The following is a 1,153,433-nucleotide window of genomic DNA, read 5'->3' as shown; positions in this document are numbered from 1 at the left end:
GGGTATCTGGGATTTGGGTTATCCTGCTCTGCATGAGCCTGCTCCCAGGCATTGAACAAAGGAGAGTCATTGGCTTGCGCGAATTGGAAGCTTCGGTCACCCTCCCAGGGTTCAGGGGCTATAAGCACTGACTTTGGGTCCGCCCCCCCCCCCTTTTCAGTGTCTCGGAAAACAGGTCTAGGAAGTGTGGGTTATCAGTCCCAAGTATGAGCTCCTCTGGTAGGCTGTCCATCATCCCTACCTTTACTACAATCTGTCGCCCCCCCTCCAACTCTAGAGGGATGTATGCGACTCGGTAGCTCTTTACATCTCCGTGCACGCACTTAATGTGAACTAGGGACTCTGGCATTACCTGGGAATCACACACAAACTTACCCTGCATCACCGACTGTTTGCACCCAGAGTCCAACAGAGCCTTAACCTTCCTCCCATTCACTTGGACACTCACGTGATAAGCGCCTCCAAGCTCCGCTGAAAACATAACAGCTCGAGGTAAATAGCCAACCTCCATGGGTTCCTCCTGCATTCTCTTCTTTGGGCAAAACCTAGCAATGTGGCCCCATGTGCCACAATCAAAACATTGAGGGCCTCTCGATGGGGACACATCCGGATTCAGAGGTCTGGGAGCAGGAAGCCCGGGAGGGGGTCTGGGATTCCGGTCTATTCGAACCGGAGGTCTTACGTTCTTTTCGGGTTCCATAGAGTGTAACCTGGGTTGAGCTCGTGAAAACGTAGAGGCCATTTCCATCGCTTGTGCTGTGGTCAGGTTGGAGTGTTGCCTTAACCAGCGTTGGGTCCCGAATGGCAGAGCCTCCAGATATTGCTCCAGGTAAATTTTGTCCATTATGGCCTCCTTCGTACTCTGGGCGGGGGTCAGCCACTTATCAGCCGCTGCCTTCAGACGGAAAAACAGGGTCTTAGGGTTTTCACCTGGGGATCCTCTCTCCTTGGGGAAGCGGGCACGATATGCTTCTGCGTCTAACCCTAAGTGATCAAGAATGATGGTCTTTATCTGGGCATATGGTGTCTGTCCGTTTCCATTGGCCACTTGATATGCGGCCTGGGCTTCCCCTGTCAACAGCGGGGCAAGGAAGAACGGCCATTTCTCCAAGGGCCATCCACACGCAAGGGAAACTCTCTCAAAATTTACTAGGAAGGCGTCTGGGTCTTCTCCTGCTACATACTTTTGTAGGGATATGCCGGATGGGGTGGGGGGGTGTTGTCTTACTTCCCGCACTGGGTTGCCTGCTGTATCAATCCGTATCGGTTGCAATTCTCCGAGGGTCTTTACCACACTGTCTCTGTCGGCCTGAGCGGTAGCTATCTGTTGTTCTACGGCCCAACCCAACTGCTCCCGTCCTTTCACTAGGGGTTGTAGTAGTTCTTCCATCTTCGGGTCCCAGATGGCTATTGGTGTGCCCGCATTCTCCACCACTTGTGGCGCCTCTGGGCTGCCCTGTACGTTGAGCGTGGGTGTGGGTGGGGCTACAGTCCCTTCAAACAGATTGACAGACACCGGTAATCTGGGTAACGCAGGTTTTATTAACTTAACCCCTTGCATGCTGATGACGAAGCCCAGCCGTCATGCACTACGGTGCTCGTGTGCTGATGACGGCTGGGGTTCGTCATGGCCCGCCCCTGTTCATTTGTTTACAGCACAGGGGCGGAAACGGGCCAGCAGTGAAGGGGTTAAAGGTTCGTTTTCGGTGTATGGTTTTCCTATAGTAAGGCAATGCTGTCTCAGCCTCGTCAGAGAGTCTTTGATGGCGTTTCTCCGCTGCTGTTCTTCGCTCATCCCGGTGGATTCTGGGACTGGTGGTCCTGGCTTTCTCCTCCACGGTGTCGTGTCGTCTCCGCCGTGCAGGGAGGAAAGAGAACAGCGTTTTAGCTTACTGGTTTGGACCGACAGCACGGGGAAGGGAGTGAGGGATCACGCGTGCACAACTCTCCGTCTATGAACTACGGTGCTGGGTAGTGAGGGAGGGGTAGTGCTTAGGGTGTGAGTGACGAATTACTTTAGTGGTTTAACCCACTTAAAGCCCGCCCCTAGCCCGAAAGCCGTGATCGTACCTCTGGTAGCCACACTTCCCTCGATGAAGTGTGGCTGGGCGAAGCGCCTTCCTGTTGGCCTCCTGGCTTGTCGATTTCTCCCTTCAGCTTTCCGCTCTCCGTGCTCCTTTCTCTCTCCTTGTCTTTGACCGTCCCTTCGGTTTCTCGCCGTCCACTCTCTACCGCTCTCGTCTCTGCCTCCTGCATCTGATGTTCATCCGTCTCCCGACTCTGCTCCGGTCCTCCTTCTCCTTCTCTCCTCAGCTCCCGGCTCTCCTCCTCCACTCTCGAACTCCACTCGTCCTCTCCTCGCCAACTATTACTCTCTCCTCCGTCACCTCCGAGTGTATAACACACCTGTGAGTGTTCCTGGGCGACCTTTACCTGAGCCGAGGGGGCGTAACATGTGACGTTGTCACTGTCCAACTCCGCCCAATAAAAGAAGCAGGACTCTCCAGCATCCTCTGGATCCGTGTCGTCCGGTTCTTTCGTGTTTCTCCAGGCCCCTGTATGCTGGTCAAAGAGAGGGGAGACAGGTAAGCCTGGCGGACCCGATTCCTCCCCGTCACAGGCATACTGTTTCAACTGTCCTTTTTGAAATTTATAAAATTCTTTTTGAATGTCCATCAACTCATGATTATGTTGTCTTGTGATAAAACAAATTGTATGTATGTATAAATATCTAAAAAGCAAAACCTAAAAAAAGACAAAAGAAAATAATGTCTTTGTAATAATCACAAGTCTTTGTTTCTGTCTATAGCATCCTTCCTTCTGAAAATATTTTCGAATTATTCCTTGTGACAAAGCAATATAGGTCTTATCAGAGGTACTCCTTATGCGCAGTCAACAATACTACCACATTTTTCAATATCGTATATAGACAAGCCCTCTTGTGTCTGAGGAATTTATCGATAAATTATGACAATATAAGTCTTAAAAAAAACTCTAGTTAATCATCATTCGATGGTAGTAAAGGGAAACCATGTTAACAGCCCATTCAGTCGAGACCCGAAACATAATGTAGACCCACCCACATTAATCTCTACGATGGAGATATGGTAATAGGTGTAATCTCACTGGCAGAATACGTCCATTTCGAACGGCCTAGCCAGATACGACCCGCTTAAAGAGCACAAATGTTTAAATACTTTAAAAATATATATTAAGCTTACTTGGCTAGGTCAAAGTTAGCTTGAAGGTCCCCATTATGATACACGGTTAGAAGCCAGCGTGCAGGGCTTCAAAGAAACATTACCGGTCTGTTGCCGACATCTACAGAAATAGTTAAGAAAGTAACATGGTAAATCAAAAGTCAAACGGTCCACACTACCCTTCAGTGTCCCATTATCACTCCTTTCCCTGAAACCTACCCGAAGTGCGTGAAATCCAGCTCCCGACGTGAGAGATAGGTGCAGCCGTTTCACTGAAAAGCGTTATATATGTAACAAGACGCAGTTACCAAGCATCAAAAAGATGTGATGACGCATTAATGCTGTGAAATGAGCCCAACCCGAGCGCAGGTCCCATAGTTGTAGTTTCATAAAGTGATAGTGAACTACAAAATATGCATGACGACATGTCGCTAATCCTTTAAGAAAAATGTGATGTTAACTATAAACGAAACATCCGTTCACAATAAAACCAACTGTATGTCACTGCCTACAATCGTATTTGAAATTCCAAAAGAGGACGGACATGACACACAAACAAGATATACGTGTACCAAAAAATGCTTCGAAGTTGAAAGCAATATCGGTAAATGTAAACAAGTTCAAAAAAGCTCTTACATAACACCGGTAGGCTGTTTTTGCACTACAACTACGTGTCAACGTTTCTGAAAACTATTGCACACTCTTTTATGTTCTTGCCAAATGAATTGATGTGATTTACGATGTACTAACGTAATTAATTACATAACTGACTTCTAATGGTCAGTTGTTACTTTTTGTGGTGCGGTGCTCTGCTCTGCTTTCGCTTTATTCAAATTGATGTGCACTTAGTGAAACTGTGGATGACACAGTGTTGGCATTGAGCACCCCAGATTACGTATGGGTATTTACTTGTGCAAACTACAACAGAGGTGCTACCACTGACTGTTACCACTGCCATCATTTACATATATTACATAAAAAAGAAAGCAAACTATTAGATTCGGTTTTGGGCACAAACTGGTGATGTCAGGTGCACAGGTGCGAACCTGTGGAGAGTGATAAACAAGATTGGATCACTCAAAGTACCCCGGTTATACCATCAACTGGTAATCTATCTCTTGCACAGTCCTGCCCCGGTCCTACCAACCAACTGTGCAACTGGGATAGTGACAGAGGGATTTCAATACCTTGGGATATTTACTACGGCAAGCCCGGAACTATTTTACAAACATAACCTTGTTGGCCCGCTGAAATGTCTACAGGGAGAACACTGCTGTTGTCCCTACTGGGACGTGCGGTGTTATTTAAAATGATGGCACTAACATGTTTTCTGTACGCCGTACAAAATACACCATTTGCGATCCTCGAGGCGTACTTCGAAACACTATATGGGGAGGTCAGAACCCTACTCTGGGATTGTAAGCCTCCTCGCATTGTGGTCCAAAAACTGGTCAGACGATGGCATGATGGAGGGATTGCGCTACCTAACATCCGAGCATACTATTGGGCCTCGCAGTTGCCAGTCAATAAATGGATGCCTCACCCACATTACGAGCTGTCGTGTTGGAATGGACAATTGCCTGATGGGCACAAGGGGATATAGAGAAGCCTTATACATAAACCAGAAGAGACAGCTTCTTACTGGACCGACTGCCCAGACGATTGCTCTATGGCACAAAGTCACCAAGAAACTGGGTTGGAATAACAGGGGAGCACTAGCTACACCCCTCTTGGCAGCGGAGAAATTAGGGAAATTGGGCAGATGCAGGGGATTCAACAAACGGGACGTCATAGAAATATAAAAAATAAGTGATTTGTGGGTGAAGGGGAATATAATTTTCTTTTCAAATCTAAAGAAAGAATATGAACTATCGGATAAAGAAAAGTTTAGATACCTACAAATACGACATGCCTTAAGGGCAGCCGTGCAGGCCCTAGGCAACATTCCGGATGCCTCGCCACTAGAATACAAACTCCTGATAGGATACATGGACAGCAGGGGCCATTTCACACACATCAAAAAAATAATAAATTATCTACCCGACCAACTCTTACGTCTTCACGAGCGCTGGCAGGCAGATGTGGGAAACTTGGAGGAGGAAGACTGGTGTGATGCGCTCTCTTACCCACGCGAAGTAGCTACCTCATCAAGGTTAAGATTGATCCAAAAGTACTCCACATAATATATTTCTCCGGTGCCACGTTGGCAAAAATGGGAAGGAAGGAAGGAAGAGACAGGGTGTAGAAGACTATGTGTGTTGGAGAGCACATTCTATCACACACTGTGGGATGCCTGGCAATCCAGTTATATTGGGATGCAGTGGTAACATGCATAAAAGATGTCATTGGCAGAAACTTTCAGGCATCCCCTAAACGCTGTGTACTTAACATATGGGAAGCAACGGATATGAACTGCATGGAACAACTGGGCCAATATTTATTCATATTCATAATTGCCAAACGAAACATAGCTCGAAGGTCGGGAGTTGCGGAATCGCCAACCCGGGTGGAGTGGGAGCGAGATATGGATTGGTGTATGATGGCTGAAAGAGCAGTATATAAAAGTAGAGGGTGCCCCCGGGAGGGGGATCTGGGATAAATGGAATGCGTGGAGAGGTAATATTTGTAGTTCCTCCTCACTCCAGGGGAATAGTTCCGAAGACGAAAGGAGCAATGGCAATGTGATCGAAACAGAAATGTAAATGGTCTGCTATTTGGGATAGACAAAAATGAAAATGTATGTCAACTGTATTTCCGTTCAAGAATGTAGTGATCTTTGTTTTCTGCTGTCTTGTTACCAAAATTAATAAAAAGATGTAAAAAAAAAATGGATCGCTCATGGGCATAGAGGTGTATTTGATGAAGGACATTTATGAAACTTATACCACAGGATTAATGCCCTTATCTTTGTTTCCCGAGGGTGCTGAAGAGATGCAGAGGGGCGGATTAATGAGGAGGATTCAGAGGACAGTGCCATAACATCAAGAAGAGAGACTTTATTATTAGTATTTTGGAGACTGTAAATTGGAGAAATAAAACTCTAATAATATCAGACTTAGTGGTTGTGCGTCTCTTGTCCTGTCACAGTGTCTCTAGAGGAGAAGGAATTTTAATCACTTTCTTTATTGGTTACCATTCTGGGTCTGAGGTTCCTCATTCTTTTCATCAGACTGAATATGTTCAAAATGTTATCCTGGAGTCACGTGCTCTATGCCCTCAATGCAGAGGTGATTGGTTCTTGTCCCTGCATCTTCATGATGATTAACATTTTCTAATCATTTCTTCCTTCCATCCCACTGGTGTTATTTTGGGTTCATGCTGGGAACCAAGTACTACCAATTTGTGGTTCTTCCAGTTCTTTTTATTTATTTATTTGTTTTTATTGGTAGTATAATAAGAAATACAACTGTGCAGCAGTGACACACACAAGACATAGAAGGGGAATGGGAGAGGGTAAAGTCAACAAGTGGGAGAGGGTTATGGAGAGGAGAAGTTGCACAACATCACAATAGTGTAATAGGATACAGTAGTTCTTACTGCGGCCCAGTTGCATTATGTTAAACAAGGCGAATAACTGGCTAACAAACAAGGCACTTAAACTAACATACTACTTCTCTTAGGAGAATACAAATCTTTTATTCTCTTATGTAAAACAAAGTACTTTTCTGCAAAAATAGCGAACTCAGCCAAAAAATCTAAAGAGATCTTCTCAATTGTAGAGGAACTCACAGGTCCGGCGAGAGTGACTGCACCATCTGAGCACTCTCAGCAGCTCTGTGACTCATTAAACCATTACTTTTTTGACAAAATTACTGCAATAAAAACGAGCATTCCTCAACCGACCACCCTCACTACACCACGTCCGGCATGTCAGATACCAGTGTCCTTTAACCAATTTTCCCCCGTTACCTTGGACTCTTTCTCAGAGTTGATGATCAAAGTCAAGTCAGGCTCTCCCCTTAACAGTGCCCCCCCCCCCATATCCTGCGTGAAACCTTCACAGTATGTCCGGCACCCCCTATATCCCTTCTCAATTTGTCACTCAGCAGTGGCTTGGTCCCAGAATCCTTTAAGGTGGCCGTGATTCTTGCTATCTTGAAGAAACCTGGAGTCGACTCTCAGGTCATGAGCAATTATCGTCCAATCTCCCTCCTACCCTATCCCAGCAAGATCTTGGAGGCCCAAGTTGCTGGTTGTCTGAGCTCCTTTGTCGAAGCTTCTAATCTTCTAGATCCCAACGAGGCTGGCTTTAGACCTGCTCACTCGACTGAAACAGCCATTCTCTCGGTCATGGACGAACTTCGCAAAGGAGCAGATCAAAACTCTTCTCAGGCTCTAATCCTCCTTGATCTATCGGCATTTGACACGGTCGACCACAACATCTTGGTCGACCGTGTCCGCATTGCTGGTGTGGGGGGACGAGCACTGAAATGGCTCCAGTCGTTCCTGTCCGACAGGTTTCAATCCGTCCGTCTGGGTCAATATTGCTCTCCGAAAGGCAGACTCCCCTGCGGAGTTCCGCAGGGGTCTTCCTTATCCCCCTCCTGTTCAATCTTTACATGCAACCCCTGATCACAGCTTTGAGGGAGATAAATGTCTTGGTGTTTAATTATGCAGACGATCTGCAACTAATTTTTAATTTACATCCTACCTGTTCATCTGAAAGTCACCTGCGTGATATAATGACCTTTATCAGCAATTGGATTAACCTGAACCAGCTTAAATTAAACCCAAACAAAACGGAGCTGATCCTGACAGGTGGAAACGCCAACCCTTGGAACTCTAACTTTTGGCCGACTTCCTTGGGACCCCCTCCTGCTCCTGCCGCAACGGCGAAGAGCTTGGGTATTACAATAAGCAAGGACTTATCCATGAACCCACAAATCAAATCAGTGGTCTCGGTCTGATTCTTTATGTTAAGAAAAATAAAGAAGATAATAAGATTTCTTTCTAAAGAAGCATCCATCCTGGTTGTTCAGGCACTAATTATTTCCAGACTGGATTTTGCAAATTCACTTTATGCTGGCATCCCAGCCTACCAAGTGCAACGACTGCAATTGATACAGAATCATGCGGCTAGGCCTATTTTCTCACTTTCTTCCCGTCATCATGTCAAACCCCTGTTGAAGCAGCTTCACTGGCTTCCTGTGAGGCAACGCAGTGCATTCAAATTGGGTTGTATTGTACATAAAGCATTGATGGATTCCGGTCCGGAGTTCATTTCTAACAAGATCAAGAAATACATTCCTTCTCGCAATCTCCGGTCATCTTGCCAACGTCTCTTGAGCACTCCAAGATTCAAACGAATCAAACACGGTGGGCTGTGCTTCACGACTTTGGCTCCCAAACTGTGGAACTCGCTCCCCCTCCCTATTCGACTCATAGATAGTCATCTCCAATTTAGGAAACCGCTTAAAACATGGCTATTCACGTCCGCCTACCTTACCTAATTTCATCCTTTTTGTAGTGCCCTGCTCCCTAGTGCCAAGAAACCTATCCGGTGTATGTTGCGCATTTATAAATGATTTATAACATAGCATATAACATAACAAGAGTGTTACAATGATGTGTAGTGACCTGGGGTAGAGATACGGGAAGGCACAGATGGTCTATTCGATATGGAACAAATTCCAGGGACTATTTGTTTTACAATTGCCCATGACCGGTGTGAAACCTTGATCTCGGTCCAGGCCAGCACTCGCTCCTCCAGCTCCTCATTCTCTGCCGCATCACCCAGTCCAGAGCGCCACCCCGGAGCAGGGTTTGCGCCTTCAGCCCTCTCCTGCTCGGAGGTGAGCAGAGTTGCTCCCTCCCTAGCCCGCTAGCTGCTTCCTCCTGCTGCCATTGCCTTTTCGTCCACCTGCTGCCCATTTTCTTCTTTTCCCTACTGCTGCCCATGTTAAATTATTTCCCCTTTTCTTTTTAATTTTCTTTTCCCGGCCAGGTACCTGCCGCTGCTGCCCCAGCAGCCCCTCCCCCTGACCCAGCCCCTGCCTCCTTACCTCCAGTCCCAACCCCTCCCCTACTTAATGGCAGCTGCTGCCCAGTTACGCAGCGGACGCGTGCAGCAGGCACGCCAAAGGCAAGCCCATCCGACCGCGCCCAGCATCAGGAACCCTGCATCTCCCACCGTCCATCGCTAGGACACCACCACCCTCCCCGCACTCAACCCCGGAAGACACACAGACAGCAAACTGGATCACCGAACATGACCAACAGCCAGTTCTCCTGCCTCTGCTGCCGCCAGTCTCCTGCCGCCGGACCTTCACCACCACTCCGACCACCAACACCGACGACACCCTCAACTGCATCCTCCTCAACATGCGCTCCGTACACAAGCATGCCATGGAAATCTGGGACCTACTCAACTCTTTCGCCCGACGTCGCCTTCTTCACAGAGACCTGGACTAACACCGGATCTGTCCTGACAGCAACACCGCCATCCCGGACGGCTACAAGATCCAGAGGAAGGACTGCCCCAACCACCCAGGAGTATGCCTCGCCATAGTCCACAAAAACACCCTCCGCCTTAACACCTCCAGCGACACACTCCCCTCCGCCCAACACCTGCACTTCCAGATCAACACCAACCCCAAAGCCACACTCAGTGGGACACTCATCCACAGACCCCCGGCCCCCTGACACCCTTCGCCACCACCATCACCGATTTCATCGCACCCCACACCATCGCATCAACGAACTACATACTCATCGGAGACCTCAACTTCCACCTCAACAACCCCAGCGACCCCAACTCTTCCATCCTCCGCGACAACCTTGCCAAAATCGGACTCAACCAACTCGTCAACACACCGACACCCAGGGCACACCCTCGACCCCATCTTCGCTGCAGGAAACAGCGTCCACTTCAGCCACACAATGCAACCACCTTGGACCGTCCACTTCACCGGCGAGAAACCCAAAAGTCAAGTCAAGTCAAGTCAAGTCATGAAATTTGTATAGCGCACTACATACCCAGAGGGTTTCAAGGCGCTTAGGAAAGGGGGGGAGGATTATTTGTCAAATATCCACGTTTTAAGCTGCTTTCTGAACGCTAGGTGATTCTGGGTGAGGCGAAGGTAAGCGGGGAGTGAGTTCCATGTTTTGGCAGCCAGGTATGAAAAGGATCTGCCTCCCATGGTGGTCTTGTTGATGCGAGGTACAGTGGCGAAGGCTTGGCTGGAAGAGCGAAGTTGGCGGGCGGGGGTGTAGAAGGACAGCCGAGAGTTGAGGCAATCTGGTCCGATGTCGTAGAGTGATTTGTGTGCGTGGGTAAGCAGTCGTAAAGTGATCCTCTTATTGACGGGTAGCCAGTGGAGGTCTCTCAGGTGACCAGAGATGTGTTCGTTGCGTGGGATGTCTAATATGAGCCTGGCTGATGCGTTTTGGATTCGTTGGAGTTTCTTCTGGAGTTTAGCGGTGGTGCCTGCGTAGAGGGTGTTTCCGTAGTCCAGTCGGCTCGTGACCAGAGCATGGGTGACTGTTTTCCTTGTTTCGGAGGGGATCCAGCGAAATGTTTTTCTGAGCATGCGAAGAATGTTAAAGCAGGAGGAGGATACGGCGCTGACTTGTTTGTTCATTGAGAGTGAAGAATCTAGGATGACGCCTAGGTTCCGTGCGTGGTCTGTCGGGATGGGTGCTTTTCCGAGGGCTTCCGGCCACCAGGAGTCATCCCAAGCCGAGGGGGATGTACCTAAGATGAGGACTTCTGTTTTGTCTGAGTTCAGTTTCAGACGGCTTTGTTTCATCCATTCTGCGACTTCTTTCATTCCTTCGTGTAGGTTAGTTTTGGCGGTGCTGGGGTCCCTGGTGAGAGAAAGGATCAGTTGAGTGTCATCCGCGTAGGAGATGATGTTGAGATTGTGTTGGCGAGCGATGGCCGCAAGGGGGCTCATGTAAACGTTGAAGAGGGTGGGGCTGAGTGAGGATCCTTGTGGTACGCCGCAGATGATTTCAGAGGCCTCGGACTTGAATGGTGGTAGGCGGACTCTCTGGGTTCTTCCATTGAGGAACGAGGTGATCCAATCAAGTGCTTTTCCTTGGATTCCGATGTTGTTGAGGCGTTGTAGAAGGGTGCTGTGACAGACTGTATCGAATGCTGCAGAGAGGTCGAGGAGGATGAGGGCGACTGTGTCTCCATTGTCCAGTAGAGTTCGAATGTCATCTGTTGCTGCGATGAGGGCGGTCTCAGTGCTGTGTTTTGCTCGGAAGCCAGATTGTGAGGGGTCGAGGGATTTGTTGGCTTCGAGGAAGGCGGCGAGCTGGTTGTTGACTGCTTTCTCGATGACTTTGGCCGGGAATGGAAGAAGCGAGATGGGGCGGTAGTTTTTGAGTTCGGTGGGGTCTGCTGTTGGTTTTTTCAGAAGGGCGGTGAGTTCAGCGTGTTTCCAGTCATCCGGGAAGGTGGCGGAGTTGAAGGAGCAGTTGATGACGTCTCGGAGGTGCGGAGCTATGACGGAGTCTGCTTTGTTGAAGATGTGGTGAGGGCATGGGTCTGTGGGGGATCCAGAGTGGATGGAGTTCATCAGGCGGATGGTGTCCTCGGTGGAGATTGGGATCCAGGCGTTAAGGGTGTTAGCGGGGGGAAGATGGTCTGCAGATGGTAGGGTGGGTTGGCTTCCGGGTTGGTTGTCGAAGCTGTTGTGGATGTCAGCAATCTTGTTGTGGAAGAAAGAGGCTAGGGAGTCGCAGAGGGTTTGAGAGGGGGTGATGTCGTTGGAGTTGGCCGAGGGGTTGGAAAATTCCTTGACGATGTTGAAAAGTTCCTTGCTGTTGTGGGCGTTGTTGTCAAGTCGATCCTTGAATGATATTTTCTTGGCTTTTCGGATCAGTTGGTGGTGAGTACGAATGGCGCTTTTGAAGGCATCCTTGTTGCTGGTGGATGGGTCTTTTTTCCAGGCCTTTTCAAGGGAGCGGCACAGTTTCTTGGATTTCTTGAGGTCATCGTTGAACCATGAGGCCTTCTTGTTGCCAAGTTTGTGATGACGTTTTTTCAGTGGTGCTAAGGTGTCGGCGGTGTTGGATAGCCAAAGGGTGAGGTTGGAGGCGGCTTCGTTGGCATTAGAAGAGAGGGCTGGGGGGTTTAGAAGGAGCGATGAGGAGATCTGGTCGATGGTGATTTTGTTCCAGTTTCTTTGTAGAGTTGGTTGGTGGTGGTTGATGGGTTTTGGTTTGTTGTAGGTGAAGTGAACGCAGCTGTGGTCAGTCCAGAGGAGCTCCGTAGTGTGGCTGAAGGAGACATGGTTGCTGGAGGTGAAGATGGGGTCGAGTGTGTGACCTGCGATGTGGGTGGGGGAAGTGACCAGTTGTTTAAGTCCGAGGTTGGCGAGGTTGTCCAAGAGGGTGGCGGTGTTGCGGTCGTTGAGCTTTTCGAGGTGGAAGTTGAGGTCTCCTAGGAGGATGTAGTCTTTGGAGGGGAGCGCGTGTGGGGTGATGAAGTCCGTGATGTCTTCACTGAATTTTGCGCGGGGTCCTGGTGGTCTGTAGAGGAGGGTGCCTCTAAGAGTTGTCTTGGGGTCGATGTGGATCTGGAAGTGAAGGTGTTCGGAGTTATCGAGGTTGGCGTCGGAGTTGGTGGAAATGCGGATGGATTTCTTATGGACGATAGCGATTCCACCTCCTGTATGGTTGGTGCGGTCCTTGCGTGTGATCTTATAGTCTTCAGGGATAGCGATGGCGATGTCAGGGGCGGAGGAAGCGTTCATCCATGTTTCCGTTAGGAAGGCGACGTCAGGAGATATGGTGTCTAGAAGGTTCCAGAGGTCAATGGCGTGTCTGTGGACCGAGCGGGTGTTGAGAAGGATGCATTCTAGGTGGTTGGGGTCGGGAATCCGTGGTGTGGTCGTAGTGGAGATGTTGTCGGTGCCGCTGAATTTGCAGGAGTAGCAGGAGAAAGGTCCATGGGTTTGTCCAGGGGCGGCTTGGACGCAGTTGGGTGCGCGACCGGGGTTAAGGGCTAGGAGGGTGGCGGCATCGTAGGTAATGCGGGAGGGCTGGGCAGCGCGAGGGGCAGGGGGTCTGGCACTGGGCGCGGTCCAGGCGCGGACGGGCGTAGACGGGCTTACCTTTGGCGCACCTTCGGCGGGGATTGGGCGCGGACGCTGCGCGTGGACGCTGCGCGCGGGAGCTACTGTCATATATGGATAGTGGAGGGGGAGGGGCGAGGGCGTATCAGCTGGGAGGCGGGGCGGGTGCACGAGGACGACGACGAGGACAACAAACAAAATGGAGGCGGAGGGGGGAGGCACAGCGTAGCGCTACAGGTAAATGCGCTGAGAGCGTAGGGGAAGCAGTTGTAATCTTACAGAGCGCAAATGAGGCACAAAGCAAGCAGAATGTCAACAAAGCGGCACAATTTCAGAAGCCACAGAGCGCCAATGCAAATACACTTTGAGCAGATAAACAGCGCAGATCAAGCAAAGCGCTACTTAGCTATGCAGCAGGTGAAATGAACCAAGTGAATAGTTCTGGTAAACGAGGCAAAGCAGCGCGGAGAAACCAGCTGTCTGCAGGGACAGTGGGAGCGACTCCTCAGCTCGTGGGAAAGGAGCGAGTCACGGCGCTTCCAGGGGCAGGGAGCTAATTGAGGACAGTGGGAGGGCGTATCAGCTGGGAGGCGGGGCGGGTGCACGAGGACGACGACGAGGACAACAAACAAAATGGAGGCGGAGGGGGGAGGCACAGCGTAGCGCTACAGGTAAATGCGCTGAGAGCGTAGGGGAAGCAGTTGTAATCTTACAGAGCGCAAATGAGGCACAAAACACCTAAACCACCCCGCACCCACCACGAAGAAACTGGAGCAAGATCACTGACAAGGAACTGAACTCCACCCTCTCCCAAGACAACCACACCCGGGCATTAGACGCAAACACCACAGCCAAAAACTCCACAAGTGGATCCCCAACTGCGCAGACGAGCTCGCCCGCTATGCAACCCCGGCAAACAATGCCCCAGAAAAGCCGCCTGGTTCACCACCAACCTCCAAGAAGCCAGACGCACCTGCAGACGCCTGAAAAAAAGCTGGAGGAATACTAAGACTACCGACAGCTACTCCACCTACAAAAAAGCCATGACGGACTACCACAACTAAATCAGAACAACCAAAAGTATCTACATCCACAACAAAATTCTCACCAACTCCAAGGAACTCTTCAACGTCATCCAAGAATTCACCAACCCACGCAGCGAAGCCAGAGACATCACCCCGTCCCAGGACCTCTGCGACAAGCTCGGAACCTTCTTCCACCTCAAGATCAGAACACTTTACGACAACTTCACAGACCACCCTCAAAACACTACAGCCAACCCTCGCCCCCCAAGACACCAGCCAACCTACAATTTCCAACTGGACTCCAATCATGACCATGTACACTGCCGCATTCATAAAAGGCATCCACTCGGGGGCCCGCATCGACCCCTGTCCCCCGCACATCTACCACAGAGCCGTGGCCCGCCTACCCCCTAAGACCACGACTAGAACCTCGGCATCGTACTCGAGTCATCACTCACCATGAACCGACAGGTCAATGCCATCACCTTCAACTGTTTCAACACCGTCTGCATCCTCCGAAAGACTTTCAAATGGATCCCCCTGAATCGAGGAAAACAGTCACCCACGCACTCATCACCAGCAAACTAGACTACGTCAACGCACTCTACGCCAGCATCAACAAGTCCCCACTCCGCAAACTGCAAACAATACAGAACACCGCGGCTAGACTTGTCCTCGGCATCCCCAGCAAGAACACATAAGCCAACACCTGCGGCGACTCCATTGGCACCCCGTGGAGAAGAGTAACCTTCAAAATCCTCACTCACTCCTACAAGTGCCTGCACAACAACGGACCCAAATACCTCAACGACAGAATAAACTTCCACGTACCCAATAGAAACATGCTGTCATCCAACCTCGCACTGGCTGAAACCCTGCTGACCCACAGAGCCAAATCGAAAAGGGTGTCTTCAGACGGGGAAGGGGAGGAGTCTATTTGAAAAATATAATACAAAAAAGGTTTCCATATATCTTTGTGGCGGGAGCGTACAGGCATCAGTTCCAAGAAGTGAGAGAGTTGCTCCTGACAATATGTAACATCCGGGAGCCATGACTTAAAAGTAGGGGTAGGATATCAGCCCCAATTAATGGCCACTCTCGGTTTGGCCATAAGAAGGAGCATTACAGGGAGCCGGCGGTTACATGCTGGAACGGCTTTGACGTAACCCAAGAGGATCACTAGTGGACAACCGGGGGGGCAGGTGTCTTGTCATGGCATGAATGATAGAGAACATCTCCTCGCAAAACTCTGCTACTCTGGGGCAGATGTATGAAAAAGTCTTGCAGGGAATAGCATCTACGGCAACGCTGGTCTACCAGCAGTCCCATACAGCAGAGTTGTGTGAGGGGATTGTAAAAATTTGAAGTGCCAATACTGCCTTAGTGTCAGGATCACTCAGCCCTTCAGAAGGAAAGGTTTCTCAATTAGCATAACCCACCTTAGGACCCATACAGAGTCTAGAATAGGTAATTACAGGAGAAGTTATTGGGCAAAGATAAACCCAAGATGGCCACCAAGGGGCTCACTATTGGGCAGCATGCTAGTTGTTATTCAGCCCAGGGCAATTTGGAATATTCAGGTGAGGCGCCTGCATTTGTGCGCACTTCACCTGAAGAATTAAAGCAGTAGGACGTGTTCAGGGATTTCGGCTCAAAAGTTTAGTCAGGGAAGATTCTAGTCGCGCACAAGTTTTCGTTGTATCCTCGTTGCGTCTAGTTTTCAGCCGAAGCAAGCAGTGTCTACTCGAAGCACTAGTCAGTAAGCTGAATAATGTTACTTTGGGTGTCGTTGGTATGCGTGCAGAGAGTCTATGGGAATATTGTTTACCTCCGCAGCGCATGGGCAATTGAGTGAGTTTAGCAAACCACGCCTTTAGAGTAGTGTTACATGTAAAGGGGAATAGTCCGCACAAGTCATTCAGCACTTTAGGGCCTTCGTGAATAAATCATACTGTTTTCAGCTTTCAGTTAACTCACGGTGAGTTTAGTTCGGTGCTGCAGCTTGGGCAGACAGTTTACCCCAATTGTATATACGAAGTTAGTAAGGTTTAAAGGGGTGAACTAGATAGGAAACACTTAGTTTCTACTGTGAGTTCTAATTTCAAGAAAAGAAAGGAATAGATATTATACTTACCAGAAACTCAATTGAAGCAGTACAGGAGAATAGGTGAGAACGCCCTATATGAAAAAGAAAAGACCAGTGTTAGAGAAAAAGAACAAAGTTACAGAATATTAACATTGTGAATAGTATACATTTACAGAAAGAATAATATAATCCATCACATGAAGAGAGGCATAGGTCACAGGATATCTGGGTAGGTAATACTTAGAGGAAAAGTATTGATTTTCATTCTAATTGTTAGACCTGACATCATTGGCTTTAGTCTCTCCTCCATTTTTTCTGTTTGCCTCTACTGTTTTACGATGTTTTGCTGGTATATGCTTTGGGCGCCGTGTCACTGCTGATCAGTGCCATAGCGCAAGTGCTCCCTATGTTAAAATAATGTATCTATTGTATCCATGTTTGGCTCATTTGGTTTACTGTCAGTCCCTAGTCTAGTGCACCAGGAGTGCCGGGGCTTGTAAATACAAATGCCGCTCGTGGGCTTGCAGCACGTGTTGTGCCACCCACAGGAGCGGCCTTGTAAAAGAATGTCTACGGGTCGGTCATTGCGAGACCCACGTGCAGTCCTGTACTGTCACGCCGGCTGCGCAGGTATCCCTATTTGCCAGCCCCTCCAACCTTCCCTTAACTTCATGTTAGTCACCCCTATGGTAGGCCCATGGGCAGGGTGCATTGTAAGTGTAAGGTAGGACACGCCTGACCAAGTTGGCATGTCCAGATAGTGACGTGCCGCCATCTTCGTGTTTCACTATTGCGAGGTAGCCTGCTCTCCGTTGGATAGACTGGGCCGCCGGGATTGTTAACGCTATAATCCTAGCTGGCTCGGGGAGCATGGTGCAATGTCGAGTTTGGTATCCCTGAACTCGGGGTTTAATTACGCATCCGTTGGTGTGGATGGTTTTTGGACTCTGGGTTCGAAAATAGCACTTTTAGAAAGTGTCTATTTTCTTGTCTAACCATCTCTGGTTTCTGCTGGTCTTGCGTGTATGTGACAGGAGCTGGGTGGCTCCAAGAGGTCTGGATGAGTCAGTGTGGGATGAGTGGGACATTTACGTTGAGAGTAGGGGGAGAGTAGTTGTTGATAGCCTGCCTTGCCTGATACAATGCTGGCTCCACCTCCTGCCAAGCGACTGATGGCTCTGTGCCTGCCATGGACGATCCTAGCCCCACCTCCTGCCAGGAGGGCGATAGCTCTGCTCCTGCCAGTATCAATGCTGGCTCCACCTCCTGCGGGGCGTCTGAGGGCTCAGCCCGGCTCAATGAATAGGCCAGGTGCTACTGCCTAGCTCCACCCACCACAGACCCAGGATGTTGGGAAATCCCCGGCATAGACAAAGGGATCAAAGACGAAAAGGGGTATAAGAGAAGGACCCCTGAAATAGGAAATCAGATCACTTCTGACAAGGAACCCTGTAACCAAGCACAAGAGGCCTGCTGATCTAAAGGACTGCCTACCCCTTCTGCCAGTGTGCTGTGTTGGGGGAATCCTGCAGTGCTTCTTTATTTTTGCCAAGGAACCAGGAGAGAGGAACTGTGTGTGTACTCTCACGCTTGCTAAGAAAATCTCCAAGGACTGGAAGAGTGCCAGTCTCCTGCTGAAGTCACAGGGCTAAAGGACTTCATCTGCTAAAAGTGCTATTTGCTGGGAGTGTGAATCCAGCACCTCTGAAAGGACCAGCAATCACGACGATCGGACGCTGGGCCCGACCGACGCCAGCAGCAACGCCAGTGAGTGGGAGTACGGCTCTAACTCCAGAGGACCTCATGTCTGCCCCGCTGCTGATCGCATCAACCGTGTGCCCTTCGACGCCGTGAGCGCTGCTCACTCTGTGCAACTGCATCATCGACAACGCCTGCTGAGGCCTGATCGACACCGAAGACGCGACGCCGGATTGCTCGACGCCGCTGATCATCGTGTGCTTCATTTTCCTAAGGTACTGTGTAGTTGGGGGTCCGTGTGACTCCAGGCCCGACGTAGCGCTCCTCGCGGTCGACGCCGAACCTGTGGATTACCTTTGCCCCGGCGTTGTGTAGCTCCCGTGTGAGTTACCCTGTTGCTAAGAACTGTGTTTCCAAGAAGAAGATTTGCTTGATACTAAAAGACTTTTTTGTGCTACAGAAGAAACTACCTTTGAACTATCCTTTTTCCTTCCCAAACGTATTTATTCCGATTGTGTACAGTTTTGCCGTTATTTTGGTCTTGTGCTAAGCCTTATATAAAAATACTTATTTTTATAATACTACGGTGTCGTGTCCATTTGTAGCGTATTCACTGTATTACTGTATGTGGTCATAATTGCTTAACACACATCCTCTGAGATAAGCCTGTTCTGCTCTGCCAAGCTACCAAGGGGGTGAGCAGGGGTTATCGAAGGGTGTGATCCCCTTGCCCTGACTAGAAAAGGAGTGTCCCTATTTGTCAGAAGTGCATACCTCTGCCAACTAGAGACAGCCGGTTCTAACATTGGATGCAGCGGTGAGGATTTGGACCTTGCATTTATGACCCATGTACAGTGATTAGTGTGCGCTACGTAGTGAAAGCAGACCATAACGCAGTCACAATCTGATTCGGAAGGATCCTATTTTTGTTCTCCACTTTTCTGAAACTTGATTTTCTGAACACTGCCAGTTTTAACCATGAGTGACAACGGAGTCACTGCCCCTGCTATCGTTGTTGTAGAAGAGTTCGAGAGGAGTAAGCTTAAGAGATACAAGAAAGATGAGCTGAAACACTTTTGCAACCAGTTTGAAGTTCCTACCACCGGCCTCTCGAGAAAAGATGATTTTTATAAAGCATTGCAGGCCTGGTGGGAGTCCAGAAATCCCTCTGATGTGGTGGTGGTACCCACAGAGGAAGGGGATGAGGAGGTGCCAGTGAATGGACCTGTGCCCTCTCCCGGAAGCAGTGTTTCCTCCAAAGGTCTTTCCCCTGAAGAAAGAGAAGAAAGGGCGAAAGAGCGAGCTTACAACATGGAGATGGCAAGGCTAAAAATAAATGGGCAGTTGGAGTTAGAAAATGCAAGAGGTAGAAGGGAAGCTGATTTAGAGATCAAAAAGTTGGAGTTTGAACGAGAGAAGTTAGCTTTGGAGCGTGAAGCCAGGTTGCGGGAACTGGATATCCAAGCTAAAAAGTTAGAGTTGAATCCCTCTGGTGGCAGCATTCCATCCGAGCCTGCAGAAAGTAAGTTTTACTTCCCGAAAGATGTGATCAAAGATTACAATAAGAATGAAGATATTGGTCAATGGTTTAAAGCATATGAGTTAGCATTGTTGGCCCACCAGGTCCCTGAGAAGAATTGGGGAGCGGGGTTGTGGGGTCGCTTTGTGAATGAGGGAAGAGATACCCTGTTAGACATGCCTGTTGCAGATAGGATGTCGTATGCTCATATGAAAGATGCTTTAATGTTGCGATATGGTTTAACCCCCGAGCAGTACAGACAAGCTTTTAGAGAATGTAAGAAGTTGCCTGGTACGACGTGGGTTGAATATGTGTCTTATTTTTGCAGAGCCATGGATGGTTGGGTAAAGGGCAGCAAAGTGGAAAGTTATGAAGCTCTTTATGATTTGTTTGCGTGGGAGCACTTGTCTAATAACTGTTTTCCAGAGCTGCGCCAGCACCTGATTGATAGCAAGATATCTAACCCTAGAAAACTTGCTGAGGAGGCGGACCGCTGGGTCAGTACCAGGGTCCACAAGGGTCCAGTGGGAGACTCAGCCAAAGGTGGGCAGGGTCCCCAGCAGAAGAGTGGGGGGGACAAGGGAAAACAGAAGGAGTCTCAGAAAGGGCCCCAAAGTAATCCCCAAGGGAACCAAGGGAAGGGTTCCCAGCCTCCCCCTGAGAAGAAGCCAGGGGCCCGACGGGTAAACCTGTTCATAGGGGCCCCCTAACCTGCTACGGTTGTGGGCAGGTGGGACACCGGTTTTATGACCCCCAGTGTCCCAAAAAGGATTCGAATGCACCGCCGCGTGCACCCCCTCGTCAGTTGGCAAGTGTAGCCTTGGGAGGGGAGGAGATGGTTGTCCATGGTGGGAGGGGTCCCGCAGAAATGTCCCTGGTCTCGCTAGGAGACATGCAAATGGTCCCTCCACCCCCTCTGCCTAGTAACACTAGTAAATATAGGCAGTGGGTGACCATTAATGGCCATAGAGTGGAAGCTCTCAGAGACACCGGAGCGAGTGTGACAGCTGTCAAGTGTCACTTGGTGTCCAGAGAGCAGGTGGTTCCCCACGCATTCTACCCCGTGATAGCTGCCGATAACTCCCAGAAAGATTGTGAGGTGGCTCAGGTTTCCTTTGAATGGGGGGGAGTTTCAGGTACTCTTCAGGTTGCTGTGAGGCCCGCCATGCCTGTCGATTGTCTCCTGGGCAATGATTTGGAAGACTCCCCTTGGGCTAAGGTGGAGCGAGCGGCGCACTTGAAAATGTTGGGTGTGCCAGAGTGGGTGTGTGCAACCACTCGATCCATGACAGCGAGTAAGGGTGTTGATGGGGTCCCGGAGCCTGAAAGTACGGCCCAGGACCCAACTGTGAAGAGAAGAGGCAGGAGGCGCGGGAAACCGGCCCCCGTTGTTCCCGTGGTCCAGGAGGAGGTAGACCCTGAGGGGGATGCCCTGGAGCCCACAGGGGAACAAATTGCCGAACTGGGAGATCTGCCTGAGCTGACCCACTGGCAGCAGGATGGTGGTCCCTCCAGGGAGGAATTATGTGCGGAACAGAAGGTATGCCCTTCTCTTGTGGGCATGAGGCAGCAGGCCTCAGCCCAATCCTCAGGTGATCAGTCAGGGTCACATTTTGTGTACTGGAAGAACGACCTCCTGTATAGCAAGCCTAAGGCTGCTGAGCCGGGGTCAGCCCGTGTGCTGGTGGTACCCCAGCGCTTCAGAGCCTTCCTACTGGGTTTGGCTCATGACGTACCGTTAGCTGGACATCTGGGGCAGGACAAGACCTATGACAGGCTTGTCACCCATTTTTATTGGCCTCAGATGCGTAGGGATGTAGACATCCATTGCAAGACTTGTCGCACTTGCCAGGCAAGTGGGAAAAGCGGAAGGAAGCAGAAGGCTCCCCTCCAACCTTTTCCGGTGGTCAGCACCCCCTTTGACCGGGTGGGTATTGACATTGTTGGGCCCCTGGACCCCAAGACAGCCCTGGGCAACAGGTTCATCCTGGTCTTGGTGGACCATGCCACAAGGTACCCGGAAGCCATCCCTCTCAGGACAGTGACGGCCCCCGTGGTGGGACGGGCACTGATGGGTGTTTTCTCCCGGATGGGGTTCCCCAGAGAGGTGGTGTCCGACCGAGGCACCAACTTCATTTCGAACTATATGAAGTCTCTGTGGAAGGAGTGTGGGGTAACCTACAAGTTCACCACTCCTTACCACCCTCAAGGAAATGGGCTGGTTGAGAGATTCAACCGGACCCTGAAAGGCATGATTATGGGTCTTGAAGAACCAATGAGGCGGAAATGGGACGTCCTCTTGCCATGCCTGTTGTTTGCTTACCGTGAGGTGCCGCAGAAGGCTCTAGGGTTCAGCCCCTTTGAGCTCTTATACGGTCACCCGGTAAGAGGACCTTTCAATCAATCAATCAGTGACACTTATAAAGCGCGCTACATACCCGTAGGGTCTCAAGGCGCTGGGGGGGGGGGTGCCGCTACTGCTCGAACAGCCAGGTCTTCAGCTTCTTCCTGAAGGAGAGGTGGTCTTGGGTCAGGCGCAGGTCGGACGGGAGGGAGTTCCAGGTCTTCGCGGCCAGGTAGGAGAAGGACCTTCCTCCTGTAGTCGCTCTTCGGATGCGGGGGACGGCGGCGAGGGCGTGGTTGGCTGATCGGAGGTGGCGTTTGGGAGCGTAGAAGTTGACTCGGCTGTTGAGGTAGCTCGGGCCTTGGTCGTGTAGGGCTTTGTGTGCGTGGGTGAGGAGGCGGAAGGTGATTCTCTTGTTGACGGGGAGCCAGTGAAGGTCTCTCAGGTGTCCGGAGATGTGGCTGGATCGTGGGATGTCGAGGATGAGTCTGGCTGAGGCGTTTTGGATCCGCTGGAGTCTCTTCTGGAGCTTGACGGTGGTCCCGGCGTAGAGGGCGTTGCCGTAGTCCAGTCGGCTGGTGACGAGGGCCTGGGTGACGGTCTTCCTGGTCGCTGTGGGGATCCACCAGAAGATCTTCCGTAGCATGCGTAGGATGTTGAAGCACGCCGAGGAGACGCTGTTGACTTGCCTGGTCATGGCGAGGGAGGAGTCCAGGATGAAGCCCAGGTTTCGTGCATGGTCTGTCGGTTTGGGTGCGGTGCCCATTGACCTTTGAGTCTGGTCAAGGAAGGCTGGGAGCAATCTCCCAGGAAACCTCCCCAGGATGTATACAGCTACATGCTGGCCTTTCGGAACCAGACTCGGCGCTTCAGAGAACTTGCTCAGGCAAATCTGGAGGCCAGCCAGGAGGAGATGAAGCGATGGTACGACCGGAATGCCACTCTGGTAGAGCTTCAGCCTGGTCAGGAAGTATGGGTCATGTCCCCTGTGGAACCTTGTGCGCTCAAGGACAGGTGGACTGGACCGTTTAAGGTTGTGGAGAAGAAGAGCGATGTCACCTACCTGGTGGACTTGAAATCTCCCAGGAACCCCTTGCGGGTCCTGCATGTCAACCGTTTGAAGCCCCACTTAGAAAGGTCCGAAGTGGGCATGCTCCTAGCTACAGATGATGGGATGGAGGAGGAGAGTGAGCCTCTTCCTGACCTCCTGGATGCTAAAGAGCAAGACGGGTCAGTGGATGGTGTGGTCCTCTCTGACACACTGACCCTTGAGCAGAGACAGGATTGTCACCAACTGTTGGGGCAATTCCCGGATCTGTTTTCCTTGGTTCCGGGTGTCACGCATTGGGGTGTCCATGACGTTGACACCGGAGACAGCCCTCCTGTGAAGCACAAGGCTTACAGGGTGACTGACAAGGTCCGAGCGTACATTAAGGAGGAGGTCTCCAAAATGTTCGCGTTAGGGGTGATTGAGTCCTCTAGCAGTCCTTGGGCCAGCCCAGTGGTCTTGGTCCCGAAGGCTGCAGCGCCTGGTGCTTCACCGGAACTCCGGTTCTGCGTGGACTACCGAGGGCTCAATTCAGTCACGAAGACTGACGCGCACCCCATCCCCAGAGCTGATGAGCTCATCGATCGGTTGGGGGCTGCCCGGTACCTTAGTACGTTCGATTTAACGTCTGGGTACTGGCAGATCGCCTTGACTGATGGGGCAAAAGAGAGGTCAGCATTCTCCACACCAGATGGGCTATACCAGTTCCGGGTGATGCCCTTTGGAATGAAGAATGCCCCTGCCACCTTCCAGAGGTTGGTCAACCAGGTCTTGGCTGGACTGGAGGAATTCAGTGTCGCCTACCTGGACGACATCGCAGTGTTCAGCGCCAGCTGGGAGGAACACTTGCGCCACCTCCAGGAAGTGTTGTTGGCCCTGCGCGGAGCAGGCCTCACAATCAAAGCCAGTAAGTGCCAGATTGGGCAGGGTTCTGTGGTGTACTTGGGGCACCAAGTAGGGAGCGGTAAGGTGGCCCCCCTGCAACCCAAGATTGATACCATCCTGGCTTGGGCACCGCCCAAAACCCAAAAGCAGGTGAGAGCCTTCTTAGGACTCACGGGTTATTACAGGAGGTTTGTCAAGGATTACGGCAACATTGTGCACCCCTTGACTTTGCTGACTTCCAGGAAGCAGCCACGAAACGTGATCTGGACTGATGCCTGTCAAACGGCCTTTGACACCCTGAAAACTGCAATGTGCACAGCACCTATACTCCAAGCACCCGATTTTTCGAAAGAATTCATTGTTCAGACGGACGCTTCAGAGCATGGCGTGGGGGCTGTTCTAGCTCAGGTGAATGAAGAGGGCCGAGACTTGCCGGTAGCCTTCATCAGTAGGAGGTTACTTTCCAGAGAAACGAGGTGGAGTGCGATAGAGAGAGAAGCATTTGCTGTGGTCTGGGCGCTGAAGAAGCTAAGACCCTACCTGTTTGGGACTCACTTCCGGGTTCAGACAGACCACAGGCCCCTCAGATGGTTGATGCAAATGAGGGGTGAGAATCCAAAACTGTTGAGGTGGTCCATTGCTCTACAGGGGATGGACTTTACGGTGGAACACCGCCCTGGTACAGATCACGCCAATGCTGATGGTCTGTCCAGATTTTTCCGCCTTAGTGATGAGGACTCCCTAGGTTAAGGGTAGTTCTCCCCACATTTCAGCTGGAGGGGACACGTGTTAGACCTGACATCATTGGCTTGAGTCTCTCCTCCATTTTTTCTGTTTGCCTCTACTGTTTTACGATGTTTTGCTGGTATATGCTTTGGGCGCCGTGTCACTGCTGATCAGTGCCATAGCGCAAGTGCTCCCTATGTTAAAATAATATATCTCTTGTATCCATGTTTGGCTCATTTGGTTTACTGTCAGTCCCTAGTCTAGTGCACCAGGAGTGCCGGGGCTTGTAAATACAAATGCCGCTCGTGGGCTTGCAGCACGTGTTGTGCCACCCACAGGAGCGGCCTTGTAAAAGAATGTCTACGGGTCGGTCATTGCGAGACCCACGTGCAGTCCTGTACTGTCACGCCGGCTGCGCAGGTATCCCTACTTGCCAGCCCCTCCAACCTTCCCTTAACTTCATGTTAGTCACCCCTATGGTAGGCCCATGGGCAGGGTGCATTGTAAGTGTAAGGTAGGACACGCCTGACCAAGTTGGCATGTCCTGATAGTGACGTGCCGCCATCTTCGTGCTTCACTATTGCGAGGTAGCCTACTCTCCGTTGGATAGAATGGGCCGCCGGGATTGTTAACGCTATAATCCTAGCTGGCTCGGGAGCATGGTGCAATGTCGAGTTTGGTATCCCTGAACTCGGGGTTTAATTACGCATCCGTTGGTGTGGATGGTTTTTGGACTCTGGGTTCGAAAATAGCACTTTTAGAAAGTGTCTATTTTCTTGTCTAACCATCTCTGGTTTCTGCTGGTCTTGCGTGTATGTGACAGGAGCTGGGTGGCTCCAAGAGGTCTGGATGAGTCAGTGTGGGATGAGTGGGACATTTACGTTGAGAGTAGGGGGAGAGTAGTTGTTGATAGCCTGCCTTGCCTGATACAATGCTGGCTCCACCTCCTGCCAAGCGACTGATGGCTCTGTGCCTGCCATGGATGATCCTAGCCCCACCTCCTGCCAGGAGGGCGATAGCTCTGCTCCTGCCAGTATCAATGCTGGCTCCACCTCCTGCGGGGCGTCTGAGGGCTCAGCCTGGCTCAATGAATAGGCCAGGTGCTACTGCCTAGCTCCACCCACCACAGACCCAGGATGTTGGGAAATCCCCGGCATAGACAAAGGGATCAAAGACGAAAAGGGGTATAAGAGAAGGACCCCTGAAATAGGAAATCAGATCACTTCTGACAAGGAACCCTGTAACCAAGGACAAGAGGCCTGCTGATCTAAAGGACTGCCTACCCCTTCTGCCAGTGTGCTGTTGTTGGGGGAATCCTGCAGTGCTTCTTTATTTTTGCCAAGGAACCAGGAGAGAGGAACTGTGTGTGTACTCTCACGCTTGCTAAGAAAATCTCCAAGGACTGGAAGAGTGCCAGTCTCCTGCTGAAGTCACAGGGCTAAAGGACTTCATCTGCTAAAAGTGCTATTTGCTGGGAGTGTGAATCCAGCACCTCTGAAAGGACCAGCAATCACGACGATCGGACGCTGGGCCCGACCGACGCCAGCAGCAACGCCAGTGAGTGGGAGTACGGCTCTAACTCCAGAGGACCTCGTGTCTGCCCCGCTGCTGATCGCATCAACCGTGTGCCCTTCGACGCCGTGAGCGCTGCTCACTCTGTGCAACTGCATCATCGACAACGCCTGCTGAGGCCTGATCGACACCGAAGACGCGACGCCAGATTGCTCGACGCCGCTGATCATCGTGTGCTTCATTTTCCTAAGGTACTGTGTAGTTGGGGGTCCGTGTGACTCCAGGCCCGACGTAGCGCTCCTCGCGGTCGACGCCGAACCTGTGGATTACCTTTGCCCCGGCGTTGTGTAGCTCCCGTGTGAGTTACCCTGTTGCTAAGAACTGTGTTTCCAAGAAGAAGATTTGCTTGATACTAAAAGACTTTTTTGTGCTACAGAAGAAACTACCTTTGAACTATCCTTTTTCCTTCCCAAACGTATTTATTCCGATTGTGTACAGTTTTGCCGTTATTTTGGTCTTGTGCTAAGCCTTATATAAAAATACTTATTTTTATAATACTACGGTGTCGTGTCCATTTGTAGCGTATTCACTGTATTACTGTATGTGGTCATAATTGCTTAACACACAGCCTCTGAGATAAGCCTGTTCTGCTCTGCCAAGCTACCAAGGGGGTGAGCAGGGGTTATCGAAGGGTGTGATCCCCTTGCCCTGACTAGAAAAGGAGTGTCCCTATTTGTCAGAAGTGCATACCTCTGCCAACTAGAGACAGCCGGTTCTAACACTAATTATAAAAAGTTGTCTAATGAATAAATTTCCTCGCAGTTCAATTTCCAGTAACCAAAACACACAAGAACTGTACACGAAAGAAGAGTGAAAGAACCAGAAGAGTTACCAGAGAAAACATATTTTGTGACAGTCTCTTCTCTGTCCCATCCCCTTCCCCCCAGTGGCTTCCACAGTCATTCATGAGATAATATATGCTACTGAGAAACTGTTGTGGGGCATTGGGACCTGTCGTCATTCTGCCCCTGTGCATATTAGTGGATTGCACCCCTTGGCAGAGTAAAGTGCCCACGTGGTATGCACCTTAGCAGAATGGCAGACGGTTTTGATGTAAAAAAAATTAGGAGAAGTCCTAGAAGGGATACAAAAAGAATTAATAGCCATTAGAGAGGAAAATAGAGGGCTCAAACGGTAAATAATTACATCACAAAGAGAAACTGCAGATTTAACTATAAAAATGAATAGTTTAGTCTCAGTCTAATTATAAAATCTCAGCTCCCCATGAGGAATATTCTAGTGATCCAACAGCTCCACTACCCAAGGTAACAAAGCATTTTATACATTCCTTATCTCCTGTGATACCTTTGGCCCCCCTGAGCGGTTTAACGGAGACCCCCAGAAGGCACAGGTGTTTTTGACACAATGCACTCTACTTTTTATGTGTCGTACTTCGGTTTTCCCAGATGCGCAATCGCAAGTGGCTTTCATACTCATATTTGTGTAGAGATGCAGCGTCATGATCCATGCCATTGGTGACCCGAAATGATCCCATTTTATATGATCTTGATGAATTCAAAAAGGAGTTCCTCAAAATCTTTGACAGACGAAAGGCTTCGCAAGCAACAGATAATGAACTGTTGGAGATTAGACATGGCAACCAAGATCTAATTGCATACCTGGCCCAGTTCAATAAATTAGTAGTGTGACCGCGTGGCCAGAGAATAAGCGAGCAGTAGTGTTTTATTGCGGGTTAAAAGATTAATTAAAGTGTGCCTTGGCCCAGGTGCCAAACAGACCCACAGAGATTTCAGCATTGATTGATCTAGTTCTTGAAATTGACTTTCAACAGAATGAAAGGAAAGGAGAGAAAAGAAGGGATTTCCAGCCAAGTGTACCAAGGTTTGATCAAGCGAGAACAGAAGGTACGAAGGGAAATGATTCCCAGCATTGCGTAGAACCTATGCAAATAGGTACCAGCTCCTCTCATCACTCATCCAGAACCCTCCCGCCAACACCGTGGACACCAACGACGCAGCACACAACCTCGCACAATGGATCACCAACTGCGCCGATGACCTCGCTCCACTGAAGAACCCCCAGGCAAGACCGGCAACAGGAAAACCACATGGTTCACAGATGCCCTCAAAGACTCAAAGAAATCCTGCCGAACCCTCGAAAAAACCTGGCGCCATGAACGGACAACAGAAAACATGACAGCCCTCAAGAACGCCACCCGCGAACACCACCAACAGATCCGCACCACCAAAAGCACATCATTCAAAGAGCGACTAGACAACAACACCCACAACAGCAAGGAACTCTTCAGCATAGCCAAAGAGCTCTCCAACCCCAACGCCAGCAACAACGACATCACACCGTCACAAGACCTCTGCAATTCCCTTGCCACGTTCTTCCACCGCTAGATCGCAGATATACATGTCAGCTTCAGACCCCAGACTCCACCAACGACCCCCACCACCACCCTCAGCGCCTGGACCCTCATCACCACTGAAGACACCACCCACGTCATGAACACCATCCACTCCGGGTTCCCTCTGACCCATGACCCCATCATATCTTCAACAAAGCCGACATCATCATTGCAGCCACCTTCCCGGAGAGCTGGAAGTACGCAGGAATCAACGCCCTCCTGAAAAAACCCACAGCGGACCCCAAAAAAACCTCAAAAATTTCCGCCCCATCTCTCTTCTTCCCTTCCTGGCCAAAGTCATCGAGAAGACTGCCAATAAACAACTGACTGCATTCCTCGAGGCAAACAACTCGCTCGATCCATCCCAGTCCGGATTCCGAGCCAACCGCAGCACCGTGACCGCCCTCATCGCAGCCACCGACGACATCAGGACCCTCATGGACAACAGAGAAACAACCGCGCTCATCCTCCTTGACCTCTCAGCAGCCTTTGACACCGTATGCCATCGCACCCTAATAACCCGCCTCTTCAACACTGGGATTCAAGGAAAGGCCCTGGACTGGATCATCTCGTTCCTCTCCGACAGAACCCAGAGAGTCCACCTCCCTCCCTTCCGATCAGCAGCCACCGAGATCATCTGCGGCGTACCCCATGGCTCCTCGCTCAGCCCAACCCTCTTCAATATCTACATGAGCCCCCTCGCCGCCATCGCACGCAAACACAACATCATCTCCAACGCCGACAACACCCAGCCGATACTCTCACTCACCAAAGACCCAGCAACCGCCAAAAACAACCTCCAGGAAGGAATGAAAGACGTCGCAGAATGGATGAAGCTCAGTCGCCTGAAGCTGAACTCAGACAAGACTGAGGTCCTCATCCTCGACCATCCCCATCCACCTGGGACGACTCCTGGTGGCCCACAGCGCTGGGCTTCGCGCCAACACCGAAGGACCACGCACGCAACCTGGGATTCATCCTGGACTCCTCCCTCACGATGACCAAGCAAGTCAACGCCGTCTCGTCCTCTTGCATCAACATCCTGCTCATGCTCCGAAAAATCTTCCGGTAGATCCCGACCGAAACCAGAAAAACTGTCACCCAGGCCCTCATCAGCAGCCGACTAGACTACAGAAACGCCCTTTACGCAGGCACCACAGCCAAACTTCAGAAATGACTTCAGCGAATACATTACGCCTCCGCAAGACTCATCCTCAACATCCCTCGCCACAGCCACATATCCGCCCACCTGAGAAACCTGCACTGGCTCCCCGTCAGCAAGAGGATCAGGTTCAGGCTCCTCACCCACGCACACAAAGCACTCCACAACATGGGCCCTGAATACCTCAACAACCGTCTCTCGTTCTACACTCCCGCCCGTCAGCTCCGCTCCACCAGGCTCGCCCTCACCACCATCCCACGGATCTGAGAACCACCACCGGAGGAAGGTCGTTCTCCTACCTGGCAGCCAAGACATGGAACTCCCTCCCCGCACACCTACGACTGACACAGGACCATCTCACCTTCAGGAAACACCTCAAGACCTGGCTATTCGAGCAGTACCGACACCCCCCTATCAAAAGAAGAAAAGGAAAGGCAAAGAGTTAACAAGCAATGTCTGTATTGTGGTAGTGGAGGTCTTTTTGTCTGAAATTGCACGCTGGCAGAAAACGCCCAGCACCATCAGTAAAGTGAGTTGGACTGGTGGTTGCAGAATTAGAATCAACTCCAAAAGATCGCTCGTTGGCAAATACCCTACAGTCTTTTTCCCCACATCCCGTAATGTTAATGACCCTCCAGTTCAGAGAGACCACCTTGAAATAGATAGAGGTTATGATGGATTTGGGAGCCACAGGCAATTTCTGCGACTTAAGATTTGCTGAGACAATTGGATTAAAGGCGATAAGAAAAGGAAAAAGTGAAGCAGTACGAGCATTGGCCAGGACAAATCTTTCATCAGGGCCCATTGTGAGTCATACAGAACCAGTGGAATTGGAATCTGTGGCAGGACATCGTGAAACTATACAATTTAATGTAATTGATGCTCCACTAGGGCACTAGTTTTCAGCCACAGCGAGCAGTGTCTACTCGAAGCGCAAGTCAGTAAGCTGAATAATGTTACTTTGTGGGTCGTGGGTATGTGCGCAGTGAGTCTATGGGAATATTGTTTTACTTCAGCAGTGCATGGGCAATTGAGCGAGTTTAGAAAACCACGCCTTTAGCGTAGTGTTACATGTAAAGCGGAATAGTCAGCACAAGTCATTCAGCACCTTAGGGCATTTTTGAATAAGTCATAGTGTTTTCCGTTTCCAATTAATTCACAGAGAGTTTAGTTCTGTGCTGCAGGTTGGGCAGACAGTTTACACCAATTATATATGTGTTGTTAATAAGGTTTAAAAGGGTGAACTGAATAGGAAACACTTAGTTTCTACAGTGAATACTTATTTCAAGAAAAGAAGGGAATAGATTTTATACTTGCCAGAAACCCAATTGAATCAGCGTCTGTACAGGAGAATAGGTGAGAACGCCCTATATGAAAAAAGAACAGACAGTTGTTCGAGAAAAAGAACAGAGTTACATAATATTAACATTGTGACTATGATACAGTTACAGAAAGCAAAATATAATCCATCACATGAAGAGAGCCATAGGTCACAGGATCTGGGTAGGTAATACTTAGAGGAAAAGTATTGATCTTCCTTCTAAATGTAAACAGTTGTCTAATGAATACATTTCCTTGCATTTCAACTTCCAGTAACCAAAACACACGAGAAGAGAAAACAAAAGAAGAGCGAAAAAACCATAACGAACATATTTTGTGACTGCCTCTTCTCTGTTTCATCACCTTTCCCCCCCCATTGGCTTCTGCAGTTATTCACGAGATAATATTACGTGTCACTGGGAAACTGTTGTGGGGTATTGGGAACTGTTGTTCTGCTCCTGTGCTTATTAGTGTATTGCACCCCTGGCACTTAGCCTGTAGTTTGGAGAAAACCTGCCATCTGAGGACATCTTTAGGACCATTGGTAATAGGTGAGTCAGTGTTCTCTTCCCACTCCAAGCGCGCTGCCGGTCTAGTGATTGGTGCAAAGTTTTGCATGATAGTGTATAGGTGGGTAGCTAGTTTGCGCTCTGACGTATTAGTGAGTATATGCTCTAGCGCCTGGAGTGTAGAGAGGGGGGCAGGAAAAGTGACCTGTGATGCGCAACATGTAGCACAAACTTGGTAGTATTTGAAAATAACCAGTGCTGTAGGAGGTGTGGGCCCTTCAAATGGTGGTATGAAAGTGTCTGCCAGGTAAAGGTCTGAGAAGGTTATAAGATCATGCCCACGGGCACGCATCCTGGCTCCCATATCCTGCAAGAGAGGCAACTAGGGGCTACGCCCAAGGGGCATAGAGGTATGTTTCTGTGGATGCTTGGTTTTATCAGTGATATGCTGGTGCCAGCCTGCATGGATGCTTTGCCTGCTCATCAAACGGTTGTAGCTATTCAGGTTGTGGAAGTGGATTATTAATAATCCACTGGTGCAGGGTCACCCTTTAGTCCACGGGTTCCTAACAAGTAATGAGGAATCGACACTGGAGTGAATTACCATGGATCATTTATTTATCATTCATGAATGGGGCCCATCCCACAATCACCATAGAGGTACTCTTAGAGAAGCACACTGAACAATGGGTTAGATGGGTTTTTATAGCAAAAGATCACAAACAAGGGACGCCCAGAGGCAAATAGAGAGTTGGCAAAAACACACCAATGAGGTAACGGCAAGAATGGACAGCCTCTGTGTCTTCTGCAATTGCTACGTCCCAAGGTGAACAACAAGATATGCTATCTGAGTAAACTTTACATGAGGATTAACCGTTATCTGAAAACCCTCGAGCCGACACCAGCTGTTCTTTTGCGCTGACTCTGCATTTGTACACAGCCTATAATGCCCCAATCTAGATTCTTTACTCATGTTTATACAGATGCGGTGTGAAGGATAAAGCCGGACTGGAAGCAGGGCAAGGATGAAAAATGGATGAGGCATAGCTTAATCAGAAAACGAGAGAATCAGATTTTACATTTTAACAGTCCTTCCTTTTAAAAGTACATGTATTAATCTTTGATATCAGTATTCATAATGTTATGTTATGTTATGTTATGTGGTTTTTATTTGGCGCACAGATGCTCCAGCTAAGGAGCGTCCTGGCGCCCGACATAAGTTTGTAAATTTCTGTTGGTATCATCATTTCTCAATTTGATTCATGAACATTAATTGGGGGAGGTTTAATACCATTACAAGTAGCTATACAAGAGGTACAAATCATAGGGGTACATTGAATGCAACAACAGCAGGTGAGAAAGAGGATTCCTATGGTAGGTATTCCCATTAATAATTTCCAGCCCCATGTAAAAATGATTCCCCATAACCACTCAGACCAAGTCCATGTTCCTTGGTCTTGATGTATTTCCGCAGCTATTTTATACAATTTAGAAATGGTCTCATAAACAGATGGGGCGCTGACAGGGATGAATACACAGCAGCTACTCCTGATAATGCAACGTGCTCCACCACAATCGGCTAATACTATGTCTAGGACCATTCTGTTTTGTAACGTTACAATTCTCGTAATTTGAAGCTCTTCCGTAATATTTCCAAGAGCCATTGCTGTTTGATTAGTTACTGCTTCTATCACTGGGGTCAGACGTCTAATCTTCCTACCATTTAGGATTGCCCCAACAAAGAAAAAGAATCCCAAGTTAAAATCAAAGTACTGCTGTAATGCTGTATCAGTTTGATCAACTTCATAATTATTTAGAGTTCTTTTAAGTCTATTCAAAGAAATGTCATTAAACAGTCCCTGGTCTTTGTGATAAGATGCAGGTGCTAAGAATACAGGAGGAAGCAAAAAGGACACGTAACAAGTTCCAGTTCAGCTGACTGGTCGATGATAATAACCTTTGTTTCCACAAATGAAATAAGTGTTATGTGAAGATAGGAAACTACTGTTGTTCGTTCCAGTGATATTCAATACTGGAGTACAGTCACTTTTTCCCACAGGAATACTGCCAATGCTGCTCACACAAAGATCTGCTTGGGCTCCGGTTACAGCAATATTAGGAGATCCATTACCTTTGGCTGTTCGAGTGTTAGAAAAAACATATCTTGTGGAGGAATTTCCTCTGCGATACTCCCCCATTTCCCATACAGTTGCTTTGTGCTGCGGGAGGCCTTCATCATTGGGGTAACAGATCTTGTTTAACTAGGCATTGAGTCTTCCAACATCAGCTAGAGTAATATTATTGATTGCAGAGGCCCACAAAAGTGCAAACCAGGCTCCTCAAAAGCCATTATGTGAGAATGGCAGGAGAATGAAAGGCGTTCCTCCTTTTTTCTGATGGATTGGCATCATTCCACATACCCAGCAGTTGATAGTGTTCGTAGCGTTATGAGTATGATGTAGCATTTGTATGAAAGTGTTATTGAGGTAGGACATTTGGTGCTTTTGTTCGTGGTAGGGAAAGGTGAAATAATAATGTTCCATGGGGACAGGAGTAGTAGTGGGCAATACGTTTTGAGCTGGAATTACTTTCTCCATTATCCTAAAAACTGCTGCCAATATTATCAACAATATGATCAGAGTCACCATACACAGAGTCTTGTCATTACTTTGCAGCTTGGAACCCAATCTCTGCATTTCTCCTTCTTGGTATCAATTCAACCACAGGTAGGAGAGAGACCCAGGCTCCACTGAACACATATCACAACCCACTCTAACCTAGTTCTGCCGATTCTGTGATCCTACAGTGTCACAGCCGAAACTTTCTACTAATTGAAACTTGTCCTCTGGTATTTCTATCTGCTCCTTCCCTTCCTTGGTCGTAAATTGTACCTTGTTGCTGATCAGGAAACAAATTGTCTTCATTCAGGGGAGCAACACTTTTCTGAGTTTGTGAGATGTCTTTCAGATCGTTTCTGCCTTCTGCTTGGAAAACAGTCGCTAGGATTAGTTTGCAGTGTACTGCATTTATACAATAACGTCTGTTGGTGATACGGACAGCAGTTCGGGTGGCCAGGAGAACTTGCTCGGCGTTCTTCCAACCAGGTTCCAAGTTCTTAGAGCATTGAGATTTTTTTATTAACACGAAAACCACGAGCTTGGCCCTCTGGTTTGTCTGGTATAGCTTCATGCACCTGCCGGTAAATCAAAGACAATTTTTCAGTTGAGTGTCTCAGATAATCACTCAAAATAGAATACTGTATTTCCTTTATCACATTTGGCCTTGGGGTTCCCATACATTCATAGGCCTGCCGAAGACTATTTCATAGCGAGAAAGTCCAATTTTACTATGTGGGATGGAACAAACAGATAACACTGCTAGAGGCAAAGCATCTGGCCAATTAAGGCCCGTTGTTGCCTGTATCTTTGCTAGTTTCAACTTCAATGTAGCATTGTACCTTTATTCTACACTCGCTGCCTGGGGGTAATTAGCAGCATGAAACGTTTGTTTTACCCCTAAATCCTTCATTAGATACTCCCATTATCTGGCCAGTAAAGTGGGGGCCATTGTCACTCCATAGGACTCTACAAACCCCAAAACTGGGGAAGAACTCCTTTAGCAGAATTTTAGCTGTTGTCAAAGCTTTGTTGTCTTTGGTGGGATAAACTTCCACCCACTTACTAAAAGAACAAACCACTACTAATACATACTTCAAATTATTACAGCGCTCTAACTGAATATAATCCATTTGAAGTGATTCGAAGGGGGCCTGGGGTGGAGAAAATCCACCAGTAGGAGTTGATACTCCCTTCCCAGGATTGTGCTATAGACATATCATGCAATGTTTAATCAAATGTTCAGCTGTTTTCCGAATGTGCTGATTATCCTAAGCCTCTTCTAGTTGGGAGATAGTGTTTTTGGCACTAACGTGAGCAGGTCTATGAACCATGGTTACAAAGGGCATTAAATAAGCATAAGGTAACTTCCATTTCAGTATATCTTTTGACATCCAACATCCCTCATCATCTAACTCTCCTTCCTTTATCCATTCTTATTCTTGTTCGGTAGCTAACTGCTGTATTTCTTTGATTTCTGTATACATATTTTCCTATCTCTCAGCTTGGGATCGAAATTCATACATCCTACTCGTGTGTATACTCGCAGTGTTTCTGGCAATTTCATCTGCAAAGGCATTTCTCTGTCCCACTTTATCTGTGATTCTCTCGTGGGCACTACATTTGATAATAACTACACTCTTTGGCACTGTCAAGGCAGAAGGAAAGACTATTTACCAATTCACCATACTGTATTTTAGAACCATGGGAGGTTAGGAATCCTTATTCCATCCAAAGTTTGCCAAAATTGTGTGCCACACCAAATGCATACTGACTGTCTGTGTAAATGTTCACTGATAACCCTTCACTAAGTTCACAAGCCCTTAAAAGTTCAATAAGTTTAGCTGCTTGGGCAGATATTTGGGGAATATGGGCTATTTCTACTACAGTTTGTAATGTGGTTATGGTATAGGATGCAGAGGTGGTGCCATCAGGTAATTTCAAGCAGGAACTATCCACCCATAATTCCCCCTCAGGATCTAACAAAGGTGTATCTTTAAGATCTATTCTTACCTTAGTTTGTTCATCTGTTAGAAAAATACAGTTGTGCAAATCATGAGTTTGTTCAGCTGGCAAAGGTAACAATGTAGCTGGGTTCAATGTCAAACATCTCTTGAGTGTGATATGAGGTGCCAAGAGCGTAAGTACGTATCCTGTAAGTCTAGCACTAGTCAGGTGTTGTGTCTTAGTCTGATTAAGGAGTGCATCTATGGAATGTGGTACCATAAGCTTGTTACTCAACACTATCCCCTCAGATTGTTGTATAGAAAAGGCTGTGGCAGCAACCGCTCTAAGACAGCCTGGAAGTCCTCTAACCACTGGGTCCAATACAGCCAAAAAATAAGCACATGGACGATGTTTACTACCATATGGTTGTGTTAAAACTGACAATGCACATCCTTCTCTTTTGTGTACATATAATATAAAAGGTCTGGAGTGCCTAACACTGGAGCAGAACAAATGGATGCACAAAGCTGCTGATCTGCTTCTTGACATTCAGATGTCCATGGTAGAGGAAAGAGAGTGTCTTTAGTAACAAGGGTCAAAAAATGTTTGATGATAAGGGAGAAGTTGGGGATCCACTGTCTACGATGGGAAGAAATGCCAAAAAGTGCCCTGACTTCTTTTTGAGTACTTGGGATGGGAATTTTTAGAATAGTGTGAATTCTGTCTTTAGTTAGAGTGTGACCTTCCTTAGACAAGAGGTGACAAATAAATGACCTCAGATTGACAATATTTAAATTTATTCTTAGAGACTTTATGTATCTTAGTAGCAAGATGATGCAATAGGGAAAGAGTGGCCTCTTTACAATGCTCATCTGTATCTGCTGCGAGCAAAATATCATTGACATATTGCACAACTTCTGATGGCAAAAGAAGTTCATCCAACTGTTGTTTAAGTGCCTGACTGTAAATACTAGGACTTTCTGTGTAACCTTGTGGATCTCCACAAAATCTAAATGAGCATCCCATTAATGAGAAGCCAAACAAGTATCTACTATCCTTATGTATAGGAATAGAGAAAAAAGTATTTTTGAGATTGATAACAGAAAATACAGTGTCTGTAGGTGAGATTAATGTCAACAAGGTCATAATATCAGAGACTACAGGATATTGAGGATTCACCAGTTTGTTAATAATAATAATAATAATACTGATGCTTGTAAAGCGCGAACAGCTACCTCACAAGGAGGTGTCCCGGCGCTAGTAGAGAGCTTACAGCTTAAGACAGAAGCTATGACACATGCCTAGGTTTTTTGCATGAAAAGCCAGGTCTTCAGGAGTTTCTTAAAACTTGCTTCTGTCGAGGTGGATTGAATGGCCAGAGGCAGGGCGTTTGTTTACTTCTCTTAAATTAATCACGAATAGGTAAATCTTGTCCCCTGTTCCATCGCCCCGTTTTAGGATGGGGAGAATGGGGATATTGCATGCATTAGAGGAAACTTCCTCAACAACTCCTGTACATCTCATGTCGTCAATAATAGATATTAGAGCATCCTCACCTTCATTCGATATTTTATATGGCGGGACCCTTGGTAAGGAGGTACCCTCATGAACCTGGATGTATACTGGAGAAATGTCTATTCTTCCCACATCTGTGTCAGCAATAGCCCAAACTCATGAAGGAATAGAATCAAGATCCAAAAACGAAGAGAAATTATATTGTTTAGGCAACGTTTTTTGATGGGGAACAATGTATAGTAGCATGGAAATATTTCAGAAGATCAAGTCCCATCAAATTATCAAGAGCACGTTGGGGAAGTAAAAAGGGGGCTGAAGCAATACAACTCTCAACCTGCAAAGGCAATTTTTGAGACACAGGGATAGGAGTTGGTGTTCCATCAAACCCTATTGATGTAATCAATTGGCCAGACAAGGGTGTCCCAGGGACCAGTTACTGAGATATCGCACTGCGTGTCGCCCCTGTATCCACTAAAAATTTCTGATCCTGCCAAAGTATGGTTGCTAATATATCGGGACCTGACTGGTCTACAGGTATCTCAACTGTTCCTCCTTGTCCTGCGCTGTCCTAGGCAAAATGCGTTCCCATAGTTTCCTCTGATTCCCAGTCCTCCATAGAATATTGATTACTCAGTTGATCAAAATCATTTTCTGATCTATTTTTCTCTGGAGCTTGAGCTTGTTGCAGCTGCTGTCGGGGGAACTGAAGTCCCCCGTCTACCATACAGTTGCCCCCTTCCTCTGCCACTAGCAGCTAAATCAGGACATTCAGAACGCCAATGTCCTTTCTCCATACAATAAGCACATTGGTCCGGCCCTAGTGGAGTTTGTCTACTTGGTGGCCCTACTGGAGGTGCTTGCCTAAAATTCTGACCATAGGTTTGACCACAACCTCAACCTTGGGGTCCATAGGCCTGGACCATCATTACCTTAGTTTTCAATTCTTTTAGTTTATCTTTTTTCCGTTCTTGCTCAGTGGTCACTTGATTCTGATAATACTGAGCCAAGTAATTTTCCTACAAATATATCTACAAACAGATGCGCCCCTGTAGGTGTAGAAGTGTCTTGCCCACTAAAATCGTAAAACACTTCCTCAAGGCGAGTAAAGGAATCAGGGACGGCCTCTCCCTGTTTTTGTTTACAAGCAGTGAAAAGTGCCCAATCTATTTTCCTTGCCGGTAACATCGTTTTTATATAAGTAAGTATGGGGCAGATGTATCATCCGTTTTTTTGTCGCAAACGCTGCAATTCGCAAAAAAGCAGCGTTTGCGACAAAAAAATTGGCAAATGCGATGTATGAAGAAAATCGCATCGCAAAATTAAGGAATCGCAAAAGTTGCGATTCCTTAATTTTTCACGATTATTTAAGGAATCGCAAAAAGCGATTCCTTAAATGCTATGTAAGAAGCAATCAAGTTTTGCGATTTCACACTAAGAAATCGCAAATTACCACCAACTTGCATGGTGGTAAATTCAGATTTCTTTTACAAATGCACTTTTTGGCATTTGTAAAGGTGCCATGTGGCGCTCATATATGCCCTTAGGGCATGTATGTGTGCCATATGAGCACACATGTAAATTTCAGGGGATGCAGCAGGGTGTCCCTAAGACACCCTTGAAGTTATTCTCAATTTGCGATTAGCAAATTGCAAATCGCAAATTGAGAATAACTTCCCATTCCTTCCTATGGGCCTCCTGGCCCATAGAAATAAATGGGAAAATATTCCTTAATTGCGATTTGCAATTTGCTAATCGCAATTAAGGAATATTAAGAAATTGCTAAAAAATTGCGATTTTCTTTATACATCCCATTTTGCAATTCTCAAATAGCGATTCTCAAAAAATCGCTATTTGAGAATCGCAAACATGGATGTTGATACATCTGCCCCATAGTTACCAGGCAGATCCAGTATGAGCTGACTAGGTTTCTGACCAGGTTTCCTATCCCTGTTGGCTGCTATGATGGCAGCCCAGTCTCCACCTAAATACGCAGCATAATCATGTTTCCAAGTAAGTCGCCACATATCCGGTGGCAGGATCATACCAAAAAACATATCAATATCAGCTAAGGTCATGACACAGGAATCAATGGCTGCCTGTACATCATCATAAAATCCTTCAGAATTGTTCTGTATATCTGGTAAGGAGGCTTTTAAAGTAAGTACATCTGTCCTTTTCCAGGGCGTATATTTCCAATTATACAAAAAATGGGCTCTTGCTTTGGGATCATTAGGGTCATCATTATCTGCATTCCCTCTTCCAGGAAGGAACTGTGGCGCAGCTTCCCTCATAGGTCTTATTGGAGGAGAGGAAGAAAGTTCATTACAATATCCAATAATTGCTGCAATAGCATTATTAACTCTACTTACAGGGAAGGCTCCTATCTGACACTGTAGACTAATAGCTCTAACTTCATTGGGACCATTCTGTCCTGTAGTCATCTCCCACTAAACTATAAGTTGATTAGAAAGCTTATTTTTCAGACAAAGAAGTTCTTCTTCTGAAAAACCCTGGATCTGATCTATCATTTCTTCTACTTCCATTTCTAAATCACTTAACCACTTCAATGCTATCAACCTTATTGCGTCCTAACGAAACTGAGGTACATTAGAATGAAGAATTCGAGGGGTGGATACAGATACAGGAAGTACAGAATCATCAGTCATTTCAGGTGCAGTGGCCTGAGATAGGGGGTGGGTAAGGGATGTACCGAAACTGGTTGGAAAATAGGGAGCTGAACAATCGCGGGTAAAGGTGGTGGTGCCGGAGGTACAGTGGGAACGACATTTGGTGGTCCAGGGGGAAGAGGTGTCAAAGGTGCATATGGGGGTGGGTGTCGTTCAATCAATAATCCGTCAAGGTCTGAATCCATATCTTCTTGGTGGATTTGTACTGTTACTGTCGGTCTGACTACATATTCCTTAGATATTAGTAATCTATGCTCTCGATCTAACCATTCCTTCTTCTCCTGAATTTCCTTATCCTTCAAAGCCTTATACTTTTGATACTCTGTCTTCCTTTCTTGTTTCCTTCCTATTCTGCCTTGAGCTGCCGCTCCTTTACTTCCTCCACATATGCAAACTGTCAAACATAGCTGGCCTAACTTTCTTTTAAAACAATTGTTTCTCTAAATGCTTGAGTTTGTGAGGGTCCATTGTCCCCCCTAATGGCCATTGTAACTGAGAATCCCCTTTTGGATATTTGTTCCACAATGCATTATACATGATGGGACAAATACCATATTTGAAGTACATCTCAAAATTCAGCGTACCTTCTGGTGGCGCCGGCTGACTTGCTTCCAAAATGCTCTGCTTATCGCAGCAGCAGCAACAAAACTTCCAAAGTGTGCTAAATAAAGGCATGTAATATAAGATATAGAAAACTTATAAACAGAGAGAAATTGAAAAATATTCTCACATTACATGTAAGAAAAAATGTCAATCAATACCAAATAGCAAGAGAACCAGTTCAATACAAATCTTCCTTATTCGTAGTCTTCAACTGCCACCTGGCGATCCTCCCTAATCCAAAAGAATGACCATCCGAGTGCCCCGTCAAGGCTAGCAGACACCAGGAAGATCAGAGTAGGAGAGCTGAAAAATCACCTTGGACACGAGAACTAGTCTCTTCAGGTGGTGCACTCCTCAGCGAAGTTCGCCTTACCGACACGATCTCCTCCCCCGGTCCAACTGCAAGCCTTTGATGGGGTCCCACGCTGGGCGCCAATTTGTGGAAGTGGACACCCTTAAGTCCACGGGTTTTTAACAAGTAAGGAGGAATCAACACTGGATTGAAGTACCATGGATCATTTATTTAGCATTCATGAATGGGGGCCCATCCCACAAGCACCATAGAGATACTCTGGGAGAAGCACACTGAACAATGGGTTACCTGGGTTTTTATAGCAAAAGATTACCAACAAGGGACACCCAGAGGCAAATAGAGCTTTGGGAAAAACACACAAATGAGGTAAAGGCAAGAATCAACAGCCTCTGTGTCTTGTGCAATTGCTACATCATAAGGCTGAACAACAAGATATGCTATCTGAGTAAACTTTACATGAGGATTAACCGTTGTCTAAAAACCCTCGAGCAGACGCCAGCTGTCATTTTGCACTGATTCTGCATGTGTACACAGCCTACAATGCCCCAATCTATATTCTTTACTCATGTTCATACAGATGCTGTGTCAAGGATAGAGCCGGGCTGTAAGCAGGGCAAGAGTGAAAAATGGATGAGACATAGCTTAATAAAAAAATTAGATAATCAGATTTTACATTTTAACAAGGTTATGATTCAGATGTATCTGAAAGAAACAGTTTGTCATAGATTCCTTACCTTAGAATTACCCCCATGCATCAGACTGGATCTGGAAAGTTTTTAGTCAGCAGTACCCCTGGGCGTTGAAAGGTGGCATCGGTTGACTCAGCGTTAGGCGTCGAAGTCGTGGTCGCCGGGTTGATGTCACGGTAGCTACATTGACGCCGACCTCGAGCGCTGACGTCAGTTCTTTCTTTTTCTGCGCCAGCAAGCGCAAATCCGGAGAGCAGTACCTCCAGTCACTTTTTGACTGACTTTTGGTCGACTTAGTTTTTTGAGTCCATCGACTCCTGGTGCATGAGGGATGCCCGGCTTCAAGGCCTGCGGTTCTTGTAACAGACTGATGTTGATGATGGATCTACCATGCGTGTGCCTCTGCTGCCTAGAGCATGACCATGACCCCGACCCCAAGTCGTGCGGCAACTGCCGAACCATGTCCCGAAGTATTTGCCGGAGCGGTCCTGAAAGCTGCTCGAGTACCCGGCAGTCAGCTCCACGTCGCTTGAGCTCCAAGTTGCGGGGGGAGGTCGAGGGACCGATCGTGGAGCCATCATCACTTGCCTTCGCACTCAGGGTCAGGTAAGTTGAAGCATAAGAAGTCGAAGAAGCATCGTCGCTCTTAAACTTCCTCTGGATCGAAGGTGTCCCTTCAGTGCTGAGGTACGAATCCTCAGCACTTACTCTCCTCCGTCGCCCAACACGACGAAGGGTGCAGGTGGTGCCTCTCCGGCAGCTCCGTGTATGGAGCCTACCCGGTCGACTCTGGCCTTCCCGGGACTGAGAGCCACCCCTGCCCAGCTTTGTCAGTTCTATGAAGCAATGCAAGCCATCTTTGGGCAGCCTGACTCCGCCGGCATGCCTTTGGGCCATGCGGGCTGGGGGCCCTAGACCTTCGACGCCGGTGGCTTCGGCCTCAGCACTGCAGGGCCCCCTTCGATCCAGGCCTGGATCCTGATCGGTGCCAGTTGACCGCTTAACACCTCCTCTGCGCCAATTCCACCGGCACCACATCCTCAGCCAGCGCTAACTGGACCCCAGCGTCAACCCAGGCTTCCCCCTGATGTGGACAGGGATCCGGCGCCAATGGGTACTTTTGTGCCTGTGTTCCACCCTGGCCCTTTTCAGCCATATTGGCAGCTATAGGAGGGTGAGGAAGACTGGGATGGGTCTGGAGACACTTTGACCGACCAGTTAGATTATGATCCGGACTGGAGAGAGGAACTGAGGAATGCCAGTAGTCCTGATACCTCCCCAGACCGTGGCATGTTGTCTCCTCCTACTGTGGCTATGGAGGAGGGAGCGTCATACACAGTGGTGTTGCGTAAGGCGGCCGAGGCTCTCCACCACGAACTACCTACGGTAACAGTCCGGACTAACCTCCTGACAGAAGTGCTTCAGCTGGCAGTGAGCTCTTCGGAGCCCCTGTTGCCGTTCAATGAAGCCCTAACCAACATCCTTTTGGGCACCTGGTCCAGGCCCAACACAGGGGCTTCTGTGGATCGGATGATTGCCCAACGCCACTGCTTAGCCCTGGGCGACCCCACTTTCCTCTCCCAACACCCCACTCCTGAGAGCTTGGTGGTCCAAGCCCAGACATCCAAAAGCGCATTCCCTAACGCTCCACCTGATAGGGAATCCACAAAGCTGGACCAACTTGGGAAAAGATGGGACCAGCTTGGGACTGTAGTCGGTAATCGCAGCATGTCTTTTGGGCCGTTATTCCCATTCTGTGTGGGATATGGTGGCGCAGGTGCTGTCACAGTGTCTGGAGGAGGCTTGGACTTTGCTCTCCCGTGCAGTTGCCAAGGGGAGGGACGCAGCAAAGTTTACCACCCACTGTGTACTGGATACGGCCGACTCGCTGGGAAGGACGATTTCAACATCGATAGCCCTTTGACTCTATGCCTGGCTGAGGTCGACTGATTTTTCTGGTGATGTCCAGAACACTGGCTACAAAGCAGACAGTGCGCTAGAGTGCTTCAAGGACTCTCGGGCCACGGCCAAGTCCTTGGTCCTCTCCACCAAACGCCCTGAACTGTCTACTTTTCTCCCCTTTCGTGGCTACAGAAGGAGTGCCCCACCATGTTTCTTCCAGGGCCACAGGCCGGCGCAAGCTCTTCCGCCCCAGCTCGGCCAGGGACGTGGGTACCACCGCTGTGGTTCTGTGGGCCAGCGGGTGGGTCAGTCCACCACCGCCCCCTCTGAAGCAACCTCCAAACCCTCCTAGTCCAACCTTTCAGGCCCATCACACACCAGTGGGTGGCAGGATTCTCGATCATCTCCCCCACTGGGGTACCTTCACATCGGACAGGTGGGTTTTAAAGATAGTCCAAAGGGGCTACTCCCTTCTCACCAAGACTACCCCCTCCCCCCCAGCCATGCCACCTCAGTACCACCGTATGTCTGGGGATCATCTGGCCCTTCTCCAACCGGAAGTTAGGGCTCTCTTGGCCAAGAGAGCCATCGAATGAGTTCCTGCCCCAGAAGCAGGTGGTGGTTGCTATTCCCACTACTTTCTGGTCCCCAAGAAGGACAAAAGGCTTGCGTCCTACCTTGGATATCAGGAACGTCAACCATTTCCTCCGGAAGGAAAAGTTCAAAATGTTGACCATGGCTCAGGTCTTGGCTGCTCTCGAACCTGGAGACTGGATGGTAGCATGGGAATTACAGGACGCTTATTTTCACATCTCAGTCCTGCCTGGCCACTGGCATTACCTGTGGTTCATGGTAGGCCACAAGCATTTTCAGTTTACCGTGATCCCCTTTGACCTTACCAGCCCCCCTCTGGTGTTCACAAAAGTGATGGCGGTGGTCGCAGCTCATCTGCGCAGATCAGGGGTTCCAGTCTTCCCCTATTTCGACGACTGGTTGTTGAAGAAGGGCTAACCCCAGGCAGTTGTCTCCCACCTACAGACTTCGGCCGACCTCCTGCATTCACTGGGATTCTCCATCAACTTGCCGAAGTCACACTTGTCTCCATCTCAGAAGCTCCTTTTCATCAAAGTGGTTCTGGACATGACGCAGTTTCGGGCCTATCCTCCCTAACAGTGAGTCTGGGATATTCGAGCTATGATTCTGATTTTTCAGCCTCTATCCCGGGTTTTGGTCAGGATGACCTTCCAGTTACTGGGCCTGATGACCTTCTGCATCCTGCTGGTGGATCATGCCAGATAGCAAATGCGGGCTCTGCAGTGGGACCTGAAGTTCCAGTGGGCACAGTATCAAGGGAAGCTGTTCGATTGCGTCCAGATTTCAGAGGGCACTGCATGCCTATTGCAATGGTGGCTCACAAACCAGGATTGTGTCGATGGCAGATCCCTCTCACTTCCTCAACCAGAGTTCACAATGGTGACCGATGCATCACTTCTAGGATGGAGCGGCCACATGGGGGAGGCAGAGATCAGAGGCTTCTGGTCTCTGGCGGTGTCCGGGCTCCATATCAACCTTCTGGAGCTTCGGGGGATTCGTCTTGCACTCAAAGCATTCCTTCCCTCTGTCTGGCGAAGAGTAGTGCAGGTGTTCACGGACAACACTACTGCCATGTGGTACTGCTACAAACAGGGCAGGGTGGGGTCATGGACCCTATGTCAAGAGGCTCTCCATCTCTGGACATGGCTTGACATCGGAGCCGCGTTGAGGGAAGGCAGGCGATTAGCAGTTGCTGTAACCATCATTTCTGAGCAGAAAGGAAGGATCCCCAAAATACGCTTAGGCTCATGAGGTCTAGTAGTTGAGAACTCTAAGTTCTATCGCCAATTGGGCGCAACTGCATTTCACTAACATAAAAACATTGTTAGGAATATTACACATTGTGGTAATTATTTTTTTAAACACTTTTACATTTTGCATGTGAGTAAGGGAGGGTAAGTGCATAACCCTTGTCCTGAAGAAGGGGGCTGTGACCTCCGAAACATGTTGACACTTTAAAACAGTGGTTTTGATACCCTAACTCGTATCTATTAAACCACGCCCTGCACTTATTTTTAACAATACCAGCCGGGGATTTAATTAAAATATTTTTTCTCCCACGTGCCAGGTATTTTTTAATTATTCACTTTTTTCACCTCACCTCACTCACACCTTGGTTATACACACAAACCCCCACACATAGTTCAGTTCCAAGTGCTCCTACGTATCCGCGAGTCGCAGCACGCCGCATCCCGTAGAGGGGTGCGAAGGCCCCGATGATGAAGCATGACACCAAGGGGCCTGTTGGTGTGTGAGGGGCATTTAAAAAACACTGTGTGTTCCCCATCACTCTAGGGATCACTATCACTTTGAGTGGATTCCACTTTGTTTATTCGGATCTTCTGTTGCAGCAGCAGGGGGCGGTCCTGCACCCGAACCTATCCAGCCTCCACCTCTTTGTGTGGAGATTGTGCGGCGGCAGTTGACATCATTTGACCTGCCTCCCGAAGTCTGCGATGTTATCATGGCAGCCAGGCGTCCCTCTCTAAGATGGTATATGCCTGTAGATGGAACAAATTTGTGGCATGGTGAACACCAAAGGCTGTGGATCCTCTTTCCGTCCCTCTTCCTGAGGTTCTCTTGTTCCTCCTTTCTTTGGCCCAGGAGGGCTCTGCTCTGGGCACTCTTAAGGGTTGCCTCTCGGCCATTTCAGCCTTCCTTAGGCTTCCTGATCAGCCTTCTCTTTTCAAGTTCCCTGTTGTAAATAGATTTCTTAAGGGCATTACTCATATTTTTCCTCCTGTTCCCTTCGTAATGCCTCAGTGGGACTTGAACTTCGTTCTTACCTATCCTATGTGCACTCCCTTTGAGCTGGTACATAACTGTCCTCTCAGACTTCTCACTCGGAAAACTGACTTTCTGGGGCCATCACCTCTGCACGCAGGGTGAGTGAGCTACAAGCTCTTTTTTCCAAGCCTCCCTTTCTGGCTGTCCATCCGGACAAGATCGTTCTTAGAACTAGCACTGCCTTTCTTCCCAAGGTAGTTACTTCTTTCCACATTGGCCAAACCATCACTTTGCTCACCTTCTTTCCGCCGCCGCATCCTTCGAAGGAGGAAGAGCGGCTCCACAGGCTGGATCCAAAATGTACGCTCTCCTTCTATTTGGATCGCACCAAACAATTCCAGGTGGACAACCAGCTCTTGGTTGGTTACGTGGGCGCCAAGAAAGGTTGGGCCGTGCACAAACGGACCATCCTCAGGTAGGTTGGTCTGTGCATCAAAGCCTGCTATTCTTTAGTAAAGAAGGAGCCTCATGTGGGGCTGCTCGCCCATTCTACCAGGGCGATGGCAGCTACTACTGCTTTGGGATGAGGAGTTCCCCTAAATGACATCTGTCAGGCAGCTATGTGGGCATCGCTGCACACGTTCATCAAACATTACTGCCTGGACAGTCAAGTACAGAGAGACAGCTTCTTTGGCCGTTCTGTTTTCCAGGACTTTCTGGTGTGAACTTGGTTCGCAGACCCACCTCCTGGGTTGGTATTGCTGGGGTATCTATTCTAAGGTAAGGAATCTATAACTAATTGTTTCTTTCAGATGAACAAGTTACTTACCTTCGGTAACGATATATCTGTAAGAAACATAGGTTAGGTATAGATTCCTTGCCGCCCCACCCATCCTCCCCGTTCTGCAAACTGATTTCTAGGGTTAAGGACTTCCTTTCAGGGACCTAGTTTTGTGCACCAATAGTCAGTGTCTGTGCTTCTGGCGTGGAAAGTCGTGTACAGAACTGACGACCGCAAGCGAGGGCGGGGTCTACGTAGCAACTGCAATGTCATCCCGGCGACCACGACGCCAACGACGAAAGAGGAGTCGAACCACGCCCCCTTTCGACACGCAGGGGTACTGCTGACAAAAAACTTTCTGGATCCAGTCGGATGCCTGAGGGTAATTTTAGGGTAAGGAATCTATAACTAACCTATGTTTCTTACAGATGTTTTGTTACCGAAAGTAAGTTACTTATTCTTCTGAATCCAGTTCTAATACCGGTTTTGCAAGTTCTCTGCCTGTTAGGATTGATGACCGTGTGTATCCTCTTGCTGCCACGTACCAGATGGCATATGTGAGCTCATCAGTCGTGCCTCAGACAGCAATGGCTTCAGCATTAAATGTTTTCCAGTATTGGATCTTTCATAAATTCACATGCTTGAATCATTCCCTGTCATCACAGTGGGAATCCAAACTATAAACTTTAACCAATTAGGCAATAGCACCCTCTAGAACACTCTGAAGTCAGGCTGAATCCCTCATATTTTCTACAGCACATCGTGTGATGAGGCTTTGCTCAATTTGCTACCTTTTCTCTCAACCCAGGAGAAGAATTTTCTTACAGGGCATTATTTATTACCAATATCTACAGATATCTGACTGACCAGCCTGTCACAAACAACTTAAAAAGGACTATTCAGATCTTGTGGCACGTGTGTTAAAAAGACGCTCCACTCTGATCACCCACATAAGGAGTGCATATATTGCCTTCATCCGAAACATACGGTGAAAGATTGCAAAATTTATCGCACCATGTCTCAGAAAACCTTGACGGACAGGGAAGGTAGACTTTTAATATGGCTCCAAAAATTAAAAACTAAGGTGTACCCTTTGTCTGAGAACAATGGTGATGAGTCTTCAAAGACTGTAGCATCTCAAAAAAGGGATCAGTCTGCTCTGCTGAATAAGTGTATCATACCGCTTCTGTGCACTTAAAAAGGCATGAGGAGTGTCCTTGTTCGTCAAAAAATGACAATATTGCCTCAGAAAAGGTTAATTCGGAACCTACTTCTCTTTCCCTCAAAGAAGTTTGTCCAAAAGAAGCCACAAAGTCTTTACTGTTGATGACCAAATCCCTGAATATGGCTTCAAGTTCCAAATTTGTATTCCCATCGACGACCTCGCCATTTACAACCACTTCGCTAATGACAATGTCGAAGGTGACTACGACGCCTTCAAAGCCAATATTTACCGCAGCTTCATCGCCCATGATCAATCATTTCCTCTTCACTGCTGTCATCGCCAACGACCATAACAACAAGAATGCTTAAACAGCCGCCAACGGAAATATCCTGACGACGACTCTGACTATCACTCCAACAATGGTACGCCTGCCGACAATGAGGAAAGAATCTGCGACAAAGCAACCAGCAACGAAGAAGCTACAGTCGACTGCACAATCGTTGACACAGATCTGCTATTCCTGGACCCTCCCTGTTCCCAATCAGAAAACTTATACTTACAATTTATCTGTTCAGCATCTTAACACTTCTTATCTTTCTTTCCATGGGTCCCCTTCAACCCCCCTAGTACTGTTGACAAGAGTACCATTGATGAGTGATCCATCGACTAGGGAGCAGTCGTTGAGAGACCCTTCAGCAAGGCAACCGTTGACAACAAAGATTTCATTAAGAACAGCATTTCTCTTACTGTCTTCGATCCTGGAAAGGGATGTCTACTACAAAGATAATTCTTCCAGGTCACACATCACCAGGTAAAGTGTTGTCCTACCCATCAGCACACCTCTTTGATAACGAGGACTTTGATCAGGAGGGCCCCTTTAGAGTGGCTCATAACCCATCAGGTAAAGTGTCAGGAAGATGATAACGAACTGTATTATTAGGAGCACTACTAAACTGCTTGAGAGCATTCTGAACAATACCAAGAGGAATATTCAGCTAATGATCAATAAGAGAAACAAGAACCATCAATTTAGATGCCTATGTCTCTAGTAAGCAATATGCAAAATATGCGCCAAGACTATTACCGCAGGTTCCCAGAATCTACGGCCACAGCTCCAACACCACAAAAACCAAGACCAGTGTCATCTCCTCAAATTTGAACAATGCTTCTGTGGTCATCGTAACTGTTTACTAGACCTGCAACACCTCTACCAACGTTGGGGGCTACACTAGCTGAACCCCTAGCTGACAATGCACCTTCCACAAACGAAGACAGAGAGGATGAATAAATAACAGACACTGCATCAGTTCCTAATGAGTGGGATGACTATCTCATTCCAACACCACCCTCTTCAGCGCCACCACCAGTAGATTTCCGGCTGAAGGCTATCAGCGGCTTCCATAATCTTATGGAAAGGGCAGCTAAAACATTTGAACGTCCGCTTCTCACTAAACTAAAAAAAGTGGATTGTTATTTATGATTTCAAAGAGCTCACCAACATTTCCTATCATTGATTTTGTTTGGCAAGAAGGCTTCAAAGCCATGAAAAATCTATCTGCAGTCTCAGCGGTCATTTCCAGTTTAGACAAAAAATACAAGGGATCAGAAGATTCTCGACCAGTTTGGATGCCCAACCAAAACCAGACTCAGTTGTATCCCAAGAAGCCCAATGTCATTCTAAAATTTCATCCACACTTCCGGACAGGGATGGTCGTAGGCTATACAACATTGGGAAGCGATTCTTTTCCATGCCAGCCACGACAGTTAGTGCGGCAACTCCCTAGCAATCTTAGGCCGTTACGACCACCAAATGTGGTTGGATGTTTCCACATATATCAACCTATTACCAGAAGAAGCCATACTGGACGCCCGCAAGATTCTGCAAGAAGGGGAAAGAATATCAGCAGAAATCATAGATTGCGCCATTGATGTCTCGTCGACGGGATTCAGTCAATTGGCAGGTGCAGCTGTCCTCTAAAGACAGGGATGGCTAGAAAAACCTCTTTCCATCAGGAGATTCAGAGTAAGATACTAGACATGCCTTATAATGGAGAACCACTATTTGGTAAGCATGTGGACGATGTGCTCCAGTCCATCAAAGCTGACACTGAAACAGACCATGGGTACTCTTAAATGTAGGAAACAGCCCTTTTGGGGAGGCAGGGACTGAGGAGTCTACTCCTTTAGAGGATGTTACCAACCCTAAAGAGAGCAATATCAGTCTGGCCAGAGTCAGTACTGTCCACAATATTCACAGCAACAATACAGTCAACCACTAGCGGTGGCATATAAACATACAGACAGAGTACAATTTTTTTACCACGGCAGGGATTTTAATAGACAACATTAACCTCTGCATGGTGCCGACAAGCCCCCGCAAACCACCAACGCACCTATATATATATATATAATAAGGAGCACCACCACCACACCTTTAACAACTCCTGATGCAAATATCAACAATGCTGGAATAAAAGGCAATAGAAGTAGTTCCAAAGACTCAGAGGGGAATTGGTTTCTATTCTCCCTTCTTCCTCATCCAGAAAAAGTCAGGAGATTGGTGCGCCAGCTTAGATCTTCGGAAGCTAAACAAGTTCCTAAAAGAAGTCATCTTTCCTCAAGGTTACTCTTCAGGATGTATTACACCTTCTCAGCCAGGGGGATTATTTGACAGCGCTAGACCTCCGGGACCTTCCATGTATCAATACATCCAAAGCACCGCAAATATCTACGATGCCAGGTAGCCGGCACTCACTACCAGTTCAGGGAACTAACATTCGGGCTGAAGGCAGCACCACGCATTTTGACGAAGCTGTTAGCTTCAGTAGTGGCCTATCTCAAACAGCAGAGTTCAGGTATTGACATTCATGGATGACTGGCTCTTAAAGGCATGCAAGTCCCAACAGGCAGCAAAGGACATAGCCACTTGTCTCATTATTCCACAATCTGGGTCTCACAGTGAACGACCAAAAATCTTATCTAAATTTGACAACAACCTTAACATTCTTTAGAGCGTTGCTGGATACAATCCAAAACAAAGCTTTGCATTGCAGAACAGGTAGACAAAAATTCAACAACTAGTGAAAAAGTTAGCCACAAAAAAGTCTGTTTCTTTGCAAGAATACAAATGACGACTCAGAGTGCGCTCTTCTTGCATTCCTCTCATTCCATATTGCCGTCTCTAGATGCGGCCACTTCGAGAGGAGTTGGACAGACAATGGTTTCAAATGCACGGATAATTCAAGGCCATCATTCAGATAACCTCAACAATGATACAAACCATGCTTTGGTGGACACACAAATCAAACCTACCCATAGGTCTATCATTCCTAGCACAAATCCCTGAATACATCATAACAGCAGATGCTTCCCTAAAAGGATGGGGTGCTCAACTACAAAACCTAACAATGGGCAGCAAAGGGATTGCCAATAGACAAAAGTGCACATAAACCTGCTGGAACTGAAAGCCATCGCCTTGGCTTTAAAATCTTTCCTCCCCATGATAGCACAGTCATTGGAGCTAATTCGCACAGACAATACCACCAGCATGTTTTATATCAACAAGCAGGAAGGCACACAGTCACCAGTGCTATATCATCAAGTGCAGGAAATCTAGAACTGGTCCCTTCAACATCAAATATCGCTCCCATCAGAACATGTACGAGAAATATCCGATACACTCATCGATTCATTAAACAGGACCAATACTACCTACCACGAATGGGAGCTCAACCAGCAGATTCTGGACAACCTCCAAGATAAATTTAGACTTGTTTGTGACGAGAGGACAGGAAATGCCAGTTCTTTGCAAGTTGGCATCCACAGGTGGGATGGTGGGGGGATGCGTTATCATTGAGATTATCAGGAATCTATTCTTACGCTTTCCCCCCGATCCCATTGATCCCAAGGCACCTCAAGCAACTGAAGAGAGAGCCTTGCTGATTTCTCCTCATTGCTCCCAGGTGGCCCAGACAATTTTGGTTCACAGAGCTTCTGCTCTTGTTGGAACAACCCCGTCCAGCTGAAACCAATACAAACTTGGAAGACAAGAAACCAATGCCAGGTCCATCATCCCAACCCAACATCGCTACACTTGTCAGCATAGCTCTTGAGTTCAATGAGTTTGCCATGTTAGATATTCCTTCAGACTGTAGAGAAATACTTTTGAAAGCATTGGCAGAGACCGCTAACAGAAAATATAAACTCAAATGTAAATGTATCTGCATCTGGTGTGTAGAATCCAAAGTCCACCCTTTCACATCACCACTGGAGCAAAATCTCCCACATCTTCTCCATTTGGCAATATCCGAGTTAACCCATTCTTCCATCAGAGTTCATCTGGTGGCAATTTCCATATTTAGAAGATCTAGTAACACATCTTCTTTATGGTATAGTACATATAAAACAATTCCATGTTCAGGACATTTACTCCATTAAGAAGATCTCATCCGTCGTGGCTCTTTAATGTTGTTTGAAGACAACTTATTAAACCAACTTTTGAACCCTTTCTAAAAGTAGATTTAAAATATCTCACTTGGAAGACAGCACTTCTCACAGAACTCACATCAGCCAAGAGAGTGAGTGCCATTTAAGCATTCACCATAAAGGAACCTTTCCTTCAATTCAAGTCAGACATTGTAATACTTAGGACCAACCCTCAGTTTTTACCAAGGGTCCCTTTGGACTTCAACTTGAATAAACCAGTAATACTACGACAATTCTTTACATATCGTCAAACAAAAGCAGAGACGTCATTACATTCTTTAAATGTCAAAAGTTGTGTCAAATTTTATTTACCCAGGACCCATCAAATATGCAAGACGAATCCATAATTTGTGGCTTACGGAGACCTAAGAAAGGGTTTCTCAGTTTCTAAACAGACCATAGCCAGATGGATTGCATCCACTATCCAATTTTGCCATAGACAAGCAGAATGACCATTTCAAAGCAAAGTTAAGGCTCATTCCACCAAAGCTGTCTCCATGTCCACAGCTCTTTTTGCTGGTGTGCCTATTCAACACATTTGTAGAGCAGCAACATGGTCCAACAGGTACATCCGTACACAGCATTATTGCTTAGATACTTCTGACAAGACTTATGTGGCTCTAGGACCAGCTGTATTGCAAAATCTGTTTCAATAAGGTGAGCCTTTTATACTTATCTTTCCCACCATCTGCTATGTTATCATGCTATTATTGTTGACTGCTCTATATTGCTAACTATTCTGATTCAAGCATGTGAATCTATGAAAGATCCAATACTGGAGAAGAAAATTAATTACTTACCTGTAACTCTAGTTCTCTACTATTCGTACCTTTCATAGATGCACATGTGACCCACTCTCCTCCACTGAGAGACTCCCCTTATAAAGTAAGGTTATTTTGTTCCACATGTGCACGAAAACCTAAAGGATTCAGCCTCACTTGGGCGTGTTTTAGAGGGTGCTATCGCCTGACTGGTTAAAGTTAATAGTTTTTAAAAAGGACATAGGCTATAAAACTAATTCTTCATTAACATTATCATCTGTAATACTGATGCACACTGCTTTATTATGATACTGTGGGACTCCCACTTTGACACAGAAAGATTCAAGCATGGAAATCTATGAAAGCTATCAATACTGGAGAACTACAGTTACAGGTAAGTAACTCCTTTTCATTCTTTCTACTTGAGTGGACATTTTCTGATCTGTCCTCCAGGAACTCCAGAGGTGGGTGTACCCTGCCAGTCTCACAGTGGGTCATTCCTTTACCCCCCCTCAGTTGTAGGGCTCCATAGTCACACACATCTTCTCTTTGGTTTGAGAGGCTCATCTGGGGAAGATGGCGACATGAGGCCCTTGATCCGTGTAATAGACATGCTGCAAATATACATGCTCAAGTTGCGAGTTGTTCGCCTTGTCATTAAGGCTTTAATTTCTTCCAGTTTCAGAAATTTTAGATAAATCATTTGAGACAACGCAACCATCATTCATTATATCTGCAGACAGGGCACTGTGGGTACTTGGCTCTACCTGCAATGGTAAGCTCTGTGAAAGGGCACAGTGATGGCATATCCAGTAGGCCCTTTGAATGTAAGAATGTATGCTCAGAGTCACGTCTCATTAGAGGCTCAGAATGTAAACTCTATCCCGAAGTGACGAACCTGCTTTTCTCCAGTTTGGGCTGTGGCTTTATTGATTTCTTTGCCAAGATCAAATTCTTTGTTCTGTAGCTACCTCTAAATGGTTCCCTCGGGCACATCTTCAATTTCAGCTGCTCGCAGGGTCTGCTAAACAGGTTCCTTTGCATCCCTCTGCTGTTGATGAGTCACATGAAGACGAGAACCCAGTTTGATATATTTTGTACAATGCTGAACTTCACAGTAACACCACTGCTCTCCCCACCCAATCCTCCTCACAAGTCACAGAGCACCCTTGCATAAATGCGGTTGCAGTGCATGCTGCGAGGATACCCATTCATATGCTGACCATGTAATCATGCAACGTGCTGCCTAGCCATGCTATAAACGCACCCCCTTTAGCTGTACTCTTTCCTCTCCAGGTGCCCTCCCAGCTTGGATATTGTAACTCCGGATCTTTGACCTCAAACATCATCAGACACAGGTGGGTGGATGTAGGAAAGTGCCCATTATTGCATGGTTATCCCCCGCTTTTTGCCTGACCACTAATACAACCTGACTTTTTTATAACATATTTTTATTGCCATTTAAAGGTTACATTGACAGAGTTCACTCTGCTGCATTCCTGGCCGCTGTAGCGAAACCTGCATCTCCTAACCTGGGAGCAACGCTTTTTTTATCGATTTCCTGCCCAGTTATCTTCAAGGCGCTAGCTGACAGCGCTGGTGGTAAACAGCTCGCGTTTCCCGCTGCGCGGGAAACACTCGTGTGAGGAGTGAAGGCGGCGGATGGTGGCTGGTCAGCGCTAATTGAACTACAAAGCCCACAAAACCATCGGGGCCAAGAACAACTCCCCGCCACGCCCCCCTCACCTGGCTACAATTGCGCAGAGGGTCCGCTGTGGAGCGGAGAACTCCTTCACTCTGCTGCATTCCTGGCCGCTGTAGCGAAACCTGCATCTCCTAACCTGGGAGCAACGCTTTTTTTATCGATTTCCTGCCCAGTTATCTTCAAGGCGCTAGCTGACAGCGCTGGTGGTAAACAGCTCGCGTTTCCCGCTGCGCGGGAAACACTCGTGTGAGGAGTGAAGGCGGCGGATGGTGGCTGGTCAGCGCTAATTGAACTACAAAGCCCACAAAACCATCGGGGCCAAGAACAACTCCCCGCCACGCCCCCCTCACCTGGCTACAATTGCGCAGAGGGTCCGCGCATCGCGGGACGCGCGCGGGCGACGCCCGGCTAAGCCCGGGCAAAGGGCGGGCCCTCTGTGGGCCTCAGTGACCGAGGTAGGCCGGGCTGGGCCTGGACCCTTACATTTTCTCTTTGCACAGTTATTATTTATTTCCGTCTGTGCCCATTGGAGTAGGAGGGTAATTCGCCGTTAATACTGTGATAGGTATACTGCACCCTGGTCCTACCTGTCCCGCTAAGGACCAACTTCATTCCAGACTTTTATCCATTTTATAGTGCTACATTTTTTCCTTTTTTTACTGTGAAAAATGTCTAAAACTTTACGTTCTGGAAGGGTAGTGGGAGAAAAATCCACCCGGAAATTACCTTCCATCCGCACAAGAAATAAATCAATAAACAATCCTCCTCTGAAAGGTCAATGTCAGTTATCCGAACTGTGGGATCTAACCGCTAGTAACAAACCTAAATGTGCTACCCTACTCAACTCAGATACCAAAGCCCTTGAGGTACCGGAAGTACACTTACCAACCACCTTTGAGCCTCGTTCTCCCCAGGCCCAGCAGGGGGCCTCCCAACTCTTGATGGGAGGGTCTCCCCCACGGGACCCCACAGTCGGGAAGCCGACGATAGTAAGTGAGCCTGTACATATACCATCGATCCCCCAGGCTTCCACGAATGACAGGCCGGGAGACGATCTGTCCGCTTTATCTATTGACTTGGAACTATGGGGTCGCTACATAAGCCCTGCTAAAGTGGAATCCCTGGAGCAATTTAAAGTTCAGGGGGGAGCCACCCCATCAGGACTAATGTTGTATAGTAGCACTCCGTCACTAAATAGACATGAAATCTCTGACCTGTTAAATTCATCAAAGAGTCCCGATCTCAATCTTCTGGATAATATTTCCATGGTGGAGGCACGAGAAAAGCCGATCTCTGAATCTATGATCGCGCTGGAACAACTTCTTGCTTCAATATTGATGCTTCTAGGAAAATTTGTAGGCAGCTCGGACTGTATCCTTGAATCAGTTACCCAAATCTTAAAGTTAATGCTGCAGAAAGTGCCGGATTTGGGTAAGGCCTCCTCCCCTCAACAACCTGAACAACCTGCATCGGAGGGGGAAATCAAAGCCACTAGAAGCGAACTAGTTAAGGAAAATGAACCGCCTTCTCTGGTCCCTGATAAGGAGTTGACTCATACTGCAGCTTCAAACTGCATCAAGAACATAGTCCTCGAGATAGAGGAGGTGGATAAAGTCTTGCCTGACCCCAAAACGGCTCAGGAGTTATTTCCTATCTTTGTCCCGGATGGTGGGAAAGAACACTTGGCCGACAAACCCCAACTTAACGAAGAAAAGAAAAAACATGGTAAACAAAAAAGTACCAAAGCCAGCAAGAGGAAACCAATTCGTAAATATAGAAAGAAGAAGCAACGGAGGATCATTTTCCAAAAATATACAGAGATAAGGGAGAATGAAATAAGGAATGGGGAGCCTTTATCTACTTCCTTAAAAGCGGATATGGATGAAAACTTAATCACTTCAACCTCAGTGGAGGAGGAAAATGAACAAGGCAGCTTGTCTTCCCTGGAAGACTTTCCACAAACTGGGAGCCCTCTCCCAGGCTCTCCGGTTCGGAGTGCAGCAGGAGGGCCACTTTCTTTTCCATCTGAGACTTTAAATCCGTTGGCTGCTCCCTTTGTGGTAACAATTGACTCCGAAAATGCTTGTCCTCTTGCTCGGCCTGTATATGTACCTAAGGCCACTGCGGATGTACGTGTGCTAGAATTTGTTCCATTATTTGATACTGACCTCTTATTGAATAGAGCCTGGCTTCTTAAGCGCTTTAGCGAGGTTGAATGTCTCTATCATATTCAGTCTAGAGACATAGAATTGGTGTCTCTGTTAGGGGGTAGCCGGGTTTTGAGTATTCAGGCGAAATTTTATTCCCCGATTATAACTAATCTGATCCTTGAACAGGCTGAAAATTTCCAACGTTTAGGAATTGATATTCTTCCTATCTCTACCCCTGGCAAGCCAAACTCCTTCGATAAGCAGGGGTTGAGAGGCGGAGAGCAAAATTGGATAACCTCTCCTCTGAGGGACCTGAAAATTTGGGTTTCCAGGGGAAAACGTTCTGTATCACACGTGAAGCCACTTCCACTAGTTGAGAATTCCACACTCAATGATGACAATAACCGGTGGAATTGGCTCCATAGTGCTTTATCAACAAAAAATAAGGATAACCCCAAATTGTTTCCCCGCCTTTAACCCAAGCTTAAACATAATTTCCTGGAACGCGGCCGGATTTCATAGTAGCCCGGAGAAACTGGCCTTCTTATCCACTCTGGAGGCCGATATATTGTGTATCCAGGAAACATGGTGCATAGATAGGTTAATGCCTTTAAAAGATTTCTACGTATTGGAAGTACCGGCTGCGCCCTCTAAAAAAGGGCATGCTAGGGGGGGGCTTGCCTGTTTACTGTCAACTAAGTTCCAATGGAGATTCTCCCATTATATTGATCCGACCAGACTTTTTCACACAATCACTTTGGAAAATATGTACCATGATAATACAAAATTTTCCATGGTCATTTTTAATGTGTACATTCCGCCTGAGGATGGTTTTAATGATAAATTGAAGCGGGTCCTCCAATATATGGAAAATATAAAAAATTCTCCTCCTTTTCCTGTAATTTTGTTAATTGGTGATTTGAATTGTAAAGTATCAAATGCTAGTCTAACACTTTTCAGGGATAAAGCTAAGGAGGAAACTTATTGCATCCCCCAGACGCTTTTCCCGGAAAACTTAAGAACAAATAAAAGGGGGAAGATTTTGTTAAAAGAACTTGCAATCGGGGATGGTATCATATTAAATGGAAGATTTCCATCTGACGTCCCCGCAAATTATACCCACAATTCCCCCTTTGGATCATCTATTTTGGACTATGCCATCGCCAGTTACAGCCTGTTTCCCTTGATTCTCGACTTAAAGATTATACCCACGACTCTGAGTGACCATAGTATTTTAGCACTATCAATTTCATTAAATTCTCTGAATACGGCATCCTGGGCTCTAAATGGTAAGGAGGCTACTTTCAACCCAAAGGCTGGAAGATGCTTCTGGAATAATGCTGCCATTAATGGGGTCCAGGAGCTATTGTCCGATACACTCAGGGAAATAGAACTGTGGTACGGAAGCGAAATAGTTTGCTTTGAGGCATTCATGTCAAAGATTCTGTTGAATGTTAAAAAATCCGCCCCGCTTAGGAAAAAAGGAGAGGTAGTGCCTCCTCCCCTCCGTAATTTGAATAGGGAGTTAAACAAACTAATCCGTGCACAGTATGCTGATAGGGTACCGGAACGTGGGAAAGTTATCTCTAGGCTAAGAAGAAAGAGAAGCAGACTTAAGAAAAAAACTAAAAGGGACAGGGAGGATGAGGTATGGATTAAATTAAGGGAATCCGCTGTACATGGCAACATTAAAGATTTCTGGGCAATAATTGGGAAAGGATGTGGTACACGCCACGCCCCTCTCCCGATAGCTATACCAGAAGATCTATGGTTCTCCCATATTAGTGAATTATATGCTGGAAATGGGACCATAGCTGCTGATAACTTTTCGTATTCTGCCCCTGATGACTCGGTTTTCTCTCCTTCTGAGAAGGAAATCGAGTTGGCTATAAAAAATATGCGATCCTCTGGGGCCATGGGACCGGACGAGCTTCCGATGACGGTCCTAAAACAAGATCCATTGACCTGGAGTAAAATCCTGTATCCCCTGTTTAAGGCGTGCCATTCTTCTAAATGTGTCCCTGCATCATGGAGAGGAAGCATTCTGGTTCCTATTTTTAAAAAGGGGGCAAGGGACAGTCCCAGTAACTATCGCATGATTGCGCTCCTCGACTCCATCGGAAAGGTCTTTGCGAAATGCCTCCTGAGTTCTCTTTCCGATTGGGTCGAGGAGCGCAATATCCTGCCCTTGGAACAGACTGGTTTCCGAAGGGAACATGGTACGTTGGACAACCTGACTGCCCTGCAGGTTATTACGGATAAATATGTCCAGGTGAGAGGAGGAGTGGTATACGCCGCATTCATTGATTTCTCCACAGCGTTCGACAAAGTAGATCGGGGAACGCTGTGGAGAAAATTGGCGATGCTGGGCCTCCCTTCACACCTGTTGGAATTGGTGCGGGCTCTGCACACTGAGACCTGGTGCAGGGTCTTAATGGGGGGTGAAAGGGGGCTTTCGGCCAAAATTCCAGCTCAGAATGGCCTTAAACAGGGCTGTCTATTGGCGCCCCTGTTATTCTCCTTATATACAACTGACCTCCCTGCTGCTGTGTCCCTCAGCGAGGGGATCGCTCCATCGATAGGAGGGGTGCCAATGGCCTGCCTGATGTATGCCGATGATGTGTTATTGCTTGATTTAACACCCGTGGGACTGGCAAATCGGCTTCAGGCTTTGCAGGACTTCGCCAGGGAGCATTATATGAAGATCAATACCAATAAAAGTAAAGTGATGTGTATTGCTGGTCGAAAGAAATGCCGCTCGACAGACTTTCGTTGGGCCATCGGAGGGCACAGATTGGAGGTCGTTACTTGTTATACCTTTTTAGGGAAAATATTCTCGGCCAATATGAGCGAGAGCCTTCATATAGAGCATTGCTCTCGCAAAGCTCTCGCCCATGGCAACGGGTTAAAGTCCCTATACCTGGCAACGGGGAGAAGACATTTTTCTAGTCTCTTGGAAGTATTTAGAGCTAAAATCCCCGCAACCATTTTGTATGGTATAGAAATAATTGAGTTAAAATATTGGGACTTTTGCCACAAGACTGAGGGAAAACTCCTTAGATCCCTCTCGACTCTCAATAATGCCTGTTCACTGGCCGCCTGTAGGCTGGATTTTGGACTCAGGAGTGCCTGGGTGCAGGGTCTATGCGCCTTAATAAGGTGGGTAGCCAGCTTGGCTAGAGCGAGAGAAGGAACCTTGCGAGCTTTGCTCAAAAAAGAACTTTTGGGCAATTTCAAGGAGTTCTCCAAACTCGTTGCCAATTTCAGAAGGGCTGTGAAAATCTTGGGGCTGGAGGAAAGCGCATTGTTCTCCTACACTCCCACGCAGTTAAAACAGGTCCTTAAGGAGGCTTCGTGGGAGTACTGTTTCTTAACCGATAAAAAAACAGTTGGTGACAAAAGGAACGTGGAGTCGCTAATCTCCTCCTATAGGTTGAAACAGCCCCAACCGTACGCCCTGTGGAATTTACCACATGGCATACGCAGGTTCTGGTTTTTATTACGGTATGACTTACTCCCTCTTAATGTGCTGTTGTCCAAATGGCATGGCACTTCGCCGCTGTGCAATTTATGTAAATTGAATAACCAGGACTGTATGCATGTACTTTTGATTTGTCCTATGTTACGTAGCTTGCGCAACCGATGGCTTAAAGTAATCTGTCTACGCCTCAGCATCGTCACTTTTCAAGATTTTCTTCATGCACTTTATTGCCCACCAAATGAAATGTTTTGTGCCTATGTTTTTAACTTTTTTAAAGGATTTTTAGCTATTTATTAATCTTCTGGAAGGTGGTCCTGGCCAGGGCTTGTGGGACTGATGGTTTGCAGTGCACCTATCACGATTTGTATAGTATGTTTTTATAATTCTTGTATTCTATTGTGTTGTGTTGTATGTACATGTTTATGTGGCCCTCTTTTGAGAGCCAAAACATAATAAATAAAATTTGAATTTGAATTTGACAGAGTACATTTGGATACAGTTCATTGGATTGCCATACTCTCTGTTATCATGTGGTATAGTGCTATTCGTACTCTGATTAGTCCATTGTTCTGGCAACAGTGAGACGCCAGGTCAAGTGATTGCCATGTAAAACTGGGGTACGAAACTGGGGGGTGTTCATGGAATTCTGGGTACTGTTGTCAGATGGAGGATCGGGGCATTGTATACACATTGGTCGGTACAGTTATGCACTACTAGGGAGAATGGGAAATATATAGTCTGACGCGTTCTGACATCTGGCCTTCAGGTGTGGCATGATTTATGGCACTATGCGCTAGTGATTCTACGTGGACGCCGCGGGAGGAGATCTGGGGTTTGTACTTGAAGGCTGGTCTGGCGGTTGTGAGGTCATAGATACTTGTGTGTCGCAATCTGGGTTATCAAGGGGCGGGGACTGTTTGAATTGGTGCAGTAACAGGGCCCATTCCATGGAAATGGGAAGCTTGCGTATCCCTTTCACCTCCTCCTTGCGTAATGTTTCTTCCTCTGCCGCTGCCCATTTGAGTACTGCTCCCACCCATGCCATAATCGGAGGCCTGTGTGGGTGCCAGTGCATGGCTATGCCTCGTTTGGCTAGAAAATGGCCAGCAAGGGGGCGTGGCCAAGCAGCATGGCCGACAGGACGTGAGCTCCTCCAGCTCCATCCCGAAGACCGACTGAATCCTGTTAAAAATAATGCCCGGGCTCTCCTGACTGCTGCAAGGCGTGTCGGGGGGGTAGCGGTCACCCCGCCGAGACTCCGGTGACCCGAGGAACTGACCCGCGGCCGGCAATCCGCCGCGAGAATCTCGCCTGACTACTGCTGGGAGCGGAGCCGGCGCCTTCCCTCACGCAACGCCGCGGCTTGAGCCTGCGCTCTTGGGCCGAATGGCGGCTGTAGCGTGAAGTGACCCCCGAACGGAGCGAATCCTCTTCCGACCCCCTGCGACCTGGCAGGTGCTCCCGGTTTGCGAGCGGGGGTCGAGCATCGGCTGCACGGAGGTATCCCTGCTGTGAGGTGAGGAGGGGGACGAGGAGGAGGCGCCCTCCATTTTGAACTGCCATATTGCCCTGGAGAACGGAGGGCTCCCCCTGCTATAGTTGGGGATTGCGCGTCCAGTCATCGGGGCGCCTGCGCCCGAAGGTGGAACCTGTGAACGCAGCTTGTCCTGGATCCCGTGTGAGGCGTGGGGGTACACACAGGAGGCTCCCGGATACTGGTGGGCCGGTCTGGGTCCGGTCCCGGTCGCAGTGCCCACGGAGATTTGCAGTCCCGGTTCCTCCTCCCTCTGGACCTTATCCTGCACTCGGGGGTTGTTGGACTCTCCCTGCTCCTAAGCTTTGGTGGCAATCTCGGGGCGGACTTCTTGGGCCCGTGGACGACCTGCGCCCCTCCCCCACACGCCCGCCATCTTGAGACCGATGCCGGGCAGCCCCTAGGAGATAGGTGGCGGCTGGGAACCGGGTGCCTCTGTGCACCGCTCTGCCTGGTGCTGCCGGGGCCCTGGGGAGGTGCACGACAGGAGGAGGTGGTCGGGCCCGTGCTTTATCCTGTGCTGTTTACTGTTGGCTTGCCGAGGCCCTGAATCCTAGTCCCCCAGAGGGGTTGGGAGAACGCGAGCAGCTCCTACGCCATCTTGCCTCCTGAATTGTTTGGCCTGCCTGGGGGCCAATTCCTCCCTATCCGTCGAACGCTGTGGTGTTCGCCTGCCCTATTTTTGACTGTGTTGCTCCTGAGAGGCCCTCCCTGCCCAGGACGGGCGGACCCCTGACAGTGGACATGGCGGGCCGTTCTGGACGTGGCCCTAAGGCCACTCAACCTAATACGATTGTGCAATACACTACCCCTCGCCTACAGCCACAGAGGATCACGCGCCAGACGGGCGCCGACGTTGGGGCCGGGGACCCGCTGGAGCCGTCCAGAGCGGAACTTCTCAAGGCTATACAGGGCTCGCACTCTGCCCTGGAGCGCCAGATAGAGACGGTATCCATAGATGTGAACCTCTTGCGGACAGACCTTCGCAAGGTAGCGGATAAAGTTTCGGATGCGGAGGGCAATATCACACAGCTACAGGGGGAGGTCGCTACCCTACAGAAGTCACTCTCCCAACTTACCTCTACTACCCGTGCTTTGGAGAGGCGCGCCGAGGACGCAGAAGGTAGGGCTCGTCGTAGCAATATACGGGTCCTGGGAGTACCGGAGCGCCTGGAGGCGGGGAATCCTGAGCGCTTCCTAGAGACTTGGATCCGTGAACACCTGTGTCCGAGTGGCCTGTCCAGCGTCTTCATTGTGGAACGGGGGCACAGAGCTCTGGTGCCTCCTCCGCGACCGGGAGAGGCCCCTAGAGCCCTCATTGCGAAAATCCTGAACTATAAGGACCGCGACTGCATCCTTAAGGCGGCGAGGGAGTCAGGGCCACACACGATTGAGAATAGCCGAATCTCCATTTATCCCGACTACACCCAGCAGGTACAGGAGCAGAGGAAATCCTACCTGGGAGTCAAACAAAAACTACGTGACATGCAGCTTCAGTATATGCTTCTATACCCCGCCAAGCTCAAGGTGCTCTACCAAGGCCGGGCACACTTCTTTGAGACACCGGCGGAGGTGTGGGAATGGCTTGAGATCAGAGGAGATGATCTCCCCCCGGGTGAGAGAGGAGGTTCGAGAGACACTTGGGGGACTCGGCCGCAGCGGAGACGACGTGGCAGGAGAAATCGCTGTTCTGGATCCCGAGGCCCTCCTGAGACTCGACCCACGGTGGGGCCGGATGGGGCCATCCTAATGGACGATTCACCTGCGAGGACTGGCTCGAGCTCAACTGGGGAGGCCGCCCCTAATGACATTCTAGTACCAGATACTTTACAGGAGACGCCACTGGTCACGGACTCTATGGCTCCGGTGGTTCCGGAGACTGCTTTACCGGCGCCGGAGTTGGAATGATTCTTGCCCTGCCTGCATTGCCTCCGCTGTGTGCCTGCCTTTATTATGTGGTTCCCGGAGGCCCTGCAACTCTTTCCGTTATGACTTTCTATCTTGATGCTGGGGACGTTTGAACACTGGTTGGTACCTTGCACTGGGCATTTGGGTTGTCTGGGCTCCGGGTGCTGGGAGGTGTGGGTGGCGGTTGTCTTCCCGCATTGCTAACTCGGCGGAGGAGATATAACCGGGTTCGTATGATAGCTTTGTTGGATCTTTCGGGGAGCTGGGAGGGTGGGTGGGGGGGTTGGTTTGATGTGTGTGAGTGTGGGTGAAGTGTGTTGTATGGGGTGGCTGTGCACGTCCTGGCACCGGCATGGGAAGGACGGGGTGGCGGTTTTGGTTGTTGCTATCCTATTGCTCGCGGGTGGGGGGGTTGAGGGGGTTAATGCAGAAGTTTTGAATGTTGGGATTGTTGAAGGGTGGGAAAGGGGATGTGACAACAATGACTTTGGCATTCTGCGCATGTTGATTCCGATTGATGGGGTGCTTGTCCTACATGACGCATCCCTAGAATTCTGTGTTGCGAGGGCCTACTGGAGACGGCCGGGGTTGTGCTTGCGATGTGGCCCGATTGGGCGTGATTGTTGGTCATGGGATTTAAATTCTTAACGTGGAATGTGCGTGGCTTGGGTACATGCACTAAGAGACACAGGGTCCTTACCTTTCTCAAACGCCATGGGATTTTAGTTGCTTGTTTGCAGGAGACCCACATGAATGAGGACGGTGCGCAGAAGCTGGCCAAGAAGTGGCGAGGCCAGATCTTCCACTCCTCCTATTCTACATATGCTAGGGGGGTTTTAATTTGGGTGGCCCCTGGGGTTCCCTGTGAGGTTCAATATATAGATGCGGATGTGGAAGGCAGGTACATATTGGCGAAACTCAGACTGGACGATAAAGTCCTCCTGATCCTTAATACATACGCATCGAATGTCGATGACCCGACCTTCTTTTCCCAGATGCAGGATCTGGTGGCCCCGAGCCTAGACGCACCCCTCCTTTGGTTCGGAGATTTCAATTGCGTGCTACATCATGAGCTAGACCGTCATCCGCCTCGGGTGGGCACTAAGCCCCGCATGACGGCGCGACTGCGGGAAGTGATGCATAATATAGGGGCAGTGGATGTGTGGCGTGCCTGCCACCCGACACAGAAGCTTTATACATGTTACACCCCGACACATAATACACATAGCAGGCTAGACCGAGTGCTGGCGGCCAACCTCCCCTCCTATCTTACATTAACGGTTACGCACCAGGCCAGATACATATCAGATCATGCTCCGGTCACGTGCGTGACACAGTGGCCTGATCGCACGGAGCGTCCACGAACCTGGAGGCTGCCGTCTGACCTGCTTCAGGATCCAGTGGCCCGGGACCATGTGGCGCCGTCGCTTTCCGACTATCTTGAACTCAACTGGGCGGGAAGGGACTTGTCCTATTCCACCAAATGGGAAGCACTGAAAGCGGTCGTGCGTGGGGCGTGCATGGGTCTGTCGTATGGGGTCAGGAAACAACTGCTTGCTGACTTGCAGGCTGCGGAAGCTGAGCTTCTACACACTCAAACCCGATCTGACCCGGACGCGTCGGACCTGCGGGCGGAGGGACTTACCCTGGCGTCGATCCACGACATACTCACGCGGCTCGATAAATTCACACTGGGCCAATATAGGCAGAGACTGCACCGCGAGGGGGATAAGTCTGGACGCTTATTGGCCTGGATACTTCGCCGTGAGTTTGCGGCCGAACGTATAGTAGCCCTGCGGACACCCAGTGGGGGAATGGTACACTCGGAGGCGGGTGTATTCGCGGTCCTGCGGGACCATCTGCGCTCGGTGTATGAGGTTGACCCATCCATTTCTGAGGATGGCTATCACTTATACCTCGAGGATCTCGGTCTGCAGACCCTGCCGGAGGCAGCGGCGAAGGAACTGGATGTCAAGATATCGTTGAGTGAAGTCGCCGCGGCAATAGCCGCCCTTCCCCGGGCCAAGACCCCTGGCGGGGATGGGTTCCCTGCGGAGTTTTATCAGGAGTTCGGGCATACCCTAGCCCCCCTCCTCCTACAGGTCTATAATGAGGCCTTGCGTGTGGGCGCCCTCCCACCTACCTTGAACCAGGGTGAGGTATGCATGATTTTGAAGCCGGGCGGTGATAAAACAGACCCCACGGCCTACCGCCCTATCACTTTGATAAATTCAGACGCCAAAATCCTCACCAAGCTGCTGGCCAATCGCCTTGCCCCACACGTCGCCCAACTCGTCCACCAGGACCAGTGTGGTTTTGTCCCAGGGCGTAATACGGCAATGAATTTGCGTCGCCTAACTCACATTTTACATGAGGTCCGGGGGCGAGAGGTCCCCCATGTCTTGGTCTCCGTTGACCTGGCTAAAGCCTTCGATACGGTGCATTGGGGTTATCTGATGCATGTCCTATTGAAGATGGGATTTGGTCCGGGTTTTCGCGACTGGATCTGGGTGCTCTACGGAGCGCCCCGGGCCAGGGTGCGCCTGGGATCAGCCCGCTCTGAGGAGTGGCCATTGGGGAAGGGTACTCGGCAGGGTTTCCCCCTGTCCCCCCTTCTATTCGCTCTCGCAATTGAGCCCCTGGCCGTATCTGCCCGCAGGGAACTGCATGAATGGGGTATTGTGGTGGGGGACACTACTAATGTCATCTCCCTCTACGCCGATGATGCGCTATTCTACCTGACTTCCCCGCTGGAGGCTCTCCCCGCTTTACTGCGGCTATTGGACCGCTTTGGCGCGGCCTCTGGGCTGTGCATGAATGTCAATAAGTCCCTAGTGTTCCCACTGACTCCTACTATTCCCGATCTAGATGCGGATTCTAGCTACCTGGGCCTCCGGTGCGAACGCATGGCGTTCCGGTACCTGGGTATTCAGGTGGCCGCCTCCGACGACGCTCTCTTGGCTCATAATATAGACAAAATACTCGCTGCCCTCCGGAAGTCCATCGCTTTTTGGAATACACTCCCGCTCTCCCTCATGGGGCGTCTGGCAGTTGCCAAGATGGTGATGCTCCCCAGAGTACTCTATGTACTACAAAATACCCTATGCCCGTTGCCTCCCCGGATCTTTCGCACGCTGAACTCACTGCTCACCTCCCTCCTGTGGGCGGGTGGTCGTAGTAGGGTCGCGTTGCGCACGGTGACACAGTGCTGGGAGGAGGGTGGCCTAGAGGCCCCGAGGTTCGATTTGTACTACTATGCGGTGCAGCTTCTCCCAGCGGCCAGGTGGTTTGCTGACAACGAGAATTGGGAGTTGGCATTGTTGGTGGATGTGGCCTCGGACAGAGACTTGCAGGAGGCTTTCATGCAAGGTCGGGGCGCTCCTGGTACCCTGCCCTATGCAGTAAGGCACACGGCGAATATATGGCAGCGCTTCGTTGAAAGGGTTCTGCGACGCGCGCCGTTCCACAGGGAGCTATCCATTTGGATCCTGGCCCCGATTCTCACGATGGAGGCGAATATGTCCTTCCGGGAGTGGCGGCTGGGCGGTTGCGACACCCTCGCAGATCTTTATCCCGACGACTCTTTTGTGTCCTTTGAGAGAGCAGTGGACTCCTTTGGACTCAGAGAGGGCCAGTACTTGCATTACGGATGCCTTAGAGATGTGGCCAGAACGACGTGGCCTCAGTTCCCGGAGGCACCCCAGCTCACTAACACCCTGGACGTTATATTATCCTGTGGTAGGGGTAGACGTCTAGTCTCCCTACTATACTCTGCCATGCGCAGGGACTCAACTCCCCCGGTGGCGCCAGCTTGGGGGGCTTGGGAAGCGGACCTGGGGATCGAATTGGACCCGGCCCAGAGGAAGCGAATTGGATTATTGACTCGTAAGGTTTCCTGCAATGCGCGCTTCAAACTAATTCATTTTAACTTTGTGCATCGCACTTATATGACACCTGTCTCCCTCCACCGCATTTCCTCAGATAGAAGCCATAATTGCCCTAGATGTGGCGCAGTAAGGGCGGGATTCCTTCACCTGGCTTGGGAATGCCCCTTGGTTCATGATTTTTGGCACGAGGTGGTGGGTCGCATTAACCGGATCACACATCTTCGGTTGCAACTTGACCCGCTTCATTGTTTACTGGCGTTAGTTCCCAGACCCAGGAGGAAGGGACTGTCTTACAAATTGCTTCAACTGCTTTTGGTTCTAGCGAGGAGACGGGTGGCCATTACCTGGATGGGCCAGAGGGCCCCTGAAATACCTCTATGGTTGCGAGATGCTAGGGAATGGGCATTGGCGGAGGAGACGCACATGCAGCGCACTCGCAAAGACGTGAAGCTCCAGGAAGACCTGCTCGCCTGGAGAGTCATGTGCATCGAGGGGATGGGGGGGACGATTCGGACGCCACCAGCGCTGAGTTGTTTTCCTCCGCTTCCTCGGAGTCTGATGAGGGGGGGGGGGTTAGGAGAGGGGGATCGGGAGGTGATGTAACAGTCCCCTGGGCCATGCTTCCATTCCATTTCATGCTGGATATGTTTGACTTTAGCCGTTATTCCCAGCTGACCACAGTGTACTGTTATGACCGCGGCCTCCTTGGCCCTTGCATTTATCTCCTTCTGTGTTCGGATCAGCGCTAGAATTGCCACTCATGGTGGGGGGGGGGGGGGCCGGGGGGGGGGGGGGTTGTTAGTGTTTTATTGTTATATAGTTTGGTATTGCAACATCAAAAAATGGCGTAGTCATTGACACTGTTTACCTGATATTTGAAGCACAAGTGCACGTCCTCCTGCTTGATTATGGGTTCACCTTGTCACCGCCCTGCCTCCGGGATGTGGGCCGTACAAGGCTGTGTACTCATCATGGACCTGGCCTACCTGTTCATATCATGTCAACTGATTTGATGACTGTATGCTATGTGCCTTATTTGACACTTTCGCCGCAATAAACATATTTAAAAAAAAAAAAAAAAATGGCCAGCAAGACAAACCTAGTGGGCACTTTGTGTTGTTTCTGTTTTCAGAAGAAACCTAGTGCACAGGATTCCAAGGTGGTCAGGTGTGTGAGCCCGGTGAGCTCCCAGAGTTATTTGTGGATATTGTGCCAGTATGCTTGTATAGTAGGGCAACTCCAGAACATATGGTAAAAATCTACTTCCTGCATGTGACATCTAGGGCAGAGGAATTGGGTATCAGGTAAAATCTTTGGAGGCAGGCTGGTGTCAGATATGCCCTATGTAGGATATAGAATTGTATATTTCTAAAGCATGCGGTTCTGGATACCTTCTTGGAGAATTCAAGAGCCCTCTCCCATTCTTTCTTATGTAAGGGGTGCCCTATTTCTTCCTCCCAAGTGGTCCGTAGGGTCTCTAGGGGTCTGTTTGTAAGTACCCGTATGGCTTTACAGAGCCATGTGGTTAGGTGTCGCCCCACCTCCATTTTTTTTTTTTAAATCTGTTTATTAGCATAGTTTTGTGAGCAGTGATAGCATACAATTACATACATATAATCACAGTGTAGATTCCGTTGGTACACGTACGTAGCCGCTCCAAGCATATATAGAAACATAGTGATATCGATTTTTCCTTTTTTGTCGATGAACTAGAACAAACTAACAAACCCCATTCTCCTCTGATCCCGCCCTCCACCCCTTCGGAATCCCACCCGTCACTCTCTAATTAGGCACATAAATGTAATATCTACACATGGGTCACACTTGACGTATTAATACAAAGTGCAAGGCTTATACACAGGTAATGTGGGTAGCGTGAGCGATGGGCCGGGGGTACCCGTGCCCCATCTCAGTGCACCTTAGGCAGTGGTGGTCGCGCATGGGAATGGTGGGTCGGGGCACAGTAATACCCTATGCGGTTAATCACTATCCTCCTCTTCACCTTCGTCAGTGCCAGCCTCAAAAACCCCCAAGGTGTCAAACCACTCCAGCGAGATCGGTGTTTTCCGGAGGCCCCTGCTCTCCTCCCTTTGTAGTGCCTCGCCCTCTGCCTTCCCCCATCGCAGCACTTCCGCCCGCCACATGTCTGGGTTGGGTGGTCTAGACGATTTCCATCGTATCGTGATGGCACGCTTCGCCAGCAACAAGGCCAGGTCAGAGAAGCGCGCCGCCACGGTTCTAGTGCGGGTCGAAGGCCCCAGCCCCAGTAGTGTACGTTCCAGTGTAGGTGTTCGAGGCAGTGCACCAGCTGTCGCGAGTGAGTCATGAACAGTGTTCCAGAAATACCCTAACTTGGGGCAGTGCCACAACATATGTAGTAGTGACGCGTCATCCTCATCGCATCGGGGGCAGTTGTTCCTGGTCGCAGGGAACATCACATGCAGTCGGTGCGGTGTCAAGTAGGCTCTGTGCAGTAACATCAATTGTATGAACTTGTACTTGGGATTCCTGGCCACCTTCCTGGGGAACTGGAGTATGCGCTCCCACTCCTTGTCTCTTAGCGGCCTTCCAAGATCTACTTCCCAAGTCGCCCGTAGTGGTGACAGTGGGAGTGCCCTTCCCTTTTTAATGCTAGATGTGAGCCATCTGGTCAGGTGACCACCCGTTCCCATAAGGTAGAGCATTGTAACAAGAGGGTTCGCGGTAGGCTCCCGCCCATCAGGCGACCATTTGCGCGAGATATAGTGTCGGAGTCCAGCATACAGGAGAAAGGAGCCGCCGGGGACGCCCTGCGAAGTTCTTAAGTCATTGAAAGATAGTAGGTGTCCCTCCGCAAACAGGTCCCCCACATGCGTCACACCCATGTCATGCCAGGGCTCCAGCAGGGTCGTCGTGAGCGTGCCCGAACCAAGCGGTATGCCCAGTAGTGGAATTGTGGGGGCATATGGCGTCCCAGGGGACGTGTATCTCAGCGCTTTCCGCCAGTATGTGATCGCCAGCTTGAGAAGTGGCGGGGCGTTTCTAGGCAGATCCGATCCGGGAAGAAGCAAGTTGTGTACTCTCCCCTTAGCGTGGTCGTCCTCCGAAACATTAATCTCATGCAGATTACGGCCCGCCACCCAGTAAGCTAGCCATTGCAGCTGGCATGCATAATTATAGGCCCTGAGGTCCGGTAAGCCCATGCCTCCAGAGTCGGAGGGGAGTTGCAACTTGGCCAGACCTATGCGCCTGCGGCCGTGTCCCCACACCAGCTCGGTTAGTAGTGAGTCGAGGGTCTTAAATGTCGCCGCTGGGATCTGGAATGGCAGGTTGGTGAAGTAGTAGATAAGCCGGGGGAGCATCACCATCTTGGAGATCGCCACCCTCCCGGGTATCGAGAGCGGCAATGTAAGCCAAAACTGAATCTGCGCCTTCAGCGCCCTAATGGCCTTGCCCAGATTGCCGTCTATCATCATGCTCGCCTCTCTGTATATCTGGATCCCCAGGTACCGGAAGGTGGTGTCAGCCATCTGGAATTCGTGAGGGGCAAAAGGCAGGGGGGTTGAACCATCTGTTACTGCAAAGGTGAACCCATAGGATTTAGTCTCGCTAATGGTGAGGCCGAAGATCTCTCTGAAATCCTCGAAGACCCGAGAAACCGGACTCAGATCACCTCTCAGGTCGCGGAGATATAATATAATATCATCCGCATAGGCAGATACAATGTGGTCCGTACCGCATCGCCGTATGCCATAGAGGGGGGCCATCAACCGGAGTCTACAGAGTAGTGGTTCAAGGGCGAGGACAAAGAGGAGAGGGGAGAGCGGGCAGCCTTGTCTGGTGCCTCTGGCAATAGCCATAGGACCTGAGATTTGATTGGAGGTGCGCACTCTGGCCGTGGGGGTGGTGTATAGCAATCTGACCCAAGCGAGGAATTCGGGCGGTATCCCGAATTTCAACAGGGTGGCGAACATATAGTCCCATCTCAAGGAATCAAAAGCTTGTTTCAAGTCTAGAGAAATGCATCCTTTGGAGCCTGTGTCAATATTGTCTCCGAGCATGAGCTGAGCCAATCGCCTAAGGTTCATGGCCGTATTGCGGCCCGTCACAAAACCGCACTGATCTGGGTGGACCAGATGTGGCACGTATTGCATGAGCCTCGACGCCAGCACCTTGCTCAGTATTTTAGAATCAGTATTGAGAAGGGACAGGGGCCTGTAGTCGGCTAGGTGCAGACCGTCTTTGGCCGGTTTCAAGAGGGACGTGATCAGGGCCTGCATTGATGATTGTGGCAGGGAGGTTGTGCGTAGGGCAGCCAAATAAACAGTATGTAACCGTGGGGCTAGTAGGTCTATATACGTGGCGTAGAACTCAGTCGGTAGGCCATCCGTTCCAGGTGCCTTGCCCTTTGGAAGAGCTCTGATCGCCTGTCTGATCTCTGCCACTGAAATAGCACGTTTCAAGTCCTTGTTCTGGTTGGCAGTAAGTTGTGGGAGAGCCAGACCCTCCATGAAGGCCACAAGTGCGGGTTCTGATAGGGGTTGCGGAGGACCATACAACGTGGTGTAGTAGTCCTTAAACGCCGTGTTGATCCCTATTTGGGTGGTAGCTGAGCGGCCAGATTGGTCGAAAACCCTCAGAATGGGTTGGCTGATCGGGGAGTCCTTGAGGAGGCGGGCAAGTAGGGGTCCGGCGCGGTCAGCCTGTGTATGCTGCCTGTTTGTGTACTCCCTGTAGTCTATAAGCCGCAGTTCTTCCAGGAGCTCCGCGTGTCTAATATGTGCCTCCTGTAGTGGTGTGAAGGGAACATTTGTGCCCGCCGCCTCGTTTTCCAGGGATGCAAGTGAGCTCTCCACCTCTTTCAGTTCGCTGATCACTTCCCGCTTCCTTCCTACCCTAATAGCCATAGCAGCCCCCATAAGACAGACCTTGAAAGTGTCCCATTCTATCTGCCGGGAGCTGGCCGTGTGTGCATTGGTGGAGAAGTAGGTATCTATAGTGTCGGACAGGGAGGACCGGAAGACCGAGTCCTCGAGGAGCTCAGGAGACAGTCGCCAAGTCGGGATGGGAGCCAGTTTCCTACCCCACTGCCACGTTATCTCCACAGGGCTGTGGTCCGATAGTGTTTTCCCCATGTGTTGGGCTTGGACAATCTGTGCTGTGAGGGAACGGGAGCAGAAAACATGATCAATTCTGGTGTGAAGCTGGTGGGGAGGTGAGAAAAAGGTGTATTCCCTATCCAGAGGGTGTACGCTGCGCCACACATCCGCCAAATCCCAGCCCGCAGCCCATCCTGCAAGCGCAGCAGCCTGTTTACTGCTCTCGGTAGCCTGCAATGGGGGATGCGATCTATCTAGCATAACATCAAGTACAGCATTGAAATCACCCCCTATGATCCAGCGATGATCAGCCCAATCTGCAAGTACCCTGTTGACATTAAACAGAAATTCCGATTGATTTGTGTTAGGTGAGTACACACAGCCAATGACTACCGCCTCCCCATCCAACAGTCCCCGTAGAAATACATAGCGTCCCTCCTGGTCAATCCGTTGCTCTAGTAGCTGGAAGGGTATAGAGCCACGGAGCCAAACTGCCGCCCCCCTAGAGAATGCAGAATATGAGGTCGAGAAGAACTGCCCTCTCCATTTCTTGCGCAATTTCACCGCTTCAGCAGCGTTCAAATGTGTCTCTTGCAGGCAAGCAATCTGTGTCCCCCTTCTATTGAGTTGTGCTAAGATTCTATGTCGTTTATGCACAGATCCCATGCCACGCACATTCCAGGTGCACAATTGGTAGTTATTAAGAGGTCCCATCTTCAACTGTGTGGCTCAACAATGTAATACAACTGAGTGACCCTACATGTCCTGCTGTGCTAAGAGGTGAGAGTGTCCCGCAAACAAGTAACCCCTGAACAAAAAGGTCCCTGAGCCAACGTACCCAGGAGCCAAACCATGGTGCCCAACGTGGGCACAAGTCAGTCAAGTTCTTGTGCATACCGGGGGTGGTAGGCCTCCGTCGGTTGACACTGAACTGTCCGCGTGGGCATGATAGCCCCCAATACAATGTGCCCCTGCACATACAACCCACCATATGTGAAGGAGGGGATTAGCCATACGTTACCACCTGGAGAGGCTCAATTGCGTCGTCGTTCAGAACTCCTCCGCCATCTGGGCTGTGATCTTCGGGAAGAGTTGCAAGCTGTTGTCCGAGCCAGATACCTCAGTGTGGGTGTCGGTAGTGACGGAGAGTCTGTCTTCGGTTGCTTCCGCGTCGTGGGCAGCCAGTGCCTCCTCAGTTAGACGGTGGCGTGGGGATGATGACGTTCGGTTCGCTGCCTGGCGTCCGGGTGGACGTGTCGTAGTCGGATCTACGCGTGATGAATGATGTCCAGGGCTGTGAGTGTCGCTCCGTCTGTCTTGCGAGCCTCTGCTGCTGGCACTGCGGTGGTCTGCGAGCGGGTCCTGTGATGCCTGCGGGGTCAGTGTGACCTCCATCCACTCTGCCGCATCCTCGGGCGAATCGAAGAAATGAGATCTGTTGCCATGTAGGATTTTAAGCCGGGCAGGGAATAAAAGTGCATATTTCATGTTTCTGGCCCGTAAATTGCGTTTCACTCCCATGAAGGTGGACCTGGCCCGTTGCACAGTGGGTATAAAGTCGGGGTATACCGATATATTCTTGTCCTCAAAGCGTATTGGCGCTTCCTCCCTGGCCGCCCTTAGGACGGTGTCTCGGTCCCTGAAGTGGAGGAGACGAGCGATCAGGGGGCGAGGGGGCTCCCCGGGCTGCGGGGGCCGTGATGGCATCCTGTGGGCTCTTTCCACACTGTAGAGGGCGGTGAGGTCTCTCTGGCCCACCAGTTTCCTCAGCCAATCTTCCACGAACTGCGTTGGATCCCTTCCCTCGCTTCTTTCCGGAATGCCTAGGATGCGGACGTTGTTGCGGCGGGCACGTCCTTCCGCGTCGTCCACTCTACCCCACAGAAGTTTCAGTTGCTTCTCCACGTTTTCTAATTTCGTGGAGTGTTCCGTCTGTTGCGGTATGAGATCGTCCAGTGCTATTTTCTGTTCCGCCACTCGATCCGCCAATTTGTTGTGGTCAGCCTTGAGTAGGGACAGGCCAGTCGCCATACTGTCTATGCGCGATTCTAGCGCTTCGCGCGTCGCGCGTATTTCATTTAGGATGAGATCTAGTTTGGCGTCCTGCGATCCCTTACCGGTCGGCGGGACGATGTCCATGCTGGAGGAGGCCAGTGGGTCTTCAGAGCCCGTGGATTGTACGTCCGTTCGGGCGACCTGGTCTTGTGGCTTGCCCCTGTTCCTGCCCATGGTTCGTGTTAACAGGGTGGCGTCGCAGCGGTCGCAGCAGCTCGCCGCTGTCCCTCTGAGTGGTCTGCAGTGGGTGTGGACGGGTCAATATTCACTGAGTAGGAGCTGTGGTAGTGGAGACCCCAGGGCCGGTAGGGGTGGCGTGGATTGTCTTGGCAAGGTATCAATGTGAGGGTGGGTCGGTGCACCACTAGTGTCCTCAGCTGTAGGTATATCCCCAGGTCCGCAGTGGTGGCGAGGGGGGAGAGGCGATGGGTCCAGTCCTCTACAAAGCCAGTGCGTCAAGGCTGGTGAGAGCGTGGAAAGGGTCCGGGCCGCAGCGTTGTGAAAAGGCGCCAAAGCGCGTGGCGCACTACCCCACTCCAATGCGGTCTCAGCGCTTGCAGTGTGTGTCGCTGCACGTTGTGAGTCCGACCTTGGTCCCCACGCAGGCAGCCTCGTGGTCCGCAAAGGTGAGACTGCTAGGGTCTGAGTCCTCCACCAGGTTCCGAGGCGGTGGCAAGCTGGCGCCTAGACAACGACAGGGTCTGGCTGCGCTGTGTTATGGCGTCGGTATCCTGTGTAGGGGGAAGCTGGACCCGCAGCGCCTACAGCAAACTACACACCTCGTCTGCTCCACCGTTCCTCACCTCCACCGGCGAGACGCCAGAGTTCCAGCAACCCCGTGGGCCAGCGTGGGGACAGCACTGTGATGGCCTCTCGTCCCGTAGGGGCCGCGTTGCGGTGCGGCTTGGCCGTGGCGACGTGTCCTAGCGGGGCAGGCAGTGGGGCCACAGCGAGGGCAGGGGCTCCGTACCTCAGTCCCTGGGTCCGGCTGGCAGAGTGTCGGGCGTCGGAAGACCAGTCCCGACTGGACCGCGAAGGAGGTGGGTGGTAGGCCGGCCAGCCCGATCACTTTAGGCCGGGGCTCCGTCTCAGCTCACAGGCCGCAGCAGGCTCCGTTGTTATAACTCGTCTAAGGAGCGTTTCCTGTGGGGCCACGAAGCACCGCTCCACGCCGCTGGCCCCCGGGGGCAATCTGAGTAGGGATCAGGTGGGTTGCAGGCAGGGGAGTATAGGATAAACAGCTAATATTTAGGGCATCGGACGGAGCTAGCAAGCTACACGTCCACCATAGACGGCTTCAGGCCACGCCCCCTCCGCCCCACCTCCATATATAAGAGTGTATGGATGACCGGGTGTGTGGCTAGTTCCCCCGATGATATGTCGTGGTACAGTCGGTAACTCTCGAGTAGTTGGCACTGAAGTAAAAACTGGCCAGGGAGGAGCTCGTAGTCGCCTATGAGTTGTTGGAACGGTCTTAGTTGTCCGTCCTCAAATAGCGACTCTGCTTCGGTAATACCGCAGGTTGTCCATGTGTCTATCATGTTGGGTGTGTAATAGTGTTTGTGTGTGGGCCTACCGACCAGCGGCTGCAGGGGTGAGTATGGGGGCTTCCCTGGTGACATACTATGTATTCTTTGCATGCACTTGCGGGCCACCGCTACTTAAAGGGGGTATGTCCGTCTGGGTGTAGTTCCTGGTATTAATAGACGGCGTAGTTCCGGGGTGGGCACCCAACTGGTTGTAGTGTATGTCTCACCTAAGTGTCTGCCTGCCGTCCAGTAGGATAACCACTGCAGTTGCGTCACGAGGAAGTATAATTCGAAGGATGGGGCACCTAGTCCTCCTTGCGTAGTGGGTAGTTTTAGTTTTGCCAATGCTATCCTATTTCTGCTTTTTCCCCATATTAGCGAGCTGAGGAGTGAGTCTAGGTCTCTGAAAAAAGTTCTGGGTGGGATTACTGGTAGATTCATGAAATGGTACAGCAGTCTAGGGACTATTATCATCTTAGCTAGAGCCACCCGGCCGAACGGGTCAAATGGGAGATTCCGCCAAAATCCAACTGCCGACCTGATACCGGCCAATGCCCTACGGTGATTGCCCTTGAATATGTTGGCTGGAGAATGATAGGTTCGGATCCCGAGGTATCAGGGGGCCTCTGCAGTCCACGCTGATACAACCTGACCTGATGTGCCCTGGGTCAGTGCCAATTAGGTTCCCAGGGCCTGTGTTCTTTCCAAAAACTGTACCTTTGTACCCACAATTGGCATATCTGTGGCCACAGGTAAGCCCTTTGTAAAGGGTACCATAGGTACGAAGGGCACTGTGACCAGGGAAGGCCTCTAAGGGCTGCAGCACCTATTGTGCCACCCTTAGAGGTCCTGTACCTTAACACTCACACACTGCCATTGCAGGCTGCATGTTTTGGTGCAGAGAAAAGTGAAGAGTCGACATGGCACGCATCCTAGTGTGTCATGCCTACAACCCACTTCCAGAGGCCTAGGTAAGCCACGCCATTAGTAGGGTGCACTAGCCCACAGGTGAGGGTACCGTGGCATGAGCCCTGTACCCCTTCAGTGTCTAAGTCCATTTTTAGACATTGTAAGTGTAGTAAAGCCATAAAAAGTGTATTGTCTGGGTGCTGATCATCACGAACTCCACAGCTCCATAATGGCTTTAATAAAAACTGGGAAGTTTGGTAGCAACTTTCTCAGCACATTAAACCCACACTGATGCCAGTCTGGGATTTTATGTAAAATGCACTCAGTGGGCATCTTATAGATGTCCCCTGAAAAACAACCAGCCCTGGTTTGGTTCATTAATGGCTGCCTGTCATTTGCCACCACCAGACATGTTTCTGGACCACTGGATAGAGAGCCTCTGCTTTATGGGTCCAGAAACAAAACCCATCCTGAGCAGAGGTGGTATGCCTCCTACCTCAGGATAGGCTGGGGTAGGAGGAAGGGAAAGCTTTAGGCCTGGTGCCTTTGGAAGCTGTCCCTGCCTTTTGCGGCCCCCAGCAACTGATTCCAATTGGTTCTGCCGCCCACTTTTGGCGGTAGATTCGGCGGAAACCCCAGCTAGGAAGAGAGCTGTGCCGACCTTCCCAATCCCACCCCTCAGGTGGGGGAGGCAAGGTGAAGCACACATATCAGTCCCCTCCAACTTGAAGATGAGGTGACTCAGCCAATTAGAGAGAGGCTCATGCCCCCCTCCCCCTGGAAGGGACCTATTGGTCCTGACCTGCACGCCCCTTTGAATGTCTCTAAATATAGTATTTAGGGGCCACCCTGAACCTTGCCTCCTCAGATTCAAGGAATAAAGAAGGACCAAGGAGCCCTTCTGACTCAGGAAGAAGCGGACACCTACTGCTTTGGCCCCATGCCTACTGGCCTGTCCCATCTCCGACTTGCCTACAGTGAAGAACCCGGCATGTCCAGCAGCCTCCCAGAGCCCAGAGGACCGGCCCTGCAATCACCTTACCGACTCTGTCTCAGTGAGCACCGGATTTGCTCAACAAAGACTCCAAGACCAGAATCCAGATTCCAGCAACTCTGTAACCAATACCCACAGCCCAAGTTTGAGTTGCCCAACCCCACAAGGTCTCCCCAGCAATCCTGACCTGGTATGAGGTGATCCCTGACCTCCCTCAAGCTTCAATACAATGCCTGCAGCCTCAAACTGAAGGCTACCCTCGACCGCAACCGTAGCTGGTAAAGAAACCCAACGTCAAAAGACACCCTGCACCCAACGCCCCACAGCCTTGGGTGGCCCAACCAACGTGTTCAGGCATCCCCCAAGAACCCAACTTACCTCTCCAGCTGGTGGTCACCTTCAGGAAGTCTCCCTGCCCGAGCCTGCGGCAACTTTGCCGAACCGAAGGTCTCCAATGAGTATCACAGTGTCCCCGACGTGTTTTTGGCACCCTACACCCAACCACACTAGTGCCGCTTGTAGTGCAGCACCTGTGGTGATTGTTGGCCCCTCCAGTGCTGACCGTAACCCTAGGAGCTTTGCTCCCACACGCGAGTGGCCTGCTTGTAAGCAGTCTCTAACCGAAGACTCCTTAGCCCCATTGGCTAACATTGGGACTCTGTATCCAGCTGCCCCAGTGCCGCTGGTGGTGCAACTTGAGTGCCTACCTAGACCTTGGGGAACCTTGGTCGTCCCCCCCCCCCCCCCCCAAAAAAAAATCCCACTCGTGAGACGTTTACTTACCTGTGAAACCAGTTTTTTCCCATAGGAACCCATGTTATGAGATTTTGGGCCTAATGCATTGAACTGCTGTTTGTATGGAGAGAAGATAACTAAAGTAGAAAAAGTTTTACTTACTGTATATTGTGATTTCTCTCGATGTGGTACCTAGGCATACCAACCACAGTAATCAAAGTAATCTGAAATTATTCTAAAAGTAATTAATACTTTTTTCTATGTAAGAGGTAGTTTTAAATTTCTTATTCTGATGCGGATTCCAGCGAATCTTTTCTGTCTGAGAGATTACCTCCTGGTGGAGGCAAAAAGACCCTGTGATGATGCTACTAGTAATCCAGTGGCAAAGCATATACCACTGATCGAAAATAACTGTTGAGGGTCCCACTGATTTTTCTAAAAGGGATTCCTCCAGAACATATGAGCCCACTCTCTTTTAATTTTCAAAGGTAAGAATGACATTTGAATCAAAGCAGCACCGCCCATTATTGAAAGAGTGAAATTAGTCAATAATAAAAACAGTCCCTTAATCTTAGTTATTAAGGGAACATAATTCAAAGAATATAAATCATTAACATTTTATGAGACATATGTCCCTAGGTATTTCCTGGGTCTTGAGTTAATTGAAGGGTGGAATTCAGTTATTAAAGTGTCTAGCGCACTCTTACATTATAAAATATCTGTTTTTAATTGATCTATCTTATAACCTCCCAATAATTGATATACCTGAAAAATGTCAAACACCGTCTTTTGGTTCTCTATATTGGGTTCAAGAAACAATGCTATATCATCAGCCTATATTTTAGCATTAGTCATCCCTTTCAGTGGTGGTACTATATTCACATTCATTCTGACAGCTATAGCTAGTGGTTCTATAAAAAGGGCACAGAGTATAGGTGACAGGGAACAGCAATGTCATGTACCTCTATTAACCTTGCAAGTACCAATATTACTAGAGTTGATAATTATTTGCGCAGAAGCTCCTTTATATAGACAGGATTTTATTTTAATATTTTTAGAGGGGAGTCCAAATACTCAATCGAAGACCTTTGGCATCTAATAACATAATCTAAACCGGATTTTATTTTGCGAAAAATAAGCCAAAACTTCAATCAGAAAATTTGTATTAAAAAATTGTTGTCTCCCAGATACAAAGCCACACTGATCCAGATTTATAACCAAGCCTAAACTACTGCTCATTTTATTTACTAAAAGTTTAGTTATTTTATAATCAACGTTTAAAAGACTTATAGGTCTTTATGAATTGACATTTTCCTTATCCTTGTTTTTCTTAAAAAAAACTAACCACAACTGCAGTGCGAATATCACTCCCTTCTAAAGTATGACTGGCAAAATGTAATACCGATGTAAACAGTTTATACAGTTCAGCAGGCAAGCCATCTTCTCCACAAGCCTTCCCTCAATATCTTTAAGAGAGATATTTGCTACCAAGGCTTGCGCTTGGCTTGTCTACAATTTAGGATTAGGGAGTGTGCTAAGGAAACACCTAAGTCTTAAAACATTCACATCCTGTTGCGCATTATATATTTTTTTATAGTGTTTAAAATATATATCCTGTATTTGCGCCGAATCCGTTATCTAAACTTTTGTTTCCTTATCTGTAAGAGATGTAATCCTACTTTGCTCTTCACGTTCCTGTACCTGCCATGCTAAAACTTTGCCTGCCAATTTACTCTCCTCATATACATTTTGGAGATATGCTGAGTTAGCAGTCTACCCTCTGGCATAATAATATTCTTGCGTACACGTCCTCGCTTGTCTAAGTGCCAGTTTGTTAGTAGTAGTTTTATCACGCAAATATTGCACATTTGCCCAATATGCATCCAAGTCTAACCTTGCACTATACGCCCTTAGGCATTTCCTTTCTGATAAATAATTGGAAGTTATTTAGCCACGTATGGTTGCTTTAAATGTCCCCCAAATAGCCTCTATTTATGCGGAGTTATTAATGAGCTGAAAAAAATTGACCTTATTAAAAAAACATCTCCCAGATGTTCTTAATACTCTGACCCCTGACACTTCCATCGTTACCAGAGCATGGTCCGAGGAAACAACATTCTGTATATGCATTCACCCAATTAATTTCAGATTTCGAGAGAAGCGGAAATAATCTGATCTGAAGGCAGATTTATATTTAGCAGAAAAACGCATATTCCCGCTTATTTGGCTGCTCTTCCCGCCATAGGTCTATCAGATCTAATCCCCACATATATTCTATCAATGCACTCGCCATTCGGGGCTTATTCTGCTTACCTCTGTCAGGGACCACTGCCTGCTCTTAAAAACAAGCATTTGCAATGCAATAGGTGTTGCATTTTCGAGAGTTGGAGCTATTGGCATTGTAAATGACAATGCCTTTTAATAATGTGTTTTGAAAACGTGCAAGTGGTGCATAAACACCTGCGTTGTACTTATAGTCATTGCTTATCGCAAGCAAGGCTGGCAGTAACCGATCCCTTTTACTGCCAGCATTGCTTCTCGTAAGGCGTTTATGCACCTCTTGCTGGTTTTCAAAACATAAGTAAAAGGCATTATAGTTTACAACGTCAATAGCTCAAACTCTCACAAATGTGAGACCTATTGCAATGCAAACGCTTGTTTGACTTGAAGAGAGTTGGTACCCAAAGACGTTTCCCTTAGCCTAGGTGGGGTGCAGGAAGACAACATCGTGCCAGAGTAGCATACCTTACCATACCATCAACTGAAAAGTATAGAATAAGCTAAAATATAGGTGAAATACCTTGTGTCATTCTGAGATGATATCTTTTGGCAACATCACAAGAGACGTGACTGAAAGGTTCATCTGATCCTCTGGACTCCACAGTCCAAGTGGAAAACCAATGCTGGACCTCCACTCTAGCCCGAACCTGAAGGGCTCTCGGTGAAGGTGGTGATACTAAGAGACAGGACCGGTCACCATAAACTGGTCCAAGTGTAGTTCAAAGACCTCCATGTTTTGTTTAGAATGAAAGAAGAGACCTGTAGCATTAATCCAGCTACAGGCTAAGGTCACCGATTGAGATAACATCCGCAGGTTTACTTAGTTTGCTCACTTTGTGGCACTTAGGGGCTTATTAGGATAGAAGATTTTCCGCATCCTCTGGACCGGCGGAAGCCACCGCCGGCCCGGAGGATGCGGAAAATCCGCTGCGGACCCACCAAAGACCCACCGCCACATTAGGATGGCTGGTGAGTCCTGGTTTCAGTCCGCTGCTTTTCCGCCGTGGTTGGCTTACAACCACGGCGGAAAAGCTCTAATATGGTGGCGGTGTCTCTCAGACACCGCCAGCCATATTAGGATGGGTTACAAAACATGCTTTTCCGCGGCGGGTTTTCCGCCGTGGAAAAGCATGTAGAACTTCACTGCAGGGGCCCGTTGTGGGGCCCTGGGTGAAGGGGGTGCATATGGGGGGTACCTATGGTACCCCCCTGCATTTGTATCCAGTAATCGGCAGGCACCGCACGGTGCCTGTCGCTTTCTGCATACAAATGCAATGTATGCATTTTTAACAATGCGGCGGGTGCAGCTTGATGCCGCACCCGCCGCAATGTTAAAAATAGAGGATGTGACCGCCATGGTGGCGGTCACATCCTAATTGCACAGCAGGGAACTCCGCAGGCCATGCGAAGGTTCCCTCCTACTCTGGGGTCGCGGACGGACGCAAGTCCGTCCGCGATCCTAATGGGCTCCTTAGTGTGTGCACGCTCATCAGAAAGTATAAAAACACTAGGGTGCTATTTAGAGTCCTGACTTTCGCAGTGCCATGCACCCATGTACATGAAGGCCGTGTAGCACGTGCCCGTCACACTCCCAGGGCACTTGGATAATATGACCAACAGAGTTCCCAGTTCGTGTGCAGGGTAACCAAGAACCATCTAGAACAGGGGTCTTCAAACTGTGGGGTGCGACCCCCAGGGGGGCCGTGGAGTGATGCAAACGGGGTCGCACCTTCACAGTCACACTTCTGCCCAGGCCCAAGGGCTTCAGCCCCCCTCTTCCCCCGTCCTGTGTCTCAGCCCGGGCTGCTGCAGTGCAACTCGAGCTGCTGGGGGCACGGCTGGGCAGTGTCTGGATTCTTATCTCCGGCACGCCCTAGTTTTTCACAGATCTTTAAAGACCAATTGCACTTTTTATTGGTAATAAGTATTGATTTATTATCGCTAGTAAGACATATTCACTCCCGTGAAGGTTATATTAAAACACATCATTTTACTTATATTCACAATACTGAATCATGACAAGTTGTTTAAAATGTCAAGTTTTTTATGTTACTCTGAAGACCATGAATTGTACTGCAGAATTTATATATCAGAACTAAAATGTTGTGACCCAAAGGGAGCTGTAGAAAGCAATAGCGCTCATCAGACAATTTCTGCCTTCTGTTCTTGCTACTGCTTTCCCCCCTCTGAGACCAGGGGGCGCAAGGGCAGTGCCAGGGGTCACATGGGGGAAACACAGGGGTAGCAACTGCCATCTAAGTTCCATCCTTCAGAAAGAAATGGAAAGAAGCTGGTAGTGGAAAGATGGAGGGAATGCGAGGAGAGTGAGGGAGAGCTGCAAAAGGTAAACCTAAAACAAGGTAGTTGGTGAGAGACAGAGGGAGATAGTGCTTGCCACAAACAAAGAATTGGACAAGTTCAGAACAGGAGGAGAGCGTGTTTGATCCACCCTGAGCGATGCACCCCTGAATCACAGAAAAGCATGTGTGCTGCACAGCACACCCCAACCATGAGGCATTAAAAGCACTGCACCCCTGAATGATGTGGAAGTGTGAGGCTTGCACACATAGTTATCCATCCTGCCAACCCAGGAACATCAGAAGCCATAGCAAAGAGCCAAGAAGACCCTCAAAATAATCTGCTGGCAACCCTAACCATAGGACTGTAAGTTTGTTGCAGAATCAGCACATTATTTATTCCTCCACACTTGATCCCCGATTAGTGCCGCAATAGTTTAACTTAGATCTTAAACCCTACGCCGGCGTCAATAACATGCTGAGTTTCTTCAAGTGTCTGGGAATGCACCCTGCATTCAGGCAACTCATTCCTCATTCTCGCCCTTCACTTTCACGCTCACCCTGCATTTACAGCAATCACAATGTACTCACACCATTCACCTGCTCACCCTGCGGTCACAGTGATCACTCTGCACTCACAATGCACTTGCACTGTTCACCTTATACCTCACCCTGCAGTCACACAAGTACACTACTCATCCTGCACTCATGTGACACTACAATCACCTGTCCCCCTCACTGCTCAATATGCAACTCACTCAAACCAGCCCATCAGTAATCATACATTCTTTCGTCCCATTCTGAACTTGCATCCGCACCCAAATTCATACGCCACCTCACTCACACTGCAGTCACTCCTCTTACCCTACTCTCACACTGTTGCATCGCTCACCGTGCACTCACATGGGCACTCTTGTCACCCACACAGTGCAGAGGGATAATGTGCCTGCTACAAAGAATATGTTCCATGCAGATCACAGAAATGAGTCTGAGTAAACTATGAGTAGTGCTATAAAAAAATGAAATATTTGTCTGAAAGGTGCTATAGAGCGATGAGGTGCATTGTTGGTGAGTGGCAGTGAAGGAATTAATGGAGAAGGAGGAAACAGGGGTGGGGCACCAAAATAGACTGTTGCTCCGTGTGCGATAAGTGTTCGGACCAGAGCTGGCCGGGAGTGTTAGTGCCCCTCCTCCGAAGTTCTGGTCTAGTGACTCCCCTGCTTCTGGCTATTATTATTATTTACATTTGTAGTGCGCTACTGTTACCAAAAGATGTCCTGGGGTTATTAACCATCTGCTGCCTTTAGGCAAATAAGAAACACACAGAAGGAGAAGGATAACCAGCCAAATGGGGTAAACCTACAGAGCAAAGAGAAAGGTTTTGATATCTTCGTAAAGGATAATAGATTCTTGGTGGAGTGAAGCAAAGGAGGATGCAAGGTCCATAACTGCGCGGCCTGCACCAAAAGAGCTAGACAGACAACTCATGCCTTCTTGAATTAGGGACCAATAAGTAGAGTGGCACAGGCCGAGAGGAGTTTACGGGTCCAACCACTAGGCTTGGTGAGGAGAGATGAGGATGAGAGGGGCCAGCAAGGGAGTGAGAGAATTCGATTGAAGAGGTCAGGGATGAGGAGAAATGTGATTTGCCGAAGAGAAGTGTGGACACGCAAGAAGTGAGTGTGAGCCAAAGGTGAGGGCTTCTGTTAGAACAAAGGGGAGGTTTGAAAGTTGAATGGGGGGACTGGACAGGTGTAAGATACACATAGAATAAAATTTGAATGGAGAGAGGAGGTGAATGAGAAGTGCTGAGGGCCACCGGAGGTGACTGGACCAGAGAGGCCATGAGATAAATGCAAGAGACTGTTAGAGATGAGGGCAGTGAAAAGACAGAATGGTAAGAGGAGATTAAAGGTGAAGTGAGAGTTTGAATGGGGAGAGTTCAGAAGTTGTAAAAAGGGGTGAAAGAAAATGGCTTGCAAAGTGAGAGAGGGATCGGGGTTAGGAGGGGAGAGAGGGATGGAAGGGAGGGGGTGAGAGGAAAGCTGCACGGGTTAACTGCTTAACTCTGCACAAAACCGCCAGGTTTTTAAGGGACCTCTGCTTCTCCTAGCCAGGGCCAGATGAGCTTCTAATGTGGCAGCACGTATTCCTTTGGAGAGGAAGGCCCTTCTCAAAGGTTGACTGGAAATATTTCTGATGTTAATTGCTGTATTTTAGTTATAAACGGGTAATGATGGGGTGAAATCTTTCATCCGTGTTACTGTGAGTAAAAAATGTCAAAATAATGAAGCAATGCTATCCCAAAATACGCCGCATCACATAACATCATTTTCATTTTCTTCCCACTCAATTTAGTCAAACCTGTCGCGTAATTTGGTCCTCACCTGCCTCCTAATTCTAGTAGCCCTGCCTACAGGTTTAGATATTTTTGTCAGGAGGGGTCCTTACGCCTCAAAATGTTGACAGGGGGTCTCAGCATCCAAAAGAGTGAAGACCTCTGATCTAGAATAACAATAAACCACAAAGCCTTGACTGTTTCTAAAGCACAATGGCTCTCTCGCTGGATACAATATGTCCTGGACTGGATTCTCATGTAATGTGCTCTACTCCCCACAGGCAAAAAGTTGCGCTATATAAAACTGCAAACAATAAATAAGGAGCGCTAAGGCGTCCATAGCGAGAGCAGTGCACAGAGAGGCAGTAGAGAGCATCCGGAGGGGCCTTGAACCGTGAGGGAGGAGAGGAGGAACAGAGAAGGAAGGAAGGCTCGAGGGAGACCGAGACTTGATAGAGACATGTGTATGGAGAGATGGGTACACGGGTTGGAAGGGGGAGCAGAGCTCAGACGTACAGTTAGGAGTGCAGATGCAAAGAAAGAAATCGGTGGCACAATATACTACAGCAAAGAGTGTGCAGAGGCCAATAGATGGACCCGTAGGAGCAAGGAGAGGGGGGTGGAGAGGCAGAGGGATCAAGATGCAGGGTAAACAGGAGTGGATGGACAGATGGAGCGTTGCAGATGCAGAAAGACGGCACGAGCAGGGGAAGTCTGCAGGGAATGCTCTGGGCGAGATACAAAACGGCACGAGAGAAAGTGCAAGAGCCGAAAGTAGGGTGCTGGGCAAGTATCAAGGTTCAGGGCCAATGTGCAGGTGCAGCAATAGAAGGGGATGCAATACACGTAGTGATTTAAATGGGCAGGTTTCCAGAGGTATTGAATACCGGCACTTTTTTAATTAGAGAGGGAGAGTACTTGCACTTCTCGCCACAGAGGAAATACTTTTAGTGGGAGAGTCCCTGCACATTTTTGCATAGAAGCAGAACTTTTATTGGGGAAGTGTTAGTGTTTGGGAGCTGTGGTAGAGGACAGACATGGTGAAAGAGATGTGGTTAGCGCTCTGCCAGAGAGGCATGCGCACACAGGGGCCTGTGTTAGAGAGGGGATCGCAGAGACAGAGTGGGATGCCAAGGATAGCTCATCCGGAGTAAAACTGTGTCAGACTGATTTGCATATGGCCATGTCTGCACTGGGGTGGCAGAGTGGGCTAAAGAACGGTGATGGATTAAACCCAGATCTGTTGACTGGGTGTGAGTGTTTGATTGGTTCAGATGCTCCGTCCATCACCACCCCCTTTTGAACCGCTTTGTTCGCCATAAGTTGACAGGGTATGCTCAGACGTGAGTCCCTTGCTCACTTCGCCACTGGATTCAAGCAAGCCTGGCTGAAGACGGCTGAAATGCCAGAAAACGGTCCTAGGAAGCTTGTTTCCAGTCCAGGGAAGGCATGGCTTGGCAGTTCGGGTTGGACTGTTCCCATGAGGCACAGGGTCAAACTGATTTGCATATGGCCATGTCTGAACTGGGGTGGCAGAGTGGGCTAATGAACGGGTATGGATTAAACCCAGATCTGTTGACTGGGTGTAAGTGCTTGATTGGTTCAATTGCTCTGTCCATCACAACCCCCTTTTGTACCGCATTGTTCGCCATAAGTTGGCAGGGTATGCTCAGACGTGAGTCCCTTGCTTACTTTGCCACTGGATTCAAGCAAGCCTGGCTGAAGACGGCTGAAATGCCAGAAACCGGTCCTAGGAAGCTTGTTTCCGTTCCAGGGAAGGCATGGCTTGGCAGTTCGGGCTGGACTGTTCCCATGAGGCACAGGGTGAGACTAATTTGCATATGGCCATGTATGAACTGGGGTGACAGAGTGGGCTAAAGAACGGTGATGGATTAAACCCAGATCTGTTGACTGGGTGTGAGTGTTTGATTGGTTCAGATGTTCTGTCCATCACCCCTCCCCCCCCTTTTGTACCGCTTTGTTCGCCATAAGTTTGCAGGGTATGCTCAGACGTGAGTCCCTTGCTCACTTTGCCACTGGATTCAAGCAAGCCTAGCTGAAGACGGCTGAAATGCCAGAAACCGGTCCTAGGAAGCTTGTTTCTGGTCCAGGGAAGGCATGGCTTGGCAGTTCGGGCTGGACTGTTCCCATGAGGCACAGGGTCAGACTGATTTGCATATGGCCATGTCTGAACTGGGGTGGCAGAGTGGGCTAATGAACAGTGATGGATTAAACCCAGATCTGTTGACTGGGTGTGAGTGTTTGATTGGTTCAGATGCTCCGTCCATCACCACCCCCTTTTGTACCGCTTTGTTCGCCATAAGTTGGCAAGGTATGCTCAGACGTGAGTCCCTTGCTCACTTTGCCACAGGATTCAAGCAGCCTGGCTGAAGGTGGCTGAAATGCCAGAAAACAGTCTTAGGAAGCTTGTTTCCGGTCCAGGGAAGGCATGGCTTGGCAGTTCAGGCTAGACTGTTCCCATGAGGCCCAGGGTCAGACTGATTTGCATATGGCCATGTCTGAACTGGGGTAGCAGAGTGGGCTAAAGAACGGTGATGGATTAAACCCAGATCTGTTGACTGGGTGTGAGTGTTTGATTGTTTCAGATGCTCCGTCCATCACCACCCCCTTTTGTACCGCTTTGTTCGCCATAACTTGGCAGGGTATGCTCAGACGTGAGCCCCTTGCTTACTTTGCCACTGGATTCAAGCAAGCCTGGCTGAAGACGGCTGAAATGCCAGAAACCGGTCCTAGGAAGCTTGTTTCCGGTCCAGGGAAGGTATAGCTTGGCCGTTTGTGCTGGACTGTGCCCGTGATATTTACAACAAGGGGTGGTGAGGGACAGAGTCTCTGAATTAAGCAGAATACTCTCACCCAGTCAAGAGATCAGGGCTAGATCCAACACCGTTTTTTAGCTCACTGCACCATCCCAGTTTCAGAACCTGGCTGTATGCAAATTAGTCTGTTCCTGTCCCAGTGCATGATGGGAACAGGGCAAACCAAACTACAAAAGCCAATTCTTACACTGGGAAGGAAACAAGCTTCCGGGGACCGGTTTCTGGCATTACAGCCGTCTTCGGCCCGGCTTGCTTGAATCCTGATGGTGCAATGAGCAAGGGACTCATGTCTGAGTATACCCTTCCACGCTTAGGGTGGACAAAAATATTTACAACAAGGGGTGGTGAGGGACAGAGTCTCTGAATTAAGCAGAATACTCTCACCCAGTCAAGAGATCAGGGCTAGATCCAACACCGTTTTTTAGCTCACTGCACCATCCCAGTTTCAGAACCTGGCTGTATGCAAATTAGTCTGTTCCTGTCATAGTGCATGATGGGAACAGGGCAAACCAAACTACAAAAGCCAATTCTTACACTGGGAAGGAAACAAGCTTCCGAGGACCGGTTTTGGGCATTACAGCCGTCTTCGGCCCGGCTTGCTTGAATGCTGATGGTGCAATGAGCAAGGGACTCATGTCTGAGTATACCCTTCCACGCTTAGGGTGGACAAAAATATTTACAACAAGGGGTGGTGAGGGACAGAGTCTCTGAATTAAGCAGAATACTCTCACCCAGTCAAGAGATCAGGGCTAGATCCAACACCGTTTTTTAGCTCACTGCACAATCCCAGTTTCAGAACCTGGCTGTATGCAAATTAGTCTGTTCCTGTCCCAGTGCATGATGGGAACAGGGCAAACCAAACTACAAAAGCCAATTCTTACACTGGGAAGGAAACATGCTTCCGGGGACCGGTTTCTGGCATTACAGCCGTCTTCGGCCCGGCTTGCTTGAATCCTGATGGTGCAATGAGCAAGGGACTCATGTCTGAGTATACACTTCCACGCTTAGGGTGGACAAAAATACTTACAACAAGGGGTGGTGAGGGACAGAGTCTCTGAATTAAGCAGAATACTCTCACCTAGTCAAGAGATCAGGGCTAGATCCAACACCGTTTTTTAGCTCACTGCACCATCCCAGTTTCAGAACCTGGCTGTATGCAAATTAGTCTGTTCCTGTCCCAGTGCATGATGGGAACAGGGCAAACCAAACTACAAAAGCCAATTCTTACACTGGGAAGGAAACAAGCTTCCGGGGACCGGTTTCTGGCATTACAGCCGTCTTCGGCCCGGCTTGCTGGAATCCTGATGGTGCAATGAGCAAGGGACTCATGTCTGAGTATACCCTTCCACGCTTAGGGTGGACAAAAATATTTACAACAAGGGGTGGTGAGGGACAGAGTCTCTGAATTAAGCAGAATACTCTCACCCAGTCAAGAGATCAGGGCTAGATCCAACACCGTTTTTTAGCTCACTGCACCATCCCAGTTTCAGAACCTGGCTGTATGCAAATTAGTCTGTTCCTGTCCCAGTGCATGATGGGAACAGGGCAAACCAAACTACAAAAGCCAATTCTTACACTGGGAAGGAAACAAGCTTCCGGGGACCGGTTTCTGGCATTACAGCCGTCTTCGGCCCGGCGTGCTTGAATCCTGATGGTGCAATGAGCAAGGGACTCATGTCTGAGTATACCCTTCCACGCTTAGGGTGGACAAAAATATTTACAACAAGGGGTGGTGAGGGACAGAGTCTCTGAATTAAGCAGAATACTCTCACCCAGTCAAGAGATCAGGGCTAGATCCAACACCGTTTTTTAGCTCACTGCACCATCCCAGTTTCAGAACCTGGCTGTATGCAAATTAGTCTGTTCCTGTCCCAGTGCATGATGGGAACAGGGCAAACCAAACTACAAAAGCCAATTCTTACACTGGGAAGGAAACAAGCTTCCGGGGACCGGTTTCTGGCATTACAGCCGTCTTCGGCCCGGCTTGCTTGAATCCTGATGGTGCAATGAGCAAGGGACTCATGTCTGAGTATACCCTTCCACGCTTAGGGTGGACAAAAATATTTACAACAAGGGGTGGTGAGGTACAGAGTCCCTGAATTAAGCAGAATACTCTCACCCAGTCAAGAGATCAGGGCTAGATCCAACACCGTTTTTTAGCTCACTGCACCATCCCAGTTTCAGAACCTGGCTGTATGCAAATTAGTCTGTTCCTGTCCCAGTGCATGATGGGAACAGGGCAAACCAAACTACAAAAGCCAATTCTTACACTGGGAAGGAAACAAGCTTCCGGGGACCGGTTTCTGGCATTACAGCCGTCTTCGGCCCGGCTTGCTTGAATCCTGATGGTGCAATGAGCAAGGGACTCATGTCTGAGTATACCCTTCCACGCTTAGGGTGGACAAAAATATTTACAACAAGGGGTGGTGAGGGACAGAGTCTCTGAATTAAGCAGAATACTCTCACCCAGTCAAGAGATCAGGGCTAGATCCAACACCGTTTTTTAGCTCACTGCACCATCCCAGTTTCAGAACCTGGCTGTATGCAAATTAGTCTGTTCCTGTCATAGTGCATGATGGGAACAGGGCAAACCAAACTACAAAAGCCAATTCTTACACTGGGAAGGAAACAAGCTTCCGAGGACCGGTTTTGGGCATTACAGCCATCTTCGGCCCGGCTTGCTTGAATGCTGATGGTGCAATGAGCAAGGGACTCATGTCTGAGTATACCCTTCCACGCTTAGGGTGGACAAAAATATTTACAACAAGGGGTGGTGAGGGACAGAGTCTCTGAATTAAGCAGAATACTCTCACCCAGTCAAGAGATCAGGGCTAGATCCAACACCGTTTTTTAGCTCACTGCACCATCCCAGTTTCAGAACCTGGCTGTATGCAAATTAGTCTGTTCCTGTCCCAGTGCATGATGGGAACAGGGCAAACCAAACTACAAAAGCCAATTCTTACACTGGGAAGGAAACATGCTTCCGGGGACCGGTTTCTGGCATTACAGCCGTCTTCGGCCCGGCTTGCTTGAATCCTGATGGTGCAATGAGCAAGGGACTCATGTCTGAGTATACACTTCCACGCTTAGGGTGGACAAAAATACTTACAACAAGGGGTGGTGAGGGACAGAGTCTCTGAATTAAGCAGAATACTCTCACCCAGTCAAGAGATCAGGGCTAGATCCAACACCGTTTTTTAGCTCACTGCACCATCCCAGTTTCAGAACCTGGCTGTATGCAAATTAGTCTGTTCCTGTCCCAGTGCATGATGGGAACAGGGCAAACCAAACTACAAAAGCCAATTCTTACACTGGGAAGGAAACAAGCTTCCGGGGACCGGTTTCTGGCATTACAGCCGTCTTCGGCCCGGCTTGCTGGAATCCTGATGGTGCAATGAGCAAGGGACTCATGTCTGAGTATACCCTTCCACGCTTAGGGTGGACAAAAATATTTACAACAAGGGGTGGTGAGGGACAGAGTCTCTGAATTAAGCAGAATACTCTCACCCAGTCAAGAGATCAGGGCTAGATCCAACACCGTTTTTTAGCTCACTGCACCATCCCAGTTTCAGAACCTGGCTGTATGCAAATTAGTCTGTTCCTGTCCCAGTGCATGATGGGAACAGGGCAAACCAAACTACAAAAGCCAATTCTTACACTGGGAAGGAAACAAGCTTCCGGGGACCGGTTTCTGGCATTACAGCCGTCTTCGGCCCGGCTTGCTTGAATCCTGATGGTGCAATGAGCAAGGGACTCATGTCTGAGTATACCCTTCCACGCTTAGGGTGGACAAAAATATTTACAACAAGGGGTGGTGAGGGACAGAGTCTCTGAATTAAGCAGAATACTCTCACCCAGTCAAGAGATCAGGGCTAGATCCAACACCGTTTTTTAGCTCACTGCACCATCCCAGTTTCAGAACCTGGCTGTATGCAAATTAGTCTGTTCCTGTCCCAGTGCATGATGGGAACAGGGCAAACCAAACTACAAAAGCCAATTCTTACACTGGGAAGGAAACAAGCTTCCGGGGACCGGTTTCTGGCATTACAGCCGCCTTCGGCCCGGCTTGCTTGAATCCTGATGGTGCAATGAGCAAGGGACTCATGTCTGAGTATACCCTTCCACGCTTAGGGTGGACAAAAATATATATATATATTTTTTTTTTTTTAAAACCTTTATTGTGTATCAAATCAGAACAAATACGGGCCTACAACCTGCCGGCCGGCCACGGAAACAGTGAAGCACCAATGCAACGTTACGGCGACACAGTAATATCTCTCATTGAAGCAAGCAGTAAAAAGGTTACACTGTAGTTACCGTATTACCATGTCTCAGAATCAGTGAAGGTTAATTTTAAAAGTTTTCATCGCTACCATTAAAAGCAGGTCATATTACTCCGTACTAATACAATTAAGAGAAAAGAAACGAGGTCCGTGTAGGTGGGACTCACTATAGACACCTTTACCAATCAGCACAGTTCGCAGCATGCAGGTTCCAACCAGAGGATGGCCACAAATTATGCACCCCCCTAAAGAGGACGCAACATCCCAACTAATACCACGCTACCACCCATCCCCCAATATGCCTAACACGGGCCAAGAGGAAAGAAGAAAGCATATAATAGCAAAAAAGGCACCATAGAAAGAAACACGAACTAAAATTTACCCCCCCACCCTACACACATGCAGAGGCTACGGCCTACCCCCCCCCTAGCAGAGTGTTTGTCTCCCCATAACCCGAAATATAGCGAGAGAAGAGAAAATTGAGAAGGAGAAAAAGACAGGGAAAAGGGAAGAAAGAAGAAAGAGTACAGTTCACCTAGAGAAGAGTTCCGTTAGGAAAGAAAAATGAAGGAGCATAAATCACATAAGACCGGGGGAGGGCCGTAAGAACATGTCCAAAACCGCCAAAGTACATTATTCCGGCCACCCTTACCCCGACCCCACCACCAATACAGTACCAACATATGAAATCCACCGGCAGTCCATCAGTGTCCCAGCAGTACAAGGAAGACAGTTCCGAAGGGAAGGGGGACACCCTCAACCTTGCCCCTTATGATAGGATGCAGCGACGCAGTCCAACTGGATCGAAAACGACGCAGGTGAAATAAGGGGATGAAGAGGCCTCGTCAGGATAGGAGAATGGTCCCAAACGTTCATCCAGTCCGTTGCCGAGAAAACGTTAATGATACAGGAAGCGTCGCAAGGTGCTGGGTCACCCCGTACAGCCAGTCCCAACATTCGCCACCGTTCCAAGAAGGGGAAGTGCATTCCGCTAGCCGCCATTGAGGGATCTTCAAAAAATGGCGCCCGATGCCGACTTGCCAGCCGGAAAACAGTCTCAGACATTCCGGGTCTACTCAGGGGTGTTCCCTCCAGTACACTTACAGGATCCGAGTCCCGCGCCGTCTCCATGTCAGCGGCGACCGGGGCAGAGGGGCCGCAAGGATGCATCACCGGGTGTGGCGTAGCGGCCAGATGCTGCGGACTGTCACGAACAGACAGGGGGGCCGCGGACAATAACGCGTCCATCCGACCCCCCAATTCCCCAGCGACGGTACGCAGGTCAGCCCTCAAGGCGGACAGGGCACTCAGGATATCACATAGCCGCAATGGCTCCGAGGGGAGAGAGGGCGCAGCATTGTCCTCCAGTTGGTGCAGATGTGTACAGTGTCGCTCCGCCGGTCGATAGCTTTCCTTGCCAGCATTCCCAAATAACTCCAGCTGGTTCATGATGAAGTAAGCCCAGACGGGGGGGCGCAGGGGCAATAGTTACTATCACCCCCGCAGCAATGCTTTAACAGACCCAGTCCCGGGTGTTCACCTTCGGGGAATGAAGGCAGGCGATAAGATGGCGCCCGTCCCAGCCCTGCAGTGAGACAAAGTAGCGGCGGAGCCGATACAGGTCCGAGGGAGTGCTACAATGTTGCTTCTGGGGGTTCGGCGCGCAGGTCAGAGGGAGCGGCAAGCAGGGCTCCAGAATCAAGAAGCTGCTGCGATGACACGGTAACCAGCCCCGTCCAGCAGCCCCAGGCGATCGTCGTTGCACACAGGGCCGGGCTCACACCGAGAACAAAGACCCCGAGCCTGCCTCGCCGAGTCCGGAGGAGGTGAGGGCGTTGCGGCGCTTCCACTGCCGGGAGCAGGCTTCGAAGCACAGCGGCAGGATCAGTCTGCCCTCCCGGTTCCGCCAGCGCCGTGTAATCCAAGGAGTGCGTGCAGGATGTCGCGGAAACCGGGAAAGCAGTTTGGAGGTGAGCGGAGCCGAGGAGTCAGGCAGCCATCATGGTTGCTGGCCAGGCTCCTCCCCCCTGGACAAAAATATTTACAACAAGGGGTGGTGAGGGACAGAGTCTCTGAATTAAGCAGAATACTCTCACCCAGTCAAGAGATCAGGGCTAGATCCAACACCGTTTTTTAGCTCACTGCACCATCCCAGTTTCAGAACCTGGCTGTATGCAAATTAGTCTGTTCCTGTCCCAGTGCATGATGGGAACAGGGCAAACCAAACTACAAAAGCCAATTCTTACACTGGGAAGGAAACAAGCTTCCGGGGACCGGTTTCTGGCATTACAGCCGTCTTCGGCCCGGCTTGCTTGAATCCTGATGGTGCAATGAGCAAGGGACTCATGTCTGAATATACCCTTCCACGCTTAGGGTGGACAAAATTATTTACAACAAGGGGTGGTGAGGGACAGAGTCTCTGAATTAAGCAGAATACTCTCACCCAGTCAAGAGATCAGGGCTAGATCCAACACCGTTTTTTAGCTCACTGCACCATCCCAGTTTCAGAACCTGGCTGTATGCACATTTGTCTGTTCCTGTCCCAGTGCATGATGGGAACAGGGCAAACCAAACTACAAAAGCCAATTCTTACACTGGGAAGGAAACAAGCTTCCGGGGACCGGTTTCTGGCATTACAGCCGTCTTCGGCCCGGCTTGCTTGAATCCTGATGGTGCAATGAGCAAGGGACTAATGTCTGAGTATACCCTTCCACGCTTAGGGTGGACAAAAATATTTACAACAAGGGGTGGTGAGGGACAGAGTCTCTGAATTAAGCAGAATACTCTCACCCAGTCAAGAGATCAGGGCTAGATCCAACACCGTTTTTTAGCTCACTGCACCATCCCAGTTTCAGAACCTGGCTGTATGCGAATTAGTCTGTTCCTGTCCCAGTGCATGATGGGAACAGGGCAAACCAAACTACAAAAGCCAATTCTTACACTGGGAAGGAAACAAGCTTCCGGGGACCGGTTTCTGGCATTACAGCCGTCTTCGGCCCGGCTTGCTTGAATCCTGATGGTGCAATGAGCAAGGGACTCGTGTCTGAGTATACCCTTCCACGCTTAGGGTGGACAAAAATATTTACAACAAGGGGTGGTGAGGGACAGAGTCTCTGAATTAAGCAGAATACTCTCACCCAGTCAAGAGATCAGGGCTAGATCCAACACCGTTTTTTAGCTCACTGCACCATCCCAGTTTCAGAACCTGGCTGTATGCAAATTAGTCTGTTCCTGTCCCAGTGCATGATGGGAACAGGGCAAACCAAACTACAAAAGCCAATTCTTACACTGGGAAGGAAACAAGCTTCCGGGGACCGGTTTCTGGCATTACAGCCGTCTTCGGCCCGGCTTGCTTGAATCTTGATGGTGCAATGAGCAAGGGACTCATGTCTGAGTATACCCTTCCACGCTTAGGGTGGACAAAATTATTTACAACAAGGGGTGGTGAGGGACAGAGTCTCTGAATTAAGCAGAATACTCTCATCCAGTCAAGAGATCAGGGCTAGATCCAACACCGTTTTTTAGCTCACTGCACCATCCCAGTTTCAGAACCTGGCTGTATGCAAATTAGTCTGTTCCTGTCCCAGTGCATGATGGGAACAGGGCAAACCAAACTACAAAAGCCAATTCTTACTGATTTGCATATGGCCATGTTTGAACTGGCGTGACAGAGTGGGCTAAAGAACGGTGATGGATTAAACCCAGATCTGTTGACTGGGTGTGAGTGTTTGATTGGTTCAGATGCTCTGTCCATCACCCCTCCCCCCCTTTTGTATCGCTTTGCTCGCCATGAGTTTGCAGGGTATGCTCAGACGTGAGTCCCTTGCTCACTATGACACTGGATTCAAGCAAGCCTAGCTGAAGACGGCTGAAATGCCAGAAACCGGTCCTAGGAAGCTTGTTTCCGGTCCAGGGAAGGCGTGGCTTGGTAGTTCAGGCTGGACTGTTCCCATGAGGCCCAGGGTCAGACTGATTTGCATATGGCCATGTCTGAACTGGGGTGGCAGAGTGGGCTAAAGAAAGGTGACGGATTAAACCCAGATCTGTTGACTGGGTGTGAGTGTTTTATTGGTTCAGATGCTCTGTCCATCACCACCCCCTTTTGTACCGCTTTGTTCGCCATAAGTTGGCAGGGTATGCTCAGACGTGAGTCCCTTGCTCATTTTGCCACTGGATTCAAGCAAGCCTGGCTGAAGATGGCTGAAATGCCAGAAAACTGGTCCTAGGAAGCTTGTGTCCATCACCACCCCCTTTTGGGTGCTGAAGATCGGCCGTGGACCCTGAATTGTTGGGCAAGGTGGCTGTCCCGGATCGCTTGTGGCTCTACGGCACAAGACTGACTTTGCCTTGCGCTTGGCCCTGGCTTGGGGTGACATCATTGTGCGGCCTGTTGTGGTGTGGGCCTGTTTGTGGTCTATGAGCAGGGCGGCTGGGACAGCAGGGTGAGCGGCTGTGTTCCCCCCAACATCCTAAGAAGAACCCTATGTCGATGATGGTCGAGTGACCTGTGTATGATCCTTGGAGGGGGCCGCGGTGGAGTCCCGTGAAGCGGACCTTAGCGAAAGGTAGGAGCCATTTGCATATGCTGCTGCAGCGGCCCTGCAGCCCCCTGGGGAGTATCTGAGGCTTGGGGCCCTCCCACATTGTTGGGACTTGCACTGGGACTCGCAGGAGAAAAAACAAGTGCAGCGTAAAGAGTCAACGTCAACCACTCCTCCCCCCTCTGAAGTCCTGATAGCTAATCTTGTGCAGGAAATGTAAAATAGACAAAGTGTTTATCAATGCAGAAGGGTGGAGAATCTCTTATCGGCCGCCAATCACCAATAGTTTGCCAATTTTCGCAAATTTGCGAAAATAAACTTCAGCTCAGCCAATCAATCCATAGTGCAGCGTAAATATTCATTTTAAAAACATCCCTCCCATTAGTCATGACAGCGAAAACTAAACAAACCAGTGGTGCGCGTGCACCAGAGAGGAGTGGGGGCGAGGGAGCCTGTTTGCTGTGCCGCAGTGATGCGCTTGCTAGACACCGATGGGAATGGGCGGAGCAAAGGCGGGACATGTGCCCGCCTTTGCCCAATTGCGTGCCTTATTTTAAAAAAAAAACACTCTACGCCAATGGCAGCCGGCGAAAGCCTGATCACACACACAAGCGTGTGGTCAGCTTTTGGAACCCCGTACAAGAGGTCTCGTGCTGCGCACTGCAACGCTAGGCACGAGACCTAATAAAACGAAAACGTTAAAAAAAAATTCTTCAATGCATCCCGTTTTCTTTAAGGAAAACGGGCTGCATTTGAAAAAAAAATTGCTTTATTTAAAAGCAGTCCTAGACATGGTGGTCTGCTGAGCCCATCAGGCCACCATACCTGGGAGGGCCTGCCATTCTTAATGGGGTCGCAAATTGCGAGAGGCTCATTAATATTCATGAGCCTCTCTATTTGCAAGCCCATTGGGAATCGCTAACAGTGTGTTAAACACTGTTGCACATCCTAAATTGTGCTTCGCAAATTGCGAGTCGCAAAAGTCTTGCAATTTGCGAGGGCTATTTTGGACCTCGAACATCTGGCCCAGACTGCTCTCCCTAACAGTATCCCTGTGGAAAAGTGGGTTTTCCTACAAAGGGCATTTGGTAATAAATCTAGGCATAGACATTTGTTCCTTATCAAGCTCCCATCCAGAATCAGACAGTCAGACTTGGTGGCAGAGCCATGCCATGGAAATGTATTTTATATGTATTTTTTTTGGTTTCAAATTGAAGATACTTGGTTGGCCCTAATGTGCAGAAGACAGCCAAGTATGCCTACAACTGTGTCCATTCATCCACAACAATGTCCCTTTTGTTGTGTTATGAAATACTTAATCCAACTTATGCTCCAAAGGCCAACAAATGTATATGGTATATGCAAACTATACATTCATAAGCTTGCATGCTTTTTGAGACAGCTGAAAATAAGGCATAAGAAATGCACTGAGTAACATTGATTTAAGGGGGAGGAGCTACGACGGCAAACAAGATGGCTGCTTAGGTTCCCGGCTCCGCCGATCTCCGTATTCCGTCGCAAGAGCCTGTACAATATCCTGACCTTACGCCCAGCCTCTGCTTGTATGAAGTGTTCCTCACTCCGATGGCGAAATCCCGACGTTTTTATCTGCTGATTTAACAAACTTACACCGTGTTGAAGATTGTGGCCTGTTCCGACGGTGAAGCCGGGGTCTCGAGTAGCCGCAAGGCTGGGCTGCAGTGCAACAACATCGGCTGGGGACCTTGGCAGGGTCGGGTCCATCGCAGTGGAAACTTCATCTATGCCCGAATTTGGTGGCGATTGTTTTCCTATCCCAGCATCGAGAGAGAGGTGACCTGCTTGTTGACTGAAGGTGGGGATCACTGTCCCGCGGACCCGGCATAGATTTCTGCGGGGTCTTGGCGGGTCGGTACCCCGGCCCGCGGTGTTCCGCCGAGTCACCGCGGCTGTGGATAACGGCGGGTCACCGTTTACGCCTGCCCTCTCGTGATCCTGTTCGCCCCTCCTGGAAATGCCAGTTTTAACCCGGGACGCTGACTGGTACCGAACTTGATAAAATGGATCAAACGACATCAGGGCTAATGTTAAGATCGATACTGTCGGAACTTTGGGCGTTTCACTCGCAAATGGATGTGTCCTTGACTAAAATGGATGCATGCCTAACTGGGATTGGGCTCGAGGTCCCGGACCATGCCCTACGGTTGAATCAGCAATCTACAGCCGTTCAAGCAGCGGCCATTTTGCCTTTGTGTGAGGACCCCGTGAGGGAACGAGTAGAGAAGCGAATATTAGAACCAACGGATGGCTCTCTGGAAGATTGTGTCCCCGAGGCCGTGAGTGTGTCACTGTACCTTACATCGTCATTGACTTTGGGAGTATCGTGTGGTGTTCCCCCCCCGGAGACCTGTGCCATAGACTCTCCCCTCATCGTGTGGTGGTCTCTTCCTCCTTTGGAGATTCTACAATCCCGGGACGAGAAACATTGAGACGGTCCAGCTCGGGGAAGGACACTTTCAGTGCTTGAACTTTTAGTAAAATTATCAGATACAAGTGGTAATGGCTTGACTTTCGATGCTTCTGTCTCACTTATGACTTGTATGTGTGCTCATGGGTCTCGCTGGGGAGGGTCCGTGTGCTGGTTCGGAAGGGTCAGGGTTAAGTTCGTTACATTGGGATGATTTGGAACTACTGTTATTGGTGCCTGAATTGCAACTGTTTGACTAATGAGGCTGGGCGGTGTATCACGGTACCCCCTGTGGTCCTTTGTAGGAGTAGCTTGACATCCGTCCTTTGCGACAGGGGCGATCTGTGTTGGGCGGGGGGACTAAGGCGTCGGAAACATCGTATGAATATGCCCTCCTCCACTCTTCTTTTTCTTTTCCCTTCTTTTAGGGTTTAGGTTAGTGGGCGACAGGCACGCTGCTAGTGGGGTTAGGCTATAGCCATCGGCAGGGGTGCAGGGTGGGGGGTTTGGAGTTCTGGACTTTTCGGTACCGTCCAGAGGTGTCAGGGACAACACCCGAAGACTCCTGAGTTCTACATGTCTCGGTGCACAAATAAACAGAAACACGGGCTTCTCGATGGTGGCGTCAAAGACCAAAGGTTTATTACTGCAGGGACACAGAAATCACAGAATCTACACACGGGCAGAGTCTAGGAGACTGTTCCAATTGTATTTAGTGGTTGCTCCTTAAATACAGTTTTTTCAGCTTGGGGCAACATTCTCCACATTCTAGTGTGCTTCTCAAACATGATGTCCGAAACAATAAATATTTAGCGTTGCACAAGAATCGTCAACAATATCTGATGTCAAAACATTACAATCGAGCGGTTCCCACTGTTCCATCATAATTTCATGTCATCTCTTCATTCAAGAGCCGGACCGCCTCATCGTAAATTTCGTTACCTCCCCCTAATAAAGGCCCAGAAGGAAGGGGGCAGAGCCAGGTGCTGAAGATAGAAAAACAGGATAAGAGATGTTTGTGGGTCGTAAATGGGCAAGGCTACCAGCTTCGGCCACCTAATCACGATCAGGCCAACAAACACGAGAACCAGTATAGCAGGACTGACCTCGGGCAGAAGAGGCAGCTTCTGCCGAGTCATGCGGCCACAGCGTTTTCTGTCCTAAGGTGCACGTGTCACAAGAGAGGTGAATCGTCGGCTAAAGCCTACGTGTCCTTAATTGAAATCAAATGATCAGAGGTCACTGCGTGTTCATTGACTATGTGAGGGCAAGAAAAACAAGATGGATGCCATGATCTAAAATGGATGCCATCGGTGTATCGGAAATGTAGTTATAACAGGAGTGCTCTTGCTCGTAGCGTAGCGAAAACACCAGGATATACTAAATGGATCATTTACGGTTCAACGCTACCAAGATTATGAATTTACGACAATGTTGAAAACACGGGTCCTCAGACCCTCCTTTTGCCCTTACGTAGGCAATTACTCAATCTATGTCAGAGTCTACCTCGATGTTCATTAGGTCAGTGACATGTTGTTGCATCATCATCCTTTCTCGCACCTTGTCTCCAAATACAGGCGGTTTTCTGAGACAGGTTGCAGCACAGAGGCTACACAAAGCGGGACCACATTGTATAATAAGGCAGCACGAGAATAGGAATACTAAGATAATACCAACAACCATCAGAACCTTCCATCCCCACGCTGATAGTAGGGTCCAGAGCCATTCCATTAAGGACCAGTTTCCCTTGTCTACATGAATGGAGTCAGAAATTTTATGAAGCTTAGAGATCGCTTCATATACTGTCGGAGCATTATTGGGGATAAAAACACAGCAGCTCGATTGGATCATTCTGCATACCCCACCTCGATCTGCAAGTATTACGTCTAGAACCATACGATTCTGCAACGTCATGAGACGATCCGCCTGGAGCTCAGCTGTTAAATTACTAAGGGCACCAGCGGTTTCTGTAATAGTAGATTCAACTACCCGTGTTAGCTGACGTATATTTCTACTATTGGCCATAGGCCCCCAGAACGGAAGGAAACCTTTGAAGAAGTCTCCGGCTTCCTGACCAGCGGTATCTTCCTTGCTGAAAACACCTCTTGCTACTCTGGTCTTGTGATAATCTGAAGAGGCAGTGTATGTCGGAGGCAATAGTCGAGCAATATAGCATGAACCTGAAAAGTCAGCAGGCAACCATGTATATGCCCTATCCTGACAAATGAAGTAGGTACCCCTAGCAGTAAGAAAGGCAGGGGAAGAGTTAGACGGATACACATAAGTCTCTACGCACTCACTCTTCCCTAGCTGAGCTCTTGGATTTCTCCCATTTCCTTGCAAACAGACTTGACCTCGGTGAGGTACGACCCAAATTGGAGTGGAGCTTTTACACTTGCTTTCACCCAAAATAATGCGATACTCTGTAGAATTCCAACTAAGGTATACTCGTAATTCATCTCTAGGATAAGATGGGGTGTTATTGACGTCTTTAATCATGTCAATGATTCCCTTGACTAAAGCTTTATTGGCAGAGTTATATTTAGCGGAACGTGGTGGACGCGGAGGATAGGTCTCAAGGGCATAGACAAAAATAGTCTGAAAGGCCTGAAATGATCCATTATAGCTAAAAGGCAAAACCAGATAGGGAATGCCTTTATCCATAGTGTGTGGTATCAGACCACATACCCAGCAGTCTGTTGTGTTAACTACCATTTGGTGTTGATGCAAGAGTTGTACAAAAGTGTTGTTTATGAATTCAGAGCGTCGAGCTTGTTCGTGTTCAGGAAACGGATGGAAAGAATGGTAAGAAGCAATAGTAGAAGAAACAGGATCAAGGGGAGGTACTGTGGTTGTAATCGGTGCAAAAACCAAATGGATACCAAAGACGATTCCACCCACCAACATTATTAAAACAATTAGAAACATAATTGCACATTGTATCATAAAACATTTGTTGTGAAGAATCTTGTACAGTCTATTTCTGCGAACATAAATTACATTCTCTCGGTGCAGCTCAGGAAGCTCCATCTTCTACAAACCGCTCGCGACCACTGATGGTATGTACGTAGTTGAATATGCCTCTACCAGCCCTGGGAGTTCCCAGAACCGACAGAAAGACCGACCTTGTGTCTGGCCCCCGCAGATTCAACTAGGCACAAAGCCACGACCCTACGGCTACCCAGACGGCAAGGTATTAAGCACAAATAAAAATAAACAGTGAAATGAAAAATGTTTAGCAAACTTCCTGGCTGGAGGCAATGTATCAGAGCAAAAATGAAAAAGGCAGTTTCCTGCTTTATTTGTCCTTTGATTGAGAACGTAAGTTGTATCTCAGTTTTCCTGGAGTGGTTTGATCCGGAAATAGATTATGTTCAGCAGGAGTAACAATGTTCAGGTTCGCAGATGACAAGTGTTCGTTTGATGTAGAGGGCAAATGTTCAGTGTTCAAAGGAGCAGTTTCAGATGGGGAGTCAGAGTTCAGTGAATCAGTGATTAGTTCTGCATCGCTGAAAGGAGTGTACCTAGGAATCGGTTCAGCTTCGGAGGCACCAATTCCTTTCCTCACCCAGTTATCATACGGGAGTGGTAAGGGCACACGCTTGGTGTGCGTCGCGTGGATCCAGTTTTTTCTACCGGCCACTCGTACAGCAATCCTCGTCGCCAGAAGCACCTGGAATGGTCCAACGAATTTTGGTTGAAGATTTCTGGTTCGCCCAAAGTTCTTCACAACAATGAAATCTCCAGGTTTCAGCTGATGGCCTGGACTTTCCGGAGGCTTTGGCAATGCATCGAAAACCTGTTGATGAATGAGACTCAATTTAGCAGTCAAGTCAAAAAGATAATCGATTAACATTGGGTATTCCAGCTGCTTAAACTCCCTAGGTCTTGGTACTCCCCAAATATTAGCAGGGCGACCGAACACTATCTCATAAGGACTAAGCCCTACTCGGGAATGCACAGTCGCTCTTGTGGATAACAGGGCCAAAGGTAAGGCGTCTGGCCAGGCCAAGCCCGTGGAGGCTTGTATCTTAGCCAGTTTCAGTTTGAGGGTGCCATTGTACCCTTCAACTAAACCTGCTGACTGGGGATGATTCGCACTGTGGAACTTTTGCTTTATGCCTAAGCCTGCACACACACTCTGCATAACTTTCCCTACGAACTCACTTCCATTATCTGACCATACAATCCGTGGCATTCCAAACCTAGGGAAATATTCCTTGAGGAGAATTTTTGCAGTCGACAAAGCAGTATTGTCTTTAAGTGGATAAGCTTCAATCCATCTTGAAAAAGCACAGACTACCACTAGGACGTACTTAAGATTATTACATCGGTCCATGTGAATGAAATCTAACTGAATCACTTCAAAGGGACAGGAAGGTGGAGCAAAATGACCAGCAGGTGTGGGGGTTCCCTTGCCAGGATTATGCATCAGGCATACCATACAATTTCTCACCACTCTTTCTGCACACTTATTAATTCCATCATTCTTCCAGACTGGAGCTAACATCTTACAAATCCCTTTAGAACTGATGTGCGCTGCTCCATGCGCCATCGTTACTACCGCAAGCACATACGCATCAGGCAACATCCAACGCTGTTGTTCCGTCAAATCAATCCAACATCCATTCGAGTCTAATTTACCCGTTTCTTTCCATGCAAGTTTTTCCTCTTCAGTCGCTTCTTCTTGAATCGTTCTCACACTCTCCATTGTATCTTCACACATTCCCGAATCAGTAACCCATCTCGCAGACGTTGCAACATACATTCTACTCATCGTGTTCCTAGCTGTCTGTTTTGCTGTTTCATCAGCAAAGGCATTTCCTCGACCAACATCATCCGTGATTGCTCGATGAGCACTGCACTTTACAATCGCAACTTCCATTGGTAAGGTTAGAGATTCCAACAAGTCATTAACTAACTGACCATGTTGTATCTTAGTCCCATGGGACGTAATAAAACCTCTTTCCTTCCACAATCGTCCAAAACTATGGGCTACGCCAAATGCGTACTGACTATCTGTGAATACATTCACTCTCTTTCCCTCTGCTAAAACACACGCTCTAGTCAACGCAATCAATTCTGCAGCTTGGGCAGAATTCTGACTCACTCTTGCAGTCTCCACAATCGTACTCAAAGTCGTTACTGCATAGGCAGCCGTCACATCACCATTTTCCAATTTAAAACACGACCCATCAACATACAACGTGCCATCTGGATCTGACAACGGAGTGTCTTTTAAATCAATTCGTCCTTTTGTCTCTTCCTCTGTTCTGAAACAACAGTCATTTGGTTCGGAATCACTCGACTCTTGACTAGTCGGCAACAATGTTGCTGGATTCAATACATTGCATCTTTTGATCTGAATATGACTCGCTAACAGTGTCAGCTCATAGCCTGATAATCTAGCACTGGTAAGATGCTGCGTCTTTGTTCGATTCATGAGTGTATCCGCGGCATGTGGAACCATGACCACTAGCATGTTGTTCATAACCAAACCAGCAGATTGTCGAATGGACGCTGCGGCTGCCGCTGTAGCTCTCAAGCAACTAGGCAACGCTCTGGCTACCGGATCTAATGTTGATGAAAAATACGCACAAGGGCGTTGTTTATCACCAAATTGCTGTGTCAGAACACTCAACGCGCAACCTTCTCTCTCGTGGACATAGAGTGTAAATGGCTTACTGTAGTCAGGTGTTCCTAACACAGGAGCTGAACATAGTGCATTTCGTAACTCAGAAAAGCTCTGCTGACATTCGTCAGACCATGGCACTGGATTCGGAACACCTTTCCCAGTCAAAGCCACTAACGGTTTTGCCAAAAGAGAAAAATTTGGGATCCATTGCCTACAGTATGAAGTAATACCCAAAAACGCACGCACTTCTCTCTGTGTGCTAGGAACATTCATCTGCGTAATTGCTTTTATTCTCTCTGGGGTTAACCTTCTTCCCTCCTTTGACAAGAGATGACCTAGGTAGGTCACTTCTTGGCAACAGTATTGCATTTTGGAAGGTGACACCTTGTGGTTCAAATCAGACAAATGATGCAATAAGGAAATTGTAGCTGCTTTGCAAGTTTCCTTGTCATCGGCAGCCACTAGAAGATCATCGACATATTGCACTTACGCAGAACCAGGAGGAAGTACAAAAGAATCTAACTGACTTTTTAATGCCTGACTGTAAATGGATGGGCTTTCACAATAGCCTTGTGGAGCACGTTTAAACTTGAAGCTTCGTCCTCCTAGAGAGAAGCCGAAAATATCTCTGCTTTCCTCGGCTATCGGAATGCTGAAAAAGGCATTTTTCAAATCGATCACAGAGAACCACGTGGCTGTAGCGGGGATCAACGTTAACAATGCAGTAATGTCCGGAACCCCAGGAAACTGTGGAATCACAATTTTATTAACCTCTCTAAGATCAATTACAAATCTATAGACCGGAGATTTTGTTGGGTCAGTTCGTTTCAGAATAGGCAGTACAGGACTATTACAGACATTTCCTCTAGTTTCCTCTATTACGTCCTTCTTGATCAAATCTTGCACTATCAATAGGAGCGCACGCTCACCTTCACTAGAAATTTTGTATTGTGGAATTCGTGGAAATTTAACATTTGCTTTCAAAGTCACTACATATGGCGGGATTTCCAACAGACCTACATCATTAGGACCAGTCGCCCAAAGAGTATCAGGGAGAGAACGCAGCTCCAGTGGGAGCGCATCCATTGACAAATACATCAGGGAGGTGATTCTCTTACCTAATGTAAGCTGTACTCCTGAAGGAGAACAGTACAATGTCGCATATAGGCGTTTTAACAAGTCTAAACCAAGCAGATTTTCATTACAACCAGTCGTCAAAATCAGGGGTGCTTTCAATTGACGAGATCCAACAGAAATAGACAAAGGACCAGAAACAGGGTTGTGAACAGGGGCGCCTGAAAAACCTACAGAAACATTTGTTAAGCCGGACAAAGGTGCGCCAGGGAGTTTCGCATGAATGATAGAACTTTTTGCTGCACCAGTATCCAACAGAAACGGTTCGACTACACCTGATGTGGCTACTGCGACATAAGGCCCACTCTGGTCTACTGGAACTGACACTTCTCCCTCTCTTTGTCCATGGCTGTCCTAGTACTCATTTTGCTGAAATTCCTCACCAACTTAACAATAATCTTCAACATGATACTGTTGAGATCTAGCTGGCTGTGTAGACTGACCATTTCGTTGATCAAAATAATTAGAAGGGCGATCATTCGTTTGCGGAGGCATAGCACCTCGTCCTCGACCTCTAGAATTTTGCATAGAACCACCACGACCTCTCTGAGCTGCTGCAGCATTATTCTGTGCCAGTACCGGACACTCATTCTTATAATGACCTTCCTTTTTGCAATACGCAGATTGATTCCATTGGTATTGCGGTCTCTGTGAACCATAGTCATTCCTCTGATATGACCCTTGCTGCGTATTCGTTTGATTCGTGCGAGGCGGATACGCTTGCTGCAAAAGGACTTTAGTTTTTAAATCTTTCGTTTTTTTATCTGATTTTTCCTTCTCTTCTTTATCCCTATTTTCATAGTATTGGGCAGTTGCAAGTATCTGTGCAGTCGTAGAGACAGCCCACGCACTTTCAGAATTCTTTAATTTATTACTAAGTTCTGGCGACAGATTGTGCACAAACTTATCAACAAATAATCTCTGACCTCCTTCTGTGCTCATATCCTGACCACTGTGATCTACGAAAGTCTCTTCGAATCTGGTGAAAAAGTCAGAGACACTTTCGTCTTTCTTCTGCCTGCATGCGGACAACTTGTCCCAGTTAACACGTAATGCCGGCATCAGAGTTTTCATCAAATCAATTATTCTACCGGGCAAATTAGCAATTAAAGGCTCAGGTTTAGAACCCCCAATTTGTTGACCATCTGCCGCAATAATAGCTGCCCAGTCACCACCTAGAGCAACTGGATGATTTTCTCTACGAATTTTAGCCCAAATTGGTTGCGGTACTACATTACCAAATAGCATATCAATGTCCGCTAAATTCATTACACAAGCTTCAACTGTCTGAGCCAATTCCTTGTAATACCCAGCAGGATTTTTACGCGGATCTGGCAAGGTCTGTTTCACTGCTAATACTTCAGCTCGCTTCCACGGAATGTGTATCCACACTCTCTGGAATTGCGCTGGAGCAGCTGCAATACCACGTACTGCATCAGCTTGCACAGCATCGCGCCATATTGGCGGAACCTCTCTCATGGGGTATTGACGATTTTTATTTGCACTACCACCCCTTGTTGAACGGAGAGAAGGATCAACCCTAAAATCTAAAATTAGTTCCATTGCTTCTTTTATCTCCTGACCAACTATCATTCCTGCGGCAAATTTTTGTTGAATATGAATTAATTCGACTGGAACTTGTTCAGAATCATTCTCATCCCATTCCTCATGCAACAGAGAACACATGACATCAAACACATAGCGTTGTGTTGGTTCGTTCCATTGCATAAATGTATCTAATACATCTCGTACACTATATCTTCCAGTTTTCGAAACCCATCTAAGAGCAGTGGAATCTAATATTCCTCGTTCCTCTATACTAGGAAGCTGACTACGTCTCTGAACAGACTCAGAGGCAGGACTCTTAATCAAAGTTTTGTAGAAAGGAGAGAGAATATTAGTGACAGAATCGGTGATTCTCCGACGAACAGAAAGCGGAGTCATGTAGCTAGAGGAAGTTTGAAGTAGAGTAGTAGTCGGGACAGAAGAAACAGAACCAGTAGGTGTAAGAGGCATAGTAGCTTGCGAAGTAGCAGGTATTAACGATACAGGTATAGGCAAAGGAACAGGAGCTGGCAACCCTGGAAGAGGAGGTGCCGGAGGAACATTGATAACCACAGGGACGACAGGAGCTTGATTCAAGGGAGCAGGAACAGGTATACCAGGCTGTCCAGCAACCGGTAACACAACATTCGGCAGAGGTGGAGCCATAGCACCCTGTGCATACGGTGGGGGAGACCTCAACAAATAAGATAACAGAGGATCATTTTCCGAATCCTCCAATATCTTAGTTGTACTAGATGGCAAGGCAGGATAACACTTGTCTATTGCTAAATTACGCTCTCTATCGGCTACCTCTATCGCTTTCTCAGATTCATTAAGTTGCAGCTGCTTAGCAGACTGTTCTAGAGTCAACTCCTGTTCTTTCTGTTCTTTCTTCAACTTTTTAATCTCTCTCTGTTTGGATTCTTTTCGCCAACAACGGAAAGAATCAAACATTGCCGGCCGGGCTTTCTTTTTAAACAACCTTCTTTCTAGATTATCAAGAATTTCAGGTTCGAAACTACCAGGTAGTGGCCAACTAAGGACACCATCTTTCTCCGTATCGCGGATCCATACCTCATTATAAGAAATAGGACCCACACCGAACTTGCAATAAAGATCATAAAGAGGAGTTCCAATCGGAGGAACCGAACACGAGTCCTCCAACCGGGAATCGCTGTTGCAACCAAAACATGAAAACACAGAACTTTTCCGACTTACCATTTTATAAACCGGAACACAGAACAAACACAAATAACAGTGCGCACTCAAACTTAGGCCTACCAAAGAGAACAAATGTATCGATACCCAGACTAAACCAAAAGATTATCGTAACCAGAACAACCAGTGATAATCTTACGAAACCAAACCAAACTAAGGAACTAAAAAGGATTATCTAAACCCTTACGAAGTAACCAAACAACTCGCAACCACTAAATACTTAACTGAGGTACTGAAGACGTCACCAAGGAGAAACCCGTCACGTCTCGCTGTACTAAGGTCTGCACCTCGGGTCCAAGACAGGGCGACGGTCAAGGCAACGGACCACTGCAGCCGTCCGAACGGGAACCCTCGTGGAAGAGAACGTCAGGCCACTTTTGCGATATGCCGGGATCGATGAAGTGGGGCGCCTCCCTCCAGAATCTTCACACGAAGCTTCTCGAACTCTTCAGGCTTTTGGACCGGAACCAAATGACGTCGCCCCACGTTGGGCGCCAATTGGAGTTCTGGACTTTTCGGTACCGTCCAGAGGTGTCAGGGACAACACCCGAAGACCCCTGAGTTCTACCTGTCTCCGTGCACAAATAAACAGAAACACGGGCTTCTCGATGGTGGCGTCAAAGACCAAAGGTTTATTACTGCAGGGACACAGAAATCACAGAGTCTACACACGGGCAGAGTCTAGGAGACTGTTCCAATTGTATTTAGTGGTTGCTCCTCAAATACAGTTTTTTCAGCTTGGGGCAACATTCTCCACATTCTAGTGTGCTTCTCAAACATGATGTCCGAAACAATAAATATTTGGCGTTGCACAAGAATCGTCAACAATATCTGATGTCAAAACATTACAATCGAGCGGTTCCCACTGTTCCATCATAATTTCATGTCATCTCTTCATTCAAGAGCCGGACCGCCTCATCGTAAATTTCGTTACCTCCCCCTAATAAAGGCCCAGAAGGAAGGGAGCAGAGTCAGTTGCTGAAGATAGAAAAACAGGATAAGAGATGTTTGTGGGTCGTAAATGGGCAAGGCTACCAGCTTCGGCCACCTAATCACGATCAGGCCAACGAACACGAGAACCAGTATAGCAGGACTGGCCTCGGGCAGAAGAGGCAGCTTCTGCCGAGTCATGCGGCCACAGCGTTTTCTGTCCTAAGGTGCACGTGTCACAAGAGAGGTGAATCGTCGGCTAAAGCCTACGTGTCCTTAATTGAAATCAAATGATCAGAGGTCACTGCGTGTTCATTGACTATGTGAGGGCAAGAAAAACAAGATGGATGCCATGATCTAAAATGGATGCCATCGGTGTATCGGAAATGTAGTTATAACAGGAGTGCTCTTGCTCGTAGCGTAGCGAAAACACCAGGATATACTAAATGGATCATTTGCGGTTCAACGGTACCAAGATTATGAATTTACGACAATGTTGAAAACACGGGTTCAAATCGTCACGGAACCTCAGGTTGGAGGGGGGGTTTATTTTGCCTTTCTTATTTTCTATGGCCTTTCTTTTCTCCCTTCCCTTTATTCCTTTGGATCAGTATGGTTTGTGCTTTATTTTGACTCATCGAATTCTGGTATTTAGTGCCCTTGATTTACGTTCGGTCGAACCTTGGGTGGGCAGGCCCTGAGTACTGGCGTTTACGGAAATGTATATTGCACTGTTGTGCTCTCTGAGTAGTAAGTCTTAACGCCAGAGTCCCATGAATCGTTCTTTTATCTGCATATCCTGATTTCTTGGCCTGTCCCCCATGTCCTATTGTTCATATTGTATGGCACCTGATCCGCTCATTTAAATAATATAAAATGAAACCTTTATTATCTCCTGTAATGTATCAAGGTGTTCTAGTACAAGATCCATTCTAAATCGCTGCCGTACCTCAGGGTTATCGGCTGAGGAGCTGTGTTAAATTCTGATAAATCTGGTTTCACTTCTGTTTAGCGTCCGGCCCCCGTGGTTGTAGGCCCATACTTGTACCTTATGAAAGCTGCAAAAAAGGTTTTAAAAAAAAAAAAAGTTTTGGTCATCTATGCGCGTCGGTAGGAGGTGTTGATCGACTCCACGTCCGTCTTCAGCGTCGTGTTTGGCGGGATGATGTTGCAGTGTCTATTTAAACGCCACCCCTGCGCGCTGACATCAGTTCTTTCTTTTTCTGCGCCAGCCTAGCGGAGAGAGCTACCCCTTCAGTCATTTATTGACTATGCTTTTTTCTACTTTTGTCTGCTTCTTTTTTGAGTTTTCAACTCCTGGTGCGTGAGGGATGTCCCGTCGTCGGACCCGCTTCAAGCCATGGGAGGCCTGTCACAAACTGATGTCTGTGACAAACCCACACCTCATTTACCTCTGGTGCGTAGAGCGCAACCTTGATCCGAAGTCGTGCTCCGACTGCCAGGCCATGAATCCAAAGTCTTTGCGGGAGCGGTCCCGAAAGCTCTTGGAAGGCCCAGCAGTAGGCTCCGTGTTGTTGCCTGTCTCACTCGAGAGAAAGGTCTTGAGATGGGTTGCGGAGCCCCCACACCTCGTCGCACTCAAAGTCATCCAAACCTTTGGGTAAGTCCAAGCACATGAAGAAGGCGAAGAAGCTCCAGCGCTCTTTGCCTTCTCTCCACTGGTCAGCTGATGTGATGTGGGACTCAGAATGTCTTCACTCTAAGGCTTCGCCTTCGGTGCCTATTTCTGGGATGATTCCGCACCTCCCTACCTTTCCGGGAGCCGGAGCATCCCATGCCTCGTGCATTTTGTATAGCCCTTCATTCCATCTTTGGGCAGCCTGAGTCTGCCGGCGCACCTCCAGGTCCCACAGAGCCGGTGGGGGGTCCTAGACCTTTGATGGTGGCGGCTCGAGCAAACCCGAGGATCCAGGCCTGTGTCCAGGCTGAACCCCCGGGATGGAACTGAAGCCGGATCGACGTTGGCCGATGTCAAATCCAACGGCGGAGGGTACTTTTGTCCCCGTTTTCATCACTGTTGTTCCCTATGTCTCAAAAGCTGGTGATAAGGATTGGGGGGGGGTCACCTGACCCCTTAATAGACCAGCTTGAAGAGCCTGACTGGAGAGCATACCTGTGTGACTCCAGTGGTCTGGACCATTCCCCAGACATTGGCATGCTTTCTCCCCCTACCGTGACTACAGAGGGGGGAGCGTCTTACTCTGTGATGGTGGGAAGGGCAGCTGAGGCCTTGGCCTGGAGCTCCCTTCAGTGGTGTTCAGGACTAATCTCCTGACAGAGGTGCTTCAACCTGTAGCAACCTCTTCTGAACCCCTTTTGCTGTTCAACAAAGCCCTCACTGACGTCCTCCTGGGCACCTGGTCCAAGCCCAGCACGGGGGCTCCTGTGGAACGGACGATTGCCCGCTGTCAATGCCCGGTTCCAGGTGACCCATTTTCCTCACCCAACACCCTTCCCCCGAAAGTTTGGTGGTCCAAGCCTCTTCTTCTAAGGGCGCATTCCCTTCTGCTCCCCCAGACAGGGAATCCAAGAAGCTAGATCATCTTGGGAAGCTCATGTTCTCTTCCTCCAGCTTGGCACTGCAGTCCATGAATACCGCGTGCCTCTTGGGCCGATACTCTCATACCATCTGGGATACAGTCGCGCAGGTGGTGCCTCAGTGCCCGGAGGAGGTCCAGCCCATTCTCACCCAAGCGACGGCAGGTGGGAGAGACGCAGCAAAATTCACGATTCACTGTGGACTGTATACCACTGACTCGCTGGTAAGAACGATTGCCACGTCCGTAGCCCTTCAGCACTATGCCTGGTTGAGGACGTCTGGCTTTTCGGGGGATGTCCAGTCAACTTTGCTGGACATGCCCTTTGATGGCTGTTGCCTTTTTGGTGACAAAGCAGGATTCTTGAGCTACGGTCAAATCCTTGGGCCTTGCAGCGTCATCCCGTCCACCTCAGTCTGCTTTTCACCCCTTTTGTGGCTACGGAAGGGGCACCCACCACTTCTGGCCCAGTTCAGCCACCAGTTCACACAAGCTGCCCAGCCTCTGCATGTCCGCAGATGTGGGACCCAGCAATGGGGGTCTAGGAGCCAGCGGGCGAGCCAGTTTGCTTTCCCCCCTGCAGCAGCCTCCAAACATTCTAAGTCTGACCTTTCTGGGTCACAACCGCCCAGTGGGCGGCAGGATTCACCATCACCTCCCCCACTGGCAAACCATCACTTAGGACAGGTGGGTTTTGCAAAAAGTTCGTAGAGGCTACTCCCTCCCCTTTGAGACTACCCCTCCTTCCATGCCACCGTCTTTCGATCACATGTCGGAGGATCATTTGGTGCTTCTCTGCCAGGAAGTCTCAGCTCTCTTGGCCAAGGGAGCTATAGAGAAGGTTCCAACGCCAGAAGTAGGTTGTGGTTGTTATTCCCGCTCCTTTGTGGTGCCCACAAAGTTCTAAGGCCTGCGTCCTATTCTAGACCTCAGGGCCCTGAACCACTTCCTCCAGAAGGAGAAGCTCAAAATGCTATTCTTGGCTCAGGTCCTGGCTGCCCTCGAGCATGGAGACTGGATGGTGGCGTTGGACTTGCAGGACACCTATTGTCACATCCTCGTCCTGCCAGATCATAGGCGCTACCTATGGTCCACGGTAGGCCACAAGCATTTTCAGTTCACCATGCTCCGCTTTGGCCTTACCAGTGCCCCTCGGAAGTGATGGCTGTGGTCGCAGCTCATCTTCGCAGATCAGGGGTTTCAGCCTTCTCCTATCTTGACGACTGGTTGTTGAAGGCGGACTCACCCCAGGCTGTCATCTCCCACCTCCAGACTATTGGCAGACTATCAATGTGCCGAAGTCACACCTGACTTCCTCTCAGACGCTCCCTTTCATCTGAGCTAATCCGGACTCAGAGCAGTTTCGGGCCTATCCTCCAGAGCAGCGAGTTCGGGCTATGGTACCGATGTTTCAGCCTCTATCCGGATTTTGGTGAGAATGACCCTGGGGCTGCTGGCCCTCATGGCCTCCTGCTGGTGGATCATACCAGAAGCTCCCCAAAGGTCCATCTTGGTGTAAACCTTCGCTCCCTTAACTTGATCCAACATTTCAGAAATCAGAGGCAATGGATGCCGATTTTTAACTGAGGCCTGCTTTAAGGCTCTGTAATTGATACACAAGCACAGACTCCAATCCTTCTTAGGAATGAAAGATAATGGGGATGACACTGGAGACTGAGAAGGTCTGATAAATCCATTGTTCTGGTATTCCTCTAGGTACTTTTTAAGATATTGGTTCTCTGCCTCCGTAAGAGCATAAATACGACTGCAGGGGAGATTTGCTACAGGTTCTAGCCCTGTCTTTTAATCATAATTCCGATGAGGCAGTAATCTTTCAGAATTCTTTTTGTCAAAAACATGGGCCAGGTCTAGGTATTCTTCAGGAACTTCCTTCAAATCTAGGACACAAATCATGTTAGTGAGTTGGGCTAATTCCAAAGCTGGCAACCTCTCAGACTTAGGTGTTTTGTTGTGAAAGCAGTGTTCCTTACAATATTTGGATGTCATCTCAATAGTTCTTTTCTCCCAGTCAATTCTCTGGTTGTGTTCTGTTAGCCAAAGCAGACCCAGAATAAACTAAAACTAAGGAGCATCAATTAGGTTGAATCTTAAAAATTCCTGATGCTTATATAATTTAAACAATTTAATTGTCTGTTTCTTCAATAATCGATCCAGAAGTTAAATCTGTTCCATCTATTGCTCTGACTACCTTCACATTCTTCTTTTTGATTGATCGAATACGCACTTCTCTGGCGTATTTTAAATCACAAAAATTACCTGTGGTACCAGACTCAATCATTACAGATACTTCCTTAATCACTGAGGAACCAAACCTGGCTGTAAATGAAGCTATTAAATGGGAGTCAGCAGACTGAAGGGTGTTAGCTATTTGTTGAGATTCTGGAGTCGTCTTAATATCTTGTCCCACATGAGCAACTACCTCTACTGGTGGGATCTGTCTTTTACCAACTGATTGGATTTGGGTTTCTTTGGGCAATCCCTCACGAAATGTCCTGAATTTCCAAAGTACATACATACATTTTTTAACCTTCTTTTTTCTCTTTAGAGAGGGGGCCTCTAATGGATCCAATTTGAATGGGCTCTTCACTAGAATGAGATTCGGTCTTGCTACCTTCAGTTTTTATTCTATTGAATCGAGGACTAAAGGACGAAAATCTCTTCTCTTCTCTGACTTCCTTTTAAATTGCTGATGATCAATCTGTAGAACAAAGTCAATTACCTTGTAGATTTCTTGTGGACGCTTCGGAATTCGGGCCAAGGCATCTTTAAGCTCATCTTAGAGTCCACGATAAAAAAATGACAGCTCGTTTACTCTCTGGCCACTCTGTTTCGACAATTAACTCATTGCACTGAGCTATGTAGGCAATGAGATCACGGTTCCCCTGCTTTAGCTCAAGCAACTCATTGTCGGTAGCTTGATTTGCCGATCTTCTATCAAAAATTCTTTTAAATAATTTTTTCAACCGTTCAAAATCATATAGGATCGGGTCATTGTGAGATATAAGAGGCATGGACCATGAGGCAGCATCACCACTCAATTAGGATAGCATGAAAGCGACCTTGACTGATCTTCTGCGAATACTACAGGTCTGCACAAAAAATGTAGCAAACTCTGTGTTAAAAAGACTTGTGCTTTATGCGGATCTCTACTAAATCTTTCTGGGTTGGCCAAGGGTATTACGGGAGATACCGTATGAATTACTTGGGGGGTAGTTTCAGTGGTAGATGAGGTCCCCGACCTCCTGGAGGTTACAGCTGTACCAATCATAGAGAAATTCCCTGTTACTACTTCCACCATTCTCTGTTTAAATATTTGAGTTTCTTGTTAGGATCTTTTCATTTTATCTCTCAGAATCTTATTTTCCTCTGCTGTACTAGTTAATTGGCTCTGCATCCTTTCTAGGACTCCTGCTAATGTAGTTAGGTCTAAACCCTTCGCCACATTCAGCTCAGGTGGAAATAATGAAAAGGGGCACTTCAATCTGTCAGAACGTGCTCACATCAAATTCCACGGGAACTGAAGATGTGCCAAAAGCCATTATTCGTTTGTTTAGACCCGTGGGTATTGGTATTTTGTACCCAGAGGCCCGCCACCAGTGCCCGACCTCACCAAATAAAATCTGTAATCTCAGAGTAACAGAAGGGGGGAAAAGGGAAGTGGATAAAGAGAGAGACTGTAAGGATCCAGGTGATGTTTCTACAGGAGTGCCCGGAACTGATGACAAGCCCCAACCCTTCCCCCCTACACCTCCTGTGTCTATCAAACCCTAGAACACAAGGGTGATTTGGAGGGAAAGGAGGGAACAAAATAAGGAAAGAAGGGGAGGCTCCTTGGACGGGAAGGACGTCCTCAGGCTGGCAGAATACAGTCACTAAAATAAAGGAATGTTATAGAATGACAGCATTCAAGCATAAAAAAGAGTCAAAACACACATATATATTAGGTCCTACCTAGGAGGATATTTGTGGTCTCTCAGTAGGTAGATGAAACCTTCTTCGGTTGTAGTTCTTGCTATCTCTGATGGTGTCACTAGTCTTGCCTGTGAATGTAAAGAGCTCAGTAACAACTTATTTGGGAGGTGGTCTATTATCAGTAATTCCTGTAGCTTACCCTAATGAGTCATCAGGGGCAAGTGAAATCTGAATATCTTTCTAGTAGTCTGCACAACTGTAACATCAATCAGCGGGCAAGAGCTGTAATGTATAAAAGCTGTTATCCCTAGATACACATATATAGATACATTGTAATTCAGAGAAGTTAGCGCTATGCGCCTGTACCTATTCTTCTGTGATGGTGCAGCTGCGACGATTGCCAGAAAGCCAACTATCCAATGGGTCCAAAGATGTATATAAAATAAAGAGGCACCAAAACGAGGGTAGGGAAATTAATACTGGGCAGAGGCCACAACTCCCATGATGATTCAAGCAGGCCAACGGAACCGCCTCAGCCCAAGTCTGGCTGGCCGGCGGAACAGCAAGTCCGGCTGGCAAGCGGAACCGCGAGAGGACAGCTCGGCCAGCCCACAAGAGTGAAAGCGGGTCTCGTAGAAGGTGCGGGAAGAAAACAAACGGGCAAAAATAAATGCAGAGCAAAGAAACGCCGCCTTGCACGAGCAAGGCTCTGATACTTGGGAGGAAGCTCGAGAGCAGCCAAGACAATCACGGGGCAAATCAGACCCCCACAGGATAGAAACAACCAGGATACGAGACAATGAGAAACCCGAAGCAAACAGGGAAAGGTTGACACGGCGAAGCGGAAGTGACGCGGTAGACGCGGACACTAGAACGCGAAGCGCTTTGTCCAGGGGAATTCAGGCTCTTATAGCTGCCTGACCTCCTCGCGCATGCGCGGTACGGGGCAGCCATCTTGGAACAAACAGCGGAGCTGGCAATCGTGACAGAGACAGCCTTGAAGAGGAGATAGTCTGCGTTGACAAGTGAGCAGAGGTGAGACGCGACCTGCGCCTCATGAACTACAGTTTAAGCGCAGCGTTAAAATGTTGCACATGCGCGATTTGGTCTTCAGCCGTCTCACGCTTGAAAATGCTAGACCGCTGACCTTTCTTCTGCACAATGTTTGGAATGATTCCAAAGTTCAAGTGTGAGATGTACGAATGGTGTTCAAACAGAGACTCAATGCTGGCATTGAAGCAGAGTGGTATCTTCTCTGTTGAAGGTTATTTACACGTCTTCTTAGAGGTCTCATACCTTTTGGCTTCAACCTTCGTTAAGCATGTGTTGGCTACTACATTCCTGACAGTATGTGTTTCAAATGGTATAAACCGGAAAACCCTCTGTGTTAAGTTGGTCAGAAAAGATCTTCAATAATAGAAAATAATATAAAAGGTAGTAAGAAAATGCTGTTAGCAAAATGATGAATGGAAACACATAGAGAAACATTTGAATATTGATTTATAAGTAGTTAATTGACACGCTGGGTCACTAAAAGTTTGTAATCAATTATATTTTCCTGGACATCGACATGTTATTCTAGATTGTTAACCAATGCAATAATGAACAAAAATAGTACTGTTATAAAAAACAAATCATGTCAATGTTATCATTCATTCCTGATGGAGTGATTGTATTAAATCTTTTGCTCCAGTAAACTTCTCTCTGCACCAGTAATTTAGAGTTATCCCTGTTGGTAGTCATTGTTAATGTCTCCAAAATCAAAAATCTCAACTGGGCAATATTATGTCTGTTTTCTAACTAATGTGCCACTCGATTGGAATTAGTATTTTAGTTGGGAATCATGCTTTTGTGTTCCGTGATTCTTACTTTAATCTTGCGTTCAGTCTTCCCATGTACATTAGTCCACATCAGCACTTTATACAGTAACTTACATGAAATGTACTGCAATGTGCGGAATGTTTTAATTTCACTTGCTCCCCTGTTTTATGGTGGGTAATAATGTTTCCTGTGATAACATTATTGCAGTGACTACAGTTATAAAATCCTTTAGGTCCAACATCTTGTTCGGCTTTTGGTCTTAGACTCGGATAGCAATTCTTTCAAATTCTTTGACTTTGTGTACGCAAAAAAGGTTTGTTTTGAAATAACTCTTAAAAGTCTGGTTCATTATGTAGACGTTCCCATTGTTTATTGATGATTCTTTTTATGGCAAGGGATTTGGTTAAGAGTTTCGACATGAAAACCTGTCGATCCTGTGAAGCTTTAGGTTTGTTTTTCATAAGTTCTTGACGATTAACCTCTCCTAGTCTGTTTTCTGCAATTTCCAATGTGTTCCCTGAATTTCCGCTTTTGTTCCTCTAGTGATGTTGTAAGAGATTCTGTGGTAGATATATTCTTTTAATTCTCACAGTAAATTGGTAATGAGGTTTGGCGGGTGAAAACTTTGATAAAGTAATAGATTGTTTCTATCCTTGCTTTTCTTATAAGCACTTGTTTCAATCTTTTAATTCTATGGCAGGACCGGAGGCTTCTGATTATGCTTTCTCATTTCTTTACTGCACAAACAGCAGCCAATGAAAGTAAAACTACAAAGGTAAAAAAACACATTTCCCATGAGGCTTTGAACCACGCCTCCAATAACAGTAACCAATCACAGTAGTCACAAGCATATAAGGTATAGAGACACTAATCTGGCCTCCTCTTTCTTTGCTGCTCCGCAGCCCAGATAACTGCTCCTTACTTTATATGCTTGAATGATCTCATGTTATGTATTTCACCTTGGGCGTATTTTGTTTCATGATCGAATATTTAAGCTTATGCTATTGCTGATACTGTACACTGTGTTCTGTTTGTTTGTAATATTCTAGTGCCTTTTAATAAAATTGCCGCGCTGTACGGCCTTGTTTACTTACACCGCTTTCGGCAGCCCCTCTCCCCCGATCTCGGAGCGGTGCTTCTCCGGCCTGCTCCGCGCCCCGGTACTGTTGTGTGGAGCGCGTGTTGCGCCCGTAGGCTTCCCCCGTGTCCCCGCTCGCTGCTCGCGGCTGCGGACGCTGCTTTGGAGGGATTTGGCCCCCCTCGGGGAAGGAGGCGCACGCAGGAGCCCGGCTGAGGCCCGGCGTGCGTCTCCAGGGTCTCACGCACGCTGTATGCGCTTGCAGCCCGCAAAGTTGTGCCGATCAAGACGCTCTAGCCCTGGCTGAAAGGGGCTTCCACGCAGTTTGGCCAGGAGCCGAGGGGCCCGTTTTGATCACAAAAAGCAGCGTTTTTCGTTCCCTTTGACAATCGGAAGTCTTGGACACTAACCCCTAACTTCCCAAAGACAGAGGAAGTGGGGTAATTTTTGGAAACCCTTTTCTCCTGATTAAGGGTGGTTTTTCCCTCCGTTAGTCCTAGAATTGGACTTTATACAGTTGTTAACCCTTGGTATTCCCGGCTCCAAATCAACGCCCCTGTCTGGGCTGGCAATTCTGCTTCCCTCTGGGGATTTATAGTGGGATTAGGAAGTCCCTTGTGAATATGGCAGATATTGAGTACTGCGAAGAGGAGGGCACTGCGTGCGACTACCAGGGCAATGACGAATATTACAAGGAGGAGTCTACGGAAGATATAATTGACAAGAAGCTGGACACTAAGCTTGATAAGGCCCTCTCCTCAGCCCTGCTTCCATTAGCCAAAAAGTTGGAACTGCTGGTCCCTGGTAAGCCACTCCCTCTTCCTGGCCATGATCATTCACGTCCCCCTGCCCCTAAAAAAGTGGCTCTTGACCCGTCCTGGCCCCACTCCCAGTCCTATGATAAAATTTACAAATCCAAGGAGTCTTCCGCTGGCGACAAGTCCTTGCCGTCCCGTCCACCCCCATCCCCCCCTCCTAAAGACACCACCACTGATACGATACGGACACAGATTCCTCAGATGCTGCGCCCCGCAAGCGCTCTAAGAAACGCAAGCACGCCTCCTCCTCTGTCACTCCCTCGCCCTTCTCTTTTGACCCAACGGACATTATACATCCTAGGTCCTCTGATTGGGTCCCCCCCTGCTGTGGCAGAGTACCTGGAGTTTCACCTCCGTAAAGGTTTTGATAAAAAGGTGAGAGCTCGCCTTAAATCCGAATGCCCCGTCCCGACTTGGCCCATAAGGTGGCCGTTACCCCAGACATCGACCCCTCTATGACTACTTTCCTCAAAAAATACAAAAAAGACCCCAAAAAAGGAATTGATTGCGCGCTCAGAGCGTGCCAAGATAAGGTCCTTGACCTTTCGGGGCCTTTGGCCAAGATACTGGAGCTAGCCCTCCAGGCTCAGGAGATGGGTGATGCCATCCACCCTGAGGTCCTTGCGGGTTGGGCGCAACGGGCCATTTGCATGTTGGGTAACGCCAACTGCGCCTTAGCTTCTGAGAGACGAAAGTCAGTCTTACTCCGGATTGATCCCCAGTTGGTTGAATTGGCTTCATCGGAGCCGGGTCCTTTGGCGGAAGGACAGTTGTTTGGGGACAACTTTGTTAAAGACATTGCTAAGTTTGTTAACACCTTTGCAACCTTGGATAAGTCTCAAGCCTCCTTGAAGAGGGTGTTGCAACAGGTATCTAATAGGGCCGGCCGTGGCAGAGGGCGCTCGACCGGCCGCTGCTCGAATACCAGTCCTCAACGAGGTTACGCCCCTAGGCGGGGCAGAGGCTATACACAGGAACCAGACCAGGCTGGTTTCTACCCATCGAGATCCCACGGCTTCAGAGGTCGCTATAATCGAGGGGACAACAGAGGCTACAACAACTTCGACAATCAGTCCTCCGGTAAGTCAAATGTGCCCCTTGGTCCCTTTGGGAGGCAGATTGCATCATTTTGTAAGGAATTGGACGTGTCTCACTTCAGATACTTGGATACTACAGACCGTTCAAGGCTATCACATAGAGATGTTGGAGTGTCCTTTTCAACCCTTCCCCCCTCAGCCGCTCCTTTTTTCCCATCTAGAACAGAGTTTTATCGACTCAGAACTGGAAGAATTGTTACAAAAGAAGGCTATTGCTGTCGGACCCTTCATCCCCGAAGGACTCTGTAGCAACGTCTTCCTGGTACAGAAGAAGGGTGGCGGCCAACGCCTTGTTCTAAACTTAAGAGACTTCAATCCCTATGTCACTTATCGCCACTTCAAGATCGAGGGTATCCATCTTTTATGGGACCTCCTGTTGGAGAACTACTGGATGGTCCGCTTAGACCTAAAAGATGCCTATCTGACAGTCCCCATCTGCCCCTCTCATCAAAAATTCTTACAGTTTCCTTGGAGAGGGCGATGGTATCGTTACAGGGTGCTTCCCTTCGGCCTGTCTTCAGCCCCTTGGGTATTCACCAAGATTCTCAAACCTGTGGTCTCGCGTCTGCGAGAGATGGGAGTACGCCTCATTGTGTACTTGGACGACATGCTCATCTTAGCCCAAGATCGGTCCCTTCTTCTCACTCACTTGGAGTGGACGACGTCCCTACTACAGAATCTGGGATTCGTCATCAACACCAAGAAATTGGTGATGTTACCGAATCAGCAGATGGAATTCTTAGGTTCCCTGATAGACTGTGGCGGCTCAACTGCTCCTTCCCCTTCACAAGATCAGGTCTATCAAAAGGGAAATAACGTCCACTTTGACCAAGGAGAAGATCTCCTTGCGTGTGTTAGCAAGGATTGTGGGCCTCCTGGCCTCGTCAATCCAGGCCATTTTCCCCGGTCCCTTACACTACAGGGCCCTTCAGAGATTGAAAATCTTTTATCTGCAGAGGAAATTTCACTACGATCACCTAATTCCTCTTTCCCCAGAGGCCCGGGAGGAACTCCAGTGGTGGCTGGATCACATGTCAGCCTGGAATGGCCGAGCCATCTTCGGCGCTGCCCCGGATGTGGTAGTCGAGTCGGACGCCAGTCAATGGGGCTGGGGCGCTCGCTGTGGGGATTATACCACAGGTGGACGATGGTCAGCAGACGAACTTACACTACACATAAACTGTCTAGAGTTGTTGGCAGGGTCATTTGCCATCAGGCCTGTCTCACCGCTGAAGAGCAATTTTTGTATTCTCCTTCGAATGGACAATGTCTCAGCGGTGATATACATCAACCGATTAGGAGGGACGAAGTCCCAGATGCTGGTCCACATTGCAAAGGAGTTTTGGCATTTCTGCCTGGATCGCAAGATCTCTTTGGAGGCGGAATACCTTCCGGGAAAATTCAATCAGGTGGCGGATTGGAATTCCCGATTTCTCCGAGACTTCAGCGATTGGAGGCTTCACCCACCACTGTTTTCTCAGATCATGACTATGCGAGGCCCCTGTCAAGTAGACCTATTTGCCTCTCGCCTCAATGCCCATCTCCCCCAGTTTTACAGTTGGAGACCGGATCCGATGGCGATGGGAACGGACGCGTTCCTTCACCATTGGGGGCAACGGAGGAATTATGCTTTTCCCCCGTTCGCTCTGATCCCGAGAGTGGCGGCGTTGGTGCGCCGACAGAGGGCGACAATAGTGTTGGTGACTCCATTCTGGTCGACTCAGTCGTGGTTTCCCACGCTGTTGGAGTTGTCTGTGGATCTTCCCTTCCGGCTCCCAATCTTTCCGACGCTTCTGCAGGACCCAGTGGGTGCTTGCCATCCTCTAATCCTGCAGAACCAGTTGACCTTAATGGTGTGGACGCTCTCCGGAGACATGAATGCCTTGCGGGTCTTTCACGAGAAGCTTCCGGTTTTATGCAACAAGCGTGGGCTCCTTGCACCCGGAAACGATACTCTGCATCCTGGAAGAAGTGGGTGGGTTGGTGCCTTTCAAAACAGGTGGATCCCGTGGGATCAAATGTGACTGAGGTACTGAACTTTTTGTCTGAACGTGCAGCTTCAGGCCTGGCTTACAGGTCGGTTAATAATTTCAGGTCTGCGATTTCTGCTGGTCATGATCACATTGAGGGTAAGCCTGTGGGGATGCACCCCTTGGTTTGTAAGTTGCTTAAACGTGTGCGTGTGGCCAATCCTCCTCGGCCCAGGTATTCCACAATGGGGGATGTTACACAGGTGCTTAATTTGGTGAAAACCTGGCCCAATAATGGTGATTTATCTTTAAAACAGCTCTCTGCCAAGCTCACTATGCTATTGTGTCTCATTTCATGTCGCAGAGTTTCAGATGTTAGAGCCTTAGATTTAGCTGGTAGGATGTTTTCTCCTCAGGGTGTCTCCTTTGTTATCAAGCGAAGAACTAAGACCATGTCACGCTCAGTTGAGTATCCCGCCTTTCCACATAACAGCAAGCTATGTGTGTTGCAGTGTCTCAAATGTTATGAGGAGCGTACTATTGCACACAGGGTTGATCCTTTAGGTCAGCTGTTGATCAGTGTTCAAAAACCCTTCAAACCAGTCGCTGCGGCTACTTAAGCCAGGTGGGTTAGATGGATCATGTCGGAGGCAGGCATTGATATATCTGCTTATGGCGCTCATTCAGCTAGAGGCGCGATGGCTTCTAAAGCCTATTTATTGGGTTCCCGCTTGGAGGATATCCTAAGAGCGGCTGATTGGTCTTCAGATTCAATGTTTAACACCTTGGCTGCTGCCCAGATTTATCCCCGGTGCTGAGCCCCAATGTTAATGGGTGTGGTCATGACGGAACGGTTCCGTCATGAGCACAGCTCAACCGATGCTCATGATGGAACCGTTCCGTCATGAGCATCGAAGGGGTTAAAGTGTTTTATTATAAACCTATTCCTCATGTTTATGATGCTGTGATTGATGAGCTTTGATTGATGAGCTTTGAACCAGCATAATCAGAAGCCTCCGGTCCTGCCATAGAATACAAAATCTTCTAGCTATCGCAACAAGAATTTTAGATTCTATTAAGGACACGGAGGCGAGGATTATCCCACCCGTTGGGACAGTTTGATAACTGTAAAGTTGTTTGAAATGATGTTGTTTAACAACTTTGTACCAACCCTCTGAGAAATGTAGTTCGTGGGTTTCTTTTCTCAAACCTTCTTTTTCTGTTTCAGGAAATGACTCCAACAAGAGTTAATTGCCTTCTGTTGATGGTACTGCTCTACCCTTCTGGTGGAAGAGGATACCTCGTGGTTATGGATCTTTTCTCCGTTGAGAATTCCTAAGGAACTGATCTCTCCGTTGAGAGTTAAAGACTATGTTTCACTATGACAAGACTGTTCGCGCAAAGAAAGAGGAGGCCAGATTAGTGTCTCTATACCTTATATGCTTGTGACTACTGTGATTGGTTACTGTTATTGGAGGCGTGGTTCAAAGCCTCATGGGAAATGTTGTTTTTTACCATTGTAGTTTTACTTTCATTGGCTGCTGTTTGTGCAGTAAAGAAATGAGAAAGCATAATCCTCGCCTCCGTGTCCTTAATAGAATCTAAAATTCTTGTTGCGATAGCTAGAAAATTTTGTATTCAACTTCTTCACCCAGACGTATAAGAATTGTATTTGCATGTTCTTATTGTTCAACTCATTGATTTTATTAATAGTTTGTGGCTTGTGTTGTTCCATATCAAAAATATGTCATCAATAAAGCAATAGTAGAAGATCAGGTTGTCATCCCATTCTCAGTCTGTAAAGATGTAATCATATTCAAACTTGGACATGTGCACATCGTGACTGCGAGGGACTTGAGTCACATTTTCATGTGTCAATAAATGAGTGAGTTGGGGCCTACTGGTCCGGTACGTAGTAGGGGTATCATAGAGCGGCGACCAAATAGAAGAGTCAGAAGCAGAAGCCCTGTATGCCCAGGGTCCAACATCCGGCAGACTCGAGCATGGACCGGGGCGAGCCTCGGGCTTCGCGGAGTATCGATGAGGAAGCGAAAGATTGGTAAAGCTTGAGTGGTTTCAGTGAATGGGACTGCATTGCTGTGAGGGGGGGTTGGCGTTCAACTACCCTGTGCTTAGTGTAGGCTCTCACAAATGCAAAGCATCTCGCTGTTTGCTGACTGGTGGTGTCAGCGTGGACAGTTTCAGAAGTGTGGTGGTGGCTCGGTCACGGGTGTCTGGGGTCACGGAGGAGGAAAGCTCATAGCGTTGGTTGGCCATGGGCTGGCTGTGAGTTGCTGGCAGGGTCACCAGCACACATAAGGTCTCGAGGCCGGCCCCATTCCCAGTTTTTAGGTCTCGCCTGTGTAGGCTGCGCTTGCGCAGTCTCTCCGGTGAGATCTTATGTCTTAGAGTCGGGGCTTGAACCCGCCCCTCTTCTCCATTGGCTGTCTTCCTAAACGGAGACCAGCCATTGGAGGAGAGGGGCGTCTGTCCGTTTAAGCCCTGGCTTTTTCGGATTGGGGGGCGTGTTTTTTGCTGTCCTTTCTATGCGTGACATCATCAGACCAAAACACGCCCCCCAGTCTGAAAAGGACGGGGCTTAAATGCAAATGGCGAGCTTGTAACTATTCCCGGAGGCCGGAAACGTGGAGGCTTCCTTTAGCGGATTCCTTTAGCTGACAGACACGTTGGGAAATACTGGTGTGCAGCTGGACCCTTTTCTGCGGCGCTCCTGCTGCTGGACTGTCCGGCGTCAGCGCTCATTCATTGGCTCCGACTTCTTCTTCCAAGATGGCGGCGGCGGGGGGAGCGATGGGACGCAGCTCGTGGGGAGGAAGCAGCTCTCCCGCACTCAGACTAATCCGGGAGGCAGTTCTGCTCGGCTCAGCCAGGGGGAGACAGACAAGGCGTGGTCACAGGCGGCGGTGTGAGTGAGAGGCCGCTCCCTCTTGCAGCGAGTGTGAGAGGGAGCATCAGAGTGCAGGGAGTAGAGGACGCGCCGCAGCTCTCGGACCAGCAGACCCCTCCGCCCGGTCGGATACACCCCCCCTCAGGCACCGGAGCGCAGCCAGCAGGGTCCGCAGGAAACTTTCCCACCGCGAGGGACTGAGGCAGTGTGACACCGGCGCCAGGAGCTCTCTGAGGGAGCCGGAAACCCAAGCAATCACTGGGAGAGGAGCCCGAGAGCATCGAGGAGCGGCGGCTGGACAGACCCCCACCCACAGGCCCTCTCCCACCCGCCAACAGCATGCCCACCCTGTGGATGGTGGTGACGCTCGGCTTGGCAGTCTGCATCTCGGGACAGACGGCGAGTGCCGGCTCTGATTTTTTTGGGGCGGGGGGGTTGCCTTCCTTCGTGGCTGGTCTTACAGCATCTGAAGCTCGCTCCTCGTTTCTGTCACCTAACCGAAAGTTTCTTAAACATTTTTACAATGTGCAAAAGACACACCCCCGTCTGCCCACTCAGGCATCCACCTATTTCAGACAGCGAAGGTTCTCAGCATCCACGAGTGTTACCCAAAGCCCAGGCAGCAAGTTAAAGTGGCAACATGATCTTAAGGGGGCATCATTATTTTCAGGTATAACAGCCATGTCTGCATCCCAGCAACCTGGCATGCGGGAGTGGTACTCCGTGCCCAGGGAGCATCCGCAGGTGCAACCCAGGCTCAGCAAGGGTACCCCGAGTACGGAGCAGGGCCGGAGACCAGCGAGCATCCACGAGCAGTGTATAGGCACTACGTGCATCCAGTGAACCGTACTCAGGGTCCAGTCATCTGCAAGTGATGCCAGGGGCCCTGCGACGACCCAGAGACCCGGACATAGGACCAGTGAGCATCCATGCTGTGGTACTGCAGAGCGGGGGTATGTGGAAGCCGGGGTGCGACTGGAGATCGGGGTGCGGGCACCTGATAGAGAAGAGAGCCAGAGACGTGTGCGGCAGGATGGGGCCAGGAAGAAGGCTCTGTGTGTGTGTGGCTCTCTGTATGTGTGTGGCTCTGTGTGTGTGTGTGTAGCTCTATGTGTGTGTGGCTCTGTGTGTGTGTTGGGCTCTGTGTGTGTGTTGGGCTTTGTGTGTGTGTGGGGGGCTCTGTGTGTGTGTGGCTCTGTGTGTGTGTGTGTGGCTCTGTGTGTGTGTGTGTGGCTCTGTGTGTGTGTGGCTCTGTGTGTGTGGCTCTATGTGTGTGGCTCTGTGTATGTGACTCTGTGTGTGTGGCTCTGTGTGTGTGTGTGGCTCTGTGTGTATGTATGGCTCTGTGTGTGTGTGGCTCTGTGTGCGTGTGGCTCTGTGTGTGTGTGGCTCTGTGTGTGTGTGTGTGTGTGGCTGTGTGTGTGTGTGTATGGCTCTGTCTGAGTGTGTGTGGCTCTGTGGCTCTGTGGCTCTGTGTGGCTGTGGCTCTGTGCATGTGGCTCTGTGTGTGTGGGTGGGTGCGTGTGGCTCTGTGTGTGTGTGTGTGGGTGCGTGTGGCTCTGTGTGTGTGTGTGTGTGGGTGCAAATGCAATAGGTCTCGCACTTTGGAGAGATTAAGCTATTGGCATTGTAAATGACAATGCCATTTATTTATTTGTTTTAAAAACAAAAATAATGTAATGAGCAATGCCAATAGCTCTAACTTTAACAAAGACGAGACCATTGCATTGTAAATGCTTGTTACATCAAGGATCACATACACGTCCCTTGTTTTATGGCCAAATAGGTGGTGAGCCCTGTTTCTTTAATTGGGCGGAGCTGGACCAGGACTACTTCACAGGGCACGCCCCCGTATCCCAGGTAAAGGCAGCCCCAGGCAGCACACAGGTGTGTGTTACACCCGGAGGTGACGGAGGTGAGAGCTACGGAGAAGAGGACGAGTGCGGAGCAGAGACGAGATTGGCGAAGAAGACGGAGGAGAGGCGGGAGCAGAGCAGAGGAGACGAAAGCGGAGCGGAGCGGAGTCAGGAGGCGGAGTGGAGACCGGAGCAGGAGAGTGACCATCGGAGGAGAGAGGCGGAGTGGAGACCGGAGCAGGAGAGTGACCATCGGAGGACGTAGGCCGAGTGGAGATCGGAGGAGGAGAGAGACCATCGGAGGAAGGAGGCGGCGGCCGGAGAAGGGGACGGAGAGAAGAGAGGCAGAATCGGAAGATCCAGAGGAAACGAGCCCAACAAGCCAGGAGGCCAACCGGAAGGCGCATCACCCAGCCACACTTCGAGGGAAGTGTGGCTACCAGAGGTACGATCAAGGTTTTCAAGTTGGGCGGGATTTAAGTGGGCTAAACCCCGTAAAGGCACCATACGCCTCCAGTGCACTACCCTTCCTTCACCACCCTAACACAGCGGACCCTAATTGATTCTTCGTGCACGTGTGTTCCCTCACTCCCTTCCCTGTGCCTTTGTGGCAGAGCAACATACTAAAACGGGGCTGTCCTTTCTTTCCTTCGGAGCGGAGTGCCTGCACGACATCGTGGAGGAAGAGGTCCGAACCACAAGTCCCAGAAGACACCGGGACGACCGCCGGACCGCTGTAGAGAAGCGCCAGCACAGACAGACGGAGGAGTCCGAAAGCCCCCTGCCATACTACAGAAAAACGATACACAGGAAAAGGACCTTCAAATTAATAAAACCTGCCCTACCTAAAGTTCCTGTGTCCCTAAGTCTGTTTGAAGGGAACGTACCAGAGCATACACCGACCCCAGTGAGCAGGGGCGACCCCGAGGTGCTACAAGTGGTGGAGAATGCGGGCACCTCGATAGCCATCTGGGACACAAAGATGGAAGAACTACTACAAAGACTGGTCAAAGGGCAGGAGCAGCTGGGCTGGGCGGTGGAACAACAGATAGCCACCGCTCAAGCGGACCGTGATACCTTCAGAGACACTGTGGTGAAACGGTTAGAGGGGTTACAACCGATAACAATCGATCTGGCAGGCAACCCAGTTCGCGAAGTGCGGCAGCAGATATCCACCCCTTCCGGTATATCCCTACAGAAGTACACAGCGGGAGAAGATCCGGACGCCTTCCTCGTCAACTTCGAGAGGGCTGCTCTGGCCTGTGGATGGCCTTTAGAGAAATGGCCCTTCTTCCTCACCCCACTGTTAACCGGGGAGGCACAGGCTGCCTACCAGGTGGCCAACGGCAATGGGCAGACCCCGTATGGACAAATAAAGACCATCATCCTGGATCACTTAGGTCTGGACGCAGAAGCCTACCGCGTCCGATTCCGTAAGGAGAGAGGGACCCCCGGAGAGAACCCGAAGACGTTGTTCTTCCGGTTGAAGTCTGCGGCAGACAAATGGCTAACACCCGCTCAGAGCACCAAGGAGGCTAAAATGGACAAAATCTACCTTGAGCAGTACCTCGAGGCTCTGCCCTTTGGGACCCAACGTTGGTTAAGGCAACCCTCTAACTTGACCACTGTGCAAGCAATGGAAATGGCCTCCACGTTCACGCGGGCTCAACCACGCCTGCACCCTATGGAGCCCGAGAAAGGCAACAGAGCCCCAATACGGATCGACCGCAAACCACGACCTCCCCCCGGTCTTCCAGGCCCTAGACTCCCAAACCCCGAAGTACCTACATTCAGAGGCCCGCAATGCTTCGACTGTGGCACCTGGGGACACATTGCCCGGTTTTGTCCACAGAAGAGTACCCAGGAGGAGCCGATGGAGGTCGGGTATCTACCCCGTGCCGTTATGTACTCAGCAGAACTTGGATGGGCGTACTACGTGAGTGTCCAGGTGAACGGGAGGAATGTCAAGGCTCTGTTAGACTCAGGGTGCAAACAGTCGGTGATACAGGGACGATTTGTGAGTACCCCCCAGGTAATGCCAGAAGCCCTGGTACATATCAAGTGTGTTCATGGCGATATAAAAAGTTATCAGGTGGCGTATATCCCTTTGGAGTTGGAAGGGGGGCGGGCCATAGTGGTTAAGGTGGGGATTCTGAATACCCTCCCCGAAGAGCTGATTATAGGGACCGACAACCCCCACTTCCTAGACCTCTTCTCCGAAACCCTGAACAAAAGGAATCCCAGACCCACCGAGGTACTTACCGCCCCGGATCCCTGGGAAGGGGACCGTAGTTTCAAGTTTGCCCAAGCCAACGACTCCACATTATTCAACGCATGGGAACAGGCCCATGCCGACCAGGATGACCCAAGCCCCAGGTACCCGCGTTTCGTGATACAAGATGAACTCCTTTACAGACAAGGGAAGCAAGACGACCCCAAACAACTCCTTGTTCCAGTATGCTTCCGGGACCAAGTAATGTTCTACGCCCACACCCACCTCCTCGCAGGTCACACGGGCAGTGAAAAGACCACCCAGAACATCCTGCGGAATTTCTATTGGCCGGGAGTGTATCAGGACATCAAGCAACACTGCCAGACCTGTGATGTATGTCAACGAAAAAACTTACTCAGACCTCCAGCTATACCTTTGCAACCCTTGCCAATTATTGGGACCCCGTTTGAGAGGGTGGCAATGGACCTCATTGGACCCCTCCCAAAGACGCGGAGGGGAAACCAATATGCCCTTGTTATTGTGGACTACGCCACCAGGTTCCCCGAAGCTTTCCCCTTGAAATCCCCCACATCCAAGAACATTGCGGAAAAATTTATGGAACTCTTCTCCCGGGTAGGATTCCCCAAGGAAGTCCTTACCGACCAAGGGACTCCCTTTATGTCCCGCGTGATGAAGGAAGTGTGCCTCCTCTTGGACCTCCACCAAATCCGGACTTCGATCTATCACCCACAGACCAATGGTCTCGTGGAACGTCATAACGGGACACTAAAAAGCATCCTAAAGGTGGCCTTGAAGACGTGCTTTCTGTCCACATACTGTGGTGGTTTGGCCACCTCCGACCTCCTCTCCTACTACCAAGCGTCTCACCTGCTTGTCCTCAATGAATGGTGGTATGGTGATAGGGGTGATCCGGCCTATGCCCTGGAACGACTGCTCATGGGAGATCGCACGCTTCACACTATTCTCTATTCGGCTCGTATACGCCGTGGATTGCCGTCGGTCACTAAGGTGGTATTTGCAGTGTGGCGGCAATCCCTGCGCCGCATGGGTTGGTGGGGCAAATTAACAGCTGAAACGCCGCTGTGGCACAATGGCCTGCTTCCGGAATTGGCGGCCCTGACGGGGTTTGAGGGATGGGAGGCTATTGGAGTTACACAACTGGGCCAGGTCATGTCTGGCACCACCCTCAAGTCCTTCGAGGAACTCCGCGCGGAGTTCCAGATGCCTCAGTCCCAGTTCTTCCGCTACCTCCAGCTGCGGCATGCCCTCGCCCCGAGCATTGCCGGCCTCGACTCCCTGCCGGAGTTCAGCCCGATTGAGGCAAAAGTGTTTATGGGAGACTTGGGAGACAAGAAAGTCTCTAGGATTTATCAGACTCTTGTTATCCACTGCTCCTCCACTCTCCGCTCCCTTCGGGAGGCGTGGGAGGTGGACGTGGGCGCCCTCGATGAGGACGATTGGAGGGAGGCGCTGGAATCCCCGCGCGGCACCGCTGTTGCGGTTCGGCTCCGCCTGATACAATTCAAATACTTGCACCGTGCCTATTATACACGTGAGCGTCTGTGGAAGGCTGGCTTGATTGCGTCACCGGAATGCCTGCGCTGTGGAGAAGTGCCTGGCTCCCTGATACATACGGTGTGGTTGTGTGGTCGCCTGGCTGGATTCTGGAGGGGTGTGTGGAGTTGCCTGGCTGAAGTCCTGGGTTGGGATCTTCCTCGTACCCACCGGCTGGGCCTGCTGCATATCATGGAGGGGGTTGGGGGCAACATATATAAGCGTCACCTGTTGCTCCTGGGTCTGGTTGTGGCCAAACGAGACCTGGCTCGGGCATGGAAATCTGCGAGGGCCCCCCCCCCTATCTGCGTGGAAGGCTGGGCTAGATTATTTCATGGGCCTTGAAAAACCGGTCTTCGAGGCGCGGGGCTGCCCACGCAAACATTTCAAGATCTGGAAGCGGTGGGCCGACTACTGTGGCCTGTCCTTGGACCCCCCGGCGGAACAGGAGGAGGACATTTGACCGCAGTGACACTTCTGGCCTCAAGTGGCAAAGCCCTGGTTGCACTATACCTGCTTATTCTTTGTGCATTTCCTTTGTGTTGCTCTTTTGTACACGTGTGGTGGGGGGGGTGTTGGGTATGGGGGGGGTGTAGTTGGGGGTTAGTATAGGCTGCTAGGGCATCTCTAAAACTGAGCTTAATTGGCATTTGCTTCATCCATTATTGTCTATGTCATCATTACATTGATACTGTTGTAGTGATCTTGGTGTGTGAAGATACCACATTCTTGATACTCCTATGCTCAATAAAATTGGTTTTGAAAAAAAAAAGCATCCTAAAGAAAATGCTCACAGCCAACAGAACGGACTGGGACATGTTGCTACCCCTGGCCCTCTATGTAATTAGAGGCCAAACCCAGAGCAGTCTTGGCTGCTCTTCTTTCGAAATGTTGTACGGAAGACAACCTCGGAGCCTCCTGGAGATGACGAAAGAATACTGGGAGGCAGAACCATCCCGAGACACGAAAACTTTGTTGGAATACAGCCAGAACCTCAAGAACCAGTTGGGGAAAATACGGGAACTGGCTTACTCACAGCTGGAAAGGAGCCAAACAAAACAAAGAATACACTACGACAAGGGGAAGAAGTGGAGAAGACTTGATGTGAACGACTGGGCCTTAGTGTTGCTACCATCTACCACCAAGAGATTTCACACAGAGTGGCAAGGCCCCTACCAGGTCATAGAAACCATCGGCAAAACCACCTACCGGTTACGACTGACCGGAAGGTAAACCCAAATATTTCACATTAATCTACTAAAGAAGTGGCTAGGAACCCCTCCAATGTCGGCATATTCGGCTACCCCCAAAGAAACCAAAACAGAGACCACGCTGGACCGTCTCGTCATCAACGAGGAATTGTACCAGGATCAACAGGAGGGATTACAAAGAGTCCTCGATCGCTACTCCTCCATCTTTTCGGACATGCCCGGGTCCACGAAGTTGGCGGAACATAGAATCGAGACACCAAAAGGCACCATCGTGAAACAACGCCCATACAGAATACCTGCCGCAAAAAGAGAAGCCATAAGCAGAGAGGTGAGAGAAATGCTCAAATTAGGAGTGATACGCCCATCCAGAAGCGAATGGTCCTCACCAATCGTGATGGTGCCGAAACCGGATGGGAGCAGTAGGTTCTGTATGGACTTCCGGGCCCTGAATGCTGTTGTTGCGTGCTTATCTAGGTTCCTGATCGATACTGTGACCTTATGCCCCTATTCGGCTATAAATCCATTTATTCCCTATATTGGCATAACCGTTCAAGTGCGATTTTCTGAAAAGTCATCTCTGGCCTCACACGAACAGAGCCACATTCCAGCATGACTCTCTGCTACTTCCTTTGCGACCAATTAGTGCAATGACAGAGCAGCAGTCACTATCTGATATTCCTAGATAACACTCCGAGTTCTTCAACAAGATAAAAACTTAGCAAACCTGGAAATCCCCGCTTGCTATGTTTTGATTAGTAATGGAACTCTAATGAGCAACTGATAACTGTCACTTCCTAGTGACATCTTTAATTGACGTCTTATGTCCAGCAAACTTGCGTCAAACCCGGCACCTGTCAGGTATAAATATTACCAACGTTGCCTTAAGCAATGCCGGTTGTACGAGTTCGTTGCCTGTTGCTGATGCCAGCTGCCTGCATGACCCTGTGTTGGTAAATCTAGCACTCTGTCGCTGCAGCCTGCTATCCTGTGGTGGTGAAGCTGCTGATTACCATTATCGCCGCTACAGCGCGAACTATGGTGCAGTACGCTTAAGGAGCTGAACAGCCGTCCTCTGCGAAGACATCCAGCAGATTCCAGCTGCCCGCGGACGCTGTCACCCCTCCTTCCTCGACGCGCTGAAGAGAGCCGCTGCCTTTCTCGTGCAGAGAAATCCAGTCCCGGCGCTTCCGGTTTACCCTCGCGGGTGACTGGGATATCGAGAGAGACCCCTGAAGGAGATACCAATCCTCCATCATTCTATTCAGAGGTATGGTGTTGACTAAACCCTTAGACGAGAATTCTTGAAGCAAACCTTGGCAAAACCAACTTAACTTAAGCTACTTACTTACTCCCCTTCTCACGTGTTAGGCTTAGGTCAGGCACACTGGGGTAGGCTTAGTTAGAAGCACCAGTTGAGTATGTTAGCCTAATGTATATATGACTGTATATATGTTTTATTACTTTTAAACCATTGTATGGCTAAGAAACCATATCAATGCTTTTACAGTTCTATTTCGCAATACTTATCTTACTGTACGTACTTTTTATAATAACAGTTATTGCAATTGTGGTAATACATTTCTCTTGTACGAGAAGAAAGACTGTTCAATAAATGTTAACCTTTATTGACTAACGCCCGTCTCTCTATTCTCTACATTTCGTCAAAGTAAACTGCACTAGACTGACTGAGTGAAATCTATGTCTATTGTTTCACACGACCCTAGAGATCGACTCTTGATCTGAGGAGCAAAGTTGTCATGTTGCACGGTTGTTGGAAAACTGAATCCCTTCTTGTCTGTGCCAGGGAAGCTGATCACTTCCTATGCAGAGAAGAAAGTTTCCAGTGACCTCTGAGCTAGTTGGTAACACAACCCAATTAAGTTTAGCATAGTCAGTGGAGGCCTGGAATATAAGCAGTTCCACGTCGATACTACTGTTTATGTTATTCCAATGCGCAGGGCCTAGTGGGAAACTAGGAACTACACTACATGGCGCCCAACGTTTGGTAAGGCGATAAACTAACGCAAGACTTGTAGAGTAACTCAGTCGTGCATATTTCACAGACCCCTTTTCTCCCGTAAATACTCCAATAGACGTCTGGAGTGGGTGAAAGGTTAAAATCCGCCCGACTTTAGTAGGAAGAGATTCCTATGTAAAGCTCTGGTTTATTCAACGTTGAAGGATACAGTGTTCCAAAATATTGTGCACCTAATCTTTGTCTCCTTGGAGACCTACTCTGCAAAGCCTGCATTTTTTTAAAATGTCAGTAGAAAATAACGGAACCACTGGGGCCGCAGCAGATGCGACTCAGCAAGGTCCCGAATACACAGACCCGGATGCTATTATCATCCCGGTCCAGTTAAGAAAATCTATAACGTTAAAACTTATAGAGAACGGACTGACACCTCAAGGTGGTACAGTAATTTTCGTGATAGAGGCTCACGAGTATCGGCAGACAGAGGTATTCTATTCATGGATAAACTTTCCAGCGGTAAACGCTAGAACAAAAGAGTTTCACTATTACAAAATAGAGAAACCTCCGGAAGAGTACGCTCCTTTCGAGGAGGTTGAAATTCCACTTAAATTTCAAGAGCACCTGCTCTGGTTTAATGGCGCCCTAAAACACAATGATCACATAACTAGGCTCGGTCCACTAGGTAGACCAGGAGCCACGTGGCCGGTTCTAGCCAGCTACACACCACATCCTGACATTGCAAAAATGTCTAAGGAAGAGCTGTTAGCACAGCTAAAAACATTAATAAAAATACATAGGCAATTAGTCCAATATGTAATGTGGACTGCAACAGTCCAGCCAGCTGTTAATACACCACAGCTGACCCCTCATCAGGGGAACACAAATAAAATCACACCACAGAACATACAGTCATGTCTTGGTAAAACATCCGTAAAACGGGAACAAATTCCTTTCTGGTTAGCACAGAAAATCACTCAAATAGAGGCAGTATTTCCTGATACTACCCCTATTGAGAAACACAGAATCTTGACCATCTGCCTTCCTATGGGAATCGCACCACACGTGGAGGACTGCGACACTTGGGGTACAGTCTTTGCTTCCATTTACACAAAAACACACGGTGTTCCGTCTATGGCGGTAATACCAGAAGTGCTAAAACAGATTCAAAATGAATTCGGTCCAGAGCCCGCTTTAAATCTAGGTATGAAATTACTGAAAGACTTCAAGCAGGTCACGGCTATATTATTAGCCAATATAAGAGGAGAAGCAGCATCTGTGGCGATTCGCGAAGGAAACAGATATAAAAGATCCTGTTGAGCTAGCAAAAATCATAGAAAAATGCTATGAAGAATTAGGTAGAGACAGCTTGGGTGGAAAACCAATTAAGCCCCAACTGCTCGAAAATCCTGAAAAATTATTTATTAAAAATAATTTAAACACTCCTAAAAAGAGCTGGGATGGAAATAAACAATCCACTCCCAAGGAAAAAGTTTTCCAGTCCAGAGGAAGGTCTCCTCGACGGAGGGAAAGAACTCCGACTCGAGAACGCCAGTCTCCCCAGCGGGAGCCCTCTGAGAAAAGATATAACCTTAGAAATAGGGATAATCTAAAAAAACCTGATAGATATCAAAGTATTGATACACGTCCCTCTCGATCTCTTCCACAGAATTCGGAAAGAAGAGGACGGTCAGACCCAGGAGAGCACACCAAGTCCAAAGACAAGGAACCTGCTCAGAGTAAAAAATCTCAATTTCCTAAAAAGAAGGTAGCCAGTATTAGAGTAATCAACCATGCCGAGAATACTGAGGACACAGTTGAAAAACGGGGAGTGGGCATTGACAATGTTGGACAGTGCAGCAGAAATCAGTATAGCGCGCAAGAACTTGATGAGTCATCTGGAGACAGTGGACACGAATGAATACATTCAGGTGGAAACTGCCGACGCCAGACTTAGCGAGCCCCATAAAATATACGAAATAACATTGCGTATAGAGGGTGATAAGACTAGGAAAATTAAGGGTCTATTTTGGGATAAGCTCTCAAAAGGCTATGATATTCTGTTAGCTGAAAAAGATTGGCCCCCGGAGTTTGTCAGGGAGTGCCCTCGTGGCGAAGAAGTGATTATGCCTGCCTTCTCGAATCACATTCCGATTCATAAAAAATATACATATGCAAGGAAATGGGCAGTAGCCCAGGCACCAGCATTGTATAAAAATCATGTAGGATGGGATGAGGATTCACCTCCTCACAAAATCCAACTAAAAAGTGAACCAACTGCCCAACGGCAGTATCCCATAAAGCAAGAAGCTAGAAAACAGGTCAGGGAGATCTTAGATCAACTTGAGTACCAGGGGGTGATTGAAACATGCACCTCTCAAATGAACAATCCTTTGTTTCCTGTCTCCAAGCCAGACAATTCATATCGTCTAGTTTTGGACTACAGACATCTTAATACATGTTGCAAAACTTTTGCAGTACAAAACTCGCATAGTGCAGCCCTAATGAATAACATAGTTAGGAAAAAATATAAAACGACATTAGACATTTCTAATGGTTTCTTTTGTCAAAACATTGCGCCGGAAAGCAGATATTTGACCGCTTTCTCCGCATTTGGGTCGCAGAAAAATTCTGTCGACTCCCACAGGGGTTCAAGAACAGCCCAGGACCTTTCTCAGCTAGGGTAACAGAGTTACTACAAATCTATGATGATGAAGCATTGTCTTACGTAGATGATATTTATCTCACAGACGACGACTTGGATACTCACTTGAAAAGAGTGAACACCATTATACTTGGGTTCGCAGCAGAGGGTTACAAATTCAACTTTAAAAAGTCACGAATTGCCCATCTAACAGTACTATTTTTAGGGTACGAATTATCAAGTGAAGGGAAAAGCCTAGCGGACAACTTCTTAGAGAAGTGCGCTGTACTCCAAGCTCCAAAAACGCTGAAGAATTTACAATCCATACTAGGTTTTCTGAATTTCGGAAGAACTTACATACTAAATTACGCAGAGAGGATTAAACCTCTCTACGAACTAATTAAACCTGATTTAAAACAAATCAATTGGACTCAAAAACACACAGAAATTTTGAGATCATTGCAAACAGACATGTTAGCAAAAACAAAATTATATACACGTGACAACACGATCGATCTTGTAATCCGAGTCATCCCAGGAAGATGCGGATTCACGTACCTAACCTCTAATGAGGGAGAAAAGGTACCAATTTCAATTAAATCTCACTTGTACACACAAGCAGAAAAAGCATTCAGTCACACAGAAAGAACTGTGAACGCAGTGCAAATCGCATTAGCAAATGAACGAGAACTAGCACACGGCAAACGGATTAATATCCTTACAGCGGAATCCGCCTTCGAGGCGCTATTCAGCCCAGTAAACCTGCCTACAGTGTCACTGGATCCGAAATGGATACAGTGCATAGATTCTCTAGGAGCGGAAGATGTGAAATACTATTTTGCCCCGCAATACGAAGAACTGAATGATTTAGAATATGAAGAAGAATATCCTCTGCCAATCGAAATTCTGCCTCTCCCACAATACGCCTGTATAATCTATACGGATAGCTCTGTACAGCATTTCAACGTAGAGAGAAAATCCTACGATGCAGCATGTGCGATCATTAAATGTCGTTGGCTGTGCGGTAAAATAAAACCGAAAATAACAAAAACTGAATCAGTAAAGTACTGTTCGGCTCAAAGAACTGAAATCAGATGTTTAAAGATGGCGCTCGAAAATGCAGAACGCGAATTCCCCACACTTATAGTGTGCGATTCTCATTTTTGCGTCAATTCTTACAATAACAAACTGCAGAGTTGGATCGAAAACGACTACAAAGATGACACAGGTGCCACAATAAAGCATAAAAAGCTCTGGAACGAGGTAGCTCTTTTACACAAAGAACTACAAAAGACTCACGTGATTCACGCACAGAGTCTTCAACGTGATGGCGTTCACGTTGCAGGGAATTCATTGGCTAATACAGCCACAGCGGAAGCAACTAACCCGGCTTCCGTAGCCACAAAAAAGCGCACAGTTAAGTATATAGACGGGGAAACCATGCTGGCAGTAAAAACGACCGTAAAAGGCGACTGTGCAGCACTACCCGTAAACTATCCACTCAATTATGCATACATCATCGATGCAAACTCCGTTCCTTTTGCTCGAATCCCTGGAGTGGGGGATAGAGTAATTCCAAACATGAACAGGAGAATATTTTTAATAGCAGACGCACACATGGGTTTGGGTCTAAGGCACAGAGAGATCAAGGAATCACTGACTGAATTACTATCAGTATTCTGGTGGCCGGGAATGAGTGTAGAACACCAAATATATGCAAACAACTGTGAAAACTGTAATAGGGATCGCAGTAGCGAACCTTGCTACCGGCTACCAGTCAGAAAGAGCGTAACGCTGCCTACACCCCATCCTGCGTCCTATTAATAGTTAAGACGAAATACACTTAAATAATGAGGCCACCAGCGCTCGGCTGACGCTAGAACGGTTATAAAAGATTTGCGAGTCCATATCGGCACATACGCAATTACCACGTTCCATTCTGACCAGGGTCCTGCTTTTTAGCTCTTGAGCTTATAAGGAGGCCATGGCTAGCATGGGAATTGGGTTGTGGTATTCTTGTCCGTCATACCCCCGAAGGGAATAGTGTGGTAGAAAGAAAAAACCGGGATATAAAGCAATCTATAACAGCGAAGGTATTAGGTTCAGGCGCTGGGTGGGTCAAACATTTAATAAGTGTCCAGACTAGTCTTAACAACAATTCTCTAAAAGGTTTCAGCCCATACGAACTATTGTTCGGAATTAGAATGGGCGTTCAGGACCTCGATAGTCAGATGTCAGTGGTACAAGAAGAAACAACGCAGTTTGATGTAAAAGACCGTTTGGCTGTTTTACAGGAACTAAATGAAACAAGAAAATCATTAAGCAACATAAAGTTAAAGCAACAGCCAAGTACCACTGACGAGGCACCACCCGCAACAGCCCCAGCAAGGCCTGTCTGGATTCCAAAGATTGGGGATCTAGTCAGAGAAAAGATCGCGGTGAAGAAGGAATTTGGGCCTTCTTACAGAAAAGCAGTACCTGTCTTAGCAGTCACCGGAACAAGATCAGTTGTGCTACCGCCCCTTGCTGGTAAAAAGGAGAACAGAGTCGTGTCTATCGATCTGGTAAAACCACAAGCATGTGGCCTATAATCAACAGTAGGCCCAGTGGACTCCCAAGAAACAACAGAATACCCAAACTTGCAACAATCCAAGAGGTTCAAACTGAAAGACTAATCACATTCGATCAGCCTGCAGTGCACAATGAAGGACTATGCAATAATGCCATGGAACTCGTGCCTCTTGAAACACAGATTGAAACAGTTTGTCAAGAAACATCACCAGTCTACAATGATGTGGCATCAGAAAGTGCTACCGAGAGACAGATTGAAAGAACAATCCCATCAATTGACAGAACTGCCTCTGGTTATTTCATCAACTTCGACAACTTCTCTGAAGATTTAAATGACCCCGAAGTGATGCCAGAAACAAAAAAGTCTTTTAAAGAAAAAGCAACGGAACTCTTTCATCAACTGAAGGAAATCTACCTCATTTCCCCTTGGCTAGAGTTCTGGTTCGGTCTAGGTGTATTTTTCCTCCTGCTTTGGCTCATCATGGTACTGTGTTTGGGAAAATTCATTGAAGGGAAATATATTACAATGGACACAGCAAGTCAGAACATCAACCTAGTCCTGAAACCACACAGATCATCCCACGTGAAGAAAAGAGAACTGTCAACAGTAAATGTCACAGCAATTCCAATACCTGGAGGGGTAGTATGGGAGAAAACAGACTATGAGATCTATGGTCCGGTCGAAATCCTGAAGTATCCTTATCAACTAAAGGTTTCCTTAAGTAACTTTGTGACACCTAGTACATTCTCTGATGATTGGGACTTTAACAGTATTAATGACATGATGTCTGATTTAGTAATGTCAGCTAGATTCACAGATCATGATTATTTACAAGGTTCATCTAGTTATGAGCAGTTATTCTGTTACACCCACTATGGGGATCATTACTTGCATAAATCTGCACAGCCTAGAAATGTTTTTATGTATAATCAATGGGAACATTGTTCTACACCACCTAAAAGCAGTTCTAAAGCATTTTTTGAGAAATTCAAATACTTCTCAGGGTTTAACACAAGTAATGCAGAAACGTTTTATTACAAACTGTTAGATAAAACAGGAATGAAAACAATGCTGACAAATTCTTAATTGATATATTCAGAAGCATTTTATGACAAAATGATGACATTTGGTTTTGATTATTGGAAAAATAATATTGAAACGAAAACAATTTGGGGTACAAAAGATTGGCAGGTGCAAGGCATTGAAGCACTATTTAGAACCTGCATGATACCAGAACAAATGTTATTTTTAAATGACACTGTACACCAAACATCTTGTCTTGGCCTAGCTAAGATCAAAGACCTTAAAACACCGTCTATACCAAAGCCAATAGCTGAAAATGCAACCACATATATTGAGTTAGACGTGCCACAAATTTTACATTTCAACAGAACACATCCTGATTGGAAAAAGTGGTTAATCTGGCCTACAGACACAAATAGCTGTCAAGATAGATTCCTGAATAAAACACAGGGGTTAAAAATGACCAGATTAGACTCGAGATACTCCCAGAGACAGCATCCAGGGATTATTACAACATACAGTGTAGGGAAGCTCTGCCTAGAATGGCTAACCTCGTCCACACTGGCTGAAATTAAGCAACACTTGTCTTTATTAAAAGATGGTGCTGATTTGCGCGATTTCATTCTTGGACCACGCAAACAGTGTCAAAAGCGTTTCATAGCGACCAGCATCTATGCTGCTTACAACGAGGCTTGGAAAGTAAAGCAAATTGAAACTACTGAAAAAATACGAGAAATTGATCGTATTAATTTGGAGAAATCACTTTCTGTGGTAGACAATGGGTTAATGACTCTGTCTTCCAGAATATATTCGTTGGACAATATTGTATCCTCTGCCTTTGATGTGATAGACAGAGATTTGCTAATGTTACAACATGGCCAATCTCAATTACGCTCTATTATAGAATTAGGCTGGACGCTGCAAAATCTTCGTTCAGGCTATGTGCCTTGGCGTTTAATCAACACAACGTCATTATTTTCCAGTTTTAACCTTACTGATAAACAGATCAGTTTGGCACAGAAAGGAGCAGACTATACAATCCTGAGCATCGAAAAACTCGAGCGATTACCATTGACAATGTCAGAGAGTCCTGTCATTGAATGGATAATACACGGCATTATCACAATTCCGATAACAACTTTCCGATTTAAAAAGTGCCTTGAATACATACCTGCTGGCCAGTATGAACAATTGGGTAAAGGATATGTAAAATCCGAATGGAAATTACCATACACTCATTCTTGCTATAGTGACAGCGACAAAAATGTATTTCTTAGTGGTGATAACTGTAAACACTCACTAAGCGGTATACTTTTGTGTCAGGGTATTAATTTACACGGAGCATGCGATGGAAATTCAAACAACCTTTCATGCCACCAGCTAGTCACACCTGCAACTCAGATAGAGCCCTTCTTTATGCAACTTTCGAACGGGAGTTACATTCTTAGAACGGATCACAGGTGTTGTGGCCTCGCGCCAGGGAAAAGTTATCTAGTACAAGTAACGTCCATGGTCAAATGTTGTATGCAAGCATTGTTCCCGAGCGGGCCTCCAGACATAGTGACTCCCATCTGGCCTCGTCTGAATCTCTATTCTATACGAATTGATACATTAAGCAAAATGAAATCTGTACTTTTACAGACAACAGTGCCTATTACGTCATCTAAAGAGACGTATGATCTTCTAGTCGCAAGGACGGCTACTGAAGTCCATGACCTTTTATCAACAAATTGCCCCGTGCATTTCGTAGAAATGTTCAGCCAACTCCTTAACATGTCTAGTGCAACAAGCATCCCAGGCATATTTAAGACAGTCTTTACGGGACTGCTAACACCCTTCCAGGCAATTTTGGGAATCTTTCCTAATTTTGTGCACTCCATTTTTGGCGGTATACCACTATTTTTGGGACTCGTTGCAGGGATTCTATTTTTGACCCTCCTGCTACGTTATGGCAAGCCTCGGCTCAGACATAGCTCCCATGGGAATGGAAGAGACAATCCTAGCAATGCGCTACCGGGACAGGATAACTAACGTCCTTGGATTGGCCAGGCTGAGAGATCTAAACATGACCTGGTTCCTTTCATTCAGACCGATATGGCAAAATTGCATTTTACCTGTGCTACGGTGTATGCTTTGCGGCGATGAATGCGTGTTGGACATCTGTCTTTCACTTCCATCAGCAGTACCAATGGACGTCGATACTTTGCTCAGTCCAATAACGGCTCACGCATTGTGTTGTCCCCAGCGGCTACCAATCCTGATGACGGCATTCGTGGAGACTCCTGTACTACAGCCAAGTGGTAACAGTGGAGCGAGTGACAAAAGCAACATCATCCAGGTACAACGTTCTGTGAGCATTGCTGGTCCTGCCTTCGATGACAGCAATCATTCTCACACCTGCCAAGTTACAGCGCTATCTAATTTGGTTGAACTATCACCTGATTTTGTAGACCAATTCTTTGCGAGCCTGTCTGATACGATGTTCTCACCCACAGAGAAACAATAACTTTTAGAAGCTTTCCGACACACAGCGTTCCCATGAACTTTGAATTCGGCCTTCAGTTTTGATCAACAAAAACTGCCAGGAGCTTTGGAAATCTATTTTCTTTGAATTGGACAATTTTTCTAATATTGACCTTTTTTTGGCACGAACAATTCTTTGCTTAACGTAAAAACTATTCTTAGAGAACAGAAGCTTCACACTTCTATTTCTAAAAACACATCTAGAGACATAACAACATAACACCAGCCTCTAGCACACATGTTATTACAATGCATTTTTATGTGATGATTTATCTCGCATTTCTTCTGTCAGAGATACTTCATGTGTAATTCTTTTTGCATAATCGTTCATTGATTTCATATGCAATACTTTTTGAATGATTACTATGCTTTTAAAAAAAACGTACAGTACCTAAATTCCATGTATTACAAGTACGCCTATTTCGAATGCATTTATGTATTTTGGGGTGGGCAATGTTACACATGCATCTTATTGCTTAGTTTTAGTAATTTTGATGGACATGAAAACGTGGAGTGGGTGTTGCGTGCTTATCTAGGTTCCTGATCGATACTGTGACCTTATGCCCCTATTCGGCTATAAATCCATTTATTCCCTATATTGGCATAACCGTTCAAGTGCGATTTTCTGAAAAGTCATCTCTGGCCTCACACGAACAGAGCCACATTCCAGCATGACTCTCTGCTACTTCCTTTGCGACCAATTAGTGCAATGACAGAGCAGCAGTCACTATCTGATATTCCTAGATAACACTCCGAGTTCTTCAACAAGATAAAAACTTAGCAAACCTGGAAATCCCCGCTTGCTATGTTTTGATTAGTAATGGAACTCTAATGAGCAACTGATAACTGTCACTTCCTAGTGACATCTTTAATTGACGTCTTATGTCCAGCAAACTTGCGTCAAACCCGGCACCTGTCAGGTATAAATATTACCAACGTTGCCTTAAGCAATGCCGGTTGTACGAGTTCGTTGCCTGTTGCTGATGCCAGCTGCCTGCATGACCCTGTGTTGGTAAATCTAGCACTCTGTCGCTGCAGCCTGCTATCCTGTGGTGGTGAAGCTGCTGATTACCATTATCGCCGCTACAGCGCGAACTATGGTGCAGTACGCTTAAGGAGCTGAACAGCCGTCCTCTGCGAAGACATCCAGCAGATTCCAGCTGCCCGCGGACGCTGTCACCCCTCCTTCCTCGACGCGCTGAAGAGAGCCGCTGCCTTTCTCGTGCAGAGAAATCCAGTCCCGGCGCTTCCGGTTTACCCTCGCGGGTGACTGGGATATCGAGAGAGACCCCTGAAGGAGATACCAATCCTCCATCATTCTATTCAGAGGTATGGTGTTGACTAAACCCTTAGACGAGAATTCTTGAAGCAAACCTTGGCAAAACCAACTTAACTTAAGCTACTTACTTACTCCCCTTCTCACGTGTTAGGCTTAGGTCAGGCACACTGGGGTAGGCTTAGTTAGAAGCACCAGTTGAGTATGTTAGCCTAATGTATATATGACTGTATATATGTTTTATTACTTTTAAACCATTGTATGGCTAAGAAACCATATCAATGCTTTTACAGTTCTATTTCGCAATACTTATCTTACTGTACGTACTTTTTATAATAACAGTTATTGCAATTGTGGCAATACATTTCTCTTGTACGAGAAGAAAGACTGTTTATTTATTTATTTGTGGTATTTGTAGAGCGCAGCATTCATCCCAGGGGATATCAAGGCGCTGAATAAGAAAGGGCTGCTGAGGTTGAGCAGGGGGGGTTATTATTTGGGGAAGAGATGTGTTTTGAGTTTTTGCCGGAATGAAAGAAGGTTCACAGTGTGTCTCAGATCCATCGGTAGTTCATTCCATCGTTTGGCCGCCAAATGCGAGAAAGCTCGTCCTCCTGTTCTTGTTTTGTAGATACGCTTGGGTTTTGCTAGGGCTGAGTTAATGGATCTTAAGTTCCTGTTTGGAATGTAAAATTCGATTTTCCCTTGCAGGATTGTAGGGCCTGTTTTATGGAGGGCTTTGTGCGCATGACAAAGTAGTTTGAATGTGGCGCGCTGGTGCATCGGCAGCCAGTGGAGTTGTTTTAGACATGCCGATGCAGAGTCTCGTTTGCCTTTGTTGCATACCAGCTTGGCAGCCTGGTTTTGCAGGACCTGAAGGCGGGAGAACAACTGCTCGTTCATTCCTTCGAATAGAGCATTGCCATAATCCAGGCGGCTGACTAGGAGGGCCTGGGTGATCGTACGACGACAGTCAAGTGGGATCCATGTGAAGATCTTAGCGAGGAGTTTCAGTATTGCAAATCCCTTACCCCAAAGTGTGCGCACGTGGTCCTTCATGGATAGTGCGTCATCCATCATGATGCCCAGATTCCTGGCATATTGTTTCGGGGCGGGGGCTGTTCCCAGAGCCGGTGGCCACCAAGAATCATTCCACGATAGTTTAGCTCCTCCGAACAATAAAATTTCGGATTTTCCGGCATTGAGCTTGAGGCAGTGGTTACGCATCCAGTCCGCCATTTCGGAGAGGCAGCTGTGGAGTTTATTTTTAGTTGTTTCTAATTTTTCCGATCTTTCATCCAAGGTCACCATCAGCTGCGTGTCGTCGGCGTATGAGCAAATGCCGATGCCCCACTTTCTTCCGATGTCGGCCAGAGATGATACGTAGGCATTAAAGAGAGTGGGGCTTAGGGAAGCCCCTTGTGGGACTCCACAGCCGATGGGGCGGGGTTCTGAATGGAATTGGCCCATATGCACTGCTTGGGTGCGGTTGCACAGGAAGGATTCAATCCATTGCAACGCTGTGTCTTGTATACCTTTGCTCCGGAGAATGTTCAGTAGGCATTTGTGCGACACTGTGTCGAACGCTGCCGACAGGTCCAACAGTATCAGAGCCACCGAACCCCCTTGGTCAGTGATGCATCTGACACTGTCCGACACTGCCAGCAGCGTAGCCTCGGTGCTATTGTTGGATCTGAATCCAGTTTGGGTGGGGTCCAGAAGCGAGTTGTCCTCAAGATATTTGGATAACTGTGAGTTAACCATTTTCTCCAATGCTTTGGAGAGGTAAGGGAGTTGTGAAATTGGCCTATAGTTCTCTGGGTTGAGAATATCGGCCCCAGCTTTCTTCAGGAGGGGGGTTACAGATGCGTGTTTCCAGCAATCTGGAAAGGACGCGGAGGTGAGAGATTGATTAAAAAGTTTGGTGATGATTGGGCATAGAGTCGGTGCAATTTCAGAGAATACAAAGTGTGGGCAGGGGTCTGCAGGGGAGCCGGATTTTATTGCTCTAAGGACTGTTAGTACTTCCTCTTCGGAGAGTGGTTGGAAGTTGGATAGGCGAGGGGAGTTGCCCAAGTCTGTGCGATCGTTGTCGTTGTCGGATGTAGATGGGCGTACGTCAGAGTTATCATAGGGGGGGACGGTGTGGGAGGGGGTGAAGGTTGAATAAATTTTATTGATTTTTTCAGAGAAGAAGGAGCTAATCCGTTCGCATGCTTCTGTTGAAGGGGTGAGGTTTTGCGAGGTGCAGGATGGGTTGCTGAGCTCCTTCACAATTTTAAACAACTCTTTTGCCGAGTTGTGGTTTTCGTTGATTCGTTGCACGAAAAATGCCTTTTTTGCCTCTCGGATGGCAAGGATGTATTGTTTCCTTTTGGCAGTGTAGTTGGCTCTGGTTGTGGGGTTTTTCGCTTGTCTCCATTGGTGTTCAATAAATGTTAACCTTTATTGACTAACGCCCGTCTCTCTATTCTCTACATTTCGTGAAAGTACACTGCACTAGACTGACTGAGTGAAATCTATGTCTATTGTTTCACACGACCCTAGAGATCGACTCTTGATCTGAGGAGCAAAGTTGTCATGTTGCACGGTTGTTGGAAAACTGAATCCCTTCTTGTCTGTGCCAGGGAAGCTGATCACTTCCTATGCAGAGAAGAAAGTTTCCAGTGACCTCTGAGCTAGTTGGTAACACAACCCAATTAAGTTTAGCATAGTCAGTGGAGGCCTGGAATATAAGCAGTTCCACGTCGATACTACTGTTTATGTTATTCCAATGCGCAGGGCCTAGTGGGAAACTAGGAACTACACTACACTGTCTCCTCGTTCGATGCATATCCCATCCCAAGAATTGACGAATTGATCAAGAAACTAGGCGAAGCCCAGTACATCAGCACCCTTGACCTCACGAAGGGGTACTGGCAGGTGCCTCTGCGAGAAGAAGACCACAAGAAAACCGCATTTGCCACCCCTGACGGACTATACGAATTCACAGTACGTCCCTTCGGATTACACGGAGCCTCCGCGACGTTCCAAAGACTGATGAACAAAGTACTGCGGGAACACCAGAATTACAGTTCAGCCTACCTGGACAATATCATTATCTTCAGCCCCAACTGGGAGACCCACCTACAACACCTAGAAACCATTTTCCTACAGTTGACACACGCGGGTTTACACATCAACTCGAAGAAATCACGAATCGGTTTTCAAAAGGTGAAGTACCTGGGGTACGTATTGGGCCATGGGGTCATTGAACCACAAATAGAGAAGGTCCGAGCCATTGCAGACACCCCATTTCCCACTAGCGTTAGGGATATGCGGGCCTTCTTAGGGTTGGTGGGGTATTATCGCAGATTCATACCCTCCTTCTCGGACATAGCAGCCCCGCTCACGGACACCCTTAAGAAACAGGCACCGAAACCCGATTTCCAGAAACCCACCCCTGAGATGTGGAGGGCCTTCAAAACCCTTAAAGAAGTAATCACCACTAGCCCAGTACTCTCCTCCCCCGATTTCTCCAAGCCCTTCATCCTCCACACGGACGCCTCTGATTTCGGGATAGGGGCTGTGTTGTCACAAGTATCTGACAATGGAATAGAACACCCAATTCTGTTTATCAGCCGCAAATTGTTTCCCAGGGAGGTGAGGTACCCCACGATTGAAAAGGAGTGCCTAGCCATCAAGTGGGCAATAGACAAACGGAGGTATTACCTGGAGGGGCACCCTTTTAAGCTGTATACCGACCATGCACCACTGCAATGGATGAGCCGCAACGCCTCTAACAACCCTAGGGTGATGCGGTGGTTCCTTTCTCTGCAACCTTTTGCCTTTCAAGTGCTGCGCAGAAAAGTGCTGACTATCTCTCTCGTTTTCCTCTCCCCGATCGGAAGAATCTAAGGGGGGAGGGGTGTAACGGGGAAGACCCGGACCCGCCAGGCTTACCTGTTTTACCTCTTTCCAACCAGCACACAAGGGCCTGGAGAAATACGGACATCCTAGGAGATAAGGAGCCCGACGAGAGTGGTGAGCCCTGTTTCTTTAATTGGGCGGAGCTGGACCAGGACTACGTCACACGGCACGCCCCCGTATCCCAGGTAAAGGCAGCCCCAGGCAGCACACAGGTGTGTGTTACACCCGGAGGTGACGGAGGTGAGAGCTACGGAGAAGAGGACGAGTGCGGAGCAGAGACGAGATTGGCGAAGAAGACGGAGGAGAGGCGGGAGCAGAGTAGAGGAGACGAAAGCGGAGCGGAGTGGAGTCAGGAGGCGGAGTGGAGACCGGAGCAGGAGAGTGACCATCGGAGGAGAGAGGCGGAGTGGAGACCGGAGCAGGAGAGTGACCGACTGAGGCCGAGTGGAGATCGGAGGAGGAGAGAGACCATCGGAGGAAGGAGGCGGCGGCCGGAGAAGGGGACGGAGAGAAGAGAGGCAGAATCGGAAGATCCAGAGGAGACGAGCCCAACAAGCCAGGAGGCCAACCGGAAGGCGCATCGCCCAGCCACACTTCGAGGGAAGTGTGGCTACCAGAGGTACGATCAAGGTTTTCAAGTTGGGCTGGATTTAAGTGGGCTAAACCTCCGTAAAGGCACCATACGCCTCCAGTGCACTACCCTTCCTTCACCACCCTAACACAGCGGACCCTAATTGATTCTTCGTGCACGTGTGTTCCCTCACTCCCTTCCCTGTGCCTTTGTGGCAGGGCAACATACTAAAACGGGGCTGTCCTTTCTTTCCTTCGGAGCGGAGTGCCTGCACGACATCTTGGATGAAGAGGTCCGAACCACAAGTCCCAGAAGACACCGGGACGGCCGCCGGACCGCTGTAGAGAAGCGCCAGCACAGACAGACGGAGGAGTCCGAAAGCCCCCTGCCATACTACAGAAAAACGATACACAGGAAAAGGGCCTTCAAATTAATAAAACCTGCCCTACCTAAAGTTCCTGTGTCCGTAAGTCTGTTTGAAGGGAACGTACCAGGGCATACACCGACCCCAGTGAGCAGGGGCGACCCTGAGGTGCTACACAGGGTAACTTAGCCGAGTGGTCGATCGTCTTCCTGGAGGCTTGGGCCTGAAGTGCTTCCGAAGTGTGGCATGCACTCAACCTTTTTTAGTCAGTCTTGTTGCTGATTCAGTTGACCTTTTTCTCCTAATCATCTTCACTAGTTGACATTCTTTCGAATTGCCAATAATGTGCAGCATGAGCCCAGCAGTGGTTAATGTCCCCACATGAACTTGCGTTTGTAGCAAGGATAGACAACTACGTTTGCCTCGCCTGTATTTTCGCAGCGCTTAAGTTGTGCCGGTGGTTTCAGGCGCCTGGCAACGGGCACCGGCGCTTATGACTGTTGCCTGCATGGTGGCACTGTTTGTGTAATTTGTTGGTGTAATTTGAAGATGTAGCACAACAGTTGTTTGTTAATTCCATGTAAATAAAAACTTTTTTTTAAAACTATTGCCGGCTTCCAAGCCATTCTTAGAGCTGTGGGGTCCTCAAGCAGTATGATGTGTCACACTTGCGGCGTGTCACGGTTGATAGTTGTGTGAGCACTGCTGGTTCGCATAACACCTCTATTGCAGGCTTTTACGAGCCCGGTGTTGCATGGGGGAACAGAGAGCGGAGCGGTGCGGTCCAACAGCTGTAGCTACAGATCATGGTTTGTAAGGCATGGGCGCCTGGACATCGCAGCGCTTGGCTTTTATGGGGGAAAAGCCTTGTGTGCCAGCAGCGGGATTCATCGGGATTGATCCAAGTATGGCCCGTATTCAGTATCACCATTCCAATATGGCAGCTTCTCCAACATGCTATCAACAAAGCCACAATTGGGGCTTAGTTATCTGGGGCAACCAACAAGCAGTGACAAAGGCAATGGTCCGGGATTGTGGGTGTAGTGTTTGGGACTCGGAGTTACTGAGCGCCTTAGCTGAGCATTTGATGCTTCAGTGTGCTATGGTCAGACACACTCACGTGCAGCCAGCAAGAACAGAGGGCCAGCTGCACTGATGGTGGCCTCTTGTTGTGACCTTGCCAGGTTGTCCTCTTTCATGGCGCCATCAGTCAGGCTGATGGCCTCTGCTGTTCTGAGCTAGCTCAGTTCTCTCCCTAAGTCTGACTCGGCGAGTAAGGCTGAAAGGAGCAGTATGAACCACAGGGGTAGCTGCAGTAATTATGAAAGACTCTCTCAGCTTGTGCATACCGTTTTTCCTTCCTTCAGGTCCTCAAGGCTTGTAGTTTTCATGTGCCCATCTCCTGTACCTAACTGTGCCAGGCTGTCTAGACTGACTGTGTATATTTATATGATACTCTGCTTAATTTGAGCTATGTTAATTTCATACCATACTTTGGCACTTTGCCTCCCAAAGTGTCACATATATGTTAAAGTCACACATGGACACACCCCAAGCTCGGAAATGTCTAAAAAATGCAGCCTTAAAAACTTGGTCTTCTTGGGTTTCCCATTGTTCAAATGGATGTAATTACTGATATTGATATGTTTCCCGCATCTTCTGTTTTTGATTTTGCTTGCAAGAAAGTGTCACTCATAGTCTTTGAAATGTCACTTACAGTTGAGCTGAAATTATGCACATGTCACGCATATCAATCTGAAACCTTGGCAGCTATGGATGGGGCGGCTAGCTCATGTAGGCGCAGCCGGGTGCTTGAGCACTGACGGACAAACATGCCACCAGGTGGCTCAGGGCTGCTGGGAGCCAGGGTTAGAAGTTTGACAATTGTCCACTGGATGTTGGGCCCTAGCTAGACTCCGAAGGGCTGTGTGCTTGCTTCTGCCCCTCAGCAGCCTGTGGCGCACCCGGCACCATTTAAGCCAATCTGGCCTCTGTGTTCCTCACCTGACACGCTATCGGCGAGTGACGTCTGGCGATACGGGACAGCCTTTGTGGCACGCGGATGGCGTTTTGGTGAGCTGGGCGCGTTTGGGCAGAGAAATTTGTCTGTATGGTCAGGGACTGCCGGAGGACCCCCCCCCCTCTTTTAACAAACATTATTAACCAGGACATGAGAGGGATTTCTTTGGAAGGCAGGGGGTCTTTTGACCCCCCGGCCGTATTTATTAAAACATACAAAATAAATCAAAAATTGAAATAAACAATATTTACACAATCACGCAGAAAACGTTACAATTGATGTATACAGATATCAGATGGCTGACCTTAACATATTTCTAGTACAAGGTATTTCCTATCCGAAACTAGCATATCAATCATATTGTACCATATTTATTTTCTACGTACCTATTTGGGCCTACGGCAAGTTCAATAACTGGTGTCAGATCCTTATCACTAAACCACGCCCTCCTGAAGGAAGGCGCATGCGCAGAGGGCCTGTTTACCATGAGGGTACTTCTCTCCCCGGTTACCCCTGTACGCCCGACTAACCACGCCCCTCTGTCGAAGTGCGCATGCGCAGAGGGCCCGTTTACCGTGAGGGTACTTCTCCCCCCGGTTACCCCCGTGCGTCCGCTTAACCACGCCCTTCTGTCGAAGTGCGTATGCGCAGAGGGCCCGCTTACCGTCAGGGTACTTCTTCCCCCCAGTTACTCTTGTACGCCCTACTAACTCCATTAAAAGGGGCCCTTGCATCTCTGCGCCATTTACTGGCATCATTGTGCACGTGCGGGGTGGCCAACCAGCCTAGAGAAAGTGTGACTCTCTCCTCCCCGTACCCATGTAGCCAACAGGCTGTAACTGCCCCTGGAGTTCTAGGAAAGACCACTTGTCCCTCCGTTTGGGCGACCCAATTCAAGAATGGCGCCGCCCCCTAAGGACCTTAAATTAACTGCTCACCATTCATGACCTTACTGCCTGACCAAGGAATAGCAATAAATACGACGATTGTTGACCTGTAAAGGGGAGAAAGTTCTAAGGAACAGATACGTGTTAAACAGACACTCTTGTCATCATAAACAGACGCAAAAGACTGCGAAAACCTTCATAACACACAATACCAATCATCTACTTCAGGGGATGGTAGCTGGGAAAAAAGCATTATAGCCTCCTAGAGTCAAAGAGGCAGACTCCCGCGCACCACTCTTTGGCCAGGCCGCATCTAACCGGCCTGGCCTTTATGTCATGGTGACCCGGAAGTGATTTCCATCACTTCCGGGTCACTCCGTGACCCAATCTACGCTGAGGCGCTCCCGCCCCATCATAGTGACGCGATGGCGGATGTGCCCCAACAGCGCCAAAGGTTACCGGGTGGGGACGGTGCGCCCTGCCATACCTGCGGCGGGCCGATGTCGGCCCCGCCTTTCCTTTTGCCTGTTGCAGGTGCATCAGGCTGCATGGCTGCTCAGGGTGGTGACAATTGTTTGTTGACAAGGCGTGCCACTAGGAGTTCGTGGTCGCGGGGCAGGCGGCCTTGGTCTCCTGGGGTTCGGGGTTGGCAGCTTGAGAAAGGGGGGTGCATTCTTGGCCCCAGGAAGGCGAATGGGGCCCAGGGTCATATGGTGTTCGGGCAGTGCCTTTTTTAATTCAGCGCATGGCTTCCTTTCCCCCTCCCGCAAGCCCCCCACCCCCACAGACCCAACCAACAGTTTACAGCAGTATGAAGAAGGTAATGGTGATTATTTCGTGCCAAAAACGTGCCACAGATTATGGGGCCACTGGACAGAGAATGGTGGCAGCATGCCCCAAGTTATACTTGTTTAGGCACTGAATATTGTGGCCAAATTGTTGCTAGACCTCCAAATGACCGCAATAGTCTTTAGGTTCTGCCTAGAAAAGATCAGAGGTTTGTCTAGGGGAAGCGTTAACCAGCATATCGACAGGGCAGTTTACAGCAAATCCCCAGTAGCACCCTGGCACTGGTATTCTAGCAGCTACCCCATTTATTATTACGATATGGAAAGCCACATTATCATTGTGCCATATGGGTCAACTCAAGAAGCCATTAGCTTGAGTAGGGTTGATTGGCCCAGTTTGTAATGCCCTTGACCATTAATCTTTTACTGGAAATTGGGTCATGTCCAGCTGATTTAAGTGGGGTAGGGCAAGTTGCCTTACAGCAAATTTGAAAGTTTGGATGTCTGGGGGGAGTGAGAGATGCTTGGTCTGCACGCAGGGGCAGGCAATTTCTTTGTGAGCTTAGCTTAGCATGCTATCCTGCGCCTGGTTTAACAAACTAGGGTGATGCCGTGGAGTTTGTGGCAGGCATGCGCCAAGAGATGGGCCTTCCGATACGATCCATAACCTGGTTTAGTATCCAGGCCAAGGAGTGGGGATGTGACACTGTAGTGCTGGAGATGGTTAGTCTGTTGGTATGCCTTTCTAGAGGTTGGTTGCTAGCTCAGTCCTGTCCAGCAAGGGTTCATGTCCCAGAAGGTTGGACATGGACACCTTCCATTATCACCAGACTGCAGCACATTCACTCTGATTCCATGCAGCAGGTTTGAGATACTATTTCACTTGTCTGTGGAGATGCAGCTGACTGTTTTTTTAGGGGGCTTCATAACAGGGGGATCACGTGGCCTGGAATACAAGTCCCTATCGGCATAGCAGTGGCACATGGGTTCCCCATTTTCTACTCTTCCAGGTCCTGGTAAAGGCGCCATATGGCTGCAAGCTTCAAATCTGGAGGTTTCTTAGGCTAATACCACACGTTTATGCTTCAATTGGCTAGAACCAGAGATTGGAAGGGGAATTTTCTGCAGTATATGTCCCCCACAATCAGTTAAAATAATAAGTCTGGCTCTTCAAAGGCAGGTAGTAGTTATAGATCATACTGGAGAATGGAATAAAATGTCGTTAAACAAATGTAATGCATTTAATGGCAGCTTCAGACAGCTGATATCATTGAGAGTTTCAGAGGCTGAGGGGATGTACCTGCATGCAGTATGTTCCTAGTTCAGGAGCAGGGGGACCAGATTTTGGGGCAGGTTAGCATACCTCAAAGGTGTATTGGTGGGTTTAATTTAGGTGAATCTCTGGTCTTATGGTGGTGTAGAGCTGCGCTCACTTGGCACACTGTCCTCTTCGGCTGCCCCATCTATGGGACATTTGGGGGTATGTCCATGGAAAACTTTATGCTTATTATGGTTCTCCAGACCAAAGTGGTTGAGATATAAGGGGAAGAGATATAAGACCTGAATATTCATATGGTGTGGCAACATTTGTGAATCTACGGGTACATCACAGTGTGTGAACCTCATGTTTAGGAGGTCCAGATGGAGCATGGGGCAATTTCAGGTGGTGTGGGTCAGCAGCACTATACCAGTCCGAAATCCAGCACTGGCCTACTTTGTCTCATTTCCAGTAATAAGAGATTGAGTTTTATAATTCAGTTTCAACACATGGATCAGCAATCTCAGGATGCGTTGCAGTTAGTTACCTGATGCTCAATCCTGGTCACCTTAGGAAGCCACTTGGCTGCATCCTTCAAAGTAGCTCCAATATGTGATTTGAAATGCAGTGCTCTGTGGATGTGAGCTGAAGTTAATACCTTCTTTCTAGTTCGGGCAAAAAGGCTGCAGAGTTTGAGGGTAAAAGTGGAGCCGAACATTCTTGCTGGTATGTCAATTCTGTTACATCCTAAGGGTTTCTAGGAGGTGTGTGAAACTGGTGCTTACAGAACCCTGACAGCATGGGTAGATGTGGGAGTAGGTCCACAGCACTCCACCAGTTCGCCCCCATCAGTGTTATTATATTTACAAAATTTGACTACGAGGACGAACAACATATTTTGCTGACTAGTGCGCTCCGGGAGGTGGCCGTGTTTGACCCTCTGGGTCGCAGGCCAGCCCAGTAGGTCCACCCAGCTAATAAGTTGTCTGTTACCACCAAGTTGGGTAACAGACAACTTCATCCAGAGCCAAGATACCCTCCGGGTGTTGGGCGCTCAAATACACGTTGAGGTCGAACAGCCCGGGTCAACCTCAAGTCCTGCTGGTTTGCCACCTAGCCCCTCTGATTGGCCACCTTCCCCCTGCTGGAAAATGACAGGGAACACACTCGGCTAGTAGCATCTGCCATTCTCAGAGTTGAGATAGCAAGGCAAGCTCTGGAGCACTAGGTAGAACACTTTATTGTGTAAGTGTCTACTTATTAGTTTTGTATGAAAAGTTTTCTCGTCCAACGTCTCCAGGAGTCGCGGGGACAGCATTGTCAGGAAGGTTTCATGGTACTCAAAATATCTGCAAGAAGTCTATAATAGCCTCCAGGCCATCCATGTGTGGTTAGATACCTCTCCAGAACGTTCCTCTCCAGTGAGTGGTTCTTGCTAAGTGCCGTGGAGATGTGGATTAAGGGCAGTTCAGGGTTCCTGTTGGTTTTTAGTCATAGGATGACTGCACATGAGGATGGCGGCTGATCACATTGGGCAGAGAATGCCAGACTGCCAGCTTGCTGAGAAATTGTATCTTCTCACCAAGTAGATGTGTGCTGGGAGACAAACCAGTGGATAGGAAGGCGAGCATACCCCATAGGTGTATCTGTGGGCTTAAGTTATATGTATTTCTGGTCTTATGTATGGGCAGAGCCATTATCATGTGGCACACTGCTTGTGGCTTGTGTTCTTGGGCCGGTGTATTTTTCTTCTCAAGGGAAAGATATATATCAGGTACCTGACTGCTTACACCGTGATCCTCGACCCTGCTCCAGGGCCGGGTCGCTCCCCTGCCACCTCAGCACCACCTGTGAGCGCTCTCCCCCGCTGCTGCCATCCTTACTGGGGTTCGAGCCTGTGCCCAGATCAGCCGTGGTCTGTCTCCCGTTTTTGGTATTATTGTTTTGACTGTTGCAATTTCTGCCTGTTCCTTCCCTTACTCCGCTCCGTAGCTGCACCCTCGGCCCCCCACCCCTCCACTTTTGCCTTCTGTTCCCAGCTGTTCCCGCCGTTCCCATATGGCCACGCCCCCCTTGCCGCCCCACTCCCACCTCCCAGCTGCTCCTCCCTCCCTCCTCGCCTCTTATGGCGACCTCTGCCAGGACGCGCAGTGGGCACGCCGATTGTGCGCTGAAGGTGTGCCAAAGGCAAGCCCGTCTGCGCCCATCAACGCCAGAACCGCGCCCAGCGCCCGAACCCCTAGACCCCGGGGCCGCCAAAACACCGGACTCCACTACGACGCCAGCACCCTCCACGCACTCAACCCAGGTCGCATCCATTCCTGCTACCGAGCCACCCCGAAGCGCACCCAAGTATCCTTCACCTGCCAGAATTGCACCTTCACCAGCATCCGGCCCACCAAACCATCATCCACAGAACGCAATCACCTCCAATGCATCCTCCTCAACACCCGCTCCGCTCGCAAGCAGCCCATCGAACTATGGGACCTCCTCGACACTCAGACAGATGGTGTAGGCAGAGATTGAGATGACACACACATACAAACAGAGAGATGGTGGAAGGAGAGAGTGAGATGAGGCATACATAGAGGGAGATAGTGCAGGCAGAGAGTGATATGAGACACTATAGTTAATGGGAGTAACTCAAAAGGGGCTAAGACCTTGCACATTATGTTTTAATCTTCCGTGCTATTCTATTCCTCTTGTGTCTTTTACCTCTCTTGTAAAAAAGGCATGTATTTTGGAGGCCCAGGTCGAGTAAGATGACTATTTATACTATGGCTGTTTAATACATTGTTTTTATATTTAACCATGTAGATAATGTGAACTTGTAATCCGCTTTTAAAGATATTTGTTTTATATCTAAATAAAGACAAAGAGAGATGTGAACTAGTGTTTATATTGTTTAGTTAATGTAATTGCTATGTGCTATGTTAGAAGTGGTCTATAATATGTCATATTTTTCTTTTCAAATGATTGTAAATATCTGCAAAGTCATAATAGATTATGCCTACCAAGAACCACAAACAAAGAGTTTATAAGCAAACGTTATCAATCAAGAGGACTGAATTAGAAGATTCATCCAGAAGACAATCTTCAGAGAAAAGAAAAAATGCTCCTGGTAATGCCCCTGTGCTTCCTGTTTTTTTGCAGGATAACTTGAATGGACTCTTGTGCAAAGGTTATTAGTTTCTGGCAACAAATGCATTGCATCATGAAATTCTTAAGTTCAGGTTGGATATTTGCAGCCATTGATGCTTGCATTGGTGGTGCTGTTGCTTTAGAAGAAGTGCTGGGAGCAGAGCCCTGCTCCTCTGATGATCTTTTTATTACAGCTTTACTCCAATTGTTTGGGTATTAAATTCCGGACATGGCATTCCATGCTATAAGTTCCAAAGCTGTACTGTTTCTGTGGATTACCTCTTGAAAGTACTGTGTGACAGATTTTACATGTGACAAAAGGCGCATTTACCTTTTTCTCTCTTTCTGTTTTATTTTTTAATTTCCGTACTATGGACTCTCTCTGTGTTCTAGGGGTTTCAGGAACAAACTCTTCTGAAGATGAAGTAGAAGAATGAACTTTTTACACAAAACAATTGTTGCATCTGTGGTTCCTGTTCTTCTGCAAAATTACAATGGACTGTTGTCCGAAGGCTACTAATTTATTGCAATGTATGCCTTGCATCATTAAACTTTTCAGTTCTGCCTGAATGTTCGCCACCATTGAAGATGGCATTGGTGGTATTCCGGTTCTTGCTGTAGATGTACTAGGAGAAGAGTCCTGCTCCTAAGATCTTTTCACCACAGCTCTACTCCAATTGATGGGGTGTATATTTTTCACACGGCGTTCCATGCTGTGAGTTCTGAATTAATGTTTCTTATTAGGATTTCCTCTAGATAACACTGTGTCACAGATCTTGCAGATGACCAGTGGTGCATTTAATTTCTTCTGATGTTCTGGAAAGTTGAAAAACTTCCAGACTATGGACTCCTTCTTCTTACTTGGGTGAGGATCCTCTTCAACAAATTCTTCATTAGAAGAATGGTCAGACTCTGGATGTTCAGCCATTTTGAAGTATTTTTCTGTAGCTAGGAGCTGTAGAAAAAAAGGTGTTGCTTCTTTGAAAGCCAAAGAAGAATGATGAACATGGGAGGGGTCTTTTAACAATTGGAGTAGGAAGTATTATAAACCAATTAAATCTTTTGTTTTAAGGTAACATGATTGGACGTAAGCTTACGGAGCACCTATGGAGCGTTTACGGAGTGCTTACGTAAGCTTAAGTTGCGTTTACGTTTTATTTACGGAGTGCTTACATCATCTTATGATGTGCTTATGTGGTACGCACCCTCGTGAGATTTATAATTGTTTAAACAAAGTTATATATGTTGTAAAAGTTTAAAATAAACATGTTCTTTATTATCCCAGTTAATATGTTCCTTTATATTGTACAATGAATATGTAGATACAATGATTTAGCACCCTTGTGATATTTAAAGTTGTTTAAATAAAGTTATATAAGTTGTTCATAAGTGAAAAGATCAAGGAAAAGAGCTTGGAGAGTGGAATATAATTTAACAGAGCCAAAAAGGAGGTTAACAAGAAAATGAGACAATTGGCCAAGTGACGAAGGCCTGAAATTCAAATTAGTGAATAGAGCAAAAGAGCAGGTAAATGAGATTTCAAGTCAAAAAGAAGAAGACTTGAATAAGAAAAATCAAACAGAGAAAAGAATAGAAGTGATCAGTAATAGGCCAAAGAGAACAATAAAACCAAATCAGAAGTACAAGTCATCTGAGTGGTCCTACATAGTGATCCCACCAGTAATAGAAATTAGTAGTAGTCAGATTAATTTGAATGATGATAGTGACAATGATTGATTTTGTTTGAAGTGACACAAGGTCGAAAAAATTGTGTTAGGAGACACAAGGTCGAAGAAATTGTGTTAGCTGGTAAACACATTTGATGTATGACATAAGGTCGAAGAAAAGCTGTTAGAAAGAAGAGTTATCTGATAAAAAATAAAAATAAAAAATAAAAATAAATGGGGAGTATATTAGTAATTTTTCAATTTTTATTTTTATTTTTTAGTAAAGATGCCTTCTTATAATAATAATTTGAGATGCTCAATTCTCAAAAGATGTTGCAAATTGTCTTTAATATGTGTAATTTTGATAATTTTAGTCTGGTTAATCTTAGCTGTCATGGAATAGATAAAGAGATGTATAAAGCTAACATGACTAGTAAAGCTGTGGTCAATCATGATAAGATTAATTACCCTAATAAGGTTATTGTACATAAACCAGAGATTCATCAAGACAGATCTGTGGGAGATTTTTCTAGAAATACTTTTTCAAGACTTGTATCTGAATATGTTAAGGTGATGAATGCAAAAGATTGTTATGTATGTGTGAAATTACCAACGTCTGTGTCAGAGGGCGTGACATATAATATGCTTCCTCTTACTTAAGGTGTGACATGTAGTGTAATAGCTAGTTTGTTTTATAAAACTGGACGTCTGGAATATTATTATTCAGAATTTGATGAGATTTTTGCAAATTTAAAAATTGTAGAAAGCTTGAATAAAGTGAAATATGCTAAACAGATGAGGGAATTTTTCTTAGTGACTAGTGAACTTACTTATGAGTATGCTTTTAAAAATAATCTAACATGTAAACTGAGAACAGAAGAGAAAACGTTTTTAAATATGGTGGAAGAGAGAAGGGCAATTTATAAGCGGAATGAGATGACAAAACAGACCAAGTCTAAATTTTGGCAGTTGGAAGATGAAAAGCTTAATGGTAGAAATGTAAATGTGGCAATTCATATAGATAAACCTGTTAGTGGAAAACTTTGTATAAGAAGAGATAATACCCAATTTGATAACTACTTTGTTGGTGCAAGTCAATGTGAAGATACCTATCGTATTGTAGGGGGTTGGGGATTTAAAGGAGGCAAAGATCCAATTTTTCCTGGAATTTATTTCATTTGGGGGGATAAAGCTTATTACAGTCTTCCTGACCACTGGTACGGGACATGTTTTGTAGGTTTAGTTTATCCAAAATTTTTTCATGTAGATAGAAATGCAAAGGGTTCATTTGAAATTGGTGATCACCTAAGTAGATTTAAAAGAGAAAGCTTTTCAGAAATATTGGGAGACATATTTGGTGCGTTAATACCTATGGTAGGAATAACCCTGAATGCAAACAAAATTAGAAAGATGTCCACAATAGTTGATAGATTGTCAACAGATACCGCAGGTGGATTTCAATTAGGTGACACATAACTTGTTGCCATGAGATCTATGGTAATGCAGAACCGTCTTGCATTAGACATTCTGCAAGCTAAAGAGGGTGGACTTTGTGGGATATTGCATGTTCAATACTGCTGTACATATATTCCTGATAAGAGTCAGAATATAGAGATGTACATAAAAAACATTACTGAGTTACATAGTGAGATAGTACCCATAGAAGATTATAAAGTTTTACAGAACGCTTGGGTAAAAGGTTTGCAACAATTAAACCCTGGTTTCAAGAGATTGGTAGTTCAATTATAGGCGAAATAGTTTTTCCTTTAATAATCATAGCTATATTAACACTTTTGTTGAAAATTAGTTGCATGATACACAAGAGAAGAAAACACTTATTAGAAAATAAAAGAATTTACAAACTGAGAAAGGAGAAGGAAAAAGAGATGGAATTAGAAGAATTTCAGAGAACACAATATGAAAAATGCAGAAAAACAGATGAATCTAAAGTTTAGAAATACTAATATTAAGAAAGTCCAAAACATGTTCAAGGGTTGAAAATTTATAAAATTTTGGGTATTGTTTGGTGATTTTGAAATCACCAGATGAGGGAGTTGATGGAGCAGGATGAAGAGCAAAATTTTGTTCTAGCCTGTGAAGTTAATCTCCCATAATGTTTAATTAAATTAATCAGACCTTCCAGGATTTCGCGATTTCGTGGTTTGCCGCGAAATCGGCACTTTTGTAAAAATCACGGCATTTTTACAAAAGCCGCTATATCCTGGGGGGTCTGCTCTTTGCATGTTACACGGTCCTGGCATCTGTCCAGTTTGCAGACATTTTACTGCGTGTCTAACACCGACTCACTCTCGACGCAGGTGTTTGCCCTGCAGTGATTGTGTCTTTCTTTTTATCATTTAAAGGACAGGTGCCCCTTCCCCCCACTCCTACCCCACCTCCCGCTGCGTTTCAAACCGGCTGAATGGCATGTCCCCGCCTACACCAGGAGCAACTCATTTACAAGTAATGGTCTTTTAAAGACCTGTTAAGTACGGCTGTAATTTGATGCTCACCAGTCTGCAAAGCTTTGTCAGCCCGGGCTGACAAACACGACAGGGGGGGGACCTGCAGCTTCCTTCCTTTGTGCCTCTGCTCTTTGTATTTTTGGGGGTTCCAGCAGCAGTTTCCAGTCACCCGTGCATGGCTTGTAGCTTGAAATGGGTTCGAAAATGAAATCCCCAGAACCTCTGCCGTGAGCACTTAGCTCATCACCGGAAAAAAATAGAGATGAAACTGTAGAGAGCACTTCCCTTCTGAGGCTGGAAAGTCGGAGTTAATAGTTTGTTAGAAAAAGAAACTAAAAAGCGGCATGTAATTGAAAAAAAGAGGCCTATTAGTTCGATAATGAAAACTCTTCATTCTCCGTGAGGTCCGAATGCGCTGCGCTTCTCAAATGAATTATTATTGCTTTAGTGCAGGCGGGAATATGTTGGGTGTATCCCTGTAATTTTAACAATTGAAGGCTTGGTTTACAGAGCAACCAGATACAGGAATACAACAGTATGTATAATTCAATCGAGGAAGGAGACTGCTGTGAGCGCAAAGACCATCCTTAGCAGTGCCACTCTCCTCACCCTCGGGGTGCGCTGGCATTTTCGTGGTCAGCTGCAGGCTATATAGCTGGACTAGCAGCCTCATGACCCCATATTAGCCCAAGACCTATGCCAGTGCCCAACCTTTAAGCGTGAGCAACCTTTTTCTCTGCCTAAATGCAGATTACCTTACAGCAGAGCACAAGTGCGGGGGGTAATGGTATGGCCGGTGCAGTGATATAATTAACAGGAGGCAGTGATGCTGGTAACTGGGTCTTGTCGGCATAGCCCAACTGGCAGATGAAGAACTGCAATTCCAATGGATAACAGCCTTCACCTGTGGGCTGCTTCCTCTGTTCCATGTCCCAGGTTGCCTATTCAAAGTGGAATACTCTACTAATACAGTTTCCATTGATTTAAGGCTGAAAATGAATGATTATGAGTAAAATAAAGTGCCGCTAAAATGCCGCTAAATTTCCATATTTGTGCAGCTAAATTTCCATATTTGTGCCGCTAAATTTGCGAATCCATGCCGCTATATCCTGGGGGGTCTGAAAGCATGTGGTGAAAGTATTAATCAACTTAGTTTAGAAATTGCAAACATTACACGTGGGACTAACTAATGTGCTTTATGTTGCAAATGCAAAGAAGAAAATAATAAACTAACCTTGTCTAATGTCTTTGTCAGTATTAAATGTGGCTGTTTAACTAATGGCATGTGCTTATTATATGTGCTTATGTTATGTCTTTTGTGACAAAAGCCTTTGGAGTTTGTGCAATTCCTGAAAGAAAAAGTAAATATAAAAAGCTGCATCTGTGTTGCTTCTGCTAGGTAACATAATTAACCCTGTTAATTAGTAAAGGGGGAGGGTAACAGAATGGGTCTCAATTCTTTAATTAATCGATGTCTTGTGTTTGTTTAATAATAGTTTCCAAAGTGAGGCCTGAAAAGTGGCTCGGAAAAATATGGCTGACAGAGACACAGACGTGAAACCTTGTCCAGAGTGGAGCCTTGCATTTACGTAATGGAGATTTTTGCTGCAAAAACATTATTAATAAAGAGAAAAAGACTTTTGCTTGAATAAAATGTGCTCACAGAAAGAAGGCCCAAGGACAGGATTTGTGAATGTCTGCCACGGTTAGGAAGTAAAAAGTACAGTACTCGAAGGAAAAAGTTACACTTTTGAGGAAGCCAAATGTCGTGGAAGAAAAAGACAATAGGGTTTATGTGAAGCCCGGACTTGGTCAAAATATAAAGCTGATCTAACTGTGGACTGACATGGCTCAGCCAATGAGAGACCTGGATTTTGTTGAAAGAATGTAGAATGTAGAAAGTTTTAGATAGAGAAAAGGCATAAAACCTGACATCATGAGCAGGGCAAAAGGCTTGCTTCCCGATTCCTGATTGACGTGATGTTGGACTCCTGGCGCACGTAATGTGGTAAATTTAAATTACCTATACTTAATTTATGCGGTAAAGTTCAATAAGAATAACTCAGTCAAAATGAAGAGGCAAAATCCGTGATATTTGAGGTTTATAAAGGGGTTTTATTCCTTAAAAAGGAATTGAATTTGGTTCGAACCAAAGGTGGCATACCATTCCGTCACCACGTAGGTTCGGGAAGGGACTGACAGACAATACTTTATTGACAGTTATTCATATATATAGTCAATGCATTACAGTAATGGCAGTTGCAGAAGGCGTAACAGCTGAGAGGAGAGATAAGAATACACATACGTAATGAAAAGGCGTTACAATAGGCGTGCATGAAGGCGTGTACTAGAAACGTCATTAACAGGATGTCACAAGTGGGTGGATCCATAAGAGAATCCTGCAGTGTCAGCAGAAATACATGGCAGAGATGCGCGCGCAGGCAGCATGACGTGTGATTGACGTGTAACTGATGGGTGAAGGGGACTTGACTTTTAGCCCTACATGAGGAGACAGAAGTCTGGGATGTCAGATCAACCTAATCCCAAATCGTATCTAATATCTTGTGTTTAAGGAACTGTATTATCTGGAAGGAAAGGTCTCTCGGGCAGAGGCTATTCTATACTGACTGTGAGTGCGTGTATAAGCGTCTACGTGTCTGCATGAGATGCGAGGGGGCATGGGCCTACCATGGCAACAGGAGCTATGAATTACTTGCACGGAGACAGTGAGGCCGGGCCCTTTGCTCTGCAGCTGGAAGGATGTTTACTTGAACTACTAGACAGGAATGTATTTTTCGAGGAGCGGAGCAGATAACTTGAAGGCTGAATACAGTCTTGGCAGGCAACAGGCTGAACCAAGCACCGTTAGCCGCGCAGGGAGTAAGGCAGAGGTCACGGATACAGATGCAGGCCCAGGCTGAAGCATTTTAGAGTCAGAAGGCAGGAAAAAGCTCGATGGCAGAATTCAGGGCCTACTTCGCCAGAGCTGAAAAACGTGTAAAGTACACCATATAAAGACGTTGGCAAGGCATACTTAGGAACGGAATATTCGACCCATTCATGGTGGATCTGAAAGAGGACATGTTAACGTTGGACGCAAATGTATTTGCGTCTTCATAGCTGGAAGTGGAGGGAACATACATGTACTTGTAGCGCGTACACGGAGTCGTTGGGGTCTAAGATAGGGGACACAATTGATCATAAAAATTCATATTTCCTCATTCCCTCCTTGTCCCCTACGGACCCTTCATGATATATCGATCCTCATGAATCGATCAATCTGTTCACGTAACATCATTTGCTCTTCTTTCTTCTTATGACGTTTTGAATGAGAACTTGAATGTGGAATACATGATGTGGCACACAGGCCGCAAATCGCTGGCCCACATTGCAGACATAGGCAGCAACTGAATACTATGAGAAGGGCAATGCCTAGGAAGGATAGGACCTTCCATCCCCAGGCGGTCAACGTTGTCCAGAACCAACCGGACCAAGTCCAGGTGCCTGGATTCTGATGTATCAAACTTGCAATCTTATGAAGACGGGTTATAGCTTTGTATACTGATGGCGCATTTTCTGGAATGAAAACACAGCAGCTCGACCCGATGACCCTACAGGCTCCGCCCCTATCGGCTAGGATGGCGTCAAGGACAAGACGATTTTGAAGAACAACAACCCGCATAGCAGACTGCTCCTCTGTTAAGTTGCCTAGGGCGGAAGTAGTTTCATTCACTACTGCTTCGAGGGTTCTAGTTAATTTGCGTATCAGTTTACTATTAAAGACAGCACCTAAGTAGGGAAAGAAACCTTTATTGAAGTCTGTGTATTGCTCCCATGCCGTTTCAGTGTAATCGACAATCGGGAGATCTCTTCGGAGTCTATGGTTCACTAGATGGGTATTTCTATGATAATCAGGAGGGGCTAGGAAAACAGGTGGCAGAAGGAATGCAATGTAACAGGTACCATCCCAATCTAGAGGTAAGCGTATATATGCGGTATGACCACAAATGAAGTAGGAATGACGAGTAGCTCTGAATGTAGACTTGCCTTGATCACTGAATTCGACCACAGTAGTACATTTACTATGACCTAAGTGTATTGAACCATTCTTTCTAATGCATAATTCACCTGTGACTGGTAATACTGACATAGCAGGCAAAACTGGTGCAGCTTCGGATTCAACCGTCAAAATCATGAGGTTAATTGTATAGTTACCTAATCCATATACTTCATTTTCTAGATCAGTTCCTGTCCTTGTGGGAAGTCCCTCCTTGTTAGGGTAACAGGCTTTAAGCAAAACTAAGTTCAGGTTTCCCCAAACCCAATTTCCTTCGTAAACAACAGTATCAGAATCTAAAGAATTAATCAATCTAAACCATGCACCACATGAGCCATTGTGAGTGAACGGGTACGGAAAGAGGGGCAGAACTCCCTTGTATTTCTGGTAGGGAGGGAGTCGGCCACATATCCAACAATTTGTAGCATTGTTGGTCAGATGGGAGTGATGTAACATACTAATGAATGTGTTGTTGCGCAGCGCAAGTCTGTAAGACAATTCATGCGGAGGTAATTCGCTAAAAGAATGTTCGGCAGTGACGTTGTAAGCAGAATGTGCACGCTTGAAAATAGGGTAATAGATATGCAGTAATATACTTGCAGCAATAATCAGAAGACTTAGAAAAAACATAATCAATAATGTCACTATACAGTGACTACGAAGCGATTTACAATATGCACGTTTCTTGAGCTGTCTCTGTCTATCTCTCTCTCTATCTCGGTCTAGGGGATACATGTCAGAAACTAATTTAACCGATTCACCTAGGGGAGGACTTAAACAATTAAACTGTCTGACTTGCTAGACCGTAGTTTCAGTCTATATTCCTCGGAGGCGGTTTTCTCAACCAGGGGGAGTTTTGAATCAGTTTGTGGAGGAGGAGGGCAGGGCTGAGAGTTCAAGTCAGAAGGGAGTCCGTGAAACTTTTTAACGTGGCTCGAGTGCAGCCACCCTTTCCTGCCCTCAACCTTTACGGCAGTCCTCGTCGTCAGAAGAACCAATTTCGGGGTTTGCCAGCGGGGTTCCAGCGGACTTCTCCGGTCGAAATTGCGAACAAAAACAAAATCTCCAGGGACCACTTCATGGGGCTTCACCTCGGTGTTGTCGAGAAAGGCTGCAGCTACCTGTGAACGACAAGATTGTAGTGCAGACATCAAGGAAGCAAGGTAATCTGTCAGCATAATACAGTCAACATCTGTGATCTTATGAGGTATAGGCGTCCCCCACATATTTGGTGGCCTACCAAAGACCACCTCATACGGGGATAGCCCGGTTCGAGAATGCGCTACCATCCTCATATAGAAAAGGGCAACTGGCAAAGCTACTATCCAGTCAACGCCTTTCTCTCTGCAGATTTTTGAAAGTCGGATTTTCAGAGTCTGATTATGGCGCTCCACGAGACCTGCTGCCTCGGGATGCCGGACACAGTGGAATTTCCATTGGTAGCCTAACAGGAGTGTAATGTGTTTCACAAGCTCGGATGAGAATGGCTGACCGTTATCTGAGTACACGATACGGGGCAAACCATACCGTGGGAAGAATTCACGAACCAGCTGCTTGGCAGTGGTCGGAGCAGTGTAATCTGGGACTGGATATGCTTCTGTCCATCGGGAAAGTGCACACACGACTACGAGGACATATTTGAAACCTCGACAACGTTCCATCTGGATATAATCCATCTGGAGGACTTCAAAAGGGTGATCGGGAGGCTGAAATCCACCTTGCTCTACGGGAATGCTTTTACCTGGATTGAACTGACAACAAATCATGCAAGTACGCACTTTCTGTTTGGCTGCTGCTCGTAAGTTTTTATTGAACCATATGTGTTGAATACTGTCTAGCATGGCTTTTTCTCCTAGGTGTGCTGGACTATGTATCATGTTAATGATGACTTGAACCATAGAGTCGGGGAGAAACCATGTAGATTTTCCCTTCGTCATCCATCCCTGATCTGTTTGGATCCCTCCTAGTTCAGTCCATTTCTTGATTTCCTCTGGTGTAGCATGTGTCTGTATGTCAATTACATCATGTGCGGGATCCCTGACTGTCATGCAGTGTGTCGATGTCGGAACTATTGTCTTTGTCAAGTCAGTTGCATGAGTTCGATTCTGGGCAGTTTGCTTAGCTGTTCGGTCTGCCAGGTCGTTACCCTGGGAGATGGTATCGGTGACTTTTGTATGTGCCTTACACTTCATAATAGATATTGCAGTAGGTAGATGTATTGCATCTAACAGAGCTTGAATGAGGGGACCGTGTTGAATGTTGGCACCGTGAGAAGTTAGGTAACCTCTCTCTCGCCAGAGGACTCCGAAGTCGTGAACGACTCCAAATGCATAACGTGAATCTGTGTATATGTTAACTTTCTTATTTTTGGCTTGAATGCAGGCTTGTGTCAGAGCGATGAGCTCTGCTGCTTGAGCTGACAAGGTATCGATACAATTGGTTTCAATCACTTCGGTATCTGTTGTGACTGCGTAAGCGGCCACTAATTCTCCCATACTTGTTCTCATGCATGAACCATCCACATAAAGTGTCAGGTCTGGATCTGGTAATGGAACGTCTGTCAAGTCTTGTCTGGGTTTCGTCGTAATAGTAATGACTTCAATACAATCATGTGCCAATGGGTCTACACCACTTAATGGCAAAAGTGTGGCAGGATTTAATGTACTACAGCGTCTGATTTCTATGTGTGGTTGAAACAATGTCAATTCATAACCTGTCAGTCTTGCTATAGTCAAGTGTTGGGTCTGTGTACGGAATGTGGAACTTGCACTGTCAATTGATGTCCCAGTACTATGGAGTCGCTTTGTCTGATTGCTAAAGCTGTCGCTGCAACTGATTTCAAGCACGCAGGCAGAGCCTGGGCTACTGGATCTAATGTGCTAGAAAAGTAAGCACACGGTTTGTGTGAACCTGCTTGTTCCTGAGTGAGTACTGACAAGGCAGTACCTTCACGTTCTGTGACAAAAAGTGTAAAAGGCTTACTGTAACATGGTGTTGCTAAAACAGGTGCTTGACATAAGGCTTTCTTTAAGTCTTCAAAAGCTTGTGTATGTTCCTGAGTCCAAGGGAGGACAGTCGATGTCGCTGCCTCCTGTGTTGTCAACTGAATGAGTGGTTTTGCTAGAAATGCATATTGGGGAATCCATTGTCTGCAGTACGAAGTGAGGCCTATAAAAGCCCGCACCTCCTTTTGTGTCTTGGGTGGTGACATGTTTACAATTAACTGGATGCGATCAGGTGTGAGCTGTCTCCCCACTTTGGACAGCAAGTGACCCAGGTACACAACTTGCTGAACACAGAATTGCAGCTTTGAAGGGGATACCTTGTGCCCCTTAGCAGCCAGAAAATTTAAAACCGTCAGTGATGCTTTTTCACATTCGGGTTCGCTTCGGGCGGTGATCAGCAGATCATCGACATACTGAAGCAGGGCGGTGTTAACAGGCATGTGGATACTGTCAAGTTGTCTTTTCAGTGCTTGGCTATAGATGCTGGGGCTTTCTGTGAATCCTTGAGGTGCGCGTGCAAATTTGAAACTTCGTCCATTTAAACAGAATCCGAACAAGTATTGGCTTTCCGGATCGATTGGGACGCTAAAGAAGGCGTTCTTGAGGTCAATTACAGTAAAGAACGTCGCTTCTGAATCAATAGCTGTCAGTAATGAAGAGATATCTGGAACCACGGGGTACTGTGGTACAATACATTTATTCAATTCGCGCAGATCAATAACTAATCGATAAACAGGTGGTGCATTTGGATCAGTACGTTTAAGAACTGGAATGATAGGAGAATTACATACATTGGAGTCGGTTTCCACGACCACTCCTTGTGCAATGAGCTTGTCAATGATTTTCAGTAAAGCCACTACAGCATCTGGGGGTAACTTGTATTGTCTAATTTGTGGTAATACCACTCCTGCTTTGAGTGTGACTCGATATGGTGTAATGTGCATACAACCTACATCAGTGGGGCCTTGTGCCCACAAATGTGCAGGGACATTCTGTAACCGGTGATCCATGTCTCTCAATACATAGTGACCTTTAAAATCTCGCAAGAATAATCGTACTCCTTCCGGAGAACAGCATATTATAGCTCCTAGAGCTTTCAGTGTCTTTATACCTAGCAAGTTTTCTGGGCATGATTTTGTAAGCAATAAATCTGTAGTCCGTGTTAAAGGACCGACTGCAAGAGGAAGAGGTTGCGATACTTCGTTAATAATAGGCTTTCCTGAAAATCCAAGGGAAACATTCTGTGAGCCTGAGAGGGGTGCCCCTGGAACCTCATCGTGACTAATCGTTGTTCTGCTTGCCCCTGTATCAATTAAGAACTTTCTGTCTTTCCCTAATACTTGACTGTGTACATAAGGACCCTCTTGATCTACAGGAACCTCAATAAGAGGCAAGCCAACCTCCCTCTCTAGGCTGTTTCATGTGTATCGCTGATAATCTGGGTAGTCATTTTGTGCATACTGGTACATCTGTTGTGTCGTGTTTTGTGTTGCGGCAATAGGCTGTGACTGTGGTACTGCTACGGTCTGTGGTGAAGCTGGCATAGGCGGAATATGCTGTATATTCTGGGGTACTTGTTGTTGGGCCTGATCTTGTCTAGGTGGACGCGGTCTCTCCTTGGTCTTACCCGTGGAGATATTGTGTTTCAGAACTGCACAATCGTTTATATAATGACCTGGCTGTTTACAATAGTTACATACTCCTTTAACAGGAGCCGTCGAATTACTGGGCTGGGTCGCACCCTTTTTGTGACCGTCAGCTGGAACTGACTGAGCAACTAACATTTTCATTTTCGTGTCTTTCATACGTCTTTGTTCGTGTTCTTGTTCTTCTCTAATTCTATTCTGGTGGTACTGTAACATTTGTAACATTTGTGAAGGGGTATTAGCTTGCCAAGTGCTTTCGACTTTCAGTACTCTGTTCTTAACTTGGGGCAGTGAATTCTCGACTAATTTTGTTACAAAAAGATGTGGATATGATTCGCTACTTGCTTTCAGACCGCTGTTAATACCAAAACATTTTTCAAATCGGGAATAAAAATCACTAGTGTCTTCATCGGGTTTCTGTTTGCAGGCTGAGATTGCCCCCCAGTCTTCCTTTTTCGTACTTAATAAACGTGGCAATACTTGTACTAACAATCCTGGTAACGCTTTAACTTTGTCTCCAAGCCCTAGGCCTGGAACTCGAGTATTTTCTTCGTTTTCTGATGCAGCCCAATCAATCTTTGCATTTCCCACTTCCCATTCTTTTTCTTTGAGTTTCTCGTAAATACCAGCAGGCAGTAGTACTTTCAATATTTTCATAAGGTCTGGATAGGTGTAATCGCCCATGAGTAGCATGTCTTTTATTTCACGGTGAAAACCTGCGGGATCTTTGTCATGGCTGGGTACTAATTTTTTCATTTCCAATAATTCTATTTTAGTTATGGGCGTGTACACAAACACGCGTCTAAGTGTATTATCGGCATTCTGAACTGGGTGCACTTCTCGTAACGGATTCTGTCTGTCTATGTAATACATTTTTCTTTCCATGGAATGTGCTGAATCAGATTGTGGACACAAGAAGGCACTGTATCTGTGCCGATGTTCTAGAATTACTTTAATTAGATCGGTACCTAGACCTCTCCATTTATTCATGAGTAGTTCTGCTAATATGTCAGGCAGGGGACCTGGATCAGAGTGTTGGCTTCTATACAATATGAGTAGGTGTTGTATCATGTACATACCAGCTAAACGCTGTTCACTTGGTGACATATTCAAAAATGTGTGTGCTAACGCATCATCACTATATTTCTCAGGATTGTCAGCCCATTGTACTGCTGACCTAGCTAACTCTTGTTCGTCCATAGAATCGAGTACATGGTACCCCATTCGTTCTCGAAGTCTGTTGTCAGTGGCTTGGAATAAGTGTTCAGGAGTTCTCGGATTAGACATGGCTTCCTGAAAAATTCTTTTACTTTCTGGACGTACTGGACGCATTGAATTATTATAGGATCTTCCTTTGCCTACATAAGCTATCATTTCTCTGACTGGTAATTGTGCTTGCCCTGCTGTCTCTTCTGGTGCGTCCTCCTCCCCCGAGGATTCAAGTTTGTCTGAATCTATTTCTGGTACTGGCTGTCTTCTTTCATGTATCTTTATTACTGCGTTTCTGATCCTTCGGTACATGTTTTCTATACAAGCCTGTTTATCATGATTCCCGTCTGCTATATTCTGACCCCATCTATGAAGTGCTTTTATTTCTTCCGGGTTTGCACCCGGCCTATCCACTTCTCTTATTAGGCAGTTTATAAAAAACCGTAATATCTTGCCTTGAGTATCAACTTTTTGGTAAGCCAATGCCTCGCCAATACTTTCAGGGCCTACCCCTGTTTGAACAAAATTATATATTCTATCTAGATGATCGACCATTCCAGGTAGTGTCAATAAAAAGTTTGTAACTCGTCGCAATCGTACTGATGCGAGCATCATTCTGTCGTCATTCTTTTTACCAGGTACTGGATCATATCTACAGTCTGCAAGACGTTCTTTATATATGTCAAAATCGGCTGTTTGAGGTGTACGTTGTTGTGCTAGATCCCTATAAGTCCACCGATGTGTTGGTGGTGGGTTTTGGAAACCTGTCTGGAAACCTGGGGTTTGGAAACCTGTCGCCCGTCCGGACGCGCCTCCTGAGGCGCCGGATCCGAAGGGATTCGTTGGGTGTAAAGCAGGAGGAATAGGTGCAGGAAGAGGTGGAAGAACGGCTGGAAGGGTTGGAACGGGAGGAGGAGTAGCTTGTCGCGGAGGTGGGGGCTGACTATCTCGGGGTCGAGCGCCGCCAGTAGGAGGTGTACGTGGCGGTGCGGTATTAACATATTCGGGGGCTACATCGTCTAGATAGGAAGAAAGGAAAATGTCCTTTGCGGTTTTGTGATGCATTTTAGTCGGGAGCAATGGAGGTGGCAGATCTTTTGGTATTTCCGGGGTGGCCTTAGGTACACCCTCGGCCAGGAGAGGATACATACTATTCATAAGGGTGTTTCGTTGTCTATCTACTTGTTCTATTTTTACTCGGATACCTTCCTCAACTAATGCGTTTTCTCGGGCCTTGTCTGAATCCTCTCTACTTTTCTCTTCTTTTCTATGTGCTTTTTCTGTACGCCTATGCGATTCTTTACGCCATAATTCAATGGCATCTTTCTGTGACTGTCTGGCTTTCTTTTTCCATAATGCTTCTTCTACTCTCACGATGCAATCTGCATCCCATGTCCCAGCAGCGGGCCATCTCTGATTCTCTGGTAGCTCCTTGGTGTAGTCCACCCATAAATCAAGATATAGAACGGCATCTAGGCCATGTTTGTGGTACATAAAGTACCCTGGAGTGTCCCTAGGGGGAATGGGAACAGCTTCCTCGAGTATCCCTTTTCTAGTTTTTATCTGTCTTAATTTGGAGAATAACGGCATCTTAAAAATCAGGCTACTTGATTCTTACTTAGATATGAACACAATTAACACAATAATCACAATAATGAAAATCGAACAATCACTCATACCACAACATTTTGAAACACATTAAAACATTTTAAAACGAAACAACAATGATTAGAATAAAACTAGCTAACTTCATGATACTGGATGTACTGCTAAACAGTACAGATACACCGCTAAAACAGTGCAGACAGGATATACTGCTAAACAGTACAGATACACTGCTAAACAGTGCAGACCAGGTCTGTGTACCCAAACCCGTCTTGACCGGCACAAATTAATGCGCACGTCTAGATGCGTCCCCAGCAATGGTACTCACCGGGAAGCACGGAACGGAAGGCCTCGGAAACTCTGGACTGGACTGGACCGGACTGGACTCGACTCGACTCGTGACGCAGATACTTCGGAACTTCGGAACCTGGTGGGCCTCCGTATACCTCGGATCTTGCTCTCTCAGCTAGGCTCTGGTCGGGATCCTCCGCACTCCTCACCGCCTCGTCTGGGTGTTGATCGCAGCCTCAGTCACCTCCGTTGGCCTGAGGGAGATACAGGAAATCCTGCGGGTACGCGTAGTTGTCCGTCCGGCTGTGGAAGGGGGCCAGGCCTGCAACGCACCTCCGGCGCGTGGGGTGGGGGAGGGGTACCTATTCGGGCGCCAATTATGTGGTAAATTTAAATTACCTATACTTAATTTATGCGGTAAAGTTCAATAAGAATAACTCAGTCAAGGGGGGCGGAGCTTGCTGGCGTCCATGCAAGACGTGTGAGAGCTGAGCTCTTCGCCTGAGCCCCTTTAATATTCGTCAAATTGATCCTTTTTGGCGCCTCACTGTCCTCAGCGAGGGCGGAATTCGCTTCTACGACCCCTAGAGCTGCTGGGGGCACCTTTCCTGATCGAAATCGGTGGTGGCATCGATCGACGGACCGGCGGAGTTTGGAGTTGCGGACCAGGCCGCAATCCGCGGACTATCCTTGGGAGCTGCCCGCCCTACGTAACACTACGTGCGGCGTGAGGTTGCTGTGTGGCCCCGATCTGCCGGACTGCTTTCTACCCTGTGCTGATTCTGGACCGGTCCTCACCAGTGCTGGCTCACTGTGGCCCCTCTGCCCTGTGTGTGTTTGCTGCATCTCCTTGGTGGAGACCTGGGGCTCCCCGGAGTGACCTACGGACCGGACCGCGGGAAGTAGCGCCCTACGGCTGCCGGTTGGCGGGCTCCGCCGCTACTCTGGTCGGCCTGAGGACTGGAAAGACACTGGTATTGGACCGTGTGCTTTGGTGTGTACTGGCGCTTCTCGACACCCAGCGGTGTGACCTGCACCGTAGCGTGAGACTGGAGTTTGGATTTCTCCCCCTGGACTAGTCTGTGCCACGCGGCTCGCGGCCGCCATCTTTGACCTCCATTCCTTGCTGTGCTCCGGACTGCTTCGCGGAGTTCGCTCCCCCGGCTCTCCTCCTACGTCGAGCCGCCTCTTGCTCCTTGCTTGGCACATATTCTGTGACCTCTGCCATGGGGAAAGGAGACAGAAATCAGCCGAAGCTCACGTTCGAGCAACGGAGGCCGAAGGGCGCGGAGAGTGCTCCTCCGGAAACATCATCGCAGGCGGCGGAAGGCTCGCTCTGTGCGGACATTCGTGAAATGCTCGGCGCCATGGAGAAAGGCCTGCAGGAAAGTATGTCAGCGATCGGCTCGAAAATCGACGCCTTATCATTCCGTATGGACCGGATGTCCGAAAGGGTGGACAAACATGCGGAACGTTTGGACATGGCGGAGCGTAGGCTGACGGAGGCGGAAGAGGCCCAAACGGAGTGGGATAAGGACCGTAAGCAATTCGGCCGTCTTCTCCAGGTCATACAGGACAAAACGGAGGATTTGGAAGCGCGTTCACGGCGCTCCAACATCCGCATCACGGGGGTTGCGGAAACCACCAACACCGGAAAGATGGAACTGTTTGTCGAGAGGTTGCTTCACAAGCTCCTGGGGGAGGACGTCTTCTCCCCCATGTTTATTGTTGAGAGGGCCCATCGCACTCTCGGTCCCAAACCGCAGCCTGGCCTCCCACCGAGACCGATCATGGCAAAACTTTTGAACTACAGGGACCGCGACCTGGCCCTCCATCTGGCAAGGGAGAAGGGGGACTTGCAGTTTGAAGGAATGAACATCTCCCTCTATCCTGACTTCACAGCTAGGGTGCAAGAGGAGCGGAAGCGATTCGCCCCCTACAAGAAACAGATGAGAGACATGGGGCTCGACTATGCCATGCTATACCCGGCGAGACTCCGGATAAATAAACAAGGACATTCGCATTTTTTCACCGACCCGGCTGATCTGAAAAAATCGCTTAAGGAATGGGCCAAAGAACAGCGCAACAGCCCGAGGGATCAGCGCACGGAGGATGAGGAAGCTGTATCTTTGGAGGGCCAAGGCTGAACTGTCTCATGCTGCGTAGCTTGGCTTGGCTACTTCACTGTGATTGTATGTATTGCATTCCAGTTCTCGATGTGACTCTCCTTTGCCTTCATAACATTTTGGTTTGTGACCCTTAAATTGCCTGGTTCGTGGTGGTGCCACGAAATGGGGCTCGAACTTTTGCTGCTCTTCTTCTGTTATCGGGGGGGTGCTCCCGGTGGTACGTTGGGACTGATTATTCACCACTCTGCTTGTTCTGCTGCTGGGGCTTAGGTGGGGTGCCGAACGCAATGGGGGTGGGGCTGGGAGCAACGACTGTATCTGGCCCTTGTTGGAGAGTATTGTAGTCTGGCCAGAACCTCTGCCCCTGCGCTTTCGGCTTTCCGACCCTCTAGGGGGTCCTGGGTTTGTAGTGGGGTGTTTCGGGTGGGTTCAGGGTGGGTAGTGCTATGCTCTGTCTGACCGGGTTGGGGTTGGTCGGCTGTGGGTGGGTGGTTGTTGGCTGTGTACGCGTATTGTTGCTGCCATGCTGTTTGGGGTTCAGGGTTTGCCGGGTGGGTGGGTTGTTTTTGCCGACTACTGCACTGTGTCTGCCACACTATCTGCTCTGCGACATTTTCCTTTCTAATCTGCCATGTCGACTGCTGAATCACTGAGTGCGGAGTGCTCCCTGGGCTCTCTGCGATTACTGTCTTGGAACGTAAGGGGGCTTAACGATTTCCGCAAGCTCAGGAAGGTCTTAGCCTATTTGCAACGCCATCACATTGACCTTGCTTTACTGCAGGAAACACATTTGCCGCTTTCCAGCCCTATGTTGCAGGTGAGGGGCCTCGGCCCCGCTTGTGTCGCTGCGGGGTTCACAACGCATGCTAGGGGGGTGCTCATATGGGCTAATCCCAAGTCCCGATTGTCACTGACCCAGGTGGCGGTAGACCCGGAAGGGAGGTTTGTGGTTGCACGTTCTGTTGGAAAGGATCATGATCTCTTGCTGGTGAATGTGTATGGCCCCAATTACGACTCCCCGGAGTTCTATGCTTCGCTTGCTGACAGCTGCAGGCAGTTTGTGGGCTCTAGAATGCTGTGGGGGGGGATTTTAACTTGGTGCTGAACCCGGACCTTGACAGATCTGCGGGCCCCCCTAGGTCCCCTGCGGCTTCCGCGTCCCTCCTTTTGTCGGAATGTGTGAAACTTGATTTACTTGATGTGTGGCGGCATAAGCACTCGGGGCGGGGTGGGTTCACTCACTACTCGGCCTATCACAACATTCACACACGCATAGATTATTGGTTTGTTTCCCGCTCTTTGCTAGATATGGTGAAGGGTTGCACGGTTCTTCCGCGCACGCTGTCTGATCACTCGCCCTTGCTCTTGTTGCTGGTGGCTCCTCCCAGGAGGATCCCCCCCTTCACGTGGAGGTTCCCCCCGTACTCCCTCTTAGATGAGGTTTTCAGAGGGGAACTCGCCAAAGACATAGAGGCCTATTTCGCAACCAATGTGGGCTCAGTGGACAGCGTTCAAGTTCTCTGGGACGCATTTAAGGTTTACATCAGAGGGATGACTATGGCGAAGCATTCTGGGGTGCTCAAAGCTATCAGGCGACGCCTGCAATTGCTCGAGACTCAGCTCGCTGACCTGGATAGTCAGGCGGTGGACTCGGGGGACGCAGCTGATACGGTCACGCTTAAGTCCTTGCTAGATGAATTTCAGGAGGAAGCGGACAGGGAAATTAAACATATGGGCAAATACGCGACGGCGCGTGTGTATGGGGAACGGGAGCGGCCTGGTGCACTCCTAGCTAAACTTATGCGCAACAGTAGGCCCCCATTGGTTATCGAGGAGTTGGTGACAGCTGCTGGGGCGGTGGTTACGGAGGAGCAGGACATCTTGGCGGAATTTCATGCCTACTACACTGCCCTCTACTCCTCGAGGGACGCACACCTCGAGGACGAAATCGACGACTATTTGAGCTACATCCAAATGCCCTTCCTGGCCGACTGGCAGAGGGAGTTTCTTATGGCCCCCATTCAGAAAGAGGAGATAACGGAAGCGCTGGAGGGCATGAAATCTGGTAGCGCTCCTGGTGCGGACGGTCTCACGGTGTCCTTCTACAAGGCCTTCCAGGAGCAACTGGTCCCGTACTTGAGGCTCTTGTTCGATGACATTTGCCAGCAGGGCAGCATGTCGAAATCCATGAGAGAGGCGTTGCTTATTACCATCCCGAAACCTGGCAAACCCCTTAATCAGTGTGGCTCCTACCGGCCGCTATCGCTGATAAATGTGGACGCGAAACTGTACGCTAAGGTTCTTGCGACTCGTTTGGCGTTGCTGGTTCCGGACCTGGTTGCCCCGGAGCAGGTCGGGTTTGTTCCCTCACGCAATCTCACTTATAATATCCGCACGGTCCTAGGCACGATCCAGCATGTCAAACACGAAAACAAAGCTGTGGCCATCTTCTTGGATATGGAGAAGGCCTTTGATTCTGTTGAGTGGTCGTTCATGCTGAGGGTCCTTCGTAAGTTTGGCCTAAGGGAGCCGTTTCTGCAAATGTTGGGAGCCCTATACTACAAACCTACTGCGAGGCTGAAGATAGGTAACCTGGTCACTGCTCCCATCGAAATTGGGAGGGGCACGCGTCAGGGTTGCCCCCTCTCTCCGTTGCTGTATGCCATGGTAGCGGAACCTCTCGCCTGCGCTATACGAGAGTATCATCGGTTTGAAGGGATAAACTTTCCGACGTACCAGATCGGTATCTCCACATATGCGGATGACACTCTGCTATATGTCCGGGACCCGGAGACTAACCTCTCTGCGGTGCTGCGGGAGGTGGTGAGGTTCGGGGCTCTTTCGGGCCTCCGCGTCAACTGGAATAAGTCAGTAGCGTTGCCCCTGACGCCGGTGACGCTCCCTTTCGACTCGGAGTACCCCTTGCAATGGACCACGGACTCTAGCCGCTATTTAGGGATACGCATTCATACGGACCCGGAGGTCCTGATATGCGAGAATTATGGAGTGGCCTACTCCAAACTGGTGGATGATGTTGAAGTGTGGTCCAGGCTCCCGCTTTCACTCATGGGCAGGATTGCGCTCATGAAGATGGTGGTGCTCCCCAGGTTCCTTTTCCTATTCGTGAATATACCATTAGTCCTTTCCAAAGCCTTTTTCCGGCAACTTACCCAGACACTTGTCCGCCTGGCGTGGGGGGGCAAACAGCCGCGGGTGCAGTGGCAAACGCTCACCCTTCCGTACGAACAAGGAGGCCTTGGGGCTCCGGACCTGGAGCGATACTATAGGCTTGCTCAGGGCGCACACCAACATACGTAGATTCATGGGGATCCAGGTATCCCTCATGTGAAACTGGAGAGACTCTTTGCAAAATTAACGTAACCTAAACTGCTTGTATTGAATAAATGACCTTTGTTTATGTAACCCTGAGTTGTACCAAATATGAACGCATGAACGGCACGTTTTTGCACTTTATCCCAGGCGGCTAGCATTTCCTGTATTTAAAATTGTAAAGATTTTCTAGTTTTTTACTGTATTTATAACCTGAATACCGTCAAGGGATCATAAGATTGTGATCACTGTAAATATGTTTGCAAAGATGATTTTTTATATGAATTTTTCATGTGTATAGTAACTTTTTAACGTTTTTTTAATTGTTTTAAAAACTTGTCTGTATGATTGAATATGGTTCTGTAGCATACTTTTATGATTTTAAAACAATCGAATAAAGTATTTCTGACTGACTGACTCTTTGCAGACCCCGTCCCGCTTCCGGCGACAGTATGTTATCCGCCTGATAGAAGGGTCGGCAATCTGGACTCTATAGCTGCCACGAATCATGCTTGGCATGCACTGATTGGCTCCCGTGAGTGCACGCTGCTGTATTCACCTTTGCTCCGTGTAGAATGGGCGGCCTGGTTGGCTCCACTGACGGAAAAGGGCGTCCTGAAGGCGCTACGTGACCTAGGCATTGTTACCATGGGTGATCTCTTCTCAAAGGGCACTCTGAAAACGTTGCAGCAGGTCCTTCAATCCTGTCCCGGGGCAACGCTGCTTCATAGTTTTCAATATCACAGGGTTCGTAGAGCGGCCCTTGCCGTTTTAGGCCCGGACTTGGCTGAACCGCCGGAAGTGCCGGAACTCACCTATGTCATCAAGACCCCCTCAGCTCGCAAACTGATCACAGCTCTTAGGTCACTGGGTGATAGACAACGGCAATATCCCCCCTCCAAGGCCCGTTTGGCCTGGCAGGCTGACCTCCAATCTCCCATCTCAGACGACATGTGGCGTTATTGTGCGACTAATACTAGGAAAATCTCGCTCAACGGTAGGCACCGCCTGGTGCATTTTAAATTCCTACAGCGTGTCTACTACACGCCCGAGAGGTTGCATAGGTATGGCCTTAGAGAATCGGCGGAGTGTGAGCGATGCCACTTTCACACAGCAGACTTTCTCCATATGGCCTGGACTTGTCCTGCCATACATAAGTACTGGGTAGAGGTCTTTGCGGACCTCAGCGCTATCCTTGGTGAGGTGATCTTGCCTAACCCGGCGCTCGCCTTACTTGGTTTTTCAAAACCTCTTCCTGTAGCTATGCGGCGACTTGCGGAGATGGCGTTACTGACGGCAAAGCGGCTGATAGCACTGTGCTGGATGCGGGGGCCAGTCCCTACTAAAAAACAGTGGGAAACAGACTTGCTTTACTGTTGCACGCAATCGGAAGTGTATAGTGAACTCCTACCTCCAAAGAGTAGACCCAAAGACTTTTGGGGTTTGTTTCGAGCGTTTCAAAGTGCGAAAGAGGATGGTGAGTCGGATCCAGAGAGTGTGGAGCTGGATGTGCTGCAGGAGGAGGGGGCTGCGTCAGCTGTGGATGAGGAGTGTGTCAGTTGAAGGTCTTAAAGTTGTGACAGTGTGGTGATTCACGCCTGACCTTTGAGATGTTTTTTGAGTTGGGGGTTGCTTGTGACGGCTGTTCTGGTTTTATGGCGACCGCAGTCCCCTTCCCAGAGCGTTATCCCGCCCTAGTGGGCATTTGCTTATCTCCCTTAGCCTAGCTGAGGGGCTCATGGTTGTGGTGCAGGGTGGGAGGTGGGTGGTGGGCACGGGTTTAGGTAGTCTGGCTTGTTCTTCTTTTGGGGTGGGTGGGTCTGTTATTGTCTGGGGGGTCTCCTCCCCTTTATACACCTTTCCCTGGGTCCCCGTTGGTGATGCCCTTGACTCTGGGTTTATAAGCAGTTCTTCCCAGGTGGCTATTTCGATCCTGCTAATCTGGCACGCCATGCTGCCCCTGGGTCTGATTTTGTTGGCGTTGCGGGGTGTGCATCCTGCTTATATGTTATGATCATCCAATGGTAGATACTATGAACTATTGCCTCTGCACACTTGTTCCACACCTGCAGTTTCGCCGCCAGGCCCTCGGGCTGTTGGTCTTTACGGCTGTGTAACTTACCTTTACCCAGGGATTGGAGGGTGTTTTTTTGATGCCGCCGGCCTCCGGGTTGTAGGCGATGTCGGCTGTGTATGTGACTTGAGGGTGCAATAAAGTATAAATTTAATTAAAAAAAGAATAACTCAGTCAAAATGAAGAGGCAAAATCCGTGATATTTGAGGTTTATAAAGGGGTTTTATTCCTTAAAAAGGAATTGGATTTGGTTCGAACCAAAGGTGGCATACCATTCCGTCACAACGTAGGTTCGGGAAGGGACTGACAGACAATACTTTATTGACAGTTATTCATATATATAGTCAATGCATTACAGTAATGGCAGTTGCAGAAGGCGTAACAGCTGAGAGGAGAGATAAGAATACACATACGTAATGAAAAGGCGTTACAATAGGCGTGCATGAAGGCGTGTACTAGAAACGTCATTAACAGGATGTCACAAGTGGGTGGATCCATAAGAGAATCCTGCAGTGTCAGCAGAAATACATGGCAGAGATGCGCGCGCAGGCAGCATGACGTGTGATTGACGTGTAACTGGAGGGTGAAGGGGACTTGACTTTTAGCCCTACATGAGGAGACAGAAGTCTGGGATGTCAGATCAACCTAATCCCAAATCGTATCTAATATCTTGTGTTTAAGGAACTGTATTATCTGGAAGGAAAGGTCTCTCGGGCAGAGGCTATTCTATACTGACTGTGAGTGCGTGTATAAGCGTCTACGTGTCTGCATGAGATGCGAGGGGGCATGGGCCTACCATGGCAACAGGAGCTATGAATTACTTGCACGGAGACAGTGAGGCCGGGCCCTTTGCTCTGCAGCTGGAAGGATGTTTACTTGAACTACTAGACAGGAATGTATTTTTCGAGGAGCGGAGCAGATAACTTGAAGGCTGAATACAGTCTTGGCAGGCAACAGGCTGAACCAAGCACCGTTAGCCGCGCAGGGAGTAAGGCAGAGGTCACGGATACAGATGCAGGCCCAGGCTGAAGCATTTTAGAGTCAGAAGGCAGGAAAAAGCTCGATGGCAGAATTCAGGGCCTACTTCGCCAGAGCTGAAAAACGTGTAAAGTACACCATATAAAGACGTTGGCAAGGCATACTTAGGAACGGAATATTCGACCCATTCATGGTGGATCTGAAAGAGGACATGTTAACGTTGGACGCAAATGTATTTGCGTCTTCATAGCTGGAAGTGGAGGGAACATACATGTACTTGTAGCGCGTACACGGAGTCGTTGGGGTCTAAGATAGGGGACACAATTGATCATAAAAATTCATATTTCCTCAGTAAGGACAGCAGACTTTAAATGATATTTTCCTTTTCAGGTGAAGCAAAAGATAGACAGGGAAATAGATTTAGGGTATGGAAACTGTTATTTGCTAATATTTCATGATTCTGAACTTGCTTGAATAATGTCAGTCTAATATTTCATTTCCTAATAAAATGCTGCTTTCTTATTTGCTTATAAAATAAAGATTCTAAAACGTAAATGCTCTTTCTTTGAAGAATAAAGTTAATAAAAATTAGATTTGAAATGACAAGCTGGGCATAGTCTAGTTACTATCAGTTGATCCAATTGCCTTAAATGGTTTGATTTAATATATGACAAATGCTTAAATCCATGGTAAAAGATGATAAACTGCAGTTGTAAATGATATTGTAGATATAATGTGAATAGTTTTATGAATCAAATCACTAGATTCAGTTGCTCAAAAATTGTCTCATTGGTGTTATGGGCCTGTTTAAGTGTTTCATGATTAATGGTGAGTATTGAGGTAATAGGTAGAGTTTTTGAGACAGTTTTTCTATAGGAGCGCTGGATCAGTGTCCTTAATAGAATCTAAAATTCTTGTCGCGATAGCTATAAAATGTTGTATTCTGCGACTCTGCTGCATCATTTCCGGCACACAGTGTGCTGGGGACAGGTATTTCCCCACCCACTGGCCATCTTCTTTCTTGCCCGCTGGATACACTGTCCAGCTGGTGAAATACCATGCCTTTTTCTCAAATGGTGAGTTTTTTTTACACTTTTCGTCAACATCCATAACAGAAAATAATACATATAAATGATACAGTGCTAGCAAAACCATATAAGTAACTGAATTTCATGCATACATTTGAAAGCTGAAGGACACAATTGAAGCCACAGGTGCACAGAAAGGAAAGAGAAAACATGATTATATGCTCTGCTATTCTGCATCTCCCACACATTGGAAATTTGCACTCTGAAAAGATAGCTAGGCATTGTTTGGCCTGCTTAACACTTTCCACATAGAATGACTGTGACGAAGGCGATTAGGGCTACGTAATGAAGATTCCCGGTAAGTAATCGGAACATTCTTAATTATTTTGAAGAGGAAGAGCGGACGTAGTGGGTGGAAGATACTCAATATTGTTTTCCCGCTTGTAATGAAATGCTGTACGGTTCCAATGGGAAGTACAGTTTGTTTTCAAGTTAGCATTCTAGTTGTTTTTTTATTTCTTTAGAAACCTTATTTGGTTCCTAACTGGGTTTGTCCTTCTTCCCTTTTCATTGTAGGCCCTCTCGTTCATTTTCTTTCCCTGTTAAGACACATCCTACTCATATTGCCATCGAACACCAAGTCCCTCTTTACTGTCCCTGGTGGAGATTTGTTCCCGACTGTGTGTTTACGGAAGTGCCCGTGACGTGTTCAAGGAGCTCGGGATTGTGGGAGCTGGGGGCGAGGAGGGGATGACAGCGGACGCCGTGCGGGAGTGGGAGGAGCTACGCTGCAGTGCCCCGTGTCAACCCTGGAGAACACTGACAGCTAGCCCTCACGTAGAGTACTTGGGGCAAGAGTAAAAGACTTGCCTTCGCTGGGCGTACATAGAAGCATAGAACCGTACCGTACTGAGCGAGCCCAGGAGGGCTTCGTGTGGGGGCAATAGCGAAGAGTGCAAGCCCGGGGCCGCGACAAGATGTCAAGCAGCACCAGCAGTCCCGAGGCCATCAAGAAGCTGCTGGAGAACACGCAGAGCGACCTGCGGAGCCTGTCACTGGAATGCAGGAAGAAGTTTCCCCCTGTCAAGGAGGTAAGGCTGGCGGAAGGTCTTACATTTGAGGCAAGCCCGTACTAGTACATATACTGTTCCTCCTACAGTGACACCTTCACGTGTGTTCAAACATGCAACATTGTAGCCTCATCACAGTGGCCTGTCAGCCCCCCTGATGGCCCCCAGAAAAGTCCTCCTTGACACACCAGCACACACTATGACACATGCACACGACACACACTGTGACACCGTAACACCGCCAGTAGCAATCACCATACTGACATGTACACACACCTTAGCTGACCACCTGATCATGAGACTGACTTTCTGCAAGTTATGTTTTTTCATATTGCATTTATGTGTAATTGTGTCTGTCTATATTCAGAAACGAGAGCATTTTGACATGATGTACGTAATAACAGTTGTCGCAGCACCCGGTTAAGATAGGTTGTCAACATCAGGCGATTTAGAGATTCATAGCCAGTGTAACGGTTTCAGCTCACCCCTTAAATAATATAACTTTTACCCATGCATTTCTCTATTCTGCCTTAGATCCACTGTTCCACTACATTTTATTAAAAAAAAACTTGTATTAAAACAACGATGATTAAAAATTTCTCCATTGCATCACCTATGTGTAAATCGAGTCATTTGCTCGCTCGACCCCAAGCAGTGGTCAAATATCGGTTAATGTGTACCTTTTCTGTTCGAAACTTACACACATGGACATTGATCAGTCCAAAAGTAGTCAATACCTCTCAGCAGAAATCCGACCCTTACCTCACTGTCTTAGTCTAATTAAGCGAACCTCAGCACCGGGCCGGTCCTAGGATATGTGGGGCCCCGGCCAGAATAGGAACATGTGATGCCCCTAAGAGAGACGACGCGGAATCCGATTGGGCCGGCTAGAGTTTTTTTTTTTTTTTTTAATAATTAAAATTAAACCAAATCCCACACCCGCGACTGGGTCTTGTCAATGGTTGTTAGCTGTTTAAGCTAAATGAGTAACAACAATACATTATTTTCCTTTCACCTTGTTGTTTTGACCAATAAGTAGCTCTTTCACACACATTTGCATAGAATCATAACAGGAATGCAGGACCATTGCTCTTTGTGCTCTGCAGAGAGGCCATATTTCGAATGAGCATGTAATCTGAACACCTTTTTGACCCACAGAGAGGCATAGTGTGAAAGTTGTACTGCCTGCATCCTCAACTCCAAAGTGCACAACTGTAGCCTTTTATAAACACCTGAAGGCAACTCAGTACAAAGGACGCATCATCCAAGAGTAATATGCTGTGAAATGAAATACAGAAACAAACATGCTGAAAATAGCAAGCACTCTTGAGGGAAGCAAGATTAATTAAAGCACGTGAAATATAAACAGGAACAAAATCACTGCATTGGATTGTCCTAACATCAGGACCACTGGAATTATGTGGCAGGAGAAGGCTAAATTATGGGGGAGGGAGAGTTAATTATGTGGCAAGAAAAGGCAAATTATGCAGCATAGTCCGGCACATTTTGAAATAGTATTACTTCATTTTTTTGCCATGCCATTTTAAAACTTGGTAACACTGGGAACCAGTGGCACTCCATTAGTACCAATTTAACACCAGAATTTAGCAGTGGGAAACAGAAAGTTGACTATTCCAGCATTTTAAAGGGCCTTCCCACATGCCACAAGACGATTCACTGCATTTTTAGTAACTTTTGAACTGTTTGAGATAGCATTTTTGTTGTTAAGATCTGTAGATTATGCAGCAGATGAAGGATTATGTGGCAAATGTATCAAACGTATAATTATGCAGAAATCGCAGCTGCCGCACAATCGCATTATTCCAGTGGCCCTGCCTAACATGCAACATCAGACTAGGAAAGAAAATAGGCCCCAGTACCAAAATAAAAGGGGCCCCCATTAGTGAGTTAGTTAGCTAGAAAAGTATCTCATGTTTGCAAGCTAGGGCAGTTTTAAACTTGTAAAGACCTGCTGTATAAGTTCTTGTAAGGTTTGGAAGACTGCACTGATTTGAGTTTTCTGCAGTCAATGTTTGCTTTAATAACATGAAAATCAACAGTAAAAACCAGCTCACCTGACCATAAAGAAATGAAAGTCAACCGTAAAAACCAGCTCACTTGACCATAAAGCAGGTCAACAACTAGCCAAAACAAGCACTGGCGTTGCCAATAGGTCTCGCAGTAGGAAAGTTGGAGCTATTGGTTTTGTAAATGACATTTTATATTTATATATCGTTATTGGCATTGTCAATAATATATAAATATAAAATGTCATTTACAAAACCAATAGCTCCAACTTTCCAAATGCGAAACCTATTGGCAACGCCAGTGCTTGTGTTAAAATGTGATTGGGCTTTATACTGGAGGAAGACCCAAGTGACCACCCGGAAGCCAGGATGTGAAACTACGTGCATTATTACATCTTTGTAGAAAAGACACGCAGTTATGTTGCTTACAAATATGTCCTTTTTTATCACAAACTAAGAAAATTGCATCGTAAGAGAGCTGAATTAAAGTTTAGTGTTTTTATTTTCTATACATTATCATTCGATTGCATTTGTCAGGTGGAAAATTCTTGCATGACTTTGCAAAATGTAATGTTTTCTCTTTTATTACTATTTTTGCATTTTACTGTTATGTTTATAATGACACTTTTAGTCTAGTGAACTATATATTTAGGTAAGTTTGAAAAAAGCAGATGCACTTAGACATGGGATAAAAAATATACATTATTGAAAGTGGGCATTTACATATTTAATAACAGCATGCGTGATGTACAGTGCTTGGAAGCTGCAGGCGTCTAACCGCTGTATAATTTCAAAAATATTTAGAGTAATTTTATGTGCATTTGAACCATTAGTAAAGCGTCCATGAGTTGCACCAAAGATTGGCACCCCTATTTAAGGCGGAAGGTGCAGACCATTTAGGCAAAAGTTAACATCCCTCATTTTTTAAAACTTTATCTTATTGTACCTTCTGATGCAAGTCACTGGGCAAACGCAACAACCTCTTTCTACTGCCAGATCTCACTGGGTGCCCAGATACTGGCCTGTGCGGGGATGCTGTTTGTTTTCCCCCTGCCTCTCGCCTATTCATGGTCTACCCTCCCCCTCCACATTTGCCTTCAGGCACATTCAAATCAATGATGTCAGGTCAGCCCTGAGGGAGCGGGGAGATAGTAATGGAAGTAGGGACAACGATGGGGGTGGTCAACTACTCCACATCGTAACACTTGTAATTTGGGTCATAGGTCGTAAATGGTCACTTTTTCTGCCATGAGGAAATCATCTGCCAGAGGCTGCAGTATGGCTACAACTGAAGTCAGCGGCAGTATGGTGCTTCGTTGAAAATGACACATGCGTTAAGGTTAGGAGGGTAAATACAGGTGTTAAGATATGTCGGATGCTGGCTGTGTTCATTAACGTGAGGGGATGTCATGAACGGCTAAAAATGCACGGTCTTTCACATGAACCACGTAAAGAAACAGCATCTCACAGCTAAGCGCTAAATTTTAAGCCTACCCCCAAATTCTGGAAGGGGGGCCACGTCGGCGCTCTCTAAGGTTAAGAGGCTGAGTATGTGTGGGTAGAAAGCACGGCATGCATCGTTACCACCTCAAAGTCGCAGATCTGCTCGTACATTTAAAACTCACGTTAGCTTGCGTTGGAGATTCGGGAGACACTTACAGTAGCTCCCCCCTTGAGACGTCCGAAGACCTACCCGTCCGTCTTAGTGGCGCCGAGACACACTGTTGGATGGGAGGTTGCCAACATATCTCCCAGGCTGTGCACCAAGTGGACGTGGCGGGGCGTGCGTGTGACACGGCACGGGGAGTGTAACAGAACTTAGTGCTGACTGCCAGAAACCGGAAGTTAAAGCGGCGGCCATATTGGAGAGGGATAGTCTGTGCTCTTATCTTTATGGAAACAGTGTGCTCAAAGTATGAATTACAGCCAGAACAAATATGTAGCATATCAGGTATCACAAGAAGGTGAAGGAAAAAATAGGTCAGAGGTTTGCCGGAACAATTGGCCATTGGTAATAATGAGTCGGGTGTTCACACTCTCATAAATACAGTTCCTACCGCATTGGCAAATCGAACTGTAGGTGTACACGGGGTGGAATGTATCATGAGGTGAAAGGGTAGTCATAATCACAGTGATGGCTAAGGTGAGAGACGTATGTTCGTGAAGTATGATTACAATGCCTCTGGGTGACTAAAATCAAACAGTGGTGACTGAGTAGATAGGATATGGTTGTAAGGAGACTACTCCGTATGTCTAGGATCCAAATCAGGCCGTCCTGCGGAGGAGAATGGAGGGGGAGGCAAGATAGAGGCAAGGAGTGTGGCAAATGGCCGGAGGGAAGCCGGATAGGGGCGGGAGAGCCTACGAGAGAAGCACACAAGCGAGACATGGTGGAAGCTGGTAATTAGGGGAGGAGAAGCCCCACAGCACACGCTGGGCGAAGCCCTTTGATGTGCTGTGCGGCCGTGAATGCGCGTGCTTGTTTGGCCACGTGATTCACGTGAACTTAATGAAAACCGCACCAAGAAGCCCGTGGTTTGACGAGGATTTCGAGCACTTGAATTCTCGCTCCTCTCAATGCGCTTGCGCGCATTGATAGGTCGCGAGACCTAAAAACGGCCAACATACTGACCTGACAGCAGGGCTTTAAGTGGCATGAAAAAACTAGGGAGGTCTTTCAAAGGGGCGTGGCTAATGTAATTAAGGACATGGCTTAAGAACATGTAAGCTATATAAATCTGTACTTAGCATAGTGTGCCGCCCGACTGGTATTTTGCTGCTTCTGTCATTGCCTCCAGAATCCAGATCAATACTATAACAAGTAAAATTACACCTATAACAAGCCAGTGCTATTGGCTTTGTCAGTGATTATAAGTTGCATACGATGAATAAGCAACATCTACGTCTTCCTTGTATATAATATCGAAAAATGCTCCAGTTCTGACATCATAAAACTGTGAAAGAACTATAACGAGTCTTGTTGAAGTTGCATTATAGGCAGCAGAGGGTTGTGCTGCTTTAGAGTTAAGATTTGTGTTTTCACTCTGAGGGTGACTGCAAAAATGGAGAGCGGGCCCGTCTCATCACCTGCTTTTCAGAACTTTCATTAGTTGTGCAGACACTAGATCAATGTTTTTGCAGAAAGATTTAAGGACATGAATATAGGGCCCCTTTTCAATGTCCATATCCATTTACGACCAGGTCTAAGACTTGAGTGACCCAGCAGACTTTAAACCCTGCTTGCTCCATCCACTTTTGCATGCTGATTCTGCTCCTGTGTATGCACCTTTTGTCTCACTGACATCCTCACACCTATCTGCTCCCCCTCCCACTTTATTCCGTTTGTCTTACCCCTGTTATTCACTCTCTGCTCTCTTTCCACTTGTCCTAGGGGAGGAGTTTCCATTGTGATGCTCCACCATTCTATCTTTTGCTCTTCGCCCAGCAGGATATTCTGCCTTTCCTTCATACAGGGGCAGGGCGCACTTCACAGGCAAGCGCACTTTAATTAACTTTCTAGTCGCTGTCATCAACATGCAGATGAAGCCATTAGGCCCACAGAGACAGGCCTGCAGGGGAGATTCATAAAAAAAATTAAAAATTTAAACTCGGGGAGCCCCCTCGGCCTCGAAACTCTGGAGTCCTTAAAGGTGCGAGGCCCCACGGCTGCCAGCAGGCGCGGGGCCCTGGGCAGCTGCCAATGCTGCCCATGCCTAGCACCAGACCTGCCTCAGCTTGCATTCATCCGGGTTTCGATCTCGTTCAGCAAATCACATGGACTGTCTTATCTGGAGCAGGTTCCGTCCGCTCTAAAAACAAAAATCTGTGTATCATTTGGATAACACTGAAAGTGTAAATTCCCTTTTCCGGTGATGGAGAATCTTGTGTGTCCAGTAGGACTATTTATAGTCCACGACATATGTAAAACAATAGTAAAATAAGGTCATTCTTGCTGTTTATTATCCAGATATAAATATGGCTCACAAATAGCAACCTTTTCGAAGAACTTGCTGGTAACCATGCGATAAGCACACAAAGTCTGGGTTCCGTAGTTTAGAATAATTATTTTTTTCAATAGTCAATTGATAATTGACTTCTACAGTGGTCAGGGACCTTAATAATTGATTCGGCACGTAAGTCGAATACTCATCCTTTCTTGCAATGACCATTAAGGCAAGTCATCATAAGATAAGTCTGCAATATTTACTTATTTTTTGTTGTAGTTTAATATAGGTTTCATATAACTATTTAAACAGGCACAATTAACATTAAAAGTGAACATTAGCACATGTTATCTAAAAACATAGATCGGCTTCTCCATGTGTACAAAAAAGATATATTGCAACATAATATGCAAGAAGGATTCAAGGACTTCAGACATGCAAAATCTACATGTTTAATCCTCAATAAAATTCCATTCCATGTTCTTTTTACATTGTATAGTTTTTCTTTTTTTCCCACGCAAACCTGGAAATATCCAGTTTGAATTCGAGAGTTCGTGGCATACACGGATTAACTGGTTATTGCATTGGACAACACTTCTTACTGTACATACTGTAGGATTACTCGCTAGTCTTAGCAGTGGAATCTGCTGCACGTGTCAAACATAGTCAGCTGGTGTTTATTATCAGTTTAAAATGACTTCACATTTGCTTTAGAATTACTAAATAGATCTGCACAACGAATCATTGCTATACGGATGCCACATCTATCTTTTTGTCTCATTATATTGTTTGTCTCATATTGTTCATCAAATGTCAAGCCCAGCAACTTGGCACCCAGGACATTTGAAGCGTTGTAAAAAAGACAGTAAACTCAGAGTAGTTTTAACTCCGATATCAAATCCTTAGCTGGAGTGGATTTATGGATGTGAAAACAAGTTTTTGCCTCTACTTAATCTATTGGCATTTTTTTTTGTCCTGACCTTTGAGACCATTTAAACTTTTTCACCTAACTTTTTTCCCCAGAAAAATCATACATAATATAAATATACATGGGACATTTTGTTCAGTAGGCTTCATCCATTGTTCCGTTAAATCGTCATTCACATTTTGTTCCAAGTACAGCATACATCATGTGGCAGTCAGTGGGTTAACCCACTTTTCCCATTGATCCATTCATTTTGATTGACTGCACGAGGCTAATGAACATTGTTCACAACTCCTAAAATGTGTTATTTTCTCAAGGTGGTTCAATGTGTGCTTTGAATTTTATTTATATATTAACGTTAAATGCTATCAATGTATGTTGCCTGCAATGCAAGTGCCCAGTTAGCTGGCCATTTAATTTCCGTCTCCTTCAAAAAAAATGATTATACTGTTTTTATCCAAGTTTAATCGTTGGTTATTTGGTGCTTTATTCTTGTACCCCTTACAAATAATAATACAATTCTTGGCGCAATTGAGAGACTTAATATTTGAAAACATGTCTAGTAAAATAGGTGCATCTGTGCTTTTTTTATCCAACATTTTTATTGCAAGCACATAGAAGCCATAGTTGGTAGGTGCATGCCTTCTTTTATCTTTTTTATGTCCGTGGTACATGCTTGCAGTAAAGCCTAAAAGATTATTTTATATAGGAGCAAAAGTGTTTCCTTCTCAAACTACTGAGTGGCACCTTTCACTTTATGAGTTTTCTTTTAGGGCATTGCAGTATAGTCACCACACTGCATCTTGAATTACTCAGGGTTTTTGCTACAGATGTACTACTTTTCCCCTCTTGATCTGATGCTAGTATAACCAATTTAGATTTCATCACCTTTGGTTCCTAAGTATTTATAACACTTCACCTATTCAAGAACACTTTCACATCAGTGGCAGATAAACTTTCTGGAAATTGTATTAAACATAATTAGTTGTGTTTTATTTAAATATACTATCATAAAATTGCATTCTGCAGATTTAACGGTAATGCTTGATGCCTATTGAAGTCTAATGGGCGCTCTGTCCTAAAGTGTTTGCCTCCCTGTATGAACAACACAATATATACATGTTTAATGTCTTATCTCACTGTAAAAATCAAATGAAAATATTTTACAAAAAAAATGACAATTTCGTATGCATAGTATATACTGCTCATTGGTACTCCACCTAACCTGCACTGAAGCAATACAGTCCACATCTAGTTCGTTGTTTAACTCAACTAGCTAAAGATTGAATTTAGGGTGTAGGGAAATCGTGGTACCCCTAACTCATAAAACATTGAACTTTTCAACCTAGCTTGTTACCTCCAAGTCTGATAGTACCTCGTTTTCAAAGTATAACTCAATGATGGAAGTGACTAAACATGATGAAATATCTATCAGGAATAGCCTTCTTTCACAGAAGAAATCCGAGATCTGTCTAATTTGTCAAATGCCAGTGAGTAGACCAAAAATGCACAGTATTTGAGGCCTGGCCTTCGCACAAGACATAACTATATATTTACTGCACCTGTGTCATAATACATTATCTAGTCGATAATTTGCAGATTTTCAACAAAAAAAGTCATTCAGGTGTTAAACTGGTACTAAGGAGATGACGTGTTTGCCCATACAGTATTAGTATGTGTTAAAATAGCAAAATAATGCTACCACATATTGTGCTGTTTAATGCTCATATAATAGCTGTTTCTCAATATTGCTAGGTAATGTAATTATTTTGACTGGCTCAATAACTGCTATTTGTCTCTCAAAAATAAACAGCCAGGTCAGAATTAGCTTACAAGCTGGGATACATCGTTTGTGTCTGCATCATTGTAGGAAGCATTGTTCTTGCCAAAACTGCTTAGTTTTCCATTTCTAACTTACACATTCTTGATAGGTCAGCATCTCCTCTACGATTAAGTAAATTGCCAACATACTCTGTGTCAATTGGGATTGACTGTGAGGGATTACATATTTCATCCCTGTATCATCGCTCAAAGCTGTGTCCTATCTTGACTAGACTGCAGCAGGTAACTGCTGACCTACATACATAAAGATCACATGGCCTTTGCATGTAGCAGCAAGATTAGTTATTGGGTCTAAAAAGTTAGACCATGTGCTCCAAATCCTCATCACTCTCCAGTGGCTCCCATTTGAACTAAGCATTATTTTAAGTATTTTCTAACTGCCCTTTGAGGTACATAATATATTTAATTTTCGTCTTTCCAAATATCTGGTGCAGGAATTGTCTGGTCTTGACAGACTTGCTCTGTTTTTAGAGTTCCTACTTCTTGCAATACGATCCCTCAAGTAACAGTACACTCTATCAGTCCTTCTTGGGCAGTGGATCCAAGATCTGTGATTTCCATCCACCATCTCTCCATACCAATCCATCTTTCTTGCATTCAGTTTAGATCTGCAACATCTTCTGTTCCAACGAACTACATTCTCTCTCGATAGTTAACAGCCTGTTTATACCTTTCTTAAACTATCACATCCCAACTCTATTCCCCCTTTGAACTGGTATAATGTTCCATTCAGTCTTCAGCAATAATATGTCACAGAATGTTGTACCTTCTGTGTTCTAAATTGTATGTTTCCTAACTGTTTCAATACTGTTTTCCATGTATTTGTTCCATTTTGGCAAACATATAATACACAATTCCCACTTGATCTGTAGTGCTTCATAAGTGGCTTACAGTGGCCAATGTTTCGACTACCAGATACTACAAAAAATAACAGCATACATTTTTATTTATAGGTTTTATTTAATTTGTTAATCATTTTTATCTCATCTCTTTTTCAACATCATTTAAAGTTGAATTAGCCATACATATATAGGTTTTTGAATGAACACATTTCTCATTTATGTCTAATTACATATGTACAATACAAAAACACACAATGTGACACATTAATATACACACTTTTTACATACATTTTTTTTCTTTGTATGTTCCCTCATGTCTCATATAACTCACAATTCGCACAACACACACCCTCATTCTCACTACAACCACTCTGTCATTCACCAGCCCTGTCTCACATACACCTTAAATTGTGTTAGGGAAAGATCTCTAGTTTCTTTTATTGTTGTGTTGTTTGCTGGGGTTTTCCATACATGTGGGAATTTTTATATTACTTTTTTGTGGATGTCCCCCTTTTCTCAGACTAGAATAAACATGTTTAGGGGTACCTTTTTCTGTATGGTTTGTTCCATTCAGGCCCCTTGAACTATATGCTTATTTTATCTACCTTTATGTTTCTCCATAGTTGCGTTTCTTCTAGTGTTAATAATAATTTTCATGCCATACTGACATGTTTTCATGTTTGCTATTCATTAAGCACTCTGATGCTTAGCGTGGCTTGTACTTGCCTCATATAAGCAAACAATACTGTACGGTTTTTGCACTTCCAGTAATGCAGCCTCCTTCTAAAGTAAACTCAGTTTTTATTTGGTTAGCATAATGTATTGTTGAAAGTTCTCCTGCTCCTTTTAAAAAATTTGGATTGAGGGCACTATCACCGGGAAGTACCATAAAGAGGCTTAACAATATACATGACTGTGATGCAGATCTTACTTTTCTGTTTTGTGAATCGTCTGATTCCAAAGAATATATGTGAGTGCCGGGATGCAGATTAGGAAGATAATCAGATCGGTTTACCTACAGCTGTTTTACTTCAGCATAACATTGCCTGGCTTTATTAAAAGCCCTGGCATGGAATGCCCTGTCACTAGCTCTGTGCGGCATTCAAGATCCTGCGACTTATAAGAAAAAGTTAAAAACCTTTCTCTTTTAGCTCTGCCTCTGTTCTGATCCCGTTTCAGGTTCGTGCCGGGACACTCTGAGTATCTGTGCACACCAGGGCTCTAGTAGGCTTGCCACGGTTTTGTTCAGCCCACAGTACAATTTGCAAATTACATTGGCTGCCAGTAATCAGGCGTATAGAGTTTAAGACGTTGTGTTTTGCATTTAAAATTCTTAAAACCAACACCCCTTCCATTCTCCAGCATCTTTTGTCCCTGTATACGCCATCTCGCAGTCTTCGCTCTGCTAGTCAAAACCTAGCACATGTACCGCGTTTTAAAAAAAGTAGACTAGGTGGTCGTTCTTTCACTGTATTGGCTGCCAAGCTCTGGAATGCGCTTCCCGTGCACATTCGAGCCTGGGAGGATCTTCTGGTTTTTAGGAAGGCTGTTAAAACGCATTTCTTTCCCCTGCCTTATTAATATTTTCTGATCGTTTCTGTTCTGCTTGTTGTGTTGCTTTTCCAGTCATAGCGCCGGGACGCCCCTTAGCTGGGGCAGCTGTGCGCTCAAAAAACTTAGTAACATAACATAACATAACTACAAATTTATATAACATAACATAACAAAAGTGATCAACAGGAACAAGAAGCAGGTGAGACAGCAGTCTTATATGCAGTGGATTTAAGGACTAAAAGCTTTTTTTCCCAAATGGTGCAACTTGTTAATGAGCATTTACTACCTCAACACTTACAGAGATGGACATAATGCAGTTCTTAAAGCCTGTCTGTTTGTGTCTTAGAAAGCAAATTGTACTCCTTACAGTGTCTATGTCTGGCTGCAAAAAGCACTGTCATTTTAAGGACAAAAGTAGCAGACAAGCTGTGCAGCAGTCTGCCCTAATATTTTTCCCGATATCCCCCACATTTCCCCAGTAATTGTTTATTTCAGCAACAGTTTTTGGTGCCCCTTATTCCTAGGGACCCTCCTCACTAGCTTTGCTTCTCTAACATTCGAAAAAGGATGAAGGTAAATCCCCCTAAGTTCAATAGCCAAGAGCCTTCAACATTACTAAAAAGGCAAGGCGTTTCCCAAAATATTACAACATTAATCAGTCATCTTTTACAGTGACTAGAAATTGAAAACATTGAAGGTCAACTTGGATGTTATTGTCAGCATGAGAAGAACAAGTCAATGTGGCCACTAGTAGCAGCTTCCTCTCAGTCTTATCCCTGGAAAACGTTATTCACTTTATTACATCGTGGGTGACACCAAGCTTGACTTTGCCGCCTGTTAATGTTTAGATCTGCTCCTAGAGAAACTGACATGAAGTGTGTTTATAAAAGTGTTAATTTTAAAGTTGGTTAATGAATTACAATCATTCATTAGGATAAGTAATTCACAATTCATGAAATCTGATAAAATACATCCATTAAAAAGGCCCCCTCATCAGAAACTAAAAACTCAAATTAGGTATCTCTTACATCATTATTGAATAATAACATTTTGAACTCTAGCAGAAAAATTACTGTATAGTGTTAAATATAAAAGTAACTTTAAAAACGTTTGTATAAGATGAAGCAGCACTATAAGCATACAGAATTCTATGCAGAAGGTGAAAAGAATTCAAATATTTTCTTCAATCACTTGATTTGACTACATAGCTAACTTGATTTTCTAATATAAAGTTAAGCCACATCCATTATTTTCCAGCATTTGCAGTCATTTTGAGATCATCTAGGACTTGGCGACAAACCTTTGTGATAAACAAAGGCCTACGCCATTTTCTCCATTTTGGAACAGGCAGGGGCATAAGATATGAATTAATGGCTCAGGTGACCCGCCACATAGGCAACAACTTTTAGTATGGCTGTTGAATGATGGCCATGAATGTTTACATTTTATACAGTGTAATTAATAAAAAATGCATGAGAAGATAGATACCTTTTTGCTACTGCCAGAGGAGCTGATAAATAATTTGTTAGCCTCCTCGCCAAAAAAATAGTTGAAATGTAATTTGAAAATGTCATTTTGCTCAAGGTTTGAAAGTCCCTAACAAACAAGCCTTTTTTAAAAACGTGTTTTTATTGATCAGGATAAAACACAAGTGCATTGTTCCACAACAGAACCCAAACAGATATTCAGACTCCGTATATTAATACAAGCTTTTTTTTGTTTCTTAGAAGTACAACATCAAACGTAACTTTAACCCCTCCCCCACCCTCCCACAAACTGCAGTACATAGTGGTGGTCATATAGCAACCCTACATATCACAATTTTGGTACTTTACACAGATAATAACAGGCCTATGCAGTCATTTTCAACCCTCGCAGTTATGCATTATGCCTGCTGCAAATCAGGCTTCCCAAGTAGGTACACAGTTAGTGGAGCCCAAACGTCATCAGGCCTAGAAGCCTCAGGCAATTCTTCCGCATATACCCCCAGCTGCTCCCTACAGTAAAACAAATCTCAAACCCACTTTTGAATAGTTGGGGTAGTTCTGGCGCCCCAGCATTGTGCCACTGCCCGCTTGACAAACAGGGTTGAGACATCAACAATTCGTCTGTTGCATGGCTTAAGCTTTTTAACCATCCCCAGCAGACACAATTCCGGACTACATGCCACATTTTCGAACACAACCTCAGTAAGAAATCTTGTCACTTGATTCCAAAATGCATATATTTTGGCGCACCTCCATGTGAGATGCCTAAAGTCTGCGTTATCCTGCCTGCATCCTATACATCTCGCAGTTTCCCGCAGGACGAACATCCACAGTTGGCTTGGTGTATATTATAGTTGAAGCAGATATATGAAATGAATAATACTGAGATTGCAGTTTGCTGTCAGTCTGCCAGTCACCTCGCAACAGAACTTCCACTGTTCCAGTGGCATTTTGGACTCTAGCCCTGCGTTCCATTTGATAAGTGAAGGAGGCTCAATAGCTTCATTCTCTCATAGATGCATTGTACAGTTTTGTAATCAAACCCCTACTGTCTTCCCCATCCAGCACCGCCTGCAGCACTGTCAATGTTGTCGGCTCTGCTGGAAAGACAGGGAATATAGACCTAATCGCCTGTCGTACCCTAATGTATGTAAAGCCAGCATTATGCTATGGTCCTGCCGGACTTGCAAGTCTGGATGCCACCGGAACTGGCCATTCTTATATTGATCTTCCAGCTGCCTGATCCCTGCCACCTTTAGTGCCCGCCTGCTCTTGTGTCGCGATGATATCCGGGTGTTTAGCAATCAGCAGCGCTGGGGCATATAAATAATCCAGTCGCGCCCGCTTAGCCAATATCTTCCATGCCCAAGCATGGAAAATTAATCTCAGATCGCAGGACCGCCCCCTCCTGACAGCACCACTGCCACCAGTGGGATCAGGTGCATAGTGTCCGCTTTGATCGCAACATGTGGCAGGAACTGCTGCGGGAAGTACCAATAATGTACAAATTGCACATGAGCACATAAATAGTATTATCGCATGTCAGGCGCTTAAAAGCCTCCCCGATCGAATGGCTGCGTAAGCAAGTCCCAGACAAAAGTCAGTAGAGCTGTATAAAGAGTATTCAATAATGCAATATCAAGCCTGATGGGGATACTAACAAACAAGGAGAGGAGTTTGGCAATACTGTCTTGTTACAGCGATCCTCTCAGCCAGCGAGAGGCAGTTTAGCCCATCGTGCTGCTTGCTCCGTTATTTGGGTAATGACTTGGCCATAATTCATGGAGAGTATCCTATCAGGATCTCTATGCAGCCATATCCCTAAATACTTTACCTGGTCAGTAGACCACGACAGTGGGAAATCCAGCACCACCTCTTGAGTGTCGACAGTCAGCATAAAGACTGTTGACTTCTCCCACTTTATCCCTAATCCGGAATATCTCTCAAACTTCACATATTCCCTCAGTAGCGCCGGAAGATTTTCGGCAGGTTCATGTACTTTAGGCATTATGTCGTCTGTATACAGCGAGACCCCAAGAGTTCTGTGCCGAAATCGCAATCCTGCATGAGCATGTTTTTGATGAATTTTACAGGCTAAGGGCTCCAACGCAGGTGAAAAAAGCATTGGCGACAAGGGGCATTCCTGCCTTGTACCTCTCTTTATTGAAAATGCATTGGAAACGCAGCCACTCACTCACACTCAGGCCTCCGGCTCAGTATATAATAATTTAACCCATTTGAGAAAAAAGGGTTTCATACCCATTCTAAGACAGTAAGACAGTAAGCACATACCCCCACCGCAGGGAGTCGAATACCTTTGCTGCAACAAGCAGCACAGCCACTGCCTGGAAATCCGCCTCAAAGTAGTGCAATGCTGCAAAGATAGTACGCAGGTTGTGTGCCGTCTATCTCTTGGGTACAATTCCGACTGATCCGGGAGGATCAGTTTGGGTATCAAAGGCTGTAGCCTATTCGCGATAATTTTTGCAAAAATGTTGGCATCTATATTAATGAGGGAGAGAGGTCTATATGATTTGCACCTGTTTGCCACCTTAGCAGGTTTCAGGAACGTAACAATAACTGCTTCCTTGAGAGAGGGTGGTAATTTTCCAGTCTTGTATGCCTTTGCAAAAGCATCTAATAGTCTAGGCCTCAGGTCTTCTATAGATGCCTTGTAGAACTCGCTCGGAAGCCCATCCAGGCCAGCTGACTTGCTTTTATGGGGAGGGATGTTATGGCAATTTTTACATCTTCCACATCGAAGGGTTGCAGAAGGTACTCCCTCTGGCCCTCTGAGAGCCACCCAAGTGCAATATCATCGAGATATGTCATATATCTCGGCTTCAGGCACCTGTGCTTTGTCGCCATAAAGTTCAGAGTAAAAATTCAGCACCACCCTGCTAATTGCTGATGTAGTGTTGCGCCACCCTATCACTGTCTAGCATTTCAGTGATGGTTTCCTGGCCCCGTGGCATATTTATCTTCTGCGCCAGCGAACGGCTGGACCTACCTTCCTCCTCAAAGTACCTCGCTGAGCTTCTCCTATATCTGTGCACCAATTCTTGATCTACTGTCTGGTTGTGCTCGGTCACAAGGTCCCTTATTTTGTCAAGAAGTTCTGAGTCAGGGTTATGCTCGTACTCTCGTTCCAAAGCTGAGTTCTCAGTCGCCAGCTTGCGACTTCTGCGCCTTAAGTCCTTCAAGACATGCGTCTGTGAACCTATGCATTCTCCCCTGATCGTAACTTTAAATACCTCCCATAACATCCCCGCACTATCCACTGAGCCCTCATTTTCAAGGTAGTTGTTTCTAATCGCATTTCCAATAGTGCTCCTAAAAACTGGGTCCACCAAGGAAGCCTGCTGCAATCTCCACATAAAATGTGGTTGTGCACAAACTGGGATTTGTAGCTTGAGGAGTACTGGAGAATGACCCGATAGCGTATTGGCCAAGTGACCTACATGGACTGCCCACATGCATGCCGCCTGGGTCGCTAGCTAATAGTCCAATCTGGACCACGATCCATACACTGAGGAAATAGAAGTGCTTTCCCTTGACCCTGGATCACGCAATCTCCATACATCCTGAATATCCCCAGCTTCCATCAACCCAAGAAATGCCTCTTGCTACTGCACTGTCTGACCTGTCTATGCGCATATCTAAACAAATGTTAAAATCCCCTCCCCATATTATCTCCACAGGGGACTACACAGAGATGTGACGCCAAACGTCTGTGAAAAAAGCGGGGTCGTCTATATTTATGCCTACTATGTTTACCAGCAGTACCGTTGCACCTCCCACTTTGCCCAAGAGGATCGCCATCCTGCCCTGCTCATCTGTCCCTGAACTAATCATATTAAATGGCACACCTTTCTTGACTAGAATCATTACGCCCCTGGAGTAGGAGGAGTAGGACGCAGCCATTCGTACCTCTGCCCATCGTGCTCCCACATTTTTCTCTGAGATCTTGGTTAGGTGGGTTTCCTGTAGGAAAGCAACCTGAACGTCAAACCTGTCCAGATACGCTTAAGCAGAGCGAAATTTCTTGAGGCTGGTTAAGCTGCGGACGTTCCAGATAAGGAATTTCATATTACTACCAATACTTGCTGCACATCATGACCTCATTTAGATGGTAAGGCCCTCCAAAATAAGTAAGCTGCAGTGCTACTAATGATATGCCCTTGCACAGTTTCAAGCGTCCCGTCCCACTCCCACCCAACCATCCCCCCACCCACTTCAGCACCCCCAACTTGCTAAAGCCATCCCTATTTATAGTAAACAACCCCCCTCAAAACACAAAAAAAAATTGAATCTTGTGGGGTACTCCCATGTGGGGAGCGCTAGAGTGCTACTAGCCTCCCACAGAAGTAGGATGTGGCTGATCAGATCTACTACGAATGCAATAATATCACAAACATATGTGTTTACATTTAGACATCTGGCTAGCTTCTCTTTCAAATTGCCATCAAACATCCCAGAGCTGCAACGAGAAGAATCTGCACATTTTACAACTATCCAAACCTACGTCCTCTTATAAGTATAGATCACAACGTATAGCAGGTCTTGAGCGCATGTATTACTATTACTCTTCATCTGGGTCGTTGGAGGGTTCACGCCTTCTACTATTGATCTTTTTAGAATGTTCGAGCGCTGCTTTCGAGTTTGTGAATATTGTAAAGTCACCCTACTGGCTGATTCGTAGGCGGGCCGGATACATCATGGCGTATGGAATACCCTCTGATTGCAATAGTTTCTTTACTGTACCAAATTCCCTTCGTGCTGCCTGCACTGCAACTGTAAAGTCTGGGAAGAATGCAAGTGTGTTCCCCTGAAATTCAATTGTGCCTTTTTCTTTTGCCATTCACAAAATGGCATCTTGGTCACTATAATTTAAAAGTCGGACGATGATGGGGTGGGGCATCGCCCCAGGGATGGGTCTCTGAGCCAAGGAGTGATGGCTGCGCTCGACAATCAGCATCGGGGACGAATTCTCGAGGCCAAAGTTGTCTCTTATCAGTGTCTCCACATAGGTCTCCATTTTGCCTGTGTTTGTTGACTCAGGCAGACCAGTAATTCTAAGGTTGTTAATTCTTCGCCTGTATGAGCGCCAATACTTTCTCCATATTTAAGGCTTTGCCAAAGACCTCGCTTAGACCGTCCTCAGTGGTAGAGACCCGCTGCTCAACCTCCCCATATCCTCGTTTTTTGTTTCTCCAGCTTTGCAGACATAAGGTCTATTCTTTGGTTCAACGCATCTATTTTTCCATCTTTAGATTGACGACTGCGCTGCATTGCCAGAAGCGTCACCTCAAGAGAGGGGCAGCTTCCAACTGCGCATCAGCCTCCAAGTCTGAAGCTGCTTTTGTCTGTGACCTGCTGGGCTTCCGCATGTCAAAAGTGAGGCGAGGTTTGTCTGTTATCCCCATTATGTGTATCAAGCACTACAGCGCCGCAACTCAGGAAGGTGAGCACTTCTTAGACTGCTGCAAAACCTCTCCAGCCAACCCACCGCCGGACAGGTGCGAACTTGGAGACAGTTGCGCGATTACCGGCTCTATATTGGATACCCCACTGCTGATGGCCAATGTCTTGTTTGGCTAGGGGATATTATCAACTGTGCTGTATTTGAAAGAGTTGGCATGGTACACAACTCCTTATCCCCAAGTCGCTGCAGGCATAGCACGCATCCCCGCCATGCTTGCATGTGCCACTGTAAGCTGTAATGACAGTTACTGCGCATGCTGGGCCTCTCGCTGTACAGAGCAGCAAAACCTGCGTCGCAGCTCACAGTTCACCAGCACCTCTCACTGCGCAACCCGCTGTATTAGGACTGCCAGAATGCCATCAAACAGGCGCCTTTAGGTGCCATCCAACCCCCAGGCCTCTGTGCCCCCCTCGGCGTTCTAACCGCCAGCAGCTTGCAGGCCGCAGCCTTACTCCCGAGCCCGCTCCACCATCGCGGGCGCAGGCCAGACCACACCCCCACTCACCGCGCTTGGCTCTCGCCCCGACAGCCATAGTTCGGAACCCGCAGGGGACACCGGCAGGGCAATTCTGCTACCCACTGGACTCCGCTCTCATCGATGGCATCGGCGTGGGCACAGCAGGCCGCAATATCGTCACTGCACTCTCCAGGCCCTATGCTTCGTGGATACACAGCAGGATGTAGCAAGGTAAGTCTCTGGACCTCCCGAATGGAACAGTGGCAGTTCCATCTGCACTTGTCTTTTGCACCTGAGGCTGCTTCACCCTCAGCTCGCCAGCCACTTGATCATTTGTTCCGCCAAGCCGGTGCAGCCACCATTTTGCGCTCGCACAGTCGGGATCCGTCTTTTTGGGTTTCAGCAATTTCCTCCGGCACGGCTAGTATTCAGTGCCACTGCATTGCTTTGAGACGTCCCGCAATTTAATTCTGTCGTTTTTTTGCAGCTTAGATGCAGTGAATTTCGGGCATATTATGGGCAGATTGCAGATCAGCCGAGCAGAGCCGCACTATAGCACAGCTATCTTGCCGTGCGCCCTCTAGTGCCCCCAACAACAAACAAGCCTCTGAGCTCTGTTTTTTCCAGTACCCTGTGTCAAGTTTGCCAAATAATTTGAAGATTCCCATAAAGTTTCCAACCGTAAAGTGCTCAGTGACCTTTTAGGATATTCTGACCTCGGAGGTTATAAGTCTTATTTCTCTTATAGCACATGATAAAATGCATAAAAACAGGCCAAAATCTGTGACATCAATTTAAACGATGGCTGCTGCAAATAAAACTCTAACTTAATTTGTCATTGACTGGTGGAATCTGTAAACCAAACATCAACCTAAAAGCCTTGCATTGTGTACTGTCTAACCAACACCCTCGTTCCCTGTGAAAGCTGTAATGCCATACTCAAGATGACAATATTTTGCTGAGGTGACATTCAATAGGAGCTTGATAGATGGACCATATATGTTTTTGTGAAGCTGGCAAATAGCATATCTCAATGATGCAGCTTTTTATTTTTGTGGGTCATAAATGTGCCATAGCAGACCTTTGTTTCTTAAGCCACACTCCCAGATCATTGTATTTTTCAAGTCTTTCAACTGAAACTTTACCACTAAGCAATTTCTTAACCTTGCATTGTCTTTTCTTAGCATTAACTTCCAGTATTTTACCAGCTTTATAATTATTTAGCATTGTCAAAGATCTGCAGTCCAGCCAACACATGATGTAAGATGAGTGTCGTGGCCATACCGTAGTGTCTAAAGATTGCAGAACGAGAACAGACCTCTCCTAGGTAACACAATAATACATAGGTAGTATATCCTTCATTAAATATACATCAACATTGTCCCACAACAAAAAGAAAAAAGTATAATGTTTTTCTAATAATTTTGTGGACATAAAGGATGTAATCATAACAAAATAGCGTCATCCAAATTTTCATTCAATATATACAACTTTTTAATTTACATATTTTTATGTATACCATGTCCCCCAAGAACAAAATATCATAAATGCATTCATCTAATAACGCCACACATCCATCAATCATACCATACATCTCTAAACCACAGTGCAACAAATTAAACAAAACATCACAGTGATAATAATACAAAAAAATATACACACACACAACATTACAACAAAAGGAGGCGCCGACGCACGTTTCGGAATAGGATCCGTGTCCACAGTTCCTTCGACAGGGCGCAAAAACTATAATTTCTTGTTAGCTGAACGTTCCTTAATATTTAGAAATCAATCAACCAGATATAATGACAAGAGGGGGCTTAATCTTGAATTTCAATAAACATGATTATATCATCGCGTACTTCGTTTAAGTGTCAAAGATACAACGGCGGTTAATTTACACAATGCTGGTAAGTTGTGCTCAGCACAGGAGTCTTGGGAGTCAAAGGATAACCTGATCCTTTGGAAAAATAAGGCAGTAACGAATGGCTGGAGAGAATTCCTGAATATGGAAGAGGAGTACCGATACCCCCTTCAGTTCTTAGCGTAGCGGAAGTCTTCGTGCGCTACTAAACGAGAACTGATAATGTCGCAGGATAACTGTACATCAAAAACCCTCGTGGAGGCCAATGAAATAAAGCTCGGTAAATTCAACAGGCTGGACAGATCAAGCGAATCCTTGACTTGCAGGGCGTCTGCAAGTAAAATGGATTTCAAGCCTTTCAACTGAAACTTTACCAGCAAGCAATTTCTGAACCTTGCATTGTCTTTTCTTAGCATTAACTTCCAGTATTTTACCAGCATTATAATTAATTAGCATTGTCAAAGATCTCTGCAGGACAGCCACCACATGATGTAAGATGAGTGTTGTGGCAATACTGTAGTGTCTGAAGATTGCACCTACCTAGTCTAGGCAGCTAACTTCTTTTCACTGCAATATCCTTAGCCAGATCAGCAGTATACAGGTGAAAGAGCAGATGAGCTAACACCCCCCCCCCTGCTTTAGTCCTCTGTAGATAATAATTATTCTTGAAATATGACCATTGTGAGCCAATATATATTAGACGGAGGGGCTCAACTATAATGACTGAATGGCACTCAATAGTGTCTGAGGAATTCACCATTTTGATAGTTTCGATCACAGTGTTGTGCAAGCCACTGCATCAAAATCATTCAGCAGTCTATGAAACACACTGTTTTTATTTTTTTTACTTTCAGAGTCTCATGAATTACCATTAACGGAGCCAATGTGTCATCCATTGTGTTACTATGTATTCTAAAACCTGTTTTAGAGTAGGGATTAGATTCTTTGCTTTAATCCAGATATCAGTAAGTATTATAACTACACCCTTGATCTCCTGTTCACCAATAAATCAAACACCAGGGTGGATCCCTCTCTCCCACTGGTCTGGTTGGACCACCTCTTAATTAAATTCTACGTACAATTAGAAACTCCCCTGGAAAGTGGGACATTTAGTTGAAAAAACAAGCAGGCCTTGGAGAAAAATCGACTTGGCCTCCTTCTCCTCACATTTCTGTCCCTCCACACTAAAGGGACTTAAAAGTCTAGATGTGGCACTGGACGCCTTTGAAAAATCAATAGCACAATCCCTGGAAAAAATAATGGCAGTCTCAAAATTCATTAACAAAACTAAGCACAATTGTAAGACTGCACCATGGTTTACAGACTCTCTGAAAACTGAAAAAGTAGCATGTAGGAAAGCCGAGCATACTTCCATTGTGCATCTACGTACCTTCCATGTACTTGGATCTGTGTGTCTGTTACTTTTCTCCTGAAAAAGCATATCCAAAGCACTACCTTATTTCTCATCCTGTGCCTCGATCAATATCTTTAATCTACATATACTTACTTCCTTTATGTATCTATATACTTTAAATGTACTTATGGATCTTTATATTTATCACTTTCCTCTAATTTAGCATTTCCAATGCACTACCCTATTTCTCAACCTATACTTCGTTTAATATATCTTCTAGCCCAACCTTCTGACTCATCTCAAACTTCTTTCTACTACTCTTTCCAATCCACTACCCTATCTCTCATCCTATACATCTATCAATATATCCTCTACATCCACTCTCTCATTTCTCCCAAACCACTACTATCATCGCCAACATTTCTAGACTCTCTCCCACTTTACCCCTCCTTGCAATATCTGACACCTCTTTTTAGGGCTCGTCTGGCGTTGCAGCGCAAAGCGCTGCCACTAGCAAGCCTTATTGTCGCTGTGTTGCCTCCCCAAGTGATACAGACCGGTACACGAGCAGACACCGGACTGTGAACGCGCGAGCCGCAGGAAACTCCAATGTGCACGCCAACTCACGGTGTCCTGCTCCTGCCCTCCCGCGTCTCTTCCAAGGCGCGCTCCAGACCGACTTGTTGTATCATCTATCTGGTTGCAATGACAAACAGCAAAATACAAGTCGCGCCCTTAAATACATTGGCCGCGCCCCTTTGAGAGACACCGCTCCCCCCAGTTTTTTCATCCCACTTAAAGCCCTGAATATAGCTAAACATTGTCCGTGTAATATCGCACAAAAGACCCCAGTTATGCTCGAAATAATATATAGAATGAATCTGCCCCTGTATAAACGATGATAGTACTGTTGTTCATCAAAAAGTGAGGGTTCCGAAGGTATGTATGCAGCAGTACGCCCATCCCAAGATGGCGGTCGATTTAACCTTTCTAAAGTTTAAGCGAAGTGACATGGTAGTAGGCATAACAGTGGGACAAAGTTCGGGACAGTGACTGCCGCGGAAGATATCAATGGCGCAGCTCATCCGGAGAAGTGAGTGAACGGGAAAGGAGCGTCGATAGGTATGTGTGCGAGAAATACTGCAGGCTGTTTTCGTTACAACCAATCACCCAAGTCCCCCTAACGCCCCCGAACGAAAATGCATTATCAACTGTGTAAGCCCATCGATAGCAGACCATCTTTAATAGCCAAAACAACACATACTCGCACAACCCCCGCCCCCTCCCTATATGCATCGATATTACGCAGGCAATTCTACGTGTTCCTTTCATTGTCTCCTCAGCTGTGGCGTTCAACATTTTGAGTCACCAAGCAGGGTAGGCGAGTGATTTTAAGACTACTAAAATCAATTTAGCGGACCCTTTTTTGTGTGTGGTGTGCTTGTTATAAGTTAAACCAGTTATTAAATTCATGTTGCCTATGGGGGCTGGGCGGCATTCGGGCACCTTGGCTCTTTGTCACTTTACATGCATAATCCGCTCAAAACCTGTGCAAACTGAGCATCGATTATTTTGTAATGTATTCTTTACTAATGTGCTGCTTATTTCCACAGTCCTCATGCAACCTGACTAACTTCCTTTAACCAACTTGGTAGTTGCTTGTTTTATTTTCTGAAATAAAGGATCTGTTTATGCACAAGGTCACTTTATTAGCATTAGTTGTTGCAGTAAAACATTCTTGTAACTCAATTGGTATTTATGCATCACCTTTGCACTCTGATTAATTATAAATTTGCGCAGTTTTTTAAGACCTACTAATCACGTGCAGTTTTCAACACTTTTTTGATGCTGACGGTCTAAGTCTGCTCTGTTTTGAAATGTTTATATGGCTTTTATTTTAGCATGTTGGATGTTGCTTATGAATTAGTATTTGTATATAAAACAGATCTTCATGTTTGCTTCGTTTGTTTAATGTAATGGTTTTAATTAACCATAATAAATTTGGTTGACTCCAAGGAAGGAGATATCCCCCACATGAGTAAGTTGTGAGAGATGCATCAGTATTTGGAGGTTTTCGGCCATCCTTCAGCAGACTCCAGATAACGCCCAGCAAATGATAATTCTCCTTTTCAGTTGTATTTCTATCAATTTTCTTCTACACCTTACAATAATATCGAAATGATCAGTCTTTCCTAGTTACAGTACTGATTATTGATGCTTATACTCCCTTGGCATCTGTCTAGCATGTATAATGCTTTTTTTGTTTTTAGGCCTCGCTGGCGTTGCAGCGCGAAGCGCTGCCGCCAACGAGACTTATAGTCATCGTGTTTGCCTCCAAGGGAGACCGACCTGGAGACAGACCTGTGCACGAGCCGATTGTAGTATGGGCACGAGCCGATTCAGGTCTGTGAACACGCTTCACAGTGGAACAGCTTGTGCGCCCGCAAGTAACAATTATCACAGCATGAGACCCCACTTATGTTATGTTATGTTAGTAGTTTTTATAAGGCGCGCAGCTGCCTCAGCCAAGGGGCGTCCTGGCGCCTGATCAGGTACCACAACACAACAAATCGATGCTGGGAAGGAGAGGAAGGAGTCAGTCAGCGATTGGGAACAAAAAAGTTTTTATGGCGCGCCTAAAGGAAGTAAGGCTGTTCAAGGCTCGAATATGGACAGGGAGAGAATTCCATAATCCTGCCGCTAATACTCGAAAGGAGCGACCTCCCATCCTACTCAGTCTAAACCGTGTATTGACCACCAGATGGAGAAATTCCGATCTAAGCTGCGGACGTTCCAGATAAGGAATTTCATATTACTACCAATACTTGCTGCACATCATGACCTCATTTAGATGGTAAGGCCCTCCAAAATAAGTAAGCTGCAGTGCTACTAATGATATGCCCTTGCACAGTTTCAAGCGTCCCGTCCCACTCCCACCCAACCATCCCCCCACCCACTTCAGCACCCCCAACTTGCTAAAGCCATCCCTATTTATAGTAAACAACCCCCCTCAAAACACAAAAAAACAATTGAATCTTGTGGGGTACTCCCATGTGGGGAGCGCTTGAGTGCTACTAGCCTCCCACAGAAGTAGGATGTGGCTGATCAGATCTACTACAAATGCAATAATATCACAAACATATGTGTTTACATTTAGACATCTAGCTAGCTTCTCTTTCAAATTGCCATCAAACATCCCAGAGCTGCAACGAGAAGAATCTGCACATTTTACAACTATCCAAACCTACGTCCTCTTATAAGTATAGATCACAACGTATAGCAGGTCTTGAGCGCATGTATTACTATTACTCTTCATCTGGGTCGTTGGAGGGTTCACGCCTTCTACTATTGATCTTTTTAGAATGTTCGAGCGCTGCTTTCAAGTTTGTGAATATTGTAAAATCACCCTACTGGCCGATTCGTAGGCGGGCCGGATACATCATGGCGTATGGAATACCCTCTGATTGCAATAGTTTCTTTACTGTACCAAATTCCCTTTGTGCTGCCTGCACTGCAACTGTAAAGTCTGGGAAGAATGCAAGTGTGTTCCCCTGAAATTCAATTGTGCCTTTTTCTTTTGCCATTCACAAAATGGCATCTTGGTCACTATAATTTAAAAGTCTGACGATGATGGGGTGGGGCATCGCCCCAGGGATGGGTCTCTGAGCCAAGGAGTGATGGCTGCGCTCGACAATCCGCATCGGGGACGAATTCTCGAGGCCAAAGTTGTCTCTTATCAGTGTCTCCACATAGGTCTCCATTTTGCCTGTGTTTGTTGACTCAGGCAGACCAGTAATTCTAAGGTTGTTAATTCTTCGCCTGTATGAGCGCCAATACTTTCTCCATATTTAAGGCTTTGCCAAAGACCTCGCTTAGACCGTCCTCAGTGGTAGAGACCCGCTGCTCAACCTCCCCATATCCTCGTTTTTTGTTTCTCCAGCTTTGCAGACATAAGGTCTATTCTTTGGTTCAACGCATCTATTTTTCCATCTTTAGATTGACGACTGCGCTGCATTGCCAGAAGCGTCACCTCAAGAGAGGGGCAGCTTCCAACTGCGCATCAGCCTCCAAGTCTGAAGCTGCTTTTGTCTGTGACCTGCTGGGCTTCCGCATGTCAAAAGTGAGGCGAGGTTTGTCTGTTATCCCCATTATGTGTATCAAGCACTACAGCGCCGCAACTCAGGAAGGTGAGCACTTCTTAGACTGCTGCAAAACCTCTCCAGCCAACCCACCGCCGGACAGGTGCGAACTTGGAGACAGTTGCGCGATTACCGGCTCTATATTGGATACCCCACTGCTGATGGCCAATGTCTTGTTTGACTTCCTTGTATGTTGGCTAGGGGATATTATCAACTGTGCTGTATTTGAAAGAGTTGGCATGGTACACAACTCCTTATCCCCAAGTCGCTGCAGGCATAGCACGCATCCCCGCCATGCTTGCATGTGCCACTGTAAGCTGTAATGACAGTTACTGCGCATGCTGGGCCTCTCGCTGTACAGAGCAGCAAAACCTGCGTCGCTGCTCACAGTTCACCATCACCTCTCACTGCGCAACCCGCTGTATTAGGACTGCCAGAATGCCATCAAACAGGCGCCTTTAGGTGCCATCCAACCCCCAGGCCTCTGTGCCCCCCTCGGCGTTCTAACCGCCAGCAGCTTGCAGGCCGCAGCCTTACTCCCGAGCCCGCTCCACCATCGCGGGCGCAGGCCAGACCACACCCCCACTCACCGCGCTTGGCTCTCGCCCCGACAGCCATAGTTCGGAACCCGCAGGGGACACCGGCAGGGCAATTCTGCTACCCACTGGACTCCGCTCTCATCGATGGCATCGGCGTGGGCACAGCAGGCCGCAATATCGTCACTGCACTCTCCAGGCCCTATGCTTCGTGGATACACAGCAGGATGTAGCAAGGTAAGTCTCTGGACCTCCCGAATGGAACAGTGGCAGTTCCATCTGCACTTGTCTTTTGCACCTGAGGCTGCTTCACCCTCAGCTCGCCAGCCACTTGATCATTTGTTCCGCCAAGCCAGTGCAGCCACCATTTTGCGCTCGCACAGTTGGGATCCGTCTTTTTGGGTTTCAGCAATTTCCTCCGGCACGGCTAGTATTCAGTGCCACTGCATTGCTTTGAGACGTCCCGCAATTTAATTCTGTCGTTTTTTTGCAGCTTAGATGCAGTGAATTTCGGGCATATTATGGGCAGATTGCAGATCAGCCGAGCAGAGCCGCACTATAGCACAGCTATCTTGCCGTGCGCCCTCTAGTGCCCCCAACAACAAACAAGCCTCTGAGCTCTGTTTTTTTCCAGTACCCTGTGTCAAGTTTGCCAAATAATTTGAAGATTCCCATAAAGTTTCCAACCGTAAAGTGCTCAGTGACCTTTTAGGATATTCTGACCTCGGAGGTTATAAGTCTTATTTCTCTTATAGCACATGATAAAATGCATAAAAACAGGCCAAAATCTGTGACATCAATTTAAACGATGGCTGCTGCAAATAAAACTCTAACTTAATTTGTCATTGACTGGTGGAATCTGTGAACCAAACATCAACCTAAAAGCCTTGCATTGTGTACTGTCTAACCAACACCTTCGTTCCCTGTGAAAGCTATAATGCCATACTCAAGATGACAATATTTTGCTGAGGTGACATTCAATAGGAGCTTGATAGATGGACCATATATGTTTTTGTGAAGCTGGCAAATAGCATATCTCAATGATGCAGCTTTTTATTTTTATGGGTCATAAATGTGCCATAGCAGACCTTTGTTTCTTAAGCCACACTCCCAGATCATTGTATTTTTCAAGTCTTTCAACTGAAACTTTACCACTAAGCAATTTCTTAACCTTGCATTGTCTTTTCTTAGCATTAACTTCCAGTATTTTACCAGCTTTATAATTATTTAGCATTGTCAAAGATCTGCAGTCCAGCCACCACATGATGTAAGATGAGTGTCGTGGCCATACCGTAGTGTCTAAAGATTGCAGAACGAGAACAGACCTCTCCTAGGTAACACAATAATACATAGGTAGTATATCCTTCATTAAATATACATCAACATTGTCCCACAACAAAAAGAAAAAAGTATAATGTTTTTCTAATAATTTTGTGGACATAAAGGATGTAATCATAACAAAATAGCGTCATCCAAATTTTCATTCAATATATACAACTTTTTTAATTTACATATTTTTATGTATACCATGTCCCCCAAGAACAAAATATCATAAATGCATTCATCTAATAACGCCACACATCCATCAATCATACCATACATCTCTAAACCACAGTGCAACAAATTAGACAAAACATCACAGTGATATTAATACAAAAAAAATACACACACACAACATTACAACAAAAGGAGGCGCCGACGCACGTTTCGGAATAGGATCCGTGTCCACAGTTCCTTCGTCAGGGCGCAAAAACTATAATTTCTTGTTAGCTGAACGTTCCTTAATATTTAGAAATCAATCAACCAGATATAATGACAAGAGGGGGCTTAATCTTGAATTTCAATAAACATGATTATATCATCGCGTACTTCGTTTAAGTGTCAAAGATACAACGGCGGTTAATTTACACAATGCTGGTAAGTTGTGCTCAGCACAGGAGTCTTGGGAGTCAAAGGATAACCTGATCCTTTGGAAAAATAAGGCAGTAACGAATGGCTGGAGAGAATTCCTGAATATGGAAGAGGAGTACCGATACCCCCTTCAGTTCTTAGCGTAGCGGAAGTCTTCGTGCGCTACTAAACGAGAATCGATAATGTCGCAGGATAACTGTACATCAAAAACCCTCGTGGAGGCCAATGAAATAAAGCTCGGTAAATTCAACAGGCTGGACAGATAAAGCGAATCCTTGACTTGCAGGGCGTCTGCAAGTAAAATGGATTTCAAGCCTTTCAACTGAAACTTTACCAGCAAGCAATTTCTGAACCTTGCATTGTCTTTTCTTAGCATTAACTTCCAGTATTTTACCATCATTATAATTAATTAGCATTGTCAAAGATCTCTGCAGGACAGCCACCACATGATGTAAGATGAGTGTTGTGGCAATACTGTAGTGTCTGAAGATTGCACCTACCTAGTCTAGGCAGCTAACTTCTTTTCACTGCAATATCCTTAGCCAGATCAGCAGTATACAGGTGAAAGAGCAGATGAGCTAACACCCCCCCCCCTGCTTTAGTCCTCTGTAGATAATAATTATTCTTGAAATATGACCATTGTGAGCCAATATATATTAGACGGAGGGGCTCAACTATAATGACTGAATGGCACTCAATAGTGTCTGAGGAATTCACCATTTTGATAGTTTCGATCACAGTGTTGTGCAAGCCACTGCATCAAAATCATTCAGCAGTCTATGAAACACACTGTTTTTATTTTTTTTACTTTCAGAGTCTCATGAATTACCATTAACGGAGCCAATGTGTCATCCATTGTGTTACTATGTATTCTAAAACCTGTTTTAGAGTAGGGATTAGATTCTTTGATTTAATCCAGATATCAGTTAGTATTATAACTACACCCTTGATCTCCTGTTCACCAATAAATCAAACACCAGGGTGGATCCCTCTCTCCCACTGGTCTGGTTGGACCACCTCTTAATTAAATTCTACGTACAATTAGAAACTCCCCTGGAAAGTGGGACATTTAGTTAAAAAAACAAGCAGGCCTTGGAGAAAAATCGACTTGGCCTCCTTCTCCTCACATTTCTGTCCCTCCACACTAAAGGGACTTAAAAGTCTAGATGTGGCACTGGACGCCTTTGAAAAATCAATAGCACAATCCCTGGAAAAAATAATGGCAGTCTCAAAATTCATTAACAAAACTAAGCACAATTGTAAGACTGCACCATGGTTTACAGACTCTCTGAAAACTGAAAAAGTAGCATGTAGGAAAGCCGAGCATACTTCCATTGTGCATCTACGTACCTTCCATGTACTTGGATCTGTGTGTCTGTTACTTTTCTCCTGAAAAAGCATATCCAAAGCACTACCTTATTTCTCATCCTGTGCCTCGATCAATATCTTTAATCTACATATACTTACTTCCTTTATGTATCTATATACTTTAAATGTACTTATGGATCTTTATATTTATCACTTTCCTCTAATTTAGCATTTCCAATGCACTACCCTATTTCTCAACCTATACTTCGTTTAATATATCTTCTAGCCCAACCTTCTGACTCATCTCAAACTTCTTTCTACTACTCTTTCCAATCCACTACCCTATCTCTCATCCTATACATCTATCAATATATCCTCTACATCCACTCTCTCATTTCTCCCAAACCACTACTATCATCGCCAACATTTCTAGACTCTCTCCCACTTTACCCCTCCTTGCAACATCTGACACCTCTTTTTAGGGCTCGTCTGGCGTTGCAGCGCAAAGCGCTGCCACTAGCAAGCCTTATTGTCGCTGTGTTGCCTCCCCAAGTGATACAGACCGGTACACGAGCAGACACCGGACTGTGAACGCGCGAGCCGCAGGAAACTCCAACGTGCACGCCAACTCACGGTGTCCTGCTCCTGCCCTCCCGCGTCTCTTCCAAGGCGCGCTCCAGACCGACTTGTTGTATCATCTATCTGGTTGCAATGACAAACAGCAAAATACAAGTCGCGCCCTTAAATACATTGGCCGCGCCCCTTTGAGAGACACCGCTCCCCCCAGTTTTTTCATCCCACTTAAAGCCCTGAATATAGCTAAACATTGTCCGTGTAATATCGCACAAAAGACCCCAGTTATGCTCGAAATAATATATAGAATGAATCTGCCCCTGTATAAACGATGATAGTACTGTTGTTCATCAAAAAGTGAGGGTTCCGAAGGTATGTATGCAGCAGTACGCCCATCCCAAGATGGCGGTCGATTTAACCTTTCTAAAGTTTAAGCGAAGTGACATGGTAGTAGGCATAACAGTGGGACAAAGTTCGGGACAGTGACTGCAGCGGAAGATATCAATGGCGCAGCTCATCCGGAGAAGTGAGTGAACGGGAAAGGAGCGTCGATAGGTATGTGTGCGAGAAATACTGCAGGCTGTTTTCGTTACAACCAATCACCCAAGTCCCCCTAACGCCCCCGAACGAAAATGCATTATCAACTGTGTAAGCCCATCGATAGCAGACCATCTTTAATAGCCAAAACAACACATACTCGCACAACCCCCCGCCCCCTCCCTATATGCATCGATATTACGCAGGCAATTCTACGTGTTCCTTTCATTGTCTCCTCAGCTGTGGCGTTCAACATTTTGAGTCACCAAGCAGGGTAGGCGAGTGATTTTAAGACTACTAAAATCAATTTAGCGGACCCTTTTTTGTGTGTGGTGTGCTTGTTATAAGTTAAACCAGTTATTAAATTCATGTTGCCTATGGGGGCTGGGCGGCATTCGGGCACCTTGGCTCTTTGTCACTTTACATGCATAATCCGCTCAAAACCTGTGCAAACTGAGCATCGATTATTTTGTAATGTATTCTTTACTAATGTGCTGCTTATTTCCACAGTCCTCATGCAACCTGACTAACTTCCTTTAACCAACTTGGTAGTTGCTTGTTTTATTTTCTGAAATCTGTTTATGCACAAGGTCACTTTATTAGCATTAGTTGTTGCAGTAAAACATTCTTGTAACTCAATTGGTATTTGTGCATCACCTTTGCACTCTGATTAATTATAAATTCGCGCAGTTTTTAAGACCTACTAATCACGTGCAGTTTTCAACACTTTTTTGATGCTGACGGTCTAAGTCTGCTCTGTTTTGAAATGTTTATATGGCTTTTATTTTAGCATGTTGGATGTTGCTTATGAATTAGTATTTGTATATAAAACAGATCTTCATGTTTGCTTCGTTTGTTTAATGTAATGGTTTTAATTAACCATAATAAATTTGGTTGACTCCAAGGAAGGAGATATCCCCCACATGAGTAAGTTGTGAGAGATGCATCAGTATTTGGAGGTTTTCGGCCGTCCTTCAGCAGACTCCAGATAACGCCCAGCAAAATGATAATTCTCCTTTTCAGTTGTATTGCTATCAATTTTCTTCTACACCTTACAATAATATCGAAATGATCAGTCTTTCCTAGTTACAGTACTGATTATTGATGCTTATACTCCCTTGGCATCTGTCTAGCATGTATAATGCTTTTTTTGTTTTTAGGCCTCGCTGGCGTTGCAGCGCGAAGCGCTGCCGCCAACGAGACTTATAGTCATCGTGTTTGCCTCCAAGGGAGACCGACCTGGAGACAGACCTGTGCACGAGCCGATTGTAGTATGGGCACGAGCCGATTCAGGTCTGTGAACACGCTTCACAGTGGAACAGCTTGTGCGCCCGCAAGTAACAATTATCACAGCATGAGACCCCACTTATGTTATGTTATGTTAGTAGTTTTTATAAGGCGCGCAGCTGCCTCAGCCAAGGGGCGTCCCGGCGCCTGATCAGGTACCACAACACAACAAATCGATGCTGGGAAGGAGAGGAAGGAGTCAGTCAGCGATTGGGAACAAAAAAGTTTTTATGGCGCGCCTAAAGGAAGTAAGGCTGTTCAAGGCTCGAATATGGACAGGGAGAGAATTCCATAATCCTGCCGCTAATACTCGAAAGGAGCGACCTCCCATCCTACTCAGTCTAAACCGTGTATTGACCGCCAGATGGAGAAATTCCGATCTAAGAGACCGCGTAGGAACATAGGAGGAAACAAGCTTAGCTTAGCAAGCTTATCACAGCATGTCAACAGGCGCCCCAGGCTGCTGGAGCACTCAACTATAATTAATGTGCAGTTGAGTGCTCCAGCAGCGTGGGGGCCTCTCTGCATGCTGTGATAATTATCACTTTGGGGCCTCATGCTGTGATAATTAGGGCGGCATGCTCTATTTGCAGCATTGAACATTTTCAAAGAAGGCTAAGCAGTGACATTCATTGGAGACACTCACCCTCACTCACCCTCACACCCTTACCCCCCTCACTCGCCCTCACCCCCTCACACCCCCTGACCCCTCACACACCTCCTCCTCCCTCACACCCCCTCACTCTCACACCCCCTCACCCTCACTCACCCTCTCACCCTCACACACCCTCTCACCCCCTCACCTTCACACCCTCACCCACCCTCTCACCCCCTCACCCTCACACCGCCTCACCCTCACCCCCCTCACACCCTCACCATCACACCCCTCACCGTCACTACCCCTCAACCACCCTCACACCCCTTCACCCTCACACCCCCTCACCCCCTCATCCTCACACCCCCTCACCCTCACACACTCTCACCCTCACACCCCTCACATACCCTCACACACCCTCACTCACCCTCACACCTCCTCACTCACCCTCACACCCCCTCACCCTCTCACCCTCACTCACCCTCACACCCCCTCACCCTCACACCCCCTCACTCTCACACCCCCTCACCCTCTCACCCCCCTCACCCTCTCACCCCCCTCACCCTCACACACCCTCACCCCCCTCACCCTCACATCCCCTCACCCCCTCTCACCCTCACACACCCTCATTCACTCTCACACCCTCACCATCACACCCCCTCACACCCCCACACCCCTCACCCTCCTCACCCTCACACACCCTCACATACCCTCACCAGCATAGCATAATAAAACATAGCATAGCATAACGAAACACAGAATACCATAGCATAAAAAACAAAAGCATAGGATAGCAAAAGCACAGCATAACAAAACAAAGCATAGGATAACAAAACATAGCATAACAAAACAAAACATAGCATAGCAAAACACAACAAAGCATAGCATAACAAAACACAACAAAACATAGCATAGCATAACAAAACATAGCATAACATAACAAAACATAGCATAACATAACAAAGCATAGCAAAACAAAACATATCATAGTAAAACAAAACATAGCATAGCATAACATAACAAAACATAGCAGAACAAAACATAGCATAACATAACATAAAACAAAGCATAGCATAACAAAACATAGCATAATAAAAGATAGTATAACAAAACAAACCATAGCATAACATAACAAAGAATAGCAAAACAAAACATAGCATAGTAAAACAAAACATAGCATAGCATAACAAAACACAACAAAACATAGCATAGCATAACAAAACATAGCATAACCTAACAAAACATAGCATAACATAACAAAGCATAGCAAAACAAAACATATCATAGTAAAACAAAACATAGCATAGCATAACATAACAAAACATAGCAGAACAAAACATAGCATAATAAAAGATAGCATAACACAGCAAAACATAGCATAGTATAACAAAACAAACCATAGCATAACATAACAAAGAATAGCAAAACAAACATAGCATAGTAAAACAAAACATAGCATAGCATAACATAACACAACAAAACAGCAGAACAAAACAGCATAACATAACAAAACATAGCATTACATAAAACAAAGCATAGCATAACAAAACATAGCATAACAAAACATAGTAAAACACAACAAAATATAGCATAGCATATCTAAACAAAACATAGCATACATAACAATACACAGCATTGCAAAACATAGCATAGCATAGCATAAGATAACACAACAAAACGTAGCATAACAAAACACAACATAGCATAGCATAACAAAACAAAGCTTAGCAAAACAAAGCTTAGCATAACAAAACGTAGCATAACAAAGCATAGCATAACAAAGCATAGCATAACAAAACATAGCATAGCAAAACAAAGCATAGCATAATAAAACACAACAAAACATAGCATAGCATAACAAATCATAGCAAAACACAACATAGCATAGCATAACAAAACAAAGCATAGGATAGCAAAACTAAACATAGCATAGCATAACATAACCAAACAATGCCTAGGATAGCAAAACCAAACATAGCATAACATAACAAAACATAGCATAACAAAACACAACACATAGCAGAACAAAACATAGCATAACATAAAGCATAGCATAACATAACTTAAAACAAAGCATAGCATAATAAAACACAACAAAACATAGCATAGCATTACAAAAAATAGCATAACAAAGCATAGCATATCAAAACACAACAAAACATAGCATAGCATAACAAAACAAAGCATAGGACAGCAAAACTAAATAGAGCATAGCATAACAAAACAAAGCATAGGATAGCAAAACAAAACATAGCATAGCATAGCATAGCATAACAAAACATAGCATAACAAAACACAACAACACAGCATAACAAAACATAGCAAAACACAACAAAACCTAGCATAGCTTAACAAAACACAACAAACATAGCACAGCAAAACAAAACATATAATAGCATAGCAAAACAGCATATCAAACACAACAAAACATAGCATAGCATAACAAAACATAGCATAGCAAAACAAAGCATAGCATAATAAAACACAACGTATAGCATAGCATAACAAAACATAGCATAGCATAACAAAGCATAGTATAGCAAAACATAGCATAGCATAACAAAGCATAGCATAGCATAGCATAACAAAACATAGCATAGCATAACAAACATAGCATAACAAAGCATAGCATAGCAAAACATAGCATAGCATAACAAATCATAGCAAAACACAACATAGCATAGCATAACAAAACATAGCATAGGATAGCAAAACTAAACATAGCATAACATAACATAACAAAACAAAGCCTAGGATAGCAAAACAAAACATAGCATAGCATAACAAAACATAGCATAACATAACAAAACATAGCATAACAAAACACAACACATAGCAGAACAAAACATAGCATAACATAACAAAGCATAGCATAACATAACTTAAAATAAAGCATAGCATAACAAAACAGCAAAACACAACAAAACATAGCATAGCATAACACACAACAAAACATAGCATACATAACAAAACATAGCATTGCAAAGCATAGCAAAACCTAGCATAGCATAACAAAACATAGCATAGCATAACAAAATACAACATAGCATAGCATAACAAAACACACCATAGTATAGCCTAACAAAACAACGCTTGGCATAGCATAACAAAGCATAGCTTAACATAGCATAGCATAACAAAACATAGCATAGCAAAACAAAGCATAGCATAATAAAACACAACAAAACATAGCATAGCATAACAAAAAATAGCATAACAAAGCATAGCATATCAAAACACAACAAAACATAGCATAGCATAACAAAACAAAGCATAGGACAGCAAAACTAAACAGAGCATAGCATAACAAAACAAAGCATAGGATAGCAAAACAAAACATAGCATAGCATAGCATAGCATAGCATAACAAAACATAGCATAACAAAACACAACAACACAGCATAACAAAACATAGCAAAACACAACAAAACATAGCATAGCTTAACAAAACACAACAAACATAGCACAGCAAAACAAAACATATAACAGCATAGCAAAACAGCATATCAAACACAACAAAACATAGCATAGCATAACAAAACATAGCATAGCAAAACAAAGCATAGCATAATAAAACACAACATATAGCATAGCATAACAAAAAAAACCTAGCATAACAAAGCATAGCATAGCAAAACATAGCATAGCATAACAAAGCATAGCATAGCATAGCATAACAAAACATAGCATAGCATAACAAACATAGCATAACAAAGCATAGCATAGCAAAACAAAGCATAGCATAGCAAAACACAACAAAACATAGCATAACAAAGCATAGCATAGCATAACGAACACAACAAAACATAGCATAGCATAACAAAACAAAGCATAGGATAGCAAAACATAGCATAGCATAATAAAACAAAGCATAACAAAACATTGCATAGCATAACAAAACATAGCATAACATAACAAAACATAGCATAGCAAAACAAAATACCACAACACATAGCATAACAAAACATAGCAAAACACAACAAAACATAGCATAGCTTAACAAAACACAACAAAGCATTGCATAGCATAACAAAACAAAGCATAGGATAGCAAAAAAACATAGCCTAGCATAACAAAACAAAGCAGAGAATAGCAAAACTCAACATTGCATAGCATAACAAAACGTAGCATAGCATAACAAAACACAACAACACATAGCATAACAAAACATAGCAAAACACAACAAAACATAGCATAGCATACCAAACACAACAAAACATAGCCTAGCAAAACAAAGCATAGCATAGCAAAACAAAGCATAACACACACAACACAACCACGCACACACAACCACAACCACACACACAACCACACACAACCACACACCTATCTATCTATCTATCTATCTATCTATCTATCTATCTATCTATCTATCTATCTATCTATCTATCTATCTATCTATCTATCTATCTATCTATCTATCTATCTATCTATCTCACTCTATCTGTCTATCGATCTATCACCCTCACTCTATCTATCGCCCTCACTCTATCACCCTCACTCTATCTATCTGTTGCCCTCACTCTATCTCTCGTTCTATCTATCGCCCTCACTCTATCTATTGCCCTCACGCTATCTATCTATCGCCCTCACTCTATCTACCTATCTCCCTCATTCTATATATCTATTTATCTAGATACTGATCGCCATCACTCTATCTGTCTAGCTATCTATCGCCCTCACTCTATCTATCCCGCTCACTCAATCTCTCTATCGCCCTCACTCTATCGCCCTTACTCTTTCGCCCTCCCTCTATCTATCTATCGCCCTCACTCTATCTATATATCCCACTCACTCTATCTATCGCATCACCACAGCATCACTCAGCACCACCACAGCATCACTAAGGGGCACAACAACATCACTATGCGCTACCACAGGATCATTGAATGCCACAGCATCACTAGTCGCCACCACAACATCACTCAGCGCCACCACAGCATCAATCTGTGCAACCATTCAACAACAACTGGGTCAAATATGTTCTCTCAATGTTTCAAGCTTTAATACAAATGTCACAAAAAGAGGTTAGTATTTCACTTCTGTTCTTGGATTTTCGTCACAATAAAATACACTGAACATATTCTTCACAAAAGTTAATCACAAAAGTTTAAGCTATTGCCATTATAAATTACAATAACTTTTATTTAAGTATTAATTATTAGAAAAATTAAAAGCCATTGTTATTTGTAATATCAATACATCTAAGTCACGTGAATACAACACATATTGCATTACAAATGCTATAGGTGTCACAAGTTATAACTATTGGCATTGTAAATGACAAAGCTATTATTTTTGCTATTTTCTAAACCACACATTAATAAAAAATGTGTCATTCACAATACCAATAGCTCAAACTTTCCTAATGCGAGACCTTATGCATTGCAAATGCTTGTTTTAAATGGAGCTCCTTCCTTTCCCTTATGAAGGGAGTTCTCACCATAATCACATACTGTTTTCAGTTCGAAGCCTAACAAACAGCACAGCTGTTTATATCTGTTTTTTTGGTCGAGCCTTGAGGCAGCGCACATATGCTGCTCTGCAAAGCATGCTGAAATCCCTCTCTAGGCTTTTAGGCACGGCCATACTTTCCATTGGTTATTTTGTGTGACCTTCTAAAATACTGGCTTTTCATTGGTTGAATTTGTCCCTCCTTTGTGTGCTTGGTTCCCTCCCATGGCGACTGGCCCTCTTACATGTACTCATTCTTTCCTGGCGCACTATGCTGGTTGCGCCTCGCTATTTCTGTTTTTCCTCTCGGCTCGTGTTCTGTTGGGAGAAGCGGAGCTTGTGGACGATTGGCCTTCCGAATGCTTGTGTTTTCACACTTTAAATGAAATGCGCTTATCACCAGAGGTAAATCATTAATCCTTATTGAGGGTAGAGGGTAAACCACAAACCTCGCTAGTGTGCACTTACTGAGCAGTAATTGCCCCGCCCGCCGTTGCCTCGCTGGGTGTCCCACAGACAGCCTGCGCTGCTTTAATTTCCCATTTCCTCTCAAGGGCTTCTCGAAATGTTTTGAGGCTTTGACTAGTGCCCCTCGGCTGGCCTTCTGCTACATGTGCTATGATGCAGGTACTATTTGCACTAGGACGCAATCAAATCTTTGTTTTTTTAAACACATCCCCACTTTCTTCTCCCCTTCCACCTCCTTGTGCCAAGCGCGGAAAATCATGATGCGCGCACTTAGGACCCGGCCCCCCGGGCCCCGCCTCCGGTCTCTTGTGGTTGGGCGGCCGAGTAGTCCAACGGGCTTGTGTTTCACTGCCTTTCCATACAATGAATACATCGTCCATGTACCACAGCCAAACAACCACATTGTCAAAGTCAGGTAGTAGTAGTGTATCCCTGCGGATTTCCTCTTCCCACTTACATAGGAAGAGGTTCGCAAAGCTAGGTGCGATGCATGTACCCATTCTCGTGCCCCGCATTTGCCTGTACAGCTCGCCATTAAACATAAAAATGTTATTGGTAAGGCAGATCATTCTCATTTCTCCGAGCATACGTGTATGTTCCAGATATTCAATGTTTTTGGCCTTCAGAAAGTGTCGACCTGCTTCAATCCCCTTGGCGTGATCAGTGATGGTGTAAAGTGAATTTACGTCCAGGTTAATAAGGGTATACTCCTTATACCATGTGAGCCCCTCAATTTTGTTAAGGAAGTCCTTTGTATCCCGAACATGTGAAGGCAAAGATGTAACATATTCACGTAGGAAATGGTCAACATATTTAGAGATGTTTCCACATAAATTTCCTAAAGATGACACAATGGGCCTACCAGGAGGGATATCAGGGTGTTTATGTATCTTGGGAGAAGGTACAGGATAGGTAGCTTGGGATAGTCTTTTTTTTTTTTACCGGCATCACGCACCACCTGGCAGCGGGCTTGATCTCAGAAGGACTGGCCCTAGGGATCCCGAAGTGGCAATCCGCCAGGCCCCTCCTTGCCAAACTCCACTGGCTCCCTGTCACCTCAAGGGCAGCCTTCAAGATCGGCTGCCTCATCTTCAAGTCGTTAGTTGGGCCTTGTCCCGCCTTCGTGAAATCCCTCATCAGACCCTACTGCCCACCCCGGAACCTGAGATCCTCTCATCTTCACTTCTTGACTGTCCCCTCTTACAAGCTCTGCAGATCTGGAGGCCGGAGATTTGCATACCTGGCCCCCAAGCTCTGGAACTCTTTTCCTCTTTCTCTTAAAACCTCTAACTCTCTGACTCTCTTCCGTAAGTCCTTAAAAACCTGACTTTTCCCCCAATCTGGTTAGTCCCTCTGTCCCCCCTACTTCCAACCAGCGCCAGGAAACCCATGGTGTCAGTGCGCTTTACAAGCACCCCTTACAATACAATACAATACAATACAAGGAACCTCTTTTTGGAAATATATATTAATTTTTGCGTGCATTCGCTCATGGCATGGCATTGTTTTTATTTCTGTTGGTGAGCTTACAGCTTTTAAATTCATTGTGGTAGTAAGGTAACTGTGGTATTTTAAAATTACTGTGACAACATTTTTAAACTAATATATTCTACCCGCACTCACATCTCTCTTCTCACTCTACTCGATATTTCTATGCTCCTCGGTCTGCTGCCGCATTGCTTACTGTTGATTGTGCGGAGGGAGCCTAGGTTCTTTACTTCTTTCTTTTCCTTCGGCAGACTGTATTTTAGAATGACAGCGGTCTAGTTGTTTTCCACTGCCTGTGCATAAATCCAAAGGCTGGCGCTGATGAGCAGTGGACGCGCATAGTCCTGCATCTGATCCACCAGAGGTAGACACCTCATCTGGGAAAAGTTATGACAGCAATGACAGCAATGACATAATGAACTTGGGCCCAGCTGTCGGCATTGCTTCCCCACCCTCTACTTTGTCTGGAGGGACCATTCTCTTGTTTTAAATGTAAATTGTCAATGCTCCTCTGATCAGTTAACTTTTCCTTCTAGTAATTAGCGAAAGCCTAATTTTCCTAAATTTGCACCCCAACCATCCAACTACCTTGTTTACTTATAGCAGTGGCACACCTAAGGTGCAGCAGCCCAGCTCTTCTGTGCTAAACTGTATTTATTTTAATGTCTGGTCCATCCCAAAAAATTTGATCACGCACCAGCAACCAGATATATGCTTTATCACGGAGACCTGGCTCTATTCTGTGGCACATCCTTACATTCTCATTGCGTTCCTTGACAACTATAAACTGGTCCGACTGGACAGGGAAGTAAGGCTAGGTTGGGGGGGAGGGGGTAGCTATTGCTTTTCGGGGCACTCTCAAAATGGAAATAATTGACTCAGTACTTACCAATTGGGCGGAGATAGTGATATTCAAAGTTGAAACCCCCCTGGCGACATATGGAAAGGAGCTGTAGTTTTTCTTCCCTCTGGCACTAAGAAAGATTTTAGCCTTAAATTTATAGAACGAAACACTCCTAATGTGCTATCTATGCAGAATTTCCTTCTGATAGGGGACTTCAACTATCATAGCCACTGACCAAGATATTTCTATCTTGTTGTCCAATTTTGAAAAGCTAGATCTCCATTTGATAAAAACAGGCCCAACACACTCGGCTGGTCACACCTTAGACCTCATGTTTTCTAAATCAAAGCTTTTGCATGCTGATTTGCTCAAACCTCTTGCCTAGACTATAATTATTATTTTTTTTAAATCCCCGTTTATATCAATTCTACTAAACCCACACTGGTAAGTTGTGTGAGATCAAGACTATGGAAGCAGGTCACTAGAAAGTTTTCAATCTTTTATGGCCCCTGACTTGGAAATCTACTGGATTTTAACTCCTCCTGGACTACATTTCAAGACTCCTTTTCTTGTGCATTGGATACAGCTGCCCCCTATAGATCACACATCACTAAATCTTGCTGACCTAATGCCCGATGGTACACTGCTGAACTGAGAATCAACAAATCAATCTATAAGATTGGAGCGTAAATGGAGGTCCTCTAAAAATGTCCTGAACAAACCTCATTTACAAAGTAGCGCTAGGAGCCCATCACATTAGAATTAGTACCTTACAAAGACTCTATACTGTCAACTGAATTGACCAGTCAGGGAACTCCACCAAAGAACTATTAAAGGTCCTAAAGGAGCACTCTAAACCATGTGCCTGCATCTCAACAATTGCTGCCTCTCAGACACTCCGTGACACCTTAGCTACCCATTTTGAAATTAAAATAGAGAATATTTATTGTCATTTCCACAATAATTCTACTGCTCCAATCTATATTTGTCCTGCTAACTCTTCTTGGAACAACACTCTTGCAGCGTTGGAGAGGTTTGAGCCTATTGCACAAACTCAACTGCTATATCTACTCGCTAAAACTAAATCTGCTTATCCTTCTGACCAGCGTCCTCTCATATTATACCCATGCTTTCACCCTTCTTGCACCCCCAGTTATATCTTTATGCAACCTATCCCTGTCCTTAGCTGCAGTTCCTCGGGAATGGAAAGCCACCCATGTCACACCCATCCTAAAAAGAACTCATGCAGATCCTATGGAGTCGGCAAATTATCATTCTTTCTCTCTCCTTCCTTTGATAGGCAAGGTGCTTGAGTCGCTTATTAACAAACAGCTTTACTCCTGTTTGGAGACTCCTCATCTGCTGGATGCTTCCCAATTGTGACTGTGCCTGTTTTTCAGTTTTTTCTGTGTTTTTGCTGTTCACTGTGCCTTGTTGTGTTTTCGCTGCCCTTTGCCCACTTCTGCTGCCCCGCGGCCCCTCCTTCCTGCCGGTTTCCCACTCCCAGCTGCATTTCCCTTCCCTGCCACCTATTTAACAGCGGCTGCTGCGCGACGGGTTGAGCAGGACCTCTGACCTCTGGCCAGTGATCCCTGCTCTCCCCTCGCGCAGCTCTGTCTCTTCGTCGCTGCCCCCAGTACCTCTTTCTGGTAGGTGTTCGAGGCCCTCCTCTTCCCACAGGCTCCTGCCTGCGCCTCATGCCTGGTGGTCCAGAGGGAGAGCCTTGCTCTTCTGCTGGTCCGCTCGGCTACCTTCTCTGTTATGTCTTTTGTCTGTTTTGCCTGTTGCTGTTCCTCTTTCTGTCTGTGTTTTGCCTGTTACTCTGTCTTTTTTCTGTTAATCTGTCTTTTCTGTTACTGTGCCTTTTTGCGATTGTGCCTGTTTTTCATTTTTTTCTGTGTTTTCGCTGTTCACTGTGCCTACTGGGTTTTTGCTGCCCTTTTACCACTGATGCTGCCCACGTGGCCCCTCCCCCCGCTGGTTTCCCGCTCCTGGCTCCCAACTGTGTTTTCCTCCCCATTCCCTATTTAGTGGCGGCCACTGTGCGGCCGGGCCACTGGCGCGCCAAAGCCAAGCCTGACTGCGCCTGTCCTTGACGCGAACACGACCAGCGCCAGGGACCCTGTCTCTTCGACCGACCACCCACCGCTACAACATAGCTGCCCTCTATGCACTCAAAGCTGGACGGAACAACAACTGCCAACTGTCCACACCTAACACCACACACAGCCAGTTCTCCTGCCGACACTGCTGACAATCATTCACCAACCTCCGCACCCCCATGGCCGGCGCAATCCCGCCACACGCCAGCACCCCTGAAGCTCTGATGTCCATCCTCCGAAACGTGCGTTCCCTACACAGATACGTAGTAGAAATCTGGGACCTCTTCGACACCGTTTCGCCAGACGTTCCTTCTTCACGGCAACCTGGACCAACTCCACCTCCACTCCCAACATCGCTACCGCAATCCCCGATGGATACAAGATCCAGAGAAAAGACTGCTCCAACCACCAGGGAGGAGGACTCGCCATCGCACACAAGAACTCCCGCTGACTCACCAGCTCCAGCACGAACGACTCCTCGTTCCCCACGGAACACCTCTATTTCCAGATCCATACCAGCCCCAGAACTACCCTTCGTGGCACCTTCACCTACAGACCTCCTGGACCACGAACCGCTATCACCGCAACCATCACCGACCTCATTGCGCCATCGCCTCCATACTGCTCGGAGACCTCAACTTCCACCTCAAAACATCAGCAACCCCAACTCCTCCGCTCTCCTGAAAAACCTCGCCAACATCTGTCTGAGACAGCTTATCTCCACCCCCACTGACAAGGCAGGACACACCCTCGACCCCATCTTCGAGGGGGGAGCAACATCCAATTCAGCCACTTCACGCAACCCCCCTGGACGGACCACCACTGCGTACACTTCTCTTTTGAGAGAACCACCACTCTCAAACCCACACCAAGCCCCCACGAAGGAACTGGAGCAAGGTCACGGAGGAGCACCTCAACTCCTCCCTCAACCACTAGATACCTTCCGCCACGACTGACGGGAACTCTGCAGCCAACAAACTACACAGATAGATCACCAACTGCGCATACCAGCTTGCCCCCCTCTGCAACTCAGACAGATATTGCCCTAGGAAAGCCACCTGGTTCACCCCTGACCTCCAAGAATCCAGACACACCTACAGACGTCTCGAGACAAGATGGAGAAACAGCAAAACCTCAGAAGATCGGACCATCTACAAGAACGCCATGACAGAATACCACAGACTCATCAGATCCACAAAGAGGACCTTTATTCATAACAAAATCCTCGCAACTCAATGGAACTCTTCAGCTTCATTCAGGAATTCATCAAACCCCCCAGCGAAGCTATAGACCTCTCGCCCACCCTGGACCTTTCAACAAACTCGGCTCCTACTTCCATCTGAAAATCAAGTCCCTGTACAACAACTTCAACAAACAGACACCAGACACTGAAACCACTCCTTACTCCAGCAACAACAGCCAGCCTACCATCTCCGCCTGGACCCCGGTCACCACCGAAGACCCCTTCATGACCATGAACAGCGTCCACTCGGGAGCCCCCATGGACCCCTGCATACTGCACACCTTCCACGGAGCCACCACCGCCATAGCACCCGAGCAACGACGCTCCATCAATGCCACTTTCGAATCCTGCACTTTCCCCGACTACTGGAAACGCACAGAAGTCAAGCCCCTCCTCAAGAAGCCTTCGGCTAACCCAACGGACTTGAAGAACTACCGACCCATCTCTTTCCTACCCTTCGCAGCCAAAGTCACTGAGAAGATCGTCAACATCCAACTTATGAACTTCATCAAAGATAACTCCATCCTCGACCCTTCCCAATCCGGATTCCGCAGCAACCACAGCACTGAGATCTCCCTCCTCGCCGCCTTAGACGACATCCACACCCACCTCGACCAGGGCCACACTGCCGCCCTCATTCTACTTGATATCTCTGCAGCCTTCGACATAGTCTACCACCAAACTCTCAGCGATCGACTCCACGACGCCGGCAAACAGGGAACCGCCCTCGACTGGATCCGCTCCTTCCTCATCGGCAGAACCCAAAGAATCAGACTCCCTACCTCCCTTCCTCTCCGAACCCACAGAGATCAACTGCGGAGTACCCCAAGGACCATCGATCAGCCTCACGCTCTTCAACATCTACATGTCCTCCTTCTACGCCATTTTCAGACTGCATAGTATCCTACGCCGACAATAAAGGAACCCAACACCACCAGACTCGGCTTCCAGGAAGGAATGAAAGGCATCGCATCCTGGATGAGCAGCAGCGGCCTGAAGCTCAACTCTGAGAAGACCGAAGTCCTCGTCCTTGGACCCATCCGCCTCAGCATGGGACAACTACTGGTGGCCCATTGTCCTCGGCAACCCAGCTACTCCCACGGACCAAGCCTGGACCCTTGGCATCATACTAGACTCCTCCCTCCCCATGACCCGACAGATCACCGCTGTCGCGTCCACCTGCTTTAACACCCTCTGCATCCTTCGAAAGACCTTCAAGTGGATACCCACCGAATCCAGAAACACCATCACCCACGCACTCATAGCAAGCAGATTGGAGTACGGAAATGCCCTCCACGCCGGAATCAACAAATTGTTATTGTTAAGTGCTTTTATAACGAGCAATAGCTACTACGAGGAGAGTCCCAGCGCGGAACTAAGAACAGTCTCTGACTGAACAGCCAGCATTTAAGGGAACAGATGAGTTTTTAGTAGTTTCTTAAAAGCTAGCTGGTCCTGAGTATTGCGCTGTAAAAGTGGGTGGCCTTAACAACAAGAGAGCTGCCACCCAGTTTGTGGTGGGAGAAGTGAGGCACCCTAGCTAAAAGAAGGGCAGAAGATTGCAGTCATTTTAGCGGGACATTAAAAGAAAACCGTTTCTGTAAATGGGTGGGCGCATGAGCGTAGAGTGCTCGGTGAGCAATCACCAGTGTTTTAAATTTGACCCTCTCCGCCACGGGAAGCCAGTGGAGGGTTTTGAGGTGAGCACGCACACTACTCGTCTTAGTGATACCCAATAGCAGCCTAGTAGCCACGTTCTGAATAACCTGAAGTCTATTCATGGAATATCCAGGGATGCCAATATACAGGGCATTAGCGTAATCCAATCGAGACAGGATTAATGCCCGAATGACTGTCTCTTTGGCAGACCTAGGAAGGAGAGGGAGAAAACTCCTAAGTGTTTTAAGGAGGCTGAAACGGCTGCCTACAAATATTTTTCACCTGAACAGAAAAGGAGAGGTTATCCTCAAACCGCACTCCTAGATTTTTGGCGGATATCCCCATGGAAGATGGAAAGGGAAATCCAGGAGGCCAAACTGTATTTCTGAAATCAGGGTAAAAGTTGCCGTAGAGAAGGATCTCGGATTTGTCTTCGTTACACTTGAGTTGTACCCTCGCAAGCCACTCAAAAACTGAAGACAAGCACTGCTGTACAGACATTACTGAGTCCTCAACCTTTCTCCACGTAAAGAGGAGCTGGGTGTCGTCAGCATATGCTATCACCTTAGCCCCAACTCCTCGGCTGAACAAACCAAAGGAGCAACATAGATATTAAAAAGAAGGGGGCTATGGGAAGACCCCTGAAGGACACCAGTGGTGACCTAATGTGAAGTAGAGGCAGCCGGTGGCAGCCAGACCTGTTGAACCCACCCTTCCAGGAAGGACCTCAACCAGCCCAAGGCCGCACCAGAGACACCACTCTCAGTGAGACGGGTGAGCAGCTTGGAATATGGGACTGTGTCGAACGCAGCCTACAAATCGAGCATTAACAGAGCTGCACTAGCCACCGGCATCTAAACAAATCCCTGCTCCGCAAGCTCCAGACCATCCAAAACACCAGGGCCAGGCTCGTCTTCTGCATCCCACGATATGAACACATCATCCAACGCCTGCAAGACCTCCACTGGCTCCCCGTCGAGAGGAGAGCAACCTTCAAACTACTCACTCACACCTACAAATCCCTCTCAACACTGGACCCCAATACCTCAACGCTAGAGTCTCCTTCTACATACCCATGAGAAACCTCCGCTCCGCCGACGTTGCCCTCGCCGTAACTCCGCGCATCCTTGGAATAAGAGTGTTTTGAAGAGCCTTCTACTGCGTTGTGGCAAAGGCCTGGAAAAATCTCTCTTGATCAACATCAGACGCTCCTCCACTCTACACTCCTTCAGGAGGAACCTCAAGACCTGGCTCTTCGACTGACTCGGAGCGGCAACCTCCCCCCGCCCCACCCCGCAAGTGCCTTGGGACCCTCACGGGTGAGTAGCGCACTTCACAAACCCCTGATTGATTAATTGAATTGGGTTTTTGCCCCTTCCACAGCACTGAAACCACTCTTTTAGTGGTAGTAGACTCACTTAGCCTATCCCTGGATGCCGGCACGCCAGCTATACTGGTTCTTCTTGATTTGTCAGCAGTGTTTGAAACCGTACCACATTCCATCTTGATTCAACACATCTATGAGATATGCAATCAGGTCACCACCCTAAATTACCTCATAGACTTTAAGGACAGGACTCAAAACATCACACTAACCCTTTTCAGTCTATGACATTGTTCCTGGACAAGGGAGTTTCTCAGGGCTCCGCTTTGAGCCTTACGCTTTTTAACATCTATGTTGCTCCCCTCGCTCAACTCGTTAATCCCTGTGGTTTTAAAATACTCTCTTATGTAGACAATACCCAATTGGTCATCTCCTTTGGGCAGGACATTGAGAATGTTAAACATCGTTTTATTGTTTGCATGAGGAAAATTGCCACGTGGATGTCCCTGAACTGTCTTCAGATAAACGAACAAAACAGAGATTCGACAGTTTGGCAAATCACAGCTCCACTGGACAGAAGAATTGTGTCCTGCCACACTTGGTCCTTTTCCTTCTCCCAGAAACACAGCGAAAAAGTTCGGTATTCTATTAATTAACAAGTTATCTATGAAAGGCCAAGTGACCACCACCTGCCGCATGTCCTGCGGGACAACGCGCCATCTCAGGAAGATTTTTCAGTGGCATCTGCTGACCTCTCGGAAGACCCTTATCCAGGCTCTGCTAATTAGACTCCTTGATTATGGAAACACATTTGTTGTAGCATCCAATGAATCTCTTCCGTTTAAAATGCAGGTGGTACAACATACTGCAGCTCGTTTGATCAAGAAAAAGCTTCCTGGCACATCTTGAGCCCCTTTTTCACTCAAAGCCCTTCATTGGTTCCCATAAAGAAAAGAGCAGTATTCAAACTCCTTTGCCTGAAGCATAAGGCTCTGTCAAGCAAAGGACCCAAATACCTACAGGACAAACTGATTCCCTATCTTCCTAGAAGAAATCTTAGATCAAGGAGTAAACTTCTTCTTTGTCCCTGGCGTATTTGTACTTCTAAGTATGACTGACGGGCCTTCTCGTATCTTGCTCCGTACCACTGGGACAAGCTTCCCTTGTTCTTTAGAGTATGCACTGAGTTCTCAGGCTTTAAAAAACATCTTAACACCTGGCTGTTCTAATGGCTGCTTCTCTACTATCTGTTGCCTCTGCACCGAGATGGCCCTCCGGGAGTAAGTCGTTGTTCTATACCAAGTATCCATTAACATACCATATATAAAAATGGCAAATGGGATAGGACTAGTTGTGAAGATTTCAAGGTGGGCTTTCTATTGAATATATCTTTCAGATTTGTTTTTTGAGAGATCAGGAATGCAATCTGTCAACACTCTCCCTATGTAATTAGGAAAGCTGTTTAGATATACCAGTCTTATTGGTAGAAGTAAGGTGGCAACTGGGGGTTATGTGCAAACTGAGTGAAATCTGAGAGTGCCTATTGGTGATTATTGGTGTGAGAGTCAATATGTGCTAATGTGAGTGATTCTCTACAGAATGTGAGTTATGAATTTTAGGTTTGCCCATTGTGTTTATCACTTTCCCATTGATTATTTTGTATAAATAGAAGGAAAGGTATTAGTGCAAAGGATTACCTTGGAATTTTGAAAAAGTCGACTCATAACAGTGCTATCTGGTAACTTTAAAGATAACCTGCAGCAGGTGTGTCTCATTGGTTGGTTTGGTATATTACATAAATGCATTTGGCCCTAAAAATCACGTCTTAAGACTTAGTCAAAGTCAGAGTTACTTTATTTGGTTAATTTTAAAACCATCAAAAGTACAAATCACAGAGACAAAAAATTCAAAAAACAATACATTGATGCAAAAAGTTCAATCAGATTTTCACACCTTTAACAGATTTCCCATAAGCCATCATATGTTAAAACATTCCTATCCAACGCAATGTCCCTTCGGAATTTGAATAAATATATAAAATTAAAAGTTTGACCTAATACTCTTTTATCTATTTGTTTTAAATGCCCTTTTGTGCTTGCTTTTCGATGGTTGTTTATTTTTTCTACTCCTGAACAGTTTTCTTTTTCCTTGTTGTTTTTGTTTAAATTTATTGAATTAGTCAATTTCCTTTGTATTTTAATGTGTCTTTTATGATTTGTCAAAAATCGAAATAAAGACTTGAAACAGAACAAACAAAACAGACCTAATCAAAAGTCCAACATTTACAAAACATTTAGAAACAAGCATTTACAATGCAATGGTTTTGCCTTTGTTAAAGTTTGAGCTATTGGCAATGCTCTTGACATTATTTTTATATATGTTTTTTTTAACATAAATAAATGGCATTGTCATTTGCAATGCCACTAGCTTTATCTTTCGCTAATGACACCCACAAACACCTACAGAGAGCCCCCCCAACACACACCCACACAGAGCCCCCCCCCACACACTGCGAGCCACCCCACACACGGGCCATCAAACTAAAGAGGGTTTTATGTGAGTACTGGGCTATTTACACAATTCAATCACTTGTTAGCTTGGTTCACACCACAGAAGTTCTAAAACATAAATACAAACATAACTGATGTCAAGGTGTAGATGTGTTAAAACTAAACGATGTTTTGAAATTAACTTTTGATCCACTTAAAAATGTAAATACATTACAGTTAATATGTACGAATAATATTTTTAATTCATGTACCCAACTATGCGTTATTCATAAAAAAGACTAACAAAATTTAAGGAAAAAAAAAAAAGAATCTAGTGCTAGTCATGACATGAAACAGGACTAATACAGGAAAAAATTGTCATCAAGAGGAAATGGTCATTAAGCTACAATAGGAATATTTAGCCCAACACAGGTATCAGCAAGCAAAGCTGCGCTGTAAACTTAACTCTTCAAAGAGCATCTCTTGCCAATAACAAAGAACCTCATCTCCTTCTGCCCTCTAGAGCAACGCTTTTGTAAATTATATTGAATCGTTCCCACTCTGCTACTTCTCAAAACAGCATGCTTATGAATGTCAATATAAACTTTCACAAACATACAGAGAATAATTAGAAGCCATTCCCATCTTTCATTCAGGAAAAATGTAGATTTGCACAATGACAGGGAACAGTGCTCACAAACAATAAGAACTTGCAAACGAATGCGTCCCCAACCTAACAAACTGCACAACTTTTTCTCAAATACACTAGCTTGGAAGAAGCCACAAGTTATTACAGGCTAGCAATACGTCTGTACAGGCAGGCAGAACAGTCAGGAGTTCAGTTGACCACAGATATCACAATCCTCAACTCAGCATTGTCTAATCTTTCTGAAGGATTTCTAGCCACCCTCTGCGCATGGTGATTTGGCATTCCCAACTTCAGCACACTTTGTTGTATCTCGAGGTTCTGGACAAGTAAGTTCTTTGGAATTCATGGGAGTGCAAAAATGTGTTTCTTGAAACCCTTACATTTGTGCAATAGTATTTTGATACAATAAAGTGAAAATTATTTTGTTTAATATTAAATATCCACCTACCTGCACTGGGCTCTAAAACGGTTACGCTCAAAATAATGTTTTTTTAAAAGTGTGTGTCATTTTATGGAACTGTCAGTGTCAGTCTTACTAAAGCAGACGAAGTCACTCGATTCTAAGTGGTAATTTATCCATTCTGGCACACTTCTGGAAACTATTTATTCTTCAACTATTGCTTTGGGGAAAATGTGGCAACTTACCATGCTAATTTCTCGTTTGGCCACTCAGGGTTACTGGCTAGCTTCATTTGGGAAACACTACTCGCATCCCGGGATGCATAAAGCTTATTAGGGGCATGACATGGGTCTTGTACGAAACAAATGGAGAGCACCACTTATACCAAGGGTTTTGTATGCAGGCAAGGTAGTCAGAGTTGAAATTATGTATTATGCAAGTATACAACAGTTTTAAGACCTATCGCATTCCATGTTGCAGCAACCTGACAACTCTCTATCCCCTATGAATATTGCTGGGTCCCCCTTCACCCTGAGACACTGCCATTGGCTCTTACACCTGTGCAAAGTAAGTCTCTGATACTAACCTTTATTCGCAAAGCCTGGTGGATGTCTAAGGCCAACTGTCCTTTCCACCAATGTGGCTCCAGCTCCATTCTCCCATCCAGGATCAAAGCACCTCAGAGATCTATAGAAATTGAGGATTGAGGTCATTAAGGGATCCCGCAACATTAGAAATCCAGAAGTGGCTCTATCAAAACTACTATCAGGGAAGAGCATCCAGATGTCACTAACCCGAGAATCCCAAAATCCTCTAGAGGTTCTCCCACCCTTTTCTTACATCTTTCAGCGGATAGCCCTAGGGGTTGCTCCACCTCCAAATACCACAGAAAAAATACCAGCGGGTCTCCCAATCCCAGTGAAGATACCAGCTTTGTTTCTCATCAGAGGACCATACAGTATTGTTCCCCCTTCCCATTATAAGCATTTCCAGAGGTAATAAGCTCACCTGTTCCAGCCGATTATGAATCCATAGTTCGAATTGTAGAAGACCCTACTCTCCCTCTCGGACTCCCGTCCCAAAGTACACCTTCCAGAAGTCCCGTCCTGCAGGCTAATGCTTTCCTTCTGATTTCACCAATGACCCTCTCTATCCCTTTCAGACTCCTGCTCCTCTTCCCAGGACCTAGCGTCCTAAGGTGGCTGCCTCCACTCAGTCTCCTGCTCACCCACTCCTGATCAGAGTCCCAAGATACCCTTCTCGAAAGTCAGTTATAGCGTATAGAGACTGAACTTAAGTGTACGCTCACGATCACTAAGAGTCTGCGTCAAGTGAAAGGGATCATTCGCCTCCTGCTTCATTATCCATTCTCTACAATCACCTTTCCTCAGCCTAACTCCTTACCAGCCCAGACTCCTCCTTTTCACTTCCCTCCACCAGCCCAATTTCTTGTACTCACTCTCTTCCACGCTTCCCTAACTTTGCACTCCCGTATTCACCGTATCGTCAGTTCCCTCTCATCGCCCGCCCTCCCTCCTCACTCAGACACTTCTATCCACCTCTCCCTTCCGTGGGCCTCTTCCAGCCGTTCTCCGTTGCTCGCTCAATGGGAGCTTCGGGCACCAGTCGCCGCGCAGGCGCGACGCTAAGCACTCTGGAGATTGAATTTTTTTTTCTTGTGGACAAAGGAAGGAAATTAGAAAAAAATCACGAAACAGAAAGAGGACATGTCGTGAACTCATGTCCTGTATTACAAGGCGTTGCTATAGCCATCTTCGAAAAACCTCAACACTGCAAAGAGAAGGCCAAACAATTGTCCTTAAAACTGCTTAACGCCGAAAAAGAATAGGCAGCAGGGCCTGCTTAGCTCTGACTTTACCTTTTTGTTGTTGAAGACAAGAGAAATCCGCCCGAAGACGTTCAATATAGTGCGTTTCATGGATATTCTTCCCGTTTCAAGATGGCCGACGCCAGGCACGAGGGGCGTTCAAAGATTATAAAACCCGGGAAAGGGAGGCGTAGTCGTATGACGAATATGCAAAGACTGAAGTAAGTGTTAGCACGTGCCCCTTTCGAAATGGCTGATTTTCGTTGTAGCTGTCTAGTTGCCAGGACTTTAAAAAAAGACAAGCACAACTCCCATTAAAACAAGGGATCTAGTAGCCGAAGGCAGGTGCCGGCAATGCCGGACCAGATTCAGGGGCGTTCCCGAGAATTGGCTTTCGGCTGACGTAGCGTGACGTAGCCAAAAGCCAAAAATTCTCGGGAATGCCCCCGAATCTGGTCCTGCATTGACGGACAAACGTGTCTTCCAATGGCTAGCCTTCATTTATGGAGCTAGCCAATGGAAGACGGGGGCGGATTCCAAGCCCCATACTATACTCATTAGGTTTTCGCCTGCGCGAAAAAGCTGCGCAGTGCGCAGCTTTCGCCAGGCAAAACCTAAAAACGGGATAAAACGTGATGAATTCATTTAATACGGGGTCCATACTATGGTTCAGTGAGTCTATTCCTGCGCCTGATTGCTCCTGTATATAACTGGCAAACCCAAAACACACTACTGGAGATGCCAACATTTGCAGGTATGCCAGTGCTGGCCTGACTTGCTCAAAATTACGCCCTCTTAGGAGTGGAATGATAAATTTCCTGTGTAACGAAACATAAAAGTCGCAGAAAAATATCATGTGTAGGGTATTCTGTTCAGAGAAGTTGTCACAAGGACAGGGACTTAATGACCCTTCTTTAAAAAACCCTTTCGGGAAAGCTAGTAGCCAGGGCACCATATTGTGCTTAACTCCATGGCTGCTAAGGCAATTCCCCTCCTGTGCTGGGAATTGCTATTTTCCTTTATTTCATGACGAGCTGGGCTCGTCATCAGTGTACGAGGAGGCTACACCATGACGAGCCCAGCTCGTCATCAGCTTGGAAGGGGTTAAATCTAATTAAAGCAAATAGATGATAAGGTTTATTTATGTATATTAAATATGGTTGCAACTGACTACCTATGCTCAACATGACAAAGCTTCTCACAGTGGGTTTGACTAATTCCCTTTCCTCTCTTATTAACATGGATCTATCCAAGATCTGCCGCTTCAGATCTCTAATGGCCGACTTAGAGAGCTCTGGGGCTTAGGAATAAGTCAAGACAGCCAAGAGATTCCATTTGAGTCTTGATATAGCGGACCCAGGGTATATCTTGCCCTTTATCCAAAGAGATACAATCTTGAATGATCAACTGATTCAAATTAGGGGACGGTTGAGCCCATGTTCTCAGCCAGCACAAAAGGGGGGGCGACCTTAATCTGGTCTGAAATAAAACCAGCTCCAAGGTTCTCATGAATATTAAAAACCGGGGTAGAGGGCGGGACCGACAGCATTCTACGGAAAAAATTGTTTTCGGCTGCCTGGATTTCAGCAGTCTCTATATATCCCCATACATCACTCCCATAGGTCACCATAGGGAGACACTTAGCATTATAAATCTTCATGAGTGCCGGGAGTGGTTTGGAGCCAATTCTTTTTGCAAACTCTAAGATGGCACCCGAAGCTCTAGCTAGTGCGTTCTTTTTGTGTGCGCGCTGGTCTGCGTGTGCCTATCATCGAAGACCACACCTAGATATGGGAAGGCGGGGACTTTTGTTAGTTCCATGCCCTTTCAGTAGAATTTGGCCTTCCTTGCTCTACCTGAACCAATGGACATATTGAGTGTGCCTTCTTAAAATTCGTAATTAAATCCAGAGAGTCCATAAAATCAATAAAACAATCTAAAAGAGATTGTAGCCCTCTTGAAGTCCTTGCCACCAAAACCGCATCATCGGCATTGAATAATGCTGGGATCATTTTTGTACCGCTTTTGGGACGTCTTTACAACCGGAAGTCAAGGCGTCCCCTAGTTTGTTGATGTAGAGCGTAAAACAACAGGGGAGCCAAAATGAAACCCTGTCGGACACCTCTTTTGACAGCCCAAGAATCAGTAAAGCTGCCATCCTTATTATATCGTACTGAGGCTATGGTATTTTCATGTATTGCCGCCAAGAACGAAATAAAGTCTACATCCAAACCAATGCTATAAAGGGACGCCCAGAGTTATGATCTATTTACAAGGTCGAAGGCTGAGGTTAGGTCCCTAAATGCCAAACGGAGATCCGAACGCTTTGCGACCGTATACTTCTCAATCACTAGGTGAAGATTAAGACATTGACCCAATGTACCCTTTCCCTGTTTAAATCCATATTGGAGATCAGAGATAATACTATTTTGATCTAGCCAGTCTGTTAGGCGGGCAAGGACAACTTTCTCCATTATTTTAGCCGCAGAGTCCAAGAGTGAGATTGGCCCATAACCGGTCGGATCATCTCTGGCTCCCTTTTTAAAGATCGGGATGATTACCGCCTTGGCCCAAGACGAGGGAAAGCCGACCTGGCTTGCAGCATTAAAAACGAAGGTTAAAAAAAACTAACCTAATCAAAAGTCCAACATTTACAAAACATTTAGAAACAAGCATTTACAATGCAATGGTTTTGCCTTTGTTAAAGTTTGAGCTATTGGCAATGCTCTTGACATTATTTTTATATATGTTTTTTTTAACATAAATAAATGGCATTGTCATTTGCAATGCCACTAGCTTTATCTTTCGCTAATGACACCCACAAACACCTACAGAGAGCCCCCCCAACACACACCCACACAGAGCCCCCCCCACACACTGCGAGCCACCCCACACACGGGCCATCAAACTAAAGAGGGTTTTATGTGAGTACTGGGCTATTTACACAATTCAATCACTTGTTAGCTTGGTTCACACCACAGAAGTTCTAAAACATAAATACAAACATAACTGATGTCAAGGTGTAGATGTGTTAAAACTAAACGATGTTTTGAAATTAACTTTTGATCCACTTAAAAATGTAAATACATTACAGTTAATATGTACGAATAATATTTTTAATTCATGTACCCAACTATGCGTTATTCATAAAAAAGACTAACAAAATTTAAGGAAAAAAAAAAAAGAATCTAGTGCTAGTCATGACATGAAACAGGACTAATACAGGAAAAAATTGTCATCAAGAGGAAATGGTCATTAAGCTACAATAGGAATATTTAGCCCAACACAGGTATCAGCAAGCAAAGCTGCGCTGTAAACTTAACTCTTCAAAGAGCATCTCTTGCCAATAACAAAGAACCTCATCTCCTTCTGCCCTCTAGAGCAACGCTTTTGTAAATTATATTGAATCGTTCCCACTCTGCTACTTCTCAAAACAGCATGCTTATGAATGTCAATATAAACTTTCACAAACATACAGAGAATAATTAGAAGCCATTCCCATCTTTCATTCAGGAAAAATGTAGATTTGCACAATGACAGGGAACAGTGCTCACAAACAATAAGAACTTGCAAACGAATGCGTCCCCAACCTAACAAACTGCACAACTTTTTCTCAAATACACTAGCTTGGAAGAAGCCACAAGTTATTACAGGCTAGCAATACGTCTGTACAGGCAGGCAGAACAGTCAGGAGTTCAGTTGACCACAGATATCACAATCCTCAACTCAGCATTGTCTAATCTTTCTGAAGGATTTCTAGCCACCCTCTGCGCATGGTGATTTGGCATTCCCAACTTCAGCACACTTTGTTGTATCTCGAGGTTCTGGACAAGTAAGTTCTTTGGAATTCATGGGAGTGCAAAAATGTGTTTCTTGAAACCCTTACATTTGTGCAATAGTATTTTGATACAATAAAGTGAAAATTATTTTGTTTAATATTAAATATCCACCTACCTGCACTGGGCTCTAAAACGGTTACGCTCAAAATAATGTTTTTTTAAAAGTGTGTGTCATTTTATGGAACTGTCAGTGTCAGTCTTACTAAAGCAGACGAAGTCACTCGATTCTAAGTGGTAATTTATCCATTCTGGCACACTTCTGGAAACTATTTATTCTTCAACTATTGCTTTGGGGAAAATGTGGCAACTTACCATGCTAATTTCTCGTTTGGCCACTCAGGGTTACTGGCTAGCTTCATTTGGGAAACACTACTCGCATCCCGGGATGCATAAAGCTTATTAGGGGCATGACATGGGTCTTGTACGAAACAAATGGAGAGCACCACTTATACCAAGGGTTTTGTATGCAGGCAAGGTAGTCAGAGTTGAAATTATGTATTATGCAAGTATACAACAGTTTTAAGACCTATCGCATTCCATGTTGCAGCAACCTGACAACTCTCTATCCCCTATGAATATTGCTGGGTCCCCCTTCACCCTGAGACACTGCCATTGGCTCTTACACCTGTGCAAAGTAAGTCTCTGATACTAACCTTTATTCGCAAAGCCTGGTGGATGTCTAAGGCCAACTGTCCTTTCCACCAATGTGGCTCCAGCTCCATTCTCCCATCCAGGATCAAAGCACCTCAGAGATCTATAGAAATTGAGGATTGAGGTCATTAAGGGATCCCGCAACATTAGAAATCCAGAAGTGGCTCTATCAAAACTACTATCAGGGAAGAGCATCCAGATGTCACTAACCCGAGAATCCCAAAATCCTCTAGAGGTTCTCCCACCCTTTTCTTACATCTTTCAGCGGATAGCCCTAGGGGTTGCTCCACCTCCAAATACCACAGAAAAAATACCAGCGGGTCTCCCAATCCCAGTGAAGATACCAGCTTTGTTTCTCATCAGAGGACCATACAGTATTGTTCCCCCTTCCCATTATAAGCATTTCCAGAGGTAATAAGCTCACCTGTTCCAGCCGATTATGAATCCATAGTTCGAATTGTAGAAGACCCTACTCTCCCTCTCGGACTCCCGTCCCAAAGTACACCTTCCAGAAGTCCCGTCCTGCAGGCTAATGCTTTCCTTCTGATTTCACCAATGACCCTCTCTATCCCTTTCAGACTCCTGCTCCTCTTCCCAGGACCTAGCGTCCTAAGGTGGCTGCCTCCACTCAGTCTCCTGCTCACCCACTCCTGATCAGAGTCCCAAGATACCCTTCTCGAAAGTCAGTTATAGCGTATAGAGACTGAACTTAAGTGTACGCTCACGATCACTAAGAGTCTGCGTCAAGTGAAAGGGATCATTCGCCTCCTGCTTCATTATCCATTCTCTACAATCACCTTTCCTCAGCCTAACTCCTTACCAGCCCAGACTCCTCCTTTTCACTTCCCTCCACCAGCCCAATTTCTTGTACTCACTCTCTTCCACGCTTCCCTAACTTTGCACTCCCGTATTCACCGTATCGTCAGTTCCCTCTCATCGCCCGCCCTCCCTCCTCACTCAGACACTTCTATCCACCTCTCCCTTCCGTGGGCCTCTTCCAGCCGTTCTCCGTTGCTCGCTCAATGGGAGCTTCGGGCACCAGTCGCCGCGCAGGCGCGACGCTAAGCACTCTGGAGATTGAATTTTTTTTTCTTGTGGACAAAGGAAGGAAATTAGAAAAAAATCACGAAACAGAAAGAGGACATGTCGTGAACTCATGTCCTGTATTACAAGGCGTTGCTATAGCCATCTTCGAAAAACCTCAACACTGCAAAGAGAAGGCCAAACAATTGTCCTTAAAACTGCTTAACGCCGAAAAAGAATAGGCAGCAGGGCCTGCTTAGCTCTGACTTTACCTTTTTGTTGTTGAAGACAAGAGAAATCCGCCCGAAGACGTTCAATATAGTGCGTTTCATGGATATTCTTCCCGTTTCAAGATGGCCGACGCCAGGCACGAGGGGCGTTCAAAGATTATAAAACCCGGGAAAGGGAGGCGTAGTCGTATGACGAATATGCAAAGACTGAAGTAAGTGTTAGCACGTGCCCCTTTCGAAATGGCTGATTTTCGTTGTAGCTGTCTAGTTGCCAGGACTTTAAAAAAAGACAAGCACAACTCCCATTAAAACAAGGGATCTAGTAGCCGAAGGCAGGTGCCGGCAATGCCGGACCAGATTCAGGGGCGTTCCCGAGAATTGGCTTTCGGCTGACGTAGCGTGACGTAGCCAAAAGCCAAAAATTCTCGGGAATGCCCCCGAATCTGGTCCTGCATTGACGGACAAACGTGTCTTCCAATGGCTAGCCTTCATTTATGGAGCTAGCCAATGGAAGACGGGGGCGGATTCCAAGCCCCATACTATACTCATTAGGTTTTCGCCTGCGCGAAAAAGCTGCGCAGTGCGCAGCTTTCGCCAGGCAAAACCTAAAAACGGGATAAAACGTGATGAATTCATTTAATACGGGGTCCATACTATGGTTCAGTGAGTCTATTCCTGCGCCTGATTGCTCCTGTATATAACTGGCAAACCCAAAACACACTACTGGAGATGCCAACATTTGCAGGTATGCCAGTGCTGGCCTGACTTGCTCAAAATTACGCCCTCTTAGGAGTGGAATGATAAATTTCCTGTGTAACGAAACATAAAAGTCGCAGAAAAATATCATGTGTAGGGTATTCTGTTCAGAGAAGTTGTCACAAGGACAGGGACTTAATGACCCTTCTTTAAAAAACCCTTTCGGGAAAGCTAGTAGCCAGGGCACCATATTGTGCTTAAATCTAATTAAAGCAAATAGATGATAAGGTTTATTTATGTATATTAAATATGGTTGCAACTGACTACCTATGCTCAACATGACAAAGCTTCTCACAGTGGGTTTGACTAATTCCCTTTCCTCTCTTATTAACATGGATCTATCCAAGATCTGCCGCTTCAGATCTCTAATGGCCGACTTAGAGAGCTCTGGGGCTTAGGAATAAGTCAAGACAGCCAAGAGATTCCATTTGAGTCTTGATATAGCGGACCCAGGGTATATCTTGCCCTTTATCCAAAGAGATACAATCTTGAATGATCAACTGATTCAAATTAGGGGACGGTTGAGCCCATGTTCTCAGCCAGCACAAAAGGGGGGGCGACCTTAATCTGGTCTGAAATAAAACCAGCTCCAAGGTTCTCATGAATATTAAAAACCGGGGTAGAGGGCGGGACCGACAGCATTCTACGGAAAAAATTGTTTTCGGCTGCCTGGATTTCAGCAGTCTCTATATATCCCCATACATCACTCCCATAGGTCACCATAGGGAGACACTTAGCATTATAAATCTTCATGAGTGCCGGGAGTGGTTTGGAGCCAATTCTTTTTGCAAACTCTAAGATGGCACCCGAAGCTCTAGCTAGTGCGTTCTTTTTGTGTGCGCGCTGGTCTGCGTGTGCCTATCATCGAAGACCACACCTAGATATGGGAAGGCGGGGACTTTTGTTAGTTCCATGCCCTTTCAGTAGAATTTGGCCTTCCTTGCTCTACCTGAACCAATGGACATATTGAGTGTGCCTTCTTAAAATTCGTAATTAAATCCAGAGAGTCCATAAAATCAATAAAACAATCTAAAAGAGATTGTAGCCCTCTTGAAGTCCTTGCCACCAAAACCGCATCATCGGCATTGAATAATGCTGGGATCATTTTTGTACCGCTTTTGGGACGTCTTTACAACCGGAAGTCAAGGCGTCCCCTAGTTTGTTGATGTAGAGCGTAAAACAACAGGGGAGCCAAAATGAAACCCTGTCGGACACCTCTTTTGACAGCCCAAGAATCAGTAAAGCTGCCATCCTTATTATATCGTACTGAGGCTATGGTATTTTCATGTATTGCCGCCAAGAACGAAATAAAGTCTACATCCAAACCAATGCTATAAAGGGACGCCCAGAGTTATGATCTATTTACAAGGTCGAAGGCTGAGGTTAGGTCCCTAAATGCCAAACGGAGATCCGAACGCTTTGCGACCGTATACTTCTCAATCACTAGGTGAAGATTAAGACATTGACCCAATGTACCCTTTCCCTGTTTAAATCCATATTGGAGATCAGAGATAATACTATTTTGATCTAGCCAGTCTGTTAGGCGGGCAAGGACAACTTTCTCCATTATTTTAGCCGCAGAGTCCAAGAGTGAGATTGGCCCATAACCGGTCGGATCATCTCTGGCTCCCTTTTTAAAGATCGGGATGATTACCGCCTTGGCCCAAGACGAGGGAAAGCCGACCTGGCTTGCAGCATTAAAAACGAAGGTTAAAATCTTTACCCAAAAAATAGGATCTGTTCTGTGTAAAGATCAGCCGGTACACCATCGGGCCTGGGGTTTCCCCCCTGAAGTTGACTTAATTGCCTCGATGACTTCATCAAAAGTAAAGGACAGAGTATTCGAGACACAGCCAATATCCCCTGGCCATTTAGAAAGTTCATGACTCACATCACTATAAACACCACTGAAATGCTGGACCCATCTCTCGGGGGAAATAAGACAGTCTTGAACAGAATTAGAAGATTCATCAAATGTGGGACTGTTCACCACACTCCAAAACCTGGTGCTGTTTGCCAAAACGCTCACTTGGCTAAGTTCGTCCCATGCACACAACAAACAATGGGAGGAGGGTCTAAGGGCGAGTTTACCGACCAACCAGGTACATGCCCCAAAATACAATATTTTCACAACAAAATGTACCTGGGGGTCAAAAAAAGGGGAGTCAAACAGAGTGGATCACAACACCAATACTACACAAAAGACACCAGTGAGGACATCATCCATGTTAGTGAATGCAGGCCAAGTAGAGGCTCAAGAGCATATGGAGAAATAGTTCCCATCAGAAGCCACACTGTACCGCCCTCTTTTTCATCATTTGGGTTCTCCTTACCCAGGAGACAGAACGGCCGGTCAGATGTTACCGTGACCGATAGATGTGATAATGGGTGGTGTATTGAGTACAAAAATTGAAGTGGCTACTGAAAAAGCAGTGTTAAGGTGGTAGGAGTGTTAAAGTGAGGGAAAGTAGAATAAAATTAGGTGAATCAGGTGGACAAACAACATTTATTAGTGTCTCCCAATCCCTAAAGTTTAAAAAGCAAGTGTAAGTGCGGGTTTTAAATAATCACCGTACTTAATAGTGGTCAACATGTTTCTGCATTGTATCGAACATAGTTTCAAAATGCATTCTTCAGGACCGTGTATAAAAACACTGCTGCTTATAGTGATGAAAAATTAAGAACAATATCACCTGAGCTTCAGGTACATACTCAACCGTTTACTGTTGCATCGCACGGTATTAGATCCACACAGAGAGACAAACAAACAGAAAAAGAACATGAAGATGTCATATTCCCATGAATTATATACTGTAATGGGTACACATTCACATGTATAAGGACAAACATTTCCAATTTGCAGACTCACCCATATATGATGGTTGAGAGGCTTCACCCCACCTGGCTACAGCGCAGGTATGAAGAGCACCGCTCTAAAAACAATTCACAAGTAACATTTTTAGAGCTGAAAATCAAAATTAAAATGAATTCACAGGGAGGCAGATTACTTGATTAATCCTTCAGAATCTACGTTAGTAATGTGTGGGACGCCCCGCCTGTACTACACTCCATCGGTCCGACAAGGACGCGGAGGCCAGACTAAGTTGAAAGGAATGGCGTCATAGTGAAAACGGAATCGCTTTAAGAGCTGGGCTTTTCAGCGCGTTAGTCCGCTGATCGAGTAGACAAACCCCAGTGGTAGTAGCGCGATCGCTTTCAGGGCAGCGCGTTTGTATTTTGAATTACCAGCGCGATGAATATCAGGCAGCCAGAGTGCGCATTGGGCTTTTCAGCGCGTTAGTCCGCTGATCTAGTAGACAAACCCCAGTGGTAGTAGCGCGATCGCTTTCAGGGCAGCGCGTTTGTATTGTTAATTACCAGCGCGATGAATATCAGGCAGCCAGCGTGCTCATTGCAGGCGAGCGCTCGCCTACCTGTCCGTCGGTGTCTCCTGGCAGTCAACTGTACTGTCTGGGGGGGCACCGGCGCTTCTCAAAGAGGACTGTTTTGTACTTTCTCGTTCAGCACGGCAGGTTAACAGTCACGTGATGTGATTTAATCACGTGATGCCGGGCATGCTGGGGCATGTAGTCCCAAACAGAAATTAATGAATAGAGTGCTGGCAACAAGGCACATTAGTCTATGCGCAAGTTGCGTATACAGGCAGAGGCAACATATTAGATCAAGGAGCTCATGGCTCCAGGAATATTACCAGTAACATAATGATGTTGTAGGGGTACTGAGAGGTCGATCAGGGAAACTAACGAAAACCCGTGCAATTGGTTACATTAAGGCTCATAGTGAATAGGATGACATTGATTAGAGGGACATCCAAGGAATTGGCTCATTTAGTCCCTCTTTATCACTGTTCAGGCGGTACACCCACTTTTGTTCGATTTTGAACAGGAAGCGGCTGATGTCAGTACAAGACAGGGGTATTTGTGGTTGTTCCAGGACGGTCCAACAAAAATCTTCAGGGCCATGTCCCTTCTCCAAAAAGTGTGCGGTGAGACGAGTGGCCTGTTTACTGCACCGCACTGTACTTTTATGTTCTTGTATCCTCGTCCTGACTTTTCGGGTCGTCATGCCGACGTATCGCAAAGAGCATGGGCAAGTTATCAAGTATATGAGGTTACTGCTGTTGCAGTTTGTAAATCTTTTTTGTGTCCAAGGGCGATTAGTCCCGATGTCGACCTCAGTAGATTTACGGGTTTGGGGACAGACAGTGCAAGCCCCACAGGGATGGTGTCCAAAGACTGGAGGTAAGTCCCACAACGTACCCACTTGCCTAGGTTCTTTGTTGCGTGGGCGTGTATGGACCAGCTGATCTTTTAAATTTTGTCCTCTTTTGAAGGCAAAAATGGGTAAAGCGATGTCGTCATTGCCAGTCTTCAGGATCGACCAATGCTTCTTTATGATTTTCTGCACTTGATTCGAGCGAGTATTAAATGTGTTGACAAAAGCAATGCGATTGGTCTTATCTTTTGGTGGCTGTATCTCCAATAGGGACTCCCTGTTATTGTTAGACGCCCTCTTTTTTGACTGTTGAATGATCTTTTTCGGATAGTTTTTTTCACTCAGTTGGGTTTCCAGGTTCTTAGAGTGGATTTTGAAGGCTTCTTTGCTGGAGCAATTTCTTTGTACCCTAAGAAATTGGCCAAAAGGCAAATTGTCCCTCAGGGCTCGCGGATGGCAACTATCGTACCTCAATAGTGCATTTCTAGCCATCGGCTTCCGATAGAGTTCCGATTCAATACCATTATTGGTTGCATGCAGCCTCAGATCCAGGAAGGCTAAAGATGTTCTACTGTATTCAATGGTAAATTTCAAGTAAGCATTCTTGCTATTCAACCAACCATGAAATAGCACTAGATCTTCTTCTGTGCCTCGCCATACCACCAGGATGTCATCAATATATCGTTTCCATATATATAATGATGATAAATATGGGTTGGCGGACGTTAGGACTTCCTGCTGTTCAAAGTTATGGACGTAAAGGTTCGCCAGGCTCGGCGCGAAAACACTGCCCATACTGGTCCCGGATGTTTGCAGGTAAATGGTGTCCTCAAAGCGAAAGTAGTTCTCTTTCATCGCAATTTCAGCTAGATGCATAATGAAGCTCGTTAGCGTGATGGATTGGGGATTACTCTGTTCCAATAGAGCACCTGCCGTGCTGAACGAGAAAGTACAAAACAGTCCTCTTTGAGAAGCGCCGGTGCCCCCCCCAGACAGTACAGTTGACTGCCAGGAGACACCGACGGACAGGTAGGCGAGCGCTCGCCTGCAATGAGCACGCTGGCTGCCTGATATTCATCGCGCTGGTAATTAACAATACAAACGCGCTGCCCTGAAAGCGATCGCGCTACTACCACTGGGGTTTGTCTACTAGATCAGCGGACTAACGCGCTGAAAAGCCCAATGCGCACTCTGGCTGCCTGATATTCATCGCGCTGGTAATTCAAAATACAAACGCGCTGCCCTGAAAGCGATCGCGCTACTACCACTGGGGTTTGTCTACTCGATCAGCGGACTAACGCGCTGAAAAGCCCAGCTCTTAAAGCGATTCCGTTTTCACTATGACGCCATTCCTTTCAACTTAGTCTGGCCTCCGCGTCCTTGTCGGACCGATGGAGTATAGTACAGGCGGGGCGTCCCACACATTACTAACGTAGATTCTGAAGGATTAATCAAGTAATCTGCCTCCCTGTGAATTCATTTTAATTTTGATTTTCAGCTCTAAAAATGTTACTTGTGAATTGTTTTTAGAGCGGTGCTCCTCATACCTGCGCTGTAGCCAGGTGGGGTGAAGCCTCTCAACCATCATATATGGGTGAGTCTGCAAATTGGAAATGTTTGTCCTTATACATGTGAATGTGTACCCATTACAGTATATAATTCATGGGAATATGACATCTTCATGTTCTTTTTCTGTTTGTTTGTCTCTCTGTGTGGATCTAATACCGTGCGATGCAACAGTAAACGGTTGAGTATGTACCTGAAGCTCAGGTGATATTGTTCTTAATTTTTCATCACTATAAGCAGCAGTGTTTTTATACACGGTCCTGAAGAATGCATTTTGAAACTATGTTCGATACAATGCAGAAACATGTTGACCACTATTAAGTACGGTGATTATTTAAAACCCGCACTTACACTTGCTTTTTAAACTTTAGGGATTGGGAGACACTAATAAATGTTGTTTGTCCACCCGATTCACCTAATTTTATTCTACTTTCCCTCACTTTAACACTCCTACCACCTTAACACTGCTTTTTCAGTAGCCACTTCAATTTTTGTACTCAATACACCACCCCTTATCACATCTATCGGTCACGGTAACATCTGACCGGCCGTTCTGTCTCCTGGGTAAGGAGAACCCAAATGATGAAAAAGAGGGCGGTACAGTGTGGCTTCTGATGGGAACTATTTCTCCATATGCTCTTGAGCCTCTACTTGGCCTGCATTCACTAACATGGATGATGTCCTCACTGGTGTCTTTTGTGTAGTATTGGTGTTGTGATCCACTCTGTTTGACTCCCCTTTTTTTGACCCCCAGGTACATTTTGTTGTGAAAATATTGTATTTTGGGGCATGTACCTGGTTGGTCGGTAAACTTGCCCTTAGACCCTCCTCCCATTGTTTGTTGTGTGCGTTAACTGTACAGCTAAGGCTGTGGGTCTTTTTAAACACTGGTTGACCACGTGGTCTCCAGCACGATTGAGTTTACTGTGAGGCTTTCTTTTCATTAATTTTCCTTCACCATTTTGTACTTCTCCCTTTCGTCTCCGACATGGCGACTAACTGGGGCTTAGCTTTTGAGAGTGCAGAGGTTCAGAGTATTCTAGACGAAAACCCTAGTCTTTTAGACACCATTCCAGTCTCGGTTCAAACAGCAAACAATGATGATGGATGGGCAAAAATTCTAGTCCTCAAAAAATCCCACTCCAGGACATCCGTCCATGGAATAATCATGGCACAATACCTACGAGACAACTGTGCACCTTCAGGTCTTATTGTCAACAATGCACCACGTCTATTCCTTGATGATAAAGATTTTCTCAAAGACTGGTCGATGATAGCCTGGAGGTGTACAAGGGATTGGCTAGTCCTGATCATCAAGACCGCAAAAAGAGTAGCGGACAAGATATTAATTGAGATTCAGGTTCTAGAGGGCCAGATTAAAACCACACTAAAAAGCGGATTGTTTAAAGAGGGACAGGAAGACAGTGACAAGAACAATAAAGATTTTAAAGAATCCATTCTTTTCACTAAGTTAGAAAAGTTTAAGAAAGACTTAGCTAAATTCTCTATGGAACGAGTATATCCATACACGAGTGACACATACACAGCACCAACATTCAACCGAGGTGGCAAGAAGGGTGGCTCTACGTATGGCACATCTAGTTCGGATGGAGCATCTAGTGATTCAGATACCTCACAACATGGGTCTGCTGATCAAACTTCCAGAGGCCGAAGTAATAGAAGAAACTGGAGAAATGGAAACCAACCACAGAATTTTAACAACTTCCAACCTTGGTGGCCGGCTAACCCCTGGATGTTTGGACCTCAATGTCCCCCTCAAATGGGTCCTTTTGGTCCCCCTCCAATGCAACAGGGTCCAGGGTCTTTTCCTTTTTTAGGATTTGGCCCGAGACGAGGCAGGGGCAGGAGGAGACAAGGAACCACGACACCACAGGTCCACTGGAACACGGACACTCCTCAACAATCGAGAATGGATCTCTGCAGCGGGAAGAAAGTCCCACAGGACACTGCAGGGACCAGCAACCAGCAAGCCTCGTGATGAACCTTAGTTCACACACACTCTCTCCTATTAAAGAGCGACTTCTGAACAAAGGCTTGGGTTTCGTGGCAACCCAGAAAGGGGATCCTTTTGTAGCCCAAATTGAATTAGCAAAGTTTTTTAGAAAAATAAGACTGCACTACTTCTTTTCTAAACCAGAACATACTAGTACTGTCCTAGAAGATAAGAATACGGGATTGAAAAAGCCTTCCACTTTCAATCCACCCGCCGCTGTTCTACCTCCAAAGGTCTTGACTTTTGAAGCGGCAGTGGAGAATGACATCAAACGTCTCTACGAAATAGAGACTAGACCATTCATGAATCTCTCAAAGGACGAACAGCTTGCCCTACGTTCATTATCATCTGACGACAGGATCATTATCAAGCCTGCTGATAAAGGTGGTGCAACAGTCATCTTAGATACTGAGACATACCGAAATGAGTGCATTCGGCAACTGAGTGACCAGAAATCATACCTCCCACTAAGAGAAGATCCAACAGAGAGATTGCAAACTAAAATTAGCAATCTGGTAGAGGAAGCAACCACTGAGGGTTGGATAACGTCACAAGAGGGACAGTATCTAATCACCAAACATCCTACAATTCCGTACTTCTACTGTCTTCCCAAAGTGCATAAACCCCAGAGGCCGCCACCCGGCAGGCCGATTATTTCAGGTATCGGCTCGGTCCTTGAACCTCTATCAACCTTTGTTGATCATTTTTTGAACCCTATGGTCAAGGCTATGCCCACGTTTCTGCAGGACACGAAGGATGTCCTAAGACTACTGCCTACAAAACAATACGACATCGAAACTGATATCCTTGTATCATTTGACGTAGAGTCTTTATATACGTCAATCCCACAAACCGAGACTCTGGAGGTAGTAGGTGCTCTATTGGAACAGAGTAATCCCCAATCCATCACGCTAACGAGCTTCATTATGCATCTAGCTGAAATTGCGATGAAAGAGAACTACTTTCGCTTTGAGGACACCATTTACCTGCAAACATCCGGGACCAGTATGGGCAGTGTTTTCGCGCCGAGCCTGGCGAACCTTTACGTCCATAACTTTGAACAGCAGGAAGTCCTAACGTCCGCCAACCCATATTTATCATCATTATATATATGGAAACGATATATTGATGACATCCTGGTGGTATGGCGAGGCACAGAAGAAGATCTAGTGCTATTTCATGGTTGGTTGAATAGCAAGAATGCTTACTTGAAATTTACCATTGAATACAGTAGAACATCTTTAGCCTTCCTGGATCTGAGGCTGCATGCAACCAATAATGGTATTGAATCGGAACTCTATCGGAAGCCGATGGCTAGAAATGCACTATTGAGGTACGATAGTTGCCATCCGCGAGCCCTGAGGGACAATTTGCCTTTTGGCCAATTTCTTAGGGTACAAAGAAATTGCTCCAGCAAAGAAGCCTTCAAAATCCACTCTAAGAACCTGGAAACCCAACTGAGTGAAAAAAACTATCCGAAAAAGATCATTCAACAGTCAAAAAAGAGGGCGTCTAACAATAACAGGGAGTCCCTATTGGAGATACAGCCACCAAAAGATAAGACCAATCGCATTGCTTTTGTCAACACATTTAATACTCGCTCGAATCAAGTGCAGAAAATCATAAAGAAGCATTGGTCGATCCTGAAGACTGGCAATGACGACATCGCTTTACCCATTTTTGCCTTCAAAAGAGGACAAAATTTAAAAGATCAGCTGGTCCATACACGCCCACGCAACAAAGAACCTAGGCAAGTGGGTACGTTGTGGGACTTACCTCCAGTCTTTGGACACCATCCCTGTGGGGCTTGCACTGTCTGTCCCCAAACCCGTAAATCTACTGAGGTCGACATCGGGACTAATCGCCCTTGGACACAAAAAAGATTTACAAACTGCAACAGCAGTAACCTCATATACTTGATAACTTGCCCATGCTCTTTGCGATACGTCGGCATGACGACCCGAAAAGTCAGGACGAGGATACAAGAACATAAAAGTACAGTGCGGTGCAGAAAACAGGCCACTCGTCTCACCGCACACTTTTTGGAGAAGGGACATGGCCCTGAAGATTTTTGTTGGACCGTCCTGGAACAACCACAAATACCCCTGTCTTGTACTGACATCAGCCGCTTCCTGTTCAAAATCGAACAAAAGTGGGTGTACCGCCTGAACAGTGATAAAGAGGGACTAAATGAGCCAATTCCTTGGATGTCCCTCTAATCAATGTCATCCTATTCACTATGAGCCTTAATGTAACCAATTGCACGGGTTTTCGTTAGTTTCCCTGATCGACCTCTCAGTACCCCTACAACATCATTATGTTACTGGTAATATTCCTGGAGCCATGAGCTCCTTGATCTAATATGTTGCCTCTGCCTGTATACGCAACTTGCGCATAGACTAATGTGCCTTGTTGCCAGCACTCTATTCATTAATTTCTGTTTGGGACTACATGCCCCAGCATGCCCGGCATCACGTGATTAAATCACATCACGTGACTGTTAACCTGCCGTGCTGAACGAGAAAGTACAAAACAGTCCTCTTTGAGAAGCGCCGGTGCCCCCCCAGACAGTACAGTTGACTGCCAGGAGACACCGACGGACAGGTAGGCGAGCGCTCGCCTGCAATGAGCACGCTGGCTGCCTGATATTCATCGCGCTGGTAATTAACAATACAAACGCGCTGCCCTGAAAGCGATCGCGCTACTACCACTGGGGTTTGTCTACTAGATCAGCGGACTAACGCGCTGAAAAGCCCAATGCGCACTCTGGCTGCCTGATATTCATCGCGCTGGTAATTCAAAATACAAACGCGCTGCCCTGAAAGCGATCGCGCTACTACCACTGGGGTTTGTCTACTCGATCAGCGGACTAACGCGCTGAAAAGCCCAGCTCTTAAAGCGATTCCGTTTTCACTATGACGCCATTCCTTTCAACTTAGTCTGGCCTCCGCGTCCTTGTCGGACCGATGGAGTATAGTACAGGCGGGGCGTCCCACACATTACTAACGTAGATTCTGAAGGATTAATCAAGTAATCTGCCTCCCTGTGAATTCATTTTAATTTTGATTTTCAGCTCTAAAAATGTTACTTGTGAATTGTTTTTAGAGCGGTGCTCCTCATACCTGCGCTGTAGCCAGGTGGGGTGAAGCCTCTCAACCATCATATATGGGTGAGTCTGCAAATTGGAAATGTTTGTCCTTATACATGTGAATGTGTACCCATTTCAGTATATAATTCATGGGAATATGACATCTTCATGTTCTTTTTCTGTTTGTTTGTCTCTCTGTGACACTTGCTTTTTAAACTTTAGGGATTGGGAGACACTAATAAATGTTGTTTGTCCACCCGATTCACCTAATTTTATTCTACTTTCCCTCACTTTAACACTCCTACCACCTTAACACTGCTTTTTCAGTAGCCACTTCAATTTTTGTACTCAATACACCACCCCTTATCACATCTATCGGTCACGGTAACATCTGACCGGCCGTTCTGTCTCCTGGGTAAGGAGAACCCAAATGATGAAAAAGAGGGCGGTACAGTGTGGCTTCTGATGGGAACTATTTCTCCATATGCTCTTGAGCCTCTACTTGGCCTGCATTCACTAACATGGATGATGTCCTCACTGGTGTCTTTTGTGTAGTATTGGTGTTGTGATCCACTCTGTTTGACTCCCCTTTTTTTGACCCCCAGGTACATTTTGTTGTGAAAATAAGTTCGTCCCATGCCAACTCTCTTAACTGCTTCTTTCTATTAGCAACTGCATCTTTATAAGCCCTCCCGGTTTGCTTAGCCCTGTCCGCAACCCTTGGTTTTCCGTTAAGTTCCTCCAAGAGTGCTCTGTGGGTGCTCATACATGCTTTGTCAAACCATTTTTTGTGTTTTGCTGGCCTTGATTTGCATGGGACTGTCAAATTGACAGCTATTTGCCTAGTTATTCAGTCAAACGCATCTAAGATTATTGATGAGTCGGAGTCCTGGGCCATACAAATACCAAACTCCTCAGCACACTCGTTATAAAAATTCTCCAAAAAACTGTCCGGAGTGATTACTTCCCAGGGGAACTTTTCTTGGTTCCGACTCCTTGGCTTCTTTGGTGACGGATCGCCTTTGCCGTATCCAGCATTGAAATGAATTGACTCGGTAGCGGACGGACACGCCATTGTCCTGACCCTGTGGAATTTACACAGTGGGACGCCAGAGCCGGCTCGGAGGGCTTCCCTATTGTGAATCTACACTTGCCCTGCCTAATCTTCACTTGGGCTGTGCGCTCTCAAAATCTGGGAGCTCTTTATTTGTTCTTTGTACCGAACATCTGAACGTACAAGACCTGTTGTTCGTGACCTGTGCCCTTCTCCCATTCATATGGATTTTAATTCAGGTTACTCCTTTATTTAAGGAGTGTACCCCCGCATAACCAATTACTTGGAATTTGGACCGGGTATCCTAATATCCAGAACAAGATACCCTTATATGGAACCCATGATTTATTTGCGCCCTGACGAAGGAGTTTAGGACCATTAAGTTCCTTTTCCGAAACGCACGTCAGCGCCTTTTTTTGCTTCTCCTTATATTTTTGTATTATTGATTGAAATGGATTGTTATTTACAATATACCTTTTGAATTTTGTGTGTAGTGAGTTTGTGATTGTGTTGAAATTGTTTGTGCAGATGGAGTGTTTGAGTGGTTTTGACTAACTGGGTATGTCTGGCTGTGTTCATGATTCATGGGGGTTCTTTTGTGTGTATATAGTATAAATATGTATATATAGATAATTTGTTGTGTACTGTGGTCACGAATATGAATGTATACTGGTATTATGTTTCAAAATATTAGAAAAATATGTAAATAAAAAGTGACAATATTTTTTGAATAACTTTTGTTTGTGGGACAATGTTTCTTAATATATGTATCTAGGATGTAAAACCTAGTTAAAATATTACTAAGTGAGGGGCTTGTTCTTGCTATTGTTCATTACTTCCCAGTTTAACCTGCGCGCTTGATCTTTTGGAGCGATATTAGTATTCGTTATAGGCGCCAGGGTTTTAACTTTCTCTGTAACAGAAATGTTAATGTCCAATATCAGTGGGTTATCGTCACTTAGGCAATTATAAGTTACCCTGAATGGGCCTAATAAGTCCATCAATGAACCTGAGACTAAAATATAGTCAATGGTACTTTGGTGACCTTGGCGAATATATGTAGGTGTAGGAAATAAAATATCTGACTGCACTGGGCAGATTAAATTATGGGTTGATAAAAAGGTCTTTAGAAAAGTCCTGGAGTGAGTATGTTCAAAATGCGTTAGCCCCAGCGAGCCATACTCCTCTTCTACTTTTGTTAGACAATTAATAGGATAAACATGGATATTAAAATCTCCCAGCACTAATGCGTGCTTGAACGTATCAACCTTGGCCTCATAATCAGCCAATAAGGTGGTGAGAGATCTTAAATGCTCTAGATCGTCACCTCTCATAAAAGAGTTATAAAAGTTGACCACTAAAAAACTCGGTAGATTCTTCCCTGTTAGTTCAACTGCTAGGATATTAGGTGAGCACGAGTCTATTGCCTTGGCTTTATACAATAGTTTAAGACTGATTAACAGCAAAAGCCCCCCCACTGGCTCTCCCCATACTAGATGGGACAGCGTATTTGCAGAAAGACAGATACCTATCCAGAAGATAGGATTCTTTAGAATCCCAAGTTTCCTACAGAGCTATGATCTGGTGGCTAGCAAGGAAGAATTCCCAATTGGAATCCCCCTCTTAGACCGAAGGCCTGCTATATTCCATGATAAGATTTTTAAATGGGATCCACTGATTGACCGCCAAGTAGAATTAGATTCGGCGGATCCAGGAGGAATGGGTTGAGGCTCTTTAATAGAAGGGTTTATTAAAGCTGTTCGACCAGTCATGAGGAAAGATATTTCTTCCTCTGCCATTTCCCCCGTGTTTATTAGATCCACTATAGCTAGGTTAATAGCAGGTAGTTAGCCTTGAGCATCTAATCCAGACAAAGCCTCAAACCTGTTTGAGACCGGGATATAAGAAGCGGTCTCCTTCTGGGTTCTCAGTGGGTGCTTATAAAAATAGCCAAGTGGCAGAGCCCAAATAGGAGTGGCAAAGAGCGGGTACTGATCCTGGGCCTTAAGAATCATTTGGGCAGCTGCGGGGCTTCGGAAATTAACAACAACACATTCCCCCCCCAATATTCTTTTGCGACTGCCCAACCCATGCAACTCTTCGCACCATCAAAATGTTATTACTCATTGCCACCCTAAAACCTTTGTCTGGATAGCCAATCAACCGTTTTGTTTCTCAGTTGGGTCCAGGATTCTGTTTGATCAGACCTAAGCGGGGGAACACCAGCCATGACCACAATAAGAGAACAAGACGCCGCCGGCAGATCTGAAATGTCTCGCTCGGACTTAGTGATCACTTGGTTTGTAATACTAGGACCATCTCTAGGACGGTCAGGATCAACAGTTAATACCCTCGGTGGGCCCTCCGACATGTGCAAATTCTGAATACCTGAACAAGGCACAATTGCCTGCCCACCCACCCCTTGAAATGCTGAGCTCAGTTGAGGGGAAGACCCCCTGTGGCTAATGTTACATGCAGCACTTGCAATCTTACTTTGCGTATTTCGCCATTATGGTTCATTACCGCCACACAAGTCATATCCCTATTCTGATCACTAACCGGACCATTACTCCATGGCCGTGCCGTCGCCATGAATTCCATGCCTCTCCCTACAATCCCAGCTACCTCTGGGTAAGCCATCGCTTCAGCGCCTTTAGAAAGGAGAGTTAATTTTTCTTCAATCGCCCCTAGTTTATTCCAAAAGGGTGCGACGAGGGTGGTAAATAAAGTCTCCAGGTGCTTCCAATAATCCAGATTATCTTCAGGTTCCCCCAACTTGCTCATGTTAGTATTAATAAAGTAAGGGCAGGCCATTGTCATATTTCGGAGGCAGCTTCCCATTTAGGTGTTTACGTTTTTCTTTAGCTTTACCCCTCATTGCTACTCCGCTCCTGGTGCATTTTGCCGGTGGTTCCAGAGATCCTCCATCATTATTAGTGCCCAACCCCAATGTGAATGCACTAGCCACCCCTTCGCTGTCTTTAGCCGATCTTTTGGATCTGGTGGCTCGGTCACCTTGAACTACCCGAAGTGTGGTAGGGGAATGATGTAAATTCTGCAAATGGTTAGAGCCCACTGAAGCCCCATGGACACTCGTCCTTGGAGAATTAGTACATTCCGTGGCACTCCCGTCAACCTCCTCTACTGTCCCTAAATCAGAAATAAGATCCGTGCCAACCATACTAACCATTGCACCTCTATACTTAAGTGAGTCATGGTTTGTGGGACGACCACTGGTGATTTAGCCGTTCTTCTAGCCCCCAGGGCTGATCTTTTCTGTTCCACATACGACCCCAAAGACAATCTTTTCTCAGTGAGCTGTATTTCATGCTGGAGAACTGATTCAGCCTTGGATAAAAAAGTGAAAGGCTGTCCATCTTGTTCAGTTCCCTCTGATATCTTCAATCTATAACAAACTGTCCATCATGAGTATTCTTATTTTAAGTGCAATAGGTTACATCAAGTCGTAGTGAGGTAGTTAGACAATATTGACCAGATAATGCATAATGTTATTGAAGGTCAAATGTAGTAATATTAAGAATACAATTAGAATTGTATCTTTTTTATTTTCTTACATATGTTTTTCATCGTTCAGATCCCTATGAAAGTGGAAGCATACTGCAAAACATGTGGGCTCCCTTTCTTCAATCAGTTCTTTGTGTCATAAAATATATATCCCTTTGCGGAGAATGGATATACATTTTATTATAAGATATTAACGTGTACATTGTTTTCGAGTTTAATAAAGAATTATGTGTGTAAACCTATATTATGTTACAATGATTGAGCTCCCCCTAATGACATATTAAGTTGTAATCTAGGTTACCTTTTATTTAGAAAAATGTTACATTATATTTGCCAAAACTTTCTTAGTTGGACGAATGGAAAACATGCATATGGAAGTATGCCATACATTCTGATCGATGTTACAGGATGTGTATATGTGCGCTTTTGTGCTTCATTATACACTTTCTTTCAGTTTCAATGTATTTATCTTCTTTATAGGCTGCAGAATCTGGAATAATAAAGATAAAGACAATAGCTGCACGTACTTCCGAGATCCTACCAGGTAATGTCATTATAGTTTGATGCATATTTAATTTAACAAAGTTTCAACATTTTTATTTTTTAAGTTATGATGTATACTTTCTGATCTGTAACAATTTAATATACAATTCTTGTGTGAACTAATGTTTCTGGGCCCAGTGTTTGACGAAACTGATCACAATCAAATGATTCACGTCACTACAGATCACAATTTTGTTTCCAATTTATTACTACAATTTCTCAAACATTTAGGTTTAAGTAGTTTACAGTGGATCGCGTTATACATAACACAAGTTCATTATCACACCTCCCTCAGCCACATACGAACCTCTGTGCAAGCGCAAAACACAGCTCTGTAGAAAGCATCAAATGTTTTATACTTTTAAAGTGTCCCAAAACGTAGATCAGAATCGGCATGTTCGAAAAGAGAACTAGGAAATGTCGATTATGTGGGATAGAAGGGAAAGTGGCAGAGTGTACAATATCCATATTGCACCAAGAAGAGTTCAGTCTACATCCAAATTGATATAATTGTTAATACATTTAAAATGTAATTACATATTGGCCATGTTAATTACTGGCCTCCTACTAACCTAAGTTCTAGATCTTCACCAGTAATAATTTCATGCAGCTTACCAGACTTTATATTTGCATTTTGCAGCAAGGAACATGTATACTTTTTAGGTCTTGCCTGACGAAAGCAGCGCATGGCGAAAGCAGTGCATGCACTGCTCTCGCCATGGAGATGACCTTTTGGAATCAATTCTCCCCGTGCGCTTACATGCACGCGTCTGCATGGACAAAGAAGGCTGCTCTCGCCATCTGTCCAAAGCAGTCAGCATGCGCCTGTCTGTTCGGACTGTGGACAGTCCAACGCCATCTTGTTATAAATAGCGGCGCTCACTCCCCCTCCCCCCTCTACTGCAGAAGGACGCCTCGTCATAGGATCGAGAGCGGCGCACAGAGTCCCAGCAGCCCTTCACCAGCCCGCCCCTATCGCCAGCCGCAGCCCGGGCAGCACATCGCCCGACACACTGCAGCAACATGGTAAACAATCCAGTGTGCCTCAGGGTTCTTTCCGGCTTGGAGGATGTGGGGAGCAATGAATGGGGGCAGGTGTGTGGGGAGCTCTGGCAACTGGACTCATCGGCAGCAGGAAGTAGAGCGTCAGCCACAGGACGAGGTACCAGGGGGGTCGCTTTGAAGAGGCGAGTGAGGATGAGGGTGACACCCAAGATAGAAAAGCAGCTGCCCGCGCCACAGACACCCTGCGTGGCTGCCTCCCGGAACATGACTGGCAGCGCCTCAAGGTATGAGACACACAGATAAGTGGCATTGCTGCCTCCACACGAAGAGTCGCAGCCTTGGCTGCAGGAAACTAACTCCCAACACCGCACCCATTGAAGAAGAGAACTCACGGCACTGCCCCCATTAAAAGTGCAGCAGCCCTACAGAGAACTCCCTGTAGTGCCCCATTAAAAGTTCAGCAGCCCTGCAGACAAGTGCAACCCCGGCCACCATTAAAAGTGGATAGCACAGAGCTCCCAGTCCTGCCCCCGTTAATAATATGGCATCCCATTGAGAAGAGTCACTTTTGCCCCATGAAAAATATGTAGAGGCTCTTCAGTGTATTCCCAGTACAGCCCCATCAAAAGTGCAGCAGTCCTACGAATAACTCCCAGTACAGCCCCAATCAAACTGTAGCACCCCCACAAAGTAAACCATTCGCTCAGAACTCAGTCTGCAGCCTGCCCGCCTTGCTTTAGCCTCAGGGTTTGAGGATTGCTCCAATGCCAGCCGATGCAAATACTCCGGGCACAGAAGTGTGCAAGACACACATTCATTTTTAAAAGGCAAAAGCAGAAAGCAGTCTTTCGAGACCTGAGCAGGACTTGAGTACTTCTGCAGCACTTTCATTCAGACAGTAAAGAAGATAGAATGGTAAAATGCTTGATTCTGTTTACCACTGGCAGTCAACATGGGCTGCTCATAACACTAAATTCATCCACTGTGTCATGCTGAACCTGCCTCCCATCTGCTAATCAGTTGTGCCCCCAAAAGCATCAGTCTACCACACAACACCCGCTGCTCTCCACCACCTCCCCTGTGAGACACGGGATGCTCATAGAGCCTGTCACTGCCCTTCACTGACAAGTCCGAATTTGGCGTTAACATCTCAGCCATTGCTCGCATTGCCATGCATAGGTGTGATAGAATGGAATACTTTGCGGATTATTTAACAGTAGGTACATTTATTTTTTTCTACTAGTCCTCATTATGGAGAAAGGCGAAAGCCCTAAGGCACAATGCTTCAGTGTGTGATACAGCCTTGGATTCCACTTGTGGCCATACAAATACATGTCAGTCTCCAATAGCAGATTACCCCTTTTTTTAACCAATGAAGATCAGGACAGGTTCCTACAGCAGCAGCCAAAAAACAATATTTTGAACTTTAATACTATTTCTACGTGTCCTCTTCAGTACAATCACATACATGAGTCTAAACTTCAAGCTACTCTGAAAGCAGAGGGTTGGAAGGGGTGGGGCAATGTAGTAAGGCAGGTTGCACGAGGCGGGCTGCAGACACTGACCTCTGGTGGTGATGTCTGCCCATGGAGTAGGCTAGGAACAGTAGCAGCCAACGTGAGCTAGGGAAGGCGTTGGAGCCCCTTGTGCAGGTAATGCTTATGCCTTAATTTAATATACTCATTTGCAATATATCTAACATGGAAGCTGAAAAACAGCTGTTTGTGGTAGTATTGGGTTAAGGGCTTTAAGTAGCGGAAGGAGTCTGTTGTGGGGACGATTTCAAGGTACAGAACAAAACAAGCATTCAAAATGCAATAGGTCTCAATTAAGTTAAAGCCATTTGCTTTGCTATACAATACCATTAGCAAAGCACATGGCTTCAACTTAATAAAAGGTGAGACCTATTACATTTTCAATGCTTGTTGATCTTTCTTCTCCTCCTTGTTCAAACCATGAGCTCTAGGAGAGGGATTGTCACTAAATGTATATGCCAGGATCAGTTGTTACCAGGAAATTGCTGAGCTGAATACATTTTAAAAAGCCAGACATTGGCAGTCTATTCATTGATTTAAGCTCATTAAAAGAGTGCAGAGTCGCATAACTAAAACAAGCATTTGCAATGCAATAGGTCTCGCATTAACCAGAGTGTAAGCTATTTGCAATACAATATCTTAAACTTTTGCAAATGCAAGACCTATTGCATTGCAAAAATGTTGTTTACTAGTGCCCATGCATCGCTTTCACATTCATGGAGGCTGCGTACCCTTTCTTTAGACAAGCCGCGTCTAAAGAAAGGGGCGTGTCCTACATTAAAGTGAAACTGCGGCATGGGGGCTTTGACCCAAAAAAAGCATCTGTTTTGTCAAGCTTTCACTTTAATGTCCGCTGCATACCTTTCTTTAGATGAGATTTGTGTAAAGAAAGGGTTACGACCTCCATAAATGTGAAATCGCCACATAGGCCCTAGTTAACAAAATAAACTAATAAATAAATAAGTGCAGCCGCTAAATGTGGACAGCGCTGCTAAAATAAATACACATGGCCTCTATAGTTAAAGCGGACCGCCATTAGTAAAAATTTAAATAAAAGCACGCAGTTGCTGCGAGGTAGTAGGTGGAATAGGGTAAGAACATTAAATAAAATAGTGCTCAACGTCCTTTAAAGCAGACCATTTAACAACACCAGTAAAATGTCCAGTCGTTATGAGAGGTAACAAATGCAGACAAGGCGGCACCAAGGAGGGCTTAACAAGCCTAATAACCACCAAGAAGCCAGTGTTTATTATTATTTTTTTTTTTTGGTGTCCTCATATATGCCACCAGTAGATGATTGCTCTAGATAGGCGTTCTTCAGGCCACTGACACAAACCTTCCTTTCCAACCATTGTGTTTGTGGATAGCCAATGAAGATTGCCCAGAGGTAGGGCTGTTACGCGTCCAACTTCCTCTCGTGATGATACTTGCTACATAGGAAGGACAGGACCACAAGACCTCTGGCATAATCATTGGACTATTAGTTTATTTCTTACTCCAGGCATTCAAGGCCGACCACAAATTAACAGACTTCTCACCCCCACATAGTGTATCCAATCTACTCACCGCCATGATGTTTTTAAGGCAGTCTGCAAATTTTGGAGGGAGTACAGACTTCCACTCTTTACAGATCTCTCTTCTAGCGATGACTATTACATAAAAAATAAACTGTGATATATTGCTGTTAATATCATAATCAGATGGGAGACCAAAGAAAACCAATCTAGGAATACATATGAGTGAAAATAAAAGTACCTCCTCCAAAAAACCACACACTTGTCCCTAGAAGTTACTTATTTCAGGACATTCAAGAAACATATGTATGTCATTAGCTTCTTGAGACTTACATCTGGGGCAAGAGTATTGAACTGCTGACATCTTAGAAAGTTTAGCTGGAGTCCAATAAGCCCTGTACATTGTAAATAAATGATTTCTTCTTAAATTTGAAGGTTTAATTATTTTTTGAGACACAGAAAAAGAGTCTACCCAAAGTTTCACTAATTTATCTGAAATCTGAACCGTGGAGGGGTCCCATAATTTACTAATATCTGTTTGCAAATTATCCTTATTTTCCAGCAAACTTTTATACCATTGAGCAGTCTCCCCTTTCCTTCCCGTGTTACCACTTATTAAATCAAGCAGGGGGTTCTCATCTTCTATATTCCAAGTTTGGCTTCCCCACCAGGCCGACAGTTGATAAAACTTAAATCTCGTAAGAGTACCCCCGGTTAAACTCACTAGGACTTCCCAATTTAATGCTTTCGACGCATCACAAAGGTCCCCCCATTTTGAGAGACCGGCTCTCCTTAATGGAAGAGCTAATTGATCCATCAAACAGTCCGGGGTGCCGCCTTCAAAAGCTTCAGTCGAACCTTTTAAAAAAAAATTTGGTCTCCAAACTTAAACAGAAAGAAATCTGCACTATATGGGAGGTCTAGTAGCATAGCCTGAAAGAGTATACCGTGGGAAGTAAAGTCCTGTTTATTGGCTAAAAGTCTAAAGCTTTTGAATTGGAAGGCATAGCAATAAAGAAGTAAATCTGAGAGTGCCAAACCACCTAATTTTAATCCTCTCCTCAACTTCTTCCAAGCTATCCTAGGAGATTTTGTCGCCCAAATAAAAGAGCCTATCCTACCTTGCAAATTGAGAATATCTTTTTTATTAAATACTAAGGGGATGGAGTTAAAGAGAAACGTTACCTTTGGTAAGATGATCATTTTAATTAGATTCACTCTGCCATATATGTTTAAAGGCAGGGTGTTCCATCTAGACAGGAGTTTTTTAACCTCTTTTATTACGAATTCCCAGCTGGTCTTGGGAGTATCTTCTAGTTTTTGAGTAAGTTGAATACCCAAATATCTAATCATGGATTTAGCTTCAGGGATAGGGACTGGATTATTCCAACACATCATATCAGTTTTGTCTCTGCTGATACTATACCCAGATACAGTACCAAAGTCCTCAGCTAGTTTGAATAATCTTGGTATTGCTTCTAGCGGGTTTGAAGTATAAAGAAGAAGATCATCTCTGTATAGAGCTGTCCTAATTGTTAAATCTCCTATTCTAAATGGTTTGATTACTGGATCCTGTCTTAAGGAACAAACAAAAGCTCAATATATATATCGAACAGTAATGGAGACAAGGGGCATCCTTGCCTTGTCCCTCTACAAATGTTCAGCCAGTCGGACAAACAACCGTTTACCAAGATCCTAGCTCTCAGGCCCCTATATAAGGTTTCAACTCCTTTAACAAAAATCTCAGGGAAGCCGAATTTCACCATCGCTTTCCATAGAAAAAGCCAGTTCACTTGGTCGAACGCTTTGGCTGCGTCTATTGCAACAATGGCAAGCGGCTTCTTCTCTATTGCAAAGTCTATAGCACCAATTACTTGAAATGTAAGTTCATTTAATTGGCGGCCAGGAATAAATCCCCTCTGGTCTGAATGGATGATAGATTTTATGACTTTAGCGATTCTGGTTGCCAGGATTCCGGAATATATTTTTAAATCAGAATTCAAGAGTGAGATGGGACGATACGAATCTATTCTTTCGGGATCTTTATTTGGTTTCGCTATTAAGGAAATTGTGGCATCTAACCAAGAAGACGGTATTTGTTCTCCCTGAATGAATATTTTATTAAATAGTTTCTGTAATGGATCTAAAATTTCTTCAACACTATCCTTGTAGACCTCTATCGGGAGTCCGTCGGGACCGGAAGCCTTATTTCTTGCCATCTTCTTCAATTGGGACCTAATCTCTCCCTCTGATATCTCCTTTGCCAGAAAAGCTATATCTATATCACTCAGCTGTGGTAGGTCTCTTAAAATCCACAAAGTGTCCAGTTCTCCTGTAGGCCGATTGATTTTTTCTAGATAAAGATCTTCATAAAAGGATCTAGCTTCCCTTTTAATCTCATCATCTTCTGATATGGAAACACCGGTCCCACGTTGTATCAGGGATTTAATATTGTTTCTGCTTCTTTCTGTCCTAGCCTTCCATGCTAGCAAAGACCCACATTTCTCTCCATATTCAAAGTTACGTAACTTACTTACTTCCCATTTGTCTTTGAGTACTTTTTCAGTTCTTGTTCTGAAGTTTATTTGTAAATCTAATAATTCCTTTTCCAGTCTTGGTACATTAGTTCTATCATCAAAAGTAGCAGAAAGAAGTTGCTGTTCTTTTATTTTAATCAAGCTGAGCTCCTTAATATCCTTTTCTCTATTAAGCTTCCTGTTTAAGGTCATTTGGGAGCCGTATATTCCTCTTATATAAGATTTGAATGCATCCCATATAATGTAATCCGGAGCGGTATTATTATTAAACTTGAAAAATTCTGTTGACTTTTCCTTAATTTTGTTCTTAAAATCTTCATTTAACAAAATGGTCCTATCCAGTGTCCACCTAAATTCTGGAATGTTATTTTGGAAATTAATGTTTCATTCAACCGCTAAGTGGTCTGACAGACCTATCGGGATGTAAGAAATAGAAGAAGTGTTTTGCTAAGAAAGATTGGTCTAATAAGAAGAAATCTATTCTTGAAAACTGGTGGTACTTTTTACTGTAAAAGGAATATTCTCTTTGGGTACCATGTTTAACTCTCCACACATTGCGCAATGTATAATCTTTCATAATGTTTTTCAAGATTGTAAGGGATTTTTTTGGACAATTATATTTAGCTTTCGAGATGCGATCTACTTCAGGATCTAATAGTAAATTAAAATCACCTCCTAATAAAATAGGAATTGTGTGCTGTAGCATATATTTTTCTAGCTTTTGTAGAAAACAGGCATTGTCTTCATTCGGACCATAATAAACCCCACATAGAAACTTGACTATACCTATTGAAACTACAGCAGCCAGCCATCTTCCTGACTGGTCTGTAGTCCAGTCGTGGACTCTAATCCCTTTATTAGCGCTAAATACTATTGCTACACCTCTCTTGGTACCCGTTTGTTTTGAGCACAAGATATCCTGAACCCATTTGTACCTAATAAATATTTTCCTACATTCCTCTGCCTCCAAATGGGTTTCCTGTAGAAAGAGTATAGAAGCTCCAGTGTTTTTCAAAAAATGACAAATATTTTGTTGTTTCTTACGGCAACCCAAACCATTCAAGTTCCAGGAAAGGATTTTAGTACATCTAGACTGAGTCATCATGTAACCTTACTACCCTTCCGTATATGGCCAATAAAGAGCATAGTGACCTATAATAGCAATTGAGTTTAGAAAAGTAGAGATTTATGGCAAATGAGGACTTCTGTTTTTTTTCCCCCACCCCTGTGAGAAGCCCGTGTTTATGAAGGACAATGACACAAGCCAATTAAAAATATGGGCAGAGAGTGTTCAGGGCTTCAATGCCATACTCCAATACTGCATGCCTCGCAGCACCACATGCACTGCCCAGGCTCGACCTAAAAAGGAAAGTGGCAAGCGCAAATGATGCTGTACCAACCACAGACGGTAAAAAGATGATTCGAGAGCGCCAATGATACAGTAAGAACCACAGAGGGTTAAAGAGACAGTTGTGAGCACTAACAATGCTCTACCAACCACAGATCGTAAAAGGGGCAGTTGCGTGCCCCAATGATGCTGCACCAACCACAGATGGTAAAAGGGACAGTTGCGAGCGCCAATGAAAGCATGCATGTGCAACCCATGGCAAGTCAACCACATGACCCCCAACCCGGAAGAGTCTAGCATCTACAGATGGTGAGAGAGACAGTTGTGAGTGCTAGCGATGCTGTAGCATCCACACACAGTAAAAGGGACAGTAAAGAGCCCAATGATGCTGTACCAATCACAGACCGTAAAAAAGACAGTTGAGAGTGGCAATGAGGCACTAACAACCACAGACGGTAAAAGGGATAGTCGAGAGTGCTAATGATGCTGTACCAAACACAGATGGTAAAAGGGGCAGTAAAGACTGCCAACAATGCTGTACGAACCACAGACTGTAAAAGGGACAGTAAAGAGCACCAACGATTCAGCCCAACCACAGACGATAAAAGGGACAGTGGAGAGCCCCAATGAAAGCATGCATGAGCAACTAATGGTAAGTCAACCACATGACCCTCACCCCGGAGGAGTCTAACATTCAACCCTGCTACTTCTAACGCAAAACACTGTGAACTGTACAAACACATGTCCAGAATCACAAGCACTGGCTACTCCAACAATGGTGGGCAGCACTCTTCCACTTGTGAGTCATTAGAAATACCATGTTGCGATTACATGAATGTGTTCCTGTTTAGCGCCCCCCGAATGCCGTCCTTGCTTCGGTAAACTACATGCTGTGGCTCGGAATCCCTCCTACGGTTTAAAACGTCAAGGTGCCCTCCAGACGACCGAGGTACTATATAAAGACCCCCCTCCATAAGGAATAAGAGTATTCCCAGTTCAAGGCTGGCCTTTATAGTGTTTTGCAGAAGTGAGGGCTGTGCTGGGTGGAGCTGGGGGTTCCGGGGTGGGTCGAAGTGTGACATTTTAATGTTGTGGATAGATTTGGTCATTTTTTGCAATGGTGGGTAGGGAAATAGTGCGGAGATGTGGGCAGGCGGGGTTTAAAAAGAGAGGTCTTTGATAGAACCCCATGGTAGGTAAGGTTTTTACCTGCTGCGTTCTAATTAATTAACCCGGGACTCTCTTGTTCTCGACAACTGTTATCAATTCTGGAGTGGGGGGAATGTTGTTAGGTTTTAAGGGCATGCTTGGAATTTTGGATATGATCTGATGCGTTCCGGAATTGAACCAGTAACTACCAGACAATCTCTGAAACGACACACAGTAAACAAGCGGCCTGTGATTAGGTGCACACACACATGTTTTTAACACTGTTTATCTAAATCCTCTGCCCAGCAGGGCGCCCCCAAAGTAACAAGCATTTTTAATGCAATAAGTCTCGCTTTTGCAAGCGTTTAAGCAATATTGGAGAGCCAACCCGGTTAGACTGGTGTGGATGATGGCACATTTCATTACCCAGATTGCCCTGCAAACATCCACATTGTGCCAAAAAACCTAATGTCTCTGCTTCCATGCTTGATGGCTGCAGTTTTGGGCCCCTGATCAGTCAGCACCCAGCCAACCTAGGTATCCTAGACATTCTGAAAACTAGACATATATAGGAATCCAGAATAATGTGTTTTTTGTGAATCATGTCATATGCTTGTACTCAAAATGCTCTGCAAATCCCATACAAATTATCGAGATTTGAGCCCGCTACGATGATCCTGCTATCCTCTACTGTGGAACAGATTAAATCTAATCTGCTTGGTGCAGGTTCCCCACTCTTGCCACGAGTCCTTATCAAGTAAGGAGTGTGAGAAGTTGGCCTGATATATAGTGCTCACTATTCTAGTGATCACTGTGTATCATACCAAACGACCCTTATGGATGATTGGTTGTAAGTCAACCTTATAGACCAGCTATCCTAGTAGCGTGGACATAAGCAGTCTTCAGGCTAAACTCTAGAGGGCGTGTTAAGCCAGCTGTTTTACCGTCACATACACCCCTTGAACACCAAGTGAAAGGACACCACACAAGTTGTTATAAAAATAAAGGATATTTATTAATAACAAGTCTACCCTGAACTCTTTATGAGTCAGGGAGCTAAGCACAATACAAAACTCTTACGAAAATACTTCAAGTTGCACAATTTACACAAATGCCCGATGGGCACGAAAAACCATATACACTAAAAGTGGAATGCGAAATACTAGCAGTTGAGTAACTGGATCCAGAGGCTTCAGGATCGCTAGGACTACCCTACTGAACTCTAAGGTTAGGAGCAGGAGGCCTAGGGAGATCGGGTGCAGAGTGTGCACTCTCACGCGGGATGCGGGACAAAGTCTATGGAGGCTAGTATTTCTAAAGTTACTGTTTTCGGACAAATCCGACTAGATAGACTTAAAACGAAAAAGGATCTGGACACTTGGATAGTGAACCTGCGTTGGAGCACCAAAATGCTCGGGTTACCTAGCCCAGGGGCTGCGGCTGCATAGGGTTCAAAAGACGTCGGGAATCCTCGTTGTAGCCTATGGAGCCTGAAAGAAGAAGTTGCTGGCAGGCGACCAGTGAAGATGTTCGGTGTGATCCAAGCCTGGATCGGTGATGGAGACGACCTGAAAGCAGAGGGGACTCAGTTCTTAATCACTAGCCAGTGATTGTGTGGGCACAAGGTTGGCACCGGATGAGGTCACCGCGATCAGGTGAGTGGGCGACGCTGGACTCTGCAGTCACATGGGCCAGGAGGCGTTGTCGGCGACCAGGCTGGAGGTGCGAGCTGTTCCACGAGGGTGTCTGCTGTCGGCGATGCTGGAACCAGGATTGGAGCAACAAGCCTTGGCAAAGGCAAGCCCACGCGGTGGAGTCAAGATGGCGTCTGGAGTGGACCAGGAGGGTCCGGGGTGCTCCTCTTTTGGAAGGGAGCAAGGGCCAGTCTGGAGCAACCAGACCAGCGGTGAAAACGTCGTGGTACGTCGTCAAGAGGGCCACTAGCCAACAGGCAAGTGACCGGACAACGTGGCAAGCAGCAAAGAGCAGAAGGGCCCCACGCAGATCTCGTGGATGCTGGGGGGCTGGACTTCAGTGCTGGAGCTGCTCTGGGTTGGGGCTTCTCAAACCCCAGTGCACTCACTCGAGGATCCCTCGGCGGTCGTGCTGGTTAAGCGTCGTGCAGGTTTTGAAGATGGCCGGTCCCTCAGTTCTCGTCACACCCACGAATCTCAGCTGGGCAGATGATGCAGGTAGAGGTCAGAGATGCCAGGGAATCTGGGTCTCGTCGAGCTGGGCAGTCTTGATCCGGAGGATGGACGTGCAGCAAACCGCGATGCTTAGGTGGTGCCTGTGGGTGCAGGGTGGCTACTCCTTAGCCACAAGGGAGAGTCTTCAGAGAATGTCAAGAGTTCCTTTCGTGGAAAGTGGTTCAAGACTCAAGATTATCCAATTTGGGAAGGGGGCCCGCTCCTACCTTTATCCTAAGAAAAGGGGCTGGCACGCGACTAGGTCCTGCCCATGGGTGTGACCAGGAGGGGGGTGGTTGCACCCCTCTCCTTTGTCCGGTCTCTCCCCAGCTCAGGGGCTGGGGTGCCCCGGGAACTGGTTTGAGCCGGCATATGCACAGTGAGCACCGGGGTGCCACTTGCAGTCACCTTCCTCTCAGCCCTGCCTACCTGGGATACACAAAACCCTGTCTGGGATGGTGCTAGCACCGCCCCTGACAGGAAACCCTTTGTCCGAGCTCTCCTCGCTGGTAGGACTCCCAGCAGTAGGAGGTCAGACTTGTGTCTGTGGTGGCAGCATCCATTTTGTGATGCTGAGGCTCGAGTTAACTTTAACAGGGGTTCACAGTTACATACATGTCGTGTCCCTCTAGAAGGGTGGAATGCTAACCCCGTCGCCAGAATTGGCGAGGGGTTAGTTTTCCAATTCGTATGACACCTTACTCAACATGTTTTGATAATGCTATGCCAAGGTTAGCATTTGACCGCGAGGTACATAATGCACTTAAGAGTATATGGTATAGCGTTATCATGGAACAGCTATTAGGACTGGGTTCCGCAAGCTGCAAATGGGCTCAGCTCATGCCAGAGCACCAGCTCACATAATTCCAAGCACTCTGCCTTCAGGATTGATAAGGCCTGCCATAGGAGTGACTGATAGGAATACATGTGTCCATTTTAGGGTTAGATATAGGAATACTATATCTAAAGCAAAGGGTGATTACACCACCTTGCCCCAGCTGTCGTGCAGCCAGTTGTGTCCGATTTGGATGGCCAGCCAGGGGTGGCATAATACATGCTGCAGCCTTTGGTAGGCCCTGGGTGCACCTATGCCTTGGGTACCTAAGGTACGCTGTACAGGGGCTGATAAGGTGACTCAGTATCCAGTTAGATATGTACCTAGGGCACATGGAATCCATTTTACAGAGAGAGCAGTGGGCCTGGGGCCCTGAATAGCAGGGTCCCAGGTCAACTAAGTCGAAAAACCAGCAAAACACCAGGCAAAAAGTTGGGGGCAACCATAGTCAGATATCCACCTTCCTACAAGGAGGAATCGACAATGGAGCGAAATCAAACCATAGGTTATTTATTAAGCATTCATGAATGCGGTCTCCATCCGACAAGTACCATCAAGATAACCAAGGAGAGAGCACACTGAACGATGCTTACATGGGTTTATATACGGAAAATCACAGACTAGGAACACCCAGAGGTAAATAGAGCTTTGGGAAGAACACACAAATGAGACGGTCGGTAAGAATCAACAATCTTGGTGCCTTGTGTAACTGTCGCGTTTTGAGGATGCACAACAAGATAGGCTTATCTGAGCAAACTTTATCTAAGGCTTTACTATTGTTTAAAACACACACGAAATCCACAGTGCAGACATCAGCTGTTCTTATGTGCTGATAGTGCATGTTTACGCAGCCTACAATGTTTAAACTTAGATTTGTGACCTAATGTCTATGCAGGTGTGGTGTCAAGGATAGAGTCAGGCTGAAAACAGCTCAAAGGTGAGCATGGATGAAGCGCAGCTGAATTAGAAAGCGAGAGATTCAGTTTTTTTGAAAACTTTTTTTTTTTTTTGAAAAGAGATTCCGTTTTTAAGGTTTCACAGTCCTTTCTTTTCAGCTGTGCTGAATACACTCTAAGGGGTACATATATTAATCGAGTGCATTAATATTCATTAGTTCATGAATTTCGGTGTGCATAATCATTTCTCTATTCAATTCATGAACATTGACTGGTGAGGGTTTAACACTTCTACAGATATTTATACAAGTGGTGCATATCACAGTGGCACATTGAATGCAGCAGCACCAGGTGAGAAAGATGGCTCCTATGATTATTATTCCCATTAATAATTTCCAACCCTAGGTAGAGATAAGTCCCTGTACCTATTCATACCAGGACCAGGTTCCTTGGTCTTGATGTATTTCTGTAGCTATTTTGTGTAATTTTGAAATGGCGTTCTAGACAGAAGGGGCGTGGTCAGGTATGAACTCACAACAGCTACTACTGATGAGGCGGCATGCTCCACCACGATCTGAGAGCACTACATTAAGCACCATTCTATTCTGAAGAGTTACAATCCTTGTATTTTGGAGCTCTTCTGTAATATTTCCTAGAGCCATTGCTGTCTGATTAGTTACTGCTTCTACTACTCGGGTTAGACGTCTAATATTTCAACTGTTTAGGGCTGCACCAACAAAGACATGGAGTCCCAGATTAAAATCAACATATTGCTGCAACGCTGTATCAGTCTGATCAACTTCATCACTATTTATGGTTCTTTTGAATCTGTTTAAAGAGTTGTCATTAAACAATTTCTGGTCTTTGTGATATGAGGCAGGTACTAAGAACACGGGGAAGCAAAAAGGACACATAGTAAATCCCATACCAACCAACGGGTAATTGTTAGTAACCCTTATTTCCACAAATAAAGTAAGTATTGTGGGAAGACAGAAAAGTGCTATTGTTTGTTCCAGTTATATTTAAAACAGTGGTACAGTCACTTGTTCCCACAGGAATGCTGCCAATACTGCTCACAAAAAGTTCTGCTCGGGCTCTAGTTACAGCGATAACAGGAGGTCCATTACCCTTATCTGTTCGGGAAAACATATTTTGTGGAGGAATTCCCTCTGCGATATTCCTCCATTTCCCCTATAGTTCCTTTGGCTTGGGGATCTCCTTCATCGGGGTAACAAACCCTGTTGAGCTGGTTATTGAGTCTACCCACATCAGCAAAAACCTTGTGACTTATTTCAGTGGCCCACAATAATGACAACCAAGCTCTACAGGAACCATTATGTGAGAATGGCAAGGGAATAAAAGGCGTTCCTCCCTTCTTCTGGTGAGCTGGCATCAATACACACACCCAGCAGTTGGTAGTGTTCGTAGCATTGTGGGTATGATGTAGCATTTGTATAAAAGTGTCATTGAGGTAGGACATCCGGTGCTTTTTCTCATGGTAGGGAAAAGTGTAATAAAAGTGTTCTGTGGGGACAGGAGTAGTAGCGGGCAATAGGGTTCAGGCTAGATTCGTTTTCTCCATTGTCCAAAAACGGCTGCCAAGATTATCAAGAGTAAGATCAGAGTCACCATACACAGAGGCTTGTCTTTGTTTAGCAACTGCAACTTTGATCCCAGTCTCTGCGTGTCTCCTTCTCGGTATCGATACACCACAGGTCAGAGAGAGATCCAGGCAACCCTGAACACGTATCACAACCCCCTCTGAACCTAGTTCAACCAATTCTGTGATCCCACTGTGTCGCAGCCGAACCGTTCCATTAATTGAAATCGGTCCTACGGTATCTCTATCTGCTCCTTCCCTTCCTTGGTCGTAAATCGTACCTTGTTACTGAAGGCGTAGTTTGATCAGAGAACAAAGTATATTCATTCAGAGGAGCAACAGTTTTCTGAGTTTGTAAGATATCTTTCAGATCGTTTCTGCCTTCTGGCTGGAGAACAGTTGCTGGGATTCGTTTGCAGTTGCCTGCATGGATCCAGTGGTGTCTGTTGGTGACACGGACAGCAGTTTGGTTTGCCAGCAGCACTAGGTCGATGTTTTTCCAGCGAGGTTCCATATTCTTAGAACGCTGGAAGTTTCTGAGAATCACAAATTCTCCGGTTTGGAGACCATGGGCCGGACCCTCTGATTTTTCTGGAATAGCTTCACGCACCTGCTGATGAATCAGAAACAATTTTTCAGTCAAGTTCCTAAGATAGTCACTCAAAACAGGGTACTGTATTTCTTTAATCATATTTGGTCTTGGGTGTCCCCATACATTTATAGGCCTACCAAAGACTATCTTGTAGGGAGAAAGTCCAATCTTACTGTGTAGGATGGAACAAACCGATAACAAAGCGAGTGGCAAAGCATCTGGCCATTTAAGGCCCGTTGTTGCTTTAATTTTAGCTACTTTGAGTTTCAGGGTGGCATTGTATCTTTCTACCAAACCCGCTGCCTGGGGATAATTAGCAGCATGAAACTTCTACTTTACCCCAAAACCTTTCATTAGGTACCCTATTATCTGTCCAGTGAAGTGGTGGCCATTGTTACTCCATACAATTCTACAAACCCCGAATCGGGGAAAGAATTCTTTTAACAGAATTTTAGCTGTTGTTAAGGCTGTGTTGTCTTTGGTGGGATGGGCTTCTACCCACTTACTGAAAGAACAGACTTCAACTAATACATACTTTAGATTGTTACAGCGCTCCAATTGGATGTAGTCCATTTGGAGTGCTTCAAAGGGAACCTGTGGTGGAGAAAATCCACCAGTAGGGGTTGATACTCCCTTCCCAGGATGGTTCTGTAAACAGATCATACCATTTTTAACCAAGTGTTCAGCCATTTTCCGAATAAACAGACTATCCCAGACTGTATCTAATTAGAAATAATGTTCTTGGCACTAACGTGAGCAGGTCCATGAGCCATAGTTACAAAAGGCAATACATAGGCATAGGGCAATTTCCATTTTAACATATCTTTTGATCTCCTAAATCATCTAACTCTCCTTCCTTTTGCCATTCTGCCCTTTCTTGTTCAATGGCTGATTTCTGTATATCCTTAATCTCTGTATACATGTTTTCCCATCTTCCAGCTTAGGATCGTAAAACATATATTTTACTTGCAAGTACACTTGCAGTTTCTTGTGCAACTTCGTCAACAAAAGCATTTCCTTGTCCCACTTTATCTGTAACTTTCTTGTGGGCACTACATTTTATAATGGCTACACTCTTTGGCAATGTAAAGGCAGTAAGAAGAGTATTTACCAATTCACCAGGTTGTATTTTGGAGCCATGGGAGGTTGGGAATCCCAGTTACTTCCAGAGCTTGCCAAAGTTGTGTGCCACACCAAATGCATACTGAATGTATAACTGTTCACTCTTAATCCCTGACTGAATTCACAAGCTCTCAAGAGCGCAGTGAGTTCAGCTGCTTGTGCAGATTTTTGTGGGATACGGGCTGTTTCCACCACAGTCTGAAATGTAGTTACAGCAAAGGATGCAGAGGTAGTGCCTTCAGATAATCTCAAACAAGAGCCGTCCACCCACAGTTCTCCCTCAGGGTCTATTCTTCCCTTAGTTTGTTCTTCTGTGAGAAAAATACAGTCCTGCAAATCACGAGCGTGTTCTGCTGGCCAAGGTAACAATGTAGCTGGGTTAAATGTCAAGCATCTCTTAAGTGTGATGTGAGTTGCCAAAAGCGTGAGTTCGTATCCTGCGAGTCTAGCGCTAGTCAAGTGTTGTGTCTTAGTCTGATTCAGGATTGCATCCTCAGAATGTGGTACCATGACCATAAGCTTATTACTCAACACTATTCCCTCAGATTGGCATATAGAAATTGCTGTGGCGGCAACTGCTTTTAGGCAACCTGGAAGTACTCTGGCCACTGGGTCTAATACAGTTGAAAAATAAGCACATGTCAAGTCAAGTCAAGTCAAGTGATTTATATAGCGCGCTACATACCCAGAGGGTCTCAAGGCGCTTGAGGAAGGGAGGGGAATTACTTGTCGAATATCCAGGTTTTAAGTTGCTTTCTGAATGTAAGGTGGTTCTGAGTGAGGCGAAGGTGAGTGGGAAGTGAGTTCCAGGTTTTAGCTGCCAGGTAGGAGAAGGATCTGCCTCCCATGGTGGTTTTGTTGATGCGAGGTACAGTTGCAAGGGCTTGGTTGGAGGATCGTAGGAGGCGGGAGGGGGTGTAGAAGGAAAGTCGTGAGTTGAGGCATTCGGGTCCAAGTTCGTAGAGTGCTTTGTGTGCGTGGGTTAGGAGGCGGAAAGTAATCCTCTTGTTAACGGGGAGCCAGTGGAGGTTTTTCAGGTGTCCAGAGATGTGGTCTTTACGCGGGATGTCTAGTATGAGTCTGGCTGAGGCGTTCTGGATGCGTTGGAGTTTTTTTTTTAGTTTTGCGGTGGTACCGGCGTATAGGGTGTTTCCGTAGTCCAGGCGGCTCGTGACCAGTGCGTGAATGACCGTTTTTCTGGTTTCGGTGGGGATCCAGCGAAATGTTTTTTTGAGCATGCGAAGAATATTGAAGCAAGAAGATGAAACGGCGTTGACTTGTCTGTTCATAGAGAGTGAGGAGTCCAGGATGACACCTAAGTTCCGTGCGTGGTCCGTCGGGATGGGTGCTTTTCCAAGGGCCTCAGGCCACCAAGAGTCGTCCCAGGCGGAGGGGAAGGTACCAAGGATGAGGACTTCAGTTTTGTCGGAGTTCAGTTTTAGACGGCTGTACTTCATCCACTCGGCTACTTCTTTCATTCCTTCATGTAGGTTGGTTTTGGCGGTGTTGGGGTCTTTGGTGAGTGATAGTATCAGTTGAGTGTCATCAGCGTAGGAGATGATGTGGAGGTTATGTTGGCGTGCGATGGCCGCGAGGGGGCTCATGTATACGTTGAAGAGGGTGGGACTGAGTGGAGATCCTTGTGGCACGCTGCAGATGACATCTGTAGCTTCTGATTTGAATGGTGGGACGCGGACTCTCTGGGTTCTTCCGGCGAGGAACGAGGTGATCCACTCCAGTGCTTTTCCTTGGATTCCGATGTTTCTGAGACGTTGTATTAAGGTGCTATGACAAACTGTGTCAAAGGCTGCGGAGAGGTCGAGGAGGATGAGGGCGACTGTGTCTCCGTTGTCTAGAAGAGTTCGAATGTCGTCAGTTGCTGCGATGAGTGCGGTCTCACTGCTGTGTTTGGCTCGGAAGCCGGACTGTGAGGAGTCGAGGGATTTGTTGGTTTCGAGGAAGGCGGCGGACTGGTTGTTGACAGCTTTCTCGATGACTTTGGCCGGGAATGGAAGGAGCGAGATGGGGCGGTAGTTTTTGAGTTCGGTGGGGTCAGCTGTGGGTTTCTTCAGAAGGGCGCTGAGTTCGGCATGTTTCCAACTTTCCGGGAAGGTGGCGGAGTTGAGGGAGCAGTTGATGACGTCTCGAAGGTGCGGTGCTATAATGGAGTCTGCTTTGTTGAAGATGTGATGAGGGCATGGGTCTGTGGGGGATCCTGAGTGGATGGAGTTCATTAGGCGGATGGTGTCCTCAGTGGAGATTGGGTTCCAGTCATTGAGGATGTTCAAGGGGGGTGGGGGTCCTGCAGAAGGTTGGGTGGGTTGGTCTTCGGGCCGGTTGTCGAAGCTGTTGTGGATGTCAGCAATCTTGTTGTAGAAGAACAAAGCTAGGGAGTCGCAGAGGGCTTGAGAGGGGGTGATGTCGTTGGAGTTGGCTGAGGGGTTAGTAAATTCCTTGACGATGTTGAATAATTCCTTGCTGTTGTGGGCGTTGTTGTCGAGTCGATCTTTGAAGGTGGCTTTCTTGGCATTCCTGATCAGTTGGTGGTGTATACGAGTGGCGTTTTTGAAGGCGTCCCTGGTACTGGTGTTTGGGTCTTTTTTCCAGGCCTTCTCAAGGGAGCGACAGAGTTTCTTAGATTTCTTAAGATCATCGTTGAACCAGGAGGCCTTCTTGCTGCCTAGTTTGATTTGACGTTTTTTCAGAGGTGCTAGGATGTCGGCGCTGTTGGATAGCCTTTGGGTGAGGTTAATGGCTGCTTGGTCGGGGTTTGAGGAGTGGGCAGGGGGGTTTTGAAGAAGCGATGAGGCGATCTGGTCGATGGTGATTTTGTTCCAGTTTCTTCGCAGAGTAGGTTGAGGATGGTTGTTGGTTGTGGTCTTGTTGTAGGTAAAGTGAACGCAGCTGTGGTCCGTCCAAAGGAGAGCAGTGGTGTGGCTGAAGGAGACATGTTTGCTGGAGGTGAAGATGGGGTCGAGTGTGTGACCTGCGATGTGGGTGGGGGTAGTGACAAGTTGTTTAAGTCCGAGGTTGGTGAGATTGTCCAGAAGGATGGTGGCGTTGCGGTCGTTGTTCTTTTCAAGGTGAAAGTTGATGTCTCCCAAAAGAATGTAATTCTCGGAGGGGAGGGCGTGTGAGGTGATGAAGTCCGTGATGTCCTCACTGAATTGTGCACGGGGTCCTGGTGGCCTGTAGAGGAGGGTGCCTCTGAGTGTGGTCTTGGGGTCGATGTGGATCTGGAAGTGAAGGTGTTCAGTATTGGCGAGATTGATGTCTGAGCTGGTTGAGATGCGGATGGATTTCTTATGGACGATAGCGATGCCTCCTCCTGTTTGGTAGGTACGGTCCTTACGGATGATCTTATAGTCTTCCAGGATGGCAATGGTGATGTCTGGGGCTGATGTGGAGTTCATCCATGTTTCTGTTAGGAAGGCGACGTCTGGAGAGATGGTGTCTAGTAGGTTCCAGAGGTCGATGGCGTGCCTGTGGACTGAGCGGGTATTGAGCAGGATGCATTGTAGGTGGTTGGGGTCAGGTATCTGTTTTGTGTTCGTGGATGAGGAGTTGTTCTTGGTGCCGTCGAACTTGCAGGAGTTGCAAAAGAAGGGTCCATGGGTGTGTCCAGGAGCGGCTTGGACGCAGTTGGGTGGACGGCCGGGGTTTAGGGCTAAGAGGGTGGTGGCGTCGTAAGTAATGCGGGTGGGGTGGGTGGTACGAGGGCCAAGGGGTCTGGCGCTGGGCGTGACCGCTGCGCGTGAACGCTGCGCGCAGAAGTAGCTGTCATATGTGGATGGTGGAAGGGGAGGGGCGATGGGGGGTCAGCTGGGAGGCGGTAGCGGGGTGGAGCTACGGGAGAGGACACAACAAACAAAATGGATGCAAAAATGGGGCCAAGGCGGGTCACAGCCGAAGCAAGCAGAGATCTGGCCACTGGTAGCGTTACACCAAGTTAAAAGCAGGCGATGCAGACAGGTAGTGAATAGCCAGACACTGTATGCCAAATAATGCTATCTAATGATTCTGACGATGCAGCGCTAATATGAATAACCAGTCAATATAATTCACAAGCGTCAGCTGCCTCGATAATGCAGCGCAAATTATCACAAAAGCACAGAGCACAGCAGAGCTACGATACCAGGCGCTGCGAGGAGTCAGGGAGCGTGGAGGAGCAACCAGCTCGGGGCAAGCCCAGATGGTCCAGTGCAAGTAAGGACGGGGCGAGGTTTCTATCCGTGGGAGGGGGGGTCAGCTGGGAGGCGGTAGCGGGGTGGAGCTACGGGAGAGGACACAACAAACAAAATGGATGCAAAAATGGGGCCAAGGCGGGTCACAGCCGAAGCAAGCAGAGATCTGGCCACTGGTAGCGTTACACCAAGTTAAAAGCAGGCGATGCAGACAGGTAGTGAATAGCCAGACACTGTATGCCAAATAATGCTATCTAATGATTCTGACGATGCAGCGCTAATATGAATAACCAGCCAATATAATTAACAAGCGTCAGCTGCCTCGATAATGCAGCGCAGTGTCAAAACCGACAATGTACATCCTTCTCTCTCGTGTACATATAATATGAAAGGCTTTGCATAGTCTGGAGTGCCAACACTGGAGCAGAACAAAGGGATGCGTGAAGCTGCTGAAATGTTTCCTGACATTCAGATGTCCATGTTAGATTAGAGGGAGTGTCTTTAGTAACAAGAGACAAAAGGGGTTTGATGATAAGAGAGAACTTTGGGATCCACTGCCTACAAGTAGGAAGTTATCCCAATAAGTGCCCTGACTTCTTTCTGAGTACTTGGAATAGGAATTTTTAGGATAGTTTGAATCCTGTCCTAAGTCAGAGTGCGACTTTAGACAAGAGGTGACCTAAATAAGTGAACTCAGATTGACAATATTGCAGCTTATTCTTAGTGACTTTATGCCCCTTGACAGCAAGGTGCTGTAAAGAGTGGCCTCTTTACAATGCTCAACTCTGTCTGCAGCTAGCAAAATGTCATTGACAATTTGCACTAGTGTAACTCCTGGTGGCAAAAGAACTTCATCCAACTGTCGCTTAAATGCCTGACTGTAAATGCTAGGGCTTTCTGTATAGCCTGGTGAAGCCCTACAAAATCTAATTGAGCAACCTCGAAATGAAAACCCAAAAAGATATTTACTGTCTTCATGTACAGGAATAGAGAAAAAAGCATTCTTGAGGTCAATAACGCAAAATACAGTTGCTGTAGGTGGAATTAATGTCAACAAAGTCGTAATATCAGAGACAACAGGATATTGATGGATTACTATTTTATTAACTTCCCTCAAATCGATAATGAATCTGTAAATCTTATCTCCTGTTCCATCGCCCCGCTTTAGAATGGGAAGAATGGGGCTATTGCATACATTAGAGAAACCTTCCTCAACAACTCCTGTACGTATCATGTCATCAATGATAGACATCAATGCATCTTCACCTTCTTTTGATATTTTATATTGCGGGATCATTGGTAAGGAAGCATCCTCCCGAACCTGTGTTTGTACTCGGGAAATATCCATTCTTCCCACATCTGTGTCAGCAGTAGCCCAAACTCATGCAGGGACAGAATCAAGATCCGAACATAAAGTAGAATTATATTGGTTAGGCAATGTCTTTTCCTCAAAAATGACACGTACTCCAGATGGGGAACAATCTATAGTAACATGGAAATGTTTCAAAAGATCAAGCCTCATCAGATTATATGGAGAATGTGTGGGAAGTAAAAAGGGGGCTGTAGTGATGAAATTCTCAACCTGCAAAGGTAGTTTTTGGGACAAAGGGCTAGGAGTTGGTGTTCCATCAAACCCTATTGATGTGATCATTTGGCCAGACAAGGGTGTCCCAGGGACCAGTTTCTGAGATATCGCACTACGTGTTGCCCCTGCATCCACTAAACATTTCTGATCCTGCCCAAGTATGGTGGCTGTTACATAGGGGCCTGACTGATGGACAGTTATCTCAACTGGTCCTAGGCAAAATGTGTTCCCACAGTTTCCTCTGATTCCCAATCCTCCATAGAACATTGATTATTTTGCTGATCAAAATAATTTCCTGACCTATTTCTGTCTGGAGCTTGAACCTGCTGTGGCTCTTGTCGGAGAGCTGAAGTCCCTCGATTACTAGTCACGTGCCCCCTTCCTCTCCCACCAGCAGCTAAAATAGAGCATTCAGAACGCCAATGTTGTTTTTCTTTGTAATAAGCACATTGACAAAGTCCCAGTGGAGTTTGTCTACGCGGTGGCCCTACTGGAGGCATTTGTCTATAATTCTGACCATAATTTTGGGCACGGCCTCAACCTTGGGGTTCATAGGCCTGAACCATCCTCACCTTAGTTTTCAATTCTTTTAATTTTCCTTCTTTTTGTTCTTGCTCAGTTGTAACCTTATTCTAGTAATACTGAGCCATATCTAATATAGCTTTTGAAGTCACTTAAGCTCATGTGCTTTCGGAGATCTTTAAGCGAACTAATATCTCAGGAAGCAAATTTCCCACCAATCTATGTACAAATAAATGTGCACCTGTAGGTGTAGATGTAAAGCGAGTAAAAAAATCAGGTCCAGCCTCTCCCTGTTTTTGTCTACAAGCAGTGAGGAGCGCCCAGTCTATTTTCCTAGCTGGAACCATCATTTTTAGGTCTCGCCTGGCGTTGCAGCGCGAAAGCGCTGTCGCCAGCGAGGCCTATTGTTGTTATTTAGCCTCCCAAGTGGTACACACCGGTGCACGAGCCGATTAGGGTCTGTGGACGCGCTTACGCCCGCACACACACACACACAGCATTACTTAGGCCGGCGAAGGCACGCAAACACGCGCATACACACACAGACAAACGCACACACACACAGACACACATACACACACACCGCCGCCCCCCCACGCGCACACACACACACACACACACACACACACACACACACAGACTCACAGACACACACACACCACCGCCGCCCCCTCCCTCCCACAACTAAGCCCCACTTACCGCATCAGCGGCCACAGCCACCACTCCTGACTTCTGCTGCCACCGCGGAGCTCGCACGCTCACGGGTTGTGTTGAAAAGCTGACTGGGATGTGTACGGAAAATAGTAAGTTGTATTTAAAAATAATTGCTCAGAAAGTCTTCGGAAAGTCAGTTCTTAGAAAGATTCTGAAATACGTTGTTAAAATTCTACTCTAACGGTTCTCTCGAATAACAGGGTAACAGCCAGGAAACGTATCTTATTTACCGTAGAGAAAGTCCGTCATCCCGATGACCATGAATTGGGGGGAGCATTTATTGGTTAGAAGAGTTCTTCCGAATGTCCATTGGATGTTGCTCTACAGAAAAAATACAGGGGCTAGTGATTGGCTTGTTGTTATTTTTTTGCTCCGGTCACAAGCGATGGCACTTGCTGTACCTCTGCCTGTGACATGTCACACACAACAGATAGGTCACGTAGAGTGAAGGGTATTTACGACGTCCAACAAATCTCTTAAGACCCGGGAAATGAGAACAGACGGATGATTACTGTGGAGGCCAGCAGTGTGGTAGCAGCTCGGTTCCTTGCAGTACTAAATGCAGCACGAGGGATATGGAAAGCAAGGGTTTTCCAATCAAGATTCGGAAGCTCTAGAGCAGGGCGGGAAAAAAGCACAATATTTGTTTGCGCAAATTCACAATATAGTCTGGGCATGAGCAAAATGGGATGCTTTGTGCCAATAGTTCTGCACGCATACATCTACCCTCCAAGGGGCGGGCCAGAGGATGTGGTATCAGTCGTGTGCACATACTGCACGCCCGCTAGAAGAGCTGTGGCCTGGTGCGAGGCTGACGATCACAAGACAGGCGCACGCACACCGTGTTCGCAAGGGATGGCTAGCTAGTCACAAGACCCACCCTTCAGAGATCACAGAACACCACATCCGGTTCCACTGTCTTCAGTGCAGATCCAAGGGGTTCTCTTCTGAAGCACCAATAGGCCAGGTAATTGTTTAACGCGGCAGTTCACAAAAACTGCATTTCAAAACAGTAAACAGTAAGGTGTGTGGCCTTTGCATAGTACTAATTGAAGGGCCTTGTGATAATTCCGCACAGCACTTGCGCTCCTTCAGTGGCCATCTCATCCCATCCGCACGTATATTCGCATAACTAGCCATCCTATATGCATGTAGATTCACATAACTGCTCATCCTATCCGCATGTAGATTTACATAACTGGTCAACCTATCTGAATGTAGATTTGCATAACTGGCCATCCTATCTGCATGTAGATATACATAACTGGCCATCCCATCCGTAAGGAGAATCGCATAACTGGCCATCCCATCCATAAGTAGATTCAAATAACTGGCCATCCAATCCGCACGTAGATTGATTCGCATAACTGGCAATCCCTCCGTAAGTAGATTCGCAAACAAGTGTGCTGAACAAAGCCAACCAGATCACTATCTAGATTTTGCTTTATTTAAAAGAAATGTGAATATAATTTTGGAAGCATCGGCACTGCTTTGATATTTTAGAATGCACAGAAATTGAATGTGTGGGACAAATTCCAGTAGGAACATCTCAAAATAAAATTATGGACGGAGTGTTGAAACTTTTCAAACACTCACCCCCAGTCACAGATTTGGGTTAAGTACATCATTATTTTGCACACCAGTTTGGACCCAGCCATATGCTAATCAGTCTTGTCACTTCTCCCCATGCGCCAGAAACAAGCAGCCTGGGACCAGTTTCGGGGTACCATCCCCATCAGCCAGGGTTGCTTGAATCCAATGGGGCAGCGAGCAAGGGACCCAGGTCTGGGCATACTCATAGCCACTTAGGGCGCACTTGTAACATCACAAAGTAAAATGATGGCTGGAGTGTTGAAACTTTTCAAACACTCACCCCCAGTCACATTTTATAATATTGCTATGTAAGCCCTAAGTAGCTAAGGGTATGCCCAGACGTGGGTCCCTTGCTCGGAGAAGGTTCAAGAGTGATTTGCATATGGCTAGGTCTAAACTGGGGTGGCACGGCGAGCAAAATGATGATATTTTGTGATGTTGCTAGCCATCCGAGTAGAAACAAACGTAGTTCATAAGGCAGTGGACTTTGGACTATTTATGCTCACTCTAACCATTTGATTGGGTTCCCTCAAATGGCAGTAAATATTTTATAAACAATATTTAAAATATTTAATGTTTCAAAAATCTAAATGCTTAGTGGAGTTTTGTTATATCCGTTGGGTTTTCTTTGAGCGTAGCATAAGAATTCCGCTGGCACTGACTTGTGTCATTGTTCTGTTGGAGGTGCCAAAACAGCTTTGCATTTCATGCTCCTATACTAAAGGTCACTCCACGCGAAGAGGACATACCTTCTGTTCACTGTTCATAAGTTATAACATCAGACACTGCAAGGAGGCCTTATCACTGTGATATCGATCAGATACAAAAGCTGTCTACTTATCTGTAGCTGTGTAAATATATATGTGTGTGTATAGATATGGAAAATGGATTTCTGTGGCTAGATGGTGCATGAGGGAGAAAGAGAGAGTTGAGTCTCTCCCTGGAAACTCTGTGTCGAGCAAACTAACAAGCATTTGCAATGCAATAGGTCTCGCAATTACATGAATTTAAGCTATTGGCATTGTAAATGAATATGCCTTTTGTTTATGTTTAAAAACGAAAATAAAAATAAAAGGCATTAATAATTACAATGTTAATAGCTCTAACTTGCGTAAATGCGAGACCTATTGCATTGCAAATGCTTGTTATATAAGTAAGTATGTTACCAGGCAGATCCAGTATAAGCTGACTAGGTTTCTGACCAGGTTTCCTATCCCTATCAGCTGCTATTATGGCAGTCCAATTTCCTCCCAAATCAACAGCATGATCCTGTTTCTGGGTAAGTCGCCACATATGTGGTGGCAGGATCATACCAAAAAACATATCAATATCCGCTAAAGCATAATACAAGAATCAATGGCTGTCTGTACATCATCATAAAATCATCTAGGATTTTTCCATATGTCTGGTAGGGCGTCTTTTTAGTAAGTACGTCTGTCCTTTTCCAGGGCGTATACATCCAATTGTACAAAATATCAGCTCTAGCATCAGTACTATTTTGGTCATCATTATCTGCATTCCCTCTTCCAGGAATGAACTGTGGCGCAGCTTCCCTCATAGGTCTTATTCGAGTAGAGGAAGAGAGTTCATTACAATATCCAATTATCGTTGCTATGGCAGCATTAGCTCTACTCACAGGAAAGGCCCCTATCTGAAATTGTCGATTAATAGTTCTAAGATCATGTGGGCCATTCTGTCCTGTAGTCCTCTCCCATTAAACCATAAATTGATAAGAAAGCTTATTTATGAGACAAAGAAGCTCACCCTCCGAGAAATCCTGTACATGATCTATCATCTCCCCTACCTCTATTTCTAGATCACTCAACACATTTAATACCATCAATCTTATTGCATCCTGACGAAACTGAGGTACAGTAGAGCAAAGGACTCGAGGAGTCAGGACAGATGCAGGAAGCACAGAATCATTCGTCATTTCAAATGCAGTGGCTTGAGGTGGAGGCGCAGATGCTTGGGATGGGGGTGCAGTAGCCTGGGTTGGAGGGGTTAAGGAATGTACCGGTACTGGTTGGAAAACAGGGAGCTAGACAACCGTGGGCAAAGGAGGGGGAGCCAGGTGTATAAGGAGGGTGATATTTAGGGTTCCAGGGAGAAGAGGTGTTAAGGGTACATATGGGGGCGGGGGTCGTTCTATCAAGAATCCATTAATATCTGAATCCACATCTTCTTGGTGGACCTCTGCTGCTATGTTGGTCTAACCATATATTCTTTAGATGTCAATTATCTATGCTCTCTATCTAAACATTTATTTTTCTCCTGAACTTCCTTATCCTTCAATTCCTTATACTTCTGATACTTCCTTTCCTGTTTCCTTTGTACCTTCTCTGCATTGAGCTGGCGCTCCTTCACTTCTTTCTTCCACATAGACAAACTGTCAGCTGGCCTAACTTTCTTTAAAAATAATCGTTTCTCTAAATACTAGAGTTTGTGAGGGTCCATGGTTCCCTCTATTGGCCCTTTTGTATATTTGTTCCAAAATGCATTATACATGATGGGACAAATACCATATTTGATGTACATCTCAAAATTCGTTGTACCTTCTGGTGGCGCCGGCTGACTTGCTTCCAAAGAGTGCTAATCACAGGCATGTTATATAAGATAAAAAAAATTATAAACAGAGAGTAATAAAAATATATTCTCACATTTATCTGTAAGAAAAAATGTTAATCAAAACAAATAGCAAGTCCAAAAAGTTACGTTTCAAATTTCCCAAGCAGGTTCCAACAGATACCAAACAAAGGCCAAGGCAGATACAAAACAAATCCTAACCAAATGAACCGGTTCAATACAGATTTACCTTATGTGTAGTCTTCCTCCCTGATCAAAAAATGACAGTCCGAAGGCCCCAGTCAAGGCTAGCAGCGGCCAGGAAGATCAGAGTCGGATAGCTTGAAAATCACCTTGGACCATGAGCAACACTAGTCTTTTCAGGTGGGGCGACCCTCAGCGAAGTTCATCTTACCGACACAATCTCCTCCCTGGTCTGACTGCAAGACTTTGATGGGGTCCCACATTTGGGCGCCAATTTGTGGAACCGATTAATTATAATCTGCTTGGTGCAGGGTCACCACTCTTGCCACGTGTCCTTATCAAGGAAGGAGGAATCAACAATGAAGCAAAGTCAAACCATAGGTTATTTATGAAACATTCATGAATGCGGTCTCCATCTGACAAGTACCATCAAGATACCCAAGGAGAGAGCACACTGAAAGATGGTTACATGGGTTTATATAGGAAAAATCACAGACTAGGAATGCCCAGAGGTAAACATACAAATGAGACAATCGGTAAGAATCAATAACCTTGGTGCCTTGTGTAACTGTTGCATCTTAAGGCTGCACAACAAGATAGGTTTATCTGAACAAGCTTTATCTAAGGCTTTACTATTGTTTAAAACACACACAAAACCCACAGTGCAGACATCTGCTGTTCTTTTGTGCTGACTTTGCTTGCTTTCCATGTTTACGCAGCCTACAATGTCTCCACTTAGATTTGTGACCTAATGTTTATGCAGGTGTGGTGTCAAGGATAGAGTCAGGCTGAAAACAGGTCAAAGGTGAGCATGGGTGAAGCACAGCTGAATTAGAAAACGTGAGATTCAGTTTTTAAGGTTTCACACTACCTGAGAAAGACCAGAAAACCCCCACTGATCGGTTAAAAGAAAATGTAATGATTCCTTGGAGGATTCAACTAGAACACAAACTCATTTCATCTCAAAACATTCTAGAGATACAACATGTCGTAAAAACGTAATTTATTAACCCATGAAACTTCTCTTACAATTCACTTAGACTGATTCAAATGCAGCAATGTATGTACCACGCAAGGTTTTGAACGGAATAAAAAAGAAACACATACTATCAACCGATTTATTGGTATCTGTATAGTAGCCTTCAAGTTTGTTAGTAGAAGCCAGGACAGTTTGGATAATAAAAGCCAGTGGCCAAATTAGCAGTCAACATGTGTTTCTTAGTTGACCCCACTTCTTCAGGGCTGGAGTATGATTAATAATAATCAATTATACTTCATTTTTTTTATTAAATCTGTTTTTATTGGCTTTTAGTAAACAATTACATGAGTAGATTGTTTAATCTTTTCTGCAGTATGTAGCGACATTAGATGTTGTGCGTCACTGGACAGCGATATATATTAATACAACTGTGAGGTTACAATAGCTGTTTCTGACACAATATTTTAACATATGGTTGCTTATAGTACAGTATTTTCCATTACCAATACATCTGGCGTATTTGTACATTTTGCAGAGCTGGCTATGTTTAATAGACAATTCGGTGCATATAGATTGGTTAAGCTGTTAATTTGGCGATAACTGTGTACATCGGGTGTTAAACTTGGAGTAGGGTTGGAATGCTCACGTAGGTTTGAGTATGTAAAATGCTGTATTTATGCCTCTGAGGGCGCCCCTTAGCAATGCCATTGCCATAAGGTTATGATGTGCAAGTGCATCAAAGTCATACCGTTTAGCTTGAGGCACATGATCGGTTGCGGAAATGTGGTCTATGGGTGAGGGTCACGTGCGCGGTGTTGGTTGTTTAGGTCAGGTGCCTGAAGGGGCTGGGTTGGCAGGTCTGTTGATTGCTGCAGTGTTGCCAGGATCACATCCCAGTTTTCAGCATTAGGCGTTTGGCAGTGGCTATGCCCAGATCTAGGAACCGAGATGTGACCTTAGTATTGCGTATCCTACGGAAGACATGTAGCAGATATGTTTGCCACTCAAAGGGTAGGCGCTGAGGTTGGGGCAGCCCCAGAGCATGTGCACTAGGTCTGCATCAAGAGTCGTACAGCAGGGGCAGGCAGAGTTGGATCGATGGAAGTATCTATTAATGTTAGCTGGCGTTAAGTGTGCACGTTGCGTAATAAAGTATTGTATTTGCCTGAGTCACATATTTCTTGGGATACGAGTCAGGCTGGCCAATATTTGTGTCCAGGTTTTATCTCAGAATTGGCCTTCCAAGTCATGTTCCCACTTGCGTCTGAGTAGATCTAGGTTGATTTCCGTGTGATGACGCAGTGAAGCGGCGAACCAACGTATCAGGTGTCTGCCCCGTTCCATGCCTTTGAGGTAGTGGATAGTGAGGTGCATTTGTGGTTCAGTGCCTAGATATCCCGATTTTTCTGTAAGGGTGGCCCACCAGTGAGCTATGTAGGAGGAATAGTCCTGTGGGAAGTTCCTCGTGTGCTGCTAGTGTCGCATAAGGAATCAGTGGGCCCTCGTGATAGAGATCACCTAAGGTCCGTATCCCAGCTTCATACCAATGGTGCGAGTCGGCAGCGGTGCACACCGTCAGACCTCTAGGGGTGCCTTCCAAAGGGAGGGCGGGGGCATAAGGTGTGGCATGTCGTATTAGGTAGAGGCTCCGTCAATTACACCTGTAGGCCACATTCAAATGTAAGGGTTCCGGAGGGCGTGTGCGTGTTCCAGGATGGAAGAGCGTAAAGATCTGTAGCAGAGTGTATGGTGGACGGGTGGATGCCATGTCGCTGCGTTGTCGGTCTGCAAGCCATCTGGTGATCCATTGTAGTTGAGCCGCGAGGTAGAAGTGCTCAAAGCAAGGAGCCACAAGACCCCCCTGATCTGTGGGTAAATATAGTTTTTTGATTGCTACCCTGTGCCAGTTGGGGCCCCAGATAAGGTCCCTGATTGTCTGTTCTAGCTAGGTAAAGAAGGAGGCTGGTACATAGTTAGGCAGGTTGACAAAGTAGTACAGAAGCCTTGGTAAGGCCACCCTTTTCCCCAGTGCCTCTCTGCCCGTGACTGCCAGAGGGAGTGTGCTCCAGAATCGCATCTGAGTGCAAATGGCTGTTAGTGTCCTCCCTAGATTGCTATCAAAGAGATCCTTCGGTTGCCAATAGACTCGTATTCCTAAGTAACGAAACGTGTCGGCGCTCCAATGCACTCACACCCTGTTGCACACAAATTCTAGATCTGTGACTCCTGCTCCAAAGGCATACAGTTTGGATTTAGCTGCATTAACTTTTAGACCGGATATAGTTGCAAACTCTCCCAGAACACGGGCTAGGTCTTCCAGGATCTGACTGATGTCCCTGCAATATATCAACAGGTCGTCGGCGTACAACGACACTGTGTGCACCTCGTCGCCTAGTGGGATGCCATCCTGTAATTGGGTTCTTAAAGACTCCGCAAGTGGCTCCATCGCTAGTGAGAAGAGAAGAACGGACAACGGACAGCCCTGCCTCGTGCCCTGTCGCACTGGGATGGCCTCAGAAATGTTGGGGCCCACCCTCGCTCTCATCATCGGATTCGTGTAAAGCAGTTGGCTCACCTGCAAAAATGTGGGGCCTAACTGGTACAGTTCAAGGGTCGCAAACATGTAGTCCCATTCGAGGGAGTCGAAAGCCTTTTCAAGTACAAGGCAGCCCGCCCGCGGCCATTGGCATGTGGAGTAGGTCGCCTCTCGAAAGAAGCGGCGTTCGTTGAGTGAGGTACTACGGGAGGGTACAAAGCCGTTTTGATCTGCATGCACCAGAGAGGGGACTGCTTGCGCGAGTCTGTCTGCTGGAATTTTAGCCTGTTTTTTGTAATCGGAGTTGAGGATGGCGATGGGTCTGTACGAGCCCATGTCAGTGTGATCTCTGTCAGGTTTAAGTAACAAGATGAGATGTGCCTCGCAGAGCGAGGAGGGAAGGCGCCCCGCATCCACCCAGGCTGCAAAAAGAGTGTGCAGGTGCGGCACTAATGTTATTTGATACGCCTTGTAATATCCGTCCGGGAAGCCATCTGGCCCCGGGGTTTTGCCCATTGCCAGTGATGAGATTGCCTCCCTGATTTCCACTAAGAATATCCCAGCATCTAGGAACTCTGTGTGTTCCGGCAACGTCTCAGGCAGCTGTATCTGGTCGAGGAAGGATGAGAGGGCATATGGGTCCTGTAGCTTGTGGGACTGGTATAGTTGCTTATAGTGATGTCAGCTGTGTGAATTTCACATTGTGTATGCACTAGTAGACAAGTGTTAGCCCGTAGGGCGCTTATTGGCGCATGTGTATGCTCCTGCCTGATGGGCCAGGCTGAGAGCCGTCCCGCGCGGTCAGCAGTGGCATGAGTGCGGGCTGTGTGTGCTGCGTAGTTATGGCAGCGGAGGCGCTCCAGCAGTTCGGAGTGTTATGTGCGTAGTTTCTCTAGGTGACGGTGCAATGTGCCTCGTACCGTAGTAGTTGTGTTTCTATTTCAGTTAGGTCATTTTGCAAAGTCTTGCGTATGTTCCAGGTCGTGCCCAGACAGTGTCCTTGCATTGTGACCTTGAAGGCCTCCCACTCCACTAGCATGTCCCCGGTGGTGCCCTCACTTCAGTTCAAAGTAGTCAAAGATGGCCGTTCCCAGCGACGAGCGAAAGGGCCGGTCGTCAAGTGCCGCGGTTTGAAATCTCCAGGCGGGGGTGGGAGGTCGATCAATTGCACTTCATAACAATAGATCACACAATGATACAATTACACAATTGTATTCAGTCAAATACATATTTCATTACATCTTTTACTTGTACATATAGGAATTTAATTTAAAAAATCTTATATTAGTGCATAATAACACAAGGTGACATAATATATCCTATGGCATATGTAGCAGACAGTCCCATCTTTCAGAATCCAAAGTGAACCCTTGGTTGTTTGCTACAGCCTGAAATGTAGTGTAAAACAACAAGCTACACAGTAAAGACAACAGATAGCCATATAATCCTGCACACATAGCATAAGGTGTTCACATCCAATGGCTTACCAGTCAGTCACAAGAAAAAACTATTTTATTTTTGCTCCTCTAAAGACACATTATAAGAACTAATCTTCCTCTACATCAAGATGGTGTCCTATTTAGTATAAAGGGTAAGTCATTCTTAGCATTCTCCCTAGTTACAAAACCAAACAAGGAAAAAGCAATTCAAATATCTGTCTTCAAGCCAATATAACAATATACTGATTGGCATCATTATGTAAATAGGGGCAAGTATCCATTTTAAGATAGCTTACCATATTGATAAGCAATTCACCTTTTGAAATTGTGTCTCTTCATGCAACTCTCAATCACTCAAAGCAGAATCCTGAATTCAGTGAGAACCGTTTTCACTAGTGCTGTCCAAAACTAGAATTATGTTCTCTGTGTTACTGAGCATTCCTTAAGATGTAACAAAAACATACACGGTTGATTTTGTATGTATCCAAAAATAAATATTCAACAAATCATTAATAGCTACCTACCAAAAGGATGTGGTCATTCTGCATAATCCTCTATCTGCGCAAATATTACAGGCAATTATCCAGTCTGCTATGCAAAACTCACAGCTATAACAATTTCCTGTTAGGTTTCATTTGAGGATAACTACAGTATTAGGGTACACCAATGAAGGATGGTGGTAGTATTAGCACACAATGTTGGCTGGCACTCAGGAAACCTTACCAACCCGGTATATTTCAGAACGCTAGAGATGCAGGTAAATCCAGCGGATATCCCTGCTTGAATCCAGGAAATTTTGTTTCTCAGAATTGTCTTGTGATGTGAAATTATTGGAGGTTACATCTGTAGATTTCCTAAGCCTCAATGGAAACTGCAATCTTTTTGGCTTCTGCTGAGCTATGTATGTTGGAGTAAGGATGTTTGGATTCAGGCAAGTCCGCTAATAATACAGAGCATTGCTCTGAAACGCTAAATGAGCACACAAACAAGGATTAATATTTTACAACAAACTAATATGTGCTATTCTACTAAATTTGACATACGTAGATTTGTCATCATAATTATTAATAACTTGGGGTGTGGCTTGGCTGCCTATCTCTGTCTCTCCCCACAGCTTGGAGCAAAATGCGCTAGAAACAGACCTGTAGAGGGCTGCTGTCTCCAATACAAACACAGATTTGGACATGGATTTGCCCTGGATTTAAATGTTGTGACCTGAAACCTCTTTCACCTTCCCCGGAGAGCGTATCTGGTGAGTTCGGCCCGCCACACGAGCACAAAATGGCGGCCGTAAATCGCAAAGAAAGAGTCCGATGTGCGACTTTCTCATGAAATCAGCACTGAAAGAACCCCTTTATGTTTACCAGATGAGGTACTGAGCCTTTGCCAACTACATCAGAGCTCTGCTGTATCGTGTTTTGCAGCTACTCCTGCATTAACCTCCTTCACTGCCTGACCTTAAAATGGCAGCAGAGAACAGCATCGTAAGCGGGTGAACTCTGTCTTAATGTTCACTCCTAGAGGAGTACCGAAATTCTTCATATCGAGAGCCCGCCCAGCTTAGTTACTGTGGCTCATGGGTACACCTATCAATACAATAAACAGATTACAGTACATATAAGATCTGCATGACTGAGACTACTATATGCTCTAGAAGGTATTGAAGTGCTTTGCCTAATGTGTTCTAATACTTGAACTGGACAATTTGTTCAGAGTCCTATGGAGCATACATCCTGCAAATAGCTCGTCCTCTACCTGTATGCAGCTACATACAAGAACCTCTATAAAGCACATTGTTTGACTGCTACTTCCCTTCAAATAAATATAAATAACTGGAAATGCTGCTACTTATCTGAAAATAACTGATTTAATATGTCTCTTTAAGGTCTATGTCTATGTATGAGATTTATAAAGCATGACTGTTACTCCAAAGAGTATCCTGGTGCTACTGTAGAAGGACCATCAGCACGGAGAGGAAGATGATACCTAGAAACAAGAGAAAAGCTAGGTCTTAGCCATTGTTTAAAAAAAAAAACGTGTCACCTTGATACACCTTAGTCAGTGGAAGTTTGTTCCAGAGCGAAAGGCCCAGGAAGGAGAGAGATCTGCCCCATGACCTCGATTTTCTGATGTGCGGAACATTGGCTAGACAGAGAGTTTCAGAACTGAGCTTTTTCTGGGGGGGTTGTAGAAGCTAATTCTATCTTGTAGGTAGCCCAAGCTGAATCCATGGAGAGCTTGCTGGGTAATGAGCTGTATCTTAAAAATGATCCTCTTTCTGACCGGTAACCAAAGAAAACTATGAAGAAGGCAAGTGGCATGGGAGTTGTGGGGTAGCCTGAAGATGGTACATGCCGCTGCATTCTGGACCAGTTGCTGCCTATCAATCAGGTATTCGGACAGTTCTATGTAAAGACTGTTTCCGTAATTGAGCCGTGAAGTTATCAAGGCTTGCACCACTTGTTGTCTAGCCTTAAAGGATAAGAAATTTAGGAACTTCCTACTTACACGAAGGAGGGCAAAGCAGATGCCCACCACTGAGTTAACTTGGGGACAAATTATCAGTAGATCATCAAATTTGAAGCACAGATTTCTTATCACCTGATTTTGAGATAACCGGAGGAGGGGGGCATCCTCAGGCCAGAAGCTCTGCCAATGTTACTAGGCATCTGACCCAAAAAATAGGAGCTCGGTCTTCCTAGCATTACATTTAAGTTGGTTACTGGATAGCCAATTGAACGTTGCTGTAAGACAGCTACGAGTTTTCTCTCCTTTCCATCAAGAGAAAAGCAGTTGTATGTCACCTTCATATGACACCATTTTTTGCCCCAAACGATTCTGCCAGGGAGGCCAAGGGGGTACGGTAAATATTGAATAGAGTTGGACTAAGGGCTGAGCCCTTTGGCACTCCTACACTTAGTTTACGGGAGGCGGCAGAGAAAGGGTTACACCCTACGTCTTGTCCTCTCTCCTAGAGCCACTAGGAGGCCAACCCTCTAATTCCCTTATGGTCTTCTTCTATACAGAGGTTGCCCTACCCACATGGATATCTGAAACGCTTTCACGATCAGCTCAGGCATACTAAACATGTGAGTCTTAAACATAGACAGAGTACCATTTCTCAGATCACATTCATCTCTGACTTCTTGAATTAAAAGCATGAGGCGCAGAGGCAGAGGTTCGAACAAGGTACAAAGGCAGGCTGTGGTATAAGGTCAAGGGATCCCTCTCTGAATAGATGTCTCTAATAATCAAAAGCGGGATTATAGTCAATTCTGACTACTAGATATGCCAAAATCTGATCTCCAAGCTGCCCAGCATGGCTGATAAAGAATCTAAACCTCACTTTAAGCATTTAAATGCTGACCTTTGCTCTCCAGACTCGCCTCTCAACGGTAAATCCGACATTAGCAACACAATGGACATGATACTAAAAAAGCTGGAAGATGTACATGACCTGGCAAAATCCACAAAACTGAGCACAGACTCCATGCAATTAGAGATAACAACCATGAGAGTAGACATCAACACCATAAACCATACCGGACGCACAACAGAGGATCAGTGCTGTAGAGGATTCGACCAACCAGACATTCAAAGATCTACAAGCACACCACTTATCAATGAAAAACATGAAAAAAGACCTAGCTGAACTGGAAGATAGGAATAGAAGAGAGAATATAAGAATCTTTGGTATTCCCGAGGGTGCCGAAGACACATCAACACTCCTGCATATCTTTCCTTCAAGCCTGGCTCCCACAAATAATTGGTCTGAAATTCACCAAAGATTTTGAGCTGGAAAGGTCCCACAGGGTCCTAACTTTCAAACCGTCCTCCAGAAACCTGACTAGATCAAAAGTATGCAAACTGCTACTTTTTCAACATACAGAAACTATCCTAAGCTACATGCACAAGAACAACCATATTAGCTGGAATGGCAGCAAAATCCATATTTCACAGGACTACAAAAAAACAAAAATCAAGACCAGAAAAGGATTTCTGTTTTTACTTAACAGACTACGAAACATGAATCTCCAGTTTTCTTTTGCAGGACCAGCAAAATTCAGTATGATGTTTAGAGGCAGGTTCGACTCATTTGAGGATCCCAGACACCTTTCAAACTTATTGGATGAGCTCACTGACCATGAGATGGAAATTTCCAGATCTGCCATCAACAAAAGAAAATCTTGAATGACACTTGGATGCTTTGTTACCTTCACAGATCTTGATCGTTACCTGTATCCGATACCATACATTAAGTTCATATGAGTATTCTACACTTATTCTGTTCCACACCCGCAGAGTTTAATGGTTTGGCTGTCTGTTCTGTCACTGCCTCTTGCAGCTGACTCACACCACCTGCCGACCCGTATGAGCATCAGTGTGTGACTGAAGACCCTATCCATTGTTCTAGAATGTTGAAGCAGTTTCACTATTTGATGTGATAGGTTTCTTTGTTATTACCTCCCAAGCAGGAGACCTTTGACTACCGCAAACGGAAACTATTGTTCCACCTAATATTGCTGTTGGTTTTCATTGTCATGATCCCTTGATCCCACATATGATCTTCCCTGTTGAGCTGTTGAATTGTTGAGTGGCTGCGATGTCTCTGAGTTGTTTATGAATAATTGCTGTTAGCTCACTAATCGAGCACATTTCTGCATAAATCTTCTGCGCATGCTAAGGATCAACACTCGTTGTCACATCCTCTCTATAGATGGCGATGAAGGAAATAAAAGAGGGGGTTCTCTTTTTCCCCCTCCTTTTATATATTTGGCATTTGTATATTTTCTAAACTTGACAATGTCTCTTCACTAATGTTGATTCACCCCACCATTAACATAAAATCAGAAGGTCATAGAACCTTCTGGACCCCCTCCTGCCTACACACCCTAAGAATTCTAGGCAGTTCCATCTGCTGGAATTGTAGGGAAGAAACTGGTTACCTAACACACCTAATTTTCCATTGCAAATCAGTAGGTCCTTTCTGATACAAGGTATTTTTTTTATTTCCAAGCTTTTTTTTTTATAAATTGTTTTTTATTGAAAATAATAGACAATTAAAAGAAACAAGACCATTATGCAACGGACGTCTGCAATACAGTTTCGACAAATAAGCGTTCCAGCGGTACAGTATCATCTAGGAGAATCACAGTTGGGTTCAAGGTGCCTCAGTGTCCCCATTTACCAAATCGGGCTCTGGTGGTGTGCAAATAAACCCTTGGTATACATTCCAGGCATCCCATATCTTTCCCCATTTGCGGGGTCTCCCTCTGGCCACATACACAGCTCTCTCTCGAAACATACACCAATCAAGGTCATCCATCCATTTCCGAATCCGGGGTGTTCGACCGGCTCCCCAAAGTTGTGCAATGTTTCGCTTGGCAATCAAACAAGAAAGTGTTACCCAGAGCTTGCCATGAGTCGAAAGGTCGGAAGGCTCCCATACATTCAGCAAACAGCGGCGTGCCTCTAAGGCAACCTGCACACCCACCCCACACCTCACTCATTTTCTCATGAATCTTGGTCCTGTATTTCTGGATATCAGGGCACTCCCACAGAATGTGCATGAAGGTACCTAACATACCACAACCCCGTCGACAGTTTGCACTTGAGGCGAGACCCATCCGGCACAACCCCGGGCCCGAGGTGTAGGACCGGTGGAGGATTTTAAGTTGCACCAGCCGAAGTCTCATGGAGATCGCCACTTCTCAAGGGGATGACACAGCTTCCACCCAATTCTCATCATCCAAGATCAAACCATCTGCCACCCATTGCTCACAGACTCTCACCAGGGGATCTTCTGTGTGGTTGACCAACTTTTTATAGACCAGAGAGATCGCTCTGGTGGGGAGATACCCATCCAGGAGTCGATCCTCCAATGGGGAGGCCTCCGGCGGCGTCACACCACGAGGAACAGGAGCCGCCAGGGCATGTTTAATTTGCAGATATCGGAATCGCTCGCTCTCATTCAAATGGTGTTTGGCCTGCAGCTCCTCAAAGGTCAATATACCCTTCTTGCCCCATATGTCTCTAATCTGGGAGATACCTATTAGGTCCCAACGATCGAAACCTTTCGACTTCCACAGACTGCCCAGGGCTTCGGAGTTCCATAATGGGGTGGCCATAGTTATCTTACCCTCCCATTGGAGGGCACGGTTGGCATCTTGCCGTGCCCGTGTCGAAGCCGACACAGGACCCATCAGTGGGAACCTACCTCGCTTGGCATATAATACCCGGGTATACTCGCCCCCCGGCAACTGAGCTCGATCCATTGCGAACCGAGGGTCAGCCAGGGATCCATAGATCGCATGGTTAATGGGGGCCAGTTGGGAAGCCCAGTAGTATTTCCTAATGCTGGGTAAACCAATCTCACCGTCATACCAGGGTAACATCAGTTTAGATAACGCAATCAGCGGCCTCCCCGCCCAAAGAAGCTGACGCTGTAGCGATTCTATCTCATTGAAGTAAAAGGAAGGCACAGGTTCAAAGAAGTTCTGTAAAGCGTATAAGAACCCCGGTAGCGCCATCATTTTGAGCAGAACCGTACAACCCAGAAGGGAGAGTGGCAGTTCCTTCCATTTTGCGATATCCCGGCGGAGTCTGGCCAAGGCGGGAACCAGGTTAGCATCGAAACGCTGTTTAGGGTCCCGGGAGATGTAAATACCCAGATAGCGAAAACCCACCTGCTCCATCCTTACCGGGCAGGTTTCTGGCACTCTGGGTGGATCGCCGCTCAACACAAATAAGACCGATTTCTTCCAATTAATGTCAAACCCCGAATATCTACCGTATATCGCCAAGATATCCATGAAGACGATGAGGGACTGTCGGGGGGAGGTCAGATACATCAGGATATCATCCGCGTATAGCGAGACTTTGTCCTCCCACTCCGAAGTCCAGCGCAACCCTTTGATCGATCTGTCCCATCGTACCCAGGCCGCAAGCTGCTCGAGCGCCGGAGCAAATAAAAGTGGCGAGAGGGGACATCCTTGTCTGGTGCCCCGTCCAAGCTGAAAATCGCGGGATTTGTGATTGTTTACCACCACCCGGGTCAGTGGCGCCGAATACTGGAGACGGATCCATTGTATGAATTCCGGGCCAAACCCGAATTTCTCCAGTACCGCAAATAAATATGGCCATTCCACTCTGTCGAACGCCATAGTAGCGTCCAACAACAAAAGCGCCGCTGGCTCATGGATGTGAGCCGAACCTGCCACCACCCCATGGAGTCTACGAAGATTAAGGGCGGTATTTCAGCGCGGCATAAAACCGGACTGATCCGGGTGTACCAATTCAGTTATAACTTTCGGAACTAGTGACAGTAGCCATGACTTATTTGGACTGCATGAGCTATGTCTAAATATGGTTATGATTTCTATACCTATATAAGGACCTGGTGATTTATGCCTCTATAAGGGCATGAACCGGGAAAATTACACTAGGGTCCTAAAATGCTATGCTAATGCTGTAGCAGAAGTTTGATGGGGGTACATTTTTTGCAGGATTCTTTTGTTCCAGTACGCTGTGTGGATGGTGTAGACTGTTTTCCGTTTGTCCCCTAAATCCTCCTGTAGCCAGTGGAGCACTTTCCAGGCTTGCACTCTCATTTCTAAAATGTAGGTAACATTTGGCTTTTGCAGTATGTAAGTTTGTGTATTTGGGAATCCAATGCAGTGGAGTTGACTCATTCCTTTGGAGCTTGGCCTCTCCTCTCGTGCTTGGTTCGGGGGAACAGGAGCATTAGCCATTGACAGTACTTGTTTTACTTATGTGATAATACTTGATTTTGAGCCAGGACAATAGATCTGTATCCAAAACCATCTCCAGATGTTTTGTTTTTTGTTTGATTTAACGGTATTTGTCTTATTCGTAAACATATATATATTAAGGAAATAACAAAATCAGTTCAAATCCTTTCCTTCCACTACCCAGTACCTTAACATCCCCATCCAGCCTAACCCCAAACAGATGGAGTCATAGACACCAGCAATCTCCATATCCTTCTTGCAAAGGGAAAAGCTCTTCTCTGTGACCATTAGCCTGAAATCCAGTTGGAAAATCCTCACACGTTTTTCCCAAGGTTTATTAGATGTGCCCCTCTTTAATTCTCCGAACACATTGGTTCAGCAGGCTGCTGCACAAAGATCTGGATCTCGAGAGTTCACAGAATTCTAATGGTATTAAACATAGAGCTCCATTCATTAAGAAACCCATCCAATCCATTCATGCGAGATTTCCGCCTCAGTTTCACCAAGCCAAATCTTATACATGCACTTGTAATGATGGAGCCTCTCCCTTTCTATCAAGCCAACTTTTGGCAAAACCAAAAAATATGTAGAAAGGTCCCTTCTTCCCCACAATACTGTCATCATTTGTTAGATGTCTTAGTCTGAACCCGGCTCACTGTTAATCCACAAGTGCCTCAGAAAGTTCCCTTTCCCAGGCTGTCTAGTTGGTGGTTTTCTGGACACTTGTAGTGGCATATGTCTGGATCATCCACTTTTCACCCTCTTTCACCTGCAACTACATCTTGAGGTTTGTAAAGGAAACATATTTCCCTCTTCTCGACAGATGGATTCAGAATGCAGTACTTATGCTTGCTGTATCTAAACTGTTCAGTCTCAGGTAATCGATAGTCGTTCTTCATATGCAGAGCAATTTCATTGTCCCATCTTTAAATAGACCCCCTATCTTTATGCAACTTGAAACCCTCCAGTCCAGCAGTTCGGGCTGGACTGTTCCCATGAGGCACAGAGTCAGACTGATTTGCATATAGCCATGTCTGAACTGGGGTGGCAGAGTGGGCTAAAGAACGGTGATGAATTAAACCCAGATCTTTTTGACTGGGTGTGAGTGTTTGATTGATTCAGATGCTCCGTCCATCACCACCCCCTTTTGTACCGCTAATCTTAAGCCATCAGAGCAGTTGTCTCCATGGAGTACTTCTGTGACTGCACTTTCTGAAACCACAATTCTATTCATAACCGGCCTCCTAATGTGTATTGATCCGTCATTTACCACTACTTGCTGGTTTTCCCCTTAAACCTTTCTAGCTTAAATCGAAGTTGTGTTGCATGGAGGTAGCGAACTGTATTAGATATCCTCAATCTTCCACATTCGGAAATGTACTGTAGTAAGTTCCCTTTTGGGCCCACTTTGGTTCTCCCTTATTTTAGCGTAGTGCATGTTTTAGACTGCCTTTGCTTTGCACAGCCACACATAACAAATTAATTTTGGGTCATGATATTATTTTAAAAAAACGCTGCACATGTTATTATTAGTCAGTTCTTCTTCTCAGGATTCAGTCTAAACATTCGTACAAGGTCGAACAACATGGTGTACTATTTTTCTTGTGTCCGGTCAACTACATCTCATAATGTTTTAGACACAACACAGTGGCACAGCTGCTGTTTTCCAACATGTAGTTCTTATCATATAAACTGTAACTTTCCCCTTGGAACATGAGCTTACACCTATGATGTGAACCAGCTAACTACAAATGCTAGGTATGGGGTCCAGTGCTAATCTGAGAGATCAATGATATAGCTCTGTGCTCATGTAGTGAGGGTATGAGAATAAGAAACAAACTAATGTGTGTGAATTAATCATAATAAATTACTGTAGAGAAAAATAAATTAGTCCCTACTTATAGGTACTTAGTCCCTTAACATTTTCCTTTTGTATTTTTGGTACTCACGAACCAACTCCAAACCAGACTTTCAAAAAATCATTCATATTTTTTGAAGAAATATATAGGGAAAAACAAACCATATACACAAAACCATCATGATTCCTTCCTACTCAATCATTCCTTAATCGATTGCTAAAAAACACAAATTCATAAGCCATTCGTATGGGCGATGGTCCAATACACACTTGAGGGGATTACTCCACCCTCCTTAAAGTCTCAAGGTCTGTATCCACTTGTCTTGTGTGCAAATAAAATATTGATCAGTCAGACTCCTCTAATCTGTGGAGTCGACGCGTTTCAGCCCAATAATTTCGGGCCTCATCAGGACATGGGCAAAAGGAAAAAAATGCACCACAAATATGGGAGAATGTATACAAAATAACTAAGCCACAGGAGAAACAGGAGGGACCAAACGATCACCTCTCAGGTCGTGGGATCAGCGCCTCGGCAAACCCGACCAAAATTGACGTTACAAAATAGTACTTTAAAAAGTAGTTTAAAGAAATGTCCCCTCCACAGGCAACAGCTCAACGTGGGGGGAGTCCAGAAGGAAGGCTATACCATGGGCAAAAAGCACAGGGCTGTGGTTTCAGGAAGCGCGCTAGACGCTTCCACTTTGGTGAGGCCTATTCTGTTAGCTGTTGTCAGTATCCCATTGTGTGGACAAAGGGATAGTCTAGAGCAATGAAACATTTCTATCAGTAAGACTTGATGAGACCATGCAAACAAATATCTTCAATAAGTTCAACATTGCTAATGCTCTATTCATTATAAAGTATAGCAGAATACATTGTTTAATTAAATGAGGAAATCACATGGCGTGAGAAAGCAAAAGAAATACATGTATTTCTCTTAGAGCAGCACATTTTAAAGTGATGAACCATTTTTACAGTTAGAGTAGTAGGTCAGCAGTTTCTGAAAGGCATTTTATTCTAATGTCAAGCAGAGGTCTACAAACATTTTCAGGCCTAGTCGTAGTAGCACATTAGGTATGAGAGCCTTCTACTTATTTAAGCTGACACGTTCAAAAAGCATCTTCTCCTATGGTGAAAGCTACGTTATTTCTCTATCAAATGTTAGAGACATGTTTTCTGTTTTCTCTTCTAGAGATACGATTAAGTTAAACGCATTTTCTAATGTCAGGCACGTATTCTTAATTGTTAGCCAAGGCAAATTTTATGAATCATTTCGACTTTAGCAAAATCTTCCATACCCTTGCAGGATCAAGCAACATGAGGCGAGATGTTCCGAGGCTTGGAGTCATGAGATAGGATTGCCATTTTCAGACAAGAAGATTTTTTTGTTTTCTCCAATAAAATATGTGATCAAGGTATTTTATGAGATATGTTTGGTTCCCAGATTCATTGTTTTATTTGAATTAATGTGAGTGTTCTTAGAATACATTTTAAAGTGAGCAGCTGGCAAGCTGGTCTATGTAAGTGCAAAACAATATAGGTGAAAATGAAAATCTCTATGGTAGACTACATGGAAGCATTTATCTAGATAATTTGTGGGGATCTAGAGGAGGTAGTAAAAGGACTGTCACAAACTTAAGACTAGTTAAGGCCTTATGACACCACCATCGTATGGACAGCAATTAACTCCTTGTTGAAACGTAGAGCTGCAAATTAGGCCCTTCGCATGGGAAGCAACTGAGCCAAAAATGCTGATTTCTCTGCTTCTGGGTCATTCGTTCATGAGCACATACATATGACAATGTTTCCTTCTCCTTCCATCTGTATTATCAAGTTTTATTTCTTTCCAAATGTTATATTTATTAGAAACTTCTTTAAGGAAAACCTGCAAAAAATGTTTTTTGTAATATCTAGAAATTGACCAATTGAGTGTGCTCCCCTTTGCTTTTCCATTTGGCTGATGCAACAATTTAAAATATTTTTAGGGTTGAAATTTCAGGTGTGCCAGCCTGTATTTTCTGGGGTAAATTTTACAGTGTTTTCTTAACATTTGCATGCAGTCCTTTAAAGCCTCAGAAATTTCTTGTCTAGACTCAGTAATCATTATGCTGTAGTTGTTGTCCTAATCTAAGAACCAAAATTGCCTACGGTTGCTGAGGGAGGGATGGGGCTGAGGGGGTTGGCCGGTCTGTTGCTCTGTGGCGGTGCTTCATTAACATTTAATAGACGATATTGCCAGCCTGTATTTTCTTTATTTTTTTAATTTGAGTAATTCCAAAACATATTATGCTTGTTTACAGCATAGTTTCAACCTGTCTCCATGCCCACAAAGCAGTATTGAAAAACAAAGTTGGCACACTCCTGCACATTGTCAATGCCACCCATTACAATTAGTGATACAAAGATTATCAAGTTCAGGGGAATTTTTCAGTAAGTACGCAGTAAAAGAACTCCATTTATCTTTGGGCCTAAAGGCCTGCGGGTGTTCTGCATAGGTAGACAATTGTTCTTTAAAATGAGTGAGGTCTTTGATCCACATTTCAAATTTAGGAAATATTTTTCCACCCCGGTGTATGGATATCCTCCTCTTAGTCAATAGTAGTGCGACTGCTACCAATTTTCAGCTTGCAGAGCGAAGGGGTTTAACTAATCCTTAACACCTTGGCTGCTAGGGAGATTTTCCTCCTTTGCTGGGCTTTGAGTTTCCCCATTGTTCATGACGAGCTCAGCTCGTCATAAGCACAGCTCAACCGTGCCTCATGACGAGCTGAGCTCGTCATGAGCATCGAAGGGGTTAAAGGCATATCTGGGGTGTACATTCAACTTGTTCCTACGCCATGCTGGATAATACCTTTGTTCCCTGTACCCAATTGCAAGCCTGTAATTTAATAAAAAGTTATTCTAGTTTTGAATTTCAAAGAGTGTAAAGAGGTACAGAAATGATAGGCCTTTGGAAATAAGGATCTGATATAACCTGTGTGTTATGTTATTTACTAGTAGGTAATGGTACAACCTTGTTGATAACTGATTTTGAAGATTCGGATAACTCAGTATGACTTCACCTTTCGTACGATTCTGATAGTTTATGAATAGATTTTACTGTTTATAGATTATATCATAGAATTGCTATGGTGGCGAGAAATTGTGTTTTTTTTATACTTAGCTTGAACTTTGATTTACATATCTCACAGAATATCATCCTCTCTTGCCAACCCTATCACCTCTATGTATGAGTGCATATAGGAACATGTAATGATTTGGCGACAGCAACTTCAGTCTTGACCACTACTTAACTTTTTTACTAATATATGCACTAAAAATGGAAGAAGGTTAACATTTAACCACAGTGTTTGTTTTTGAAATCGCTAACTTCATTTTATTTCTCACCAAAAGCCCTGAAAGAGAACAGCTCGGAAGTAGTTCAGCCTTTTCTAATGGGATGTGGAACGAAGGAGCCAAAAATTACACAGCTTTGTCTTGCCGCCATACAAAGGCTGATGTCACATGAAGTTGTTTCAGAGGTAAGGGAGACTGTGTTGAACAACTAGAGAGATGGATGATGATGTTTTGCACTAACTTCTTATAGAACTACAGTAAAAAGCATAAGAGTAAGAGCTTTTGCAATTCAATCATCTTCACCCTAGATTTGTTTTGCTACTTTTTGTTATGATATGCAGTTAGATGGCAGCATCCATGAAATAGAAAACAAAATGTCATATCTTACACAAGACCTCTGGGTTTATCTTACTTCTGGAGTTTTATATAGCATGATAGAGAAGTAATGTTCTAGTGTGGCATGTTGTTTATCCTTCTCTGGGATTGCGGTCTCAAAACATTTATCTTCTGAAAGCTATTTCTAACCACAGATTCCTCACTGTTTGAACATTCCTAGACACCATAATCGATCAGGATTTCTTTCATCAAGCATTTGTTCCCACCTGCGTGTAGGTGGCACAATTAGACTTTATCACAGGCTCGCATGGTCTCCAGAAATTACAGCACAGAATCACATATAGCCTATATATGTGACACTGAAATCAGTTACTTTATTTCTGCACATTTTGACGTGGGCCCGGAGCTCCTCTCCGCACTCTCCAGATTCATCAGAATTAACCAGTGTGCCCTGGAAATGGCTTCCTCTAAGACCACAGGCTTTAAGCTGTGCCACACTATAGGAAGCAGAATCCTGATGTTTGCATATGGTGTCTATGTTCCAGTTATGGCTCAGGGTTGGACACCAGCTGCTCCTTGCTGCTCCAAAGGCAGTGAGGGAGCTGGAAACAAATCATCGTTGCAGAACAGAAAAAGTGGGGCAGATTATGCTCTCACTCACCAGGCTGCTCCCAAGCCAAGTCCTGATCTCCGAGCTAGTCTTCATGTAGGTCAAAATCCAAGACACATCTAAGCTCAAGAAGGTCAAGTACAACTTGTCTCTGCGCTGGCGTTCAGGAGAAAAGCTGCACATCGACATTCCAAGGATTCAACTGCACAGGTGTCGCCTGACTTCGAGCCCAGTTTTCCAAGTCACCATCCCCACACCGCCACCATCTCCCTCCAGATAGAGGCCTTCAGAGAGTCCAATGCTGTAGATTTTTAAGATAATGATGGTCTCCTCTGGAGCATCTTCAGACCACATGTAACCACAGGAGCCCGCAAGCTCACTTCTGATGGCAGGCTTTCCCCTAGGCTAGCTGACCCTGTTGGGCCTCTGCCTTGCTCCCTGCCAGCATTACCCAATGCTTCTACTCTGGACTCAGATGCCATGCTCGTCCCTACCCCTCTGTCGCCAACTCAGATTCCAACTTACCTATTCCGGATCCATTTCTGATCCAGAGCGGAAGTCGGCCAGTTCTTAGCCCTTGTCTCACTATGAGAAAACCAAAGTGCCACCTCCGACTTACGATGATCTCCTCTTCCACAATTCCAGCTGGGGGCCTTGTTCAGTTTGGATTCAGATGCAGTTCAAGGGTCCTAAAATATTCCACATGATGATGACAATGAAGTGGACAACTTGTTCCTCCTTCATTATAATGATGTTAGACTTTACCTACCCTTACAACATGCTAGTAATGTGGACGCTTCTTTAGAAACTGAATTAGAATCTCCAACAGGTCCTCCCATAGAGGAACGTTTCTCTTTCGCCGTTGTTGTCGATCGGGCTGCGAAAGTACTAATCCTCTAACTTCCCTTTCTTGAGACGAAAGCACACCTGTGGACGGAGATCTTCTAGCCTGGGCTGCTCTGTCAGAGCCCTCCTTACCATTTAAGGAGGCCCTAACTTACAGCATTATGGATGAAGCCATGTTCAGCCCCCCCAAGTTAGTTGCTAGTTGGCATTGGCCAGGCCCCTGGACATTAGTATTTTCTAACTCATCACCCAACCCCTGAGAGCTTGGTGATCTAACCCAAATGTGTTCCCTTCTGCACCACAGAATGGTTAGTCATAGAGTATTGAAGCCTTTTTCATAAGAGTGTATCTTCACCTAGCTTGGCCCTCAGCTAATTGTCAGGGACACTCATGCCATGTAGGATGAGGTCCGTACGATCTTGTAGGCTGCCCTTGACAGATTCAGGAATACCCTTGCCCAAACAATTCAGAATGGACAAGACTCTGTTGCCTTGAAAGCACAGACTGTGTGGCTGTTCCATGGTCACCAGTTTTGTAATCGGGTTATCAATCCTGGATGCATGCAAAGGTTTTTCCGGTGCCATACAGGCTTTTCGATGGTTCCAGGCGGTTTGGAGAAAGGTTTGACTCCGCTCTAGAATATTTTAAAAACAGCAGTGATAAAGCCCACTCCGTAGGCTTATTTTCATCAGCCCGTTGGTTCCACCAGCAGTACAGTAAATTCAGAGGATACTCGTGAGGCAAGGATTATCATTAGTGGTAGAGTTTGCAGCCCGTACAGCAGCTTACCTAATCTTTTGATGGTATCAGTGGTTGTGACACATGTCCACAACAGCTACTAAGCCACTTTGATTGACTCTCCAAGGGATATGTTTAAGGAGCAGGATTTAATTTTTTCTTAGTGGCTGGTGAGCTATTCCCTCATATCAGTAAGTGCTACCAATTATGTAGAGGGGTTACCCCCTACCCTTCATCTTCTCCTCCTCACAACCATATCCCATCTGTTTATACTCACACCTCAGCAGCTTATGCTGCTGTTCTACAGAAAATTCAACCTTTTCTGTGGTCTGTGGGAAGACTGGCTGCTGAAGGCAGGCTTGCCAAAGTCAGTCACAGACCACAGTCCCCTTCCTTTCATCCTTCAGATATCCCTTCAGTGAGCTGAATTATCATAAGATGCCTTCACAGTGGCGTTCCTTCATTGAGACCAACCTGGACACAGTTGCGTTTACTCTTTTCCTCTCCAGCAGCCAGTCAGACTCAATCCAGGGTGCTGGCAAGGCTGGCTTTGATGCACTTTGAACTCATGACCTCATTTATCTTCTTGGTCATGCATGCATGTTGGCACATGCAAACCTTGCAGTGAAACATCCTCTGGGCACAACTTTGAGGTTTCTGTTGGACAAAATCTGTATCTCAAAGGGGGCAGTCACAGACCTTCCCTGGTGCCCAATGGGCGCCAGCCTGATGTGCAGCAGGCCATTTTACCTTGCCAACCAGTGTTCATAGAAGTGCCAGACACATTTTCTCTGTGTTGGCAGTCATCTGGGAGAATTGGAAATCAGGGGTCTCCAGGTCCTAGTGAAACAACATCCACATTAGTCTTCTGGGGCTGCATGTCACCCAGATGGCTCCGAAGGCTTTTCTCCCATCCATCCAGGGGACGTCACTTCACCTTGCAGTGTGGCACTGCACCAAGCGGGGCAGCATGGTGTTATAAATTTTATGCCAGGAGGCACTATGCTTTTGGAAATGGGTGGAAATTCTGGGGTTGGCTCTGCTTCTCATCTCATCTCATTTCTTCTGTGAGTTTTCTGAGGAAGGGGAGGAGCATTTTATATACCTTCGAGACGAAATGTCCTGCTTTATTAATGCGTGGGACAGAACTCCAGAGCCATGGCACAGAGGGAGTCAAGGAGCGCGCAGACAGAAGTACTTTTAATTTAAAAAATCGTAGAAGTCTAATGGTGTGAGGGCATGTGTGGCTTGGAGTGACGAGAGCGGTAGAGGTTCTGTACCCTTGAAGAGATCGCTCACCATGTTGATATCTTTCGCGGACCAGTGTTTCCACTGGAGCGGTGTCCCGTTGATTTTCAGTACAGGGTTATGCCAAAGGGCTATCGAAGTGGATTTTTTTTCAGCTTTAGACCTTTATGGTTTGACTGGTCGAGTTTCAGGAGCGCCCTTCTTGTGTTTAGCAGGATATACTTTGAATGGGGTAGGTGCGCAAGGTCCATGGTGAGTATGGCCGGGAGTGGAATATTACCCAGTATGGCTTTTTCAATATCTATCCATAGTGGGGTGTAGTCTGATTCTTTGTTTAGCCATAGGGCGCCCTGTTTGCATAGGAACGCTGTTTGATAGTGTCTGAGGTTTGGGAGACCCAGGCTGCCTTTTTCTTTAGCTAGCTGTAGCTTTTTCATTGATCTCCTGGGCTTCTTCCCTAGCCACAGAAACGTACCAAACAGCTTCTCTACTTTGTGTATAAAATCGTCGGAGAAGGTCATTGGTAGCATACTTGCCAAGTAATTTACTAGAGGTGTTACCATCATCTTCAGGGTTTCAGCCCTGCCCCACCAGGATAGGTATTTTGGCGACCAGCCTTCTAGTAGTTTGTTTATTTTAGTCAGAACTATGTTCTCATTAATTCGCGTTGTGGAGATTAGGTCGCTATCAAATTCTAAGCCCAAGTATTTAAAGCAGCCTGGCTGCCACGTTAATCCTGAATCTCCTATGATATCTTTGTTCCCTAGGGTATTGAGTAATTTAACCTCTGTCATGTCTTTGTTTAATTTATAACCGGATACCTTCGAGAACTCATCGATAGTGGTGAGGAGAGCCGGTATAGCCTCGCCTGCCTTCTCTGAGACGACCAGTACGTCATCCGCATATGCCGTTAGTTTTATAATACAATCATTGAAAGGAATTCCTCGTATATTTTTGTTGTGCCTAATATGGTAAAGGAATGATTCAATAGCCAACAAGAATAATGATGGGGAAAGGGGGCATCCCTGCCTCGTACCTTGGTGTAGTCGAAAAGGTGATGAGAACGAACCTCCTGCTCTGACTCTCGCTACCGGACAGAAATAAAGGGACATGATCATCTTTATAAGTGATGATCCCAGATTAAATTTATTTAATACAGCCTCCAAGTAAGCCCAATCTACTTTATCGAATGCTTTTTCAGCATCTAGTGTTATCGCTGCTGAAGAAGTGGAAAGGAGCTTCGCCTTTTCTTGTACATGTGCCAGAGTCCTGGTGTTATCGCTGGACAACCTATTCCTCAGAAACCCCGCTTGTGATGGATGGATGAGTTTTGGTAGTATGTTCTGGAGACGTGCTGCTAGGATGGAGGCGAAGAGCTTACAGTCAAGATTAATAAGAGAGATGGGCCTATAATTCTTGGGTAGTGTGGGGTCTTTCCCTTCCTTCGGGAGGACCGCAATGGTGGCTTCTGACAGAGTACCTTTTGTTTCTTCTGTCTCACTTATTTCTTCGAACATGTGGAGGAGTGGTTGTGTGACCACCGGGGAGAAACATTTATAAAATCTTGCAGAGAAACCATCTGGACCGGGGGCTTTTCTGCACTTTAATGATTTAATGGCGTTCTGAACATCCAGGGACGTAATTGGACTGTTTATGTCTGCTTGCTCATCTAGGGAGAGAGACGGAAGTTTGCATTTACTCTAGTAGTTATTTATCTTTTGGCTTTCTACGTCTGTGTTCTTGGCATAGAGTTTTTCATAAAATTCCTTAAAAAGATCTGCTATTTTTGTGGGGTCGGAATGTGCTACACCAAGGTTGTCAACAATGGAGTTTATCGTGTTCTTTTGTATTTTGAATTTGAGGTAGGCTGCCAAGCTTTTACCTGCTTTGTTTGATTCCCACAGCTTGAACCTTTTCCTCCTATCTAGCCATACACCAGCCCTTTCACTTACGATTTTATTGTATTCGTACTTTTTGTTGGCCAACTTATTCAGTGAGTCCACTTTCCTGTCTTGCAAGTGTTTGGCTTCTAGAATTTATATTTCCTTTTCTAGTTCTTCTAATTTCTTGTTATGGTTTTTATTCATGGCAGACTTAATCTTGATGATTACCCCTCTTATAGTGCTTTTTAATGCCTCCCACCTAGTTAGGTCAGAGGTGTCGCCCCTGGTATTGTGAACCAGATATTCTCTGATGGCGGTTTCAATGGTTGCCTGGTGTTGATCATGTTCAAGTACTTCATCATTAAGGCGCCATGCGGAATGGCGGGTGGATGGTTTTATATCAGAGATGGTGAGTGTGATGCAGGAGTGGTCGGACACAAGCCTCGGCTCTATCGATGTGTTATCAATTCTGGGTATAGCGTTCTGTGTGATAAATAAGTAATCAATTCGTGAGAACGAGTCGTGGGGGAAGAGTAGAACGAGTAGTCCCTTCCATCTGGGTTTTGCAGGCGCCATGAGTCGACTAAGTGGAATCGTTCACAGAGATTTTTGAAGGCTCTGTGTGACCTATTGCTACGGAAGGGGCATCGGGAGTCTCTGTTCAGGGTCGGGTCTACGGGGAGGTTAAAGTCTCCTGCAAGAATGGGTACTGCCGAGTCCGGGATACTATCAATTTGTTTCGTTAGGTCCGACCAGAATTTCAAGTCACATGTGTTTGGGGCATAGATGTTTGTGATGTAGAATTCTGTACCATCTTTTAGCAGTTTGGTTGTAACCCATCTCCCTTTGGTGTCCGTCATGGAGGAGAGGAGATCAATGTTAGATTTTTTGGATATCAAAGTTACTACCCCGTTCTTTTTCCACACCGCTTCTGAACCAGTGACTTCCGTAAAGAATTTATTTCCGAGCGCATAGATCTGTTTAGCATCTAGCTTGGATTCCTGAAGCAGTGCGATGTCCCCCTTCTGCCTACGTAGATAGTCCAGGATTTTTTGACGTTTAAATGGTTTATTAAGGCCTTTGACATTGAGGGAAAGTACCTTCAGCTTCCCTACCTGAGTCACCCCAAGAGGTGTACTAACCGTGGGCATAGGCATAATCATGTTTAGGATGATGTATTGCTAGAGTATCAGTGTTGTTAAGTACGACCCTGTGCATTGTAACCCCCCTCCGAGCCGATCTTTGAGCGAGTATTAGAGAACCATTGGGAACCTGCGGTACAATTGTGACTTCCACAGCGCAATTAGGTACTAAAACGGGAGCTGTACTGGCTATTAGTATGACATTCAGAGGTATGTGCTTTCTGACCAAGATGAGGATTTCACATATAGTAAGATAGCCTACTTCTGTATCCGTGTGCTGATAGTGCGGATAGATTGACGGCGATATGCAACTACTATAGAATATTAGGACAGTAATCAAAAGAAAAAGAAACACCCCACATATACCCTAACCCATCCCCCCCCCCCCCACCCTCATTTATGGCACCCACAGCTGTTGTAATGATGGCCACTTAATTATGAGGTTAATTGGCCATATTTTGGCCATACAGTGAATGATTGTTTCCATCCTAGCATAGTGCTGGCCCTGGCCAAACGGTGGTAGTTTCTAGCATATTATAGGCAGCCTTGGTATGATAGCACCAAAAAATAAATGTCAATAGGTTTGAATTAATTGAAACACAAGCTGGCTCAGAAGGGAGGAACCAGTACTAGTGAACATATCTAACAAGCTCACTGTGTACATATTTAGCCCATCCTTCTCAGATTCAGACTCATACGCTTTGCCAGTGCCTGTGTTTTGGAGAGAGGGGTGAGCAGGGCAAAACATGCTGCATTTGTAAATGGTTGTTAGATGGTTTGTTTTCCTTCGTCTAGTGGCACACATTATTTATGGATTTATTTATATTACATGCCTGAATGTCCTCTTAGCAACTCTCGATTTCCAGTTGGTGTTATTGGATTATGTTTTTTCACAATCATCTCTAAAAGTTAACCAGCTTACAAGAAAAGGATTGATTCCCAGGGTCAGTGGCTGTTAACCTATTGACTTATGTGTACCTGGTTTAATCATTACTGAAATCCATGGACCCCTACTGAATCATAATTGGAATCCAAGGACTCCGGCCTAGGCAATTCTAATGATTTGAACCTTGAATCTATACCTGAAAATACAGAAACAAGCATTCATCAAACACAAATGATGAAATATGTTATTTAATTCACAAACAAATCTAATAACAAAGACATTCTTAAATTGATGGGAAGGTCGGAGCTTTTCTAAATTAAATTTAGGTCACCCATTTTCCATATTATATCAAGTTTGATGCACTTGTACTGCTCCCACTAATCAATCTGAGGATACCAACGTAACTTTTAGCCTCCAGTTTAAAATACCTACATATTTACAGAGTGTTTTAAAATGTAAATATTTACATTGTGGTTCTTTATTTATATACACCTTATTAATCTGTTAATGATATTTAATTTTCTAAGCGGTAATGTATGCCATGAGTAGTTGTCGCGGATCCCCAAGGGTCCCCGGACCAAAGGCTAAGAATTGCTGCCCTAGATCATGCTACAGGATACCTCGATCCTGTAATATTAAAATGACCCATGTCTGATTTTTGTCGCTGCTGGTTCAGGTGAATTTCTTCACTCTGTGGCGTTGTCTTTGCCTATGAGACTTAGCCAGTCTTCCAACTGTTTAGAAAACGAGACTTGTCTATTCCGTCATTGGCTACTATAGGAGCAAAGAGCAGCAGTGCTCCATGATGACAACAGCGTCTCCTTGGTGTTTGCAGTTCCTTTCCCTCTCTGAGATCTGAAACCTGTCCGGTAATTGTTGAGTAGGTTTCAGTGTAGTACAGACTGATGAAATGTTCTGTTTACTTGCCCTCCCGGATGTTGGTGTGATAATGACTGTTTTATGGCGGGTCTTTTTTGGAGGGTTAGCAATAAGTTTATAAAGTTGACGTAGAACACGGACAGCATTTGAGAAGAATTGTTGGGTATCTTGGACAAAGTTTTACTGACTTATTGGAGGTTGAAATTTTGTTGCTTGAGTTTACAATGTCATCTACCTCCAGAACGTTGAAGATGGAAAAGGTTGACTGGAGTAGAGATGGCCATAGTAGTGTGTATAAAGAAGATTTATGGCTGTTTGCTATAGTTCCTTAGATTTTAATACATTTCTAATTTCAGTCTTTTTATTGACTAAACATTATAACAACAATTACCTTTACATATAGTACTGTGAAAGAAAAACAATGTATTTAATTGAGTGAAGGTACACATAGTAGCAATTTAAAAAAAATATGAAGTTTGAAGGATTCTATTCAGCTCACTAAAATGCTTCCCTGTGTCGTGTTCGAGTAAGTCATCCAATTTAGTATTTTCTCTGCACTTTATATTTGCAAATGGCAATATAATAATAATCAGAAATGAGCTGAAGAGAATCCTCCAAACTTCATATTTTTTAAAGTGCTACTATGTGTACATTCACTAAATTAAATACATTGTTTTCCTTCCACAGTACTATATATAAAGTTAATTGTTGTTATATTGTTTATGATTATGTTTCTTATGAGCCAATGGACGGGTAATGCCACAAATTCACAATTTCGTTAGTATGGCAAACAGTTTGTGTAATGTGCATGATACATCTTTCTTTTAGCTTGCACATAATATGTTGCAAACGACGAATATTTCTTGGGATGAGGTGTTGATGGAAATGTACAGTTGTAATACCTTATGCTTGCGGTATTTACTCCATCACTTTTTAGATCTGGCAATAACTAATTCCCTTGGTACCCCCAACCCAAAAAATTCACCAATACACACATAGTGTGGCTTTAATTCAGCCTGCTTAACCCGTTAGTTTCTTGTAGTGTCATTCACATCTTGCTTTTACCCTACCACATCGAAGAGCACAAGGCATTGAGTCAGGCCACTTTACCAATTGGATCCTCTCACTGTGAGTGGCAGTTTACCGGTGCACATATTTTATTTATTTTTATTTTTAGAGTTGTCTATAGCGCAGACCAGACCCAGGGTAGGGTATCGGAGCACTTTTCAATGAGAACACAGTACAAATGAGACAGTTAGCAAAGCATAGTATACAAAGAATCTAATAACATGTTTTGATAAAGTTCGGAGGGTAGCATGATTCTGAGCCGCACAGGTCGAGAGGCGAAGGTATCCTTACTGGGATAAAGGAGGCAAGTTTGAAGATGTGGAACTGGAGTGTAGAACTGGAATGGTCCATGTGAGAGTCTATTTATTCCCCTTAAATGCCAGAGACTAATGTAACAATGTTTAATAAACATTTACTTCCAAGAGTGCCACTGGGCCTTCACAACCGCTTGTTCGTGTGCCTGCATTCCACGCTGGCACATCTAGAGCTCCCTATTTTTATATGGGTTATGAAAACTTCCACCAGTGGCCTTTTTTGTATAATTTTTAGTTAAGTTTTAGTCAAGTATATCAAAAAAACATTCAAAGAGAGCTACCTGTGTTCCTCACACATGTATATTTGAATGGTTTCTGTTAAACCTTGCTAGAAATCATTCAAAGGAAAGAAGCACTGGTAAGGCAGTAGCTTTGCAGCCAAAGTCTGACCTTATAGATTTGGCAATTCTTGGTAAATTGTTCTGTTGTAACAAAACTCTTGGATGTACCCAATAACATTCTGTGTTAACCTTTGTTGCATGCAAACTGTCCTTTTGATGCTTTGGTACTCGTTTGTTGGTAAATTGAGCCTTGGTTTTTGACATATCTTCACACACATTGCTGCCCTAAAATATCTGTGTACACAGATGATATTTGGTATGCATTACACTCGTATTTATTTTCATAAGCATATTTTCGCCTGTAAACGATTTTCTGCTACGTCAACCCATTGAAGATATGTGGTGAGCTATCTGCTGAGCTGGCAGCCTGAGTCTACATAGACCGCAATAAACATGACTCACAATTGTGTAAAAAAACTCCAGCTTTGACCTGTGAAAAACAGGACACTTGTGATGATCACTTTTATTCTCTTGTGCAGATTGCTGCCGGAAATATTATTAATATGTTATGGCAACTAATGGAGAACGGCCTTGAAGAACTAAAGTTACTTCAGACAGTCCTTGTACTTTTGACGACCAACACTGTTGTCCACGATGAAGCACTCTCCAAGGTATTATATATTAGATGTTACACGTGGCTGTCCATTTACTTTCAGTGTAAAATGCTTTGAATGGAACATTATTTGTGGTATGTAGTATGTTATTCTTCACTGCAGTTTACTGTCAGTTTGTGTTTAATGCTATTGTTGTAGTTAAAATGCAATAAAAAGAATTGTTAAAAAGTACTTTGCATTGTCCAAATGAAATCCGCAAAGAGGTGTTGTTACATTAGTGATACTCCTTTACATCTCTCTCATTAATGTGATACGGTGATTTGTTTTCAAGAAACCCAGTTGCAGTTTTCTTTAAGTCTTCCTTGAACACATTGGTCCAACATGCACTAATTGATGTGTGTCACTCAAATCTGCTGATTGCTAAAGGTCTTCTCCCTCCATTAACATTTTTAGTTGATGCAGTTCGCAAAGCACATAGAACGAAGTACCAAAGTACAGCTTACGTGGATATGCACACAATGCAACACAGCAAGACATAACGGAGTATAAATAGTGTGATTCATAAAATGAAAAGATGAAAGTATTTAAAAACCTAGATCTGCTTTCGATATTAAATGGCTGTGTAGTATATTACTATGTTGCTAGTCAACCAGCCAATGTTGCTGTTGGGCTCCTGACACACAGACATATTTCCCCAAGGCATTATTGAATTTAGTAAAGTGGTTTAGTACTGCCTGTACCATCTTTTCTTTAGTAAATGTAATTAGTCGTATAGTACAGAAGCTCAGGAACCCAATAGCATGAATTAGCATTTAATAGTGGTTAAATACGAATAATTTAACTTTCAATTTGTATGCAAATGATAATCTGATATTTTGCGCATAGGGTTCAGAAGTAAGACCTTTGCCAAATATAATTGTGCCTCTCTTGCAGGGTGTGGTGCTGTACCTATTTCAAAGGGAGTATGTCAGTCATATTACAAGCAAATAGTAAAATATCTATCTTGTCTCCACTGAAAAACAAACCTTACTCTCGATCCTTGTCCACACTGACACAAGACATTCTATTACTGATATTCTTTTTTAGAGTGTCCATGCAGGTCTAGCAAGATCTAAGTGTTGTCAGCAAACGTTATTCGCCTAGGACGATGATCCCAATATATTGGTCTAGGGGAACTATATATAGGCTGAAGGGAAAAGCCTTGAAAGACCACCCAGGTCAGAGGCACAGATAATATAAAATATTTATATTTTTAAATGTATGCAATCAATCAATCAATCAATTTTACTTATAAAACGCACTACTTACCCGTGAGAGTCTCATGGCGCTAGGGGGGAAGGTGGGGTGGGGGGGCGCCTTTATTCCCTGGTGGAGGTTGGTTTTGGCGGTGTGCGGGTCCTTGATGAGGGAGAGGACGAGCTGGGTGTCGTCGGCGTAGATGATGTTAAGGTTGTGCTGGCGGGCGAGGGGGACCATGTAGACGTTGAACAGTGTTGGGCTGGGGGATGAGCCGCAGATGATGTTGTTGGCTTGGGAACGGAAGGGTGGGAGGCGGACGCTCTGGGTTCTGCCTGAGAGGAAGGATGAGGTCCAGTCCAGGGCCTTCTCTTGGATTCCGGCTTCTTGAAGGCAAGACTTTAGTGTGCGGTGGCAGACCGTGTCGAAAGCGGCTGACAGGTCCAGGAGGATGATGGCTGATATTTCGCTGTTGTCTAGTTGGAGCCTGATGTCGTCTGTGGCGGCGATGAGAGCTGTCTCGGTGCTGTGGTTCCTTCGGAATCCGGACTGGGATGGGTCTAGGATGTTGTTGTCCTCGAGGTAGCGGGTCAGTTGCGTGTTGACGATTTTCTTGATGACCTTCGCCGGGAACGGGAGCAGGGATATGGGACGGAAATTCTTTAAGTCCCTGGGGTCCGCCTTGGGTTTCTTGAGAAGGTCGTTGATCTCTGCGTGTTTCCAGCTTTCAGGGAATGTGTCTGTCTCGAAGGAGACGTTGATAACCCTCCGTAGTTGGGGTGCGATGGTTGCATCTGCTTTGTTGAATATGTGGTGAGGGCAGGGGTCTGACGGTGATCCTGAGTGGATGGAGTTCATGGCCTTGCGTGTCTCGTCATCGTTGGTCCAGGCGGTCAGGCCGTTGATGCGGGTGGTGTTCGTAGGACAGGAGGGGTCTGGCATTGTCGGGGCGGTCATGGTATTGAAGCGGTCGTGGATGCCAGCGATCTTTCGGTGGAAGAAGGTGGCCAGCGAGTCGCACAGTTCTTGTGAGGCGGGATGTCGTTGGCGCTGGGGTTGGAGAGTTCCTTCACGATGCTGAAGAGCTCTTTCCTGTCGTGTGCGTTGTTGTCCAGGCGGGCTTTGAAGGAGGAGCTCTTGGCTAGTCTGATGAGGGGGTGATGTCTGCCGGTGGCGTCCTTGTGGGCTGCGTGGTTGTCCCGTGTTCGTTCTTGGAGCCATTTCTTCTCCAGTTTCCGGCATGCTCGTTTGGAGGTCTGGAGCTCTTCGGTGAACCAGGTAGCTTTCTTGCTGGTGCGGCTGTTGGCGGGTTTCTTGAGCGGGGCGAGGGTGATGGCGCAGTCGTTGATCCACTGTCTGAGGTTGCGGGCGGCGGCGTCTGGGTCGGTGGAAGGGTTCTGGGCAAGGGTGGTGGTCAGCTGATCTTCGGTGACTTTGCTCCAGCAGCGGCGGGGTAGTTGTTGGGTGTGGTGGTGCGTGGTGGGTTTCTCGTACGTGAGATGGATGCAGTGGTGGTCGGTCCAGTGGAGTTGGTGTGGCTTAAGGAGATGTGGGGGCTTGTGGAGAAGATGGGGTCGAGCGTGTGGCCGGCGACATGGGTGGGAGCGGAGACAAGTTGTTTGAGGCCGAGGTTGGCGATCAGGGTGGCGGAGTTGGGGTCGTTGTTGTTCTCGAGGTGGAAGTTAAGGTCCCTGAGGAGGGGGCTGGGCCGCAGGGACGCAGCAGCAGGAAACAGGGGACTAAGGGGTACAGGAGGACGGAAAAAAGGGAAACCGCTACGAAAAAGTACAAAAAAGTAAAGTACACAGTACAACGGTACAGCGCAAGTACACTCGCAAATACACACAATGAGCAAAAAATACCAGAGCAGGCACGAACTGGCAGCGGCAGCTGGGCTAGAGGCACGGGCGCAGTAAGGTGGAGCTGCGGGACGTGCGGCCCCTCCCCCCGCTGACGAGGCGGGGGAGGGGCCGCAGGGATGCAGCGGCAGGAAACGGGGGACTAAGGGGTACAGGAGGAAGGAAAAAGGGAAACAGCTACAGGGAAGTACAAAAAAGTAAAGTACGAAGTACAACAGTACAGCACAAGTACACTCGCAAATACACAAACTGAGCAAAGATACCAGAGCAGGGGGTCAAGAGCAGGCACGAACTGGGAGCGGCAGCTGGGCTTGAGGCACGGTCGCAGTAAGGTGGAGCTGCACGGCTTGTGAGGCGACCTGCCTGCAAGCAGGGTCAAGGGTCGCTGTCACTGCCGCGCAGCGGCGGCCATAAGTAATGGTTGTGGGGGGGGGGGGCGGGTCAGCTAGAAGGAGGGATCGGCGAATGGGGATCGGGTGGGCGGGGCCGCAGGGGACGCAGCTGCGGGAACAGCGAAGAGAACGAGGTGAGGGGGCTTTCAGGGACGCAGCAGATGAGCAAATGATACCAGAGCAGGGGGACAAGAGCAGGCACGAACTGGCAGCGGCAGCTGTGCTAGAGGCACGGGAGCAGTAAGGTGGAGCTGTGCGGTGTGTGAGGCGACCTGACTGCAAGCAGGGTCAAGGGTCGCTGTCACTGCCGCGCAGCGGCCGCCATAAGTAGGGAGGTGTGGGGGGGGGGCGGAGCAGCTGGGAGGGGGGATCGGCGAATGGGGATCGGGTGGGCGGGGCCGCAGGGGGCGGGAACGGCAAAGGGAACCAGGTGAGGGGGAGGGGCCGCAGGGACGCAGCGGCAGGAAACAGGGGACTAAGGGGTAAGGAGGAAGGAAAAAAGGGAAACCGCTACAGGGAAGTACAAAAAAGTAAAGTACACAGTACAACAGTACAGCACAAGTACACTCGCAAATACACACAATGAGCAAAAGATACCAGAGCAGGGGGTCAAGAGCAGGCACGACTGGCAGCGGCAGCTGGGCTAGAGGCACGGGGCAGTAAGGTGGAGCTGCGCGGCGTGTGAAGCGACCTGCCTGCAAGCAAGCCTACAACACATTATGCCCAAGGATGTCAAAGCACTGGGGAAAAAAACTGTTACACGAGAAAGGGAAAAACCGACTCAATCATTATGGAAGGGAAAAAAGCCAAGTTTTCATTTTTTTTGCGAAAAACAGCATGGGACGTAATGTCGGCATTGCAGGAGGGCTAATTATGCCACAACTTAGCTGTAGTTAAATTGATCCAACCAGATCTGTGGGCCCATTCCTGTAAGTAAAGAGTATATTCACTCAAGGACCTTATCTATATTCTTAAAACCTGATTCAAACTCAAGGGAAGTAAGGAGAACAGCATGGCCAATGGAGTCTGAGGCATGTGACAAATGTAAAAATATTGGAGCTGCTGGTCTACCCTTACTGTTCAACTCCAGTAGCCTTTCTGTCCAGTCTCCTAATCCTTTCTTTGTTCCCTGAGGGTGTGAGCTACCAGTTGTACATCAACAGAAAGCCATTTCTCTCGAGATATTTCTGCAGCCAAGTGGTAGCATCTGCTGCAATCATCTAAGCTAAATGGAGGTGCGTTGATATGAACTTGAAATTAGCATCAATTAATGATCAAGGTTTCCCAATTTAACTATTTTTTCAAATTATTATTACGGTTTTTCTTTTTAGGTTGTGTCTACTCGATGGCGCCTTCGCTGTCTGTTGCGCAACTTATTGTCAAATTACAATGGGCATAGAGCCCAAACAATGCTTACCCTGACTTCATTGTCAGTCTATGATTCTTGCTTCTTATTGATAGCTTGTGTGTGCTTTACTTCCTCTTCATGCGTTTGTCCTGAGCATTGACACATAACGTGTTCTTCCACTGCTCATTTTTCAGGGGCTACTTTTTTCTTTTAGTTTTAGTACTCCACAAGAGTTCTTGGGCCAGATGTAGGTCGGTCGGTAACGGCCGAAAATCTGTATTTTCGGCCGTTACCGACCGGTATATCAGAAATGGTATGTAGGGGCATTATTTTACAGAATCGGTAAATTTACTGATTCGGTAAATTTACTGATTCTTTAAAATACTGAATCGGTATTTTTACCGATTCAGAAAATATCAGATGTAGGTGGGACTCTTCTGAGTCCCAAAGGCCCTACAAATTCGGTATTTTAACACCCAATCCAATTGGGTGTTAAAATACCGAATTCAGGTGTGCATGCACTTGTGTGCATGCACACCTAGCCATGTGACAGACAGACATGCCCTTAGGGCAAGTCTGTGTGCCACATGGCGCACATGCCTATTTTTGGGGTGACACCCCCTGCACCCTTGCTAAAGTCGGTATTTACCGATTCGGTAATTACCGAATCGCTATTTCCCATTCATTCCTATGGGCTTCACAGCCCATAGGAATCCATATGGAATACCGATTCGGTAATTACCGAATCGGTAAATACCGAATTCAAACGATTCGGTATTTCCACATCTGGAAATACCTACATCTCCCCCTTCAATTTTACCGACTATGAAATACCGAATCGGTAAAATTCGGTATTTCAGAGTCGGTAAATATGATTTACCTACATCTGGCCCCTTGTGTTTTCCAGCTATCTCCCTTGTGTTCTCCCCCCCCCCTTTCTGTTGTGCTTGTGTTGTTCTCTCTCTCTTCTTTCCCCATCACTCCTCTGTGATGTGCTCACGCCATATGCTTTTCCCCTCAAGTTTTTCTCTGCCGTGTGCTTCACCCTCCCAGCCCCACGTTGAGCCATCTCTTTCTTTGCTTTCCCAGCACCATGTTCCTTTCTCTCAGTTTGCCTACCTTCCTGCACCCTCTGTGTAGCTTCCCCTCACCCATGCCTGTGTTGCTTTTCATCCTCCTTTCTGCTTCTCCCACCCACGTTGCTTCTCCCCACCTGCTCATGCTGGTATTTTTAGGTTTGGCATTAGCTAAGACCTTTTGATGTAATTAAAGTATGTATAATATACTTACAGATCGGGGCTTTCAGACCCCTCTCTTCATTCATTGGTCCGTTGTGGTATCATTCCCATTTTGCTTTCGCCTATTACTGCAGCTAATAGCATGGGGCAGTGGGTCAACCTTCTTAGGCCACAGGTTAATTTCAGTTTGAGTGGCTGCATTTTGCTCTCTCACAATAATCACATCTACAAACAAGCTTGTTCTCTTCCAGGGGATCCTCATCAATAGTCATAAGCATTAGAATATTCCCGCCCATGCGCGGGACCCCGGAAACACTATATTATATGTGCCCCACATATATATACTCATATATATATATATATATATATATATATATATATATATATATATATATATATATATATATATATATATATATATATATATATATATATATATATATATATATATATATATATATATATGCAATAGCAGCCAAATAACATCAGAGCTGAAATATACTGTGAAGAATTTCCACCATACATGAATAATAAGCATTAGAAACATGAGAAACAACACCAAAGATTGTTTAGAAACTGTTTTAATGCTCAGAAAGCAGTAGAAATTCTCATAACTCACTGGAAGCATAGGAAGCTCCCAGGCTGCATTGCAAACACACAGGCTAAAAAGACTGAAAAGCTAACCTGTAGCTGAATAGCAATAAACTGACACTGTGCCTTTAAGGCACCCCTGACCCCCTGTATCCCATCATGCCCCAGGGGTGACAGTTAGGTCAGTTGTTCTTTATGGCTCCTTCAGGAAGGATCCTGGTTACACAGCTCCACTAATTTCTGTTTTCTGACAGAAAATTACTCTCTTTGAACAACTTTTTTCACTCACTTTGACATTTTTCATCTTGTCAAGTAAGGAACTGCCTTTTTAAGTCAGTTTACTGGGCATTTTCAGTGGAAAATGCCTTCACTTTTTGATAAGTGTCCTTCTTGTGGTAACAAGAAAGCAAAATCAGACAACCACGATGTTTGTATCCTGTGTCTGCCTGAAGAACATGATCCAGGCACCTGTCCTCACTGCGAGCACCTGTCAGGAAGAACTCTCAAAGACAGGGAGAGAATTCGCATCTATGGCCTGGCTCATAGGTCTTCCAGAGGAAGGTCTCCGGGGAAGAAGGGTTCCACGAAGACTAAAACATCTTCACAACACAAGTCTTCCATCCCTTCAGCCTCAGTGTCAGGCTTGGCGCTGAGGAAAGAACCACCGGTGCATCGTTTGGCATCAAAAAGGCCGTCGACGGTGGGCTCGCCGTCGAAAAGAAGAACAGGTACGTCGACGACGTCGAAGGATCCAATTCCGTCGTCGAGATCCCCTCCGCCGTCGTCAACCGGGCGACGATCGGCGTCAAGAGATGTGACTCTGCCTCCGTCAACCGGGCGACGGTCGGCGTCGAGATCAAAGGCCCCTCCGCCGTCGTCATCCAGGCGACGACCGGCGTCGAGAAGTGTGACCCCTCCGCCGTCGTCCAAGAAGCGGCGCTCGGCGTCGGGGACCAAGACCCCTCCGCCGTCGACAGTAACTCTTGGATCGGCATAGAGGACGCAGTCTCCGTCAGTGTCTCGTCGACGCTCGGCTTCGAGGGTGTCCAATACCCCTCCGCCGTCGTCGCACAGGCACTCGATGTCGAGACAGAAGACTCCGTCGACGGCCGGTCATCACCGTTCGATGTCGAGGCAGAGAGCTCCGTCGACGACTGGACATCGTCGTTCGACGTCGAGAGAGAGGGCTCTGTCGACGGCCGGGCATCGCCGTTCGACGTCGAGGCAGAGAGCTCCGTCGACGGCCGGTCATCGCCGTTCGACGTCGTGAGACCATAGATCCTCACATAGACATTCAAAGTCGAGATTGTTTGACCCGCCGACTCCCCGAAGGCGTTCGGCGGCGAGGGAAGAACGCTCGACGTCGAGGCATTCAGATGTGATCATGGTAACGGAGTCAGCTTCCCGTCATTCCACTTCACGGTCCTCTGGCTCCTCAACTGCATCTTCAACGTCCAGAAGTCCTGTGCGCAGATCTCCTGAGCGTCGGCCAGATCCTTCGGCTGAGCAAGTCAGACTATCACCTAGATGGTACAAGTCTTTGGACCATTGGAGAGATTCTGGGGCTGCCAAACGTATGCAAGAATATGCCAGCCCACAACACAGGTCTCCTCTTCAGAATCTGGTAGAGGAGATGGACAAGCGTAGTCCTCCCAGGCGCAAATCACCTATGAGAACACCAACCAGATCTCCCAGAAGGTCCCGATCTCCCAGAAGAAGATCTCGTTCAGAAGATCGGATCAGATCTCGCTCTCCTAGACGGGAGGAGCGTTCAAAAAGATCGCGGGAGAGGAGGCACAGTGCTCACCGTAGAAGTCGACAAACTCCGTCTACTTCATCTACCTCTTCTACCAGGTCTTCCAAGAGGGACTACTCCCCTACGTTGACGGACAGTCCTACGTCCAGATCCTCCCCAGTGGATGACATTGGCACGTTTCTGGATGTCCTGCAAAGAGGAGCACTGAAACTGAACATTGAAATGTATGTCCCTCAGGTTGCAGCGACAGTCATTTTTGAGACTTTACACAAAAAAGCTATCTCCCGTCCACTGCTGCCTTTAGTCCCGGGGATTATGGATCCTGTCAAAGAGGTTTTCCTAACTCCAGCGGCTATCAGAGCGGTGCCAGCCCACATTCAGAAGAAATACAAACCAGCCTCTTCTGACCCGGTTTTTGTAAAATCTGACCCTCCACCAGACTCTGTAATTGTGGCAGCGGCGAGGAAGACGCACGCAGTTGCTGGTTCTTCTTCAGTCCCACCAGACAAGGACAGCAAATCTCAAGACTCCTGGGGTCGCAAGGTTTGCAACTCAGCTGCATCCACTCTTAAGGTTTCTAGTGCGGCTGCGCTTCTGGGTCGATACGACCGAGCCTTATGGGACTCCATGGAAAGGTTCAAATCCAAACTGCCAAAGGAAGACCAGCAGGATTTTGAAGAGACTGTGACAGAAGGATGTCTGGTGGCGAATCAGATGATTAGCACGGCTGCGGATGGTGCTGTACTTGCGGCGCATTCCTATTCACATGGGGTTTGTGCCAGGTCGGCGGCCTGGTTGCGCCTTACAGGTCTGAAGCCGGATGCTCAGCATCGCATCCTTAATCACCCCTTTTCGGGTTCCGCTCTCTTCGGGGAACATGCTGACGAAGAAATGGCCCGAATGAAGACGGAACTAGATACAGTGACAGCGGTGGGTTTGGAGAAGAAAAAATTATTCAAACGCCGCTTCAAGACAAACAGGGGCTCAACAGAGGGTTCAAACCCCTCAGTGGTCCCAAAATAAGAACCAGGGGAAATCCCTGTTTCGAGGCAAACCTGGCTGAGGTAGAGGAGGTCACCAACAATCCACTAACACCACAAGAGGAGGAAAGGCCTGAGCAGTAGCTTCCTCTGGCGCCGTTACCCACTCCGGTGGGAGGAAGTGCTTCACAACACCTGGCAGAGTGGGTTGCATCACAAAGGATCAGTGGGTGCTGAATATACTGCGCAATGGATACAGGCTACGTTTCTGTGCGCCTCCGAAGAGCATTCCTCCAAAGAGCTCTTGCCCTCACCAGCTAAGCTTGCTCCAAAGAAAGGTGAAAGTCCTACTGCAAAAAAGAGCGATAGAGGAAGTTCCTCTCGCTCAAAGAGGAAAGGGAGTTTACTTCAGATACTTTCTTGTCCCCAAAAAAGATCAGGAGGACAAGTTAAGACCAATACTCGATCTGCAACTTTTAAACAAAGTCATCGTCAGAGAAAAGTTCCGCATGTTAGCGCTTCACCAAATATGCCCACATCTTCAAGCCGGAGATTGGATGTGTTCGGTGGATCTGCAAGATGCGTACTTTCACATCCCAATTGCGCAACAACATCGCAAGTACTTGAGGTTTGTCGTAGGGAACAAACACTACCAGTACAAGGTGCTACCCTTCGGTCTCAAGTCCGCACCACGAGTCTTCACCAAATGCATGGCAGTGGTGGCGGCTTTTCTTCACAAAAAGGGACTCTTCATCTACCCATACCTGGACGACTGGCTCCTAAAAGGCCCATCTCCGGTACAGGTAACGCACAATCTACAACTGTGCCTGCACCAGTTGCGCAGGCTCGGCCTCCATGTGAACCTGGAGAAGTCAGTCCAGCGGCCTACACAGTCCATCCACTACGTAGGCTCCGTTCTGGACACAAGAGTGGGAAAAGCGTTTGCCCCAGTATTGGAACTTTCATAGATTCCTCATCCCAAACGCCAGGCTGAGAATGCGTCCTCTACAGCAGGCTCTAGAGGACCAGTGGGACCAAGCGACAGGACGTTGGGAAGATCGTATCACTCGTTCCCAAGCGACGAAAGATGCCATCAAATGGTGGACTCTGAGAAAGAATGTACTGGTGGGGGTACTATTTCACCAACCTCTTCCATCCCAGTCTATAGTGGCGGATGCCTCTCTGCAAGGCTGGGGAGCGCACATGGGTCTGCTTCAAATTCAAGGCCAGTGGTCTGCACAGGAGCAGACATACCACATCAATATGCTGGAACTCAGAGCGGTGTTCCTGGCTCTCAAAGCTTTCTTTCCAGCGATAAAGTCCAACTCAGTCCTAGTTCAGACGGACAATACGACCACCATGTTCTATCTGAACAAACAAGGAGGCACAAGATCTCGCCCACTCTCTCGAGAGGCTCAGACAATCTGGCATTGGCTTCTCTCTTGAGGCCTCACAGTAGTGGTAGTGCACCTTTCAGGCGAGTTGAACGTAAAAGCAGACACACTCAGTAGGCACTTCGAAGATCAGCCAGACTGGGTGCTAAACGACGAAGTAGTAGAAGAGCTTTTTCGTTGCTGGGGTCGTCCAACCATAGACTTGTTTGCAGATGACGAACACTCCAAATGCCACGCCTTCGCGTCCAGGTTCAACCGGCCAGGAACGCAGGGGAATGATCTACTGATGGATTGGTCAGGGACATTCGCTTACGCGTTTCCTCCCCTGGCTCTGATTCCGAGAGTAGTTTCCAAGCTCCTCAGCTTGAACATGGAAATGATCCTGATAGCTCCGGATTGGCCGCGGCAGTGGTGGTACCCGGACCTTCTACATCTGTCTGTGTGTCCACACAGACGACTCCCTTGCAGGCCGGACCGGTTGAGCAAGATGAACGGGAGGATAATGCATCCCAACCTCCCATCACTGAACCTAACAGCATGGCTCCTGAGGTCCTGCAATATGGACATTTGAACTTGCCTCCCGAATGCATGAACATTTTAAAGGAGGCTAAGAGGTCTTCCACGAGAGCGTCCTATGCGTTCAAGTGGAAAAGGTTTTACTTTTGGTGCAGGGATCATCACTTAGATCAGACTAAAGGGCAGGAGGACATCATCTTGCCATACCTCCTTTCCCTGGCAACTGCTGGTTTAAAGTACACTTCTATTAGGGTGCATTTGTCAGCCATAGTAGCATACAGAAAATCACCTGATCAGATTTCTTCTTTCAGGTTCCAGTGGTTAAGGACTTCCTCCAGGGGTTGAAAAAAGTGTATCGCCCTGTGTGAAACCCTTCTCCTCCATGGGTATTGAACCTGGTTCTATCCAGGTTAATGTCACCTCCTTTCGAGCCCATCCACAAGGCCTCCTTGCAACATCTCTCTTGGAAGGCGGCCTTTTTGGTGGCGATTACCTCTGCGCGAAAGAACCATATACTGTTTTCCATCACAATAGACTAGTCCTAAGGGCTCATCCATCTTTCTTGCCTAAAGTCACTTCTGATTTTCATATAAATCAGTCCATTTCCCTCCCTTCGTTTTTTCCAAATCCTACGACCCCAGCCGAGCCGTCACTTCACTCCTTAGATCTTAAGAGAGTGCTCAAGTTCTATTTGGAAATGACTAAAGGGATTAGGAAAACGGATCAACTGTTTGTGAACTATGGGTCAATGCGGACAGGTTTTCCAGCGGCCAAGAGGTCTATCTCTAGATGGATTGTCTCTTGCATTAAATTGGCCTATCAGCTTGCAGGCAAGCCTTTGTTGGGGTCACCCAAAGCGCATTCCACTAGAGGGAAAGCCGCTACAGTAGCTTTCTTGCATGACATTCCAATGTCAGAAATATCCAAGGCTGCAACCTGGAAATCGGTTCATACCTTTACGAGGCATTACTGTCTCCAATCTGATTCCAGGGCCGATACTCAAGTAGGGCAGGCCTCCTTGAGGAATCTGTTTGGGTAGTCTATAGCCTACTCAGACTTGTTGATGAGATTACTGTCTTATCATTCCTTTGCAAAAGGGGAAGAGGAGAGGCTTGCTATTCTATTCTAATGCTTATGACTATTGATGAGGATCCCCTGGAAGAGAAGGATTAGTTACTTTCCTGTAATCCTAGTTCTCTTCCAGGGGTATCCTCATCAAAGTCATAAGCAACCCTCCCGCCTCTCCGGGCAAAGGATACTCTTTAATAAGGAGATATAGTTAACCTATTTGTTACTGGGTTTGTTTTCAGTCTCCAAAAAGAACAACTGACCTGTCACCCCTTGGGCATGATGGGATACAGGGGGTCAGGGGTGCCTTAAAGGCACGGTGTCAGTTTATTGCTATTCAGCTACTGGTTAGCTTTTCAGTCTTTTTAGACTGTGAGTTTGCAATGCAGCCTGGGAGCTTCCTATGCTTCCAGTGAGTTATGAGAATTTCTACTGCTTTCTGAGCTTTAAAACATTTTCTAAACAATCTTTGGTGTTGATTCTCATGTTTCTAATGCTTATTATTCATGTATGGTGGAAATTCTTCACAGCATATTTCATCTCTGATGTTATTTGGCTGCTATTGCATATTTTTATATATATATATGTATTTATATATATATGAGTATATATATGTGGGGCACATATAATATAGTGTTTCCCGGGGTCCCGCGCATGGGCGGGAATATTCTAATGCTTATGACTTTGATGAGGATACCCCTGGAAGAGAACTAGGATTACAGGTAAGTAACTAATCCTTCCCGTCAATGCCAGTGTTTTTGTTTGTCCTTTATAATTACTTTTGTGATGCCTTTATGCTTAGAGCATGATATGAGCGCAGGACGCAGCGGATGCAGATTCCTTCTTTATCAGATCCCATCTCCTGCCAATGCTGTTGTAACATCCTTTTGGAGTATTTTGCTTTTGTGACTGCTGATATTTCACAGCATACCAGATTTATTCTGTATTGTTATTCTCTTTTCACTTTTTCCTTTCTTTCCTTTCTTTCTTTCTTTCTTGTTTATGTCTTTCATTCTCGCCTTCTTTCATTCTTACGTCTTTCCTTTTGCCTTTCCCTCTTTCCTTCTCTTTCTCTCTATTTAGTTTTCTCTTTCGTTGTTGCCTTCTTTTTTCTTTTTTCTTCCTTGTTCTCCTCTTTCCTTTTCCCTTTCCTTTTCTCTTTCTTTCTTTCCTTCTTTCTCTTTCCTTTTCCCTTTTTAGGTCTCGCCTGTCAATGCGCATGCGCATTGAGCTTGCGAGACTATAAGGGCTTAAACAGACTTTAACCAACTTGCGATTCCATGGCGATTCCTTGCAGTGCCCGTCAAATTTAAGCTCAATGCGCAAGCGCATTGACATTAAAAGCGCGTGCACATGAAAGCGACAAGACTCCCTCCCACGGCTATTCCCACCCCCAGCAGCCAGCACCTCCCCTCGCTCTCCCCGCACACAGCCAGGCTCGCATTTCTCCGTCCCCTCCCCAGCCGCCAGCACCTCCCCTCTCTCTCCCGGCACACAGCCAGGCTCGCATTTCTCCTCCCCCTCCCCAGTCGCCAGCACCTCCCCTCTCTCTCCCTGCAGTTTCACGGCTGTGGTGAGCATGTTGACACTACGAGAGCAAACCACTACCAACAGAGCAAAGCTTGTTTGTATATGTAAATGAAAAACGAAGTCGATGTTTGGGTGCAGGCATGCCGATAGCGCCACTTCCATGCTGTTCCCTTACAATGGGCCAATTAACAAGTGTCAGAAGTAAACAGAACAGCGGAGCCAGGAGAGTACAAACTACACATTACTCCTCCTTTAATCCTGCATCCTTTCGGCGGGGCGCGCGCCACGCTCTCTCTCTGTTGCCAAACGCATTAAACTGCCCAGACAGCCCACCCCCTCCCTCTCCAGCACGCGCCACGCTCTCCCTCTGTTGCTAAACGCATTAGAGTGACCAGGCATCTCACCCCCTGCCTCTCCAGCGCGCGCCGCGCTCTCCCTCTGTGGCCACACGCACTACACTTAGTAGGCAGACCACCCCCTCCTCCCTATGCTCGCTCGAGTTGCAGGCAGCCCACCTCCTCCCTCTTCATATGGTCGCTCGACTTTACTTTGAGCTTCACCGCACGTTCTTTTCTGACCACGCACTGTGCCTTTTCCATGTACTTCCATGCCCCATAATTTACGGGCAAATACTCTTTCTTTTGTTTTGATATGCAAGCATTTGGCATGTGCTTTACGTTTATTTACTTACATACTTTTTAAAAAAATCGAAATTTACGCGCCCAAACTCATTTCTACTTTTTATGTAAACATACTCATATTCTCACTCACATTTTAAAAATCACTTTCTCGACAAACAACACTCTGGGGCAACACTCATGGCCAACACCGCATTACTTAGGGACACCCTAACATTACTCATGGACACCGGCACACTACTTAGGGACACCCCCACGCATCACTCAGGGACTCCACCGCATCACTCAGGGACTCCACCGCATCACTCAGGGACTCCACCGCATCACTCAGGGACACCACCACATCTCTCAGGGACACCACAGCACCACTCAGGAACACCACCGCATCACTCAGGGACACCACCGCATCACTCAGGGACACCACCACATCACTCAGGGACAACACTGCATCACTCAGGGACACCACTGCATCACTCAGGGACACCACCACATCACTCAGGCACACCACTACACCACTCAGGGACACCACCACTCATCACTCAGGGACACCCCCACTCATCACTCAGGGACATCACCACACCACTCGGGGACACCACCACATCACTCAAAGACACCACCACATCACTCAGAGGCACCACCACATCACTCAGGGACACCACCGCATTACTCGGGGACACCACCACACAACTCATGGACACCACCACATCACTAAGGAACACCACACATCACTCAGGGACACCACAACATCACTCAGGGTTAACCACCACATCACTCAGGGATAACCACCACATCACTCAGGGACACCACCACCCTAGATGTCAACACCCTAGATGCCAACACCCTAGCCCACACCACCCTAACACCCATCACCCTAGCACCCATCACCCTAGCCGCCAACACCCTAGCCGCCAACACCGCTAGCCGCCAACACCGCTAGCCGCCAACACCGCTAGCCGCCAACACCGCTAGCCGCCAACACCGCTAGCCGCCAACACCGCTAGCCGCCAACACCGCTAGCCGCCAACACCGCTAGCCGCCAACAACGCTAGCCGCCAACAACGCTAACCGCCAACAACGCTAACCGCCAACAACGCTAACCGCCAACAACGCTAGCCGCCAACAACCCTAGCCGCCAACAACCCTAGCCGCCAAAAACCCATCACCCTAGCACCCATCCCTCTAGACGCCAACACCCTAGCCGGCAACACCCTAGCCGGCAACACCCTAGCTGCCATCACCCTAGCCGCTAACTGCCAACAACCCTAGCCGCCAACACCCCCAATAGCCGCAACCACCAGCACCATAGCCGCCACCACCATAGCCGCCACCACCCTAGCCGCCACCACCCTAGCCGCCACCACCCTAACCGCCACCACCCTAACCGCCACCACTCTACCGCCCACACTCTACCTAACTGATCACCACTACATACAATAACAGTAGTCGCAGCCATGTGCTACATTCACTTGACTCCATGTCTAGGAATTTCTACATTCAAGTAAAAAAAAAAAATTGCTACAGGACAAACAAAAAATGCTGCCAGCTGGTGTAGGAAAGGGAATGCACAGCTCTAATGCAGAGAATGCAATATATATGTCTCTTCCTTTAGTTCACCTAATGCAACACATATCTTCTTTCAGATCAAAAATCAAATAAAGTACGAGGAAAAATAACAAGCGTTGCTGAGCACAAATGCAAGAAAATGAGGGAAACTCAAACACATACATGTAACAATCATCTGATAGGGAAAATTACTGCAGCAGATCTAGTCGAGGGCACAAGATAAAAAATAACCGATTCTAAACTTAAGGACAGGCAAAGAATATGTTTATTTGCAGATTTTTAAAAAAAATGTCATAGCATACAAAAACACACACACCAACTTACACACACACACACACACAAGCACACACACACACACACTCACCCTCCCACTCACGCACTCTCAACCACCCACGCACCACTCTCACCCACCCACACAGACCAGCTCTAATGCAGAGAATGCAATATATATGTCTCTTCCTTTAGTTCACCTAATGCAACACATATCTCCTTTCTGATCAATAAACAAATAAAGTACGAGGAAAAATAACAAACGTCGCAGAACACAAATGCAAGAAAATTGAGGGAAACTCAAACACATACATGTAATAATCATCTGATAGGGAAAATTACTGCAGCAGATCTAGTCGAGGGCACAAGATAAAGAATAACTGATTCTAAACTTAAGGACAGGCAAAGAATATGTTTATTTGCAGATTTAAAAAAAAAATGTCATAGCATACAAAAACATACACACCAACTTACACACACACACACACACGCACACACACTCACCCACCCACACACTCTCAACCACCCGCGCACCACTCTCACCCACCCACACCGACACACGCACCCTCACACACCCACGCACACGCACACTCTCTCACCCACCCACGCACACGCACTCTCTCTCACCCGCACACGCACTCTCTCTCACACGCCCTCGCACACTCTCTCTCTCGCCCACGCACACTCTCTCTCACACGCCCACGCACACTCTCTCTCACACGCCCACGCACACTCTCTCTCACATGCCCACAAACCACCGCCACCCACACACCACAGCCGCCCATACACCACAGCCGCCCACACACCTTAGTTTGGGGTCCAGCATACGACTGTCAGGCATCCGCTTCGAAACATGTATGTTTGCTATAGACATGGGCAGGAAGAAAAGCAGATGAGCCAACAAGTACTATGAAAACGGTTTTTATGGTCAGAAAGAGGGAGGAAAGTCGTGATCGTTTAGAGAAAGTGTGCACCCAAATAAAAAGCAAAACACCCATGTTCTATCTCCACCAATCTTAATGGTGGCGATTTACAAAATTAAAAATTCACTAAGGGTACAACATACTCATAGCTGAACAAAAACAACACTATTCTGACCGATGGTGGCGCAAAATACATACAATGTTACAGACTCACAAAACAAACAGAACACTAACGGGAATCACTTATAATAACAAACAAATAATCACTTCTCTAAATGTTTTTACGCCCTCGAAATTTATGCTGCAGAAAAAAATAAACAAAATTTGCACATTTGGACAACACAATACTACCCGAACAAATACGGCAGTTACAAATACAAATTGCTAAAAACAACAAAAAAAACGTTCCCACTATAAAAGGTAAGTCACGCACTTATGCAACATGTTGCACTATTACGACAAAATAATAACCTTTGCCAATATATTCAATCGATTAGTTCACAATACAACAAAAATATAAATAATATTAACATCTAAAAGCTATACATTGCGTTCATACGCAGCAGAGACACTGTCAACTAATAAACAATTTACTTTAACGAAGATTTTTTTTTTTACCGAAACAAACACTAAACTAGAAAAAAATATACAAGTCAACAAAAAAAAATTACCTGTCAGGTGACGCAGCAAACAGACAGCAAACCCGGCACGCCTTCCAAGAACGGCGCGGTCGACAATCAGTGGATTTCTAAAGTTACGCGCTCCAGTTAGAACGCTACGTAACACAACGTACCAATCTCATTGGCTGTGAAATACGTCAATCGAACAAAGAACATAAACACAAAAAAAACTAGACCGCTACACTAACAAACGTAAGTAACGTTAGGGAACATTAGCACATCTGCCATTTTCATTTAATACACACACACACAACACACACACAAAAGAAAAACAACACACATTTATATAAAAACACACACATACACAACACACACACCCAAAAAAATAGAACTAAAACTCCACAATAGCAAATATACACACACACACCAACACACACACACATAACAGCCCCCTCACCTTCAGAACCCTCTCACCCTCACCCCCTCACACAACCACACCCTCACACACTCACACCCTCTCACCCCCTCACCCCCCTCGCTCCCCTCACACCCTCACCCCCCTCACAACCCTCTCACCCTCACTCCGCCTCACACCCTCACCCTCACACACCCTCACCCCCCCTCGCACCATCACCCCCCTCACCCTCACACACCCTTACCCTCATCCCCTCACCCACCCTCAGTCACCCTCACACCCTCACCCTCACACCCTCACTCACCCTCACCGTCACACACCCTCAACCTCACACCCCCTCACTCACCCTCACACACCCTCACACACCCTCACCCTCACACCCCCTCACTCACCCTCACTCACCCTCACCCTCACCCACCCCCTCACCCTCACACCCCTCACCCCCCTCACTGCTACAACACATATTGTGTTACAATAGGTGTCACATTTTTCATTTTTTTAATCTTCTCCAGGTTAGGAATATTTCACAGAAGGGGCTGCAGTGTATCATAAGTCTGCAAAACTGCAAGCCGGGTCGTAGACCTACGGTACTGCATGGTAGGTGGAATGTGATTGGTTGGTTTGTAAAACCTCTTCTGCCCACAAGGGGCCATAAGAGTAGTTTTCCGAACAATCCTGAATACGTTTCTTTTAGGACTAGCTTGCTTCTTCCCTTTCACAGTACGATGCGGAAATCGCAGTGATTCTGTCCTGTTTTTCTATTCCTGGTTACTTCTTTAAACAAAGTTAATATTTATTGATAAATGCATTTAATCAGTTCTTCATGTGTGGACAGCGCGTGTGTCGCTTGAACGGGAGGTCTGAAACCCGGATTTGTGAGTGACATTACAAAAGCAGAACATGCAGATGTGAAACCCATGGCGGTTTTGAGCTCTGGAATGCCACATTTCAAAGTTCCTTTGTCTGTGGTAGAGCTTATTGTACTTGCTAAACGTTGTTTGATTGTGGTCCTGTTGTACGTTGTGTGCAGTCGAAAAGCAGTTTGCTCTTCCCCTCCCTGTATGCCACCACAACAACTGGCACTTCTTGGGTTGCCTTGTCCTACAGCTAAATTCGAACTGTTCTGAACTAGAGTCTCATAATTTTCACAATTTTGCAGTAAAACGATCAAAGAGGTACTAACTTAATTTCGACATCATTATTGAAGTGCAGTTTATCTTGTCTTCCTCAGTACTTCGTACATCTCTCTAGAGATGTGGCCTAACGACCAGAGCTGCCATCTAAAGTCATGTAAATAAAAAACATGTTTCATTACAAATGCTATAGGTGTCACATTCGCCAAAGTTATAACTATTGGATTTGTAAATGACAAAGCTATCAATCTAGCTATTTTAAAAACCAACACATAAATAAAATATTTGTCATTTACAAGACCAATAGCTCCAACTTTTCTAATGCGAGACCTATTGCATTTCCAATGCTTGTTCTTTCCTTTTTTACTCCTTCTGTGCTTCTTTCTTTCTCTTTCCTTCACTCCATCCTTCTTCCTTTACTTTCTTTACTTCTATCTTTTCTTCTCTTTCCTTCCCTGTCTTTCTTCCCTTTGTTCTTTCCTTATCTTTCCTGCTCTCTTTTCTTCTTTCCTTCGGACTTTCATTCTTTCTTTTTATCCCTTCTCTTTTCTTCTCTGTTTCCGTCTTTCTTCTGACTTTTATTTTTTTTGTTTGTTACTTTGTTTCTGACTTTATGTTTGCTTGTTTGTTTCTTCCCTGCCTTCTTTCTTTGTTTCTTTCTTTATTTCTCAAAGGTAAGAGGCTTGCAGCCAATGCCAGACTGATTGACTTTTTTAGGTCTGTGTTATTAAGGCCCTTTGAATTTGCCAAACTTATGTGTATAAAATAGTTACTTATAGTGGTTTCAGCATAGACTTAAACCATTAGTGTGTGTTTGGTGCCATTCATATTTGTCCCCCACCCACTGCAGCATGCATTAAGGGGCACTGTATCAACCCACTTCAGCCATTGCTGACTTTACTACAATCTAAATATCCAAAGACCAAGTAGTTCCCTTCAATGCCAGGGGGTACTATGGTAGAGTATCAGTTTTTTTTGTTTTTTTTAGACCAAAACCTATTTTTTTTGCCTGTAGCAATTTTTTTTATTTAGATTGATGAACGTTTGGCATATTCCCAAACAATAAAGTTTTGCAAAAACCATGACAAAACAAGAATTGCCAGAACGCTGGCAGCCAAAGCCAGACCTATTGACTTTGCCAGTGCTTGTTTCTTTTGTGTACTGGTCCAGATTTGATCGGGAAACATAGCTAAAAAAAAAAAATTTGTTGTCTGTTTTTTAGTTGTTCTCACATGCTTGGGGATCACGGGGATGCCATACAGCAAGGCAAAACCAATAGATCCCAAAAGTGAGACCTATTGATTTTGCCAGTGATTATTTAAATCAGGGAATGCCAGTGGCCTGCTACAGTCCTTTGGACCATGACATTCATGATGGAAGCCAATTCTCACCAAAAATGTTATTATGGCTCTTTCCTCAGATTGCAGTGACTACTACAGTGGTTAGCCTGAAGCTCTCGTTTTGGGAACTCTGGGAACAATATATTGGTTGGCTCAAAGTCCCTGAAAGCCTTTGATGAGTCCCTTGCTCACTGCACCATCAGGATTCAAGCAAGCCTGGCCGACGACGGCTGAAATGCCAGAAACCGGTCCCCGGAAGCTTGTCTCCTTTCCGGTGAAGAATTGGCTTGGTAGTTTGGTCTGCCCTGTTCCCATGATGCACTGGGCCAGGGACAGACTAATTTGCATATAGCCAGGTTCTGAGCTGGGAGGGTGCAGTGAGCTAAATAACGGTGATGGATCAAGCCCTGATCTTTGGACTGGGTAAGAGTGGTCTGCTTAATTCAGACACTCTGTTCATCACCACCCCCTTTTTTTAATCGTTTTTGGCCACTATAGGTGTGGCAGGGTATACTCAGACACGAGTCCCTTGCTCACTGCACATTCAGGATTCAAGCAAGCCGGGCCGACGACGGCTGAAATGCCAGAAACCGGTCCCCGGAAGCTTGTCTCCTTTCCGGTGAAGAATTGGCTTGGTAATTTGGTCTGCCCTGTTCCCATGATGCACTGGGCCAGGGACAGACTAATTTGCATATAGCCGGGTTCTGAGCTGGGATGGTGCAGTGAGCTAAATAACGGTGATGGATCAAGCCCTGATCTTTGGACTGGGTAAGAGTGGTCTGCTTAATTCAGACACTCTGTTCATCACCACCCCCTTTTTTTTAATCAAAGTCCCTGAAAGCCTTTGATGGTGCTTAGCTGTGTGCTGGCATTTATCTCGTAAACTTCCTTTGAAAGTACCCTATAAATATTCTCAATGTTTTTATTTAAAGAAATCTGATACGGTGAGCTTTCAGCAAAACAAAAAATTGGGTATGATGGTTTACACTCGTTTTAAAGATCTCTTTGCTACTTTGACATGTTTCGCGATCTGCTCAGAAAAGTAAACCTCTCTAGCAGCCAGGATGTCTTACTTGTACATTTACAACACTCTGCCTGTAGACAACATAACTTGAAGCCCAGCCTCGCCCTGTCGTGTCTATTTACCCATCCCTTTTAGAGCACCAGGGCAAGAACTGCCCACCTCAGTTCGTTCAGTTAATGTCACAGTATGGTGTTTGGGCTCAGTGAATAAGTATTTCTTTAAACGCGGTAAAGCAAAGGTTCTTCCAAACATATTACTTTATCTCCTGTGTTTTCCTTTATTTTCAAGCTGACTCCAATAAACGTTTTTAGAGCCTGTGGCGTGTTTTTACTGTCGAGTAAACTGCTTGTGCAGCACTTTCGGGTGTGTTGGTTAATGTGTCTGATATCCATGGCTGTTTTTAACAAGAATTACTTCAAATAATTCTGTCTCAAGTGTACATACCACCCACTGCTCCTGCTTTCTTTCAACGAATTTGGAATTCAGTTAGTTCGTTTATTTAGAAGATGCTGAAAATATAACGTTATTTGCGATGTATACTAGTTATTCGTGCTTATAAATCAACTACAAAACATCGTGATTGTATAATTAATAAACAACGGGCTTAGTGTTGATTGTAGTATTTTTACAGTGTCTTAAGTCTTAACGAAACTTGGGGGTCCCGAGGAGCATCTGGTCTCAGACACTCTCTCATCGTGACTTTGGAAAACGTTGACCTCGCTCCACGAATCACACTGCTCAATATACAACTGTTGAAGAAGGGATTACATACACATGATTCGTGAATGAACTATTAACTCTTTACCTTGCAGGCAGTCGTTCTTTGCTTTCGGCTACACTTTACGAAAGATAACATAACCAACAATACCGCAGCAGCCACTGTGCGACAAGTTGTCACTGTTGTTTTTGAGCGGATGGTTGCCGAAGACGAGCGTCAAAAAGGTACAGTTTACCCTCGTGTGGTAACGTGTTTTCATTACTGGTGCACTTTCTGCCTTCATCAACATATTGTCTCATGCTGCTGAGGAGAATGGAAGGTTGGTTAATCTTTGCAAGTGTGTTTCCGGCCACTAAGGTTGGTTCTTATCCAGCTTTTTGCGGCAGCTAGAGTTTTGCCTCCTGCCTGACTCCTATATAATTTTAAACAAGAGTTCTACTTCAGAACAGGCGGGAAGGGATCTTAAAATCTGTACTCTGCATGAGCTTGCCCCTTCAAACGTTTTAAATACCGAAGTCATGATTCAACGTGCATGAAGCTGCATTACATGCCTGTAATTACAACGTCGATTTCTGTTCCTGCTGGAGGTTTAACAACCAATTATTAGTTACATTTGGGCAAATTATACCTTTTAAAATGTATTTCTAGTACAATATGTTCTAACTTTATGATACACAGATGCCACTAACCAGACCTCTTCACTTTTTATATGCAGATGTTGCAGATACACCGGTTCCTGTGCTTGGAAACAGCAACAGAAGATCTGTTAGCAGCTTGAAGCCTTGTGCAAAAGATGCGTACATGCTGTTCCAGGTATGAGCGAGTTTCTGTGCAAAACCTGTGCCTGACATTTTCTAGACTTTAATTTCTTTTAAGGTATTCAGTTGTTCTTATTAAGTCCTAGAGGAATAGTATGCGCCCAGCACTACCATAAGCCTATATCCATCTATTCAAATTCCCCCAGTTTTTTTGCTGCTTTTACTGCTACTCAGTTTATCACCGTCATTGAGCTAGAATTTCTCTAGCATTAATGAGTCAACGTTCGCAAACTCAGTGTACGCTGGGTAAAAAAGATTTTTTTCCTGATTTGTTAGTAGAGCTAAATTTATGTTCTGCTCCTGTCTAATGAAAAAGTGAATATAATATTGATCCGTATACATCAGTAACATGAGTGAGAGTTTACTGTTGACTATTCATTGTAAGTTAACTCAAGTCTGCATTGGCACCGAACATGCGTCATGCATTTTGAGGAACCCCCTACAGTCAAGTTAATGGGATATGCTGATGGCCACTCGTGAAAATGAACATGGCCTCTTATGTGATACCACCTGCAGCAGAAAAACACAGAGTGAACTAGGAGTAGTGAACGTGTGTGTGAGAGAGGTAAAGAGTCAGTCACAGTGATAGGGAAAGGGATGGGAGTGGGGAAATATGGGACGCAGTGGAGAGGGCTCAGGAAACAAAGTAAGTGCAAGGCAGTTGGCACTGCAGATAGCATGGTGTTACAGTGATTGGCCTAAGGATGGACTATAATCTGCCTGCAAGAAACAAGAGCTGAAAACCCATAATAAAATGTAGGCTTTGGAACCTTTTCAGTTCTCATTACCAAACAACACAAGAAGGCTAGAACCAAAGGCGGCCTACAAGTGTGTCATCAACAATTCAAATTGCAGTGTTTTCTGCTCACATCCCGTCAATGATAATTTCCATATGATAAGCTACAGTTTTACAAATATCAAAGATACACTTGGAATCAGGTCCTTTTTTTTTATAGCTAATGTACCGTAACCTTTATGAGAAATTTGGGGGGTTATAAAACATTGGAAAAAAATCATGAAAAAAGTAAGATTTGATGCTAGCTTATTACCTTGTTTGGCAGTACGCAATTTCACTTTGAATGTTTTGGGAGCTCTTGATGAGAAGGAATGGAAGGATGGTCCATGGAGCATCCAGTTGCATTGGTAAAAAAGCAATGGAGGATTGTCAAGGGGAAAACCATTCTATAAGGGTTACATACACTATAGCTGAGGGTAGAATATTGCCTGATTTACTGTTAAGCTACATATTTCCCAGCGAAGAGCAGTTCATTTGCAGCTTACACATTCCTTTCTCTCAGTAGGTATCAAAATATTGATGTCTAGGAAACGCACACCTGGGTTGAGAATTAAAGTGCCATCCAAAAATCTGATTATGGCATTATTTACAGAGCAAAGTCCATTTTACGAGTGAGCTTCCCAGAAGAAATCAAAAGGTGGTCAAGAATTCAATGGTCTCTATGTTGTTTAAAGAACATTTGTAAATGTATAGAATGTGAACAGAGAATGGATAGACTTTGCACATGAAGCAAAAAGCATGAAACCGTTGTCGAGCACATACTTGGACTACAATGGCAAAATAAGGTGGTAAATTATTTGCATGACCATTTTTCCATGGTTGAAGGACCAGGGGTAAAAAGACCCCCATCTGCAATTAAATGCAACTCCTAGTTTACAGCAACATATACATCATTTAAAAAGCAGCTCAATAGTAGTCAGAAGAACTTGAAAGACACCCATACTTAATGGGGAAACGCAGATTTTGCAAAGGATACAAAAATGCAATAGGGCTACGTTAGCAGCAATTTGTAATGAATGTATCGCTGTGTATGAAACTTGCAAACATTGTGGCTCTAGATGCTTCTGGGCTTCAATAAAGAATATGAAGGTGACCGTGAGTAAATGTTGTGGAATTCTATTTCTGATGAGGATTGGGTATTACATATAGTTCAAGTGATATGTTAACAAAGAAGCCTAGTTTGATGTGGTGCCAACACGGTTCCTTCATTGTCTTTTTATGAGAGAACAATCGGTAGTGAACAGTTAAAAGGTGCAAGAAGAAGGCTGTGCCAGACCCCAGACCTAGCCCCGTGGAATTGTTCAAGTCTGTCTGTTGCTCCCATGTTTTATCTGCTGTGTTTGTTATACCAATTTGCCTGCGACAATTGATTGGCCTAATCAGAAGGACTTATATCAAATCACTTTGATGCGTTCCAGGTCCCTGTTTTTGTCTGAAAACAATCCACCCCAACAAGTGCTCTTTTGTACCCTTATTCAGCCATCAGAGGACAAGCAATTTAATGTATCTCTAATATGAAGACCAGTTGCTCAGAAGAAGTCATTTTTATTACATACACTGACAATTACTGAGGTTTGAGATGGTCACAGTTATCAAAGAAATTTAACTCATCTATTTCGAGCACCGGACTATTAAGCAGACAGTCACATCCTGCTTTGTATTCCTTGCCCACATGGCTAGTTCACCTAGCTCATCATCTGTCCTGGATCCTTTTACTATCCCTCCCATAAACGTTCCTACACAGAAAAAGAGCATTCTGGTTATAACCGCTCAGATTAACAGCCCTATGATATCTCGCATTTCCCGATGAAATTGAGTCTGACAGTGAATCAATCTAGGGTCGGATTGAAAAATTAGGAATCTGTCTAGTTAATTCTTCCCAGAACACACACTCTAAACTGGGGGATTCTTATGACAATCTAGATTTTACCAATGAACTACTCCCTTTAGCATATTCATGGACTATACCTCAAGCTCGGGTTGATCTACAATGGGAAAAGACTAAGGGCCTGATAATTAGTTTGGCAGCCCGATGGACCGCCAAACCCACAGTAGCAGTGTGGCAGGCACCGCACCGCCCCGCCCCACCCTTCCTACTGCCGTATCATGACTGGTGGTCAGTTCGCCATAGGACCGGTGCTACTGCCAGGGAGCTGCAATCCCTGGCGGTCTTGCAGTGGTCTGAGGCCATAATGTGCTGGTCACCAAGCATATGAGTTTCCTCGCCGCCCTCCTTTCATGGCGGGGAGGCTCCTATTTAAGGGGTGGTGATGAGGAAATGGCCCCCTGCTGCCTCAGTGCACTGGAGGGCATACATTGGGGCACATGGTGTGTCCCCACGATCTATCTGCAACCCAGTTGGTGCACAACATGGACTTTACAGTCCATGCCATGCTGGAACGTGCTGTGGCGGTACCACAATGCTGCCTTTCGAATGCTCTCCTTTGAGCCATTGAAAGGCAGCGTGGTGGGCCAGCCCCGCCGGACCGCCTGTCTGGATTTTAACTTGTAATCCAACGGGGAGTCGTCGGTGGAGTTTGGTGGTGTGGGAGCGGGGCAGTGGCATGCTGCCTGCCTCCCACACCGCCAAACTAATAATCTGGCCTAGAGTCATCACCCTTACCACAGACGCAACTTCACGCACAAGTACCAAATAATGACAACCAGACAACAACTAATGCATATTCTACTTTGATACAGGAAACGTATGGTACAGTTCCACTTACTTCTCCAGTTCTCGCCTCCGTGAATACAATTTGTATTACCATAACAAAATATATGGTACCTTGATAGTGCAGTCATGTTCGAGAGACAAGTAGACTGCTATACTAAACAAAATCTCTCTGAACACTTGTAGTTTAAAAGGATTTTTTACAGATAAATTTATACAAGGCAACTTTTCTAATAAAATGACTTAAAAAATTCAACAAAGGTTTTGAATTAACGATTTGATTGATCATGTGCAATTACTACCATCTAAAATAAAACACCTGCAGAAATCTCATTCAGTATACACCAAACTACAAAACAAGCTATGTATCGAAGCTAGTAGTACGAATAAACTATTCGATACATTTCTATTAATACCTTTATTCAACAGATTAAAAAAACAGCCAGAAAAGTGCAAACATAATATCGTCAATTAAATATATACAGACATGAAAACACACTAATATCGAACTATTGGATACACATATAACGATTCTGAAAGTATGCATTTAAACACTATAAATCAGATGGTTGCTGACACCCACTAATCATATAGAAGAACTAAGTGAGTTACAAAATCAAGTTCATGAACTGTTACAGAGACTCAAAACAGTCCTATGATTCCATCAATTTCAACTACTATGGCTGTTAATCAGGATGATTCATTTCAACCGTATTTAAATAAGAGAAAAATGAAACAAACTGCAGAAACTGAACAAAAATGTTTTAAACCATAAAATGGTACATCTGCTTCACAAATTAAACGTGTTCCAGTTTCTTGACAAATGTAAAACAGAATAAATAACAACATAAATCTGGTCTGTTCGAAGGGTTACAAGATTGGTTTAATCTTGGGAGCCTCCGTCAACATCTGCAATAAAATGTAGTTGAGAATCTCATTCTAAGTCCTCTCAAGATAATGGACAGGAAGCACTGCACAGGGTCTCTAATTCACAAGACATGATAGGTGAAATGGTGATCAAAAATCCAACATTATGCAGAACAGGCGTTCGAGCATAAAGATTTGCCTATTAATGAAATCACTAAGTAATCCAATAACACTCTGTGCAAATTGGTTCAGTACTGAAGATCAGGAAAACGCTTGAAGACCTATGGAAAACCCTAAAGGGAAATGATCATGCAGGACGAGATTCTAGCTTCCAATTTCGAAGACCTAGCACAAAACAAAACCCACAAATAATACTGCACTCTTTTTGTAAGCCTGAAACTGAACATAAGATTTGCTCAAACAAATCAGGAACAGATATTCTCAATTACTCCTTCCAAATTGTCTTTTGCCCAACTTACTATTCTGAAGATTCCTATGATATTTTTAACCATCAGAATACAATGAAGATTGTTCAACACCTCAAAGATTTAGATCAAACAGACTCACATGATTTAAAAGTGGTTCAATTCATAAAAGATCAAACTACAAGTATAGAGTTCACTCATACAAACTGAAGCTCCCAAAGTACTTCTGAAACAATAATGAATCATAGTAATACTTTAGCAAAATGGTTTATTATTCTTAAAGCAGTTGAGCTTAAAAAATACCCACACTTTCTCAAAGCTACATGTAAACACAGTCTATCTTCCATAAAGAATGCATCATTTAGTCAACTTTCAATATTTAAAGGGTCAGACAACCTAGTAACATTGAGATTGATAATCTTATGATCTCTGCTAATGAGGAGCCTATCTCAATGAAGAACATCTGCCCCTTCGTTCAAAACTACAGATGCAATGGATCTTATACTATAAAATAATTTCCTGTAACTAAGTACATCTGACGTAGACCATCATACAGCAGGTCCTCCTACAGATCAGCTAAGGATTTGCTCTTGGAACCGCTCAGATATAGAACGCCAACTGAGTAAGAATGATGTTGAACTTAAGTTCCTTTAATATACTTTTCTTATTATTTGTCTGCAAGAGACATGGAAAATTGACAACATCAAACTGCAGAACTACTTTAGTTTGGACTCTCCAGCAACTAAAGGCCAAATGGATAGGCTTAGTGGTGATCTTTCAGAACTTAATAGAGATTTAACTTGTACATGATCAATTACAGAACTACTTTGATCTTAAAAGTATATATTAGCTGTCACAATGAAGTTCTGTGTTAATTATCAATCCATCTTATAAATGTGTACTTTTTTCCAAAACAAGCAGGAAACAGTGAACAACTTCCACTACTACTTGATCAACTTGAAGCTCTAAGCAGTATAATGACTAATACAACTGTGCTAATAATAATGGGAAAGTTAAATACTTATCTACTACTCTCCGTTGAAGCGAATGATAATTAAGACACCACAAATCCCAGCTACAACATCCTAGCAGCCATTGTTAAATGGAAAAAACATAATTAGTATGGCAAACTGATGAGTATTTCAATACATGATTTTAGCATTTTAATGGGAGACATATAAATGAGCTGCCAGCTCCGTTTACATTTGAGGAAGGAGGCAAAAACTCCTTGATTAGAAAATAATTAACAAGACGGAAAGTGATCACCACCCGCAGCAAATCATACTTCAATATAAAATAAAAAACCTAGCATCAAAATTGTGAAGTTCAGTATATATATAATGGCAGTGATAAGAGGGAAAACGTTGTCTGGAACATCTTATTCAACACCAAGATATTAAAATTACGAATAAAGAATTTATCACCAAATGTAATGAATTTAATGTCAGTGGAGCCTTTGAGTTATGTTATGTTAAACTTTATTTGTACAGCGCACGTACACCAGGTTGGTTTCTTGGCGCTGTTCTGAAGGTCTTAGACAAGGTGTTATAAATATCCGTGTTTAAATAGCCAAGTTTTTAGGATTTTGCTGAAGCTCATGATGTTTGTGCAGGATCTGATCTCAAGAGGCAGGGAGTTCCAGAATTTGGGGCCTAGGGTGGCTAACCTTGTCCCCCCAGCGCGTTTTAACCTGAAAGATGGTACGGCAAGAGCACTCAGATCATCAGACGCTCAGTTACTGGTCTGCCCCCGCTACAAATTAGTGACTAAGGGAGGGAGAGCCTTCTCTGTCCTGGCCCCCCAACTGTGGAACAAGCTGCCTGAGGGGCTACACAGGGAGATGAATCTCCTGCGGTTCAGGAAATCTCTGAAAACCTTGCTGTTTCGAAGAGCCTTGACCACAGTGTAGTCCTGTAGCTGCATCTCTCTTAGGAGTGAACCAGGTTATTGTATGACATCGATTTCCAAGCGCCTAGAGGCCTGCAGGTGATTGGGCGCGCTATAAATCGAAATTAACAATAACAACAATAACAATAACGGTCAAGAGGTGCATATGAGCAGATCGCCGGTTGCGGGTAGGAGTGTGTCTATTGATCAGATTGTTGATGAATTTAGGGCTTTTGCTGTTCAAGGATTTGAAGATGATGCATCCTACCTTGAAGGCGCATTTCTGGTTTATTGGAAGCTAATGTAGTTTCTTCAGAAGAGGGAGATATGTTGACGCCTGTTTTCTTGAAGGATCAGCCTGGCCACCTGGTTTTGAACCATTTGAAGGCGGTGGCTGAGATAGGCCGGAATGTCCAGGTAAAGGAAGTTGGCATAGTCGATGTGGGATATCACCATGGCAAGTAATGCCTGTGTTTTTGCTTCCTGAGAGAGGAACCTGCTGATTTTCCTTATTTTTCTTAGTTGAAAGCACCAGGTAGAGATCACAGATCCAATTAGATTTTTCATGGTTAAGTCATTGTTGATTATGACTCCCAAGGTTTTGCCGATGTAGATGGAGCAGGGGGCTGCCCCAGTTCTTTAGGCCAGAAGTGGGAGCTCCAGGGATTCGATGAGCCTCCTGTGAGGATCACTTCCGTTTTGTCCGGATTTAGATTGAGGTGGTTGCTGTTCATCCAGTCACGAATGAACAGCATGGTTGTCTGAAATTCGAGGATGATGGTGGGGGAATCAGTAATTGGAAATATTAGTTGAAAATCATCTGCATAGGTAAATGTTCGGACTTTCTTTTCTTTTAGTGCGTGGATCAGGGGGAGGAGGTATAAATTAAATAAGTACGGGGAGAGCGATGAGCCCTGGGGAAACCCGCAAGTGTTCTTAATCTTGGGGGTTGTGAAGTTTCCCGGGCAGACCGCTTGATAACGGTCTGTTAAAAAGGATTTTATCCATTCAAGGGCCGATCCCTGGATTCCTGCATCCATGACTCAGTCGACCAGGATACTGTGGTCGACTGTGTCAAAAGTGGCCGAAAGATCCAGTAGCACCAGGGCTTGGGGGAATCCTCAGTCTGCTTTCTCTTGCAGGGAATCCAGGACTGACAGTACTACTGATTCTGTGGAGTGACCTGGGCGGAACCCTGCTTGATGAGGATCTAGGTAATCTGACTGCTCCAGAAAGGTGGATAGGCTTTTGGCTACGTGGGCTTCGAGTAGGTTGACCATATAGGGAAGCAGTGAGATAGGTCGGTAATTGGTGAGGTTTTCGGGATCTGCTCCTGGCTTCTTCAGGAGGGGGATGGCATGCGTCGCTTTGAAGGCCTCAGGTACGTATCCCTGGGATAGTGACTTGTTTAAGAGGGCCATGGCCGGGTCTGGGCAGGCCGTAAAGGCTTCCTTTAGGATCCGAGGGGGCAGCAGTCCCTAGGAGAGCCAGATTTTACTTTGGTAAGTAGGTCTGTGAAAGCTTCTTGGCTTATCATTGGGATTTGTTCTAGCCTTTGTGTATTTTTTGGTGTGATTTGACAAGTGGGGTTTGTGCATATGGGGATGCTTGCTTTGATAGTTTTGATTTTGTCAATGACGAATTTATTCGCATAAAGACTGAGAAGGTGGGATTTTTAAAGCAACTCTTTCAGGGTTTGATAGATCGTTAGTTATTGCAAAAATGTCTTTTAAACGGTTTACGGAGGTGGTAATTTTAAGTGAGAAGTAATCGGCCTTAGTGGTCAGAATCGTCTTTTTATCAGTTCTTTTTTTTATGTTTGAAAGCTTTATTAGAGAAAAATAAGTATTACAATAAGGTGACATCAGCAAATATGAGAAAAAAGTTATAAGCTGGGACAAGGTAAATAGAAGCAGCCAATATCACAATGAAAAAACAAAGCATTTTAAGTTATGGGGAGGGAAGGAGGGGGGGGGAAGGGAGGAGAAAAGAAAAAAAAAAAAAAAAAAAAAACATGGTATTTATCGTAGAAGATGGATAAGCAATAATAAGAAATACAGTAAATGGCAATCAAAAGTACAGTAAAAAACCAGCATATGATTAATTGCATGAATGAAAAAGAGGTAGGAATGAGGTCAATATAAGCTAAATAATTACAATAATGAGACTGAAAAATATCATGCAAAAGCTACAGGCAAGAGTACATGTGTTCAGGGGGGCTTGAAATTATCCGTAGATAGTGGAGAGTAACTTTTTTTTAGCGGATTGATCGAGGTAGAGAGTAAGAGGTAGCCAGTAAAGTTCAACATTTCGGGAGGGTTTACAGGAGGAAGCAAAGGCCACATCAAGTCTGTGTGAGTGACATACAAGATTCCACCAACAATTGAGAGACAATTTGTTCAGAGATTTCCAATTAGAGACAATATGCTGTAATGCCAGAGCCAGCATAAGGTCAAAAAGACCACGAGAATGTGGGGGGAGGTCTAAGTCTTCTGAAAGGCTACCAAGAAATACTAAAGAAGTAGAAAATTGAATAGAGAGGTTGAAAATGCGAGAAAGGCGAGAGAAGAGCTGAGACCAGAAAATACGAGTTGAAGGTCAGAGAAAGAAGAGGTGGAAAAGATCTGCAGAAGGGGCATTACAGGTCCAACAATTAGATACAGCATCAGGTTGAAAGCGAGAGATAGAAAGAGGAGAGAGGTATAGTCTGTGGTAAAAGAAACATAGGGATTGAGTGAGAGAGGCAGTACGGGAAATCTTCAAGGATCGAGCCCATATTTTGTCCCAGAGAGAAGTCGGCCATGAAGAATGTAAGTCTGTCTCCCAGGACAATTCTAATTTTGATTTGAGACGATCTGGATTGGGGGCTGAAAAGTATCTGTATATGATGGAAGCTTTAGGAGTTGTGGAAAAGACAGTGAGTAGAGAGGAAGATGAGGTAGGTAGACCTTCAGAGGGGAGAGAGTAATAACGATCTAGAATGGTTTCCATGAGGATAGGGAATTTCTTTGCAAAAGAAGGAGGGCAGTGGAATTGAGAACGAAATGCAGGAAATGAACAAGGGGTTGACCCATCAAAAAGATGACGTATCCAAATGATACCTTTCGCTCTCCATGAGGGCCATGCAATAGGTCGGTTGTTAATCAATAGAAGTGAGTTGTACCATATAGGCAATAGTAGGAAGGATTCCTGCGACAGTGAGGAAGGTGAAACTAAAGGGCGCAGAAGAGAAGAAGTATGCTTGAATAAAAGGGGATTAAGGCATGGGGCTTTAGAGGTAAAACGAATTACTTCTTGGAAAGAGTACGGAAGCAGTAATTCCTGTTCAACAGAAAGCCAGAGGGGAGAAAAAGGGGAGGGTTCCTGAGATAACCAGCGGGAAGCCTGTCGAAGGGAAAAGGACTTATGGTAGAGGCGAAAGTCTGGAAAGTTGGTACCACCATTAAGCTTAGATTTACGTAAGTTGAAAAGCGATATGCGGGCTTTTTTCTGCTTCCAAAGAAATTTGGACAACGCAGAATCAATGCGACGGAAATAGGAGGTTGAAATACGAAGTGGGAGCATGGATAACAAGTAAATCAGAATAGGGGCAATCATCATTCTGATGGAGTCAAGGCGGCCCCACCAGGAAAGAAATAGTGGATTCCAAGAGGTGAGTAATGATTCTATTCTAGATATGACTGCATTCATGTTGAGTTGAATAGAGGAAGAAATAGAGCTAGAAAAAAGAACACCGAGATATTTAATTTTCGTAGAATTCCAAGCAAAGCCAGTGGCCGTGAAATAGTGGGGGAGACAAAATTTGGTTAAAGGAAGGATCTCTGTTTTGTCCGATTTTATTTTGTAACCAGAAACCAAGGAGAATTTCTGAAATTCGTCTAGTAATGCAGGGACTGAGGTAGGCGGGTCAGAAATAAATAAAAGAATATCGTCAGCATATGCAGACAATTTAAGATGACGTTTACCGTACGGGAAGCCAGAGATGGATGGATTATTGCGTATGGAGGTAAGGAAAGGTTCGAGCGCCAAAATAAATAAAAGAGGTGATAAGGGACAGCCCTGACGAACACCACGTTGGAGTGTGAATGGGGAAGTGAGTTGACCATTAACGAGAACAGATGCTTTGGGCATAGAGTATATCAAAGAAATATAAGATATGAATTTGGGGTTAAAGCCGTGCCATTTCAAGGAGGCCAGAAGAAAGGACCAGTCGACCCGGTCAAAGGCTTTCTCAGCATCTACTGAAATGGCTGCAAGGGAAATCGATAGTGAAGGGGCATTACTTAAAACATTAAGGAAGAGTCTAGAATTATCCGAGGTCAAGCAGCCTTTAACAAAGCCGCATTGTTCTTTCCCTATGAGATGTGGTAGGAGCGGGTCAAGGCGAAGAGCTAATAGTTTCGCAAAAATTTTATAGTCAACATTAACTAAAGATATAGGTCGATAATTTTTACAGAACTTAGGGTCTCTACCATCTTTAGGGATAAGGCATATGGTAGCGTCCTGAAAAGAGCCTTGGGCTGATCCAGTAGAACAAAAAGACTGAAAGAGAGATAGAAGTTTGGGTAAAAGAAGGTCCGAAAAATGTAGGTAAAATTCAACTGGGAAGCCATCAGGTCCTGGGGTTTTCCCCTTAGTGAGGGAGGATAGAGCAGAGGACAGTTCCGAAATAGTAAGATCAGAATCAACGGCCGAAATATTAAGGTGGGAAGTATCTGGGCGAGGTATGTTATCAAAGTAGGATTGAATAAGCTCTGGGGTGGGAGGGTTTTCCGGAGTATATAAAGTCTCATAAAAAGCGTGGAATTGTTCCAAAATTTCTGCATTGGTATGAAGAAGTACATTAGAGGGGGAATAAATAGAATCAATATTAGTACGTTCTTTACGAGACTTTAAATAGTTAGCTAATAATTTACCTGACTTATTTCGACCTCCATAAAATCGCGCGCTGCTCTGGAGAAGAAAGGAGGAGGCAGAGTCTGTGGTAAGTTTGTTAAAGGCAATCTTAGCCTTAAGCAATTCAGGAGACATAATCTTATCAGAGGAAGTATAGAATTGATGTTCCAGAGATTTAATATGTGCAAGTGTGAGTTTACGTTTTTGAAGGAATTTTTTCTTCTTTTTAGAGACGAAATCAATAATAAAACCTCGGGCTGTGGCCTTGAAGGAATCCCAAAGAATATGAGGTGGGGTATCAGGTGTAGAATTAAGATGAAAAAATTCGGAAGCAAAAGAACGAAAAGAGGAGGAAAAAAGAGGATCAGTAAGAAGAGAGGGGTTGAAGCGCCAGCGAGAAGATTTAGGAGTAGTAGGAAGAAGGTCAAAAACAGTAATAATAGGAGCATGGTCAGAGATAACAATCGGTTCAATAGAAGAAGAAATAAGGTGTTGAGAAAGAGATGAAGAGAGAAAGATATAGTCTAAGCGGGAGAAGGAAGCATGAGGAGGAGAGAAGAAGGAGAAATCCATAACATCTGGGTGAGTGAGTCTCCATGAGTCTACAAGGTGAGTTTGGGTAATAGTGTCAAGGAATTGTTTATGTGGTTTATGAGGGGAAAAACGAACAGAGGATCTACGGTCTAAAAATGGGTCAATGATCTGGTTACAATCTCCACCTAATAGAAAAGCATCATCTTTATGTTGAATACATTTGGCTGTAATGGAGGGCCAAAAAGAGGAATCAAAACATGTGGGACCGTAAACATTGAATATCGTAAGTGGGATATTGTTAATTAGTAGTTTAGCTAAGACCCAGCGTCCCTCGTCATCCTTTTCTTCTAGAACGACTTTACACTGGAGTCGCTTATGAATCAAAATGGCTACTCCATTCTTTTTTTGAGAAGCGGGAGAAAATAAAACAGTTCCAACCCATAGTCGCTTTAGCTTTAAAGATTCAATGTCAGATAGGTGAGTTTCTTGGATAAGGACGATATCTGGGTTGTAAGAGGAAAGGTGGGAGAGTACTCTTTGCCTTTTGATAGGGTGATTAAATCCTTTCACATTCCATTTTTTTTTTTTTTTTTTTTTTTTTTTTGAAGACGTTTATTATTGTGAGAAAAAAAAAAGGTGCAGTACATATAGCTGAGCCTACAACCCTGCGGGCCGGCTGCAAGAAATCTGTGTATGGTAGGGACATAGTGTTACAGGGGAGGGCATTATGCATCTTCTCGCTCGTGGTCCGGCGTGCCTCTTCACTGGTGGAATATGTATACTCTTCACATTACGCACACAGTCAGTTCTAAAATTGACGTCTCATTTTTACATTTTTCTATAATTCAACCAGTAACTTTTTCAACATAAAACAGGGATGACCATATCAGTATTTCCCAGCGTGTCTGTGATGCCAGTGCCGCGCCACGTACCATCGGTGCGCACGGCACCAACGTCCCATCGACGTGTTAGGTATGCGCCGGTGGCGCATCAATGAAATGTGGGGTCAGTGGCTCGCTTATGTATGTAGCTGCAGAGCTGGTGCAGAACGGGTTCGGTGAGCGGTGGTGACCCCCCATCTGTCAAGTCAGTGTGCGGCGCGTGTGGCAGACGTATGCGTCGCCCCTGTTGTACCGTCGGTGGGTGTCACCCGCTCCCGTGTTCCCTGCCGAGTGTCCAGGCAGTGGTACTTGACCGCCGCTGTGTGGAGGTGGGTATTCACGCGGCTGGCATGGTCAGGAGTGTGAAACTCTTAACTTGGGGTTGCGTGGGGGGGGTCGGACATGGGGGGGGAAGGGGGGGAAAGTGTACTCTAGGGGACCGGGTCAAGGCAGAGTTGCTAAGAGCAGTGTTCGATCTATTATGTGGTGGAGGGCCCTCGTGTGCGCGGCCGGTTGTTGGTCGTGGCATGTGTGCTGGGGGGGGTCAGTGCCGCGCACTCAGCTGGGGTGGCGGGGGTCATCGCGGCGTGTAGCCCCGTCTATGGTGTCGCCGCTCGCGGGGCTCCTGCCCTTCCCAGCTGTCTCTGCGTGAGTCCTCTGGCCTCGCCCTCCCCCCGCAGGGACCCCAGGATATCATCCCAGACGTGTGCGATCGGGAATTGCCTCAACCCCGCAATCTCCTCACCTCGCAGTGCCGTGCCCTCTGCTCTGGCCCAGTTGAGAAAGGATGTGTACCAGTGTGCGGGAGTCGGTGGATCTCTGCTTTTCCAGTGCCTGGTGAGTAGGCGCTTGGCCGTGATGAGGCCTAGGTCCCAGAACCGAGCCAGTGTTCTATTTTGTTTAGTCCTCTTGTATAGCCCAAGAACGCATGCCTCCCACGTGTTAGGTAGCCCCGGGCCTGTGCTGTGCGTCAGGAGCGATGTCACCTCCCCCCAGTATGTGGACAGAGTCGGGCAGCTCCAAAGCATATGCAGTACGTCGGCGTCCAGCAGGTCGCACCTGGGGCAGGCCGCTGTGTCTGTCGTGAAGTACTTATTTATTCTGTCTGGCGACAGGTATGCCTGATGCAGTATATACAGTTGTATAGTGCGGAATCGGGAGTTACGTGGGATGTTCACAGGGCTGGCTAGGACTAGCTTCCATTCTTTGTCTGTCCAATCCCTCCCCCGGTGGGCCGCCCACTTGTCTCTAATTGGTTGTGTGGACCGCTGAGTGTGTATGAGGAGCGCCTGCGCCAGCCAGTGTGTAATGTGTGATCCTCTGCCCATAACGTGTAGGTACTGGATCAAGTGATGGAGCGGTGGCTCCTCCTGGATGTCCCCCCAGGACTCCGTGTAGGCCCTCACCACTGACGCGTGGAGCAGGAATTGGCCTGGCGGCAGGCCAGTGCCCTCCGATAGTTCCGTAAAAGGAAGTAGGCCCCCATCCGTGTAGAGGTCTCCCATAGTCTATCCTTTCACATTCCATGAAACAACTTTGAAGGTGAAAGCTTATTAAACTGTTCTAAATCAAGAATTGCAAAAGCATACTGTACATGTAATAATGCAAACTGTATAGAAGTATTAACCATAAAACTCTTCAAAAAGGAAGAAGGAAGAACAGGTAGAAAAGGAAGAAGAAAAAGGAAAAGGGAGGAGGAGAAGGGTGGGAAAAGGGAAGGAAGATCAGTGGGGAAGGAAGAAGGAAGAAAAGAGAGAATGCATAGAAGACAGTACAAATCCAGAAGGATGACTGTATTAAACATACCTGAAAGAGAAAAAATACACATAGGGAAGGTGGGGAGGTGGTGATGCTTTACAAGACGTACGGACCAGGATCAGGAGGAGAGCCACATCGAGACCGCACAAAAGGAACATGGAATGGGACAAGGTGTTGAGGGAAGTATCCGATACATATCCGTCTGGGGAGGAAAGAAAAGGGAAAAAATGTTAACATACATAACATGTCAACGTAAAAGTAGAAGTCCAGAAAGTAGAAAAAGAAAATAGAGGGATACAAAGGAGATGCCAGAGACAGATAAAGGAAAAAAGAGATACGAAAAGAGAGTGTAAAAACTGAGATGAGAAGTAAGGAGAATACATGAAGTCAAAGACAAGCCATTAGGAGGACAAACAAGTTAGACAATAAAAGTCCAATTTCAGCCACTGGTCGAAGCAGAAGAGGAGGCATCCATCCCTTCTTCACTGTGTAGAAGCAGAAAGTTCCTTAATTCTCCAGGTTCCTGAAATGACCAAGTCTTTTCTCGATAGGTGACTTTGAGAGTACAAGGATGAAACAAGCCATATCTTGCTCCCAGGGCGCGCAAAGAGGGACGCATAGCCAGAAATTCTTTACGTCTGGAGGCAGTGACGTTAGAGACATCTTGAGATAGATATACTCGTTGACCTTGCCAAGACACTTGTTGTTTACTCCTCGCAGCTGAGAGAATCAATAGAAGATCTGTGTATTTCAGAAATAAAATGATGACTCCACGAGGTTTTGAGGAGGAGCCCGTTCTGGCGCCTAGTCTATGGGCTCTTTGTATACTAATGGAGGTGGAAGGTGGTAGGTCCAGAAGTTTCGGCAAGAAAGTGGTGAAGAAAGTTACTGGATTATCCCCCTCAAGATTTTCCGGCAGATTGTAAATACGGAGGTTATTCCTCCTATTTCGATTTTCCAAATCCTCTGTATGCTTTTGGAGTGAGAGGTCCGTTTTTTCTAAGGAGTCTATACGTTGTGTATTGGACTGAACGTCAGGAAGGTGCTGTTCAACCGTAGAAAGACGGGCATCCATATTTTCCCATTTATCCTTTAAGAGCTGCATATCTGTACTCGTTTTTTCAATAAATGGGCGCAGCGCGCGCAGTTCTTCTAGGATTTGGTCAGTAGAAGAATGTGAAGGATTGTCTTCTGGCGTAGGAGAATTTTGCTTGAGGCGCTTGCCCGCCGGGGCGGGTGGGGAAGACTTACTGGTGTTAGTATGAGCCAATGATGATTTTGGAGTCGTCATTTTCGCAGATGCAGTGGCTCTATCTGTACCAGATGAAGAAGCTCCAGAAGTACTCCCCGATGGTGTGAAGACAAATTTAGGTTTGCGTAAGTTGACCATAGAAAGAAATGAACGTGCGACAAAACAGTCTCAATTCCCTGTGAGACGACTAAAGGTGCATGTGAAATGTTCCAGAAATATCTCCAAAGAGAGGATGAGGCACCCAGACGTAGCTCAGTGGAAAAGGCAACAGGGAATTAGAGTGGGATAGGTAACGAGTACAAAAAAGGGGAGGATGACTAAAATGGAAGCACATGAAGGAGCATCCTGAAGTAGCTGAGGCGCAGGAGAAACAGGCAGAAAGTCTCAGAGAACGTTGTTGTCATAGCGCCATGAGGAAGAAATTGAGGAGAAAAAGTATTTCAGAGCAATGAGCATGTTAGGGCGGGAAACATCCAGCTGTCAGGGGTGAAATTCCGTAAAAACTGCGTAATTGGACGTTTCCTCTAATGTGGAAGAGGAGAGAAAAAATGCAGGAAAAGTGTCTTGCACCATATATATAATTCTCACCCCTGAAGTGGAGTCGGTGTCTGAAAGGTCGTTGGTGTCCAGTGACACGTCGTGTAGTGACAGCTCCTGTCAGCAGAGGCTCCGATGTTCGGAAGAGCTTCAAAATGGCGGCTCCGTGAGGGGCAGGGAATTCATCGCGGAGAGGGGCGAAAACCGCTCCACTAGCGGTGAAAAGCTACTCCGCTGATTCCGTTAATGTTCCGCCAGCCAAATCCGGCGACGGTGCTCAGTAGCGGTCCCGTTTACATCGGGAAAAATACTCCGTGAGGTGATCGATGCGGCGGAGCTCCGTACCTAGCCGGCCATCTTGCGCGGCATCCAAGCCACGCCCCCTTTTTATCAGTTCTAAGGGCTATTAGAGAGATACTTTTGTCGTTGTGTGAGTTTTTGCTCCTCCATTTACCTTCTGCTTGCCGCAGAGCAAGTTTTAGCTCTTGTAAGTCATCGGAAAACCATTTCTGGGCTTTGTGACGACGTGCTCGTTGAATTTTCCTAAGAGGGACATGTTTATTGCTGGCTGTCAGGAGCCATTCCGACAGGTTTTTCTCATTCTCCTCTATACAGGATTGGCTGATGGGAGTTGTATTGGCCAAGGTTTCGAGGAATTTGGATTTGTCAATGGTGTTCCAGCTCCTAAAGTATCCAGGTTCAGGTAAGGGTATTTTAGGTTTGGTAAGGTTGTATGGAAAATTTGATGAGATAGTGATCTGACCAGATACTAGGAGTTACATCTGGATTTGTCATGTCTAGGTTTGTGGACCATAACTGGTCTAGTGTATGCCCTTTAGTGTGAGTAGCGGAGGTGATGTGCTGACGGAGGTTTAGCCCTGTAAGTTAATCAGTCAATTCGGCTGAGTGAGATCCACCTGCTGGCTCGTTAGCCCAGTAGTTAAGGTCACCAATCAGTAGTATTTTCGCATGTTTCGTTATGATATGTGTCATCTGTTCAGTCAGAGATTGTGGGAACTGTGGCATACTCTGTGGTGGTCTGTAGAGTATGACACTGACTAACGGAAGCAGAATTTAATCACTAGGTTCTCTACTTGTGGGAGGTCGAGGGGGGTAAGTGCTAAGAATTTTAGGTCTTGATGAATTATAGCTGCCACACCCCCTCCTGTTATTCCCTGATGGTGGTTGGCTTGGAGGATGTAGTAGTCGCGAGGTAGAGCTGCTAGGATATCAGGTGAGGAATCCTGTGTTAACCAGGTTTCTGTCAACAGTAGGATATCTGGTTTTGCATTCGCCAGTAGGTTGTGTATTTCAAGTTGATGTTTGACCATGGAACGGGTATTTAAATAGGTAACTCTTAGGGCTTGTATTTTGGCTGAGCCTTGGGATTCGGTCTCTTGCTCGGATTTTTGTGATCATAGAGTTCGGGGAATGAGGATCTTTTTGCCATTATCCCGTTCATGACTATGTTAGCCAGGGAGTGCTGGTCGATTGCTCGTTCGTTAGAATGGAGTGAGTTTAGTTTGGCCGTGGAGTATATAGTGCTTTGAGCATAATGGCTTGCCTCTTGCCTCGCTAGGCCGCGGACGGGCGCTGACGAGCATGCCTTTAGCGAGCCTTCAGGGCGACACCAGCGCTCCCACGCTGCTAGTGGCATTTGCACCCCTTGTCAGCCTTAGCCCCTCCCACTCTTCACTGATTGGCGCTTGAGGTGTTTCTCCAGGAAGCGAGTTTGAGTTTGAGCTTGTGTGATGGCGGGTTTCGGCGCGGTGAATCCAGTTTTAAAACTAATCGTGCAACAAGTAGGTTTGTGACTTTAGATTCAGTATTAGCACAATTTTAATAAACAGGATGATAGTGGTGCGTAGCACTTGAACGCAGGCAGTGGCACCTTCAAAGTGCGTCTACTATTAACATAACCATGTGGACATTTCTTATTGAACTAATGTATAATTTTCTTTCTTGTACATTTACTTCAAGTCACAGGGATCAGAAAAATCAAAATACAATATCTTCTACTATTCAAACCAGACTAAAAGCCTACAGTAAAGAACAACTGCAACTAGTATAGGACTCTGATTCTGCAATGAGAAATAAGTGCTTAAAAAATATTAAAAATACGTTCAAAAATGACATTGCTCAAAAAGTAAGCATCCAACCAAGAATCTATGTGGACCGGCCTTATGTAAACTATAATCACATGAAATTCACATCAATCTGGTCCATAATAGGCTTTGGCGTAAATGTGGATAAAAAAGTTGTGATAGCCCTTCTAGCTTGAATAAGTTATATGGCAATCTATCCAATCTGTACAACAACTCAAACGCAAGATCTACAATAACTGAAAGTGATAATCTAGTTTTTTAACCACAGACAAAGTCATCAGACGGAGTCTGAAAGATAGTAAAACTTCCTGTGAAGTTTTAATATCTTTAATAATCTGTCTGGTGACCTTGTGATCAATTTTAAAGCTCAATGCTGAGCATTAGAACCTACTGCTAACCTCTATTATTAATACAGTCATACATCATGGCCAGGTTCTACCAACTTAGAAAGGATCTTAGGTTGATTTTTGTTTAGCAGAACATCTCCTTTCATACCTGGAAGATTATTCAGAAAAGGCAAACATGATAATTTTCCATCAAACGGACTTCAGGGGTAACCGCTCCACTTAAGACAATATCATTCCAATAAATCTCTTGGCTCAAAAAAGAATTTCATCAAAGTCTAGGAACTTTTGTGCTTGCTTCATAGAATATTCCACCGCTCTTAATAAAGTGGATAGATACTGGATTTGATCTAAATTAAACAGCTGTGGTTTGTAACCCGTTTTATTACATTTATTGATCCAATTTTACAGTGACACGTGTCAGAGTGAAACTGTGTGAGGTAAAGAGCCTCAGGTGGAAAATATTCACTCACAATTGCTTAAAACAAGGGTGCATTCTTGTGCCATCACTTTTTACTATTTATGCAGCTGATTTAGCAGCTACACTCCACCACAGTAACGGAGATGTGTCAAAATTAGTCAATATATCAATATCATTTCTAGCCTATGCTGACGACCTTGTCTTTTTTTCGACTACCCGGATGGGCCTACTATACTTCATGCTTATTACATCAATAAAAATCTCCAAATAAATATTAAGAAGACAAAGGGTATGTCCTCCGGCTGTAGAAAGTCAAAATGTACTTGGACCGTATGTACTTCAATACACATATTAGTATAATGAAAATTGTTCTTAACTATCATGTTGGAAAATATCAATTCTATTAAGGACACGAAGGTGAGGATTATGGTTAAACTCTCTTCATTTTTTTTTTTAAGTAGCAGCCTTTAATAAAAGACATCTGCTTTCATTTCTTTTTAAAAAAAGAGCAAATAAATCATCTTTAAACTTCTTTTCTAAAAGAAAGCATTTAAACTGAAAGTTCCATGAGTTCTTGCAAGATGTCTCATTCACAACACCCAATAGTAACACCTCTGTAGTCCACAGGAGCAGCCAATTTGGAACCCTGATTGCCTGTTATAGTCCTTTCTTGATCATGACTTCTCTCTCTCACTCTCTCCCTCCCTCTATCCCTCCCTCTATCCCTCCCTCCCTTCCTCCCTTCCTCTCTCTCTCTCTCTCTCTCTCTCTCCCGCTCTCTCTCTCTCTCCCTCCCTGCTTCCCCGCAAATCAGGCCTTCATCAATCTCTCACTGGTCCAACTTCGTGCCTTCTGCCCCTATGACCAAAAATAGGAGTTCAGGTTGGATATATACTGCATATATAGACATAATTCTTAAAGATCTGCTTGAGAACAGGTTCAATCCAGTCTTAGAGCATACATTATTAGCGTACATTATCATAAACTCCGGACTTGCGCTCTAGGGAAGGATTCAAAACTCCTCTCCTCCGTGTCTTTAATAGAATTGAAACTTTCCTACACTATAGTTAGGAACAATTTTCATTCTATGTCGGGACCGGTAGCGAGGATTATGCTCGTTCAAAGATTGCTCACCACCAAATGAGCCATATCCAGCACTGGCTTGAAGTAAAATCTCTTGAACGTAGAATCTGAGGACCAATCTGCAGCATTCATAATGCCCTCTAGTCTTGCTCCTAGCCAGAATGCCTTAGAAGCCATGGCTCCTCTGGCGGAATGCCCCCCAAAGGCGGCTAGGTCAATACTGGTTTCCTGCATTGCTCATCGTACCCATTATGCAATGGTGGGAGAGGTTACTGCTGCATGCAGTTTCCTCAGAGCAATCAGGAGTTGTCTCTCACCTGGGGGTCGAAACTCCTCAGACATTTGCTCGTACACCTTCAGACATTGAACCACACATAGTTTTTGGGAGTCTGGAACGGCTGGATACAAGATAGTCCTCATATTGGATTTCGTCCTCCTACAAATTGATAATGACACCCCTGAAGGGGGAATAATCCTACCAGTTATTTCCAGGTCTCAGACATCTGATACCCGTCTGCAAGAGACTAGGCACAACACCATTGCCGTTTTGCCAGAAAGTTCCTTTTGAGATAGGAACCTGTTTGGTTGCCAAGAAAGGAAAAGATTCAGCACCTGGTTGACATCCCAAAGCGCCGAGCACCTCGGGGCAGGAGGGATAAACAGTCTAATTCCCCTGAGGAGTCTGAAAACAAAAGGGTGCTCCCCCACTTGTGCTCCGTCCATCGGAGAGTGACCTGCAGAGATGGCAGATAGATCTATGTTGATAGATCAATACACCAACCTTCAGTGACCAGATCCGCTAAAAAATTCAAAATGTGAATGACTTTCACGACCACGAGATCCAAACCCCTTCGCAGACACCAATCTGTCCAAGCTGATTTGTACCTCTTGATCATGTCTTCTGCCCATCCCTTAGAAAGGAGAGCTTTAGCTTAGCTCGAAATCCCTGGGATCGACCATAGTCTTCGGTAATCTACCATGCCATCAAGGGAAGGGAGCCCTTCAGTGCTAACTGGTGGGGAATTCGATTTGGATTGAGAAGGATGGGAGGAAACTGAGGAGTTGGATTGGAAAATCCCAGGAAAGTTCCAGTAGAACCGGAAACCACACTTGAGACCTCAAAATCGGAGTGACCATGACCACCTCTGCGTTATGGCGCCAGATCTGGGTCGACACTCGAGTGATCATAGCAAAAGGGGGAAAGGCATATCTTTTTTCTCCCCCCAATCCTACAAGAAGGCATCCGTCTAGGGTAGGCCAACAGAGGATCCGGTCTCCAGCTGAAAAATTGGGACAACTGGTGGTCCAGCGGAGATGAAAACAGGTCTACAGAAAACAGATGCCATGTTGCCTGTAACTGTGCAAAGACCCTCGAATCCAGTTTCCAAAGGCTGGAGTACCACAAGTAGCGGGAGTGCCAATCCGCCACCTGGTTGTCCTGGCCCGGGGGGTATTCTGCTGTTGCTAGGTCCGAAAGCAATCTGGACCATCTGCTGCCAAGATGGTTGATGTATCTGACTGCTGACACATTGTCCATCTTGAGCAATACACATGAATGAGCTCTGTCCTTTGTCCAACATCAGACTGCAAACGATCCGGCCGGGAGCTCCAAAACAGTTGATGTTAACACCTTCGCTGCGGGACTAATTCCCCCGCAGTGCTGGGGGGAGCGGGGGCGCGCGCAGCGCCACAGTGCTCCTGACGAGCTCGGCTCGTCACGCTGGTGCTGTGCTCATGCCGAGCTGAGCTCGTCATGACCACGCCCGTTTTTAAGAATGCTCAGCACAGCGGGGGAATTAGCCCCACATGTGAGCGCCGCGCGTGTCAGAGCACATGGCCACCATGCTGACTCTACGATGAGGTCTGGAGCAGATCTGAAGGTTGCCCTCTCATTCCGGTCCTCCATGTGTGAGAGCCACCATAAAATTTCATCTTGCACCTCATCTGTAAGGCTGACTGTCTGAGAATACGTAAGACCATTGCACAGATGTGATGTTTTCAGTCACTGCAAGGCCCGATAATACAATGGGCCGGAAAGATGGCCTGAATAGAGGCAGACAGCAGCCCGACTAGGCGGGCAATCTGGCGCAGGGAAGTGCGCCGTAATTTGTGTCGAATCTTGGCAACCTTTCATGATGGCAGGCTGAGAGTGGCAGTCAAAGATTTAATATATAACCCCAAAAATGTTGCGATCTGGGATGGGATCAGAAGGGATTTCTCCTGTTTTTTTACAAATCCTAACTCCTCCTTGAGATGAGGTCTATGACTGCTTGCAGCTGGATCGACAATTGCTGGGGGCATTGGGTCATGAAGAGCATGTCGTCTAGGCAGACAACGAGGCTGAAACTTTCGTTCGGAGGTGCTCCACCACTGGTTTGAGAACCTTGGTGAAGCACCAAGGAGCAGAGGACAGCCCGAAAGGCAGACTTGAAAATTCAAATGCCTGCTGACACCAAAAAACTGAAGGAAACGCTGTGCTGTGGGAAAAGGGGGACCACCAAATACGTGTTGTTGATGTCGAGACGGACCATCCAATCCGATGTTTGCAGTGCATACCTTAGGAGGTGAATACCCTCCATCTTAAAATGCATGTATACCAGCTATTTGTTGAATCCCCGCAAATTTATCACTGGCCGTTGACCCCCATCGGCCTTGTCCACGAGAAAAATATTGCTAACAAACCCATGTGGATGGATTGAAGTTGGCTGGATAGCTTATTTAGTTAACAGAGCTTGAACCCTAGTGTCTTATCAACACTTATTCTGTCGCAGAAAACTGGATCATACGGGGTCATAATGCCTGGAAGGGGGTCCCATAAAATTCTATGTGAAAAACCTGGACAGTCTGTAGGACCCATGTGTCCTTAGGGAGAGCTTGCCAAGCCGCTGGAAAGGTCGCTAGTCTGCCCCCCCACATGTGTACTTGAAAAAGGGAGAACATTCACCAGAATTTGAGTTGGCGGCAAGTCCTCTGGAGCTTTTCCCACGGAACCGCTGTGCCCTGGTGGGGTAAAAGTTTGCAAAGCTGGATTGGTCCTCGTAACCATTGCCCCACCTGGATACCTGCCTTCTGGAGTAGGGTTGGAATGCAAAGCGGCTGGCAGAGTGGGCCCTACCACAGCCCGCCTCTTTGAAAATCCAGGAGAGGAACACCTTTTGAATGGATGTCTGAAGTGTTAACAAATTTTCCGAGTTCCCTGACAAATGGGTCTCCAAAGAGAACCCCCTAGGCCACCGCTCCCGCCTCGGATCCCCAAGCTTGGGATCCATCATTATCAGGAGAGACAGTCTGCGTTCCTTGGATAGGGCGCAGTTGGCATTTCCCGAAAAGATAACAGCCTTCTCTGCCCATCCCAAAAAAGTTTCTGGGGAAATCGCGGCACCTGAGGCTTTGGCATCGTCCACCATATCTAGTATCTTCGTCAAAAGGCCCGCAGCATCTAAAAGATTATCCTGGCAAGCCCATTAGGAGCGATCATTCACTTTTTTAGGGTCCTTCATAAACTTAGTCAGGAATGTCTCCTTTTTTGAGTTAATTTCAGGCGATTGGGCCACCTTCCCCTCTAAACTGGGCTTAGGTCATTCTGCTCTCAAGCAGCAACGCTCTTCATTTTCCAAGGGCTTGCGTAGGCAGTTGGCCATGTACTGTGGTACCTTGTCCGCGGACCGTGGGTGTAGAATCTGGTCCGGGTCCAGCATGTCAGACTGTGTTCGTCAAAAGGGTCCTTCACTGGGAGTGGGAATGGGCGCCATGGTCTAGACGACTCTGCCTCCTCATCAGGGGTTCTGGAGACACTGGGTGGGCTTCTAAATGGAACTTTGGGGCTGAAGGAGGCAAGGCCGGGAGGCTTTTTGCCATGATGGCATGTTTTAAGTGCTCAAAGGCATCCAAGTCTACTCCCACCTGCTGGGGGCACTTCGCTGGTGCAGGTTCCGGATCTAATGGAGCTAGATCTGTCATCGAGGAAGGGTTAGGCACATCTACTCTGCCTGCGGTCTCTTGGCGCACTCGCACGCAATGAGCTGTGCGAGTAGCTCCTCCATAGAGCCATTCGCCTCATCAACCACCTGATACATTATGGTATTCACCACATTATAAAATTCATGGTACCAGGGGAGATGGCCCAAAGGATCTTCATAGACTTTGTCTGTGGGCTCCATGATATAGGAGTAATTAGGTGTTCCCTTAAAGTAAAATAGGTAAGAGTAATTTTGCCTTTCACTGCTATTCAGTTTGCACCCTGTGTGAGGGGGTATTAAGGTAGACTAAGGCTGCTTTTGGAAGACTGAGGGAGCAGTCACAGGGATTTTGAGCGGTCAATGCCGCACCAGAGAAGGATCTATGCCCTGGGAATCAATCAATCAATCAACACATTTGTAGAGCGCACTACATACCAGTGAGGGTCTCAAGGCAATGGGAGGGGGGACGCTACTGTTCGAACAGCCAGGTCTTGAGTAGCCTCCTGAAGGTCAGCAGGTCCTCGGTCTGTCGTAGGCTCAGTGGGAGGGTGTTCTCGGTCTTGGCAGCCAGGTGGGAGAAGGATCTCCCACCGGTCGTCCTTCTTCGGATGCGCTGGACGGTGGCGAGTGCGAGGTTTGTATAGCAGAGCTGGCGGTTGGGGATGTAGAAGGAAAGTCGTTTTTTGAGGTAGGCTGGTCCGGTCTTGTGGAGTGCCTTGTGTGCGTGGATGAGGAGTTTGAAGGATATCCTCTTGTTGACGGGCAACCAGTGTGGGGCTCTCAGGTGGGGTGTGATGTGGCCGTGTCGTGGTACATCGAGGATCAGTCGTGCCAAGTTGTTTTGGATGCTTTGCAGTCGTTTGATGAGCTTGGTCGGGGTTCCCGCGTAGAGGGTGTTTCCGTAGTCGTATCTGCTGCTGACGAGGGCCTGGGTGACCGTTCTTCTTGTATCAGTCGGGATCCACCTGTAGATCTTGCGTAGCATGCGGAGGGTGTTGAAGCAGGAGGAGGAGACGGTGTTGACTTGCTTGGTCATGGAGAGTGTTGAGTCGAGGATGATTCCCAGGTTGCATGCTTGGTTGGTGGGTGTCGGGGCTCACACCTGTGCTGTCGGCCACCAGGTGTCGTCCCAGGCTGAAAGGATGGAGCCAAGGATGAGGACCTCCGTTTTGTCCGTGTTCAGCTTCAGTCGGCTGGTCTTCGTTCAGTCGGTAACGGCCTTCAGTCCTTCGTGGAGGTTGGCTTTTGGGGTGATGGGGTCCTTGGTGAGGGAGAGGATCAGTTGAGTGTCGTCAGCGTAGGAGATTATGTGGAGGTCGTGCTGTTGGGCGACGTATGCGAGCGGGGCCTTGTAAATGTCCACTTGGTGCAAAAACTATCTAAAAGGGGGATTTATATAGATGCCTGGGAGCTTGCTCCCTTAATTTTACTTCTTCCAATTATCTATGCGAAATACAGACCCCAGTCGGCGTCCGCAACGAGAACACAGACCCTGTGTAGGAGCACAGGGCGTCTGCTCCGATACGAGCGAGTGGCAAGTCTTACAGTACAGACCCCAGAGAAGGGGCGTCACATTCCAGGCAAAGGCTCCGTCAGGCACAGCACCCTGCTCGCATTTGATCCTGTCAGTTTCGTAACTTACAGGAATCGCCCACTCGATGGTGAAGCCACCGGAGTCACAGTGCCATCTGGCGGGCAGCAGAATGCACTGTGGCGCTGCACCGTAATTGTCAGCCGCGAAGGAGTGGAAAGATGCACCCACGGCCCAAGACGATATAAGCAAGATTTGCTGCTAGAAAAGATAACACAAAGACAATTCCATAGAAATAATCATTAAATAGGTCAATAACATTCACAATACACATTAACAGCAGTAAGAAGGAAAACCCGACTTAACTGTGGGATGCGAGCAGCGAAGAAAGAAGGAGATCACCACAAAGGAAGGACTATAACAGGCAATTGGGGTTCCGGAGTGGCTGCTCCTGTGGACTACAGATGTGTTACTATTGGTTGTTGTGGGAGCCTTCACCCAACGACTCATGGGACTTTTATTTTAAATGCTTTCTTTTAGAAAAGAAGTTTAAAGATCATTTCTTCGCTCTTTTTTCAAACAGAAATGAAAGCAAATGTTTTTTATTAAAGGCTGCTAGTTAATAAAAGCGAAGAGAGTTTAGGCATAATCCTTGCCACTAGTCCTGACATATAAGAATTACCTTGGAATTATTGTAGACAAAAACGTTAATAGTAGTACATATATAGAGCTTCTACCAAATAAAACCTCTCTATTAGCAAGCAGAATAAAACGATTCTCTCAGAAATACTGAGGAGGAACAGTGGGTCCAACCTTAATGGCCGTATGAGTCAAACTGCTTCCAATCCTTACCTATGGTTGCCTAATTTAGAATCCTAACCATATTGGGAATATCAAATGTCTCCATTTAAACAAGATTGAAAAACTATTCAATTTAAGAAAATCCTCTCCTCAAAGCTTCCTAAGACTGGAATTCAGGTTGACTCCTCTGATGGCTACCATAACAAATAATCAATTAAATTACTATCTGGATTGTCATTCAGCTGGCAACAACTTTCTAAAGTCTATTATTAAGATTGTGCTGATCAGAGAAAATTCGAAAGTGGTATTGACCGAACAAAGCTCAAGCAAAGTATTATTATCCAACAATATGACTGATTTGAAGTAATTAAACCAAGATCAGTTCACAAATTACTTTTAAAATGAGAATTTAAAAACAATTTGTTTTAAATTGAATGTTGAGTAATGAAAAATTTCCTAGCTAACGTAAAGCTTTTTATGAAGGGCTAATCCTTGCCTCCGTGTCCTAATAGAATTGAAACTTTCCTTTATGTTAGCTAGGACATTTTTAACTCTATGGCAGGACACAGAGGCAAGGATTAGGCAAGTTCAAAGCTTATCCACCAACATGCTTGCCAGAGAGGGAATGGATTTAAAATAGAAGGTCTTAAAGGTGGAATCATTCGACCAGTCTGCCGCTTTGAGGATATCCTTGAGGCGAGCACGAAGACAGAAAGCTTTAGAAGCCATAGCCCCTCTCACTTAGTGGGCTCCAAATCTGAAGGTGTCAATTCCAGCTTCTTGCATGACCCACCTCACCCATCTGGCAATCGTAGGAGACATAACCGCTTTGTGAGGCCAATTAACAATTGTCTCTCACCATGTGGACGGAGTTAGTCGGTCATAGTTTCATATGCTTTAATGGTGCGAACCACACACAACTTAGGGGATTGAAGTATAGACGGATAAGATACTAGTCTAGAACCACTTTTTGTTCTGTGTGAAATTTGAAAAGTTGCCCCTTCAGGTGGGAAGACTGTACCTGTTAAGTCCAGGGACCGGACATCTGCTACTTGACGACACGATAACAGACAAAGCAGCATCGCTAACTTCGCCGACAATTGTTTCCTGGAAAGATAGTTGTTGGAATGACAAGACTGAAACAAAAGAAGAACCTTGTTAACATCCCATAGAGGCGTGTATCTGGGCTCAGGAGGAACTGAGAGTCTGACACCCCGCATTTGCTTCCTGACTAGCGGGTGCTCACCAACCTGGTGTCCTGCCGAAATCGCCGATCTGTAGGTATTAATAGATCGTTACGCGAAACCTTGAGAAGCCAGGCTCGCCAGAAAGTTCACAACCTGGAGAGTGTCTGACCCCAGGGGATCAATCTGGAGTTGGAAACACCAACCCAACCATCTTGACCAATTAGATCCATATTGTTTATTCGTATTGTCTGCCCAGGCCCTAACAAGCAAGGGGGAAGCTTTTGCTGAAAGGCCTGGGACTTTACAACGATGCCTGTAACCCTCCAGGCCATGAGGCGAAGAGATCCCGGTAGGACCAGCAGGTGGGGATTGTTCTGGCGATCCATTGAGGAGATCGGGAAACAGGGGTAGAGGGATTGGAAAATCCCAGGAAATTTCCATCATCAATCGAAACCTAGCTTGTGATCACCAAATTGGAGTGATCACCACTACCTCTGCTCTTTGCCTGCACACCTGAGCCGACTGGAGCAAGGAGCAACCTTATGCCTTTCCCCGGGGGAAAGGCATAAGGTTGCTCCTTGCTCCAGTCCTGGAGAAAGGCGCCCATGGCTGTCACATGTGGGTCCTGTCTCCAACTGCAGTATCTGTCTAGTTGGAAGTCTAGCTGGGATGCGAAAAGATCCATCAAAAGGGACTCCATCTGTCCTGAATCAGACGGAAGACCTGGGGATCCAGCTTCCAAAGCCTGGCATCCCTCCAGTGACGAGAATCCCAATCTGCCACCAGATTGGAACTCCCCTGGAGATGTTCAGCTGACAAAAGAGATTTGGTTGGACAAACAGTACTCCCACAGGGTCCGTGCAAGGCCCGTTAAGGTCTTCGACCGTGTCCCTCCTAGGTGATAGACGTAGTGTACTGCTGTTACATTGTCGATCTTGAGGAGGACCTAGCATTTCACCTTCTCCTTGGTCCAGCAGAGGATGGCAAATCCACTCCAGACAATTTATTTGCACAGACCGTTCGGTGGAGGACCATTTTCCGCCAGTGGATTACTCTCCACATTGGACACCCCAAATGGAGCGGCTGGCGTCTGATTCGATTATTAAGTCGGGTTGAGAGCCGAAGATTGCCGCAGCTGGAACACTCTGCACTGACAGAGAAATTGACGTGTTCCTGCTGCCGGGAGGGTTGGGATGAGGTGCGCACGAATCTGTCAATGCGCGAGCCCTCTATCGGTCGGAAGACCTCACCAAGCTCAGCGAGCCTCAGTAGTGAGAGCCGCGTAAGAGCGAGGAGCTCCCGTGACTCAAAAAACACACAATTATGTCAGTGCAAAGAATGGCGACCGTGTAGGAGTGCTAAAACTCCGGTGGCGCTTCACTACAATCAAAACCGTGCCTCAGACAATTATCTAAAAAAAAATAAGAGTAACCATGACTTATCTTTGGCCCTGCTAGAGCAGCAAAGAAAGAGAGGCTAGAAGGGCTTCACGGTACATTAAACGGTGGGCTGACTCATGATTGGATGGACTTGATTGTGTTTATTTTCCTTACTGTTCACGGAAAATGCAGTTTTTTTTCTCGTGTTTGCCTTAATGAAATGGCTCCTGGAGTTTTGATATATGGCTCTTCCTTCGCTGCTGAAGTTTTGATATATGGAATAAAGCGGAGAAGTAAAGCCTAATCCTCGCCTGCATGTCCTGCCATAAAATCAGCAACATACAAAAATAGTACCTATATCACGGAAACCTAAACCTTGCAGCATCAACCATATTTGGGATATAATATTTCAATTGAAGCAAAGAAAGCCTGCTTGCAATTTAGCTTGTTACGTCTTCGTTTTATGAATGTGATGGATCCTGAAACCAACTGGTAAAAACTGACTTTTGTGGACTTTGTAATCTGGGTTAAGAGTCACTGGAATACGTATTTTATTTATGGCCGGCACTCTTTAACATACTTTGGAAATGCCTAAGGTCAGTCTTCTATGGGGTAAGAATCAGAACAATCTCTAAAGCTATATCTTTTTGTTTTTAAGGGCAATTCATCTAAAACCTAAGATATATTACAACATTTTTAGAACAGGCTTAAAAATGTTATAAGCCAGAAAGACATTTAAAAAAAATGTTTTGTCTGAAAATACACTAATGCATCTTTTTTGCTGCGTGTATTTAACATTTGTATATGGTTTTATTGTAAACTTTAAACAATACATTTTTCTATCATAGGCTTAAGACAGCGGAGCTGTCCATATAAGGTTGTCTGTGGGATTCCACTGTGGGAGTGACCTGTCAGTGGGTAGTACCAGTCTGTAATAATGAGTGTGTACTTGTGGGTATATATCTGCTTGTTTAGGTGTGCCTCTTTGGCAGCTTGTGTGGTATTGTTTTTAAATTGAATCCTACCAGAGAGTGCAGATGTGTGTTTGCCAAAGTCATTTAGACATTCTGAAAGCTACCCTGGGACTTCATTCTTTACATTGCTTACAATTGGCTTTGTGTTTTCTAACTCACAGTTGCTTTCGATTTGTTGGCTTCATTTGTTTTAATTTGTCCAGTATGTCTTTGTCCGGCTCATAGACCAAAGCTGTTTACCTGGATTCTTGTATTATTTTACAAGTGCTTGCTTTCTGTACACAGGCCTTTAAATTTGGTTCTGGTCACAATTGCTGTGCACAGGAAGCTTTGTGTTTACTCTTCTTTCTCTAACTTCAAAGTTAGAGGATTTATGTGATAATCTTACTGGTTACGGGGGGGGGGGGGGGGGTGGAAGGCTTTTTTCTAGCACAAATGTTCCTTTAAGAAAAGAGGAACTAAGACTTCTAGACAAATGCTGTCCACTGACAGTTCACTTCCACAGATGTTCTTATAAGATTCGTTAACCCCTCCTCAGTTAGAAGATATCCATAGAGGTTGTCTTAAATTGTACTTGCTTTGAGGGGTCGAATGTGAACAAATCAGGCTAAGTTTTGCATGCTTTCAGTATCTTTAGAATTTATTAGTGTCTTTGTGTTATTAAATGTCCCAGAAACCATGCTGTAGAGTTCATATTTCTCATCTAGCTCTGTCAATTCGGTTTATGATGTTGATGGGCGATTGAAGCATTTATCTGAATATTTGGAATTCATATCTGGGAGAGAGCTGGCCTTGACTAGGTTATCTTCCCTCCATGAAGGGGACTTTCGTGAGCTATGTTCGACAAGTGAGCTTTCCCTTTGTCTTTGAATAATCTAGCATGTGCCTTAATTCTGTCTATGCAAAATCAATCAATGGTTGCAAAATCAATCAATGATTGTGATCCAGGTTTCACTCTTTTTATGGACCTGGTAACCATGAGCTTTTACTTTTGTTCCTTTCACTCTCATCGGCATATACATTAAACAACACAGAGTAAAAAACAACTAGTAAATAACAGATGTAGTTAAATACCACAGGTGCTTTGTTACAGAAACTTTCATTAGTGGCTGCAGCTGTTGCCTAATTAACAGATGCAGTACAGATGTTAACCCCTTCGGTGCTGCCGACGGCCCCTGGCCTTCCCGCGTGATGGTGGGCGTGTGTGGATGCCGTCCAGGGGCCGTCCGAATCTAGCCCACTTGCTAATTCGGGAGAACTAGCGCAGCACGCAAGGGGTTAAACCCATAAGAGTTATTCAAAGTGGAGTAGCTCTCCAATGCCACAATCTCTCTGTACTTTGTGTACTACACCACACAACTTGATATCCACCAACATCAACTTGATGTAAACACCTGTAATCTCCTTGTTGCAGCTCAACAGTGTGCTTATTTACTGACAGTACAAATGTGAAAAAACTTTTGAAGACTCTCACACTCTGGGTCTCAAACACTTTGGAGAGACTTTGAGCTGTCAAGTTGGATTTTTTCTAAGTTTAGCATTTAAAATTGTTATTTAAAGATTACAGTCGCAGCTGCACTACAGTCTGCCTCAAAGAACTTAAGGGGATGTCATTGGTAATCGACCAGCAACTATTGTTTCTGTCTTTATTAGCCTCGAGGTTTAAACACCTGGACTCTACTCAGTACAGCTGAGAAATTGCTATGTATCTCTTAGAGGATCACAGCCAGTAGTCCCTGTCGTTCTACATTCTCCCTCTCGACATGGAGCTGAAGCAAGCTCTTCAGGGCTTGTTGGCTTTTTTTCTCTCATTCCATTGCAGAAAATGTGTTTCTCTTCTTAGATTATAATAAGTTTATGTCTTATATGAAAAGCTGGGAGCAAAACCTGTTAAGAATGTGTCATCATCAAACAAGCTGTGGGGCTCTGCTGTGTCACCAAGCACAATCCTTCAGTGTTTTGGAAAAACTCATAAGGTACAGGTTAACCCTTGTGCCTTATGTAAAAACGAAGCAGTTTTCTGCTGTCCTTTCTTTTCAGTCTTGGATCACTCCTGCAGTCATCCAGTTTGCAACCAGACAGAGCCCATATATTCTACATATTGACCACCTTTGGTTGGATAATGTGTTCTTGCTGATCTAAATCAGCCTTCCACCTGTTTTCTCTAACCCTGCTACAACTGATCTTGTCCTCTAATTCTCAGCAAGCTTATTGACCCTTTTTGATCAAATCTTTCTGGTTCTAAGACCTGATTCCCCCTTAAGCTAGAAGAGGTGTAGTAGCGATCGTTTGATGACAAAGGCCAGGTCATTCTACTAGTTCATGCCACAGTTCGTGGAGATATGTTAGCTGTGCAGACCTATACTACGATACCATGTCTGCCACCGCTATTCCCCTATTATACTTGGATTTGTAACATTGATTCAATGATATTCTAGCAGCGCCACCCTTCCATAAGTATCTCCGCAGGGTTCCTTCCAGTTTAGTAAAAAAAGCTTTTGGGGGGAGGTGTGTGTAGGAGTAATTCTGCAGCTGATGAAGAACCCTGGGAAGATAGACCATCTTAAGAATAGCTGATCGGCCCAGGAGTGATCTGAGTAGGTCAGACAAGAATAAGATGTTCACCTCTAATCTGCCTAACAGGGGTTGAATATTGCTATACCAGGCTTTCCGAGGGTCTGGTGACGTTGACCCTTAGGTATCTGAGCCTACCGACAGTGTGTCTAATGTTTCTGGCCCACACCAGGGCAACCGGTTGGTCCCTAATCACATGTGCCGTCCGTGAATGGACCACTCCAGGTCCACCAAGAAGACCAGTATGTCATAAGAGTAAAGCGTTATTCTATCCTTTATTCCTGGGACCATTCAAATCCCCATATTTGCACGTCAACTCAAATCCATTGCACCAACTGCTCTATCTCCAGGACACAAAGAAGTGAAAAGAGGGGAAACCCTGCCGGGTACCCAGACTAATCTGAAGCCATCTGAAATAACTCTTCCCATCCTGGCATGGGTTCTAAGATGTGTGCGTAGGAGTTTGATGTATTGACATAAACTAGGGCCCAGGTTGCATTTCCCTAGGAGGGGAAAGGGATAATTCCAATTTACAGAATCAAAGGCTTTCTCGAACTCCACTAGGGAGAGTGCCCCCATGCCTTCAAACTTGCCACTCACAGCTAGGGCATTAATTTCTCTACTGATATTATTATGGTGTCACCTGTACCGGCATAAAATCGGATTGGTCTTGTGACACGAGTGTGGTTATAACTGTAGTAAGGTAGTTTGCCAGGGCGTTCACCAGTATTTTGGCCTTTACATTCAGTAGTGAGATCAGGATGTATGACAAACACCGCTCTGGCTGTCACCCAGGTTTTTAACTAACCACTATCTCAGCTTTAGAGAGATCCACTGGTAGATCCCTGTAGTGCCACATTTGTCAGCATGGCTGCTAGGTGAGAGTCTCTTGTGGTGGTGGTATGTGTTTGAAAACTCCCCGGATACCGATTGGGTCCAATTGTCCCAAGGCCTCATTGATTTTGTCCTCAGTGAGAGGTTCCTCTAGAGAGGCCCACTCAGTAGAGCTCAGGCTCCTGGCGGGGAGGTCTCCGAGAAATATAGCCATGTAATCTCCTGACCGTTGTCTCTCCTCTGAGTATAGTTTCGTGTAGCAGGAGGCAAACTCCTCGGCTATGGCCTCTTCTCCCCTGAGAGGGGGTCCGTCCTCCACTTCATTTATTGCTATCAGGTTTCATTGTGTCCTGTTTGAGCATAGCCAGTGTAGGATGCTGCTCACTTTATTACTCTACTGGTGGATGCATCTTATTGTCACTCTCCATGCCTGTTTGGCTTTGTCTAGTTGCGTTTGCCTACATGTCCCTTGAGTATAGAGGAGGTTGCAGTGAGTGGTTTACTACGGCAACCCCATCAATTGATGTTCGATCTCCAGGATGCAAAATTATAAGTCTCTGATTGTTTACTGCTTCCTTCTCCCAACCCAGTCTGATAGCTAATGAAGTCACCTTGCTGGGTGGCCTTGAACAGCTCCCATAGGATAACAGGAGAGGTCACAAAGTTAGTATTGGTTCGGAAGAAGGATTCTATAGAGACGAATAATTCACATTTATGGTCTGGGTTTGCTAGCAATCATGGATCCAAGTGCTACCCTGCTCGTTTTGGTGTGGGTCCTTTTCTCCAATCAGGTTCTATGGGTAAGTGATCAGAGGGTCCACGGGCTGGATCTGACTTTCTGCCACCCAATGGATATCCCATCTTGACATGAGAAAATAATCCAGTTGGGAAAAAGTTTCATAAGCTATTGAATAAAAGGAGTATTGCCTTCTTGTGTTGGTGTAGTGCCTGCCATCTGTGCATGAGAACCAGGGTGGCCATGAACCTTGCTGGGGAGTCGCCTTCGCTGTGTTAGTTCCCCCTCCTCCTTGATCGTTCCTATTCCAAATCTACTAACCTGTTAAAGTGACCACTCATCAGTCTTTGTCCAGAGGGGAACTGTGCTAGCAATTTCCCCACCGTTTCTAGGAGGCTTTCATCCGGGGTAGGGGGGCATATATCTATTGTACCATAATGGAGTGCTGTGTAGCAACCTGGCACTTCCAAATATCTACCTTGTTGGACTTACAAGATCCCTTCACAAAACGAGAATGGCATGAAACACCATTGAAAAAGCCCATCTGAGCCAGGAAGGGGCAGTGGTTGCGCATGAGGAAGGTTTCTTGGAGGAGGAGGAGGAGGCATGAGAACCAGGGTGGCCAGTTTAGGCCGTTTTGCCGCTCTCAGGACTTCCTCACGTTTAGTCTGGAGCCCATTTAAGTTCAAAGAAAGGACTTTTGCCAGGCCTACTTCAGCCCCAAGGGTTATGGGCATAGCAATCTGGACTGAGCGGGGACTGGGAGGAGAAGGGTCCTCTGGAGCAGGACTGTTGTGATTCTGTGACATTAATTGGTGTGACAGAAGGTAGATTTTTGGCAATATAGAATATTTACCTTGTCTAATACTTTACATTAAATTAATTACAAGTTTCTTCCCTCTCAAAGCAGTCAAGCCACTGAAAAGTACTGCTGTCAAAGAAAGCAAGCAGCATTAGTATGGGTGTTTATCTGGAGAATTTTACACTTGTGAGTGAAAAGCTTGTTACGTGTAATTCCATTTGCCTGTCACAGGGTCTCTCCGTAAATCCATAAATAGAAGACAATCCATGCGCAAATGCAGGATTCACGAAACACCATTAATTAACAAATATTTTTACAAAGAAAACATGCCTTTAAGTGACAACATTTTCAATGTAGATTTGCCTTTTTTGGTTTTAAAAAGGAAATCCAATTAGCCAGATTTTCACAGCTATACACCATTGTATCAGACATTGTTATGACCCAAAATATGGGCATTGTAGTCTCTAATAGGTTAGCCACATATTGTGCCAATTAGACATTGCTCTTTTAAGGAACACAAGAGGCTGCCAGACTTTTCATCATCTTCTGCAGGGTCAGTGAGACAGTTCATTTTGAAGGAACTACTGCCTTTATTTCCTTTTTACCAAAACCCTTGGCCGCAATGAATCATTGTTGCTGATAGCACTCCTCAGTAGCTTTAGAGAAGATGGAACATCGACTATGCACCTCTAGGTTCTAACCTTCTGACTGCTATTCCTGCCCAGCCTCACAGAGTTGTACGATGGACAGGAGGATCCCTTTCAGCACTCATGGCACTTGATGTAGAAACTGACACCAATGTTAAAGAACTACCAGATGCTGATAGGGAAGCTGAAATTCTTGCCTCAATGGATGCAGAAAGGGAGCACCTGTGACTCCGGTTTGAGTGCCCTGAAAGAGATGTAGACCTCCTCACATCCGGAGCCAAAAAATATGCCAAAGAACACCTCGCCCCTGTAGCTGAGGCAAATTCCCTCCCTATCCCTGAGGTGCATGTATGAATTCTCCATGCAGATTTTGCATCTTGTGATGGAGTAGGAATCTGGGAGACAAACAACAGATACATAATTTTTTTCCTTCTAGGACTTTTTTCCTCTACACGAGGGGCACAGCTCAATAATAGCCAGCATGGTGCTCAAAGGAAAAAGGTGAGAAGAGAAACAATACAGGAAAAAGGTTCTCACCACAAACAAATTCAAAGAAAATCACAAATGACATCAAATGATTATGCCAACCTTCACTCCACAAAAACACATGTTTTCAGATAACAAAACAGCCAAGAATAGTAAATAATGTTAGGTAATCTTTCCCTGATGATCCAGAAAAAGGCAAACTGCCTCATTGGCCCTGGCTGCCTCAAGAGTTCCTGCAAGATGCAGCGTCTAATTATCAAGTGTGTGTTTTTAAAGTCTACATGACTTTGGGGTTTTACAAAGGGTGCATGCCGTACAGTAGTATTTTAAGCCGAATATATTTAATTGCCAATTAACTAGCTGAAAATGTTTTTTTGAAAAATAAATTGTGTTCTAGGAATCCCTCATGTCAGTGAAGATATTCAACTGTTAATGAATATCTGGGAGAATCCCATGACAGAAAATAATAAGAGCATACATTTAAAGTCCTGACATTGATATTTTGTTTGTGATGCCCAGCATTAGGAGAAAAAAAGGATTTTGAACAGTAGTAGAGGGGAGTGAGCAGTAGATGGAGAGAGTGAGAGCCTCCCTCCCCCCAGCTACAACAGACAAGACACGAAAAAATCACTGAGCCGTAAGAGGAGACTATCCGAGGGGATTCCTTTATGGGAAGGGAACCAGCTCTCCCAGGTGACCTGCCTGAATGGATTTTGCTCATGGTACACCATTGGAATCTCAAGTTGGGAGATGTGATGCAGTGTACATCTATGAAATCATTCTCCACATTGGAAGCAGAATTTTAAATCCACTGCAGTCAGTTCTTGCGGTACTCCCAAATACACCAGGCATTGACACCTTAAATGGGGGACCTGGTGAAACCATTGATAACCAGCCACCAAGACAAACTACTGGGGAAGACCTAGGTCACCAAAAGATTTCACAACTTTACAGAACCCTTTTACCTACATTTCTGACACACTCCCGAAACTCTGGGAGGCCCGGTAATCGGAGCTAGGCCCATTTGAAGAGGAGGACTGGAGGGAAGCCCTCGCTTCACCATGAGAGGCGGCAATTGCAACACAGTTTAGGCTCATTCAGGTGCATTATCTCCTTCGCACATACTGGACGAAATGCAGGATGTGGAGGCAAGGACTGGTGCTATCCCCGGAGATGTCTGCGGAGGAGGGAGGAGACGTGGTCTTGTGGGGCTTTGACCTCCTTCTGGGAGCGGGGTGCTTTCTCTAATTGGGAAAGTGATGGGCTAGCTTATCCTGGGTGACCTGAAGCTAGTGGTACTGCCTATACAGGCAGACTTAGATTCTATGTCAGGACCGGAGGCTTCAGATTATGCTATATCTTCCTTCGCTTTATTAACATAAAGAAACCACAGCAGCTTAGGAAAAGATATAATGAGAACAAAAAATGCTTTAAACATAAAGCATTGACGTAATGTTCAACAAAAAATCAACAACAACTCCCAAGAGTCTCTTTGTTATAATAATAGTCCATAGTCCTTTGTCTCTGTCCATCATCACTATATAACCGGACTTCCCATCATCTTCCTCCTCTTTCTTCGCTGCTCCCGCAGCCAGATAAGTGCTTTTCTATTTTGTCTTCTTTTTATTGTGATTGATTGTCTTGTGTGCGGTCTTTGGGGACTCCTTGCATGGTTTATTCCCTTTCAGAGTCCCCGGTTGCGGGAACGTTCTATCGTTCCTACGCGACTTTATTCCCACTTGTGTGCGGTGTGTACATAGACCGCAAGGGGGCGGCCTGTCGTCTCGCCGACCCTCCGGCGCGCCTCCGCAGTGCGAGGAGCCACGCCGTGGGGTCTGCTTGCGCAGGGGCCGACCCTCGCGTACCCCTCTGACACCTGGTGATCCGGGTCTGTACTTTACCAATTTTTTGACGCCCTCTGGGGTCTGTATAGCGGTTCTGACCGCGTGAATCGCCTTCGGGCGAGATCTGTGCACCTCTTTACCCGTGTGTGGCCTAGCGCGCTTGAGGGGTACGTAGACCCGGTCCCGGCGAGGAGGGTCTGCGCGCTTGGGGGTTGGTGCAGCCCACCTGCCACGTCAGCTGGCCCAAAACGTGATCGCAGCCGCTGGGCCTGCCCACATTCGAGAACTTTCTCGGTTGCCGCCCTCTTGGGTGCCCCGCATTTGCCCCTTGGTTCCGAGATGGAAGGGGAGTACGATGAGGAGGCCTGCCCCTATCTGCAGGATGATGAGTTTTATCAGGCGGTGGACAACTCCATCTATCGTTGCGTGACGGAGGTGGTAGGGCCCATGGAGGACCGCCTTTCTGCCCGCATCGTGGAGGAGTGTGCGAAGCTGGCAGCGGCGCAGGTGCCTCCGTCCCCCGAACTCCCGGGGACGTCCGGCGGGTTGCCACCCGCTCCGAAGAGACCCCGTGGTGAGGGACCTTCATCGGAGGCCCAAGGCGTGGACAAGGGCGCTTTCGAGCGACTTCGCGACGCCTTTCAGGCCAAGGCGACGGCGGTGCCTCCGACGCCCTTGGTGGACCCTGGCACTTCGGGCGACGTGTCTACGGCGCCCGCCTCCCCGATCTACGACTCTCCGGACACGGATGACGATGGGGAGTCGACCCGTTCTTGGCTCCCGACACCTTCAGCGAAGGAGATGCCCCGAGACGAGTCGGGCATGCTGGACCCGGACGAGATCGTCCACCCCCGATCCGCGGCCTGGGCCCCGGGGGAGACGGTGGCGAAGTTTGTCGCGGGCAGGCTGCGCAAGCCCCTGGAGAAGGAGGCGAGGGGTTGCCTGCGCGGGGAATGCCCTCGGCCTACTCTGGAGGGGAAAGTGGCCATGACACCAGAATTGGACCCCAAGATGGCCACCTTCCTGGCGAAATTCATGAAGGACCCCAGGAAGGGGATCGACCGGTCCTGGCGGGCTTGCCAGGACAAGTTGTTGGATGCGGTCGGGCCCGCCACGAAGATCCTCGATATGGCGGAGGAGGCTCGAGCGAATGGCACCGCCATTTCACCGGAGGTGCTCTCCAACTGGGCCCAGAGGGTGATCGTATTTTTGGGCAACGCCAACTGTGCCCTGTCCACGGAGAGGCGGCGTTCGCTCCTTATCAAGCTGGATCCGAAGCTGGGGGACCTGGCCTCGTCGGAGGCAGGTGCCGTGGCCCAGGGTGGCCTCTTCGGCGAGCCTTTCATCCGCGAGCTGGGAAAGTTCGTGAATACGTTCACGTCGCTGGACAAGGCCCAGTCCAGCATCAAGAGGGTGTTCCACCAGCGTTTTTCTGGAGGGGCCGGTCGCGGCAGGGGCCGCGCGATCGGCCGTGGTCAGCAGACCAACAACCGTGGACAAGGCTCCGGAGGAGGTCAGTACCAGACCTCGGCCAACTACACCAACTTCTACCCCACGAGGGGACAACGCTATGGTGGCAGAGGGTTCAAGAAGAACTCCGGACAAGGGAATGCCCCCGGTAAGTGTACTTTGCTTGGATCAAGTTCCGATTGGGGGGCGGCTGGCAAGCTTTTACGGGGAGTGGGAATTGCTCACTGCCGATGCTTGGGTTTTGCAAACTGTGAGAGGTTTCCATATAGAGTTTCACGACCAACCAACTCAGGTGAGGCCCCCGCGCCCGATGGTTTTCTCAGAATCCGACGCGCGATTGATAGACGAGGAGGTCTCAGACTTGCTGCGCAAGGGAGCCATCCGTCTATCAACGCGCCACCCACATGGGTTCCTCAGCAACGTCTTCTTGGTAGACAAGACAGATGGGGGCAAGAGGCCTGTGATCAATCTCAAGGAGTTCAATGGGTGGTTGGTCTACCGTCACTTCAAGATGGAGGGGATCCACCTCCTTCGGGACGTGCTCCTCCCTCGGGATTGGATGGTGCGACTGGATCTCAAGGATGCCTACTTGGTCGTTCCCATCCACCCCCCTCATCGTCGTTTCCTACAATTCCTGTGGGACGGCAAGGTGTTCGAATTCACCGCCCTGCCGTTCGGTCTTTCTTCGGCCCCGTGGTGCTTCACGAAGGTCCTCCACCCGGTAGTGGAGTTTCTCAGAAGTCAGGGGGTCCGTATGATAGTATACTTAGACGACATCCTCCTCATGGGGCAGTGCCCAGAGGTACTGGCAGGCCAGCTGCGTCAAGCTGGCGGCCTGCTTCAGAGACTGGGGTTTGTCATCAACGGCTCCAAGTCGGTTTTGGTTCCCACTCAGCAGATCACCTTTTTAGGTTTCGTGGTGGACTCGGTACAGGCGGTCTTGAGCCTGCCGGGTCGGAAGGTCGCAAAGATACGCCACCTGCTTCGGCAGACGATCGCGAAGGATCGTACGTCACTGCGCCATGTCGCCAAGGTGGTGGGTCTTCTATCGTCCTCCATCCAGGCGATTTTCCCAGGCCCACTGCACTACAGGGCTCTTCAGCGCCTGAAGGCGCAGCATTTGCGCCGTGGGATGTGTTACGATCAGTGGGTCCCCCTCACGGACGAAGTGAAGGAGGAGATGTCCTGGTGGCTGTCTCACATGGAGGCATGGAATGGGCGAGCGATCTTCGGGTCGGCTCCGGACTTGATCATAGAGTCCGACGCCAGCAGGTCGGGCTGGGGCGCCCGGTGCGGGGATTTTTCCACCGGCGGCACCTGGTCGTCAGAAGAACAACAATTGCATATCAATTGTTTGGAGCTCCTTGCGGGCTCCTTCGCTGTTCGCTGTTGGACCAAAGATTCGGTCAAGGCTTGTGTCCTGCTACGGATGGACAATATTTCGGCGGTCCGGTATGTGAACCACCTAGGAGGTCCTCGGTCCCGCGCCTTGGCGGACTTAGCGAAGGACTTCTGGGATTATTGCCTGTCTCGTCACATTGCGGTGACGGCGGAGTATCTGCCAGGCCAGTGCAATCAGGTAGCGGATTGGCACTCTCGACATCTCAGGGATGCCAGCCAGTGGAAACTGGATCCGGGAGTCTTCCGGTGGCTACACTCCCTTTGGGGCCCCTTCTCGGTGGACCTCTTCGCGTCCCGTCTCGACCACCAGCTGCCGCGGTTCTACAGCTGGAGGCCGGACACTCTGGCGGAGGCCACGGACGCGTTCTTGCAGGATTGGAGTCGGGAACAGCCGTTTGCGTTTCCCCCGTTCTCCATGATCATGCGAACGGCGGCTCAAATACGCCGCCAGGGTGCGGAACTGGTGTTGGTTACACCGCTGTGGCGGTCTCAAGTATGGTTTCCGGTTCTTCTGGAACTTTCTTGGGATTTTCCAATCCTACTCCCCCTGTTTCCTCTGCTCCTGACGAGCCCGGATCAGGAACCTCACCCTCGTCATGCAGAACACTCTCCGCCTCGTGGCGTGGAGGCTCTCAGGAGACGCTGGACGCTCCCGGGCCTTTCGGGGTCAGCTGCGCACTTGCTCTCCAAAGCATGGGCCGATAGTACGACGAAGCGTTACAGATCCGCTTGGCTTAAGTGGATGCGTTGGTGTTTACGAAGGGATTTGGATCCCATGGTCGCCGGCCTTGTTCCCGTGCTGAATTTCCTGGCTCATTTGGCCGACAAGGGTTTAGCGTATAGGACGATCAATGCTATCCGGTCGGCGATTTCTGCGGGCCACGATAACATCGATGGCCATCCGGTAGGGGAACACCCTTTTGTGTGCCGGCTTCTGCGAGCGGTTCGCCTCGCACTGCCGCCAGAACCCAGGTACTCCGTCCTTTGGGACGTCAATTTGGTTCTGAATCTGTTCCTGTCGTGGCCAGCGAATTCTTATCTGTCTCTTAAGGAGCTCTCGGCGAAATTAGCCATGCTGTTATGCCTGGTCTCTTGTAGGCGCGTCTCGTACGTGCGCGCGCTGGATGTTTCTGCACGCATTTTTTCCCCGGATGGGGTTACTTTTACGGTGGGCCGACGCACTAAGACGTCGTCGCGTTCCATTTCTTATTCAGCCTTTACTGACACTCCTAAGTTGTGTGTCGTGCAATGCCTCAAAGCATACGATGACCTGACCTTGGATCTGCGCCCTCCGGGCGAGCGTCAGTTGTTGATTGCCCTGCGGAAGCCACACAAAGCTGTCTCCTCCCCCACTATTGCTCGGTGGGTGCGTTGGGTCATGCAGGAAGCGGGCATCAATACTTCTCTCTTTGGAGCACACTCCGCCAGGGGGGCCATGGCCTCTAAGGCATTCTCGGTGGGTGCTCGTCTGGAGGACCTTATGCGAGCAGCGGACTGGTCCTCGGATTCCACCTTCAAGAGGTTTTATTTTAAGCCGGTGGTGGATTTGGCTCAGTTGGTGGTAAGTAAGCTTTAAACTAGCATAATCTGAAGCCTCCGGTCCTGACATAGAATCGAAATTTGCCTAGCTTACGTAACGGTAAGTTTCAATTCTATTAAGGACACGGAGGCGAGGATTATCCCACCCGGACTACAGTGGTGTCTCTACCCACCCGTATGGCAGTAAGTAAAGCGTTTTCCTTTACGTTGTCAGTGCTGTGTTGTTCACTGAATGCTCCTCGCCTTGTTGTCGCTTTTTCCTGGGCCACCTCGCTGATACTGTTCCTTTTTTGGCAGGCAACGACGGTGCTAAACAGGACCAATGAGGCTTAAGCGTGATCTGCGCGAAGAAAGAGGAGGAAGATGATGGGAAGTCCGGTTATATAGTGATGATGGACAGAGACAAAGGACTATGGACTATTATTATAACAAAGAGACTCTTGGGAGTTGTTGTTGATTTTTTGTTGAACATTACGTCAATGCTTTATGTTTAAAGCATTTTTTGTTCTCATTATATCTTTTCCTAAGCTGCTGTGGTTTCTTTATGTTAATAAAGCGAAGGAAGATATAGCATAATCCTCGCCTCCGTGTCCTTAATAGAATTGAAACTTACCGTTACGTAAGCTAGGCAAATTTCGATTTTAACCGATACAAGATGACCCTGCTCCCTATTTCACTAATGGTTGCCAAAAGAGAGAGCGCAAAACACTGGAAAAACGAAGCACACCCCACTTTGAAAGGGTGGAAAAAAGGCCTGGGGACCAGCAAGAGTTTAGAGGGCCTGATGTATACGGCTGGAGGCTACCTGCACAAACATCTGAAGATGTTTTGAGACTGGGTCCAATATAGGGGAATCCAACAGGACTCAACCGTGGTCCAAGTTTGACTAAATCATGACTTTGTTTGATCCCATAAAGGAAACAGGCTTGGAATCTAAGGGAGGCAAGAGGGAGGAAGAAAGGGGGAAGATGGACTGTTATTGTGTGAATTCTGTACAGCTGATTACTGCATCTGAGAATGCTCTGTTTGTGACCTTGACTATGGAGAAAAACTTAATAAAATATTTTCCTAAAATTAAAAATCCATCTTGTGACAAACAATTTTTTTTCTAAGATAAAATCCACCTTTTCTTGTGTCCTTATTATTTCTGTGGCTGGATTTTGATTTCTTAAACATTTTCTTAAGTTGTTAATTTTATGGGTTTATGTGTATCAGAGGCGCAACTAGAGCCAAGTTTCGGAGGAGGGGGGGGGGGGGGCTGAGAAAACATTTCGGGGGGGGGGGGGCTGAATCTTTGACCAATAGTCAGAGCTGAGCTCCAGGGGCTCTTAGAAGTGGTGGAACAACACTATGCCTCATTAATATGAAAATTGTCTTTTAAAGACCTGTGAAGTGAGTACTCCGGTGCGGCTGTGTGTGTGCCTGGGAAGCGGTCTCAACCCGAGCTGCCACACACAACGGGGGGGATGGGGGTGCTGAAGCCCTTTGAGTCCAATGGGCGTTGCGCGCCTGATATGTATTTATATTTTGAAAATGTTTAAGAAGGTACACAAATGTCATAGATTTTTTTTTCTTCTACCAGGACTTATGTCAGTTGGTTAATGCTGATGCCCCATATTGGCTTGTTGGGATGACCGAAATGACCAGGACGTTTGGACTTGAATTACTTGAATCTGTCCTAAATGACTTTCCCCAAGTTTTCCTGCAGGTATTTTTTTAATAATCATATACTATTTGTAGTTTTGTTTCTGTAGACCTCACTTACTTTGAGGCGCTTTGGCTTTAGGGCAGCAAATAAGGAAGAGCGCTAATCTGAGGAGAGAAAAATAAGCGTATTTCCTCTTCTGGCCGGATGTGGAGAGATGGCATTGGTTATTAGCAGGACAGAGGGCATGCGTGAAGGAATGACCAGGAATGTCTAGTCAGTAGACACAAAGTGTATTTGTGGTATAAGATTTCAAATTCTGGTAAAAAACAAAAAGGCTGACATATGTGGGCTCTCTGTGCCATGTATAGCACTGTTATGTAAATGTGTTCCTTTCGAGCCTATGCAAGGTGTGGCAGATCAGGACACATTATCATCATTTTTCAGTCTTGTAATGAGACGGAATGCTGCACTTTAGATTGTTAATAATGTTTTTTTTTTAGGTTTCTAAATAAAGGTATTTCTTTAGTTCATATGCCATGAAACAAATTGTGATGCATTCACTATATCATGCAAAAATTACAAAATATTTCGCAACACCTTCATCTGATGGAAACAAGAGATGGCAGCAGAGTTGATTTACTAAAGGTGAGTCCTATTTAGAATCCATGGAGTTGTAAGCAAACAATTTGGTTGTTGGACTCCACTAGAAAGCTGGTTCTTCCTGCCTTGGCTTCGTAACCATTCAATTTTTAGACATCCCTTCACCCCGACACACTCCTAAATCTAAACTAAGTAGACTCTGAGAGAAAAGTGTAAAGTTGACAACCTCAAGGCAAGCAATAGCATGGTTTGGTATTAAGATGGCCACACATTTAAGGTTGAACTTGATGGTTTATGTTAACATAGATCAGGCAGACCAATGATCCCTGGAAACTCGACAATTAGTGGATTAGTCCATTGAAAAAGAAATAGACTGTTGGGAAAATGCTTGACTGGGTCCTGATGGAAATGATGTATAGTGGGAGAAGGCATGGCCATTATACCCCTCAATGCTGAGGGCCTTATCTAGATCTCGGTGGACGGAATACCCCATCACAACTGTGACAGATATCCAGTTCACTGAAATATAAATCCTATAAGACATAATGGGATTTATATTTCGGCTACCTCGGTTTCGCTCACCATTGTATAACCCATCCGCTGAGATCTAAATTAGGCCCTTAAACGATTTCATTCCTGATATATTAAGTTCATCGGAAAATTATGGTAAAATTAATTCTATGTATCTTACTTGCCTTATCGCCCAGTAGTGGATCTAACAGTCCTCTAGCTATAGTGAAGTCTCTAGAACATTTACTTTCCTTTAAGGAGAGTGATAAGCCCTATGAATTCGAGTTAATGGGGTAGTACGTTGAAGAATAAGGTGCTTGGGGGAACTTCTAATTGCCCCCTGAAATAAACAATTATCGTTGGACCAACACAGACTCCATTGTGCCTGCAGATATTAATTGGTCTACAAGGATAGTAAACCTTACTGTACTAAATGTCAGCAAGAGGTATAATAAAATGGAGGTGATTACTACTGTTTTTGTAATCATGACTGCTGTTAAAATGTGTTCAATGCCATTTGCAGACCCTGAACCAGCTACCAATGGATGTAAAAATGTTGTAGCTTTAATTAAGTCTCTAAGTTGTTTTATCAGTGTTTATTCAATCAGTTTTGCTCTGAAATTGCTAGTAATGGATCCAAGTTAGACTTTTAAAAAAAAGTGTTTTACTTACTGCATGCTTCGAGGGGGTCAGGGCTACATCATTTACAATGAGATCCTGATAATACAAATAGAAGTCATCTTACAAATAGGAGCCATTACTGCCAAATCTAATGATTTTAAGATTCCAGTTGGAAGATTGCACTGTGAGACAGATTTCATACTTTCACAACGGTTAGGACATACTCCTTATAAAGGTGTTCAGTAGAGGAGGTATTGATGCAGTGTGACTGATCAATTTCGAAACTTCTGACTTCTTAGTGGGAAGGCCTTCTCATAGTAAACATGTCTATTCCCACATAACTATAGGTTAAAAGGCTCTTGTGTCTAATATAATTATCCATTATGGCTGAAAATCTCCGATAATGGTCTGTCTAGGAGACAAGTAGATAGAAGTTTGCTTTAATGGAATTAGTCACCTGCCAGACTATAGATGAGCAGATTGTCTTCATTGAGATCTATAAAGACTACCTAGAACTATATAGTTGTTTTGGAATTTGGCATGCAAGATACACTTCTTTGCATTTGTTTTTCTTTGTATTATGATGTTAATTTAACTGCTCATAGATGGTTTGTATAAACCAAACATGTCTTCTGGTTGCACTTGTTCATAGTTGGTAAACGTTTTTTTTTCTTTTAAACTAAAATCTGCTACTGTTCAATAAAAAAAGTAAGTAGATGATTAATGGACAAAGCTTATTTGGCCTATTAATATGCTTTTACAGGGAGGAGCTACGTCAGCAAGCAAGATGGCTGCTTAGGCTCCCGGCTCCGCCGACCTCCGTAACCTGCCACAATATCCTGTACGCTATCCTGATTTTACGCCCAGTCTCTGTGTGTCTGAATTGATCCACACTCCGATGGTGAAATCCCGACATTTTTATCGGCTTGTTTGACAAAGTTCCATCGAGTGGAAGTTTGCAGCCTACACCAGCGGTGAAGCTGGGGCCTGAAGTACTTTCACAGCCGGGCTTTAGTGCAACAACATCGGCCAGGAGGATTGGGCTGGGTCCGGTCAACCGGAGTGGAGGCCTCCATTCGGCCCGCAATTGACTGCAATCGTTTCCATAGCTCAGCATCGACCGAGGGGTGAGTCAGCTTGCTGCCGGCTGCGAGTGGGGGCCCCGTCCCGCGGCCCCATCTCTTGGTCTTCGGGGCTCGGCGGTTCGGGGTCTCTGATCTGCAGCCTTCACCGGGTGTACCGCGGTCGCGGACGAAGACTGGTCTCCCCTCGCAAACTGCACTTTCGTGGTCTTGCCTGTTCCCCCCGAAGATGCCAGATCCACCCGGGGAGGTAATTGCGTCAGATGTCGGGCATGAAACTATGAATCGTGCGGTGCATGAACTATCAATGAGGTCGATACTAACTGAACTTTGGGCACTTCGCTCACATGTGGACACTTGGGTGAGCAAATTGGATACGCGCCTATCCGCGATGCTCCGGACGGACCCGGGCCTGGCCCTATCGTTGGAACTGAACTCTACAGCCATTCAGACCGTGGCCATTTTGATTCCGTGTGAGAGCCCTGTGAGGAAACAGGCACTGGAACCATCGGATGATCCCATGGGAGATTGTGTTCCCGAGGATCTCAAGATCTTGCTCAACCCTCCACCACCACCGGCTTTGGAGATGACATCGGGCGCGCCCCCCCCCCGCCCCCGGAGACTTTTGTTTGTGACTCTCTATCTTCTTTGTGGTCGTCTTCTCCTTTCCTGGCGACACCTGCGACTCCTGCGCAAGATACAATGGATCGGTTCAACTAGGAGGGAGAGTCCGTCTACGTCTACAGTTCCTCTGGACTCACTGCCTGTCGGTAGCCATGGACTGCTATCTGATGACTCTCTGCCTCTTTATTGCTTCTTTTTGGGACTTTGGGTCTTGCTGGGAGGGGCTCGCGTTCTGGTTCAAGGGGCCAAGGTTGACACCGACTGGATCGGAAATGGTTGGCATGGCGTTTATACATGTTGGACTCGTAATTGTTTGCTCTGAGAGGCTGGGCGGTGTTACACGGTACCCTCTACTTTCATTTATATTGTCGTTTTAAATCTGTCTTTATAATGATAGGGGGTGGCTGTCTCGGGCGGGGGGGTCTAAAGGGGCCGGGAACCTACACGGGAATGCCCTCCTCCGTTTCTTCTCCTAACTTTGGGGTTTTAGTTGTTAGGGGCGACAGGCACGCTGCTAGTGGGGTTAGGCTATAGCCATTTGCAGGTGTGCAGGGTGGGGGGTTGGATGTTTTTATTTTTTTTTATTTTGCCTTTTTTATTTTCTATGGCCTTCCTTTCTTTTTTCCTTTCCCCCCTCTTTAAGGATCAGTATAGCTATGAATCATCTAGACTCTTACTGTGTGCTCGTATTTTGTGCTGACGTTTTATGATATCCTGACTTCTGGGTGGGCGGGCTTAGAGTGCCGGAGCAATATGGAATGTGACTTTTGTTGCCTTTCGTACAGGTCTTGATGCTCTGGTGCCACCTTTTATCGTAGTGTTTATTTCATGCAAATCCTGTTTTTACCCTGTCCCCCGTATTCTGTTTGATTGTATAGCACCTGATCCTCCCATATAAAATATAAAATGAAACCTTTGTCTCATCCTGTAACCCGCCTGTGCGTTCTTAAATACAACTCTTATCCTGTATCGCTGCCGGACCCCGAGATTGTCGGCCAATGAGCTGTTTGTACATTAATATTGGAGATTTTAAGTTTCTTAGCGGCCGGCCCCCGTGGTTGTAGGCCCGTACTTGTATTTTTATTGAATGCTACAATAAAGGTTTTCAAAATATATATATATATATATATGCTTTTACAGGTCAGGAATTCTCCTACCTCACTGCATAATGTTTGACTTAGTATTATTAGATTCACATTGGCAGCCATGTGATTTAGAAGGTTCCTTAACTGGAACAAATAGATCCGAAGAAGATTTTGAGTTTTAGGTAAAATCCCCTTGTTTGTTAGGGCTCTATTGTGTTGAGGTTGCGCTCTATTTTTCTGTCTTTCTGCTTGCCACATAAAATATGTGATTGGTGCTCGGTTAATGTGGCTTTTTCCCTCATTTACTTTTAGCGTAGTATTTAGGAAGCCATTAAGTGGTTACTAGTGAAAAAGGTTTAGTGTGGCCATTGCTAGGCTTATGGCTTCAATATTGGCTCTCTTACTTTGAATTTGTCAGTAGTGGGTAAAGGTTGCAGGGTTAATCGCCCTCTTGGGTTATATATGCAGATCAGTGCCATCTCTTGGAGCTGTGTCTAATCCCTGACTCATGATATTGTGAAATGTACATAAAATGAGGATACATAAAATGCTTGCTGCGTAAACAAAGAAAAGCTATCCTTACATGACAAATTCACCCAACGTTCCCCTAATTTACCACTATTTGCTCCCATTGTACCACTGTGCCATGATTTTGTCAGCCACATGGTATTGATACCAGCAGTGTATCCTGTCTCGTCCTCAAAAGAAATGTGAATGTATCTTTCAGGTGTACTTGTAAGTTTTGCTCTATGGTGTGTGTAGGATTCCAATCTTAAATCATACAGTTTGATGGATCAATGTTTATGGTTGAGCTCTGTGGCATTGGACAAACTGTGAACAGCTTTACATTGGTGTGATAATTGTCCGGTAAAACACCTTCACTCCGCATACCTTCACTCCTCATACCATTACAACGCAAGTACCTTTACTCCGCAAAATATTACAACGCATGCCATTACATCTTATATGCTTTTACCACGCATGTTTTTACAACCAAATTCGTTGTAAGAGCATGAATAGTAAACGCATATGTTTTTAATATTTAAGTGTAAGGTAAGTATATGGTTTTAGTTTGGGGGTGTTGGGGTATATGTTTTAGGGGTTCAGGGTATTTTAAGGGTGGGTTTGTGTTATGGGGTACAGGGATATTTAAGGGTTAAGGGATAGGTTTGGGTATTGGGGTATAGGGGTATTTTTAGGCTTCAGGGCATTTTGTGTTTTGGGGTACAGGTGTTTCTTTTAGGGTTCAGGGCTAGGTTTGGGTATTGGGGTATAGGGGTATTTTTAGGCTTCAGGGCATTTTGTGTTTTGGGGTACAGGTGTTTCTTTTAGGGTTCAGGGCTAGGTTTGGGGGTCAGGGGTATTTTTAGGGTTCAGGGCTAGGTTTGGGTTTTGGGGTACAGGGGTAATTTTAGGGTTCAGGGCTAGGTTTGGGTTTTGGGGTACAGGGGTATTTTTAGGGTATAGGGCTAGGTTTGAGTTTTGGGGTACAGGGGTATTTTTAGGGTTCAGGGCTAGGTTTGAGTTTTGGGGTACAGGGGTATTTTTAGGGTTCAGGGCTAGGTTTGAGTTTTGGGGTAGAAGGGTATTTATAGGCTTCAGGGCTAGGTTTGGGGTACAGGTTTTTTTAGGGTTCAGGGCTAGGTTTGGGTTTTGGGGTACAGGGGTAATTTTAGGGTTCAGGGCTAGGTTTGGGTTTTGGGGTACAGGGGTAATTTTAGGGTTCAGGGGTAGGTTTGGGGTTTGGGGGAAAAGGGGTATTTTTAGGGTTTAGAGCTAGGTTTGGGTTTTGGGGTACAGGGGTATTTTTAGGGTTCAGGGGTATGTTTGGGTTTTGGGGTCCAGGGGTATTTTTAGGGTTCAGGGCTAGGTTTGGATTTTGGGGTACAGGGGTAATGTTAGGGTTCAGTGCTAGGTTTTGGGGTAAAGGGGTGTTTCTAGGGTCAGGATGGGTTATTGTTTAAGGGTGTTGGGGTATTTTAAGAAGTAAGGGTGGGTTAGGATTTTGGGGTACTGGGGTATTTTAAGGGAGCAGGGTGGAATTCGTTTTTAGGGTGAAAAGAGTAATTCCAAAAAATATATATATATATATATATATATTAAAAAAATATTTGTAAAAAAATATAAATGAAAAATATATATATTTATATACATGCATTATTAGGTATATATGTGTGTGTGTGTGTGTGTATATATATATATATATATATATATATATATATATGTATATAGATATATATATGTGGTAAGTACATTTACTAAGTTTACCCCGCATATAACTTCACCACACATGCTTTTGCATTGTAAAGGCATGCGTGGTAAAGTTATATGCAGGGTAAAAGTTTGAGGAGTAATAGTATTGCAGAGTAATGGCTCCGCGTTGTAATAAATGAGGAGTCATGGTATGCGGGATTTTGGATTGCGGGATTTCGTCATATATTCAATGGCCAGGAACCTTAGTGTGGCTGGTTGTATGATGAATTTTCAAGCAGCTGTTCCATGTCAACAATGGGGTTCAAATTATGTGCAACACATGTCACCATAACTTTTCATAACCAGGGAAGTTTTGATACTGCTAGATCGAAATTGTTTTTTTTTTGTTTTATTATTATAAAAATAATTTGGCCAAATGTTCAAGTATGGAAAGATTCCCCAAGGTAGATATACATTTATTAAAGCCCAACAGACTGTTGTTCTAAAATATTCTGATTAGGTTATACAACAAGACGCTAAACGTTGTTATGCAGGGGCACTTAAAGACAGTGGGGAAAAAAACTCCACAGTAGAATGGAGTATAGTGGCTGCACATACTAATGATAATAATATTTCAGAAAATGAAATGTTTTTGAAAATAGCAATTCTGCTCCTCGTAAAATTCCTAAGGGGAATATTACAGGGACTTGGATGTAAAAAGCCCCCTCTAGAAAATATAGGGCTAACTGCCAGGATATAGGGCTTTGACAGAACAATGAATAAAGAAAGGACAACGAAACCTCGACTGCATTCTGAAAGAGTAATAGCACCTCAGGTCACCGCCATTTTGCAGGTTCTTTCAGGAAACAAAAACCCCATTCAGGGAAGTGGCAGAAGATGAAAAACGGTCTCAGGATCACGAGCAGACAAAATTGGTTTTGTAGGGAAAAAAACACCTTGCCTGAATGAACTCCTGAACACTTTTTTTTTTATTTCTGCCACCGTATGGAGAGATGGTAACCTCAGAACTTTACAAGGAACTCATTTTTCCTGTATCCATGTTAGCCATTCCATGGGCCCTCCTGTAGAACTGCTTGGAGTGTGTGAGATAGAGTGTCTCTTGCTAATGTGTGAATTGAGCTGATTGGTATGAGAAAGAGCTTGTAGGACATGAGTAGTCACCACTGTCTACCTTCCTTTACTTACTTTGTCATCATCAACAAGGCCAATTGTGTATAGCATCTCAATTTTGATTTCTAGAACGAGTTGGAGCATGTTTGTGATTTATAAGATGGGTTTACTTTCTTGTTCTTTTAATTTTGACCATTATCTAACACTTTGTTTTCTTTTTCTGTGGTTATAGCATCAAGAATTTAGTTTCCTCCTTAAGGAAAGAGTGTGTCCATTGGTGATTAAACTGTTCTCACCAAACATAAAATTCAGACAGGGATCCACCTCCACTTCCTCGCCAGCGCCAGTCGAAAAACCCTATTTCCCGATTTGCATGCGTCTGCTGAGAGTGGTGTCTGTTCTGATCAAACAATTTTATGGCCTTTTGGTAAGATTCTTTTTTTCTCTACAAAGTTAAAGTTTGAAATGTTAACAGTGTTACACTTTATTGGTTGTGATTTAGGAACTTTATGCAAAAACACATGTATGCATCTTGAGGATTAACATATTTTAAAAAATTAGGTCCTAATGTACAGTGAACGTTTAAACTCATCTATGTTAAGTGAGTGATGCATAAGTGAGCTTTTGAGTCAGCATACAGACATTATTAAATTAAAAGTACATTCTTTATCCTTTTTTGTCCTCTTTGCATCTTCAAAATATGTGTTCACTTTCAGTAATTTTAAGCCTTAAGCACCTTTTGTCACTTGTGCCAATAATAATCATATTTTAAGTAACAGTAAACACTAGTGATTTTACAAACGAAATGCAGGTACTCAAACTATGTGAAATTTGAAGGCTTCACAGGCTCCTAATCACATTGCTTGAATGTGGTGCAGTATGGAAATACTGTGTTTAACTCATAAATAAATACTGCACAGATGGTGTTACCCTAATATGTCTCTCACATTGCCACCAAATTAACACGTCAAGGAAATTTTGCCGCTCAATAGGAAGAAGCTCATGGTGCAAAACCCTTTGGATCTTATTTCTGTAATGTACTTACCAGCAAGCTGTGAATCCAAAACAAGCAGAATAATTAATATGAAAGAAACAGGTTAGTGTTAGATTCCTTACCTTAGAATATCCCCAGGCGTCAGACTGGATCCGGAAAGTTTTAGTCAGCAAGTACCCCTGCGTATCGGTAGGCATCGTCTGCAGCTCAACGTCCGTCGTCGGCGGTGTGATCGCCGGGATGACGTCGTTGGAGTACTTAGATGCCGCCCTCGCGCTGGCGTCAGTTCTGTACATAGCTTTTTTTCCGCGACAGAAAGCACACATCCGGGAAGAGTAGTACTGTAGTCATTTTTTGACTAACTTTTTTGATCTCTTTTGATGACTTTTTCGAGTCGACCTTCGACTCGCGGTGCCGATACGGATGCCTGGTTTTAAACCTTGCGAGGCCTGTCACCGCCTGATGTCGGTGACCGGCCACCACCCTCGGTGCCTCTACTGCCTCGGGCCAACCATGATGACAAGTCGTGCCCCGACTGCCGGGCCTTGACCTCGAAGGCTAGACGGGAGCAGTCCTGTAAGCTGCTCGAGCTCCGGCATTCGGCTCTGCGCCGTTCGAGGAGGAGGTTGAGGGACCGGTCGCGGAGCCGCAGACCTCGCCGCTCGACGAGTCACAACCACTCGTCGGGGTCCAAGTCGTCAGGTAAGTCGAGGCATTTGAAAAAGAAGTCGAAGAGGCGTCATCACTCTTCTGACTCCCCCCATCGCTCGCGTGATGCGGCCAGGGTTTCGGGCAACACCGCCGACGCAGCTCCGTCGGAGACGCAGGCGCTGCGTCCAGCTCCATACCCGCCTGTCCCTGGGCTGCGCGTGACGCCGGAGGACGTAAGTGCTTTCCTCCCAGCCATGAGGTCGCACTGCTCTCAGTCGGAACCTGCAGAGACGCCTTCGGGCCCCGCGGGTCCGACTGGAAGCCCTAGCGGGCCGGCGGCTCCGGCCCCGGGGCCGTCGGGTGCTTCGACCCTGGCGCCGTCGTTGACTCCGGTCCTGACGCTGCAGGGCCCCGCAGGATCCAGGCCTGGATCCGGGTCTTCGCCAGTCGACCTTACGACTCCTCCGCTGGCGCCAACCCCAAGGGTGTCGTTCCCGGCGACGACCCCGGACGACGTCGACCCCAGTTTCAGCCCCGGTCTGGGTCCGACGTCGGTGGGTGAGGCCTTTACCTACGACCCGGCTCCATCATTTTTGCATGTTTACCAGGAGATGGATGACTAGGAGGACTGGGAGCGGTCTGAGGACCCTCTGGGACAGCAGCCCCTCCCTCCCCCATGGCTTCGGAGGAGGGAGCTGCTTACAGCGTGGTGTTGAACAGGGCGGCCAAAGCCTTGGCTCTTGAGCTCCCTGTCGCGGCCGTGAGGACTAACCTCCTCACTCAGGTTCTCAAACCGCAGGTAAGCTCCTCTGTGCCGTTTAACGAAGCCCTCATTGACGTTCTGATGGGCACCTGGTCCAAGCCCTCCACAGGCCTCCCTGTGGATTGTAACGTGGCCCGACGCTAACGCCCGGCTCCGGGCGACCATTGCTTTCTGTCTGTTCACCTCACCCCCGAGAGCCTCTATTTCCCAGACCGCATTCCCGACCGCTCCTCCGGATCGGGAATTCAAAAGGTATGATCAGTTTGGAAAGAAGCTGTTCTCCTCCCTGAGTTTGTGGCTGCAATCTGTCAACACCGCCTGCCTTTTGGGCCGTTACACCCACTCTCTGTGAGACACAGTTGCGGAGTTGCTGCCACAGTGAGCGTCGGAGGCCCGGATACGGCTCGCCCAAGACCTGGCAGAAGCGCGGGATGCAGCACGCTACTTGATCCGGTGTGGACTTGACACTACGGACCTGCTGGGTAGAGCGATTGCAATTACAGTGGTGGTTCGCCACCACGCCTAGCTGAGGTCCGCCAACTTTTCTGGGGATGTCCAGGCCACGCTAATGGACATGCCCTTCGATGGCCGTCTGCTTTTTGGTGACAAAGCGGACATTGCGCTGGAGCCTTTCAAGGACAATGGACAACGCCAATGGACAATGCCAGCAAAATTCCGCTTTTCGCCCCTTCCGTGGCCAAGGAAGGGGCGCCCCCACACATACAGCCAGCCACAGGCCGCAGAACCAGTCTCAACACGGTTGTGGACTTGGTTACCGCCGCGGCGGTGCTGGGGTACAACAGCAGGGTCAGTCCACATCCGCTCCCGCAGCATCTGCCTCTAAGCCTTCTAAGCCTGTTTCACTTAAGGTATTTATCGGGTATGATACTAGCTTCAGTTTAAAAAGGAGCCCTTTCCACGCTGGAGGAGTAGTAAATAAAATCCATTACACAGTTTGATGGTTCCCTACCGAGTAGAGTGGTGAAAGGGCATGAGACTCAGATGTGAGAGAGGTGCAGCCCACACCCCCTGAGAAGTACGGTAGAATCCACTTCATGAATTGAAGGAGGATGCAGGCGATGCGGTGCCAGATCCCAGAGCACTAGCGCCCGATCCAGGAGCAGCTCTGTAGAGGCCAGACTGGACCCACTGATAGTCCTGGCCTTCCTCACACAGAGTACTCTCCAGTGCCTGAGTGTAAGGGGAGCAGGGGCAGGGGTAATGTGAGAGGGCCAAATGCAGTACCCATTCCCACGAAACATTGCCAGGCGAAGGTTTACCTAGCGTACATCTTATTTGTGCCGACTACTCTGATCAGGAAGTGAAACAGTCTCATTCTGATATCCTGTCCTATAGCCTCTGACCAGTCAGCCTTCACAGACCTGTTCTTTATAATCCTAAGGCTTAGGATCAATTAATCGTAGAGTCTATGCAGGTGTGATGTGATGTTGAGGGAGTAGGGAGAGTGCTTGCTCTTGTAATTGAATGAATGAATGAATGAATGAATGATGAAGATAATTTCCTATGCTGACGACACCCAGATCCTTGTCTCTCTCTCCCATGCTAGCGCTCCGACTGCCTCCAATTTTAGATCCTGTATGGAGGCGGTCGGCAAATGGATGATCACAAACTCGCTTAAACTAAATGGAGAGAAGACAGAGGTGATGGTGTTCGGAGGGAAAGAGGAAGTATGGTCTTCTAGCTGGTGGCCAGAGTCACTAGGAGCCTGTCCCACCCCTACTGCCTCTGCCAAGAATTTGGGGGTCATGATTGACCCTGCCCTTGACATGAGCAAGCAGGTTAGTCGTACCATCTCCACCTGCTGGGGCATTATCCATATTCTGAGAAGGATTAGGAACTACCTCTCCCTTCAGGCCAGGAAACAACTAGCAGTTGCTCTGATAGGCTCTAGAATAGACTACTGCAACGCGCTGTACGCGGGCCTGAAAAAGAGCCTACCACAGCGCTTGCAGGTAGTCGAAAATGCCGCTGCCAGGTTCGTCCTGGACCTTCCCAAGCGCTCCTCAGCCACAGCAGCTAGAAAGCTACTACACTGGCTCCCTGTAGAGGCACGGATCCATTTTAAGATCGTATGCCTGACATACAAGGCTCTGGCCAGAAACAGCCCCTCTGGTCTAGGCTCCATTCTGTTCCGCTATCTCCCCACCAGGAATCTACGGTCCTCCGGTAGACTTCTGCTAACGACCCCTCGTTTCAGGAGAGCGAAATGGGGCGGCAGGGCCTTTTCCACCTTGGCCCCTACGTGGTGGAATGCTCTTCCTCTGGAAATAAGATCACTGCCTTCCCTTCAGGCTTTTAAAAGGGCCCTGAAAACTCACCTTTTTACGCAAGCGTACCTGTAGCGAAGCAGCAATCTTTCTTCTGACCTCTTTCTGTTAGGTGCCTTGATACCTTCGGGTTATTGTCTGTGCATTATAAATTTTACTCATTCATTCATTCATTCATTCATTCCTAGTCCGACATTTCAGGCCCATTCGACGCCAGTGGGGGGCAGGGTTCGCCATCACCTCCTCCACTGGCGTACCATCACGTCGGTCAGGTGGGTGCTGCAAATCGTCCGAAGGGGCTACTCCCTCCCCTTCAAGGCGACCCCTCCAGGCATGCCACCTCAGTACCACCGCATGTCCGGGGATCACTTGCAACTTCTGCAGGAAGAAGTTACGGCCCTATTGGCCAAGGGGGCCATCAAGTGCGTTCCTGAGCCAGAAGTAGGACGTGGTTGCTACTCCCACTACTTTCTGGTACCCAAGAATGGCAAAGGAGGCCTACGCCTTATCTTGGACCTACGGAGCGTCAACGCCTTCCTCCGGAAGGAGAAGTTCAAGATGCTGACTTTGGCTCAGGTCCTAGCTGCCCTGGACCCAGGAGACTAGATGGTAACGTTGGACTTGCAGGACGCGTATTTCCACATTCCCGTCCTACCGGCCCCCCGGTGCTACCTGCGGTTCCTTACCGTCCTACCCATCCTCCCCGTTCTGCGAACCGATATCTAGGGTTAATGATATCCCTTTCAGGGCCCTAGTTTCATGGCACCAGTGTCGGTTTCTATCATGGCTCTGTGTTACTGGCGTGGAAAGCTATGTACAGAACTGACGTCAGCATGCAATGTCGGCGTCTAAGTACTGCGAAGGCGTCATCCCGGCGATCACGACGCCAGCGACGGACGCTTAGCCGCATATGACGCCTACCGACGCGCAGTGGTACTGCTGATGAAAACTTTCCGGATCCATTCTGACGCCTGGGGGTATTCTAAGGTATGGAATCTAACACTAACTACTGTTTCTTACAGAAATATCGTTACCGAAGGTAAGTAACTTGTGCTTCAAAAGGAACGATTACCTTTTAAAGCATACCCACCTCAGTAAGAGATAGATATTGAACACAATAACAACCAATAAAACCTTCGTAGACGCTATAAGATGTGCCCACATAGCAGAACCGCATATGTTGCCATCAGCAGATTCTGCCCCCATAGTGCATTTGACATACAGTAGCCAGTCCTCCAAAGTATTATGGACCTCCAGGATCCACTTCACATAAACCTGAATGCATGTCAGGAGAACCCTAAAAAATTGTTTGCCTTATTAGCAACTGTATTGTGAGCAATTTGGTAACATATCAAACTAAACATAAAAGTATTTAAGAAAGCAGAATCATGTACTTTAGAAGTGGCACTTTCAAGAGGATTTTTAGATAGAATTTCTGAGCCCAGGGCTGGCTGCATGGTAGAAGGATTGGTAATAGCAATTAACTGAAAAACAAGGTCTTTTTTTTAATGTACACCACTGTTAGTTACGAATGAGACAGTCTGATAACTGGCTCCTTTGTAACATGTACATTTAAATAAATGTGGTTCACTTGGGAGGGTGATCCCGTAATCCCATAATCTGATATTATGTATTACTTTGAGACATGGACGCTTCAGGAATCTTACTACTTCCAGCCAAGGAAGCATCTTTGAAGTAGGAGCATTGCAAATTTACTGTCTAAGCTCAACTTATGATGCCCTTTCCCCACTTGTTTTCTGGGCAGAAAATTGCAAACTAGGATTAAAACCAATGAGGCCATATACAAGAGCTCCAGCTTGACAATGGTAGTTTTTTATGCCCGGCTATGATGTGTAAGTATGTATCTAAGCTTTCTGCATATTATAACAGCAGCTCCCCACCCCCTGGGAAGCCGCAGCCCCCTGAAGTTCAAAACCCTACAGTTCTTAGTACAAACACCGTGGTGAGGTATTCTAGAAATGCCTCCTGTGGTCTCCTGTGTGGGCGAAAATTCTAAAAAGTAATATTTCTGTCTTTAATTGCGATTAAGGAGATGCAATTTAGGTGTTAGCATTGTGTTTTAATATGGTGAAAGGCCTAATTTTGCCTGAGTGGGCCTCCGTAGTGTTTTTGTTTCTTATTGTGTACCAAGGCTGCCTGAATTTTAATAGTGCTTTGTTTTTCTCTTTCTATGACTGTGCACTGAGAGCCTCAGATATGATCTTCACTAATGTATAAAATATACAAAATTTAAATAGCTTAACAGCCTTGTTGCTCTTTTGCCCTGTAACATTTATAAAATTGCATTATTTTGTGTTCCTCCTTCTCCTTCTTTAGACATGAGGCGTCGCTGATCTGACAATGTAGGATCGCCCTTATCTGCATGTAGCGAAGTATTTGGCCCCAGATAGGTCATACTTCCCTTAATATTCTTCAAAGATCAGGCATTACCGTTTATTTCTTAGGTCTCTGAGTTTTGAGTTACCAAGTAAGTCCCCTTACCGATGTCCTGCCACCCCATGCAGTTCTGTCAGAGCAGGGGACTCCCACAGTGGCTTCTTGATAGTCCACTTGTTTGCCCAGCCCATCTTACGCAGTGCCCGCTTTCATATCCGGACCACAACCGCTATGGGCTCTGGAAGGTGCCTGACCCTATTTGGCCTGTGCAACCACCACTCGTAACCCCTCAGCCCCATTGCCTGTCAGTCTGCCAAAAGGGATGGTTACATTTGGTCTGCGAAGGACATTCATTAACCACTAGACAGGGATCCACCTCCACCTCCACTTCCTTGCCAGCACCAGTCGAAAAACCCCATTTCCCGATTTGCATGCTTCTGCCGATTCGTGATTCCCCTGTCCATTAGTTCCCTAGTTAGCGTGGGGAGTGCTATACAAAGAGTAAACCGGTTCTATAGCAAGGGTCTCTGTTCTGCCTCCATTGACCGAAAGAAGTGGTCAGGGATCTCGAAATATGCATTTTGCCAGACCTAAAGGAACTTGGGGAGGTAGATCATTTTAAATGGTGCCGCTCTGCCCAGTAGTGAGAGGGGTAGGCGGTGCCAGTGTTTCAGAAGCACCACAATAATTTGCCAGATTCCAGCCTAGGTTTCTCGCATGAAATACATTTTGTCACATTGGTGAACTCAGCCTTATCTTACATCACTTGGCAAGACCACCCAGCATGTGGCCGCCTCGGTTAGAGAAGGTATGTTATAGATTTCCCCAGTTAATCCTAATGCCTGAAAAGGAGCTGAGGACCCGAAGAATCTTGAGATTTTGTGGAAGAGGTCATCCTAGTCTGCCAGATAAAGCAAAATATTCTCGGTGTAGAGAGAAATAACGTTTTCCCTGCCTCTGTCCCATCAAAGTCCTCTCAGCAGTGCACCCCCTGACACTGTTCGCCTACGGCTCCATAGCCACCACAAATAGCAGGTAGCCCTGTCAGGTACCCCTGCCTAAATCTAACTCCTAGAGAGTCCCATAGACTCTAACCCTTGCTGTTGGATTGCAGAAGAGTAGGCCCACCGAATCCAGGAATGAGGGCTCGAAACCCATCTTCTCCAGGAGGATTATAAAGTAGAGCCATTCCAGAATGCTTGCTCACCGTTCAGCGCCAGCATTACAGTCAGTTCCCTCACCATGTGTCTACAAGTCAAGCAGCCAGATGGAACATTAATGCTACAGTTTACATTTCTTTTCCATGTTTACCTGTTTGCACAAACATATAGAGCGGTGATGTATACAAAATTATTAGACAAACTTCAAATGTTTTGTTATGACATCTGTCTAGTTTCAGCTCTCTACAAATGTTTTGGGTGTGTCATGAGCCTTAGTTTTACCTTCACTTTTATAAATTCAGATATCTGTGTAAAACAGTAATCTGAGCAATATTAAATGTAAATTTTGTTGATAAATCATTTATCGCTCTATTTATAAATAGAGACTGATAAAGCTGCTGATTGCAATCTTTTGTGTGAGTCACTGTCAGCAGCAATATCGCACTCACTGCATAATATGTGGTTGTTGGCTCTGTTGAATAAACTGGAGTTAAATGAGAAGAGGATCAAGTTTATGCGTTTTCCTCAATTTTGGGGGGGGATGATGGAATAGTCGGTATTTTTTCTTTGAGCATTGGAAAAAAATTGAAGTACTTGAAATCAAGATTTGAACATGTGCTCCACGCGCTTGGAGAGATTTTAAATCCCTAATGCCAATCCGCTGTTTGTTTCTAGTGTTTTCTTGCAACACAAAATGGGGAGAAGTTTTGTGAATATATGCCAAATGGCGCTGTGCCGCCGAAAAAAATCCAGTGATGCAAAATCCAAGGCCACTGTTCAAGGCAAATGGCAAATATCTCCTTGCCACTCAAAACACCAGTTTCCCAGTCATCGTTTCTTTTCTTTTTCAGACCATTGTAACTTGTATATTTAACTCTGAAATTTTCAGTATGACTCAGTCTTTAGTGAACATCTAATGCTGAGAACACAGTGTCTCATTCAGTTGAAGTCATTTGGTCACCATGTTTGATTAATTTAGCTCATTTACTTGAGGTCTAGTAACCTGCCCCTCAATGTCATGAAAAACCGCAATCAGAAGAAACTTTGCAGTGTGGTGGTTTTAAAGAGGCAAAGTCAAAGGCTGCTACATTTAAGAAAAATCTTTTTTCTTCCCTTTTAGGTAACAGAGTGTGAGATCTTTCTGTCGCTGCTAGTAAAATTTCTTGATGCAGATAAACCCCAGTGGTTGAGAGCTGTGGCAGTTGAATCAATACACCGACTTTGTGTACAGCCACAGTTACTGAGGTAGGAAGACAATTATAACTTTTATTTTAAAGAAGATACCAATGAGATAAAAAATAAAGTATTAGAGTTGTAAAGCCAAGTTTATACTCAAATGATTTTGAACACAGGGCCAGATGTACTTTTTAATGGTTGCAAAATAAAGGCAACCCTTCCCTTTTGCTAATGCATTACCACCAGCTGAGAGATTGGTGTGTATTGTATTTATGTGACACTATATGCATTCTTTTGTTGTGTAAATAGTACAATGCATGTATACATGTTTTGTATGTTACTATATAATTAAATTATCAATTTGTCATACCTAAGCACAGAATACTTTCTTTCTATATATGAGGATTACTCTCCTCTTTCCCCTTGCCTCAGTGATAGTATTTCAGAAGGATTGGAAGCCCTCTTTTTTTTTTTTTTGAAAAACCTTTATTGCAGCATTCATAAGGTACAAGTATGGGCCTACAACCGCAGGGGCCGGCCGCTAAACAGAAGTAAAACCCGATGTATCATGATACAACACAGCTCTTCAGCCAACAACCCTGAGGTCCGGCAGCGATTCAGGATGGATCTTGTACAAGAACGCATTGATCGATCACAGGATATAATAAAGGTCTTATTTTATATTATTTAATGAGCAGATCAGGTGCCATACAATCTAACAATAGGATACGGGGGACAGGCCAGGAAAACAGGATATGCATATAGAAACAGGCATTCGTGGGACTCTGGCGTTAATGCTTATGAATAGAATAAACAACAAGACCATATACATTTTCGTGAACGCCAGTTCTCAGGGACTGCCCACCCAGAAATTCGACTAGCGTAAGAAGCATGGGCACTAAATTTCAGATCACAATGAAATCAAAATAAGGCACAGACCATACTGATCCTAAAGGAATACAGGGAAGGGAGAAAAAGGCCATAGAAAATAAAAAAGGCAAAATAAACCCCCCCCCCCCCCCCCTCAAACCCCCACCCTGCACCCCTGCCGATGGGTATAGCCTAACCCCACTAGCAGCGTGCCTGTCGCCCCATTAACCTAAACCCTAAAGGAAGGAAGAAGAAGAAGAATGGAGGAGGGCATAGTCGTACGATGTTCCCGGCCCCTTGACACCCCCTGTCGCAAAAGACGGATTTAGAGCTACTCTTTCAAAAGACAATAGGGGGCACTGTGATACACCGCCCAGCCTCTATAATCAAACAGTTACAGTTCAAGCATCTATAACAGTTGTTCCAAACCATCCCGATGCAATCGACTTAACCTTGACCCTTTCGAACCAGCACACGAACCCTCCCTAGCGAAACCCATGAGCCCACAAACAAGTCATAGATGAGAGAGAAAATATCGAAAGTCAATCCGTTATCCCATGTAGCTAGTAATTCCACGAGAGCTTCAAGCGCGGAAAGTTTCCCTCTCCTAGCTGGACTGTCCCGATGTTTCTTGCTCCGAGTTCGTAAAATCTCCAGAACAGGGAGATACAACCACAAGATGAGAGAAGAGTTTGCAACACAGGTTTCCGGGGGGGGGGGGGGGGGGGGGGGGAGGGTTTTGGGAACGCCATTCGATAACTCCAAAGTCAATGGTGATGAAAGGTACGGTGATACACTCACGGCCTTGGGGACACCATCTTCCAGGGGGCCATCCGTTGGTTCCGATATTCACTTCAATACTCGTTCCCTCACGGGGTCCTCGCACAAAGTCAAAATGGCCGCGGGTTGAATGGCTGTAGTTTGCTGGGGGGCAGGGTCCGGTACCTCGAACAGAATCCCAGTCAGACGTGCATTCATTTTAGTCATTAACACATCCACTGCGAGTGAAACGCCCAAAGTTCTGCCAATATTGATCTCAGCGTTAGCCCAGACGCTGTTCGATCCATGGTACCAAGTTCGGTACCAGTCACAATCAACTCCCCGGGTGAATCTGGCATTTTCGGGGGGAACGAACAGGAGCACAAAAAGGGCAAGTGTGGACGGCGACCCATCGTTATCCACAGCCACGTTAACACGGCGCCACACCGCAGGCTGGGGTCCCGACCCGCTGAACCCCGGCAGGAATCTATACCGGGTCTGCGGGACGGGGATCCCCACCCACAATCAGCAGCAGCAGGTCACCTCTCAACGCTGGGCAAAGAAAACAATCGCCACCAAATTCAGGCGTGGACCAAGTCTCCACTACGATTGACCGGACCCTGCCAGGGTCTCTCAGCCGATGTTGTTGCACTACAGCCTGGCCGTGCAGTTACTCGAGGCCCCGGCTTCACCGCTGGAACAGGCCACGATCTTCAACTCTGTGTAAGTTCGTGAAATCAGCCGATAAAAATTTGGGGATTTCACCATCGGAATGAGGAACACTTCATCCAAGCAGAGGCTGGGTGTAAGATCAGGATATCGTACAGGATCTTGTGGCGGAATACGGAGGTCGGCGGAGCCGGGAACCTAAGCAGCCATCTTGTTTGCTGTCGTAGCTCCTCCCCCTGGAAGCCCTCTTTAACTCTGTTTGTGATGGTCTTCAAGGCTTTGTGCATGTTTCCTACAATGAAGATGATAATGAGGTGGTCACTTGCTCGTCTCTCACTACTCTGATGCTGACTTGCATCTTGACCTTCAAAATTCCTTTTGCTTTGACATTTAGAGGAAAGTGTCTCTTTTCCAGTGGTAGTACACAGTAGGGTGCGCATGCGTATGTGTGTGTGTGTGTGTGTGTGTGTGTGTGGGCGTATGTGTGCGTGTGTGCTAGTTATACTTGCCAACAGTGACAAATAACGCTGACATTGTGCTGCCTGGACTGTCAACTTTAGAGCCCATACTGCAGTTTAATGAAGCTCTGATTGGGTCTCTTATCGGACACTGGAAATACTCAACCCTGCCAGTGAGTTCAACATTGCATGATGGCATAGGTGATGCAACCTTCCTGATGCAGCGCTTCACTCTTTAGAGCCTTATTGTTCAGACTGTAACAAGCAAAGTCTAGCTGAATTCTTTCCCCACTGCACCACCTGGTAGATAGTCCAAGAAAAGAGACACTGTGGGCAAAATAATCTTTACTTAAGATGGTCTTGACCTCTGATCATTAATTGCTGTGTGTGTCTTTGGTTGCTACACTTGCACCTTTGGGACAAACTGAGTGAAATTTTACCCTCTCTGTCAAAGATTTTCAGTTCTTCAATTTGGATGATCAAGATAGTGCTAAATATATTTTGCATCCTACCTGTAGTGTAGGATTGTGTTACCCAGGCTATGGGCCTCAGTGTTGATATTCAACTGCACTCTTGAATGCCTGCTACTGAATATTCCAGGAATGTTTAAACTTCACTCATGGGCATGCCCTTTAATAGGGCAAAGCTGTTTGGTGAGAAATACAATTTGATGCAACAACAGTTTAAGAATCGCAGGGCTACAACTCGTTCTTGGGGTTGTTTACCATCTCTTGCCAATTCCACCAATAATATTGGAAGTTTCAAGATTTTCAAACGGGGCCTTTGTCTCTAGAGGCAACTCTCACCGCCTTTCCAGCACTCAGTCCAGCCTTTTTAGGGCTCGCTGCGAAAAGCGTGCGAAAGCGCGCTCTCGCTGAGAGAACTATAGCTGTCGGCTCAGCCGACAATGAGGGGAGACAGGAGCTGGCCACTCACACCATTAAGAAGCATGGCAGAGTCGGATTCCGATGCGCGCCTTGGAATTGGGTCGCGCGCCTCGGAATCCGACTCTGCCATGCGCCTTGGCATTAGGTCGCGCACATGAGCTACTACCGTAGACAGCTCACGTCGCGCGGCTTGTAGGTTTCAGTTTCGGTTTTTTTTTCTCCATATTTACCTGTTTGCACAAACATATAGAGTAGGGGGAGCCTTTAGAATGAACATTACTTGCTGCTTAGGAATACAGATTGTACACAGTCCGAATTGAGTGAACAGGGAACAGTATAGTCCCTCCTGAGCAGCACAAATCCCCTCTTCTATAACTTTCCTCATACATTCGAAATATTTTTCTGACTTTTAGGATATTCAATGCACTGAGCCAAATACTCACTGCAGAGTCTTCACTCATTGCTCAGAGAAATACTGACTGTGCATGCCCTCACTCGGTGCACACAGCCCTCACTCATTGCAGAGGCCTCACCCATTGCTCAGAGCCACCTCTGACTGATCAAACACTACGCGGTCCCTTACAGCACAGAGATGCATGTACTACACAGACCCCTCACTCACTACGAAAAGAAGCACTGTCACTGAGTTCCGGTCGACTGCAGAGAAGAACCATGATTCAGAATTCAAGGAGGACACAAGCCAGGAACTTCTACAATATTACAGCCCACTGATTGAAGAGCTCATGTCAGATTGACTTTCCTGCAGATAATCACCCGGAAAGGAAACGGCTGTTTAAAAACGAAGCACTGATTGTGGGTAGAACAACATTTTACCAAAGATATACGACCTGCAAAGCAGATCGGTGCCACCTAGTTCTTTAAGTCCCTCCCAAGTGGACTCATCAGTGTATCCACCATAACTGGCTGCTATTAAACCTGCCAGCTCTAGAATGATTACAACCTCAAATGTTATAAGTGTATATCACCTGCCTGCAATATTCAGGCATCCAGCTTTATTATAATTAGTCTTACGTTTAGATACCAGCTAGAACTGACATTTTCCTTACAAATAATGCTCTGGTGAGGAATAAGAGCTAGGTTATCACCGTACAGCAGTACCTTTCTGTGTTTTGAGATACCTAAAGAATTGGAGGACTATCTGTTAGCGACTTTATCGCATTCACTGCGTAAAAGCTTCCCTGCAAAATAACAAAGCTTTGGCAAAGCCAATACGATTGACACTTGCCCTAGAGTGCTTATAAAAAGCAATACAAATGCCTGCTATAGCGTCAATCAAAATACAATTGGTAAAGCAATAAGGTCTGATTTGCATTTTGAGTCCTGACTAACATAAAAAAGCCGAATGCAGTAAAAAAATGCTTTTTGTATTCTTTGCATCTATGAGATAAAGAATTAAATGTTTCATGATAGAGTGTACTTTACAGATGTAAAATATTCCCTTAAGCATTGCAGTGCAAGCACCTCGTGGAAGGTGACAGGATACACTAAACAGCCAACAGCATGAGGAAGGGAGATTAATACACTTCTGGATTTATCAAAAGCCCATTCCATGCTTATTTTAACGAACTGGTAGCAATATATTATTGGGGAGCTGCGATAACACGCCCAGCCTCAAAAGTTGATAGATGAAATAAAGAAATACATGTGTGATGACAGTATGTATCTTTCTGTGAACATAGTCCTTTCTGTCTCTCAAAGGAGGCAGAACACCACATATACATAAACAGCCAATAAAAAAGAAGGTGAGACTAAAATACTCCTGTTAGGTGATCCATGATGTGACTGGTAATGTCTGAAGTGAATGCTAATAGTTTCTCAACCAAAGAATCCAATGGCTAACGGAGGTTGAACTAAAGCTCCAAGGAGTACGTGTGCAATCCAATATGCTTGCATTTAATCACGCTTACACTGCTTTTATGCATTACGGCATAGCATCAACACTGTGCAAATTTAGTGCACTTTATAACAGAAGCGCAACATAATATTATACACCTGTCATCATTTACTTCAGGCTTGGGTCAAGAAAAAGTATTTTTTTTCTTAAAACTGAGCAAAAGCCTTGGGGGAGTTAATAGTGAGTATCCCTCTGGTAAAAGACTGGATGTGGAGGTTTTTCATAGCCGTACTCCCATGAGTTGTAGGCTGACGTCCATGAGCTCCACGTTGGCGCCATAGCGCAGCGGAAGTGATGGAGAGGAGCTGCATTTAAGCACCACCCCTCGCACTAATGTCAGTTACTTTCTTTCCACACCTACCAATGGAGATTTGGCGCACCGCTCTTGAATCTTTTAAGTTTTCCGAGCACCTGCAAATTTTTCAGTGCCCTTGGGTACAATGACCTTACCAACAAGCATTTGCAATGCAACAGGTCACGCTTTTACGTGAGTTTCAGCTATTGGCATTGTAAATGACAATGCCTTTTATTTATGTGTTAAAAACAAAAATAAAAGGCACTGTCATTTGCAATGTCAATAGCTCAAACTTGCGTAAATGCGAGACCTATTGCATTGCAAATGCTTGTTCTGACTGCAGTGGTGACAGAGTACAATACCATGACCAGATGCTGCTGTCTTCCTCTTCGCCTGGCACTGCTGCCACCAAGTCTCTTTTGTTTCTCCTCCAACAGCAATTTGATGCCAGTAGGGGGGCAGGGTCCCATTGCATTGCCACTGGCATTACAATATTTCAGACTAATGTTTCTTTTTTTGGGGGGTAGAAGTTTTATATAGAGCAAATTAGACCCAAACGTATCAGAGCTCCAGTTGCTTTACAGACAGACAAATTAATTTTTGTTAGACACTGGGAGATTAAGTGATTTGATACAAGATCCGTTGGTGCACTCGTATTTAATTCGTTTGATTGAGAAGTTTAATTGAATGTTCATTTTAGTGCGACAACTCCCAAAGTGTTTTGTCTAGGAACACTATTGTTCTGATGATTTGTTAGAAAAGGTGGAGAGTCCCACCTTTGGTGGTCGTGTGCACTCTTTAACTTAGACCGTTAGGTCCTCCGCAAATTTTTTTCTTTCTTTTTTTTTTTTTTAATTTTTGAAAACCTTTATTGTGCACAAAGTCAGTACATATACGGGCCTACAACCGTCCGGCCGGCCACGAACTCTTATGACGCACTAGTGCATGCAATATGGTGTCAGGGTAACGCAGCAGAGCAATAGGTGCAGACTCTATAAGTAAGACTATAAGTTGCAGACTCCCAGCTAGCTTTCTTGTCGAGCCCTCACAGCGCCGGGACGCCTCCTAGTTGAGGCAGCTGTTTGCGCTTTATAAGTACTAGTATTATTATTATTATTAAGTAAGGCATAGATCAAGAAGCACCACAGTACCCAGGCACAGGAGCAATGTAGGTTAATTTTAAACTTTTTTACGCAACTATTAAGATCAGGACATATTACTCCGCACATAAGCTAATAAAAGAGAAAGAACGAGGTCCATGTAGGTGGGACTCGCCGAGTAACAACAGCACCAAACAGTTCGAAGCATAACATGCAAGTCCCGACCAGAGGAGGGTCACAAACAAGTCATGCCACCAAAAAACTATCTCAACACCCCCTAAACATTTGTGCCACCACCCATCCCCCAATACGCCTAACACAGACCAAGGAAAAAGGAAAAAACATAAAAAGAACAAAGAAAGGCACCATAGAAAAAAACCTTGAATACTAAAGTAACCCCCCACCCTACACACATGCAGAGGCTATGGCCTGCCCCCCCCCCCCCCCCCCTAGCAGAGTGTCTGTCGCCCCAAAAAAACCGAAATATAGCAAGAGAAGAGAAAGGAGGAAGAAGAAAAAGTAAAGGGGAAAGTGAAAGTAAAAAATTATCCTTTGACATGGGGAGTAGGAACAGAAACCCATCCCTAGACTCCCACAAGAGCGAAACCGGGAGGAGGACCAGTCATATGTGCATGCAGACTCCGCCGGCCTAAGAAACATTCCCGCCCCAACAACAATACAAGCAAAGCAACAACAGTAGATCAGTCAGGGCGAGTCAATGAACAGTCCGTAAAATCAGGTCATAATCAATATCCACCATGTATCCACCCATCCGCCCGGCAATTTAACCATAAGAAGTCTCCTAGCCCTGGCCCGTTTTGGGACACGGCCCCTCACCCCTCCTACGTGATAGTCCAGTGCGGTCCGGGAAGACGATGGAAAATGGCCGCCCTAAGGAGGGGGGCGGTGCGTAGACAAAGAAGGAATGGCGTCCGCTCCCAGGATACAGTTGTCCCTCGGTAGTAGTTCCCACTGGCGTGTCCGGGCCCACAAAGTCACAAAGCAGAGCAATCCAAGGTCTTGACAATAATGTAGAGGAAAAACCTGGAAGGCAGTCCACAGGTAGCCGATTTTCCCGCGTCGCAGTCAGTAGTGCAAAGTTGAGCTCGGAGCGAGGGGGAAACACTGTAGCGACGACCGAGCTGTAAAACGGCAACAATCCGCTACCCTCCACAGATGTAGCAACTGTTACCTCCACTGTATCCCTTCGAGGAAACGTTGTGGCAGTAGGCTGTGACGGCTCCTGTCTGGAGCCCTGTGTGAAACAGGGTCCCCGCTCCTGCCTGCATGTTTGGGCGCAAGCATCAAACCGTGCCCCCAGGTCGGTATAAGTGACCTTCATCGCCGATGTCAACTCACCCAGGGCCACCAGCACATCCCCAAGGGTGAAGTCAGGCTGAAGTGTCCTCGTGTCCACATGCTCATGGGGAGAACGTGTCCCGGCCCCCTCAGAATCGATATGCTCGCTGTTGCGTGGGGAGTCTGCATAGGTTTCCGCTGCAAGGCGAGCCGCCGGCATCGCCATCTTGTCGTTTCCCCAACGAGGTGATGTGGGGTGGGGGACGGGGGAAATCACGGGGCACGATGCTGCCACCGAAGCAATCCCCGGGCATGCGATAGACCGCCCGGTCCAGGGGCAGTGCCTGCGGGCCCGTAGCAAGGCAATGAGGCAAGCAGTGTCCGGTGGGGGTTGCAATCAGCGGCCAGAGGGACGAGGAGAGCGAAACAGAAACATGGCGGCCGGGAACAAAGGACTCGCCGGGAGACACGACTTGCCCCTGTTACCACACTGCCCGGAGCGTGCACAGCATCCACCAGCGGCAGGCAGCGCCGAGGCCGCCCTCCTGCGAGGAAGCGACGTCCAGTCGCGCCACCCCCGCAGCGGATCGGCTGTGGTGTTGCGTGGGGTCAGGGCGCGTTGCAGAGCGAGCTGGTTCCCGGGCCGGGGCAAATCGACCAGTAGCTGACGATTCCGGGCGAATGGAGAGGTCGGCGGATCACCGGTGGCAACAGCTCCGTTTCCCGCACCTTTCAGGACAGAAGCTGGTAAGCGGGGCTAGCAGGATGATGGTGCGGGACTCCGGGGCCGGCGGAGCCGAAGGCTGCGCGTCCGATCAGGTCGCCATCTTGGCTCCTCCCCAATTTTTTTCTTTCTTAAATCATTCACAAGAAAATGGATCCAATGTTCATCAGTTCTCGTTATTTATTTTTTAGTCATAACGTAAACTACATGAATTTGGTAAATCAGTTATATTTAATCACTTACTCTAAACCCAATGCATTTCGGGTCAAAGACCCTTCATCTGGGGTCTGTATCTGGAAAAAACAAGGAATTTTTAGAGCCAACCTCATAAACGAAATCAATCTTGACCCGAAATGCATTGGGTTTAGAGGAAGTGACTAAACCAAATGGGATGCCTTGCGCCAAGGGGTTGTCTTGAAGTCGCTCGGCCAGAGGCTCCATATATAGGGCGAAAAGCAGGGGGGAAAGGGGACATCCCTGTCGCGTTCCCCGCCCTACCTCAAAGTGATCAGAGAGCAAACCATAGACTCGGACAGCCGCCTGAGGAGCGCTGTAGATGCTCGCGATCCAACATCGGAACTGGGGTCCCAGCCTGAAGCGCTCGAAAGTGGCGTAGAGGTCCAGTCAATGCACATGGTCAAAAGCGTTCTCCGCGTCAATCGCTAGTAGGACGGCTTCCTCTTTGGACAGCTGCACCTTATCCATTAGGTGACAGATGCGTTTGGTATGGTCTCCACATTGCCGTCCCTGGTTGAAACCGGATTGATCCGGATCAACCAGACTCTGCATGGGGGGGTTCATCCTATGTGCTAAAATGCTAGAGAACAGCTTTGCGTCTATGTTTAATAAGGAGATCGGTGTCCGCAAAGGAGGTAAATAGGCGGGTGAGCAGTGAGGTGAGTTAAACGCAGTAGGTTTTGTAAAAAAGGGCACTGAAGCCGTCAGGCCCATGGGCCTTCTGAAGCTTCAGCCGGGCGATCGCAGATATCACTTCTTCGAAGGCTACGTGCTTCCATGGCGTCAGCTTCGCCATCAAGCAGAGGTGTCACTGCAGCTTCTCTCAGATATTCAGTGGAATCAGGCGGCAGAGAGGGATCTGCCGCGTAAAAGGATTGATAAAAGGATCGGAAGGCCAACACTATTTTGGTATCACCAGTTAGAGACTGACCATTCTCATCCTGTAGCGCTTTAACAGAATGGGCCTCCTGCTGACTACGCAGCCAGTGCGCCAACATGCCCCCCCCCCCCTTGTTGGAACCAAAAAAACATCAGTCATGTCGAGGTCAAGATGACGGAGCTGAAGGCGCTTTTTTCCAGCTGCTGCCAAATTCGGGGAGCACCCGTGCGTTTATGTATGGTCTCTAATTCTCTAACTGTACCTTCTAGCTCTGCGTGTTTCGTCTGTCTGATCTTATTCTCATAGGTGGCCTTAGCAATGACAGCTCCTCGCGCCACTAGTTTAATCGCCTCCCATACCGAGGAGAGTGGTGTGGAGTTCCCATCAGTAGATGCTATATAGTTAGTAATACATCGCCTTATGTCAGTCACTACATCTGGGGACCAAAGCAATGAGTCTCGCAGTCGCCAGTGCGGGGTGGAAGCAAAGCGCTCGGAGGGGAAGTACAGGGACAGGGTAATGGGAGCATAGTCAGAGAGTGCCCGTGCTTCAATTCTAGACTCCGTAACAAAGGCACATGCAGCTGGGGTGACAAGAAAGTTGTCAAGACGGGCATATATCTTGTGTGTGGCTGAGTAATATGAAAAATCCTTTTCGTCTGGGTGTAGGCAGCGCCAGGCATCCTTAATCCCTACTTTGCGCAGCCAATCTCCCCCTCTTTGCTGATAGAGCGCCTGCGCCCCCGGTGCGGGAACCAGAACGGTCCAGCCCCCCGTTTATCACGAGGTTAAGGTCACCCCCTACTATCACCACAGGATCAGGAGAATGAAACACCTCAGCACATGCATATAATAAGAACTGCTCTGGACGGTCATTAGGGGAACAGATGGAAGCAATAGTGCAGGAAGAGGAACCCAGGTGGAGTTGCAACGCTAAAAGGCGCCCTTTAATCTCCAAGACAGGCCCCACTAGTGAACCCCTAAAGTGCTTGGCCGCCAGGATAGCCAACCCTCCCCGTTAGCTGTTTGAAGAAGACCAGAACTGGTAGGGAAAGTGACTCTGACGCATACGGTGGGTATCAGCTTGTAATAGGTGGGTTTGTTGGATGAGGCATATCTCTCTCCCCGAGTTTTCAAGTAAGGATAAGACCGCCTTCCGCTTAACGGGATTATTAAGACCTCGGCATTGAGACTGACTATTTTAAGATCCAGATGGGAAGGAAGGGGCCGGGTTAGCTCTGTGGGAGCACGTGCTGCCCTGCGGTAGGAAGATGGCAGAGAGGGCGTTATGGATGAAGATGGTCAGGTGCGCAAGGCTGTAGTGCGAGAAACTGAAAAAAGGACTCACTGAGGAGAGAACCCACCCTTTCCCAAAAAAGAAACAACAACCCCAAGAACAAGACAACAAGAGTTGCAAAAGCATTGTAAGACCGATCCTAGGCCGGTCAGCTTCAGTACCATAAGGAAAGAAAACGCAACAGAGCAGGATTGACACATGTCCGTCAGGGTAACAGTTTGGGGGTGTAGTGATGATTCGGGTTGGTGAAATCAAAAGAGTGACGGCCCGACGGATCGACGGCCCATCCCAGTGGAGAATATCATACTTGATCTAGGCAAGAGTGTCAGGCGGGGGCTGCCAGACAGTGAGGCTAGAACGTTTTCCCTCTATTTCGCTTGTGCTGCTGCATCCGGACTATGGGGCAGTGAAGAGGACTTGCCCACAACTTGCCAGCGGCTAGGTCTGGTGTTACTGGAGATTGTGCCCTGTGTTGACGCGGCGGGCCGGAGGAGGAAGGCCCAGAAGGTCGGAGGCTTCTCAACTGGAGCAGCTTCCCTTCGAATTTTAAAATGATGCGAAATGGATGGCCCCACGCATAGGAGATCCCTTTTTCCTTCAGCTGCTGAGTGATGGGACGAAATTCCCGTCTTTTGAGCAGCGTGACAACAGATAGGTCCTGAAAGAGCAGTGAGGTAAGGCAGCGGAACTGTAGAGGTTGTGTGTCTCTGGCTTTACGTAGGATAAGCTCTTTTAGTTGGAAACTGTGAACACAGGCTAGGATATCTGGGGGTGGCGCAGCATCCTGGTGGGGCGGGCCTACTCGATGTACCCTGTCGATCTGGACCTCAGTCGTGTGTTCCCGGCCTAGGATGTGTCTAAAAAGGGCTTGGACAAATTCACCAATGTTTCCTTCCTCCGCCCCTTGTCTCGCTCTGCGATTGTGTATGTTATTATGTCGTGAGCAGTTCTTTAAGTCCTCCGCCTGCCCCTGGAGCTCAATATGCTGCTCTTTGAGAATAAGAATTTCCTGCTGCATCATCTCTATTTCTTCGTTGCACCCCTTTTCTTGCTCCTCCAACATCGCAACCCGGTCTCTAATTTCCGAGACATCGCTGCAAACTTCACGGAGATCCACCGCCAGTTGGTTTTTGAGTTCCTGTAGGTCGTCTTTGAGAGCTGAGAAGAGTGATGTCAGAAGGCCTTCGTGGCTGGTGCGTCTGCTCTGTCTGTTGCTCCCACCGTCCTCTCCGACCCCTGACTCGTGGTCTTGGCTTGTAGCACGGCTTTTACAGAGCGGTCCTTCCTAGGCCACGCAGTCGCCATGGGGGCAGCAATCCAGTGCCACCACAGTGACTCACCGTAGCGGCCCTGAAGCAGACAACACAGCCGATCGCTGGGATACTGGCAGCCCCCTATATAGCGCACAGCTGCCCCAGCAAAGGGGCGTCCCGGCGCTTGCAGCTAAGAGGAATAACACACACAATAGGCCTTTATACATGTTAAAGTTCTCGACTTTTACTAACCTGTTACCTGGAAAACTTTACATCAAGGTACTCCACTATTTGATCAATGGATCATCTAGTAGAAGTTAGTTGATGGAGATTAAGACCAGTTTAATCATAGTAATCCTATAACTTTAGCAATTTTATTCTGTCATGACATTTCATAAAATCAAACCCAGACTCGAGTTTTACATTTAGGTTGATTTTATCTACTTCATTTAAAAAAAAACAATTAAAGGAAAAATTTAGACCAACAAAAGTAAAATATTTATTTAGTACGTGTTAAAGAAATTGAAATATATCACCAAGCTGACTCTTTATTCTCCTCAATGCCTCCCTTTCAAAATAAAAGGTCCGCATTCGATCATTCTTCTTTGCTCCGTCAAAAGTTAAAGTCCCAAAATTTTAAAGTCACTAGCACCATAAAATTGTCCCGACTGTCAGCATGTCGTGGTGCAAAATAAATCGGTGGAGCAAGCTTTTTCTTCACCCTCCCAAATACACCCTTTTATCCCCTTTTTCTATATCTAATTCAAAATGTAAACTTTTAGGGTCCACAGTTCATTCTGATTGGTCCGTTTGAGGCGTGGTGATAGTCACCTCATTCAATCCTCGTTCATACAAGTACGTAGTTAGCAAAGTCATTGTTAAAATTTTCTCATGACATTCATCTTCCGATTTGCTTGTCATTCTCCTTTTTTGTCACAATTTGTTATATTTTTCCTCATCATTGTTCCGTTCTCAAGGGTTTAGATGCAGGCATCCTTTGATCCTAGGCCAAGCTGAACTTGACATCACTCCTTCGTGTACAGGCCTTTCCATTTCCTAAACACAAGCACTCATGCGTAGAGGCCTTTTCTTTCAAACTGATGTCACGGTTTCAGTCACCAGCCATTTTTCAATAAACAGTCCGCGTAGGCCTCAATGAGAACTAATACGAAAACAAACAGAAAATTAGATATTGAATTATAGCCCTTCTGTTTACCTCCCACCATTCTAATATTCCCAGTTAGTTGTTACCTAGCATAAGCAAAAACAAATAGCATTCTTTTACTTCCCAAGTGCATTTTCCTTCTCTTTGTAACAACATATAATTACACTATTAAAGCATAAACACACATGCTTCTTTTCTTGAAAATATATCATTATAGCACTATATTAATATGACTTGTTCACAATTATTAGTATGTAATTTCTGCAAATAGCTATTCTTTCTTTCATAAACTTTATTCGGTTTTACAATGTAAAAACAATAAAAGTTACAATATATACACATCTCATAAAAAAAATACATAAAAAATGTACAACTCATAGCCATAAAAACAGGAAATGTGTATAGTTTACAAGGGGGAGAGACATATGGGCTGTGAGTTTGTAGCAAAAGAAGAAGTAATATCTCCCACTGAGATAGCGGAGGTTCAAAACGAGCCCATGTTCCTGCCAAAGGTTACAGGTAATATTAACAGGTACAATAAATAGATAACATATACATTTCTGTACTTAAAAAAGGGAACACGCATGAGTCATACCTTAAAACTGTAAGTACCTCCTCCCCCTAAAATAGCTAATATTCCAAGCAAGCCCTGGTTCTCACCAAAGATTTCAAATAGGCTACAATAAAAAATATGGGGTCTGGTTTCAACAGCTGCAGTGCTGGGCGAACCTGGTTAAAATTAAGCCTCTTTAAAAGGGGGAGTAAAAAATGTCTCTGTGGTACTTCATAGAATTTGCAGAGGAACATGAAGTGTATCAGATCCTGTGGAGACACGTTCTCTCAGCCACAGGGTGCTAACACTTGTCCTCTGCTGCACCCTTCTGGAACGGCAATTAACAAGTGGAAAAAATCAAGGCGAAACCTAGACAGTAAGAACAAGGCGAAACCTAGACAGTAAGAACCGCTCATGGGTGGTCAATGTTCCCAGAAGGTATGGCTCAGTCAATGGATGAGTTTTTAGGGTCAGAAATTTACGGACGCAAGGTTTGCATAATTCCTGTTCATCTTTTTCTAGCTTCCTGGTATGAGTAAAAGCTTTGTTGACCAATTCACATCCTTTTTTGTTATAGTAGAGGGTTTTAAAAAGAGTTCCAGACCACCCAATTCTGTAAAACGACCTCTAACATACTTCAACCATGGGATTCTAGACATATGTTTGAGGTTCATACAGTCCCGTATGATCTGCTGGGTAAGCTCCAACTCCTTGTTTGGCCAGCACTTAAGCCAAAACACTAGAGGGCGCAAAGCAAGGGTGTTGCATAAAAATGGGGCCCCAATTCTTCATGAGCTACCATGTTCGATAAACCGGTTGGCATTCCCAGCAGGCGTTTTAAAAAGTTATTCTCTGCTGCCAGCAGCGCGTCTGCTGTGGTATACCCCCAGACTTCACTACCGTAAAATGTAGTTGATACACCTTTGGCCTGATAAATTTCCAACATGGCTGTAATTGGGCACTTGCCCATCTTAGCAGCAAAGTTGAAAATAGCGGCAGTTATTCAGATGAGCTCCCCCTTTTTCTTCTGGATAAGGGCCCCCACTTCAGGCGATCATCCAGCAGGACCCCCAGATATGAAAACACTGACGTTGTGGGGACCTTCACAGAACCTACAGAAAAAGGGTACTTTTTCGTAGGTCAAGCCCCTACTTGCAAGACATAGGATTTTGCATTATTGATGACTTAGTCACGGGACCCCATAAAATTCAGGAATGCAGGAGTCCCCTAGCAGTTCTCGCTATGAGGACGGCGTCTTCCACATATCGGAGGACTTCTGCCCATGAAGATAGTCTTCGCAGTAGTACTCCTCCCACCACCTTTACTACTAAGTCGATGAGAGAAATAGGTCGGTAGCAGTGCGTACTGTTTCGATCCCCCTTTTTAAACACTGGCACGATGGTAGAAATGGCCCAGGATTCAGGGCTACCGTCCCTGGCTGCTGCATTCAGTACAGCCGCCAGGATCGGGGCCCAAAAGGATGGATCCAATTTATAAAGGTCCGGCGGAATTCTGTCCGGTCCAGGAGCCTTGTTGCTGGTTAGGCCAGCAATTTCCGCCTCTACCTCTGTTAGCTCAAAAACCAGATAGTCAGTGTTTTTTGCCTCGGGTAGCTGGTCGTAATGACCCATGAAACCCTTAAACATGGATTGAAAATGGGCCACCCATTCGTCTTCCGTGATGTGGGAACCTAGAACATTTTCCTACACACAAGTATCAAAGGGTCTAAACTGTTTAGACCCTTTGATACTTGTGTGTAGGAAAGTGTCAGTAGGGAAGCTTGGTCTCTAAACTCCCTTGGGCCCCAACTCGATCGTTTTGTTATTATGGAACCTAGAACATTGCCTGTATCTTCAGTAAAAAATGGTCTGTTGACAATGCATCAAAACCGTGTGCCATTCCTTAGAGTACTAGACTCTAGCAGCTCCCTCCATGCCTCCTCCATAAGAGCTCCCTTACGGATAGCTAGGACCTGTTTATATTCTGTGCGACATACGCGTATGTATAGGGTGTTTCTCGGAACAACTTTCAAGGCCTCCTTTAGCTTACGTGCTGCCTGGGAGCAGGAAGAATCAAACCAACTTGGCTTTGAGGTGGATACCTTACGAGCTGGAGCCCTCAAAAGTTCCCCTGCTTTACGGGAAATGATGCTAAAAGCACTAAGGACATCACTCGCTAGACTCTCCGGTTGGACAGAAAAAGCAAGTTCAGTTGCACGTGAGTCTCTCACCTCCCTGTGGAAAGCAACAGGGTCAATCTGGGACCATTTAAGGCGGCGCCCACCGTCTATAGGTCTTGATGTTCCAGGTGCCCTTCCTCTAGGTTTGCTGGATAGAAATGCACCACAAAAGTATACACAGAGGGAATAGTGATCACTAAAAATGCTGTCCTTGATTGTAAACCTTTGAAAAAGGGACTGAGAGGAGGGAGAAATTAAAATATGGTCTATAAAAAAACCAGTATCTCTCCCTTTAAAGGTGGGAATCAGGGCTTTACAGTTAGGGGCAGAGAGGGACATTAGTGTCAGTAGATCAAATTCATTGACTAGATTATTTAGTTCATCCCCCTGTGTTGAGTGCTCAAAATGAAACCCCTCATTCTGTGGCATCCCAGATTGGACATCTTCGTGATCTTTGGGTTGCCACAAGGCTGGGTATTAAAATCTCCCAGCACCATCAATGGGTGTGAGCTAAGATCACAGAACTTCCTTAAATAGTGACTCAGCTGGATGATGTTACCTTTTTGCTATTCGGTTAATTATAGAAATTGATCTGGCTCAAAGTATTGCTCCTGTTCTTAAGTGTAATGGCCTGAAGGCCCTGGCTAAAAAAAGGTTGGATTCGTACCTGGGAGTCCACTGTCAGGGAGATATAAATAACCACCCTCCTTTGGTTCTGCCACTAGTTGATGGGAGGCAGGAACAAAATAAGCTTTAAAGCCCTCCAGAAACAGATTGCAATCCACCAACTAGGTTTCTAGGAGGCAGATTACTGAGAATTGCCTTACAAACTGTTGCCATATAAGATCCTTAAACTTGTCTGCCAGGCCTGCTATGTTCCATGATAAAACATTACTGTCTAAAACATGGGGTGTCATCTCTCTTTGTGTTGGTGGAAGGTGAACCATCTGCAATGTCTCTATCTCAGTTGCCGGGGTTTAGTGATCCCTCAGTTGGCGCGTTGGCTCTGCTACAATTCGTCAATCACATTCTACGGTCAATCACATTCCTCCAACCCCGATAGCATAGAGAATCTATTAGCTAATGCTAGGGTAGGAGGCACGACAGGAGCAAAATGAGGCCCCCATGGGTGACTTATACTATGAAGTGTTTGTGGAAACCCTTGGTTCCTGCGTACAGAGTTTTTATATGACCATCTGGCTTGAGAAAAATCCCTGTCATTATTCCCTGTTATATACCCTTGTCAATCAGCTCTATAAAAGAAACCCAGTGGAAGTGCCTGTATTATGGACCCATAATGTGATGGACAGACATAAAAATCCTCTGACTGGATTCTTTCGGCTATAGAGGCCCTGTTGAAGTTTACTATAACTCAGTCCCCCCCTCCCTGCTTTCTAGAACTGCCTATCCAATCCACTCGGCGTACCATAATAATGCTACGTTCCACACCAGGACCCACAGGGGTATTGGTTGATAACCAATGGAGTACCTTGTTCTTTAACTTGTTATAATCCTCATTTATACCTGGGGGAAGAGGTGGGACATTCCCCAAGACCACTACGTAAGGTGTGAATTCTGGGGGAAGATGAATAATAGGAGGGTGCTGACAAACCTCCCCTTGCAGCACCACGGGGCCATCCAGCTGGCCTGCAGATGATTGGAGGTCTCGCCGGTGCAGGGGAACTGCCAGTGGCCTGCTAAGAATCTGACCACCCCTTGGACCGTCTACCTCCCCTAGAGCTAAATGCGCTGCATGGCGATGTGCAGGCTGCTGGTCTCCATAAGATTTGGTAGGGTTTTAAGGTAAGCCCCGGTCAGATTTGGCGACTGGTTCTGATTCTGGGATCTCACTTGTACCCCTGCAGTTTAGGAAGGCAACAGTTTGGCCCCCCTCTGCAAGACTTTTCTCAATTGCTGTCAACCTCTCCAGGATAGGACTCAGTTTGGTATCCAACAGAGTAGTCATCATCTCTTTAAAGGCGTTGGTAACCATTGTGTCTGGATTTGTGGTTTCCGACTTGGACGCCGAATACTTGGTGTAAGGCTTATTGGCCGGGGTGAGTTTTGGTCTTTTTGCTTTACCCCCTGAAATTTGGAGTTTACGTTTTATACTCCCCTTGATGTTAGACCCCCCTGGGCAGTGGGTTGACTAGTCTGGAAGAGCGAATGGGTGGTCATAAGATTCTGTGTGTTAATACTATCCTTCCCTTGTAGGGGAGCAATGCTTTCTCTCCTTTCAATTATTATAACTGGGAGAGGGATCTATGCGGGGTCGGGGAAAGGGCCTGAGAGGGAGGTTTATATACAGGTGGTAACACTTCGATAATAGAGGAAACTACAGGCGACCCCTGGCAGCTGTCGGAGCAGGCACGTGAAGATTCAACCAGATGCACACTAGATCTAAGTGTAGTTGGATGCAAACAGTTAGAGGGTGATCTGGAAAGATGCCTGTTCACTAGTTCAATCTCTTTGTCGATAATGGCAGTTGCTCTCTGCAGAAAGGAGTCCATTGTGGTAACAGTGGTAGAGGAACTAACCAATGATTTATCCCCAACAGACCCCTTTCGCCTCCATAGCTTTGATTGGCTTTAATGATACCGATACTAAAACTATAACAAACAAAAAAATAAAAATGGGTGAAATAAATTTAAATGGTATATATACAAGGAAAATAGGAACAGGGGGATACCTCTTGCTCTTGGTATACGTCCAGTACTAGTCCAAAGAAGCTTCCTCCCTATCAAGGGCTTCAAATACCTGTGCTTATATTGAGTGTCCATACAATGTCTCTATAATAGGTGTAGGTACAAGCATACCTCCTTCTACAGGTACAGGGTCTTGTTGGCTGGCTTTCCGGGTATTAGCAAGCAGGTTATCCCACAGCTCGAAAAACAACGACCAAGAGAAATGGCCTAGCCAATCCTCTGCCAGTCTCGGAGGTCGCGCTGCTGGAGGGTCGCTGTGATTATATTGCGCCCTCCGGCACGGTGACGAAGTTGCAGGAGTGCAAGGACCTCTGGGGAATGTGGTCTCGTTGGGCCGTCCCCCTCACGACCCAACGATGCAGCAATGGACCCAGCCAGGTAGGTAGGTTTCAAAAAGCGTCCCTGTCTTTACTATCAATCTGGGATCATAGGGGGGGGGGGAAGCTGGTGAGCGGTTCAGCGTCTTACCGATTAATCTGCTTAATCCGCTCACTCAGAGCCACTTGGCAGAATGAGGGCAGAAGAAAGACAACCGTTTTTGGCAGGCTCAACAGCGAACCAACTTGCTCTGCTCTGCTTTACTCACTCGCTCAGCGCGTGTGCCACGGCAGAAAGAAGAGGAGAAAAGGAGCTTCCCGCTCCCCGCATCTACCCGCAAATAGCTATTAGTTTCCAACGTGTAATATAAAATGTCTAAATGCCTTTATTGGATAGTTTTTCATGCATCATACTGTTATTTTCGTTATAGTTATGAGAGCTTGATTTTACAAGGGGTACACAAACATTTTTGTCACTCCCCTGCTCCATCAACTCCCCCCTTTGGTGATTTTATCACCACACCATCATCCCACCTAAATTTCTTCAAGAACATGTTTCAGGCTCTATAGTTTTAGACTTTAGCATCTCATGGCTTGACCTCTTGTATTTTTATACATTTGTCTTTAAATTCCTTAAGTTAGATTTCATCCATTTCGCGTTCTCTTTGTTTACTTTTTTCTATTTTTATTTTTATTTTTCTTTGCGCTCTTTTTTTCTTAATACAAAGACATCCTAATCTTAACATTAACACTATCATTATTACTATTGTTACTGGTATTGATATTTTTCCAGTAATACAACAGACCCAGTCCAAAAAGGCGTCAAGGCATTCCAGTGACTCTAAAGAAGGAGCAGTCCAAATATACTGCTACCAATCGCTCTCTTATACAGTTTATATGGAGATGATGCACTGTACTCCACCCACGTTAAAAGACAAACCTGTTCTCCCCGACAGTACCATAGAACAACAACTATTGTGACCCAAAAGTGTTGGACTGAATTCTTAATAGAAAAAATGTGTGAGAAACAAGTGACGCCTCACGGAAACACCACCAACGGGGTAACTGGTATGTAATTTCCAGACAAGCCCCTGTCTCATCATCGGTAGTCACTTGCTTCTCAAAGGAAATAAGAAGAAAGAAAAGGAGTGTCCAAAACAAACAACAAAAATTGTGACAAACAGTGGAACGCAGATGTCTCTGCTATTGACAAACACAAACATAAACAAGTGCCTAAAAACACAGCACACAGTTCCCTTAACCAACTTTATTCATAGGGAGGTGATTATATGCTGTTTGTGTTAAAAAGGCTGGTAGCTATTCATGCATACCATTAGGTATCTCATGTGGACTCAAACCAGTCTTTCGGTCAGGAATACTTCCTAAGGTCATTAACCCGTTCCGTTGGCCGACGGCAACACTCCTCCCTGGGGCTGCGAACGACCAATGGCCGTCGCAGCCCCGACCACTCTTTAGAACGCCCGCACCACGGCGGAATTGCCGCCGCGGTTAAGGCATTAAAACAAGTGGCAAAGCATGAGGCCATTTTAGTCCAGTTGCCAAACACATTTTTCCTAGTCTGTTTTTAATTGTTCCATTAACTTGTTCAACTACCCCAGATGCCTCTGGTCTGTAAGCACAATGTAATTTCTGTTGAATAGCCAGTGCTTCACAAATCAATTGAATCAACTCATTTTGGAAATGACTCCCTCTGTCCGTTTTAATTGTTACTGGAAATCCAAAACGCAGAATCACTTCTCTTGACAATAGTTTTGCTACTGTAACTCCATTGTTTCTCTGTGGAGGGAATGCCTCTATCCATCGTGAAAATTAACAAATGATCACTAGGACGTACCGCAATTTGATTACATCCCGGCATTTCTATGAAATCCAACTGCATTTGTGTAAAAGGACCCGCCTCCCGTCCTATGGTTCCCAAACTTACAACAGTTTTTCTTCCTGGATTCAATTGTTGACATATCAAACAACGTTGGCATAAACTCTCTGCAATGACACAGAACTTTGGATTATACCAAGTTTGTTTGAACAACCAGATAATAGCATCTCTGCCTATATGTGCTTGACCATGGTACATTTGGGCAAAATTGAGATCATGCGATCAGGCATTACTGGTCTTTCATCTTTGTACACCCAAATGTCATCTTCCTCTCTTTGTCTACATCGTGATTTTATCCACCTATCTTTTTCTTCATCATTTGCCTTATCCTGCAATTGTTTTACTTCATGCCAAGTCTCAACAATGTTAGTAAGCATTAAAGGACTTCAAACATGTTTTTTTTCTCTGTCCCGATTGATTGAAGCAAAATTTCTGGCACAATATTGGGCAATCGCGTCTGCGAATCTATTGCCTTCAATGACATAATCATCTCCATTCTTATGTGCAGCACACTTCACCACTGCTATTCTCTTAGGCAGCTGTATCGCCTCAAGCAACAGTTTTACAAACTCTCCTTTTTTTTTTTTTAAACCTTTATTGATAAACATGAAGATACAATAGCAATCATACGGCCACATCTGGTCGGCTGGCAACATTTCCAATAATCATATCAGGATGAATGAATACACAGCCCTTCAGCCGACAACCCTAGGGCCCGGCGGCGCTATACAATCATGTCATGACGTACAGTACATCACAGGAGGAATAAGGTCTTTGTTTTGTGTTTTTTGAAAACCAACCAACCAAAAAGTAAAGAAATTAACTGCAGAGGCTAAACGGAAGGCAGATACATAAGTGATCCTTCTGGGGAGGGAGTACCACATCCACAACTGTTACATAGTCTAGAAGAAGAGCAGACGGGAGGGGGAAAAGGGGAAAGAGAGCCAGCCAGCAATACACAGACAAAAATCCAAACTAGAAGGAACATCACGCTAAGGGGAGTGTAACACCTCCGGTGGAGGCTCAAAAGGGGGAGTACAAATTTCACCACGATATTGGTTCCACTGATTCCACACCCTCCCCCATTTCTTGGGCCGGCCCGAGCAATGTAGACTGTTTTTTCACGAAACATGCACCAGTCCATGTTTCTAGACCAAGCTGACAGACTGGGCGCCCTCGAAAATCCCCACAATTGCGCAATGTCACGCTTAGCGATCATATTACCCAAGGTGGCCCACTGCGTCTGTGCCACATTATAATCATTGGGCTCCCACACATTCAATAGACACCTTCGGGCCTCAGGCAAAAGCGAAACACCCGTCACCTCAGTCATAACACCATGCACACGATTCCAAAAGGACACTACCGCCGGACATTCCCACAAAATATGAAGGAATGTACCCACCATTCCACACCCGTGCTTACACAAGTCATCCGAGACATACCCCATACGCAACAAGCGAGGACCCGTCATGTACACTCGGTGTAGGATTTTTAACTGCACCAATCTCAGACGGGCGAGATTGCTACCTCCTTCGTGGAGGATATTGCCGCCTGCCAGACCTCATCATCAAGTTCCAGTCCATCGCCGGTCCAGGCCGTACGGAGCTGTAAAAGAAGGTCCGCTCGGTCGTTTATCAGCTTTTTATATATAAGAGAGATCGTACTGTCCGGGACGTGGCCGTCGAGTACTCTGTCCTCCAGGGGTGAGGATTCTGGAACGAGCGTGCCAGCCGGAAAAACAGAGGAAAGGGCGTGTCGGACCTGTAGGTACCGAAAGTATTCTCGATGACTGAGTTTGAATTCAAGTTGCAGCTCTTCAAAAGACTTTATCCTGTCTTTCTGCCAAAGGTCCCCACCTTACTAATCCCAATAAGGTCCCATTTTTCGAAACCCTTGGTAGTCCACAAATTGCCCAACCTCTCAGCTGCGTAGAGTGGAGTCGCTCGAGTGAGAGCGTCTGACCAGCCCATAGCAGCATTAGCGTTGTACCAGACCCGCACCGCAACTCTGGTAGGCCCAGTCAACGCTACATCAGACCGTTTGGAATAAAGCGCCCTGTTATAGTCTCCGCCCGGCAGCAGCCATTTGTCCATAGCAAAAGCCGGATTAGAAGCTGGACCATACATCGCATGATTAACCAAGCTCAGTTGTGAGGTCCAGTAATATCTTCGTATATCCGGCAACGCTATACCGCCATCATACCAAGGCAGCGTAAGCTTAGCCAAGGCAATTCGGGGACGTCCGGCCCACAGCAGTTTCCTTTGTAGGCACTCGATCTCGTGGAAGTAGCTGGAAGGCACTAGATCCAGTGTATTCTGAAGCGCATACAAAAATCTGGGAAGGGACATCATTTTGAATAAGGCTGCTCTGCCCACCAGGGACAGCGGCAGTCTGCTCCAGGCTTTCACGTCTGCTTTTAAGCGAATAAGCGGGGGGAGTAAGTTGCGCTGATACCTGACAGCCGAATCACCCGAAACATAGATACCTAAATATTTGAACCCGGTGGATGTAATTTGTATTGGACAATTGCGCGGTACGAGTGGAGTATCGTCCGTGAGCGAATAAACACAAGACTTACCCCAATTGATGACCAGTCCAGAGTTCCTCCCAAAGGAATTAAGGACGTCGAACAATACCCCCAGAGATTTCCGAGCGGAGGTGAGGTAAAGGAGAATGTCGTCCGCATAAAGTGAGAAGCGATCCTCAAAACCGGGAGTCCACCTGATACCCCTGAGGGACGGTTCCCATCGCAACTATGCGGCCAAGGGCTCTAGAGCCAAGGCAAAAAGCAGCGGAGACAGAGGGCATCCCTGCCACGTACCCCTCCCCAGAACAAAGGGAGCCGACACTCGACCGTTAACGACTACCTGGGCCAGGGGCTCTTCATAGAGTAATCGGACCCATCCGATGAACACCGGTCCGAAGTCAAACTTCGCCAGAGCCGCCCATAGATATGGCCATTCCACTGTGTCAAATGCCATTGTGGCATCCAAAGAAACCAAAATGGCCGGCTCACGTAGCGTCTCCGCCCTCGCCAGCACGCCATGAAGACGGCGTAAATTCAACGCTGTATTACGGGCTGGACTTTTTCCTATTGGATTTCTGTTGCTGCTGCTGACCCGTGGAGCACCCTTACCTGCCGCTGTCTTGCCCTCCCGCCTCCCGCCGAGCGCTACCCGACTCCATTGTCATCCGGGAGTAGGAGGTGGCTGCGAGGAGTGCGGTCGAGGGAACTGCATTCCCAGAAGGCTGAGCGGCGCACGACGCGGTAACAGCGTCATCAGCGCGCCTGGAGGCGCTCAAATAGCGCATCACCCCGGTCGAGGGGGAGGACTTTTTCCTATTGGATTTCTGTTGCTGCTGCTGACCCGTGGAGCACCCTTACCTGCCGCTGTCTTGCCCTCCCGCCTCCCGCCGAGCGCTACCCGACTCCATTGTCATCCGGGAGTAGGAGGTGGCTGCGAGGAGTGCGGTCGAGGGAACTGCATTCCCCAGAAGGCTGAGCGGCGCACGACGCGGTAACAGCGTCATCAGCGCGCCTGGAGGCGCTCAAATAGCGCATCATCCCCGTCTCGCGGGACGCGAGCGGGACGCCCGGGGCGAAGCCCGGGCAAAGGGCGGGCCCTCTGTGGCCGAGGTAGGCCGGGCTGGGCCCTGTTATTTTAGTTTTATTCGTTTTTCGCTGCTCTGATATTGCAGCAAACTTACATATATCAATATACGGACGACCTTAGGACTATATTCCTGCTATCTGTTTATTGTGATCTCTTCGGCTATCCTCCGTAACCGACTATTTATATTTTTATAATTTAACGGAAGGACTATATCTTAAAGATTAATCATGTCTACCAAGAAACTACGCTCTGGGAAAGTACTAAAGGATAAAGAAGAGGTGATATCTGAACCTATACGCCTGAGGAAAAAATCAGAAAATAGTGCGTTAATAAAAGGTCAGATGCAACTGGATCATATTTGGGAAAAATCAGGAAATAAACTTGCAAAAGACCCAATAAGTTCTAAGTCTGGTTTATTGCCTCACTCCCAATCACAAATTAAGTTAGAAATAGACTCAAACATTGGTGTACCGATTGAACTAAAACAATCTATTTCCCCTCAAAAGATGGATAGTATTTTCTTGGCACATGATCATAATATTTTTACTGAGAGAGAAAAGGAAGGTGAAGACTTTGCTGCTACATCCATTTCTACTAGTATTGATCTTGAACTTTGTGGTCGATATATGGATAAGAAATCCTCTGCCCAGGTTGCGGACAGTAATATTCCAATTAGAGCAACACCATCTGGAATGCTTCTATATAGTAGCACACCAACAAACAAATCTCGAGATGACTATTTAATAAACAGTGATTTGAAATCTCCTCACCTTAATATATCAGGGATTTGTTCTTTTGTTCAATCTAGCTACCCAAAAAATGAGAAACCGATATCAGAATCGTTGATTGCGCTTGAACAAATATTGTCATCTATTCTGTTGCTCCTTGGTAAATTTGCTGTGAGTTCCGATTGTATTCTATCATCCGTGTCTGAGATTTTGAAGGAAATGTTGGCGAAGAAGGGTGCTAATGTCCAAGCACCGACCTCTGAACCTGTAGTAGAAAAGATTAAATTACCCTCTACAGAATCCGCAATTCAGAGCCTGTCAATTTGTACTAATCTTTTGCAGGGCAATATTCCTTCGAAACTAATTGTCAATGTAGACACCCATCCACCCCCGAAGAGCTCTGTCCTATCTGGAGAGAATAAATCTAAAGAATGTACTGATAAAGATGATAGTCTAATAGAGATGGTGCAAACGACGGGAAATGATCTTTTTCCAATCTTTGTCAATGGAAAAAAGGGCCAAGATGGAGTGCAGGCTCAGACTAAAACTAAAACTAGAAAAGAAAGAATAAAAGGAAAAAATAGGAAGTTACTACGTAAATATAAGAAAAAAAGACCAAGGCAAATTATTTTCCAAAGCATATGTGCTGATGCACGAGAGGAGCCAGGAAATGGGGAAAATCCTCTATTGAATGTAACAAAAAATAAAGTAGTGGCCGATGAATCTAATGATGTATTAGATGATAGTACGATTAAGAGCTGTACAAATGAGCAGTCTTCTGCTCATGTGGTACTAGTTCCGGAACCTCTATCTGTGTTGACTGATGTTATAGACATTCCGCCACAAACAGTAAAAGTACTAAATCCAACTGCATTTACTTTTCGTCCCCAACTTAATACTATTAGTGGCCCAACTCCTCAACCAGTAAAATGTGAAATGAAAACAGTAGATACATTAATACTGGATTTTCTTCCGTTGTTTGACCAAGATGTAAAAATGAATAGATCTCGGCTCCTAAACTGCTTTAAAGAAACTGAAAATTTAAAACTGATTTTGTCGAATGATATTGATCTGGTTTTCCCAGTAAAATCAAGCATTGGACATCGAACAAGAGTAATATTCTATTCAAAAATAATTTCTAATCTTGTTTTACAACAAGCGGAATTTTTCCAATGTAGAGGAATTGATGTATTGCCATTCTATAATAGATCCACATCGATTGCCCCTAGAGATAGTATTAGTAATCCAGCATCTATATATAATGATGGTTATTTAGGTAATAAAGATCTGAAAATCTGGATCTCAAAAGGCAAAAGAATGGTATCTCAGGCCTTGCCATTGCCTGAACATGCAGATGTTCCTTTAATAGAAGACAATCGGAGGTGGAACTGGCTGCCGGGGGTTCTTTCTACTAACTGTGTGAACAACCCAAGACTTTTCCAACATCTTTAACAATAACTTAAAAATTGTCTCTTGGAATGCTGCTGGCATGTTTAATTCCTCTGAGAAATTTGACTTTCTATCTAAATTAAATGTCGATGTAATATGTTTGCAGGAGACGTGGTGTAAAAAGCTACCCTATATAGGGAATGAGTTTTATGTTCTAGAGGCCCCTGCAAAATCCTCAAAAAAAGGTCATGCGAAAGGAGGAATCGCTTGTTTGTTATCTACCTCTTTTCAATGGCATTACACGCATTATTGTGATTCTAGTAATCTTTTTCAATCTGTAACTATCACTAACCTGGGCAAAGTTGGAACGCGGTCCTCGTTTGTTATCTTAAATGCATATATTCCCCCTGAGGAATGTTTTAATTGTGTCATGAAGCGAATGTTTTCCTATGTAGCGAATCTAATGAATGTTGAATATCCCCCCTTTATACTAATAGTTGGAGATTTAAACAGTAAAATATCTAATTCTACTCTAGTTAAGTTTAGAAATAAACTGAAGGAAGAGGTATATAATATACCCCAAATGTCCTGGCCTCCTAATATAAAAACTAGTAAAAGAGGTAAGATCCTGTTGGAGGAACTAAGCCTTTTAGAAGGGCTTATTATTAATGGCAGAATGCCCTCTGATAGTCCTGCCCATTTTACACATGGTTCGTATAGGGGAGAGTCTATTTTGGACTATGCCATCACGGATTTTGAGTCATTCCACTTGATTGAGGATATGGAGGTCACTCATTCTATACTGAGTGATCACAAAATAATAAATCTGACTCTTCTATTAACCCCTTCTGAAACTAATGCTTGGTCCCTAAAGCATAGAGATCTCACTATTGATCGAAGATCAGGTAGATGTTTTTGGGGTTTCTCCTCCATGAAGGAAGTACAAAGCCTTTTGGCTCAAACCCTACTAGAACTTGATCAGTGGGAGGGAACAGAATTCCTGCAATTTGAAATTTTTATTAAAAAAGTCATTGGATTCGCCAAGAAAAAGGGAGGTCCAAAAAAACCTCACTTCTCACCTAGTCCACTATTTTTTCTGAATAGGGAGATAAATGCACTAATCAGGAACCAGTATCTTAATAGAACGGCAGAAAATGAGTCCCTACTAGCATTATTAAAACGCAGAAGAGTTAGACTGAGATTGAAACTGAAAAAAGAAAAAGAGGACCTTCTTTGGATTAGCCTGAGGGAGGCAATAACCTTTAATCGAACCAGAGAATTCTGGTCTATAATAAGAAAAGGTTGTGGTACCATAATAACTCCCCGTCCTATATCCATAAGCGAAAAAGTATGGACAGTATTTATAACCGCATTATATGCCCAAAATGAAGTATTGGAGGATACTGGTATGATTGAATCAAATGATTTACAAAAATGCAATTTACCTACAGAAAAAATAATAGTGTTGGCGATAAAGAGTATGCGCTCTACTGGAGCCATGGGTCCAGACGAACTCCCTATGACAATCATTAAGCAGGATATTTCTAGTTGGAGTCGGATTCTTCTCCCTTTATTTCAGGCCTGCTTTTTAACTAGAACTGTCCCTGACTCCTGGAGGGGCAGCATATTAATTCCTATATTTAAAAAGGGGGATCGGGAGCTGCCATCTAATTACCGCTTAATAGCGTTATTAGATGCCATAGGAAAAATTTTCGCTAAATGCGTATTAATGTTAATTATGGAATGGGCAGAAACTAATAAGATTTTACCAATGGAACAAACTGGTTTTCGTGAAGATCACGGAACGCTTGATAATTTGACGATGCTACAGGTGATCAGCGACAAGTATGTACATATCCGTGATGGTGGCTTATATGCCGCATTTATTGATTTCTCTGCGGCGTTCGACAGAGTGGACCGCCCAACGCTGTGGAGAAAACTGGCGACATTGGGTATGCCAGGATACTTACTTGCGTTGGTCCGTTCTTTGCACATGAATACATGGTGTAAGGTATTGCAAGGTGGCGAAGAGGGTATTACAACATCTATTCCCTCTCAGAACGGCCTCAAACAAGGGTGCATGTTAGCACCTATATTGTTCTCTTTGTATATAGCTGACCTCCCAATTTATATTTCATCTTGTGAGGGTGCTGCTCCGAACATTGGAGGATCAGCTATATCTATCCTAATGTACGCGGACGATATTCTTATTTTGGATTTGACCCCGAAGGGTCTATCTAATCGCCTGCTTGCATTGCATGAATTTGCTGTAATGCACCATATGAAAATTAATTCGTCAAAAAGTAAAATCATGTGCATTTTTGGTAAAAGAAAATGTAGATCAAGCAATTATAGGTGGACTATAGGGGGGCAAAGGCTAGACGTAGTTAAAACATATCCGTTCCTGGGTAAAATAATATCATCTAATCTTAGTGAGACACCTCATATCGAACATAACTCTCGTAAAGCTTTGACCCATGGAATGGGGTTATGTTCGTTATATAAAGCTACGGGGAAGAGACATTTCTCTCTTTTTTTGGAAGTCTTTAAAGCAAAAGTGCCAGCTACTCTCATGTATGGAATAGAATTAGTGGAAATGAAATATTGGGGATTCCTTCAAAAAATGGAAGGACGGGTGCTTCGGAAAATTATGTCCCTAAGCAATGCATGTTCCACATCTTCATGCAGACTAGAACTTGGACTTCGCAGCTGTTGGACACAGGCATTGGTGGCATTAGTAAGATGGGTAGCATGCTTGGCTAGAGGAAAACCAGGTACATTAAGAGAGCTTGTTAAAAAGGAATTACTGGGTAATCTTAATGATTTTTCCTCCTTACTAAAAAATTTTAGGAAAGCTGTGGCCCTGTTGGAGGTGGATGAGGATACCCTATTCTCACTTTCTCCTTCTGAGCTTAAAATTTCACTAAAAAAAGCCTCGTGGGAGCTATGTTATAGGTTGGATACCCTTGCCCAACCCAAATTATATAATAGGGAACTTTTGTTGGAGACATACTCCCCCAAGCTGACCCAACAATATTTGACTTGGAATGTTCCTCACGGAGTGCGTAGGTTATGGTATCTCCTACGACATGATCTACTCCCACTTAACTCACTCCTAGCAAAATGGCACGGAAGCTCCCCGATATGTAATTTCTGTAATGGCACTGTTCAAGATCGTAACCACGTCTTGTTTGTTTGCCCTGACCTACGTTCTCTGCGACTTAAATGGATTAAGCCTATTTGTCTACAATTGGGAATCTTAAATGCTAAATCGTTTATACATGCACTTTACTGCCCTCCTAATGAATTGTTTTGTTGTAGGATTTTTAAATTTTTTAAAGGGTTCTTAAATATTTATTAGGTTGTTGTAATGATGCCGTGGCTCACCTTAAAACTGATAAATTCTTGTGCTTTGTCCTGTATTATTGATTATGTAAGTTCATATACTCATATTATTTGTCATTATTGTATTATGTAATGTCTATTTCTTTCTTTTTTTTATGTGGCCCTCATTGAGAGCCAAAACATAATAAATAAAACTTGAAACTTTTACGGGCTGGAATAAAGCCGGACTGGTCTGGGTGCACCAAATCTCCAATCACTTTAATCAGACGGTTAGCTAACATTTTCGCCAAAACTTTAGGTTCCACATTCAGAAGTGAGATAGGTCTATAGGAGGTACAGAACTCACAGGGTTTACCCTCTTTAGGGATCACCACGATAGACGCTAAACGCTGGTCACGGGGAAGCGAACCTCTCTCCCTGGACTCCAAGAACATCGAGCGAAGGTACGGCGCCATTTTGTTCGGACACAACTTGTACAGCTCGATGGGTATGCCGTTTGGGCCCGTGGCTTTACCAGAGCGGATGGGGCGAATAGCGAGCGCTACTTCATCAGTGGAGAAATCCGCCTCCATTAGCTCTCTGTCAGAGTCGGACAGGCAAGGCAAAGCGATATCCCTAAGCAAAAGATGAGAGTCTTCCTCCGGCTGGTCCGAGACCGGCGCATACAGCGAACTCCTCCACAATCTCCAACGGTTCCGTCACACGCACACCATCCACTCGCTCAACCACCGGTACCACTCGATTCAATCTCTCCCTCTTGTCCAACCAAGCTATCAACTTCCCCGCCTTGTCGCCCACATCATACAAACGGCCCTGTTGTTCTCGACTCATAGCTTTCGCGGCGTTCGTGACCAAGGCTTTATAATCAGACTGCTTCAGTTGCAAAGCATGCACTTTTTCACGCGTGACCCCACACTCAAGATCCCTCTCCAAATCCACTATATCAGACTCCAGCTGCTCAACCTCTCCATTGTGGCGCTTCTTAGAGCTGGTGACTAGCGACACTGTCTGACCCCGTATCACAGTTTAAAGGCCTCCCATAGGGACACAGACGAAGACACCGATCCCACATTGTCAACGAAGTAGTGATCTATAGCTTTAATCACCCCAGCCCTGGTCACTGGAACACGGAGATGCCAGGGATTAATTGGGGCGACCCGGCCCCCTGCGTCTAAATGGAGATCTATTTGGGTCCATAGCGGGGAGTGATCCGAAATGCCTCTAGGCAAATGTCGGGCCTCTCGCACCGTCGTTGCCTGGGCTGCGGGCACAAGAATATAGTCAAGTCTGGCTAAGCTCCGATCGGCCCCGGAGTGGAAAGTATATTGAGCCTGCCCTGGTTGAAGCATCCGCCAGCAATCCACCATACCAAACGTTTCCAAGAAACCACTCGGGCAGGACTGCGATGGTGTAAGTGCCCTGGGAGGATGTCGATCCTCCAGGCCGTCAACCACCGAGTTGAAGTCCCCTCCAACCGCCAGAATCCCCTCAGGAAGCCTCAATACCAATTTCCCCAGGTCGACAAATGTGGTGGCCTGTAAACCCGGGGGGATATATATCGAGAGGATGGCAACCGTTCTCCCCTACCAACAATCGCCGCATACCGTCCCCTGTCATCCAATATCGTTTCATCAATCTCCAAAGGAAGGGAACTACGGATCATAACACCAGCCCCTCTAGAGCCCAAAGTGAATCCTGAGTGCGCCACCAACCGGTAGCCCCTCCGGTTCATTGCATGGAACGTGTTCCCCACCAAGTGCGTTTCTTGCAGTAATACAATGTCGGGGGAGTGGCGCTTCACATATTGGAGTACAATTCCCCGTTTTATTTTGTCCCCCAAGCCGTTGACATTCCAACTCAAGACTCTCAACCCCCTACCCCCCCCATCCCGAAAATGAGTAGTCGGGTCCCCCAAACCCCACGAAGGAAACACAGAATAAGCCATACAACAATACGTAGCCTCAAGAACAATGCAAACAGTAAAAAGAACCCCCCCCCCAAAAATACCAAAACAACAACCCCCCACCCTGCACCCCTGCAATAAAACCAGAAAACCACCTCATTCTGCAGTGTGCCTGTCGCCCTACCCCAAAAAACTAAACTACAAGTAGAAAAGGAAACACCCCCGGAGGAGGAAAAGTCCCGAACTCCCCGCCGCCCCAGGGCTTGTCTTTAAGAATGTCAGTGACCCAAAAAAGGATAACAATCCACCGTAACACGCCGGTGCCCCTACTCCTCCTGGTCCCGTTGGCTGCCTTCAGCAACTCTGGAGTGTTCCGCATTGTCCCGTGGCATAGATAGCGTGTCCAACCAGTCACTGACCACCTCTGGCATATCAAAGAAGAGCACCCGCTCATTATGTTCGATGCGCAATTGGGCGGGGAAAAGCATAGCATACTTCATGCCCAGGTCTCTTAGTCTCCGCTTCACCCCAGAAAATCCCAGTCTCTGCTTCTGCACTGAAGGGGTAAATTCAGGGTAAAAGTTGACGAACGCATTCTCGAACTTGGTGGGGCAGCTAGTCCTCGAAGCCTGCAAAATAGTTAAAGATCCACGCAATGATGGGTCGCGGGGCAGCCCCCTGCTTGCGTCTGCCGCCCGGGACTCTGTGGGCTCGCTCCACCGCAAAAAGGTTACTCAGGCCCTTAGGGGGGAGGTGGTTGAGGATCAGATCTTCAACGAGTAAGTCCATCGACTGATCGGCTGAGGGCTCCGGAACTCCGACTATGCGGACATTATTGCGCCTAGCGCGACTTTCTAAATCCTCAAGCCGGCGGGCAAATTTGTCACTCGAGGTCCGAAGAGTCCGGATCTCAGTCTGGAGATCGGAGACATCAGTGGTGAGACTGGCTGTCTTGACATCCAACGACTTGACTCTCTCGTTGGTCTTGGCCAAGTCCGCCCTAATCAGGCCTACATCCACCGCCACCGTGTCGATCTTGGCTGCCAGGGTTTCGTATTGTTGGCCCATCGATGATTGTATACTGGCAATGGCGCCCATCACGTCTCGAAGAGTTGGCTCCTCCGACTCAGGGGGGCCACCACCAAGGTCCTCCGGGGTTTTGCCAGTCCCGCTGGGCGAGCCCTTATTGCACGCAAATCTGTCCATAATGGTGATCTGAGTTACGCCACCGTGAGTCACATTCTTGAGGGACCGCTTGTCACTATCAGACTTGCCCGCCATGGTGGGTTGCGCGTCCCTCAGGGGCTTTTGGGACCTGGTGTAAATGGCTCCCCACAAAGAAAAACCACGAGAGATTGAAATGCAGGGCGTCGGTGAAGATCAGTCAAGCGAGTGCGCTCACAGGCCAGCTTGATCACTAGGCAGCCACCTCAAATCTTCTCAGCCAGAGAAAACGAAACCGAAAGTAGACCCGGGTTAGCCGTCCCCTACCACAAGCCGTTGTTGTTCAACTACTTTCGGGGTGCTCCGGATGCCCAAGTCCCGGGATGTGCCACGGTGTAGGCCTCCAGGCTTCAGGAAGGAGTAATTGGGGCGTCCGGCATCCGATTCAAAGTCTGAAAAAGGCCTTCCAAATCAGGAGAGTCTTAGCTACTAGAACCCTTAGTCAGAAACAGGATTTGCGCCAGGATAGATGGTGGAGGCGGCGAGGGTTTTGGGAGCTCACAGCTCACGCGACCATCTTGGATGCTCGCTAAGCTCCTCCCCAAACTCTCCATTCTTAATGGGCGATCCTGCAGAGGCCATTTAGCCTCTTTGAGACTCTTGTTACCCATAATCATGGACCACTCCGAATCCATATTGACTATCGATCACTATGGTAACTCGGACATGTTTTCCCAGTATGCATGCTCGAATCAAAGCAATCAGTTCAGCTACTTGAGCAGAACGTATTCCTTTCAGACAAGATGCTTCCATGACATCTGCCACTGTACGTACAGCATATGCAGCACTCAGAGCAGAAACATCCACAAACAGCACATAATCTGATTCTTCCGAGGTTCATCTTAATGTCGGGTCTTGGTTTGGTACAATACCCAAGCACATCCAAACATTTGTGATCAATATCATCCTTTACTTCCACGTCCAAAGTATCTGGTAACAAAGTGGAAGGATTCACATTGACACATCTTGCAACCGTCACATTGTCTGCACCCAAAATCACTTTTTCATACCTGGTCAGACAATTATTAGTCATGTACTGCGTTTTCATCCTTCTCTTTCGCTGCAATACAATTCAAATTCTTTTTCATCATCAGGCATGCCTAGTGCTGGTGCTTCACATAGACTGTTCTTCAATTTTTCTAATTCTTCCATTTCTTTTTCATTCAATACTATAGGATCCTTTACATCACCTCTCTGTAAAGGTTTTGCAATTAATGAGAAACCACTTATCCACAGACGACAGTAACCAACCATACCCAAAAACATTCTTACTTGTTTCTGTGTCTTTGGTTTACTCATCCCATCATTTTGATTCTTTCGGAGGTCACTTTTCTCACTCCCTTTCCAATCTTATGACCTAGATATTGTACTTCTTATTGAAAAAACTGCAATTTTGATGGGGACACCTTATGTCCTTCTTCTGCTAGATGATTCAATTGTGCAATAGTATCCGAAATAAAACCTTCTTTGGTCTTTGACGTCACTAATAGGTCATCCATATATTGCACCAATACTGATTTTTTTGGCATATTCAAATTTTCTAATGACTTCTTTCGCATCTGATAAAAAATTGAAGGACTTTCAGTATAGCCTTGACGAATTCAGCACCATGCCAAAATATGTTCTCCGAACCGAAATGCAAAAATCGGTTGGCTTTCTGGATGCAACGGAACTGTAAAGAATGCATTACACAAATCAATAACAGTGTACCATTCTGCATCATGTGGAATCTGATATAATATTACTGCTGGATTCGGTACAATCGGACAACATAGAACAACTATTTCATTAACCTTTCTCAAATCCTGCACTATTCTAAATGTACTATTTGGCTTTTTCAATGCCATAATTGGTGAATTACATTAACTGCTCATGATTTCTCTTAGAATTCCTTGCTCAATTATTTTGTTAATCACTGGTGTTACTCCTTCAATTATTTCTGGTGTTAATTTATATTGTGGGATATTTGGATATATAGCATCTTCTTTTACTGTGATTTTTACAGGACTTACTCCTTCCATTAGCCCTATTTCTTCTCCTGTGAAATCCCACACTTCTTCTTTAACTGTTTCTTTTAATTCTTTTGGAATATTTTCTCTGTCAAATACAGGAAATATTTCAATTCTTTCAGAATCGATTATTGACATGGTCATTTTATACAAACTATCATCATCTGCTGTTTGAAAAGATATACCATCTAGTGAACAATAAATGGCACAGTTCATTTTGCACAATATGTATCTTCCAAGTAAATTTACAGGACTACTGTCACATACCACAAAACAATGCATTTCATTGTAATTGCCAATTTCTACTTCTACATGTTGTGTTAAAGGAGTTTTAATCAGTCTGTTTGTTACACCTACAACTTGGTTTTCAGCACCCGAGAGAAGAAGATTTTGACACCTGTATCCACTAGGAAAGTAACATTTACACCATTCACCTTTTCATTCACAAAAGGACCAGATTGATCTACCTCCAGAGTTGCGCCAAGCACGCACTCCACTTCCTCTCCTAGGCACCGTCAGTAGCTCTCACCAGATTCATTTCCATCCAATCTTGACAAAAACTGTGGGACAGCAGTCACACGTATTGATCTTTTTACCTGTCTCTGTACTATATTTCTGCAGATTATTACTCTGTGGAAGAGGGGGTAATGGCACCTGATTTTGCAGTGTGACTACCTGCTGCTGGGGTGGAAACTGTTGATTTATCTCATTCTGCCCCTGCGGATTTAATGATTTGTTTTCCAAATTAACCTTTTGAGGTTGCTTACACTCGTCTCTCCAATGCCCTATCTTTCTGCAATTATGACATGGCCATTTCTTTTTAGCCTCAGCAGTATTCATTGACCCTTTTCTTTTCTTCAAATTATTTTAAAATTTCTTTTGGCTTTCATTATTAATAATTTGCGCTTCTTGTTCTGCAACTTTCACTTGTGCCCACATTGCTTTTTCTTTCAGTTTATGCTGTCTCGCTTCAATATCATCACTACAGAATTTTGCATATCTCAACACATCATCCACAGAACTGGACTGCCATCGCATCATGTGGTGTCTTATCATGTCTCCTATTTCAGGTCTCAAACCAAACACAAATCTGTATACAAAATGACTTGTATCCTTTTCACTTAGATTTTCATACCCACTATATTGTTTAGAAACCAAAAGCAATCGTTCATAATAAGCATGTACAGATTCTTTAGGTTCTTGAGTAGTTCTATCAGTCTTTAACCAATCAGTTTCTTTGGGTGGAATTTTATTTTTCGAAAATGTTATTACTTGATCAAATGTTCTAATTACTTCTAGAGCTGGTGCACCTGTTTTTGCATCTCTTGGGCATTCTTCTTTTAGCCAATCTACAGTAATTTTACATCTAAATCTTCCCATAACACTTTTGATACCTTGACAAACCTGTATACTTATCTATACCATTCTACTGTTTTTTCTGGTAATCTTGGAAAATCATTTGTAAATGACAATATATCCTGTCGACTCCAGGGCACATGTACATATCCTCCTCCTGGTATTTGTCTCATTGGGTATCTATCCTGTCACTACCACTAGTTCTTTTTGTTTAACAGAAAATGCTAATAATGTTTTATCACTGTCTTCTTCTTTTCTCTTTGTCCATCTTATTCTCCATTTATCTACATCTCCCCATTTTCTCAATAACACAATTAACTCTTTTATCTGAGTCAATCATCCTGCTGTACTCATATTATCTATGTCTTTCTCAGTAAAATCCACTCCCGATGGTTTCTGTAACATTTGTACCTTTGCTAATTCTATACCTAATTCATTTGCAAGCTCTTCCAATCTGACATGAAGATTTTTTAGCTTTCCATGGTATACTTTTACTCATAACTATCAATGCTTCATCTTGGTATGTTTTTAATTTTTCTTTTTCAATTGGTCCAATTATTAATTCTTCCATATCTATCTTTAACCTAACCACATTTAAAACTTTGGGTTCTGTATTTTTCTGTTGTAATGATTTTATCCAATTAGTCCAGTCCAGTCCTTTTTAAACAAATTCTTTATTTTCTTAAACCATGAAGGTTTTTCCCTGTCTTCTTCATAATAATAATCAATTTTTCACGGATTTCTCTCTCTGAATCCGATCGTGTACTTCCTTGAATCAATACCGTTATTCTAAGCAATCCCAGCGTGTCTCACACTAACGCACCAATCAGCACAAAATACGTCCCACAATTTCTGACCAATTTTAGTGCATCTCACACTAACGCACCAATCAGAGCAAACTATGTCACAGTCATGTGGACCAATCCCAGCGCGACTCTTAATGATGTCAGCTTCACTCCTGCTGCTTACCACCCCTCCTTTACAAAATTTATCGGCACACTATATATCTATATCCTATCTATCTATCTATCTATCTATCTATCTATCTATCTATCTATCTATCTATCTATCTATCTATCTATCTATCTATCTATCTATCTATATATATATATATATATACACACACACACAACTTAAATCAATTAGTTACAACATAAAACATTTCCATTTGTCTGTTTCGCTAAATCAAAGTGAAAGTTTGTCCAAACTTACAAGAATTGTGTATTTCCAGTAGACCGCGATTACCTCTTCTCTACCACAGAAATTAGTTTCGCCAATAAAGTAGCTCTTCCCTCTACTTTTAACCTTCTTTGAAGCTAAGGTGAAAACCTATTACTCTCCCAGGGAAAGGTTTTAGTCGGAATACACAATTGATTCCTGTGCTTAAGGCCAAGATTTCACAGATTGCCTTCTCTATACATTCACCACTTTCACACTCAAAATGTTCCTAACTGTAACACACAGCGATGTTACCACTTTGAAACCAGACTATGTAGCGTGCGACGTCTCTTGTCACACATTTCCTCTGCCTGCAGACAGAGTGACTCAACTTCCTACTTCCCGGAGGCTTCAAAATTCCGACTACATATAACGTTATACAAACTTAACATATAGTGTTAAAACATAAAACATCAATAATTTCCAAACTAAACTATAGAAACCAGACTCCTGCTACCAAGAAATCTGATCTAGCGTGGCTATCCAACAAACCTCAATACTCATCTCACTAAACCCAGGAGCAATTCATAATTACTCTAGGGTGAGCCCAAAGCACCGTGAGTCACACATACACCCACATACCATTACTCCAGAATCAGTGACAAAGAAGGCGAGCTGCTGGTTAGTGGGGTACCTACGTTTTATACTTTATATCTTTGTATACATTTTATAGTTCTCAACTTTTAATAACCTGTTACCTGGAAAACTTTACATCAAGGTACTCCACTATTTAGTCAATGGATCATCTAGTAGAAGTTAGTTGAAGGAGATTAAAACCAGCTAATCATAGTAATCCTATAGTAATCCTATAACTTTAGCAATTTTATTCTGTCATGACATTTCATAAAATCAAACCCAGACTTGAGTTTTACATTTAAATTGATTTTATCTACTTCATTTTGGAAAAAATTAAAGGAAAAATTTAGACAAGCAAAAGTAAAACATTTATTTAGTACATGTTAAAGAAATTGAAATATATTACCAAGCTGACTCTCTATTCTCCTCAATGCCTTCCTTTCAAAATAAAATCTCTGCATTTGATCATTCTTCTTTGCTCCGTCAAAAGTTAAAGTCCAAAAATTTCAAAGTCTCTAGCACCATAAAATTGTCCCGACTGTCAGCATGTTGTGGTGAAAAATAAATCGGTGGAGCAAGCTTTTTTTCACCCTTCCAAATACACTCTTTTATACCCTGTTTCTTTAACTATCAAATTCAAAATTGAAACTTTTAGGGTCCACAGTTCATTCTGATTGGTCCATTTGCGGGGTGGTAATGGTCACCTCATTCAATCCTCGTTCATACAAGTTCGTATTTAGCACAGTCATCGTTAAAAATTTCTTATGACATTCATCTTCTGATTTGCTTATCATTCTCCTTTTGTTACACAATTTGTTATATTTTTCCTCATCACTGTTCCGTTCTCACAGGTTTAGATGCAGGCATCCTTTGGCATACTTCCATGTCCTAGGCCAAGCTGACCTTGACATCACTCGCTTCGTGTACAGGCCATTCTATTTCATAAACACAAGCATGCATGCGTAGAGGCCTTTTCTTTCAAACTGATGTCACCGTTTCGGCCACGTAGGCCTCAATGAGAACCAATACAAAAACAAACAGAAAATTAGATATTGAATTATAGCCCTTCTGTTTACCTCCCACCATTCTAATATTCCCAGTTAGTTGTTACCTAGCATAAGCAAAAACAAATAGCATTCTTTTACTTACCAAGTGCATTTTCATTCTCTTTGTAACAAATTATAATTACACTATTAAAGCATAAACACACATGCTTGTTTGCTTAAAAATATATCCTTATAGCACTATAATAATGTGACTTGTTCACAATTATTAGTATGTAATTTTTGCAAATAGCTATTAGTTTCACACGTGTAATGTAAAATGTTTAAATGCCTTTATTGGTTAGTTCACCCGTAAGGGTCTCTAGGCACTGGGGGCCGTCGGGAAGATTAAGCAAGCTATTGCCCAGAGTCACATGGTGCTGGGTAGAAGGATGCATCCAAAGAAGCCTCCCTTGCGGCTTCCAATGCAGTCTCCTCACAGCTAAAGCATACCAGCGTGCACCCCTTTCCTGCGTAACGCACTGACACCTCATGCATACGGCACCCATTCCTAACAGCCTGTGTGGTGGCTACCCCTCTGCACGCAGCGCCGGTCTGCAACTAGCACGCCGCCGGAACACACACGCTTTCAAGCAAGCACTCCATGCGCAGTACTCCGTTGCAGCAGGCGCACGTGCTGTAAGACCCGTTACCCCCTGCACGCAGCCCCTCCCCTTGAAGATTGATCATGCAGCCCCAGGACCTATGCCCCGTGCTCCTGTACCTCTGAGTCGGATGAGCTGTTCTGGTTCGCCTCGGACTCGTGCATCAGCGAGGACTTCACGGCGGCCAGGCCCGATAGGCCGACGAGTCCTCGGAGGTCCTCTCCTCCTTGAACGAGATTATCTCATCAGTGGCCCCCAGGTCATCGCCCCCGCCGCCGTTCAGCTGCAGCATCCTTCCCTGTGGCAGCCTGGCGACGAGCCCAGCAGCCACCCGGAAAAGCAAAAGAGCCCTCGAAAAAGAAACCGAAAAGGGCAAACTTTCCCCCTCGTTGCCCGGTGGCTTATTTTTGCAACACACCCCCCACTATGAGCTGCTGTTGCAAATCTTGTGCAAAAAGAAGAAGTTGAAGTTTCTGTGAAGGGGGAAAGTAAATCAGGGGGTGCAGGGAGGGCTTCCCCTCTTCTTGGTTTCTGTGGAGGGGGTGTCTCGTTTGCTGCTTGCTCTCGCTCTCCAGGATCTGTTCAGAAGCTTGACCCCACCACCACCACCCAAAGAACACTAATAAACTTAAAGGGGTGCACAAAATTACCCCACCCCCTAAAAAAACAACCCCCAGTTGAGAAATAAATAAAAAGCTGTAACAGATAGAGAGCTGTGGCCGCCTAATTGACTGAGTTGAAGTTGGAACTGAGTGATTTTTTTTCTCCCAGTTCGAAGGGAGGTTTCTGATTGATAGATAGGAAAAGAAGAGGAACAGGGGAGGGACAAGGGGAGGGCAGATCTGAAAGAGGGAGAAAGCAAACATACACATGGAGAGGTGTAGTGTAGCGGCCAGGGCAGCTGACTTCGGAGCACAGGGATCACGGTTCGATCCCCGGCTCCAGTGCAGCTCAGCTCAGCACCTTGTGACTCTGGGCAATAGCTCACTTAATTTCCACGACGGCCTCCCGCTCCTTGAGACCCGTAAGGGTGAGTAGTTTTCGCTTTACAAAATACGGATTTACACACACAGAAGAGAGAGGGGTTGGGAGCCTGGATAGTGAAGCAGGGTAGGAGCAGGCACTGAGAGGGTGAGAGGGGAGGGGGAAAAAGTTTAATGAGATTCAGAATGGAAAGGGAGGGGTTTGCACGTCCTGACGCTTCCATACAAAAAACAAGCATTAAAAATGCAATAGGTCTCGCCTTCCAATAAGTTAAAGCCATTTGCTTTGCTATACAATACCATTAGCAAAGCAAATGACTTTAACTTAATCAAAGGCGAGACCTGTTGCATTTTCAATGCTTGTTTAATCAAGTTGTAGTACCCTCTTCAGCATTATGGTGGCTAGCTAATTTAGAGACCCCCCCTTTTCCTAAGGATTCAGTTAAGAATCACAAATTTGCTAGCATTCGCGACAAGAATTTGCAATTCTATTAAGGACACGGAGGCGAGGATTATGCTTCTCAAACTTTACTGCATCAACACAGCAGCCAATGAAAATATATTATTTTCTCAAGTAAACAATAAAATTACTACATTTCCCATGAACACCATGGTTATAGGCACGCCCCCACAGTCCATAAGAACCCCTTGCGTGCACATCACTTCCTCTTTCTTTGAGGCGATAAGTCCATAACGTGAACCAAACAGAACAGTCCATAACATGAACCAAACAAATCCTCCAACGTGGAAGAAGAACTTCAGGTTGTCATCTCGACGTCAGTCGTCTGTCATTCCGACTTTTTCTCAGCTCCTGAAATAAAGGAAATAACACCACCGTAATCACTGAAATATTTGGGTGGGTAAGCGTTTGATATACAATACATTACGCCGGGTGGGATAATCCTCGCCTCCGTGTCCTTAATAGAATTGCAAATTCTTGTCGCGAATGCTAGCAAATTTGTGATTCTATTACAGGACCGGAGGCTTCAGATTATGCTTGGTTTAACGCTGAGTAAACACAACAGAAGTAATGTCACCCACCGGCTTATAATAAAAGGTTTTAAATGTCGATTCAGACGACCAATCTGCACAACGCATGATATCTTGAATACTGGAACCTAAACCATATGATTTGGACGCCATAGCGCCTCTCACAGAATGAGCACCAAAAAGTTGCGTATCTACACTAGCTTCTTTCATTACCTCACGAAGCCATCTCGCTATAGTGGCCGCCACCACTGGTTTAAAGGGTTTTTTAACACCAATCAACAACTGATTACAACCCTGCGGCCGCAAGGCCTTAGTACATTCCTCGTAGCATTTTAAACATTGAACCACACATAATTTTTCATTTGCAGGAAAAGCATTGTATGAAATATGTCTCGTTAAAGTTTTTGTGCGACCTGTAATATGAAAAGAAACCCCTTCCGGGGAAAACACTCTACCTGTAACGTCGAGCGCTCTCACATCAGAAGTCCGCCTGCAAGATGATAAGCACAGCAACATAGCTAGCTTCGCCGACAGTTGTTTCCTAGAGAGGAGATTATTGACCGGCCATTTGTTGAATAAATCCAGAACCAATGACACGTCCCATAGCCCAGTATACTTGGGTTTGGGCGGGTTGGCTACCCTGACTCCCTTTAGGAGTTTGCATACCAGAGGGTGCATACCCACCGGTTTGCCATCAATTTGACTATGGCCCGCAGAAATCGCGGAACGGAAGTTGTTCACCGACCTGTAGGCCAGGCCGGCTCCCGCCTTTTCGGTAAGAAAATTCAAAACTTGGGACAACTCTGCCCCCACGGGATCCAGGTGTCGTCCCATGCACCAATCCACCCAGCCTTTCCAGGCCGAGGAATAACGCTTCCTGGTGGAAGGCGCCCATGCCTGCTTGATGAGCTCGGCAGCCTGTCCCGAAATGCCTGGCAAGTGCCACTGTTGCCGGAAAGCCTCCATGCCATCAGCGACATCCTGCCCTCTACCAGTAACGGATGTTGTTCCTGTTGAGGGCCCTGCAACAACCAACTCGAGCCCGGGAGCATCCTCGGACTGTCGCAGCTCCACTGAAGGAGCCTGGGAAACCACGCTTGTGACGACCACCACGGCGTCACCATGACAATTTCCGCCTCCTGTCTGATTACTTGCGTCATCACCCTGGGGATCAATAGGAACGGTGGAAAGGCATAGTTGGTCCCCCGAGACCAGTTCTGAAGAAAGGCGTCCGTCGCCGCTGCTAATGGGTCCGGCCTCCAGCTGAAGAACCGGGGAAGCTGAAAAGTCAGTCTGGAGGCAAACAGGTCCGTCTGAAATGGACCCCAGATTCTCTGTAGCCATTGGAATACACGAGGGCACAGCTTCCAGTCGCTGTAATCCCTCAAGTGCCTGGAATTCCAGTCCGCCACCTGATTGGCTTGGCCCGGGATATATTCCGCTATCACTGATATTTGATTCTGCAGACAATAGTGCCAAAAATCTTTGGCTATCTGAACAAGCATGGACGATCTCGTGCCGCCCAACTTGTTGATATACCTCACCGCCGACACATTGTCCAGGCGGAGGAGGATGCAGCAAGATGTCTGCTTCGGGGATAACGTGCGAATCGCGAACGACCCCGCCAGCAGTTCTAAACAGTTGATGTGCATTTCGAGCTCCTGAGCCGACCATCTGCCGCCTGTAGAAACCTCTCCACAGCGCGCGCCCCAGCCCCACCGGCTGGCGTCGGACTCGATAATTACCTCCGGTTGGGATCCAAAGATCGCCCTGCCGTTCCATGCATCTACGTGACTGAGCCACCACTGTAGTTCTGTCCGAACGTCTTCCGACAGAGGGACCGAATCGGTATAAGAAAGGCCTCTTTGTAGGTGTTGAATTTTGAGGCGTTGTAGTGCCCTGTAATGCAACGGCCCCGGAAATATGGCCTGAATGGACGATGCCAGTATACCCACAACTCTGGCTAGCGTCCTGAGGGTCACCACCTGTCTGTCCAACAACTTCCTTATTTCCTGTTTCAAGTCCCGCAACTTGGCCTGCGGTAGACGCAGTTGCGAGGTCTGGGAATCGATCATGAATCCCAAGAAGTCTACCATCTGTGTCGGAGACATCACAGATTTCTTCAGGTTGATCACAAACCCCAAGCTCTGCAGCAAGGCAGTAGTCATGGTCAGATGTCGTGAAAGAGTGATCTGGTCCTGCGCCATGATCAAGATGTCGTCGAGATAAATAATTAGTCTCACACCTCGTTCCCTGAGGTACGCTACCACTGGCTTCATCACCTTTGTAAAGCACCATGGAGCCGAGGAAAGACCGAAGGGAAGAGCCGAGTACTCGTAACACTGGTTCTCCCACATGAATTGTAGAAACCTGCGATGCGGTGGAAATATCGGTATAGATAGATATGCATCCTTTAGGTCTAAGCGTACGAACCAATCCTTTTCTTGCAGCAAGTCTGCCAGGAGGTGAATACCCTCCATCTTGAAATGGTTGTACGTCAAGTATTGGTTGAACTCTCTTAGGTTTAGCACCAACCTGTTGCCGCCCCCCTTTTTCTGGACAAGGAAGACGTTGCTGAGGAAAGTACGGGGACCCTGTCTGCAACAAGATATCGCCCCTTTCATCAGCAAATCTGCCACCTGCTCGCTTATAAAACTGCGCTCTTGTAGGGAAAAATGGAGAGGTGGAGGGGGAAACGCCTGCGCTGGGCTGGAGTAGAACTCTAGGCGAAAGCCCTGCACCGTCTGCAGCACCCACGCATCCTGTGTCAAAGTTCGCCACTGCGCCATGCAATGCTGCGTGCGCCCCCCCAAAGGAAGAAGGGAAACATCTGAGGCACTCACCGGTATTCTTGTACGATTTGAAGTTGGCTCTATTGTTTCCCGACTGGAAATGTCCGCGGTTGAACTTTCTCTTGGACGGATAGAAGGTGCCGCCACGGGTGGAGTCCCACTCTCCACGACCGCGGCCAAAGTCACCGCGCTGGGATCCTTGCTGGAATCCTCGGCCTGACGAGCGACCCCCGCCTCGTCCGGCCCTGGTGAAAACCCCCTGTGTAAGGGCTCTCTTTATCCCACTCTGGGCCTTGTCCAGTGCGGTAAAGGTACCGACGTACTTAGAGATGTCTTTGACAAACCTGTCGCCAAAGAGGAAACCTCCTGCCAGGGGTCCCGGCTCTGCATCAGCCAGCTCTGTCAAATTGCCGTCCATCCGGAGCAATAACGATTTGCGTCTCTCCGAGGAGATCGCGCAGTCGGCGTTTCCTAGGAGACAAATGGCGCGCTGAGCCCAGCCCGCCAGGATATCCGGGTTTACTGCCCCTTGGCCCTCCTTAGCCTTCAGGGCCATCTCCAAGATTTTTGCCAGGGGCCCCACGACGTCCAGCATCTTGTCCTGGCAGCCTCGCCAAGCCCTGTCTAGCCCCCTTTTGGGGTCCTTGGAGAATTTCCGCAAGAAGGTAAGCATACTCGCGTCGATTTCTGGGGTGTCTGCCACGCCGTCTGGAAGTTCAGGCCTTGGGCATTCCGACCGCATGCGGGTCCGCACATCCCTACTGAAGCCCTTCCGGAGATTTTCGTGCAAGTACTCACAGACCGCCGGCGGCGGGGTCCAATCCGAAGATCGGGGATGGACAATCTCCGTAGGGTCAAAATCGAATGTCCTGATCCTGTCCTCAGCCGGCCTAGGATCTACTTTGGCCTTCTTTGGGTGAGGAGGGAGTTCCTCCGACGTGTCAGTATCGGTCCCTGTGTCCGTGTTGGAAGTGTCAGTGTCCACAGGGATAGGACGTTTAGCCTTGGCCTTGCCACCCACGTACTGTGAGCTATATGATTCTCTCGGCGGCAAAGAGGCCAACGACTGAGTGTGCGGCCATTGAACGATGTCAGCTGAGTCCGCCGCTGAAGAAGTGGCTGCTTGCTTCTTCTTTTTATCCTCATAACCGTGTCTTTTTGCAAAACCCTTCAGCTGTTTTCTAATGGGTCGTAGTGCCTCCGCAAGTGCCTGCTGCACCGTCTGTGGGACTTTCGTCTCCATTGCTTTATTCACAGAAGCTTGGACCGAGGCATCCAAAGCGTCGACAATCTTGTCCTCAAGGACAGCCTCCTGCTGTCCCTCCATAATTTCCTCCCCATCATTATACTCCTCATCAGGATAGCGCACCCAACCTTCCATTGTGAAGGCACACACACTGCAGAGCAGTCCAGAATATAGCACTGGGCGAATGGGGGTAATGGGGGGGGTCAGCCCAAGCACACACAAGTAACTGGCAACGTTTCCCAAACCCCCTCAGCAACGCTGTAGTCTGAAGGATCAAAGATCCTGGCCCCTCAGATCCCTGGAGCGTGTGCACACTCTGGGCCAATAGTTTATACAGCCAGCCGGTTAATAAGGCAGGCGCTCACACAGGGGGTCCGCCGGCATGCAGGACGCGCGAAAATGCGCTCCGTGTGAGCCGAGGAATCGGATCGAGGCGCGCCGCCCAAACGCTGCCAAAAACCTACTAAAAACAAGCCCAATTTGGCAGCGTTTTGGGGCGCGCGCGTCGACCGAGAGCCACCCGGCGCTTGCGTCAGGGCCGACAAGGGAAGCCTCTGCGCGCCTCACAGGCTGCCGGTACAGGGCTCCGTGGTAACGCGGCGGGCCCCCCGCCGGCCAAAGACCGTGAAAGTCAGCGCCCTCGAAGCGCGCGTACAAACGGGGAGAACCCGATCAGAGGAAAAGTGGTTCGTAAGTAAACAACAATGAAATAACACAGAGCTAAGTGTTGCAGCGCTCGCTGTCACTAGCGCGCATGTAATAAGAAATATCTAAAGTATCAACAATAGAGACAGTATACAGAGCGAGTCGCCCCAGTAAGTAATAGCCCATAAACAGGACAATAATCAATAAGAATAGCCCCACAGGGAAGAACCCAAGCACAAACAGAGTGAGGGGACCCAAGGGGAGGTGCACTTAACTCTGGCTTGAGCAGCAAAGAAAGAGGAAGTGATGTGCACGCAAGGGGTTCTTATGGACTGTGGGGGCGTGCCTATAACCATGGTGTTCATGGGAAATGTAGTAATTTTATTGTTTACTTGAGAAAATAATATATTTTCATTGGCTGCTGTGTTGATGCAGTAAAGTTTGAGAAGCATAATCTGAAGCCTCCGGTCCTGTAATAGAATCTAGGAGTCAGGTGGGAAAAAGACCTGTCCCTTGCTACCCATGTTCAACAGGTATCCGCGGCCTGCTTCGTCAAGATACAAATCATTAGAAAATGTATCCATTTCTTGCCTGGGTCAGCACACAAAACCTTTGTGCTTGCCCTAATTACCTCCCATCTTGATGATGCTAACGGTCTTTACATGGATCTGCCAGTTGGACTGATCCGTAGGCTTCAGATAGCGCAGATTCACCGGCCAGACTGGTCTGCAAGGTCCCTCTGCGCAAACTTATTTCCCCTTACCTGAGGCAGCTGCATTGGCTACCTGTGGCCAAGCGCATCGAATTAAGGCCTTTACATTGACCTTTCGTGCATTCCAAGGTAGGGGGACCAACTACTTGAGGCAGAGAATTCGTCCTTACCAGCAGAACAGATCTCTTAGGTCTAACCACAAATGATACCCTACCTCCCCCCGGTTCGCAAAAGCCAGAATGGGGGAGGAAGGACATTCGAGGTGGGGAGCTCTAAATGCTGGAATAACCTACCTCCTCAATTGTGTGCATTGCAGTCCGAACAGGAATTTAGAAAGGCCTTGAAAACCTGGCTCTTTAGTCGCAATGACTAAAGGTATACTGACCACTATCTCTACTTCTGTTAGTACTAGCGCCGAGACACCCCATCTGGGGTAGCTGTGCGCTATACAGGTATCTTTATTATTATTATTGGTAGCAGTTTGACAGCTATTATTGTAAGTAGTGGTTTAAAAGAGGGGCCATCCAACTTCTTTGCGAGTTTGTGGAAGCAAAGATTAGGGCATTAACTTTTATAGGACATATGCTGTTTTTGCTCTGAGAAGTTTGCTTAATTGTCTGTGTATACTCCCAGGTATTTATAGCTGTTTACCTCCTCCAACATTGTTTTGTCCAGACAAATCTTATTTGTCGGCATGGAACAGTTACAGATGGTCAATATTTTAGTTTGTTGGCTTTGACATAATCCTTCAATGCAGCAACTGGCCTTTGTAGTTCAACTTTTCTTAAACTTAACAGTAGAACATCGTCTGCGTAGGCCAAATGAGATAGACTCTGAGAGTCCAAGTGAGGTAGATGGGAGTTTACATGATCTAGCTTCGGTGCCAGGTCTGCCGTGAACACGTTAAAAAGATGTGGCGCTAACATGCACCCTTGTTTTAAACCTTTGTCAGTGGCTCTCTTCCTTGAGGGCCTTGTGACACATCCCAGCTTTACTTGGACCCAAGTATGCAAGTATAATTGTTCAATGGCTAGTAGCAGCTTGTCTGGAATATACCATTCTTTCAGTTTTCTCCATAGGGTCCCACAGTCTACACCAACCAATGCTGCTTTAAAGTCTTTAAAGCAAAGCTGTAGTTTTTCATTTGCATTCACTTGTATTCATCTGCAATTAGAAAAACTGCTAAAATATTCGTTGTACCAAGTTCTCTTCTAAATCGTATCGGGTTTGCTGGGACCACGTTTTTCTTATTGGACCAATTAATGAGCTCTGCCAGAATTAGAGAGGCGTAGTACTTGGCCTCTATGTCTTTTAATGCTATGAGCCTGTAATGGGCAGAGTTGGTTCTGTATCCTCTCTTAAAAACCGGGTTTATTATATAACCTCGCCAACTATCCGGAATGGAGCCTGTTAATTGGACCTTGTTATTTAGTTAGGTTAGTGTGTTTGCCCAAAACTGAGAGTCCTGCTTAAATATGGTATTCTATTTGGTCCTGGTGCTCCATCACGCTTCCCTGTGGTTATAACTTTTTTGACCTCATTCAGCAGGTACTGTTCTTGTTCAAACTCGGTCATTCTTATTTGCATGGTTTTCGACTTCTAAGGCTCCTTGTTACACGCCATTTGGGTTATCTATGTCGTTTCTTCAAGCACCAGTACCTCTGTATTTTTTTTTTATTCTAAAATGACTTTCATTATAATAGTTTTTTCCAATTCTTTGAATCGGACTCCACTGACAAAAATTTCAGCCAGGTATACAACCCATGCTTCCTCATCCCATTTAAGTTTTTAATTTCATTAACTGGTCTGTCAAGGCCATTGATAGTCTCCCAGAAGGTCCTAGAGTTAGACTGCTTTGCGATATGTATTAATTATGCCCAAAACTTATCTGGCTTTGATTTTCGATCTTCCCAAAGCTTCTGTTTATTTTGTTTTCTCAATAATGTTACCTTTTCCCACGGATAGGATTGACATTTCATTTTCTTTGAATTTCTTGTTAACCTTCTTAGCTCCTTTTTTAAGATTAATGGTGTGCCTTACACAGCAGATTGGTGTGCAGTATAGAAAGGAAATTAGATGTTCGCACATCTGAGAAAGGACTGTAGGAATCAGTTACATGACTGTTTGAATTTGACTAATATAGGAATTAACGCTATCCCACCAAAAACAACTTAACGGCAAGATTGAAGAATTACAGAATTAGTTCAACTATATGAAACCATCGCCAAGGCACTCCTGTTGTTTCCAGTGGAGAATTTAAATGTAAAGTACCCTGCAGCTTGCTCCTGGCCTTCTAGGGCAGAGGCCTGCAATATGTGCAGATACAGACATGGAGAACAATAGCGTAAATTTTACTATGCACTTGTTAGCTAATGAAGAATTCACAAGAATGTAATTCATTGATTGCAATGTCACAGAACTAGTCACATAACCATTTTTTCTGAGAGAGATATTTTAGTGCGAGATTTATAGAAATTCTTTAACAAAATAAACAATTTTCTGACTGCATGCAAAATACAAAACTAGAAATTCAAATTCACTATTCCTTGAAAGCCATGTTAAATTACTCTTCCCATTTACTCAAAAACTTCACAAGTTCTATTTGAGAGCTGGTCAGCAATGTCCCATTAGTCTTTATGGAAGCAATCACACAGCCAGCGTTGTTACTGTTGTCGCAACAGGCTGAGTAATCAAAAATGCTGACTTTCAATGCTGTTCTTCATTCTTTCAGCTAGAATGTATGTTTGTGGATGGGTTTCTAAGGTTGGCAGTTGATAGTAAAGGGAAAGTGGGAAAGACCTGTATTGGGGAGCTAGAATAAATCCTCTCTAGGTACTCCTCTATGTTGAAGTTTTCTTCCTACTATGACGGGTCTGGAATTTATGAAAGTAATTCTTCAAATAAATTCTTTTAAAATGTTTTAAAACAAATCTTTTGGAAAGTGGGCCAATCTGCATTGCAGAAAGAACATTGAAAAGCTGGTCTTCAGCTGGGTGCAGCATAACTAACTATGCTTAAGCATGTCCCCTCTTTTCATCTTTACACACTCTCTTTTTCTCCATAACCTCTAACACTGGCATGTGAAGGATGCTGTAGGTTGAGAAAGACAATGAATAAAGAGAATGGACTACTTGTCTAGTCAGTCTTTTGCCTCTTCCCCTGATAATTCAATTCCCTAGAATGCCTATTCCTTTAGGCACAGAGAGTCAGGGAGAAGAGCTCACTCTTAATGTAGAGGGCACAGAACTATGGGAGCATGAACTCTTGGGCCAGAGAGGATTAGAAGATTCAGTTTGGAGATATTTTCAGATTGACTTTCCCAATGCATGAGGTTTGCGAAAAACACAAACGTCTCGTTGAGAGTTCCAAGAATGTTGTATGGCTGTTTCCAGATGGTCCTCTGTCTTCAAACCACAGAATATGTGATATTCGAATACGCCACTAATAATATTATACTTGCTTGTGCTCAAGTGAGAAAAAAATATTTTCGTTTCTTAGTGGATGAGGAATCCTCAACCACATTTTGTTATGTTATGTTATGTTAGCTTTGGTTTATATAGCGCCAACTCACCGGCAGGTCTCAAGGCGTGGCATGTTTCATCATAGGCTTCCTCATCCAACCCTGATAAGCTGATACTATCAGGGTGGACTGAACCTTGGCATGAGGGTATTCTTAATAAAGGTAACTGGATAGTCACGGATCCAGATCTTATTTATAATAATAATATGATTTATGAAGCACATGCCTACCTCAAGTGAGGTGTCCCAGCACTAGAAGCAGATCCCTGCAACCTCAATCAATCAATCAATCAGGGAATTATAAGCGTGCTACTCACCCAAGGCGCTGGGGGAAGAGGGTTCGCAGGTCCGTTTAGCCAAAGAGCCAGGTCTTGAGGGTCTTCCTGAAGGTGTTCAGGGAGGGAGCATGTCTGATGTCTGCCGGTAGCTCATTCCAGGTTTTGGCTGGCATCTGAGAGAAGGATCTTCCGCCTACTCTTACTCTGTGGATGCGTGGGGTTTCGGCGAGTGCGAGGTTGGGAGATCAGAGGTTTCTTTTGTGTGATGTTGATTCTGTTGTTTATGAATTTGGGTCTGTTGTTGTGTAGGCATTTGTAGACGTGAGTGAGGATTTTGAAGGTGACTCTTTTCTCCACGGGGAGCAAGTGGAGCTTTCGCAGATGTTGGCTGATGTGTTCTTACTGGGGGATGCCGAGGACGAGTCTTGAGGCGGTGTTCTGTATAGTCTGGAGTTTGCGGAGTAGGGATTTGTTGATGCCGGCGTATAGGGCCTGTCCATAGTCTATTCTGCTGGTGATGAGTGCATGGGTGACTGCCTTCCTTGACTCAGGGGAATCCATTTGAAGCTCTTGCGGAGTATGCAGAGGGTGTTGAAGCAGCTGGAAGTGACAGCGACTTGTCGGTTCATGGTGAACGATGAGTCGAGTATGATGCCGAGGTTCTTGGTGTGGTCTGAGGGGGTAGGCAGGCTTCTGAGGGGGGTTGGCCACCAGGTGTTGTCCCATGCTGACGGGGTGGTTCCAAGGAAGAGGACTTCTGTCTTCTCAGCGTTGGGTTTAAGGCAGCTGTTGATCATCCAGACTGCTACGTCTTGCATTCCTTTCTGGAAATTGAGTTTGGCGGTGGTGGAGTCTCGGGTGAGAGAAAGGATGAGCTGGGTGTCGTCTGCGTAGGATACGATTTTGAGGCTGTGTTGTCGGACGATGGCTGCGAGGGGGGCCATGCAGATGTTGAAGAGGGTCCAGCTCAGTGATGACCCCTGTGGGACTCTGCAGGTGATTTCCGTAGGGTCAGAGAGGAAGGGTGGTAGTCTGATTCTCTGGCTTCTTCCGGTAAGGAATGATCGGATCCAATCCAGGGCTGTTCCTCGTATGCCGGCATTGTGCAGTCTGGTGACTAGTGTGAGGTGAGAGACGGTGTCGAAGGCTGCTGACAGGTCGAGTAGGATGAGGGCTGGGGAGTGGCCTTGGTCCAGGAGGGTGTGGATGTCGTCTGTGGCAGCGAGTAGGGTGGTCTCGGTGCTGTGGTTGCTTCGGAATCCGGATTGGGATGGGTCGAGGATGGTGTTCTCTTCGATAAATCGTGTTAGTTCTCTGTTGACCATTTTTCTGCCACTTTCGCTGCAAAGGGGATGGGCGAGATGGGTCTGTAGTTCTTGAGCTCGGTGGGGTCAGCAGTGGGTTTCTTGAGCAGGAGCCTGACTTCTGCTCGCTTCCATTCGTCTGGGAAGGTGCCGGTTTTGAAGGTAATGTTAATGGTCCGTTGTAGTTCGGATGCGATGGCTGCTGATGCTCTGTGGTAGATGTGAGGAGGGCGGAGGTCGTTGGGGGCCCCCGAGTGGATGTCTTTCATGGTCGAGGCGGTGTCTTCGGTCGTGATCAGTGTCTAGTTGGAGATGGTGGGTTGACTGGTGTCCTTGGGGGGGGGTGGTTGTGGCATCTGGAGGATGGTCGGCGAAGTTGTCATAGAGGGTCTTGATCTTGAGGTGGAAGTAGGTTCCAAGCTTGTCGCAGAGGTCTTGGGATGGGGTGATGTCTGTGGCTTCGCTGCTTGGGTTGGTGAACTCCTGGATGACACTGAAGAGTTCCCTGGAGTTGGCGAGGATTTTGTTGTGGATGAAGTTCCTCTTGGTGGTTCTGATTTGGTTTGGTAGTCCGTCATGGAGTCTTTGTAGGTGGAGTAGTTTTTGGTTGTTTTAGAGTTTCTCCAGTTTTTCTCCAAGCGTCAGCCGGTCCGCCGGGCTTCTTGGAAAGTGGTGGTGTACCAGGTGGCTTTCCTGGGGAGCTGTTTGTCAGTGTTGCGCAATGGGTGAGCTCATCTGAGCAGCTGGAGATCCAAGTGTGGAGTACTCTGGCTGCGATGTTTGCGTCGGGTGTCCAGGTGTGGTTTTCACAGGTGAGGGTGGAGTTAAGTTGCTCGTCTGTGACCTTGCTCCAGTCCCTCCGTGGAGGGCGTGGGGCTGGTTTGGGTGCCTTGGGCTTGTAGACGGTGAAATGTACGCAGTGGTGGTCGGTCCATGGTGCTTGCGTTGTGTGGCTGAAGCGGACGCTGTTTCCTGTAGCGTAGATGGGGTCGAGGGTTTGTCCCACTCTATGGGTCGGTGTGGTGGCGAGTTGTTTAAGTCCGATGTTGGCAAGGTTGTCACGAAGAATGGTGGAGTTGGGGTCGCTGGGGTTGTCGAGGTGGAAGTTTAGGTCTCCGATGAGTATGTAGTTTGTTGATGGGATGGCGTGGGCCGCGAAGGGTGTCTGGCTATTGCTTTCAAATACTCGTGCATCCTGATTTGAAAAAAAAACACGTTTTAAGTTGTTTCCTAAAAAGACCTTCCGATTGCACCTGACGAACCGATAAGGGCATAGTGTTCCACAGTTTTGGCGCCAGGTAGCTGAAAAAGCTCCCACCACAGCGCACTTTCTGAAACAGGCGCCAGAAATTCCTCTATAGTTCTAGCATCTTTCTGGGGGCTTGCCAGCTAGCAGGGTCCCTATGCTTCAGAAGGGACAAACTGAGCAGGTGTCAGCTGGTGGACCACGAAAGGCTTCTTAATCCAGGGTTGGCACTGGTCTTCTTCGAACATTGGGGTCTGTTCTGGCCCGATGTCGTCACCATCTCCATGAACTCAGGGTCAAAACTTTTGAGCACCAGAGTTCCCTACAGGAGAATCACTTGGAAGCACATTCTATCTGCAATAGGACACAGGCCTCCTGTAAGCGTTCCCACCGTTACGTAACCTGTCTGGATTTCTGAAGGACCTGGCCCAAGTCATTGTAATAGCCCCAGATTGGGCCAGGATACTGTGGTATCCAGATCTGTTGAGCCTGAACACTAGGCTTATAATTGGGCTAATGATTCAAGAGAACATCCTGTTTCAACAATAGGAGGAGGGTCCTGCACCACATGCCTGTTAATTGAGCACTGATAACTGGGTTTCTTTGATTAGTTGACAGAGGTAATGGATGTCTGCCTTGCTGCTATTCAGCCTTCAACAAAATCTATTTTTGCTGGGAAAAGTTTGTGGCCTGGTGTGGAACTAATCATCTTGATCCCCTGCAGGCCAAATCTGTAGAAATGCCAATGTCTTTATTATTCAGTTAATTAAAACCATAATATAAAAACATAACAATACAGAATGAAATATAAAATTTTAAATATAGAAGTCCTAATCGGTTTCTTAATGCTAAACATTATGCAGTGCAGTTAAAATAATGTTAACAAACTTCCCTGCTCTTGCTAGAGACTGGGCTGAGTTGTTGCTAAAACACAAATCTGATGCTTCCCTGCAGTGTCTCAATGACTTTACCCGGAAAACTGGAGCCAGTAGGCTGCGGCGATCTATGGCAAAGTGTGGACAGCAACATAGCAGGTGAAGCCAGGACTCATATATATAATTGCAGAACCTGCATGTAGACTGCTCATTCCACAGGGCCCACAACCGGATTAAAATCAAAAATTGGTAGAGCTAACAGCCTCATGTACAGTATTTTATTACGAGACTGGGAGTAAAGAGAGTAGTTGAAATACGGTTGAGGTTTCCCCTTGATATACGAATCATTCAGAGCTGTGAAGTGTGTTTTTGGAAAGCCCGGCAACGTCTGTCTGGAATGATACTAGAGTGATTTGGCTTTTTATTGTTTTTTTCCACATTGACAGGGGGATTGTTGGGTTGGTGAGGGAGGTGACTTCGATGTTTAATGTGGAAATAGCGAGATGCAACTGTTTGTGCCAAGGAGAAAGTTCATCCGTGAACACAGCTTGCAATTATTCTTTCATAGATTGTGCTGGAGCTCGTAGAGTGTGAATGTAAAATTTAATTAAGTCTCCCAGGCAGTGAAGGTCTGCGCTTGCCAGGCCCAGCTCAAGTCTCAGCCTCGACCTCCTTGCGTGCTGCAGGACAGAAAATATTTTCTTGTAGGCTTTTATTTGTAGACTTGCTAAAAATACATCAATTTTTCCAGGGAAGGCCAAATGGCCATAAGACCCTGCTGGTAGTAGTTTGGCCCTTAGCACCCTTAGAATTGGCTCGGCTGTGGGGCTGTGCAAATGACGGTTCAGGCGCCTCAGGCTGTGTATAATCCCCATGCCCTTAGGCCTTAGATGTCAAAGGTGAGCTGCTTGATTTGCTTTTTCATTGAACCAAACTCCTAAATAGTTATAGCTGGTGCAGGTCGCTATATGTAGTCCCCCTGCTCGCCAGGAAAGATTTTTCTTTTTTTTGTATTTCCCAAAGGTCATAACTTTGGTTCTTGATTCGTTCATCAGAAGATTGTTCTTTATGTTGTACATATTAAGGGCAATGAGCGATCTTTGTAATCCAATTTTTGTGTGGTCCATAATAATGATCTCATCAGCATATTGCATTATCTGTAGACGTGTCCTACCCAATTTTTGGGCGACCAAGGCTGCACCTGCCAGTTGTTTAGGTAAATCGGCAGTGTAAAGATTAAATAATAATGGAGCTAATACGCAGCCTTGTTTTAGACCGTTTTTAGTTGCAATTTTTGTGGATAGTGTTTTTGCACTTGTTTTGATCCTCACCCAAGTATTATGGTGCGAAGATATCAGAGCTGAAAGAAGTGGAGATGGTATCCCCAAGAATTTAATTTGTACCATAGCGTCCCTCGGTTGACTCTGTCGAATGCTGCACTGTAGTCCACAAAGCAGCAAAATAGAGGTAGCTGGTTGGCCAAGGAGGCTCTCCACGACAAATAGAACAACGCTGTTATGTTGTCCGTCGTGGAGCAGCCTGTTCTGAAGCCTGACTGGGTGCGGGGCAAGATGTTATTTTCTGCAACCCAATTTTCAAGTTCCGCCAGTAAAACACTGGCGTAGGCCTTAGGTTCAATGTCCAACAAAGCTATTAGTCTGTAATTAACCAGGTTTGAGCGATTGCCATTTTTATAAATTGGGTGTAGTATTGAACCCTGCCATGTAGATGGAATTGTGGCTGTAAGAAAAGCTTGTCCAAAGAGAGGTGTGCGGAGTTATGCCCAGAACAGTCGAGATGATTTAAAAACTACTGCAGGTATTCCGTTTGGCCCTGGCGCCCCGTCGTTCTTCATGCAACTAATGATCTTGATTACTACGGCTACAGAAATATCCGGACCCTGGGTGATTTCATAGGATAGTGCATGAGGCAAGAAGGGAGTCAGCAGCTCCCCTGGCCCACTGCTGTAGAGTAATGGATGTCTGCCTTGCTGCTATTCAGCCTTCAACAAAATCTATTTTTGCTGGGAAAAGTTTGTGGCCTGGCGTGGAACTAATCATCTTGATCCCCTGCAGGCCAAATCTGTATTATTTTTCGTTTTCTCAGCAAGGTCTTTTAGTGGGCACAGTTTAGGGCTACATGTCAGCCATTTTGGTTTTTTTTACAAATATTTTCCAGATCAGCCTTCCCCTTCAAGCCACCTTTTGTGATGCGCTTTCTGAAAGGTCTGCCTTGCACACTTTCTCAGAAACCTTTTCCCCTGCCAGTGGGTTCCTAATTTGGTTTCCACATTCCTCGTGTTCACACCATTTCTGCCGAAGTAAAGTGGTTTCCTACAGCTCCTGACAACCAAAACTCTCTTCTTTAATGCAATCACTTCTGTGCACTGCATAAGTAAACTGCAAGCAATGTTAGTGCAAACTCCCTACTCCACTTTATTTCCACACATATTGGTGCTTAGCACTCAAACTGTCTTCCAGTCAAAACTGATGCTGCCCTTTTATGTTGGACGGTCAGTTACCCTACGTTTTCTTCACTCCACCCTGCTTTACCATAAAAGAGCCTTGGGACATCACAAGAATGACTAGCTCTTTCAATATGTTATGTGTTGGCCAAGAAACAGCCTCATGAAGTCCTGTGGACCTATTTCAGTAGGACAGAAGCTGCAATAACTCGTTCTGCTAGAGGAATGCCTGTCCTTGACAACTGTGTATTCTTAAAGTACTACTACCTTGAGAGCCAGTACAACAGAGGACCTTTTTGCTGCTCGGTCCTGCAAGGCTTCCTGTTTTGAGCCCACTCCTGCGATCCTCCACCTTTGCTATGTTTTGAAAGTGAGTTATCTACAGTTAGAAGTATCCATCAGAAGTACAAGTTTCTTATCTTCAGCAGTGCTGCTTCTGGTGGAACCGTAGATTCCTCTCTCCCCTCCTTCCTCTGTGTAGCGGACATCTGCTGAACATAATAAGGTCCCAAGTTAGATTTTGATGCACTCATCTACAATTTGTTCATAATGATTTGCGTCTCAGAGCACGGAAGGTGAAAGCTTACAAAACTGATAACAGCGGACAAGAGTCTATATGTGGCTCTGCTCCGTCACTTTATGAGCGCTACAAAATCACTGCAGAGTCACCTGTTGGCATGCAGGAATAATTGCTGTGAGAATTTTTTGGGTCCTGTCTGGTGGCTGGAATCTGTTGATAGAAATTGTATCCAACAAAAAGACTGTTACCAAAGCTAAGTTCTTCAGCACCTGCCATTAACCTCTCTGAAGCAGTAATCAGGAATAGGCAAAAGGGGAGGCCTAACCTAGAAACCTCCTTACCTAACAATAAAACCATACTACTCCTCCACCATCTATTAAGTGATACTACTCAGGAAGAATTATTCAGCAGCCCCTTGCTATCAAAAGTTCTCATTGAATTTCTAAAGACAGCCCTACCTCTGTCCTCCTCACTTCAGTGTCCAGAACGTAACATACAGCTAAAAGAATGCAGGCAATCAATGTTCACTGTTAAGGAAAGCTGTCCCCATCTTGCATCTAGGGCTGTGCTAAACTAGAGATTTTCAAAACAAAACAGACTGGCTTTATTACCAGGCTCACTCACACATAGTCTTACTGCTGCTTGAAACCCACATATGCACACACTCTCCACATATATATATATAATGCCCTTGCAAACACCTGGGCATACGCAAAACCGCAGAACTTTATACAAGAGAGGCATGTAAGTCACATACTCAGCAATGTGGATAAAACAGTCTGGTCACTTTATTAATCTCAAACACATGGTATTCTGTCACCACTTTTTTATGTCCTATACCCAGCACAAGGACAGTAGTGCTCTGTGCACTATGAGGTCATGCTTGGTGTTCCTCTCTATGTCAGTGTTGCATGGTCTACATGGTTTGTTTTCACACCCACAGGTGACACAAGTGAAGTTAGTTCAATGCACAAGAGCTGAATGTGAAAAACAGGTTGTTGTAGCCCAGCAGAATCCCACCCAGTCCATAATTATGGTGGTGTCAATGCTTTTGGGTTACTAAAAGCTAGCAGTGGTAATTCAAACTATCATTAATTATTGATTTACACACTCAAGTTAACTAGAAATGGAATATGTATTTCAGGATATTTATTTTAAAATAGTTCTTTTAAAATGTCAGGATCAAAGGCACATAATATTGGTAGCATCACTGAAGATAATAAAAAGCAGCAAAGCTTTTCAATAACAGTGAAAACAGGGAAAATAGTAATATCACAATGTATAGCCCTTACGCCCTCACTGGGCTATCGTTAAGTGTTATGCTGGTTCTGGCAGATGAATAAATAATAACCCTGAGTTTCGGAGGTAGGGCGCATATCTAGAGAACAGGGTTTGTTGTCTGTTTGGAATACCTTGTCAGTTATTTCGAGCACAGGGCCAAGTGGTAGGAGATGGCTTTTGTGTGAGAACACAAACCTGGCACCAGTTTGTTGAGGCAGAATGGAAAGTCTCTCAGAGCCTCGGAGAGTCTTGCTGGAAACCTCTTTAGTCGAAGTGGAATCTCCCCTGGTGCTGTGCTCATCTGGATCTGTGTCTGTGACCTGGGTGACGTTTCTCTCTTATCTAAGTTGTGTAGTGATAGTCCTCATATATTATATCTTATCTAAGATAGAATTTGCATTGTCACCGTTGGAATGCGTTTACGTAATGATACACATCAGTGGATGTACTAATAAGGTAAGAATACATCAATATAGACTACATTGTGTGGGTTATGGTTGTTATTTGACCTTGAAAAAGTCAAATGTCTCAAACTGATATTGCACTGGGGTTTTGTTGGTGCCTATATCTGAATGACTTGACACTTTCACTGTTCTTGGAATGATAGACACTGATAAACATCTGCGTCAAAGGCAGACATGTTGATGACTCTGCAGAAATAGGAACTCCCATTACCTAAAATTGAGAAGATGCGAACTTCCATTACCTAAGATGGATTCGGGCGGAATGGAAATCAGACCTGGGAACTTTACTTCATAATGACATGTAGTATCTGAGCCAAAGGTAAACAAGCTGGACAAGCTAACTAAAGTGGAGACTATAGCTAAAATAGACCCTGTGTTTAAAAACCTAAATCTAAAAGAAAGAAGTCTAAAAGCATGTGATTAAAATAGATAAAATAATAGAATTATGGAAGGAAACAGTAAAATGATATCTGACATTCGTGGAATAATTTCTAGGATAAATAGTCACTATATTCCCACAAATTCATTATAAATTTACAGAATAAAAACAGATGCCTGAAACTCTCATTTGATGAAATAGCATTTCATCACTTGTTACGTGCTCAATAACACTTCAAACTGAAATGAAAAAAGTGGTCAACAGCAGGAGAAGAGATCTTCTTGCTCAGTTGTCTGATAAATAGCCCTTATGAATGCAAAGTCAGGTCATGAAAGATCCGGTAGTGTCAAAGTCCCCTTCCCTGGTGAGCAGCACATCATCAGTGTACTCTTTCCACAACTCTAGGTTGCGTTTCTATTTTCATCTAGATGGTGCACAAAGAGGCTTGCTCATTGGGGCAAATGTACTGCCCATAGATGTTCCATGTGACTGTAGGTAGTATGTCCCATCATATTCAAAGTAATTCCTAGTGGGGGCAAGAGAAATGCATTCTAATACCAAATATCTAGGGGTGTTCTCAGGCCAGGGGTTGGAAAATAACAATTTTTCAATTACCCAAAGTCTCTTTTTGGGCAGGCTAGAGACTTTCTATATCCAGTATAATCAGGAAATTTCTAGTGAGGTCAAACATGATATCCAGAATCTGTAGTAAGAGGTCCTTGGTATCCCTGATGTAAGTGGTAGTGTCTTCTACCATAGGCCCCAGAAACGTTTCTCTGAATTTAGAGAGTGGTTCTAGTACTGAATTAAAACCAGACTCTTTGGGACAACCTGGGACTGGATTAGTCCCTTAATATATTTTAGGTCAAATATAAAATGCTGGTGAACTGGGACTATCTGCTACCAACATAGATTTTCAGGCATTTGTCTCTCTATCCTCTACAGGTGCACAAATATCTATACTGAAATCTTGAGTTGGATCTTCTTCTAAAATATGGTAATTCCTTCTATCGCCCAGCAGGCATAGGCATTCTGTGTTAAAATCGTTGAGGTTCAGATCCACCACCACTCACCCCTTGTCTGCTGGTTTCATGACAATGTTGTTATCTTTACTCAAGTACTCCAGTGCTGCTTTTTATTTATGGTCAAGTTGTGGAACTCTGTTTTCATGGAGACATCAATTTTTTCCATCTCCTTGATCACAGCTTGTTCAAATGTTGCTATTTTGTTAGGTGTTACGTTGAAGGTCGGTGTGATGGTAGACTTTTTCCTAAGTCCTCTGTATTTCTCAGTTCTTTGTTTTATTTTTATCAAGAATTCCGCCACTTCCTGGCATAGTCTGGATTTATTGAAGGAAGGGATGGGGACAAAATCCAAATACTTGTGTAACGGTGAACTCTCAGCTGGAGAAATCAACCTGAGAGATTAATAATTAAATCTCTACGCTTGTACTCAGGGTGTTCTCTCTCGCCATGTTCCTGGTGTTCATTCTTTTGGAGGAGCCTTCCTCCTGGCATCATTTATTCATTCCTTGTACACAGCCTCTCTATAAAAAAAAGACATCCCTTTTCGTGCTTCATTAAAGTTTGGTACAAAGTTTGGGGTCTATGCATCCTGCCAACAATATTTAAGATTTGGTGGTCCAGAATAGAACTGAGATATTTACTCATATCCCATAAAAGGAGTGAATCCTTTCTGTACCCAACCTCTATACTTATGTTTCTGGTTCCATTTGTACTTGTAGTCTGAACTGTCAGATCCTGATGATCAACCGTCCCAGGGTGCTCCTTCATCACAACTTTTTAGGTGGTAGTCTTCAACCAGAATAGGGATATACCCTGGCAAAGGCAAACTTTTTCAGTCTTTTCTGAAGTTTCTCAGCTTTTTGTTAAGTCAAATACTCCCTAGAGTCATCCAACTATTTGTTGATGTCATCCAATTTCTTCTTGAAAGTGCCACTAAGAACTGTAACTTTCGGGAAACACCCCTTACAACGGATATATCGCATCGCGCTGCCATTGCAACGCGGCTATTACATCGCGGGCGTCAGCACATCGCATGTCATCAGGACGCATGCAAGTGCTTCGCAACAACATCTACATCGTTAACGATTACATCGTGAATCATCGTGAATGAAACAAGCAAATCAGCGCATTGCAATATGCGAGCACAAGCTAAAGTGGAAAGCAGAATTGTGTTGATTGAAGTAAACATCGTTATACGCTATATTAAAGACGCAAAACAATATGCGAGCAGAATTGTCGAATTGTGTTTATAGAATGGGAAGCAGAGTATTCAAGCAGTCATAAATTGAATTAAAAACGCTATATTAAAGCAGTCATAAATTGAATTAAAAACGCTATATTAAAGACGCAAAACAATATGCGAGCACAATTGTCGAATTATGTTAAGAACATGGGAAGCAGAGTATTCAAGCAGTCATAAATCCTACATATATATGTAACAATTACAGCGTCAATAACTGCAACAGCATGTGGTCTGACGGCAAGGTAGACAGACTTTGGTGCTGTCAGACAAGGTTCGAGCCTCCTATCATCCACTCATAGCAAGATAATATACTTATTTTTTTTAAAGCTTTCATTTCATAACGCAGAATTGTGTTCATTTGGATGACCAAAACAAGCTGTAACGATGCCAACTGTATTTAAGGCGCAGATTTGACGTCATTTTTCAGAGCGTGGAATTGGGGCAAGGTGTGCTACATCCCCTCATATCAACATACTAACGTCAAATTCATACATCATATTTAATAAACATCTGCTGGGTGGATGGATGGGTGGGTGACTGGTGGGATGGGTGGATGGGTGGGTGGCTGGGGCTATATTAAAACCAAATATGTGAAAACTTTAATACTGAATATAATCTATTCTTTTTGGGCACATTTCGAAATTAGCGTTGTTGTGTTTTTACATTTCACTGCATAGGACTAGGCTTGATATGGCTCGCTGATACAGTGAGAGATCACATGGCTGATGATCCATGGCCAGAAGCTGCAGAGCTTGTAGTCCTTCGATTTCCAGGGGCAAAAGCAGCATCATATACACACTAAAAAAATGCATGCTGCCTGCTCCCCGTAAATAAGTTATTGTGCTATTTCATCAATATCATGATTTTGAACACCCATCTGCACTGAAGATAGTGTTGGCTCTACATGTGTATCATTAGTATTATCAGGGGGGCTACACAAACATCTGGGGCTCCTTCTGTAACCAGGGCCCAAGAAGGTTAACTCTTTGAATGCAATTACCAGTTCTACAATTGTCCGGCATGAAAACTGCTCTCAGCTGTCAATAATACTGCTTTCTTTTTTTCCATATGTGTTGCGTTTTTTAAAAAAAAATTATTAAGTACACTGCAAACGAATGACATTAAAAAGAAAAGTTATAAAGTTCAAAGTTTGCAAAGGAATCTAAAGTTGGCATATTCCCCTGTTAATGATCATCTTAGAATATCTTTATGAATCAAAGATTTGAAAAGCTGAAATGACTGGCTCCTTTAGGTTCGATGTTAGTTGAATTTCGTTTTAATTGCTTCATACTGTTGTGGGATACCACCGTTTAAATATACATAGAAGTAGTAAACTTACCAGCACCCATACACACACATGTAACATGCACAAAGGCAGACATGATTTGTCATAAAAAGCAGCACTAATACCTATTTATTAGTACAGGTTCATCATCATATCAATAGATGAATGGAATATGGATGCTTGGGGGAGGGCGTGTGTGTGTGTGTGTGTGTGTATATGTGTGTCAGTACTGATGAACAGGAGTTGACGTGTGAGTAGATGTGTGGAAATGTAGACGCACATCTATCTCTTTATGGGTGGATGCTTTCAGTAGTGTAGGCACTGTCAGGGGTCCCAGTGAAAGACAGGAAATGTGCATTCTCTCTGACTGTTATTTGAATTAAAAAAATAAAGCAATAATCAGGATTCAGTCGGCCGTTACAGGCCTTTCTGCCCTGGTGCCACTGCACACGCTGCACACATGGAAGATACTCTCCTGGAAACATTCGTTAGTGAAGAAAGATAAATGCATGTTGACTGGGGAATATGTGTAGTTTAAAACACAAATGGGTGTGTTTGAGTGTATGTACCTTAGGTGTGTGGAAAGCAGCTGTGTTTGTAGATAGGAGTATAGAGCTTTGGAAATGGCTACTAGTGAGAGAGAACGCGTGAAGAATGGACGAAAAAGAAACTTTATTCAGGCTGAACGGAACATATAATTTTACTTGTATGCGGCTAATAATGACCCATTCTTTGCCAAATCCTCATCTTCTGTCCAACAAGCTACCAAGCAACGTATCACTTTATGCGCGTTTGCTTTTGTTGGGTGTAGTAGCAAACCCACAGGCAAAAAGTCGTATAGTTATGATTTTAGAATTAGATAATAAGCATACGAGCACCTAAACTGGAGACACGGCGGGCAACACAATATATACCCCCCACCCCCCGAACAACCCATTGGCTATAAGGATTTCAAAGTGTGGGCTAAAACATCGCGTTGTCATGTCGCGCGATGTAAAGTCGCCGATGTGACACGCGATCCTATTGCATGGCCGAATTTGCGTTGCAACAACGTACAATGCTAAAATGGCCGATGTGACTGCATTTGCGATGTAGTGACGGCGATGTGAATTACCGCGATGACTTTCAGTACGATGGATCGTCATACAACCGTAACTTTCAAATTGTTCTCTCATTTTTATATTTCAGTGAGCAAGGCATCAGACAGGCATTTAGCTGTTTTGATTATTAGCACAAGTCAATCATACGTACATCTCCATGGCACTTGAGCCCATTCTTATCTGAATGTGGCATCTGTCAAGAATATATGTGGTGCATTTATGACAGATAACCCCCGGGGAATGCATTCTTGTGTGTATACTTCAGTGTAATAAGGTTTTAACCTGCTTCCTCTTCAATGTGTTCAAGGCATGCCAATCTTCTGACGTGGCTAAAGTCTGACCATTGGTAGTATGGTCAAACAAAGGGGTGCTTTCAAATGGAGACTCGCCACTTCATCAGTAAAAGTCAGTCTCATATTCTAAGCCATTATGAAACCAATGTCCTGTAGGTGACCGTATCTATAAAACAAAAATGTGGGAGGAGCTAGCTAGGCCCAAAGGTGGCCGCCGCTTGAGCGACCTCCTTCGGTCACGAACCTATCCTTCAACTATCCTGTACCCAATGCTGCTATGAGAGACCAACATCTCTGAACGCTTGCATCGGAGGGTGGTGTCCCGTCGCAGACCCCGGTTCTGTGGCGAGAAACGGGCTGGGGAGGCAGGAGACACGATGCTGCTGAGTGGCGTAAGAGAGGACTAAGGCAAGTCGCCACGGGCTGAAGCCGCGGGCTTGGGTGTGTGCCAACTGAGACGTAGAGCACGTAAGCGGCGGTGCCCACCCTGATGTGCATTCACGCCGATTCTTGCTGCCAGCTACAGAGGGACTGCTGAGTATATGCAGCCGCTTTTTGAGTAAGGAGAATGGCACCCAACTCCTTCTTGGACACAGCTAGAGATGCACATAAGAGACTGGTGTGCGGGGGAAAGAAAAGACGGTGAGACCAGCGCTTCGAGGTGACGGTCAGCGTATGCTGGATCGGCACCTGCGGCAGCTACACGGCAAAGAGACCGCCACAGAGGCGGTGCCTTACCGCACAATGCAGCACATCATCGATGGCCCCACGGTGCGGGCACAGAGTAGCAGAGGTGCGCCCAGGGAATAAAGATTGAAACTGTGAGGCAGCGAGGCTCCTATGTCACAGCTCGGAGAAGTGTGAAGCCTGTGCTGCGAGGGGCAATTGCGGCAGCGTCTACAGACTTCAGACTGCACACAACAGATGGCGGCACGCCGTAGCTGTATCTCTTGAGGTGGATTGAGCCATTGACTACTCTGTGCATATACATTTAGTGGCAACCACCACATACAAGCGACCCAGGGCTGAGGCCTTCCTGTTCAATCACGCACTCATAGGAGGGCAGGGCTGGCCACTGCGTGGCCGATAGTGGCTCTCTCCGGTGGCCGCCGCCGTCGCCTCTGTGCGTCCCAAGGTGCTGAGCCTGGGAAACACAAAGACAAGACGATAAGTGCAGTTGAACCACCCACGAGCAGATAAGTATTCGAACACTGAACATTGCCGGGGTCTGCGCTAGGATCCTGCTGCGCCGGCTTAGTGCCTGTGGTGGGGGCAGTACAGATCTGGCTACTTAAGAGTAGAGCAGTGGACTAGGTGGCCCCAGGACGCGTACGAACTGTCACACAGCGAGTTATCCCTGAAAACAATGCCCAGACGAGGAAATTATTTTGGGGGACGCTGCCTATGACCGCCACAGTACGCTGCGCCATTGTATAGTACACCTCCCCTAACTGGACTATCTCTGCTACGTATAAAGCTGGGGGCAAGAAGTTAACGACCACTGAGCATCTTTAAGAACTTGATATGGAAAGCTCTAAAGGGTGTAACCCTCATAGATGCCACAGGAGATCATGGGGAAAAGAGATGGAACCCAATCAAAGCTGCAATTTGAACACACCAAAAAGGCAACTGAAGGGGGCCAAGATGATCATCAATCTACGCAGAGTTCTTCGGTGCCCGCTGGCGCTGAGGCCCCTGGTGATGTGCACTCAATGTTCTTGGCGATCCAGATTGCCCTAGCTAATATCGATGGAAAAATAGACAACCTCGCATATAGGGTGGATAGGATGTCTGAACGGCTGCACAGGCATACGGAACGCATAGACATGGGCGAACGAAAGATTTCTGAAGATGCGCATCAACACATGGACCAGCTAGATGGGCTAGATATACAAAACCCTGACACCACTAATGGCGAGGGCTGAAGACTCTGAACAACCTTCGCTTCATGGGCATTGCGGAGACGACAAACACATGCCCGATGGAAAAGTCTATTGAAGGACTGCTAACGATTCTAATGGGCAGGGAAACTTTCTCCGAAGTCTTCATCGTTGAAAAATCACTGGCCTCACCGCCTCCACCGGGCGCCAGACCTAGGCCGAATATTGCCAGGCTATTGAACTATCGAAATCGGGATGTGGTGCTTCGCAAATCCAGAGAGCTGGGAAGTCTGAAGCATGAAGGCATGGACATTTCCATATACCCTGACTTTACACAGCAAGTCCAGAAAGCCCAAAAGACATTTCTGCCCGTAATAAAGAAGCTTTGTGACCAGAGCATCCCATATGCAATGATCTACCCAGCGCGATTGAGGATAACGGATGGTGGCAAGTCTACCGTGTATAATGAACCTAAGGATGTGCTCAAATTTCTGCAGCAGAGCGGTTCCCAGACCCCTCGGCGGAGATCGCCAAGAGGTGGCCCGGATGAACAGCAGGACACCTCCGATGTTGAATAATGGACCTGTTCCAACTGCACTTCTTGGGTACCGTTTAAAGTTGCAGGCTACAAGATCAGGCTTCTGAGAACATTCGCAAAGATAAGTGCAAAATCTGTGGAGGGGTTTAACCAACTTATCCATGACTGTGAGATATATGCTTTTTGCAGATTATATATGGGACAGGAATCAGTTGCGAAAGAGATGAAAATTGACAGGACTTAGGCCCTTTTGGTAAATGCAGGTCTTTAGGTGCATCAATATCTATGTTTTTCAAAGTGACCACCCGTGCGATTCCTATCGCCGGGAAATTCGTCTGGCAGCTCCCGCCACCATGTGTGCACCACACCAAGTTCAAATTTCTAAAGCGGGTCGAAGGTGGGATGCGGGGAGTTATTTTAGTTATTGGGGATTGTCTTCACTGCTGTTCAGAGGTTAGCGAAGTGGGAGGGAGGTTGGGGGGGGGTGTTAATTTGAAAACCCTGGTCAGCATTACAGCAGTAGATGCCATATTAGACAGCAGAGTTTCATACACATGCGACTGGCAAGTCCCATTTTCCTTACAATTTCATCAACAAAGCGACACTGAGTACAGATAACAGAGGCAGCCACACACGATCTATGACATCCATGACATGGAATGTAAGAGGCCTACATAATCCACAGAAAATACGTAAGGTCCTCGCATACTTCGACCACCATAAAGTAGATGTTGCATGTCTCCAGGAAACACATCTCGCGGATTTCACTGAGTGCCAGATTGGTACAAGGTGGGCATCCTATTGTATGGCATCACCATATTCAACTTACGCCAGAGGAGTTATGCTGCTCATTAGACGTGGCACCCTCTTCACTCTCATTCAGTCAATTAAAGACGAACAAGGGCGGTATGTGATAGTACATGGCAATTTTGGTGGCACCGCTTTAACTATTGTCCCCACTTATGGTCCCAATACTGATGACCCGTCCTTTTTTGTGCAGATATTGGCTAAATTACGCACCCTTCCCACAGCAGCTATTCTCCAGGGTGGGGATTTTAATACTTGCATAGATCCAGCTCTGGATAGGTGGACCGGAAATGAAAGATATGGGAAAGAAGTGGCTAGGGCGCCAAGGGACGGTATGGAAGAGTGTGCCCTGCTGGATATGTGGAGACTGAGACACCCAGGTCGGAAAGAGGGCACATGCACATCATCTGCTCATAATACGTGGTCTAGAATAGACTACTGGCTAGCCACGCAGGATATTTGCACAAGGACCACCTCTGTAGAACACATGCCCAAAACACTGTCGGATCATGCACCTGTTCGACTGGACATCCCTACACACACTCCACAACAGTTTATATGGAGAGTACAGATGGACGCACTCAGGGACCAGGTGTTTCACTCCCAACTGCACCAGGCCATATTAGAGTACTTGTGAACACAATGTGAACACAATGCTTGGTCTGTGAGTGGGCGAAAGACACTATGGGAGGCCATTAAGGTGACTATTAGGGGCCATTGTATTGGTAAACATTCAGGTATCTTAAAAGACATTCAGCAGCAACTCGTGAGGGTGGAAAGAGAAATACGTCAACTGGAGGTATGAGGCCACACAGGATCCCGGGTTACTGGCAGATATTAGGCTGAAAGTAGACACCTATCATGACTTCGCAAATGATGAGATAAAATATATTTTGCATAAATACATTGCACACAAGTATGGAGAGGTGGGCAGACCAGGGCGGACGCTCTCACACAGATTGCTTCTCAGAGTTTTATGCCCGCCTCTACACTGCGCAATCGTCTGCCACACTGCCTAAGATGTGCCAGTATTTAGATGATATTACCTTGGCATGGCTATCGGATGCCCACAGCGAGTATTTTTGTCATCACATCACTGAAGATGAGATAAGGGAAGTGATAAACCCTTCCTAATAACAAGGCCCCAGGTAAGGGTGGACCGCCTGGGGAGTTCTATAAAGAATTTAGAGATGTACTGCTCCCACACTTGGCTAAGATGTATGAGTAAGCATACGAGGATGGTCTATTACCAGCCTTTCTACATGAGGCGTTCCTGATTACTCTTCCCAAGCCGGACAAAGATCCTGTTAAGTGCAAATCTTACCGTCCGTTATCTTTAATTAACATAGATGCGAAAATATTAGCAAAAATTAGCGCAACACGTATACAGCCTCTATTATGCAATCTAATTTTACCGTACCAAGCTGGATTTATACTGTTATACTGTTGCGATCCACCACGCAAAATATACGATCCATATTTGCAATGTTCCACCAAATAAATCCGGATCTGCCAGCTGCAGCAGCCTTGTTAGACGCTGCGAAGGCTTTTGATTCAGTGGAATGGCCCTTCATGTTCACGATATTGCGTAGGATGGGGTTCCCTGAACCGTTTTTACGCTGGATAGCACTACTATACACAGAGCCCTGCGCTCGTGTTAGAGTTAACGGCTGCACATCAGAACAGATTAGGATAAGCCGGGGAATGAGAAAGGGATGCCCACTTACACCACTTCCTTTTACAATAGCGTTAGAGCCCCAGGCGTGTAAAATACGACAAAAGCATGCAGAATCACACTACGGTTCCAGCTTTGTCTGGTTGCTATATCGCTATATGCTGACGACATGGTTATTTATGCACGGTATCCAGATCGTACTTTAAATCCATTAATAAGAGAATACATTAGGTTTGAACAATACTCAGGACTCAGTATAAACTGCGACAAGTCCGTGGTAATACCACTTACGCCAGCTTCGGCGCAGCCCAATCTGGAGTACCCATTGCAATGGCAGACTGAACCGGTAAAATATCTTGGCATATGGATACACCGTAACCCAGAGGCTGTAATCAGAGAGAATTACGGTAGGGCACTGGTGAGACTGGAGGATCAAACTACCACTATCATTGGTGGATAGGATTGCGATACAGAAGATGTTTGTAATGGCAAAATTTCAGTTTTTATTTATAAATATACCGATCTGGCTGACGCAAGCAGTCTTTGCACAATTGTGAACAGCCGTGTTGCGGTTGACATGGGCGGGGAAGCAAGTGAGAGTGGGTTCTGATCAGACCATACCATCAAGGGGGCTTTGGAGCACCAGACCTCCAATTATACTTCTACTGCACACAGGCACAGCATGCTCATTTCTGGCTACATCTACATAATCATGTACCGTACATAGCAGTAGAGCATGACAGTGTAAAGCCGACCCCCTGATTACCTTTCTATCTGACCCAAAGAGGAACTCCCAAAAAGAGGTAATACACCCGGTATACTGCACTTCGCAGGCATGGTACATGTTGGCAAAGAGGGCACAGAAACTTGCGATCTATGCTCCGGCACTGCCCATCTCCCACCCCCCACAAGTAACTGTAACACAAGAGAAAAACATGCTATCCTTACTTGGGGAAATGGGACAAAGCACCATGGGCACTATATTTCCACACGGTCAATTTACATCACAGGATGCTCCACCGCTTAGCATACACCGCACACCCTTAAAGGTGTTTGTATACCTTCAACTACTTATGGCAGTTATGGAACTATACTCCTCATTCCTGGACTAACTGAATTCTCTTCACGTGTTGCAAGTCTTATTAACAGCACCTAAGCGACAGCGCTTTGTAACACGGTTATATGCCGCGACTCAGGGAGAACAGCAACCCCCAAACAGGCCACTTCAAAGGTGGGAGGCAGTAGGAAGTTAAAACTGTCATAAAAGTACATAATATAAAACCTGGTCCTTTACGACAGATCAGATTAGTAAGCATGATAAGCAAGTCATCATTGTCATTCAGCCAATAAAAACATTACTTGGCATGATAATATCTAATACATGATGCTTTTCTTTACATAAATAGTCTTCATAATAAAAAGAGCAACATTAAAACACACAAAGAGATAATTTAATGCAATCAAATATTTCAGTTCATCTTTGAGTTGTAATATTTTGCACAACAAAAATAGGTTTCAGATAGAAGCGCCAAATTTTCTCATAGAATTTACAAAACAACATAAAGTGCAAAGTGCTTTGTTTACTCCGACCATCACATGGACTTGGGGTTATATCTGAGGGGCAATATCTAAAAGTAGGGAAGTCAACCTGATGGTGCACAGTGCCAACTCTAAGTCTGGGCCGGACAAAACAATGCTGGATTTTTGTAACACAAGATAAATAATTTTGACCACCCTGCACCAGGGGCATAGTCATATAGCATGCAGCCATCGGCTTTTTCATCTAATGGCCCATTCGGCACTGAGATCTGTAATAGTAAAAAAATATCTTAGTGAATGATAGCACCTGGAATGGATCTGACCACATTGACAGTTTGAAAAAGGTACTAAAAGTTGAATTTATGTAGGCTAACCAAGCAATCCACGAACTATTGTCCAGTGCTAAACCATCTAAAATAATTGTTAGGTATCCTCTTTGGACCATATGGAACACCATAATAGCAAGGATCTTACCAAAAGCTGGTCCTCCAAATACTGTAAGCCAACCTTCGGATGGCCAGTCAAAGACAGAGCAAACATTTCCCTCAACTTGTAGGGGATTACAAGAGGTATAGCCCCACAAGCTTGCTCCATAGGTGGTGGCAGACATCCCTCTGGCCTTGTATATATCATTAATTTCCTTAATAGGCCAACTACCCAGTTTGGTTGAAAACCTAAATATTCCATGAGATATCCCGCTCATTTTAGCTTTAGAATTCAGAACATGTAGTGCCCAAGAACCATTGCTTGTGAATAGGACACCTAAGTACTAAAAAGAGCGAATGGGGGTATCACTAATAAGAAACAATCTAAATGTTTTGGTCTTATTCCCACATACCATGGTATAGGTTTTAGATTTGTTAATCAACATTTTTTAGATGTCATGAACTCCCCAAAAGCATTCATGAGTTTCTGCAAGCCAACCAGGGTCCTGGACAAGAATACACCATTGTCGACGTATAATAGCACCGATATAAAACCAGGGCCGGACTGGGAAGCCAAACCAGTCCTGGCAATTTTGATAACCCAGCCCCTCTGCTGCTTTTGTTACTGGGGCCTGATCCACTAGAAATTATCTAGTCAAGTCCAGTACAACACCCCCAAGAGGAATGCACTCCCAAATGTAATGTTGGGTGAGGCATAAGGCAGGGCTGCGTCCTAGCTCCTTTATTGTTTTCACTTTTTAATAATAGAGTAGATAACACTTTCCAGGCCTTACAAGCAGATGTCCCTGAATTGCTGAGTGTTCTAAACAGGGCCAGACTGGGCCTATCGGGCATCGGTCGTTTCCCCAGGAGGCTGGAAGGGTGAGGGCTGATTTTGCAGTGGTGGGGACTGGTTTTGTTTCTGGGGGCTGGTTCTCAGCAGTGCTGATATATCAGCCCAGAGATATCCCCACCTGCCCTGGCATACCCGGAAACAGCGGCGTTCCACCAAGTCTAATTCCTTTGAAATGACTCTGACGGATCGCACAAGGAATTAATCACTGCTGGTGCGATTCGCCTCTGCTACCAGTTTCACACTTCCAGTCATTTCCCCCTGTTCTATATGTCTTTAGTTTGCCCTGAATAGAATGTTTACATTGAATCCTTAGACCCAAGGAAAAGAAGGCACTGAAGTTCTCTTTGGATAACGGAAGTCCTCTAAAAATAAAACTGGTGGTGGCGGTTATCAGGAATAGAAATCCAGTTACATTTTAGGTTTGGTAGGGGCTCCAACCAACTGGCAGTCAAAAGTGCACAGAAGCCCAGGCACTCGAGATCACCTCAGGATCCGAGTGAGAATAAAAACGGAACCAAGAGACCGGGCCCAGCCTGGCCACGGACAGGCGCAGAGAGGCCTGCCCGCACGGAGGAAGTGTCTTTGGAGCATCAGAGAGGGTTGCTCCTCTTCCCAAGGTGCAGAGAATGCTGAAGGACCGAGGCCCACCCTAGAGCTGCAGCAGCAGCAGCAAAAGAACCAGTGAAGACCTTAGACGGCCCAGTAAATGCGTCCCATGTTGTGGGAGTCTTCTGGTGCACTTGTAGCATCAGTAAGGGTTGCTGTTCCTCCTCCCTGGGTGCAGAGTATGCTGGGGGACCGAGTCCCACCCCAGGGCAGCAGCGCACCTGCAGCAAAAGAACCAGCCCTGACCTCTGATGTCCCAGTAAAAGGCAGATGATCAAATATTTGTTGGATTTGGCAAGGAAAAGTTTTCTAGAAACAGATCTTATCGAGGTTGATATACCTTTACGTGAAGCTGTGATATGGGCTGGGGATGGAGCCTCCTGAAGTTATTCTTGCTCAGTCCACCTAGGCCAAGGCATGCATTCTGCCTAGGTCTTACATGGGAGTCTCTCCATACCTTCTCTAGGTGCTTGCTATCAACTTTCAGGTTTGCATGGAGGGCTATTTTGCCCGCTCGGTTTCGCAGGGCTTCTTGTACAAAGTCCTCTTCTCAGACCCACTGCCTTTGAGAGGGTATTGCTTTTGTATCGAAAATATAATGACTGCAATCTCTTTTAATAGTCTCTGCAACCGGCCAAAACACATTACTCACCTCACTAGTCCCGTATAACAGATTGTCCTCTTTGACCATGGTCTTTCTACGCTTTCAAATCTAAAGATAGCCTAACCAGCAGGTACTAGCACCTTTGAATAATAAAACCAGGACATTATCAAGCACATGTCATGCAGAGAGCAACATTCCTAGTATACAGCACTTCCAGGTATTGCTGTAAAATGCTCTTTTGTCTCATGAATATAATTTTGTAAATTGGTAAGTGACTGTATTATAAAAAAACAGGAGGAATGGCTTAAACTATGAGAAATGTTGGGACATTGCAGTAAAACACAGCTGAAACTAATCATGACGAATGTCAATTGTAACAAGCATTTGCAATGCAATAGACCTCGCATTTGTGAGAGTTTAAACTATTAGCATTGTAAATGACAATGCCTTTTATTTATCTGTTTTGCTAATTAACGCACAAATAAAAGGCATTGTAATTTACAATGCCAATAGCTCAAACTCTTGTAAATGCGAGGCCGATTCAAAGAAGTGTCCGCCATTGTCCCGGGCTGCTTGAAAAGTGAAGGCATGCATGGCACGCTGAATGTTGCAGGAAAGCATGTCGTGCCTGGAGTAGGAGAAACTCATTAAAGAAAACATTGCTTACAGACTGAAAAAGACGTACCGTGTACCAACCATAGTAAAAGAGCCAGTCCTCATGGGAGGTTACAAATAAAGACAAGGAGGGACTAACAAACCAATTAACGAATCAGAAGCCAGCATTTACGAAGGTCAGTGACACAAGCCAATGACAAATATGTGTGGAGTGGGCGTGGCTTCAATCCCACACTCCAATACAGCATGCGCAGAGTAGCAAATGCGCTGCACAGGCTCAACCTAAAACTGCAGACTGGAATGCATGCTAGAGCAGTTACTGCTCGTTTGATTATGAATGGGGACAATCATGAAAGAAGAGGGAAAAGGGAGGTATGGCGGTATAGGAGTTCCAGTGTTCGTTCACTTTGGAGCTGTAGATGATAATTCTGCATAGAGGAGTAATCGTGGAAGTGAGGATTGTGCGAGATGGGGAGCAATTCACAGATAGGAGGTGAACTCGAAACTGACTGACATTTCTTACAGTTAGACAAAAGTATTTACTCAAGACAAATTCTGAATCTTCCACTGTACCAATGTCACTGTGAGGTGGGATGAAAGGGTTGGAGAGTACAGCCTAAATTCACAGCATTACTTTTGTGGTCTCCTTACTTTGCCAAGTAGGGCATCATGCCTTCGCGTCTCACCCTTTGACCTGCCCTTCACAAAGATGTCTTGCTTGTGCCGTCCTTTGACCAGGGTTGTGGAGCGGCAGCTGCCGGAGAGCTGCGCTGCCATCTGGGTGCCTCATGGGGTCACACAGTAGCATAAATCAGCCACTTTCCCAACTGAGCGGAAACATTCCGCGGCCTACTCAGTCACCAGCCTCCTGTGCGGACCTGGAACTACAGCTGGGGCAGAGGGTCCGGGGTGGACGAGAGGGGTGAGCAGAGGAAGAGAGAGAGACCACTGGAGACGGGCAGAGAGCAGCTGAGACAGGCAGACGGTGGTAGAGACAGAGGGGATAGCAGAGGCAGACATAGGTCACTGGAGACAGATAGCAGGAGAGATAGACAAGGGCGGCAGAGAGAGCGGGTCGAACAGCGGCAGAGAGGCCACTGGAGGCAGTCAGAAAGCAGCCGGGAAGGGCAAAGGGCATCCGAGAGAGAGGGGAAACCAGCAACAGAAAGAGACCACTGGAGACAGCCCGAGAGCAGCTGAGACAGGTAAAAGGACCTTAGCGAGAGAGGGGCGACCAGAGACAGGCAGAGGCCACTGGAGACAGTCAGAGAGCAGCCTAGACAGACAGAGGGCGGCAGAGAGAGAGGGGCGAGCAGCAACAGGGAGAGGTCACTGAAGACGGCCAGAGAGCAGCCAAGAGGTGGCAGAGAAAGAGAGAGAGGCAGTGAGACGTCACTGGAGACATCCAGAGAGCAGGCGAGCAGCAGAGAAAGGGAAACAGCATCAGGGACAGTGAGAGGGATGGAGGATTGCAAGGACAGAGGGCAGCAGAGAAAGAGCGGGAGATGCAGAGACAGAGGAGAGACGACAGGGAGGCGAACAGGGGGAGGTCAGCAGAGACAGAGGTAGACAGGAAAGACAGGTGAGAAGTTTGCAGGAAGAGAACAATTTCAACGTAACGGGATGCTTTAGGTCAGAGAATTATTTATGCATTTTTCCAATCTGTAGATTTAACAACATTCTATATACCGATATATTTAGAATATGGAAAGCAGAATAGATTCTGGTGTAGTCACTAACGTGGTCTGCATAATTAATCCGAAGCTGAAAGGAAATAGAAGACCGCACCAAAGAAGACGCTTTAATCGATGTGCGCGAGGAAACATATACATGTTGTGTTATGGGTTATGCTATATTTTGTATGATGCAATAACATTTCTAAAGTATACATTGTCATTGTAGTAGGACGTCGTAGCACAAGGCCGCAACACAAGCCCTTGCAGCCCTTCCGGCGCATGGGGGACCCTTCTGATGGGCCCCAACCTTTCAATAAGCATTTGCAATACAATTGCGGCACGCGTGCTTTAGCTGTAACATCTCAAGCTAAAGCGTGGGTGCCCTGATTGCTTCAAAAGTACAGAAGTAGAAAGAAAACATTGTATCTATTTCTTTACTTTTGACGCAATTGAGGCACCCGCACTTTAGCTTGAGATGTTTACAGCCAAAGCACGAGTGTCGCCTTTAAAACCAAAGTAAATAAAGAGAAAAAATATGGCGGGCGCATGTTTTTTCTTTTTGTTTACTTTAGTTACAATCGCTGCATTTGCGCTATAACTGTAAATATCTTAAGCTAAAGCGGGTGTTGCGAATTGTTCAAAAGTAAAGAAATGGAAAAAAACTGTTTTCTGTATTTCTTTATTTTTTGAAGCAATCGTGGAACCGCGCTTTAGCTTAAGATGTTTACAGTTAAAGCTTGAGTTTGGCGATTGAAACCAAAATAAATAAAGAGAAAAAAAGGCATGCACCCGTGTTTGCCAATGCAACTAACCATAAGAAGGGTGCGGCTTCCATTATTCCTGCCGGGGTGCTGTGATCGATTCATTTTAAAACTAGGCTGAAGCTGTTGCCTTACCCATGCTGCAAGATACCCTCTGAATACGATGGGATGTAGCACATGGAGGAGTGGGAGGGGCTGCAGTGACTCATGCCTTTTCACAAACAAGACTTCAACAAGCCCAATCCCCCCATAAAAGTAAGCCGAAAACAAACCAATTATCCTACAAAAAATTAGCACAACTGCTGTACACCTCGAAAAGTGGAAAAAGGCTGAATAAATACAATCAACAAAGCGGGAGGAACAGAGGGGAAGGCAGTACAGACACAATTCTGGCATTAAGAGGAGATGGGAGTGAGGAATGATATATTTACATGTAAGCAGATTTGCCTCCAAAGCTGAACACCGGCAAACAGTAACAGACCAGGAAACAAAGAAAAAAAAATAGTTCCCCCAAGAACACATAAAGAGCTATAGCGGAATGAGACAGTACTTTGCCCCTTCTGCATGGGAGGAACAGAAGGAACAAAGAAACATGCCTGACCACTAGCAAGCAAGGATTTCTAAAAGACACCTAAACAAGCAATTCAAAAGCAGAGGGATGGCTTTAAACCAACATGAGGAATTACAACAGATCTCGAATGCTCAACCAAAAAAGAGATAGTAGGTATCAATTACAGCCACCTCACCAAAAATGTAATATGCTACTTATCTTTTGTAACGCTTCTTCTGGTGAATTCTGTCACATTCCGCTCTGCCTGCTCACCTCCACGTTCTGAAATTGTAATTTGTAGGCTGCTTCTTATCCTAGCGCATGGTAATTATCTGTTAATAAACCGTTATCAATGTGAAGGGATGGTGACCGTAGAGCCTCTGTGTTGTCTGTTCCAGAGGTGAGACAGGCTCTCTAAGTAATCTGATAGCACCCGGTAGCTATTGCAGACATTTTTCAGATCCATTCAGGAACCAGTCAGGGTTGCAAAAGTGAGGAATCTTTTAGAGCATCCACCAGAAAGAGCGTTACTAAAACTAACTGCTTATTCCTTTAGTCTGTACTGACCTGGAAGTTTTCACACTGTGTAGCTCTATCCCGACCTATTTTAGGGCTGGGAACCCTTGTTTTTGAAGCTGTCTTGTCTTTTGCTAACATTTTTACCTTATCCATAAACATTATTTTTTTAACACTTTAAATGTTTTACAGGTCTTTTTGTCAATCCTACGACATGAAGCAACATTCTACCAAGGTTTTCCGCGACATTGTGAATGCACTGGGATCGTTTATCCAATCATTATTCCTTGTACCAAGCACAGGGAGCACTTTGACAACAGCAAACCAAACTGGTAAAATTACAGATCGATTTTTACTGTGTATTTGACTTGAAATGCCTCTGTGCTGGATGCATGTACTCCATGAACAACAGTAAACCATTCAGGGACAATAAACCACCTCCATGCACACTGTTTTCATGTTTACCTGTCTTTTTTTCCCACAATAAAGTCTTTACTTTCTTTCTAGCTTTGCAATTACATTGCACATTCCATGCTTTCAAGTTTGTTGTATCCTATTACATTTAGCCATTATCCAGCAATCACTATTTTATTTCATTGTAGACTTATCTAGGTTTGTGTTCCCACCATTAAAGCCCTTTTGATGACAATAGAAGTCAACGTAACATTGACATAGTAGTAATTATTCTGTAGAGGTCACAGAGAGCAGTAATTGGCACTGGAAGCCAAAGAAACCTTTTGATAGAGTTGAGAATTAGAGGTGAACCAAATAGCTGAAATTGGAAGGATTACATTTTGCTCTGATTAGGGGTTTTTGGTGCTAAACTTATTGCACACATGGGTGATGGCGACTGCAGGTGTGTCTTGTTCCAAACCTTTAAATGTACAGCTTTCTTGAAGAATACGGTGGGACTTGAAACCACAACAGAATGTAAGTTCAAACCGAAAGTAAAGCAGAAATAATATTAACTGTGCTAGGTTTTATCCCTCGGGGTATGGCAGTACATTTGCTCTTTGCAGTGATTTTTGGTTGTGTGACACACTGGGTCAGATTTGGAGGGAAGTAGCATACGGAGGCAGGATTAACCAATTGCATTTCTGTTTTTCCACTGCTATGTAACTGGGTGGATTTTTTACTGAAAGAGAGTACGTGTGGAAAAAGGTGAGGTCCTCTCTATTGATAGGGAACTCTGGTGTACTGTTTATTTGTTTGTTTTGTTAGTTAGATTAATAACATTGTTTCACTTTGTGCTCATTTTAGGACAGATCATGTCATTTGATAGAAATCTCCTCCCTCATCTCCACACCTAGAGCACTGCACTTGTGTCCCTTGATAATTCTTTTAGTAGTGTTGTATATTCTCTGTGAGTAGTTGAAGTGCATTAGTTTGAGGCATGAATTTCTGGAGACGTGTTGTCTTATCTGGTTCTTCTATTGGCATTCCTAGATCTGCAACCCATTCGTCTCTGCCTAAGTTGCCTAACGTTTATTTGGCTAGAACTTATTGTGCTTTGTATTATTGCGTTACAGCTTTGGTTGTGCCTGTTCTCGCCCTTATGAGCTTGAGCCCTTCATGCACATATGATTCTGAACTTCCTAATTTTCATACCTGGTTAATTATATTTTTTTGTATTGCCTCTTGTTGTAGAATGTGCCCTTTTGGTGGGTCGTATTTGTTTGTTAGCTCCTGGAATCCTCTGAAATGGCTTACCTCATATAACTCTTCTAGCTTTGTCAACCCTTGATTTTCCTGTGTAATCAGTCTGTCCCCATAGTAGTTCTAGTAGTATAGTAGCTCTTCCTGTGCCCTAATAGTAGTTTTTTAGCGTGTGATTGTAAGTCTGTGCCCCGACTGCCATTTTGTATACTACCTTGTTGTTGTTTAGTCTCCCCTCCCCGGATATCCACCCCGCCTCCCAGCTGCTCCGCCCTCGCCCCTCCCCCCCACTATCTGTATATGACTGATGTACTTCCGCGCAGCGTTCACGCGCAGCGGTCGCGCCCCATGCGTGCTCAAGGTGCGCCAAAGGTAAGCCCGTCTACACAGGTCCACGCCAGGACCGCGCCCTGCGCCAGACCCCCGCCATACCCAGCCCACTAGAGTCACATATGATGCCGCTACTCTCCTCGCCCTCAATCCCGGACGTACACCACTATGCTGCGAAGCTACTCCAGGACGCACCCACGGCCCATTCGCCTGCCTCCCCTGCAAGGTCAACTGCTTCAGAACACTCACCAAATCCACGTCCTCCAAACACAACTCCAACTCTAACCACCTAAATTGCATCCTGCTCAACACCCGCTCGGTCCACAGACACGCAACAGAACTCTGGGAACTAATCGACACTACATCACCTGACATCGCCTTCCTTACTGAAACATGGATGAACACATCATCAGCCCCCGACATCGCCATAGCCATACCGGACGCTTACAAGATTATCCGGAAAGACCGCACCTATCAAACAGGAGGAGGCATCGCCATCGTCCACAAAAACACCATCAAAATCACAACCAGCTCCGACGACAATCTTGCAACCGCCAAACATCTCCACTTCCAGATCCACACCGACCCCAGGACCACACTTAGAGGCACCCTCATCTACAGACCTCCAGGTACCCGCACTCAATTCAGCGATGACATCACAGACGTCGTCAGCCCACACGCCCTCGCCTCCGAGAACTACATTCTTCTAGGAGACCTCAACTTCCACCTTGAAAACAAACACGACAGCAACACCACCACCCTTCTGGACAACCTGGCCAATCTCGGACTCAAACAACTTGTTGACACCCCCACCCATGTAGCCGGACACACGCTCGACCCTATCTTCACCCCCAGCAAGCACATCTCCTTCGATCGCACCACAGTTCTCCACTGGACGGATCATAGCTGTGTTCACTTCAGCTACAAAACCACCCTGACCCACAACCGTCCACTACCTATTCCTCGGAGAAAATGGAACAAAATCACCACCGACCAACTCCTCACATCACTCAACCAAAACCCTCCCACCCTCTCAATGGACCCAGACCAAGCAGCCACCAACCTCAGGCAATGGATTACCCACAGTGCGGACGAATTAGCACCCCTGAAAAAACATCAGATGAAATCAGCCAGCAAAAAGGCTGCTTGGTTTAATGAAGAACTTTAAAAAATCCAAGAAGCTATGCCGCACCATGGAGAAGAACTGGAGAAAAAACCCAACCTCAGACAACATGACCTCCCTCAAGACAGTCACCCGCAAACACCACCAGCTGATCCGATCCGCCAAGAAATCAGCATTCAAGGATCGTCTCGACAACAACACTCATAACAGCAAGGAACTCTTCAATATCGTCAAAGAATTCACCAATCTCTCCACAGCATCTAACGACATCACTCCCTCCCAAGACCTCTGCGATGCGCTATCCTCCTTTTCCTACAACAAAGTCGCCAACATCCACAACAGATTCGAGAATTCCCCAGCGATCAACCCACCCCACCTCCTTCAGATCCTACTCCTCCAACTAACTACCTCAGCGCCTGGAAGCCAATCACCACTGAAGACACCATTCGCCTCATGAACTCAATCCACTCTGGCTCGCCTTCTGACCCCTGTCCCCACCACATCTTCAACAAAGCTGACTCCATCATCGCACCCCAACTCCGTAATGTCATCAACTGCTCTTTCAACTCTGCCACCTTTCCAGAAAGCTGGAAACACACCGAACTCAGCGCCCTTCTGAAGAAACCCACAGCAGACCCCTTAGAACTGAAAAACTACCGACCCATATCCCTCCTTCCTTTCCCGGCCAAAGTCATCGAGAAAGCCTTCAACAGCCAGCTCACCGCCTTCCTTGAATCCAACAACTCCCTTGATCCATCTCAATCCGGGTTTCGAGCCAAACACAGCACCAAAACTGCCCTCATTGCAGCGACCGACGACATCCGAGCACTACTGGACAACGGAGAAACAGCGGCCCTCATCCTACTCGACCTTTCCGCCGCTTTCGACACAGTCTGCCACAGCACCCTTATACAACGCCTCAGCAACATTGGCTTACAAGGAAAAGCCTTGGACTGGATCATCTCATTCCTCGCTAGGAGAACTCAAAGAGTCCGACTTCCCCCATTCTACTCAGAGGCCACCGAAGTCATCTGCGGCGTACCTCAAGGATCCTCACCCAGTCCCACCCTCTTCAACGTCTACATGAGTCCTCTCGCCTCCATCGCGCGTCAACACAACCTCAACATCATCTCTTACGCCGACGACACCCAGCTAGTCCTTTCCCTCACCAAAGACCCCAACACCATCAAATCCAATCTTCACGAAGGCATGAAAGAAGTAGCCGAATGGATGAAACAAAGCCGCCTAAAACTCAACTCAGACAAAACGGAGGTGCTCATCCTAGGATTTTCCCCCTCAGCTTGGGACGACTCTTGGTGGCCCTCCGCTCTGGGCACAGCGCCCACACCCACAGACCATGCACGTAACCTTGGCTTCATCCTAGACTCCTCTCTCTCGATGTCCAGACAAGTCAACGCCGTCTCGTCCTCCTGCTTCAACGTTCTTCGTATTCTCAAAAAGATCTTCCGCTGGATCCCCCTCGAGAGAAGAAAGACTGTCACCCACGCATTGGTCACGAGCCGACTGGATTATGGTAACACACTTTACGCCGGAATCACAACAAAATTACAGAATAAACTCCAGCGCATCCAAAACGCGTCAGCGAGACTCATATTAGACATCCCGCGCCAAGATCACATCACCGGTCATCTAAAAGACCTCCACTGGCTTCCCGTCAACAAAAGAATTACTTTCCGCCTTCTCACCCATGCACACAAGGCCCTCTACAATCTAGGACCCGAATGCCTCAACACTCGTCTGTCCTTCTACAAACCCACCCGTCAAATAAGATCATCCAATCAAGCCCTCGCCGCAGTCCCGCGCATCCGGAAATCCACCAAGGGAGGCAGATCCTTCTCCTTCCTGGCTGCCAAGACCTGGAACTCACTCCCCACCCACCTCCGCCTTATGCAGAACCACATCTCCTTCAGAAAAGAACTTAAGACCTGTCTTTTCGACAAATAATGAACCCCTTCCCCTAGCGCCTTGAGACCCTCTGGGTGAGTAGTGCGCTATACAAATGCCCGAACTTGAACTTGATCTATCTATGTCTATCAGTATTTCTTTGAGTATTCTTACTGGTAAGGTTATCAGGGTAACATTATCATCTTGGTAATAGTTGTCTTTCCCATCATTGAGAGTAGGAGTGTTTTTCAGAAGTGCTGATTCTTTACGTATGTTTTCATCTATCGCTTCTGGTTCATTTCTGTATATTTGCCCCCCAGGATATGTTATAGTATCTGGTTTCCATTTCTTTTTTTTTTTTTTTAAACATTTTTATTGATTGCAAGAAATGATATGATTCATTACAATTCATTTCGATACTTAACATGCAAATAAAGTTAATATAAACAGCAACAAAATTTGAGGAATAATAACAGCGTATAGTTAATGTATAAACCTATAATTCACATTAGCTCTACTATTACAGTAATAAGCTACTAGAGCAGATAAACAAGGCTAAACTAAATCATGTATCTTGGCTTTCAAAAAAGTGCTTCCATATCTTTTCTTTTCTCAGAAGAGCTTTAGGACCCCTAAGTTTAGCTAAGGCAAATTCCATAGTTCTAATTTCATAAACCAGAGCTAGCCAATCCGCAACATTAGGGGGTTCTTTAGAAATCCAGACTCTAGCTATTGTTAATCTAGCACATGCTAGCAAAATCGTTAAGAGATCCTTATTGGGATAGTTCCCGTCTTGGATGTCTAATAATACCATTTGTACCGTAATATCCGATGAATTTATCTGGTTAAATTGAAGATAGTAAGATATACGATTCCAGAAATTGGAGAGTACAGGACATGAAAATAGCATGTGTTCAATTCCAGCCGCGTCCGTGTTACATTTAGCACACCTAGATTTCTCTGTCATCGAGTTACCATGTGCCCATCTGGATATTCTTTGAGGCGTGTAATACAATTCCGTAATTGTCCTATATAGCTGCATTTTCAACTTAGACGAGTGAACTATTTCACTTAAATGAGTTAGGGCATTTCCAATTTGTGTTGAATTTATGTTTTGATTTAATCTACGAGACCATTTGGCTGCAATTTGAGATGTGTTTTCGCCCTTCTCCTTAATAAGCCATTGATATCCCAACCTGATTAATGATTTAGTTTTTTCTGAGTAAATACCTTCAATAATATCAGATTGTTTAACTTCCGTTATTTTCAGTTTATTCCAGAAATAATCTCTTATTTGTCTATATTTAAAATGCATGTCATCCGTAAGCCCGTTTGTAATTTTTAAATTCTCGAAGTCCCTCAACCCAGTAGTGCAATAAAGATCTCCCAGTGTGCTGATATCCTGTCTAATCCATCGATTACCCAAGCCATCCGAAAATATGTCAGGAAGACCCGGATTGTTCCATAGTCTAAGTTCAGTATTGTAAAATGAACTATTACTAATGTACAGAATTTTATCCCAAATTCGTATAGCATGTTTAGCAGTCTTGAACTTTACTCTTTTAAAATAATTTGGATCATGTACCCGTAGTAAAAATTGATTAGCATCTGCCCCCAACATGTATTGATGAAAAAATAAAGAGGGAGTATTTTTAAATAGGCTCCTAGTGCGTAAAAGAAAAGTAGCTAAAAAATAACGAGTAAAATCCGGTAAGGTAAGACCCCCTTTAGAGATTGGAAGTGTCAAAAATTTTACCGCCCTTCGTGCTTTTTTATACCCCCAAATAAAGCTGCTACAAATGCCATCTAATTTTCTAAAAAAAAGCTTATTTGGTTGAAGCGGTATAGCTCTGCACAAATATAGTAACTTGGGTAAGATTTTCATCTTTATCAGGTTTAGTTTCCCTAACAAACTCAAAGGTATCTTGTGCCATTTTTTAAAACTCGCAGCTGTTTCTTTAAGGAATAACCCATAATTTAATTCCACAATTCTCTCCACTTTAGCGGTAAGTTTAATACCTAAATATACGGCTTCTTTGCAGGTTTTGTAGTTACATATAGCCGGAGTATAGTTAAGTATAATTTGAGTTTTGTTAACATTTAGTTTATACCCGGAGATTTTCCCATACTTATGTGCTTCTTCTATAATTGCAGGCATAGCTTTACAAACATCCGGTGTATATATTGCAATATCATCCGCGAAGGCAGTTAGTTTAAGGGTTATATCCCCATGTTGAGCTGGAATTATATTAGTTTGATCATTTAAAGCATTTAGAAAAGGTTCTAGAGATAAAGCAAATAATAATGGGGAAAGAGGGCATCCCTGTCTTGTACCTCTTGCAATCTTGAAGTTGTCAGAGTCAATACCTCCATAGCTGATCACGGCTCGTGGATCGTCATAGAGAGATTTGACCCAATCTAGATAAGAACCATTTATGCCCATTTTAATTAATACTGACCACAGATATTCCCACCCCACTCGGTCAAATGCTTTTTCAGCATCTAACATTATCATACCGAGTGGGGTGTTAGTAGTTTCAGCTACATCCAGAGCAGTTATGGAAGTATTAACATGCAATGTAGTATCTCTACCAATCACAAAGCCATGTTGTTGGGGATTAACAATATCCAGCATATGGGGTGCTAACCGATTGGCTAAAATTTTTGCAAAAATTTTCACATCAGAGTTGAGTAGAGATATAGGCCGGTATGAGCCACACTCTTTTTCCGGTTTTCCCTTCTTCAGAAAAAATACGATTTTAGCAAGTTTCCATGAAGATGGTGATTGTTTAGAGACAATAATTGAGTTAATGACTTTTTGAAGTAATGGAGCCAGCTCTTGATAACACAGTTTATAAAGTTCCCCTGGTATGCAATCCTCACCTACCGCTTTACCTAATGGTAAATGGTCGATAGCCAATTTAATCTCCTCAGTAGTGATATCAGTATTTAACTGCTGAATTACTTCATGATTTAGTGCTCCCGATGGCCCTAAGTATTGATCTAAATATTTTACAACCTCTGCTTCATTCGATGGCTCCTCAGGGGTATATAAGTGTTGATAAAATTTTACGAATTGCTTTAGTATTTGATCCTCTTGTCCATATATCACTGAATCTAGTCCAACTATTTCCTTTATTCTAGTTTTCGCTTTTCTATCTGCAGTTTTAAAAGCCAATATTTTCCCGATACAATCCCCACCTTCATACTGATCTACCTTGTATTTATGTAGTTTAGTTGCATATCTTTCTCTCAACACTTTTCTGAGTCCAGCTTGCAGTTCCACCAATTGTGCTCTAAGCACCTCAATATCGCTTTTTGATTGCAAAGTCGCTTCAGCCAATTGTGTTTCCAGATCCAACAATTTAGATGTCATATCTTTGTTCTTGTTATAATTTTCTGCATTGAGCCTGTATACATATTGCTGGACACACCCTCTAATACTACACTTACAAGCATCCCATACCATATTGATACTAGCTGTATCGACATTTAACTCAATAAACTCTTGTATGTGTTTTTTAATTAGTGAAGTGAACGTTTGGTCAACTAGCAAATGTCTAGGAAAAGTGAACTTTCGTGGCTTTACATTCTGATTTTCGATATTAACATCCAGAAGGAGAGGGTTATGATCCGAAGTGACTTTGGGACAGATTTCAATCGCACAATTATCTAAGATTTGTTGTGAGGCCCATATCATGTCAATCCTAGAGCATGACCTGTGCGGGGCGGAATAGTAAGTAAAGCCGGGCACCCCAGGATGTTTAGACCGCCATAAATCTCTAATGTTGTTTAATCTTGCAAGCTCTAAAATTGCAGCTCTTACTTTATACATTCTTTTAAAGTTCATTGGCCCCGTAGAGTCTATTTTATAGTTCATAACACAGTTAAAATCTCCAGCAATCATAGTTTCCCCTTCCCACTCTAATAGTTCTAAACTTAGGTCTTCATAAATTTTAGGCTTATCAATATTTGGGCCATATACCACACACAGTACCAGCTTAGCCTTCACTCCTTGCATCTGTGCTATTACCCATCTACCTCTAAGATCAGAGGCAGTTTTAATTATCTCTAGTGGGAGTGTTTTTTGTTTTAAAATAGCAACCCCCCTTATGGTCTCATTCAAAGAGGTACAAACAACCAATTCATAGCCTAGTTGGGTTAACACCTTTCTGTCTTGATATTTTATATGAGTTTCTGTCAGCAGCACTATATTGGGGTTATACAATTTAATCTCTTCCTGTACTAGTTTTCTTTTACTTTTACTGTTTAAGCCATCTACATTCCAGCATAGAATTCTTAGCTTAAGCATTTATTTAATATTAATCGTAACTATGTTGTTCTCCTTTTCCTCAATATGTTTTACCTTCGATACCATTTCGTTTCTACGTTTCCTAAACAAAAATACATCGTCAAGTCTTGCAATCATATTTTTTACTTTTATCACTTATAGTATCTGGTTTCCATTTCAATCTAGTCTCTTTCAGATAACATCTCTCTTGTTGCATTCTGATGTACTGTGACTATGCAAGATTTGCTCCAATTTACTCTAAGAACCCGAATGTCTCTGAATGTTTCCAGTGCCTTAATGACTCTTTCTAGATCTATATGTAAGAATTAAAGGAATTGCAACATATTATTCTCATGTTATAAATGTGGTATTTGTTTGTACCTCTTTTTATGCCTCTATAACCCAGTCCTGATCTTAATAGGTTAGTGAATGATTCTTTTTCTATGGCGAATATCAGAGGGAATAGTGGCCATCCAGGATGTGTCTCCCCTGCTCACATTGTACAGTGCCAAGATATCTAGGACTGTATATAGCCTTAGGGTGCGGTTGGTGATCTCCAGGCTTGAAACTCACTCCCTAGTCTCATTTCTATCATTACTGTGTGCGAGTATTGCCCATTTATAGTGTCAAATCATTCTATTTTCCCCCAATAGTAACCAACTTCCTATCCAATGCTGGATCTCTGACCTCAACGCCCTTAACTGTCCGCTTAATCTTTCAAACTCTGCAAAATCCCTAGGTTTCATCCTAGACAAAAATTTGACTCTGAAGGATCATATCAACAATGCAGCAAAAAGAACACTTTTCACTCTTAAACACCTCAAAAAAATCAAACCCTTCAGCCCGCAAAATGACTTTAAATGGGTCGTTCAATCACTAGACCTCTCTAAACTTAACTACTGCAACGCTATTCTCACTGGAGCTCCTAAATCTCACCTGGCCCCCCTCAGACCTGTACTGAACATGGCTGCCAGGCTTATTACCAACTGCAAACGCTTTGATCACATCACACCTTCCCTCAAATCCCTTAAATGGCTCTCCATAGAAGGAAGATGCATCTACAAGACTGCCTGTATCACCCACAAAGCTCTTCACTCTCAATGTTCAGTTTTCTTAACCAATAAACTCACAAGAGCGGGAACCCCCAGAACAATTAGAAGCGCTCATTCCCTTCTCCTTGTTCCCCATTACTAAAAAAGAAATCCACCCAGACTCGCTCCTTCTCAGGAAGTGCGCCTAGCATCTGGAATCAACAAAAACCAATTGGGTGACCTAGTTAAGTGGGGATTTGTACATTAAGTGAACAGTGGTTCTGCCACCTAGCATGCTTTCAGAACCCAAAAAAAGTTTTGTGTAATATCCTTCTATTAAGATCAGATTTTCATTTAATGATAACCATAGTAACAACTCATAACTAAAGAAACTCTACCATAAACTACTCATACAATTCTGAATAAGTTTAGGATTTTTACGACAAAATCATAAAAAATAAGCAAAGAGACAGGATATTTGTATTCACACAGATATGTAGTGCACAACTACACTTATTAACGAATATGAGAAGTGAAAATAAATAATATGTTTACATATATATCACAACACAATTAACCCCTTGTGTGCTTCTGTCGGCCAACAGCTGTCGCGCGCACTACCTTGGTAGTGCTGCGCATTTCTGTTGGCGGGCGTGGCCCCGCCCACTCGCTGAACCGGCGGAATTGCAGCTGCGGTTAAGCGACAATGACATAATCAATACATATATATCAAAACAATACATTTAAACACAGCGTGGGATACATGAAAAGTGTGATTCAACCAGTATGAGCATCAGAAATGCTTGTGCATCTTGTTCTATGTTTAGAGTAAATATTGGACGCAGTATGCATTTTACTTCTGTCACTTAACAACTGTCTAAATAAATGATGTAGTTCAGAACAAAATCTTTTTTCATGATTTTCCATGATTTCAAGTTAAAGATGTAGTAAATGAAACACAACATTCAGAATCACATTAGCATAACAGTTGACACCTGAACCATTTTCCAACTGGTATCCTACAATGCCATCAGCACTTTTCTAATTTTTTTTCTTTAGGCCTTCAACTTTCTCTTCAATTTCTTTCTTAGTTTCAGCCTCAGTTGAATGTTTGATTTATTTCAGTTTTTGACACACTACACGTTTCTCATATATTGGATATTCACCTAATTGAGGAGCATAAAGTCTTCTTAAACGATTGTACTCTCTTACACTGTTTGCATCAGCACTAAGCTTTTTCTCATCAAAATCTATCAAATACAAATCAGATCATGTTCTTACTCGAGGCAATACAACATATGTCATTCCCTCTTTGAACACCGTGCTCCCAATATTTACAAAAGCTCTGTCTATACTTAAACCTTAAGATGTATGAATAGTTACTGCATATGCTGAGACCGAGGAAACTGTTTTCTACAAACATACAAGCAGAAATCGTACAACATAACGCCCAATCTGTTTTACCTCATTAAACTGGTCAAATTTTATAATCAAACATTCTATTCCATCTCTGTTTTGAACATTTACAAAATTAACCTTTCCCATTGCTCCATTTACTAATCCTTCTTCTACATTCAAATTACGCCACGAAATTACTCAACAGTTTTTACATACATGTAAAGTCTTTTCTAATCCTTCAGTTTTAGATACAGACTTTTTCAAAGAATCCAATTTAGCCTGTAGTTTTTCAGGAAGAAGAATTGTCACTCCCTGGTGTTCAATTTTGTCAATAGCTTTAATTTCCAGAATTTGTTGTTTTTCCAGTTTGAGAAGTTGTTCATTAAATGTAGAACACTCTTGCAGTGTAGGCATTCGGCAAACTATAGACTTGTTTTCTACAAGCCCATTGTACATTACTTCTGCTGTTTTGTCAGATGTAAACAAGTTCCTTAGTAGCCTACTTTGAAAAGCTTGTTTACCATGTTCCGTCAACATACCAATTCCTATGTCTTTAAGAATATTTTCATAATCTTCATCAGTTGCTTGTTGCATATTCTTAATAAGTTCTTTATATCTCACATTTGAATTTGCTTCTCCAAGGAATTCAGGTAAATCATCTCATGCATATTTAGCACCGCTAAGTGTTAGAAACCATGTATGTGTACCTAGGTTTCTTAACATTCATTTAAGTTCACCATGACATCGATACCAATATTCATTAGTGCTACCTTGGCATGTTATCAAATTCATTAACTGAGATTCTACATTTTCATCTCTTTCTTGAACTTTGTCTATAAACTCTGTTGCAGAAACATGTTGAAGATGAACTCCTGTTTTTATATTTGGTTTACTGCATATGAAAGTGCAGACAAAAGTGAAGATTAAATATATATGGAATGAAGTGCTGAAATCTTGGATCTTCACAATACAATTTGGTTGATCGGTACTCTGATGCTGGAATCCGTACAACTCACTCATCAAATCGTCCACCTTCTCCAGTGGGGAATAGCTGTGGAAAACAACAAGCCTCTAAACTTTTTGTCCCATACACTTATGGGAGTTCCCTTTGCTACTTATATTTGAAATATTTCAATACTGTTTCATATGATTTTTTCTAAAGCAAAGGATGTATAGTATAATGTTCTTAAATCTCTTCAATCCTCGACTTGTCTACTTTTTCAATTTGTCCACTTTAGGTCAGTGTTTCATCTTGTAAGCATATTACTTGTTCATCAACATTTACATTCTTATAATAAATATTATTCTGTACCAGGTATAATGTAGCCTTTCGAAGTTTATAAACATCTACAAGCTCTTGCCAGATTTTTTAAATCTTTGTTGGCACACCATTTACAAGAAGAACTACTTGCTCATTTTCCTCTCTCACCACACCAAGAGACTTTTTGCAAATCTATTGGTAGCAGCTTAGCTGTTTTAGGCTCCTTACGAACTATGGCCTGAAATGGGTATGGATATTGAATAAGAATAGAAGTGTATATATTTAGATCTGCTGGTTCCTGACGAATAGGTACCAACTCTAACTTGTTATGTACTGCTGTAGCTGGCATTTATTTTCTTCTAATTTGTGGTAACAGTACCTACAAATAACTTGATCACTGGCCAACACAAACTGACCTTCTACAAAACCAAGACCAAATTCCTGTCAATTATCATTTTATTATTTTTCACTTCTTAAATATAAATCAACATTTCTAGTTTGACTTCTAAAGTGAGTACTTAAACAACAAATCCAAATATAGGGGTTGATTAGGATGGCGGACGGACAAAGCCTGTCCGCCCTCCTGTCGTAGCATGGGACCGTCCGCCCTAACGGCGGAGGTCCCGTGCACCGAATTAGGATGCACCCGCCACAGTGGCGGGTGCATCCCGCATTTTTAACATTGCATCATGAAAGAACCACCCGCCGCAATGCTAAAAATGCATGTTGTGCGTTTCAAAGCACAACATGACAGGCACCGCGCAGTGCCTGCCATGTTGTACTTTGAAACACAGGGGGGTGCCATAGGTACCCCCCCATGTGCACCCCCCACCCCCCCCCCCCCCCCCCCCCCCCCCTTCACCCTGGGGGCCTGCAACGGGCCCCCAAAGGAAAGACCGTTTGCCTTTCCATGGCGGCATTGCCGCCACAGAAATGCATTCCCCAAAGCTCATCCTAATATGGCTGGCGGTGTATGATAGACACCGCCACCATATTAGACCTTTTCTGCCACTGTCGGAAGGCGACCGCGGCGGAAAAGCGGCGGATGGTCTTCATGTCGCCGCTGACACCCCAGCCATTCTAATGTGGCGGGGGTCTTTTCAGGGAGGATGGCGGACGGATTGCCCCCGCTGGGCCGGCGGTGGCTACCGTCCGCCAATCTGTCAGCCATCATAATCGACCCCATAGTTCGGTTTTCAGACAAAACTGTGTTCAACTTTGTAATTTCTTCTGCAGAATCATCAATACTAATCTCTTCCCCCTGTTCTTCAACACCTACTATTATCAAACTCTGTTTCTCTACACTCTTCTTCAGCACCAAATAAACGAAACTGTATATCATCACAATCTTTCTGTAATCTGATACAAAACCATGCAAAAGAGCTGTATTCATTTCACTTAAACATAATGCAGGAGTTTGTACATAGTAAAGTCTCCTTACTAACTTACACATTTCAGAGTGGTGTACAGCTAACATTCTTAAATGATGAAAAGTATTTTGGCACACTTTTCTTCAGAGAATGCCCTGCAACTTAGTATATTTTCTTATTTTACATGGATCTAGTCCTTGTAACATCTTAATCTTCTGTTTAACACTTTTTTGTGCATATTGTCGTAAATAAATCGTAATATGTCAATAGACTCCTGTCGAATAATGTAAATACTGTTACAATCCCACTTATATATATGAGCTTGTGTAAGCTTTCCTTGAACCTTTTCAGCCATTACTTCTTCAACATTTCTAGGAACCACTTTTTCCTTCGGAATGGGAGAGCCATCTTTCACCTCATAACATCGACCACTAGTATCAACTGCGTGGGCCAACAGACGCCCACACAGAGCCGAGGGAGCACACAGTCAGAACCCTATGTGGTGGTTTGTCCTCATGAAACTCGGAGCTCTGCTGAAGGCAGTCATGAAGACGATGGAATTAGGGAGGGAAAAGATCACTGAAACGTTAACACATCCTGCCCTGAGTGACCCATGATACGACTGGAAGGCTGTATAGCAGGTTGATTGCAGTATTGAAGGGGACTGGGTTGCTGGGGCCCTGGGGAGACACAGGATTCCACTCCTGCTCCTCTTCCCCCACCGCCGGTGATGAGCCCGCAACTACCAGGGAACTGTGCTGATGTTTGGGCTGCAGACATGGGCAGCTCAGAAAAAATCTATTCGTTGTACCCCCCACTCCATCGGGGGTGGTGATAGGCCCTTGATCGCTGATATGGGGAGATCTGAAAGAATCACTAGATCGCTCACATCCACAACATCCATGATCTGATCTGCATTCTGTGTTATTTTTGAGCAATGTTTAACGTTTGTTCTTTTCTGTTGTAGCATAGAGAGTACACAGTAGAGACCTGGGGTGACACCTCTCTCTGGTCTTGAGTGGGAGGGAATCTCTAACTGATGGTGCCGGGGTACTAGATGCACAGGGTAGAGTCATTCTGGTGCCTTTTTACAAATGTGTTCAGACCCCAGGTGACCATATTGATGGTGGCTGTCATCCTACCCTGTCAGGCGTTACTTAGATCTGCTCTGGCTTCCCCCCAAAGTGCAAATCTCCTCCCCGTCACCTTGGGTCCCTTCACCATGACTTCTCTTGTTCCGAATTCTATACTCTATGGAAAACCATGATATCAGTTAGCCATTAAAACTTTTTCCCTCCTACTTTCCTCCACCAGGTAAACAGTTCCTGTTATTGTGTCTACCCAGCCAAAAGGACTGTGTGTGTTAACTCCTCCCTCTCACCTTGTTGTGTAGGTTACAACAGATGCTAATCCTTGCTTCTCATGTAAAGTTAAATGAAGGGTTATTAGGATAGCGCTGTTACTTTCCTACAATAAAAACACAGTTGTGTATGTGCTAATGTACAAAATAGTTGCAAACCTGGGTATGCTAGCAATATAATCTCAGTGTAATCTTGGTTCTGTATTATCTAGGTGGAAATAACACAAATGCTCCATCATCAACACAAGCCAACCCTGGAGTAGTGGGAGTTAGTACGGGTGTGACAGTGCTGCCTGCATTTGAGTATCGGGGAACATGGATACCTATCCTGACAGTGACAATTCAAGGCAGTGCTAAAGCAACATAGTAAGTGGTATCTGCAAACGTGCAAGTATGGTGAAATTAGTTTCAAAGCATTCCTATGTATTTGAAGCATTTGCTTTCTACAGTTGTGTGTACCAAACATGTTTAGGTTAACCGCAAACTGTTCTGCTTAGATCACAAATTTATGTAAGTAATTAAAAATATAAAATGTCCTTTAAAAATTTTATTAGAAGGGATGTTAATGTTACGCTTTACTACCTAAAGTCCACAGAGAACTTTCAGTTATGACTATCTAGTCAACCGTAATTCCCCATGCACTGTGTATGATTCCATCAAGCATGACCTTATCAGTGACAACACTGGGCACATCACACATGATTTCACTTGGGACATCATCTTTGTCATCACTGATGTGCCATTGCATATGTTATATCATGGTGGTGAGAGGCTGCAGTTAGGGGACCCACAAACCTTGCATGGATCAGATAATAGATATTTTCTCAAAGATTAAATGTACAAGAAAGGCTGAAGGACCACTCCCTGTTAAAGCTGTCCATACATCTGTTATATTGATAAGAAAGACTTCAGTATAATTGACAATGAATAATTTTCATCTTTTGTCTTCATTCAAATTTCTGCAGTTATTTTGGGTAAGTATATCAAAGTTTCAGCGGGTAACTCAATTTCTCATGCCCCATGTATAATATCCTTTTCAATCTGCATAAAAATGTACAAGTTCAAACCTACATACATGTATGATTTTCTGTTTTAATGTTTCTTGCAAACTCATCATAGGGTACCAATTGTATATGCAAGCAAGTAACTCTTTTCCAAAGGACGTGGATTCAACAATAATAGTTTCTACCCGTAATTATGAGTGAACCTGTTGGAGCTAGTTGTGGTTAGGATTCAGTTGAAGAGCTTTGTTGGCTTGCAAATAACTTAAAACCGTTTGACAAATCTGCATGAAATGTGGCATAAAATGGTTATCACATTGAGATAACCTATCTCGTACTTTAACAGGTGTCTGCGGACCAAAATTTTAAAACCAAACCATTCCAGTGGAAGAGGGTAATTTTCTCCCATCATCCTCTAAATAATCCACTTCCTTAACAGGGTCTGAGGACCCTCGCAGTCTGATGGAATTCCTCAACAAAAACGTTTGCTGCTTCTGTTACTCAATGTGAGACTCTGAATCTACATCAACAAAAGGGAGACATCTTCCACTTTCTTCTCTGTAGAACGTGGACACAGGGTGCCAGGAGGAAGGCCAAAACCCGGAGCCCTACCTGACCAGTTCTTGCTCGCATTTTTAATTTCCGAGACAGGGATGCTATTCTGCAGGTGGCACCGGTGGCGCCGCCACTACGTATTCATAACTCTGCAGTGTCCTTCTTTCCAGACTACACAGCCACCGTCTCGGCGCATCGCAGGAGCTTCCTAGAGGTTAAAAAGAAACTGAGAGCCCGTGAATTGCCCTATTCGATGTTGTTCCCAGCAAAGCTACATGTCGTGGCAGATGGGAAAACGTGGTTTTTCGAGACACCGGAGGAGGCCCACGACTGGCTCGAGGAATGGCGGCGAGTGGAGGGTTCTGGGCGTTCTGACAGACGAAGACAACCCAGGGCGGAGGAGGACCTCAGAGCGAGAGGAGACGGCCAGCTGCAGGAGGAATCCAGGGAGTGAGGCTCTGTGTGGCAGTTTCAAACCACATTATGACAATATTGTTAGGCGCCTGACCAGACCCGCCACGGCTGAGAGATGGAGATGGACCTTTAAGTAAATATAGTCTTTGGGGCAGGGGACGAGTACGGTCGTCTTCGGACTTCCCGCTCCCTACACGCAAGTAACGTTTATGGAGTTAGGGACTAAGGACTCTGAGTTGGGGTGGCTGGCAGTTTTGAGTCCCCCTGGCAGGGAGGCAGGGAGGGGGGTGTGAGGGATGGGATTGTTCAAATGTTCTTGTCAAGTCCTATGTTTTAGCTTTAGCTACAGCACTTGGGTATGCAGCACTTACGCACCTGACACGCCTCGCCGGATATGGAGGTGAATGACCCACCGCACCTTACACCTGGTACATGCTCCTCGACTCAAGTGACACCTCTTTCCATGCTCACGTGGAATGTACAAGGCCTGGGAGACAAAATAAATCAGGGCCTGGTTCTACAGTGTATCAAACTGGGTTCAACTGCGGTAGTCCTACTGCAAGAAACACACCTCACTGGCACCACAAGCAAAGCGATGGACAGATGGGGGTACAAGATGGTGGCGCACTCAGAATTCTCAGTATGCCCACCCGGGGGGTGGGCATACTGGTTAAAAAACAATTTACGCTGATAGTACACAAAACCAAAACTGATGGTTCTGGGCGTTTTGCAGCCATAATCAGTCAATGGGAGGGGCGGGCCCTTAATATAGTTTCAGTTTATATTCCCCCTGCACTACATGCGGTGACACTCACGGATCTCAGTGAGTATTTGCTTGACCTCCCGGAAGGGGAGCTGCTCCTTGGCGGGGATTTCAATACCATTATAGACGGGACCATTGACCGATATCCTGCGAGAGTCGGTGACTCGGGTGTGTCTTGCCTTGGGAGCTTTTTGGAATCACTGGGGCTCACGGATGTGTGGAGGCGACACCACCCAACATTGCACCAATTCACATTTTACTCTGGGGTAAACAATAGCCTGCCGAGAATAGATTGCTTCCTGGAGTGGGGAGGTAGCCTTCAAAATATTGAAAGCATAGAGATTAGACCCAGGGGTATCTCCGACCACTCCCCTTTATTCCTACAGTACACTCACTACCAAAAGACACGGCGACGTATCTATCCGATATATCCGGGCTATTTGCCAGTCCCCAAGATTAGGAAGGCCGTCAATAAGGCGGCGGACCACTACTTCCAAGAGAACGCCACGTCGGTTAGCTCTCCGACCATCCTCTGGCCATCGCTCCATTACGGCACACAAGCTGGAGAAGCAGCTAGAGCTGTAGAACCTAGTGCTAGAGTTACATGACGCAGAGACCCAACATACGAACAACCCTACACCTGATACATCCCAGAGCCTACGTCTTAAACAGCGGCAACACAGAGAGTACCTTACGGACCTGACCAAACAGCAGCTAGAGGCCACACAACACAAGATATATGAAACCGGCGATAAAGCCGGAAAACTACTGGCATGGCTAGACAGGAGGGGCCAGGGTACTCGATGGATAGCGCAAATTAGTACGGAGGAGTGACGGGCAGCAACTGACCCGCGGACAATAGTGCACACACTAGCGTGACATTTTCAAACGCTGTATACATCGGCTTCGGTGAGGACACTGGAAGAGGCACTGACCTATATAAAGGACATTGATATGCCCAAGCTCACCCCTGAGGCGGGACTTGAGCTTGAGGCGGATCTCACGGTGGAGGAGTTGCAGGTGGCAATCGGATTGCTGCAGTCTGGCAAAGTGGTAGGACCAAACGGGATACCTATTGAACTCTACAAAAAGACTGCAGGGTCCATCGCCTGCACTTGCTAAGCATGTTCACAGACCGCTTAGTAGCGGGCGACCTCCCACTGGATCAGCGCATGGCAACCATAGTAGCTATACCGAAACCAGGAAAGCCTGCTCATAGGTGCACCTCATATCGCTGTTTAACGCAGAGGTAAAAATCCTTGCAAAATTATTGGCAATTAGGCTGACACCCTACCTTGCAGCCTTAATACACCCCACCTTGCAGCCTTAATACACCCAGACCAGTCTGGTTTCATGCCAGGTAGAAATACGGCCCTCAACCTGGTTGGCCCAGGTTGGCCCTTGCAGTCTTTCTTCAGTAACCAGCTGTTGTACTGTCACTAGATGCACAAATGGCATTTGATATTGTCTATAAGCCCTTCCTGTTTGCAGTACTCCATCACCTGGGCTTTGGACCTAACTTTTGTGCATTGGTTCGGCTTCTCTATGCTAAATTCATGGCTCACGTAATTGCTAATGGTCATATATCTAACGACTTCCCCTTGGCATGGGGCACGCGCCAAGGCTGTCCCGAAACGCCGCTGCTTTTTGCCTTGGTGCTGGAACCACTGGCGGCGTGGATACGGTGGGACCCAATGATACGGGGACTCAAATGGACGGAAAGCTGGGAGGATCGCATCGCCCAGGCTTTCCATAATGACTCTTCTAAATATCTGCACAACCTTTGGGAGGGCATCGGATTATACCATAAACTGGTCCAACTCGGTTATGTATGTGCTGCACGGCCCCCCACCGCAACTCCCCACGGGCTGTCCACTCCGGATTTCGGAGGGTGCATTTAAATATTTAGGTATATATATCACTGTTGACCCTGCGGACTTCTTTAAAAGTAATCTGCAACCCCCGCTAGATCGTCTTAAAAGAGATGTACGACACTGGGGGACCTTGCCGTTAACTTTGCTAGGAAAAGCAGCACTTTTTAAAATGATGGCCCTACCTCGCTTCTTATATGTGCTGGAAAATACGCCTTACCCAGTGCAGCCGAATTACTTCAGGGTGATAGCAGCCCAGGCCTCCAGCCTATTGTGGGGCAACAAACTGGCACGCATTGTGCAGTTCAAGTTGATATGATGGTGGAATAGCACTCCCAAACATACAACTCTATTATTGGGTGGCGCAATTGAAGGTCATCAACCAATGGTTGCATGCCCCGCAGTCAGACCCAGCATTTATGGCAGACAGATCAATACTAGGTACGAAAGGTATGCTGTCTTCACTCTACGACAAGAAACTAACCCCAGCAATGATAGGACCCTTAAGGCACACTGTTACCATTTGACATGCCGCTCAGGCTAAGCTGGGATGGCGAGGGGTCATGACCCAACTAACTCCACTGTGGGACACAAAACCACTGAGTAGGCTTAGGAACAGTAAGGGTTTTAGCCAGTGGGATGATAGAGGCATATCCACGGTGGGTGACATGTGGCACAAAGGCCAAATAGTTCCATTTGAGCGTCTCCAACAACAATATGAACTGGCACCCTCTGCACTTTTTAGATACACACAGATTAGGCAAGCACTAATGACAGCATTGCCACCTGATACTGAAGTCCCGGAGGCATAACCTATGGAAGACAGGCTATTGACAGACTACATGCCAAAAAAGGCGACTTCACTCACTTATCGCAAATTGGTGAACAACCTGCCAGACCCCACGGGGCCTCTGCGGGGAAAAATGGTCCCATGATGTAGGTGACTTTGACAACTCTGAATGGCAGGATGCGTTGGCCTCTCCACAGGAGGTGGGCATACCCTCATGACTTAGGCTAGTGCAGCTACAAGTTCTACACCGATCATTTTACACCAGGCACACCCTACACAGGATAGGTAAAACACTCCACCCTTTCTGCCTGTGCGGCTCTGGGGATAAAGGTACCTTTTTCCACACCATATGGCATTGTTCGAAAATTATGGAATACTGGACACAAGTGATGAGGACAATATCACAATCGGAGGGTGTCACTAGTACCGGAGCACAGGAGGTGTTTAATAAATGTGTGGGATCACAATGACCTTACTCATCAGGCTCAGAACTGGGCCACGCTAGGGATCATGGTCGCTGAGCGAAACATTGCCCAGAAGTGGGGAGTGGCGGAGATACCACATCTGACCTCATGGTGCAGGGACATGGATGCGGCCTTGATAGCCGAGAGAACGGTGTTCATCAATCGAGGGTGCCCCCGAAAGTGGAGTAAAATCTGGGGGGCTTGGAACAAATTTAGGGGGGACATATGTGATCCACCACTAGACCCGGACAATGAGGGTTCAGAAACGGAAAAACAAGAAATATCGGGTGGAAATTAAGTGGGGTTTAGATAACAGCTGTGATGCAATGCAGGGGTATGGACCAAAAGTTCTGACTGTGTTTGATTGTATTCCAATGATGTATAATGTACTAATAGCTTATATTGGACTTATTTATTGTGCTATTAATGAAAACAATAACAATTCTTTCAAAAAACACAAATGGGAGACATGTGGGCCCTATTGACCCCATCGCGTAGGACCAAACTTACATATACTGTCTCAAAAATGTTTTGAAAATGGTTTTGGCGCTGCATCAGCAGACCTCACAGCGGGGTCCACAAAACTCAAACATATCTTACATATCTCTTGTGAAACCGTGGCTCCGGCAACCCTGACCACAGTTTACATACCATAGAAAAAGTGGTTTAAAAAAAAAACTTGAAATTATGCACATTGCAACCACACACTAGGCTTCAGTCTAGGGGTGGGCGAAATATTCCATTCCGCAAGCGGAATTTTTGTGACCCCACATTACTCTTGAAACACCGAGTTCCGGCCATGTTGTGCAGTCTTTTTCTCGCATGTAGTTCTGAAATGGTAAGGTGGCCAGCGCTAGTGAGGTGTGCCATCCCCTAGTACGATTCCCAGTTGCTAGAAGGATATCCGGTGAGATATTTCTAGCGCAGACAGTCACAACTGTTCACCATCAGGAGCCTGCCACTCACGTAGGAAATCTACTCGAGCGGCAGCAAAATCAAGAGGAGTATCATCACTCTCTGGCATGCCCAGTTGTGCCGTTTGTGCTTGTTTTTCAGCACAGAATACACTTTCGGATCTAAATCACAACGCAGCATGCCTATTTCAGGCCATTGGCAGAACTCTTGGGAATCTTGCTGGGTTTTTGTGTAACTCCGCAAAGTCAAATTCTGTGAGTTCCACCCACCCCAATTTCAGTCAGAAAAGCACAAAAATAACGAGTTGTGGTTAGCTGCGCAGCCATAATTCACCCCCAGTGCACTGTCATTGTTTCTGTCTTATTACTGGACGCAAAAGATCAAGGCACAAATGCAACTCCCTGATAAAGTGACAGAAGACATCCTAACTAAGTCTCTGCAGAAGTTGGGTTTACTCCAGTAATGGAATTTTCATAGATTCACATGCTTGAATTATTCGCCGTCATCAAGATGGGAGCCCCTGGTACCTTATATGTCATAATAGACATAGAACATAGAGACCACAGGCCTTTTTAATAGCATATCACTGTCCTTAATTAAAAAGGACCAAACTTAAAAGTTAACCAACCAGATCATACCACCCTTTAGAACCTTCTTAAGAGAAGCTGCAGTGCCGCAGATTTTCTACTGCACGTAATGCTAGGGAGTATCCACTGAGTTCTGCTCAATTTCTTCCCGTCACAACTAACTAAGGAAGATTTTTACAGTGTTATTGCTCTACATTAGGGGTTTTCACCTCTACAGCTACCTGTACTAGGTCTTTTGGTGCTTCAAACTGGCTTTCACCATGCCAGAGACACCAAAAAAGGGGCTCTTCGGATTCTGTGGCACTAATAAGAAGAAGAGGTTCCACTTTGATGGCCCTCATAAAGGCTATATACTGTCTCTATCCGGAGCACAAAATGAGGCACCGTAAGGTATGTCCCATGTTTTCTAATAATACTTTAAAGGATAGAGAAGGATGCCGCCTTCTCTGGCTGAAGAAACTCAAATCCAGAGACAACCCTCTCTCTGATGCAGAAAGCTACACCTCAGGTCTGTCTACTTCTAAAAGGCCTGTTAAAAGAGCTAGAGAGGATCCATTGCCTCATTCCTCTCATGAACCTCTAACAAAAGGTGTCAAGAAAGGGTGCTCATGAACACAGTCCCCTCCAAGTCGTCTCAAAAACGTGCCTTTCCTCCATCTGAAAAGGAGAAAAAGAATCTGGACTTCTCCTCAAAATCGCTTAAGAAGTCAACTTCAGAGCCCCCAACACCTCCTCCTGTGGTACAGTATTTCTTCAAAAAGCTGTAGTCTGCACCGCTGACAGATGGCTCGTTGATGGCGTCTCTGTTGACAAAGACATCAAAGCCCTCCTCAGCATTTTCAAGGATGTCTACAGTCAACACCATCACGGTCTCCGTGGCAGCATCGTCGTTTACTGCTTCAGCACCAGTGCCGTCAACGGTGAATTTGTTACTATCGTTGGCGGCGGCAGACCCTCCATTGATGGAGCAACCTTCGATGACTCCACCATCGACGATGCAGCAGCCAATGACGGATCCTCGAGCCACGGGTGCCCTCCTGTCTAGCCCAACCTGTTGACGACGATTCCACCACCGATCAAGAGACCGTCCACATTGCCTCTTTCCTCATTAGCAACCCAGTGAATTACTAAACGCGCATCTTTTAAATGGAAATTCTTTATCAGGGGGGTAACAGATTGTTTTAACTTACTGTTTGCACAGTGTTCTTTGCACTCCAGGTCCCCGGTCCGCCACAGCTGATCGTAGCTGATCGCTGATTGAAGCGGAGGGACCCGGCTCCTCCCCCCTCCTCTCCTCACTTCCGGGCTGACTCCCCCTAACTAGAGGCTGAGCAGACCGTGCGCTAATCAGTTGCAGCGCGTACCTGCCAGCATGGGGTAAAGCTTTGTTTTTTAGTAAAACCCAGTGAATTACTAAACGCGCATCTTTTAAATCTGAATTCTTTATCAGGGGGTAACAGATTGTTTTTAATTACTGTTTGTACATTGTTCTTAGCACTCCCTGTCCCCGCTCCTCCACAGCTGATTGTAGCTGATTGAACGGAGGGACCCGGCTCCTCCCCTGCCTCTCCTCACTTCCGGGCTGACTCCCCTTAACTAGATGCTGGACAGAACGCGCGCTAATCAGTTGCAGCGCGTACCTGCCACCGTGGGGTAAGGCTTTGTTTTTTATGGTTTAAATCTTTTATTGAATTTTCACAGGAAACAAAAACATGAAGGCTTTGCTTTATCCCACCACCGTAGCATACTCAAAGATAATGTGAAATCGATACATCTGAGGAGCGCCGGTCAGGGCTGCTTAACGGCAGAAAGCGCTCGAAAAGACTTAAAATTATACAAAAAACCCCTCCCTCCCCCTCCGTCCACCAGGAAAACCATCAGCTCCAGCATAATCTATAGGAAGAGGTAAGAAAACATTCATTTGGGCTTGTGTGTCCGCACTCTCTTGGGTGCCTGTGCGTCTGGCAGCGGTGTATCAGCCAACCGTAAAAGGCGGAGATATCTAGGGCAACTTAATTCACGGAATTTCCCAGTGAGTAGTGTCAAAAAGGGGCACCACAGCTCCGGGAATTCTTCCCCCCTCCCGGCCTGCACCAGCAATAGCTTTTCCATTCCAAGCACTATCCACAACCTGTGCAACCAACCCACGTGGGGGGGGCTATGCGGTGATCTCCAGTGTGCTACGATATTTTGGGTGGCCGCCCCTAGGGCTATAGCGATGAGACGTCCCCTTCGGGACATCAGTGGGTACATTAGGGCGTTGGGGAGGCCTAGTAGAATGTAAGCAGGGAACCTGGGCAATTGTGTATCCAAGTAAGAGTCCATCTCATCTATAATTGTGTCCCAGTATTCTTGTATGTGTTTGCAACTCCAGAGTAGATGTTCGGGTGTGCTTAGTTCCCCACATCCCCTCCAACAGCGGTCACTGACGTGGGGGTCGGCTCGGTGTAGTCGCTCAAGAGTATAATACCAGTATGTAGCTACTTTGGTCAGTGTTTCAGTGAGGCCAGAGTGGTATGCGGAGTGCCATGCCCTGTGGTAGATTCCCCTCCACTCTTTGTGTGTGAGCGCCTTTCCCAGGTCCCGTTCCCATCGGCATCTACCTGCATTGTACTTGTGCACGTTCGTAAGAAGCAAATGTTGATACAGGTCTGATATTAGCCTTTTCTCTGATGTGCGGGTGATCAGCCACTTCTCATATGCGGTGAGGAGGCGCTGTGCTCCAGGTTTCACATCAGGGTGAAGGGCCCAGTGTCGCACTTACAGATACGCTAACCTATCCTTCTCCGCGATGGCGTAGTCCTCTCTCAGCTGCTGGAAGGAAAGGATGCCTTCAAGGTCAAAAAGATGGCCAAGTTCTTTGCAGGGAGAGCATCGCCAACTCACAAACGCTGTCGGGTCAAGACCTTTGGGTAAAGTCCGGATTGGCGAATAGGGCCGTCAAGGGGGAAGGGAAGATCGTTAATTCATGCTTGATAGCTACTTTATCCCATAGCTCCAGGACTGTGCCAGTGATCTGGGATGCGTTCAGGTTAGGCGGCCTGTGTCGCCACGGGAGGAAAGGAACACACTGTAGGGGCATCCCTGCTACCGCCTGATCCTGGAAGAGCCAGTTCTTGCTTGATTCCAGCTGGTACCACTCCACTAGGCTCCGCAGTTGCGCCGCATAAAAGTAGAGCTGGAGGTCTGGGACCCCCACTCCACCGTGAGCAGGTGGGAGGATGGCGATGTCATGTTTGAACCGCGGGCGGCGACCCTGCCAAATGTAGCGGGCCAGGTCAGACTGCATCTGCTGTATCCAACCTTGAGGTGGGCGCAGGGGAAGGGTCTGAAACAGGTAGAGGATTTGTGGCAGGAGCGTCATCTTGGTGGCTGCTATTCTCCCAAGCCAAGAGAGGGAGTGACGCTTCCACCTTCTCAGTTCATCACGTAGCTGTGTGCGGAGTCTATTGTAGTTCGCCTCTGCCGTAGCAGGGATCATGGGGCCCAGCAGGACTCCCAGGTACGGCACCGTGGTCTCCGACCACTGTATATCATGTTCTTCTCGTATTTCCGACAGGGTCTCGGGCGTCAAAGAGATGTTGAGAGCGATCGATTTGTCCGTATTGACTTTGAACCCTGAAGCAAGCGCAAAGCTATGGAGCTCTATGAAGAGTGCCCGTAGGGAGGGGACCGGATCTGTAATGGAGAGCAGGATGTCATCAGTGTATAGGCTGATCTTATGAATATCGGCCCCAAATTTAATGCCTTTAATGAGAGCCTGCTGTCTAATTCTCTGCGCCAAAGGTTCCATGTATAGGGCGAACAGGATTGGGGAGAGAGGGCAACCCTACAGTCCCTCTACCGATCTGGAAGCGGGAGGAGGTGTGACCATTAACACGCACCGTAGCATTGGGTTGCTTATAGCAGTTTAAGATGCGGGTGCAAAGAGTGGCTCCCAAGCCAAAGTGTTGCAATACCTGCTCTAGGTATGGCCAGTGTACTCTACCGAATGCCTTCTCCGCATCGATGGTGAGCAGCATGTAGCCTGGTCGCGTCCGCGACCCGGCTTCGATGAGATGTAGAACGTGTTTGGTGTTGTCGCTAGTCTGTCGCTGAGGGATGAACCCTGCCTGGTCCGGTTCCACTAGTTGCTGCATGTACGGCACGAGCCGACTGGCCAGGATACCTGTATAAAGCTTAAAGTCAATATTCAATCAGGAAATCGACCGGTATGAGCCACAGCGGGTTGGGGATCACCGAGATCGACGCCTCCAGAAGATCCGCGGGGATCGCGCCTGGTTGGTCAAAGGAATTGAACAGGTCCCGGAGGAGCGGGGCTAGTTTTTGGCAAAACGTCTTGTAAAAAACGGCTGGGTACCCGTCTGGGCCAGGGGATTTCCCCAACTTCAGGCGGGAAATCGCGGAGATAACCTCCTCCAGAGCGATAGGCCTATCTAGGAACTCTGCTTGGGCTGTGTTTAGGGATGGTAACCGCGCATCACCCAGGTACGCCCGACCCATCTGGAGAACGAGGGTGTCCCCCGCATAAAGGGATTTATAAAACGCCCCGAAGGTCTCCGCTATGTCGGCGTCCTCCGTGACCAACTCACCCCTCTCTTATTGCAGAGCCTGTACTCCCTGTCTCACGCGTTGCTCCCATAATTTGGACGCTAGGAGCCGCCCACAGCGATCCCCCCGTGTAATATGCGGGCCAGAGGCGGAGTGCTGCATATTCCGCCACATCTTGGTCGAGAGCGGCCATCATTTTCCGTTCAGCACAAAGCTGATGCCAGGGTCTCCGTGCCCCGTGCGCTGGTGCAGTTGCTCCAGTTCTGCCACTCGCTGGGTGAGCTCAGCTCGTTTCTGTTCCCTCTCCTTATTGTTGGCTGTGGCCACAGAGATGAACTCACCTCGTAGGACCGCCTTCAGGGCCGACCACTGAGTCACTCGTGTGGTATCTGTATTATCATTGTGGATCCGAAATTGCGTGAAGGCGTTTTTGATCCGTTCCACCGTCGCAGGAGTTCGAAGAAGGGACTCATGGAGGCGCCAGTGCCGACGTAGGGCCGGCGTTGCCTGCAGGAGGAAGGTGGCCACCACCGGTGAATGATCTGATAGCGAGGCCGAGAGTATCTCAATGTCTTGCGCCAACGCGACCATAGGGGATGCGCCGAGAAAGTAATCAGTCTAGCATAGGTTCAATGGGCCCCGGAATTGTAAGTGTATACCGTGTCCCGTGGGTGAAAGTGCCACCATAGATCAGTGAGACCGAGTTCCCGCAGGTATGCGTGTCCCGACTCGGAAAGGGCTCCCACTTGTCCCGTGCGCTGAGCGGAGCTATCTGCTGTATTGTGGAAAACTAAATTGAGGTCACCTCCAATCAGCAGGTGTCGGTCTGTGTTGGCTGTCGCTGCTGCTAGCGCTGTGCGGAGGAATGCTTCTTGTTTCTCATTGGGGTAGTAGACTGAGCCTATCAGTAATGTCATGCCTGCTATCAGGAAGTGGTACACTACAGTCGCCTCTTCAGTTCCGTCTCACGCTGATGCACTTTTCCTCTAAATGATTTGGATACCAGTATCGCCACCCCGGCTGTTTTTTTAGATGCGGAGGAGAAAAGCTGTATAGGGAAGGCCCGAGATTTCAACCTGTGGTGGTCCCTAGGTAGGAGGTGCGTCTCTTGGAGAAGGCAGATGTCAGCCGTGGAGTGTCCCAGCTGGGACAGGACTGCCCTGCGCTTGATGGGGTTGTTCAGTCCCCGCACATTTAAGGAAAGACTGCGAGTTTAGTGTGAGTCATCGATCAACAGGATGGGTTTCCAGGCTCTGAGGAACACTTGTGAGGGCTGGCATGCAATGAAAGAAAAAGAAAACAAAACCCCGTGTGGACAGAAAGAACTCTCCCTGAACAACCCCCCCACCCCCTCCGCCTCCCCACCTGTCCCACCCGGATCCCTCCCTAACCCCAACTTGAAACCCTGCAATGAACAAAAATGTCCTGGACCATTCACAGCCTAGTTCAGGCCCATGGGAGAAGTCAGAAGTGGGAAACGTGGCACCGGCAACCTTCGCAGCCCCCAGCCAGCCCCTGGAGGACCCGGTGAAAAAGTAGAGCTATAGAAGGGAAATCCCCTCCCCTTGTATGTAATTTGCTGATAAGTCTCACTCTGAAGCTGCAGTGTCTCTGGATACCTCTTGAATGGCAGCCGCTTGCTCCTGTGCTACCGTGGCTGGGTCCGGCTTCGGGGCCGCTCTGGGCGATCGCTTGCATCCTATACGTTGCCATCCGTCTCCTGTGGAGCGGGAGGATCTGTCTTGCGATGAGCCATTCAGGTTGGTACTGCTTGCAGAGTCCTCCTCTAGGTAAATTCCTAGAAGAGCACATGTGTCTTTCAGGGATCGAAGCTGCTGTAAAACACCATTCCACTTGAAGACAAGGCAAAAGGGATGGCCCCAAGAGTACGGAATCCCCTTGTCCTGTAAGAATGCTGTGAAGGTCTTGAAGGTTCTCCTTTTCTGTAGGGTGATCGCCGAGAGGTCTTGAAACAATGCCACCGGTTGTCCTTGGTAGCGGAGCGGCTGCTTCCTGCGCGCCTCCTTCGTGATGCGTTCCTTCAGCGGGAAGTCGGGGAGAAACGCCAAAATGTCTGGAGGGGGGCAGGTGCCCTGCCAGCAAGGCCCACTCTGTGTGCTCTATCAATGCGAATGGCGAAGTCCTCACTTTCCCCAAAACATCCCTGAAGAGGCCTTGTAGGTATCCAGTAATGTCCTCCCCCTCCGTTTTGGACGGCACTCCTCAGACCCTTATGTTATTGCGCCGGGCGCAGTTTTCGAGGTTTTCCGGAAACTTGCCACCGCTCTTTCCCCTGACTCATTCACTCCCCGGGGCCGGGTGCCCCACCCCAAGGATGTGGTGCTTGGCGACCGTTGGCGCCGCCGGGGGTATGGCCGATGTGGGAGGTATGCTCCGCCAGGAGGTAGCTGGCAGTCTCTCTGCGTTATCAAGACGATCGCCGCAGCCCCCCCGAGTCAGGGCCCCAAAAGGCCGTTGCAAGGGAGGGGATTTGTGCTTATTTGGGCCGGTAACCGGGGCTAGCGTCGGGAGCCTCACAGACGCACGTCTGCTCCGGTCGCCATCTTGGCCACGCCCCTCAGGCTTTGTTTAGTAAAACCCTGTGAATTACTAAACGTGCATCTTTTAAATGGGCACTCTTTATCGTGGGGGTAACAGATTGTTTTAACTTACAGTTTGCACATTGTTCTTTGCACTCCCGGTCCCCGGTCCGCCACAGCTAATCGTAGTTGATCGCTGCTTGAAGTGGAGAGACCCGCCGCCTCCCCCTGCCTCTCCTCACTTCTGGGCTGACCCCTCTTATTCAGGATGCCGGACTGGACGCGCAGCGGGCGCACTGCTGTCCCGCCAAAGGCGCACCAGGGGCAAGCCCGTCTGCGCCCGTCCTTGTCCGGCCGGGTCCAAGGACCAAAACCCCTGCTCCTCTTACTGGTCAGAGGATGCAGTATAGCGCGAGAGAACTACGCCGCCTAGCAGGTCCGATAAGGGGAACATGTAAGCATTCCATCCTACCCTCCAGTGACCTTTATAAATATTCGCACTGCAGATTTCATTTAACAATAGACCCTCACACCCATCCCTCGAACTCACGGAAATATAACCTGTATTTGCTAAACTGTAGGTCACTGCCTAGACTCACAGCAGAAATCTCCATCTTTCTTGAAGAAGAATCGCCCAAGGTTTTGTTTCGTAGAGACATGGCTTACCCCCAGCTCCGATCCTGATATTATTGAGGCTCTTCCAAAAAGCTATTCCATTCTGAGGCTGGACCGTCCCATAGGGAAAGGGGGTGGGATAGCTATTATCTACAAACACGGTTTAACCTGCTGTTTGACTGGAAGCCCTGTCCCAGAATGTGAGAACTCTGCCTTCTCTATTTAGTTCTCCCCAGTCCTCACTTTTTCTGGTATTTTAATATACCGAACCCCGGGCCCCTCAGTAGAATTCTGTAATTCACTACCAGACCTGGCTGAAAACCTAGCTCGCTCATTGGCAACTTCACCCTACTGTGGGACTTCAATCTTCATTGTGACGACCCCCTACAGGCATCGGCTACCGAACTCACCAAGGACCTAGCAGCCTTTCAACTCATACAAAAAATTTGTGAGCCCACCCATATAAAGGGTCATTTACTAGACCCCATATTTTCAAATTCAGGTGACTTATTAGGAGGGAACCCATCCCTGTCCCGTGGTCAGACCACTTCTTCATACCTTTTACTTGGTCACCACCCCATATAGATCCACATAAGATCCCCATTTACTCACAAACACGCCCTTGGTCCAAACTTTCAACTGAACACTGGGCCACAGTATTAGAAGAAACCAAACCTGCAGCTTCTTTAGATGCAGTCTGTAGGAAGGTGGATATCTGACTATGGTTACCCCCAAACTTTTTGCCTGGTGTTTAGTTGGTTTTTGACATAGTTGGCCTGGGATCCTGCTATTCAGGGCCCCAGGCTAATTGCTCTCTCCTTAAAATGGACTCCATGTACCATAGGTACATACACAATTGGAACTGGTTCACCTTATAGGCCCCTGTAACAGTGTACCATAGGTACCCAGGGCATAGGTGTAGCCAAGGCCTACCAGGGGCTGCAGCATGTATTGTGCCACCCCTGGCCTGGCCTCCATATTTGACACAACTGGCTGATCACTCAGCTGGGTTAAGTTGGTGTAATCACCTCTTACTTAGATATAGTATACCTATATCTAACCCTAACTGGACACATGTTAACCTATAAGTCACTCCTATGGCAGGCCTTGACAATCCTGGAGGCAGAGTGCGTGGTTTCATGTGAGATGGTGCTCTAGCATGAGCTGAGCCTGTCTGCAGATGTCGGGAACAACTCCCTTAGCTGTTCCGGGATATTGCCATACCATATACTCTTAAGTGCCTTATAATCCTCGCGGTTATATGCTAACTTTGGTTTGGCTTTATCAAAACATGTCGAGTAAGGTGTCATACAATTTGGAATACTATCCCCTCTACAGTTCTGTCGACGGGGATAGCATTCCACCCTTCTAGAGGGACACGACATGTACATAATCTGAACCCCGGTTAAAGTTAACCAGAGCCTCAGCATCACAAAATTGATGCTGCCACCACAGACACAAGTCTGACCTCCTGCTGCTGGGAGTCCTTCCAGCGAGGGAGGCTTGGACAAAGGGTTTCCTGCCTTGGGAGGTGCGAGCACCACCCCAGACAGGATTTTGTGTATTGGGTAGGACAGGGCTGAATAGAATCAGACATGCTCGGGGCACACAAGGTGTCCTCGTGCATAAGCCAGTCCAAACCGGTCCTGGGGCTTTCCAGCCCCAGTCCTGGCGAGGAGCTGGACAAAGGAAAGGGGGTGTAACCGCCCCCCTTCCTGGTCCCACCCAGAGGAGGGACCTAGCAGGTGATCCACGCCTCAGATTGGGAATAAGAGTGGAAGCAGTGCCATGGCACCTCAGATCATCCTGAATCAACTTGAAAAGAAGAAGACGACTGGACTTTGACATTCTGCTGCACAGAAGACTGAAGAGCATCTCCCTTGTGGCCTAGGAGTCGCCCCCCTGTGAACACAGGCACCATCCAGCAACTCGACGTCTGCTTTGCCGCCGCCTCCTGCCGGAGCCAGAGCCCAGAGCCTGACGAGACCCAGACTTCTCACCGCCCGATCCACAGTCCCTGCAAAGAAGGGACCCGTGGAGGCACCGAGAGACGTGGGACCGGACATCTCGAAAGACCCCCGAGAAGCTGAGTGCACAGCACCCGAGGCACCCTCGACGCTGTGCTTTGGGGTTTGAGAAGCCCCACAACCGAGCAGCCCTTGCACCGGAGATCAGCCCCCCAGCATCTCCACGATCTGCGTGGGGCCCTTTTGCATCGTGCCACTCGACGCGCCATCCTGGCCACTTGCCACGCGGTCAGCGGCCGTCTTGGCGACAAAACCTATGATTTACACTGCGGGTCTGGTTGCTCCAGACTTGCCCTCGCTCCTGTAAAAGGGAGCACCCGCTCTGACCTTGCTGGTCCGAGTGATCAGCCTTTTTCACTTCCTGCGTGGCTTGCATTAGCCAAGGCCTGTTTGCTCCGATCAAGTTGCCGACACCGTCATCAGCTAGAGCCTTCGTGGGACAGCTCGTGATTGACTCCTGGACATCCTCGACCTCTTCGTGTCCACGTGGTTGCAGAGAGAAGCTACACCTCATCGCCTGTTTGCACCCGACATCGCCTGGTTCCATCCTGGTTCCACGGTAGTCACTGGCTTGTGACTTTGAACATTGTCCCCTCTGCTTTCAGGTCTTCACCACTTCAGATCTACCCTTGGGTCCACCGGAACTCTTCACATCGAGCCGCCTGCAGCATCTTCAGCTCCAAGCACCATCGACCTGCGTGACGAAACCCGACACTACTTCGCACCTGTGCACCCGCTTCCTGTGGGTGAGGTAACTCAGCAACACCGGTGTTCCTACACTAGCACACACCTCTAGTGTCTGTGTCTAAAGTTTCATTCTTCTAGGTCACTCGGAAGGTTCCTTAATAACTAACTTTGTAACTTTTACGCACCATTGACTTACATTGGTATATGCGTGCACTTTCCGCACTGCACCCGAGTCCCGCGGGCCTTTCCCGACTTCTTCACTGTTAGTCCCGAACAGCTCCAGCGATTCCCCAGGCTCAGCTAGGTGGTCCTTATACCACTATTTTAGTATATAGTTTAGGTGGCCCCTAGGGCTCATCCATATTGTGCAACTTTTGTGTATTTAAACTGTGTTTTGTTTTAACGCATTTGCTTCTGTGCACATAAAGAGCATTAGGGATTTTGTAGTAAATAAATATATATATATTTTCAATATATATCTGTGTGGTGTCCTTTCATTTGGTATTCAAGGGGATTGTGTATGGTAAAACAGCTTGCTTCACATGCCTTTACAGAGTTTAGCCTAAGACTGCTTTGTCCACGCTACTAGGATAGCTGGTCTATAAGGTTGACTTACAACCAATCATCATAAGGGTTGCTTGGCATGGTACAAGGTGATCACTAGAACTAGTGAGCATCATATACCAGGCCAACTTCTCACACAGTCAGGGCCAATGATAATTTCAACAACTGGCTCCAAAAATCTCTAGATGTCCTCGTTCCCGTAAAAAGTATCAAAGTCAAAACAGGAAACATCCAAAAACCTTGGTACTCAGCTACACTACGTGGCCTAAATCAAAAATTGCAAAAATCTTGAGAGAGACTGGAGGAAAAGTTTCTCACAGGACAAGAAAAAAAAATAGAGAGAAAGTATTAGGGCCAGATGTCGGTAATCCTAATTTACCAATTCTAAAATACCGAATTTTACCGATTCGGTATTTTGTAATCGCTAAATGCTATGTAGGAAAAAATTCGTAAGTATTACTGAATCAGTACGATTCGGTATTTACCGAATTGGTATTTACCGAATTGGTAATTCCCATTCATTCCTATGGGCCTGGAGGCCCATAGGAGGTAATGGGGGAACACATTCAAGGGTGGCAGGGTGTCACATTGACACCCTGTTGCACCCCTGAATCGTGCAGGTGTGCACATGTGGCACACATACATGCCCTAAGGGCATGTATGTCTGCCCCACGGCACTTTTGGAAATGCACAAAAATGCTTTTCCAAAGGTTTTCGATATTTACCACCAAGTTTTAGATGTCCTCGTTCCCGTAAAAAGTATCAAAGTCAAAACAGGAAGCATCCAAAAACCTTGGTACTCAGCCTAAATCAAAAATTGCAAAAATCTTGAGAGAGACTGGAGGAAAAGTTTCTCACTGGACAAGAAAAAAAAATTGAGAGAAAGTATTAAGGCCAGATGTAGCTAATCATAATTTACCAATTCTAAAATACCGAATTTTACAGATTCATTATTTTGTAATCGGTAAATGCTATGTAGGAAAATATTTGGTAAGTATTACCGAATCGGTACGATTCGGTATTTACCATTCATTCCTATGAGCCTGGAGGCCCATAGGAATGAATGGCATTTACCGAATCGGTAAATACCGATTTGGTAATGGGGGAACACATTCAAGAGTGGCAGGGTGTCACATTGACACCCTGTTGCACCCCTGAATCGTGCATGTGTGCACATGTGGCACACATAAATGCCCTAAGGGCATGTATGTCTGCTACATGGCACTTTTGGAAATGCACAAAAATGCTTTTCCAAAGGTTTTCAATATTTATCACCAACTTTTAGTTGGTGGTAAATACCGAATCCTTAACTATGCAGTTCACTCATTTGAGTGCTCCCTACATTGCAGATTCGGTAATTTACCGATTCAGTATTTTATGGAATCAGTAATTTACTGATTCCTTAAAATACCGAATCTGTAAATTGGCCACCTACATCTCAAAAGCCTAATACCGGTCGGTAACGTCCGAAATTCGGTAATTTTGCCCGTTACCGACCGGTATTAGGCTACCTACATCTGGCCCTTAATCCTTACAAAGCTGAAATTTGGGCAGCACAGGCAGCCCACTATGGAAATAAAATTTTAGCAGCATCCAATTCAGCCCGTGAGATCTTTAGCATTGCTAAAACTCTTTCCAAAGTTCTCCCCCCCCACCAGCTATCCCGACACCTCGGGAGCAAAGTGTAACAAATTAGCTTAGTTCTTTTCAAATAAAATTGAAACATTTTCTCCTCATTTCCCCCCATCAAAAACGACTCCCCAGCCCCTCAACTTTGCAGTAACCACCCACTTTGGACACAATTCCGGTGATGGACATGCCTGTGTTAGAAAGCCTCCTATCCAAGGTAAAAAGTGGATCACCCAAATACCCTGCCCCGTTATGGATACTGAGACAGGTGGCAGGTGTGGTTTCCCATGTGATTTTAGACCTGATTATATATCTCACTCTCCTCGGGGGTGGTCCCCCCCCCTCGTGGAAGGAAGCCATAGTAAAGGCTCTCCTAAAAAAAAACAGTCTTGATCCCTCCAACCTGGGAAACTACTGCCCCCTATCCTTGCTCCCAGGGGTTAGTAAAATCACCGAAAAATATTTCAATTCAATATTATCTTAATTTCGAGAGACTCATAAACTCCTCCTTCGGACCCAGACAGGTTTCCGCCCACTACAGGGAACAGAAACGGCCCTGCTCTCAGTAGTGGAGGAGTAAAGAAAGATAGTTGACTCCGGTTGCACCGCGGTGGTCCTTCTTCTTGACCTCAGCGCGGCATTGATACCGTAAACCATCGTATCCTGATCCATAGGCTTAGAAAGCTAGGTATCACCGTAATCGCCCTAGCATGGCTGCAATCCTTCCTGAACAACAGATCATTTCAAGTCTTTGATAACAAGGTGACCTCCAAACAGACCCCCCTCTGTTCCTTGAGGCCCCTCTGCTGCGGAGTGCCTCAGGGATCTTCCTTGAGCCCCACCTTATTTAATGTCTACACCTGCACCCTTGCAGAGGCAGTTCTACCCTTTGGAATACACATAGACACCTATGCAGATGACACGCAATTAGTGATTTTGCTTAATAGAGCGGAAAGCTCCTCTCCTTGCCTGTTCTCTTGCTTGGAAGAAATCGCGAACTGGATGAGCGACTCCTTTCTTAAATTGAATGGGGAAAAGAGTGAAATCATGATCCTGGGCAGTCGTTCTCCCCAGACCTAAAGGCAATATGGCCTACCTCCCTGGGCTCAGCCCCCATCCCCAAGACCCAGCTAAAGAGTCTGGGTGCCTGGATCGACCAAGACCTCACATTTAAAACTCAAGCACGGAAGACGGTCGCCTCATGCTATGGTGCTTAAAATGATTCAGAAGGTCTTCCTCTTCTTCCTTTTCAGGCAGGAAAAATTATGGTCCAGGCTCTCGTCTTGTCCCGGCTGGACTATGCGAACGCTCTCTATCTGTGTGCCCCCGTTGCCACCCTTTCCAGACTACAGACCATCCAAAATTGGGCAACAAGACTCTTATTGGGCATCCCTAAACATCATTCAGCCAAACCCTCCTTGAAATCCCTCCATTGGCTGCTAGTCCAGGAGAGAGTTAAATTCAAGTCCTTATGTATTGTCCATAAATCTCTGTTCAAAACAGGCCCTCCATCCTTCATAATATCATCCAGTCATATGAGCCCAATAGAAGCCTTCGCACCAAAACCATGAACCTGGCCATTATTCCTAGCATTTGGAAGGCCAGAAGTGAAGGCCGGCAATTCTCTTTCAATGCAGCCAGACTGTGGATTACCCCTCTCCCCCCCCCACACCTGCCAGCAGAACCCAACCACCTTTCTTTTCGCAGATCCCTATAAACATTGCTTTTTCCCTAATTGGCTGAACACCTCATTGCTGCTACTGCTAGTGCTGGGAGGCCTCCGGGTAGCCATGCGCTATACAAATGCTATTTCAATTCAATTTCAATACAACTAGCTGGGCTGTCACCACCCTCTGCAATTCCAACAAGATAAGCTATGTGTGCCGTCCACTCTCTTGATGGATTTGCAGGCATTGTTATCTGACTACAAGACACGCTTCCCTCCAGTTTCTACTTCAGGTCACCATGCTCCAGTCGCTGTAGCCTTTGTGCCTTCTCAGCCGCTCACTCCTCAGCCAACTGTGACTCTGCCTCCTCCTACACTAGTGCATCGATTTACGACTGTGGTGTCCTTGCACAATCCAACCTCATTTGGCGACGACAGAGAAGAAGGTGATATTCCAGATCACCATGATGAATGAGACATCTATGTCCTACTGACACCTGCTTCTCCATCAACTTCTATTGTTGACTCACCTCCAGAGGATATAGTATTTCCCAGCCTCTTAGAGAGGGCATTCACCCCTTTGACCTGCCTATGCCTGCCACACAACAGGAGTGTTTCCTGTATGATTTTAAGGAGCCCTTTCGCAAAACAGACAAAGCCATACCCATCATCATTATGGAGTTACGGCCTAAAGATTATGCGCAACCCGGCAACCGTACCAGCAGTATTGCCCAAGTTGGACGAAAAGTATAAAGCCCCGGAGGATGCACCTGCTTGCTTCATGGGCCAACCTCACCCAGACTCCGACATCTCCCAGGCAGCAGAGAAGATCATGCAATCCTTCTGTGCCCCTTGCAGCGTGTCCAGACAAGATGGTAGGTGTCTAGATAACCTCGCCAAATGTTTTTCATCCATGTCAGACCTCACAGTATGAGCCGCAAATTCTCTAGCCCTCCCTGGCTACTATGACTGACACATTTGTCAGATTTAGCCCTATATATGGACCAGCTTCCTGAACTTGTTAGAGGAGAAGCAAAGAAAGTATTGCTGGAAGGTCTACGTTCCTCCTCTGAGATAATCGACAATGCCATGGATATTGCCTCCACAGGCTTTCAGCAGCTCATGGGCGCAGCAGTTCTATGCCGTCAGGGATGGCTGAAGGCTAACAATTTCCGCCCTAAAGTCCAAACAAAAATATTGCATCTCGTAAACGATGGAGAGGCTTTGTTTAAAAAGTACGTTGATGATACTCTACAAACCATCAAAACAGACACTGACACCAACAAATTGTTGGGAACTTTACAATATAGAAAGGTGCCCTATCAGGGCCCCCGAGGAAGAGGCCAGTGTTCCTTTTGTGGAAGATATCAGCAATACCTTTGCCCAACATATTCTTCCAACAATCAACAATTCTGATCACAATATCAGGAGCGTCAACCACCATCAGCTGCACATCACCGCCCTCCCGCGGGGCCAGACGGCAGGGGAAAGACACCAATTGTAGACAATGACTTTCATCAGACACCAGCTACTCCCCTTTTCATTCCACCCAAGGTACCAGCAAGGATCACCAAACACCTCCAGCGTTAGAGACGCATCATAATTGATCAGTGGGTCCTAGACCTTGTTCAATTCAGACACCTATTGGAATTTATACAAACCCTTCCCTTAACACCACCTCATCCATACATCCAGGAGCATTTACCCATCCTCAGATCGGAGGTCAAAAGTATGCTGCAAAAGGGGGCGATAGAGTTCACCGTTCCCTGAAAGACAAAAGCTTCAATCCAGTTTCTTCCTAATCCGCAATAAGTCAAGGCAGTGGAGACCAATCTTTGACTTGAGGGACCTCAATAAATATCTCAAGAAACAATCCTTTCACATGATTATGCTCCAAGACATATTACAGCTCCTCAACAAGGGAGATTACATGTCATCCCTGGACCTCCAAGACTCCTACTTTCATGTACCTGCCCATCCCAAACACAGAAAGTTCTTCAGATTCACAGTAGCTGGCAGCCACTTTCAGTTCTGAGTGTTACTATTTGGTCTCAAATCTGCCACTCTACATTTTTACATAATGCCTGGCACCCGTCACAGCTTACCTCAGACAGCAGCGACATCAGGGCTTCCCATATGTTGACTGCTTAGTGAAAGTGCATCCAGTCTGCAAAGACATCTTCCAGAGCCAGCTTACGTCTCTTCAACGATCTCAAACTCACCCTCAACCCGGAAAAATAAATCCTCCAGCTGGGACAGTGGATAATCTTCCTAGGAGCCACACTAGATACTGACCTCAGTGCGGCATATCCGACCATCAAAAGGTAACAGAAGTTGATGTCTCTGGCGCACTTAGGACAAAAAAAGACGGTCACTTTCAGTTCGCTTCTACAAGTATCTCCTAGGTATGATGTCCTCTTGCATCCACCTCATACTGTACTGCTGTTTCCACATGCATCCTCTACAGTTTTGTAGCTGCAGGCTTTGGAAAACCATGTGCCCCTTGCTCATAGACATTGCCTTAAGCACGTCTGATTTCTGGGCCAAGATCATCACTTCTCGAGACATTGGATCGGATACCCCAAAATCTCCCGAGCATATTGGACACCATCTCCTAGGAGGGAGACACCTCTGGGAATTACCACCATATATACAGTGAATCACCTATGGCATTACACCCCCTCCAACTTCTAGGGTTTGCATTATAGAACATCCAGTGAAGATGAAAGGGGGTATAACACCACCCATACCAAAATTTGTAAATTGATTTCTTTGCCTGCTACAGATCTGGAGGAGTGTATATCTCTACTAAGTATCTCCCACTGCTTATTTGATCACTGCCTATCCAGTATCTGTTCTTACTCATAATTGTGTCTCCAGAGCTGTGAATTTTATGTGCAACTAATAATAGATATATATTAGTAATACTGCCCTTGGCACCAAAAGGTGACTCAAACGGCATTCTTTCTCTCATGGCTGGCTGCTGAATGTGTGGATTGTAATCCAGTCCCTAATTTGTGCATAGCGCAGGTGTTCTCCCTCAGTACCACAGAATTCAGCTTTACATTACTCAGAGGTTTAGGAAGCTGAGCGCTGTACATAACAGATATTCTACACCCCCACTCCTCCATTGCTGGTACCCCTGACCCTCCAATGTGGAGGAGAATTCACTGTTAAAGTGCATTGAAGTGAAGGAAGAGGGGTATGTCATAAGGGCATTGGCTTCCACAAATTCTGTCCCAGGCCTTCAGAGTGGTACTAGCTGGTGTACTCAAGTACACATTTGGTGGTCTGTGCTTCTTTTTGATACGAATCAAGCCCAAAACGGGTTTATCCTCTGTAGGTAGTCCTAATGAATCCAGCTCTTATTGAATTTGTCCTTAGACCACTTTGCAGCTATTCTCAGTTGGGCTCTGGCAATGTAATGGGAAACACATGGCAGTCCAGGCCTGGCTTCGTTTCTCTCCTGGTTGAGGGGCTATTGTCTTCCACCCCTTTACACAAACCTATATAAAAGCTGTTGAATTTGCTCTCAATGGAGGCTGTCTGCCCACATCAGTAGAGCCTGGAACAGATCTAAAAGCCTCAGGTGTACCCTCATGTCAATAGTGATGATCCTTCCTTTCCAGGAAATTAGCAGTTTCCACCTGGCCCGCTTAATGACTGTGCTGATGTTGTCATGGGTTTGTTGTTCCTGTGCAAATCCCATTGTGATCCGAGTGGTTCAGAGAGAACTATAATTTGATCAGGCAGGAGGCCAATATTTTAGTATAAAGCTTGGTGCCTATATTAGGAAGTGAACTTTGGTGGTAGGTGGCACACTATATAATCTATTTACCAGGTTTAGAAATTACTGTAGTAGTGACTGTACCCATCGTATGTATTATGGCCCTTTTACCGGCACAATAATAAAAAAGTATGCTAAATTTTACGCAAATGTTTTGTAGAACAGGGCTGTAAATCCTTCCTAGACTCGGGCCTTTTTAAGCTTCACAGTTTTAATTATTGCTTTAACCTCCTCAACCTGTATGGGTCGATCCAAACTATCTCATTGGGCATAGGTCATACAGGGTAGATAATGTTTTTTCATAATTCAGTTGCTTTGACTTGTGACCGGTTTCCCTAGTATATCAGAAACAACAGAAGAGTACCAGTTATGAAAGACTGATTTAGAACTCAAATTAGAAGCTAAAAAGATCAGGAGTTGATGACCACCACCTTCGGATGAAAGAGATATGTTACACCAAATATAAACAAGGTGAAAAAGACCAGACCTCTGTGAGGAAAAGGAACCCTCAGGCACCAACTACATAGATTGGTTGCCAATTGTCTTCATTGGGTCCTTTTTGTGCATACGTGAAAAAACTACGTAGTCAGAAAAGAAAGTGCACAGTTAAAGAGTATGGACTACACCCCAGACTAGAGTTTTAATGTAGGGGTAGCTCTAACTCTGTTAAAAGCAATCGTCCAAAGTCTGACATATATAAGGTTGGGTTAGTTAGAACCTAATGTCCTAGAGGGTCGACATGTTTCTTGCAAGAGCCTAACGTCAGCTCAGCATTCATCAGGACCAGGTAGACCCTAGCCTTATGTTACGCGCTCACTATGGCGGCATAATCATAAAAGGCGGGGTAAAAATATATTAAAACAAATATTTAAAATAACAAACTTATCTGTAAACTCAAACACGCAGACTTCCGTGCAAAAGTCCCTGTCACAGTAGAGGGATGATCGATTTTATATTAGTATGGGAATTACCCCTTAGGTCCGTGGCAGGGGAAACCTTCACGTTTAGAAAATTTGCATCCAAACGACTCCCCGTAGGAACACCTAATCTGTTCACATCCCCGGCCTGGATGTGAACAGATTAGGTGTTCTAACGAACCCAACCTTATATATGTCCGACTTTGCACGATTGCTTTAAACAGAGTTAGAGCTAAAAAGAGCTTGGTTTACACCAAGAGAAGTCTTATTAGTACCTAAAATTAAAGAAAGAGAAACACCTTTGACGTGCGTACTTACGTACGACCCGAAAGCCAAGAAGGTAAAAAAAGTATCCAAAAACATTGGAAACTTATCGAGCACCTGGGGATCCAAAAGCCCCTTTTTGCTTTCAAAAAAGGCAAAAACATGAGGCAATCTCTAGTAAGAGCAATGAGAAAAGAAGATCCTTTACCCAAAGATTTAAGAGGGCTCCTAAACCTGCCACCGACAATAGGACACTATAGATGTCAAAATTGTGCGGCATGTAATCAAACAACTGATACAAAGGAGATTGAAATAAATGGGGTAGTACATCATCAAAAAAGTTTTTTATAACTGCAATACAAAGAATACAGTTTACTGTATTAAATGTCCATGTAATAAGGCCTATATTGGACAAACTACCCAAATAGTGAAGAAACGCATTTTTCAACACAAATCAAGGGTAAAATGTAAAGTACAGGGAGCACCACTAGTCCATCATTTTGAAACTTATCTTCACACTGAAAATGATATGACTTGGACTGTCTTGTGCACGCTAGGTAAAACAAAACAAGAGGAAGTGGAATCTAAATTGGACAGGCTGCGGTCACAGGCTTAAATGATAGACGACGAAATTTGGGCATATTTGATATTTTCTATGACTGATATTAACTGTAATTGGTATATTGAGTATGTGAGAATTTTGAGTTTGTTTATGGGTTTTATATTTTATATTGTGAGGAGTGGCTGACACTGGTAATTTTTTCTTCCTTTTCTATGTAATATTTTTAATATCCTTTTCATCTTTACGGTTTGGATTTAAGATTCCAAGATTTTATCTCTGACACTCTACTTTCCTTGGGTATTTGCACTTAACAGTTCAGGCGATATTGTTGTACAGGCTCACACTTCAACTAGCGAGAAAACACATCAAGGTATGTAGTCCCTTGTTTGTGTTTAGATACATCTCTCTTGGCAGAGTAGTCCATTGTTTGTTTTGCGGTCTGTGCAATTTAATTTCTGCATCACGTGACCGGGTCCAGACGCCAAAGACCCAGTATGGCATACAACGGATCGACATGGCGAGGTGCAATAGTTATATGGAGCTTGACAATACAGAATAAGAAGTAAGTAGGCCTCTGGATGATTGTGGTTAGCTAATTTTTTTTAAAAAGGGAGTTTATAATCGTCGTTGTATTACGCTTTTATTAAACCTTAGATACTCCTGAGAAACCGTGCCGCATTTTCGTCTGTCCGGTGATCTCTACGCGGTACAGAGTGGTCCTCCTACATATGGTAAGAAAGCCCACCTTTAAGATAGCCGCGTTTGTGTTTTAACCACTAGAGAACAAACACTTATTAGCATTATTGCATCCCTGACAGAGAGAGCGACAGAGTACAGTTTCCTTGAGGCACGTTGGTAATTACGAAGTACCTGGACTTCGAGAGCCACAGAGCTGTTTGGGTAAGCCTTAGTTGGGGAGCATTTTAGTTTAGACGTATATCCTGTATGTTAGAGGTATTAAGACATTTATTCTTCGTTCTGGCATTTTTAGCTGCCCATAATCAAAATAAGAAGACATCTTGGAATAACTTGATTGACTAATCAGTTGGAGTACACATACTACGGTAAATGATTGCACATGCTTCCTTGCTTGTAGAACTGTAGGTAGAGGTTTATTCTTTCTGTAGAACTGTAGGTAGAGGTTTATTCTTGGGCATTCTTTAAGCTTTTTCCTTTTTGAAAGACACACATCGGGTGGTGCAAACCTTTGCACAAACGTAGTTCATTGATGCTTTGCGTAAGTTTGTTGTGACAACACACAAGGGTGTCTGTTTCAAGTTAAAAAATCTTTTCGTTTTTCATGGGCAAGCGCCTTACCACTCCAAGAAAAATATGTATATATGTACATATATAGTATAGCTTTTGTCTCTGAGCTGTTGAACATGTATATCGTTATATATGATTTTTTGATTTCATAGACGGATTTCTATTAGCCCTTGTCCTGATGAGGCCCGTATTCAATGGGCTGTAACGCGTCGACATTTATAAGAAGACACCACCCAAAAAAATCTACTTTGTATAAATAAAAACAATAAGGAGTATTCTAATTAGAGAGGTTGAAATAATATAGACCGTTTTTCTCCTTTTTTCTGTTTGGTAGATCTTGTTTTATAGGAATGCTTGGCTTTATGTTTATAAAGCATCCTTTTTTCGAAAATTTGGGCTAGAACATATGAAAACGATAAAACACGTCAAGGTATTAATACATTTATATTGTGTATATATTTGTGTGAAAAGTGATGTATATATATGTGTTTGTTTGTTTTTGTATACAAATATGGGTTTGAAAGCCAAAAAAACCCTTTTCTAATTTTTCTAACTAAAGAGAAAATAAAAGAGCAGTAAGAAATTTGTGTTGTGTCATTGAGTTGGGTCTTGGAGGTTTAGAAATGAGAGAGACATTTTTTTGGGAGGTGATTAACTTCACACAGGAAGGGAATATGTATTTGTCTCGTCCTTTGGAAATAGATGGTTGTTAATTATTCCCTATGCATCATTTTTTTGTATAATATATACTTAATAGGCTTCAGCCTGCCCATAGGCTTCCCATTTGCTGGCTCCATTGTCACTCTCATATTCTTTCTCCCCATTTGTCCATGGCATGCATGTGTTATGCCTCTTCCTGTGTTTAGCCCTCCCCGAGATCATGGACCAACTACTCCATTCCATCCACTGCTCCCATTTTAGCATCTGTGTTCAGAACTACTTTTTTCTTTCATTTAGGGCACTTGACATGAGCGCTCATGTTTTAAATCACTCCGAGCTCAGCTGTCAATAGGGCTGCAAATCTTATTATCTCGTCACAAATGCTGTTTCTCCTGTGAGTTGATGTGCGCGAAACAATGCTGAGCTCGTGGGGCACTATGCGTGGTACAATGCTTCCCGTATTCCTTGCTTGTTATTTATCTCATCAGCCTCCCAACGATCTCCCCTTTCACACTCCTATCCCGAGCCCCCTCTTCTACTTGTTTTAATTGAGACTACAAAAACCTTTCCTTATTTCCAAGTACTATTTGATCTGCAGCGTGGTGGTAGAAACAAACAAATACCCTCCCTCTCCGGTAGGCCTGCATTCGGTGCCTCAGTTATGGCACATGAGGTGAGCCCCGCTCATGGTGCATGCTGGGAAGCTGAGAGTCCTGTTCTCCGGAGGTAATGCAGGGAGAGCCACACTCTACCTGCATTACCCATAGAGCCAGGCAGAGGCTGCATGCGAGGCGGGGCTAGAGGCCACATTTAAAGGGGAAATATACTCTGTGTTTTTGTGTTTTTTTTTTACTTCACTCCACTCTCCCTGATCCACCACGCTCTTATCTACTACAATCCAACCAAGTTTGCTGCTATTCATCCCAATTCACCCAAATCTTCCCCACTCCATTCCTCTCCAATCTACCCAACTCCACTCCAATCAATCCCAACCTACTCCAATCTTCCCCACAACACTCTATTCTACCCCACTCTACTCCATTCTACCCCACTCTACTTCATTCTACCCACTCTACTCCATTCTACCCCACTCTACTCCATTCTACCCCACTCTACTCCATTCTACCCCACTCTTCTCCACTCAATCTACCCCACTCCAGTCTACCTCACTCTCCTGCAATATACCCCACTACAATGTACAACACTCTATGCTGCTTTAAGCCGACCTACCCCTCCATGCTACTTCAGTCTGCCTACTCCATGCTACTCCAATCTACTCCATTCTGCTTTACCCAACACCACAACACTAACTTTTAGCTATGCTGAACCGCAGCCACACTGGTGTGCAACATGGCTAAAAAACACCGCCAAAGGCAATAGCTCTTGCATAGGCAAGACCTATTGTATTTGCTAATGCTTGTTTTAACCTTCTTTATCCCTAGTGTCTATTAGTGTCTACTGAACTTTGGGGATAAACTCCCTGAATCCTCCCCGGGATTAGAAAAACTGTTGCGCGAGAGTGAGCACAGGGAACTCCCCTGTCCCATTTTTTCCCCCTCCTACTCACCTAGGGTCAAGTAGGCTTTCTGGCCCCCACTGGGTGGCAGATTGTGGATAAACACATCTATCTGCTGATAGGAGAAGCAAGAGAGAACAGATGCCCGTTCGCACTGGGGCCTCCCTCCACTTTTCTTTTTTCTCCTACTGCCCTGTTGTCTTCTGGGCTTTCTCCCCTCCCATCCCCGACCTAGGTGGAAGATTGGGGATAAGTCACCTCTTTTCTTCCATCCCACGGTAGCAGATAGACTGCTGTGCCCAGAGGTGGGGGAGAGTACAGGCCCATGCCCACAGGGGCCACTCCCACTGCAAGAAGATTTCCCTGGTGATCTAGTGGAGTGGATCCCTACTGGGGAATCATATGCCCAGTGCTATCCCCAGGCAGGGATCCACTTGTGAAAAATGAGATATTGAGCCTGGGGAGCATGATCATTTGGAGTAGATTACAATGATTCTATTTTGGAAAAGGTGGAAATAATTAATTCAAAACGTACCACAGTTTCAACAGCACAGGTGCCTCCCAACCGGCTTACTAATGTTAAAAAAAAAGCAATCTTTATTTTACTCATGTAGATTTTCAAAAGCACAATACAAAAAGGGACAAATAACTGCCTCTAGAATGAAGAAGACTCTAAATAAATCGATCATTACAATGCCATTATTACAAGTTTATGAAATGCTAAAGCTGATATTCAGTTTGTGGCAGACAACTGTACTGCTGTAGCTAGTTCTGTTGCGGTCAGAACGAAATGAAATGCACAATTTATAGGATATTTCTGAAGGAAAAAGTCAAAACCTGTATTTCAGGTCTTGTAATGCTTATCCATAGAGAATCTTAAATAAAGTCCGTTATTTGGAAGAAAAATATTTTCTGGATACTTTTTGGTATAATGTCAAAACACAAAGAAATAGTTTACCTGCACATGTTACATCTCAAAGTATTACATAATCTTCAGGATTAATTCATTGACTGATACAATCCTGAATGCTCACCTTGGAAAACATGTGTATGTCTAAAATTATTTAACAGTTTACAAACTAAATGTAGCATTGGATGAAAACAATTAGAAATATGGAGTGAAATGTTATGATGGAAGCTTGGTAAACTTTGACAACCAATTCTTTATTGTCATTGGAAACTGAGCTGTAAAGATGCAGTAAATAAACTATTATTTCTACTTATTCTAACATGGAGAGATGAAAACTGATTACTAGACAACTTAAAATAATATCAATTAGCTTTGAAGCTGTGAAGAAAACATTAATTTGCTCCATTTTGCTAACATTTTTAAAGATGTTAAATGCTGAAATACAACATGAACAATTAGTAATAGAGTTAATTAAAAAATGCTTCTGAAGGTAGTGGGAATCTAACATGATGAATATCTGCTCCATTAGGGCAATCTGTTATGCAACATAACAAAGATATCTGAAAGAAACAGGTTAGTATTAGATTCCTTACCTTAGAATATCCCCAGGCGTCAGACTGGATCCGGAAATTATTGCGTAGCAGTACCCTTGCGCGTCGGTAGGCGTCGTCTGCGGCTCCGCATCCGTCGTGGGCGCCGTGATGACGTCGTAGGAGTACTTAGACGCCGCCTCCGGGGGTTGACGTCAGTTCTTTTTTCCGCGCCAGCAGCACAGATCTGGAAAAAGTGGTACCGTAGTCATTTTTTGACTAAACTTTTTTGAGATCGATTTGATCCTTCTTCAAGTCTTGGACTCCGATCGGTGCCGGTAGGGATGCCAGGTTTTAAACCTTGTGGGGACTGCGACCGGCTGATGTCGGTCACCGACCCTCACCGACAGTGCATCCACTGTCTCGGCGTTGATCATGATGACAAGACCTGCTCCGACTGTCGGGCCTTAACTTCGAAAGCTAGGCGGGAGCGCTCCCGCAAGCGGCTCGAGCTCCGGCAGTCCGCCCACGCCGTGAGATGTCCCGGTCCGGACGGAGGTCGAGGGACCGGTCACGGGGGCAGAGCCATCTTAGCTCCGGGAGTCGATATCACTTCTCAGGGTCGAAGTCGTCAGGTAAGCACAAGAAGTCGAAGAGACGTCATTGCTCTTCCGACTCCCCTCGACGCTCGCGCGATGCGGCCGGAGGTTCGGGTTACACCGCCCACGCCGCTCCGCCGGAGTCGCGGGCGTCGCGACCTGCCCCATACCCTCCGGTCCCTGGGCAGCAAGCGACGCCGGAAGAGATCGAGCGCTTCCTCATGGCCATAAGGTCCCTCACTCCTCCGGCGGGCTCCGCGACGCCTTCAGGCCCAGCGGACCAGTCTGGGGGCCCTAGCGGGTCGGGTGCTTCAGCCTCGACGCCGGCGGGTGCTTCGGCCCCGACGCCGCCGGCGCCTTGGGGCCCGGCACCGCAGGGCCCCACTGGATCCGCCTCTGGATCCGGATCGTCGCCGGTCGACCTGACAACCTCACCAGCGCCGGTCCCGCAGGTGTCACCTCCGGCGCCGTCCTCGGGCCGCGCCGTCCCCGATACCTCGCTCGCTCTGGTTCCGGCGCCGGAGCGGCACCACATGGCGCTGCTCTCGACGCCGCTTGGGGAGTTTTACTTCAATGAACCGGCCCCATCATTTGACATCCCTGAGTATCAGGAGATGGGTGATGAGGAGTATTGGGAGGGGTCTGAGGACCCTCTGACACGTGAGTGTCAGTCCCAGGACAAGTGGACTTGGGGATGCCAGTGGTCTGGACACTTCGCCAGACACTGGTTTTGTCTCACCTCCTACCGTGGCTTTGGAGGAGGGGGCAACCTTCAGTGCGGTTTTGATGCAGGCAGCCAAGGCCTTTGGGTCTTGAGCTCCCCGTCGCGGCCGTGAGGACTAACCTCCTCACTGAGGTCCTTAAACTGCAGTCAAGCTCGGCTGAGCCTCCGCTGCCGTTTAATGAGGCCTTGACTGACGTTCTTTTGGGCACTTGGTCCAGGCCCGCTACAGGACAGCCTGTAGATAGGAACGTGGCCAGACGCCAGCGCCCGGCCCCAGGCGACCCTTGTTTCCTGTCCACCCACCTCACCCCCGAGAGCCTGGTCATAGAGGCCTCGAACTCCCAGACGGCATTCCCGTCAGTGCCGCCTGATCGGGAATCCAAGAGGTATGAGAATTACAGAAAGAAGATATTCTCCTCCCTTAGTCTGAGACTGCGGTCTTCCAACACCGCATGCCTCTTGGGCCGCTACACCCACTCCCTGTGGGACACGGTTGCGGACGTGCTGCCACAATGCCCGGCGGAGGTCAAGGCTAAACTCGCCCAAGCCCTTGCGGAGGGTCGAGATGCGGCACGTTTTTCCATCCGGTGTGGGCTGGATACCACCGACTCACTGGGCAGAGCGATGGCAACGACGGTGGCGATTCGTCGCCACGCCTGGTTGAGGTCCGCCAACTTTTCAGCGAATGTCCAGAATACCATCATGGACATGCCGTTTGATGGCTGTCGCCTTTTTGGCGACAAGGCAGACCCTGCGCTTGAGCGCTTTAAGGACTCCAGGGCTACGGCCAAGTCCTTGGGCCTCTCTGCCCAGCGCCAGCAAATGGGTGCCTTTCGCTCCTTTCGTGGCCAAGAAAGGGGCGCCCAAACACGTGCTGCCAGCCACGCACCGCAGACTAACATCCAACACGGTGGCGGCCTTGGAAACTGCCGTTGGAGGCGGTCGGGGACAACGGTGAGGCCAGTCCACATCTTCCCCTGCAGCATCCGCCTCAAAACCTTCCTAGTCCGTGCTTTCGGGCCCTTGTGACGCCAGTGGGGGGCAGGATTCTCCATCACCACTCCCACTGGCGCACTGTCACATCGGACAGGTGGGTTCTGCAAATCGTCCGAAGGGGCTACTCCCTCCCCTTCGAGAGGACCCCTCCAGCCATGCCACCGCAATACCAACGCGTATCGGGGGATCTTTTGCGGCTTCTGCAGGAGGAGGTTACGGCCCTCTTGGCCAAGGGGGCCATCGAGCGCGTTCCTGGGCCAGAAGTAGGGTGTGGTTGCTACTCCCACTACTTTCTGGTTCCCAAGAAGGGCAAAGGGGGCCTACGCCTTATCTTAGACCTACGGAACGTCAACGGCTTCCTCCGGAAGGAGAAGTTCAAAATGCTGACACTGGCTCAGGTCTTAGCTGCCCTGGAGCCAGGAGACTGGATGGTAGCAATGGACTTGCAGGACGCTTATTTACACATCCACATCCTACCGGCGCTACCTGCGGTTCACGGTAGGCCACAAGCACTTTCAGTTTACCGTGCTCCCCTTTGGCCTTACAAGCGCCCCACGGGTGTTCACGAAAGTGATGGCGGTGGTCGCAGCTCATCTGCTCAGGTTAGTGGTTTCAGTCTTCCCCTACCTCAACGACTGGTTGTTGAAGGCAGGCTCGCCCCAGACAGTCGTCAGCCACCTCCTGACGACGACGGATCTCCTGCACCTGCTGGGGTTCTCCATCAAAATGCCGAAGCCACATCTGTGTCCCTCTCAAAAGCTCCTCTTCATCGGAGCGGTTCTCGACTCGGCGCAGTTTCGGGTTTTCCCCCCGAGCAGCGGGTTCGGGATATTCAGGCTCTGATTCCGATCTTTCAGCCTTTATCCCGAGTCTCGGTCAGGTTGACGCTGCGGCTTCTGGGGCTGATGGCTTCCTGCATCCTTCTGGTGGATAACACCCGTTGGTGGATGCGGGCTCTGCAGTGGGACCTGAAGTTTCAGTGGGCCCAGCATCAGGGCAACCTGTCCGACCATGTCCTGATCTTGGAGGGCACTGCAAGACTGCTGCAGTGGTGGCTCACGGACCGCGATTGGGTCAGCGGCAGATCCCTCTCCCTTCCCCAACCGAAGCACGTAGTTGTGACGGACGCGTCCATCCAGGGCTGGGGGGCCACATGGGAGAGGCGGAGATCAGAGGCCTCTAGTCTCCGGCGGAGTCCCGGCTCCATATCAACCTTTTGGAGCTCCGGGAGATTCGTCTTGCACTGAAGGCATTCCTCCCCTCTGTCCGGGGGAGTGTAGTGCAGGTGTTAACAGACAACACCAACAAATAGGGCGGGGTGGGGTCGTGGACCCTCTGCCAGGAGGCTCTGCGCCTTTGGCAGTGGCTGGAACATCAGGGCGTGACCCTGGTGGTTCAACACCTGGCTGTTTCTCTGAACGCCAGGGCAGACGATCTCAGCCACCTGTGCATGATGGATCACGAATGGCGTCTGCACTCGGACGTGGCGCAAGGTCTCTTTATGCAGTGGCGAGAGCCTTGGTTAGATCTATTCGCCACAGAAGAGAACGCGCAATGTCATCAGTTCTGCGCGTTGGAATTTTCAAGGCGGCACTCGCTCGGAGACGCTTTTCGTCGCGAGTGGAGTTGCGGTTTGTTATACGCCTTTCCGCCTATTCCACTTCTGCCCAGAGTGCTGAAGAAGATCAGACACGACTGGGCCCAAGTCATCCTTGTGGCTCCGGACTGGGCGCGAAGATGCTGGTATCCTGAGCTACTCAGTATGTCAGTCGATCCCCCGGTTCGTCTGCCTCTTCAGGAGGACCTTCTGTCGCACCAGCAGGGGACGGCCCTCCAACCGAACCTGTCCAGTCTCCACCTCCATGCCTGGATATTGAGCGGCGACAGTTGACGCCATTTGACTTGCCTCCTGAAGTCTGTAATATCATTCTGGCAGCCAGGCATCCCTCCACAAAGTCGGTATACACCTGCGGTGGAACAGATTTGTGGCATGGTGCACAGCAAAGGCTGTGGATCCTCTCTCTGCCACTCTTTCTGTGGTTCTCCTCTTCCTTCTTTCTCTTGCCCAGAAGGGCTCTGCTCTGGGCACTATCAAGTGGCAGAGTGGGCTAAAGAACGGTGATGGATCAAACCCAGATCTTTTGACTGGGTGTGAGTGTTTGATTGATTCAGATGCTCCGTCCATTCCCACCCCCTTTTGTACCGCTGGGCACTATCAAGGGCTACCTTTCTGCCCTTTCAGCCTTTCTAAGGCTGCCTGATCAACCATCTTTGTTCAAGTCCCCTATTGCAACTCGTTTTCTGAAAGGCATCACACACACGTTTCCACCTGTTCCATTCTTGATGCCTCAATGGGACTTGAACCTGGTTCTTACTTATCTGATGTGCGCTCCCTTTGAGCCACTTCACAACTGTCCTATCTGCCTTCTTACTTTGAAGACTGCTTTCCTGGTTGCCATCACCTCTGCCAGGAGAGTGAGTGAGCTCCAGGCTCTTTCCTCTAAACCGCCTTTCCTTTCTGTCCATCTGGACAAGGTTGTATTGCGGGCTAGACCCTCTTTCCTGCCCAAGGTTGTCACTGCCTTCCACTTTGGGCAGTCTATTGCTTTGCCCACCTTCTTCCCGCCTCCGCTTCCCTCAAAGGAAGAAGAGCGGCTCCACTGTCTGGACCCAAAACGTGCGCTCTCATTCTATCTGGATCGCACACGCCAGTTCCGGGTGGATGACCAACTCTTTGTTGGTTACGTGGGCGCTAAGAAAGGACGGGCAGTGCACAAGCGGCCCATCTCTTGGTGGGTCGTCTTGTGTATCAAAGCTTGTTACTCCTTGGCAAGGAAGGAGCCTCCTGTTGGGCTGAGGTCCCATTCCACTCGGACCACGGCGGCTACCACTGCCCTGGGCAGGGGTGTCCCCTTGCAGGACATCTGTCAGGCAGCTACGTGGGCATTGTTGCACACGTTTGCAAGACACTACTGCCTGGACAGCCAAGTCCGGAGGGATGGCTTCTTTGGCCGTTCCGTCCTCCAGGACTTTCTGGTGTGATTATTGGTTTGCAGACCCACCACCGGGGTTGGTATTGCTGGGGTATCTATTCTAAGGTAAGGAATCTAATACTAACCTGTTTCTTTCAGATGAACAAGTTACTTACCTTCGGTAACAATATATCTGTAGGAAACAGTAGTTAGTATTAGATTCCTTACCGCCCCACCCATCCTCCCCGTTCTGCAAACCGATATCTAGGGTTAAGGTCATCCCCTTTCAGGACCCTAGTTTTAATGGCACCAGTGTTGGTTTTTAACATGGCTCTACGTTTCTGGCGCGGAAAAGCTGTGTCTAAGAGCTGACGTCGGCATGCGGAGGCGGCGTCTAAGTACCCTGACGACGTCATCACAGCGCCCACGACGCCGACGACGGACGTGGAACCGCAGACGACGCCTACCGATGCGCAAGGGTACTGCTACGCAAAAATTTCTGGATCTAGTCTGACGTCTGGGGATATTGTAAGGTAAGGAATCTAATACTAACTACTGTTTCCTACAGATATATCGTTACCGAAGGTAAGTAACTTGTTCGTTGCTAAGTGGAACAAGATGCAGTGGAATTAATTTTAGCAGAAGATTTTAGTACTTTATAACCACAACATCATTCCACATAAATGGGCAATTTTAAGAAATTCATGACAAATTATCCATGGTGTGTACCATGATGAAAAAGTGAGCGTGTGTTAAAAAAACTAATATTGTACATTAGCAGCCAAGGTGCCACCTGCAAAAGCTTCCTTACTAAGGTATTACCCGTTTTTATTCATATTGTTACTTGCTCTGCAATCTCCTGTTTAGTAACACCTCCCACTGGAGTAACAGTATTTAACATGTGATTTTGCATTTCTTGCTAATGTTACCAGTGGATCATGACAACATATTTGACATGTGGAAGTCAATATAATAATACTAATTACGGTGTAAACATGTTTAATATGAACTGATTCATTGAAAAATGCAACAAGTAATGATAAGCAGAATATGATACATTATTTGGTGGGAAATCAAGTAATTGTTCTATGAGACCTTTTACAATTGGATCCTTTCGCAAAAGCCACCCAAGCTTCAAAATGCTAAATAACAGAGAAGTCAGAAACTCCCTTGGAAGCATTGGCAACTTCAGTTTGTATACTTTCCCATACCATTAAGTAATCACACAAAAGGGGAACATTCAAAATCTGAATAAAGACTTAAAAATGTGTTATATATGATGTATTTTTAACACACAAAACCGGACAAAATGTTACCGGAAATGTAGTTGCTGAAAACAGTAGTTTGTTTATTGTGTACATTTGAGGATTGTTACAATTTCATTGAAGAGATGGTGCTTTACCTGCAATTAATCACTTCGATATCTAAGGATTGGTAGCTCTATGTTCGAGGCATATGAGCTGCAGATTGTACACTTAGCATTAGATCGCCACCTGGTGTTGGGCTCGGATGATTGCATGTTGTCGTCTTGGAAGAAGTCTTTGTAGTCACGAGATAGGTGACTCCTCCCTTGGACGATAGTGCGCATGGGCATCGACTCCATCCTTACATTGTTTTTTTCCGCCACTAGGTTCGAATGTAACTTTTCCGCTCCGGTTCGAAATCTACCTTGAACAGTAGTTCGATGCGAAAAAACGTTATAAACAACTTCGAGATCAACAACAACATAGACTCGACTCATCTACTCGATTCCGGTCGTCAACGCGGGCCGTTGGGCCTATCCACGCCTTGAGGCCTACACCTCATGGAAAGGACAGCATTCAAAAAATGCCCCGAGTGTTGGAGCAAAGTTTCCACACAGTGACCACCACAAGGTCTGTAACCTGTGCTTATCACCAGAACACAACGAGTCAAGCTGCACTGCCTGTGCATCTTTTCGATCCAAAAAGACTATCTGAGATTGAAGGGCCTGTCGACACAACATTCAAAGATCGGCGCCAGAACCGGTGGATATATTCAACGAGGAAGAGGTTTCGCTTGTTCCAGAGGAGGATTCTGACGATCTTCAAATCATGTCCGAGGCAGACGACACCGATGACTCCATACCTTCGGGTCAACGTGTGAGTACTACTGCCCCTGACCTAGCCCCATCAAAATCGAAGGCAAGGGTCAACACTCCGCCCATGGGGCCCGGTCACAACCGAAAAGACACTTTGAAAGCCCCGCCATCGAGCCCGGCTCCGAAGAAAATAATCAAGCCTTCCGGTAGCTCCTTTAATTTAATTTAATTTAATTGCGGGTTTATATAGCGCTAGAATCGACTCCCGGAGGAGTATCTCCACGCTTTGACCGCTGGGGAACCCGTCCTGGCTCACCCTGAGAGATGGTCCCTAATGGGTATCTCTAAGGTGCGACCAAGCATCCCCGGCGGTCCTTAACGAGCAAACCACACGTGCCGATCCCAGCCCCCTCGGCACCGGGACCGAAAGAAGCCCCGGTTCAGAAACCGTCCACTTCAAAAGACAAAAACATGAAACCTGTTTCGGATGCCTCGAAGCCCACCAAACCAGCTTCGACCCCGAAGCCAATACCTTTGGTATTAAAACCGACAAAGCCTGTTCCCGACGCCATCAAACCCTCGAAACAGCCTTCGGCCCTGAAAACAATACCTTTGATGCCGAAACCTAAGCCAAAGGACCCTATTACAGCTCCTAAGGCTAAAGACAAGGAAAAACCACGCCCAGAACCGAAGAAATCGGCGCCGACAACGGTTCCACAGGAAGAGGAGCTTTTCCAACCTGATCCTCTACAAAAGAAAATTTACATTGATCCAAAGACTGGTCATGTATCTACTACACCACAGAGGAAGAGGAAGTCAGACACAGCACCTACACCTGCAGTGCCTGTCAAAAAGGCTAGTGCCACATCCCCTACGCACCCTTCTTCTCCTATACTTCCCTTTCCTTAATCTCCTTCGTCTCCTATTCCTCTTAATATCTCACCTATAAATTCTCCAGATAATTCTCCTCATCATTCTTCACATACACCTCAAAATAATGATGAATACAGCATAGGAGGCGGGGTAAACCCAGATGAGCCTTTCTGCTACCCTAGTGATGTTCCACACTGGGAGTACCCAAACCCACAAGATGTGCCAGATATTCCTGACCCACATACATACCCATACAAACCTTCTCCACCAGAGGACAATATTGGCTTTGGGCACCTATTAAACAGGGCAGCCACATATCATAAAGTCAAAATGCATTTAGATGAGGTAGAAGAGGATTTCTTATTAGATACCTTTGAAAAATCACAAAGAGCTGTTCAGATCATACCTATGATCAAAGGTATTTAAAGATCCCGTACGTGCTAGGATTTTAAACCCTAGAATAGAGAAAAAATACAGACCCGCTCCTGCAGATCCTGCCTATATTAAAGGACAGCTACCTTTAGATTCTCTAGTAGTGTCAAATGCTAGGAAAAGAGCTAACTCGCAGACATCTGGTGAGGCACCACCCCCTGATAAAGAGTCTAAGGTCATACATGCTTCAGGCAAGAGGATAGCTGCCCAGGCTAACAATACATGGCGTATAGCTAATACACAAGCCCTCCTTGCAAGATGTGATAGAGCTCATTATGATCAGTTAGAAACATTGCTACAACATCTTCCTGATCAATACAGAGCGTAGGCAAATAACCTCATACAAGAAGGCACATTAATTTCTAATGCCTCAATTAAGTGCGCTCTTCATGTAGCAGACACTGCATCTAGAGCTATAAACACTAGTGTCCTACTTAGACGTCATGCGTGGCTACGCATCTCAGGATTTAAGCAGGAAGTGTAAACTACCATCTTAAATGCCCCATTTAACCAACAGCAATTGTTTGGTCCAGAGGTAGACACAGCACTGGAAAAAATGAAAAAAGACACATGTACAGCCTAGTCTATGGGAGCTTTACAATCCACCCAAGCTAGAGGCTCCTTTTGTCGCTCCTTTTATAGACGAGGCTCCAAACAAGCTGTAGCAGACAATTCAGCTTCCTTCAAAGCCAACACACAAACATCCTCTAGTAAAGGTTATAATAGAGGAGGCTATAGAGGCAATAATAATAAGGGAAGAGGTCGAGGGAATAACAACAATCCAACCTCTTCCACCACAAACAAGTGACTTGCCTCTGCTCCCCCAACAGCATTCCACTCCTGTGGACGGCAGACTAACACAGTTCCTACCGGTCTGGAACGCTATAACAACAGACAAGTGGGTACCACAGATTATCCAGTATGGTTATTGCCTCGAACTTACAGCTACCCCTCTACACATACCACCCAGACAGCGTCCAATGTCCACAGAACATCTCACGCTGCTCAGACAAGAAGTACTATCACTTCTTCAAAAGAATGCAATAGAAATAGTCCCTTTAAAACATCAAGGAACAGGGGTTTACTCGCTGTACTTTCTAATACCCAAAAAGGACGGGACACTAAGACCAATTCTCGACCTCAGGCCCCTCAATCAATATAAACACTCAGATCATTTTCATATGATCACTTTGCAACAAATGCTCCCATTGATGCAACAAAGCAATTTCCTTACAACACTAGATCTAAAGGACGCCTACTTCCACATTCCTATACATCCTTCTCACAGGATGTATCTCAGGTTTGTACTGGAAGGAAAACACTATCAGTTCAAAGTCCTTCCATTCGGGGTCACAACTGCACAAAGAGTGTTCACAAAGTGCCTAGCAGTGGTAGCAGCACATCTCAGAAGACAACACATCCATGTCTTCCCATATCTAGACGATTGGCTCATAAAAGCCAGGTCATTCAATCAGTGTGTCCAACACACGACGCAGACCATTCAAACACTGCACGACTTGGGATTCACAATCAACTACACCAAGCCGCATCTTCAGCCCTCTCATGTACATCAATACCTAGGGGCTACAATAAACACCAGAACAACAATAGAGGAAGTGTAGAGGTAATGATAGAATCACCCTCCTAACTGATCTATATAAATAAAGGATTCTATCAATGTGTAATGGTGACTTATTTTTTTTTTTTTGTGTGAATATCTAATATACAAGTGCGGAACTAGGCTCTCTCTTAGAATGACAAGACGAGGGCACTATGTGCTTTTAAAATACCCCTCACACACTAAGAATCCCTTAGTGTCATGCTTCATCATGGGGGTCTTCCCGTCCCTCTACGGGGCGGGGCGTGCTACGACCTACGAACTACGTGGGAGCACTGATTTTGTTGTGACAAAAGGCTATGTGTTGGTGCAGTGTAGGTGATATCAGTGAGGTGTAGGGACCTAAGTATGTGAGTGCAAAATAAAAAAATTAAAAATTCCCTGGCTAGTGGAAAAAATATATTTTATTAACTTCTCTGGCTGGGAAAGTTAAAAAAAAGGGGGTTTTGTGGTAGAGCTATTAGCTAGCTACCTGGTCGACATGTTTCATAAGCACTCCCCTACTGCTTATTCATCAGGACCTCTAGTGGTCCCTACAAAATAATACTCAGTTCTAAAGTAGTGTGCCTAAAGTCCTACAAACCGGTAGCAAAAATCGGCCACCTGTTTGAGCTTCAGGGCATGAGTTGGCCCTAGGTGAAGCGTGAAAAATATTGACCTATTGTGGTCTTAGTTCGACAAATGTTGCGTGCCCCATGAGCTGACAGGCGAAGGGTATTCCACGTGGTGAAGTTACCGCTTTTGTGCTATGCCTTAATCCTACCCTTGTGCCGCTCCGAGGAATCAATAGGTCCGCCAATCCCACTAATACCACTAGTAGTACGCAAGCTCAGACAACAGTCTCTCAAGATGATACTAGTAGCTCCCACGTGGGCACGTCATCCGTGGTTCACCACGCTGTTGGAACTTTCTCTAGCTGTCTCTAACAACCTCAATGCTAACGCAGAACCATGGAGACATTAGACATCCAGATCCAAACCAACTGAATATGGCGATCTGGCTCCTAAAGTCTTAGAGTTTGGATATCTTAACTTACCACCAGACTGTATGCATATTATTAAAGAAGCCAGAAGACCTACTACTAGAGCTTGCTATGCAGCTAAATAGAAGAGATTTGCCATTTACGGTAATAATAATCAAATTGATCCATTGGATGCTTCCATCCAAAATATTGTCTGTTACCTACTTCATTTACAAAGGTGTAATCTGGCTTATTCATCTATACGGTTACACTTTGCAGCCATTGCAGCATACCTACAAAACAGACAACATATGTAATTGTAGAGGGTACCAGCAATTAAAGCTTTCATGGAAGGATTAAAAATAATTATTCCTCCTGGGTTACCACCGTCTCCAGTGTGGAAGCTAAACATTGTTCTTACTAGGCTCATGGGACCCCCATTTGAGCCTTTACACAGATGTGAATTACAATTTCTCACATGGAAAACAGCCTTCCTCATTGCTATTGCCTCTCTTAGAAGAGTTAGTGAAATTCAAGCTTTTACTGTACAAGAACCAGTCTTACAATTACACTGTAACAAAGTTGTTCTAAGAACTAATCCTAAATTCCTTCCTAAAGTAATTACTCCTTATCATATAAACCAATCGGTAGAATTACCTGTGTTTTTTCAGAATCCTGATTCGGTAGCAGAGGGAGCTCTACACAAACTAGACGTCAAAAGAGCCCTTATATATTACATTGATAGATCAAAATCATTTCGAAAAACAAAACAACTATTTGTAGCTTTCTCTCCACCATATCAAGGCAACCCCATTTCCAAATCAGGAATTGCAAGGTGGATTGTTAAATGTGCACATCAATGCTACCAAAAAGCTAAACACACTTTAACAGTTCCTCCTAGAGCGCACTCTACACGCAAACTAGGAGTCTCCATGGCTTTCTCAGGGAATATTCCCCTAGAAGACATCTGCAAAGCAGCGACATGGTCTACAACACTCACCTTCACTAAACACTATTGTGTTGATGTGCAAGCTAAACAGCAAGCTACAGTAGGCCAAGCTGTCCACAAAACTCTGTTTCAAACTACTGCAACTGATACAGGTGACCACCGCTAGGGGAGACACTGCTGCACAATCGATGCTAAGTGTACAATCTGCAGCTCATATGCCTCAAACGGAAAATGCTACTTACCAGTATGCATCTGTTCTTGGCATGTGGAGCTGCAGAGTTGTACACGCCCTTCCGCCTCCCCGGGACCTGTATCTGTTACACTTTTTATCTTAATTAGATATACACGCATGGACATCCTTTATCTATCTTTCTACTAACTCCATCATTTCCCATCATGGCGAAAAACAATCTAAGGATGGAGTTGATGCCCATGCGCACTATCGTCCAAGGGAAGAGTCACTTATCTCGTGACTACAAAGTCTTCTTCCAAGACGACAACCTCATGCAATCATTCAAGCCCAACACCAGGTGGCGATCTAATGCTAAGTGTACAACTCTGCAGCTCTGCATGCCAAGAACAGATGCATACTGGTAAGTAGCATTTTCCTTTCTCAACATACTTAAAGAACTTGACAAATCTATTTCAAAATCATTGGCATTTGCAAATAATCTTAGCTCTTGTATAAATGATTTGGAAATTTTTTTTATTGCATTTTCCATTGGGCGCATCACTGAGAAAACAGGCATTATACAGGAGATCGGGCATACAGCCCCAATGCAACAAAAAGAACTTTGTGAATAGTGACCTAATACTACAAAATAACCCCCCTCCCACCACCACCTTCCTTCACTTCTCAGATATCTGTCGCCAATACAGTTGCAGAAGAACAGGAAAGCATAGAATGAATGACAACATTACACACCTTCCCAGATAGACAACTGACCTATGACCCATTTCAGCTTAGACTCCCTCTTTCCCCCAGTATCTCCAGGGAGTAATATTGCATTCATCCACCCCATACCTTACAAACATTTGGACGCAGCCCCTGCTGGTGTTTTTGACTTTTTTGCCGCCATATACATATCCAAGCCCCTTTTCCACTCCTGGAGTGTCAGACTTTCACACCCCTCTCCACCCCCCAAGTTCTGGGCTCTATCTCTCTTGGCCACTACTAGTCCTAGCCCACAGAACAGCATTTTAGCCTGTCGGCATCATTAGGGATCCCGTTGGAGAATACATTTGGGATTGATTCTGTGAGAACTTTACTAAGCGCCTCAATAGCCACCCGCCAATAGGCTGGGATCACTAGGCTGCTCCATATAGTATGAAAAAAGGAACCTTCTCTGCCACGACACCCCAAACAGTGTTGGTCTTGTGTTTTCCCCATGGCATGCTATCTGTGCCTATCGTAATAAACTCTATGAAGGACTTTCAATTTCATTAGGTGTAATCTTGATTTTATTGCTACATCTCATGCGTGCATCAGGTCCGCCTTCCAGTCTATATCTTCCAGGGCTCCTACGTCTTGTTCCCATTTCGCTCACAGCCTATGTAGAGTGCGGCTCATATTGTTATTGAGGGTTTTATAAGTTAGGGAGACCGCACCCATTTCCAGCTCTCTGGTTAGCAGCTGCAATTCCAACAGGGCAAATTCGGATATGCCTTCCGCTTTGTAGCCCCTCTGCCTACCAAGCATGCTGTGCCTGTGCTTATTTAAAAAATGTATTAGCGTTCATCTTATACTTTTGTTGTAGTGAAGCAAATGACGTTAAGACTCCCACCCTCTAGCAGATCGGCTACCTTTGAGATCCAAATGAGATTCCAGGCCTTAAAGACCAAAAGTTACTGTATCTCTGCAGGCTTGTCCCCAGCACGGAGGCACAGGGTCTGCACTTTGATTATACCTTGTAGAGAAAAGGACTGCGTGTTACTTTCCCACCTTTAAGAGGCCGCTACCGTGATCAGGCAACATTGTCCTCTTAACTTTGTGGTGTGGCGGAATTCCACAGAATCTTTTGGAGTTTTTATGTGACTCCGCAGAATTCTGCATAGTACAGCTCCGTGTACTACGCCCACCCCTGCAAATAATGTAAGCAGGACGTTTCCTTTCCATGCGCCGTTTGAAGCCTAAAGGTGGAATGATCCCATGGGGCAAACAACCAGTCATTGAAATTAATCAAATGGGCTACCCAGTAATAGGCCTCCAAGTCCGGGAGGGCCAACCTCCCATTATATGTGGAGAAGTGTGGCTCAATGATTAGAGCGGCAGACCCTGATGCAGAGGTCTAGCCCGGAACCAGGGTTCAATTCCCTGCCTCGGTGGGTCTTGGGCTCAAAATTCCACAGACCTGATAATTCTCGCCTCGGTGCCTATTCCAATCATGGAGTCCCACTCTGCAACTCTGGGCAATAGCTTGCTTAATCTCCACAACGGCCCCCACAACGCTAAGGATGCCTGGCCTCCACCTTGGGGGTGCCCAGGAGTGGACGCCTCACAAGGAAAGCCATGATGGGTTCCACAGCGGTATTCGTACAAGCGCCTTGAGACCCTTGCGCGTGAGTAGTGCGCTATACAAGTATCAATTTATAGGGATTACGCTGTAGCATTTTCAGGGCAATTCTGTGGTGTTTTCCATCCCAAAGGAAGGTTTGCATGTCACCTTCCAGTCTGGCAAAGACCTCTGAGGGGAGCCGCTAGTATGTGTTCTGCAATACATATAGCAGTTTTGGGAGTGAGATCATCTTGAACATGGCTGCCCACCCCATGAGTGTGAAGGGCAGCCCTCTCTACCACTCCATCGCTTCTTGGCATGCTCTTGCCACCCACCCCTTTTGCTCGAAGCAGAGATCTCTCTGCAGCTTCTGAACAATAGCGAAATACATAAAGCAGTCCTGTGCTCAGGTCAGGCGACTGGGGAGCAAGGACGTGCCAATCCCGCCCCTTGGAAGGTAGAGTACTGACTTTCCCCAACTGATATCCAGAGTAGCTGCCATACTCCTCAAGCAGGTAGAATATCAAATGGAGGGTTGTTGATGGCCCAGTAATGTATAGGAGGATGTCATCTGCAAAGCAAAAATGTATTTTCATCCCCGACCCCTCCAGCGAGTTGGAAACCGCAGACCTCAGGGTGGTCGTCTACAACACAAGCCAGTGATTCTATTGTAAGAGTGAATGGGGGGCAGGGACAGCCCTACCTCGTACTCTGCGAATAGGTGTCTGATAAAGTAACCCCACCCACTTCCAATATTGGGGACCAAAGCCAAATTTAACCAAAGTTTGTTTCAAAAAGGCCCAGTGCACCGCATCAAACTCCTTCTCCGCATCCAGCTCGAAGAGGATGTGGGCCTCCGGCCTGTCGCAGGCTTCATTCAGCCATTTATGTGCCCGCCATAAGTTATAACGGGTGGACCTTCCGTTTATGGTTTCTGACTGGTCTCTATGGATAAGTAGGCTGATAACCTGCAGAACTCTAGGGGCCAATATTTTCACCAAGATGTTGACTTCAATATTAGGTAACGAGATTGGGCGATATGAGCCACAGTGCTTTTTGGGCTTACTATCCTTATGTATCACCACTGTGACTGCCTGCTGCAGATCCAGTGGCGGAATGCCCTGCTGACCAGCCCCTAAGAACAAGTTCAATATATGGGACCCAAGTAACCCTATATATTTCTTGAAAAATTCTGCAGGAAGACCATCAGGTCTTGTTGGACTTTAGCTTCACCGTGGCACCCTGGACCTCTGCCAACATAATTGCGTGCCTCTGTGTCTAACACAGGAGTTGCGACAGACGCCAAGCAATACGTGGTGCATTGTGAAGTGGCTGAGCTTTATTGAACTCCTCGTAATAATGGGCAAAGTCTTTTACATTGGAGTAGTCTATATCAAAACAATCTCCCCCCAGCCCCACAACCCGCGGCACCCAACTGGCCTCTGCTTTGTTCCTGGCCAGCTAGGAGCTTCCCGGCTTTATCACTAGTATCATACAACCTATGGAGTGTCGCCAGCTTCTATTTCCTCGTCCCACCTTGTGCCAGATCACTATAGTCAACTCTAAAAAGTTCCAACTGCCTAAGCCTAGGGGATTCTATCTCCGCACCCAGGTCTCCCTTGAGTTCCAGATGTTTGTGGTCAAGCTGCTCTAGGGTTCCCACCACCCTCTTCCTCTTTTGCGTAATCAGGTTTTGGGTGTTGTCCCGGTGGACCATCTTGTATGCTTCCCACGGTATCACCGGAGACTTAACTGATCCTTCATTTTCTTGAAAGTAGAGCTCGGAGTCCACTCATAGCCCTGTGTCCGCCTTCTGGTTTTGCAAATCCGATGCGTTAAGCTTCCAGCCCATGGCTCCCTCCCTGGCCCCATCTACCTAGTTTCACCAGTAACGATGAAGGATCAGAGAGACCCTGGAACAAGTATTCTGCCTGATGTATGGTCCTCACTTTTTCCACAAGGGAAAAGATATAATCCAAGCAAGAAAATGCTGTGTGGGCCCCAGAAAAGTATGAGTATCGCCTCTCAGTGGGGTGTGTCCAGCGCCACACGTCCGAGACGCCAGGGGTAGTGGCAAAACGTGAAAGCGGGGTAGTCTGGAGGGGTGTCCCTAATGTCGAGGTCCGATCCAGCCCTAATGCCATGTCTCCTCCAAGAATTTGTACAGAGTAATTTGCCTCCAACAGAATTTCAGATGGTTTTGTCGTCGTGCTAATACAATGCTTGCACATTCTGCTAGAAAAATAGACATTGGTGGTAAGTAGATGTAGAGAGTTGTTAGTGTTGTAGATACAATCCATAAATACAGCAGCTCTCTAACTACACCTGGAATCTACCCAGAAATCCTAGCTTGTGATTTGCATAAATTATATCGCACTACAAGTTTACAGGTGTCTGATCTTAACCTTGTGTGCCCTTCCTTTTTCTGGTCAAAGCTATGCTTCTCTGGGAGCGAAAATGTGCCAGGAGCTGCTTTTAGTTATTTGGCTTGAACGGTATTATACCAGTCCACAACAGTAATGTTCTATTTCTTAGATTTATAGAACGCATGGCTGCCCAGGGGCTTCCCAGCGCTAAAAGAATTCCGACAGCAACGAGCTGAGCCAATTCCTATTACTGTGGGAAAAGCCAGGTTTTCAAATTTTTTCTGAAAGCTAATTCGTTTGGGGCAGCTCAAATTTCCAGTGGGAGGGCATTCCACAGCTTGGGTATTAGATGGGCGAAAGATCTGCCTCCCCATCTGGCTCTTTTAACTCTGGTAGTCTTAAGGAGCTGTTGCTGGGAGGATCTGAGATGTCTGGAAGGGATGTATTTGGGTATCAGGTTCCTTAGTTTTTTGGGCCCAGAGTTGTTAATAGCTTTACGAGCTATGCAAAGAATTTTAAACTGAACTCTAACATCAATAGGTAGCCAGTGGGAACACTGGATTACCCAATCTACCAATACCTGTGCACCAAAAAGAACTTTTAACAGCAAAACTCTCTCTAAAATCACCCCATGGTAAAATGAGCAGCGCCTTGCACTGAAAAAACAATGCAAAAAATTGGAGAGGCGCTCAGGGAAAAACTATGATCCCTCCCTCAAATCTGACTATGTTGCGTGCTTATCTAGGATCCTGATCGATACTGTGACCTTATGCCCCTATTCGGCTATAAATCCATTTATTCCCTATATTGGCATAACCGTTCAAGTACAATATTCAGAAAGTCATCTCTGGCCTCACACGAACAGAGCCACATTCCAGAATAGTTTTCTCTGCCACTTCTTTTGCAACCAATTAGTGCAATGACAGAGCAGAAGTCACTATCTGAGATTCCTAGATTAACACTCCGAGTTCTTCAACAAGATAAAAACTCAGCAAACCTGGAAATCCCCGCTTGCTGTGTTTTGATTAGTAATGAAACTCTAATGAGCAACTGATAGCGATCACTTCATAGTGACATCTTTAATTGACGTCTTATGTCCAGCAAACTTACGTCAAACATGGCACCTTTCAGGTATAAATATTACCAACGTTGCCTTAAGCAATACGCCTGTTACCCGTCGCTTGCTGAAGCTGCTGTATGCAAGCCGCTGATACCATTATCGCTGCTAAAGCGCGAACGATGGTGTGGTGAAACTAGGAGGTGAATGGCCGTCCCTCTGCGAAGAGCCCAGCAGATGCCAGCTGCCCGCGGACGCTGTCCCCCCTCCTCCTCCTCGACACGCTGAAGAGAGACGCTGCCTTTCTCCTGCAGAGAAATCCAGCTCCAGCGTTTCTGGTCTACCCTTGTGGGTGACTGGGATACCGAGTTTCCCTGAAGGAGATACCAGACCTCCATCATTCTATTCAGAGGTATGGTGTTGACTAAACCCTTAGTGAGAATTCTTGAAGCAAACCATGGCAAAACCAACTTAACTTAGAGCTACTTACTTACTCCCCTCCCAAGTATTAGGCTTAGGTCAGGTACACTAGGGTAGGCGTAGTTAGAAGCACCAGTTGAGTATTTTAGCCTAATGTATATATGAATGTATATATGTTTTATTACTTTTAAACCATTGTATGGCTAAGAAACCATATCAATGCTTTTACAGTATTATTTCGCAATACTTATCTTACTGTACGTACTTTTTATCATAACAAGTCTTGGAATTGTGGAATTCATTTCTCTTGTACGAGAAGAAAGACTGTTCAATAAATGTTAACCCTTTATTGACAAACGCCCGTCTCTCTATTCTCTACATATCGTGAAAGTAAACTGCACTAACCTGACTGAGTAAAATAACTGTCTATTGTTTCACACGACCCTAGAGATTGACTCTTGATCTGAGGAGGAAAGTTGTCATGTTGCACGGTTGTTGGAAAACTGAATCCCTTCTTGTCTGTGCCAGGGAAGCTGATCACTTCCTATTTCAGTCAAGAAAGTTTCCAGTGACCTCTGAGCTAGTTGGTAACAAACCCAATTAAGTTTAGCATAGTCAGTAGAGGCCTGGAAGATCCGCACTTCTACGTCGATACTACTGTTTATGTTATTCCAATGCGCAGGGCCTAGTGGGAAACTAGGAACTACACTACATGGCGCCCAAACGTTTGGTAAGGCGATAAACTAACGCAAGAGGTTAGAGTAACTCAGTCGTGCATATTTCACACAGACCCCTTTCTCCCGTAAATACTCCAATAGACGTCTGGAGTGGGTGAAAGGTTAAAATCCGCCCGAACTCAGTAGGAAGAGATTCCTATGTAAAGCTCTGGTTTATTCAACGTTGAAGGATACAGTGTTCCAAAATATTGTGCACCTAATCTTTGTCTCCTTGGAGACCTACTCTGCAAACCTTGCATTTATACAATGCCAGGAGAAAACGGAACCACTGGGGCCGCAGTAGATGCGACTCAGCAAGGTCCCGAACACACAGACCTGGATGCAATTATCATCCCGGCACACTTAAGAAAGTCTATAACGTTAAAACTTATAGAAAATGGACTGACACCACAAGGTGGTACAGTAATCTTCGTCATAGAGGCACACGAATATCGGCAGACAGAGGTATTCTATTCATGGATAAACTTTCCAGCGGCAAACGCTAGAACAAAAGAGTTTCACTATTACAAAATAGAGGAACCTCCGGAAGAGTACGCTCCTTTCGTGGAGACTGAAATCCCACTAAAATTCCAAGAGCACCTGCTCTGGTTTAATGGCGCCCTAAAACATAATGATCACATAACCAGGCTCGGTCCACTAGGTAGACCAGGAGCAACGTGGCCGGTTCTAGCCAGCTACACACCACATCCGGACATTGAAAAAATGTCAAAAAAAGAACTCTTAGTTAACATAGGAGAATTAACAAACGCATATAGAGAGTTAGTAAAATTATTTATTAAAAATAATTCAAACACTCCTAAAAAGAGCTGGGATGGAAATAAACAATCCACTCCCAAGGAAAAAGTTTTCCAGTCCAGAGGAAGGTCTCCTCGACGGAGGGAATGAACTCCGACTTTAGAACACCAGTCTCCCCAGAGGGAGCCCTCTGAGAAAAGATATAACCTTAGAAATAGGGATAATCTGAAAAACCTGATAGATATCAAAGTATTGATACACGTCCCTCTCGATCTTTTTCGCAGAAATCGGAAAGAAGAGGACGGTCAGACCCAGGAGAGCACACCAAGTCCAAAGACAAGGAACCTGCTCAGAGTAAAAAATCTCAATTTCCGAAAAAGAAGGTAGCCAGTATTAGAGTAATCAACCATGCCGAGAATACTGAGGACACAGTTGAAAAACGGGGAGTGGGCACAGACAATGTTAGACAGTGCAGCAGAAATCAGTATAGCCCGCAAGATCTTGATGAGTCATCTGGAGACAGTGGACACGAATGAATACATTCAGGTTGAAACTGCCGACACCAGACTTAGCGAGCCCCATAAAATATACGAAATAACATTGCGTATAGAGGGTGATAAGACTAGGAAAATAAGAGGTCTATTTTGGGATAAGCTCTCAAAAGGCTATGATATTCTGTTAGCTGAAAAAAGATTGACCCCCAGAGTTTGTCAGGGAGTGCCCTCGTGGCGAAGAAATGATTATGCCTGCCTTCTCGAATCACATTCCGATTCACAAAAAATATCCATATGCAAGGAAATGGGCAGTAGCCCAGGCACCGGCATTATATAAAAATCATGTAGGATGGGATAAGGACTCACCTCCTCACAAAATCCAGTTAAAAAGTGAACCAACTGCCCAATGGCAGTATCCCATTAAGCAAGAAGCTAAAAAACAGGTCAGGGAGATCTTAGATCAACTTGAATACCAGGGGGTGATTGAAACATGCACCTCTCAAATGAACAATCCTTTGTTTCCTGTCTCCAAGCCAGACAACTCATATCGTCTAGTTTTGGACTACAGACACCTTAATGCATGTTGCAAAACTTTTGCAGTACAAAACTCGCATAGTGCAGCCCTAATGAATAACATAGTTAGGAAAAAATATAAAACGACATTAGACATATCTAATGGTTTCTTTTGTCAAAACATTGCACCAGAAAGCAGATACTTGACCGCTTTCTCAGCATTTGGGTCACAGAAAAAATTCTGTCGACTCCCACAGGGGTTCAAGAACAGCCCAGGACTATTCTCAGCTAGGGTAACAGAGTTACTACAAATATATGATGATGAGGCATTATCTTACGTAGATGATATTTATCTCACAGACGACGACTTGGATACTCACTTGAAAAGAGTGAACACCATTATACTTGGGTTCGCAGCAGAGGGTTACAAATTCAACTTTAAAAGTCTCGAATTGCCCATCTGACAGTACTATTCTTAGGGTACGAATTATCAAGTGAAGGAAAAAGCCTAGCGCACAACTTCTTAGAGAAGTGCGCTGTACTCCAAGCTCCAAAAACGCTGAAGAATTTACAATCCATACTAGGTTTTCTGAATTTCGGAAGAACTTGCATTCTAAATTACGCAGAGAGGGTTAAACCTCTCTACGAACTAATTAAACCTGATTTTAAACAAATCAATTGGACTCAAAAACACACAGACATTTTGAGATCACTGCAAACAGACATGTTAGCTAAGACTAAATTAGATACACGTGACAATACACGCGATCTTGTAATCCGAGTCATCCCAGGAAGATGCGGATTCACGTACCTAACCTCTAATGAGGGAGAAAAGGTACCTATTTCAATTAAATCTCACTTGTACACACAAGCAGAAAAAGCATTCAGTCTTACAGAAAGAACTGTGAAAGCAGTGCAAATCACATTAGCAAATGAACGAGAACTAGCACACGGCAAAAGGATTAATATCCTCACAGCAGAGTCCGCCTTCGAGGCGCTATTTAGCCCAGTAAACCTGCCTACAGTGTCACTGGATCCAAAATGGATACAGTGTGTAGATTCTCTAGGAGCGGAAGATGTGAAATACCATTTCGCCCCGCAATTCGAAGAACTGAATGATTTAGAATATGAAGAAGAATATCCTCTGCCAATCGAACTTCTGCCTCTCCCACAGTACGCCTGTATAATCTATACAGATAGGTTTGTACAGCATTTCAACGTAGAGAGCAAATCCTACGATGCAGCATGTGCGATTATTAAAGGTCGTTGGCTGTGCGGTAAATTCAGACCGAAAGTAACAAAAACTGAATCATTGAGAAACTGTTCGGCTCAGAGAGCTGAAATCAGATGTTTAAAGATGGCGCTCGAAAATGCAGAACGTGAATTCCCGACACTTATAGTGTGCGATTCTCATTTTTGTGTCAACTCTTACAATAATAAACTGCAGAGGTGGATTGAAAACGACTACAAAGATGACACAGGTGCCACAATAAAGCATAAATTGCTCTGGAAACAGGTAGCTCTTTTACACAAAGAACTACAAAAGACTCACGTGATTCACGCACAGAGTCTTCAACGTGATGGCGTTCACGTTGCAGGGAATTCATTGGCTAATACAGCCACAGCGGAAGCAACTAAACCGGCTTCCGTAGCCACAAAAAAGCGTACAGAAAAATACATAGACGGGGAAACCATGCTGGCAGTAAAAACGACCGTAAAAGGCGACTGTGCAGCACTACCCGTGAACTATCCACTCAATTGTGCATACGTAATCGATGCAGACTCCGTTCCTTTTGCTCGAATCCCTGGAGTGGGGGATAGGGTAATTCCAAACATGAACAGGAGAATATTTTTAATAGCAGACGCACACATGGGATTGGGTCTGAGACACCAAACAATCAGGGACTCTCTGAGAGAGTTACAATCAGTGTACTGGTGGCCGGGAATGAGTGTAGAACACCAAATATATGCAAACAACTGTGAAAACTGCAATAGGGATCGCAGTAGTGAACCATGCTACCGGCTACCGATCAGAAACAGCGTAACACTGCCTACACCCCATCCTGCGTCCTATTAATAGTTAAGGCTAAACACACTTAAAAAATGAGGTCTCCAGCGCTCGGCTGACGCTAGAACTGTTATAAGAGAGATCTGCGAGTCTTTATCGGCACATACGCAATTACCACGTTCCATTCTGACCAGGATCCTGCTTTCAGCTCTCGAGCTTATAAGGAGGCCATGGCCAGCATGGGAATTGGGTTGCGGTATTCTTGTCCGTCGCACCCCGAAGGGAATAGTGTGGTAGAAAGAAAAAACCGAGACATAAAGCGATCTATAACAGCGAAGGTATTAGGTTCAGGCGCTGGGTGGGTCAAACATTTAATAAGTGTCCAATCCAGTCTTAATAACTTGCCAAGAAATTCTCTAAAAGGTTTCAGCCCATACGAACTATTGTTCGGAATTAGAATGAACATTCAGGACCTCGATAGTCAGATGTCAGTGGTACAAGAAAAAACAACAGACTTTGACATCAAAGATCGTTTGGCTGTTTTACAGGAACTGAATGAAACAAGAAAATCCTTAAGCAACATAAAGTTAAAGCAACAGCCAGATACCACTGACGAGGCACCACAAGCAACAGCCCCAGCAAGGCCTGTCTGGATTCCAAAGATTGGGGATCTAGTCAGAGAAAAAATTGCGGTGAAGAAGGAATTTGGGCCTTCTTACAGAAAAGCAGTACCTGTCTTGGCAGTCACCGGAACAAGATCAGTAGTACTACCGCCCCTTGCTGGTAAAAAGGAGAACAGAGTCGTGTCCATCCACCTGGTAAAACCAAAAGCATGTGGCCTATAATCAACAGTAGGCCCAGTGGACTCCAAAGAAACAACAGAATACCCAAACTTGCAACAATCCAAGAGGTTCAAACTGAAAGACTAATCACATTCGAGCAGCCTGCAGTGCACAGAGAAGGACTATGCAATAATGCCATGGAACTCGTGCCTCTTGAGACACAGATTGAAACGGTTCGTCAAGAAACACCAGTCTATAATAATGTGGCATCAGAAAGTGCTACCGAGAGACAGATTGAAAGAACAATCCCAACAATTGACAGAACTGCCTCTGGTTATTTCATCAACTTCGACAACTTCTCTGAAGATCAAAACGACCCCGAAGTGATGCCAGAAATGAAAAAGTCTTTTAAAGAAAAAGCAACGGAACTCTTTCATCAACTGAAGGAAATCTACCTTATTTCCCTTTGGTTAGAGTTCTGGTTCGGTCTAGGTGTATTTTTCCTCCTGCTTTGGCTCATCATGGTACTTTGTTTGGGAAAATTCATTGAGGGAAAATACAGTACAATGGACACAGCAAGTCAGAACATCAACCTAGTCCTCAAACCACACAGATCATCCCACGTGAAGAAAAGAGAACTGTCAACAGTAAATGTCACAGCAATTCCAATACCTGGTGGGGTAGTATGGGAGAAAACTGACTATGAGATCTATGGATCTATTGTCCGGTCGAAATCCTGAAGTATCCTCATCAACTGAAGGTTTCCTTAAGTGACTTTGTAAAACCTAGTACATTCTCTGATGATTGGGACTTTAACAGTATTAATGACATGATGTCTGATTTAGTAATGTCAGCTAGATTCACAGATCATGATTATTTACAAGGTTCATCTAGTTATGAGCAATTATTCTGCTACACACATTATGGCGATCATTACTTGCATAAATCTGCACAGCCTAGAAATGTTTTTATGTATAATCAATGGGAACATTGTGCTACACCACCTAAAAGCAGTTCTAAGACACTCTTTGAGAAATTCAAGTACTTCTCAGGGTTTAACACCAGTGATGCAGAAACGTTTTATTACAAACTGTTAGATAAAACAGGAATGAAAACAATGCTGACAAATTCTAAATTGATATATTCAGAAGCATTTTTTTATGACAAAATGATGACATTTGGTTTTGATTATTGGAAAAATAACATTGAAACGAAAACAATTTGGGGTACAAAAGCGACCTTCTTCATCACGAACGCGCACTCCTGAGGCGGAAGCCGGGAGGTTTTAAAAATTGTTTCTTGTGTCACTGAATAATCTGTTTTTTAAACTTATCACGCGCAACAAGCGCCAGGCACTCACCTCTTCTGGGAAACTCGGCGAGCAGCGGACCTAGCGCTTACTCGCTGTTGAACTCTCCCCTGCCTTCAAACGCCAAGCCGGCGAGAATTTAGGCCACGCCCCCGAAGGCCACGCCCCCCTGACGCTGTATTTAAGGCGCTGCTTACAAGCGACCTTCTTCATCACGAACGCGCACTCCTGAGGCGGAAGCCGGGAGGTTTTAAAAATTGTTTCTTGTGTCACTGAATAATTTGTTTTTTAAACTTATCACGCGCAACAAGCGCCAGGCACTCACCTCTTCTGGGAAACTCGGCGAGCAGCGGACCTAGCGCTTACTCGCTGTTGAACTCTCCCCTGCCTTCAAACGCCAAGCCGGCGAGAATTTAGGCCACGCCCCCCGAAGGCCACGCCCCCCTGACGCTGTATTTAAGGCGCTGCTTACAAGCGACCTTCTTCATCACGAACGCGCACTCCTGAGGCGGAAGCCGGGAGGTTTTAAAAATTGTTTCTTGTGTCACTGAATAATTTGTTTTTTAAACTTATCACGCGCAACAAGCGCCAGGCACTCACCTCTTCTGGGAAACTCGGCGAGCAGCGGACCTAGCGCTTACTCGCTGTTGAACTCTCCCCTGCCTTCAAACGCCAAGCCGGCGAGAATTTAGGCCACGCCCCCCGAAGGCCACGCCCCCCTGACTCCTATATCATGTGCTGTCACCGGAAGCGCAGCGGACGAGCGCAGCGGGAGCGCCGTTTGCGCGCCGAAGGCGCACCTAAGGCAAGCCCGTCTGCGCCCGTCCGCGCCCAGCCGGGCCTAGGGCCAGAACCCCTGCCGGACCAGACACCCCTTCGGGTAAGCTACTCACGTCGTGACCTCCTTAGTCTTAGACCCCCTATTGATTTTACATGTAACAATATTCATGATCCAGAAAGCCCATATAATATATGTACTCGCTGCCGCCCTGTCCAGCTCAAGCTCCCCTGTCGATCTACTTTGCCCACAGCTCTCAAATTAGCAACCCTGAATTGTCGCTCTCTCCCTAGACATGCGTTGCTTATCAACCATCTCATTGAGGATCATGAGCTTGATATCCTGTTCCTCTCAGAAACATGGATTACTAACCACTCGGACTCAGACGTCATCCTGGCTACCCCCCCAGGTTTTCTGGTTCAATCCCAGCCCCGTCCTCTGGGTAGAGGAGGAGGCCTGGCGATTATTTACCGGGACCACCTTACCTGCAGAATCCACGACGCCCAGATCACGGACTCGGAAAGTCTCCAATTTTCCATCCACACAGGTCCAACCCACACGCTTGTGGGACTCCTAATCTACCGCCCTCCCGGCAATATGAGCTCTTTCACGAGAGCGCTCCTCGAGACCATTGCATCGCAAGCCCACTCCACCCCCAACTTCTCCATAATAGGGGATCTTAATATACATTTCGATGACCCCACAGATGCAGGAGCGACTGAGCTGATTGGAGAACTGGCAACATTTGGCCTCTACCTAGCTAACTCTGGCGCCACACACACTAAAGGCCATCTGCTTGATCCCATATTTACGAATGACACCATTCTTCAAGTCACTAAGTCCCTTCCCCTTCCTTGGACGGACCATTTCATGGTCCCTTTCGCATTTCAGGAGTAGCCAAGAAACTCCACAAACCCACCACCTACATTAAAGATAGAGCATGGGCCAACTATCCCCAGATGATTGGACCAAAACACTGAACCTATCGATCCCGACTCCCTCAGAAGACCCGATCACCGCGGACAGTAAATTTAGAACCTGGATTACCACCTCCCTTGACTCCATTCTCCCAATAAAAACTCGGGAAAACAAGAACCATAAATTAGGTTCCGCTCCATGGTATACCCCGGAACTCCGGGTCCTTCGCAAACAATGTAAAAAAGCCGAACGGACATGGAGAAAAGATTGGCAGCACGCAAGTAAAGTGGAGTATCAACAAACGGTGAGACTATACAAAGGTTCCCTAAAAATCGCCAAAGCCTCTCACTATGATACCAGGATTAAAAACGCTACTAATTCGGCAAGGGAATCATATCTCATCGTTAAAGAGCTCCTGAAAAAATCTGTCCCACCCCCATCTAACATTACGCCTGTGGACAGAAGTAATGAGCTGGCCAACTATTTCAACGCTAAAATCGACCGCATCTTAACATCGATGCCCCCTCTCAGTCTACCCAACAACCCGAATACCGAGGGTTTCTCTGATTATGTAGTAAACAGTACGCTCCCTCAGCTCACCTCCTTCAGAGCAGTAACCAGAGACGAGGTAGAATCCACCCTAACCAAATTGAAAAGTGGATCCCCGTTAGACCCCGTCCCGATCAGATTCCTTAAAACCATTGCCCCAGCCGTAGTTCCCATAATCACGGAGCTCATAAATACATCACTCTCCCAAGGCTCGGTCCCCCCTAGCTGGAAATGTGCAATTGTCAAGGCACTCCTTAAAAAACCCCAGCTCGACCCTGCCGACATGGCGAACTACAGACCTATTTCTCTCCTCCCGGGTACCAGTAAGATGGCTGAGAAACTAGTCAATGGACAATTGTCACGCTACCTGGAAGCCAATAACATCCTACGGCAGTCCCAGACGGGTTTTCGCCCAGGTCACGGTACGGACTCCGCCCTCCTCGCTGTCATCGAGGAGGCGAGATGCATCCTGGATTCAGGAGGATCAGTGGCAGTGATCCTCCTGGACCTAAGCGCAGCCTTCGACACAGTTAACCATCGTGTCCTTCTCCATCGGCTAGCTGCTGCAGGGATTGCAAACTCAGCGCTCAAGTGGATAGAGTCCTTCCTCTCAGGGCGATCGTACCAGGTGTGGGATGGCGATTTCCACTCTGCCACCCTCCCCCTCACGAGTGGAGTCCCCCAGGGGTCCTCATTAAGTCCAACCCTATTTAATGTATACATGGCCCCCCTTGAAGATGTTGTCATCCCCTTTGGGATTAAAATAGTTAGCTACGCCGACGACACCCAACTAGTCGTCTCACTCTCCCAGTTGGACAAACACCCGGATAATCTCCAAAACTGCCTTAAAAATATACACACCTGGATGTGCGAGTCAGCACTCAAATTAAATGGGTCCAAGACTGAGGTTATGCTTCTGGGCAAGCAGTGGGCCACCATCCCTCCCTCGGTCTGGCCAGACGTTTTCGGAGAAATTCCCACCCCGAAACAGGAAATCAAAACCCTAGGGGTCTGGCTAGAGCCCGAACTATCACTTAAGACCCAAGCCACCAAGACAGCAGGGACCTGTTTTGGCCTAATGCGCTCCATCAGGAAGATTCTTCCTCTCCTCCCGCCACTATCCAGGAAACTCCTAGTTCAGGGCCTGGTACTCGCAAGGTTGGATTACTGTAACATGATATATCTCGGAGCACCAGAATCGACCCTCGCCAAACTCCAGCGAACGCAGAACGCAGCCGCCCGGCTACTCTGGAATCTTCCATCTAGAGCATCAGCCAGGCATGCAATCCAGGACCTCCACTGGCTTCCCATCCGCCAAAGGGTCGACTTCAAGACCCTCTGCACTGCCCATAAGCTGCTTAACGGTTCTGGCCCAAACATCTTAAGAAATCTGGTTACCCCCTACAAAGTCTCCAGGTCCCTCCGCTCGGAAAACGAGAATCTGGCCATCGTCCCTAGGCATAGAAAGACACGCTCAGGTGGCCGCCGCTTCTCAATCAATGCCTCCACGAGATGGAACGCCCTCCCCCGTACCCTCCGACTGGAATCCAATCACTTGCGGTTCAGGAAGAAACTGAAAACGCTACTGTTCCCTAAATAAAATTTCCCCCTGTCTGCCCTCAGGTTCGCCTTCAAGATTTTAGCGCGGGGATACCCTCGGGTCACCATGCGCTGTACAAATCGTTAAAATAAAATAAATAAATAAAATAAAAGATTGGCAGGTACAAGGCCTTGAAGCACTATTCAGAACCTGCATGATACCAGAACAAATGATGTTTTTAAATGACACAATACACCAAACATCCTGTCTTGGCCTAGCTAAGATCAAAGACCTTAACAAACCGTCTATTCCAAAGCCAATACCTGAAAATACAACTACAGATATTGAGTTAGACGTGTCACAAATTTTACATTTTAACAGAACACATCCTGATTGGAAAAAGTGGTTAATCTGGCCTACTGACACAAACAACTGTCAAGATAGATTCCTGAATAAAACACAGGGGTTAAAAATGACCAGACAAGACCCTAGATACTCCCAGAGACAACATCCAGGGATAGTAACAACATACAGTGTAGGGAAACTCTGCCTTGAATGGCTAACATCATCCACACTGGCTGAAATTAAGCAACACTTGTCTTTACTAAAAGATGGTGCTGATTTGCGCGATTTCATTCTTGGACCACGCAAACAGCGTCAAAAGTGTTTCATAGCGACCAGTATCTATGCTGCATACAATGAGGCTTGGAAAGTCACACAAATTGAAACAGCAGAAAAAATACGAGAAATTGATCGTATTAATTTGGAAAAATCACTTTCTGTAGTGGACAATGGGTTGTAACCTCTGCCTTTGATGTGATAGACAGAGACTTGCTAATGTTACAACATGGCCAATCTCAATTACGTTCTATTATACAATTAGGCTGGACGCTGCAAAATCTTCGTTCAGGCTATGTGCCTTGGCGGTTAATAAACACAACGTCATTATTTTCCATTTTTAACCTTACTGATAAACAAATCAGTTTGGCACAGAAAGGAGCAGACTATACAATCCTGAGCATCGAAAAACTTGAGAGATTACCATTGACAATGTCAGAAAGTCCTGTCATTGAATGGATAATACACGGAATTATCACCATTCCGATAACAACTTTCCGATTTAAAAAATGCCTTGAATACATACCTACTGGCCAGTATGAACGATTGGGTAAAGGATATGTAAAATCAGAATGGAAATTACCATACACGCATTCTTGCTATAGTGACAGCGACAAAAATGTATTTCTTAGTGGTGAAAACTGTAAACATTCACTAAGCGGTATACTTTTGTGCCAGGGTATTAATTTACACGGAGCATGTGATGGAAATTCTAACAACCTTTCATGCCACCAGCTTGTCACAACTGCAACTCAGATAGAGCCCTTCTTTATGCAACTTGCAAACGGGAGTTACATTCTTAGAACGGATCACATATGTTGTGGCCTTGTGCCAGGGAAAAGTTATCTAGTAAGAGTAACATCCATGGTCAAATGCTGTATGCAGGCATTGTTTCCGAGCGGGCCTGTAGACACAGAGACTCCCATCTGGCCTTGTCTGAATCTCTATTCTATACGAATTGATACTTTAAGCAAAATGAAGTCTGTGCTTTTACAGACAACAGTGCCTATAACGTCATCAAAAGAGACGTATGATCTTCTAGTTGCAAGGACAGCTACTGAAGTTCATGAACTTTTATCAACAAATTGCCCCGTGCATTTCGTAGAAATGCGTAGCCAACTTCTTAACATGTCTAGTGCCACAGGCATCCCAGGCATATTTAAGACGATTTTTACGGGACTGCTAACACCTTTTCAAGCAATTTTGGGAATCGTTCCTAATTTTGTCCACTCTGTTTTTGGCGGAATACCATTATTTTTGGGACTTGTAGCAGGGATTTTATTTTTGACCCTCCTGCTTCGTTATGGCAAGCCGAAACTCAGACATAGCTCCCATGGGAATGGAAGAGACAATCCTAGCAATGCGCTACCGGGACAGGATAACTAACGTCCTTGGATTGGCCAGGCTGAGAGATCTAAACATGACCTGGTTCCTTTCATTCAGACCTATATGGCAGAACTGTATCTTACCGGTACTTCGATGTATGCTATGCGGAGATGAGTGCGTGTTGGACATCTGTCTTTCACTTCCATCAGCAGTACCAATGGACGTCGATACTTTGCTCAGTCCGATAACGGCTCACGCATTGTGTTGTCCCCAGCGGCTACCAATCCTGATGACGGCATTCATTGAGATTCCTGTGCTACGACTAGGTGGTAACAGTGGAGCGAGTGACAAAAGCAACATCACCCAGGTACGACCTTCTGTGAGCATTGCTGATCCCGACTATGATGACAGCAATCATTCTCACACCTGCCAAGTTACAGCACTATCGAATTTGGTTGAACTGTCACCTGATTTTGTAGACCAATTCTTTGAGAGCCTGTCTGATATGATGTTCTCACCCGAACAGAAACAGTAACTTTGGAGAAGCATTCCGACACACAGCGTTCCCATGAACTCTGAATTCGGCCTTCAGTTTTGATCAACAAAAACTGCTAAAAGCGTTGGAACTCTATTTTCCCTGTTCAAGCATTAATTCTTTTGAATTGAACACTTTTTAATATTCACCCTTTTTGGCACGAAAAATTCTTTGCTTAAGGTAAAAACTATTCTTAGAGAACAGAAGCTTCAACTTCTATTTCTACACACATCTAGAGACATAACAAACTTACACCAGCCTCTAGCACATGTTATTGCAATGCATTTATATGTGATGATTTATCTCGCCCTTCTTCTGTTTCAGAGATATTTCATGTGTAATTCTTTTTGCATAATCGTTCATTGATTTCATATGCAATAATTTTTGAATGATTACTATGCTTCAAAAAACGTACAGTACCTATAATTTTCACGTATTACAATATACGCCTATTTCAAATGCATTTATGTATTTTGGGGTGGGCAATGTTACACATGCATCTTATTGCTCTAGTTTTAGTAATTTGATGGACATGAACCCGTGGAGTGGGTGTTGTGTGCTTATCTAGGATCCTGATCGATACTGTGACCTTATGCCCCTATTCGGCTATAAATCCATTTATTCCCTATATTGGCATAACCGTTCAAGTACAATATTCAGAAAGTCATCTCTGGCCTCACACGAACAGAGCCACATTCCAGAATAGTTTTCTCTGCCACTTCCTTTGCAACCAATTAGTGCAATGACAGAGCAGAAGTCACTATCTGAGATTCCTAGATTAACACTCCGAGTTCTTCAACAAGATAAAAACTCAGCAAACCTGGAAATCCCCGCTTGCTGTGTTTTGATTAGTAATGGAACTCTAATGAGCAACTGATAGCGATGTAAATGTAAATGTAAATGTATTGGCATTTATATAGCGCACTACTTACCCGTAGGGTCCCAAGGCGCTTCGACCGCTGCGAAACCCTTCCTGGCTTCCCTGAGAGATGGTCCCTTAATGGGTATCTCCAGGGTGAGTATGAAAAAAGAGAGTACTCCCAAATATTTTGAGGCCCAGAGGGGGGAGACAAACCAAGCAAAAAGGAGACAGAACCTCTAGGAGGGCCTATATTTCTTTCAACATTGAATATATCCTAAATGATTAGTCAAAAGATGCCAAAAAGAGATCTTTGAAATATTATTCAAACATGGAAAGTTTTTATTAGACTATTTTGTCATTTGTTTTATAATAAAATTTTTAAAGACTCATATATAAAAAATACATTGCATTATCATTTCACAAATCAACATTTTACATACATTTGGTGATAGTCCTATCATACCAAAAATGCCCTCTAGTAGCAATTGATCCTATTGATCAGAGACACAGAGACACACATTCATCACACAGTATCAAAATACAATAATGAACATACCTAACAAAAACAGCTAAACAAAATTATACAAGACATTGACTGACATAAGTGGTAGCTCTAAGGTGTATTTGAGAGGGTACGTATAGGAACCTAGATGGAGTGGTTCTGTTGGTTATGATGTACTTGACCAAAGCGTATCCAAGACAGGGGTGTTGGGCCGACGTACGTTTCGGTGGAAAGCCACCTTCCTCAGGGCCAGAGACAAAAGACTAACAGGCAAGTGACACAAAATCTTTAAAATATGAGGGCAACATTCAAAATTCTCAGAATGAGAGGCCCATGCCTCAAGATTTCCTTAATTTTTTAGAGCCACCCGGGGCGTTTTCTCAGGGCAGTGAGGTAGTTTCTGAGGAAGGTGGCTTTCCACCGAAACGTACGTCGGCCCAACACCCCTGTCTTGGATACGCTTTGGTCAAGTACATCATAACCAACAGAACCACTCCATCTAGGTTCCTATACGTACCCTCTCAAATACACCTTAGAGCTACCACTTATGTCAGTCAATGTCTTGTATAATTTTGTTTAGCTGTTTTTGTTAGGTATGTTCATTATTGTATTTTGATACTGTGTGATGAATGTGTGTCTCTGTGTCTCTGATCAATAGGATCAATTGCTACTAGAGGGCATTTTTGGTATGATAGGACTATCACCAAATGTATGTAAAATGTTGATTTGTGAAATGATAATGCAATGTATTTTTTATATATGAGTCTTTAAAAATTTTATTATAAAAAAAATGACAAAATAGTCTAATAAAAACTTTCCATGTTTGAATAATATTTCAAAGATCTCTTTTTGGCATCTTTTGACTAATCATTTAGGATATATTCAATGTTGAAAGAAATATAGGCCCTCCTAGAGGTTCTGTCTCCTTTTTGCTTGGTTTATCTCCAGGGTGAGACCAGGCATCCCCGGCGGTCTGGTGGGGCCGTTAGTGAAGATGAGGCAAGCTAATGCCCAGAGTTGCCAAGTGTGATCGCTGATTAGAGTGGGCACCGAGGCGAGAGAATTATCGAGTCCGCTGACCCTGGTCCAGAAACCTGCCGCGCCGGCAATCGAACCCTGGTCCCGGGCCGTCCTCTGCTCTCGGGTCTGCCGCCTCTAACCAGTGAGCCACACTACTTCACTACGATCACTTCCTAGTGACATCTTTAATTGACGTCTTATGTCCAGCAAACTTATGTCAAACATGGCACCTTTCAGGTATAAATATTACCAACGTTGCCTTAAGCAATACGCCTGTTGCCCGTCGCTTGATGAAGCTGCTGTATGCAAGCCGCTGATACCATTATCGCTGCTAAAGCGCGAACGATGGTGTGGTGAAACTAGGAGCTGAACAGCCGTCCCTCTGCGAAGAGCCCAGCAGATGCCAGCTGCCCGCGGACGCTGTCTCCCCTCCTCCTCCTCCTCGACGCGCTGAAGAGAGACGCTGCCTTTCTCCTGCAGAGAAATCCAGCTCCAGCGTTTCTGGTCTACCCTTGCGGGTGACTGGGATACCGAGTTTCCCTGAAGGAGATACCAGACCTCCATCATTCTATTCAGAGGTATGGTGTTGACTAAACCCTTAGTGAGAATTCTTGAAGCAAACCTTGGCAAAACCAACTTAACTTAGAGCTACTTACTTACTCCCCTCCCAAGTATTAGGCTTAGGTCAGGTACACTAGGGTAGGCGTAGTTAGAAGCACCAGTTGAGTATTTTAGCCTAATGTATATATGAATGTATATATGTTTTATTACTTTTAAACCATTGTATGGCTAAGAAACCATATCAATGCTTTTACAGTATTATTTCGCAATACTTATCTTACTGTACGTACTTTTTATCATAACAAGTCTTGGAATTGTGGAATTCATTTCTCTTGTACGAGAAGAAAGACTGTTCAATAAATGTTAACCCTTTATTGACAAACGCCCGTCTCTCTATTCTCTACATATCGTGAAAGTAAACTGCACTAACCTGACTGAGTAAAATAACTGTCTATTGTTTCACACGACCCTAGAGATTGACTCTTGATCTGAGGAGGAAAGTTGTCATGTTGCACGGTTGTTGGAAAACTGAATCCCTTCTTGTCTGTGCCAGGGAAGCTGATCACTTCCTATTTCAGTCAAGAAAGTTTCCAGTGACCTCTGAGCTAGTTGGTAACAAACCCAATTAAGTTTAGCATAGTCAGTAGAGGCCTGGAAGATCCGCACTTCTACGTCGATACTACTGTTTATGTTATTCCAATGCGCAGGGCCTAGTGGGAAACTAGGAACTACACTACAACTATAAGTTGTTAATCAGATCATACCATAATGAAATGAAGACAGCCCAATCCAAATTCTATGGAGAAAAAATAGCAACTCTCCTATGGAATTGTTTAAGGTAGTAAAAACCTTGTCCAACCCATACGAAAATACAAATGCCCCTCTAACTTCTATTAAAAGATGCAATGACATCGCAACCTATTTCTCTATTAAGGTGATAGAACTATATGCTCAATTCCCCAAAAACAGGGAACCTACCACTGCTAAAACAGTTAGATCGCCCCATATCTCTTCCCTGGCCTATTTTCCCAGATTAGAGGAAGAGAAGGTTCCACAACTTATCAGGACAACCAAACTGGGCTCTCCATTGGACCCAGTGCCCCCTCGTCTCCTATTGGACCCGCTGGATATTCTTTCACCCTCGGTGACTGAACTTCTCAATCTCTCCCTAGATTCGGCACTAGTTCCAAAAACCTGGACACATGCCATCATCAAGCCACTCAAAAAGAAAGCTAACCTTGATCCAACAATTTTGAATAATCTCCGTCCCCTTTCCCTTTTACCATACCTGGGTAAACTCCTGGAGAAGCATGTTAATCACTCTCTGTCTAACTTCCTGGAGTCTAATGATATTTTCCATCGCACCAAAATGGGCTTTCGAGCCACATACAGCACTGAGTCAGCCTTACTGACAGTTACTGAAGAGCTAAAATCTACATTTAATGAGGGCCGGTCTGCCGCCATCCGCCTGCTAGATCTCAGTGCCGCGTTTGACACTGTGGATCATGCTATTCTAAAAGTGAGATTAGGGGGAGTGGGAATTCAGGGAAAAGTCTTGGAGTGGCTTGCCTCCTTCCTGGATAATAGATCTTTCCAGGTGATGGAAGAGGACTGAGTCTCAGAGCACCTCTCTACCACATTTGGCGTTACGCAGGGTTCATCCCTCAGTCCGCCTGTTTAATGTTTATGCAAGTCAGTTTGATGAGGTGGTAGAGGAATTTGGAATATCGGTGGTGTCATATGCCGATAACACCCAGCTATTGATGTCCTTTTCTAATGGCTCTGAATCTAGCAATAACCAACTACCTATCTGTCTGGAGAGAGTGGTGAGTTGGATGTCCAACAGCTGTTTGAAGCTGAAAGGGGGGAAAACTGAGCTCTTGTTGTACCGGGTATCCACTCACCTCTGATACATTGGCCCTAATGCATGGGAGATCCTCCGATCGGCAAATCCGCTATAAAAAACCTTGGAATTTGGCTGGATGACTCCCTAACACTGGATTGTCAATCCAGGAAACTCTCAGTGATATGTTTTTCCCTGCTCAAAATGTTAAGGAAAATCATTGATGTAATCCCGGAGCACCTGAGGAAAATGGTGATACAATCCCTCCTCATCTCACGTTTGGACTATGGAAATTCCCTCTATCTCGGTTCACCTAAGTATGTCACTAGGAGTCTGCAAGTGGCACAGAATGTGCCTGCCAGACTTCCACAACCACATCTCTGCTAGGGATTGGGCCGTCTTCATTTCATTATGGTATGATCTGATTAACAACTTGTAGTCAGATTTGAGGGAGGGGTCATAGTTTTTCCCTCAGCGCCTCTCCAATTTTTTGCATTGTTTTTTCAGTGCAAGGCGCTGCTCATTTTACCATGGGGTGATTTTAGAGAGAGTTTTGCTGTTAAAAGTTCTTTTTGGTGCACAGGTATTGGTGGATTGGGTAATCCAGTGTTCCCACTGCTGGTCTTTCTCTTCTAGGTAGACCTCACATGACCTGGTCAGTCCGGTCGCTCCTCCTGCCGCGTGGCCCACCCCGAGTGTGGCCGTTCTTCTTCCGCTGCCGTCGCCAGGAGTAGTCTTGTGCCCCTGTTAGGCCTGGCTTCCTGCCCCTGACTTCCCTCTGTGCCTACTTCGCTTGTAAATTGTAATCTCTATTGTTTCATCACCGTTTTTTCTCTGGCCCCCTGCCCCTGACTTTCCCTCTGTGCCTGCTTCGTTTTGTAAATTATACTCTGTATTGTCTCTTTGCCGTTTTTTCGCGCTCCTCCTCGTGTTGGTTTTTGCTGCCCCTTGTCGCCCAGTTCTGCCCTGCCCCACCCCGCTCCCTACCGCTGCTCCTCCGCGGCCCCACCCCCGCTCCCTCTAGCATCACCGCATCGTTCCCCCCACTCGCCACCCCGCTCACGCCTCCCAGCTGCTCCTCCGTCGCCCCGCCCCCCCCACTCTCCATTTATGGCAGAGTGCATGCGTATGCGCAGCGTGCACGCCGATTGCGCTCCAAAGGTAAGCCCGCCTGGACCGCGCCCAGCGCCTGGACCCCTGGCCCCGACGATGCCTACCCACACGACGGACCTACAACGCCGCCACCCTCATCGCACTCAAACCAGACCGAACAAGAGCCTGCCACCGAGCCACCCCGAGACGTACCCACGGACCCTTCACCTGCCAAGTCTGCAAGTTCACCTGCATCCGGACCTGCACCATAGCCACCAAGCCGAGCACCAACAACAGCCACCTCAAGTGCATCCTGCTCAACACCCGCTCCATACACAGACACGCCATCGAACTTTGGAACCTGCTTGACACTACCTCACCAGACGTCGCCTTCCTCACAGAAACCTGGATGAACACCTCCTCCGCACCCGACATCGCCATCCCAGACGGATACAAGATCACCCGGAGAGACCGCGTCAACCAGATTGGAGGAGGCATCGCCATCGTACACAAGAACACCATCCGCATCACAACTGACTCCAACGACACCTTCGCCGCCGCCGAGCACCTCCACTTCCAGATACACACCGACCCAAAGTCGACCCTCAGAGGCACCCTCGTCTACAGACCCCCGGGACCACGTACATAATTCAGCAAAGACATCACGGACTTCATCAGCCCGCACGCAATCCGCTCCGCTGACTACATCCTCCTAGGGGACCTCAACTTCCACGTGGAGAACAACAAGGACCACAACACCTCCGCCCTGCTGGACAACCTCGCGAACCTCGGACTCAGGCAACTGGTCAACACACCCACCCACTACGCCGGCCACACGCTTGATCCAGTCTTCTCATCCAGCAAGCACATCACATTCAGCCACACCACCGGACTTCACTGGACCGACCACAGCTGCGTCCGCTTCAGCTTCAGAAGAACCACGACCCACCACCACCTGCAACAGGCACCTCATAGGAGCTGGAGCAAGATCACCACCGAGCAGCTCACCACCTACCTCAGTCAGAACCCACCCGCCAGCACAACAGACCCCAAAGAAGCAGCACGCAACCTCACGAAGTGGCTGACCGACTGCGCAGACAACATCGCGCCACTAAAAAACCCTACCAGCCGACCCAGAAGCAAGAAAGCCTCCTGGTTCACCGACGAACTCAAGGACTCCAAGAAAAACTGCCGCACCCTCGAGAAAGCCTGGCTCCTCGACCAGACCACAGACAACATGACCGCCCTCAAACACGCCACCCGCAAGCACCACCAGCTTATCCGCACTACCAAGAAGAAATCACTGAAGGAACGACTGGACAACAACGCCCACGACAGCAAGGAACTCTTCAGCATCGTCAAGGAGTTCTCCAACCCCAACACCGGCAACAACGACATCACTCCTTCACAAGATCTCTGCGACTCTCTCGCCTCGTTCTTCCACCACAAGATCGCCGACATCCACAACACCTTCGGCGCACCATCCACGCACCCAACCGTCGAACCAACGCCCCCCACCGCCACCCTCTGCACCTGGACCGCAGTGACCACCGAAGACACAGCCCACACGATGAACACCATCCACTCCGGATCTCCGACCGACCCCTGCCCCCACCACGTCTTCAACAAGGCCGACTCCATCATCGCACCCCAACTCCGGGGCGTCATCAACACCTCCTTCAACACCGCCACCTTCCCGGAGAGCTGGAAGCACGCCGAGCTCAACGCCCTACTGAAGAAACCAACAGCTGACCCCACCGACCTCAAGAACTTCCGCCCCATCTCGCTCCTCCCTTTTCCTGCCAAAGTCATCGAGAAGACCGTCAAATGACAGCTTGCAGCCTTCCTCGAGACAAACGGATCCCTCGACCCCTCGCTGTCTGGCTTCCGAGCCAACCACAGCACTGAGGCAGCCCTCATCGCAGCCACCGACGACATCAGAACCCTGCTCAACAACGGGGAAACAGCGGCCCTCATCCTCCTGGACCTCTCTGCAGCGTTCGACACTGTCTGCCACCGCACCCTAGTTCAACGCCTCAGCAACATCGGTATCCAAGAGAAGGCGCTGGAGTGGATCATCTCGTTCCTCACCAGAAGAACACAGAGAGTCCGCCTCCCCCCGTTTCGCTCCGAGGCCACCGAAGTCATCTGCGGCGTACCGCAGGGATCATCACTCAGCCCCACCCTCTTCAACATCTACATGAGACCTCTTGCAGCCATCGCACGCCAGCACGACCTCAACATCATCTCCTATGCCGACGACACCCAACTGATCCTCTCCCTCACCAGAGACCCCGCCACCGCCAGAACGAGCCTACACGAAGGGATGAAAGACGTCCCCGAGTGGACGAAGAACAGCCGCCTGAAACTGAACTCAGACAAGACGGAAGTCCTTGTCCTGGGACCATCGCCCTCCGCATGGGATGACTCCTGGTGGCCCCCCGCTTTGGGCGCCACTCCCAAGCCAACAGACCACGCATGCAACCTGGAATTCATCCTGGACTCCTCCCTCTCGATGACCAGACAAGTCAACGCCGTCTCCTCATCATGCTTCAAAACCCTATGCATGCTCCGCAAGATCTTCCGATGGATCCCGACCGAAACCAGGAAGACGGTCACCCAGGCACTCGTCACCAGCCGACTGGACTACGGAAACACCCTCTGCGCCGGAACCACAGCCACAGCCAAGCTACAGAAAAGACTCCAACGCATCCAGAACGCCTCCGCCCGACTCATCCTGGACATCCCCTGACGCAGCCACATCTCCGGCCACCTGAAGGACCTGCACTGGCTCCCCGTCAGCAAGAGGATCACGTTCAGGCTCCTCACCCACACACACAAATCTCTCCACGACCTGGGCCCCAAGTACCTCAACGACCGCCTGACCTTCTACACGCCCACTCGCCAGCTACGTTCTACAAGCCTCGCAGATCCTTCTCCTACCTGCAGGCCAAGACATGGAACTCCCTCCCCATCCATCTTCGGCTGACCCAGGACCATCTCGCCTTCAGTAGACAACTCAAGACCTGGCTGTTCGAGCAATAGCGGACCCCTTCCCCAAGTGCCTTGAGACCCTGCCGGGTGAGTAGTGCGCTATACAAGTGTTGTGATTGATTGAGGTTCCCTGAGAGAATATGGGAATTTTCCTTGAGGGTGGTTTGCCATGTTTTAGGGGCCACTTTTGACCAACTCCTCTTAGTAAAACTTTGAACTAGAGATGTTTGCACCTGCAAAGGCCTAGGAAAAGTGAAAGTGATTAAACCATGGTCAGGCCAAGGTACTGACAAGGGTTTAGAGACTGTGAGTTGCGGGACATTAGAGAAAATAAAGTCCAGAATATGGCCTTTTTCGTGGGTAGGTAGGGTTACAAGTTGGGTAACTTGCAATGCTTCCATGTCGCCTTGCTGCTGTCTAATATGATTGGAGTCGTGCTTATCTATCTACATGAAGATTAAAATCATAGAGAATTGTCAGTCAAGACCTCTCTATTGTAAGACTAGATATTTGATCAGGTAGTGCCTCTAAAATTCAGCTACTAGCTCCTGGGGGCCAGTAGATCAGTACTGAAAATGTGTGGGTGGGGGATAAGGCTATACGGAACTGGCCGCTTTCACAATCAGGAAGCGCAGAGTTGTATAGGGTGCATTTGTATACATCTTTATAAATGATGACAATGCCACCCCCAACTCTGTCAGTATGATCCTGCCTTTGTAGCTGATAGCCGAGGGGAAGGGCAAGATGGATATCAGGGCCTGAACTGGTGTTAATCCAGATTTCAGTAACAAACAATATGTCTAAAGGCTCTTCCTCTAGCATGATTCTGATGTCAAATAGATGTTTTACAATAGAGCGAGCATTTATCAGTCCCATCTTCCAGCTACCTTCTTTATCGGTGTTAAGCCACACTTGGCTTGTCGAGCTAGTGTTAGTAATTGTCCTATTACTGCAAGTGATGCAGGGAACCATGGGGGATGGAGAGTTGTCAATTCCTATCTGGAACGCTCAAGATTGATGTGGTTGAGGCCTAATTTCTAGCAGCTGCTTCCTAGAATATATGTGGGTACCTGCGTTACATGGACCAGAATTTCTGGCCCCCCGGTTCCGGTCGGGCGTGAACCGGCGCAGACAGGCTTGCCTTTGGTGCGCCAGCGGTGCACTCGCTGCACGCGTCCGCTGCTAGCCCGCCCCAGAAGGATCATTTAAAAGAGAGGTGGAGTCGGCAACTAGACTGCCAACCTCGATCAAAAACTCTATGGTGAGCGAGTCCCACTCGTACTCTATGGTTTCCACAAGGGGAGCAGCAGGATCCCTTACAAGGTGAGTAAGTAGGCTAGTAAAAGTACAAACAAATTCAAATGCATACAATTTAGACACATTTTTAAAACAGTTCCGTTAAATGGAAAAGCGCCCGACTAAAAGAGCAATCACAAGTTAAAATAGTTTCACAAGTTAAAATAGGTTACAGATGAAAGGTAAAATGTGCGCAAGGCAGAGTTTCACTGTCAGTGCTCTGGACTGGTTGTATCTGGATTGGTTCAATGGCTCTTTATAACAGCTCTGCTAACTAATTTGGGGGGGCGTGTGTGTTTGTGTGTGCGTGTGTACATCTACTTCTGCTCTCACTATGCTCCCCAATAACTACATTTGTGTGCTGTCGCCCTGTTTTTCATGAACTCTTTTCTGTAAATGTGTGAATTTATTTCTGTGGTGCTGAAGTGACATTCTGGTTCACTACAGGGACAGTAAGTACATTATCTCCCTGCTGTTTCTCTATTGCTAAAATTCCAATTCTTTTTCCTATTCGTCCAAGGCCATTCCCCCAACTTCTCAAGTTTGCAGCCCGGTCATCGATTGACCATTATCTGTCACTTTAAGCTTGATACTAGTTAATGCCTCCAATATCTGGTTAGTCCCAGTCACGTAGGACCTACAGGGTTGTAGTCTGGCTTTTATATTTGTCTGATTTCTAGGTCACTGTCTATGAAAAAGCATATCTTACCTTTGTGTTTCTTTTACTTAACATTTTACATGATTTTCTAGAACAAAAGAGGGATCTGGGTCCCTACAGACGTGTGATAGTGTGTATTTCCCTTAGAATATCTTCACTGCCTCTCATCTAGGGTCTTTCCTTTAAACAACTGAGCAGTTATCCTGTGGTCTTCTCAGGTTCCACATTCAGATTGAGAGATCGTGATGATAAGAGTCCCGGTGCTCCACCCCTGCTGCTTGCTTGATGGTGCTGAAGAAGCAGGTGTCAAGCTATTTGCCTTCATGACAGCTCCCCACCTTGCTCTGCAACTGTGTTTCCCCTCATCTCCTTGCTTGGGACGTTCATTGATCAGGCAGTGGTAGAGACCATAATGGATAGGTGCTTAATGGACACTCTGTATATCATCAGGAAATACTTAAGAAATACCATCTGCCTCCGACCGCGGTAACAAAAGACATATTTTCCATAAGTGTGATCTTCTTGCCCTAGCAACAATGTGACACTGATATCTTCCCCATGTTGTCATTCTACTATGTGCAATTGCCTGCATCCAAACTCACACTCCTTGTTTAGTACAACATGAGATGTTTCTGTCGCAACATCAGACTGCTCAACTCATGCTTAAATTAGATTGCATATTAGATTCAGCACTGTTGAAGGTTCATGCGCAGGGGAGCCTTGGAGCTCCATATTGGACACAAAACATACTTGGGAGATGCTCTCCAGGAACACAGTTTTTTTTTCAGTAAATTGTAGATGGTACATACCTGGTAGGTGGCACATTACCTGGTGGATGGCAGCTTACTTACCGAGTTGGATCCCAGCATTTCACCTTGTTTACAAGTGTCTTGAAGCTCTAATAACTTATCACAGCCAGAACTCCTCTGTACATTTTGCAGACATTTGTCTTTCATACAGGAGTCATTTCTTAGTCCACTCGAAGTTCTATGCTACAAATACAATCTCTGTGTAGGTACTAGTTTCCACTCTTTGGCAGTTTGAGGAAGTGACGAATGTACACAAGAATATGCATCACACTTTGCCTTGCATATATTTATCCATACTATCTTTATTCAGATAAAGTGAAGTGTTTCATTCATCGCTGCTCACACATGGCCGATCCATGCAGGCACCATGCAGTAAGCATAATAAACTGTCACAGTCACAACTCAGGGCTAACTTTCTTTACAAAGCACATTCAGTACCATACAGACTTTCCACTAAAACACTATACTTAACAAATATATGCCTTGCAGAGAGTGAGATGTATGTGTCATATATGCTGGATGGCATTATCCTATATTTTCCAAAAAGAAACTCATGTTCTTTCTCTATGTGACAAAATACAGTTTAATGCAAAACATTGCCCTAGTGACTATACTTTGAATTATTGTGTCATTCAGGCTATAGTCTACACTACTTGGCCAAGACCCTTCAATAAATACCTTCACAAGTAAACCCGAGCAAACAGTAAATGCAAAAATACATGCTGTTCTGATTGTCACGAAGTACTAAGCAAAATGCTTTTCTCCCACTGGAAACGTATCTCATGATGGTCACACACAGAAAGTAAACAGTTGTGAAATGGTGCTAATGGGTCTATGAAATGTAATTTTTTGGGGGTGATTGTTTTTCAGTTTATTTGATAGTTTTAATGTGACCCGTTTGCCTAAATTATGAGTATGACAGGTAGCTGTTCCTATTTAGTGATCAATACAAATGCTATTCATCAAGTGCACTTTAGTAACCCAAATGGATTTTCTAAAACATCAGTCTGTTTTGTTTTAATTTATATTGAATATTTAAATAGTAACAGTTTCTACTGGCTTTGAACTTGCAGTCTTGAAATGCTGGACAAGGTTGAACCACCCACAATTCCCGAAGGATATGCTATGTCAGTGGCATTTCATTGTTTGCTGGACCTTGTAAGGGGTATTACTACTATGATTGAAGAGGAGATTGTACAGTGTGAAACAGACAGCCAAACCTCTTCAGATGAAACCCAGTCACAAACGCAGTCTTCAGATCAACAGGATCTGCAGTCAAGATCTGACCAAACTGAAAAGGAACCAGGTAAATGGACAAATATTGCTATATATGTGGCATCACATTTAGAAGATGAATGAGAGATGCAAATGGGCTTCTGGATGTAATTTACCTTTTGGATAAAACACTGTTCTGGAGTCTAACTGTATACAATGCACAAAGGGATCAGTAAGTGATTTGAAATGTGTCAATTGTGTGATTAATGGCTGAAACATGTGATTAAGGGCAACACATGGGTGGCACATGTGGTTTATGAAACCTTAAAGCTTGTGTGTGTGCCATAGCATAGTTTTATTTGATCTAAGCAAGATGGAGTCAGTCTTGTATCCTGATTTCAGCCTACATGCTCACGGTCTGTACCCTACTTACCTACCCTGCACAATACCTCCAAAGCACCTACGTAACCATAAATAAATACAGCCGTTACATAATAATGATAGAAAGCAACCAAGATCACCAGAATACAGTCCACTACACCTTTATCCATTTCATGAAAGCCGACTCTATGCCTTGTCATGCTTAAAGTTGATCGACCTCGACCATTTGTACCAAACCAGCTCTCTCCATGAAAAACCTTGAACATAGACAAAAAGACAACAGTGGTCAAATTAAAACCCTCTCTCTTCCAAATGCAGGACCAGGGCCCGGGAGAGAAAATTGGCCAAATATTAATCCTCAGCTGACTGACTGCTTTGTAGGCCTATTACATGCAGTATCAAGGCTGCCTTCATGAAAGGCAAAAAAGCTCATATCCAAGTTTTGTTTTTCCAAAGAAGCAGAGAACTGATTTGAGAATGTATAGAGAACTAGCTACATCCATTCCTAATCTACCAGCCATCTCTTCCACCAAACATCTTTGTAGTAAAATAATAAATGCTGTTATTTGCAAATAAAATCACAACACTCAGAAAAAAACGTAAATCTACCTTCACTTTGTCATTCCTCCCAATTCAGACCTTCACCACCATTCAACAACGTTTCCCCCGTAGAGGAATCAGATTACTACCAAGATCTTGTTCTCCTTCCCAAAACAATATCTGCTCTATTCACTGACATCTGCAATGCCTTGAATTTCCGTGTATAAACCCTTCTCTGAGGCCCCAGTCGATCTTGGAGCCACTTGCTTTCTGGATTACTTCTAGTTAGGTTTTTTCTGCTGGCATGGCACGGATACCACCATTCTAAACATGAGAGACTAGATCATAGCAGCAGGTGACAATGGTTAAGTGTATGCTTTCCCTACTTCCATACCTTTCTGCTTGTAGGAAATTGGTGTTATTTGTTGATAGGAGTGGAAGCTCCACTCTGGCAAAAAAACAACAATTCTTGTGTGGCCTGGGCTTCACCCTCTGGTAGCTTGTCAGGCTTCATTTAGAGTCAATGTGTAAAGTATTTATGCTAAAACAATATAGTAAAAATTGTAATAAATGAAATTATACCAGACTGACAAAAATCTAATTAGTAGAACCAGGGTTATTCAATTTTGAAGTTTGTAGTGAAAATAGCACCTAAAAGCACAGACCACCACTCATGGGGAACCGGCCTTTACAATGAGGGTTTTAGAACGCATATGCTTTTACAACTTATGCCTTTAGCACAAATGTAAGGTAAGTTCAGGGTTGTGTGTGTGTATGTATATATATATATATATATATATTACCTACTGGCGGTCGCCAGTAGGTATATATAGTTAGGATTTTTTTCCTATGGGATTTCTGAAAATTCTATGTCGAATAACTTTGGCGTTTGTGGACGGAATTGGCTGAAATTTTCAGGAAAATGGCACATTTCGTTTCTGAGCAGCCCCTGAAAATTTGGGGGGGTTTCGTCAAGGGGGGGGGGCCCAGAAAAAAGGGGGTCCCAAAACGCGTTTTTCCCATTCATTTTTCCATAGGGCGGTTGGAATCACTTTTAGCTCGAACGGCTGAATGGATTTATACGAAACTTGGCAAAATTGTAGATTTGCTTTGCCCGACGTGCCTTTGCTATGTCTCAATATATGTGCTCCAGTGGATTTTGAGAAATTAACATTTGAAAAAACAGATATATCTGTGACAGCGTCCCGGTTAGCGCCCCGGTTCGCGTACCTGACGCGTAACAGAACTTCGCGAGGAGAAGCGGATTGGCTCCCCGGTGACTGTCAACATTCTAAACAGTCCGGAGCGGCCGCCATCTTGTGTCTCGGTAGGATAGAGACACAAGAGGTGGAAAAAACAAAGTGGGAAATGAGCATAAGGGGGCAGAGTACATCCTCCCTGACCCCCTAGGTTTGGTGAGGGGGCTTTAAAAGGGCCCCGCGGGGCAAAAAAAAAATTATTATTATCATTTTTTTTGCAGGGGGAGCGCCCGCTACGCGCACCGGGAAGCGGTCAGGGGAGCGTAATATACGGAAAAAAGAATGAAAGAATGTTCAAATATTGTATGTTTATTGATTGTTCTTTTAGTTGTATTTTTTTTTTTTTTTATTTAAGTACCAACATGTAGGTACCAATGCAGAGTCTAAAAATAAATATACACCGTTTTCTTTGAAGATATCTTGCTTGTTGTTTCAGAAGTTATTGTGGTATATGGAATTCATAGCATAGTCTGTGAGGAAAGCAGAAAGAACATGGAGGCAGGAGATGATAAAGAGATGTTAAATACACATTGGAGATAATATAGTGGGAGAAAGGAAGTAACTATGAGCAAACTTACTATGTAACACAAAAAAAGTTGCACAGTATATTTTAAGTCTCAGTTTATATTTTATCTTTTTGGGTACTATTTCATAATTTTCATATTAAAAAGAATAATGTCTCAAACAATTTTAACTTTTAAAATTTAAATTTATTGTTCTGATTTTTCATAATCTAAGAGAATTTGTAGCATTAAATCATCAGGAATGTCCTCCTTTTCATTCCAAGAATCACATTCACATTCTTCAGCACATTTAATTAATTCTTCGTCTAATGTGTCATCCAAAAAGTCAATTTCTTCATTTTCTTCCTTTTGGATTGTTTTCAATCTTAATTTGAAAGGAAATATTATTTTCTTTCTGTTGTGCTTCCATTTTCTTGCTGTAAATTGCATAAAAACAAATATATCAGTGGAGATAGGGCACTGTTGGGTTTAAGTTCACACAGGTGCTTGTGAGTTTTTAACAGTGAAGTAATCTTTGGGCAGTGCATGGTTTCAGGCAGGAAGTAAAACTATTAAAAAGTGCCTGTGATGAAGCCTAAGTAAATTCATAATTATACCACAGAAGCCTAACTCAATCAATAATTTAAATAATTAAGTCTTTCTCAATGACTAACTCTTATAGAGGGACAGTATGTAACTATATGAAAACGTTTTCCTTATTTAATTTAAAGTGCATAACATAGTTCTCCTTTCAAATTTTTAAAATTATATCTTACCTTTGAAAAAGAAGTTAAAGTTCACAGTCAAAATGCTCTTGAAATGTACTTCAGGAAGTAGTAGTCAAAATGGCTGTGTTTCTCTCTTTCTTTATATATATTCAGGTACATAACCAATCAAATGTCATGAAATAATAGTAGAAAATGAAAGTAACATTTTAATTGGTTGTCAATTCTAACACTTCATATGTGTTTCTGTCATGTAACTTACCTCAGGATATTTAGTCAGTCGTACAGCATAATTTTCTCAATGGAATTCCATCAAATTTGGGTAAATGGTAGGGACTGCTATGTACTAGGGCCTATTCTATATTTGATGAAAGTGTCTCCAGTGGTTTTTCTGTAAATTACTTTCCCACCTTTTTTTAGCGAGCGCTCACCGGTGCGCGCACCGGTACGCGAACCGGCAGCGTTACGGGAGTCCTCCATTTTGTGTATCGGTAGAATTGAGACACAAGATGGAGGGGAAACAATGTTCGGAATGGGTAGAAGGGGGCACGGTGACACTTTGTGACCCTCTAGGTTTTCTGAGGGGGGCTTAAGACGCTCATATAGGCAAAAAAAATAAAAAATTGAAAATTTTTGCGGGTGAGCGCCCGGTACGCGCACCAGTAAGCGAACCGGGGAGCGTACTTTGATGAAAAATAGTGAAAAAAGGTAGAAAAAGATTAACGTTTAGAATGATCAGAGGTAGGGTAGCTCTGAAAAGAGCTATTGGGTTCTGTGGCTGATTTAGGTACCTACAAGGTTCAATGCACAGTTTTAAATTCAGGAGGAATATTCTATTCCCCTCATCTGAGAAGTGCACACCATCTCCTCTGTAGATGTCTTGCATGTTGTAATGCAAGTTATTGTTGTATATTGAACCCATTCTAAAGTCTCATGTAAGCAGAAAAAGATTTATTCACATGTTTCCGTGCTTTCTCAAATTGTGGACAAAATTGGTTGGACCAGTTCCATTTCTGTCTTTGGCATATATTGGAATATACAAAGGCAGTTTGGGGAAAAAGTGTCATTAATTGATGAAAGGTGTCCTTTAAAAGCATTTCCAGAGCAACCCCAGTCATAGTGCCCAAATCATTTCCACCACAGTGCACTATTAAGAGGTCAGGGTTTGGCAGATGCATAAAACAATTATAATTAATACATATAAAATATATTTTTCATTTAAAAAAAGAATACATTTTACAGCTTTTGATATTTGCTATTAAAAAACCATTGAAATTCACTGAAAAAACCATAGGTTATAGACCATATATAGTTAGGAATTAGCATTTACAAAACCTTGAAAATTCACTGAAAAAACCATAGGTTATAGACCATATATAGTTAGGGATTAGCATTTTCAAAACCTTATTTTACTCACACAAAACCATTGAAATTCGCATATATAGTTAGTTGCACTAACTATATATCGCACACCCGCAATCCACTGCTGATGATGTCACATATTACATCATTCATGACATGGTCAGTGACATCACTGATGACATCTCTGAAGAGATTCATTGTATTATCACATAAATGATATCATCACTGATGACATCTCAAATGACATCACTGATGACATCACTGATGACATCTCAAATGACATCACTGATGACATCACTGATGACATTTCATTTGACATTACTGATCACATCACTGATGATATCATTTATGTGATAATACAATGAATCTCTTCAGACTCTAATATATCCTTAGATACAATCAGTGTAAACAGACACTTACAGACTGTCACTCATCCATGGAGTTACTCACACACCTAGTCAGTCATGCCAAGAATCAATCACACCTCCATTTCCTCAACTATACAGTTATACACACCTTACTTATTCAAACATATGCGAACACATATTTACTCTATTATACAATCCCTGATACAAGTTTACAATGAACCATACATCCACTCACACATTCACTGGCTCTTATGCACAGTTAATATATGTCAACTCTCAGATGTACTGTGTTTTACATATGTACTTACTTTGACACGTAGCACGGAGATATCCATTCAATCACCAATACACTCATGCACACAGTCAACCGCCCATACAGCTGTTTCCACATGCACTTTTGAACCCATACATCTAGTGAATCAACTGCTCACACATCTATGCAGAGTCATACACCTCCCAGCCACCCACACACATTCTCAGTCTCCCATACAAATACTTGGGCAAATAACCCATATAGTTACTCATATAGCTACTGATTAACACATGCAGCAGTTTACAGAACAACAGACATAATGATGCACAAATTAAGACAGTTTAGTCACTAACCCATGCACTCAGTGAGACACATTTAATCACTCTCTCATACAGTCAGTCATGCACCTACTAAATCCTTCATCCAGACACTTATACATCCACTCATTCTTCAATATGTAAGACATATTTTAACTTTACAGAAACATACAGTCACTGGATGATGTCATCAGTGATGTCACTGACCATGTCATGAATGATGTAATATGTGACATCATCAGCAGTGGATTGCGGGTGTGCGATATATAGTTAGTGCAACTAACTATATATGCGAATTTCAATGGTTTTGTGTGAGTAAAATAAGGTTTTGTAAATGCTAATCCCTAACTATATATGGTCTATAACCTATGGTTTTTTCAGTGAATTTTCAAGGTTTTGTAAATGCTAATTCCTAACTATATATGGTCTATAACCTATGTTTTTTTCAGTGAATATATATATATATACATACATACAAACAATGCGTGGTAAAGGTATAAGTTGTAAAAGCATATGGATTCTGAAACAAATGTGTGGTAAAAAATGTGTGTTACAGGCATGCAGAGTATTTCCCTGCTTTGTTCCATCATACGACACACTCATGGTCATCTGGTGATGCTAGACCTGGAGATAGTCACAAGTTCAGGTCAACTGCGATGGAGTGCAGGTCAGATACAGAGACCATGTTAGTCCTGCTGAAGAAGTACCTTCTAAGTCTGATGTAAAGAGTCTGGTTCGCAGTGGAGCAGTCTGTGAGAAGCAGGTAGAGCATCACTGATAGTTGTCGCTGTAATGTGAATAGCTGGTCAGGCGTCGCAACCTGCTGTCACAATACCATGAAGAACCAGTCCGGCATTGCAGATGGCCTTTGCTGTAGGTTCACTTTGGTGGTCACCGCAATGCTGTCATTGCTGTAGTGCGAAGTACATTGCTCTTTCATTGCCAGTAGTCGCTGGCGGTTGCTGTAGCACGAAGACCAAGTCTCACCACAGCTTTGTGTTGGTGGTCATCTCGGGCAGCTAGTCTTGGTACAATCGGGCCCTTTTGTGGTAACAAGGAGCCCAGACTGTAGGATTTTCACCTTTACGTGATGAGGAGTACACTCTGGAGGATGAGGGACTCAATCAAGCAAAGGCAAGCAGAGATCACCCAGGTCCAGTTGCAGAAGGTCAGCTGGGTAGTTGCATGGAAGCCTTCAAATCTTGTTTCCCTGTAGCTCATCCTGGAGTTCTGATAACTGACCCTGGGAGTCACTCCGGGTTAGCCTGGTATGAAGTTGAGCAGGTCTGGTCTTCCTTTTCAGAGAGCAATGAAATTTTCAGCAGTTCCCGGAGTGTTCTGAAGAGTGGCTCTGGAGGTCGAATATCTGTTCTTGGTGTCGGCCTTCGTGTAGGGTGGGGATACACTGTCCTCCCCCCACATCTGGTTATGGAAAGAAGTTCTTCTTCCCCTTTTAAGGCTTCAAAATGTGTGGGGTGGACAAAAGGCAGGGCAGGCCTGGTGTCAATTTCCTTTGTGTGTGCAGTTGGCAAATCCTTTAGCAAGGCTGGATACAGTTCCTGCCATCCGTCCTGCCTCGATGGCCCATCCTGTCCACACCTAAGCCCCCTTTATGTTACTGTCCGGACGCAATACACAAACCCCAACAACAGAGCCATTCACAGTCATGTGAACCAGGACACTGTCAGAAGGCACAAATGTTTGGGTCAAGGAAATGCCAGCTTTCTAAAAGTTTTTGTTTTTTGAGAATTGGGACTTAAAATCCAACTTAACGAATAAAAAGGATTTAAAATTGCAATTTGAGTGTAAACAGCAGATTTCTATCTTATCCCAATCCACATTTAGCAGTTACTAAATGTAATAAGGTAACCCAGCGATAGATAGTTAATGGAAGAGATAGGCCATACAACAGTGAAAAACGACTTTAGGAGTTTTTCATTGCCAGGAAATGCAAAACTTAAGTACACACTAAGTTTTCTTTTTTATGTTCTTTTTATTGAACAATTGCTTACTTCCCAATATAGTCTTCACATACACAGAGTTTCAGTATTTTGGTGAATTGGAGGAAGGTTGATTACTAATTGACCATACATTATTTATATAGGAACTTCACATAATACCACCTCCCGCTGCCTGTATCCCGACCCCACCTGTGCCGCTGCTCATTCCCAACTATTGTCTACTGGCGTCTATATTCCTCCCAATGGGTCCAGATCTTTTCCCATTTTTTGAGGCACCCTCTTCTTTGATAGATTGGTGCCAACAGGCGGAGAAGGTTATCTATGTCGTGCTCCCAGTCTCGTACACTGGGAGGCTGGCACACCCGATGCACACTCAATATTTTTGTTCACCACTCCTGAGGCTAGCATGAGCCATGTTCCCACATGCTTGGGCCATCTCTCTTCTTCTGTGATCACCAGTATATGTCCTCTCGCCTCCATCAGACGTGGAGACCTATGGCCTCGGCCATAATTCTGACGACTCCCTCTGAGTATTGTTGAATATTGGGACACATCCATATTATGTGAAAAGCAATCCTTCTTCCCCACACCCCCTGGCACACCTGTTCCACTCACAGTGCCCCCATCGAGGATGAAGCGTCCCGGAGGCATACAACAGATGCAAAAGTCTAAGCTGAATGTGTTAGAGGCGCGCCCATATGGCTATCTCTCTAGGGCACTGTACTGCCTCTGTCCAGTTATCGTCCTCCAGGAGAACTCCCTTCCGACTCCCATGCCTCCCTCAGGGGGCCCAGGAAGTCCGGAGAGTTATTTATGAGTTTCCGGAATGTGAAAGATATGGTCCTCTCCGCCATTGGGTCCAAGAGGAGCCGGTCCTCCAGTTGTGAGTATTCTGGAAATTGTTCCCCCCTCCGGTACATGACATCTTAGGGAGTGTCTTAACTGTATGTACCTAAAGCTCACTGTCCGCCATTTTTTATTCAGTTTTGAGGTCCTTTAAAGAGATCATTGCCCCATTTCGCCAGACATCTCCAAGATCAATCCCAATAATGCTCCATCTACGGAAACCCTGCAAGCGGCCCACCTCCCTCACCCCATTGCAGTCTCAGAGCAGGGTCTGAGCCATCAGTTTGCTGTACCATCCCAGTAATTTTGTGGCCTCGAGCCATGCTCGCAGCACTGTATGCGTCTATGTTGGGAGCTGTCTCTTGCAACTCTTGTAATAGTGCGCTGCTAAGTAACCCCCTCACCCCCGCAGATTGCATGCCAGTCCACTCTGTATGCCGGCTCAGTGGTAGCAGCAAAAATCCAATTGTTAATATTTATGAATTGGCATGCCAGATAGTAGTATCTAATGTTCGGAACCGCCAATCCACCCTCATACACGCCTCAGTGAAGTTTGTGCAACACTATATGTGGGCTCTTCCCCCCCCTCATCTGCCTAGAGCAGGCCACGAAGTGCACTATCTATCACCCAAAAGACGTTTTTGAAATCCTTAAGGGGTTTTCTTGAGCACATACAATAAGCATGGGAGGGCCATTGTTTTAAAGAGGATGGCCTTACCCATCAGGATATCAGAAGCTTCATCCAATGGACAACATCCCCTTGTAATCTCTCCAGCTGCAGGAGAAGGTTGAGAGACAATGACTTAGTGATGCAAATACCCAGATATGTAAACTTTTATCTCCGCACGAGCTCCACTGGCGGTCTTTAGGGGGGGAGGACTCTGGCCAGCGGAAACATCAAGGACTTATCCCAGTTTATCTGGTATCTCTAGTTGCTCCCAAACAGCTGGAATATATGAAGGAGTCTATGGATCGTCTGACGAGGTCTTGTCGCATATGGAGGGATATCATCAGCGTACGGGGAGATATGCTACTCCCATCCTGCATCGCCTGCATTGCTGTTAACCAGTGGTTATCCAGTATTTGGGTGTCTTTCATAGATTCACATGCCTGAATCATTCCCCGTCGCCGAGACGGGAGCCTCCGGTACATAAAAAAGTAATGTCCTAAGGACATACATAGAGAATATAGGCCGAAGGGCCTCCCCTTTGGGGCCTTTCCACGTCCTTATGTAAAAAGGACCGAACTCTCATCGTTAGCCAATCAGCTCCGACCTCCCTCTAGAACCTTCCCGGGAGGAGCCTCAGTCCCTCAGATTTTCTACCGCACGTTGTGCTAGGGAGTCTCCAACCTGAGCTCTTCAGGTTTTTCTTGCTTCGAAGTCTCAAACTTCTCTGGAAGTACCTTTGTTCAAAAGAATAATTATCCTATCTTCGACTGCCGTCTCCCATGTCGGAATCCAATAAAAAGGCTTCATTCATGGCGGACTCGCAAAAGAAAGCCCTTCTCAGGGCCTGTTCCTCCTGCGGCAAGAAGCGGATTCAAGCGGAGGATAAGCACGATCTGTGCTTGTATTGCCTGTACCCTGACCACGTCTCTGACAAGTGTAGGGTGTGTAGAGCCTTCCCAAAAAAGACTGTGAAGGAAAGAGAGGCTCGCCTTCTCGAATGGCTCGACAGGCTTAAGGACCGAGACACTCTGGAATCTTCCGAGGGTAGTGTCTCCGTGTCCTCCAAAGTCTCCAAGAAGAGACCCAGGGAGCAGTCCCCTGGAGAGACAGACACTCCTCCCAAGAAGGCGCACAGGAAACCTTCGGAGGCACGTTCCACCACCTCCTCCGTGTCTGTTCGAGACGACCAGAGGTTCAAGAAACCCGCTCCATCTACTAAGCGGACCACCTCGGTCTCGACCTCAGTGTCGACCACTACGGCCTCATCGCCCTCAGCGACGGCCACAACGACCACCACTGCGTCCTCAGGCGCACCGGTCTCCTCTACTATTCCTCTGAAGTCTTCGTCCAAGACGAAAACAGGACCATCGACGGTGTCCCCACTGTCTGCGTCATCGTCACCTAAGAGGTCCAAGTCCACTTCAAAAGGTCCGCCTTCGCCGAAGTAATCTCATACCGAAGGATCGTCACCTAAACAGTCGAGGTCAAGTTCGAAAGGTCCGCCTTCACCCAAGAAATCTCAAGTTGAAGGCTCTACCACCAGTAAATCGGCGGTTCACTTATCCCCGCAGAATTTGGTGCCATCGACACTATCGGAATCGTTCAAATCGCCAACCCAAACGGCGGGCGCGCCATCTTCACGCACGTCGTCGGAAGGGACCCCGGCGCCATCTTGGAAGGAATCCAGACTGGTCGAAGTCTCCATTCACTCAATTCCACCTTCCTCGGTTCCCCCAACGAAGGGGTTGACACCAGAGCAGGAGCAGGTAGCACTGCAGAGTGAGGAGTCCGAGGAGGAAACCCAGCCCGATCCGACCACCTCCCTATCGGATGGTCACGAGGACCAGGAGGAAGTCATGTATCAGGAACGTTCCCTAAATGTCCGCACGGAAAACACCCCGATGATCTGTTTGCCCGTGTCTCTGGTCAACGATTTGCGCTGCCTAGTGCAGGACTATAAACAACGGTTCCCGGATGCCGACAGCGGCACCCAGGTGCCGGTCACCCAGGCGCAACCGTCTGCCTCGCGCCCTTCCGCTCTCCAGGCCCGACCTCGGAACCAACCCCGGCCTCGTGCTCGGCCCCAGCCTCAGGTAGAGGACTCCTCTGAGGACGAGGAGGAGGAGACGGACTTGGAGGAAGGTGAAGTGCAAGACGTCGACTCGGACCACAGAGACGACGAGGCCGATGCTGCGTCATCACACCATTCGTCTACCCCGGCATCCCCGCGACCGCGCCAGTCTGAAGCGACGGACGTTGGGGGTTTCCACAAACTGGTGGACAGGGCAGCTAAGAGGTTTCACATGGCGGTGGAATCCACGGAAACGGAATGCTTCCTCCATGATTTCAAGGAGCACAGCCAGAAGTCGGCCAAGTCTATTCCACTTATAGACTTTCTGTGGGAACAGGGCAAGAAGTTGATGCTCACGCCTGCCTCGGTGCCTGCGGTGGTTCCGCGCCTAGACAAAAAATATAAGGCCCCGATTACCGCGCCAGCCTGCCTGACCGGCCACCCCAAACCGGACTCGGTTGTGACTCAGGCGGCTCAAAAGCAATCCCGCAACCCATCCTCGCCGCTGTCTGCACCCCCAGACAAGGAAGGCAGGAAATTGGACACCATAGGCAAACGGTTCTCTACCACGTCCGCCATGACCATCAAAGTGGCAAATTCCATCGCCCTGCTAGGACGCTACAACCGCCAGCTATGGGAAGACATTGCCCCCTACCTGCAAGACCTGCCAGCCACGGTCCAGGACGAAGTGAAAGCTCTCCTGGCGGAGGGACAAAACTCCGCTGCAGAGATCATCGACTGCGCCATCGACGCAGCCATGACAGGATTCCGCCAGTTGGCCGGGGCTGCCGTGCTCCGCCGCCAAGGTTGGCTCAAAGCAACGTCCTTTCGGCAAGAGGTCCAATCTAAGGTGCTGGACATGCCTTTCGATGGTCAATTCCTCTTTGGGGAGAAGATAGACGAAGCGCTCCAGGCCATTAAGAAAGATACCGATACGGCGAGGGCTCTGGGCTCCCTCCTGTCCCGGAACCAGTCCTTTCGGGGGGGCCGCTCCAGAGGCCAGTACTCCTACAGAGGTTCCTACCAAAATCGCTCGTCCTACTCCTATGGCAACAGGAACCAGCCCCAGCACAAACAACAGAACCGACAGTCGTCCTATGGGAGGTCGTCCTTCAGAGGCAAATCCGCCAAGAAGGGCACTGGCGGCCGCCAGTGACCATTTACTCCAGCCAGTCCCACCACCGTCTCAATCCTTTCGAATTGGAGGAAAACTGACCCACTTCCTCCCCAATTGGCGAAAAATCACGACGGATCGGTGGGTACTACAAATAATTCAATTTGGACATTCCCTCGAAATTGTCAACACCCCTCCCAACACTCCTCCGCTGAAGCGTGCTCACAAACACCTGCACCTCCTTCTCAAGGAAGTATCCGCCATGTTGGTCAAAGGAGCCATCGAAAGGGTCCCAGCGTCCCAGAAGGGGACGGGATTTTATTCCCACTTCTTCCTAGTCCAACAAAAAGGGGACAAATGGAGACCGATCTTGGACCTCCGGGCGCTCAACGCCTTCCTGCGGAGTCAATCCTTCCGGATGGTAACGATCCAGGAGATCCTGGGAGCGCTGGAAAGGAGAGACTCGATGGTCTCCCTGGACTTACAGGACGCCTACTACCATATCCCCATCCTCACAAGGCACAGGAAGTACCTGCGGTTCGCAGTAGCAGGCAGGCATTATCAGTTCAAGGTCTTGCCATTCGGCCTCAAATCCGCGCCACGCATCTTCACGAAGTGCCTGGCACCGGTGGCAGCCTTCCTGCGACAAAGAGGTCACCAGGTATTCCCCTACCTGGACGACTGGCTGGTGAAGGCGCCTTCTCCGGAGGGCGCGACCGCTTCCTCCAACGCCTGCAGCGCACTTTTTCAACAGCTGGGTCTGACGATCAACCACAAAAAATCCTGCACTACTCCATCAACGAGGATCACCTTCCTAGGGGCTACCTTAGACACGGATTGCGCAAAGGCTTTCCCCTCGGAAGACAGGACAAACAAAATACTGTCTCTGGCCGCGGCGGTGGCCAAGAAGTCTCGCATCAAAGTACGGACATTCACCTCCCTGCTAGGGATGATGTCCTCCTGCATTCTCCTCATACCACACTGCAGGCTCCGCATGCGTCCCCTGCAGGAGGCTCTGGCGAGGCAATGGAAACAGAGTTCCGGCTCGTTCGAGGACATTATCACGATCACACCGGCCATCACAAAGGCCCTTCTGTGGTGGAACAACCGGAAACACCTGACGGCCGGCTTGCAGTTCCTCCTGCCGCCGGCACCTCTGGTCATCACGACAGATGCCTCCCTGGAAGGCTGGGGTGCTGTTCTGCTGGACCTTCGAGTCAGCGGCAAATGGGAAGCCCAAGAGAAACAACTACACATCAACCTCTTGGAGCTGAGGGCGGTGTATCTGGCTCTGCAGGCATTCCTGCCACGTATCGGAACTTCCCCGGTGCTCGTCAAAACGGACAACACCACGACGATGCACTACCTGAACAAACAAGGGGGAACGCGATCTCTCTCTCTCTCACGAGAATCGCAAAAAATCTGGAACTGGTTGGTGGCACACGGGCTCTCCCTCAAGGCGGAGTACGTTCCCGGGAAGGACAACACCATCGCTGACGCCCTCAGCAGGCAGACCTCTCCCACGAATGGGAGCTGAACGACGACACAGTGGCCCACATCTTCTCGCAATGGGGGACCCCGAGGATCGATCTCTTCGCGACGGCAGGGAACGCCAAATGCCCAAGCTACGCAAGCTGGCATCCCCAACAGGGGTCGTTGGGAAATGCTTTTTCCATCGGCTGGTTCAGCGTGTTTGCGTACGCTTTTCCTCCGTTCCCGATGATACCGAGGCTCCTCAGGAAGATGAAGACGGAGCCGTGCACCCTGATCCTGATTGCTCCGTACTGGCCGAGACAACATTGGTTCTCGGACCTGCTTCGCCTTTCCATCAGGCCCCCGATTCACCTGCGACAACACCCGAACCTCTTAACGATGTCCGGAGGCCAGGTACACCACCCGAACCTCCGCTCGCTCAAATTATCGGCCTGGCTCCTGAGCACCGAGAGTTCGGAGACCTAGAGATCCCGCAGGACTGCAGGGCCGTACTAGCCAAAGCGAGGGCGGGCAGTACGAACAAAACCTACTCGCTGAAGTGGAAGAGGTTCTGCTTGTGGTGTTCGGAACAAGGCTTACACCCTCTACGGGTCACCCCAGTGCAGCTGCTACCGTACCTCCTCCACCTGGCTCAATCGGGGCTGGCTCACGCCTCCATTAAGGTTCATCTGGCCGCGATTTCTAGATTCACCAGGACCTCATCAGGACCTTCCCTATGGTCCAGTCGACTGATAAAGCAGTTTCTGAAGGGGCTCTATAGATCCTTTCCGAGGCCTCGGAAAGTCCCTCCAACCTGGCAATTGAACTTGGTGCTCAACCAACTAATGAAACACCCTTTCGAGCCCATACACCGGGCCACTCTCAAACATCTTTCCTGGAAAACGGCACTCCTGCTCGCCCTGACGTCGGCCAGAAGGGTCAGCGAACTTCAGGCGCTGTCTATTCAGGAACCGTATCTCCAATTCAGGCACGACCGGGTGGTACTCAGGCCCAACCCTAAATTCATACCTAAAGTGCCTTCAGACTTTCATCTGAACGAACCGATTGTCCTCAAGTCCTTTTTTGCGAACCCTTCCACAGCGGCAGAAAGGGCGCTGCATTCCTTGGACCTAAAAAGATGTCTCAAATTCTACTTGGACCGGACCAAAGATGTCAGAAAGTCTTCTCAACTGTTCGTAGCCTATAGCAAACCGCGAATGGGTTTGCCCCTAACGAAACAGAGCATCTCCCGCTGGATTTCTTCAGCGATTGTGTTTTGCCATGATCAGGCCGGACGGCCTTTAACGGACCGAGTGGCTGCCCACTCTACCAGAGCGATGTCTGCGTCGGCGGCACTCTTCGCTGGAGTAACGGTCCTAGACATTTGCCGAGCGGCGACCTGGAAGTCCCCGCACACCTTTTCCAAGCATTACTGCCTGGACATCGAACTGCAAAAGGATGCTGCAGTGGGACAAGCGGTGCTACGCCATCTATTCCAATAAGGTGAGCCTTACCTCGTCCCGCCATCCAGGTATGCACATTCTTCATGGTTTTTTCTGCTATATGCATGACTGTATACTACCATGTTTCTCTCATGTTGTCTGTAATTTTATGCAGATCTGCTGGAGGTGAGAATGTGCTTTACCACTATGTATGTATAACTGCTGGCTACTCTGATTCAGGCATGTGAATCTATGAAAGACACCCAAATACTGGATAAGAAATGCGTTACTTACCTGTAACAGCAGTTATCCAGTATTGGTGTCTTTCATAGATTCACATGCAACCCTCCCGCCTCCCCGGTAAGGACTCACATACCTCTATGTCTCTGTTGCGACACCCTAGCTGGGTACGTACGAAAATCTGAGGGACTGAGGCTCCTCCCGGGAAGGTTCTAGAGGGAGGTCGGAGCTGATTGGCTAACGATGAGAGTTCGGTCCTTTTTACATAAGGACGTGGAAAGGCCCCAAAGGGGAGGCCCTTCGGCCTATATTCTCTATGTATGTCCTTAGGACATTACTTTTTTATGTACCGGAGGCTCCCGTCTCGGCGACGGGGAATGATTCAGGCATGTGAATCTATGAAAGACACCAATACTGGATAACTGCTGTTACAGGTAAGTAACGCATTTCATCATGTCATACCCACACTTCAAATGGTTTTAGCGCAAGTGCAAAGATCATGTGGGACAGGGGGCAACCAGGAGGTGTGCCCTTATGCAGCAGGAAAGGCCTGGAAACTGTCCCATTAGCCTTTACACTTGCCCCATAAAAGTCAGCGAAAGCCTCCGCTGTGTCCGTTCCAGTGGTGCACTGGATTTTCCCAGGCATCCGTATTTCCAGTACCAAATTCCTGCTTCTGTCTCTCCTTTCCAACCACACTATCAGTTTGTTTGCTTTGTCATCCGGATCATACAATCTCCTCTGCACTGCAATAGCGTGCAGCCGTGCTGAGTTGTCCTTCAAGTCTCTCAATTCCCTCTGTTTGAGGCGCAGCCTGTGCCCCAATGAGCATTCCAAATACCCTTCCTGCTCGAATTTGGCCTCTATACCCATAAATTCATGTTTCAAAGCTTCACCTTGGGAGCATCGTTCCTTCCTTGCCCCCTAGCATTGCCTAGGCGTATATCCTACCACCACTTTATAAGCCTCCCAAAGAGTATTATGTGATATCACCATCCTGGCGTTGCCTAAGAAGTATTGTTCCGTCCTTTCCCTCAATTTGTCTATGAACTCTGGGTCTTTAAGCTGCCACGGGTCAATGCAAGGAGGAAGAGCATAGTCCCAAATCGGGCCCGAAGTAGCTTTTCTCCCAGGGAATGGTTAGATATACCTTGCACCCTGTGTCATGCCTCACGGAACTGCCCTGTGTGTGTACATTGTGTAAAAATGTAGTCTAGTTGGACCCGCTGCCATTTGCCGCCGACAGGTGTGGGTATTGCCTGGCTGTCAGGTTGAGTGCACGCCATAGGTCAGTTAACCCATTGCTTCCACGAACGCCCGCAGAGGCCCCAAGGCGACTCCACGGGAGGAAGCCGTCACTTTGTCCACATCCGGGGACATTGTAGTGGTCATGTCTCCACCTAGTATTAGGATGCCCGAGGGCATGCCAAGCCAGTGCCCTGCTGAGCTCCGGGAAGGTGTCCGCATATAGTCGAGGAGTGATATATACAGAACAGAGATTAAATGCCCGACCCTCCCATATCCCTGCAGTGCCACAAATCTACTAAGGGGATCTTGCCATGTGTGGCTTGGAATAAAGGGGACTGAGTTTCTAACCAGTATGACTACCCATCTAGAGCCCGACATGAACCTGGCATGGACAAACCAATTTAGGGTCAGATAACGATTGCCTCTCAGGTGGGTCTCCTGCAACAGGACTATATCCGGGGACTGCATAACCATTGTGCACTTAATTTTTTTCCCAAGGCCATTGACGTTCCATGTAAGGGCCTTCAATCTATTTGACGGTTGCAGCACCATAACTGTGCCATACCGGGGTGTCCCAGCCCCACCCATGTCTCCCCTCACTTTCTTCCACCATTCCTCTGTGTCTGAGTGTCGAATGCAATGTATGGAGTTGTAATCAAAGCAATAACAAGAAACACATGGGTCAAATGAGAACCAAGATTGCAAAAACGGGTTTAGAACTACCGACAACCCCAATTTGCAGATCGCCTGTTGCCCAATTGTGACTATTACGATAACTAGGGATAGGCTAGCATTGCCTTATCAGACCATTAAGCTGCCCCTTGCCCCCATAATTATCATATATGTACACCACTCAGTCTGAGTCTCTGCACTTACCTAAAGTCTCTGCTGTCCAGTGGTGCTGCACCCAGGCCAACATCTTCAGGAGTGTGTAGGACCCTGGCCCTGGCCCCCCCTGCAACAATGTGCTATCCAAAAGATAATCTGGCCTACAGCCCATCTGTGTCACTTAGCCAGACTCGGGCGAACAGACCCCCGCCCCCCCAACCACCCGTCCCCCCTCCCCCACCCCCCCCCGCCCCCCTCCACCTCCAGAGTCAGCGCCTCGTCGACCCCGGTCCTGGTCGATCCTCTGCTGTTTTCTAGCCTCCCTTTTGCCTTCCATCCAGGTCCACACTTCCTCCGATGTCTTAAAGTACCAGGATTTGCCATTGTCCACGACCATAAGTTTGGCTGGGAACAGCGTCATATACTTGAGGTTTTCGGTGCAGAGTGCTCTTTTGACCTCTGCACCACTGTTTTTTTATTTATTTTATTTTATTTATTTGCACAGTTTTATATAGTGCTGGCTATACCCGGAGGTATCAGAACGCTTTTCATGAGAATCAGCAAGTTACAGATTACATAATTACTTCCGTTACAAATTCCAAGTATCGACATAGGAGAAATATAAAGGGAAGGAACCATAACGGTGAGGCGAGGAAAACAATATCAGATGTCCGGCTGGGTGGATGGCGGCCGAGGGGGTGACCCAGGGCCAAACTCCTCTATAGCTGCATAGGACAGCTTCACTGGGCATCGGCCAAGGTTGTTCGGACTCCGCGGTGAAAACAGACAGTAGAAAAACATTCGATTATACTATAATATAAGTTATATTCGTGTTGCGTAGCAAAGACAAAACGTCTTATGTGGACTGGAAAGTCATGGGGGGGGGAGGTAAACTGGGGAAAAGGAATGCAGATCGCATCAGGAAGACCAGAGGGGGAAGAGACTTTAGGGGAAACAAGCAGTCAAAGTGAAAGATAGACAAGACCGTGAAGCACCGTTAAGAACAGTGTCCAGTGTCAAGGCTTGCCCCGATCTCCAGGCTTGCCCCGATCTCCAGGCTTGCCCAGGCTTGCCCTGGTTCTCCCCCGCTCCACTTTCCCGCTCTTTCCCCCCCTCTGCTCCCCGCCGCTGCTCTCCTGCCGCCCCGCCCCCCTCTCCTGTCTCCCGCTCCCCATTCGCCGCCCCGCTCCCGCCTCCCAGCTGCTCCTCCCTCCCACTTGGCCATTAATGGCGGGGACCACGCGGCAGTGAGCTGTGACCCTTGACCCGGTCACTCCACTACCGCACGGCCCCCGTGTGTCCGGATTCTGCTACGGCTGCCTGCTTGGCCCTCTTGCTGCCGCCTCTCCTTAGGGCCCCTGCTCTCCAGGTTTGCCCTCGTTCTCCAGGCTTGCCCAGGCTTGCCCCGATCTCCAGGCTTGCCCAGCCTTGCCCTGATCTCGAGGCTTGCCCAGGCTTGCCCTCTTTCTCCCCCGCTCCGCTTTCCCACTCTTTCCCCCTCTCTGCTTCCCGCCGCTGCTCTCCTGTGGCCCGCCCCCCTCTCTTGTCTCCCGCTCCCCATTCGCCGCCCCTCTCCCTCCTCCCAGCTGCTCCTCCCTTCCACTGCGATATAAATAGCGGGGACCGCGGGTACGCGCAGTGGCCACGCCGATTATGCCCGTCCACGCCTGGACCGCGCCCAGCACCAGAACCCCTGGACCCCGCCAGAGCCAGCCAACCCCACTGATCTACGACGGCGCCACCCTCCACGCACTCAACACCGGCCGACATCCAGCCTGCTACCAAGCCACCCCGAAACGCACCCACGGAGCCTTCACCTCCCATGCCTGCTACTTCACCTGCACTCGGTCCTGCACCGCGCCAGCCAAAACTGCCGCCAACAACAACCACCTCAAGTGCATCCTGCTCAACACCCGCTCCATCCACAGGCACGCCGTCGAACTATGGGACCTCCTGGAAAAAACGGCACCAGACGTCGCACGGAAAGCTGGATGAACGCCCCCTCAGCCCCCGACATCACCATTGCCATTCCGGACGGCTACAAGATCATCCGGAGGGACCGCGTCAACCAGACCGGAGGAGGCATCGCCATCGCCCACAGAAACACTATCCGCATCATGACCAACACCGACGACACCCTCGCCACCGCAGAGCACCTGCACTTCTAGATTCACACCGACCCCAAGACCACCCTCAGAGGAACCCTCATCTACAGACCCCCGGGACCACGCTCACACTTCAGCGAGGCCATCGCAGATTTCGTCAGCCCGCTCGCCCTCGCCTCCCCCGACTACATCCTCCTAGGAGACCTCAACTTCCACCTGGAAAACGACCAGGACAACAACACCACCGCCCTACTAGACAACCTTGCCAACCTCGGATTCAAGCAACTGGTCAACACCCCCACCCATTACGCCGGCCACACGCTCAACACTGTCTTCTCCTCCAGCAACACATCTCCTTCAGCCACACCACCGAGCTCCACTGGACCGACCACAGCTGCGTACACTTCAACTTCAGGAAAACAACGACCCACCACCGCCCACAACAAACCCCTTGAAGATGCTGGAGCAAGATCACCACCGACCAACTCACCACCTCCTTGCGCATAAACCCTTCCACCAACACCACGGACCCCAATGAAGGAGCCCGCAACCTCACACAGTGGATCATCGACTGCGCCGACACCCTTGCTCCACTGAAAAACCCTCCCAGCAACCTCAACAGCAAGAAAGCCGCTTGGTTCACCAATGATCTCAAAGACTCCAAGAAATCCTGCCGTGACCTCGAGAAAGCCTGGCGCCACAACCAGTCAACGGATAACATGACAGCCCTCAAGAACGCCACCCGCAAACACCACTAGCTGATCCGCACCACCAAAAGGTCATCCTTCAGAGAACGACTGGACAACAACACCCACAACAGCAAGGAACTCTTAAACGTTGTGAGAGAGCTCTCCAACCCTAACGCCAGCGACAACGACATCACGCCTTCTCAAGACCTCTGCAACTCTCTGGCCACCTTTTTTCACGTAAGATCGTCGACATACACGACAGGTTCGGCGCTCAGAACACGTACCCCACCACCGAACCTACACCCCCCACCACCACCATGTGCGCCTGGACTCAGGTCAGCATGGAAGATACCACCCACACGATGAACACCATCCACTCGGGCTCCCCAGCCGATCTCTGCCCACACCACATCTTCAACAAAGCCGACTCCATCATCGCACCCATACTTCGGGACATCATCAACAACTCCTTCATATCCGCCACCTTCCCGGAGAGCTGGAAGCACGCAGAGATCAGCGCCCTCCTGTAGAAACCCACCGCAGACCCCTCAGACCTCAAGAACTTCCGCCCCATCTCGCTCTTCCCCTTCCCTGCATTAGTCATCGAGAAAACCATCAACAAAGAGCTGACAGTCTTACTGGAGACGAACGGCTCCCTCGACCCATCGCAGTCCGGATTCCGAGCGAAACACAGCACCGAGACCGCCCTCATCGCGGCCACCGACGACATCCGGACCCTGCTGGACAACGGAGAAACCGCCGCCTTCATCCTGCTCGACCTTTCGGCTGCGTTCAACACGGTCTGCCACCGCACCCTGACAACCCGCCTCCGCCACGCCGGGATCCAAGGAAAGGCCCTGGAATAGATCTCCTCCTTCCTCTCCGACAGAATTCAAAGAGTCCGTCTCCCGCCCTTCCTCGCAGAAGCCACCAAGATCATCTGCGGCGTACCTCAAGGGTCCTCGCTCAGCCCCACCCTCTTCAACTTCTACATGAGCCCCCTCGCAGCCATCGCACGCAAGCACACCTCAACATCATCTCCTATGCCGACGATACCCAACTGATCCTCTCCCTCACCAACGACCCAACCTCCGCCAGAGCCAGCTTCCAGGACGGAATGAAAGACATCGCAGATTGGATGAAGCTCAGCCGCCTGAAACTGAACTCAGACAAGACGGAAGTCCTCATCCTCGGCCCATCCATCTCTGCCTGGGACGACTCCTGGTGGCCCCCTGCTCTGGGCCCCCCACCCAAGCCCAAGGACCACGCACGCAACCTGGGCTTCATCCTTGACTCCTCCCTCACGATGGCCAGGCAAGTTAACGCCGTTACCTCCTCCTGCTTCAACACAGTCTGCATGCTCTGTAAGATCTTCCGCTGGATCCCCACTGGTACCAGGAAAATGGTCACCCAGGCCCTCGTCACCAGCCGTCTGGACTACAGGAACGCCCTATACGCTGGGACCACTGCCAAACTACAGAAAAGACTCCAGCACATCCAGAACGCCTCAGCATGACTCGTCTTGGACATCCCCCTACACAGCCACATCTCCGCCCACTTGAGGGACCTGCACTGGCTCCCCGTCAGCAAATGGATCACGTTCAGACTCCTCACCCACGCACACAAGGCTCTCCACGACTTGGGCCCGAATACCTCACCAACCGCCTCACGTTCTACACGCCAACCCGCCAGCCTCGCCCTCGCCACCGTCCCACGGATCCGCAGAACCACCACCGGAGGAAGATCCTTCACCTACCTAGCGGCCAAGACCTGGAACACCCTCCCCACCCAACTACGACTCACCCAGGACCATCTCTCCTTTAGAAAGCAACTCAAGACCTGGCTTTTCGAGCAGTAGCAGCCCCCTCAACCCCCCCCCCCCCCCCCCCTGTTCCCCCCTATCCCCAGCGCCTTGAGACCCTATCGGGTGAGTAGCGCACTTTACAAATACTCTTGATTGAGTGTCCGATGTCCGGCTGGGTAGGTGATGGCCGAGGGGGTGAACCGCAGCCAGACTCCTCTATAGCTGCGTAGGACAGCTCCATCGGGCATCAGCCAAGGTTACTCGGAATCCACAGTGAGAAAAGACAGTAGAGAAATATGAGATTGCATGATCATAAGTTATTTTCGCGTTAGATAGCAAAGACAATAGTCTTATGTGGAATAGAAGGTAGAGGGGGAAAGGTAGACCGGGAAAAAGGAATGCAGAGAGTGTCATGCAGACCAGAGGGTGGGAAGGGACTTCTGGGGAAACAAGCAGTCATAAGGAAACCGCTTGTTACAAGTTACAAAAGTATTCACATTCATTACAGAATGATTACATATTCAATACAGGAGTTATTAGCAAACACAAAAATCTGGATTCAAAAAGGCCAGGGAGAGCAGGAAGTCCGCATGAAGGAGACCGCAACGGAGAAAGACGAGACATATGTCCAAAGTCTGACTGGGTAGGTGACGGCCTTAGCGGTGTGCCAGAGCCAGTGTCCCCTATAGCTATCAGAGCAGCTCCACCCGGAACCGGTCATGCGGTTCGGACTCCGCCGGATAAGAATGAGGATCAGGAAGAGACCGAAAGTCTTGAGTTCAGAGACGGGCGCGTGGAGATGGCAAGGGTGGCAGGATAGGAAAGGGTGTGTAGCTTGGCTGCCATCTTGTAGTCAGGCTAGTCGGGTCAGTTGGTTTCAATGATTCTGTAACTTGGATTGTCTCTGGGTCTTTGGTTTGTTTACTTATCTATGCCAATTATCCTAGTAGAACATCGGGACCCCCATTGTCTCATGGGACATCGTCCCTCTGTGGCGGAAAAACCTTGTTGGGCACCATTTTCGGGTCAGGCTCCGTAAGTTCTGGTTAGAAAGCACTGTGCCACTGCATCAAATATTTCTTTCTCTGGGGAAACACCTTATTTCAAGTCTCCTTGCACTTGTACCGGTGTATCTGTGGATCCCAAATTCCCTGTATATGTTCAGCTGAGAGGCGAGCCTGGAGCCCCAGCAGAGCGACCATCCGGCAAGCAAGCTGCGTGCAGGCTGGTTTGATGTTCTTCCGAGTGAGTTCCACGTGTGACCCTCACTCTGAATTGATGTCATTATGGACGCAGCAAGGGCTCCACCACCTCTAGATTCTCCATAGCTGCTGTGCCTGCCTCCACCCCTCTCCAGGGCACAGGGTACTTATTCATCTTGTTTGCTTGAGGAGGGCCCTTTTGGCCTCATTGCGGGCCCCCAGCTGCTCCTCCCTCTACAAACAATCCACCCTGTCTTTGGGCAGTTCCACATATTCGCACCCACACTTCCTTCAACTCACTGGGGGGAGGGAGGGGGGGGGGGACTTCTGACGAGGTCCAGCAGGCCACGCTGGCCCTCCCATGCACAGTTGCTCCCGGGCCACCCACCTTCCGCCGTCACATGGCATGCCAGTCAGACACACCAGGGCCCAGGCTGCCTCACCCGCAATGCCAAGGCATTTTTCCAATCCCCCACCGAGTAGTGGCCCCACACCTGCTCCCAAATTACTTCCGGATTGTTGTTAAGGGAGGTCCTTCCAGCCTCCCTTCCTCAGCTACTACGAAGTCAAGTGCGTACCCCTCTGCGCATACCTTAATACTATTGGCTTTCTGCGACTTCCTCTAAAGGGGTGGAGGGTCCCTCCCCACACGCCCGCCCCTGGCTTGGGGGTGGGGGCGAGAAAAACCAGCCACACAACCCCTCTACCTATATAGCGATTGCCGGGCCTCACCAGCACTTACACTTCTGGGCCTTCTCTCTGAGGCCCTGCCGTGTTCTTCAGTGGCTTCACAGTGTCACATCCAAGCTCCGCTTACAACGCTATTTCCACGAGCCGGCTCCGTCTCCTCCTGCCAGCGTAGTTGATCCCACCACCTCTGGCCGAGCCCCGTCCTCTGCGTCTTTGTGGCAAGCCGGCTTTGTTTCGTGTTGCCGGCACCGTGCTGTTGCACACACTTCCTCCGGGGAAGGCCACCGCTGCCGGCCCCTCTCGCGGCCGCCCGCAACCTGGTGCCCCTGATGTCCGGGTGCCTGGCTAGAACCCGCAGCCAACGGGCACCCACTGCTGTACCCAGGAGACGTCCCCTCTAGGTCTGCTCTTGCCTGGCGCTCCTGGCCACCCGAGCCCGCACGGCTGGGTTTTCAGTGCCATCACATTCTCCTGGTGTGCCACCCCCGATCTCAGCTCTGCTCCCGAATGGTCCAGCAGGTCATAAGGGACACCCGGATCTGTTCAGCGTAGTGGAGTTGGGCGGATGTCTGCAGGATACCTAGGGGAAGACTAAAGACCGGTACCGAGTTTACGTGATAATCGGTTATCTTGGCTGGTGCCAAGCCAACCCCCCCCAAGTCCTCTAATTTTTAAATACATTGAGCCTCTAGAGCCCACCTTAGGGGTGATTTAGAAGTATTAAATGGGAAGCTTTAGGCTTGGCAAAAGGTTTATTTTGTCAGGTCGAAAAGGCAGTTTTAAACTGCACTACAGGCTGCATTGGCAGGCTTGAGACATGTTTTACAAGAATACTTTAATGGGTAGCACAATGAGTGCTGATGCTCACTAGTAGCATTTAACTTACAGGCCCTGGTTACAGTGAGTACTATTTACAAGGGACATATAGGTAAATGTCCCAATCAGATTGTGCCATGTTTTATGGAGGAAGAACAAGCACTTTACCGCTGGTTAGCTGGGAAAAAGTGTGCAGAGTCCTAATGCCAACAAAAACGGATTCAGCAACAGAATGCAGAAATCTGGGGGTGATCCTGCAAAAATGTATTGGTCCAACACTGCTGCATTTGACACCATTAATCATAAACACTCCTTGATCTACTGGTGACATATACGCATTCCCAGAAAGACATAGTATACTATTTTCTCTATACAATTACTCTCATTACGTCTATAATCTGTCATGGTTTTGCATCTGCTGTTCAACATCTACCAGGCTTGATTATTGCAGATTGTGTATGCTCACAAATCTGGCTGTACGATGCTTTCTCAAACTGGAAGAAGGAACGGGGGTTCAGCATCAGGTTGCAAACTACTTGAATTAAATCCAGAATTGGATGCGCCAGTTGAATTTGTCTGAGTAGTCGGAATTTAGAAAGTTTGCTTGAAAGCCCTGTTGATCATTTACCGCTCCTCTTCTCTAGCCATACACCACCTACTTCACCAGGTGAGAAAGATTGTTGTCTTGGTGTTATGCTCAGTAGTAATTCTATCCTTACACCTCATGTGAACTCAGTCACCAATTGTGCATTTTACCATCCATGCTTGCTTCAGGTCATTCTCCATTTTGTCCAGTTCCCTTCAAAAGATTCTTCTAGTTTTTGCCATTGTATTGTCTTGCCTCGGTCAATATAAATGCACTCTTAGACTTTTCCTAAGAATATGGTGAACCAACTGAATTCCTATCCTCATTAATTTTGCAGACACCTGACTGATCCAGAAAGTTTGATATTGCTCTTTTACCCTAAGGTGACACCACGGCTCTTACACTTACCTAGATTTGACAAATCGGAGCATTATACGGCACTAGCCAGTGCCTGCCATCAGTTCTCTTGTGCTCTTCGACATGTCTGATGATCTGTTCGCTAACGTTATTTTCTTTGTGAAAATCTTTATGTTCTATGGTTCTGTTTCTGCCTGCCTGAGCTCCCTTCCAGTCTGTCACCATTCTGATGTCTTCACCCTGGTGACTCCAGACCTGAGCCATTGTTGTCACTTTGTGCTTAGGACCATCATCTCCATGTTCTTGGTATATGAATATTGTGCTATCCGATGGACCGTGTGAGACAGTCGACATCTATCCAGATCTCGCTCTGGATCCCAGAGGTCATTTTGAGGAATCACCTTGTTTGTCAGGGTATCCTCCCTCTGCCCCTTTACATCGATTCAATTGAAAGGCATTTCCTCTGTCTGCTTTCAACCGCGGGACAGGTAGTCCGTTTGTCACTGTCCTTGACGTCATCCTCGGACTCGGATCTCACCTGGTTAGGTAGAGAGCCTGTTTCTGTTTAGGCAACTGGCATGTTCACTCAGGCCTTGCTAATGAGGCGCTATGCCACTCTGACTCCCCCGGTTGGCTTTGGGATCTTAGGAGCTTCTAGTTCCATCATATGACCTGCCTGGCAGCTAGTCAGTTGCATCCTGACATTGAAAGGCTTGCCAGTTTTTTCACCTTTGGTGCTGATGACAGCCCTCAAGCTGGTAGCATTGCCGGGCCCTAACCGATTTTCAAGGTTTCAGATGTTCCTTTGGTTGAAGTAGACGCGTGAACCTCCTGTACACCAGTCTGGTACACCTGCTGTTGATTGTTGCAAATCAGAAGTGTATCTATTGTTCGAGGCATATGGGCTGCAGATGGTACATTATGAATAGATCGCCATCTGGTGTTGGGCTCGGATGATTGCACTTTGTTTTTCTCTTGGAGAGTCTTTTGTATCTTGGTGACTCCTCCCTTGGTTGGTAGTGCGCATGGGCATCGGCTCCATCCTTAGATTGTTTTTTTCCGCCATCGGGTTCGGATGAAGATCGAGACGCTCCAGATCAACTTCAGAAGAAAGTGATTTTTCGGCGCGTATTCCCTTTCCAATTCGACGGTATTGTTATCGAACGCGTTCATTTCCATTCCGACGCGTTACAAATTCAAAATAGAAGAGAAAAACTTGGATCTACGTCGAAGAACAGGAGACCTTTCTCGACGCAGTCAAGCCCGGAGTCCATGGAAAGGACTCCATTCAAAAAATGTCCATCGTGTGGTGCTAAGTTCCCACACAAGGACCTACACGAGGTGTGCAACCTCTGTCTATCGCCTGAACACGAATCCAGGGACTGCGAAGCCTGCGCAGCATTCTCCTCCAAGCTAACGATTAGAAATCGCCGAGCTCGAAGACACGAGGTTTCCAGAATGCAGGCGGAAGCAATCCCGGAGCTGTTTGGAGACGAACAAATCGAGGAAGAAGAGGACCAGTCGGGGTCGGAAGGGGACCAGTCGGAGGTTGAAGAACTCTTCGAGCAACAAACCGTGAGTGACGACGTCCCCTTACCGAAAAACCGACCCCGTGCGGTAACGACCCCGCCCTCGGGCCCGGTCAAACCGCTTAAAAAAGTTTCCGACGCCCCGCCCTCGGGCCCGGCAACGAAACCGAAACTGAAACCGAAACACTCGGACTCCCACCATGTCGGATCCGAGAAAAGGGCGACATCGACTTCGGCACCGAGGCTACATACAAAGGAGAGCTCGGTATCGAAACATTCCATGTCGAAACATAAATATGATTTATCGCCCAAAAGACACTCGATACCCAGAAAGTCGGAATCGAGCATACATTCGGTGTCGAAAACAACAAGATCTGACGATCGAAAACAAAAACAGCTCTCGGAACCAGGACCCTCGGTACCGATTCAGGAGCAACAGACAGATCCCAAACAAAAGATCTTGTTTATTGATCCACAAACTGGGAAAGTGGTCACGAAGAAGAGAAAGAGTGAACAGTCAGAAGATAAACCTCTTCCTTCAAAAAAGAGAACAATGGGGACGAATATAACTCCTCCTGCTTCTCCTCGTCCTAGGGTCACACCCTCTTCTCCTATTCCTCACAATAGGCCAAATATTCCTACACCTTCCACACCAAGACCAGCTACACCTCAGTCAGATGTAGACAGTGATCTAGGGGAGGGAGAACCTCAAGGGGATGACGAAACTATCCCAGATGAGGAGGATCCATGGGAAAATTACGATGTAGGGTCAGATGAGGACAACGACCCAGAGCTATATCCCTCAAAGCCTTCACCACCTGATGACAACACAGGTTTTGTGCAGCTCATTAATAGGGCAGCAAAATATCACAAACTAGATATGCATACAGAACCTCAGATAGAGGATTTCTTGTTAGAGACTCTACCTAATGCACAGAGAACATCAGGTACTCTTCCTATGCTGAAGGGTCTTCTTACTCACACAGAGGAAATATTCGAAAACCCAGTGAGAGCCAGGGTGTTAAACCCAAGAATCGATAAAAAATACAAAGCGGCTCCAAAGGACCCAATATTTATTAGAGGGCATGTACCTCTAGACTCGCTGGTGGTCTCAAACGCTCGTAAAAGAGCAAACTCATTATCTACAGGAGAGGCTCCTCCACCAGATAAAGAGTCGAAGTTAATAGATGCATCAGGCAAAAGAGTAGCATCACAGGCAGCGAATAGCTGGCGTATAGCCAATACACAAGCACTACTCGCACGTTACGACAGGGCACATTACGATGAGTTAGAAAAACTTCTCACACATCTCCCAAAGGAACATCAGAAGAAGGCAGACCAATTAATACAGGAAGGTAAAATAATAACCAATACTTCCATTAAGTGTGCATTAGATGCAGCAGACACTGCAGCAAGGTCTATTAACACTAGTGTCATGCTAAGAAGGCACGCATGGCTTAGAATCTCAGGATTCAAACAAGAAGTACAAACAGCCCTACTGAACAAACCATTTGATCAGAAGACATTGTTTGGTTCAAGCACGGACGAGACATTAGAAAAGATAAAGAAAGATACGGAAACGGCTAAGTCAATGGGAGCATTGCAACAGCCAACACACAGAGGTTCCTTTCGTAGATCCACCTATAGAGGGGGCTCAAAAAACACAGGAACGAATCAGCAATCCACATCTTTCACACCAACATCACCCAGAGGTAATTCAAGAGGTAGTTACAGAGGTAACAACAATAAGGGTAGAGGCCGCGGAAATAATAACAACCGCAACGCTTCAACACCAAAACAGTGACTTCATAGAACTCCCCCCAGACCACATAACACCGGTCGGGGGACGTCTATCACAGTTCCTACCTGTCTGGGAAAACATCACGTCAGACAAGTGGGTGAGACAAATTATCCAACATGGTTATTGCCTAGAACTCACAGCTACCCCACCAAACATCCCCCCCAAACAGCGTCCAATGAGTCAAGATCATCTGACATTGTTAAGAGAAGAAGTTCTAGCACTTCTACAAAAGCATGCAATAGAGAAGGTCCCAATGGATCAACAAGGAACAGGAGTATACTCTCTATACTTCCTGATCCCCAAAAAGGACGGGTCCCTAAGACCAATATTAGACCTCAGACCTCTCAATGCTTACATAAATTCGGAGCACTTCCACATGGTCACGCTCCAACAAGTACTCCCTTTACTGAAGAAAGGGGACTTTCTTTCTACACTGGATCTAAAAGACGCTTACTTTCATATCCCAATTCACAAAGCCCACAGAAAATACCTAAGGTTTGTGTTAGAAGGACAACACTATCAGTTCAAGGTCCTTCCGTTCGGTGTCACAACAGCACCGAGAGTTTTCACAAAATGCCTAGCTGTGGTGGCAGCACACCTAAGAAGACAACAAATACATGTCTTCCCATACTTGGACGATTGGCTAATAAAGGCCAAATCAAAGGAAGAATGTCTTCACAACACACAGAAGACAATTCAATTGCTGCACCACCTAGGGTTCACGGTGAACTACAAAAAATCACACCTGCAACCAAACCAGATCCAGCAATACCTGGGCGCTACAGTAGACACAGAAAAGGCAATAGCATACCCCAACCCAATCAGAGTACAGACAATGGTCGGGTTAATACAAAGATTTCAACCACAACACTCACTACCAGCACGAGTGTTTATGCAACTATTAGGCATGATGTCCTCCTGCATACTGCTAATACCACATGCCAGACTACAAATGCGCCCACTGCAAGAGTGTCTAGCGACACAGTGGAATCAGGCTCAAGGTCAGATTACAGATCTGGTGTTGGTAAACGACCGGACGTATCGCTCTCTGAAGTGGTGGAACACAGAAAACATTTCCAAGGGACGGTCGTTCCTAGAGCCAATTCCACAAGTAATAATAACAGCGGACGCATCGCTCTCCGGATGGGGAGCGCATATGGACAAATACACAGTACAGGGGAAGTGGAGTGTGCAGCAAAAGAAACTGCACATCAACTACCTAGAACTATTAGCAATATTTCTAGCACTAAAAGCTTTCCAAATGCAAATACCAAACAAAGCAGTCCTGATCAGAACAGACAACATGACTGCAATGTATTATATTCAAAAACAGGGGGGGACACACTCTCTCCAACTGTCCAGACTAGCACAGGACATATGGAGATGGGCTATTCCTCAAAAGATCTACCTGTTAGCGGAACACCTACCAGGAATTCAAAATCAAATAGCAGACATCCTAAGCAGACAGTCAGAACAAGTACACGAATGGGAACTGCACGACCAAATACTACAGCCATTCTTACAAAAATGGGGGCAACCAGAGATAGATCTGTTTGCCAATCATCAGAACGCAAAATGCAAACAATTCGCATCCAGGTACCCACACCAAAGGTCCCAGGGCAATGCACTGTGGATAAATTGGTCCAACAAATTTGCTTACGCGTTCCCTCCTCTACCACTAATTCCATTACTGGTGCGGAAACTGCAGCAACACTCAATGACAATGATACTAGTGGCACCCACGTGGGCAAGACGGCCGTGGTTCACCACGCTGCTACAACTCTCACAAGTACCACATCAAAAGCTAAGGTTATTACCCATGCATCTTACACAGAACCATGGAGAAATAATGCACCCAGATCCCAAACAACTGAACCTAGCGATCTGGCTCCTGAGGTCATAGGCGGTAAGGCTGACAGTGGCAGTGTCGGTCGACCCCGCTTGATGCCAGGTACAGTGTGAATACTTGCTGATGCTGTACTGCTGAAAACGCAAAGCCCTTTAGCGATAGCGACTTTTAGAAAAACTTGATTTAAAGCAGATTTTAAAAGTTAAACAGAATTGTGTATTTTGTATTTTAAACGGTGCTACTACTTCTCATTGAGGGCATAACGCTTGAATTAGGCATTTTCAGGGGTTACAAAACTCACATGTGCACTCAGCGCTCTGTGTTACAGCCTGCCCGCCCTGGTCCGACTCGGTATCCAATACCGTTGAGCGGAGGGCGGGACAGGTACGAGCCTGAGTTACACACTTCCGCTTTCCCGCTGCAGCACAGAGCGGGTAGCGCTCTAGCCTTGCTGCTACTGGGGCTACTTAGCCACTCGTCGGGAACAAGCGCGCAGCGATTGCGCGCAGGGAGGCGCCTCTAGACGCGCCGAAGACAAGCCAAAGACCTGCCCGTCTGCGCCCGTCCGCGCCAGGACGGTGCCAGGGGCCATGGCGGTCTCACCTATCTCCCCGCTTGTCCCGCTCCCTGCCAGGATTACATACTCAGCCCAGGTACTTAAGGATCTACAGATTAATGATTGTCATGGAGACCTTAAACAAATTGTAGAAGGTCCTTTTTCATGTTTACACTGTAAATCCCAGTTTACTACTATGAAGGAGGAAAACCCTGATAGATGTGTGAACAGTCATACACCATCTTATAAAACATCTAAAATCACTGGTCATAAAAACATTCTGTGCAATGTACGCTCCTTACCTAAGCATACCTCTGAAGTATGGGACATAATCTCCACAAATGAACCTGACTACTGTTTCATGACTGAAACGTGGCTTAAACCCCATTCTACTTCTTCCATTACATTGGCCATCCCTTCGGGATATAAAATGATCAGGTTAGACAGACCTAAGAAAATAGGTGGAGGAATTGCTATTGCTCATAAAAGTCACATTGATTGTTCTGTTTTGGCTGAACTCTGCACTCCAGACATTGAATTGCTGATTTTTAAAACAACTCTTTCCACCAAACAACCCAGATTAGGAGCCCTGGTTTATCGTCCCCCTGGACCTAGCTCTAACTTTGTCAATACATTACTGGAAAATCTTGCGCCATATGTTCAAAAAGACAAAGAATTTTTGCTAATAGGTGATTTTAACCTTTACAGCGAACTTACAAATTGTAAAGAAGCACAGGCTTTTCTTAATGATCTTTTATTGCTAGGTCTCCAACCACACAATGTGGGCCCAACTCACGTGGCCGGACACACCCTAGACCTGATTATAACCAATTTCCCTAGGGTCACTTGCCTGCCCCCCACACAGGTCAGTTGGACTGACCATTTTATCCTTGAGTTTTATACTCCCTATCCTGCAACCACTACCCTCAAAACCACTAATATCCCTGAAATACGGCGGCAATGGCATAAAGTTAATGAGGCCTCCTTTGCTGAGAAATTTGTCCAACCCTACCATGAGATTCCCGATGATATCAATAAAGCTATTGATATGTTCAGCAAAGATATTAAAACTGTCATAGATAAGATAGCTCCTTTAAAGCAATTTAGACCCCGACCAGCCAAAAAACAAGAGATCTGGTTCTCTGAAGAGCTCAGGAATCTCAAGAAAGCAGCCAGGAAACTAGAAAAGATCTGGAGATCTACCCATCCGGTAACAGATAGGAAACATTATTGGGAGGCCCGAAGTATATATCACAAAGCTATCAGAATGGCGCGAAAAACCCATATTACTAATCTTATCACGGCTGCAGATAACTCCCCCAGAGTATTGTACCAGGTCCTTCACTCTTTCACCAATCCTACAGTATGTGAGAGTGCAGACACTTCGTCACAACTACTTTGCGACAATATATCGCAATTTTTCTGCAATAAAATCGATCTTATCTATGCTAAAATAGTAAATGCGAACAATATCTTGACTACAAATACAGCCCCTATCTTTCAGGATTCAGAACTTGATAGTGGCCCTCATACTTTAGACCTCTTCTCCCCTATCACTCATAAAGAGGTATCCCTGCTCATGGCGCAGATTAAAAGTGGAAGTCCTGATGACATCATCCCGGCAAGACTTATGCCCACCTTGCTCGGAATTCTATCTCCCACCATCGAAAAACTTGTTAACCTATCCCTTTCTACAGGATCTGTCCCCAAGCAGTGGAAACAGGCCTTGGTCAGACCAATCAGGAAGAACACCACAACTCCTTGGAATGACTTGTCTAATCTTAGACCTATTTCGTTGCTGCCATATTTGGGAAAGCTCGCTGAGAAGTATGTTAATCGTCAGTTATCCAGCTACATTGAGAAAGCTGGCGGCCTAGACTATTCTCAATCTGGGTTTAGGCCGAAACACAGTACAGAGTCCACCCTCCTGTCTGTTACTGACGATCTGCATATGTTTCAGGACAAAGGCTACTCAGTAATTTTGGTGTTATTAGACCTTTCAGCCGCGTTCGACACCGTGTCACATAACATCCTCATTGACCGGTTGTCGAACGTAGGGGTCAAGAATAAGGCCCTTGCCTGGCTAAGGAGTTTTCTTACGGATCGGACCCAGACTGTCACCATGGGTAAATACAGATCAACTGAGGTAGAGATTACGAAAGGGGTGCCACAGGGCTCCTGCTTGAGCCCAACACTCTTTAACATCTACGTGGCACCCCTGGCAAGAGTGATGCGCAAATTTGGTTTCATCCCCGTGTCATATGCGGACGACACGCAGCTCCTCTTCCCCTTTCAAAATCTCACCACAGAAATAAGAAACTCCTTCTCCGCTGGCATGAAAGCCGTCGCACAGTGGATGTCCACCAACTTCCTACAGTGCAATGTCAGCAAGACGGAAGTAATGCTGTTTGGAGACGCCAAATTACTGTGGACCCCTGACTGGTGGCCATCTGATCTCGGTACTGTTCCGGAGCCCAAACAGATTGTCAAAAATCTGGGGATATGCCTTGATCACGACCTTTCTCTCAAACAGCACAGTAATATGGTAGCTGGCTCATGCTTCCACATCATCAGCATGATGCGCAGAATATTCCCACTGCTACCGGACTCCTTCAGAAAAACTTTGGTGCAAGCCCTTATACTGAGTCGTATTGACTACTGTAACGGGCTGCTCCTTTCTGCCAATGAAGGAGTTCTGGACAGGCTCCAGGTGGTCCAGAACACGGCAGCTCGCCTTGTCTTAAATGCTCCCCCAAGAACAGCATCAAAACCCCTATTACAGAAACTACACTGGTTGAGCATTCGACAAAGAGCCAAGTTCAAGATATGTTGCATCATTCATAAATGCCTAAATGGAAATGGCCCTACATATCTGGAGCAGAAATTTACCCTCTACACTCCCTCCAGATCGCTGAGATCTAGTGAGAATTTTCTGTTGGCTGTACCTCGTGCTAAAAAAACCAGACATGGAGGGAAAGCTCTATCTGTTGCGGGGCCCACACTGTGGAACAAACTGCCTCTGGCCCTCAGGCTCTGCACAGATCATTTAAAGTTCAGGAAGCAACTGAAAACTCTGCTATTCACTGATAAAATCTAGACCTTATCCCTCATCTGCATATTGTTTGGACTCTATTTGGTATCACAGCGCAGAGATACTCCGGTTGGAGTCGATTCCAGCGCTATAGAAACCCATAAATAAATAAATAAATAAATAGAGTTTGGGTATTTAGATTTACCACCAGAATGCATGGAAATCATTAAACAAGCAAGACGTCCTACCACCAGAGCATGCTATGCAGCAAAATGGAAGAGGTTTGCTATACACTGTAACAGTAAGCACATCAACCCTCTGGACGCATCCACTAAACAAATCATTTGCTATTTATTACACTTACAGCAATGTAACCTAGCATATACCTCTATCAGGGTTCATCTCGCAGCCATAGCGGCGTACCTACAAAACAGGCAACATCTGTCACTGTTTAAAGTACCAGCAATTAAAGCTTTCATGGAAGGACTCAAAAGAGTCATTCCACCAAGAAGACCACCTTCCCCAGTCTGGAATCTCAACATAGTGCTTACCAGACTAATGGGGCCACCCTTTGAACCTATGCATAGGTGTGAAATACAATTCCTCACATGAAAGGTGGCCTTCCTCATAGCTATCACGTCACTTAGAAGAGTAAGTGAACTGCCGGCTTTTACGATTCAAGAACCATTTATGCAGCTACACCACAATAAAGTGGTTCTTAGAACAAACCCAAAATTCTTACCGAAGGTTATTTCAGCTTTCCACATCAATCAGTCAGTGGAATTACCGGTTTTCTTTCCAAAACCACAAACAGTAGCGGAAAGAGCCCTACATACACTGGATGTTAGAAGGGCCATATTGTACTATATAGAAAGAACACAAACTTTCAGAAAGACAAAACAGCTATTTGTTGCGTTTTCTCCCACACATAAAGGCAATCCCATCTCCAAAGCGGGCATTGCCAGATGGATTGTAAAATGCATTCAAATATGCTACTTAAAGGCAAAGAGAACATTAACTGTTCCTCCTAGAGCTCACTCTACACGTAAACTAGGAGCATCTATGGCATTTCTGGGAAACATTCCACTAGATGACATATGCAAAGCGGCTACCTGGGTTACACCGCACACATTCACAAAACACTATTGTGTAGATGTGCACACAACACAACAAGCTAGAGTGGGACAAGCAGTATTAAAAACATTGTTTCAGACAGTTGCAACAGACACGGGCGACCACCGCTAGGGAGAGAACTGCTGTATAGTCTATTCATAATGTACCATCTGCAGCCCATATGCCTCGAACGGAATATGCTACTTACCAGTATGCATCTGTTCTTGGCATAGAGGGCTGCAGAGTGGTACATGCCCTCCCAGCCTCCCCGGAAACCTGTGTCTGTTCCAACATTATCTTATTTAGATACACTTACATGGGCACTCTTATCTGTATTCTACTATACTACTCCATCTAACCCTACTATGGCAAAACAATCTAAGGATGGAGCCGATGCCCATGCGCACTACCAACCAAGGGAGGAGTCACCAAGATACAAAAGACTCTCCAAGAGAAAAACAAAGTGCAATCATCCGAGCCCAACACCAGATGGCGATCTATTCATAATGTACCACTCTGCAGCCCTCTATGCCAAGAACAGATGCATACTGGTAAGTAGCATATTCCTTTTTGATCATGGCAATGTTCTTGCAAACTTTGTTACTTACGTTCAGGGGATGTGTCTTAGTTCCTGTGGGAGTTCCTGTCGTGGCTCATCTTGCTTGGAATAGTATATGGTTTGTCTTTTTTTTCCATGTTGGTTCCGTTTCCAGGGCATTTCTTTCTTGACATTATTCTTGTATTGAAAATCCAGGTGTCCATAAGAGATTAACTCTTTGAGGTTCTGTTTAAGGGTTTGGGGACTTATCATCCTCTGCCCTGGTTTGTAGTTTGTTGCTAAGGCCTTCAACCCATTGGTCAGTTCCTGTTATGACTTTTGTTTTTTTACAAATACTGCTTTGGCATGCTATTTGCCCATTCTAGGTTCCCTTCCCACAACCTTACTCTTGATTGTTCTGATGTATGGAGATGTTCTGTGACCACCTAGATTCTCCTCCGCATGGAATCTGGGCAATTTAGTTGAAGAATGCTGCGGTCTATTGCAGTGACAGTTAACAGGGATATGTGGATTCTTCATCTCAGACTAGTAGGTACTGTCTCAATTTGGATCAGTTGCCCTCATTCTTGATCAAGGGCTCCTGACTTCGGGGCAGGTGTGCCCAAATGGTTTCACTCACCTGTATGACCTCTACCTCACTGTGTGTAGGTAAGATATTTTGGGCATTTATGGTTCTATCGGTTCCTGTTGTGAGTGAGAGGGATAATCTTGCTGGTCCCTGATGAGGTGTCCAGGTTGGCTGGTTTTCCTTTTATGTATGCTGTTGTACTTCACTCCAGGATGGGTGCTGCCTTCAGGCTATGTATTGTGGTTTGGACAATAGATGGAAAGTACTTGTTCCACTTTCTCTATTGTGATTGGCTGACCTTCACTGTCATTGTTTGTTATACTTTCTCCAAGCCCTATTACCCTGTGTTAGCTTGAGGTCTGTTGATGTGTTCTCTTCTTGTTGTTGTTTTTAAAAAAAATTCTCACGTCTGCTACTACTTTGGCTGGATGCCCTTTTGGGTGTACTGTGAAGGTGTGCTTACCTTGTTCCTGCTCCCAGCGGTGTATTGGGTAGCACAGGTTTTAGAGGCTCTCCCTACACTTAGTGAAATTCCTAGCACCTCCAGCCTCTTTTGAATGGTTTTGTTTCCAGTGCTTTGCTTATATTGCTTGACTGCTGCAGATGTTTCCTTATTTTCCCACTTTCGCTTTTATTCTCTTTTCAGTGCTACTTTTATTTCTGATTGTTCTTGGATGGCTACGGCATGGTTTATAATGAGCGGTTGTTACCTTCCATTAGTACTTTCCCTCTTGGTGTTCTATTTTTTCCTTAGGTGTTGATTATGCTTCTGTATTGTATTTGTGTCATTAGCTCTTCTAGTTCAGATAGTTGTGATTTGATCATGACTGACTTCCTTTCCTTTAGGTGGTTTTCATCACGTTTGTTAAAGTTGTACATTTTTTCTCTACTGGACCATTTGGTTCTGTCGTATTGAGTTTTACTGTTGGGATGTGTTATTGTCTTCTGTTCTGCTCCATGTTATGGTTATTCAAGTGCCTAGAAATCTGTTATTTATTTATTATTAAGCTTATAAAGCGCCTGGTTACTCCATTGGAGTGCCACTGCGCTAGGACATCACAGACCAATACCACTGAGCCCTAACCCCCCCAAGCCTACTGAGCCTAAGGCAAGAAGCCCTGTAGCCAGAAGTGAACACCAGTCCCCAGGGGTGCTTGAAAGAACCAGGTCTTCAATTTTATACGAAATATTGTTTCAGATGGGTGGATCCTCAATTCCACAGATAGGTTATTCCAGGCCTTAGCTGTGAGAAAACCAAAGGATCTACCTCCTGATCGTGCTTACGGACCTTAGGTACCACCAGCTTAGCCATGCCAATAGACCGCAGGCTCCGGGTTGGTCTATACACAGTGAGTAGTGGGCGCAGGTACCTCAGCCCTTTCTTGTTGAGAATCATGTGGCAGAAGAGCAAAGCCTTAAAGGTGATTCTAGCCTGTACTGGAAGCCAGTGTAGTTCCCTCAGGGCTGTCCCCCCTGAGGGGTTCAATATCACCCGGGCCGCTGCATTTTGGACCTTCTGTAAGATAGTCAAATAACTTCTTGTAACCCGCAAATAGAGGACTATACAGTAGTCCAAACGGGACGTGACAAGGGCTTGCACAATGGTCTTTTTAGAATCTAATGGCAGTATATCTAAGATTTTGCGCAGCAATCTTAGAATGCCAAAGCATGCTCTAGCCACAGCTGATATCTACTCTGCAAATGATATATGGTGTTGTCAAACCAGACTCCCAGATTTTTTTTACCTTAACTTTAGGAGTCGGTGTTAGGCCCAATTCCTCCGGCCATCTCAAGTGTGACCATATGGAGGGCTATTTGCCAACCACCATTTCCTCCCTCTTTCCTGCATTTAATTGCAAGCAGCTTGACTTTATCCAGCTTGCAAGGTCACTCAGGCAGGTTTTAAAATTAGGTTCAGCTTCTGCATCCTTTTGCTCCAATGTGACAATCAACTGTCATCAGCATATGACACCAGTTTCACCCCATGTTTCAGCAAAATGTCTGCCAAAGGGCGCATGTACACATTAAATAAAGTTGGTCTGAGGGCCGAGCCCTGTGGTACCCCTGTAAACAGCGGAAACAACCTCGATTTAAAAGGGCGTTGTAGGACCTGGAAGTATCTATTCTGCAAAAAGTGCTTGATCCATTTCCATGTACCCCCTGTGACACCGGCCTCCCACAGATGCTTCAACAGGAGGCCGTGGTAGATCATATCAAACGCCGCACTCAGGTCCAATAAAATCAAGGCCGTCGTCCTTCCCTCGTCTGCAGCTTTTTTAGAGCCTCAGAAGCCAAGAGTAAGTTCTATTCCGTGCTGTGAAGTGCCCTGAACCCAGATTCAGTTTCGTGGAGAACCTGTTTTTCTTCCATAAAGGTAGTCAATTGGACATTAAGATGTTTTTCAGCATTGTCTGCAAATAAGGAAGCAAAGATACAAGTCTAAGATTTTCCGAGAGCTCTGGGTCTAGTGATGATTTCTTTAGCAATGGCACCACCATAGCGTGTTTCCAATTTCTAGGAATTTGCCCTGAACTGCAGGACATCTTCAACAGTTTGGTAAGAACCAGTAAAATGGCTTCCTTCCCTCGCAATAACAACTTCAGGAGAATCAGATCCAGGGGAGACCCGGATTTGACTGCTTCCATAAGTTTCCAAACATCACTTTCCTCAGTGGTGGTGAAAAATAAATGTATCCTCAACCAATGAATCCTTTTTGGCATTAACAAAGCAATAGTTCCTGCTACTGTCTGGAAAGATAGCATATATTTTCTCTATCTTTCCCAAGAAAAAAACAGCTACTTTACTACAGTAGTCTTCAGAAGCAGGCAATACAGCTGTAGCACGTTCTAGGGAAGTAAGGGAATACAATACCAAATAAGTTCTTCAAGGAGTATTTAGTTAATTTGATTTGCTCAATGTAGAACTCCCTCCTCACTATCCTAATTTGTTGATGGTAGAACTTAAGTGCCTCTAAATATTTCAGCTTATTTTCATTTTGATAATTCACCCTCCAGTGGCGTTCAAGTGTTTTGCATTCAGTTTTCAGTAATGCCAGTTCCTCTGAAAACCATTTCGCTGATGGAGTCAGGCGGGCACTCTTACAGGGTTTCAGGGGTATTAAAGAGTCCACCACCTCCTCAATCCACAGAGACGTGTTTCTCAGCTATCTGGGTGTCAGCCCCTAATTCTGGAACTCTTGAGGCCAGGTTGTTCCTAAAAGTGTCTTGTGCAAGTAGCCCCCATCTCTTGGCCATTGGGGCTCTGATAGCTTTTCTAAATTGCCGGGAACCTTTCTATGATTAACAATCCTGAATGGGAGAACCAAATGGTCAGACCAAGCTATAGGCACTGGTAATAGTGCTTCTACTTGAGTGCTGTTAGTGAAAATATTAATAAAAGGCCCTTACTATGAGTGGAGGTATGGACCAACTGTTACAAACCCATGGCTTGTATTCCTCTTCTCATTTCACCAATTTCTTGACGGTCTTTATTGTCAAGATGAACATTCAGATCTCCCAAAGTGACAAAATTGGGATAGCGGATGGTATAAGGGGGTACTATCTCAGCCAACACGTTAATAAATGTTCTTGCCTGGCCTGGGGGTCTATAAATAAGGAGACCCACCACTGACCATTCACTGTTTAGGGACATGTTAAATATGGCAGCTTCACATCCAGCCATTGGCAGTTTGGACATTTTCATCTGATATTGTTTTTTAGAAATTACAGCAAGTCCTCCCCCTTCTGCCTGGCTCTGTCAACCCTCAGCATGGCGTAACCTTCGGGCAGAGCTTCCAAGATATCCAGTGCTGATTGTTCATGGAGCCATGTTTCTACCAGGAATAACCCTACTGGTTTTTGATCCACTAATAGACCATACATTTCCAGACTTTGTTTGCTAAGTGGCCTGCAGTTTAAAGACCGGCAGAGTAAGGAGTCTTTAGATGACTCCAATACCCCCCCCCTTCCTTTACTCTGTGGTCGCCGTTAGCCCTAAATTGCAGTACCTATAACCCTTCATTCCTTAGCCCACTGCGATAGTATGTAAACAGTCCTTCTTAACTGTATTCCTAAGAGCTAGAATCTCTGTAGAGGAATAGCAAACTCTGTCCCTAGCTAAACAACCAGGTTAGGTTAGGTTAGGTTATACTTCTGCTGTGCTTCTGTTGTGCTCTTAGCAATGTTGCTGTTTGGGATGTTATCAGTCATTATTGACTATAGTGGTGTCCTCAGGATCACTTCCTGTCTGCTAGTGCTTAGGGCTAGAAGCTTAAGCTACTGTCTGTGGTGGCGGGCCCTTTAGTTGTTTACTCCTCAGACCCTCCTCCGTTAGTTAATGCTTTGTTATCAATTCATGTGATGAGGATTCTGCAGGTAGAAGTAGCCATCAGATGCATATGTTACTTTCATTAATAGCCTTTCTGGTGAATACTGGATCTCCTCATCCTGCAACAATTTGCCTTTCTTCCTTCTCTGAGGAATGATTACTGTGATGACTGTGGGGTGCCAAATTGGTTTAGTGCATGTCTTTCCTTTCATTTGGAAAGGCTTGTCTCTGCCTCCAAGGGTTGGTGAGGAATGGTAACTGATACAAGAGTGCCAGGTGGCGTCTTATATGGCTGCTTAACATCACATCTGGGCAGGTGTTGGAGTCAGAGTCTGCCTATATTCTTAAAAAGTCCTACCATCCATCAGAGTACTTCATATAATCCTCCACATACTGCCTTGTTGTTTATTTATTTATTTATTTATTTATTTAGTATATTTGTAGAGCGCAAAACCTGTCACCCAAAGGGCATCCTGGCGCTTTGATCAAGAACCATAGACTTAACAGCTCAGGCCATTTATGGAAATAGGTGGGTTTTTAACGCTTTCCTAAAGGGAAGGTAGTCCTTGTGGCTTCTCAGAGAGAGTGGCAGGGAGTTCCAAAGTTTGGCCGCTGCGACACTAAAGGAGCGGCCACCCATCCTCACTCTGTGAAACCTCGGAACTACAAGAAGATGCGCCGAAGAAGAGCGGAGGGGCCGCGAAGCAGAGTACCATGCAAACATCTTTTGCAAAGGGATGGGGCCCTGTTGGTGTACAGCTTTAAACACAAGACCTGCAGCTTTGTATTGTACCCGCAGATGAACCGGGAGCCAGTGTAAGTCTCTTAAAGCAAGGGTGGAGGAGCTGGACCTAGGGCGAGAGAGAGCCAACTTGGCGGCCATGTTTTGCACCCGCTGTAGCTTACCGGTCAGATTTTTTGGGGCCTCCAAAAGAAGCCCATTGCAGTAGTCGAGGTGACTTAATATAGTCCCACGAACTACTTCCGGCCTTGCTTGAGCGGGGAGAAGGGGCAAAACCTTGCGCAACATGCGCAGCAGCATCATACACATAGAAGTGGTTTTATTGACGTGTGTGTCAAGCTGTAGGTTAGGGCCAAAAATCACCCCCAGATTACGGGCTGATTCTGCCACCAGTACTGGCTCAAGAAAGGTACTAGGCCAAAAGTTGTCTGGGAGTGCCCGCGGAATCCTGTCGATGGAACAATGGAGTACCTCCGTCTTGGAGCTATTAAATTGAAGGGAATTAGCTCGTAGCCTGTCTGCTGTGGCTGCCATGCAGCGATGGAAAGTATCCAGCGAGACCGCATTATTCCCTTCCAGAGAGAAGACCAGCTGGGTGTCATCGGCATAATTAAATGCAGAGACACCGAAGGATTTTATTAGCTGGACTAAAGGACGGAGGTACAAGTTGAAGAGTATAGGGCTGATGGCCGAGCCCTGTGGGACCCCCTGTCCTACACTCCTTGGCTCAGAGGTAAATGGTGGAAGTGAAACCAACTGTTGCCTGCCATCAAGATAGGATGTCAGCCAGTCTCTTGCCCCCTCAGTGACCCCGCACTCCTCCAGTCTCCTGACAAGGGTCCGATGGCAGACCGTGTCGAACGCGGCCGACATGTCGAGCAGCACTAAAAAGGCTGCCCGACCACTGTCGACACGCGAACGAAGATTGTCCAACACGGTCTCCCACGCCCAGGGCTCCCAAGGTGCAACCAGAGCCAGTTGGCTGGGGTCGACTGGGTGAGCTACCCGGAGCTCCCAGACTCGGGCCAATGGCATCAGTCCGGGGTCGACTGGGCAGATCAACCGGAGTTCCCATATCCAACACTCTTGGAGGAAGGACAGGCGACCGGGGTCGACTGGATGGCACGGCCGGAGCTCCCAAGCCAGTGCTGGAGGCAATTGGCTGGGGTCGACTGAGCGAGCCAACCGGAGCTCCCGAGTCGAAGGCAGTAGGTAAAGGGTGCGTTAGGCCCTCTAGGATCTTAGCAGTCTTCTCCTCAAAAGCGGTGGCCAGTGAGTCACAAAGTGCCTGCGACGCACGGACCGAGTTAGCCGCACAGACAGGGTGGGACAAGTCCCTGACAATTTTAAACAGGGCTTGGGATTTATTAGACGCCTGAGTCAAAGAGGCTTCTAAGAAGGCCCCTTTGGCCCTCTTAATCTGGGCCTTGTAATCACGCAATGCGAGTCTGTACGAGATTTTTGCCGGGGCGGAGTACTGCTTCCTCCACACTCTCTCAGCACGTTTACAGCTCAGCTTCAGTTGTCGTAGCTCTTCCGTGTACCAGGGAAAAGCCCTGTTCACTCTCCCTCTAGATTTACGGAGGGGCACAACCTTGTCAAGCGTGTCAGTAATCGACCAGCATAACAAGGAGTAGCTTTCCTCCACCGAGTTACTCAAGCGGAAATTAGCAGGTATTAGGGAGGGCCTAGGAGATGAGCTGAGCAGTCGGGACCAAGATCTGCCCCATTTCGAAAGTCCTACCCCGGCGCCTTCAGAGGAATAATCCCCCAAACATAGAGAAAACGCCACAAGCGCATGATCAGTCCAGCACTGGGCTAGGATGTTGTTAATCACTGCCGAATCGCCGTCAGCGAAAATCAAGTCCAAGACATGACCACCCCTATGTGTCGCCGAGCAGACCAGTTGCTGCAGTTGGATGTCAGCAAGAGCCTGGCAAAGAGACGTAAACGCTCCGTCTGCAGGACCCCCCTGCCATAGGTTGAAGCCGCCCAGGACTAGCAGCTTCGAGTGGGTGTTGGATAAGTCATACACTAGGTCGAGGAACTCTGGTAGAGAGGAAGCCGATCCTGGTGGCCGATAACACAGCACACCCGAAATCAGTGCTTTCTCCGAATCTTTAATGGAAAACCCCATCAATTCAAAGCCCGATACCTCGCTGATTTTAAGCTGGGAAAGACCCAGCCATTCACGATAGATGATGCCAATCCCTCCACCCCGATTCTTCGGACGAGGGGTGTGGATGATTTTAAAACCTGGGGGGCAAGCCAACCCCAGTTCAACTAAACAGTCCTCCCGAGTCCAAGTTTCGGTTAGAAACAGCAAGTCCAACCCAGAAGAGTCGATCAGAAAGGCAATCTCGGTGTGGTGCTTGCAAAGCGACCGGACATTGAGCAGCCCACAAGACAGGGATTGAGGTGGAGAAGGAACGGAAGCTCTCTGTACGGGAGCCTGAGACGGTCTTAGTTCCAACAGATCCGTCCGAGAGTAGATCAAGCGAGGGGAGTGCGGATGGCCAGAGGTAGCGGCCCTGTGCGCGCCCGCTGCGCGCCCGGTCTGCTATCTTTATAAGATATTCAACCGAGAGGAAGTCCGCCTCCAGCGTCCCTTGCCTTCAGCAAGATGGCGCCCGGAGTGCTCCTCGCCTTCGCCCCAACCCAAGATGGCGGTCGGACCCGCTAAACTAACTGTAACCCGCCAAGTGCGGGTGAAAATACCATTAAGATGCGAGTGAGCCTGATCTCAATTCCCCGGCCTACGAATCCGGCCCTAAACGGTGATAGCAACGCGATCAGTTGAGCCCTTAATACCTCTGTAGCGTAATGCACGCAGCGCAAGTTAAATTTAAAACAACAACACAGTTTAAAAGCCACAGCAGTTCAGCGCGCTGGTGCAAGATCTAACCTGTGCAGCAGTCTGGCAGCTCTTATAAGCTTGCCAAAATGCGGAAGTCCGCCTCCAGCGTCCCTTGCCTTCAGCAAGATGGCGCCCGGAGTGCTCCTCGCCTTCGCCCCAACCCAAGATGGCGGTCGGACCCGCTAAACTAACTGTATCCCGCCAAGTGCGGGTGAAAATACCATTAAGATGCGAGTGAGCCTGATCTCAATTCCCCAGCCTACGAATCCGGCCCTAAACGGTGAGAGATAGCAGCGCGATCAGTTGAGCCCTTAATACCTCTGTAGCGTAATGCACGCGGCACAAGTTAAATTTAAAACAACAACACAGTTTAAAAGCCACAGCAGTTCAGCGCGCTGGTGCAAGATCTAACCTCCACTTAAGCTTAAAAGATTTGAAAGTAGCTCTCTCTATGTTCATGGCACCTCCCTCTGGATAACTCTGCCTGGGCTGCTGAGAATTGAAAAAGATCTGATGAGTCCTAAAGACGTATGTGTTCCATTCAACAAGGGCTGGACCCCGCAGACCACTGGCAGTTTTTTGTTGGATTTTCCTCATGTCTGTTGTACTTTTACTTATCTATTAGATGCCTAAGACTGGTTTATTATGTCTAGAACTTCAGCCTCACGGTTTTTCACCCTCTTGGGAACACCTTGTCTTACTGATTTATTGCTTGTTCATTTTAAAGTTATACATGAGCCTGGTATACCCATGGTTGTGATTATGTGATGTCTACCACTTCGCCAGCTTTCCCAATAGTACTGCCAATCAATATATGTGAGAAGCTGGCCTGGTATATGATGTCCACTAATGTAAGTGTGCACCTTGCACCAGTCCAGACAACCCTTATGGTGATTTAGGAATTCTCAGACAACCTTAGAAAGCTATCCAAGTGGGAGCTGTGGAGAGGACCCTTCAGACTTGTTTCACCAGAATACAATCTTATAGTATAGATCAAACAAAAAAGAACCATACCAAGTATTTATAAAACTATGTATTTATTATATAACACTATGAAGTACGTTATAGTATCTCCCACACAGAGATAGACACAAAGCAAGCAATACCTTAGCAAACAAATCTCGGTAAATAGCACTAATACACAGTGGCCCCCGGGGGTGAGGGGGACCAAACCATATACTTAGAAAGTGGTATAAGAAGCAAAACTTGAGTCACGACAATGTCAAGAGGATGTAGAATTGCTGGGGACCCACAGAAACACCCTAGGTAAGTAGATGGGAACGCCATGGAGAGCGTATGCAGTGTGTGAATACGACTGCGTGCTCCATACAAGTCTATGTGCAAGTCGCTGTACAAGTGGACCCTGAAGAAACCCCTTGGAAGACAAAAGGTTGGAGAGTCACCCCACCTGGATACCGTGGCACCCAAGTTATCTATCCCAGGGAAGCTAGGTGCATAGGTATGAAGTGGCATTGGAAACCGCCGTTTAACCCAGTGGAGGACTTCAGGAAAGTGCTGCTGCTGGAAGAGGAGAAGATTTCCGGGGGAATCCAAATGTGCATTCCTGAAGAGGAGTACCTGAAAGCAGAAGGGAAAGAGTCTATGTCACTCAGGGGTGACCAGTCGACTTAGAAGACACATGCCCTCAGATGTTGGGTGCTTCGGGAAAGATGACAGTGACCTTGGCTCTGCAGCTGCGAGGACCAGGCGACACTGAGGACAACCAGGACCTGGATACGAGCTGTACCACGAAGGATGTTGAGTGCTGGGGGGGGTTGGTGTCCGGCGGTAACACAGACATGCCTTGGCAAATGCAACCCACACAGGAAGTCAAGAAGGTGCATGGTTGGGACTGCACACAAGTCTCTCCACGACCTGGGCCCAAAGTACCTCAACGACCGCCTGACCTTCTACATGCCCACCCGCCAGCTACGGTCTACTAGCCTCGCCCTCGCCGCCGTACCACGCATCCAAAGAGCCACCGCCAGAGGCAGATCCTTCTCCTACCTGGCGGCCAAGAAATGGAACTCCCTTCCCATCCACCTTCGGCTGACCCCGGACCACCTCGCCTTCAGGAGACAACTCAAGACCTGGCTGTTCGAGCAGTAGCGGACCCCTTCCCCCAAGCGCCTTGAGACCCTTCCGGGTGAGTAGTGCTCTATACAAGTGTTATGATTGATTGATTGACCAGCAAGGTCCAGGAGACTCACCACAAGTAGGAGAGTCAGGGCAGGCTCGAGCAATCAGGGGAGCCCAAAGAAAACAAAGGTGACCCCCAAATGGACCCCCAGGCCGGAGGCACAGGAGTCGCTCACCAAAAAATGCAAGCGACAATGCACACAATGTGGTTTTCCTGAAGATTCTGTTCAGTGGAGGTGCTTGAGGTTGGGGCTACTTGGAGCCCGAAGATCTTCTTGCAAAGCCAACAAGCCTTTGCAACTGCAAAGGGGATGCAGAAGTCAGGGGTTTGGTTATTGCAACCCACTCAAGGACTACTGGCCTCAAACTTGGTGAGAGGGTAGAGCAGGCCTCGGGAGCTGTGGGAAGCCACCACCTGTGATGCCGATCCCACGGAGTCTGGAGAAGCATAGGATCTGCAGACCAGCCGACTTAGTTGCAGTGCCTGCGAACACAGGGGAGTGACTCCTTCACTCCAAGGGAGATTACTTTGGTTGTCTTTGATGCTTCACAGGCCTTGGAAGGTTCCTGTATGATGCACAGGCACAGAAGATGCACCAGACTGGAAGGGAGATTAAGTCAGGCCCAACCGAAGTACAGCGTGCACAAACGGTAGAAGTACAGTGGTTTCAGTTCTGAATCTTATCACATGATGAATCTAAAGACCTACATTCAGGTAAACCCTTAAGTTCCCTACGGAAAGGGTTGGGAAGATTCAGGGGACCCTCCCAGGGAAGGGTCTGGACAGTGGGGAGTATACTCCCATGTCCTTTGTCTAGTTTCACGCCAGAGTGGGAGCCAATGGCTCCCAGGACTGGTTTAAACTGGACTATGCACAGGGACACCAAATGTGCCCCTCATGCAGACTTTCAGGTGCTGACAAGCGCACCCACCCAGCCCTAATACACTAAATCCTGTCTGGGAGGTGGTCACAACCCCCTGTGACAGGATTCCTATTGTTCTATCTTCCCCTGCTCGAGCTTGACTCAGCAACAGGAGGGCAGAAATGTGTCTCTGGTCGGCAGCAACCATTTTGTGCTGTCTGGGACTAGAAGGCTGGTACGGGGAACACTGAGAGCCTAACGGAGGGCTCTTCCAGTGCTTGGAATCATACCTCCCACACCGTTTACGGTGTGGGAGGTATGATTCCAACATGTTTGATACCAAACATGATAGGATTCATTGCAGCTGTTTTCGAGATGGTCATCGCTGGATTACACGGTCCCCTCTATATAATGTATTGCTGCTTCACTGACAACCCATGGAGAATGGACTCTGTAGGTTCCAGGGGTCTCTTGCTCATGCATGGGCTCCCTCTCACTTAGAACCAAGTGCCCTGCCTTCAGGATTGTAAAGGCCTGCTCTAGGGGTGACTTATAGGTTTTAACCCCTTCACTGCGGCGGCAATTCCGCCGCAGTGCTAGGGGGTGGGGGGGGTCGCACGGCTCACCTGCGCTTGTGACGGAACCGCTCCGTCACACGCCTCGGGTGAGCTGTGCTAGTGACGGAACGGTTCCGTCACGAACGCGCCCGCTCAATAAAACGCGCCGCGCAGGCGCGTCGAGCGGGCCGTGACGGAACCATTCCGTCACTAGCACAGCTCACCCGAGGCGCGTGACGGAACGGTTCCGTCATAAGGGCCGAAGGGGTTAAGTGCGGTGACCCTTAGATATAGTAAACCTATATCTTTAGTAAGTGGTGCATGCACCAACTTACACAGGTTGCAATAGCAGGCCTGTAGATCCATTTTGAATGGTCTCCTGTGGGTGGCGTAATACATGCTGCAGCCCATAAGAGACCTCTGGGGTACCTAATTCCTGGTTGCATGGGTACCATATACTAGGGACTGACAAGGGTAATCCAGTATCCAATCTGGGATGTACCAAAGTACTAAACACAACCATTTCGGTAGAAAGCATATAGATTGTTTCTGTATACTACACTTTCGTTGAACTACTGAAAGTTTACATCTCCTGTTTCTGTTATAATTTTTCAATATCATTTTACAACTGGACCTGTCCATCCCAGGTATAGAGGATCAGCATCATTATGACAACATCTTGGACAATCATTTGATTTTGCAGTGTAAATTTTACCTAGCAAAGTGAGACATGCCCTAAGCTGAAATGTATATTGTCTGATCTAGTTTTAATCATTTTGCTTTATTATGCGCCAGTCTTTTCATCCAATCGTTATTCATTAAGTTGTGTTCCAGTATCTCTTTCTCACTTTTCTTTATCCAGTAAGTTTTTCAGTAACTAGATTTCTATATAAGGCCAAAATCCGTGCGCCCCCTCTTATTAGTGTAGTTACTACAGCCCATACACCTCCATGGGAAACTCTCACTTGTAATCTGTACAACTCTCGTCTCTTTTGTATAAAGTTAAAATTGGTCCACTTTAATTCTGAATGAAAAATGTCCTAGCTATCGTAACGGAAAGTTTCAATTCTATTAAGGACTCGGAGGCGAGGAATATACCTTCTTTCTTCACTTTATTGATATAGCAGTGTTAGGGTGTAACAAAAGACTACATTTTCCATGAACCACAGGGAAAAGTAGTCGTACAAAAACACATGTATCAACCAATCCATGACCAGGGCACAGTGTCCAATCAGGGCAATCCAAGAACCACATAGTCCATTGTTAGTGTCCTCTCCTCCTCTTTCGGAGCACGAAGACAGTCCAAGCCTCCTCTTCAGGTGTTTTGTTTATTAGTAGCCGAACCTGCAATAACAAAGAGGTATTACCGGAGGAATAGAACCAGCAACCTGCAAGTTAAGCATGTCGTGAGAAAACAGGCACCTTACTCATAAGACATATAGAGGCAATTGAATTAAAGGTACTTACTACAGTACGGGGAGAGCATTCCTCCTGGAACACTGAGTGGGATAATCCTCACCTCCAAGTCCTTAATAGAATTGAAACTTTCTGTTAGCTAAGACATTTTTCATTCTATGTCAAGATTGGAGGCGAGGATTAGGCTTGTTTAAAGCTTGCCCACAACCAAATGAGCCATATTAAGTATCGGCTTGAAGTAGAACCTCTTAAAAGTAGAGTCCGAGGACCAATCAGCTGCGTTGAGGTTATCCTCCAGGCGGGCACCTAAGCCGAACGCCTTGGAAGCCATGGCACCTCTTGCCGAGTGTGCCCCAAACTGGCGGAGACTGATGCCTGCTTCTTGCATTACCCAACGGACCTATCTGGCAATGGTGGGAGAAGACACCGCTTTGAAAGGTTTACGAAGTGCAATAAGAAGTTGTTGTTCACCCGTCATCTCCTCATAAGCCCTGAGGCAACAAACCACACAGAGTTTTGGTGAGTCGGGAAATTCCGGATAAGAGATAACCCTGGTGTGGCATTTCGTACACCTAAGTAGAGTAAAAGTACCTCCATCTGGAGTGAACACCTGGCCAGTAATATCAAGGGCACGCATGGTCGATACCCTTCTACAAGATACCAGGCACAAAAGCATCGCTAATTTCGCAATAAAACTCCTTCCTGGAGAGGAACCTGTTAGATTGCCAGGATAGGAAAAGATTCAGGACCAGGTTGACGTCCCATAAAGCGGAATAACGCGGTTCCAGAGGTAGAGAAAGCCAGATGCCACCCAAGAGTCTACAAACCATGGGGTGTTCGCCCATGGGAGAGCCTTTAACTGGAACATGGCCAGAGGAAATGGCCGACCGGAAGGTGTTGATCGACCGATAGGCCATACCGTCTGATACTATGTGCGCCAGGAAATTCACGACATGGACCACGTCTGCGACCAAGGGATCGAAACCCCTTTGCAAACACCAACTGGACCATCTGCCCCATGCGGACCTGTACCTGTTGATGATACTGTCTCCCCAGGCCTTGGAGATGAGAGCCTCAGCCTCTCATGAAAGACCTGCGGTTTGCCATCTGCCCCTGAAATCCTCCACGCCATGAGCCACAGCGAGTTTGTTGACACTAGAGGATGAGGAGCTCCGTCTGGGTTCGTGAGAAGGGTCGGAAACCAGGGGAGTAGCATTGGAAAATCCCAAGGAAGTTCCAGTAGAACCGGAAACCACACTTGTGACCTCCAGAGAGGGGTGATCAGGACTAGGTCCGCTAACTGTCTGCGGACCTGAGCAGTTATCTTTGCGAAAGGAGGGAACGCATATCCCCGCTCCATGCTCCAGTCCTGGAGAAATGCGTCCGTGGCTACAGCCAAGGGATTGGGTCTCCAGCTGAAAAAGCTCAGAGTTTGGTGGTACAGCCTGGATGCAAACAAGTCCACTGTAAAAGGACCCTAATGGTATTGAAGGGACGCAAAGGCCTCCTAATTCAGTTTCCAGAGACTGGAGTCTCGGAAATGACGAGACTGGAAATCTGCTATCACGTTGTCCCGACCCGGTAGGTACTCGGCTGTGACCGAGATCTGACTGTCAAGGCAATACTGCCAAAAACTCACTGCTAGGTCTGAGAGGGCTTTTGACCTGGTGCCCCCCAGATGTTTGATATAGTGGACCACTGAGACGTTGTCCATTTTCAGGAGAACGCAGGACTGCACTGAATCTCTCGTCCAGCATCGCACAGCAAAGGAACCTGCCAGGAGTTCCAGGCAGTTTATATGTAACTTCTGTTCTTTGGGAGATCACAACCCTCCCGTAGAGAGATTTCCGCACCTTAAACCCCAACCGAGCCTGCTGGCATCGGACTCGATAACGAGGTCTGGAGCCGATCCAAAGATTGCTCTGCTATTCCAGGCCTCCATATGATTCAACCACTAGAGGATTTCGGCTCTCGCTTCGACGTACAAGTCGACATTGTGAGAGTATGGGTATCCTTTCTGTGATATCAATAAAATATGAATAAATAAAGAGCTTTGATGTTTTAAATCTGCGGGACAACTATTCATATAGTGTGGATGTACCAGCCATAATGTTATTGCCATAGGAGGAACATTTTGTTATTTAGCTCTAGAAGGGCTAGGCGCAGAGTCCGGGTCACCGGAAGGGCCCTGTAGAGCAGGTGGGGGGGGGGGGGGGGGGGCGGTGTCAATGGTTGGGAGTTCTCCTCGGGCATCACTGGCTGGCTGTCAAGGAAATCCTTCTTCAGACACTCAAAAGCATCCACATCCACCCCAGATGGTTGGGGACCGAGATTGTCCTGAGCCGATGTGGATGGAGCTTGCGGGGGAGCCGCAACTCTACGCTCCAGACGTTCGAACTCCAGCTCTATCTGGTGAGAAAGCCTGTCCTCTAAAGGGGAGATGGCTTGATCCACCGCCTTGTATATAGAAGTGTCAACCGCCTCATAAAACTCGTCCCCAAGGCATGTCAGCCAGAGGGTCCTCCTCCTCTTGGTAATCATCATAAAACTCTATTGTGTAGGAAGCAAGGAGGGAAAAAAAAATATATATATATATGAAAATAGGCACAATATATGCAAAGGTAAACCCTCAGCGCTGGGTGTCAGCTGTAAGATGGGTGGCTGTAAAAAAAAACACAATTTCTCGGGGTTCTAGCCCCAGGGGACAACTGCTGGTCATAGAAAAATAAGTAGAACACAAAAATCTCCAGCCGGGGAGAGAATGCTGGTCTGAGATGCGTCCCCTGCGAGGCCTAATGGCCAATAGGAGACCTCAAAGAGGCATCAATTGTCGGTAATACAGACTCGAGTTCCCAATCAAAACTACCTGTGAGGGAACAGAGCGTGAACTTTCAACAACAAAAACGGACAGCGTGCCTCTAAAACAGAGCTGCTGCCATCTACAGACCGTAATCGGCGTTCTCCTAAGACCAGGGCTCCTAACTGAAGAAGCGCGTGCGCCGCTCGAACCCCAGAAGATATTCCAAAGGCACAAAACGTCTTCAGCAGCCTCCTGTGCCTCCTTGTGGCGGGAGGACCTCAGAGAAAATTCAGCAGTGCGGCACGTAGGAATGGGAAACCCGTTTCCGCGGCGTGAGGAAACACAACAACCAAGCGCAGGGAAGCGCACAGAAACTTTAATAAAACCCTAAGCGGCGCGCCTATAAAATGAGGAAACTGACAAGCAGTGCGCTCGTGCGGGGGAAAAAAACCTCATTGTCAGCATAATTGCAATGCAGGAGCAGCAGTGTACATAACGCACAGCGCTCTTGTGCAAATCATTGAAACATTAAAATAAGCCAAATAACCAGAACAAAGCACAAAACAGTTAAGGAAACTGAAGAGCACTTATCTGGCTGCGTAGCAGCGAAGAAAGAGGAGGAGAGGACACTAACAATACTATATGGTTCTTGGATTGCCCTGATTGGACACTGTTTCCATGGTCTCTGATTGGTTGATACATGTTTTTTTGTTCCACTACTTTTCCCTGTGGTACATGGGAAATGTAGTCTTTTGTTATACCTTAAAGCTGCTATAGAAAGAAGGAATAATCCTCCCCTCCAGTCCTGACATAGAATCGGGTTTCTAACCTCGTTGAAGGTCAAGAACTTGTCAGTCGTATGTATACCTCGCATGGTTTGGTAACCTCCCTCATTCCACCCCACCAAATCAGGACTCCTGACATAGATTAGAAAAATCACAAGGCCCCAGATGTCATTTTCTGCCAGAAAATGAGCGTGCTTTATTACCTGTTCTAGATTTTAGATGTCATTGAGACCAAATAGGGGAGTCTCATGCTTTTCTATTTTATTGACATAAATAAAAGGTTCAATGGTTTGTCTTTGTGGTAGCCCATCAATAATAGCGGTTCACAGTGAGGTAGTTGATCCAGCCACTTAAGTTAATGCTGGAGTTGTGATACCAAGTAATAGCATTCACAATGTGGTAAGTTAAACTTCCTTTTTGATAAGGAAGCTTAAGGTTAGATAATTTGATTCTGGGAATTGGGGTTTGCCCATAACAAAATCAATCTTAATACTGTCTAATGTTTGAAAACTTAACCTGAGTAGCATAATCATAACATAAACATAATCATAATGCACAGTGGGATCACTTTTGCTTTTCATAATGCTTTGGGCTTGCTAAGGATTTATAAATCTGGGTTTATCATAGACAAGTGTCCTTATGATTTAAAATCATTGGGATGATAATGTTTGGGTACTACCGCTGTCTTTTCTTCCCACATTGAGTAGGGTAATCTGTAGATCCTCATAATTAACTCCTAGTAATTTTTCCATAAGTAGAGAGGCATCTATCTGATAGAATTCAATTGGACGCCCATATTATACCCAGGATACTACCACATTACATATCTGATATAGCTGCCTCCAGTTCCATTTTAGAAAGTTGCATTTCTACTTGGGGGACTTTTGGCAAATCAGCCCTTCCCTAATAGTCCCAAACATGTTCTGGCTCAGAAGTCCTCAGATGTGTGTGAAGTTTTTTGAGATATTTTTTAAACACACCATTAGTAGCACCCTGAGTATTTTGGATCACCTTTTTACATCTGTTATATAGTTTCTTTGAGTTTTGCTTTCCAATATTCAATCAAAATGTTCCCTCAATTATTCTATCCCTCTGGAGCCTCTGGCAATAAGCTATGCATGTGTATTTACCTACCGAAAATATATATATCCCACAATTTGTTTTTATTCCATTACTATGTTGATGTAATTTGACCCCCCTGGGCCACCCCTTCTCAATTGTAGCAATTTTCTCTTCCTGCTGCAGTTGTTGACCTCTCCCCCATACTATACTAATAGCTAGTACTCTAGCCATGACTTGTAATACCGACCATTTAATTGCCTTGATTGAAGTCAATCCCCAGTATGTATAAATATATTTTTTGAGTGTATCTCTAATCCTAGGAATCGAACACTTCATCCTGAAGTGTCTTGTCCCTAAGTCGTCAGGTAGGTAGAGAGTTAGGGGTATCAGTCTAGTGTAAGTTAATATCAGTGGAGGAGTGATCTAACCAAACCCTGCCCATATAGTGCATCTGCACATAACCGTTGAATAATTCACAGCTGGAAAAAACATAATGCCAGTCTACTGTAGGAACCATTTAGTAGGGAATGCAACAAGCATACCACATGCTCCTGATGTTGTTTTCTCTATACATCTATCACGTTACGTTTTCCTACATACCAGCTGCACAGTAAGTCTATGTTCAGGAACTTTTCTAGGAGGATCTGTCTTCAATATGTGACTACACACAATGCTAGTTACCTGTCCATTTCATCAGTGTTCTCATCCACGATGTCACCAAAACCAACAACATGGGAACAAATTACTTAGGAATTATATTAGATGCATACATATTTAATAATCAAAATTCTTCCCCATGTCTTTCACCACATTCCATTATATCTCCCTACCAGGCCTTGTTGTATCCCAGTGGCTTTAAACCTTCTCTTACTATCCATGCTAAATGCCACTTTCCTTGAGAAGGAGTAGGACAATGAGTACATATGACATCTCCATCTTTTAGCAAGATGACTATGTCCCAGTGTGGTATGATGTGTGTCATGTAGAAAAGTAGGCTATTGTAATGTTTTGTTGCCTAAGAAATTATAATGCTCTGTGACACGGAGTATAGTAATGCAGACCCCAAAAGATCATCTTCAAGGGGATAGCCATTTGTTGTTTTCAAAATAGCGTTGCAAAGCTGATTCCAAAGAGTTAGAAAATTAGCAGATCTTGATTAAATTGTTGACTTCGTTATGTCAGTACTAAGTTAGTCGGCTCTGTTCGTACTTTCATTGTTTGAACTAACAATAACAATAACCCAACAAATGACTGCTTCCCTTAGATATAGAGTACAACACATTACAGTACCTGACTACAGCATGCAATTCTCACTTAATAACAGTAACAAATACACAGATGGACATTTAAATAGTCATTGCTTGCTCACTTCATTTTGTTTCTAACTGATAACACAACCCAGCATTCATCAAAGAATAAAAAAAGATATATTTTGCATGGCACTAAACCTTGCACCCCTGACTTCCCATTCCTACCTAAGTGGCTATCCGTAGGGTCAGCATATTGTCTGGTAGTTTCTCACGAAGAAGGACTTGTTGGGGGCACAGTGGCAACCTCCGAATGACCATCTGTCCAGTTTCAACATTGTGTCTGCAGGTGTCAAGCTCTTTATTTATGTGATATGGGTACCATAGCACAGGAAGCCTGAAATATACTCAAAGTTGAGGTTAAATTACTGCTCTCAATGTTCATCATGGTTAATAAATATTCTATATTGCAAACCCGGAAACGTTTCTCCCTGTGGAGCAGGCTATTGATTCTGATCAGGATTTAAGTCTGAGACAAGTCCTCCCTCCATCTTAGGACATATGCCTCTTTGAGTGCTTTTTGTTTTTGCTATCTTTAAGCCAATCACAGACTGTCTTAGGCGAGCTGAAAAGTGTGATTTGCCTTCTTTTTCACCTTCAATTTCAGTGGAAAAGCAGCTTGTATTTCAGTTTATATTCTCAAGTCTAAAGTCTTTTTGAAGCTTCCTTGGACTTCCTTTGGTGTTAGACTGTTGTGTGTAATCAGGGTATATTGGAAATGACAAGCAGGCATATTTTGCTGATGTGGAAAATCTAGCCCATTGAAGGATAGCATCCACGTCTCTATAATTCAGGAAACTGCCTATGATTGCATTGGAGGTGCACCTAGTTTCTGATCAGAGCCAGGCCGTTTTTAAAGTCCCCTAGGTTTCAGAGTCTCTTGGATGCATTTTTCCTAAAAGAAATCCACAGACTGACCCTCAGCTATTTCCTGTAATACCGAAAACAGGACGACCTCCTATCTATGCCTGAAGCCTTCGTTTCTGGCGTAATTCACGAATGGAAATCTACATCTCAGATAGATTGTTTGTGATGTTTTGAGACGTGTCCTTTTAATTTTATTCTTAGCTGTGATTTGTCTAAAACATTTCAGAATTTTAAATCAGTCAATCAATCAGGGGTTGATAAGCGCACTACACACCCCCTAGGGTCTCAAGGCGCTGGGGGAGGGGAGTGTTCGCAGGTCCGTTACCCGAAGAGCCATGTCTTGAGAGTCTTCCTGAAGGTGTTCAGGGAGGGTGTGAGTCTGATATCTACCGGGAGCTCGTTCCAGGTTTTGGCTGCAGTGTGAGAGAAGGATTTTCCTTCTGCTCTGGTTTGTGGATGCGTGGCGTTTCGGCCAGTTTGAATTTGGAAGATCGGAGGTTTCTTTTGGGTACTTGGAAGTTGATTCTGTTGTTGAGGTATTTAGGTTCGTTGTTGTGTAGGCATTTGTTGGCATGGGTGAGGATTTTGAAGGTGACCCTTTTCTCCACGGGGAGACAGTGGAGTCTTCGTAGGTGTTAGCTGATGTGTACGTGCCGGGGGATGCCGAGGACGAGTCTGACTGCAGTGTTCGGTATCGTCTGGAGTTTTCGGAGTAAGTACTTGTTTATGCCGGGGTAGAGAGCTTTTTCATATTACAGTCTGCTGGTGATGAGTGTGTGGGTGACTGTCTACCTTGATTCCGGGGGGGATCCATTTGAAGGTCTTGTGGAGGATGTGGAGGGCGTTGAAGCAGCTGGAGGTGACGACGTTGATCTGTTGGTTCAAGGTAAGGGATGAGTCGAGTACGATGCTGAGGTTTATGGCATGGTCCAAGGGGTTGGGTGGGCTTCCGAGGGCGGTCGGCCACCAGATAATGTCCCATGCTTAGTGGGTAGTTCCAAGGACAAGGACTTCTGTCTTATCTGCGTTGAGCCTCAGGCAGCTGTTGGTCATCCAGGCTGCGACCTCTTGCATTACTTTCTGGAAGTTGTTTGGCGGTGTCTTTGGAGAGGATGAGCTGGGTGTCGTCGACGTAGGAGACGATGTTGAGACTGTGTTGTTGGATGATGGAGGCGAGGGGGGACATGTAGATATTGAAGGGGGTCAGGCTTAGTGATGATCCCTGTGGGACTCTGCAGGCGATTTCAGTGGGATTGGAGAGGAACGGCGGCAGTCTGATTCTTTGGCTTCTTCCGGTAAGGAATGATCAGATCTAGTCTAGGGCGGTTTCTTTTATGCCGGCATGGTGTAGTCTGGCAATTAGTGTGCGGTGGGTGATGGTGTCAAAGGCTTCTGATATGTCGAGTAGGATGAGGGCTGCAGAGCGGCCTTGGTCCAGGAGGGTGCAGTGGCGACGAGTAGGGCGGGCTCTGTGCTGTGGTTGCTTCGGAATCCGGATTGGGATGAGTCGAGGATGACATTGTTTACGATGAATCGTGTCAGTTCCCTGTTTACTGTTTTCTCTGCGACTTTGGCAGCGAAGGGGAGGAGTGAGATGGACCGGTAGTTCTTGAGGACGTTGGGGTCAGCTGTCTGCTTCTTGAGCATGGGCCTGACTTCTGCACGTTTCCAGTCGTCAGGGAAGGTGCCTGTTTCGAGGGTGGTGTTGATGGTGCATTGTAGTTCAGGTGCGATGGCAGTGGCGGCTCTGTGGTAGATGTGAGGGGGGCAGGGGTCGGTGGGGGCCCTGAGTGGATGCCTTTCATGGCTAAGGTGGTGTATTCAGCTGTGGTTGGCGTCCAGGTGGAGATAGTAGGCTGGCTGTGCGTCTGGGGGGCGGTCAGGCTGTGGTGTCAGGTTGAAGGTCGATGAAGTTGTTGTAGAGGTATTTGATCTTGAGGTGGAAGTAGATTCCAAGCTTGTCGTTTGTCGTAGAGGTCTTGGGACGAGGTGATGTCTGTGGCTTCGCTGCGGGGTTGGTGAATTCCAGTGAAGAGTTCCTTGGAATTGGCGAGGATTTTGGTGTGGGTGAAAGTCCTCTTGATGGTTCTGATTTGGTTGTGGTAGTCCGTCATGGCATCCATGTAGGTGGTGTGGTTTTCGGGTGTCTTAGTGTTTCTCCAGTTCTTCTCCAGGCGTCTGCAGGTGCGTCAGGCTTCTTGGAGATCTGTGGTGAACCAAGCGGCTTTCCTGGGCTGCTGTTTGTTGGGGTTGGGGTTAGGATCCATATTATGTTTTTGTTTAGCAAGGAAAATACTGTGATGCCCTCAAGCACTGCGGTTAGTAAGATTCAAAGCCGGTAATAGACACATTTTGCACAACTAACCTACACAAAAGGAGGAGGGAGAAATATTTAAGAGAAATCATCGAAGTGGTGGTAGATTTAGGTGCCTGGTGCAGAGAATGCAAAGAAGATCTTGGAGACAGGCTGTAGGTGGCTTCCAAACAATTGAAGAGTGATGAAATTGTGTTTACCTGCTTAGTTGATAGTGCTGCTCAAGAAAGCTGTTTGGCTAAATTAACAAACACCTTTATACTGCAATACAGCTTATATTCAGGCAACTTTATTTTTGCCATTTACTTTTCAATCTCAAATCGTTTTTTAGCTTTAAATAATAAATGTAATCCCCTTTTGTTATGGCAGTATGTTTGAACGTTTTCTGCCCTGGTTTTGTGCTCCCATGTGTCCCATTAGAGGTTCTTGTACAGGGAATGCCACCTTTTATGGTTTTGTGATAGATAAAATAGGAACAAATGCTTACCATCCAATTCTCTAAATGCTCTCTAGCATTATTCGTTTAAATCACACATTCTCCCTTTATTCTTGACTCAGATCTGCATGCCTGTAATATCAAGGAGTTGTGTCCTGCCGAATACTGCTGTTACAAGGATAAATCACATTTCATACTTTATTTATCGCCAAACTTTTTTTTCCCTTTTGTGTTTTGATTCTTGTTGTAAGTTCAAAAGATTGTTGTGACTTACCACCCATGTGGGTATGACGCACAAGCTACTACTTGTGTAACGATTCCTTACCTTAGAATATCCCCAGGCGTCAGACTGGATCCGGACATTTTTGCGTAGCAGTACCCTTGCGCGTCGGTAGGCGTCGTCTGCGGCTCCACGTCCGTCGTTGGCGCCGTGATGACGTCGTCGGAGTACTTAGACGCCGCCTCCGCATGCTGACGTCAGTTCTTAGACACAGCTTTTCCGCGCCAGAAACGCAGAGCTATGCTAAAAACCAACACTGGTGCCTTGAAACTAGGGCCCTGAAAGGGGATGACCTTAACCCTAGATATCGGTTCGCAGAACGGGGAGGATGGGTGGGTCGGTAAGGAATCTATCACTAACTAATGTCTCTTACAGATATATCGTTACACAAGTAGTAACTTGTGCATCTGAAAGAGACACGTTAGTGATAGATTCCTTACCTTAGAATAGATACCCCAGCAATACCAACCCCGGTGGTGGGTCTGCGAACCAATAATCACACCAGAAAGTCCTGAAGGACGGAACGGCCAAAGAAGCCATCCCTCCGGACTTGGCTATCCAGGCAATAATGTCTTGCAAGCGTGTGCAGCGAGGCCCATGTAGCCGCCTGCCAAATGTCCTGCAAGGGCACTCCTCGGCCCAAGGCAGTAGTAGTAGTAGCCGTGGCCCGAGTGGAATGAGCCCTCAGCCAACAGGGGGTTCCTTCTTAGCCAAGGAGTAACACGCCTGGATACACAAGATGATCCACTGCGAGATGGTCCTCTTGTGCACCGCTTTTCCCTTCTTAGCGTCCACGTAACCAACAAAGAGTTGGTCATCCACCCGGAACTGGCGTGTGCGATCCAGATAGAACGATAGCACAATTTTTGGGTCCAGACGGTGGAGCCTCTCTTCCTCTCGAGGGATGCAGAGGCGGAAAGAAGGTGGGCAAGGTGATAGATTGCCCGATGTGAAAGGCCGTGACTACCTTGGGTAGAAAAGAGGGCCATGTCCGCAACACAACCTTGTCTGGATGGACCGAAAGGAAAGGAGGTTTACAGGATAGAGCCTGGAGCTCACTCACTCTCCTGGCAGAGGTGATGGCTACCAGGAAGGCAGTCTTCAAAGTGAGAAGGCGAAGAGGACATTTGTGAAGTGGCTCAAAGGGAGCGCACATCAGAAAAGTAAGAACCAAGTTACAAGTCCCACTGAGGCATCACAAAGGGCACAGGAGGGAACGTATGCGTGATGCCTTTCAAGAATCGTTTAACAATAGGGGACTTGAACAAAGAAGGTTGATCAGGCAGCCTCAAAGGCTGAAAGGGCAGAAAGGTAGCCCTTGATAGTGCCCAGAGCAGAGCCCTGCTGGGCAAGAGAAAGAAGAAGAAAGAGAAGAACCTCAGAAAGAGGGGCAGAGAGAGGATCCACAGCCTTTGCTGTGCACCATGCCACAAATCTGTTCCACCTGCAGGCGTATACCGACTTAGTGGAGAGATGCCTGGCTGCCAGAATGAGGTTACAGACTTCAGGTGGCAAGTCAAATGGCCTCAACTGTCGCCGCTCAATCTCCAAGCATGGAGGTGGAGATTGGACAGGTTCGGGTGGAGGACCGTCCCCTGCTGCTGCGACAGAAGGTCCTCCTGAAGAGCTTGGCCGAGTTTGGCCCGTACCTCCAACGGACACTCTGGCAGCACTTCCGCAACCGTCTCCCACAGAGAGTGGGTGTAGCGGCCCAAGAGGCATGCGGTGTTGGAAGACTGCAGTCCCAGACTAAGGGAGGAGAAGATCTTTTTTCCGTACTGCTTGTACCTCTTGGATTCCCTGTCAGGCGGAGCCGATGGGAATGCGGTCTGGGAATTGGATGCCTGGATCACCAGGCTCTCGGGGTGGGTTGGGTGGAGAGGAAACATGGGTCGCCCGGAGCGGTGGCGTCTGGCCACGTTTCTATCTACGGGCGAACCCGTAGCGGGCCTGGACCAAGTGCCCAAAAGAACGTCGGTCAAGGCCTCATTAAAGGGCAACAGAGGCTCAGCCGAGCTTGACTGCGGTTTAAGGACCTCAGTGAGGAGGTTAGTCCACACAGCCGCGGCGGGGAGCTCAAGGCCCAAGGCCTTGGCAGCCCTCATCAACACCACACTATAGGTTGCCCCCTCCTCCGAAGCCACGGTAGGAGGAGAGACAAAACCAGTGTCTGGAGAGGTGCCCAGACCACTGGCCTCCCCAAGTTCCCCTGTCCAGTCCTCCTGAGACTGACACTCTTGGGTCAGAGAGTCCTCAGACCCCTCCCAATCCTCCTCATCACCTATCTCCTGATACTCAGGGTTTTGAATTAATGGGGCCAGTTCATTGAAGTAAAACTCCCCAAGCGCCGTCGAAAGCGGCGCCCAGCGGCGCCGTTCCAATGTCGGAACCGGAGCGAAGGAGGCATCGGGGACGGTGACGCCCGAGGACGGCGCCGGAGGCGACACCTGGCGGACCGACGCCGGGGGGGTCGTAAGGTCCACCGGCGACGACCCAGATCCCGAAGCGGGTCCAGTGGGGTCCTGCGGCGCCGGGCCCGAAGGCGCTGGCGGCGTCGGAACCGTTGGGCCCTGCGGGGCCGGGCCCGAAAGCGCCAGCGGCGTCGGGACCGTGGGGCCCTGCGGCACCGGGCCCGAAAGCGTCGGCCCCGAAAGCACTCGACGGCGTCGGGGCCGAAGCCCACGACCCGCTACTGGCCCCAGACGGGTCCGCTGGGCCCGAAGGCGCCGCGGAACCCGTCGGGGAAGAGAGGTTCCTCATGGCCATGAGGAAGCGCTCGATCTCCCCCGGCGTTGCGCCGTGCCCAGGGACCGGAGGGTGTGGAGCAGGCCGCGACGCCCGTGACTCCAGCGGAGCCGCGTGGGCGGTGTCACCCGAACCCCCGGCTGCGTCGCGTGAGCGTCGGGGGGAGTCAGAAGAGCAATGACGCCTCTTCGACTTCTTGTGTTTCTTACCTGACAACGACTTCGACCCAGAGGAGTGGTGCCGACTCCCGGAGCTGTGGTGGCTACGTCCTCGCGACCTGTCCCTCGACCTCCCGTGGGACCGGGACCTCTCGCGGCGCGGGGTCGGCCTTGTCGTCGTGGTCGACGCCTAGACAAGTTAGGCACAGGTGGTGAGGATCCGTGACCGACATCGTGCGGTCGCAATCCTGGCAGTGCTTGAATCCGGGCATCCTATGGCACCGATCGGAGTTGTAAGACTTCGAGAAATGATCAAAAGTGATCCAAAAAGTTAGTCAAAAATTGACTAAGGGTTACTCCTTTTTCCAGATCTGCGCTCTGGCGCGGAAAAAAGAACAACTGACGTCCGCACGCGGAGGCGGCGTCTAAGTACTCCGACGACGTCATCACGGCGCCCACGACACCGACGACGGACGCGGAGCCGCAGACGACGCCTACCGACGCGCAAGGGTACTGCTACGCAAAAATTTCCGGATCCAGTCTGACGCCTGGGGATATTCTAAGGTAAGGAATCTATCACTAACGTGTCTCTTTCAGATATAATAGTCCCAGGCCACAACAGAATTATTTGTTCTGTTTGAGGCTGTGGTTGTATCTCAAATCTAATTTGAGTGACATGCCATCTCTTATCCATTTCTTAGTATCAGGACTTCATTGCCTGGTAGATTATACTATGTGGTGTTATATGTGTTGTGATACAGTTCAATATGTAATTTAAGGAATGTTACGAAAATGAAGAAAGCATAATAAAGAAATAGAACATCCACAATCCAAATTGATGAAATGCCTTATTGAAGAAGGATAATGATGAAGATCATGCCAAAGAACATTGTCAGTTTAAAATTTCAAAATGGAAACACAATAATGTAATACTGACTTTATGTATGTGTTATTTGTATAGCGTGAAGCTAGCCGAAAGGCACCAGAGGCGGTGAGCCTGATAGTGGTGGGGTGCTGATCATGAAGGCTTTGTAAATGATACAGCCTGCTTTGAAAGTAGCAGGGACCACTAGAGGCAGTCAGTGGAGGTCCATCAGGAAGGTGGGATGATGTGGTCATATTTCTTCAGGTCATGGATGAAATAATTTGCGTTGCGTAAGATGTTCCATAAAGGCCATGGAGCAGGGCATTGCCACCATCCAGTTAAATGAGTGGGTGGACTTGGATACAGTTCTGAAGTCGTTTTCTAGGAGGAGCGGTTTCACTTTTTTTTTAATAGCGAAAGCTGAAATCAAGAAATCTTTGTTTCCTTTGTAATGTGTTCTGAGTGCGCGATTTGTGTGGAGGGCGAATCCAAGAGACTAGGCATTGGGTAAAAGTTAGGGTTCAAAGCAGAGAAGGTTCATGCAGTCATGCCAGGTGTTAAGGTGGAAACTGGGACACGGAATGGGTTAGGATTAGAGTCAGAGTGGACAGTAGGGTTAGAGGTAAGGGTTACAATTAGAATAAAGCTTGAAGGTAAGGTTTCACATTATGGTTAGCAATAAGGTTAGGGCTCCAGATAGTGAAATCGGATTAGGGTAAGGGATAGATGTAGGGCAGGGGTCTCCAACCTTTTCTGTAATAAGAGCTACTTAGATTCAGTGAAAATCCTCTCAAGCTACTGATATTATTGATGTAATAGTGATCACCCCATCCAAGATTATCAGCAGTGATCACATTGGTACATTAGGCAAGGTCGCAAGCAGTTAGGTAAAAAAAATATTGATTTGGAATACCGTACCTCTAGATGGGTAATATATTAAAACCATAGCTGAAATCCCCCTGGCATCAAGGTCATAATATAATAAATCTCTCCAACTCAAATAGCTTTAAATATGTTTTGAAAAGTTAACCATTTTTCTCCAAACATCAGTTTATGAACTCTGAAAATACACACATTTTGTCACATATAAAGGCTATTTCATTTTGGTATGTAAATAATAATTAAACCAAGTAAAAGCTTGCATATTTGTAGGGTGGACTACATTCAGGAGAGCTACTCAGAGCTGGCTGAGACTCGGATGTAGAGAATGAAATGTCACATACCTCCGGTTGTTACTCCTGTGCATACATTTATAACTTGTATTCTGACATTTTATATTGTCTCCTGTGAGTAGCTTTGGAAATATACGGAGTGAAAACAAAGATCATGTATGGGTTTTGAATTTGTGTATGCTTTCTGCTGATAAGACGTAACTGCAGTCAGACTAATATTCCCCTTTTCTGTTTTTATAGCAAACCGAGCAGTCTGGGAGGAGATGGTGAATGCATGCTGGTGCGGCCTGCTTGCTGCTCTTTCTTTGCTCCTTGATGCGAGGTATTCAATAAGTTATATAAAATGTATAGAGACATTTACATTTTGCTGCTAATAATTATACAGTTGCTCGTTTCACAGAGCTAACTATTCGTGGCCCCTGAATATGATAATGCTATTTTACAAGATTATGTAAGATAAAGCGCCTACGCTTTATGACAAGAATACACAATGAAAATCATTCAGTATGCAGTGAGCAAAATATTACTTAGGCTCAGCAAATCACAATGCAAAATAAAACGCAGCAATGCTTAACAGCATCAACTACATTAACAATAATTAGTCTCCTACTGACATAATGTCATCCGATGTGACATTGCAAATCTATTTACATATAATGCAATGACAGATGTGTGAAAATAATAGACTGACTGAGCTTCAGATAGGAAATACCTTGAACAGTTACATTAGAGAGGAGAGCTTCCTCAAGAGCTTACCAAAAAACTAGATATCGTTGCAAAGCATTTTATTTGTGCACAATTTGATATGTGTATGGCGAGAGAAGAAATGATCCCACACAGCCTCGTTCAGAATTTCAAAATGGAATTGAGGCTTAGATTGAGCCTAATGTGGCAACTTATGGAGCACAATTCTATAGAGTACAAAAATGTTCTGAACCCCAAGGAAATATTTATTAATTAGACATATCTCCCTCAGAGGACTGAACCCTCACTTGGAAAAAGAGCTGGATCAGGGCATTCAGTTGGGCAAGAGGAATTCAGCACTTGATAACAGCCACACATCTAGCTTACTAGAGAGATTATTCTGCAAAGCATGTGAGAATCATACTAGTAGTCAGGGAAAATCAATCAGTTTTGACCCAAAAATCATTTCACAAAAGTTACAAAATTGTTGAGAGAAGATGGTGGTCAATAGAGGGGGAAAAACAGTAAAGAGTATGCAAGTGAAATTTTTAATAATGACTAGACACCCATATCTGACTTTCCTAATCACAGCTTTCAATATGTTTTTTGTCAAATCCTTGAGATGTGTAATTTGTCATTGAATGAGTCATGAGTGCTACGAGTGAATTTCGCTCTTTTTTAGGGGACACTACATATTGTAGAATGTTATAGAAGAGGATAGCCTTTTTTGTGGATTGTGGAATATAAACACAATCATATTGCATTTGTGGAAAAACAAGTTTAGTAAAGTGTGAACATTGACAACATTTAAATTTTAGGTAGGTAAGAAATGTGAAAATGGGAATTTAGAACGTTAATGAACAGAAGGATTTTCAGAACTTTGAGTATTATCTAGAAAGGGAGTTATTTTATTTTGGTGTTGTGTATTTGTAAAGCACATTACCACTTGTGAGTGTTTCCTGGAGCTGAACAGGTATATGCCTATGGAGGTTGGTTAATTGAAAAGCCAGATCTTCAGTTTCTTGCAAAATTCAAGAAGAGAGGAGGAGTCTCTGATGTCCAGTGGAAGGCCGTTCACAGTTTATGAGTGATATAAGAAAACACTTGTTCTCATAATCTGTTATGCGTGGTGTGAGTGTGAGTAGGAGTCCTGTGGACCGAAGGTGTCTGGGTGGTTGGTGGAAGGAGATACAACTGTTCGGGTAGGTGAGGCCTAAGTTGTATAGTGCCTTGAATATTTGTGTGAGGCACTTGAAGTGAGCGCAGTTGTGTACCGAGAGCCAGCTAAGCTCCCTGAGGTTTGTTATGATGTGAGTTCTTTGGGGAAGTTGAGGATGAGTCTGGCTGGCGAGTTCTATATGGTATGTAGTCTTCTAGTGAGTTGCTTGGTGATCCCAATGTAGAGGGTGTTCCAGTAGTCCAACTTGCTGGTGACTAAGGTGTACATGACAGGATGTGGAAGCAGGATGCAGTGACATCATTGACCTATGCAGTCACATCCAGTTTGATGTTGATAATTATTCTGAGGTTGTGGCATGGGCACTGAGTGTGTGGCTACGTTCGTGCTGAAGATCACTACTTTTGTCTTGTTGATGTTGAGCCTGAGCCAGTTGGCTTTCATCCAGTTAGCCTCATGCAGGCAGTGAACTTTTGTCTTTTTCTGAGAGGGAGAGTATGAGTTGTATGTTGTGTGCGTAGTAGAGGATGTTGATGTCTTGTACGCAGGTGCATTGGGCAGAGGGATCATGTATACTTTGAAGAGGGTGGGGCTCAGCTATGAACCTTGAGGCCCTCCACAAATGAGTTTGCAGGCTTCTGAGGAGTAAGGTCCCAGGCTGACAGTTTTTGTTCTATCCGTTAAGAAAGAGCAGAATCAGCGGAGAGCAGGTACTTGGATGCCAATCTTATACAGCCGTCTGATGAGGAAGTCTGTGATGCTCTTAACAAAGAAAACATAATAAACCTTTATCTATCATATCAGAAGGTGAGACCAGCTAAATTGATTGTACATGCCTGTGGATATATAGGTAATGCTTTATCTTACAGTTATTTCATAGGGAGGATTGTATGGAGGAAAGATCCTGAATTGTTGAACAAGCGATTACATTTTCCATAGGAAAAAGCTGTTCTCTTTGCAAATCAGGTACCACCCCAACTCTGGGGTAAGTAACAGAGTGATGGTTTGAGACTTCAGTTGCCCATTGACACATCCCTTTGAGACTCACAACATAGGAGGGGAACACCCCTTTGTATGCTCCCTCCAATTTGCAATTCTGAGAGGGCCGCAAAAGGCCTTTTGCATTTAGACTTGCAAAAGGGCTTTGGTACATTGTAAAAAGGAGTTTTGTGGTCAGTCCTCTGTTCCTGTGAATCGCAGGTTGTGTGACCAAAAAATTCCTCTGTACTTTGGGACAGTAGTGTACTGCTATTCATCAAGTTATCATATTTATGTAGTAAGGAAGTAAGGCATACTAGTGGGTAGCTGGCAACAAAAGCACTAAATGTCTAGAGCTCCGTAGAACTAAAATAAGAGTTGTGAGGAGCAAGCCCATAAAATAGAAAAATAATACCTTCAAAATAGGAGATATTAGTGGCCATGAAATAAAAAAGGTTCACCCTGGGAAAATCAAAGACTGACTGACTGACTGACTGACTGAGGGCACTTGTAAAGCGCACTTATGCCGAGGCGTCTTGGCGCTGAATAGGGTGATCTGGAAAATGCACTGTCAGTTAGCATTATGAAAAAAGCCTGGTTTTGATAGGACTGAGAAGGCTGTAATCTGAGAGAGACGGGGAGAGAATTCCATAGTTTGGCTGCCAGAAATGAAAAGCGTCCCCGCCTCCCCCCCACACCCCCACCTGACCCTTTTCATCTTGGGGGACAGAACCAACCCACTGTCCGAGGACCTTAAGCAACGTGAAGGATTGTACCAAGGGAATAATCGTTGCACGTCTTCCACCCCGCCTCTATAGAGTGCTTTGTGCACTGGGCATAGGGCTTTGAATTCCACCCGTTGTCTCACTGTTAGCCAATGTAGTTGTTTAATATTGGCCGAAGTGGAACGGTGCTTAGGTAGACCATACAAGACTCTAGCTGCAGCATTTTGTAGTGACTGAAGCTTATTCAGCTGTTTCACTCCAGCGCCCAAATAGAGAGCATTGTAGTAATCTATCGATAATAGAATAAGGGCGCCAACCACGGTTTTCCTGAGGGAGAACGGGATGAATGGAAGAATTTTACGCATTATCTTGAGTGTGAAAAAACACGTAGAGACCACTTGATTAATATGGGGCGCACATGTCAGATCTCTATCCATGAGAAAGCTGAGGTTTCTGGCCGTGGCCACCGGTGACGGGCAAATGCCGGCTGTAGGGGGCCACCAATGGTGGTTCCAGAAGGAAGATTGTTTGCCAAATTCCAGAATATCGTTTTTTTCTGTATTTAATTTTAAGAAGTCGGCACTCATCCAGGACATAACAGAGGAAAGACAGTTCCAAAAGCGTTCAGCTGACATATTGTTGTTTTGAGTGACTGACACTACCAGTTGTGTGTCGTCAGCGTAAGACACAGGCGTTAGTCCGTGACTTTTGATTAGCCTTGCTAATGGTGTTACATAGATGTTGAACAGGGTGGGTGAAAGTGCAGAGCCCTGGGGTACTCCACCCGGGAGGATGAACTGTTCCGATCTAAGACATTCCCAGTATATTATTTGCTCTCTGGACTCGAGAAAAGAAGAGAGAAGGGACAAGGCCTTACCGGTGACTCCCACGGACTGGAGCCTATTAATTAACACTGGATGATTTACAGTGTCAAAAGCTGCCGTGAGGTCTAACAGTATTAGAGCCATCCTGCCACCCTCATCCAGGACCTTTCTAATCTCCTTTGTAGCCAGGATAAGAGCGGATTCAGTAGAATGCCGTGCTCTGAACCCATGCTGGGTGGAGTCAAGAATGACATTATCTTCAAGATAAGCAGTCAGTTCCACATTAATGGCCTTCTCTAGAATCTTAGAGGGGAGAGGTAAACAGGAGATGGCGCGGTAATTTTTGGCCTCCAAAGGATCAGAGGAGTTTTTTTTAAAAAAATAGGCCTCATACAGGCCTTTTTCCATCCTGCTGGAAAGATCCCAGTTCCAATAACTAGGCTAAGCAGAGGGGTCAGCGAAGCACAGACTTCATCTGGGGCTAGGTGTAGGATTTATGGAGGGCAAGGATCAAGTGGAGATCCTGACTTCGTTAATGAAAGTATGTCTATCACTTGCTTTTCTTCCAGGCTGGTGAATTGTGCTAGACTACTTTGACGAGGGTGATTTTCCCAAGTGTGTGACAAGTTCGTGCTGTTAGCCTCGGCTAGTTTCAAAACTCCTCATAAACCATTGTGACCTTAGATTGAAAAAAGACTGCAAGGTTATCGACGAATGCTTGGTCAGGAGCAAAGACAGTATCTCTAGGACAGCGGGACAGCGGTGTAACTGTTTTAAACAGTTCTTTGGGGGAATTTGTGGCTTCTGAAATTTTTGAAGTGAAATAGGCTGTTTTAGCTAAGATTATTGCTTCCTTGTATTCTTTCAGTGCAGAGCCATAATCGGTCTTATGTGCCAAGTTATATGCAGATCGCCAAATGCGTTCTTTAAGTCTGCATTTAATTTGTATTGCTTTTAACCCCTTCGATGCTTGTGACGGAACCATTCCGTCATCAGTCACGGCTGAGCTGTGCTGATGACGGAATGGTTCTGTCACGACCACACCCTGTTCTGGAATGTCCAGCACAGGGGCAAAATTCAAGTAGCAGCCAAGGTGTTAACTCTTCTGAATACCAAGGGGAGGATACCAGTCTTTTCTTGGTCGTCTTAATGACTTCAGGTGCCGGTGGATGGATAGCCTGGATTATCCAGTTATTAAAGTCCATAGCGGCCTGATTGGGGTCTGCACTGCAGGTTAGATTCTCTTATTAAGGCCGTGGTTAGCTCTTGTTGAGAGACTTTCTTCCAGGTACGCATCTTACTCAGAAGGGGTCGACTTCTACGGCACATTTTATTGTTAAGAATGTTAATGATAAAGTTGACCGCATGGTGATCTGACCAAGGTAAAGGCAGCACACTAATCACCTCAATATGAGCACTGTTAGTGCAAATGCCATCCAAAAATATGACCTGCCTGATGTGTGGGTTCTTGCACAATTTGCTCCATTCCGAAACTAGCCAAGATATCTGTTAAATATAAAGTGTCAGGATTGTTCATTACTTCCAGATGAAAGTTGAAATCCCCCAACAGTGTAAAGGAGTCCTTGTTCAAACACGACTCCATGCGGGTTTGTACAGTATTAACAAAAGATTTCCTGGGACCAGGGGGTCTGTATAATAGGATTCCTTGAAAGACTTCTAGGTTGTGTGATTTTATACTTAAGAGCATAGCCTCTGCATCCAGTAGCGGCTCTGGTGACATTCTCACCTTATAGCAGGCTCAATAGATAATGGCAATCCCTCCTCCCCTTTTTCCCGTCCTGTCCATATTAGTAACAAAATAGTCAGGTGGCACAATGTAGTTCCAAGCAGTGTTACTCGTATCATTGGCCCACGTTTCTGTTAGGAAAATCAAATCAGGATTTTCAGCTTGAATAAAACACTCTAGATCGTTCTTATGTTTCGTAATTGATCAGGACACATAGACTTAGAGCTATTAAATGTTAACTTATTAGCGTGTGCTTTGAGGAGTAGCGTAGAGTCATCCTGCATAGCATTAAGCCGCCTGGTGGTATTTAGCTGCGTGACATCACTAGGCCCGGCCGCCTTGGAGGGCCTTAACTTGATCTTGCATTGGTTGCAAGACACCTGAGACATATTAATAAGATCTACTTCAGTCTTTAAAGCAGGGCACTCCGCACAGTTAAGGCTCAGGAGTTCCTCACATGTATAGGGCAATTTGAGAATTTGGACAGGGGTTCTGGCTCTGGTCGCACTCCGGGCGCCGACGGGCTTGCCTTTGGCGCGCTGTTGGCGCGCCCGCTTGCTGTCGTAGCATCTAGTAATTTATAGCCGGAAGTTGAGTGTGGAGAGGGAAAGATTAGACCGCTACACGGATTCACTCTGAAGAATATTGCCCATTTTCTTGGAAAAATAGTTTGTCTGAGGTAGAGAGAATTAGGAGAAGACTTTGGCTCAAGATGAGTTGTACTAAATTATTTCATTATTTTAAGCCACCTAAATGAAGTTGGTGTAACCTTTGAGAGCCTGAAATAGAAATTTGAAATATTAACTACATTTTATGTTATACTAGTACAGGCATATATTCTTCTAGCGTGAACAATTCTGTGAATAAAAGGCACTGGATTTATTTGTAGAAGGGGCCACAGACAAGAGGGCCAGTGCTGTTGTGAACTGTTGTTTTCAGTTTTGCTGACATCCAGCCTTTTTCGATTCACATCTTATTGCATGCTGTGTTGCCAGAAATTCAGAATGATTGCTTGACTAATATCTTTCCCACCTCTACCAGTTTTCCCAGCTATCTGTAATTTCCTTGCTCTTCCTTTCCCTACTGATTATTTTACTGTAATCACCCTTAATCATCTTTTTAGTATCTGTGTAAAGATTCTTTAAATATGTATTTAACTAAACAATTAAGCCTTTTTTGTTGGCCCTATTTTATGCACAGTCAAGAGGTGACATAATATTTTTAAGGAGCTGAGTTTCTGTTTGCCATGTAAAATGTGCTAGTATTTTACACTGTTTGAACCATTACAGCACAGATGAAACAGCTACAGAAAATATTCTGAAATCGGAAATGACAATGGCGTCCCTTTGTGGAAGACTTGGACTGGTGACCCCAAGAGATGCCTTCATAACTGCCATTTGCAAAGGGTCTTTGCCACCACACTACACTCTGACAGTCCTGAACAGCTCATCAGTGACTCTCAGCAATAAATGTAAGAATTTGGAAACAAGGGAAGTTCTTCAATATTTGTATGTTTGTTATTGTTATATCATGCAGGTTTATTGAGTGATTGTTTTGAGAAATTCATATGTTAATTTCAAATCTGAATGTGCAGCATAATGCAATATTTGATGCAGTATTCGATGCATACTGGCAACTTGAAGGCTGTTTTCTTGAAATGTTCTGCTGCTTTAGCCACAAGCAATTTCAGAAGTACCTGTTCCTCCTCTGTGTGACTCGAACTGTGGTATGTTTTGGTCTTTAGTTTCTCATTTCTGCCCCATTAAATGCACAAATGTAACATGTGTTCCCCCCCCCCCCTTTTGTTTTTTAGAAAATACATTAGCGTTGTACTTTTTCTACTTGTTGAGGTCTGATCATAGCCTCTCAAGGCTTTGTGTTTCAGAAAAAACATATTGGAATATCATTTTACTGATTTATGTGCCCACTGCATTTTGGGATTGAGGCCATAGTTTGGCAGTGCCTGTTGCAAAATCTGTAACAACCTTCACTTCTAAGGCTAGCATGAACTAGGAAAGAAAGAATGTGCAGCTCTAAGAGCATCCAAATGCTGGCACAAAAAGAGATTAACATAAATCTATTCCTTGGATACCTATGTGCCTTTGCTCATTCCTTCTGACCATTCTTCCAGTTTTTGGACTAGATCCTCTCCTTCCCTGCCCCCTCTCAAGAAAAGAGATCTTATTTAATAGTCACAAAGATTCAATCTGCCAGTGTCTAGGGGTGAATGATGTAGCCTAGTTACTTTGGATGCGGATCCTTTAATTGTTTCTTTCCTCAAGTTCACATGCATGTAGTACTGCTTAGATATTCATAAGGTATGGAATAGGCAGGTAGAAATATCCATCAGAAGAAAAATATATTTTCCTTCTGGAGATGCCTTTCTGGTTTATACTGTATCTAACTGCAGATTCCTTACCGACCCAAGCACCTCCCCACTCTGAAGAGTGACTACTCTCCTGATAATATGGCAGCAAGTTGGTTGTATGCACTGCATTCCTTTATATACATCTGGCTCGTCTCCACTTTGAAAAGTGTGTGAGGGGGGGGGGGAAAGGAAGAGAATTGCCATTTGAGCACCAGATGGCACTGTACATGGCTCCAAGTTGAGACACCCAGGGAGGTTTCAGAGGTGACTTGTATCCCTGGCGCCTCCTATTTCATAGGAAAGCTTATTCTGAAGTTCCTACTGCATGCCTTTGCCAACTTTTTTTGTCACATTAGAGCCTTTTAAGCTTTTAACCTCTACTGCATGGAACCACCCATCACCCCTTATCCAAGCTGCAGCTTCTCAGTTACCAGTAAGTGAAGTGTGGATGCTAGCTTGACCCTGGTCCCGGATCGCTGCTGACCAGTTGCAGAGACTAATCTGACCTCCAGCTTAATTCGACCCAGTGTTGGGGAGGTCCACACAAGCTGTTGATACGGTCATGCTCCCTAATTGAAAAGAAACAACTTGAGATTCCACTGATAACATCTAGCACTGTTGCATTTAAAGCAAAGACAGAAATTCATGTGAAAACTCCTAAACCTGGACCAATAAATCAATCTTCCTGCCAAGAAGATTCTTCATCCCAGAACAGAAAGACATATTCTTAAGCAGTTACTAGTAGCTCATTAAATGCTAATCATCTGCCCTTTCTTCCTGATATAATTATGAAACTTTAGAAACCTATACCAGCAGAGACAGACAAATAGACAGCAGATCTAATTAAAGACTATCACAAAATATTCTGTCTTATGTCCATGGGAAAAATAAAGCGGAAAATACAAAATAGGGCTTGACATTTGTGACATTTTGTGACATAGAGAAATGGTTTCCGTAATGAGAACGTCGACCATCACATTAGTATACAATGAACACAGCCTTCTAATATGATAGTGTGATGTAATGTAATGTATGTGTCTTGTAAAGCGCACTGCTGCCCTGAGGCTTCGTGGCGCTGTAGACCGCTGGGGAACTCGTCCTGGCTGTCCCTGTGAGATGGTCCCTTCTGGGTGTCTCCAAGGTGAAACCAGGCATCCCCGGCGAATGTGGGGGGCCGTTGTAGAGATGAGGTAAGCTAATGCCCAGAGTTGCCGAGTGTGATCCCTGGTTAGAGTAGGCACCGAGGCGAGAATTGTCGAGTCCGCTGACCCTGGTCCACGACCCTGCCGCGTCGGGAATTGAACCCTGGTCCCGGGCCGTTCTCTGCTTCCGGGTCTGCCGCCTCTAACCAGTGAGCTACACCACTCCATAATAGAGACTGGTGAATGGTTCCCTTTAGTTAAGTCGACCGCGTTTCCACCCCGTTACCAGTGGGGGGTCTCTCCAGGATCTAGCAATGCAGGGACATCTGTAAGATGATGATAAAATGGAATAAATCCGGGTAGGGCCAAAAACAACCAAGGGGCTGTTAATATATGCTAATGACCGATCAAAAGGGTACCTGAAAAAGGAATATGCTGTCCAAGTGACAGTAGTGCACCACAAGGAAGTGAAAGTATTGGAAGGATACTCCCCTGGCACCCAGCCGGGAAATTTTACAACACCAGCACTGTGCTTTATATTTCAGCACAGCGCTCGCTTTTCTGTTGACACAGCCAATAGCTGTATGTCTTGCAAATGCGACACCTGTTGCATTGCAAATGCTTGCTTCTCATGCAGGCATTATCTAAAAAGTAACAACACTTGTAATTTGATAAATGTAGGCTGCAATGTGCTTCTCTTAATTCGAATGCATGAATACATTAGCGTTTATTGTGTTTAAGCTTTACATATTGAAAAAGTGTTCAATGATTTTGCCTGCCATGATGGGACAGTTATGTTCTTTATGACTTCAGAGAAGATTCCTATAATGCAGAATTAGGATTATAAGTAACCTTCCCTTTTAATGGCTCTTTCTTCCCTTGAGAAGAGTAGAAAATGTTCTAGTACTGGAACAGGACAAGAACTATATTGGGGCTTTTCTGATCAAGTGAAATGAAAATCTGAAAGAAACAGGTAGTGATAGATTCCTTACCTTCGAATTACCCCCAGGTATCAGACTGGATCCGAAAAGTTTTCATCAGCAGTACCCCTGCGCGTCGGTAGGCGTTGTTGTGCGGCACCGCGTGCGTCGTTAGCGCCCGGATGACGTCGCTGGAGTTACTTAGACGGGCCCACGCGTGCTGTAAGTTCTTTTTTTTTTCAAGCCAACAAGCGCTGATCAGGGAAGAGCAAGCACTTTGGGTCAGGTAAGTCGAAGCATTCCAAGATAAAGTCGAAGAAGCGCTGTCGCTCTTTGACTTCCCCTCGCGCGTTGCGCGAAGTGACTGAGGGTGCGGGTGGTGCCACCCCTGTGGCTCCGGAGGAGCCTGCGACGTTGCCGCCAGCCTACCTATCCTTTCCGGGTCCGTCGGCGATGCCTGCACATGTGCAAGAGTATCTTGCTGCCATGGCCATGGCCTGATTCTTTGGTCCGTCTGGCCCGCCGGAGCACCTTCTGGCCCTGCGGGCCCGACTGGGCGTTCTGTCCTTCTGACGCTGGTGGCTTCTGCCACGGAACCTCCGTCGGCTTCGGCGCCGCAGGCCCTCCTTGGATCCGGGCTCGGATCCCGGGTGACACCGGTTGACCTAATGATACCTCCACCGGTGTCGACCCCACCCCCGGCACCCCTGCGTCATCCTCCTTATTTTCAGCCTGTTTCACAGACTTCGGAGGAAGTGGAGTACAGGGAGGGGTCTGAGGACCTTCTCACACAACAGTGTGGTGATGATCCGGACTGGGCAGAGGATTTGAGGGATGCCAGTGGTCTAGACACCTTCCAAGACCTTGGCATGCTGTCACCTCCTTCCGTGGCTACAGCAGAGGGAGCAAGTTATGCAGTGGTGTTACGTTGGGTGGCCGAGGCTCTCCACCTCGAACTCCCTACAGTGGCCGTCAGGACTAACCTCCTGACAGAAGTGCTTCAACTGGTGGCAACCTCTTCGGAACCCTTGCTGCCTTTTAATGATGCACTGTCTGATGTTCTTTTGGGCGCTTGGTCTAGGCCCAACACAGGGGCTCCTGTGGACAAGAATGTGGCCCGACGCCCGGCTCCGGGCGACACCCTCTTTCTCTCCCAACAACCCACCCCTGAGAGCTTGGTTGTCCAAGACTCTGCATCCCAGAGCGTATTCCCTTCCGCACCTCCGGATAGAGGATCCAAGAAGCTGGAGCATCTTGGCAAGAAGCTGTTTTCATCTGCCAGCTTGTGGGTGCAGTGAACACCGCATGCCTCTTGGGCCGGTACTCCCACTCTGTGTGGGACACGGTTGCGCAGGTGCTGCCCAACTTCCCGGAGGAGGCCCAGACAGTACTGGCCCAGGCTATTGCAGCTGGGAGGGACGCAGCTAAGTTCACCATCCGTTGTGGACTTGATACCGCCGACTCACTGGGCAGGGCGATTTCCACAATGGTGGTGCTTTGGTGTCACACCTGGCTGAGAACAACTGGCTTCTCGGTGATGTCCAGAACACCTTGATGGACATGCCCTTTGATGGCATTCGCCTTTTTGGCAACAAAGCGGATAGTGCGTTGGAGCGCTTTAAGGACTCACGGGCTGCGGCCAAGTCTTTGGGCCTCTCAGCCTCTTCCGCCTTCTGCTTTTCGCTCCTTTAATGGCCACGGAAGGGTTGCACCAATACGTTCATTCCAGAGCTACAGGCTGGCGCAGCAACAACCTCAGCGCGGACGTGGGAACCGCCGAGGCGGTTCTGGGGACCAGCGGGGGGGGGGGGGGGGGGGGGTCAGTCCACCTCCACTACGCAATATCCACTTGAAAGCCTTCCTAGTCTGACCTTTCAGGCACATCAAACGCTAGTGGGCGGCAGAATAAGCCATCCTCTCCCCCACTGGTGCAACATCACCACAGACAAGTGGGTGCTGCAAATAGTCTTAAGGGGCTACTCCCTCCCCTTCGAGACTACCCCTCCAGCCATGCACCTCGATACCACCGCATTTCGGGGGACCATCTTGTGCTTCTTCAGCAGCAAGTCATTGCCCTCTTGGCCAAGGGGGGCATCGAGTGTGTTCCTGGGCCAGAAGTAGGTTGTGGTTGCTATTCCCATTACTTTCTGATCCCCAAGAAGGACAAAGGCCTGCGTCCTATCTTGGACCTCAGGGACGTCAAAGGCTTCCTCCGGAAGGAGAAGTTAAAGAAGTTGACGCTAGCTCAGGTCTTCTCTGCTCTCGACCCTGGAGACTGGATGGTAGCATTGGACTTGCAGGATGCATATTTCCACATCCCGTTACCTGCGGTTCACAGTAGGCCTCGAGCATTTTCAGTTTACCGTGCTCCCCTTCGGCCTAACCAGCACCCCTTGGGGTTCACAAAAGTGATGGTGGTAGTCGCAGCTCATCTGCGCAGACCAGGGGTTCTAGTCTTCCCCTATCTCGACGACTGGTTGTTAAAGGCAGGCTCGCCCCAGGCAGTCGTTTCCCACCTCCAGACTACTGCCGACCTCCTGCATTTGCTGAGATTTTCCATCAACGTGCCAAAGTCGCACCTGATTCCCTCTCAGAAGCTCCTCTTCATCGGAGCGGTTCTGGACTCTGTGCTGTTTCGGATTTATCCTCTCGTGCAGCGAGTCCGGGATATTCAGGCTATGATTCCGATCTTTCAGCCTCTATCCCGGGTTTCGGTCAGGATGACCCTCTGGCTACTAGGCCTGATGGCCTCCTGCATCCTGCTAGTGGATCATGCCAGATGGCATATGCGGGCTCTGCAGTGGGACCTGAAGTTCCAGTGGGCACAGCACCAGGGCAACCTGTCCAGTCCCGTCCAATTCTCTGAGGGCGCTGCTTGACAATTGCAGTGGTGGCTCACGAATCTCGATTGGGTCAATAGGCAGATCCCTCTCCCTTCCCCAACCGGAGCACACAGTGGTGACGGACACATGGGAGAGGCGGAGATCAGAGGCCTCTGGTCTCAGGCCGAGTCCCAGCTCCATATCCACCTTCTGGAGCTTCGGCGATCCGACTTGAACTGAAGGCATTCCTTCCCTCTGCCATGGGAGAGTAGTGCAGGTGTTCACAGACAACACCACCGCCATGTGGTACTGCAACAAACAGGGCGGGTTGGGATCGTGGACCCTATGTCAGGAGGCACTGCGCCTCTGGACATCAGGGCATTTCCCTGGTGGTTCAACACCTGGATGGTTCACTGAATGCCAGGGCAGACGAACTCAGCTGCCGGTGCATGATGGATCACGAATGGTGTCTGAACTCGGACATGGCGCAAGGTCTCTTTCAGCAGTGGGGAGAGGTTTAGTTAGATCTATTCGCCACCGAAGAAAACATGCAATATCATGAATTCTGCTCGTCGGAATTTCCAAGGCGGCACTCGCTAGGCGACGCTTTTCGTCGCGAGTGGAGTTGCGGTCTACTATATACCTTTCCGCCTATACCACTTCTACCCAGAGTGCTAAAGAAGATCAGGCATGACCGGGCCCAAGTCATTCTTGTGGCTCCGGACTGGGCTTGAAGAGTATGGTATTCCGAGCTACTCAGCATGGTGATCGGTCCCCTACTCCATCTGCCTCTTCGGGAGGATCTTCTGTTGTAGCAGCAGGGAAGGGTCCTCCACCCGAACTTGTCCAGCCTCCACCTGCTTGTGTGGAGATTGAGTGGCGGCAGTTGATGTCTTTTGACCTGCCTCCCGAAGTTTGTGATGTTATCTTGGCAGCCATGTGTCTCTACACTAAAACGGTATACGCCTGCAGGTGGAATAAATTTGAGGCATGGTGCACAGCAAAGGCTGTGGATCCCCTTTCCGCCGCTCTTTCAGAGCTCCTTCTCTTTCTCCTTTCTTTGGCCCAGCAGGGCTCTGCTCTGGGCACTGCCAAGGGCTATCTCTCGATCATTTCAGCCTTTTTACGGCTTCCAGATCAGCCTTCCCTTTTCAAGTCCTCTGTTGTAAATAGGTTCTTGAAAAGGCAATACTCATCTTTTCCCTCCAGTTCCTTTCATAATGCCTCAGTGGGATTTCAACCTGGTTCTGACCTATCTGATGTGTCTCCCTTTGAGCAACTTCACAACTGTCCTCTTCGTCTTCTCATTTTGAAAACTGCTTTCCTGGTTGCCATCACCTCTGCCAGAAGAGTGAGTGAGCTCCAGGCTCTTTCTTCTGTGCCTCCATATCTAACAGTCCATACGTACAAAGTTGTTCTACTTACCCGTCCATCTTTTCTGCCAAAGGTTGTCACTGTCTTTCACATCAGTCAGACCATCACTTTAATCACCTTTTTTCCGCCTCCACATCCCTCAAAAGAGGAAGAGAGGCTCCACCGTCTAGACCCAAAACGTGCGCTCTCATTCTACCTCAACCGTACACAACAGTTCCGTGTGGATGACCAGCTCTTTGTTGACTACGTGGGCGCCAAGAAAGGTTGGACCGTGCACAAGTGGACCATCTCTTAGTGGGTTGTTGTGTGCATTAAGGCTTGTTATTCTTTGGCTAAAAAAGGAGCCTCCGGTGGGGCTACGTGCCCATTCTACCAGGGCGAGGGCAGCCACTACTGCTTTGGGATGGGTAGTTCCCTTGCATGACATCTGTCAGGCAGCTACGTGGGCCTCGCTGCACACGTTTTCCAAGCATTACTGCCTGGACAGCCAAGTCCAGAGAGTCGGTTTCTTTGGCCGTTCTGTTCTCCAGGATTCTGGTGTGATCTTGGTTCCCAGACCCACCACCGGGGTTGGTATTGCTGAGGTATCTATGCTAAGGTAAGGAATCTACCACTACGTGTTTTTTTCAGATGCACAAGTTACTTACCTTCGGTAACAATATATCTGTAAGAAACATTAATAGTGATAGATTCCTTACCACCCCACCCATCCTCCCCGTTCTGTGAACTGATTTCTAGGTTTAAGGTCATCCCTTTCAGGACTCTAGTTTCATGGCACCAGTGGTCAGTTTCTTGCATGGCTCTGCTCTCCTGGCGTGGAAAGTCGTGTACATAACTGACGTCAGCGCACGTGGCGCGTCTATGTAGTTCCAGAGACGTCATCCCGGCACCAACGATGCACACATGCACGCGTTGCCGCACGACGACACCTACTGACGCGCAGGGGTACTGCTGATGAAAACTTTCCGGATCCAGTCTGAGGCCTGGGGGTAATTCTGAGGTAAGGAATCTATCGCTACTAATGTTTCTTGCAGATATATTGTTACCAAAGTGCATATGCAGCACTTCCAGAGCCTCATTCCATCTTCCCAATGCTTTTCAAATTGAAGATGTTATAGTGCTGCTATAAAATAGTAAAGTCATTTGAGGACGCTTATGCAAAATGTTTTTACCAGTGCAATACAATAGGCTCATGCAACGATTTATCTCCTGTTAGTTGTCGCCTTTAACTGTGTTCTCTCACCTTGGCATTGTAAATACTTATTTGCTTGAAAACCCTGTTTTAAACATTTATAGCGGGCATTGGGATATACTCAGTTGTCACACGGCATTAAAATCTATAACTGTTTTCTATATTCACATTATTCCATTGGGTCCCCATATCGACTCTCGGTAATGCCTTTTACTGAGGTGCAAGATAAATGCTTTTTGCTTGCTCTCTGCACCTGAAAAAACAGAAGCTATCTGTTTTACATCAGGGTGTTGTATATATTATGAATGCTGTGAAGGGTGAGCAAAATCACCTTTCATGTTTGTTTCTTGTTTACATTTGTCAACTTCCTTTTTGTTTTAGATTCTCCACATGTTGGCTGGGACCCTTAATGTGCTCCAACTTGACTCCATTTGGCAACATGTTTCCTAGCTGCATATTTGCATTCATAGATCATTGTCCTGTTTCGAATGTGATGAAGGACCCCCTCCTGCTGGCCTGTGTATCATTTTTCTGCTCTGGGTCTAGGACATCTATTTTGTTTCCCCAAAAAATACACAGATTATTGCTTCTTCAGAAAAGGAGTTGAAATTAATGAATGGGTCATATAACATAATTTTTCTTATATTCACTGACTTTCTGATCCACCAGCACCTTTTCCAATTTTGTCTGTCATATGCATGCCTTTTGAAATCTGGTAAGCAATATTTTCAGGTTCATATCAGGGTTAAAAGTGCAACTGTTTCTAAACTGGTCCAAAATCAAGGTAGGGTACAAGACACATTAGTCACAATGGACTGACTTGGTTGCCAAATGCCTGAATTCTGGCATTGCACTCATGTATTGTTGAAATACAGTGCATAAATTATAGGCATAGGTTGAGCTTGCTGGTGTGCCACATTCCCCATCTGTTTCTTTATTGCAAAACAGGTGAGATGAATGACTAGCAGTTTGCTCTGTGACAGGGCGACCATGATTACTAAGTGTGTAAACTCTTATGTGAGTAGCAGTTATCAAATGCTACTCTTAGGTGTCTGCCTCTTTCATTTTAAGCGTCTGTCTCATGTCATATGAATACCTTTCTATCGAAAACTGTTCTCCTTGATCTGTCTTGATTCACTTTTTTGTTTTGTTTTTGGGGAATTTTTTTATAGCGTGACTAGACCCAAAGTTATCAGAGCGTTACAGCCGGACACATTCATTTTTGTTAGGCACAGGGAGATTACGTAATTTGCACAGAATCATAGGAAGGTAATCGTCCCTGCTGAGACTCGGACCCGGTTCCCCAGCTTCGAGGTCGACTGCCCTTAGCCGTTAGGCCGCATCCTCTCCTTTGTTAATTTGAATTGTTCTGTCATATTTTCTCTACTTTTCCTTCCCATATATGATTAGATTCTTGATCTTCTTTGTGGTCTTGAGTTGTAAACTATGCACCATACTTGGATACTCCTTTCTGGACTGTTTTCAATCTGACTTTATATTTCTCGCTATGTGGCTTTCATAATTAAACACCATGTTCCAAACAAGATGTCACTATTGGTTTGAGGAGCAATAACATGATCTCTCTGTGGAGGGAATGACTGCAGATGCTCTGAAAGAGACAGCCAGTGTGCATGTTGAAGTTTAAAGTAGGGGTTTTATTTATGAATAAGGAACCCATGAGTTTCTTATTCATCTTATGGTCACAGCACCCACGGTCTGATTCCATTTATTCCAAAAGAGCTTTATGACCTGTAGTCTCATTACTCAATGCAATCTCATGATAGTGAGAACAGCTATTTTCCACCATTTCACCACCCGAAGAAGAATGAAACTGGGGAAGTGCCACCTCCACAGAGGATTTGCAGGCATATCGAGTACAATGTTTAATTTTATAACCTCACTGCTCAAGGAAATCATACGGATATAGCTGAGAATCCCCTTAATAGGGTTCAATTACTGAAGCAAATGACAGGGATATGAAGGGTAGAGTTAGGTAAAACAATCTCTGCAATATCAAAAAATAACCCCTTGCTGCAGACACTCAATCAAGAGATTCACAGGAGCGAAAAGTAAAAAAATAAAAAACATCTCAGTATTCACCACTCAAGATATTCCTAGAGGTATTAAGGCAATATGTCCTACAGGTGCTTCAGGACAAGCTGCACAGCTCCCTTCTCAGGATTCCACTCTAAATGTGTTCTTTAGTAACAATAATCTTAAAGGGCTCCTTACACAGAGCTCTCCTTTCTTTTTTGTTTTTTTAAAAAAAAATTTAAAACCTTTATTATACAAGAGCACACAGCTATTCAGCCTAACATCCCGGAGGCAAGGCAGCATAGTATCAGGAGGACAATAGTGCAAGACAATTTACAGCAGAACATTGCAGGTTGTTTTTATTATTTTATAAAGATAACCAAAACCAAGAAAGAAACGCCAAAGGGCGCATTAGAAAGGCAATGGAGTAGAGAGGACGTATATGAGTCAGTCAGAGGCAGAGGAGGTCAGGTAGAGAATCCATAAGAATGGATAGTAGGATGTAGAGGAGGGGAGGAAAGAACAGGAGAATTACAGTCAGTATAAAGCAGTTGGTGTCACAGGTTACGGTGACAGGTGTTCATCACGGGGAATAGGCTCCGGTGGTAAGCACAAATCGCCCCTGTATGCATTCCATGCCCCCCACACTTTGTTCCACGTTTGAGGCCTCCCCCTGGCAGCATATACCGTCTTTTCTCGGAGCATACACCAATCCATGTTGGCTTTCCATTGTACTACCAGGGGGGCCTCGGCAGAACCCCATTTCTGAGCAATATCTCGTTTAGCAATCATATTGCCTAGTGTAGCCCAACGAGTCTGCGCCGTGGTATAATCATTAGGTTCCCAGACGTTAAGGAGGCACCGCCGCGCCTCTGCAGCCAACTCCACGCCAGTCACTTCCCTCATTATCCGATGTACTCTCTCCCAGTAAGGGGCGATAACGGGGCATTCCCACAGAATATGCATAAAGGTAGCGAGTACTCCGCAACCACGACGACAAAGGCCATCAGGCGAGAAGCCCATGTGCACAAGCCGGGGGCCGGTGACATACACCCGGTGAAGGATCTTGAATTGCACCAGCCGTAGACGCGAGGAAATGGCGACCTCCTTAGGGGAGGACACTGCACTCTGCCAGTCCTCGTCGTCAAGTTCCAGGCCATCCGCTACCCATTGTTCTCTCAAGCGCAGGAGGAGGTCAGTTCTAACATTGATCAGTTTCTTGTAGGACAAGGAAATGGCACTATCAGGCATATGGCCGTCCAAAATCCTGTCCTCCAAGGGGGAGCTTTCAGGGATTTCGCCCTCCGCTGGCCTAGCGGCATTTAACGCGTGCCTCAGTTGGGCGTAGCGGAAAAACTCCGATCCGCCCAAGTGATACTCGGCCTGCAGTTGGGGGAAGGTCTTGACTTCTCCTTTAACAACCATGTCTTCCACCCTGGAGATACCTATGAGATCCCATTTATCAAAACCCTTGGTGTGCCAGAGTTTGCCCAGGATATCAGAATCATACAGTGGGGTGAAGCCAGTCAGTCTGCCCTGCCAACCCTGTATCGTAGTAATCGTCCGCCACGTGTGAACCGCTGCCTTGGTCGGGCCCGTGAGGCGCCGATCAAAGGACCTGGAATACAGGGCGCGGTAGTAGTTGCCACCACGCAAAAGCCATCTGTCCATTGCGTAGCCCGGGCTATCCGCGGGGCCATAGAGGCCATGGTTGATGGCAGTGAGCTGAGAGGACCAGTAATACCGCCGTACGTCCGGCAAGGCGATACCTCCGTCGTACCACGGTAACGTGAGCTTCTGGATGGCGACACGGGGTCGACCCTCCCAGAGCAAGGCACGTTGCAGGCTCTCAACTTCTCGGAAATAACGAGCCGGAACCGAGTCCTGAGTGTTTTGTAGGACAGAAAAGGAACCTGGGCAGGGACATCATTTTAAACAATGCCGCCCGGCCCAGGAGAGAAAGCGGGAGCTTGCGCCAACTTTCCACATCTCTCCGCAGCCGCTGGAGAGGGGGAAGGAGGTTGCGGTCATATCGCGCCTTCGGACTACCAGAAATGTATATTCCCAGGTACTTAAAACCCTGTCCGGCCAGCTGGATATTGCAGCCTCTAGGGAGGCGCGGCGTGTCTCCCTTCAGAATGTAAAGGGAGGACTTAGCCCAGTTAATGACCAGGCCAGAGTGGCGCCCAAACAGCCGGAGCACGTCGCATGCTACAATAAGTGACTTACAGGGAGAAGTGAGATAAAGCAGGATGTCATCTGCGTATAAGGAAACTCTATCTTCAAAACCCGGGGCCCAGGTGATACCGTGCAGGTCCGGGTGCGAACGTAACATGGCCGCAAGTGGCTCCAAGGCCAGTGCGAACAGGAGAGGTGACAGGGGGCAACCCTGTCTAGTACCTCGGTGAAGCGCGAAGGACGCTGACATGCGGCCATTGACTGTAACAGCAGCCAACGGACAAGCGTAAAGAAGTTGCACCCAGCTCAGGAAGCCCGGTCCGAATCCAAGCTTTGCTAGCACCGCCCAAAGATAACTCCACTCAAGGGAGTCAAAGGCCATCGTGGCATCAAGGGAAGCAAGTACCGCCGGCTCCTCCAGGGTGTGAGCTCTGGCCATGACGCCATGAAGCCGACGCAGGTTAAGGGCAGTGTTACGGCGGGGAATAAAGCCCGATTGATCCGGGTGCACCAAATCACTGATGACTCCGATCAACCGATTTGCAAGCAGTTTGGCTAGGATCTTAGGCTCCGCGTTGAGGAGAGAGATGGGACGGTAGGATCTGCAAACGTCACTCGGCTTCTCTTCCTTGTGAATAACCACAATAGTGGCCAGCCGTTGATCCAAGGGGAGGAGGCCCTCCTCCCGAGCCCGCAGGAACATGGTCCTCAGATACGGGGAAACCACATCCGGTCGAATTTTGTATAACTCGACCGGAATACCATTGGGGCCATTCGCTTTACCCGACCGCAAGGCACGGATCGCCAAGGCAATCTCGTCCGCGGTTATATCCCGATCCATGTCGGCACGTTCCACGTCAGAAAGACACGGGAGGTCAATCGTCGAGAGGAACCCGGCCGAGTCAGCCTCGGAGCGGTCTGAGCTGGAAGTATAGACACCCCGGAAATAATCAGCAAAAGACTCGGCAATGGCACTTGGGTCCGTGACCGTCACTCCGTCCTCGCCCAAGATCTCCGGCACCACCCGACTAGCCATCTCGCGCCTGTCCAACCAGGCCAGCAACTTTCCGGCCTTGTCCCCAACGTCATAAAGGCGGCCTTGCTGTTCCTTGGCCAGAATAAGGGCAGCATTCGTGGCGAGATCATGGTACTCCGACTGCTTAAGGGAGAGGTCATGCAAAAGAGAAGGGTCGGGCTCGGGCCCCAAGCGGGACTCGAGGTACAGAACCTCGTCTTCAATATGCGCAAGGTCGGCATCCCTAACTCGCCTGGCCTCCGCAATGAGAGCAAGGGCCTCACCCCTCAACACAGTCTTGAATGCCTCCCACAAGGTGACAGCCGAGCCAACCGAGCCTACATTTTCGGAGAAATATAGGTCGATGGCCTTGGCTAGGAGCGCACGCGTCTTGTCATTGCGAAAATACCAAGGGTTCACCGCCACCGGCCGGCTGGACAGGACAATGTTAAAATCAAACGAGATCCACAACGGGGAGTGGTCAGAAATACCCCGTGCCAGAAAACGGGCCTCAGACACGGCAGGTGCATGCGCCGCCAGGGTAAGGACATAATCTATACGGGACAGACTTCCGTGGGCACTCGATAGGAAGGAAAATTGGCGGAGCGCGGTATGTAGCAATCGCCAGCTGTCCACCAACCCCATGGAGTCGAGGAAGGAAGGCAACCACATTTGAGAACTACGGAGATCTCTCGGTGGTTGGCGGTCCAGGGAGCCAGAGCAGAATGAGTTGAGATCACCCCCCATAATCAATAGGCCCGCAGGCAGGGACAGGATGGCGCCACCAAGGTCTTGAAAGGTATTGGATTGCAGGCCCGGAGGAACATAAACCGAAAGTAGCGCTAAGGAACGCCCCTCCCATCTTCCCGCCACTGCGGCGTAGCGTCCCCTCTCATCAAGCACTGTGACGTCTATCTCAAAGGGAAGGGACGCACGCACCAGGATACCCGCCCCCCGAGAACCTGAGGAGAACCCCGAGTGGGCCACCATTTTGTAGCCTTTACGATTGAGGGCCTTGCAGGAGTTTCCTACCAAATGCGTCTCCTGTAAAAGCACAATATCGGGCATATGTCTCTTTATCAGTTGAATCACCACCCCTCTCTTAACACGGTCACCCAACCCATTAACATTCCAACTGATCACTTTTAATTTCCTACCCCCCATCGTCCGGCAACCCGTCCCACCCGACCCCAGCCAACTCAGTCATCAAGTAAACAGTAATAAACACAATCCATTGCCTTAAGAAAAAGGAAGAAGAAGAACGAACAAACAAATACATTTGCATAGTTGCACCCCCCACCCTGCACCCCTGCATATGACTAAAAAGCCCCCCCAACCAGCAGTGTGCCTGTCGCCCCAAATACTACTCTACAAGAAGAGACCCAGAGGAGTAAGGAATCTCCGCGAACACCCCCCGCCACCCTCCATGTACGAACAGGAAAGTCAACAGGGTCAAAGAAAACAATACCCGATAGTCACATGAGGTGGAAAGACCCAGCGACGGTTTTCCCACTGTAGAACCAAGTCTCATAGGTCCGGGCCACCAGCAGCACCTCCATCATGTTCGTCTTGAGCGTCTCGACGCGGCGACAAAGTGTCCAACCAGTCACTCACATTCTCGGCAAAGTCAAAGAAAAGGGCCCGGCCCTCGTGTTCAATCCGGAGCTTGGCAGGAAACATCATGGAATATTTGTATCCCAAATCCCGTAGTCTCCGCTTCACCCCGGCATAGCTCTGGCGCTGCCGCTGTACTGTCCTGGTAAAGTCCGGATAGAAGTGAATGTCAGCGTTCTGATACTTGAGCGGTCCATGTCGTCTGGATGCCTGCAGGACCGCGTCCCGGTCACGGAAGTTGAGTAACCGAGCCACGATGGGTCTAGGTGCCACGCCCGACTTCGGCGGGCCACCCGGCACCCGGTGGGCTCGCTCCACCGAGAAAAAGTTGCTAAGGCCAGGCGGTGCCAGATGGGTCTTTATAAGTTCATCAACAAGGAGGTCCGTCGCCGCCTCCTCCGAGCCCTCTGGGACACCGACAATGCGGACGTTTTGCCGCCTGGCACGGCTCTCAAAGTCCTCCAGCCTTCTTGAGAATTGATCCGCGGTCATCCGCAGGTTCCGGACCTCTGTTTGTAGGTCCGAGACGTCGGCCGTCAGGCTGGAGGTCTTAATGTCCAGAGTTTTGACTCGATCATTAGTCTTGCCCAAGTCGGCTCTAATGAGAGTCAGGTCAACGGCCATCGTGTCCACCTTGTGTGTCAAGACCTCATGTTGTTGTTGCATGTCCGCCCGGAAACTAGTAATGGCTCCCATAATGTCGCTCAGGGTAGGCTCGGAGCCGTCGGGCGAGCCCGTAGGCGGGATGTTCTTGGCAGAGGGTCCGGTAACAGGTGGCGTCTTCGGCTGGGTATAAATCTCAATCCTGTTCTGTTGCGACTGTGCTTTGCCGCGGACGCCTTTGCTCGATGTCTTGTCGGGGTCCCCTCTGCCCGCCATGTTGGGTCCGATGAAACAAAGGGCTATGCCAGGCAAGCCCGAGCCCAGCGAGCAGGATATCGTGTCCGGGCTGGACAGAAAGAGGCCGTCTCAGGGACGCACTGCGGGCGCCAGTATCCCGCCGGTGGAGGCGACAAGCAGGCACTCCGCAGATCGATCGTGCGTAGTGACGGAGTCCGGAGAGACAATGGCACAACACTGGCACGGAGTCCCACTCGACGTAGCTCAGCGTAGGAAGCACCGATTCGAAATCGGCGAACGGTTCTCACCTCAGTAGACCATCGGCAACAAAAATCCACCCTCGTGGATCAGGATTTCAGACAGGATATCTGAGGAGGATCGGAAGGTCCGCGGAGCTCCGAGCTTACGCGGCCATCTTGGTTGCCCGCGAAGCTCCTCCCAGAGCTCTCCTTTCTAATAAGCTACTACACCATGTTCTGAGTTAGATAAAGAGGTTTGCTTGTGCATACATTTCATAAACCACCGTCTTTCATTCTCATGTTACTAGGTAAACAATTTTACAGTTGCAAAAAGCACAACAACATCTTCTTCAACATGGAATGGAAAACAAATGAATATTTGGTTACCTTCAGACACATATTAACAATAACATGAATTGTATGTGGACATTACACCTTAATTGAAGAATGTAAAACACTAGGCCTGTGGAGGAAGCACCTTAGACATGAAAGCTCAAATTGCAAGGAGCTTATTTGTATAGTTAATACAAACGTGCATGTAGGATGTCCGAGTGGCTGACACAAGAACGGGGTCATTTTTAGACTTCAACCAAGTTCTTTTATTTTCAGGACTTTAGTCTGTTATAACTGTATGGGCAGTTTCTTTCACTGATGCAAGTTTTTTTAGAAAACAACAAAACAAAACAAAAGAATTAAAGAAAGATCTCGGGTTGTGTTCAGGGTGGACCGTCCACTTCTTAGTCCTGGATTCTGGGCTCGTCTTGCCGCTTTCCGGACTTCTCCCTGTGAGCCTCCTCAGATGGGAAGAAAGTAAAAGAAAGGGACGGAATTATTCGCACCTGTCCTTCCTATAACTCCTTGTGTGCTACCATCACCAGGCGTATTGTGGGGGAGGTAAAAGAAATAAAAGGATAAAGGACTGGGTGTGCAGGGAGGGATGCCGACAGAATCAGTGACTTTTTAGGCCCCCTTATTCCCCCCACCAACCCCACCAGAATGCACCCCTCAGAGGCACTTGTCTTGGGCCACGGCCCGTGAACAGGGCCGTGGCGTCTGTTCCCGGGGCGTCCTCTCCCTGCCTTGGGCCGCCGGGTGTGTGCGCCTTGTCTGCTCTAGTGGGACTTCTCTCGCAGCTCTGCTCCTCCTATAGCTCGCCTCCGCTGCTCCGCTCCTCCCGCAGCTGGTCTCCGGTCCCACGCTCCACCTGCAGCTGGTCTCCGGTCCTCCGCTCCTCCTGCAGCTCGCCTCCGATGTTCTGCTTCTCCCATACCTCGCCTTCTCTTCCTCGACACCTGGGCTCCTCGTCCTCCGCCACTCTCCGACTCTCCGTCTCCAGACAGTGCCGCCCTTCTTTCGGTGTTCCTTTGTTTTTATCGTCCTTCTTCTGTTTCAATGCTTCGACGTCACCACGCACAACTAGACCGCTGGAGGTTTTCGGTCTGTTTTGGGTGTCCTTGCCCGTTTTAGTGCATTTCCAGCTGGCGGCTTCCTCGTCCCTCTCACAGTGCGATAGAGAAATGTCATCTAGGAGTAGTTACAAAGAAACAGAAACAGTCATAGGTGCAAATGGAAATATGTACTGTGCAATAAATAACAAAATAGGATAGTTAATATGGCTAACACCAGGCAAAAGAGAGGACCGTTAATTTAAAGAATAATATGCAATGTTCAGTGAGCCATAAGGTACGTTTTCGAAATCTACAAATCTAATATCTGATAGAGACTACTAGCCGCAGATTCCTTCACATAGAAATATCCTACAGGTGTGAGACTGGATCCAGAAACTTAGCCACAGCATCCATGCGCGCCAGGGGCGGGGCGGCATCACGCGACTCCGCCCAGGCATCGTCCGTGACGTCAGCGAGGTCACATAAGCCCCACCCCACCGCGCCTATGTCAGTTTTTTCCTTTTCCGCGTGCAACGCGGATCCGGTCTTGCTACAGTCCTGTTTTGGGCCCTTATTTCTTCATCATTGTCTCTTCTTTTGGTGGAACAGTGTGCGAATGCCTTCGGGCTTCAAGACTTGCACGTCGTGTGGGTGCCTTATGTCGGCGACTGACCCTCACCTCATTTGTATGTGGTGTTTAGGGGAGGATCACGGCACCACTGATTGTGAAGTGTGCCACGGTTGAAGCCGAAGTCGTGGCGGGAGCGCCGGATGAAACTACTCTTGGCGCGTCTCTCCAGGTCGACCTCCTCCCCTCGATCAGCCTCGGCAGACGGCTTCAGATACGCCCGTGGTTGTCGTCCTCGCCCTTCTCCGATGTCGTGAGACGCCCCGATAGGTAAGTGTCGCAGTTTGTCCTCTGGGGCTGGTGTTTGGCCTGCCGGGGCTTGGACCCTCCGCGGGTGATGTGACCTTCGTCCTCCTATCCACCATTTCCCCATGATGGGGCATCGAGAGTCCGGATGGAGACATACGCATTGGCTTTGCAGGCCTCGCTGGCGTCTCCTCCTCCTTCCCCTCCTGGGGTGTTACCGTATCCCTTTCCTTGCGAGGGGCCCTCCACGGGGCCGCCGGTGGCTCCCGCCCCGGCGCCGACTGGTTCGGAACCAGGCTTGGAGGATGTGGTGCTGTTGGTGTGCGGCCCATCAGGGGTTCCTCCTTCAGACCACGGCCCTCTGCCTCGCCGCAAACTCCCGCAGGAGTCCCTATGGTGTCACAGGAGGTCGCCGGGGCTTGAGCCGCATCCGCGAGCCCCTCTCGTTCCTTTGACAAGGTGGTCCTGTCTAAGGCCGCTGTGATGCCGCTATGGCGCCGGCACTGCAGGGGTCAGTGGACCCTCTTCGTCCTGCTCTGGGTCGAGGCTGGGCGGGGACCTCTCGCCCTCCTTCGGGCCTTTCTCGTCCCTCCACGAAGGTGGCTGCCTCTTCTGATGACGAGTTGGAGGTGACTCGACCCTGGCGGGGCCGCATGGTTTGCCGGGCCACCTCCGTCGCATGCTGGGCCGATGCTGGCGGAGGGATTCGTGTCACTCCCCTGGTCCCTCTCGTTCCTCCACGCAGGCAGCTGCCTCGGCGGAGGTCGAGTCGGCGCCGTTCCGACGCTGCCCCCAACTTCGGATCATGCCCCCTCCAGTCCCCGGCGTGGTGTGGCTTAGAGGAGCCCTATCCGGCATCTCCTTCGGCGCCAGATGGCGTTGCCGTCAAGCCTAAGGCGGCAGACTCTACGGCTACAGACAGGTGTCGAGTTGCGCATTCAGCTTCGGACGCTCCCTCTGTTCCGGAGGCTGGCTGAATATTGGTGTCATCCTCCCCGGAGACTGGCCGCCGTGTGGTGTCTTTTTCACCTGCGTCGTCGAAGGGCGGCTCCCGCCATTTCTGAGGCAGAAGTGTTCATCGGAGGAGCGGCAGGTCTCTCATTCTTCGAATCCTTCCGACTTCTAGGTCCGGCCTTTGCCCGTCCCGCTTGGCTTCGGGACAGCCGCCTTAGTTTGCAGCCATCGCCCACAGAGGAGCTGCTTTCTCCACCGCAGGGCCCTATGGTGCAGCCTTTGCTCGTGTGGTGTTCACGGCTGTGGGCATTCTGCGCATGGGTGACCAGATTGCTCACTTTCCGGCAGACCATCTCTTGGAGGTTCTCCACCAAGGCTCTGGTGGGAGGGAGATCTTGTTGCTCTTTGAGGGTTCCCTCCTTTCTTCCCTGACAGGGGCTTGGAGGCGTACCGCCTCAGGGGATCCGGTGCCTCAGCACCTCCTGCACCAACACCTTCTGGCGCCGAGTGACCCGGCGTGCCTTTCCCTCCACCCCTCTGCTGGCAGTCCACTTTGGCGGACCGCTTTTCCCTTCCTGCCGCCACTGTTGACTCCGCCGTCCCAGGAGAACCTCCGGCTGGACTCTTGGGGACGCGACATGTTCGCCTTCACCAGCACTGCCCTGCGGGCCCTGAACACCTTGTGTGTTTTGGCTGGGGCCTCCTCTTGTTTGTGGGACTCTGCTGAGTGTCTGGGATCCGCAGCTTCCCAAGAGACTGTTCAGGTGGACTTACGGCATCATGCTTTGGATGGTCGGGAGCTAGCGGTGTTTATTCTCCGCGCCGCTCTAGACATCTCGGGGGTGCTGGGCCAGGCCACGGCTTCCTCAGTCGACCTCCGTCCCCATGCCTGGCTTCATGACGGCGGGTTCCCTAAAAATATTCGGGAGCGGCTCATTGATCTTCCGTTTGATGGCAGCCTGTTGTTCCATGCCGCGGCTGACTCCGCCATCCAAATGTTCCTGGCAGGGCTCCTCCTCCTCCACCTCCTCCGCCTTATCCTCCTCCTCCTCCTTCCCCTCCTCAGTGACTGCTGAGTTGGGCTGGTTCTGGGCCTTCTGAGGCCAGTTGTTCTGGCTGTGGAGTGTGTTTTCTGGCCATTTGAGTCCTCTTTGGGACTTTGGCATTGTTGACTGCTGGACGGCGCTTTGTTGACTATGTGTGTGTTTTGCTGGAGTTGTTGCGCAGACTTGGCCCAGAGATTAGGCCTTCTGCTTTGCTTGGGCTGCTTGTCAAGCCTTCCGCGGGGTGTTTTTCCCCTTGGCCCTTTTGTTTTTTCCTCTGCGTCGGAAGTTCTTCCAAAGAGGGTTTCCATGTCTTTGGACTTAACGTACCCTATGTGGGGTAGTGGTAGCAGTTATATAGCTGAACTCTGCTGGGGAGTTCTGGTCGCCCTCGGGTGCCTGTTCTCCATGGCGTTTCTGTATGTTGCTATTGCTTCTTGAAGTCGTGTGCGCGGCCCCTTGTGGTTGTGCGTCCGGGCATTTCCTCTTCTTCCTGCTCCTGTCCTGAGGGCTGGGAGGCTTCTGTGTTCTCCCTCATCAGGTGTTGCCTGCCTGTTTTTTTCTGGGGCCCCTGGCTGTTCTTCTTCCTTATCCAGTATTAGCGTATATTTCATAGATTCACATGCCTGAATCATTCCCCGTTGTCGGAATAGGAGTCCACCGTTGCATAAGAAAAGTAATGTCTCACTAGACATATAGAGAGATAGGCCAAAGGCCTCACATTAGTAACATATCCAGGTCCTTTTGTAATGAGGACCAAACTCTAGAGAACAACCAATCAGCTATCACCACCCTCTGGAACCTTCCTGGAAGGAGCTCTAGTCCCTCAGATTTTCTACCGCACGTCGTGCTAAGGGAGTCTCCACTGAGCTCTGCTCAGCTTTTCCTTGTTTCTTGAATTCAAGTGTTTTTTTCTTCAGAATTTCTTCTTCTGAGTGAAGTTCTTTTTAGCTTCATGTCAGATACTCCTAAAAAAGGCCTTTTATTGCTTCCTGCAGTAAGAAGAGGCTTCATGTCGACGACCAATATAAAGACTGCCTCTACTGTCTTTATCCGGACCATTCATCGAAAGACTGTAAGGTATGTCGTACCTTTTCATCAAAGACCCTTAAAGACGCCTTTTAATTTGGCTGCAGAGGCTTAAAGACAGAGAACAGTCCTTGTCCTCTGCGGAGAGTGAGGGCTCAACAAAGTCTTCAAAAACCCCAGAGATGCTTCTCCAGGTCCTTCGTCGCAGCCCCCTTAAAAGAAGACGCAGAAAAAGCCTTCACAGGGAAAACTTAAGGCTTTATCATCCAAGGTTTCTCCACCGAGGATTTTGCACACCTTTAAAAAGCCTACTTCAGCCCCGTCGACGACCACCTTGTCGGCGGTGGCCTCGATGGCGACAATCTCCAACAGCTGTGGGAGTAACCTCATCAACGACGACAGTCTCTACATCCTTGGCGTCCTCAGCATCAACCATTACAACGTCCTCGCCGACGGCTGTTATGCCATTGTCGTCGATGGTCAAGATTAAGAAATCGTCCTCGTCGACGGCTGTTATGCCATTGTCGTCGACAGTCAAGATTAAAAAATTGTCGTCAACGTCCAAGTCAGCGTCGACGCCACGCTCGACGAAAAGCGCATCGACGGGTACGTCGACGAGGAGTGTTCTGTTGACGTCTCTCTCATCATCGACGGCACCTTCGCAGACGGCTCCATCGATGGGAGCTTCTTCGAAGTTACCTTCAGATGTGTCCGTCGGTGTTCCACTGTCGACGACAACTACACCGACGACGGCCTTGTCTACGACGCCACAGTCAAAAGTGGAAAGTGCGTATATTCACCTCAAAGTCACGAAACGCACGCTGACGCCTTCCTTTACATCACCTAGCAGGGTCCAGCCATTACCTCTGTCTCACCTTTTGGACGAGGAGGAGGATTCAGACGGCGGCAGCATGTTCAGGGCTGCAACAAGTCCCTCTGAACTTCATGGCAAGTACCAGGAGCATTCGGACCATGACTAATGCGACGGAGAAGATCAGGCATATTATCCAGACGCCAGCCATCTTCTGCGTCTTTGGTTTCTGACCTCCAATTTTTAATTTCCGACTACAAGCAGAGATTCCCTACTTCTGCTCCGTCTCCTACCCAAGTTCTCTCTCTGCCGCCAAGACTACAGGTTCCACCTCCACAGTCTGTGCCTGCCACAATACCACCTCCACCTTCCACGGATGATGAGAAGGATAATCAACAGGAGGAAGGAGAGGTTCATGATTCCCAATCAACTCATGATGAGTGGGACGATTACGTTATCTCTTTCCCAGCCTCTCCGGTGCCTCCTCAAGCAGATTCGCCTCCTGAGGATATTGGGTGTTTCATAATGTCTTGGAAAGAGCTGCACAGCGTTTCCAGATTCTTATGCCTTCTCACCAGCAGGACTGTTTCCTTTATGACTTTAAGGAACCTTTTAAGAAATCAGTGAGATCAGTGCCTATCATTGACTACATCTGGAATCAAGACATTAAAATCATGCACAATCCATCTATGGTCCCCCCAGTGTTGCCTCGTCTGGACAAAAAGTACAGAGCTCTAGACACCGCTTCAGCCTGCCTTACCGAACATCTCAAGCCTGATTCCGTCATCACTCAGGCAGCTCAGCGGAGGTCTTAGAACCCTTCTGCTCCGCTTTCCACCCCTCCGTATAAGGACGGCAGATGCCTAGACAATATTGGGAAGCGTTTTTCTTCCATGTCAGCGTTATTGGGGCGCTACAACAGGCAGATGTGGGCGGACATTGCAACATACTTGGGGGCCCTGCCGGATGACTCGAAAGAGGAAGCAAAGAAGATCTTGTTAGAGGGCGAACGTTCGGCTTCCAAAATCATTGATTGTGCGATGGACCTCCCCTCTACTGGTTTCCGCCAACTGGCTGGGGCTGCGGTCCTCCGACTCCAAGGTTGGCTTAAGGCGACTACGTTCTGGCCGGAAGTCCAGACAAAAATTCTGGGCATGCCTTATGATGATCAGCTTCTTTTTGGCATTCATATTGACAAAGCAGCTCAAGGCATACAAAAGGATACGGACACGGCCAGGGCTCTGGGTACCCTTCAATTTAAAACCCCCCCTTTTGGAGGCTCAAGGGGTAGAGTACAATCTTCCGCTAGAGGGAACTACCAACAATATTGGTCTTCCTATTCCTCCTTCAACCAGCAATATCAGCCACAATTCCAACAGCGCCAACAGCAACAATCTTCATTCACTAAGTCCTCCTTTCGCGGAAAGGGCAGATGACAGAAGGATTCCTGCCAGCGTCAATGACTTTCCTCTATTGCCGGTCTCCATTTCCTCTCCACCCTCCAAAGTAGGAGGAAAAATTTCCCATTTTTTACACAATTCGAAACAAATAACAACGAACCGTTGGGTTCTTCAACTGGTACAATTTGGACACTCACTGGAGTTCGTTCAGACTCCTCCGCAGACCCCTCCTCGACCTATGCCTCACCAAAATCTGCGCCTTTTACTCCTGGAAATCTCACTAATGATCCAGAAAGGAGCTTTAGAGAGGGTTCCTTTTCATCAGCGGGGGAAGGGTTTTTACTCCCGTTTTTTTTCTGGTGCGCAAAAAGGAGCAGAAATGGAGACCAATCCTAGATTTGAGAAGTCTCAACAAGTTATTAAAGAAACAATCGTTCTGCATGGTCACCATTTAATAAGTGCTGCAACTTCTCAATGCAAACAACTACTTGGTATCTTTGGATCATCAAGATGCCTCCTATCATATCCCTATCCGCAAGAATCACAAGAAATATCTGAGGTTCTCAGTGGCAGGCAGACATTACCAATTCCGAGTCTTTTCCGTCGGACTCTAGTCAGCCCCATGCATTTTCACAATATGCCTTTCTCCAGTGGCTGCATACCTCAGGCAACAACATCACCAGGTTTTTTCCTATCTCGACGACTGGCTTCGGCGCAAACAGATCTTCCAACGCCTGTCTACAGCTGTTCAGTCGCCTGGGGCTCACTCTCAAACAGGACAAGTCCATCCTCCAACCTTCTCAACGGATAACTTTTCTGGGTGCTATTCTCGATACAAACCAGAAGAAAGCTTTCCCATCACAAGAGCGACAATGCAAACTTCTTCACTTGGCAAAACGCATAAAATCCAGGAAGTTCCTCTCAGTACGCCTGTTCAAATCCCTTCTTGGGATGATGACATCCTTTATTCTGTTGGGTCCCTACTGTCGCCTCCTCATGCGTCCTCTCCAAGAATCACTCTCCACTCAGTGGATTCAAGCCGAAGGATCCTTCGACGATGTCGTTCAAGTGACCCCTCAGATGGTCACTGCTCTACAGTTGTGGACTCGTCCTTAGAATCTTTCTCAAGGCCTGCCCTTCTTACTTCAAGCCTCTCCACAAATAATCACAATGGATGCGTCCCTGGAGGATTGGGAGCTTTCCTCCAAGAACTCCGGATCAGCGGAAAGTGGTCTCCTTCCGAACGGAAGCTTCACATAAACCTCCTCGAGCTACGAGCTGTTTATCTGGCCCTCCTGGCGTTTTTTCCCAGGATCAAAGGTTCTCCCGTGCTTGTCCGGACGGATAATACTACGACAATGCACCACCTAAACAAACAGGGGGGTACTCGTTCACTGCCACTCTCTCATGAATCTCCAAAGATCTGGAACTGGTTGCTTCAGCACATTTCCCTACGAGCGGAATATGTTCCAGGAGCAGACAATGTGCTGGCCGATTCACTAAGCAGGCAGCAAACAACATGTCACGAATGGGAGCTGAACCAGCGGACTCTCGACGGCATATTCTCTCAATGGGGCACCCCTCTCTTGGATCTATTTGTCACCCAGCACAACACCAAATGCCAAAACTTTGCAAGCTGGCACCCCCAATGGGGATCTCTAGGGAATGCATTTTTGATAGCATAGTTCAACGTCTTTGCCTATGCTTTTCCACCGATTCCCCTGATTCCCTGGGTCCTCCGGAAGTTGAAGGCAGAACCCTGCACGCTAATCCTGATAGCTCCAGTGTGGCCTCGCCAGCATTGGTTCACGGAGCTTCATCTTCTCTCCCTGGAACCGCTGATTCCTTTTAAACCGTTTCCCTCTCTCCTCGCAATGGACCGGGAACAAGTCCAAAATCCGGATCCAGCATCTCTCAAATTACCGGCTTGGCTCCTGAGTTCCGAGAGTTCCATGGCCTAGACATTCATAAGACTGCAGGACAGTTCTGGCTCGGGTTCGAGCCGACAGTACGAACAAGACATATTCCTTGAAATGGAAGAGATTCTGCATCTGGTGTAAGTCTGGGAATGTACATCCTCTCTCTTCTGCTTCAGAGCAAATTTTGTCTTACCTTCTCCATCTGGCGACTTCAGGTCTTGCTCATGCCTCCATTAAAGTTCACCTGGCTGCAATATCCCGTTTCAGGAGATCTTCTACAGGCCCTTCTCATTGGTCAAGTAGACTGATTAAACAAATCTCAAGGGACTGTTTAGGACTTTCCCTCCCGTAAAGTCTCTACCTCCAACTTGGCAACTCAACATAGTTCTTGCTCAGCTTATGAAACACCCTTTTGAGCCGATACACAGAGCCGATCTCAAGTTTCTTTCTTGGAAGACGGCACTCCTTCTAGCCCGTACACCTGTAAGACGAGTAAGCAAGCTTCATGCATTCTCGATTCGAGACCCTTTTCTTCAATTCAAACATGATAGGGTTATACTTCGGACTAATCCCAAGTGTGCCCCGTCAGACTTTCACCTTAGTGAGCCTTTAGTCTTACGAACCTTTTTTCCAAATCCTCAAACGGCGGCAAAATGAGCTCTGCATTCACTAGATCTTAAACGCTGCCCTAAAATCTACCTTGACAGGACAAAGACGTTCCGCAAATCCAACCAACTCTTTGTAGCTTACAGTCTACCTAGGAAAGGTTCTGCTCTTACTAAACTAAGTATTACTCGGTGGATCTCTGAAGCTATTACTTTCTGTCACCAGCAAGCGGGCCAACCCTTGCACTCCATAGTGCATGCCCATTCCACTAGATTTCTACCTCCATGTCACTCTTTGCAGGTGTGCCTATCACAGACATTTACAGAGCGGCGACACGGAAGACGCCGCATACATTTGCCAAGCATTACTGCTTGGATACGGAACTCATGAAGGATGCTACAGTGGGACAGGCGGTGTTACGTCATCTATTTCATTAGAGGTGAGCCTTTTTTTCATTCCACCATCCTTACTTTTTACACGCACATTTCTCCTTTGTGTTCTCTACAGTTTTTCTTTCATTGCAGTTTGGTACTTTCTATTTTCACATTGATATGTTATTATCTGGTAAACTTGTACATTCTGTGCCATCCGAAATGTGCTTATCATTGCTTACTACTCTGATTCAGGCATGTGAATCTATGAAAGATACCCTAATACTGGATAAGAAATACGTTACTTACCTGGAACTGCACTTATCCAGTATTGGTATCTTTCATAGATTCACATGCAACCCACCGACCTCCCCTGAAAGGGCTCACCTAGTTCTCTCAGTGATACATCTACTTAGCACGGTACGTACGAAAATCTTAATGATTCAGGCATGTGAATCTATGAAAGATACCAATACTGGATAACTGCAGTTAGCTGGCGACTATGGCTATCAGTGCCATTCTGGCTGGCCTTCTGGGTGAACTCGCCTTCTTTTCCCTTGTTTCTTGGGCCCTCTAGGCTTCTTCTTCTTCTTCTTGTTCATCTGCCTGTCCTGGCATTGGATGGAAGCTCTTTTGCCTGGTGGTGGGGAGTGGGGTGCTTCGGCCTCTCCGGCCTTGCCCTTGGTTCCTCTGTTGTGACTGTACGGGCCTCTTCAGTCTTCCCTCTTCCTCCTACCTCCCTCTTTGGGTCGGTGGTGTTTGGGTTGTGGGGGTCCTCTTGCCTGGAAGGGAGGAGGTTACTTCCCTGGTCCTCAGATCTGGTCCCCTGTGGGACACTCTGTCCTGTCCAGACTGGTGGGGTCCTTTCGCAGGCCCTTCTTCCCCGTGGGTATTGTTAGGGTGTCTATTCTACGTGAAGGAATCTGCAGCTAGTAGTCTCTATCAGATGTATGAGTTACTTACCTTCGGTAACGATGTATCTGGTAGAGACGATTCTAGCCTCAGGTTCCTTCACGGCTCGCCCTTCCTCCCCGTTCTGAGAGTGGGGGGCTGTGTCTCCTGTGAGTGCTTTCTTTTGCTCTTGACGGTGGCTCATTCTTGTTGCTGTTCTTTCCTCCTCTTGGTTCTTTGGTGGATGGGGTTACGGCGCTCCTGTGCCCCGCTGCTCTGGCTGCTTCGAGTTGGGAAGGTTTGCCTTCAATCTTTGCCCTCCCCTCCTTTCCTTTCCTCTTGCTGCTGGGGGTCCTGGCTTCTCTGCTAACCTCTAAGTTGGGGTCATCTGGTCGTGCCTCACCCTTGTTCCTGGGGGGTGGTTGCCCTCTATGCTGGGGTGGCTTGGAGGTTGATTGTTCCTGTCTGTTTTGGGTCTTGCTCCCCTTGTTTCTGAAATAGTCTTGCATTATGAGATTACTCAAAGATTTGAGGATATTTTTCTGTATTATACATTATTCTATATGGAGAGACCCAACATCAATAAATTGTTGGATACATATCAATCTGAATTGTGGGGGTGAGCTTCTTCAGGAGCCCACCTGGTGCAGGGGTTCGACCTTTAGCGCACTGGTCCTTTAGACTGACAAAGTAGAGATTGGCACGGAAGCTGTAATATCAAAAGAGTATTTTATTAGGACTCATGAGTGGAACTACATCGATACAGAACCCGCAGGCAATGTATGAGGTAGCACATGGAGAACAAAAACCATGGGCCTTTTATACTGTTGTAAGTGCAGTGTAAGCATGGAGGTTCAAAAAGAGGCCGTACAAGTGTACACACAAATAGATGTTCACTTACAAGGATGCATGAGAATCGCTTAGTCAACAAAATGGGAGGAGCTATAATACTGCTGACATCAGTTAAAATAGCCTGACAGTTAAATACATGACAGGTGCATCCTAACAGCTATGGTCTCTCTGAGCATGGGCAGTACTCCGGTTCAGTGCTGCAGGAGCTAACTAAACATGATGACTCAGGCGTAATAGTGAAGCAGGCAACAGTGAAGAACGGTAAGCACATAGCAAACACATGGCTTAACTAAAATGGATGCAAAAACAAAACGGCTTCAGCTCATGCTAATAGTAATCTCTGCCAATTTCCGACAGAATAAGCTTTGAGTTGCTGACTTTGTCTCCCCAGGTATATTATATTAAGGGTTTCTCTTTTCTTTCAGTTTTTTCTTTCCCTCTTGAGAAGAAAATTCAGTGGAAGAAACTAAGTTGTGCCGCTGGCCCTGATAATCTACCTCCAGTCACAATAAAAGTTAATATTAATTTGTGGGCAAGGTGAATTCACATAGGGACAGTCAACGGTGGATCACTACTGTATATTATGGGCTACATTGTGGTAGTCGATAGCACAAATTGGAAGCATGATGCTGCTTTGTCAACTTTCACACTGCCTTCGACACAGTGGATTGAGAGTTGTCTGGCTGACACTTAAATAATGGAAAATCTGGCATGGTTTGGCAGTTCGGGCTGGACTGTTCCCATGAGGCACAGGGTCAGACTGATTTGTATATGGGCATGTCTGAACTGGCATGGCAGAGTGGGCTAAAGAACCGTGATGGATTAAACCCAGATCTGTTGACTGGGTGTGAGTGTTTGATTGGTTCAGATGCTCCGTCCATCACCACCCCCTTTTGTACATCAACCAAGATGGGCGCATAATTTCGCGGCGCTCCTGAGGACCGATTAACGACCCCTAAAATCCGGCATATATTCTGCTGCTACGCCGCATTGCACGACGGCATCTGTGAGACGCTGTGCTCCGTGCAGAAAGATGTGCTTCCCGCCCGCTCCGACGCCGGAAAACCGAGTACCGGGGGTCTGCGAGTTGGGGCCTATTGGGGCCTGGGCGGCTAGAGACCGTACGTGAAGCACCAGCCTCGAGTGGTTGGATGGCCGGCGGAGGAGCGCCCTTGGGTGGCAGCAGAGAGCACTGGGCAGCAACGAGACCCGAAGTGGCGACGGAGGTCTCTGAGGCTGGGCGGTGTGAACGTTTCTCCCCTCCCGGTGAGAACCTGGGGGTGGGGGGGTGACGGTCTGCCTTGTGTGGTGGAGCGGAGACCGGACCTCACAAAGTAAGAGTGGTGTGGGCTGGCCGGAGCTGCGGCTCAGTCGCGACATTGAGACTTGAATTGGCCGCGAATACCTTCATCCTCTACCGAGCAGCCCGAGAGACACCGGGCAGCGGGGGTGCGGACCCCGGACGGGCGGCGACAAAGGCGATTGAGAGGCCCTTGGAGCGAGATTGAGGGCAGGTATAGAGCCCTGGACAGAGGAGTGGTGCGGGTCCCTGACAAGCAGCCCGGATATTGAGCAAGCGGCTAGCCCTCGTGGGGGCTTGTTGGCCTGGTGAGGGGCGATCCAAGAGTTTCCCGGGCGGAGTGGTGTGAGGACAGAGAGCTGGGAACCCGGTGGCTAGTATCAGACAGTAAGCACTACAATGAGGAATAGGAAGTCCACGGTGTTGCAAACCAACACCATGGACAATTACACGGCGGAACCGGGGGGGCCCACCCCGGGAACCCGGAGGAGCTCCGCGAACCTTCTTTGTCCTCCATAATGAAGGCCATACAGTCATTAGGTACTACACTGGAGTCAAAAATGGATAAAATGTCTATAGAACTGACACTGCAGCGGGCAGACTTGTACAAGACTTCAGAAAAGGCCACACAAAATGCCACGGAAATTGCAGAGCTCCACGATGCTACCGAACAGTTGCAGCAACAGGTCCAGCAGCTCACAAATCAGCAGAGACAGATGGCGGCCCGGCTGGAGGATCAGGAAGGGAGGGCCCGAACAAATAACCTGCGGGTGGTGGGAGTACCGGAGAAAATGGAGGGGGCCAGTGTGGACCTCGTCCTGGAAGATCTCATCCGCCTTCAACCCAAAAGACTGTCCAAATTCTTCGTCATTGAACGGGCGCATAGGGCGCCAGTCCCGCCGCCGCGTCCCGGGGCCCCGTCGCGCACAATCATGGCGCGGATTATTAATTATAGAGATAGGGACGCCATTTTGCAGGCTGCCCGCAAACATGGAGAACTGCGTATTGACAACGCCACTATTAGATTCTTTCCGGTTTTTACGCTCAAGGTCCATCAGGAGCGTCGTACGTTCGACGGCGTCAAGAGGGAGCTTCGAGAACGTGGAGTCAAGTACATGATGTTCTTCCCAGCTCGACTCAAGATCTTGGCGAATGGGAAATCCTTCTTCTTTAACTCCCCGGAGGAGTTGCATACTTGGCTGGAGGAGCACGGACACTTGACAGTGGGCCCATAGCGAAGGGACGGCTGGAGGAGTGCAACGCCCCGGTCTCCAACCTCATCCGCAGGATCCATTGGGAGAGAGCGGCGACAACAAGGCAGCCCTCGATCGACGGGCGGGGAACAGAACCCGCAGCCTTTCGGCATCGCCGGACATGGGGTGAAATGGTAGAGACTGTTGTGATGGGATGACCGCCAATTTTGGACATCTAACGTATACTGGTGCTTTTGTGTCTGGTCAATTTGAGACATTGCTGGGAGGGAGTTCACTGATCTGATGGGTGATTCCCGGGGAGGAAGTATGATGGTACTGGAATATATTGGGTCGCACTACTCAGATACGCTGGAGGGGGGACCCTGATTGAGTCCCCTGGGCGTAGTTACTATCTTTGGGACACTGCCCCAGGCCACGGCATATGGTGAAGTGGCTAATGCACTGTAATGGGGGATCGGGTGAGGGCCTCGGATGTTGGACTTGGTTGTAGCACTCACCCCCTAAGTTTTTCGTTACAAGGGCTAGAGGCACTCTGCTTGTTGGGGGATGTCTGGCACTGTTTGCCGACGTAGCAGGGTAGCAGGGAGGAGGGAAGGTGGGGGGGGGGGGGGCTGGGGAGGGGAAGGGCTCCAGTTTAAGTTTTGCATGTTTGCTCTTACATTGTGTACATGTTCTGACTCCATTGGCACGATCAGTAGGCGGGCGGGAGGTTGGAAGCGGGGAGGCTCGGCTGCCAACCCTCACACTTGGCGGGTTAGATGGTTGTGATGCACACACCAAAGAGACAACACAATGTAATATCCTGGAATGTAAATGGCCTACAGAACAAGATCAAACGCACTGTGGTGCTCCAATACCTTCGCAGGCATGCCCCTGATGTTGTCCTCCTACAGGAGACCCATCTGTTAGGGAACCATTGTAAGGCTCTTGATAGATTTGGATACACCCTACGTGCACACGCCAGTTTTACAACCGGCCCCAGGAGGGTGGAGATCCTTATCATGAACTCCACTCCCTGCCGCTGGTCATAGGGCGGCGATGGTTAGATCCCATAGGGCGCTACGCTGCGCTGTCAGCACAATGGGAGGGCCAGACACTGAACATGTGCTCACTCTACATCCCTCCAAAACTACACACCACCACTCTCCCAGACATTGGAAAACTGCTTTTGGAGATGCCTACTGGGACGCTGGTCCTTGGGGGAGATATGAATGACGTCATGGAGAGGGACCTTGATAGGACGCAGACTCCACTGGCCAGGGGGGGTGAGTCACCTTAGGGATTTTGTACAGGTGATGGGCTTGGTAGATCAATGGAGGGCACACAACCCGCAGCTTAGGCAGTACACGCATGTCTCTGCGGCTCACGGTTCGGCATCCCGGATTGATTGTCTATTCACACAGACGGACTGCATGGACCTCTTCCGAGATGGACACCATAAAGCAAGGGGGATATCTGACCATTCACCGGTGGGGCTACAGTTGACGGGTCCTAGGCGTGATTGGAGTGTTCCCCCACAGCTCTACACCTTTTTATTTAAAGATCGAGAGTTCCAGGAGAAGTTCCGGGAGAGGGTAGATCAATATTTTGTGGACAATGTAGACTCAGTCATTTCCCCTGGGATAATCTGGGAGGCGTATAAGATTGTGGCTAGAGACATTGTGCAGGCGGAGGTCGGGCGACGGCGTAAGGAAAAATATGCCCAAATTGACATGAGTCAGATCTCGGGCTTTTAGAGGATGATGATTGGAATGAGGACTTGCAGTGTCCCAGAGAGGGCGTTTCGCGCCAGGTTCAGGCAGGTCCAGTTATGTATCCTCCATCCTCCATAGGTCCTACACCCCACGTATGGTGCAGTTTAGGATGGGTTATACAGCTTCGCAATTTTGTTTACGGGGATGTGGGGAGGAGGGCACTTTCTTCCACATTCTATGGGACTGCACCAAAATTCGAACATACTGGGTCAGACTGATAGGCATCATGGAAGAGGTAGTAGGGGCGGAGGTCCCGCTAGAGGCCCGATGGCACGTTCTAGGGGTGACGAGTAATGTTACCTGGTCATAATGGGACAAGACATGGTTAGCCCTAGCAAGTATGGTGGCCAAGAGAAATATAGCTAGGCTATGGGGGAGTGACCTTTTGCCAACGGTGGAAGAGTGGGAGTGGGACCTGGACTGGTGCCAGAGGGCGGAGAAGGTTATTTATAGCAGTCGGGGTTGTCCCAAGAAGTCGGAGAGAATATGGCTGGCGTGGAGGCTATACAGGGGGGCCTGGATGGACACCCAAACTGGATCAGCGGTGGGGATATGGGGTGTTCGCTAATGACAATTTCCTTCCTGTCTGATTGGTTTGTGATAAAGAAGTGGACTGCTCTGTACACTCGGGGCTCAACCAACCGCAACCAAGGATGACAATGGACATATTGAGGCGCGGGGGGAAGGGAGTATGGGGCCGGGAGTGGTTGACAGTGTGGGAGGGGGATTTAGTTAGGGGTACCGTAGGTGCCTTGGTACTGCATACTGGTTTCTGTAGGGGTTTGATCCATGGGCGTAGGCCGCTTGGGTACTGAAGACGGGTCTTACTTGATTGAATTGTTTGCATTTGCCAATGAACTTCCAATGCTGACTGATGTGCACTGTAATGGAGCTGTTTTTTGTAATAAAAAGATTTTCGCACAAAAGAAATTGGAAAATCTTGCCCGCTTTCTTTTTTTTACGGATGCTCCCTGCTTCTAATTTGAAGAAAGTTGAGATTGGTTAGATAGGGCTATTATCCACACAAACTAATATAATAGGTGGCCTCATACAAGAATGTGTTTTGACTTTGACCCTCTTTGTATTAAATTTAGCAGATGCCAGCACTTTGAGCATACTAATTCATATTAGCTGAAGATGTGTGAAATCCACATGCTATGTCTGCTTTATGCAGATGATCATGTCATTATGAATTAGAATGCAAAAGACCTTAAAATGAAAACTGGAGGCCCTCTTCAGATACTGTAAACCAGATTATTTCTCCATTACTGTAGAAAAAACAAAAACTATGATTTTGGTGGGAAAAGGCATTCATAATTAGTGAGGTGCATGGGAAAAGAGAACATTGAAGAAGTTAGATAATGCAAGTATTTGGCAACTTACAAGTAATTTAATTTGGGTTTAATAATTTGACTAATTTAAAATTAAATGCTGTGTAGGAACTAGAGCATTAATTCAATTAATTCAATAGCAACATTAGTGACTGTTGTTCAGCGCATTAATCAGAGCCTACAAGGGCAAGATACCATCTATGATACTGTATACTTCTAAATTTGCTGTATGATGATCCCAGATATCCCTAGTTTCTATGTTGTTTATAAATCAATCTTCCGTCATGATGACGGATTCAGTCATTATGTTGTGAAATTCAAGTTACCTCTTTGACAGACATGACACGAGTTTGGGTTTTAAGGTTTTTTAATAAACTAACAGAGAACAAAATCTATTGCTGCTGCTGGAAGGAGACTGCTTTAAATGAATGACCGTCGACTAATGATTTATTAAAGCATTTAAAAATTATCGGAGATATTATCAAAGGGAGAATTTAAAAGATGGGTCACTTTTCCTTTGAAAATCGTTTTTAATGGGTAGCATTACAATTATCAATCAAAAATGATATTGGTCTACATGTCAAATAAACAGTCAATAGCTCCAATGCTAAATGCTCCAGGTCATTCTGTGTTTACAAAGAGTATGTTATAAGCCAATTGATGTGTGAGGTGCTAAAATTCTGCTTGGGTTTAATCCCTTTGTTGCAAATTTACCCTATCTGCCGAGTGACTCCAGATTTTGGGCTTCTTTTCCTGAACCCTTTTTTGTTGACTATATGGCTCTGCACAGTTTACTATTGCTTACCAGTGGTAAAGTGTTTGTGTTCTCCATATTAAACCTGGTAAAACATGCCTTAAGCGGGGTCCAGTATCTTCCCTGGGCTGGATTGTTACAAAGGTGTCTACTAGGATTATGTAAGACATATTGCAGCAAATGCAGTGTGCAACAACCAGACCAGTCAATTTTACTGGCTGACTCTATTTAAGAGGTGGGAAATAGGCCAACTGTTCTTAGTATGTCTACCATCTACCACCAATGGAAAATCATAAATGCCAAAACATCTCATGATTACAGGGTAGTTTGTAACTCCTAAGGAAGGTTGTAAGGCTACCAATGCATTCCCCGCTGCACCAAAGGATGTGCTGGAACTCAGAAGGAGACACATTGAGAGCCTGGGCCATGACAAGAATATAACATACCTTGTAACACGTAGAACTCCAGTCAAAAATTGTAATAATTTTGTCCCTGTCATTTTTACCACTACATTGAAGGTTGCAGCAATCCTAAAGTAAGGAGAGTCAAACTAGTCAGTAGATATTTATTTAAGTGAGTATTTCTATAGCAGGTTACCACCACCCAGAGGTCTCTTAGCGCTGACTATTAAGGGAGATAGTCAACGCACTCCTTGAAGAGCAAGTTTTCATCTTCTTCCTGAAGAGGGAGTGAAAGATAATACTCTTGATGTTCAAGGGTAGCGAGCTCCAGAGTTTTGGAATATGCAAAAGGCTCTGTCCCAAAAGGAGGATTTGTATAAGGTAGGGACATTTAGAAGAAGTTGAGACGTAGATCACAAACATCGAGGAAGATGGTATCTGTTTATTTACAATGAGAGAATGTCAAGTCCTGGGTCAACCACGCATTTGTGGACTGAGCAGGGAACTTTAAAGTGAACTCTCTCATTGATCGGAAGTCAGTGTAACTGGGTTAGAACGGGTTTTGTTTTTCTAAAGACGGTGATAAATTAATGATTCTAGCTCCTTGATTTTAGATGAATTGTTGGTGTTTTACTACTATTTTATACAGCTTTAGCTATAGTGCATTGCTTAATCAAGTCTAGATCTGATCAAGGTTGAAATGGGTTTTTTTCTGCAGTTAAATGCATAACACTAGGTTAAAGATCTGAAAGAGACACGTTAGTGATAGATTCCTTACCTTAGAATATCCCCAGGCGTCAGACTGGATCCGGAAATTTTTGCGTAGCAATACCCCTGCGCGCTGGTAGGCGTCGTCTGCGGCTCCGCGTCCGTCGTCGGCGTCGTGAGCGCCGGGATGACGTCATCGGAGTATATAGACGGCGCCCATGCGCGCTGACGTCAGTTCTTCTTTTTTCCGCGCCAGCTAGCGCAGATCCGGAAGAAGCTCTACCCCCAGTCACTTTTTGACTGAAAACTTTTTTGATCTTTTTGATCCTCTACTTAGTCGATTCTCGACTATCGGTGCCAGGGATGCCCGGGTTCAAGCCTTGCTCGAAGTGCGGCCGACTCATGTCGGTCACGGACCCCCATCGCCGGTGCCTGAAGTGCTTAGGCCTCGACCACGACGATCGAACCTGTGACGACTGCCGGGCCCTGACGTCGAAGGCTAGGCGGGAGCGGTCCCGCAAGCGTCTCGAGCTGAGGCAGTCGGCCCCGCGCCGCTCCCGGTCCCGGTCCCACGGGAGGTCGAGGGACAGGTCGCGAGGTCGGAGTCATCGACGCTCCGGGAGTGGTCACCGATCGTCTGGATCCAAGTCCTCAGGTAAGAGGCATGAGAGGTCGGAGCGACACCATCGGTCCTCCGACCCGCCCCGTCGCTCGCACGATGCGACCGGGGATTCGGGCGACACCGCCCACGCGGCTCCGCGGGAGTCGCAAGCGTCGCCGCCTGCCCCACACCTTCGGGTCCCTGGGCACGGCGCGTCGCAGGAGGAGGTCGAGAGGTACCTCATGGCCATGAGGGCCCTCCCTCCTCAGTCGGTTCCCGTGGCGCCTTCGGGCCGATCGGCTCCGTCTGGAGGTCCTTCCGGGTCGGGCGCTTCGGCCCCGACGACGTCGGGTGCTTCGGCCCCGGCGCCGCTGGCGACTTCGGTCCCGGCGCCGCGCGACCTCGCTGGATCCGGCTCCGGATCCGGGACCTCGCCGGTCGACCCTACGACCTCACCGGCGACGTCCCTTCAGGTGTCGTCCCCGGCAGCCATAGTGGTTGCCGACCCCAATGCTTCCTACGGTCCGCCTCAGGCGTCGGAGGGGCGCCGCTGGGCGCCGATTCCGTCGGCCTTCGGAGAATTCTATCTCCACGAGGAGGCCCTGGCTGTTAATCCTGGTCTCCAGGAGCCGGGTGACGAGGAGCAGTGGGAGGGGTCCGAGGACCCTCTGGCACGTGATTGCCAGTCTCATCAGGACTGGACATATGAGCTTGGGGAGGCCAGTGGTATTGACACATCGCCAGACACTGGATTTACGTCGCCCCCGACTGTGGCTTCGGAGGCGGGTTCTGCCTACAGTGTAGTGTTGACGAAGGCAGCTAAGGCCCTAAACCTTGAGCTCCCCGTCGCGGCCGTGAGGACTAATCTCCTCACTGAGGTACTCAAACAGCAGTCCGGCTCCGCGGAGCCCCTTCTGCCGTTCAATGAGGCCTTGTGTGACGTTCTGCTGGGCACTTGGTCCAAGCCCGCCACAGGTCCCCCTGTGGATAGGAACGTGGCCAGACGCTACCGCCCGGCACCGGGCGACCCTTGCTTTTTGTCCACCCACCCCACCCCCGAGAGCCTGGTCATCCAGGCCTCCAACTCCCAGACCGCATTCCCGTCGGCCCCGCCCGACAGGGAATCCAAGAGATACGAGCAGTTCGGGAAGAAGGTCTTCTCGTCTGTGAGCCTAGGGCTCCGGTCAGTGAACACCAACTGTCTCTTGGGCCGCTACACCCACACTCTGTGGGACACGGTTGCGGAGGTGCTGCCACAATGCTCTGAGGAGGTCAGGGCTAAACTCAGCCAAACCCTTGCGGACGGCCGAGATGCGGCACGCTTTTCCATCCGGTGTGGGCTGGATACCACGGACTCACTGGGCAGGGCGATGGCAACGACGGTGGCGGTTCGACGCCACGCCTGGTTGAGGTCCGCCAATTTCTCGGCCGATGTCCAGGCAACTCTCCTGGACATGCCGTTTGATGGCCGTCGCCTCTTCGGCGACAAGGCAGACCATGCGCTGGAACGTTTTAAGGACTCCAGGGCCACGGCCAAGTCCTTGGGCCTTGCGGCCCCACGCCAGCAATCGGGTGCCTTTCGCTCCTTTCGTGGCCACGGAAGGGGCGCCCCACCACGGACCGTCAGCCACGCGCCGCAGAATGTTCAGCAACGCGGTGGCGGCCGTGGGAACCGCCGTGGCGGTGGTCGGGGCCAGCGGCGAGGCCAGTCCACACCTCCCTCAGCAGCCCCCGCCTCAAAACCTTCCTAGTCCGAGCTTTCAGGCCCATGTGACGCCTGTGGGAGGCAGGGTTCGCCATCACCTCTCCCACTGGCATACAGTCACTTCGGACAGGTGGGTGCTGCAAATTGTCCGAAGGGGTTTCTCCCTCCCCTTCGAGTCTTCCCCTCCATCCATGCCACCTCAATACCACCGTGTGTCGGGGGATCACTTGCAACTTCTGCAAGAGGAGGTTTCGGCCCTCTTGGCCAAGAGGGCCATCGAGCGCGTTCCTGGGCCAGAAGTAGGACGTGGCTGTTATTCCCACTACTTTCTGGTACCCAAGAAGGGCAAAGGGGGCCTACGCCCTATCTTGGATCTGCGGAACGTCAACGGCTTCCTCCGGACGGAGAAGTTCAAGATGCTCACTTTGGCTCAGGTCCTGGCTGCCCTGGACCCAGGAGACTGGATGGTAGCGTTGGACTTGCAGGACGCCTATTTCCACATTCCCGTCCTGCCGGCCCACCGGCGTTACCTGCGGTTCACGGTAGGCCAGGAGCATTTTCAGTTTACCGTGCTCCCCTTCGGCCTTACCAGCGCCCCACGGGTGTTCACGAAGGTGATGGCGGTGGTCGCAGCCCATCTGCGCAGGCAAGGGGTATCAGTCTTCCCCTACCTCGACGACTGGTTGTTGAAGGCGGGCTCGCCCCAGACAGTCGTCAGCCACCTCCAGACGACGGCCGACCTCCTGCACTTGCTGGGGTTCTCCATCAACGTGCCGAAGTCACACCTGTGTCCCTCTCAGAAGCTCCTCTTCATCGGAGCGGTTCTCGACTCGGCGCAGTTTCGGGTTTACCCACCCGAACAGCGGGTTCGGGATATTCAGGCTCTGATTCCTGTCTTCAGGCCGTTATCCCGGGTCTCGGTCAGGTTGACGCTGCGGCTTCTGGGACTGATGGCCTCCTGCATCCTTCTGGTGCGTCACGCCAGGTGGCGGATGCGGGCTCTGCAGTGGGACCTGAAGTTTCAGTGGGCCCAGCATCAGGGCAACCTGTCCGATCATGTCCTGATCTCGGAGGGCACTGCGAAGCAACTGCAGTGGTGGCTCACGGACCGCGACTGGGTCAGTGGCAGACCCCTCTCTCTACCCCAGCCGGAGCACGTAGTTGTGACGGACGCGTCCCTCCAGGGCTGGGGAGGCCACATGGGAGAGGCGGAGATCAGAGGCCTCTGGTCTCCGGCGGAGTCCCGGCTCCGCATCAACCTTCTGGAGCTGCGGGCGATTCGTCTTGCACTGAAGGCATTCCTCCCCTCTGTCAGGGGGAGCGTGGTGCAAGTGTTCACCGACAACACCACCGCCATGTGGTACTGCAACAAACAGGGCGGTGTGGGGTCGTGGACCCTTTGCCAGGAGGCTCTGCGCCTCTGGCAGTGGCTGGAACATCAGGGCGTGACTCTGGTGGTTCAACACCTGGCAGGTTCTCTGAATGCCAGGGCGGACGAACTCAGCCGCCGGTGCATGATGGATCACGAATGGCGTCTGAACTCGGACGTGGCGCAAGGTCTCTTTCGACAGTGGGGAGAGCCTTGGTTAGATCTATTCGCCACAGAAGAGAACGCGCAATGTCAGCAGTTCTGCGCGTTGGAGTTTCCAAGGCGGCACTCGCTCGGAGACGCTTTTCGTCGCGAGTGGAGCTGCGGCCTGTTGTACGCCTTTCCGCCTATACCACTTCTGCCCAGAGTGCTGAAGAAGATCAGGCGCGACCGGGCCCAAGTTATCCTTGTGGCTCCGGACTGGGCTCGAAGATACTGGTATCCCGAGCTACTCAGCATGTCAGTCGATCCCCCGATTCGTCTGCCTCTTCGGGAGGACCTTCTGTCGCAGCAGCAGGGGACGGTCCTGCACCCGAACCTGTCCAGTCTCCACCTACAAGCTTGGAGATTGAGCGGCGGCAGTTGAGGCCATTTGACTTGCCTCCCGAAGTCTGTGACATCATTCTGGCAGCCAGGCGTCCCTCCACAAAGTCGGTATAAGCCTGCCGGTGGAATAGATTTGTGGCATGGTGCGCAGCAAAGGCTGTGGATCCCCTCTCTGCACCCCTTTCAGAAGTGCTGCTCTTTCTTCTTTCCCTTGCCCAGCAGGGCTCTGCTCTGGGCACTCTTAAAGGGTACCTTTCTGCTCTTTCTGCCTTCTTGAGGCTACCAGATCAGCCTTCTTTGTTCAAGTCCCCTATAGTGAGTAGATTTCTGAAGGGCATCACACACATGTTCCCTCCTGTTCCCTTCGTGATGCCCCAGTGGGACTTGAACCTTGTTCTCACCTATCTGATGTGTGCTCCCTTTGAGCCACTTCATAACTGTCCTCTTCGTCTCCTTACGCTGAAGACGGCCTTCCTGGTTGCCATCACCTCTGCCAGGAGGGTGAGTGAGCTCCAGGCTCTTTCTTCTTCTCCGCCTTTCCTGTCTGTTCATCCTGATAAGGTGGTGTTGCGTACACGACCTTCCTTTCTGCCCAAGGTTGTCACGGCCTTCCACATCGGGCAGTCCATCACTTTGCCCACCTTCTTTCCGCCTCCGCATCCCTCGAAAGAGGAAGAGAGGCTCCACCGTCTGGATCCAAAACGTGCGCTCTCCTACTACCTGGACCGCACTCGCCAATTCCTGGTGGATGACCAACTCTTCGTTGGTTACGTGGGCGCGAAGAAGGGAAAGGCTGTACACAAGAGGACCATCTCCAGGTGGATCATCTTGTGCATCCAAGCATGCTACTCTATGGCGAGGAAGGAGCCCCCGGCTGGATTGCGGGCTCACTCCACTCGGGCCACGGCAACAACAACTGCCCTGGGCCGCGGTGTCCCCCTACAGGACATCTGTCAGGCAGCCACGTGGGCCTCGCTGCACACGTTCGCAAGACACTACTGCCTGGACAGTCAGGTCCGGAGGGATGGCTTCTTTGGCCGTTCCGTCCTCCAGGACTTTCTGGTGTGATATTGGTTCGCAGACCCACCACCGGGGTTGGTATTGCTGGGGTATCTATTCTAAGGTAAGGAATCTATCACTAACGTGTCTCTTTCAGATGCACAAGTTACTACTTGTGTAACGATATATCTGTAAGAGACATTAGTTAGTGATAGATTCCTTACCGCCCTCCCATCCTCCCCGTTCTGCGAACCGATATTTAGGGTTAAGGTCATCCCCTTTCAGGGCCCTAGTTTCAATGGCACCAGTGTTAGTTCTATCATGGCTCTGCGTATCTGGCGCGGAAAAGCTGTGTTATCAGAACTGACGTCAGCGCGCATGGGCGCCGTCTATATACTCCGATGACGTCATCCCGGCGCTCACGACGCCGACGACGGACGCGGAGCCGCAGACGACGCCTACCAGCGCGCAGGGGTATTGCTACGCAAAAATTTCCGGATCCAGTCTGACGCCTGGGGATATTCTAAGGTAAGGAATCTATCACTAACTAATGTCTCTTACAGATATATCGTTACACAAGTAGTAACTTGTGCTTTACATTGCAAGAAGGTGCAAGAAGAAATTGCTGAAGAAACCTGGGAATTTATTTTCAGGTGAGCCTTTTTTTACACCCAGGCTTTTCAGTCAACTGCTAGGTTTTGGGAAATGTCCACATGCAGCATATTCCATTTGAGAGGACCATGCAGAAGGGGTTTGTCCTACCATTAAAACCTGTTTTTCCAGGTTTATTTTAAGCCTACGCCTAACTTTGCTAAAACATTCTTTAAATATGGTAAAGTGTGACTGTGTTTTTTTTTAATCTAAACATCATGTATGTGGCTACTACATTTCTTAAAGAGATGTTGCATTATTACATCAATTCATGATTTTGGCATCTGATTCTAACTAACTTTTTACTTTCTGTAATGAATATTTTTGACATTTAAATAAATCTGTAAACTGAGAACTGGAAGAAGCATATTTTGGCTTATTTTCCAGTAATTGCCTTAGCTGATTTTTTGAGCCAAGAATTATGTTCCCCTTCCCGCAAATTAACCATTCTTAATGTTATTTGCATTGGAGCATCATCAACTTTTTGCTGTGCCTGGACTATACAATAATTTAGAGTCTATTGGCACTACGTAGAGACAAATACTTTTAATCATGGGTCAATCAATCAGTCAGGAGTTTGTTAAAGCGCAACTACTCACCCGTAAGGGTCTCAAGGCGCTAGGGGTGGGGGGGTGCAGGTTCCATTCCATCAAGGAGGGGGTCTGTCGAAGAGCCAGGTTTTGAGGTTTCTTGCGAAGATGGGGAGCGATGTTGTCTGTCTGAGGTGGAGCAGAAGGGCGTTCCATGCTTTGGCCGCGAGGAAGGAGAAGGGGCGGCCTCCCGATCTGGTCTTTCTGGTGCGGGGGGCCTCGGCGTAGGAGAGCTGGGCTGATCGTAGGGTCCTTTGGGGTGCGTGGAATTTGAGCCGGCTGTTCAGGTATGCTGGTCCGGTGCCGTGGAGGGCCTTGTGTGCGTGGGTGAGCATCTTAAAGGTGATTCTTGCCTCGACGGGGAGCCAGTGGAGTGTGCGCAGGTGCTGGGAGATGTGGCAGTGTTTTGGCAGGTTGAGGACCAGTCTTGCGGCGGCGTTCTGGATGTTCTGTAGCTTGCGGATGAGGTTTTTGTTTATTCCGGCGTAGAGTGCGTTGCCGTAGTCGAGTCTGCTGGTGACCAGGGCGTGAGTGACTGTCTTTCGGTGTTCGAGGGGGATCCATTTGAAGGTCTTTCGAAGAAGGCGGAGGGTGTGGAAGCAGGAAGATGAGACAGAGTTGATCTGGCGGTCCATTTTGAGCTCGGAGTCCAGGATGATTCCCAGGTTGCGTGCGTGGTCTGTGGGGGTTGGCGGGTTTCCGAGGGCGGTGGGCCACCAGGTGTCGCTCCAGGCGTCAGGGTTTGGGCCCATGATGAGTACTTCTGTTTTGTTGGTGTTTAGTTGTAGGCAGCTGTTTTTCATCCATTTGGCAACAGCTTCCATGCCTTCTCGAAAGTTGCGTCTGGCGGTGTTGGGCTCGTTGGATAGGGAGAGGATGAGCTGGGTGTCGTCTGCGTATGACGCAATGTTGAGTCCGTAGGTTCTGACGATGGGGGCAAGTGGAACCATGTAGACGTTGAAGAGCGTCGGGCTGAGGGAGGAGCCCAGGGGGACTCCGCAGGTGGTAGGTGTGAGGTCTGAGAGGAAAGGGGGGAGTCTGACCTGTTGCGTCCTGCCGGAGAGGAAGGAGCAGATCCAGTCGAGGGCCTTGTCTTGGATTCCTGCGTCGTAGAGTCTGCGTATTAGGGTGCGGTGGGAGACTGTGTCGAACGCCGCTGATAGGTCTAGGAGGATGAGTGCTACTGTTTCTCCTTTGTCCAGTAGGGTGCGGATGTCGTCTGTTGCGGCGAGGAGGGCGGTTTCCGTACTGTGGTTTTTTCTGAAGCCGGATTGGGAGGAGTCGAGGATGTTGTGCTCTTCAATGAATGTGGCGAGTTGGCTGTTGATGGCTTTCTCGATGACTTTCGCTAGGAAAGGGAGAAGGGAGATGGGTCTGTAGTTTTTGAGGTCGGGTGGGATCTTTTCAATCTTGAAAATCTGTGATACTAGTCTATCAAAATGAGGGTAAAGGGTTTGCTTAGGCTCATTCATATTCAGTTCAGTTGCACTTAATATATAATCCTTAAGCAATGTATTTTTCAAACCAATACAATCAGTTTATGAGTTGACGTACCAAATTGTAAATACATTTGCAAAATAAAAACCGTATTAAAATGTAAATAATGTTTCATGACTCATTTGTTATATGTGTGTGGAATATCAAGTTTCAACTGGGAGAGTATGGGTTTTTTATATCTGTCTTCGGGTGTAATCATTAAATAATCTCCTCCACTGGTTGTGTGGACCTTTGTTTGTCAACAAGTAGAAGTAAGGAGCAATCATCTACATCAATCCAATGAATGTCTGACAAAATATCGATATCAAAAATATCGACCTACAAAAATATTGATTACAAAAATATCGACATGCCATCTCTGACAAGGTAAGTACAAAAATATTGAAAAAAAAATATCGATGTCAAAAATATCGTAATTAAAAAAAATCGTTTTTTTCAATAAAAAAATGTAATATAAATAAAATAATACTTATAAATGTAATAAACAGTTAAAAATATGTTATATATATTATATTTAAAATTATTAAATATACATAATTTAATAATAAAAAATATACATATAATGCATAATATATACTTCCTTAATAATAACGTTTAAAAATAATTTTAATACTATAAATAAATAACAATATTATAAATTACAAATACATTCATATAATAAAATAATAATATACTTAAAAATTAATAAAAATGTCAAACAAATTTTAAAAAGTTAGTAAATGTTGCGTAGGGGTAAAAATAACTATTCCCACTCCAAAAAGTGCAACAGTCGGAAAAGTGTTGGATAGCGTAGGGGTAAAAATTACTTTTCCAACTCCAGTGAGTGCAACAGTAGGGAAAGTGTTGGATAGCGTAGGGGTAAAAATTACTATTCCCACACCAGAGAGTGCAACAGTAGGGAAAGTGTTGGATAGCGTAGGGGTAAAAATTACTATTCTAACTCCAGAGAGTGCAACAGTAATGAATCGTGTTGGATAGCGTAGGGGTAAAAATTACTATTCCAACTCCAGAGAGTGCAACAGTAGGGAAATTGTTGGATAGCGTAGAAGTTAAAAATAACATACTTAAAAATAAACTAATATTTTAAAATATTACAAAATATATATTAAATAAATATGAACTATTCACGAATACCAATACATAATTATAAAAAAACAATTAGAAATACATAATTAAGGTAAAATTAATTCATAAAAAATACCAATTAATAATTATCTATTTATAATAATTAACAATAATATAATTAACAAAACAATTAAATAAATTAAATTATTACTTAATTACATTTAAATTATTTCCCACCCTATTCCCCTATAAACCCATAACCCCCTACAGAACATAATTTACCATTAATTACCAAATAATAAAAATTAATTACCAATTAATAAAAATTAATTTATAATTCCCAAAAATTAATTAATTTAGTATAATTAAATTACGTCCCACCCTATTCCCCTATAAACCCATAACCCACTACAGAACATAATTTACAATTAATTGCCAATAAAAATGAATTACTAATTAATAAAAATTAATTACAAATTAATTAAAAATAATTTATAATTCCTAAACATTAATAATTAATTTAGTTTAATTAAATTACTTCTCACCCTATTCCCCTATAAACCCACAACCCGCTACGGTACTAAAATAAAAAATGTACTTAAATTACATTAAAAAAATACATATTAAATACATAATAATATACATGAAAATTATATAAAAATCGATATTAGTAACATCGATATTACTGTCATCGATATTAACAAAATCGATAATACTCAGCTTCGAACTTCTGTCCCATCGATATTACTTACCTTCGAAATTCTGTCCCTTCGATATTTAAACATTGACATGATTTTATGTCGATATTTAAAATTTGATATTTTTGTCTGCCTACCCAATCCAATAACATGATAAATCATTTATGACGTTTGTACAGTCAATGAAGAGAGTTTTGTATCAGTTAAAGGGTTTTTATTTTTAAGTTCTTTTAGTTTTTAATCATTTTATTCAATAAGAATTAGTCTTTTAGGCATCAGCATTAGAAATTAACATAGCACAATAATTAATATTTTTAAAAAAAAAGGTCAAATAAGACACTAGTCAATATCAAAGTGATTATCATTTTAATGCAACAAGCGTGTTCTATTAAGGAAGTTTCCTAATTCAAATGTTTAGAATTAGATAAAATAAGGTGTCAGTTTGGATACTCAATAAAGATTTCTGATGAGAGAAAGCAATGCAAAGCCTCTACATGTCAAGCTGGAAGTTATACCCGCTCTAAAATCAACAGACACTCAAAAAAATGTGCTCAGTAACCTCTCAGGTAGAGAAGTATCGGAAACTCAAACTCAAAGATGAGTCCTGTCAGAGAAGGAATCAGACTGCTACACTAGGAGCACACTAATATAAACATACACTATTCGAAGTTGCAACATTGTTTTCTTTCTACTTCTACATCCTCCAATAGGATTTCAGCAAACTCCTGGGAATAGACAAACTCCTGATTGTCTCAGACTGGGAAAATAGACTTTAGTCATTAGACCATGAAAAGCTGCATAGTTGGCATTTTGTGGGCCAGACTGTTTTTTTCATGACTCGTTATTCCTATTGCTTCTGTCCTCCCGGTGAGAACCTAGCTATCTAATACAAAACAGGTGCCTATTCACTAGCCAACAGAAGGTTTCTTGAAAATTAGAACATGTGCAAAAAAGAGAGAAAACATCTTGTGTAAACAATGATTCAACGTTAAAACAGGCCTTTGAATGTGAATGCACTATTTTCAGTTAACCTGGCATGAACAGTAAACTAACTTAGGCCAGCACTTGTTTACTTCACTTGCATGCTTATATCATTATCACATTATTTATGAAAAAACATTTTTGTTTGCAAATAAAATTTCACTCTGGCACAACTAATCATTCTCCAGACCAGTAAAGGATACTAACATGATAGAAACCCATACAGCAGTTTCCTTTGCTCCTGAAAAATTAAAGGGGACATCCAGCGTAGAGAAAACAGTTTTCTTTGCCCTGTACTGCATATTTAGAATTATATAACATATATATAAACCGGACTTCAACAGGTGACCCTTATTGCTAGGGGGAGGAGCGGACCACGCCAGTACTTCATCGGAGGCAGCAGGATGAACACACAACGGATGAAGGCTCCCAGTGTTGGGTACTGAGGAAGCCACGACGGCGAAATGCATCTACCGCCACTGGGACTACCTGATGGATAATAAAGCCCGTTTTCCATGTCCCCCCTGGGCTCCTGCTTCATTCATTTTCGGAGGAAGTTTCGTTAATTTTAATTGTGCCTGCCAGTGACACAATACAGGAGCACCGCCACGTTTCTGGGACCCGGACAGCTGCTGGTAACTCGCCTGAGGGCGTCCACTGTTTCCTGGGAAGGATAGTCCGGCACCCACCCCGCCTGCAGAGAATACGGAGCAGTGAGGCATTGCCTCGTTCTGGACTTTGTGCACCTGCACTTCTGATCCCTGCAAACTTGATTTTCTGCTCGCTGGGAGTGGCGACATAAGGGGACTTGGGAGACTGGCTAGTTAACTCCACAACAGTGGTCATCGTGTCCTGCTTTGGTGACCGCGAGGAAGACTTCTATCATTCCCTCCCCACCTCACCAACCCGGATAGCCACAATCACTAGGCTTTCTGGGAGTTGAAGTCCTCCAACTAAACCGGACTTCAACAGGTGAGCCTTATTGCTAGGGGGAGGAGCGGACCACGCCAGTACTTCATCGGAGGCAGCAGGATGAACACACAACGGATGAAGGCTCCCAGTGTTGGGTACTGAGGAAGCCACGACGGCGAAATGCATCTACCGCCACTGGGACTACCTGATGGTTAATAAAGCCCGTTTTGCATGTCCCCCCTGGGCTCCTGCTTCATTCATTTCCGGAGGAAGTTTCGTTAATTTTAATTGTGCCTGCCAGTGACACAATACAGGACCACCGCCACGTTTCTGGGACCCGGACAGCTGCTGGTAACTCGCCTGAGGGCGTCCACTGTTTCCTGGGAAGGATAGTCCGGCACCCGCCCCGCCTGCAGAGAATACGGAGCAGTGAGGCATTGCCTCGTTCTGGAATTTGTGCACCTGCACTTCTGATCCCTGCAAACTTGATTTTCTGCTCGCTGGGAGTGGCGACATAAGGGGACTTGGGAGACTGGCTAGTTAACTCCACAACAGTGGTCATCGTGTCCTGCTTTGGTGACCGCGAGGAAGACTTCTATCATTCCCTCCCCACCTCACCAACCCGGATAGCCACAATCACTAGGCTTTCTGGGAGTTGAAGTCCTCCAACTAAACCGGACTTGAACAGGTGAGCCTTATTTCTAGGGGGAGGAGCGCACCACGCCAGTACTTCATCGGAGGCAGCAGGATGAACACACAACGGATGAAGGCTCCCAGTGTTGGGTACTGAGGAAGCCACGACGGCGAAATGCATCTACCGCCACTGGGACTACCTGATGGTTAATAAAGCCCGTTTTGCATGTCCCCCCTGGGCTCCTGCTTCATTCATTTTCGGAGGAAGTTTCGTTAATTTTAATTGTGCCTGCCAGTGACACAATACAGGAGCACCGCCACGTTTCTGGGACCCGGACAGCTGCTGGTAACTCGCCTGAGGGCGTCCACTGTTTCCTGGGAAGGATAGTCCGGCACCCGCCCTGCCTGCAGAGAATACGGAGCAGTGAGGCATTGCCTCGTTCTGGACTTTGTGCACCTGCACTTCTGATCCCTGCAAACTTGATTTTCTGCTCGCTGGGAGTGGCGACATAAGGGGACTTGGGAGACTGGCTAGTTAACTCCACAACAGTGGTCATCGTGTCCTGCTTTGGTGACCGCGAGGAAGACTTCTATCATTCCCTCCCCACCTCACCAACCCGGATAGCCACAATCACTAGGCTTTCTGGGAGTTGAAGTCCTCCAACTAAACCGGACTTGAACAGGTGAGCCTTATTTCTACGGGGAGGAGCGGACCACGCCAGTACTTCATCGGAGGCAGCAGGATGAACACACAACGGATGAAGGCTCCCAGTGTTGGGTACTGAGGAAGCCACGACGGCGAAATGCATCTACCGCCACTGGGACTACCTGATGGTTAATAAAGCCCGTTTTCCATGTCCCCCCTGGGCTCCTGCTTCATTCATTTTCGGAGGAAGTTTCATATATATATATATATATATATATATATATATATATATATATTTATTTATTTATTTATACAAAGCATGGGAATCTATGAAAGTTCCAATACTGGGGCAAAAAAGAGAGATATATATATATATATATATATATATATATATATATATATATATATATATATATATATATATATATATATATATATATATATATATATATATATATATATATATATATATATATATATATATATATATATATATATATATATATATATATATATATATATATATATATATATATATATATATATATATATATATATATATATATATATATATATATATATATATATATATATATATATATATATATATATATATATATATATATATATATATATATATATATATATATATATATATATATATATATATATATATATATATATATATATATATATATCTCTTTTTTGCCCCAGTATTGGAACTTTCATAGATTCCCATGCTTTGTATCATTCCCCGTCGTCGGACTGGGAGTCTCGGTAATAAAAAATATCATAGTAGTAGGTACAAAAGAGAAAGGAAAGGCCTAGGCCTCATTCCCTTTTGTAACATATCAGCCTCTTTTTGTAAAAGAGACCAAACTCTAGGCGTCAGCCAATCAGAAGAGCCTCACCCTTAGAACCTTCCTGAAGGAACCTCAGAGCCTCAGATTTTCTACCGCACGTTGTGCTAGGGAGTCTCCATTGAGCTCTGCTCTATTTCTACTCTTTAAAGCTCATTTCTACAGATATTTCTTCAGGATTTTCTTCAGATTTCTTCAGGAAACTCTTTCTTCATCAAAATGTCTGAGGTTGAGAAGAAAAAAGCCCTTTTCAAACCCTGTTCCACCTGTGGGAAGAAAAGGCTGTTTGTGGAAGACAAACACAAGGATTGCATCTATTGCCTGTATCCAGATCACAAGGCAGAGGCCTGTAAGATTTGCCGCACTCTCTCCGCCAAGACCTTGAGAGATCGGGCTGGAAGGCTTCTTACATGGTTGCAGAGGCAGAAAGAAAGGAAACCTGGAGTTTCCAGTGATGAGGAGGAATCGGTGTCCTGTGCTTCTTCTAGAAGGTCAGTGAAAAGGGGTAGAGGTTCCCCATCTTCCTCTACTGGGCGCCCCTCTAAGGCTTCAAAGAAGACCCCCAGGGAGTCTGATGGCCGGGGTTCAGGAGGTTCCCCCCACCGCAGTGGGTCGGGCAAGTCAGAACTGGTTTCGCCTCCTAAGGGTGAGAAGACAGACCCAGCCTTCAAGAAACCCTCATCACACTCTTCAGAGAGGAGTTCAAAGTCCTCTACGACGAAGACTTCGTCGACGGTAGCTCCGTCGACGACGAAAATGAAGCCCAAGATCCAATTGGTCCCGTCGACGGGCTCGTCGACGGGAGCGCCGACGACGGAAGCTCCGTCGTCGTCGAAGAAGAGCTCGACGGCTACGGCGTCGACGGGATCTATGCCGACGACATCGTCGACGAAGACGAAGACATCGTCGTCCAAGAAACCATCGTCGTCGACGGTGGTGTCGACGACGGTAGTACCGACGACGACGACGACAGTACCAACGACGACGTCGACGACGGTGTCGACGACGGTCATGTCGTCGACGAGTGCTTCGACGACTACAACAATTTCTACATCGACGGCGGGCTCGTCGTCGGTGGCGTCGACGACGACATCTTCTTTTCCTATCTCGTCGACGAGGATTTCACCGGCGTCGACGGACAAACCAACAATACTGGCTGCAGAGAGAAGGGTGACGATTTCCCTCACAAGGATCACGCCTGAAATGACATCCCCAAGGAGGGTGTCCTCATTACCTCCCACGAGGTTGCTAGACCAGGAGGACTCTGAGGGAGACGGTCAGGATAGCTTTGATTATGCTAATAGCCCATCTCAGCTTCTCATTAAAAGTCAAGAGACGGACTCGGAGGAGGCATATGAACAAGGTGGAAGTGACTACCCAACGGACCACCTAAGGGAATATGAATCACAAGGCATGGTTTCAGTCCCGACGTCCTTCCTACATGACCTGCACAAAATGTTGCAAGACTATAAATCCAAAGCCGAGCGCCCAGCGCCCAGCGCCGAGAAGGTCTGCTCCGTCAACACCAGTGAAAGACCACTCTTCAGTTGTCTCACCTGTACACCCGGTTCAGACTCCTCCTCAACCGCAGCGGCCAGTGCCCCAGGCTATCTCTGAACCAACAGATGATCCGGATGGGTCGGATGGGGATCATGATAATGATACGGATGGGTCATCCGGTAATAATCAAGACTCGGATCAGGAAGGGGATGAATACAATGACTACATCCACCCGGATCCAACTTCACCACACCAGGACCTAGGTGATTCTCCTCCTGTTGACATCGGCAGTTTTCACCAACTAATGGAACGTGCAGCCGGCCGATTTAAGTTGGTGTTGCCTGCCCCAACCACAGACTGTTTCTTGTACGATTTTAAAGACACACATCGCAAGACTACTAGGTCCATTCCGATTGTGGAACATCTATGGGAGGAGGGTTTGAAGACCATGAAAAACCCTGCGACGGTGGTCCCTGTGCTGCCGCGCCTTGACAAAAAGTATAAAGCGCCGGACGATGGACCTGCTGCCCTGACAGGTCATCCCAAGCCGGACTCTGTAATTTCAAAGGCAGCACAAAGGAAGTCACGGAACCCTTCTGCTCCCTTGACGGCCCCTCCTGACAAAGATGGACGGCGGTTGGATAGCACAGGCAAGAGATTTTCATCCATTGCTAGCCTTCTGGTTCGCGCCGCCAATGCTTTGGCAATATTGGGACGATATGATCGCCAGTTGTGGTGCGATATAGCTCCCTATTTGGATCAACTTCCACCAGAATCAGGGCTGGAAGCCAAGAAGACCTTGCAAGAAGGTGAAGCGGTCTCCATGGAGATCATAGACTGTGCCATGGACATTGCCACAACATCCTTTAGGGCTTTGGCAGGAGCGGCAGTGTTAAGACGCCAGGGGTGGCTTAAAGCGACTTGGTTTAGGCCAGAAATCCAAAATAAGGTTCTTGATCTACCTTTTGACGGCGAGGCACTCTTCGGCAAATTGATCGACGACACGCTTCAGGACATCAAAAAAGACACGGAGACGGATAGGTCGCTGGGAACGCTCCAATACCGTAAAACTCCTTTTAGGGGTGCGAGAGGCAGAGGTGGCACTTACAGGGGCGCATACCAACAACAGCGCTATTCTTCAAACAGTTCTGGATACCAGCCAAGCCGCCAGTCCTACCAACAGAGACAGGGCCAGTCCTCTGGTTATTCACGGCCTTACAATAAAGGCAAGCAAGCTGCCCGTGGACGAGACTCGTCCAAACGCCAATAGCGGCCTCCTGGCTCTGCCTACTGCTCCCTCCTCCAAGAGATCATCAGTTGGAGGCAGGGTGTCAAAATTCCTTCTGAACTGGTCCCAAATTACATCGGACCGTTGGGTACTCAACATCATCAAACGAGGACATACCTTGGAGTTTACGGAAGTTCCTCCACCCAGACCTCCATCAGCCATCCCATCAAAACATCTGCTTCTCCTACGGCTAGAGATCCAACAGATGCTCCGCAAGGGAGCGATAGAACCGGTCCCCTCCAATCAACGGGGCCAGGGTTTCTACTCCAGGTTCTTCCTAGTGAGAAAAACGCAGGAGACATGGCGTCCCATCCTGGACCTCAGGGAGCTAAATGCCTATCTCATCTCCTTATCCTTCAGGATGGTATCCCTACAGGATGTTTTACAGATGGTCAACCCGGGGGATTATATGGCCACACTCGATCTGGAGGACGCGTACTTCCATGTCCCAATTCACCCAGCGCACAGAAGGTTCCTACGCTTCACAGTAGCCAAGAGCCATTTTCAGTTCAGAGTCTTGCCGTTCGGCCTTCGCTCTGCTCCAAGTATTTTTACGAAGGTGCTGGCACCTGTAGCAGCATTTCTGAGAAAACACCACTTCCAGGTCTTCCCTTACCTGGACGATTGGTTACTGAAGGCCCCGACCAGAGCATTAGCGCAGGGCGCGGTGCAGGCTTGCACCACTCTGTTCAAAAATCTGGGTCTCACCTTGAACAGGGAAAAATCCACGCTGCTGCCATCACGGACAGCACGGTTCCTGGGAGCGATGTTGGATTCGCGGCTCTCAAAGGCGTTTCCTACTCAGGAAAGTATACAGAAACTGCAAAGATTGGCAAACAACCTTCAAAGAAAAAAGTGTCTTTCGGTACGCAGCTACAAGTCGCTGTTGGGGGTGATGTCATCCTGTATTCCCCTGATCCCGCATTGCAGGCTCCGGATGCGCCCCCTGCAGGAGCAACTGGACCTCCAGTGGCAACAAGTGCACGGATCATTCGACGACAAAGTAATAGTCACTCGGGAAATGAAGGAGGCAGTGCTTAGGTGGTCGAATCAACAAAACTTATGCCAAGGTCTATCCTTCGCAAGCGTTCCATCGCCTCACATACTGACGACGGATGCGTCATTGGAGGGATGGGGAGCAGTGATGCAGGACCTGCAGGTCAGCGGCCATTGGTCTCCAAGCGACCAAAAGCTACACATCAACCTGTTGGAGCTGAGAGCGATCAGGCTAGCCCTTCAAGCCTTTCTTCCGCGTCTCCAGGGTTCACAGGTGCTAGTCAGGACAGACAACACCACGGCTATGCATTATGTGAACAAGGAAGGAGGGACGAGGTCACTCCCCTTGTCGCGAGAGGCTCAACAGATTCTGGAATGGACAATTCTTCACGGAATTTCTCTAAAGGCGGAGCACTTACCAGGAGTGCTCAACGAGGGCGCAGACAGGCTGAGCAGGCTCGCCTCTGTCAGTCACGAGTGGGAGCTGAAACAACAGGTTCTAGATCTACTCTTTCAAAAATGGGGCACACCAGAGGTGGACCTTTTTGCAACGCCCACCAACAGAAAGTGTCGGGCCTACGCCAGCAGGTTCCATCACCGAGGCTTGTTGGGCAATGCCCTATCGTTAGCCTGGACGGGGAGGTTTCTCTATGCATTTCCACCGATTCCCCTGCTTCCTCGACTCATCAGGAAAATGAGGACGGAACCATGCAAGCTCATCCTGATAGCCCCGGCATGGCCAAGACAATTCTGGTACACCGAGCTACACCTGCTATCGCTAGTACCTCCGATAAAGCTAGAGGATGTTCCGGATCTCCTGACAATGTCCGGAGGACAGGTTTGGCATCCAGACCCAAGGTCATTACACCTGACTGCATGGCTCCTGACCAGCGAGAATACATGAATGTCCCTCTTTCCAATGAGGTCAAAGACATCCTCTCTCAGGCAAGGTCTCCATCTACAAACAAAACATACAGATTGAAGTGGAAAAGATTTTGTATTTGGTGCAAAAAAGAAAAGATTGATCCTTTCACGTCAAAACCTCATCAGCTTCTACCTTACCTACTCTCGCTAGCTAAGTCTAATCTGTCCCATTCTACTATCAAGGTTCATTTAGCGGCGATTTCGAGATTCAGAAGATCTGATTCTGGTCCTTTGTTGTGGTCGGCAAGAATTGTCAAGCAATTCCTCAAAGGCCTGTTTAGAGTCTATCCGCCAGTACGATCTCCTCCTCCGACATGGCATCTAAACTTAGTCCTGGCTCACCTAATGAAGGGACCTTTTGAGCCGATTCACCGCTCAGATCTAAAATTCTTATCATGGAAGTTAGCTCTACTCTTTGCCCTCACATCAGCGAGGCGAGTGGGGGAGTTACAAGCCCTAACTGTCCAAGAACCGTTTTTGCAATTCAAAAAGAACACTACTATCTTAAGGACGAACCCAAGGTTCATTCCCAAGGTCCCCACTGACTTTCACCTAAATGAGCCTGTCATCCTAAAGACATTTTTTCCGAACCCAGTCACTCCAGCAGAAAAAACATTGCACACTCTGGATTTGCAACGCTGTCTAAAGTTCTACATAGACAGCACCAAAGACTTTAGAAAATCTTCGCAATTATTCATTGCTTTCGGCGGTCCAAACAAGGGCCTCCCTCTGTCCAAACAGGGGATCTCCAGATGGATTTCAAGTGCCATTCTTCATTGCCACAAGTTAGCAGGGAAACCTCTAGTGGGCAAGATCCGTGCTCACTCGACGAGATCAGTGGCTTCCTCTACGGCCCTCTTTGCGGGGGTACATGTCAAGGACATCTGCAGAGCTGCTACCTGGAGCAGCGTGCACACGTTCACTAAGCATTATTGCTTAGAGTCATTGCAGCAGGATGACGCGGCTGTGGGCAAGGCTGTCCTGAGAAACCTCTTCAAGTGATTGGTGAGCTTTCCTTTCTATCCCACCTTCCATGGGTAACACATTTTGTAATTTTCTTGCTAATGTTATGATGTACTTCTTTACAAAATGTGTTTATGGTGTTTACTGCTTGCTATTCTGATACAAAGCATGGGAATCTATGAAACTTCCAATACTGGGGCAAGAAAACAAGTTACTTACCTGTAACTTTGGTTCCCCAGTATTGGTAACTTTCATAGATTCCCATGCGCCCACCCACCTCCCCGGGGAAAGCTCAGCCTTCAGCAAGTATGGTGTCTAGCACACTACGGCTACGAAAATCTGAGGCTCTGAGGTTCCTTCAGGAAGGTTCTAAGGGTGAGGCTCTTCTGATTGGCTGACGCCTAGAGTTTGGTCTCTTTTACAAAAAGAGGCTGATATGTTACAAAAGGGAATGAGGCCTAGGCCTTTCCTTTTTCTTTTGTACCTACTACTATGATATTTTTTATTACCGAGACTCCCAGTCCGACGACGGGGAATGATACAAAGCATGGGAATCTATGAAAGTTACCAATACTGGGGAACCAAAGTTACAGGTAAGTAACTTGTTTTCTTTTTTATAATATCTTCTGGAGTTTTGAGATGTATTGGTGGTTATGTGCGATGCGTAGTTAAGGCTTACTTACTACATGTGTCGTCGGCATTTGTAAATTAACTAATCATTCATGCACATTTCTGATGCAATGCAGTAGTCCTCTCCATTCTTTGAGCCCATAGATTACTTTTTCTTTCCAGTGAATTTACTGTACATGAGCGAGGCCACTGCGGAGACACAATCTCCTCCTTGCTATTGTCCTTAGTTACTGCCTCGCAGCTGCCCACTCAAATTGTTGCTGGAAAGCCAGGCATCAGGCTGGGCTAAGAAATTTCCATTGGAAATATGTAGAAAGATGGGCATTATCCAATATTTTAGGGCCAAAAAATTATAAAGTCAGATACCGTCATTTTTTGACTTTAGTAAATTTGTTTAATAGCAGCAATTGAAAGATAAGAACTGCAACACAAGAATATCAACTGATTTATGGTGTAAATTAAAGTGTGCTCAGAATTTATGAAATGGTGTGTTTTTGCCTCTTATTCGGGGGTCATTCATACATCTGTGTAATAAAAGATGATGGTGTTTGTTTGTTTTAGCATATTCAATACAAGGACATAATGTGCAAATGATCAGTCCTTCCAGTGAGTCTCATCAGCAAGTGGTGGCAGTGGGGCAGCCATTGGCCGTTCAACCCCAAGGGACTGTCATGGTGAGTATGCACTGTTAAAAGAAGTGTCTATTGCAATAGCTTTGCAGAATGCACGGAGCAGTATAATATCATGTTTGACTACTGTAACACTAGGAATTACTGTCGGTACAGGTTAATTTGTTGAAGTGAACACAGAAATAATGTCTGCATCATGTAATTAGTTCTAGTGCATTTATGAGATAGGTAAATCCATCTCTTAGATGTGGAACTTGCCAAAGCATTTCTACTGAGAAATATTATGATTACAACTTGTATTTATTGTTTATTTAATTTGCTTAGTTCAGTGCCAAACATTTTGACTTGTCAACTTAAGTACTTTTTGTTGTGCTTACGGGCTGATTTACAAATTGCCCTGTGTAGTACTTAAAGTAGTGCTACAATAGTACTACAAATATGCTATTCACAAACTTACAGTTGGAGGCCAATGCCGCTCCTATCTTTTCAGTGCAATGGACAAGGGGGAGTGGCTTCAAAATGGGAAATATTTATTACTGAATAGTAGCGGATTAGGGAAATAGAAGCAGAGATTTAGGAAAGGACATGCTAATAAACAAACACACCCATAAAAAAGTTACACACTTGCTATGCACAAAATATAATTCTAAATTTACTACAGCTCTTAGGAACAAAACAGTCTTAAATGTACTCCGTTCAAGTCATGGTGTAAGTCAAGTACTACACATGGACACTCATGTGACCTGATGTAGCATGTCAAACTGCCGACTTAATTAATGAAAATATTTAATGTAATCTAGTTTCATGTACAGCTCTCTAATGCCTTTGGGCCAGGTTCGCAATGTGTAAAATTGCAACACAAAAACAAACAAAAAATAAACATAGTTCCTGCAGCAGCTCCATAAAAGTCGATGGAGGCACCATATAACAATAGGGAACAATAGAAAAATAATGGGAAATGCTGTTTATGACTTTTTTTTAATGTGTAATTTAAACAAAACACAACAAGGCTTAAAACACATGAAACACCCCTGCTAATGCAAAGTGAGGTAACCAACCACAGGTGATACTCATTGCCCCATCTAGTCACATGTAGGCTGACCACACAACAACCTTTTTGCATATCATATGTTAGTGAATGTCTTAGTAGCTTTGCCCCTAATTCATTTGAGGAGGAAGGAGTTTAAAGGCAAAGGGCCAACCTCTTAAGCACTGCTTCTCACCTGATGCAGTCCTTGACATGGTTGCATACTAGGATCAGGTTATCCCTGCCCATGTCAATATACTGGCTGGACTCTATGTCCTGGCCGCTGGATCTTTCCACATGGTCACTCAATGTAGGCATCTCACCGGCAAGCAAGTTTTGATACTTTTACCAGGTAATGGGATGTCTCAACAGAAGAATGTACCAATATATTGCCATGCTGCAGTCATTGGAGGAAAGTGAAAGGGTGGCAAGAAAATATTCTGTGCCTTTTTCCACCTCCCTGTGTCATAGGTGTCCTTGATTGCACGCGTGTCAAATCAACCACATCACCACGGGGGACATATTTCCGCAACAGACACCTCTGGCACTTCATCAATGTTTCAGCCATCTGGAATACCAGGTGGTGACTTCACTGATATCTACGTTGCCTTTACTGGATGGTACATGACAGCTACATCGCCTGACAGTCACGTCTTGCATATTAGCCGTTTGATGTGGTATTTAGTGACCAATGGCTCATAAGTAAATTACATCTCACACTAGGGGGCATGATGTGCCTTTGTGGGATGGACTTTCAAATATGCTTATGACTTACTACAGCAAAATAGATACAAATTACCCTAATAGTTATATTATATATGTATACATCATAATTTTTTTATTTTTATTGAGCATTTCAAAATTATGCATTCAGCATACCATGCCACATATATATATATATATATATATATATATATATATATATATATATATATATATACATGGATGCGAACATAAACGCATAAAGCAGACCAGCAAATAAACAGTATCAACATAAAATCCGCCATAGTTGTACAAGTGTTACATGTGATCAGTGTGGATATATCATACACTCAATCGCATTCCACAGTACCATCTGTAAAGCGCGATGGGCCATTAGCAGTCTTGGCCCTCATAGTCTGCATGAGATGGTCAATCCGAGTTCAGTTCTTGTCGTGCCAGAAAATATTCCCTTAAAGGAACCCATATGTCTTTAGGCCTGGACGAGGCCAGCAGCACTTCGGCATACAGATCAAGTTGTTCTCTGCAGCATGTCCTTCAACCACTATTCAACTGTAGGGCTCTGGCGGCTGTCCCATGTGAAAAGTACCCTTCTTTTTGCAAGCAGCAGGGCCACTCTTGCAAACCTCCCCAGTACAGCTTTCGCATGAGGGATATATCCTAAGAGGCACGCTAGCGGTGTGCACTGAATTTTCAGTCCTGTCATAGTGCCAATAAGAGCGAGCACCCTGTAGGAGAGTAGGGTCTGCAATCCTATGATCACCCAGATTTTTTGCTTTTGTTTCACTGGTTTACGACTTTCTCTGGCTGTGGGCCTGCCAATCAGACCCACAGCCTGGCTGTTCTCTCTCTAAATTACGACATGTACCCTAGGTGCATTTACCAATTGGTACTGGGCCACCTAATCAGACCCTGTAACTCAGGGCATGGGTGTACCCAGGGCCTACCAGGGGCTGAAGCATGTATTATGCCACCCCTGGCTGGCCTCCTAAATCTGACACAACTGGCTGCATGACAGCTGGGGCAAAGTCGTGTAATCACCCTTTGCTATAGATATAGTATACCTATATCTAACCCTAAAAATGGACACACAGATTCCTATCAGTCACTCCTATGGCAGGCCTTGACAATCCTGAAGGCAGAGTGCTTGGAATCGTGTGAAATGGTGCTCTGGCATGAGCTGAGCCCGTTTGCAGCTTGCGGAACCAAGTCCTAATAGCTGTTCCATGATAACGCATACCATATACTCTTAAGTGCATTAGAATCCTCGCGGTTAAATGCTATCTTTGGTATTGCTTTATCAAAACATGTCGAGTAAGGTGTCATACGAATTGGAATACTAACCCCTCGCCAATTCTGGCGACGGGGTTAGCATTCCACCCTTCTAGAGGGACACGACATGTATGTAACTGTGAACCCCGGTTAAAGTTAAACAAAGCCTCAGCTCCACAAAATGGATGCTGCCACCACAGACACGAGTCTGACCTCCTGCTGCTGGGAGTCCTTCCAGCGAGGAGAGCCTGGACAAAGGGTTTCCTGTCAGGGGCGGTGCTAGCACCATCCCAGACAGGGTTTTGTGTATCCTGGGTAGGCAGGGCTTTACAGGAAGGTGACTGCTGAGTGGCACCCCGGTGCTCACTACGCATAGGCCGGCCAGAACCAGTTCCAGGGGCACACCAGCCCCTGGCCTGGGGAAAGTCCGGCATGGGAGAGGGGTGTAACCACCCCCCTCCTAGTCCCACCCATAGGCAGGACCTAGTCACCGGGTCAGCCCCTTTTCCTAGTATAAAGTTAGGAGCGGGCCCCCTTCCAAATTAGATCATCTTTGGAATCAAGACACGACTTTCTGCGAAAGGACTTCAAGATTTCTTCTTCAAGATTCTCCCTTGTGACTAAGGAGTAGTCACCCTGCATCCGCAGGCACCATCTTAAGAACACTGCGGTCTGCTGCAAGTCCTTCCTCCGGAATCCGACTGCCCAGCTCGACGAGAACCGGCTTCCCTGGCACCTCTGACCTCTACTCACCTCTACAGCAAAGCTGAGAACCGTGAGTGCGACGAGACCTCGAGGGACCGGCCATCTTCAAGACTGCACGACTTCTTTCCAGCACGACCGCCGAGGGATCCTCTGGTGAGTGCTTTGGGGTCCGAGAAACCCCGACCCTGAGCAGCTCCAGCACCGAAGTCCAGCCTCCCAGCATCTCCACGATCTGCGTGGGGCCCTTCTGCTTTTTGCTGCTCACCGCGTTGTTTGGCTACTAGCCCGCTGGCTTGTGGCCTTCTTCACGACGCCCGACGACATCACTGCTGCTGGTCTGGTTGCTCCAGACTAGCCCTTGCTCCCTTCCAAAAGAGGAGCACCCCGGACCCTCCTGGTCCACTCAAGACGCCGATTTAGGTCCACCGCGTGGGCTTGAATTAGCCAAGGCTTTGTTGCCCAATCCTGGGCCCAGCGACGCCGACCGCTTCATCCATCGTGGGACAGCTCGATCCTCCATCCTGGTCGCCGACAACGCCTCCTGGTCCGTGAGATCTGCAGAGCCCAGCGTCGCCCACTCACCTAGTCGAGGTGACTACCATCCGGTGCCCTCCTGGTGCCACCTGACTACTGGCTAGTAGTCACGAACTTGGTCCCCTCTGCTTTCAGGTATCGTCCATCTTCAAGATCCAGGCTTGGATCACTTCGAACTCTCTTCATTGGTCGCCTGCCAGCATCTTCCTTCCAGGCTCCTGGTCCGTCTACGAGGATTCCCGACGTCTTTTGAGACCTATGCAGCTGCAGCCCCTGGGCTAGGTAACTTCGGCATTTCGGTGCCCCAGCATAGCCTCACTATCCAAGGGTCAGAATCCACTTTCGTTTTCCTCCTACCAGGTCGGGTTCGCCCGAGAACACTAACTTTGTTGTTACTAGCTACCATAGACTTTGTCCCGCATCACGCGTGAGAGTGCACACTCTGCACCCGAGTCCCCTGGGCCTCCTAGAAGTAATCTAAAGATTCTATAGTCAAGTCCTAGCGATTCCAAAGCCTATTAGTACTGTACTTACCTGCTAGTAATTTCGCATTCCACTTTCAGAGTATATGGTTTTCCGTGCCCCTCGGGCATTTGTGTATACTGTGCTAACTTAAGTATTTTCGTAAGAGTTTTGTTTTGTGCTTAGTACCCTGTCCTCATAAAGAGTACAGGGCTGTTGTGATTCTAATAAATACATTGTTTATTTTCATAACACTTGTGTGGTGTCCTTTCACTTGGTGTTCAAGGGGTATATGTGATGGTATAACAGCTGGCTTAACACGCCCTCTCGAGTCTTTAGCCTTAGACTGCTCGTATCCACGCTACTAGGATAGGTGGTCTATAAGGTTGACTTACAACCAATCATCAATAAGGGTTGTTTGGACTGATACATAGTGTTCACTAGAATAGTGAACACTGCATATCAGGCCAACTTCTCACATTGGTGAGCAGCGGTTGGGATTTGAGCTTGCTGTTGTTTTACCACACGTATCCTAAGAATATCTTGTGAAAGATCACATAAGTACTCCAGGTACATATAACTTAGCTTAGAATACTCTGAGTTCTACTGAACCAGCTGTTGTAGCTCCTCAAGGCTTAGCACACCTTGGCTACAACTCTTAGCAAGGGATCAGTAGAAAAACATATAGTGTAGGTAGGTGCATCACTTACACCACACTAGAATCAGCATGTCAGACAAAGGTGGAAACACTGAGTCTCCCCTTGTGTCAGTAGACCTTCCACAGGTCACTTCCAGATATGCTGCTCTTAGCTTCCAGGAGATGAGACAAGTATGTACCTCCAGGAAGCTAAAACAGGAGTCTAACCCCACAATTCCCTTTCTGATTGATCTCTTAGAGACTTATGATGCCAGGAGGGCTGGTAACCCAGACCCTTCTAATCCAGATGGGAACATGCCTCCCCTAGAGGGAACCTCAGGTGACCCTGACCTTATCCATCTCTCTGCAGAAGGTGAAGAGGAGGATGAGGATCTAGAGCCATCTGAGGATGAGGCAGACAAAGGTCCAGAAGTAGTTAGTCAGCTAACTAGGGACAACTTAAGCAGGCACGAGAATGGTACTAGGAGACCCCTGGGACCCCTCTCAGGCCAGCTTAACATTGGGAGTGGACGAGTTAGGTCTCTATCAAGAGGCTCTAACAGATCCATTCAAACCAATGGCTCTCGGGCCTCTGCTCTGAGGAGGATGACCTCCCCTCAGAGGAGAGTATATGAAGCCAAGGAAAGGGAAGTCAATCTGAGGATTGAAAGGGAAGAACTTGCCCTGGCCAAAGAAAGACTTGCCTTTGCTAGAGAGCAAGAGTTGAGTGGGTCAAAACCCACTGGTGGCAGCATTATACCTAGCAATAGGGACAGGAGTTTTGATACAAGACACCTGAGTAAGATTGCGCCCCCCTTTAAACAAGGGGATGACATCCACAAATGGATAACTGCTTTGGGGAGGGCCTGCACTGTGCAGGGTGGTCCCCAAAGCCAGTGGGCAGCTATCTTGTGGCTCTCCTTTGAAGGTAAAGGTAGAGATAAGCTCCTCACCACAAGGGCTGAGGATGCTAACAATTACCAAGTCCTGAAGAACACACTGATTGCTGGGTTTGGCCTAACCACTGAGCAGTACAGGGTGCTGTTCAGGGATACCCAGAAAACTCAGTCTCAGGATTGGTCTGATTTTGTAGATTGTGCCACTAAGGCTTTGGAGGGCTGGTTGCTGGGCAGTAAGGTTACTGATTATACAGGATTGTACAATTTGATCATGAGAGAACAAATTTTAAACAATTGTCAGAACCAGTTGTTGCATCAGCATCTTGTTGACTCAGATCTGACCTCTCCCCAAGAATTGGGAAAGAAGGCAGACAGATGGGTCAGAACAAGAGTTAAGCAGAACCAGGGCCAGAGCCAGGGTGGTCAGAAGAAAGCAGACCAGAAGGGTAAAGATTCTAAGGGTGAACAAAATGACCAGAAGTCTTCGTCAGGTCCCCAACAACCCAAAGAAGGTGGGGGTCAGGCTCCCCAGAAAAAGAAGAATCAAGAAGGCCAATCAAAAAGGTGGTGCCAATACTGTAAAAGTAAAACTCACTGGTTTAGTGAGTGCACCAAGAAAGGAGGAGGGCAGACTCCTGCCACTGCAGCCCCTAAGGCACCTGTGCCCCCTAGTACAGTCAGCAGTGGTAGTGCACCTCCCAAGGGTTTAGTTGGGTTAACCTTGGGTTCTGAGGGGTATGACAACTTGTTGGCACACTCACTCAGACTGTCCTTGTCTGTACAGGGGATGTGGATATATCCCCTGATGTCAGTCCCAATACTTTGGGCAAATACAGACAGACACCTTTAATAAATGGAAGAATGGCTCAGGCCTATAGGGACACTTGTGCCAGTGTCACAATGGTGACACCTAACTTTGTGGACCCTGGACAGATCATGCCAGGTACAGATTTCCTGGTGACCAATGCAAGCAATGTCACTACCAGTCATAGTATGGCAATTGTTGCTTTCTCCTGGGGAGGGGTAAATGGCCAAAAGAAGGTTGTTGTTAGTTCAGACCTCCCAGTGGATTGTTTGTTGGGCAATGATTTGGAGTCATCACAATGGTCAGAAGTGGAGCATAGGACTCACATGGAGATGTTAGGCTTGCCAGCACATGTGCTTGCTGTGACTAGGTCACAGGTCAGAAGATGCCCCACTGAACAGGTGCTGGATCCTGGAACAATGGACCAGACACCTTCCAAGAAGAAGAGCAGTAGGGTTAAGGCTGTGCCTTCCCCCTTGCCCCAGGTTGAGGATCAAGTCTCTGAGGAGGCTGACCTACAGGAATTGAGGGAAACTGAGCCTAAAGAGTTTGAACTTGATCAAGTTGAATTTCTGGGCTCAGGGGGACCCTCAAGAGAAGACCTGGGGAAGGAACAGTTAGACTGCCCTTCCCTTGAGCCCCTCAGACAGCAGGCTGCTGCTGAGGCTGCTGGGAACGCCACAGGTACCCACAAGGTATACTGGGAAGATGGACTCCTGTACACTGAGGCAAGAGACCCCAAGCCTGGCATGACCAGGAGCCTGGTTATCCCCTTGTCTCAGAGAGGTTTCCTCCTTACCTTGGCCCATGAGATTCCCTTAGCAGGTCACTTAGGCCAGACAAAGACTTGGCACAGGCTTGTCTCACACTTTCACTGTCCTCACATGAATGAGGATACCAAGGAGTTTTGTCGCTCCTGTGTCACTTGCCAAGCCAGTGGTAAGTCAGGTGGCACCACAAAGGCCCCCCTTATACCAATGCCTGTGGTGGGGGTGCCCTTTGAAAGAGTGGGGATTGACATTGTTGGTCCAATGGAACCCCAGACAGCATCAGGGCACAAGTTTATACTGGTGGTAGTGGATCATGCCACCAGGTATCCTGAAGCTATTCCACTTAGGACCACTACAGCACCTGTAGTAGCAAGGGCCCTAGTTGGAGTGTTCTCCAGAGTGGGCTTCCCTAAGGAGGTTGTCTCTGACAGAGGTGCAAACTTCATGTCAAGCTACTTAACTGCTATGTGGAAGGAATGTGGTGTCAACTACAAGTTCACTACACCCTATCATCCACAATGCAATGGGCTTGTTGAAAGGTTCAACAGGACCCTAAAAGGGATGATTCGTGGACTACCTGAAAAGCTCAGGCGTAGATGGGATGTCCTGATTCCCTGCCTTCTGTTTGCTTACAGAGAGGTCCCACAGAAGGGGGTTGGCTACAGCCCTTTTGAACTTTTGTATGGGCATCCTGTAAGAGGACCCCTGTGCTTGGTGAAGGAAGGATGGGAGAGACCTCTCAAAAAGCCTGCAACCAGCATAGTGGACTATGTACTTGGTCTCCGCTCCAGGATGGCTGAGTATATGGAGAAGGCATCTGAAAACCTTAAGGCCAGTCAAGAACTCCAAAAAGCTTGGCATGACCAAAAGGCTGTCCTGACTGTTTATCAGCCTGGACAGAAGGTGTGGGTGTTGGAGCCAGTGGCCCCAGCAGCACTCAAAGACAAATGGTCTGGGCCCCACACAATTCTTGAGCAAAAGGGAGAGGTCACCTACCTGGTGGACCTTGGAACTCCCAGGAGCCCCCACAGGGTGCTCCATGTCAACAGGCTCAAAGCATATGTCGACAGGAAGGACATGAGCTTGCTCATGGCCATAGATGAGGGACAGGAGGAAGAGAGTGACCCTCTCCCAGACCTGCTCACTCAGAATCCTGATGATGGGTCAGTAGATGGTGTTGTCTTTTGTGGCAGCCTCTCTGAGCATCAACAGAAAGACTGAAACAGGTTCTTCAGTCTTTCAGACATATGTTCTCTCTGACACCCAGTCAGACCAATTGGTGTACCCATGAGGTTGACACTGGTGACAGCTTGCCAGTCAAGAGTAAAATCTACAGGCAGCCTGATCATGTTAGAGACTGCATCAAAACTGAAGTGCAGAAAATGTTGGAGTTGGGAGTCATTGAACCCTCAGATAGCCCTTGGGCTAGTCCAGTAGTTCTAGTCCCAAAACCTCACACCCAGGGTGGTAAGAAAGAGATGAGGTTCTGCGTAGACTACAGGGGTCTCAATGCAGTCACTAAGACTGATGCCCACCCAATACCAAGGGCAGATGAACTTATAGATAGATTGGCTTGTGCCAACTACTTAAGTACATTTGACCTGACAGCTGGGTATTGGCAAATCAGGTTAGCTGAGGATGCCAAGCCCAAGACAGCATTTTCAACCCCTGGTGGACATTATCAGTTTGTGGTAATGCCCTTTGGTCTGAAGAATGCACCTGCCACCTTACAAAGGTTGGTGAATCATGTTCTCACTGGGCTGGATGACTTCTGTGCAGCATATCTTGATGATATTGCTGTCTTTAGCTCCACCTGGGAGGATCACCTGGTCCACCTGAGGAAAGTGTTAGAGGCTCTGCAAGCAGCAGGTCTCACTATCAAGGCCACCAAGTGCCAGATAGGGCAGACACAGGTTGTGTACTTGGGCCACCTTGTAGGTGGAGGCCAAGTTCAACCACTGGAGAGCAAAATACAGTCAATCAGGGACTGGGCTCCTCCAACCACCCAGACTCAGGTTTGAGCTTTCTTGGGCCTGACTGGTTACTACAGAAAGTTTGTCAGGAACTATGGATCAATTGTGACTCCATTAAATGAACTGACAAGTAAGAAAATGCCAAAAAAGGTTCAGTGGACAGCAGGCTGTCAAAAAGCATTCGATGACCTAAAGCAGGCCATGTGCACAGCACCTATCCTCAAGAGTCCAGACTACTCCAAACCATTCATTGTCCAAACAGATGCTTCTGAGTTGGGTGTGGGAGCTGTTCTATCTCAACTGAATTTTGATGGTCAAGACCAGCCCATTGCTTTTATAAGCAGAAGGCTGACCCCCAGAGAGAAGAATTGGTCAGCTATTGAGAGGGAGGCCTTTGCTGTGGTTTGGGCCCTGAAGAAGCTGAGGCCATACTTGTTTGGCACTCACTTCAAGATTCAGACCGACCATAAGCCCCTCTTGTGGCTAAATCAGATGAAGGGTGAAAACCCCAAACTGCTTAGGTGGTCCATTTCCCTACAGTGGATGGACTTTACAGTGGAACATAGACCTGGTACTGATCATGGCAATGCCGATGGGCTCTCCAGATATTTCCACTTAGAACAAGAAGACTCACCCGGTCAAGGTTAGCTTATTGTCCCAAAGTTTGGGGGGGGGGTCATGTAGGAGAGTAGGGTCTGCAATCCTATGATCACCCAGATTTTTTGCTTTTGTTTCACTGGTTTACGACTTTCTTTGGCTGTGGGCCTGCCAATCAGACCCACAGCCTGGCTGTTCTCTCTCTAAATTACGACATGTACCCTAGGTGCATTTACCAATTGGTACTGGGCCACCTTATCAGACACTGTAACTCAGGGCATGGGTGTACCCAGGGCCTACCAGGGGCTGAAGCATGTATTATGCCACCCCTGGCTGGCCTCCTAAATCTGACACAACTGGCTGCATGACAGCTGGGGCAAAGTCGTGTAATCACCCTTTGCTATAGATATAGTATACCTATATCTAACCCTAAAAATGGACACACAGATTCCTATCAGTCACTCCTATGGCAGGCCTTGACAATCCTGAAGGCAGAGTGCTTGGAATCGTGTGAAATGGTGCTCTGGCATGAGCTGAGCCCGTTTGCAGCTTGCGGAACCAAGTCCTAATAGCTGTTCCATGATAACGCATACCATATACTCTTAAGTGCATTATAATCCTCGCGGTTAAATGCTATCTTTGGTATTGCTTTATCAAAACATGTCGAGTAAGGTGTCATACAAATTGGAATACTAACCCCTTGCCAATTCTGGCGACGGGGTTAGCATTCCACCCTTCTAGAGGGACACGACATGTATGTAACTGTGAACCCCGGTTAAAGTTAAACGAAGCCTCAGCTCCACAAAATGGATGCTGCCACCACAGACACGAGTCTGACCTCCTGCTGCTGGGAGTCCTTCCAGCTAGGAGAGCCTGGACAAAGGGCTTCCTGTCAGGGGCGGTGCTAGCACCATCCCAGACAGGGTTTTGTGTATCCTGGGTAGGCAGGGCTTTACAGGAAGGTGACTGCTGAGTGGCACCCCGGTGCTCACTACGCATAGGCCGGCCAGAACCAGTTCCAGGGGCACACCAGCCCCTGGCCTGGGGAAAGTCCGGCATGGGAGAGGGGTGTAACCACCCCCCTCCTAGTCCCACCCATAGGCAGGACCTAGTCACCGGGTCAGCCCCTTTTCCTAGTATAAAGTTAGGAGCGGGCCCCCTTCCAAATTAGATCATCTTTGGAATCAAGACACGACTTTCTGCGAAAGGACTTCAAGATTTCTTCTTCAAGATTCTCCCTTGTGACTAAGGAGTAGTCACCCTGCATCCGCAGGCACCATCTTAAGAACACTGCGGTCTGCTGCAAGTCCTTCCCCCGGAATCCGACTGCCCAGCTCGACTAGAACCGGCTTCCCTGGCACCTCTGACCTCTACTCACCTCTACAGCAAAGCTGATAACCGTGAGTGCGACGAGACCTCGAGGGACCGGCCATCTTCAAGACTGCACGACTTCTTTCCAGCACGACCGCCGAGGGATCCTCTGGTGAGTGCTTTGGGGTCAGAGAAACCCCGACCCTGAGCAGCTCCAGCACCGAAGTCCAGCCTCCCAGCATCTCCACGATCTGCGTGGGGCCCTTCTGCTTTTTGCTGCTCACCCCGTTGTTTGGCTACTAGCCCGCTGGCTTGTGGCCTTCTTCACGACGCCCGACGACATCACTGCTGCTGGTCTGGTTGCTCCAGACTGGCCCTTGCTCCCTTCCAAAAGAGGAGCACCCCGGACCCTCCTGGTCCACTCAAGACGCCGATTTAGGTCCACCGCGTGGGCTTGAATTAGCCAAGGCTTTGTTGCCCAATCCTGGGTCCAGCGACGCCGACAGCTTCATCCATCGTGGGACAGCTCGCTCCTCCATCCTGGTCGCCGACAACGCCTCCTGGTCCGTGAGATCTGCAGAGCCCAGCGTCGCCCACTCACCTAGTCGAGGTGACTACCATCCGGTGCCCTCCTGGTGCCACCTGACTACTGGCTAGTAGTCACGAACTTGGTCCCCTCTGCTTTCAGGTATCGTCCATCTTCAAGATCCAGGCTTGGATCACTTCGAACTCTCTTCACTGGTCGCCTGCCAGCATCTTCCTTCCAGGCTCCTGGTCCGTCTACGAGGATTCCCGACGTCTTTTGAGACCTATGCAGCTGCAGCCCCTGGGCTAGGTAACTTCGGCATTTCGGTGCCCCAGCATAGCCTCACTATCCAAGGGTCAGAATCCACTTTCGTTTTCCTCCTACAAGGTCGGGTTCGCCCGAGAACACTAACTTTGTTGTTACTAGCTACCATAGACTTGGTCCCGCATCACGCGTGAGAGTGCACACTCTGCACCCGAGTCCCCTGGGCCTCCTAGAAGTAATCTAAAGATTCTATAGTCAAGTCCTAGCGATTCCAAAGCCTATTAGTACTGTACTTACCTGCTAGTAATTTCGCATTCCACTTTCAGAGTATATGGTTTTCCGTGCCCCTCGGGCATTTGTATATACTGTGCTAACTTAAGTATTTTCGTAAGAGTTTTGTTTTGTGCTTAGTACCCTGTCCTCATAAAGAGTACAGGGCTGTTGTGATTCTAATAAATACATTGTTTATTTTCATAACACTTGTGTGGTGTCCTTTCACTTGGTGTTCAAGGGGTATATGTGATGGTATAACAGCTGGCTTAACACGCCCTCTCGAGTCTTTAGCCTTAGACTGCTCGTATCCACGCTACTAGGATAGCTGGTCTATAAGGTTGACTTACAACCAATCATCAATAAGGGTTGTCTGGACTGATACATAGTGTTCACTAGAATAGTGAACACTGCATATCAGGCCAACTTCTCACACACCCCCTCCCAGTATTGGAGCACTAGCCCACATTGAAATGCTAGGTGACAGAAGTCCGCACTATCCCATCCACATCCCTTACAACAATACGATTCACTCAACCCCATTCTATACAACCTTTTAGGCGTATAATACACCTGATGTATATATTTCAGAAGTATAATCCTCAAGTTATTGTTGGAAATCAATTGTCCTGTCAGTGCACATATGTGACCCCAGACTATGTCTGTGATGGGGGGAGGTGACTACCTTGTTCCAGCGTTCCAAGCTGTGATCATCTCCGGGAGGAGTCTCGTCCTGTATGGCCCTATACAGTTTGGTAACTAGCTTTTTCCGATGGGGAGACACTATCACTAATTGTAAGGCTTGTAACGTCATGGGATCATCAGGGAATGTGGTGTAGTGTTCCTGTATGGCCCTACGTAATCTATGCAAAAACCACAGTTGATGGACAGAATGCAGAACAATGTCATACATTTACCCCAGTACAGAGATCTGGGCCTAAATCCATCGTTTTTTGCACTCCACACCACCCCAGTTCAGACATGGCCATATGCAAATCAGTCTGACCCTGTGCCTCATGGGAACAGTCCAGCCCAAACTGCCAAGCCATGCCTTCCCTGGACCGGAAACAAGCTCCCGAGGACCGTTTTCTCAGAAGTTTGTTTCCGGTCCATGGAAGGCATGGCTTGGCAGTTCGGGCTGGACTGTTCCCATGAGGCACAGGGTCAGACTGATTTGCATATGGCCATGTCTCAACTGGGGTGGTGTGGAGTGCAAAAAAACGATGGATTTAGGCCCAGATCTCTGTACTGGGGTGAATGTATGACATTGTTCTGCATTCTGTCCATCAACTGTGGTTTTTGCATATGTCACCCCGAGTGGGATGGGTATACTCAGACGTGAGTCCCATGCTCTCCACACCACTGGATTCAAGCAAGCCGGGCTGAAGGCGGCTGGAATGCCAGAAACCGGTCCTCGGAAGCTTGTTTCCGGTCCAGGGAAGGCATGGCTTGGCATTTCGGGCTGGACTGTTCCCATGAGGCACAGGGTCAGACTGATTTGCATATGGCCATGTCTGAACTGGGGTGGTGTGGAGTGCAAAAAAACTATGGATTTAGGCCCAGGTCTCTGTACTGGGGTGAATGTATGACATTGTTCTGCATTCTGTCCATCAACTGTGGTTTTTGCCTACGTAATCTATAGCAGGTATATTGAAAGAGTAGTGTGGGGTGTCCCTCACCTATTCCCTGTATATCCATCAGCAGGCCCCATATTAGCAGAATGCAAACAAGCAGGGGCTACATATGCATGTAACTACAATCAGTAAGTACAAAGATAAGGAAACTGGTGCACGCAGATACTCAATCGTCCACATCAGAGGTGTGAGCCGGAGGGCTGTTGCGTCGTCGCAGCGACTTGGGCATAGTCCCTCGCCATTTTAGGATTGGTGAAGATTTTAGAATTGGCTGACTCTCCAATACGCAGCCTCGCTGGGTAAAGCATGGCGTACTGAATCTGTTCCTTCGCCATCAGCTTCTTCACACCCTGGAACTCCTTACATGCTGCCTGCACCATAGCTGTAAAATCAGGAAGGAACGAGAGAACATTGCCCTGGTAGTTGATGGTACCTGTGCTGTCGAGTGGTCCTCAAAACAGTGTCGCCATCCCTAAAATTGAGGAGCCTGGCAACGATCGGCCTCGCTGGAGAACCCGGAAGGCGGCGCGGCGCCAGGGACCTATGCGCACGCTCCACCACAAACATAGATGACAGGGCCTCCACACCACACACCTCACGCAGGAGAGTCTCCACATAATTCTCAAGGCGTCCCACATTGGTGGACTCCGGCAGACCCAAAATGCGCACATTGTTGCTCCTTGAGCGTGCTTCCATGTCCTCGTTCTTGGCCTGGATTATTGCCAGCAGCTTCGTCATATCCGCCTGTTTCGTAGACACCTGCTGCAGCCCGTCCTCCGCTTCTGAAATGCGCTGCTCTGCTTCTCCCAGACTCGCAGCTTGTTTGTCCAACTTAGAGGAAAAAAGGTTCATTCTACCATTCAATTCCTCAATCTTCCCATCGATAGCCTGAAGACTGGCCTGAATAGCGGCTAGCGACTTCTCCAGGGTCGTTGGAGCAGGGGCCGATGCCTCCAGTTCAGAGTCCGAGGCTGCATTTTGCGTTGGTTTACCCCCTTTGCGCAAATCAAACTTTAGCCGCGGCTGGGTTTTGTCCGGCTTGCCCATGATATCTCTCTCAACCACCACGACGCGTCTCAGCAAGGAATAGCTGGCTCCCACAGGTCGCAGACCACTCCTGTCCACGTGTCGCTATTCTCTGCGCGTAGGTTCTGCAGCGGGGGCCCCAACGCCAGCAGAGCACCACCCCAGAAGCTACAGGTCTACCACGCCGTCTCTATGTGTCCCGGGGCACTACTACGCTGTCAGCAGGTCCCCGCCGCAGTGTACTCTAGCAGCGCGGCACAGCTTACTCCACACGCAGGCCACACCACCCAGGGGCAAGAGAGAAAGGTGGTGGCAGCAGCGCAGTCGGTTCGCACCCTACCGTGGGCCAATTCTGTGCGTTGAGGCTGCTTTATTTATTGTTTATTGAGTCCCTCCATGCAGGCTACTTCTTGAAAGTGGGGCACCACACTTTCGCACCAATCACTCACTGTGTCGTTATGCTATTAATGCTGCCGATCTGTGACCGCCGACAGTCTCCAGCTGGGGTCCTCGGAGCGCAGCGCCACCATGGATCAGGCCGCGGCCCACAGCAGCTCCCGCCGAGCGGTCTCGGCCCTCCGATGTCCTCTGAGCCGGCCGCTCTCGTTGATCACTCCGCCCCAAGCACTGCAGGATGTGCTCTCACGGGGGCACGGCACAAATTACGGCAGGCCGACGGGCACTCTCAACCGCCTCCACCGCTAGTGTAAGCAGGGCACTACCAAGGCTTCCGCCGTCACGAGCGGTCGGCTCCGCAGCTCTCCACATGTATCCCGCCTCCTCACAGAGGCTCCGCCGCCATCAATCAGCGCTGTCCTACGCCGCTATTACCATGCGGTCCGCAGTATGTCAAGCGGTCGCTGACACATCGGATGGGTACGGCGTCGGGAGAGACCTCGGCAGGGATCCTGTGTTCACCCGCAGTCAATGTACTTTCATTTCCTAGCGGATGGCCGGGTCCGAGACAGGATTAGTGCAGGATTTTGTAAGGCGGCCGGCAGAGCTACACTAATATGCAGCCATGTTGCCGCCCGCCAAGCCACTCCCCCTTCTCATATATGTTATGTTATGTTATGTTATTATTCATTTATAAAGCGCTATATCACCCCGAGGTATCTAAGCGCTCACAATGGGCACATAACACTGGCAAGAACACATAACCTGTCACTACGAAGAACCCCAAGCTTCCAGGAAGAGCAGCGTCTTCAGGTGCTTTCTAAAGATGAGGAGATTAGTTTCTTTCCTCAAACTGACTGGAAGCAGATTCCATACTCGGGGGGCCATGCTGGAATAGGCTCTGCCACCCTTGGATACTAAACTGAACTTCGGGCATGTCAGATTACATGCATCAGCAGATCGAAGGGTCCTATTTGGCACGTATTTAGTCAGTCGATCCTTGATATAGATGGGGGCTGAGCCATGGACCGCTTTATGAGCGATGCATAGACTCTTGAATTTCACTCTCTGAGCTATTGGCAGCCAGTGTAGATCCTGAAGTAAGGGCGTTGCCCTAGTGCGCCGAGGCTTGTTAAAAATCAGCCTGGCCGCATCGTTCATCACTACTTGAAGTCTGGCTAAAAGATTGTTAGGCAGGCCCAGATACAAGGAGTTACCGTAATCCAGCCGTGCTAGAATTAAGGCAGAAACAGCCAGCCTAAGAGTGGAGACGGACAGCAGTGAGGAAAATTTCCGAAGCTGGCGCAGTAGACCAACACAAGTGCCCACCACTGCTGACACCTGCTGTGTCAAGGTCAACAGAGCATCAATTTTGATTCCCAGACTTTTTACTACTACCGCAGGTTCTGGACATGGCCCCAATTCAACTGGCCAGAACCGATCATTCCATGGATCGGTAGCTGTGTTAACTGCCAGAACTTCGGTTTTGTCTGGGTTAATTTTCAACCAATTATCTGACATCCAGTTAATCGTAAATTTGAGAATGTCTTGCATTCTCAAATATGCGTTCGAGGAGTATTCAGTCTGGATCAGAATTTGTGTGTCATCCGCGTAATTATAGACCCTACAGTTCAACTTATTTAGGGCTGCAATCAGTGGCTGTAGGTATATATTGAAGAGCAGGGGCGACAGAGCTGAACCCTGAGGCACCCCACATGTCAATTTCGCTGGGCTTGACACGAGGTCAGATAGTTGGACTCGCTGTGAGCGATTTTCTAAAAAAGAAGTCAGCCAGGCCAGGGCCGTACCCTGGATCCCACAGTCCTCAACCCGCGACAATAGTTGACAATGGTTTACGGTATCAAATGCCGCGGATAAGTCCAGAAGGACCAGGGCACAGGGATTTCTTTTGTCCGCCTTCAATCTCAAATCATCCAACACCGAAAGCATCACCAATTCGGTGCTGTGATGAGCTCTGAACCCTGCCTGATTGGGCTCCAGAAGAAGGTTGCTTTCTACAAAATGAGTGAGGGAGTGCAGGACATGTTGTTCTAAAATTTTAGAGAGAAAGGGTAGCTGCGAGATTGGCCTGAAGTTCTTGAGAACTTTTGGGTCGGCACCAGGTTTCTTTAGAAGGGGTATCACCCGTGCTTCCTTAAAGTTATGGGGGACCCGTCCCTCTGCCAAGGAGCGATTCAACAGGTTGAGAATTTTATCCTCCATACCAGGCCAGCCCAGTTTAAAAATTTTGGGCGGGCAAGGATCGGCTGGGGATCCTGATTTCACCCGATTCATTATAGTGAGTAGCGACTCCGTTGTGAGAGCTGGAAGGTCTGTTAACGTACCCAGTGTTGACCTTGGGGATATGTGGGGAGGCTCAATAGAACAGGGAAAATGGGAGGTTAGGCTAATCTCTACCATCAGATCCTTTATTTTATTCAGAAAAAAGGCCTGAAAATCTTGACAATCCTTCAAATTGAAGGTCGGGGTTGGGCCTTTCACTGTCCGCAGATCATTCAGGACTTTGAATATTTCTTTCTGCGGATTAGCCGCCTCTGCAATGGCCGTTTCATAGAAATCGGCTTTCCTCAGGCGGATAGCCTTTTTATAATCTGCGAACTGTGTAGTATAGGCATCGCGGGCAGCAGGCAAACGGGATTTGCGCCAGGCTCTCTCAAACTTACGAAGAGCTTGCTTTTTTTCTCTAAGAGCATTGTTAAACCAAAGTGCTCTTTTGCCCTTGTCCCTCAATTTGATTTTATGGGCAGGGGCGACTACTTCCACAGCCTCCTTAATTACCGACACCAAGGCAATGCTTTCACTTTCCAGATTTTCCCCGCATGACGGGGGGAGGTCCGACTGTGATAGAATAGCTGACAATTCTGTTGCACTAACCCGGCTCCAGCTTCGTAGCCATTTCCAGTCAGATTTGACTTCTGGCCGTTTGAAGGAAAGCGGAAAATGGCCTTTAATCAAGTAGTGGTCTGACCAAGGACAGAGGGAGATCGCGGGCGGGGCCAGAGATGGACTAGAGGACCAGATCAGGTCCAGCGTGTGACCCTTCTCATGTGTTGGCCCTCTCACCAACTGAGTGAGACCTAGGGACACTAAGACCTCTTCCAGGTGTTGGGCCTGACTCTCTTTAGGGGTCCTTTCCCAGTGAAAATTGAAGTCACCAAGCACCACCAACCCTTCATAGCGGGAACGAAGGTCATGCACCACTTTCAGGAAGGGGTCCATGAACTTAGCAGATGTGCCAGGCGGGCGGTAAGCTAACAAGAATACCACACAATCTGTGGGAGAACAGATTTTCACGGCCAAGACATCAGCACCCTCAATACACTCCGAACACAGGGTTTCAGTCTTTAGAGTGTCTCTACACAAGATGGCAACCCCCCCCCTCTAATATTCTCTGGGCGGTTAGCATAAATGGCAAAGAAATTAGGGGGCAGGGCCGCCACCAACTCTGGCGTAGAAAAATCGTTAAGCCAGGATTCGGTGACACAGAGGAGATCAACGTCATCCTCCTGCAAGAGGGTGAAAACCTCCAAGCAATGCTTTGATAGTGAACGAGTGTTAAGTAGTGCATGTATACATGATGCAGTGATTTTAGATTAGAAACACATTTTCACCTCTTACCTGCCAAGGCTTTTCCACCCGAAATGCTGAGGCTGTTTTTCGATGTGTGGGGAACTTTGTGATTAAACTTTCGTGACTGTTCTTTTAATAAAAAAAGAATCTAGGCCAAATTTGTCTCCTCTTCCCATCCCCCTATATTGGAGACTCTGAAGGTAGCCAGGGTTTGTGGATCTATATAGAGGGAACCAAGAAAAAAGCCAAAATATAGCAATTGTTTAGTTTTTATTTTTGGAGGGAGAACAGGCAGAGTTGTAAACAAATCCATTTTCTAACCACAGTTTTTACATTTTTCTAACGGGTAATCAATTTTTCCTACTGTGTTGATTACTTTTTACTTGCAGTTGTAGTGGAAACTGGTGTAAAACCCATATCTGAACTCTGAAAATTAGACATTCCTGAAAAGTAGACAACATTTGGAATTCTGTCAATGGCTTTGTGGTTTTCCCACAGAAACTAAGCAATGGAGTAAAAAATTGTGCTAAAAATAGAAATAGGGGACAATTTTAACATTTGTAGTTTTATTTTTACCTGTGGTATAGTGCTACATTTGCCTGACCCTTCAGATCGTATTGAAATATAGTGTTTGTTGGGTGTCCAAATATAGGAGAAAACCAGAGCCAAGAACTGAGCTGAAGATTATAATTCTATTTCATAGTGTACCTACCATGCAGCAATTCATTTGGTAAAAATCTAATTTATGGAACATGAGAATATAGGAGACCTATGCCTTTTTTTAAATGTGCCCAAGGTACTGCGTTTTAGAATAGTGGGTAAATATAGAACTCTGAATTTGGGATTACCCATACTATCATGCAATCGAGAGGGCGTTTTCAAAACCATGTTCTTTCTTGCACACTTGCTTACATTTGGACGCCAAAAATGGAGAACAATCTAGTTGATAATAACATATCTTCTACTCAGTGTTTCCACACTTCTTCAGATAAAAACAGTGACTTGGCCCTTTGCCAGGGACAGGAAAAGTCCCAAAACACGTTGTGGAGACATCATAATTTCTCATTAAAAATGTACCCAGTTTGGAAGCCAATAGCTGCAATATTTAGGCCTTGGCTCTGCCGCTACCATGTGAAGAGAACCAAACCTGGACATTTCTGAAAAGTAAATACACAGGGGAGTCCAGGGTGATGTAACTTGCATGGATCCCACTGACTACTTTGAACTCAGAATGCCCTACAAATGTCAAACTTTGGCTAAATGTGTAACTTTTACCTTAGAACACTCAAGTAAAATCATTAAAATAGTATGCGCAAGTATGTAGTTATACAGTTTATAACCTTACATTTTATGTCGTCATGTCACAATCCAATCCCTGTACCATTTATCCCCCAAGTGCTTGAACAACGTCTGTGACCTCCTGCTCCATGCAGCTTTCTGTGCTGCACTGAAAGTGAATGAAGACAGACCATGTAATTGTTGTTAGTGTTAGACTACCAAATTAACTACAAGGGATGTCTCCTCCTCGGTGTTGTGTGCAGTTTGGAAGCTGGATGTTGTTCATTTTTGGCTGCAGGGTCAAGTAGTCCGAAGGGGAAAGCACAGCCTAGGGTGTGGACGGCATTTAGAAGTGATTGATTGCAAATTGATACTGAGTACTAACTCTCCACCTCTCCACTCAGAAATGATGAAAAGCAAACAAGGGGAACGTTCCACCTCAGTGTAGTAGTAAATATACACTTGAGTAAGCATACATCTGTATATTTACCTTTGTGCATCAAACTCAAACAGTGCAAAACTAGACAATTATCATAAGCACATTTTTTTTTTTAAAGATACACAGCTTTATAGATACGTAGCTCTATAGAGCAAAATGGTTGAACTATTTCACATTAAAACTTTTTTTTTTTTAAACCTTTATTGGGAAAGAAGACAGGAGATATCAGCGGTGTACATGCAGAACTGGCACATGAGTGAAGAAAGTACATTCCAGCAACAGTTACAAACAATCAGAGTCCCAAGTCCCGGTCCCAATGCGTTACAGACATAATCAAGAGTTCATAGTGGAGCCTGCAATGAGCATACAATACAATTTCAGAGGTCAATGATGAATCACGTTACTGTGGACCTTAATCCCGCAGTTCACAGTGCATCAAATCAAAGTCAATGTGGTTAGAGCTCCCCCACCACCGGTAGCAGGCACGGCCGAGGAACCCGCAACATCCTTGACAAGGCACCCAGCAACCAATCGCCACATCTGCGACGCGCATCCGACAACGCCAATCCAGTCACCATACCATCAGGGCAGGGTGTCAACCCAACCCGCAGTAGTGCACACATCTCGAAACAAATAGCTATCTGTTTGTTAAGCATTGCGCTACTAACCAACCCCAACCCGCTCCGCACTTTCTGAATCAGTATCCCGCACCGCCTCGGTCAATAAATAAACCTGCAGCGGACTCCAGAAATCTCTAGGCCTACAGCGCACAGGCATCATTTCAGCATATACATTGTACTGATCCTGACAATATATGACATCATCCAACCATTCCTTGAATTTCGGCGCCCTGCCTCGACCCCAGCGACAGGCCACTCGCCGTTTCGCCAACAGTAAAGCCACATCCGCAAACCTACGGTAAAGCGCCGGCACCTCCTTCGTATACCCCAATAGCATCACCACAGGGTCAAACAGCACCGCATTTTCAGTCATAACCTGCAGGGCGTCGTGAACCTGCACCCAGTACTCGTGTACGGCTCCGCACTCCCACGCCAAGTGGAGGAAATCAGCCCCCGCCGCGCGGCCTCGTAGACATCTATCGTCTTCCGCTAAGTGGAATCTTAGTTTCCGAGCCGGAGTATAGTAGAACCTCTGTATGAATTTGTAATGAATGATCTTAAGGCGGCAGCTAGAAGAAATATTTGCTGTTATGCCACAACAGTAAGCCCATTGCTCATCAGAGATTTCCACTCCAAGCTCGAGGTTCCAATGTTCTCGCACCCGGCTAGCCGGCGCCACCCGTTGCTTCCTGATGGTGCCATACAATTTAGAAACCAAATGACGTCCGTCAGATATTAACATCGCGTGAAGTGGTAGCGCCACTCCAGGCTCCCTTGGGAACCCAGGTAGCAGTATTCGCAGGCCCTGCCGCAGACGGACATAATAAAACACATCCAATGGAGAAGGCGCCTCTCCACCAAAAAATTGTTCACGGGTACGAAAAGTGCCCTCTAGAAAAAAATCCCCCAACGTAAGTGTTTTATGTCGTTTGCACATGCGCTGAAATCCCGCTTCTTGTAGCAAGGACAGGGCAGGATGGTAGGCCAAAGGAAGTGCCGGCGAATAAAGGAATGTGAGGTCCAGCGCCTTCGCAACACGTGCCCAGGCGTCAACCGTGCACGTCACCGTGGTAGGACGCGTATCCACATCACTGACGTTCCCCAACACCATACCCTCCAACGGAAGGGGATGCGCAATCCACTGCTCAGTAGCTATCTGAGGCATAAACGGTGTGGGTCTCATCCAGTGATACGCATATTGTGCTTGAGCGCTCACATAATATATTTCAAAATCTGGGATGTCGAACCCACCCTTATCGTACGGCAGTATTAGAGTAGACCATGCCAACCTCGGTTGTTTACCCCCCCAGAGCAGCCGAAGCAGCTCAGAACGGAGGCGTTTAAAAATATACGCACCCGGGTAATAGGGGATATTCTGAAACAAGTACAGGAAGCGGGGTAGTATCACCATTTTCACTAATGACGCTCTACCCGCCATAGACAGGGGTAAAGACACCCATCTAGTAATATTGTCCGCCAATTTAGTAATAGTGACGCCATAATTGAGCCTGAGTGTTTCCTCTCTGTCAAGGGACACCACAATGCCCAAATAGCGGAGATCCGAGTCGCACCATTCCAGGGGGTAGTCCAAAGGGAACCGACGAACCGCTGCAGTGAGCGGAAAAAATTGAGATTTACGCCAATTAATTTGTATGCCAGATATACCTCCGAACGCAACGAGCTCTCGCAGTAGCGCGTTGAGATTTGCCTGCGGATCCTTCACATACAAAGTAACATCATCCTCGTATAGTGAAATTCCTATTTGGCGCTGGAAACAATTAAACGCGCTGTGTTTGTGTAATTGCCGAATTCTACAGGCTAGTGGTTCTATGGCAATAGCAAATAAAAGGGGGGAAAGAGGACAGCCCTGTCTGGTCCCCCTCGTTATTGAGAATTGAGGGGAGAGCACACCATTCACAATCACCCTTGCCTTCGGCTGAGTGTACAACAGTTTGACCCATGAAATAAAAATCCGGGGGAAACCCATTCTACATAAGACATCTATAAGGTAATTCCATTCCACCGAATCAAACGCTTTCGTGGCGTCCAGAAAAACAGCGGCAACAGGGAGGTCCGGAGCTATTGTCGGGAGCAGAGAAAATAAAGTGCGAAGGTTATGCGAGGTCGCACGTCCCGGCACAAAACCGGACTGATCCGGCAGCACTATGGTGGGCATAAGCTCTGATAGCCGCGCTGCCAAGACTTTCGCCAGTATCTTGACATCGCAGTTAAGTAGCGACAGGGGCCGGTAGGAATCCACATCCAGGGGATCCTTGCCAGGCTTAAGTAAAGAGGTGATTGCAACCTCCCTCATGGACCCCGGTAGTACCCCCACTTCCAGGGATTCCTCAAAGACTTCCCTGAGTACAGGAGCCATAATATCCGCATAGCATTTGTAAAACTCGGCAGGGAGTCCATCCAATCCCGTAGCTTTCCCATTATTCAAGGACATGATGGCGCCCTTGATTTCCTCCACCTCAAGGTGCCTACCGAGAAACGCCCTATGATCGTCCGACAGCCAGCACAAAGCAAGATCATCAAGGAATCCCCCATATCTAACCTCTCCCGTTTGTTGTGTGGTGTATAACTGCGTATAGTGTTGCACAAATGTCTCCTGAATCTCCGTCGTGTTCCGACAACGCGTACCATCTGGCATGACCAAGTCCAACACATCCGTGCTGAATCGTTGGTGTCTCGTGAGCGCAGAAAGCACCTTCCCCGGTCTCTCACCCTCACAGTACCTCCTCGCAGTCCAGTGTTTCCCTCTGTGTTTGACCTCCCTAGCCGCCTCTTCCTCATACTCAGACAATTTGTCCCTAAACTGATGCCTAAGTTCCAGGTCAGGGCTGGTTCGCATTCTAGTTTCTATATGCTTTAAATCAGCCTCCAGGCCTGAGAGAGTACGAACAATAGTCTTGAGCACCCCACTACTCTTGGATATCGTGACGCCCCTGATCGTTACTTTAAACGCCTCCCATATCATTTCCACACTGTCTACTGATCCCCTATTCCTGGGGAAAAACGCCTCAATTTCCTCTCCAAGCTCTGCCTTGAATAGGGGATCTAACAGGGCAGAAGGGAACAGCCTCCATGGTAGGCGCGGTCTATGAAGCCCCGGTACCGCTAGCGTGACCTTAACCGGGCAATGATCTGAGTATGTCCTGGGGAGATGTACCACCTCATGTACCCCAACAACAAGCCCTCGTGACAGAAACACATAGTCCAATCGCGCCCAGGTACGAGCATGCGTTGTGAAGTGCGTACCCTCCTTACCGCCCGGGTGAGCATACCTCCAACTATCCACCAGGCCCGCCTCCTCCACAATGCCCTGCAACACATCTCTAGCCTGCACATTGTATTGAGGACTCCCATCAGACCTGTCCTCCACTGCACGCATCGCTAAGTTGAAGTCACCACCCCAAACAATATGCGTGGCCTCCACAGCCATAACATGTCCACAGAGTGTAAGGAAAAAGGCAGGAGTATCAACATTCGGTGCGTAACAGTTCACAAAGAGCACAGTATCCAACCCAAGCCTCCCCCACAACAGCACATATCTCCCATCCGGGTCCACTCGCACCCCCAACTCCTGGAAAGAAAGTGTTTTCTTAATCAGTATAACAGTGCCACGTGCATATGATGAATATGAAGAAAATCTCCTCACTGCAGCCCACTGCCTCCCAAATGTAGGATCAGTCGTCTGACGCAGATGTGTTTCTTGCAGTAAAGCTATCTGTATTGAATGTCTATCTAAATACTGCAGTACATTCCTACATTTCCTGGCATCATTAAGCCCACGTACATTCCAGGACAATATCGATATCCGATCTAACGCATTATCTGGCATCACTCATGGCCAATGTGCACTGTGACATAGTCATCCAATTGACAGCACCGCTTCCCCAATGTAGAGCAACCAACCGCAACACTTGTACATATTCCCACCCACATCAGGTCCACACCACATCCGTCTCCGTCCTCTTCCATCCCCAGAACCAGAAACTCCCCTCCCAACCCCAACCCACAACTCACGTGTAGCAGGCACGTGTTCAGTACCAGAAACAAGACAAACCCAACATATTGCATCTTGAAAGCATTGGCATTGCTGACATCAGTAGAACATCTATACCGCCCCCTTCCTCCCCCACGGCAACACCAATATTGAGCAGGAGGCATAGGAACATCCCCAGGCACGTCCAGAGAGGCACTACCCAGTACGGTTCCGAAATAACCAAGATTGTGATCCAAAAAGGAATCCATAGTGACAGTACAGTCGTAATTCCCGATACACCACCCACCTAACCCCAACCACCAACTCACATGCACAGAGTGCATGGTCAGATTCAACAAGTTTGCAAGCCTAATAAGCACCGTCCAGCTAACCGTTACAGCAAGTCCGCCAGCAGAACCCCAACATCGCCCCCCTCAAGGCAGGGACGTGGCCGAGTAGAGGGCCCAAGGCATTCCCACATCATATCTACCCATGCGAGGCTCAGTGCAGCCCAGAGACAATTAAATCCCTGGTCCAAAAAAACATGCATATTGAGAACAAAGCAGCAACCAGCAGCAGATCTAAACACAGTTCCAGGTATCCATCGCACATCAGCAGCAGCGTAGCCCTCCCCCACCCACCTGAACAACCCCAACCTGTCAGGACTTCAGGCCCTCCCCCCACCCTTACCAACAACCACCCATAGAGACATGAACAACAAAAAAAACAGCTTCCAAGTCAATGGGGAATACCCTTTGGGGTGTAGTCCAGAGGTGCACATGGCCTCCCCCCCATACCTCACCATTGGCCCGTATTGTCTAATTATGCACGGTCCAGGCATTGGGGGGGGTGGGTGGGGGGGGGGGTGCCTGAAGTACATTACCATCGTAATCCGAAGCTCCTCCACCGACCCTCAACAGCATCCAGTAGATACATCTCATAATTCTCCACATCAGAATGCAACAGCACAAAAACGAGAAAAAAGTCAATGAAGGTGGCCATTGCAATCCAGGTCCCAACCGTATAAAGTACAAAAGTATCCCAGGCGACAGAGAGGATTATGCATCTTCCTCGGCTGAATGGAAACCTTCCTGCCCTCCGTCTTCGCGGCGCCTATCCGCAGCACGTTCCCGTCTGAGGCGTTCCACAAAGTCTTCCGCCTGTTGCGGATTCGTAAAAAAATGTTGCTTCGCCTGATGTGTCACCCTGAGCTTTGCGGGATATAGCAGAGCATAGTCCACCTGCATCTCCCTAAGCTTCTTCTTAACATCACGGAACTTGCGCCGCTGCTCCTGCACCACCGGCGTGAAGTCCGGGTAGATGGAGAAGTTGACCCCGTCATAGGAGAGTGTACGGGCAGTGCGAGCAGCCCGGAGAGCTGCGTCTCGATCCCGATAGTTCAGGAGGCGCGCGATGATCGGGCGCGGCTGGACACCCGTGGCCGGCCTCGGCCCAAGGGATCGGTGCGCTCGTTCCACAATAAATTGTTTAGAGAATGCCTCCTCACCAATCGCGCCAATCAGAATCTTCTCCACATATGTCTCCATTTTTCCCACATTCGTCGTCTCCGGTACCCCTACCACGCGTATATTGTTGCGCCGACTTCTGGCCTCCAACTCCTCATTCTTTGCGGCTATCACCCGAAGGACATTGTCCATCCTCGCCAGCTGCGTTGTGTGCGTAGCCGCAGTATCATCGTGGTCCGATATACGCTGTTCCGCCGCCGTATTGCGTTCTTCATGTACGTCCAATTTCTGCACCACTGCGTCCATCCGCGAAGACAGTTTATCCACCTTGTCCACGATAGTAGCTAACCCCTGTCTCATTTCCTGCAGCATCTGCTGAAAGTCCGGGGTAGCAGGCTGCGGGGCAGAATCAGTGACAGGCGGAGAGGATCTGGAGCTCCCGGAATCCTGAGCAAGGCGCGTGCCCCTCTTAGCCGCCATTGAGTCAAAGGACAGCTTCGGCTGCCTGTTGTCCGGCTTGCCCATGGTAAAGTGCCCGCGTCCGTTTACAGCACCCACTTGGGGTTAGAAGTAGATTCGAGCCAACCGGCAATCACACCTTGACGCAATTCAAAAGGGGGCTCTTCCGTCCTGCACGCTGTTCATATAGTACAAGAGGGCCTCAAGGTCGGCCGCAGCGCATCCATATTAGTACCCCGCAACCGTGGCCCATATGCCGTTATGCAGTCCGCCAGTTTCAGCCGTAGGGAGAGCTCTGGTACCAACAGGGGGTCCCCTATGGCCGCACCCCACCGAAAGTAGAACAAGCCCACCAATACAGTGGATCCGCAGTAAAGCAGGGATTATGTGAAGGCTTCTCCTCAGCAGTGCCACAGGTAGTTTAGAGAATCAGCAAAGTGCCAGCAGTCATGTCATCCAGGCACAAGCGCCACTCACGAACGGGCCAGCAGTTAAGGCAGTGTCCCACAGTATAAGCACAGCCCCTCTACGTTAGACAAGAGGCAGGATGTTCACAGGACCCAGTGTGGCCCCGAAGTCCTCTCTCTGCACGCCTGAATCACTCCTCTAGTGTTTATAATTGCAGCACTGTCAGCTGCACCCCGATGTCAGACTCCATGGGCCCACGTACCTTGCAAATCCACTGGCGGCAAACAACGAGGCAGATCCGCTCCAGCGGTAGATCCGAAGGTGACTCACAGGCAAAGACGTCCCGGCGCAGCTCCAGCCGATGCAGGGAAGGAGTGAGTTCCGACAGGGGCACGAGCAGGTGAAAAACGCCGCCACTCCCGTCCAGGCAATGGCCGCCTCCCAGTACGGCCGTCGGTCCTGAGTACAGTAGCGGACCTCTGCAGCCCGAGCTCACATGATCGTCCCCAGCGGAACCCCGCTTGTCCAGAGCGAACAGCAGCCCGCCGTCTCTTCTTTCTGGCAGCAAGTCCTGTGAAGTAGCCTCGCGCCGGGAAGCCCCGCCGGGAAGCGTGCCCCAGGGCCCTCTCACCTCGCGGTCAGCCGCGGGCTCAGGTAGCAAGGCGAGCCGGTCAGCAGCGCCAGTCTCCTCCAGAGCTCCCTCCGCGGAAATCTTTAACCGGGCATAACTTCGGCCAGCAACAACGGATCCACACAGAAATCAGACCGAGTGTGTATCTTGTCGGTCCCAACAAGGATCCAGGGTCAGAAGAAGAGCAGGCGATGGATAATGAGGATAAGTAAGCGGATTACAACTTCAGGCTGCAGGAGCCTCACATAAGTGCGGCCAAGCTGCTAGTGCGCCCTTTAGCGCCCCCCATTTCACATTAAAACTTCCTTAATGTATTTAGCTTTCTGCTGGACCATAAGATGCATTTTGCATCACACCAAAGTTTGTCATGTACGTTCGCCCTATACTACGTCTTAAATATTTTGAGTACAATAGTTTGAAGAAATTTATGAGAAATATGCCAGAACCAACCTCTGGTTTTTCTTGGCTTTTATTGCTATTGTACTGGCTTTTTTTGTCATGCTAAAACCTATGTATCATATTCGTGTTAATCCTGAATTTACCAATCAAATATTCTGTAATACCTCAAATAAAATCATAATTATCTAACATTAACATTAAAATATTTCTAAGGGCTGCCTGCCTATTTGATAATGCATGCTTCAGGGGATCAACCCATTGCGTTTTAGCCTGACTATGTCATTGATGAAAATAAAATTGCTCACATCTTCAAGGTTTGAATTCTGAGAATGACAGTGGCCAGCATCCTAATTTGATCAGCCCTTCAGATCATTTAGGGAAAGTATGTTAAATTTCATATTTAAAATTTATTTACGTCATTTATAAAGCGCCTGAATCACCCCAAATGGGGTATCTCCGCGCTGAGGACAGCTGAAAGAACAGGCAACCAAATTAAAAGAGTAGTGTTTTGAGCTTTTTTCTGAATCCTAAGTAGTTGGGGGTTAGACGGATCTCAGGGGGTAGCTGATTCCATAGTTTGGGGGCAAGATATGAGACAGAATTTCCACCCAATCTGGCATATCTTATACGCGGGACCTTGAGCAGGCCCTTTCCTTCGGAGCGGAAGGAGGTTGGAGGGATATATTTCACTAACTTATCTGCAAGATACGTCGGACCCATGCCTTTGAAAACGATAGAGTGGAGTTTTCGCAGCAGAGGGAGAGAGGGGGTACGGTAGGTAGCTCCGGTTACCAGGCGGGCCGCAGTATTCTGTACCACCTGCAGGCCTTGCAGAGCTGACTCCTTAGCGACAATCAGCAAGGCATTGCTAAAGTCCAAATGACTGAGTACCATGGCATGGACCAGGGTTTTGCGTCTGGATACCGGTAGGAAATAAAAAACTTTCCGAAGGAGGCTAAGAGCAAAGAAGCAGGCTTTTTTTATTGCCTCTATGTTTTCGTCCATACTAAGGTAATTGTCCATTAACACCCCTAAGTTTTTGACAACTGTCTTTGGCTGAGGAGAAGGACCCAGATCATCGGGCCACTAACTGGGGGACCAGCTGGTGATAGCGTCCTTGAAAAGTATGACTTCCGTCTTCCCTGCGTTGAGCTGTAAAAAGTTACTGCTCATCCAGGAAGTTATAACTCTCATCCCTTCTTGAAACAACTTTGGATATCTGGTGTGTCTTTCTTATACGAGAGGATAAGTTGTGTATCATCTGCGTATGAGATTGGGATAAACCCAATCTTCCTGAGAAGGGCCGCGAGAGGGGCAATGTATACATTGAATAAAGAGGGACTGAGACATGACCCCTGTGGTACCCCTTTGCTGACTTGAGTGGTTTTGGAAGAAAAAGGTCCCAGTTTAACTGTTTGCTTCCTATTTCTGAGAAAGTCCTGAAGCCAGGCCAATGCTGAGTTCTGGATGCCTATAGCGCTCAGTCTGTCCAGCAAGATTTGATGGGAAATGGTATCAAAAGCGGCGGACAGGTCAAGCAGTATAAGAATAACTGCTTGACCATCGTCCGCCAGCATGTGAATATTGTCTGTTACATTGACCAAAGCTAATAAGGTGCTGTGCAAAGGACGAAAGCCTGACTGGGACTAATCAAGGCAGTGGGAAGCTTCCATATAGGTGGAGAGGTGGGCTTCAATGTGTTTTTCCAGTAATTTGCTTAGTAAAGGGAGCAAAGAAATCAGGCGGTAGTTGGATACCTCGTTGGGGGGGAAGTTAGAGATTTTTCCTAATTGGCGTAATCTGCGCATCCTTCCATTCATTAGGGAGTCGGTAGGAAATCTTTGGGAGAGCCTGATTTGGCGGATTGCAGTAATAATTTTGTGTCCTCGATAGTAAGCATAGGGAAGTCGTTAAGAGTATGCTGATTTTTTTGAGCCGGGTCATGTCTAACTAGGGAGGCATAGTTAATGTTAGTGGGAGAGTCTAATATCTTATTGTAAATATTCTCTATTTTTTGCGTAAAGTGGTTGGCTATTTTGTCACACAGAGATTGAGTTACTTCCTCATCCGAATTACAGGCATTAGGATGGATGAGGGAATTCAAGATATTAAATAGTGTTTTAGGTGTATTGCCTGCTTCTTCCAACTGGTTGGCTATGTAGTTTTTCCGTGCGGATCTTAGATTTTTATGATAGGTGTTTAAGGCCACTTTATACTGTTCCCTACTTAATTGATTTTTGTTTCTGCGCCATTGGTGTTCTAGTCTTTTACATTTGCTTTTCTCTAAGCGCAGATCAGCTGTGTACCAGGGTGTTTGTGTGCGTATAGGAACCACACAGGATTTTTTCTCTGGTATTAGAGTGTTTAGCGTGCTCTTGACTGTGTTATAAAAGGACAACAAGTGGTTGTCGACTGTGTGTGAGCTGGCTAAGCTTCCAGGGATATATACCTCACGGAATTTGCTAGGAGAAAGTTTATGCCACTGTCTGTATATGCGCGTTATTGGAGCCTTTTTGGGGGCCTGTTCCGGAATACCAGTCAGATCAAAGGAAACACATGAATGATCCGACCATGTTAGGGGGAAGGTGGCTTTATGAGAGATGTCTGACGAGTTGCAGAGGATCGGATCTAGGATGTGGCCACCAATGTGTGTTGGAATATTGTTCCTTTTTGTGAGCCCAAGAGCAGAAATTTCCCTCCGGTACAAAGTCGCGTTCGGGTCATCCAGATTTTCACTGTGAAGATTAAAGTCGCCTAGTAGTAGGAACTTCTTGGTTCAGTTTAGTTGGTAATGCTAATTTTTTTAATGAGATTATTTCTGAAGAGCCATTGAGGTCACCATTTAACGTTTCAAACATTCATTCTGACCAGTAAAGCTCCTTATGTACGGAAATAGATGCCTTAGTCGATATTTCTGCAGAATCCTATTGCAACACTGTTTCCATGTCACACACTGTATTATTAACATAGAAAATCCAAATTCACTCAAAATGTCCCTGTTTATAAGACAAATCCAATGTGATTACCTACAGTTCTACCTCCATATTTCCAATTAAAATACAACAGTGTCTGGACATTCTGGGACTAACTTTTTTCTACCTTGGAGAATTGCTTGGGCCAAATCAGAATTCTATAAGGACATAATCCAAAATGCTGATATAAATCCACAACTTCCAGGTTTTCTCACTGTACATTGAAATAACTCTTAAGATTGTGTGAATGCCATGTAACCAGGTTCCTAGATGTGGAGAAATTGAGTTTATCAGCCGGCTAACAGAACTTAATGAAATAATCTGAGATCAGATGGAGCCTTATGTCAGATTTGCCCAAAAGAACCAAATTATCGATGTAAATTAGAGGTGTCAGTAGCCTACTCTCTATTAGCCAGCCTCATTCATATGGTGGCAGCATTGAAATCCAAGCTATCTACTACTAAAGGTGGAAGAGTGCAAAATTGCTGTGCAGAAATTTCTGCTGGATACTTCTAACTTCAGAGTCTCACCTTAGAATACTCTCTCGGTACCAGATGTTATCTGGAAATCTCTCTCCATCAATGCAATCGCATGCTGCACAGCTTTGCAGCACCCCAGAAGTGATACAGCAGTGTTGCACACAATCCTGTCCTTTTTGCCCATGATTTGTGACCCGGATCCGAAGCTCAGCTCCCAATTTAGTTGGTGTCCCAACAACTTCCAAACTAAATCCTGTATTCTAGGGAACAATGTCTCGTCCTAAAACTACAGGTTTCAATCCAAAATGCAAAATATTATCATAGATAAACTGGATTGGAGCCCAGCACTACTCCTCCCAGGTTCACTGTTTACCCTTCAGTGTATTTTGTAATGGTTAGTGCTAAGAGTGTTTAGAGCTCTGTATTGCATCCTACGCCGCAAGTGTTAGCCAGAGATTCAGATACCTGCCTCATGGGACTTTAATATTTCAATTTAGCTGCACCTTCAACTTGAGCTGAACCAGAGAGGAGATCCATTAATTGAGGGATTTGTATTAATGATCTTTTGTTGCACCATTAACTTTCATAGCAGCAGCAAAATCATTTGATAGTGCTAAAGAGGGAATCACATTGGGGTGACTGTTACAACTGTTGTACTCAAATACTATACGAGTCAGTGGATTATTCTTTTTTGCTTATTTGGGGGTGGGACATTCTGCTTTACAACAGAGACTTTCATTAAGATAGTTGTAATGAGATGTTACTAAGGTGGAAATTGGAAATCAAGATGTATGAACTGGCACATATACTGATGAATAAAAAATGCTGAAGGGAAGAAAATGGCTTAACACTCTGTTATATTTGTCTCAGAGAAGTAATAAACATTGAACTAAAGGTTTCAATCCATGCCAGGATTTGTAGAAAGCAAGTGGCAGTCACAGACCCGCACGAGCTGTGTTTCTGGTGTCTGGGCTCGTGGTGTGACTCGAAATTGTGAGATAAATGCACCCAAAAGGAGATCTGCGATCAGAAAGTGGAGCTGTTTAACCCTGAACATAAGAAGTTGTGACCCTGACACAAGTCCTGCTCTGAGTCGCAGGCATGGACTCGATCTCACTTCTGTGGCGATTCCCTGCTGGGGTCAGCTTTGCAGTTGAAGCCCTTCAGTAAGTACAAATCAAAGTCCAGAAACCAACACAGTAAAGCGAAGCGGGACTTTACCCCTTCCCACCACACTGCATCCAAAGAGAATATATGAAAGTATAATGATGTGAGTCAGTCTCCCTCTGGATCTCCAGTTGCTGAGCTGATTCCCCTACTGATCCCAGTGCTGTAAGAGGATCCAGTGCTGATGTAGATGTCTGACACTGAACTGACTTCAGCCTGATCTCCACCAATGTCCTGCTACTAGATCCCAAAATTGCAACAAATTGGTATTCACTCTGACTCTTAACTAGTGCCTCTGCAAGTGCGGACAGACCCGCAGAGGCTCCATTATATTTGTGGCTTTGACTTAGAACAAGTTACACCCCAGGACAGTGGTTCTGGGAAAATGCTTAGAGTAGGGGGGCTGCTAAAGTGTTACATCACTGAAGTTATAGGAATTGTGGAAAATCGGAGCAGCACAATAAAAACAAGTGTAGCAAGTGAGTCATGTCCATTCAGCTGGAGGGTGGTATGTAGCTGGTGGTGCATTTTGGAGCACACTCTCACAAATATATTACTGAAGTTTGGTCTGGTAGCACACCTTATTTTAAACACAACACATTTTCTATTGAAATGGCTACAAAATGCACACTGACATACGATTTTAGTCATAAAACTACATAGTGCACAGAACATATTTGCCATTAGCTTATCACCAAGAAAAGTGTCTTGCTTGTTTTGATTCTATGATTCTATTAAAATCATTGTTTGTCACAGTTAAGAATTACAAACAAATGTGCTTAATTTGTGGTTTCCTAACTGGTGATATATGTTGAAATATTTGTACAGTTTTCTTTTACATGTATTTGAATGTTGTTTGTTAAAACAAAACTGACGTCTTACACCCTTTCCTTGTACCATCCCAATACCACAGCAAGATTGTCAGATAGTTCATTTTGCAAAGGCCTTTTAACTTTGCAATTAGAGAAAGAAAAGTAAACGCCAATCTCTAAAAGAATAAGCAGCAATATGTCAGAAGACACAGCCTGGCGTTTAACCTCTGTCTTTGAACGCACAGCAAATGTGACAAGATAAAAACAAACTTTTAAGGCATCTTTATTGCTCATTCAACATCTTAATTCCAACATGGTTATTTCGGGGTAATGCCACCCAACCCCCCCTCCTGCTTCCCCTATTCCTCTACATGCAGTGCTTATGGCCAAGGTTGGAGATGGTGATAATGGTGTGTGGGGGTGGGGGGGGTGTTCTTCCCTTCCCTTCACTATACAGATTACACCTTTTTTAATTATTATTTTAATTTTTTCACAAGCACAACAACATGTGCCTATCATCAATACTCTTACAACATGCAAGAATCAAGTCACATAACACAGCCATGTACATCAAAAACAGTTATAGACCACAGTACCTGGGCTTCAATGATGGAATATTGAATTACACATTTCTGATTTTTTCATGATTAATGTCTGTTATCTGGATTTCAGCCCTCTATGACCTGAGGTGTAACATGTTGGCGTCTTAATGTCCCAATGTGCCTGTGCCGTCAGTAATCGTGAGGGCTTAATTCGTTCAGTTTTCCAGATGAAGCATGTTATCCGCCTAGTACATCTGGGTTTACGCAGAGGGTCCCAGATATCTCGGGCCTAGACGATATAAGGAGTAGCTCTGCGTAGGTTAATGTTTGTTCCTGCCAGAAAAGTAATGCATGTATCCATTTCATAAATTTGGGTGCCCTCCCTCTAACCTACCTGCATGACACCTCACGCTTTGAGAGTAGAAATCCAAGAGCTACATACTGCTTGTATGCTGTGGGCATTTCTTCTGTGTATCCTAGGAGCACAGTTGTGGGCAACAAAATCAGTGGGGTTAGTATCATTTGTTCTAGGGCCTCAAATGCCTAGGTCCAGTAGCGTTTAATTGCTGTGCATTCCCATGCGACATTCAAACAACCTGCAAGTAACTGCCCACATCTGTCGCAGGCATTACCACACAGCTGTAATTTGAACATTTTAACAGGTAAATAATACTGTCTGTGAAGGTATTTGATGCATAGCCGGCTACTTGCTAATACCTGTCCAGTTTGTTGAAAGCAGTAGTTCCAATGCTTGTCACTTAGGGGTGTGCCCAGTTCTTCCCCCCATTGTGCCCAGGAGGTCACTTCCTTTTCCTGTGTAGCAATTTACTTGGTGTGGTATATGACAGATACTACATGTGTAGGATTTGTGCTTTGTAGTAAACAATGGAGTGGAGTCAGTGAGGGTGGTTCATCAGGAAATGCTGGGGTGGCTGCTCTCACACTCTGTCTCAATTGAACATACATAAACAGATGCATCGCAGTGGGGGTCTATATTTGAGAAAACTGCTCTCTGTTATGGAAAACCCCATTGATATAAAGGTCCCCCCATGTTGCAATACGGACCTTGTCTAGTAGTTGGCAGCATTGTACTTCCCGAGTTACCTCTAGGTCGGGGTGGTGAGCCACTGAAAGCAGAGGAGAGTATAACATCCCTAGTCCCAGTCTTTTCGCAATTGTTTGCCATTCTGTCACAGTGCATGCTTCTGTGGTGGGGTCAGTCTCTCCTACTTGTGTGAGTGTGGCTATAAATCTCGACAGTGGTGTTGGTTCCATGTAACCTTGTTCGACCGCAAGATGTGGCATGTACAGGGGGGTTGAACCAATATGTGGTATTATGCGTATACCCCCTAAGATAATGTAGCTCAAAGTCAAGAGCCATCCTCTCCCCCTCGTGAGAAAGAGAAAGTAAGGGTTTTCCATTTTAGTCAAAGTAGCTTGCCTCCGCAAGTGAGCCTTATTATTTGACGTCTCAAAGTCTTAAAAAAAGGTTTGACCTGGAGAGAAAGGAATATTGATAAATAAATACAGCAATCTAGGGAGGATAACCATCTTCATCAGGGATATTCTCCCAGCGATGGAGAGGGGTAGGGCAATCCATCTAGTAACTGATTCTGTGAAGCCTTCTATCGCCCTCCCATAATTAGCCCGAAGCCGTTCCGCTCTATCTCTAGAGACAATATCCCCAAGTATTTAACCTCGTCTGGGCACCATGCAAAGGGGTAGTCTAGGGAGTAGTGTTGTTGTATTAGTGTGTGAAAAGATCTGGGATTGCTCCAATTGGTTTTGACTCCGGAAAGAACACCAAAGGTAATGAATTCCCTCAGTATGGGATTGAGACTAGTCTGGGGTTCCCGTACATAAAATGTGATATATCGGCCTATGAGGAAATCGAAGCCTGTCTGGTGGGATATCGGAGGGCCCATTCCTGGTGGTGCTGCCTGATCCTGGCCGCCAGCGGCTCAATGGCAAAAGTGAATAGCAAAGAGAGTGGGCACCCTTTTCTAGTGCCTCTTGTGATGGGGAATGGTGCCAAGCGGACTCCATTTACCAACACAGGGGTTGCTGTTATAGAAGTTGTATCCAGGCCAAAAAGCTTCATGGCATTCCCATCCTTTGGAGTATTTCAAAGAGGTTGTACCATTCCAAATCAAATGCCTTGGATGCATCTAGGAACACCGCAGCTGCCACAAGTTCAGGGTCAATGTCTTGTATGGGGTGAATAGAGCTCGGAGATTGTGGGAAGTGTCCCGGCCAGGCACAAAGCCAGACTGATCAGGCAGCACTAGAGCCCGCAGGAGGATGGTTAGCCTATTGGAAAGGATTTGTGCTAATATTTTCACATCACAATTTATCATAGAAAGCGGACGGAAAGATTCGCCATTATTGGCCAGATTACCAGGTTTGAGAATGGAGATAATAGATGCTTCGCGCATCATGGGAGGGAGTGACCCTTCCTCCAAAGCCGGTTCGTATACTTTTTTAAGGATGGGAGTTAAATGTCCTACATATGCTTTATAAAATTGGCCGGCAGGCCATCCGGCCCAGGAGCCTTGCCTGACCTAAGCTGCATGAAGGTGGCGCAAATTTCATCTTCCTGTAGAGAGGAACAACTCTCTCTAAGTGTCTCCCACCCAGCCAAGAGCGATTTGCTCCAAGTAGTGCTGCAGTACAAGCGGGTGTTGCCTCTTGGTAGTATAGAGTGAGGCATAAAATGGCTGAAATCTATGAAGGATCTCCGGAGTATCCCTAGCCACCTCCCCTTCCGGTGACTGAATTTCTAATATATAATTCGAAAAATGGGGTTTACGGATCTGCTCGGCCAGCGCTTTGTCAGGTCTCACTCCGTCCCCATACCTGCGAGCTTTAAAATATTTACCACGGAACAGACCCTCCCTATCTGCTGTGTCTCTGTATTCTTACTCCAATTGCTTTATTTCTTACTCCAGATGACCAAGCATTGACCGTATGTCCTTCAAGAACCCCACCACATTTAGCAATGTTTATCCCTCTAATGGTGGCTTTGAACGCCTCCTAGACCATCGTCATTCGCTCAACCGTAGCCAAATTGCGTTGGAAATAGTCATGAATTTCCTGGCCGGTTTTGGTACGTAATACCAAATCTAATAACATATTGGGATTTAAACGTCATGCCACTTATGGAGCGTAGTCCACCGGGGAGGGTGACTTGCAGCTCCACAGAAGAGTGGTCAGAATAAGTGCGTGCAAGGTGTTCCACGTGTGATAGCCATGTACCCAGCCCTCTGGAGACTAACCAGTAGTCCAGCCTTGACCATGCTGCATGTGCCGTTGTATAGCATGTACGTTCCCTCCATCTGGATGCAAATAGTGCCATGTGTCAATCAAGCAGTTCTCAGTGAGAATGTCCTGTACTTGCCGACGGTCTTTGGTATAGTGATGTGGCTGTGGATGTGATCTGTCTATTGCCGGCTTGAGCGTTTTGTGAAAGTCTCCTTCCCAAATGACGTGGGTGGAACCACTGGCTATTATCTTCCTCCATTAGGTGGCAAAGAACAGCAGATCATCGATATCTGAAAGAAACAGGTTAGTATTAGATTCCTTACCCCAGGCGTCAGACTAGATCCGGACATTTTTGCGTAGCAGTACCCTTGCGCGTCGGTAGGCGTCGTCTGCGGCTCCGCGTCCGTCGTGGGCGCCGTGATGACGTCGTCGGAGTACTTAGACGCCGCCTCCGCGTGCTGACAACAGTTCTTCTTTTTTCCGCGCCAGCAGCGCAGATCCGGAAAAATTGGTACCTTAGTCACTTTTTGACTAACTTTTTTGAGATCTTTTTGATAATTTCTTTGCGTCTTCGACTCCGATAGGGATGCCAGGTTTTAAGCCTTGTGGGGAATGCGACCGACTGATGTCGGTCACCGACCCTCAGCGTCGGTGCCTCCACTGTCTCGGCGTCGATCATGACGACAAGACCTGCACTGACTGTCGGGCCTTAACCTCGAAGGCTAGGCGGGAGCGGTCCCGCAAGCGGCTCGAGCTCCGACAGTCGGCCCCGCGCCGTGAGAGGTCCCGGTCCGGACGGAGGTTGAGGGACCGGTCGCGGGGGCGGAGCCATCTTAGTTCCGGGAGTTGACATCACTCCTCCGGGTCGAAGTCGTCTTCAGGTAAGCACAAGAAGTCGAAGAGACGTCATCGCTCTTTCGACTCCCCCCCGATGCTCGCACGATGCGGCCGGGGGTTCGGGTGACACCGCCCACGCGGCTCCGTCGGAGTCGCGGGCGTCGCGACCTGCCCCATACCCTCCGGTCCCTGGGCAGCAAGCGACGCCGGAGGAGATCGAGCACTTCCTCATGGCCATGAGGTCCCTCACACCTCTGGCGGGTGCCGCAGCGCCTTAGGGCCCAGCGGACCCGTCTGGGGGCCCTAGCGGGTCGGGTGCTTCGGCCTTAGGCTTCTGGATCCGGATCGTCGCCGGGCGACCTGACGACCTCACTGGTGCCGGTTCCACAGGTGTCACCTTCGGCGCCTTCCTCTGACGGCTCCTTCCCCAATACCTCCATCGACCCGGTTCCGGCGTCGGAGCGGCGCCGCTGGGCGCCACTCTCGACGCCGCTTGGGGAGTTCTACTTCAATGAACAGGCCCCGTCCTTTGACAACCCTGATTATCAGGAGATGGGTGAAGAGGAGTATTGGGAGGGGTCTGAGGACCCTCTGACACGTGAGTGTCAGTCCCAGGAGGACTGGGCAGGTGGACTTGGGGATGCCAGTGGTCTTGACACTTCGCCAGACACTGGTTTTGTCTCACCTCCTACCGTGGCTTCGGAGGAGGGGGCAACCTTCAGTGTGGTGTTGACGTGGGCAGCCAAGGCCTTGGGTCTTGAGCTCCCCGTCGCGGCCGTGAGGACTAACCTCCTCACTGAGCTCCTTAAACCGCAGTCAAGCTCAACTGAGCCTCTGCTGCCTTTTAATGAGGCCTTGACTGACGTTCGTTTGGGCACTTGGTCCAGGCCCGCTACAGGCCAGCCTGTAGATAGGAACGTGGCCAGATGCCACCGCCCGGCCCCGGGCGACCCTTGTTTCCTGTCCACCCACCCCACCCCCGAGAGCCTGGTCATCCAGGCCTCTAATTCCCAGACCGCATTCCCGTCGGCTCCGCCTGATCGGGAATCCAAGAGGTATGAGAATTATGGAAAGAAAATATTCTCCTCCCTTAGTTTGGGACTGCGGTCTTCCAACACCGCATGCCTCTTGGGCCGTTACACCCACTCCCTGTGGGACACGGTCGCGGACGTGCTGCCACAATGCCCGGCGGAGGTCAAGGCTAAACTCGCCCAAGCCCTTGCGGAGGGTCGAGATGCAGCACATTTCTCCATCCGGTATAGGCTGGATACCACCGACTCACTGGGCTAAGCGATGGCAACGACGGTGGCGATTCGGCGCCACACCTGGTTGAGGTCTGCCAACTTTTCGGCCATGTCCAGAATACCCTCATGGACATGCCGTTTGATGGCCGTCTCCTGTTTGGCGACAAGGCAGACCATGCGCTTGAGCACTTTAAGGACTACAGGGCTACGACCAAGTCCTTGGGCCTCTCAGCCCAGCTCCAGCAAACGTTTGCCTTTCGCTCCTTTCGTGGCCAAGGAAGGGGCGCCTCCACACGTGCTGCCAGCCACGCACCGCAGACTAACATCCAACGCGGTGGCGGCCGTGGACATCGCCGTGGAGGCGGTCGGGGACAACTGCGAGGCCAGTCCACACCTTCCCCCGCAGCATCCGCCTCAAAACCCTCCTAGTCCGTGCTGTCAGGCCCATGTGACGCCAGTGGGGGGCAGGGTTCGCCATCACCACTCCCACTGGCGCATTGTCACATCGGAGAGGTGGGTGCTGCAAATCGTCCGAAGGGGCTACTCCCTCCCCTTCGAGATGACCCCTCAAGCCATACCACCGCAATACCACCGCATATCGGGAGATCACCTGCGGCTTCTGCAGGAGGAAGTTGCGGCCCTCTTGGCCAAGGGGGCCATCGAGCGTGTTCCTGGGCCAAAAGCAGGGTGTGGTTGCTACTCCCACTATTTTCTGGTACCCAAGAAGGGGAATGGGGGCCTACGCCCTATCTTGGACCTACGGAACGTCAACGGCTTCCTCCGGAAGGAGAAGTTCAAAATGCTGACACTGGCTCAGGTCTTAGCTGCCCTGGACCCAGTAGACTGGATGGTAACGTTGGACTTGCAGGACGCTTATTTCCACATCCCCGTCCTGCCGGCCCACCGGCGCTACCTGCGGTTCACGGTAGGCCACGAGCACTTTCAGTTTACCGTGCTCCCCTTCGGCCTTACCAGCGCCCCACGGATGTTCACGAAAGTGATGGCGGTGGTCGCTGCTCATCTGTGCAGGTTAGGGGTTTCAGTCTTCCCCTACCTCGATGACTGGGTGTTGAAGGGGGGCTCGCCCCAGACAGTCGTCAGCCACCTCCAGACGACGGCAGACCCCCTGCACCAGCTGGGGTTCTCCATCAATGTGCCAAAGTCACACCTGTGCCCCTCTCAGAAGCTCCTTTTCATCGCAGCGGTTCTCGACTCGGCACAGTTTCGGGTTTACGCCCCTGAACAGCGGGTTCCGGATATACAGGCTCTGATTCCTCTGATTCAGCCTTTATCCGAGTCTCGGTCAGGTTGACGCTGCGGCTTCTGGGGCTGATGGCTTCCTGCATCCTTCTGGTGCATCACGCCCATTGGCGGATGCGGGCTCTGCAGTGGGACCTGAAGTTTCAGTGGGCCCAGCATCAGGGCAACCTGTCCGACCATGTCCTGATCTCGGAGGGCACTGCGAGACAGCTGCAGTGGTGGCTCACGGACCGCGATTGGGTCAGCGGCAGATCCCTCTCCCTTCCCCAACCGGAGCACGTAGTTGTGACGGACACGTCCCTCCAGGGCTGGGGAGGCCACATGGGAGAGTCGGAGATCAGAGGCCTCTGGTCTCCGGCGAAGTCCCGGCTCCATATCAACCTTTTGGAGCTACGGGCGATTCGTCTAGCACTGAAGGCATTCCTCCCCTCTGCCTGGGGAGTGTAGTGCAAGTGGTCACAGACAACACCACCGCTATGTGGTACTGCAACAAACAGGGCGGGGTGGGGTTGTGGACCCTCTGCCAGGAGGCTCTGCGCCTCTGGCAGTGGCTGGAACATCAGGGTGTGAGCCTGGTGGTTCAACACCTGGCAGGTTCACTGAACGCCAGGGCGGACAAACTCAGCCGCCGGTGCATGATGGATCACAAATGGCATCTGAACTCAGACGTGGCGCAAGGCCTCTTTCAGCAGTGGGGAGAGCCTTGGTTAGATCTATTCGCCACTGAAGAGAACTTTTCAATGTCATCAGTTCTGCGCGTTGGAATTTCCAAGGCGGCACTCGCTCAGAGACGTTTTTCGTCGCGAGTGGAGTTGCTTTCAGTTGTACGCCTTTCCGCCTATACCACTTCTGCCCAGAGTGCTGAAGAAGATAAAACACGACCGGGCCCAAGTCATCCTTGTGGCTCCGGACTGGGCACGAAGGTACTGGTATCCCGAGATACTCAGTATGTCAGTCGATCCCCCGGTTCGTCTGCCTCTTCAGGAGGACCTTCTGTCGCAGCAACAGGGGACGGTCCTCCACCCGAACCTGTTCAGTGTCCACCTCCATGCTTGGAGATTGAGCGGCGACAGTTGAGGCCATTTGACTTGCCTCCTGAAGTTTGTGATATCATTCTGGCAGCCAGGCGTCCCTCCACTAAGTCAATATATACGCTTGCAGGTGGAACAAATTTGTGGCAGGCTGTGGATCCTCTCTCTGCCCCTCTTTCTGAGGTTCTTCTCTTCCTTCTTTCTCTTGCCCAGCAGGGCTCTGCTCTGGGCACTATCAAGGGCTACCTTTCTGCCCTTTCGGCCTTTCTGAGGCTGCCTGATCAACTTTCTTTGTTCAAGTCCCCTATTGTAAATCGCTTTCTGAAAGGCATCACCCACACGTTTCCACCTGTTCCCTTCGTGATGCCTCAGTGGGACTTGAACCTGATTCTTACTTATCTGATGTGCGCTCCCTTTGAGCCACTTCCCAACTGTCCTATCCGCCTTCTTACTTTGAAGACTGCTTTTCTGGTTGCCATCACCTCTGCCAGGAGAGTGAGTGAGCTCCAGGCTCTTTCCTCTAAACCTCCTTTCCTTTCTGTCCATCTGGACAAGGTTGTGTTGCGGACAAGACCCTCTTTCCTGCCCAAGGTTGTCACGGCCTTCCACATCGGGCAGTCTATCACTTTGCCCACCTTCTTTCCGCCTCCGCATCCCTCAAAGGAGGAAGAGCGGCTCCACCGTCTGGACCGAAAACGTGCGCTCTCATTCTATTTGGATCGCACACGCCAGTTCCCGGTGGATGACCAACTCTTTGTTGGTTACGTGGGTGCGAAGAAGGGAAGGGCGGTACACAAGCGGACCATCTCTCGTGGGTCGTCTTGTGTATCAAGGCTTGTTACTCCTTGGCAAGGAAGGAGCCTCCTGTTGGGCTGAGGGCCCATTCCACTCGGGCCACGGCGGCTACCACTGCCCTGGGTCGGGGAGTCCCCTTGCAGGACATTTTTCAGGCAGCTACGTGGGCCTCGCTGCACACGTTCACAAGACACTACTGCCTGGACAGCCAAGTCCGGAGGGATGGCTTCTTTGGCCGTTCCGTCCTCCAGGACTTTCTGGTGTGATTATTGGTTCGCAGACCCACCTCCGAAGTTGGTATTACTGGGGTATCTATTCTAAGGTAAGGAATCTAATACTAACCTGTTTCTTTCAGATGAACAAGTTACTTACCTTCGGTAACGATATATCTGCAAGAAACAGTAGTTAGTATTAGATTCCTTACCGCCCCACCTATCCTCCCCGTTCGGCGAACCAATATCTAGGGTTAAGGTCATCCCCTTTCAGGGCCCTAGTTACAATGGCACCAGTGTTGATTTTTTGACATGGCTCTGGTTTTTTGGCGCGGAAAAGCTGTGTCTAAGAACTGACGTCAGCAAGCGGAGGCGGCGTCTAAGTACTCCGACGACGTCATCACGACGCCCACGACGGACGCGGAGCCGCAGACGACGCCTACCGACGCACAAGGGTACTGCTACGCAAAAATTTCCGGATCCAGTCTAACGCCTGGGGATATTCTAAGGTAAGGAATCTAATACTAACTACTGTTTCTTACAGATATATTGTTACCAAAGGTAAGTAACTTGTTCATTGGGTCTGTAACAGTTAACTAAAGTCACAGAGTGTGAAGCCCTTTTACCCCACATAATGCAGTAACGTCCCTGAGGGTCCTGATGTGATCCCATATGAACATGTGGTGTGTTCTTTTTAACTAGGATCGCTGTGCCATGAGAGTAGGTAGTAAAGGTCGCAAAGCTCCTATGCTCTGCCCACCTGTAGGCAAATCTCTGGGGCTGTCTAGGGTCAAGTTGTGTTTCTTGCCGCATCGCAATTTGTATGCAGTGCCTATTTAGGTATGCCAGTATTTGGCGATATTTACGTGGGTTCCCTAGCCCCCTTACGTTCCAGGTCATGAGGCGTATCTCCATTTTGTTTCTGAGTACTGTCATCTAAGCAATATGCACGCGCTGTGTTTCTCCAACTGTTGGGCAATGAAATCTTTTCAATTGCACATAGTATCCATCTTGGCCTCTATTGAGGTGAGACTATGCTGCATAGTGGCGAGGAGTGCTTTCAAGTCGTTTTCCGCTGGCTGCAAGGATTCTTTTGGTGGGTCAGTGGTGTCCTGCTCACTGTCACTCTGGCATCGAGACATCTTTCGAGGTTCAAGCGTCAGCGTGGCATGCTTGGTCTCAGTTCTGCCCATGTTGCCTGGCTGCTTTTCCTGCATCTGGTTTCTTGCTTGAACAGTCGTTGGTGGCCATCCAAGCAGCGGCCTTGCAATTTATTACAGCGGGGTAGGGCAAGTATCTGTCCTGTGCCCCCGCGCTGTGTCACGGTTGTCGAGTTGGTCGCAGTGCGTTGATCCGGGGGTAGCAGCGAGGGTTGGTGGCAGCAGGCTAGCAGCACGCCTATCACTGACCTACTTTTTAGAAGTCCCAAGAAGTCCGAGGTGTCTGGTGTCTCCCAGCGTTGCCACATTCGGTATATCTTGAGGAGGGTAACAACGTCGAGTCTATGGCACAAGCCCGCTCGCCATTCCCACACCGAGATGGGTGTACAGTTTCTCTAGCGCCCTGATTTCAGCTGTCACAGTGATGTCAGCTGGCTCCCTAGCCTTATCTCTCCTTTTATCGCTTATATGTGGCTTCTCCACTAGGTGGGCGGCCCCCAACCTGAAATCGAGACGACTCTGCTGTAGGACACTGGCTCCCCTCTCATTGTTGTGGTGGGGGTAGCCCCCCCTTCGCGCTCCTCACCTTCAGTGAGGTTTTTAAGAGTTATTTTGGGCAGTTGCAGCCGAGTGTGGACTTGGCCTCATGGGGCACACCTCCCGGTCCAAGCTCCTCGCAGAGGTCAGTGGATCCCGCTTCCCTATGCGTGCGGTCGGTGGGTGCTTACTTTCCGTCAGTCCTCCAAGGGTGGATCCCAAAATGGCGCCTGTTCAGGCCTTTGCGTCTCGGCCCCAGGGTGTATGTCCTTGCTGGTGTAGGAGGGCTTGTCCACCACTGTCATCCTCTGTCACGGCCCCACTTGTCAGCGCAAGCACACAAACAGGCTCAGGCTCCGCATGCCGGTTCTGCACTGATTGTCCTCTCGTGTACCTCCACAGACCTCACCAACTCAGCCTGGACAAACACTCGCTGATTGCTCAGACTTTGGGGCAGACTGTCGCGTAGCACTGTAGTATCTTGTTCCCAGCACCTTCCAACTTTCAGTTCTGTAGAGTTCAGATGCTGGAGCCTCTGTTAGAGCAGAATAATGATGGATTGTCGATCTCGGGCCGCCGGAGCCTCACAGTTGTGCGGCCTCCAGTGCCCCGAGATTAGACATTGACAGTGGGCTTGATATTTCCCCTGAGAGACAAGGTTTGATTCTCCACGTGGGCCGTAGAGGAAGACCTTGCCTCATTTGCAGTAGTGTTCCCACAGGCAGCTGAGATCCTGGATTTGCAGCTGTCTTCAGTCGCGGTCAAAACAAACGTCCTTAAGAAAATTTTGCAGCATGGGCTGGCCATATCTGAGCCGTTGCTCCCCTTTGACGAGGCCCTCACTGATACCTTTTTCTGAGCACATGGTCAAAGTCTTGTTTCTGCCAATAGGCAGTTGGTCAGGTATCACAATCCGGCAGCTGGTGATTTTCTCACTAAACATCCTACTCCAGAGAGCCTTGTACTTCAGGCTTCAACCATTAAGCTAAACCACCATTCACTCCCCCACAACTGCTCCAGATTAGGAATCCAAAAAGTTGTAATCTTTTGGAAAATGTATGCTCTCCTGCCTGCCTGGCATTGCTATCTGTGAGTGCTGTATGTTTATTGGGTTGCTACACCCAGACCGTCTGGGTTATGGCCAGCAAGATCTTGCCACTATTCCTAGAAGACCTTAGTTGATTGTTTCATTCCACAGGATTTTCTCTGGAGAATTAATCCTGCTGCATGGTGGCATAAGGGTGGAGTCACAACATGCTTTCTTACTTGAAAACAAATTCAAATAAGAATAGCTTGCAAAGGTCTGTGAAGACAGAAGTATGCATTGCATGTGAATTTACTGCACTACACGCTGCTAACAGTTACATGCTAAGTAATATTTTCTTCTGAAGCCATCATAAAAAACATTTTCCCTTTTGTTTCGATTGGAGACTGCAGAGAAAAAGTATACCTGTCGACCGAAATCTCAACAATAACTAGGGTTTCAAATGTCTTATGCAGGAAAGATTGGTCTACCCTACTTTCGAAACAATTTCTGGAAAATAGTCATCATGGAGTAGCTTCATAAGCCTTTGCTGCCTGAAAATGAGAACAGTACAAGAAGAACTGTATCAGTAGTGAAGGCAAGTAGAGGGGATTTGAAATGCTGGAGTATAAATCATTGCAGCCATCGCAAAAGCTCTGTTTTGTGTGTCGTTTTTTAACAAAATGTGCTAGATGGTTTCAAATAAATAAAATTGATTTATGCTACATCATCACCAGAGAAACATTTCTACAAGGTGTTGGGGTTCACCTCAGCACCGTTTGACAAGGCATGCCTGATCAGTTTATGAAACTTTTTTTCTATGCAACATTCTAAAACTGAGGGTGATTTGTCCCTTAAAGCCTTTCAACTCATTGATAAAGAATCTGCAATCAAAATCAGATCCAACAACATAGGGTCCTTTATAGTAACACAGCCGCACAAGGTCCTATCAACTGTAAGAAGTTGCATCTCGTTACAATCCATCAGCTACCCAGGTTAGATCAATTGTTTTGCGGACCATCTCTCGGGACAAAACACATGGACTGTGAATGGGAACTAGATGGCTTTCAATTACAGTCGCTGTTTTACAAATGAGGTACCCTGTAGCACTCCTGTTGCCAACTTGATAGAACCCAAAATGCCAGTAGTTTGCAACCAGAATGTGGCACCAAGACTGTCAGAATGAAGTTCTTATTATTTCTTGGTTCGATACATTTGCATATTCTTTTTTCATGAACCTAGTTATACCAGAGTAATATCCAAGATTAAGATAGAACCATGCATACCACCCCCAATAGCCCCTGCCATAGTGAAGCAGTTAATGTTTGCCAACCTGTTGATGGCACCGGTTTTTCATGAAAAGCTCAGTGTTCCAAAACTGACATAATAAACCGTATGAAGACATTAAACGCCAATACAACCCCTGTCGGAACTGGAAAGATTTGCTTCTGTTCAGTTCCATCACTTTGCAACCCAGGGTCTAGCAATGCACCACAAGACATTTTACGACCATTCCAACAATGGCTAAGTATGGATGTCACTAGAAACACGTAATATTTGAGATCTACTCAGCACCAATGGGAAACACCAGGGCATGTGCAATGGAGAAAGAGCTGGGAGTGTCATTGCCCCCTAAACACTGGAAGTGCTTGTAGGACAGGGCACAGATTACAGCACACAATGCAACTATCAGGGAAACTGACTATAACACTCTAACACTCGCCCAATAACATAGCAGAATGGCACAAACAGATCACTGCTGGAGGTGTTGTGGGGCGGAGGCAGAGATAGAGGCGGCCTTCGAGATCTATATTCTTAGGGACCCTGAGGCGATCTTGTTCAGTCTACAATTTCCGGGAGAGGGAGGGGTGGAGTGATTGGGGAGAGGGTGGCATTTAGGGCGGAGAGAAAAGGGGGAAATCCCATAAATCACTAGAGAGTAAACCAATTTCACTGGCTTTGATCTCAACTATGCAAACTGTTCCATGCTATGGGGGAAACGGTAAGCTCCTGACCTAGTAGCCTGGTGTCACGCTTTGGTAAATTCTGCTGATGGAAAATATTGCACTTTCCGTAGACACAAAGACATTATTTTCTCAATTAAAAGAGTTAAACCATACATTGTTGATGGCCAGTCCATGGAAATTTCAGATTAATCCCAATGTATTCACCAGAAACCAGTGCAAAGTAGGCATCCCAGTCCTGTATTACATTACCTGTCTCCTTGGCTGTTGACGATCTCGAAAGTGACTAAACGTAAACTCCAAAAAATGCAGTCGAATATTATCAGCAGTCATAGCACCATAAAGTTTAGGTCCCTAATGCCGTATTTAGATTTTGTCAGGCGGTCTACTCCATTGAAACCGTGATGAGGAGCCTCCGCCGTTCATTATAGTCAGTGGCACTCTAAATAATTGTCATTTTGAGACTCAGAAGGCAGCTTCAATAAATGCTCTTGTTTTCCAATCTAATCATTATGTTTAAAAAAATATATATATTGTACTTTTCCACTTGTAATAAAACCTACTCCATCCCAATAATTTGAATCGGTCTTATTACAACTCTTTAAGTCTATACTTTTTGTGACTCTCCAGCGGAGTAGCCTGCAGCCTGTCCACAAAGCACAGCAGTACCTCATTACGGATAGAAAATACTATGAAAGTATGAATGCCGTAATATACCATGCAAGTCATGAAGCCACACGTCAAGGCTATCCATAAAGCTAAGATCAAGTGCCTATCCTGGAAAGCATCCCTCCTGTGCTCTTTTACCTTTTCTAAAGACGATCGACCTTCACACAAATTCATCTTTCATTACAGTAGCCGCTACAGGTTTCCAAGTACAATAGCCGGATGCAAGTTTTCCTGCTGAAAGGATACTTCATTCTCTTGATATCAAAAGATGTTTCAAATTTAATCAGGACAGAACTAAAGACTAGATTCATGAACAAATCTGCATACACAGGTTTGCTGTCTCGCATGCATACAGAATAATGAATGTCTGGTATCTCCAACAGTTTCACAGAGTACTCCTGGAGCTCTGCGTCTGTCATAAGTTTCCAGGCGCACTGCTGTACTATATGAATTCCTAATTATGTCTGCGTGGTGACAGTTTCCACTGTTAGGAAGTAATGATGTTTGAAAAAAACTTTGATGGTCAATATAACTTAGGCTGACAGATCTGCAAGTCACTGTGATTCAGTGCTGATCCAAAGATCTCCTAGCAGACCTATTGTATCCAAAATAGGCTGAGTGGGCTTTGGGTCTGGCCCTTGATCATGCTTTTTTGTGCTTCTCAGTTCCTTTCTCTTGATTCATTGGTTTTTCTCGCTCTTCATTTGTTTGTACCAGCCAAGGAGCATTACTCTGTCAGCGTATTTTGACTGGGGGGGGTTTGCATCCTGCCACTTGTAGACATTACACATTACATTACACATGGTACTGTTCTCTCTCTCTGTCTGCCATTCCTTGTTGTTCCTGTTTCCAATTTCATTCCTTCCTCCCGCCTATTCAATTATAAACTAGAACTATTCTGTTCATTTTGCCCCCTGGTTGCTCCATTGGTTGCTGCTGTATCAGTGAGTGGCTGTCTTTGAATGGTTTTCAATCCTTTTCAAGACAGCCACCCATACGTATGCTCACATGGCACCCACACTAGAATGTTTGTCTTTTGCTTAAAAAATCCAAGATGGCTATTGTGCATAAACATGCACTAGTGGCCATCTTGAAATGTATTTTCTTAAAAAATAAATAAAGAAATAAATAAAAGCCTGCTAAGACAGCTGCTGTGTGTGGGCATCCATGTGAGCATATGCACAGTGACCATCTTGCAATGCTTTTTAAAGTAAAAAGTAAAAACATCCCTAGATGGCCACAGTGCATGTGTGCACATGGCTGTCATATTGGATTTCTTTTTGTATTAATAACTATATCTGAGAACTATATCTGAAAGAAATAGTTAGTTATAGATTTCTTACCTTAGAATTACCCCCAGGCGTCGGACTGAATCTGAAAAGTTTTTCGTCTGCAGTCCCTCTGCACAACAGAAGGTGTTGTCGGTCGACTCCACGTCCGTCGTGGTCGCCGGAATGACGTCACAGTAGCTACATAGATGCCGCCCTCACGCACTGACGTCAGTTCTTTCTTTTTCCGCACCAGCAAGCGCAGATCCGGATTGAGAGGTACCCCCAGTCACTTTTTGACTGACTTTTTTGCGACTATTGTCGACTTTGGTTTTGAGTCTCAACCGACTCCTGGTGCACGAGGGATGCCCAGCTTCAAGGCATGCGGTTCCAGTACCCGACTTATGTCGGTGATGGATCCACACCGCCAGTGCCTCTACTGCCTGGAGCGCGACCACTACCCCAAGTCGTGCTCTGACTGCAGAACCATGGCCCGAAGTCTTAATGGGAGTGGTCCCAAAAGCTCCTCGAGGCCCAGCAGTCGCTCTGCATTACTCAAGGTCCCAGTCTTCGCACTCGGGCAGGTAATTCGAAGCACAAGAAGAAGTCGAAGAAGCATTGCCGCTCTTTGACTTCCCCTCTTCCGTCGGCTGACCCCTGCCTAGCTTAGTCAATTTTACTAAGAGATGCATGTCATCTTTGGGCAGCCTGACTCCGCTAGCGTGCCTTCGGGCCCCGCGGACTCGGCTGAGGGCCCTAGGCCTTCGAAGCCGGCGGCTTCTGCTTCGGTACCGCAGAGCCCCCTTGGATCCAGTCCTGGATCCAGATAGGCGCCGGTCGTCCTTGTTACACCTCCACCGGCGCTGATTCCACTGGCACCACAACAGCAGCCAAGGAGCATTACTCTCTCAGCAGGTTTTTCCCGATGTGGAACTGGAGCCGGACCGGCGTTGACTGACGCCGGATCCGTCGCTGATGAGTACTTTTGTCTCTGTGCTCCACCCTGGCCATTTTCAGCCAGATTGGCAGCCAGAAAAGAGTGAGAAAGACTGGGAGGGTTTTGGTGACCCTTTAACAGACCAGTTAGATTACGATCCAGACTGGAGAAAGAAACTGGGTGATGCCAATGGTCTGGATACCTCCCCAGCCTTGGCATGCTGTCTCCTACCGTGACTACAGAGGAGAGAGCGTCATACGCAGTGGTGTTGCGTATGGCGGCCGAGGCTCTCCACCTCGAGCTACCTACGGTGACAGAGGTCCTTCAACCGGCAGCAAGCTCTTCGGAGCCCCTGCTGCCGTTTAACAAAGTCCTCACGGACATCCTTTTGGGCACTTGGTTCAGGCCCAACTCAGGGACTCCTGTGGACAGGATTGCTCGAGGCCACCACCCGGCCCCGGGCGACCCCACTTTTCTCTCCCAACACCCCACCCCTGAGAGCTTGGTGTTTCAAGCCTCCATTTCTAAAGGCACCTTCCCTACCGGATAGAGAATCCAACAAGCATTTGCAATGCAATAGGTCTCGCATTAGAAAAGTTTGAGCTATTGGTATTGAAAATGACAAATTTTGTATTTGTGTTGGTTTTGAAAATAGCGAAAGTAATAGCTTTGTCATTTACAATGCCAATAGTTTTAACTTTCGCAAATGTGACACCTATAGCATTTGTAATGCAGTATGTGTTGTATTTATGTGACTTAGATGTATTGATATCAGAAATAACAATAGCTTACATTTTTTTAAAAGAATTAATACTTAAATAATAGGTATTGTAATTTATATTGGCAATAGCTTAAACTTTTGTGAATAACTTTGGTGAAGATTATGTTCAGTGTATTTTATTGTGACGAAAATCCAAGAACAGAAGTGAAATATTAACATCTTTTTGTTACATTTTTAATAAAGCTTGAAACATTGAGAGAACATATTTGAACAAGGGGTTGTTGAATGGTTGCACAGATTGAGGCTGTGGTGGCGCTGAGTGATGTTGTGATCGCGAACGAGTGATGCTGTGGCGTTCAGTGATGCTGTGGTAGCATATAGTATTGTTGTGGTGCCCCTGAGTGATGCTGTGGTGGTGCGGAGTGATGCTGTATGCTATGCTATGTTTTGTTTTGCTATCCTATCTTTTGTTGTGTTATGCTATGTTTTGCTATGCTATGCTTTGTTATGCTATGCTATGTTTTGCTATGCTATGCTTTGTTATGCTATGCTTTGTTATACTATGCTGTTTTATTGTGTTTTGCTATGCTATGCTTTGTTTTGCTATGTTATGTTTTGTTATGCTATGTTTTGTTATGCTATGCTATGCATTGTTATGCTATGTTTTGTTATGCTATACTAAGCTTTGTTTTGTTATGCTATGCTATGTTGTTGTGTTTTGTTATGCTATGCTAAGTTTTGTTGTGTTTTGTTATGCCATGCTGTTTTGTTATGCTATGCTATGTGTTGTTGTGTTTTGTTATGTATGCTATGTTTTGTTGTGTTTTGTTATGCTATGCTATGTTTTGTTATGCTATGCTTGGTTTTATGTTATGTTATGCTATGTTTTGTTATGTTATGCTATGTTTTAATCTGCTATGTGTTGTTGTGTTTTGTTATGCTATCCTATGCTTTGTTCTACTATGTTTTGTTATGCTATGCTATGTTTTGTTCTACTATGGTTTGTTTTGCTATGCTTTGTTATGTTATGCTATGTTTGTCATGCTGTTTTGTTATGCTATGCTATGTTTTGTTGTGTTTTGTTGTGCTATGCTTTGTTGTGTTTTGTTATGCTATGTTTTGCTATCCTATGCTTTGTTTTGTTATGCTATGCTATGTTTTGTTGTGTTGTGTTATGCTATCCTATGCTTTGTTTTGCTATGCTATGTTTTGTTATGCTATGCTGGTGAGGGTGTGTGAGGGTGAGGGGGTGTGAAGAGGGGTGTGAGGGTGAGGGTGTGAGGGTGAGGGTGTGTGAGGCTGAAAGGGTGTGAGGGTAAGGGGGTGTGAGGGTGAGTGGGTGAGAGTGAGGGTGTGTGAGGGTGAGGGGCTGTGAGAGTGAGGGGGTGTGAGGGTGTGTGAGGGTGAGGATGTGTGAGGGTGAGGGTGTGTGAGGGTGAGGATGCGTGAGGGTGCGTGAGGGGGTGTGAGGGTGAGGGGGTGTGAGGGTGAGGGGGGTGAGGGGGTGTGGGGGTGGGGGCTGAGGGTGGGGGGGGCTGAGGGTGGAGGTTGTGAGGTGAGTGGGGGTGTGAGGGTGAGTGAGGATGAGGGATTAACAGAGACAACTGAGAGATAAGCTGCAAAAGAAGTTTAACTACTGAGAAAGAAGTGGGAGAACGAGAAATGCAAGAAAGGAAAGAGAAGTGGAACTAAGAGCGAGCCGTGGGAGGGGGAAGAAGAGAATGTGTGAGGCAAACAGCAAGTACAAAAGAGAGGTGGAAGAGGAGAGTGAGTGTAGAAAGGAGAGAAGAGATAGTGAGAGCAGAAAGGAGAGAAGAGATAGTGAGAAGAAAATAAACGGAGTAAGAGAGAAGTGAAACCAGAGGATGGAAAAGAAACGTGAAGAGAGACACATAGACAACATGGTGTGGAGAATAGGATAGAGAGAGAAAGAGAGGGAAGTGAGAGAATTGGAAAGTCGGGCAGGGAGACGGCAGACAGATAGAGAAACGACCAGTGGGTAGGTAATAGGGAAAGAGAGACAAGGAGGGGGGACAACAGCGATGAAGGAAGGGGAAGACAGTGGGTAAAGGAGTGGGAGATGAAGAATATGGAGGAAACAGTTATAATGGGATAACAGGGGAGCGAAAGCGAAGCTGCTGTGCCCCTCAAAATTAACTTTTCTTTCCCTTCGACTCACGTTAGGCCATACATTTGTGTGGTTTGCTTATTTAGGATGGCATCTGGAGCACGTGTCGCTTTTGCTCACTGTGAGAAATCTGTTGCTGTAACTGTTTTAGATGCATTACATTTCGAGAGAGGGCAGTACTTCGCTCAGGTTTATTTTTTGGGTGTATGGAATATTCATTTTGCACATGCAAGTCATTTTGAAACTTTCCTACAATATATTACTTTAGTCATAAATTGTTCGATTTAACAAAAAATCAAAAATTGCTGGTTTGGGGCATTTTTGCTACCATCACATATCTTAATTGGCCCTGTGGACGAGTGACTATTTAGGTTTCCAGTCATCATAACTTATTACCGGCATTGAAATAAAATTTGCAGAGTGTGCCGATACACTAATGAGGGTGTTGTGCGCAAGGAAATTAAACCGACGCAGAGCAAATTCCCGGTGACCGGTATTCATCGTGACTATTTGTCAGTAGTATGATATCGAGTTATTGCCCAAACGAACATAGTGCAACTATCTTAGGAAGTAAAAAAGGGGGTGAATAAAGTTAGAAGGGTTACGTTTCGAAATGAAGCGGTATTGCAGCATGGGTCCTGGCAGGTGGGCGGTGACTGAAAGTCACTCGCTGGTGGGTGGGAAACAGATAAACGTGGGTCATTACGTTTTCACCCATAGGGAGACATACCTTGTATTGATCGTGCGTCCTGCGCCACTTACTGCTTGATAGCCAGCCGCCCGCTTTGCCTAGGTCGTGCCCGTCTACAGGACCCAAAATCTGGAAATGCTCCTTCAGCTCAAAGTTATACACGGAAGTGTGGTCTCTGTGGCAGGGCACAGGCTGAGGGAATGACAACTAGGCGCATGCGTGAGCGACAATCACGTCAGATGAGTGCACCGCTAACCCAGTGACAGGGTGGTCAGCGCTCCGGTAATTAGAGAGTGTGCTAGAGGAGACTAAACCAAAAAGACCAGGCGGATAATACTCGGATTTAGGAGGTTAGAGCCCAAACAGATACGCGGTATGCAACCACTGAACCTTAATGATATTACTGAAATCTGGTCAGTGCGTGCAAATCCCTTAATATTACTAACTTGGTTTCCTAATGTGCGTCTTTATGCCGGAGGGCGGGGGCTGCCTGCGCATGCGCGCCATTCGTAAGTTTAGTTTTCAGTAGCAAACCCAGGAGCGAAAACGAAGTGGCAGCTGAAGTCCCGGATCCCAGGAGGGGGCCCGGGTGAAGACCAGCAGGGCTCCCATGCCTAAGGGGAGAGCCCCGCTTCATGCTGGCCTGGCAGAGGAGCTCGAGTACTTTGCGGGGCTCCCATGAGAAGCCCGGCGTGTTCCAGATGGTGCAAGCCCGGTGAGGTAAGGGAGGGGGAGGGGTGTTTGCCTGCATGTGTGTGCATGCGCGTGTGTGTGTGTGCCTGCCTGCGTGTGTATGTGTGCGTTTGCGCACTTAAGGGAATGTAAGGCAGGGGATGTGCACGGCGCCGGCCTGGACGTGCGCGTCCACAGACACCAATCGCCGCGCATGCCCGACCCCTGTCTCAGATTCCCAGGAGATGGGCAACATTAGTTGTCGAGCTGGACGCAATGCTTCGCATTGCTTTCTCCAGCTCGACCTAAAAAGCTGGACCATCTTGGAAAGAAAATGTTTTCTACTGCCAGCTTGGGACTGTGGTCGGTAAACATTGCATGTCTGTTGGGCTGTTACACCCACTCTGAGTGGGACATGGTGGCGCAGGTGCTGCCTCAGAGCCCGGAGGAGACCCCGGCCTTACTCTCCTGTGCAGTTGCCGAGGGAAGAGACACAGCGAAGTTTACCATCCGCTGTGGGCTGGAAACCTCCGACACACTTGGCAGGACGATTCCCACATCAGTAGCCCTTTGACGCTACACCTGGTTGCGTTAGATTGGTTTTTCCGGGGATGTCCAATCCACCTTTATGGGCATGCCTTTTGATGGCCGTCGCCTTTTCGGGGACAAGGCATACAATGTGCTAGAGCGCTTTAAGGACTCGGGCTACAGCCAGGTCTTTGGGCCTCTCCATTACCAGCCCTATGCAGTCTGCCTTGCGCCCCTTTCTTGGCTAAAGAAGGGGTGCCCCACAACGTCCTGCCCAGAGCCACAGGCCGGCACAGGCTGTTCAGCCCCAGCGCGGCCGGGGGACGTAGGAATAACCGGCGTGGCTCTGGGGGTCAGCGGGCTGGCCAGTCCACCACCGCCCCCTCTGCAGCAGCCTCCAAACCCTCCTATTCCGACCTTCTAGTGCCATCAAACACCAGTGGGCGGCAAGACCTGCCATCAACTCCTCCACTGGCGCACCATCACGTCGGACAGGTGGGATTTGCAGATAGTCCGAAGGGGCTACTCCCTCCCCTTCGAGACTACCTCTCCCTTCATGCCACCTCAGTACCATCGCATGTAGTAGGACCACTTGCCGTTACTCCAACAGGAAGTTTTGGCACTCTTGGCAAAGGGTGCCATCGAGCGCATTCCTGCCCCAGAAGTAGGTTGTGGTTCCTATTCCCACCACTTTCTGGTGCCCATGGACAAAGCCCTGCATCCTATCTTGGATCTCAGGAAAGTCAATCGCTTCCTCCGGAAGGAGAAGTTCAAAATGTTGACGCTCGCTCAGGTCTTGTCTGCCCTCGACCCTGGACACTGGATGGTAGCGTTGGACTTGTAGGACGCTTATTTACACATACCCGTCCTGCCGGCCCACTGGCTTTGCCACGAGCACTCTCCATTTACCGTACTCCCCTTTGGCCTTACCAGCGCTCCACGGGTGTTCACGAAGTGATAGCGGTGGTCGCACCTCATCTGCGCAGATCAGGGGTTCCAATCTTCCCCTATCTCGACGACTGACTGTTGAAGGCGGGCTCGTCCCAGGCTGTCGTCTCCCACCTCCAGACTACGGCCGACCTCCTGCACTCTCTGGCGTTCTCCATCAACGTGCCGAAGTCACACCTGACCCCCACTCAGAAGCTCCTCTTCATCGGAGCGGTTATGGACACAACGCAGTTTCGGGTTTATTCTCCCGAGCAGCAAGTCCGGGATATTCATGCTATGATTCTGATCTTTCATCCTCTATCCTGGGTTTCGGTCAGGATGACCCTGAGGCTGCTGGTCCTCATGGCCTCCTGCATGTCGATCATGCTAGGTGGCATATGCGGGCTCTGCAATGGGACCTGAAGTTCCAGTGGGCTCAGCATCAGGGGAATCCGATTGCGTGCAGATCTCGGAGGGAACTGCACAACAATTGCAGGGGTGGCTAACGAACCAGGATTGGGTCAACGGCAGATTCCTCTCCCTTCCCCAACCAGAATACCCAGTGGTGACAGACTCATCCCTTCTGGGATGGCACGGCCACATGGGAGAGGTGGAGATCAGAGGCCTCTGGTCTCTGGCAGAGTCAGGGCTCCACATCAACCTTCTGGGGCTTTGGGGATTCGGCTTGCACTCAAAGCATTCCTTCCCTCTGTCCGGGGAAGAGTAGTGCTGTGTTCACGGACAACACCACGCCATATGGTACTGCAACAAACAGGGCAGGGTGGGTTCATGGACCCTTTGTGTAGAGGCTCTTCGTCTCTGAACATGGTTGGAACATCAGGCCATGACCCTGGTGATTCAACACCAGGCAGGCTCTCTCAACGCCAGGGCGGACAAACTCAGCCGCCGGTGCTTGGTAGATCACGAATGGCGTCTTCACTCGGAAGTGGGGCAAGGTCTCTTTCGGCGGTGGGGAGAGCCTTGGTTAGATCTGTTCGCCACCGAAGAGAACGCGCAACGTCGGCAATTTTGCACGTTGGAGTTTCAAAGGTGGTACTTGCTCAGCAACACTTATCATCGTGAGTGGAACTATGGCCTTCTGTATGCTTTTCCGACTGTACCACTTCTGCCCAGAGCGCTGAAGAAGATCAAGGGCGACCGGGCCCAAGTTAGTCTTGTGGCTCCGAACTGGCCATGAAGAGTTCCTGAGCATAGCCATCGATCCTCCACTCTGACTGCCTTTTCTGGAGGATCTTTTGTCGCAGCTGCAGGGGAGGGTTTTTCACCCAAACCTGTCCCGTCTCCACCTCCTTGCATGGAGATTGAGCAGCGACAGTTGACAGCTTTTGACCTTCCACCTGAAGTCTGTAATGCCATCTTGGCAGTCAGGCGTCCCTCTACTAAAATGGTATATGCCTGTCGATTGAAAAAATGTGTGGACTGGTGCACAGCAAAGGCTATAAATCCCCTTTCAGAGTTTCTTTTGCATATACTTTCTTTGGCCCAGCATGGCTCTGCCCTGGGCACTCTTAAAGGCTATCTTGTGGCCATTTCTGCTTTTCTTCAGCTACCAGATCAGCCATGTTTATTCAAGTTCCCGATTGTAAATAGATTATTTAAGGGCATTACTCATCTCTTTCCTCCATCTCCTTTCATAACATAACATAACATAACATGAGTATTTGTAAAGCGCACGTTCACCACTACGGGCCTCTTGGCGCTGAAATAACAGATGTTTGTTGTTACCCAACTCAATGGTACTCATTTTATCGACCCCAAATGGATGAAAGGCTGAGTGGACCCGCCGGGATTTGAACCTGTGACCATGAGGTCGAACACAGGCCCCTGCAGTAGACGCATTAGCCCACTGAGCCACCAGACCCATAATGCCACAGTGGGACTTGAACTTTGTCTTAACTTATCTCATGTGCACTTCTTTTGAGCCTCTTCACAACAGTCCTCTAAGGCTCCTCATCGGTTTCCTTGTTGGCATTACCTTTGCTCGAGGGGTGAGTGAGCTTCAAGTTCTTTTTTTTTAAGCCCCAACGTGCATCCGGACAAAATGGTGCTTAAGACGAGACCATTGTTCCTTCCAAAAGTGGTTACACCTTTTCACATTGGACAAGCCATTACTTTGCTTTCCTTTTTCCAACCTCTGCACGCTTCCAAGGAAGAGGAGAGACTCCAACGTCTGGACCCTAAACATGTGCTATCCTTCTACCTTGACTGCACAAAAGATTTCCAGTTGGATGATCAACTCTTTGTTGGCTATGTAGGTGGCAAGAAAGGTCGTGCTGTTCACAAGCATACCATCTCTATATGGGTTGTACTTTGTATTAAGGTCTGTTATGCTTTGACGAAAAAGGAACCTCCAGTGGGGCTCTGAGCTCATTTCACCAGATCTACGGCTACCACTACTGCTCTTGCATGTGGAGTTCCACTCCTTGACATCTATCAGGCAGCCACGTGGGCATCCTTCCACACATTCACAAGACATTACTGCCTGAAAAGCCAAGTCCGGAGGGATGGCTATTTTGGCAGTTTTGTCCTCCAGGACTTTGTGGTGTAAACTTGGGTTGCAGAACCTCGTCCGGGGTTGGTATTGCTGTGGTATGTATTCTAAGGTAAGGAATCTTTAACTGTCTCTTTCAGATGAACAAGTTACTACCTTTGGTAACAATGTATCTGTAAGAAACATAGGTTAGTTATAGATTCCTTACCGCCCCACCCATCCCCCCCACTCTGCGAACTGACTTCTAGAGATAGGGGCTCCCTTACAGGGCCCTAGTTTTAGGGCACCTATGGTTAGTCTTTTGCATGGTGTGCACTTCTGACGTCAGCACGCTGGGGCGGCGTCTAAATAGGCAATACGACGTCATCCCAGCGAACATGACACGGACGCGTAGTCGACTGACGCCACCTACCGACGCGCTGGGGTACTGCTACGAAAAAATTCTCTGTATCTAGTCTGACGTCTGGGGTTAATTCTAAGGTAAGACAACAAATCTATAACTAACCTAAGTCTCTTACAGATACATCGTTACCGAAGGTAAGCCACTTATTCATTAGGATCTTTGTAAAAGAAGCACTTTGAGTTATTTCTGAAAGTGACATTTGATTGGCTTGTTGTTAAGGAATGGGCAATCAAGTTCTAAACTGTGGGGGCACTTTCAGAGATGGATTGAGTCAGGGTGCACAATTTCTTTGGAAGCGAAAGTTTAAAGGCAAAGGGAATCCACTTTAAACTAACGTGGGTCTGCCAGAGATGACAAGTGTTTGGGACAGATAGTTTGCGGAGTTGCTGTGTAACATCTTGTGAACAATACAGCTTGAACAACCACCTCGCTTCAATGGGGAGCCATTTTAGGCTGATCCGTAATGATGTAATCTGATCTTCTTGAACTTGATACCTGCCGCACTACAGCGTTGAGAGCAGCCTTTAGAGGGCCTATATCAATTTTTGTAACACCTATTTGTTTTTTAGAGGAACAGTGACTGCACTGTTATTTGATCTCTTCAATTGGTATAAGGGGCCTATATTCCAGAAAATGCTGAGTTGGTGTTTGGCCCACATTTCTATTGCGTTGATTTGCACATTCAGGTTTGGGTCCTTATCCATGATGAAGCCTAGTAATATTGAAGTTTCTACAATGGTTGATTTGAATTCAAGTAGGTTTGCAGCTGCTCACCTGGTTTTCCCAGGTGTGTTGGATTGCTGTACGAATATTAGTATCAATTCCTGTTTTTAGGAGTTTCAGGATGAAGTGGGCTAGAGTCATGCATGACTGTAGCTTACTAAAAGTAAGAACAAGAGTTGTTATGTTTTCTGGGGATGATACATTCATGTACAGCTGCGTTTAATCATCGTAAAGTTAAAATATATATTGAATTCATTCAGAAGAGCAGTGATGGTTTCCAGTAAGGCTAAATAGCACTAGAGAAAGGATGACGCCACAAGGGACTACTTTTTGCTGAGTCACGGGATCTGAGAGATTGTCCACCAGTTTTATTCGCTGCATGCATTTTCTATATATGATTCAAGCCATTGTAGAATTCTGCCTCCTATTCCCATCCTTTCTTCCAGGGTTTGAAGTACAGCTGCATTGTTAACAATGCTGAATGCCAGAGACAGGTAATGTGGTACTAGAAGACAAGATTCACCTTTATCTAAGGTATTTAGCCCATCATCCATTGTTTGAAGTATGACATATCGGCATTCCTACCGGTTCTAAAACCTGATTAATGTTCATTGCGCCTATGTATTCTTTCAGCTGTTTCCAAACACAGCATCCTAGGATTTTATCCACGAAGAGGAGTCTTGAGATAAGGCAGAAATTGAGATTTTCAGGATCTAAATCAGGTTTTTTGATGAAGGTGGTAGCTTGGCCTATTTTGTATTTTATTTATAAATATTTTTAATGGAATTTTCAAGTTTTTATAAATTAAACATCAAGCCGGAATATGCACTTGAATTTCGATCAACAGCTGGATTGCAAAAGGATTAAGATGGTAGCTAAAACTATAAAGAATTCTGACAAACATGCTTAACATCCCAACTACGACTTTTATCCTTCCCTCGGGCCATCCCCTACACATTGCATTCACACTTAAATTTCTCTCTGCTATAAGAAAAAATAGATTTATTGCAGCTTTAGGATCCTGGTTCTCCCCGTAGCAGGGTAGTCAGAAGGGGTGGGTGTAACTCATCTAATTCCCCGTAGCGTTATTATACAAAACTACCGCAGAATTACCCAACGGTCTGCTTGGCTGAGAATTCAAGTTGAGTTGATTTCCAGTTGCTCGTGTTCAGAACACTGCTGCTCCCGTTCAGATTTGTAGTTTTGCAGTCTAAAATTACCCAAACAGCCTGCTCGAGTCAAAAATCTACCTGAAATGTTTGTTGATTACCGTTCGTGCTTAGATTTGTAGTTTTGTGCTCAAACATTACCCCAACGGTCTGTTACAGCAAATAATCTTCCTGAAATGCCTCTTGTGTTAAATTACCCAAATAGTAAATTTCATTACACAAAATCACCAAATCTACTCTGGTTACTCCGACATAATTCAAAGTTCACCCAGGCCTACTAATCAGTTGTATAGTTGCAGAGCTTGCAGTCTATTCTGGGACATGTGTGTATGTGTAACTTATCTATGGTGACCAAATCTTTGTGATGTTACTCTATGTACAGGCTATGTTATTTGAAATTGTTTCATATGCAAGTGTTTGCCATAATTTACTAAGCCTCAGTGCAACAGCCAGTGCCTCTTTCTTTTTCTAAAATAGCTCTATAATCTCTAGTAAAACACTTTGTTCAGTATGCAGTGCACAACCATATAAGCAGTTACAGATACACATTTTAAAAACATCACAAGTACAAAAATATTGATAAAAAATGGCGGGTTATTGGTGATAATAAAATATAAATCAAAGCAACTGTCTCTTACAGACTAAGCTGGTTGTTTCCATTGTAAAAAGTCCAAAACAATTTTTAAAGTCAGACAAGTTAGAAAAATAGCAGACACTCTTCTCATGACGGCTCTAGTGCAAATAACTCAAATAAAATATTTAGTTCATTCTGGGCTCATCAAAGTGGTCTTAGATGTCTTTAGAAAGTACAGAACAGTTGTGAATTCAAACGAATTAGGGAAATAATAAGCATTCATAACAGAGGGCCTCTTATGGGAATAGTTAAGATAAAGTGCTTAATTCAACCTGAGATCCTGTATGTGCTCTTAATTAGTTGTAGAGAAATTTGGTTCACCAAGATTACGCCCTAGGGAGCCCTACATTATCTAGACGTTACAATATGCAAATTTCGGTGAATATTTCACTTTAAAAACCAAGATAAAATTCGTTGAAAATTTCACACTACAACTTATTTTCATTGGGGTTAGATACAGTATAAGATTGCTTCCTAAAGTGCATTGTTAAACATAATTTACAGTACTTCACGGGTAAATTAGCAGCATCATTTAACAGTATTTTTAAAGTAAGATTGGCCTTAGACTAAAAGTTGGTTCGGTGCCTCTCACAACATTTTAAAAACCTTGGCACGTTTATAGCTATAAGCTCTGATTCCAGCCTTGGAAGAGCCAGTAGAGATGGGCGACAGTGTCGCAAACCCATGGTTTTCGACATTGGGGTCTGCCAGTGTTTTCTGGGTTCTGCGTAGAATTTACAGAATAACGTCACATGAAGAAGGGACTGGTTTGAAGTACCATCACAGGGACATTGAGTTAGCTGCTTAGACCAATCATTTATAGAGGGAAAAGTTACGAGGCGATGAGCATTTTTTAGTCTGAATCTAGTCATTAGAAATATGTCAAAGGTAGATAGCTTCATGGTTAAATAAGGCTGGATCGTGTCTATCATTTGGATTATCATAGAATGCTGTGCAGATAATTTATTGACTTCGATGGACAGTCGGAGATCCGCTAGGTGATTTAAGCATTCATTCCTTAACTCCTTTCTTGAGATCCTAGCCAAATCTAGCGGATTGTGATAATAATTCTGGTAACCCAGATCACATAGGAACGTCTTAACATACTGTAGCCATGAAATCTTGTGAACATGTACCAACTTTACACAATCTGACACAATTGCCTGAGTGAACATTAGTTTGTTTAATGTCCAGATGCGGTGCCATAGTAGGACTGGCTGCATCCAAATAATGTCCGAGATATAAGGGATACCCAGTTCTGTGTGGCAGCTGAATGTTGAGGTACTTTGCGGTACTGCAAGTAGGAAGCGTAGAAAGCTATTTTCAACCTTTTGGATGGTTTCAGATTGCATGTGCCCCCATACCCCAGCCCCGTAAATGGCACTGCTAACACATTTAGCATGATAAATTCGGAGCAGCTCTTTAGGGGATCATTTTCCAAGCCTTTGTGTAAACCCAACTAAGGCCATTGTAGCTTTCAAACATTGGAGTTTTCTGACCTCTGTTGCCCGTTTCCAGGTGCCCTTTTCATCTATGACCTCTCCCAGATAGGGATAAGTTGGAGTGTGGTCAATCCTGCAGCTGGTTAAATAGATATCATTTCCCTTTCGTAGCTTTTTTCCAGATGTCATTATGAAGGTCTTTTTTATGTTGATTTTTAGATCCAGGTGTGACATGAATAAGTTGTAACTGTGTAGGGAGTGTTGTAGTTCACGGGGAGTGCGGACGATAATAACTGCGTCATCCGCGTATAAAAGTGCGGGGATACGGCGGTTCTGAACTAGTGGAAGGTCCTGGCTCCCTTCCAGCATGGCTGTTTCTAGACCATTTGTGTATAGCGTAAAAAGGAAGGCAGCCAGGACGCAGCACTGTCTTACTCCCCGCTCCACTTTAAAGGATGATGATAGCTGGCCCCCCTCCCCGAATCTCACCTTTGCAGAAGCATTGGAATACATTTCTTGCAAGTAATTAACCAAACGCTTATCAACCCCCATTTCTATGAGAATGTCCCAAAGTTTCGCATAGCACACGCAGTCAAATGCTGCGGTTAGGTCTACAAATGCCATGTACAATCTGCCACCTTTCGCTTCTACGTATTTGCCTCTTATCAGAGTACGGTTGAGGACTTGTTCGGTGGTGCCGAGGCCTTCCCTGAAGCCGTACTGGAGGTCAGATATGATGTTGTTATCTTCCGTCTAGCACTGCAAGCGTTCTAATAGGCTTAGGGCCACCACCTTTCCCAGCAAGTCGAGTAGGGAAATAGGGCGGTAACACATTGGACTGTTATGGTTGCCCTTTTCAAATACTGGGACCAAGATGGACTCCGACCAGAAGTCTAGGAGTCCAACGTTTCCTGTGGCTTCTAGAACCTTCAGTAATAAAGGGGCCCATAGGTCCATTTTAAATTTATATAGATCCACAGGGACCCCGTCCGGACCAGGGGCCTTCCCTCCTCTACTTAGCTTCAAAGTTTGGACAACTTTGGCCAGGGTAAAATCTAATGCCAATGTATTAGGAAGAACACTTAGGTTTTCGGGACCTTTCCAAGAGTTTCCAGATGTTTCGATAATAGGGTCAGTGATTCTAAACATCTGGGAGAAATAGACTGTCCATTCGGTTTTGGAGATTGCAACTTCTATTTTGTTGTTCTCTCTTGTTCCTGAGAGAAAGGGGGAATTAATGACCTCCCAGAATGCTGTGATATCATTTGTTTTACAGCTATTTTGTAGGGCGGTCCAGTGTTCCTCTTTAAGTTGGTTCCTTCTCTGCCGAAGTGTTTTATTATATGACTTTCTTAGATGGATAACGTCAGCCCTGTCTCTGGGAGATCTTTTGAGGGCTACTTTAAGCGCAGAGTGGGCTTTAAACCAGGTGGTCTTAGAATTTATTTTTCCTTTGGGAAAGATGGTTAGAGCTTCATTTACTGATTTTGTAATCAATTTGAAGTTATCTACAATCTCCTGAGGAGATGAACTTTCTGCCAAACATAGGGTAACTGCTTTATTAGCCACCCTAATGACCTTAAAATATCTGGGAACGAAACGATCTCTCCAGACACGGCCAACAGTGGACCACATTAGGTATGATGATAGCAAAACGTGATATAGCACAGAAGTGGGGAGCGGTAGAGGCCCCCACATTGACACAATGGTGTACGAACATGGACAGGGTGATGATAACAGAGAGGGCAGTATACGCCAGTTGGGCTTGTCCACGTAAATGGAACAAGATATGGACCCCGTGGAACGTGTTCAGGGGGGAGATTTGTGAACCCCTGCAGGAAGACGACCCACTGACATCGGATGAGGAGGGGGAGGACGAGTAGGAGGAGTGGAATGAGGGGGGGCGGGTGTAGTGACCTTTGAGCCCAACTTAGTTTCAGGATTAGGAGGGGGTGGGACAGGTGGACAGGCTAGTCTGATTTCATGAATAATATACGGAGGCACCCAACTGCAAGGGACCGTGGTAACAGCCGATCCCAGGGTAACGGCTCTGCTTACCTACAACAGACATTCAACACGTACGAGACGGGACAGGGGCTGTGCACTCATTTCCTAGTTAGCCTTACGACCTAAAGGTGGTAACTTCTTATTTACGTTGGTTATTGTTACAAAAATTAAAAAAAACAGACCTATACAGTTCCGTAGTCACACTGCGAGTTATGCACACACATTGTTATAGAACGCCGCCGTACCCCCGGGATGTCGGCACATGGGCTGTGTTATCCAGATAGTATTGAACGCATGTGAACGTGTTGCGGCTGGCCCCTGGGTTGTAGGCCAGCAGCTGTGTATGATTCGAAAGGTACAATAAAGGTCTTGGGGGAAAAAAAAAAGAGTGGGACTAAAGTCAACGGCAGATGTTAGCAGCTCGTTTGCAAAAGCCAGTTGAAGTAATGACATTGTCTCGTTCATATACTCCCCTTTAAGAGGGTGAGTGAAATGGGTGATGTTATTCTCTTGGTGAGCAAGATAACCACAGGTGGTATTGTTATTTCTCTCACATAGGAGAAAGTTGAAGTCACCGCCCCACATAATTACGTTTTTTTTTTGTACGATTAGTGTTGACATAATCTAAAAGGAAATAACGGATTTCCTTCAGTGTCTCCACCGGGTGTGTGTCTTGTAAGTTGTTGTAGAAGTTTACTACCACTATACGGGCTGATTTGTTTGCAGTTATTAGGAATATCTGATAGTTCGCTTCTGCCCCGCTGTGCTGCGACTGTGGCGCGAAGCGTCTCCTGGAGAGCGGGAGACGCGAGGAGCTGAAGAGTCCCCCAGTAGCAAGGGGGAGGGGCTGCCTGCTCCACTTGATGCCCCTGCTGGTCTGTGGGCCTTGGAGTCCTCTGCCCCGCTGTGCTGCGACTGTGGCTCTATAATCATCTTCGCAGACCCCAGCAACTGGCCTCAATAATGCTTTACCTCTGAAGCTTATCTCATCAGTGCCCCCATGGGACAGGCCCAACAATAACATTCCTGGGCCCTCCAGTATTTCATACTGCAGAACACCCTTGATGTGACTTTATATTTATTTCCAAAATGTCTTCATTCCGAAGCTCTGGCTTTTATTGCAGACTGGAGAACGCTAACAGACAGGGGGTACTCTAGGGCACTATATTCCGGCAAAAGGGAGACACAGGTAAGATGGCAACAACAGCAGTAGTGGTGCGAACCTGACAGACGGAAACAAGGCAATAGAGTCGGCAGGGAAAGATAGCATGGAAACCCCATTGTGGGACACTGGCAGAGGTGCAGGAACTGAGGGTTAACGGCAGTGGGATCTGATAGCGATAAGTAAAGTTGTGAACCTGGTGGGCTAGTCAGGAATGCTCTCCTTTGAAGATCCACAGGACCAATACGAAATGGCGGATCCCAGAGATTCAAGTATTTACAGGTTAGACACGCACTGGTTAAATGTCTCGGTTATCTTGATATAATAGGGGAAGAATCTTCCCTAGAATTTAGGCTGCTGGCTCCACCACACCAAAGTCATACGATTTTGTGTATAACACCCTGGTAAGGTACTGCAGGGCACTGCTGCATAAGTTGCAGGCCATATGGGAGAGAGAGACATAGGGCAATTAGAAGACGAGAACTGGGAGGAAGCATGCAGGTACCCGAGGGAAGTGGCAATCCGAGCAGATTTCTGCCTGGTACAACTCAAGAAGCTATACAAGGGTGTCCTATACGCAGACATTTCTCCGCACCATGGGTAGGATCCCTAATGGCAAATGCCTGAGAGGGTGTTGGATGATGGGAACTTTGGTACACACTCTGTGGGAGTGTCCGAAATTGAGACTTTATTGGCAGACGGTTCAGGGGTGTATGAAGCAAGTGATTGGAAGTCTGGTGGTCTTCTCTACACAGCTAATATGCCTGGATAATTGGGGAGTACAGACATTATAGAGATACTCACTCAAGTTCAGTTATGTTGCGTTGATTGTAGTCAGGCGGAACATCGTACAAGCATAGGGGTCGACCACTGTCTTGAGCGTAACTTAGTGGGTGCAGAATATGGACGGGTGCATTTTGCCAGAATGAATGGTGTACCAGGCGCAAGGGTGCCTGAAGAAATTCAACAAGATATATGGCCAGTGGATAGAGCTCAGAGAGCAGAACCCATAAAGGAAGGCGGGGGACGCTGTTGACTGTTCACCGGACTCTTGTCTCTATGCACTCAATGATCCTATTTTTTTTTTATTGCATTATTAGCACTCTGTTGTCTCTTTCGAAACATGGAAAATAAAATGTTTAAAAAAAATGTTTTCATTGATGGACAGTCCTTTCAGATTTGTAACTTTGAGGCAGTGTTCTGACGACAACTCCAGCATCTATCTGTTGCTCCCTGGCATAACTGATTTCATTTTTCTGGTGTTATGTACCACAGATATGGGAGCGTATGCGGACTCTCTGAATGGGATCCTTTTTTGGATCTTTGAGTTCTCTCCAGAGTATTTCCCAGTTTTTATCTGATATGTCTCTGCTAAGTATTTGAGCTAAAGACTCTTGATGCTCAACTTAGTGTTTTCCTCTCCACCAATTACTATTTTATAAATGGCTGATATCAGATCTCTACTAACTAGGTGCATTCTCGTGAATTTCTCCATGAGAGTCATGTCTCAATTTTCCTTTATAATAATTTATGATTGTAGGACCCAATGTCTCAACTGTTGATATTGGAAACTATCTACCTTAGTAATGCTGATTCCATCGTACACTCTTCAAAGGATTGTATTAAATCCCTCCAGAAGAAATACAAGATCAATCTGTATTACCTCCTTCCATTACTTAAATGTATCTGACCTTTTCACCAGTGCAAACATTGGGTTACCATGTATTGGTGAAGTGGGGGAAGGAAATGATGTTAGACTGCCCCTTCTTGTTTCTCTGTCCCATATTTAAAGTCCAATTTCATAGGTACAGCTAAATAAGTATTCCAAGGTCTCTGGGATTAATGCAAGCAATTTAGTTCCCAGACTGATCTCGCAGCCAAAGCACTTTCCATGGGAAACCAGTTTTTCCATTTCTTGGGCCATCCACACAACCTATGTTCTAATGTGTACCGCCCAGTGGTAAGCTAGCATGTCTGGGCACTTCAACATCACTTTTTCTCTGAGATCCCTCATCATTTTAGCGTTGACACACAGTATCCTCCCTGCCCATATAAATGACTAAAGGTTTCTTTTCTAGGGCTTTAATATCTTTCTAAGTTATGCCCACCAGTAAAGTCTGAAACAAATATTGTAGGCATGGTAAAATGTTTATCATAATGGCCTGAAGTCTGTCCAACTGGGCGATAAACAGGGGATTCCATATATCTGAATCTCCCTTGATCATTCTCTTAAGGTCTGGCCAATTAGCACAGGCCCTCTTCTCCAGTACATTTCTGGTTATGTTACGACCTAGGTACCTGATCGACTTTGAGGCCGATCTACATGGGTAGTGGGCTTTAAGTTGTTCGATTTGCTCATCCGGTTGTGTCAATTTTAAAATGTCACAGTTTTGAACATTTATTTTGAAGCAAGATGCTTTTTCACAATCTGTCAATACTTCCACCAATGAAGTATTCAGATTGGTTAACGTTAACAGTGTGCCATCAGCAAAGAGGCATATCTTGTATAGTTCTCCCCAAAATGTTATGCTACTAATTCCTTTATGATTTCTGAGTTATATTGCTAGGGGTTCAACATCTAAGTCAAGGAGGAGAGGTGACCAGGGGCAGCCTTGCCCCATTCCCCATCTGTAGTCTAAATGGGTTTGAAGGATGGCCATTTACTATTATTGTCACCTCTAGTAACTATCCAACATCTGTCTGTTCATCTTTAGTCCCATGATAATTTTATTCAGGATTGCTTTTAAATATATCCACCTGATGAGGTACGATCCCACCAGGATCTCTCACTATAGGCCTTTTCACTACTTCAAGCCCCTACTTGCATAATATAGCTACGCCTGCAGTTTTAAGGATGATGTGGCCCAAATTCAAGTGGGGTACGTTTTGTGCTTCATTCTAAATTGATCTTGTCGATGTAGGTGAGTCTCCTGCAGGATCTCAATATTCTGATTGTGTCAGACTATATAGGTTTACAATCTGAGGATCTTATTGGGGGATTCATACCCTTAACATTCAGCCATAACAGCTTGCAGGCATGGTTAATACTAAATGCAGCAGTCCCTGAGCTTTGAGCTCTTTTAGCATTATTGGCTATTTGTCTTACTTGGGGGTTTCCTTGAAACCAGCTTGGTCAACAAAATAAACAATTGCATGCATTAAATGTTTTGAAAATCCAGCAGCAATTCCTTCTATTGTAAACTGACGTCAGCCTGATGACTGACCTGAGACACACCACCCTATCTTTGTGGTGCTGTATGGACCTCACGCTGACATTTTGCAGAAACAAATTCCTCAAAATACATGTAGAGATTCACTTGTTTGCACTGTTTGGAGTCTGTTGCCTGTTTTCCGCTGGTTTGTGTATATTCATTCCTACTAATTTCAACTGCTCCTTACCGTCACTTATCAGTCAGCCTACCCATTTCCAAACTAATTGGAGAGCAGTGGTTATAGCCATCATTACAGAAGGTTCTTTTCATTTAGGATCTGCATAAATAGAATAATTTCCCGGCTCCTCTCAAGAAGACTACTGCCTGGTCTTGGTACAAGAAAATCCTCAATACCTCCCATTGTATCTCATCGTTGCTTCTGGCTTCTCTCATGATGGCTTCCTTCACCCTAGAGTTTGTCACTTTGACACTACATCTTTGGTCTCGAAGCTCCCCCTGCAAGTTTTCTCTCCACTCTGTGTACACGGACAATAACTATTTCTCTTCTGTCATTGTCCTTTAAAATAAAGTTAAAGATGGTTAGTAGTTAAAGGCCATCACTGTGCGCAACCTTTTTTAAGCTCGTGACATTTATCTTTTGGATGTGTAATTTGTGATTTCACGTGGACTAGAGATGTATGCAGAAATTGTTCTAAAGAACGGTGATGACTACAGCCTAGACTTCATTGCTTCTGGTCTCTGTTTTATGGCCTGCATGTTCATTATCAGTACCACCGTACCAGAGGGTGGCCTTCAGAGCTTTCACCCCCTTTGTGAAGGATCCCTCTAGCGGGGCTGCAGATCCAGAGGAAACGTTTTTAAGTCCTCTTTCTTTAGGGTTACAGATTTTTGCGCTGCCACGATTGAACTTTCAGAGTGACTATCACTTTCTTCTCTCAATATTATTAAATTTGATGTGTCCACTCCCTTGTGAGCCTTCACCTGTTTGGGCCTGAACATTTTCCCCTCTTGACATTGTTGCATCGGGGTAAATTTTAAAGGGTGTTGATGCAACGGGCTTGAGCAACTTTGACCAGCTCATGCTCTGAGCTTTCCCACCGCCTGCTTACTTATATTACCTGACGCTTTCTAGATTAGGTCCACCATTGCACAGTGTACCAGGATTGGTGGCGCACATGATTTTAAGTAGTTAGTGACTATTTTATATAACAATAAAACGTTTACCACATTCGTCGGGCAAGGTGTGATAGAAAGCCTAAAGTCTTTGTGAATATGCGCAGTTAGGATCATCGAAATGAATGAAAGGTTTGAGGCTAGCATTTATAATCGTAATGTCTTTTTGAATTATCTCTTTGAAGAATGATGACGCCTCTGAATTTTTGCAAGGTAAGTACTAATAGGTGACGAAGATTTTTGTGACTAGTGACATTTCAATTGATTTTAATTTGTTTTCAAATAATGTGGAGTTTCTTGCAGTTGTTTCTGTTGATTTTAGCGGTGGGAGATTTCTGTGAATTCAGTAGTTTTTTGACAATGTCGAAGATCTTTTTCAGATGATTTTTAGCTAGATAAAGTTCAGATGTGAAGAAGGAAGATTTAGCCTCAAAGATGTCCAATGTACTTTTATTCTTTGTTTTTGAGGCGGAGGGGTTCTGGGTAGAGGGGTACTAGCCTGTTTGTTTTACTTAAAGCTGTTGTGTCTTTTTAATTTGGGAGGGGGGTCGTCAGCTACCTCTGTTAAAGCCGTGTGAATTTGATTGTTGTATGGAAGTTTAGGGTTTCGAGACTAATTTTTGGTTGGGTATTTAGTTGGAAACTGTAATAGCAAGCAACACTAGAAAGATTTAGTCTGTTTCCTAGGAGGAGATGGCGAAGGCTGTGACATGTTTTGCAGAACTATATCTGAAATGATTAATTTATGAACACATTAGTTTATTAATATGTATTTATTTCAGCTTGTAGCTCCTACGCACCCCAACCCTTTCTGGGGTCGGTACTCCGTTTCATATCAGCGATTCCGTCTGGAAATACATATATTTTACTACTATTAAAATATTGTTAAAGATGACCAGTCTGCTAGAAAATAGTGTCTATCTGAAAAACTGTTACCTAACTTAAATCACTTGTTCACTTCTGATAACTATAGTGCTCTCTGTGGTGCTCATAGCTTAAGTGTCTTCTAGTATTTTCCCTCGTGGAATTATGTTGCCATGCCCACCCTTATATATTTTTCACGTCGCAACCAACAACGTGATTTGTTTTGTTTTACATTTGGAAAAATTGGCATTCAAAACATAAATGTGACTTAGACCTCTTTTTTTATGCAGTTGACGTCTAAAAACATTCAGTGTATGAGGACTTTGCTGAACTTGGCTCACTGTCATGGCGCTTTCCTTGGAACTTCATGGCAACTTGTTCTTGCTACTCTACAGGTAGGGACACGGCCCTTTGGTATATGAATAGTTTCATTGAATTCCTATTGAGCGTCATCCCCACTTCCTCGTTATTTCTAAAAGTATCTTATATATTTCAGCATCTGGTTTGGATACTGGGACTAAAGCCATGCCCTGGGGGCGCCCTGAAGCCTGGGAGGGCAGTGGAAGGACCAAGCACAGTAAGCATCATTCACGTATTTTACATGCTGTGATCTAGCTCCTGTTACACTCTTATACGCCAAGCACTGTTTTCTTTCTTTCCGAGGTTTTGACGACAGCAGTCATGACTGATTTGCCCGTAATTGCCAATATTCTTTCAAGACTTTTTGAAAGTTCACAGTAAGTTATACATCTCCAAATACATGTGTGACAGTGTATCTCTGTTTTATAGACGGTATGGATTTATTGTGCATCTGATATTTTTTCAGGTTCCTGGATGATGTCTCCTTGCACCATTTAATAAATGCCCTGTGCTCATTATCTCTTGAAGCTATGGATATGGCATATAGCAACAATAAGGTAAAGATTGTCTTAAATATGGTTACATTGCATTGGACATGGTTGCATATGTTCATTTTTTGTGTTTTAGGTTTTTGCGAGGCACATATTTACCTTAAAATGTTACTGTTCTTAAAATGTAAATGTTAAAGTTGTGGCGCAGAAAAGTCTGAATTAATAGTTCAGAAAAACTTCACTTGAAATCTCTTATGAAACTATTTTCATTTTATTGTCACATTTATTTAGGAACCATCACTTTTTGCAGTTGCTAAGTTGCTTGAAACGGGATTAGTCAATATGCATCGGATAGAGATACTGTGGCGACCTCTTACAGGACACCTTCTTGAAGTGAGTGCTTGATGTCATCTATGTAGAGTAACTTAATATTATTTTTACTCTGTCACAAAACGGAGGTGTATGGGCTGATCACCGTATTCATTATTTGTTTGGTGAATGAATCCTAAAATAAAAATGTGCCGCTCTATTTCTCTGTCAATCAATCAGTCTGGATTTGTAAAGCGTGGCTAATCACCCAACAGTGTATCCAGGCGCTTGCAGGTACCAAAGACTTATTTGAACGGTTAGGTTACGAGGGACCTTCCGAATTCCGGAAATGAGGTTGTGGTCGGAGTTGAATGGGGAGGCTGCACAAAAAACGGGGGAAAAGCAAGGAGAAGGCGCATAAAAGCACATGGGAAAAGTATGAGAAAGCAGTGAGAGCGAGGTAAAAGCAAGAAGGGACACAACAAACAGAGGAGAAAGCAGTGAAAAGGAGGGAAACAGCAAAAAGGCACACTAAACAGGGGCAAATGCAAGGAGAAAGCAGTGAAAACTAGGCAAAAGCAGGGAGAAGGCACACAAACGGGGAAAAAAGAAGAAGAAAGTGAGAACAAAGGAAAAGCAAATAGAAGGCATTCAAAAAGCAGGGGAAAAAGCAAGCAGAAAGCAGTGAAAACGAGGGAAAAGAAAGGAGAAAACCAGAGCAAGAGCCATGCAGTAGCACAGGGAGAACAGGGCCTGGGACCTGGGAACACCTTTGAAGGACCTCAAGACCTGGCTCTTCGACTGACCCGGAGCTGCCTCCCTTCCTTCCCCCTCCCCCAGCGCCTTAAGACCCTCACGGGTGAGTAGCGCGCTTTATAAACCACTGATTGATTGATTGTTTGTTTATATTTGTTCAAAGGAAGGATTTTATCAAGGTAATGAGCATGTCTACACTTTTTACTGTTAAAATAATTTCAGAAATAATTTTTTGGGGGTACACCAACAAAGTCTAATTTTTGTAAATCTATTAGGCTGACCAGTTAATTCTGGACCGGGTCTGGTGGCTCAGTGGACTAATGCGTCCATTGCAGGGGCCTGTGTTCGACCTCATGGTCACAGGTTCGAATCCCGGGGGTTCACTCAGCCTTTCATCCAACTGAGGTCGATAAAATGAGTACCATTGAGTTGGGTAACAATAAACATCTGTTATTCAGCGCCAAGATACCCAAGGGTGAACGTGCGCTTTACAAATACACATGTTATGTTATGTTATGTTATGTTCTCACCACCATTTTGAAGGCCTCGCTTTGTTTTCGTGTTACCAGTAGAATAGATTTGCAGGCCTCCCAAATTCACAGGGCAACCAGAAAGTAAGGTTCAATCTGCATCTAGACTCAAGTCTGTCACTATCTACTGGCCAAATCCTGTTCTGAAAAAGATGCATTTTAACACCCTGATTATATGCACACCTGTTATGGCACTAGATCCCATGACCTTCCAGAGCATTGTATGGGAAACGTGAGATCAGATTAACCAATTAGTTAGTGCTGATCAAGTCAAACTAAAAACTGACTGGTAAATTGACTCTTTGCTAATCCTCTTTTACACATACGTCTTCCTGACGCTACCATTCTTCTTTGTCTTTTTTTCTCTTTTTTGGGGCAACTCCTGTGCCATGTTCTCTGCAGCGGGAGCCTTGCATTAAGCAACAGTGAATGAAAACTAACACAATAAAAATCTCTCTCTTGCCTAATATGTATGGTGCTTCAGTGCATTGCTGTGATGTACAACTACATAAAGAAAATTCATATCACAAAGAAGCGTCATAATGCAACACTGCATAGTCACGCCCATGCGCGAAATCTCAGAACTCTTGAAAACGATAGAGAAAAACTATTCAAATAAAGCACAAGGAATGCCTTTATAAAGGCATGTGTTGCTTTTCCATTGTGTAGCTTTAAAAACAGCTATATAATTAAAGTATAAACATAATTCATACCATTCTTTATAAGGGATTCTGATGCACAGCATTGCTGGCAGCACATATTCGTTTTACTCATTTTAACCCTTTCTGTGCCAAGGACGTAACGGATACGCCATAGTGGCCATGTGCGGAGGTCGTAATCTTTACATCCTCTGAACACGTCCAGGAAATCCCTCTGCTGAATTGAATTCTTTATTTTTCAGCCTCAGGAAATGGGGAAGAGCTTCAACTCTAACCACTAGTATATGTAGTAGTTCTTTGTACTTAATATCACTATTTTGTGATTCTGAGCTTTCCCGTTTGCATCTCTCTCCTCAGTGACTCTTCTATGTATACATTTCCTTTTCTGCTATCCGTATCTCTTACTTGTGGGACTCTTCAACTCGCTGACTCCCCCTCCCTTTGTCCTCCCTGACCCTAGCCTTTCGTGGATCCTGCCTTTTTCTGGATCACTAATTTACTCTGGTATTGAATGTTATATCTTTCTGGCATTAATGCGATTTTCTTTTGCCAGTTGTTCCCCCTCTGTTGACCTGCCAGTTCCGACCCGCCTCTTAGCCCCCTGTCGCCCTTTGACTAAGCACTCCTTCTCCCCTTGTTGGGGAAGATCTAATATTCTTACTCTGAAGTCTCAGTGACCCCTCTGAGAGAGTCCACAGTGTCAAGGGAACCATACACAGCTTAGGCATGGTATGTGCCCCTTGCCAAAGCACTTCCTCTCCCCTAGTTGGGGAAGGATCTAGTAGGTAGGGCTTGGAGTCTCAGAGACCCCTCTGAGAGAGGCAACTGCATAAAGGGAGCCTCACGCAGCGGAGATGTGGGAACGATACCACTTCCCCTGGGATCACAGTTTACCGGACCTTGGGCGAGGTTTTTACCCGTTTACCGGTTTGTGCCCCCTTCACACCCCACTTCATGCTTTCTCTCACCCTCCCCTACCGCTTTCCCTCTTTCATTCTTTGTCTACTTCCTCTGCCCCTATCCCCTCTCTCCTTAATCTCTCCCCTTGCCTGCTACGCCACCTAGCCAGCCCCCTGTTCCCTGTGCCCTTTAACTAAGCACTCCTTCTCCCCTTGTTGGGGAAAGATTCAATTACTTACACTCTGGAGTGTCAGTGATCCCTCTGAGAGAGTCCACAGCGCCAAGAGAGCCACTCACAGTTGAGGTATGGCGCTACGGCCAAAGCACTCCCTCTCCCCTTTTTGGGGAAGGATCCAGTAGGTAGGCCTTGGAGTCTGAGACCCCTCTGAGAGAGTCCACTGCGTAAAGGGAGCCTCTCGCAACGGATTTGGGGTTATGATACCACTCCCCCTGGGATCACAGCTTACTGGACTTTGGACGCAGCAATTATTCGTCTACCGGTTTGTGCCCCGTCACCCAACCCCACTTTGTTCATGCTGTGTCTCTCACCCTCCCCCTCCTCTTTCCCTCCTTTATTGGCTGTGTACTTCCCCCTGCTTCTACCCCCTCTCCCCTGAATCTCTCTTGTTGCCTGCTTTTTCCCCTTACGCATATTGTCCTTATTGCTTGTCTCGACCGAACATGTAACTATGTAGCTATGCTCTAATAAATGTGTAACCTATGTAACGATGTAACCTGCAACTATGGTCTGATACCCATGTAAAGCGCTCTGATACCTCAGTGCTATATAAAACCTTTCAAATAAAATAACAATGAGAGTGAAATGAGCAGATAGGCTCATTTGGAAAAAATGGGTATGCTTTCGATGGAAAAATGCTCTGTGTCCATGTTGCGTTTTGGGCTGTTTCTTGTTGCAGGCACTAGGTCTACCCACAAAAGTGAGGTACCATTTGTATCTGGAGACTTGGGGAATACGGGTGAAAGGATGTTTGTGGCTCGCTGCAGATTCCAGAACTTTCCATCACAGAAATGTGAGGGAAATGTTTTTTTATAGTCCAAGTTGGAGATTTGCAAGCGATTCTGTGTTATAAAACGTGGTAAGAGTCATGTAAGTCAGCCCACCCTGTATAGCCGTAGGTTGGCTAGGTTTCCCTAGGTGCTGGCTGAACTAGGGTCCAATATCTAAGGGAACAAAAATGGTAGAACAAGTGTTATCAACTTTCCGGGCCCAGGGAGACTTCCCCTGTGTGAGTGGATCCAGGAGCTCCGACTGGGCCCAAGGGTCCTACCAGGCCCTGGGACGGGCGCTGCCGCCCTGGGCTCCGTCCTCTGGTCTGCTTGGCCAAGCCACTGAAACGGGCTCTCATCGGGCCCTTGGAGGCTTCACCTTCACGGCTGCGTCCAGGAGCTCTGACCGGGCCCCAGAGCACCACCATGCCCTGGGTGCTCCAGTCCTGAGCTCCCCTCTGACCACTGCACCACCATGGGCCTGGGACAGGGGTCCAAAGAGCCTGGGGAAACTTCCCCTACTTGGCTGGGTCCAGAATCTCTGACTGGGGCCCCGACGAACCATTGGATACAGCCCCTGTCCTGGGCTCTGTCCTGAGGCCAGGACAGGGTTTTGTGGGCCCAGGGAGGCCCCCGTGCGCGACAGGGTCCATTTGCTCTAACCGGGGCCCCCCAAGCCCCGATGGGCACTCTTTACCTGGACTCCACCATCCAGCCTGCCGCACCACCAAGGGCCCAGGACTTGGTTTCGTCAGGCCTGTCAGGCCCGGTGAGACCTCCTCCTCTTCACCTGCGTGATAAGGTGCCTATAGGCCCAAGGTGGAAGCTCTGTCAGGGCCCCCCTCCCAGCCCCGTGCCTGAGGCCCAGCTGGGGCTCTAAGCACCTGGGCCGCAGGGTCCCCTAAGCCTGGACATTTGGTTGCACACCCTGCTTTTCACTGGAGCAACCAGATGACTGGACTGCCCTTGAAGTCCCACTGAGGGCTCATTTGCTTCCCTGAGCCCAACCAGGACCCCAAGGGGTCGGGTGTATTCGTGCCTTTGGCCCCCTCTATCACTTTGTTCACACGGATTACAAGAAAGGGGGGTAGTCTTCCCCCGGATTACTAGGGACAGGGTACCCATGACCCTCTTCTAGTCTGGTGGTTCTCATCCAGCTACCAGATGTCCCAGGACCAGGGCCTCTCTTTTGCTGTAAATTGTATACACCTGCCGTTGGGACAGATTCGTGATATGGTGTGCCTCCAAGAGTGTTGACCCCATTCTGAAACCTTATCCCAAGTTTTGCTGATTATTCTTTCACTGATCCTACATGGCTCTGTTGTGGGCACTGGTAAAGGTTATTTGTTGGTCATATCTGCTTTCTTGCGGTTGCTGGACCAACCTTCTTTGTTCAAGTCACCTGTTGTGACTCGTTTTCTAAAGGAGCTCCAACATCTATTCCATTCACGACCATTTATCATGCCCCAATGAAACCTCAATCTGGTCTTGACATGCCTAAAGTGTGCGCCCTTCGAGCCCCTACACAACCATCCACTGCATTTATTCACCATCTAAATGGCTTTTCTGGTGGCCATAACATCAGCCGGGAAGGTCAGTGAGCTTCAGGCACTTTCTGTGCACCCTCCCTACACAGCAGTCTATCCAGACAAACGTTTACTGAAAACCTGTCCCTCCTTACTTCTGAAAGTGCTGACACCTTTTCATATAGGCCAAACTATCACCTTGCCTACCTTCTTTGCGCCACCTCACCCTTCCATGGAAGAGAAGAGATTCCACTGACTGGACCTAAAAAGATGGTTTTACATTGATCGTACCAACGAGTTTATTATTATTTGCACCAGCTGTGACATCGCAATGTGTGTCATTTCTGGTACTTTGCGCATGAAGAACGTTTGTTTATTTTAAGCATGATACAATTAATGGATCTCTAAGTGCAGCTTCAGAAATAACTAATAATCCTGACATATTAAGCTGTTTGCTAACCATATTCTTTCAGTTCATCGGCATTCTATGAATAGTGGCAGCTCCAGGCAGCAGAGCACCCAGAGCCCCTGCCTCTCGGCTCTACTGGGCTGATAACGCTCGTAAACCTTTTCCAGTGAAGGGGTTCTGATCCTGCCCCCCTGCTCTTATCGCTAACAATTACCTGATAAATGTCGGAGATTCATGAGCCAAGGGTACTGTGTTGCATTGGACGGTAGCACCGCGACCCAGAATCTCTCTTTGAAGTGGGGCTAACCCTGCAAACTTCACCACAATGAAGCGCTCCTCTGTCCACTGAGAAATCCCATTTCACAGCATGGGTCAACCGGGAAGAATAACTGGTGAAACGGAGATCAATAGATTGTGTCTGTCGGGGAGGTGGGTGGTGTCAGGGGGGCTAAGAGGGTTGAGGTCTGCAGACCCAAATACCGTCAGATTCAGCGTGTTTTGGTATAGAACCCAAAAACCCAACAATCAGAAAACGTAACTCAAAGCACATGAAAAAAATAGTGCGACATAACTAACTGAAATGAACACGAGGAATAATACATGTAAAAGGGCCAGTCACTGTGGGCAGGAATGGTACACCGAATGGAGGGACAAATGTGAAGAGTTGACCACAGAAATTAAAGGAATTCCTAAAGGTACACAAATGAATAAATTAAAAGCGATGGGCATGCTGAAAGATACAGCATGTCTTGAGGGGCCGCACATGCATTGTCTAGGCAAGACCTAAAAAGTAAGTAACTTGGGGCCAGATGTAGTTGGCTGAATACCGGTCGATAACGCCGAAATTCGGTAAATTTCAGCGTTACCGACCAGTATTTACCCATTTTTAGGTTTTGACTGGCCATGCGCTTTGCGCATGTGCCAAAAAACCTCTTGAGTTGTGTGTGTGGGTTTGGGTCGGCCCTAGTCATTCATTGGCTGGCTCCATAAATGGAGCCTAGCCATTGGACGAGGGGCCTGTCCGTCAATGCCGGACCAGACACGGGGGCGTTCCCGAGATTCTTTGGCTTTTGCCGACGTCACGCGACGTCAGCCGAAAGCCGGGAACGCCCCCGAATCTGGTCCGGCATTGCCGGCACCAGTGACTATCCTGTTCCTGATTGGTGAAGCTGCGACGTCACTGCTGGTCCGCGAGGGAGCCCACTCCTCGGGAAACTTCGCCGCCCGCCTGCCTGAGCTAGAGACGGGCCGCCGCGCTGCCCGCGGCGACCCGGAAGTGACCGGCCGGCCGGCCAATCCTAGCGCGGCCGGCCGAAAGTGCCCGCCCCCCCGCAGCCCGGGGGAAACCTATCGTAACTCTGTTCCTTTAGTAGCCAGACTTGCCCGTGTTTAGTTCCTGATACCGCCATTTGCAAAGTAATTAAACTAGTTATTACTACTAATTTTTCAACGTTCTCCACCAGTCCTGCCTCCCATTACAGCCTTCTGCCTCAAGGCCTCGAGAGTGGTCATTTGTTTTTCGGCGAAAGGGCTCGTGCTGACGAGAAGAGCACGTGGCTTCCTTGAAGCATATTGCATGTTTCACTGTTGCTTCATTCAAGACATTCCAAACCCAGTTCTGACACAGTCCGTTGTCTTTGATTTTTGCCTGGTGAACAAGAAGGTTTCTGACAGGAAACGGCAGATGTGCAAGGTGCCGCGTGTACACTGAACACTTACAACACAGACAACACAGATGCGTACATCAGGGGGCGAGTCGTGCTGCCGGGGTCGAGGGGCACAGAGGAGTCGACTCAAACAGTACCCGACCTCGAGCGGAAGATAACTCGGGAAAGCCGGCTGACCACAACAGGCTCCGAGTGCTGCGAGGGTGAAGCCGACGAGAAGGGGGTTGAGTGCTAGGCAGAGGCAGTGCTGCATGCACCGGGGGCTTGGCTTGTAGGGCAACATCAACCTACGCCCCCAGATGAAGGGACCGGTGAATTGCAGGGGGTTGCCCCTCCACCCCCCCTCCTCATAAATGATGTTGGGTTTGAACTAACAACTTTATTCGTACCAATCCAATGCAACATTAAGAATTCAGGTGATTAAAAAAACTCTCATTGTTATCCCGTTGCCATTATGCAGTGCAAAAGTCAGCAACACAGGCCAGGCATTCGTTCGGGCCTCTAAGCCCGTATGTGCATCCACCTGTGTTAGTGGGGGTTGGATGTATTCCAGGTATCCATCCACTAGCTCCAGACTATTAGTCAGATTTGTCATACATTTATTTATTTATCTCATTCTTCCATTGTGTACCGAAAGTAATCCTTTTCATTGTTTTGCGCTGCAGCAGGCTTTTCTTTTATTGCTTCGGCCAGTACTCAAGTGCTGCTGGTGTCAAGCCTGTGGCACTGCCTGTGCTTGTTTACGTTCTGTGAGTTTTCCAATTATTTCATGTCTCAGAAAGTGCCCTTATTTTCTCTGTAAATGTTGTGTGCAAATCTCTCTAGCCTATGCAGATAGCAGGTCTGACTTCCAAGTGCGGAAGCTGGTTTGATATTGTTTATTACCCCGATTAGTCCTCTTCCCTCCCTCCTTCCCTGGTTGCACAATTTAGCCACCAGCTTGGTAACAACACAGGAGCCGGCGAGGGGAGAAGAGTTTTTTTTTTTAACTATAAAAAACAGTAAAAATAAAAGAAATACGTGCATGCTACGCCTGTTGGAGCGGGACATAGGCACATTATCTTTATTGCATATTATGTCCATGCTTTTAGCTCCTCCGCTTTTCTTTTTCTTCCTGACCCATCGATCTGTACTCCAGCGTTTCCCTCTTCTTTTCCCCTTTACTCCTTCCGCTGCTGTACCATTGTTCCATGCCTTCCCCTCTTTCCCCCGCCCCACTTCCTTCTTCTGCATTCACCACCCCTTGTTCTGTTGCCCTCCCTTCCTTCATTATCTCTCTACTCTATCCTCCCATCACCCCCACTTCTGGTCCCACTCACTCCTCTCACGCCCTCATACTCTTCTGCATCTCCCACCTTCTCCCTTACCTCCCTACTCTACCCACCTGCAGCTCTCGCTTCTACTGTCACCCACTTACCCTCCCACCTCTTATTCACTGCAGCTTCCAATGTCCTGATCCCCAGTCGCTCCTTTCTCTCTCGCACTCCACCCCTTCCTGCCCCTCTTTAGGCCTTTGCAGATGTATTCCCCCCCCCCCCCCCTTAGCTCCTCCTGCATTCCTTTTCCCTCATCCCCTCTGTTCACCCGTTCTCTACTCTCTCCTTTCGTGCCTCCCTGTTCTGTCACTCACGTTCCCTCCCTCTGCTGCTACCACACTTTCTCCTCTCCAAACACTTTACTCAGACTCTCACTGCCCGCAACACTCCGGGTGTTCTGCCCTCCTCTTTTGTTCCCTCTCTCCGCAATCTTGTTTTTAATGATCAGTTCTGTGGTTCGCTCTGTTTCTGACCGCCGGGTCCGTGTTAACTGTGCCATCCCCTTTTATGTTCGGTGTAAAGTGCTCCCATGCCGCGAGATCAGAGCTGCGAGTGGGAGGTTGCCTGACAGGTGGCAGAGAGGGGACAGACCAAATGTAGTGCTCTAGGGCAGAGTCGGGTAGTTAAACCTGTACTTAGTGCCCAGGGTCATGATTGACCAGGAACACCTGTTGAGTGCCTAGACAAGGTCCCAGGAAGATTCATCTACACTAGCGTTCTCCAAAGTCGGTCCTGGAGGCCCAGATCAATGGCAGATTTTTTTCATATCCCCATTCAGAAAAAATGTAGTTATCTTAAAAATCTGGCATGGATCCGGCCCTCCAGGACCGACTTTGTTAGAACCCTGATCTACATCATTCAGTAACCGTAAATCAGGTATGATGTTTACGATTGACTGTGACATACATTATTAACATACGCAGTTGTTTATAATTATATCATTAACACAAGTTTAGATAATCAATACTATTTGTACTATGCCTGGCTAGAATCCACGTTTGTTTGAATGATTAATGCTGGTTTTCTTACACAGTAATAATAAGCTTAGGTCCCATATTGTCCCTACGATGTGTACAATTCTCACGCTAGTTTCTCGTTACCTATTCTTTCCCAAGCACAACCTTGGAAATGTGAGAAAGTCTGATCACACTTTGTACTCTGGCCTGGATATGTGAGACAGTGAACTCATTCCTTTCCTCCCACTACCACCATCTATAAAAGCTGTGGGTTTTAGCAGATCGGAAGCCAGGGAGCACAGTGGCAGATAGTGAGTGTCCTGTCCATGAACTGGAAAACAATTACTAACACTTGAGCTTTGTTCTCTACAGCTAGGTTGAGAAAATGTGTGAGGGTTTGAACTCCACACTGTGAGTTAGTATGCAGAGGCTCGGTGAGACCCATGTCTGCTTTCTTAGCATTTTGGACCCAAAGGCTGTCTACACCAGCAAGAGACCCTCTAATTAAATTAATGCATATAGGTTTGAACTGTTTACTTCACTTTGCTACTCCAGGTCTTCGTCTCATAATATCAGCAACACAACAGAGGAATTCTATGACGGTGACTATCGGAGGACTGGGAGTGGCAGATAGAGTAATCTATTGTTACTTCATTCCTCCTGAACCCATCATGCACCACTATCTTGCCTCTCAACAATCAAGAAATTGGATCACATGACGTTAGAAAAGAAAAACTCTGTAGGGTTGCTTGTGAAATATGCACACACCCACTCGTGAGAAGTCTCCTGTTTCATATGAACACCCGCTTACTCACTGTGAATCCTTCTGCTAGTTTGATATCTTCCTGATCACCTTTCTGATTTATGACCTTTACATCCTACTGGTGACTAATCTCTATGCAGCAAGCCATTCCAGCAACTAGCCTCGAGTGTGGGAAGGGTATGTTTTTTGGTTTTCTTAGTTTATTTCCTGGCTCGTAAAATTAGATTTTGAAGACTAGCAATCCATATTGTTAGTAATGTCTTGAAAGGGTGTACTCTTCTGTTCAGAAAAGCAGAATGTTTTGACCCACGTAGGATTTCAGGACTGCCACAACGTTGAGCTGGGGGGTGATATCCTTATCGTTCAAGCTGCAAATCCTGTAAGTATCAACAAACTTCTTTGAGTGCGCAACCGGAACTCACTGAAAAGTGGTGAAAAATGGGGATGAGGGCCGTAGACAATCGAAGGACGCAAGGGAGTCGGCAGTTCAAGAAATGGCTACTATACACTGTTTGTATTGCATTGCATTGAATACCAATTCAATGCTGCGAACACTCAATTACTTGTATTTATTAGTGGTGCATTTACTTCCTGAGCTATCATCCCATATTCTGATGAGATGAATAATACAATCAAAACAGTGACTTGGAAGGATGGCCCTTCAAGTCTGAGGAACATATTTAGTTTGAGAAGTTGCTATCCCTGCTATGACGAGAATTTAACAAAACGATTTGTCAACATACTGGGTTCATTCATGGTCCTAATTGGCTTAGACAATTAGCTTATTTTAAAAGGCTGACAAAAATAAAGAATAATGAACAGCAATATTGCCTCTCATGACAGATGTTTTGTGCTCGTAAAAGCAGGTATTAATCCGATTTTTAAAAAAGGTATCGCAAATGCTAGTGTCATGTTGAGCCATGTATTGAGGGGCTTCCGTTCCGTGAAGGAAGTTAGTTTGAATATTTAGCCTTCCTCTTTGCTTAACATGATAAAAAGTAGATATCTGAACCTCCTGTAAATGTGCAACAATCTTGTGCATTTGAAGAAGTGAATAAAATCAATTTGAGGCAGTCCTTGAAAATTCCATTGAAAGTAGGCAGTTAGAGGCTTTTCACATCAAGAGCAGTTTCAGGCATGCTTTAAGAGGGACCATTCAACAAGTGTCTGGCCTTGCAGTACTCGATTGAAGAGTACCATGGGAACAGCAAAAAGACTGTATACGCGTCTGGGATTTCTCCACAGGCTTTTATCAGATGTAAATATCAAGGCTATGGAGGAAATTGCCTATATGGGGGCTCTCAAGTTACTTTCTGCAGATTTTGTAGCTACTCCTGACGAAAATGTTTAGTTTGGTGTACATTAGTGAAGCAGGATGGCTTGCTGGCCAAATTAACTGGCATAATGACCTGCAACTGCTGTTGTCTGTCCACTGTTCCTTTTAAACACACTATGGCCCACATGCATCAATCTCGGCTTTTGCGATTTCTAAATTGCGATAAAAAGCGATTCGCAATTTAGAAATCGCAAAAGCCTATGCATGATTATTTTTTAAATATTTATGCAATTCGGTAGAAATCGCTATTTCTACCGAATCGCGTAAAAAATGCGATTTTGAAATTGCGAATTCGCAATTCCCATTCATTCCTATGGGCCAAAAGGCCCATAGGAATGAATAGGAATTGCGAATTCGCAATTTCAAAATCGCAAATCCTGATTGCATTTCAAGGGTGGTGAGGGGGGTTCAAATGAACCCCCCCTGCACCCCTGAAATGTATTTTTCGCATCATGTTGCACACACACATGTCCTAAGGACATGTGTGTCCGTAACATGAATGCTTTTAAAATGCGTTTTCTGTGTTAATTACACTTTTTGCAAATTTACCGAGTAGTTCAACTACGCGGTAAATTTATCCCTCTAATTGCGAATTCGCAATTTCAAAAGTATTCATGCATTGCTTTTAAGAAATCGCAAAATTGCGATTTCTTAAAAGCAATCGCATTTTTGGAAATCGCAAAAATGTTGCGATTTCTAAAAATGCTTGATGCGTTCCAAAAAGCATTTTTGGAATCGCAAACGGCCGATTTTAAGGAAACGCACCGTTTGCGACTCCAAAAATGCTTGATGCATGTGGGCCAAATGTGATGGAAGGAATGTTTGCAATAAGTCTAACCACTAGCAGTCACTTGGGTAGCTTTCCAACCCATCGCTCTTTTGCTCATCATGCCACCTCTGTTTGGACCCAGCCATATGAAATCCAGTCTTGACTGCTCTAAGAGGATTAATCCACACCGAACTGCCAGATCAGGGCCTCCCTGAACTGGAACACAAACAGCCAAATACCAATTTCGTCTTGATTGGAGCTCTTCAGTTTGTGTAGCTTGGTACCAGTGGCACATTAAGCAAGGGACCCACGTCTGGGCATACACTTGTCACTTAAGGCGGTACATCAGACCCACAAAAGGTGATGGGAGGAATGCTTGCAATAAGTCTTATCTAGGACTGTGCCTAGCAGTTCAAGCTGGACTGTTCATATGGGAGCAGGGTCAAGACTGACTTGCATATGGCCTGGTCCAACCTGTGGGACATGGAGGCCAAAGGAACGATGGGTTGGAATTCTACTGTGAGCGATTGCCAGTGGTTGGACTTACTGCAATTATTCCTCCCATAACGTTTTGTGTTTTCACTGTTCCATTTACTCTTAATATAGTAGCTTTCCATAAAACGAATTATAAAACGTGGGCAGTTTCCCAAAATGAAACCTCTTAAGAAGCAAAGGCTCGGAAAAACTTGCAAAGCTTCGTTTCAAACGCCAGTCAGGGTGCAGAAGACATTTGGTTATCTGTCTGACGACTAATGCAAGGCAACTTATTTAGAAATGAGTTTAAATAAGACCAAAATTGTCATTTCTAGGCGTGGATTTAGCAACACATTTCCTAATTGCTTTCGGAGTAAGGGCAAGATTGAGGTTTTATCCGAATATAGCTGCATGGGCCTCCTTTTTGATTACAAATGGAATTGGTCGAATGCCATTTCAGGGATAAGTGAGGGCTCCACAAACATTTCTTTTTGCTTAAATTGTCTTTGCCCTGACAGGGTGTAGCAAGGGCCACTGCAAACTAACTAGGAGTGCTAAGGCCCGCAGGGCGAACGAAGGCGTGGGCCACTTCGAGGGTAAGAGGGGGCGCGGGAGATCGGAGAGCTGGAGAGGGGGCCTGGCTGGGGAGGTGTGTGACGGGGAGAGGGCAGGGGAAGGGGTGTGTTGTGGAGACGCGCAGATGGGGTGGTGTGTGGAGCAGGGTTCAGAGGAGGAAAGAGGGTCTGAAGTGGGGAAGATGTTCTGTGGGATCCCCACGGGAGATCAGGACTGGGAAAGGGGCGGGTGATATTTGCACCAGGGCCCAGGGGGCGAAAACGATCAGTAGTTGGTAGGGTTTGCAGGGGGAATGTGTGGGATACTCTTGGAGACGAGTCCTGACAGGGCACGAGTCGGGGGGTACACATGGGTGGACGGCGAGAGAGAGAGAGGTCTCGCACTATAATGGTTACTTTGAACAAATTGTGTGTTTTCAGTGCTTGTTTATTCCATTCCCTTACTCTGCTTGAGTGACGAACTCTCCTTAATGGTATCTCCCTCTCAAACTCCATATTACCCTTGACGACCCTTCCAAGTGAAGTGAAGTGTCCTCCACTTCTGGGGTGTATGGCTTGCCTTAAATTGGTACCTATACATTCAGGTTCTTCTTCATCACTTCTGGTATTTTGAAACTCCCATGACTGGTCCTTGGCCGTTGTACGTTTATTTGCAAAGATCTCACCGCCCTAATCGAATCGAAAGGCAGTTGCCACGTGGTAGAACACACTGCCAGATCAGCAGTCCACACAATTTATGAAATTACCATTGGACAAAGCTTTGGGAAATTGATTCTAGTCGGATACTTGCTTTAGGAACCTGAACTGATGCCCCTTGAAACTTTGTCTTTTAATCTTGATAGCATGCCACAACCCTTCTGAGATTTTACCAGCAAAGGACCTTATTTTGATGCCCATAATTTGAGATGCATTTTTTGCACATGTCTCATAATAATTTGCCTCTGTGTGCCCCTGTTGCCTGCTTGTGCCTCCGTGTGCCCCTGTTGCCTGCTTGTGCCTCCGTTTTCGTGCTCCTGTTGCCTGCTTGTGCCTCCGTTTTCGTGCCCCCGTTGCCTGCTTGTGCCTCCGTTTTCGTGCCCCTGTTGCCTGCTTGTGCCTCTGTGTGCCCCTGTTGCCTGCTTGTGCCTCTGTGTGCCCCTGTTGCCTGCTTGTGCCTCTGTGTGCCCCTGTTGCCTGCTTGTGCCTCTGTGTGCCCCTGTTGCCTGCTTGTGCCTCTGTGTGCCCCTGTTGCCTGCTTGTGCCTCTGTGTGCCCCTGTTGCCTGCTTGTGCCTCTGTGTGCCCCTGTTGCCTGCTTGTGCCTCTGTGTGCCCCTGTTGCCTGCTTGTGCTGTGTGGGTGTGTGTGGAGGGCTAGATAAAGCTAGTGGCACTGTAAATGACAATGCCATTTATTTATGTTAAAAAAAACATAAATAAAAATAATGTCAAGAGCAATGCCAATAGCTCTAACTTTAACAAAGGCAAAACCATTGCATTGTAAATGCTTGTTAATGTAGGTAATACCGAATCGCTAATAGTGAATGACTTCCGGCCTCTGGTAGCCGTCACATAAGTTCGGCCTAGCTCCATTCGTGCAACGTCACGATGCGCGTCTCCGTCTACCAGGAAGTATCTTGCCGTACTGGTGCGCATGCGCAGTAAGAAGAGGCCGCGGAAGGAAGGAAGGGATCGGCTAACGGTCAGTGGGTCATGAAAGAAGAGGTTCTGTCCGTCCAGGCGTAGTCCGTTCTGCTACACGTCTCTCGCTTTCCGATTTTTGCTGTCTCATGAATTGTGCCTCTGTCAAAGGAATCAGGGTTCAAGCAGCAACCCAGCCTCTTTGATCACATTGCTTAAGAACACAGCACAGCAGGCCTGCTTTAGAGATTAAACGAGAAGACGTTTTGACAGCTAACGTCCCCAGGTTGCCACGCACACCTCTAGATAGAGGTTAATCCAATTTAAGATGAATGAGTAGCTTGGTAGCCTGGAGCGCGCTCACTCTCTCATCCGGGGGAGACTATCTCCTGTTCCCCCCTCTCCCGACCCCCCTTGCCCCCGCACCTCTCGCGGCAGAGAGGGATGAGCTCATCCCTTCGTGAAGCAGCTCTCTGTGGGGCTGCTTGTAATTAGGGGTCTTTGGGGAGGGGGGATTAGGGAGGAGAAGAAGGGGGGTGTGCACTGGAGAGGAGGCAGAGAGACAAATTAAGTGTGATCGCCACAGAGCGAGGGGCGGGGGAGCTCAAAACCGGGGGCCGTGCGACTGATATTAGTGGGGTCTGAGAAGCCCAAGTACCCGCCACTAAGAGCAGTGAAGGGGTTAGCACACCCTGCGGGCCAAGCCTGTGGGCCGGGAGAGAAACCCTTTATTTATTCATTAATTATTTTTATATAGCGCGGATATTGCCCAAAGGCGCTAGAGCGCTTTACAACCGCGATAGATCATTGCATAAGGTAAAAACTTACATCACCCGAGGATGCAGACACATTTAATGCCACGGACACTAGGGGGGTGGTATTAGATGCAGCACGGATAGAAGAATCCGCTGAAAGGCGAGGCACTGGGAACATGGGCCTTTACTCACAGTGGTGTTTGCACGTAGGTGGGGGGCAGGGTGCAAGTGTCGCGATGTGGGCAGCCATGAGGTGGGAAGGGGTGAGACTACTGTGACAACAACACTGCCAGCAGGGGTTCTACTGAGACACTGATGACGTAAGCCCCACGTCAGTGGTCACAGAAAGAGCAAAGGTCACCTCATGTGCACAAGAAGGGAGGGCGGGTCCTGAGTTTAATGTTCAAAAGACACGCACTCAGGTAAACCCACTCTACAGAAACTCTACTTACCGCCATCATCTTTTAAACTGTGCTCGACCCCAGCCTCAGCCTGCCGAGAAGAGCCCAGAGCATAATGGTGCCGAGATAACCCCACTGCATGAGGGTACAGAGGCAGCGCCAGTGCGCGAAGTCTCCGAGACAGCGCAGTGCCAGGGCCGTAGCGCATTGTACCCGTGTTTCATCCAGCTCTTTCTTTTTTTCTGGCAAACACAGCGCGTGCAGTGCGGACTGCTCTGTCCTCCTGCTGCATCCAGGTCCTATCTCGTACAGCCCTAGTGAGTGCACTTCGGTTTCTGCTCACAGGGAGGCACATGGACTGCAGTCCTGCCCTGACAACCAACGTGTCTCTGTGCAAACCGTGCTGCACGAGGCAATGCTTCCGACACTGGCCCCCATGTGCCCAGGCAAGGACCAGCTCTGGTGCTGTGGCGCCTCCGGGAGGTGGTACTACCCATCAGTGGTAGTGCACTGGGACACTCGGCTTCCTCGAGCAGCCAGTGCCTCCCACTCCACAACGTGCTGCCTGACGCAGTCCTGCTCACACGAGCCCATCCAGCTGTTGTGCTGTGGTACCTCCGGGATGTGGGCATGAACACCAGGGGCAGTGCACTAGTCCAACCAAGGGGTAGCTGCACACTTACCCGTACAGCACTGGCGCCAGGAGGGGTCCTCCTCTCCAGAGGGGGCAGCGGGTTCCGTTTGGGGCATGTGTTCCGAGAGGTCATTTAATGATTTCCCATTACAGCTGCAGAAACAACTCTCGCAGCGTGAGTGCCACACATTCAGCGCAGCCCAAGTTTAGACCAGGCAGGCAGGGGTTTCCCTTTATAACCGGCCCCTTCACGCAGGCGATGACACTGTTCGCCCACAATTTTCTATCACGTCCAGGACTAAGCTTTCAAGGCCTCCAGTCTGTCCTGCAACACTTACTTGTTTTTTTAGAGGAAACACTGAAGGATTAAAGCAACAGTAATTACTGGGCTTTCAGCTATGAAGGTGCATCATAACTGAAAGAATTGGCTCAGCAACCATGCTGAGGAAGGAGCGACCTTAGCAGCAAATAGCTCTCCAACACCCCTGGCAGCACACTGCACCCATAGCAACAGAGCAGGGCTGTCCCAGACAGGGCCCGCTGAACAAAAGCATCAATAGTTCGAATTTCGCATACAAATGGACTACTTTATGTACTGCAAAATTGCGGAGGGAGGGAGTCAAAGTTCCTGAGATGTGTGTGCAATTAATCAGCTCCTGTGTATTACTCTTTACCTTCTGTCTTTGTACACCTCACAAGAGAGCTGCCAGTAAGTCACATGCAATGCTATCCCTGCTACACCCTCACACACCCTCACGCTCACATACCTCCAACACTCACACACCCTCACACCTCCTTACTCTCAAACCCCCTTTCCCTCACACCACATCACCCTCACACCCCGTCACCCTCACACCCCCTCACCCTCAAACACCCTCACCCTCAAACACCCTCACCTTCACACACCCTCACTCCCTCTCGAACTCACACACCCTCACTCACCCTTACACCCTTGCCCTTACACCCTCACACGCCCATCCCCTCCCTCACCCTCACACACCCCCTCGCCCCCCACACCCTCACACCCCCTCACCTTCCCTCACACCCCCTCTCACCCTCACACACCGTCTCTCACCCTCACACACCCTCACCCACTCACCCTCACTCACTCACCCTAACTCACTCATCCTCACTCACCCTCACTCACCCTCACCAGCATAGCATCACAAAACATAGCATAGCATAACATAACAAAACACAGCATAGCATAACAAAACACAGCCTAGCATAACAAAAAAAACACAGGATAGCAAAAGATAGCATATCCTAATTATTCCCAACTCTCCTTATTATTAAGCAACATCTGACAGTTTGCAAATTATCTTTATACACTAATTCAGAGTTTTCGAAAAAATGTATGCAACGCATTGTCATACACAATGCCAATAACTCAAACTTTAATGCTGCGAGACCTATTGCATTGTAAATGCTTGTTTTAAACTGTCACTTAAAAAAAATACTTCTCAATGCACTAATATTAACAGATGTACTAAGCTGTAACGCTTCTGTATGCTAATGCAATTCACCTTTTTAATCTTTGTAGAGTTTATCACATTTTTACACTTTTGTTCCAATATGTCTTTCAAAATGAATGTATTTCTAAAGTTAAGTGGTGCCGCTACCACCTTATTTGCTTTTTATTTTTTACTTAGCATGTAAAAAAATACTTGCCCCTTCATTAAACATTACCACTTGTTTACACTTTTGTTGCAAGATGTCTTTCAAGATGAATGTATTTCTAAAGTTAAGTGGTGAAGCTACCACCTTATTTGCTTCTTTTCTTCAGCATGTAAATTAATGCTTGCCCCTTTATTTAACAATAAACATTTAATGCAGTTACTATCCACCAGATGGTCAGTGAATGCAACCTCACAAATTGCCAAAGTAATAATGTAAGTGCTGAAAAATAATTTATATGTGGAACATGTGGCTATTTGCACAAGTGGAGTAGCTGAATAGTTTGCAAGGAGTGGAGCTTTGGGAAAAGACAAATAATTGTATGAAGTTGATACCTTAGAGGAAAATGGAGAGCACTACATTTTTGTTGGTTAAATATTATGACCAGATGATTGAAAGTGTGCATAAAGTGAATATGTAAACTTGTTGGCTGTCAAGTCATGTTGTGAATCGGTGGCCTGAGCCTGTACTTGTAGGAAAAAGTTTGAGTTTGTGAAGGAGGGGTTTGTTTAAATATTGTGGAATTGTGGAGATGTGAAAGTATAACACCCTTTGCAGGCCTCAGAAGAAGCATAGTTGTCATGGCTCATGAGATTCATATTTATAGAAGCCTGATGAAGTAGAAAATTAGGGAAATATCTTTGTGGCTGCAAATGGAGTGAAACTTGTGGAGTGTGCCTATAACAATGTGTGTTTCAAGTTTGTGACTGGACCAAAACTTACTTTTGGAATCATTGGAGCAGTGGAATGTTTAGGGAAACTGCAGGTTATAGTAGATTACCTATCTAATTTGGTTGTGGTTGAGTTTGTTTCATATGACATACGTGTCCTAGAGAAAGTGATTTTGTGAGAAGGTGTTCCAAAACGCCACAATACTGACAAATGGGCACAATTATCTTGAAAACATAGGCTAGGTTTCGGAAGGACAAGCTGTAGAACACAAGTTTGATGCAATATAAAACCTGAAGGCCAATGAATTAGGGAAGAGAGTGAATGGGATGGTGATAGAAAATTTAAGTAGGCAAAGAAGAATCTTTGTTCTTGAAGGAAAGATTTTGAGAAGTGGCAGTGAGTGTACATGACCACACAACAAAGTGTATCAAGAAGTTCACCTTTTTTCACTGCGAAGGGAAGAAAGTGCAGGGATTACATTTTGTCCGGTATGGTAGGGATATAAGTAAGATAAAGTTAGTGGTGTGGGTTGTATATGTGAAAAATGTTCTGGCTACCAAAAGAAATTTAAAAAACAAGGTATGGCAGGAAGAAAGTGAGAAGATTGTGAATTACAAACCTCTAATCTTGCAAATAACTTAAAAGGAGGCCAATGTGGTGATAAAGATAGAGTCAATGTGAATGGAGGCTTACAAAATTGGGAAGGTAGGATGATGTCATTTTCAAGCTAAGGGTGGAGGACACTGGCATAAGGGCCGTTTTGTATTATGTTTTTGAAGTGTGTGTTGGAATTCTTGTGTGAGTGTATAGGATGCATTGCATGTTTATAGTTTGTGAGTTGCATTTGTGTATGTTTGTCTTGTATCATATGTAGGAAAGGAGATGTTGCAACTTGTGATGTGTGAGACATGTTTGAGATGTATTGCAATATGTTGTATAGTGGTGTGTAACAATGACACCATATTTTGTGGAAAATAGAATCTGGATTCAGGAGTTTTGTTCTTTTTGAGGTGTTTTTAAATCTCTTCTAGAAAACATTTATCGTGTTATGTTTGAGTGAGTCTTTAATTCTTTGTTAAAACATCCTCTGGATGTCATTTCCTGCTTTGAAATTAACCAATTCTTATCAGAATGTCATATCATTATATGCTTTTGTTCATTCTGTGTAAACGTGTATGATATTTTTCACACTGTCACCGTTTTTCATTTTATATTCTGTTTCTTATACTGCTTCCTTTCGTTTCGATGTTCAGAAGGTAAGTTTGTATTTAGGTCTTAAAATGATGTGATTTCTTGTTAAATGTATTGTGCAACATAGCGCAACAAGAAATTTCTATAATGGAGAAAGCTTTACATTCTTGCATAGAATGGTATTACCTTAAAGCATACATAACTGCGTGAACTGATGTTTTCAAGTGAAGTAAAATTAAATTCTTGCTTTGTAAATTTTAAAAATGATTGATTTTTTTAAAGTGTATTTATGTACATGATTGTATATCTTTCCAAAACTTGCTGTTTTCTTGCAGCCAATGAGATTTTTCCACTGTAATCTCTCCAGCCGACTAGTGAGATTACTAAAGATTCACGTTTAATAAGGTTTCAACGTTTCCTATGTGCAAGTTTGGAGGTGCTCTGTAGCAGTTTGTGTTATTGTGATGAATGAAGGAGTGTTTTAAAAGAAAATAGTTTTTCTACCTAAAATGAGAAACCGTTGCGAAAACATCATTATTATTCTAATTATGGAGGATCATAACTGTATAAACTGTGGGCTGTTCTAAATATTAATATTAGTCCTTTAGATTAATAATAATAACTTCTGTGTATGTACACAATGGATAAATGTGTACCCATGCATTACCTTAGGCAAACCTTTTCTAATAAAAATTGAACTTCGTGTACTCCAAATTATTTGTCTGATGCCAGCCTCATTGTTAGAAACACTGCACAAATGAACCGTAAAGGTGTTGAGGTCATGTATTGTATCATCTTTAGAATATGCATATTTTGATTTGAATTGCTATTTATTTGATTCTGAGCAGCCACCTGTTATGGTGAGAGATCATATTTTGATAAAATCACTAAGGTTATTTATTTCTGCATTTTACTGTTTTTAAACTTCTTTCCAAAATGTTCAAAACTATCAAAACATCTATAATTTGATTTGCTAATGTTTTGATTTAAGACTATGACATAATTAATCAGTCTATACGCATTTTTTCGCTGTTGCTGGTATTCAGAAAGTGAAAATCACAAAAGGGTTCCCATTTCCTATTGATAAATCATCTAAACAGTGTGGATGTACATCTTAAGATCTTTTTGCACTTATATTTGATTTTTTTAGCCTAAGGTGACTTCATGAAGAAAGACATACTTTCAAAGGATTGTTATTGGTTTATTTACAAATTCCGGCAACTAGGTGAAATTATAGTGCCAATATCTTATATAATAAAATACAGTCAAATGCATTCTCATTGTCTAATAAACATTATTTTGATATAAAATGTTTACAAATGATAAAAATAATATGTAGGGTGACGAGCACATAGTGATATCAAAACATTAATAAATACAGCCCTTCTAAAATCACAGCAAACAGAGAAATGTTCTTTCATAGTTGCAAGTGGTGCTCAAATTTCAAGCTTTTCAGGTTTTTTTTAAGTGTCATCTGATGCAATCGTCCTTGTATCTGGGGACAGGGATTTCAAAATCTAGGTGTAGTTCCTTAGAAGGATTGTTTTAGAATTTTTGTTTTCTTAAATGCAGGTGTTTCAAGAAGTTATTCTGCTCTTTTGTATACTTTTTCTGTCTGAAATGGTCAGCTTTTGGGCAAGGGGGTTTGGGGTTCCCAAAAAATGGTTTCTGATCCAAACTTCCAACTGCAGGTTCCTCCCTTTAGACTACTCCTCGGGCACCAAACTCGTTCCGGAAACTTTTCTCCAGCAATGCTGCTGCATTACATTAGGTGGCACCATGTGGTTCTGTGTTAGCTCCATACCACCTTGAAAGTGACAGAACGAAGCTGCATAAAAAGGCCACCCCTACGATCACATCAGTACCTTTCTTTCCACGCCTTCCGACACAGATACGGAGCTCCATTCTAAATTTTATTGCCCTTATGATGACTTCCAATTTTAATCAGTTTTGCTAGGGAACGGTTTTCCCTCCTGAAAAGATTAGTTTCAAACCATGGCGTTAAGGTATGATTCAGATGTCGTTCACAGACCTGCATGAGGTGTGGCTCGAGACACAGCTTAAAGTCATGCAACAAATACACCCTCATTCACCTGAAGGCAATTTGTAACTGAGAAGCAAAGTTATATGTTGCTGAACCTAACAAGTTGCGTCCCGCCCATAAACCCCAGTCCAAGTCGCCGGCGTGGACTCAATCTCACTACCGAGGCTGTTCTCGTGAGAGTTATACTTCGTAGTTAAAGTTTTCTGGTAAATCCAAATCGAAGTTCAAACACTAGCACAAACAAGAAACGTGGGAACCTCATCCCACATCTCTGTAACCAAAGAGAAGGTGCAAGGGTGTCATAATGCCAGTCAGTCTCCCTCTTGATCCCTAGTTTTAGAGTTTCCCCCCTACTGATTCTAATTTCCCATGGACAGAGTTTTCAGGGCAACAACAGATTGATGCAATCAAGGAAGCCATACTGCTTTTTTATGGTGCACTTCCTTCGGACCCAGGAAAACGCAAGGGCTGCCAGCCGGGTTACTGCCATCAGTTCCATCCTCAGTGCCATCTGCCCTCTTGGGACCCACTCCTTGCCATGCATTGGCTCTGGTACAGACATCCACTTTGGCTCCAAGACTGCACTGACCTTCTTCCTCGTTAGCTCCGGTACCGACACCCCTAACACCGGAAGAGGATTCAGAGCTGATTCTGATTCCTCACACCAAACAGACTTTAGCTCAATCTCAACTGATGCCGCATTGCAAGATTACAAAAGAGCAAGCGGTGGTCATTCAACCTGACCAGTGCCTCTGCCGGGGCACACACAGTAACAGAGACTCCATTATCTTTTTGAATCAGAAGGAATAGACCCCATGAGGGAAAGGATGATGATCATAGTGGGAAAGAGAAGGTATTTCTCCTTCCTCACTTTACAGATGACAGCTTTTACATGGACTTAAAATGGGCCAGTGGATTTGATGCCTCCCCTGAAACAGGGTTTGACCCACCCGTTTAACCACCAACAGAGTAGAGTGCATTGGTTGCCGTAGTTGTATGATGAACATCTTAGGTCCTGGATTTTTGGCACCCTCAGTCGAGAACAAAATGAACATCCTTAAAGAAATTTTGCAGCCTGGACCTGGCATGTCTGATACTGTGCTCCCGTTTTAACAGGGCCCTTACTGATACCTTGATAGGCTCTTAGTCAAAGCCCTGTTCCTGCTCACTCATTAATGGGCAGGTATCTAAGTGTCACAGAGTGGATCCTGGAGATCCTCATTTTCTAGCTAAACATCCTACTTCAGAGAGTCTGCTAGTTTAGGGTAAAACAATACAGTGAACCCAATTCATCCCCCACGAGTCCCCTAGATATGGAGTCTAAGAGGATGGAGATGTTTTGAAAACTTATGTTTTCTTCTTCTATCCTGCCATTTAGATCAGTCAATGCTGTTTATTATGTCAGTATATACTCGCTGTGGCATGTTTAGGAAAATGTTGCCTCCGGTACCGAAGACCTTATGGCCTCTCTCTCTGGCAATGTGTGATGGACGATACATGGCCAAATATGTGATAGTCCTGACTTAGGTACTACTAATTGTGTGGGAACTGTGGTTGGCAGCAGTATTGTGCTCCACGTAGCATGTGGTTCCACTGGATTTTCGGGGATGTAGAAGCCTCTCTAAGTAATATGCCATTTGATAGCTCAGACCTTGTTGATGAAAAAGCAGATTCCGCCTTGCAGTGCTTTATGGATGGCAAAGCCACAGTGCATTTCCTGGGCCTTTTGACTCCTGCCGAGCGGCCATCTAAGCGAGCCTCCTGGCTGGATCCTTGATTTTTACAACTGACTAGCTAACAAGGCAGCATCTGGCAGATTACGAATGGTGTCTCCATTCCTAGGTGGCACAAGGCAGCTTCCAACAGTGGAGAGAACCCTGGCTACATCCTTCCACCACTGCATAAATTCAGAAAATTCCGAGGCTAGTCCAGGGGGCTAGCGTATAGCAACAACAGTCTTCCCAGCCATTGCTGCAATCTCCCCAGTCCTTACAAAGCTGATGCTGTGGGTCTGGGAAGCAACTTGCAGCCCACCCTCTCCCCTTTCCCTGTGTCAAAAATCATTAAGCCACTTCAGTTTACCCTCCAATGAGGGAAAGGAGTCCGCATTTCCTTCTAGGTTGACAATACATTATGTCCGACAAATAAATCTTACAAACCATTCTGCAGGGCTATACGCTACCCTTGCTTTTATCCCTAATAAACCCCCCCCCCCACACATATGAGTGACTTTCAGAAGGGCACCTATTCATTCTATTACAAGAGATGCTAGTGTTACTTTTTAAAGGTGATATCAAGAGGCTTTCTGGCTCAGAAAGAGGAGAGGGTTGTGGTTCATCTCACTGTTTCCTGTGCCAAAGAAGGACGGGGTCTCTGACCTATTTTTAGCCTTCGATCTCTGGATCCGTCCTGTATAAGTACAAATTCAAAATGTTCGCACTAGCCCAGATCCTGTCTGCTTTGAACTCTGAGGACACAATGATGTCCTCTGACCTACTGGGTGTGTATTTTCATTTACCTGTTGTTCAGTCCCACAAACATTACTTGTGGTTCAAGGACGGTCAGGAGCATTTTCAGTTTGTAGTGCTTCCGTTTGATCTTACAAGCCTTTCAGTTGCTCATTAAAGTGATGGTGTTGTTCGACGCCCAAGTTCAGAGATCAGGAATACCAGTTTTGCCATACCTCGACCTTGAAGGAGGATTCGCCACAGTCAGTCATAAACCATTTACAGACGACAGTAAACCTCCTGACATCATTAGGGTTCACTATCAATGAGCCGAAGTTGCACCTGACTCCTACTCCAAGCTTCCATTCATTGGAGCACCATGCAATTCAAGGCCTTCCTTTTACTGTAACAAGTCCATGCTAGTCAGGCTAAGATTTCTATGGTTTAGCCTTGGACTTGGTTCTTGGTGAGAACAACTCTGAACCTTCTTGGCCTGTTGGCCTCCTGCATGCTCCATGTCAATTACACCAGGTGGTACATGCAAGCTCTACAATGGAGTCTGAAATTCCAGTGGGCCTAGCACCATCAAAATATATGTTGCTTTCCTAATTTAACAGGAGATTTCTCAAGATCTGCTGTGGTGGATGCTGAAATGTAATTGGTCCTGCAGCAGGCCCCTCACCCAGAGTGGATTGTGGTGACAGATGGATCACTGCTGGGTTGCAAAGGCCATTTGGGGGAGGTGGAGATGATATAAATCTGGTCTCCGACTAAAGTTTGAATACATACCAATCTGTTGGAGTAGCAGTCCATTCATTTAGCTCTGAAGGTCTATATTTTATCCATCTTGGGGAGGCAGGTGCAGGTTCTCACAGACAAGACCACTGCCATGTGGTATTGCAAAAAATAAGGTGGAGCGGGTTCCTTAGTCTTGTGTCCGGAGGCTCTGTTTGTTGGAGCAGCAGGCCATTTTCTTCATCGTAAACCACGTGGCAGGACCCTAGTGTGCCAGAGCTGACAAGCTAAGCAGACCAGCATCTGTCAGATCACGAATGGCATCTACAAACCGAAGTGACGCAGGACGTCTTCCAGGAATGGGCAGAACCTTGGCTAGGTCCATTCCCCACTGTCAAGCACATACAATGCCTATGGTTTTGTGGATATGAACTCTAGCAAGAACACTCACTAGGAGATGCATTACGTGAGCTGCAGACACTGCCAGTGCAACCACCCACCACCTCTTTTTTTCCTGGACAAGCTCGTGCACAGAACTCAGGTGACCTTCTTGCCTAAAGTTGTGACTCCTTCTCTTTTGGGCAAACCATCACCCTACCAGCGTTCCTTGACCTCCTCACCCCTTGAAAGTGGAGGAGAGGCTTCATTGACTAGATCCCCAAAAAAGGCTTTATGCTTTTATATTGATCTACCAAAAACCAGTATGTAGTTGTGGGGATCTCAGGGGCGAAAACAGAGAAGGCTGTGCAGAAGGTTATCCTGTTGAGGTGGATAGTCCTCTGCATTAAGATCTGCTATGCACATGCTAAGAAGCAGCCATCAGATTTTGAAGCCTCGCTGCACCAGGGTAAGCCTGCTACCACTCCGTTAGCAGTTGGTGTGCCTGCTCTTGATATCTGCCAGACTTAGAAATAGGTGTTGACAGTCAGGTCTGGCGGAAAGGGCATGTCACCGACTCACTTATGCAGGACCTTTCAGGCTGAGCCCACTTTAAAGACCCTTCACCTGGGAAGGTACTTCTTTGGTGTTTATTCCAGATAGGAGTATTCATCACAGCAAGTTCCATACCTTCAGTAGCACGGTTTCTGATAGATACTCTAACTGCAGATTCCTCACTGCCCCACCACTACCCTGTCCTGTGGAGCGGCCTCTTTTTAACATCTAAAAAGGTGCCAAATTAGAAATCGGCACACAGTTACCAGCAATTGTTCATCTCTGCATCAGAGGATGCAGAAAGGGAAAAATAAGAAACTGATATCAGCACACAGGGGTGGCGCTTATATGGGGCTCTGCTTCGGCATGTCCAGTGTGGTAGAGCGCCAATCATAAACCACACTGTGCCACATAACTAAACCAAGGAGCATTGCTGGAGAAATGTTTCCGGATCCAATCTGCCACCTGGAGAATATTTTATACTCCATTAGGAGCAGTGTAATAGATTAGATAGTAGCCTAAAAACTGAACGTGGGATACAAAGATTAATTCCACATAACTGTCTGCGATGAAATTGCTTCCTTAGTGTAGATGAAGGTTAAGGTTATTGCCCAAGTAGAAGCCAAGGGATTTCGAGGACTTCGTGATTTAGGCATGATGCTTTAGCACTGCATGCAAGTTAAGCCAAGTTTGAGTCAATATAGGGCAGTTAAGTGTGGATAGTAGGAGCACTATATTTTTAGCTACGTAGGTATTAAGTGGGGGAGGGGAGGGGTGAAATCCAGACTTGAATTCCTTCATGAACTTTGTCATGAATTCACCATCATTACAAGAGGGCGCTTCCAGATGGACTTGGGCATCTTCTGTGTAAACAATTATACAATGTGTTTGAGTGACTGAGAGTGGAGGCTCCATATTAAGGTTAAGGAGGGAAGAGGAACAATACAACCTTGTAGAATCTTATTGGATCATTGAGGTATTAGAGATGATGTTGACCATTTTTACATATTAACCCCAGTTTGCCAAGTATGATAAGAACCCACTGAAGACTGAACCATTCATCCCTATTCTCTCTCTAAGAATTTTCAGGAGAGTGTTGTGGTTAACCCAGTCAAATGTAGCTGATGGGTCAAGGAGGATGAAGAGACAGAAGAGATTGTTTTCCTAAAGTTGATTTCAGGCCGTTTTTATGTCTAGACAAAAATTCCATGTCTACGGTAATTAGATAAAATATATGCATGCTGTTAAACTATACAATTTAACCATTTGAATGTTGTTTGATTTAACTTTAAACTTTGTTGTAAATAACTAGGTCTGCCAGCATCCTAACTCTAGAATGAGGGAGTGGGGAGCTGAAGCTCTAACATCTCTGATAAAAGCTGGATTAACATTCAAACATGAACCTCCATTTCCAGAAAACCAGGTAAAACGTTTGCGTAAATTTATATTACGTAAATGGCTCTATTGTAAGCAAATTATAATGTTCTTATCGCTAAGTTCTATCAGTTTAATTAAGTCCGGTAGAAAAACCTTTTGCTTCTCCATGTGATGAATACTTTCACTGATTACCAAAATAATGCTGTTTATGAAAAACAGCATATGAAATTGATGATCTATTGAAACGTGAAGCTGAACCATGTTTGAAGGACTATTTAAAAAAAAATATATATATATTTATTCCAATTGTTCGTTACCCCCTTTTATTCATGCATAATAAGAGCTTAAGAGCTCTGCTTCAATAGAAGTCCCAAAAAATGTGTCGTGCAAGTTATTTTTCTTGTACTTGTATATGTCCCCTGATTGCCACTCTCTGTATCCACTTGACCTGTCCATTCTGCTTTTGCCATGCAATGGTCCTCTTTTTGGGTATTGTGTGCCTTGTGTAGTGTTTTTCCTACACATAAATGCTTCTTAAGCTCCTGTAGCTCTCCGTGAGCCTTACTCTGCAGCAAAACAGTTCATGCTCTGTATGACATGCTTCATGAGTGACTGTCTTGCAAGAGAGAAAGCATGGTTGTTCAAGTGGAATGCTCTGGAGTTCCAGTGCATTACAATGCCCTTCAGTATTCTTTTTCTTCAGCACATGTAATTTCCTCATCTCATGGAGGCAAAATGGGCTTTATGCAACATTAATGCCCCAGCCAGAACAGGCTTCCAGTAATGGAGGAATAGGATGAAAAATGTTACCTGGGATTTACCCTGTTTGAGTAAGAACTGAAGTGGACTTAGTTATGGAGAACTGCAATCTGACAATATATAATGTGTCAAATATAGAATCTGGCTTTAGTGGCATGGGCATCTAAAGAAGTGTCTGACAAGGCACTGTCCCCTAATGTAACCTCACCCCTTGGTTTGATTTTGTGACTGCTTAATTATTACCTACTTCAACCATTGATTTCACCTACACACTTTTTTGCGGATATAGGCCAAAAAAGAGTGAGGAATCAAAAACCCCTGATCTCCCATGAATATTGTCTTTTTTAAGTGATACATTATCCATGATGTAGAAGTTAAAAAGGCAGTGTAATGTTTATCAACATGTACATTATGTTGTGAGTATTATAGCTCTTATCACCTGAGGGGTATCCAGGCGCTGGAGTAGGTGAGTAGGTCGATAAGGCTCCTAGTTGAATAACCAGATCTTCACATTCTTGCGGAATTCAAGAAGGGATGGGGAGGTCCTGATGTGGTGTGGAAGGTCATTCCAGGATTTGGCGACGATGTAGGAAAATACCAAAATTACAGTAGGATAACAAGTTAAATACTTGTAAAAGACCATTAAAAGCAAGACATATATTACGCTACCTTACTACAAAGGATAGTCCTATGATGCCGTAATAAGGGGACCAATGCAAAATGTAAACTGTTATGCACATAATCAAAACAGCTGTATAATAATTAAATTGCATTGAACAACATTAAATCCAGCTTTTTATACGCCCTGAATTCTGAATCATTTTTTTTTAGGCTTTCTGGGTGTTGATTATACGTTAAAACAATTATTGGCCTTATTCCCACCCTCCAGGCAATCCAGTGATTACAATTAACCTGCAAATTTAAAGCAACCATGTCATACCCTTCCTGCACAGGGCTGTGCTGCTCAGCAGCAGCTTGTGGTCTTGGCGGTGAGGAACTGACACATTCCAACTTTGCTCCCTTATGATTTAAATGTCCCTTTAGCGGGCCTAGCTGTTAATAGTTCTGCAGGTGCAGTGGCATCAGGCCCAAAGGGTTTAGGGTCCCATTTTACATAAATCACAGTTGTTTGTACTACCCAGTTGTCTGCAGGAGATATATCTTCTTCCTTGAATTAGGCCCCATGACACTCCTGTTAACCTTTTTTGCCTCTATGCCAAGTAACTGACACGATTAGACAACATGTCCTGGAGTATGGAAGCTCCCTTCCCTTAAACGAAATCCTAGACTTTTCTTTTACTGTACCATGTGGTGCTGGGGAACAAATTCCTGGGATTCCATTTATACTGGGGTGCTACAGCACTAGGCACCATGCTGTTTGGAATTATCATTATAGCTGAGAACCTAAGGAAGCCATGTCTTGCCTTCAGCAGTTCCTTGCACACACCTGCGCTGCACGCCAGTGGTTTGTGGCCATAGGGGTCAGCTGGGTGTGAAGCTGCATTTTACCAAGCAGGTGTCATTGTCACAGCAAGAATGGAATTGTGCTGGGTCAATGGGCCAGTGAAGGTGACCTCCATTTTGTTTTGCAAGTGAAGGAACATTACAAAGTTTAAAATAACATCCTGGAGCAGCTTTGAGGAAAGAGTGGAGATGGTGAAGACATGACTTGCACTTCCAGATTCTGCATTAAGTTAAGTTTCTTTGTCATTCCTCCAGCCTCCCCCCTCCCTCCACCTCCTTCTCTCCTCCCAGTATGCTCACTGTCCCAGTGAGCCCTCTTCCTGGGCAAGTTTGTGTTACCTTTTTAGGAATTTGTCATTAGGTGGTGTTGGGGATGGCAAGCTGCAGCACTTTCTAGGCCAAGTCACTTGAAGGTGTAGGTTTTTACTGCAGCTTGGTCATCCTCTAGAGAACCTTGCCTGGAGTGTGGAAGCACCCCAAAAGCAGTGCTGTAGTAGGCATGCAGGAGATGTTGCAGTACCCCCAATACCCCTTGGAGTTCACATGGAGAATTAACATTGAAAATCCATTTATTAATATTGAAATATGTATTGTGTATTCAAGTACAAACTGTCTCAAGAGAGGCAGCCTTCTAATTCTTTAAATATGGAGAGATTTGTTTACTATTCCTTTTACTCCAGTATTGGAACTTTCATAGATTCACATGCTTGAATCATTCACCGTCGTCGAGATGGGAGACCCCGGTATATCAAAAAAGCAATGCTTAAATCAATACAAAGCAGAAAAAAAGCCTAGGCATATTTCACTTTTGTAACCCATAACTGTCATTTTGTAAAAGAGACTAAAAATAATCCTTGATTCAATCAGGACCCTTAACCCTTTAGAACACTCCTGAGAGAACCGTAGACCTTCAGATTTTCTACCGCACGTTGTGCTGGGAGTCTCCTCTGAGCTCTGCTCAGTTTTCTCTTGGTAATTAGTGATTTTGGACAGTATTCTTAACTTTCATCTCAGATTTCATCTGCAGGATTCTTCTTCAGTGCTGGTTGGTGATCACTCTGACTTTATGTCGGGAAACGAGAAAAAGGGTCTGTTTAGAGCCTGTGCTTAGTATTCCAAGAAGAGGCTTTATACTGATGACCCTCATGAGGACTGTAATTATTGCCTCTATCCAGAGCATCATGCAAAGGACTGCAAGGTATGTCGTACTTTTTCTAGGAAGACCTTAAAGGACCGTGAGGGATGCCTTTTGAAATGGCTTCAAAAACTAAAAGCAAGAAAGGAGGTGATTTCTAGTGATAGCGATGCAGCATCCTCTTCCTCATCATGAAGGTCCCATAAAAAAAGATCACCACATACCTAGTTTTCTGAGGAGCATCTAGTACAAGCCCTTAAGAAGACTAATCAAGGGTCTAGGTGGCGCAATGCCTCAAAATCTCCTGAGAGACATGAAAAGGAGAGGAAGGGACATGCTTCAGGGGATAAAACTGCTAAAAAGGCGAGTTCTGAGCCACCTAAGACACCCCCTCTGGTCAGGCACTCCTTAAAAAAGCATTCTTTAGTGCCTCCTGAAGTAAAAATTTCAACGTAATCCTCAACACCGATGGGACCGTCGACGAAGAAACCATCTATGTGGTCGTCGACGAAGGTTGAGATTCGTCTGCTACCAAAGAAGGACACAGCGTCCACGGCGGAGTTAAGAGCTCTGTCGACGAAGTAAGCGTCAACGGAGATTTTATCACCGTTGACGACAATTTTGGCGCCAGTTTCTTCGGCGGTGTCGGTGACAATTACGGTGGACTAGTCGTCAACGAAGACAACAGTAAACTCGTCGTCGACGGTGGCTAGACCATCGCTGATGGTTTCCAAGTAACCGTTTATGGCTTCAACTTCAACAACGATGTCATCAGCGATCTCGTCCATGATCTCGTCAACTGGCTCGTCGATGAGGGAGAGAACACTGGATAGGTCGGAAAGCGCTAGGAAGAGGAGAATTACAACTGAAATCACATCTCCTAGCAAAGTTACGCCTCTTTGGCCATCTCACCTGCTAGAATAGCAGGATTCTGAGGAAGAAGACGAAGGACCTTATGGCCATGCAAGTAGCCCATCCCAGCTGCACATTAAGTGTTTAGGAGGGCAACTTTGATGAAGAATATGGTGAATATCAATACCCTCCTCAGGAACAATACCACCAGAGTTATCAAGAGGAAATGGTTTGCATGCAGTCCTCTTTGTGGACAGACCATGTTGGCTGACTACAGGAAGAGATTTCCACCAGCTCCTGTATCTCAAGAAATGCCATCAGCAGTTCCTCGTACACGATCTATACCATCTACTCTGATGAGGGGCCAAGCTGTGCTGGCGGAACCGTTACAGAGATTGCCTCCACCAATCCCTCAACAGTATCCGGTTACTATAGACGACAACCAAGAGGAGGGAGAAATTACAGATCCTAATAGAGAATGGGATGATTACCTCATTCCCATGCCCTCTCCTCTCTCTCCGGTACCGGTTCACTCACCCCCAGAGGATATTGGTGGATTTCATAACTTGCTGGAAAGAGCTGCAAACAGATTTGACCTACCTATGCGAGCTAACCAGACAAAGTGTTTTTATATGATTTTAAGGAGCCATATAGGAAGTCGGTGAGGGCCATCCCGATAATAAGTCACGAATGGTAGGAAGGACTTAAGGTCATGAAAATACCAGCAACAGTAACACCAGTACTCTCCAGGTTGGAAAAGAAGTACATGGCCCGAGAGGACGCTTCAGCCTTTTGGTGGGCCATCCCAAACCGGATTCCGTTATTTCCCAGATCGCTCAATGGAAATCCAAAAATCCGTCGGCACCCATTACCACACCGCCGGATAGAGAAGGCAGACGCCTAGATAACGCCGGTAAGCGTTTCTCCTCAATGTCATCTCTGTTGATCCGTACCCAATTTCTAATCTTGTTAGTAAGTGCATCAACAAACACTGGAGGATCCTGATCAGCACCCAGCATGAATGGGAGAAACCCCTTTTTTCTTATAAAAGGGCGAGAAGTCTCAAGGACTCTCTCGTACATGCACGTCCAAGAACTCAAACAATAGAAGATACTCGAACATTACTGAACACATGGGGTCCTCCCCTCGTTGTGGGTCATTACCCATGCGGGGGTTGTAGTGTTTGTCATCTAACTACAAGTACGAAGTGTCTCAATTTGGAACCTGGAAGACTTTGGCAACAACGGAGTCATACAAATTGCAACTCTAGCAATGTGGTTTATTTAATCATCTGCCCTTGCTATTTGCAATATGTCGGTATGACCACTGCAGGACCAGAGTTAAAGTGGCTGCACATCTGGTTTTATTAGTGTGCTATGGGTACCCCCTTACAGACACATCTCAACATACACTTTATTATCATGTGTAATCAATTTGTTCTTTGGACGCAGGGACACATTTGCCATGAAATAACCTCTTATTCCTCAAAAATGAGGAATCAGAGTTTACGTGGCTATTATAAATGAAGTCTCCAGAGTCAAAGTGGCTTTTTCATCTAGCTTTATAAGTGTGCTTTGGGTGCTCCCTATAGATACATCCCAACGTACACCTTTTTACTGTTTGTTGTCTTTTGGATTTATGCCTGGATGCAGGGATACATCTGCCATTGGAAAACATCTTGTTTCCCCAATAATGAAGTTCTAGAGTTAAAGTGGCTTTGGTAATGTTGTTTTCATTTTACTCTATTCTTATTTTTTGAAAACACAAAATAATAATGGTCTAAATATGCATTCACATTTCAGGCGATATATGATAGTATAGAAACCATTAGTCTTAACTATCATAGCCGTTTGAGATTTATTGTGTTTTTAAGCAACACGCTTGTAATCAGTGGGTGTTTTTTGTCAATAAAGCTTCAATATCAAATGACCTAAAGTAGAGAGGCCCTTCTACTGTCTGAACCCTAAGGAGATTACAAGGACGTTGTATACGTCATCTAGCAAACATGATTCGGGTCACGTGACACGTTTGTGAGGCACTTCTACTTCCGCGTCTGAATATAAACTCACCATTCGTGCCGTGGACTTGAATGAATTAGGTTTACAGCGGGGAGTCGGGAAGGACAAAGTAAGTCCACTTGCATCTCTCCCCCTTTTTTCAAGTTAAATTACGTTCTTCGTTTGGAATTTCGTACTTCCATTTTTTGTTTGTGTGGGAGTCACTAACGATAAGGGGTCGGCATATGTTTATATAGACTTACCCGTCGGGTTTTGGCCAGACTAAGTGCGTTTTCTAAAATAGGTGTGTGCCCTCCACATTTTTTACCCCACGGCAAGTGAGATATAGTCTTTTGAACTTTGCCCCTTATATTTTCAGAGACTAACGCTTTGGTCTTGCATGATTAAGTACGGTTAGAGAAATTAATGTGTGTCTTCACCCGCCGACATTCTCTACTCTGCTGTTACCGAGATTCAGTGTTTAGACGTGGTCCTTCTTGTGATAGAGGGTGTTCTATTTTTCCTTAACAGAATATCCTTACCGTGAAGAATACCCCTGCTGCAGTGCTCAGGGATCAATTTTCTTGCCTTTTTAAAGTAAATCGCCTCTTTTCTCTAGTTAGCATTTTTGGTTTTAAAGGTCCTCCTTTTTTGTTATGTTTATATGTTAATAGGAAATGTTTTTTAAGGGATACCTTCTACCAAGCTTTGGGTTGGATTAAGGAAACAGGGATTGAAAAATTCTATTCCTGATCAAATCACCCCTCATTTGAAGTTCATAATTAAGCTGGGGGTTTATTTATTCTGAATTATCTGAAATTGAAAATAATTAGAATATCAGAATGTGTCTAAATAAGGCCACAATATATGCATATTGGATCTATCTTACTGAAGATGGAACTGACGGGTCCTGTATTTATCAATTACCTAGTTTAAATGTTGAGCACACGGGGAGTTCAATATTTTTTTTTGCAAGAATACGACTGTGGTAAATTTGCACTAATTTTATGTATACCTGTTGATTTACAGTCTTTTGGTCTGTTTGAATATGAATTTTCTTTTACAGATTGGTAGGGTCTGGAAGTTCCAAGACTAACCTACAATCTGGTAAAACCATGAGTGTAACACCGTTTGCACATACATTCCCAAGGTTAGGTTACGCCTTTGGGTGCGTAAACCGCCTGGGAAGCACAAATTTTCTTTCGGTCCTGATGAAAGCTTGGCTAAAAGAGCATTTTCAAAGCCGAAACATGTCGACCTTTTAAGTCATTTAGGACATATTTGACTCAAATTGATGGTCAATGATGTCCGATTCACTCGTTTTTAATAATGATGGCGGACTCTTTATTAAAATTTACTTTGGAGGACAGTCCGCCATTTTTTAACTTCACCTTCTAAACACTTATACTTCACATTTTGTTGAAACCTGCTCTGCTGTAGCACCGGAGTGGTAGCTTACCAAGGAGACATTCGGTCTCCATGGTAAAAGAACCCTATGATGAAGCATGTCATCAACTATGTTGATGAGTGAGGGTTTTATTTACAAACATTGAATGCTTCCTATCCAGTTAGTCATTCTCTTACATCCTTCCTGTGTGTAAATCAGTATCTCATGAAACAACGTGTTGTTTTTGTCCAGGAATTATTACCTTGGATATTGTAAACTTCTCCTTTCTTGTCACTCCTTTGCTGTTCTTTAGTATATTGTTTGGGGAATAGGAGTGTCCTTTATCCCTATCTCTCTTGTTGTTGTTGTTGATATAGAAGGAAAAAAATCATAAAACGAATATTTCTTAGCTTTCCCCCAGTTAAGACTCTGCCACCTCTCTGGCAGCTGAATATAATGCTATCACAACTCATGAAGCATCCCTTTGAACCCATTCACTAGGCGGACCTTAAATTCTTGTCTTGGAAGGTGGCTCTTCTGGCGCTCACATCGGCCAGGAAAGTTGGGGAGATTCAAGCCCTTACTTTATAGGAACATTTTCTACAGTTCAAAGAGGATCGGATAGTCTTTAAAACTAATCCAAAGTTTATACCCAAAGTCCTATCAGAATTTCACTTGAATGAGCCTCTTATCCTAAAGAGGTTCTTTCCTCAACGGACTACTGCAGCGGAGAGGACTCTCCATTCGCTGGATATCCAGCGTTGTCTGAAGTGTTATTTACAGAGAACTAAAGCTTTTTGCAAATCTTCACAGCTCTTTGTATCCTTCAGTGCACCCAGAAAGGGCTATCCTCTTTCCAAAAGACGAATTGCTCAGTGGATCTCAAGTGCAATCCAATATTTCCATAAAACAGCACGGACGCCTTTGGGAGCATGGGTTTGTGCTCATTCGACGAGAGCAGTATCTACATCCACTGTTTTGTTTGCTGGAGTACCGATCCAGGATATATGCAGGGCTGCTAAATGGAACACACACCTTCACCAGGCATTACTGCCTGGATGCAGCTGCTGACAATGATGTAGCAGTGGGACAGTGACGGTGAGTTCTCACTTTCATCCCTCATTCCTTTTTACTGTTAGAATGTGCACATTTTATTATAAATGCATTTCTCACAGTGTAGAGATTTCTAATGTAGTGGTTTCCAAAAGATCTGTTTATTCTCTGTGATGTTTACAGTTATAGAGGTTAAGCATGGAATATTTAACGATTGGGAGTACGATGGTTTTATCAGGTAAAGCTGTTCCTCCGTACAAATGGACAATTTAAAGCACACCCTTGCATATCTTCAAGTTCATACAGAATAAAATGTGCTACGTACTGCTAGCTACTCTGATTCAATCATGTGAATCTATGAAAGTTCCACTACAGGAGTAAGAAAACAAGTTACTTACCTGTAACTGTAGTTCTCCAGTATTGGAAACTTTCATAGATTCACATGCGACCCGCCCTTCTCCCCTGAGAGGCTCACCTTTGGACAGGGTTATCTTGGGCACAAGGGCTCGGAAAATCTGAAGGTCTAAGGTTCTCTCAGGAATGTTCTAGAGGGTGAAGGGTCCTGATTGGTTCAAGGATTATTGTTGGTCTCTTTAACAAAACAAGAGTTATGAGTTACAAAACTGAAATGGGCCTGGGCCTTTTTTCTGCTTTGTATTGATTTAAGCATTGCTTTTATTATAACCCGGGGGCTCCCATCTCGACAACTGGGAATGATTCAAGCATGTGAATCTATGAAAGTTTCCAATACTGGAGAACTGCATTTACTGGAAAGTAACTTGTTTTCTTCCTGACTACAGGTTTAGGATAATATGTCATTTTAACTAGCGTCACCCTTTTTGGGATTCATAGAAAGGAGAAGGCCACAGTAATCCAGAGGTTTTCGAACACATACACAAAGACATGTGCTTGCTTTACAAAGTAAATATCTAAACATTGATGCAGTGGTTACCTGTTCAGTTTATCATACTCACCTGGCCCCATAAACATTCACACTTTGAACCGGTAATCCCACTTAACTTCCTGCCTATCAGAGTTTTATTTACCTTAGGACTTCTACCTGTACACCATGACTTTCCAAATCCTTGTCACTTGTGATCTAAGTCCTAAATCTAAGGGTCAGGGAGTTAGAATAATAGGTAGAGAATACCATTTACCCTCATAAAATAACCACAGACTCGGGAAAGTTTTAAATACTTTATCTATGCAATATTTTATGAGTCAAGTGCCACAATAGTGAAATTAGGGACTTTGCAAGTTAGAAAAAAACTATTAAAGCATGAATTCTGCTAGACTTTAAGAGAAAATATTTTGACATTGGTACCTGGGAAAGGTGAAAAAGGAAAGGAAAAACGGTACAAGGACATACCACTCAGATTATATTGACCTAGAATGGTGCAAGGACCAACCCTGGCCATGGCCTGGGACAAGAAAGGGCTCCCGACTAATAAGGTGCAGACAGGACAGGTGCAAGACGAAACAGGTGCCCTCCGCTAAGTGCAACGCCAGGGTCACACCCATCTCTGCGGCTACTCTCGAAAATCCCTCTGGGTGACAGTCTTCCCCCTCAGCAATTTCCTGATTCTTCTTTCAGAGAGCCCTCTGAGGTCTGTGGCATCAACGAGTCGTCTCCAGCATACGTTGTGCCAGTGACAGGTCTGTGACAAATCGGACAATCTAACTGATTAAGCCTTCTTTAGTTATACCATTTCAGAATGTGTAGTGCCCCCAAATGTTGTCAATTCTATGTGCCCTTCATTTGATTGGTCAGAAAGATGAGGAGAGGTCATCACACCATACCAGTTTGAAGTAATTTCCATTTGATGTAATCGATCAATGTTCCCGCCCATAATTTACTTTCCCGTGGATTTTATTCCACCCAACACTTATTATTTCATTTAGTATACAATGTTCAAAAATTTTGCAAGTTGTCTTTCTCTCTCCGGGTCATGGGGTGAGTTTCCCAGACACATCGCGCGTAAAATGAGCTTTGGCAGGCTTTCAATGCCTGGGCTTCAAGGTTCTCCGTGTGCGCATGTACATCAAATTCAAAATGGAGTTTTCAGACACACTTCAGGCCCAAATGCGAGCTATACAGTCAAAGAAAGACATGTTACAATACAAAAATACATGAATGCACTGTATACCTCTTATTTCTACACTAACCCCATTACTTTATTTTATCTACAGCATAAATGGTTTAGCAGAACATGCAAGGTTTAGTTCAAGCAAAAGCATGTGTATTAGCATGTGAGGTTTGAAGCGGCCATCTGTGGCACAAGTACGCAGCTGCAAGAAATTCCCACCAAAAGCGAAAGACGTCCTACCACGTAGATGTAGTATACGAAGGCGCAAAAGGGTTCCCTCGTTTTTGGCAGCCATTTTAGGACACTCGGATTACTGGTTAGTGAAACACATACGCTAGCTTCCCCTACAGTAATCACAAAACATGTTGGTTAATTCATTACATGTTATTTCGAGAGGATTGAATACAAGCACGTTTCTTTACTTATGAAACCTTGCTCCATCAACATGTATATCAGCAACATGGAGAGTACAAACAAGGCACCTAAATTAGGTGATTTGATGGCCAGAACCCGCACTATAAAAAAATATTCCAGCACCACTGCATCTCGCCTAAAGAGAATCCCAGGGATTCCCTTGAAAGTACAATGCAGTACCAGAAAAGGGAATCTCTGATTTTCCTTTTAAGTTGGGGGTGCTTTTGCATCCCAGGCATGGTAATGCCAGGGATTTTCATTGTGGCTGGGACCTTGAGCTGTTTTTACTTTTCCTAGAAGCTACAGATCTGTTGTGGCATACTTACTACATGTTTACTTTTTCTTCAAATTCCCTGGAATTTTTCCCTGGATTCAAATAGTCTTAACTGCAACTTATCTCTAAAGTTATTTGATGTTTTCTGGCCCTGGGGAGATGTTCAGTCTGTCATCAACACAGACAAGGAGTAGAAATCTATTTTCAAGCCATATTTCTCTTGTAGACAGTGAAATCTGCACTTATGAACCTCATGACAAGTGTCTATATTGCTGACACTTCAAGTACTAAGCCTCTTGCTGTGATATTTGGAAGAGCTTCAGGGGCCATGAACGGAAGCTAGCCATGTGGTTCTTGTAGTTAAAAAAAAAAAATCCCCATCCCAATGGAATTTCTCCTTGTCAGGGGATGATTTCCTATCCAGTGCCCCACCAAACACTTCCACAAAAGTTATACAAAAGAGGAAGCATTTAACGAAAATGTGGAGCAGAAATTTAGCTCCACTAGCTGTATCTCAAAAGGAAAAATCTAATTATTCTTGTGAAAAGGCACCTAAAAGACTTCAGAGCACTCTGTGCACAAGATGTTCGGAAATTCCGCTCGAAAGAGGCTCTGTCAGTGTTCTTGTCTGAACTGTCATAGAGCAACCTGTTGACAATCAACACACTAGAGAAGAATCCACCTCTGCAGTCAACAGCTATCCCATATACAACTGTCCTGTTGAGGACCATGAGGAACCTGTTGAGACAACAGTTACAGTTTGCAGTGTACAGGTGAGGTAATAACCTCAATTTAAACTAGATAGTTATAAGCACTCAGGAGTTAATCATCCAGACACCATACATAGGAACTCAACAGGCAGATCGCAGTCAGTCCTTCCCCTCCGGGAGATGCACGTAGCCTAGGATTCAGGGTCAGTGTCTGTGTTTACCTCGCTAGAAGGAACATCTTCGGGATCTGTGAATCTGTCTCCCAGGGCATTCTATCTGTCTAGGTCTTCCCCTAACTCGCTTCCCTTCTGCTTTGCTACATGTGTAGTTCCTCCTCCAGGGTTGACTCTGCTACATCTTTGAGCCAGTGTTCTGCAGAAGGGGCGCACTGATCCATCCACGTGTTGGCCACCCTGCTATGAGGCTGCACTAATGCCAGCTGCAAATACTTATATACCATCTTGCTACCTTTAGGTTTTGTGATCTTTGTCAGTAGGCAGAACAGCGTGGTGATGGCTCTGTGCAATGACGTGGTATGAGTTATTCTCCCCACCACCGAACCCTGAAGTCATGCACCTGTGGACACCCCCAGACCATGTGTAGGAAGTTGGCATCAGCAAGTTTAAATGCGGGCACTCGTCCAACCAGGTGCGGTTTGGCCGCCGGGGCAGCTGGGGCTTTATGTAAGTACGATAAAGGAAGTTATAATGGATCAGCCTAAACCGGGGTCTTGGTGAGGGCACAGATACTGTTCCACCCGGCATCTTCTCTAGGAGTACCTATCTTGGTTTCCCAGGTCACTCGAACACGTAGAGGGCGGCTCACCACGTCCGCCCTCAACTCTCTGTGCAGCAGGGACACCAAATGGTGACCGATCCGAGAGTTGGGAGAGTCCCCAGAGTGCTCGAGGTTGCTGGCACCTCAGGGAATATAGTTCAGGTCTGTCAAGCCAGCTCTTTTAAGCCTGCTGCATTGTAAGAATTTTCCTGGTCCCAGCGCTAAGGCAACCTGGGAACCCTCGAGCAAGGTAAAGTGCTCATTGGAGTACAAGTCACCCAGTAACTGATAGCCACCCTCAATCCACACCTGAAAACGCATATTTCCCTCTATGCGTCTGATTGGCGCAAGTATCCATAACAGTAGTTACCTTTTAAAAGGAGCACGTCAAAGGACCGGCGTCATGAGCCTCTGCTACACATGGACAGTCTGTTTCATCACATAGGGCAAGGTGTTAGATGCTGTGGAGCCTTCCATTAGTAATACTGGGAGTTCAGTTACATCTACTATGACGGTTAGCAGTTGCTTCCCCCAGTTGTTGCTTAGCTGCATGCTGCAATAGAGAAGCGTAATAATAGAGTTCCATCTGTGGTACCTCCAGAAGACCATACTCATAGCTCCACCGCAGTTTGACGAGAGCCACTCTGCTACATTTACGGCCCAAGTTAAGGAGGTGAGTATGGTGTCTAGCTGCCTGAACACCCTCGAGGACAACGAACACAAGGAGTTCTGGATCGTATACAGACAGCACTGCAGGTGCACCATTTTAGATATCGCTACTATCCGGTCCATGAGCAGCAGTGGCAGCCTATTCCAGAACGTGACAGACGAGTGCAATGAATCAAGCACTCTGCCTATGTTAAGGTGCAGCAATGTGTGCCACCATGACTCCAAGGTAGTGGAAATCAGAACAGCCACCACGCTCACAACATCCCACAAGAAACTGAAGACCTGGCTCTTTGTCTGAGGATCCTGGCCCTCTGCGTCTACTCAGTGCCTAGAGAACCTCACAGGTGATTAGCTTGCACTACACAAATTATATTACAACTCCAGTCTTCTTCCATTGTTAAGCCCAGGTCCTGCAATTGAGAAGGCAAGTGCTACCCAATAAGTGTGCTGATAGTTGCGGAATGAGAAGTACAAAGAGCAGGACACACCTCCAATATTTGGATACCTCCAGTGTTTGTGTCTCTCTCCTGAAACACAGAAAGAAACAGCTTAAGCTAGAGGTACAGTTAAGTGCTGCACTAGGTTATCTGGAAATCCACCCACATTAATATTGGTTTTCAATTAAATTTACAGAGGAATAACTAGCATGATTCTTGGCGTTTTCTGGATACTTTCTGTTTGACTTTTTTCTGGTCTTTTGCCTGTTATGACTACCAACATAATCGAATTTGCCAGCATAATTATTTGGTTCCTCTCATAATTAGAGTTCGCACAACTAAATATGTATTATAAACTGAGAATGTAATTAATCTTGTAAACATTTGTTGTCTGTTTGCAGAGATTTCTTCTAAAGCAGTATATTTACAGAAATATTAGCCACATTTATTTAAGAGAAGCATTTATAACCAAATCTACCACATTCTTTTTTATTTCCATGTTATAATAACACAAAAATGTGATGTTCCATTTCACTAAGGCAGATTGTAGTATGCTCTGGTATTATTTTTGCTATCCTGTCTTCCAGAGGCTGCAACTACTTTTGCTACACCCCTTAAAGGAGCTGTCCAACATAGTCCATCATGACATAAGGCTGAAGCAGCTGGAGTGTGTGCTGCAGATTCTTCAAAATCAAGGAGACAGTCTGGGGCCTGGCTGGCCACTAGTTCTTGGAGTAATGGGGGCTATTAGAAATGATCAAGGGTGAGTGGTAAATATATCTGTTGAAATATGTGAAATCTGAGATGTATGCATCAAATTAATAGACATATTTTCGTTTTTTTCACATGAAAAATAGAATTGTAAATGCAGCTACACAATATTTCTGTATCTGCAATACAAGATGAAGTAACAACTTTGGCATATTCTGCAATTTCATTTTATTCCATGTACCTATCAAACCAGTGACCCAATGATTTAGTTACAAAAATTGCTACTGGAAGGGATTGGACTCTGTCTGTCCCCTTTCTATTCTTAGTATGTTGTATCTCTGTACATTATTGATGATGGCTCTGTGTGAGCTGCAAATGTGGAACAAATAAAGTCGGACTGAGCCTTATGAATACTTGATGATAACATGACTCAAGTGTGGCTACATATTCAAAATGTAGAACACTATCGCTCAGGTAATTAACACATGCCTTAGGAAAGTGGAGAAGCGTGGCTCAATGGTTAGAGCGGCAGACCCTGATGCAGAGGTCTGGCCCGGGACTAGGGTTCAATTCCCGCCTCGGCGGCTCTTGGACTCAATCTCCCCGGACCTGATAATTCTCGCCTCCGTGCCTAGTCTAATCATGGGTCCCACTCTGTGACTCTGGGCAATTGCTTGCTTAATCTCAACAACGGCCCCAGCAGCGCTTGGATGCCTGGCTTCACCTTGGGGGTGCCTGTGAGAGACATCTCCCAGGAAAGCCAGGAAGGGTTCCACAACGGTATGAATACAGCGCTACGAGACCTCTGGGTAGAAGGCGCTATATAAATACAAACACACATTTACACACAAAAGCATATACAACTCACATATTTAAGCATAAAACTGTATATTAATACAGACATAAGAAAAAAAGGAAGAGAGACGGTCCACACCATACACCATAATGCCATAGTGACTATTTTATTTCCCGTTTTTGCCTGCCCCAATTCACTGTCAAAAACTGCTCACTTATCTTTTACTGGCTGAAAGTAATTTGGGCATTTCATTCTGGCAATCTTACACAAGGCATCAATACACATGAGTCAATACAAATGAATGTCTTCAGGTCACCTCAGAGGAAACATGAATGGATGTACAAGCATAAGCATTAATTTGGCTATTTGACAAACATTGCGCAGCAGTACCCAGCAACTGCTCTCTGGGTATACTGCTTGTACAGTCACTTCCACACTATTTCCAACTTTAAGAATTTCGCTTTACTAGACATTTTAAACTGTTTCATCAGGCCTTGTGTAAGATTGCCAGACTGTTCTATTTAGGCTGAACACCACTTTAATAGTTGCAATCACTATGGCACTAACATACTTTTTAGCAATAGTTCATGATAGGACCGCCAAGGACTGGATTCATGGTTTTTGCCGTATAAATTACAGCTCTTGGCCTTATCAACCACTTAGCTCAAAGATGTGGGCTTCTTCTGTCCTAACGCTTAAATTGATAAGTGAACATGTTGTATTCTCATTCATGTATCCCTCCAACATGCTTCCTGTCACACTCAGTCTAATGAAGAACCTTATCCAAGACAAGCATGTTGTGTTGCTGTCCATCGACACAGTTCTCAGAATAACATTAGAACATTTTATTTCACTAGTAACACAAGTGTGTCACTTCTAAGCAGAGAGCCTGAGGTTGAGTATCTTTTCACACAGTTGCGATGCACACAGTTAATTCTATTCCATCTACATTTCCTTTCTTGGCCACTTATTTATAAATAGGCTGTGGGGTTTTAGGTTTAAACCTATAATAACTGATAAAACCCCACTGAAAGAGAAATAGCCCTCACCAGTGAAAACATATAAACACTGAAAAAACACCGGCACAACCACAAATTAAATGCAATTCAAAGAAAGGAAAAAGAGAGTGAAAGAGTATTTTTTTTCATCCTGAAAGGGCCAATACAATGTAACTTTGTTATACAAGCTAGCAGTAAGAAAGACTGGGCTAACATTATTCTGCTTGAGGTTTGTTGTTTAGGGATGCCACTCAAATATTGTTTCTTCTTCTTTTTGCTTTTTTCAGTTTTGTGGTCTTTGGTCTAAACATGCAGGGTTTAGAAGTATCGTTTAATTATTTTGTAAACTGTAGAGAATCAGGAAATATCAAAATCATATTTGATATTTTGGCTGCATTTGGTTCTTTAACTGATAGGTAAAATGGCTGGTTTCATAAGAATCTTCGCTAATATGTGTCATCACATTTACCCACAGAGAATGGGTAAAAACCCTTAATACATCAGCCTTCCATTTTCTAGTTGGTCAGTATTGATAGAAGGTGAATTGCCAACACCTCAGGCTTTAAACATTCAATGCAAGATATAGGGATGTATGAGAAATGGCTTGCTTATGATGCATAGAAATGACCCTTCACCACCAATGACATTTGAAGTCAATGAAATCTCGCTGTGGTACTCTGTACAAGTTCTAGATCCCTTCAGTAAAGGGGAATTTCCTCCGTAGTTTCAAAAGTGCTGCTTCATTTTTGCCCACTTCAATAATTCTTAGGGCATAAGCACCCAGCTCAATGCAAATGTTGCTGAACCTGCCCTGAGAATCGCAATCTTCAATTGCACCAGTATTGGCATGGAAAGCTATGTTAGTGGCCAGAGGTAACAAATTGTTTACTGGCTGTTATGGTGTTGCCCGTCCCAAGTGCCATTGTTGAGAGGGCCTTTTCACAGAAGTTTACATGGGAAGGAAAGAGCGAGCGCACATGACTAAAGACTCACTGAAGAAGTATTGTATGGTGTACTACAATAAGTTTCATTTGCAAAAATCTATTTGGACCTCATATACACGAAAAGTACACTGTCTAAATACCATGTTCTATCAGTGCAGAAAGCAGACAATAATAAAAGCAAAAGGTTTCATAAACACCAGAAAACCCCTTTTTCTGTTGTTTTTAGTGGCGGAAAAATGTGTAACCACTGATAACTGTTTTTAAGGTATTGAAATCACTTGAAAACACTGAAAAACCCCACCAGAATTTACCAAAAATAGAAACTGAAAACAGGAAAGCCTATTTATAAACCAATTGTAGGAAATTGCCTTTTTCTGCATGGTCACCCCACATGTTTTCACCTTTTTCTGGACCCTATTTGTGCTGTCTTAGGAACTCTGCACCTGCAAAATGGGAATGAAGAGCCTGTGATCCCCCTTTGAACATGGGTACATTAGTTTATTCCTGATTGTTACCTTTAACTTACCTGTATGTCCCTAGTATTTGGTGTATGAAGTGCACCAAGGGACTGAAAGTGAAATGCCGCTTGTGGACACCAATTGTGCCATACACTACTTTAAACATCTGTACATGCCTACCCTGTATAGCCTGAATACTACAGTGTAAAACCTGCTGTGTGACCTATCAAAACATGCTTTTTGACAGGCATTGCCCTTCCTTTTAAATATTAGTAAGTAACCCCATCGAGACCTCATAGCCCCTGAGGCAGGGTGTTTGGTTTTTAAAAGTGGGACAGATAGAAAATGAATATTACTGTTGGACCGTGGCCCTTTTTGGAGAGTCGTCCACAGTTTTTCCCTTCTGTTGCTGAACCGGTTTGCTACACATCAGAACTCTTTCTGCTTTTTCCATGCTAACCAGTCGTAAAGGGATTGACTGTCTCCCTAAATATTGTAAAATAGGACTAAATCTAATTGGCACATTTAATTTAATTTTAAGTCCCTAGTACATGAGCCTACCTGTACCCATGGCCTGTAAATTAGATGCTAATAGTGTGCAGCCACACTCATTGTGCCACCTTTCTGGTAACCCTCCTTACAGCAGCTTCTACGTAGACAAACTGGTGCTTCGGAACTGGGCCTCTTTTCTGTTGAAAGTGGTGACCCCATTCCCTGTCGGCCAGAACAACATTCTTCCTACCCTTTTCACCCCAACTCCTCCCTTTGATGAGGAGTAGAGGCTCCATTGTTGGACTCTGTGAGAGCCCTCTCCTTTTACATTGATCGTACCAAAGAACACTTGGTGGATAATCAGCTCTTCGTTGGGTTTGCTGAAGCGAAAAAAAGGCAAGGCAAGGCAAGGCAGTACAGAAACAGACCATCTCCTGTTGAATTGTGTTCTGCATAAAAATCTGCTACGCATTAGCTAAGAAGCTGCCTCCTGAAGGTTTGTGGGCTCTTTCTATCGTGCCAAAGCGGCTACTACTGCGTTACCTTGTGGAGTGCCTGTCCTGGACGTCTGTCAGGCTGGTACGTGGACGTCATTCCATATGTTCAAGAAACACTACTGCAGGAACAGTCAGGTCCATCGAGATAGGTATTTTGCTCTTTTAGTAATTCAGGACTTTTTGGTTTAAACCAGTTTGCAGATCCACCTTCAGAGCGGTTTTGCTTGGGAATTGGTTCTAAGGAGCGTAATCTGTGGTTAGAAGTCTCTATCAGAAAAACAAGTAACTTACCTACTGCAACGCTTTTTCTGGTAAAGACTCCTACTCAGATTCCTCACCAACCCTCCCATCCTCCTCGCTCTGCAAAATGGGCTTTTCAACCAAAAGATCTTGTTCGTTTTGCACACTGGTCACCCGTCATTCAGTCATGGCTCTGCAAATTTGGCACAGAAATAGTCACACAAGAAACTGATGTCAGCACACTGGGCTAGTGCATATATTGGCACCATGCATGTCACTTCTGACATGGACGATGTTGGTACAGAGCCGCATGACACAACCTACTGGCACACAGATGTCCAAAATTTCAGGATCCAGGCTGACGCCTGGGAATAATCTAAGGTGAGGAATCTGTGTTTAGATATAGTCTCTACCAGATAAAGTGATACTGAAGGTGATTAACTTGTTCATTATTGACATTAGATTGGATACATTTTGCCTCACTGAAGGTACGAGATAAAGTTGTTCTCTTTCACTCCTGCTCTTCCTAATATCTATTGAACCTTTACTAGTGAGCATTCAGTCAAACTCCAGTATTAAATGATTTTCTTTCCATCGTTCCTACGTAAAGTTGCAGTATATACTGTTGGTGTGCTGATATTGTCCGCAGAGGCAGAACTAGCTGTTCGTGAAATTCTTAAGGCCATCAAAAACTCTGCAATTGTCTCAGGTTAGGCTACTCTCTTAATCGAAAAAAAAATGTAAATATTTGCCCTAAACAATCTTTGTCACCCAGCGTTGATTGCAGAGATGCACTGTAAATGGCAGAATGAACACCTGAAAAATCTGTGTTTTAAATTTAAAAGAAAAACCCAATCGAAACGTAAGGATTTATTAAACACATCCTCTTTTACAGTCGTTAACTTTTTGACTTCTGTGGTCCCCACATAATAACCTCCACTGAGAAATTACTAGAAGCTGGTGGCATCAACCTAAGCATTTTCGATAATTTGAAGCAGAAAACAATACATAAGAAATGCAGAAAATCGCTTTCATCAAACAAATATACAGATTTTTTTAAACCATGTTTTTATTGGCATTTTGTGGTTTACAATAATAAATTGCATTAGGATACATTTGGTTAGATTGCATTTCTCTCAGTTTACATCGTGGTACAATGCTATTCATACAATAGTTAGACAGATATCCTGGCAACAGTAAGGGTCGATGCGAAGTGATTGCCAAATAGAACTAGGGTGCGAAACTGGGGGAGTGTTCATTGAATTCTGGGTACTGATGTCAGATGAGGGATCAGGGTAATATATGCCACGCTAATCAAACAAATAAACAGATAATGAAATATTTTATTGTGGCAATATAAATAGGAATTATGCTTTATTTGTTGAAGGCTGTGGACACGAGGAAGGCATGCCAGGTGGGTTCTGTGTTCTGTTGTATTGAATTTGTATAGCACTTTATATCTGGTGAGGTACTAAGCACTTTGGTAGACATGTAGCATGCCACTGTGTAAGTTGTGCTTGGTTGAAAGGGTGTTGGTGTATATACTGAGCTACTTGTGAAGTGTGTTGTTATATGTTATAGCCTGTGCAGTGCTCTTATGCAAAGGCTTAAGAACACTTAAACTGTATATTATTTTTTAATCTGGGTATGTGTTTTGGCTCGTGTTTGTGACTAGGAGTATCTTGGTGTTGTACGCGCTGAGTAGTCACTTGAATTCTTGTGTTGCTGTGACGGTGTGGCTGTGAACATTCGAATGAGTTTTTGCCCGACTACCTTTGTGAGAGAGATTTGTCCTGTCTGGTGGGTATTGTATTTTGACATCTTGGGTTGTATTATAGAAAATACCCTGGGGGCACACTGAGAGTTTGCACTGCATTATGCACCCCAAGGGCACTTTATATTACAGAAGGGTCAGTAGATGTGTGGTCCCTTCTGTAATACAGACCGTAGCGGTGCTAAACATGGATCAGCGCAATCGAAAGAGGGTGTAACTTCATTTGCATGGGATAGATGGCACGTTATAAATTAGGGAATCCTAATGTCTTTGGGCCTGTGGCGTATTTAAGACACAGACGTAGAGGCCTTCTGGAGGCACTCAGACTCCGTGCCATGTAGAGGTGGCACACAGACAATGTTCCCCCTAATCACGCCTCTTGGGAGTCAGGGTAGGTTAAGTAGGGGCCAGGGAGCCCTTCAGGCATCCCCATGCAGACCAGTGCAGTCTCTCATTGCACCTACCCGCAGGGGGGGTGAGGACTGCCCCTTTGAAAGTCACTCTGGTTGCCACCTGCACAGTGAAAGGTGGACTGGGAGTTCAGTACAGGCTCAAATCTGTGCTGGAAACAGCACATGTGTTGTGATACAGTGTGCTGTCTGTCTATGCCCGATTTCCTGTGTGCAATGCAGCACAGAGTAGGGCTGTTTGGCATATCCATAATGGGGCTTTGGTTACCCTTTCATCATTGTGGAATTTTGATACTGGTTCTTAGCATGTGCAGTCAGACATAATATGTTGAAGAAGAGCTAGGGCTTCTTTCATGTTTTGCAGTAGGAACAGAGGAACCATTGGTAGCCTTTTACTTCTGTGTGATACCTATATGTGGAAAGATGCGCTGCACAGTTCAAACAATGTGGAAAGCACTTGCGAGACCAGTGATCTGCCAAAGCCCATGATCACTCCAGATTTCTTTCTTCTACAGATGGGTGGGCTTCAAAAACTGTGCCATACAGGCACTCCGGTTTCTTCTGTATGCGCTTCACAGTACTTTACTGATGCCGGTCTTCTCAGGCAGGTCACCATGCAGGTATTAATGGAGTAAAGAAGGATCTTCTCGATTTTTGTCCATGCTAAGTCCTTCACAGTTTGTAATCCGATGAGCCCCTTATGCACTCTTCTTGATGTAGCTGTACTTCGTAACATGAAGTCCTCTTTTCTCCTTTTTCTTCTCAACATGATGAGTCGCCTGTGGCAAAGCCAGCAAGATGCCTACTGTTTGGAGCAGGGATACCAGGAACATTCCTGCAGGGTGTGGCATGCACCATGTCATGCATGCCACACCATTCAGGAACAGGGATGCAATTCCGGGGGGGGCACAACCTCCCATGAAATGGGCAGTGGACAGGCAACTAGTAATATGCTCAGCGATGCTTGAGCGGCACCACCAGCATATTACTTCTCCTGACTGCTACACCACTGCCGTGGGATCCTGGATCCCTGCGGACGTGGCGGTTCTGTGGCGGTCCGACTGCCACACTCAAAATACTGCAGGAGGGCCCGCAGTGGTGGCAGTGATCAGATAACCACTGCAAGTATGTCTGTCCAGTGGACCGTTATACTCGTAATAAGGCTGTATATATATTCTTCTGCTACAAAACCGAAATCAGTTTTTTGGATAGAGTTGAATAAAAGTAAACTGCTGACACTTCTTTCCCCGCAGAATTATTCCCAAAACCAAACTGTTTGGTACCTAAGAGAGGACATTTAACTTTGTATCAAAAAGAGTGTTGTGTGATTTATAGGGTTAATCTTCTTTCTTTTTTCCTTACATTGTAAATATCTAAATATCAATAAAGGTTTGCCACTCCTGTAGCATCCTGCTACAAATAATCACAGACTATGGATGTAGTTTACTGGAGCTTTATTTCATGTTTCCTACTCGGTCCTTGTCCCTACTCTAACTGCCCTGGTTCCTGTCACTGGCTCCTCCCGTTCCTGCTCCTCCCTCTTAACTCCACCCCCCAGCCACTAGACTGCCTCACACAATCCTACAACTCCTTATAAATGTAATGTGTTAAATTGAGGCTTCATAGCAGGTATAGTAATTTCGTTTTGATTTCCAACATTTTTTTTTAACTTTTTTTTTTTTTAGGTCTCTGCTTAGCAGCCTGTGCGCTGCATGCTCAGCGAGACTCAAAGTAATCTGTATTGGCTTTAACTCCGTGTAATTTCTCCTGCCCCTTGCGATTGGTTTAAGTCTGGCACTGCTGTTGTTTTTTTTCTTAATTTCTGTTGGCTGTTGATCCTCTGGTAACTTCTGTGTAGTCCTGATGCTGCTGCGCCTAATTACAGGTTTCCTCCGCTTTGCTCGCACTTAATTGTGTGCAGTGTGCCATCTGTTTTTTACCCCTACCTGACGGACGTTTCGGACCCTGCCGACAAATGTAAGCGCTGTCGTGGTTGGGGGCGTGGCCCCCCTCCTCGCCTTGTTGTTTTTTGTAGGCTATCATTTCCTAGATCGCTGCTTTGCCGTTCATGTCTGCGTCCCCGCCCCACCTCCCACATGTCGCTCTATTTGAGCCTACATTCTGATTTACGAATTGCATGCGAATGTCAGTGGAGACAGGCGGACAATGAAACACATTCTTCACTGTGGTGTGGGCTGCTGCGCTCAGCTGCTGGCTCTGGCTTAAGCCTTTACTTTTCAAAAGCCCTTTCACATTTGGACTGCTATGTTTAACCCTTTCGATGCTGATGACGAGCTCAGCTCGTCATCACCCACGGGTGGCGTGTGCTGATGACGAGCTGAGCTCGTCATGTAACGCGGTAATTAAAAAATTGCCGCACATCGCGAAAATCGCTGCAGCATCGATGCGGTTAAGCTTCCTGTACGGGCTGTTGCTCTGTCTAGCTTACATGGAGTGGCGCCGGAGAGCTTGGGCTGTGTGCCCCCTCTGTTTCACAGAGGATCCATGCTCCGGTAGTGGCTGTCGGTGATGGACGTTTTGTTGTTTTTCATATGCTGGTAGTGTTTCTTACCCATCTATTTTATCAAGCCACAACAGCAAATAACTTAATTCACGGAAGTGCTTAGGTGCCGTTAATGCTCATTTCTTGAAAATATATACCTTTACCCACATCAAAATTACTTTTTCGGGTGATGCGCATGTATTAGTTTGCGATGCCGGTGTATATTTCAATTCATAAGTATTGCCTTCTTGCTGCTGATTCAGCCCTGTTCACACTAGGACTACTATTTTGAAGTTTTCTGGCTGAACCTCCCATCCCGGCCGATTCATTTGAAGCATCAGTTTGTTATATTCAGGGAGGGAGAGAGGAAGCTTAGCAACTGTGTATTGCAGAAGCCATGCACAATCGTCTGTAAGCCAGAAACATTCCCAGCAGTCTTCCACAGCCGAAAGAAGTATTGTTTTTTGCCATAACGTGGATTGTCAGCCATCAGCAAAACACACAAGATAATGGACGGAATGTTGCACAATGGCAAAACATTCACCTCCAGTCACAGATCTGGGTTTAATCCATCGTTATTTTGCTCACCATGCCACCCCAGTTCAGACATGGCCATATGCAAATCAGCAACAGAACAGTCCAGGCTGAACTGCCAAGCCATGTCTTCCCTGGACCGGAATCAAGCATCCTAGGACCGGTTTCTGGCTATCAGCCGTCTTCACTCAGGATAGCTTGACTCCAGTGGCGTAGTGAGCACGGGATCCACGTCTGGGCATGCTCTTCCCACATAGGGTGAACAGCAAAACACACAAGATGATGGACGGAATGTTGCACATTGGCAAAACATTCACCCCCAGTCACAGATCTGGGTTTAATCCATCGTTATTTTGCTCACCAAGCCACCCCAGTTCAGACATGGCCATATTCAAAAACGATGGATTTAGGCCCAGATCTCTGTACTGGGGTGAATGTATGACATTGTTCTGCATTCAGTCCATCAATTGTTGTTTTTGCATTTGTCACCCCGAGTGGGATGGGTATGCTCAGACGCGAGTACCATGCTTTCCTCACCACTGGAGTCAAGCTTTCCTGGCAGAAGACGGCTGATAGCCAGAAACCGGTCCTAGGATACTTGATTCCGGTCCAGGAAAGACATGGCTTGGCAGTTCGGGCTGGACTGTTCCCATGAGGCACTGGGTCAAGGCTGATTTGCATATGGCCATGTCTGAGCTGGGGTGGTGTGGAGTGCAAAAAAATATGGATTTACGCCCAGATCAATGTACTGGGGTGAATGTATGACATTGTTCTGCATTCTGTCCATCAATTGTTGTTTTTGCATTTGTCACCCCGAGTGGGATGGGTATGCTAAGACGTGAGTCCCATGCTCTCCACACCCCTGGAGTCAAGCTATCCTGGCTGAAGACGGCTGATAGCCAGAAACCGGTCCTAGGATGCTTGATTCCGGTCCAGGAAAGACATGACTTGGCAGTTCGGGCTGACTGTTCCCATGAAGCAGAGGGTCAAGGCTGATTTGCATATGGCCATGTCTGAACTGGGGTGGTGTGGAGTGCAAAAAAATGATGGATTTAGGCCCAGATCTCTGTACTGGGGTGAATGTATGACATTGTTCTGCATTCTGTCCAATTGTTGTTTTTGCATTTGTCAGCCATCAGCCTTCCACACTCATTAGGTTATTATTTTGCTTACAAACCTTTGCCTCTTCCTTAAAATATCAGTGCCCGCCATCCCTCCCACCCTGGTAGGGACACATACTAACATACAAAGCTTGCGCTACAAGGTTTATTATCCCTATCACAGACTTCCGGATCCCTTCAGGGCACAATTATATGCATCTATCTTAGAACCCTGCTGGGAAAAAGGAAGGGGGCAGGGGCATTTCTGACGTCCTGTAAAAAGAAGTGCGAGGGGGGGGAGGGGGTATGCTTTCTGAGGACTCACAACAACCCCAGAAATAAAATAGTAACACTGCAAGCTGAAACTTAATGCTGTACTGGCAATTTTTATCAGTGCACACATTAACTTTATGAAATGCTGAAAAGTAAGCTAAATATGAAAAAGTAAATAGTTAAAGGCGATTTAGTTCATGGTATGTGTGTTCTATTATTGTGTTGTACATTCCCCATCAATAGACTTGTTTTTTTTTATCCAGCACTTTAACATAGGAAATGTTAGCATCTGGTGTTTATACCTTGCCCAGAGGACTGAAAGATGCCTGATGCACTACAAAACACAATCATTTCTTGTTTATCTAGGGAAGTCTCCCTCCCATTCTATTCACACCACTCTGTCTAACTCTCCTACTCTCTCTGACACCACTCTCACTCTCTGCTCTTTCAGCACAATTTCTTTACAATAACTTTAAAAAAAATCCAAACTACAAACACACATTCTCCTCCTCTTCTTTTGGTTTCTTCTGCGTACACAAACACAGCCTCTTTATACTTTATACAACTATAAACTTCGCTCTCCTTCTTCCACTCTTTCACACAAACTATTTTTGGCACTCTATCTAGGCTTCATTCACCCCTTCATACACAAACTACCTAGCCTCCTCAAGCTTTCTTTCTATTTACTCTCCCCCAGCCCCTTTCTCCTGCCTCATGCGATTCTACTCCTCACTATACTTCATTAACCCTCATGCTATTCTCCTAATCATTCTCCATTCCCAAATCTTAAACACTGCTACTCTCCTACTAACGCTTTGCTTTAAACTACTTAACAACTAACAATTACAATTCTAACAACATAAAGCCACAACATATCACACACATACACTTAATAAGACATAGCTCAAATATAATGCCATTCGCAAAGCAAATAGCTTTAACTTAAAGGCGAGACCTATTGCATTTCCTATGCTTGGTTTATTTTGGTAACCAAGATTAACCTTAGTATTTATAGATTCTGATACATTTCTAGAAACTGGGAGCTGTTTGATCTGGAGATGCTGTTTTACCCTTTCCAGGGATTCATGGTTTTCTTTTGCCTTATTTCCCTTTTTTAAAACAGAATTTTGTATGTGTTTTTTTTGTTATTTTGGTAAGAGGAAGATAACATCCTAAACCATATTGCAAATAAACACACCAACTCTTTATAGGCATGGCTTATTTAGAAATAAAAATGGATGCATAGGGAGAGAGTGGAAAAGTAGATGGAGAGGGAAAAGACAATAAACATTGTTCAGAGGTTTGAACTTATCTTCTACCAAAGGATTTAGAGGACTAACAGGTCCTAATAATAGCCATTGCTTCTTTGAAAATCCCAAATTCTGATATAATAGCTCTTAAAAAATATTTAATGAGTTTCTTCAGGTTCAGTCCTCCATAAGTTAACCTTTAATGTTTTCTGCCTTAAAAGTAATATATCCAGCATTGACTAGGCAGGCATAAGTTGCTGATACATTTTAAATAGAGCTGTGTAGATTATTTGAGATTAATCATGGGAGCCTAAGAGTGTGAAGGCCCTAAGAGTAAAGGAGAGTTACCTGCAGAATTTGTGAAAGCCAAGTTGTTGAAGGCCTCTGTGAAGTGTGTAGAAACCAAATTACTCATTAAGGACCCGATTGACAAAAGTGACTTTCACTTTTGAATATTTTACACTTTGGAGTAAGTTTAATACTTTTTGCTTTTTGACATAATCAGAGTGGAAGTCACTGTTAAAAAAAACTTAGTAAGTCTAGCATTACACATGGCCAACCACTGGTACTGCAACATCCTCCCAAAGAAAATGATGGAGGCGAGGAATTGAAATAAAACCCCACATGGGAATAATGTTTAATTAAATTCTGTTATTTAAAATAGGTGAAAATATAAAGAAATATAATTTTTTGTTAAAAATATATAGAAAATAGGACATTGCATATTTAATAATTATAAAATATTTGAATACCCTATTTTTAATTAAAATCATAATCTCAGATGTTTTATTAAAATATAGCTAAATTAATTTAAATTATTTCTATACATAGCTTGTAATAATTCTTCTTTTTATTCTTTTTCATGGGGGGATAAAAAGTAAGGCCAGTCCCCTGCCAATAACGCTAACAGCTCAAGCCAGCAGGTGACCTGTCACCTTAATTACCTGCTGCCTCTGTTCCCTGCCGTTTCTTCAGTCCCTCCATCCAGTTGATTACTAAGACCCAGATCCTATTCCCCCCACCACTGCTTCTTTTGCCCCTTGAGTTTATATAGGTTTATTTCCATGCTGTATACAGCTAAAAATGTCGGCCTTCACCCTGAGAATGTTGGGGGTTCAGGGTTCAACCAATCTGACTCAGTGCACAGCAGCGCGACGGCCATTGCGATAAATAGTATTAAGGTTCCCTTCTTAATATAGCATTATCCTCTGAATCGTCCCATTACAACCATAATCATCAGAAGCGGAGTGATCTGGACCTGCCCCCTAATGCTAAAGCAAAATAAATTACTGATATCCTGCTTCAAGGGCTCTAACTTGGGACATGAAAAGAACATGTGAACAATTTCAGCCTGCTCTAAACTACATCGATTGCACTTGCCACCAAAAGTACCACCCCACTTAGCTACCCTAACCGGTGTATAGTAAAGATTAAATGTTGTCTTGAATTATTGGCCTAACAAACTTGCTTTTAATAGAACCTTGTTACCAAGAGCCAATGACTCCTGAAGATATAGCCCATCTGTACCAAACATGGCCCCCATTTAGAATTCTGCATTTACAAATCATCTTGTTGAGATAAAAAATGTTCTGCTTAATAGGAAAAAGGATTCACATCAATAGTGAAGATTCCTTTAGTTGAGGTGGTGAGACAGAGGGATAGAAATGGCTCAATCTATGATCTACTGGTACATAGCCAACATGATGATATGGAAATGCAGAACTTGTAATACTTCTTAATGAATACTAAAACATGTTTTATGTGGAAATGTATTTATTAATTGTAATTTAAGAAAAATGTTTATAATATATTCCAAGTAGTTAAAGATTTATTTCAAGTGAATAGTTTTTTTTGTTCTACATTTAAACAACATATACAAATAATTTACAATAATATTTAGTAGTTAAAAGTTAAATATATTTTTATGTTTTCCTATGCTTTACCATAGGAGGATTCATCAGTTGTGGTGGTGGTTTCCTCATGGTATAGGGAAAAATAAGAATGTCTATTTAAGTTGAAATTCAATCATTTCTCTATATCTAAGAGTTTGGAAATCAGGATGAGAACTAACAGTGCACAGAGGTGATGCTTATATATGTTTCTGTGCTGTAACCACAACTGATTTCAGTAGCAAAACCTACTGGTGCATTGGAGTAACACACTTTTTAAAGTCCTCTGTGGTTCCTGGGATGTGTCAAAAGCTGAGGAATCTGCTAGTAAGGCATCCACCATAACACGTCACTGAAGGTAAGTAACTTGTTTATACTTTGAGTGGGGCTACAGCAAATAGTTTTATCTCCCTTCTCCTTGTATTAAATGATTCTCACCTATTTTGCATTCCAGGTTGTTAAGAATGGGTTGGGAGTATTGGTTGTGAATTTGGATTGTAAAATGCTGTAGGGTTTTCCGTCCTCACCATTACATTTCTGTATGAAGTTGCTGCTAAATCTTTTTGGAATCATAAGGTATATGCTTGCATAATTATTCTGACAACTCCCAGTTGCTGCTCCCGTTGAGTAAAGACACCAAACTGGACACTGAAACCCTAAAGCATTAAGGGAACTATATAAGGTTGGATGCTAAACAGCTGCCTTGCTTTTAATGGCAAGATGATTAAGCGCTTGCATTATTATATGAAGAGTTTTAGAGGTGAATATTGATCATTCAAAATAATTGCATGTAACTTAGTGGTGCATTTCTACCCACCCACCTTCTGGTGTTAACCCTAGTGCCCAGAGAAAACATAACTAATTTGGAAGGGGCAGTAAATCACCCGTTTTATCTTGGTTAAAATACCTCAATCATGTCAGATGTATTTTTTTTTGTATTTTTCGCCGATAGCTAGATAAGTTTGTCATAAACTATTAGTAATTCATATCATATAGATTGTTCTTAATAATTAATACACTACATTAAAGAGTGCTTTTCTCTTTCATATGCCAAATGATTGTTGAGTCTACCATCATTTTGATATGTTTCAGCATAGTTCCATCAAAGTGTACTGTTTTGGCAACATTAGGACGTAAAAAACATACACTTTACATTATATAATAATATTATCTCTTTATATTCAATAAAGGTATCATAAATATTGTGGCACTAAAGTATTTGTAGCAGGAAAAGTATTATAGTCAAAAGGATGCATGTACTTTAGCGTGCAACAATCCCAGGTCTGATCCGCATTCCTTTATTCTGTCTCATCGGTGGGATAATTATAGACAAGGATTCACAATTGGTACTTGATGAAAAAGATAAAACCAAAGATGCCTTAAATTTAGGTCTTCAAATCATCTTGAGCTGTAAATGCATTAAATGTATGCCTTCAAATCGTCTTGAGCTGTAAATGCTTAGCATCTTTTTAACTTCCTCCACCAATGACACTCCTTTCCACATACTGTTCTCCATTGTCAGTTCTCACATGACTGTTTTTCCTTAGCTAAATTGAGCTTGTACGATTTAACCCTTTGCATGCTGATGACGGAACCGCTCCGTCATCAGCTGCAGGTGCGCTGTGCTGATGACGGAGCGGTTCCGTCATGGCCCAGCCGCCGCGCCTGCGCGGCGCTGATTTCGCGCCTGCGCGGGCGTTCTAATGAGCGGGGCGGGTCATGACGGAACCGCTCCGTCACCAGCATAGCTCAACCGCGGCTGGTGATGGAGCGGCTCCGTCACCAGCATGCGGCCGCCGCGCGGCCGCCCCGCCCCTTTAGCGCTGCGGTGGAATAGCCGCCGCAGCGAAGGGGTTAAAATTCTCTCTACTAAAGTCAGTAACTTGAGCCTGTTGGTTTTTTTCTACAATAAGAATTAATATACAGATGTGTCTTAAACAATATAGTTCATATATTTTATTCCCTGTTCAAAAAATAGTAGTCAGTCTGGCTAACTCAACAGTCATTACAAGTATGCAACAAATATGTAAAATGACTGCACGCTAATTCATCTTATCTTGTTTCCAGAGAATCTTTAATACGAACTGCATTCCAGTGTCTTCAATTAGTTGTGACTGATTTCCTACCAACAATGCCGTGCACATGTCTGCAGATAGTTGTGGAAGTTGCTGGAAGCTTTGGACTTCAAAATCAAGAGCTGAATATTAGCTTGACTTCAATAGGTTTGCTGGTGAGTCTTATATATATTGCCACTTTACGAATTTTGATTTATGGTTATACTAGCTTACCCGTCGCACGTTGCTGCGATCTCAGAAGAAAGGAAATTTAAGGAAACTTGTTATGATAACATTCAATTTACATTGTGTCATTTTTATTGAAACGTATTCATTTTAATATGGAAAACATTTTAAAGTGTTTTTTAATTCTGTTTATTTATTCGAGTGCTTGTGGATACACAGTATTTTTAGTTTTTCCGTCTGGTGCGTACACAAATAAATCAGAAGGTTTTCAAACGCACGAGCTGGCCACATACAGTTGTTCATGTGAGAAGCACGGATTCTCCAAATCTAGTCCACACACTTGCAGTGATTGTCCTTGTGCTTTGTTGATGGTCATTGCAAAAGCGAGTCGCACTGTAAACGTTCAGTATTGGAAAGATTATGAGGGCCCTGGGGGACGGGGGACGATATTTAACACATTTTTCTTTATTTTTTTTGTTTTTTGCCAGAAACCTTAGCAGGAGTGTACTCGACAACTTTAAACAATTTAAAAAAAAAATGTTTTGTTTTGGTGCCAGAAACATTCGCTGGAGTGTATTCAAAACTTCCCAAAGTTTCATGGTGATCGGATGAATGGTGTAGTAATGCATAAAGGACAAACAGACTTACTTTCGTTTTTATATATATATATAGATAGATATATTGAAAATTATAGTTTCTGAAGGTGATCTATATGCAGATTAAACAAGACCAATAAATAGACTTAAATGTGAAATACAAGGCTTCTCTTCCAGAAATGGAATGAAGGACAGAATCATCCAATAAGCTAACAAAACTGTCACTGTGCCTTTAAGAACCTCACAGCACACCCATCATTCCATCAGGCCCCACATGTGACAGTCAAGTCAGGTCATTTGTACGGATTAATGGAGGATAATGAGTTAAAAGTGATGAAAACTGTGGATGTCTTATAAAGGGAGGAGAAAGGGTTGCTTATCTCTATGATGAGGAGTCCCTGGAAGAGAACTAGGATTACAGGGAAGCAATTTGTCCTTCTCTTCTAGGGGATCCTCATCAATAGTCCTAAAGACTGAATAGAATAGCAAGGCCTTCCCACAAAATACCGGACAAGAAATAGGGACGGCCTCACCAATTACCAACAAGCATTGGAAATGCAATAGTTCTCGCTTTATTAAAGTTTGAGCAGTTGGCATTGAAAATGGCAATATTGTTAGGGCTAGTTATGGAATTGCAATTATGCTGAAATACAATCACATGTAATGCGTAGGTGTATTAAAAAGTTAAATGATAGATAATGTTGTTGAAGAAGTAGGTAATAAATATTGATGTATGTATTTTGCATCTTTTTTTGAAAATCTTGGTTATGCAATGGGTATGTACGTAAAATATGTGTTTGTGACTTTGATTTACAGTTGTGTGTGGCATGCAGCAGTGTGAGGCGTGCAGCAGTGTGTGGCGTGCAGCAGTGTGTGGCGTGCAGCAGTGTGTGGCGTGCAGCAGTGTGTGGCGTGCAGCAGTGTGTGGCGTGCAGCAGTGTGCGGCGTGCAGCAGTGTGCAGTGTGCAGCGTGCAGCAGTGTGATGCGTGCAGCAGTGTATGGCCTGAAGCGTGCAGCAGTGTATGGCCTGAAGCGTACAGCAGTGTGTGGCCTGCAGTGTGCAGCAGTGCGAGGCGTGCAGCAGTGTGTGGTGTGCAGCAGTGTGTGGCGTGCAGCTGTGTGTGGCGTGCAGCTGTGTGAGGCGTGCAGCTGTGTGAGGCGTGCAGCTGTGTGAGGCGTGCAGCTGTGTGAGGCGTGCAGCTGTGTGAGGCGTGCAGCTGTGTGAGGCGTGCAGCTGTGTGTGGCGTGCAGCAGTGTGTGGCGTGCAGCAGTGTGTGGCGTGCAGCAGTGTGTCGCATGCAGCAGTGTGTGGCGTGCAGCGGTGTACAGCATGCAGCAGTGTGAGTAATGCAGCAGCGTGCAGCAGTGTGAGGCATGCAGCAGTGTGAGTAATGCAGCAGTGTGCAGCGTGCAGCAGTGTGAGGCATGCAGCAGCTTGTGGCGTGCAGGAGTGTGAGGCGTGCAGCAGTGTGAGTAATGCAGCAGTGTGCAGCATGCAGCAGTGTGCAGCATGCAGCAGTGTGCGGCGTGCAGCAGTGTGCGGCGTGCAGCAGTGTGTGGCGTGCAGGAGTGTGAGGCGTGCAGCAGTGCGAAGGTGCAGCAGTGTGAGGCATGCAGCACTGAGACGTGCAGCAGTGTGAGGGGTGCAGCAGTGTGAGGCGTGCAGCAGTGTGAGTAATGCAGCAGCGTGCAGCAGTGTGCAGCAGTGTGTGATGTGCAGCAGTGTGAGGCGTGCAGCAGTGTGCAGCGTGCAGCAGTGTGCAGCGTGCAGCAGTGTGCGGCGTGCAGCAGTGTGAGGCATGGAGCAGTGTGAGGCATGCAGCAGTGTGAGGCATGCAGCAGTGTGAGGCGTGCAGCAGGATGTGGCGTGCAGCAGTGTGAGTAATGCAGCAGTGTGCAGCTTGCAGAAGTGAGGCGTGCAGCAGTGTGAGGCGTGCAGCAGTGTGAGGCGTGCGGTAGTGTGCAGCATGCAGCAGTGCGAGTAATGCAGCAGTGTGAGGCGTGCAGCAGTGTGAGGAGTGCAGCAGTGTGAGGCGTGCAGCAGTGTGAGGCGTGCAGCAGTGTGAGGCGTGCAGCAGTGTGAGGCGTGCAGCAGTGTGAGGCGTGCAGCAGTGTGTGGCGTGCAGCAGTGTGTGTCATGCAGCAGCGTGCAGCAGTGTGAGGCGTGCAGCAGTGTGAGGCGTGCAGCAGTGTGAGGCGTGCAGCAGTGTGAGGCGTGCACCAGTGTGAGTCGTGCTGCAGCGTGCAGCAGTGTGCGGCTTGTAGCAGTGTGAGGCGTGCAGCAGTGTGAGTCGTGCAGCAGTGTGAGTCGTGCAGCAGTGTGTGGCGTGCAGCAGTGTGCAGCATGCAGCAGTGTGAGTAATGCAGCAGTGTGCAGCAGTGTGAGGCGTGCAGCAGTGAGAGGCGGGCAGCAGTGTGAGGCAGGCAGCAGTGTGCAGCATGCAGTAGTATGAGTAATGCAGCACTGTGCAGCGTGCAGCAATGTGAGACGTGCAGCAGTGTGTGGCGTGCAACAGTGTGAGGCGTGAGGAGAGGGGGTGTGAGGGTGAGGGTGGGGGGTGTGAGGGTGAGGGTGAGAGTGTGTGAGGGTGAGAGGGTGAGTGACGAGGGTGAGGGAGGGTGAGGGGATGGGAGGGTGAGGGGGTGTGAGAGTGAGGGGGTGTTAGGGGGTGTGGGTGTGATTATACTGAATCTCGACCTGTCTGTTAGTCCGACTGGGGATTTGCTGCTAGCCTTCCGCTGATTGATAGAATCTCCGACAACGTGGTCGTAGTCCAGCACATGCTGTAGGTTAAATTGTTTATTAAAAGACTACAATCTGATCATCTTTTGGGACTTTGTAAGGATTATCGGTTTTGTAAATTGTGTCGCCATTTGTGAAGGGAGCGAGCCCGGGGAGTCAGCGAATCACTTACGTTGCAGTAGGGATGTGGCTGTTTTAGCATTAGCAGAGAACGAGGAGCTTGCTTGTTGTCGGCATGCATCTTATCCTGCCCTCTCTCCAACTGACAGCAGCCGTTGCAGGTCTGTTTGCCTTTCACTCCAGCTGCCCCGTTCTCCCTTTGGCTTCAGCAGCACCTGCTTGCCACCTGCTCCTCGCAGCCCAGATGGACAGGACACAGTTATTCCTTCCCTCCCTTTGAATGAAAGTGAGCGGATTTGGTCGGACGGCTAGATTGTCGACTTTGGCGCTAGAGACCAGGGTTCGAGTCTCGGGGTCGCGTCCACATTCTGTGATCTGGGCAAATCACTTAATATGAATCTGGTATTGTGAAACGTAATCCGGGCTCATGATTTAAGAAAGAATTCAGACTTTTTGGCAGTGAAAACGTCCTGGCGTAAAATGGTCAAACTTCGCGATATTGCACCTTTCATGTTATACAGCGTTTCAGGCGCTTTGGCAAATTAATTCTACTTGCCAATAAAATAGTTAAACTGCTCAACACGGAGGCGAGTCCAGATGTTTGTTAGCTTAATGAGGAACTCAAAGTAGGGGTTGTTGGGAAGTTTAAAACTGCGTCCCCCTTTGCGCGATAAATAACATACCTTTCTGTCCAGACTTGATGTGCGAAATCGCACAGCTGCTTCCTCTTGAATAATTTCCTAGTGCAAAAAATAAATAATCCTGCTTTTTTTGTTGGAGTATGTGTGTTCTGTCTGGTACAGCATATTAGCCAAAGAGCCCAGCGAGATTTCAAAGGCTTCCGTGCATATTCCCAGTGGGTAAAGGGAACTATCTGAATCGTGTTTTGTCATGTAAAGGTGTAATTCCTGTGGAAGTGCACGGTCTGCCTCAGAGTGATGTAAACAGACCGGAGCCCTTTATTTGCCCTAATAGGAAATGGCCGTATGTTGAGCACAGCTAACATACCATGCGGTACCAAGGACGCCTCATATTTACTATGCTCTGTCGTCGAAGAGCCAGACACCTGACTCGTATTAAGTGAATAGTTATACAGCTACTAATGACATGATAACCGTGTTTGATTGAAGAAAGGCCAGTCGTCACGTCTGATTTAAGTAATAAGAATACTACTAATTATTAAAAGAGCCTTCGTTGGTAGTCCGGTATGCAGGGCTGAGAAAGCTACGCAGCCTTCTTTTAGTTAATGGCCAACATTGTTCCAAACTAAGCACCGGTTTATTCTGCACTGGCAGTTGGCACACAATCACTTGTAGGAATTATGCTGAGGTCATAAAAGTTACTTAATTAGCATTGCAAATTGTGGTCCAACATTTATGAGATGTCTGCAATTTTGTAAACAGATACATGATTACACAATTATCAGCTGTGTGTTTCACAGGACCTTGCCAGCATATACGCAAAATATCAAAATTAGGATTTCCCAGAAGTCCATAAATATTAATTTGTTTCATAACTGTGATGTTATGCACTCTGGAAATGCAAAGCAGACCGTTGGCACATCTTCCCTTTGCAAACATTGCATAGCATGTAGTTGTGTAATGCATGTCCACCTGGGATACGTGAACATTTGGGGGGCGTGGCGATCAATAGAAAATGTTGGTTATTGCCCAATTCAATTGCGCTCCTTTTATCGACCTCGGTGTAATGAAGGGCTGAGTGGGCCCGCCGGGATTCAAACTGGTGACCTCATGCACGAATCCCACAGCGGACGCATTGTCCACTGAGCTGCTAGAACCGACAAACTACTTACCCAGGGCTTTAAGCAGGATGAAAACACTGGGGGTTCTCTCAAGGAGTGTTTCTGATATAGTTAAGGGCGTGGCCTAAAGCAAGTTGGAACTCTTTGATTAGCATTAGGTGCCGCCTGGCTGATATTTTGACGCTTCTTCCTGTCTTAGCATGCAGATATATAATAAATATAACAAGCAAAATTACACCTACATCAAGCTAGTACTATTGGCTTTGTCAAGGGTTGTAAGTTGCATATGATAAATAAGCTACAAGGTGAAATCTTTTGTATGACCTAGTTAAAATGCTTCAGTTCTGAATTGACGAGACTGAAAGAACTGTCGGGCTTCCCTTGTGTTTAAAAATTCTCAACCCGCAATCTGGTATTCTCTGAACATCTGGAGGTAATAAAGTGTTCATCCGGTTTAATCCTCTCATTTCAAATGGGTGATTGGCTGACTGCAAAGTAAAATTTCCCGACCATGGCGGAGTCAGTGCAGGAATACGGAGACCAGCAGCAGCTGATCGCAAAGGAGTGTTCGTGCATAATTTGGAGAAATAAAGCAGTCTCATTAAAAGCCCCAATTAATGTTTCTTTCTCCTTGAAGCAGCCAGCATAGATGTACTCTGGGAAACTAAAGCAAGCGGGTAATTAACAACCCGGTGCTGTAATCAAACCAAGTCGACTCAGAGCTTTCAGGAAAAACAAGAGAATTCAGCCTGATTGCGTTGCAAGGAAAACAAGACGTCAGCGTTTAGTTGCTTCGGCCGTGAAATGGATCAATAAAGAAGTGAGTGTTGCGCGCGCCTTTCCTGCCATATGCTTTGAATTAATTGAAAGCATATGTCAGGAAATGCGCGTAATAGACACCAATAAGCCAGGGGCAGAGCTATGCGCCCGCCTCTGGCCTATTGGTGTCTACCTGACGAAACAGCAAGCAGTGAAAGGCCAACAGCAGGCCACAAAAAGAAAATCGCACGCACAAGCGTGTGGAATTTGCAGCTCTATTTTCAAACTCCCTTCAAGAGGGCTCTCTTGAGAGCCCTAAAAAGATTGCTCAAAGATGGCTGCCTTACTTAAAAATCTTCCCTAGAATCTGAATTTAGACAATAATACAAAGTAGAAGTGTGGATATACCTCCAGGTCGCAACCTTACAAATCTCTAAAATAAAGACATTCTTAAGAAGGGCTACCGTAGCCATTTTACCTCGAGTAAAATGAACTTTAGGCCTACCAGGTAAGGGTATCTTTGCAAACGTTTATGCAAACACTATACAGGAAACTGTCCATTGTGACATTACTGTTTTACAGAAGGAAAACCTGTTCCTTTTGGCCCATAATTGATGAAAACCTTATCAGTTTGTCTTATGTCTCTAGTTTTACTTAAATAGAATTTCGGAACTCTGGGTACATCAAGGGAGCGCAAAGAACTTGCAGCTGGAGTTGCTAGTTTACGAAAAAAGATTTTGGTTAATGTGAAAGTTAGATACTACTTGAGGAAGGAAACCAGTATGAGTACATTACTTCTCGATTACTGTGAAATATTGTATATGGTTCATTTGCACAGGAGTTTCGGATGTCACTAACTCTGTGTGCTGAAGTAATTGCAACTTGCCCTTTCTCCATGCACTTGTTATAATCTTGTATAATATATGACATTGCAAGTGAAATCATAGCATTCGTAAAACTTATTACATCTCCAATGACATCATTTCTCTCTGAGAACATAGTGCATGGTGAAGTGGCAAATTATAGTTAATGTAGTGTTAATGTAGTGTGGTGAGTCAGATGACAAGACTGCGTACAGAGGTGCGCAACATAGTAAATTGATGGCGGAAATTATAAATGTATGTTATAACTGGTGATGCGTAATTTATCAATTTAAGTTGCGAGTAACTCTATAATTTCTAATAATTGTATACAATAAGTTATGTTTGTTTTTGAAGAATAAATAATGATTTTCCAACTACAACTTATCTTTAACCTTGGTTTTTTCATTGAATGTAAATTGGTTTTATTTTGAAATAAAAATGTTTTTTATATTGTAGTCTCAAATATCCTTCAATTGGAGTGCTAAGTGCAGTGTCTTTGAGCATAGTGAAAGATAGTTTTGTACAGTCTAGTACAATAGAGTCTGGTGTTGTATAGTAGAATAGAGGAGTGGGGTGGTGTAGAGTGGCGTTGCATATAGTAAAGTGTTATACAGTGGTGTGCCGTATAGTAGAGGAAAGTATCATAGAGTGGGGGGGCAAGTTGTACAGTGGAGTGGCATGTCGTGCAGTACAGTTGAGTGTCAGACTTTAGTTACCTGTTGCTAGAAGCTCCACCTTCAAGTGCTTTGTATCACCCACAAAGCAATACAGGGATCAGGACCACTTTTCATCTGGAATAAAATGGCCAAATGCCACACAACAAAGGAACCTCTGCTCCAGATTGGAAGCTCACCTTAAAGCCCCAGCATGAAAGAAAAAAAACATGGTTGATACATCTTTCTTTGTTCAAGCTACCAAACTATGGAATTCATTACCCCCAAACGTAAGAGCAGTGGATAACTATCTTGGCTTCAGAAGACTACTCAAGATTTTGCTCTTTCCCACTTGGCACCACACTAAAACACAAATGTTCAGCATATGCCTGTGCATGTAAACATGTTTAATTTTAGTATATGGATGTATATAGGTATAGGCATTTATATATACAAATATATGTACTATGGATGGTTTAAAAAATAGATATACTGTATGTCTGCTTAACAAATGTATATATTACTCATGTTTATAAATATACAGAATATAAATATATATTTATACATTATTTTATGCTTAACATGTATATAGGTCACTCCATAGTTTTCATGCACGTTTTCTGATTAGCTGCTTATGGGTCTCTGTTTATATTATTTATCTATCACAATATGTAAATATGATCATAACACCTGGATCTATAAGTTCTTCACTATTGAAACATTGAGGACACCTGAAAATAAAATAAGTATTGTGTTTTGATAAAAATGCACAAATAAATTAGCTTTTATGTACAGCAACACAAGGTCTGATTATCTAACTATCTATCCATACTTGCACATATTCAACTTTATATAATACAATGTGAGCTCTTTATTATTTTCTTTATACAACTATACCCTTTCTATGTAGTTATGTGTTTACATATATATCACATTCCTCCTACTGTAGGTAGAAAGAAAGAAAAATAAAAACCTTCAGCTCCCTCGAATGCACTTCTCTGTCTCATCCCAAACCTCATTCTGCTACTGTGATCACCCATATAACCATTTCTAGACTTTTCCATCTTCTATCCCTCCTTGACTCACCCCAAACCTTGTTTTACTACTACGACCTTCCAAATAACCCTTTATAAACTGTTCCCTCCTCTATCCCTATTTGAATGCATCTCAAACCTCATCTAACTAATATAATCAATCACCCAAATAACACTATCTAGACTCTTACATCCTCTATCCCTCCTTTATCCTATTCAGTCAGACTAACAGACTCTCATGTCCGCCGCTCAAATTAACAACTTCTATTTCCCTATACTAATCCACCACTAATTCTTTGGGGTTCTGGATAACGTGCTACTCGCTGAAAAGCACTAAACGCCTCGTGGGGGATAGTAAGTGTTACATAAATGCAGTTACAATCCACTGGAGTGTTGTTCGACCCGCAGTGTCGTTGAGTTGAGTGTCTTTGAGTATAATGTTGTACAGTGGCATAGAGTGGTGAAAGGTGTTGTACAATTTAGAGGCATTCAGTGGAGCGCAGTGTAGTAAAATGTTGTGTAGTTCAGTGGAGTGGAGTGTCGTCCAGTAGAATGGCAGAGAGTATCGTACAGTGGAGTGTCGTAGAGTGATGTGTCAGCCAGTGGTACAGTGTAGGGGAGCACATTAGAGTGGAGTGCCAAGTAATATAGTGGAGTGATGTATTAGAGGAGTGGAGTGGAGTGGAGTGTGCTAGAGTGCTGTACAGTGGAATAAAGTGAATTGTTAGAGTTGAGTATAATGTCATATTCAGGCATAGTGTAGTACTGTCCTGTTGAGTTGCATGGAGTACAGTAGGGTGTTCTACAGTGGAGCGTGATAGAGTGGAGAGTCTTACTGTGGGCTAAAGTATCGTTCAGTGGAATAAAGTGAAGTTGCATAGGATAGAGTTGTGTAAACTGTAAAACAGTGGAGTATTATGTTGTACAGGGGAGTGGCGTGGAGTAGAGTGGCCTGGCGCATCAGACAGTGTAGTAAATTGTCAGTGGAGTGCTGTGTGGTATAGTGGAGTTGAGTAGTGAGTCGAAGAGTTTTGGAAAGTGTTGTATGGTAGAGTACAGTGGAGTGTCATAAAGTGGAGTAGAGTGGTGTATAGTATGTGTCATAGAGTGTGGTATAGAGTGTTGTATAGTTGAGTTCCATAGAGTTGCGTAGAGTGGAGTGGCATACAGTTGAGTAGTGGAGTAATGTGTCATAGAGTAAAGTGGAGTAGAGTAGCATAGAGGTGGTTGCATATTGTGTCTTAGAGTGCAGTAGGATAGCATATAATTGAACAGAGGAATAAAGAGTCAACAGTAGCATCGAGTGTTGTAAAGTGGAGTCTAGAGGCAAACTGAAAAGATCCAATTTCCAGTCAATTTGATGAAAGATAAATTGCTTTATTGGAGAGTAAAGGTAGATACCTCCAGCACAGCTTCACAGCTCACAAACCAACTCCTATAATCAAAAGCTAATATTCCATCCTAGCAAAATACCTAACATTCCAATGATGACATGCAGAAGTGCCAACTGTACACATCTCCTTACTTAATATATATTAAACAAACATTTATACATTTTTACATATAAAAATAAACGTAAATGAATCTGATAAAATTTCCATTTTTTACATTCCAAAAATATAAATTTTCAGAAACATGTACTGGAGCACGACATTTACATATGTTTCCAGTACTCCAGGCTGATCCATCAGAAAGAATAACAACATTTATTTTAACAGACTTCACTTGTATCGGTGCAGAAAATTTGCTGTCACCTTTTGTAGTTACACCACCATGTTTTATGGTCACCCAGTCGCCAATTCTAAATTCAATTTCTTTCACACCGTTCTTTTCCTTATAATACTTAGCAGACTCAGTTTGCATTTTAAATACTTTATCTTCAACCGCACTTCTGTCAACCCACACACAATCTTTCACTTTCAACCAACCAGGAACCTCTTTGACACCAGGTTCACGTCCTTTCAAAGATATAAATGGAGAAACTCCTGTTATTGAATGCGGTGTAATTCTATAGGACCACACCAATTTTTTCAATTCTTCACACCATGATAATCCATTAGCTAGGGACAACTGGATATTATCCATAATTAGTCAGTTAATTCGTTCCACCAAACCATTGGCTTGTGGCCTAAACAAAGCAACTCTCTCATGAATAATCCCAAATTTAGAAAGAAATTCCTGCATTTCTCTCCACACCAGCTGAACACCATTATCTGACACCAATGTCTTAGGTATCCCTTCATTCATAAACACTCTTTCCATAAAATCAACAACCCTTTGAGTAGGTATAAATTCTGTGCTCTCTACTACAAAGCACTTGGAATGGTAGTCAACAATGACCATCAAAAATCTACTGCAAGAATCAAGCGTAGCAATTGGTCCTAGAAAATCAATTGCCACTCTTTCCCATGGACGTTTAGGAAAAGATGTACACACCAGTGGAGGTTACCTCATAACTTTTGTTTTATCTGCTTGAGCCCAAGCATAACATTATCTTACTGCATCTTCAATCTCTCTATCCATTCCAGGCCACCAATACGACTGTCGAACCCTTCTCTTAGTCATGTTTCTGCCTAAGTGTCCCTCATGAGCAATATTTATAATTTTCCCTCTCAAACTCACCGGTGGTACAAATTGATATCTTCTCAGCAATTTTCCTTCACATACACTCAATTCGGCCTCAACATGGTAGAAACCTCTGAGTTTAACATCTTCAATATTGTTATGATGCCACCCATGAGAAACACAAGTAATCACTTCTTGCAGAAGTTCATCTTTTGACATTGCCCTTGTCCATTCTCCCTTGGTAAAAGCATGTTCAACTCTTTTAACATCATGTACTACATCAATCATGTCAACCATAATATTTTCCACACCCTCAATTAGCATCCTTGATAGATAGTCCGCTACCACATTCTTGAAACCTTTAACATATTCAACAACAAAATTGAAATCGAGAACAGATAAAATCCATCTTGAAATTCTAGGGGTGATATTTCCTTCTAACCCTCTACCTCCTTTGAAAAGATGAACTAACAGGTTTATGATCAGTTCGCACATTAGAAGGAAGACCCCATACAAAGTACTTAGTGCTTGATCCCCCAAATACACGCTAAGGCTTCCCACTCTATCACAGAATAAGATAATTCCGCATCTCGTAAACTTCTGGAAGCAAATCAAATGATCTTTTCCTCACCATTGCTCAACTGAGTTAAAACAGCTCCAATCCCTACTGCACTTGCATCAGTTGTAATAAATGTTCTACCCTTAACGTTAAAACGGCCAAGAGTAGGAGCACTTATGATACTTTTTTTATATTGTTGAATGCCTTATCACAACCACCATTCCAAGTAAAGATAACTTTCTTTATTTGCAACCTCAATGGTTCAAAATTTCTGTAAAACCTTTGACAAATTTTGAGCAATATTCCGCAAGTCCTAAGAATGACTTAAGTTGATCCTTATTTTTTGGGATGGGAGAGTCTCTGACTGCATCAACTATACATTTTTTAGGCTTAATACCGTCTTTGCAAATTTCATTTCCAAGATATGTTACACTATCCTTTTTGCAACTGACCTTTTTTTTTATAGTCAATCCATTATCATCCATCCTTTTCAACACCTCATTCAGAATCGTATCATGGTGCACATTATCTTTTTCCCACAAACGAGACATCATCCTGAAAGCATAAAACTTCATTCATGTCTCTAAAAATCCTTTCCATGACTCTCTGAAATACCGCAGAGGCGGATGCTAAACCAAATGGCATCCTACAATATGTAAATGCCCCTAACGGCGTAACAAAAGAGGTAAGATGCCTCGACTCACTTTCCAAATCTCTCTGATGATAAGCTGAAGATATGTCTAGTACACTGAAAACAGTACAACCTCCCATAGCTGTAAGCATTTCCGAAATATTTGGCAAAGGTTGCCTATTCACCCAAATATTCTTGTTTAAATCAAGCAAGTCCACACACAAACGAATTTTGTTCCTATCTTTTGGCGCTACGACAATCGGAGCCAACAATTCAGAGACCTCAATTGGTTCAATAATTCCTTGAGCAAGAAGCTTTTTGAGTTCACATTGCAATGGCTCTCTCATTAGACGGGGAACATTTCTAACCTTGTGCACCACTGGAACAGCATTTTTCTTTAGAATAATTTTGTGCAAGAAGTCTTTTAACCTTCCTAGAACATCAGAGAATACTCTTGAGAACTTCTCAAATAAGTCATTTTGATAGAAAGAATTAACATCATGTTGAGGATAATATTTAAATCTTTTTGATGACGCCACCCCAACAAATTGAACCTTGTTTAGTCAAATACACCCTTCCATATACTTTCTTTCCTTTAAAAGATATTATCATCCATTTGAGTCCAATTATGTCAATAGTTTTTCCCCCATACCCGACAGCTATAATGTCAGGCTTACTCCACGAGTTAGTATCAGATTTATCTTTCCACACTTCACAATACATTTCAATGGATAACAGTGTAAAGACTGCCCGAATCTACAAGCATAATAAAATCATATGAATCTAATTTTATGATGCAATGAGGTTTGGTTAATAATGAAGTGCTCTCCCTAACTACGTCACAATCCAAAATTTAATGATTGCAAAGTGATTCTAAATCATTACTGTACACTTGATCGTACTCAGAAGTGTCGTTGTAACCATCAACACTTAACATAAGCTCTCGCATATCATCAGAAACATCACTCACTTCATGTACTTGGTTTGATTGAGTTTGTCCGGATTGGATTTTGGCCCTATACGCCTTCGCAAGATGTCCCCTTTTTCCACAAATCCTAGATAATGCAATTCTCACAGCACATTTGGGACTAGAAGCAATGTGACCAGGTGCCCCACAACGGTAACATTTAACAATTCTTTGGTCAGATTTTGACATATTATTATTATTACCAACAGATCCGTCAGACTTGACAGGATTTTTTATAGTTTGTTTAACTAACTTAGTTTCATCAATACACTTTTATTACTCTGATCCCTAGTTAATGGATCACTGCAAACTTCCATTTCTTTAATCCACATTTGGGTATGTTCTAACCCTTTAGCGATTTGAATTGCTTCCTCAAGAGACGGATCTTTAATAAGTAATTTCTCTTGTATTCTCTTAATGTTAGTGCACCTTACTATTTGATCTCGAATAGGAGAATCCGCTAAGTTTTCAGATTGGCATGTAAGTGATAAACCTCTCAACGCAGCAACATAGGTGCCAATAACCTCATCAATTTTTTTGCTTGCGACTAAAAAACTTATGCCTCTCAAGGACCACATTCACTGTAGTGGTAAAATGTAATTCTAACATTTTGATTGACATCTCATATACATTAATGGGTTGACCATCCCCTGTTCCCAGAGAAATCTCAGGTAAATCTTTATACAATCGACGTCCTTCAACTCCAAGATGATGGAGTAATGTCAAGTCAAGTCAAGTCAGAGAATTTATATAGCGCACTACATACCCAGAGGGTCTCAAGGCGCTGAGGAGGGGGGGGGCGGATTACTTGTCAAATATCCACGTTTTAAGTTGCTTTCTGAAAGCTAGGTGGTTCTGGGTAAGGGGAAGGTGAGTGGGGAGTGAGTTCCATGTTTTAGCAGCCAGGTAGGAGAAGGATCTGCCTCCCATAGTGGACTTGTTGATGCGAGGTATAGTGGCGAGGGCTTGGCTGGAGGAGCGTAGTTGGCGGGAGGGGGTGTAGAAGGTCAGTCTTGAATTGAGGCATTCTGGTCCGATGTCGTAGAGTGATTTGTGTGCGTGGGTTAGCAGTCGGAAAGTGATTCTCTTATTGACGGGTAGCCAGTGGAGGTCTTTCAGGTGACCAGAGATGTGTTCGTTGCGTGGGATGTCTAATATGATTCTGGCTGAGGCGTTTTGGATTCGTTGGAGTTTCTTTTGAAGTTTAGCGGTGGTGCCTGCGTAGAGGGTGTTCCCGTAGTCCAGTCGGCTCGTGACCAGAGCATGGGTGACTGTTTTCCTGGTTTCGGTGGGGATCCAGCGAAATGTTTTTTTGAGCATGCGAAGAATGTTGAAGCAGGATGAGGATACGGCGCTGACTTGTCTGTTCATTGAAAGTGTAGAGTCCAGGATAACGCCTAGGTTCCGTGCGTGGTCTGTCGGGAGAGTCGTCCCATGCAGAGGGGGATGTACCTAGGATGAGGACTTCTGTTTTATCTGAGTTCAGTTTCAGACGGCTGTGTTTCATCCATTCAGCAACTTCTTTCATTCCTTCGTGTAGGTTAGTTTTGGCGGTGTTGGGGTCCTTGGTGAGAGAAAGGATCAGTTGGGTGTCATCCGCGTAAGAGATGATGTTGAGGTTGTGTTGGCGGGCGATGGTCGCGAGGGGGCTCATGTATACGTTGAAGAGGGTGGGGCTGAGAGAGGATCCTTGTGGTACGCCACAGATGACTTCGGAGGCCTCGGATTTGAATGGTGGAAGGCGGACTCTCTGGGTTCTTCCGGTGAGGAACGAGGTGATCCATTCAAGTGCTTTTCCATGTATTCCGATGTTGCTGAGGCGTTGTAAAAGGGTGCTGTGGCAGACTGTGTCGAATGCTGCAGAGAGGTCGAGGAGGATGAGGGCGACTGTGTCTCCATTGTCCAGTAGAGTTCGAATGTCGTCTGTTGCTGCGATGAGGGCAGTTTCAGTGCTGTGTTTTGCTCGGAAGCCAGATTGTGAGGAGACGAGGGATTTGTTGGCTTCGAGAAAAGCGGCGAGCTGGTTGTTGACCGCTTTCTCGATGACTTTGGCCGGGAATGGAAGGAGCGAGATGGGGCGGTAATTTTTGAGTTCGGTGGGGTCCGCTGTGGGTTTTTTCAGAAGGGCGGTGAGTTCAGCGTGTTTCCAGTTTTCCGGAAAGGTGGCGGAGTTGAAGGAGCAGTTGATGACGTCTCGGAGGTACGGTGCTATGGCGGAGTCTGCTTTGTTGAAGATGTGGTGAGGGCATGGGTCTGTGGGGGATCCTGAGTGGATGGAGTTCATTAGGCGGATGGTGTCCTCAGTGGAGATTGGGTTCCAGTCGTTAAGGGTGTTCGCGGGGGGAGAGTGTCCAGCAATTGGTTGGGTGAGTTGGGCTCCAGGTTGGTTGTCGAAGCTGTTGTGGATGTCTGCAATCTTGTTGTGGAAGAATGAGGCTAGGGAGTCGCAGATATGGCTTGCTTCCTTATGGGTCCATATTTATCTGCTCCTATCGCTAAAATATAAGTGAGAAATAATTTTTTCCAATCTTTCCAAAGAATTGCTGGATCACCAGGAGTAGGAAGGAAACTTGGAGGAGCAGACATAGATTGATCACCCATATTGATAACAAAAAAATAATTATAATGAGAATATAGACCCAATACAACGTACCTAGAAGGAACTATCGGTTAATACGTCAATATAAGAAGATAAAATAATAGTTTAAAATAACAAACCAGAAAGTTGATGAACTTTATTCTTCTGAAATCACTGGTCCACTTATTATGCTTTTCAACTCCAAATGTTCCCAATTTGTAGAAACTACATGTTTCCCAAAACTGTAGAAAATTGATGTTGTAGAAAACTATTCTTTTCTCTTTTTATTTCTGTTGCTTTCAAAATTGCGATCGTTTTTCAAAAACAAGTCTTTTCAATGAAGCATTGCCCAATCTCTTAAAATGGCCGCGAAGAAAAACATTCAGGCTGTTTTCAGGAGAAATTAGAGCTTGTTTTCCAATATGTCCGCCAATAAAAACATTCAGGCTGTTTTCGGAGAAATTAGAGCATGCTTTTCAATATGGCCATTCGTTACAGTGTTTACCTTCAAATAATCTTCAACACTTTACTGTGGAAACATCTTTTAAAGCCAAAAATGAAGTTTTAGACATTCAGCTCTTAAAAATATAATCAAAAATGATGCTCAAATTATTCTCAGTTTGCTCAGTTAGATCGAGCTCAACTTCAGTTCAGCTACAGTATAATACATGCACTTCAGCTACAGTTTAATACATGTAGTCCCGAAATGACGATAACAACAGGTAAAATTTGTCTAAGCCTCTGTATTAAAACCTTCAGGCTTCGATTTAAACAATCTTAAGAAGAATATTAAAGGAAATTAATCTTCCATTCTTTATTAGAGAGTCAAAATCACAAAATTTCGAATTAAATCTTTTCAAGCGTGTGTTTCCATCCAATAAAGTTTTACTCACAGCATTTCCAGAAGTAAGTTGCTGTAGATATATTCCAATTGGTTCAAAAATCTCTAATAAGTCCTTAAATCCAGGGGTGAAGGTATCAAAGTAGTATCAATGTCTCTGTCCCCTGCACAGAAGAAGACCACCTCGTCGCCAATGAAAAGATACAATTTCCAGTCAATTTGATGAAAGATAAATTGCTTTATTGGAGAGTAAAGGTAGATGCCTCCAGCACAGCTTCATAGCTCACAAACCAACTCCTATATTCAAAAGCTAATATTCCATCCTAGCAACATAACTAACATTCTAATGATGACATGCAGAAGTGCCAACTCGACACAAACAGTTTAGTACAGTTTCGTACATTGGCATAGGGTGTTATAGAGTGCACTTGTATAGAGTAGAGTGCTGTAGAGTGCAGTTGCGTATATTGGAGTTTCATACAGTGGCATAGTATGGACTAAACTGTCATACAGTCGAGCAGCGTAGAGTAGAGTGAATTAAAGTGTCATAAGTGAAATGGCATGTCATATATTACAGTGCTGTGAAGTACAGTGTGCTGGTGTCGCATAAAGTGAAATAAAGTATTATAGAATGGAGTGACATGGCGTACAGTGAAGTAATATGCCATGTTGTTGTAGAGTGTGGGGAACTGTCGTAGAGTGGAGTGACCCAGAGTGGAGTACAGTATTGTGGAGGGGTATAAAATGTTTGAAAGTTGAGTGACATACAGTGTTGTTGAGTAGAGTGGCGTAGAGTGGAGTAGTGTATTAGAGTAGAGAGGAGTAAATTCTGGTGGAGTGGCATAGATTGGACTATATTGTTATATAGGGACATATCCTGGAGTACAGTGGGCTAGTATACAGCGGAATAGAATTTGAAAGCGTGTAGGGGTATAGACTGTGGTACCGTGGAGTGGAGGTCTGTAGAGTGGAGTAGACTCGAGTGGCATACTAGCAAAAATAAAGGGACCCCCTCAAAAATTAATGTTGGTCAGGGAAAAGAGGGGAATGAGTAAACACAAGAATATGGGATTTCCCTCATTGACCATAGCACTTCACTGAAGAAATTTATCACAATCCATTTTAAAGTACATTTGTGACAGCCATTAAACAGTACATTCTACATTTCGTTTTCTTAAAACATTTCTTTTTATTTCATTTTTGTAAGAAACTATTTTTTGTTTATATATTTATTTCATTTATTATCTGTATCAAAAAGTGCTTCTTTTATCATTTTGCCATATTCTGTCATAAATATAATATATACAAAAATACAAGACTTAGATTGAATATACAATAAAAAACAACCACAGTCTACAAAAAACACATGCCCCTGGATACAAGACAATCACTCAACAAACATACCATCCATCCATACTCTAATCAAATCCATTCACTCTATATCTGTACACGAACGAGTTATATGTGACAAAGAAAAATCTCTGCCCAGAGTTAAATCTCAAGAGATGACATGAGATTCCGCACAAGGTCGACGCGCCTTTCGGTGGTAAAACTACCTTCCTCAGAACCTTTACAGATATACGCTTGCACTGCACAGGGACCTAAAAAGATATAAAATGAATGTCACAGATGTGTAGTACTTACATAGGCAAAGAACTGAGTATAAATAACTACCATAACCCAACATTGACCTTCAAGTATGACTGAACAACATGCATACATCCTTCAAGCATGATCATTATAGAAACATCCTAGGTAAAGAAGATTTGCAGTATTTTCATGCTAAAGAAGGAACAAGAACCCCAAAAGTCAAAAAAAGAGAGAGAGAGAATTTCCTATGTCAGTTAGTGCTAGACACGAAAGTTACAATAAAAGAACACCATCACCAAACACCCAAAGGAGACCCATTGACCGCCTTCTGTAACCAAGAAGATGATCTACACCTAGTCTGCCCATTATATACTTCTATTGCACTTACTCGTACACACAACGGACCAGGTTCCTAATTTTCAAGAAGGCAAAACAGCACTATAAACGATGGAATCAAATTTTCAAAGAGGATCCTTTCCAAGAAACCTATAACCAGAAATGTAACAGATGGCCACAGTTTTAAAACCATCTACAATTGCAGCCAAATTAACAGATGAACCGTGGTTTCTTACGAACTGTTATTAAGGTTCATTTTGTGTTCTTGTGCCTCTGAGGGATGAATGATGGGGACCAGAGGGGACTTGTTAATGCTTCCAGTCACACTAAACAAAGGGGGAGAGTAGCCCCACAATTACCCTACTTATCAACCAACCAGATCTCAAATAGGCAAAGGGAATGCAAATCTCATAATAGGTTCACTAACCTTTATTTAAATAAAAAGATTTTTTATGAGAGTCATCGTTTTCCCGTAATTGGTCACTGTCTTCTAAGGACACGACTTGATGCCTTCAAACCGCGCCTGTCAGATAAATAATGAACATAGTTGAAGATATTCAAAGTCTCCCTATAGATACTAAACTGGTACCTAAAGCACTATTTATATTGAGTTTGAAATGATTTAGTGGCACGTATACAGTAAGTGCTGCAACTACTGTGTCATTCAAATAATCTTGAGGACGAACCTACATAGCAGAGCAAATTCGCCAGCGATGTAATAGCAAATATTGCAACCCCTGTGTTATAAAAATGTCCGAAGGGACGAACTTACATACAGATAGAGCAGGTAATACTATACAGATGTAATATCTAGTCGCTAACGCGCCAAGCGTATTCATTACTTCCTTACATATTTGATAGTGACAGAGCCCACCTCGTTTAAAACGGACCATGTTCAGCCAGTCTACAATTCATAAATAGGAGCATATACAGGCAAAAGGGTGATTGAAATATCAGACTTTGCTGCTACATCCTGCCAAAATTAACCTAAAAACATGATTTATCCTACACCAGAGAACAGCTTATCACCCCATTACTTACTGTCTCAGTGATTCTCCTAACCGTCGTGTCGGCCACCTTCAGGACACGTACAAAGAAGTACCACTAGTGATTACTCGATGATTAAATAGTGGTGCAAACCGAGCATTGCGCGCGGAAATTTGCGACAACGCGCGATAAAAACGAATTCTCTTGCAAGTCATAATAGAGAGAGGACTGGTATCGGGCGCCATATTGGAATGGTGTTAAACTAACATTACTACGCGCGATATTAACACGAGCACGCGATGAATATTAGTCCTCAACTAAAATTAAAAAGAAAGGACTGATGACAAGCGCCATTTTGAAATTATGTTGGACCCAGATGACTCCAGAATGTTATCTAGAAAGCCAAGGGGTAATACTCATACGGCCTGAGAACAAAATAGAGGACTCACTACGGGCGTCATTTATAGTTGGTCAATCGTACCCATACAAGCCTATAGAATAATGACTAACCTTATGCAATAGTATAGGCAGGATAGGTTGCCGCACATGCTATACCAATTAAATCCGATTAAATATAGATGCCTGAACTAGGTGTGTTACCCACCCTCTCTTTACAAATGTGGGTTCCAGATATCAGTGAGAACAATGCTACTCCAAAGCCCTTATATGAAGATACAGATATAATAATCATTTGGTCACATACCAAGCAATCTCTTCATTCAGGCCTTTGCGGACGGTATCCAATTGAAAAACCCAGAAGGTTTCCAGTTTTTTACGAGTTATCTCAGTTGGTTGTCCCAATTTTAGTTGTACCTTTTCCAATATTGACCATGTAAGGTCAGTCTCTCTATGATTTAATTTTAAGAAATGATGTACTAAGGGTGCTGCAAGTCTCTTTGTTCTGATGGCTGACTTGTGTTAACTGAAACGCAGTCGAAATTCGCGTCCCGTTTCCCCCACATATGCGAGACCGCAGGGGCAAAAAAGAATGTACACAACGTTGCTACTTCTGCAGTTCGTCACTTGCGTAGTTTGATTTCCATGTTATTATGATTCAATTTGTCTGACACCAAAGCTGCATCGCAAGCATGACACGAACCACATCTATGGTTACCCAAAATAATCTGTAAACCAGTTATTGAATTTTGAGCATCAAAATTTGTGATTTTATCATTCCTAGTGTGAACCAACAGATCCCTGAGGTTCTTGTTTCTTCGGTAAGCTACTAGAGGAGGTGGTAACAGTGGTATATCATCATTAGTGTTGAGTATCCTCCAGTTTTTAGTGATTACATTTTTGATCTTATAATTAAGAGTGGAGTGGTCAATCACACAGGTTATGTGATTCTGTGGTGCACGTTTGGAACCTTGCAGTAGAGCATCTCTATTATAGTACTTTGCTCTCTTATATGCAGGGCGTATGAGCCGGTGTGGACAGCCTCTACTGAGAAGTCTCTCTCTCAGGGCATCACCATGCTCGTGGAAGGACTGCATATCTGTGCAGTTACGCAGAATGCTTAAAAATTCCCGAAGGGGATGAACTCTCTCTGGCAACTGGGATGATGACTCCCAAATTGTAGGATGGTATTTTTAGCCGTTGGTTTTCTATATAAACTCACTTTAAGATAGCCATCATTATCCAGTATTTGGGTGTCTTTCATAGATTCACATGCCTGAATCATTCCCCGTCGCCGAGACGGGAGCCTCCGGTACATAAAAAAGTAATGTCCTAAGGACATACATAAAGAATATAGGCCGAAGGGCCTCCCCTTTTGGGGCCTTTCCACGTCCTTATGTAAAAGGACCGAACTCTCATCGTTAGCCAATCAGCTCCGACCTCCCTCTAGAACCTTCCCGGGAGGAGCCTCCGTCCCTCAGATTTTTCTACCGCACGTTGTGCTAGGGAGTCTCCAACCTGAGCTCTTCAGGTTTTCCAAAATTCGAAGTCTCAAACTTCGCCGAAGTTCACTTTGTACGAAAAGGATTTTTATCCTATCATCGACTACATGTCGGAATCTAATAAGAAAGCTTCGTCCATGGCGGACTCACAGAAGAAAGCCCTCCTAAGGGCCTGTTCCTCCTGCGGCAAGCAGCGGATTCAAGCGGAGGACAAGCACGACCTGTGCTTATATTGCCTGTACCCTGACCACGTCACTGACAAGTGTAGGGTGTGTAGAGCCTTCCCAAAGAAGACGGTTAAGGAAAGGGAAACTCGCCTTCGCGAATGGCTCGACAGGCTTAAGGTCCGAGACACTCTGGAATCTTCCGAGGGTAGTGTCTCCGCGACCTCCAAAGTCTCCAAGAAGAGACCCAGGGTGCAGTCCCCTGGAGAGACAGACACTCCTCCCAAGAAGGCGCACAGGAAGCCTTCGGAGGCACGCTCCACCACCTCCTCCGTGTCTGTTAAGGATGGCCAGAGGTTCAAGAAGCCCGCTCCATCTACTAAGCGGACCACCTCAGTCACGACCACTGTGTCGACCACTACGGCCTCATCGCCTTCCGCGACGGCCACGACGACCACCACTGCGTCCTCAGGCGCACCGGTCTCCTCGACCATTCCTCTGAAACCTTCATCCAATACGAAGGCGGCCTCTTCGTCACCTAAGAGGTCTAAATCTACAGGTACGCCTTCGCCGAAAACACCTCATACCGAAGGCTCGTCACCTAAGACGTCGAAGTCAAGTTCGTCTCCTAAAACGTCGAAGTCAAGTTCAAAAACCACAACTTCGACAAAGATATCTCAAGTCCAAGGCCCTACCATCAGTAAGGCGGCGACACCCTTATCCCCGCAAAATTTGATGCCTTTGACCCTGACGGAGGTGCCCAAATCACCAACACACATGGCGGGGGCGCCATCTTCACGCACGTCGTCGGAAGAGACCCCGGCGCCATCTTGGAAAGAATCGAGATTGGTCGAAGTCTCTATTCACTCGATTCCAACGCCCTCGGTTCGCCCAACGGTGGAGTTGGCACCCGAGCAAGAACAGGAAACACTCCAGAGTGAGGAGTCAGACGAAGAACAGGAGGTTCACGAAGAACACCAGGACGTCCACGAGATCCGGGACGGAGTTATGTATCAAGGCAGCTCCCTGAACGTCGACACGGTGAACACCCCGATGATCTGTTTGCCACTGTCTCTGGTCAACGATTTGAAATCCCTGGTGCAGGACTATAAACAACGGTTCCCGGACGCCGACAGCGGTGCCCAGGTACCGGTCACCCAAGCGCAACCATCTGCCTCGCACCCTTCCGCTCCCCAGGCCCGTCCTCGGAGCCAACTCCGACCGCAAAACCAGGCGGAGGACTCATCGGAAAGCGAGGAGGATGAGACGGACTTAGAGGAAGGCGAGGTGCAAGACGTCGCCTCGGACCACAGAGACGACGATGCCGATGCTGCGTCATCACACCATTCGTCTACCCCGGCATCCCCGCGACCGCGCCACTCTGAAGCGGCGGACGTGGGAGGTTTCCACAAACTGGTGGACAGAGCTGCAAGGAGGTTTCACATGGCAGTGGAATCCGCGGAAACGGAATGCTTCCTCCATGATTTCAAGGAGCACACCCAGAAATCGGCCAAGTCTATTCCTCTTATAGACTTTCTATGGGAACAGGGCAAGAAGCTGATGCTCACGCCTGCTTCGGTGCCTGCGGTGGTTCCGCGCCTAGACAAAAAATATAAGGCCCCGAACTCCGCACCTGCCTGCCTGACAGGCCACCCCAAACCGGACTCGGTTGTCACTCAGGCGGCCCAAAAACAATCCCGCAACCCCTCCTCGCCGCTGTCCGCGCCCCCGGACAAGGAAGGAAGGAAGCTGGACACCATAGGCAAGAGGTTCTCCACCACATCCGCCATGTCCATCAAGGTGGCAAATTCCATCGCCCTCCTTGGCCGCTACAACCGCCAGCTATGGGAAGACATAGCTCCCTATCTGCAAGGCCTGCCGGCCACGGTCCAGGACGAGGTGAAAGCTCTTCTAGCGGAAGGACAAAACTCCGCGGCGGAAATTATCGACTGCGCCATCGACGCGGCCATGACGGGATTCCGCCAGTTGGCCGGGGCTGCCGTGCTCCGCCGCCAAGGCTGGCTCAAGGCGACGTCGTTTCGGCAGGAGGTCCAATCTAAGGTGCTGGATATGCCGTTCGATGGTCAATTCCTCTTTGGGGAGAAGATAGACGAGGCACTCCAGGCCATCAAAAAAGACACCGACACGGCGAGGGCTCTGGGCTCCCTCCAGTCCCGGAACCAATCCTTTCGGGGGGGCCGCTCCAGAGGTCAGTACTCCTACAGAGGTTCCTACCAAAATCGGTCGTCCTATTCCTACGGCAACAGGAACCAGCCCCAGCATAAACAACAGTCCCGACAGTCATCCTATGGGAGATCGTCCTTCAGAGGCAAATCCGCCAAGAAGGGCACTGGCGGCCGCCAGTGACCATTTACTCCAGCCAGTCCCACCACCATCTCAATCCTTTCGAATTGGGGGAAAACTGACCCACTTCCTCCACAATTGGCAAAAAATCACTACGGATCGGTGGGTACTACAAATAATCCAATTTGGACATTCCCTCGAACTGGTCAACACCCCTCCCAACACCCCTCCGCTGAAGCGTGCTCACAAACACCTGCACCTCCTTCTCCAGGAAGTCTCCGCCATGTTGGTCAAAGGAGCCATCGAAAGAGTCCCGGTGTCCCAGAAGGGGAAGGGTTTTTATTCCCACTTCTTCCTGGTCCAACAGAAAGGGGACAAGTGGAGGCCGATCTTAGACCTCCGGGCGCTCAACGCCTTCCTGCGGAGTCAATCCTTCCGGATGGTCACAATCCAGGAGATCCTAGGAGCACTGGAAAGAGGAGACTCGATGGTCTCCCTCGACTTACAGGACGCCTACTACCATATCCCCATCCTCGTCAGGCACAGGAAATACCTACGGTTCGAAATAGCGGGCAGACATTACCAGTTCAAGGTCTTGCCGTTTGGCCTCAAATCTGCCCCACGTATCTTCACGAAGTGCTTGGCGCCAGTGGCAGCCTTCCTGCGACAAAGGGGTCACCAGGTGTTCCCCTACCTGGACGACTGGCTGGTGAAGGCTCCTTCCCCGGAGGACGCGCTGGCTTCCTTCAACGCCTGCAGCGCTCTTTTCCAACAGCTGGGTCTGACGATCAACCTCAAAAAATCATGCACTACTCCGTCAACGAGGATCACCTTCCTAGGGGCGACCCTGGACACGAAGCGCGCGAAGGCTTTCCCCTCAGAGGACAGGATCAGCAAAATACTGTCTCTGGCCGCGGCGGTGGCCAAGAAGCCTCGCATCAAGGTCCGAACGTTCACCTCCTTGCTAGGGATGATGTCTTCATGCATTCTCCTAGTACCGCACTGCAGGCTCCGCATGCGCCCCCTGCAGGAGGCGTTGGCGAGACAATGGAAACAGTGTTCCGGCTCCTTCGACGACATTGTCACGATCACACCGGCCATCATAAAGGCCCTTCTGTGGTGGAGAAACAAGACACACCTGACGGCCGGCTTGCAGTTCCTCCTGCCGCCGGCACCACTGGTCATCACGACCGATGCCTCACTGGAAGGCTGGGGCGCAGTACTGTTGGACCTTCGAGTCAGCGGCAAATGGGACGCCAAGGAGAAACAACTACACATCAACCTCCTGGAACTGAGAGCAGTGTATCTGGCTCTACAGGCCTTCCTGCCACGTATCGGCACTTCCCCTGTGCTCGTCAAAACAGACAACACCACGACGATGCACTACCTGAACAAACAAGGGGGAACGCGATCTCTCTCTCTCTCACGAGAATCGCAAAAAATCTGGAACTGGTTGGTGGCGCACGGCCTCTCCCTCAAAGCGGAGTACGTTCCAGGGAAGGACAACACTATCGCGGACGCCCTCAGCAGGCAGACCTCTCTCTCCCACGAATGGGAACTCAACGGCGACACGGTGGCCCACGTCTTCTCACAATGGGGCACCCCGAGGATCGATCTCTTCGCGACGGCAGGGAACGCCAAATGCCGAAGCTACGCAAGCTGGCATCCCCAACGGGGGTCGCTGGGAAATGCTTTTTCCATCGGCTGGTCCAGCGTGTTTGCGTACGCTTTTCCTCCGTTCCCGATGATACCGAGGCTCCTCCGGAAGATGAGGACGGAACCGTGCACGCTGATACTGATTGCTCCGTACTGGCCGAGACAACATTGGTTCTCGGATCTACTTCGCCTGTCCATCAGGCCCCCGATTCACCTGCAACAACACCCGAACCTCTTGACAATGTCCGGAGGCCAAGTACACCACCCGAACCTCCGTTCGCTCAACTTATCGGCCTGGCTCCTGAGCACCGTGAGTTCGGAGACCTAGATATACCGCAGGACTGCAGGGCGGTACTGGCCAAAGCGAGGGCGGGCAGCACGACCAAGACCTACTCGCTGAAGTGGAAGAGGTTCTGCTTGTGGTGTTCGGAACAAGACTTACACCCTCTCCGGGTCACCCCAGTACAGCTGCTACCGTACCTCCTACACCTGGCTCAATCGGGGCTGGCTCACGCCTCCATTAAGGTTCATCTGGCTGCGATTTCTAGGTTCACCAGGACCCCATCGGGACCCTCCCTCTGGTCCAGTCGACTGGTAAAGCAATTTCTGAAGGGGCTCTACAGATCCTTTCCGAAGCCTCGGAAAGTCCCTCCAACCTGGCAGTTGAACTTGGTGCTCAACCAGCTCATGAAACACCCATTCGAGCCCATACACCGGGCCTCGCTCAAGCATCTTTCCTGGAAAACGGCTCTCCTGCTAGCCCTGACGTCAGCCAGACGGGTCAGCGAACTTCAGGCGCTGTCCATTCAGGAACCGTATCTCCAATTCAGGCACGACCGAGTGGTACTCAGGCCCAACCCTAAATTCATTCCTAAAGTGCCGTCAGACTTTCATCTGAACGAACCAATTGTCCTCAAGTCGTTCTTTGCGGACCCTTCCACAGCAGCAGAAAGGGCGCTGCATTCCTTGGACCTTAAAAGGTGTCTCAAATTCTACTTGGACAGGACCAAAGACGTCAGGAAGTCTTCTCAACTCTTTGTGGCCTACAGCAACCCGCGCATGGGGTTGCCCTTGACAAAACAGAGCATCTCACGCTGGATTTCTTCAGCAATTGGTTTCTGCCATGATCTGGCCGGACGGCCTTTGACAGACCGAGTGGCTGCCCACTCGACCAGAGCGATGTCAACGTCAGCGGCGCTCTTCGCTGGAGTGACGATCCTGGACATCTGCCGAGCGGCGACATGGAAGTCCCCGCATACCTTTTCCAAGCACTACTGCCTGGACATCGAACTGCAGAAGGACGCTGCAGTGGGACAAGCGGTGCTGCGCCATCTCTTCCAATAAGGTGAGCCTTACCTCGTCCCGCCATCCAGGTATGCACATTCTTCATGGGTTTTTTCTGCTATATGCATGGCTGTATATTACCATGTTTCTCTCATGTTGTCTGTAATTTATGCAGGCCTGCTAGATGTGAGAATGTGCTTTACCACTAGGCATGTATAACTGCTGGCTACTCTGATTCAGGCATGTGAATCTATGAAAGACACCCAAATACTGGATAAGAAATGCGTTACTTACCTGTAACAGCAGTTATCCAGTATTGGTGTCTTTCATAGATTCACATGCAACCCTCCCGCCTCCCCGGTAAGGACTCACGTACCTCTATGTCTACATTGCGACACCCTAGCTGGGTGCGTACGAAAATCTGAGGGACGGAGGCTCCTCCCGGGAAGGTTCTAGAGGGAGGTCGGAGCTGATTGGCTAACGATGAGAGTTCGGTCCTTTTACATAAGGACGTGGAAAGGCCCCAAAAGGGGAGGCCCTTCGGCCTATATTCTTTATGTATGTCCTTAGGACATTACTTTTTTATGTACCGGAGGCTCCCGTCTCGGCGACGGGGAATGATTCAGGCATGTGAATCTATGAAAGACACCAATACTGGATAACTGCTGTTACAGGTAAGTAACGCATTTCGTACCATCAATGGTGATGTCTAAAAACTCTACCCTTTGGTGACTCCAGTTGGCTGTGAATTTCAGATTGGTATTGCTAGCATTGAGCCACAAGATGAACTCATGTAGCATTTCTGTTTCACCTCTCCAAATAAAAAAAATATCATCAAGAAAACGTTTCCAAAGATACACATTTTCAAAAAAGGTGGCCGCTTCATTATAGATATTTTGCAATTCCCATTCCCCCATGAAAGTGTTCGCCACACTGGGGGCACAAGATGCACCCATTGATGTACCTTTGATTTGTTTAAATAAGGAGCCGTTGAATTCAAATAAGTTGTTCAAAAGAACGATCTCCAGACATTGAAGAATAAAGTTGTCCGGTCTATTCTCCGGGAAACGCTCTAAGAGAGCTGCCACCGAGTGTAACGCTTGACATTGAGGGATATTAGTATATAAAGCCTCAATGTCAAGCGTTACCAAGGTTTCACTATCTGGGTTAAAAGGCACTCCCTCTATCTTATTGATAATGTCTCCAGTGTCTTGTATGAATGACGCATATTTGTGGGTCAAAGGACAAAGAAAAGAATCAACATATTTGGAGACTCGAGTGGCATAGTCTGAAGTGGCCTAAAGTGCATTGTCATAGAGTATCACGGTGTACAGTGCCATGACGTTCAGTGTTGTAGTGTGTCTAGTGTACACTAGAATAGCATATAGTGGAGTGGCATACAGTGGAATAGTGTAAAGTGGAATGGTGTCCAATGGAAAGGCTTAGAGTGGGGTACTGTATAGTGGAGTTGCATATGGTTAAGTAGTATAGAGTGGAGTGGAATAGCATAGAGTTGATTGCCGTACAGGGGAATAGCATAGAGTGGACTAGCATACAGTCAAATGGAGTATCCTAGATAAGCATGGGCGGATTTTGCGAATCTCGCGTTCGCGAATTTTGCGGATTTGCGAACTCGCAATCCGCAAAATCCGCGAATTCTCGCGAATTTGCAGATTTTTTTTTATGTTCGCACGGGTTTTTGCAAGTTTGCGAGGGTTTTGTACAATTTCGCAAATTGCGAAATTGTACAAAACGCGAGCGAACTTGCAGCAACCCGTGCGAACACAATTATATGAAGAGAAAGAAGCTCCTGGTCACAGGAACAGCACGGGGATTGCGCTCATGAAAGTCAAGGATGCAAAGGCCTCTACCCAGCATCACAGCTGATTTTCCACAGTAGATTTGGGAAGAGGCACACCTGTCCCGCCTCGAAGACGCTCATGATTGTTTTTGGGCTAATGAATGAGTCACTGATTTTGAGCATCAACTAGTTCGAGCGACCATGCAAAGGCCGCCCTCTACCCAGCATCACAGCTGATTTTCCACGGTAGATTTGGGAAGAGGCACACCTGTCCAGCCTCGAAGACGCTCATGATTGTTTTTGGGCTAATGAATGAGTCACTGAATTTGAGCATCAACTAGTTCGAGTGACCATGTGTGTGTTACTATGCAATCGCCCTGGAGGGCGCAGGGGTCCCTTGAGTGACCTGTGTAAGGCTGTGCCTGTAACTATTTTACAATGGCGCCAGCAAGCTGCCAGCGCCGTTGTAAAATAGTTACAAAGTTAGCTTGCACAGGAAGCACTTAGATAAAATAAAGCAGCACCTGCTTCGTTTTATCTAGTGGTTCCTGTGCAAGCTAACTTTGTAACTATTTTACAACGGCACTGGCAGCTTGCTGGCGCCATTGTAAAATAGTTGCATGAGTGGGGGTTCAACTTTTGAACCCGTTACGCTCGCGGATTTTTTTTTGCGGATTTTGCGGGAAATCCGCAAAATTCGCGGATTGCGGATTTCCCCAAAATCCGCAAAAAAATCCGCGAGCGTAACGGATTTCCCGCTCATGCTTAATCCTAGACTGGAGTGGCGTACAGTAGAGTGGGAAAGTATGCAGTGGAATGTGGTACTGTGGAATATGGTACAATTAAGTGGAGTTGCATACAGTGGACAAGCATAAATTGGAGTGGCGTACAGTGCAGTGGCGTAGAGTGGAGTAGCATACAGTTGAGTGGCGTAGAGTGAAGTGGCATACACTGACGTGGCATACACTGAAGTGGCATACAGTAAAGTGGGGTAGAGTGAAATAGCATAGAGTTGAATTGTATACAGTTTAATTGCGTTAAGTAGATTGGAATAAGTGGAGTAGTGTACAGTCGAATGGTAGAGTTGAGTGGTGTAGAGTTTCATACAGTGGAGTGATTAGAGTGGGGTTGTGCACAGTTGAGTGGCTTACAGTGGAATTGCATGGAGTGGAGTAGTGTGGAGTGGCATACACTGGAATATCGTAGAGTGGCGTGTCATAGACTCAAGTGCTGTACAGTGGAGTGGTGTACAATGGAATAGCATATAGTGAATTGGTTTAGAGTATAGTTGAGTACAGCGGAAGTGCGTACTGTGGAGTGGCGTACAGTGGCGTGCAGTGTAATAGCATAGAGTGGCCTGGCATACAGTGGAATGGCGTAGAGCGGAATAGTGTAGAGTGGAGTAGGGAATAGTGAATTGCCAGTGCAGTGGCATATAGTGGAGTGGCATAGACTGGTGTGGCATACATTGGAGTGCGTAGAGTGGAATTGCATACAATGGAGTAGCGTACAGTGGATTGACATACAGTAGAATAGCATACGTTGGACTGGCAAAGTGGTATAGTGTGGAGTGGAATAGCATACATTGGACTAGCAAAGTGGTATAGCGTGGAGTGGAAAGGCGTACAGTAGAGTGAAATAGCATAGACTGTAGTTGTATGCAGTGGAATGGCGTGCAGTGGACTAGCATAGAGTGATGTGGCATAAAGTGGAGTTGCATTCAGTGGAATAGCTTAGTGTAGTAGCTTACAATGGAGTGGCATACAGTGGAATAGGGTATGGTGGACTAGTGCATAGTGGAGCATAGTGGAATAGCATGCAGAGAAGTGGTGTACACTTTAGTTGCGTACTGTGGAATAACATGAAGTGGAGTGGTGCACTGTAGAGTATCGTGGAGTGGCATATAGTGGAACAGAGTGAAGTGGTGTAGGCTGGAGTGGAGTATAGTGAAATAGCATGGAGTGGAGTGTTGTAGAGTGTGGTTGCGGGGAGTGGCATACGGATGTAAATTGGTATACCGCGATACCTGCTGATGGCAAGGCAGTATATAATTGGCTAATGGTTGCCTTTACAAATTAAAAGGCAGGCAAATTTGATATAATACACTTTACTAGGTAAGTTGTAGGTTTTAATATTATTCCCTACCTATTACCACTTTATTAAAGTGTTATTAGATAGGGAAATTAACGTATATGTTCCTATATCTTTTTCAAAATGTTTACAGAGTACCATGCTAGTACCTAGAAAATACAATACAATTTAAAAAAATATAATAATAAAGTTTAAATTTTTAAAGAAATTGTTTTTAAGTTGTGCCTTAATTTCTCTGAATTTCCACTGTACTCGGTGCACTTTTTATATAAACAATTACATATATAAAAAATACACTCTAGTACACTATATTTGTGAAATATAGTGTTTTACAGTGTTTCTTTTACGTTTTACATATATACAGTATTATTTTTTTAAGTACCACAGTACCTCCTTTGAAGTACCACGTTACTCTGTGATTTATTTTTAAATGTAAACATATAGAAACTGTTTACATTTTCCCTACCTATTGCCACTTTTAGTGAGTGGTAATAGAGGAAATTATAATACCTATTACTTACCTATATCCAAGCTCCTAACCCAGAGCACAGGGAAAGGGCCCTTAAAAACATGGCTGCCTTTAACTTTGGTAAAGGCAGTCATTGACCAATCACATAATGCATTGTAATCTCTAGATGCCGCTGTACTTTCACAAAATTGCAGCTACAATAGATTTCACTAAGTTAAAATACCTTATAAGTTATAATATTTATATACCCTACGTAGTTGTACTGCCCAAAAGGATCCTCTCTTAATCTGTGTTCCTGCTAAATGTCATTCAAATGCATTCAGCCTTTTCCGTACTACAAGTGAGTACATAGTCTATGGAAAATGTATTGGTGCCAAAGTGCATTTTGGGATGCCACCGTTTTTTCTTTCTATCCCCCCCTAGATGAATTTCCACAAAGCTTTGCATCATCTGCCAATGTAAACAAAAAGGAATAAGTCTGCATAGTTTTTGGGAGATTCATTAAACAGATGCAGAGTTATTATTGACCAAAAATTAGAGGAATTCCTATCTCTGGTTATCCTAACTATAACAACAAAGTGACTACCGCCACTCTGTATTTAACACACACATGTTCTATAATAGTTGACTAAACTATAACTTGCCACATTTCAATATTTTTGAGTATTTAAAATCATAATTCTTGCCTCATTCCATCACTTAACTATACTGTTACTTTAACCCTTGATTTATTTTTCAGATTTTTTTCTGTACACACGATTTATTTTTATTACCTAACTATAACATCACTTTTAACCTTTGCTTTTTAAATTAATTTCTGGGGTTGTTTTTTATCGGATTCTAAATTTTGCAAGTTTAAAACCTTCAAGTGGCCAAACCAACTGAGGCCATCCAACCCAACTGCTGCCCCTGCAAACAACATCCAGTTCTGTGTTGAGGTGATTGGACTTGGGGCTTTTCCTCTGACCAATTTAAGATCCTATTTTTTGCCTTTTTTAAAGTTAAAAATCAAAATCAACCTGTTTTTGTTTGAATGTTTTTTATTTAATTTTTAACAATGAACCATTTTATTTTTTAAACTTTTTCTAGCAATGAAACATTTTTTAACACTTCTAGATTTTGGCTTTGCAGAACTCTTTTGTTCAGATAGTCCTGCATTGCTTTTGAAAAAAATATTTTATTATTCTTCGGACAATGTTTTCAATATGTTGCAAAAATACTGCTTGTCATCTTCCTACTCTTGTTTTTTTTATTTGATCTGTTTATTGACATTTTTGATATGGTCACAATTCACCATCAGGCATAATAAAATCACAAGGGTGTTCACAACATAGTGAGCAATGAAAGAAGGCAGGCTTAGGATCACATTACATTTGGTCAGGAGGATTCACCCCAGAAAGTCTAGGTTTGGTTAGTGGATATAGCATAGCACAACTTATCATATATTGTAATTACGAATAAAGAGCGAGAGGAGGGGCAGAAATACCTCCTGTGCAGGCAGTCAGTGCATTGCTGTAATGACCATGACATTTTATGGCAATGACAGCAAACATGTTAATAACTAATTAACCTTGAGCAACCATTTAGCTCAGAGGAAATAGAATGATTATTGTTGGGGGGTGGGGAGAGGCAGGGTTCTGAAAAGGAAACAGGCGGTGGGGAGTGGTTTCGCTCCTGGTCCCAACAGTACCATATCGCCCTTGGTAAGTCTCCATCTTCACAGTTAATATTGTGCATCACTTAGTACACATCATTGCATGCACATTGTTGAATAGTACAGGTATCAGTGTTGTGGGTCATGTGAGTGTGCCTGATCGGGTATGATCAATGGGTCAGTGGAGTCCGCCTCGGGCTGTAATGCAATTTGGGAGTCTGTCAGGATGGTGTTCCAATTAGATTAGATGATCATGGGTATTTGTGAAGGCCCAATGTGTCTTTTCTGCAGGGAGAGACTCCCTCTGCTCTAGCCCAATTGAGGATTGAGCGTGACCAGGCCGCCATCCATGGTGGTTCACAGTACTGCCAACTCTTCGTAATCAATCAAACATTTGTAAAGCGCACTACTCACCCATGAGGATCTCAAGGCGCTGCGGGGGCGGAGGCTGCTACTGCTTGAATAGCCAGGTCTTGAGAAGTCTCCTGAAGGTCAGTAGGTCCTGCCGCAGGTGGATGGGGAGGGTGTTCCATGTCTTGACGGTGAGGTGGGAGAATGATTGGCCGTCGTTCTGCGCAGGCATGGAACGGTGGCGAGGGTGAAGTCAGCGGAGCGAAGCTGGCAGTTCAGGTGTAGAAGGTGAGTCGCTCGTTGAGATATGCTGGTCCGGTGTTGTGGAGTGCCTTGTGAACGTGGGTGAGGAGCTTGAAGGTGATCCTTTTGTTGACGGAGAGCCAGTGCAGGTCTCTCAGGTGGGCTGTGATGTGGCTGTGGCGGAGGATGTCGAGGATGAGGTGTGCAGAGGCGTTCTGTATGCGTTGTAGTTGTTTCTGGAGTTTGGCCGTGGTTTCAGTGTAGAGGGCATTGCCGTAGTCCAGTCTGCTGCTGACGAGGGCCTGGTTGACCATCCTCCTGGTTCCAGTGGGGATCCATCTGTAGATCGCTTAGCTACTATAAGCAGAGGTCTAAAAAACGTGTTGTGGCTCTGTGTTTCTTATCTCTTGGAAAAAAGCCTAATAAACAGACCTACCATGTGCATGTGAGTTGCCGGTCTGTACGGCCCTGCAGATGGCCGCAACAGTATAAAGGTCACAGTATCCATAGGCGCAAAAATATCAATAAATTAATTGAGGTGCTCTATCTCTCCTGTGCCGCCAACAGAGGAACAAGACATCCCCTAACAGTGCCGACCAAATAGACTATGATGCGGCAGACAGTAGTGAGCAAAGTGGCATGGGGTAAAAAGCCAGCAAACAACTGTACCTAGAACATATTTTTCAGTGAGGGAGACAGTACTGTTCCTGATAAGAAGAACAGGTGCTTGAATGAGCATTGATGGGTATAGGCTGTCAAATGAATGTGGGATGTTCCCAGGCAACAACAGCCCCTCTACTTCTGAAGAGGAGCCTGAACAGACTTACCGCGCGGAGTGGGGATCTGTTTCCCTGTCTCTGGGCCCGTGTGGTAGGCCCCGCCCCAGATCAACTGCAGGAATTTACGTGGCACCAGCAGCTCACACAGTAAGTCCAGCAATTCATCACCATGCGGACGGGGACAATTGTGCACAATGGGCTGAGTCGCACCCCGGCTCCAGCAGCACACATGGTGTCGGCGAAGGGTGGGAGAAAAGCTGGCAGCTGCTGCCTGTACCCACATTGTACTGCCAAGGTTGGGCACTGTGCACCACCTAATTGATCAAGGTGCATGTTACTATTTGGGGATTTATTTATTTATGTGCATCTACAAAGGTTAAGATGGTGTGGTAGGTGTGGAAATTGGTTTGTGCTCTTTTCTGAAGCTTGTGGGATTTATTTTTTTAAGTGTACCATGAGTGGTCAATCAGATGTCAAATTGTTGTTTGATTGTTATCCTGGTACTTCCTGGCGTTCACGGAGATTATGATAACTTTAGAATTTTCACAGCCTGCTGGGCAGAAAATCTGTATTATGTTAAGAACCCGGAGGCTAATATTATGCAAATTTCCTTTATTGCCACAGCTCAGCAGCAACAATTGATGAACATAGAACTTCAATGAACATTCCAAAGTGTATAAAGTCCCCCCATGACCAGCCATCTTCCTTCTTTGTTAGACTGCGAAGAGAAAAGTTCAATGCGTAAAAATCAGGAATCCAAATGAAGACAGCTTTCCAACTTTTGGTACGGCGGCTAAGAGATTCTTATTCTGAAAGAAGAAGAATATAATTCTGTAATATTGTCCAAAACATTAGAATACAACAGGGTGGGTATCAAATCAAAGTGGTGGGATAATATTAGCCTCTGTGTCCTTAATAAAATCCAGATATTCTGCCTAGCAGGCTGTAAAAAATATAAATTTTATGACATGACATGGAGGCCATATCTTTGTAAGTTCAAAGTGCATTAAGAACGTTATCAATCACGTTAGAGATTGGTCGAAAATAACAATTCTTAAACATACAGTCATTTCCAGTCTGCAGCCCTAAGTATTTCTTGTAGCCCCCCACTGAGAAAGAAGGCTTTGGAAGCTGATGCACCTCTGAGAGAGTGTGCTCCAAAAATAGAGGTCTCAACACCGCTTTCATGCATGACTTCCTTCAACCACCTTACCAAGGTTGGTGGCAAAACTCCCTTATGAGGAGATCTGTGAGAAATTAATAGTTGGGTTTTGTTTAGGTTCAGAGATTGAGTTCTTCTCTCATACTCTTTCAAACATTTAAGCACACAGAGTCTCTCATTCTGAGGAAAGAAGGGGTAAAAGATAGAAGAGGACATCATTTTGGTTCTCTTTTTGAGGTAAAAACAAACACCTTCTGGTTGGAAGGCCCTGCTGGAAATATCTAATGCTTTGACATCTGAAGTTCTTCTGAAAGACACTAGACATAACAAAAGAGTAAATTTAAAAGAGATGCGTTTTAAAGAGAGAGAGGAAGTGCCTCCCCAGGAGGATAGGGTACGAAGTACAAGAGTAACGTCCCACAGGGCGGTATATTTAGCCGTTGGAGGGTTAAGAACTCTCATACTTCTCATTATCTTTTTAGTTAGCAAATTTTGTCAGACAAAGACGCCACTAACTAAGGAGTGACATGCAGAAATAGCGGATCTATAGACATTCACGTTTCTATAAGAGAGGCCTGAAGTAAAGAGTTCTGACAAGTAGTTAATAACATGTACTAAATCAGTTGAAATGGGATCATAACCTCATTGAAAAGACCAGTGAACCCATTTGTTCCATGCCAGTCGATATGCTTCCTTGTTCCAGAAGTCAATGACTCAGAAATGAGTTTGAAAGCATCTGACGAAAGCCTGTTGATTCGCCACTATTTCCTGAAATCTACCATGCCATCAGGACCAGAAGACCCTGATCTACAAGAGGGTGAATGTATCCTTCTGGACCCTGGAGTATCTCTCTGAATGCAAGAATCAAAATTGGGAAGTCTATGCTCATTTCCAAGATGATTGGAAACCAGGCCTGAGATATCCAGAGAGTGGTTATCACAACTATGCTCCCTGTGTATCGTCGAGCATGAAGGAGAAGGCGAGGTAGCATTGCAAATGGTGGGAAAGCTTAGGGAGCTAAGCCCCTCCATTCTCTGAGGAAGGCATCTATCTTCTGAGCTTAAAGATCCGGCCTCCAACCGAAGAATTCCTTCAGTTGAGTGTTCAGACGATCTGCCAATAGGTCCGTCCTGAAGGGACCCCATCTGGATTGGATACTTAAGAATACTTGTCTGTCTAGTCTCCAGTTGCTGGAATCCTTGATATTCCTGGAGAACCAGTCTGCTACACCATTGTTCATCCCAGGAATGGGTTCCGCTAAAACTGATATTCCTTTGCTCAAGCAATATTTCCAGAAGCGCTTCACTAGGTCCTTTGGAGTGGGGCCCCCCTAGTTTGTTTACATATCGGATGGCTGACACATTGTCCACACCTAACATTACGCAGCATTTCACTGACTTCTGGGTGAAGTAGCAAATTGCAAATGAACCTGCCAGTAATTCTAAGCAGTTGATGTGCAACTTCTTCTCTTGAGTTGTTCAGGGTCCCCCTGTTGAGGAGTTCCCACATCTCGCTCCCCATCCTTCCAAACTCGCATCTGACTCTATTATTAGATCCGGTTCTTCCCTAAAAATGGCTCTGCCATTCCATTCATCCGCATTCTTAACCACCAAAGTAGTTCGTTCCTTGATTCCTGGTCTAAGGGTATCATCTGGGATTACGATTGAGTTGATCTCAGAGCTCCGGCTTTAGCATTTGTAGTGCTTGATAGTGTAGGGGTCCTGGAATGATAGCTTGAATTGTGGAAGATAGAAGGCCCAAAATCCTTGCTAAGATTCTTAGTGGGAAGGTCTTTTTGGCGTGTGTCTTCCTCAGTTCTTTCCTCACCTTTTTCCCTGGTAGTCTCAGTTCTGCTTTCCCTGTATCTACCATAAAGCCAAAAATTGTGTTTGTTGACTTGGTATTGTACAGGATTGTTTCTTGTTTAAGACAAAGTCAAGGTGTTCCAGGAGTCGTATTGCGAGGTCTGTGTGAAGTGAAATGGTCCTTTTTTACTGTGCCATTATGAGAATATCGTTGAGGTATATAATTAGTCTCACTCCCCTCTCCCTGAGCCAAGCAGTGCCGGGCGGAGTACCTTGGTGAAACACCAAGGGGCGGATGACACCCTGAAAGGGAGACTGCGAAATTGGTATAGTTTTCCCTCCCATGTGCATTGGAGAAATTTCTGATGGGGTTTTCAAATCGGGATTGTCAGTTAGGCGTCTTTTAGGTCCAGTCTCGTCAGCCAGACCCCTTTTCTTAAGATGTCCCTTATAAAGTGTATTTCCTCCATCTTGAAGTGTTGGTAGCCTACCCAATGGTTTAATTCTTTTAGATTTATGACAGGTCTCTGTTTTTCTTCTCTACCAGGAAGATGTTGCTGAGGAAGCCTAATTGTGTGCCCTCGATAATTGCCTCTTTCTTTAGTTTGTCTTTTACCTCTTTAGAGACCAGATCTTTGTCTTTAAGTGAGAAGGTAATCTCTTGTGGTCGTCTTGTTTGGAAGCGGATATTGGTGAAGTCTATCACTGTATTTAAGACCCAAGTGTCTTGAGTTACTAAATTCCAATTGCCAGAAAATTGGGGTAGTCTCCCTCACACCCTTGGAGGGGTATCCGAAAGGTCTTTCGAGGTTCCTACCTGATGAAAAGGAATGTTGTCTCGGTTTGGCTCTGAAGGGACATCTGCAGTTCCTCTGTCCCTATGGGTAGAATTGCTGGGACCCGTAGTTGTTGTTAAATCTGCCGCCATGGCCGATGAAGGGTCTTGAAGGGGTATTCCATGGCCGGGGAAACGACCCTGCATTCTCCCGGCCCTGTTAAAAACTCTATCTTGAAAAACTTAAAAAATGTATTTCTTGGATTTTTGAATGGAACTAAAGGCTCAAACGTACTTAGCCATTTCTTTGATGAAATCTTCCCCAAAAAGAAGGCCTTGGGAGTTAGGACCGCCATCTTTTTGGGCTAATTCGAACAGTTTAGGATCGATCTTCAATAGCACACCTTTTTTCTCTCCGTGGAGATGGCAGTATTGGCATTGCCTATAAGGCATAGAGCCCTCTGTACCCATTCTCTAACTTTTTACGGTCAATTTGATTATTTCCCAGGTAGGTTGATTCGGCCATCTCAAAAATTATGGTGAATCAGCCCATGGTGTTGAGGAGGCGGTGTTGACAGGATTAATCCTTTGTCCATGCCTTTCTTCCGGTCTTTGGAGTTCTTAGCTATGAAAGCTACTACTTTGGGATCTAGTTCCTGAGTCATAGCCACTTTATTGGGTAGGAAGAGGCGCGGACATTCAGACCAGAGTTTGGATCTTACTTCTTTGGGGATCTCTTTCCTCTACCAAAAGGAGAGGTCGTCCGCAATGTGTTGCGATGGGGTCCACTCTGGAGACAGGGGGTGTTTAATTAATAGAGGATCGAACATTTCCTCGCCAAATGGGTCCACGAGTGCCATGTTGGACCCCGAGGCCTTACATGCCTCTTCAGAGCTTTCCGTTCCCCTCAACTGTACATCTTCCACATCAGTATTGAATCCAGAGGAGCAGGATAGCTACATTTCTGGTTCATAGCTATCATCGCTATCCATCTGGATAGGGAGCTCTGGGCCTTTTTCTTGCCCATCTGGGGGGCCCGAGGCACCAGTCTTGTCACTGCCTAAAGAGCGTGATGAGGGGATGGAGGTTTTAGGTTTCATTGCGCCCTGGGTTTGATTTCCTCCAGAAGCCCTCTTCCTGGGAGCCTTGGATGCTCTGTTTTGTTTACTGGTAGAGGGGTGTGGCGATGCATGGGATATGGACTCTATTTTTTTATTTATTGTGTCATCAATCGAGCCCAAAACCTTCTCGAGAGCTTTGTTGACTAGCTCCTCCAGTTTCTCCTCAATATTTATTTGAGGTAGGGGTGCAGCAATTCTTAATGGAGTAATAAGAATTTTAATAAAGGTTTATGAAGCTGGTAAATAAATAGTGAAGTTTAATAATAAATAGTAAAGTTGGTGAATAATTAGGATGTTATAGGTTTAGTAAAGGTTTTAGTGAGGGTAAAAGGCTTTTATAATGGTCCCCTATGGATAAGGGTAGTCCCTTTTTAAAATTTTTATAAAAAATTATAGGTTTAAATAAAGTTTAGTGTGGGTAAAAATGCTTTTATAACGGTGCCCTATGGATAAGAGTAGCCTTTTAGCAGATCCTACAGAGGAGGTTGTATCCCAAACAGCTGATCCGAGTGAGAAAAGGCAGTTATTTGGAACTGCCGGTATCGCGTTGGGGCAGCTGATGTGTCCCAATTAAATAAAATGGTGGAGGCATTGCGTGCATTGAATTTAGCCCAAAGTCCTAAAATGGCTGCCACGCAGGTGCTTGCGTGGCTGCCTCCCAGGGTACTTTCCTCTGTTTGATTTAACCCGGCCCATCTCGACGCGTACGATCACGTCGAGAGGGGCCGGAAAGAGAGGGTTTCCTCAGCGAATCACTCGGTTAGAGTGTCTCCGCAATGAGGCCGATCGGGTGGAAATACGGCAAGCCAGGCGGAGGTAAGGTGCTCAGAAATTAGTGCGTTATTCAAAGGGACGCTTTTGGTGCCTCAGTGATTTTTTAAAAGTATACAGAAGAAACAGTGAGAGACAATTCCGTTTCAGAATAAAACCGGAGAAAGAGCGACAGGGATAAAAGGGGAATTAAGACATATGAAAAGGGAAGGGCATGGATTATACACATTTATAATAGAGAAGGTGAAAGACAGAAGAGGGGATAATCATAAAACAAATGAAGAAAAAAACCTTAGTAAAACATATGAACAAACATGCTTAGCAAGTTAACCATAGTCAGCAGCTATCAATTAAATAACTATGCATAGTCAAAGACTACATCAGATATTCAAGGTCTCATTCAAGTTCTATGTTCTTCAGTTGTTGCTGCTGAGCTGTGGCAATAAAGGAGATCTGCATAATATGGCCTCCGTGTCATGCCAAAAAATTGCTATGTTATTCTCATGAAGCCTTTACCTTCTTTCCAGCTTGCGATGTAGTTTAAAACAATTAAAAACTGTACTGTAGAGCATGGAATTTTTAACCAAAGTTCAGTTTACTATCGAGGGTAATTTTTTCAACTTTGACCCTAGTGGTTTCCTGTCCCAAATAGGTAATATATTTTGTCATTTTAATTGACATTTCTGTGTTTTTATGTATTGCGGTTCTAAAAATGGCACTACAGTACGAGACATTTTAGAATTTTTATTTGATTTGGAAACAGACTCTAAGGTGAACTCTAGATGAGTTCATAAGAAACCCCAATTCTGAGGGACAAACTCCCAATTTTTGAGTAAATACATGGAGTAGTATTCTTTGAAAAGTCAAAGAATCATCTTGGCAAATGCACGTTGGAGTCACCAGCCACGACACCTGTGAGAGAGTGACGTGGCATTCCATTCTATTTCTGAAAGAAGCCCTGAATGAGTAGAGCCCTTCTTCCTGTTAGCCTTGCTGCACTGCCTGTTCTATCTACTCAAAGTGCTGGTACGACTGCTCATTTCTTTAGGAATCTCCAGCAGGCTGCTTTTAGCTGTCTGTTGTCAAAGGCCTTTTTTGTACAAAAGCAATCTTTAGAGTGGGCTTTTGATCAATCAATTGCTTATCATTTGTGACTTTCTTGTCAATCTGATATGCTTGCGTATTATTCAGTGTATTTCCTTATTCTTATGTTTACCCTCCCATGGAGCATATCTTCATTATCTTCCTTTTGATAAGATGACTTGTTTCCTTCTGTGGCTCACATCAGTGAGCTACTTTTTTCTTTTTTTTAGATAATTCAATGGAAGTGTGTGTTTTCTTGCTCTCTGCCCAATGTGCTGCTCTCCCTTTCACATCCCTCCCCACGCTCTACTGGTTGCTCCCTGCTCAACCCAGCTCATTAACGAAGACATAACAAGAGGTATATGTTTGCCAAGTTGCCTTCCGCATGTAATGGAATTGGTCAGGCCTTGGCTACTGTCAACTACTTAGCCTGCATTTGAGGCACAAGGTGTACTTAGCGTGACTGAATGGAGATGTTTCTTCTTTTGGAGGTTCTAGATCTGTAGCTTTGCTGCTGCTATGCTCTAAATGTCTGGAGCATTTGTGTCAGTTCCAAGTCCAGTGGAAAGTCATTAGCAAGCATTTTCATATCAATTCCTACATTTTCTCATATAGTTATGCTCTTTTAAGTCCCTGCAAATATCCTGCTGCCTTATTTTTAAACCACACTCAGAGGCATCTTAAAATTCCTATTCAGGGGTTTCTGCATTAATTTGAAAAATAAACCATGCTGTTTCTATAAAAATGTAAAATATTGAATTAAGTTTTCAGTTTCGAGATCTTAAAATATGTTTGCTTTTTCACTTGTATTTCATTTTTTTTCTTTTTTTTTTAAGAATGATTTACAGTCAAGTATTGATAAAGTCACTAGCTTAGCACTTTATAAATGTGAGACAAATTGGCTTTGCCTGTGCCTTTGTATGGCGCATGTGGCAGTGTCCTGCACTAGTGCTGTTTAAGCAGGATGGAAGTCCACCCGGTCTGGATGCTGTACTCCTATTCATAGTGCGTCTGTAATGGGTTGTGGCTGGTGCCATAGTAGTGTGCCACCACTTACCGCATCAAAATTAGCATATACTTCTGTTCTGAGGCAATCCTGCTATTTGTCCATTTCTGATGTCTCAGGAGGAGCATCAGTCTGCCATGGTCTGCTTCCCTGTTGCAGCTGATTGGGTTCTTGGGCGTGATTGAGTTGCTTTACATATTAGACTGGCCACCAGCACAATGGGAAAACAATCATAGAATTTGAGATTTGCAGCCTGGCAATTTGAGAATGAGGATGTTCCTGGTCATTAAAATCGTGTTTTAAACATGTCAGCATTGTAGAATTCGGCGTTAGCAATTGAGATTTTGATATTGGGAGGCTGTGGATGTGGGGCAGAGCTAATTGTGTTTCCAAATCCAGCACTGTCAATTTATTTCATGGTAAATATGGAAATGAAAGCTTCAGCAGACCTATTCAGAATGTTTTTTAAATGCTTGGAACATAATCCTCATCCCTTACTCCATAAACAAAAAATGACTTGCACTGTTTTTTTTTTTTTTAAATGAAAACCAATACAGACATTAACAATCCATATTTCCTTTTCCTTTATAGTGGAATATTTCTGATTACTTCTTCCAAAGAGGTGAAACCATTGAAAAAGAGTTGAACTGGGACGAGGAGTTACAACAGAAGCAAGCAGAGGAAAAAGGAGTGACTCTAAATCGGCCGTTCCACCCAGCGCCACCATTTGACTGCCTTTGGTTGTGTCTCTATGCCAAACTTGGGGAACTCTGTGTGGATCCGCGGCCAGCAGTGAGAAAAAGTGCAGGGCAGACATTATTTTCCACTGTTGGGGCTCATGGAACATTGTTGCAGCATGCAACGTGGCACACAGTGATCTGGAAGGTACTTGTTCATTATCTGGTGAAACCAATCGAATAATGCCTTTGCTGTATATTTTCCCAGCTTCCAAACATTCTTCCATATTATTTCCTACTTTGAAAAGAATTGTACCTTTTTTTCATGTCATCATAATGCAATGCCACAAAATTAATATCTCAGTCTTTTAAAACAAACTTTTCTAGCTATTATAGGCAGAGCTATTGGAATTATGTGATTGTGCAGCCATGGCATTTTTGGCAATATTATAGATTTGCTGCATTTACCACATACTCCATCATCTGCTGAACAATCTGCAGATGTTAACCCCCCAAAAATAGTTTCTAGCTCATTTGGTTGCAACGTTACTAAAAACACAGGGACACATGTTACAGCGCAGCAGAAATCCTTTTGCAAAGGTTAACTTGTCACCTTCCTTATTGCTATATTTGAGTGTTCACTTGGAACTTAGTTCAACTCTTTTGCATATTTAGACCCTTCCCTGCCACATAATTTCAGTGGCCCTTATTATATGCTAAGAAGCATTGCGTAATTCTAATATATCGTGGATGAAAACTAGGTGGGCCACACACTGGATCTCATTCTGCCCTCCTCCCCTGAAGTCCGTGTAGGAGATAGAATAGTTATCTTTTGAATGTATACTTATCTTATTCCGTTCCCAGTGCTTATAGACAATCTGTTAGCAGTTGGTCCTTAGCCTAGTTTAAGGATCACACGTGGTTGAGCTAATATGTTTGCATCTATTCTGTGCAGTAAGATACCTGTTACACTGACATGTAGTTCCTACCAATTTGTAGGGCCTGCGCATTGTTTGTACAACATAAACTAAGGACTTGGTGTCAAGACTGATTCCCGACACCCCCGCAGGATATGTTGTCCTATAGACCATATAGCTCCCAGAGCCACCTTAAGCCCCCCTAAGCTACCAGGGAGCAAATGGTTTTCTGGCAACCACTGAACATGACAACCCTTACCCCTCAGGGATTGTGGAAACAGTACAGAATGTTTCTCATTCACTCGTGCTCACTTATTCTAAGAGCAACATAAAGAGAATACACAGTGGTACTTTTCAAATAATATACATTGAACCAACGTTATTCTTGCATAAAAACCAATACGTGTGCTGCAATGATTAGTAGACAGAAGCAGATAATCGTGATTACATGCACCAAAAGTGTAAAAAGTAGATATAGTTCTACCTTGGTGCTAAACAATGTATATATGCAGGCATATAAACAATTGCAAACAAAACAGGTGATGGATCGAATGTGGATCAATGTCACACATTCAACCCAGTCAAAAGATCTGGGCCCAAATCCATCGTTTTTTTTGCACTCCACACCACCCTGGGTTAGACAATGGCGATATGCAAATCAGCTCTGACCCTGTGCCCCATGGGAACAGTCCAGTCCGAACTACAAAAGCCATGTCCTTCCCAGAACGGAATCAAGCATCCGAGGACCGGACCGGTTTCGAGGTAACACCTCTCATCAGCCCGGCTAGCTTGACTCCAGTGGTGTGGAGTACCTGGGACCCGTTCTGGGAAGTACATGGCTTTTGTAGTTCGGACTGGACTGTTCCCATGGGGCACAGGGTCAGAGCTGATTTGCAGATCGCCATTGTCTAACCCAGGGTGGTGTGGAGTGCAAAAAAACGATGGATTTGGGCCCAGATCTTTGGACTGGGTTGAATGTGTGACATTGATCCACATTCGGTCCATCACCTGTTTTGTTTGCAATTGCCGCCACAAGTGCGCTGGGGATGCTCAGACGTGGGTCCCAGGCACTCCACACCTCTGGAGTCAAGCTAGCCGGGCTGATGAGAGGTGTTACCTCGAAACCGGTCCGGTCCTCGGATGCTTGATTCCGTTCTGGGAAGGACATGGCTTTTGTAGTTCGGACTGGACTGTTCCCATGGGGCGCAGGGTCAGAGCTGATTTGCATATCGCCATTGTCTAACCCAGGGTGGTGTGTAGTGCAAAAAACGATGGATTTGGGCCCAGATCTTTGGACTGGGTTGAATGTGTGACATTGATCCACATTCGGTCCATCACCTGTTTTGTTTGCAATTGCCGCCACAAGTGCCCTGGGGATGCTCAGACGTGGGTCCCAGGTACTCCACACCACTGGAGTCAAGCTAGCCGGGCTGATGAGGTGTTACCTCGAAACCGGTCCGGTCCTCGGATGCTTGATTCCGTTCTGGGAAGGACATGGCTTTTGTAGTTCGGACTGGACTGTTCCCATGGGGCACAGGGTCAGAGCTGATTTGCATATCGCCATTGTCTAACCCAGGGTGGTGTGGAGTGCAAAAAAACGATGGATTTGGGCCCAGATCTTTGGACTGGGTTGAATGTGTGACATTGATCCACATTCGGTCCATCACCGGTTTTGTTGGCATATAAACAAGGCAGTAATCCAGCGTACTCCTACTATACGAACCCTACTGTAAGTGTACCTAGATTGTGTGTAGGTTTAGAGCCAAGAATTCCCCAAGGGACTATCTAACCCCATTACCTGATGGGACAAAGTACAAGATGTCAGACCGCTGCGTTGTGATATCTCAGTATGTGAGGACCCTCTGTGTCATCGGAAGTGCCTCTTCTGCTAATCTATCTGGATGCTCATCTTTTATCATAGAAAGCAGTCTTACATTGTGCACATAGATTAGTGATGTTATGCATATATAGATAGCCCTAGGAAAAACAAATGGGATAGCTAGGACTGTGAACGGGCCGTCCTTGTCCCTTGGTAAGTATCGAAAAACAACTTGGACGGACCAATCTAATTGGCTATTAAACACTGCAGTGCCTGGCACCACAGGGTTTGTTAAAAGAACCCTCACACACCAACCTAGTTGGTGTCATGCTTCATCATCGGGTTCCCAGCTGAGTAGCCGAACGCTACTCAGCTGTGCTGTGACACCTGGTTACAGTAGCGCTGTTTTTTGTTTGTGTGTGAATGTGATGAAGTGGTGTAGTATAAAAATACCTCTGGGATTCTAACTGATAATTACTTTATTCCCAGTGTCCCAGGGTATCTTTAAAAATCAATGAGTGGATAACGTCTTAAGACTAGTGATTGTGTCTTAGTTATCTCTAGTCTACATGTTTCAGCCCTTTGCAAGATTTGATAGGGCTTTCTTCAGGAACTCTTTCACAAAAGTTAAAAAGTGATCCACTATAACCGGCCGTCACAGCACAGCTGAGTAGCATTTGGCTACTCAGCTGGGAACCCGGTGATGAAGCCAAGTAGGTTGGTGTGTGAGGGTTCTGTTAACAAAACCTTGCTGTGCCAGGCACTGAAGTGTTGGATAGCCAATTAGATTGGTCCGTCTAAGTCGTTCTTTGATTTATAGATAGCCCTGTCACCCCGTGGATGAAGATAGTGATGACATTTGTACGTAGTGCGAAATGAGACCTTGTAAATGATGTTAAGGGCTTTGTGATAATGTTTTGCAAAGTTAGATGTAAAAACAAGTTTAGTTTCAGAGAAACTAATCCAACATTGTTGTGCTTACAAATGTGTGCAAAAGGTCATAGCTGGAAATGTTATTTGTGAGGGCAATGTAAGAAATAAGCTGCTTCGCAACATGGGCTTAACTCGGTATTATAACACACACTCCTCATACCAAGGGTTGATATCTAAAAAGCCAGCAGACAATTTTTAAACATTAAAAACTACTCTTAAAAGTATCATCTGAAAGAAACAGGTTAGTGTTAGATTCTTTACCTTAGAATATAACCAGGCGTCAGACTGGATCCTGAAAGTTTTGCGTAGCAGTACCGTTGCGCGTCGGTAGGCGTCGTCTGCGGCTCCGCGTCCGTCATCAGCGTCGTTGACGCCAGGATGACGTCGTCGGAGTACTTAGACGCCGCCCTTGCGCGCTGACGTCAGTTCTTCTTTTTTCCGTGCCAGCAAGCGCAGATCTGGAAAAAGCAGTGCTTCTTAGTCATTTTTTGACTAACTTTTTTGATCCTTTTTGGATCCTTTTTCGAGTCGGTAGACTCTCGGGGCCAGTAGGGATGCCCGGGTTCAAGCCCTGTGCTGACTGTAACCATCTGATGTCGGTTACCGACCTCCACCGTCGGTGCCTGTATTGCCTTGGGGCCAACCACAACGACAAGTCGTACCCTGACTGCCGGACCTTGACGTCGAAGGCTAGGCGGGAGCGGTCCCGTAAGCGCCTCAAGCTCCGGCAGTCGGCCCGCGCCGTTCACGGTCCAGGTCGAGGAGGAGGTCGAAGGACCGGTCGTGGAGCCACTGTCATCGCAGCTCGGCCAGTCGACACCATTCGTCGGGCTCCAAGTCCTCTTCAGGGAAGAGGCACAAGAAGCCGAAGAGACGACATCGCTCTTCCGATTCCCCCCGACGCTTGCATGATGCGGCCAGGCGTTCGGGCGACACTGCCCACGTGACTCCGCCAGAGCCGCAGGCGCCGCTGCCAGCTCCATACCCGCCGGTCCCTGGGCTGAACGCGATGCCGGAGGAGATCGATGCCTTCCTCATGGCCATGAGGTCGCTCTCTCCTCCGTCTGGTCCCGCTGTGTCGCCTTTGGGCCCCCCGGCCCCGACTGGGAGCCCAAGCGGGCCGGGTGCTTCGGCTCCGGCGCTGTCGACGACTTAGGTCCCGAAGCTGCAGGGCCCCACCGGGTCCGGATCCAGGTCGCTGCTGGTCGACCTTACGACCCCTCCACCGGCGCCAACCCGCAGGGTGTCGCCCCGGACTACGTCGTCCCCGGTCCCTCCATCGGTCTGGATCTGACGCCGCATTCGACGCCGAGAGATCAATTCTTCTATGATCCAGTGCCAGTCGTATCAGGACTGGGCAGTGGATCTAGGGGAGGCCAGTGGTTTGGACAATTCGCCCAACACTGGCTTTGTCTCCCCTCCTACCGCGGCTACGGAGGAGGGGGCTGCTTACAGCGTGGTGCTGACGAGGACGGCCAAGGCCTTGGGTCTGGAGCTTCCCGTCGCGGGCGTGAGGACTAGCCTCCTCACCGAGGTCTTTAAACTGCAGGCAAACTCTTCGGAGCCTCTACTGCCGTTTAATGAGGCCCTTACTGACGTTCTGTTGGGCACTTGGTCGAGGCCCGCTACAGGTCCCCCTGTAGATCGGAACGTGGCCAGGCGCCACCGCCCGGCCCCGGGTGACCCTAGCTTCCTGTCCATCCACCCCACCCCCAAGAGCCTGGTTATCCAGGCCTCCTAACTCCCAGACCTCATTCCTGACTGCTCCACCTGATCGGGAATCCAAAAGGTATGAGCAGTTCGGTAAGAAGCTGTTCTCCTCACTTAGTTTGGGGTTGCGGTCGGTCAGCACCGCTTGCCTTTAGGGCCGTTATACCCACTCTCTGTGGGACACGGTCGCGGACGTGCTGCCAGCTTGCCCGAGGAGGCCCGGGTCAAACTCGCTCAAGCCCTTGCGGAAGGGCGGGATGCAGCATGGTACTCTATCGGATGTGGGCTGGATACCACAGACTCGCTGGGCAGGGCGATTTCCACGACGGTGGCGGCTCACGGCCATGCCTGGCTGATGTCCGCCAACTTCTCGGCTGATGTCCAGAATTCCCTCATGGACATGTCGTTAGATGGCCGTCACCTCTTTGGCGACAAGGCAGACATGTGCTTCAGCGTTTCAAGGGCTCCAGGGCTACGGCCAAGTCCTTGGGCCTGTCGGGCCTGTGCCAGCAAACTTCTGCCTTTCGTTCCTTTCGTGGCCAAGAAAGGGGCGCCCCCTCACGTCCTGCCAGCAACAGGCCGCAGACTAACATCCAGCGCGGTGGCAGACGTGGTCACTGCCGTGGTGGTGCCAGGGGACAGCGGCGAGGCCAGTCCACATCCTCCTCCGCAGCATCCGCCTCAAAGCCTTCCTAGTCCGAACTTTCAGGCCCATTCGACGCCAGTGGGGGGAAGGGTTCGCCATCACCTCCTCCACTGGCGCTCCATCACATAGGACAAGTGGGTGCTGCAAATCGTCCGAAGGGGCTACTCCCTCCCATTCGAGGTAAGCCCTCCAGCCATGCCACCGCAGTACCACCACGTGTCGGGGGATCACTTGCAACTTCTGGAAGATGAAGTTACGGCCCTCTTGGCCAAGGAGGCCATCGAGCGCGTTCCTGGGCCAGAAGTAGGGTGGGGTTGTTACTCCCACTACTTTCTGGTTCCCAAGAAGGACAAAGGGGGCCTACACCCTATCCCGGACCTGCGGAACGTCAACGTCTTCCTCCAGAAGGAAAAGTTCAAGATGCTGACTTTTGCTCAGGTCTTAGCTGCCCTAGTCCTAGAAGACTGGATGGTAGCGCTGGACTTGCAGGACGCATATCTTCACATCCCCGTCCTGCCGGGCCACTGGCGTTAGGGTTCACGGTAGGCCGCGAGCACTTCCAGTTTACTGTGCTCCCCTTCGGCCTTATCAGCGCCCCTCGGGTGTTCACGAAAGTGATGGCGGTGGTCGCAGCTCATCTGCGCAGATTAGGGGTGTCAGTCTTCCCCTATCTCGACGACTGGTTGTTGAAGGCAGGCTCGCCCCAGACAGACGTCAGCCACCTCCAGACTTTGGCCGACCTCCTACACCTGCTGGGGTTCTCCATCAATGTGCCGAAGTCACACCTGTGTCCCTCTCAGAAGCTCCTCTTCATCGGAGCGGTTCTGGATTCGGCACAGTTTCGGGTTTATCCTCCCGAACAGCGGGTTCAGGATATTCAGGCTCTGATTCCGATCTTTCAGCCTTTATCCCGAGTCTCGGTCAGGTTGACGCTGCAGCTTCTGGGGCTGATGGCCTCCTGCATCCTTCTGGTGCATCACGCCAGGTGGCAGATGCGGGCTCTGAAGTGGGACCAGAAGTTTCATTGGGTCCAGCATCAGGGCAACCTGTCTGACCACGTCCTGATCTCGGAGGGCACTGAGAGACAGTTGCAGTGGTGGCTCACGGACCGCGATTGGGTCAGCGGCACATCCCTCTCCCTACCCCAACCGGAGCACGTAGTAGTGACGGATACATCCCTCCTGGGCTGGGTGGGCCACATGGGAGAGGCGGAGATCAGAGGCCTCTGGTCTCTGGCGTAGTCCCGGCTCCATATCAACCTTCTGGAGCTGCGGGCGATCCGACATTCCTTCCCTCTGTCTGGGGAAGTGTAGTGCTGGTGTTCACGGACAACACCACCGCCATGTGGTACTGCAACAAACAGGACGGGGTGGGGTTGTGGACCCTTTGTCAGGAGGCTCTGCACCTCTGGGAATGGCTGGAACACCAGGGCGTCACCCTGGTGGTTCAACACCTGGCAGGTTCCCTGAACGCAAGGGCGGACGAACTCAGCCGCCGGTGCATGATGGATCACGAATCGCGTCTGAACTCAGACGTGGCGCAAGGTCTCTTTCAGCGATGGGGAGAGCCTTCGTTAGATCTATTCGCCACCGAAGAAAACGCGCAATGTCATCAGTTCTGCACGTTGGAATTTCCAAGGCGGCACTCGCTCAGAGACGCTTTTCGTCGTGAGTGGAGCTGAGGTCTATTGTACGCCTTTCCGCCTATATCACTTCTGCCTAGAGTGCTGAAGAATATCAGGCGCGACCGGGCCCAAGTCATCCCTGTGGCTCCGGACTGGGCATGAAGATACTGGTATCCCGAGCTACTCAGCATGTCATTCGATCCCTCGATTCGTCTGCCTCTTCAGGAGGACCTTCTGTCGCAGCAGCAGGGGATGGTCTTCCACCCGAACCTGTCCAGTCTCCACCTCCATGCGTGGAGATTGAGCGGCGACAGTTGAGGCCATTTGACTTGACTCCTGAAGTCTGTGATGTGATTCTGGCAGCCAGGCGTCCCTCCACAAAATCGGTATACGCCTGCAGGTGGAACAAATTTGTGGCATGGTGCACAGCAAAGGCTATGGATCCCCTTTCTGCCCCTCTTTCAGAAGTTCTCCTCTTTCTTCTTTCTCTTGCCCAACAGGGCTCTGCTCTGTGCACTATCAAAGGCTACCTCTCTGTCATTTCAGCCTTCTTGAGGCTTCCTGATCAGCCTTCTCTTTTCAAGTCCCCTGAGGTAAATAGATTCTTGAAGGGCATCACTCACATGTTTCCTCCTGTTCCTTTTGTGATGCCTCAGTGGGACTTGAACCTTGTTCTGACTTATTTGATGTGCGCTCCTTTCGAGCCACTTCATAATTGCCCTCTTCATCTTCTAACTCTTAAGACTGCATTCCTGGTTGCCATCACCTCTGCCAGGAGAGTGAGTGAGCTCCTGGCTCTTTCTTCTCAACCTCCTTTCCTCACTGTCCATCCAGACAAAGTTGTCTTGGGAACGCGTCCCTCTTTCCTGCCCAAAGTAGTCACTACCTTCCACATCGGGCAGTCCATCACCTTGCCCACCTTCTTTCCGCCTCCGCATCCCTCGAAAGAGGAAGAGAGGCTCCACTGTCTGGACCCAAAACGTGCGATCTCATTCTATCTGGACCGCACACGCCAGTTCCGGGTGGATGACCAGATCTTTGTTGGTTACGTGGGCGCTAAGAAGGGACGGGCGGTGCACAAACAAACCATTTCTCGGTGGGTCGTTTTGTGGATAAAGGCTTGTTATTCACTGGCCAAAAAAAAAAACTCCTGGTTGGCTGTGTGCCCATTCCACTCGGGCCACGGCGACTACTACTGCCCTGGGTCAGCTAGTCTCCTTGCAGGACATCTGTCAGGCGGCTACGTGGGCCTCGCTGCACATGTTCGCTAGACACTACCGCCTGGACAGCCAAGTCCGGAGAGATGGCTTTTTTGGTCGCTCTGTTCTTCAGGACTTTCTGGTGTGATCGTTGGTTCGCAGACCCACCACCGGGGTTGGTATCGCTGGGGTATCTATTCTAAGGTAAGGAATCTTACACTAACCTGTTTCTTTCAGATGCACAAGTTACTTACCTTCGGTAACGATATATCTGTAAGAAACAGTAGTTAGTGTTAGATTCCTTACCTCCCTACCCATCCTCCCCGTTCTGCGAACCGATATCTAGGGTTAAGGTTCTTCCCTTTGAGGGCCCTAGTTTCGTGGCACCAGTGCCGGTTTTTATCATGGCTCTGCGTTTCTGGCGCGGAAAAGCTGTGTATAAGAACTGATGTCAGTGTGCGAGGGTGGCATCTAAGTACTCCGACGTCATCCCCGCCGACGACGGACGCGGAGCCGCAGACGTCGCCTACCGACACGCAGGGGTACAGCTACGCAAAACTTTCCGGATCCAGTCTGACCCCTGTGTATATTGTAAGGTAAGGAATCTAACACTAACTACTGTTTCTTACAGATATATTGTTACCGAAGGTAAGTAACTTGTGCTACAAGTGGGCTTTGCAAAAAAATATGTATTAAAAGTCTTAAAGTCATTAGATATCTGAGATACCAAGTACTCAGAAAGCCATGGTGCTTAGAAAAAGCTGTTTTGATACATTTTGTTTTAAAAAGGTCATATTGTTCTCACACAAAGAGCCAATTGTTTGTGTTCCAACTGGTGGATGCATCATTGCTGTTGCCCACATTCGCAGAAGATCCATGTTTATGAAGCAAATGTGATTCCATCCGTTCCCACATTAGCCGCTGAGGGAGGTTGTTCATATCACTAGGAGCTGACGCATCCCAGGGTGGTTCTAAGAATACATTCATCCTCAATGGAATACGCTGGGAACAGCAATACTCTGGGACCTTTAAGGGGGTCCATTAGTACTTCAATGTCCAGTGGCTCAACCATTTCTGGTCGGAGACATTTATCCAGGATGCATTCGTGGCTGCAAAACAGACAGTGGACTATAGGTTCAGTGCAGTCAAGCCAGACCGGCCTGAACGACAAGAACCAATGCTCGTTTAGTTCTTGAAGCCGAGGTGTGATGAAGCTGTGTATCTTGCGCTCACGGCAACGCAGCACTAGCAGTGCTGTCTCCATTCCGAGTTGAACTTTTGTATCAGACATGTTAAAGATGCGATGAATCAGCTCCCCAAAATGCAGCTGGAAGTTAGTATGGAGTAGTGTCTGTATCTCAGACGAGGACCTTGCAACCTGGAGATTAAACTTCTCTTTGACTGAAGTTAAGGCCACATCTTTCTGCAAAAGCATGGCTTTCAGTTTGCTTAAGGAATCAAATGTTATGTTGGAAACATTTATTGAAGGCCATAGCGCTGCCTACCTAACTGTGCGGACAGGTAGAAACAGTAATTGTGTACAATAAGTGACTATGAAATTACTAGAGAAGCGATTCCCGGTTCCATTTCACAGCAACCTTGATCATTCAACATCAAATAGCTCCCATTAGAGAGCAGCCTGAATGCAAGATGAATCACGGCAGCCAGGGAACTCTTCACATAACAAGACAAGTTTGCCATTAAAGCGTTACATGCCCCTTGGAGAGAAATGTCCTTGCAAACCAAGGAGCTGCTTATGGCATCTTCACAGTCGGAGCCACTAAGAAAAATTTCTGTGTCCCCATTGCTGCACCTTAACCTGAATGGTAATTCCCAATACACATGACATATCCTTCCCCTAGCGCATCATATCTTCCTTCCTGTTGGTGTGGGAGACAATATTGTAATGGAAAGGTTGTGACCAATAGAGTGATGTACCCATGGATTATCCAGTCAGTGGATGGTGTCTCAGCCACTGTGAAAGGTAATTGACTAATTTTTCAATGTGCAACATGGTATATTATGCATCTGTACATGCCATTGTGATCTGTCTTTCTGTTAGATTGTATGCTGAAATCATATTTGTACTGTTGAAGTAATGCCATCGTATGTGGCCAGAACGTAATGTTTGTAATGTCCAGCTCAGCATTAATATTGAGCGTAATTATGACTGTTCATGTTGTAATATAGTCATGTTTTCAAGTCAATTGCGGAAGCCACTATGTTGCCCAGTGAATAAATTCTGGATAACAATGTGGTCATACCGTTGTCAACCACAGCCACAGCCAAAGCCTTTTCTAGATTAACCCTGTCAATCACACGTAATCTCTCAGCAGCCTCCTGTTGAGCAATCTTCCACAACTCATTGTATATTCCATACAAAAAGCGCTTTTGACATGGATTTCGGGGTCCTAATAAAAAATCGGTGAGATCCATGTCATCAGAAAGAAGGGTCAAATGTTGCTTTACCTGGGAGAGTGTTGAGGTTTTTAGCTAATCTAGGCATATCTTCCCAGCACTATATAACGTCACCACCATGAGTATTCTGTTTGTACATATCGCTTATCAGGCCTATTGATCCTAAACCCCTTGGAGTTACCTGGGACTCTAGATTGACACCAACCAACCTTTCCAAGTGGGATCTGGTGAATTCAAAGAACTATTACGTATCATGGTATCTAGTGTATCCTCACTGAAGTGTGTAAAGTGCTGCCAATTCTCGAAACGTAAGAATGCAGGAAAACGTGGTGCGTTTAAATCCTTTGTTTTTGCTATACCATAACATGAATTTTGTTGCACTGTCTTAGTCAGGAAAATCATTTTATATGGTATGAGGTCTTCTCTAAATAAGGCCTCCGTCCCCTGAACCTGCCAATATTTTGTCCCCCAGATAGACCTTGTGTCTATTGTGTCTTTCCAAAAGTTGAAACCCAGTATAGAAATTGGGGAAATAAAGTAAGAAGAGTATATCAGTTTGGTGTTTGTTAGCATATTTGTACAGGTGTAAGTGCAAGCCTGTAGTAATACAAGGCTGGGTCTGATATTTCAAAACCTGAAAAATAGCAAACTTCTGTGCAAAAGTCTTTGAACTACCTTTTGGCTGTGTTGGACAGTGTTCCATTGTGTGTGATTATAAGCAGCCTGTGGGATACTAGCTTTATGTAAAAAATGGTGACCATAATCCTGGTAACAGAACATGTCTCCAAATTTACCTGTACCATCATATAATTAATCATGCTGTTGATTGCTTTAAATCTGAAAGCAAATTATGCACAGTTTCAATGTCCTAATTATCTGAGAAAGTACTAGAGGTGATGATGTAATTTAAAGAACTTTCAAACAAATATGGAATTTTCAAAAGTTCAGTAGGACCATATACATCATACGATACCCTATCCCATACAATTCCTTCAGGGACTGGAACCGCTGTAATGTTCACCAGGGACAAGTCTCTTAGCTCACGGTGTGATAATGCATGTCATTTAAGAACCATGTTCACAAGTACTGCAGAGCGTTCTGGGCGAAAGTGTCCTTTCAGAAATAGGAAAAAGACCAGGATGTAATCCAATTGTAATCCATAGCTGTATCCACGGAACAATGAAGTAAGTCTTTTCCACCCAAATAAAGAAAACATAAACTTGTAGATTGAAAGGGAGAGGCCTGGTTGGCAGCTCAGGTTCACTTGGATCTGATGAGAAATCGTCATAATGCACCAAGTAGCAAGATGCCGTTCGGTCTATTCTTGGCAGCTCAGCAGGTTTTGTAGAATCTGTGGCATGTTTACATAGACGTTGTCAATTTTTCGAATTGAAATTTCTAAACTTGGTGAGTGTACAGTTGTAGTTGTTTCAATAGGGAGAAGCACAATTTCATTGTTGTTCACAGCTTCTCTTTGGAAAGTGGAGTCTCCATTCGTCTTTAAAGCTTCCATCGGTACTGCAGCAAGAGGAGTGAGGCAGATACACAGGAGCCCATGTGACCTACTGTTGAGAATCGGCCAAATAGTGTGGTTTGATCAGATCAGATGAGCCAAACCTTTTGTCTCGGCTGCTAGCAAGAGGCGGACGTTTTAGTACCTTTGACAGCCAGGACAGGTACAGGCGTGTTGTAAAATGGCCCAAATTCTTTCTTGTCCAAAATGTTCTCTCTGACCAGGTCCCTAATCTCCGGGACCCAGGCAGGTCTTGCTGATACAGTTTTCATTTCTCTAATGGCGGTGCATTTTACTTGGACGTTGCTTTGTAAAGCTGGATATTCTTTAAGGTCCTGTAAAACATCCAAAAGATCATTGAGATCAAATGAGGTTTCAGCCGCCACCGTGCTGACACTATCGAGGTCGGGGACCCACATCCTCAATCCAAACAGGAGTTTATAAGCTGTACGACCCCCTAGAGATTTTCATGGCATGTAGTTAAGTGTTCTTTGGACCCATATAGATGATTGACCCAACTGCCACCTATCAGGAACCAATCTGGGAAAATGAACGTTGGAACGCGTTCTTCTATCTGATGGACATGCAGAGGCAGCTGGACCCCAACAATCCCCAGAAATCATCAGACGAACACTGAAACAGAGACAACAGTGCTCATTCGATAATCTCAAAGGAAGGGGGTTTGGGAACAAACAATAAACTAAAGTAAATAGTTAAAACAAAAAGCTAAAATAAAGAAAGAAACAACTGGTGCGCATTCGTGCCAGTGGAGAAGCAAACTCTGGGTTACAGAACAATCTGGGACATCTGTCCTAAAGCTTGGAATGAGAATAGAGACCAGCTCCCGCAGCAGTAGTAAAAGACATCAATAAGAACACAAATAATGACATATCTCATGCATAAACTTCTGCATTGAGTCATGATAAGAGGTCTTTTAGAATGATTAGAATAAATCGTAACTACACTCACACCATATGGTGCAAAGATAAATACACACTCACACAATATTGCGCCAAAGATAAATACATACCCACACAATATTGTGCCAACGAAGATTACACATAAGCGCACCATACATTCTTATTTCAATGAGATAAGACATAATCTGAATCCTTCAGCTGAAGTATGTCCAAGGCTTGAGAGTTACCAAGACCTACTTTCAGCGAGAAAAAACAGAGACGTAACAGAATAACAATAAACACTGCAATAATTATATACACTTTTATCAGCAAGAACTATGCACGAATGACATAAATGAAATGAGGAGGAAATGACCAAAATCCAGGCAAGTCGGGTAAAGTTAGCTGGGTGGGAACAAGACGGAACTGTGATATAGGAAACAAAGTCAGGAAGTCTCTGACTTCAAAGAGTTTTGTGCGCAGTTACCCAAGATCTCCCCGATAACCAGAAATGAGCTGGTGGTCAAAACAATGGAATTCCACTGAGCACAAGAGTTAAATGTAGCCCAAAAAGGATTTAGACTTATCTTCAAGTAGCAGCAGCAAGGATGGAACAAGACTCGTCCTACCAGCACCTGTAGAGAAGAGCCGTCACACCGCAGGATCTTCAACAGGATATTCAGTGCAAAGCACTGAAGATGAGACTGGGTGAGAGTTAAATACCTTTTGCCAGGATGATGAGTCATGGAGGCTTGTTGAGTCACGGAGGCTTGTTGAGTCACGGAGGCTTGTTGAGTCACGGAGGCTTGTTGAGTCACGGAGGCTTGTTGAGTCACGGAGGCTTGTTGAGTCACGGAGGCTTGTTGAGTCATGGTGGCTTGTTGAGTCACGGAGGAGGCTTGTTGAGTCACGGAGGCTTGTTGAGTCACGGAGGCTTGTTGAGTCACGGAGGCTTGTTGAGTCACGGAGGCTTGTTGAGTCATGGTGGCTTGTTGAGTCACGGAGGCTGCTGAGTCATGGAGGTTGCTGAGTCAAGCTCTGACGTGGCCTGGAAACAAAGATAAGGAAAACACCACCACATATCAAAGCAGAGAATTAAAGAAATATAAGGCAGCTTTTCTTCGTCAGGGATCACCGGGAGTGAAAGAGGAGATGAGCCGAGGGCAAGAGGCATGTGTTGAGAACCTGCTAGGAGCCCCCAACCGACGGGCAGGCTTCCAAGGTAGGATGTAAGTGACTGAAATGCACCTGACGCCATGGGGCTCACCCTGAATAGTTCCCCCACTACCGCTGGAGTGTGGAAGGTGGTGGGCAGTCCGAAGGATCCTGACAGTAACCCCCTTCCAAGGCCCAGTGACAGGGCTGGGTTTGTGGGGTAACGCTGATGGACTACACTCAACAGTCGGGGAGCATGGACATGAGATAGTGACTCCCAGGTGCGTTCCTGTGAGCCATACCCTTTCCAAGCTACCAGGTAATATAAAGTGCCCCTGGTTCGTCGAGAATCTAAAATAGAACTTACTTCATTTTCTAAGTGACCCTCCACACTTACTGAAGGTGGTGGAGCGGGGTGACAAGTGTTTGGATCAGCGGGTTTTAAAAGGGAAACATGAAAGGTAGGGTGAATTATTAAGTGAGCTGGTAAGGCCAGGCGTTCTGCTGATTTCTGATATAGTTTTAGAATGGGAAGTGGACCGATGTATTGTGGTTGAAATTTACGAGACCCTTTTAAGCATAAGCGTTTGGTGGATAATCACACTTGCTGGCCCACTTGGTAAGGAGGAGCTAAATGTTGTTTTCTGTCAGCGTACTGTTTGTATAATAGTTTTGCACCTGTCGCGTTCTTTTTTCATTTTTAGAAAACCTGATGTTGTAAGGCATGTTTTTGAGCTAAACGTTTAGGAGAGAGTGCATGCTGTGTTAGTAACAGGGAAGATCTGGGATGATACCCATACAGAGCGTAGAAGGGTGAGAATCCACTAGATATATGTAATTGTTATGGGCAAATTCTGCTAACCAAAGGTGATCAACCCATTGCTCTTGATCGGTAACATAATTTCGTAATAATTGTTCGATCCCCTGGTTGGATCTTTCCATTTGCCCATCAAACTCCGGGTGTTAGGCAGAAGAGAGGTCCACCAAAATGTTAAGTAATTTGCAAAATGCTCCTCAGAAGTACGAAACAAATTGCATTTCACGGTCAGAAATTATATGTGATGGTAAACCATGGAGCTGTACTATGTGTTGAAAAAACAGATATATACGGGGGCATCAGGTATCCCTTTAGTTGGGAAGCAATGACACATTTTAGTTAATAGGTTGACTACCACCACAATCGATGTAAATCCTTGTTCTTGAGGTAGATCAACTATTAAATCTATAGATACTATAAATCTATAAATGCTCTAATTGAGAATCGCAAATTGAGAATGTCTTCCCATTCATTCCTATGGGCCTAATAGCCCGTAGGAATGAATGAGAAGGTATTCCTTATTTGCGACTCTCAATTTGCAATTCCCAAATAAGGAATATTTGGGATTCACCCAAAGATTTGCTAATCCTACCTACATTTCATTTTGCGATTCTCTTAATTGCGATTCCCTAAAAATCGCAATTTGAGAATCGCAAAACAAAAATTACCTACATATGGCCCTTGATGTTTTGTGCCTATAAGACAATGTCTCCACTCCTGAAAAGCGGCCTTGACAGCCAATAGTTCTTTATAGAAGATGGTATAATTTTTTTCAGCCTCTGCAAGGTTTCGGGTGAAAAAAGCCACTGGATTGTGCTGCCCTGTGTGTGGGTGTCTTTGAGATAATATAGCACCTAGATCAATATTCGAGGCATGGGTTTCTAGATAGAAGGGTTGGTTTGAGTCAGGGTGCAAAAGAATGGGTGCAGACGTAAAGGCCTCTTTGAGATGTTGAAAAGCCTGCTCCGCTTCCGGGCTCCACCAGAATTTTTGACCTTTACGAAGGAGAGTAGTGATGGGGCAACCACTTTTGAGAAGTCTGTGATGAAGCACCAATAGAAATTGGCAAAGCCAAGAAGGCGTTGGATATCTTTCACACAACTGGGTGCTGGCCATTGGAGGACAGCTTGTACCTTGGCGGAATCCATAGCCAAACCTTCAGGTGAAATAACAAATCCCCAAAAGTGCACTGTAGTGACATGAAAGGCACATTTTTCTATTTTGGCGAATAGTTAGTTTTTGCGTAATGCCTGTAATACTTTTCGCACATGTTCAATATGTTCGGAAAGGGAGTTCGAAAAGATCAAAATGGCATCAGTGTATACTATTAGAAAAATATCCAAAAACTCTTGTAGAACGCTGTTCACCAAGTGCTGGAAGGCTGCCGGGGCGTTGCATAGACCAAATGGTATCATCTGGTACTTAAAAAGCCCAAACTTGGTGCTAAAGGCCGTTTTCCACTCGTCACCTTTTCTCATTTGTACCAGATGATATGCACCAAATAAATCCAGCTTGGTGAAGATGGTGGAGGATTGTACTTGATCCATTGTGGAGGCGATGAGTTGCAAGGGGTACCGATTCTTAATGGTCTGCTAGAAGCCCCCACCCACCAGGCAGTCTTCCTAGGTAGGATGTAAGTGAGTGAAATGCACCCAGCACCCTGGGTTTCACCCTGAATAGTACCCCCACTACTGCTGGAGTGCTGAAGGTGATGGGCAGTCCGAAAGCTGTTAAGGATTGCTTTAAGTCACGGTTTTTCCTCTCGACTCCTGAATTTCCCTCACAGTGATAGGGGGATGAGTACCGCAAGACCACACCCAGTTCCCATAGCTTCGTTGTAAGTCCGAGAGCTACACGCCGCACCCTGATTGGAATGTAGTGTGCCAATTGAGTATGTGCCGATAAAGGCTCGCAAATCCTTTATAACAGTTTGAGAATCAGCCGAGCGCTGGGGCCAAACCCACAGGAATCTAGAGCATATTCTACTGCCACCAAGATTTACTTGTAAGCCCTGTCAGAATGTAAGGGGCTGCAGTGATCCAAATGTACAAACGCGAGAGGTATGTCTGAGATCAGTAATTGTGTTTCTGATGGACGTGCTACTGTGGAGCCCTTCATCTGCTAGCATATGTCTCATTTGAGGACAAAGTCATTGGTCTGCTTAGTAAGACCTGGCCACCATTAGCGCTGCTTTCATAGCGAAACTGTAGCAAAGATCCCTCCATGTGCTGAACCCAGACCCTCACGTGCAGCTAATATCAACCCCAATCTGCCATCAGTGTTTGGTATTACTCTATCTCACACTCCTGGAATCTGAGCATATGGAGTGTTTTGTGCATCGAACTTGGAGTACTTGAGTGGGAAGCCTTTCGGCAGGGCTGAGCTGTTGTGCATGGCATTGACAGCTATTATAGTTGTTCCCTCTATCCTCGTACTGGAGCAAGTTATTGCAGCAACAGCAGCAGTGCGTACTGTTGCCTTGGCGGTTTCATCTACCATTGAATTCCCTTCAACGTGAACACCAACTTATGATGACTCAATGTATGAATAACATGAGCCAGTGGCAGGCCTTCTTTCAGCTTTGCCACTTGTTCCCAAAGCATCTTATGCTTTACCGTGCAACCGTTGGAATCCCTAAATCCATTCTGGCCCTAATAGTGTAAATATTCGTTAATTGACTGGACTCAGTAAAATGAGTCACACAATATAAGTGTGGGATATTAAGGATCCGTATTTTGTAGTGCCAGTATCAGGGCTTTTAGTTCCGCCAGGTGCACCGTACAATCTCCTAGAGACTGTGTGTGTGTTTTTCCACACGTTATGTCCTGCATGCTCCCTTTTGCAATTGCGCATGACAAATATATTGCAATATATTTTTTATTTCATTCTTACAGCCGGCTGGGCAGACCCATCAGTATAAATGAGATATTCAAATCGATCTAGGGGCATTGTTTTATTCAGCAGTGGATATTTTTGTTCTTACTGGAGGAATGCTTGTGTCTGTAATGTAAAATCAAATCTGTAATCTACATCTGTTGTAGAGAGAGTTAGCCCATTGTATCCATTGTGTATGCAGTGCTTAAGTGGTTGGTATGCTTGCCTTTGCAACGGCCTCTAATCTCAGTATTGGGGTCACGACAATTATGTGTTTCCCCTATGCCAGTGCTCTCTCTCTCTCTCACTACAGCGGTCTGTGCTTCTGTGAGTATTTTTTCTGTTGGTGCAAAACGCTTTTCAGCGTTTGTGTACAAATGTGATTTGTGATTTGTATGCAATAGGTACTGTATCGCCTTCATCGAAAGTGATGTAGATGTACCCTGTTGTTTCAACAACCACGCGGATCACCAGGTTAGTTGTGTTGACAAATGCATGTAAATGTTTAGAAGCTATCATGTCGGCTTGTACGGATTGTAGGATATCGGTATATTCCTGTGTCCAATGATGTACTGAAAAATCTGAAAGAGACAATTAGTTATACATTCTTCATCTTAGAATTACCCCAAGGCGTCAGACTGGATCCAAATAATTTTTTCATCAGCTGTACCCCTGCGCATCGATAGGTGGTGTCGGCCAACTCCACGTTAGTTGTTGGCGTCGTGGTCGCCGGGATGATGTTGTGGTATCTACTTAGACGCCAGCCTTGCACGCTGACGTCAGTTCTTTCTTTTTCTGCGCCAGCCAGCGCAGATCATTAGTGAGCGGTACCTCAAGTCACTTTTTCGCTCCCCTTTTTGCGACTTTTGTCGACATCTTTTCAAGTCATTCAACTCCTGGTGCACACAGGGATGCCCCGTCCATGAACCAGCTTCAAGGCTTGTGACTCCTGTCACAAACTGATGTCAGTTATGAACCCACACCTTGTGTACCTTTGGTGCCTGGAGCGTGACCACGACCCGAAGTCGTGCTCCGACTGCCGGGCCATGAACCTGAAGTCTTTGCGGGAGCGGTCCCGAAAGCTTCTCGAGGCCCGGCAGTCTGCTCCACGCCGTTCGAGGTCCCGGTTGAGAAGGAAGTCGCAGGACCAGTTGCGGAGTCGCTACTAACACTCTTCTTCTAAGTCTTCGTGTAAGTCGAAGCACAAAAAGAAGGCGAAGAAGCACTGTCGCTCTTCGCGTTCTCTCCATCCGTCGGCCGACGCCGGAAGCGGGGAAGGTAGTCGTCCAGCTCCACCCATGGAGCATGTTGTGACAAATCCGGCCTTTTCTCCCATTCCGGGAGCCGGAGCGACTCCAGCCCATACGTCCCCAGACCTTGGCACACTTTCTCCACCTACCATGGCTACGGAGGAGGGTGCATCTTACGCAGTGGTGTTGCGTAGGGTGGCCGAGGACCTCAACCTTCCTACTGTGGCAGTCAGGACTAACTTGACTGAGGTGCGTCTGTTGGCAGCTGCCTCTTCGGAGCCCCTGCTGCCATCAATGAGACCCTCATGGACATTCTTTTGGGCACCTGGTCCAAGCCCAACACAGAGGCTCCTGTTGATAGGATGATTGCCCACGCCACCGCCCGGCCCTGGGCGACCCCATTTTCCTCTCCCAACACCCCACTCCTGAGAGCTTGGTGATCCTAGCCTCAACTTCAAAGGGCACATTCCCTAACGCACCACCTGATAGGGAATCCAAGAAGCTGGACCACCTTGGGAAGAAGATGTTTTCTTCCTCCAACTTAGGACTGCAGTCGGTGAACATCGCATGTCAGTGTGGGACACAGCTGTGCAGATACTGCCACAGTGCCCGGAGGAGGCCCGGGCCCTGCTCTCCTGTGATATTGCCGAAGGGAGAGACGCAGCTTCAGTGTGGGCTGGACACCGCCAACTCACTGGGCAGGACGATTTCCACGTCCGTAGCACTGAGACGCTAGGCCTTGTTGAGGTCCACTGGCTTTTCGAGTAATGTCCAAGCAACACTTTTCGACATGCCCTTTGATGGCCATCGCCTGTGTGGCGACAAGTCAGAAAAAGCGCCCGAGCACTTTAAGGATTCTAGGGCTATGGCCAGATCCTTAGGCCTAGCTTCCACCTTCCGCCCTGAGCAGTCTGTCGTTCGCCCCTTTCGTGGCTATGGAAGGGGTGCCCGCCACGTTCCACCCAGAGCCACAGACCTGTGCAAGCTGTCCAGCCTCTGCGTGGCCAGGGACGTGGATCCCACCACCATGGTCGGGGGCCAGCAGACAGGCCAGTCCACCAGCGCCCCCCTCTGCAACAGCCTCCAAACCCTCCTAGTCGGACGTTTCAGTCCCGTCAATCGCCAGTGGGTGGCAGGATTCACCATCACCTCCCCCACTGGCTCAACCTCACGTCGGACAGGTGGGTTTTGCAGATAGTCTGAAAGGGCTGCTCCCTCTCCTTTGAGACTACCCATTATCCATGCCACCTCAATTCAATCGCATGTTGGAGGATCACCTGGCCCTTCTCCAACAGAAAGTTGAGGCTCTCTTGGCCAAGGGAGCCAATGAGCGTGTTCCTGTCCCAGAGGTAGGCTGTGGTTGTTGTTCCCACTATTTTCTGGTGCCCATGAAGGACAAGGTCCTGCATCCTATCTTGGATCTCAGGAACGTCAACCGCTTCCTCCGGAAGAAGTTCAGGATGTTGGCACTGGCTCAGGTCCTGTCTGCTTACGACCCTGGAGACTGGATGGTAGCGTTGCATTTGCAGGACGCCTATTTTTCCATCCCCGTCCTGCCAGCCCACCAGCGTTACCTGGGGTTCACGGTAGGCCATAAGCACTTTCAGTTTACAGTGCTCGACTGTGGCCTTACCAGTGCCCCTCGAAGGTTCACGAAAGTGATGGTGGTGGTTGCAGCTCATCTGCGCAGATCAGGGGTTCCAGGCTTCCCCTATGTCGACGACTGACTGTTGAAGGCGGGCTCGTAGGCTGTCGTTTACCACCTCCAGACTACGGCCGACCTCCTGTGTTCACTGGGGTTCACCATCAATGTGCCCAAGTCACACCTGATTCGCTCTTAGAAGCTCATTTTCATTGGAGCGGTTCTGGACTCAGTTTCGAGCATATCCTCGTAGTGTGTCCGGGATATTCAGGCTATGATTCCAATCTTTCAGCCTCTATCCCGGGTTTCAGTCAGAATGACCCTGAGGCTACTGGGCCTCATGGCCTCCTGCAGCCTGCTGGTGGACTATGCATGTTGGCATATGCGGGCTCTGCAGTGGGACCTGAAGTTCCAGTGGGCACATCATCAGGGGAATCTTTCCGATTGCATTCAGGTCTCATAGGGCACTGCACCTCAATTGCAGTGGAGGCTAACAAACTGGATAGGGTCAACGGTAGATCCCTCTCCCTTCCCCAAACAGAGTTCACAGGGGTGACGGATGCATCACTGCTGGTGTGGGGCGACCACATGGGAGAGGCGGAGATCAAAAGCCTCTATGGCGGAGTCCGGGCTCCACATCAACCTTCTGGAGTAAAGGCATTCCTTCCCTCTGTCCGGGGAAGAATAGTGCAGGTGTTCACGGACAACACCACCGCCATGAGGTATTGTAACAAACAGGGCGGGGTTGGGTCGTAGACCCTATGTCAAGACGCTCCCCGCCTCTGGACATGACTGGACCATCAAGGCATATCCCTGGTGGTTCAACACCTGGCGGGTTCTCTGAACGTCAGGGACGGACAACAGCTGCAGGTGCATGATGGATCCCAAATGGCGTCTTCACTCGGAGGTGGTGCAAGGTCTCTTTCAGCAGTGGGGAGAGCCTTGGTTAGATCCATCAGTTCTGCACGTTGGAATTTCCAAGGCAGCACTCGCTAGGCAACGCTTTTCATCGCAAGTGGAGTTGCGGTCTTCTATACGCCTTTCCGCCTATACCACTTCTGCCCAGAGTGCTGAAGAAGATCAAGCGCAACTGGGTCCAATTCATTCTTGTGGCTCCGGATTGGGCATTAAGAGTCTGGTATCCTGAGCTATTGCACATGGCCATTGATCCTCCGATCAGACTGCCTCTGTGGGAGGATCTTCTGTTGCAGCAGCAGGGGACAGTCCTCCACCCGAACCTGTCCAGCCTCCACCTCCTTGCGTGGAGATTGAGCGGTGACAATTGACAACTTTCGACCTACCGTCTGTAATATTATCTTGGCAGCCAGGCGTCCCTCCACCAAAACGGTATACGCCTGTAGAAGGAGCAAGTTTGTGGCATGGTGCGCAGCAAAGGCTGTGGATCCCCTTTCTGCCCCCTTTCAGAGGTTCTCCTCTCCATTCTTTGTTTGGCCCAGGAGGGCTCTGCTCTGGGCACTCTCAAAGTCTATCATTCGGCCGTTTCGGCCTTCCTTCGGCTGCCTAATCAGCCTTCTTTTTTCAAGTCCCCTATTGTGATTGCTTCTTTAAGGGCATTGCTCACTAGTTTCCTCCATCCCCTTTCGTAATGCCCCAGTGGGACTTGAACCTGGTTCTCACTTGCCTTATGTGCGCTCCCTTTGAGCCACTACATAACTGCTCTCTAAGGCTTCTGACTCTTAAGTCTGCGTTTCTAATTGCCATCACCTCTGCTCATAGGGTGAGTGAGCTTCAAGCTCTTTCTTCTAAACCTCCTTTCCTGGTTGGAAATCTGGACAAAGTTGTCGTTCGCGCTTAGCTTTCTTTTCTTCCCAAAGTGGTTACCCCTTTCCACATAGGACAGACCATCACTTTGCCCACCTTCCTCCAGCCCCCACATCTTTCTAAAGAGGAGGAGAGGCTCCACTGTCTGGATCCAAAATGTTTGCTTTCGTTCTATCTAGATAGCACAAAACAATTCTGGGTGGATGTCCAGCTCTTTGTTGGCTATGTGAGCGCCAAGAAAGGTCGGGCCGTGCAAAAAAGGACCATCTCTCGATGGGTCGTCCTTTGCATCAACATCTGCTACTCCTTAGCGAAAAAGGAACTTCCAGTGAGGCTGCATACCCATTTCACCAGGGCAACGGCAGCTACTACTGCTTTGGGACGTGGAGTCCCCCTTCATGACATCTGCCAGCAGCTATGTGGGCTTCATTGCACACGTTTATCAAACACTACTGCCTGGACAGCCATGTCCAGAGAGACGACTTCTTTGGCCGTTCAGTTCTACAGGACTTTCTGGTGTGAACTTGGTTCTCAGACCCACCTCCGGGGTTGGTATTGCTGGGGTATCTATTCAAATGTGAGGAATCCATAACTAATTGTGTCTTTCAGATGAAAAGTTACTTACCTTCAGTAACGATATATCTGTTAGAGACATAGATCAGTTTTGGATTCCTCACCACCCCACACATCTTCCCCGTTCTGCCAACTGACTTCTAGGGTAAGGGACTTTCTTTGTGGGCCTTAGATTTGTGCACCAGTGGTCAGTGTCTTGCATGGCTCTGCTCTTCTGGCATGGAATGTCGTGTAAAGAACTGACGTCAGCGCATGAGGGCAGCATCTAAGTAGATACCGCAACATCATCCCGGCAACCACGACGAATGCAGAGTCGACCGACGCCACCTGTCGACGTGCAGGTGTACGGCTGATGAAAAAATTCTCCGGATCCAGTCTGATGCCTGGGGGTAATTCTAAGGTGAGGAATTCATAACTAATCTATGTCTCGTACAGATATATGGTTACCGAAGTTAAGTAACTTGTTCATCATGTCTAATTAAGTCGTAGAATGGTTTTACCCTTTCTGCACAGTCCTAAATGCCAAAATTCAAGCATCCTAAAAGGGATTGTAGTCGTTGGAGGTTGGTGCAGTTCACATTTTTTCTAAAAATTGTGCCGCACATTGTTTTCCTTCACATGACAATTCGTGCCCTAAAAATAGGATAATGAGGTGGGCAATTAAAATTTTTTTTTAATTAAATTTGTATCCCAAATTGCGAACCCAGGAATTATTGAGTTCACTCTAGCGAAGTGTTCAATTAATTCATCGTTGGTCAGATAGATGTTCTCTATGTAGGACAATGCCTCCTCATCAAAGCTTTGAAGTAACTCTTATACCCTGGGTGAAAAAAACCTGGGGCTATTCTTCTACCCCTGGGGTAATCGATAAAATTGGTTATGAGAGCCTAGCTCTAAGAATGCTGTCAAGTATCTGCTCCCAGGTGCTATATTTTGGCAAAAAAATACGTTTGAGATGTCTATTGTAGTTTTGTATTTTTTCCACACAATGTTATTCATTAGTGACACACTGTGTGCATTCTGTACTTCAAATGTGCGCGGGTATTCATTTAAATGTCTATAATCTAAGATTAGACCATATGAATTATCGGGTTTCATTACGGGTAACAAGGGATTATTCGTAGGTGAGGTGTAATTCTCTATCACCCCCTGGTATTCAAGTTGATCTAGGATCTCCCTGACTTGTTTCTTTGCCTCATGCTTAATCTGGTATTGTCTCTGTGGTTGAGAAATTAGTTTTAATGGGATTTCGTGATGAGGTGACTCATCATCCCACCCAACATGATTGCGATAAAGTGAGGGAGCTAACGCCCACTACTGCGCGTATGAATTTTTAACTGATTCTGGGACTAAGTCGGATAAAGCAGGTAAAATAACGTCTTCTCCCATTGGGCAATCCATTGTAAATTCCGGTAGCAATAATTTTTAACCAAAAGAATGTCATTACCATAGGCCAGGTACTCCCAAAAGAGACCCTTTACCTTTGTGGGTGTGTCCTCCTCTATTTGGAGCGCTATTTCGTATGAACGATGTGGGACACCTACCCTTGTATTAGGTGTTTCCACCGTGATAGGCTCACTCAGCGCGACTACCCCCAGATAATCCATCAGGTTCTGGCGAACTATTGTGACTTCTGCCACTTTTTCTAGCATCGTCACTGCCCATTCCCCTTCAGAAGCTGAGTCCTCAGTTGCCTGGGCATTTCTAATTTTAATACCGGCTACCTTCTTCTTTTTAAATTGAGGTGTTGAAGTCTTTTGTTAGTCTTCCTGTTTATTGATGTAGTCCGAAGTGCGATGTGTCTCACTTTTCAGTTTGACTCACTCTTCCGATCTGTACTCTGACTGCCTGTCTCTCTCCTAATGCTTTTCGGATGTCTCCTGCAAGGAGGGAGATGAACGTGCATCAGCATCCTGATACCGGTCAGGTTTTCTAATATTGTCACAGTTTCTCAGATTGTATTTTCGTCTGGTAAGTTCTTGTTGAGGAGACCCATTCTGAAACTGTGTTTTGATTTGTTTATTTTTTATCTATTATCACATTTCTTCTTTGATGAATAAGGTGCTTGCTTAGAGTTATCTTTTTCACAACTACACTTTAACTATTGGTTTCCCAGGTCTGGCTCCCAGATTACCCTTCTTTTTAGTTAGTTATGGGTGCTGCAGCCAACTCCCAGTGGAGTTGCATGCCCTACCTAATCCTAAGATTTTCAGATAGAGACTGAAGACCCTTCTTTTGAATTAGTTTCTGCTGCAGGGAACACGCCGGGACACTCCATTGGAGTAGCAGTGTGCGATCCAAGTGTTGTTTAACATAAGATGTATGTTTCCAGTTTGTGAGACATTCTTGATGATTGACTTTGTCAAAGACTGTGGAGAGTTTGTGAATAATCAGCAGGCAGGGAGCTATTCCTAGAGATTTTGATTTTGTTGTTAAAAGCATAATGTTGCTCTGCAGCTGAAGAATACTGTAGGAAACTGGCTCTGTATATACTATACCAAATTAAGGTATAGTGTGCACAGAGTCCAGCGGATCCCCAGAGGTATAGCAGAGGCTAAATTAGGTGAATACTAACAGCTCTCTTTGTGGTAGTGTGGGCGAGCATAAAGCTTATCCAGAGGGTGTGTTAAGTATTTATTGTATTCACTCAATCAAGACTGAATGCACACACTCAGAGACTGAATTCAGACCAACTGGGTAAGTATAAAAAAGATATGCTTAAGTTTTATTTAGGTCTTAGTACAGGTAGGTAAACTATTCTTTCAATCATAGAATATTTCAAGAAGTGCTATTGGGAATGGATTTGTAATCATTATAGGTTTGTATTGGTTCTAAAAGCAATTTAAATTACACCGTAATTACTTTGCATTATTTTTTCGTTACTTCAGGATTACATCGACTGCTTGGGGTGAAAAGCCTAGATATTGCACCCTAGACTTTGTCACTGACAGGTAAGTACGGCAATGATCAGTTTTAAGCACAGATACTTTCTTCCCATACAAAACAGCAGTTCAACATGTGTACATTAGTTTGTAAGGAAGAAAAATGGTTATCGGTTTTACAGGTAAATACTCGACGAACACGTATGACTTTTGGGGGTTAGAACCAAGGTTCCCTAAGGTCCAGGTAGGCAATCAAATTGCACCGCCAGCTGCACTGGGGCAGCCGGGTGCAGAGGGCAGAGGCCCATTGTTAGCCAATGTGTTTAGGGGGGCCTTCGGTCAGGGGCTGCTTACGAGCAGGCCATTCTGGTGTTGGAGCAAAGCTCCTGAGGTTTAGATCAGCACTGCAGGGGACAACAATCAGCACAGGAGCTGCACCACCAGTTGCATGGGACGGCCTTGTGCAGAGTACTAAGGCGACGTCGGGAATCTGTGGATGTAAATTTAGATCTTTGGTTCGGTAAAGATGCTGCAGGCTTGGGCAGGGAGGCTGAAGATGTAAGTTGGGATCTTGGGGGATGCCTGGATACTGTTGGTTGGACCACCCAAAGCTGTGGAGTGTCGGAAGCTGGGGTGTCCTTTGTTGTTGGGTTCTTCTTACCAGCTCAGGTCGCAGTTGGGGGGGACCTTTCAGGTTGAGGATTCAGGCATTGGAATGAAGCTTGAGGGATGTCTGGAATCACCAGATCCAAGGTCAGGATTGCTGGGGAGACCTCCTCATGGTGTTGGGTCACTCAAACTCGGGCCGTGAGCATCTAGTGCAAAGTAGTGCAGAATGGTGGAGCCGTCTAGGTCCGGATTCTGTGGTTGAGTCTTTGCTTGAGTAAATCTAGTGCTCACGGGGGACAGAGTCTGTTAGATGAGTGCAGGGAGGGTCCTCCGAGCTCTGGGCGGGCTGCTGGACATGCCGGGGTTCTCGCTGTAGGCAGGTTAAAGTCGGGACAGGCCGGTAGGGCTTGGGCCAAAGCAGTATGTGTCCTCTTCTTCCTGGGTCAGCACAGCTCTTTGGTCCTTCTTTCTTGAATCTGAGGAGTCAAGGTTCAGGGTCGCCCTTAAATACTGAATTATGGGGCTTTACAAGGGGTGTGCAGGTTGGGACCAGTGGGTCTCTTTTTAGGGGTGGGTACAACCCCTATTATGCTACCCTCCAGTGGGAGGGGACCAGTTGCTGGGGGCAGCAAAAGGCAGGGACAGCTTACAAAGGCAGAAGGCCTTTAAAGCTTCCCACTCGTGGACCCAACCCATCCTGGGGGAGTCGGTGTGACAGCTCTGCCCAGGATGGGCTTGGTTTCTGGACCCCGAGAGCGGAGGCCCTCTACCCAGGGGTCTAGAAACCTGTCTGGTAGTGGCAAATGGCAGACAGCCATTGAGGGATCACACCAAGGCTGGTTGGTTTTCAGGGGGCAGCTCTAGGATGCCCTCTGTGTGCTTTTTACATTAAATTCAAAACTGGCATCAGAGTAGGTTTAACGTGCTAAGAAGTTTGCTACCAAACTACCCAGGTTTTAGTAAAGCCATTATGGAGCTGTTGAGTTCGTAATGACCAACTCCCAGCTCATACACTCTTGATGGCTTTACTACACTTACAATGTCTAAAAATGTACTTAAACACTGTATGGATACAGGGCTCATGTCACTGTACCATCACCTTGTGGCTATTGCACCCTGCTAGAGGGGTGACTTAGTTAGGCCCCAGACAGTGGGTTGCAGGCATGGCAAACAGGGATGTGTGCCATGCCGACTTCACTTTTCTCTGCAACAAAACATGCAGCCTGCAATGAGAGTGTGTGGGCATTAAGGTACAGGGCCTCTAAGGATGGTGCAGTAGGTAGGGCAGCCCTTAGAGGCCTTCCCTGGTCCCAGTGCCCTTAGTACCCATTGTACCTTTTACAAGTGGCTTACCTGTGGAAGAAAGGGCCAGGGGAACTGAATTGGCAGGGACCCAGGGCACACCAAGTCAAAGTGCATCATGTGTCAGGCAAAAGTGGGGGGTAACCATGCAAAAGGGGCACTTTCCTACAACTACAATCAAAAGGAAATAGGAGCAAATCTAAGCACAGCTGGCTTCTTTAACCCATTGGATTTTCAGCCTGTACAAGTGCATATACACGGGTCAGTTATGCCTTGCCAAAGCAATCAAGACCTAGGGTGAAGATTTTTCTTCACAAGTCCTTTCTGTTTGAGTTTATAAATATTTACCCTGCTAACCGATACATCATTTGATTCTATTGTGGCCAGCATATTCAGACTGACTTTGAAAACTTTTTTTAGTGGCAGCCACTTCCACCAACCAGATAAGTTAACCAAAGGTTTTTACTTAAAGGGCAATCGAGTATCCTTTCTTCTTACTACTGTTTTCAACCTGAAGATATTTCTCCTTGCAGTCTTCTCAGTGGAGTCATCTTAGCCTGAATGAAGCTTCCAAAATCTGAACATCTGGAGGTTATGTTCTTTCAATCCCTCATTTAGACATGGGTACACATGCCTCTGTCTACCTATGTTGGAATCCTGTAGCCTCCCACCATTCCTGCAGCCACAGTCATCAGCAATGATTTCTCTCAATTACAAGGTTAGCCAGGTCTTCATGGGACAGTAGTAGTGCAGGCAGTGCAATGCCGTTGTCTCTTTTCTGCCACATGACTCTGCAGGTCTGCTTCACACAAACTACACCTGACAGAGCTCTTAGGTTTCCCAGGCACCCTTATATATCATATTTTTTATGACAAAATCGCAGGATTCCATCAGTGGTAGCATGCATGCACATCAGACCTACCGTTGACACCCACCACCATTGTCCTTATCTGCCAAGGCAGTGCAAAACGTGGTTGGTGAGTGTCAGTACCCAATCCTTTCATTAAGGGTGGTTTGGCAGGTTGGTGACTGAAACATCGATATCACCCTTCGATTGGTTAACTCCCTGGGTCTTTTATCACCTTTCACTCGTCAGCCAGGAGGTAGGTAGGTGAAGGGCATTTTATCAAAGGGAAGTTGCAGCTTCTCTGTGTCAAGGTATACCTTGAATCATAAGAGGACACTTGACTCTATACAAACGTGTCTCCAAATTATATTTTTTTACAAAGTGCATTAAAGTCTCTTTGCATTGAAGGCCTCCATAGCCTGCTGTGCTGTTTCAGGTATCAGTGGGTCCTAATTACATTTCATCCACTTCTTTCTGTCCTGAATATTCTCTCAGACCCAACATAGTCTCTGGTATAATCCTCCATTGAATCCGTCCCAATGTCATTAAAAGATACGTAGGCCAACCTGCATGCATTTGTAAGCTTCATACCTTGAATTCCAGCTCTTAATTAGGTACTACATTTGGGCAAACCTTTATTAAGCACGTGTCTACATAGGCCATTCTGTTTTATAGAATGCCTTCAAATGATAGTTTTGAATTTTTAGTACTCCGTCCCATGCCTATTAAGAAAGTGAAACTTGGATGTATGAATGAGTAGAAATTACTTGTTGTGTCTCTTAGACATTCCTCAAAACTACCCACACTCCATTTCTTTTGTCTTTCTGTTTGTTCCTTTAGGGCCTCATAATACTGGGGAGTAGAGCAGAGAACGTGGGAGACAATGGGCACATACTGATTCAACTGTTTCCGTGAACTCTGCTTTATAGTAGTATCATCAGTCATTCACTCTTGTGAGTGACTGGTTAGTCCCAGCCAGGACCGCACTGTCCTTCATTTGGTGCTAGGATCTCCTCCTGGGTAATATGGGCACTCTAAAGATACAAATAACCTTTCAAACATGGGACTCAAATTCAAAGAGCTTTATTCGATATTCAAATGAATTCATAAAAGCAAACATTTTAAAATACCCACTACAACAATTATCTAATTAAATCAAGATAGCATTTCATTATAAAAGAATCTTCTGTTCCAATTAAAACACAGTCAATTTAAAATCATGATTATTTACATAGAATTTCTAAACTTGATCACTAATTTTAAAAAACTAGACACTGCATGAGTAACATCGTCATTTTCGAGCGGTTGTAACCTAACAAAAGCCGTTTTACATGTGCTGTGCCCCCACGCCCTCAGGATGGATTTCAGATAAGCCCCCCTGGGTGCAGAATAAAATTTACAAAATAGGATACAATGGATGTTTGATTGCACAGAGGTATCGTCACATGGGCAAATAAGCTTCTCCCTTGACCAGTTATTACATACTGGGAAAGTTTTCAACCGAAAAAAAAGTGCCAAACCTAAAGCGGGTCAGTAACATGCGTGAATAACAACTCGCTTGGCTTAAGAGATACCTTTGAGTACCTTCGTTAATGGTAATTTGCTGGTACTCCAGGACTGACAGTTTGACTTTTTCCAGTTCCAATCTCTTGTTAATTAGATGGTCAGAGGCCATTTTTTTTCAGCGTCTTTCTGGGAACCAGTTCCATACTAGATGGCCTTGTGAAATACTCTGGGTGGCCCATCACAGTCAGCATGTTTCTTACGTAGGCTAACAACTTAATTTTACTGACACCGTCAAGGTCGAAGCAATCAGAGATTAAATCTCTGTTAAGCGATGTCTCGGGGGTAACCCACACCTTATGCCATAGCATTAAGGGCGCAATTTTTATCGCATCTGTAATATATGGTAAGCCTAATTCAATGTGCAAAATGAATGTGGTGGTTGATCTAGGGGCGCCTAGGAGATATCGAAGATACTGATTCTCACTCTGTTGGATTGGTTGAGCGGTTTCAATTCCCAAAGTCCAGCCCCATAAATGGCCGTTGAAATACATTTGGCCTTATAAATAAGGGTCAGTAGTTGATCTAGGGGCGCTTAGGAGATATCGAAGATACTGATTCTCACTCTGTTGGATTGGTTGAGCGGTTTCAATTCCCAAAGTCCAGCCCCATAAATGGCCGTTGAAATACATTTGGCCTTATAAATAAGGGTCAGTTCTTTCACCGGTCTGCTCCCCAATTTAGCTGCAAAGTTGTTAAGGGCGCCTATTGACCGGGTGAAGGCTAGATTTCTGGCCCTCACAGCTGTATGCCAGTTTCTTTTCCTATCGAAATTTATTCCCAGATAGGAGAACTGATCGGTAGTTACGATCCTCTTCCCATCGAGGAAAATTGGACAAGGAACCCTCTTCGTCCCAGGCCCACAAGCCATCCTATAAGTTTTTGTAGTGTTGACCTTTAGGCCCCTATCACTCATGAAATCCGTGAATTTCAGGCCCGCCCTTTGTAGGACGATCCTTGTTCGGGAAATAATGGCAGCGTCATCGGCGTATAAAAGAATTGGGGCCGGTGATCCTAGTATAGTCGGATAGTCGAACTGAAACTCCCCAAGATGTTTTCCAATGAAGTTTATATGTAGGGTTAAGAGAAGGGTGCTAGAATGCACCCCTGTCTCACTCCCCTCTTAATGGGGAATCTCCCTGAACACTCCCCCAATCTGCCATAACGAACTCTGGCCCCGCTCCTCTGTATAGCTCCCTGATGAATACGAGAATTTTTTCATCTAGGCCCATATCAGAAAGTGCAGACCACAATTTATTATGGTCCACACAATCAAAGGCAGAGCTCAGGTCAACGAAGGCAACAAACAGATGACCCCTTTTGGCCTGGTGGTACTTGGAGATTAATAGAGCTATGTTGAGACCCTGCTCGACTGTCCCCTTGCCCTGTCTAAAACCATATTGTAAATTAGAAATAATGTTTCCCTCTTCTTCCCATGTCTGGATCCTCTTTAAAATGATATGATCTGCTACCTTCATTAGCGCATCAAGAAGTGAAATAGGACGGTAGCAGGTAGGGTCATTCCTATCTCCTTTTTTAAAGATTGGAACGACTATGGCTTCTGTCCAGGATGGTATGAACCCATAGTCAATTGTATTGTTCAATACGTTAGTTAGCAAAGGAGCCCACAATTTGATCTTGGTTTTATAAACATCAATAGGGACTCGATCGGGTACGGGGGCTTTGCCCAAAGAGCTTTCTTTGATTGCAATAGTGACCTCCTCGAGGGTGAAGGTAATGCCTATCGGGAAGACACCAGAGGGATTATTTCCTTTTTCAGGTGTCACTATCTCATTCATGTAACTTTCAGGAACCACAGGGTATACTGTATCATAAAGCTGTTTAAAATGATTAACCCACGTTTCCCCATTGATGGCTATATCTATTGCATCCGTGTCTTTTTTCTGAAAATAGGAGGCACGTATCGCTTTCCAAAAAGCACTGCTATCCCTGCACTTTGAGGCTGCAATCAGAGCCACCCAGGCCTCTTGTTTTAATAGTTTTTTCCTATTTCTAACTGCTAGATTATACAAATTTCTAGCTTGTCGGATCTCGGAGGGAGATCTTGGTGTATCATGGAGGGCCTTTTTTAAGGCTTTCAATGCTTTAGTGCAGTTTTTATCGAGCCAGCCATTGGGTCGGTTTGCATCTGGTCGATAGTCTCTGGTCAATAATCCCATTAGTTCTGCTTGGATTTTTTGAAAGGAACCCAAAATTTTTGACGGCTCCTCTGACTGTGACAGACAAATGTGAATATCTTCACCTGTTAGTGTTACTAATGTTTTTTAAAGTACCTCGGGTTCCATCTTATCCTAATGGAATAGCCATTTCTAGTGGCCAGTTTGATCTCTGGCTGATAAAGCAATCTGTCTCTTGAATTCTGTTGGGCTCCATCAATTTTTACTTTAAGAGAGATCGGGTAGTGATCTCTAAAAATAACATCAAGTGTTTCCCATGACATTACTAATCGTGCATGGGTTGCAGTTAAAAAAGTAAAATCTATAGTTGAATTGCACCCTCTCCCATGAAAAGTTGGCTGAAACGGGATGGGAGGGGAGCAAAGCTCGTTGATATAAGACAAATTAAATTGAAAAATCATGCTATTCAGTATATTTCCCACACTGGAGTGTGTGAAATGGGTAGGATTGTCGTCTTCATGCTCAGCTAGACCGCAAATGCCCGTCGAGCTATTCGGACAGACAGCACAGTTAAAGTCACCCACCCAGGACACAACCGTTTCCCCTACTAGCTTGTCTTTGATGGTGGTAACACTATATATTAAATTATTTATTACTTGTTCCAGTGTGTTTAAAGGGACATTGTTGTAAAAATTGATTAAAATCATATTCTTTGCTCTACCCCGGCTGAGTGTTAGACTCTGATAGAACTCGGTGGCCTGGTACTTTAATACTCTAGTCCCCCCCGTGGTCGAGACATAGGTAGAGAGGCCCCCTTTGTTTCTCCCCTGGGGGGTTTGCAATTGCAGGAGCATGGAAGGTCTGGAACCTCACAAAGTGCACCTCTTCAATAATCCAGGTTTTCTGAAAACACAGTATATTATATTTGTTTACTATATCTAGCCATGGATGGAAGGATGCTTTATTTGACAGGCCCGCTATATCCCAGGAAAGAATTTTAAGGCAGGGTTTAAACGCATTCGGGGTGGTGTTGTTAATACTACCGTTATCAACCCTGGCCCTATATAGAGGGAGAACTTCCCTGTGACATTCAGTTCGAGGCCTGCAATCATTGGATGGAAAAAGTGCGTCCTCCATCCCCTGCTGTGTTTCTTCCTCTTGGTCTTTATCCATGCTGCTCGAGGATACATTTTCCAAAGCACCACTTAGTTCTACCACTTGCTCCTTATCCGTGTTTGTGCTCTTTACACTATCCAAAAATGCTTTATTCTGAATACTACTTAATTCTACCCGGGGCATAATGACCATTTCCTCTAGATACCCAGCAAAGGGAGCCGTCTCCTGTCAGTCCTGATCATCTAAACCTGCTCGCATCTCATATCGATTCCCTAAGGGAATTGACCATTGTGGGTCGGTAACTGCTTGTTGGTATCTACCTACGTAATGAGAGTAGAAGGTAGTGGGCCTCTCCGTACAAGGATGTAGTGGGCACAGAGGAGCCCTTCGAGTGGTGGGTCTGGAGTGTTGTCCAGTATAACGCGGTCTCTCCCAAGTTGTTCTAGTATTGGGAAGAGCCACTAATGATCGAGGATAAAAATAGCTCAGATCATGGGGTGTAATTCCTTGGCCTCCTCTTTCCAGGTACCAATCCATTATATGGGCAACTACTTTACGGTCCCTAAAGTTGACAATTAGGACGTCACCCTCGATATCTTTGGGTCTATAGCCCACCCAGGATAATCTCCTTACATGGACAATATCCCCATTTATTTCTGGAGGGAGGGGTCTATTGTTTTTTAACCACTGAATCGTTTTAATTTTCAACTGGGTATGGCCTTCCCTCCTCCCTTCTGCCATGTCTGGGACCCCGGTAAGGATTATAACATATGGGGCTGCCTCAGGAGGAAGATCTATGTGCTGCCCAATTCAATTTCTATTGCTAACCGGGGGGCGTTCTTTCCTAGCAGTAGTCTTATTGTTATCTGACACCTGTCTGTGGTTCTCCCCCCCCCCAGTTGCCCCCGGGGTGCTGTCTTTGTTTATCACCTCTGGAGTGATCTCCTTTGGTGGTGGCGGTGTCTGTTTTGTGGAGTTTAAATCTGCATTTTTCTTCCCACTGATTAATTGAGACAGTTTATGGGCTGTCAATTCCGTTATAGCCTTAGTGTTAGATGTGGCTGCTTCCAGTAATATATTCATTTGGTCACCCAGCCTCCTAACTCTTTCTATCAGATGTAATAAGAGCGATTTTACTAATTGTTCTATACCCTCTAATAGCCCATTAGTAGGATTTGGGAAAGAGGGTCCTGTTTCGCCCATAGCCTTTGAAGGTGGGGAATCGTGTCCCTTAACGGGGCTTAAGCGAACTCTACTTAATTTCGCGCGTCTTCCCCTGTGGGAATCCCCATCTCGCTTCCTTTTTGTTGCAGCCACTTGCCTGAGACATTTGTGTAATACTCGGTCTTTCTTGTTTTTTACACTAAGTTTAGTCGCCCTCAAGGGTTGGGGCTCTTCTAAAGTTGAAGCCGAGGGATCTAAGTTAACAATGTCAGTGCCTCCCTCCTTGGGGGATAGCGATGTATCTGAGTGGTCCTGTAATATTAGCGGAATCCCCGGGTCAGTATCACAATTAACTTGTGTAAATGATGGAGAAGTGGCTGATTGGAGGGAACCCAGGGACGATCGTTTGTTACGATGTGGTTCCATAGACATGCGACGTTCAGCAGCAGCTATCTCAAGGTCTATCTTCGTGGCGGCCTTAGTTAAAAAATGGTCTATGGTTCCCCTAATGGACCCTCCCGCCAGGGAGTTTCTGGTTTTATTTAGGCGCGTAGTCATCTCTAAATTATATTTGTGTCACTACAGCTATAATGAATCGTGTACGCCGAGAAATATACAGTACAACCTTGGGCACTATATTATTATAAACATGATCTGTGCGTATTAAAGGAGTCTCTTACTATGTGTCCAGCTCAATACAGACAAGGGGTATGGTCGGTCCCGGCCCTGTCTGGCCCCGGATGGCCACAGATGGCCCCGCCCTTGTCCCGGGCTTCTCCCGGGCTGCTCCCGCGACGCGGGGGATGGTGCTGTTATTTATGCGCCTCCTGGCGCGATGTCACTGACGGCGGCTTCCGGCCGCAAGGGCTGCTGGAACTGGTAGTGTAGAGCGCCACAATCTCTCCCTCCACTCAGCGGCCGCACCAGGTGGAAATGATTGTGCGGCGGCGGGAGGCGGGCGGGCACTGCAGCAAAACACAGGCAGAGGGACCAACGAAAAAGGACAGCAGCAATTCCTCCCCGCCCCGTCAAGGCAAGTAAGTGGCACCAGAGTTCGCAAAAAGAGGTTTTGAGCTCCCCCCATGGGACTCATGTTCACTGTACCATTGGACTCAAGCTGGACCATACTGATCAGGCCGAAATAGGGTTAGGGTGTTTCTGCTCATGTCAGGAGGAGATCCGGTCTCGTGATTTGTGCTTAATTGTTCATTTTGAATAAGGACCAAGTCTAATTTGTGTAAGGATGGCCTCTGCCTAAAGTGGCATAATGGGGGGAAAAGTGATGGACTTGAATGCAGCCCAAGTGATTGCCAGTGGCCAAGATTAATTCAAGTGATCTACCCATAACTTATTATGTTTTTCAATTGGGACACTATATGTGATGGGTATGCTCACATCTGAGTCCAGTGTTTGCTGTGCTATTGGAGTCTAGCTGTATGTCACTAATGAGTCCCAACTAGATCATAACAAGTCTCTTTTGGCTTTAGTACCCATCTGTACTGGACCTGGCACAGCTGTTCAGGCTAGCCTGTGGAGAAGGAACAGGTCTAATGTGCATATGGCTGATCTCTGCAATTAGTCGCAGTGTGGGCGAAAATCGATGGCTTGGAATGAGTCCCCCAAGTAATTGTAAACAGTTGAGATTAATTCAAGCATTATACCCATCCCTTTTGCTTTTGTTTGAGGTTTTCTTCCATTATTCACAGCAAATTGATCCTCATCTTGACAGCTCATATACTCTGTGCTTATTATTTGCTACAGTACTTTAGAGTCCTAGTCAGCCTAACCTTTGTCTTAGTATGCTGTTATGTGGAGTTAAAATCTCTCTTATGTGCTTACTGTAGGTTGTGGTAATAAAACTATTATTCTTCTTTAATGAAGGTCCTGTTTCATCTGCTGGATCGCGTCCGAGATTCATCTACCACTGCAGACAAAGAGAAGATCGAATCAGGTGGAGGCAATATTCTAATACATCACTCAAGGGACACAGCAGAGAAACAGTGGGCAGAAACATGGGTGCTGACACTGGCTGGCGTAGCAAGAATATTCAACACCAGGCGATACTTACTACAACCTCTAGGTAATTTTGTTAATTAAAAATCACATTAAAAGAGCTGGGAAAAGGCGGATTGCCTTAGCATGGCTGAGCCAACGACCGCCTAAAGTGATGCAGTGGAAACGAGATATGACGGAATGGATGACAGTCGAGATGTTCCGAATGCAATAGATTAGGAGGGATGATAAAGTGTAGGACGACATGCGTGCATGGAGGGCGATGTTAGGTGAATTGGCAAATGACAATACGGGTAGTGAAATGAACGAGGAAGATGGCGGGAATGCACAGGCAGGGCACAGGTCAATGGATATGCAGGAGACAAGGGAGTCAGCCCAACAGGATTTACTGAACAATTAATAGATATGGACTGTACGGTTACAAAATGAGTAGTTATACTGAAAGAGAATATACCAGACATGGCGAGGGAGAGGTGTTTGTAGTTGAGGGTTGGGGGCGGGGCGGGGGGGAGATTACACAGACACTGGCCATCCCCGGAAAATTAACATTGTGGATAACATGAGATAATCTGTGGGGGCTGGAATGGGATAAAGGAACATGCATGTCAATGGAGTGCTTTTAGAATATGACTAGTTTGGAAGATAAAATATGATGTAATCAGACTATGCATGCTATGTTTATTCAGTTTTGATGCTTGTGTTCGCGAGAACATATCAATTGTTTTTATAATGGTAGTGCAAAATATCAATAAAGATATATTTTAAAAAAAGAAAAGAGCTGGGAAGGAAGTTTGAAGGTTGGCAAACATTCGAAATTTTATTTTAATCATCGTAATATTAAGAAAACTTTGCTGGCTGGCGCTTGTTGTTTAGTAAACCATAAAATCTGACTGCATTCTAGTAGATAATGCGGTTGAAAAAAGCAGCTAAACTACTTGTGTAAAATTATTTCTGATAATAATAAAAATAACAAAAGTTACACCTACGTTGCCTAACCAAAATAGCACGTTTAGTTTGACCTTAAAAATATGGAGGGGGAAATACTGTCATCCTTAAAACACTGCTGTTCTAAAATTACCACCACATAAAACAAAATTCTGATAGAAACTTCTAACTACAGATTCCCCAGGTGTCCGAACAGATCTGGAAACGTTTGATCAGTAGTTTTGTGTGCCGGTATATGGTGATGTACAGCTCCGCACTGACCGCAGGATTCAAACCCTGTATGGACCTTTACAAGCAAATGTCTTTGACAGATCCTCATTAGGTTGGCCTGTAGGTACCTGGGGCCAAGCCACAACTAGATGGTCTACAGTGACTGTGCATCGATGAACCCGAAGGCCATACGAGTCCATGAGGCGAAGCATCGGAACACTCCACGACGTGACCGTTCCAGGGTCAAAGGTTGGCCTTTCTCCTGTTCACTGTCTAGGATCCGCAGGATCCGATCCTGAGGTCTAATCTTCAGGTAGGGTGAAAAAATACTTTACAATTTCAAACGATGGACTCTTAATCAACCACTTTACTTTAACACCTAACAAGGTGCGCCAGCGGTCCCATGCATCTTGATATCGTTCCTGAAGTCAGTCTGCATCAGAGGTCATCCTGCAACTTGCCACGACACAACCTGAGTTTCCTATGCCATCTGCGACACAGAGGCTGATCTAAGAGTTCTGCAAGGCTATGGCCCAGCTCTTGGGATCCCTTCCAACTTCCTTGGCACTCCCAATGGTCCCCATGGAGCCGTAGGCCCTCCATCTGTCATACTGCTGACTCGTGCGGCCTCTGCGCCTGCTGGACCCTTCAAACCCTTCACCAGACTTCTTCCAGCTCCCGTCCCAACTCCACCTGTAGCTCCACGACCCACGCTGGTTCCTGTAACATCGACACCTATGCCAGCTCCATTGTGACGCTGGAGGTTTAGGTGTCCATTTTGCTCTATTTGATAGAGATGTCTGGGTGCAGATTCCTTACCATAGAATTTCCCCCAGGGAGCAGACTAGGATCTGGAAACATTTTCAGCATTACACTTGTGCGTCAGTAGAGGACGTCGAGCAATTCCGTACCGTCGTCGTCCATGTATGTGAAGTCACTGGAGTCCAGATAAGCCCTTCCCAGCTGAGCTGACATCAGTTTTTTTCTTTTCGCCTCTTACAACATGGATCTGTAGTATCGGTTACGTCAGGCCGTTTTTGGCCTACTTAGATGTTTTCTTTGTTGAAATAGTGCACTTTTTCCTTTTTTGTATGTGGTGCTAGTGAGAGCCCCATGGCTCCAAGGAGTGCATCTCCTGTCGTCTATTTCGACTGAAGGTGTTGGGGAAACGTCGGATGAACCTCCTGCCAGCGCGGCTCTCGCAGTCACTGCATAGTCCGTTCGCGGGCTCGGTCCATGAGCCATTCCCGTGGACGTCACTCTCCATCGTCGTCCCACAGAGAGTCTCTACGCGGGAGGTTGAAGTAGTGACATACCCTGACTTCACTGCGCCGAGATTACATCTTTCACGCCTCCTCCTAATTTCCTGTTGCGGACTCCTTACATAAGTTTGCCCCTCGCCTCCCTGTCTACCCTGGAGCTGGGACGACTCTGACTCAGATTCAAGTATATTGTTGTTTTCTGCATGCCATTCTTGGGTCTTCTCCTTCCCCTGGACCGCCTTCGGTCCCCAAGGAGGTGAGAGGTGCCTCAACTATGTCCACACTGGCATGTTTGCCCTCGGATTCAGTTTGGCCCTTGCATTCATTGGTTGACTCCATCTCGCTGCTGGTGCATAGCCCTTTGGGGTTCCCACCTTTGACGCTTGTACCCGATCAGCCTACTCCAACAACGGTGGCGCTGATCGATACCGTGCCAGTTCCCCTTTCTGACATCAAGGCATCACCAACTCGGCACCTGTCGACGCCGAGTGCAGATCAAATGGTGCCACCTATCTTGGACACCCTTCTTCTGCTTTCTGTGGAGCCCTACAGTGTTTTCCTTCAGATGAACACTGTTCAGGAGCTAATGAGGACGGCTTGGGGTTTCCGCACCTCATATTAGAAGTTGCCCAGCCTCCTCTGGAGGATAGCTAGCTACCTGAACTGGGGGAAGCTCATGAATTAGAGTCTTCCCCAGCGTTGTGCCTTCTTTCCCCTCCTGGTCATGCTACAGAGGCAAGCTCCTCTTGTGCTAATATGCTAAGGCGAGTTGCTCTGATTTTGGATTGAACTCTTCCTTCTGTAGAAAAATCTACTGATGCCCAAATTGGCGTCCTCCATCAGGGCCATACAGGGGTGGAGCCGGTGCTTCCCTATATGACATTTTGTTGAGAGGTGCTCTAAACCTGATATACATCCAGTTGATCTAAGATGGACAATAGGTGGCTAAATTAATCGTTCCTGGCCACAAACCTTCGCTTTTTTGGAGGCTGTTCAGACCACTTTGCTTGACATGCTTGTTGATGGCACCCACCTTTTGGTGCTCATGCCGCCTCTGCTTTGCGGCGTTTTCACAACAGGCAGAGTGGAACAGAAGCTTAGTCTTCTCTGCTCTTGCTGCTATCTGTCTCCCTAAATCCACCCATTTCAATTTGTATGGGTATGTTGGTCCTTGGTTTCTTTCTCGATTGACCATTCCATAGCGGTATCCATGGTTGTCTGTCCCACCTGCTGGTGACACTCGCTGTGGTATTCCTGCAGGTATTACACTTATTCTTCTTACGCTGTCAGTGACCGGTTAGGGGTCTGTTATGACTCTACATGGGTTTAACACCTGTTGCATAGGTGCGCTGTTTGTCTGACTATGGGCTCCGTGGCCATGAGTTAGGTTTTCGGTATTATTTTTATCTCGTATGAGAATAATTAGCTGTATTCCATACTCTTTAGAGCACTTCTGTATGCTTACACACTACTTATATGAGCCCCTATGGTTTACAAGCTCTGATTCGCATCCTCACTGCTTGCACTTGCACTTGCACTTGCACCGGCACGTCACATGGATAAATAAAGTTTAGTATCCCTTATAGGGACCTTTCACTTTTCTCCTCCGGGCGTAATTTCTATATAGCTTGTTCCATTGAGATTCCTTTCTCATGAATCTTGTGTTTCACCTTGATCTATATAGGGAGTACCCTTTATTCTACCCTTCTTATGTAATTCTGTATCCCCAAAGGCTCTAATTTTCCTCTGGGGCAGTGGGACACGGTCTCTACTCTGTTGTCGAAGTGACTGGCCTGGCCATTATTTCCCATTAGGACATTCTTTTGCCTGTGTCCTTAATTTCTTTGGCGTGCTTCTCGCTCTTCTTTATCATGGTGCACTTTTAATGGACTACTCTGGTGCACAGGTTTCATTCACTTCTTGTGATTTTCATAAGGGTGCTTTTTCAACAACAACTAAAAACAAGGAAGGAAAAGTGTGTTTTGTTCCTCAGTCCTGCTGAATGTCTTGTTTGTGGTTTTCTTCACATCATTTACCTGTGTGGTGGTACTTAAGTGCCGACTTTTTTGACCACCGGTCTTGCTAGCCTTGCTCTGACTTTTCCTGCCTGGACATCTGTCATACTCACTTATTGCCTGCGGGCAATTCTTTTTCCCTTGTCACCACAAACACCTCCTTTTCAGGGTTTATACACGTGTGTGGCATCAAGTTGTCTATATTGTTATCCTTGCAAAGACACTGTATGGTCTCTTTTTATGGGGTAATGGCGTATCCACTCTTGGTGGATTCCTTGTTACTTGAACCTGCTCCTAGATGTAGGAAGCTGGGTCTGCATATACTCTACCAAAGAAGGTATTGTGTACACAGAGTCCAGTGGATCCCCAGAGGTATAGCAGAGGCTAAATTAGATGATCTCTAACAGCTCTATTTGTGGTAGTGTGATCGAGCAGTTAGGCTTATCAGGAGGGTATGTTGAGCATTTATGGAGACAGAATCCAGACAAAATAGTTAAGTATAAAAAAGATATACTTATGTTTTATTACCTGTGCCAAGCAGGACTTGCCACAGGTAAGTAGAGTATACTTTCAGATGCAAATCTTTACAAGGAAATGCAGTTGTGAATGGAATTGACTTCATTACCGGTTTGCATTTGCTTTTTAAACAGATTAGAATACATAGAAATTACTTTTGATTACATTTTCGTTACTTCGAGTATTTGGGGGGATATGCCTAGGTATCCCCTTGTGAACCTTACAAAGCAGCTTCAAGATGGAAGGTACTGAGATGTGTGCTTCACCTCACCTTCCCCACTTGAGGGGTGGAGTTGGCAAAGGTGGGCACACCTCACTTACTCACGTGGTTTTCCCGCCGATTCTCCCACCCGAAGTGGGGGTCAGAACCGATGGGAGCCAGTTGGTGGGGACAGCTAAAGGCAAGATCAGCTCATAAAGGCAGCAGGCCTTTGAAGCTTCTTCTTAGTGGACCCAGTCGTTTTTCTAAACCCAGAGAGCGGAGGCTCTCTACCCAGGTGTCTAGAAAGGTGGCAAATGGAAGGCTGTGGAGTTCGTAATAACCAACTTCCAAACCATATACACTTTATGGCTTTACTGCACTTACGATGTGTAAGAATGGACTTAGACACTATAGGGGTACAGTGCTCATGCAACTGTACCCTCACCCGTGGTCTAGTGCACCCTGTTTAAGGGGTAGCTTGCCTAGGCCCCAAGCAGTGGATTGCAGGCATGACACATATGTGTACTATGTCGACTCTTCACTTTTCCCCTGCACCAAAACATGCAGCCTGCAATGGCAGTGTATGGGTGTCAAGGTGCAGGGCCTTCTAAGGGTGACATAGTAGGTGCTGCAGCCCTTAAAGGCCTTCACTGGTCACAGTGCCCCTGGTACCCATGGTACCTTTTATAAGGGGCATACCTGTGGCCAGAGATGTGCCAATTGTAGGTACAAAGGTACAGCGTTGGTAAAGAACACAGGCCCTCGGAACCTGATTGACAGGGACCCAGGGCACATCAAGTCAAAGTGCATCAAGTATCAGGTAAAAAATGAGGGGGGGGTAACCATTCCAAAAGAGGCACTTTCCTGCAGTATAACAGTATGATTTCGTCCTCTTGGACTTAGTTTCTTTGTTGGCTTCCATGGACAAATTACATTGGGTTCTGTACGGAGTCCTAATATCCTGCTCTCAACGGTTAGTCATTTCACCTATGTGTTATCTTTATTGCTGAGGTTCCATCATAAAGAATATCCCCCACTATTATGGATTTCACTTCTTTAAACGAATTCTGGGTTTTCTCCATCCATGTGACTTGGTATAATCAGGGCTGTAGGAGTGTTACCCTTATACCTCGTTAATTTGGGGGAATTTTTCTCTAATAGCAATTGTACTTTTTTAGCTTGCATCTCTTCTGTTGCTTAGCTTTCATAGCTTAGTTCATGTTAGAACTGTTAACCTTGTTGGGATTTAGTGCCTGTGGAGCTATGTGTTTTACTTTCGTCTGATCTTCAGTCGGCGTCTGCTCTATCGGATTTGCCTTACCGGTGGATGATAAGACTTGATACCTTTTTCTAGGCCTCCATGGGTTAGCCTCTTTCACCTTGGCCTGCTGCTGGGCCTAGTTACAGTCTTGTATCTGAAAGAAACAGGTTAGTGTTAGATTCCTTACCTTAGAATATCCCCAGGCGTCAGACTGGATCCGTAAAGTTTTCGTCAGCAGTACCCCTGGGCGTCGCTAGGGGTCGTCTGCGGCTCCGCGTCAGTCGTCGGCGTCGTGATCGCCGGGATGACGTCGTCGGAGTACTTAGACGCCGCCCTCGCGCGCTGACTTCAGTTCTTCTTTTTTCCGCGCCAGCAAGCGCAGATCCGGGAAGAGCAGTACTTAGTCGTTTTTTTACTAACTTTTTTGATCTATTTTGATCACTTTTCGAGCCGTCCCTCGACTTGCAGTGCCGATAGGGATGCCTGGTTTCAAACCTTGTGAGGACTGTCACCGATTGATGTCGGTGATTGACCCCCACCGTCGGTGCCTTTACTGTCTCTTGGCCGACCATGATGATAAGTTGTGCCCGACTGCCGGGTCCTGACCTCGAAGGCTAGACGGGAGCGATCCCGTAAGCTGCTCGAGCTCCGGCAGTCGGCTCCGCGCCGTTCGAGGTCCTGGTCAAGGAGGAAGTTGAGGGACCGTCAACACCACTCGTCGGGCTTCAAGTCCTCAGGTAAGTTGAGGCATTAGAAAAAGAAGTCGAAGAGGCGTCATCGCTCTTCTGACTCCCCCCTCCCTCAACCCCCCCCCTCCCCCCCCCCCCCACGCTAGCGCGACACGGCCAGGGGTTCGGGCTACACCGCCCACTGGAGCCGCGCATCCAGCTCCACACCCGATGGTCTCTGGGCTGCACTCGACGCCGGAGGAGATACGTGACTTCCAAATGGCCATGAGGACTCACTTCCCTCCGTCGGACCCCGTCGAGGTGCCTTAAGGCCCGCGGGTCCATCTGGGAGCCCTGGCGGGCCGGCGGCTCTGGTCTCGGCACCGTCGGGTGCTTCGGCCCAGGCGCTGTCGGGTGCTTCGGCCCCGGTGCCGTCCTCGACTCCGGTCCCGACGCCGCAGGCCCCAATAGGATCCAAGCCTGGATCTGGGTCATCGCCAGTCGACCTCACGACTTCTCCACTGGCGCCGACCCCGAGTGTGTCGCTCCCAGCGTCGTCTCCAGACAACGCCGTCCCCAGTCTCAGCCGCTCGGCGCCGATGGGTGGGCAATTCACCTACGACCCGGCTCCATAATTTTTTCCTGACTATCTGGAGATGGATGACGAGGGCAACTGGGAGGGGTCTGAGGACCCTCTGGCACTACAGTGCCCGTTGAGCCAGGACTGGGCAGACGAGCTAGGGGAGGCCAGTGGTCTGGACACTTTGCCCGACACTGGATTCGTCTCTCCTCCCTCCGTGGCTACGGAGGAGGGGCTGCTTATAGCGTGGTGTTGACTAGGACGGCCAAGGCCTTGGCTCTTGAGCTCCCTGTCGCGGCCGTGAGGACTAACCTCCTCACTGAGGTGCTCAAACCACAGGTATGCTCCTCGGAGCCTCTATTGCCGTCTAACGAGGCCCTCACTGACGTTCTGCTGGGCACCTGGTCCAAGCCCTCAACAGGCCTTCCTGTGGTTTGTAACATGGCCCGATGCCACCGCCCGACTCCGGCGACCCTAACTTCCTGTCCGTTCACCCCACCCCGAGAGTCTGGTGATCCAGGCTCTACGTCCCAAACACAATTCCCGACCGCTCCTCCGGATCAGTAATCCAAAAGGTACGATCATTTTGGGAAGAAACTGTTCTCCTCAGTTTGGGGCTGCGGTATTTCAACACCGCCTGCCTTTTGGGCCGTTACACCCACTCTTTGTGGGATACGGCTGCGGAGGTGCTGCCACAGTGCCCAGAGGAGGCCCGGGCAAAGCTTACCCAAGCCCTGGCGTAAGGGCGTGATGCAGCACGCTACTCAATACGGTGTGGACTCGACACCACAGATTCGCTGGGTAGGGCGATTGCAAGGACAGTGGTGGTTCGCCGCCACGCCTGGCTGAGGTCCGCCAACTTTTCGGCGAATGTCCAGGCCACCCTCATGGACATGTCCTTTGATGGCCGCCGCCTCTTTGGCGACAAGGCGGACAGTGCGCTGGTGCGTTTTAAGGACTCCAGGGCTACGGCCAAGTCCTTGGGCCTAGGCCAACGCCTGCAAACGTCCGCTTTTTGCTCCTTTCGTGGCCAAGGAAGGGGTGCCCCCACATGTCCAGCCAGCTACAGGTCGCAGACCCAGGTTCAACACGGTTGCAGATGTAGTTACTGCCGTGGCGGTACCGAGGTACACCGGCAGGGTCAGTCCACACCTGCAGCATCTACCTCTAAGCCTTCCTAGTCTGGCATTTCAGGCTCATTCGTCACCAGTGGGGGGCAGGGTCTGCCATCTCCTCCCCCACTGGCGTACCATCACGTTGGACAGGTGGGTGCTGCAAATCGTCTGAAGGGGCTACTCCCTCCCCTTCGAGGCGACCCCTCAAGCCATGGCACTGCAGTACCACCGCATGTCGGGGGATCACTAGCTACTTCTACAGGAGAAAGTTACGGCCCTCTTGGCCAAGGAGGCCATCAAGCGCGTTCCTGGGCCAGAAGTAGGACGTGGTTGCTATTCCCACTACTTTCTGGTACCCAAGAAGGGCAAAGGAGGCCTACGTCCTATCTTGGACCTACGGAGCATCAGCGGCTTCCTCCGGAAGGAGGAGTTCAAGATGCTGACTTTGGCTCAGGTCTTGACTGCCCTGGACCCAGAAGACTGGATGGTAGCGTTGGACTTGCAGGACGCGTATTTTCACATCCCAGTCCTGCCGGCCAACTGGCGTTACCTGCGGTTCATATTAGGCCACGAGCACTTTCAGTTTACCGTGCTCCCCTTCGGCCTTACCAGCGCCACACGGGTGTTCACGAAAGTGATGGCGGTGGTCGCAGCTCATCTGCACAGATCAGGGGTTTCAGTCTTCCCCTATCTTGACGATTGGTTGTTGAAGGCGGGCTCGCCCCAAACAGTCGTCTCCCACCTCCAGACAATGGCCGAACTCCTGCACTCGCTGGGGTTCTCCATCAACGTGCCGAAGTCACACCTGTGCCCCTTTCAGAAGCTCCTCTTCATCGGAGTGGTTCTGGACTTCGTGCAGTTTCGTGTTTTTTCCCTCCGAACAGCGAGTTCGGGATATTCAGGCTCTGATTCTGATCTTTCAGCCTTTATCCTGAGTTTCGGTCAGGTTGACGCTGCGGCTCCTGGAGCTGATGGCCTCTTGCATCCTTCTGGTGCATCACGGCAGGTGGCGTATGCGGGCTCTGAATGGGACCTGAAGTTTCAGTGGGCACAGCATCAGGGCAACCTTTCCGACCACGTCCTGATCTCAGAGAGCACTGCGAGTCAGTTGCAGTGGTGGCTCACGAACCGCGATTGGATCAGCGGCAGATCTCTCTCCCTACCCCAACCGGAGCACGTAGTGATGACGGATGCGTCCCTCCTGGGATGGGGGGGGGGGGGGGGGGGGATGGCACATGGGAGAGTGGGAGGTCAGAGTCCTCTGGTCTCCGGCGGAGTCCCGACTCCATATCAACCTTATGGAGCTGTAGGCGATCCGTCTTGCACTGAAGGCATTCCTTCCCTCTGTCTGGGGAAGTGTAGTGCAGGTGTTCACGGACAACACCTCCGCCATGTGGTACTGCAACAAACAGGGCTGGGTGGGGTCGTGGACCCTTTGCCAGGAGGCTCTGCACCTCTGGCAATGGCTGGAACACCAGGGTGTCACCCTGGTGGATCAACACCTGGCAGGTTCTCTGAACGCCAGGGCGGACGTACTCAGCCGCCGGTGCATGATGGATCACGAATGGCGTCTGAACTCGGATGTGGCGCAAGGCCTCTTTCAGCGATGGGGAGAGCCTTGGTTAGATCTATTCGCATGAAATGACTCCTTTTATTTATTTCAATTTGTTTTTCACATATAAATGCACAATCTACAATTCTTCAAATCCTTATACGTCACGCCTCAATAACAAAAAACAAAAGCCTTCTAGTTCAAAAACCTTGTCATACACAAGCTACTCATCCATTCTTCCCACTTCATACCATTCCATCCTCACACGTACTTTATCACTCACTCACCATACAACTATCATTCACCCTATGCAAAAAATGATTCGTTTTTCTTGAAAACATTCAAAAGTGCCATAGAAAAACGAGTTGTAACACAAATCACTATGTCAAACAAATTCGACATTGTTCACAAATCTTATGGCAAAGAATACAGTTCTACGCGTTTCAAACCCCTCAATTCACGGGGTTCTCATCAGGACCTCAAAGCTGAAACAAAAAATAAACAGACACTCTATCAGTCTCTCTAGATGCCCTGGACAACCTCTCTTTGCCCTCTATTCTTTTTTGGCAACATATGCTTACCTCAAACGTGGGCTAGATCAGCCTATCTAGCAGGCTCACATTTGTCATCTATATCAAAAAAGGGGGACACAAATTCTTCATAGTCGCTAAATGTGACAAAAGAAATGCCGGTTCTTAAAAATATTTAGCAGGCGGTAGGTTTAAATTGCTGTTTATGTAGCAGTTAATACTTGTATCGTTTCCGGGAACCATAATGTAACAATTGTACTATTTTGTTGCCTTGCTATTGGCATTTACTGTTTGCTTATCAAACGTTAGCAGGCTGCTAAGAATTATTCATCTGTCGTTTTACTAATCTTTTTATTAGCTATAACAATGCATATAAAACTTAACTGAGCACAGTAAAATGCCTTAACCTCATGGTCATAGACTCCTACAGCACTTTATCCCTCAACATCAGCCACACCTCATCAGCCGTTGCATGGCCCAGTGAAAATGTCTTAGACTACCGATCTCCCAGGGTGTTGAGAGCCGCAGCCCAGTCGTCTTAAGTGATGCCCAGGTCCGCCGTCCAGGCATTCCGCAGGGCTCTCAACAGGTCAGGGGCATTATTAACCAGTTTTCTGTAGATCGTGGAGGTGCCTTTGTCAGTTATTGGCTCAGTGAGTAGGTGATCCTCCAGAGGCGCAGTCTCTGGCTATTGCTCTCCTTAAAAATATATGCCTTCTTAGCGCATGTCCCTGTTGTTGATATCGGTAATGTTCAGTCTCCACCATCTTGTATTCTTGACGGAGTACCTCGAATTGTATCAAGGATTGTTTCCACCACACATCTCCCAGATGTTCTATGCAAATTAATGGCCACTTAGAGAAACCTCATAGAGTGACGACTTCCCGGAGTAGGTCACTATGCCATTACATATCAACAAGGAGATTGGGCTTATTGCTTTATTTTTAAAGGAAGCACAGATGCTCCAAGCATCAGAAAGAATCTTAAGTTGATTTATTATTGGATAAAGGCCACCATAAGTTCACCAAGGCATGTTTACTTGATTTCTTTCTTTCACTGTTATCTAGTTCCCTATTTCTTTCCTGTTCTCTCTTTGCCTCTCTTTATGACACTCCCCCCTGCTTCCCATAGGATATTGTATCCTGCATGTCAAATCACTTCTCTATCCATTAGGAATGCAGGAAAGGTCAAATTACCCACAGTTATAATTGCCATGTTGGCTTAATTAAGGGCCAACATGCCAGACCACCATTTCTAATATTGTCAACTTAAAGCTGAAAGTCCATCTTGAGTTTCCTCATTAATCCAGTGGGAGCTGCGGGTTGCGTGTCCCGGGTGTCGAGTCCATAGGAGTGAAGAAATGGGGACTGAGTTGAAGTACCATCACCAATGAGTGGATCACTTTCTTGGCAAGGTCCTAAACCCAGTTGCTGACTCTAGGTGGTTCAGCAGTGCTGAATGACTCATTGTGGTTTGACAAATACGTCAAAGTAAGGACTTATGAATGCTTAGCATACCGAGCCAAAGCAGTGTTCCCTTTATCACTAGCAAGACCAGGCTGTCCCTTGGCCAGGCTGCAGCCGGAACTGGCAGTTATTCAGTATCTGATCTTCTTACACATGTTTCTGACTGTTCACAGACAGCTTTTGTCTGGATGGGTGGGCATGGGAGGCTGAGGTCGGAGAGAAACCTGGGGTATACAACTTGGTGACGGACTTCATGTTGTCTCTTTTTATGCAGATGATCTTCTTTTATACCTTAGAGACATCCGAGACATCCCAAACATGAATGCAGAGACATACCATTCTCTGGGTGACCTGCCTGATGGTAACCTAACATGCACAGCCACATCCATCAGAACACATATGACTTTTTGGCCGTTGCTTCCACTGTCGGTGATGGCACCATTGGCACATCTAAAGATGGTGGTCCTCCCTATTCTTGCAGAGGTTTTTCCTTGATATGTTCTGTAGCCTGAATGAAGATCCACTTGTGCATGAGACTCTTAGGAAGTCGATTCTTGATCCATAGTAAGGCAATGAACATGCCCCCTGGTAGTGGTGACATGATTGCATCTTCGAAGTCCGGATGCCACTCTAGCATTGACTAGAGATCCCGCCTTTTCTGGTTTCATATTGTGAGGATGAAACATAGAGTTTTTCTCAATTTATACAGATTGTAAAATATTATTTTATTGATATTGCTTATGTATTCTTTCGTATCTAGGAGATCTTTCTGGGGTGAAAAGAGGAGGCTTTGAGATTGTTTTTTATTTGGGGCAATGTTGACAGTCTGATCACCTGGAGGCCCATGTCGAGACATGTGGCTCTCCATTTGGAGCAAAAGTGCTTTAGTTTGGTTCCTCCAAAAGGATTTAGTATCTATACACCACCGACAGTTGTGATCTGTAATCTACTTTTTCCACTTTCTTCATAAGGAAATGGGTTATATATATATAAGCTTCAGTTAGGTATTACAGCCTTGCGGTTCCTTTGTTAACTGGTGTCATCTCCTGTAAATAGTCCTAGAGGGGTGAACGGACTTATCAAGAGGCTAACAATTTGAAGAAGCAATGTATTGGGGTACACATTAGTTACTAGAGCAGTTTGTCATTTTCTAAGTGTGATAATTTATTGCAGCTATACTATTATTGCATATATTGGTTTTTTCAACCACGCAAATATCAAAAGTACATAAAATGGTTGACTAAGAACACACAGGAATAAAATAATATGTTTTTTGTCTTCCGTATAGGTGATTTCACCAAAGCTTGGGATGTTCTCCTGGATCACATTGAGTCTGCTTCATTAAGCAAAAACAATGAAGTGTCTCTGGCTGCTTTGAAAAGTTTCCAGGAAATCCTACAAATAGTTAGTCCATTAAGAGACTCTGATAGACCAGAATCTCTGCCTGGGATAAGCATGCCTGTACCAGTCCTTCTGGGACCAGTGATGGCTGCTGGTCCTGGAAGGCCTCTAACTAGGATGGACTCGATTGGAGAAAAACTCAGCAGATTCAGTGCTCCCGAGCTTCCGATTGCCATGGATGAGATTGAAGATTCTGCCCTTTGGTGGGCAGCCTGGAATGCATGGTATAGGATTGGCTCTGAAAGCACAAAACCTCCAACCACATGTGACAAACTTGCTTTCATACCTAGCCAGCCATTCCTCACAGCTTTAGTACAGATTTTCCCAGCATTGTATCAACACATCAAAACTGGTTTTAGCATGGACGATTTACAAAAACTGGGAGGAATTTTACATGGTGCAGTATCTGTTCCCATTAGTTCAGATGCCTCTCCTTTCATCCTTCCTTCCTTTACTGAAGCAGTGTTGACAAGTTTGCAGGAGGCAGTGCTCACAGCTCTGGATGTCTTGCAAAAGGTATTCTTTTATTTATCTTCTGTTAAAATGATTAAATCTGACATATAATTGCTATTCTCATTAATTTGTCAGAAAATTGTCTCTCTAACAATTAAATTCGACAGGTGCCAGCATCGTGAATAAACCCAAATGGTGATAATCTGCAACAAAAATATAGCAAAAATGGAAGTAGGTGAGAAGTTGTTGACACAGCCACTGCCTGCATGTATCCACTCTTTCCTGTAGTCCACACCAGTGAACTTGCTAAGCAAGTGTCATCCATTTCGGAATTTATTAAATATAGCTTTTATATATGCTGTGGTCTCAGATGACATATTTTTGTTCTGAAGAGGTGTATGTAATGACATTGTGCAGGTTGGACATCTTGATGAATTTTGTTTTTAAAGGGAGAATTTTGCACAGACATTCTCATTCTCTGAATGGAAACTACCATCAAAATCTGGACTTTGACAGTAGGCACTGTACTACGAAATTGGTTGGAAAAGGTGGACTTTGAATGCTATCTTCCTTAACTTTCCTTTTTTTCTCTTGAACCCATGTTATATCCCCTACTTTATTAAATCAACCCAACCCTTCAGTCATTACCAGCAATGTTAAGCGCTAGTGAGTAAAACATAACATTTAGAGAATGTCTTTTTGATTTATCAAAGTTCTGGAGAGTAGACCGCTATGGAGAACAGTGTCTTTAATTGGAAATGATTACAGCCATTTAGTCAAGGATTTTGTGCTTTGTCATTCGCTCTAAATACTTATATAATGTAGCTCTAGTAGGATGCAAGGCAATGCCTGTTCTGAAATATCAAAATGGTGTGTTATTATACAGCATGTGCAGCTTTTTTTAAAAACATTTTCGTAATTTATTTATTTTTTTAGTTTTCAATAATAGACAAAGTATAGGTGCTGACAACAAGCCAGCCTCGCAAAGCAACAATGCACAGTCAGTGTAGCAGAAAGCATAGTGTCTACAGTAACATACATAGTTTGTGGCTATCATACATCAATTTAGCTACAGGCAGTGCCCGCAGGTGCCATATGCCTATCAACAGAGACATTGCTATCCATCTCGTAATAGACACAGTTAGTGTGTCCAGAGCTTTGCCATAATTGGCCCTCATGAGGTTCTCCCTGTCTCTAGTGATTACTATTCCGAGGGATTTTACTTCGTCCTCTCACCAAGTCAGGCGGAAGCCTGGGTTGTATCTCTTGACCGCATCTGTGAGGGGGAAGATTTGTGACTTGCTCCAGTTGATATTGATCTCTGAAATCCTGCCGAACTGTGGAAACGCACGCAATATTGGGTTCAGATTCTCCTCGGGATCTCTTAAATATAATGTACGGTCATGTAATGTAATGTAAAAAAGATTTATAAAGCGCAACATACACCAGACGGTTTCTTGGCGCTGTTCACTAAATCATAAAGAGACAGAGGAGGGAGGGAGAGGGAGCTTATGTGTAAGCACAGCGGAAAAGGTGAGTTTTTAGGAGAGACCTGAAGTGAGGGTAAGAGGAGGAAAGTCTAAGTTCCAGTGGGAGAGAATTCCAGAGTGAGGGGGCCAAAAAAGAGAATCTGAGGCCTCCATGCTTTTTGCGCCTAAACCTGGGCGTCTGAAGGCATCGGCATACAAGGATATTAGGATCTGCCTTTCAGGGTATATGATGGAGTGTTTGCATTGGTGTTGCCGGAGCTTAGGCACCAGCGGCTCCATGGCCAGGACGAATAAGAGCGGGTAGAGCGGGCATCCCTGTCTCGTCCCTCTCCTGATGTGAAACCTGGGGTAGCACATTCAGTTTATGAGTAGTTTGGCCTGTGGGTTATTGTACAATAGCTGAATCCACGCTAGGAAGTTGGGGAGCCCACTCGTGTCAGAACGTACGCCAGGTAACCCCTTTCGAGGTAGTCGAAGGCTTTGGTGGCGTCCAGAAAGACAGCCACCGCGGCCTGGTCTGGGTCTATGTCTTGCATAAGGGCGAAGAGGGTGCGGAGATTATGCAACGTTTTTCTACCAGGTATGAACTCTGAATGGTCCAGGAGCACAAGCGCTGTCATCAGAGGACTTATTGAATTAGCGAGCAATTTTGCAAAAATGTTGGCGTCACAGTTTATAAGCAAGAGTGGTTTGTAGGAATCGCACCTGTCTCCTGGTTTCTTTGGCTTCAGTAGAGATATAATCAGTGCTTCATACATTGTTTGTGGGAGCGCGCCTGTCTCCCGCTCCTCTTCGTACACATGTTGTAAAATGGGGATGAGGGCCTTGCTGTATGTTTTGTAGAATTCTGCAGATAGGCTGTCCGGGCCAGGTGCCCGGCCAGACTGTAGCTGCATGATTGCTGTGAGTATCGCCTCATCCTCAAAATCCGCTAAGAGAAATTCCCTTTGGGTGTCTCCCAGCCACATATAGAACAAACAAACTTAGGGGTCTAAACTAGAAACCCAGTTGGGATCTCTTTCAAGCTACCTTAATGTCTGATTAAGTCCATTAACATAAGGAAGTGACTACCATATTTGACTAACAGACCAAATCACCAAAACATGGGCCACCTGTGATTGTCGATCAACCTCATTGAGGATTCCCATCAATGACTTGTATAGATCAATATTCTCATCTGGTAATCCTGCCAGGGTATTGTGTCTCTTGATCATTGAGACATCCAGCATACCCCCATGATCGGCTTGGGGTAATGACCCACAATCACTTTACTGAACTATATGATGTTGATCTGATGGGAGAGTGCAGTGCAAAAAAATTATAAGTGTGGTGATTAAAATAGGATAGGGAACTTATCAAAAAACTATTTATTAAGCAAAAGCCCCTTCCAGTTTAAAAGCAAGAACAGTGCAAAAAAGTAATCGCAGTTTAAACAAATAGCTACGAGAGGGCCAACATGTTTCAGCCTATCATGGAAAAGGACCATAGGCTTTCGTCAGGGCCTCTGTTCTATATAGATGCTACTGCTTAGTTGTGATAAATGTGTGAAAAAATAATTAGAATTATAAAAAACACACAAGTGAATTAACAACAGTAAAGGATATAATTCTCCTTCATCTGCCTGAATTCCTCCTTGGCACCTGGTGTATTATCAACATCTGTTGAAAACAAACACAAACGTAGACCCAAGTGAGCTAACAAGGTCTGTTAGATATTAAAATCTTTACAATCTTCTAGAATGTTAAGTACTCACCCAGTGTGCCCGGGGAAAGGACCTCACCTCTTCCTGGACCTGGCTCAGGAACTGTGAGACCCCGCTCTCCAAGAACAAAACAACCCCGCACTTATCAAGGGCAGAGAGAGCTTACTATACCCTGCTCTGTCCTATGGTTGTGCCTAGGGTTCAATGATAATTCGCACGCAGAGCAAAACCTACTAGTATTAACCTATCCCAAAGTAAGGACTCCACCTGACAGCCACACCCAGAGCTACTGCTTGCAACAGTAAGATTCGTTCCATCTATTGAGTCTTAGGTGGTACAGCATAGACTTATTCCACACTTATAACTGAACAAAGTAGTTCTCACAGTGTTCAGTGAAATTATGAGTCATTGTCTTTCTCTCCTCAAAATCGTTGTTAAAAACAGGATCAGAGAAGGAAAAGGAAAGTAAGGTATAGCCCTCGTGGACTCTGTGCCTACCTGTCCATCGTTGTCTCGGTCTGTGACTGAGTCAGGGGCAGGCACTGGGCTGTTGTAAGAACTTCAATTTCACTGGTTGTGTCAACTCAACAGCAGCCAATCCGCATTCACTGCCGTCAAAACAGCAGCCTCTGGATAGATAATCGAGGCATACTTTTGTTCCAAACATTGCCACTCTACGTTTTTGTATTCTATTATTATATTTGAGCCCAGACAGACAAAGCGACAAACTTTAGCTGAGGTTGACTTTAGCTGAGGAGTGAACTCGCAAAGTCTCACTTTTTAATAAATGAAATCTAGACTACGGATTTGGCATCATATGCTGAATCTGCCAATTGGGACCCTACCGACTCTCTTGCGTTCTCCCTATTTCTCAGAATACAAGCTTTTTGACACGTATCCAGTCATTCTGTTATTGAACTACCAATCTGGAGACCATGACATCATTTAGTAGTTCTCCGCCTCTTTTCTCGCGATATCACGGGAGCAAGACCGTCACTAAACTATTCTCTTTGGGGCGGTGATATGAACGCGTAGTCTATATTTAATTTATTAAAAAGTGAGACTATACGAGTTAGGTGGTGTTACAACAAAGTTACCCCGGCTGACTGCAGCCCATTTGTAAGATCCATTGGACGAGTGACACCATATTGTAGTTCACTTTCCACGCTCGCAAAACTACGCGAGTCAAGCGGTGTTTCGGGAATGCTACCCCGGCTGGCTGCACCTTGGTTAAATAAAGATTGATGTTTTGTCTGCCTGGGCTTTAACATAAAATATATAACAACCGTGTGGCAATGTTGCGTGAAACGTTCATTAAACTACATACACCGGGCAAATGACATCATACTGTAGTTTAATTCTCCCTCTCGCGAATTTACGCTAGTCAAGTAGCGTTTCGGGAAAGTCAACCTCAGCTAAAGTTTGTCGCTCTGTCTGTCTGGGCTCAAATATAATAATAGAATACAACAACTTAGTGTGGCAAGGTTTGGATCAAAAGTATGCCTTGATTATCTATCCGGAGGCTGCTGTTTTGACGGCAGTGAATGCTGATTGGCTGCTGTTGAGTTGACACAACCAGTGAAATTGAAGTTCTTACAACAGCCCAGTGCCTCCCCCTGACTCAGTCACAGACCGAGACAACGACGGACAGGTAGGCACAGAGTCCACGAGGGCTATACCTTACTTTCCTTTTCCGTCTCTGATCCCGTTTTTAACAACGACTTTGAGGAGAGAAAGACAATGACTCATAATTTCACTGAACACTGTGAGAACTAATTTGTTCAGTTATAAGTGTGGAATAAGTCTATGCTGTACCACCTAAGACTCAATAGATGGAACAAATCTTACTGTTGCAAGCAGTAGCTCTGAGTGTGGCTGTGAGGTGGAGTCCTTACTTTGGGATAGGTTAATACTAGTAGGTTTTGCTCTGCGTGCGAATTATCATTGAATCTTAGGCACAACCATAAGACAGAGCAGGTTATAGTAAGCTCTCTCTGCCCTTGACAAGTCGGGGTTGTTTTGTTCTTGCAGAGCGGGGTCTCACAGTTCCTGAGCCAGGTCCAGGAAGAGGTGAGGTCCTTTCCCCGGGCATGTGGTAAATAATTTACCGTATATGAGTTTGCCATATAATTTCAGATAAGTTACAGAGAATAGCTCAATCAAATGAGAGGCAGAGTCCGTGGTGTCTGAGTCATAAGGGCTTTAATCATAGATGACTAAATGACTTGAGTCAATGGAGATCTATTCCATCAATACAAGGGTTCGTGTATGCAATGATGGCAGGAAAAGATGTCAACGATTTATTAACAGTACATGACATATATAGTAAAATGACACAATAGCATTGAATACAGTAGGCGTGACAAGTGAAATGCATACGATAAGAACACATGTGCGTAGCAAAAAGGCGTGAACATGGGTGTGCACAGAGGCGTGTACTAGAAACGTCACAGAAAAGTGTCATAAGTGGGTGGATGCTTAGAGAATTCTTGCAGAGTCAGCTGAAACTCATGGCCTGGATGCGCGCACAGCTAATATGACGTGTGATTGACGTGCATCTGGAGGAAGCTAAGAGTCTGACTTTTAACGCTAGTAGAAGAGACAGAAGTCTGGCATGTCAGATCGACCTGTTCCTAAAACATATCTGATATCTGGTGTTTAGAGGATGTTTAATCTGGAGTAAAAGGTCTTTCGGGCAGAGGCTATTCTATACTGAATGTATGCGCGTCTGGGTGTAAATGTTCGGAGCCAGGGGCCTACCATGGTGACGGGAGTAATGAATTTCATGAGGGAGGACAGGAAGGCTTGGCCCTTGCTTTGCAGTCAGGGATATGTTTTCGTATTTCACTAGACAGGAATGTGTTTTCGAGGAGCTGAGCCGGCTACGCTGCTAACTTGAAGGCAAAATACTGTTTTTGGCAGGCAGACCAGGCCGAGCCAGGCACCGCTCACTTGGCAGGAAGTAAGGCAGAGGTCAGGGATGCATCTCCATGCTGCAGCTTTCAGAGGCAGAGGCAGAAGTGGCTTGAAGACAGAAATCAGGGCCTAGCTCGGCAGAGCCAGGAAAACGTGGGAGTGCACCACATAAAGACGGTGGCACGGTATACTTAGGAACTGAATTATCGATCCATTCATGGTGGATCTGATAGAGGACATGTTAACGTTGGACGCAAATGTATTTGCGTCATCAGATTCGGTTGTGGAGGGAAATTACATGTACTTGAAGCACGTACATGGAGCCGTTGGGGTACACGTTAGGGGACACACTTGACCATAAAAATTCCAATTACCTCAGGCACACTGGGTGAGCACTTAACATTCTAGAAGATTGTAAATATTTTAATATCTAACAGACCTTGTTAGCTCACTTGGGTCTACGTTTGTCTTTGTTTTCAACAGATGTTGATAATACACCAGGTGCCAAGGAGGAATTCAGGCAGATGAAGGAGAATTATATCCTTTACTGTTGTTAATTCACTTGTGTGTTTTTTATAATTCTAATTATTTTTTCACACATTTATCACAACTAGGCAGTAGCATCTATATAGAACAGAGGCCCTGACGAAAGCCTACGGTCCTTTTCCATGATAGGCTGAAACATGTTGACCCTCTCGCAGCTATTTGTTTAAACTGCGATTACTTTTTTGCACTGTTCTTGCTTTTAAACTGGACGGGCTTTTGCTTAATAAATAGTTTTTTGATAAGTTCCCTATCCTATTTTAATCACCACACTTATAATTTTTTTGCACTGCACTCTTCCATCAGATCAACATCATATGGTTCAGTAAAGTGATTGTGGGTCATTACCCCAAGCCGATCATGGGGGTATGCTGGATGTCTCAATGATCAAGAGACACAATACCTGGCAGGATTACCAGATGAGAATATTGATCTATACAAGTCATTGATGGGAATCCTCAATGAGGTTGATCGACAATCACAGGTGGCCCATGTTTTGGTGATTTGGTCTGTTAGTCAAATATGGTAGTCACTTCCTTATCTTAATGGACTTAGTCAGACATTAAGGTAGCTTGAAAGAGATCCCAACTGGGTTTCTAGTTTAGACCCCTAAGTTTGTTTGTTCTATATGCTGCTCTTTCGGGGGATATAACTTAGGCTGGTCTCTAAAATATCCCTTTAGCCCTCCACCATCGTTTTGTTATTTGTGTCTCCCAGCCACCCCAGTGCTGTATCCTTAAAATATGGCTCAAATTCTATTGGTTTGTTCCTATGTGTTTTGTAAAGAGTGTTATAGAACTCTAAATGTGTCCAAAATGTCCGTGCTGTCCCTTTGCTCTCGGCCCTCATGGTCAATAGCTTCCAATATGGTGCTGGAAAAACTTGGGTTCCGGGTTAACTCTGCCAGAGCCTTCCCAGGGCATTCCCCTTCACCGTATTGTCGGGCACAATGGTATGTTTCCCTAAATTCCCTTCCTTTTCTGCCGTCTCTTGGTAGTCTATCAGCTTATCCCTGATCTGTCCCTGTAAGGCAGTACTGGGAGTAGAGCTCATTTGTTCCTCTAGCTGTTTAAGTTTGGTTTCTAGTGCCCTAAGCGTGTTTTGGATGTCTTTCAATATGCCTCCCTCCTTTGCAATGCAAATCCCCCTAATAGTCACTTTGAATGCTTCCCAGATCATGGAGATCTGAGGCACAGTGTCAATGTTGCATGGGAAGAAATCTGTGATCTCTTGCTCCAGTTCTTTGCGGAATAGGGGATTGAGCAGAGCATACACCACCAATCTCCAAGATTGATAAGGTGACAGAGAGTAGGGTAGAGTAAGGGACAGTAGCATGGGTGAGTCATCAGAGTATGTTCGCGGGAGGTGTCTCGCTGTCGTAAGCTACGATTTTAGTCCTCTGGTCAGTAACCAGCCTTCAATGTGCGACCATGTGGAGTGTGTTGAGGAGTGACTTATGACCTCTTTGTCAGTGTGGTATAAGCTTCTCCATGCATCTATCAGTCCATGTGCCATAACTATCTCTGAGAGTTGGCGTTGGGCACCTGTGTAATGGTGGGGTTGCGGCCGTTGCCGATCAATTGTCGGGTCAAGCGTGACATTGAAATCCCCGCCCCAAGCTACATGGGTGGAGCCTGTGTCTAAGATTTTCCCCCAGAGGATGTTGAAGAACCCGGTATCGTCATTATTAAGGCCGTAGCAGCACCCAATGGTTATAGCCTGAGATGCCATCTGCCCCCATGTAAGGCAATAATGTCCTTGGGGGTCTGCGAATTCCTGCACTGGTACATATGGGATTTTTTTAAAATTAGGATTACTGTTCCTCAAGCATAGGTGGAGTATGTCGAAGCATCTATACGAAGCCTAACGGGCCGCGAAGGTGTTAGGGCAGGTGGGCCAATATGAGTCTCTTGGAGCATTGGCTCAGTGTATGATGTGCCTGTCTAGGTAGGCCAGGACATGTTGGCGTTTCCTTAGATTCCCAAGGCCCCTCACATTCCAAGTGAGGAAGTTGTAACTAGGCGGCTATGGGTGAGGCTTTTAGTGAGCGTGGGTCATGTGGTACATAGCGTCTTACCTGTGTGGGCAATGCAGTAGCGTCCGATTGTGCATGTGTATAACTTGTTGCTGAGTGTCGCCAACAATAACTCCCTCCCACATCAGCAGCCCAATCCTGCTGTGACATACAGTCCCTCCCTTCCCGCCCCTTTCCGAAGTTGCAAAAAAAAGAATTACGAAAAACGTAAACATCAAACATTCGGAGGATGTTCCTTTGGAGAAAAAAGCCTGAGGCACAACAGTCTCCCGTCATGGACACAAAGGTACCCAGGGTCTAATTCAATGCTTCTTACATCCTACGTCCAGGTCGAGTATCGAGTATAGGGAATAAAGCTAAGATGTCCAATAGCATCTAATGTTGGCGTGATTGTTGCCCAGTCATACACGTGATGTCAATGTTAAATGACTGGTTGAGTTTCGTGTGGCTCTGCTGCCCGCTCTGCTTCTCATCCAACGTTGTCGGGGATTGAGCTGAAAGATCGTACTCGTGGGTAATTTGTCGCATCCCTAGCGGTATTACTCTATGTCAGATAGGACTCTATTTGAAAGGGTCGGGCTCAGGGGCAGTTCGTTACAGGGGGGATCTACAGAGAGTGTTTTTCAGGAAATCTGCAATATGCTGAGGATTGGTGAAAAAATTTTGCTTGCCCTGATGCGTTACCCTAAGTCGAGCAGGGAATAGCATGGCATAGGTGAGGTTGGCCTGCTGCAGTTTCTTCTTGATTGGCAGGAGCTTTTTCAGGGTTACCTGGACTGCCATTGTGAAATCCGAAAGATGGCTAATTCAGAGCCCTCAAAGGAGATTTGCGCTCTTGTGCTAGTCTCAGGGCAGTGTCCCTATCTCGATAGTTTAGCATTCGAGTGATGATCTGTCTCCGGGGAGCTCCAGGCGGTGGGCGAGCGGCCAGCTCTTTCTATTATGAACATAGTGGAGACGGCACTTCTTTCAATCAACGTCGTGAGTAAGCGTTCCACAAATTCCTCCATCCGCTCTGTGTTTGTGGATTCTGGTATGCCTAGAATTTGTATGATATTGCGGCACAATCTCAATTCCAAGTCTTCATTTTTCGCCGTAATAACTTTTAGTAAGCTCTCCATGTTGATTAGTTGTTCTGTCCTCCCCACGGATGTGTCTTTCAAATTGGAAATACGCTGTACTGCCTTTTTGATGCGTTAAGCTTGTGGATATCATTGTCTATGCTTGAGTTCATTGCGTCCATCTTGGCTTCAATTGAGGTGAGGCTGTGCCTCATTGCAAGGAGTAATTCCTTGAGATCATCCATAGAAGTCTGGGCGCCAGAGCTAAGGCCGTCTGCCATTGCGTGTTTGGAATCGCTAGAAGCTTGAGTGGATTTGCGGGCCTCAAATGGTAACTTAGATTGCCTGCCATCCATTTTGCCCATAGTTTATTCCTTGCTTGGTATGCTCCCTCCCGCCGCGCTAGCCAGAGGAGCGGTTTCCTTGTTCTGTTGTGGCTGCTTAGCATTGCACTCATTTGCTGGCGCTACCAAAGAGTCCGGCAGTCGGGGTTTCACAAGAGCCAGCTGTCGATGCTCACACCCAGGCGCAACGCTCCTGCTGGTGCGCCTCCGGTCCACGCACAGGGAGAGCTTTCACTGGGCTTGAATCGCGACGGAGCATGGTGCATGGTCGCCTCTGTTAATGGACCGGAGTGGGGCTCCTCACGCTGCTGCAGACTATCAGTGCCCCGGCACTTGCAAGTGGGCACACCGAGCATCTCTTTCAATGGGGCCCGGGCTCAGCAGCTTCTGCCAGCAGCCTCGCACACACACCCAGGCACTCGGAGCACGTGGGATCAAGGCCCTTCACCTTGGTCAGTGTTCCGGTCTTCACCTCTTGCGGATCCTGTTGCGTAGTGTATGCAAATTGCGCCCAGTTCGGAATGGTGCGATGCGCTGGGCCTGCTGCCCACAACGGCTGTTTTATCTACACTAGAGCGCTCCGCCTTAGAACTCCTGCAATTTTCAGCAGCAACAGGCTCCACAAGCGCGTATCGCTTCCCCTAAACAAACCGTGTATGCAACACTCATCTCTTCCAGAAACCGGAGAGAACGAACCACTCTATATTATAGATTGAACACGACTTAACCTCAACAGGAATCATTTATCCTCGTACCTCTACGCAACCTTAAAAGTGCTTTCTTTCAGTATACCGAACAGATAATACAGATGCTCTGAATAACATCTATCTGAATCTAAAGGAATTTGACCTACATTGCATTTAAGAAACGCGGTTGAGATTTGGTTCCCAGACTCATTTGTTAACCACGATTTGCTGATTTGTATAGGGTAATTGCTCAGACCCTGAAACAAGACAGACATCGAACCTTCGTCTTGATAAAGGTGGATCATATTTCCGTCCAGAACCACCGAAACGCGTCGACGCCAAACCACTGTACAATTCAAGCCCTTTCCTCCCCTGTCGATATAGAAATTTGTGGCTATAAAACAAGGGTGTGATGAAATTATAGCTTTGAATGTACCACTTGTATTTTACAATTTTTTATGTTTTACAAATTTCTGTCTGTCTTTTGTATTGTGCAGGTCACAATAGATTGTATCATTAGTTTGAATTTTAATTGTTATGCTTAGGAATTCTATGATGCATAAATGTAAACTGTTTTTATTCTTGTTACTTTAATAAATTTTGCTGTACTTCATGTTTAAGATCGCATTAGTTCATGATTTTATCTTTTTGACTTAAGGCTAAGTTTTAGCTTATTCTGTATATTTCTCAAGGGAACCAGTTTATTTTTGGGGTTTCACAAGAGCCAGCTGTCGATGCTCACACCCAGGTGCAACGTTCCTGCTGGTGCGCCTCCGGTCCACGCACAGGGAGAGCTTTCACTGGGCTTGAATCGCGACGGAGCGTGGTGCATGGTCGCCTCTGTTAATGGACCGGAGTGGGGCTCCTCACGCTGCTGCAGACTATCAGTGCCCCAGCACTTGCAAGTGGACACCGAGCATCTCTTTCAATGGGGCCCGGGCTCAGCAGCTTCTGCCAGCAGCCTCGCACACACACCCAGGCACTCGGAGCACGTGGGATCAAGGCCCTTCACCTTGGTCAGTGTTCGGGTCTTCACCTCTTGCGGATCCTGTAGCGTAGTGTATGCAAATTGCACCCAGTTCGGAATGGTGCGATGCACTGGGCCTGCTGCCCACAACGGCTTACACTTTCTTTTTGGCTCTGTTCCACTTGGGTATGGCAGCGACAGGTCAGCCTGCATGGACACCGACCACGGTATCCTCTCACCTCAGCCACCAAACAGACCGTGTTGGGAAGTTGGGCCAGATCTGCCGCCGGGCAGCCTCTCCAGCGCTGCTCCGGCATGCTACTCACGGCTTCAGGACCCGGGGGACCGCCTCTCGATCTCTGCCAGTAAGTGCTGCGTCTCTCGCAGAGGTGGCACATTACCCCTGTTATATATGTCCCGCCTGCTGCCCGGGGTCACACTCCGCAGTCTTCCAGCGTGGGGTCTCTGGGAGATAACAGGCAGTCAGTCTCCGCTCAGAGCCGCCCACGCCTCCTCCATCGGAAACTATTCAGCTTTGCTCACTGGTCCGCCACCAGTTTCCTTGCCTTGTCGGGAGCGGGCAGTCCACTCTGTGATTCCTTCGCCTGTGCAGCCCCTCGTAGCTTTGATGCATGCTACAGAGCTTCAGTGGGAGTTCCGCTCACCATTCCTTCACAGCTTCATTCAATGGACAGGCGTTAGGGCAGGATTACATCGGATATTGGGCCTGGGGTGCATAGAGCCTCACGCCAGTGCTACCATCCTGCATGCGCACCCTCTAGCGCCCCATCAAGTGGAAAGTTGTATTGCTTTGGGAAATACTGGCAGAGGTAATGATGAAGGCTGAAGTTTTGAGATGCCTATCATCCAGCCCTCCCTGCTGTTTCTGACCCACCCCTGCTTGTCTGGTTAATGAAGTTTTAGAGATTTTAGAGAAGCTGACCGATCTCCAGTATGAACAGAAGTACATTTTACAATTATTAAGGTATCACTGCCTCCTGTGGATGCAAACATCAGGAGACAATGATTGGTATTCCCCTCCTGCTAACTCATGAAGATGATATCAGATATTGTATGTTTTTTTGAGTTTAGACAGATAAGTATCATGCTCTCTGGTAGTAATATGATTTAACACCCCTTCTGTTTTTTGTGTATTCAAAATTGAACACTATGATCTATTCAGCCTCATATTTGATATCTGTAACATTTTGATATTTTTCTATGTGGCTAAAGATAGCTTTCGATTTTTCACCCTCCCTGTCATTAATTAGCCCAAAATGTACAGTAAGAAGTACAGAGCGAGAGTGTGCATCGGGTCTTCCTTCTTCAGCCATTGTTTTCATGTGTTTTTTTATGGTTTGTCATCGCTTGGATGGGCTGTCCAAGAAGACATAGCATTTTCATCGATGTTCACATTGCCCTAATTGTGTTCCCGTTTTTTGTGATGGGGTTCAAGTAGTCTTTTTATTACTAGAGAGAGTTTGTGCTCTTTGATGTATTTACTTTGCCAAAACAACAGCATTTTAATAGCTGGTTTATTGCTTTTATCTATGAAGTGATTGCTGTTGGGATGCTTTAACCTGTTATAAAGAGAGTGCTATTCACTAATTGCCCTTGTGCATTCATTTGTTTTACATTGCTGTAATGATAACATGATGGATTTACAGTTTTTTTTGTTCAAGTTAAGTTGTGCTTGCTTGTAAGTCGTCTTGAACATGCAAAGAAAATTCTGACCTGTTGTCTAAGGTATCTACTAAGCATTATTTTGCTATCTATGGACCAGAGTTAGAAAGGTGTTTTACTTTTGTAAACGGCCCAATTCACAGAATCGGTCTGTTTGTGACCGATAAAAGGCCTTTTCCAATGTACAAAGGCCCAATTTGCAATTTGGTAATCTATCACCGAATTGCAAATTGAGTTTGCGATTCGGTATTTGGAAATGGCGTATCTCAGGCGTCCCTTCCTAATACCGAATCGCAGTGATATGTGTGAATGTTTTGCGACCGAAATGCAGTTGCAAAACATTCACATTTTGCCACATACTTTAAGTAGGTGGTAACCCATTTGCAAATGGGAAGGGGTCCCTAAGGAACCTCTTCCCCTTTGTGAATGTTTGCAAAAACATGTTTAAAGAGCAGGCAGTAGTCCCACGGACAACTGCCTACTCATAAAAATTTAAAAGAAAACTTTTCATATTGAAACGCATCACATTTTCCTTTAAGGAAAAGAAACTTAATTTTAAAAACAAAAAAGTGCCTTATTGAAAAGCAATCTCAGACATGGTGGCCTGCAGACCTCAGCAGGCCATGTATCCCTGTGATTTTTATGATTCCCAATGGGTCGCAAATGGAGACCTACCTCATAAATATTAATGAGGTAGGTCTATTTGCGACCCACTGTGATTCACAAAATGTGCTGAACACACGTTGGTACATGGGTGTTGGCGATAACCAAATGGCAAATCCCAAAAATTCGCTATTTGGTAATCGCAAACCATACACTACGTACATCTGGCCCGAAGTCTTTTAGGTTCACTACTTCCAGTGCAACCTTCTAAATCAATTTCACAACACTCTTCTTTAAGGCACTCTACTAATACAGTTTGTTGTGGAACAGAACCTATGTGCTGCTCCTGAATTGTTTCAACCAATCTGTTTCTTCATTATGGGATTTCCTTTCTTGGACACTCAAAGGCAACCAACAATTCCTAAATACTTTCTCTTGTAATACTCCAGACCTGTTGACTTTGCCAGTGCTTATTGATGACTGCCTACAACTTGTGTAATATGAATTTTGAGTTTTCTGGACTATGCACATGTAAAATTTCCTGACATTACTTTTCCATTCAGAATTCATAATTTTCTTTTCTTAGGCCATCTGCATAGGGCCTGAAAACATGCAGGCCATGTACCCAGCAATCTTTGAGCAGCTCTTGGCATTTGTGGAGTTCTCCTGTAAACCTCCTCAGTATGGGAAAATGGAAACAAAGCACATAGCAAATGCTAAATATAATCAGGTATCTTTCTTTTTGAATGTATTCCCCATAATTAATGTCTCAATATAAAATTGTTATTGTATTACCAATACCGTGGAGGTTTTGCATGGCAAATTTCCTAGTTGTAAAGGAAAGTTAAATTTCTGTTTAGGACACGTAGTTGAGGATTATTCATTTCTTCCTTCCCTTCATTTGTACAACAGCCAACAAAATTAGCAAAAAGAAAAAAACTCTGTAGAACAATAGGAATAACATAACAGAGGAAAACAAAACATGTGACTTTATCTTATCACTTTCACTCTCCTCCCCATCTTCCTCTCTCGTCTCAACCTCCATTGGACACTTTATTATATCACCTGATACATCATATATCCTTATGAACTCTCATGACTACTTCACACCTATTCCATTCCACTCAATGTCTATGGAGCCCTTGTCTCTATCTTCTATATTTATTCATAACCCCATACTCACACTTATTTTATAGTACGTCAGCATCTTCCACAATTTATTTGGTATAGCTTATGTTGTGTTTAAGTACATTAACTTTAGTTTGTTGTCTGTACAGCCCATGTTTTAAGAATAAATAAATTAACAATCGTGAGAGCAGTCACTCCCACATAGCTACTTCAAATACACAAGACTATATAAGGGCCCCCTCTGCTTCGCCTCCACTGGCAGTATATCCTCTATGCTTCTTTTTGCCCCGAAGGTGAAACAAAAGTGCACCATAATAAAAATTGTCAAACTTAGATTCCGTTGTGCCTCTGGTCATCACCAGTTTGACAATATCCCCAACAGTTTTGTCCTTTTAGGGTATGTTCCAGAAGCGTGGCATATCAGCAGCTTCAGGGTTAAGAGCATTTACAACGGATGTACGTTGTTACAACGCATGCTTTTACCACGCATGCCTTTACAATGCAGGTTTTTCAACGCAAGTCGTTACAACGACTTGCGTTGGGGGGTGCTGGATAGTGAATAGCTTAATTTACTATTCCAACTCCAATCCCCGTGGATAGTAGGGAAGGTGTTGGATAGTAAATTAAACTATTACCTATCCTAGAGCGCCCCCCAGCGCAAGTCGTTGTAATGACTTGCGTTGAAAAACCTGCATTGTAATGGTACTGCGTGGTAAAATTTGTGTCGTAAAGGATGTTTCCCATTTACAACAGCCCTTCCCAGTTTGGGGCTGGGACTCCAACAGACAGTGCCCAGGCCATTAATGACAGCATAAATCTCAATTCCCCCACCTTGAGGACAGCAACCTCATAACCTCTTTTGTGAGCCTTTAGTGACAACCAACCACTCTGTAGGAGGCAGGATTCTGCACTTTTTGTAGGAGTGGCAGAGCACTGCATCCCACAAATGGGTCTTTAAAATCTTCCAACCGCCCTGCCATTCCTTTTTGACCCACCGTACATTCAACCTGCATCAGAGTGGCTTTTGGAGCATCATCATTCTGTTTTGAATCAGTAGGTGCAGGTTATTTTGAGCAGAGGAGCCATAGAGAGGGCACTGACCTCAGAAGTAGGGATTGGATGTTATATCCCAGCACTTTCCTTGTGTAGAAGAACGATGGAGGCTTTCGTCCTATTTTGAATTTTCACCCTTCCAACACCTTCTTACAAAATGACAAATTCAAGATGCTCACAGTGGCCCATGTTCTGTTTGCCCTAAATGCAGGGGACTGGATGAGTTGGGTTTGGTCCTGCTGGACACTTATTTTTGTTTGCAGTAGGCTAGGTGCATTTTCAGTTTGCCATTCCCCCCTTTTGGCCTTGCCAGTGCCCCTCCAGTGATCACGAAAGTGAGGCAGTGGTTGCAGTACATCTTCGAAGGTCAAGGTATACCAGTCTTTCTCTAGCTTGACATCAAGCTATTGAAGGCGGTGCACCCTGCAGTCAGTCTTGGACCAGCCCTAGACAACTTTGGGGTTCACAATCAACATGCCAGTCACACATAGCTAAGCTCTCGCAACTACATTTGTGTTCATCCAAACAAGGTACAATGACCAAAGTTAAAAAGGAAGCGCAGAAGCAGGTTCTTTGATGTAAGTCTTCTTGTCACAGCAAGATGTTTAATTTTCTCCAGACTTGAGAATAATACAGACGCCGACACGTGTTTCGTCGTGTGCGGTTGAGTCACACGACTCTTCAGGGCTGGTAATACAAAATAATGTATGCACTTGTTAACTAAACATGTTCAGCTATATACTGCATATGGTGACACTTGTGCAACCGACATGCAGTTTGTGGCGTGCGTGGATATCGCACATGGTTGGTGAAATATAGTGAAAATACTTGCATAGTTGAGCAAGCGATTGGTCTATGGTGCTAATGTGCACGTTGTGAGTGAAATGGAGTTAAAAGACCCATGTGTGGTCATGTGTCACTCGTACACAGTGGTCCTAAAATTTAGAGGGTGTTCATAGTGATGGTGAGTGAAACGTGAAATGTCAGAAACATTCTATTTAATAAAATACGTAAGGAGGTATGTGAGTGGCTTCTTGGTGTGGCGGTAATACAGGTGCCTATACGTGTTCAAGATCCAGAGAGCACAAAACATGCAAAACCTATTATTCAAAGGATAATAGACATTACCTTCCACTCCAATTCCAATATGTGGATGGAGTAAGTCTGGACCTCTGAAAGCTCTGTATCGAGCTAAAATACAGTGAGGGTAAAATAAGGAAGAAAGAAAAAGGGGACTCATAAGGAGGCTTGCAAAGGAAGGAAATGTTTGCAGAACTAATTCGAGTTTTGGGCAACGAAGAAAAAACAAATTATCCCTTACCAATGGGTTTTCTGTGAGTTTATGCAACAGCCGATGCTGTGTAACACAATATTCAGTTGCAGTGTGAGGATAATAAATGTCTTATCCCACTGGTAATTTTCATATGAAGGAATAGCACTATGTATAAACAAAAGGGGATGAGGGAATTATGAGTCAACATTACAAAGTGCTAATTGATTACTTCGAGCAAGTCAGCTAGTTCATAAGGATTCAAAACAGCGTTTGCCCAAAAAGCTATTCAAGAATAAATATTATTTTCAAAATTGTGAAGGGTTACCTGCTAGTTGCTATGGTGTGAGGCGGAAAGCCGGGAGGGGATTCTTTGTGGCGCCAGAAAGAGGAAACGGGTGCGTGTCCTCCGCAGTGGTGTGCTAAAGGTAAATATAACATCTCCAATAAGAAACGTTTCCAGGGACAAGCGTATAGAGCATCGCGTACCCGACGCTTAAACTGTAAAGCGCGGGTATGCGGTGTGTTAGATAGCGGTGGGGAAACATAACGCTTACCCGCTGCAGGCAATCCCTCCTCTGTTGGTTCCCGGCGGTCGTCTCTCGTGTACGGACACGTGACCCCGGGAGAGGAGGGATTATATAGAGAAAGATCGAGATAGAAGACGTACTTCCGCAATTGGATAGTTACAGCGCCATTATTGAATGGGGAAGCTTATGGCGAAAGGAGGACGTTTATGTCTATTTACATATAAATAGCCGTCCTTGTCTGTAGTTAGTCGCCACATTTAGAAACAACGGAGAAGGAGTGAAAGTAAACTACTAACATGTAAGTAAAATAAAGAGATTCCCGCTGACTACTCATATTACTTCAATGGTTATTGTTCCAATATGGGGAAAGATTTTCAGCGCTGATAGGTAACACAACGATCAAAAAACCCCATGTCCATTGAAACGAAAAATTCAACATAAAAGGGTGACGTTGAGACATGCAGGGCAAGGCCTGGGTGTGGCCGGATTACTTAGATGTATTGTGCAAAAGAGTAAAAGGTGCAGAGATTAATTGTGAACAAAGGTGAACGACAGTAGTGAGGCACATCCTGTCCATATACACTTAAAATAATTAAAGTCTTTAAATGCAAGAATGCGAAACCAGGACTTAGGATATGTAAATAGACAGTAAGGATTACGAAATAGTAGACAATGTTTGTACTGTCACTCTTGATAATCAAAAAAACATTAGCAATAATCTAAAAACATTTACCCTTGTTAAATGGTACAATATACAAGGTTTGTCTTAAAAACACATACATGGAAGTAGAATACATTTGATCCCTAAAGAGAGGAAATCCAATGTGTTGTCATTTGTTTTCCTCATTTTAGGGCTCCTAGTGTTTGCGCAGTATGTCAATCTGTGTGCACCAAGGATCCCCCGGTACATTATTAATCTCCAAGAAAATATTGGAGCTCAGAATCATAGTTAAGCCCATGTTCTACGCTGCGTAAGCGCATGATCCAAGTGGCCTCCCTACGCCTGAGCATCAGTTCACGATTGCCCCCCCTGATGTTGAGGGGAATTAGATCGATCCCAAAAACACGTACTTTGATGTCATCCTCATTGGGTTGACATTCTGCCACATGAAGGGCTACTGGGTATCTGGGGTCCCTCTTTTGTATAGCTCTCATGTGTTCAGCTACCCTCTCTTTAAGAGCTCTAATGGTACTCCCCACATATTTTTTGCCGCATTGGCATTCGATGATGTACACTACAAACTTGCTGAGGCAAGTGATGTTGTGTTTAATCTGATAAACCATACCATCATGTCCTGCAAAGTTTTTTGTACCGTGTTTCCCCCATATGCACATGGAACAAAATCCGCATCTGTGGAAACCAATGCCACGTGTAGAAAGCCAGTTCTGAGCTGTGGTATTAGTGGGAACGGTAGGACTTAGTTTATTTCTCAAAGTAAAACCTTTTTTGTAGGTGATGGACGGTCTCTCTGGGATAAATTCTTTCAGTGTGGGGTCCTCTAGTAAGAGTTTCCAATGTCTGTTCAGACTCTTTCTTGTGAGCTGATTTAGGGCATTAAATTCAGTAATGAATCTGACGTGTTTGTCAGTGGTTTTCATCTCAGTACGTGTTTTTAGACAATCAGGTCTAGTGACGGCTCTCGTTTTCGACTCTGCTTTTTTAAGGTAGGTTCTAGTATAACCCCTATTCTGAAATCTTTTCTTCATGGTTGTGATGCAGTTGTCAAGTTCACAGGCTTCACTACAGTTACGTTTAGCCCTAAGAAATTCTCCATAGGGAATCGATCGTATCTGATGTTCAGGATGAAAACTTGAAGCATGCAAAATAGAATTGCATGCGGTAGGTTTTCTGTAAAGTCTCGAATGTAACTGCTCGTTTCTTACATAGAATTCCAGGTCTAAAAATTCAATGTGAGTCTGACTGTGTTGCATGGTGAAACTGATTTCCCAATTGTTGGTGTTGAGGTATTCGAAAAAGGAGTTGAGGAGTTCCTCAGTCCCGGACCAAAGGAGAAAGCAGTCATCTATGTATCGACCCCAAAACACTATGGAGTCAGTGTATTGTGTACCTTTGGTGCCCCAGATGAGATCAGCCTCTAATGCTCCCATAAAGAGATTTGCAAAGGAGGGTGAAAACTTGGAGCCCATCGCTACTCCTTTCTTCTGTCTATACCATTTACGATCAAACATGAAGAAGTTATTCTCCAAGATGATCTTCATCATTTGAATTAACATGTTTGTGTGTGCCCATAGTGAAGCCGGTCTGTTGGAGAGAACCTTTGTAATGGCTTCAATCCCTAGGTCTAGGTTAATGCTGGTGTAAAGGGACACTACGTCCATAGTGACCAGTATGGTGTCTTTTTGCCAATCTATGTCAGTCATGATATTGAGTATATGTTTTGAATCTTGTATGTATGAGGGAAGGTTTCTCACTAATGGTCCCAAAAAGAGGTCCACGTATTCCGCGACCCTCTCGGTGGGACCACCAATCCCTGACACTATAGGTCTGCCAGGTGGGAATGGTTTGTCCTTGTGGATTTTGGGTAGGGTGTAGAGCCAAGGGTGTGTAGGTTTGTGGACCTTGAGATATAGAAATTCGTTGTCATCTAAAAGACCTGATTGTTTCCAAAGTAACAGTTGTTCATTCACTAACTTGGTAAGTGGACCTGTGGGGTTGTAGTTGAGTGACTCGTAGCAAGAGCAGTCGCTCAGTTGGCCATGGATCTCGTTGTTGTAGTCAACTAAATCCATGACCACTACATTACCCCCTTTGGCAGCCTCCCTAATGATGATGTTAGAGTTCCTACTGAGAGTAGACAGTGCCGATCGTTCTCCTCTAGTTAGATTGTCCTTGTATTTGAATTTGTTGTCTAGGTATTTGGTATTGGTTCGATCTAGATCTTCTAGAACACGTTTGTGAAAGTTGTCAATAGAATTGCAACCTGATAGTGTTGGTATCCATTTGGATTTACATTTCAGACCACTTGTTATATTGTAATCTGTTTCTATATCTAGTTCTTCTAGTAACTGCTCCATTTCCAATGGACTGTCTTCCCTGTCCGTCAAAGAAAGAAGCAGATGTGTTGCTTGTATATCTTTAATCGTTACAGGTACATCGTCAAATACAGTTGGAACAAGAGTAGGTTGTCTTTGTGACTGTTGTGATCCCACAAAATGTTTTTTAAGTTTCAGGTTACGTGTAAACTTGAACAGGTCAATTTTAGTTTGACACAAGTCACCTGTAGCATAGGGGTTAAAGTTAAGACCTTTGCTGAGTAGGGAAATCATGTCAGGTGTCAATGATAATGAGGAAAGATTGATAACTTGGACAATATCAAGTGGGGTTGTTAGTTCCTCTGTGTCCCTGACCTCAGTTTTCTGCGATATTCCTCGCTTGTTCCCACGTTTGCCCCTATGGGGTTTTGGTCTGCAGCGGCCTGTAGAGGCTGGGTTCTGTTGCCCTTCCGCACCCGCTCCACTTCTAAAAAAAAGGTGGAATTGTTAGGTTGTGCGTTAGCAAGGATTTCGTTTTCAATGTCACTGAGTCCAGTAGAACTCAGGGAGGTAGTGCTCGAGTGGGCGGAGTTGGAAGTGGTTGGTTTCCCAGGCTGCGAGCTGCTCCTAGGTTTGGGGATCAGTTAATCGTATTTACGGTCGAAGGTGTAAACTCTCCCATTCTTGTAATCTGCCTCATCCCTCTTGATCTGGCGTGCCTTTCTATTCTTTATTTCTGTCTGGTGTTTGAGCAGAATTTCATCCAGTAAGGTGTAATTCTTTACGGTGGCCTCGGGTTTATTGAGATCTTTAATCTCTTGTTCAATATTGGAAATTTCCGTCTGTAATTTTCCGGTCTTTCGGTCAGCACTCTCAATAAGAATGTCCATGAGTGTGGTAGAATTCTGATTTAGTGAATCCTCCCATTTGACCATGAGATCCCGGTCGAGATCATCATAGGTGGGGAAGATGTGGGACCGTAAACCTCTAGGGACTATTTTGAGTTTTAAATAGTGTTTAAGAGTGGCCCCATCCCACCATCTGGAATTTTCTTGTTTTTTAAGCTTCTCCAGTTTCAGGAATTTGTCTCTAAGACCCTCTATTCGTGCAGGACCCGCTGCGGCCGATGCCTGGTGTGTGGGCATGCCTTTGGCAAGGTTCTCAAAGAGATCTGCTGCTGCTTTATCTCTGTCCATTCTAAAATGGACAAAAGCCTGCTGTGTGGTAGTTGTTGTAGTGAAAGTGGTAACGTGGAGGCACCCAGTCCTAAGCCAAATCAGAATTCTCGTGACACGGGGGTTTTTAGAAAATAGGACTAGAAGGGCGCGCTACCTGGGTTGATACGTTACAAAGTGTGTGAGAGGCAAGATAGTCGTTCATGTAGTGCGTGAAGAGCAGACGGCAAAACACCCTTAACCGTCCAAACAAGTCAAAAGACAAAACATTTATACATAGCTAAGCTCTCGCAACTACATTTGTGTTCATCCAAACAAGGTACAATGACCAAAGTTAAAAAGGAAGCGCAGAAGCAGGTTCTTTGATGTAAGTCTTCTTGTCACAGCAAGATGTTTAATTTTCTCCAGACTTGAGAATAATACAGACGCCGACACGTGTTTCGTCGTGTGCGGTTGAGTCACACGACTCTTCAGGGCTGGTAATACAAAATAATGTATGCACTTGTTAACTAAACATGTTCAGCTATATACTGCATATGGTGACACTTGTGCAACCGACATGCAGTTTGTGGCGTGCGTGGATATCGCACATGGTTGGTGAAATATAGTGAAAATACTTGCATAGTTGAGCAAGCGATTGGTCTATGGTGCTAATGTGCACGTAGTGAGTGAAATGGAGTTAAAAGACCCATGTGTGGTCATGTGTCACTCGTACACAGTGGTCCTAAAATTTAGAGGGTGTTCATAGTGATGGTGAGTGAAACGTGAAATGTCAGAAACATTCTATTTAATAAAATACGTAAGGAGGTATGTGAGTGGCTTCTTGGTGTGGCGGTAATACAGGTGCCTATACGTGTTCAAGATCCAGAGAGCACAAAACATGCAAAACCTATTATTCAAAGGATAATAGACATTACCTTCCACTCCAATTCCAATATGTGGATGGAGTAAGTCTGGACCTCTGAAAGCTCTGTATCGAGCTAAAATACAGTGAGGGTAAAATAAGGAAGAAAGAAAAAGGGGACTCATAAGGAGGCTTGCAAAGGTAGGAAATGTTTGCAGAACTAATTCGAGTTTTGGGCAACGAAGAAAAAACAAATTATCCCTTACCAATGGGTTTTCTGTGAGTTTATGCAACAGCCGATGCTGTGTAACACAATATTCAGTTGCAGTGTGAGGATAATAAATGTCTTATCCCACTGGTAATTTTCATATGAAGGAATAGCACTATGTATAAACAAAAGGGGATGAGGGAATTATGAGTCAACATTACAAAGTGCTAATTGATTACTTCGAGCAAGTCAGCTAGTTCATAAGGATTCAAAACAGCGTTTGCCCAAAAAGCTATTCAAGAATAAATATTATTTTCAAAATTGTGAAGGGTTACCTGCTAGTTGCTATGGTGTGAGGCGGAAAGCCGGGAGGGGATTCTTTGTGGCGCCAGAAAGAGGAAACGGGTGCGTGTCCTCCGCAGTGGTGTGCTAAAGGTAAATATAACATCTCCAATAAGAAACGTTTCCAGGGACAAGCGTATAGAGCATCGCATACCCGACGCTTAAACTGTAAAGCGCGGGTATGCGGTGTGTTAGATAGCGGTGGGGAAACATAACGCTTACCCGCTGCAGGCAATCCCTCCTCTGTTGGTTCCCGGCGGTCGTCTCTCGTGTACGGACACGTGACCCCGGGAGAGGAGGGATTATATAGAGAAAGATCGAGATAGAAGACGTACTTCCGCAATTGGATAGTTACAGCGCCATTATTGAATGGGGAAGCTTATGGCGAAAGGAGGACGTTTATGTCTATTTACATATAAATAGCCGTCCTTGTCTGTAGTTAGTCGCCACATTTAGAAACAACGGAGAAGGAGTGAAAGTAAACTACTAACATGTAAGTAAAATAAAGAGATTCCCGCTGACTACTCATATTACTTCAATGGTTATTGTTCCAATATGGGGAAAGATTTTCAGCGCTGATAGGTAACACAACGATCAAAAAACCCCATGTCCATTGAAACGAAAAATTCAACATAAAAGGGTGACGTTGAGACATGCAGGGCAAGGCCTGGGTGTGGCCGGATTACTTAGATGTATTGTGCAAAAGAGTAAAAGGTGCAGAGATTAATTGTGAACAAAGGTGAACGACAGTAGTGAGGCACATCCTGTCCATATACACTTAAAATAATTAAAGTCTTTAAATGCAAGAATGCGAAACCAGGACTTAGGATATGTAAATAGACAGTAAGGATTACGAAATAGTAGACAATGTTTGTACTGTCACTCTTGATAATCAAAAAAACATTAGCAATAATCTAAAAACATTTACCCTTGTTAAATGGTACAATATACAAGGTTTGTCTTAAAAACACATACATGGAAGTAGAATACATTTGATCCCTAAAGAGAGGAAATCCAATGTGTTGTCATTTGTTTTCCTCATTTTAGGGCTCCTAGTGTTTGCGCAGTATGTCAATCTGTGTGCACCAAGGATCCCCCGGTACATTATTAATCTCCAAGAAAATATTGGAGCTCAGAATCATAGTTAAGCCCATGTTCTACGCTGCGTAAGCGCATGATCCAAGTGGCCTCCCTACGCCTGAGCATCAGTTCACGATTGCCCCCCCTGATGTTGAGGGGAATCAGATCGATCCCAAAAACACGTACTTTGATGTCATCCTCATTGGGTTGACATTCTGCCACATGAAGGGCTACTGGGTATCTGGGGGTCCCTCTTTTGTATAGCTCTCATGTGTTCAGCTACCCTCTCTTTAAGAGCTCTAATGGTACTCCCCACATATTTTTTGCCGCATTGGCATTCGATGATGTACACTACAAACTTGCTGAGGCAAGTGATGTTGTGTTTAATCTGATAAACCATACCATCATGTCCTGCAAAGTTTTTTGTACCGTGTTTCCCCCATATGCACATGGAACAAAATCCGCATCTGTGGAAACCAATGCCACGTGTAGAAAGCCAGTTCTGAGCTGTGGTATTAGTGGGAACGGTAGGACTTAGTTTATTTCTCAAAGTAAAACCTTTTTTGTAGGTGATGGACGGTCTCTCTGGGATAAATTCTTTCAGTGTGGGGTCCTCTAGTAAGAGTTTCCAATGTCTGTTCAGACTCTTTCTTGTGAGCTGATTTAGGGCATTAAATTCAGTAATGAATCTGACGTGTTTGTCAGTGGTTTTCATCTCAGTACGTGTTTTTAGACAATCAGGTCTAGTGACGGCTCTCGTTTTCGACTCTGCTTTTTTAAGGGAGGTTCTAGTATAACCCCTATTCTGAAATCTTTTCTTCATGGTTGTGATGCAGTTGTCAAGTTCACAGGCTTCACTACAGTTACGTTTAGCCCTAAGAAATTCTCCATAGGGAATCGATCGTATCTGATGCTCAGGATGAAAACTTGAAGCATGCAAAATAGAATTGCATGCGGTAGGTTTTCTGTAAAGTCTCGAATGTAACTGCTCGTTTCTTACATAGAATTCCAGGTCTAAAAATTCAATGTGAGTCTGACTGTGTTGCATGGTGAAACTGATTTCCCAATTGTTGGTGTTGAGGTATTCGAAAAAGGAGTTGAGGAGTTCCTCAGTCCCGGACCAAAGGAGAAAGCAGTCATCTATGTATCGACCCCAAAACACTATGGAGTCAGTGTATTGTGTACCTTTGGTGCCCCAGATGAGATCAGCCTCTAATGCTCCCATAAAGAGATTTGCAAAGGAGGGTGAAAACTTGGAGCCCATCGCTACTCCTTTCTTCTGTCTATACCATTTACGATCAAACATGAAGAAGTTATTCTCCAAGATGATCTTCATCATTTGAATTAACATGTTTGTGTGTGCCCATAGTGAAGCCGGTCTGTTGGAGAGAACCTTTGTAATGGCTTCAATCCCTAGGTCTAGGTTAATGCTGGTGTAAAGGGACACTACGTCCATAGTGACCAGTATGGTGTCTTTTTGCCAATCTATGTCAGTCATGATATTGAGTATATGTTTTGAATCTTGTATGTATGAGGGAAGGTTTCTCACTAATGGTCCCAAAAAGAGGTCCACGTATTCCGCGACCCTCTCGGTGGGACCACCAATCCCTGACACTATAGGTCTGCCAGGTGGGAATGGTTTGTCCTTGTGGATTTTGGGTAGGGTGTAGAGCCAAGGGTGTGTAGGTTTGTGGACCTTGAGATATAGAAATTCGTTGTCATCTAAAAGACCTGATTGTTTCCAAAGTAACAGTTGTTCATTCACTGACTTGGTAAGTGGACCTGTGGGGTTGTAGTTGAGTGACTCGTAGCAAGAGCAGTCGCTCAGTTGGCCATGGATCTCGTTGTTGTAGTCAACTAAATCCATGACCACTACATTACCCCCTTTGTCAGCCTCCCTAATGATGATGTTAGAGTTCTTACTGAGAGTAGACAGTGCCGATCGTTCTCCTCTAGTTAGATTGTCCTTGTATTTGAATTTGTTGTCTAGGTATTTGGTATTGGTTCGATCTAGATCTTCTAGAACACGTTTGTGAAAGTTGTCAATAGAATTGCAACCTGATAGTGTTGGTATCCATTTGGATTTACATTTCAGACCACTTGTTATATTGTAATCTGTTTCTATATCTAGTTCTTCTAGTAACTGCTCCATTTCCAATGGACTGTCTTCCCTGTCCGTCAAAGAAAGAAGCAGATGTGTTGCTTGTATATCTTTAACCAGGTAGCGCGCCCTTCTAGTCCTATTTTCTAAAAACCCCCGTGTCACGAGAATTCCAACATGCCAGTCACACCTGACTCCTTTGCAGAGGCTGTTTTTTATCAGAGCCATTCTGGATATGGTGTGTTTTCGGATTTTCCCTCCAGATCAGTGAGCGACAACATTACAACTATGATCTAGATGTTTCAGCATTGGTCCTGATCCGGATTGTGGCTCTGAGGCTTCTAGGTCTATTGGTCTCCTCCATCCAGCTTGTCGACCATGTCACATTGCATCTACGGGTTCTGAGGTAGGATCGGACGTCCTTGTGGACCCAGCACCAAGGGAAACTTGTCAGATTCCATCCAGGTTTTGTAGGAGACTGCACAAGATCTGCAGTGGTGGCTGCTCAAACGCAATTGGACCAGCGACAGACCCCTCTCCCTACCCCACCCTGAACGGATGGTGGGAACAGATGCTTCACTGGTTAGTTTGGGTATGCAATCTGGGAGAGGTAGAGATCAGAGGAGTGTGGTCTTTGGCGCAGGTCCAGATCCACATCAAAGTGCTGGAGTTCCAGTTGATTTGCTTGGCCTTGAAGGCCTTCCTGCCCTCCATCAAAGAGAAGCTGGTTCTCACGGATAACAACACCGCCATGTAGTACTGCAACAAGTAGGGCGAGGTGGGCCCAATGTCCTTTGCCAGGAGGCTCTGCGCCTCTGAAACTGGCTAGGTCATAGGGGCAGCATCTTAGTCGTTAACCACCTTGCAAAATGTTTGAATACCATGGTGGGCAAACTCAACTGGTGACACTTAGCATATCACAAATGGCAGATACAGCTGGAGGTGGCCCAAGGGGTGTTGCAGCAGTGAGGAGACCCCTGGCTCGAGCTCTTTGCCACCACCAAAAACGCACATTGTCAACACTTTTGTCAGTGGGAATTTCTTAGAACGCTTTCTGTTGGAAATGTATTCTGCCTAGAGTGGAGAATGGGACGTCTGTATGCCTTCCCTCATCTACTTCTCCTGCCTTGAATTCTGAAGAAGATCAGATACGACCAGGCCAAGTCATATTAGTGGCACTGGATTAGACCAGGAGAGTGGGGTGCTGTGAGAAATTGGGTTGCTGTTTGAGAGGGGTGAAACCCTACTTAAGTAGCAACCACAATCCTTGTCTGGGTGAGGCGCAAACCTATCCTAAATTAACCTGTGCTCAGCCCTCTGGTAGCTTGGCACACAGCAGTCAGGCTTAACAGGGATGCTATATGTATAGTAGCTGTGCAATACCTCAAACAGTAATAAAGTTAAGAATGCAGCACAGAAAAGGATCCCACACTAAGTTAGAAAAAAATGGCTATTTTTAATTAATGAAACAAGACCAAAATGACAAATATCTAATCAGTAGAACCAGAGATGTGCATTTTTAAAAATGCTAGTGAAAATAGCGCCACAAAGCACCAACTGTGGATATCTGGTTGTCTCAAACCGAACCAAAGTCACAAGTTAAGGCCGACCGTGATTGAGCGCTGGCCAGCTACAGGGACCCAGGTAGGCCAGGTGAACAAAATACCTTACATCCTGTTTAGCGGAGCAGCGCAAGGGTCCATGTTAAAGATGTGTCGGTCAGCCGAAGCAAAGCGTAGGTTCCAAGATGCAACGAGGCTGCAGTGCGAGGCCCTACACTGTCATTGAGGATCCCATCAACGAGGGCTTGAGATGCGAAGTCCGGCGTCGATAATGCGTTGTGCAGTCCAGATGACATGTTGTTTCCTAGGAGGTACTTTGGCCCGAGTGGGGAATAGGTTCAGCGGCACTATCACGGGCCTCGTGCGTGTCAGGACTGTGGGAGTCCGGCAGCGGGCTGTCATGGGCGGTTAATCGCTGGAGATAGACAATGAAAGGGTCCCATATATGTGGGGGCCTGCTGGCCGCAGGAATCAGATACCAAAATTCACCCAGGAGTGTCTGGCAAATGGGCTGCATCGTCTAGCCAATGCTTAACCGTGGGAGCCGGTTTACGTCCCCAGTGCATGGCTACTGTTACAACTGGGGGTCTCTAGTTGGCAGAGGTAGGTACCACTGTTCAAATATGGACCTTTGCCTCTTGTTAGGGTAAGGAGGAAATCCTCTGAGATAGCCCCTGCTCGTGTACCAACACTCACAGTAACACAGTGAAAACACCACAAACTGACTCCACAACAGTTTAGAAAAATACATATATTTAATCTAAACTACACAAGACCAAAACGACAAAAATCCAACATACACAGTTCAAGAATATGGTTTCAAAACAGTTCTTAAAGTTGCAATAAAATAATCCACAGTTGTATAAAAAGGTTACCGTTGTCACGTTTAGCCAACAGTACCTTTAAAGGCGACAAAGTTCCAAAACAGAAGCTGGTGCTGTGGAAAACAAGCGATGCGTCACTCCTGAGACATCCCCGCTGGATGTAGCGGGCGTGTTGCCGTGACTCCGGTTGTATGGGGAGGGATGCAATACCTTGTATGGATTCCGGTGCGGAGGTTCCGTAGTGAAAAAGCTTGCAACGGTACGATGCGATGATCTCATGGGCTGCGACGATGCATGGTCCAGCGGTGATCTTCCTCTTGCAGCTCCTCGATGCGATGGCTCTGCGACGATGTTCGCAGCGACGTGATGCCGTCCGCAAGCAAGCTGTGTCGACGATCTCACCCATTGAGGACAGGCTCTGCGACAATACTCGCAGCGATGGTAATCTTCCCGCACCGGACTGGTGCGTCCCGCAAACGAAGGATGCAACGACTCTGGCAGCGGCAACAGGCGCTGCGATGATCTCGGCCTTCGTAGCCGCGGGAATTTCCTCGCACTGACTGGGATGCGCTCCGCAAGCAAGCGAAGCGACAAAACTTGAAGAAAGTCTTTAAAATCTTGGTTTCCAGCTTCCCAAACAGGTACAACTTCCAGAGGTACCAAAACTGGCCCAAGCACTCTAGGAAGGACAGAACTCTCTCAGCAGATTTCAGGGAAGCTGAGGGTGAAGTCCTTTTGTTCCTGGGACTTCTTAACAGGGAGCCAGCTCTTCTCAGGCCCTTGGAGATTCCTTCAAGCAAGGGGACACAGCACAAAGCAAAGTCCTTCGCCTCTCCTTGGCAGCAAAGCAACAGCAGGTCAGTCCAGCAGAGCAACAGCAGGACAGTCTTCCTCCTTCAGTTTTCTCCTTGGCAGAGGTTCCTTCTTGATTCCAGGATGATCTAATTTTCTGTAGTCAGGGGTCCTGTACTTATACCCCTAAAAGTATTTGATCCCTTTGTGAAGGAGGGCTCTGAGCCCGGTCTGAACCAGTTCTGGGTGTTCCTTGAGCGTTTTGTTTTCCTGGCCTTTCCTTTCAGGGAGAGGGGAAGGGTCGTCAGCCGCCCAGCAGGAGGTGGAGCCAGCGTTGTGGGAGGCAGGCACAGCCCTATTCAGGCCCAGGTGATATCCCCTCCCACCACTCAAGATGCAGATGCAGTCATTCAGCCTAGGGCTGACTCAGCCTGCCTCCTAGGGGCTCCCAGCCCCTGTCACTCTCAAACCAGACAGTTAATTCACAAACAGGCCAAGGCACACAGAAAGGTCAGACAAGATAACAGAAACGTTCTAAAAGTGCTGTTCTCAAACACAGGATTTAAAAAAACCTTTCCTAAAATATGTCATTAAATTCTGAGTTCAGGGATACCAGACTTTTATGTCCTATCTTGCTCCTATGGGAAGATATGCTGGTAGCCACTGTAGCCAGCATTCCCCGTGATAGGCTATGGCGCAAAATAGCCTTACAATAGTGAAAAATTAAAATAGCTATAATTCACTACCAGAGCATGTCGCATGCACTAGTACATGCTCTACCTTTCACATACACTGCACCCTGCCCAAGGGAGTACCTTGGGCCTTCCATAGGGGTGACCAATGTGTACAGAAAGGGAAGGGTTAGGCCTGGCCAGTGGGGACACTGACCAGGAGGACATGGCAGTTCACAGACTGCACACAGGCACTGCAGTGGCAGGCCTGAGACACCATTTTAGGGCTACTCATGTGGGTGGCACAATCAGGGCTGCAGGCCCACTAGTGGTACAAAAGGGGATGGTGATGGACGGAGCATCTGAATCAATCAAACACTCACAATCTATCAAGGCTGATGAAGGCTGATAGCCAGAAACCGGTCCTTGGATGCTTGATTCTGGTCTGGCAAAGACATGGCTTGGTAGTTCGGACTGGACTGTTCCCATGAGGCACAGGGTCAGAGCTGATTTGCATATAGCCAGTGTCTAAACCAGGGTGGTGTGGAGTGCAAAAAAACGATGGATTTAGGCCCAGATCCTTGTACTGGGGTGAATGTATGACATTGTTCTACAGTCTGTCCATCAACTGTGTTTTTTGCAATTTTCACCCCGAGTGTGCTGGGTATACTCAGACGTGAGTCCCAGGCTCTCCACACTACTGGAGTCAAGTTATCCAGGCTGATGAAGGCTGATAGCCAGAAACCGGTCCTTGGATGCTTGATTCCGGTCTGGGAAAGACATGGCTTGGTAGTTCGGACTGGACTTTTCCTATGAGGCACAGGGTCAGAGCTGATTTGCATATAGCCAGTGTCTAACCCAGGTGGTGTGGAGTGCAAAAAAACGATGGATTTAGACCCAGATCCTTGTACTGGGGTGAATGTATGACATTGTTCTACATTCTGTCCATCAACTGTGTTTTTTGCAGGCCCACTAGTAGCATTTGTTATCACCAGCCCTGGCACCTACAGTGCACTTTACTAGGGACTTCTTGGTGACGCAAATATGGCAATCATGGATAACCAATAACAATTTACACAGGGAGCACTTGCACTTTGACATTGAACAGCAGTGGTAAAGTGCCCAAAGCATCTAAACCAGCAAAAACGAAATCCATGGGGGGGCGTGGCTAGCGGGTAAACATGGCGGCAGCATAGCCGTGAGGCTCCGTGAGTGAGGCGGCTTCCCCACGGAAATCCATATACTTATCCGCTTATTTAAAACCTCTAACCGGAGGAACCTGGGTCCAGGACCGAGCGGAAGCCACCCGACGAAACCCGGGGTAAAATCGGATGCCGAGAAACAACGCTGTGAACTCCGTCAATTTGGGGCCTACATCGAGACTGAATCACCGAACCCCAGCACCTGCAGAGGCCGAGCTGAAGTACAGGTGAAGCGGCAAGAGACTACCGTAAGTACGCGCGGCCTGAACACTCCGGAACACCTCGGCAGAGATAGAACCGGAGTTCTGCCCTGCTCCCCCCGAGCGCCTTCCAACTCCTAACGGCGCCACAACGGGGCGGGCAGATGGGCGATAATAGCGTGGGAGTGCCGATGGCGCGGCGGCTTGAAACGAAGAATGACTCGTGCCCCCTGACACTGCATAACGGGAACGGGGAGGTGAAAGCACAACACCCGAACCGGGAAAGATCAGACACCACACGTTGCCGATTCGGACCCAGGAGGAGGGGGACAAACAGAAGGTAATCATCACCGCCTCCCCCACTCTCGGGCAGCAACTAGGAACAATCGTAGCGCACCGCTGCAGGAGCGCAGCGCGGCACCCTTAGGAAGCGAGAGTTTGCCCTCCCCCACGCCAAGTGCGGAAAAGACTCGGAAGGAGGCAGCAGTAGTAGGGGAGCGGGGCAGAAGGGCTCGATCGGACAAAACGGAGCTCAGGGGACAGAGACATACAGAAAGCCGGCAATCCCACACAGTGTCCGGAATGGGTCAGACCTAGAAAAGACACACGGGCAATGGGCTGCGTTGACAATATTGCATAGAGACGTGGCCCCAGCCAGCACCAGAGTAGCTTGAAACTGCAGCCAGGCAAAGAAAAAGTGGGGGCAGACGGGACCTGCTGCTCCAGACACCGACGACAATCTACTCCCCCGCTGGTAGACAAGAACCCCCGGCGTGGAAGGGACGGGGAGGAAACACCACTGCGGCACGGCCTGGACTCAAACTAGTGAAGGCACCCACCAGACAGAAGATCGCAGATACAACGACCGGCAGGTACATCTGGAAGAACCATGGCAGGCAAAGGCCAAAGAGGCAACGCATCGCAGTCTAAGTTAGAAAAATTTGCCTTTGATAAGCAGGCCCATTCCCAATCAGAGCCTCGAACATCCACAGGGAAGACGCCGAAGGGCGATGGAGCCAAGAAAGCAACGCTTGAGGACGTAATGAAGGCATTGGCACAGGTACAGGCGACAGTGGGGTCCACAGCCACAGAAGTCTCCCTGCTGCAGGCGGACTTTCAAAAGATGGGCGAAAGAGTGAAACAGGTTGAAGTGGTCGCAAAATCCCTATTGGAGGACGTATCAGATCTACAAATAGCGATGGAGCGTGTAACAGCGGAGAATAAGGCACTAAAAGAGAAGCTGGATGATCAGGAAGGGCGCTCCAGACGAAACAACGTAAGAATCATTGGGGTTCCGGAATCGGAAGGCACCAGAGCCATGGACTTGTATGTGGAGGAACTGATCAAGACGCAGCTCAAACCGAAGGGGCTATCACAATTCTTCTCCGTAGAACGAGCGCACAGAGTCCCGGGGGGTAAACCAAAGCCTGGAGCCCCCCCAAGACCAATACTGGCAAGACTATTTAACGTTCGTGACCGCGATGCGATCCTGCAAGCGGCAAGAGTAGCCACGCCAATACAGATTCAAAACTCCACGCTCGCATTCTTCCCAGACTACACTGCCGAAGTGTTGCGCCGGAGGAGGACCTTCCTCGAAATCAAGAAGGAGTTGAGAGCCAAGGAATTGCCCTACTCGATGCTGTTTCCAGCGCGACTGAGAGTTGTAGCAGACAGCAAGTTTTGGTTCTTCGACACACCAGAATCTGCCCGGGACTGGCTGGAAGGTTGGAGACAAGTAGGAATGCCCTGCCGTTCCCAGAGGACTAATCAGAATCAACGAGGAGACAGTCAACCGAGATCACAGGCTTCGGGAAGGGATGGCTCGACACGGTCACCTACACTGGAACACCTTAACGATGAAAACGGAGTGGAAGAGTGAACTCCCGGCACAGTTCAAAATGAACATTAATGAGACTTTCTCGGAGAGACTAGGCTTGGACACTGACCCGGGTGAAACTGGAGAGGGCAAGGGAAGTACCTGCTCCGTGGAACACTTCACCCCAGCAAGCAAGTAATTTTTCATGGGATGGGTAAAGCACTCTGCTGAGTTGGGGGGGCGGGCAGTTTCAGGTCCGTTAAGCAGGGAAGCAGGGAGGAGGGTGGCATGGGGGGCTTGTTTAGTAGTTATGTGCGACATGCAAGTTTACAATGGACAAACGGTTAATCACACCAGGAAAGGGGGAGCTGTTTGTTTTATAATTTCGGCTCAAACTTGGCACTCTGTTACACCATGTCACACACACTCAATGTAGATCCACAGATAACAAGAGGTGCTAGTCTCCACAATTGAGGCTACAACCAGACTTGATCCTGTGGCCACAGGATGGCTCACCATACCCACACAACAGTCACTGACGACGTGACGCACGCCGGGGCGGTACCCCCCCTTCGGATACTTACATGGAATGTTAGAGGGCTGGGGGACAAAATAAAGAGGGGACTGGTCTTGCAAGCGATTAAACGTCAAGCCCCGCACTGATATTGCTACAGGAAACACATCTCACGAGGACAGCATGCCGTGCTTTAGACAGACGGGGCTACAAAATGGCGGTGCATGCTAAGTTTACGGCAGGGTCCCGAGGGACAGGTATATTAGTGAAAAACTCTTCCCCTTTCATTGTGATACAACACAAGACGGACGATCAGGGCCGCTTCGATGCGGTCCATGGGCAATGGGAGGGTAAGCTCTGGAATGTAGTGTCCGTGTATATTCCTCCAGCGCTCCACTCCATAACGTTGCCAGCACTGGGGGGATTCCTGCTGAATCTCCCAATAGGAAATATAATTATAGGGGGCGACTTCAATGGCATAATGGACCCCACACTAGACACGCTTCCCATCAGGACACGCACATCGGGCTCCGCTGTCCCCCCGGGTTTCGTGGAAGCAATGGGGCTGAGAGATGCATGGCGTCATGTCCATCCCACAGAGAAGCAATACACATATCACTCTCGGGTACATAATAGTCTGTCCCGTATAGACTATTTTTGGCTCCTTGGCGATGGGATAAGTAACATAGACACCATAACCATACTGCTGGGAGGAATTTCAAACCACTCTCCTGTGTTGCTATCCCTTACCACTAAAGAGAAGAAATGAGCGAGAATTTATCCCATGTATCCCAACTATCTTATGATACCCCAGATCAAAAAAGACCTCAAAACAGCAACCAAACACAGAAAACACAACGTCAGTGTCCTCCCCCTCGATTCTGTGGGAGGCATATAAAACGGTCTTGCGGGGAAGAGCGATCTCAGCAGTGGCAGGACATAAACGAGCATACCAGCAAGAGCTCGCAGAGCTTGAGCTGGCACTCCAAGAAGCTAACATGACACATACGACCAGTCCCACAACGGACTCTGCACATGCACTGAACCTACGCCAACAGCAATATCGTGCACACCTCGAATCGAAAGTCAGAGACAACATTGCTAGCACCGCACACAGGGTATACAACATCAGAGACAAGGCAGGGAAAATACTGGCATGGTTAGACAGGAAGCGAATTGGAGGTAGAAACATACAGCATCTATACAACCATGAGAGGCAGCTACAAACACACCCGGAAGATATAGTGCACACTCTGGCGGAACATTTTCAGAAAGTATACACCCCAGAAAGGGAAGTCACAGCACAGGCGGCACTAGAGTCCCTTAACAACGTGGAAATTCCCACACTTCCGCCAGAGGCAATGCAAGAACTTGAGACAGATCTGACGAAAGAGGAAATACAAGGTGCAATCCAAGCGCTCAACTCCGGGAAAGCACTGGGCCCCAACGGGATACCCATTGAATGGTACAAAAGCATGTCAGAGTCCCTTAGTGAACCTCTACTGGCAATGTACTTAGACAGCCTGGAAAGGACAGAACTCCCATTAGATCAACGTACCGCGACAATCGTAGCCATACCAAAACCCGGAAAACCCCCGGTGGAATGCTCCACATATCGCCCCATATCCCTACTTAATGTAGAAGCAAAGATTTTAGCGAAGCTACTGGCTAAAAGACTATTGAACCACTTGCAACTGCTGATACACCCGAACCAATCAGGATTCATGCCTCATCGGAGTACGGCTCTCAATCTTAGACGGGTGCATGGGGCGATGGCCCGAGCCCTCTCCCTGCCGGAAGCGGCGGTGATCCTCTCCCTAGATGCCAAGATGGCGTTTGATCTGGTGGAATGGGAATACCTATTTGCAGTCCTGGCCCGTATGGGCTTTGGCCCCAAGTTTATTTCTTGGATCAGACTACTCTATAACAAACCAGTTGCTCAGGTAATTGCAAATGGTCACATCTCGCACACTTTCCCGCTAGCGCGGGCAACTCGACAGGGCTGCCCCCTGTCCCCCTTGCTTTTTGCCTTAGTACTGGAACCATTGGCAATACTAATTAGAACAACACCTTTGCTGAAAGGGATAGAATTGACGGAAGGCTGGGAAGACCGAGTATCCCTATATGCCGATGACATGCTTATTCACTTAACGAATCCCGAAGGCAGCATCGCAGCGCTTTTAGTAATATGCGACACACATGGGAAGACGTCAGGGTACACACTGAAGTGGGCGAAGTCAGTGATTTATGTACTGAAGGGTCCGGAACCGGTGCTCACGCCAGACTGCCCTCTTGCACTAACATCGGACTCCTTTAAATATCTGTGTATCTATGTCACAGACAACGCCTCTTACTTCTTCGACAAAAACCTAAAGCCCCCCTTGGAACGTCTCCGAACAGATGTCAAGCACTGGGCAACACTGCCATTGACTCTCCTTGGACGCGCTGCGCTATATAAAATGATGGCCCTGCCAAGATTTCTGTACGCCCTGGAGAACACACCATACATGGTCCCGCTGCGTTACTTCAGGCAAATAAGAGCATTAGTGTCCAACTTGCTGTGGAGTAATGGCCCGGCACGCATCGCGCATGATAAATTGGCAAGAAGCTGGTACGAGGGGGGCATCGCCTTACCTGATATACACTATTGGGCAGCACAATTTAAAATTGTGAACCAGTGGATACACACACCAAGGAATGACCCTGCATATAGAGCTGATTGAAAAAATTCCTTATGGGGTAACCCAGTATCCCTCAGAACCTGGGCAATACAATAATCATTTCAACAATGGCTCCGTCGGGTATGGACACAATTGCTTTAAATCATGTATTTATCTTTAACTCAAGTGTGAGCATAACAATTCTACTTATTATGCCACCTCTGTTAGACCATAGCGTGCAAAAACCAAACACTGAAGAGGGTCAATACGACATTTTAATCATTGAGTCATTTTTCATTCATGGTTTTTGTTTTTCTTATCGACTGACACCTTTGAATATGCACTAAAATTTACAAAAAACGGCGCAACAATTCAGTTTAGTGGACAAAGTGACATAGTGTGAAATAAATGTGACACAGTGACATCAGGTGATCTATATACACGTGCGTGAAGGAAGTCTTTAGAAAGGGAAGAAAGGATAGGAAAAGGCCAATTCTCATTTAGCTAACACTCGAGACCAACAAACTAAATTCAAATAGATGTATTATGTTGGACATGGTTGACTGGTCCTTTGTGTAAGTTTGTCGACGTTTCGACCCTGGGACACCTTATTTTTGGGTCTCTAGCGGGTCTTCTTCAGGACGGGGGCAGATAAGGGAGGTTGCGCCAGTTCTTCAAGAGTTAGACATCCTGATGTTCAATTCAATCGGACGGTCTTCTTATGTATTTGATGAATATCTATTTAATAAGGCATTAGTCCTTGTGTAATCCTATTCACTGGCAATTGTTATTAATTTTGATCCCTTTACGTTGGTTTCCAATATCCAATAATTGGCTCTAGTGATGTCTCCGTTCTGTGTTTTCACAGACAGAAGCCGCCTAGCAGAGCAGACGCGCGTCAGGAATCCGTTCTGAAAGGATTAACTCCTTCGTGATGATTTATTAAATCACCAGATGATACATGGATAGCCACTTAGGAGATTACAAGACATCGTGGTCCCTACCAGCTTAACGGAGACATCACTAGAGCCAATTATTGGATATTGGAAACCAACGTAAAGGGATCAAAATTAATAACAATTGCCAGTTGGGTGCAGAGAACAATTTGAGCCGCAGTTTTGAGTTAAGTTCAAGAAAACAGATAATATAAAGATATGAAAACGATAAGACCTACTAACGGGAAAACACGATCTAGAGGATGATGGATGGGTAGTAACCTTAAGAATACACCGCCGGACCCCAGGGTTGCCGGCATTATGCCAGTGTACTACTGAACAGTTTGAATGTGGACCGCATCAGTGGCGGCCGGCCCGAGGGGTTGTAGGCCCTGGTATGTAACAATGTCCTCTGTAAGTACATTCAATAAAGGTCTTTGGAAAGAAAAAAAACAACGAAATCCAGCACAGCATCAAAAATACAGGAGGTAGAGGCAAAAAGATAGGGGGAAGCCACTCAAAGATGCAATGTCTAACAGCTACCCTACGTGTAGCAAGTACTAGTAGCATTGCAATTAGTTTGTGGATGGCATCCGACATTTGTTTGACATGATCCAGGAGGTATGTCAGAGGGTCAGGAGTGATACGTTCCAGTGTGATATCGCTGATGGCTGCGCACCTCACCTCCCATCCCCCACCCCCCCACCCCTTTCCCCCAGAACAATGATACCCTGGGGCACAGCCAGGCCAGGTGGGCAAAGTCCCCACCAGGAGGCGAGCATTGCATGCATTTATCGTTGACTAGTAAGCCCATCTTGTGTAAGGATGTGGGGGTGCGATAGAGTCTGTGCAAATACTTAAAATGAATGAGCCTCAGACAATAGTTGGGGGAGAGGCGCTTGATCTGATTGCAACAGTAGAGCCACTGCTCAGGAGCGAGGTCCCTTTCTAAGTCTACACTTCACGCATTGCGGGTGCGCTCAGTGTCAGTGGAGGAGGCGCCATTCATGAGAGCATATAGTAGTGACCAGCTTCCGCGGGGGGCTGGTACAATGCAGTGTTTGGCGTCATGGTCAAGGCTGCTGTCAACGAGGGATGCGATGGCCTGCGTCGTGGATGTGTAGCTTAGTGGCGATTCCGATGAGGTGGAGGGCTGCAATGTTATGCAGGTCCTTTCAACATTGTAGATCCATGCAGCAGCGTAGATGCATCAGTTCTGCTCGGCGTTGAGCCGCGCAGCAGAAGAGATGCGTTGGTTCCTCTGTATCCAGAGACTGGCAAATCACCTTACGCCCACTTGCAAGGGTCCCGGACTTTAATGGCACCACGTGGCAGGGTGGACTTGCAGATGGCAGAGTACCAGTCCAAGTCCTTGGATCTAGGTTGTTGCTACCTTTTGTCCCTGAGAATCAAATCAGGAGGCCAGCCAGCTAACCCTTGAAGTCACTTTGGGTCCGGGATTCAACTGATGCAGGTTCAGTGCTCCCCCGTGCAAGAGGGCCAGAGACAGCAGGTCAGTACAGCAGGGCAACAGTTCCTTCAGAGCAGCTGCCCAGCAGAGTTAGCAAAACTGGAGGTCTTATGTCAAAAAGCTAGGGGGAAACCAGGCCAAGGATGCCAGGTTGTCTAACACGTGTCCTCCGCAGCTGAAAGGGGAAACAACCATTACAACGCGGATGTTACAACGCAACTACCATTACATCTCAGTGGCATTACAATGCATATGCCTTCCCAATGAATTTCGTTGTAAAGGCATGAATGTTAAAGGCATATGTGTTTTACATGTAAGTATAAAGTAAGTATAGTGTTTAGGGTGGTTTTGGGGTGAAGGGGTATAGGTTGTGTGGTGCCAAGGTTAATTTTAGGTTTCAGGGTGGATTTTGGTTTTGGGGAGCCAAGGGTAATTTTATGTTTTAGGGTGGGTATGGGTTTTGGGGTGCCAGGGGTAATTTTAGCGTTCAGGGTGCGTTTAGGTTTTGGGGTGCCAGGGGTCATTTTTACGTTTCAGGGTGTTTTTGGATTTTTGGCCGCCCAGGGTAATTTTAGGGTTTAGGTTGGGTTTGTGTTTATGGGGTGCTAGGGTAAATTTTGTGGTTCAGGGTTGGTATGGGTTTCGGGGTGTCAGAAATAATTTTAGGGGGTATGGGTATTGGGGTAGTAAGGGTAAAATAAGGGTTATGGGGATATATATATATATATATATATATATCTATATATCTATCAAAGGACTCCATTTTACCGGGGGCCACCAATCCTGCAGGGCGGTCTCAAAACCAGGAATGGAGATCCTGGAAACTTGCGTTTACAGCCACAGGAAAAATGAGACCAACACCGTCTTCTAGAGAAGCTGACTTTATTCGTCTGCATCGTGGGTCAGCAAAAACACTCATACATCCTTACGCGTTTCGGCGTGGAATACGCCTTGATCACAGGTGAGTGTGTTTATAATTTCCAAGTGGTCACGTGCAGTTGGTTTGACACTGCAACTCCCAGAATGCACTGAGGTATTTCTGTAACGTGCGTAGATCAATCGTTCATTTTTCACAGCATCAATGGCTTTAAATGTTATCTACTGGCACGTAATTTGTTTTCCAAAGGTGCATTCCATATTTATACAGCTGAATAATGCTGAAGAACATCCAAACAGCATAGTGCATAGTAGTGTCCCGCAATGCTGGTCTTGGTGCTTTTCATGCGGTGTTACCAAAGAGAGGAATCACCTCTCTCATCTCCCTTTCTGCAACTAATGCCGCCGCATATATCCATCCAATGGGAGCACAGCAGGAGGTGTATATAGGTGGGAGTTCGACCTTCCTGTGTAAATAGGGGCATCTGATGAAGGCGCAGGAGCGCCGAAATGCATTATGCCGGTTTTACCTATTAAAGGCTTCCAAAAGGATTCCCCCTTGTGGCCTCTCACTTCTCAACATTGGAGGGGTGCTGTTTTGTATGTTTGCACGGTGCCAGCGGTGTGCTTGAGGGGCTCCGATCAGCTAAGTGGCCGGAGCATCGCGGGTTCAGCTGATGCTGCTCTTCACTTTTGCCAAGGATTTGCACACTCCGCCTCGAAGGACAGACGAGGGAAGGGGCTTCTGCCAGGAGCAGCTTGTGACTGCACGAGGTGGAGGGAATCATTGCATCTTTCCACATGGCCCACCTGCAGTTTGTTCAAGGGGCTTGAACGTCAGTGGGGACCCAAGGAAGCCCGAGGACATGTTATCTGTTACAGGCCAACCATCGGGACTTTGCACCTACTACTCCTGGCTGCTGGACTATTTTTGTCCTCCTTTCCCCCCAGCACAGCACATCCCGGTACAGTGAACTCTGGGATCTGTAGTTTAAAAGATCCAAACTACAGAGGGCGTGCTGTCAGGTGACCTTGGGGTGGAGCTCCCCAACCAATGGGAGCACAGCAGGAGGTGTATATAGGTGGGAGTTCGACCTTCCTGTGTAAATAGGGGCACCTGATGAAGGCGCAGGAGCGCCGAAATGCATTATGCCGATTTTACCTATTAAAGGCTTCCAAAGGAATTCACCCGTGTGGCCTCTCACTTATCAACATTGGAGGGGTGCTGTTTTGTATGTTTGCACGCTGCCAGCAGTGTGCTTGAGGGGCCCCGTTCAGCTAAGTGGCCGGAGCATCACTGGTTCAGCTGACGCTGCTCTTCACTTTTGCCAAGGATTTGAACACTCCGGCCCGCCTCGAAGGACAGACGAGGGAAGGGGCTTCTGCAAGGAGCAGCTCGTGACTGCACAAGGTGGAGGGAATCATTGCATCTTTCCACATGGCCTGCCTGCAGTTTGTTCAAGGGGCTTGAACGTCAGTGGGGACCCAAGGATGCCCGAGGACATGTTATCTGTCACAGGCCAACCATCTGGACTTTGCACCTACTACTCCTGGCTTTTGGACTATTTTGGTCCTCCTTTCCCCCCAACACAGCACATCCCGGTACAGTGAACTCTGGGATCTGTAGTTTAAAAACAATCAAACTACAGAGGGTGTGCCGTCAGGTGACCGTGGGGTAGAGCTTCCCAACCAATGGGAGCACAGCAGGAGGTGTATATAGGTGGGAGTTCGACCTTCCTGTGTGAATAGGGTCATCTGATAAAGGCGCATGAGCACCGAAACGCATTATACCGGTTTTACCTATTAAAGGCTTCCAAAAGAATTCACCTGTGTGGCCTCTCACTTCTCAACATTGGAGAGGTGCTGTTTTGTATGTTTGCACTCTGTTTCCGGTAGTGAAAGAGTAGCTGTTCAACTCCAGGAACCATCCCACCTACAGACTGGATCCTGCTTTATTGGGATTTCTCTGTGGATATATATATATGTATGTGTATAATATATGTATAGGTATGTATACGTATGTATATGTATATATATGTATATATATATATATATATATATATGTGTATGTGTATGTATGTATATGTATATATATATTTATGTATGTATATATATATGGCACTTTGATAATCCTATGCTTAAAGACTTTGATAGAAAAACAGACATTTGAGGTGAGCAGATCTAGAGTGTCGCTGGTTTTAAGAGTGCTCTAACAGGAGCTGCTTTCCACCTAAACTTGAGAACTACCCAGAGTTCTCTTCTTCTTTTTTGCATAATTTATGTGTCACTCTATGCCTGAAAGGGTTTTGTTTTGACTTATACTGGGTGCTCCCTTGTGTCTGGACAAAGCTATACCTCTCTGAAGAGCTCTAATTAGAGCAAAACACTGTGTCAGGGGTTGCTTTTTCTCATTTCAGGTTGGCTTGAGTTGGTATTTTACCAATTCAAAGCTGTAATATTGAGCCTGGAGTGATAAATGGCTTTTGTCATTTTACAGCTCGGCAAGGACAGCACTGTGCTAGTCCTATGCTTAAAGACTTTGCTGTAGAAATGGCTTTGTCCTTTTCTTTCTCGGCGTGCATGGCACTTTGCTAATCCTATGCTTAAAGACTTTGATAGAAAAACAGACATTTGAGGTGAGCAGATCTAGAGTGTTGCTGGTGTTGAGAGTGCTCAGAGTGCTCTAACAGGAGCTGCTTTCCACCTAAACTTGAGAACTACACAGAGTTCTCTTCTTCTTTTTTGCATATATATCTATATATATCTATTTATATATATAAAAACTAAAGTATGTCTGTTTCTCCTGTATGCATTACTACACCATTCATCCGATCGCCATGAAACTTTGGGAAGCTGTTGAGTACACTTCCGCGAAGATTTCTTGCAAAAAAAAAAAAATTGTTAAAAGTTGTTGAGTACACTCTCGCAAAGGTTTCTGGCAAAAAGGGCCCTCATAATCTTTCCAATACTGAACGTTTACAGTTTCGGGTGCGACTCCCTTTTGCAATGACCATCAACAAAGCATAACCCCCAAACAGAAATCGATTGGTCAATCTACATCAGAAGCACAAAAGAAAAAGGCATTACGAGCTTCAGAAACAGACGAGCAACGAGAAGCAAGATGAGAAGCTGTTCGAATACAAACTGCTCAAGCCCGTAATTCTCAAACGAACAAACAACGAGAATCAAGATTGGAAGCGGATCGAGTACGCACTGCTCAAGCCCGTTCTTCGCAAACGAACAAGCAACGAGAATCAAGATTGGAAACATTGATTACGCACTGCTCAAGCCCGCTCGAATGAAACAGGTGAGCAACTAGAATCAAGATTGGAAAACTATCAATTACGCACTGCTCAAGCCCGCTCGAATGAAACAGGAGAGCAACCAGAATCAAGATTGGAAGCCAATTGAGGACGCACTGCTCAAGCCACACTTAGAAATGTTTTCCATATTAAAAAGAATAAGTTTCAATAACAATGACACAATGTAAATTGAATGTTATCATAACGAGTTTCCTTGAATTTCCTTTCTTCTGAGATCGCAGCAACGCGCGACGGGTAAGCTAGTATATATATATATATATATATCGGCAACCACTTCCAGCACCTCCTTTCGGCGAACATGGAAATCAATGGACCACCAGGCAGCTCAAGATGACAGCTAAGTTTTATTTGTCCTTTTCCTCACTCCTCACATTTTATATATATATATATATCCCCAGCACTCCTTTTGCAAGGAGCAATTTCCCTCGCACTTGCAGTATAAACGACGCTTACTCCAAAATCGCTTTTCTACTGCTTTATTCCCAGCTACCCTTACGCGTTTCGAGGCTGCAAGCCTCTTGATCACGGGGATCAAAACAAACAGCATAAGCGGCAATACCAAATCGGATTGAACTATGATGACATCATTTCCTCTAATCTGCCGTTTGGCATACTGGTAATGGTAGTTTTAAGCTTTAAGCAAGGAGTGCCATTGACAGTGAATGGCTGCAGAGGGCCTTGCGCTTTCCTCCTGATTTGCCATAGACCTGGCAGGTGGAGCATGACCTTCAGAACGCATCTGCTGCCATCCTCATCCTGAGCCAGTAAAAGTTAGTGACAGGCCTCTCAAAGGTCTTTTCCTGCCCAAGATGACCTGCCAGGGAATATCATTAGTGGTACAAAAGGGGGTGGTGATGGACGGAGCATCTGAACCAATCAAACACTCACAAAGGGAATATCATTAGCCAGCTCCATTAGTAAGGCCTCATAGCACTGTGGGAACACCAACACATGGGTTGCACCAGGCTCAGAAACATTAGGCTCACTATGTATGAGACCATTGGTGGTCTAGGGAGCTGGGTACCCCCGCTTTGAAGTCATCAGTAAAGAACCTTGGGGTATGCATCGAACAGAGCCTAAACATGAAGGAGCAGGTGTCTCAAATAGATTGCTCATGCTTCCATGTATTAGGCCTTTTGAGGCATGTGTTTCCATTTCTTCCTTATCACACATGGAAGACCCTTGTCCAGTCTCTTGTTATAAGTCGACTTGACTATTGTAATGCATTACTGATCTCCGCTAATGAAGCTGCACTGGATCGTTTGCAAGTAGTGCAGAACACAGCCGCGCTTCTGGTATTGAACGGCCCTTATAGATCTCCGTCGAATCTGCTGCTGCAGAAACTGCACTGGCTCCAGGTGCATAAGCGAATATTATTTAAGATCTGCTGCATTACCCATAAGGCAGTATATGGCAACGGGCCAACATACTTGACGGAGAAGCTGAGTCACTACACTCCCCTTAGAGACATGCGATCCAGCTCAAAACCACTTCTTAAAGTCCCGCGCATTTACAAAGCTAGGACCTGGGGAAAGGCTTTTTCCTACCTTGCCCCTCTGAATTGGAACACGCTCCCTTTAGCACTTAGGCAGTGCTCGGATTACCTTCCCAAACTGTGGGAGTCTCAGTAGTGGGTTTCCTGCACCCCTTGCCCTTCTTCCTTATGGCGGGCATCTAGACACTTCTTCATGTTCCAGGTCATCCTGACTACCCTCTCAGGTGGCCATAGACTGGGCATTCATGCACACCCACTCGGGCAACTCTAACATCTCCAAGTGCCACCGAAACTCCACCTTCTTTGACCAGAAGACATTTGACAGTTGTCATGCTGACTTCAGTGTCTCTTAGAGCCTCCACCCTCTGCCCATTGATATTGACCCACTGCCTGTATTTCCAAGTGTTACTAGACGTGACTTTTCTGCACCATCTCTCCATCACCCAGGGACACTATAGTAACCTCTATGCTATACCCAACACTATCTAGGACAATCCCCTCTCCAATTGCTCTACTAACCAAAACCTGTCTGCCCACCAGTGTGGATATGTGCCCACTTAGGACACTTAGCATCCCCCTTGTAATGCCCATCCTGTGGACACTTAGGAGGTGCCTTCCCTGACGACTTACTATCAGGCATCCATTTCTTCTTCTGTTTAGGTGGGAATTGGGAGTCCAGACCCTTAGAGCTAGGTTGGGGACCTTTTAGAGAATCCCTATTTTCCATGCTAATTTTTCCTCTTTCTTCTGGTGTGGACCCTGCCCACCCCTGTGGTGATCACACCGAGCTACCTTCTTATTGTCCCTAGTGCTGAGCCAGCAGTCCGCCTCCTAAGAAAGTTCCCTGGAGTCAGTGAGCTTGCTATCAGTTAGGTGTTTGCACAGATCTTCAGAACAAAGACTGAACATGTGCTCTCTCGCAATCAACTTGTACAGCCCCTGATAATCCTTCACTTCACTGCCCTTCACCAAACCATGCAGGGCCTGCAAACGCAGTCCACACAATTCACCCAGGACTGCTGGTCTAGCTTAACGCTGTCCCTAAACTTCTGCCTGTACTTTTCTGGTCTGAGACTCTACTTTCTGACAAGGGTGTTCGTCAAGCAGCAATATGTCATCCTGTCTTCCTTGTCTAGGGACTGGAGGGCGTCTCTACCCTCGCTAGGGATGTGCTTCCAGAGGCTTGCCCCCCAATTCTCCTCAGGGATCCTATGTATCTTCAAAGCCATCTTGCATGCTACAAACCACTTTTCAATGTCACCCCCTACAGCAAAGTTACGCACCAGCTCTTTGGGAATATGGACCCTTTTGTCTCTAGAGGAAACTGTAGGTACTGTGCCACCAATAATGCTAGACTCTTGTCTGGCATTGAGGTCCAGCTGTTTAAGAGTCTTATCCTGGGACAGTCGCTCTAAGATCAGTTTCTCCTTCATGGCTAATTTCCGTTCCTCCATCCTGATTTTGGCCATCTCCAGTCGGAGCTCCCTTCCTGTCCGCCAGCTCCTCTGTGGGCAGGCCTTGGGAAGACACACTACTCTCTGCTCAGCAGTCAGGGAGAGCAGCAGCCCATTCAGCAGCACATCAGTCCTTCTTCCTGGCAGAGTATCCAAAAGTTCAGACAGAAATGTCCGAGTTCCAGTATTTATACCCAATTCCGCCCTTGAAGTGGGGAGAAGCTTCTAGAGGCATGTCTTTGAAGTGCACAGGTTCCCTGCCTTGCTTACCGTGGCTGCAGAGTAACTACAGGAGGTGGCAATTCTTTGTGTGAAGGCAGGACACAGCCTATTCAAGTGTAAATGGGTCTGTGACCCAGCTTCTCTTGACCAGCCTGCCCATCCTGCCACTCCTAAACACTCTATTCAGACCCTCCAGGATATCGCGATTTCGCGATTTGCCGCGAAATCGGCAATTTTGAAAAAATGCCGCGATTTTTACAAAAGTGCCCGCGAAATCGGCATTTTTCTAGAAATCGCGGCATTTTTACAAAAGCCGCTATATCCTGGGGGGTCTGTGTGTATGTACCATATCAAAAGACACATACAGCCATGTGTGCGTAAGAGTGTGTGTGACAGACCGCGTGCGTGCAGGCGTGTGAGCGTTAATCCTTTTCACACAGCATGCTGAAAGATCTTTGTCAGGGATTCCTTTGCAAAGCTGCCACAAGGGCTCGTGTGAAATCAGACACCTCCAGCGCGTCTTGGAGATTCAGTCAACACGAATTTGCAAACCTACAAGTCACAGCGTGACAGAAATATTAGGAAGGACTGAAGGTGTCAAGCCCAGCGCCAGCCCATTTAACAATTGTGCGGCTATCGCCTGTGGATTGGGTAGTTTACCGTACCTGGCGTGTTTGTGGCTGTCTGCCTGCCTCTCCAGCCAACCTACAAGCCGTCACCACCGCCTGCTGGTTTGCACATTGGTCAAAGCTCGAGCTAAGGGCGCCTGCTCTTATCCCCCCCCCCCCCGTACTGTCTGATGGACAGGTGCTGGCTCTTTGGACAGGCCTTCCTTCCTTTCTTCGTGATGTTCACGAAGGGGGAGAGGTGCTGATCTCCGAGGCACATATAATGCCATAGTGCCTCTCTTTGCAGGTGCCCAATTAAAAGCCTCTCTGGTAAACAATTAATTGTGCGGTGCATTTAATGTTAAAACCAAGCATTGATTGGTAATGAATAACGATCTCATCTTTAAGCTTTTGTTGAGGAGCAGCAATTTCTTTTTGGGATTCACTACTTGTTGTTGAATTTTCTCTAACAGAAAGATTTAAAACTTTCTCGAGTGGTTTTCCACTGTTTCCTTCGTGACAACACTCTGCGATCTGCTGCACCACCAACAAGCAGTGTCCTCTGGAACAGAAAGTACGCGCTGGCGCCAAAATAATAGTGGCCTCTATTCGTAAATAAAACAGCATAACTGTCAAGGCTTCAGATTGCAATGTCTGACATTTTCATACTTTCAGTGTGAATATGAGTTGCATTTCAACGATTATGAATGACACTTTCTCACAAGCAAATCAAGCAATGAAGACGAGGGAAACATAAATATCAGAAATTACATCTATTTAAGCAATGAGAAACTTATGGGCCGATTCCCAAAGGTAATCTTAGACAAAGGTCTAACTTTATGACTTTTAGTATTTACAGAGATCGTTTGCGAGTCGTATCTTTACATCCGCAGGTGGGCCGGATTCTGCACACATGAGCCGTCCTATCCGCACCCTGGCCGTACTCTCCGGCGTCACGTTGTACCATGGTGCATCTTTTGCGCCGCCGCTGCGTCACAAAAGTGACGCAACGGCGGCGTAAAAGCAGCGCAAGGGGCTTGTAAATCTACCCCAAAGTGTCTATATTGTAAAGAAACCAAATATACATAGCTTCATGTTGTTAAATAACTAAAAAAACGAAGATATCTGTGCTTGTTGTAGGAAAAATGGCCACTCAAAATGCCGCAAAATTGCCGCTAAATTTCCATATTTGTGCCGCTAAATTTCCATTTTTGTGCCGCTAAATTTGCTAATCCATGCCGCTATATCCTGGGGGGTCTGTATTGTGTGTTGTTGTCTAGGAGGAATACACAAAGCCTAACTGTCAATTGCACTCCGTCATGTTATCCAGAGACAGCCTGCAGACACCAAACAGTAAAGGCCGTTTTCAATATTATAATTTAAAATCTGATTTCATCATTAGTTAGGATATTTCATTAGAATTTTAAAGATACCAAACATAAGTAAGTTACCTGTTCCTATTTAAGGTAGCTCCAAGGCTATCTTATGGGAGAGGTAGGCCTTGTAGTAGTGAAAGACACGTTTAAGAGTTTTTCACTACCAAACAGGTAGAACTTAATAGGGGAATGTCCTACTTTTTAAATACATTTTGCCCTGTCCCCTGGGTTGTCCAGGGCCAACCCTAGGGATGACTTGTATTAAAGAGGAAGGTTTGGCCTGGTAAAAGCTTTGTTTTTCCAGGTTGATGTGACAGTTTAAATCTGCAAACACAGGCTTCACGGGCTGGCCTGTGACATGTTTAAAATGCTGCTTAAGTGGGTGGCACAATCAGTGCTCAGTCCCGCTAGTACCATTTAATTTACAGGCCTCCTTACTAGGGCCTTACAAGCAAATTAAATATGCCAATTGGGCACAAGCCAATCTTACCATTTTGTAAGGAAAGAGCACAAGCTCTTTAGCACTTGTTCGCAGTGGTGCAGAGTCCTAAGGCCAGCAAAATCGAAGTCAGCAAAGCAGGAAGTCTGTAGGCAAAAAGTTAGGGGGAAAACCACGCAGAGGATGCCAGGTGTAGCAGGTGCCTAGAACGTCTGGTCATGAGCATGTGTCCTCCTATCAGGCTTCCATTTCGGGAAGACCTACTGTTGCAGCAGCAGTACAGGGTCTTGTACCTGGATCTGCTCAATCTGCACCTTCATTCATGGAGGTTAAGCAGCAGCAATTGGCTTCCTTCAATTTTTCTTCTGAGGTTGATGATGAGATCTTGGCATCAAACACAGAAAATGTGATGGGATGAATGCTTTCCATATGCAAATCAGTATTGGTCTTGCTCCAGTAGGCACTGTCCAGCCAAAATGCCAGGTCCTCTTTAAACCAAAAGACTAGCAACCCACAGCAGTTTTTGCCCTCATTGGGGTTTGTCAGCAGGTGTAACACAGTGAACACAGGGCCTTCGGCTGGGTATACACTTACTGTAGGAAAGTAGGATTATTTTTCATGGTTACCTCCACTTTTTGCTGGTGTCAGTACGTTTTTTTACTAGTCTGACTGGGATCCTGCTAATCAAGACCCCAGTCAGTGCTTCCTCCCTAGATTTGTCATGGTAAGTATGTGTGTACCTCCACAATTGGCTACTGCTGTACCCCAGTAAGTCCCTAGTATATGGCTCGAAGTTACCCAGGGCATAGGCACCACAGGGGTCTCTCATGGGCTGCAGCATGTATTGTGCAACCCATGAGAGACCACTCAAACTGTGACTACAGGCCTGCCATTGCAGCCTCTGTAAGCTGGTGCTAGCACCACTTACTACAGATATAAGTTTGCTTATATCTCAGGTCACTACAGTTAAAACCTACAAGTCTATTCAAAGGTAAACCTTTCAATCCTGATGGCAGGGTGTTGGGTTATAAGTGTGACTGTGCCCCTGCATGAGCAGGACACCTCTGCAAACCCCGTAGTTGATTGCGAGATGGCTAGCTATATAGTGACTGTTCCGAACCTGGGCATGTTTGTTATTGGTTACCGATGTTGGAGGTATCATTCTATGCACTGGGGGGCACCTCTGGGAAGCCCCCAGTACTCTGTAACAGCCTTTCAGGGTCTGCAAGCAAGCTAGTGCTGCTGCCGACCACAAACACGATTCTGCCCTCATACTGCTGAACTGAGCTGAGCTTGAGGAGGGGAAGGTAGAACAATAGGTTTCCTATCACAGGGAGGTGTGACCACCTCCCAGATAGGACTTATTGTATTAGGCTGGGGTGGGGAAGCTTGCCAGCACCACCAGACTGCTTTGAAGGGCACTTTTGGTGCCCTCCTTGCTTACTCTGGTTTGAGCCCGTTCAGGGAGCCCATGGCTCCCGCTCTGGCGTGAAAGTGAACAAATTATATGGTAGTATCCTCCACTCTGTCCAGCCCCTCCTCTGGGAGGGACCCCTGAGTCTTCCTAACCCCTTTCTTAGGACCTAAATTGGCTTACCTGTGGGTGGGGCCTCCGATTCTTAGTGGGACAAGACTCAAGCCTGAAACTACGTCACTGTCCTACCGTCTGAACACCTGGACTTCGCTGGAATTTGCCTGGAACCGGGCCTGCATCAAGAAAGACTCCGGCTGCTCCTGGTTTAGCTGTTCTGCAAGTCTTCTTCATTACCTGTGTCTGTGCTTCTTCCAGGGTCTTCAACAGACCTGTATGCATCAAGGACACCCAAAGTAATCTCCCTTGGAGTGAATGAGTCACTCCTCTGCATAGGCGCCCCATAGAAGATGACCGGTCTGCTGCTCCTGATGTCACACAGAATTCGAAAGGCACAGCAACACAGGTGGTGGTTCTGCAACTCCCTCGAGACCTGACCTGTCCTCTCAGTAAGTTTGAGGTCCGTATTCCTTATCGGAACCGCTCGGGCCAAACGCCTGTGCACTGCGTCGACTTGTCGCTGCCAAGGCTTGTTGGCTCTCCAACCCAGAGATCTTCGTGCTACAAGAAGCTCCAGCCTCCAGCATCTCTTCCTGCCAAGATCTTTGTCATCACTGCATCCTCTGCACCCTGGGCCTTCATCTTTGGTGAGCTGCTCGAGGTACTCTTGCGACTCCTGTGCCTTTGGCCTGTGGGTCCCCTTGAGGGTCTTCTCTTGCTTCAGTGGGCTCACCTGCTTGCTTTCGGCCTGCTCTAACTTCCTGCACTTGGTGAGTCCCTTGGACCTTGCTGGTTCCAAAGTTGCTCCTTTATAGTTTACCATGTCTATTGCTGCTGCCAAGGCTTGTTGGTGCTCCCACCAGACACCGACCCTCTGTTACCCGACTTCTGAAGTGGGACTGCTCATGCATGTCTCCTGGTCCTCCCAGCTGCATTACTCCTGCATCTTCTGTCGTCAATGGGCATTGCTCTTCGGTGCCTCCTGATCACCTCGGAGTGGCATAGACTCTCTCTCCCCCTGCTTGCAGGTTCTTCTCTTCAAGAATTTCAAGAATCCACCCTTGGATTCTGCCAGACTCTTTCACAGTCTTCGCCAGCGCATCTTTACTGAAGTCCTCCATTGTGATCCACAGCGGTTTCAGACGTCACTTCGCACCTATGCACCCGGCTTCCCTGTTGTAGGTATCCTGATTCCTGGGGTATCCAAAAGTGGGGGGTGTAGGAAGGTGGATATCTGACTATGGTTACCCCCAAACTTTTTGCCTGGTGTTTAGCTGGTTTTTGACTTAGTTGGCCTGGGATCCTGCTATTCAGGGCCCCAGGCCGATTGCTCTCTCCTTAAAATGGACTCCATGTACCTTAGGTGCATAAAACAATTGGAATTGGTTCACCTTATAGGCCCCTGTAACAGTGTACCATAGGTACCCAGGGCATAGGTGTAGCCAAGGCCTACCAGGGGCTGCAGCATGTATTGTGCCACCCCTGGCCTGGCCTCCATATTTGACACAACTGGCTGATCACTCAGCTGGGGTAAGTTGGTGTAATCACCTCTTGCTTAGATATAGTATCCCTATATCTAACCCTAAACTGGACACATATGTTCCTATCAGCCACTCCTATGGAAGGCCTCATCAGTCCTGGAGGCAGAGTGCTTGGAAATATGTGAGAGGGTGCTCTAGCGTGAGCTGAGCCTGTCTGCAGCTGTCGGGAACCACTCCCTAAGCTGTTCTGGGATATTGCCATACCATATACTCTTAAGTGCATTATAATCCTCGCGGTTATATGCTATCTTTGGTTTGGCTTTATCAAAACATGTCGAGTAAGGTGTCATACAAATTGGAATACCATCCCCTCGACAGTTCTGTCGACGGGGATAGCATTCCACCCTTCTAGAGGGGCACGACATGTGTGTAGCCTTAACCCCGGTTAAAGTTAACCAGAGCCTCAGCATCACAAAATGGATGCTGCCACCACAGACACATGTCTGACCTCCTGCTGCTGGGAGTCCTTCCAGCGAGGAGGGCCTGGACAAAGGGTTTCCTTCCTGGGGAGGTGCGAGCACCACCCCAGACAGGGTTTTGTGTATTGGGTAGGACAGGGCTGAATAGATTGAGACATGCCTGGGGCGCACAAGGTGTCCCTGTGCATAAGCCAGCCCAAACCGGTTCTGGGGCTTTCCAGCCCCAGTCCTGGCGAGGAGCTGGACAAAGGAGAGGGGGTGTAACCACTCCCCTTCCTGGTTCCTCCCAGAGGAGGGACCTAGTAGGTGATCCACCCCTCAGATTGGGAATAAGAGTGGGAGCAGTGCCATTGCACTCAGATCATCCTGAAATCAACTTTAAACAAGAAGAAGACTGGACTTCGACATTCTGCTGCACAGAAGACTGAAGAGAATCTCCCTTGTGGCCTAGGAGGGGCCACCCTGTGAACACAGGCATCACCCAGCACCTCGACATCTGCTTTGCCGCCGCCTCCCGCCAGAGCCCGAGTGCAGAGCCTGACAAGACCCAGCTTCCCAGACTTTTCACAGCCCAATCCACAGTCCCTGCAAAGAAGGGACCCGTGGAGGCACCGAGAGACGTGGGAGCGGACATCTTGAAAGACCCCCGAGACGCTGACTGCGCAGCACCCGAGGCACCCTTGACTCTGTGCTTTGGGGTTTAAGAAGCCCCACAACCGAGCAGCATTTGCACCAAAGATCAGCCCTCCAGCATCTCCACGATCTGCGTGGGGCCCTTTTGCTTTGTGCCACTCGACTCGCCATCCCGGCCGCTTGTCACGTGATCAGCGGCCATCTTGGTGACGAAACCTACAATTTACACTGTGGGTCTGGTTGCTCCAGACCTGCCCTCGCTCCTGTAGAAAGGAGTACCCGCTCTGACCTTGCTGGTCCGAGTAATAAGCCTTTTTCACTTTCCCCGTGGCTTGCATTAGCCAAGGCTTGTTTGCTTCAATCGAGTTGCTGACACCGCCATCAGCTAGAGCCTTCGAGGGACAGCTCGTGATCGACTCCTGGACGTCCTTGACCTCTTCGTGTCTACGTGGCTGCAGAGAGAAGCAACACCTCATCACCTGTTTGCACCCGACTTTGCCTGGTTCCAATCTGGTTCCACGGTGGTCACTGGTCAGTGACTTTGAACATTGTCCCCTCTGCTTTCAGGTCTTCACCACTTCAGATCCACCCTTGGATCCACCGGACACTTCTCCTTCACATCGCCTGCAGCATCTTCAGCTTCAAGCGCCAAGAACCTGCGTGTCAAAACCCGACGCCACTTCGACCCTGTGCACCCACTTCCTGTGGGTGAGGTAACATTGCAACGCCGGTGTCCCTACACTGGTACACACCTCTAGGGTCTGTGTCTTAAGTTTTGTTCCTCTAGGTTCAGCGGAAGTGCCCTTAAACTAACTTTGTGTAACTTTTACGCACCATAGACTTTACATTGGAAAGTGCGTGCACTTTGAACACTGCACCCGAGTCCCGTGGGCCTTTCCCGACTTAGTCACTGCTAGTCTCGAATAGCTCCAGCGATTCCCAAGGCCCTAGGCCTGTTCCCTTTCCTATTGGTATCTCTTATACCACTTTCTTAGTATATGGTTTAGGTGGCCCCTAGGGCTCATCCATATTGTGCAACTTTTGTGTATTTTAAACTGTCTTGTGATTTAACGCTTGTGCTTCTGTGCTCATAAAGAGTCCAGGGGATTTTATAGTTAATAAATCAATATATATTTTCAATATATATCTGTGTGGTGTCCCTTTCATTTGGTATTCAAGGGGGTTGTGTATGGTATAACAGCTGGCTTCACATGCCTTTCAGAGTTTAGCCTAAGACTGCTTTGTCCACGTTACCACTAGGATAACTGGTCTACAAGGTTGAATTACAACCAATCATCATAAGGGTTGCTTGGCATGGTACAAAGTGATCACTAAGAACTAGTGAGCATTATATACCAGGCCAACTTCTCACAGGGGGCCTCATCAACCTTCTGTCTTTCACAGGGTTTCTTAAGGGTCCACAGGAAAGCCCCCTTCTTCTTCAAAACTGCAACCGCAACTTTCCAGTTGGCTTCTATTGATACGCGGCTGTGTTTCTGCTCTGCACACAGCCTCCGTGGGGTTCCTTGTGTCCCTAGCTCTTCTGAGTCTCTTGGTCCAAGTCTCCACTTCGGTCACAGTTCACATTCCACTTTCTTAGTATATGGTTTGGTCTCCCCCTGGAGACCACTATGCTTTGTGCGTACTTATCTCTTGCAGTTGAACTAATATTGTGTACTATTGTTGATATCTCTGGGTAGGAGATATACCAATGTGTTAGTGAGTGTTGTGTAATAGACATATTTTTATAACTACACTGTGTGGTTCTTTTCTGTTTAACCTACACTACATGATTAGATCTGGTAAAACAGGCTGCTTAACACTTCTTCTGGACTAAGCCTGAAGGCTACTTTCCAAAGCTACTATTTAAATAGCTTTCTAAGGTAATCTAAGACCACTAAAATCACCATAATGGTCGACTAGATAAGTGCAAGGTCCTTCACTTAAATAAGTGTGCACCATATACTAAGCCAATCTCCTACACTTGCCCACTTAGGGTGTTATCAAACACTCAAATGGTGACAGGAGAACTTCCAAACGGTTTAGCGCCCTATGCCAAAACCAGCCTCTACAAAAGTCTTGGGGGCTGAACACGTTGCTGAGAGAACCATGCAGCTTATCACTCATAAGAGTGAACATTTTAACAGGATTATCAAGCTTTTTTGCTACCTTACTTGCCACCAAGGGTATAAAAAACTCAGCACTCAGTCTAACTTTGACCTTCCAATCAAAGGACTTATGTAAGTGTGCTCGCTCATATTGTGCAACCTTGTGTATGGTGGCATTATGAATATCTGAGATGATGTAGACAAAAAAGGCAAGCAGGAAAGAAGGTAAAGAAGGAAGTAACAAAGGAGGGCAAGAAAGAAAGCAAGCAAGAATGAAGGCTAGATGTTAATAAAGAAATAATAAAGCCACATACGAAGAAGGTGAATAAGAAAGAAAGAACGAAGGAAGGAAAACTAGAATGAAGGAAAGAAAAAAGGTCAGGAGGAAAGAAAGAATTAAAGAAAAAATATGGACAGATGTAAAGCAGGAAAAAGAGAAGACAAAAGAGAGAGGGAAAGAAAGAAAGGAAAAGAGGGTTGTTAAGATTGTAGCATATATTCAGAGTTCATATGAGCTGATGTGAAATAGCAGCGGTCAGATGAACAAGGTCACTCAAAAAGGAATTTACAACAGCATTGGCAAGAGATGGGTCTGATAAAGCAAGTGCAGGTCCTGTGTGCACATCATAAGCCACTTGCTATCACATCAGGCTCTAAACGTTAAGACAATGCTAATGTAATTATAAAGTCAAAACAAAACAGTGGCACTGAATGGAAGTAGCTTGTGTGTGGCTGTGCTTCTTGTGAAAGAGTAAAAATGCAGTCACTCAAAGTGAAGTTAATCTATGGCTTAAGTTGGATGAAAAATTGACCAGTGTTGTATGCTTTAGTGAGAGGAAGCAAATGTGAATGGCACAACAGACCAATTGATGAAGAGAGGTGATAAAAGGCACTTTATGAATCTATATCATACATATAATTTTAGTAAAGTCAAAATGTTTTGGCTAATGACAGAACTAAAATGGAAATATTACGGAGTAATTGAAGTTAACAAAAAAAGAAACGGGGTGGAGGTTTGTAGAAAGTGGGAAAGAACCCATTGACCAAGCTCCCCTTGTTGCGGGTGGCACAGGGAACCTTGTATGGTGCAGGCATGTTTCATCAGGATGAGCCCCCACAGGCACACTTCGTTAGTGCCACAGATCCTTCATTTCAGCTTGGTGACATGCTGAAAACTGGGAGCTTACGTCATTTGAAGATCTGGGGTCAACGTCTCTTGTCCATGCTGAAAGTCAGTTCCTCCTGTAATGTTAGCTCACTCCTTCTCTCTTCTTTCGGGCAGCTCCTTTCTAAGCATCAGGACTGTGAGACAGTTGCTTCTTCAGATCATACTCCAGGTGGTTTTGCCTCACCTCTGGGAAGCAGGTTGTCCGTCAGACACCATCTTTAGTTGCACAGTAGTCCTCTGGGTACTCTGTAGCACTCCCCCTCCCTGGTAAGAGAGAACTTGGAATTGGAACAAGTAGATCTACTGGGTCCCTCTTTTATACATGTGCAGCAGACCAGAGGTCTGTGTTCTTGATTTGCCCTTTTGAAACCAGTTCTGGTTGGTTCTCCTTTAATGTGTCCTTCTCAGGCTGACTTCCATACTCCGCTTTTGTCTACAGTGATGTGCCTCACAGCAGGATCGTTTCCAAGTTGGACAACTCAAAACAAAATCACGAAGAGGTGCAAGCCTTCTGCACCTGGCTATCAACAGCCGCACAGACAGGGACCAGGAAGAGAGACAAGATGCTCTACATTCTGAACAATAGAGACTGCAGTGTCACCCTATACCAAATGGGTGTGCAAGGACGACTAATCAGCAGCTCTTTGAAGGAAAATGACCTTATAGGATTACCAAGTGAAGCCTGTTTCCTCTTTTCCCACTTCCTTGTCTAGTTCTACTCCTTCCAGTCACAAGAATGTCAACAATACCCTCTGCTGTCTGGGAAAGTAACCTCACCTGTATTTTGTGCACATGAACAGGCCAGGGGTTTCTAAAATGGAACTCACAGGCCTCCTTTACTCTGGTTCACTCATACACTCATGCTGTATGCATCACTTAAACTACACACACACATATATATATACAGACATTCATGAGCTTTGAAGTATTTGATCACAGAAAAACGTTATGGTGGCTACTTTGCTCTACAGGTCAATTTCAAGGACAGTAATCCGCAAGAGAGCGTGCTTGTGTGCTTGGTGCGCCCCTTCATGTCCAGTACAGGTCCAGGCCTACACTCTTATCAAGGGACAGACCTAGTCCTTTGCGGACATGCAAGATTAGCATGAGGCTGGGGCCAAACATCAGGATACCAGATACTCTCAGATGGGAATTCTCGGCGGGAAAATGATGTTACACCATTTAGGAGGCATTTCCATCCTGACAGTGACCTTGGAATAGTCCTTGGCACATAATTTGCAAAAATATATCTGGAAATTAACCACACTAGTTATACCCAAGACATTATGTGCATTCGTTGTTAAGGAGGCACTTATGGAGGGATCAGTCTATGTCGCACCCACCTGTGGAAAAATGTTGTGGTGTTTACAGTGTGCTGCTGGGAGCTATTTCAAGATAGTCAAAAGGTTATCTATAGGAAACATTGGTTTATTGACACAGGATGTTATAATGACACACAAGTCAGCCAGTAACATGTATTTAGCTGGTACTATACGTTAGAGTGTTAGTGAGTGACATGCTTGTTAGATTGCTCTGTCTAAAAAGATATATATTTATATATATATATATATATATATATATATATATATATATATATATATATATATATATATGATATATATATTTTTTTTCTGTTATGAAAACCAAAGGAGGAAAGGGAAACAACCAAATGCTTCCTTTGTGTAAATACTTTAGTAATTTATGTAATCTTAGGCATGTTAAAGTCTGTATGTGTGGCAGTTTTTTCTAAGAACGATGTGTAAAATATTTCCTAAAAGGTAATGTTTGTATACCTCAATTTTTCTCATTTTATGTGCCCTGCAACACATGGGATCACAATAGATTCAACTGTTTGCACCGGTGAGTTACATTTCATTGACATTTGCCCTTAGCTTATAGATCTTCAAATAATTAAATATTTTCTAAATCCACATCCAGCTTGATTCTTTGTATTTCCTACTTTACTTGGAAACATGCTTGTGTCCAGCTTGCTTAACTGTGTACCCATTCACCTCATTCCTTTGTGTGGGATCATGCATGAAGCACAGTGACAACAGAAAATAAAATTCAACTAACAATAACTAGTTCTTTCAAACATACCCCTCTAATGGTGTTGCAAACATCCTTTCCTTTTCGTAGGCAGAGTGGGTTGCCTTGAATTATGTACCTTTTGCAGAACGGTCGTTGGAGGTTGTGCTGGATTTATATCAAAAGACTGCTTGTCACAAGGCTGTTGTTAGCGAGAAAGTACTTCAAAACATCATTAAGGTAAGGAAACATATTTCATGCATATTTATATGTTTTTAGATTAGAAGCAATTGCACGTTCGCTTGAGCATACTTTACTCATAGACTTTTGCTCTGTGTTTAATGGATGCATTTCTTTGAAAAATGTAAATTAAAGTATACAATTTGAGTGCCTGGGACACATCCGTGATTTTGTATAACCCCTGGGTACAAAACGATGTCCAGAGAGTAGATATTAGCCACCTCGTTGGTGCTTTTTGGGTTGATCAAAAACAACAGATGTGGGGTATCCTCTGTATTCCCATTCCCTGCATGAGTAAGAGGCATGTGTGGACTGCCCTCTCCCAATAGTTCCACCTGTGACTGAAGGCTATGCAAAATATACCCTGGCCCCTGTGAAACCTCAGTCTGTTATTTGATACATAAAGAAAAGTACAGAAATCTACAACTGGCTCGGGGTAATTCCTGTGACACCGGTAACTTGAATTACTATAATGTGCTTTCTCTTCTCATGTGTAATTTACAGTGATCTAACCCTAGTTTCTTACATTGTCTCATGGTGTAAGAAACAGCTGGAGTTTAGAATCACATTAATCTTTAAATCGAAGTAGCCAGGTGTATGAAATGTCATTTGTGTAGGTACACAGCACTGACTGATATCTTTGGAAAACCATGCATATGAATAACCTTATTTCAGAGGAAGTATTAGACTTGAAACGATGAAGAAAGTATTCGAGTTAATTGAATGAAGAAGCCAAAAAAGATATGGAATTGATGAATGGGTGTTCAGTATATTCTGTTTAGGAATTAGCTATATATTGGATGGAAGGATTAATGTGGTTCTTCAGAACAAGATTGTCCCCTGGACCAGTGCAGTAAACTGAAATAACCACAAGGGTTATTGGCTGTTATGCAAGGAATCTAAATAGAGATCCAAGATTGAGAACCCTAAAATTGTTTCCTGAATTACCTTGACAAAGGGGCGTCTGCTATCCATTGGTCTGTTGAGCAACCTAAAGAAGTTTGCAGACTTCTACTTTGTGATTTTCCTCCACGAAGAAAAAATAGATTTTGCAAAGTACTCAGAACTATGTCCTAGATTACCATTAAGTATACAAAAAAGTGATGGATGGAATGCTTGCATTAATCTCAGCTACTGGTAATCACTCGGGCCACATCCCAGACCATTGTTATTTTGCACACCATGCCATCTCAGTGTCGACCCAGCCATATAAATAAATCAGCCTTGACCCTGCTCCAGTGGGAACAGTACAGCCCGAATTGCCAGGAAAGGTTCTCCCCACACTGGAATGCAAGCAGCCCAGGACCCGATTTATTCTAGTTAGGGTTAATCAGACAGGCATAGCTTTGTTCCAGTGTCACAGTGTGCTCAGGACACATTGGAGCATGATCAAGACTGATTTGCATATGGTTAGGCTTTGTGTACAAAATAACGATGGACCCATTCAGCAGAGTAATTACCAGGGGCTGAGATTCATTCAAGCACTTTATACATCACTATTGTGTATACTATAGATCACCTTTAATAAGGAATTTAGCTAGAGTGACGTATTCACTTTATGTAGTAAAATGAAATTTAGATCTTTGTTACCGCTGTGCAAGAACACTGAGAAGAAAAGCAAAATGTTCCTTCACTGTTTCATCGTTAGGTATTATATCTTGCTTTCAACAACCTACACAAGTATGGACTTTCTCAGGACATGGAGCCAAACCCACATGAGAAGTGTATAATAGTGCTGTGTGACTTAACTATTTAAACTTGTTGGTTACAGTTTACTGTGTTGTCACCAGGTTTCATAGGTTCCTAGAGTTGTTAACATAAAGTGTTTGTAGGATTACAACGTATCAGTTATTACAGATGAGTACTAATTACATCTGTGAAGGCGGTTCTCGGGAAATTGTTGCTTCAGAGTGATACCAGTAGGACTCATTTTATTTTATTCTGCCACTATCTACATCTGTTCAGTTTTACACATTGACGCCTAGTAGTATGCAGGGTAGAAATGTCTATACATTTTAAACAGTTCCTATACTGGTACTGGATCTAGACTGTTAAAGTATGTTCCAATAAGTGATTCAATATTAATTTAAAGTAGATGAGTAGTGTGCATTTTGCCATGTATTTCTCATGTATTTGGTGATAACCAGCTTTGCCATTTTGAACAGTGCCTGAATTTATCTTGCTAGAAGGCACTTGGTATTAGCAGTGCAGACTTCCTAAAGTGAAAACGTTGCCTCACTTGAAGTGAAGTTGTTTAGCTGCAGGGTCCGGAGATCCAGTGGGGAAGGCATTGGGAGTTAGTTTCACTGATAATGATTGCACCACCAAACTCTCAGGAGAAGGGTGAGTCAACAGAAACCTCTTACTAGATGATGCAGTCTTTTGTCACCATGCAGTCATTCAGTGGGTTGCTGGTCTGGAAATGTGCTTCTCCAGTTAGCCAGAACTGGCTACAGTAAACCAAATGCTCGGAGACCGCCAAAGATAGCTGTAGAATTTGTATGAGGATGTTAGATTTTGAATTCGCGAAGTAAGGTGCAGCTCAAGTGCCTCTGCTGCCCTGCACTCCACACCTATGAACGTAATCTTCCTCAGAAAGATAGGCAGACAGGTAAGAGGTAGCACCTTTATGGGACATCTTTAGGCCACTGGCATTAGAAGATACAAGTAGAGTCCATCATTTGTTTGATAACAAATGATTTTCCTTCATGCTCCTAAGGCCCTGATTTTTTACTTCCAGTGCCTTGGAATTTGACACAACAGTTCTTCAGTGCTTGCCGATATATGGGCTATGGGGTTAGGCGCCAGTAAGATCTCTAACCACCCAAATGATGTCTTGCAATTTTGAGGGCTGAGATGGGGCTGAAAACAGCTTTAAAGACAGCGTTGCAGATGATTTTGAAATTGACATCGAAGAATGTTGGACTGTCTCTTGGGAGGTGGTGGCTTTTAGTGAAGCGGCACCAAGGATGGACCCTTTGGAAGTGGAGTGGTTGGTGGCATGGGGATGAAAATCCCTTAGCCTGAAAGGTCTAGCCCACCTTTGGGATCTTGAGGGGCCCAGAGGGGTGAAGGAAGCCCAGGAAAAACCAGTTTGGCCTTCGGAAAGTCCTTGACCTGAGATGTGTGGGTAGAAAGAGCAGGATTCTCCAGTTTATGCTTTTTTTAAACCGGGATTGACTCTGAGAACTGAGGAAGAGAAAGGCGTATGGGAAGGGCACTGCAGTACGAACAGACTTGGGAGCTGAATGTTTTCCTAGCAGAAGAAGTGTACTTATCCTTCAGATTATGTGCTTTTTGCAGGAGGATCCTGAGGTGAATAGTTTCATCCCAGGTCAATTACTTGACAAAGGGGAAAAATACCTATTGGGGGTTGTCAGTATGAGTCTGAGCTTTATGCTGCCTGCTGACTTTCGATTGCATGGAGGTACAGGAGTCAGAAGCAGAAGCTAAGGGCTTGTGGTCAAGCTCCAAACACCACATGCAGATGAACATCAACTTTTGACACTGTCAACAGGGTTTGAATCCTGAAACCTTAAGAAATTATATTTAGCTGTAGAAATGTTGTTGAAACGTTTGAGGAATTTGATAAAATACAGTGGAATCTCTGACCCACCCAACTAAAGTGTGAAAAATCATGAATGGATCAAAGATATCTCTGTATCTACACCAGTGTAATCACTTCCTGACAGGGCAGACGCACAGTGAAGCTGCTTGGTGACACATGGCACCTCAAAGGAGGTTTTTTGCAGGAACCCTCTCACATTGCTCCTTTGCCTCCCAGTCCGTTTTTAGAGGAATCCGATTATGATGGAATGTTTAGTCCTGCTCAGAGTCCTTCACAACTCAATGTCATGATTCAGGAAGAAGAGGATGAGGATGAATATTATGGGCCTCAATACTGCCAATGTTAGGAAAAACTACAGTTTATGATGCCACGCCACAAACCCACAGCTGCCTGTTGCATTGGTACATGATTTGGCAGCTATGTTGCATGACTACCATACTCGTCTTCCTGTGGCAGTGGGATCAGTGCTAGTAACTTCTCCCCCTCTTGCTACAGATTATCGACCATTGGTAATGCCTCCTTAAGAATCACTATTCCATCAGCCTGAGCGGCCGCCCCCCATCCCCCCCCCGATAACTAAATAGAGTAATTCTATTTGCAAAAATGTGTGTCTTTGTTTTTCAAAACCCCAACATCATGTTGAATGTTTGGACCGTGCTCAAGAAAAAAACATGTGGAAGTACAGGTGGATCTGGGGGTGATCCGTTCTGGTTCCCATCTTGGAAGAGGAGTAACTTTGCAGCCATTTCCAGCATCAAAAGTGGTTTGACTGGAGTTTGTAGATACCAAAATCATGCATCTCTTGAGGATTCTTAGAAGACAAACCTGGCCATGTGACTCCCTCTTCTCCGGTATTGGATCTTTCATAGATCATCCCCGTCGTACCGTGGAACTCCAACTACGACGAGGGGGATGATTCAAGCATGTGAATCTATGAAAGTTACCAATACTGGAGAACCGTAGTTACAGGTAAGTAACTCATTTTCTTCTCCAGTATTGGATCTTGTATAGATTCACATGCTTGAATCATCCCCGTCGTCGTAGTGGGAGTCCCACAGTACGGCGGGGATTGTTCAAGCATGTGAATCTATGAAAGATACCAATACTGGTGAACCGTAGCTATAGGTAAGTAGCTAATTTTCTTTCCACCCGTTGTATGGAAGTTACTACTGCAGATTGTTTTTCCACTCCTACATTTTTTGAATTTCTGGCAAATTTAAATGAGGTATTTTTGGCCATATACTTAATTTTGCTGCTGAAAAACCTTTGTGAATATGGCTACCTGTTATAATGCGGTTAATCATGGTCTAAAATGCAAAGGTTATATTGTTCATACGAAAAGCAATCTTTTTTGTCATTTCTCTAGACATTAAGGATACCACTGAGTTTAAAGTATGCCTGCCCTTCAGAAAGCACATGGAAGCTTGCAGTATCATCACTGCTCAAAGTTTTATCAATTGGACTCCCAGTTGCCAGGCAACATGCATCTTCTGGAAAGTTTGACAGCATGTGGCCAGAGCTAGCCAACACATTTGAAGATTTTCTTTTTACAAAAAGGTATACAAATAAAACGTTTAACTATATTTACACAATGTTAGAGCATGATTTTCTATCTTTCTGTCTACATATTTAGAAATAGATATTATATACATGTTTATGTAAAACTGTGTGCCTCACACGCGCACACACACACACACACACACACACACGCACACAAGCACACACACACACACACACACACACACACACACACACACACACACGCCGCCACCGCCCCCCAGGTGGCTCAAGCAAGGCTGAGATCTATGTTGTTGCTTTTGAGAATGCAACAGTCTCAAAATCAGTGACACCAAGTGGAGTGAAGAAGACATGCATGTTCTTGCTGAGTGTCAAACCCACATGCACTATTTGAATAGGAGAGAGGGATGAATGTGGTTGCTCTTAGTCAACTTCAAACAAAGCCACATTACTAATGCTTACTTTATAATGCCACTTTTAGGTTGAGCCTCCTACTCAGCACATGTACTGTGTTGTGAGGCATATTGTACCTTACCAAGTACGAAGAGGAACTGGAACCCCACCCATTGCTTTCCATTGGTTGTCTTTCATTCCAGCTTGTCAAGCTTGTGTTTGACCCTCCTATGGAGCATTGTCTTTTTATCATTGATTAGCTGGCATCTCTGCTTCTGCTGCTTGCTTTTCAAGCGCTACTTTTTTCTTTCGTATGAAGCACTCCAAGAGAGTGCATAGGTCACCCTTATGTGCTTTATCTCCCCTATACTCCGTGTGTGCTCTCTGTTGCTGAAATACTTCTCCATGCCCCCTCCTTGTTGCGCCCACCTGTATACTTCTCCCTGTTGTCTCCCTGCATCATCTGTGTCGCTTCCCTTCACCTGAGCCATCTGTGTTGCTATCCTGTCCTTCCCACCCTCCTCCATGTTGCTTTGGATTTCCCAACACCTTCCCAAACTCCCCATGTTGGATTGACTCACCCTGCTACCCCTGCCCCAACAACCCTCACTTTAAAAAGAAAAAAAAAAGATTTGTGCGTTTTATTTTTACTTACCGATCTAACTTTATCCAGTATTGGATCTTTCATAGATTCACATGCTTGAATCATCCCCGCCGACGAGGTGGGAGTCTCACAGTAATTTTATAAAAGCAGTAAATAACATTATCATGGGCTGTCATGCACTTAGCATACACCGCAGTCGCCCATCCATATCATCAATATAAATAAAAATGTAAATGTTCTCCGAAAGTTCTACACCGATTGCTTTGAAATTTTGACACAACGTTGGATTCGAATAGGGACGTGTTTTTATATACACAGCGTTGGATTCCAATACGCTTGTGTCGAATACGCGCATGTTTTTAATCGAAAGCCCGAACAGATACATACAAATTTCAATGTTCGTTTGTTCAAAATTGCAAATCTCTGAAAGTTCTTCCCCGATTGCTTTGAAATTTTGGCACAACGTTGGATTCGAATAGGGGCATGTTTTTATATACACACAACTTTGGATTCCAATACGCGCATGTCGAATACGCGTGTGTTTTTAATCGAAAGCCTGAACAGAAACATAAAAATGTCAATGTTCGTTTGTTCAAATAGGGGCGTGTTTTTATATACACCACGTTGGGTTCCAATACGCTTGTGTCGAATACGCGCATGTTTTTAATCGAAAGCCCGAACAGACACATAAAAATGTCAATGTTAGTTTGTTCAAAATCTTAAATCTTCGAAAGTTTGTCACTGATTGATTTGAAGTTTTGACACAACTTTGGATTCCAATACGCGCGTGTCCAATACGTGCGTGTTTTTAATCGAAAGGCTGAACAGACCCTATCGATTTGGTTGCTGCGCAAAAACTACAAGGGACGCATAGAGACAATAGTCTACATGTATCAGGATGGACAGTTGGTGTCAGGATGGCAGACCGGGAAGTGGGTGGTGGGAGCAGGGAGGAGTTGGTTCACTTTGCAACATTAGCGCCTGTTTATATATATACACAACGTGACAATAGTCGCAAAAACATATTGTCTGCCCACAAGCATTGTGAAACTAACCATATTAGAAAAGTGCGCTTACTTTTTTCTTTCTCTTCCATTTAACCAAACTGAGCCACAGCAACGTGTGGCACGGTACAGCTAGTCATTTTATTCAAAAAAAGGACCAAACTTGAAATATAACCAATCAGACAACAGCACCCTCTACAAAACTCCAACGTGGGGCAAGTCCCTCAGATTTTCTACTGCACGTCATTGTGACCGGGAGTCTCCCTGAGCTCTGCTCAGTTTTCTTCACATCTTGGATATTTTGTGTTTCAAAATGTCAGATTCTTCAAAGAAAGTACTCTTCAGGCATTGTGGGTCATGTGGTAAGAAAAGACTGCATACTGACAATCCCCACAAGGATTGCATCTACTGTTTGTACCCTCTTCATAAAGTCAAAGACTGTAGGATTTGCAGAATCTGCTGTACTCTCTGATGAGGAAGGCAGTATCAGTTCTCGGATATCCTTTGAGCATTCAAAAAAGAGGGTTAGATCTGTTAAATCCCTGAGATCCATAACCAAGGACTGAAAAAGACCAATCTTGAGTCTGCGCAAACTACCTAGAAAAAAGGGAAGTGTCCATTCCCTTCTGAGGAAAAATCTGCATCAAAAACTGCTTTGCTTCTAAGCTTGTAGAAATCCACTCAGAAGAGGTTCTAAAGTCATGTCAAAAAAAGACCTCATCACCATTGGAGTTTGTTAGAATTGGGGGTCTCTGGCGGTGCCCAACTCCAGTGCGGTCACAGGACTCGAAGTCAGCAGCAGTGACCGCGCTGGTCAGACCAGTTCAATTCGGTGTAGCGAGGCGTTGCACATCGCGGTGTCCTTCCAGTCGCGGTTCAGGCTACGGTCCGTTGACGGAGTCGGTGAGCGCAGAGCTTGCGTTGTTCGAGGCGGACTTTGCTTGGTGCAGTGCCTACAGGACACAGGGCCGGCCTTGAAAGTCGGTCACAGCTCCCTGTCTCTGTAGCCACTTGTTTCCAGCAGCAATTCACAAAGGCTGGTGAAGTCCACTGGTCCTGGGACTTCGGTCAGGGGGCAAGCTCTCTTCCAAGCCCTTGGAGATCTTTGCACAAGTTGGAAAGAAAAGTCCACAAAGTCTTTCTCCTCCCTTTGGCAGCAAGGCAACCACTGCAGGCCAATCCCCCAAGCAGCGCTTCAGCTTGGGAATAGTCTCTCCTCAGTTTCTTCAGGTTCCTTCTCCTCAGCAGAGGTTTCGTCTTGTAAGTCCAGAAGTGATATAATTTCTTTGGCTCAGGGCCCCAATACTTATACCCCCAAATCCTTTGTTCTCTAAGGGGAGATGGGCCTGTGCCCAGTTCAAGCCAGTTCAGAAGTACTCTGTTTACCAGACCTCTCCCTTCCTTTCACCACGCAGGGCAGGCACATCAGACGCCCCACAGGAGGTGGAGCCAGCATTGTGGAAGGCAAGTATAGTCCAGGAACACTTTGTTGACAGTCTTCCTTCTCTTCTTTCAGTGTGCAGGGCAGAGACATCAGACACACCACAGGGGTGGAGCCAGCATTGTAGAAGGAAGGCCCATATTCAGGTCCCAGGTGCAACTCCTCCCTCCCATGTAGATGCAGATCTCCCTATTCACCACCGGACAGCCCCAGCCTGTCTCCTGGAATTCCCCAGACCTGTCAAACACAAACCCAGACAAGGAATACAAGCAAATACCTACTTTCTAAAAGTGGTATTTGCAAACACAGAATATTAAAATAAACTTTACTAAAAGATGTATTTTATTATTCTGAGTCCAGGCATATTAAACTTGAATTTCTGCCATGTTCTCTGAGCCTGCTCGGATTATAAACTGTAATAATTGCCACACACATCAGGGCATGTCCTACCTTACACTTACAATGCACCCTGCCCTTGGGCCTACCATAGGGGTGACTAATATGAAGAAAAGGGAAGGTTTAGGGACTGGCAAGTGGGTGAACTTGCCCAGTCAGCATGACAGTACCAGACTGCACGCAGGCTCTGCAATGGCAGACCTTAGACACATTTTACAAGGCCGTTTCTGTGGGTGGCACAACCAGTGCTGCAAGCCCACTAGCAGCATTTGGATTTACACGCCCTGGGCACACTCTGGCAAGTAAACCAAACATCCAATCATGGAACCACTAATCATGACATCAATTTACAGTAGGGAGCACTCACACTGTGGCAAAGGACAGCAGTGGCACAGTGCTCAAAGCATCTAACACCAGCAAAAACACATGAGGCAACAGCAAAAATGGAAGGGAGACCCACGCCAAGGGTGCCAGGTCTAACATGTGTCCCCTCCAGCTGAAATGTGGGGAGAACTACCGTACCTCCTGGGAGTTCTCATCACTAAGGCGGAAAAATCTGGACAGACCATCAGCGTTGGCGTGTTCTGTACCAGGGCGGTGTACCACCGTAAAGTCCATACCCTGTAGGGAAATGGACCACCTCAACAGCTTTGGATTCTCACCTCTCATCTGCATCAACCATCTGAGGGGCCTGTGGTCTGTCTGAACCCGGAAGTGAGTCCCAAACAGGTATGGTATCAGCTTCTTCTGTGCCCAGACCACAGCAAATGCCGCACGCTCAATAGCATTCCACCTCCATTCCCGGGGAAGTAACCTCCTACTGATGATGGCTAAAGGTTGATCTAGGCCCTCTTCATTCATCTGTGACAAAACAACCCCCACCTCATGCTCTGAAGCGTCTGTTTGAACGATGAACTCTTTGGAGAAGTTGGGTGCCAGGAGCACATGGCAGCTTTCAGGGCCTCAAAAGCTTTCTGACAGGTGTCAGCCCAAATCACTTTCTTGGGCTGCTTCTTGGAAGTCAGCTCTGTCTAGGGTGCAACCATGTTGTCATACCCCTTGACAAACCTCCTGTAGTACCCTGGGAGTCCTAAGAAGGCCGTCACCTCTATCTGGGTCTTTGGGGGGTTCCCAAGCCAGGATGGTTTCAATCTGTAGGGGCGCCACCTGGCCACTCCCAATTTGGTGTCCCAAGTACACCACAGAACCCTGCCCAATCTGGCACTTACTCGCCTTGATCGTGAGGCCTGCCTTCCGCAGTGCCAACAAGACTTCCCAGAGGTGGCGCAGATGTTCCTCCCAAGTAGCACTGAACACTGCAATGTTATCCAGGTAGGCGGCACTGAACTCATCCAGTCCAACCAACACCTGGTTGACCAACCTCTGAAAGGTGGCATGGGCATTTTTCATCCCAAAGGGCATAACACAGAACTGGAAATGCCCATCTGGTATGGAGAATGCTGACCTCTCCTTTGCCCCATCAGTCAAGGCGATCTGCCAATATCCAGACGTCAAGTCAAACGTGCTGAGGTACCGGTACTGGCAGCCCCTAACCGATCAATGAGCTCATCAGCTCTGGGGGTGGGGTGCGCGTCAGTATTCGTGACCGAATTGAGCCCTCTGTAGTCCACACAGAACCAGAGTTTGGGTGTGGCACCCAGCGCTGCAGCCTTTTGGACCAAGACCACTGGGCTGGCCCAAGGACTGCTGGAGTTCTCAATCACCCCTAGTGCAAGCATCTTTGAGACCTCCTCTTTGATGCAAGCCCTTACCCTGTCAGTTACCCTGTAAGACTTGTGCTTCACAGGTAAGCTGTCTCCTGTATCCACATCATGGACGCACCAATCTGTGATACTAGGAACCAGGGAGAACAGATCAGAAACTGTTCCAGCAACTGGCGGCAGTCATTCTGGTGCTCAGGGGTCAGGGTGGAAGAGAGGTTAACACCATCCACTGACCCATCTTGCTCTGTGGCCGCCAGGAGGTCAGGAAGATGCTCAGTCTCCTCTTCCATTCCAGCATCTGTCGCCAAGAGCATGCCCACTTCAGACCTCCCTAAGTGGGGCTTAAGGCGGTTGACATGCAGGACCCTCAAGGGCTTCCTGGGAGACCGCAAGTCCACCAAGTAGGTAACTGGACTCTTGCACTCCACAACCTCAAATGGTCCGGTCTACTTATCCTGGAGCTCACAGGGCTCCACTGGGGCCATGACCCACACTTTCTGACCAGGTTGAAGCTCTACCAGAGTGGCATTCTGGTCGTTCCACAGCTTCATCTCCTCCTGGCTGGCTTCCAGATTTGCCTCAGCGAGTTGCCTGAAACGCCTAGTCTGGTTCCTGAAGGCCAGCATGTAGCTATATACATCCTGGGGAGGTTTCCTGGGAGATTGCTCCCAGCCTTCCTTGACCAGACTCAGAGGTCCTCTGACCGGGTGCCCATAGAGAAGCTCATAGGAACTGAACCCTAGAGATTTCTGTGGCACCTCCCGGTATGCAAACAACAGGCATGGTAAGAGGACGTCCCACTTAGGCCTCATGGGTTCCTCAAGACCCATAATCATGCCCTTCAGGGTTGGGTTGAGCCTTTCAACCAACCCATTTCCTTGGGGGTGGTAAGAAGTAGTGAACCTGTAAGTTACCCCACACTCCTGCCACAGGGACTTCATGTACTTAGAAATGAAGTTGTTGCCCCGGTCAGACACAACCTCTCGAGGGAATCCTACTCGTGAGAAAATTCCCATCAGTGCTCGTCCCACCATGGGGGCCGTCACTGTCCTCAGAGGTATGGCTTCCGGGTACCGGGTGGCATGGTCCACCAAGACCAGGATGAACCTGTTGCCCATTGCCGTCTTGGGGTCCAGTGGCCCCACAATGTCAATCCCCACCCGCTCAAAGGGGGTACTGACCACAGGGAATGGCTGGAGAGGAGCCTTCTGCTTCCTCCCACTATTTCCACCTGCCTGGCAAGTCTGACAGGTCCTGTAATGAGTGTCTGAACTCTTGCGCATTTGGGGCCAATGAAAGTGGGTGACAAGCCTGTCAAAGGTCTTGTCCTGCCCCAAATGTCCTGCCAGTAGCACATCATGAGCCAGCCCCAGTAGGAAGCCTCTGAAGCGCTGGGGTACCACCAGCACACGGGCTGACCCAGGCTCAGCAACCTTAGGCTCACTATACAGGAGACCATTCTCCCAATAGATCCAATGTGACCCAGACTGATCACCTGCTGCCTGGCTTGCAGCCTGCTGCCGCAAGCTCTCAAGAGAAGGGCATCCTCATGCAGAATTCTTCCCTGGAGGGGCCTCCTTCTTGCTGCCAATGGGTCAGCTCAGGCAGGTCCCCCAGTTCAGCTACTTGTTCCCCGGTAGGCTCCAGGGCATCCCCCTCAGGGTCTACCTCCTTCTGGGCCATGGGAACTTCAGGGCCTGTTTACCGCGCCCCCTGCCACTTCTCTCTAAGGCAGGTTCTTGGGCCTCCCTCTCAGGCTGCAGGTCCTCTTGAGCACCCCTACTGGCTACCATTGACTGGGTGGTCACGCACGCCCAGCCAGGCAGACCCACCATCCTCAGGTGAGTACTCTTCTCCCAAGGTGAGCTCTCCAAATCGTTCCCCAACAAACAGTCAACAGGCATGGCGGGCCTCACAGCTACCTGAAGAGTACCAGAGACCCACCCCCAATCAAAGGGAACCTGAGCCATTGGGCAATGACTCTCTGTGTTGTTGGCGTTAGCAACTCTGCAGAATGCAAGTTGGACAACCTGCTCTTGAGACACCAGGTGACACCTGACAGCTGTCGCACTGGCTCCTGTGTCTCTAAGAGCCTCCACCTGTTGGCCATTGATGGTCACCCAGTGCCCATATTTCTTAGTGTTGTTGGTCAGTTGGTTCTCTGGGACCATCTCACAGTCTGCTAAAGAGACAAGGGACATCTCTGCGGTACCCCCCCCCCGTCCCCCCCCCCTCCACCTTGGACTTCTACCTCCTCCCCAAAGGCTACACTAGCCATCTGCGGGGCGGAGCCCTAGTGGGTGCTGGTTTACCAAACAGGTGGCACCTGATATCAGTCGCCTTATGACCCAGGTCCCCACATCGGTAACATTTCAGGGGTCCCTGTGGAACAGGATTACCTGTTAGGGCCACTGGCTTCTTCTCAGGGGGAGGCTGGGAACCTTTCCCTTGGGAAATACTTTGGGGCCCTTTGCGGAACTCCCTCTGTTTACCCCTGCCCCCCCCACTCTTCTGCTGGGGACCCTGCCCACCTTTGGCTGAGTCTCCCACGTGACCCTTGTGGACCCTGTACTGACCCAGCGGTCCACCTCCTCAGCAAGCTTCCTAGGGTTAGTCAGCTTGCTATCAATCAGGTGCTGGCGCAGCTCTGGAAAACAATTATCAGACAAGTGCTCCCATGCAATCAAATCCAAGAGACCGTGAAAATCATTAACTTTGCCGCCCTTTACCCAACCATCCAATGCTCTGCAAAAGAAAGTAACATACTCTACCCAGGTACTACTTTCTATCTTCTTGCACTTCCTGAACCTCTGCCAATAGAGTTCAGGGGTCAAACCATGCCTAGTCATGAGTGCCTCTTTCATGTGGCTTTAGGAATTATGGACTTCAGAAGGCAAGTCCAACAGTGTGTCCCGCCCCTCACTAAGGAACCTTCCCCACAACCCCGCTCCCCAGTCTCTCTCAGGGACCCGTGGGAAGACATGGCTACCTCATAGGCTCTGAACCACTGCCCAATGTCATCATTCTTAAAAAAACTCCTTTACCACATCTTTGGGGATGTGCACTCTACCTTCCCCATGTGCTGAAGGCGTGCTGCTTCCAGAGGGAGAAATCTCTAGGCTCCTGGCTTTCAGATCCAACTCCCTCAAAACTTTGTCATGCTCCAATTGCAATCTCTTTTCCTCTAGAGCCATCTTCTTGCTTTCAAGCTCCAGTTGCCCATTCAGTTTGAGCTTGGCCATCTCCATTTCATGCATCCTGTTTTCTTTTCTGTCTGCCAACTCTTCTGGGGACAGACCTCGGGCAGAAACACTGATACCCACTGGGGAGGGCGCACCCCTCCTCTCAGGACCCAGTGGCCCACCAAGCTGCTGCTCTACATCCTCATAATCTCCCAAATCACCAGGGGCATTCCTTGCTGCCATCCAGGCCCTCAGCGCCTTGTGGTACTGCTCCTTCTTGGGGATTCTGGTCAGGGGAATTTTAAACTTTTTGCAGAAGCTCTTGAGCTGCTTGTTGGTGTAACTCTCTAGTTTCTCTTCCTCCCAATCACAGTCAACAGATGTGACTGAGGCTGTCTCCTCCTTGATGACTGAATCAGGCATGAAAAAAATGGAGATCTCTGGCAAAAACAAATATCAGAAGTACATGGCTGCGTTATGGTCTGCACTCACGAAGTAGTGTTCACCAATCACTGTACATGAGTCACTAATGCAAATTCGGAATCCTTTCTGCTTGACTTCCAGTGTTAGAGGAGAGGGTCCCTGCTTGTCACAAGTACCTACCTGTGCCAACCAGAGACCCCCAATTCTAACAGAATTCATTCCACTTCAGCCGTCAACGGATGTGTTGTCGACTAAGAGTAGGACGAAGGAGGATTTACGTAGCTGATGTTAACTAAATCGCTGTTAGTGCCCAGCTCTACGTCCGCTCCTCCACTGCCTATGGCTCCTCCACTACCGACGACGTCTCCACTGCCAACGGCGCCTCTACGGCAGAGGGCGCCTCCACTGCCGACGGCACCTCCACGGTTGACTGCACCGTCTTTGACTACCGTCTTCTCTATGGCAACAGGCACCTTCATCGCCGTCGGTGAAGGCTTCATCGCTGCCTCCACCTCAACTAAAGAGACCTATTACCTTGTAAATAACACCTATTTTGTTTTCGATGTTCTCAAATGAGGTTTTTTGCAGGAACCCTCCCACATTTCTCCTTTGCCTCCCAGTCAGTTTTTAGAGGAATCTGATTATGATGGAATGTTTAGTCCTGCTCAGAGTCCTTCACAACTCAATGACATGATTCAGGAAGAAGAGGATGAGGATGAATAATTGTGGGCCTCAATACTGTCAATGTTAGGAAAAACTACAGTTTATGATGCCACGCCACAAACCAATGATACAGCTGCCTGTTGCATTGGTACAAGATTTGGCAGCTATGTTGCATGACTACCATACTCGTTTTCCTGTGGCAGCGGGATCAGTGCAAATAACTTCTCCCCCTCCTGCTACACATTATCGACCATTGGTAATGCCTCCTTAAGAATCACAGGTTTCTATGCCTGCGCAACAGGATCCAGTCCCTCCGAATGATGAGGTAGAGGAAGGTGAGATTCAAAAGGTGTGTGGCCAGCAGCATGGCTGGTTAGCTGTGCCGATCGGCAGCTCCGTCAGCCCAAAACGAATCCTGTATTCAATCCTGACCTTCTGAAGCCATCAGACACCAGCAGTGGGACGCCCTGTCCGCCGGGTTGCAGCGACGATGAGGCGGTGATGCAGGCGGCAGATTTTCGACAACCACACGCAGTTTGAAGTAACTTGCAATCCTTAGGTCCAAGATGGGGGTGGCTTAGAGCTTGGGCCGGACCGTCAACCGCTGTCCTCACTGCAGCCGACACCACACCTGGGGGCTGAGGTCTGGATGCTCACCACTCTCGATCCCGTGTCACCCCCCATCTGGGGGAGGCTTTACGATCTGCCGGAGAAAACGACTGGGGCTTGAAAGACCCACAGGTACGGAAGACTGGCCCGCGCTGACAAGGGAGGCGTGCCTGAGTCAGTGCACCGAGATTCTGAGAGGCGGTGAGGGCTCCGGAGACAGCGGAGGGACCCTCGGCCGCAGATCTTTGCCCGGACTTCCCAAAAGCCCACCCCCACCCGTCATCCCCACCCCAGTCATTGCCCAGAGGGAGGAAAAGGGGCTTTTTGCTGTGTAGTCAGGCATAGCGGGACAGAGCATTAAGAGTTCCCCCTTGGCGCCCCCATCGCCGACCGCGAGTCAGCACAGTTGGAGGATCTCATCTGACTATTATCATTACTGAGAGCTGGTGAGTGGGACACCTGGAGAGACACGAGTGGGAGAAGAGAAATGCCCCCCAGCCCTTTGGTGATTATAAGAGCACCCCTCTCTGGACGTCCCGGAGGCAGCATAGACCATGAGACGGCATGCTCAAGAGGAGGCCTGTCATTCCCAGATACAGGGGAGCCAACAAAGGGACCAGACCTCTCCACCCCACCTTTCAGGGGCCCACACATGAAAATGAAGTAGAGCAGAGGCGATGGCCCTCAGCATATCTCCCTAATTGGCCCGGTCTGGAGCATGAATGGATGTTCTGGAGGTCATAGTCCAGTAAGACCTGTGGGGCCTAACACCAACAAGGGTGAGTGACTGCAGGTGAGAAGGCTATAAACGGGGACACTAGAATGATATAGGCCCTCTAGATGCTAAAGGGTCCCCCCATATAGACACTCATCGGAGGGAGCAGGATTGAGGTCCCCGACCTATGAAGAAGAGACACCTGGCAGCGGCGCTAGAAAAGATAGCACAGGCCTCAACAACGTGCATTTTATAAAGTGGCTTACCATACGAGAGGGAAAGGGAGCCACAGTGTGAGACAACTCCTCCGTCTGAAAACCCACCAACCCCTCCCCCTTCTCTCTCCCCAACAAAGAAGAAAAGCACTATATGCTAATACGAAGTAGGAAAGAGCAGTCGGGAAACTGAACGTCCAAATTGTTGCTGCTGCCTAAGGATTCTGGCCATAGACTTTATCATGACAAGAGACATAGAACCCAAACCCACGTTGCAGGGTAAACTAGATAGATATACCAAAGCGCTGCCCCACCACAAGGAGCGGTGGTAGAGGCCAATACCATCCCAGTGACTGTGGCCATACTGCGAGCTATACACATCTCAAGAGCAGTCCTGGAAGGGAAAATGGCAGAGGTGCGGGAGGAGGTGAACCTGCTGCGCCAGGACCTGCGTAAAGTCTCGTAACGAGTGACCCAAGCCAAACAATGTATTTCTGAAGTGGAAGATATATCCCACACCAAGCGGAAAGAGGTCACAGGGCTGGCCGCCTCACTGAAGGAGGTGGTCTGGACAGTGGACGATGCAGAAAACAGAGCCCATAAGAAATATCCACGCTTTATAGGTTTTCCAGAAGGAGTGGAAGGAAGAGACCCTGAAGGAGTGGAAGGAAGAGACCCTGGACATTTCCTTTTGACATGGCTCAAACTCCCTCCCAAATGCGCAGTTCTCGGCCTGCTTTATCACCGAAAGGGCCCACAGAATGCCTGGATTTCAACCACTACCTGGTTCTTTCCCAAGACCGTTGATTGTGCATTTTCTAATCTTCCAGGACCGAGACCTCATACTAAGGGAGACAAGACAAAATAGGGAAATCTCATAACTCAACACCAGAATAATGATGTTTCCAGACTACTCTTGTGAAGTGTAAAAACAAAGACAGACCTTCGACTCAATCAAGGCCAAGTTGAGAGCTCTTAAGATTCAGTACATGATTTTATTCCTGGCAAAACTCAAGGTCATGTTTCTAGACACAGCCCATTTTTTCCAAACACCTGTAGAGGCATGGACCTGGCTTGAGGAGCAGCCTCCCATGCGCTGAGGGCAAGGGTCAACAGGAGATACCCATGTGAGCCTGCTGGAGAACTTGGGGACGGGAAGGTCAATGGGGAAAAGATTGCGTAGGCTGGCAGAATCCCGAAGAGTGTGCACAGAAACATCCTTTTGTGCTAAACGACTCATGCACAGGAAGACACAGATGTCGGCCTCTGATGAAGACACTGCACCTTAAAAAGAAGGACAACAGCACAGCAGCTTCTGGGATCACATCACATCCGATCCCTCCGACAAAGAAGACTCAGCAGGTGTGGAAAGTGACCACCCTCTTCTGCAAAATATCCATCAGCTGGAGGGACCGGGTCGTGAGTCTGTAGCCGCTGAGAGTCCTGGACAACAACTACCTAAAAGTGGCGAAGAAGGCTGAGATGCTAGGGCTGATCAGCCACAGAGAGATAGTAAGACTTTTACTCAGTGTTGTAGGGACTGTTTACTAAGCCCACTAGGCGAAATTACTTCTACTGAATCCGTAATATTTAGTTACTGAAAGTGGTTTATTTTGGGTGAGGGGAGGGGGTGACCGACCTCTCAAGCTCCACCTGTGCTACAGTTTTCATGTTGAATAGCTGGGGGATGGTGTGGGTAGAGGGAGAATGTGGGGAGGGACAAATGGAGAAAAGAGAGATGTCAAAGAATTTGTTTGGGGTTTGTTAATTTGTTATGCATAGTTATGTATAGAATCTCTGAGAATAGGGACACGGAAGACAGCACTCAATACAGGGACAAGGCAAACTTTTGCAAAATGTGAATACATACGATGGGTAAGGGAAGCTATACAGTGATGACATGGAATGTTGATGGGCTAGGCAACAAATTCAAAAGAAGGTTGGTGGCCACATACATCAGAAGTCTTAAACCAGATATCGTCTTCCTGCAAGTGACACATCTTAAGGGCTCCCACTGTACATTTCTAGGAAAGGGCGCATACACCACACTCGCACAAGCTCGTCAGGCTCCAAGGGAGTCGCCATTATGATTAGGAAGTCAGCACCCTTTCACACTTCAAAAACATGGAGGGACCACGTTTGTAGCAGTGAAGGGGACATGGCGGCGTAGAGAACTTACAGTGATTAGTGTCTATGCACCCCATAGACGGCAACAGCGCACACTATATAAAATGGCGAGATATTACTAGACATCGTAGGTGGCGACTTCAATGACGTCACAGATCCACACATGGACCGCACGGATATAGGGCCAAGAAATCGTCACCCCACCCCATTGGAATAATTTCAGAAAACACTTGGCTTGAGTGACCTGTGGCGCTGATACCATCCAAGAGACTGTAAATACTCATACTTCTCAGGATCCCATAAGGTCTTTTCTAGACTAGATTATTTCCCCGCCAGTGGGCGAAGTGGAAGCGATGGAAAAAGTGGAATACCTGGCAAGGAGCATCTCTGGCCACTCACCCCTCTGGCTAAAGATAGGCGGACAGACTACGGGCAACAGGCGAGAATGGAGGCTGCAGGCTTGGGCCTTGCAGGACAAAGAGATTGCAGACAAGATCTGAGTGGACTCAGTACTCTTATTCCAGGAAAGCGAGGCCTCTGTGTCCTCGTGATTGATCCTTTGGGAGGCTTATAAAACAGTGCTGCTGGATGGGGGCCAAAACACTATAGCCCGGAAAAGAAGGGAGGAGACACGGGCCATTGAGACACTGGAAAGTAGATTACTAGAGCTGGAGAAGCAAATGGACTAATGTAGATCAACACGTACTATGTCAGATGGAGATAACGCGGATGGAATACAGGACATTAGCCGATCAAGAAGTGAAGAAACAACTCCTAGCCAATCAACATCGTCTATACGTGGCACGAGACAAAGCGGGAAAACAACTGGCCTGGCTGAGCAGGAAAGAAAAGGAAGCAAGGTGAGATTCACACCTCTGCCCCACATATAGCATGCACTTTTGCCCACTATTATACAGAACTGTACAGATCAAGGCCACTGCCAGACAGCACGCAAATTGAGTCCTATCTTCCCACCCTCTCCCCGGAGAGCAGGGACACTCCGGAGAAAGAACTGACCCAAGAAGAGGTGATTGAGGCAATTAGAAGACAGAAATCTGGGAAGACCTCGGTTCCCAATGGACAGCTGCAGAATTCTTCACGTGTAATGCCTGTCTACTGGCACCACACCTCCTAAACATGTTTCTGTCTTCCAGGGAAGAAGGATCACTCTTGCCCGATCTTTGCAAAGCCACCAGGGTCGTCATACATAAGCCCGGGAAACCTTCAACTGAATGTGGATCCTATTGCCAATATCGTTACTTAATGTAGAAACCAAAATCCTGGCCACCATCCTGGCAACACGCCTCCTGTCGGTGATTACGTCCCTTATACACTGGGACTAATCTGGTTTTATGCCGCAACTTGCATTCGCCACAACCTTCGCGACTTGCCAATTGGCTAGACACAGTAAAGACCAGAGTCTCTCCACATGTAGTTCTCTCCTTGGACGCCGAAAAGGCCTTTGACCCTGGTTAGGTTTGGTTTCGGCCTGGTATTTGGATAAAATTGCTTTACACTGACCCGCTGGCCAAGGTCCGAGTTAATGGAGTTAACTTGCAGACATCCCCGGTGCTGAGAGGAACTAGGAAGGGTTGCCCCGCCCCCTCTGCTGTTCGCTTTAATTCTGGAACCACCAACCTGTGTAGTTAGAGCCCACCCAGAAATAACTCGCTTCACCAACGATGGAGGTGCCCTCTGGGACGAGCACATATCACTTTATGCTGATGACATTTTAATGTAAGTCACCAACCCAAACCGGACGCTTCCAAGGATCTTTGGCATCTTTGAGGAGTACGGTCGGCATGCAGGGTATAACATCAACTGGGGTAAATCTAATATATTCTCAGTGGGGTTACAACTAGATGCTCTGGAACATCCAGAGTGCTTTCGGATAGCCTGGGTGGGTTTCTGATATCTAGGGCTCTACATCACCACCAACAGAACTCTGGCCCTCAACCAGAACATTAGACCGGTCACCATAGAATTCCATGAAGATTATGAAAGGTGGAGGCGACTTCCACTAACGATAATGGGCAGAGCGGCCCTATATAAAATGATCACCCTCCCAAAATGTATATATATATATATATTTCAGAATACTTATTGCAAGGTACCGGAGACCATATTTACAACAATAAACACTGACTTACGTACGTTACTGTGGGATGGGGCCCACTCGAGAGTGGAATTACAGACACTTCAGCAAAACCAATACAATGGGGGACTCACACTGCCAGACATAAGGTCCTATTACAGAGCGGCCCATCTGGTAGTGGTTAATGAATGGGGACACACGTAGCGTGATCATCCCACATATACACTAGAACGGCTCCAGTTCCTACGCCGCACACATCTACATTATTTATACGGGGGTAAAGGAACCCTCTGGCTTTAACCAGCCGCTCAGCGATTGATAGAGGCCTGGAGAGGGGCGTGGAGACAAATGAAGTGGGATAACAAAATGACGAGAGAGTCCCCGCTATGGGAGGGATCACGACTACCTGAAATTAATAAACTGCAGGGGTGCCGACAAGTGGACTTAATTGGGATTTCCAAGCTGGCAGGCATCTTGACCAGAGGCATCCTGATTCCCTTCGACGTGCTTCAAAACACATACCAATTGGCTTACACACAAAACTACTCTTATCTGAGACTGCGCCATGCGTGGAGGCCAGAGGGATTGAGGTCAATGATGTTACATAGTTTGCACCCCTAGAAGGCAGGTTATTGCAAGAGGAACTTTCCAACAAAGCCATTTTATGGACCTATAAGACGTTAATTAATAATAATCCTGATAGGTTGGGGCCCATTAGGACTAAATGGAAGAGTACCACCTAGCCGCTTGAAGATATCGACTGGAAGGCAGCCCTAATGCACCAAAGGGAAGTAGCCATTAAATCAAGGTTGCGCCTCATACAGTTCAGAATCCTCCACAGGGTGTATTTTGATAGGGCACACTTTCACTCCGTGGGTAGAGCAGAAACACCATACTGCTTACACTGTAAAACACAACAAGGTAATTATATTCACATGCTATGAGAATGTCGCTATATCCAATCATACTGTAACCAGATACTGGGGGAACTAAACAGAGGGACGGGCGCAACTTGAGAGAGAACCTAAGTATGCCCTTTTGGGCATCCTCAGTGAGACAGACCTACCATGTAGTAAACTCACATTATGCAACCTGGGACTAATAGTGGCCAAGAGGGACGTAGTCCGTCACTGGGGAGCCCCCGATCCACCCACACTAACCAAACGGCGGACCCACATGGACCTTCATATGGTGGCAGAAAAGGTTACCTATCAGGCCAGAGGTTGCCCCCAAACGTTCCGTAAAAGCTGGACACCTTGGTTAAAGCATTACGGACTAGAGGTGGGGGACGAAGAAGAGACACCCAACTTAATGGGACAAGGATATAAGAACTTCCTCCCTCCCCCTCACATCTTCACTATTTTGCTTATAGTCTTTATTTTCCTCTAGCTCCTCAGAGGTCGACCACTATTAACAACACAGACAGTCTTGAGAGGGCCCAAAGGATTGTACCTCCACCTATGTTAATGCAGCTTTGTTCTGTAATATCACATATTTGCCTATGCATCTCTGATCTTCACTGTATTTGCTTGTATGTCAATAAAAACAATTTAAAAAATAATAATCCACCAGTTATTGATGTATGAGATTATTATTTTATTCCCATGCCTTCTCTGCCAACCCCTTGAGCAACTGACTCTGTGCCTGAGGATATTGGTGTTTTTCACTCCTTCATGGAAAGAGCAGCAAATCGTTTTCACCTGTCTATGCCTATCAAACAATCTGTTTTTTATGATTTTGAAGATCAGTCCAGGAAAACATTAAGAATAATTCCCATTATTGACCACATTTGGGAGGAAGGAATACAAATTATGAAAACACCATATTCAGTTCCATCAGTCCTTCCTAGGATTGAAAATAAAATATACAAGGTTCCTGATGATGCACTTGCTTGCTTAGTAGGACATCCGAGACCGCATTAAGTAATTGCTTAGGCTGGACAACGAAGATCACCAAATCCTTCAGTGACTATCAGTGCTTCTCCTGATAATGATGGATAGCGCCTGGACAATATTGGGAAGAGGTTTACCACCATTGCAGGTGCGGCGGTATGAGCTGCCAATTCTCTAGCCATTTTAGGACAGTATGACCGCCAGATGTAGTCAGATGTCCTACCATATCTTGAATAACTATCAGATGACAAGAATCAAGAGGTTCGAAAGATTTTTCTTGAAGGTGAAAGATCAGCCTGTAAGATTATTATTATTATTTTTTTTTTTTTGGAAACCTTTATTGTACAGTATCAGCAAACAGTTACGGGCCTACAACCATCCGGCCGGCCTCGGCTACAGTATGTAGCACAGTCGCAGATTTGCAAGAACTCAGTAGCGCATCGATAAAAACAGCAAGCATTACAAGTTACACTGGAAACAAAGCGATCACTGAGATACAGGATGATAAGGTTCATTTTAAATTTATAGAATATAAAGGATCAACTGCTGCACGGTCTAGCAATAAGGATCGAGTGGGCAGTGCGGACAACAAGACAGCAAAGTAGCAAATATTCAGAAAGCCGGTGCTAATTATCTCAACAGGATAAAAAGGAGCCATGCGCGTAGCACACCAGTCGTTGCCCAACCAAGGAACGTAGAACAGTCCTAGTACCCCCCCAGGACCGCAATAAGCGGAAGACAACGAGAGGTACCCCACTGACCCAGCATGGTGATCCAAAGAAGGGGAGATAAAGAGAGGAAACACAAGAGAGAAGAGAGAGGGAAAAAAAAGGGAAAAAGGGCCCATAGTAACTAAGGGAGAACAAAACAATAACCCCATCCCCCAACCCCCCACCCTGCACCCCTGCAGAGGCTACGGCCTACCCCCCTGACAGCGTGCCTGTCGCCCTCAAAACGAATACCCGAAATTTAGAGAGAAAGAGGTAATCAAGAAAAGGGCCATAGAAGAAAGAATATGCGAGACCAAAAGCAAACCCCCCCCCACCCTGCACGTCTAGGGAGGCTATGGCCCACCCCCCAACCAACGTGCCTGTCGCCCCAGAAACCACCCTAATGGAAGGGAAAAAACGGGGGAGAGTAATCAAAAACAGATCCCTGCCCTCCCCCCCGCCCGCACCAAATAGCTCAGGTTCTATCACAAATAAGCCCACAAATCAACGGTCTATAGTGGCGTCATAATACAGAGTGTTAAAGCATCTCCATCACAGTAGTTAGCCGGGTATCCGTCCCTTGGCATATGGAAGAAGAGTTCAACCCTGACCCACCTTGACCCATCCGTCGGCACGTGTCAACTTAATGGCAACTATACAGTACAAACTCAATAGACCAGGGTAAACAGGCAAGCAAGGCAAAGCAGAGTCAATGGGAGACACCAGCATCCAGGGACTAAGAAGGCAGCCCTTACAGCCATTCAGGCGCAACAGCACCGTTCCGAGCCATCCTCCCAAAGCACGACACAACCAGGGCAATGCAGTTCGGGTGGGCAAAGAAACTGTTCCGTGGAAGCAGTCTGCCTGCGTTTCAGGTTCAGGCCCCAATGCCGCACTCACGCGATCAATCAAATCGAACCCGTCTCCGACACCAGCCAGGGCCCCCCACGGAACCAACAGTAGGTGCACAGCAGTACCACCCGGTGCCAATGTAGAGCCGCAAGCGGCATCAATAATCCAAGGATCCTCAGGGCTCTCATCCATCGGTGGGGCAACAATGGCGTCCAGTCTCCGTTCAAGCTCTCTGGCTCCTCCCACCAAAGCGGCATGGAGGGAGCCCAGAGCAACCAAGAGGTCCCGGACCGTGGGCTCCATCTTACGTGTGCGATCCAATCTCTGCCGCAGTCAATGTAGCTCTGCACCCAACTCAGCACCAGAAGCCCAATCAGGTCCACACTGCCGAAGAGCAATGGGCAAATCCACCAAACGGGGGCCGACAACACACTCCGCAGTTAGGGGCGATTCACCATTTCCACCGTGGCCGTGGCCATTTCGCCATTTTCGTGGAGTGCGTGGGAGAGGATCCTAATCCTTTTGTGGAAACTATCAAAATTACCAACCATAATCATATCTATCTTACCACTATGGGTACCAACAAAGGCAGTTATATAGGGCATCATCGTCAGCTGCATATTCCAGGCAACAGCCTAGGAGAAAACACTCTACCCAATCCGGAGACAGTGATAGGAAACATTGACAACAACCTCTCACCTGCTACAACTCCATCCATTCCATGAATCAATCGAACGGATATTTCTCTAGATTTTGACCAGTGGAGTCAAATTATACCAGACAAATGGGTTCTGCACGTTATAAAGTATGGCCATACTCTAGAGTTTGTGACAGTTCCACATTCTCATCCACCTCTAAGATGGCTTCCTGTTGTTAAAGAAGGAAGCATGTGTTATGCTTCAAAAAGGAGCCATAGAAAAGGTTCCTTGTTCTCAGAGGGGGAGAGGTTTTCATTCTCGCTTTTTTCTAATATAGAAAAAGTCGGGAGAATGGAGACTCATTCTGGACCACAGATATCTCCACAAGTATCTGCAGAAAAAATCATTCTGCATGTTCACTCTCCAGGAGATACTCAAGCTCCTCAATCACACAGATTTTATGACAACGCTCGATTTGCAAGATGCATATTTCCAATTCCCGATACATCCCAAGCATAGAAAAATCCTTTGTTTCACTGTTGCCGGTGCTCATTATCAATTTAATGTCCTCTCTTTTGGTCTCCGCTCATCCCCGAGTATTCACCAAGTACGCCTAGTGAAATATCTATTCGGCATGATGTCTTCAGCAACCCTGATGGTGCCTCACATACATCTCAAAATTTGAACCTTCCAAGAACAGCTAGACAAGCTGGTGGATGTGTCATTGCTACTTTTTTGTTTACATTTTAGCCATGCTGCACAACATTTGGAATGCTGTACAGCATCATTAAAAACACTGAGAAAGCCATAGGCCCACAAAATTAGACCTATTATTTTTGCCAATGCTTGTTATTCTTGCCAACATAAGTTGATCGTTTTACTCTTCACATAAAATGATCCATACTTGGTTCAAGATTTCTTAAAAAGAGGAGTATTTGATTATGTGTTTGGGAATCACCCAAGCATTTAATGTGTTATATACATTGCTTCAATTCCTGATAACTTGTAATTCTTTTCAGATGCAAAATGTTTCAAATGACAATGACTTTGTTGGCCTTTAATTGATTTAGAAGTGTATGTTCCACAGATCTCCTTTTCTTAATCCATATGATGAAAATTGCAACTTTTTCATCCTTGATGTCAAATTAAAAGGGCAAACACGTTCACCCTTGTACTGAACAGAATACAGACGTTGCAATCTTACTATACACTATTTTCCTTAGAGAGGTGACATTGCTTAAAAACACATCTTTTCTAGCAAACACATTCAGGGTGTGCAGCAACTGGCTGTGTTTGTACCACCTCATTCAGGGCAGAAAATACGCTGCTTTGATTGGGTACCGAAAACTGGCTGCCAGTTCTTGCTTCTCAAAGTCTGATGAATACTGCATGGAAGGACACCTGTTCCTTTGGAGGATCTTAACCAGAATAGCAGTAATTCAACAGTCAATATTTATGTCACTTGTCTCTAGTGTAAAGGAGTACTACAGGTTGGCCACTGAATTCCACTAAAGTATCTGTTCTATGGAAGTACTCCTGTTGCTGTTTTGTTTTCTGAAGAGGGGGCATTTGAGGAAGATATTTTGGGGGCTGTCTTGTTCTTTATTACTATATTACTGTCTAATCCCCAGTAGAAACTTAGTTTGCAAGATCTGTAGCCAGGTCTGTCTTAAGTAACATTTTTTCATGATGTTTTCAAAGGTTCCTCCTTTCACATTTGGTATCCATTGAGGGAAACTCTTTCAAACTAGAAGAATATGAAGAACACATTATGATAGCTATTTCTGACTGCAAAGTCCTCACCTTATGATTATTCCAAGGCACCAGATTGAATCTAGAAACTAAAATAGCTGGGCTCCTGCTTGCCAATATGTGGCATTGTACATTTCAATAATGACTTTGTTCCTCTTCAGAAATGTTGAGTAGAGCCGCATATAAGCACCACTCATGCTCACTGACATCAGATCCTTTCTCTCTGCACCTTCAGACCTGGGTCCGGAGTTATGTTATTTTATAAGTTTTATAGAGCTCATAACTGCCTCAGCATAGAGGCGTCCCAGCGCTAATCACCAACTGACATAGGCCAGACAGAGAGACTCACAGAAGAACAGATGATATAGGAAAAATATGGGTTTTTATGGCTTTACGGATTAGCGCGTGATTTTGGATGCTTCTGATACCCGCTGGGAGGGAATTCCAGAGTTTAGGGACGAGAGCATGAAAGGAGTGCCCTCCTACCTGCACTGTCTGTACCCGAGGAACAACCGCCAGGTGCTGGCTAATAAAGCGCAGCTGGTGGGTTGGTATATAGGACGTAATAAAATTAGCTAAAATGTCGGGCAATTGGTGATTCATGATTCTACAAGAGATACAGAGAGCTTTGAAATTGATACGTTTCTCCACCGGAAGCCAATGTAATCTATAGATGTAGTCGAAGGTAGAGCAGGTTCTCGGCAGACCGAGGAGCATCCAAACCGCAATATATTGTGCCCTTTGTAGGTGATGTATCTCTGCACTGTTTGCCCCTAGGTACTAGGAGTTCGCATAATCCTGCCTAGATAGTACAGTGGCTTGCATAATCACCTGGCGGATGGTAGGATAAAAAAAGAACAGCAGGGGAATGAGACCACGTAGAAGCCCAAAACAGACACCGGCTCCCGCTTTTGTTTGAGCCTGAAAGGTCAAGGCGGAGCCACCCATACTCCAAGATTTTTGACTGTCTGCTTCAGGCCAGGTGGGAGGCCCAGAGTGGATGGCCATCAATGCTCGCTCCACAGATGATTATCTTTACCTACCAACAGAGTCTCAGATTTACTGGCATTCAGTTGAAAACAGTTGGAGGTCATCCAATCTGCGATAGTTGTTAAACCATCTTTAAATTTAAGCACATCTTGTTCAGAGTTGTCAGATAATACAACCACCAACTGTGTGTAATCCGATACCACAGTTAATCATGTGTTCCGAGCTACTGCTGCCAGTGGTTGAATGTAAATGTTAAATAGTGTAGGAGTCAGGGCAGAGCACTGAGGAACCCCTTGATACACAGTATGCGTCTGAGAACAGAAGGGGGGGTCAGACTGGTGGAAGGATCTCTCAGATAAAAAAAAGGAAGTGAACCAGACCAAGGCCAGGCCAGGCCACTGATGCCAATATCCTCCAGGCGCTGCAGAAGGATCTGATGGGACACTGTATTAGGTCCAAAAGGGTCAGTGCTGAAGTACGTCCTACATCAAATGAGCTCCGCAGATGTTCCGTTACAGCCAGAAGGGCAGTTTCAGTGCTGTGACGTGGTCGGAAGCCATTTTGAGAGGCGTCCAACAGGTTGTTAGCTTTCATGAATGTAGTGAGAATGGAGCTAATGTGTGCTTCAGTAATCTTAGATACCAGAGGAAGGAGAGAAATAGGGGGGAAGATCACCGGCTTTGAATCATCCAGCGAAGGTTTTTTGAGTAAAGGAACCACCTTCGCATGTTTCCAGGCCTTGGGGACTATAGCAGAGAACATAGATTGATTAATGAGATCCCAGAAAAGAGAGAGAAGCTGAGGTAGAAATTTCTGAAATTGCCCCGGTTTAAGGGGGTCTGCTGAGGATCCTGATTTGAGTTTATTGCAGATGGTGCGCATCACTTTTAGGGACAGCCCTGAAAAAGCAGAGTGTGGGGGTGCCGCTAGGCAGATGAGAGGGGCCTGTTTCGTTTGCAGTATTGGGAAAGGTTCTGTAAATATCCTCAACCTTCTTAATGAAAAAAACGGCAACGGCATTGCTGATTAGATGAAATAGGCAATGTTTTAGATTGCTTAGAGGATTTAAGATCGTTAAGCAAGGCAAAAATACATTTTTCAGGGTTACTGCTGTTTCTAATTTTATCTGCAAAATTGGCAGCTCTTTCCTTCTTGATGGACCTATGATAATTCTAAATGGCTGCTCGATAGTGTACTTTCAGAGCAGGATCATAGTGCTGCCTCCACGCTCGTTCTAGGGCTTTACAGGCTTTCCGGGCCAGGGCTAGATTGTCATTGTACCACAGGCTCGAATGGGTTCTATGTCTCTGGGACCACCTGGTGGGTGTAAGAGTATAAAGGCAGAGCGTAAGCCAATCTGACAGGATGCTGTCCACCCTGTCAAGGTTGTCTGGAAGGTTGGGTGTATGGCTGAGGAGGAGGGTACGGAAGTGGTCGGCATCCAGTTTATGCCACAGGTGCTTTAGGACAGATTTCTGAGGAACGTCCTGAAGTTGTCCTACTCCCTGTAATGACATGGATACCAGATAGTGGTCGGACCAGCTCATAGGAAGAAGTGGATTGATGATAAGAGCAGGTGGGTTGGAAAAAATAGGGTGCAACAGATGCCCAGCTGAGTGTGTACAGCTAGGGATATGCTGAAGGTGTTGGAAGGCAGCGAGATCTGCTAGAAAATTGCCAATCTCACTGTCTTGGCTCGCTTCTAAATGCAGGTTGCGATTGCCAATGATGTTGAAATGGGCCAATCTAGTGGCTAATATGCCAGGCACAGTGGTGAGGGCATCCCTAAAATATTTGGAGCGCCCTGGGGGGCGGTAGGTCAGGAGCCCAGACAGTGTGAAGTTGGCATTGAGGGAGATTTTAAAACATGCACTTTCACACCCCACAATGACTTATTTAATCAAGAAGCAGGTTTAGGCAGATTTATAAATAATTGTAATGCTGCCGCCCGGGCCCCTCTATTGAGTGTCTCAATATTATAACCCTGGGGTAGGGCTAGACTAGGCTCAGCCACCGTGCTAGCAGTGAGCCATGATTCTGTGAGGAAGAGGATATCAGGAACCTCATCCTGAAATAGGCCAGACACTTCAGTGAAGTGCTTGACCAGGGAACGGCAGTTCTAACTAAGAAGCTTGACAGTGGGTGAAGAAGGAGGTGTGGGGGTTGCAGCAGCCAATGAGCTAAAATTGCAATGCTTTCAGCAGAAGGGACCCTCCAGCGGGACACAGAACTGATGTTCACATGGACTTACCCCAGTGCTAATAGCCATTAGGTTATCCTGAGAATATGACCGTTTATTGCAAACCGAACCAGCAGCATGTCTGGCGTCGTCCAGGCGCATATGGGCTTGCCTTTAGCGCGCTGACAGTGCGTCCGCTCAACGGCAGGCATTAAATGGCCATGGGGCACAACTGGCTCCTCCCTGTCGAGCTTCTGATTGGAAGAGGAACACCAGTCAGCTGCAGGCACCAAATGTGCAGGGGGCACAACTGGCTCCTCTGCTGTTTTTCTTCATACCTTGAAGAGATTTTCTTAAAATTCTACCTAGGGATCATGTCACCTTGGATGATAGGATTTAAAACCTGTAGGGACTGTTTGCAAACAGATGTCTATGAGAGATCCCCATGAGCATCTGTGGGCTGCACTCGCCGAAGAAAGACATTAATATTCTGACAATTTGTTAAACATGGTAAATTTGACAGTCTACATCTCGAAATAGGAGTCTCCTGCAGAAAAATAATTGTTGGATTATGCGTAAGAAACCCAGGTTTCAATGGCCCTTAATTTACACCTATTATTAAGCCTTTCCTGTTAAATGAGACTATTTTTGAAGGACCTATTACTCATTAAGATGTATTCCACCCTCACTTCCTCTCTTCTAACCACTAATTCAATAATACATTACCAGGATCTGATACCTCTTTCTGGGCAAAGAACTGGTGGCCACCCGGGATGGGAACACTTCCGGCCCCAGTCTGTAAGGTGAGGAACCTGGGCTTCATGTTTGATGACAAACTTACCTTTCAACACCAGGTCAGCAAGGTTTCCTCTTTGGCCTTTCTTATACTAAAATCAATCAAGAAAGTGTGCACCTTCATCCCTCGTGAAGCGGTAAAAACTCTAGCCATGGCTAGGCTCGACTATGGAAATACCTTATATGTAGACCTCCAAAAACAATACATGCTCAAACTCTAGCGGGCACAGAATGCAGCCGCCAGACTGCTGCTGGATATACCCAAATTCTAGTCTATATCACAAGGCCTAAGAAAGCTCCACTGACTCCCCGCTCCCCGTGAATAAGAGGACAGATTTCAAATCCCTCTGTATAGCATACAAAGTTTTGCACGGTACAGGACCCGCGTTCCTGAAACAGAATCTCAACTGGCACCAGCCAACCAGAAACCTAAGCTCAGCTCAATATAAACTCCTCCAGACTCCTACATACAAGAATGCTTGCTGGGGAGGAAGGAGCTTTGTACTGGGCACAGTGGAACTTTGAAATTCGCTTCCGATAAAGATGATCAAAAATAGCCCAACATATCTCTCTTTTAGAAAATCCTGGCTATTCTCTAACTAATTTCACCTTTATCCTACGATCCGTCAGACTCCTCCGCACAGCTCCTAGATGACTCTGGGCATTCGTGCGCTATACAAATCCCACAATCAAATCAAATAATGCGTTGATGTTTTGGCATTGCAGCAAAAGCTGTATTATTTTATTGTAAAGTGCTTAGTGCAAAACAATAATAAAATTCCCTGCCAGACCTCATTAAAAAGCAATGGACCAGTTCCAAAATGTGCTAACCCATTTTTGTAAGTGTAAAATGGTAAGCACTTGTTACTAATATAATTATTATGTGCCAGCTACAGATAAAGTTCAGTTCTGAACCCCTGACCCATACCAGCTATTTTATACAAAACATTACTAAAATGTGCAAACCTCATTAAAAATAAATTAATAATCAACTACGTTGAACTTGCTTTGGCTTAAAATGACAATTTACTAATTGTACAAATAGGCATTTTAGCCATCTCCACAAATGTCAAAAAGACATTGTGGCGTATGTCTCCCGGTTTGTAGCTGCTTGAACCCCTTAAACCTCTACCAGCCTTTTTTTGTGGGTCGACTGTCCGAGCCCCAGAACAGAACCAACTAATAACCAAGTTGGCACCATGATTTAGTGCCGTTGATCTTCACGTTTCCTATCAGTCCCTTATCCCTCTTCCGTCATTCATAAATATAAAACAACTTCCATGTTATAATTTCCAGGGTGATACACATCATTCAGAAAGTCTTGTGCTTCTTTAACCCTAATAAACAAATAAAATTGTCCTTTATAAAGAACCTTTAGTGTAGCGTGTTGCACAAAGGAGGATTGGACACCAACTGCTTGAAACTGGGATGACTTATTTTTTAACTCTCTGGACTCTCTGGTTCTTCAATAGACATGTCTGAAAAAAATTGAAAAGTATAGTCCCTTTCGATTTCAAAGGCCTTGTCTTTGCTTTAGTGAGAATTTATTCTGTCACCCTATGATCAGAAAAATTAACCAGAATAATCCTAGGATATTTAGCAGTAGTTACAATCTGCAAGGAAAATCTACGTGCCATATTCCGGGAGGGCAGGTGTCGTTATCCATGCTTTTCCAAAGAAGATAACACCAACACTCTTTATTCTCTGGTACACCAATAATTCCCAGATTGAAGCACCTCTAATGATTCAGTTTTTGCATGCTTATTCCCAAGTTGATTTAATCATTTCTCAAACTGCACAGCTTGATCCATTTCTTTCAGCAGTTTATCTTCACAGTTTGAGACTGTTGATCTTTTACCGCAACCCTGTCCATCTGAAACTGCTTCATTTACTTAATCTATCTGAAAATATCTTCTTAAATTGAAAAAATGCATCAATATTTTGAGAGCTTTTAGAGCCAGCCATCAACTCTGTAACCAGTGTATTGTTTTAATTAAAAAATTGAGTCAAACCCTCCTCTTAAAGTTTGCAATTGTAATGATGACTAAACCATATCTATCGTCAGGGAAGAGAAAATGTGTTCATTAACTTCTATCATCTGACTTTTTTTTTTAACTGATTCCGCTTTTTTCAAACTTTTACAAGACTGAAACAAGGGAAATAGGTCTCATGTTGGTTTTAGTCTAAGCATTCATACTAGCCTGTACAGGCATTGCTTCTGAGCTGTTAGAATACACATCAAGGTGTGAAGGACAGTTTTGCTCACCAGAGTGTACTAGGAGGCTACGCCCAACATCCTGAATAGTCTGATATACTTTCAGGTTCCGAACACAAAGTAACATTCTTCCCTTGCAAATTCCTGCCCATATTACTTTGCATACTAAGTGCGATGGGGCAGAGGAACATTTTAAAGCCATTAAACACGGCAAGAGCACGTGACTGTATTGTGAATTATTAGTCTTATCTTTCATCTTTGCTGAGATCAACCCAGCTATTGTACTGATATTTTGGTTTCTTCCTACTCTAAATTATTTTAGTGTTTTAACTGATTTTGTTTAGACAGCTTATGGCTTTCTGCCATGCCACAAATTGTGCAACACCAGTGACTTCATCTGAATAAGTGTCTCACAATAGCTGTCAAACTATTTAGTTGTAGCTGAGAGAGAAGCCAGTTTTCAGAGTCCTCAACAAAATAATAATCATTGGTCAATGACTTTTAAAAACAGTTTTTAAAAACTGTAGCAGTAGCCCCCCTTTTAGTGTATTATGAGGCTTCAACAATCCAAAGCTTTCTGGTACTGGTAGGATTCTCCAAGGTTGGGGCCACCATTCAGAAAGTGAGGCCCTGGTCAAAGACTACTGCAAATGACCGGTTGGGCAAGGGAGATGCCTCACTGTTTCACCAAAACAGCGTGAAAGCATTGCAGGCACTTCTAAACAAGCGCCTCTGCACCAATCACAGTATGTCTAGCCAGTGACAGCATCAGTGCCGAAGCCAGAGAAAAATTGGTGGCTTCAAGGATGATACCCGAATCCCTTAATCCTGTGCTTTAATACCGGAGGAAATATCCTGCATGCAGCAAACAGCGCCTGACTGCCTGTTCTCGCGAGGAGAGGAAATTGAGACAACAGGAAAGAGGAAGCTGGGGGAGACCCATGATGGGCTGCATCAGTACCCTGTCCTCTACGGCTTTTGTGATTAGGGCCGACCACAGTCATTTAAAAAGACTATGCCAAAATCATAATTTCAACAAAAAAGGAGATTTTTGGAGATGGCAGAAAGAAACATTTTAAATGCCCTTTATCAACCAATCACATTTGACAAAAGATTCTAATATGATTGACAGAAATCGCGAGTCCATTTAGCAGTTTGTGGTGTAGGCATGAGCAATACTTTCTATGGGAGCTAAAATTGAAAAACACATCTTTCTTCTCCTTAACTTTTTTCTCCTAAGCAGATTGCATGAAAATGTTCTTGCCAGACCTTAGGTGATGAGATAATGAGTAGGTGATCTGAGCACTCCTTTTTGATGTTGGCAATAGTAGTTTTATCCTAATATTTAGATCTGTGTGCTGCGCCTGATCGAGTGTACCTAAACACTCTTGGTAATAATATGAAAAAGGCTAGCTTGCAGGATTGCCTGCTAGACTCAGGTACGTACTACTATTAAAAATTTGCAGTTCTCAACCAGTTAAACCACGTTTTAGCACATTTAGACCTTAGGTGACTACACCAAGCTATTGCTTAAGTTGGTGCATTTTCATCCATGTGGTCAAAAGTTATAGACAAATAAAAAAAAAGCATTTTCAATGGAAAGTGAGGGTGAACCATATGTTCACAGTTGCGAGGCCCACTGTGTAATCTATCGGTCTGTATATCTACCTGCCTATATATATATATATATATATATATAGACAGAAAAAAACTAAAGTTAAAGTACCACTATAGTTAAGGGAATTTGTCAGTAATAACATGAACGTTGTGAACAAAAAGAAAAAAATCACAGTTATAGTTAGCAGAGCTAACTTTAACTTGGGCCCCCACCATGCACTGCTGTCCTTACATAATACCCCACTCATGGCATGCTCTATGACAACATTTTTCTCATGTTGCTGACAGCAATTCAGATCGTTTGATCCCGTGGGAGTCTGACTCAAAACTAGCAGCCAATCGGAACGCTCTATTGTAAATTGCACTCCTGCAAGACTCTTGAGAGACTCTCGTGGACCCAATCTTCCAGATGGTACATGTTATACTCACTTTAGGTTAGGAGTTGTAGTTACTAGCTATAACTGATGAATTTCAGTGGTTTTGTTAGTTTCAAATGGTATGTTTTGCATTACATTTTCACCTAACTGTAACATCCCTTTAACCTTTGGGTTTTTTTCAGTACATTTCTATGATTTTTTTAAATGTAAAGTTGGATATTCTTGCAATTCCTAACTATAACGTCACTCTAACCTTTGGTATTTCTAGTGAATTTCTAGTTTTTTTTAACATACAGTAAGATGTCCATCATAATGCACCGGTGGTAGGGGAACTGAACGCAGGGTCCGGCTTTGCATTGTCCATTGTGCTTCCCCCATCCAAGCCTGCTGCACCTACCCCCTCCCTCCCAATTTCCCTTCTTCGTCTTTGTCTATACCAATATAGTCTCCTTGCTGCCTTACATGGTGTGCTTTGCTTCCATGGCCCATCCCACCTGCCCTGCATGGTCAGCATCCTGCCCTCTGTTTTCCATGTACGGGCCCATGCCCCCTCCCTCCTGCCTTCCAAAGTCTGTTGGTGGTTCCCTGCCCCCTCCCTCCTGCCCTTCATGATCCGTTGTGCTGCAACTGCACCTCCTAGTCTGTCTGGTATGGTCAGCTTGCTGCCCTTGCCTCTTCCCCTCTACTCTGTGTTGTCCATGTGCATGTCCCTGTCCACTCCCTATTGCTTTACATGTTCCGTTGTGCTGCACTGCCATCACGCTTGCCCTGTGTGGTGTACTGTGCTGCTACAAACCCCTGACTCCTGACCTGTAGTATCAGTTTGGTGCCCCTTCCCACCTGATTCCTTCCCTCTATTGTCCGAGTCTGTGTCCCTACCTCATTCCTCCTGCCCTCTGTGGTCCAATGTACAATACATGCTAACATTTTAAACTTGGTTAGAGGGAGATATTGAAAAATAAAATTTAGTGAATTGATTTCCCCATTGACTTACATTGAAAAGGGGGAGATTTTAAGCAGGAAACGGCTAAAATAAAGTCATTTTGCGCTTAAAAATATTGGGAGTCTCCTGCCTGAATTGGGCCTTCTGGCATGTATGGGTGTGCTGCCACTGCCTCTCCCTTCTGCCCTCAACGGTCTGCTGTATTGTCACAACATTTCTTTCCTGTCCTGCATGGTTGGTTTGTTACCCCTGCCCTCTATGTTCCTTTGTGCTTCCACTGGCTCTCCCACCGACCCAGCATGGTCAACTTGTTGCCTCTACCCCCTCCTCCCTGCCGTCAATTGTCTGAGTCCATGTCCCCGACCTCTGCCTCCCCACAGTGTTCTAATAAACAACTAGATTGGTAACATTCTATATTTATTACAAAAGGATGACAATCCTGAAGTCATCTTGATGTAATCAAAACTGCATTACCAATAGCATTTCCTTTAGAAATTATCAAAATTAGTAGGTCTTTTTCCCATAGAAATGATGGTTAGTGTTCTAAAAAACTAAAATGAGGACGCATTTTCTGAATTCTCTAATAGCGACAACGCGCTTTTAAATTAATTTCTATATTTATGTTTTTTGATCCAACTGATCACTTGATTATTAGTTTCACTTATGGGGAGCGGATGTGGCGTTACAGCCAGAGCTGCAGAATTTGCAACTGGGGAACCATGTTTATTTGTTGGCGTCCACTTAACATCCTGTAATTCTTGGCAAATCACTCCCCATGCTGAAAACCAAAGTGAATGTGTCCTTGTGTAATGTAAATGATGCTCATGCATAGCACTGCAGTACCATCAGGTCAAGTCCGTGCTATATAAAACTGCAAAAAAATAAGCACTTTGCATACATGCTGTCATTGGGCTGTTCTTGTGCTACATTTGGGTGATATTTGTGTACATTTGGACTCTTTTGTCTGTGGTGGCCATCTTTGGATACATTTTGTTATGAAGCTCCCTAATTTCCTCTTTCACTGTAGTATCTTCAGTAGGACATGCTTTCGGTTTTAATGTTTCAGTCTGCATGGCAGAATGTTTTAATGAAATAAAAGAGGAAGATACTTGGGAACTCATTTAAAATGTGTCCTAATTTTGCTTTCTACAGCACTATTCATTATTTCTATGACAAAATGAGCCCCCCTCATTTTGTTCCTTTCTAAATTACATGTTCTAAGTTTTACCACTTTGATTCAATCAAAATGGCTTTGGGTGTGCCACACTTTTGCCATAAGTAACACTGTTAGAACTCAATTGTTCTTTAGAGCACTCTGTAAGGCTGCAAAGAAACACAGGAGAATCAGCTGACAGGCGCCCCTCATGGAAGTACATGTGTTGAGTGACTGTATGAGCAAGTGAGTGTGAGAGAGGTTGGATGGGAGAGTATGTGCTTGTTTCTGACTGTATAGTTGAGTGAGTCCATGTGTTTATGTATGAGTTAGTGAGTTGGTGTGTGAGTAACTGTATAGGTGAGTGAGTGGCTGTGTGAGTGACTGTATGGGTGAGTGAGTAGGTGTGTGAGTAGCTGTATGGGTAACGGATTCAGTGTATGAGTGGCTGTTTGGGTGTATGTGAGGGGGTATGTAAGTGACTGAATGACTGGATGTGCGAGTGGCTGTATTGGTCATTGAGTAGATGCATGAGTGGCTGTATTGGTTGTTGTATATGTGAGTTAGTGGTTGCATTAGTGGATGTATGGGATAGTTGATGTGTGAGTGATTATATGTATCAGGTGTGTGAGTGTTTGCATGGGTATGTCTGGTGGAGTGGGTGTATGAGATGTAGGGGGTGGAAGCGGGTGTGTGACTGGTTCTGTGGTTGATACCATCAGTGATATAATTTGAGACATCATCAGTGATGTCACTGACCATGTTATGGGTGAAGTAATATGTGAGGTCATAAGCAGTGCATTGCTGGGGCGGATGTTATAGTTACCTCATTACTGTAACTTCTGAATTTCGCAGGTTTTCTATCAATGAAATTCCAGCCTAACTATAATGTCCCGGAAACGTTTTTTTTTGTGAATTTCAATTTAAAAAAAAATTATTTCCTAACTATAACGCCCCTGTAACTTTCGGTTTTTTAAAGTGAATTTTAAAGTTTTTTTTTAAATTTTCCCAGTGTAAGGTTTTTTTTTTTTTTTTACCAAGATGTAAAAATATTTTGTGACATTTTTGTTATTGTTATGTACTATTTCAGTAATAGTTCACTAACAGTTTTTTGTTTGTTTTACAATTGTGTTTTCTTCCACATACTTCTATTGTTGAAGGCCTAGAACCCGCAACAGGAAACGGCCCAAAATGCAACATGGACACATCACATTTTTCCACTGAAAACTGACCCTTTTTTGTAATGTTCCTAGCTGTGGATTTTGGGCCCTAGCTCAGCTGGTACCTTGGGAAACCTAGCAAACCTGTACATTTTTTAAAAACTATACACCCAGGGAAATGCAGGATGGGGTGACTTGTCTGTCCCTCACCATGTTTTGTTACCCAAAATCCCTTGCAAACCTCATACTTTGTCAAGAAATACCCACATTTTCCTCACATTTCTGTGAAGGAAAGTTTGGGAATCTGTGGGGAGCCACAATCTTCCACCCACCCAGCCTTCCCCCAAGTCTTCAAATAAAAATGATACCTTACTGGTGTGAGTAGACTTAGTGCCCACAACAGAAAAATGCCCAAAACCCAACGTGGACACATTACATTTTTCACTGAAAACTAACTCATTTTGCAATGTGCCTATGTATATTGGGCCCCTGCTCAACCGGAACCTAGGAAAACCTGCTTACTGCAGTAGTGTATTATGTATAGGTCCTGAAGAATGCATTAAGAAAATCTTATGATATGCTGAAACATGTCGACCACTAATAAGTGCGGTTATTCTTTAAAACCTGCACCCACACCTGCCTTTTAACCTTAGGGTTTGGGGGATATCATTAAAATTTCATTTTCCACCCATTCACCTAATTTTATTACCCTTCACTTTTTCACTCCAAACACCGTACACTGCTTTTTTCAGTAGCCACCACTACATTCTGCTGTTCTGCTCTCTAATTACATCTCGGTCACGGTAATGCTTACCGGCCGTCTTGTCTCCTGGGTAAGGAGATCCCAAATGATGACAACAAGGGCGGTACAGTGTGGCTTCTGATGGGAACAATACATTTTTCTCCTTGTACCCTTGAGTCTCGACTTGACCAGTTACTAACTATCACTTCTCACTGACACTGCTCTGTGTGCATTGGGTGTAGTGGCTCTTACTGTCAAACTCTCCTCCTTCTTCTTTAGACCCCCAGGTATTATTTGTTGTGATATATTGAGTAAAGGGGCTTATACCTGGTTGGTCTATAAACTTGCCCTTAGACCCTCCCTACTTGTTGTTGAACGTATAACAGAGATACCCCTGCTACAGAACTGGAGTTACAAGTAAGAAACTACTCCTTCCTGACCAGTACACTTAACTTTATTTTTATCTTCTACTCACTTTCAACATTTCCTTTTAGTTTTCTCAAACATTCTGCTCACTTTCATGCCCATTACTCACACTCATTTCTTATGTATCAACTTTTTTTTATGATACAGCTTAATTCACATATCTGTTAAATGTGGTTGTTGGTGAGTATTTTTCTTTCTCAGTATCAAGTTATTAAACTTATCTCAAGAAAGCGTACAAAAACGAGCTGAAAAATGGTAGACCACTCTCATACAAGGCAACCATTAATGGCATACTATTGAAACTTTGCTTTCAAGGTTATAGAGGCTACAAAGTAATAGAAACACTGCTTTAATTTAATTTAATTTTCTTGCTAATGATACAGCTTTTCTGAATAGTCACATTTGTTTGACTCCTCTTAAGAGAGCCCAATGCGGTATTGGTTGTGGGCTAGATCAGCGGATTCACGAACGGATCATCGGCTCACTCCCCCCCCTCCCCCCCCCCCCCCCCCCCCCCCCAATGCCCCCTGTGTAACCTCATGGTGGATCCGTGGATCAAAGCGGCAAACGAAAAATCTTTTTTTAAAGCTATTCCTAAACAATACCACTTACACACCACTTCCTATAAATACCTAAATTTAGACCCAAACAATTTGTATTGATTATTTCTTTCATGAACAATGTCTCCTTACATTGACATTGTACGCTTTTTCTTTTGTTCTCTCCCCCCCCCCTCCCCCCCCCCCCCACCCCATACTCCTTTAGCTCTGTTTCCATTGGGACCAAAATTATAACATTACCTGCTAGCAGTAGGTCATAAGTTCTCAACAGTCTAAGCAGCATGTTAACTCCTAAGCCTTTGACAGCAGGTGTGGTTGACTGTATGCAATTATAAACCTATCTCACATAGCCATTCAGACATGTACTTACTTTAAATTTAAACCACGACCTAGTTTTAAACAGTGCCATAATCACAGCATCCAGTCATATGTGCTCTTTTACATTTTACTGGTTTGGTTCTCTTTTAACTGACTTCCTTTTGAAAGCTGGCCCATTCAGCTGCAGCCTCCACCAACCTTCTCCTGTGTGCTACTGCTCCATTCTTGAAAATAGTTAGAGTGTGGATTGTAGGTTATGGCTTTTGTACTCTGGGCTACAAAGTTTGCTAGAAATAGTGGGATTCACAGAGACCTGGGCTTGCCTAATGTGGATATTAGGTGCTTTGGCCAGAGTGGGTTAAAGTGGCAGCAATTGCTTCCATTGGTTGAAAGCATTATGGATTTCAAGCATCCAGACCTCATAATTGTGCACTTTAGTGGCAATGACTTGGGCACACTAAATGGGGGACGACTGCAAATCCTAACGAGAATACCTTTGAACAATTTATGCAACATTTCCCTCACTCTGCCTTAGTATTTTCTAATATATGGCAGAGGCAGAAATGGAGGTGGTCTCCTGAATTTTGTCCACAGATAGAGAAAACCAGGAAACATTAATAAAAACGGTTTCAGCATTCTTCAGAGACCATAACATGGCTCTATCTACAATAATAACCTGCGCTTCCACATGCATGGAATATACTGGAGAGATGGTGTTCATTTCACGGGCGAAGGCAACAGAGTATATCTGAGCAACTTGAAACTCTGTATCCACTCTAATATGTAGTCCTCATATACTCACAATGAATACCTCGGCTCTTCTAAGGGCCACCCTGTGTCTCAAACAGTTGTTATTTTTAACTGTAAACCCTTTTATATATGTTTTATTAAATCCACAAACCGAAAGCACACATTCAATGCAAAAGAACACATTCAATATTTCTAGTAAAGAGTTCTGAATGGATCTCACAGTGGGTATAACAGTCTAAATGGGTATCATTTTAGGTGCATAAGTATCTCAATGCATATCATAGTGTCTGTAACAGTGTCTTTATGAGTATATCAGTAGGTGTGAGATTCTCTATATCAGTGTCTGAGTGGCTGTGGAAGTGTCCATAAAGGTGTAAATCTGATGGGTTTGGGAATGGGTATTACAGTGTTTGTAGGATAGCTGAATGGGTGTGACACTGTATTGGCATGGGTATGTGATTCGGTGTAAAAGTGTTTCTATACGTGTAAGTGTGGGTGTGAGACTCTGTATGTGTTTGTTAATGGGTGTAACAGTGTCTGCATAAGTGTAAAAGTGGTTTGAAAGGCCATGTGAGTGGGTGTGGAAGTCTATGTGTGTAAGGATGTGTGTGAGAGTCTCTGTACGGGTTTGTGAATGGGTTTAACAGTGTCTGTAGGATATGTGAATGGGTGTGACAGTGTCTGTATGGATATGCAAGTTGGTGTAAGACTGTCTATATAGGTCTAAGGGTGAATATGAGAGCCTGTATGGGTTTGTGAATGGGTGAACATTGTCTGCATCAGTGTAAAAGTGGATATGAGAGGGTATGGATATGTGTGTGGGTGTGAAAGTATATGGATGTAAGTGTAGGTATGAGAGTCTATGGGTTTGTGAATGGGTGTTATAGTGTCTGTGGAATATCTAAATGGGTGTGACTGTCTGGGTGTGTGAGTGGGCGTAAAACATTATATATGTGTAAGTGTGGATGTGAGAGTCTGAGGATTTGTGAATGGGTGTAACAGTATCTGCATAGGTGTAAGAGTGGGTATGAGAGGGTCTGTATGGGTATGTGAGTGGGTGTGAAAGTCTGTATGGAGGTAAGTGTGCATGTGCATGTATGAAATCTGAATGAATATGACAGTGTCTGTATGGGTATGTGAGTGGGTGTAAAAGTGTCAATATAGGTGCGAGAGTCTGTATGGCTTTGTGAATGGGTGTGGCAGTGTATGTATGGTTTTAAGAGTGGATGTGAGAGTGTCTGTATGGGTATGTGAGTGGGTCTGGCAGTATCTGTATTCTTATGTGAGTAGCTGTGAGAGGAAGAGGGAGTATAAAAGAATATATATGTATTTTTTTCCAGACGCATTAAATCTGTGGATCCCCTGCGGTGTTGCATGGGGGATGCGCTGAGCCCCGCGAGGGATCCGTGGATTTCGCAAATGGCTCAAATACAGTTTTTTTCACATTCCAGATCCCAGGACACATGCTCAGACCGATTTTAGAACATGTACAGTACTCTGGAAACCTCTCACCTGACCCCTTCATTCATCTGCAAACTCATTTCCAACCTTGGGGACCGTTTCCCTGACAAACAAAATGGCAGCCGCAACTTTTCTGTGAAGTTGCGGCCAGCCAATGAAGACTTTGCTTTGGCGCCTGACGCTGTAGTCCCCCCGCTAGTGAATCCGCACCCCTATATACAAATTTGTTTTCCGGTTAATATCTCTAAAACTACTGAACGGATTTACACCAAATCACAAACAGCATGACCCGCGGAATAAAATGTATAATTCTGCTGAATTTGGCGTGATTCCTTCGAACAGTTCGGACTGTAGATGTGTTTAAAGGTCCTATGGGAATTAACGTGGGGGAAACGCATTTTGGGGAGCTCCCTCTTTTTCTCAGCCCTTAGACACCCTGAAACTTTCCAGACACAAGCTGAATTGAGTGTCAAATTTAGTGAAGATTCACCAACTGGCGCAGAAGGTGTAGGCAACTGAAAACCCTGCTTTTTACCAGAAATCAAATCCTATATAAATACCTACTGTTGAATACCAGTAGGTATACTGCAGCCTGTGTGTTTACCAAATGTCTAGCGGTAGTTGCAGCACATCCACACAGGCAGAGTATTCATGTCTTTCCGTATGTGGACCATTGGCTAATCAAAGTTTGTACACTTCAGTTGTGCCTACAGCACACTCAGAACACTGTACAACTCTTTCATCAATTGGGGTTTACAATCAACATACAGAAATCACATCTTCAACCTTCACAGATTCAACACACAGTTAAGATTAGCCTACCCAAATGCAGTCAGGATTCACAACATCATAGAACTGCTACATCAATTTCACTCCAATCAACACATAACAGTCAAAATAGGTCAGTGATTTCTAGGCATGATGCCATCTTGTATTGCACTAGTGCCACAAGTAAGACTACACATGCTTCTGTTGCAGGAATGTCTAGCAAGCTAATGGTCTTAGTGACTGGGTCAATTACAAGATCCAGTATTAATAGACAGCCACATGCATTACGCTATGCAGTGGTGGAATACACAGAAGCTACCAAATTGGCCGCCACTCCTCCACACTGCTCCCCAGATAATTTTCACAGCTAATGCATCTCTTACAGGATGGGTTGCACATCTACAGAATCTCACAGTTTAGGGACCCTGGGACATCAAACACCAGAGTCTCCTCTTTAACTGCCTAGAACTTCTAGCAGTTCACCTAGCATTAAAAGCATTTCTAGGCCACCTCAGAGGCAAAGGTGTCTTGATCCGGACAGACAACACAACAGCTATTTTCAATTTACAAAAGCTGGGGCAGGTGACACTCTGAACAGTTATTACGCCTATCTCAGAAGATTTGGCATTGGGCAAAATGTCACAACATTCACCTTTCAGCTAGATATCTCCCAGGGACAGACAACGACTTTGCCGACCTCCTCAGCAGGATTTAGCAACAAGTCCATGTGTTGGGACTCCACCCCAGAGTTCTCCTCCCATACTTCCTTCCATAGATGGAGCTTTCCACAGATAGACCTTTACACAGCCAATGACAACACAAAATGTCCAAAATTCCCCTTCAGGCTCCCACACCCACTATCCATGGCCAATACTCTATGGATGAACTGGTCAGGGATATTTGATTATGCTTTTCCACCTCTCCCTCTTCTTCCATTTGTAGTTCGGAAGCTCAGGAAAACGCCTCTCATCCTCATTCTGATAGTTCCCACTTGGGCTCGACAACCATGGTTCATAGCCCTACTCAGACTTTCAGTAGTGCCACACGAGAAACTTCCCCTCGATCCACATCCTCTCAATCTGAACCATGCAGAGGTGAGGCACCCAAATCCAAAGGAACTCAAACTTGCAATTTGGCTCCTGAGATCATAGAATTTGGTTATCTAAATCGATCACCAGAATGTAGGACCATCCTCAAAGATGCATGTAACCCAACAACCAGAGTGTGTTACGATGCAAAGTGGAAAATATATGTCTTTTACTGTCGTGGTAAACACATTGACCCGTTTAATGCAACTGTTCAAAACATTGACTGCTGTCTACGGTATTTGCAGACTTCTGGACTAGTGTACACTTTAGTACGTCTACATCTAGCTGCGGTAGCTGCCTACCTGCAAAATAGGCCTGATTTATCATTGTTTAAAGTAAAAGTTATTGAGGCTGTTAAGGAAGTCTTTAAAAGAGAAATTAACCCAGACTCCACCTGCACCTGCTTGAAATCTCAACATTGTACTTACTAGACTTAGGGGTCCATCAATTGAACTCTTACATAATTGCCCCCTCCAATTTCTATCTTGGATGATAGCCTTGTCTGATATAGAAATCTAGCTGCAGATTCCTTACCTCTGAACAACCAGGTATCAGGCTGGATCAGGAAGATTTTTCTTAGATTTACCCCTGTTCACTGATAGATGGTGTCAGTCACTTCCGTGTGGCGTCGGCAGCATGTTCATTGTCGTCGTGACGTTCGCGTCTTCAGTATAACAGCACTCCACCTCGCTGACGTCAGTTATTTCTTTCTGCGCTGGCAATCGCAGATCTGTCTAAGAGAGCTCACCCCCTGTCATTTTTTGACAACTTTTTTTGTCTTTTGTCAACTCTTTTTGGTGTGCTAGGGATTTCTAGCAAGAAGACCTCCGGGTTCAAGCTGTGCTACGCCTGTCACCATGCCATGTTGGTCACAGACCCCCATTTGATATGTCTCTGGTGCCTGGAGCGACACCATGACACAAAGTTGTGCTCCAATTGGCTAGCCATGGTGCTAAAAACTTTGAGGGACCGGTCATTAAAGCTACTCACAGCCCAACTCCTTGGAGGTTACCCTGCCGGTCTCGATCCTGATCTCGGTCGAGAAGATTGTCCGAGCACCACTCCAGAGGATCAAAGTCCTCTTCTTCCAAGTCGTAAAAGTCAGGTAAGAGGCACTACAAAAAGCACAAAAAGTCAAAGCGGACTTCGACTTCGCCCCGTCCGTCACGCGACAAGACGGAGGAGCCTCAGCGTTCGAGGCCTCGCGCTGCAGAGAGGTGCCTGAGTTGGCCTTGCATTTTCCACGCATTCCGGAGCTGGGAGCGACCCTCACCCGACCGAGAGAGTTTTATGTCACCTTGTGTGCCATATTTGAGCATCCTGACCCTGCCAGTACGTGCTCGGGCCCTGCAGGCTCGGATGAAGGAGTCCCCGTAAGTTCCTTGCATTCTGCACCGGCGCCACGGCCTCCTGCTGGAACTGTTCCAGAGTCCGGAACGGTGCTGGTTGCACCTCCACATGACCTTCTCAGGCGCAGCGTCATTCCCGACGACACAGAGCTGGTTGGGCGTCCACCGATGCCAAGACTGGCACCGACGGAGCTGTACAGTTCCTGTCGTTCAACCTGCCCTATTCTGAAGGGTTAGGAATAAGTGAGGAGGATTGGGGGGACAAGATCCATTTGAAATCCCGCAATCTCAAAACATGGACTGGTATGAGGAACTGGGTAATGCCAGTGGCCTGGACACCGCCCTACATTCTGGCATGCTGTCTCCCCCAAACCAGGCTCTGGAGGAGGGGGCATCGTTTGCTATGGTGGTGCATAGCACTGCGGAGGCCTTGGATCTGCAGCTCCCTGCGTTGGCAGTCAAAACTAACTTCTTGACAGAGGCCCTGCAGCCTGGTGTCTCCACCTCTCACCCATTGCTGCCTTTCAATAAGGCCGTGACGGAAGTACTTCCGGGCACCTGGTACAAGCCCAGCATAGGGACTCCTGTGAACAGAACGATTGCCAGCCACCATTGCCCTGCCCCGAGTGACCCAGCTTTTCTCACCACCCAACCCACCCTATAAAGCTTGGTGTTTTAAGCTTCCACTACCCTAGGTGCATTTCCTCCGCACCCCTGGACGTGGTGATCCAAGAGACTGCAAAGCTTTGGGAAGAAAATGTTCTCTTCCGTCAGCCTAGCATTGCGGTTTGTGAACACTGCATGCCATTTGGGCCATTATTCCCATTTGATATGGGACACGGTTGCGCAGGTGCTGCCCAGAGTCTCGGAGGAAGACCAGATTCTGTTCTCTCCCAAGATATTTCAGATGGGAGAAATGCAGCGAAGTTCACCATTCGAAGTGGCTTGGACATGACAGACTTGCTGGACAGAGCGATTGTCACAACAGTGGGCGTACACCACCATGCCTGGCTTAGGGCTTAGGACATCTGCTTTTTCAGGGGATGTCCAGGCCAATCTTATGGACATGCCCTTCCAAGGTGGCTCTCGCTCGGCAACACTTTTCGTCACGAGTGGAGCTCATGCCTCCTGGACACCTTTCTGCCCATTCCACTCCTAGCCGCAGATTCCTTACCGACCCATACATCCTCCCCCACTGCAGACTTGTTTTTAGTGTCAGGGCTGTTCCCTTTTGGAGCCCAAATTATCTTTTTAACACACCATGGTCAGGACACTCCGAAGGATGCCACACAAATCCACACCATGGTCAGTCATTGCATGGCTCTGTGCTTCTGACGTGAAAAGTACTAGCTACAGTGCACCGGAGTGGTGGTTATATTGATGACACAGACGTCACGATGACGAGGAACGCAATGCCGACAACATCACGCTGGATTAACCCACTCCATCTCCCGGCACACAGTGGTACTGCTAAGGAAAATCTTATGGATCCAGCCTGACGCCTGGAAGTTCAAAGGTAAGGATTCATGTCTCTACCACAGAAGGCATTACCGATGGTAAGAACTTGTCCTTTAGGAGCCATCACTTCTCTTAGACGTGTCAGCAAGCTCCGAACACTAACCTTGGCAGAACCTTTTTTCCAGTTACACAGGGATAGGGTAGTCCTTCGAACTAACCCAAAATTTCTTCCAAAGGTTGTTTCTTCCTTTCACCTAAATCCTTCAGTTGAATTACCTTTCTTCTTTCCACGTTGTGATTTCGTTGCAGAAAGCCCTTCATACACTAGATGTGAAAAGAGCTTTTATGTATATTGACAGAATTAAAGAGTTTTGAAAAACGTAACTCTTTGTAGGTTTTTCAGCCCTTCATATAGGAAAGCCCATATCAAAATCAGATATCTCTAGATGGATAATTAAATGCATTCAAGCTACAAGAACTCAAGCCCCTGCAGCCCATGTGGTGTGGGGGGGGGGGGGGGCGAGCTTCAGGGGTCTCCTCAGTACAGTACTCTGGCCTTAGAGTTCCTGATTAACTCCAGAGCAAGGGCCCCTCTATTTACCTTACGGGGTGCCCCCTCAGGTTTAGTTACACCACTGAATGTGTGGATGTTTTAGCACGACAACAAGAAAATGTAGGACAGGCAGTGCCTTGTACTCTTTTTCAAACAACCGCAACCCCCACAGGTTAGCCACCGCTTTTTGAAGGGCACTACTTTATAGTCTATGTAAACCATGCGTATCTACAGCCACACATCCCATCGAACGAACTATGTCACCCTGTCAGCATCTGTTTGTGACATGTAAAGCTGTAGATTCACATGCACCCACTTTTCTCCACAGAAGCCTGTGGACGTTGCAGTACCTAGTTACGCTGTCATATGCACGGTCATCTTTTTAGTAACAATTACACTCTATCTCACCCGACTGAGGGAAAGCAATCTCACAATGGAGTCGATACCCATGAGCAATAGCACCGAGAGGAGGAGTCACTTATCATCGTGACTCGAAAGACTTCTTCGAAGAAAACCAACTTGCACACATTTGGCCCCAACACTAGATGACAGGAGTATGTGAAGCATGTGAATCTCCAGCACTACATACCACGAACAGATGCTTACAGTAACATACACAAAGTAATTTCAACTTTTTAAGCAAACTATGAATTATGGTTAGTATGGTTTGTGGAAGGTGCTAGGTGTTTGGAGTGTCTCAACCACTCTTGTTCTCTTCACACTTCTGACCTCTGCAGTCCCTTTTCTAGACATTTACACTCTTTTTTTCTCCTCTTACTAACTCTGCATATCTCCCTCCTCATCTCTTTCCTGTTCAGTACCCTCTTTTCACTTTCTCTTGCACATACCTCCTTGTATCTCCTTCACTTCACCTACCGCCCTCCCCACATACACAAAGCCCCCGTTCAGCTGTGGGGACTGCATTATCTTTTAGTTTCACCTTGTCACTATTTTGAAAATCTGTGTTCCTCCTTCACAAACATTTGCGTATAATCACCTCTACAATGTGCACACCTGACCATTGCTGAGTGCTCTGCAGAGAGACCAAGGATCGGATGAGCATGTATTCCGAAACCCTCAATGGCCCACTGTCACTCTAAGAAATTTGCACTGCATTGGGTCTGAACTCTACAGCTCTCAATTGTTGGCCACCCACAGGCTAAATTCACACAGCATACTCCCCAACCAGCTTCCAGATGCATTCTCTGATGATACTTTATTTTCTGTCTATACTGTGTAAGCAAGTAATTTTTTAAAAGTTTTTTTCCAGTTAAAGAAGGCTCAAAGGGTACAACTGTATACATTTTGATGTATATTTTAACACTTTAAATTTACATAACCATCCTTCAATGCGAAGCCTAGGTTGCTGTAAAATAGTTAATTTTAGTATTGGGTCACTGCAGCAACATGCACGCCGTCTTGTAGCCTCCTTTCCTCAGAAGTAAAAGATGTATGCTTTGAATATAACCTTGTGTTTTGTTTTTTTCCTCAGCTCACCGCCGGATAATCTCTCGATACAGGAGTTTCAAAGTAATGAAAGTATTGATGTTGAGGTGAGACTTAATACCATTTCTTTTGCATTTCCTTGTGTTAGTTTATGGTTTACCATGTACATGAAAATTGCTTTCTTGACTTGAATCTAATACATTTTTCATAATGCAGCCAAAGTCAAATGCAGCAAAAACTAAGGACATGACAATTGGTAATGTGTCTGTCCTAATCTTACACACTGTTTTTGGAAGCATTGTTTAGCTTCTCAACTGAAAGTAGCCAGTTTCCATGCATGTTTCATTTTAACAGACCTATCCACTATCTGGGGCTTTGTAAAGCAAATTACTTATTTTAAATGATTAAATAAAGCTTTGCTCAAAACAGAACGTAACATAGTTAATGAAAATCGCTGATTCTTCTCTTTCTAAAGAAGCATAATAATTGCTTATGGAAACGTTATAACCACACAAACTCGCCCAAATCGCCCAACCATCCACACTCAATTCTTAAACACTCAAACAACTCAAAGAATTCTACATTCTAGCCACATAAACACTTGCTCAGAGTAAACCATGCACTCACACAAACTCCACCTTCTCATGCTCGAAGTACACAATTTAGGGGCATCACAGTCCTCCTAATCACTTCAGTGACTAAGCTTATACCACAGATTTACAAATACCACCAATACCAACATTGTCATTAATGTACACCTATTCACTTACTCAAAGTATTCCTTTTCTCACATTAAAATAGCACGCTCACCTGAAAACTGATTAAATTGTGAGTTTAAGCAATGATTTTCCAATGAATGAGATGAAGCCTGAAGACAGAACAGTTTTTTGCAGAATCATGTATTAGAGAAGGGGTAAATGTGGTTATCTGATAGAGACATCTAGACGCAGATTCCATATTTTAGAATACCACAGGCATGTGGCTGGAGTTGGAAGACTTTTGCTCGAGCGATACCCTTGTGTGCTAGTAGGTGGCAGTGGTCAGTTACGCGTGACATCGTCTGCGCTGGAAGTGATGTCCGCGTCACCTGTATAGGCGCCACTTCAGCACGCTGATGTCAGTTTTTTTTCTTTCTGCACCAGTGAGCACAGGTCTTTGAAAAGAGCTACCCGCTGTCACTTTTTGACAGGTTTTATTTGACATTTTGCTAAACATTTTTGGTGTGTACTTCTTTCCTCTTTATCGAAGAAGACTTCTGGATTCAAACTGTGCAGCGCCTGCCATTGTGCCATGTCTGTGATGAATCCACATGTAATTTGTCTGGTGCCTGGAGAGTGACCAGGACTCACCCGACCATGGCTCCAAAGGCTTCTGAGGGAGCGGTCCCTAAAGCTGCTTGCTCCCTGGTGTTTGATTCCATGACTTTCGCCCCAAAGGTCTCTTTCCTGGTCATGCACCGCTCCGGGATCCCTAAGTCCACGTCCTCCCACTCAAAGTCGTCAAGCCTTTCAGATAAGAGGCATAAGAAGCACAAGAAGTTGAAGCGTGCTTCAACATATCTCTGTCCGTTAGATGGTGTGATGGAGGAGCTTCAACGCCCTAGGCCACTTTCTGCAGAACCTGTGCCTAGGTCAACTCCGCTCTTTCCTGCCTTTCCAGGTACCAAAGCGACACCTGCCCAATAAAAAGACTTCTGTGATGCCATGTCCCTCATATTTGGGCGACCTGACCTTCCTGGTACGCCTTCAGGACCCAGAGGCTCAGGATGGGATCTATCAGGTTCTACGCCGGAGGCTCCGGCACCTATTCGCCCCCACCCCCAACCCCCCCCCCCCCCCCCAAGCCCAATCTCCCCCCATCCCCCCCCCCCCCCCCCCCCAATGGATCCAGTGTCGGATCCGGACGGGCGCGGTCATTTCCCTGCGACCTTCCCCGGCACTGGACCCTGCACCGAAGCGCCCGGCGTCAGCCCCATTCTAATCTCTGACGACCCAGAGCTGGATCGGCGCCTATTGAGGCTGATTCCGGCGCCGACTGCACCTTTGGGTGTCGATTATTCAGCCTTATTTTGAGGGGCTAGGAATGGAGGATAATTGGGAGAGGTCTCTAGACCCTTTACATGACCAGCCGTAGCATGAAATGTACTGGTATAGGAATTGTGTGAGGCCAGTTGCCTGGATACTTCCCCAGATTCCGTCCTGCTTTCTCCCTCTACCGTGGCTACAGAGGAGAGAGCTTCATATGCTATGGTGGAGAGAAGGGCAGCTGAAGTCCTGGACCTTCTGCTCCTTACATTGGTATTCAATATGAACATCTTAACAGAGGTCCTGCAGCCGGGTGTCTGCTCCTGGAAACCCCCCCTGCCTTTCAATGAAACCTTGAATGATGACCTTCTGGGAACCTGGTCCAAGCCCATCACAGAGGCTCCTGTGCATAGGACAGTTGGCCGCCATCATCGCCCTGCTTCAGGCGACCAGAAATTACTTACCAATCACCATACCCCGGGAGTTTGGTGGTCCAGGCCTCTACCTCACAGGGTGCGTTTCCCTCCTCACCCCCAGACAGGGAATCCAAGAAACCGCATAGTTGGGGCAAGAAGATGTTTTCTTCCTTTAGCCTTGCATTACAGTCAATGAACAAAGCATGCCTATTGGACCGTTACACCAACTCTTTGAGGGAAACGGTTGCCCAGGTGTTGCTTCAGGTCCCGGAGGCGTCCTGGGCCTTTCTCTCCCAAGCGATATCAGGTGGGAGAGATGTGGCAAAGTTCACTATTCGTTGTGGGCTTGACCCCACTGACATCGAGGGTGGCCGTTCAACCTCTTGCAAGGCTCGGTAATTCTGACTTTTCTGGCTATTTTCAGGCTTTCCTTATTGACTTGCCCTTTGATGGCACCAGTCTCTTTGGAGACCAGGCAGTCATGGCTCTGGAGCGTTTTAAGGAGTCACAGGCTACTGCTAAGGCCTTGGAACTCCCGTTCCCCCGTCTGCGTTTTGCTCTTTCATGGCCATGGATGGGGCTTTCAACCGTGCCAGCCATATCCCGCCCACAAGACCGCATTAGCTAAGCAACCTTTACACGGTCCTGAGTGCCTCTCCTTTCGACCCTTCTTAGTGCCAATGCCCTGGGCACCAGCGGTACCATGTAGTAGAGATATAGAATAGGTACGGAAGTTGTGCCAATAGGAAAATAAAAGTTACAGTTTAGGGAAAGAGCTTCTGGTATAGAGGACCTGGTTGGCAGGGACCCTGTGCACTTCCAGTCGAAGGCACATCAGAAAACAGGCAAAAGGGGGGATGGGTGGGTACTGCAACAGACACCCAGTTTTTAACCTCCTTCCATCAAGAAGAAAATCTTTTTCAGGTGTTCTCGGACAACACCACAGCCATGTGGTACTGCAACAAACAGGGCGGGGTGCGAGGCCCTGCGTATCTGGGAACAGATGGAGCAGCAAGGGAGGTTCAAGACCTGGCATGTTCTCTGAACGACACAGCAGATGAACTCAGCTGTCGATGCCTAGTGGATCATAAATGGCGTCCTCATCCAGAGGTGGCACAAGATCTTTTTCAGAAGGTGGGAAAGCCGTGGGTTAGATCTGTTCGCCTCCGCTGAGAATATACAATGTTAGTAATTTTCAGAAATTTAGCATGCTGAAGTTTCCAAGGCGGCATTTGCTTTACAATGCTTTTCATCTTGAGTGGAGCTCTGGCCTTCTGTATGCCTTTCTACCAATACCACTCCTGTCCCAAGTACTAAGGAGCTATATGAAGATAAGAACCGACCGGGCCCAAATCTTTCTTGTGGCTCCATACTGGGCCCGGAGAATCTGGTCTCCCAAGCTTCTCCAGCTTAGCATCGATTCTCTGATTAGGCTGCCCATTTGGGAGGAACTTCTGTCGTAGCATCAGGTGAGGGTTCCACCTCAATCTATCAACTCTACGCATTCCTGCATGGAGATTAAGTGGTGGCAGTTGGCAGCATTTAACCTTCCTCCTGAAGTCTGTGATGTGATTTTGACAGCCAGGTGTCCCTTTACCAAGATTGTGTATGCCGCCGGTGGCAGAAATTTGTTAAATATTGTACAGAAAGGTCTATTGACCATCTTTCTGCTTCCCTCTCTGAAGTCCTACTCTTTATTTTGAGCCTTGCCCGGCAAGGCTCCACTCTGGGCACTCTTACAGGGTACCTTTCGGCCTTGTCTGCCATCTTGAGGCTGCCGGACTAACCCTCTTTATTTAAATAGCCTATTGTGAACAGATGTCTCTTGTACATATGTTCCCACCTTCCCTATTCATCATGCCTCAGTGGAACCTTAATTCGGTTCTCACCTTCCTGATGTGCACTCCGTTCGAACCTCTGCACAGCTGCCCCCTCCAGCTGCTTTCCATCAAAACATCCTTTTTAGTGGAAATAACTTCGGCCAGGAGGGTGAGTGATTTGCGTGCTCTCTCATCCAAGCCTCCTAACCCAACTATCCTCCCTGATAAGTTGATGCTTCGCACTAGGGCCTCTTCCTTATCTAAAGTGCTAACACCATTCCACATGGGGCAATTAGTCACCTTGACCTCTTTCTATGCTCCCTCGCTCCCCTGTAGAAAGGAGGGGTGACTCCCCTGTCTGGACCCAAAAAGAGCGTTGTCATTCTATCTTGACCACATTAAAGAGTTTCGGGTGGACGACCAAGTCTTCGTGGGTTACGTTGGATCAAAGAAAGGTCATGCGGTGCAGAAGAGGACTATTTTGTGATGGGTCGTCCTCTGCATTAAAATTTCTATGCTTTGGTCAAGAAACAGCCTCCTTAAAGCTTAAGAGCTCATTCCACCAGAGCTAAGCCTGAGACCACAGCGATGCAATGTGGTGTTCAAGGCCTCGACATTTGTCAGGCATCAATGTGGTTGTCAATGCACACGTTCATTAAGCTATGAAATTAAAGGAGGACCCCGCACAGGCTAATAGGGGACTGGGGGGATAGTAGATTTGAAAAAGGACAAGGGCGTCCCCACACAAAGAAACACACAAAGTGAGTATTTTACTCTAAGACCAGCATGCTGTTATTACGGCGGGAAAGGTAAAGTTACAAGACTTGAAATCCAATTTCTAAAAGCGCATTTCAACTGGGGATACGGGTTCTGTGTATTAATATTCCTGTATATCTACAGTTACCAAGTCTTTAGTGAAAGGCCTATTTTAACTATATATTTAATTCAAACATAAGCATTAAACTTTACGAGAATGAATAACACAAATAAAACAATTTAAAGAGATGTTTTCCACACCATAAGTTCATTAAGCACCACTGCCTGGGTAGTTAAGTCTGCAGGGATGGCCTTTTTGGCTGCTCTGTCCTGTTGGACTTCTTGGTCTAAACTCCAGGGTAGTATTGCTTGGGTATCTATTCTAAGGTAAGGAATCTATGGCTAAATGCCTCTATCAGATGGACAAGTTACTTACCTTCGGTAGGGCCTTATCTGGTAGAGCTATAATCTAGCCTCAGATTCCTTACTAACCAACTCATCATCCCTGCACTGCGGACAGGTTTTGGTGTGGATGACGTCACGTGGAGCTGACCAACACCACCTACCGGCCTGCAAGGGTATTGCTCATGCAAAAGACTTCCGGGTCCAGCCTGATGCCTGGGAAATTCTAAGGTAAGGAATCTGCGGCTGGATTATGTCTCTACCAGATAAGGCATTACCAAAAGTAAGTACCTTGTCCTCCCCATTAAAGGGGGAATCTCTAACAGTTTTGTAGGCGTATGGTTGGCTTTCTGGACTGAATGAGAACATTTCCCTAAGAAATTCTAAAGAATATTATTTACTACTGGAGGTCTTGAGTTTTTTTCAGAAAGGTGCCTATGTTATTTATTTATTTTTTATTATGGTTATTTATTGATTTCATATAGCTTGTTACCCTAATTCTATAGCTGAAGCCAAGGTGTCACCGTTCTGACTGTAGATCTGTTTTGAACTCTCTAACAAGTCTAAAATCTAAGCCCATCTTTAAGGCTTCCTTAAGGTCCTTGCGAACTGCATGCTTGTAATTCAGCCAGATTCCTTTTAATTGTATTTTTTGCTGCATTGGAGGATTCACCTGTCAAGCGCCCCCAAAATCAATAATGTGACTAACATGTCTAGGAAACTCACTGAAAGAACAAATTAAGAGAATTTAACCGTTTTAATAATCTGCCTTTAAAAAACCCATTTTCTTATTTCACAATTGAACATACATACATGAAGATGAATGTTACTAAAAAGGTTGAAGAACATGGGAATTACATATTTTGAGAGCGAAAAGCCCAGAATTTTAGTACAACCGAGGAAAACTATATATCCAATAATATGAAGAAGAAGAAAATAAAGTTTGCTTTTACTTCGAAATACACTTCACAAAGTGTAAGCATGCTGAATGTTCTGCTCAGGCATTGGATCATGCTTCAAATGTAACCTGGCTCAGAGGCATATTGAAGAAACAACTTTGCATTGTTTACTTAGCAACCTTCTGCTAATATTAAAGACATAATAACCTAGTCTCCATCAAATCTGAGCAATGGGCAAAGCATCTTTAGTCAAAAAACAAAATGGCAACATTCCCTGCAACAGTTCATTATAGGATATTATCTATCCTATTAGTAGCAAAAAGAAATGTCATGCCATCTAGAACTATGGGACCAAAGTGTATGTATTACAATGTCCCTGTGTATAGGCATATAGGGCAAACAATGAACGAACCATCCATGTAAATTAGCATAAGAGCAATATGTGAATGAAAATGCAAAAGGTGTGTTATAAAATTAGCCACCTTAAATTCCAGGTATACTAAACAGTAGACCGTCTCGAAAGACATGTTAGAAGAACACGACTTGATGGGGAAACCTACTAGATAAGGACACTTAGCAACCTACAATTTAAAGATTTAAATGAGAGATTTGAAATCGCTTGCTTTCTATTAGAAGAGCAAGCAAGAATTAAGAAGATGTATATCTTGTATGTATATCTTGTATGAAATAACCAGGCCAACAGGGATGACATTATTCTCTGCACCACATTGAATGGTGACAAAAGATATGTTCTTTGTGCAAAACCAAACCTGGGTTTTTCATGAAGTTTTCAAGCAGACTTGTAATGGAACTATACCAGAAATAAACAGGCACAGTAGAGGTTTTTGGATGAAAGAAGGATGCTTTGCACAGCCTTCTTCTTTAACATGCAATAGCCTTGTGCAGAACTGCAATAGAAAATAACAATAGTTGCAGCTGACATTACAGGTTGATGTTGGAATAAAAAATACAGGAAACTATATGGCTATCACTTCATCTGACAGGTGAGCTTACTTGGCTGGATGCGTAACATAAATGCACAACAAACATAATGCTGGATATGGTGTCATAAGTTTATAAAAAATCTTTATATTGTTTATCGGCAAAGTTATGTTTACATGATATGGGATTTGGATATTTTCTCTATTCAGTTACAACTTTTGGTTTTCAGCTTGTGTTTGTCCTTATCCCTTCTGATATTGGGTGAGGTGTTACGTCGTCGGTTTCAGTTGGCTTTCTTTTGAGCAGTGTCAATGCATATGTATTGAGTTACATTCTTAACGTTTCTTTTGTTGTCTCAGGCTTATTTGATTGCTGTGAAGTCCAATTTGCGGGATTATAATACACTCACTGCATTTATTTTATACAGATCCAATCAGCATACTAATTTAACGAATAATAAGTTGAAAAACAAATATAAACTAATAGAATTGGTAATTTAACAAAGCAACCCCATGAATCTTGTATTCGACGTAAGGAGCTGATTCAAGAGCATATGACAATGTTTTGTGGAATTCTGTTTACTGTTTGGGCCCCATGTAGTTGGGTAGCGAGCGTCAGGGAGGTATTACAAGGAGGAATCTGAGAGGGAAGCACTTGCGGCATGGTCATGCAGGCCCCTGGTGTTATATCCACAAAGTTGTTCCCTCTTCTTCTGATTGCTGCAGACGGTGCTCTTCTTCTTCCCTGTTTTTTCTCAACTCTATTAGAGTATCATACCATGCCTGCGCTCTCTTGCAAACTACGATGCCCATTTTTTGTACGTGTGTAGAGGTTCTGCGTCGTGTTTTGTCCACATAATTACTTCAGCTTGCCGTTGGTAGAATGTTGGTGCCTTATAGCCTTTAGTTGCATGACCAGGCATCCTTTTGCTGTTGGTAACAAAAGAACCTGTAATCTGGTGGTATTTATCTTTATTAGATCTGGTCATTAGTCCTAGCAACTCACATTCAGGGTTACGTAAATTGGATCAGCAAGTGAGAGTGACTTTTCCTAAGGTATTCATTATTTCTTTCCTGTATTCTTTAATTCCCTCGCAGATTCATAGCATGTTAAGTATGGCAGCAACATCTGCCCCTCATATGGAACACTGCTGAGGGCAAGTTATACATTATCTGTAATTTACTAGGGGCTAAGTAATTCCAATGAAGGACATTGAATTCCAGCAGGTTGTATTTGGCATCTCTAGATACACTTAGGGTATAGGAGGGTATGAGAGACCTGTCAATGGCCTCCAGATCTCTACTGAGTTCTTGTGACCATTTTTTCCCTAAGACGTAACAGGTATGTGCCAGTCTCTTCTTCTAACACCCTGTATATGGTAGTTATTAGACCCAGGTCTTTGTTCATTGTCAGTATTTGTTCTCGCAACGAAAATGTCTTCAAGGCTGTTTTGAGTTTGAGTGTGTCTACAATTTTGGGAAAGGTTAGGTAGCATCCCCTTGGGCTATCATCAGTCTGGGTCACGTCTATAAAGTCTCTTATCCTTCCTTTTGAATGTAGTTCTTCCCACTTTCTGAATCTCTACTTCCTCCCAAAGTTTGAGTCTGGCAGCCCATTCTGTGGCCTTCAAACCCATGAGACCCACTACTGGGAATGTGGAAGTGAAGGAGGTTTTCACTTGCAGCCTTTTGATGCACCTTCTTCAGTGGTGCTGAGCCACTTTGAGGATACCACATTGTTCTCCCCTGTATGTCCCAGGGTTGATCAGTTTTCTTTCTAGTTCTTCGGTGGGGAATTTAGTCAGAAACATCTATCTCTGGTGCTTTAGTTAGGGTGCACCACTTGGCCATCCATTGTAAAGCAGCCCAGTAGTAAAAGTTGAAATATGGTACACCCAGGTGTCCCTCCTTTGGTGGACGTTTCACCTTTTGTAACGCAACCCTGCATCTCCTGTTCTTCTAAATCTAAGAACTTAGAATTCCATTAAGCTCCTTAAATAGTAGGGGGTTCAGTTTTATGGGGAGATTCACAAAGTAGTACAGACTGATTTACTGGGTCAAAAATTAATATAAAAATTATAAAAGTAAAGATACAAACTTACAGGTTAGCCATTTGTCATACTCCAAAAGGTAGTACACTTGTCAGCAGGGCAGTTAGCACTGTCCAATATCTTCTGTCTCATTTTTTACCTATGTTTAGGATATGTTTGATCGTTTATGAGGATATAAACTTGCATGTGTGACATGAGTGATAATTTTGTTTTCTATAGACGCAGCAGTGTTCAAGGTTCATGCATGACTGTGAAATATGGTCTTGGAAAAATCATTTTAAGTTATAGTCTTAAGTTTTGATGGCCTCCAAATCACAACAAGTTGTTTGAAGAAATTAGGTTCTGCTGAAGGTTGAAACAACAAGCTAACTATTGTATTTAGTACATTCTAATTTTCCTTCACATTTTGTCTGATTATTGTGAATTAATTTAAAACATATCAGGAACCTGGTGTTGAGTGGGATGCACTGATGTCATATTTTCACAAAATGCTTTTATCTCTTATAGGTGGTACAGCTGATAAGCACAGAGATACTGCCTTATGCCACTTTTATTCCAAAGGAGTTTGTAGGTCAGATAATGGCTATGCTTAACAAAGGATCCATACATTCTCAGTCCTCTTCTTTTACAGGTACGGTAACTCAAATGTGCTTAGTGTACTCAACGGCGAAATTATTTGCAATACATGTTATGCAAATGGTGTGTTTGTATTCTTTGATTAGGTCCTCAAAGTATTCGTTTTTATTGGATATCCATGTGTTCATTAAATTCTTCTAACATAGAATAACAGGGATTTAACCTTATACTTAGTCGTCAAACACGCAAGTCAGGCACAATCACTTTAGAAAGTGTGTCACAGTGCTGCTCACTGTACGAAGTGAGGCATAGCTGTCATATGCATGTCACATTTGCTGGGACCTGCCAGACCACATGTCAGGATCTCATGCACTTAACTCTACCCACATAGGTCTTACTATAACTACACATTTCAGCAATCACCCATGCAGGTCTGCCTCCATTCATACTGGACAATTAACTTCACTGATGATAAAAATGCTCTATATCTCTGGTTCTGCCTTTTTTTACCATTATTAATGTGAAACCGTTCTAATGGATTCCTGCTCTCTCAGGTTCCCTGTATGAACCCTAACCCGGGCACCAAACTGGATGTGGAAAAACTTTCTTTGTATAGATTGTATGGGGGAGAGAATGTGGCCTAACAGCTAGAGTGGTCGACCTCAAAGCTCGGAAACTGGGTTTGAGTCTCAGTGGGGATGCTCAACATCCTGTGATTCTGGGCAAATCACTTAATCTCTCCATTCCTAACAAAAAATAATGTTTGCCTGTAACACAACTGGTGCTCATGTAAAGCGCTCTGATACCTTTGGGTTGAATTTGTGCTATATAAACCCCCCCCCCCCTTAATAAAAGAAAGATGTCACTATATGATGTGGCAAAACGGAGCCACAAGCTAGGAATATAACGAGCCTCAGGCCTGGTGATTTAATTTGATTTCTTTGATTTTGTTTATTGGGTTTTGTTGAGTTTTCTTTACCTCACATTTTTTGACTATGTTCTACAAGCCCCTTTTCTTCAGGGCATTGCTAGACTTGTGAGAAACATATGTCCAAAAAGCACTCACACACTAATTGTCTGTGGCACCTTGGAAGGGCATACACTGACTCATCATAGTAGTTGTATGCTTGTGCACACCCCAAGGCCATCAGAGAGAGGGAAGCAGAATGAATAAAGGCTTCTCCAAATAAAAGTTACATTCTTGGTCTCCTCTCCGTTTGATTCATTCCGGGAAGTGTCCCCTTCAAAAGCAAAAAGAAACATAAAATGGAGCACCATTTCCCATCTCATGAAAAGCGTAAAGACTACTCTTCTGCTTCTGAACCAAAGCTGGTTTTACAGGAAATTCCTCAAATAAGCTACCCTCCTCCAGAGTCATATTCAGGCTTTTCAGAAAGCTGTTTTGGCTGTCTTTGAGACTTTGCCTTGTATTGTTCCCTTGAGAGCTGCCAAGGTGTCTCTATCTGCTTTGGCCAATTCCAGGTCAATGCTAGTGATTTCAGTATGGGGAAAAACACACAAAAGGTGATGAGAGGAATGTTTGCAATTTGTCTACCACTGACAATTGCTCTGATAGCATTCAATCCCAATATTCTTTTGCCCACCATGCCACCTCATATTAGACCCATTCATGTGCAAATCAGATTTAATTCTGCTCCCATGGGGGGACTCAAGTCTAAACTGCCACGGTTGGTCCTCTTTGAACCAGAACACAAGCAGACTAAAACCGGTTTCACTCTACTTGGTGCTCGTCACTTGGGTGTAGCTTGGTTCCACTGGACATACTCTTGGCCTCTTTGGGCGCTACATCGAACACACAAAATGTGAGGGAGGAATTTCTGTCTGGGATCTGCCCTCTTCAATTGTTCCTTTGAAGTCGATGTGACCCCAATTCTCAAGTCAACAGATATCTTTGCTTCCTGACTTCCATCATGAATGCCAACTAAGGTGCTCTAGGTGACGCTGTCATCATTATTTCCAGTATAAGAATTGGCTTGGTAGTTTGGTCTGCCCTGTTCCCATGATGCACTGGGCCAGGGACAGACTAATTTGCATGTAGCCAGGTTCTGAGCTGGGATGGTGCAGTGAGCTAAAAAACGGTGATGGATCAAGCCCTGATCTGTTGACTGGGTACGAGTGTTCTGTTTAATTCAGATACTCTGTCCATCACCACCCCCTTTTCTGAATCGTTTTGTCCACCATAAGCGTGGAAGGGTATGCTCAGACATGAGTCCCTTGCTCACTGCACCATCAGGATTCAAGCAAGCCGGGCCGAAGACGGCTGTAATGCCAGAAACCGATCCCCGGGAACTTGTTTCCTTTCCAGTATAAGAATTGGCTTGGTAGTTTGGTCTGCCCTGTTCCCATGATGCACTGGGCCAGGGACAGACTAATTTGCATGTAGCCAGGTTCTGAGCTGGGATGGTGCAGTGAGCTAAAAAACGGTGATGGATCAAGCCCTGATCTGTTGACTGGGTACGAGTGTTCTGTTTAATGCAGATACTCTGTCCATCACCACCCCCTTTTCTGAATCGTTTTGTCCACCATAAGCGTGGAAGGGTATGCTCAGACATGAGTCCCTTGCTCACTGCACCATCAGGATTCAAGCAAGCCGGGCCGAAGACGGCTGTAATGCCAGAAACCGGCCCCCAGAAGCTTGTTTCCTTTCCAGTATAAGAATTGGCTTGGTAGTTTGGTCTGCCCTGTTCCCATGATGTTCTGGGCCAGGGACAGACTAATTTGCATGTAGCCAGGTTCTGAGCTGGGATGGTGCAGTGAGCTAAAAAACGGTGATGGATCAAGCCCTGATCTGTTGACTGGGTACGAGTGTTCTGTTTAATTCAGATACTCCGTCCATCACCACCCCCTTTTCTGAATCGTTTTGTCCACCATAAGCGTGGAAGGGTATGCTCAGACATGAGTCCCTTGCTCACTGCACCATCAGGATTCAAGCAAGCCGGGCCGAAGACGGCTGTAATGCCAGAAACCTGTCCCCGGAAGCTTGTTTCCTTTCCAGTAGAAGAATTGGCTTGGTAGTTTGTTCTGCCCTGTTCCCATGATGCACTGGGCCAGGGACAGACTAATTTGCATGTAGCCAGGTTCTGAGCTGGGATGATGCAGTGAGCTAAAACACTGTGATGGATCAAGCCCTGATCTGTTGACTGGGTACGAGTGTTCTGTTTAATTCAGATACTCTGTCCATCACCACACCCCTTTTCTGAATCATTATTACCAACGCCATTTCCTTCTCGGTGTCAGCGTACAAGTGAGAGGCCAAATTTACTTACCTGCAGATGTCTAGGTCAAACAAGTTTTAAAATGTGCATGGCCTGTTTGACTCTAATGCTTTACGTTTCCCAATGCTTCATAAGCCTAAGGATGATGCTGACAGTTACAGAGGTAAGTTACTCGCTCATGAGAACATGCCATCCTGCTTGCTGACTGCATTTTGGTTGGTTCCTCTTCAGATGTGAATTTTCAATTTCTAGAAGACCCTTATAGGGCTGAGTAGATGAATTTCATAGAAGGCATTAAGAAAACCCCAGAAATCTTGGTGATTCATTCTCAAAGAAAGTTCTAACCGCAGGTTCACCACTTTAGAATATTCCCCATGCATCCGACTGGATCCGGAAAAACTCTAAAGCAGTACTCCGTGACCCCAGGAAGTGGCACCTACATAGGCACCATCATTGCGCACTGAGGTCAGTTCCTTCTTTTCTGCGCCTACAGATCCGGACCTCCCCTGGGGTCTCAGACTGTTTTTTTCTTCAAAGTTTTGAGGTTTTCTTTTCAGAAATCCTACTGCAGTGTCAGCGCACGTATCCCCCAAAAGGTTGACAGGGTTTAAGCCTTCTGTGAAATGTCACAGATAAATGTCTGTCACTGCTTCCCACTTGGTCTGTCTGTGGTGCTTTGGGACGTCTCATGACTCTGCGACCTGCGGTGTGTGCACCGAGATGCATCTGAAAGCTATCCTGGTGCAGGAGGTGAAGCTACTTGTCGCCCGATTCCGCAAGGCCCTTCATCTGTTGAAGTTGCAGGGTGGGGACGTTTTTGAACTCGATTTTGGTGCTGACTTATGTTCCCGGCCACCAAAGTAACTGCATTGTTTGCTATGGTGGTCCGTAGAGCCACTGACCTTCTTGACCTCTAACTTCCTACACAGAAGTTCAAAACTAATTAGTTGACTGCCATATTGGGTGTGGGTCGGGCTGGTGACGCGCTCTAGCAGCGCTTTAAAAACGGATAGTGATGACTCCGCGCAGCGGACGTGTACAGTGGACGCGCCGGACCTGCGCCGGAGTCGTGCCAGAGTCCTGCCCGTCTGCGCCCGTCCGCGTCACGGCAGCGGACGGCGCGGCGGGAGGCGTTGGCTCCAGGCTTACTTACACCGCAGCGGATCTACTATCTTTAAGGACTAATATTGACATCTGTCGGCGTGTTTTTCCTGGCCGTTACAACGGTAAATGCTGCTGTCCTGGCTGTGGGTGGCACCCTAATATTTACCGGGCTTCTGATGGGTCTCATATTCTCCCTATTAACAACTTCAAGTGCCTATTACTTAACACCCGCTCTCTGCACAGGCATGCTTTTGACATTTCTGAGTTGTTGACATCCGAAAAACCATTATGTCTTATGCTTACGGAAACCTGGCTCAGTGAGTCTTCCAACCCGGATATCGCTACAGCCATTCCTCCGGACTATATACTTTATAGACAGGATAGATCACTGGGTAAGGGCGGAGGGGTTGCACTTGTAGTTCAAAGATCTGTAACTTGTGTAGTCATACCATCTTTGTCTATTTCTGGTTGCGAATCCCTTGTCTTTTCCATCACTTTGTCCCCTCATCAATCGTTCTCTGGGCTCCTGATTTATAGACCTCCCGGCCTGCGGGGTTCTTTCTTTGATGAGTAACAATCAGCTATTACCACTCTTTGCTTGAAGGTTGAACACTGCATAGTGCTAGGGGATTTTAATATTCACATGGATGTTGAGTTAGACAGTGATGCAATCAAAATCAATGACATCACCGCCCCTCTAGGTCTCACTCCCTACGTGTCGAGTGCGACTCATGATAAGGGCCACACTTTGGATCAAGTGTTTACCACCATCCCCCTTGTCATGACCTGTCCCATCCCTGTTCTCTGGTCTGACCATTTTTTGATCTGTTTTCTAATTCAGGGCAGAAGTAAACCATCCTGTACAAATTCTAACCATCTCAGGCACCCCAGTAGGCCATACCACAAAGACACTCCTGAAAGCCGGGCTCAAGCCTATCAGGAACATCCCTGCATTCTATCAGGTAATCTGGAGAGTGACCTTGATTCGTTACAGAGATGGCTGACTGAGAGGCTGGATGACCTTGCTCCACTCTCTACGCCTCGCTCATCCACCAAGCGTAGCTCGGCACCATGGTTTTCAGAGTCTCTCGCTCGGGCTCGGCGTAACTGTAAGTTAGCCGAAAGACTCTGGCGGAAGCAATACGATGCGGAAGCCAAGCCCGCTTACAAATCATCTATTAAGTCCTATCACGCCGATATTCTGGAGGCAAAAAGGAACTATTTTTCCAACAGAATTGAGTCAGCATCCAACTTCTGTAAAGAAATCTTTACTATTGTCAAGGAGTTTGTCTCTCCCAAAGCCAGTGCAGTTCAGCACAAGTTCTCTGAATCTTGGGTCAATGAGCTGGCGATTTTTTTCACTACAAAAATTAAACAGATCCAAGAATCATTTCCTCCCTCTGGCCTCAGTTCAGCTCTCATTGATTGTAATCCTTCTTCCTTTTCATCCGAATCCAGTCCTGTCCTATCGGAGTTTCCAGTTCTGTCTACATCTACCTCTCTGGATCTCCTTCTCAGGATCAAGTCAGGTTCTCCATTGGACCCCTGTCCTGCGACCTTTCTAGCTAGTAATGCCAAGATTCTGAACCCTTTAATAAATCCTGTTCTCAATCTATCCCTGACAAGTGGCACTGTCCCCCCGGCCTGGAAAAAGGAAATGGTTGTTCCACTCCTGAAAAAGCCTGGCCTTGATCCTGAAAAGCATGTAAACTATAGACCAATATCGCTGCTACCTAGCTTAGCAAAGATTGTGGAAAAGAACGTCCACCCTGTGCTCTCCACTTTCCTGGAAGACCATGGTCTACTCCACCCCACCCAGTCAGGCTTCCGCTCCAATCTGAGCACTGAGACCGCTCTCTTGGAAGTAAATGAAGCCATCAAGGAAGTTCTTGACTCAGGTGGAAGAGCTATGCTGGTGATGTTAGATCTGTCGGCAGCCTTCGACACCGTCCCCCATGAGGGCCTCTTGAGTAGACTCTATGAGATCGATCTCAGAGGGACGGTGTTGAGCTGGCTTAGATCCTATTTAGCGGGTCGTCGACAGGTGGTCTGGGCCCCCCCGTACTCTGCCGAGGTGCCGCCGTTGGAGGTCGGAGTCCCTCAAGGGTCGGTGCTTAGCCCGACCCTTTTTAACATGTTTATGACTCCATTGGCGGTACTGGCGGAATCTCTTGATGCCCAGATCATATCATACGCTGACGACACCCAGCTTCTCTTCACTTGTAAAAAGGGTGCGGAGTTTGACGGGGAGAGCATCCGTGGTTGCCTTGGGGCTGTCTTCGACTGGTTTCAGCGAAGCAGCCTCAAGTGCAACTCTGACAAATCGGAGGTGCTCTTCTTTGGCTGTCAGGCTGACCCGCCCTGGCAGGACTGGTGGCTGGTGAGTATGTCCCCTCCATCATCTTCCTCCTCGGTGGCCAAAAATCTCGGGGTCAAAATTGATAACACTCTTTCACTGAAATCCCAAATAACCGGTCTCACCGGCACATGCTTCGGTCTTTTAAAAATGCTGCGCAAATTCCTCCCTCTGCTTTTTCTGGTCCATAGAAGGTTGACGGTACAGGCCTTAATTTGTTCTAGGCTCGACTATTCTAATGTCCTTTACTTGGGTCTTCCGGACTACCTTCTGCAAAAACTTCAAGTGGTCCAAAACTCCGCGGCGAGGGCCATTTTTGGCCTCCCCCGCCATGCTAGGGCATCGGAGTTGCTTCTCTCCCTTCACTGGCTTCCTGTCAGGAAGCGGATTGCTTTCAAGGCACTTATGTTGGCCCATAAGGCACTCCATACGGATGGGGCCTACTACATTCAGAAACGGCTTTCGTTCTATAAGCCCACTAGATCTCTCAGATCTGAATCTCTTGGCCTGGCAACTGTCCCATCCATTAGAAAAGCCAGGATAGGTGGTCGTTCTTTTAAACATCTCGCCCCCAAGCTGTGGAACTCCCTCCCCTTGGATCTTCGCTGCACTTCTAATCTGTTGGCCTTTAGAAAGGCCCTGAAAACCTGGCTTTACAGTCAATAACCGGTCTGTTTCTTGTTTCTTTTATCTTTCTATTCAGCTATGGGTCAGAAAGCGCCGGGACACTCCTTGGAGTAGCCGAGCGCTATATAAGACACCCATTAACATAACATAACATAACCTCTAACTTCCTACACAGAAGTTCAAAACTAATTAGTTGACTGAGGACCTAATCTGTCTGCCTTTTAATGAGGTTTTGACTGATACCCTTTTGGGTACCTGGACTAAACATTGCACAGGTGCCCTGGTCAACCACCAAATTGCCTGCCATAACTGTCCTGCACAGGGGATAAGGACTTTCTTACCCAACATCTTTTCCTGGAGAGTATGGTAGTGCAGGCTTCATGAAGCAAAGTTAATCCCAGTGTATTCCATTCTGCTCTGCCGGCTAGGGAATCCAAATGCCTTGACACTTTTAGACGCAGGGTTTTCTCATCCACTCGTCTTGCCCTGCACAATGTGAATGCTGCCTCTTTGTTCATCAGATTCTCTCTTGCTCTGTAGGACTCGGTTGGGATATTGGTAAGGGGGTATACCCAGCTAGATTCACTGGGACCTGGGCTATCTAAGTAGAAAAAGGAAGGGGTCCCAGTTGCATAGGAACAATAAACACAAAAATAAAAATAAGTCAACCAAACAACAATTTGGTCCACATTGTTTTAATCACAATGGGAGTGTATATTAGATATACAGTTTGTCAGAACAATAAGTTAGTGGTTTCACAGTGCCCCAAAACGGGAAAAAGAGGGAGGGTGGTAAGTGGTGGTGTGAGGATGTAGTGAAAGAAAGAAGGAAGATTCTTAAGTGACAGTATAATCAACAAATCTAACTCATTTGTCAATGTTACAAATTATGTACAGAGAACAGGACCGTAAGGTTCAAACAATCATCTCGAACAAAAAGCATACTCCACAAAGTTCAATGAATGAAAACAATGGGGCGTGGAGTTGATATTCAAGGGCAGGTGGTTGTCGACGTTTCGACCCTCATATGTGCAGGTAGGAGTACTATTCTTGCTGCGGGGTCTTCATCAGGACTGGAAGGTTGGGACACATAACCTATTTGGCATATAAATATATATTTTAGACACGGGAAGAAGTATCCCTAGATATATCAAAGACAAGAGGCACATCGACCCAAGGTGGGATCGGTAGGGGTTACGGGTTAACATGGTCCAACAAGGTATCTGGGACAATATCAATTAGGCATTTATGCAATGGCTTAAGTTGCGCTGAATAGTCACAACAATATGTTACACATTGGGAAACATGAAGTCAAGAGCAGTTGAGGATGAGCCGACCCGACATGGGTGGGCAAGGCCATGGATCACTGAAGACGACTGCTAATTGGGACATGGTAATACACCTGGAGCCCGAAGGGTCAGGACCACAGTGCAATCACTGAGTCGCGTGATTATCGTGTCAGAGCAGGTTAATACAAGTCATAAGGTCATAGGTTATTAAACTTACCACTGATGTGGTATAGGACCCGAAGTTGAGTACATTCAAGGTCGAGCAGACCGATAGTGAGGGAGGATCTATAGGGTTAGAATGTTAACGGACAGTTAGAGGGTTCAATTTACAGAAAAAGGGGCGTCGCGGGACTAAATTGAAGGCAAGTGATGAACGACTCACCGTAATTTAGATCATTCGTTGATTATGATTGCTCAGAAGCCAGTCGTGGTCCGATATACCAACGATACTGTGAAATCTATCAAATATAATTAGAGTAGACATTTAGGGAACCTTATAGAGACACAAGGCATCGAAAATAGTCCTGCACTAGAGGGGAGAACACTCACCCAATTGCCGTGTAATTCCGCAAACATCATTTATGCCATCCTATGTCCATGTCTAATGATATACATTGGACAGACACAGCAAAAAGCTAAAGTGAGGATACTTCAACACATGAGTAGAATCAGATGTCAAGTGCAGGGCGCACCAATGGTCGATCATTTCTCTACAGCTGGGCACTCACCAGAAAGTCTCAAATGGGTAATTATCGAAAATGCCACACTGGGACCCCGGGGTGGGAACATTGCCAACATCCTGAATACCCGCGAGTTAAAATGGATGTTCACATTTGATTCGATTGAGACCGGGCTCAATGAGCAAGATAGCTCCTTCTCTCAATTAGCTACCCTGTCTTGAGTACTATCTCAATTATACTCTATGTGGCCTTTACCCTCATGCGAGTGGTACGCCATAACTCTAATGATGCTACATGACTTTCCTTCTTTTTTGAAAAGGGCTCAACATGTATTACATAATGTTCACAAATGTATGAACTCTTTGGTAATTATATGCTTAGTATAATACTCATCTGATGGCAATGTGATGTGGCCTTTACCCTCCTGTGAGAGGTACGCTACTCCCTGTGTGAACGTGCTATCCATAGGGGAGTTCGTGCATTGAATGTTTTATTGACCTCTACGATGCTAATCACGTGAAGGTTTTTCAACATTTGTTGTTAATGTGTCATGTCTTTTTCGTTATCTGATTTAACCCACCACTTATAACAATGCATGTCTTTGCCACGCTGGTTTTATGAGTAGATCATGCGTCCAACATCACATGTCAACTCATATGCTGTCCATGGAATCGTGAGTCTCGGGCTCTGTCAATTGTCGAATCACTAGGTTTACCGTAACCTGGCAACCCAACTAGTCTTTCTACCATGTCCATACGGGTGCTACGCACCACGTGACCGCGTTCCCATGGTGACATTACCCAACCCGGAACCCAACTTCGCCATTGCGATTTGGAGCGGTGATCAGGACGTGATTCACTCCGTGTTTGGTAAGCATTATCCCAACTCCAAGGGCGCCTACCTACTAGCCAATGCCGATTAACCTTCTGTGCTGGCCTAGTTTCTAACTCCACCTTGCCCTCTTTTTCAGATACTTCGAGAATAGTTTTCCAACCAGATCACATTTGTACACGATTCCCGTCGAACGTGTTTTCTACACGGCAATTGGGTGAGTGTTCTCCCCTCTAGTGCATCACTATTTTCGATGCCTTGTGTCTCTATAAGGTTCCCTAAATGTCTACTCTAATTATATTTGATAGATTTCACAGTATCGTTGGTATATCGGACCACGACTGGCTTCTGAGCAATCCTAATCAACGAATGATGTAAATTACGGTGAGTCGTTCATCACTTGCCTTCAATTTAGTCCCGCGACGCCCCTTTTTCTGTAAATTGAACCCTCTAACTGTCCGTTAACATTCTAACCCTATAGATCCTCCCTCACTATCGGTCTGCTCGACCTTGAATGTACTCAACTTCGGGTCCTATACCACATCAGTGGTAAGTTTAATAACCTATGACCTTATGACTTGTATTAACCTGCTCTGACACGATAATCACGAGACTCGGTGATTGCACTGTGGTCCTGACCCTTCGGGCTCCAGGTGTATTACCATGTCCCAATTAGCAGTCGTCTTCAGTGATCCATGGCCTTGCTCACCCATGTCGGGTCGGCTCATCCTCAACTGCTCTTGACTTCATGTTTCCCAATGTGTAACATATTGTTGTGACTATTCAGCGCAACTTAAGCCATTGCATAAATGCCTAATTGATATTGTCCCAGATACCTTGTTGGGACCATGTTAACCCGTAACCCCTACCGATCCCACCTTGGGTCGATGTGCCTCTTGTCTTTGATATATCTAGGGATACTTCTTCCCGTGTCTAAAATATATATTTATATGCCAAATAGGTTATGTGTCCCAACCTTCCAGTCCTGATGAAGACCCCGCAGCAAGAATAGTACTCCTACCTGCACATATGAGGGTCGAAACGTCGACAACCACCTGCCCTTGAATATCAACTCCACGCCCCATTGTTTTCATTCATTGAACTTTGTGGAGTATGCTTTTTGTTCGAGATGATTGTTTGAACCTTACGGTCCTGTTCTCTGTACATAATTTGTAACATTGACAAATGAGTTAGATTTGTTGATTATACTGTCACTTAAGAATCTTCCTTCTTTCTTTCACTACATCCTCACACCACCACTTACCACCCTCCCTCTTTTTCCCGTTTTGGGGCACTGTGAAACCACTAACTTATTGTTCTGACAAACTGTATATCTAATATACACTCCCATTGTGGTTAAAACAATGTGGACCAAATTGTTGTTTGGTTGACTTATTTTTATTTTTGTGTTTATTGTTCCTATGCAACTGGGACCCCTTCCTTTTTCTACTGTAGGACTCGGTGGCCCAAGTCCTTCCTATCTCTATATCTGCGGAAGCTTGTGCTATCTTTTCCTAGGCCTTGCGCAATGTCTGCTTTGCAGCAAAGTTTTTTATTCACTGTGGCCTTGGTACTCCAGACTCCTTGGGTCAAGCTACTGCTACCAGTGTTTCAATCTGACGACATGCTTGGATGCTCTTCACTGGCTGTTGGGGGGGGGGGGAATTCCAATTCGCAGATATGGACATGCTATAAGAAGGGTCCCACCTCTTCTGGGATAAAGTGGATTGGGCTATGGAGCACCTCAAGGACAGCAGAGCTATAAGCTTCCTCTGATTACCCTCTTCTCTTTTCCCACCACCTGTGCAGTTTTGTCCTTTTGTGGTTTTAGCAGTTGGTTCCAATGTTGCTATCGGATATCCAACAGTCTTCTGATTCTTATTGCGGCTGTGAACAAGGACTCCACAGGACCGCGGACTCTACAGTTAATGCTGACAGCAGGAGAAAGACATGGCCAACTCCACCGCTCCACCTGCTCCCGAACCCACCAATCCTCTTCCTGACTCATAGCTACCCTGTCAGCAGCAGACTCCACCACTTCTTGCCAAGATGGCAGAATATCACCTCGGACGAGTGGGTAGTGGAGATCATTTGGCTGGGTTATGCCCTCCCATTCCTGGAAATATTGCCGCCTTTGCCATTTCCTCCAGCACAGCTGATGGACTGCCTGCCCCTTTTCCAACATGAAGAGTAGGCTCTTTTGGCCAAAGGAGCCATGGAGAGTGTCAGATGCCAGAAGTAGTTCATCGTTGGTATTCCTTATGCTTCCTAGTGACGGAAAAGGGTGGATAGATACTTTCTGTTGTAGATCTTCGTCCTCCCAATGCCTTCCTGAGGAAGGACAAATTCAAGATGCTCCCCTTGGCCCAAGTCTTGTCTGCCCTCAATCCTTGAGACTGGATATTAGCGTTAGAACTATCTGATGTAGCCCAGGAGCATTTCCAGTTCACTGTTCTCCTGTTTGGCCGTATCAGTGTCCCTCAGGTGTTCATAAAAGGGATAGCTGTGGACCCACCTCTTATACAAATAAATATCCCATCTGATTAAAGGGGACAGTCGTGCACTACTCTCAGCTGGTGGTACACCATCCACAGGAAAGGAAGCAATTGCAATTTGTTAGATAACTCATCATCAGGGTTCCAGTCTTCCTCTATGTCAGCGACTGACTAAGCTCCCGTCTCATTTTCATTCCATCTCTGATCACAAGCTTTTTCAAAGGGAACTAAAAAGCTAGTTATTCGACCATTAACCCCTTCGATGCGGCCGCGATTCCCCTGGTGTGCTGTAAACAGCACGAACAGGGGCGGGCCGTGACGAACCCCAGCCGTCATCAGCACACGAGCACCGTATTGCATGACGGCTGGGGTTCGTCATCAGCATGGAAGGGGTTAATAATGTTTTTCAAATCTGATTCCTGGCCTATATGGAGTCTTTGCAAGCGCCATGAGACCTTTCAAGTGATTTGTGTGCTTAATAAGTTCCTCTGACTTGACTGCTAAAGGCTAACTTGCTCCAGATTGTCTTCACCCTCCTGTAGACTAAGGCAAACCTTCTCACATCATTGGGTTCACTATAAACATGCCGAAGTCTCACCTGACTCCTTCACAGAGGCTCCCTTTCATCTGACCCATTATGGGCACAGCGCAGTTTCATGCCTATTCCCCAGAACAGAGACTCCAGGACATTTGGGCTATGATCCTGTTATTTCAGCCTTATCCTGGACTTTAGTGAGATTGACGCTGAGGTTGCTTAGGCAGATGGTGCGCTGCATCCTTCTTCTGAAGCATGCACAATGGCTTATGCATAATTTGCAGTGGGATCTGAAGTCCCTGTGGCAGCAACATCAAGGGGTCCTCTCCGCATGTGTTCAGATTTTGGAGGAGACTGCACCAGATTTAGAATGGTGGCTATAGGACCGCTTTTTGGTCAGTGGCAAACCCAACTCCTTATTATACCCAGAGCTGACAGTGATGACCAATGCTTCACTTCTGGGCTGGGGTGGACATGTGGTAGAGGTGACTCGGCTCCACACCAACCTGTTTGAGTTATGAGTCATCCGCTTGGCTTTGAAAGCCTTCCTGCCCTCTTTTCAGAGAAGGCTGGTTCAGGTATTCACAGACAATTCCACCTCCATGTGGTACTGCAACAAGCCGGGGGAAGGGGGCGAGGCCTGTGCCAGAAGGTCCTGTGCCTCTGGACATGACTGGAGCACCAAGGGATTTTCCTGGTGGGTTCTTTGCACACCAGAACGGACATACTCAGTCGTTGTTGCCTAGCAGATTACCAATTATGGTTACATCTGGGGGTAGCACAAGGTCTCTTCCGCAAATAGGAAGAACCTTGACTTGATCTCTTCGCCACTGCCGAGAACGTGCAATGTCAGTGCGTCTGCATGGTGGGGGTTCCCAAGCGACTCTCACATGGATACGCGTTCTGTGTAGAGTGGAACTTAGGTCTCTTGAATGCCTTTCTACTGATACCACTCGAACCCCGAGTTCTGAAGAAGACTAAGCTCAGATCTTGCAGGTAAGCCCTAGTACTGTACTTTAACCTAGGTGATCCGTCGCTAAATTGCAAATCTGTCACATTTTTCGCATTAGCACTGACTGGAACTCCTTGTTTTTTTAACCTATGTAAAATGGTATTATTTAACCAGATTTTATTACTATCGGACCCTTGGGAGCGGAGCCTAGACGTGGTGTTTTAGCAACCTTTTTCTTGGTCCAGCTTAGCAACTGATCCCAAGAGGAACTTGAGTGTATAAAGTTAATATAGTAATGTATGTACCTAGTGAGCTATTATTAGTATTGACTGATTAATTTTATGCTATTGATAATTAATGGTAGGTTTGTTTTAATTTGTAATATTGTAATGGTTTTAATTAACTGAAAAAATAAACGCATTTGATTTGACTGGGCCAAAATCATCCTAGTAGCTCTGGACTGAGCCAGGAGGGTTTGGTATCTCGAACTCTTGAGCTTGAGCATCTGTCCTCTTCTCAGGCTACCCGTTCTGGAGGACCTCTTGTCACAACAGCAGGGCAGAGTTCTGAACCTGCACTTAATCCACCTCTATGCTTGGATATTGACTGGCGACAGTTGAGCGCTTTTGACCTCCCTCCTGAGGTCGTGGACGTTACCTTGTCAGCCAGGCATCCCTGTGTCAAATCTGTATACACCTGCAATTGGAACAAGTTTTTGGCCTGGTGTGCAACCGGCCCACTTCAAGACAAAGTGTCTTAGGGTTTGTGTTATCTGTGGCCTTGCATGGTCTTGCTTTGTACACAGTTAAGGGTCATCTGTGGGCTATTTTGGCTTTTCTGCGGTTGCCTGACCTGCCTTCCTTGTTTAATTCTCTATTGGTGATGCATTTTCCTAAAGGGATTTAACATTTGTCCCCCACCTCACCTTTCCTCATGCCCTAGTGGGACTTGAATTTGGTCTTGACCTTCCTTATGTGTTTCCTTTTTGAACCCATGCATAGCTGTCCACTAAGATTGCTTACGCCCAAGTCTGTTTTCTTAGTGGCTATAACACCGACCCGGAGGGTGAGCAAAATTCCGGCCCTCTATGTGAGACCTTCTTATACTGTCTTCTGTCCCGACATGTTGATTCTCTGGACACATGCATCCATCTTATTGAAGGTGGTGACTACTTTTCAGGTTGGTCAAACCCTACCGATCTTCGCTCCTCCTCAGCCCTCTAAGGAGGAGGGGTGTCTCCATCACATGGACCTGAAGAGTTTTCTCAGCTTTTATATTGATCAAACTAAGCATCACAGAGTGGACGATCAGCTGTTTCCCAGGTCTTGGGAGTGAGAAAAGAGTGGTGCTACGCTTTGGCAACGAAGTAGCCTCCTGAGGGTTTGCGGGCTCATTCGACCAGAGCCAAGGCTACTACTACTGTGTTTTACATGGCTTGCCTGTTCTGGACATTTGCCAGGTTTTAATGTGGGCGTCCATCCATACGTTCACAAAACACTACTCCCTGGGCAGCCAGTTCCTTCATGGTAGGCACTTTGCCCGTTTGATCCCATAGGACTTTTTGGTTTGACCCAGTTCACAGACCATCCTCATTGAAGGTGCAGGTCTGGTATCTATTTTAAGGCGAGGCATCTGTGGTTAGAATTCTCCATCAGAAAAAAAATTATTTACCTCTGGTAACGCCATTTCTAGTACAGATTCTATCCAACTGCCAATTTGTAATGACCCTCCTATCCTCCCCGTTCTGTGAAGTGGATTCTTTCATGTAAAAAAATAAAGATTTCGGTATCTGCACACTGGTCAAGACCAATTTGATTTAGCTCTGCGGGCGCAGAAGCATCAAAAAAGAAACTGATGTCAGCGCGCATGGATGGCGCCTAAATAGCCCTGTGCATGTCACATCCAGTGTGGCCGACGTCTGTGCGGAGCCATAAGCACCACCTCCAGGGGTATTTCTGTGGTAAATAAATCATTACCCTGTCATAATTTCTATACATTAATAAGGAATAAGGATAGCTCATAAAATGAGAGGCAGAGTCCGTGGTGTCCGATTCAAAAGGGCTTTAATACAATGACTCGAGTCAATGGAGAATCGGGTTCCATCACCACTAAGGTTCAGGAAGGGTCGTCATCTAAAGCTTTATTCACATAATACATTATATATAGTAAAACCATACAATTGCATTGAATAGAGAAGGCGGAGCGCTCCAGGCGGAGCAAGTGAAAGAGAGAGGGATAAGAACACATGGGCGTGAAAGAAGGCGTGTAAGGAGGCGTACACTTGGGTGTTCACTTGATGAGTCATAGGTGTGTCATAGGTGGGTGGATGCATAGAGGAGGTCTGCAGGGTCAGCAAGAACCTTTACCCTACTTGTGCGCGCAAAACTGGTCATGACGTGTAACTGGGGAGAGCTGGGGGGAGCTGACTTTAGCACTAGTAGAGGAGTCTGGGATGTCAAAACGACCTGCACCTTTGGCATATCTGATATCTTGTGTTTGGAGGATGTATTGTCTGAAGTAAAGGTCTCTCGAGCAAAAGCTGTTCATCACTAAACGCTAGAGTGTGCATATATTTCTTCGTGCATTGCGTGGGGGCCATGGGCCTTCTATGGCAACGGGTTCAGGAAATCACTTGAATGGAGACAGGAAGGCTAGGCCCTATGTTTTGCAGGCGGAATATGTTTACCCCTTTCACCAGACTGGAATGTGTTTTTGCGGAGCTGAGCAGATAACTGTAGGCAAAATACCGTCTTGGCAGGCCAAGCCGGGCACCTCTCGGCTGAGCAGGGAGTAAGGGAGAGGTCAGGGATGCATAACTAAACTGCAGCTTTCAGAGTCAGAAGAGGCTCGGAGCCTGAATTCAGGTCCTGGCTCGGCTGGGCCACAAAAACGTGTACATCTCGACTTTTAAACGTGCACCATGTAAATGCATTGGCAACGTAGGCCTCAGTGCAGAATTAACGTTTCATTCATGGAAGGCCTAATAACTGACATGCTAACAGTAGACGGAAATGCAGGGGCATTAGTATTACAGGCATGAGAAGGGAACTACATGATAACATGGACATACATGGGGCATAGGTACATGGATAGGGTGCGAGTGGGGGACACACTGGCCACATAAAATTTTCTGTTTCCTCATTCCCTCCTTGTCCCCTACTGTGCCCTTCAGGACACATCTATATTCATGAGACCATCTATTTGTTCATATAGCATCATTTGCTCGTCTTTTTTCATTTGTGCACGGGAACGTGGACGTGGACGTGGACGGGGAATACAGGCAGTGGCACACAAGCCGCAAATCGCTGGGCCACATTGCAGACAGAGACAGCAACTAAATACTACGAGCAGTATTATTCCTAGGAATGACAGTACTTTCCATCCCCAGGCTGATATCACACTCCAGAGCCAACCGGACCAAGTCCAGGTGCCTGGATTCTGGTGTATCTCGTGAGCTATCTTATGGAGCCTTGTTATTGCTGCATACACTGATGGTGCGTTATTTGGAATAAACACACAACAACTAGAGCCGATCACTCTACAAGCCCCGCCCCTATCGGCCAGGATGACGTCAAGAACAAGGCGGTTCTGAAGAACAACAAGTCTCATAGCAGACTGTTCCTCGCTCAAGTTACCTAAGGCAGAAGTAGTCTCATTCACTACCGCTTCCAAAGTTCTGGTTAATTTGCGTATTAATTTACTGTTTTGGACGGGACCTATGAAGAAAAAGAATCCTTTATTGAAATCTGTATATTGCTCCCACGCTGTCTCAGTCTGATCGACAACCGGGGACTCGGTCTCCCTCTTGTGTCTTACAAGTACGAGTCGGGAGTCTCGATGATAATGGGATGGGGCTAGAAAAACAGGTGGCAGTAGGAACGCAATATAACACGTTCCACCCCAGTCTAAGGACAGACGTACAAAGGCTGTCTGACCGCAAATGAAATAGGAATGGCGGGAAGCTTTGAAAGTAGACTTTCCTTTATCATTAAATTCGATCACAGTATTACAATCACTGTGTCCCAAGTGCACTGAACCATTCTTTCTAACACATAATTCACCTTTTACTGGTAAGACTGTTATAAACGGTGAACCTGTGTTTGTCTCGGACTGGACGTTTAGAATCATGAGGCTAAGGGAAACATTTCCTAATTCGTACACTTCATTTTCTAGATCTGTTCCTTTCCTTTGGGGAAAACCATCTTTATCGGGAAAACATGCCTTATTCATTACTATATTCAGGTCCCCCCAAATCCATTCACTCTGGGAATCTGTGAACTTTCTGTCTTGTGTTGATGACATTAAAGCAAACCAAGCTCCGCACGAACCATTGTGCGAAAACGGATAAGGAAAAAGGGGCAGAACTCCCTTCATTTTCTGATAAGGTGGGAGTCGGCCACATACCCAGCAATTCGTTACATTGCTGGTCTGGTGAGAATGGTGTAACATACGAATAAAAGTATTGTTGCGCAGTGCTAGTCGATATGACAATTCATGGGGTGGCAGGTCACTAAATGTGTGCTCTAAAGTGTCATTGAAGGAAGAATGTATGTGTGAACCAAGAGGAGGAAAGAAAACATGTAGCGTCAAGCTTATACATATAATCGATATACTTAGAAAAAACATAATGATCAGAGTTACTATGCATCTGCTGCGTAAGGTTTTGCAGTATTGGTCTTTCATCTCTTTCTGTCTATCTCTCTGTCTATTTGGGTCTACGATCTTATACATGTCAGGAACCTGTCTAACCGCTTCACCCGAGAGGGACTTAAACAATTAAACGCTGTCTGACTTACTAGACCGTAATCGCTGTTTATACTCCTGTTGCGGAGTCTTTTCTAGCAAAGGGAGTTTAAAGTCACTGTTTTCAAGGCAGTCCTTAGAGTCTTTTACCGAACCAAGTCCATGGAAGCGTTTCACGTGGTGGGCATGGAGCCAGCCCTTCCTCCCCTCGACCTTGACGGCGGTCCTCGTCGTGAGAAGAACCAACTTGGGTGCCCGCCAGCGGGGCTCGAGAGGACTTGAACGATCGAAATTTCGGACAAACACCAGGTCTCCCGGAACAATCGAATGATTCTTCACCTGGGTGTTGTCGGGGAAGGCAGCTGCAACCTGTGAACGACAAGAAAGGAGTGCAGACATCAAGGAAGCCAGGTAATCTGTCAGCATAGTACTGTCGACATCAGTGATTTTTTTCGGCATTGGCATACCCCACATATTCGGCGGTCTACCAAAAACCACCTCGTACGGGGATAGTCCGGTTCTGGAATGAGCTACCATACGCATGTAAAAGAGGGCAACCGGCAAGGCTACCATCCAATCCACGCCTTTTTCTGCACAGACCTTCGCTAACTTGGTTTTGAGTGTCTGATTGTGTCTCTCTACGAGACCTGCTGCCTCTGAGTGTCGTACGCAATGGAATTTCCACTGGTACCCTAACAGAAGAGATACTTGTTTCATTAGTTCAGAAGAGAATGGCTGCCCATTATCTGAGTACACAACACGGGGCAAGCCGTATCGCGGGAAGAATTCTCGGACCAACTGCTTGGCAGTGGTCACAGCAGTGTAATCTGGGACTGGGTACGCTTCTGTCCATCTAGATAGGGCACATACAACTACGAGGACATGCTTGAATCCTCGACATCTGTCCATCTGAATATAATCCATCTGGAGGACTTCAAAAGGGTGGTCAGGAGGATGAAATCCACCTTGTTCCACGGGAATGCCTTTGCCTGGATTGAACTGACAACAGATCATGCAGGTACGCACTTTCTGTTTCGCTGCTGCACGTAAATGCTTGTTGAACCAGATATTCTGTAAACTGTCTAACATGGCCTTTTCTCCTAAGTGTGCTGGACTATGTGCTGTATTAATGATAGCTTGAACCATGGAGTCAGGGAGAAACCATGTGGCTTTGCCTTTTGTCATCCAACCCTGATCTGTCTGGACCCCTCCTTGTTCAGTCCATTTCTTGATTTCATCTGGAGTGGCATGTGTCTGTATGTCGAGTACATCCTGTGAGGGATCCCTGACTGTCATGCAATTCGTCAGTAATGGTACTTCTGTCTTTGTCGTGTCAGTTGGAATGTCTGTTTGAGTCTGAGCTGTATGTTTAGCTGTTCGATCTGCCAGGTCGTTACCCTGGGAAATGGTGTCAGTGACTTTCGTATGTGCTTTGCACTTCATGATAGCTATGGCTGTAGGTAAGTGTATTGCATCTAACAGAGCTTGAATGAGGGGACCATGCTGTATTTTGGCCCCATGAGAGGTCCGAAAACCTCTCTCCTGCCAGAGGACTCCAAAGTCGTGTACGACTCGGAAGGCATACTGTGAATCCGTGTATATGTTTACTTTCAAGTTCTTGGCTCGTATACAGGCTTGGGTCAGAGCGATGAGCTCTGCTGCTTGGGCAGACAGGGTGTCAATTTGATGTGTCTCTATGACTTCAGTATCAGTGGTCACTGCATATGCGGCCACTAACTCTCCTGTGCTTGTTCTCATGCATGAACCATCCACATAAAGTGTCAGGTCTGGGTCTGGTAGTGCAATGTCTGTCAAGTCTTGTCTTGGCTTCGTTACTGTATTAATTACTTCCACACAGTCATGTGGTGCAGGGTCTGCTGTGCTCGAGGGCAAAAGTGTAGCAGGGTTCAGGGTATTGCATCGTCTAATCTCTATGTGTGGCTGGAACAATGTCAGTTCATATCCTGTCAGTCTTGCTATAGTCAGGTGTTGTGTCTGAGTCCTGTTCAAGAGAACTTCCACTGAGTGTGGAACCTGTACTGTCAGGGGATGTCCTAACACTATGGAATCGCTTTGTCTGATTGCTAGGGCTGTTGCTGCAACTGATTTTAGGCACGCAGGCAGAGCCTGGGCCACCGGATCCAATGTACTAGAAAAGTAAGCACAAGGCTTGTGTTTTCCTGCTTGATCCTGTGTAAGGACAGATAACGCTGTGCCATCGCGTTCAGTGACAAAAAGTGTAAAAGGTTTGCTGTAACATGGTGTCGCTAAAACTGGTGCTTGACATAGAGCTTTTTTCAATTCATCAAATGCAAGTGTATGTTCTTGAGTCCAAGGGAGGACAGTCGAAGTCGCCTCCTCCTGTGTTGTCAACTGTATGAGTGGTTTGGCTAGATATGCGTACTGGGGAATCCATTGTCTGCAGTAAGAAGTGAGGCCAATGAAGGCCCTTACTTCCTTTTGTGTCTTGGGCTGTGGAAGATGTGCGATTAACTGAATGCGGTCTGGTGTCAGCTGTCTACCCCTCTTGGACAGCAAGTGTCCAAGGTACACCACTTGCTGGGCACAGAATTGTAGTTTTGAAGGGGACACTTTGTGCCCCTTTTCTGCCAGGAAGTATAAGACTGTCAGTGATGCACGTTCGCAGTCTCGTTCTGTTCGTGCTGTGATCAAAAGATCGTCAACGTATTGGAGTAATGCAGTGTCAGTAGGCATGTGAATACTGTCTAGTTGTCTTTTCAATGCTTGACTGTAAATACTAGGGCTTTCTGTGAACCCTTGAGGAGCCCTCGTAAATTTGAAGCTTCGTCCATTTAAACAGAATCCGAAGAGGTATTGGCTCTCCGGATGGATCGGGACACTAAAGAAGGCGTTCTTAAGATCTATTACAGTGAAGAACGTCGCTTCGGAATCAATTGCAGTCAATAGCGAAGAAATGTCTGGGACCACTGGGTACTGGGGTATTATGCATTTGTTCAGTTCTCGGAGGTCAATCACTAGTCTGTAGACTGGTGGTGCATTTGGATCAGTTCGTTTAAGAAACGGAATGATAGGAGAATTACATACATTGGACTCAGTCTCTACAACCACTCCCTGTGCAATGAGTTTGTCTACAATTTTCAGTAATGCTACTACAGCATCAGGTGGTAACTTGTATTGTCGGATTCGTGGCAGTACAACGCCTTGCTTGAGTGTGACACAGTGTGGTGTAATGTGCATGTAAGCTACATCAGTCGGACCTTGCGCCCATAAATGCTGTGGTACATTCTGGAGTCTGGGGTCAAAATCTCTCAACACATAATGTCCTTAAAAATCACGTAAAAACAATCTCACTCCTTCCGGAGAACAACAAATAACTGCTCCTAGTTCTTTCAATGTCTTTATACCAAGCAAGTTTTCTGGACATGATTTAGTAAGCAACAAGTCTGTAGTGCGGGACAATGGACCGACTCCTAGGGAAACTGGCTTTGACACTTCGTTAACAATAGGCTTTCCTGAAAATCCCAGGGAAATATTCTGTGAGCCTGAGAGGGGTGCCCCTGGAACCTCGTCATGACTGATGGTAGTTCTGCTCGCCCCTGTGTCAATCAGAAATTTTCTGTCTTTCCCCAATACACGACTATGTACATAGGGACCCTCTTGATCTGCAGGTACCTCAATAAGGGGCAAGCCAACCTCCCTCTCTAGGCTGTTTCATGAGTACTGTTGATAATCTGGGTAGTCTGACTGTGCATACTGGTACATTTGTTGCGTGACATGTTGTGTGGCAGCAATGGGTTGGGGTACAGCTACTGTCTGTTGCGTGTTCTGTGGCGTTTGCGTGTTCTGCGGGATGTTATCCTGTTTAGGAGGACGCGGCCTTTCTTTCGTCTTGCCTGTAGCTATATTGTGTTTCAGGACAGCACATTCATTTATATAGTGACCTGGCTGTTTGCAGTAATTACAGTTCCCTTTGACAGGTGCCGCGCCCTTTTTATGGCCATCAGCTGGAACTGATTGAGCAACTAGTACTTTCATTTTCGTATCTTTCATGCGTCTCTTTTCGTGTTCCTGTTCTTCTCTAATTCGATTCTGGTGGTACTGTAACATTTGTAACATTTGGGAAGGGCTATTTGCTTGCCAGGTACTCTCAACTTTCAGTACTCTATTTTTGATCGGGGGTAAGGAATTCTCTACTAATTTGCTCACAAAAAGATGTGGGTACGATTCACTATTTGGCTTCAGGCCACTGTTAATAATAAAACATTTTTCGAATCTAGAATAAAAATCACTAGTGTCTTCATCTTGTTTCTGTTTGCAGGCTGAAATAGCATACCAATCTTCCTTTTTAGTAGTCAATAATCTCGGCAAAACCTGTATCAATAGTTCAGGTAGTTCTTTAGCTTTGTCCCCAAGACCAACACCAGGGCCTCGGCGTTTATCCTCGTCTTCTAATTCTGTCCAACTGATCTTTTTCTCTCCCACCTCCCAATCTTTTTCTTTAAGCTTTTCGTAAATGCCTGCTGGTAACAGTACTTTCAATAATTTAATGGTATCAGCGTATGTGTAATCCCCTATGCGGAGCATGTCTTTTAATTCACGGTGGAACCCCCCTGGGTCTTTATCATGACAGGGCAGTAATTTTTTCATTTCCAATAATTCCATTTTCGTCAAGGGTGTGTAAACGTATACTCGTTGAAGCTCACCCCCTGCAGTTCTAACGGGATGAACCTCTCGTAGGGGGTTCTGTCTGTCTATGTGGAAGGCCTTTCTTTCTCGGTGTGGGGCAGGAATCAAGTGCGGGGTCAGAAAAGTCAAGTACTTATGTCGTTGATCTAGAATGACATTAATTAACTCGGCACCTAGGCCTCTCCATCTCGCTAGGATTAAATCGTCCAGTAATTTATACAAGGGACCTGGATCAGAATGCTGACTCTCGTACAATGTGATGAGATGTTGAACCATGTAAATACCAGCTAAACGCTGTTCTTCCGAGGGAAGACTCAAAAATGTTTGCGCTACTATGTCATCCTTATATATGTTAGAATTACAAGCCCATTGAACTGCTGACCGGGCTAGTTCCTGTTCATGCATAGTACAAAGTTCACTGCTCCCTACTCGTTTTTTCAGTGCATGTTCAGTAGCTTGGAATAGGTGTTCGAGGGAATATCTTTCTGGTATTGGAGAGAGGGAACGTTTACTGTAATCTAGGCCTTTAGGTCTGTCAAACGGTCTTGCCCTGCCTACGTAATTCATTTTATTTATTTCCTCTGTTTCTGTATCTTCCTCATCTGTGACTACCTCGTCCTCTTTCTCGGCTTGCTCTTTCTTGTGTATATTCAGAATTTCTTTACAAATTTTCCTGTACATGCATTCTATTTTTGACAATGTATCATGTTTACCGACAGCTATATTGTCACTCCAAGTAATCATACCTTTAGTTACTTCTCTATTTGGCTGGTCTTGTTCCCTGATCAAACAATTAATCAAAAATCGTAAAAGCATACTTTGAAGCTCCACCTTTCTATTTGCCATGGCCTCATGTATACTTTCTGGTCCCTCCCCCGTTCTAACGAAGTGGTATATTCTGTCTAAATGTTCCTTCATGTCTGGCAAAGTGACCAAATAGTCTGCAACGCGTCTTAAACGTACTGAGTATGTGAGCATTGCGCCCACACCTGGCACTGGATCATATATACAATTGGAAAGAGTTTGTCTAAGAGATGCTGTTGTCATTGTCGTTTTCGGCGTGCGTTGTAGTGCTAATTCTCGTAGTGTTCGTGATGGTGGTGGTGGTGTGTGCAGTATGTCTCTAGTGGGCCCCCCTCCCGTTGCCCCTTGACTTAAGGCGCCTTGGCTTGAGTCGTCTTTCACTGTCAGTGCTACTGCTGGTGCGGGTTGATCTTGTGCTACGGGTGGTTGGCGAAAAGGATTGGTAGGATGTTGACAGGAGGAGGAGGAGGAAAATCTGCATTTACATAATCCGGAGCAGCGTCTTCTAAATAGGAGGAAAGAAAAATGTCCGCTGCCGTCTGTTTATGACTATGGACTTTTGTCGGGATCAGTGGTGGCGGCAAGTTACTGGGTACTTCCGGGGTCACTTTTGGTAGTCCTTCGGCGAGGACGGGATACATGCCTTTAATAAGGGCATTTCTTTGTCTATCTACTTGTTCTGCTTTAACCCGTTCACCTTCTTCCTTTAGCTCTTTTTCTTTGGCTTTTTCTGATGCTTCTCTACTTCTCTCTGCTTTGTGGATTTCTTTCTCTGTTCTCCTATGCGCTTCTTTACTCCACAACTCTATGGCATCTTTCTGGGATTGTCTAGCTTTCTTTTTCCACAGTGCTTCCTCTACTCTCATGATGCAATCAGCATCCCATGTCCCTGAGACAGGCCATCTATATTTCTCTTCCAGATCCTTCGTGTAATCTACCCATAAGTCTAAAAACAGTATGGCATCTAGCCCATGTTTCTGGTACATAAAATGACCAGGAGTGTCCCTAGGCGGGACGGGAACTGCCTCTTCGAGTATCCCTTTCCTGGTCCCTATCTGACGTAATTTCGGAAACAGCGGCATGTTTGAACTAACTTGAACGAAAACACAATAAGCGGACTGAAAACAATCATTCACACCACGACATTAAAACATTAAAAACAGATACATCCTAACTAGTACATAAAAAAAACACAATCCTGGAAAAACTCGTTTACTTTATGCACTGCTAGTACAGTACAGTCATACCGGTCTCATGAAGAGACACGTCTTTACCGCATCCACCTAAATGGACACGTCTGTACCGGATCTGTGTACCCAGACCCGTCTTGACCGGGCCCAAATAAATGAACCTGTCTCTATGCGTTCCCAACAACGGTACTCACGGGAAGCAAAACTGAAGGCCTCGGAGACTCGATACTGGACTGGACTGCTACGGCTTCTGGTACTGCTACTGCTGCTTGCTGCGCATGCGCCTTGGAACAGGTGGGCCTCGGGATACCTCGGACCTTGCTCTCTCAGCTTGGGCTCTGGTTGGGATGGTCCGCAATCCTCACCGCCTCGTGTGGATGCCTGGTCGCAGTCTCCGTCTCCTCCGTGGGCCTGAGGGAGTTGGCAGGAAGTCCCGCTGTCGTGTACACTTGAAGTCCGTCACGGCTATAGAAGAGGTCAGGGGGCTGGACCTACATCGCCGGCGCGTGGGAAAGGGGACTCGTCCCTATTCGGGCGCCAGATTAATGTGGTAAATAAATCATTACCCTGTCATAATTTCTATACATTAATAAGGAATAAGGATAGCTCATAAAATGAGAGGCAGAGTCCGTGGTGTCCAATTCAAAAGGGCTTTAATACAATGACTCGAGTCAATGGAGAATCGGGTTCCATCACCACTAAGGTTCAGGAAGGGTCGTCATCTAAAGCTTTATTTACATAACACATTATATATAGTAAAACCATACAATTGCATTGAATAGAGAAGGCGGGGCGCTCCAGGCGGAGCAAGTGAAAGAGAGAGGGATAAGAACACATGGGCGTGAAAGAAGGCGTGTAAGGAGGCGTACACGTGGGTGTTCACTTGAGTCATAGGTGTGTCATAGGTGGGTGGGTGCATAGAGGAGGTCTGCAGGGTCAGCAAGAACCTTTACCCTACTTGTGCGCGCAAAACTGGTCATGACGTGTAACTGGGGAGAGCTGGGGGGAGCTGACTTTAGCACTAGTAGAGGAGTCTGGGATGTCAGAACGACCTGCACCTTTGGCATATCTGATATCTTATGTTTGGAGGATGTATTGTCTGAAGTAAAGGTCTCTCGAGCAAAAGCTGTTCATCACTAAACGCTAGAGTGTGCATATATTTCTTCGTGCATTGCGTGGGGGCCATGGGCCTTCTATGGCAACGGGTTCAGGAAATCACTTGAATGGAGACAGGAAGGCTAGGCCCTATGTTCTGCAGGCGGAATATGTTTACCCCTTTCACCAGACTGGAATGTGTTTTTGCGGAGCTGAGCAGATAACTGTAGGCAAAATACCGTCTTGGCAGGCCAAGCCGGGCACCTCTCGGCTGAGCAGGGAGTAAGGGAGAGGTCAGGGATGCATAACTAAACTGCAGCTTTCAGAGTCAGAAGAGGCTCGGAGCCTGAATTCAGGGCCTGGCTCGGCTGGGCCACAAAAACGTGTACATCTCGACTTTTAAACGTGCACCATGTAAATGCATTGGCAACGTAGGCCTCAGTGCAAAATTAACGTTTCATTCATGGAAGGCCTAATAACTGACATGCTAACAGTAGACGGAAATGCAGGGGCATTATTATTACAGGCATGAGAAGGGAACTACATGATAACATGGACATACATGGGGCATAGGTACATGATAGGGTGCGAGTGGGGGACACACTGGCCACATAAAATTTTCTGTTTCCTCATTTCTTCAAAGATTTTCCAGATTCAATCTTTCGCCTGGGTAATATTCTATGGTGAAGAATCTGCAGATAGAGACAGTCTCTATCAAATAAGGTGTTGTCAAAGGTAAGTAATACAGTCATACAGGGCCTAATCCAATCACGCCTTGACTTCAGCAATGCCTTGTACCTGGGGGCGCCTGAGTACACTCTACAAAACTGCAGCGGACTCAAAATTGTGCAGCTCGCACATTGCTCGGAACTCCCCGTAGAACCTCAATAAAATCTGGCATAAGAGCTCTGCACTGGCTCCCCATTAGGGAGAGAGTCAAGTTTAAATCTATGTGCATCGCCCACCAAGCATATTGGAAATCCGGTCCAGAAATCAGTCACTCTCTGATATCACCCTACCAACCCAACAAAGCCCTCCGTTCATCACATGCTTTTTTGGCTAAAGTCCCTAGGTTTCAGAGAGCAAGGGCACGAGGTCGATCTTTTGTCTATAATGCCTCTAAACTATGGAATGCTCTCCCCCTCCACCTCAGAACTAACTCTAACTTGTTGAGCTTTTGTAAACAGCTCAAGACTTTTCTTTTCAATTAGTTAGATCACCTCCTGATGTTTTTCTTCTGAAGGTACTGTTTTAGTTTTAGCGCCTGGACGCCTCAGGGCAGCTGTAGCGCTTAATAAAATTGCTTTTCATTTCATTTCATTTTATTTCACTTGTTCTCAAGATGGAGAACAAGTTAAGTCCTCACTTTGTACATAGACATTGACTGGGAAAAAGTGTTTTTTCATTATATCCTTACCTTTACTTAAACTTTACGGAAGCATGTTAAGGTGCCTTAAAAAAACCCTCAGTCACTGGCAACAGTTGTTAAATCAGCATTTCTTCAGTGCTTTCTAGAGACATATGGGCCCAGTTGATGGGCTTTTAATGGTCAATCCCTTTTTGGCAAAAAACAGAAATTCAAACAAAGATGAATGACTGTACGTGCTTTAAGTGAAGTGTCTCTCTCGAAGAGATTTAATTCAGTCACAGTAGCCAGCAATTTGCTAAACAACAGCAGCAGGAATATTTGTATCCCTAAAATAGTTGGTTGGAGAAGCTGATGAGGTAAACAACAATATTCCTTCTCTCTGTCCTTCACACCAAAAATTCTAAAAGCTCTCTGGCCTATTATGTTTACCATCTGAAGAGTCCCTGGTCAGGGAATTGGGGATGGGCTTCTTCCAGAGATGGTCAGAGATCACAACAAACAAGTTAGCCCATATATTCTGAAGAAAGGCTATTCTTTTACATTCTGCAGAAACCAGCACCTGTCTCCCCAGAGCCCTTTGCCTCACTCAGAAACATGGTGAAACTTGCAGCTCTTTTGGTGAAAAGGGCAATCAAAAGTGGGTTCTTTGTCGAAAAGGGGCAGGAGGTACTATATATATTCTCTAGTGTACTAGAAAATGGGTGACCGGCGTCCTATTTTAGACCTTGGACTTTTGAGCAAATTCCTCAAAGCAGAAACAAAATGTTCACAGCATAATTTCATTAAACATACAGCAGGCTATATATACATGTACCTAATGCACAGTGCATAAAAACCTAATATTTTTTGGGGGGAGCAAGCATTTCTTACCTCAAGATTCACCACTTGTCTCAGTGTACTCACTAAGATGATTATTATCATGGTGGCTCATCTTCATCAGCAAGGCTTAGTCTCCTCTCTTACATGAATATTTGGCTGATAAGAGCCTCATCATCACAAGGCTGTAGCTAAACCTCTCTGCACCTCTACAAAGAAGCAACTGGGGACTCAGACTAGGCTGTCGTTTGAGGAACTGGTCTGCAACCCATCTCAGGGGGAAGAACTTGAAATCTGATTTTCTCAGCAAGAATACCTCCTAGAACCATGAGTAAAAACTGATGTAGGATGTTGGAAAGGAACCTCTTTTGCTGTCTTGATTTTTCTGTGAACTGTATGCAATACTCACTGCCTCAGATTAGGTAAGAGAGGCTTGATACCTAGACATTTGCATCTCGGTTCTCCTCTGCCTCACTCTTTCTCTGTAATGGAGAAGCTATTATGTAAGACATCCCAGCCTCCAGATACTATACTGAGCCTACTTGCCTTAAATTTGACTAGCTAGCTCTGTTCTCGTAAGAACTTCCATTGAAAGAAAATGGGCACCAGTCTAGAAGTACGATTTATTTAAATAAACAGGAATGTTCGTGGCATGGTGTTGTGATACATATGTAGTAGATTAGCCATAAGCACCCAGAGTTCAAATTCTCCTGTTTGCCGTTTCCCTAGCTGAAAAAGTAGCGGTTGTTTAGCAAATAATTTTGAATCTACTTCTCACATTGTTGTTAGGACAGTCTTTTGTCTATGCACTTCTGCTATTTGAAAATTTTCACCAAAACAGCATTGTTTATTAGCTAGAGCTTAATCCGGGGGAAGTACGACTCACTGAGATGCAAGCTATTTAGGTCTCCTTACCTATTATTTTATTTTTAAAGAACAAAATCACCCTTAAAGTTATACACTGTTTTTTTTAAGATGGCTTCAGAATATCATATAAAACAACAGGTAATGGTATTTCTCTCATTTTCAGTAGTTCATCGGCCCAATGGTGAGAAAAGACTCTGCAAGCTGGATTCCTTAAAGGACCATACATTTTACATGGACAGGGATTTTTAGAATGACAGTGGGTTTATAGGCTTTAAATACAGCCAGTTAGGGGGGAGAACTGTAAGGAAGCAGACCATCTCAAGATGGATTCCTCTAGTAAAACATTGTTATGAAATTTGCAAATAAAGTTCTCTTGGAAGTTTAGTGCACACTCCGTGACAGACTGGGTGGCAATAGCCTTCTTACTGAGAGAAGTGTACCAACCCAGGACATCTGGGAAACCGCTACCTGGAACTCTATACGCTCCTTCACTGAGCAGTACTGGTTGACAACAGAGATTATGTTCAGGGACACTTACCAGGAGCGGAGGGGGGAGGCGAGGAAGCCCTCCATTCTAGCCGCCACCGCCAGGAGTCACTAACTGCTGAGGATAGCGCCGCCTCCTCGGGACTACATCACCCGGCTGCCCCAGCGGCGGCGCTGCTTTGCCACGCTACGAGAGCGCCAGGAGGCGCCTTTAAACTGCACTCTGCCTGGCGGAGCAGGGGGGACACTTACCAGGAGCGGAGGGGGGAGGCGAGGAAGCCCTCCATTCTAGCCGCCACCGCCAGGAGTCACTAACTGCTGAGGATAGCGCCGCCACCCCGGGACTACATCACCCGGCTGCCCCAGCGGCGGCGCTGCTTTGCCACGCTACAAGAGCGCCAGGAGGCGCTTTTAAACTGCGCTCTGCCCGGCGGAGCGGGGGGACACTTACCAGGAGCGGAGGGGGAGGCGAGGAAGCCCTCCATTCTAGCTGCCACCGCCAGGAGTCACTAACTGCTGAGGATAGCGCCGCCGCCCCGGGACTACATCAGCCGGCTGCCCCAGCAGCGGCACTGCTTTGCCACGCTACGAGAGCGCCAGGAGGCGCCTTTAAACGGCGCTCTGCCCCGCGTCGCCGAGCGAAGCCCGGGCAAAGGGCGGGCCCTCTGTGGCCCGAGGAGTACGGGACGGGCCACCCCCCTTGGCATCTCAACAAGATGAGGTAAAGAGACTTGGACTTACATTTATGCTTACTTACAGACCTCCCCATTGGATTTTAGTTTGTGATCTTAGATATTACCAGATCCTGCTGCAGTTTTGGTGCTCACTGTTTTTAATCTAGTCACATTATGAATCGTAAGGGGGCTACCAAAAATGCCATCCCCCAGATGGATTCGATGAACGGGACACTCGATCATTACCTAAATAGGACAACATTGCCCATACCCCGTGAAACAGAGAGACTAGAACGATCCCCGTCCACATATAGTACACCTAACAAGCGATCTCCCTTACAGGTAGCCGACATAGCACAAAACCTATCTCTACTGGAGGAATTAAACAGTATATGTAAAACAAAGTATGCTTAGCTGGAACCAAGAACCAAGCAAACTGGCGCCCTTAACTGTCCTACAGCAAGCATAAATCCCCAGACTAGTACACCATTCCACCAAAATGATAGTTTGTTAGGTACCCCCCACTCACTATCTGTAAAAGCTATCACCCTAAACATAGCGCTCCCTCAGGATCCCCCGGCTAAAAGAAAGCGAAATGGGGTTACACATCAGGGAAGCCAGGCAAAACAACTGAAATTGTGCTCAAGCCCCCTCTTTGGCCATCACTACCTCCCTCCCAGCCCAAGAGGTCGCCGGGAATTCAAATTCAAAATCTTCTGCACCTTCTATCGATGTAACCCTATTGGTCCAGATCGAACACCTGGTCAAATCTATAATATCTCCGGTGATAGAAAAAATGAACATTCTAGGGGATAGGCTTACGGGATTAGAGGAAACGATCAAGGCCAATTCGATACTCATAAAAAGCATTGCAAAATCTAACCAACCCCAGTCTCTCGCTACCACAGAAGTGCCTAAATCATCTGCACAAAGTACTAAGGTCCAAATCCAACCAGTAGCCTCACTCACGCCAGTTCTAAATACTCCCAAGGTATACATTAACTCTACATTAGTACAGCGCACTTCAGCCAGAGTAGGATGGAGCAAAGAACCAACATTCCATAAGGTGACAGTTCCTAACCATGGCAATATGCCAAGATTATTTAATCACATTCACCTACCACCGGAGACCGCTCCATTTGTGTGCGTTCTCTCGGGAGTGCCTGCACTCACAAGTGGAAAAGTCGAAAGGCATCAGGACCTAATAAACAAGGTTACTTTTTGTCTAACAAAAAACAGACCCCTGCCCCCCATTATAGATGGAAGAATCATGAGTGTTAGAAGGGTGGGCTGGCTAGGATCCCTCCCAAAAGATATCGCCGGTGACCTGGTTCTAGTAAAATTCAGGAACAAACACGTTGTCCCATAACTTCATACTTGGCAGCCCCAAAAAGGAGATGGCCCTATATCCACCTGGGACCTACATGACTTTTACCCTACTACGTCATACCTTTGCTCATTAAGACCAAGCGCTAAGTATAACCACCCAATGGGCAGAAGTGTCCGCACATTGAGTGGCTGCAATATCTCCACTTTTAACCGTTTTGAACCATTGTATAACAGCTATCCTTGACTTACATATGGAAAGTTTTCAATAGATCCACCTTGCTTGTCATTAATTGTTTTAATTAAGGGACAACTAGCTGTAACGGTATTGTCTCAAATGCTAATCCTATAAAATTAACGTAATTAGATAGGAATTTGCATCCAAAGGATGGGCTCATATTTTAACTTGTAGATATTTTGTGTTATTGCAATGTATGTTTTATGATTGTTATGCTTTTATGATTTGAAAATTTAAATCGAATAAAGCTGTTACTGTTACTGATGTTCAATTTGGTAGAGCAGTGCTTCAATTCTTTGTAATATAATTGCTGTATAAATCCTTTCAGCCCTCTTCCCGAAAGGATGATTTGTAAGTTATTGATGTAAGGGAATATGCACGCGCAAGCATCCATTGTAGAACCAGTTACCTGCCATCAATTATGGTCTTTCTGATAGATGACTCAGCTACTCTAGATTGCTTATGCCCTTTCAGCTCTGTTATTGTTCTATTTTGCTTGTTATGAGCAGGTTGTGGAGTAAATGGATGGAACTGGCATTACTGGTGCCCTTACACTTTAGATATCCAGTGAGGTGTCAGTTTTTGTGTCTTACAGCTCCATTTCAAACTGTTGTTGACTGCCGGTGATCCAATCTGGCAGTTGGGGCATGTCAGTTTGTGTATATGCACCTAATACAAAGCAGGACGCCTTCCTGGAGGAGGTGAGGGGGGGGGGGGGGTGGAGAGAGGGGGAATGAAGTATTGGACACGGATTTGGATTGTTCACATCCATCCCGCCCAGGTAGGGGTTCATTGTCCCAGGCTAAGGAGTTGCGTCACTGGGTGAACTGGTGGAGTTTGTCTGATGTATGGCGTGACCGTAGCGTGGGTTTATGAGAGTATTCCTTTAACTCTTACCCACATTCCCTTCATTCTCGCGTTGGCAGATTCCTCTGTCCACAACACCTATACCATTGCATTACACATGCCAAGTATCTAGGTAAGATGATATCGGATCACAACCCACTAGCGATTACATTCTCACGAGGTCGGGTTCCTGCTCTGATACCAACCTGGCCCCTGCATCCGAGTCTACTAGAAGACATTGCGTTTCGAGAAACTTTGACCACAACCATTGACACATATTTCTATGGCAACAGTGGTACGGCTTCTTCGCCATTGGTGGAATGGGAAGCTTTTAAGGTGGTAGTGTGCTATGCCTCAATTGGAGAGGTGGTGGGTGCTAGACATGAGGTCATTAGAGAAGATAAATTGCGGAAAGCCAGAATCACACATGCTGAGCTACTGGAACGCCTATGACTGATTGACCAGAAAGCCTTTACTCAGAGAATACACACAGAGACTGACCGGTCGGCATGGTTATTACACTGTAACCATCCCCTACGCCTATCTTTTAATCATCACTCCCCCCCCCCCCCCCCCCTCCACCCCCTCCCCAGCCCATGGAGATCGGTGGTGACACAATTGGAGATTAACCAAGCTTTCCAAGATTAATATGCCGTTTTATATACGGCTCCGCCCTCCCCTGATCTAAGTACCTACACTGAGCAGCTCTGCCTGAGGTGCCTGCACCAGAAAGAGAAGAACTTGCTGCTCCCATAAGGACAAATGAGATTTGGGCCCTATCAAGGAGTTGACCCGCAATAAAATGCCAGGCTCTGACAGGCTACTGGTGGAATTCTATTTCTCCTAATTGACGAAACTGGTGCCACAGCGGGTCAAATGTTATAAAACGTCTCTGAATTATCCTTGTATAGGCCACTATTGTTCCTGAACATAGAATATAAAATTCTCAGTAAGAATATGGCCCACCGACTGCCCCAGATACTCCCACATTTGAAATACATGGATCAATATGATTTTGTTCCCCGACGCAACACTTCCCTATACATAAGGCGCCTGTTTGGAATAATGGACATCTCAAGACCATAACCTATATGCCGGCTCCCTTTCCTTAGATATCCGACAAGTCTTTGATACTATAGGGTGGGATTACATGCTTGCATCCTTGGCCCGCTACTGGATACCACCCTCCTTAAATCCAGTGGCTGAAACTACTATACTCCTCACTTACAGCCAGGACAGATCCCTATATATGCGATTCCTACCAGGTATCTCACGGCACTCAACAGGGTTGTCTCCTCTCCTGCTTCGCCTCATATTGGTGGTCGAGCTCGTCACACAGCGGATCCGTCAGGTTGCAGACTGGAGTAGGATCCCAATAGATTGAGTTGTGCATTCTGTGTCCCTATATGCCGGTTGCATGCTTCTGTATCTCAAAGATCTCCGGGAAGACAATGTAGAGTTGGCCCAGCTGCTCTCCCTGTTTGGCCAGCTGTCAGGGCTGCATATTAATGCAGACAAATCTTGTGCTTATTCCTTCTCTAATACCTACATATAGCCTACACTTCAATTTGGTGCTGTACAACTACAAACAGCGCCCATTACCTTTTGTTATCTTGGGATTCAGGTGTACTGCGACACACAAGACCTATTGGAGGCAACCTCGCAAGCACGATTAACACCCTGAGTGCTCAATAGTCACTTTGGGTCACACTACCTCTGTTGATAGCGGACCCTCTGGCACTGGCGAGCATGGGGATGTTACCACGCTTGCTTTATCACTTTGTGAATCTACCAATGGTCATACCAGCTGTTGAACACCATGTTGATTGACCTCATATGGGGGAAGGGGTGCTGCAGAGTCAGTCTATCTAAAATGTAGTTACTGGAGTCCAGGGGCGGCATGGTGGCTCTAGACTTCAAAGCCTTGTGTATATCTGGTCACTACAGTGGTGATCCTACTGGTTGGTTGTGCATAACCTGTGCGAAAAAGGATACACGACCTCCCACCTTAATCAGGGATGATTACATAGGCTGATATGTACGGATGTCTCAGGACAACACACTGGCTCACTTTTACTACATATAGTCTTAGGCTACTGGAAAATGACACTATAATATTTCTATACACGGGTGGCGTACGTGCCAAATATCCCACTCTATGGGTTGCCCACCCCCTCAGGCACAATAACTGCACAAAGGCTAACTCCTTGGGAGCAGGCAGGGGTAAAGAATGTAGGTTCACTATTTGTAGATGGCACCCTCATGTCACATGCTAAATTTGTACAAGCTCAAGGATTGCCAGAGTCTTTGTTTCTGACTCATGCTAGTGTCCTCCGATATGTTCGCAAACATTGGGCACCGTATGCCACAGAACCCATCACTTATGAATTTCTCCAAGCACTGCATACAATGGAGCACAGGAGGCACTCAATAAGATGGCTTTACCGGGGTCTACGGGAGCACCTCATGACAGTGCTTACTTTCTTGAAAGCTAAATGGGAGGCTGACCTGACAAGGGAGCTCACGGAAGGAGAGTGGTCCTGGCTATTAGAATACCACAATAATGTCTCATGTAACTCAGGATTCAAAATTATACAATTTTCCGTATTACACAGGGCAATTTTACCCCCATACATAATTCATACAATGTTCCCTGCGGCCCCTTCAACGTGCCCACGCTGTCGCGCACCCGAAGCTGATCTAATATATATACTTTGCATTTGCCCTTCCTTGGTTGGTTAGTAGGGTGAGATCTCAGCAGCACTAACGAACTTGACTGGCATACGCTAATGGAACACACTAGAGCACTGTATACTGGGGTTATCTCCTCTGCTCAAAAGCTCTAAAGTGACTCAGCGCTTTGCGGGCCTCTCTCTGCCCTTGGCCAAAAGACTGCTTACTAGACACTGGAAGCCCCTACAGGATCCTAGGGTAGATGGATTGTCGGGATGAAGTTTTACAATGGGGCCTGGCAGAAAGTGAAGTACTGAGGCAGGAAGAACATAGGAGTTTACGTAAAAGAACTATATCGTTAGTGTGGGATACACTGAGGGAAGGGTTCTGGGGGCAAACTTTAGAGCTCTGAGGGGTGGGAGGCCTGCTAGGACTCTAGACACCACCCTGAGAAGGACAGGACAACACACTGGCTCACTTTTACTACATATAGTCTTAGGCTACTGGAAAATGACACTATAATATTTCTATACACGGGTGGCGTACGTGCCAAATATCCCACTCTATGGGTTGCCCACCCCCTCAGGCACAATAACTGCACAAAGGCTAACTCCTTGGGAGCAGGCAGGGGTAAAGAATGTAGGTTCACTATTTGTAGATGGCACCCTCATGTCACATGCTAAATTTGTACAAGCTCAAGGATTGCCAGAGTCTTTGTTTCTGACTCATGCTAGTGTCCTCCGATATGTTCGCAAACATTGGGCACCGTATGCCACAGAACCCATCACTTATGAATTTCTCCAAGCACTGCATACAATGGAGCACAGGAGGCACTCAATAAGATGGCTTTACCGGGGTCTACGGGAGCACCTCATGACAGTGCTTACTTTCTTGAAAGCTAAATGGGAGGCTGACCTGACAAGGGAGCTCACGGAAGGAGAGTGGTCCTGGCTATTAGAATACCACAATAATGTCTCATGTAACTCAGGATTCAAAATTATACAATTTTCCGTATTACACAGGGCAATTTTAGCCCCATACATAATTCATACAATGTTCCCTGCGGCCCCTTCAACGTGCCCACGCTGTCGCGCACCCGAAGCTGATCTAATATATATACTTTGCATTTGCCCTTCCTTGGTTGGTTAGTAGGGTGAGATCTCAGCAGCACTAACGAACTTGACTGGCATACGCTAATGGAACACACTAGAGCACTGTATACTGGGGTTATCTCCTCTGCTCAAAAGCTCTAAAGTGACTCAGCGCTTTGCGGGCCTCTCTCTGCCCTTGGCCAAAAGACTGCTTACTAGACACTGGAAGCCCCTACAGGATCCTAGGGTAGATGGATTGTCGGGATGAAGTTTTACAATGGGGCCTGGCAGAAAGTGAAGTACTGAGGCAGGAAGAACATAGGAGTTTACGTAAAAGAACTATATCGTTAGTGTGGGATACACTGAGGGAAGGGTTCTGGGGGCAAACTTTAGAGCTCTGAGGGGTGGGAGGCCTGCTAGGACTCTAGACACCACCCTGAGAAGAGACGTTGCATGAGCGGCTCTACAACAAATGATTTCTGAGTACGAAACTGGTGCATAGTACATGAAGGGAATTAGTGCCTCAGCCTTACTTCCGGGTTGATCTTTTCCTTATTTCAGATAGCCCTGAACGTGAGGCCATACTGAAGGAATCAAAATATTATAATAATGGACTATACTCACCAATAGCCCATATACCTTATTCATAAATAATAAGTCAGTCGGCAATGGAGAAGGTTCAATCGTTTATTCTGCAGATACAAGCCCTGACAGGGGATCTTCAGTCTACACGACCCTCGGAGGTGCGCAGAGGAGACTGGCTACATACAAGCAGGGCAAAGCATATATACGTTTCACACATAGCACGATGTCACCTTACTAGGAAAGATAGAACTTGTCAGTGTGCCGACATGCGGTTATGAGGTTATATTGTATATATTATGCCAATAACATGTATTATCGTAGTTATATCCCATCAATAACACAGCTTCTCTGCGTGACAGCATATATTTACAAGAATGCGCCCTGTTGCCCACGCCTCTATCGATTATAAAATCATTCACACCATGACCAGACACTGTTAATGGGGTAAGGGAAGGGAGGTTGGATCCTTTCTGTTTTTTTATATATACAGCATATTTCATGACAAGTAGATTGCCTCTAATACAGATTGTTTGATCCTTAAATGTATCTCACCAACTAGATATATCAGTGTATTCCGTGGATTCATTTGTCGTATTCTTCTTGAAAAACTGCAATAAAGATTGTGTTAAAAAATAATAATACAGGCCAGACCTATGTCATCGTCCATAATAATTCCCTGTGCGTCTATCAGTCCTATAGCTGTTATCATTGTCTAGTCACCATAATCAACTCAGGCCTGCTGTACTGAGCGTCAGGTTTCCCACAATGCATCCATCAGGCGTATAGGGAAACATTTCTCATGTGTAAAAAATTACAGATGTCTGAGGAGGTAGCCAATACTAAAACCCTTGCCTACTAATGTAATCTATGAGATTACATGTAATAAAACATCTGTGGGCTTCAATTCAGAGTAATAACAATCCACCCTGATATGCCTTTTGAGTTTAACATATGCTTTGCATAATCAGTATGTCAAGCCTATTGCCTTTTTCTTAACTTTTCAGTATCAACAATCCTGCATATAGCCTTTATCATTAGCTTGCCACCATAACCAACAAAAGCCCAATGTATTGATTGAAGCTTTCCATGAGGCAACCTTCCGATATAGTCATGAAAGTACAAATGTATACAGTTGGCAACCCTAAATACTTTCTTTCCTAGGAGAGACTAACAAGGATTATTGTAGTGCATATCCTCAATCCCCACAGTTGCTTTGGGTGGATCACCAACACCAAAACCGTTTCATACTTTGGTAAGCTGTTAAATTCTGTATAACAGATCAACTGCTTACAGGCGTTGGCACAGTGTAATAACAGTCCATCCTTAAAAGCCTATTATCTTAACGCACGCCTTTTCACAATAAGTAGGTCAGGCCTACTGGATTTGTTCTATTGTTTTATAATAACAGATCAAACATAGGAAATCTGACATGTCTTTTCCCTAGCAACTTATGAATTCCTTACCCACAAACATTGACTTCACACTTTACCCAATACTGGCCTGTTAAAGTGCACATAAACTAACAATTTTCATGCATACAGTTATACAAGTAAAAATTTGTAGAAAAATATAGCTTTCAAAACAAAATACAGCCTCTCTCAACAAGGCCTAACAAGAGTAATCGCAGTGAAAACTCACAGGGTTTGCCCACAGAGGGTGGTTAACTGCAAAACCTTTGCCTTCTACAGTAATCTGTGAGATTACATGTTACAAAAACCTGTCTATGGCCATTAGCACAAAGTGATAACAACCAAACGTTTGAGGCTTTCTGGCTTTATGCTTTTCACAATTAATATGTTAGACCAACTGTCTTTGTCATTTTATTTAATAAAATAAGCAGTCCAGCCCTATGACATCGATATAGCATATCCAGTATTCCAAACAGGCCTAAATAGCTTGATACCATAACCAACTCAGGCCTAAAGTTTTGAGAATAAGATTTTCCTCAAGGTAACCATGAGACACACATTCATAAAATAAGAATGGTATACAAATAAAAGTTGGCTAAGCAAAGTCCTCCCTATCCTAAGGCGGCCTAACAAGGATTTTGACATCTCTGACCTTTTATATCCATGGTTTGCCACATTTGGTGACCAAGACCAATGCCATTGCTTACCAAGCTAATCTGTGAGATTCCATGTAATAAAATACATATCTGTATGTTTTAAGATAGCTTTATAACAATCCATCCTTAAACGCCTATTAACTTTTACATACACAGAATAATTGTGCCAGGACTAGTTCCTTTATCATAGTATTTCATAATAATATTTAGACCTTCAGCTATGATCACTGGCTTGCTACCATAAGTCTTACTATATTGAGTATAAACTTTGCCACGAGGCAGAAAGTGGAAAACAAGAAGTATTTTAGTGGTAGCACACAAATTCGGCCATATAAAATCCTATACTCAGAGGAACCAACCTGTGGGTTGAGCCCGATGCCTATCTCTGTATAATTGAAATCTCTTTTTTGCTCATCACAAGGTCAGAAGACAGTTGCAATGTCAAGCTCATCATAAAATAACTGTAGCCCTTGGCTCTCAAACACAAAACTGCACTCTGAAGTTTAAAGTTAATGACTCCCCTCCTCCCATCTCTGCTGCTGCCAGAGAAAAACAAACGGTGTGAATTATCTAGTTATCTAAGCAGCTACAGTGGCATTTCAGTGGCATATATGTGACTCTGAAAGTTCAAGATTGTGATAGCTCAGGCAGCTGGATAAAAAAAAAATAACAGCTGCATGGTGGGTAAACAGGTTTTTGTAAAAGCATATAATTTCTTCCCAATCAGACCATGTACTCCTGACTACCAACATGTAAGTGGAACCAAAGACCCTCTCCTGGTAGTGCTTATTAAATAGTTGTTCGGGTGATCACATAATGTCTTGCTGCAGCTGCACTGGTAAACCATACTGGTAAATAAATGAGTGCTGGTGCGCCCCACTTAGAACCACCAGCTCAAATTAAGTACTGCAGAAGGGCTAACATGGCACGTGCTGATTTCACATTACTTCTGCTGCACAAAATACATTTTCTTCTTTTTTCCAAAAATAAGTGAGAAATGGGACTAGGTTTGATGCTGACTCTGCTGCTAACTCAATTTTCTCTGTTAAAAAAAGACTGGGCAAGGACTAGGGTGTCTTTGTTAAAATCTCTGAAATACACAAGGTTATGTTTTTTAGATAAATGTTTAGCAATGCAATTCAGAGTGTTTTGTTTGACACTCTAGGCTGTTTTCTGTGTAGGAATTAAAGTTGGACAAGCTGAATTAACTTTGAACATCAGGATGGGAACTAATCGCTTTTTGGAATATAAAAAGGGATCGAAATAGCACACTACAAGGAAAATGAAATGTAGACTGAATGTTACCCATGGGATGAAGCGTTTGCTATGGAACCCTGTACCACACATCTAACAGGAATTGAGGAAAGGCTAGTGATAGGAATGATGCAGGTAAAATGAGCACAAAGTTTAAGGGCTGGAGCTTGCTTCTGTAAAACTGATATTCTCACTGGGATATGACTGTAGTCATCGTGACATAGTCTTGGCTAAAACCTGCATGAAACACCATGCAGAAATAAAAGATTTTGTATTAGCTGGTAAACTGAATTTATTGACCAGAAAGCAATGCTACATTTATAAATCTGGCAACTCTGTGGAGCCCTGAATTTCTTAAACATGCTTTCTGATGGATGCTTCTATTGCAGATACCTCACCTTATGACTTCCACTAGGGGTTAGACTGGATCCAGAGATATTTCTCAGCAGTTCCCTTGTGTGCCGGTAGGTGGCAGTGTACATCTCTAAGTCAGATCCTTCTGCGCCTTTCATCTGAAAAAAACACATTAGTGATAGATTCCTTACCTTAGAATATCCCCAGGCGTCAGACTGGATCCGGAAAGTTTTGCTAGCAGTACCCATGCATGTCAGTAGTTGGCGTCCTGCGACTCCACGTCCGTCGCTGGCATCGTAAGTGCCGAGATTACATCACGGAGACTACTTAAGTGCCACCCATGTGCGCTGACGTCAGTTCTTTCTTTTTCCGTGCCAGCAAGAGCAGATCCGATAGAGCACGTACCTTAGTCACTTTTTGACTACTCCTTTGAGACTTTTGTCTCCCTCTTTTTCTCCTGGTGCTCGTAGGGAGGCTCTGGTTTTAAGTCCTGTGGAGCCTGCCGTCGCAATATGTCAGTGGCAGACCCCCATGATGTTTGCCTCTACTGCCTGGAGACCGACCACGACTCCCGGACTGTCTAGCTATGGCCCGAAAGCTTGAGGGAGCGGCACAGGAAACTGCTGGAGGCACGGCACTCGTCCTGATGCCGCTCTGGGTCCAGGAACTGCCATCAGGACCGCTCGCGGGGCCGCAGCCGACACTCCTCTGGCTCCAAGTCTTCGCACTCGGATTCCGGTAAGCGACGACATAAAAAGAAGTCGAAGAATCGCGTGCGCTCTCCAACGTCCCCACGTCGGTTCCCGGATGCGGAAAAGGGGGACAGGGTTCTACCCCTGCGGCTCCCTTGGAGCCTGGGAGTCCTGCGGCCTACCCGCCTTACCCGGGTCCGTCGGCGACTCCCAAACAGGTGCAAGAGTTTCTTGCCACCATGGACTGCCTTTTTAGGCCCTCTGGATCCCGCCGGCGCGCCTTCAGGCCCCACGGTCAATTGTCCAGATCCTGTTGGCCGACGGCGCCACCGGCGGATCCAGCTTCGGCGCCACAGGATCCTACGCTGCTGGCTCCGGCCTCCGCGCCACTGGGTCTGGTGCTGCCGGCTCTGGCCCCTGCGCCGCACCTTGGATTCGCCACCGGCGCCGCAGTGGGTGCTGTTCGTTCCACCCTTGCCCCAGAACCATTTCGTTCCTGCCATTGGGACACGGCGCTGGCCCGACCGCGGCCGGTGCCATTCACGGTGCCGTTTCCGTCGCCGTTTGTCCCTTCTCCGTCTCGCCCGCCGCGACCGGTTCCTCCTGCAACGGAGGTGGAGGATGATTGGGAGGGGGCGAGAATCCTCTAACCCCGTCAATGTGACTCCGAGCAGGATAGGGTGGACGATCTTGAGGACGCAGGCGACCTTGATGTGTCTTCTGACCCGTGGTTTGCCTCTCCCACCCTTACGATGGAGGAGGGTTCTTCCTACAAGATGGTGCTCCTTCGGGCTGCTGAGGTCCTCAACCTCGACCTTCCTACAGTGGCCATCAAAACTAACCTCCTCACTGAGGTGCTCCAAACAGCGTCTACTTCGTTGGAGCCGCTGCTTACCTTCAATGACGCCCTGACCAACGTCCTGTTGGGCACTCTGTCGCAGCCGGCCACATGGGCCCCTGTGGATAAGACTTTCACCAGGGATCACCGCCTGGCGCCCCACCTTTCGCACCACTCATCCGACGCCTGAGATCCTGGTCATACAAGCCTCGACGTCGCAGAGTGCCTTTCCCACGGCTCCGCCGGATAAGTACTCTAAGAAGCTGGTACAGTTCTGTAAGCGGTTGTTCTCTTTGGCCAGCTTGGGGCTGCGGTTGATGAACACCGCCTGCTTATTAGGCCCCTATTCCCACGCGGTGTGGGATACCGTTGCTCAGGTGTTGCCACAGTGTCCTGAGAAGGTTCAGGCTGTCCTTTCCCAAGCGGTTGTTGAGGGTAAGGATTCTCGCCCGATGTCCAGAACTCGCTCATGGACATGCCCTTTGATGGCACTCGCCTGTTTGGCGATAAGGCCGACAGTGCACTGGAGTGTTTTAAGGACTCGTGGGCCACGGCCAAGTCCATGGGTCTTTCTACAAAGAGCCGGCCACTCCTGGTTTTCGTTCCTTTCGTGGCCACGGCAGGGGCGCCCAGGCACGTTCCTTCAGCAAGCCTGTGCAGAACTAGCCTCAGCTCGGCCACGGACGCGACTTCCGCCGTGGCGGGTCTGGGAATCAGCTTGGGGGTCAGCCCACCTCCACCCCCGCTGCTTTTACCTCCAAACCTTCCTAATCCGAGGTTTGTGGAGCAACCCACGCCGGTGAGTGGCAGGATCCGCCAGCACCTCCCCCACTGGCGCAATATCACATCGGACAAGTGGGTATTGCAGATCATCCGCAGGGGTAACTCCCTTCCCGTCCTTCCCTCCAGCCATGCCACCTCTGTGCCATCGCATGTCGGGGGATCACTTGGAGCTTCTCCAGCAGGAAGTCACAACCCTCTTGGCCAAGGGGGCCATTGAGTGTGTTCCCGGGCCGGAAGTAGGGAGTGGTTGTTATTTCCACTACTTTCTGGTACCCAAGAAGGACAAGGGGACCTGCTCCCCATCATGGACCTCCGGAACATCAATCTCTTCCTTTGGAAGGAGAAATTCAAAATGCTCACTCTGGCTCAGGTCCTGGCTGCCGTCTACCCTGGAGACTGGATGGTAGCATTGGACTTGCAGGACACATATTTTCACATCCCCGTCCTACTGGCATTACCTGTGGTTCACGGTAGGCCAGGAGCATTTTCAGTTTGCCGTGCTCCCCTTTGGCCTTTCCAGCACCCCTCGGGTGTTCACAAAGGTGATGGCGGTGGTCGCAGCTCACCTGCGCAGGTCGAGGGTGTCAGTCTTCCTTTACCTCGACGACTGGTTGTTGAAGGCGGGCTCACCCCAGGCGGTCGTCAACCACCTTCAGACTATGGACGACCTCCTGCATTTGCTGGGGTTCTCCATCAACGTGCCGAAGTCACACCTGAGTCCTTCTCAGAAGCTCCCCTTCATCAGGGCGGTTCTGGATTTGACGCTGTTTCGGGTTTATCCTCCCAAACAGTGAGTCTGGGATATTCAGGCTATGACTCTGGTCTTTCAGCCTTTGTCCCGGGTTTCAATCAGGATGACCCTCCGGCTTCTGGGCCTGATGGCCTCCTGCATCCTGCTGGTGACACATGCCAGGTGGCATATGCGGGCTCTGCAGTAGGACCTGAAGTTTCAGTGGGCACAGCATCAGGGCAACCTGTCCGATCATGTGCAGATCTCGGAGGGCACTGGACGACAATTGCAGTGTTGGCTCACGAATCGCGATTGGGTCAATGGCAGATCCCTGTCCCTTCCCCAACCGGAGCACACAGTGGTGATGGATACGTCCCTCTTGGGATGGCGAGGCCACTTGGGAGAGGTGGAGATCAGGGGCCTCTGGTCTCCAGCGGAGTCCCGACTCCATATCAACCTTTTGGAGCTTCGGGGGCGATCCGACTTGCACTGAAGGCATTCCTTCCCTCTGTCTGGGGAAGTGTGGTGCAAGTGTTTACAGACAACCACCCTGCCGTATGGGATTGCAACAAACCGGGCCGGGGGGGGGGGGTCCTAGACCCTATGTCAGGAGGCTATGCGCCTCTGGGCATGGCTGGAACATCAAGGCATTACCTTGATGGTTCAACACCTGGCAGGTTCTCTGAACGCCAGGGTGGACAAACTCAGCCGCCGGTTCTTGATGGATCACAAATGGTGTCTGAACTCAGACATGATGCATGGTCTCTTTCTGCAGTGGGGAGAGCCTTGGATAGATCTATTCGCCACTGAAGAGAACGTGCAGTGTCATCAGTTCTGCCCGTTGGAATTTCCAAGGCTGCACTCGCTTGGCTACGCTTTTCATTGCGAGTGGAGTTGCGGTCTATTGTACGCCTTTCGGTCTATACCACTTCTGCCCAGCGTGCTGAAGAGGATTCGAAGCAACTGGGCCCAAGTCAACCTTGTGGCTCCGGATTGGGCACGAAGATATTGGTATCCCGAGCTACTCAGCATGGCGATCGATCCCCCGATCCGGCTGCCTCTAAGGGGGGGATCGTCTGTCGCAGCAGCAGGGGACTGTCCTCCACCAGAACCTGTCCAGCCTCCACCTACATGCGTGGAGATTGAGCAGAGACAGTTGATGGCTTTCAATCTTCCCCCTGAAGTCTGTGATGTCATTCTGGCAGCCAGGCGTCCCTCCACTATACGCCTGCAGGTGGAACAAGTTTGTGGCATGGTGCACAGCTGAAGCTGTGGATCCCCTTTCTGCCCTTCTTTCTGAGGTCCTTCTCTTTCTTCTTTCTTTGGCCCAGCAGGACTCTGCTCTGGGCACTATCAAAGGTTATCTTTCTGCCATCTCCGCCTTTCTAAGGCTCCCTGATCAACTTTCTCTTTTTAAGTCTCCCGTGCCGTTCATAATCCCTCAATGGGACTTGAATCTTGTCTTGACATATCTGATGTGCGCTCCCTTTGAGCCTCTTCATAATTGTCCTTTACGTCTTCTCACTCTCAAGACAGCTTTCCTGGTAGCTATCACCTCTACCAGAAGAGTGAGTGAGCTCCAAGCTCTTTCTTCTAAACCTCCTTTACTTTCTGTTCATCCGGACAAGGTGGTTCTAAGGACCCGTCCTTCTTTCTTGCCAAAGGTTGTCACGCCCTTCCACATCGGGCAGACCATCACTTTGCCCACCTTCTTTCCACCTCTGCATCCTTCGAAAGAGGAAGAGAGACTCCACCGCCTGGACCCAAAACTGCGCTTTCATTTTATCTGAAGCGCATAGAACAGTTCTGGGTGGATGACCAGCTCTTTGTTGGCTACGTGGGCGCCAAAAGAGGTTGGGACGTGCACAAACGAACCATCTCTCGGGTCGTTCTGTGCATCAAAACGTGTTACTCGTTGGCTGAAAAGAAGCCTCCTGTGGGGCTGCGTGCCCATTCTACCAGGGCGACGGCAGCCACTACTACCTTGGGACGCGGCGTTCCCTTGCTGGACATTTGTCAGGCAGCTATGTGGGCCCCACTGCACACATTTACCAAGCATTACTGCCTTGACAGTCAAGTCCGTAGAGACGACTTCTTTGGCCCTTCTGTTCTCCGTGACTTTCTGGTGTAATCTTGTTCCCAGACCCACCCCCGGGGTTGGTATTGCTGGGGTATCTATTCTAAGGTAAGGAATCTATCACTAACCTGTCTTTTTCAGATGCACAAGTTACTACTTGTGTTACAATATATCTGTAAGAGACATTAGTTACTGATAGATTCCTTACCGCCCCACCCGTCCTCCCTATTCTGCAAACTGATTTCTAGGGTTAAGGTCATCCCCTTTCAGGGCCCTAGTTTCTTGGCACCAGTGGTCAGTTTCTTGCATGGCTCTGCGTTTCTGGCACGGTAAGTCCTGTACAGAACTGACGTCAGCGCACATGGGTGGCACCTAAGTAGTCTCCGTGACGTCATCTCGGCACTTATGACGCCAGCGACGGACGCGGAGCCGCAGGACACCACCTACTAACGCGCAGGGGTACTGCTAGCACAACTTTCCGGATCCAGTCTGACGCCTGGGGATATTCTAAGTTAAGGAATCTCTCACAAACTAATGTCTCTTACAGATATATCGTTACACAAGTAGTAACTTGTGCGACAGGTATCTGGAGGTCGCTCCATCAGATTCTATCACTTGACAGAAAACTTTAGCCTGATTTTCCTAGTGTGCATGGGAAATGTCACCTCCCAAAACTACAGTTTTTAAATCCTGCAAGGATTACTACCAACTGATATCGGTGATGGACCCCCACAAGGTCTGTCTCTTGTGTCTGGGATTCTTGCATGACTCTAAATCATGTGGCGACTATGCTAGGATGAATCAGACCACTGAGCAGCTCAGTAAAGCTCACAGGTTGGGCATGTGGAGGCATTATCGCCCCTCCCACCCCTCCTTCCCGGAGGCCATTCCCGAGAGAGGTCATCATTCCAATTAAAATGTTCAGGTAAGTCAAAATCGATGAAAAAAACATTAGTCAAAGCGGGGTCCCACACTTGCCATGAGAAGTTGCACGGATGTCAGGGTCCACCTTAGTCTCCGACCACTGAATCGATTACTGAGTTAATCCCAATTCAGCTAATGTTGCCTACGTTTCCGGGGCCATTGGCAATTCCGCAACAGATACAGGCTTTTAAAGAGGTCATGTTCAGGATTTCTGGTACCCTTCTGACCCCACGGATCTGTTGGTTTACTGCTGCCGGATATGTTCCCAACATCAACTGTGCTTCTCGACCTCATTACAGGGTCTGTCTTGTCTCTGGGGTTGACTGAGACCTGCGCCGGACCTTCATGCATTGATACCGGAGAACAAGCCCATAGTCCTGTCCAACTCTGAAGCTAATTTCATGCGACTCGGATGAAGTTACGTTCATCCTAGCCACAACGGCAACCGACTCGGAAGGAACACTTTGCATCTAAATGCTGAGGAGAATTTAGTTTTGGACCTCCAGGAGACCAGTGGTCTGGACACTTTTCCTGACACTGGCCTTAACTCTCCACCCGGCCTCTAAACCGATGAATCAGCATCCTTTGACATGCCCCCCCACCCCCTGAAAATTTGCCTAACGCAGGCCAGTTGTAGGGGATCCATCTTTTCTTTTAAGCCACCCAACACCAGAGAGTCTAGTGGTTCAGGCTTCTGCTAGCAGGCTATACCCAAATGCGTTTCCCACTGCCCCTCCAGATAGAGATTCCAAACGCATGGAGGCATCGGGAAATAGGTGATCTCCTCTGCCAGCTTTGCCCTCAGGTCTGTGAATTCATGTTGCCTAGGAACCTAATTTGGGGGGCCTACTGACACACTTTGTGGGACATGGTGAGTGTCATCTTACCTGCAATCCCGGGTGATTATCAAGCCAACCTCCAATAAATAACAGGGAATAGCCAAAATGCAGCAAAATAAGTCATTCAGTTGGACCTGATCACTGCCAACTCTTTGGGAAGGGCAGTTGGCACCAGTGTGGTGCGTCGGAGCCATGCATGGATTAGATTTACTGACTTTGTCCTATTTTAGACCCTAGCATTCTGAGCGTCTTCCTCAATAAGGAGGAGTTCAAGATGCTCACTCTGGCCCAAGTTCTGTCTGCCCTAGATCCAGTCAACTATTATGTTTACTAATATGAGAGTAGCATCAGGGAACCCTTGCATCTTTGGTCCTGAAGAATAGCCTTGGGGTAGGGCTAGAAACATGTCGACCAGCAGAACCTAGCCACATTGTATCCTCCAAGTTCCCAAATTTCCCCTTATTTTAACCATACCAGATAGGGGTAGCAGTAAAGAACAATTTTCCTTCTATCCAGGATTTTTTTAATTCCTTTTTTTCTCTCCACTCAGACCTCAACACTTCATCAACACATAGTACCAACTATAAGTGCTCCCACATCTCCGTAGGGCATAGCACTCCCTGTTCCACAGCGGCACAGGAAGACCCCGATGATAAAGCATGCCACCAAGGGATAACCCTGGTGGGTGAGGGTTATTTAGGAAAAACACTTTGTTTTCCTTTAGAAGAACATTTAAGTGAAAAGAAAAAGACCATTTTTGTAACAGAGGGGCTCTCTATGATTTTTACTTGTTTGATTTAGAGTACAAGCCCTCCTGTTGCCAATTTTTCCTCTGCCTCCCACTTTTTTGAAGAATATGGTACCCACACATTCTGCCCATAAGCATCTTTCTTCCATATCTGCTGCCTCTTCAGGAGGAACTTCTTTTCACAGCAGGGCAGGGCACTTCACCTGAGCCTGCTCAACTTACACCTACATGCTTTGAGATTGAGCTGCAACAGTTCATTGCTTTTGATCTCCCTCCAGAGGTAGTAAATGTCATTCTGGCAGCTAGGTGTCCCTCCACCAAAACCACCCATGTGGGACCATGGGACGAGTTTTTTGTGTGGGGATCTTCTTGGCATATCTACCCCCAGCAAGACCAGTTATCTTATGTCTGTTTGTCCCTAATTTTAGCCCAGCTAGGCCTTGATTTGGCCATGGTTAAAGGTCCTTTGTCAATCTTATGGGCTTTTGTTTTTACTGTTACATGATCAACCATCTCTGTGTAAATCACCTTTTGTGATGCGTCTTCTGAAAGGACTGATCTACATGTTTCCGCCAAAACCTTTAGAGATACCTGAATGGGATCTGAATTTGATTCCCACATTTTTGATGTGTGCTCCATATGAGCCAATACACAGTTGTCCTCTAAAGTTGCTAACCTTGAAGACCATGTTCTTCATAGCAATCATGCTACAGACACTCTCTGTCCAACAATCGCACACCACTTTCTTCCCAGACAAGCTAATCCGAAGTAGTAAGGTGGCGTTCCTCCCAAAAGTTGTCATGCCTTACCACATTAGGCAGTCTAACACCCTGTTGGTAATTTTTGCCCTGCCTCATTTATTCAAGAAGGAAGAAAGACTTCATCGCTTAGACCCGAAGGGAGCTCCTAACTTCTACATTGATGTGACGGGAAGGAAGTGGCCCATGAAACTCAGACACAGACTTCAGCCTTTCGTCCTAGTTTGCCCTTGAATTCAAGAGCCACCCCACACCATCTCATCTAGCCTCTACAAGATGAAGGGTCATCGCCCCAGCTACACCTACTCCAGATAAGATGTAGAACACCAAGTAAAGGTCCTGCTCCACAACATTAAAGAGACATTACAAGCACTATTCTTCTGCTAGTAGAAACATGACACCTTGAAGGGACCCAACCAACAGTCCATTATTGGACTGAAAATGTATTATCAGGGGTGTGGGATGCCTATTGCCCAGGACATATTGTTTTGAGTCTAGTTCTTCAAGTTTTCATGTTTATTTTGTCCTTTGGACAATTAGGCCTAACCCCGTTCAGCACCAACGCATTGGCTGCGATTTCACAGTACCACATTATGAGTCTGTGAAAGAGCATGGTCTTCAGTTGAGGTAAGATTTCCATACATATGTGTGTGCTGTTTAAAACTTGTACTTATGGTTCTTTAATGTTACGTCCTTATTTCTAAGGTGAGCATTGCAAGGAAATGCTGTATGTTTAGCTTGCACCACTGATGGTGATTCCTGTATAAAAATGTATACATTTGTTTTCAGAATTAAACAATTTGAGGCTACCTGTAATGCTCCCAGAAGGCTTTGTGATTAAATGCAAATACTAAATGCAAATACTAAATGCTAAACTTTACAAATTTATGGCTCATTTATTTGAGGCATCCTGAGATTATTTAGAACATGCTAGTTGTTCCAAATAATGTTTATAATTGAAAATTAGTATACAATAGTTTTGGCACAATTATGGGAAACGTGAAAAGGAACAATCATTGATGAAGACAAAAGGCCAGGCAGTGGTTGGCAGGCTTTTGGTTTTGTCAATGTGTGTTTTGTTTTGACATCGTTTTTGTAAAATATTATTGTTGTGGGAGCTGTTGGCCCTAACAAAAACATTGACTAAAAACAAAAAGGCTTTTTGGTCTCAAAAAGCACACATTGCCATAGTACTCCCTGGAACTAAAGATACCTACTTTGTGTGCTGATGTGCTTCTTGTGAAAGAGCAGAACTCACAGTGATGCTTTTAGAATATTTGTTTTTGTGTTGCAATGTTTTATTAAGTAAATAAAAGATATACAGCATGAATTGCCACCCGACCTCCAAATGTAATAACTCTGAACAGTAATAGACGAGGGTGATTCGATAGTTGTACTGAGAAGGGAAGAGGAGGGTAGATGGGTTTTCGCAGGAGGGAAGGTGAAAGGCAATATCCATGAGAAACTAAGGCTGTGTGGAGGAGGTTGCGCTGCGGGCAAGAGAGTTCCCGTGAGTCCCCCACATTTTGGAGGAGGATGACTGAGAGGATAAGTGCTAGGCGTAGTGGCATAGAGACACCCAAGACCGTTCCGTTGTACAGCCAGAAGGGTTGGATCAAAGGGAATTCGCTGGTGATGTGTGATATATCGCAGTGGGTATTTACACATCGCCAGCAGTTTGTATGGGGGACGAGTCCTGCTCTGTTCAATTTCTTCAATGTCAGGTGCCAGTCATGTAGCGTTTTGAAAAGGCAGAACTTGTTATGTTATGTTATGTTATTGGTTATTTGTAGAGCGCACGTACACCCAAGGGTTTCATGGCGCTATTGTCTGAGGTCCCGAAATAATCCCTAATCATAGGCTTGTTTGAATAACCATGTTTTTAGTTATTTTCGGAAGACCAAGAGGCTGTCACATTTCCTGAGTGAGGTAGGGAGGGAGTTCCACAGCACAGCCGCTAGGTGAGAGAAGCAGCTTCCTCCTTGCTTCTTCCTTTTGAAGGAGGAGATGGTCAGTAGGTTCAGGTGTGCTGAGCGTAGGTTGCGTTGTGGTTTATGTGCAATTAGCAACTGTCTGATGAATTTTGGGCCCTTTCCGTGTGGAGCTTTAAATACAGTGCACCCCGTCTTAAAGATGATCCTTTGGGCTATTGGTAGCCAATGGAGTTTTTTCAGACTTGGTCGTGCTGACTGCCATTTGGGCTGTTTGCATAACAGCCTCGCCGCCTGATTTTGAACTATCTGCATCTGTTTCAGTGCACGGACTGGGAGCCCAAGATAAATTGCGTTAGAAAAATCAAGGCGAGAGAGTACCAGGGCGATTATTACCTGCACTAGTGCTGATTGGGTAAGTTTGCGCGCTATTTTTTTGATTTTCCGTAACTGGAAGAAGCTAGATGAAACAATGGCTCCCACCTGGCCTTTCAATGAGAGGTCGGCGTTTAGTGTAACCCCCTGACTTTTTACTTTCTGAGATGCCATAGGCGGGGAGCCCAAGTGTGGAGGCCAAAAATGTGGACCCCAGCTGAGCTCGCTCTTCCCAGGCAAAATTAGTTCTGTTTTGCCTGGGTTGAGCTTAAGGTGGCTTGAGTCCATCCATTTTTGTATGAGTGACATTGTTACCTGGAACTCACTGACTGCATCCGATGTATTCAGAGGAAATATTAGCTGTTATTCGTCAGCATAGTTAAAGATGGTAACTTTCTGAGTTTTTAGTAAATATAGTAACGGTCTTAGATATAGGTTGAATAAAAGTGGGGAGAGTGAAGAGCCCTGTGGCACTCCACAGACTGAGGGTAGTTTGTGAGCTGTGAAGGTGCCAAGTCTCACAGACTGCTTCCGATCAGTAATAAAGGACTCAATCCAACCGAGCGCTGAGGCCGGCCTGCTCAACACGGTTTAACAAGATGTTATAGTCAACCGTGTCGAACGCGGCCGACAAATCAAGTAGCACCAGCGCCTGGTGGATATCTTTGTCTGAGTTGGCTTTGATTGTATCCTGAACTGCAAGGATTACTGTTTCGGTGTCCCTGGACGGAACCCTGCTTGGTTAGGTTCCAGGAAGTCTGATTGCTCCATAAAATTTGATAAACATCTGGACACATGGGCCTCGAGAAGTTTAGATAGGAACGGGAGGAGTGAAATAGGCCTATAATTTGCCGTATCGAGTGGATCGGCCCCCGGCTTCTTTAGAAGCGGAACGAGCGTGGCTGCTTTAAATTTACCGGGCACCTTACCCTGTAACAGCGATTCGTTCAGGAGTGAGAGGATGCTGGTAGGGAAGGTTAAACATACCTCTTTCAGAATATGTGGGGGGCAGCTATCATCCGGAGATCCGGATTTGACCCTGGCTAGAAGTTCTGATAGCATATTTAGGTCAATAAGGGGAATGGCGTCCAGAGTGTAAGGCTTGATGCACATGTCGTCCAACACTTCTCCGTTAAGTGAGTTAGGAATACTCCTTTTTATAGTGGTTATTTTATCTATGAAGAACAGAACTTCTGAGTAGGTACCTGGGGAGGAGCTGTCACTGTTGCAGAGGTCATTCACTATCTTGAAGATGTCTTTGGCCGGATTTTGGGAGTTAAGGATCTTTCCAGAGAAATATTCAGTTTTATTTTTTGTGATAGTTTTTAGATATTCTCTGCGGGCCGTCGTATATACTATCTTTTGTTACTGACAGTAATTCGCTCTCCACTCTCTCTCTTTCTGCCGTAATTCCAGTTTGAGTTTTCTTAGTTCAGAGCTGAACCGTTTGTGAGCGTCTATGGCGCGTGTGCGAGAAAACTTGACTACTGGGGCGTGTATGTCCGCAGCCTCTGATAAACATTCTGTGATCTTTTCTTCCATGCAATCTGGTTCATTACTTGGGGTTGTGTGGATTTTAGAGTTTCTAAGAAATCCGCGGTATTAATGGAGTTCCATTTTCTGGTTGTACCTCCTACTTTAAAAGATGGTTTAATATGGCTTTCTATAATGATAGTAAACTGTATTAAATCGTGGTCAGACCAGATGCAAGGGGTAATGGCAAGAGTTGGGAGTGATAAGTTATGAGACCAAATTTGGTCTAGTGCACGGCCCTTTACATGAGTGGGATCAAAGATATGTTTGGTCAAGTTGAGGTTCACTAATAGTTCCTGTAGTTCGACTGCCTGAGGACCGCCTGCCTCATTATCGAACCAATTATTCAGATCCCCAATAATGAGGACTTTCGGGTAGTTAACTACCAGGGGAGCAAGCTGTTCTCCTAACGAGAGAGGGAAGGTGGTCATGACCCGGGGGGACGGTATATCAATACTATTAAAAGAGCGCCTGCGTTTGAATCTAATTTAATAATAAGGTTCTCAGACTCTGTTAAGATTAGGGGTGTAAGAGCCGCGAATGTATGGTTTTTATGAATAATGGCTGCGACTCCACCGCCATGCTTACTTAGAGGGCGAGGATATAGTATTCGTTGGGGAGTGCTGCTAAGATATCGGGTAGCGATTCCTCAGTCAGCCAAGTTTCCGGGAGTAATAGGATATCTGGTTTAACTGTGGTCAGTAGTAAACAAATATCTAATTGGTGCTTTACCAGGGACCTGGTGTTAAGATAAATACATCGTAGTGAAAGGTGAGGTTTAGAGGTGGAGCTGGTGCTAGTTTGAGGACCCAGCCCCTCATTTATGTCCTGGCAGTTTGGTGGATACCTGGCAATGCCGTTGATGAAAATACGACGTATTGTACTCTGAGCCAAAAGGGGGCCGGGGCAAGAGTGAGGGTGTAGAGATTTAAGTTCTTTAGATGAATAGGTCAACATTTGGCCAGGGTTCCCTGCCACTGGCGCTGGCCCGGCGCGGACGGGCGCAGACGGGCTTACCTTTGGCGCGCCTTTGGCGCGCCAGCGGCGCGGTCGCAACAAGATGGTCATATTATAGTGACGGGGTGGGAGGGGCCAGCAACTAGAGTTCGGATCAGGTGATTCCCTCCAAGATGGCGGAACTCTGTTTGAGCTATTCACCCCAAGTAGCTGGTGTGCACGTAGCCAGGCCTTGTGCATAGTTTGTAACACAGGGTGCATAAGGCCTGATTGACGGGTGCGGCCCCTGGACATAATGGAAAGTCCTGTGCCAGCAGAATGTAGCTCCCATGCGACATGGACTCAATGTAGTGGATTCCGGACACAAAGGAGCATGTATGCCAATTGGGAGAGCTGAAGGGCAAGGGCATAATTATCTACAGATGGGAGGCCCAGGCCACCACATGAACGGCGTGCCATAAGTTTGGTCGCGGCCCATCAGGGTTTTGAAGATCCCCATACAAAGGATTGAATTTGGGAGTCGATGAGGCACCTGGATGGGGGGCATACCAAGGAAATATGTGAAGATCTACAACATAACCATCCCCACACGGAAAACCCCAGGCTTGACCATTAATCAAAGTCTCGTTTTATCTGCACTATTAGTGGGTCCATGTTGTCCGAACCCATCCCTCCAATGCCCCTGTTCACCAGTATCCCTAAATATTTGTTGCTTGAGGGCTGCCAGCGGAAGGGCCGTGTATGACCGCTTTGGTGGTGCAGGCGGAGATTGGGAGGGCCTCGCTCTTGTCCCAATTTGCTTTATAGCTGGATAGGATCAAGAAGTCATCAATGACGCCCAGCAGGGGCCAGGTAGGAAGCGTGAATGTTGGTTAGAGTAAGCAAGACGTCACCTGCATAGAGATAGATCTTGGAGTTGCGGTTATGAGTGAGCGCCAATTGTGCTGGCCGAGTTGCATACGGTGGAGGCCAGGGGTTCCATAGCCAGTAGAAATAGGAGTGGTGAGAGAGGGCACCCCTGGCGTGTACCCCTCTGAATCGGAAAAGGATTGGATAGGAATCCCCCACAGTTAACCTGAGCAGTCCGATAGCAACCACACCTTGAATTGGTTGCCCAGGACAGAGCGTTCCATTGCTGCAAAGAGGTCGTCCCACTCAATGCGTCTGTTAGGAGGTCCTTGGCCGTCCAGAGGGTGTGTGCCAGGGTGCGAAGATGGTTTCTGGAAGAACGGCCTGAAACAAAGCCTACTTGCGTGTAGTGGATCAGAGAGGGAAGAACCTTACTCAGACATGCTGCCAAAACTCTGGCCACGATTTTAATGTTGCAGTTTAGTAGGGAGATGGGCCTTTGACTGCCACACAGTAGAGGGTCTCACCCAGGTTTGGGTAGACCCGCTGTCACCACCTTATTGGATAAGGAATCCAGGGAGGTCGACTGTTCTGCTTCCTAGAAGGCAGAGTGCAGGGTGTCGACCGTCTCTTTTCCAGACCATCTGTAAAATTCTGCGGGGGAGCCGTCCTCCCCGGGAGCTTCATGATAGGGCAATTTGGATATGGCGAGCGCTCTCTCTCCTTTACTGATTTCACCCTCTAGGAGCTTCTTCCCTATGTCCTAGCGATGGGGAAAGTCTGACCCTCGCAGGAAGGTGGCCACACGGTCCACACCGGCTGAGTCTCCCAGAGCGTACAGTTTCTTGTAAAATGAGGCAAACTCGCTTACAAAGTCCTGGGGCAGGTAGGGACCTCACCATCTGTCGAATTTATAGCAGGGATGGCCGTGGCAGCCTCTCATTGCCATAGTTGGGGTGCCAGCAGTCGACCAGCCTCTTCCCCCTGCTCGTAGTGACGCCCCTTTAGGCGTTTCAGAGAGTACTCTGCTTTAGAAGTGAAAAGACTGTTACGGTCCATCCGGGCTTGTTCTAGGAGTCTTCGGTGATGCAAGGTGGGGTGGGTAGAATACACGCGGGTGAGAGAAGCGATATCCCTCGCTAACTCCTTCTGGCGGGTAATCTCCTGTGTTTTAGCCGCTGTGTCATCTTTCATGAGTTGTACAAAAGGGGGTGGTAATGGACGGAGCATCTGAACCAATCAAACACTCACACCAAGTCAAAAGATCTGGGTTTAATCCATCACCGTTCTTTAGCCCACTCTGCCACCCCAGTTCAGACATGGCTATATGCAAATCAGTCTGACCCTGTGCCTCATAGGAACAGTCCAGCTAGAACTGCCAAGCCATGCCTTCCCTGGACCGGAAACAAGCTTCCGAGGACCGCTCCCATGACCGTTATCCAAGGTCACATCACTAATCAGGGTCCTATCCGCGTCATTGTCTCTCTCTAAGAGTCCTGTTCTGTCCAGGACCGGGTCCCAGGCAAGGTTCCATTCCCCACTGATAATATATTGCGATTCCCCTATCTCCATTAATAAATGATTCAAAGGGAGGAGGAAGGACCTTTCTGAAGCCCAGTCTCCGTGTGGTGTTACTGCAAGGGTGTTAGGCAACCAGTTGTAGGAGAGAAGGGTGTATTAGGAGGCTCTACTATAATCTGTACGGAGATAAGATATGAAAGGTAGTTGGCTAGATAGCAGCAATAGCTGCAGACGGGAATAATGTGACAAGAGTGGGGATGGGATGAAGTCCGCTTAGAAATATGAAGGAGGAGTAAAAGTGGGTGGAACAACAAATGTCAGGCAGGAGGAGGAGGATATAGGAAAGGGAGGTGAGGTGACGCACTGGTGGGAAGAGGAGGAGAGAGATGAAGAGAGAAGAAAAATAAGGGGAAAAAGGGAGACAAAGAAGGGTGAGGGATATGGGAGGGAGAGTGGATGGGTATGTCCCTGGACACGCAGGGGAGGGGCGCTCTAGGGTGGCAGTCCGTGTAAGAGGGAGGGTGAGCACCAGTAGCTAGTATGCATATGTCAGAAGGATATATATATATTCACTGAAAAAACCATAGGTTATAGACCATATATAGTTAGGAATTAGCATTTACAAAACCTTGAGAGTACTCATTGAATAACAGCTCTGAAATAGCCTTTGTGATAATGACAGGACTCATATTATAGGAGGGTTTGTATTGTAGCAATGCCCTGTTTCCATCTTTCCACAAACCTACCTATTGGAACTGGAACTAGCGAGAAGTGGTAGTTGTAGGGTTGGAATATCCTTCCAATGTTGAATGGATTTTACCAACTCTTCTCTGATGTCTTTCCAAACTGGTAAACAGTGGAAATTTACTCCAGACAAGGGCAGAAGTAAAACATTTTCTAGGTTGGAGAAAAATGGAGTAAACTTTCAGAACTTCTGCAGATGCTCCGATGAGCAAACATGCGCATGCATATCTGCTCACGTGAAAATGGAGTTCACAAAGGAGTATGGTTTCCAGGCCTACTTATGTAAATAGTTGTGAATTCATGAAAGTCGAATATATGCACTAATGCCTGCAAGGGTTCATACCCTGAAGACTTTTGTGATTTTTTTTTAATAACTGTGCCCCTAATTTATTCCAGCATTAACTAAGGTCGTTTGGCGGAGAGCTCTGCCACGAGACGGGCACCGGACGGAGACAGTGGCCCTCAAGGTGTGGCGGGGGACTGAAAATCTATCCCTCTGCCCTGCTCACTCTTACTGATGCCCGGCCGGGGAGCTCTGCCGACCGCTGCAACTATCGGCCCGACGTGATCCATCATAACTGTGCGGGTTGCTGGGTCTCGAAGTGGAAGCGAAGCTTCGTCTCCCAATGAGCAGCCTCGCTCCTCCCATTGGAGAAGTCCACAGCCGCCGGTTGCCAAGCCCCAACGGAGAACCTGACGTGTGTTGGAGACTTGTCGAGGGACTCAGGGCTTACAGTGTCGAATTAGACTACGGACCCACTACGCCACACAACCGCCTGCAACTGTAGTAACGGCACCCACTCAGCTTGCTCCTCCGGCAGCCCCGGAGCTTGAAAGGAGCTGTCAAATGAAGCGCAGTAAAGTCCGGAGCCCTGCTCAAATACCATACAAGCTACGACATGGCCCATTACAGGTAGGCGCTTGCACCTCCTCACCCTTCTCCTGCCCTACCGGCTTGCGCGGGCCCTGTAAATGGACACGCACAGACACCTAAGCTGAGGGGGAGCCTGAACCCACAACCCTGATCCATTGTGGCATTGCAGCACCTCTCCACTATCACGCACCACCCCAGTTCAACACCATCCTGGAGAGCGGCGGTGCACCTATGACTCGCTATACCTCATAGGGAGCTTCACCAGAAGCGGACTTACCCAGCATAGGGGCTACAGATCCATGAGTTGATTCTGCCTCATCACTCATGAACCAAGCCCACTAGGGCCCAGCCTCTCTTACCTACAGGAGCCCATCAGACCCCCCACACACCTGCACAGCCTGGAACCACGGGGCTAAGGAGACTCCACCCTGCTATACCTACGTGGGACAGCCATACCAGAACCACAGCCAGTACCCGCTCCGGCCCCCCACTCCCCAATTATTACTAGAGCCCTCTCAGCCCACAACCTCGGGCCCCTACAGTCCAGCGGTCCATCTGCAGCCCCTCACCCCACAGCCTGCTTGCATGGAAGGCAATGCATCAAACCTGGGGGCAATTGTGCAATTGGCATCTTTACCAACCTCCCCCGCTGGAACAGCCTGCCTGATACTCCGACATCAGAGACTCTGACCAAGGAAGATCGCAGATGGTAGGACCTTTCTCAGTCCTATTGAGTGGAGAGGTACACTCTGGAAATGAGTGACTTCTCAGCAAAGACCCTGCCAGCTCTCCCCAAAGGTCCTGGCACTACCTATAAACGTTCCCACCCAAGACATACTACCTGCAGGCACGGTGTCAGGAAATGATCTGGCCCCCTCGGGGTACTTTTGGGCCTGTGATAGCGCAACAGGTCCTGGAAGCATTCCCTTGGCTCTGATTCGCCCAGAGAGGAGACTTTTTAACCATACTCTCCTGATCCACCCAATTGTCTCTGGAGCCACAAAGCCCTCCCTGGCTTCCCATCCTCATCTAGGGGTGACCACGAACCCACAGCGGCCTGGAACCTGCAGATACCCAGCCAGTCTCAACCAGCGGACCATCCAGGGGCTCTCACCCTACCTCACAAAAGCTCCGCAGGCACTGGAGGTCCCACACACTAGAAAGTGACTGCGCTGGTCAGCAGCCAGCACCCTGACTATCGCCCCCAGTTGCGGCTGGACCCGAATCACAGGAGAGCTTGGTGCTCCACAAAGACTACAGACGAGTGTCACTTGCCAGGACCACGGAAAAACCCGCAAGGCAGCTCCTCTTCACGGAAGCTCTTAATCAGCCCACACCATGGCAGTGCCAAAGAGGACCAACTGCCCTGTGCCAGCCTCCTGCAACTACCGCTAAGGACAGTACCATGGAGTGAATTCTACAGGAAATTTCGGCGGTGGGCGATAACTAGAAGGCATGGACGCAAACATATCCACCCTAACAGAGGAGACAAAATCAATCCGGCTGGATATTGCAGGATTCCGGCCCGCATGGATGAGCTTGACCAGAGGGTGACGATGATGGAGGTCCGCTTGGATAACATGCCGGACGGAGATAGGGAACTGCTCTTCCTTCGCAACAAGCTCATTGACCTGGAGGATTGTAGCAGAAGGGACAATGTCCGCTTCCTCGATTTCCCGCAATCGACAGAGGGCCTCAACATGAAAACCTTCTTAAGAGGCACTCTCCCCAAGCTCACGGGAGTCTCCTTTGAGCCTCTGCTGAAGATGCAACACGCTCATCGCACTGGCCCTCTGCGCAAGGATTCTACGGCACGTCCTCCACTCTAATTGCGTCATGAGCAAGCTCTGCAACTACTCTCCGCAGCGTGCTCACAAGGTCAGTTCACATATGAGGGCCATGAAATACGCATAGCAGCGGATTTCTCCAGGGACACCAATGACCGTTGCAAGGCTTTTCTCTCCTTCCAGCCATGTCTGCGCCAACTGGATATGAAGTATGGCCTCTTTAAACACGCACAATTCCGTATCACTAAGGACAGCATCTCCAAGGAATTCTACTGACCCAGAGGACTTGCGCCTTTTCTTGGACAATTCTCAAATGCAGGACATGGACACCTCTAACTCGTCGGCTGAGGTGACCCATACCTCGGCGCTCTCACTCTCCACCTCTGCGGACAGTGGCTAACAACAGCCGGTCCTTACATTGGGGTAGAGACCCAACAGAGCAGCCCGCTCCCATGTTGATAGAGTCCAGGCCCTCCAAGCAGTAGCTGTCCTCACCCAAGACCATTATAGAGACAAATGTTGTTCCCCTCTGAAGCCCACTTCTGCAACAGAGTGACCGCCAAGGGACGTGTGCCATTGTCTCGCAGTTGGAGCTACCAAACCTGTTGCTGCAAGATCAAAAGGAGAGATGCCCGTCGGATGGCTGAGTATCATACTGCCAGTCTTGAACATTTGCATATCTGAATGATTTGCTCATTGATGTGTCTGTTATTATTATTGTTATTTCTGCTTAATATGTGATGTGCGCTTTGAGCCCTTGTCTCCCTCCATCCTTTTCCTCATGAGATAGCACCGCTCACCTCCCAAGCGTGTTGTGCCTGGAGTTAGACGATAAAGGACATCAATGGGTCATGCCTCCCCTCCGCATACCCAAACCTCTCCCCCTCTCAATCCCCCCTGGCACATCCATAGTCGACGGCCACTCCCAACTGCCACACTCTGGCCCTCGTACCCCAGCTGGTACCCGTCATAGTCTTGACCCTCTACACCTGATCCAATGCCTCAGGACCTCTGCAATGGTGGAGATACCCACCTCTCTACTCCACAGGACCTGTAGGATTCGGCTTGCCAGCCCTCTCCCCTTAGACGACAGTCAGGACCTTTCCCGCCCTGCTCCCCCACGTATAGGCCTCGCGTATACCCCCTACACCCCGTCCAACCTGACCCACCTTCCCTGGTTCATGAGTCCATCTTTTCCATCGCCCTTACGCCCTGATGGGCCCTCTCAACGCACTATCTCCACAAGCGTATACCTGCGGTACACAGATCAGTGTTCCCAGTGCTGCAGTCTCCGGCAGCAGTTTTCTCTGATTCTCGCCCTTCCTGCCCCTTCCTTCCCCTCCTCCTTTCATATATAATATATATATATATATCTTTATGGATAAGGTTATGAGGTATTTGTACCCGTTATGTCCGTTATATGATTGGTTATGACATTTGAAATACAATATAAATATCATAGTTGACCACCTTCAGTGGTCGCATTCAGATCACTGTTTTATCCGGTTTTCAGGCACGTTAAAATGTTGATGTTCAACACGATTGACTGATTTATGTCGAATAAGTCCACTTGGCTAACAAGAAGAAGAAAATAACATGTGCCAATTTATTGGTATATTATTTTTTGTGTAATATCATTATGTTAATTTACGATGTAAATAGATATATGGTTATCACATTGAGCCCTGTTCCAAAATGGCGACATTATTCACCATGAACCCTTTTAGGTTTGAGGATTGAGTCCCATTTCTATGTTTAACAGTGTATTGTTTGGCGCGTATTTCTAAAATAATGTATTTAAAGATGCGGAAATGTCCTGGCTAGTTGTCAGTGAACAAGGGCACAGCCGGTGCCCGAAACGCGCTTGACGAGGCTTGCACCCTTTTATCACGAATAAAATAAATCACTTTACAATTTTAAGACTGGCTCTGGCGTTTGATTGAGTGGTCCACGTACCTGTCGGCGCTGCATGCGCATTTGGAGGCAAGTTGGAGTGTGTGTATATATATATATATATATATATATATATATATCGCAACGCACTTCCAAACAATTACGTCCAGAAAAACGGCAAGCACTCCGATGTTGTGATGAAAAAGTAGATTTATTTCCAAACCCCCTTCACCCCCGACAGACGCGTTTCGCACACAGGCTTCGTCTGTGTCAGTATTGTGCAAACTTTCTCGCCATTTTAAACTACCCGCCCTCCTTCATGTCATCAAAATAGATGACGGTCGATTACTTTTTTCGTGGCGGCCATCTTGTAGTATGTTAATACAAGGCTTTTCAAACTGTTCTAAAATGGCGACAGATAAAGTGCTAAGTGCAAAATTAAAAGTGTTTGACAACAACAAATATTATTACCATGAATTGCACACTTTTTTAGTATTTCATTTTCGATACCATATATTTACAAAAAAGTTTGATCTATTTGGGTTACTTTCTCATTCGTTATGTGGGGGTGTATCCCCTATTTTTTTCTCAAACATCTGTGCAGATCTTTTCTACATATGCAGTATAATACATAAACGAGCCCTACAAGTCCTATACACATATTTACAAGTTTTATCTACACCATGCCAGAACCATTCTTTTTCGGTTCTTCTTTTGGGGCCCTGTATGGGCTAGTAACCAGAATCAGTATGGTACCTCTATTTACAAGTATATATATTTATACAAGGCATTAATAGGGAGCAAACAAAGGTATTTACAAGGCTTCAGTTTTTTGTTATTCTGATCGCTTCCAGGATTTTGTTATAGCTATCTGACAGAGTATTATTATCAGTGCTCTAGAACAGGATATTTCAAAGGTGTACCCACATTTCTGCGTCATTATTAAGACCCCACGGTGTCATGGTTTTGAGGTCCATAATATATCTGGATTCCATGATGCGGAGGGCTTTCTCCCTGTTCCCCCCACGTTCTGATCTTGGAAACTGATCTATGCAGTAATAAATGAGTAAATCCCTGTTGCTGTGGTGGTGTTCAGCAAAATGACGGGCTATCGGATAGGTCTTATCATTGTTCACGATAGCCCTCATGTGTTCCAGGATTCTCATTTTGGTAGGTTTGATGGTACTACCTATATAACGTTTTTTACACGGGCAGACCAAACAGTATACTGTATATTCTGAATTGCAATTCAGATGTTTAGTAATCATTCTGTTTGGTCTGTCCTCTCCTGTTCTTCCTGGATACTCCTTGACTTTTTTACTGTGCTTACAAGCTTTACAGCGTAGGCATGGAAAAAAACCTTTAATCTTGTTGGTGGTCGGGTTCACTGTTTCAGGGGAGTAGTGGCTGTGGATCAGATGGTCCGAGAGTGACTGGCATCTCCTATAGGTTACCATAGGTCTATCAGGTAGGTGTTTTTTCAGGATGTTGTCAGTTTTCAATATATGCCAGTTTTTCTTAAAGGACTGGACCAGTTCCCCTGATTTACTGTTGAATGTAGTTATCATTCTGACCTGATCGTTTTCTTTTTTCGACTCTTTAACCCCCAGGAGATCCCTCCTGTCAATGGTATCTGCTTTTATGGTTGCCTGTTGTAAGATGTTACTAGAATAACCCCTCGCCTAAAAAAACCAAAATATATATATATATCTATCTCAAGTGAACAAGGGCTTGTGAAGCCCGAAACGCGTATTGCCCTCTTTTACCAGCTGGCTATGCAATAAAAGATACCTGTGAACTGACTTGGTGGTCCGTCTCCTGCCTTGCTTCGCCGACGGATTGGAGGTGGCGTTGTGGAGTTTCACGCATATATAAATATATAGGAAAGGGAGGTGAGGTGACGCACTGGTGGGAAGAGGAGGAGAGAGATGAAGAGAGAAGAAAAAATAAGGGGAAAAAGGGAGACAAAGAAGGGTGAGGGATATGGGAGGGAGAGTGGATGGGTATGTCCCTGGACACGCAGGGGAGGGGCGCTCTAGGGTGGCAGTCCGTGTAAGAGGGAGGGTGAGCACCAGTAGCTAGTATGCATATGTCAGAAGGATATATATATATATATATATGTGTATATATATATATATATATATATATATATATATATATATGTGTGTATATATATATACACACACACATTACCTACTGGCAGTCGCCAGTAGGTATATATAGTTAGGATTTTTTTCCTATGGGATTTTTGAAAATTCTATGTCGAATAACTTTGCCGTTTGTGGACGGAATTGACTGAAATTTTCAGGAAAATGGCACATTTGGTTTCTGAGCAGCCCTTGAATTTGGGGGGGTTTCGTCAAGTGGGGGCCGAGAAAAAAGGGGGTTCCCAAAACACGTTTTTAACATTGAGTTTTCCATAGGGCGGTTGGACTCACTTTTAGCTCGAACGGCTGAATGGATTTACACGAAACTTGGCAAAATTGTAGATATGGTTTGCCCGACGTGCCTTTGCTATGTCTCAATATATGTGCTCCAGTGGATTTTGAGAAATTAACGTTTTAAAAAACAGATATATCTGTGACAGCGCTCCGGTTAGAGCTCCGGTTCGCGTACCTGACGCGTAACGGAACTTCGCGAGGAGAAGCGGATTGGCTCTCCGGTGACTCTCAACATTCTAAACAGCCCGGAGCGGCCGCCATCTTGTCTCTCGGTAGGATCGAGAGACAAGAGGTGGAAATAAACGAAGGGGGAAATGAGCATAAGGGGGCAGAGTACATCCTCCCTGACCCCCTAGGTTTGATGAGGGGGCTTTAAAAGGGCCTCGCGGGGTTAAAAAATAATAATTTTTATATCGTTTTTTTTGCGGGGGGAGCGCTCGGTACGCGCACCGGGAAGCGGTCCGGAAAGCGTAATATTGGGAAAATAGGATGAAAGAATGTTCAAATATTGTATGTTTATTGATTGTTATTTTTGTTTGTTTTTTAATTTATTTTATTTAAGTACCAACATGTAGGTACCAATGCAGAGTCTAAAAATAAAAATACATTGTTTCCTTTGTAGATATCTTGCAGGTTGTTTCAGAAGTTATTGAGGTATATGGAATTCATAGCGTAGTCTGTCAGGAAAGCAGAAACACCATGGAGGCAGGAGATGATAAAGAGATGTTAAATACACATTGGAGATGATATAGTGGAAGAAAGGAAGTAACTATGAGCAAACTTAAAGTTGCACAGTATATTTAAAGTCTGATTTTACATTAAAATCAATTTGCTACTAGTTTAAAAAATACATATAAAAATGAATAATGTCTTATTATATATATTATATATAAATTTATTATTCTGATTTATTTTCAAAATTAAAAAGAACTTCTAATAATTCTTGGTCAGATTTTGACTCATTTTCAATTAAGAAATCCACAGCTTCAACACATTGCAGAAGTTCTATGTCCATTGATTCATCAAAGAATTCTGAATCATTTGCTGTGTCTTGGTTGCATTCTGCAACAATTTCCATGTTATTTTTCTGCTCTCCTTCCATTTTGTATGCTGTAAAATGAATTTTAAAAAAATATATCAGTACAGATAGGGCACTGTTGGGTTTAAGTACAGACAGGCAGTTTGGTTCTTTAAACAGTGATTTTTTCGTTGGGCAGTGTATGGTATCAAACTGGAAGTAGAAATATCAAAAAATGTATGAAATAAACTCTAAGTCAATTCTTAATTATACAAGACAAGTCTAACTCCATCCATAACTAAAACAGAGAAGTCTATTTTATTCTATAAGTATTACAGAGGGATAGTATATAACTATCAGAAAATGTTTACCTAATTAACTTACAGCACAGAACATCCTTCAGTTTTTAAAATAACATCTTACCTTTCAAATAGAACTTTAAGTTATCAGTTGAAATGTACTTGATATGTACTTCAAGAAGTAGTAGTCAAAATGGCTGTGTTTCTCTCTCTCTTTCTTTATATATATTCAGGTACATAACCAATCAAATGTCATGAAATAATAGAAGATATTGAAAGTAGCATTTTGATTGGTTGTCAATACTAACACTTCAAAAGTGTTTTGGTTAGGTAATTTACTTCAGGATATTTAATCAGGCTTACAGCATAATTTTCACAATGAAATTCCATCAAATTTGGGGAAATGGTAGGGACTGCTATGTAGTAGGGGCTATTCTATATTTGATGAAAGTGTCTGTAGTGGTTTTTCTGTAAATTACTTTCCCACCTTTTTTTATCGAGCGCTTACCGGTGCGCTCCCCGGTACGCGAACCGGCAGCGTTACAGGAGTCCTCCATTTTGAGTATTGGTAGAATTGAGACACAAAATGGAGGACAAACAATGTTCGGAATGGGTAGAAGGGGGCACGGTAGACACTTTGTGACCCTCTAGGTTTTCGGAGGGAGGATTAGGATGCTGATACTTGCAAAAATAAAGAAAAAAAAATTAAAAAATTTCACGGGGGGAGCGCCCGGTACGCGCACCAGTAAGCGAACCGGGGAGCGTACTTTGGAGAAAAAAAAAAAGAATACATTTTACAGCTTTTGATATTTGCTGATTAAAAAACCATTGAAATTCACTGAAAAAACTATAGGTTATAGACCATATATAGTTAGGGATTAGCATTTTGTACTGGATGACAAGTAGATTTATGAAGCATCTGTCCCACGGACAATACAAGGGTGTGTAATTTTATAAATTTCCACACCCTTGTTTTATCAAGGTTCTCCAGATACGATTCTCTCCAGACGTGTGCCACTGGATGGCATTAGTACACACAATGAAGTTGCAAATGTAGCCCGGAGAAAGGTATTGTACAAAGTGTGAGTGTAGGAAGTACCATTACTGGTTTCAATATCTAGAGAAAAAATGACAAATTAAGAATGTTAAAGGGGCAGAGCACTGTTAACAATTAGAACCATTCTTCAACATCAATATTTGGCTATTAACGCTATAAATGTATAAACTTTCTGATGAGGAATATGCTGAAGTTCTCTAGTTGTAAGTCAACCTCCACCCTCTTCTACTATTGCTAGCTATCACTGTTGCCAAGATGTGTACCATCATAGCGTCAAATCCTATCACTTTGCATTATATTTGAAATGCAGTATGCACCTTTTTTAGAGGTTTCAACAGCATGACCATATCTTCTAACAGAGAGCAGAGGTCGATCAGTGCCATGCAAGATGCTCTGTTACCCTTGGTCCAGATTTTATCTTAGCTTATCCCCCACCTCTTTCAGCCTATCAGTTTGGCTGTATTAGTCCTATGTCTGTCCTATATACTCATAAACAGAACAGTGCATTTATTGTCTGATGCTCATTTAATTAAATATAGCTTGTCTGATGCTCATTTAATTAAATATAGCTTTTGATTTCCTAACAATCTACCTAAGATGTTAATTCCAGTTGTTTTGGTCTCTAGAGAGTACATACGTTTGATTACTGTAAATTGTTACAGTGGCATAAACTCTCTAGTTTGAGCTATACTTCGATGAAGTGGCAATGTTCCCCCATTTGAGTCAAGCGCGGGTCTCACCTTGAGTTTGTATCTGACAACATCTAAAGGGTTATACAATAGACTATGTGTGCAGTGTTCTTTATGATTGCCCTGACACTTTTTGATGATAATGGAGCCTGAAGAGGGGGAGAATCTGCTTCATGGGTCCAGTGAGAACTATTTTCACATTTATTGGTAAAGAAACCACATTGGTTTGTAGTGCAACACAATTGTTTGATCGTGAAGGAGGCATAGGCCTTTCATGCTGACCCATTCATGACTTCGCTGTCCTTCAGAAAATAAATATCAAAGTGTGTAAACCTTGATTGTTATTGACAATATGTAGTACCTTGATTAATTGATGTTTTTCTTTCCTTTTCACAGAAGCAGAAATAGATATTCGAATGCGAGAGGAATTTTCAAAAATGTGTTTTGAAACTTTGCTCCAGTTTTCCTTCAGTAATAAGGTTACAACCCCTCAGGAAGGATTCATCTCAAGAATGGCTCTGTCTGTGCTTCTAAAAAGATCACAAGATGTATTGCAGCGGTATCTAGAAGATGAAAGGCTGAGTGGAAAATGCCCGCTTCCCCGGTAGGAACCTGCTTTATGCATATAAACATTTTTTATTGCAGTATGGTATGTGTTGTTGGCCATCATGTTAGTGGCTGATTTGTGTGGTGTGGTTCTGAAAAGTTATGCAGGGAAACACCCAAGGATAATAAAAGGTTAAAAGATAATTTAAGTTACAGATATGTGCTTCACTAAGTCACTGGCCTACCTAAATGCAAGTGCAGTATATTTTTGTCACATGCATGGTTTATAACCAGCATTCATGAAAAATTAAGACACATATTGGATCAATCTTAACCTAAAAGCTGGCGTAGGGTTACGCACTATAGACAGATGCCACTTTTATTTTTAGTTTCCACAGAAACCTGATGGTATATTGTTCTATCCTTTGGTAGAGTGCTCCTGTTTCTCTCACCTTTGAAATAGTTGGGATATTGACCACCATTGCAGATGTCTTTGTCCACTTTTTGAACATCTTGTGTCATATAGTGGGCTATCTGTAGCATCACATAGATCTCTACTTCTCCGAACTTGCATTACCTTTGCAAAATGTTCTCAAGGTAACATGATAACATATTACAAATTTAATAAATAGATGTATAAGAAACTGTAATTTGAGAATTAGTCTCTTTCTGTGAACCCCTTAACTGAGCACCATTCCTTGGCCAGACTTGGCAGTTCCTTCTCTTGAAACCAGATTACCAGTATCTAATTTGTTGTATTCTTAAAACTTATTCAGAGTATTTTCCCCACTGAGCCACATCAACTCTGCTCATCACAGGGATCTAGGTAAGAGAGTTGAAGGCACCTCAGACAAGAACAAATTCTTTGACTCAAGTTTCCCTTTAAGACTAAGGGCCAGATGTAGGAAGCGTAATTCCGGTCGGTTTCGGCCGTTACCAACCGGAATTAGGCTACTGAGATGTAAGTGCCCCAATTGCTAATTCGGTAATTTACTGATTCGGTATTTTAAGGAATCGGTAAATTACTGATTCCTTAAAATACTGAATCGGTAAATTACCAAATTAGCAATGTAGGGAGCACTGAAATGAGTGCTTTCCCCTTTTTGGGATTCGTTATTTACCACCAACTACAAGTTGGTGGTAAATAAAGAACCCCCCCCCAACCCCCCAAAAGCAATTTTATGCAAATTGCTTCAGTGCCATTGCAGACATACATGCCCTTAGGGCATGTATGTCTGCAACATGTGAACCCATACTCAATTGAGGGGTGCAAAAGGGTGTCAAAGTGACACCCTGCCATCCTTCAATGTTTCCCCCAATTATCGAATCGGTATTTACCGATTCGGTAATTGACATTTATTCATATGGGCCTCCAGGCCCATAGGAATGAATGGCAATTACCGAATCGGTAAATACCGATTCAGTAATTACCAAAACTTATCGATTCGGTAATTCTTTCGGTAAAATTACCTACATCCCATTTACCTGTTCTTAAATACCGAATCGGTATGATTCGGTATTTAAGAATCCGTAATCTGGGATTACCTACATCTGGCCCTAAATGTTTTCCCTGATTAATATCCGTTAGGAACATTTCCCTGCTAACTGTAAGGATGCCGGAAACGGTTTTGTACAAATATTTTATTTTAGCTTAGTTTTTAGTGTTAGTGTGTTAACCTTGTGAAGCACCCACTGTTCCTTTAATAAATTGAACCTCTGAGCACTGACAAAGTTGGGTCTCATAAATCAGTTCACTAAATAATTTGGTTTTAAATTATGTTTGTAATCTTTTGGTGAAAAGGAGGAGTCAGAAATACATACAGACAGTCATTGTTTGGCCTATCGTTCCTTCGTTGGTTGACGGGATTTTTTTTGTCGATATTCCTTGACCTGGAGATGGGATAGTTCCAATCTTAAAATCTTTTAATAAGAGCATATATATAGGTCATAAAATAACATTTACAAACAAGGAGTAAACTTCACTAATACGGTCATCACCTAGCAAAACTGAAATCCCTATAATATAGTTTCTGATAGACACATCTAGCTGCAGATTCCTTACCTTAGAATAGCCCAGGCTTCAGGTCGGATCCGGAAGACTTTTGCTCAAACAATACCCTTGCGTGCCGGTAGGTGGCATCGGTCAGCTCCACGTGGTGTCAGCGCTGGAAGTGATGTTCGCGTCACCTATATAGGCACCACCACGGCGTGCTGACGTCAATTATTTTCGTTCCACGCCTGCTAGCACAGATCCGTAAAGAGATTTACCCTCATTCACTGTTTTGACAGGCTTTTCTCGACATTTTGTCAAACAGTTTTGCTGTAGTATTTTTCCTCGATGTCAAAGAAGTCTTCTGGAGTCAAACCATGCTGCGCCTGCCATCGCGCCATGTTAGTGACGGATCCACACATTAGTTTGTCTCTGGTGCCTGGAGAGTGACCACAACTCGAAGTCATGCTCCAACTTCCGAGCGATGGCTTTGAGGGATTGGTCCCTAAAGCTGCTTGCGGCCCAGCATTCGACTCTACGCCATTTGCCCCAGAGGTCTCGTTTCCGCTCCTTGTCAAGGTGCAAGTCCTGGCACCGCTCCGGGAGTCCTAAGTCCTCGTCCTCCCACTCAAAGTCATCGAGTCATCAGGTAAAAGGCATATGAAGCAAAAGAAGTTGAAGTGTGCTTTAACATCTCCCCGTCCCTTGGCTGGCATGACGGAGGAGTCTCCATGCTCTAGTCCTCATTCTGCAGAACGTGCGCCTGGCTCCGTGCTTCCCAACCTTTCTGGGAGCTAGAGTGACCCCTGCCCAGTTTGAAGAATTCTATGATGCCATGTGCCTCATCTTTCAGCGACCGGACCCTCCTGGCATGCCTCCAGTCCCCGAAGGCTCAGAAGGGGCTCCATTAGGTTCTGCGCTGACGGCTACGGCCCCAGTGTCGATTCCCCTCAATGGATCAAGTGGCAGATCTGGCCCAGCGCTGGTCATTGCCCTACGACCTACCCCGGCGCCAGCCACATTCTTAGTTCTGATGCCCCAGAGTTGGATTGGCACCTATTTACGCCAGTTCCTGTGCCAACAGCACCATCGGTCTGAGGTCGATTCTTCAGCCTTAGTTTTAAGGGGCTAGATTGGGAGGAGATGCTGGACCCTTTACAAGACCAGCCTGAGCACGAAATGGACTGGTATGAAGAATTGGGTGAGGCCAGTGGCCTGGATACCTCCCCAGTTTCTGGCCTGTGTACACCCCCTACAGTGGCTACGGAGGAGGGAGCTTCATATGCTACGATGGTGAGATGGGCTGCAGAAGTTTCGGACCTTCAGCTCCCTTCGGTGAAAGTCAAGATGAACATCTTGACAGAAGTCCTGCAGCCGGGTGTCTCCTCCTCGAAACCTCTACTGCCTTTCAACAAAGTCTTGACTGATGTCCTTTTGGGAAAGTGGTCCAAGCTCAGCACGGGGGCTCCTGAGAATAGGACTGCTGCCCGCTGTCATCGCGTTGCACTGGACCAACCAAAATTCCTCACCAACCACCCTACACCCTGGAGTTTGGTGGTCCAGGCTTCTACCTCACAGGGTGCATTTCCCTTCACACCCCTGGACAGGGAATCCAAGAGGCTGGACAGCTGAGGCAAAAATAAATGTCTGTCGCTAGCCTTGCATTACAATCGTGAACACTGCATGCCTATTGGGCCGTTATTCCCACTCCATGTGAGAAACGTCCTGGAGGAGGCCTGGGCCATTCTCTTCCAAGCAGTATCAGACTGGAGAGATGTGTCGAAGTTCACCATTTCTTGTGGGCTTAACACCACCGTCTCGCTGGGCAAAATAATGTCATCGACGGTGGCCCTTCCACGGCACACCTGGCTCTTAATTTAACTGATTTTTTGGGGATGTCCAGGCTTCTCTGTGGACATGCCCTTTGATGCCACCGTCTCTTCGGAGACCAGACAGACATAATGCTGAAACACTTTAAGGACTTGTGGGTTACAGCCAAGTCATTAGGCCTCTCAGTGCCCAGCCGCACCCCTTTTGTGGCCTTGAAAAGGGCTTTCTGCTGCACCAGCTATATCGCACCTACACGACCACGCAGGTTCAGCAACCTCTGAGCAGCCTTTGGCGCAGCTCCTTTAGACCCCGTGGGTCAGTGACCAGAGGTCCAGTCAGTCCACTCTTCCCCCCGCAGCCTCTAAACCTTCCTAGTCTGGCCCTTCAAGATCATGTGCGGCCGTTGGTAGCAGGATCAACCATCGCCTCCACCACAGGCAAAACGTCACATCGGTCAAGTGGGTTCTTCAGATAGTCCCCAACTTCAACACTACTTCTCCCTTCATGCCTCTAACTTACGACCGTCTGACAGACGAGCACTTGAACTTGTTTCAGGAGGAAGTCAGGACTCTTGGCCAAGGGAGCCATAGAGAGGGTTCCAGCACCAGAAGTAGGCTGTGGGTACTATTCCCGCTACTTTCTGGTCCCGAAAAGTGACAAAGGCCTTCATCCTATTCTAGATCTGCAAGCCCTCCACTACTTCTTCATAAAGGAAAAATTCAAAATGGTCACTCTGGCTTAGGTCTTGTCTGCCCAAGACCCCAGAAACTTAATGGTGGTGTTGGACTTGCAGGGCTCTGTTTTCACATTCCTGTCCGTGCCTGCCCATCACCTTCCATGTGGTTCACGGTAGGCCACAAGCTCTTTCAGTTCACAGTGCTCCCCTTTGGCCTTACCAGCACCCCTGGGTGTTCACCAAGGTGATGGCAGTGATCGCAGCTCATCTGTGCAGATCAGGGGTGCCAGTCTTCACCTATCTCGACGACTGGCTGATGAAGGCGAACTCGCCCTAGACTGTCCTCTTCCACATCCAGAGTACGGCAAATCTGCTTTCCCTGGGGTTCTCTATCAACATGCTGAAGTCACCCTTGCCTCCCTCTTTCATCGCAGCTGTTCCGGACACAGTGCAGTTTTGAGCCTATCCTCCCGTACAGCGAGTGCTGGACATTCAGGCTAAAATACTGATGTTTCAGCCTCTATCCCGAATATGGTGGGAATGATTCTGAGGCTCCTGGACCTCATGGCCTCTTGCATCCTTCTAGTGATACATGCCAGATGGCCTATACGGGCTCTGCAGTGGGTCCTGAAGTTCCAGTGGGCGCAGCATCAGGGGAATCTCACCGACATGGTCCAGATCTTGGAGGAAAATGCACAGGATCTGCAGTTGTGACTGACTAACCCAGAATGGGTCAGAGGCAGGCCCCTCTCCCTTCCCCAACTAGATCACACAGTAGTGACAGATGTGTTACTCCTGGGATGGAGCAGCCACCTGGGAGAGGTGGAGCTCAGAGTTCTCTGGTCTCCGGTGGAATCATGAATCCACTTCAACTTGCTGGCGCTACGAGCGATTCGATTGGCATTGAAAGTTTTTCTCCCTTCCATCAAGTGAAATCTGGTTCAGATTTTCACGGACAGCACCACCTCCATGTGATACTGCAACCAACAGGGCGGGTGGGGTACTGAACCCTTTGTCAAAAGGCCCTGCTTCTCTGGATATCGCTGGAACAGCATGGCATATCCCCGGTAATTCAACACCTGGCAGGTCCTCTGAACGCCAGGTCAGACAAACTCAGCCGTTGATGCCTAGCGGATCACGAATAGCCTCTCCATCCGGAGGTTGCGCAAGGTCTCTTCCAGAAGTGGGGAGAGCTTGGTTAGATCTGTTCGCCCCTGCCAAGAACGTGCAATGTCAGCAAGTTTGCGTGCTAGAGTTTCCAAGGTTGCTCTAGCTTGACATTGCTTTTTGTCTCTAGTGGAGCTCAGGCCTCCTGTATGCCTTTCTGCCAAGACCTCTCCTGTACAGAGTTTTCAAGAAGATCAGGAGCGACCGGCCCCAAGTCATTCTTGTAGCTCCACACTCTGGATGGAGAGTCTGGTGTCCCAAATGTCTTCAACTGAGCATCAATCCTCCAATCAATCTGCCTCTTCTGTTGCAGCAGCAGGGAAGGGTCCTCCACCTGATCCGGTCAACTATGCGCATTCTTGCATGGAGATTGAGCGGCCACAGTTGATAACATTCAACCTTCCTCCTAAAGTCTGTGATCGAATTTTGGCAGCCAGGCGTCCCTCTACTAAGACTGTGTACTCCTGACGATAACAGACATTTGTAAAATATTGTACAGAAAGGTCTCTTGATCCTCATTCTGCTTCCCTCCCTCAAGTTCTTCTCTTTCTTTTGACCCTTGCCCAGCAGGGCTCTGCTCTGGGCACTCTTAAAGGGTTACCTTTCGACCTTTTCTGCTTTCTTGATGCTGCCAGACAAACCCTCTTTGTTAAAATTCCCTATTGTAAACAGATTTCTTAAGAGGCTTGTACATATGTTCCCACTGCACCATTGATCATGCCTCTATGGGACCTTCTCACCTTCCTGATGTGCCCTCGGTTCGAACCTCTGCATGTTTTACGTTTTTAATCTTTTGGTGAAAAGGAGGGGTCAGAAATACATACAGACGGTCTTTCTTTGGCCTATCGTTCCTTTGTTGGTTGACTGGATTTTTTTGTCAACAAACTCTGCCTCCCCTTGCACCAGTTTTACCTTGACCAGAAGCTCCAGCCTGTGGTTGGCGGCCTCTGACTGGCAACTACCCATTCTCCCTTGCAGCTGCGCGGAGCACTCCTGGGGCTCCCCAGCAGGAGCCCGCATGACCACCAGGTCACAGCAGATTTTGCGACCACTAATAGGGAGCGCACACCAGCCACCGGCAAAGCACCCCAGCTGTCACTGCAGGGCACTAGTGCACCCCTCTCCACCTCCACTTTCCATTCACTGGGCGGGGGCATCAGTCAGCATGAGTTTGGCGCTAGGTCATTCATATGGGCTACACTCCCAGGTTTCCCGCGGCTAGCGCCACCACCATTACCTCCTGTGGGCCTCTCAGGTTGCGTCGATTTCCTGCAGACCCTGCCCTTGATGGTCGTCAGCCTTGTGTGTCGTGTCCGCAGGCATCATCTCTTCCGTGCCCTTTGGCCATAGGCCCTAGCAGTGTGCTCGCATCGTAGCTCTCTGTCCAGGCTGCTGCCCCATCTCAACTCAGGAGTTCCTCTCCGGCCGCTACTCTGCATGGCACGCTGCTATTTTGGCCTGCGGTCCACCAACTTAGCTCGTCACTCTCCGGCCATGGAAGAAAGCCCCCAGCCCCGGAAACGTGCACGATTGGTCTCGCCGTGACACATGTGCCCTCCGTTCAGTTTTGAGGGCCCGGGGCAACCCCGATTAATCAGGATAACTGCTTCTGTGAGCCAATGGTGCTGGAGTTCTTGGGGCTCACAGCCAGCTCCAGGCCATGCCATGCTCACCCAGATTTTCAGCGCCGACCTGATCAACCATCATTGTTCACATCATGTTTTCACCTACATGTTTTGTGATACCTCAATAGGACCTTAATTTAGTTCTCACTTATCTCACTTGTGTTCCCCATTTGAATCCATGCACAGCAGTTCTTTCCGTCTCCTCACGTTGAAGACCATCTTTACAGTGATCACATCATCTCTTTCAGTAGTGAGCTACAAGCGCTCTCTCTCTAGTTGCTGTATGCCACCTTTTTCCCAGATAAGCTTGTACTCCGGACAAAAGCAACATTTCTACCAAAGGTGACCACACCTTTCCCTATAGGGCAATTGATCTCCCTGATAGCTTTCTTCATTCCACCCATCTAAAGTGGAAGAAAGACTTAATTGCCTTGCTCCCAAGAGAGCCCTAAGCTTCTATAACAATTACACAGGGGAACGTTTGGTGGACAATCAGCTCTTTGTGGATTTCTCTGAGGCGACATTTGTAAAGCTGTGTAGAATAGAACCATCCCCAGATGGATTGTCATATGCATTAAGATCTGTTATGGCCTGGTGTAGGAAGCTGGTTTAGCCTATGGTGCCTTATTTAAGTGAAGCACCTTGCACTAATCCAGACAACCTTTATGATGATTTTAATGGTCTTAGACAACCATAGAAAGCTCTCTATTTATTTTATTTTATGCAATTTTTTGAGCGCACGTTTACCCAAGGGTGTCTTGGCGCTTAAGAGGTATTGGTGGAAAACAGCCTTCAGGCTTAGTCCAGAAGATGTGTTGAGCAGCTTGTTTTTCCAGAACTAATCATATAGTGTAGTTTAAACTAAAAGAACCACACGGTGTAGTTATAAAAAATAGTTATATTTACTATACGCATTCACTAAAACATTGGTATATCTCCTACCAGAAGATATCAACGCAATAAACACATTATTTCAAATATAAAATAGGTAAATAAGCACAAATACACAATGGTCTCCGGGAAGAGACCAAACCATATACGAAAAAAGTGGAATGCGAATAGCGGCCGAAGTCGGGACTAGTACCAGAAGACTCAGAAGAACTGGGGACCAAAGGAACCACCTAGGTAAGTACCCAGGAACCCTTCTGAGGCTGTGTGCACAGTGGAAACACAGCTGTGTACTCAAAGCAAGTCAATGGGAAAACGCGTTGCTGTTTTTAAGAAGAAGGACCCTTCCCAGTGGACCCTGACGAAACCCAGTGGAAGACAGAAGGTTGGAAAGTTACACCCCCCCTTGGATACTCCAAGAACAAGAATACCTACACCAGGGAAGCTGGGTGCATAGGTGTCAAGTGATGTTGGGAAAAGCCATGAACTACAATGCAGGACTTCAGAAAGGACGCTGCTGACAAAGAAAAGATGCTGCTGACGAAGAAGGTGAAAGAGTCCGATGGAATCCAAGGATGGATTCTTGAAGAGGAGTACCTGCAAGCGGAGGGGACAGAGTCTATGCCACTTGGAACTGACCAGGAGGCACAGAAGACCAATGACCACCGATGACGAAAGATACAGGAGAGTTGACGATGCCCTTGTCGCTGCAGCTGTGAGTACTAGGTGACACTGGATGATCAAGAGCCCTTCACAAGCTGTCCCACGTCTGGATTCCAGACCAGGGGGTCAGTGTCCAGGGGGAGTACAAACAAGCCTTGGCAGCCGCAACAGACATGGTAAACGAAGAAGGTGCAGCATTGGGGCCAGCGAGGTCCAAGGGACTCACCAAGTGCAAGAGAGTCGGAACAGGCCCAGAGCAAGCAGAGGAGCCCACTAACCCCAAAGAAGACCCTCAAGGTGACCCACAGACATAAGCACAGGAGTCGCAAGAGGACCTTGTGCAGCTCACCAAAGATTCAGGCCCTTGGTGATTAGGATGGGGTTAGGACAAAGATCTTGGCATGAAGAAATGCTGGAGACAGGAGCTTCTTGGAACCCGAAGATTTCTGGAGGACTGAGTTAACAAATCTTGGTAACAGCAAGTTGGTGCAGTGCACAGGGGTACTGTTCCAGCGGTTCCGACGAGGGATACTGGCAACAAACTTGCTAAGAGGGCAGGGCAGGCCTTGAGGGAGTTGCAGAACCACCATCTGTGTTGCTGGGCCTTTTGTAGTCCGTAGAACATAAGGAGCCGCAGACCAGTCAGCTTAGTTTCAGTGCCTGTAGATGCAGGGGAGTGACTCCTTCACTCCAAGGGAGATTACTTCGGGTGTCTTTGATGCCAACAGCCAAGTAGAGGAACCTCGATGGAGCGCAGACGGCACAGAAACCTTGCAGGATGATGAGACCAGGAGCAGCAGGGGTCTTCCTTGATGCAGTTTTGGTTCCAGGCGAAATCCAACAAAGTCCAAGGTGCCCAGATGGTTGAAGTTGAAGTAGTTTCATGTTTAAATCTTGTCCCACAACGAATCTGAAGCGCCACCCTCAGGTAAGGCCTTAAGTACCCTAGGGAAAGGGTTGGGACGATTTAAGGATCCCTCCCAGAGGAGGAGCTGGAGAGAGGGGAGGATACTCCCATGTCCTTTGTCCAGTTTCAACCCTGAGCGGGAGTCAACGGCTCGCTGAACTGGCTTAAACTAGAGTATGCAAGGAGGGCACGAAAAGTGCCCGTCAAAGCAGTCTGGTGGCTCTGGCAAGTGCCCCCACCTCAGCCAAATACACTAAGACCTCTCTGGGAGGTGGTCCCACCTCCCTGTGGCAGGAAACCTATTATTCCGTCTTCCCCTGCTCAAGCTCCGCAGCGGGAGGGCAGAAACGTATCTGTGGTCAGCAGCAGCACTAGCTAGCTGTATACCCTAAAAGGCTGGAACCGGGAATAGAGGGAGCCCCCCAGTGCAAGGGATCCTACATCCAACACTGCTTTGGGGTAGATTCCAACATGTTTGATACTAAACATGACCGGTTTTGGTGCAGCCAATATATAGTTAGACATCTTGCATTTGACTTGATGTCCACTATATGTATTAAATGTCTGACCACACTTCCAAAACCTGGAAAATTGACTTTAGGGTTTGTAGGGGTCTCCTGCTCATGCAGGGGCACCTCACACTTTTAACCAAGCACCCTGCCCTCAGGACTGCCATAGGGGTGACTTATAGGTTTTAAGGTCAGTGAACTCAGATATAAGGAAACTTATATCTGTTGTAAGTGGTGCTGGCACCAGCTTATTCAGGCTGAAATGGCAGGCCTGTAGTCACAGTTTGAATGATCTCTCATGGGGGCATAATGCATGCTGCAGCCTGTGGTTGACCCCTGGTCCACCTATGCCCTGGGTACCTTAGTACCATATACTAGGGACTTTAATGGGTACACCAATAGCCAATTGGGAAGGTTCCAAAGTACTTACCACTGTCAAATTTAGGGAGGAAGCACAGTGACTGGGGTCCTAATTAGCAGGATCCTAGTCAGAATAGCACCAGAAAAAAGTGAGGGTAACCATCAAAGCAGATCCTACTTTCCTACACCTGGCCAAGGAACAGTCTCCAGAAGGTCTTCACACGCTTTCCACCAGAGCAAAGGCTGCTGCCACTGTACTGCCTATCTTACACATCTGCCAGGCAGCTACATGGGTATCAGTTCACGAAACACTTCTGCCTGGATATACAGGTCCAGCAGGAGGGGCATTTTGTACAGTCTGTCCTGCAGTATTTCCTGGTCTGCTTGTGTATCTAGTCACAAGTTGTGGAATATAATGATTGAAGTGGCCATCAAAAGGAAAAGCTACTTTTCTTGATATTACCTCAGATTCCTCACTGACCCACCTTCTGCCGTGTTCTGTGAAATGGACTCGTCTTGTGCATATTAATAAGATTTCAATCTGTAGGTCAGTACTCTAGTACAGTCTGCTTTCCAGTGACTCCACATGTGACGACACAGACAGGGATCAGAACAAAACCAACGTCATCGCTTGGAGGTGGTGGATATGTAGTGACCCTGACATCACATCCTGGGCAGGATGGGGAGGACACACTGTGAAGCCTCACAACACCACTTTCAGACGCACAAGGGAATCACTGAGAAAATTCTCTGGATCAAGTGTGGTGCCTAGTGGTATTCACAAGATAAGGAATCTGTGGTTAGTTAGATTATCCATCAGTAAGAGCGTTACGACAGGTAAGTAACTGTTGTGTCCCTGTCTAAGGTATGCAAAGACACCATAAAATGTAGTGAAGTTTGTTCACAATCCTACATGATTGATCTTTCTGAATAGTACAATTTTACGCAATTTAAAGACAACACCTTCAGAATTATTTGAGTGATGAGCTACAAGAAAGTTTATATAAAGGAATATTTTGTTTGGCTTTGCAGACAGCGAGTAACAGAAATTATATTTGTGCTGAAAGCTGTCAGTACCTTGATCGATTCCCTCAAGAAGACTCATCCTGAAAATGGTAAGTGATATATCATACTGTTTGAAAGACCAAAACTATAATAAAATGTTAACAAAACAAGACATATTTTTTGTAAATTACTCTTCCTTCCTGCTCTTTTCAAATGGAACTGGCATGATCAAAATATGATTATTTGGGGAGAGTGGGGAGGTTCTGGCCGCCGGGAGGGCTAACTGGTTGGCTAGAGCTCAGATTGCTGCTTAGTCAACAAAAGGGAACTCTGTAGCCTTTCCCACATAGTTGAACTACTGGATGAGGAAAATCGATTTTCCCCCAAGGGTGCAAGGCATACATATGGATTTTAGTCTGCTAGTTTGACTACCAGACTTTGAAATAAAGAGTTGACCAATGTTATAACAAAAATATGATCTTCTAATCATGTATCGCCCCACCGCTCTTGGCTGTTTTTCATTGCATGTTCTTATCTGGTTAGTTCACTTCCGTTTGGAAAAAAGCATTGGGCTCCCATTTCTGAAAAAAAAGCTTCCTTTGGTCCTAAGGATCCAATCGGCTACTGTCCCATTTCATATGTACCTTTGCCCATAAAAATCATCCAGAAAATCATGAACATCAAACTCGTCAAACACAATAAAATAAATAGCCTTTTGGACGACGACCAGTTTGGCTTCCATAGAGGCCATAGCACAGAGACTGCCCTGCTCAAGGCTACCGAGGATTTCAGGCAGGCCCTCCATCAGGGTGGCAGTGCTGCTCTTACCCTGCTTGATCTCTCTCCAGCCTTTGACACTGTCAATCACAGACTGCTGCTGGATCCTCTAGCTAATATCCGGGTCACTGGCTTAGCCTGGGACCTGCTGAAATCTTTCCTATTGGATCGCAAGCAATCTGTGCGGGTAAATTAGATTGTCTCACACTCCTCTCTGTTCCTTGCAGGGTCCCTCAAGGGTCCTCGCTTAGTCCGACACTTTTTAATTTCTATGTCACCACTTTGCCGACCTTATACAATCCTTTGGTTTCTCTTTAACCTTTTACACAGACAAAACCCAAATTGGTGTCTTTCTAGCTCAGAATAACATAGGCTTAGGATACAGATTCTGTAAATGTGTGCAAGCAATCAGCAGCTGGATGGACAGATTTTTTTAAATATTGAATTCAGATCAAATTGAACTGAGGATTTTCTGGTGCCCAATTCTCTTTTTGGAACCCATCATGCTGGTCATAAGATATGAGCCCGCTACCTACACCTGTCAGAAAGACCCGCAATCTGGGAGTCCTCATTGATGATAATCTGAGCTACACTGACCTAGTCAATGCAGTGACTGGCTACCTTACTTAAGCTTAGAACCCTAAACAAGATACTCCCCTACATTCCTGCTCATCTTCATTGGTGATGGCTACATTGGACTATTACAACAGCCTTTTCCTCAATGCTCACCAATACATTCTGAATAAACTACAAACATTGCAGCACATGGCAGCCAGACTACTTTTGAAAATCCCAAAATACCAATGTGTGTCTAAAGCATTCAGGAAACTGCACTGGGTCCCCCTTAGATAGATTCAAGACTCTCTGCATTGCATACAAGGCTTTTCATGGCATTGACCTGTAATTTCTCCTACAGAGTTTCACCCGGTGCCACCCAGGTAGAACCTTACACTCAACCAAGGCCAAGCTTGGAGTTGTCCCTAGGTTCAATCGAGCAACCTGGGGTTGCAGAAGTTTTGTGCTGGGAGCCACAAAAGCTTGGAATACACTTTCACCGCACATCATGGATGCCCCCAAATTACTGGCTTTCAGGAAATTGCTGAGAACCTGGATTTTTAACTCCTTTTAGTCTCCCAGTCTTTATTACCTTCTGTGCTCTTCATTGCATTTTAGCTAGCGTCAAGACACCACCGGGTATTCACTGTGCTTCAGAAAACACAACAACAATATAACATGCAGGAATCTTATTTACCAGTTTCTTCACTTGTGGAAGACCTTGTGGGTTCCACATTCAGGCATAAAGGATAAGGCATAGTTAGAATTAGGGAGGACTAGCCAAATGGGTAGCAGTGAGTCTAGCTTTCACTTTCAGCAACATTTCAATGAACTCACTCGAAACACTTGGAGTTGAACTAGATTTTCCATCCAGGAAGGAAATTAAAGTGATAAACGTATATGACAATCACTAACGTAAGGGTGTTGCCTCATTTATAATAGAGTAGTAACATTGTTGAACATTTAGGACCTGATTTATAATTTTAAAGGCAGCCTCTTGTTCCTCCATGGGGGCTGAGTAAATAACTTCCCCCTCAGTGGCAGAGAGGCCATCTCCCAAATGTATTAATGACCAGCAAACAGGAGGTCATTTACAGTGCATTGACAGGAACTGCTGTAACAGCGGTTCCTGTGAAAGCATATTGCTGCTTGGTACAAGGCTGCATCAGCATGACACAGTCCTGCATCAAATAGTTTTCTTTTATTATTTTCAGAAAAGTAAATCCTGAAACTGGATATTTTTTTGAAACTAAATATAGTCCTCTCCCATGGCGGGGAGACCATTATTTGCATTTTACTGTCCCTCACCACAAAGGTTTGCCTGGAAGTCACAGACAGTAAAAGAAAAAGCCTAACTGTCTGTCCATCCTGAATTGTTCGGGCGAACAAACAGTAATTTCTCTTATGACCCTTATGACCCTTACTCCGTCGGGCCGCTGAATTGGTTTGGCTATGGTGGTAATGGAGTAAAAACCATCGCAGCCAAACCGAAAGTCCTCCTGCATATACATTTTGCAGGCAGACATTGTGTTGGTGGTATGTATACTCCGTTGCGACAGAATATACATACCACTAACATATAAAGCAGTCCTTTAGATCTCTGGAAAGTGATGGACAACATAAGAGAGGAATGCGATTTAAATATATATTGGTGTGCAATTTTAATTAAAAATTGGGTCTGGTTTAGTCAATAACTTTGTAGACCACAATGATAAAATTGTGTAGAAAATACCAGAAATTGTAACTGAGGAAGAAAAAGTGAAGAAGGGCGCTAAATGTCTGTTATGATAGATCATAGCTTTAGAAATATGGATGTCAAATTCTAGGCCATCACTCAATAAAATTCAAATTTTGGGTGAGTAAGGTTGTAAAGTATTAAACATTTTATAATTGTGCACCTTTCTCAACGCTCATGTCTTAAGTACTTTCATGAAAAGAGAGCGAACATAGCATCCTTCTTTTACTGTTACCTTTTAATGGTCACCCCAACTCTAAATCACAGATTTACCTGACTAGGAGAGGGCTTTTACTTCAAAATTTCTTCAAAACCCTCCCAGAAAATTTTCCATAAACACAGTTCTCAGATGCTGCCCTCCTCCATACTTCTCATCCTGGCTTATACACCCGGTTTTGACTCCTAGGCCTCTTCTTCTATCTCTAGCTATGATCATCCTGACCTTCTACAGAATCTTCTTCATTAACTGTGCTGTCGGATTCCCCCTGCTGAGCCTTTATGAATGTCATGCTGTATTATAAGGATCACATGTTTAGAAGTCTATCTTGTTGAATCTTATTTTCAATAATTAACAACTTGCCTTCTTTGTTTGTTTTTTAAGTTTTAATGTACTATCTTCATTGTTATTGACTTACTGCACATTGTAATCTGTCCTATTAAGCATAATTTTTGTTCTCGTTGTACTGTAGCTGGGTTGGCCTTTCACCTTTATTATTTATTTCCCCTTTCATTGTAAAGTGGTCTATCGCCAAAAGGACCTTTATAGTTATAAAACTATATAAAATGAATAAACATATGTTTAAAGAAAAAAAGCTCAGAAATTCCCTCTAGATACTCCTGTTAAAGTGGTTACTAAACGAAAGAAATGTAGCTAGTTATAGTTAGCTAAGCCCATTGGGAGGGACTCCAGGTACTACCAATGGGGTCATCTGACTGTCATACAGGACCTCAGTTCTATAAGGAATTTCTGGATCTTTTTCTAAATGTGCTTCAGTACACCTCAAGCGGCAGGCAAACAGATTATTGCTGCTGGAAACTGCTAAGGGCCTTGAACCTATTGACCATATGGGATTCCCCACTTCCTCTTTATTTACTACTCTTTTGTTAGATGAGATAACCTGACCACTGAAATTGTCACCCTGCCGTGGAAGAAATGGAACTTCTATAATATTGTGGGTTCTCAGTTTTTTATGCTGTTACTTTCTCCTAGGGATGGATAACTCCAAAGCTTTCAAGACATATCCTGCCCCTTAGGTTTTGTGACTTTCCTGTTCCCAGTGGTTTGCCAACTTGATGTATGAAGCATGTACAGTGTGGTTGGTGCTGAGTGACCAATCACTGGCTTTAGCATGGGTTCTGTGGGTTCTTCACAATATTTTCTCTTCTCCTATACATAACAACACATATCGGCCATCAAACATATATATGTTCTCAGTTGGGATCTCCAAATTGCCTCAAGGCCCTCTAGCCATTCAGGTCTTCAATGCGGTTATTTCTCATGAATACTTATAACTGCAGATTCATCCCCTTTTGAATGTCCCCAGGTACCAGACTGGGTCTGGAACATTTAATGAAGTGCTCTGTCAGGTAGCTCCATGTCGATGCCATTCCATTCCTGGGGCCGTATTACACAAAGTGCCCTGGGGGTTGGGGGGGCAGGGGGGGGTCTATAAGTATTTACACCCATTGTGCGTGCCCCAGGTGCACTTTGGTATTACAGACACTCTGTAAAACTGAAAGCGCTGATGCACGTACAGCACTTTCTCAAGAGGGCTTTCCCTTTTTTGCATGGAGCGTGGCCCCATTCAAATGAGGTAATCCCTTTGCGCCTATGACGTATTATAGGCTGGTGCAGAGGTAAAAAAGATGTCAGGGGGTGCACTGACAGTGCGCCACCTCAAGGGTGACGACTGTCAGTGCACCCCTGATAGTACCCCTCTGGAGGAGGGAAAAGGGGTCCAATGGACACCCCAGACATCCCCTTGCAGGCGGGTGCAGTCACACTTTGCACCCACCTGCAAGGGGATCTCTGATCGCCTTTACAAGTGCGGGCGGGTTGATGCCTGGAAAGTGAAACATGGACTGGCTGTTTCAAAGATGCTCCATTTTTCACATGGATGTTCTGCCCTGGGGGCAGCGTGAATTCACAGCTGCCCTGGCGGCAGCACAATCTATGCAATAGGGCGCACTTTCCCTGTTTGCGCCTGGTGAACCTGTATCTGAAAGAATCACGTTATTTAGATTCCTTACCTTAGAATAACCCCCAGGCGTCAGACTGGATCCGGAAAGTTTTCGCCAGCAGTACCCCTGCGCGTCGGTAGGCATTGTCTGCGGCTCCCCATCCGTCATCGGCGTCGTGATCGCCGGGATGACGTCGTCGGAGTACTTAGACGCCGCCCTCGCGCGCTGACGTCAGTTCTTCTTTTTTCCGCACCAGCAAGCGCAGATCTGAGAAGAGCGTACCCTTAGTCATTTTTTTTAATAACTTTTTGGACATTTCTGTCTATCTTTTTCGAGTCGACTTCGATTCCTGGTGCCGTTAGGGATACCCGGTTTGAAGCCGTGTGACGCCTGTCACCGACTGATGTTGGTTACCAACCCCCACCGCCAGTGTCTCTACTGTTTTGGGGCCGGCCACGATGACAAGTGGTGCCCTGACTGCCCGGCCTTGACGTCAAAGCTAGGCGGTAGCGGTCCCGCAAGCTCCTGGAGATCTGGTTGTCGGCTCCACGCCGCTCGAGGTCCCGGTCGAGGAGGAAGTCGAGGGACCGGTCTCGGAGCCGCAGCCCCCACCGTTCATCAGGATCCAAGTCCTCGCACTCAGGTAAGTCGAGGAATGGTAAAAATAAGTCGAAGAGATGACATCGCACTTCTGACTCCCCTCGCCGGTTGCGTGACTCGGCCGAGGGTTTGAGTGGCACCACCCGCGCGGCTCCAGGAGTCTCATCCGGGCCCACACCCTCGGGTCCCTGGACTTCATGCGACTCCGGGCGATATTTGAGACTTCCTCGTGGCCATGAAAACTCTCTTCCCGCCGTCGAGGCCTACCGGTGCGCCTTCGGGCCCCGCAGATCCGACTGGGGGTCCTAGCGACCCGGCGGCTTTGGCCCTGGCGTCGACTTCGGTCCCGACGCCACAGGCCCCGTGGGATCCAGGCCTGGATCCCCGTCGATGCCAGTTGACCTTACAACTCCTCCGCTGGCTCTGACCCCCACAGTGCCGCTTCCGGCGCCGTTTTCGGACGACGCCGTCACTGGTTTCAGCCCCGGTCCGGGTCCGGCGTCGCTGGGTGAGCCCTTCACTTATGACCCTGCTCCATCATTTCTGCCTGTTTATCAGGACACGGATGAAGGGGATGACTGGGAGGGGTCTGAGGACCATCTGGCACAGCAGTGTCAGTTAAGTCAGGACTGGGCAGATGAGCTAAGGGAGGCCAGTGGTCTACACACTTCGCCTGACACTGGTTTTATCTCTCCTCCTTCCGTGGCTACGGAGGAGGGAGCGACTTATGCCGTGGTGCTGTGCAAGGCGGCCAAGGCCAAGGCCTTGAGCTCCCTGCAGCGGCCGTGAGGAAAAACCCCCTCACTAAGATGCTTCAACCGCCTGTAAGCTCTTCGGAGCCTTTGCTGCAGTTTAATGATGCCCTCACTGACGTTCTGATAGGCACTTGGTCCAAGCCCACCACAGTCTCTCCTGTGGATCAGAACGTGGCCTGGCGCCACCGCCCAGCTCCTGGCAACCCCTGCTTTCTGTCCGTACATCCCACCCCTGAGGGTCTGGTTATCCAGGCCTCCTCGTCCCCGACCGCACCGCCAGACCGGGAATCGAAAAGGATGGAACAGTTTGGGAAGAAACTGTTTTCCTCCCTCAGTTTGGGATTGCGAAGCAGTAATACCGCATGCCTTTTGGACCGTTACACCCACTCTCTGTGGGATAAGGTGGCGGACGTGCTGCCCCAGTGTCCGGAGGAGGCCAGGACACAGCTCGCCCAAGCTCTTGCTGAGGGGTGGGATGCAGCACGGTATTCCATCCGACGTGGACTTGACACCACGGACTCGCTAGGTAGAGTGATGGCAACGACGGTGGCGATTCATCGATGTCCAGAGCACTCTCATGGACATGCCTTTTTATGGCCGTCGCCTCTTTGGCGACAAGGCAGATAGCGCGCTGGAGCGCTTCAACGACCCCGAGGGCTACGGCCAAGTCATTGGGCCTGTCGGCCCAGCGCCAGCAACCTTCTGCCTTTCGCTCCTTTCGTGGCCACGGGAGGGGCGCCCCCACACGTTCGTCCAGCCACAGGCCGCAGAACCAGCCTCAACGCGGTTGCGGATGTGCATTCCGCCATGGCGGAGCAGTAGGACAGAGACCCGCATCATCTGCCACAAAGCCTTCCTGGTCCGAGCTTTCAGTCCCATCCCAGGCCAGTGAGAGGCAGAGTTCGCCATCACCTGCTCCACTGGCATACCATCACTTTGGACAGGTGGGTGCTGCAAGTCGTCCAAAGGGGCTACTCACTCACCTTCGAGGCGACCCCTCCAGCCATGCCACCGCAGAACCACCGCATGTCGCAAGATCACTTGCAACTTCTGCGGGAGGAAGTTACGGCCCTCTTGGCCAAGGGGGCCATTGAGCGCGTTCCTGGCCCAGAAGTGGGACAGGGTTGTTACTCCCACTACTTTCTGGTTTCCAAGTAGAGCAAAGGGGGCTCAGGTTTTGGCTGCCCTAGACCCTGAAAACTAGATGGTAGCGTTGGACTTGATGGACGCTTATTTCCACATTCCCGTCCTGCCGGCCCACTGGCGTTACCTGCGGTTCACGGTAGGCCCGAGCACTTTCAGTTTACCATGCTCCCCTTCGGCCTCACCAGTGCCCCTCGGGTGTTCACGAAAGTGATGGCAGTGGTCGCAGCTCATCTGCGCAGATCAGGGGTTCCAGTCTTCCTCCATCTCGATGACTGGTTGTTGAAGGGGGGCTCGCCACAAGCAGTCGTCTTCCACCTCCAGACTACGGCCGACCTGCATTCGCTGGAGTTCTCCATCAACGTGCCGAAGTCACACCTGAGTTCCTCCCAAAAGCTCCTCTTCATCGAAGCTGTTCTGGACTCGGCGCAGTTTCGGGTTTATCCTCCCGAGCAGCGGGTTCGGGATATTCAGGCTCTGATTCCGATCTTTCAGCCTTTATCCCGAGTTTCAGTTCGGTTGACCCTATGGCTGCTGGGTCTGATGACCTCCTGCATCCTACTGGTACATCACGCCAGGTGGCGGATGTGGGCTCTGCAGGAGGACCTGAAGTTCCAGTGGGCACAACATCAAGGCAAACTGTTTGACCACGTCCTGATCTCGGAGGCCACTGCAAGACAGTTGCAGTGGTGGCTTACGGACAGCGATTGGGTCAGTGGCAGATCCCTCTCCCTACCCCAACCGGAGCACACAATGGTGACGGATGCGTCCCTCCTGGGATGGGGGGCCACATGGTGGAGATCAGAGACCTCTGGTCTCTGGCGGAGTCCCGGCTCCATATCAACCTTCTGGAGCTGCAGGCGATCCGAGTTGGTCTGAAGGCATTCCTTCCCTCTGTCCGGGGAAGTGTAGAGCAGGTGTTCACGGACAACACCACCGCCATGTGGTACTGCAACAAACAGGGCGGGGTGGAGTCGTGGACCCTTTGTCAGGAGGCTCTGTGCCTCTGGACATGGCTGGAACCTCAGGGCATCACCCTGGTGGTTCAACACCTGGCAGGTTCTCTGAACGCCAGGGCAGACAAACTCAGCCGTCGGTGCATGATGGATCACGAGTGGCGTCAGAACTCGGACGTGGCGCAAGGTCTCTTTCAGCAGGGAGGAAAGCCTTGGTTAGATCTATTCGCCACCGAAGAGAACGCGCAATGTCATCAGTTCTGGCGTTTCCAAGGCGGCACTCGCTCGGATACGCTCTTCGTCGCGAGTGGAGTTGCGGTCTGTTATACGCCTTTCCGCCTATACCACTCCTGCCCAAAGTGCTGAAGAAGATCAGGCGCGACCGGGCCCAAGTCATTCTTGTGGCTCCGGATTGGGCACGAAGATACTGATATTCCGAGCTACTCAGTCTGTCAATTGATCCCCCAATTCAACTACCTCTTCAGGAGAACCTTCTGTCGCAGCAGCAGGGGACGGCCCTCCAACCGAACCTGTCCAGCCTCCACCTCCATGCGTGGAGATTGAGCGGCGGCAGTAGATGCCATTTGACTTGCCTCCTGAAGTCTGTGATGTAATTCTGGCAGCCAGGCGTCCCTCCACAGAAACGGTATACGCCTGCAGGTGGAACAGATTTGTGGCATGGTGCACAGCAAAGGCTGTGGATCTCCTTTCCGCCACTCTTTCTGAGGTTCTCCTCTTTCTTCTTTCCCTGGCCCAGCAGGGCTCTACTCTGGTCACCATCAAGGTAAATCTTTCAGCTGTTTCAGCCTTCTTGAGGCTTCCTGATCAGCCTTCTCTCTTTAAGTCCCCTGTTGTAAAAAGGTTCTTGAAAGGCATTACTCACATGTTTCCTCCTGTTCCTTTCGTAATGCCTCAATGGGACTTGAATCTGGTATTAACTTATCTGATGTGTGCTCCGTTTGAGCCACTCCACAACTGTCCTCTTCGTCTTCTGACTCTCAAAACTGCTTTCCTGGTTGCCATCACCTCTGCCAGTAGAGTGAGTGAGCACCAGGCTCTTTCCTCTAAGCCTCCTTTCCTCTCTGTCCATCCGGACAAAGTTGTTCTGAGGACTCGTCCTTCTTTTCCACCCAAGGTGGTTACTGCCTTTCACGTAGGCCAGACCATTACCTTGCTCACCTTCTTTCCACCTCTGCATCCTTCGAAAGAGGGGAAGAGAGGCTCCACCGTCTGGACCCAAAACGTGCACTTTCTTTTTATCTGAACCACACACAACAGTTCTGGGTGGACAACCAACTTTTTGTTGGCTACATGGGCGCTAAGAAGGGTCGGGTGGTGCACAAGTGGACCATCTCTTGGTGGGTCGTTTTGTGCATCAAGGTCTGTTATTCCTTGGCTAAAAAGGTTCCTCCTGAGGGGCTGCGCGCCGATTTCACTCGGGCCACGGCGGCTACTACTGCCCTGGGACGGGGAGTTCCTATGCAGGACATTTGTCAGGCAGCTACGTGGCCCTCGCTGCACACGTTTGCCAAGCACTACTGCCTCGACAGCCAAGTCCGGAGGGGTGGCTTCTTTGGCCCTTTGGTTCTCTAGGACTTCCTGGTGTGATCTTGGTCCGCAGACCCACCACCGGGGTTGTTATTGCCAGGGTATCTATTCTAAGGTAAGGAATCTAACTAACGTGTTTCTTTCAGATGCACAAGTTACTTACATTCGGTAACGATATATCTGTAAGAAACATTAGTTAGTTAGATTCCTTACCGCCCCACCCATCCTCCCCGTTCTGCGAACCGATATCTAGGGTTACGGTCATCCCTTTCTGGACCCTACTTTCATGGTACCAGTGTCGGTTTAGTGCATGTCTCTGCTTTCCTGGCACGGAAAGCTATGTACAGAACTGACGTCAGCACGCGAGGGCGGCGTCTAAGTACCCTGACTACGTCATCCCGACGACGGACTCGGAGCCGCAGATGACGCCTACCGACGCGCAGGGGTACTTTTGATAAAAACTTTCCAGATCCAGTCTGACACCTGGGGCTTATTCTAAGGTAAGGAATCTAACTAACTAATGTTTCTTACAGATATATCGTAACCCAAGGTAAGTAACTTGTGCTTTAAGGTGCGCCGGATGCAAACAAGGAAAGTGTGCCCTGGATATAATAGGGCCCTTAAAGTGATGAGCAGAGCCGCATTTAAGCTACACACATGTGCGCTGATATCTTCTATCTGCAGATTCCTTGCCTTTGAATTTCCCTGGTGTCAGGCTGGATCAGCAAACTTTTGCTCAAACGTTACCCCTTGTGCCGTCGGGTGGCTCCATTTGGATCCTCGTGACGTCATCTTTGTCCGTAGCGTTGGTTATGATGCCACGTTCCCCTATATAGGTGCCTCCCAGGCGTGCGGAGGTCAGTTTTTATTTCCGAGCTAGTGAAGTGCCGATCTGGGTAGAGCCACCCCTCTGTTGCTTTTTGGCAGGCCAGTTTTTTTACTTTTTGTCGACTTCAAAAACAATTCCAACTTTGTGTGTGAGGATGTCTTTGAGGAAGACCGGGTTCAAGCCATGCGGTACCTGTCACCTTATGATGTTGGTTACCGACCCCCACCTTGTCTGTCTCTTGTGTCTCAAGCGCGACCACGATTCAAAGTTGTGCTCGGATTGTCAGGCTATGGCTCCGAATGCCTTGTGGGAGTAGGCTACGAAGCACCGTGTGGCCCATCCAGCGAGACTCTGGGGAGGTCCCCGATCAAAGAAGAGAAGGTCGCTGGACCGTTCCCTGAGCCCAAAGTCCTCATCATCCCACTTGAGGTCTTCGGGACACTCTGGAAAGAGGCACAAGAAGAAGAAGTCCAATCAGACTTCATCTTCACCTTGACTGTCATCAGTAGACAAAAGAGGTAAGGAGCACCGATGCTCTAGGCACGGTTCTGCGTAGCAGGAGGCAGGGTCGACTTCGCGCCTCCCTCCCTTTCCGGTAGCCGTAGCGACCCCCACTCAGATTAAAGAATTTTAGGAGGTCATGCACCGCATATTTGAGCTGGCCGAGCACTCTGGTGAGCCCCCAGGCCCCTCGGAGTTGGAAGGGGCCCCATTGGATTAGACACTGCCAATTCCAGCCACAACACTGATGGCTCTGACCACGACACAGATGGGGCCTCAGGGATCGGATCCCTGATCCGGGACGACGATGGTCGTGCCACTGCGATCTCCCCTGATGCCGGACCCGTAGTCGGTGCTGCCGGTCCCAGCCCAATCCTTATCCCTGACGACACAGAGCCGGAACGACGTCACTCAACGCAGATTAAACCCAGGGATCTATATTGTCGCCTGAACACTTTGAAGATGTTTTAGGCTCAGCAGAGGAATGGGAGTGGTCCATGGACCCTTTGGAACACCATGATGACTCTGCGGCGCAGATTGAGTGGTATGGGGAACTTGGGGAAGCCAGTGGATGGGACACTTCCCCAAATACTGGCTTGCTCTCTCTGCCAACTGTGTCTACGGAGGAGGGGGCATCTTATGCCATGGTGGTTAAGAGGGCGACTACCCCTCCAGATAGGAATCCCAGAGTCTGGATTCACTTAGTAAGAAGATGTTTTCTTCCTCCAGCCTGGCATTGCAGTCCGTGAATACCCCATGCATATTGGGCCTTCTCTCCCATTCCCTTTGGGAGACAGATGCGCAAGTGCTGCCACAAGTCCCGAAGGGGCCCCGCGCTGTGCTCTCTGAGGCAGTTAAGGACGAGAGAGATGCATCCAAATTTGCCATAAGATTTGGCCTTGATGCGACGGATTCGCTGAGCAGATCGATTTCCACTACAGTGGCCTTGAGGTGCCACACCTGGCCTAGGACAATTGGCTTCTCTGGCAATGTCCAGGCAAATTTGATGGACATGCCATTTGATGGAGCCTGTCTTTTTGGGACAAGGCAGACTCTGCCCTCGTGGTTCAAGGACTCTCGAACTACGGCCAGATCCTTAAGCTTTTCTTTTAACACCTCATGGCCAGTCTGGCTTTTGCTCCTTTCGTGTCAACGGAAGGGATTTCCAGCCGCAGCAGCCCTATCCTCTCCACCGCCCTTCGCAGACTTCTCAAGTTGTGTGGGGACATGGGCGTGGTTCATTCCGACCAAGGAATCGAAGCCAGAAGTCATCGGCCACCCTGCCCTTGGCAGCTGCAGACTCCAAGCACTCCTAGTCTGACTCTGCAAGACCACACCACTCCAGTTGGTGGGAGAATCCATCATCATCTCCCCCGCTGGAAGTTCATAACCTGGGACAAGTGGTTCTTTCAGATCATTCAGGAGGGCTATTCTCTGCATTTCCTTGCTTTTCCTTCTCCCATTCTGCCAAATCAAGAACGGCTGAAGGAGAATCATCCAAAATATCTCCAGGAGAAAGTTACAGCTCTCTTGGCCAAGGAAGCTATTGTGAGGGTCCTGAATTCAGAAGTAGGCAGTGGCTGTTACTCCGCTACTTTCTGGTTCCGAAAAAAGAACAAAGGGTTGCTATCCATTTTAGATCTTCGTACCGTCAATCTCTTCCTCAAGAAGGAGAAGTTCACATTCTTCACTCTAGCTCAGGTCTCGTCTGCCCTAGACCAAGAAGACTGGATGGTAGTGTTGGTCCTGCTGGATGCTTATTTTCACATCCCCATCCTTTCGGTCTACAGGCGTTATCTGTGGTTCTAGGTATGCCACGAGCATTTTCAGTTTACTGTGTTCCCCTTCGGCCTTACCAGTGCCCCTTGGGTGTTCACCAAGGTGATTGAGATGGTCGCAGCACAGCTGTACAGGTGAATGAGATGGTCGCAGCACAGCTGTACAGTTTAGGAATGTCAGTCTTTCCCTAACAAGACAACTGGCTGTTGAAAGCGTCCTCGCCCCACGCTGTCGTCTCCCACCTTCAGACTCTATAAACCTGCCCAAGTCGCACCGGACTCCTTTGTGAAGAAGTGTGGCTCAATGGTTAGATTCAAGCAAGCCGGGCCGAAGACGGCTGTATTGCCAGAAACCGGTCCCCGGAAGCTTGTTTCCTTCCCAGTATAAGAATTGGCTTGGTAGTTTGGTCTGCCCTGTTCCCATGATGCACTGGGCCAGGGACAGACTAATTTGCATGTAGCCAGGTTCTGAGCTGGGATGGTGCAGTGAGCTAAAAAACGGTGATGGATCAAGCCCTGATCTGTTGACTGGGTATGAGTGTTCTGTTTAATTCAGATACTCTGTCCATCACCACCCCCTTTTCTGAATCAATGGTTAGAGAGGCAGACCCTGATGCAGAGGTCTGGCCCGGGACCAGGGTTCAATTCCCGCCTCGGCGGATCTTGTGCTCAATTTCCTCGGACCTGATCATTCTCGCCTCGGTACCTATTCTAATCGTGGGTCCCACTCTGCAACTCTGGACAATAGCTTGCTTAATCTCCACAACGGCCCCAACAGCGCTGGGATGCCTGGCTTCACCTTGGGGGTGCCCAGGAGTGGACATTTCACAGGGAAAAGCCAGGAAGGGTTCCACAGTAGTATGCGTACAGCGCCAGGAAACCCCGGTTGGGGAAGAAGTGCGCTTTACAAGTACAAATTTATTTCATTTCATTTCCTTCGTAGATGCCCCCTTTCATCAGGGCTGTTCTGGACTCAGTGCAGTTTCGGGCCTATCCTCCTGAGCAGTCCAGAATATTCAGATTATGATTCTGAGGTTTCAGCCTCTATCCTGGATTTCGGAGAGACTGACTCTGAAGCTCCTGGGCTTCATGGCCTCCTGCATTCTGTTGGTAAAGCATGCCAGGTGGCGTATGCAGGCTTTGCAGTGGGACCTAAAGTTCCAGTGGACACAACATCGAGGAAAGCTCTCCGACATGGTCCAGGTCTTAGAAGGAACTGCAAGAGATCTGCAGTAGTGGTTGACGAACGGCGATTGGGTAAATGGCAGACCATCTCCATTACCCAACAAGATCTCACAGTCGTCACAGATGTGTCACTTCAGGGATGGGGCGGCCATCTGGGAGAGGTGGAGATCAAGGGACACTAGTCTCTAGCTGAGTCGGGGCTCAACATCAAGCTTGGAGCTTCGAGCTATTCGGTTGGCATTGAAAGCATTTCTTCCCCCTGTCTAGGGGAAGTTAGTGCAGGTGTTCATGGACAACACCACCGCCATGTGGTTCTGCAACAAGCAGGGCCAGGTGGGGTCGTGGACCCTTTGTTGAGAGGCCCTGCATCTCTGGACTTGGCTGGAACAGCAGGGATTAACCCTGGTTTTCAACACCTGGCCGGTTCTCTGGATGACAGGGTGGACAAAGTCGGCCGTCAATGGCTAGCCTCTTTAGATGGATTATCTCAATTACTTCTTCAAAGCGAATTTTCAATTGTAAATTAATCTGTTATTTCGTATCTCACGCATACGATTGGCAGCCTCTAGTCCGATACTCCAGCTCAAGAAGCACGAGTATCCCGATAATTCCAGTATCACCTTGGAGATTACTCAATTATTAAAAATAACAGGCACCGAATAACGATCATTTTCGCCTATATATACAGAAATTGTCAATTACAGCTATACCACTTTGTGAATCAGTTGAAACAAATTTCGGGGGTCATCTATACTATACACATTAGTCCTGAAGATGGCTTCAGGGACGATTGCGTAAGAGTCCAAAACGTCGACTCTAACACTTTTTTGTGAAAATAATTTATGAGAGGAAAAGTGTTTACTGTTGTGACTTTGTAGGACCAAACAAGTGTCTGTGATATCCTCTTGTTACATTGTGTGTTTAAACTTTAAGTACCTTCTATGAACTTTGAAAGATAAAATTCTTTTTTATATTCACCAGTGTTTTTGTAAATTTCTTTGCTATGTTTTAGTTGTGTTTCTTATCCCACATAGAACCAAATATCATGGAAGTATATGCTGCATGAAATTTATATAAGAAAAGAAATTAATTAGCAAGTTGAGGAAAACTCTTACACTGAACAATAGACTGAAATAATATAACTAAGTATTGCAAACAAACCCCTTGAAGGCACTTTTACCCGTTCATTTGATTTTGCCCAGGCCCTCATTGTAGATTGAGTTTCCCATTATTTTTGATTGGATTAGTGCAAGGCGCTTCACCTAAATAAGTGTGCACCATATACTAAGCCAGCTTCCTCCAGGGGCTTAAATCTATGAGCGTGATCATGGCAAATTATAAAAGGCGAAAAACGAAAATAACAAAATGAGGTACATCCAAAAAGATTTGACTTGAGAAGGGTGCTAGTCAGGGCTGTTTGTCTGCCTCCCTGCTCTTTGCATTAAGCATAGAACCTTTTGCCTGCCATGTCTGAAGCTCTCAGGAGATTGAGGGGATTCCCTTTGGGCCTGACAATCACAAAATGCTATTGTATGTGGATGATATACTATTGGCCCATGGAAACCCAGAGAGATCCTGTAGTAGTCTTATTTATGTATCTTGTAACAGCACCAGGAAGCAACTGCCATCCAAACCAAAAAATCACATCCCATACAGATGTTGAAAATCCTACCCAATCATTCTATGCATGGGCCGTAACAAATAGTCATGACCAATAAATTACTACACATCTTTCTCCTCTTAATAAACCAGCATTATAATTTTCTAAACAAAATAATAAGTTTATTAAAATCTAATTTCCTTCTGTTCTACATCATGAAATGTAGATTTAATTGCAATGCACTTGTAGAAATACAGCATTAAGTGCAAAAACATGACAGTTTCCTTCTCACTCTTTTCTCTCTAACATACTTTTGATGTCCTCCAGGCTGACAATGCGATTCAACACTTTTGTCTTGTTTAGCTTGAGATATATTACAAGACTTTTTAGCTAACTCACTCACTTTTACCATCCTACTCGATTTCCACCACTCATTCCCTTTTATCCTGACAGCATTACCTTTGGCTTCATCTACCAATGCAAGCTCTCTGATTTTAGATGACCTTTTGGTACATGATTTGGCTTTTGAATGCGTACCCAATCACCCACCACCTGGACTTTACTTTCAGCTGTTTTGATGCCATGTTTACTATCAAAGTACTGTTTCATTTTCTGCTGAGAGGCTTCCACTTTGATATCACATTCCATACAGAATGTAGAACATCCTACCCTAACATTCTGTATACGCACCGTAACTAATAGTCTTGACCAATACATTACTATAGATCCCTTACAGTGCTGGTAGTGAATTTGAAGAAATAGTGGGATATAAAATAAATACGGGAATCTTTAACTAGATTAGGAAAGGAAGAAGGGTCTAACTGAAGAATCAAATATTTAGGGATAAATATCCCCCAGAATACATGACTTATTTAAAGCAAGATACCCACCCCTATTTGAAGCAATCAGTAAAGATTTTGGTTGACGGTAGACTCTTGTTCTTCTATTAAGGTGAACAAACTCCAAAAGCGTCTTTACCTTTTCTAGGCCCTACCAACCCAATGAAATACTGGCTTCCTTGAACAGGTAAAGGAACGAATCACCAATTGTATATAGTGTGCCAAAAGACCACGCACAGCAGTGAGACTTTTGCAGCAGAATAAAGCCCGGGGGACTGGCACAAACAGATTAAAATATATATATATATATTATGAAGCGTTTCAAATCCGAGTGATAATGCAAAGGGCTGAAACATAGGTAGATCTTCCGTATGTATTGATAGACCATTCGATCATTGGCAGATCTATATGGGAGGTAATTTGGCTAGCAAAGGAGCATAGACCCCCAAACACATATTTTAGCACACCAGTGGGCTCGACTTTAAACATATGAGATACATTTGCATGGAGAAAAGGGTTAATGTTGTTTACCGTATTTTCTGGCGTATAAGACGACTGGCCGTATAAGACGACCCCCTACTTTTCCTGTTAAAGTATAGGGTTTGGGCTATATTCGCTTGCTTATAAAATGACCCCGGCATATAAGACGACCCCCAACTTTTGAAAAAAATGTCAAGGTTTAAAAATTTGTCTTATACGCCAGAAAATACAGTACTTCTTATACCCTGATACACTCCAACCCGTACTTTACCCCGGCTATGGGAGACGAAGTGTTTCAAATTGAAGAAGGGGGTATCGTATGTTGGCGGACATGTTCAGTAACGGAGAAATTAAATCCTCTCTCCACTGCAAAGCAGAGTTTGGAATAGATTAGATAAAGAGGCTAAGGTATGCACAAAGCCGACACTTGGCCATACACCCTGAAAACAAAGAAACAAGCATCCACCAAAGGAAATATTACTTTTGAGACTGAAATTCCGAAGAAAATAAAAAGAAAAGGAACTAAAATAGGGTTATATCATACACTCTTGAAACCTATATAGGAGTGCAAATGGTCACATATGGAAACATGGAAAAGGGTTTTAAATATGACAATTTCAACTTCGCAATGGGAAATGCTTAGAAGGGACATTCACTTAAAGCACAATATGTGATAGGAAGTGATAAGAGAAAGACTATAAAGGTATGATTGATACTATACCCCACACGCTTGAAATGCATATTCCAAAACACTAGGGGAGAATGTATGAGAGGATGAGGGGCCCAGGGGACAATACTTCATATTTGGTGGGAATGCTCGATAGTGAGATCATATTAGAGGGAGGTTTGGGTGGGAAAACTTTGACTTGGATATTAGGCTACCCACTACCGGTGGGTCCCGGGGAGATGATTTTGTGCATTTGGCCAGCTGGGCTTTAAATATATTAATAAGCAAAAATGGTACACAGCCCTATAATCCGTGAGGCGGAAAAGTTAACACTGGCATGTAACTGAAAAAAGTCTTTAGACCCTCCTATTGAAAAAATCTGTCACAGACTTTGATCATTATGTGCTGTGGACACCAAACGTGTACACCGCAAGAACAATATCTGGACTTTAAAAGGAAATGGGGAACTCTACAGAGAATGCTGAACAGTTGCCTACAGCAATCCTCATGCCTTCCGAGATGGAGAGCCATAGGTCTCATGGGACCCATTTGACTGGAGTTTTTGGGATGAAATTGCACTATGGAAATATGGATAATGTTAAAAATATGAGTTTGGTCGTGTGGATCTACCCAGGAAGGCTGGTAAAGTTGAACGTTTTAATTTGAAAAATATATTTACCAATGGAAACCAATGAACAGATTCTTGCTAGAAAAACACCTGTAACTTTTTTTTGTATATGTTTGTTAAGCGGTATGCGCCGTTCACTGGGTGTGGCACCCTAGCCCTGCATGTTATGCTGATGTCTCTATAGCAATGGATCATCAGGCACAAAATCCCTAAGATGTCGCATTTGAAGGATTTGGGGGGACCCTGTTCCGAACAGCTTTTAATGTAGGATCCAATTTCAGCTCTTTCATTTCTTCTTTGGCCAGGTCACTGACTGGGCACAGGCACACTCGTCCAAATTCTGAATGTGTCTACATCTAATGTTCAGCTGGTATAGAGTCAAAATATCGAGTTTTTATTATCAACTAGACATAATATTGAGTAAAAAATATAGAATGGACATAATATCGACTAGACATAATATAGACTACCAAAATATCGACTAGAACATTTTAATATTGAATAGAATGGACATAATATTGAATCAAAAATATAGAATGGACATAATATCGACTAGACATAATATAGACAACAAAAATATCGATTTTAAGGTAAGTTAATATTAATTTTTAATTTTTGTGTAATATAATTCTGTAGCGGGTTGTGGGTTTATAGGGGAATAGGGTGGGAAGTAATTTAATTATAATTAATTAAATGTTATTTTACTTATTGTTATTTATTTAGAATTAATTGTTAATTAATTAATAATTGGTAACCAAAATATAAAATATAATTGGTAATTAATTTTAATTGAATAATTGATAAATGTTAATTTTAGTAATTTATTTTCTGTAGCGGGTTGTGGGTTTATAGGGGAATGGGGTGGGAAGTAATTTAATTATAATTAATTAAATATGTTATTTTATTGGTATTTATTTAGAATTAATTGTTAATTAATTATTAATTATTTAAAATATAATTGGTAATTAATTTTAACTGAATAAATTAAAAATGTTACTTTTGGTAAATTATTTTCTGTGGTGGGTTGTGGGTTTATAGGGGAATAGGGTGGGAAGTAATTTAATTATAATTAATTAAATATGTTATTTTATTTATTGTTATTTATTTAGAATTAATTGTTAATTAATTATTAATTGGTAATTAATTAAAATATAATTTGTAATTTATTGTAATTGATTAATCGATAAATGTTACTTTTATTACATTATTTTCTGTAGTGGGTTATGTGTTTATAGGGGAATAGCTTGGGAAGTAATTCAATTGTAAGTAATTATATTTTTTAAATATTTCTGTGTCTAATTTTTATTTATTTTTATATTGTAAATTAATTTATTGGTAATTGGTAAATAATTAGTATTAGGTAATTTTTATTAATAGTTAATTTTTATTTGTAATTTTAATTGATTAATTATATTTTATAAAATTTTAAAATATTTTAATTATTTTGTAATTGGTATTAATATTTATGTTATGTATATTTATATATGAAGTATTTACTTTCCCTACTATTGCAGTCACTGGAGTGGGAATAGTAGTTTTTACCCCTACGCTATCCAACCCTTTCCCTACTGTTGCACTCACTGGAGTGGGAATAGGAATTTTTACCCCTACGCTATCCAACGCTTTCCCTACTGTTGCACTCTCTGGAGTTGGAATAGTAATTTTTACCCCTACGCTATCCAACGCTTTCCCTACTGTTGCACTCACTGCAGTAGGAATAGTAATTTTACCCCTACGCTATCCAGGGCTTTCCCTACTGTTGCACTCTCTGGAGTAGGAATAGTAATTTTTACCCCTACGCTATCCAACACTTTCCCTACTGTTGCACTCTCTGCAGTAGGAATAGTAATTTTACCCCTACCCTATCCAAGGCTTTCCCTACTGTTGCACTCTCTGGAGTAGGAATAGTAATTTGTACCCCTACGCTATCCAATGCTTTCCCTACTGTTGCACTCTCTGCAGTAGGAATAGTAATTTTTACCCCTACGCTAACCCAACGCTTTCCCTACTGTTGCACTCACTGGAGTGGGAATAGTAATTGTTACCCCTACGCTATCCAACGCTTTCCCTACTGTTGCACTCTCTGGAGTTGGAATAGTAATTTTTACCCCTACGCTATCCAACGCTTTCCCTACTGTTGTACTTACTGGAGTGGGAATAGTAATTTTTATCTCTACGCTATCCAACGCTTTCCCTACTGTTGCACTCTCTGGAGTTGGAATAGTAATTTTTTACCCCTACGCTATCCAACGCTTTCCCTACTGTTGTACTTACTGGAGTGGGAATAGTCATTTTTATCCTTCAGCTATCCAATGCTTTCCCTAGTGTTGCACTCTCTGGAGTAGGAATAGTAATTTTAATCCCTACGCTATCCAACGCTTTCCCTACTGTTGCACTCACTGGAGTGGGAATAGTAATTTTTATCCTTACGCTATCCAAAGCTTTCCCTACTGTTGCACTCTCTGGAGTAGGAATAGTAATTTTTATCCCTACGCTATCCAACGCTTTCCCTACTGTTGCGCTCACTGGAGTGGGAATAGTAATTTTTAACCTTACGCTATCCAACTCTTTCCATACTGTTGCGCTCTCTGGAGTGTGAATAGTAAATTTAACCCTCTCGCTATCCCACGGTAAAAATATTGTATATGTTTTGTTATTAATATGTATATATATATATATATATATATATATATATATATATATATGTGTGTTTTAAAATTATTATTATTATTTTTTAAGTTACATTAATTATTTATTAATTTTAAGTTTATTTAAATATTTTAAGTATGTTTACATTGATTTTATTTATTATTATATTACTTTAAAATTACTTTTAAGATATTTAAAAAATTCGATATTTTGACTGTCTATATTTTTTCCTATTGATATTTTGGAGTCGATATTTTTGTACTTACCTGTTTGTAGATAGGAAGTCGATATTCTGGCATTCTATATTTTTACCTCGATATTTTGACTGTCGATATTCTGTCAGTGATCCGTTCAGCTATAGTGATGTGTGTTTTCAATATAGTAAAACAGCAGCGGCTCAATAATATTACTGCAAATAATCTTTGTGACACCATCCCATTTCTCATTTGTGAGGTCCTGTTTTGATCTAAAAGTAACATTTGTTTATGGATGTTGCATGAAACATGGACACATTTCTCTGCAGGATGTCTGTAATAGACACACATACCCACATTAAAAATAAATTAAAGAAAAACTGTATTTTAAAAAATTTGTTTAAGAATTATTCAAAGTCATCGGGGCAAGAGACTGCAGAACAGAGCTGGCTCCGTCGGAGGGCCCATGTAAGGCTGAGACCCTGGGCCAGTGCCCACTTTTCCCATGTCTTAAAACGTTAGGCATTACATTCCCACCGCGATTCCATTTGGTGTCAAACCCTACACAAAGATTGTTTCGTCTAACTGCAGCCAGGTCTTAATTTACACTACTTGCTTAAGCAATCCGTGTGTGCAGTCTTTTCAAGCTTCCTCATAAACTCACTTTGTTGAGAGCAAATCTCCCTGTTAGTGTAGTACATGCACCCTAGGTTTATTTATGGGAACTGCGGGCTGTCTTCCCCAACGTCACTGGGGATACGGCTGTAGAAGAGGAACTGCTCCTTGGCGGGCAGAGCTGCCTTTCCTTATCAGAGTTTAATTGGGGCCATTATGGCCCAGGAAACCGAAGAAATATGGTCCACATTTGCAGCCTTTCGCATTATACTGCTTGATTAGAATCATGGAACTAAGTGTTGGCAAACATTTGCAGTAATGTGCATCAGGTCAGCCTCATTATGTGTATGCAAAGACTTTAACATCAGTTTTTGACATGCTCATTTGTTGGAGACTTAGACACCACCCAAAGAAATGGCCCACCAAGCGACCTCACATGCCCTTAGGCTGATGGCCTATTGCCCGCCTCGCCATTCTGAGGCAGTTCCGCATGCACTGGCTCACAGGGAATCTTAAGTGTCTGAATGATACAGGAATGAATACAGCTTGGCCCTCAGGGATTTTAGTGCCCTATGCCAAGATATTCCACGCTTCATTGATTATAGCTAGCCTCACAATTGTTAGCCTCCCACAGCACGTTCGAGAGACTTTTCTCAAACCATCTATTAGAAAGAAAAGATGCAGCATAGCATTGTGACTTACACTAGCTTACAAATGGTGTGGTTTTATGGTATTGGATAAAGTGAAGGAATTCTCTTTTTCCACAGGTCTGATAAATTCCTTTATTTTTCTGATGCCCAGTCCGATTGCAAATAAGAGCTGTCAGTGGTCTCTTTAACAGCAATAAAATTAGTTTTTGGCAGCCTGATGAACAAGGTGAGAATTTCTACAGGTATGGCTGTACCTGGAAGAAAAATTGCAATTGTTTGATCATCTAGCCACTCTTCTGTAAGGAGAAACATTCAGACCACTGTGGGCTAGCTAATACTAGTTACAGATGCATCCAATGGAAGTACAGCTGGGTGACCGCTCCAGCAGCCGCATGTTCGGGAAGTGCATCTGTGCAATCGCTCGCTCCATCGATACACAAAAGCCCTTGACCTCTCGGATATGAAAGTGCATTTAGGCTTAACAGACCTCAGGCCATTTTGAATAGAAACTGGAGCTGAGCAATGCCCCAGTTACTAGTCAAAATCCCCTCAGGTGTTAGGATCTGCAATAACATTTTTACCTCAATGTTCTGTATCAATAGAGAACGAAATTTGAGTGTCAGCAGTTCATCTTACGAAGAATACAAATTTGAGATTAGACTCCCTTTACCTGCAGGTTATAACAAGCCATAAAAGGAAAATAATGTTGTCAAGCGTACTACAGGAAAACTTCTCAATTGGTGTAATTTTATAGGGTTGTTGTGACTGTAAACGAGAAAAGCCCTCTGTTATGCTCCGAATAATTTATAGAGATGTTGACTGCTTGGAACATGACAGGAATATTTAAGCATATTTTTCAAAAACAAGGGGGACCCAATGAGTACCTAGGGACCTTGGGCAATCAGCTATTATAAGGAACAGTGGTCCATAGGGTTAAATTTTCACAACAACAAATGAAAATATAGACTCCAATCAGTACTATATTAACCAGGTTTTTCAGTGCCCAGCCGGGCCTGAAATTTTATTTCAAGTATAAACAATTTTAAAAGACCAAAAGGGAGGTCTAATGCGAAAGTTGATAGGGTACAAGCCTGTACCAGTCCAAAGTACACTCAAAAAAGAATTTGAGGGTAAGAAAGTAAGCAAAGAAAAAAGGTAAAGAATATCAGGCAAAAAGAACATTTTCGAATTCTTTTTTGAGTGTACTTTGGACTGGTACAGGCTTGTACCCTATCAACTTTCGCATTAGACCTCCCTTTTGGTCTTTTAAAATTGTTTATACTTGAAATAAAATTTCAGGCCCGGCTGGGCACTGAAAAACTTGGTTAATATAGTACTGATTGGAGTCTATATTTTCATTTGTTGTTGTGAAAATTTAACCCTATGGACCACTGTTCCTTATAATAGGAATATTTAAGCACCATTGTCTGTTTCCTTACATACTCTAATTCAGATCAGGAAACATGCACGTTTTGGTGATTGTAGTAGCATGGACTGAACATGGTGTGTCTGGTACCATGCACTGCTAGACCTCAATATAGAACCTCTTTGGCCCCTTCAGCCAGCAAGACACACTGGTGTCTCAACAGAACTGGTGAGATGCAGCACATACACACACACACACACACATGCAAATCCTTGACTAGAACTTGAAAGTAAGGACATTTTCCGTGTACTTCCAACCTCTGGAGGTAGAAGTCATCCTTCTATAAAAGGAGTTTACTCAAGCAGGTGGGTTAATCCTTACCAGATGAGTTTAGAAATCACTGTATATTTATTGATGGTGAACATTTATGCCATGATCCTGTTTGCTATCCTTCTACTTCACAACAGCTTAATTACAGGGACATTTAAGGACTTACTTGGCCCATATCCTTACTGTTTTTTTACTCTCCGTGGAGCAGAGATACTTGTTTACATTTCCCATTGTAGTCAGATAACTGTCTTGACTGGAAGACCAGATTTGAATTTCAGCATGAAATGTCTGTTCTCCAGGGCTTCATAAAGTGTATTCATGCTTTTTCTGTCGGTCTTTTTACCCCTTGTCGTATTGTCGGTGAAGTGTAGTGCCTGGCTCCTCTCTAATGCTAGTGTCACCTGATTCAACCAATGTCATTTCTGTGAATTTCCTGTGGTTCGCTTGAGAGTGAATTGGCATTACTACCAAATTATTCAAATAAGATCATTTGACGAATCGGTGGGAAAATAACTTCTACCAGAAAGAAGTTATCGAAAGTAAGTAACACATTCTTTCCTCTAACCAAGTAGTGGGAATGACACTTGCAACAGTACTAGGTCTAAGGTTAGGTAGATGTAATCATTTTAATATTTAAAAAGCCTTATTTGTTTCATTGTTTTCTCTCTTCTTTTCACAGTTGATAGTAACACCTGGACCCATGTCATTGCCTTGTACCCCACGCTTGTGGAATGTATCACTTGTTCATCTTCCGAAGTCTGTTCTGCTCTGAAAGAAGCCTTAGTTCCATTCAGGGACTTCATGCACCCACCGGCATCCAAGGTACAGAATGGAGAGTCTTGACAGGCTCGAGAGGCAGCGAACTAACAGAGAGTGTTCCAAAAAAGGAATGTCTGTTCCGGAAGCAAGTCTAAAACAAGAGGGCCTTCCGACAGCTCTGGGGAGTCAGTTCAGGCGCTGCTAAACGTACCTTGTAACAAGAGCTCAATAAGCCATGAACAGGAACTTACCGCACCGCCAGCAAGGCCGAATGAGCAGCGCTGTGAGCTTTTTATTAATTCAACAGGATCGCCAGAAAGAAAATGTAAAACGCAATCTAGGGGACTCAATGCAGTGCAGCATTTTGAAGTGGTGAATGAAAGCTGGCTTCGGTAAAGCTTGTGGGGTGGGAGTGCGTGTGTGTCTGTTAATAATGTCATTAAATAAAACAAAGTATTTCCATCAGTCCCATCTTCTAGGCTGCTGGTTTGGAACCTTTGTCCGGGTCTCATTGTACTAGAAACAATTTTATGCAAAAGGTACTGTAACATTCCATACTTAACGTGTTACCAGCCTTTGTAAACAAAGGAATCTGAAATACAGATGTGTATAATAAATGGTACAGTTGTGTATAAACACGCCGCATTTATTGCGTAACATTTTTGTACTGACCATGTTAACTGCTTGCATATAATGTATTCATAATTCAGCCGTACACCAGCATTTTACTTACAAATTTGCCTTCTGATTATAAAGCAGGTATGCTGATCCATATCGGATCATGTCGATATCTCCTTGCATACATACATTTGAATGTAACTTTACCTCAGCTACAAGAAACTCTGCTGCAGCATAAACCATTGTTTAAGACGTGAACATATGCAAAACATTATTTCGATGTAATCATTTCATACATAAATATAGACGTTCTGAAATACGTTTCAATCAGAAGCGATAGTATGCTTTTCATTTGTTGGCGTTTTTTCCATTTCTTTGAAGTTATCATTTTCATTTTTACCTGCTTTCTACACAGCGCTTTCTAAAAAAAACAATGTTCTATCCATGTCATGAATCTCTTATTCCTTCTATAATCACAGTTATGTTACAGCTGTGAGCCCCATTCTTAAGATATCGGACTTGGAACATCAAAGGGCAAAATGACCATGTTTTGTTTGTATCCATAGTGTGTGATGCTGTATTTTGAACAAGCAGATACATCTCATGCATAGCCGTTCAGATCTAGTCTTGATGTATGTGAAGGCAACAATAGCTTAATAAGAAAATTCGAGAATATTATTTTTGAAGACCATGAGGCATCCAGATACTGACCTTTTATAATTGATCATTTTGATTCTCTTTTCATATTTTACATTACAAATTGAACATGAGTTTGAAAATTGTGAATACAATGATTTAGTTTAAAATTATTTGTTTTTAATGAACTGTGTCACTTGGTGTTATACTTATTGTTATTTTATTGGTGTTTATTACCATGATCATTTATGTGAAGACGTGATAAGATGTTCTGGAAAAAAATCATTTAAAATGATATATGAAAATTCCAAAGGATACGTTTCTTTTAGTCTTTAGCTAGTTTGCTTTATTTACACATTTTTAGTCAGCCAAACATGTGTCCACATTTAATTTGCACTCATAGCATTTTATAGGAATTGTGGTTGAATAATAGTCATCATTTGTGTATGTATGTATGTGTATATATATATATATATATATATATATATATCTTCAACCAGTACTACATACATTGAAAATGTATGTTACATAGGTTATTAAAGCAATTGTAAACCAGCACAGCAAATGCTACTATAATGTAGTTATCCCCCATACAATGCCTGACCAACAAGTGAGCAAGAGCAAGTGATTCTCCTTTTTAATGAACACATTTGTTATATCATTGTGCCCGGCAGAAATATATTCCCCTGAGGCTGAGGGAAGTGTCTGCCAGACTGAAGGATGCACGCTTTCACTGAAGCTGCCTTGTAACAGGGATTCTGCGCAAACACGGAACTGTGCACAGAGACTTAGGACATCAGTGAATTAGGGTGTGCCAAAACTCACCTTAGTACCCAAAATACCCTACCAGACTAGAAATCAGTGTCACATTAGCCTCTATAGCAAAGAAACCAATGATTAGACAACTTAGAACATGCGACCTAGAACCATCTTGGGAATGGTGGGAAGTGAGAACACTCTTGTTATACACTCATACCAGTCCACAACAGGAATAAAATAAAGACACTGTAAGGTTAAAATGTTTATTTTAACAAAGTGATCTCAAGCTCCGTATTTTAATCAACATCAGCATACATATGGATAATAATAATAAGGACAGCATGGTTACAATTTCATAAAATACAAAACGAGGAATCATATTACAATGATAGTGCAAACAGGTGATAAAAACGCCTATTTAAAACACCCTCCCCATCTAGGAACTATGTATTATAAAACTATAGAAGGTCTCTGGAGTTATCTTAGGGTGACCCCATTTACCTGTCCGCTCAGTAAATGTAAATTACATCAGGATCGGTTAGTCTCTCTGCATGTTTGGAATCTTCCAAGTGTGTGCAATTCTGGCAAGTGTGCTATGATAAAGGCGCCAGAATCCTACTTGGCTTGCAGCTGCCAAATTGATGTGTCTAGAATGTGTTACACGGACAAGCCAATAAACAGGCTCGCGTTATGATAACCTTGGCGGCTTAGCACTCACTGTACA

General features: G+C 46.2%; 2 protein-coding genes across 3 annotated transcripts; both read left to right on the top strand.

Annotated features, from left to right (window-relative positions):
- Positions 1 to 121,238: 121,238 nt before the first annotated feature.
- LOC147751207 (uncharacterized) lies at positions 121,239 to 134,565 on the top strand. Its single transcript, XM_086933170.1, has 3 exons — positions 121,239 to 121,419; positions 129,879 to 132,280; positions 133,835 to 134,565. Exons 1-3 carry the CDS (start codon positions 121,239 to 121,241, stop codon positions 134,282 to 134,284), a joined length of 3,033 nt encoding a protein of 1,010 aa, XP_086789296.1. The 3' UTR covers positions 134,285 to 134,565.
- A 50,779-nt stretch (positions 134,566 to 185,344) lies between these two features.
- Positions 185,345 to 1,151,647, top strand: MON2 (MON2 regulator of endosome-to-Golgi trafficking). 2 transcript variants are annotated; one of them, XM_086919097.1, is made up of 35 exons: positions 185,345 to 185,785; positions 260,842 to 260,905; positions 306,550 to 306,677; positions 317,263 to 317,394; positions 339,984 to 340,113; positions 340,605 to 340,702; positions 384,911 to 385,036; positions 393,055 to 393,249; positions 402,196 to 402,320; positions 480,607 to 480,746; positions 496,352 to 496,505; positions 572,264 to 572,496; positions 637,193 to 637,274; positions 644,377 to 644,558; positions 701,041 to 701,153; positions 773,609 to 773,713; positions 773,815 to 773,895; positions 773,982 to 774,055; positions 774,145 to 774,235; positions 774,461 to 774,562; positions 802,540 to 802,650; positions 817,207 to 817,382; positions 833,556 to 833,718; positions 876,322 to 876,615; positions 913,681 to 913,879; positions 927,423 to 928,051; positions 942,605 to 942,748; positions 986,426 to 986,443; positions 986,723 to 986,851; positions 991,786 to 991,976; positions 1,035,767 to 1,035,827; positions 1,045,537 to 1,045,660; positions 1,113,607 to 1,113,814; positions 1,125,404 to 1,125,486; positions 1,150,617 to 1,151,647. In XM_086919097.1, exons 1-35 carry the CDS (start codon positions 185,672 to 185,674, stop codon positions 1,150,778 to 1,150,780), a joined length of 5,163 nt encoding a protein of 1,720 aa, XP_086775223.1. In that variant the 5' UTR covers positions 185,345 to 185,671; the 3' UTR covers positions 1,150,781 to 1,151,647. The 2 variants fall into 2 exon arrangements, with proteins under 2 accessions (XP_086775223.1, XP_086775224.1); XM_086919098.1 differs by lacking the exon at positions 986,426 to 986,443.
- The last annotated feature ends 1,786 nt before the right edge of the window (positions 1,151,648 to 1,153,433 follow it).

Source organism: Lissotriton vulgaris, chromosome 1_1 (assembly GCF_964263255.1).
Source record: "Lissotriton vulgaris chromosome 1_1, aLisVul1.2, whole genome shotgun sequence".
Taxonomy (NCBI): Eukaryota; Metazoa; Chordata; class Amphibia; order Caudata; family Salamandridae; genus Lissotriton; species Lissotriton vulgaris.
This window is presented reverse-complemented; position numbering and strand designations above follow the sequence as displayed.

What these genes read in the sequence shown, in the direction of transcription:
- LOC147751207 (XM_086933170.1), top strand. Translation starts at nt 121,239, where the DNA reads ATGGCAGATATTGAGTACTGCGAAGAGGAGGGCACTGCGTGCGACTAC. An exon ending in GTTGGAACTGCTGGTCCCTG is followed by an intron (nt 121,420 to 129,878) that starts GTAAGCCACTCC and finishes CCTTTGTGGCAG; the next exon opens with AGCAACATACTAAAACGGGG. An exon ending in CACTAAAAAGCATCCTAAAG is followed by an intron (nt 132,281 to 133,834) that starts GTGGCCTTGAAG and finishes AGCATCCTAAAG; the next exon opens with AAAATGCTCACAGCCAACAG.
- MON2 (XM_086919097.1), top strand. Translation starts at nt 185,672, where the DNA reads ATGTCAAGCAGCACCAGCAGTCCCGAGGCCATCAAGAAGCTGCTGGAG. An exon ending in GACAACAGCAAACCAAACTG is followed by an intron (nt 480,747 to 496,351) that starts GTAAAATTACAG and finishes TGTATTATCTAG; the next exon opens with GTGGAAATAACACAAATGCT. An exon ending in AACCCCAAGGGACTGTCATG is followed by an intron (nt 701,154 to 773,608) that starts GTGAGTATGCAC and finishes TTTTTTATGCAG; the next exon opens with TTGACGTCTAAAAACATTCA.